Source organism: Mobula birostris, chromosome 1 (assembly GCF_030028105.1).
Source record: "Mobula birostris isolate sMobBir1 chromosome 1, sMobBir1.hap1, whole genome shotgun sequence".
Classification (NCBI taxonomy): domain Eukaryota; kingdom Metazoa; phylum Chordata; class Chondrichthyes; order Myliobatiformes; family Myliobatidae; genus Mobula; species Mobula birostris.
In genome coordinates, this window is record NC_092370.1 from 88,043,757 (window position 1) to 89,197,189 (window position 1,153,433).

General features: G+C 42.3%; 3 protein-coding genes across 6 annotated transcripts; 1 reads left to right on the forward strand and 2 right to left on the reverse strand.

The window, feature by feature from the left end:
- The first annotated feature begins 22,705 nt into the window (after window positions 1-22,705).
- LOC140198027 (piezo-type mechanosensitive ion channel component 2) lies at window positions 22,706-858,683 on the forward strand. Of its 2 annotated transcripts, XM_072258850.1 has the most exons (52): window positions 22,706-23,434; window positions 400,983-401,078; window positions 507,617-507,742; window positions 588,114-588,156; window positions 632,824-632,986; window positions 662,829-663,033; window positions 663,230-663,443; window positions 665,586-665,754; window positions 668,153-668,287; window positions 671,511-671,549; window positions 682,655-682,781; window positions 684,524-684,642; window positions 688,129-688,371; window positions 691,492-691,603; window positions 691,950-692,131; window positions 696,911-697,059; window positions 702,730-702,903; window positions 713,563-713,696; window positions 715,913-716,076; window positions 717,185-717,361; window positions 720,984-721,112; window positions 725,804-726,004; window positions 728,395-728,599; window positions 729,762-729,863; window positions 736,239-736,404; window positions 739,350-739,593; window positions 743,274-743,370; window positions 747,303-747,468; window positions 747,723-747,812; window positions 750,851-750,972; window positions 757,825-757,896; window positions 763,311-763,414; window positions 772,864-772,951; window positions 781,996-782,073; window positions 785,723-785,889; window positions 789,062-789,261; window positions 800,353-800,655; window positions 800,744-801,002; window positions 802,078-802,260; window positions 818,206-818,443; window positions 823,969-824,104; window positions 827,980-828,127; window positions 831,352-831,566; window positions 831,793-831,951; window positions 832,871-833,018; window positions 836,220-836,408; window positions 838,489-838,581; window positions 843,211-843,383; window positions 844,420-844,533; window positions 847,273-847,352; window positions 849,860-850,052; window positions 855,740-858,683. In XM_072258850.1, exons 1-52 carry the CDS (start codon window positions 23,371-23,373, stop codon window positions 855,990-855,992), a joined length of 7,950 nt encoding a protein of 2,649 aa, XP_072114951.1. In that variant the 5' UTR covers window positions 22,706-23,370; the 3' UTR covers window positions 855,993-858,683. The 2 variants fall into 2 exon arrangements, with proteins under 2 accessions (XP_072114951.1, XP_072114960.1); XM_072258859.1 differs by lacking the exon at window positions 671,511-671,549.
- Window positions 858,684-859,670: 987 nt separating this feature from the next.
- On the reverse strand, window positions 859,671-906,241 carry LOC140198038 (probable aminopeptidase NPEPL1). 3 transcript variants are annotated; one of them, XM_072258881.1, is made up of 12 exons: window positions 906,058-906,241; window positions 902,522-902,707; window positions 900,342-900,512; window positions 898,963-899,052; window positions 878,068-878,149; window positions 875,403-875,545; window positions 873,543-873,620; window positions 865,265-865,365; window positions 864,725-864,848; window positions 863,406-863,582; window positions 861,062-861,172; window positions 859,671-860,211 (listed from the first exon to the last, which is right to left on the reverse strand). In XM_072258881.1, the coding sequence occupies exons 1-12, from the start codon at window positions 906,235-906,237 to the stop codon at window positions 860,050-860,052; spliced, it is 1,605 nt and encodes a 534-aa protein (XP_072114982.1). In that variant the 5' UTR covers window positions 906,238-906,241; the 3' UTR covers window positions 859,671-860,049. The 3 variants fall into 3 exon arrangements, with proteins under 3 accessions (XP_072114982.1, XP_072114973.1, XP_072114991.1); XM_072258872.1 differs by having other exon boundaries at window positions 902,522-902,719; XM_072258890.1 differs by lacking the exon at window positions 906,058-906,241 and adding an exon at window positions 903,525-904,286.
- Window positions 906,242-913,318: 7,077 nt separating this feature from the next.
- Window positions 913,319-954,336, reverse strand: napgb (N-ethylmaleimide-sensitive factor attachment protein, gamma b). The gene is made up of 12 exons (XM_072258904.1): window positions 954,102-954,336; window positions 950,875-950,942; window positions 946,130-946,214; window positions 943,868-943,885; window positions 933,485-933,515; window positions 932,396-932,505; window positions 930,896-930,962; window positions 929,796-929,866; window positions 929,006-929,084; window positions 921,013-921,092; window positions 919,367-919,496; window positions 913,319-914,521 (listed from the first exon to the last, which is right to left on the reverse strand). Exons 1-12 carry the CDS (start codon window positions 954,152-954,154, stop codon window positions 914,375-914,377), a joined length of 939 nt encoding a protein of 312 aa, XP_072115005.1. The 5' UTR covers window positions 954,155-954,336; the 3' UTR covers window positions 913,319-914,374.
- Window positions 954,337-1,153,433: the final 199,097 nt, after the last annotated feature.

Here is a 1,153,433-nt window from a genome sequence, read left to right on the forward strand (position 1 = left end):
AAACAGAGAGTAGAGGAACAAAACCTCATATTCCACCCAGTAAGTCTGCAACATAGTAACATGTACGGTGAATCCTCCAACTTCTGATAATTGCTTCCTGGCTGTCCCTTTCCTCCTTTCTCCCTTCGCCTGACCTACCTAGCCACCATCTCCATATCTCTTTCCCCTCCCCTAGTCTCTCCATCTGTCCATTGTCTACACGTCCCTACTCCCTTGCTTTATTCTATGCACCACCTTCTTCTCCTATCAAATACCACCATCTTCAGCCCCTTGTCACTTCCACCTATCACCCCCCAGCTTCTGATGGCATTCTAATTATCCAGCCCCACACCTCACCCATCTGCCTATCTCCTGCTCATCTGGATCCACCTGTCACCTCTTCGCTCGTTCTTGCTCCACCCCTTCCTTCCTTCTATTTATACTGGCTATCTCCTCTCTGTCCTTCAGTCCAGATGAAGGGTCTTGGCCTGAAATGGTGATTGTCTATTTCCCTACAAAGATACAGTCCGACCCACTGAGTTCCTTCAGCGTTTTGTGCGATACTCAAGGTCTCAGCATCTGCAATCTCTAGCGTCTCTGAATTGATGTGAATCCCAACCCAAATGGAAGGCTGTGTCAGTTCCCCATCTGGCTGGTAACTGACTGATAAAAATCAGCTCTTTGAATAGTAGTTTCAAGCAGAAGTGTGGGTATGCATAAGGTTGGGGGCTGGTACTTGTTACAGCAGCATGGATTGTTCAGCTGAAACTCAGAAAACCATCCTAGTGTAGCTAAATAATTTACAGTTCTGTGAATGTTGACCAATCATTCCCCTCCACAGATGACTGTCTGACCTGTTTATTTCCTGAGTAACCCATACAAAATGCATATTTCCTCCTGCATTTTGTGTGTGTTGTTCAAGATAAAATACATCTTTATTGGAGACATCAAAATTTCTTCTGGCAAACAAGAGAACATCTGTAGATGCTATAAATCCAAGCAACACACTTGGAGGAGCTCAGCAGGCCAGACAGAAACTATGGAAAAGAGTAGAGTCAATGTTTCGGGCCGAGAACCTTTGGCAGGACTGGAGTGAAGTTTCTTTGGACTTCTTTTTCATCCAATTATTATTATTTATGGTGGCAACATAACCAATTTGCTTCAATAGATCGGTCCTATTTTATTGTGTTTCTTATCAGTAAGAAATTCTTATGGAAAGACGAATGCCTGTTGATGAAGTGCAAATAATAGAACTAACTTTGTCGTACCAGCTTTTGAAGAAACACCTTATCCCACATGTACTATATAATAATGAGTTAGGTCTAAATGCTGCCACAACTAAGCATCTTCCTTACTGAAGATTTTAACACTTATTCAAAATATTGAGATGACCAAAATTATAAAGTCTGATGTTTTCAGGCCCATGTCAACATGAGAGAATAATTGCGGATGTTTTTTAAAAATCTCTTAAATTTGAAGAGATAATCTATGCTTTGCTATTCAGGAAGTAGCCTGCAAAGCAACATTAGCCTGCTGGTTAGAAAGAGCTCACTCAAGTGACAGGCCTTATCTTCATTAAGGTGAATGTAGATTGACATCCTTCCAGATCCTCAATGTGCTCCCCAAGGCTATTATTCTGATCAATATAGAACATTACAATTAGGTTTATTTTGGCTTTAAGATAGACAATCCTTTTTTTGTCCTACATTAATTACTTCCTTTAGAATCCTTAAATAGCTGTGAGAATGAAATTTAAAAGGCATAATTTCTGAAAACAAAATCACAATGAACTCAAAGATTTCTTAGAACAGTATAGCACAGGAACAGACCCTTTCAACTACAATGTCTGTGTGGAACCTGATATGGAATTAATTAATTCTATTCTGCCTGTGCTGATTTATATACAGTGCATTCCAATTGATTAGGACATATCAGGACCAGTTCATTTTGGCCTGATTAAGCTGCTGCCCCAATCAGCTGAAGTTTCATGGAAATAATTAAAACTACAGTTTAACTGAGTAACAAATTATGTACTTAAATGAAATACAGAACAAATTAGAACACTACCAATGCTACTACAGTACTATAAAACTATGTATTAAAATCAGATTCAGAATCAGGTTTATTATCATTGGCATGTGATGTGAAATTTGTTAATTTAGCAGCCCCAGTTCAATGCAATACATAATCTAGCAAAGAGAGAAAAAAAAAATAATAATAAATAAACAAGTAAATCAATTATTTACTGTATATTGAATAGATTTTTTAAAATGTGCAAAAACAGAAATACTGTATATTAAAAAAAGTGAGGTAGTGTCCAAAGCTTCCTAATAGTTATCAACAGAGGAATTCATCTGGTGTACGCTGCTGCATATGGGGTGTTGTGGTGAGGGGCTTGTTGTGTCCATTCTGCGGCAGTTCACTCACCTTAGGTCCCCATCGGACACTCAGCTCTCACCCGTGGCTCTAAATAGCTGTTTGCAACCGACAACGGTCACGTCCCTGTACACCACTTTGACAGGCGGTCTCAACCAGGAGAGGGTAGCTGGTGAGCCTCATACCCTGGTGAAATATTTTCCTGTATAGATTTTGTTCTTTAAGAGTTGTCCCAAAGAAGCAGCTGCCCTGATTAACTGAAATCCACTGTACCTGAGTTCCCTGCATATGTCTGCCTAACAGCCTGTTAAACAGCACTATTCTCTATGCTTCCCCCACCACCCCTTACAGCCCATCCCAGGCACCTGTCACTCTCTCTATAATTAACTTGCCCCACACAACCCTTTTAAACATTTCCCCTCTCATCTTCAATGCATGTTCTCTAGTACTTGATACTTCTATTCTTGGAAAAAGATTCTGACTGTCCAACATATGTGTGCCTCTCATAATCTTCTCTCAGATCTCCCTTCAGCCTCCAATACTCCAGAGAAAACAACCCAGGTTTGTCCGATCTCTCCATATAGCTCAATCATCGTACCTCAAGCAGTGTTCTGGTAAACATCTTCAGCACCCATTCCAAAGTCTCCACACCTTTCCTGCAATAGGGCAATCAGAATTGCACTAAATACTCCAAGTGCAGCTTTACGATTTTTATACAGCTGCTACATGACTTCCTGACTTATACTCAATGCCCCAGCCAATGAAGACAAGCATAGCATATGCATCCCTGACCATCCTATCAACTTGGGTGGCCACTTTCAGGGAGGTATGGACTTGGCCCCCAAGATCCCTCCATACATTGAGTCCATAAAATTGGAAGTTCTGTTTTTTTGCTGTGACTCTAACTCTTTGTGACAAAATATTAATATTTCATTTGAATATTAGGCATTCAGAGTTGCAGTGTTTAGGGAGATTATAGATGCAGAATTAATTTAACTTAAGATACTGGCTGGAGAATCAGTGACAAAAAACAGAAAATGCTGTAAGAACTCAGCTGGTAAAGCAGAATTTGCTGAAAGAAAAAATGGTCAATATTTCAGGTCAGAGGCCCTTTTCCAGAACTGGGGAAAGAGTGGAGGGGTTACAGTTCTCAAAGCAGAGCTTGGGGAGGAATGAGCATGAAGCAAACTGCTGAGGGAACTCAGTGATTCAGTCAGCATCCGTGGAGGCAGAGGTAGGGTTTGGCAGGTGATAGATGGAACAAATGGGAAGGGCGCTAGGGGGCAAATAGAGCCAAGCAGGGGAAGAGGATAGTTGAGAAGAAACAAAGGGTGTAAGATGGTCTGGCTTAAGATGACACTACTGAAGTTGTACAACAGCTTTACTGGTGGTTCAAAAGGCAAGAGATATGACTAAAAACATCTTTGATAATAACTTTTATGAGGTAAATTGCGGTAAACTATCACCACAAACAATGAAGAGGTGAGCAGAGGCAAGGCTAACTTGAGGGATGAGCTGTGCTGGTAGGTTGCAAAGTCAGAGCTTAACATGTTCCAGATGGTTTTGGAGATGGAGATGGTGTTGCTGTCAGAGATGGAGTTGGAATGAGCAACTTGGAGAGGAGTTGAGGCAGAGGAGTTTCGATGCCCGTCTACCTCACCTGGGTGCAAGGTTAGATTGCTGTTAGCGCTGAGCCAATTTGGAGATGTCAGGAATGGCTTCAGGCTGGGTGGCGAGGTCTAGATCCGGATCATATCGCTGTGGTGGGGCCCAGGACCTAGTGTACGGCATTACCCAGTGGTTGGACAATTTAAATACCGGCCCAGATAGATTGGAAAAGCAGGGTGTCATGACTGGAGGTGAGGATCAGGCCAATTTTGCTCACTGTCCCACAGTGTTCACTCCTCTCTCCATGGCGCTGAGGCTGTGAAACTGCTCCCATTGTAACGTGCTTCATGTGTATGAGCTTCACGGAGATTTGCCCCGCTATCTGATGAACTGAGGCTTTCAGCCTACTCCAGCTGTTCTGTGGATTCAGGGTTTATGGGCTCAATTTGGTCCAGAATGCTGTTGCTTGCTTCTATTGTGTATATTATTCTGTACTTGATTACTAGTTATTATTATTGCTTGCTGTGTCTTTAAATGTTGCTGTTGTAATGAAATAATTTCACAGTCAGGATCAATAAATTTCTTATTGTTTGCATAATTTGTGTTTTTTCTGTTTTTCTGTGCATTGGATGTTGGTCTTTCTTATGCAATTTTTCTTTTTTTAATTGGGTCCTTTCAGGTTTCTTGCTTTGTGTCTGCGTAAAAGAAGACAAATCTCAAGGTTGTACATTTTATACATCCTCTGATAATAAATGCTCTTTTGAATCTTTAAGTGCAGATAACAAAGGGCGACATATTCTGATATCTGATAAGTAAAGAAGGCAATGTTGTACTGAATTATGGAGGGATGATGGGCAGATGGAAACAGTGGGGGAGAGGAAAGGAGCAGTGGTGCTACTGGTGGGGGGTGGGGGATGGGGGAGGGTTGGGAAGAACTGAAGGTAAGAAATCCTGCATCAATCAATGGAGAGAAAGAAACACAGAGTGCTGCAGTTTACCTGGAATTGAAAAATTCAATGTTCATGCCATCGGTGGTAGACTACCCACATGGAATATGAGGAGTCTCTCTGCTCGTCTACATTCGGCCTCACCCTGGCCGTGGAGGAGGTCGAGGACAAACAGGACGGTGTTTGAATGGGAAGGGGAAGCTGAAACCGCATGCCCCAGGAAGTCAAGAATGGTTTTGCGGACAAAGAGTAGTTATTTGGCAAAGCAGTCACCTAGTGTATGCTTGGTCAAGCTGATAGAGAGGGGATGCACTGCATGGAGATGGGTTAATACAGATTACGTGAGGACTGGCCATTAGGGAAGCATTTTATTGAAATGAGAGGGAGAAAAGGAAAGGAGCATGATAATGGGAAACAATGAGAGGAAGTTTACCTGAAACAGGAAAGATCAGTGTTGATTCCAGACAGCTGCTAAGTGCTCAGAAGGAAGTTATGATGTTCCGAGGTGAGATGTTCAGAATTATGGTGGGAGAATGTATACAGAGAGCTAGAAACTCATTCACTATTGTAGGCATTTAACACAAAGTACGTAGTAACTTAGCTGACTCCGGTTCTGTTTTTCTAATGTGGCTCCACTGAGTCAATTTCATGGAGTAAATTTCACTCTATGTAGCTCAATATGCACACAGTGCCATCTTCCACGTACAGTACGTATAGAGAACAAAGGTCACCTCAGTGGCTTCTGATTTTCCCATGCTTAACTAGGGAAGAGCAAATCTTGTCCAAGTTCTAGGACGCAGAGGATGTGAAGGAGATGAGGAATATAGGTGGTGGAGAAGTTCAGCTATGTGCCATCAGCATCCATAAGAATTAAAGATTTAGCAGAAACAGTCCATTTGGTCCTTTGCCATTGTATTGCCATGCAGTGAGAACATTAACACAAATTATTCTGCAGATGCTTGAAACCTAAAGCAACATACACAAAATGGTGGAGGAACTCTGTAGGTCAGGCAGCTTCTATGAAAATGAACAAACAACTGATGTTTCGGGCCGAGACCCTTCTTCAGGACTGGAAAGGAAGGGGGAAGATGCCAGAATAAAAAGGTGGGGGAAGGGAAGAAAAATAGCTAGAAGGTGTTAGGTGAAGCCAGGTGGGTAAGAAAGGTATAGGACTGGAGAGGAAGGAATCTGATAGGAGATGAGAGTAGACCATAGGAGAAAGGGGAAGATGAGAGGCATCAGGGAGGAGATGATAAGCCGGAGAGAACAGGTAAGAGGCCATAGTGGGGAATAGAAGAAGAGGGGAGGTGGAGAGAAATTTTTTTTTACCGGAAGAAGTCAACATTCATGCCATCAGATTGAAGGCTACCCAGACAGAATATAAGGTGTTGCTCCTCCATCCTGAGGGTGGCTTCATTGTGGCACAAGATGAGGCCATGGAATGACATATCAGAACAGGAATTGGAATTGGAGTTAAAATGTTGGGCTACTCTGAAGTTGGGCTTTTGTGGATGGAGCAGAGGTTTTCAACGAAGCCACCCACAGTTTTTGATGGGTCTCACCAATTCCTTTCCAGAATGCCCTCCTTCTTCAAAAAACAGGGTCTTCCTTCCTCCGCCATTGATTCTGCCCTCACCCTCATCTCTTCCATTTCCCAGGCATACACGCTTGCTCATTTTCCCACCACATTAACGGGGATAGAGTTCTCTTGTCCTTACCCACCACCCGATGAGCCTCCACCTCCAACACATTATCCTCCACAACTTCCACCATCTCCAAAAGGATCCTACCACTAAACACATCATTACCTCACCCCCACTTTCCATAGGGATTGCACCCCCTGAGATTCCCTTGTCCATTTGTCCCTTCCCACTAATCTCCCTCACGGCACTTATCCCTGCAAGAGACCTAAGTGCTACACCTGCCCATGCACCTCCTCCCTCACCTCCATTGAAGGCCCTAAACAGTCCTTCCAGGTGAGGCAACACTTCGCCTGTGAATCTGCTGGGGTTGTCTGTTGTATCTGGTGCTCCTGATGTGGCCTCCTCTACATTGGTGAGAGACTCATTGTAAATTTGGTGACTGATTTGTCGAACACGTCACTCCATTCTCCAAGAACAGGACTTCCCAGTGGCCAAGCATTTTAATTCCCAATCCCATTCCCATTCAGACATGTTGGTCCATGGCCTCCTCCTGTGCCATGATGAGGCCACCCTCAGGGTGGAGGAGCAACACCTTACATTCCGTCTAGGTAGCCTCCAACCTGATAGATCAAATATTGATTTTTCTATCCAGTAAAAGAAAATTCTCTCCCTCTCCGCCCTTTTTCTAATCCCCACTCCGGCCTCTTACCTCTTCTCACCTGCCTATCACTTCCCCATCAGTCCCTTCCTCCTTCCCTTTCTCCTATGGTCTACTCTCCTCTCCTAACAGATTCCTTCAACTCCAGCCCTATACCGTTCTTGACCACCTTGCTTCACCTGTGTTGTGGAAACAGTAACTAAGAACACCAGAGTGACTTTGAGTTTTGTTTTAAGAGTTTATTAACATGATACCATGGACAGTCTGCAGCAGTTTCCAACACCAACAGAACTCTGATTTTTAGGTTGTACCGAGCTCATATTTATACAGCAAGACAAACAGCTTCACATAACTTTGTTTGGCATCCCACGGGTCAGTACATGATCAATACATGATCAATCGTTTAAAAGAGATGTCAATTATCTCTCAGCGCGATGGTTCTTCCTGCCTCCTGTTATCAGGACTCATAATTTACCCCCAGAGGCATCCTCCCTCCTTGTTCCAGGGGCCGAGTATCTTATTTATTGGAGTTCCTGGTACTGCGCTTATCATCCAAAGTTATTCTCGACACGCATCAGCAGTCTTAAGCCCAGCTGATCCAGGATGGTCAAGATTCCCATCATACACTAGTTTTAACCACTTCTACCACAATCTATCACCTTCTAGCTATCATTCTTCTCCTCCCTCAAATTCTTATTCTGGTGTCTCCCCACTTCCTTTCCAATCCTGAAGAAGGGTCTCAGCTGGAAATGTCAACTGTTTATTCATTTCCATAGATGCTACCTGAGCTGCTAAGTTCCTCTAATATTTTGTGTAGTTTCAATAGGATCATTGCTGTGTCTTTAAGATTTCCATAGTATTTGAGTTATCTTGTAAATATATTGTTTGATTAGCATTCTTTGTTCTTTACATGATTTATCATGGGTTATATGTAAAAGTGTATGAATGGCATAAGTCACCGCACCACCATGTTATAAATGCGTGCCTCCCCAAAATAGAAATGAAACTTAACACGAGTTATCCCCAGCTCTCCTGAGTTTTTTCTTTCAATTAGTTTTGGGAGTTACAAAACACAACAATAATGGCTGATCTTTAACCTCAGCATTACAGCACTAACCCCATATCTCTCAGTTATTTAAATATATGCCAACCTCTCCCTAAAATGCACTGAATAACTGTATTCAACTTTGTTTGGATGAAGCTCACAGAGAGAACTGTAGGATTAGGCTGTGACAGCAACATTAGGCCTTATTTGCTTAACCTTTCCCCATTCAACAGATCCACCATCCCTCAATCAGTTTGGTGATTCTCCTCCTCTCACAGGGAGACCAGACATGTAAATTATTCCAGAGAGGGCTGCATCAGAGTATAATTGGGGAAATGCATTGGGAGCAGCTCGGAAGGTTTAACTGAATAATATCTGGAAGGATGCATTTTTAATGAGTAAAGTGTGATGGACGAGGTTGTATCTACTGGAATGACGGGACTTGACTGGAGAGGACTCTCCACACGGGACTTGACTTGACAGTGACTCTTGTCACTGTTTAAAGGTATGGGGTTGCCTACTTAAGGCAGAGACGTGGTGAACTACATTCTATCTGAGGATGGTGGGTGTATGGAATTTTCTGCGCTGAGTCTTTGATGATAGATGGGATTTTGATAATGAAAGGGTTAAAAAGGTCACCACAAATGGGTGGGAATGTAGAGTTAAGGTCATTGTCAGATATAATCGTACTAATGTAGAGCAAGCTTGAGGGGCTGAGTGACTTAGTCCTACCCTGAATTTATGTGTCTGTTTGCTTTCAACAGAATTACAATGTGAATTCCACAGTACGAACACAGTCCTCTCCACCAGCTTACCAACCATGAAGTGGAAATTTACCACAAGGAGATATCTAGCAATTTAATTACTAGCTGTCTCCTTGCGGTCAGAGATCTTCAACATGTTACATTTCATGTTTTTTAAAAATTTTTCTTATTAAATCATTGGAAGCATTACGCCCAAAATGCCAACCCCGCTGCGGTGCACACTCAGAGTTCCAGCATCCCAGGTTCAATCCTTACCTCTGGTGCAGACTCTGTGTGGAGTTTGCGCATTCTCCTCGTGACCACGTAGGTTTCCTCCACGTGCTCCAGTTCCCTCCCACATCCCAGGTAGGTGCTGCTTTATCAGTCAATGGCCACTATAGATTGCCCCTAGTGTAGACGAGTGGTAGAATCAGAAAGGAGGTTGAGAAGAATGGGGAGGGTGGAGGGAGAATAAAATGAATTGCGTAGGTTTAGAATTAATAGGGACATGGTGATTAGTGCAGACTCAGAGGCCTAAAGGGCCTCTTTTTGTGTTGTACATCTTGAGGAGAAATTGCAAACTTTTCGAAAGTAACAGATTTGAAAGTACTGGAGAAGATGGCGGTGTGACGGCAGCGCGCGGCCACTTCGGTGGTGATGTCTGTTATCTGTCAAGTGGGAGACCGTGCACAATTCTGATTTGATGGAGACAGATGTGAGAGTATGGAGGAACATCTGGAGAAACTTCTGAAACGCACGCTTCGCTGCCGCTGCTACTGTGTGGTAACCGGAATCTCTGGAGCAGAAGGCCCCGAATCCTCGGGTTTGCTTGTTTCAGCGGCTGGGGCGAGGTCGAAGGCACTCGGCAGAGGATGGCGCTCAGGAGGCTGGTCAGAAGCTTGAAGTTTTTGGACAGATGGCGGCTGTGGTTGGCTGCTTCCAAGGCATCGGCAAGTTGACGGTGCCTGAAGGTTTATGGCAGGGAGTTTCTCCCTTTTGCCGCCGCTACCGGGGACTCAGGAGTCGATCGACTTGGGGACATTTGAGACTTTATTTACCGTGCCCATGGTTTGTTCTTCATCAAATTATGGTATTGCTTTGCACTGCTGTAACTATATGTTATAATTATGTGGTTCTGTTAGTGTTAGTCTTTGGTTCGTTCTGTTCTCTGTGATATCACCCCGGAGAAACATTGTATCATTTCTTACTGCATGTATGCATTTCTAATTGATAATAAAAGAGGACTGAGTGTTCTCATAATCTAATCTAATTTGAGACATACAACTCTTATATATTGTAAAGGTGAAGACCTCAGTAGAAGTACAAATAGAATTGATTTTGATTTAAATCACTTCATGATCTTACACCTTGTGGTGGTTGTCCATCAGGATGACAGGAAACCTGTACAGAAGAGCTTTTAAAGTGGAAAAGTTGTTGCACTTGGGCAGTTTCACTCTTCTTGATCTTAGAAGTCCAGGTCCAGTAGTACGAGCAGTCATCACAAGCTGGGGTCTTCCTTGGTTGCAGTGGATGACCATGACGTCTTCTGTGCCTTATCATGCCCTTCGCTCTCCATGGAGTGTGCAGTACCACCATCCTGGCTGTTGGATTTCATGGTAGGTATCGCCTGCCAGTCCACCTGAGCCGACTTCACATGCTAGTGCAGGCACGTCCCTATCTCACCGGGGTATGCGGCTGCCTGCTACCCTCACTCCAGTTTAGCCCGCCTGTCGAAGTGGTGGACAGCTGCTGTTGCATGCAAACAGCTACTCGGAGCCATGGGTGAGAGCTTAGTGTCTGTTGGGGAAGTAAAGTGTGTGAGCTGCCCTGGAAAGGACATGACAAGCCCCTTCACCAGAGGTGCTACCCCTCCCTGGACACCCCATGTACCCCATACATACATTTTGTGAGTAAAGACCAAAAGCCAAAAATAACCAGATGGGTAATATAAAGGATTGCTTTACTGCAACCACTGGCTGATGTACTTTTTCAAAACATTAGGCTTTATGGGTAGGGTTCAAGAAGGCAGCTTAACACCAGGTTAAAGGGCACCGGGGGATTAATAATCAAATGCTGGTTCAGCCGGAGAAGTCCACATCCCTTGAATGAGTACAAAAGAAAATTAGGTTGGTGTACATCCACAGGGAGGGAAGAAATCCCAATGTGGAGTACTGTACTTAAAAGTGTTTTGGAATGAAAGGTACATTCATCTTTGAATAAAAAGCTATTCATGTCTTCATCAAAAATGGCATTGCCTGTAGTTAACTGTCTAATGTTCCAACAGTTAAAAGTAGTAAGTGGATTAACCAGTTTGATGGTTGTAACATTATTTTGGTAATAACTTACTCTGAAGTCTAAAAGTAAGGTCAATATCATTGTTTCAGCAAAGTTAAAAATATGAGCTAAGTGATGAAATTATTATGCTTTTTGATGTGATCCCTATACCTAATGCCAAATTCTCAGCTGAGAAAGTGGGTGGAGAAGAGAAAAGTCATCCACTCAGAGGCCCTGGGGAGATGAGCCACCAACTTGATATCACTTAATTAAAGATGTCTTGAGTCTCACCCAAATACTGGGCAAATTCACTGCAAGAGTAGGGATTTGCCACAAAAACACTTGCAGGTAGATTTGGGGAAGTGGGGAGGTTGGGTTTGAGAACGGATGAAGTCCCTTTTCAAACTTTAGTAGAAACATGGGAATGAAGTGGAGTTTTTAAGACTTCAACCCTTTTTACATAGTATTTCGACTGGGTGAAGGGGTTAATATCCAAGCCAGTGCACGAATTTTCCAATCAATTTTACACATACCTTAATTCCTATGTATCATCATTAGCTGCATGTTAGAATTTGGAGGAACTAAATAAAACTTAAGTTATCAGAAATGCATGGTGAAAGGATACGTTGCAACATTCTGGTTAATATTACATTATCAGCACTATTTTACCAGCTCTGTATTCCCAACATTTCTATTTAAACCTCAGTCGTCAGCATCTGGAGTTACTCCTTAACTACAACTGACAGAAACAGATTCTGTGATCCTTATCACATTGCTTTACGTAGGAGTTTCCTGAAAATTGACTGCGATGTTTCCTCCATTACAACAGTGACTAAATTTCATGATGCATTCATTAACCGTAAAGCTCTTTAGAAGTCCTGTGGTTGTGCAAGGCTCTATACAAAGTGCAATCCTTTTTTAACCTCTTTTAAATCTCTACAATGTACTTTAATAATTACTATATAAATAGCTTTATTATCAGGAATATCGAGGTATTGATTTAAAGGATCAAATTTCCATGAGCCAAATAGCATCCATCCTGAGGCCTATCTGGAGATCTGTGCTGAAGAACCATTGACCAATGGGGATCTATGGACTTAGGATTGGAATTGAAATTGGTTTATTATTGTCACATGTATCAAGACACAATGAAAAACTTCTATTGCATACTTTTCATACAGTTCATATCATTACACAGGCAGAACAAGATAGAATAATTGAAAATTGTAGAATAAAGTATAAAAGCCACAGAGAAAGTGCAAGATCATTATGAGGTAGATTGCGAGGTCAAGAGTTCAACTTATTATACCAGGTAATTATACTGGTATACTCACAATGTTTAAAAGGAAAGAGAATGTTCAAATCCGGTAACTGTAGGCTCCTTATACCAGAATCAGAATCAGTTTAATATCACCACCATATGTTGTGAAATTTGTTAACTTTACAGCAGCAGTACAATGAAATACATGATAAATAAATAGAGAAGAAACAGAATTACAGTGTATATATACCGAAAGTCTATTTAATAATTAAGTTAAAACAAGTAGTGAGGTAGTGTTCATGGGTTCAATGTCCATTTACAAATTGGATGGGAGAGGGGAAGAAGCTGTTCCTCAGTTGCTGAATATGTGCCTTCATGCTTCTGTACCTTCTTCCTGATGGTCAGAATGAGAAGAGGGCATTCTGGGTGGTGAGCATCCTTAATGTTGGACACCACCTTCCCAAGGCACTGCTCCTTGAAGATGTCTTGGATACTACGGAGGCTGGTACCCATGATGGAGCTGATTAATCTTAGCACTAAATGAAAAAAAATGCAATATTACAAGAGTAACCACCCAGTGTTGACTGGTGGAATAAATTGAAAGGGCTCTTGTTAGCAGAACTACTTGACAAGATTTGAGGATCCTACAAAAATTAGAAAATCTCTAGGCTGTAGTTTACTTTTAAAGATTAGCTCTATTTGTCACATGTACATTTACTGGGTGTAGTGTGCGGGTGTTGTCCTGCTTCCGCCACCTAAATAGCATGCCCACAGCTTGCTAACCCTTTCTAATCGGTATATCTTTGGAAAGCGGGAGGTACTTGGAGCACCATGAGGAAACTCACTTGGTCACAAGGAGAACCTACAAATTCCCTACAAACCGTGGCAGAATTGAATCCCGACCGCTGGCACAGTTAGGCGTTACATGAGCCACTATGCTACTGTGCCACTCCCTGCTTGGACCTTCACCAAAACCTTTCCAATGTCAATGAAATTCCAGAGAATATGGGAAATGTTAACAGTAGAAAAAAGACTGACAGATGTGGTGTTGAATATGTAACAGCAATTGCTACTTCATTTGGTAATTTCATAGAACATACAGCAGTACAGCACAGCAGCAGGGCCTTCATCAACATGTTGTATCGAACCAATTACATTTGTAATCAAACGGCTAACTAAACAATTCTCTTCCACCTACACAATATCCACATCCCTCCATATTCCATATATTCATGTGCCTATCTAAATGTCTCTGAAAAGTTCCTAATGTACCTGGCAGCACAAAACAGGCATCCACTACTGTCTGTGTAAAAAAAAAACTCCCTCAAATCTGCTTTAAAATTACCCCTCTTACCTTAAGTGCATGCTCTCTGGTATTAGATATTTCAACCCTGGGAAAAAAATATAGTCTTCTCTATCTGTGCCTCTCATGAACCTCCATCAGATCTTCCCTTAGCTTCCATTGCTCCAGGGGAAGCAACCCAAGTTTGTCCAACCTGTTGTTATAGTACAGACTATAGTGTAGTTATAGTCCTGGTAAACCTCTTCTGCACCATCCAAAGCCTCGACATCCTTCCTATACTGGGGTGACCAAAACTGCATGGTGATACTCCAGATGCGACCTAAGTAGAGTTTTATAAAACTTCAATATAACTTCCTGACTTTTGAACTCAATGCCTCTAGTAATAAAGACAAGCATGCCATTTACCTTCTTAACCACCCTCTCAACCTGTGTAGCCAATTTCAGGGAGCTATGAACTTTGACCTCAAGATCCCTCTGTTCATCAGTACTGTCTCCTCACATTTGACCTGCTAAGCTGCAACACTTCACATACAGCTGGGTTAAACTCTGTCTGCCATTTCTCTGCTCATATCTGCAACTGATCTATATTCTGTTGTATTCTTTGTCAGTCTTCTATGCTATCCATAACATGACCAATCTTCATATATTCTGCAAACTTACTAACCCACCCATCTACATTTTCATCTTGGTCATTTATATACATCACAAACAGCAGGGGTCCTAGTACAGATCCCTGCCTGAAAACCATTAATCACAGATCTCCAGTTAGAATAAGTCATTTTCACCACCACCCTTTGTCTCCTATGAGCAAGCCAATTCTGAATCTAAGTGGCCAATTCACCACTGATCCTATGCACCTTAATCTTCTGGGTGAGCCCGCCATGGGGGACCCTGTCAAGTGCCTTACTAAAATCTATGTTGGCACCATCTACAGCTCTACTTTCATCAACCACCCTCATCACCTCAACAAAAAACTCAATCAAGTTAGTAACACACAATTTGCCCTACACAAAGGCATAATGCCTCTCCCAAATTACTCCATGATTTTCCAAATGCTCATAAATCATATCCCTAAGAATTCTCTTCTTTACCATTGATGTGAGACCCACTCGTCCATAGGTTCTAGGATCATTCCTGGTTCCCTTCTACAAAATGGAAAAAAAAACATTAGCCACTCACCAGTCTTCCAGGACTGGTGGACACAAGGATATTGGTCAAGGTCTCAGCAATCTCTTCACTTGCCTCTCTCAATAACCTACCTGGGGTACATCCATCAGGTTCTGGGGACCTATCCACCTTACTGCTCTTTAAGAGATCCAACACTACCTACCCCTTTATTTCAAAATGCCCTAGCATATCCATACCCTCAGTACTGATCTCCCTATCCTCCGTGTCCTTCTCTGAGGTAAAGTACTCATTAAGGACCTCACCCACATTTTCACATCCAAGCAAATGTTCCTCTCTTCCTCATCCCATCCTCTCCCTCTTTATCCTCCTGCTTCTCATATATGTACTGTATAGAACGCCTTGGGATTTTCTTACGAAGTATTTTCTTACTCAGTAATATTACTTACTAAGGACTTTTAATAGCTCCTCTTGGCTTTCCCAAATCTTTTCTTGAGTTCTTTTTTAGCTTCTTATAATCATCAAGGGCTTTGTTTCATTCTAGCTTCTTATACTTTATATGCTTGCTCTTTTTCTTCTTGACCAAATCCATCATCTCCCTCAACGTCCAAGGTTCTCTTACCTTGCCATCTTTACCCTCCCTTCTGACTGGAACATATATGAACTGTACTCTGTGCATTTGCTCTTGAAACACCCTCCACATGTCACTTGTAGATATACCCAAAAATAACTATTCCCAATTAACTCTCTCTACTTGCCTAATGCTCTTGTAATTTGTTCAGCTCCAGTTTAATACTCTCCCAACGATATCTGTACTCATCCTTATCTACAGCTACCTTAAAACTTAAAGAATTGGGGTCACTGTACCCTAACTGCTCATTCACTGAAAGGTTGGCCACCTGGCCAGGCTCATTGCCCACACCAGATCCACCATCTCCTCTGTTGGACTACCTACATATTGATTTAAGAAACCCTCCTTGATGCACCCAACATATTCTGCCTGATCTAATTCACTTGCACTTAGAAGGTCCCAGTTTATATTAGGGAAGTTGTTAAACCCACTAGGGGATTGACTGTGCTGGATTGGGTGTTGTGCAATGATTTGGAGGTAATAAAAGAGCTTAAGGTTAAGGAACACTTAGGGAATAGTGATCACAATATAATTGAGTTCACTTTGAAATTTGGGGAGGAACTAAATTCCAATGTGTCAGTATTTCAGAGGAATAAAGGAAATTACAATGGCATGAGAGAGAACTGGCCAAGGTTGACTGGAAAGGGGATACTAGCAGGAAGGAAAGCAGAGCAGCAATGGGCAAAAAATGAGGAAAGTGCAAGACAGGTATATTCCAAATAAGAAGAAATTTTCAAATGGAAGAAGGACACTACCGTGGCTGACAAGTGAAGTCAGAGCCAAAGTAAAAGCAAAAGAGAGGACATACAAGGAAGCCAAAGCTAATGGGAAGATAGAGGATTGAGAAGCTTTTAAAAACTTGCAGAAGGAAACTAAGAAGGTCATGAGGAAGGAAAAGATGAATTATGAAAGGAAGCTGGCAACTAATTTCAAAGAAGATACTAAAAGCTTTTTTAAGTAATTAAAGGGCAAAAGAGAAACATAGAAGAAACATAGAAAACCTATAGCACAATACAGGCCCTTTGGCCCACAAAGCTATGCCAAACTTGTCCTGACCTTAGAAATTACCTAGGGTTACCCATATTATCTATTTTTCTGGGCTCCATGTACCTGTCCAGGAGTCTCTTAAAAGACCCTATCGTATCCACCTCCACCGCTGTTGCCAGCAGCCCATTCCACACACTCAGCACTCTCTGCATAAAAAACTTACCTCTGACATCTCCTCTGTACCTTCTTCCAAGCACCTTAAAAATGTGCCCTTTTGTGATAGCCATTTCAGCCCTGGAAAAAAGCCTCTGACGAAGCACACGATCAATGCCTCTCATCATCTTATACACATCTATCAGGTCACCTCTCATCCTCCATCACTGCAAGGAAAAAGACCAAGTTCACCCAACCTATTCTCATAAGGCATGCTCTTCAATCCAGGCAACATCCTTGTAAATCTCCTCTGCACCCTTTCTATAGTTTTTTTACATCCTTCCTGTAGTGAGACGGCCAGGAGTGAGCGCAGTACTCCAAATGGGGTCTGAACAGCGTCCTATATAGCTGTAACATTACCTCTCGGCTCTTAAACTCAATCCCATGATTGATGAAGGCCAATGCACTGTATGCCTTCTTCACTACAGAATCAACCTACGTAGCAGCTTTGAGTGTCCTATGGACTCAAACCACAAGATCCCTCTGATCCTCCACACTGCCAAGAGTCTTACCATTGATACTATATTCTGCCATCATATTTGACCCACCAAAATGAACCACTTCACACTTACCTGGGTTGAACTCCATCTGTCACTTCTCAGCCCAGTTTTGCATCCTATCAATGTCCCGCTGCAACCTCTGACAGCCCTCCACACTAGCCACAACACCCCAACCTTTGTGTCATCAGCAAATTTACTAACCCATCCCTCCACTTCCTCATCCAGGTCATTTATAAAAATCACGAAGAGTAAGGGTCCCAGAACAGATCCCCGAGGCACTTCACTGGTGACCGAACTCCCTGCAGAATATGACTTATCTACAACCACTTCTGTGGGCAAGCCAGTTCTGGATCCACAAAGCAATGTCCCCTTGGATTCCATGCCTCCTTACTTTCTCAATAAGCCTTGCATGGGGTATCTTGTCAAATGCCTTGCTGAAGTCCATATACACTACATCTACTGCTCTACCTTCATCAATGTGTTTAGTCACATCCTCAAAAAATTCAATCAGGCCCATAAGGCACAACCAGCCTTTCACAAAGCCACGCTGACTATTCCTAATCATATTATACCTCTCCAAATATTTATAAATCCTGCCTCTCGGGATCTTCTCCATCAACTTACCAACCACTGAAGTAAGACTCACTGGTCTATATTTTCCTGGGCTATCTCTACTCCCTTTCTTGAATAAGGAACAACATCCGCAACCCTCCAATCCTCCAGAACCTCTCCCATCCCCATTGATGATGCAAAGATCATTGCCAGAGGCTCAGCAATTTCCTCCCTCACCTCCCACATTAACCTGGGGTACATCTCATCCGGTCCCGGTGACTTATCCAACTTGATGCTTTCCAAAAGCTCCAGCACATCCTCTTTCTTAATATCTACATGCTAAAGCTTTTCAATCCACTGTAAGTCATCTCTACAGTCACCAAAATCCTTTTCCGTAGTGAATACTGAAGTGAAGTACTCATTAGGTACCTCTGCTATCTCCTCCAGTTCCATATGCACTTTTCCACTGTACACTTGATTGGTCCTATTCTCTCACATCTTATCCTTTTGCTCTTCAAGTCAAGGGTAGATATAGAACCAATAGGAAATGACACTGGAGATATTGTAATGAGAGACGCAGAGACGGCAGAGGAGCTGAATGCGTATTTTGCATCAGTCTTCACAGTGGAAGATGTCTGCAGTATACAGGACATTCAAGAGTGTCAGAGAAGTGAAGTTTGTGCAGTGAAAATTACAACTGAGAAGGTGCTCAGGAAGTTTAATGGTCTGAGGGTGGATAATTCTCCTGGACCTGATGGAATGCACCCTCAGGTTCTGAAGGAAGTAGCTGGAGAGATTGCGGAGGCATTAACAACGATCTTTCAAGAATTGATAGATTCTGGGATTGTACCGGATAACTGGAAAACTGCAAATGTTTCTACACTATTTAAGAAGGGTGGGAGGCAGCAGAAAAGAAATTATAGACCTGTTAGCCTGACATCAGTGGTTGGAAAGTTGTTGGAATCAATTGTAAGGGTTGAGGTTACAGAATACCTGGAGGCACATGACAAGATAGGCCAAAGCCAGCATGGTTTCCTGAAAGGAAAGTCCTGCCTGCCAAACCTACTGCAATTTTTTGAGGAAACTACAAGCAGGATAGTCAAAAAAGATAGTGTAGATATGGTGTACTTGGATTTTCAGAAGGTCTTTGACAAGGTGTCGCACATGAGGCTGCTTAGCAAGATAAGAGCCCATGGAATTACAGGGGAGTTACTAGTATGGGTGGAGCATTGGCTGATTGGCAGAAAACAGAGAGTGGGAATAAAGGGAGCCTATTCTGGCTGGCTGCCAGTTACCAGTGCAGTTCCACAGGGGTTGGTGTTGGGACCGTTGCTTTTTACGATGTATGTCCATGATTTGGTCTATGGGATGAATGGATTTGTGGCTAAATTTGCCGATGAGACAAAGATAGGTGGAGGAGCAGATAGTGTTGAGGAAACAGAGAGCCTGCAGAGAGACTTTGAAAATTAAAATAAGACTAAAGGTATTTAGAAAAGAATAAATGAAACTAAAAGATGTGAAGATAATTGATGAGAATTACAAAGTAGGAGTTTAAAATTATGATCTTACAGCTTCAGTTGTAAGTTCGAAGTTCCTACTGGTGTCTGTAAGGCCTTTGTACATTCTCCCCATGATCACATGTGTTTCCTCTGGGTGCTCCAGTTTCTTCCCTCATTCCAAAGATGTATGCTTAGAGTTAGTGAGTTGTGGGCATGCTATGTTGGCCCTGGAAACATGGCACTCCTCACTGATTTGATTTGCTGCAAATGATGCATTTCAGTGCATGTTTTGATGTACAGGTGACAAATAAAGCTCTTTGTGTTCATGCTGGCTTCCTGCAGAGTAATCTCCCATTCCTGAAATTTAGACTCTCCTGCCAACTCTCCTTTGATTCTTTTGCCACTGCCCTATACTAATTTATGGTAACCAGCTAACCCATCAGTATGCCACTGGTATATGGGAGAAAACCAGCAAAACACAATTTGTCACAGCGAGAATGTGCTATCTGTGCACAGAGAGCACATGGGGATTGAACCTGGGCGACTGGAGCTGTGAGTTGCAGCGCTAAGTGCAGCATCACTGCACCATTTTATTGGTGACCTTTTGGCCCTTTCAAATCTTCAGAAGCATGTACAGGCAATTAAGCACATTACAGAGTGAAGTCATTTTGTACACTTGTAAATTCAGTGGGCAGCCTGGCACAGCACTGAGGCAAAGGACCCAATCAACAGTTCAGTCATTTTGGTTAGGAAACATTAGTGGCCAAGGCAGCTGGTAGAACTCAGCAGTTCTGTAGAAAAGCTGTCATTGGAACTTTTACAATTGCCTGGGGGCGGGGGGGGGGGGGGGAGACTTGGTTTAAGAACTCAGACAAAAGATAGAACAGCTAACCATTGCAGCTCTTCTTCAGTGCTGCATAGAAATATCAATCTCATGTGTTCAAGGTATTGTAAATGTACAAGAACTCAATGGCCAAACAGAGACACGGTAGACTGCAGATGCTGGAGCCTGACACAGCAACAATGCTGGAGGAAATCAGCAGGTGAGATCACATCTGTGAAGAGAAATGGCCCATTAACATTTTAGGTCACGATCTGGAATGAATGATAGAGGAGAGAAAGCCTTTATAAGGGGGCAAGGAGATGGGGTATGTCAAGAGCTAGCAAACAATAGGTAAATCTTGTGGGAAAAGGATGATAAACAGATGGAGCAGAGGAGAATAGAAACAGCAACAGAGTCTGGGAGGTGACAAAAGGCTGTAGGTAACGGAATCTGCTAGGAGAAGAAATTGCAGCATAGAAGAGCAAAGAAATAAGGGGACAGTTGGAAAGGAGATTGCAGTCATACATGAACTGTGTTGACAGACAGTTGGAACTAGGAAGATCAGGGAAGAAAAAGTGGAGAGGGGAAACAGTCTGAAATTAGATAGTTCAATGCATTGGATTATAGATTACCCAGCTGATAAACAAGATGCTGTCCCTATAATTTGTCTCAGATTAGGTGAAGTCTAGCATCAACCTTGGAAGCCAGCTTTCTCCTGGTTATTAGCTAACTGAACCCACGGGTTTTCTGAAGGTCACCAAATATTCCATGAGACAGCAGATCTTTCTCACTAGGAAATTTGTCATGATACATCCTATCCTTCACAGTAGCTGTCTAAATGCTTAACTGAGACCAATCTTATTTAGATAACTATCAAATAAATCACTAATTGCTCATTAGCAAAGTGGTGTTCCTAAAAAACATTTATATCTTTCACCAGGTGAATCAATTCATGCATTGATAATTGTTTAAGTATTTAACTATCATTTATCTACCATTCAGGCTAATTAGGAATCCTATTTATAACCAGCTGGGAAATACACCCAATTAACTGCTTGCTAACTAACCTAGTTTTTTTTCCCATCACATTACAAAATTACAATAAATAGGTGGCATGTTGTTATTTGGCTGACAAGTTAATTAGTCACCGTGTTTGGCTCCGTGCACATTAGATCTACAACTATTTAAGGCTAATGTGCTTCAACGTAAATGTAATAAATAATTAAATCCTTAGTGTGTAAAGAAAACAACTGAACATCTTATTACAGTAACACTATACAGTTTTTTTTTAAAAAACAAAATCAACGCTGGAAGAACTCGTTAGGTCAAGCAAATTTTGAGGAAGGTTCCGGGTTCCGACGTTCCGGGTGGAGAACCTGCTTTAGTACTGAACCTCTTGAGATCTTCCCGCGCTCTAGTTTTATATTTCAGTTTTCGGCATCTGGAAACTTCTTTTTTGCCTCTATATAATAATGTCAATTACCAAAGCTGTTATGAACAAATTCTCAATAGCTTGATCATCTTAAAAAAATACCATCTTCAATAGCTAGGATACATTGCAGGTCAATGGGTCGGATTAATTTCTGATTTTCACTATAGCAGAAATGCTCACCCTCACACAATCATGTTTTCTTCAAAAGTTAAGAGGAAAGTTTAAAATATGTTGGTTCATTGCATATTGAATTGTTTCGTTCAATGGAGAATGTATGTGCAGAGCAAAATCCTTACGTGTTTTAAGTTAATCACTTTCCTGTTGACAATTTTGAAAGATCCTCTACCATTTTTTTCCCCAGGAAAACGCTCTCAATTATTCAAACATCCTGAGTATAAAAAGTTAAATTCCTGTGAAGAAAAGCAGCGACCCTTTCCGTTTCCCGTTTCGATGCTCTTAGACTCCTGAAACTGGAAGAACACCCCTTGGGGAATTGTCGAGCGTAAATCTGGGTGCGAAATAAAGACGGGGAAAATTAGCTCTATTTCACGGGCCATCTTTCGTTCATTGCGGAGCACACTTCGCGAAAAATATGATGAAACGTGTACATAAGTACTGTCATTACAACGTCATTTTAGCGCTTTTACTTTAAAAAATATTTTCTATTTTAAAATGTTTTTTTCTTTCATTTTACACCTGCTAGTTTGCGAATTGATTTATAAATAGATGGTAAAACACACGATCTTCAGCAACGAACTTCTAATTTATAGACTTGGGACTTTAAAATCATAGTTTTATAAATTGTTAGTACTATCTGCTATCGCTTTGAGTGTTTAATTTGGAAGATTACAGGGCCTCCTGATAATTCGAGAACGCACAACGCAGAGTGTTTCAAAACTGGCTCAAAGACACAAGTCCCCTCCAACTCGCCGGGCTGCAAATTGGGTGTGTTCTTTTTCCACATATGCATGTCGCTTCCTCGATTTGTGAATGGTCGGACTGAAAGTCAATCAGGGCAAGTGGGGCGGTGTTTCGCCTTTAGTTTCATTGAAGGTGGATAGGCTACTGTAGCTTGCAGAGCAGCAGCCAGCGGCTGGGGACTTAGACTCGCACGGGGCATCAGTGAGACCGGGCTGCAATTTCAACCCACGATCAGCGGGAATTAAAACTATCGCAGCACTAACTTCGGGAACAGATAGGCGTGCTCCTAAACGAAAAGGCAGTTTCTCTCTTATTTTTGTGAAATCAAGGTAACCAATAAATTGATCAGCGGGAGCCAGCCCGATAGTGAATACTCGCAGACAGTAATCGGCTGGGGTACCATCAGTGAAACGTGTTGCTGTCTTACCCTGATGAGTCATCCTGGATAAGGGATCTAACAGCGGAACACTGTGAAGTCCCGCTTTTCCAGAAAGGCACTCGTTACTGGTCCAGTTGTACCGACCCACCTCTCAGTAAAGGCCGGCAAGTTCTTTACAATGTCGAGGCACCCGGGACACTATCTGTAACGATCCTTAGGCTCCATCCGTTGACCAGGTACTTGGATGTGCGGGCGATGCGAGCCATCTGTTGAGATTTGCCGGGATTGGAAGGCTAACGCCGAGACAACTTTCCAAGGATACCATGAGAAGGTTGCTTTGAAATCCGGCCCGAATTTGATGGAATTTTTCTTATTTTCTTTCGCAAGTTGCGAATGATAAACTGCGGGCAACCGATGAGTATTTGACCTCCTCCCCGCGGTAGGGTTGAGAAGAGAACCGTCTTACTCACAATGGCATCGGAAGTGGTGTGTGGCCTGATCTTCAGACTGCTTCTGCCTATCTGTTTAGTAGCTGGTAAGAGAGCGTCTAGATAACAGCCTTTTAAGATCTGTTAATTTGACCAAACCGACGGAAGTATCTGAGTTTTTTTTGTATCACCCCTTCCACTCTTGCTGTATACTTTCTCTCCATAAATGCAAACTTCCCTAAAGGCTACATTATTTGGAAACAATTCTTTAAAAAAAACAATGTTTGTAAGTCCGGCTGTTTAAATGCAATGCTGTAACACTGCGTTTCCAGCAGTTATAGTGACTGTTTTTTATTGTTATGGGGCGATTTTGAAAGGAAAAACAACGTTATAATTGAGTAGGTGCATTTTATCCCTAACAACTACCCCTTGAGATGACAGAATTCGAAAACTAATCGAGATTTTCCCGCATAATTCAAGAAAAAAATGCCCCAAGCCAAATGCTTTTAACACCGCGGGCAATTTTGCTCCGTGTAAACATCAGGACAGATCACGATCTCCTCATCAAATCCTTTCGGTCAGGAAGGAACTTTCAGCCAGAGATTTTCCCAAGTGACCTGTCGAGGTAGAAATGGCTGCAGCTTAGACCAGAATTGGAAATGAATACAAAGTTCTTATTGTCTTTGCAAGTTACGGGAGTTTCCGAGATAGTCAAGTTTAATTGTGCTTGGATCTAACGCTGTATCGCTGTCCCGTCCGCAGTGTAGGGCGGACTGGATGGCTGGCTGGTTCATTAGTCTCGGTCCCATTATCAGGTTCGGACGAAAGCGGTCCCGGTTAGGGAGAGGCACGGCGGGGCTAGTAGTGGCAGGCTTTGGACGGAACTGACTTTTCGATCGTTTCCGACGCAGCTTCGAAGTCTGCAGCTAAAAGCCCACCGAATGAAGGGGAGGCAGATGTGCCGCTGTTTCCAGCATTAGTAACCTGATCGTCCCTCTAATTTCAAGTATATATTTTTTCTAAATGTCATTCCGATTGAAAGCCATGAACAAAATTTCCTGTATTTGCATAGCTCCTTCCACATCTTAAGCAGCCAATCAAGCACTCTTGAAAACAGTGTAATGTGGAACCTGAGAAAGCCAACCCGTGAAAAGTAAGATCCTTCTAATGAACAAATATAATTTTATGACAAGCATTCAACAATAAATAGAATATTTCTAAACTGTGCCAGAGAACCCTTTAGTCTAACTTGTAATAGCACATTGCAAGGTTGCATCTTTGACTGTGCAGCCTTCCCTCAGCCCTGTTCTTCAGATTCAGATGCACTTATTAATCTCATATACATCGACACATAGTCCTTTGCTTTAACAACCAGCACAACGGAAGGATTTGCTGCGCGAAGTCCGTATGTGTCGCCACGTATCCCGGCGCAAAAAAGCATACCCAGGATGTTCAGCAGAAAAACACGAAACAACAGGCATTAAAACAGCAACAGAAAACGAGCCTCTTTTCTCCCTCCCACACATCCACACAGATAGTCCTTCACCGCCAGGCTGGGCTCCGGACTTGCATCTCAGCTCTTGTCTCTGGGTTGGGGGCTTGAATCTGGTTTCTTCTGCCTCTAAGGTGAGTTAGTGACGGAGCCGGTTGACATGATACCGGGAACAATTCACTTTTGAAATAAATATGTCATTGAACTATTCCAGGTGCCTTTTCCTGACAGAATGTGCCCAAGTTCCAGCTCCCCACTGAAGTCTTAATGATGACCTGGGAGAGGGTTTTTTTTTGATAAATAGGGTGTTTAAATGTCTGTCAACACAGTTCATGTACGATTGCAATTTTCTTTCCTCTACCAACCTACGCTTGGCTGGAATGTAAGGGGTAGAAATCCAGACAGGGAGCTTGTTCAAATAAACTTCTTCCCCCTTGCACCCATTGTAGAGTTGACGGTGAGTAACTTTCAAGAGAAAGTTTGTTTTTGTGCAGGCTGGGCTGCAGAAGCTGTGTGCATTGTCATGCCGAGGCACGGTGAAATGTGTATCGTATGTTCGGCTTGCGCTGGGGACGTAGAGAGTAGGGGTTTGTATTCCCAGCCTTCCTTGTCCAATTACTACCACCGCACCCCATCCCATGGCTGGATCAAGCACGTTCGCTTCTCACCTGAGCCCATTGTTCTGGGGCAGGGGATTTCCTCTGCATCTTTAAACCAGAAGTGGGTCACTCTTGTGAGCTGGAGATGCGGCTGTCACCTGGGTCCAGGAGAAGGGGATACTGTAAGACCCTCACCTGAGTTCACAGGATGAGCATTGTGGATTTCACCTGAGCAGGTAAGTTGGGGTTAAAGGCAAATGTGAATTTGCTGGCCAGTTGCCTGAACCTGTTTAGTCGGAACCAGTTTTATTATCACTGATGTATGTTGTGAAATTTGATACAACAGCAGTAGAGCGCAAGACATAAAAATTACTATAAATTACAATAGGAATATATAAAAAATGCAAACATAAGCAAAAAGTGATGTAATGTTCTTGGGTTCATGGAGTGTTTAGAAATACAATGGCAGAAGGGAAGAAGCTGTTCCTCAAACATACTTCAGGATGCTGTACCTCATTGATGACAATAAGGAGAAGAGGACATTCCTGGATGGTGAGTGTCCTTAATAATGGATGCTACCTTCTTAAGGTATTGCCTTTTGAAGATGTCCTGTGGTGGGGAGGCGAGTACCGATTATGGAGCTGGCTGAGCTTATAGCCGTCTTCAGCTTTCTCCAATCCTGTACGTTTGGTGGCTCCATACCAGATAGTGATACAACCAGTCAGAATGCAGCACATCTGTAGAAGTTTGTTAGAGTCTTTGGTGATATACCAAATCTCCTCAAACTCTGAATGGAATATAGTCACTGGTATGGCTTCTTTGTAATTGCATCAGTGTGTTGGGCTCAGGACAGATCTTCAGAAATGTTAACCACCCAGGAACTTGAAGCGGCTCATAGTTTCCATTGCTGACCCCTTTCAGAACTGCTCTGTGTTCTTCTGATTTCTGCTTCCTGAAGTCTACAATCAATTTGTTGCCCATAATCAAATTGATGAACCACAATCAAAACCAAGCCCATCTACAGGAGAGATAGCAGACCCAGTGTTGAAATTTAGGGAGGGTACCAGAAGACTGAAAACAGCCAGTTCAAAAAGACAGGGAACCAGGGCCCAGTTAGCTCAAGTTTATTGTTGGCAACGTGCTAGAGTCAATAACCAAAGAAGAAGTAACCAATCACCTGGAAAGGTTGAATATAATCAAATGTAGTCAATGTCAATTTATGAAAGGTAAATTCTTTGAGGGTCACATTTAAAAGAAACTCCACCCTGTCTAAAACTTTCACACTGCAATGATTTCAGTAAAAGTTTATGAAGTTGACATCTCTTACAATTGCCACGTAGCTAAGATCCTTGCATGTTTGTGTGGTTTACCTTGTATCTCTTCTGCTGAGTGTACCCTGTATTATACCCCCAGCAAAGTGATTGTCCCTTGTTTTGTAAGCAGTACCATGTGGTCTTATTTTAAAATTCTTGGATATCCTCCCTCATCATTGCACTGATGGAGTCTTTTGTTAAGATTGGAATGCTGCCATTTTTTCCCCTTCTTATCCCACCTGAAGATTATAACCCTCCAATTGCCGAATCTACCTATTAGCACTGTAGGAATATTTGTACTGCACACCCGACAGGTGGGAAATCATGCTCAGAGTTGACGAGGTGGTGGGAGGGCTGTGGGTAGAATTGGAGGGGCATAGAATCATACGGCATGTACATACTGTAGTAGGGATATCAAAAAAATGAGAGGAAGGAGTTTAAAGAGGATTTGAGCGGAAGTTTATTTTTGCACAGTTTGTTTCATATCTGGAGCTCATTGCCAGAGGAGATGGTGGAGTCTGACACAAGCATTTAAGAGAAATTTAGGTAGGTACTTAAATAGCCAGGCTTAGAAAAATACAGATCTAATTAAGTTGAGTTAGTAGATGTGCAGAAAGGATGGCATGTGCGAGCTGCTTCTATGTTGTAAAACCTTTGAGTTAGTGACAGGGAAGATTGATACAGGGGAACCTGTAGCTGTAATGCATTTAGGTTTCTAAAAGGCATTTGCCAAGGTGTCACCCAAGAGGCTGGTGAGTAAACAAAGAGCCCCAAGTATTAGAGGAAGTGTATCAGCATGGATTGAAAATTCACATAGAAAACAAAGTTAGAATAAGTGGGACCTTTTGAGGCTGGAGAGCTATAACCCATGGAGTATCCCAGCAAGTTGCTTACTATTTATGTTAATGAGAAAAGGGAGAGAAATGCAAGGTTTCCAAGTTTGCCAATGGTAGGTGGAAGGGCATGTTGTGATGAGGACAATGTGATTCTCCAAAACGAGATATATAGTCAGTGGGTTATAACCAGCCAAATGAAGTTTAATGTAGGAAAGTGTGAGATCATGTACTTGGGTAAAAGGAACTTAAACCGAGAGAAATTGCAAGTAGGTGATGCCCGGCAGGATCTATCTAAGTGTTCTGGTGTATAAATCACAAAATAGTTGCACTTTAGACTTCATTGCAACGAAGTTGGAGTTTAAGGACCGGGCAGTTTTATTACATTTTTATAGGGCGTTGGTAAGACCACATCTGGAATACTGTGCACAATTTTGGATCCCTTACCTGAAAAAGAATGTAGTAGCATTAGAAAGATTTCACAGGTTAATTTCTGGGGTGACAGAGCTGTCCTATCATGAGAAGCTGGACTGTTTGTGTCTGTATTCCATGGAGTTTAGAAGAATGAGAGCTGACCTTATTCAAATATACAAGTGTCTAAGAAGGCTTGACAGAGTAGCTGTTGTGATGTTTTCATTAGACAGAGAGTCATGAACAATGGAATAGTCATTTAAAACTAAGCTACTTGCAACCATTTCTCAGAGAGGAGTGAACCTCTGGATTTCTCTGCCCCAAAGGTGGTGGAATCTGGATCATTAAATGCATTCATGGGGAACTGGCAAAGCAAAGAGGCCAGCATAGATCAGTCGTGAACATATTGAATACCACAGCAGGCTTGAGGAGCTGGCAGTCTACTCCTCCTCTTTTCTCATGTTCTTGAACTAGCTGTCAGCTCTACTGTGTATGAGAAGTGCAGTCAAGAAAACTGCAAGACCTTCTGTTTGACAAAGCATGAGTAGCAAAGGAAAGCATTAATCAATCAGAACACTGAATATGAAGACCAAAGACAAGTTACAGCTACACAAAACCTTTCGATTAAGCCACACTTGGAGTATTGTGTGCATTTCTGGTCACAGGAAGAATGTGGAGGCTTTGGAAAAGGTACAACAGAGATTTACCAGGAAGCTAACCTGATTTAAAGGGCATGTGTTAAAAGGAGAGGTTGAATAAACCTGAGTTGTTTGCTCTTGGAGTGTCAGATGCTGAGGGGAGACCTGTTTATAAAAAAATATGAAAAGCATATAGGGTAGACAGTCAGAATCTTTTTTCCCAGGGTAGAAATATCAAGTAGACCATAAATCATAGGAGTAGAATTGGGCCATTTGGCCCATCGAGTCTGCTCCACCATTTAATCATGGCTAATCCTTTTATTTTTCCCCTCCTTGGCCCCACTCCCAGGCCTGTACCCTGTAACCTTTGATGCCATCATGTACTGGTACTAATGTATATGCATTGAAAGTGAGAGGGGGGATGTTTAAAGGAGATGTGTGGGGCAAGGTTTTTTTTACTTGTACGTTGGGGGTAGTGGTGAAAGCAGATTGAGAGTGGTGTTTAAAATAATGAGCATGTAGGGAATGGAGGGACATGGATCATACACAGGCAGAACTATTTTGGTTTAACTTGGCTCAGTACAGTCATGGTGGGCCTAAGGGCCAATTCCTGTGCCATACTGTTCTTTCTGTGTTAGCGTAAAAATGGAAAGGGTGTATTGCACATTTGTTTCATGTTACTTTTCCCCACTTTTTGTATAGAATGCGATGAGATTTGCTTTTCAAGAAGCACTACAGTTAATATATAATCATGGCATCTTTAAATATGCTATTCGTTTTGTCAATAAGAAACAGAAATGAAAACAATGACTACATTTTTTTCAATAGTGTAATTTTTAGATCATGTCTGTAAGAGCTGATGTGAATTGCCAAAACAGGAACTGTCTTTCATTTCCAAGATTTATTTTGCTTTAAATAAGCCAATTTCTGCAGTTTCCTTTCTTTGACACATAACAATGTGAAATTTAAAACTCAATCGCTCTCCTACAAACAGTACCTTTTAAATATTAGCTTTCAAACCTACCTGTCTGAAAGAAGTTTGGTTAGTATTTCCTCCTTGTCAGGGTCCCTTTACAAGTGTTTCACCAGTCTGTGCAATTCCTTGTGCTGTTGTCCAAAGTAGTACTACCTCAAAGTTTAAAGTAAATTGATTATCAAAGTATGTACAGTACATGTCACCATAAACTACCTTGAGATTCATTTTCTTGCAGGCATTCCCAGTAGAACAAAGAAATACAATAGAGTGAATGAAAAAACCGCACACAAAGACTAACAAACAACCAATGTGCAAAAAGGAAAATAAATAATACCAAGAACGTGAGTTGGCTTTTCCGTTCTTGGGCATTAGTGTTCTGAGAAACTTCTTTAGAATTAATAGTAATTGGCTTATGGTTTGAAATATTCATTTGAAATTAATCCCAACAAATGTGGCCGTATGATACAAGCATTCTGAATGGCTACAGATTGTGTGGTGACTTGTGCTGCTCTACGTCGTGTATTTAATATTTCAGGAACACTTGAGTAGTCTTGTAAGTATGTTGATTAAAATTTCTTTGTTTAAGTAATTCATTCTGGGTTATATATAAAAAGAAGCACATTGCATATGTCATGAGACCACCACATGATACGCGCTCACCTCACTTAAAACTCGCATCTCAGAATCAGAATCAGGTTTATTATCACTGGCATATGTTGTGAAACTTGTTAACTTAGCAGCAGCAGCAGTACAATGCTACATAATATAGAAGAAGAAAAATGAATCAATTACAATATATGTATATTGGAGATTCTGCTGCCCACATAAGTTGCCACTTGAGGCGCCCTGGAAGTCATGAGCTCCCATCTTTTCTTCAATTTCTCTTTTGGACTTGCAAAACAATAGTGACGACAAGGTATTCTTAAAGTGATCTTGAGATGATTATCTACATGTGGAGTGAGACATTAGAGTTGTTTTTAAAAGTAGCACAGCATGTATTCAGAATGGAAGACATGGTCAAGTTATTAAAAAAAAAGGTAGAAAGTGGAAGAGTACAGGCATTCATAAATAGTGAGTACTGGGTTATGATCACTTTATTTTTAAAAAAAAGGCAGAAATAGCTGACTACGTCGGGTAGGCAGAAATCTATATAGTATAGAGAGCAAATTGACCAGTATTTTAAAGCAAACGGAATAGTCATTGAAAAACAAGTATCAATTTTGCTGAGTGCATTGAATTGAAAGGCATACAGTTCATTTAAGAGTTTGACAACTCCAATCAAACCAGCAGAAATGAGCATTTCTGATATCATGAATCTGACGCAGGAATATTTAGAACCAAAACCATTGTATTGCAGAACGTTACAGGTATCATAAGTGGAATTAGTTGGAATAGGAGTCCACTTCAGTGTACATGGCTGAAATGAAGAGATTTTCTGAGCATTCAATTCAGTAATAGGATTAATGATGCATTAAAAATTGGTTTGTTTGTGGAATCTTACAAAAAAACATTCAAAAACAGTTCCTAACAGAAGCACAACTAACATTTAAAAGTGCAGTTGAAATAGCTGTATCAATGGAAACAGTAGACAAAGACGCAATTCAGCTGCAGTCAGGAATGAAAGTGAGCCTGAACAAAATTGCGGCATCTAGAGGCCTGGCTGGATGAACAAATTGTGTTACCATTGTGGTAGGAGCTCACTTACAGTACACCAGAAAAATCCAGATTTAATGTGAAACTTGCAGAAATTTTCCTACTATTGTACAAAGTAGGACACGTACAAAGAACATGTTGGGAAATGGACTACACAGGGGAGAGGAAAAGATAGAAAGTCAAGTTGCAGTTTCAAAAAGAGCATTAAATTTACAATGTGAAAACTATCAAGCAATATGGCTTACACCAGAAGTGAACAGCAAATGAATTAAAATGGAAACTGGGTTGGCTGTTTCAGTCATTTCCCAAAATGAAATTAAGCGGCATTTCATGGATACTAAACTGAAGCCTGTGGATATCCAACTAAGAACTTGTACTGGAGAAAAGATAACTACAGTGGCAATGACATTTGTAACAACCAACAAGCCACACTGAACTGAAAGGTGGTAAAAGCAGGAGGGCCAACCATTTGGGGTCATGAGTGGCTAATCCAACTAGAACTTGATCAGAGATCCATCCACATTTGCACGTCCCATCCCCTGCAAGTCAACTGAAAGCTAATTAAAAAGGGTACTGGATGATGTCACAGCAGTGTTCAAGGATGGCATTAGAAATCTCAAACATATCAAGGGTAAAATGGTGTTAAATGAAAATGCCACACCTAAGTTCTCCAAAGCCCATCTGATTCCTTATACCATCTGTGACAAAGTAACCAGTGAGCTAGATCGCTTGGAAGCTAAGGAATTCTTTCCAAGGTTGAGTAGAGTCCATGGGCACGCTAGTGTTCCCAGCAGCCAGGAAGAATGGTTCTGTCAGGATCTGTGGTGATTTTGAGGTCACCATCAATCAGTACTGAAAATAGACCTCCGCCCCGGATCAAGGATATTTTTGCAAACCTTTCTGGAGGAAAGCACTTCAGCAAAGTGGATGACTGAGGTTTACCTACAGATGGAGATGGAAGAAGAGTCCAAAGTGTTTCTTACCAGAAGCACTCAGAAAGGGCTTTATCACTATAATGGGCTTATTTTTGAAGAAGCATCTGCACCTTCACTCTGACAGAAAGCTGTGGACCAGGTGCTGCAAGGCTGTCCAGGCACTCAGTGTTACCTGGATGACATCATTGTTACAGGTAAGGATGACAAGGATCATCTCTAAAATCTCAAGACAGTGTTAAAAAGATTAGAAGATTATGGGCTCAAAGCACAATGTGACAAGTGTGAATTCTTTAAATCAAGCACCACTGTGGTCATACCATTGACACATAAGGATTACACAAGTGTGCTGAGAAAATTAAAGCAACGATGGATGCTCCAAGGCCAAAGTATATGTTGCAGTTCCAGTCCTTTTTAGGATTTGTCAAGTGTTTTAACAGGTTCCTGTCAAACCTGGTTACGCATTACTGCAGATTGGGAAGAAATGGCAATGAACAAAGCAGTGTGAGGTGGCTTTCTAAAAGATAAAGGAAATGGTGGTGTCGGACACTGTCATCATGATTTGCCTTGTTGAGTGAAGCTTGCCTGTGATGCCTGGCTGTATGATATATGTGCTATCATGTCACATTGTTATTAGTGATGGAAGTGAACGCCCGGTAGTCTTTGCTTAACATTCCCTTACCACTGCAGGGAATAATTACACACAGATTGACAGAGCGGCTTTGCTTCTGGTTTGTGGTGTAAAACGTTTCAACCAGTACTTGTGTGGGAGACTGTTTACCTTCATTACTGTTCATCAACTGCTATTGTCCATTTTCAATCCACAGAGGCTGTTCCACTAACAGCAGCAGCATGAATGCAGAGATGGGCTTTGTTTCTTGGAGGACGCAGTTACAAGATTGAATTCAAGAGGATGACTAATCATGCTAATGTTGATGGATTGTCCCGTTGTTCCTTGGCAAAGGAAATACCTGAAAAAATTACAAAAAAAAAAGATACACCCCTTGATGTATTCTCCCTAATGGAAGTCAAAAGTCTTCCTATTTCAGCAGTGATGATCCAAGTGGAAACCAAAAAATAGCCTCCACTGCATCCTTTTCTACTGTTCCAGAACACTTAAGTTGGTGAAAATGGACCACAGTTTGTTGCAGAGCAGTTTCAGTCATTCCTGAGAATGAATGGAATAAGAAATATTGTATCTGCACCATACCACCAAGCTACAAATGCTTTGTGGAAAGGTTTGTTCAGAGTCTAAAGAACACATTATGAACAATGTCAGCAGAACACACTACACAGACACTGAATCAGGATCTCACCAATTTCCTCCTTGCACAGTGCAGCACTTTCTATAACCAATAACACACCAGCTGTGCTGATTCTGGTTTGTCCCTTGCGTTCAAGCTTGTGTCTCTTCAAACCCAGTCTCAGAAGCAGTATACAGGACAAACAGCTGAGACAAACTGAAGCCTCCTCATTCAAGAAGGTTCGGTGTTTCACTCCTGGACAAGCAGTCCTGGCAAAGAACTACAGAGGTGATCAAAAGTGGGTGCTCCGAGAGATTAAGGATAGAACTCAACTACTCTTCTGTCTAGTGGAGATTGTGTTGTCTCCAAGTGGTATCAGACACATCGATCAGTTGAGGAGAGCAGATTCAATTGTTAGAGAAGGAAGGCGGCCTGCACTATCAAAACCATTTACTGCCGTCTCAGTCAACTCCTACCCCAGAACAGCTATAGGTCTCACCTGCCGAGCAGAGTGACCTTCCTTGTCAGGCAAGACGTTATCCCACAAGAGTAAGAAAGCCTCCACAGTGATTAAATCTTTAGTTTTGACTGGGACAATTTTAAATTTACTGTACTGTGGATGTCTGTATATAGTTGTATTATATACTGTGCATATAGTTGAGATGCACTCTCTATTGAATTAGAGTTTATAATCAGAATCAGGTTTATTATCACCGGCATGTGATGTGAAATTTGTTAACTTAGCAGAAGCAGTTCAATGCAATACGTAATCTAGCAGAGATAATAATAATAAATAAAATAATAATAAATAAATCAATTACATATATTGAATAGATTTAAAAAACGTGTTGAAACAGAAATACTGTATATTTAAAAAAAGTGAGGTAGTGTCCTGTACCATATAGCCTACATTATAATAAGGTTCTACTTTATGTTTTAGTAACTCGTTGTTGCATGCGCTATTAGGCGCGTATTGATCTGTACGTGTGTGCCGAGTTCGGATTCTGCCAGTAAAGAACCATGAAACTTAGCTCCCATCTCCAGCGTTTTTATTAATAGCATCGTTGTGTAACCATGCCACATACACAACAAATTGGCGGCAAGGTTAATGAACGTACATCTTTTATCAGAATGCTGGGTTTTAGTTGATAACGGCACTTGGAGGAAGAGCGCAAGCCAAGGAGCGGGAGAAGGAGGCAGAGTGAGGCCGCGAGTCCGAAAGGAAGTGGGAGTACAGCCGGGGTCAGGAACGTTGGGAGACCAAGAGACACAGTCGAAGCCGCAGCACGTCCAGGCGAGACCACAGCCGGCGCTGACCCTCGGGCTGAGGGTCTGCCTGCCCCAGAAGGGAGATAAAAAGGAGCGACACACACATTTAGACGGAGTGCACTCATGGTGCTAGCAAAAAGGACACGTGAAGTCAAAAAGAAAACAAGGGGAAAATGGGGCTAAATTAACATAAAGATGGTGATGATTAGAACCATTACAGCATTTGACAGTGGCATTGAAGACTGGGCAACTTACATTGAGAGAGTGGAGTTATATTGTGAGGCTAATGGTGTTAATGATGAAAAGAAAGCCAGTATCTTACTCTGTATTATGGGAGCAAAAACATACGGGCTGCTACGGAGCTTGTTAACCCCTAAAAAGCCAGCTGACAAAATGTTCAAGCAAATAGTAGACACTCTCCAACAGCATTCAAACCCCAAACCACTGGCCATTGCTGAAAGATTTAAATTTCACAAACGCAATCAGAGCAAAAATGAAAGCATTTCTGAATATTGCGCTGAATTGTGCAAATTATCAGAACATTGTCAATTTGGAGCTGGTCTATCGGACGCCTTGAGGGGCAGGTTAGTGTGTGGCATGCACTGTAAAACTACACAGAAGAAGATCCTGGGTGAAAGAGACCTTACATTAGAGAAGGCACTGAACATTGCAATATCATTGGAAACAGCAGCACGGGGTGCTTCAGAGATACAACAGAAATCTTTGGAATATGCTATGAATAAAGTGTCACTGAACAGAACTGAAGGAAAGAAATGTCACTGTTATGGGAACAGGTCACATGACCCTGATGACTGTTGGTTTAAAGACAAAGAATGCAGAGACTGTGGCAAACAGGGCCACACTGGCAGAGTATGCAAAGCTAATAAACAGCAGAAAAGGGACAAAATACAAAGAAACAAGAAACCCCAGAAAAGAAAACACAACAATGCACACAACATGGAAGAAAGCAGTTCTGATGAAAATGACTCGGGCGAAAGTGAATTGTCTTGTCTGCAACTTCACAGCATGAAAGAGATAGATGATCGAAGAGTAATGTGGATCACTGTAATATGAGACTGAAAATGGAGTTGGACACAGGCTCAGTTTTAACAGTGTTCTCTGTACACTACTACAAACGACTGTTTTCTCACATACCTCTGAACCGAACTAAACTACTGCTAAAGAATTACACAGGACAGAAAGTGCATCCCAAAGGTAAAAATAAAATGACAGTGAGCTACGGAGACAAAGCACAGCAGCTGAACCTCTATGTACTGAAAAATGGAGGACCACTGCTGCTGGGACATGAATGGCTCAGGAAAATCCAGTTGGATTGGCACACCATCAAGGCACTAGATGTGTCAACAAAGGAGGGCAGCTCAGGGTAAAAGATGTCCGCAGCTCTCCTCTCACCCATTGTCAACTATTACAACGATGAGGAGGAGCTAGACAGCGTCGACGATGAGACCGAACGCGGTATCCGTGGCTGCGACTCGGATGAAGATACAGAGGATGCAAGTAAGACAGATATTTCCAATAAGCAGGATGATGAAGACTACCTGGAAGTAAAAGAACAGAGGTACCAGGAGAAATTGACATCTCTCAAAAAAACAGCTACAGCAGTTATAGGAAGGCACTTTGCAGGAGTATCAGAAAAGGATGAAGAAACTAGATCAGCAATACAAGGAAAGAATACGAAATGCAGAGCTTTTTCTGCAACTGGAGACAGAAAAAGTGGGAGTGAATTATATTAAAGAGAAGAAAGGAGCAGTGAAGGAATTTGAAGATTTAAAAAAATGAGTGTAGGAAAAGAAAAAGATGATTGAGAATGAGAGGCTAACAATGGAACTCAGGAGATACTATGGAGGTAAAGCCAATAATGACTAGGAAACTAAGGAGGAGACCTAATGACCCTGTTCCAATTACGGACAAAAGACAAAAACCTGCACCTGTGCAGTTAAATTACTTGTTAACAGATGAACAGATAATGGAAGATCTTCCAACTCAATAAGCTTAAATTTCCGAAAAGACCAGCATCTCCGTCTTCTCCTGAGCATCTCCTGAGATTGACAATAAACTGGACTGGTCTAAGAACACTGAGGCTGTCTTCAAGAAGGGTCAGAGCCGTTTCTATTTCCTGAGGAGACTGAAGTCCTTTAACATCTGCCGGATGATGCTGAGGATGTTCTATAAGTCTGTGGTGGCCAGTGCTATCATGTTTGCTTTTGTGTGCTGGGGCAGCAGGCTGAGGGTAGCAGACACCAACAGAATCAACAAACTCATTCGTAAGGCCAGTGATGTTGTCGGGATGGAACTGGACTCTCTGACGGTGGTGTCTGAAAAGAGGATGCTGTCTAAGTTGCATGCCATCTTGGTCAACGTCTCCCATCCACTACATAATGTACTGGGTGGGCACAGGAGTACATTCAGCCAGAGACTCATTCCTCCGAGATGCAGCACAGAGCGTCATAGGAAGACATTCCTGCCTGTGGCCATCAAACTTTGCAACTCCTCCCTTGGAAGGTCAGACACCCTGAGCCAATAGGCTGGTCCTGGACTTATTTCATAATTTACTGGCATAATTTACATATTACTATTTAACTATTTATGGTTCTATTACTATTTATTATTTATGGTGCAACTGTAACGAGAACCAATTTCCCCCAGGATCAATAAAGTATGACTATGACTATGGCATCTTCGCAGCACTCCTGCTGAATCACCAGCACAAAGATATGAAGCACGAATATAAAATGGAAAGTTATATTACGTTAAGAGGTGGTATCATAAAGGTCAGACAGTCTATTTGGAATCTAAGGAGAATACGAAGATTGGCTGTGTAATTAGCTCAATTGGAACAAATGAGATATGGGTAAGGAAGACAAGCGATAGCACAAAGATGCGTATATATCTAGGACAGCTGCACAGAGAAGTCTTCATTATATGGAGGCGATCTGCTGCCTAGAACTCTTAGCAAGTTGGAGGTGCATATCTTCTTAACTCCCTATGCTCAGAGGTCAACTGTTCATGACTTTTATATGGAAATCTGTATTAAAACAAACAAGCTTATTGACAGATTGAAGAACACACTATTTGAAGACACTTTCCAATGCCATCTCAGTTTTGATTATTGTACATATTTTTAAGAATAACATTCACCTCTTCACGGATTTCACTTTGCTTTCATCACCTTTGCAAGATGGAGGTGACTACTCTTTATGGCTGGAACCTGCCAATTTGTGGATTGTTCAATGTATTCCAAACAATAGAGTGAAGACCTATTTGCTTCAGTGCCGGACAATCTAGAGAAGAACCGCGCCCCCCCCCCCCCCACAACGAGACTTGTTATAAATGGGTCTTAGACCAGAAGTTTAAAAAAAAAGGCTTTTTATAATTTGATATTATTACATTGTGATAACCTTTGATATTATTAAGTTGCTAAGTAAACAAATGGTTGGTGTTTGTATGTTAAGGGTAAACATATTTCTTTAGCATAATGCCCCAGTTAAAAAGCAGTTGATACACTACTAAAATAAAAGGGAAGAAGTGTACTGTATAGCCTACATTATAACAAGGGACTGTTTTATGTTCCAGTAACACGTCATTGCATGCGATATTAGGCGCATATTGAGCACGCGCTATTAGGCACGTATTGATCTGTACGTTTCTGCCGAGTTTGGATTCTGCCAGTAAAGATCAATGAAACTTAGCTCCCATCTCCAGCGTTTTTATTAATAACATTGTTATGTAACCAGGCCACATACACAACATGTCCAAAGATTCAATGTGCATTTAGGAATCGGATGGCAGAGGGGAAGAAACTGTTCCTGAATTGCTGAGTATGTGCCTTCAGGCCTGATTGTGACAGTAAGAAAAGGACATGCCCTGGGTGCTGGAGGTCCTTAATAATGGACACTGCCTTTCTAAAGGACCGCTCCCTGAAGATGTCTTGGGTACTTTGTAGGCTAGTACCCAAGGTGGATCTGACTAGATTTAGAACCTTCTACAGCTTCTTTCGGTCCTGTGCAGTAGCCCCTCCATACCAGATAATGATGTAGCCTGTCAGAATGCTCTCCACAGTACAACTATAGAAGTTTTTGAGAGTATTTGTTGACATGCCAAATCTCTTCAAACTCCCAATAAAGCATAGTCACCGTCTTGCCGCCTTTATGACCACATTGATATATTGGGACCAGGTCAGTCATAGTCATAGTCATACTTTATTGATCCCGGAGGAAATTGGTTTTCGTTACAGTTGCACCTCAGGAGATACTCAGAGATCTTGACACCCAGGAACTCGAAACTGCTCACTCTGTCTACTTCTGATCCCTCTATGAGTATTTGTATGTGTTCCTTCATCTTACCCTTCCTGAAGTCCACAATCAGCTCTTTCGTCTTACTAACATTGATTGCCAGGTTGTTGCTGTGGCACTACTCCACTAGTTGAGATATCTCATTCCTGTACACCCTCTCGTCACCACCTTGTATCATCAGCAAATTTGTAGATGGTACTTGAGCTATGCCAAGCCGCACAGTCATGTGTAGAAAGAGAGTAGAGCAGTGGGCTAAGCATACATCCCTGAGGTGAACCAGTATTAATCGTCAGTCAGGAGGATACGTTATCACCAATCTGCACAGATTGTGATCTTCCCGTTAGGAAGTCAAGGATCCAATTGCAGAGGGAGGTACAGAGGCCCAGGTTCTGCAACTTCTCAATCAGGATTGTGGGAATGATGGTATTAAATGCTGAGCTATAGTCGATGAACAGCATCCTGACGTAGGTTTTTGTGTTGTCCAAGTGGTCTAAAGCCGTATGGCAGTCATTGAGATTGCAGAGAGGAGTGTTGTCTATTTAATATTCCAGTAATATCTGAGTAATCTTGTAAATATGTAGTTGATTAAACATTCTTTGTTTAAATAATACATATGGGTTATATGCAAAAAGAAGTGAATTGTATATATCTAACCCTACCATGAGAAACATGTGCACCTTGCTTAAAGTGGGAAACAAACAAGCTAAGATTTGCATCTCTTGGGCTCCTGTCTTTTCTACAATTAATTTTGTGTTTTGGAATTGCACAACATATCACTCTACACTAACCTTGCTAAAAACCAAAACATTTTTCACTTCTCATATTACCTGCACCCTTGTGTGCTATAAAACAATTAGCATGTTTTAGTTAATACATATTTCATGTTTAATTGTCTTTTATCTTTCTTAATCCTTTCTTTCTTTCCATCTCTGCTGCCTTTTGGAACCAATTTGACTAATTCATAAAATGTTGGAGATACTCTGCAGGTTAGACAGCATCTGTGGAGGGAGAATGAAAAGGAATTACGATTCAACTTGATGACTTTCATCAGGCTTTTGCTTTTTGTTGATTCTAATTCACGCTTTTTTCCATTGTTCTTTCTCGTTCATTCCCCATACTTACAAATATTTTAATAATGAGAGAATAGATTGGAGTCAATGTTGACAAAACCCTAGTGTGAACCTAACATTGCAGAGCCATTTTCATTTGCATTCCCTGCAATTTGTGATGCAGAATTAACTCTTTCTTCTTAAAGGGTATATTAGAACCTCAGAGCACTTGACATTTCTTGGCTACTGAGTCCAACCAATAGTTTTCATTCCATTGTCCAGGGTGACACAATCATAGTAACATCATACATGATGGTGTGATTTCAATGTTTACATACATGTCACATTTGGGCAATCAGTGAATGAGAACGTATGTTTATTGTGAACATGGTATTTCTCTAATGTTGGGTGAATATCTGTGTAGAATGATAATTAGTCTAGAAATACAGCAGTGTATTTATTGGAGTCTGAATTTACTTATTATGCGTTACTTCAGCAGTTTTCTTGAATTCATAGCTTAGAAACAGAATTCTAAGTGGAATCAATTGTTGTTCAGTCAAATAGGTGAAACCAGAACCTGATTTTTTTAAAAAAACTATCCATGGTCTTGTACAGCTTGAGAGAGATTTTCATTGTAAATATAAGACTTTAAAACTAGTGGCACCACTTTAAATTAAATCCTTATGTATTGACATGTAGCACATGCATGAGGAAAATGTGCATGTTATAGTGAATTTCTGAAAACACTTGTACATGTTGGCTGACCTTAAGTGGTTTCACTTTAGGCAGTAGGTCACAACTCAAAATCTTGGCTCCTTACTTTATCCTCTTCCAAGAATCCAGTGTCTGCTATCTCAAATGAAAATCTTTTAACATTAAAAAAATGTTTTTCAAATTATCTGGTCTTTATCTGATGTTGGAGGTTGCAGTGCAAAATAGCCTACTGGGTTTCCTGCTTTGCAACAGTGACTGCACTTCAAAGGACCTCGTTGACTGTGAAGTGTTTGGGGATATGAAGGGGATGATGCATACAAGCCTGGCCTTATAATACAAAGACATGGCGTCTTAAACTTTGATTCATTCACAATCTTGTGGCTCTGGATTGAAATATTAATTCTTAACATATTTCACAATTTTTGAAATTGCCTGAACCTATTCAGGCAAGAAACATTTGGTCAGATTGGCTAGCAAAAACGGATGTAGGAATATGGAGGAAACTCACAAGGAATACATTTGCATGGCTGTGTAAGTTTTGGCTTTCAATTCTTGTTCAAGCTTCATTAACAGTTCAGTTACTAAAGTTGTTTATCCTAGTTCTTGTTTGGTTTTTCATTATACTCAACAAAGATTTAGCATATTGGCAGCTATTAAATTTTCTTTCCCAATAAAATTTTGCAAGGCAATGTGAACATTATCTTCTCTTTTTAAAAAATAGGAATTGATATTATCATACGAGAGCAAATAGTTTTGTATTGTAGAAATTATTCATCTTTGCTTGGTGTGGCTTACTAACACAAATAAATTGCATTGTCCAAATGAACAATGTTTGCCTACTTATTGCAGATTAGGAATGCAATTCAGATTTTATGCAAAATTTAAGGCAGAATAAGAGAAATAGACTACTCAATTACCTTTTGGATAAATTTGCTACTATTGATGAATAAAATTACTAGCAAGAATCAGATTGATTGCTGGGATGGAGAGACAAGAGGGTGCAGACATTAGAATCTGGAACACCAGATGATCTGCTACAGGAACTCAAGGGCAAGTGGCATCTGCTCCAGGAAAGGAGTTGTCAATGTTTTTGGTGTAAGCCGTATATCAGGGCAAGGTTTCAACCCGAAACATCGGCAGTTCCGTTTCTCCCACAGATGCTGATTGGTGCTCCAGATTCCTGCATCTACAGCTTCCTGTGTCTCCAATCAGCCGTGGGAACTCATTGGGTAGAGTAGCATCTGTGTGGGGGAGCTCTAGCAGATTATTTGTTGAATTCCTGGGTTAGTTTGTTCTAATGAGGAGCAAATGAACACACTGGACTTATAATCCTTTAGACTTGAAGAATAAGAAGTAACCTAAGTGAAATGTGCAAAGCTCTGAGCTATTTCACAAATAATGTTTCTCCTAGCTGGGTGTCTCAAACTAAAAAGAATTATGGACTCAAGGTGTGAATCATTTAGGATAGAAAGGATTTTTTTTCAGCAAATGCATTGTGATTAGTTTTGAAATTCAGCATCTGTAAGGCTGCGAAGTGTTGATGACTATGTTTAAGACAGATAGGTTTTTTTTGATAATATTAAGAGAATAAAGGGATGTATGGTAAAGTGGTACCAAGGAAACATCCGCCATGGTATTAAGTGGTAGAAGGAACACGAAAGACTTAATGACCTACTCCTAGGTAGCCGGACCTGATAAGGTTGCACATGCCCAGGCCAATCTTCTTATTCTTTAAAATATTTGAAATTAACAGCACTGGATAATATTTTTAAAAACTGGATGCATTTAAATTAATTCAACTAAATAAATTCTGTGAACCTGTCCTGCTTTCTTGCAGCCCTTACTGTGTATTGAAATGAAAGTTGCTAAACCTATGTTGAGTTTAACTTGTAGGTTCAGTATAGAGACACTAATAGTAAAGCTCTTTAGCCCACAATATTGTTCTGACTATTTAACCTCCTCCAGAATCAATCTAACCCTTCTCTGCCACGTAGCCCTCCATTTTTCTTTCATCTGTGTGCATATCTAAGAGTCTCTTAAATGTCCCTAATGTATCTGCATCTATCTCTTGTCCTGCAACACATTTCTTGCAACCTTTACTCTCTGTATTTAAAATAAAACTACCTTTGAGATGCCCTCACCTATACCTTCCTCCAATAACCTCTAAATGATGCCCTCTTGTATTAGCTATTTCTGCCCTGGGAAAAAGCCACTGGTTGTCCACTCTATGCCTCTTATGCCCCTCTATAAAAGTCATCTTTTATCCTCTTTCACTCTAAAGAGAGATGCCCCAGCTCACTCAGCCTATTAGATTTGCTCTCTAATTCAGGCAGCATCCTGGTAAATTTCCACTGCAACCTCCCTGAAGCACTTGTTAAACCCTTTATTCTTCTGTGATCAGAATATAATATTTTGGTTGAACACTCGAGGCATAGATGTAAGGTTGGTGTCTGCTTCAATGTCTCCCAGTTCCACTTAAAAGGGAGATATCTGGATTTTGTTCAACCTACTATTCTTACTAAATCATTAAGGGTGAAACCTCAGATTTGAAGGAGATTGGAGCAGCTAAAACCGAGCAGTTATGTGGCTGCTTTTGTTGGCATCCTACACTGCTTTTATAATTTAAAATTTTTTTGCAAAGTAATACTTCATATTTTATTTCTTTAAACTGATTCTGAGCTTTCTCAACTATTACTGTGACTGGATGAGAAATACCCAATGCAGAATCCTTCCATTTAAGAAAGTGGCATTGCACTTTATTTGTCTCAGCACTCTTATTCAGTATATAGTAGTTAGTGAGTATATAGCTTTTCAGACTCTGCGTTCAGTGTAACTTGTGAGATGAAAATATGTATACTGTGGGTTTTACTCATTTTCCACCATTGCACTCAGCAGTAATTTTGACAGAAATAATAGTTGCTTTGGTTAACAAACCGTTAAATGTCATTTCCAGTACACAAGTGTAAAGGAGAACAAAATAATTGCTACTTCGGATCTGATGCAGCTTAAAAAAAATAAGAACATTAAAAAAAAACACACACAAATATAAATACATAAGACAGCTTGTATACATTGATTGTATGTCCATAGTGTGACACTGGGCACAGGAGTGTCTGTACACAAGGTGACTCTGACAGGAAATAATGAAGTATTGTGATGGAGTGGGTTAGTGGCTGGGGATATTGATCAGCCTTGCTGTTTGGGGAAAGTCATTGTTTTTGAGTATGGTGGTCTTGGCTGCTATGTGGTTTCCTCCCTGATAAGAGTGGGACAAACAGTCCACGAGCAGGGTGGGTGGGATCCCTTGTGAGGTTACTGGCCTCTTCCTGCGAGCTTTCTGTATTTTTGACCTTGACGGTTGGTAGGGTGGTGCTGGTGGTGCACTGGGCAATTTTGATTACCCTTTGTAGTCATGCTCTCTCATGCCTTTCTGTCTGCCGCAGTCCAGCTTCCACGCCAGTCAGTGATGCAGCATGTTAGGATGCTCTCTGCTGTACACCTGTGAAGTGACCTGAGTATTGCTATGCATACCCCAGCTCTCTTCAGCCTCCTCAGATTGTAGAGGTATTGGTGAGATTTCCTAATTGTGCAGTATGTGATCTGGGACCATGAGAGGTTGTGCAAGATGTGCACTCCTAGGAGTATGAGACTGCTCATGGTTTCTATTGTATTGCAGATGTAAACAGGAGTGTGAGTCGTGCAATTTCTCCTGAAGTCAATAGCCATCTCCTTTGTCTTGTTGACACTGAGGAAGAGGTTGTTGCCAGACACCAGACCTCCAGCTCTTCTGTCGTCTCATTGTTGGTGATGAGCCCTACCACTGAGATGTCATTGTCAAATTGAAAATGTGACTACTCAGGAGTCTGGCTATGTAGTCATGTGTGAACCGAGTATACAGCAGTGGGCACTGCCTGGCTGGTGCCTGTGAGGATTATGGGCAAGGCAGAGTGGTTATGCATCCTGGCAATCTGAAGTCTGTTGATTCCTCCAGTTGGAAATGGTGTAATTAGACCAAGAAGTAGGAGTTTGGTTCCCATGGTCATAGCCAATAGTGTTGAATGCTGGAATGAAATTCAGAGTTCAGAGAAAATTTATTATCCAAGTACATATGTCACCATATAGAACCCTGAGATTACTTCCTTAAATAGAAAGAAAGAAACAAAGAAAATCAATAAATAAGCAATAAATATCAAGAGCATGAGTTGAAGAGTCCTTGAAAATGAGTCCATAGGTTGTGGGAACAGTTCAATGTTGGGTTGAGTGACATTATCACCTTTGGTTCAAGAGCCTGATGGTTGAGGAGCAATAATCAGAATTGGGTTTAATATTACTGGCATATGGGCACATGCCATGAAATTTGCTGTTTTGCAGCAGCAGTACATTGCAATACATAATAATAATAAGCTACAAATTACAATAAGTAATATAAGAAGATTAAAAAAGTAGTGCAAAAAGAGAGAAAAATAATGAAGAAGTATACATGGGTTCATTGTCATTCAGAGTTCTGAAGAAACTGTCTCTGAAACGTTGCGTGTGTCTTCACACTTCTGTGCCACCTCCTTGATGGTAGCAATAAGAAGAGACAATGTCCTGGGTGATGAGGGCTCTTAAGGATGGATGCCACCTTTTTGAGGCATCACCTTTTGAAGGTATCCTCAATGCTGGGGAGGCTAGTGCCCATGAGGGAGCTGGCTGAGTTTACAACTTTCTGTAGCTTTTTCCAGTCCTGTGTAGTGGCCCCTCCATTGCAGACAGTGGTGCAACCATTTAGAATGCTCTCCACAGTACACCTGTAGAAATTTAGAAGTCTTTGATATACCCAGTCTCCTCAAACTCCTCATGAAATATAGCCACTGTCGTTATGTTGGGTCCAGGAATTTTAAGCTCTTCACCCTTTCCACTGCAGATCCCTCGATGGCGACTGGTGTGTGTTCCCTTGAAGTCCACAATCAATCCCTTGGTATTGCTGACATTGAGTGCAACGTTATCATTACAATACAATCCAACCAGCTGATCTATCTCGCTCCTGTACACCTCATCTTCGCCATCTGAAATTCTGCCAGCAAGAGTGGTGTCATCAGTAAATTATAGATGGTGATTGAACTGTGCCTGGCTAAGTTGTGGGTTTAAAGTGGAGCAGAGGGCTAAGTATGTATCCTTGAGGTGTGCCATTGTTAACTGTCAGTAAGGAGGAGATGTTATTTCTGATCGGCACTGACTATGTTCTTCTGGTGAGAAAGTCAAGGATCCATTTACAGAGAGAGGTACAGAGACCCAAGTTGTGAAGCTTGTTGCTCAAAAATGAGGTTATGATTTCGTTGAATGCTGAGTTGCAAGTAATCAATAAACAGCAGCCTGGCATAAGTGATCGAAGGCCAAGTGGAGAGCCAGTGAGATTGCATCAGCTGTAGACCTTCTGTGGTGAAGGGTAGATTGCAGCGGGTCCAGATACCTGCTTAGGCAGGAGTTGATTCTGGCCATGACCAACACCTCAAAACACTTCATTTACAGTAGATGTGAGTGCAACTAGGTGATGGTTGTTGAGGCAGTTCACCCTATTCGTGGGCATTGGTCTAATTATCACATTTTTGAAGCAAGTGGAAATTTCCAATTGCAGCAGTGAGAGATTGAAGATGTTTTTGAACACTCCTGCCAGTTGGCTGGCACAGGTTTTCAGTGCCCTGCTAGGTATGCCATAACGGTCTGACACCTTGGAAAGGTTGACCCTCTTGAAAGATGCTCTGATGTCGACCTCTGAGACAGAGATCACAGGGTCACCAGATGCTGCAGGGATAAGCACAAGTGTAGTTTATTCTCCCTTTAAAAGCGTACATAAAAGGTGTTGAGCTCATCTGAGGGTGAAGCATCACAGCCATTCATGATGTGAGGTATCACTTTGTAGGAAGTAATGGCCTGAGGATTAAACCTGGAAATTATAGAACAGTGATCCTGACATCTGTGCTGGGAAGGTTATTGAAAGGTATTCTAAGAGACGGGATATAGGAGTATTTGGATAGACAAGGATTGATTCAGGGTGGTCAGCTTGGCTTTGTGAGCAATAGGTCGTCTTCAAGCAGTCTTAACAGAATTTTTCAAGGATGTCACCAGGAAGATTGATAAAGGCAAGGCAGTGGATGTTGTCTACAGGGACTTCAGCAAAACATTTGACAAAGTCCCATATGGGAGGCTGGTCAAGAATTTTTAGTAGCTTGGCATTCCTGATGAGGTAGTAACTTAATACGACACTAGCTTTGCATTAGAAGCCAGAGTTGATGGTTGCCTCTCTGAATGGAGGCCAATAACTGGTGATGTGCTGCAGGGATCGGTGCCGGGTCTGTTGTTGTTTGTCATCTACGTCAATGATTTTGATGTGGTAAACTGGATCAGCAAATTTGCAGATGACACCAAGTTCTGGGGTGTAGTGGACAGTGGGGAAGACTATCAAAGCTTGTAGCGGGATCTGGACCAGCTGGAAAAATGGGTCGAAAAATGGCAAATGGAATTTAATGCAGACAAGTGTACTTTGGGAGGACCAGCCAGGGTGGATCTTACACAGTGAGTGTTAGGGCACTGAGGAGTGCAGTAGAACACAGTGATCTGGGAACACAGATCCACAATTCATTGAAAGTGGCATCACAGGTAAACAGGGTAATCAAGAAACTTTTTAGCACATTGGTCTTCATTAATCAAAGTATTGAGTACAAGAGTTGGATGTTATTTTGAAATTGTACAAGATGTTGGTGTATTGTGGAGTATTTGGAGTATTGTGTGCAGTTTTGGTTACCTACCTACATGAACGATGTAAATAAGGTTGAAAGAGTACAGAGAACATTTACAAGGATTTTGCTGGGATTGGAAGACCTGAGTTATAAGGAAAGATTGAATAGGTTAGAAATTTATTCCCTGTAAAGTTGAAAACTAAGGGGAGATTTGACAGAAGTAAACAAAATTGAGGGATATAGATAAGGTAAGTGTAAGCAGGCTTTTTGCATTGAGGTTTGGTGAGACTACAACTAGAAATCATGGGTTAAGGGTGAAAGATGAAATGTTTGAGGGGAACATGAGAGGAAACTTCTTTACTCAAAGGGTGGTGGGAGTGTGGAGCAAGCTACCAGTGCAAGTGGTGGATGCGATTTTAATTTCAACATTTTAGAGAAGTTTGGATGGTTTAATGGATGTGAGCGCTATGGTCTGGGTGTAGGTTGATGAGACTAAACAGTTTAAATGGTTCGACATGGACTAGATGGGCCAAAAAGCCAGTTTCTGTGCTGTAGTTTTCTATGACTACCCGGACTACTTGTATAAATCTGGGTCACCAGTCTTGAATATCACAGACTATGAATCTCCTGGTTCATCCATAGCTTTTGGTTTGGGTATGTCTGGGTTGTTCTCATAGGCACACACTCTTCCACACAGGTCTTGATGCAGTCAGTGACAACGGTGGCGTATTCAAAGATGAATCCCTGAATGTTGTCCAGTCCACCAACTCAAAGTCCTGTAAGTGTTCCACTGCCTCTCTTGACCATACCTTGGTCCTCAACACTGGTGCTGCAGTGTTTGCCTATGTGCTGGAAGTGGAAGTACAGCCAGGTGATCAAACTTTCCAAAGTGTGTGTGTGTGTGTGTGATAGCATGGTAAGCATGCTTGATGATGGTGTAACTGTGGTCAAATGTATTGGCTCCTCTGGTTCCACAAGGCGATATGTTGGTGATAGTTCAATGGCTCCATTTAATATCAGAGAATGTATACAATATATCACCTGAAATTCTCACTCTCCACAGACATCCTCAAAACAGAAGAAAAATCCCAAAGAATGAATGACAGGAAAAACAAGTAAGAACCTCAAAGCCCCCTACCCCCTACCAATGCACAAGCAGCATCAACCCTCTCCACTCCTCCTCCCCCCTTATCTCAAAGAAAGTATCAGCATTCCCACCACTCACCATGCAAGCAAAAGCAAAGCCCCCAAAGAGAGATCATGGTCTGTTAAAATCTAACTGTTCACTCCAACATCTTGACTTTCCTCAGGCTCTCTCTCTGCCTCTCACTAACAAGGGAGAGATAGATGTCACTCTTTCCATGATGAGAGGGGAGGCAAACAGTTGCTATTTTGTAACTCGTTCATGCTGCCCTGTCTGAAGTCCCCTGCAATGATCAGGAGGTATCCTGGAGCACTGTCTTGTGACTGCTGGTCATGGAGCTCAGCCTGCCTGATGTTGGCCTGAGGTGGGAAAACACCCTCGGCAGATAAAATGAATGACATTTGATTGCTAGATGTTCCAGTTCAGATGAGCAGGATTGAGACAGAACCACCACTTCTGTGCATCACACTGAGTTAAGCATGCTGCACCCCCTCTACCTTTAAAAGACTGAGCTGTCCTGTCTTTATGAAGATTGGCAAAGCCATCGGGCGGCAGTGCTGTGTCTGAAATGGAGGGTTTTATTTTCAAGGGTTTTGTGTTTCCAAACTAGGCAATCAGTCATATACTCTCCACTAAATCTTTTGTAACCTCTGAGAATGTAGAGGTGCTACAGTGTTTTCTTTGTAATGGCACTTGCATGCTGGACCCAGGACTGATCCTCTGAAATGATGACAGTGAGGAATTTTAAGTTGCTGACTCCCTCCAGATCCATTCCCCTGATGAAGACTGGCTCATGGCCCTCTGATTTCCTCCTATAGTCAATAATCAGCTTCTTCGTCTTGCTGACATTGAGTGAGAGATTGTTGTTGTGGTACCACTCAGCCAGATTTTCAGTCTCCCTCCTATATGCTGATTCATCACCAGCTTTGATTCGGCTAACGACAGTGGTGTCATCAGCAAACTTAAATGTGGCATTGGAACTGTGGGTTGCCTCGCAATCATAACTATAAAGCAATTAGAGCGTGGAGCTAAGTGTACAGCCTTGTAGTGTACCTGTGCTAGTGTTGAGTGTGGAAGAGGTTTGTTGCCAATCCAAACTGACTGGGGTCTGTAATGAGAAGTGCTTTCTGATAGTAGTGTCCTTATTTTGTCGGTGTGTGAGGGCCAGGTGCACAACAGGGGCTATGGCATCTGTCATAGAATGGTTTTGTCGGTATGCACATTTGTGAGTGTCCAGTGAGGCAGGAATGGAGTTTTTGATATGAGCCACTATCAGCTGTTCAGAGCACTTCATGATGATTGGCATCAGTGCAGCCAGGCAGCAGTTTGAGTTCTGACGTTGTTGGGTTCTTTGGTACAGGGATGATGGTGGCTGATTTGAAGCATGTGGGGACAGCAGCCTGCCTGAATGTGTGGAATATTGAAGATGTACACAAAGACGTCAGTGAGCTGGTGTGCACAGTCGCGGAGTTCTTCAGCGTGGGATGTTGTCTGGCCTGGGCAATTATGGCGGCAGTTTTAGATGGAATAATTTTGCAACCAATATTGCTTTGAAAAATCTTACACTAAAATATCCAAAAGCTGTATGGAGGAAGAAATCGATATTAGCTGTGCAACAGTTGAGGAGATCCATAATTAAGTAGTAATTCTGTCAGATAATCTTGCTGGACTTGGGTGTTTTTTTTTAGTAAAACGGACTGTTAATGATTTGGAGATTAAGATTGATCGTATTTTAAAAAATACATTTCCATACATTTGTCCATGTTGCCTTCTCTTGCACAGATTCTAAGATGTTATCTACAGATTGAAGAATACACTGAGATGTTTTATTGTGTGTAAAATGCTATAAATGTCCAGGTTGTAAAATACCCTGAGAGATTCTTGTATAGTCCTGGGGCACATCCAAGTTTTGAGCCATAGATCTTGAAGCTAAGAGTCAGTTTAATGGAAGATTTGTGCAGCTTCCACCTTACTGCTTGTGAGTATTTTTCAAGAATACCCAAGCCCACTAGAATAAAATTAAAGCCATTGTTCTTGGATTTAGAAAAAAAAAGCTGAATTAATAAGTATGAGTATTTGTACAGTACTTTCTGGAAAGTTTTTTTGTTTGCAGGCTTCAACAAGAAAATCTGTGGCTAACTTTTTTTTGTTGGAATCATATCTTGCAATTAAAATAATAATATATAATTATCTGATATATACCAGAAAATGGTGGATATACTCAGCAGGTTGAGCAGCACCTGGGAAACAAGAAACAGTTAATATTTCAGGTCAATGACTATTTGTATGTCCTGAGCATTTCCAGTATATTTGTTTTCATTTTGGATTTCTAGCATTTGTGTTTTTTCTTGACTTTGGAACATTACATGCTTAATATCACCGAATTGTTTTGTGATATTGTAAATACAAAATTATGCAGATCGGTATGCCTGAGATAGAATTGGAAAATATTGGGCAGCATCTAGTGGAGACAGGAACAGAGCTAACATCACAGCAGTACTTTTTTTTTTCAAAAAAGGTGCATTTAAACATTTATTTCTACTTTAAATTCACTCTTAGAATGTATATACAGTACATGTAATTATGGCTATTTTCAGTCACAAGAAACTTTTCTTTCAAACTGCTCTTTAGCATGTCTATCCCTTTGTTCATATGGTAAACTGTGATAATGAACAAAATACAGTGGATTCCAGTTAATTGGTCCATCAGCTAATCGGGGACTTACTTGGGACAACTCTTAAAACAGGGTTCCCTAACCTTTTTTGCACTGCGGACCGGTTTAATATTGACAATATTCTTGCGGACTGGCCAACCCAGGGTGGGAGGCAGGGGTAGAGTTGCCAACGGGCAAGCGTAGCAGTCAAATACGTTGTTTACCCCGAGAAAGACTACAATGACCATGAAGCTTTGCGCGGGCACCAGTGCGCATGCGTGACTTGTGCATGTACCTGCCGATTTCTCTCTACAAGTCGTTTTTGGCGATTCTGTTCGGGGTGGGGGGAGTGTTAATCATGACGGAATATAGGTGATTATGTGGCTAATACACTCAATTTCGTTTCTAAAAGGGCTTATCTAGCGAATTTAATATTAAACACACAGTGCATATTTTCCTCGCATGAATATAGTGATAAGTCAATTATCAGGGGAGCTTGAAGTAAGCGTTGAATGAACTTCCAGTAGAAGTGGCAGAAGCAGGTTCGATATTATAATTTAAAGACAAATTGGATAGGTATATGGACAGGAAAGGAATGGAGGTTTATGGGCTGAGTGCAGGTCGGTGGGACTAGGTGAGAGTAGTGTTCGGCACGGACTAGAAGGGGCGAGATCGCCTTTTCTCGTGCTGTAATTGTTATATGGTTATATAAGTAAGTCAATAGCATCATAGCACTTAAGTAATGTTTGGATATTAAACACACAGCACACATTTTCCCTGTATGAACATATAAGATCATTGCAACACACCAATATCGCTGAATCAGTGGAAGCCCTGGGCTTGTTTCCCTGCAACAAGACGGTCCCATCGAGGGGTGATGGGAGACAGCGATACTCAAAAGGGGGTTCCTTATGTCCAGTCTATTCCGCAATTTAATTTTCGTTGCATTCATTGCAGAGATATGTTGGAAATGGAAGAAACGTTTTCAGTGCTTTCGTGGCTATCTCAGGATATTCAGCCTTGACTTTGATCCAGAATGCCGGCAGAGATGTTATGTCAAACATACTTTTCAGCCCATCGTCATTTGCAAGCTGGAGGAGTTGATCTCCTTCCCGCGCTAACATGGATGATGCGCGGGTAATGACCTCACGTGCGTTCAAGTTCAACAGGGCGTGACAGGGAATGAGGAAAGGTGCAGCTGACTCATATCGCCAAATCACATCGTCTCCTCGCGGCCCGGTAGCGCATGCTCTGCGGCCCAGTACCGGCCCGCGGCCCGGTGGTTGGGGACCGCTGTCTTAAAGAACAAAAATGAATCAAGAAAATAGCTGGGATTCCCTTCATTTATTTGAGACACTGTGTCACTTAATTGGGACAGGAGTTTGTTGTCAAACAGTTTCTAACTAGCGTTGGTTGTGTGACTGTGTGGACTGTGTTAGACACTACACTGTGCTTAGAAGAAGAAAGAAGAAAGCCCTTAACTCCGAATGGAGTCATCAAGATGCCGTCATGAGGGCATTTTTTTTAGCAGGCTTTCTTATTTTTACGAGGTCGAGTTGCTAGCTCGACGCTCAACCCAGCATGGATGGAAAGCGCGCAAAGGAGCCGGCTGGATTCGAACTCAGGACCCTTCGCTCCGAAGTCTGGCGCTGATGCCACTATGGCTGACTGTGCTTAGAGCAAACATTTTTTAAAAGTAGCATCAGTAGTGTGTGTTTGTGTTCAAAAAGCAGGGATTTTTGTCACTGATAGTTGGTGAGAAGTAAGCGGTAAGATAATTTAGAATTGTTTTGCTCACTGAGGTTTCAAGCGTTTGGGCTTGGAGATGGCAGAAATGGCCAGGAGTAAAAATGAAATGATTTCACTACTTCAGCAAATTAAGACCTACGAAAAATTTAAAAGTATCAACAGTCATCTTGAATGTTACAATGAAAATGAAGATTTGGAGGTTACAGTTGTTGAAAGCATTGTATGGAAGCAGTCCATTATCTGCACTAGGTGTCTGTGCTAATTTTGCTCATTTACAGTCAATCAAAAGAACACGACAGCCTGCTGGCTGTCTGTCATATCTGATAGTGCAACCCATGCAGGAGAGTTGTCAAGGTGGCAAAGCCATTGCAAGGGGACAGTCCCACTGTCTCGACCTCAAAAGACAGGGTCCAGTGCTACCAGTAGTCGTCACAAACTGAGGTCTTCCTTGGTTGCAGTGGATATCCATACCCTTCGCTCTCCGTGACGTGTTGCACAAGTACCTTGACCATTGGATCTCACTGTTGATCTTATTCACTCAGTCTGCCAGAGCTGACTTCATATGCTAGGACAGGCATGTCCCTATTTCACCAGGGTATTGTGCCTGCCAGCTACCCTCACCTTATTGAGCCAGCCTTTTGAAGCAGAGTACTGGAGCATGGCTGCTGTCGCATGCAAACAGCTGCAGGTGAGAGCGGCGCGCTTGGAGGGGACCAAAGGTGAATGAGCTGCCCCAGAATGGACACGATAAGCTCCTTCAACAGAGGTGCTGCCTCTTCCTGGACATGCCATACGTGGCTGAATTTCTCCAATAACTATTAGGAACGAATACATAGTTTTATAACATTGTTGTAGCATTGGTAATATTCTAATTTGTTCTGTATTTTGTTTAATTACTTGTTCCTCAGTTAAACAGTAGTTTGTCTTTTTTTAATACAATTTTAACGATATCTTTGAAACTTAGACGTAATTGGGCCAAAGTGTACTGATCCCAATGTATCCCAATTAACTGGAATTTACCGTGTCTGAAATCCAGAAAAAAGATGATGCAAATCCATTTGGTAGCTTTCAAAAACAAATGAAATGACTGAGGGTAAAAATTCTCATAGAATTAGCGCAGGGAGGAATACACAGATAACCTTCTGTCATTTTGTATTCCTTCTTGCATCTAATGTTTTGTACTCTATATTTGAGTTGATTTCACAAAATTCGCCAACGGTCCATCTCCTTTTCTCTTTTTCCATTTCTTAAGGTCATTTAACTTCCTTAACAAAATTTTCATTTTTGAACACTTTCACTACCGTAGTGAAACTTTAATTGTTGTACTGTGTAACTTGCTTCCAGATAGTATCACATTTTTGTTTACCCTTTTGCCTGGTATTTGAGTGGAAAGGAAACCTTTGTGATAGGTGCAATTGTTTAACTGCTGATTATAAAAGTTTAGGATTTTCACTGAAAAACAAGAAAATGAATGACACAGTCCTAGAGGAAAAAATAGAAATAAAAATTTTAGTGATATGAAAAGCCAGTCAATTTCCCCAAGGTGTACTCCAGTATTGTACACTTTTACTACTGCATTATATTATGGCATATAATCACGGATTACTTAAATCATGAACATGTCCATTCGGGTTATGTAGAATACATAACCCTTGTTGAACAGCAAAAAGAAATAGAGGCACATTGAATTGGAGGACATATTTCATGGGTATACCAGAAATATCATTATTGTACACACACCAAGATCTTTCTGGTTACAATGCAAGCTGCTGATCAACACATTCCTCAAAGTCATGGCTCAATAATGAATAGTTCTTGAGACAATTCACATTCTTCAGTGATATTTAACCAGAGATTAATTGCTTTGTGACTACAAAAATGGGCAGAATATCCTCTGAATTTCATCATGTTGCATTTGTTAATGATTAGAAATGTGCAGAAGCAGAAAAAGAGCTGGAGGAACTCAGCAGCACCTATGGAGGGAAATGGACAGTTGGAGTTTCTGGTGAAGATCCTTCATTTTGTATAGAGGACAGAAGGGTGATAACCAGTATAAACATTCTTGGGTAAAGTGTTGGGTACGAGTTCAGATGGAGAGTCCCGATGTGAAATTTCTTTCTCTAGATGCTCCATGACCTGTTGAGTTTCCCCAGAACTTTTTCTGTTGCTCCAGATTCCACCATCAGCAGTCTCATGTCTCCAGAAATCTGCAGGTATTGTCTCAGACCACTTTTAAATAATCAGAAACACATATCATACAAAGTTCCAGCATCTTCCAACTCTTGTGTCTATATATGTGCAAATGTGTTGTTTGTACTGCACCTGCTCTGGCTTTTTTTTAAACCACGTTTCAAAATGATCTAAACATTACCTGCTTGATGAGACAGGTAGTGTTTATAAAATCATGAGAATCATAGGTACAATGGATGGTCAGTCACTTTTTCCAGGATAAGAGAGCGTGGGTTTAAGGTGTGAGGAGAGAAATGTTATTAATTACAATGGGACACGTGGGGTATCTTTTCACACATGGTGGTGAGTATAGAAAGCTGCACAAGGGCATAGTGGAGACAAGTACAATTACAACATTTAAAAGATGCTTGTACAGAAACATGGGCAAATGAGATTAATTTACAATAGCTAAGAATCTTGGTTGGCATGAATGACTTAAGCTGAAGGGCCTGGTTCTGTGCTGTATGTCTCAAAGACTCTAAGTAGGATCTGCGAAATTTCTCTGGAGGAGTATCCTTGGAATGTAATGGCATTACTTTGTAGCTTTTGACATTGTGCATTGAATTGTATTTAGTACAGTACTTGTGCGAAACCCGCATTTTATGCAATAACTCATTCCGTGTTGGGATCAGGTTTATGATCACTGACTTGCCATTTTTCGTGTTTATAAAATATCACATAAAGCACTTTGTACTCTGCATCAAAATACATAATTATCCATTGAATGGGAATATAGTATTTTGTTTTGAATACTGTTCTTGGCTTTCATATTATCTTGTACTGCTTTCTACAAACAATGTAAGCATGCTGCCTTACTTCTGAGATACACATTCCATGGTGATTGGCAATATTTTACTCTATTAATGCATTGTATAAATCCTGTGGGTAAAGCAAATTTGCTGAAGTTCTATTTTGAATCATGATTGGAATGAATGTGTGCTGTTATAAATAACTTCCTATTATAATAGTCCCTCTTTGCAGCCCTTGCCAGAAAGAAGAGCCAGTCAGTGCATTGGCAAAGACTTAACTGATCAGCTGATGTATTTAAATATCGGTTCAATTGGCTACCAGTAAAAATGAAAGCTGAATCTTTCTATTTAATGGGCTTCTTGCTCTGAACATTTGACAAAATTATTAAATGAATTCAATTGACCAATGTTTAATATTCAGGCAGGAAAAAGCCAAGGTTAGGCTGACTTATAAGAACAACACAGGAAGTAGGACTTGGTTTATTCTGTGAGGCCCCTTATGCTCACCAGGATCATGGTTACTGTTCTGTTTTTCTACTTGGCCATTCCATTAATGTGACTCAAAATCCAAAATAAAACCCAAGTTGTAGTCACTTAACATGATCATCCTTCCGAGGCTGGTGGGTAAACTGTTCGGGCTTGAGATACAACACCCCTCTCTGTAACTGAATCTTGGACTTTTGGATGGAAAGACACCAATCATTCCAAGTTGGCAGCAACGTCTCAAGCTCTCTCGTGCTGAGCACTGATGCCCCACTCCCGCGCCCCCCCCCCCCCCGGGGTTGTGTACTCAACTCGCAGCTGACTCACAACTGCACTGCTAGATCAAGCTCAAACTCTATCAAGTTTGCTGATCATAGAATTGTGCTTGGCCTCATCAGCAACAATGGTGAGTCGGCATAAAAAGGGGAGGTCGAAAGCTTGTCAAATGGTGTGAGACTTGACGTGGACAAGATAAAAGAGATGATTGTGGATTTAAGGAAGGCACAGGTCAACCACTCTCCATTGCACATCAATGGCTCAGCTGTGAAGAGCACAAAGTCCCTTGGTGTGTACATAACAGATGATCTAACCTGGACCCACAACACTACCTCATTAATCACAAAGGCACAGCAGTGTCTACACTTTCTGGAGAGATTGAGGTGTGCATGGCTCCACACCCCTATTCTAATAACTTTCTACAGGAGCACCACTCCTGATCATTGTGTTGTATGGAAGCTGCTAGGCATCAAATGGCAAGACCCCACAAAGCATAGTAAAAGCTGCTGAGAGGATGACTGGTGTTCCCCTTCCCCACCATTTGTGAGATTTATCGGGATCATTCAATACGAAGGGCCCGAAAAAATTGTTGAAGGTCCCTATCAGCCATCCCACAACTTCTTTGACTCACTACCAACAGGAAGGAGGTACAGGAGCGGCAGGAGTAGAACCGCCAGACTGGGTAACAGCGTCTTCTCTCGGGCTCTGAGACTAACAAATACCCTGCCACCACTGAGGTCACATCACTAAGACTGCGAACTGTTGACTGTTTACCTATGCCACGTATTGCATGCATTTTTGAATTAACCTACTTGGTTTGTCCTATGACAGATCTGCCATCCTGGGAATCAGTCTGGTTGATCTATGCGGCACTGTAGTATGTATGCCTGTCTTTGGTTAAGCAGAGGAAAATTGCAGGCACTACTTTACAGGTGGTTTTAGCAAGGCCTTATGTCTTGGTTGGAGGAATATCTTTACTCTCATACTTAAACCTTGCGGTAGTTTCTGTAATATTATCTGATGTTTTAATTGCTTGTCGTACCTCTGTGTTAACTTCATGTCCTAAAAAGTAAATTTAAGTGTGTGTTAACGTACTGATAAATCCAATAGTCGGGAACATTTTTTTTGGTCTGTCACCACAAATCTGGAGTGCCCATCCAGACTTGGCTATTTGTGTGCACTGCTAACTACCCCTCCCCCCCTCCCCCCAGCCTTTCACCTTACTCAGGTAAATGTGAGATCAGTTGCTTGTTCTAACTTGCATTAAGTCCCACCAACGAGCTCTGAGCTCACGAACTGTGTAGGTTCTGATTAAACTTCAGGTAGCTGTGAAGGCAGCCCAGTCTATCACGCAAACCAGTCCTCCTTCCATTGACACTTCCCATTGCCTTGGGAAGGGAGTCTCTTGCTTCAATCATTCTCTCTTCTTCATCCTCCTATCAGGTAGAGGATACCTAAACTTTATCCATGACTTTTAGGGTGTGAATTATTCAGTGTTTATCTCAGAATAAGAACCATGTTAACATCACAGGCATATATCATGAAATTTCTTGTATTTTGGCGACAGTACATAATACATAACAAAAGCTATAACATACAGTAAAATATATATCAAATTAAATTGGTGCAAAAAGAGCCAAAACAACATAATGAGGTAGTGTGCATGTGTGTATTGTCTGTTCAGAACTCTGATGATGGAGGGCAAGAAACTATTCCTAAAATATTGAGTGTCTTCAGGTTTCCATGCCTCCTTAATGGTAGCAATGAGAAGAGGGCATGTGGTGGGGGGCCCTTAATAATGGATGCTGCCTTTTTGATGTATCACCTTTTGATGATGATCTTGATGCTGGGAGGCTAATGTGCATGATGGAGCTGGCTGAGTTTGCAACCTTCTGCAGCTTTTTATGACTCCGTGCAGTGGCTCTTCCATAGCAGACACTGATACAAACAGTTAGAATGCACTCCATGGTACATCTTTGGTGACAGACCAAATCTCCTCAAACTCTGAATGAAACATAACTGCTGTCGTGCCTTCTTTGTAAATGCAACAATACGTTGGGTGCAGTGTAGACCTTCAGAGATATTGACCTCCAGGAACTTGAAACCGCTCACCCTTTCTACTGCTGATCCCTCGATGAGAACTGGCGTGTGTTCCCTCAAATTCCCCTTCCTGAACTCCATTATCAGTTACTGATGTTGAGTACGTTACTGATGTTGAATGTAAGTTCGTTGTTGTGACAACACTCAAACAGCTGATCTATCTCACTCCTGTACGACGACTTGTCACCATCTGAAATTCTGTCAACAATAATTGTGTTGTCAGCAAATTTATAAGTGCTGTCTGAGTTGTGCTTAGCCACCCATTTGTGGGTGTAGAGAGAGAGCAGCAGGGAATTAAGTATGCATCGTTGAGGTGCACCAGTGATTGCCAGCAAAGGAGAGATGTTATTTCAGATCTGTACTGACTGGTCTCCTGATGAGGAAGTCAGGGATCCAGTTGCAGAGGACTAGAAATTGGAGCTTGTTGATTGGTACAGACGGTGCAATGGTGTTGAACACTGAGCTGTATTCAATAAGCATCAGTCTGGCACAGGTTTTGTTTTTGTCCAGGTGGTCCAATGCAGAGTGGAAAGCCAGTGAGATTGCATCTGCTGATGATCCATTGTGGCCATGGGCAAATTGTGACGTGTCCAAGTCTTTGGGAAAGAGTTGTTTCTAGCCATGAGCAAGCTTTCAAAGCACTTCATCAGAGTAGATATGAATGCATCTAGGTGATAATCTTTGAGGCAGCTCATCCTGCTCTTCTTAGGCACTGCTGTGATTCATCATCATCATTATGTGCTGTGTCATGACATGGGTGATCATGGTTGTTTGACCATGATCGTCTTGGCAATTTTTTCTATAGAAGTTGTTTGCCATTTCCACCTTCTCTCTCTGCAGTTGGATACTGGACTCTGTGCAATTGTCAACACCTCCCTCTGCAATTGGATAGTGGACTTCTTAAGAGTGAGGCCACAGTCAGTGTGTGTGGGCAGCAACATCTCCCGTCCCATTACGCTGAGCACTGGTGCTCCCCAAGGCTGTGTGCTCAGCCCACTGCTGTTCACACCGCTGATACATGACTGTGTCGCAGGATCCAGCTCAAACCGTGTCATCAGGTTTGCGGATGACACAACAGTGCTGGCCTTATCAAGAATAATGATGAGATGGAGTATAGAGAGGAAGTGGAGTGGCTGGTGGATTTGTGTGAGAAGAACAACCTAAGCCTGAACATGGAGAAAACAAAGGAAATCATTGTCAACTTCAGGAAGTGCAGACAAACCGCCCCCCTCTGTGAATACATGGCTTCTCCGTAGAGAGAGGTAAGTGCACCAAGTTCCTGGGAGTTCACATCATGAATGACCTCACCTGGTCCTTAATTTCACCTCCCTGAACAAGAAGGCACAGTGGCGCCTCTGCTTCTTTAGAAGATTGAGGGAAGCAAGGCTTCCCCCCCCCCCCACCCCCCACAACCCATCTTAACTGCATTTTACAGGAGCAGCATTGAGAGCATCCTGACCAGATATATCTCCTTCTGGTATGGGAGCAGCCAAGCATCAGACCAAAAGTGCCGACAAAGGATTGTGAGGGTAGGGGTCTCCCCACCGTCCATCGGGGACATTTATCAGGAGCACTGCATTCACAGGGTCCTTAGTATTATTAAGGATCCCACCCATCTATCCAACATCCTCTTTGACTTTCACCCTTCAGGCAGGAGACCACATTGTACAAAAACAAGAATGGTCAGGAGGAAAAATAGTTTCTTTCCCCAGCCATTCGGCTTCTGAACTCCCTGCTGCATCATATTCGAAGTGTCACTGGTTAATCTGTTCTGTACCTTACAATATTTAATATTAATGCACTTCAGTTTGTTATTTATGTGTGATCCATCTGTAGATCTTATCCTTACCTTAACAAATTATTGTGTGTTTTATGTACCACTGTGCTTTTACACCCAGGTTTGGAGAAACGTCTCGTTTCTATATACATTATATGGTTATATACATGTATATAGTTAAATGAAAAATAACTTGACTTCTGTGCAGTGTCTTTACAAGACGGGTGACTCCAGCCATTATCAATACTCTTTGGAGATTGTTTGCTTGGCATCAGTAGTTGCACAACCAGGAGTTGTGATGTGTACCAGCTGCTCCCATGGCTTCATTTGACCCTGATCGGAGGGGAGGGGGGGCCTGCTAATCAGGTGCTACATCTTGCCCAAGGGTGACCCGCAGGCTAGTGGAAGGATTGAGCGCCTTGTACCTCCTTTGGTAGAGATGTATCTCCATGCCCCAATCCAAACTGGTACAATTTTTGCCCTTTTGAAGCAGGTGGGAACCTTCAGCTGCAGCAGTAAGAGATTCAGGATGTCCTTGAACACTCTTGCTCGTGGGTTGGCACATGTTTTTCAGTGCCCTACCAGGTGCACCATCAGGACCTGACACCTTGCAAAGTTTCACCCTCTTGAAATTTGATCTGATGCTGGCCTCAGAGACCAAGGTTACAGTGTCACCAGATGCCGCAGGGATTTGCACAGATGTAGTTTTATTCTCCCTTTTGAAGTGCACGTAAAAGGTGTTGAGCTCATCTGGGAGTGAAGCATCTCAGTCATTCATAATGTTACATTTTGCCTTGTAGGAAATAATGGGCTGCAAACTCTGCCAGAGCTGCCGTGCATACAATTCCATCTCTAACTTCAATTGGAGTTGCTTTGTTGTTCTATAGGTTGTACCTGGGCTACCTGTATAGTTCTAGATCACCGGTCTCGTATGCCACAGATCTGATCAGTAGAACAGAAGCTAAATGATATGTTTCCACATTGAGATGCAGTCCATTTTGCTTATTTCCCTTATAGTCAGCTGTGCTATTGCCTTTTCCAGACTTCTCTGTTCAATATTTCTCTGCCTCTCTTTTTGAACATTAGTTCATTTACTCCACAACCTGTAAATTATATCAATGACATTGTCTTCCTATTCAGTAACGTGTTACTTTGAACATACTCTTGGTCAGTTTCGACTGTGATGTCTCTTAACCTGCTTGCTTCTGTGAGGTAGCTTGAAATCATCCACCCGTAAACATACTGCTGATGGAAGAAAAAAAATAATAGTATTTTTAATTCTTCAAATTACCCCAAGACGAGAATTGCATTTTGACTAAATCTGTTAACACTTGTTAAGTACTTAGTTAGCACCTGAATCTCTGCATAGGATGCATTTGGATTTTTTTCAAATCCCTCTGGTTTTCTCTTTATTGGACATTAAGTGTACTGTAATTTCAGTGCATGTAAGTAGATGCTCTTCATACTTGATTATAGAAATAAATGTTGTCCTGGGGTACTTTATTGTTTTCTCCACCATTCCTACCACCTTCCAATAGAAAGCATCTGAATAGTGCCAAACAGACCAAAGGTCAAGTTTGGTTAAATTAGTTCCATTGTCAGAAAATGGAGATCACAATTGAAACAAAATTGATAAACTATCAGTCAACAACATTGAAATTCATAATATATCCTTGAATTCTTAAAAAAAATGGTTCTCTTGCAGCAATCTAAAAATTATTGTCACGTGTCTTTTAAATGTTGCAATTTTACCTGTATCTGTTACTTCCTATGGCAGCTTGTTCAATATACCCATCATGCTTATGTGGGGAAAAGGTTCACCTTCAGGTCCACTTTATGTCTTTCATCTTCATGACCAAACAGTTGGAACCCTTCATGTATCTTTGTCTTCCTACTTGGGTCTTCAGTTGTCATCTGATGGAATGAAGAACTCTTAGTCTGTCACCTTTATTGTGTGAAGTGGTGTTAGAGTGTAAGTAAGGTGAAAAACAAATGCAGGTAAAACTCAGCAGGCCAGGCAGCATCTCTGGGAAGAGAAGCAATTGACATTACAGTTTCTTGGTGCCTGAGCTTGCAGTCTAATTTTATTTGGTTTGATTTTGCTGCTTGCTTCCTGGCTGCTGAAATTTCAGTATGTGTGAAAATGTCCAAGTGCATTAAGTAGTTATCCCAGAATTACTAGTTTATGCCAAGGTTCTTCAACTCCGCCCTCCCACCATCCACCTTTCTCCCCAGCTGGTCCCACCCCTCACCAGCCAGCTTGTACTCCTTCTGCTCCCCTACTTTCTTATTTCAGCTTCTTCCCCCTTCCTCTTCAGTCCTGATAAAGGGTCTCAGCCCAAAATATTGACAGCTTATTCCTCTACATTGATGCTGCCTGACTTGCTGAGTTCCTCCAGCAGTTTGTGTATGTCCTCTGAATTTCCAGCATCCGCAGAATCTCTCGTGTATGAAATAAAACTGTCAAGTCTATACCAGCTTCAAGTAGAAAACTCACATCAGTCTCATTCCCTTCAATATATTCTCCCATGCTGGGAAGTCATCATTCCCTAGGCTGGGAACCTGCAGAGCAAGATGAAGGTGAGCACTGGATCCCCGCCAGGCTGTGTGCTTAGCTCATTGCTGTTTACACTGCTAACACGTGACTGTGCAGCCAGATTCAAGGAGAACCTGATCATTAAATTTGCTGATGATACCACAGTGGTGGGGCTCATCAGCAAAAATGACGAAACAATGTACAAGGAGGAGGTCAAACACCTGGAGAGCTGGTGCAGTGATAACAACTTGATGCTTAATGTTACCAAAACCAGAGATGATCGTCGATTTCAGACGGTCTCAGCCTGAGCACACACCCCTCAGCATCCGCGGCTCCACAGTGGAGAGAGTGGAAAACATCAAGTTCCTTGGGGTGCAGATCTCGGACAATCTCACCTGGTCCAGGAATACCACTGGGATTATGAAACGGGCCCAGCAGAGATTGCACTTTCTGAGGAAGCTTAAACAAGCATCACTCCCCACTAACATCTTAACTACATTCTACAGAGGCGTGGTTGAGAGTGTGCTGACTTTTGCATCACAACCTGGTACTCCAGCTGCAGTGCTGTTGACAAAAAAGCCTTGCAGAGGGTGGTTAGGGGAGTAGCGAAGGTTATTGGGGTCTCCCTACCTTCTGTCCAAGACCTCTTTCAGAGTCGATGCCTCCAGAAGACACGGTACATCATTAAAGACCTCTCACACCCTCTCCATGAACTGTTTGTTCTTCTGCCATCAGGCAAATGTTACAGGAGCATCAAAACTAAAACCACAAGGCTACTACACAGCTTCCTCCCACAGGCAGTCAGACTGCTAAATAGCTGCTCTACTGGACTCTGCTTTGGTCACTTTTAACTTGCACTGGACACTTATAACTGATTTTAACTGACATGTGGCTGTTGCGTTTTACTATTTATTGTTATGTTTATTATTTAGTGTTGTCTTTGTTATGTTATGATTGCACTGCTCCTGGGAAACACTGTCTCATTCTGCCCTGCAGAGCTGATGTACGGTTAGAATGACAATAAAGTTTTTTGAATCTTGAATCTTAAGTATACTGTTCTTTGAACATGTTGGAAGGCAAGCATGGATGGTAGGGCCTAAGTAATGCTACTGGGAAAAGCCCGATTTCTTCTATGAAAAATGTTTTTTTTTGTCCATTATTATGAATCCAGGTGTGCCCGCTGTCAATAATTTTGTGTGTCTCTGTTTAAATTGGTGCAAGGTTAATGAGCAGGCTACCCAGACTGTGCTGGGGAACTCAGTAAGTCCAGGTTTCCACTGCAAGGCGGCAAGGAAGTCATTGGCAGGATTTGGGTTTTCTCTTGAGAAAGAATAGAATTTTATAATAAGTCCTAGTTATTTAAAAATAGCAATTGAAATTATCTTGCCACCACAACAAGATTCACGCTCAAGTTCCAGGTCAGTAGTGCTGGCATCTGGACTCCTCATTTTCATCTTATCATGGTGATTATGAACAGGAATCCATTGGTTGTCTGACCTAGAGGCATCAGTGTAATCATTTGTCATGGCGATTGCTGAGGAATCAGAAAGGACAAGAGGGGGAAAAATATATTTTAATATGCAGTTAATTTCGAAAAATGCCTCCTCTCTGAGGTGGTGGGTGCAGTTTAAGTTGTAGAATGCCCTGTTTCATCACTGCACTGTTCTATAATAGAAAGGGATGCTAGTTCAGTTGAGACTGGATAACTCACATATGGAATTAACTGAAGTTCCTAAAACAATGCATTTCCACATAAGGTTATCTGAACAGCAATGGTATTTAAAAGAAAGCACCACCGGTGATGAGCGTTAACAATGCAGCAGTTGCGTATAGAAACATAGAAACATAGAAAATAGGTGCAGGAGTAGGCCATTCGGCCCTTCGAGCCTACACCGCCATTTATTATGATCATGGCTGATCACCCAACTCAGAACCCTGCCCCAGCCTTCCCTCCATACCCCCGATCCCCGTAGCCACAAGGGCCATATCTAACTCCCTCTTAAATATAGCGAATGAACTGGCCTCAACTGTTTCCTGTGGCAGAGAATTCCACAGATTCACCACTCTCTGTGTGAAGAAGTTTTTCCTAATATCGGTCCTAAAAGGCTTCCCCTTTATCCTCAAACTGTGGCCCCTCGTTCTGGACTTCCCCAACATCGGGAACAATCTTCCTGCAACTAGCCTGTCCAATCCCTTTAGGATTTTATGTCACAGTCTGTCGTGGACACGAGATTGCAGATGTTGGAATCTTGAGAAGGAAACAAGATTTTGGAAGAACACGTCAGGTATTATCTATAGAGGGAGATGGATAATCAATGTTTTGGGTCCAGATGGAGGTTTTCCATTCGGTTACTATCGTCAACCATTTTATTCATCCACATGATCATGATTAGCGCTGTGTCACATTGAAAGGAACAATTATAATGTTGTTCAATATATCTTTAATATTATGCAGAAGATTCCTTCTTTTCATATTGATTTCAAACTGCAATGATTTGCAATATTCTTGAATCAATAGGACTTTACACCTTCTTCCATAACAAGGTCCAAATTACCTATTAACAAAATGAAAATTAATAGTGTTAATGGCAGTAAGTCAATCCTATTAGTTTAGATAGCTGTGCAATCTTCACACTTATCAGATCATTCTTACCAAAAACTGAACCTGGTCTGTAATTGATGAATAGCTCATGGAACATGTCCAAATTCATCCAAGATGTTAGCTCAGCATATACGTGTTTTGAAGTAACATTGTCTCAGATGGCAATGATATGCCTATAGAACGTGTAATGGTCAAATCCTCAGTATTATCCTACGTTGGTGAGTGACCAATTACTGAACCACAGTGGAGCTACTCAGATGCTTGTGTAAGTGCAATGGAAATGCTCAGAATTGACCGTAAGTAACAAACACTAAGGCTTTGAGGAAATATCAGGGGGTGGGTGTAAAACTTCACAAAAGCCAAATGGGCAGACGTGGTATCCAAACTAGAAAAATTAATTTGCAGAATCTCAATCTAACTTGTGCTGCCATGGATATTTTGGTTTTAGGCATTGCTGCTTGTGATGTAAACTGGTGAGTGTAACATTGGTTTCCAATTTCAAGATTCAGTTGTTATCATTCATCTATTATTATAGTTTTGTCATTATACTGACATATTGATGCTGTCCAAATATTTCTTCAGGGACTGAGAGCACACAAATGTTATGGTGCAACTTATAGATGAAGGACAATTTACAAGCTTTCTGTACAACAGACTGAAACGTGCTTCCATTGAACCCCATTGGTTTAGTAGAGAAAGCAATTAACAATAAATACTTGAGTGTTTAATTTCCAGGCTTAGGTGAAAATAGCACAACTCTTCACTTGTCATAAGTGTTAGTAACCAAAGGAAATGGACTTCACGTAATTTCCGGCAAAAGCCCATCCAAGAAAAGGAGAGCAACACACATAAAAATTGCTGGTGAACGCAGCAGGCCAGGCAGCCAAGAAAAGGAGAATTATCTTGTGTTGAAAATAGTAATGGTGTAGAATGTCAAAGCGTGAAAAGGTAGTGGAAACAATTGAAAATTTATTGGCCCTGACTTAGCTGTATAATATCTGTAGCACAGCAACAATCATTACTGGTGAAGCGAGCAGCATCTCCTATTGTGTGGCTGAGGAAGTCCAGAAGCTATTGCCAATACTACCACACTTCACTCTGTTCTCCTTTGGAGAATGTGTTCATGATGTGAATTTGGGCTAATTTCTCACTATTTCCTTTCCAAAGAGATCTAATTTCAGGAGCATCTGAACTTCAGTGGCCCGGTGTAATGGTCATAAGTGAACAACCTCTCTGGCCCTGGAAATTTATCTTTTCAATTGTGGAAACAACAGGAATTCTGCAGATGCTGGAAATTCAAGCCACACACATCAAAGTTGCTGGTGAATGCAGCAGGCCAGGCAGCATCTGTAGGAAGAGGTGCAGTCGACGTTTCAGGCCGAGACCCTTCGTCAGGACTAACTGAAGGAAGAGTGAGTAAGGGATTTGAAAGTTGGAAGGGGAGGGGGAGATCCAAAATGATAGAAGACAGGAGGGGGAGGGATAGAGCCAAGAGCTGGACAGGTGATAGGCAAAAGGAGATACGAGAGGATCATGGGACAGGAGGTCTGGGAAGAAAGACAAGGGGGGGGGACCCAGAGGATGGGCAAGAGGTATATTCAGAGGGACAGAGGGAGAAAAAGGAGAGTGAGAGAAAGAATGTGTGCATAAAAATAAGTAGCTATGGGCACCCGTATGGGTCCTAGCTATGCCTGCCTTTTTGTTGGGTTTGTGGAACAATCTATGTTCCGTGCCTATTCTGGTATCTGTCCCCCACTTTTCCTTCGCTACATCGACGACTGCATTGGCGCTGCTTCCTGTACGCATGCAGAACTCGTTGACTTTATTAACTTTGCCTCCAACTTTCACCCTGCCCTCAAATTTACCTGCTCCATTTCCGACACCTCCCTCCCCTTTCTAGATCTTTCTGTCTCTGTCTCTGGAGACAGCTTATCCACTGATGTCTACTATAAGCCTACTGACTCTCACAGCTATCTGGACTATTCCTCTTCTCACCCTGTCTCTTGCAAAAACGCCATCCCCTTCTCGCAATTCCTCCGTCTCCGCCGCATCTGCTCTCATGATGTGGCTTTTCATTCTAGGACGAGGGAGATGTCTTCATTTTTTAAAGAAAGGGGCTTCCCTTCCTCCACTATCAACTCTGCTCTTAAACGCATCTCCCCCATTTAACGTACATCTGCTCTCACTCCATCCTCCCGCCACCCCACTAGGAATAGGGCTCCCCTGGTCCTCACCTACCACCCCACCAGCCTCCGGGTCCAACATATTATTCTCCGTAACTTCCGCCACCTCCAAGGGGATCCCACCACTAAGCACATCTTTCCCTCCCCCTCTTTCTCTGCATTCCGCAGGGATCGCTCCCTACACAACTCCCTTGTCCATTCGTCCCCCCCATCCCTCCCCACTGATCTCCCTCCTGGCACTTATCCGTATAAGCGGAACAAGTGATACACATGCCCTTACACTTCCTCCCTTACCACCATTCAGGGCCCCAAACAGTCCTTCCAGGTGAGGCAACACTTCACCTGTGAGTCGACTGGGGTGATATACTGCGTCCAGTGCTCCCGATGTGGCCTTTTATATATTGGCGAGACCCGACGCAGACTGGGAGACTGCTTTGCTGAACATCTACGCTCTGTCCGCCAGAGAAAGCAGGATCTCCCAGTGGCCACACATTTTAATTCCACATCCCATTCCCATTCTGACATGTCTATCCACAGCCTCCTCTACTGTAAAGATGAAGCCACACTCAGGTTGGAGGAACAACACCTTATATTCCGTCTGGGTAGCCTCCAACCTGATGGCATGAACATCGACTTCTCTAACTTCCACTAGGCCCCACCTCCCCGTCGTACCCCATCTGTTACTTATTTTTATGCACACATTCTTTCTCTCACTCTCCTTTTTCTCCCTCTGTCCCTCTGAATATACCTCTTGCCCATCCTCTGGGTCCTCCCCCCCCCTTGTCTTTCTTCCCGGACCTCCTGTCCCATGATCCTTTCGTATCCCCTTTTGCCAATCACCTGTCCAGTTCTTGGCTCCATCCCTCCCCCTCCTGTCTTCTCCTATCATTTTGGATCTCCCCTCCCCCTCCAACTTTCAAATCCCTTACTCACTCTTCCTTCAGTTAGTCCTTTTTGAATTGTGGAGTTTGATTCTTTGAAAAATTAATGTCGTAGGTTAAAGAACGTGGCAGACTTGGTAGCTTCACATACAAAATACTTGAGGAGCTCAGCAAGCCAGGCAGTATCTGTGGAAAAGAGCAAACATTCAACATTTTGGGCCAAGACCCTTCATCAGGACTGGAGAAAAAGATGAGAGGTCAGAGCAAGAATATAATGGGAGGGGGGGAAGAATTAATAGCTTTCCTATTTGTTCTATCATTTTTATTTCCCATTGTTTATGCTTTCCTTCCTGTAGAGTGATATAGTTCCCCACTTTTCCTTATTCACAGATCACATTGTCTCACAGAAGATTCTTCAATGTGATTGGTTGAAGATCCCCATTGCAGATGTTACAAATTCCCTGTAGAGGGTGGCAAATTCAGCCAGTCACTAGATGGTATATCTACTAAGTGCTGATAGGTAACTATACTCAGTGAAGAGCAAAATCTGCTTAATTTGGGCCAATAATATTAAGGATAAATGAGAGAAACACATGATGACCCTTTTAAAGAGTTAGAGGCAAGGTATCCTGAATGACCTTTTACTCTGCTGTATCATTATATGATAGAACATGCTGAAACAGAATCATTGATGATTCTGTCAGTTTTAATGTTCATTGAATTGTAAAGAAATGCATTTGGTTGTTATCACAGTGACTTTCCAAGTATAAACTTTAAGATCAACGAGGAAAACAAATGATCCTTCTACGATTGTAACTTTTAAAGGCTGTGAACTCTAACTTTACTGAAAACATGAAAATGCAAATAAGATTAACTTCAAATTTGAGCTGAATTGTAAACGACACTCAGATTGTATTGTTTCCCTGTCCTTTTTTGCTATAGGAAAATCATTTTTAACTTTGAATTGCTTTTAAAGGTTCAGATAACATGGTAAAGTGCTTTGTGAAGAATTAAAATTAGATCTGTTGTATGACATTGGGGGTTTCCATTGTAAAATGACAAGAAATGTTCAGCAATGGAAGAAAGTAAATATGAAATAGAAATTGTGGCAAAAAGCCAAAGCATGAAATAGGTTGAATTAAGTGTACCAGGTGTTACAATTGATTGATTTGCATGCAATTTACATCACAAAAGCAGGCCACTTTACATAATTGGCTCATGTCAGGTGAGTCTCTTTGCAAAATTTTTCATCCCACAGGTCTTCCTGTTCTGCTGCTTGCAGCAGCATGAATCGTAAAGCAGATTCATAGCAACATAATCAAACTGAACTCAGCATTGAATGGTACATGGAATGGTAGCCAAATGATCCATGCCTTGGCCAAAGAGTTGGATACTACAAGGGCTGTAAAGGAGAAATGGAGATCTGAAGGATTTCAGGAAGAAATTCCAGAGCACAGGACATTCGCATGGCAATTAATGCTATGATGATATGGAAAATTCCTCAATTATTCATGGGGTTATAGATGTGTTGGAGGTTGTATACTTTGAAAGTGGTGATGCTAGGGAAGAAGTTATAAATGATGATGTGAGTTTTAAAATCCTATTGTCAGACTCGGAATCATTGCGTGTTAACATAGAGGTGATGGGTCCAACTTGGAATGGGGTAGTAGAGTTCCTTATATGCTCAAGGTTATAGTGAGCATTGGAATGCCACCCATGCGTCAACAACTTCAACAATTCCATGCAGTAAGGAGACCCTTTACTCTTACTGTGAGCTAATATTTCTTCATCTTTGTTTCCAATAAAGTCCTGAGTGTTGGTATTATTTTAAACATTCAAAGTACACTTATTATCAAAGTTTGTATGCAGTATACAACCCTGAGATTCATCTTCCCACAGGCAGCCATGAAACAAGGTAAAACCATGGAATCGATTGGGGAAAATAAACAATCGAACACCCAACAAATTGCGCAAATGGCAAAAAAGGAGTTAGTAACACAGAATAATAAACATTAAACCCCAAAGTACTGGAAACAGTCTGGGAATGTTTAGTTTAGTTCAGTTCAGTTCAATTTAGTGCTTTGTCATTCAGTGACTGCAGACCGCAGCGCCAGCCTGCCCCGACCAAAATCGCACAAAATAGCAATAAAGAAGGCGTAGCCGGAAATGCATAACCTGAATTGAAGAGTCCTCCAAAAAACAAGTCCAATCCACAAACTGCACTGATCAAACCTTGCCCAAGGGTCAAGAGTCCTGCACCTTCCTCTGGCAGCAGCAAGGGAGAGAGAAGCCTTTTCAAACTCAGATAGTTGTTGTTGAATACCCGCTCGCCTTCTGCTCTCACCCCTGTTGATTTGAACCTTGCTCAACGCTTTAATTGGTGAGATCAACGAGTGCTGGTCATGATCATGGGTCTGTGCTTCGCCAATAGGCCACATACACTGTTCTCAAACTTGCTGTCAAGCATGTAGAATTCCTTTGGAGACAGCAAAGGTGCCAGGATGTACAATTGGCCCAAAACATATTATCAAAATGTAAGTTACAGGCTCCTGTCACACACAAGTTAGTAGAAGTTAAAAGATGGTGACAAAGTAGTAGTTTTGTGAACTGTCCTCAGGACATCACTGTTAGTTGTATCAGTTGCTGGCATCATCTTGTACTTTACTGCCATCTTACTATTTTAGACTAAACCTTTATCTGTGCCACATTATGGTCCGTTTTTTATATAAAGTGTGATTGCCTGTAATCTCAAATCAAGAGTTTTTAAATCAAGTTTAAAAACTGCCAATGCTAGTAATCTGAATTAAAATGAGAAAATGCTGAAATCACCCAGTAGTTGGGCAGCATCTGTGGAAAAAGGAGAAAATAGTTAATGTTTCAGGCCTGAGGCCCATTATCTTGATTTGAAACATTTAACCCTATTAAGCTTTCCAGAGCTTCAGACTGATCTGTGACCTGCTGAGTGTTTTAGCATTTTGTATATTAAGTTTGAATCAGTGGTTCTTCATTCTGGATCCCTGAACACGTGGAAGTGACCTTCCTCATCCACGCTCTATTTTTAATTGATAATACACAAAAAGTAAATGTATTTGAATAGTGTCATAAATGTTTGGAACAAGTTTTTGAAAAAATACGAAGTAACAAGCTGGCAGTATTTGTGCAGAAACATGCCTGAATAATTTGTTGCATGCCAAAGATAGAAGTGAATCTTGCAAATAATTACATTGTTCTCAGCATGACCGTCACACTGGGTAATTAAAAGAAAGTAAATACAAACGTACAATTTGATTGCATGCTTAATGTTATAGAGGAAATTAAACTGAAAGCTGTGACAGACTGGTATAAGAAAATGACAACACAGGTTGTTTTTAAAAAAGATTTTCTTATTGAAATTTGAGGTAACTATTAGTGGTACCAGTAACTCTTCACAAGGTACCAAAATGAAACTTTATAGGAGAACCATGATTTTGAGAATTTAATGGAATTCACGCTGCCCCAATTTGTTTTTCCTCAGTAAAGCTAAGTAGCAAAGTATGTATTTTATATATTGTATATAAGTTTATTGGAATACTTTTGAAGGTTTTATTTCTGGGTGCAGGCATGGTTGACAGTCACTTTGAGAAGAAATATAAGGTGAAATGCTCAGCAGGTCATTAAGACTCTGAACAGAGAGGAAAATTGCAAAGAGATCAGATCATGTTGGTTGTGGCTGTTGATTCTGAAAGGAGCTGAGAAATTCAGCCATTCAATCTAAAGTTAAAACAAGAACTTCTGCATACTTGCTGTGTAATGTAGAAATCCTTAATTCACTGATGAAATTATAGGGTGGTGTATGGGTGCATGACAATCTTTTAGATCAATGATTTTTCATCATTATTGTTGCTGTTACATTTTAAGTAGGACTTTTACAAAATTGTTTTAGAATGTATTTGTCAAAAAAATCTCAGATTTTAGAGGATTTTGCAAATTAATTGGAAATGAGGAAATAGACTTGTGGTGATGCACCTCCTCTACTTTATTTTCATTAGCGTAGTGAGAGCACTTCAGCTGATAAGCTTCAAGGTGAAAAATGAATAAATTGACATCCATTAGCTATATTTCTGGCAAAGCTTCTGCTTTCACTTCCCACCCACGCACCACCATCCATAATGCATCCACTGGTGGTGTATCCATGCTCTTCGGATTTTCTTTTTAAGACTTGTGAAGAACAATTTTGTTTCAGCAATACTTGGGTCAATCAGAACTTTTTTTAAAGTTTGTTCTTTCTTGAGATGTGAATCTTACTGGCAAACCCTCAATTCCCAAAATCTTAGTACCTCTGAGATCAGGAGGCTGTCCAGAGCAGCTGGTTGGGGAGGTTTATAAAGGCAAAGGCTAATAGAATTATATAATATTACGAGAGGCAGTCAAAGTGTAGATAGTCTTTTCCCCAGGCTGATAATGTCAAAAGCTAGAGAGTATATCTCTCCTCCTCACTGACTCATTTTAAAAATAATAATTACATTAAAGTAAAATAAAGTCTAATGTAAAGTAACATTTTCACCAATAGGACTACTGGCAGTAAATCTTAAATTTGCAGAACTAACACGTTTGTTAATCTTGCATCACTTTAAGATACCGAGTCTATAGAATAATCTTGTTTGTTTATTAAGTATGCTGGTTCGATGGTATTAGTAATATCTTGGGACATGGTAAATTTAAGTAATTCAATATAAATTTGAATGTAAAATAAAAACACAAAATTCTTATCAAGTCAGAAACACAGCTGATGTTTTTGTTGTTATCAATTTTAAGTTAGTATTATTGTTTGAAGACCAAAATTAAATGCATCTCTGAACTGAAGCATTGTTGCGACACAGTATTGTGAAATACAAATGAAAGCTTAAAGAACATTCTCAAACTAAGCAAAAAATGAAACTCTTCAAATCTGGGGTGTGAATTTCAGAGAAATTGTTAACTTGTATTCTGTTCCTCTGAGATGTAAGATAGCCCTGGAAGATGAGTGGAGCAAATCTTTCATTTTGAATGGAGTCTACAAACAATTTAAAATGTATAACACAGGGATAAGACAGTTAATAATGAGTTCAGATCAAGGTATTACCAAGGATTTGGAGAATGATGAATGGAGCATTTCAGACAATTGACAAACCTAGTGGTCCTTAAGATCTTATCTCCGTCTGGTCCTTGAAATAGGAGCCAATGGTTATTTCAGGGGCAAGAGTGTTGTAACTTCTCGCAATTGTTGTTTAGTAGGATTGATTAAAGTCATGCCTAGATCCTCTGGTCTATTCTGTCTACACTAACCACTTACTATCTATTTTAGTCCTATTTACCTGAATTTGGTCTGTAGTCTTAACCACTGAAGTAATTGTCAAGAAGACCAGAGCAAATATTGGTAGAGTAATCATTTTTAGTGATGTATTTGAAGTAACTACAGTTTATAATTACATTGCTAACATTTTCAAAGTTCAGAAGTTAAATTTAGTATCAAAGTATATATCTGTTACCATATACAGTGTTTTCTTGTGGGCATACTCAGTAAATCTGAGAAACATAACAGTATCATTGAAAGACCACACAGGATAGACAACCAATGTGCAAAAGACAACAACTCTGCAAATACAAAAGAAAAAAAAAGAAATAATAATAAAAAATAAACAATAAATATCAAGAACATGAGATGAAGAGTCCTTGAACATGAGTCCATAAATTGTGGGGCAGATCAGTGATTAGGTGAGTGAAGTTATCCACTGCTCAAGAGCTTCAATGGCTGGGAGGGCTTTACCCATGGCCATATCTTCTCATTTTTGTAGGATTTTCCATTCAAGGGCATTGGCCTTCCCCTACCAGGCTGTGCTGGCACCAGGTAATATACTTTCCACAACACATCTATAGAAGTTTGTCAAAGTTTTAGATGCCAAACTGAATCCTCGCAAACTTTTAATGAAGTAGAGGTGCTGTTGAATTTACTGTCATATGCATAAGTGTACAAATGCACAGATGCATTGAAAAACTTACTTGCAGTGGCATCAAAAGCATATAACATTGTATAAGCAGCATTCACAAGAAAAGTATCAATTAATAAATTTTACACAGTTTTTAATAAGAGATCACAATGAGAGCAGAAACATAGCAAAGCAAAAGTTGTCAAAGTGTTAGTGTTGCTAAACTGTAATGATTTTGGTTGTGTTGTTTGGTTGAGGAACCAAATATTTGAATGGTCTTGAACTTGATGGTGTGGGACTTCGGGGTTCTGAATCCAATGGTACTAATGGTAGCTGCAAGAAGATGGCATGGCCTTGATGGTGAGGATGTTTTCTTCTTGAAGCAGTGACTCCTGTGGATATTAGTGATGGTGAGGATGGATTTGCTTTTGATGTATTTTGCTGATTCCACTATACTCTGCAGCTGCTTGTGTTCCTGTGCATTGGAATTGTTATTCTGGATCATATAGAGATACTTGAGTAGGAATTTGCATAACACATTGATTGTACATGACATCAATAGTTATCTCCTGAACTAAATCCAAGATTCTTTTAAAAGCTTTATTGCAACAAGGCCTCTTGGATGATAGTCCTCACAAATTCCTTATTACTTTGCCAAGAAGAAATTGAGTTGGAGGCAGTTGTCAATATTATTCGAAATTTTCCATCTCCAGGCTATTCAGTTGGATGGATATTTTGCATCCATCAAAATTGATGGTTCACAGTCGAACCTCTCGGGACGAAGAATGTGTTGGCTGCATCCCAGTTTCAGTAGTGATGGTCTGAAGATTACAACCAGTGCACCACATGTACAGCATTGCAACACCAAGCTGTTTGAGCAAAGGGAGATTTACTGTAGAGGCGCAATATCAGGCAGGACTGAGGTATCTCCTAGTTACCATGCAAGTAATAGATAACAAAGAATCTCAAGCAGGTAGCGATGAGGACTATGGTACACCAAACACACTTCACAAGCAGGAAGTAGGCCCAGACTTCCCTTAGTTTAATTGTAGCATGTTGGTTAAATTGCGTTAATCCCCATGACACCTTCCCAATAACAATCTGCCATTTCACTTGTTAACTTGTCACCATTCCAAATTACAGCACTAAATGTCCGCTTTGGCCCCCATACCAACCAACCAACCACCCGTTTACACTAATACAACACAAATCCCATTTTTAAAATTCTTCTCACATTATCATTAGCTCCCACCTGACCCCGCCACCCCCCCCCCCCAAGATTCTGTCACTCAGCTTCTCACTTGATACACTTTGCTGTGGCTAATTGACTCACCAACCTGTAGGCTCTAGCGATATGCGGGGAATTGTAGACCTGGATGAAGCCAGTCACGGATAATGTGTAAACTCCACATTGAGAGTGCCAGAGACCAGGATTCAACTTGGAGCCGCGAGGCAGCAGTTCTGCTCACTGTGCTTCTAATTTCATAAGCATAGCTCGAGTTACAAGTTATTGTGTGCTCCAACATCAAGAGCCTTTGTTTCCAAGCAATTTGGAAAAAAAACGTAATTTCCATCTACAGTTCCCCTATCCCTGCAGCACTGCCCCCCCCCCCCCCCCCCGCCTTGCATTTTGGGTCATTACATCCTTAGAAAAACTGTATCAGCTTTGGAGTCAGAGTTATACAATATAGAAACAGGCCTTTCAGCTCACTGTGTCTATGCTGATCATCATGCCTATCTCTACTAAAACATGCATGCCTGCACTCATTCCATACCCCTCTATATTCTGCTTCTTAAATTATTTGGCTAGATACCTCTTGAATGTTAGTACAATTCTTGCCTCAACCACCTCTCTCAGATCATTGCAGATACGAACAACTCTGTTCAAATATTAACCCCTCAAAACCCTTTAAAACTCCCCCCCCTGACACTAAACCTCTGCCCTCTCGTTTTACACACTTGCCATAAGAAACAGAGTGGCTATCTACTGTATCTGTGCCTCATAATGTTATATCAGATATTAATATATTAATTTCTCAAACATAATTTCCTGTCACAAAACCATGTTGATTCTGCTTTGTAACTTTATGTGGCTGTAACCGTAAACATAGATTCTACATTTCCTCAACAGTTGCGTCAAGTGAGCTTGTTTGTAGTTTCCTGTCTTCCCTCTTCTTCCTGTCCTGAACCATTTGACACTTTCTAATCCAGGGACAACACGGGCATCGGTATTTAATAAAGGTCCAGTGAAAACTAAAGATTGGTGTCAAACAAAACAGCTTAGTTGATTACAAAAAGTGCCAAATATTTATAATGTGTCTTGGAAGATTAAACATTTTTTTTCAGAAACTATGTCCTGTTTAAACTTCATAAAGTTGGCACAAATTTACTGCCAAGTCCTTTCTTTAAAATTCTATGGAGTAGTTACATGGGCAGAGGGTCAGATGTGTACAATGTGCACTTATTTCTAAGAGGTCCCTTTTGGGTTCTGGGTATTTAAGAAGCTATGGATTGAGCAAAGTGCCCAAAACCTTTTCACTGGCACATTATACTGTATGTCCTTAGAAGTTCTGCACTCAAATATATGGGTACTTTGAAGGTAAACAAGCAAGAATTTTTTTTCTCCACTGTTGGAAATATACCCCTTTATTCTATTATACCACCTCCCTGTAGTAGTAACATTGACTAGGCCAGACAAAACCTCCCTGCTTTGGCAATGAGAAAGCTTCATACTTCACGGCTAATTTGATCACCTCAATCCATACTGTTACTAATTCTCTTTCCAAACAGCTGTGTGTTCTTTTTCAGAGCATGAATTCAACTCTGAAAGAACTTTCTTAAAGAATTCTTGCACAGTCTTTTAATTTTATGGTTGTATTTACTAATATTTTGACTATCCAGATGGGAGATGTTGGATAATTTTGCGTCTGTCAAATTTGGTGACCTTGTGTTACTTTTGATAACTGTGATCAATTTTATGCACACAATTTGTATGTAACTATTTTTCACCCACTGCATTTTCATGGAGAAATTATCCAGTTTGTGTCGGGAGACGGAGCTATAGCTTCTGTTTCATCCAGTCTTAAACAGAATAGAACATAGAACACTATAGCACAGTACAGGTAGTTTGGCCAGTGATATTGTACCAACCTTTGAGCAAACAAAGATCTGAATAATGACTTGCTTTGGGTAGACCATCTGTTATTTATTAGTTATATACAGCAGCTCATTGACTGATGCAGAGTTGTCAATAAATAGTCTGTATTTCCCCATGCAGCATGCACCCCCCACTGCCATTTATTCCTCAAATAACCAGGTTGCCTGCCAACAACAACTTTACTGTAACAGGTTTTAAATAAACTATGCAGAGCTAACCTGAACTGAGAAAAGATAAAATCCACAGGCACTCTGTAGCTTCACATAAAAATGCAAAGAATGATAATTGAACTCCAGTGTTTAAGACTTCTGCTGAACTTTATTTGCTGACACTGAGTTACCAGCAAAAGCATCAAAATTATTTGTTTCTGTCCCGATCACCCCTATAGAACAGGAAGAATTAAATCAAAAACTCAAGCTGTTGCTTCATTGAGGACACTATTCAGTTACAAGTAGGCTTGTCTTAAAATGAGTTCGCCGGTTAATGTGATGATTATGAATAACTGTCAGATAAAGACATTTTAATTTTGGCATTGCATAAGAAGTTTCTAATTATACAACTTTTTGATCTCAGAATTTCCAAATGTGCTTTACGGCCAATGGGATATTTTCTGAAGTAGTCATTTGTAAAGTAAGATGCATCAGCATAAGAAAAAGTACTAATAATACAAAGATTATGCAAAATTAATGAATTTTTAACTGATGTAGTAAGTCATGAACACCATATTACTGCCATCAGCATACTCCAAATCAAATTAGCTGAATTTTGTTTTCATAGTACATGTATTTTTAATATGTCATTGATAAATCTATATTTTAAAACAATTATTTATTTAAGACTTTCCTTTATTTGCTGCAAGCTACAAGCTATCCCTTGTTTCACTTTGATATCTACACCTGCAGATCTTATATTTAGGATATAGTAGACTGGGAATTTTTTTCTTTCATAGAAGAACATTATTTGAGTTAATTATGTATCCAAATAATAGAAGATGCATTAGGAGTAGTCATGCAGCTAAATGTATGGATTTAAATTTGAACTGAACTATAAATATTTCATCATACCAGCACCTAAAATAAGCTTTTCATAAACATTTTCTTTCATTTTACCTCCCAATTTTGTTGTGTTGCTATAAAATTATCTGCTTGTTAAATAACCACTTAGTACAATGCTAAAATATTTTCAAAAACTGTATGACTTTACTGCATTGCTTTTTCTATAACCAGCAATATGCTAAATGTAACAGAATAACATTGGACACTTTTGTCATTGGTAACTGCATTTAGTAAACAATCCTTTGTTATTGCGGCCTCTAATCTGATCATTTGATAAACCATTTGGTCAGTAATTAGGATACACCATTGGGCACAGAGATAATGAGCTGTACTTGGAACTTCACAAGCAGTTCAGTAAAGTAATTACATAATTACATGGCTCATCAGCCCATGATATTGTACTGGTCTTATAACCTACACCATGATCAATTTCACCCTTCCCTCCTACAGGGCCCCAAATTATCAATTTTTCTTTCATCCTTGTATGTGTGGACGCCAAGTCTTTACGTATATTTAAGGCAGAGGTTGATAGATTCTTGTTTAGTCATGGCATGAAGGGATACAGGTGAGTGGGGCTGAGAAGAAAAATAGATCAACCATGATGAAATGGTGGAGCAGGTCTGATGGGCCAAATATCCTAATTCTGCTGCAATATCATGCAGTCTTGTGTATCTAAGAATCTCTTAAAAATCCTAAATGTATCAAACTCTACCGCCACTCCCTAGCAGTGCATTCCAGGTACCTACCACTCTCTATGTAAAAACAAAAACCCACCTCTGACATCTCCCCTGAACTTTCCTCCGCTCATCTTAAAAGGATGTCATCTGGTATTAGCCATTGCCACCCTGGGGAAAAAAAATTGCTATCTATGCCACTATAATGTTATACACCACTATCATTGCCTTTCATCCTCCTCACTCCAAAGAGAAAAGCCCCAGCTCACTCAACGTTTCCTTAGAGGACATGTTCTCTAATCCATGCAGCACCCTGACAAGTCTCCTCTACATCATCTCCAAAGCTTGATAAAGCTGCTCAGTCAGCTGCTTCCTAATACTGTAATTGAAAGTAAGGAAAATATGAAAAGGAAAATATTGCTGAAAGCATTCAGTGGACCAATCAGCATCTGTATATAGAGAGAGCAAGGGGAGAATTAACTTTCAGGTCAGTGACATTTCATCAAAATAAACTATTCTGAGCAATTTTGATGAGATCATTGTCCTGAAACATAAATACAGGTCGAGTACCCCATTCTACAATTCCAAACTCCGAAAACCTCTGAAATCTGAATTTTTTTTTTTGAGCACTGCCATGAAACCTCAAATTGAAAAGTCCACAATTTGCTGAGAAAGTTCCGAGATGATGCGTAGGTTTCTGTGCACCATGGACAGTTCTGAGAAGTGACCTCACCTATGTAATGAGCAGAAGTTAATGAAAAATAGAAAAACACTGCACAAAACAAGAAAATTAAGATCTCGATAGTGATTCATCAGCGTCAGATGAAACATTTGACGATTAACAGTATGCTGATCAGGGAACAAACATTTATCACTACAAACTGTAGATTGAAAGTAATTTTTGTCGTGCATAAAATTATGAAAAATATATAAAACTGGCCCCTCTCCCACTGTAGATGCTCTGGAACGGGCAGCTGTTTGATGGTGGATATAAAGGCAATCACAACACTGGAATTTTGTAATTAACACAGTCAAGGTGGTCATTCCATCCTCCAAAGTATCTCATTATAAAGTACAAATATTCCAAACTCTGAAAAAGTCCAAAATCTGAAACACTTCTGATCACAAGCATTTCCAATGAAGGATGTTGAACCTGTTCCATCCTTTCCCAATAGTTCACACTTGGCATGCCAAGTATTTCCCAAATGTTTGGTTTTTATTTCAATATTCCAGCTTTAGTAATAATTTGCTTCTTGAACCCATTATATAACCGGTAATGAGAATTAGAAGTTCTGTGCTCTGTTTATTTGCACATACTTTCAAGGTTGTGCCATGATTGAAGCCAACCATTGGGTTGGCAGCAATTGTATTGTGACTCATTATCCAAATTATTGCTGAAGTTTAGACTGAAGAATCTGTATACTGTTAAACTAATGAAAATATTAGTGGCGTGTGGCTGATGTTTTCAGACAATGATGTTCTAAGCTCAAAAGTTCAAAGTAAATTTATTATCATACTGAGTAAATCCAAGAACCATAACAGAATCAATAAACAACAAACTGTGCAAGTACAAAAGAGCAAAAGGAAGGAAATAATAATAAACAGATAAATAATAAGTATCAAAACATGAGATGAAATGTCCTTGAAAGTGAGTCCGTGAGTTGTGGGAACAGTTTGGTGTTGGGGTGAGTGAAGTTGAATGAAATTATCCCCACTGGTTGAAGAGCCGGATGGTTGAGAGATAATAACTGTTATTAAACCTGTTGGTGTGAGCCCTGAGTCTCCTGTACCACCTTCCGGATGGTAGCAGCGAGAAGAGAGCATGACCTAGGTGCTGGGGGTCTCTGATGGATGCTGCTTTCCTGTGACAGTGCCTAGCATAGAATGTGCTTAATGGAGGGAAGGGCTTTATCTGTGATGGGCCGTATCCACTATGTTTTTGTAGGACTTTCCATTCAAGCTTATTGGTGTTCCTATACCAGATTGTGAAGCAACCAGCCATACTCTGCACCACCCATTTATAGAAATTTGTCAAAGAATTAATGTCATGCCAAATCTTCACAAACTTCTAATGAAGTAGTTGCACTGCCATGCTTTCTTCAGAATTGCGCTTGTGTGTTGGGCCTAGGACAGGTCCTCTGAAATGATAACACTGAGGATTTTAAAATCGCTGACCCTCTCCACCTTTGATTCCCCAATGAGAACCAGCTCATGGACCTCCAGTTTCCTCGTCTTGTAGTTAATGATCAGCTCCTTGTGTTGCTGACATTGAGTAAGATGTTGTTGTTGTTATGGTACCACTCAACCAGATTTTCAATCTCCCCATATGCTGGTTCATCACCACCTTTGATTCAGCCTACTGTCACTATTTTGCACTACAATGTTTACATTTTTCTGTTGTTTTGTACTCTTTATTATACGTACTATTAACATGCATACTGTACTCTTGGGAGCTTTATGCAAACAAGGAATTTTATTGTATATGACAATAATGTTATCTAGAACAAAGGCCTTTAGGGTAATCTGGGATCAGAGCTGCAGTAGAAACAGCACCTGAGGTCCCATCTCCACTGTGGCCTCGCAAGAAGACCAGAAGTGATGAAATACAACCTCTAGCGTCTACAGGCATGTAGTTGAGGCAGGATATGTGGAAGTTGCTGATCAAATTATTCCACCCTTTTGCTACTTTTCAACCATATACTGGTCACACAATTCAATAAGTTGGTAAGGAAAGCATATAACAATTTTGCCTTTGTTAGTCAAGGCATTGAGTTCAAGAATAGGCCCTTCTGCCCACAATGTCTGTGCTGAACATGATGCCAAATTAAATTAAATCTCTTCTACCTGTATAAATTAGCTTGTCTCATACATTAGATTGTGCTAATTTTTCACTTAACTATCACTAAACTTCTCAGGTTTGTCTAATCAAGTGTGTGGATATCTCGTGTTATATAGATCTTATTTACTGCCAATTAACCTTCTTGTCAAAAGAAAGTTAACTTCACAAGAATGGTGTTTCATTTATTCAGATTTCAAATATTTCTGGGGAATAAAGCATCTTATTATCTTTTTTCTTTATCCCTCCCACCTTTTTTGTTCTTAACTACCTTTTTGTGCCATTTCATTTCAATTTCTATGCATAATTTCGTGGTTTATGCTGCATATTATAGATTTCTCAGTCTGATTGTTTTAGGAGATGTATTGACTCCAATCCAAGAGATTTCAATGCTAAATGCCTGAGAAAATTCCAGGGCATGTGTGATAGTAATAATTAAATAATGTGTGATTGTAATAATAAATTTCACCTCAGACCACTAGGGCTAAAGTATTAAACAATCTTTTGAAGTATAATTATTTAGAGAATTTAGTGGAGATTTGACCCTTTAACATTTGCCTAAATATATAGGGTACCTCTGTAAACTCAAGAGTCGGACAGCTGGGCAGATGTGTGTATAGAGATGGGACAAAGATCAGATGAATCATCCAGTTGGTATCAGAACACTGAAAGAAGCCACTTACTTGCATTTATTTGAAAGGAGTCATTGAAACTTTGTGGGCCTCATAAGTACAGTTAATTTTTTTTGTTATTTTTGTAGCCCCCCGGCCAGCCTCAGGGTTGCTCGGCTCGCTGTCATCTAGGGAAACAGCCCTCGGCCCCGGCAAACTGGGTAATTAGTTTGTGTAGATGCTATGTGATGTACCCCACCCCGCCCAAATTACAGACAATACACCAGATACGATTAAATGATTTACAGTTTATAGATATTACTGGAACTATATAATTAATAGAGAATAAAATATAAAAGGAAAATAAAAGGCGCCACACTTATCAAAGTTCAGTCTCTTTGTGCACAGAAAAGTTGGAGCTCGGGATCCTTCTTCTTCACCCTGCGACCCCTCGGACCACCTCGACCGGCCGCCCGGAACCAACAACGGTGGTCGACCAGACGCTCCACACGAGTCCGTCTCCGTCTCCTCGCCGAACGCCCTCCTCGGGGTCCGACCCCGGTAGCGGACTCACAGCACCTGGTTCATCCTCTGTCCCTCTCTCCCGCCTTCTCCCCAAAACCCTGCACATACAGTATCTTCAAATACACCAAAACCATAACAACTATCCCAATTGGTTATTCGTCCTCATATCAATAGCTAGTACAAAACAAATTGCTAGCGGGAAGGACTTTCTCAGCGTTTAACATAACAAAGAAGCATTCCTAGGTATAACATGACAAAGAAGCCATTTTAATTAGCCTACACAGTAACATAAAAGATGAAACCCCCTCACATTTTACATTATTTTAATGATTTTTTTTCAGGTAATAGAAGGATGGGTACAAGGTGTGAAGAGGGGGGTTTTAAGATGTATCTGAGTGGGAAGTGTATTTACATGGCGTGCTTGATCTCTGGGACTCTATCTGAGGAGGTAGTAGAACCAGATACAATTACTATGTTTAAGAGGCATTTAGACAGGTAGTTCAGAGGCAAGACATAGAAGGATACTGACATAACTAGCGGGAGTATTCAAGGACATTTTCAATCTTTCACTGCTACAGGCAGAAGTTCCCACTTGCTTCAAAAAGGCAACAATTATACCAGTGCCTAAGAAGAATAATGTGGGCTGCCTTAATGACTATTGCCCGGTCGCACTCACATCGACAGTGATGAAATGCTTTGAGAGGTTGGTTATGACTAGACTGAACTCCTGCCTCAGCAAGGACCTGGACCCATTCCAATTTGCCTATTATCATAATAGGTCAATGGCAGACGCAATCTCAATGGCTCTCCATAAAGCTTTAGACCACCTAGACAACACTAACACCTACGTCAGGATGCTGTTCATCGACTATAGCTCAGCATTTAATACCATCATTCCCACAATCCTGATTGAGGAGTTGCAGAACCTGGGCACCTGGGCCTCTGTACCTCCCTCTGCAGTTGGATCCTCGACTTCCTAACCGCAAGACCAGTCTGTGCGGATTGGTGATGACATATCCTCCTTGCTGACGATCAACACTGGCGCACCTCAGGGGTGTGTGCTTAGCCCACTGCTCTACTCTCTATATGTACATGACTGTGTGGCTAGGCATAGCTCAAATACCATCTACAAATTTGCTGACGATACAACCATTGTTGGTAGAATCTCAGATGGTGACAGGAGTGAGATATGCCAACTAGTGGAATGGTGCCGCAGCAACAACCTGGCACTCAACGTCAGTGAGATGAAAAATCTTCCTAGGGATGCTGCCTGGCCTGCTGCATTCACCAGCAACTTTTATGTGTGTTGCTTGAAATTCCAGCATCTGCAGATTTCCTCGTGTGAAGGTTATAAATCTAGTCAACTGCATCTTTGGCACTAGCCTACAATATACCTAGGACATCTTTAGGGAGCAGTGTCTCAGAAAGGCAGCGACCATCATTAAGGACCTCCAGCACCCAGGGCATGCCCTTTTCTCACTGTTACCATCGGGTAGGAGATGCAGAAGCCTGAAGGCACACACTCAGTGATTCAGGAACAGCTTCTTCCCCTCTGACATCCAATTCCTAAGTGGATATTGAAGCTTTGGACACTACCTCACTTTTTTTAATATACAGTATTTCTGTTTTTGCACATTTAAAAAAATCTTATTCAATATATGTAACTGATTTACTTATTATTATGTTTTATTTTGTTTTTGTTTTCCTCTCTCTGCTAGATTATGTATTGCATTGAACTGCTGCTGCTAAGTTAACAAATTTCACATCACATGCCAGTGATAATAAACCTGATTCTGACGTGCTGCAAATGTGATTAGAATAGATGGGCAAAGAGTTCGACATGGCTGAAGGGCCTGTTTTGGTGCTGTATTCCTCTCAGACACCATGACCTAGTTGACTCAATTTTAAGTGTTCCTGACCAGGGCAGGACTTGTACACTGAAGGGGGTTATACTCTCAGGAGTGTTGCAGAAAAGAAGGATTGAGAAGTACCTATACCAATGCAGATCCCTGGAAGTGAAATAGCAGGTAGGCAGGGTGAAGAAGGTGCTTAGTTCACTGGCTTTCAGTCAGGGCGTTGAGAATAGGAGACACGGGAGATTGCAGATGATGAAATCTAATGCAACACACAATCTGCTGGAGGAACTCAGTACATCTGTGGATCTGAGTATAAAGTTGTGACTCGGCAATTGTACAAGATGATGGTGAGGCAGCACTTGGAGTATTGTGTAGTTTTGGTAGCTTCTGTTATAGGAAAGATGTCATTAAGCTGGGCAAAGAAGTTTCATGAGAACATTGCCAGAACTAGAGGGCCAAGGTGCTATGGAGAGGTTGGGCAGGCTAGAACTTTATACATTGGAGTATAGGAGACTGAGATGTGACTTTACAGAGGGAAAGAGAATTTTAAAATAAGCTAGAGGGCATGGGTTTAAGATGAGAGGGGAATGATTTAAAGAGGACCTGAAGTGCAATTTGTTCAAGCAGCGGGTAATGTATATGTGGAACAAACTGCGATACAAAGTTTTTGAGGTAGGCACAATAACAACATTTAATAGACACTCAGACAGGTATGTGGATAGGAAAGGTCTGGAGGCATGTGGGCCAAACACAGGCAACTTGGACTTGCTTAGATGGGCATCTTGGTCAGCATGGACCAGTTGCCCTGAAGGGCCTGTTTCCGTGTGGTTAAAGCTGTATACCTCCATGTCTGTCAGAAATGGTTAAAAATGTGTTCAAAGGTCTTCAGTTATGGCAAGCTGGCAAAAGCTAACAAGTATTTGGAGACTAAGTTTGGAGGAGGAAGAGCGTGCAGACCTGAAAGGTTGACTGTCCATTTCCCTCCACTACTTAACATGCTGAGTTCCTCCAGCAATTTGTTTATTTTGCTGACTTTTTAGCTCTTGCGTCTTGCACTGCTGTCAAAATCCACCTCTGCTCCCACTTTCTGGGGCTGCTTGACCAACGAACAAAAGTTACAAGTCACACACAGAGGAGGAGGAGGAGAGAGATTTTTACTGCTTCCTCCCACTGACATCCAAACATCTTGTCTCCACATGGCATTCCATGCAATAATTTGACTGTGAGCAGCCCAACCAAACAAATTAGCTTAACTGACAGGTAGTTGTGGGATGACAAATTTGAATTTGCTTTTGGTTGGATGCCAGGCAAGCGACTGCCCAAACTCTAAAGATAGTCCTTCACAGTACAACTACAAAATAACAGCAGATGCACAAAAGCTTACATTTTTGTTTCTGTAGGCATGGATTTGATTTGAACCTAATTCCAAAATTCTATTTAAACACACTCAAGACATACTCATGATTCAGTGAACCTCAAAACATCTTAAGACTCTACAAAAAAAAGTACTATTTTAACAGGGTGTTTCAATAAGAGCTGGGCATTAAATCTGACTGAAACTATTTTTTTTCCTTTTTGCTCACTGTCCAATGACTATGACAGGGGTAGGCAACCTTAAGCACAAATGATTTTCTAGCATGCATTATTCATTAATTTGAGGTAAAACCTAACTAGATGTATTTAAATGGCTAATTCCCATATTTAAAGTTTTTTATGGCATTTATCTAGTCCACTGTCCGCTCATTAATACACGATCCGGCCCACAGACGCAAAAAGGTTGCTGACCCCTCGATTATGAGATGGGTGAATTAAGATTGCCAGTGCCTGCTGATTGCAATGAAATTGTTAATCAGTTTGTGAAGACTGAATTTACAATTCAGTTATGAGTACCGCATCAGAGGAAAGTTTAGCTATGGTTACTTTATGGTTGAAAGAATAGCTTTCAGATCTAATCTAATAGTAATTATAAGGGGTTACCTTGATCCCAAAAACATGCACACTAGGATGTTAACCAATGTGCCTGCAATTGAATTGATGTTATTGAAGAGATTTTGAGGACATTTGGATAGGTATATAGAGAGGAAGTGCCTTGGGTGTTTGGATCACTTTGTCTGTAAATGATCTGTATGGATAGCATGCAAAACAATGTTTTTCACTGTACCCGGGCTTATGTAAAATCAATAAACCAGTTTCTCTATTAAGAAGGATATGGGACATGATTCCATGCTGTATTTCTCTATAACTTTAAGAGCAGTGCCAAACAAGACTGCATTATTGCCCCAACACTTTTCTCAGTTCTTACTTGCTATAATGTTTCTCCTCATCTCCAACAAGTTTCCTTTGGTTGTGGAGCTAATCTTTACAATGAATGTTTAATCCCGAGTGACCACACACAGAACGAAGATTAAAGGATCCCCGTTGGTCGAGTCACAGTGTGTGGATGAAGCTCCAAGCCATTGTTGACCACCTCACTGAAGCTAGAGTGCAGTGACACTAGAAACTAGAGGATTTGATATATACCAAAATTGTGCTCTTGCCCTCCCCTTGCACAACACTGCTCTATGTTTCATGATGAGAACTTGGAAACACATGGACCAATTTTTCTTTAATCTTGAGAGCCAGCTCTTGGCAAAGTAGATACTGGGTAGAATGTGCCAGCACAGCCTTCAGTTAATTGAGTGTACAGTTATTTGATGATCAAGGATTCACACTTGGAACTCTTGGTGTACTGGGTAGAAAAGCTCTCTGGCTTTCGATATCCCTCTCTGTGTTCGCAGGCCAACTGTTGGCACCTCAAAGCACTGGAAAGATGCAACCATTGCCATCCCTTCAAAATCCTCCCTTTTCACTACTTACTTTTCAGTTGGCTGTTAAAAGCAGTCCAGGTGTTCACATTTCCCAGCACCAGCATCCTGAAGCATGCATTTGGCACACTTTCTGTGCCAAATAATGTTATTTAATATACTCTTGTTTATTCCAAAGCAAAAGGAAACACACCCAGATGTTGGAAATGTAATTAAAAGCAAAAAATACTGGAAATTCTCACTGGGCCAAGATGGAAGCCGAGTATTGTTTCCGATTCATGAGCTTCACTGAAATGTGTTCCAGGGGACTGGAAGAATAGGTGCCTCTCTACAGACTGATGAGAAAATCAAAACTAACTAAATGATGTTTGTGGTGCTAAGGTCATGTCAACTTGTTGAGAGCAATATTAGAGTCAGAATTTTTGGCGATTGTACGTTTGAGATCATTTTCTCAGATATAAAGGTTGTGAGGTACAGAAATTAGTGAGTTGAGAAAGCAACAAGGGAATAAAGGTGTGTGCAAGCCAGCTATGGATGTTGGGATCAAAGGAAAAAGAGGGATATTAAATGAATGTAATCATTTGCAATTAACTTTTCTGGCAGGAGCTTTATCAAGGAGCCAACCCTGATATATTTACTGGCTGGTCATGTTGTAAGTGACTTGTTTTCAACCAGTTTTGCCAAATAGTTTTATTATTGTCACAATGCCATCTGTACAGATCATTTCATCATAGCAGTAGAGGGGAAAAGCAACAACAGAATGCAGAATCAAATGTCACAGTTGCAGAGAAGGTGCAGTGCAGGCAAATGGCAAAGTGTAAGACTATAATGAAGTAGATTGTGAGGCCAAGAGTCCATCTGTATCGTGCTGGTGGATTGTTCAGTAGTCTTTTCATAGCAGGATAGAAGCTGTCCTTGAGCAGGGTAGTACATGCTTTCAGGCTTATGTGTCTTAGATTCCGTATAACCATATAACAACTACAGCAGGGAAACAGGCCATCTCAGCCCTTCTATTCCACGCCGAACTCTTACCCTATCCTAGTCCCACTGACCTGCACTTAGCCCATAACCCTCCATTCCTTTCCTGTCCATATATCTATCCAACTTAACTTTAAACGACAACATCGAACCTGCCTCAACCACTGCTGCTGGAAGCTCATTCCACACAGCTACCACCCTCTGAGTAAAGAAGTTCCCCCTCATGTTACCCCTAAACTTTTGTCCTCTAATTCTCAACCCATGTCCTCTTGTTTGTATCTTCCCCACTCTCAATGGAAAAAGTCTAACCACGTCAACTCTTATCAATCCCCCTCATAATTTAAACACCTCTATCAAGTTCCCCCTCAACCTTCTATGTTCCAAAGAATAAAGACCTAACTTGTTCAACCTTTCTCTGTAACTTAGGAGATCAAACCCAGGCACATCTTAGTAAACCTCCTTTGTACTCTCTCAATTTTGTTGACATCTTTCCTAGAATTTGGTGACCAGAAATGAACACAATACTCCAGATTTGGCCTTACCAATGCCTTATACAAATTCAACATTACATCCCAACTCCTATACTCAATGCTCTGATTAATAAAGGCCAGCAAACCAAAAGCTTTCTTCACCACCCTATCCACATGAGATTCCACCTTCAGGGAACTATGCACCATTATTCCTAGATCCCTCTGTTCTAAAGCATTCTTTAATGCCCTACCATTTACCATGTATGTCCTATTTTGATTAGTTCTACCAAAATGTATCACCTCACATTTTTCAGCATTAAACTCCATCTGCCAATTTTCAGCCCACTCTTCTAACTGCCCTAAATCTCTCTGCAAGTTTTGAAAACCTACCTCATCATCCACAACACCCTCTGAATACTTACTAATCCAATTTACCACCCCATCATCCAGATCATTGATATATATATATATATATATATATATATTACAAACAACATTGGACCCAGTACAGATCCCTGAGGCACACCACTACACACCGTCCTCCAATCTGACACACAGTTATCCACCACTACTCTCTGGCATCTCTCATCTAGCCACTGCTGAATCCATTTTACTGCTTCGATATTAATGCCTAACGATTGAACCTTCCTAACTAACCTTCCGTGTGGAACCTTGTCTAAGGCCTCACTGAAGTCCACGTAGACAACATCCACCGTTTTACCCTCGTCAACTGTCTTAGTAACCTCTTCAAAAAATTCAATAAGATTTGTCAAACATGACCTTCCACGCACAAATCCATGTTGACTGTTCCTAATCAGACCCTGTCTATCCAGAAAATTATATATACCATCTCTACATGAGCAATACGCCAATCCTCCGGCACCATTTCCGTTTCTAATGACACTTGAAATATTTATGTCAGTGCCCCTGCTATTTCTACACTAACTTCCCTCAAAGTCCTAGGGAATATCTTGTCTGGACCCGGAGACTTACCCACTTTTATGTTCCTTAAAAGTGCCAGTACTTCCTCTTCTTTAATTGTCATACTTTCCATAACTACCCTACTTGTTTCCTTTACCTTACACAATTCAATATCCTTCTCCTTAGTGAATACCAAAGAAAAGAAATTGTTCAAAATCTCCCCCACCTCTTTTGGCTCCGCACATAGCCGTCCACTCTGATTCTCCCAAGGGACCAATTTTATCCCTCACTATCCTTTTGCCACTAACATAACCGTAGAAACCCTTTGGATTTATTTTCACCTTACTTGCCAAATAATCCCACTTGAATTAAGTTTGTAATTTTATTTTCAATTAGCAAGCCCATTTTTTGAAGACATGGAGATTTAACTTGGAAAATCAGGATCTTAACACAATTAATTCAGAATTTCCATTTTCTGCCAGACATTTTAATAATAAATTATAAGGTCATGTCTGACACTTATAATAGAAATTCAAAACCATACTTACAATCCTATTTAGTTTATGTTTCCTTATGACATAGAAGGAGGCTGCTTTGGCCCATCAGAAGTTTGCTAGCTCACTGATCAATCCCATTTTCTATTTAGTTATAACCTCTTCTCACCTTCCCATCAAAACCTAAAGACCCTACAACAAGGGCAGTTGGTAGGGCTGATTAATGTAACAATGTACACGTCTTTGAGATGTGGGAGGCAGCTGAATATGACAGACCAAAAGTGTTCAAAGAGATCAGTTGCTTCCAAATCCAGAGTTTAGAGCAGGGGTTCCCAAACTTTTTTATGACTTGGACTCCTACCATTAACCAAGAGGTCTGTGTACTCCAGGTTGGGAACCCTGATTTAGAGAATAAAGAAGTAAATTTTAATGGAGAAGGTTTGACCACATTTGTGGAAAAAGGGAAAAAATTGTAATTTCCCAATTTATTTATTTTGTTTTAAACTCTGTAATGTGTCCAGATAGATGAAATGGTGCTGTTTTCGAGCCTAAGTTAGGCAACAGAGTAATGAGGAGGCTGAAGAGGGAAGTCAGAATGGAGGTGAGGTAGAGCTTTGAAGTGGCTGATAACTAGAAGCTCAAGATCGCCCTAGGAGACATAATTTCTTACCCATAGATTGCATTGCCAAGTGCTTACAAATTTTCCTGTTTTGTGTCATTTTTAAAGGACAATTTTGCAGAGACCGGAGCATAATTTAACGCTGTACATCCCTCTCGATTCCCCAGTTACCTTGGACTCCTTTCTTATGTTCCCCTTCTACCCATACTGATTATCATGTCTCCACTCTCAGTCGTGATACAGGGTTTTGGTCCCAACATCAGCAGTTCCTCCCACAGATGCTGCTTGACCTGCTGATTTCTACCAGCGGATTATCTGTTACTCCATATTCCAGAATCTGCAGCATCTTCTGCATGCAAAATTTAATTTGACTGATTTTCCTCTGCGCTTGATGCAGGATGACTTTGTAAATGTTGGTAATGCTTGACAGGTCAGGTAATACCTGTAGAAAGTGAAACAGAATAACCTCTGGGGTCTATGCTTTCATGAAATGTTCTGCTGGGAAGTCATCAACTGGTCCTGTTAACCCCGTCCCTTTCTCCATGAATGCTGACTTACCTGATGAACATTTTTAGTAATTTTTCTCCGTTTGTGTCAGATCTGCAGCATCCACAGCTCTGTACATAACTTCCAAGGATGAATTCCCCAATCTTTTATGCGGAATGAGAATATGTAAGGGAGCTCTTGAAAGGGTCAGCACAACCCAACACAAATGGGAATCCATGCCTGGCTCTTCCATTCCCATGTGATGTAACTGAAGATCGTCAGTTTGTGGATCTGCAGTTAGATTAAGTGGCCTGATTTGCTTTTAACAAGTGGCCGGGCTGATCACCTGTTCACAGACTGACCTGAAGGTTGCACCAGGTGAGCTGTACGTGGTAATAGTTTGCGGAACAGCACTTCTGCCCACCCACACTGTCAGAAGGATGGCTAATGCTCAGCCTTAGACTTTCCATACAAACCAAAATCGAAATTATGAGGTGTGATGTTAACTGATGTCAAACTGTGTAGGTTGCTTAGCTACTGCATTGTATTACAACTTCTGTTGATTCATTTGATACCTTCATAAAGATGCAGTCAACAGCTGCCTTCTCAGTGTATGGAAAATATATTATGGTATAGAACTCATTGATTGACTGCAGTAGTCTTTTGTTGAAAAATTATATGCAGGCTGGCATTTATAAAGACAGAATCTAGGAAAGGACATTTTGTGTGTGCGTGTTTGAAGCCTGTCATTTACTATTTGCACAACTTACAAAGTGCTAGGATAAAGGTTTGGAACTGCAGCTGTACTAAAGTGATACTCATCTCCAAGTAATTAATAACCCACCACAGTGAAAGATTTACTCTGATTATGTTGAGACCATTTAAAGCTTTACAATAAAAGCATGATACACCTTGTGGTCCTGACTGTAGCAGCGAAGACTATGCCTTAGAAGGATTCTTGGATAAAAATTTAACATTTTTTCGCTTGGTCTGAGACAGTCTCTTGGATCAGAGGGTGACTTGCTTCCAGTGCAGGTTTGTAGATTCTGAGGTGGCACTTATGTTTCTGGTGTAGCTAGGTTAATGTCACACAGGCAATTAAGCTGTTGTCTCATGAACATTTGACCCCTTGTACCCCAGCCGTTATTTATTTATTCATTATATATATATATTCCTTTTCTCTCTCTCCTTTTTCTCCCTCTGTCCCTCTCACTATACTCCTTGCCCATCCTCTGGGCTTCCCCCCTCCCCCTTTCTTTCTCCCTGGGCCTCCTGTCCCATGATCCTCTCCTATCCATTTTGCCAATCACCTGTCCAGCTCTTGGCTCCATCCCTCCCCCTCCTGTCTTCTCCTATCATTTTGGATCTCCCCCTCCCCCTCCCACTTTCAAATCTCTTACTAGCTCTTCTTTCAGTTAGTCCTGACGAAGGGTCTCAGCCTGAAACATTGACTGTACCTTTTCCCATAGATGCTGCCTGGCCTGCTGCGTTCACCAGCAACTCTTATGTGTGTTGCTTGAAATTCCAGCATCTGCAGATTTTCTCGTGTTTGCGGAGGAAAAAAAGCTATCTTTTTGAGTAAGAGGAGGATTTATTGACAGGATTCATTTGAACATGTGAAATTGCCAGGAATTAAGTTAATTTTAATTATTTCATAAAATTATTTTGTTTTTTCTACTGTTAGAATTTTACTCGAGTCATTATTGTGATAGGCCATTGTCCTGTTTATAGTCAATACAAACCGATTAAGTTGAAGTTGCTTTTAGTGATTTACATGGAGGCCTTCTCATCATTATTGAAGAGTAACCTTGTTACTGCTCTCACACTGCAGATAGTGGCTAAAATCTACGCATGAATAGTGATGTTTGGTGTGGGCCTGAAACCTGTAAATGACAGGAGCATGGTGTGGTTTATAACCAAGAATGCCTGGTCCAGTTTGAGAATGCTGTGATCTCTAGAGTGATTCTTGCTTGATGAAATTGAAATTGAAGCATCCTGTGCTGCTTTAGGCATTAACTGAGCCACCTTCTAGGCTTGAGAGTGTGAAGTAGGGGCTGGACCATAAATTCATGAGGTAAATTGGGTGACAATGTGTCAGTAGGTCTTCAGCTTTAATTTCCATCAATTTTGCAAAAATGTGACACCAAAGACTTAAGCAAATTTCTTCAGGGAGCATTCTGACTGGCTGTGTCACCACCTGTAATGGAGGCTGCAATATGAGGGACTGAAAGAGGCTGCCAGCTCCATCACGAGCACAACTCTTCCCCCACCATCTTCAGGGGGGCGGTTCCTCAGGAAGGTGGCATTCATTATTAAGGTCCCTCAGCATCCAAGAGTTTTAGAAATAGCTTTTGCCCTCTGTCATCAGATTTCTGAAAGTCCATGAACGTTACCTCGGTATTCCTCTTTTCTTGCACTGTTTATTTCTTTGTATTTTTGTAATTTTTATCTCTTCCACTGTACTGCTGCCACAAACCAACAAATTTCATGATGTACTATACATTTGTGATAATAAACATGGTTCTGATTATCCTAGATTAACTTCCTGATCAGAGTTTGTGTGGAGGATAAACTCCAGGTTGGAGGATAGTTGGTCGCAATTCTCAAGGCAGATGAGCATTATCTGATTTATTAGCGTCTCTTTCACATTTTGTTTCCATGTTCCTCAAATATGCCTTGAGCTGCTCATTCGTTTAATTTTGTGTTGCATCAGAGAATCACTTTTCACTGAACACATTACCTGCCCTTAACATGAGGTTAGAGCAGAGAACAGTACACCAGAGGAATATGCCCATTGAACATGATACTGAATTAAACACTATCTCTACTGCCTGAACATGATCCTTGCCTGTGCAGTCCGTTAATCCAGCCAGGCTAGCACTGTATCCTGCATTCTGCCATCGCTTCTCCTTTGTGATGCCTCAATGCACCGATATGATGAAATAAAGAGCATGCAAAAATTTTCTCACTATACCTCGCTACAATAATAGACCAGTTTATCAAGCTGTAACTATTCAATGTTCCATGTTATGTTTCAGTCTGACAGATAAAGTCCTGGTTCTGGGACTTTTAAAAGCTCATTCAGCTGAAATATTAACTCTGCTTCTCCCTCCTCCACAAGCATTGCCCGTCTTGCATAGTGTTTCCAGGACTTTGCAGATGCTGTTAGTATGAAATAAAGACAATGTTTTGCCGTTTAATTAAGTTTATCCTGGCTCATGTTGACTTGTGAGTGGAAAACTAGTAGTTTATCATTTTGTGACAGTGTCTTTGAAATATCCAGTGAACCCATCTCAACAACCCATATCAGACAACGTTTTCCCTCTTTCCAAGTTATAGTAAAGTCTCTTGATGTGAATCATGAACTCTTTCTCCCTCCACAGATGCTCTTCTCTTTTATTTCAGATTTCCGGCATATGCAATTCAAAATCTGAAGTACATTTAGAAACATAGAAACATAAAAACATGGAAAACCTACAGCACAATACAAGCCCTTCGGCCCACAAAGCTGTGCTGAACATATCCTTACCTTAGAAATGCCCTTACCTTAGAAATTACCTAGGCTCACCAGAAGTAAGCACAGTACTCCAAGTGGGGTCTGACCAGGGTCCTTTATAGCTGTAGCATTACCTCTCAGCTCTGAAACTCAATCTCACGATTGATAAAGGCCAATGTATGCCTTCTTAACCACAGAGTCAACCTGCGCAGCAGCCTTGAGTGTCCTCAAGATTCCTCTGATCCTCCACACTGCCAAGAGTCTTACCATCATACTTGACCTACCAAAATGAACCATTTCACACTTATCCGGGTTGAACTCCATCTACCACTTCTCAGCCCAGTTTTGCATCCTATCAATGTCCCACTGTAACCTCTGACAGCCCTCCACACTATCCACAACACCCCCAACATTTGTGTCATCAGCAAATTTACTAACCCACCCCTCCACTTCCTCATCCAGGTCATTTATAAAAATCACGAAGAGTATGGGTCCCAGAACAGATCCCTGAGGCACACCACTGCTGACCAACCTCCATGCAGAATATGACCCATTTACAACCACTCTTTGCCTTCTGTGAGCAAGCCAGTTCTGGATCCACAAAGCAAGTTCCCCTTGGATCCCATGCCTCCTTACTTACTCGATAAGCCTTGCATGGGGTACTTTATCAAATGCCTTGCTGAAATCCATATACACAACATCTACTGCTCTACTTTCATCAATGTATTTAGTCACATTCTCAATAAATTCAATCAGGCGCGTAAGGCAAAACCTGCCCTTTCACAAAGCCATGCTGACTATTCCTAATCATATTATGCCTCTCCAAATGTTCATAAAACCTGCCTCTTAGGATCTTCTCCATCAATTTACCAACCACTGAAGTAAGACTCACTGGTCTATAATTTGCTGGGCTATCTCTACTCCCTTTCTTGAATAAAGGAACAACATCCGCAACTCTCTAATCCTCCAGAACCTCTCCTGTCCCCATTGATGATGCAAAGATCATCACCAGAGGCTCAGCAGTCTCCTCCCTTGCCTCCCACAGTAGCCTGTGGTACATCTCGTCCGGTCCCAGTGACTTATCCAACTTGATGCTTTCCAAAAGCTCCAGCACATCCTCTTCCTCAATATATACATGCTCAAGCTTTTCAGTCCGTCCCTACAATCGCCAATGTCCTTTTCCATAGTGAATAGTGAAACCAAGTATTCATTAAGTACTTCTGCTATCTCTTCCGATTCCATACACACTTTTCCACTGTCACGCTTGATTGGTCCTATTCTCTCATGTCCTATCCTCTTGCTCTTCACATACTTGTAGAGTGCGTTGGGGTTTTCCTTAATCTTGTCCGCCAAGGCCTTCTCATGGCCCCTTCTGGTTCTCCCAATTTCATTCTTAAACTCCTTCCTGCTAGCCTTATAATCTTCTAGATCTCTATCATTACCTAGTTTTTTGAACCTTTCGTAAGCTTTACTTTTCTTCTTGGCTAGATTTACAACAGCCTTTGTACCCCACAGTTCCTGTACCCTACCATCCTTTCCCTGTCTCATTGGAATGTATCTATGCAGAACATCATGCAAATATCCCCTGAACATTTGCCACATTTGTTCTGTACGTTTTCCTGAGAACATCTGTTCCCAATTTATGCTTCCAAGTTCCTGCCTGATAGCTTCATATTTCCCCTTACTCCAATTAAACGCTTTCCTAAGTTGTCTGTTTCTATCCCTCTCCAATACTATGTTAACGGAGATAGAATTGTGATCACTATCTCTAAGATGCTCTCCCACTGAGAGATCTGACACCTGACCACGTTTCATTGTCAAAGTCTGTATATGTCACCATATACTATCCTGAGATTTATGTTCTTGTGGGCATTCATAGTAGAACAAAGAAATGCAGTAGAATAAATTAAAAGCCACACAAAGATTGACAAAGAGCCAATGTGCAAAAGAAGACAAACTGCAAATACAAAAAAAGTATTGAGCATGAGTTGTAGAGGCTTTGAAAATGAGTCCATAGTTTGTGGAATCATTTCAATATATTGGAGTGAGTGAAGTTATCCAAACTGGTTCAGGAGCCTGATGGCTGAATGGAATAACTATTCCTGAATCTGGTGGTGTGGGACCTAAGGTGACAATTGGTTGTTTGGGAATTCTGATGGCTTACTCATTGGTCCGGAATATGAACTAACAGGAGTAGCGTTTAGTACTCCAGAAATGCTTTTAGAGCGACACCACCAAAATCTCAAGGGGTACTGGATTATCGGAGTTTTACTGAACTTTCCAGTGAGGAGGGAGAAATTCCCCTTGTGTTGTTGGCAGTTTTATTACCAGGACCATCTGTTCCAGACACAGCACTTAAATTATCTTTTATCTTAACAATGATTTATAACATTTGGTGAAGTTGCTGGAAAAATTGAAAATTTTAATCAATTTCAGGTTTAAACTATTCTGACTTGCAACAACAAATGATAAAGACAATATACAACTTTAAGATGGGCATAAATTTAGAAAGAATCTGAGGATACTATGATCTCATCTGTTCCCATCAGTTTATTTTTTTTTTTAAGTGTTATAGTTTGAGATGAATGTTTATTGGTCGAGATTAAAAGAAAACTGTACATACTTAAGGCAAAATTGCACAATTTCAGATGAATTGGGATAGTAGTTAATAGTACAAAAAGGTGCATATTTTGAGATTTTAGGATAGTTTTAATTCAAAGTTCAAACATTGCACAGATTTAGAAATACTTAATGCTAATGTAGAACTAATACATCACTAAAAATATGTTCTGCTGAGTGACAAGGCAAGGACACAAACCCAGTGACAACGAGTCGTGGCCATCTGTCAAACACTAATTTACACTATTCTTGCACTAAACCTGTTTTATTCTTCCCACATTTCCCCCCTTCCAACTCTGTTCTGAAATTCTACAAGATGTTTGCAGTCTAGGGGAAATTTCCAGTGTCCAATTAGCCTGCTACCCTGCACGTCCCTGGAATCTGTGTGGGAGCCAGAGCACCTGAAGGAAGCCCAGGGTGAGCATACAATTTTCACATAGACAGTACCAAAGGTCAGGATTGAACATGAGTCACTACAGCTGTGAGTAATATGTAGAAATCTAGTGATGTAATTTAGAAGAAGTTCCGTGAAAAATCTTTTACCTTGCCTTGGCTTCCTCTCCAATCTCATATCCCTGATTCCCACAGAATCCATACTTTTTAAGCAGAGACTAAAAGAGTTCATATTTTATGAGCTACTGCTGCTCCTGTCATTGGAGAGTCTCCGCCATTTTTTGAGTGAAGATATATCTCCTTATTTCAGCCTTATTTTGAGATTTTTGACCTACTGTTCCAGGCTCTCCTGCCAGGGAAGTACGTTTCCAGCATATTCCCTGTTAAAATGATTCAGGATTATGCAGGATGAATTTTTATGTTATAATGAAGATGAAATTATTATTTTTTTCCCCTTAGTGATGCAATGAAAATTTGCACAAGTTTTTCCCCCTTTACTGCCAGATTTCTGAACGGTCCAGGAACACCACTTCAATATTCCTTTTTTATGCACTATATATTTATTTTGTAACTTATAGTATCTTTGCACTGTACTGCTGCCACAAGACAACAAATTTAACATCATATAAGTCAGTGATAATAAACTTAATTCTGAGGTGCAGAGTCTGGTATTGAAGTCCTGTATTTGCAGTTAATCATTTAATAATTTTGTATAGCATTTCCTTTGTTTTACAGCTTTCTCAATGCTATAAAGGGAAATCAAAGTTTTGACAAAATAAAACTAGGGCTTTGCATACTATTCTCCATAAAATAAAACTAGCCCTAATATGAAATGTTTGTAAGTTGTAATTGATTTTAAAGGCCATGCTTAGTCATAGGTACTGCTGAGCAAACTCTTTGTCCCTGAGAAACTTAATATTATTTTCTGTGGATTGTAATGCACTGTCGATAGCTGCCAAAGAACCTTGAAAGTTTTGGAGATTTCCATGGATAAGAATACTACGGCACAGTATTGGCCCTTTGGCCTACGATGTTTCGCAAAAGATAAGAGACTTACTTTTAAAATAAAGGATAAATATTTTAACTGTTTATTTACGATATGAAATACCTGAAATGTGAACTCTGTTTCTGCTTACACTGATGCTGCCTGACCTGCTGAGTGTTTCCAACATGTTCTGTTTTTATTTCAGATATCTAGCATCTGCAGTTTTAATTTCCAGTTTAATTTTTTTTATCTTTTGCTTTTCTGATTGCAAGCTTTTTTTTTGCCTAATGTATGAAAATCAGATATACATTTCAATGCTAGCGTATATTCTTTTTCATCTTTTGAAACATATTTTGTTTTACTTTTTCTAACAAAAGAATATGGTCACATTTCCCAAGACATATTCCAATTATGTCATCCTAGCCATTCAAATAAATATGTACCGAACAGTTCACATCTCCTCGTCTTATTTCCCACTGCCACTTCTGCATTAGCAGCAAACTTGGAAATACTACACCAGTTTCCCTATGTAAGTAATTGCTATAGATCGTAAATCAGTGAAGCCCATGTACTTTTGAGAGACACTAGTAGTTATAGATACATACAATCAGTAACTTCATTAGGTACACCTGTGCACCTTGTTAATGCACACACTTATCTAAAAAGCCAATCATGTCTGTAACAGTTGACCTAATACATAAAAGCATGCCGACATGGTCAAGAGGTTCAGTTGTTGTTCAGAACAAACATCAGAATGGGGAAGAAATGTGATCTAAGTGACTATGACCATGGAATGATTGGTAGCGCCAGACAGTGTGGTTTGAGTATCTAAGAAACTGCTGTTCTCCTAGGATATTTAAGCGCAGCAAGGTTTAGAGAGTGGTGCAATAAACAAAAAAAAAAATCCGGTGAGCAGTAGTTCCGTTGGTGAAAGTGCCTTGCTAATGAGAGAGGTGAGAGGAGAATGATCAGACTGGTTCAAGCTGACAGGAAGGTGACAGTGATGTGCAGAAGAGCATTTCTGAATGCCAAACTCATCAAACCTTGGAGTGGATGTGTTGTAACAGCTGAAGATCAGAAAATACCTAATAAAGTAGCCACTGAGAGCAGCTCATCGGTTTGATAGATTTCTTCCCTCTAACAAATGCTTGTCTATGTTAATTTATTAAAACCCTGTGATAACCTCATGTATCATATCTTATTGAACACATAAAATATCCACTAGTTCCTTCCTATCTGCCCTGCCAGATTCATCCTCAAGAAACTAATGGATTTGTCAGAAACAATTTTCATAAATACATATTGACATTGTGCAATCATATTAAGACTTTACAAGTGCCCAGCTGCATAATAGTTTTAAGCATTTTCCCTCTTACAGATGTCAGGCTAATCCGTCTGTAGTTCCAGGTTTCTCTCTCCATCCTTTCTCAAGTAATCCACCAGGCAACACAAAGGAAAAAAAGGCTGTTACTATTAAGTAAAATGAACCCAGGTAGATTTATATAATTTAAATTGTGGTGTATAAAGCACTTGGTTGTCCAAAATGTAAGATTATTTGCTTCATATTTAAGCAAACAAAAATGAACCTTTAATCTTTCTTGGCATTTTTTTTTCAATTGTCAAGAATTCATTTGACCTTGAAACAGGCTTGTAGTATTTCTATGTGTGGTTTATGTTGCAGTTGTACATATAGAGGTTAGCTCCTATCTTACAGGGTTTATAAGGTCATGAGGGGGATAGTTGTAGTCAATGCACATAGTCTTTTTATCCGTGGTTGGGAATCAGCTATAGGGAACAGATTGAAAAGGAGTCAGAATCTGATTTATTATCATTGTATTATGTGACATGAAATATGTTGTTCTACATAGAGCATTGCAAAGATATAAAATTGCTATCAATTATAACATAAATAAATAGCGCAAATAAAAGGAACAACAACGTAGTATTCATGGACTGTTCAGAAAACTGATGGCATAGGGAAGAAGCTTTTTCTGAATTGTTGACTGTGTATCTTCAGGATTCTGTACCTCATTCCTGATTGTAGTAATGAGAAGAGGGCATGTTCCAGATGATGAGGGTCCTTCATAGTGGATACTGCCTTTTGCTGAAACAAATCTTCTACTCCCAGCTTAAAGAAAGCAAACATAAAAGAGGTGGTCAAAAGAAGAGATTCAAAGACGTCTTAAAAGCCAACATGAAGAAATGTAACATTGACATCAACAATTGGGAAACTAATGCCAAGGACAGGAAACTCTGGCAAGCCATCATCCAAGAAGGAACAGCAACTTTCGAAGCCAACAAATGTGTAGAATTAGAAGAAAAGAGAAGAAAATGGAAAGAGAGGCAGCAACAACCAAAGCCCAATCTGCCATCTGGAACTACCTGTCCTGAATGCGGAAGAACTTTCAAAGACAAGATTGGACTCATAAGCCACTTGAGAGCCCATAAGTAGATCAACAGAACGAAGACCATCATCCTCGACCTCGAGGGATAGCCACGACGTCCTTTTTCTTCTTTTTTAGGCATCGCCTCTTGACAATGTCCTTGATGGTGGTGAGGGTGCAGCTTTTTGCAATCCTGTTCTTTGGAGGCTCCATAGAGGTGGTGATGCAACCAGTCAGAATGCTTCCTGGAGAAATTTACCAGAGTCTTTGACTTGCCAAGCTCCTCAAACTCCCAAAGAAGTATCGCTGCTAACATGCAGCCTTTGTGCTTGCATTAATGTGTTTGGCCCAGGTTAGATCTAAAAAGCAGGGGAAACCTCAGTGAGAACTGACAGTGTTTGACCTGTGCTTAGGCATACAGTCACTTGCGCAGAGAGAGTAGAGCAACGAGTTAAGCATACATCTTTGAGGTGCCTCCTGTGTTGGTTATCAGTGAGGAGATGTTATCAGTGAGGAGATGTTATCAGTGATGTGTACTGTTTCTGGCCTCCTGATTAGGAAGTTGCACAGGTTTAGAAACTTGGCAATTAATACTGAGGGGACAATGGTATTAAACACTGAGCTGTGCCCAATGGGAATCGATAGGAACTTGAGGGGTGACTTTTTCATCCAGAGTGTGGTCAGTATTTTAATTGAGCTGTGAGAGGAGATGGCTGAGGCAGTTACCATAACATTTTGTAAAAGACAGTTGGGCAAGTACATGGCTAGGAAAGATTTCGAAGCTGACAAATGGGAATAGAAAATGGGAATCTTGCTCGGCATGGACCATTTGGGCTGAGGGCCACTTTTCCATACTGTTTGACTCTAGGAACCTAACACCATAAAACTTCATTAAATTGTTAACTTCATCCTTGTGTTGATTTTGTTTTGTAAAATGTTGAGGATCAATGGGTAGTTTCTGTGATTTAAGGACTGCGGGTGGTACCTCCAGTGGTTCTTTGTCTTCTTGCATATCAATTTCTTTAATGTCATCAGTCACTGATTATAATCAAATTGATAAAGGCAAAAAAAAAGTTAACTGTAATTAATTCTGTGACCTTTCTGAACCTATAGGGAAGAAACGAATGATATTATAGAAGTTACTTATAGTGTGCATAAATGCCATGACATTTAATAGCACCCCGAGAGGACATGTACCCAGCCACAAACTCAAAGTGAATATTTTTGCACTGTTTTAGAGTTGAGTAGCAGCATGCTGTCTAATGCTGCTTTACTAGTCGTTTTAAGGATGTTGGCATCACTGGTGAGGTCAGCACTATCTTGCCCCTCCCTAGCTGCCCTGGAGTGGTGAGCTGACAAATATGGCTGCATACCCATTGAAGAGACAACCACATAAGGTGCATCTAGAGTCGCATGTAGGCTAGAATGGGTGAGAATAGTAGATTTCCTCTTTGAAACTTTTTTTGTAATAATCTGGTCGTTTTGATGGTTATTACTAAAGGCTGTTTGTTTTAGAAATCCTGGATTATTACTAGAACACTGTCACCAACTTCACCTAGCACCTGAGGTCAGGATTGAGCCTAAAGATGTGAAGCAGCAGTGCTAACCATGTTGCCTCTCTTGTTTGCTTATATTACTGCCATTTCTCAAGAGCATTTTGGGGCCAGATATTCAGGGGAACAGCAGCTGAGGTCTCCTCACCTATTGGAAGGTCATATCTTGGGTGCTAAGGGGTTGGTTGCTCAGACGTTTTTTGATCTGGAAAAGATAAAGACATATGGATGGACACGAGGTCCAGTATTTGTCTGCCTGTGACAGAATTAACAGACATACAAACATATTACTAGATTTGATCTGCTTCCTACTTGGCCAGGCCAATGTTTGCATTTAATCTTACTACTTTCAAAAACTAGCTTATTGAGTTGCGGCTGCCAAACAAGTGTTGAGTGGATTACTGTGGATCCAATTTAATTGTAGAAAATCAGAACGATACACCTTTTATCAATTTGAACCATTGAAACACACTAGAGATTATGCTGACCACCTGAAATGGTTCAGCATTGTAGAAAGTGAGCCAAAATGTCACACTAGTTGCTAAGCATTCCCTTTATTTCAGACATCTGTGTCTTGTTCTGGATTTCAGACATTATTTGGATTTTGTTTTTCCAAAACTGCTTAACAACAGACAGCTTATTTTATTGCACTTGAAGTGTGCTTTGACACATTTCCAAGAAAGGTGATAAAGTGCAATATTAATGAAAGTTGTCCTCTTAACTGCAGTCAAATTAGGGAAATCATTATCCATATTTTTTCAATGTGTTTCTGAAAATGGATTTCATGGTGAATTATTTAAATGATTAGAGTAAAAATGTCTTATTTGCCTTTTCAAAGGAATCATTTACAAAATGCCTTATTTTATATTAGAGAGAATTTTATTTGCTTTTTTCCCTGTACATTCAAATTATTGTAATTTTTTTTCATAATGGGAATAGCAGAATTTAATAATACTAGTGAACAGTGGTTTGACAGCATTAGCAAGAACAACTATTAATGAGTTGAAACAGAAACCTCTCCAAATTGGAATATAAACAATGTTGGAGCTGCCCATCAGATAAATGGTCATCAGCCTGAAAGAGGAACTCAGCCTCTGCCTTCACAGATGCTGCTTGGCTTGACAACTAACCACTACTCTACTGTGGTGCTCTGTTGTTTTACTTATGAATAGATTTTCATTCTAATTTCTTCCAAGCCCTAGTGCAGTGCAGTGTTAGTGATGTGGGGAGCTATTCGCCCATGGGAGAACCTAGAAAATAATTTGCCTACTTATGACAGAGCAGGTGTAAAACGCAACTCTGTCATAAGTTTAAGAGCCTAGTTTTGTAATCACTTCAAAGGAGAGTGAGAATAGTCTTTTTTTTTCTTTAAAAATTAAGACAAACTTGAGAAACAAGGGTGAAAGGTTACTGTGGGTAGATGGGCACTTTGAGGTGAGGTTACCTCAGATTAGTCATGAATGTTTTAAGTAATGGTTTAGGCTTGGCCTAACTCATTTGTTCAGGTTGCATGTATTCCACAGTTCTTTACACTGTTGATCTCAATAGCCTTTGAAATAGTTTTATTTTTATGCAGGTATTGCCAACAAAGCCAACATTTAATTCCCATCCTTAAATTAGCCTTGAACTAAGTAACTTGTTGAGCCTTCTCATAGAAAATACAGAAGAGTGCAGCATAGGAGTGAGTCCATTGGCTGACCATGATGCCAATTTAAATGACACATTTGCTGTATGTAGTTCATATCCCTTACTTCCGTGTCTGGTCAGGTGTCTGTCTTAAATGCCCTTAAAATGTTGCAGTCATATCTGCTTCCATCACTTCCCCTGGTATCACATTCCAGATACCCAACACTTGCTGTGCAAAGAAAACTTGCCATGTTAATCTTTTTAAAACTTATCTCATCTGAAAGTTGCACTCTTTAGCATTTGACATTTCTATCCTGAGGAAAAAGACTCTGACTATCTATCCTATCTCTGTCCCAAACATTCAAAGTTTGTCCAACCTCTTCTATATGTCTTCTATCAGGTTACTTGTCAATCTCCAGTGCTCTAGTGAAAATGATCAAAACTTGTCAAACCTCCTAGGTAATATTCCGCAATCCGGGCCACATCTTGGTGAACCTCTTCGGCATCATTTTGAAAGCCTCCACATCCTCTCTGTAATGTAGCAATGAGAACTGTACACTTGACTCCAAGTGTGGATTAACTACATGACCTTGCAACTTTTAATCTCCACACCCTGACTGATGAAGGCACGCATGCTGTACACCACCTTCGCCATGCTATCAACTTGTGTTGCTACTCTCAGTGACGAATTGCGGATCTTGAGCTGGATTCACGTACGCGCCATTCGGGATAAGGATAGCAGATTTTATGAAGTAGTTGAACTTGTGTAATATTGCAGCAATTTTACTTTTAGCATTACGAAGAGGAGTTTCTTAATGAAATGAATTTCAATTCTTAATGTTGTGTGATAGGATTTGAGCTCGCTTCTCCAGATTGTTAAGGGTGTGGATCACCTGTTCAGTAACAACCATTTACCCATGCCATCAATAACCTCATCAGCCTGGTTAAAAATAGAATACTCAGTTCTAAAAGAAACAGCAGAATAGGACATTAAAGGCTAAATAAAATGATTGAGTCTCCCAAATGCATCAATAGAACTGGGCTGGTTGGTTCAGCGCACCTAAGTTTTGACTGAAATACACTTGCTACAAAGGGGTTTAACTAAGAAACAATTGAATCATGCTAAGAGGCACAAAAATTAGATTGGGACATTGGAAAGAAAGTCTGGCAGAGAGATATTTAGAGGGGCAAAGTCTCCAACTCATGATGAAACTATTGTTTTGTGTTGCTGTGTAAACAGAGACAACTGATCTTTGTCGTTGACTCTTAAGCTCATTCAGGAGTGGCCCGTACATTAATGGTTTCTTTCTAGGTGTTTTCAGGATCTTTTCCCCCTAGTGTAGTGTCCCATGCTCAGTACCAATACCAGTTTTCCACATATCTCTATCCAGCTGTTTTGTGTCTCATTCATTACACCAGCTGGCTCTGGGAATCCAAACTCAGTTTATTTGTTTTATTCACTGGTGCTAATTGGAGCAATTGCTGGGAATATGCTGGCTTACTGGAGTGGAAAATATTACTTGCAAAATATTGTACTGAATTTTTTGCAATATACATTTTATTTATTAATTTCTCATCATTTGTTAATAATCTGTGAAGCAAAGCATCATTAGTTGTCGTAGCAACTTTTTGCACTTATAAACATGAAAAGAAATTTAGGAAATTTGATAGCTGGCATGTATTGGCCTCAATTCTATCACTTAGTGCAGCATTTATGTGTGCTTTGCAAAAGAATTATGTCAGAAAAGCAATTCTGAAATGTGGTCAGATACTTAATGCATGGTGATCGTGCTTCCTGCTCATCCTTGTATGAGACGTATTAATGAAGGCTGTCAGACTCATGCAGTGGCCTGCAAGCACAGTTGTAATTCCGAAAACAGGGCCTGTGTGGGTACTGAGTCTGGCTGTGTGCGGGCTGGATGTGTCTTGTATATGATTCCAAGTTGCCAATAATGTGATTGCTAACATTTCAAAAGAGAATTTAAATACTAATGGAGTGAATGTCTGAGAGCAGACACAGCCTGGGTTCAATATTGATCTTAAGTGCTGTCTGCGTGGAGTTTGCACTTCTCTCTCTGACCGCAAAGATTTCCTTGGGGTGTTCCAGTTTCCACCCACATTCCAAATACACACAGGTTGGTAGATAAGTTGTCCACTGTAATTGGGGGAGGGGGCATAATAGATGAGAATGTGGGGAGAATGAAGAAATGAAATTAGAATTGGATTAGTGTAAATGTGTGGCTGAAGGTTGGGTTGAAGGGCAAGTCTCCGTGCAGTATGACTAACACATGCAGTCTCCGTGCAGTTTGACTAATGCATGCAGTTCAGGGATAGCTTAGCATGCTAATAAAGTCCATGAGCTATGAATCAGTAAAAGAAAACTTGCATGTAGGCATTACAAAGTAACTTTAACATCGTCGGCACACACTTGCTTGTGTTCATGAATAGGGTGAATAGAATCAGAATCAGGTTTATTATCACTGACATATGAAATTTGTTTTACTGCAGCTGTACAGTGAAAGACATAAAAATTATTCTACATTACAAAATAAATAGTGCAAGAGATGAAAAATGAGGTAGTGTTCGTGGCTTCATGGGCCATTCAGAACATTCATGACATGGGGTTAGAAGCGGTTTTAAAACACTGAGTGTGGGTTTTCAGGCTTCTGTACCTCCACGCTGATAGTAATGAAGAGAGGGCATTTCCCAGATGGTGAGGGAATTTGAGGATGGATGCTGCCTTCTTGACGCGCTGCCTCTTGAAGATGTCCTTGACGGTAGGGAGGCTTGTGCCCAAGATGGACCTGGCAACTCTCTGCAGCCTCTTTTATTTTTTTTTATTTTTTTTACAAAATTCTTTATTACAAATGTCGGTGCTATACAATATTTACAAACCCAGTGACTAACACATTTACTACACTACAAACAGACAATACATGTTAAACCAATATATTGCCATCCTCATCAATGATGGCATTTACACCCCGCGGAGCCCAACGGTCCCGGAACATCTCGACGGTCGCCGTGGACTGTGCGTATTCCTTTTCAATGTTCACCCGGGCTCGAACATACCCCCTAAACATAGCCAGGCAGTCCGCCCGGGGAGAACCTCCTGCCACCCTTTTCCAGGAGCCACGGATGGCAATTTTCGCCAGCCCCAAAAGCAAGTTGACAAGGACATCCTCATCCCTCTGTGCCCCCCTCCTTACTGGATGACCATATATGAATAGGGTGGGACTGAAATGCAACCAGAAGGCGAGAAGCAGCCCACGCAAATACGCGAAAAGGGGCTGCAGCCTCACACACTCCACGTACATATGGTACACGGTCTCCTCCAGCCCGCAGAAGTGACACGCGGCTGGGAGATCCGTGTACAAACTAAAGAACTTATTGCAGGGCACCGCTTTATGCAGCACCCTCCAGCCGAGATCCCCAAGGTGCATGGGAAAGACTCCCTTGTAGAGGGACTTCCATTGGGGACCCCCCTCACCTCCAGGTGGAAAGACCGACCGCCATGGCGTGTCGGGACGGTGGACAAATGCTAGGAAGTGGAGGGTGTGGAGCAGCAGCCCATAAAGGTACCTCCTGCCTGCATCCCTGAATGGGATTGTGGGTGTTGATGAAAGACGGCTCAAGTTGTATGGATTCGTCTCTCGGGTAAGGCTGCGGGGCCTGGGCCCGACGAGCAGCTCAGCCCGAGTCGTTCCACACACCTGAGCCGCACTGACATCCGTTGAGACAGGGCAAGGGTCAGCCAGGACCCCGCCCTCTGCCAGAGGAGGGGATTCCCGGCCTGAGGCAACCATGTTCCAGACTCTCAGTAGGTCCTGATAGAAGCCGGGCAGCCTCTGCAAAGCAGCACGGCTAACGCCCGCCGGCGGTAGCTGCATATCTTCGGCAAGACAGCAGCCCTTCCGGAGGAAGAAAGTCGCCAACACCTGCCACCTGGGAGGGTGCTCGGCGTACAGGAATCTCTGCAGAGTCCTGAGGCGGAGGGCCGCCAGTCGTGTGCGTACACACACCAGCGACTGTCCGCCCTCTCCTTCTGGGAGACTCAGAACCGCTGCAGAGACCCAGTGCTTCCTGTTTCCCCAGAAGAAGTCCACTAGCTTCCTCTGCATTCTTGCGACAAAAGGGGCAGGGGGGGCCAAGGTGACCATCCGGTACCACAACATGGAGGCCACCAGCTGGTTTATGACCACCACCCTGCCTCGATAGGAAAGCACCCTGAGAAGGCCTGACCAGCGCCCAAGCCGGGCCATGACCTTTGTCTCCAGGTCCTGCCAGTTCGCCAGCCAGGTCTCCCCAGAAGGACTCAGGTAGACTCCCAGATAGAGAAGACGTCTGGTGCTCCACTCAAAAGCTCTCATCTCCTCCGGCAGGGAGTCCACCTGCCACTGGCCTACTAAGAGTCCAGAACATTTCGCCCAGTTGATCCTGGCGGAGGATGCCGCCGAGAAAAACATCTTGGCACTCGCGCATCCTCCGCAGGTCACAGGGGTCTGTCATCATGAGGAGTACATCATCGGCGTAGGCCGAGAGGACGACTCCCATGTCCGGTTCGCGCAGAACCAGACCTGTCAGCCTTTGCCGAAGAAGGCTGAGGAATGGCTCGACACAGATCGCATACAGTTGACCGGACATGGGGCACCCGTGACGCACTCCTCTTCGGAAGTGGATAGGTCCTGCCATGATCCGTTAATCTTAACTAGGCACTCTGCGGCAGAGTACAGGAGCCGAACTCGGGCCACAAAGTGTGGTCCGAGCCCAAAAGCCTGCAGGGTGCCCACCAGGAAACTGTGGTCCACCCGGTCAAAAGCCTTCTCCTGGTCAAGAGAAAGAAATGCTGCCGGGGTCCCAGTCTCCTGGAGTAGGTGGATCAGGTCCCGTACTAGGTGGACATTGTCCTGGATGGAGCGGCCCGGGACTGTATAAGATTGGTCAGGATGGACCACCTGTCCAATTACCGAACCCAGACAGTTGGCCATTGCCCGGGCGAGGATCTTGTAGTCCGCGCACAAGAGGGAGACCGGCCGCCAGTTCTTTAGCAGGCGGAGGTCTCCCTTCTTGGGCAGTAGGACCACAACAGCTCTTCGCCATGAGAGGGGCATTTCTCCGGTGGCTAGGCTCTCCCCTAGGACAAGGCTGTAATCATCCCCCAGGACATCCCAAAAAGCCTGATAAAACTCAACACTCAGTCCATCCAAACCAGGGGACTTGCCCCTCCGGAGTTGCCGAAGGGCAGTGGACAGCTCCTCCCGAGTCAGGGGGGCATCCAGACGCACTGCGTCCTCTGGGCTGACCTTCGGCAAATCCTTCCAGACCTCATTACACGCCTCCGCATTTGACGGATCAGGCGAGAATAAGGACCGATAGAATGAACGGACCTCGTTGTTAATTCCATCAGGGTCCGTGATGGAGGAGCCATCGGCAGCCAGCAGCTTCACTAGCTGCTTTTGAACTCCCCGCCACCTTTCCAACGAGTAGAAGAAGGGTGAGCCGCGGTCCAAATCCTGCAGCATTTGGATCCGTGACCTCACGTACGCACCTCGGGACTGCTGGAGCTGCAGGTTCCTTAGTGCGTCCTTCTTCTCCTGGTATTCCTGCCACAGCTGTTGGTCTCTAGCGGTCGGACCAAGGCGGGACTCCAGGTCAAGCAACGCTCTCTCAAGCCGCTCAACCTCAGAGCTCCGCCTCTTTGTCGACCCCCTAGTGTACTCCCGACATAAAAACCGGATGTGGGCCTTAGGGAGCAGAAACCTCTCCGCCTCTCCTTCCAGGAGACCCAGAAAGCTCGGAACGAATCCCGGAATCGGCTGTCCTCCAGCAGCCGGTTGTTAAAATGCCAATACCCGGATCCCACCCGAGGGTGTAGTGGAATAAATTCCATCCACACAAGGTGATGATCCGAGCACGACACCTGCCGCATGGAGGACGCCAACACGCGGGAGACGTAGGCCCGAGAGATGTAAATGCGGTCTATCCTGGAGCCTCCTTCTCTAGACCTTCTTGAGAAGGCGCTAGAGTTGGGGTGAAGATTCCGCCAGCTGTCCACCAAGTCAAAGGAGCCGACTAGCTCCTTTAACTTTTTTGCCGATGCTGGGTCGCGTTGGAGGCCCGAACGGTCCTCCGCCTCGAGGGTACAATTGAAATCTCCCCCGAGGATGACGCAATCCCCAGGATCGATGGAGCTCAGCAGGGTGGACAGCTGGCAGAATAGGCGTGTCTGCATCACACCGCGCCTGGGAGCATACACATTGATAAAATGCAATGGTACGCCATCCAGGCGCACAACCAGGTGGAGCAGACGGCCGGGCACAACGTCCTGGACTCTTTCAATTACTGGCTGGAAGGTCGGGGCCAACAGGACCGCCACCCCGCTAGAAATGGAGCTGAGGTGGCTTATGTAGACCCCGCCCCGCCACCCCAGGAGCCAAGCAGACTCATCCCCAGGGATGGTATGGGTTTCCTGCAGGAAACTCACCGTATACCGCCCATCCCTGAGGGCTGAGAGATTGTTATGCCTGCGAAGAGGACCCCTGCTGCCGTTTACATTGAGACTAGCTATGGTAAGCTTCATGGCGGGAGCACACTAGGTCTCAGTAGCTGTGCCCATTTCGGTGAGAGCGGAGGCGCCCTCCACCACACTGTCCGGAAAGAAAGCAAGGTTACTTTTTGCCTTCCGGGCTCGAGCGGTACCAGCGACACCCTGTGACCCACCATCCCCCGTAGGAGCGAGGCTGCTTCTCCCTCTGATGTCCCTTACTAGGTCATCTAGGAAAGATTTTAGTTGCCGTCTGTCGTTCCCCGCCACCGCATTCCTCTTTCCCTTTCCCTTTCGTCCGAGGATGACTCGCAGGGACCTCACCAGCCTCGGCATGCTGGGCCAGCGTAGCGAGGCTAGTTGAGGCCGGTGCTTGGCACCCTCAGAGGTGAGAATAAAATGCTTAATTTCCTCTACAGGTATCAATGGGGACTTCTCAGGCGGGGTGAGGATGTCCATTATTTCACTATCAAAGAGTCCCCCTCCAACCCATCACTGCAGACAGAATCCCCATCGGTCTCCCCGCATGTTCCAATAGATGGCTGCGCTTGTGACCCATACCGCGCAGCGGGCACCTCGCTCTTACCTGCCCGCTCCACCGTCGCATCAGCCTCATCCACATTTGCGACAGTGGAGGGACAATCCCCAAGGACTCCCTGCAAGTCATTAATTGCTGGGGTCGACGTGCACAGAAAAACGCCCTCCCCAGGGGGCAGGCATAGAGGGGAACCCGGCACCTTTGGTCCAAGGGATTCACAAGCAGCCTGGTGCTGAGAATGAGAGAGCTTTGTCTCGTCTGCTCTTACATTATCCGGTACACTGGCCTCCAGAGAGGCGCTGACTTGTAGGTCCTGGGTGGAGGCCTCCAGGGCTGCCTCATTTGTGCAAACAGGGCTATCACAAGCTTTTTGCACAACACACCATCTTCCCCAGGACTGGTGGCTACATCTGGGGGCTCAGGTTTAGAACCAACCCCTACCCGGATTCCCACCCCTTCCTGGGACTCCCCCGCATCTACATCCCCTGCCCTCTTGCGGGAACGTTCCCTTCTCCTCTTCACACCGGAGGAGCACACAGGTGCAGGCTTCACCGATGGGGCGGCGCTCTCTGTTTCCATCTCCCCGTCTGCTTGCGCACCTCCCCGAGCCCCACGCTCCACTTCAGGCGAAATGGGCGTGAGCTCTGCAGCCTCAAAGGCCCGCTTCTTACTGTGTTTGGATTTCCCCTTTGCCTTCTTACTCCGCACAGACTCCACCCCGTCCCCCACCTGAACCACAGGGAGAGGAGCAGGGACTGACCCAACTGTAGGAGGAGGGACAGGGGTAGGGGTAGGGGCAGGGTGAGGGGCTGGGGCAGGGTCAGATGCAGGCGCAGATGCACGTGCAGGAGTAGGATCAGGGGCAGAGGTAGCTGGGGCACTGGTGCCCGAAATGGGCTCCCTCGGGTTCTGGGCGGCAGGACAGTCCCTCCGAAAGTGCCCCACCCCCCTGCACGCATGGCACCGCGGGCGCTCGGAGCTCCAGTACACCTGATAATCCACCCCCTCGTGCCGGACAGTAAACCGGCCCTCAACATCGTCCTCCCTTTCCAGCTGCATGAATACCTGACGCCGGAAAGAGATTACGGTGCGGAGGGTGCGTCTCTTAAATTTGTGTCGGATGGCAGTGATCTCCGACCTTACTTGCCCTAAACGGGCCAGTGGGGGTAGCAAGTCCTCATTTGGAATGAAAGGCTTAACATGCCCAAGCACGATACGTTGCGTGGGGGCCGTCACCAGCTCCATAGGTAAAAAGATGTTGTCTACCGTGACTCCCCTGCTTAGGGCCCGGTGCACTAGCTCTTCATTCGCCAGATAAAACACCGCCTTTCCGAACTCCTTCTCGGTGGTCAGAATACCACCTTTCCCAACAAGGTCCTCCATTGCCTCCGTACACTTTTCTAGTGTCATTCCAGGGCGCAAAATACATTGCACCCCACGTTCCACCTTCACCGACCGAAACAGGGCGTTGTCCGAGGCCTGGGAGGCAGCCGCCCTTGCGTAACTCCCCGAAGGCCCGCGACTCCCTGGAGACCGGTCCGGCATGCTGGCGCTCTTTCCAGTCCGAGAATCCTACAGCGGTGCCGGTTAGAAGTCCTGGAACGAGTCGAATAACTGGCCGGGAAAGTTTGCAGTCGACAGTTCCTTGCTGGCTCGACGCCAGGAAAGGCTCTGTCGGACTTGCAGAGACCCAGGCCGGGAGAGGCCGAAACGTCCTTCCAGATGCTCCGGCACCAACACCGGACGAAAATCAGGAAAACAATGGAGGAGGAACGTTGCTCCGATGTCAATGGGGGGGAACGACGGCGTTTGCCTCCGATTTTGGAGTGAACCGGCTTCCTGGCGAGTTGCCAGCGGCCGCAGCTGGGAGCTATGCAGTTAGCAGCCGCCAACAAACCCAGCCCAAACCAGCAGTAAAACTGCACACCGAGTTTCCACACCAGCGCCGTCACTCACTCGGTTGTCCAAGAGACTTTTAGAGCCACCTCCAAAGTATTCCACGAACTTTATCTAGTAGTTTTGCCTCGATTTCTCCCAGCTCAGTCAGCACAGCTCCTCTCTGTGTCTGACCCCGGGAGTCTTGTGATCCTGTGTATTGGGGCCGCCACACCAGATGGTGATGCAATCAGTCAGAATGCTCTCCACCGTGTATCTATAGACATTTGCAAAAGTCTTTGGTGGCATACCAAATTATAATCATAATTAGAAACCAACAATACAAAGATAACTTCAATACATAAGTTCTTTCATGAATTTGGTGTACATGTTGTTTGGGGTAATGAAGTGAGACGATTGGAAATGAGAAACATGAGAGGTGAGATGACAGGGAAAGTGGAAAATACTGAACAGGATTGGAGGGGGAGGGAGAGACTGACAAATGGGAAAAATGGTGGATTTATTTTGCACAGCCAAAAGTAGCAGTTGCTTGCGGGAATGGGATGGGGGTGGGGGGGCGGTGCGAGGTTGGAAATGGAACTACCGCACTCTATGCAATGTGGGGGAATTTACTGTGAGTAAAGTGTGAAGATTGTGTGCAGACACGATAGTGTAGATGCTGTAATGCGCAGATGCGATACTGTAGATACTGTAAAGTGTGGACACGATACTCTAGATGTCGCAGTGTAGAAGATACTGTAGATGCTGTAGAGTGTAGACACGATACTGTAGATGCTGTAGTGTAGACACGATACTGTAGATGCTGCAGAGTGTAGACACGATACTGTAGATGCTGCAGAGTGTGGACGCGATACTGTAGATGCTGCAGAGTGTAGACACGATACTGTAGATGCTGCAGAGTGTGGACGCGATACTCCAGATGCTGTAGAGTGTGGACGCGATACAGTAGATGCCGTAGAGTGTGGACGCGATACTGTAGATGCTGCAGAGTGTGGACGCGATACTCTAGATGCTGCAGAGTGTGGACACGATACTCTAGATGTTGCAGAGTGTAGACACGATACTGCAGATGCTGTAATTTGTAGACACAATACTATAGATGCAGCAGAGTGTGGACACGATACTGTAGATGCTGCAGAGTGTAGACACGATACTGTAGATGCTGCAGAGTGTGCAAACGATACTCTAGATGTTGCAGAGTGTAGACAAGATACTGCAGATGCTGTAATTTGTAGACACAATACTATAGATGCAGCAGAGTGTGGACACGATACTGTAGATGCTGCAGAGTGTAGACACGATACTGTAGATGCTGCAGAGTGTGCAAACGATACTATAGATGCTGCAGAGTGTGGACACGATACTGTAGATGCTGCAGAGTGTGGAAACGGTACTGTAGATGCTGTAGAGTGTAGACACGATACTGTAGATGCTGCAGAGTGTGGACGCGATACTGTAGATGCTGCAGAGTGTGGACACGGTACTGTAGATGCTGTAGTGTATAAACGATACTGTAGATGCTGCAGAGTGTGGACGCGATACTGCAGATGCTGCAGAGTGTGGACGCGATACTGTAGATGCTGCAGAGTGTGGACGCGATACTCTAGATGCTGCAGAGTGTGGACGCGATACTCTAGAAGCTGCAGAGTGTGGACGCGATACTGTACATCCTGCAGAGTGTGGACGCTATACTCTAGATGCTGCAGAGTGTGGACGCGATACTCTAGATGCTGCAGAGTGTGGACGCGATACTGTATATGCTGTAATTTGTAGACACGATACTATAGATGCTGCAGAGTGTGGACACGATACTGTAGATGCTGCAGAGTGTAGACACGATACTGTAGATGCTGCAGAGTGTGCAAACGATACTATAGATGCTGCAGAGTGTGGACACGATACTGTAGATGCTGCAGAGTGTGGAAACGATACTGTAGATGCTGTAGAGTGTAGAGCCGATACTGTAGATGCTGCAGAGTGTGGACGCGATACTGTAGATGCTGCAGAGTGTAGACGCGATACTGTAGATGCTGCAGAGTGTGGACACGATACTGTAGATGCTGCACAGTGTGGAAACGATACTGTAGATGCTGTAGAGTGTAGACACGATACTGTAGATGCTGCACAGTGTGGACACGATACTGTAGATGCTGCAGAGTGTGGACGCGATACTGTAGATGCTGCAGAGTGTGGACGCGATACTCTAGATGCTGCAGAGTGTGGACGCGATACTCTAGAAGCTGCAGAGTGTGGACGCGATACTGTACATCCTGCAGAGTGTGGACGCTATACTCTAGATGCTGCAGAGTGTGGACGCGATACTCTAGATGCTGCAGAGTGTGGACGCGATACTGTAGATGCTGTAATTTGTAGACACGATACTACAGATGCTGCAGAGTGCAGACACGATACTGTAGATGCTGCAGAGTGTGGAAACGATACTGTAGACGCTGCAGAGTGTGGACACGATACTATAGACACTGCAGAGTGTGGACACGATACTGTAGATGCTGCAGAGTGTGGACAGGATACTGTAGATGCTGCAGAGTGTGGACACAATACTGTAGAGGCTGTAGAGTGTGGATGCGATACTGTAGATGCTGTAGAGTGTAGAGGCAATACTGTAGGAGCTGTAATGTGTAGACACGATACTGTAGATGCTGCACAGTGTGGACACGATACTGCAGATGCTGTAGAGTGTGGACGCAATACTGTAGATGCTGTAGAGTGTGGACGCGATACTGTAGATGCTGTAGAGTGTAAATGCGATACTGTAGGAGCTGTAATGTGTAGACGCGATTCTGTAGATGCTGCAGAGTGTGGACACGATACTGTAGATGCTGCAGAGTGTAGACTCGATACTGTAGATGCTGCAGAGTGTGGACATGATACTGTAGATGCAGCAGAGTGTGGACGAGATAATCCAGATGCTGCAGAGTGTAGACGCGATAATCTAGATGCTGTAGAGTGTGGACATGATACTGTAGATGCTCTAGAGTGTGGACACGATACTGTAGATGTTGCAGACTGTGGACGCGATATTGTAGATGTTGCAGTGTGTGGACACGATACTGCAGATGCTGCAATTTGTAGACACAATACTATAGATGCAGCAGAGTGTGGACACGATACTGTAGATGCTGCAGAGTGTAGACACGATACTGTAGATGCTGCAGAGTGTGCAAACGATACTCTAGATGTTGCAGAGTGTAGACACGATACTGCAGATGCTGTAATTTGTAGACACAATACTATAGATGCAGCAGAGTGTGGACGCGATACTGTAGATGCTGTAGAGTGTAGATGCGATACTGTAGGAGCTGTAATGTGTAGACGCGATTCTGTAGATGCTGCAGAGTGTGGACACGATACTGTAGATGCTGCAGAGTGTGGACATGATACTGTAGATGCTGCAGAGTGTGGACTCGATACTGTAGATGCTGCAGAGTGTAGACTCGATACTGTAGATGCTGCAGAGTGTGGACATGATACTGTAGATGCAGCAGAGTGTGGACGAGATAATCCAGATGCTGCAGAGTGTAGACGCGATAATCTAGATGCTGTAGAGTGTGGACATGATACTGTAGATGCTCTAGAGTGTGGACACGATACTGTAGATGTTGCAGACTCTGGACGCGATATTGTAGATGTTGCAGCGTGTGGACACGATACTGTAGATGCTGTAGAGTGTAGACACGATACTCTAGATGCTACAGAGTGTGGACACGATACTGTAGAGGCTGCAGAGTGTGGACGCGATACTGTAGATGCTGCAGAGTGTGGACGCGGTACTGTAGATGCTGTAATGTGTAGACGCGATACTGTAGATGCTGCAGAGTGTGGATGCGATACTGTAGCTGCTGTAGAGTGTGGACACGATACTGTAGATGCTGTAGAGTGTAGACACGATAATCTGGATGTTGCAGAGTGTGGACACGATACTCTACCTGTTGCAGAGTGTGGACACGATACTCTACATGTTGCAGAGTGTAGACAGGATACTGTAGAAGTTGCAGAGTGCAGACACGATACAGTAGATGCTGCAGAGTGTGGACACGATGCTGTAGATGCTGCAGAGTGTGGACACGATACTGTAGATGCTGCGGAGTGTGGACACGATACTGTTGATACTGTAGAGTGTAGACACGATGCTGTAGAGTGTAGACAGGATACTGTAGAGTGTAGACGCGATACTGTAGATGCTGCAGAGTGTGGACACGATACTGTAGATGCTGCAGAGTGTGGACGCGATACTCTAGATGCTGCAGAGTGTGGACATATACTGTAGATGCTGTAGAGTGTGGACGCGATACTGTAGATGCTGTAGAGTATAGATGCGATACTGTAGATGCTGCAGAGTATTGACGCGATCTGCAGATGTTGCAGAGTGTGGAAGCAATACTCTAGATGATGTAGAGTGTGGACACGATACTGTAGATGCTGCAGAGAGTGGACGTGATACTCTAGATGCTGCAGAGTGTGGACGCGATACTCCAGATGCTGCAGAGTTTGGACGCGATAATCTAGATGCTGCAGAGTATGGACGCGATACTCTAGATGCTGCTGAGTGTGGATGCGATACTGTAGATGCTGCAGAGTGTAGACGCGATACTCTAGATGCTGCAGAGTGTGGACGCGATAATCTAGATGCTGTAGAGTGTGGATGCGATACTGTAGATGCTGTAATGTGTAGACGCGATACTGTAGATCCTGCAGAGTGTGGACGTGGTAGTGTAGATGCTGTAATGTGTAGACGCGATACTGTAGATGCTGTAATGTGTAGACGCGATACTGTAAATGCTGCAGAGTGTGGACGCGATACTGTAGATACTGCAGAGTGTGGACGCGATACTCTAGATGCTGCAGAGTGTGGAAGCGATACTCTAGATGCTGCAGAGTGTGGACGCGATACTGTAGAAGCTGCAGAGTGTGGACGTGATACTGTAGATGCTGTAGAGTGTGGACGCGATACTGTAGATGCTGTAATGTGTAGACGCGATACTGTAGATCCTGCAGAGTGTGGACACGATACTGTAAATGCTGTAATATGTAGACGCAATACTGTAGATGCTGTAGAGTGTAGAAGCGATACTGTAGATGCTGCAATGTGTAGACACGATACTGTAGATGCTGCAGAGTGTGGACGTGGTACTGTAGATGCTGTAATATGTAGACGCGATACTGTAGATGCTGCAATGTGTAGATGCGATACTGTAAATGCTGCAGAGTGTGGACGCGATACTCTGGATGCTGCAGAGTGTGGACGCGATACTCTGGATGCTGCAGAGTTTGGACACGATACTGTAGATGCTGTAAAGTGTAGACACGATAATCTAGATGCTGTAGAGTGTGGACACGATAATCTAGATGCTGTAGAGTGTAGACACGATTCTGTAGATGCTGTAGAGTGTGGACACGATACTGTAGATTCTGTATAGAGTGGACACGGTAATCTAGATGTTGCAGAGTGTGGACACAATACTGTAGATGTTGCAGAGTGTGGACACGATACTGTAGATGCTGCAGAGTGTAGACACGATAATCCAGATGTTGCAGAGTGTGAACACGATACTCTACATATTGCAGAGTGTGGGCACGATACTGTAGATACTGTAGAGTGTAGACACGATACTGTAGAGTGTAGACAGGATACTGTAGAGTGTAGACGCGATACTGTAGATGCTGCAGATTGTGGACACGATACTGTAGATGCTGCAGAGTGTGGACGCGATACTCTAGATGTTGCAGAGTGTAGACACGATACTGTAGATGCGGTAATTTGTAGACACGATACTGTAGATGCTGCAGAGTGTAGACATGATACTGTAGATGCTGCAGAGTGTAGACACGATACTGTAGATACTGTAGAGTGTAGACACGGTACTGTAGAGTGTAGACAGGATACTGTAGAGTGTAGACGCGATACTGTAGATGCTGCAGAGTGTGGACACGATACTGTAGATGCTGCAGAGTGTGGACGCGATACTCTAGATGCTGCAGAGTGTGGACATATACTGTAGATGCTGCAGAGTGTGGACGCGATACTCTAGATGCTGCAGAGTGTGGACGCGATACTCTAGATGCTGCAGAGTGTGGACGCGATACTGTAGATGCTGCAGAGTGTGGACACGATACTGTAAATGCTGTAATATGTAGACGCAATACTGTAGATGCTGTAGAGTGTAGAAGCGATACTGTAGATGCTGCAATGTGTAGACACGATACTGTAGATGCTGCAGAGTGTGGACGTGGTACTGTAGATGCTGTAATATGTAGACGCGATACTGTAGATGCTGCAATGTGTAGATGCGATACTGTAAATGCTGCAGAGTGTGGACGCGATACTCTGGATGCTGCAGAGTGTGGACGCGATACTCTGGATGCTGCAGAGTTTGGACACGATACTGTAGATGCTGTAAAGTGTAGACACGATAATCTAGATGCTGTAGAGTGTGGACACGATAATCTAGATGCTGTAGAGTGTAGACACGATACTGTAGATGCTGTAGAGTGTGGACACGATACTGTAGATTCTGTATAGAGTGGACACGGTAATCTAGATGTTGCAGAGTGTGGACACAATACTGTAGATGTTGCAGAGTGTGGACACGATACTGTAGATGCTGCAGAGTGTAGACACGATAATCCAGATGTTGCAGAGTGTGAACACGATACTCTACATATTGCAGAGTGTGGGCACGATACTGTAGATACTGTAGAGTATAGACACGATACTGTAGAGTGTAGACAGGATACTGTAGAGTGTAGACGCGATACTGTAGATGCTGCAGATTGTGGACACGATACTGTAGATGCTGCAGAGTGTGGACGCGATACTCTAGATGTTGCAGAGTGTAGACACGATACTGTAGATGCGGTAATTTGTAGACACGATACTGTAGATGCTGCAGAGTGTAGACATGATACTGTAGATGCTGCAGAGTGTAGACACGATACTGTAGATACTGTAGAGTGTAGACACGGTACTGTAGAGTGTAGACAGGATACTGTAGAGTGTAGACGCGATACTGTAGATGCTGCAGAGTGTGGACACGATACTGTAGATGCTGCAGAGTGTGGACGCGATACTCTAGATGCTGCAGAGTGTGGACATATACTGTAGATGCTGCAGAGTGTGGACGCGATACTCTAGATGCTGCAGAGTGTGGACGCGATACTGTAGATGCTGCAGAGTGTGGACGCGATACTGTAGATGCTGCAGAGTGTGGACACGATATTCTAGATGCTGCTGAATGTGGACGCGATACTCTAGATGCTGCAGAGTGTGGAAACGATACGCTAGATGTTGCAGAGTGTAGACACGATACTGTAGATGCTGTAATTTGTAGACACGATACTGTAGATGCTGCAGAGTGAGGACACGATACTGTAGATGCTGCAGAGTGTGGACGCGATACTGTAGATGTTGCAGAGTGTGGACGCGATTCTCTAGATGCTGCAGAGTGTGGACGCGATACTGTAGATGCTGCAGAGTGTGGACGCGATACTGTAGATGCTGCAGAGTGTGGACACGATACTGTAAATGCTGTAATATGTAGACGCAATACTGTAGATGCTGTAGAGTGCAGAAGCGATACTGTAGATGCTGCAATGTGTAGACACGATACTGTAGATGCTGCAGAGTGTGGACGTGGTACTGTAGATGCTGTAATATGTAGACGCAATACTGTAGATGCTGTAGAGTGCAGAGGCGATACTGTAGATGCTGCAATGTGTAGACACGATACTGTAGATGCTGCAGAGTGTGGACGTGGTACTGTAGATGCTGTAATATGTAGACGCGATACTGTAGATGCTGCAATGTGTAGATGCGATACTGTAAAGCTGCAGAGTGTGGACGCGATACTCTGGATGCTGCAGAGTGTGGACGCGATACTCTGGATGCTGCAGAGTTTGGACACGATACTGTAGATGCTGTAAAGTGTAGACACGATAATCTAGATGCTGTAGAGTGTGGACACGATAATCTAGATGCTGTAGAGTGCAGACACGATACTGTAGATGCTGTAGAGTGTGGACACGATACTGTAGATTCTGTATAGAGTGGACACGGTAATCTAGATGTTGCAGAGTGTGGACACAATACTGTAGATGTTGCAGAGTGTGGAAACGATACTGTAGATGCTGCAGAGTGTAGACACGATAATCCAGATGTTGCAGAGTGTGAACACGATACTCTACATATTGCAGAGTGTGGGCACGATACTGTAGATACTGTAGAGTGTAGACACGATACTGTAGAGTGTAGACAGGATACTGTAGAGTGTAGACGCGATACTGTAGATGCTGCAGATTGTGGACACGATACTGTAGATGCTGCAGAGTGTGGACGCGATACTCTAGATGTTGCAGAGTGTAGACACGATACTGTAGATGCGGTAATTTGTAGACACGATACTGTAGATGCTGCAGAGTGTAGACATGATACTGTAGATGCTGCAGAGTGTAGACACGATACTGTAGATACTGTAGAGTGTAGACACGGTACTGTAGAGTGTAGACAGGATACTGTAGAGTGTAGACGCGATACTGTAGATGCTGCAGAGTGTGGACACGATACTGTAGATGCTGCAGAGTGTGGACGCGATACTCTAGATGCTGCAGAGTGTGGACGCGATTCTCTAGGTGCGGCAGAGTGCGGACGCGATACTCGAGATGCTGCAGAGTGTGGACGCGATACTCTAGATGTTGCAGAGTGTAGACAAAATACTGTAGATGCTGTAATTTGTAGACATGATACTATAGATGCTGCAGAGTGTAGACACGATACTGTAAATGCTGCAGAGTTTGGAAACGATACTGTAGATGCTGTAGTGTATAAACGATACTGTAGATGCTGCAGAGTGTGGACACGATACTGTAGATGCTGCAGAGTGTAGACACGATACTGTAGATTCTGCAGAGTGTGTACGCGATACTGTAGATGCTGCAGTGTGTGGACGCGATACTGTAGAAGCTGCAGAGTGTGGACACGATACTGTAGATGCTGCGGAGTGTGGACACGATACTGTAGATACTGTAGAGTGTAGACACGATACTGTAGAGTGTAGACAGGATACTGTAGAGTGTAGACGCGATACTGTAGATGCTGCAGAGTGTGGACACGATACTGTAGATGCTGCAGAGTGTGGACGCGATACTCTAGATGCTGCAGAGTGTGGACATATACTGTAGATGCTGCAGAGTGTGGACGCGATATTCTAGATGCTGCTGAGTGTGGACGCGATACTCTAGATGCTGCAGAGTGTGGACACGATACGCTAGATGTTGCAGAGTGTTGACACGATACTGTAGATGCTGTAATTTGTAGACACGATACTGTAGATGCTGCAGAGTGAGGACACGATACTGTAGATGCTGCAGAGTGTGGACGCAATACTCTGGATCCTGCAGAGTGTGGACGCGATACTCTAGATGTTGCAGAGTGTAGACACGATACTGTAGATGCTGTGATTTGTAGACACAATACTATAGATGCTGCAGAGTGTGGACACGATACTGTAGATGCTGCAGAGTGTGGATGAGATAATCTAGATGCTGCAGAGAGTAGACACGATAATCTAGATGCTGTAGAGTGTAGACACGATAATCTAGATGCTGCAGAGTGTGGACGCGATACTGTAGATGCTGCAGAGTGTGGGTGCGATACTGTAGATGCTGTAGAGTATAGATGCGATACTGTAGATGCTGTAGAGTGTAGAAGCGATACTGTAGATGCTGCAGAGTGTGGACACGATACTGTAGATGCTGTAGAGTGTGGATGTGATACTGTAGATGTTGTAGAGTGTGGACACGATACTGTAGATGCTGTAGAGTGTAGATGCGATACTGCAGATGCTGTAATGTGTAGACACGATACTGTAGATCCTGCAGAGTGTGGACACGATACTGTACATGTTGCAGAGTGCGGACACGATATTGTAGATGTTGCAGTGTGTGGACATGATATTGTAGATACTGTAGAGTGTGGATGCGATACTGCAGGGGGTGTAGAGTGTGGACGCGATATTGTAGATGCTGTAATGTGTAGACGCGATACTGGAGATGTTGCAGATTGTGGACACGATACTGTAGATGCTGCAGAGAGTGGACAGGATACTGTAGATGCTGCAGAGTGTCGACGCGATACTCTAGATGCTGCAGAGTGTGGACGCGATACTCTTGATGCTGCAGAGTTTGGACACGATACTGTAGATGCTGTAGAGTCTGGACACGATAATCTAGATGTTGCAGAGTGTGGACGCAATAATCTAGATGCTGCAGAGTGTGGACACGATACTGTAGATGCTGCAGAGTGTGCACACGATACTGTAGATGCTGCAGAGTGTGGACGCGATATTCTAGATGCTGCTGAGTGTGGACGCGATACTCTAGATGCTGCAGAGTGTGGACACGATACTCTAGATGCTGCAGAGTGTGGACACGATACGCTAGATGTTGCAGAGTGTTGACACGATACTGTAGATGCTGTAATTTGTAGACACGATACTGTAGATGCTGCAGAGTGAGGACACGATACTGTAGATGCTGCAGAGTGTGGACGCAATACTCTGGATCCTGCAGAGTGTGGACGCGATACTCTAGATGTTGCAGAGTGTAGACACGATACTGTAGATGCTGCAGAGTGTGGATGAGATAATCTAGATGCTGCAGAGAGTAGACGCGATAATCTAGATGCTGTAGAGTGTAGACACGATAATCTAGATGCTGCAGAGTGTGGACGCGATACTGTAGATGCTGCAGAGTGTGGGTGCGATACTGTAGATGCTGTAGAGTATAGATGCGATACTGTAGATGCTGTAGAGTGTAGAAGCGATACTGTAGATGCTGCAGAGTGTGGACACGATACTGTAGATGCTGTAGAGTGTGGATGTGATACTGCAGATGCTGTAGAGTGTGGACACGATACTGTAGATGCTGTAGAGTGTAGATGCGATACTGCAGATGCTGTAATGTGTAGACACGATACTGTAGATCCTGCAGAGTGTGGACACGATACTGTACATGTTGCAGAGTGCGGACACGATATTGTAGATGTTGCAGTGTGTGGACACGATATTGTAGATACTGTAGAGTGTGGATGCGATACTGCAGGGGGTGTAGAGTGTGGACGCGATATTGTAGATGCTGTAATGTGTAGACGCGATACTGGAGATGTTGCAGATTGTGGACACGATACTGTAGATGCTGCAGAGTGTGGACAGGATACTGTAGATGCTGCAGAGTGTCGACGCGATACTCTAGATGCTGCAGAGTGTGGACGCGATACTCTTGATGCTGCAGAGTTTGGACACGATACTGTAGATGCTGTAGAGTCTGGACACGATAATCTAGATGTTGCAGAGTGTGGACGCAATAATCTAGATGCTGCAGAGTGTGGACACGATACTGTAGATGCTGCAGAGTGTGCACACGATACTGTAGATGCAGCAGAGTGTGGACGTGGTACTGTAGATGCTGTAATGTGTAGACGCGATACTGTAGATGCTGCAATGTGTAGACGCGATACTGTAAATGCTGCAGAGTGTGGACGCGATACTGTAGATACTGCAGAGTGTGGACGCGATACTCTGGATGCTGCAGAGTGTGGACGCGATACTCTGGATCCTGCAGAGTGTGGACGCGATACTCCAGATGCTGCAGAGTGTTGAAGCGATACTCTAGATGCTGCAGAGTGTGGACGTGATACTCTAGATGTTGCAGAGTTTAGACACGATACTGTAGATGCTGTAATTTGTAGACGCAATACTATAGATGCTGCAGAGTGTGGACACGATACTGTAGATGCTGCAGAGTGTGGACGAGATAATTTAGATGCTGCAGAGAGTAGACGCGATAATCTAGATGCTGTAGGGTGTAGACACGATAATCTAGATGCTGCAGAGTGTGGATGCGATACTGTAGATGCTACAGAGTGTGGACACGATACTGTAAATACTGCAGAGTGTGGATGCGATACTGTAGATGCTGCAGAGTGTGGACACGATACTGTAGATGCTGTAGAGTGTGGACGCGATACTGTAGTTGCTGTAGAGTATAGATGCGATACTGTAGATGCTTTAGAGTGTAGAAGCGATACTGTAGATGCTGTAGAGTGTGGACACGATACTGCAGATGCTGTAGAGTGTGGATGCGATACTGTAGATGCTGTAGAGTGTGGACGCGATACTGTAGATGCTGTAGAGTGTAGATGCGATACTGTAGATGTTGTAATGTGTAGACACGATACTGTAGATCCTGCAGAGTGTGGACACGATACTGTAGATGTTGCAGAGTGTGGACACGATATTGTAGATGTTGCAGTGTGTGGACACGATATTGTAGATACTGTAGAGTGTGGATGCGATACTGCAGGGGGTGTAGAGTGTGGACGCGATATTGTAGATGCTGTAATGTTTAGACGCGATACTGTAGATGTTGCAGATTGTGGACACGATACTGTAGATGCTGCAGAGTGTGGACAGGATACTGTAGATGCTGCAGAGTGTCGACGCGATATTCTAGATGCTGCAGAGTTTGGACACGATACTGTAGATGCTGTAGAGTCTGGACACGATAATCTAGATGTTGCAGAGTGTGGACGCAATAATCTAGATGCTGCAGAGTGTGGACACGATACTGTAGATGCTGCAGAGTGTGCACACGATACTGTAGATGCAGCAGAGTGTGGACGCGATCTGCAAATGTTGCAGAGTGTGGAAGCGATACTCTAGATGCTGTAGAGTGTGGACGCGATACCGTAGATGCTGCAGAGTGTGGACGCAATACTGTAGATGCTGCAGAGTGTGGACGCGATACTCTAGATGCTGCAGAGTGTGGACGCGATACTGTAGATCCTGCAGAGTGTGGACGCGATACTGTAGATGTTGGAGAGTGTAGAAACGATACTGTAGATGCTGTAATTTGTAGACACGATACTATAGATGCTGCAGAGTGTGGATACGATACTGTCGATGCTGCAGAGTGTAGACACGATACTTTAGATGCTACAGAGTGTGGACGCGATACTCAAGATGCTGCAGAGTATGGACGCGATACTGTAGATGCTGCAGAGTGTGCATGCGATAATCTAGATGTTGCAGAGTGTGGACGCGATAATCTAGATGCTGCAGAGTGTGGAAGCGATACTCTAGATGCTGCAGAGTGTGGACGCGATACTGTAGATCCTGCAGAGTGTGGACACGATACTGTAGATGCTGTAATGTGTAGACGCGATACTGTAGATGCTGCAGAGTGTGGACGTGGTACTGTAGATGCTGTAATGTGTAGACGCGATACTGTAGATACTGCAGAGTGTGGACGCGATACTCTAGATCCTGCAGAGTGTGGACGCGATACTCTAGATGCTGCAGAGTGTGGAAGCGATACTCTGGATGCTGCAGAGTGTGGACGCGATACTGTAGAAGCTGCAGAGTGTGGACGCGATACTGTAGATGCTGCAGAGTGTGGACGTGGTACTGTAGATGCTGTAATGTGTAGACGCGATACTGTAGATACTGCAGAGTGTGGACGCGATACTCTAGATCCTGCAGAGTGTGGACGCGATACTCTAGATGCTGTAGAGTGTGGACGCAATACTGTAGATGCTGTAGAGTGTAGACATGATACTGTAGATCCTGCAGAGTGTGGACACGATACTGTAGATGTTGCAGAGTGTGGACACGATATTGTAGATGTTGCAGTGTGTGGACACGATATTGTAGATACTGTAGAGTGTGGATGCGATTCTGCAGGGGGTGTAGAGTGTGGACGCGATACTGTAGATGCTGTAATGTGTAGACGCGATACTGTAGATGCTGCAGAGTGTGGACAGGATACTGTAGATGCTGCCGAGTGTCGACGCGATACTATAGATGCTGCAGAGTGTGGACGCGATACTCTAGATGCTGCAGAGTTTGGACACGATACTGTAGATGCTGTGGAGTCTGGACCGGATAATCCAGATGTTGCAGAGTGTGGACGCAATAATCTAGATGCTGCAGAGTGTGGACGCGATACTGTAGATGCTGCAGAGTATTGACGCGATCTGCAGATGTTGCAGAGTGTGGAAGCAATACTCTAGATGCTGTAGAGTGTTGACACGATACTGTAGATGCTGCGGAGAGTGGACGTGATACTCTAGATGCTGCAGAGTGTGGACGCGATACTCCAGATGCTGCAGAGTGTGGACGCGATAATCTAGATGCTGCAGAGTATGGACGCGATACTCTAGATGCTGCCGAGTGTGGATGCGATACTGTAGATGCTGCAGAGCGTAGACGTGATACTGTAGATGCTGTAGAGTGTGGACACGATACTGTAGATGCTGTAGAGTGTGGACGCGATACTGTAGATGCTGTAGATTGTGGACGCGATACTGTAGATGCTGTAATGTGTAGACACGATACTGTAGATCCTGCAGAGTGTGGACATGATACTGTAGATGTTGCAGAGTATAGACACTATACTTTAGATGCTGCAGAGTGTGGAAATGATACTGTAGATGCTGCAGAATGTGGACACTATAGTACAGATGCTGTAGAGTGTGGACGCGATACTGTAGATGCTGTAATGTGTAGACGCGCTACTGTAGATCCTGCAGAGTATGGACACGATACTGTAGATGCTGTGATGTGTAGACGCGATACTGTTGATGCTGTAGAGTGTAGAAGCGATACTGTAGATGCTGCAATGTGTAGACACGATACTGTAGATGCTGCAGAGTGTGGACGTGGTACTGTAGATGCTGTAACGTGTAGACGCGATACTGTAGATCCTGCAGAGTGTGGACGCGATACTCTGGATGCTGCAGAGTGTGGACGCGATACTCTAGATCCTGCAGAGTGTGGACGCGATACTCTAGATGCTGCAGAGTGTGGAAGCGATACTCTAGATGCTGCAGAGTGTGGACGCGATACTGTAGATCCTGCAGAGTGTGGACTCGATACTATAGATGCTGCAGAGTATTGACGCGATCTGCAGATGTTGCAGAGTGTGGAAGCAATACTCTAGATGCTGTAGAGTGTGGACACGATACTGTAGATGCTGCAGAGAGTGGACGTTATACTCTAGATGCTGCAGAGTGTGGACGCGATACTCCAGATGCTGCAGAGTGTGGACGCGATAATCTAGATGCTGCAGAGTAAGGACGCGATACTCTAGATGCTGCAGAGTGTGTACGCGATACTGTAGATGCTGTAGAGTGTGGACGCGATACTGTAGATGCTGTAATGTGTAGACGCGATACTGTAGATCCTGCAGAGTGTGGACACGATACTGTAGATGCTGTAATGTGTAGACGCGATACTGTAGATGCTGTAGAGTGTAGAAGCGATACTGTAGATGCTGCAATGTGTAGACACGATACTGTAGATGCTGCAGAGTGTGGACGTGGTACTGTAGATGCTGTAATGTGTAGACGCGATACTGTAGATCCTGCAGAGTGTGGACGCGATACTCTGGATGCTGCAGAGTGTGGACGCGATACTCTAGATCCTGCAGAGTGTGGACGCGATACTCTAGATGCTGTAGAGTGTGGACGCGATAATCTAGATGCTGCAGAATGTGGACGCGATACTGTAGAAGCTGCAGAGTGTGGACGCGATACTGTTGATGCTGTAGAGTGTGGACACGATACTGTAGATGCTGTAATGTGTAGACAAGATACTGTAGATGCTGTAGAGTGTAGAAGCGATACTGTAGATGCTGCAATCTGTAGACACGATACTGTAGATGCTGCAGAGTGTGGACGTGGTACTGTAGATGCTGTAATATGTAGACGCGATACTGTAGATCCTGCAGAGTGTGGACGCGATACTCTGGATGCTGCAGAGTGTGGACACGATACTGTAGATGCTGCAGAGAGTGGACGTGATACTCTAGATGCTGCAGAGTGTGGAAGCGATACTCTAGATGCTGCAGAGTGTGGACGCGATACTGTAGATCCTGCAGAGTGTGGACACGATACTGTAGATGCTGTAATGTGTAGACGCGATACTGTAGATGCTGTAGAGTGTAGAAGCGATACTGTAGATGCTGCAATGTGTAGACACGATACTGTAGATGCTGCAGAGTGTGGACGTGGTACTGTAGATGCTGTAATGTGTAGACGCGATACTGTAGATACTGCAGAGTGTGGACGCGATACTCTAGATCCTGCAGAGTGTGGACGCGATACTCTAGATGCTGCAGAGTGTGGAAGCGATACTCTGGATGCTGCAGAGTGTGGACGCGATACTGTAGAAGCTGCAGAGTGTGGACGCGATACTGTAGATGCTGCAGAGTGTGGACGTGGTACTGTAGATGCTGTAATGTGTAGACGCGATACTGTAGATACTGCAGAGTGTGGACGCGATACTCTAGATCCTGCAGAGTGTGGACGCGATACTCTAGATGCTGCAGAGTGTGGAAGCGATACTCTGGATGCTGCAGAGTGTGGACGCAATACTGTAGAAGCTGCAGAGTGTGGACGCGATACTGTAGATGCTGTAGAATGTGGACGCGATACTGTAGATGCTGTAATGTGTAGACGCGATACTGTAGATCCTGCAGAGTGTGGACACGATACTGTAGATGCTGTAGAGTGTGGATGCGATACTGTAGATGCTGTAGAGTGTGGACGCAATACTGTAGATGCTGCAGAGTGTAGACATGATACTGTAGATCCTGCAGAGTGTGGACACGATACTGTAGATGTTGCAGAGTGTGGACACGATATTGTAGATGTTGCAGTGTGTGGACACGATATTGTAGATACTGTAGAGTGTGGACGCGATTCTGCAGGGGGTGTAGAGTGTGGACGCGATATTGTAGATGCTGTAATGTGTAGACGCGATACTGTAGATGCTGCAGAGTGTGGACAGGATACTGTAGATGCTGCCGAGTGTCGACGCGATACTATAGATGCTGCAGAGTGTGGACGCGATACTCCAGATGCAGCAGAGTGTGGACGCGATAATCTAGATGCTGCAGAGTATGGACGCGATACTCTAGATGCTGCCGAGTGTGGATGCGATACTGTAGATGCTGCAGAGTGTAGACGCGAAACTCTAGATGCTGTAGAGTGTGGACGCGATACTGTAGATGTTGTAATGTGTAGATGCGATACTGTAGATCCTGCAGAGTGTGGACACGATACTGTAGATGCTGTAATGTGTAGACGCGATACTGTAGATGCTGTAGAGTGTAGAAGCGATACTGTAGATGCTGCAATGTGTAGACACGATACGGTAGATGCTGCAGAGTGTGGACGTGGTACTGTAGATGCTGTAATGTGTAGACGCGATACTGTAAATGCTGCAGAGTGTTGACGCGATACTGTAGATACTAAAGAGTGTGGACGCGATACTCTGGATGCTGCAGAGTGTGGACGCGATACTCTGGATGCTGCAGAGTGTGGACGCGATACTCTAGATCCTGCAGAGTGTGGACGCGATACTCTGGATGCTGCAGAGTGTGGAAGCGATACACTAGATGCTGCAGAGTGTGGACACGATACTGTAGATGTTGCAGAGTGTGGACGCGATACTGTAGATGCTGTAGAGTGTGGACGCGATACTGTAGATGCTGTAGAGTATAGATGCGATACTGTAGATGCTGTAGAGTGTAGAAGCGATACTGTAGATGCTGCAGAGTGTGGACACGATACTGTAGATGCTGTAGAGTGTGGACCGGATACTGTAGATGCTGTAATGTGTAGACACGATACTGTAGATCCTGCAGAGTGTGGACACGATACTGTAGATGTTGCAGAGTGTGGACACGATATTGTAGATGTTGCAGTGTGTGGACACGATATTGTAGATACTGTAGAGTGTGGATGCGATACTACAGGGGGTGTAGAGTGTGGACGCGATATTGTAGATGCTGTAATGTGTAGACGCGATACTGTAGATGTTGCAGATTGTGGACACGATACTGTAGATGCTGCAGAGTGTGGAGAGGATACTGTAGATGCTGCAGAGTGTCGACGCGATACTATAGATGCTGCAGAGTGTGGACGCGATACTCTAGATGCTGCAGAGTTTGGACACGATACCGTAGATGCTGTAGAGTCTGGACCCGATAATCTAGATGTTGCAGAGTGTGGACGCAATAATCTAGATGCTGCAGAGTGTGGACGCGATACTGTAGATGCTGCAGAGTGTGGAGACGATACTGTAGATGCTGCAGAGTATTGACGCGATCTGCAGATGTTGCAGAGTGTGGAAGCAATATTCTAGATGCTGTAGAGTGTGGACACGATACTGTAGATGCTGCAGAGAGTGGACGTGATACTCTAGATGCTGCAGAGTGTGGACGCGATACTCCAGAAGCTGCAGAGTGTGGACGCGATAATCAAGATGCTGCAGAGTATGGACGCGATACTCTAGATGCTGCCGAGTGTGGATGCGATACTGTAGATGCTGCAGAGTGTAGACGCGATACTCTAGATGCTGTAGAGTGTGGACGCGATAATCTAGATGCTGCAGAATGTGGACACGATACTGTAGAAGCTGCAGAGTGTGGACGCGATACTGTAGATGCTGTAGAGTGTGGACACGATACTGTAGATGCTGTAATGTGTAGACAAGATACTGTAGATGCTGTAGAGTGTAGAAGCGATAATGTAGATGCTGCAATCTGTAGACACGATACTGTAGATGCTGCAGAGTGTGGACGTGGTACTGTAGATGCTGTAATATGTAGACGCGATACTGTAGATCCTGCAGAGTGTGGACGCGATACTCTGGATGCTGCAGAGTGTGGACACGATACTGTAGATGCTGCAGAGAGTGGACGTGATACTCTAGATGCTGCAGAGTGTGGAAGCGATACTCTAGATGCTGCAGAGTGTGGACGCGATACTGTAGATCCTGCAGAGTGTGGACACGATACTGTAGATGCTGTAATGTGTAGACGCGATACTGTAGATGCTGCAGAGTGTGGACGTGGTACTGTAGATGCTGTAATGTGTAGACGCGATACTGTAGATACTGCAGAGTGTGGACGCGATACTCTAGATCCTGCAGAGTGTGGACGCGATACTCTAGATGCTGCAGAGTGTGGAAGCGATACTCTGGATGCTGCAGAGTGTGGACGCGATACTGTAGAAGCTGCAGAGTGTGGACGCGATACTGTAGATGCTGCAGAGTGTGGACGTGATACTCTAGATGCTGTAGAGTGTGGACGCGATATTCTAGATGCTGCAGAGTGTGGACGCGATACTGTAGAAGCTGCAGAGTGTGGACGCGATACTGTAGATGCTGCAGAGAGTGGAAGTGATACTCTAGATGCTGCAGAGTGTGGACGCGATACTCCAGATGCTGCAGAGTGTGGACGCGATAATCTAGATGCTGCAGAGTATGGACGCGATACTCTAGATGCTGCCGAGTGTGGATGCGATACTGTAGATGCTGCAGAGTGTAGACGCGATACTCTAGATGCTGTAGAGTGTGGACGCGATAATCTAGATGCTGCAGAGTGTGGACGCGATACTGTAGAAGCTGCAGAGTGTGGACGCGATAGTGTAGATGTTGTAGAGTGTGGACGCGATACTGTAGATGCTGTAATGTGTAGATGCGATACTGTAGATCCTGCAGAGTGTGGACACGATACTGTAGATGCTGTAATGTGTAGACGCGATACTGTAGATGCTGTAGAGTGTAGAAGCGATACTGTAGATGCTGCAATGTGTAGACACCATACTGTAGATGCTGCAGAGTGTGGACGTGGTACTGTAGATGCTGTAATGTGTAGACGCGATACTGTAGATCCTGCAGAGTGTGGACGCGATACTCTGGATGCTGCAGAGTGTGGACGCGATACTCTAGATCCTGCAGAGTGTGGACGCGATACTCTAGATGCTGCAGAGTGTGGAAGCGATACTCTAGATGCTGCAGAGTGTGGACGTGATACTGTAGAAGCTGCAGAGTGTGGACGCGATACTGTAGATGCTGTAGAGTGTGGACGCAATACTGTAGATGCTGTAATGTGTAGACGCGATACTGTTGATCCTGAAGAGTGTGGACACGATACCGTAGATGCTGTAATATGTAGACGTGATACTGTAGATGCTGTAGAGTGTAGAAGCGATACTGTAGATGCTGCAATGTGTAGACACGATACTGTAGATGCTGCAGAGTGTGGACGTGGTACTGTAGATGCTGTAATGTGTAGACGCGATACTGTATATGGTGCAATGTGTAGACACGATGCTGTAAATGCTGCAGAGTGTGGACGCGATACTGTAGATACTGCAGAGTGTGGACGCGATACTCTGGATGCTGCAGAGTGTGGACGCGATACTGTAGATGCTGCAGAGTGTGGACACGATACTGTAGATGCTGTAGAGTGTGGACGCGATACTGTAGATGCTGTAGAGTATAGATGCGATACTGTAGATGCTGTAGAGTGTAGAAGCGATACTGTAGATGCTGTAGAGTGTGGACACGATACTGTAGATGCTGTAGAGTGTGGACGCGATACTGTAGATGCTGTAGATTGTGGACGCGATACTGTAGATGCTGTAATGTGTAGACACGATACTGCAGATCCTGCAGAGTGTGGACATGATACTGTAGATGTTGCAGAGTATAGACACTATACTTTAGATGCTGCAGAGTGTGGAAATGATACTGTAGATGCTGCAGAATGTGGACACTATAGTACAGATGCTGTAGAGTGTGGACGCGATACTGTAGATGCTGTAATGTGTAGACGCGATACTGTAGATCCTGCAGAGTATGGACACGATACTGTAGATGCTGTGATGTGTAGACGCGATACTGTAGATGCTGTAGAGTGTAGAAGCGATACTGTAGATGCTGCAATGTGTAGACACGATACTGTAGATGCTGCAGAGTGTGGACGTGGTACTGTAGATGCTGTAACGTGTAGACGCGATACTCTAGATGCTGTAGAGTGTGGACGCGATAATCTAGATGCTGCAGAATGTGGACGCGATACTGTAGAAGCTGCAGAGTGTGGACGCGATACTCTGGATGCTGCAGAGTGTGGACGCGATACTCTAGATCCTGCAGAGTATGGACGCGATACTCTAGATGCTGTAGAGTGTGGACGCGATAATCTAGATGCTGCAGAATGTGGACGCGATACTGTAGAAGCTGCAGAGTGTGGACGCGATACTGTAGATGCTGTAGAGTGTGGACGCGATACTGTAGATGCTGTAATGTGTAGACGCGATACTGTAGATCCTGCAGAGTGTGGACACGATACTGTAGATGCTGTAATGTGTAGACGCGATACTGTAGATGCTGTAGAGTGTAGAAGCGATACTGTAGATGCTGCAATGTGTAGACACGATACTGTAGATGCTGCAGAGTGTGGACGCGATACTCTAGATCCTGCAGAGTGTGGACGCGATACTCTAGATGCTGTAGAGTGTGGACGCGATAATCTAGATGCTGCAGAATGTGGACGCGATACTGTAGAAGCTGCAGAGTGTGGACGCGATACTCTGGATGCTGCAGAGTGTGGACGCGATACTCTAGATCCTGCAGAGTATGGACGCGATACTCTAGATGCTGTAGAGTGTGGACGCGATAATCTAGATGCTGCAGAATGTGGACGCGATACTGTAGAAGCTGCAGAGTGTGGACGCGATACTGTTGATGCTGTAGAGTGTGGACACGATACTGTAGATGCTGTAATGTGTAGACAAGATACTGTAGATGCTGTAGAGTGTAGAAGCGATACTGTAGATGCTGCAATCTGTAGACACGATACTGTAGATGCTGCAGAGTGTGGACGTGGTACTGTAGATGCTGTAATATGTAGACGCGATACTGTAGATCCTGCAGAGTGTGGACGCGATACTCTGGATGCTGCAGAGTGTGGACACGATACTGTAGATGCTGCAGAGAGTGGACGTGATACTCTAGATGCTGCAGAGTGTGGAAGCGATACTCTAGATGCTGCAGAGTGTGGACGCGATACTGTAGATCCTGCAGAGTGTGGACACGATACTGTAGATGCTGTAATGTGTAGACGCGATACTGTAGATGCTGTAGAGTGTAGAAGCGATACTGTAGATGCTGCAATGTGTAGACACGATACTGTAGGTGCTGCAGAGTGTGGACGTGGTACTGTAGATGCTGTAATGTGTAGACGCGATACTGTAGATACTGCAGAGTGTGGACGCGATACTCTAGATCCTGCAGAGTGTGGACGCGATACTCTAGATGCTGCAGAGTGTGGAAGCGATACTCTGGATGCTGCAGAGTGTGGACGCGATACTGTAGAAGCTGCAGAGTGTGGACGCGATACTGTAGATGCTGCAGAGTGTGGACGTGGTACTGTAGATGCTGTAATGTGTAGACGCGATACTGTAGATACTGCAGAGTGTGGACGCGATACTCTAGATCCTGCAGAGTGTGGACGCGATACTCTAGATGCTGCAGAGTGTGGAAGCGATACTCTGGATGCTGCAGAGTGTGGACGCAATACTGTAGAAGCTGCAGAGTGTGGACGCGATACTGTAGATGCTGTAGAATGTGGACGCGATACTGTAGATGCTGTAATGTGTAGACGCGATACTGTAGATCCTGCAGAGTGTGGACACGATACTGTAGATGCTGTAGAGTGTGGATGCGATACTGTAGATGCTGTAGAGTGTGGACGCAATACTGTAGATGCTGCAGAGTGTAGACATGACACTGTAGATCCTGCAGAGTGTGGACACGATACTGTAGATGTTGCAGAGTGTGGACACGATATTGTAGATGTTGCAGTGTGTGGACACGATATTGTAGATACTGTAGAGTGTGGATGCGATTCTGCAGGGGGTGTAGAGTGTGGACGCGATATTGTAGATGCTGTAATGTGTAGACGCGATACTCTAGATGCTGCAGAGTGTGGAAGCGATACTCTGGATGCTGCAGAGTGTGGACGCGATACTGTAGAAGCTGCAGAGTGTGGACGCGATACTGTAGATGCTGCAGAGTGTGGACGTGGTACTGTAGATGCTGTAATGTGTAGACGCGATACTGTAGATACTGCAGAGTGTGGACGCGATACTCTAGATCCTGCAGAGTGTGGACGCGATACTCTAGATGCTGCAGAGTGTGGAAGCGATACTCTGGATGCTGCAGAGTGTGGACGCAATACTGTAGAAGCTGCAGAGTGTGGACGCGATACTGTAGATGCTGTAGAATGTGGACGCGATACTGTAGATGCTGTAATGTGTAGACGCGATACTGTAGATCCTGCAGAGTGTGGACACGATACTGTAGATGCTGTAGAGTGTGGATGCGATACTGTAGATGCTGTAGAGTGTGGACGCAATACTGTAGATGCTGCAGAGTGTAGACATGATACTGTAGATCCTGCAGAGTGTGGACACGATACTGTAGATGTTGCAGAGTGTGGACACGTTATTGTAGATGTTGCAGTGTGTGGACACGATATTGTAGATACTGTAGAGTGTGGATGCGATTCTGCAGGGGGTGTAGAGTGTGGACGCGATATTGTAGATGCTGTAATGTGTAGACGCGATACTGTAGATGCTGCAGAGTGTGGACAGGATACTGTAGATGCTGCCGAGTGTCGACGTGATACTATAGATGCTGCAGAGTGTGGACGCGATACTCCAGATGCAGCAGAGTGTGGACGCGATAATCTAGATGCTGCAGAGTATGGACGCGAAACTCTGGATGCTGTAGAGTGTGGATGCGATACTGTAGATGCTGTAGAGTGTGGAGACGATACTGTAGATGCTGTAATGTGTAGACGCGATACTGTAGATGCTGTAGAGTGTGGACGCGATACTGTAGATGCTGTAGAGTATAGATGCGATACTGTAGATGCTGTAGAGTGTAGAAGCGATACTGTAGATGCTGCAGAGTGTGGACACGATACTGTAGATGCTGTAGAGTGTGGACCGGATACTGTAGATGCTGTAATGTGTAGACACGATACTGTAGATCCTGCAGAGTGTGGACACGATACTGTAGATGTTGCAGAGTGTGGACACGATATTGTAGATGTTGCAGTGTGTGGACACGATATTGTAGATACTGTAGAGTGTGGATGCGATACTACAGGGGGTGTAGAGTGTGGACGCGATATTGTAGATGCTGTAATGTGTAGACGCGATACTGTAGATGTTGCAGAGTGTGGAGAGGATACTGTAGATGCTGCAGAGTGTCGACGCGATACTATAGATGCTGCAGAGTGTGGACGCGATACTCTAGATGCTGCAGAGTTTGGACACGATACCGTAGATGCTGTAGAGTCTGGACCCGATAATCTAGATGTTGCAGAGTGTGGACGCAATAATCTAGATGCTGCAGAGTGTGGACGCGATACTGTAGATGCTGCAGAGTGTGGAGACGATACTGTAGATGCTGCAGAGTATTGACGCGATCTGCAGATGTTGCAGAGTGTGGAAGCAATATTCTAGATGCTGTAGAGTGTGGACACGATACTGTAGATGCTCCAGAGAGTGGACGTGATACTCTAGATGCTGCAGAGTGTGGACGCGATACTCCAGAAGCTGCAGAGTGTGGACGCGATAATCTAGATGCTGCAGAGTATGGACGCGATACTCTAGATGCTGCCGAGTGTGGATGCGATACTGTAGATGCTGCAGAGTGTAGACGCGATACTCTAGATGCTGTAGAGCGTGGACGCGATAATCTAGATGCTGCAGAATGTGGACGCGATACTGTAGAAGCTGCAGAGTGTGGACGCGATACTGTAGTTGCTGTAGAGTGTGGACACGATACTGTAGATGCTGTAATGTGTAGACAAGATACTGTAGATGCTGTAGAGTGTAGAAGCGATACTGTAGATGCTGCAATCTGTAGACACGATACTGTAGATGCTGCAGAGTGTGGACGTGGTACTGTAGATGCTGTAATGTGTAGACGCGATACTGTAGATCCTGCAGAGTGTGGACGCGATACTCTGGATGCTGCAGAGTGTGGACGCGATACTCTAGATCCTGCAGAGTGTGGACGCGATACTCTAGATGCTGTAGAGTGTGGACGCGATAATCTGGATGCTGCAGAATGTGGACGCGATACTGTAGAAGCTGCAGAGTGTGGACGCGATACTGTTGATGCTGTAGAGTGTGGACACGATACTGTAGATGCTGTAATGTGTAGACAAGATACTGTAGATGCTGTAGAGTGTAGAAGCGATACTGTAGATGCTGCAATCTGTAGACACGATACTGTAGATGCTGCAGAGTGTGGACGTGGTACTGTAGGTGCTGTAATATGTAGACGCGATACTGTAGATCCTGCAGAGTGTGGACGCGATACTCTGGATGCTGCAGAGTGTGGACACGATACTGTAGATGCTGCAGAGAGTGGACGTGATACTCTAGATGCTGCAGAGTGTGGAAGCGATACTCTAGATGCTGCAGAGTGTGGACGCGATACTGTAGATCCTGCAGAGTGTGGACACGATACTGCAGATGCTGTAATGTGTAGACGCGATACTGTAGATGCTGTAGAGTGTAGAAGCGATACTGTAGATGCTGCAATGTGTAGACACGATACTGTAGATGCTGCAGAGTGTGGACGTGGTACTGTAGATGCTGTAATGTGTAGACGCGATACTGTAGATCCTGCAGAGTGTGGACACGATACTGTAGATGCTGTAATGTGTAGACGCGATACTGTAGATGCTGTAGAGTGTAGAAGCGATACTGTAGATGCTGCAATGTGTAGACACGATACTGTAGATGCTGCAGAGTGTGGACGTGGTACTGTAGATGCTGTAATGTGTAGACGCGATACTGTAGATACTGCAGAGTGTGGACGCGATACTCTAGATCCTGCAGAGTGTGGACGCGATACTCTAGATGCTGCAGAGTGTGGAAGCGATACTCTGGATGCTGCAGAGTGTGGACGCGATACTGTAGAAGCTGCAGAGTGTGGACGCGATACTGTAGATGCTGCAGAATGTGGACGTGGTACTGTAGATGCTGTAATGTGTAGACGCGATACTGTAGATACTGCAGAGTGTGGACGCGATACTCTAGATCCTGCAGAGTGTGGACGCGATACTCTAGATGCTGCAGAGTGTGGAAGCGATACTCTGGATGCTGCAGAGTGTGGACGCAATACTGTAGAAGCTGCAGAGTGTGGACGCGATACTGTAGATGCTGTAGAATGTGGACGCGATACTGTAGATGCTGTAATGTGTAGACGCGATACTGTAGATCCTGCAGAGTGTGGACACGATACTGTAGATGCTGTAGAGTGTGGATGCGATACTGTAGATGCTGTAGAGTGTGGACGCAATACTGTAGATGCTGCAGAGTGTAGACATGACACTGTAGATCCTGCAGAGTGTGGACACGATACTGTAGATGTTGCAGAGTGTGGACACGATATTGTAGATGTTGCAGTGTGTGGACACGATATTGTAGATACTGTAGAGTGTGGATGCGATTCTGCAGGGGGTGTAGAGTGTGGACGCGATATTGTAGATGCTGTAATGTGTAGACGCGATACTCTAGATGCTGCAGAGTGTGGAAGCGATACTCTGGATGCTGCAGAGTGTGGACGCGATACTGTAGAAGCTGCAGAGTGTGGACGCGATACTGTAGATGCTGCAGAGTGTGGACGTGGTACTGTAGATGCTGTAATGTGTAGACGCGATACTGTAGATACTGCAGAGTGTGGACGCGATACTCTAGATCCTGCAGAGTGTGGACGCGATACTCTAGATGCTGCAGAGTGTGGAAGCGATACTCTGGATGCTGCAGAGTGTGGACGCAATACTGTAGAAGCTGCAGAGTGTGGACGCGATACTGTAGATGCTGTAGAATGTGGACGCGATACTGTAGATGCTGTAATGTGTAGACGCGATACTGTAGATCCTGCAGAGTGTGGACACGATACTGTAGATGCTGTAGAGTGTGGATGCGATACTGTAGATGCTGTAGAGTGTGGACGCAATACTGTAGATGCTGCAGAGTGTAGACATGATACTGTAGATCCTGCAGAGTGTGGACACGATACTGTAGATGTTGCAGAGTGTGGACACGTTATTGTAGATGTTGCAGTGTGTGGACACGATATTGTAGATACTGTAGAGTGTGGATGCGATTCTGCAGGGGGTGTAGAGTGTGGACGCGATATTGTAGATGCTGTAATGTGTAGACGCGATACTGTAGATGCTGCAGAGTGTGGACAGGATACTGTAGATGCTGCCGAGTGTCGACGTGATACTATAGATGCTGCAGAGTGTGGACGCGATACTCCAGATGCAGCAGAGTGTGGACGCGATAATCTAGATGCTGCAGAGTATGGACGCGAAACTCTGGATGCTGTAGAGTGTGGATGCGATACTGTAGATGCTGTAGAGTGTGGAGACGATACTGTAGATGCTGTAATGTGTAGACGCGATACTGTAGATGCTGTAGAGTGTGGACGCGATACTGTAGATGCTGTAGAGTATAGATGCGATACTGTAGATGCTGTAGAGTGTAGAAGCGATACTGTAGATGCTGCAGAGTGTGGACACGATACTGTAGATGCTGTAGAGTGTGGACCGGATACTGTAGATGCTGTAATGTGTAGACACGATACTGTAGATCCTGCAGAGTGTGGACACGATACTGTAGATGTTGCAGAGTGTGGACACGATATTGTAGATGTTGCAGTGTGTGGACACGATATTGTAGATACTGTAGAGTGTGGATGCGATACTACAGGGGGTGTAGAGTGTGGACGCGATATTGTAGATGCTGTAATGTGTAGACGCGATACTGTAGATGTTGCAGAGTGTGGAGAGGATACTGTAGATGCTGCAGAGTGTCGACGCGATACTATAGATGCTGCAGAGTGTGGACGCGATACTCTAGATGCTGCAGAGTTTGGACACGATACCGTAGATGCTGTAGAGTCTGGACCCGATAATCTAGATGTTGCAGAGTGTGGACGCAATAATCTAGATGCTGCAGAGTGTGGACGCGATACTGTAGATGCTGCAGAGTGTGGAGACGATACTGTAGATGCTGCAGAGTATTGACGCGATCTGCAGATGTTGCAGAGTGTGGAAGCAATATTCTAGATGCTGTAGAGTGTGGACACGATACTGTAGATGCTGTAATGTGTAGACAAGATACTGTAGATGCTGTAGAGTGTAGAAGCGATACTGTAGATGCTGCAATCTGTAGACACGATACTGTAGATGCTGCAGAGTGTGGACGTGGTACTGTAGATGCTGTAATGTGTAGACGCGATACTGTAGATCCTGCAGAGTGTGGACGCGATACTCTGGATGCTGCAGAGTGTGGACGCGATACTCTAGATCCTGCAGAGTGTGGACGCGATACTCTAGATGCTGTAGAGTGTGGACGCGATAATCTGGATGCTGCAGAATGTGGACGCGATACTGTAGAAGCTGCAGAGTGTGGACGCGATACTGTTGATGCTGTAGAGTGTGGACACGATACTGTAGATGCTGTAATGTGTAGACAAGATACTGTAGATGCTGTAGAGTGTAGAAGCGATACTGTAGATGCTGCAATCTGTAGACACGATACTGTAGATGCTGCAGAGTGTGGACGTGGTACTGTAGATGCTGTAATATGTAGACGCGATACTGTAGATCCTGCAGAGTGTGGACGCGATACTCTGGATGCTGCAGAGTGTGGACACGATACTGTAGATGCTGCAGAGAGTGGACGTGATACTCTAGATGCTGCAGAGTGTGGAAGCGATACTCTAGATGCTGCAGAGTGTGGACGCGATACTGTAGATCCTGCAGAGTGTGGACACGATACTGCAGATGCTGTAATGTGTAGACGCGATACTGTAGATGCTGTAGAGTGTAGAAGCGATACTGTAGATGCTGCAATGTGTAGACACGATACTGTAGATGCTGCAGAGTGTGGACGTGGTACTGTAGATGCTGTAATGTGTAGACACGATACTGTAGAAGCTGCAGAGTGTGGACGCGATAGTGTAGATGTTGTAGAGTGTGGACGCGATACTGTAGATGCTGTAATGTGTAGACGCGATACTGTAGATCCTGCAGAGTGTGGACACGATACTGTAGATGCTGTAATGTGTAGACACGATACAGTAGATGCTGTAGAGTGTAGAAGCGATACTGTAGATGCTGCAATGTGTAGACACCATACTGTAGATGCTGCAGAGTGTGGACGTGGTACTGTAGATGCTGTAATGTGTAGACGCGATACTGTAGATCCTGCAGAGTGTGGACGCGATACTCTGGATGCTGCAGAGTGTGGACGCGATACTCTAGATCCTGCAGAGTGTGGACGCGATACTCTAGATGCTGCAGAGTGTGGAAGCGATACTCTAGATGCTGCAGAGTGTGGACGCGATACTGTAGATCCTGCAGAGTGTGGACGCGATACTGTAGAAGCTGCAGAGTGTGGACGCGATACTGTAGATGCTGTAGAGTGTGGACGCAATACTGTAGATGCTGTAATGTGTAGACGCCATACTGTAGATACTGAAGAGTGTGGACACGATACTGTAGATGCTGTAATATGTAGACGCGATATTGTAGATGCTGTAGAGTGTAGAAGCGATACTGTAGATGCTGCAATGTGTAGACACGATACTGTAGATACTGCAGAGTGTGGACGTGGTACTGTAGATGCTGTAATGTGTAGACGCGATACTGTATATGGTGCAATGTGTAGACACGATGCTGTAAATGCTGCAGAGTGTGGACGCGATACTGTAGATACTGCAGAGTGTGGACGCGATACTCTGGATGCTGCAGAGTGTGGACGCGATACTCTAGATGCTGCAGAGTGTGGACACGATACTGTAGATGCTGTAGAGTGTGGACGCGATACTGTAGATGCTGTAGATTGTGGACGCGATACTGTAGATGCTGTAATGTGTAGACACGATACTGTAGATCCTGCAGAGTGTGGACATGATACTGTAGATGTTGCAGAGTATAGACACTATACTTTAGATGCTGCAGAGTGTGGAAATGATACTGTAGATGCTGCAGAATGTGGACACTATAGTATAGATGCTGTAGAGTGTGGACGCGATACTGTAGATGCTGTAATGTGTAGACGCGATACTGTAGATCCTGCAGAGTATGGACACGATACTGTAGATGCTGTAATGTGTAGACGCGATACTGTAGATGCTGCAGAGTGTAGAAGCGATACTGTAGATGCTGCAATGTGTAGACACGATACTGTAGATGCTGCAGAGTGTGGACGTGGTACTGTAGATGCTGTAACGTGTAGACGCGATACTGTAGATCCTGCAGAGTGTGGACGCGATACTCTGGATGCTGCAGAGTGTGGACGCGATACTCTAGATGCTGCAGAGTGTGGAAGCGATACTCTAGATGCTGCAGAGTGTGGACGCGATACTGTAGATCCTGCAGAGTGTGGACTCGATACTATAGATGCTGCAGAGTATTGACGCGATCTGCAGATGTTGCAGAGTGTGGAAGCAATACTCTAGATGCTGTAGAGTGTGGACACGATACTGTAGATGCTGCAGAGAGTGGACGTTATACTCTAGATGCTGCAGAGTGTGGACGCGATACTCCAGATGCTGCAGAGTGTGGACGCGATAATCTAGATGCTGCAGAGTAAGGACGCGATACTCTAGATGCTGCAGAGTGTGTACGCGATACTGTAGATGCTGTAGAGTGTGGACGCGATACTGTAGATGCTGTAATGTGTAGACGCGATACTGTAGATCCTGCAGAGTGTGGACACGATACTGTAGATGCTGTAATGTGTAGACGCGATACTGTAGATGCTGTAGAGTGTAGAAGCGATACTGTAGATGCTGCAATGTGTAGACACGATACTGTAGATGCTGCAGAGTGTGGACGTGGTACTGTAGATGCTGTAATGTGTAGACGCGATACTGTAGATCCTGCAGAGTGTGGACGCGATACTCTGGATGCTGCAGAGTGTGGACGCGATACTCTAGATCCTGCAGAGTGTGGACGCGATACTCTAGATGCTGTAGAGTGTGGACGCGATAATCTAGATGCTGCAGAATGTGGACGCGATACTGTAGAAGCTGCAGAGTGTGGACGCGATACTGTTGATGCTGTAGAGTGTGGACACGATACTGTAGATGCTGTAATGTGTAGACAAGATACTGTAGATGCTGTAGAGTGTAGAAGCGATACTGTAGATGCTGCAATCTGTAGACACGATACTGTAGATGCTGCAGAGTGTGGACGTGGTACTGTAGATGCTGTAATATGTAGACGCGATACTGTAGATCCTGCAGAGTGTGGACGCGATACTCTGGATGCTGCAGAGTGTGGACACGATACTGTAGATGCTGCAGAGAGTGGACGTGATACTCTAGATGCTGCAGAGTGTGGAAGCGATACTCTAGATGCTGCAGAGTGTGGACGCGATACTGTAGATCCTGCAGAGTGTGGACACGATACTGTAGATGCTGTAATGTGTAGACGCGATACTGTAGATGCTGTAGAGTGTAGAAGCGATACTGTAGATGCTGCAATGTGTAGACACGATACTGTAGATGCTGCAGAGTGTGGACGTGGTACTGTAGATGCTGTAATGTGTAGACGCGATACTGTAGATACTGCAGAGTGTGGACGCGATACTCTAGATCCTGCAGAGTGTGGACGCGATACTCTAGATGCTGCAGAGTGTGGAAGCGATACTCTGGATGCTGCAGAGTGTGGACGCGATACTGTAGAAGCTGCAGAGTGTGGACGCGATACTGTAGATGCTGCAGAGTGTGGACGTGGTACTGTAGATGCTGTAATGTGTAGACGCGATACTGTAGATACTGCAGAGTGTGGACGCGATACTCTAGATCCTGCAGAGTGTGGACGCGATACTCTAGATGCTGCAGAGTGTGGACGCGATACTGCAGGGGGTGTAGAGTGTGGACGCGATATTGTAGATGCTGTAATGTGTAGACGCGATACTGTAGATGCTGCAGAGTGTGGACAGGATACTGTAGATGCTGCCGAGTGTCGACGCGATACTATAGATGCTGCAGAGTGTGGACGCGATACTCCAGATGCAGCAGAGTGTGGACGCGATAATCTAGATGCTGCAGAGTATGGACGCGATACTCTAGATGCTGCCGAGTGTGGATGCGATACTGTAGATGCTGCAGAGTGTAGACGCGAAACTCTAGATGCTGTAGAGTGTGGACGCGATACTGTAGATGTTGTAATGTGTAGATGCGATACTGTAGATCCTGCAGAGTGTGGACACGATACTGTAGATGCTGTAATGTGTAGACGCGATACTGTAGATGCTGTAGAGTGTAGAAGCGATACTGTAGATGCTGCAATGTGTAGACACGATACGGTAGATGCTGCAGAGTGTGGACGTGGTACTGTAGATGCTGTAATGTGTAGACGCGATACTGTAAATGCTGCAGAGTGTTGACGCGATACTGTAGATACTAAAGAGTGTGGACGCGATACTCTGGATGCTGCAGAGTGTGGACGCGATACTCTGGATGCTGCAGAGTGTGGACGCGATACTCTAGATCCTGCAGAGTGTGGACGCGATACTCTGGATGCTGCAGAGTGTGGAAGCGATACACTAGATGCTGCAGAGTGTGGACACGATACTGTAGATGTTGCAGAGTGTGGACGCGATACTGTAGATGCTGTAGAGTGTGGACGCGATACTGTAGATGCTGTAGAGTATAGATGCGATACTGTAGATGCTGTAGAGTGTAGAAGCGATACTGTAGATGCTGCAGAGTGTGGACACGATACTGTAGATGCTGTAGAGTGTGGACCGGATACTGTAGATGCTGTAATGTGTAGACACGATACTGTAGATCCTGCAGAGTGTGGACACGATACTGTAGATGTTGCAGAGTGTGGACACGATATTGTAGATGTTGCAGTGTGTGGACACGATATTGTAGATACTGTAGAGTGTGGATGCGATACTACAGGGGGTGTAGAGTGTGGACGCGATATTGTAGATGCTGTAATGTGTAGACGCGATACTGTAGATGTTGCAGATTGTGGACACGATACTGTAGATGCTGCAGAGTGTGGAGAGGATACTGTAGATGCTGCAGAGTGTCGACGCGATACTATAGATGCTGCAGAGTGTGGACGCGATACTCTAGATGCTGCAGAGTTTGGACACGATACCGTAGATGCTGTAGAGTCTGGACCCGATAATCTAGATGTTGCAGAGTGTGGACGCAATAATCTAGATGCTGCAGAGTGTGGACGCGATACTGTAGATGCTGCAGAGTGTGGAGACGATACTGTAGATGCTGCAGAGTATTGACGCGATCTGCAGATGTTGCAGAGTGTGGAAGCAATATTCTAGATGCTGTAGAGTGTGAACACGATACTGTAGATGCTGCAGAGAGTGGACGTGATACTCTAGATGCTGCAGAGTGTGGACGCGATACTCCAGAAGCTGCAGAGTGTGGACGCGATAATCAAGATGCTGCAGAGTATGGACGCGATACTCTAGATGCTGCCGAGTGTGGATGCGATACTGTAGATGCTGCAGAGTGTAGACGCGATACTCTAGATGCTGTAGAGTGTGGACGCGATAATCTAGATGCTGCAGAATGTGGACGCGATACTGTAGAAGCTGCAGAGTGTGGACGCGATACTGTAGATGCTGTAGAGTGTGGACACGATACTGTAGATGCTGTAATGTGTAGACAAGATACTGTAGATGCTGTAGAGTGTAGAAGCGATAATGTAGATGCTGCAATCTGTAGACACGATACTGTAGATGCTGCAGAGTGTGGACGTGGTACTGTAGATGCTGTAATATGTAGACGCGATACTGTAGATCCTGCAGAGTGTGGACGCGATACTCTGGATGCTGCAGAGTGTGGACACGATACTGTAGATGCTGCAGAGAGTGGACGTGATACTCTAGATGCTGCAGAGTGTGGAAGCGATACTCTAGATGCTGCAGAGTGTGGACGCGATACTGTAGATCCTGCAGAGTGTGGACACGATACTGTAGATGCTGTAATGTGTAGACGCGATACTGTAGATGCTGCAGAGTGTGGACGTGGTACTGTAGATGCTGTAATGTGTAGACGCGATACTGTAGATACTGCAGAGTGTGGACGCGATACTCTAGATCCTGCAGAGTGTGGACGCGATACTCTAGATGCTGCAGAGTGTGGAAGCGATACTCTGGATGCTGCAGAGTGTGGACGCGATACTGTAGAAGCTGCAGAGTGTGGACGCGATACTGTAGATGCTGCAGAGTGTGGACGTGATACTCTAGATGCTGTAGAGTGTGGACGCGATATTCTAGATGCTGCAGAGTGTGGACGCGATACTGTAGAAGCTGCAGAGTGTGGACGCGATACTGTAGATGCTGCAGAGAGTGGAAGTGATACTCTAGATGCTGCAGAGTGTGGACGCGATACTCCAGATGCTGCAGAGTGTGGACGCGATAATCTAGATGCTGCAGAGTATGGACGCGATACTCTAGATGCTGCCGAGTGTGGATGCGATACTGTAGATGCTGCAGAGTGTAGACGCGATACTCTAGATGCTGTAGAGTGTGGACGCGATAATCTAGATGCTGCAGAGTGTGGACGCGATACTGTAGAAGCTGCAGAGTGTGGACGCGATAGTGTAGATGTTGTAGAGTGTGGACGCGATACTGTAGATGCTGTAATGTGTAGACGCGATACTGTAGATCCTGCAGAGTGTGGACACGATACTGTAGATGCTGTAATGTGTAGACGCGATACTGTAGATGCTGTAGAGTGTAGAAGCGATACTGTAGATGCTGCAATGTGTAGACACCATACTGTAGATGCTGCAGAGTGTGGACGTGATACTGTAGAAGCTGCAGAGTGTGGACGCGATACTGTAGATGCTGTAGAGTGTGGACGCAATACTGTAGATGCTGTAATGTGTAGACGCGATACTGTTGATCCTGAAGAGTGTGGACACGATACCGTAGATGCTGTAATATGTAGACGTGATACTGTAGATGCTGTAGAGTGTAGAAGCGATACTGTAGATGCTGCAATGTGTAGACACGATACTGTAGATGCTGCAGAGTGTGGACGTGGTACTGTAGATGCTGTAATGTGTAGACGCGATACTGTATATGGTGCAATGTGTAGACACGATGCTGTAAATGCTGCAGAGTGTGGACGCGATACTGTAGATACTGCAGAGTGTGGACGCGATACTCTGGATGCTGCAGAGTGTGGACGCGATACTGTAGATGCTGCAGAGTGTGGACACGATACTGTAGATGCTGTAGAGTGTGGACGCGATACTGTAGATGCTGTAGAGTATAGATGCGATACTGTAGATGCTGTAGAGTGTAGAAGCGATACTGTAGATGCTGTAGAGTGTGGACACGATACTGTAGATGCTGTAGAGTGTGGACGCGATACTGTAGATGCTGTAGATTGTGGACGCGATACTGTAGATGCTGTAATGTGTAGACACGATACTGCAGATCCTGCAGAGTGTGGACATGATACTGTAGATGTTGCAGAGTATAGACACTATACTTTAGATGCTGCAGAGTGTGGAAATGATACTGTAGATGCTGCAGAATGTGGACACTATAGTACAGATGCTGTAGAGTGTGGACGCGATACTGTAGATGCTGTAATGTGTAGACGCGATACTGTAGATCCTGCAGAGTATGGACACGATACTGTAGATGCTGTGATGTGTAGACGCGATACTGTAGATGCTGTAGAGTGTAGAAGCGATACTGTAGATGCTGCAATGTGTAGACACGATACTGTAGATGCTGCAGAGTGTGGACGTGGTACTGTAGATGCTGTAACGTGTAGACGCGATACTGTAGATCCTGCAGAGTGTGGACGCGATACTCTGGATGCTGCAGAGTGTGGACGCGATACTGTAGATCCTGCAGAGTGTGGACTCGATACTATAGATGCTGCAGAGTATTGACGCGATCTGCAGATGTTGCAGAGTGTGGAAGCAATACTCTAGATGCTGTAGAGTGTGGACACGATACTGTAGATGCTGCAGAGAGTGGACGTTATACTCTAGATGCTGCAGAGTGTGGACGCGGTACTCCAGATGCTGCAGAGTGTGGACGCGATAATCTAGATGCTGCAGAGTAAGGACGCGATACTCTAGATGCTGCAGAGTGTGGACGCGATACTGTAGATGCTGTAGAGTGTGGACGCGATACTGTAGATGCTGTAATGTGTAGACGCGATACTGTAGATCCTGCAGAGTGTGGACACGATACTGTAGATGCTGTAATGTGTAGACGCGATACTGTAGATGCTGTAGAGTGTAGAAGCGATACTGTAGATGCTGCAATGTGTAGACACGATACTGTAGATGCTGCAGAGTGTGGACGTGGTACTGTAGATGCTGTAATGTGTAGACGCGATACTGTAGATCCTGCAGAGTGTGGACGCGATACTCTGGATGCTGCAGAGTGTGGACGCGATACTCTAGATCCTGCAGAGTGTGGACGCGATACTCTAGATGCTGTAGAGTGTGGACGCGATAATCTAGATGCTGCAGAATGTGGATGCGATACTGTAGAAGCTGCAGAGTGTGGACGCGATACTGTTGATGCTGTAGAGTGTGGACACGATACTGTAGATGCTGTAATGTGTAGACAAGATACTGTAGATGCTGTAGAGTGTAGAAGCGATACTGTAGATGCTGCAATCTGTTGACACGATACTGTAGATGCTGCAGAGTGTGGACATGGTACTGTAGATGCTGTAATATGTAGACGCGATACTGTAGATCCTGCAGAGTGTGGATGCGATACTCTGGATGCTGCAGAGTGTGGACACGATACTGTAGATGCTGCAGAGAGTGGACGTGATACTCTAGATGCTGCAGAGTGTGGAAGCGATACTCTAGATGCTGCAGAGTGTGGACGCGATACTGTAGATCCTGCAGAGTGTGGACACGATACTGTAGATGCTGTAATGTGTAGACGCGATACTGTAGATGCTGTAGAGTGTAGAAGCGATACTGTAGATGCTGCAATGTGTAGACACGATACTGTAGATGCTGCAGAGTGTGGACGTGGTACTGTAGATGCTGTAATGTGTAGACGCGATACTGTAGATACTGCAGAGTGTGGACGCGATACTCTAGATCCTGCAGAGTGTGGACGCGATACTCTAGATGCTGCAGAGTGTGGAAGCGATACTCTGGATGCTGCAGAGTGTGGACGCGATACTGTAGAAGCTGCAGAGTGTGGACGCGATACTGTAGATGCTGCAGAGTGTGGACGTGGTACTGTAGATGCTGTAATGTGTAGACGCGATACTGTAGATACTGCAGAGTGTGGACGCGATACTCTAGATCCTGCAGAGTGTGGACGCGATACTCTAGATGCTGCAGAGTGTGGAAGCGATACTCTGGATGCTGCAGAGTGTGGACGCAATACTGTAGAAGCTGCAGAGTGTGGACGCGATACTGTAGATGCTGTAGAATGTGGACGCGATACTGTAGATGCTGTAATGTGTAGACGCGATACTGTAGATCCTGCAGAGTGTGGACACGATACTGTAGATGCTGTAGAGTGTGGATGCGATACTGTAGATGCTGTAGAGTGTGGACGCAATACTGTAGATGCTGCAGAGTGTAGACATGATACTGTAGATCCTGCAGAGTGTGGACACGATACTGTAGATGTTGCAGAGTGTGGACACGATATTGTAGATGTTGCAGTGTGTGGACACGATATTGTAGATACTGTAGAGTGTGGATGCGATTCTGCAGGGGGTGTAGAGTGTGGACGCGATATTGTAGATGCTGTAATGTGTAGACGCGATACTCTAGATGCTGCAGAGTGTGGAAGCGATACTCTGGATGCTGCAGAGTGTGGACGCGATACTGTAGAAGCTGCAGAGTGTGGACGCGATACTGTAGATGCTGCAGAGTGTGGACGTGGTACTGTAGATGCTGTAATGTGTAGACGCGATACTGTAGATACTGCAGAGTGTGGACGCGATACTCTAGATCCTGCAGAGTGTGGACGCGATACTCTAGATGCTGCAGAGTGTGGAAGCGATACTCTGGATGCTGCAGAGTGTGGACGCAATACTGTAGAAGCTGCAGAGTGTGGACGCGATACTGTAGATGCTGTAGAATGTGGACGCGATACTGTAGATGCTGTAATGTGTAGACGCGATACTGTAGATCCTGCAGAGTGTGGACACGATACTGTAGATGCTGTAGAGTGTGGATGCGATACTGTAGATGCTGTAGAGTGTGGACGCAATACTGTAGATGCTGCAGAGTGTAGACATGATACTGTAGATCCTGCAGAGTGTGGACACGATACTGTAGATGTTGCAGAGTGTGGACACGTTATTGTAGATGTTGCAGTGTGTGGACACGATATTGTAGATACTGTAGAGTGTGGATGCGATTCTGCAGGGGGTGTAGAGTGTGGACGCGATATTGTAGATGCTGTAATGTGTAGACGCGATACTGTAGATGCTGCAGAGTGTGGACAGGATACTGTAGATGCTGCCGAGTGTCGACGCGATACTATAGATGCTGCAGAGTGTGGACGCGATACTCCAGATGCAGCAGAGTGTGGACGCGATAATCTAGATGCTGCAGAGTATGGACGCGAAACTCTAGATGCTGTAGAGTGTGGATGCGATACTGTAGATGCTGTAGAGTGTGGAGACGATACTGTAGATGCTGTAATGTGTAGACGCGATACTGTAGATGCTGTAGAGTGTGGACGCGATACTGTAGATGCTGTAGAGTATAGATGCGATACTGTAGATGCTGTAGAGTGTAGAAGCGATACTGTAGATGCTGCAGAGTGTGGACACGATACTGTAGATGCTGTAGAGTGTGGACCGGATACTGTAGATGCTGTAATGTGTAGACACGATACTGTAGATCCTGCAGAGTGTGGACACGATACTGTAGATGTTGCAGAGTGTGGACACGATATTGTAGATGTTGCAGTGTGTGGACACGATATTGTAGATACTGTAGAGTGTGGATGCGATACTACAGGGGGTGTAGAGTGTGGACGCGATATTGTAGATGCTGCAGAGTGTCGACGCGATACTATAGATGCTGCAGAGTGTGGACGCAATACTCTAGATGCTGCAGAGTTTGGACACGATACCGTAGATGCTGTAGAGTCTGGACCCGATAATCTAGATGTTGCAGAGTGTGGACGCAATAATCTAGATGCTGCAGAGTGTGGACGCGATACTGTAGATGCTGCAGAGTGTGGAGACGATACTGTAGATGCTGCAGAGTATTGACGCGATCTGCAGATGTTGCAGAGTGTGGAAGCAATATTCTAGATGCTGTAGAGTGTGGACACGATACTGTAGATGCTCCAGAGAGTGGACGTGATACTCTAGATGCTGCAGAGTGTGGACGCGATACTCCAGAAGCTGCAGAGTGTGGACGCGATAATCTAGATGCTGCAGAGTATGGACGCGATACTCTAGATGCTGCCGAGTGTGGATGCGATACTGTAGATGCTGCAGAATGTGGACGCGATACTGTAGAAGCTGCAGAGTGTGGACGCGATACTGTAGTTGCTGTAGAGTGTGGACACGATACTGTAGATGCTGTAATGTGTAGACAAGATACTGTAGATGCTGTAGAGTGTAGAAGCGATACTGTAGATGCTGCAATCTGTAGACACGATACTGTAGATGCTGCAGAGTGTGGACGTGGTACTGTAGATGCTGTAATGTGTAGACGCGATACTGTAGATCCTGCAGAGTGTGGACGCGATACTCTGGATGCTGCAGAGTGTGGACGCGATACTCTAGATCCTGCAGAGTGTGGACGCGATACTCTAGATGCTGTAGAGTGTGGACGCGATAATCTGGATGCTGCAGAATGTGGACGCGATACTGTAGAAGCTGCAGAGTGTGGACGCGATACTGTTGATGCTGTAGAGTGTGGACACGATACTGTAGATGCTGTAATGTGTAGACAAGATACTGTAGATGCTGTAGAGTGTAGAAGCGATACTGTAGATGCTGCAATCTGTAGACACGATACTGTAGATGCTGCAGAGTGTGGACGTGGTACTGTAGATGCTGTAATATGTAGACGCGATACTGTAGATCCTGCAGAGTGTGGACGTGATACTCTAGATGCTGCAGAGTGTGGAAGCGATACTCTAGATGCTGCAGAGTGTGGACGCGATACTGTAGATCCTGCAGAGTGTGGACACGATACTGCAGATGCTGTAATGTGTAGACGCGATACTGTAGATGCTGTAGAGTGTAGAAGCGATACTGTAGATGCTGCAATGTGTAGACACGATACTGTAGATGCTGCAGAGTGTGGACGTGGTACTGTAGATGCTGTAATGTGTAGACGCGATACTGTAGATACTGCAGAGTGTGGACGCGATACTCTAGATCCTGCAGAGTGTGGACGCGATACTCTAGATGCTGCAGAGTGTGGAAGCGATACTCTGGATGCTGCAGAGTGTGGACGCGATACTGTAGAAGCTGCAGAGTGTGGACGCGATACTGTAGATGCTGCAGAGTGTGGACGTGGTACTGTAGATGCTGTAATGTGTAGACGCGATACTGTAGATACTGCAGAGTGTGGACGCGATACTCTAGATCCTGCAGAGTGTGGACGCGATACTCTAGATGCTGCAGAGTGTGGAAGCGATACTCTGGATGCTGCAGAGTGTGGACGCAATACTGTAGAAGCTGCAGAGTGTGGACGCGATACTGTAGATGCTGTAGAATGTGGACGCGATACTGTAGATGCTGTAATGTGTAGACGCGATACTGTAGATCCTGCAGAGTGTGGACACGATACTGTAGATGCTGGAGAGTGTGGATGCGATACTGTAGATGCTGTAGAGTGTGGACGCAATACTGTAGATGCTGCAGAGTGTAGACATGATACTGTAGATCCTGCAGAGTGTGGACACGATACTGTAGATGTTGCAGAGTGTGGACACGATATTGTAGATGTTGCAGTGTGTGGACACGATATTGTAGATACTGTAGAGTGTGGATGCGATTCTGCAGGGGGTGTAGAGTGTGGACGCGATATTGTAGATGCTGTAATGTGTAGACGCGATACTGTAGATGCTGCAGAGTGTGGACAGGATACTGTAGATGCTGCCGAGTGTGGACGCGATACTCTAGATGCTGCAGAGTTTGGACACGATACTGTAGATGCTGTAGAGTCTGGACCCGATAATCTAGATGTTGCAGAGTGTGGACGCAATAATCTAGATGCTGCAGAGTGTGGACGCGATACTGTAGATGCTGCAGAGTATTGACGCGATCTGCAGATGTTGCAGAGTGTGGAAGCAATACTCTAGATGCTGTAGAGTGTGGACACGATACTGTAGATGCTGCAGAGAGTGGACGTGATACTCTAGATGCTGCAGAGTGTGGACGCGATACTCCAGATGCTGCAGAGTGTGGACGCGATAATCTAGATGCTGCAGAGTATGGACGCGATACTCTAGATGCTGCCGAGTGTGGATGCGATACTGTAGATGCTGCAGAGCGTAGACGTGATACTCTAGATGCTGTAGAGTGTGGACGCGATAATCTAGATGCTGCAGAGTGTGGACGCGATACTGTAGAAGCTGCAGAGTGTGGACGCGATACTGTAGATGCTGCAGAGAGTGGACGTGATACTCTAGATGCTGCAGAGTGTGGACGCGATACTGTAGAAGCTGCAGAGTGTGGACGCGATAGTGTAGATGTTGTAGAGTGTGGACGCGATACTGTAGAAGCTGCAGAGTGTGGACGCGATAGTGTAGATGTTGTAGAGTGTGGACGCGATACTGCAGATGCTGTAATGTGTAGACACGATACTGTAGATCCTGCAGAGTGTGGACACGATACTGTAGATGTTGCAGAGTGTGGACACGATATTGTAGATGTTGCAGTGTGTGGACACGATATTGTAGATACTGTAGAGTGTGGATGCGATACTACAGGGGGTGTAGAGTGTGGACGCGATCTTGTAGATGCTGTAATGTGTAGACGCGATACTGTAGATGTTGCAGATTGTGGACACGATACTGTAGATGCTGTAGAGTGTGGAGAGGATACTGTAGATGCTGCAGAGTGTCGACGCGATACTATAGATGCTGCAGAGTGTGGACGCGATACTCTAGATGCTGCAGAGTTTGGACACGATACCGTAGATGCTGTAGAGTCTGGACCCGATAATCTAGATGTTGCAGAGTGTGGACGCAATAATCTAGATGCTGCAGAGTGTGGACGCGATACTGTAGATGCTGCAGAGTGTGGAGACGATACTGTAGATGCTGCAGAGTATTGACGCGATCTGCAGATGTTGCAGAGTGTGGAAGCAATATTCTAGATGCTGTAGAGTGTGGACACGATACTGTAGATGCTGCAGAGAGTGGACGTGATACTCTAGATGTTGCAGAGTGTGGACGCGATACTCCAGAAGCTGCAGAGTGTGGACGCGATAATCTAGATGCTGTAGAGTGTGGACGCGATAATCTAGATGCTGCAGAATGTGGATGCGATACTGTAGAAGCTGCAGAGTGTGGACGCGATACTGTAGTTGCTGTAGAGTGTGGACACGATACTGTAGATGCTGTAATGTGTAGACAAGATACTGTAGATGCTGTAGAGTGTAGAAGCGATACTGTAGATGCTGCAATCTGTAGACACGATACTGTAGATGCTGCAGAGTGTGGACGTGGTACTGTAGATGCTGTAATGTGTAGACGCGATACTGTAGATCCTGCAGAGTGTGGACGCGATACTCTGGATGCTGCAGAGTGTGGACGCGATACTCTAGATCCTGCAGAGTGTGGACGCGATACTCTAGATGCTGTAGAGTGTGGACGCGATAATCTGGATGCTGCAGAATGTGGACGCGATACTGTAGAAGCTGCAGAGTGTGCACGCGATACTGTTGATGCTGTAGAGTGTGGACACGATACTGTAGATGCTGTAATGTGTAGACAAGATACTGTAGATGCTGTAGAGTGTAGAAGCGATACTGTAGATGCTGCAATCTGTAGACACGATACTGTAGATGCTGCAGAGTGTGGACGTGGTACTGTAGATGCTGTAATATGTAGACGCGATACTGTAGATCCTGCAGAGTGTGGACGCGATACTCTGGATGCTGCAGAGTGTGGACACGATACTGTAGATTCTGCAGAGAGTGGACGTGATACTCTAGATGCTGCAGAGTGTGGAAGCGATACTCTAGATGCTGCAGAGTGTGGACGCGATACTGTAGATCCTGCAGAGTGTGGACACGATACTGTAGATGCTGTAATGTGTAGACGCGATACTGTAGATGCTGTAGAGTGTAGAAGCGATACTGTAGATGCTGCAATATGTAGACACGATACTGTAGATGCTGCAGAGTGTGGACGTGGTACTGTAGATGCTGTAATGTGTAGACGCGATACTGTAGATACTGCAGAGTGTGGACGCGATACTCTAGATCCTGCAGAGTGTGGACGCGATACTCTAGATGCTGCAGAGTGTGGAAGCGATACTCTGGATGCTGCAGAGTGTGGACGCGATACTGTAGAAGCTGCAGAGTGTGGACGCGATACTGTAGATGCTGCAGAGTGTGGACGTGGTACTGTAGATGCTGTAATGTGTAGACGCGATACTGTAGATACTGCAGAGTGTGGACGCGATACTCTAGATCCTGCAGAGTGTGGACGCGATACTCTAGATGCTGCAGAGTGTGGAAGCGATACTCTGGATGCTGCAGAGTGTGGACGCAATACTGTAGAAGCTGCAGAGTGTGGACGCGATACTGTAGATGCTGTAGAATGTGGACGCGATACTGTAGATGCTGTAATGTGTAGACGCGATACTGTAGATCCTGCAGAGTGTGGACACGATACTGTAGATGCTGTAGAGTGTGGATGCGATACTGTAGATGCTGTAGAGTGTGGACGCAATACTGTAGATGCTGCAGAGTGTAGACATGATACTGTAGATCCTGCAGAGTGTGGACACGATACTGTAGATGTTGCAGAGTGTGGACACGATATTGTAGATGTTGCAGTGTGTGGACACGATATTGTAGATACTGTAGAGTGTGGATGCGATTCTGCAGGGGGTGTAGAGTGTGGACGCGATATTGTAGATGCTGTAATGTGTAGACGCGATACTGTAGATGCTGCAGAGTGTGGACAGGATACTGTAGATGCTGCCGAGTGTCGACGCGATACTATAGATGCTGCAGAGTGTGGACGCGATACTCTAGATGCTGCAGAGTTTGGACACGATACTGCAGATGCTGTAGAGTCTGGACCCGATAATCTAGATGTTGCAGAGTGTGGACGCAATAATCTAGATGCTGCAGAGTGTGGACGCGATACTGTAGATGCTGCAGAGTATTGACGCGATCTGCAGATGTTGCAGAGTGTGGAAGCAATACTCTAGATGCTGTAGAGTGTGGACACAATACTGTAGATGCTGCAGAGAGTGGACGTGATACTCTAGATGCTGCAGAGTGTGGACGCGATACTCCAGATGCTGCAGAGTGTGGACGCGATAATCTAGATGCTGCAGAGTATGGACGCGATACTCTAGATGCTGCCGAGTGTGGATGCGATACTGTAGATGCTGCAGAGCGTAGACGTGATACTCTAGATGCTGTAGAGTGTGGACGCGATAATCTAGATGCTGCAGAGTGTGGACGCGATACTGTAGAAGCTGCAGAGTGTGGACGCGATACTGTAGATGCTGCAGAGAGTGGACGTGATACTCTAGATGCTGCAGAGTGTGGACGCGATACTCTAGATCCTGCAGAGTGTGGACGTGATACTGTAGAAGCTGCAGAGTGTGGACGCGATAGTGTAGATGTTGTAGAGTGTGGACGCGATACTGTAGATGCTGTAATGTGTAGACACGATACTGTAGATGCTGTAGAGTGTAGAAGCGATACTGTAGATGCTGCAATGTGTAGACACCATACTGTAGATGCTGCAGAGTGTGGACGTGGTACTGTAGATGCTGTAATGTGTAGACGCGATACTGTAGATCCTGCAGAGTGTGGACGCGATACTCTGGATGCTGCAGAGTGTGGACGCGATACTCTAGATCCTGTAGAGTGTGGACGCGATACCCTAGATGCTGCAGAGTGTGGAAGCGATACTCTAGATGCTGCAGAGTGTGGACGCGATACTGTAGAAGCTGCAGAGTGTGGACGCGATACTGTAGATGCTGTAGAGTGTGGACGCAATACTGTAGATGCTGTAATGTGTAGACGCCATACTGTAGATACTGAAGAGTGTGGACACGATACTGTAGATGCTGTAATATGTAGACGCGATACTGTAGATGCTGTAGAGTGTAGAAGCGATACTGTAGATGCTGCAATGTGTAGACACGATACTGTAGATACTGCAGAGTGTGGACGTGGTACTGTAGATGCTGTAATGTGTAGACGCGATACTGTATATGGTGCAATGTGTAGACACGATGCTGTAAATGCTGCAGAGTGTGGACGCGATACTGTAGATACTGCAGAGTGTGGACGCGATACTCTGGATGCTGCAGAGTGTGGACGCGATACTCTAGATGCTGCAGAGTGTGGACACGATACTGTAGATGCTGTAGAGTGTGGACGCGATACTGTAGATGCTGTAGATTGTGGACGCGATACTGTAGATGCTGTAATGTGTAGACACGATACTGTAGATCCTGCAGAGTGTGGACATGATACTGTAGATGTTGCAGAGTATAGACACTATACTTTAGATGCTGCAGAGTGTGGAAATGATACTGTAGATGCTGCAGAATGTGGACACTATAGTATAGATGCTGTAGAGTGTGGACGCGATACTGTAGATGCTGTAATGTGTAGACGCGATACTGTAGATCCTGCAGAGTATGGACACGATACTGTAGATGCTGTAATGTGTAGACGCGATACTGTAGATGCTGCAGAGTGTAGAAGCGATACTGTAGATGCTGCAATGTGTAGACACGATACTGTAGATGCTGTAGAGTGTGGACGCGATACTGTAGATGCTGTAGATTGTGGACGCGATACTGTAGATGCTGTAATGTGTAGACACGATACTGTAGATCCTGCAGAGTGTGGACATGATACTGTAGATGTTGCAGAGTATAGACACTATACTTTAGATGCTGCAGAGTGTGGAAATGATACTGTAGATGCTGCAGAATGTGGACACTATAGTATAGATGCTGTAGAGTGTGGACGCGATACTGTAGATGCTGTAATGTGTAGACGCGATACTGTAGATCCTGCAGAGTATGGACACGATACTGTAGATGCTGTAATGTGTAGACGCGATACTGTAGATGCTGTAGAGTGTAGAAGCGATACTGTAGATGCTGCAATGTGTAGACACGATACTGTAGATGCTGCAGAGTGTGGACGTGGTACTGTAGATGCTGTAATGTGTAGACGCGATACTGTAGATCCTGCAGAGTGTGGACGCGATGCTCTGGATGCTGCAGAGTCTGGACGCGATACTCTAGAACCTGCAGAGTGTGGACGCGATACTCTAGATGCTGCAGAGTGTGGAAGCGATACTCTAGATGCTGCAGAGTGTGGACGCGATACTGTAGATCCTGCAGAGTGTGGACTCGATACTATAGATGCTGCAGAGTATTGACGCGATCTGCAGATGTTGCAGAGTGTGGAAGCAATACTCTAGATGCTGTAGAGTGTGGACACGATACTGTAGATGCTGCAGAGAGTGGACGTTATACTCTAGATGCTGCAGAGTGTGGACGCGATACTCCAGATGCTGCAGAGTGTGGACGCGATAATCTAGATGCTGCAGAGTAAGGACGCGATACTCTAGATGCTGCAGAGTGTGGACGCGATACTGTAGATGCTGTAGAGTGTGGACGCGATACTGTAGATGCAGTAATGTGTAGACGTGATACTGTAGATCCTGCAGAGTGTGGACACGATACTGTAGATGCTGTAATGTGTAGACGCGATACTGTAGATGCTGTAGAGTGTAGAAGCGATACTGTAGATGCTGCAATGTGTAGACACGATACTGTAGATGCTGCAGAGTGTGGACGTGGTACTGTAGATGCTGTAATGTGTAGACGCGATACTGTAGATCCTGCAGAGTGTGGACGCGATACTCTGGATGCTGCAGAGTGTGGACGCGATACTCTAGATCCTGCAGAGTGTGGACGCGATACTCTAGATGCTGTAGAGTGTGGACGCGATAATCTAGATGCTGCAGAGTGTGGACGCGATACTGTAGAAGCTGCAGAGTGTGGACGCAATACTGTAGATGCTGTAGAGTGCGGACGCGATACTGTAGATGCTGTAATGTGTAGACGCGATACTGTATATCCTGCAGAGTGTGGACACGATACTGTAGATGCTGTAATGTGTAGATGCGATACTGTAGATGCTGTAGAGTGTAGAAGCGATACTGTAGATGCTGCAATGTGTAGACACGATACTGTAGATGCTGCAGAGTGTGGACGCGATACTCTGGATCCTGCAGTGTGTGGACGCGATACTCTAGATGCTGCAGAGTGTGGAAGTGATACTCTAGATGCTACAGAGTGTGGACGCGATACTCTAGATGCTGCAGAGTGTGGAAGCGATACTCTGGATGCTGCAGAGTGTGGACGCAATACTGTAGAAGCTGCAGAGTGTGGACGCGATACTGTAGATGCTGTAGAATGTGGACGCGATACTGTAGATGCTGTAATGTGTAGACGCGATACTGTAGATCCTGCAGAGTGTGGACACGATACTGTAGATGCTGTAGAGTGTGGACGCAATACTGTAGATGCTGCAGAGTGTAGACATGATACTGTAGATCCTGCAGAGTGTGGACACGATACTGTAGATGTTGCAGAGTGTGGACACGATATTGTAGATGTTGCAGTGTGTGGACACGACATTGTAGATACTGTAGAGTGTGGATGCGATTCTGCAGGGGGTGTGGAGTGTGGACGCGATATTGTAGATGCTGTAATGTGTAGACGCGATACTGTAGATGCTGCAGAGTGTGGACAGGATACTGTAGATGCTGCCGAGTGTCGACGCGATACTATAGATGCTGCAGAGTGTGGACGCGATACTCCAGATGCAGCAGAGTGTGGACGCGATAATCTGGATGCTGCAGAGTATGGACGCGATACTCTAGATGCTGCCGAGTGTGGATGCGATACTGTAGATGCTGCAGAGTGTAGACGCGAAACTCTAGATGCTGTAGAGTGTGGACGCGATACTGTAGATGTTGTAATGTGTAGATGCGATACTGTAGATCCTGCAGAGTGTGGACACGATACTGTAGATGCTGTAATGTGTAGACGCGATACTGTAGATGCTGTAGAGTGCAGAAGCGATACTGTAGATGCTGCAATGTGTAGACACGATACTGTAGATGCTGCAGAGTGTGGACGTGGTACTGTAGATGCTGTAATGTGTAGACGCGATACTGTAAATGCTGCAGAGTGTTGACGCGATACTGTAGATACTAAAGAGTGTGGACGCGATACTCTGGATGCTGCAGAGTGTGGACGCGATACTCTGGATGCTGCAGAGTGTGGACGCGATACTCTAGATCCTGCAGAGTGTGGACGCGATACTCTGGATGCTGCAGAGTGTGGAAGCGATACGCTAGATGCTGCAGAGTGTGGACACGATACTGTAGATGCTGTAGAGTGTGGACGCGATACTGTAGATGCTGTAGAGTATAGATGCGATACTGTAGATGCTGTAGAGTGTAGAAGCGATACTGTAGATGCTGCAGAGTGTGGACACGATACTGTAGATGCTGTAGAGTGTGGACCCGATACTGTAGATGCTGTAATGTGTAGACACGATACTGTAGATCCTGCAGAGTGTGGACACGATACTGTAGATGTTGCAGAGTGTGGACACGATATTGTAGATGTTGCAGTGTGTGGACACGATATTGTAGATACTGTAGAGTGTGGATGCGATACTACAGGGGGTGTAGAGTGTGGACGCGATATTGTAGATGCTGTAATGTGTAGACGCGATACTGTAGATGTTGCAGATTGTGGACACGATACTGTAGATGCTGCAGAGTGTGGAGAGGATACTGTAGATGCTGCAGAGTGTCGACGCGATACTATAGATGCTGGAGAGTGTGGACGCGATACTCTAGATGCTGCAGAGTTTGGACACGATACCGTAGATGCTGTAGAGTCTGGACCCGATAATCTAGATGTTGCAGAGTGTGGACGCAATAATCTAGATGCTGCAGAGTGTGGACGCGATACTGTAGATGCTGCAGAGTGTGGAGACGATACTGTAGATGCTGCAGAGTATTGACGCGATCTGCAGATGTTGCAGAGTGTGGAAGCAATATTCTAGATGCTGTAGAGTGTGGACACGATACTGTAGATGCTGCAGAGAGTGGACGTGATACTCTAGATGCTGCAGAGTGTGGACGCGATACTCCAGAAGCTGCAGAGTGTGGACGCGATAATCTAGATGCTGCAGAGTATGGACGCGATACTCTAGATGCTGCCGAGTGTGGATGCGATACTGTAGATGCTGCAGAGTGTAGACGCGATACTCTAGATGCTGTAGAGTGTGGACGCGATAATCTAGATGCTGCAGAATGTGGACGCGATACTGTAGAAGCTGCAGAGTGTGGACGCGATACTGTAGTTGCTGTAGAGTGTGGACACGATACTGTAGATGCTGTAATGTGTAGACAAGATACTGTAGATGCTGTAGAGTGTAGAAGCGATACTGTAGATGCTGCAATCTGTAGACACGATACTGTAGATGCTGCAGAGTGTGGACGTGGTACTGTAGATGCTGTAATGTGTAGACGCGATACTGTAGATCCTGCAGAGTGTGGACGCGATACTCTGGATGCTGCAGAGTGTGGACGCGATACTCTAGATCCTGCAGAGTGTGGACGCGATACTCTAGATGCTGTAGAGTGTGGACGCGATAATCTGGATGCTGCAGAATGTGGACGAGATACTGTAGAAGCTGCAGAGTGTGGACGCGATACTGTTGATGCTGTAGAGTGTGGACACGATACTGTAGATGCTGTAATGTGTAGACAAGATACTGTAGATGCTGTAGAGTGTAGAAGCGATACTGTAGATGCTGCAATCTGTAGACACGATACTGTAGATGCTGCAGAGTGTGGACGTGGTACTGTAGATGCTGTAGTATGTAGACGCGATACTGTAGATCCTGCAGAGTGTGGACGCGATACTCTGGATGCTGCAGAGTGTGGACACGATACTGTAGATGCTGCAGAGAGTGGACGTGATACTCTAGATGCTGCAGAGTGTGGAAGCGATACTCTAGATGCTGCAGAGTGTGGACGCGATACTGTAGATCCTGCAGAGTGTGGACACGATACTGTAGATGCTGTAATGTGTAGACGCGATACTGTAGATGCTGTAGAGTGTAGAAGCGATACTGTAGATGCTGCAATGTGTAGACACGATACTGTAGATGCTGCAGAGTGTGGACGTGGTACTGTAGATGCTGTAATGTGTAGACGCGATACTGTAGATACTGCAGAGTGTGGACGCGATACTCTAGATCCTGCAGAGTGTGGACGCGATACTCTAGATGCTGCAGAGTGTGGAAGCGATACTCTGGATGCTGCAGAGTGTGGACGCGATACTGTAGAAGCTGCAGAGTGTGGACGCGATACTGTAGATGCTGCAGAGTGTGGACGTGGTACTGTAGATGCTGTAATGTGTAGACGCGATACTGTAGATACTGCAGAGTGTGGACGCGATACTCTAGATCCTGCAGAGTGTGGACGCGATACTCTAGATGCTGCAGAGTGTGGAAGCGATACTCTGGATGCTGCAGAGTGTGGACGCAATAATCTAGATGCTGCAGAGTGTGGACGCGATACTGTAGATGCTGCAGAGTATTGACGCGATCTGCAGATGTTGCAGAGTGTGGAAGCAATACTCTAGATGCTGTAGAGTGTGGACACGATACTGTAGATGTTGCAGAGTGTGGACACGATATTGTAGATGTTGCAGTGTGTGGACATGATATTGTAGATACTGTAGAGTGTGGATGCGATTCTGCAGGGGGTGTAGAGTGTGGACACGATATTGTAGATGCTGTAATGTGTAGACGCGATACTGTAGATGCTGCAGAGTGTGGACAGGATACTGTAGATGCTGCCGAGTGTCAACGCGATACTATAGATGCTGCAGAGTGTGGACGCGATACTCTAGATGCTGCAGAGTTTGGACACGATACTGTAGATGCTGTAGAGTCTGGACCCGATAATCTAGATGTTGCAGAGTGTGGACACAATAATCTAGATGCTGCAGAGTGTGGACGCGATACTGTAGATGCTGCAGAGTATTGACGCGATCTGCAGATGTTGCAGAGTGTGGAAGCAATACTCTAGATGCTGTAGAGTGTGGACACGATACTGTAGATGCTGCAGAGAGTGGACGTGATACTCTAGATGCTGCAGAGTGTGGACGCGATACTCCAGATGATGCAGAGTGTGGACGCGATAATCTAGATGCTGCAGAGTATGGACGCGATACTCTAGATGCTGCCGAGTGTGGATGCGATACTGTAGATGCTGCAGAGCGTAGACGTGATACTCTAGATGCTGTAGAGTGTGGACGCGATAATCTAGATGCTGCAGAGTGTGGACGCGATACTGTAGAAGCTGCAGAGTGTGGACGCGATACTGTAGATGCTGCAGAGAGTGGACGTGATACTCTAGATGCTGCAGAGTGTGGACGCGATACTCCAGATGCTGCAGAGTGTGGACGCGATAATCTAGATGCTGCAGAGTATGGACGCGATACTCTAGATGCTGCCGAGTGTGGATGCGATACTGTAGATGCTGCAGAGTGTAGATGCGATACTCTAGATGCTGTAGAGTGTGGACGCGATAATCTAGGTGCTGCAGAGTGTGGACGCGATACTGTAGAAGCTGCAGAGTGTGGACGCGATAGTGTAGATGTTGTAGAGTGTGGACGCGATACTGTAGATGCTGTAATGTGTAGACGCGATACTGTAGATCCTGCAGAGTGTGGACACGATACTGTAGATGCTGTAATGTGTAGACGCGATACTGTAGATGCTGTAGAGTGTAGAAGCGATACTGTAGATGCTGCAATGTGTAGACACCATACTGTAGATGCTGCAGAGTGTGGACGTGGTACTGTAGATGCTGTAATGTGTAGACGCGATACTGTAGATCCTGCAGAGTGTGGACGCGATACTCTGGATGCTGCAGAGTGTGGACGCGATACTCTAGATCCTGCAGAGTGTGGACGCGATACCCTAGATGCTGCAGAGTGTGGAAGCGATACTCTAGATGCTGCAGAGTGTGGACGCGATACTGTAGAAGCTGCAGAGTGTGGACGCGATACTGTAGATGCTGTAGAGTGTGGACGCAATACTGTAGATGCTGTAATGTGTAGACGCCATACTGTAGATACTGAAGAGTGTGGACACGATACTGTAGATGCTGTAATATGTAGACGCGATACTGTAGATGCTGTAGAGTGTAGAAGCGATACTGTAGATGCTGCAATGTGTAGACACGATACTGTAGATGCTGCAGAGTGTGGACGTGGTACTGTAGATGCTGTAATGTGTAGACGCGATACTGTATATGGTGCAATGTGTAGACACGATGCTGTAAATGCTGCAGAGTGTGGACGCGATACTGTAGATACTGCAGAGTGTGGACGCGATACTCTGGATGCTGCAGAGTGTGGACGCGATACTCTAGATGCTGCAGAGTGTGGACACGATACTGTAGATGCTGTAGAGTGTGGACGCGATACTGTAGATGCTGTAGATTGTGGACGCGATACTGTAGATGCTGTAATGTGTAGACACGATACTGTAGATCCTGCAGAGTGTGGACATGATACTGTAGATGTTGCAGAGTATAGACACTATACTTTAGATGCTGCAGAGTGTGGAAATGATACTGTAGATGCTGCAGAATGTGGACACTATAGTATAGATGCTGTAGAGTGTGGACGCGATACTGTAGATGCTGTAATGTGTAGACGCGATACTGTAGATCCTGCAGAGTATGGACACGATACTGTAGATGCTGTAATGTGTAGACGCGATACTGTAGATGCTGTAGAGTGTAGAAGCGATACTGTAGATGCTGCAATGTGTAGACACGATACTGTAGATGCTGCAGAGTGTGGACGTGGTACTGTAGATGCTGTAACGTGTAGACGCGATACTGTAGATCCTGCAGAGTGTGGACGCGATACTCTGGATGCTGCAGAGTCTGGACGCGATACTCTAGATCCTGCAGAGTGTGGACGCGATACTCTAGATGCTGCAGAGTGTGGAAGCGATACTCTAGATGCTGCAGAGTGTGGACGCGATACTGTAGATCCTGCAGAGTGTGGACTTGATACTATAGATGCTGCAGAGTATTGACGCGATCTGCAGATGTTGCAGAGTGTGGAAGCAATACTCTAGATGCTGTAGAGTGTGGACACGATACTGTAGATGCTGCAGAGAGTGGACGTTATACTCTAGATGCTGCAGAGTGTGGACGCGATACTCCAGATGCTGCAGAGTGTGGACGCGATAATCTAGATGCTACAGAGTAAGGACGCCATAGTCTAGATGCTGCAGAGTGTGGACGCGATACTGTAGATGCTGTAGAGTGTGGACGCGATACTGTAGATGCTGTAATGTGTAGACGCGATACTGTAGATCCTGCAGAGTGTGGACACGATACTGTAGATGCTGTAATGTGTAGACGCGATACTGTAGATGCTGTAGAGTGTAGAAGCGATACTGTAGATGCTGCAATGTGTAGACACGATACTGTAGATGCTGCAGAGTGTGGACGTGGTACTGTAGATGCTGCAATGTGTAGACGCGATACTGTAGATCCTGCAGAGTGTGGACGCGATACTCTGGATGCTGCAGAGTGTGGACGCGATACTCTAGATCCTGCAGAGTGTGGACGCGATACTCTAGATGCTGTAGAGTGTGGACGCGATAATCTAGATGCTGCAGAGTGTGGACGCGATACTGTAGAAGCTGCAGAGTGTGGACGCAATACTGTAGATGCTGTAGAGTGCGGACGCGATACTGTAGATGCTGTAATGTGTAGACGCGATACTGTAGATCCTGCAGAGTGTGGACACGATACTGTAGATGCTGTAATGTGTAGATGCGATACTGTAGATGCTGTAGAGTGTAGAAGCGATACTGTAGATGCTGCAATGTGTAGACACGATACTGTAGATGCTGCAGAGTGTGGACGCGATACTCTGGATCCTGCAGTGTGTGGACGCGATACTCTAGATGCTGCAGAGTGTGGAAGTGATACTCTAGATGCTACAGAGTGTGGACGCGATACTCTAGATGTTGCAGAGTGTAGACACGATACTGTAGATGCTGTAATTTGTAGACACAATACTATAGATGCTGCAGAGTGTGGACACGATACTGTAGATGCTGCAGAGTGTGGACGAGATAATCTAGATGCTGCAGAGAGTAGACGCGATAATCTAGATGCTGTAGAGTGTAGACACGATAATCTAGATGCTGCAGAGTGTGGATGCGATACTGTAGATGCTGCAGAGTGTGGACACGATACTGTAGATGCTGTAGAGCGTGGATGCGATACTGTAGATGCTGTAGAGTATAGATGCGATACTGTAGATGCTGTAGAGTGTAGATGCGATACTGTATATGCTGTAATGTGTAGACACGATACTGTAGATCCTGCAGAGTGTGGACACGATATTGTAGATGTTGCAGTGTTTGGACACGATATTGTAGATACTGTAGAGTGTGGATACGATACTGCAGGGGGTGTAGAGTGTGGACGCGATATTGTAGATGCTGTAATGTGTAGACGCGATACTGTAGATGTTGCAGATTGTGGAGACGATACTGTAGATGCTGCAGAGTGTGGAGAGGATACTGTAGATGCTGCAGAGTGTCGACGCGATACTATAGATGCTGCAGAGTGTGGACGCGATACTCTACATGTTGCAGAGTGTGGACACGATATACATGTTGCAGAGTGTAGACAGGATACTGTAGATGCTGTAGAGTGTAGACACGATTCTGTAGATGCTGTAGAGTGTGGAGACGATACTGTAGATGCTGTAGAGTGTGGACACGATACTCTAGATGTTGCAGAGTGTATGCACGATACTGTTGATGCTGTAATTTGTAGACACGATACTATAGATGCTGAAGAGTGTGGACACGATACTGTAGATGCTGCAGAGTGTAGAGACGATACTGTAAATACTGCAGAGTGTGGAAACGATACTGTAAATACTGCAGAGTGTGGACACGATAGTGTAGATGCTGCAGAGTGTGGAAATAATACTGTAGATGCTGCAGAGTGTCGACGCGATCTGCAAATGCTGCAGAGTGTGGAAGCGATACTCTAGATGCTGTAGAGTGTGGACGCGATACCGTAGATGCTGCAGACTGTGGTCGCGATACTCTAGATGCTGCAGAGTGTGGACGCGATACTGTAGATCCTGCAGAGTCTGGACGCGATACTGTAGATGCTGTAGAGTGTAGAAACGATACTGTAGATGCTGTACTTTGTAGACACGATACTATAGATGCTGCAGAGTGTGGACATGATACGGTCGATGCTGTAGAGTATAGATGCGATACTGTAGATGTTGCAGATTGTGGATACGATACTGTAGATGCTGCAGAGTGTGGACAGGATACTGTAGATGCTGCAGAGTGTGGACGCGATACTCCAGAAACTGCAGAGTGTGGACGCGATAATCTAGATGCTGCAGAGTGTGGACGCGATACTCTAGATGCTGCTGAGTGTGGATGCGATACTGTAGAAGCTGCAGAGTGTGGACGCGCTACTGTAGATGCTGTAGAGTGTGGACGCGATACTGTAGATGCTGTAATGTGTAGACGCGATACTGTAGATCCTGCAGAGTGTGCACACGATATTGTAGATTCTGTAATGTGTAGACGCTATACTGTACATGCTGTAGAGTGTAGAAGCGATAGTGTAGATGCTGCGATGTGTAGACACGATACTGTAGATGCTGCAGAGTGTGGACGCGGTACTGTAGATGCTTTAATGTGTAGACGCGATACTGTAGATGCTGTAATGTGTAGACGCGATACTGTAGATGCAGCAGAGTGTGGACGTGATACTGTAGCTGCTGCAGAGTGTGGACGCGATACTGTAGATACTGCAGAGTGTGGACGCGATACTCTAGATGCTGCAGAGTGTGGACGCGATACTCTAGATCCTGCAGAGTGTGGACGCGATACTCTAGATGCTGCAGAGTTGGGAAGCGCTACTCTAGATGCAGCAGAGTGTGGACGCGATACTGTAGCTTCTGCAGAGTGTGGTTGCGATACTGTAGGTGGTGTAGAGTGTGGACGCGATACTGCAGATGCTGTAGAGTATAGACGTGATACTGTAGATTCTGTAATGTGTAGACGCGATACTGTAAATGCTGTAGAGTGTGGACGCGATACTGTAGATGCTGTAGAGTCTAGATGCAATACTGTAGATGCTGTAGAGTGTTGAAGCGATACTGTAGATGCTGCAATGTGTAGACACGATACCGTAGATGCTGCAGAGTGTGGACGCGGTACCGTAGATGCTGTAATGTGTAGACACGATACTGTAGATGCTGTAATGTGTAGACGCGATACTGTAGATGCAGCAGAGTGTGGACGCGATACTGTAGCTGCTGCAGAGTGTGGTTGCGATACTGTAGGTGGTGTAGAGTGTGGACGCGATACTGCAGATGCTGTAGAGTATAGACGCGATACTGTAGATTCTGTAATGTGTAGACGCGATACTGTAAATGCTGTAGAGTGTGGACGCGATACTGTAGATGCTGTAGAGTCTAGATGCAATACTGTAGATGCTGTAGAGTGTTGAAGCGATACTGTAGATGCTGCAATGTGTAGACACGATACCGTAGATGCTGCAGAGTGTGGACGCGGTACCGTAGATGCTGTAATGTGTAGACACGATACTGTAGATGCTGTAATGTGTAGACGCGATACTGTAGATGCAGCAGAGTGTGGACGCGATACTGTAGCTGCTGCAGAGTGTGGTTGCGATACTGTAGGTGGTGTAGAGTGTGGACGCAATACTGTAGATGCTGTAGAGTGTGGACACGGTACTGTAGGTGCTGTAATATGTAGATGCGATACTGTAGATGCTGTAATATGTAGACGCGATACTGTAAATGCTGCAGAGTGTGGACCCGATACTGTAGATACTGCAGAGTTTGGACGCGATACTCTGGATGCTGCAGAGTGTGGACGCGATACTCTAGATCCTGCAGAGTGTGGACGCGATACTCTAGATGCTGCAGAGTGTGGAAGCGATACTCTAGATGCTGCAGAGTGTGGACGCGATACTCTAGATGTTGCAGAGTGTAGACACGATACTGTAGATGCTGTAATTTGTAGACACGATACTATAGATGCTGCAGAGTGTGGACACGATGCTGTTGATGCTGCAGAGTGTGGACGAGATCATCTAGATGCTGCAGAGGGTAGACGCGATAATCTAGATGCTGTAGAGTGTAGATACGATAATCTAGATGCTGCAGAGTGTGGACACGATACTGTAGATGCTGCAGAGTGTGGACACGATACTGTAGATGCTGTAGAGTGTGGACGCGATACTGTAGATGCTGTAGAGTGTGGACACGATACTGTAGATGCTGTAGAGTGTGGACGCGATACTGTAGATGCTGTAGAGTATAGATGCAATACTGTAGATGCTGTAGAGTGTAGAAGCGATACTGTAGATGCTGCAATGTGAAGACACGATACTGTAGATGCTGCAGAGTGTGGACACGATACTGTAGATGCTGTAGAGTGTGGAAGCGATACTGTAGATGCTGTAGAGTGTAGATGCGATACTGTAGGTGCTGTAATCTGTAGACACGATACTGTAGATCCTGCAGAGTGTGGACACGATACTGTAGGTGTTGCAGAGTGTGGACACGATATTGTAGATGTTGCAGTGTGTGGACACGATACTGTAGATACTGTAGAGTGTGGATGCGATACTGCAGGTGGTGTAGACTGTGGACGCGATAATTTAGATGCTGTAATGTGTAGACGCGATACTGTAGATGTTGCAGATTGTGGACGCGATACTCTACATGCTGCTAGTGTGGATGCGATACTGTAGATGCTGCAGAGTGTAGACGCGATACTCTAGATGCTGTTGAGTGTGGACGCGATAATCTGGATGCTGCAGAGTGTGGACGCGATACTGTAGAAGCTGCAGTGTGTGGACGCGATACTGTAGATGCTGTAGAGTGTGGACACGATACTGTAGATGCTGTAATGTGTAGACGCGATACTGTAGATGCTGTAGAGTGTAGAAGCGATACTGTAGATGCTGCAATGTGTAGACACGATACTGTAGATGCTGCAGAGTGTGGACGTGGTACTGTAGATGCTGTAATGTGTAGACGCGATACTGTAGATCCTGCAGAGTGTGGACGCGATACTCTGGATGCTGCAGAGTGTGGACGCGATACTCTAGATCCTGCAGAGTGTGGACGCGATACTCTAGATGCTGCAGAGTGTGGACGCGATAATCTAGATGCTGCAGAGTGTGGACGCGATACTGCAGAAGCTGCAGAGTGTGGACGCAATTCTGTAGATGCTGTAGAGTGCGGACGCGATACTGTAGATGCTGTAATGTGTAGACGCGATACTGTAGATCCTGCAGAGTGTGGACACGATACTGTAGATGCTGTAATGTGTAGATGCGATACTGTAGATGCTGTAGAGTGTAGAAGCGATACTGTAGATGCTGCAGAGAGTGGACATGATACTCTAGATGCTGCAGAGTGTGGACGCGATACTCCAGATGCTGCAGAGTGTGGACGCGATAATCTAGATGCTGCAGAGTGTGGACGCGATACTGTAGAAGCTGCAGAGTGTGGACGCGATCCTGTAGATGCTGCAGAGAGTGGACGTGATACTCTAGATGCTGCAGAGTGTGGACGCGATACTCCAGATGCTGCAGAGTGTGGATGCGATAATCTAGATGCTGCAGAGTATGGACGCGATACTCTAGATGCTGCCGAGTGTGGATGCGATACTGTAGATGCTGCAGAGTGTAGACGCGATACTCTAGATGCTGTAGAGTGTGGACGCGATAATCTAGATGCTGCAGAGTGTGGACGCGATACTGTAGAAGCTGCAGAGTGTGGACGCGATAGTGTAGATATTGTAGAGTGTGCACGCGATACTGTAGATGCTGTAATGTGTAGACGCGATATTGTAGATCCTGCAGAGTGTGGACACGATACTGTAGATGCTGTAATGTGTAGACGCGATACTGTAGATCCTGCAGAGTGTGGACGCGATACTCTGGATGCTGCAGAGTGTGGACGCGATACTCTAGATCCTGCAGAGTGTGGACGCGATACTCTAGATGCTGCAGAGTGTGGACGCGATAATCTAGATGCTGCAGAGTGTGGACGCGATACTGCAGAAGCTGCAGAGTGTGGACGCAATTCTGTAGATGCTGTAGAGTGCGGACGCGATACTGTAGATGCTGTAATGTGTAGACGCGATACTGTAGATCCTGCAGAGTGTGGACACGATACTGTAGATGCTGTAATGTGTAGATGCGATACTGTAGATGCTGTAGAGTGTAGAAGCGATACTGTAGATGCTGCAGAGAGTGGACATGATACTCTAGATGCTGTAGAGTGTGGACGCGATAATCTAGATGCTGCAGAGTGTGGACGCGATACTGTAGAAGCTGCAGAGTGTGGACGCGATAGTGTAGATATTGTAGAGTGTGCACGCGATACTGTAGATGCTGTAATGTGTAGACGCGATATTGTAGATCCTGCAGAGTGTGGACACGATACTGTAGATGCTGTAATGTGTAGACGCGATACTGTAGATCCTGCAGAGTGTGGACGCGATACTCTGGATGCTGCAGAGTGTGGACGCGATACTCTAGATCCTGCAGAGTGTGGACGCGATACTCTAGATGCTGCAGAGTGTGGACGCGATAATCTAGATGCTGCAGAGTGTGGACGCGATACTGCAGAAGCTGCAGAGTGTGGACGCAATTCTGTAGATGCTGTAGAGTGCGGACGCGATACTGTAGATGCTGTAATGTGTAGACGCGATACTGTAGATCCTGCAGAGTGTGGACACGATACTGTAGATGCTGTAATGTGTAGATGCGATACTGTAGATGCTGTAGAGTGTAGAAGCGATACTGTAGATGCTGCAGAGAGTGGACATGATACTCTAGATGCTGCAGAGTGTGGACGCGATACTCCAGATGCTGCAGAGTGTGGACGCGATAATCTAGATGCTGCAGAGTGTGGACGCGATACTGTAGAAGCTGCAGAGTGTGGACGCGATCCTGTAGATGCTGCAGAGAGTGGACGTGATACTCTAGATGCTGCAGAGTGTGGACGCGATACTCCAGATGCTGCAGAGTGTGGATGCGATAATCTAGATGCTGCAGAGTATGGACGCGATACTCTAGATGCTGACGAGTGTGGATGCGATACTGTAGATGCTGCAGAGTGTAGACGCGATACTCTAGATGCTGTAGAGTGTGGACGCGATAATCTAGATGCTGCAGAGTGTGGACGCGATACTGTAGAAGCTGCAGAGTGTGGACGCGATAGTGTAGATATTGTAGAGTGTGCACGCGATACTGTAGATGCTGTAATGTGTAGACGCGATATTGTAGATCCTGCAGAGTGTGGACACGATACTGTAGATGCTGTAATGTGTAGACGCGATACTGTAGATGCTGTAGAGTGTAGAAGCGATACTGTAGATGCTGCAATATGTAGACACCATACTGTAGATGCTGCAGAGTGTGGACGTGGTACTGTAGATGCTGTAATGTGTAGACGCGATACTGTAGATCCTGCAGAGTGTGGACGCGATACTCTAGATCCTGCAGAGTGTGGACGCGATACTGTAGAAGCTGCAGAGTGTGGACGCGATACTGTAGATGCTGTAGAGTGTGGACTCAATACTGTAGATGCTGTAATGTGTAGACGCGATACTGTAGATCCTGAAGAGTGTGGACACGATACTGTAGATGCTGTAATATGTAGACGCGATACTGTAGATGCTGTAGAGTGTAGAAGCGATACTGTAGATGCTGCAATGTGTAGACACGATACTGTAGATGCTGCAGAGTGTGGACGTGGTACTGTAGATGCTGTAATGTGTAGACGCGATACTGTATATGGTGCAATGTGTAGACACGATGCTGTAAATGCTGCAGAGTGTGGACGCGATACTGTAGATGCTGTAGAGTATAGATGCGATACTGTAGATGCTGTAGAGTGTAGAAGCGATACTGTAGATCCTGCAGAGTGTGGACACGATAATGTAGATGCTGTAGAATGTGGACGCGATACTGTAGATGCTGTAGAGTATAGATGCGATACTGTAGATGCTGTAGAGTGTAGAAGCGATACTGTAGATCCTGTAGAGTGTGGACACGATACTGTAGATGCTGTAGAGTGTGGACGCGATACTGTAGATGCTGTAGATTGTGGACGCGATACTGTAGATGTTGCAGAGTATAGACACTATACTTTAGATGCTGCAGAGTGTGGAAATGATACTGTAGATGCTGTAGAGTGTAGAAGCGATACTGTAGATGCTGCAATGTGTAGACACGATACTGTAGATGCTGCAGAGTGTGGACGTGGTACTGTAGATGCTGTAATGTGTAGATGCGATACTGTAGATCCTGCAGAGTGTGGACGCGATACTCTGGATGCTGCAGAGTGTGGACGCGATACTCTAGATCCTGCAGAGTGTGGACGCGATACTCTAGATGCTGCAGAGTGTGGAAGCGATACTCTAGATGCTGCAGAGTGTTGACGCGATACTGTAGATCCTGCAGAGTGTGGACTCGATACTATAGATGCTGCAGAGTATTGACGCGATCTGCAGATGTTGCAGAGTGTGGAAGCAATACTCTAGATGCTGTAGAGTGTGGACACGATACTGTAGATGCTGCAGAGAGTGGACGTTATACTCTAGATGCTGCAGAGTGTGGACGCGATACTCCAGATGCTGCAGAGTGTGGACGCGATAATCTAGATGCTGCAGAGTAAGGACGCGATACCTTAGATGCTGCAGAGTGTGGACGCGATACTGTAGATGCTGTAGAGTGTGGACGCGATACTGTCGATGCTGTAATGTGTAGTCGCGATACTGTAGATCCTGCAGAGTGTGGACACGATACTGTAGATGCTGTAATGTGTAGACGCGATACTGTAGATGCTGTAGAGTGTAGAAGCGATACTGTAGATGCTGCAATGTGTAGACACGATACTGTAGATGCTGCAGAGTGTGGACGTGGTACTGTAGATGCTGTAATGTGTAGACGCGATACTGTAGATCCTGCAGAGTGTGGACGCGATACTCTGGATGCTGCAGAGTGTGGACGCGATACTCTAGATCCTGCAGAGTGTGGACGCGATACTCTAGATGCTGTAGAGTGTGGACGCGATAATCTAGATGCTGCAGAGTGTGGACGCGATACTGTAGAAGCTGCAGAGTGTGGACGCAATACTGTAGATGCTGTAGAGTGCGGACGCGATACTGTAGATGCTGTAATGTGTAGACGCGATACTGTAGATCCTGCAGAGTGTGGACACGATACTGTAGATGCTGTAATGTGTAGATGCGATACTGTAGATGCTGTAGAGTGTAGAAGCGATACTCTGGATCCTGCAGTGTGTGGACGCGATACTCTAGATGCTGCAGAGTGTGGAAGTGATACTCTGGATGCTACAGAGTGTGGACGCGATACTCTAGATGTTGCAGAGTGTAGACACGATACTGTAGATGCTGTAATTTGTAGACACAATACTATAGATGCTGCAGAGTGTGGACATGATACTGTAGATGCTGCAGAGTGTGGACGAGATAATCTAGATGCTGCAGAGAGTAGACGCGATAATCTAGATGCTGTAGAGTGTAGACACGATAATCTAGATGCTGCAGAGTGTGGATGCGATACTGTAGATGCTGCAGAGTGTGGACACGATACTGTAGATGCTGTAGAGTGTGGACGCGATACTGTAGATGCTGTAGAGTATAGATGCGATACTGTAGATGCTGTAGAGTGTAGAAGCGATACTGTAGATGCTGTAGAGTGTGGACGCGATACTGTAGATGCTGTAGAGTGTAGATGCGATACTGTATATGCTGTAATGTGTAGACACGATACTGTAGATCCTGCAGAGTGTGGACACGATATTGTAGATGTTGCAGTGTTTGGACACGATATTGTAGATACTGTAGAGTGTGGATGCGATACTGCAGGGGGTGTAGAGTGTGGACGCGATATTGTAGATGCTGTAATGTGTAGACGCGATACTGTAGATGTTGCAGATTGTGGACACGATACTGTAGATGCTGCAGAGTGTGGGGAGGATACTGTAGATGCTGCAGAGTGTCGACGCGATACTATAGATGCTGCAGAGTGTGGACGCGATACTCTACATGTTGCAGAGTGTGGACACGATATACATGTTGCAGAGTGTAGACAGGATACTGTAGATGCTGTAGAGTGTAGACACGATTCTGTAGATGCTGTAGAGTGTGGAGACGATACTGTAGATGCTGCAGAGTGTGGACACGATACTCTAGATGTTGCAGAGTGTATACACGATACTGTAGATGTTGTAGAGTGTGGACGCGATACTGTAGATGCTGTAGATTGTGGACGCGATACTGTAGATGCTGTAATGTGTAGACACGATACTGTAGATCCTGCAGAGTGTGGACATGATACTGTAGATGTTGCAGAGTATAGACACTATACTTTAGATGCTGCAGAGTGTGGAAATGATACTGTAGATGCTGTAGAGTGTAGAAGCGATACTGTAGATGCTGCAATGTGTAGACACGATACTGTAGATGCTGCAGAGTGTGGACGTGGTACTGTAGATGCTGTAATGTGTAGACGCGATACTGTAGATCCTGCAGAGTGTGGACGCGATACTCTGGATGCTGCAGAGTGTGGACGCGATACTCTAGATCCTGCAGAGTGTGGACGCGATACTCTGGATGCTGCAGAGTGTGGAAGCGATACTCTAGATGCTGCAGAGTGTGGACGCGATACTGTAGATCCTGCAGTGTGTGGACTCGATACTATAGATGCTGCAGAGTATTGACGCGATCTGCAGATGTTGCAGAGTGTGGAAGCAATACTCTAGATGCTGTAGAGTGTGGACACGATACTGTAGATGCTGCAGAGAGTGGACGTTATACTCTAGATGCTGCAGAGTGTGGACGCGATACTCCAGATGCTGCAGAGTGTGGACGCGATAATCTAGATGCTGCAGAGTAAGGACGCAATACTCTGGATGCTGCAGAGTGTGGACACGATACTGTAGATTCTGCAGAGAGTGGACGTGATACTCTAGATGCTGCAGAGTGTGGAAGCGATACTCTAGATGCTGCAGAGTGTGGACGCGATACTGTAGATCCTGCAGAGTGTGGACACGATACTGTAGATGCTGTAATGTGTAGACGCGATACTGTAGATGCTGTAGAGTGTAGAAGCGATACTGTAGATGCTGCAATATGTAGACACGATACTGTAGATGCTGCAGAGTGTGGACGTGGTACTGTAGATGCTGTAATGTGTAGACGCGATACTGTAGATACTGCAGAGTGTGGACGCGATACTCTAGATCCTGCAGAGTGTGGACGCGATACTCTAGATGCTGCAGAGTGTGGAAGCGATACTCTGGATGCTGCAGAGTGTGGACGCGATGCTGTAGAAGCTGCAGAGTGTGGACGCGATACTGTAGATGCTGCAGAGTGTGGACGTGGTACTGTAGATGCTGTAATGTGTAGACGCGATACTGTAGATACTGCAGAGTGTGGACGCGATACTCTAGATCCTGCAGAGTGTGGACGCGATACTCTAGATGCTGCAGAGTGTGGAAGCGATACTCTGGATGCTGCAGAGTGTGGACGCAATACTGTAGAAGCTGCAGAGTGTGGACGCGATACTGTAGATGCTGTAGAATGTGGACGCGATACTGTAGATGCTGTAATGTGTAGACGCGATACTGTAGATCCTGCAGAGTGTGGACACGATACTGTAGATGCTGTAGAGTGTGGATGCGATACTGTAGATGCTGTAGAGTGTGGACGCAATACTGTAGATGCTGCAGAGTGTAGACATGATACTGTAGATCCTGCAGAGTGTGGACACGATACTGTAGATGTTGCAGAGTGTGGACACGATATTGTAGATGTTGCAGTGTGTGGACACGATATTGTAGATACTGTAGAGTGTGGATGCGATTCTGCAGGGGGTGTAGAGTGTGGACGCGATATTGTAGATGCTGTAATGTGTAGACGCGATACTGTAGATGCTGCAGAGTGTGGACAGGATACTGTAGATGCTGCCGAGTGTCGACGCGATACTATAGATGCTGCAGAGTGTGGACGCGATACTCTAGATGCTGCAGAGTTTGGACACGATACTGCAGATGCTGTAGAGTCTGGACCCGATAATCTAGATGTTGCAGAGTGTGGACGCAATAATCTAGATGCTGCAGAGTGTGGACGCGATACTGTAGATGCTGCAGAGTATTGACGCGATCTGCAGATGTTGCAGAGTGTGGAAGCAATACTCTAGATGCTGTAGAGTGTGGACACAATACTGTAGATGAGCAGAGAGTGGACGTGATACTCTAGATGCTGCAGAGTGTGGACGCGATACTCCAGATGCTGCAGAGTGTGGACGCGATAATCTAGATGCTGCAGAGTATGGACGCGATACTCTAGATGCTGCCGAGTGTGGATGCGATACTGTAGATGCTGCAGAGCGTAGACGTGATACTCTAGATGCTGTAGAGTGTGGACGCGATAATCTAGATGCTGCAGAGTGTGGACGCGATACTGTAGAAGCTGCAGAGTATGGACGCGATACTGTAGATGCTGCAGAGAGTGGACGTGATACTCTAGATGCTGCAGAGTGTGGACGCGATACTCTAGATCCTGCAGAGTGTGGACGCGATACTGTAGAAGCTGCAGAGTGTGGACGCGATAGTGTAGATGTTGTAGACTGTGGACGCGATACTGTAGATGCTGTAATGTGTAGACGCGATACTGTAGATCCTGCAGAGTGTGGACACGATACTGTAGATGCTGTAATGTGTAGACGCGATACTGTAGATGCTGTAGAGTGTAGAAGCGATACTGTAGATGCTGCAATGTGTAGACACCATACTGTAGATGCTGCAGAGTGTGGACGTGGTACTGTAGATGCTGTAATGTGTAGACGCGATACTGTAGATCCTGCAGAGTGTGGACGCGATACTCTGGATGCTGCAGAGTGTGGACGCGATACTCTAGATCCTGTAGAGTGTGGACGCGATACCCTAGATGCTGCAGAGTGTGGAAGCGATACTCTAGATGCTGCAGAGTGTGGACGCGATACTGTAGAAGCTGCAGAGTGTGGACGCGATACTGTAGATGCTGTAGAGTGTGGACGCAATACTGTAGATGCTGTAATGTGTAGACGCCATACTGTAGATACTGAAGAGTGTGGACACGATACTGTAGATGCTGTAATATGTAGACGCGATACTGTAGATGCTGTAGAGTGTAGAAGCGATACTGTAGATGCTGCAATGTGTAGACACGATACTGTAGATACTGCAGAGTGTGGACGTGGTACTGTAGATGCTGTAATGTGTAGACGCGATACTGTATATGGTGCAATGTGTAGACACGATGCTGTAAATGCTGCAGAGTGTGGACGCGATACTGTAGATACTGCAGAGTGTGGACGCGATACTCTGGATGCTGCAGAGTGTGGACGCGATACTCTAGATGCTGCAGAGTGTGGACACGATACTGTAGATGCTGTAGAGTGTGGACGCGATACTGTAGATGCTGTAGATTGTGGACGCGATACTGTAGATGCTGTAATGTGTAGACACGATACTGTAGATCCTGCAGAGTGTGGACATGATACTGTAGATGTTGCAGAGTATAGACACTATACTTTAGATGCTGCAGAGTGTGGAAATGATACTGTAGATGCTGCAGAATGTGGACACTATAGTATAGATGCTGTAGAGTGTGGACGCGATACTGTAGATGCTGTAATGTGTAGACGCGATACTGTAGATCCTGCAGAGTATGGACACGATACTGTAGATGCTGTAATGTGTAGACGCGATACTGTAGATGCTGCAGAGTGTAGAAGCGATACTGTAGATGCTGCAATGTGTAGACACGATACTGTAGATGCTGTAGAGTGTGGACGCGATACTGTAGATGCTGTAGATTGTGGACGCGATACTGTAGATGCTGTAATGTGTAGACACGATACTGTAGATCCTGCAGAGTGTGGACATGATACTGTAGATGTTGCAGAGTATAGACACTATACTTTAGATGCTGCAGAGTGTGGAAATGATACTGTAGATGCTGCAGAGTGTGGATGCGATACTGTAGAAGCTGCAGAGTGTGGACGCAATACTGTAGATGCTGTAGAGTGCGGACGCGATACTGTAGATGCTGTAATGTGTAGACGCGATACTGTAGATCCTGCAGAGTGTGGACACGATACTGTAGATGCTGTAATGTGTAGATGCGATACTGTAGATGCTGTAGAGTGTAGAAGCGATACTGTAGATGCTGCAATGTGTAGACACGATACTGTAGATGCTGTAGAGTGTGGACGCGATAATCTAGATGCTGCAGAGTGTGGACGCGATACTGTAGAAGCTGCAGAGTGTGGACGCGATAGTGTAGATATTGTAGAGTGTGCACGCGATACTGTAGATGCTGTAATGTGTAGACGCGATATTGTAGATCCTGCAGAGTGTGGACACGATACTGTAGATGCTGTAATGTGTAGACGCGATACTGTAGATGCTGTAGAGTGTAGAAGCGATACTGTAGATGCTGCAATATGTAGACACCATACTGTAGATGCTGCAGAGTGTGGACGTGGTACTGTAGATGCTGTAATGTGTAGACGCGATACTGTAGATCCTGCAGAGTGTGGACGCGATACTCTGGATGCTGCAGAGTGTGGACGCGATACTCTAGATCCTGCAGAGTGTGGACGCGATACTGTAGAAGCTGCAGAGTGTGGACGCGATACTGTAGATGCTGTAGAGTGTGGACTCAATACTGTAGATGCTGTAATGTGTAGACGCGATACTGAAGATCCTGAAGAGTGTGGACACGATACTGTAGATGCTGTAATATGTAGACGCGATACTGTAGATGCTGTAGAGTGTAGAAGCGATACTGTAGATGCTGCAATGTGTAGACACGATACTGTAGATGCTGGAGAGTGTGGACGCGATACTCTGGATCCTGCAGTGTGTGGACGCGATACTCTAGATGCTGCAGAGTGTGGAAGTGATACTCTAGATGCTACAGAGTGTGGACGCGATACTCTAGATGCTGCAGAGTGTGGAAGCGATACTCTGGATGCTGCAGAGTGTGGACGCAATACTGTAGAAGCTGCAGAGTGTGGACGCGATACTGTAGATGCTGTAGAATGTGGACGCGATACTGTAGATGCTGTAATGTGTAGACGCGATACTGTAGATCCTGCAGAGTGTGGACACGATACTGTAGATGCTGTAGAGTGTGGATGCGATACTGTAGATGCTGTAGAGTGTGGACGCAATACTGTAGATGCTGCAGAGTGTAGACATGATACTGTAGATCCTGCAGAGTGTGGACACGATACTGTAGATGTTGCAGAGTGTGGACACGATATTGTAGATGTTGCAGTGTGTGGACACGACATTGTAGATACTGTAGAGTGTGGATGCGATTCTGCAGGGGGTGTAGAGTGTGGACGCGATATTGTAGATGCTGTAATGTGTAGACGCGATACTGTAGATGCTGCAGAGTGTGGACAGGATACTGTAGATGCTGCCGAGTGTCGACGCGATACTATAGATGCTGCAGAGTGTGGACGCGATACTCCAGATGCAGCAGAGTGTGGACGCGATAATCTGGATGCTGCAGAGTATGGACGCGATACTCTAGATGCTGCCGAGTGTGGATGCGATACTGTAGATGCTGCAGAGTGTAGACGCGAAACTCTAGATGCTGTAGAGTGTGGACGCGATACTGTAGATGTTGTAATGTGTAGATGCGATACTGTAGATCCTGCAGAGTGTGGACACGATACTGTAGATGCTGTAATGTGTAGACGCGATACTGTAGATGCTGTAGAGTGTAGAAGCGATACTGTAGATGCTGCAATGTGTAGACACGATACTGTAGATGCTGCAGAGTGTGGACGTGGTACTGTAGATGCTGTAATGTGTAGACGCGATACTGTAAATGCTGCAGAGTGTTGACGCGATACTGTAGATACTAAAGAGTGTGGACGCGATACTCTGGATGCTGCAGAGTGTGGACGCGATACTCTAGATCCTGCAGAGTGTGGACGCGATACTCTGGATGCTGCAGAGTGTGGAAGCGATACGCTAGATGCTGCAGAGTGTGGACACGATACTGTAGATGCTGTAGAGTGTGGACGCGATACTGTAGATGCTGTAGAGAAAAGATGCGATACTGTAGATGCTGTAGAGTGTAGAAGCGATACTGTAGATGCTGCAGAGTGTGGACACGATACTGTAGATGCTGTAGAGTGTGGACCCGATACTGTAGATGCTGTAATGTGTAGACACGATACTGTAGATCCTGCAGAGTGTGGACACGATACTGTAGATGTTGCAGAGTGTGGACACGATATTGTAGATGTTGCAGTGTGTGGACACGATATTGTAGATACTGTAGAGTGTGGATGCGATACTACAGGGGGTGTAGAGTGTGGACGCGATATTGTAGATGCTGTAATGTGTAGACGCGATACTGTAGATGTTGCAGATTGTGGACACGATACTGTAGATGCTGCAGAGTGTGGAGAGGATACTGTAGATGCTGCAGAGTGTCGACGCGATACTATAGATGCTGCAGAGTGTGGACGCGATACTCTAGATGCTGCAGAGTTTGGACACGATACCGTAGATGCTGTAGAGTCTGGACCCGATAATCTAGATGTTGCAGAGTGTGGACGCAATAATCTAGATGCTGCAGAGTGTGGACGCGATACTGTAGATGCTGCAGAGTGTGGAGACGATACTGTAGATGCTGCAGAGTATTGACGCGATCTGCAGATGTTGCAGAGTGTGGAAGCAATATTCTAGATGCTGTAGAGTGTGGACACGATACTGTAGATGCTGCAGAGAGTGGACGTGATACTCTAGATGCTGCAGAGTGTGGACGCGATACTCCAGAAGCTGCAGAGTGTGGACGCGATAATCTAGATGCTGCAGAGTGTAGACGCGATACTCTAGATGCTGTAGAGTGTGGACGCGATAATCTAGATGCTGCAGAATGTGGACGCGATACTGTAGAAGCTGCAGAGTGTGGACGCGATACTGTAGTTGCTGTAGAGTGTGGACACGATACTGTAGATGCTGTAATGTGTAGACAAGATACTGTAGATGCTGTAGAGTGTAGAAGCGATACTGTAGATGCTGCAATCTGTAGACACGATACTGTAGATGCTGCAGAGTGTGGACGTGGTACTGTAGATGCTGTAATGTGTAGACGCGATACTGTAGATCCTGCAGAGTGTGGACGCGATACTCTGGATGCTGCAGAGTGTGGACGCGATACTCTAGATCCTGCAGAGTGTGGACGCGATACTCTAGATGCTGTAGAGTGTGGACGCGATAATCTGGATGCTGCAGAATGTGGACGCGATACTGTAGAAGCTGCAGAGTGTGGACGCGATACTGTTGATGCTGTAGAGTGTGGACACAATACTGTAGATGCTGTAATGTGTAGACAAGATACTGTAGATGCTGTAGAGTGTAGAAGCGATACTGTAGATGCTGCAATCTGTAGACACGATACTGCAGATGCTGCAGAGTGTGGACGTGGTACTGTAGATGCTGTAGTATGTAGACGCGATACTGTAGATCCTGCAGAGTGTGGACGCGATACTCTGGATGCTGCAGAGTGTGGACACGATACTGTAGATGCTGCAGAGAGTGGACGTGATACTCTAGATGCTGCAGAGTGTGGAAGCGATACTCTAGATGCTGCAGAGTGTGGACGCGATACTGTAGATCCTGCAGAGTGTGGACACGATACTGTAGATGCTGTAATGTGTAGACGCGATACTGTAGATGCTGTAGAGTGTAGAAGCGATACTGTAGATGCTGCAATGTGTAGACACGATACTGTAGATGCTGCAGAGTGTGGACGTGGTACTGTAGATGCTGTAATGTGTAGACGCGATACTGTAGATACTGCAGAGTGTGGACGCGATACTGTAGATCCTGCAGAGTGTGGACGCGATACTCTAGATGCTGCAGAGTGTGGAAGCGATACTCTGGATGCTGCAGAGTGTGGACGCGATACTGTAGAAGCTGCAGAGTGTGGACGCGATACTGTAGATGCTGCAGAGTGTGGACGTGGTACTGTAGATGCTGTAATGTGTAGACGCGATACTGTAGATACTGCAGAGTGTGGACACGATACTCTAGATCCTGCAGAGTGTGGACGCGATACTCTAGATGCTGCAGAGTGTGGAAGCGATACTCTGGATGCTGCAGAGTGTGGACGCAATAATCTAGATGCTGCAGAGTGTGGACGCGATACTGTAGATGCTGCAGAGTATTGACGCGATCTGCAGATGTTGCAGAGTGTGGAAGCAATACTCTAGATGCTGTAGAGTGTGGACACGATACTGTAGATGTTGCAGAGTGTGGACACGATATTGTAGATGTTGCAGTGTGTGGACATGATATTGTAGATACTGTAGAGTGTGGATGCGATTCTGCAGGGGGTGTAGAGTGTGGACACGATATTGTAGATGCTGTAATGTGTAGACGCGATACTGTAGATGCTGCAGAGTGTGGACAGGATACTGTAGATGCTGCCGAGTGTCGACGCGATACTATAGATGCTGCAGAGTGTGGACGCGATACTCTAGATGCTGCAGAGTTTGGACACGATACTGTAGATGCTGTAGAGTCTGGACCCGATAATCTAGATGTTGCAGAGTGTGGACGCAATAATCTAGATGCTGCAGAGTGTGGACGCGATACTGTAGATGCTGCAGAGTATTGACGCGATCTGCAGATGTTGCAGAGTGTGGAAGCAATACTCTAGATGCTGTAGAGTGTGGACACGATAGTGTAGATGCTGCAGAGAGTGGACGTGATACTCTAGATGCTGCAGAGTGTGGACGCGATACTCCAGATGATGCAGAGTGTGGACGCGATAATCTAGATGCTGCAGAGTATGGACGCGATACTCTAGATGCTGCCGAGTGTGGATGCGATACTGTAGATGCTGCAGAGCGTAGACGTGATACTCTAGATGCTGTAGAGTGTGGACGCGATAATCTAGATGCTGCAGAGTGTGGACGCGATACTGTAGAAGCTGCAGAGTGTGGACGCGATACTGTAGATGCTGCAGAGAGTGGACGTGATACTCTAGATGCTGCAGAGTGTGGACGCGATACTCCAGATGCTGCAGAGTGTGGACGCGATAATCTAGATGCTGCAGAGTATGGACGCGATACTCTAGATGCTGCCGAGTGTGGATGCGATACTGTAGATGCTGCAGAGTGTAGATGCGATACTCTAGATGCTGTAGAGTGTGGACGCGATAATCTAGGTGCTGCAGAGTGTGGACGCGATACTGTAGAAGCTGCAGAGTGTGGACGCGATAGTGTAGATGTTGTAGAGTGTGGACGCGATACTGTAGATGCTGTAATGTGTAGACGCGATACTGTAGATCCTGCAGAGTGTGGACACGATACTGTAGATGCTGTAATGTGTAGACGCGATACTGTAGATGCTGTAGAGTGTAGAAGCGATACTGTAGATGCTGCAATGTGTAGACACCATACTGTAGATGCTGCAGAGTGTGGACGTGGTACTGTAGATGCTGTAATGTGTAGACGCGATACTGTAGATCCTGCAGAGTGTGGACGCGATACTCTGGATGCTGCAGAGTGTGGACGCGATACTCTAGATCCTGCAGAGTGTGGACGCGATACCCTAGATGCTGCAGAGTGTGGAAGCGATACTCTGGATGCTGCAGAGTGTGGACGCGATACTGTAGAAGCTGCAGAGTGTGGACGCGATACTGTAGATGCTGTAGAGTGTGGACGCAATACTGTAGATGCTGTAATGTGTAGACGCCATACTGTAGATACTGAAGAGTGTGGACACGATACTGTAGATGCTGTAATATGTAGACGCGATACTGTAGATGCTGTAGAGTGTAGAAGCGATACTGTAGATGCTGCAATGTGTAGACACGATACTGTAGATGCTGCAGAGTGTGGACGTGGTACTGTAGATGCTGTAATGTGTAGACGCGATACTGTATATGGTGCAATGTGTAGACACGATGCTGTAAATGCTGCAGAGTGTGGACGCGATACTGTAGATACTGCAGAGTGTGGACGCGATACTCTGGATGCTGCAGAGTGTGGACGCGATACTCTAGATGCTGCAGAGTGTGGACACGATACTGTAGATGCTGTAGAGTGTGGACGCGATACTGTAGATGCTGTAGATTGTGGACGCGATACTGTAGATGCTGTAATGTGTAGACACGATACTGTAGATCCTGCAGAGTGTGGACATGATACTGTAGATGTTGCAGAGTATAGACACTATACTTTAGATGCTGCAGAGTGTGGAAATGATACTGTAGATGCTGCAGAATGTGGACACTATAGTATAGATGCTGTAGAGTGTGGACACGATACTGTAGATGCTGTAATATGTAGACGCGATACTGTAGATGCTGTAGAGTGTAGAAGCGATACTGTAGATGCTGCAATGTGTAGACACGATACTGTAGATGCTGCAGAGTGTGGACGTGGTACTGTAGATGCTGTAATGTGTAGACGCGATACTGTATATGGTGCAATGTGTAGACACGATGCTGTAAATGCTGCAGAGTGTGGACGCGATACTGTAGATGCTGTAGAGTATAGATGCGATACTGTAGATGCTGTAGAGTGTAGAAGCGATACTGTAGATCCTGCAGAGTGTGGACACGATACTGTAGATGCTGTAGAATGTGGACGCGATACTGTAGATGCTGTAGAGTATAGATGCGATACTGTAGATGCTGTAGAGTGTAGAAGCGATACTGTAGATCCTGTAGAGTGTGGACACGATACTGTGGATGCTGTAGAGTGTGGACGCGATACTGTAGATGCTGTAGATTGTGGAAGCGATACTGTAGATGTTGCAGAGTATAGACACTATACTTTAGATGCTGCAGAGTGTGGAAATGATACTGTAGATGCTGTAGAGTGTAGAAGCGATACTGTAGATGCTGCAATGTGTAGACACGATACTGTAGATGCTGCAGAGTGTGGACGTGGTACTGTAGATGCTGTAATGTGTAGACGCGATACTGTAGATCCTGCAGAGTGTGGACGCGATACTCTGGATGCTGCAGAGTGTGGACGCGATACTCTAGATCCTGCAGAGTGTGGACGCGATACTCTAGATGCTGCAGAGTGTGGAAGCGATACTCTAGATGCTGCAGAGTGTTGACGCGATACTGTAGATCCTGCAGAGTGTGGACTCGATACTATAGATGCTGCAGAGTATTGACGCGATCTGCAGATGTTGCAGAGTGTGGAAGCAATACTCTAGATGCTGTAGAGTGTGGACACGATACTGTAGATGCTGCAGAGAGTGGACGTTATACTCTAGATGCTGCAGAGTGTGGACGCGATACTCCAGATGCTGCAGAGTGTGGACGCGATAATCTAGATGCTGCAGAGTAAGGACGCGATACTCTAGATGCTGCAGAGTGTGGACGCGATACTGTAGATGCTGTAGAGTGTGGACGCGATACTGTCGATGCTGTAATGTGTAGTCGCGATACTGTAGATCCTGCAGAGTGTGGACACGATACTGTAGATGCTGTAATGTGTAGACGCGATACTGTAGATGCTGTAGAGTGTAGAAGCGATACTGTAGATGCTGCAATGTGTAGACACGATACTGTAGATGCTGCAGAGTGTGGACGTGGTACTGTAGATGCTGTAATGTGTAGACGCGATACTGTAGATCCTGCAGAGTGTGGACGCGATACTCTGGATGCTGCAGAGTGTGGACGCGATACTCTAGATCCTGCAGAGTGTGGACGCGATACTCTAGATGCTGTAGAGTGTGGACGCGATAATCTAGATGCTGCAGAGTGTGGACGCGATACTGTAGAAGCTGCAGAGTGTGGACGCAATACTGTAGATGCTGTAGAGTGCGGACGCGATACTGTAGATGCTGTAATGTGTAGACGCGATACTGTAGATGCTGTAGAGTGTAGAAGCGATACTCTGGATCCTGCAGTGTGTGGACGCGATACTCTAGATGCTGCAGAGTGTGGAAGTGATACTCTGGATGCTACAGAGTGTGGACGCGATACTCTAGATGTTGCAGAGTGTAGACACGATACTGTAGATGCTGTAATTTGTAGACACAATACTATAGATGCTGCAGAGTGTGGACATGATACTGTAGATGCTGCAGAGTGTGGACGAGATAATCTAGATGCTGCAGAGAGTAGACGCGATAATCTAGATGCTGTAGAGTGTAGACACGATAATCTAGATGCTGCAGAGTGTGGATGCGATACTGTAGATGCTGCAGAGTGTGGACACGATACTGTAGATGCTGTAGAGTGTGGACGCGATACTGTAGATGCTGTAGAGTATAGATGCGATACTGTAGATGCTGTAGAGTGTAGAAGCGATACTGTAGATGCTGTAGAGTGTGGACGCGATACTGTAGATGCTGTAGAGTGTAGATGCGATACTGTATATGCTGTAATGTGTAGACACGATACTGTAGATCCTGCAGAGTGTGGACACGATATTGTAGATGTTGCAGTGTTTGGACACGATATTGTAGATACTGTAGAGTGTGGATGCGATACTGCAGGGGGTGTAGAGTGTGGACGCGATATTGTAGATGCTGTAATGTGTAGACGCGATACTGTAGATGTTGCAGATTGTGGACACGATACTGTAGATGCTGCAGAGTGTGGGGAGGATACTGTAGATGCTGCAGAGTGTCGACGCGATACTATAGATGCTGCAGAGTGTGGACGCGATACTCTACATGTTGCAGAGTGTGGACACGATATACATGTTGCAGAGTGTAGACAGGATACTGTAGATGCTGTAGAGTGTAGACACGATTCTGTAGATGCTGTAGAGTGTGGAGACGATACTGTAGATGCTGCAGAGTGTGGACACGATACTCTAGATGTTGCAGAGTGTATACACGATACTGTAGATGCTGTAGAGTGTGGACGCGATACTGTAGATGCTGTAGATTGTGGACGCGATACTGTAGATGCTGTAATGTGTAGACACGATACTGTAGATCCTGCAGAGTGTGGACATGATACTGTAGATGTTGCAGAGTATAGACACTATACTTTAGATGCTGCAGAGTGTGGAAATGATACTGTAGATGCTGTAGAGTGTAGAAGCGATACTGTAGATGCTGCAATGTGTAGACACGATACTGTAGATGCTGCAGAGTGTGGACGTGGTACTGTAGATGCTGTAATGTGTAGACGCGATACTGTAGATCCTGCAGAGTGTGGACGCGATACTCTGGATGCTGCAGAGTGTGGACGCGATACTCTAGATCCTGCAGAGTGTGGACGCGATACTCTGGATGCTGCAGAGTGTGGAAGCGATACTCTAGATGCTGCAGAGTGTGGACGCGATACTCTGGATGCTGCAGAGTGTGGACTCGATACTATAGATGCTGCAGAGTATTGACGCGATCTGCAGATGTTGCAGAGTGTGGAAGCAATACTCTAGATGCTGTAGAGTGTGGACACGATACTGTAGATGCTGCAGAGAGTGGACGTTATACTCTAGATGCTGCAGAGTGTGGACGCGATACTCCAGATGCTGCAGAGTGTGGACGCGATAATCTAGATGCTGCAGAGTAAGGACGCGATACTCTGGATGCTGCAGAGTGTGGACACGATACTGTAGATTCTGCAGAGAGTGGACGTGATACTCTAGATGCTGCAGAGTGTGGAAGCGATACTCTAGATGCTGCAGAGTGTGGACGCGATACTGTAGATCCTGCAGAGTGTGGACACGATACTGTAGATGCTGTAATGTGTAGACGCGATACTGTAGATGCTGTAGAGTGTAGAAGCGATACTGTAGATGCTGCAATATGTAGACACGATACTGTAGATGCTGCAGAGTGTGGACGTGGTACTGTAGATGCTGTAATGTGTAGACGCGATACTGTAGATACTGCAGAGTGTGGACGCGATACTCTAGATCCTGCAGAGTGTGGACGCGATACTCTAGATGCTGCAGAGTGTGGAAGCGATACTCTGGATGCTGCAGAGTGTGGACGCGATACTGTAGAAGCTGCAGAGTGTGGACGCGATACTGTAGATGCTGCAGAGTGTGGACGTGGTACTGTAGATGCTGTAATGTGTAGACGCGATACTGTAGATACTGCAGAGTGTGGACGCGATACTCTAGATCCTGCAGAGTGTGGACGCGATACTCTAGATGCTGCAGAGTGTGGAAGCGATACTCTGGATGCTGCAGAGTGTGGACGCAATACTGTAGAAGCTGCAGAGTGTGGACGCGATACTGTAGATGCTGTAGAATGTGGACGCGATACTGTAGATGCTGTAATGTGTAGACGCGATACTGTAGATCCTGCAGAGTGTGGACACGATACTGTAGATGCTGTAGAGTGTGGATGCGATACTGTAGATGCTGTAGAGTGTGGACGCAATACTGTAGATGCTGCAGAGTGTAGACATGATACTGTAGATCCTGCAGAGTGTGGACACGATACTGTAGATGTTGCAGAGTGTGGACACGATATTGTAGATGTTGCAGTGTGTGGACACGATATTGTAGATACTGTAGAGTGTGGATGCGATTCTGCAGGGGGTGTAGAGTGTGGACGCGATATTGTAGATGCTGTAATGTGTAGACGCGATACTGTAGATGCTGCAGAGTGTGGACAGGATACTGTAGATGCTGCCGAGTGTCGACGCGATACTATAGATGCTGCAGAGTGTGGACGCGATACTCTAGATGCTGCAGAGTTTGGACACGATACTGCAGATGCTGTAGAGTCTGGACCCGATAATCTAGATGTTGCAGAGTGTGGACGCAATAATCTAGATGCTGCAGAGTGTGGACGCGATACTGTAGATGCTGCAGAGTATTGACGCGATCTGCAGATGTTGCAGAGTGTGGAAGCAATACTCTAGATGCTGTAGAGTGTGGACACAATACTGTAGATGCTGCAGAGAGTGGACGTGATACTCTAGATGCTGCAGAGTGTGGACGCGATACTCCAGATGCTGCAGAGTGTGGACGCGATAATCTAGATGCTGCAGAGTATGGACGCGATACTCTAGATGCTGCCGAGTGTGGATGCGATACTGTAGATGCTGCAGAGCGTAGACGTGATACTCTAGATGCTGTAGAGTGTGGACGCGATAATCTAGATGCTGCAGAGTGTGGACGCGATACTGTAGAAGCTGCAGAGTATGGACGCGATACTGTAGATGCTGCAGAGAGTGGACGTGATACTCTAGATGCTGCAGAGTGTGGACGCGATACTCTAGATCCTGCAGAGTGTGGACGCGATACTGTAGAAGCTGCAGAGTGTGGACGCGATAGTGTAGATGTTGTAGAGTGTGGACGCGATACTGTAGATGCTGTAATGTGTAGACGCGATACTGTAGATCCTGCAGAGTGTGGACACGATACTGTAGATGCTGTAATGTGTAGATGCGATACTGTAGATGCTGTAGAGTGTAGAAGCGATACTGTAGATGCTGCAATGTGTAGACACCATACTGTAGATGCTGCAGAGTGTGGACGTGGTACTGTAGATGCTGTAATGTGTAGACGCGATACTGTAGATCCTGCAGAGTGTGGACGCGATACTCTGGATGCTGCAGAGTGTGGACGCGATACTCTAGATCCTGTAGAGTGTGGACGCGATACCCTAGATGCTGCAGAGTGTGGAAGCGATACTCTAGATGCTGCAGAGTGTGGACGCGATACTGTAGAAGCTGCAGAGTGTGGACGCGATACTGTAGATGCTGTAGAGTGTGGACGCAATACTGTAGATGCTGTAATGTGTAGACGCCATACTGTAGATACTGAAGAATGTGGACACGATACTGTAGATGCTGTAATATGTAGACGCGATACTGTAGATGCTGTAGAGTGTAGAAGCGATACTGTAGATGCTGCAATGTGTAGACACGATACTGTAGATGCTGCAGAGTGTGGACGTGGTACTGTAGATGCTGTAATGTGTAGACGCGATACTGTAGATGCTGCAGAGTGTGGACAGGATACTGTAGATGCTGCCGAGTGTCGACGCGATACTATAGATGCTGCAGAGTGTGGACGCGATACTCTAGATGCTGCAGAGTTTGGACACGATACTGTAGATGCTGTAGAGTCTGGACCCGATAATCTAGATGTTGCAGAGTGTGGACGCAATAATCTAGATGCTGCAGAGTGTGGACGCGATACTGTAGATGCTGCAGAGTATTGACGCGATCTGCAGATGTTGCAGAGTGTGGAAGCAATACTCTAGATGCTGTAGATTGTGGACACGATACTGTAGATGCTGCAGAGAGTGGACGTGATACTCTAGATGCTGCAGAGTGTGGACGCGATACTCCAGATGATGCAGAGTGTGGACACGATAATCTAGATGCTGCAGAGTATGGACGCGATACTCTAGATGCTGCCGAGTGTGGATGCGATACTGTAGATGCTGCAGAGCGTAGACGTGATACTCTAGATGCTGTAGAGTGTGGACGCGATAATCTAGATGCTGCAGAGTGTGGACGCGATACTGTAGAAGCTGCAGAGTGTGGACGCGATACTGTAGATGCTGCAGAGAGTGGACGTGATACTCTAGATGCTGCAGAGTGTGGACGCGATACTCCAGATGCTGCAGAGTGTGGACGCGATAATCTAGATGCTGCAGAGTATGGACGCGATACTCTAGATGCTGCCGAGTGTGGATGCGATACTGTAGATGCTGCAGAGTGTAGATGCGATACTCTAGATGCTGTAGAGTGTGGACGCGATAATCTAGGTGCTGCAGAGTGTGGACGCGATACTGTAGAAGCTGCAGAGTGTGGACGCGATAGTGTAGATGTTGTAGAGTGTGGACGCGATACTGTAGATGCTGTAATGTGTAGACGCGATACTGTAGATCCTGCAGAGTGTGGACACGATACTGTAGATGCTGTAATGTGTAGACGCGATACTGTAGATGCTGTAGAGTGTGGACGTGGTACTGTAGATGCTGTAATGTGTAGACGCGATACTGTAGATCCTGCAGAGTGTGGACGCGATACTCTGGATGCTGCAGAGTGTGGACGCGATACTCTAGATCCTGCAGAGTGTGGACGCGATACCCTAGATGCTGCAGAGTGTGGAAGCGATACTCTGGATGCTGCAGAGTGTGGACGCGATACTGTAGAAGCTGCAGAGTGTGGACGCGATACTGTAGATGCTGTAGAGTGTGGACGCAATACTGTAGATGCTGTAATGTGTAGACGCCATACTGTAGATACTGAAGAGTGTGGACACGATACTGTAGATGCTGTAATATGTAGACGCGATACTGTAGATGCTGTAGAGTGTAGAAGCGATACTGTAGATGCTGCAATGTGTAGACACGATACTGTAGATGCTGCAGAGTGTGGACGTGGTACTGTAGATGCTGTAATGTGTAGACGCGATACTGTATATGGTGCAATGTGTAGACACGATGCTGTAAATGCTGCAGAGTGTGGACGCGATACTGTAGATACTGCAGAGTGTGGACGCGATACTCTGGATGCTGCAGAGTGTGGACGCGATACTCTAGATGCTGCAGAGTGTGGACACGATACTGTAGATGCTGTAGAGTGTGGACGCGATACTGTAGATGCTGTAGATTGTGGACGCGATACTGTAGATGCTGTAATGTGTAGACACGATACTGTAGATCCTGCAGAGTGTGGACATGATACTGTAGATGTTGCAGAGTATAGACACTATACTTTAGATGCTGCAGAGTGTGGAAATGATACTGTAGATGCTGCAGAATGTGGACACTATAGTATAGATGCTGTAGAGTGTGGACGCGATACTGTAGATGCTGTAATGTGTAGACGCGATACTGTAGATCCTGCAGAGTATGGACACGATACTGTAGATGCTGTAATGTGTAGACGCGATACTGTAGATGCTGTAGAGTGTAGAAGCGATACTGTAGATGCTGCAATGTGTAGACACGATACTGTAGATGCTGTAGAGTGTGGACGCGATACTGTAGATGCTGTAGATTGTGGACGCGATACTGTAGATGCTGTAATGTGTAGACACGATACTGTAGATCCTGCAGAGTGTGGACATGATACTGTAGATGTTGCAGAGTATAGACACTATACTTTAGATGCTGCAGAGTGTGGAAATGATACTGTAGATGCTTCAGAATGTTGACACTATAGTATAGATGCTGTAGAGTGTGGACGCGATACTGTAGATGCTGTAATGTGTAGACGCGATACTGTAGATCCTGCAGAGTATGGACACGATACTGTAGATGCTGTAATGTGTAGACGCGATACTGTAGATGCTGTAGAGTGTAGAAGCGATACTGTAGATGCTGCAATGTGTAGACACGATACTGTAGATGCTGCAGAGTGTGGACGTGGTACTGTAGATGCTGTAACGTGTAGACGCGATACTGTAGATCCTGCAGAGTGTGGACGCGATACTCTGGATGCTGCAGAGTCTGGACGCGATACTCTAGATCCTGCAGAGTGTGGACGCGATACTCTAGATGCTGCAGAGTGTGGAAGCGATACTCTAGATGCTGCAGAGTGTGGACGCGATACTGTAGATCCTGCAGAGTGTGGACTTGATACTATAGATGCTGCAGAGTATTGACGCGATCTGCAGATGTTGCAGAGTGTGGAAGCAATACTCTAGATGCTGTAGAGTGTGGACACGATACTGTAGATGCTGCAGAGAGTGGACGTTATACTCTAGATGCTGCAGAGTGTGGACGCGATACTCCAGATGCTGCAGAGTGTGGACGCGATAATCTAGATGCTACAGAGTAAGGACGCGATACTCTAGATGCTGCAGAGTGTGGACGCGATACTGTAGATGCTGTAGAGTGTGGACGCGATACTGTAGATGCTGTAATGTGTAGACGCGATACTGTAGATCCTGCAGAGTGTGGACACGATACTGTAGATGCTGTAATGTGTAGACGCGATACTGTAGATGCTGTAGAGTGTAGAAGCGATACTGTAGATGCTGCAATGTGTAGACACGATACTGTAGATGCTGCAGAGTGTGGACGCGATACTCTGGATGCTGCAGAGTGTGGACGCGATACTCTAGATCCTGCAGAGTGTGGACGCGATACTCTAGATGCTGTAGAGTGTGGACGCGATAATCTAGATGCTGCAGAGTGTGGACGCGATACTGTAGAAGCTGCAGAGTGTGGACGCAATACTGTAGATGCTGTAGAGTGCGGACGCGATACTGTAGATGCTGTAATGTGTAGACGCGATACTGTAGATCCTGCAAAGTGTGGACACGATACTGTAGATGCTGTAATGTGTAGATGCGATACTGTAGATGCTGTAGAGTGTAGAAGCGATACTGTAGATGCTGCAATGTGTAGACACGATACTGTAGATGCTGCAGAGTGTGGACGCGATACTCTGGATCCTGCAGTGTGTGGACGCGATACTCTAGATGCTGCAGAGTGTGGAAGTGATACTCTAGATGCTACAGAGTGTGGACGCGATACTCTAGATGTTGCAGAGTGTAGACACGATACTGTAGATGCTGTAATTTGTAGACACAATACTATAGATGCTGCAGAGTGTGGACACGATACTGTAGATGCTGCAGAGTGTGGACGAGATAATCTAGATGCTGCAGAGAGTAGACGCGATAATCTAGATGCTGTAGAGTGTAGACACGATAATCTAGATGCTGCAGAGTGTGGATGCGATACTGTAGATGCTGCAGAGTGTGGACACGATACTGTAGATGCTGTAGAGCGTGGATGCGATACTGTAGATGCTGTAGAGTATAGATGCGATACTGTAGATGCTGTAGAGTGTAGAAGCGATACTGTAGATGCTGTAGAGTGTGGACGCGATACTGTAGATGCTGTAGAGTGTAGATGCGATACTGTATATGCTGTAATGTGTAGACACGATACTGTAGATCCTGCAGAGTGTGGACACGATATTGTAGATGTTGCAGTGTTTGGACACGATATTGTAGATACTGTAGAGTGTGGATACGATACTGCAGGGGGTGTAGAGTGTGGACGCGATATTGTAGATGCTGTAATGTGTAGACGCGATACTGTAGATGTTGCAGATTGTGGAGACGATACTGTAGATGCTGCAGAGTGTGGAGAGGATACTGTAGATGCTGCAGAGTGTCGACGCGATACTATAGATGCTGCAGAGTGTGGACGCGATACTCTACATGTTGCAGAGTGTGGACACGATATACATGTTGCAGAGTGTAGACAGGATACTGTAGATGCTGTAGAGTGTAGACACGATTCTGTAGATGCTGTAGAGTGTGGAGACGATACTGTAGATGCTGCAGAGTGTGGACACGATACTCTAGATGTTGCAGAGTGTATGCACGATACTGTTGATGCTGTAATTTGTAGACACGATACTATAGATGCTGAAGAGTGTGGACACGATACTGTAGATGCTGCAGAGTGTAGACACGATACTGTAAATACTGCAGAGTGTGGAAACGATACTGTAAATACTGCAGAGTGTGGACACGATACTGTAGATGCTGCAGAGTGTGGAAATAATACTGTAGATGCTGCAGAGTGTCGACGCGATCTGCAAATGCTGCAGAGTGTGGAAGCGATACTCTAGATGCTGTAGAGTGTGGACGCGATACCGTAGATGCTGCAGACTGTGGTCGCGATACTCTAGATGCTGCAGAGTGTGGACGCGATACTGTAGATCCTGCAGAGTCTGGACGCGATACTGTAGATGCTGTAGAGTGTAGAAACGATACTGTAGATGCTGTACTTTGTAGACACGATACTATAGATGCTGCAGAGTGTGGACATGATACGGTCGATGCTGTAGAGTATAGATGCGATACTGTAGATGTTGCAGATTGTGCATACGATACTGTAGATGCTGCAGAGTGTGGACAGGATACTGTAGATGCTGCAGAGTGTGGACGCGATACTCCAGAAACTGCAGAGTGTGGACGCGATAATCTAGATGCTGCAGAGTGTGGACGCGATACTCTAGATGCTGCTGAGTGTGGATGCGATACTGTAGAAGCTGCAGAGTGTGGACGCGCTACTGTAGATGCTGTAGAGTGTGGACGCGATACTGTAGATGCTGTAATGTGTAGACGCGATACTGTAGATCCTGCAGAGTGTGGACACGATATTGTAGATTCTGTAATGTGTAGACGCTATACTGTACATGCTGTAGAGTGTAGAAGCGATAGTGTAGATGCTGCGATGTGTAGACACGATACTGTAGATGCTGCAGAGTGTGGACGCGGTACTGTAGATGCTTTAATGTGTAGACGCGATACTGTAGATGCTGTAATGTGTAGACGCGATACTGTAGATGCAGCAGAGTGTGGACGTGATACTGTAGCTGCTGCAGAGTGTGGACGCGATACTGTAGATACTGCAGAGTGTGGACGCGATACTCTAGATGCTGCAGAGTGTGGACGCGATACTCTAGATCCTGCAGAGTGTGGACGCGATACTCTAGATGCTGCAGAGTTGGGAAGCGCTACTCTAGATGCAGCAGAGTGTGGACGCGATACTGTAGCTTCTGCAGAGTGTGGTTGCGATACTGTAGGTGGTGTAGAGTGTGGACGCGATACTGCAGATGCTGTAGAGTATAGACGCGATACTGTAGATTCTGTAATGTGTAGACGCGATACTGTAAATGCTGTAGAGTGTGGACGCGATACTGTAGATGCTGTAGAGTCTAGATGCAATACTGTAGATGCTGTAGAGTGTTGAAGCGATACTGTAGATGCTGCAATGTGTAGACACGATACCGTAGATGCTGCAGAGTGTGGACGCGGTACCGTAGATGCTGTAATGTGTAGACACGATACTGTAGATGCTGTAATGTGTAGACGCGATACTGTAGATGCAGCAGAGTGTGGACGCGATACTGTAGCTGCTGCAGAGTGTGGTTGCGATACTGTAGGTGGTGTAGAGTGTGGACGCGATACTGCAGATGCTGTAGAGTATAGACGCGATACTGTAGATTCTGTAATGTGTAGACGCGATACTGTAAATGCTGTAGAGTGTGGACGCGATACTGTAGATGCTGTAGAGTCTAGATGCAATACTGTAGATGCTGTAGAGTGTTGAAGCGATACTGTAGATGCTGCAATGTGTAGACACGATACCGTAGATGCTGCAGAGTGTGGACGCGGTACCGTAGATGCTGTAATGTGTAGACACGATACTGTAGATGCTGTAATGTGTAGACGCGATACTGTAGATGCAGCAGAGTGTGGACGCGATACTGTAGCTGCTGCAGAGTGTGGTTGCGATACTGTAGGTGGTGTAGAGTGTGGACGCAATACTGTAGATGCTGTAGAGTGTGGACACGGTACTGTAGGTGCTGTAATATGTAGATGCGATACTGTAGATGCTGTAATATGTAGACGCGATACTGTAAATGCTGCAGAGTGTGGACCCGATACTGTAGATACTGCAGAGTTTGGACGCGATACTCTGGATGCTGCAGAGTGTGGACGCGATACTCTAGATCCTGCAGAGTGTGGACGCGATACTCTAGATGCTGCAGAGTGTGGAAGCGATACTCTAGATGCTGCAGAGTGTGGACGCGATACTCTAGATGTTGCAGAGTGTAGACACGATACTGTAGATGCTGTAATTTGTAGACACGATACTATAGATGCTGCAGAGTGTGGACACGATGCTGTTGATGCTGCAGAGTGTGGACGAGATAATCTAGATGCTGCAGAGGGTAGACGCGATAATCTAGATGCTGTAGAGTGTAGATACGATAATCTAGATGCTGCAGAGTGTGGACGCGATACTGTAGATGCTGCAGAGTGTGGACACGATACTGTAGATGCTGTAGAGTGTGGACACGATACTGTAGATGCTGTAGAGTGTGGACGCGATACTGTAGATGCTGTAGAGTATAGATGCAATACTGTAGATGCTGTAGAGTGTAGATGCGATACTGTAGGTGCTGTAAACTGTAGACACGATACTGTAGATCCTGCAGAGTGTGGACACGATACTGTAGGTGTTGCAGAGTGTGTACACGATATTGTAGATGTTGCAGTGTGTGGACACGATACTGTAGATACTGTAGAGTGTGGATGCGATACTGCAGGTGGTGTAGACTGTGGACGCGATAATTTAGATGCTGTAATGTGTAGACGCGATACTGTAGATGTTGCAGATTGTGGACGCGATACTCTACATGCTGCTAGTGTGGATGCGATACTGTAGATGCTGCAGAGTGTAGACGCGATACTCCAGATGCTGTTGAGTGTGGACGCGATAATCTGGATGCTGCAGAGTGTGGACGCGATACTGTAGAAGCTGCAGTGTGTGGACGCGATACTGTAGATGCTGTAGAGTGTGGACACGATACTGTAGATGCTGTAATGTGTAGACGCGATACTGTAGATGCTGTAGAGTGTAGAAGCGATACTGTAGATGCTGCAATGTGTAGACACGATACTGTAGATGCTGCAGAGTGTGGACGTGGTACTGTAGATGCTGTAATGTGTAGACGCGATACTCTAGATCCTGCAGAGTGTGGACGCGATACTCTGGATGCTGCAGAGTGTGGACGCGATAATCTAGATGCTGCAGAGTGTGGACGCGATACTGTAGAAGCTGCAGAGTGTGGACGCAATTCTGTAGATGCTGTAGAGTGCGGACGCGATACTGTAGATGCTGTAATGTGTAGACGCGATACTGTAGATCCTGCAGAGTGTGGACACGATACTGTAGATGCTGTAATGTGTAGATGCGATACTGTAGATGCTGTAGAGTGTAGAAGCGATACTGTAGATGCTGCAGAGAGTGGACATGATACTCTAGATGCTGCAGAGTGTGGACGCGATACTCCAGATGCTGCAGAGTGTGGACGCGATAATCTGGATGCTGCAGAGTGTGGACGCGATACTGTAGAAGCTGCAGAGTGTGGACGCGATACTGTAGATGCTGCAGAGAGTGGACGTGATACTCTAGATGCTGCAGAGTGTGGACGCGATACTCCAGATGCTGCAGAGTGTGGACGCGATAATCTAGATGCTGCAGAGTATGGACGCGATACTCTAGATGCTGCCGAGTGTGGATGCGATACTGTAGATGCTGCAGAGTGTAGACGCGATACTCTAGATGCTGTAGAGTGTGGACGCGATAATCTAGATGCTGCAGAGTGTGGACGCGATACTGTAGAAGCTGCAGAGTGTGGACGCGATAGTGTAGATATTGTAGAGTGTGCACGCGATACTGTAGATGCTGTAATGTGTAGACGCGATATTGTAGATCCTGCAGAGTGTGGACACGATACTGTAGATGCTGTAATGTGTAGACGCGATACTGTAGATGCTGTAGAGTGTAGAAGCGATACTGTAGATGCTGCAATATGTAGACACCATACTGTAGATGCTGCAGAGTGTGGACGTGGTACTGTAGATGCTGTAATGTGTAGACGCGATACTGTAGATCCTGCAGAGTGTGGACGCGATACTCTGGATGCTGCAGAGTGTGGACGCGATACCCTAGATCCTGCAGAGTGTGGACGCGATACTGTAGAAGCTGCAGAGTGTGGACGCGATACTGTAGATGCTGTAGAGTGTGGACTCAATACTGTAGATGCTGTAATGTGTAGACGCGATACTGTAGATCCTGAAGAGTGTGGACACGATACTGTAGATGCTGTAATATGTAGATGCGATACTGTAGATGCTGTAGAGTGTAGAAGCGATACTGTAGATGCTGCAATGTGTAGACACGATACTGTAGATGCTGCAGAGTGTGGACGTGGTACTGTAGATGCTGTAATGTGTAGACGCGATACTGTATATGGTGCAATGTGTAGACACGATGCTGTAAATGCTGCAGAGTGTGGACGCGATACTGTAGATGCTGTAGAGTATAGATGCGATACTGTAGATGCTGTAGAGTGCAGAAGCGATACTGTAGATCCTGCAGAGTGTGGACACGATACTGTAGATGCTGTAGAATGTGGACGCGATACTGTAGATGCTGTAGAGTATAGATGCGATACTGTAGATGCTGTAGAGTGTAGAAGCGATACTGTAGATCCTGTAGAGTGTGGACACGATACTGTAGATGCTGTAGAGTGTGGACGCGATACTGTAGATGCTGTAGATTGTGGACGCGATACTGTAGATGCTGTAATGTGTAGACACGATACTGTAGATCCTGCAGAGTGTGGACATGATACTGTAGATGTTGCAGAGTATAGACACTATACTTTAGATGCTGCAGAGTGTGGAAATGATATTGTAGATGCTGTAGAGTGTAGAAGCGATACTGTAGATGCTGCAATGTGTAGACACGATACTGTAGATGCTGCAGAGTGTGGACGTGGTACTGTAGATGCTGTAATGTGTAGACGCGATACTGTAGATCCTGCAGAGTGTGGACGCGATACTCTGGATGCTGCAGAGTGTGGACGCGATACTCTAGATCCTGCAGAGTGTGGACGCGATACTCTAGATGCTGCAGAGTGTGGAAGCGATACTCTAGATGCTGCAGAGTGTTGACGCGATACTGTAGATCCTGCAGAGTGTGGACTCGATACTATAGATGCTGCAGAGTATTGACGCGATCTGCAGATGTTGCAGAGTGTGGAAGCAATACTCTAGATGCTGTAGAGTGTGGACACGATACTGTAGATGCTGCAGAGAGTGGACGTTATACTCTAGATGCTGCAGAGTGTGGACGCGATACTCCAGATGCTGCAGAGTGTGGACGCGATAATCTAGATGCTGCAGAGTAAGGACGCGATACTCTAGATGCTGCAGAGTGTGGACGCGATACTGTAGATGCTGTAGAGTGTGGACGCGATACTGTCGATGCTGTAATGTGTAGTCGCGATACTGTAGATCCTGCAGAGTGTGGACACGATACTGTAGATGCTGTAATGTGTAGACGCGATACTGTAGATGCTGTAGAGTGTAGAAGCGATACTGTAGATGCTGCAATGTGTAGACACGATACTGTAGATGCTGCAGAGTGTGGACGTGGTACTGTAGATGCTGTAATGTGTAGACGCGATACTGTAGATCCTGCAGAGTGTGGACGCGATACTCTGGATGCTGCAGAGTGTGGACGCGATACTCTAGATCCTGCAGAGTGTGGACGCGATACTCTAGATGCTGTAGAGTGTGGACGCGATAATCTAGATGCTGCAGAGTGTGGACGCGATACTGTAGAAGCTGCAGAGTGTGGACGCAATACTGTAGATGCTGTAGAGTGCGGACGCGATACTGTAGATGCTGTAATGTGTAGACGCGATACTGTAGATCCTGCAGAGTGTGGACACGATACTGTAGATGCTGTAATGTGTAGATGCGATACTGTAGATGCTGTAGAGTGTAGAAGCGATACTCTGGATCCTGCAGTGTGTGGACGCGATACTCTAGATGCTGCAGAGTGTGGAAGTGATACTCTAGATGCTACAGAGTGTGGACGCGATACTCTAGATGTTGCAGAGTGTAGACACGATACTGTAGATGCTGTAATTTGTAGACACAATACTATAGATGCTGCAGAGTGTGGACATGATACTGTAGATGCTGCAGAGTGTGGACGAGATAATCTAGATGCTGCAGAGAGTAGACGCGATAATCTAGATGCTGTAGAGTGTAGACACGATAATCTAGATGCTGCAGAGTGTGGATGCGATACTGTAGATGCTGCAGAGTGTGGACACGATACTGTAGATGCTGTAGAGTGTGGACGCGATACTGTAGATGCTGTAGAGTATAGATGCGATACTGTAGATGCTGTAGAGTGTAGAAGCGATACTGTAGATGCTGTAGAGTGTGGACGCGATACTGTAGATGCTGTAGAGTGTAGATGCAATACTGTATATGCTGTAATGTGTAGACACGATACTGTAGATCCTGCAGAGTGTGGACACGATATTGTAGATGTTGCAGTGTTTGGACACGATATTGTAGATACTGTAGAGTGTGGATGCGATACTGCAGGGGGTGTAGAGTGTGGACGCGATATTGTATGTGCTGTAATGTGTAGACGCGATACTGTAGATGTTGCAGATTGTGGACACGATACTGTAGATGCTGCAGAGTGTGGGGAGGATACTGTAGATGCTGCAGAGTGTCGACGCGATACTATAGATGCTGCAGAGTGTGGACGCGATACTCTACATGTTGCAGAGTGTGGACACGATATACATGTTGCAGAGTGTAGACAGGATACTGTAGATGCTGTAGAGTGTAGACACGATTCTGTAGATGCTGTAGAGTGTGGAGACGATACTGTAGATGCTGCAGAGTGTGGACACGATACTCTAGATGTTGCAGAGTGTATACACGATACTGTAGATGCTGTAGAGTGTGGACGCGATACTGTAGATGCTGTAGATTGTGGACGCGATACTGTAGATGCTGTAATGTGTAGACACGATACTGTAGATCCTGCAGAGTGTGGACATGATACTGTAGATGTTGCAGAGTATAGACACTATACTTTAGATGCTGCAGAGTGTGGAAATGATACTGTAGATGCTGTAGAGTGTAGAAGCGATACTGTAGATGCTGCAATGTGTAGACACGATACTGTAGATGCTGCAGAGTGTGGACGTGGTACTGTAGATGCTGTAATGTGTAGACGCGATACTGTAGATCCTGCAGAGTGTGGACGCGATACTCTGGATGCTGCAGAGTGTGGACGCGATACTCTAGATCCTGCAGAGTGTGGACGCGATACTCTGGATGCTGCAGAGTGTGGAAGCGATACTCTAGATGCTGCAGAGTGTGGACGCGATACTGTAGATCCTGCAGAGTGTGGACTCGATACTATAGATGCTGCAGAGTATTGACGCGATCTGCAGATGTTGCAGAGTGTGGAAGCAATACTGTCGATGCTGTAATGTGTAGACGCGATACTGTAGATCCTGCAGAGTGTGGACACGATACTGTAGATGCTGTAATGTGTAGACGCGATACTGTAGATGCTGTAGAGTGTAGAAGCGATACTGTAGATGCTGCAATGTGTAGACACGATACTGTAGATGCTGCAGAGTGTGGACGTGGTACTGAAGATGCTGTAATGTGTAGACGCGATACTGTAGATCCTGCAGAGTGTGGACGCGATACTCTGGATGCTGCAGAGTGTGGACGCGATACTCTAGATCCTGCAGAGTGTGGACGCGATACTCTAGATGCTGTAGAGTGTGGACGCGATAATCTAGATGCTGCAGAGTGTGGACGCGATACTGTAGAAGCTGCAGAGTGTGGACGCAATACTGTAGATGCTGTAGAGTGCGGACGCGATACTGTAGATGCTGTAATGTGTAGACGCGATACTGTAGATCCTGCAGAGTGTGGACACGATACTGTAGATGCTGTAAAGTGTAGATGCGATACTGTAGATGCTGTAGAGTGTAGAAGCGATACTCTGGATCCTGCAGTGTGTGGACGCGATACTCTAGATGCTGCAGAGTGTGGAAGTGATACTCTAGATGCTACAGAGTGTGGACGCGATACTCTAGATGTTGCAGAGTGTAGACACGATACTGTAGATGCTGTAATTTGTAGACACAATACTATAGATGCTGCAGAGTGTGGACATGATACTGTAGATGCTGCAGAGTGTGGACGAGATAATCTAGATGCTGCAGAGAGTAGACGCGATAATCTAGATGCTGTAGAGTGTAGACACGATAATCTAGATGCTGCAGAGTGTGGATGCGATACTGTAGATGCTGCAGAGTGTGGACACGATACTGTAGATGCTGTAGAGTGTGGACGCGATACTGTAGATGCTGTAGAGTATAGATGCGATACTGTAGATGCTGTAGAGTGTAGAAGCGATACTGTAGATGCTGTAGAGTGTGGACGCGATACTGTAGATGCGGTAGAGTGTAGATGCGATACTGTATATGCTGTAATGTGTAGACACGATACTGTAGATCCTGCAGAGTGTGGACACGATATTGTAGATGTTGCAGTGTTTGGACTCGATATTGTAGATACTGTAGAGTGTGGATGCGATACTGCAGGGGGTGTAGAGTGTGGACGCGATATTGTATGTGCTGTAATGTGTAGACGCGATACTGTAGATGTTGCAGATTGTGGACACGATACTGTAGATGCTGCAGAGTGTGGGGAGGATACTGCAGATGCTGCAGAGTGTCGACGCGATACTATAGATGCTGCAGAGTGTGGACGCGATACTCTACATGTTGCAGAGTGTGGACACGATATACATGTTGCAGAGTGTAGACAGGATACTGTAGATGCTGTAGAGTGTAGACACGATTCTGTAGATGCTGTAGAGTGTGGAGACGATACTGTAGATGCTGCAGAGTGTGGACACGATACTCTAGATGTTGCAGAGTGTATACACGATACTGTAGATGCTGTAATTTGTAGACACGATACTATAGATGCTGAAGAGTGTGGACACGATACTGTAGATGCTGCAGAGTGTAGACACGATACTGTAAATACTGCAGAGTGTGGAAACGATACTGTAAATACTGCAGAGTGTGGACACGATACTGTAGATGCTGCAGAGTGTGGAAATAATACTGTAGATGCTGCAGAGTGTCGACGCGATCTGCAAATGCTGCAGAGTGTGGAAGCGATACTCTAGATGCTGTAGAGTGTGGACGCGATACCGTAGATGCTGCAGAATGTGGTCGCGATACTCTAGATGCTGCAGAGTGTGGACGCGATACTGTAGATCCTGCAGAGTCTGGACGCGATACTGTAGATGCTGTAGAGTGTAGAAACGATACTGTAGATGCTGTACTTTGTAGACACGATACTATAGATGCTGCAGAGTGTGGACATGATACGGTCGATGCTGTAGAGTATAGATGCGATACTGTAGATGTTGCAGATTGTGGATACGATACTGTAGATGCTGCAGAGTGTGGACAGGATACTGTAGATGCTGCAGAGTGTGGACGCGATACTCCAGAAACTGCAGAGTGTGGACGCGATAATCTAGATGCTGCAGAGTGTGGACGCGATACTCTAGATGCTGCTGAGTGTGGATGCGATACTGTAGAAGCTGCAGAGTGTGGACGCGCTACTGTAGATGCTGCAGAGTGTGGACGCGATACTCCAGAAACTGCAGAGTGTGGACGCGATAATCTAGATGCTGCAGAGTGTGGACGCGATACTCTAGATGCTGCTGAGTGTGGATGCGATACTGTAGAAGCTGCAGAGTGTGGACGCGCTACTGTAGATGCTGTAGAGTGTGGACGCGATACTGTAGATGCTGTAATGTGTAGACGCGATACTGTAGATCCTGCAGAGTGTGGACACGATATTGTAGATTCTGTAATGTGTAGACGCTATACTGTACATGCTGTAGAGTGTAGAAGCGATACTGTAGATGCTGCAATTTGTAGACACGATACTGTAGATGCTGCAGAGTGTGGACGCGGTACTGTAGATGCTTTAATGTGTAGACGCGATACTGTAGATGCTGTAATGTGTAGACGCGATACTGTAGATGCAGCAGAGTGTGGACGTGATACTGTAGCTGCTGCAGAGTGTGGACGCGATACTGTAGATCCTGCAGAGTGTGGACTCGATACTATAGATGCTGCAGAGTATTGACGCGATCTGCAGATGTTGCAGAGTGTGGAAGCAATACTCTAGATGCTGTAGAGTGTGGACACGATACTGTAGATGCTGCAGAGAGTGGACGTTATACTCTAGATGCTGCAGAGTGTGGACGCGATACTCCAGATGCTGCAGAGTGTGGACGCGATAATCTAGATGCTGCAGAGTAAGGACGCGATACTCTAGATGCTGCAGAGTGTGGACGCGATACTGTAGATGCTGTAGAGTGTGGACGCGATACTGTCGATGCTGTAATGTGTAGTCGCGATACTGTAGATCCTGCAGAGTGTGGACACGATACTGTAGATGCTGTAATGTGTAGACGCGATACTGTAGATGCTGTAGAGTGTAGAAGCGATACTGTAGATGCTGCAATGTGTAGACACGATACTGTAGATGCTGCAGAGTGTGGACGTGGTACTGTAGATGCTGTAATGTGTAGACGCGATACTGTAGATCCTGCAGAGTGTGGACGCGATACTCTGGATGCTGCAGAGTGTGGACGCGATACTCTAGATCCTGCAGAGTGTGGACGCGATACTCTAGATGCTGTAGAGTGTGGACGCGATAATCTAGATGCTGCAGAGTGTGGACGCGATACTGTAGAAGCTGCAGAGTGTGGACGCAATACTGTAGATGCTGTAGAGTGCGGACGCGATACTGTAGATGCTGTAATGTGTAGACGCGATACTGTAGATCCTGCAGAGTGTGGACACCATACTGTAGATGCTGTAATGTGTAGATGCGATACTGTAGATGCTGTAGAGTGTAGAAGCGATACTCTGGATCCTGCAGTGTGTGGACGCGATACTCTAGATGCTGCAGAGTGTGGAAGTGATACTCTAGATACTACAGAGTGTGGACGCGATACTCTAGATGTTGCAGAGTGTAGACACGATACTGTAGATGCTGTAATTTGTAGACACAATACTATAGATGCTGCAGAGTGTGGACATGATACTGTAGATGCTGCAGAGTGTGGACGAGATAATCTAGATGCTGCAGAGAGTAGACGCGATAATCTAGATGCTGTAGAGTGTAGACACGATAATCTAGATGCTGCAGAGTGTGGATGCGATACTGTAGATGCTGCAGATTGTGGACACGATACTGTAGATGCTGTAGAGTGTGGACGCGATACTGTAGATGCTGTAGAGTATAGATGCGATACTGTAGATGCTGTAGAGTGTAGAAGCGATACTGTAGATGCTGTAGAGTGTGGACGCGATACTGTAGATGCTGTAGAGTGTAGATGCAATACTGTATATGCTGTAATGTGTAGACACGATACTGTAGATCCTGCAGAGTGTGGACACGATATTGTAGATGTTGCAGTGTTTGGACACGATATTGTAGATACTGTAGAGTGTGGATGCGATACTGCAGGGGGTGTAGAGTGTGGACGCGATATTGTATGTGCTGTAATGTGTAGACGCGATACTGTAGATGTTGCAGATTGTGGACACGATACTGTAGATGCTGCAGAGTGTGGGGAGGATACTGTAGATGCTGCAGAGTGTCGACGCGATACTATAGATGCTGCAGAGTGTGGACGCGATACTCTACATGTTGCAGAGTGTGGACACGATATACATGTTGCAGAGTGTAGACAGGATACTGTAGATGCTGTAGAGTGTAGACACGATTCTGTAGATGCTGTAGAGTGTGGAGACGATACTGTAGATGCTGCAGAGTGTGGACACGATACTCTAGATGTTGCAGAGTGTATACACGATACTGTAGATGCTGTAGAGTGTGGACGCGATACTGTAGATGCTGTAGATTGTGGACGCGATACTGTAGATGCTGTAATGTGTAGACACGATACTGTAGATCCTGCAGAGTGTGGACATGATACTGTAGATGTTGCAGAGTATAGACACTATACTTTAGATGCTGCAGAGTGTGGAAATGATACTGTAGATGCTGTAGAGTGTAGAAGCGATACTGTAGATGCTGCAATGTGTAGACACGATACTGTAGATGCTGCAGAGTGTGGACGTGGTACTGTAGATGCTGTAATGTGTAGACGCGATACTGTAGATCCTGCAGAGTGTGGACGCGATACTCTGGATGCTGCAGAGTGTGGACGCGATACTCTAGATCCTGCAGAGTGTGGACGCGATACTCTGGATGCTGCAGAGTGTGGAAGCGATACTCTAGATGCTGCAGAGTGTGGACGCGATACGGTAGATCCTGCAGAGTGTGGACTCGATACTATAGATGCTGCAGAGTATTGACGCGATCTGCAGATGTTGCAGAGTGTGGAAGCAATACTCTAGATGCTGTAGAGTGTGGACACGATACTGTAGATGCTGCAGAGAGTGGACGTTATACTCTAGATGCTGCAGAGTGTGGACGCGATACTCCAGATGCTGCAGAGTGTGGACGCGATAATCTAGATGCTGCAGAGTAAGGACGCGATACTCTAGATGCTGCAGAGTGTGGACGCGATACTGTAGATGCTGTAGAGTGTGGACGCGATACTGTCGATGCTGTAATGTGTAGACGCGATACTGTAGATCCTGCAGAGTGTGGACACGATACTGTAGATGCTGTAATGTGTAGACGCGATACTGTAGATGCTGTAGAGTGTAGAAGCGATACTGTAGATGCTGCAATGTGTAGACACGATACTGTAGATGCTGCAGAGTGTGGACGTGGTACTGAAGATGCTGTAATGTGTAGACGCGATACTGTAGATCCTGCAGAGTGTGGACGCGATACTCTGGATGCTGCAGAGTGTGGACGCGATACTCTAGATCCTGCAGAGTGTGGACGCGATACTCTAGATGCTGTAGAGTGTGGACGCGATAATCTAGATGCTGCAGAGTGTGGACGCGATACTGTAGAAGCTGCAGAGTGTGGACGCAATACTGTAGATGCTGTAGAGTGCGGACGCGATACTGTAGATGCTGTAATGTGTAGACGCGATACTGTAGATCCTGCAGAGTGTGGACACGATACTGTAGATGCTGTAAAGTGTAGATGCGATACTGTAGATGCTGTAGAGTGTAGAAGCGATACTCTGGATCCTGCAGTGTGTGGACGCGATACTCTAGATGCTGCAGAGTGTGGAAGTGATACTCTAGATGCTACAGAGTGTGGACGCGATACTCTAGATGTTGCAGAGTGTAGACACGATACTGTAGATGCTGTAATTTGTAGACACAATACTATAGATGCTGCAGAGTGTGGACATGATACTGTAGATGCTGCAGAGTGTGGACGAGATAATCTAGATGCTGCAGAGAGTAGACGCGATAATCTAGATGCTGTAGAGTGTAGACACGATAATCTAGATGCTGCAGAGTGTGGATGCGATACTGTAGATGCTGCAGAGTGTGGACACGATACTGTAGATGCTGTAGAGTGTGGACGCGATACTGTAGATGCTGTAGAGTATAGATGCGATACTGTAGATGCTGTAGAGTGTAGAAGCGATACTGTAGATGCTGTAGAGTGTGGACGCGATACTGTAGATGCGGTAGAGTGTAGATGCGATACTGTATATGCTGTAATGTGTAGACACGATACTGTAGATCCTGCAGAGTGTGGACACGATATTGTAGATGTTGCAGTGTTTGGACTCGATATTGTAGATACTGTAGAGTGTGGATGCGATACTGCAGGGGGTGTAGAGTGTGGACGCGATATTGTATGTGCTGTAATGTGTAGACGCGATACTGTAGATGTTGCAGATTGTGGACACGATACTGTAGATGCTGCAGAGTGTGGGGAGGATACTGCAGATGCTGCAGAGTGTCGACGCGATACTATAGATGCTGCAGAGTGTGGACGCGATACTCTACATGTTGCAGAGTGTGGACACGATATACATGTTGCAGAGTGTAGACAGGATACTGTAGATGCTGTAGAGTGTAGACACGATTCTGTAGATGCTGTAGAGTGTGGAGACGATACTGTAGATGCTGCAGAGTGTGGACACGATACTCTAGATGTTGCAGAGTGTATACACGATACTGTAGATGCTGTAATTTGTAGACACGATACTATAGATGCTGAAGAGTGTGGACACGATACTGTAGATGCTGCAGAGTGTAGACACGATACTGTAAATACTGCAGAGTGTGGAAACGATACTGTAAATACTGCAGAGTGTGGACACGATACTGTAGATGCTGCAGAGTGTGGAAATAATACTGTAGATGCTGCAGAGTGTCGACGCGATCTGCAAATGCTGCAGAGTGTGGAAGCGATACTCTAGATGCTGTAGAGTGTGGACGCGATACCGTAGATGCTGCAGAATGTGGTCGCGATACTCTAGATGCTGCAGAGTGTGGACGCGATACTGTAGATCCTGCAGAGTCTGGACGCGATACTGTAGATGCTGTAGAGTGTAGAAACGATACTGTAGATGCTGTACTTTGTAGACACGATACTATAGATGCTGCAGAGTGTGGACATGATACGGTCGATGCTGTAGAGTATAGATGCGATACTGTAGATGTTGCAGATTGTGGATACGATACTGTAGATGCTGCAGAGTGTGGACAGGATACTGTAGATGCTGCAGAGTGTGGACGCGATACTCCAGAAACTGCAGAGTGTGGACGCGATAATCTAGATGCTGCAGAGTGTGGACGCGATACTCTAGATGCTGCTGAGTGTGGATGCGATACTGTAGAAGCTGCAGAGTGTGGACGCGCTACTGTAGATGCTGTAGAGTGTGGACGCGATACTGTAGATGCTGTAATGTGTAGACGCGATACTGTAGATCCTGCAGAGTGTGGACACGATATTGTAGATTCTGTAATGTGTAGACGCTATACTGTACATGCTGTAGAGTGTAGAAGCGATACTGTAGATGCTGCAATTTGTAGACACGATACTGTAGATGCTGCAGAGTGTGGACGCGGTACTGTAGATGCTTTAATGTGTAGACGCGATACTGTAGATGCTGTAATGTGTAGACGCGATACTGTAGATGCAGCAGAGTGTGGACGTGATACTGTAGCTGCTGCAGAGTGTGGACGCGATACTGTAGATACTGCAGAGTGTGGACGCGATACTCTAGATGCTGCAGAGTGTGGACGCGATACTCTAGATCCTGCAGAGTGTGGACGCGATACTCTAGATGCTGCAGAGTTGGGAAGCGCTACTCTAGATGCTGCAGAGTGTGGACACGATACTCTAGATGTTGCAGAGTGTAGACACGATACTGTAGATGCTGTAGAGTGTGGACGCGATACTGTAGATACAGCAGAGTGTGGACGCGATACTCTAGATGCTGCAGAGTGTGGACGCGATACTGTAGATACTGCAGAGTGTGGACGCGATACTCTAGATGCTGCAGAGTGTGGACGCGATACTGTAGATACAGCAGAGTGTGGACGCGATACTAGATGCTGCAGAGTGTGGACGCGATACTGTAGATACTGCAGAGTGTGGACGCGATACTCTAGATGCTGCAGAGTGTGGACGCGATACTGTAGATACTGCAGAGTGTGGACGCGATACTCTAGATGCTGCAGAGTGTGGACGCGATACTGTAGATACAGCAGTGTGTGGACGCGATACTAGATGCTGCAGAGTGTGGACGCGATACTGTAGATACTGCAGAGTGTGGACGCGATACTCTAGATGCTGCAGAGTGTGGACGCGATACTGTAGATACAGCAGAGTCTGGACGCGATACTCTAGATGCTGCAGATTGTGGACGCGATACTGTAGATACTGCAGAGTGTGGACGCGATACTCTAGAAGCTGCAGAGTGTGGACGCGATACTGTAGATACAGCAGAGTGTGGACGCGATACTCTAGATGCTGCAGAGTGTAGACACGATACTGTAGATGCTGTAGAGTGTGGACGCGATACTGTAGATGCTGTAGAGTATAGATGCGATACTGTAGATGCTGTAGAGTGTAGAAGCGATACTGTAGATCCTGCAGACTGTGGACACGATACTGTAGATGCTGTAGAGTGTGGACGCGATACTGTAGATGCTGTAGATTGTGGACGCGATACTGTAGATGCTGTAATGTGTAGACACGATACTGTAGATCCTGCAGAGTGTGGACATGATACTGTAGATGTTGCAGAGTATAGACACTATACTTTAGATGCTGCAGAGTGTGGAAATGATACTGTAGATGCTGTAGAGTGTAGAAGCGATACTGTAGATGCTGCAATGTGTAGACACGATACTGTAGATGCTGCAGAGTGTGGACGTGGTACTGTAGATGCTGTAATGTGTAGACGCGATACTGTAGATCCTGCAGAGTGTGGACGCGATACTCTGGATGCTGCAGAGTGTGGACGCGATACTCTAGATCCTGCAGAGTGTGGACGCGATACTCTAGATGCTGCAGAGTGTGGAAGCGATACTCTAGATGCTGCAGAGTGTGGACGCGATACTGTAGATCCTGCAGAGTGTGGACTCGATACTATAGATGCTGCAGAGTATTGACGCGATCTGCAGATGTTGCAGAGTGTGGAAGCAATACTCTAGATGCTGTAGAGTGTGGACACGATACTGTAGATGCTGCAGAGAGTGGACGTTATACTCTAGATGCTGCAGAGTGTGGACGCGATACTCCAGATGCTGCAGAGTGTGGACGCGATAATCTAGATGCTGCAGAGTAAGGACGTGATACTCTAGATGCTGCAGAGTGTGGACGCGATACTGTAGATGCTGTAGAGTGTGGACGCGATACTGTCGATGCTGTAATGTGTAGACGCGATACTGTAGATCCTGCAGAGTGTGGACACGATACTGTAGATGCTGTAATGTGTAGACGCGATACTGTAGATGCTGTAGAGTGTAGAAGCGATACTGTAGATGCTGCAATGTGTAGACACGATACTGTAGATGCTGCAGAGTGTGGACGTGGTACTGTAGATGCTGTAATGTGTAGACGCGATACTGTAGATCCTGCAGAGTGTGGACGCGATACTCTGGATGCTGCAGAGTGTGGACGCGATACTCTAGATCCTGCAGAGTGTGGACGCGATACTCTAGATGCTGTAGAGTGTGGACGCGATAATCTATATGCTGCAGAGTGTGGACGCGATACTGTAGAAGCTGCAGAGTGTGGACGCAATACTGTAGATGCTGTAGAGTGCGGACGCGATACTGTAGATGCTGTAATGTGTAGACGCGATACTGTAGATCCTGCAGAGTGTGGACACGATACTGTAGATGCTGTAATGTGTAGATGCGATACTGTAGATGCTGTAGAGTGTAGAAGCGATACTCTGGATCCTGCAGTGTGTGGACGCGATACTCTAGATGCTGCAGAGTGTGGAAGTGATACTCTAGATGCTACAGAGTGTGGACGCGATACTCTAGATGTTGCAGAGTGTAGACACGATACTGTAGATGCTGTAATTTGTAGACACAATACTATAGATGCTGCAGAGTGTGGACATGATACTGTAGATGCTGCAGAGTGTGGACGAGATAATCTAGATGCTGCAGAGAGTAGACGCGATAATCTAGATGCTGCAGAGTGTAGACACGATAATCTAGATGCTGCAGAGTGTGGATGCGATACTGTAGATGCTGCAGAGTGTGGACACGATACTGTAGATGCTGTAGAGTGTGGACGCGATACTGTAGATGCTGTAGAGTATAGATGCGATACTGTAGATGCTGTAGAGTGTAGAAGCGATACTCTGGATCCTGCAGTGTGTGGACGCGATACTCTAGATGCTGCAGAGTGTGGAAGTGATACTCTAGATGCTACAGAGTGTGGACGCGATACTCTAGATGTTGCAGAGTGTAGACACGATACTGTAGATGCTGTAATTTTTTAGACACAATACTATAGATGCTGCAGAGTGTGGACATGATACTGTAGATGCTGCAGAGTGTGGACGAGATAATCTAGATGCTGCAGAGAGTAGACGCGATAATCTAGATGCTGCAGAGTGTAGACACGATAATCTAGATGCTGCAGAGTGTGGATGCGATACTGTAGATGCTGCAGAGTGTGGACACGATACTGTAGATGCTGTAGAGTGTGGACGCGATACTGTAGATGCTGTAGAGTATAGATGCGATACTGTAGATGCTGTAGAGTGTAGAAGCGATACTGTAGATGCTGTAGAGTGTGGACGCGATACTGTAGATGCGGTAGAGTGTAGATGCGATACTGTATATGCTGTAATGTGTAGACACGATACTGTAGATCCTGCAGAGTGTGGACACGATATTGTAGATGTTGCAGTGTTTGGACACGATATTGTAGATACTGTAGAGTGTGGATGCGATACTGCAGGGGGTGTAGAGTGTGGACGCGATATTGTAGATGCTGTAATGTGTAGACGCGATACTGTAGATGTTGCAGATTGTGGACACGATACTGTAGATGCTGCAGAGTGTGGGGAGGATACTGTAGATGCTGCAGAGTGTCGACGCGATACTATGGATGCTGCAGAGTGTGGACGCGATACTCTACATGTTGCAGAGTGTGGACACGATATACATGTTGCAGAGTGTAGACAGGATACTGTAGATGCTGTAGAGTGTAGACACGATTCTGTAGATGCTGTAGAGTGTGGAGACGATACTGTAGATGCTGCAGAGTGTGGACACGATACTGTAGATGCTGCAGAGTGTAGACACGATACTGTAAATACTGCAGAGTGTGGAAACGATACTGTAAATACTGCAGAGTGTGGACACGATACTGTAGATGCTGCAGAGTGTCGACGCGATCTGCAAATGCTGCAGAGTGTGGAAGCGATACTCTAGATGCTGTAGAGTGTGGACGCGATACCGCAGATGCTGCAGAATGTGGTCGCGATACTCTAGATGCTGCAGAGTGTGGACGCGATACTGTAGATCCTGCAGAGTCTGGACGCGATACTGTAGATGCTGTAGAGTGTAGAAACGATACTGTAGATGCTGTACTTTGTAGACACGATACTATAGATGCTGCAGAGTGTGGACATGATACGGTCGATGCTGTAGAGTATAGATGCGATACTGTAGATGTTGCAGATTGTGGATACGATACTGTAGATGCTGCAGAGTGTGGACAGGATACTGTAGATGCTGCAGAGTGTGGACGCGATACTCCAGAAACTGCAGAGTGTGGACGCGATAATCTAGATGCTGCAGAGTGTGGACGCGATACTCTAGATGCTGCTGAGTGTGGATGCGATACTGTAGAAGCTGCAGAGTGTGGACGCGCTACTGTAGATGCTGTAGAGTGTGGACGCGATACTGTAGATGCTGTAATGTGTAGACGCGATACTGTAGATCCTGCAGAGTGTGGACACGATATTGTAGATTCTGTAATGTGTAGACGCTATACTGTACATGCTGTAGAGTGTAGAAGCGATACTGTAGATGCTGCAATTTGTAGACACGATACTGTAGATGCTGCAGAGTGTGGACGCGGTACTGTAAATGCTTTAATGTGTAGACGCGATACTGTAGATGCTGTAATGTGTAGACGCGATACTGTAGATGCAGCAGAGTGTGGACGTGATACTGTAGCTGCTGCAGAGTGTGGACGCGATACTGTAGATACTGCAGAGTGTGGACGCGATACTCTAGATGCTGCAGAGTGTGGACGCGATACTCTAGATCCTGCAGAGTGTGGACGCGATACTCTAGATGCTGCAGAGTTGGGAAGCGCTACTCTAGATGCTGCAGAGTGTGGACGCGATACTCTAGATGTTGCAGAGTGTAGACACGATACTGTAGATGCTGTAGAGTGTGGACGCGATACTGTAGATACAGCAGAGTGTGGACGCGATACTCTAGATGCTGCAGAGTGTGGACGCGATACTGTAGATACTGCAGAGTGTGGACGCGATACTCTAGATGCTGCATAGTGTGGACGCGATACTGTAGATACAGCAGAGTGTGGACGCGATACTAGATGCTGCAGAGTGTGGACGCGATACTGTAGATACTGCAGAGTGTGGACGCGATACTCTAGATGCTGCAGAGTGTGGACGCGATACTGTAGATACTGCAGAGTGTGGACGCGATACTCTAGATGCTGCAGAGTGTGGACGCGATACTGTAGATACAGCAGTGTGTGGACGCGATACTAGATGCTGCAGAGTGTGGACGCGATACTGTAGATACTGCAGAGTGTGGACGCGATACTCTAGATGCTGCAGAGTGTGGACGCGATACTGTAGATACAGCAGAGTATGGACGCGATACTCTAGATGCTGCAGATTGTGGACGCGATACTGTAGATACTGCAGAGTGTGGACGCGATACTCTAGAAGCTGCAGAGTGTGGACGCGATACTGTAGATACAGCAGAGTGTGGACGCGATACTCTAGATGCTGCAGAGTGTAGACACGATACTGTAGATGCTGTAGAGTGTGGACGCGATACTGTAGATGCTGTAGAGTATAGACGCGATACTGTAGATTCTGTAATGTGTAGACGCGATACTGTAGATCCTGAAGAGTGTGGACACGATACTGTAGATGCTGTAATATGTAGACGCGATACTGTAGATGCTGTAGAGTGTAGAAGCGATACTGTAGATGCTGCAATGTGTAGACACGATACTGTAGATGCTGCAGAGTGTGGACGTGGTACTGTAGATGCTGTAATGTGTAGACGCGATACTGTATATGGTGCAATGTGTAGACACGATGCTGTAAATGCTGCAGAGTGTGGACGCGATACTGTAGATACTGCAGAGTGTGGACGCGATACTGTAGATGCTGTAGAGTATAGATGCGATACTGTAGATGCTGTAGAGTGTAGAAGCGATACTGTAGATCCTGCAGAGTGTGGACACGATACTGTAGATGCTGTAGAGTGTGGACGCGATACTGTAGATGCTGTAGATTGTGGACGCGATACTGTAGATGCTGTAATGTGTAGACACGATACTGTAGATCCTGCAGAGTGTGGACATGATACTGTAGATGTTGCAGAGTATAGACACTATACTTTAGATGCTGCAGAGTGTGGAAATGATACTGTAGATGCTGTAGAGTGTAGAAGCGATACTGTAGATGCTGCAATTTGTAGACACGATACTGTAGATGCTGCAGAGTGTGGACGTGGTACTGTAGATGCTGTAATGTGTAGGCACGATACTGTAGATCCTGCAGAGTGTGGACATGATACTGTAGATGTTGCAGAGTATAGACACTATACTTTAGATGCTGCAGAGTGTGGAAATGATACTGTAGATGCTGTAGAGTGTAGAAGCGATACTGTAGATGCTGCAATGTGTAGACACGATACTGTAGATGCTGCAGAGTGTGGACGTGGTACTGTAGATGCTGTAATGTGTAGACGCGATACTGTATATGGTGCAATGTGTAGACACGATGCTGTAAATGCTGCAGAGTGTGGACGCGATACTGTAGCTACTGCAGAGTGTGGACGCGATACTGTAGATGCTGTAGAGTATAGATGCGATACTGTAGATGCTGTAGAGTGTAGAAGCGATACTGTAGATCCTGCAGAGTGTGGACACGATACTGTAGATGCTGTAGAGTGTGGACGCGATACTGTAGATGCTGCAGAGTGTGGACGCGATACTGTAGATACTGCAGAGTGCGGACGCGATACTCTAGATGCTGCAGAGTGTGGACGCGATACTGTAGATACTGCAGAGTGTGGACGCGATACTCTAGATGCTGCAGAGTGTGGACGCGATACTGTAGATACAGCAGTGTGTGGACGCGATACTAGATGCTGCAGAGTGTGGACGCGATACTGTAGATACTGCAGAGTGTGGACGCGATACTCCAGATGCTGCAGAGTGTGGACGCGATACTGTAGATACAGCAGAGTATGGACGCGATACTCTAGATGCTGCAGATTGTGGACGCGATACTGTAGATACTGCAGAGTGTGGACGCGATACTCTAGAAGCTGCAGAGTGTGGACGCGATACTGTAGATACAGCAGAGTGTGGACGCGATACTCTAGATGCTGCAGAGTGTAGACACGATACTGTAGATGCTGTAGAGTGTGGACGCGATACTGTAGATGCTGTAGAGTATAGACGCGATACTGTAGATTCTGTAATGTGTAGACGCGATACTGTAGATCCTGAAGAGTGTGGACACGATACTGTAGATGCTGTAATATGTAGACGCGATACTGTAGATGCTGTAGAGTGTAGAAGCGATACTGTAGATGCTGCAATGTGTAGACACGATACTGTAGATGCTGCAGAGTGTGGACGTGGTACTGTAGATGCTGTAATGTGTAGACGCGATACTGTATATGGTGCAATGTGTAGACACGATGCTGTAAATGCTGCAGAGTGTGGACGCGATACTGTAGATGCTGTAGAGTGTAGAAGCGATACTGTAGATCCTGCAGAGTGTGGACACGATACTGTAGATGCTGTAGAGTGTGGACGCGATACTGTAGATGCTGTAGATTGTGGACGCGATACTGTAGATGCTGTAATGTGTAGACACGATACTGTAGATCCTGCAGAGTGTGGACATGATACTGTAGATGTTGCAGAGTATAGACACTATACTTTAGATGCTGCAGAGTGTGGAAATAATACTGTAGATGCTGTAGAGTGTAGAAGCGATACTGTAGATGCTGCAATGTGTAGACACGATACTGTAGATGCTGCAGAGTGTGGACGTGGTACTGTAGATGCTGTAATGTGTAGACACGATACTGTAGATCCTGCAGAGTGTGGACATGATACTGTAGATGTTGCAGAGTATAGACACTATACTTTAGATGCTGCAGAGTGTGGAAATGATACTGTAGATGCTGTAGAGTGTAGAAGCGATACTGTAGATGCTGCAATGTGTAGACACGATACTGTAGATGCTGCAGAGTGTGGACGTGGTACTGTAGATGCTGTAATGTGTAGACGCGATACTGTATATGGTGCAATGTGTAGACACGATGCTGTAAATGCTGCAGAGTGTGGACGCGATACTGTAGATACTGCAGAGTGTGGACGCGATACTGTAGATGCTGTAGAGTATAGATGCGATACTGTAGATGCTGTAGAGTGTAGAAGCGATAATGTAGATCCTGCAGAGTGTGGACACGATACTGTAGATGCTGTAGAGTGTGGACGCGATACTGTAGATGCTGTAGATTGTGGACGCGATACTGTAGATGCTGTAATGTGTAGACACGATACTGTAGATCCTGCAGAGTGTGGACATGATACTGTAGATGTTGCAGAGTATAGACACTATACTTTAGATGCTGCAGAGTGTGGAAATGATACTGTAGATGCTGTAGAGTGTAGAAGCGATACTGTAGATGCTGCAATGTGTAGACACGATACTGTAGATGCTGCAGAGTGTGGACGTGGTACTGTAGATGCTGTAATGTGTAGACGCGATACTGTAGATCCTGCAGAGTGTGGACGCGATACTCTGGATGCTGCAGAGTGTGGACGCGATACTCTAGATCCTGCAGAGTGTGGACGCGATACTCTAGATGCTGCAGAGTGTGGAAGCGATACTCTAGATGCTGCAGAGTGTGGACGCGATACTGTAGATCCTGCAGAGTGTGGACTCGATACTATAGATGCTGCAGAGTATTGACGCGATCTGCAGATGTTGCAGAGTGTGGAAGCAATACTCTAGATGCTGTAGAGTGTGGACACGATACTGTAGATGCTGCAGAGAGTGGACGTTATACTCTAGATGCTGCAGAGTGTGGACGCGATACTCCAGATGCTGCAGAGTGTGGACGCGATAATCTAGATGCTGCAGAGTAAGGACGCGATACTCTAGATGCTGCAGAGTGTGGACGCGATACTGTAGATGCTGTAGAGTGTGGACGCGATACTGTCGATGCTGTAATGTGTAGACGCGATACTGTAGATCCTGCAGAGTGTGGACACGATACTGTAGATGCTGTAATGTGTAGACGCGATACTGTAGATGCTGTAGAGTGTAGAAGCGATACTGTAGATGCTGCAATGTGTAGACACGATACTGTAGATGCTGCAGAGTGTGGACGTGGTACTGTAGATGCTGTAATGTGTAGACGCGATACTGTAGATCCTGCAGAGTGTGGACGCGATACTCTGGATGCTGCAGAGTGTGGACGCGATACTCTAGATCCTGCAGAGTGTGGACGCGATACTCTAGATGCTGTAGAGTGTGGACGCGATAATCTAGATGCTGCAGAGTGTGGACACGATACTGTAGATGCTGTAATGTGTAGATGCGATACTGTAGATGCTGTAGAGTGTAGAAGCGATACTCTGGATCCTGCAGTGTGTGGACGCGATACTCTAGATGCTGCAGAGTGTGGAAGTGATACTCTAGATGCTACAGAGTGTGGACGCGATACTCTAGATGTTGCAGAGTGTAGACACGATACTGTAGATGCTGTAATTTGTAGACACAATACTATAGATGCTGCAGAGTGTGGACATGATACTGTAGATGCTGCAGAGTGTGGACGAGATAATCTAGATGCTGCAGAGAGTAGACGCGATAATCTAGATGCTGCAGAGTGTAGACACGATAATCTAGATGCTGCAGAGTGTGGATGCGATACTGTAGATGCTGCAGAGTGTGGACACGATACTGTAGATGCTGTAGAGTGTGGACGCGATACTGTAGATGCTGTAGAGTATAGATGCGATACTGTAGATGCTGTAGAGTGTAGAAGCGATACTGTAGATGCTGTAGAGTGTGGACGCGATACTGTAGATGCGGTAGAGTGTAGATGCGATACTGTATATGCTGTAATGTGTAGACACGATACTGTAGATCCTGCAGAGTGTGGACACGATATTGTAGATGTTGCAGTGTTTGGACACGGTATTGTAGATACTGTAGAGTGTGGATGCGATACTGCAGGGGGTGTAGAGTGTGGACGCGATATTGTAGATGCTGTAATGTGTAGACGCGATACTGTAGATGTTGCAGATTGTGGACACGATACTGTAGATGCTGCAGAGTGTGGGGAGGATACTGTAGATGCTGCAGAGTGTCGACGCGATACTATAGATGCTGCAGAGTGTGGACGCGATACTCTACATGTTGCAGAGTGTGGACACGATATACATGTTGCAGAGTGTAGACAGGATACTGTAGATGCTCTAGAGTGTAGACACGATTCTGTAGATGCTGTAGAGTGTGGAGACGATACTGTAGATGCTGCAGAGTGTGGACACGATACTCTAGATGTTGCAGAGTGTATACACGATACTGTAGATGCTGCAGAGTGTGGAAATAATACTGTAGATGCTGCAGAGTGTCGACGCGATCTGCAAATGCTGCAGAGTGTGGAAGCGATACTCTAGATGCTGTAGAGTGTGGACGCGATACTGTAGATGCTGCAGAATGTGGTCGCGATACTCTAGATGCTGCAGAGTGTGGACGCGATACTGTAGATCCTGCAGAGTCTGGACGCGATACTGTAGATGCTGTAGAGTGTAGAAACGATACTGTAGATGCTGTACTTTGTAGACACGATACTATAGATGCTGCAGAGTGTGGACATGATACGGTCGATGCTGTAGAGTATAGATGCGATACTGTAGATGTTGCAGATTGTGGATACGATACTGTAGATGCTGCAGAGTGTGGACAGGATACTGTAGATGCTGCAGAGTGTGGACGCGATACTCCAGAAACTGCAGAGTGTGGACGCGATAATCTAGATGCTGCAGAGTGTGGACGCGATACTCTAGATGCTGCTGAGTGTGGATGCGATACTGTAGAAGCTGCAGAGTGTGGACGCGCTACTGTAGATGCTGTAGAGTGTGGACGCGATACTGTAGATGCTGTAATGTGTAGACGCGATACTGTAGATCCTGCAGAGTGTGGACACGATATTGTAGATTCTGTAATGTGTAGACGCTATACTGTACATGCTGTAGAGTGTAGAAGCGATACTGTAGATGCTGCAATTTGTAGACACGATACTGTAGATGCTGCAGAGTGTGGACGCGGTACTGTAGATGCTTTAATGTGTAGACGCGATACTGTAGATGCTGTAATGTGTAGACGCGATACTGTAGATGCAGCAGAGTGTGGACGTGATACTGTAGCTGCTGCAGAGTGTGGACGCGATACTGTAGATACTGCAGAGTGTGGACGCGATACTCTAGATGCTGCAGAGTGTGGACGCGATACTCTAGATCCTGCAGAGTGTGGACGCGATACTCTAGATGCTGCAGAGTGTGGACGCGATACTCTAGATGTTGCAGAGTGTAGACACGATACTGTAGATGCTGTAGAGTGTGGACGCGATACTGTAGATACAGCAGAGTGTGGACGCGATACTCTGGATGCTGCAGAGTGTGGACGCGATACTGTAGATACTGCAGAGTGTGGACGCGATACTCTAGATGCTGCAGAGTGTGGACGCGATACTGTAGATACAGCAGAGTGTGGACGCGATACTAGATGCTGCAGAGTGTGGACGCGATACTGTAGATACAGCAGAGATGGACGCGATACTCTAGATGCTGCAGAGTGTGGACGCGATACTGTAGATACTGCAGAGTGTGGACGCGATACTCTGGATGCTGCAGAGTGTGGACGCGATACTGTAGATACAGCAGAGTGTGGACGCGATACTAGATGCTGCAGAGTGTGGACGCGATACTCTAGATGCTGTAGAGTGTGGACGCGATACTGTAGATACTGCAGAGTGTGGACGCGATACTCTAGATGCTGCAGAGTGTGGACGCGATACTGTAGATACAGCAGTGTGTGGACGCGATACTAGATGCTGCAGAGTGTGGACACGATACTGTAGGTGTTGCAGAGTGTGGACACGATATTGTAGATGTTGCAGTGTGTGGACACGATACTGTAGATACTGTAGAGTGTGGATGCGATACTGCAGGTGGTGTAGACTGTGGACGCGATAATTTAGATGCTGTAATGTGTAGACGCGATACTGTAGATGTTGCAGATTGTGGACGCGATACTCTACATGCTGCTGAGTGTGGATGCGATACTCTAGATGCTGTTGAGTGTGGACGCGATAATCTGGATGCTGCAGAGTGTGGACGCGATACTGTAGAAGCTGCAGTGTGTGGACGCGATACTGTAGATGCTGTAGAGTGTGGACACGATATTGTAGATGCTGTAAAGTGTAGACGCGATACTGTACATGCTGTAGAGTGTAGAAGCGATACTGTAGATGCTTTAATGTGCAGACGCGATACTGTAGATGTAGCAGAGTGTGGACGTGATACTGTAGCTGCTGCAGAGTGTGGTTGCGATACTGTAGGTGGTTAGAGTGTGGACGCAATACTGTAGATGCTGTAGAGTGTGGACGCGGTACTGTAGGTGCTGTAATATGTAGACGCGATACTGTAGATGCTGTAATGTGTAGACGCGATACTGTAGATGCTGCAGAGTGTGGACACGATACTGTAGATACAGCAGAGTGTGGACGCGATACTCTAGATGCTGCAGAGTGTGGACGCGATACTGTAGATACAGCAGAGTGTGGACGCGATACTAGATGCTGCAGAGTGTGGACGCGATAATCTAGATGCTGCAGAGTGTGGACGCGATACTGTAGATACTGCAGAGTGTGGACGCGATGCTCTGGATGCTGCAGAGTGTGGACGCGATACTGTAGATACTGCAGAGTGTAGACACGATACTGTAGATGCTGTAGAGTGTGGACGCGATACTGTAGATGCTGTAGAGTGTAGATGCGATACTGTAGATGCTGTAATGTGTAGACACGATACTGTAGACCCTGCAGAGTGTGGACATGATACTGTAGATCCTGCACAGTGTGGACAGGATACTGTAGATGTTGCAGAGTGTGGACACTATATTGTAGATGTTGCAGTGTGAGGACACGATTCTGTAGATGCTGTAGAGTGTAGACACGATAGTGTAAATACTGCAGAGTGTGGAAACGATACTGTAGATGCTGCAGAGGGTGGACACTATACCATAGGTGCTGCAGAGTGTGGACACAGTACTGTAGGTACTGCATAGTGTGGAAACAATACTGTAGATGCTGCAGAGTGTGGACACGATACTGTAGATGCTGCAGAGTGTGTACACAATACTGTAGATGCTGCAGAGTGTTGACGCGATCTGCAGATGTTACAGAGTGTGGAAGCAATACTCTAGATGCTGCAGAGTGTGGACGCGATAATCTAGATGCTGCAGAGTGTGGACGCGATACTGTAGAAGCTGCAGAGTGTGGACACTCTACTGTAGATGCTGTAGAGTGTGGAAGCGATACTGTAGATGCTGTAATGTGTAGATGCGATACTGTAGATCCTGCAGAGTGTGGACACTATATTGTAGATGCTGTAATGTGTAGATGTGATACTGTACATGCTGTAGAGTGTAGAAGCGATACTGTAGATGCTGCAATGTGTGGACACGATACTGTAGGTGCTGTAATGTGTAGACGCGATACTGTAGATGCAGCAGCGTGTGGACGTGATACAGTAGCTGCTGCAGAGTGTGGTTGCGATACTGTAGGTGGTGTAGAGTGTGGACGCAATACTGTAGATGCTGTAGAGTGTGGACGCGGTACTGTAGGTGCTGTAATATGTAGACGCGATACTGTAGATGCTGTAATGTGTAGACGCGATACTGTAGTTGCTGCAGAGTGTGGACGCGATACTGTAGATACAGCAGAGTGTGGACGCGATACTCTAGATGCTGCAGAGTGTGGACGCCGTACTGTAGGTGCTGTAATATGCAGACGCGATACTGTAGATGCTGTAATGTGTAGACGCGATACTGTACATGCTGCAGAGTGTGGACGCGATACTGTAGATACAGCAGAGTGTGGACGCGATACTCTAGATGCTGCAGAGTGTGGACGCGATACTGTAGATACTGCAGAGTGTGGATGCGATACTCTCGATGCTGCAGAGTGTGGACGCGATACTCTAGATCCTGCAGAGTGTGGACGCGATACTCTAGATGCTGCAGAGTTGGGAAGCGATACTCTAGATGCTGCAGAGTGTGGACGCGATACTCTAGATGTTGCAGAGTATAGACACGATACTGTAGATGCTGTAGAGTGTGGACGCGATACTGTAGATGCTGTAGAGTGTGGACGTGATACTGTAGATGCTGTAGAGTGTAGATGCGATACTGTAGATGCTGTAATGTGTAGACACGATACTGTAGACCCTGCAGAGTGTGGACACGATACTGTAGATCCTGCAGAGTGTGGACAGGATACTGTAGATGTTGCAGAGTGTGGACACTATATTGTAGATGTTGCAGTGTGAGGACACGATTCTGTAGATGCTGCAGAGTGTGGACGCGATACTGTAGATGCTGCAGAGTGTGGACACGATACTGTAGATGCTGTAGAGTGTGGACGCGATACTGTAGATGCTGTAGAGTATAGATGCAATACTGTAGATGCTGTAGAGTGTAGAAGCGATACTGTAGATGCTGCAATGTGAAGACACGATACTGTAGATGCTGCAGAGTGTGGACACGATACTGTAGATGCTGTAGAGTGTGGAAGCGATACTGTAGATGCTGTAGAGTGTAGATGCGATACTGTAGGTGCTGTAATGTGTAGACACGATACTGTAGATCCTGCAGAGTGTGGACACGATACTGTAGGTGTTGCAGAGTGTGGACACGATATTGTAGATGTTGCAGTGTGTGGACACGATACTGTAGATACTGTAGAGTGTGGATGCGATACTGCAGGTGGTGTAGACTGTGGACGCGATAATTTAGATGCTGTAATGTGTAGACGCGATACTGTAGTTGTTGCAGATTGTGGACGCGATACTCTACATGCTGCTGAGTGTGGATGCGATACTGTAGATGCTGCAGAGTGTAGACGCGATACTCTAGATGCTGTTGAGTGTGGACGCGATAATCTGGATGCTGCAGAGTGTGGACGCGATACTGTAGAAGCTGCAGTGTGTGGACGTGATACTGTAGATGCTGTAGAGTATGGACACGATATTGTAGATGCTGTAAAGTGTAGACGCGATACTGTACATGCTGTAGAGTGTAGAAGCGATACTGTAGATGCTTTAATGTGCAGACGCGATACTGTAGACGCTGTAATGTGTAGACGCGTTACTGCAGATGTAGCAGAGTGTGGACGTGATACTGTAGCTGCTGCAGAGTGTGGTTGCGATACTGTAGGTGGTTAGAGTGTGGACGCAATACTTTAGATGCTGCAGAGTGTGGACGTGGTACTGTAGGTGCTGTAATATGTAGACGCGATACTGTAGATGCTGTAATGTGTAGACGCGATACTGTAGATGCTGCAGAGTGTGGACGCGATACTGTAGATACAGCAGAGTGTGGACGCGATACTCTAGATGCTGCAGAGTGTGGACGCGATACTGTAGATACTGCAGAGTGTGGACGCGATACTCTAGATGCTGCAGAGTGTGGACGCGATACTGTAGATACAGCAGAGTGTGGACGCGATACTAGATGCTGCAGAGTGTAGACGCGATACTGTAGATACTGCAGAGTGTGGAAGCGATACTCTAGATGCTGCAGAGTGTGGACACGATACTGTAGATACAGCAGAGTGTGGACGCGATACTCTAGATGCTGCAGATTGTGGACGCGATACTGTAGATACTGCAGAGTGTGGACGCGATACTCTAGAAGCTGCAGAGTGTGGATGCGATACTGTAGATACAGCAGAGTGTGGACGCGATACTCTAGATGCTGCAGAGTGTAGACACGATACTGTAGATGCTGTAGAGTGTGGACGCGATACTGTAGATGCTGTAGAGTATAGACGCGATACTGTGGATTCTGTTATGTTTAGACGCGATACTGTAAATGCTGTAGAGTGTGGACGCAATACTGTAGATACTGTAGAGTCTAGATGCAATACTGTAGATGCTGTGGAGTGTAGAAGCGATACTGTAGATGCTGCAATGTGTAGACACGATACCGTAGATGCTGCAGAGTGTGGACGCGGTACCGTAGATGCTGTAATGTGTAGACACAATACTGTAGATGCTGTAATGTGTAGACGCGATACTGTAGATGCAGCAGAGTGTGGACGCGATACTGTAGCTGCTGCAGAGTGTGGTTGCGATACTGTAGGTGGTGTAGAGGGTGGACGCAATACTGTAGATGCTGTAGAGTGTGGACGCGGTACTGTAGGTGCTGTAATATGTAGATGCGATACTGTAGATGCTGTAATATGTAGACGCGATACTATAGATGCTGCAGAGTGCGGACACGATGCTGTAGATGCTGCAGAGTGTGGACGAGATAATCTAGATGCTGCAGAGGGTAGACGCGATAATCTAGATGCTGTAGAGTGTAGATACGATAATCTAGATGCTGCAGAGTGTGGACGCGATACTGTAGATGCTGCAGAGTGTGGACACGATACTGTAGATGCTGTAGAGTGTGGACGCGATACTGTAGATGCTGTAGAGTATAGATGCAATACTGTAGATGCTGTAGAGTGTAGAAGCGATACTGTAAATGCTGCAATGTGAAGACACGATACTGTAGATGCTGCAGAGTGTGGACACGATACTGTAGATGCTGTAGAGTGTGGAAGCGATACTGTAGATGCTGTAGAGTGTAGATGCGATACTGTAGGTGCTGTAATGTGTAGACACGATACTGTAGATCCTGCAGAGTGTGGACACGACACTGTAGGTGTTGCAGAGTGTGGACACGATATTGTAGATGTTGCAGTGTGTGGACACGATACTGTAGATACTGTAGAGTGTGGATGCGATACTGCAGGTGGTGTAGACTGTGGACGCGATAATTTAGATGCTTTAATGTGTAGACGTGATACTGTAGACGCTGTAATGTGTAGACGCGATACTGTAGATGTAGCAGAGTGTGGACGTGATACTGTAGCTGCTGCAGAGTGTGGTTGCGATACTGTAGGTGGTTAGAGTGTGGACGCAATACTGTAGATGCTGTAGAGTGTGGACGCGGTACTGTAGGTGCTGTAATATGTAGACGTGATACTGTAGATGCGGTAATGTGTAGAGGCGATACTGTAGATGCTGCAGAGTGTGGACGCGATACTGTAGATACAGCAGAGTGTGGACGTGATACTCTAGATGCTGCAGAGTGTGGACGCGATACTGTAGATACTGCAGAGTGTGGACGCGATACTCTAGATGCTGCAGAGTGTGGACGCGATACTGTAGATACAGCAGAGTGTGGACGCGATACTAGATGCTGCAGAGTGTGGACGCGATACTGTAGATTCTGCAGAGTGTGGACGCGATACTCTAGATGCTGCAGAGTGTGGACGCGATACTGTAGATACAGCAGAGTGTGGACGCGATACTCTAGATGCTGCAGATTGTGGACGCGATACTGTAGATACTGCAGAGTGTGGACGCGATACTCTAGAAGCTGCAGAGTGTGGACGCGATACTGTAGATACAGCAGAGTGTGGACGCGATACTCTAGATGCTGCAGAGTGTGGACGCGATACTGTAGATACTGCAGAGTGTGGACGCGATACTCTAGATCCTGCAGAGTGTGGACGCGATACTCTAGATGCTGCAGAGTTGGGAAGCGATACTCTAGATGCTGCAGAGTGTGGACGCGATACTCTAGATGTTGCAGAGTGTAGACACGATACTGTAGATGCTGTAGAGTGTGGACGCGATACTGTAGATGCTGTAGAGTGTGGACGTGATACTGTAGATGCTGTAGAGTGTAGATGCGATACTGTAGATGCTGTAATGTGTAGACACGATACTGTAGACCCTGCAGAGTGTGGACATGATACTGTAGATCCTGCAGAGTGTGGACAGGATACTGTAGATGTTGCAGAGTGTGGACACTATATTCTAGATGTTGCAGTGTGAGGACACGATTCTGTAGATGCTGTAGAGTGTAGACACGATAGTGTAAATACTGCAGAGTGTGGAAACGATACTGTAGATGCTGCAGAGTGTGGACACTATACCATAGGTGCTGCAGAGTGTGGACACGATACTGTAGATGCTGCATAGTGTGGAAACGATACTGTAGATGCTGCAGAGTGTGGACACGATACTGTAGATGCTGCAGAGTGTTGACGCGATCTGCAGATGTTACAGAGTGTGGAAGCAATACTCTAGATGCTGCAGAGTGTGGACGCGATAATCTAGATGCTGCAGAGTGTGGACGCGATACTGTAGAAGCTGCAGAGTGTGGACACTCTACTGTAGATGCTGTAGAGTGTGGACGCGATACTGTAGATGCTGTAATGTGTAGACGCGATACTGTAGATCCTGCAGAGTGTGGACACGATATTGTAGATGCTGTAATGTGTAGACGTGATACTGTACATGCTGTAGAGTGTAGAAGCGATACTGTAGATGCTGCAATGTGTAGACACGATACTGTAGATGCTGCAGAGTGTGGACGCGGTATTGTAGATGCTTTAATGTGTAGACGCGATACTGTAGATGCTGTAATGTGTAGACGCGATACTGTAGATGCAGCAGCGTGTGGACGTGATACAGTAGCTGCTGCAGAGTGTGGTTGCGATACTGTAGGTGGTGTAGAGTGTGGACGCAATACTGTAGATGCTGCAGAGTGTGGACGCGATACTGTAGATACAGCAGAGTGTGGACGCGATACTCTAGATGCTGCAGAGTGTGGACGCCGTACTGTAGGTGCTGTAATATGTAGACGCGATACTGTAGATGCTGTAATGTGTAGACGCGATACTGTACATGCTGCAGAGTGTGGACGCGATACTGTAGATACAGCAGAGTGTGGACGCGATACTCTAGATGCTGCAGAGTGTGGACGCGATACTCTAGATGCTGCAGAATGTGGACGCGATACTGTAGATGCTGCAGAGTGTGGACGCGATACTCTAGATGCTGCAGAGTGTGGACGCGATACTCTTGATCCTGCAGAGTGTGGACGCGATACTCTAGATGCTGCAGAGTTGGGAAGCGATTCTCTAGATGCTGCAGAGTGTGGACGCGATACTCTAGATGTTGCAGAGTGTAGACACGATACTGTAGATGCTGTAGAGTGTGGACGCGATACTGTAGATGCTGTAGAGTGTGGAAGTGATACTGTAGATGCTGTAGAGTGTAGATGCGATACTGTAGATGCTGTAATGTGTAGACACGATACTGTAGACCCTGCAGAGTGTGGACACGATATTGTAGATCCTGCAGAGTGTGGACAGGATACTGTAGATGTTGCAGAGTGTGGACACTATATTGTAGATGTTGCAGTGTGAGGACACGATTCTGTAGATGCGGTAGAGTGTAGACACGATAGTGTAAATACTGCAGAGTGTGGAAACGATACTGTAGATGCTGCAGAGTGTGGACACTATACCATAGATGCTGCAGAGTGTGGACACGATACTGTAGATGCTGCATAGTGTGGAAATGATACTGTAGATGCTGCAGAGTGTGGACACGATACTGTTGATGTTGCAGAGTGTGTACACGATACTGTAGATGCTGCAGAGTGTTGACGCGATCTGCAGATGTTGCAGAGTGTGGAAGCAATACTCTAGATGCTGCAGAGTGTGGACGCGATAATCTAGATGCTGCAGAGTGTGGACGCGATACTGTAGAAGCTGCAGAGTGTGGACGCGCTACTGTAGATGCTGTAGAGTGTGGACGCGATACTGTAGATGCTGTAATGTGTAGACACGATACTGTAGATCCTGCAGAGTGTGGACACGATATTGTAGATGCTGTAATGTGTAGACGTGATACTGCACATGCTGTAGAGTGTAGAAGCGATACTGTAGATGCTGCAATGTGTAGACACGATACTGTAGATGCTGCAGAGTGTGGACGCGGTACTGTAGATGCTTTAATGTGTAGACGCGATACTGTAGATGCTGTAATGTGTAGACGCGATACTGTAGATGCAGCAGAGTGTCGACGTGATACTGTAGCTGCTGCAGAGTGTGGTTGCGATACTGTAGGTGGTGTAGAGTGTGGACACAATACTGTAGATGCTGTAGAGTGTGGACGCGGTACTGTAGATACAGCAGAGTGTGGGCGCGATACTCTAGATGCTGCAGAGTGTGGACGCGATACTGTAGATACAGCAGAGTGTGGGCGCGATACTCCAGATGCTGCAGAGTGTGGACGCGATACTGTGGATACTGCAGAGTGTGGACGCGATACTCTAGATGCTGCAGAGTGTGGACGCGATACTGTAGATACAGCAGAGCGTGGACGCGATACTAGATGCTGCAGAGTGTGGACACGATACTGTAGATACAGCAGAGTGTGGACGCGATACTCTAGATGCTGCAGAGTGTGGACGCGATACTGTAGATGCTGCAGAGTGTGGACGCGATACTCTAGATGCTGCAGAGTGTGGACGCGATACTCTAGATCCTGCAGAGTGTGGACGCGATACTCTAGATGCTGCAGGGTTGGGAAGCGATACTCTAGATGCTGCAGAGTGTGGACGCGATACTCTAGATGTTGCAGAGTGTAGACACGATACTGTAGATGCTGTAGAGTGTAGACGCGATACTGTAGATGCTGTAGAGTGTAGAAGTGATACTGTAGATGCTGTAGAGTGTAGATGCGATACTGTAGATGCTGTAATGTGTAGACACGATACTGTAGACCCTGCAGAGTGTGGACACGATATTGTAGATCCTGCAGAGTGTGGACAGGATACTGTAGATGTTGCAGAGTGTGGACACTATATTGTAGATGTTGCAGTGTGAGGACACGATTCTGTAGATGCGGTTGAGTGTAGACACGATAGTGTAAATACTGCAGAGTGTGGAAACGATACTGTAGAAGCTGCAGAGTGTGGACGCGCTACTGTAGATGCTGTAGAGTGTGGACGCGATACTGTAGATGCTGTAATGTGTAGACACGATACTGTAGATCCTGCAGAGTGTGGACACGATATTGTAGATGCTGTAATGTGTAGACGTGATACTGCACATGCTGTAGAGTGTAGAAGCGATACTGTAGATGCTGCAATGTGTAGACACGATACTGTAGATGCTGCAGAGTGTGGACGCGGTACTGTAGATGCTTTAATGTGTAGACGCGATACTGTAGATGCTGTAATGTGTAGACGCGATACTGTAGATGCAGCAGAGTGTCGACGTGATACTGTAGCTGCTGCAGAGTGTGGTTGCGATACTGTAGGTGGTGTAGAGTGTGGACACAATACTGTAGATGCTGTAGAGTGTGGACGCGGTACTGTAGATACAGCAGAGTGTGGGCGCGATACTCTAGATGCTGCAGAGTGTGGACGCGATACTGTAGATACAGCAGAGTGTGGGCGCGATACTCCAGATGCTGCAGAGTGTGGACGCGATACTGTGGATACTGCAGAGTGTGGACGCGATACTCTAGATGCTGCAGAGTGTGGACGCGATACTGTAGATACAGCAGAGCGTGGACGCGATACTAGATGCTGCAGAGTGTGGACACGATACTGTAGATACAGCAGAGTGTGGACGCGATACTCTAGATGCTGCAGAGTGTGGACGCGATACTGTAGATGCTGCAGAGTGTGGACGCGATACTCTAGATGCTGCAGAGTGTGGACGCGATACTCTAGATCCTGCAGAGTGTGGACGCGATACTCTAGATGCTGCAGGGTTGGGAAGCGATACTCTAGATGCTGCAGAGTGTGGACGCGATACTCTAGATGTTGCAGAGTGTAGACACGATACTGTAGATGCTGTAGAGTGTAGACGCGATACTGTAGATGCTGTAGAGTGTAGAAGTGATACTGTAGATGCTGTAGAGTGTAGATGCGATACTGTAGATGCTGTAATGTGTAGACACGATACTGTAGACCCTGCAGAGTGTGGACACGATATTGTAGATCCTGCAGAGTGTGGACAGGATACTGTAGATGTTGCAGAGTGTGGACACTATATTGTAGATGTTGCAGTGTGAGGACACGATTCTGTAGATGCGGTTGAGTGTAGACACGATAGTGTAAATACTGCAGAGTGTGGAAACGATACTGTAGATGCTGCAGAGTGTGGACACTATACCATAGATGCTGCAGAGTGTGGACACGATACTGTAGATGCTGCATAGTGTGGAAATGATACTGTAGATGCTGCAGAGTGTGGACACGATACTGTAGATGCTGCAGAGTGTGTACACGATACTGTAGATGCTGCAGAGTGTTGACGCGATCTGCAGATGTTGCAGAGTGTGGAAGCAATACTCTAGATGCTGCAGAGTGTGGACGCGATAATCTAGATGCTGCAGAGTGTGGACGCGATACTGTAGAAGCTGCAGAGTGTGGACGCGCTACTGTAGATGCTGTAGAGTGTGGACGCGATACTGTAGATGCTGTAATGTGTAGACACGATACTGTAGATCCTGCAGAGTGTGGACACGATATTGTAGATGCTGTAATGTGTAGACGTGATACTGCACATGCTGTAGAGTGTAGAAGCGATACTGTAGATGCTGCAATGTGTAGACACGATACTGTAGATGCTGCAGAGTGTGGACGCGGTACTGTAGATGCTTTAATGTGTAGACGCGATACTGTAGATGCTGTAATGTGTAGACGCGATACTGTAGATGCAGCAGAGTGTGGTTGCGATACTGTAGGTGGTGTAGAGTGTGGACACAATACTGTAGATGCTGTAGAGTGTGGACGCGGTACTGTAAGTGCTGTAATATGTAGATGCGATAATGTAGATGCTATAATGTGTAGACGCGATACTGTAGATGCTGCAGAGTGTGGACTAGATACTGTAGATACAGCAGAGTGTGGATGCGATACTCTAGATGCTGCAGAGTGTGGACGCGATACTGTAGATACTGCAGAGTGTGGACGCGATACTCTAGATGCTGCAGAGTGTGGACGCGATACTCTAGATCCTGCAGAGTGTGGACGCGATACTCTAGATGCTGCAGAGTTGGGAAGCGATACTCTAGATGCTGCAGAGTGTGGACGCGATACTCTACATGTTGCAGAGTGTAGACACGATACTGTAGATGCTGTAGAGTGTGGACGCGATACTGTAGATGCTGTAGAGTATAGACGCGATACTGTAGATTCTGTAATGTGTAGATGCGATACTGTAAATGCTGTAGAGTGTGGACGCGATACTGTAGATGCTGTAGAGTCTAGATGCCATACTGTAGATGCTGTAGAGTGTAGAAGCGATACTGTAGATGCTGCAATGTGTAGACACGATACCGTAGATGCTGCAGAGTGTGGACGCGGTACCGTAGATGCTGTAATGTGTAGACACGATACTGTAGATGCTGTAATGTGTAGATGCGATACTGTAGATGCAGCAGAGTGTGGACGCGATACTGTAGCTGCTGCCGAGTGTGGTTGCGGTACTGTAGGTGGTGTAGAGTGTGGACGCAATACTGTAGATGCTGTAGAGTGTGGACGCGGTACTGTAGGTGCTGTAATATGTAGACGCAATACTGTAGATGCTGTAATATGTAGACGCGATACTGTAAATGCTGCAGAGTGTGGACGCGATACTGTAGATTGCAGAGTGTGGACGCGATACTCTGGATGCTGCAGAGTGTGGAAGCGATACTCTAGATGCTGCAGAGTGTGGACGCGATACTCCAGATGTTGCAGAGTGGAGACACGATACTGAAGATGCTGTAATTTGTAGACACGATACTATAGATGCTGCAGAGTGTGGACACTATGCTGTAGATGCTGCAGAGTGTGGACGAGATAATCTAGATGCTGCAGAGGGTAGACGCGATAATCTAGATGCTGTAGAGTGTAGATACGATAATCTAGATGCTGCAGAGTGTGGACGCGATACTGTAGATACAGCAGAGTGTGGGCGCGATACTCTAGATGCTGCAGAGTGTGGACGCGATACTGTGGATACTGCAGAGTGTGGACGCGATACTCTAGATGCTGCAGAGTGTGGACGCGATCCTGTAGATACAGCAGAGCGTGGACACGATACTAGATGCTGCAGAGTGTGGACACGATACTGTAGATACAGCAGAGTGTGGACGCGATACTCTAGATGCTGCAGAGTGTGCACGCGATACTGTAGATACTGCAGAGTGTGGACGCGATACTCTAGATGCTGCAGAGTGTGGACGCGATACTGTAGATACAGCAGAGTGTGGACGCGATACTAGATGCTGCAGAGTGTGGACGCGATACTGTAGATACTGCAGAGTGTGGACGCGATACTCTAGATGCTGCAGATTGTGGACGCGATACTGTAGATACTGCAGAGTGTGGACGCGATACTCTAGAAGCTGCAGAGTGTGGATGCGATACTGTAGATACAGCAGAGTGTGGACGCGATACTCTAGATGCTGCAGAGTGTGGACGCGATACTGTAGATACTGCAGAGTGTGGACGCAATACTCTAGATACAGCAGAGTGTGGACGCGATACTCTGGATGCTGCAGATTGTGGACGCGGTACTGTAGATACTGCAGAGTGTGGACGCGATACTCTAGAAGCTGCAGAGTGTGGACGCGATACTGTAGATACAGCAGAGTGTGGACGCGATACTCTAGATGCTGCAGAGTGTGGACGCGATACTGTAGATACTGCAGAGTGTGGACGCGATACTCTAGATACAGCAGAGTGTGGACGCGATACTCTAGATGCTGCAGAGTGTGGACGCGATACTGTAGATACTGCAGAGTGTGGACGCGATACTCTAGATCCTGCAGAGTGTGGACGCGATACTCTAGATGTTGCAGAGTGTAGACACGATACTGTAGATGCTGCAGAGTGTGGACGCGATACTGTAGATGCTGTAGAGTGTGGATGTGATACTGTAGATGCTGTAGAGTGTAGATGCGATACTGTAGATGCTGTAATGTGTAGACACGATACTGTAGACCCTGCAGAGTGTGGACATGATACTGTAGATCCTGCAGAGTGTGGACAGGATACTGTAGATGTTGCAGAGTGTGGACACTATATTGTAGATGTTGCAGTGTGAGGACACGATTCTGTAGATGCTGCAGAGTGTGGACGCGATACTGTAGATGCTGCAGAGTGTGGACACGATACTGTAGATGCTGTAGAGTGTGGACGCGATACTGTAGATGCTGTAGAGTATAGATGCAATACTGTAGATGCTGTAGAGTGTAGAAGCGATACTGTAGATGCTGCAATGTGAAGACACGATACTGTAGATGCTGCAGAGTGTGGACACGATACTGTAGATGCTGTAGAGTGTGGAAGCGATACTGTAGATGCTGTGGAGTGTAGATGCGATACTGTAGGTGCTGTAATGTGTAGACACGATACTGTAGATGCAGCAGAGTGTGGACGCGATACTCTAGATGCTGCAGAGTGTGGACGCGATACTCTAGATGCTGCAGAATGTGGACGCGATACTGTAGATGCTGCAGAATGTGGACGCGATACTGTAGATGCTGCAGAGTGTGGACGCGATACTCTAGATGCTGCAGAGTGTGGACGCGATACTCTTGATCCTGCAGAGTGTGGACGCGATACTCTAGATGCTGCAGAGTTGGGAAGCGATACTCTAGATGCTGCAGAGTGTGGACGCGATACTCTAGATGTTGCAGAGTGTAGACACGATACTGTAGATGCTGTAGAGTGTGGACGCGATACTGTAGATGCTGTAGAGTGTGGAAGTGATACTGTAGATGCTGTAGAGTGTAGATGCGATACTGTAGATGCTGTAATGTGTAGACACGATACTGTAGACCCTGCAGAGTGTGGACACGATATTGTAGATCCTGCAGAGTGTGGACAGGATACTGTAGATGTTGCAGAGTGTGGACACTATATTGTAGATGTTGCAGTGTGAGGACACGATTCTGTAGATGCGGTAGAGTGTAGAGACGATAGTGTAAATACTGCAGAGTGTGGAAACGATACTGTAGATGCTGCAGAGTGTGGACACTATACCATAGATGCTGCAGAGTGTGGACACGATACTGTAGATGCTGCATAGTGTGGAAATGATACTGTAGATGCTGCAGAGTGTGGACACGATACTGTAGATGTTGCAGAGTGTGTACACGATACTGTAGATGCTGCAGAGTGTTGACGCGATCTGCAGATGTTGCAGAGTGTGGAAGCAATACTCTAGATGCTGCAGAGTGTGGACGCGATAATCTAGATGCTGCAGAGTGTGGACGCGATACTGTAGAAGCTGCAGAGTGTGGACGCGCTACTGTAGATGCTGTAGAGTGTGGACGCGATACTGTAGATGCTGTAATGTGTAGACACGATACTGTAGATCCTGCAGAGTGTGGACACGATATTGTAGATGCTGTAATGTGTAGACGTGATACTGCACATGCTGTAGAGTGTAGAAGCGATACTGTAGATGCTGCAATGTGTAGACACGATACTGTAGATGCTGCAGAGTGTGGACGCGGTACTGTAGATGCTTTAATGTGTAGACGCGATACTGTAGATGCTGTAATGTGTAGACGCGATACTGTAGATGCAGCAGAGTGTCGACGTGATACTGTAGCTGCTGCAGAGTGTGGTTGCGATACTGTAGGTGGTGTAGAGTGTGGACACAATACTGTAGATGCTGTAGAGTGTGGACGCGGTACTGTAGATACAGCAGAGTGTGGGCGCGATACTCTAGATGCTGCAGAGTGTGGACGCGATACTGTAGATACAGCAGAGTGTGGGCGCGATACTCTAGATGCTGCAGAGTGTGGACGCGATACTGTGGATACTGCAGAGTGTGGACGCGATACTCTAGATGCTGCAGAGTGTGGACGCGATACTGTAGATACAGCAGAGCGTGGACGCGATACTAGATGCTGCAGAGTGTGGACACGATACTGTAGATACAGCAGAGTGTGGACGCGATACTCTAGATGCTGCAGAGTGTGGACGCGATACTGTAGATGCTGCAGAGTGTGGACGCGATACTCTAGATGCTGCAGAGTGTGGACGCGATACTCTAGATCCTGCAGAGTGTGGACGCGATACTCTAGATGCTGCAGAGTTGGGAAGCGATACTCTAGATGCTGCAGAGTGTGGACGCGATACTCTAGATGTTGCAGAGTGTAGACACGATACTGTAGATGCTGTAGAGTGTGGACGCGATATTGTAGATGCTGTAATGTGTAGACGTGATACTGCACATGCTGTAGAGTGTAGAAGCGATACTGTAGATGCTGCAATGTGTAGACACGATACTGTAGATGCTGCAGAGTGTGGACGCGGTACTGTAGATGCTTTAATGTGTAGACGCGATACTGTAGATGCTGTAATGTGTAGACGCGATACTGTAGATGCAGCAGAGTGTGGTTGCGATACTGTAGGTGGTGTAGAGTGTGGACACAATACTGTAGATGCTGTAGAGTGTGGACGCGGTACTGTAAGTGCTGTAATATGTAGATGCGATAATGTAGATGCTATAATGTGTAGACGCGATACTGTAGATGCTGCAGAGTGTGGACTAGATACTGTAGATACAGCAGAGTGTGGATGCGATACTCTAGATGCTGCAGAGTGTGGACGCGATACTGTAGATACTGCAGAGTGTGGACGCGATACTCTAGATGCTGCAGAGTGTGGACGCGATACTCTAGATGCTGCAGAGTTGGGAAGCGATACTCTAGATGCTGCAGAGTGTGGACGCGATACTCTAGATGTTGCAGAGTGTAGACACGATACTGTAGATGCTGTAGAGTGTGGACGCGATACTGTAGATGCTGTAGAGTATAGACGCGATACTGTAGATTCTGTAATGTGTAGATGCGATACTGTAAATGCTGTAGAGTGTGGACGCGATACTGTAGATGCTGTAGAGTCTAGATGCCATACTGTAGATGCTGTAGAGTGTAGAAGCGATACTGTAGATGCTGCAATGTGTAGACACGATACCGTAGATGCTGCAGAGTGTGGACGCGGTACCGTAGATGCTGTAATGTGTAGACACGATACTGTAGATGCTGTAATGTGTAGATGCGATACTGTAGATGCAGCAGAGTGTGGACGCGATACTGTAGCTGCTGCCGAGTGTGGTTGCGATACTGTAGGTGGTGTAGAGTGTGGACGCAATACTGTAGATGCTGTAGAGTGTGGACGCGGTACTGTAGGTGCTGTAATATGTAGACGCAATACTGTAGATGCTGTAATATGTAGACGCGATACTGTAAATGCTGCAGAGTGTGGACGCGATACTGTAGATTGCAGAGTGTGGACGCGATACTCTGGATGCTGCAGAGTGTGGAAGCGATACTCTAGATGCTGCAGAGTGTGGACGCGATACTCCAGATGTTGCAGAGTGGAGACACGATACTGAAGATGCTGTAATTTGTAGACACGATACTATAGATGCTGCAGAGTGTGGACACGATGCTGTAGATGCTGCAGAGTGTGGACGAGATAATCTAGATGCTGCAGAGGGTAGACGCGATAATCTAGATGCTGTAGAGTGTAGATACGATAATCTAGATGCTGCAGAGTGTGGACGCGATACTGTAGATACAGCAGAGTGTGGGCGCGATACTCTAGATGCTGCAGAGTGTGGACGCGATACTGTGGATACTGCAGAGTGTGGACGCGATACTCTAGATGCTGCAGAGTGTGGACGCGATCCTGTAGATACAGCAGAGCGTGGACGCGATACTAGATGCTGCAGAGTGTGGACACGATACTGTAGATACAGCAGAGTGTGGACGCGATACTCTAGATGCTGCAGAGTGTGCACGCGATACTGTAGATACTGCAGAGTGTGGACGCGATACTCTAGATGCTGCAGAGTGTGGACGCGATACTGTAGATACAGCAGAGTGTGGACGCGATACTAGATGCTGCAGAGTGTGGACGCGATACTGTAGATACTGCAGAGTGTGGACGCGATACTCTAGATGCTGCAGATTGTGGACGCGATACTGTAGATACTGCAGAGTGTGGACGCGATACTCTAGAAGCTGCAGAGTGTGGACGCGATACTGTAGATACAGCAGAGTGTGGACGCGATACTCTAGATGCTGCAGAGTGTGGACGCGATACTGTAGATACTGCAGAGTGTGGACGCAATACTCTAGATACAGCAGAGTGTGGACGCGATACTCTAGATGCTGCAGATTGTGGACGCGATACTGTAGATACTGCAGAGTGTGGACGCGATACTCTAGAAGCTGCAGAGTGTGGACGCGATACTGTAGATACAGCAGAGTGTGGACGCGATACTCTAGATGCTGCAGAGTGTGGACGCGATACTGTAGATACTGCAGAGTGTGGACGCGATACTCTAGATGCTGCAGAGTGTGGACGCGATACTGTAGATACTGCAGAGTGTGGACGCGATACTCTAGATCCTGCAGAGTGTGGACGCGATACTCTAGATGTTGCAGAGTGTAGACACGATACTGTAGATGCTGCAGAGTGTGGACGCGATACTGTAGATGCTGTAGAGTGTGGATGTGATACTGTAGATGCTGTAGAGTGTAGATGCGATACTGTAGATGCTGTAATGTGTAGACACGATACTGTAGACCCTGCAGAGTGTGGACATGATACTGTAGATCCTGCAGAGTGTGGACAGGATACTGTAGATGTTGCAGAGTGTGGACACTATATTGTAGATGTTGCAGTGTGAGGACACGATTCTGTAGATGCTGCAGAGTGTGGACGCGATACTGTAGATGCTGCAGAGTGTGGACACGATACTGTAGATGCTGTAGAGTGTGGACGCGATACTGTAGATGCTGTAGAGTATAGATGCAATACTGTAGATGCTGTAGAGTGTAGAAGCGATACTGTAGATGCTGCAATGTGAAGACACGATACTGTAGATGCTGCAGAGTGTGGACACGATACTGTAGATGCTGTAGAGTGTGGAAGCGATACTGTAGATGCTGTGGAGTGTAGATGCGATACTGTAGGTGCTGTAATGTGTAGACACGATACTGTAGATCCTGCAGAGTGTGGACACGATACTGTAGGTGTTGCAGAGTGTGGACACGATATTGTAGATGTTGCAGTGTGTGGACACGATACTGTAGATACTGTAGAGTGTGGATGCGATACTGCAGGTGGTGTAGACTGTGGACGCGATAATTTAGATGCTGTAATGTGTAGACGCGATACTGTAGATGTTGCAGATTGTGGACGCGATACTCTACATGCTGCTGAGTGTGGATGCGATACTGTAGATGCTGCAGAGTGTAGACGCGATACTCTAGATGCTGTTGAGTGTGGACGCGATAATCTGGATGCTGCAGAGTGTGGACGCGATACTGTAGAAGCTGCAGTGTGTGGACGTGATACTGTAGATGCTGTAGAGTGTGGACACGATATTGTAGATGCTGTAAAGTGTAGACGCGATACTGTACATGCTGTAGAGTGTAGAAGCGATACTGTAGATGCTTTAATGTGTAGACGCGATACTGTAGACGCTGTAATGTGTAGACGCGATACTGCAGATGTAGCAGAGTGTGGACGTGATACTGTAGCTGCTGCAGAGTGTGGTTGCGATACTGTAGGTGGTTAGAGTGTGGACGCAATACTTTAGATGCTGTAGAGTGTGGACGCGGTACTGTAGGTGCTGTAATATGTAGACGCGATACTGTAGATGCTGTAATGTGTAGACGCGATACTGTAGATGCTGCAGAGTGTGGACGCGATACTGTAGATACAGCAGAGTGTGGACGCGATACTCTAGATGCTGCAGAGTGTGGACGCGATACTGTAGATACTGCAGAGTGTGGACGCGATACTCTAGATGCTGCAGAGTGTGGACGCGATACTGTAGATACAGCAGAGTGTGGACGCGATACTCTAGATGCTGCAGAGTGTGGACGCGATACTGTAGATACTGCAGAGTGTGGACGCGATACTCTAGATGCTGCAGAGTGTGGACGCGATACTGTAGATACAGCAGAGTGTGGACGCGATACTAGATGCTGCAGAGTGTAGACGCGATACTGTAGATACTGCAGAGTGTGGAAGCGATACTCTAGATGCTGCAGAGTGTGGACGCGATACTGTAGATACAGCAGAGTGTGGACGCGATACTCTAGATGCTGCAGATTGTGGACGCGATACTGTAGATACTGCAGAGTGTGGACGCGATACTCTAGAAGCTGCAGAGTGTGGACGCGATACTGTAGATACAGCAGAGTGTGGACGCGATACTCTAGATGCTGCAGAGTGTAGACACGATACTGTAGATGCTGTAGAGTGTGGACGCGATACTGTGGATTCTGTTATGTGTAGACGCGATACTGTAAATGCTGTAGAGTGTGGACGAAATACTGTAGATGCTGTAGAGTCCAGATGCCATACTGTAGATGCTGTGGAGTGTAGAAGCGATACTGTAGATGCTGCAATGTGTAGACACGATACCGTAGATGCTGCAGAGTGTGGACGCGGTACCGTAGATGCTGTAATGTGTAGACACAATACTGTAGATGCTGTAATGTGTAGACGCGATACTGTAGATGCAGCAGAGTGTGGACGCGATACTGTAGCTGCTGCAGAGTGTGGTTGCGATACTGTAGGTGGTGTAGAGTGTGGACGCAATACTGTAGATGCTGTAGAGTGTGGACGCGGTACTGTAGGTGCTGTAATATGTAGATGCGATACTGTAGATGCTGTAATATGTAGACGCGATACTATAGATGCTGCAAAGTGTGGACACGATGCTGTAGATGCTGCGGAGTGTGGACGAGATAATCTAGATGCTGCAGAGGGTAGACGCGATAATCTGGATGCTGTAGAGTGTAGATACGATAATCTAGATGCTGCAGAGTGTGGACGCGATACTGTAGATGCTGCAGAGTGTGGACACGATACTGTAGATGCTGTAGAGTGTGGACGCGATACTGTAGATGCTGTAGAGTATAGATGCAATACTGTAGATGCTGTAGAGTGTAGAAGCGATACTGTAAATGCTGCAATGTGAAGACACGATACTGTAGATGCTGCAGAGTGTGGACACGATACTGTAGATGCTGTAGAGTATGGAAGCGATACTGTAGATGCTGTAGAGTGTAGATGCGATACTGTAGGTGCTGTAATGTGTAGACACGATACTACAGATCCAGCAGAGTGTGGACACGACACTGTAGGTGATGCAGAGTGTGGACACGATATTGTAGATGTTGCAGTGTGTGGACACGATACTGTAGATACTGTAGAGTGTGGATGCGATACTGCAGGTGGTGTAGACTGTGGACGCGATAATTTAGATGCTGTAATGTGTAGACGCGATACTGTAGATGTTGCAGATTGTGGACGCGATACTCTACATGCTGCTGAGTGTGGATGCGATACTGCAGATGCTGCAGAGTGTAGACACGATACTCTAGATGCTGTTGAGTGTGGACGCGATAATCTGGATGCTGCAGAGTGTGGACGCGATACTGTAGAAGCTGCAGTGTGTGGACGCGATACTGTAGATGCTGTAGAGTGTGGACACGATATTGTAGATGCTGAAAAGTGTAGACGCGATACTGTACATGCTGTAGAGTGTAGAAGCGATACTGTAGATGCTTTAATGTGTAGACGCGATACTGTAGACGCTGTAATGTGTAGACGCGATACTGTAGATGTAGCAGAGTGTGGACGTGATACTGTAGCTGCTGCAGAGTGTGGTTGCGATACTGTAGGTGGTTAGAGTGTGGACGCAATACTGTAGATGCTGTAGACTGTGGACGCGGTACTGTAGGTGCTGTAATATGTAGACGCGATACTGTAGATGCTGTAATGTGTAGACGCGATACTGTAGATGCTGCAGAGTGTGGACGCGATACTGTAGATGCTGCAGACTGTGGACGCGATACTCTAGATGCTGCAGAGTGTGGACGCGATACTCTAGATACTGCAGAGTGTGGACGCGATACTCTAGATGCTGCAGAGTTGGGAAGCGATACTCTAGATGCTGCAGAGTGTGGACGCGATACTCTAGATGTTGCAGAGTGTAGACACGATACTGTAGATGCTGTAGAGTGTGGACGCGATACTGTAGATGCTGTAGAGTGTGGAAGTGATACTGTAGATGCTGTGGAGTGTAGATGCGATACTGTAGATGCTGTAATGTGTAGACACGATACTGTAGACCCTGCAGAGTGTGGACACGATACTGTAGATCCTGCAGAGTGTGGACAGGATACTGTAGATGTTGCAGAGTGTGGACACTATATTGTAGATGTTGCAGTGTGAGGACACGATTCTGTAGATGCGGTAGAGTGTAGACACGATAGTGTAAATACTGCAGAGTGTGGAAACGATACTGTAGATGCTGCAGAGTGTGGACACTATACCATAGATGCTGCAGAGTGTGGACACGATACTGTAGATGCTGCATAGTGTGGAAATGATACTGTAGATGCTGCAGAGTGTGGACACGATACTGTAGATGCTGCAGAGTGTGTACACGATACTGTAGATGCTGCAGAGTGTTGACGCGATCTGCAGATGTTGCAGAGTGTGGAAGCAATACTCTAGATGCTGCAGAGTGTGGACGCGATAATCTAGATGCTGCAGAGTGTGGACGCGATACTGTAGAAGCTGCAGAGTGTGGACGCGCTACTGTAGATGCTGTAGAGTGTGGACGCGATACTGTAGATGCTGTAATGTGTAGACGTGATACTGCACATGCTGTAGAGTGTAGAAGCGATACTGTAGATGCTGCAATGTGTAGACACGATACTGTAGATGCTGCAGAGTGTGGACGTGGTACTGTAGATGCTTTAATGTGTAGACGCGATACTGTAGATGCAGCAGCGTGTGGACGTGATACAGTAGATGCTGCAGAGTGTGGTTGCGATACTGTAGGTGGTGTAGACTGTGGACGCAATACTGTAGATGCTGTAGAGTGTGGACGCGGTACTGTAGGTGCTGTAATATGTAGACGCGATACTGTAGATGCTGTAATGTGTAGACGCGATACTGTAGATGCTGCAGAGTGTGGACGCGATACTGTAGATACAGCAGAGTGTGGACGCGATACTCTAGAGGCTGCAGAGTGTGGACAAAAACTGTAGATAATGCAGAGTGTGGACGCGATACTCTAGATGCTGCAGAGTGTGGACACGATACTCTAGATGTTGCAGAGTGTAGACACGATACTGTAGATGCTGTAATTTGTAGACACAATACTATAGATGCTGCAGAGTGTGGACACGATACTGTAGATGCTGCAGAGTGTGGTGGAGATAATCTAGATGCTGCAGAGTGTAGATGCGATAATCTAGATGCTGTAGAGTGTAGACACGATAATCTAGATGCTGCAGAGTGTGGATGCGATACTGTAGATGCTGCAGAGTGTGGACACGATACTGTAGATGCTGTAGAGTGTGGACGCGATATTGTAGATGCTGTAGAGTATAGATGCGATACTGTAGATGCTGTAGAGTGTAGAAGCGATACTGTAGATACTGCAATGTGAAGACACGATACTGTAGATGCTGCAGAGTGTGGACACGATACTGTAGATGCTGTAGAGTGTGGACACGATACTGTAGATGTTGCAGAGTGTGGATACGATATTGTCGATGTTGCAGTGTGTGGACACGATACTGTAGATACTGTAGAGTGTGGATGCGATACTGTAGAAGCTGCAGAGTGTGGACGCGATACTGTAGATGCTGTAGAGTGTGGACGCGATACTGTAGATGCTGTAATGTGTAGACGCGATACTGTACATGCTGTAGAGTGTAGAAGCGATACTGTAGATGCTGCAATGTGTAGACACGATACTGTAGATGCAGCAGAGTGTGGACGTGATACTGTAGCTGCTGCAGAGTGTGGTTGCGATACTGTAGGTGGTGTAGAGTGTGGACGCGATACTGTAGATGCTGTAGAGTGTGGACGCGGTACTGTAGGTGCTGTAATATGTAGACGCGATACTGTAGATTCTGTAATGTGTAGACGCGATACTGTAGATGCTGCAGAGTGTGGACGCGATACTGTAGATACAGCAGAGTGTGGACGCGATACTCTAGATCCTGCAGAGTGTGGACGCGATACTGTAGATACTGCAGAGTGTGGACGCGATACTGTAGATGCTGCAGAGTGTGGACGCGATACTCTAGATCCTGCAGAGTGTGGACGCGATACTCTAGATGCTGCAGATTTGGGAAGCGATACTCTAGATGCTGCAGAATGTGGACGCGAGACTCTAGATGTTGCAGAGTGTGGACACGATACTGTAGATGCTGTAGAGTGTGGACGCGATACTGTAGATGCTGTAGAGTGTGGACGTGATACTGTAGATGCTGTAGAGTGTAGATGCGATACTGTAGATGCTGTAATGTGTAGATACGATACTGTAGACCCTGCAGAGTGTGGACACGATACTGTAGATCCTGCAGAGTGTGGACAGGATACTGTAGATGTTGCAGAGTGTGGACACTATATTGTAGATGTTGCAGTGTGAGGACACGATTCTGTAGATGCTGTAGAGTGTAGACACGATAGTGTAAATACTGCAGAGTGTGGAAACGATACTGTAGATGCTGCAGAGTGTGGACACCATACTGTAGATGCTGCATAGTGTGGAAACGATACTGTAGATGCTGCAGAGTGTGGACACGATACTGTAGATACTGCAGAGTGTGGATACGATACTGTAGATGCTGCAGAGTGTTGACGCGATCTGCAGATGTTGCAGAGTGTGGAAGCAATACTCTAGATGCAGTAGAATGTGGACGCGATACTGTCGATGCTGCAGAGTGTGGACGCGATACTGTAGATCCTGCAGAGTGTGGACGCGATACTCTGGATGCTGCAGAGTGTGGACGCGATAATCTAGATGCTGCAGAGCATGGACGCGATACTCTAGATGCTGCTGAGTGTGGATGCGATACTGTAGATGCTGCAGAGTGTAGACTCGATACTGTAGATGCTGTTGAGTGTGGACGCGATAATCTAGATGCTGCAGAGTGTAGACGCGATACTGTAGAAGCTGCAGAGTGTGGACGCGCTACTGTAGATGCTGTAGAGTGTGGACGCGATACTGTAGATGCTGTAATGTGTAGACGCGATACTGTACATGCTGTAGAGTGTAGAAGCGATACTGTAGATGCTGCAATGTGTAGACGCGATACTGTAGATGCAGCAGAGTGTGGACGTGATACTGTAGCTGCTGCAGAGTGTGGTTGCGATACTGTAGGTGGTGTAGAGTGTGGACGCAATACTGTAGATGCTGTAGAGTGTGGACGCGGTACTGTAGGTGCTGTAATATGTAGACGCGATACTGTAGATGCTGTAATGTGTAGACGTGATACTGTAGATGCTGCAGAGTGTGGACGCGATACTGTAGATACAGCAGAGTGTGGACGCGATACTCTAGATGCTGCAGAGTGTGGACGTGATACTGTAGATACTGCAGAGTGTGGACGCGATACTCTAGATGCTGCAGAGTGTGGACGCGATACTCTAGATGTTGCAGAGTGTAGACACGATACTGTAGATGCTGTAGAGTGTGGACGCGATACTGTAGATGCTGTAGAGTGTGGACGTGATACTGTAGATGCTGTAGAGTGTAGATGCTGTAATGTGTAGACACGATACTGTAGACCCTGCAGAGTGTGGACACGATACTGTAGATCCTGCAGAGTGTGGACAGGATGCTGTAGATGTTGCAGAGTGTGGACACTATATTGTAGATTTTGCAGTGTGAGGACACGATTCTGCAGATGCTGTAGAGTGTAGACAAGATTGTGTAAATGCTGCAGAGTGTGGAAACGATACTGTAGATGCTGCAGAGTGTGGACACTATACCACAGATGCTGCAGAGTGTGGACACGATACTGTAGATGCTGCATAGTGTGGAAACGATACTGTAGATGCTGCAGAGTGTGGACACGATACTGTAGATGCTGCAGAGTGTAGACACGATACTGTAGATGCTGCAGAGTGTGGACGCGATACTCCAGAAACTGCAGAGTGTGGACGCGATAATCTAGATGCTGCAGAGTGTGGACGCGATACTCTAGATGCTGCTGAGTGTGGATGCGATACTGTAGATGCTGCAGAGTGTAGACGCGATACTCTAGATGCTGTTGAGTGTGGACGCGATAATCTAGATGCTGCAGAGTGTGGACGCGATACTGTAGAAGCTGCAGAGTGTGGACGCGCTACTGTAGATGCTGTAGAGTGTGGACGCGATACTGTAGATGCTGTAATGTGTAGACGCGATACTGTAGATCCTGCAGAGTGTGGACACGATATTGTAGATGCTGTAATGTGTAGAGGCGATACTGTACATGCTGTAGAGTGTAGAAGCGATAGTGTAGATGCTGCAATGTGTAGACACGATACTGTAGATGCTGCAGAGTGTGGACGCGGTACTGTAGATGCTTTAATGTGTAGACGCGATACTGTAGATGCTGTAATGTGTAGACGCGATACTGTAGATGCAGCAGAGTGTGGACGTGATACTGTAGCTGCTGCAGAGTGTGGTTGCGATACTGTAGGTAGTGCAGAGTGTGGACACAATACTGTAGATGCTGTAGAGTGTGGACGCGGTACTGTAGGTGCTGTAATATGTAGATGCGATAATGTAGATGCTATAATGTGTAGACGCGATACTGTAGATGCTGCAGAGTGTGGACTAGATACTGTAGATACGGCAGAGTGTGGACGCGATACTAGATGCTGCAGAGTGTGGACGCGATACTGTAGATACTGCAGAGTGTGGACGCGATACTCTAGATGCTGCAGATTGTGGACGTGATACTGTAGATACTGCAGAGTGTGGACGCGATACTCTAGAAGCTGCAGAGTGTGGACGCGATACTGTAGATACAGCAGAGTGTGGACGCGATACTCTAGATGCTGCAGAGTGTGGACGCGATACTGTAGATACTGCAGAGTGTGGACGCGATACTCTAGATGCTGCAGAGTGTGGACGCGATACTCTAGATCCTGCAGAGTGTAGACACGATACTGTAGATGCTGTAGAGTGTGGACGCGATACTGTAGATGCTGTAGAGTATAGACGCGATACTGTAGATTCTGTAATGTGTAGACGCGATACTGTAAATGCTGTAGAGTGTGGACGCGATACTGTAGATGCTGCAATGTGTAGACACGATACTGTAGATGCAGCAGAGTGTGGACGTGATACTGTAGCTGCTGCAGAGTGTGGTTGCGATACTGTAGGTGGTGTAGAGTGTGGACGCGATACTGTAGATGCTGTAGAGTGTGGACGCGGTACTGTAGGTGCTGTAATATGTAGACGCGATACTGTAGATTCTGTAATGTGTAGACGCGATACTGTAGATGCTGCAGAGTGTGGACGCGATACTGTAGATACAGCAGAGTGTGGACGCGATACTCTAGATCCTGCAGAGTGTGGACGCGATACTGTAGATACTGCAGAGTGTGGACGCGATACTGTAGATGCTGCAGAGTGTGGACGCGATACTCTAGATCCTGCAGAGTGTGGACGCGATACTCTAGATGCTGCAGAGTTGGGAAGCGATACTCTAGATGCTGCAGAATGTGGACGCGATACTCTAGATGTTGCAGAGTGTGGACACGATACTGTAGATGCTGTAGAGTGTGGACGCGATACTGTAGATGCTGTAGAGTGTGGACGCGATACTGTAGATGCTGTAGAGTGTGGACGTGATACTGTAGATGCTGTAGAGTGTAGATGCGATACTGTAGATGCTGTAATGTGTAGACACGATACTGTAGACCCTGCAGAGTGTGGACACGATACTGTAGATCCTGCAGAGTGTGGACAGGATACTGTAGATGTTGCAGAGTGTGGACACTATATTGTAGATGTTGCAGTGTGAGGACACGATTCTGTAGATGCTGTAGAGTGTAGACACGATAGTGTAAATACTGCAGAGTGTGGAAACGATACTGTAGATGCTGCAGAGTGTGGACACCATACTGTAGATGCTGCATAGTGTGGAAACGATACTGTAGATGCTGCAGAATGTGGACACGATACTGTAGATACTGCAGAGTGTGGATACGATACTGTAGATGCTGCAGAGTGTTGACGCGATCTGCAGATGTTGCAGAGTGTGGAAGCAATACTCTAGATGCAGTAGAGTGTGGACGCGATACTGTCGATGCTGCAGAGTGTGGACGCGATACTGTAGATCCTGCAGAGTGTGGACGCGATACTCTGGATGCTGCAGAGTGTGGACGCGATAATCTAGATGCTGCAGAGCATGGACGCGATACTCTAGATGCTGCTGAGTGTGGATGCGATACTGTAGATGCTGCAGAGTGTAGACTCGATACTGTAGATGCTGTTGAGTGTGGACGCGATAATCTAGATGCTGCAGAGTGTGGACGCGATACTGTAGAAGCTGCAGAGTGTGGACGCGCTACTGTAGATGCTGTAGAGTGTGGACGCGATACTGTAGATGCTGTAATGTGTAGACGCGATACTGTACATGCTGTAGAGTGTAGAAGCGATACTGTAGATGCTGCAATGTGTAGACGCGATACTGTAGATGCAGCAGAGTGTGGACGTGATACTGTAGCTGCTGCAGAGTGTGGTTGCGATACTGTAGGTGGTGTAGAGTGTGGACGCAATACTGTAGATGCTGTAGAGTGTGGACGCGGTACTGTAGGTGCTGTAATATGTAGACGCGATACTGTAGATGCTGTAATGTGTAGACGTGATACTGCAGATGCTGCAGAGTGTGGACGCGATACTGTAGATACAGCAGAGTGTGGACGCGATACTCTCGATGCTGCAGAGTGTGGACGTGATACTGTAGATACTGCAGAGTGTGGACGCGATACTCTTGATGCTGCAGAGTGTGGACGCGATACTCTAGATGTTGCAGAGTGTAGACACGATACTGTAGATGCTGTAGAGTGTGGACGCGATACTGTAGATGCTGTAGAGTGTGGACGTGATACTGTAGATGCTGTAGAGTGTAGATGCTGTAATGTGTAGACACGATACTGTAGACCCTGCAGAGTGTGGACACGATACTGTAGATCCTGCAGAGTGTGGACAGGATGCTGTAGATGTTGCAGAGTGTGGACACTATATTGTAGATTTTGCAGTGTGAGGACACGATTCTGCAGATGCTGTAGAGTGTAGACAAGATTGTGTAAATGCTGCAGAGTGTGGAAACGATACTGTAGATGCTGCAGAGTGTGGACACTATACCACAGATGCTGCAGAGTGTGGACACGATACTGTAGATGCTGCATAGTGTGGAAACGATACTGTAGATGCTGCAGAGTGTGGACACGATACTGTAGATGCTGCAGAGTGTAGACACGATACTGTAGATGCTGCAGAGTGTGGACGCGATACTCCAGAAACTGCAGAGTGTGGACGCGATAATCTAGATGCTGCAGAGTGTGGACGCGATACTCTAGATGCTGCTGAGTGTGGATGCGATACTGTAGATGCTGCAGAGTGTAGACGCGATACTCTAGATGCTGTTGAGTGTGGACGCGATAATCTAGATGCTGCAGAGTGTGGACGCGATACTGTAGAAGCTGCAGAGTGTGGACGCGCTACTGTAGATGCTGTAGAGTGTGGACGCGATACTGTAGATGCTGTAATGTGTAGACGCGATACTGTAGATCCTGCAGAGTGTGGACACGATATTGTAGATGCTGTAATGTGTAGAGGCGATACTGTACATGCTGTAGAGTGTAGAAGCGATAGTGTAGATGCTGCAATGTGTAGACACGATACTGTAGATGCTGCAGAGTGTGGACGCGGTACTGTAGATGCTTTAATGTGTAGACGCGATACTGTAGATGCTGTAATGTGTAGACACGATACTGTAGATGCAGCAGAGTGTGGACGTGATACTGTAGCTGCTGCAGAGTGTGGTTGCGATACTGTAGGTAGTGCAGAGTGTGGACACAATACTGTAGATGCTGTAGAGTGTGGACGCGGTACTGTAGGTGCTGTAATATGTAGATGCGATAATGTAGATGCTATAATGTGTAGACGCGATACTGTAGATGCTGCAGAGTGTGGACTAGATACTGTAGATACGGCAGAGTGTGGACGCGATACTCTAGATGCTGCAGAGTGTGGACGCGATACTGTAGATACTGCAGAGTGTGGACGCGATACTCTAGATCCTGCAGAGTGTGGACGCGATACTCTAGATGCTGCAGAGTTGGGAAGCGATACTCTAGATGCTGCAGAGTGTGGACGCGATACTCTAGATGTTGCAGAGTGTGGACGCGATACTATAGATGCTGTAGAGTATAGACGCGATACTGTAGATTCTGTAATGTGTAGACGCGATACTGTAAATGCTGTAGAGTGTGGACGCGATACTGTAGATGCTGCAATGTGTAGACACGATACTGTAGATGCAGCAGAGTGTGGACGTGATACTGTAGCTGCTGCAGAGTGTGGTTGCGATACTGTAGGTGGTGTAGAGTGTGGACGCGATACTGTAGATGCTGTAGAGTGTGGACGCGGTACTGTAGGTGCTGTAATATGTAGACGCGATACTGTAGATTCTGTAATGTGTAGACGCGATACTGTAGATGCTGCAGAGTGTGGACGCGATACTGTAGATACAGCAGAGTGTGGACGCGATACTCTAGATCCTGCAGAGTGTGGACGCGATACTGTAGATACTGCAGAGTGTGGACGCGATACTGTAGATGCTGCAGAGTGTGGACGCGATACTCTAGATCCTGCAGAGTGTGGACGCGATACTCTAGATGCTGCAGAGTTGGGAAGCGATACTCTAGATGCTGCAGAATGTGGACGCGATACTCTAGATGTTGCAGAGTGTGGACACGATACTGTAGATGCTGTAGAGTGTGGACGCGATACTGTAGATGCTGTAGAGTGTGGACGTGATACTCTAGATGCTGCAGAGTTGGGAAGCGATACTCTAGATGCTGCAGAATGTGGACGCGATACTCTAGATGTTGCAGAGTGTGGACACGATACTGTAGATGCTGTAGAGTGTAGATGCGATACTGTAGATGCTGTAATGTGTAGACACGATACTGTAGACCCTGCAGAGTGTGGACACGATACTGTAGATCCTGCAGAGTGTGGACAGGATACTGTAGATGTTGCAGAGTGTGGACACTATATTGTAGATGTTGCAGTGTGGGGACACGATTCTGTAGATGCTGTAGAGTGTAGACACGATAGTGTAAATACTGCAGAGTGTGGAAACGATACTGTAGATGCTGCAGAGTGTGGACACCATACTGTAGTGCTGCATAGTGTGGAAACGATACTGTAGATGCTGCAGAGTGTGGACACGATACTGTAGATACTGCAGAGTGTGGATACGATACTGTAGATGCTGCAGAGTGTTGACGCGATCTGCAGATGTTGCAGAGTGTGGAAGCAATACTCTAGATGCAGTAGAGTGTGGACGCGATACTGTCGATGCTGCAGAGTGTGGACGCGATACTGTAGATCCTGCAGAGTGTGGACGCGATACTCTGGATGCTGCAGAGTGTGGACGCGATAATCTAGATGCTGCAGAGCATGGACGCGATACTCTAGATGCTGCTGAGTGTGGATGCGATACTGTAGATGCTGCAGAGTGTAGACTCGATACTGTAGATGCTGTTGAGTGTGGACGCGATAATCTAGATGCTGCAGAGTGTGGACGCGATACTGTAGAAGCTGCAGAGTGTGGACGCGCTACTGTAGATGCTGTAGAGTGTGGACGCGATACTGTAGATGCTGTAATGTGTAGACGCGATACTGTACATGCTGTAGAGTGTAGAAGCGATACTGTAGATGCTGCAATGTGTAGACGCGATACTGTAGATGCAGCAGAGTGTGGACGTGATACTGTAGCTGCTGCAGAGTGTGGTTGCGATACTGTAGGTGGTGTAGAGTGTGGACGCAATACTGTAGATGCTGTAGAGTGTGGACGCGGTACTGTAGGTGCTGTAATATGTAGACGCGATACTGTAGATGCTGTAATGTGTAGACGTGATACTGCAGATGCTGCAGAGTGTGGACGCGATACTGTAGATACAGCAGAGTGTGGACGCGATACTCTCGATGCTGCAGAGTGTGGACGTGATACTGTAGATACTGCAGAGTGTGGACGCGATACTCTAGATGCTGCAGAGTGTGGACGCGATACTCTAGATGTTGCAGAGTGTAGACACGATACTGTAGATGCTGTAGAGTGTGGACGCGATACTGTAGATGCTGTAGAGTGTGGACGTGATACTGTAGATGCTGTAGAGTGTAGATGCTGTAATGTGTAGACACGATACTGTAGACCCTGCAGAGTGTGGACACGATACTGTAGATCCTGCAGAGTGTGGACAGGATGCTGTAGATGTTGCAGAGTGTGGACACTATATTGTAGATTTTGCAGTGTGAGGACACGATTCTGCAGATGCTGTAGAGTGTAGACAAGATTGTGTAAATGCTGCAGAGTGTGGAAACGATACTGTAGATGCTGCAGAGTGTGGACACTATACCACAGATGCTGCAGAGTGTGGACACGATACTGTAGATGCTGCATAGTGTGGAAACGATACTGTAGATGCTGCAGAGTGTGGACACGATACTGTAGATGCTGCAGAGTGTAGACACGATACTGTAGATGCTGCAGAGTGTGGACGCGATACTCCAGAAACTGCAGAGTGTGGACGCGATAATCTAGATGCTGCAGAGTGTGGACGCGATACTCTAGATGCTGCTGAGTGTGGATGCGATACTGTAGATGCTGCAGAGTGTAGACGCGATACTCTAGATGCTGTTGAGTGTGGACGCGATAATCTAGATGCTGCAGAGTGTGGACGCGATACTGTAGAAGCTGCAGAGTGTGGACGCGCTACTGTAGATGCTGTAGAGTGTGGACGCGATACTGTAGATGCTGTAATGTGTAGACGCGATACTGTAGATCCTGCAGAGTGTGGACACGATATTGTAGATGCTGTAATGTGTAGAGGCGATACTGTACATGCTGTAGAGTGTAGAAGCGATAGTGTCGATGCTGCAATGTGTAGACACGATACTGTAGATGCTGCAGAGTGTGGACGCGGTACTGTAGATGCTTTAATGTGTAGACGCGATACTGTAGATGCTGTAATGTGTAGACGCGATACTGTAGATGCAGCAGAGTGTGGACGTGATACTGTAGCTGCTGCAGAGTGTGGTTGCGATACTGTAGGTAGTGCAGAGTGTGGACACAATACTGTAGATGCTGTAGAGTGTGGACGCGGTACTGTAGGTGCTGTAATATGTAGATGCGATAATGTAGATGCTATAATGTGTAGACGCGATACTGTAGATGCTGCAGAGTGTGGACTAGATACTGTAGATACGGCAGAGTGTGGACGCGATACTAGATGCTGCAGAGTGTGGACGCGATACTGTAGATACTGCAGAGTGTGGACGCGATACTCTAGATGCTGCAGATTGTGGACGTGATACTGTAGATACTGCAGAGTGTGGACGCGATACTCTAGATGCTGCAGAGTGTGGACGCGATACTGTAGATACTGCAGAGTGTGGACGCGATACTCTAGATACAGCAGAGTGTGGACGCGATACTCTAGATGCTGCAGAGTGTGGACGCGATACTCTAGATGCTGCAGAGTGTGGACGCGATACTCTAGATCCTGCAGAGTGTGGACGCGATACTCTAGATGTTGCAGAGTGTAGACACGATACTGTAGATGCTGCAGAGTGTGGACGCGATACTGTAGATGCTGTAGAGTGTGGATGTGATACTGTAGATGCTGTAGAGTGTAGATGCGATACTGTAGATGCTGTAATGTGTAGACACGATACTGTAGACCCTGCAGAGTGTGAACATGATACTGTAGATCCTGCAGAGTGTGGACAGGATACTGTAGATGTTGCAGAGTATGGACACTATATTGTAGATGTTGCAGTGTGAGGACACGATTCTGTAGATGCTGTAGAGTGTAGACACGATAGTGTAAATACTGCAGAGTGTGGAAACGATACTGCAGATGCTGCAGAGTGTAGAGACTATACCATAGATGCTGCAGAGTGTGGACACGATATTGTAGATGCTGTAATGTGTAGACACGATACTGTACATGCTGTAGAGTGTAGAAGCGATACTGTAGATGCTGCAATGTGTAGACATGATACTGTAGATGCTGCAGAGTGTGGACGCGATACTGTTGATGCTGTAATGTGTAGACGCGATACTGTAGATGCTGTAATGTGTAGACGCGATACTGTAGATGCAGCAGAGTGTGGACGTGATACTGTAGCTGCTGCAGAGTGTGGTTGCGATACTGTAGGTAGTGCAGAGTGTGGACACAATACTGTAGATGCTGTAGAGTGTGGACGCGGTACTGTAGGTGCTGTAATATGTAGATGCGATAATGTAGATGCTATAATGTGTAGACGCGATACTGTAGATGCTGCAGAGTGTGGACTAGATACTGTAGATACGGCAGAGTGTGGACGCGATACTAGATGCTGCAGAGTGTGGACGCGATACTGTAGATACTGCAGAGTGTGGACGCGATACTCTAGATGCTGCAGATTGTGGACGTGATACTGTAGATACTGCAGAGTGTGGACGCGATACTCTAGATGCTGCAGAGTGTGGACGCGATACTGTAGATACTGCAGAGTGTGGACGCGATACTCTAGATACAGCAGAGTGTGGACGCGATACTCTAGATGCTGCAGAGTGTGGACGCGATACTCTAGATGCTGCAGAGTGTGGACGCGATACTCTAGATCCTGCAGAGTGTGGACGCGATACTCTAGATGTTGCAGAGTGTAGACACGATACTGTAGATGCTGCAGAGTGTGGACGCGATACTGTAGATGCTGTAGAGTGTGGATGTGATACTGTAGATGCTGTAGAGTGTAGATGCGATACTGTAGATGCTGTAATGTGTAGACACGATACTGTAGACCCTGCAGAGTGTGAACATGATACTGTAGATCCTGCAGAGTGTGGACAGGATACTGTAGATGTTGCAGAGTATGGACACTATATTGTAGATGTTGCAGTGTGAGGACACGATTCTGTAGATGCTGTAGAGTGTAGACACGATAGTGTAAATACTGCAGAGTGTGGAAACGATACTGCAGATGCTGCAGAGTGTAGACACTATACCATAGATGCTGCAGAGTGTGGACACGATATTGTAGATGCTGTAATGTGTAGACACGATACTGTACATGCTGTAGAGTGTAGAAGCGATACTGTAGATGCTGCAATGTGTAGACATGATACTGTAGATGCTGCAGAGTGTGGACGCGATACTGTTGATGCTGTAATGTGTAGACGCGATAATGTAGATGCTGCAGAGTGTGGACGCGATACTGCAGATACAGCAGAGTGTGGACGCGATACTCTAGATGCTGCAGAGTGTGGACGCGATACTGTAGATACTGCAGAGTGTGGACGCGATACTCTAGATGCTGCAGAGTGTGGACGCGATACTCTAGATCCTGCAGAGTGTGGACGCGATACTCTAGATGTTGCAGAGTGTAGACACGATACTGTAGATGCTGTAGAGTGTAGACGCGATACTGTAGATGCTGTAGAGTGTGGAAGCGATACTGTAGTTGCTGTAGAGTCTAGATGCGATACTGTAGATGCTGTAGAGTGTAGAAGCGATACTGTAGATGCTGCAATGTGTAGACACGATACCGTAGATGCTGCAGAGTGTGGACGCGGTACCGTAGATGCTGTAATGTGTAGACACGATACTGTAGATGCTGTAATGTGTAGACGCGATACTGTAGATGCAGCAGAGTGTGGACGCGATACTGTAGCTGCTGCAGAGTGTGGTTGCGATACTGTAGGTGGTGTGGAGTGTGGACGCAATACTGTAGATGCTGTAGAGTGTGGATGCGGTACTGTAGGTGCTGTAATATGTAGACGCGATACTGTAGATGCTGTAATATGTAGACGCGATACTGTAAATGCTGCAGAGTGTGGACGCGATACTGTAGATACTGCAGAGTGTGGACGCGATATTCTGGATGCTGCAGAGTGTGGACGCGATACTCTAGATCCTGCAGAGTGTGGACGCGATGCTCTAGATGCTGCAGAGTGTGAAAGCGATACTCTAGATGCTGCAGAGTGTGGACGCGATACTCTAGATGTTGCAGAGTGTAGACACGATTCTGTAGATGCTGTAATTTGTAGACACGATACTATAGATGCTGCAGAGTGTGGACACGATGCTGTAGATGCTGCAGAGTGTGGACGAGATAATCTAGATGCTGTAGAGTGTAGACACGATAATCGAGATGCTGCAGAGTGTGGACGCGATACTGTAGATCCTGCAGAGTGTGGACACGATATTGTAGATGCTGTAATGTGTAGACGCGATACTGTACATGCTGTAGAGTGTAGAAGCGATACTGTAGATGCTGCAATGTGTAGACACGATACTGTAGATGCTGCAGAGTGTGGACGCGGTACTGTAGATGCTTTAATGTGCAGACGCGATACTGTAGATGCTGTAATGTGTAGACGCGATACTGTAGATGCAGCAGAGTGTGGACGTGATACTGTAGCTGCTGCAGAGTGTGGTTGCGATACTGTAGGTGGTGTAGAATGTGGACGTAATACTGTAGATGCTGTAGAGTGTGGACGCGGTACTGTAGGTGCTGTAATATGTAGACGCGATACTGTAGATGCTGTAATGTGTAGACGCGATACTGTAGATGCTGCAGAGTGTGGACGCGATACTCTAGATGCTGCAGAGTGTGGAAATGATACTGTAGATGCTGCAGAGTTGGGAAGCGATACTCTAGATGCTGCAGAGTGTGGACGCGATACTCTAGATGTTGCAGAGTGTAGACACGATACTGTAGATGCTGTAGAGTGTGGACGCGATACTGTAGATGCTGTAGAGTATAGACGCGATACTGTAGATTCTGTAATGTGTAGACGCGATACTGTAGATGCTGTAGAGTGTGGACGCGATATTGTAGATGCTGTAATGTGTAGACACGATACCGTAGATGCTGCAGAGTGTGGACGCGGTACCGTAGATGCTGTAATGTGTAGACACGATACTGTAGATGCTGTAATGTGTAGACGCGATACTGTAGATGCAGCAGAGTGTGGACGCGATACTGTAGCTGCTGCAGAGTGTGGTTGCGATACTGTAGGTGGTGTAGAGTGTGGACGCAATACTGTAGATGCTGCAGAGTGTGGACGCGGTACTGTAGGTTCTGTAATATGTAGATGCAATACTGTAGATGGTGTAATATGTAGACGCGATACAGTAAATGCTGCAGAGTGTGGACGCGATACTGTAGATACTGCAGAGTGTGGACGCGATACTCTGGATGCTGCAGAGTGTGGACGCGATACTCTGGATCCTGCGGAGTGTGGACGCGATACTCTAGATGCTGCAGAGTGTGGAAGCGATACTCTAGATGCTGCAGAGTGTGGACGCGATACTCTAGATGTTGCAGAGTGTAGACACGATACTGTAGATGCTGTAATTTGTAGACACGATACTATAGATGCTGCAGAGTGTGGACACGATGCTGTAGATGCTGCAGAGTGTGGACGAGATAATCTAGATGCTGCAGAGGGTAGACGCGATAATCTAGATGCTGTAGAGTGTAGATACGATAATCTATATGCTGCAGAGTGTGGATGCGATACTGTAGATGCTGCAGAGTGTGGACACGATACTGTAGATGCTGTAGAGTGTGGACGCGATACTGTAGATGCTGTAGAGTATAGATGCGATACTGTAGATGCTGTAGAGTGTAGAAGCGATACTGTAGATGCTGCAATGTGAAGACACGATACTGTAGATCCTGCAGAGTGTGGACACGATACTGTAGATATTGCAGAGTGTGGACACGATATTGTAGATGTTGCAGTGTGTGGACACGATACTGTAGATACTGTAGAGTGTGGATGCGATACTGCAGGTGGTGTAGGCTGTGGACGCGATAATTTAGATGCTGTAATGTGTAGACGCGATACTGTAGATGTTGCAGATTGTGGACGCGATACTCTACATGCTGCTGAGTGTGGATGCGATACTGTAGATGCTGCAGAGTGTAGACGCGATACTCTGGATGCTGTTGAGTGTGGACGCGATAATCTGGATGCTGCAGAGTGTGGACGCGATACTGTAGTAGCTGCAGAGTGTGGACGCGATACTTTAGATGCTGTAGAGTGTGGACGCGATACTGTTGATGCTGTAATGTGTAGACGCGATACTGTAGATCCTGCAGAGTGTGGACACGATATTGTAGATGCTGTAATGTGTAGACGCGATACTGTACATGCTGTAGAGTGTAGACGCGATACTGTAGATGCTGCAATGTGTAGACACGACACTGTAGATGCTGCAGAGTGTGGACGCGGTACTGTAGATGCTTTAATGTGTAGACGCGATACTGTAGATGCTGTAATGTATAGACGCGATACTGTAGATGCAGCAGAGTGTGGACGTGATACTGTAGCTGCTGCAGAGTGTAGACGCGATACTGTAGATGCTGTTGAGTGTGGACGCGATAATCTAGGTGCTGCAGAGTGTGGACGCGATACTGTAGAAGCTGCAGAGTGTGGACGCGCTACTGTAGATGCTGTAGAGTGTGGACGCGATACTGTAGATGCAGCAGAGTGTAGACGCGATACTGTAGATGCAGCAGAGTGTGGACGTGATACTGTAGCTGCTGCAGAGTGTGGTTGCGATACTGTAGGTGGTTAGAGTGTGGACGCAATACTGTAGATGCTGTAGAGTGTGGACGCGGTACTGTAGGTGCTGTAATATGTAGACGCGATACTGTAGATGCTGTAATGTGTAGACGCGATACTGTAGATGCTGCAGAATGTGGACGCGATACTGTAGATACAGCAGAGTGTGGACGCGATACTCTAGATGCTGCAGAGTGTGGACGCGATACTGTAGATACTGCAGAGTGTGGACGCGATACTCTAGATGCTGCAGAGTGTGGACGCGATACTGTAGATACAGCAGAGTGTGGACGGGATACTCTAGATGCTGCAGAGTGTGGACGCGATACTGTAGATACTGCAGAGTGTGGACGCGATACTCTAGATGCTGCAGAGTGTGGACGCGATACTGTAGATACTGCAGAGTGTGGACGCGGTACTGTAGATGCTTTAATGTGTAGACGCGATACTGTAGATGCTGTAATGTGTAGATGCGATACTGTAGATGCAGCAGAGTGTGGACGTGATAATGTAGCTGCTGCAGAGTGTGGTTGCGATACTGTAGGTGGTGTAGAGTGTGGACGCAATACTGTAGATGCTGTAATATGTAGACGCGATACTGTACATGCTGTAATGTGTAGACGCGATACTGTCGATGCTGCAGAGTGTGGACGCGATACTCTAGATGCTGCAGAGTGTGGATACGATACTGTAGATGCTGTAATTTGTGGACACGATACGATAGATGCTGCAGAGTGTGGGCACGATACTGTAGATGCTGCAGAGTATAGACACTATACTTTAGATGTTGCAGAGTGTGGAAATGATACGGTAGATGCTGCAGAGTGTGGACACGATACTGTAGATGCTGCAGGGTGTAGACACGATACTGAAGATGCTGCAGAGTGTGGACGCGATACTCCAGAAACTGCAGAGTGTGGACGCGATAATCTAGATGCTGCAGAGTGTGGACGCGATACTCTAGATGCTGCTGAGTGTGGATGAGATACTGTAGATGCTGCAGAGTGTAGACGCGATACTCTAGATGCTGTTGAGTGTGGACGCGATAATCTAGATGCTGCAGAGTGTGGACGCGATACTGTAGAAGCTGCAGAGTGTGGACGCGCTACTGTAGATGCTGTAGAGTGTGGACGCGATACTGTAGATGCTGTAATGTGTAGATGCGATACTGTAGATCCTGCAGAGTGTGGACACGCTATTGTAGATGCTGTAATGTGTAGAGGCGATACTGTACATGCTGTAGAGTGTAGAAGCGATATTGTAGATGCTGCAATGTGTAGACACGATACTGTAGATGCTGCAGAGTGTGGACGCGGTACTGTAGATGCTTTAATGTGTAGACGCGATACTGTAGATGCTGTAATGTGTAGACGCGATACTGTAGATGCAGCAGAGTGTGGACGTGATACTGTAGCTGCTGCAGAGTGTGGTTGCGATACTGTAGGTGGTGTAGAGTGTGGACGCAATACTGTAGATGCTGTAGAGTGTGGACGCGGTACTGTAGGTGCTGTAATATGTAGACGCGATAATGTAGATGCTGTAATGTGTAGACGCGATACTGTAGATGCTGCAGAGTGTGGACGCGATACTCTAGATGCTGCAGAGTGTGGACGCGATACTGTAGATACTGCAGAGTGTGGACGCGATACTCTAGATGCTGCAGAGTGTGGACGCGATACTCTAGATCCTGCAGAGTGTGGACGCGATACTCTAGATGCTGTAGAGTGTGGACGCGATACTGTAGATGCTGTAGAGTATAGACGCGATACTGTAGATTCTGTAATGTGTAGACGCGATACTGTAGTTGCTGTAGAGTGTGGACGCGATACTGTAGATGCTGTAGAGTCTAGATGCGATACTGTAGATGCTGTAGAGTGTAGAAGCGATACTGTAGATGCTGTAATGTGTAGACACGATACCGTAGATGCTGCAGAGTGTGGACGCGGTACCGTAGATTCTGTAATGTGTAGACACGATACTGTAGATGCTGTAATGTGTAGACGCGATACTGTAGATGCTGCAGAGTGTGGACGCGATACTGTAGATACAGCAGAGTGTGGACACGATATTGTAGATGCTGTAATGTGTAGATGCGATACTGTAGATCCTGCAGAGTGTGGACACGATATTGTAGATGCTGTAATGTGTAGACGCGATACTGTACATGCTGTAGAGTGTAGAAGCGATACTGTAGATGCTGCAATGTGTAGACATGATACTGTAGATGCTGCAGAGTGTGGACGCGGTAGTGTAGATGCTTTAATGTGTAGACGCGATACTGTAGACGCTGTAATGTGTAGACACGATACTGTAGATGCAGCAGAGTGTGGACATGATACTGTAGCTGCTGCAGAGTGTGGTTGCGATACTGTAGGTGGTTAGAGTGTGGACGCAATACTGTAGATGCTGTAGAGTGTGGACGCGGTACTGTAGGTGCTGTAATATGTAGACGCGATACTGTAGATGCTGTAATGTGTAGACGCGATACTGTAGTTGCTGCAGAGTGTGGACGCGATACTCTTGATGCTGCAGAGTGTGGACGCGATACTCTAGATCCTGCAGAGTGTGGACGCGATACTCTAGATGCTGCAGAGTTGGGAAGCGATACTCTAGATGCTACAGAGTGTGGACGCGATACTCTAGATGTTGCAGAGTGTAGACACGATACTGTAGATGCTGTAGAGTGTGGACGCGATACTGTAGATGCTGTAGAGTATAGACGCGATACTGTAGATTCTGTAATCTTTAGATGCGATACTGTAGATGCTGTAGAGTGTGGACGCGATACTGTAGATGCTGTAGAGTCTAGATGCGATACTGTAGATGCTGTAGAGTGTAGAAGCGATACTGTAGATGCTGTAATGTGTAGACACGATACCGTAGATGCTGCAGAGTGTGGACGCGGTACCGTAGATGCTGTAATGTGTAGACACGATACTGTAGATGCTGTAATGTGTAGACGCGATACTGTAGATGCTGCAGAGTGTGGACGCGATACTGTAGATACAGCAGAGTGTGGACACGATATTGTAGATGCTGTAATGTGTAGACGCGATACTGTACATGCTGTAGAGTGTAGAAGCGATACTGTAGATGCTGCAGAGTGTGGACGCGGTACTGTAGATGCTTTAATGTGTAGACGCGATACTGTAGACGCTGTAATGTGTAGACGCGATACTGTAGATGCAGCAGAGTGTGGACATGATACTGTAGCTGCTGCAGAGTGTGGTTGCGATATTGTAGGTGGTTAGAGTGTGGACGCAATACTGTAGATGCTGTAGAGTGTGGACGCGGTACTGTAGGTGCTGTAATATGTAGACGCGATACTGTAGATGCTGTAATGTGTAGACGCGATACTGTAGATGCTGCAGAGTGTGGACGCGATACTGTAGATACAGCAGAGTGTGGACGTGATACTCTAGATGCTGCAGAGTGTGGACGCGATACTGTAGATACTGCAGAGTGTGGACGCGATACTCTAGATGCTGCAGAGTGTGGACGCGATACTGTAGATACAACAGAGTGTGGACGCGATACTCTAGATGCTGCAGAGTGTGGACGCGATACTGTAGATACAGCAGAGTATGGACGCGATACTCTAGATGGTGCAGAGTGTGGACGCGATACTGTAGATACTGCAGAGTGTGGACGCGATACTCTAGATCCTGCAGAGTGTGGACGCGATACTCTAGATGCTGCAGAGTTGGGAAGCGATACTCTAGATGCTGCAGAGTGTGGACGCGATACTCTGGATGTTGCAGAGTGTGGACACGATACTGTAGATGCTGTAGAGTGTGGACGCGATACTGTAGATGCTGTAGAGTGTGGACGTGATAGTGTAGATGCTGTAGAGTGTAGATGCGATACTGTAGATGCTGTAATGTGTAGACACGATACTGTAGACCCTGTAGAGTGTGGACACGATAGTGTAGATCCTGCAGAGTGTGGACAGGATACTGTAGATGTTGCAGAGTGTGGACACTATACCATAGATGCTGCAGAGTGTGGACACGATATTGTAGATGCTGTAATGTGTAGACGCGATACTGTACATGCTGTAGAGTGTAGAAGCGATACTGTAGATGCAGCAGAGTGTGGACGTGATACTGTAGCTGCTGCAGAGTGTGGTTGCGATACTGTAGGTGGTGTAGAGCGTGGACACAATACTGTAGATGCTGCAGAGTGTGGACGCGATACTCTAGATGCTGCAGAGTGTGGACGCGATACTCTAGATGTTGCAGAGTGTAGACGCGATACTGTAGATGCTGTAGAGTGTGGACGCGATACTGTAGATGATGTAGAGTATAGACGCGATACTGTAGATTCTGTAATGTGTAGACACGATACCGTAGATGCTGCAGAGTGTGGACGCGGTACCGTAGATGCTGTAATGTGTAGACACGATACTGTAGATGCTGTAATGTGTAGACGCGATACTGTAGATGCAGCAGAGTGTGGGCGCGATACTGTAGGTGGTGTAGAGTGTGGACGCGATACTCTAGATGCTGCAGAGTGTGGACGCGATACTGTAGATACTGCAGAGTGTGGACGCGATACTCTAGATCCTGCAGAGTGTGGACACGATACTCTAGATGCTGCAGAGTTGGGAAGTGATACTCTAGATGCTGCAGAGTGTGGACGCGATACTCTAGATGTTGCAGAGTGTAGACACGATAATGTAGATGCTGTAGAGTGTGGACGCGATACTGTAGATGCTGTAGAGTATAGACGCGATACTGTAGATTCTGTAATGTGTAGACGTGATACTGTAGATGCTGTAGAGTGTGGACGCGATACTGTAGATGCTGTAGAGTCTAGATGCGATACTGTAGATGCTGTAGAGTGTAGACACGATACTGTAGATGCTGTAATGTGTAGACGCGATACTGTAGATGCAGCAGAGTGTGGACGCGATACTGTAGCTGCTGCAGAGTGTGGTTCCGATACTGTAGGTGGTGTAGAGTGTGGACGCAATACTGTAGATGCTGTAGAGTGTGGACGCGGTACTGTAGGTGCTGTAATATGTAGACGCGATACTGTAAATGCTGCAGAGTGTGGACGCGATACTGTAGATACTGCAGAGTGTGGACGCGATACTCTGGATGCTGCAGAGTGTGGACGCGATACTCTAGATCCTGCAGAGTGTGGACGCGATACTCTAGATGCTGCTGAGTGTGGATGAGATACTGTAGATGCTGAAGAGTGTAGACGTGATACTCTAGATGCTGTTGAGTGTGGACGCGATAATCTAGATGCTGCAGAGTGTGGACGCAATACTGTAGAAGCTGCAGAGTGTGGACGCGCTACTGTAGATGCTGCAGAGTGTGGACGCGATACTGTAGATGCTGCAGAGTGTGGACGCGATACTGTAGATGCTACAGAGTGTGGACGCGATACTGTAGATGTTGCAGAGTGTGGACACCATATTGTAGATGTTGCAGTGTGTGGACACGATACTGTAGATGTTGCAGAGTGTGGACACAATACTCTAGATGCTGCAGAGGTGTGGACACGATACTGTAGATGCTGCAGAGTGTGGACACAATACTGTAGATGCTGCAGAGGTGTGGACACGATACTGTAGATGCTGCAGAGTGTGGACGCGATAATGTAGAGGCGATACTGTAGATGCTGCAGAGTGTGGACACGATCCTTTGGATGCTGCAGAGTGTTGAGGCTGTACTCTAGATGTTGCAGAGTGTGGACTCGATACTGTAGATGCTGCAGAGAGTGGATGCGATACTCTAGATGCTGCAGTGTGTGGAAGCGATACTCCAGATGCTGCAGAGTGTGGACGCGATAATCTAGATGCTGCAGAGTGTGGACGCGATACTCCAGATGTTGTAATTTATAGATGCGATACTATAGATGCTGCAGAGTGTGGACACGATACTGTAGATGCTGCAGAGTGTGGACGCGGTACTGTAGATGCTACAGAGTGTGGACGCTATACTGTAGATGTTGCAGAGTGTGGACACCATATTGTAGATGTTGCAGTCTGTGGACACGATACTGTAGATGTTGCAGAGTGTGGACACAATACTCTAGATGCTGCAGAGGTGTGGACACGATACTGTAGATGCTGCAGAGTGTGGACGCGATACGGTAGATGCTGCAGAGTGTGGACGCAACACTGTAGAGGTGATAATGTAGATGCTGTAGAGTGTAGACGTGACACTGTAGATGCTGTAGAGTGTGGACGCGATACTGTAGCTGCAGCAGAGTGTGGACGCGATACTGTAGGTGCTGTAGAGTGTGGACTCGATACTGTAGATGCTGTAGAGTGTGGACGCGGTACTGTAGATGCTGTAATGTGTAGACGCGATACTCTAGATGCTGCAGAGTGTGGACGCGATACTCCAGATGTTGTAATTTATAGACGCGATACTATAGATGCTGCAGAGTGTGGACACGATACTGTAGATGCTGCAGAGTGCGGACGCGATACTGTAGATGCTGCAGAGTGTGGACGCAATAATGTAGAGGCGATACTGTAGACGCTGCGGAGTGTGGACGCGTTACTGTAGAAGCTGCAGAGTGTGGACGCGATACTGTAGATCCTGCAGAGTGTGGACATGATACTGTAGATGCTGTAATGTGTAGACACGATACTGTAGATGCTGTAGAGTGTAGAGGCGATACTGTAGATGCTGCAATGTGTAGACACGATACTGTAGATGCTGCAGAGTGTGGATGCGGTACTGTAGATGCTGTAATGTGTAGATGCGATACGGTAGATGCTGTAATGTGTAGACACGATACTGTAGATGCAGCAGAGTGTGGACACGATACTGTAGCTGCTGCAGAGTGTGGTTGCGATACTGTAGGTGGTGTAGAGTGTGGACGCGATACTCTAGATCCTGCAGAGTGTGGACGCGATACTGTAGATACTGTAGAGTGTGGATGCGATACTGCAGGTGGTGTAGAGTGTGGACACAATACTGTAGATGCTGCAGAGTGTGGACGCGATACTCTAGATGCTGCAGAGTGTGGACGCGATACTCTAGATGTTGCAGAGTGTAGACGCGATACTGTAGATGCTGTAGAGTGTGGACGCGATACTGTAGATGATGTAGAGTATAGACGCGATACTGTAGATTCTGTAATGTGTAGACACGATACCGTAGATGCTGCAGAGTGTGGACGCGGTACCGTAGATGCTGTAATGTGTAGACACGATACTGTAGATGCTGTAATGTGTAGACGCGATACTGTAGATGCAGCAGAGTGTGGGCGCGATACTGTAGCTGCTGCAGAGTGTGGTTGCGATACTGTAGGTGGTGTAGAGTGTGGACACGATACTCTAGATGCTGCAGAGTGTGGACGCGATACTGTAGATACTGCAGAGTGTGGACGCGATACTCTAGATCCTGCAGAGTGTGGACACGATACTCTAGATGCTGCAGAGTTGGGAAGTGATACTCTAGATGCTGCAGAGTGTGGACGCGATACTCTAGATGTTGCAGAGTGTAGACACGATAATGTAGATGCTGTAGAGTGTGGACGCGATACTGTAGATGCTGTAGAGTATAGACGCGATACTGTAGATTCTGTAATGTGTAGACGTGATACTGTAGATGCTGTAGAGTGTGGACGCGATACTGTAGATGCTGTAGAGTCTAGATGCGATACTGTAGATGCTGTAGAGTGTAGACACGATACTGTAGATGCTGTAATGTGTAGACGCAATACTGTAGATGCAGCAGAGTGTGGACGCGATACTGTAGCTGCTGCAGAGTGTGGTTCCGATACTGTAGGTGGTGTAGAGTGTGGACGCAATACTGTAGATGCTGTAGAGTGTGGACGCGGTACTGTAGGTGCTGTAATATGTAGACGCGATACTGTAAATGCTGCAGAGTGTGGACGCGATACTGTAGATACTGCAGAGTGTGGACGCGATACTCTGGATGCTGCAGAGTGTGGACGCGATACTCTAGATCCTGCAGAGTGTGGACGCGATACTCTAGATGCTGCTGAGTGTGGATGAGATACTGTAGATGCTGAAGAGTGTAGACGTGATACTCTAGATGCTGTTGAGTGTGGACGCGATAATCTAGATGCTGCAGAGTGTGGACGCAATACTGTAGAAGCTGCAGAGTGTGGACGCGCTACTGTAGATGCTGCAGAGTGTGGACGCGATACTGTAGATGCTGCAGAGTGTGGACGCGATACTGTAGATGCTACAGAGTGTGGACGCGATACTGTAGATGTTGCAGAGTGTGGACACCATATTGTAGATGTTGCAGTGTGTGGACACGATACTGTAGATGTTGCAGAGTGTGGACACAATACTCTAGATGCTGCAGAGGTGTGGACACAATACTGTAGATGCTGCAGAGTGTGGACACAATACTGTAGATGCTGCAGAGGTGTGGACACGATACTGTAGATGCTGCAGAGTGTGGACGCGATAATGTAGAGGCGATACTGTAGATGCTGCAGAGTGTGGACACGATCCTTTGGATGCTGCAGAGTGTTGAGGCTGTACTCTAGATGTTGCAGAGTGTGGACTCGATACTGTAGATGCTGCAGAGAGTGGATGCGATACTCTAGATGCTGCAGTGTGTGGAAGCGATACTCCAGATGCTGCAGAGTGTGGACGCGATAATCTAGATGCTGCAGAGTGTGGACGCGATACTCCAGATGTTGTAATTTATAGATGCGATACTATAGATGCTGCAGAGTGTGGACACGATACTGTAGATGCTGCAGAGTGTGGACGCGGTACTGTAGATGCTACAGAGTGTGGACGCTATACTGTAGATGTTGCAGAGTGTGGACACCATATTGTAGATGTTGCAGTCTGTGGACACGATACTGTAGATGTTGCAGAGTGTGGACACAATACTCTAGATGCTGCAGAGGTGTGGACACGATACTGTAGATGCTGCAGAGTGTGGACGCGATACGGTAGATGCTGCAGAGTGTGGACGCAACACTGTAGAGGTGATAATGTAGATGCTGTAGAGTGTAGACGTGACACTGTAGATGCTGTAGAGTGTGGACGCGATACTGTAGCTGCAGCAGAGTGTGGACGCGATACTGTAGGTGCTGTAGAGTGTGGACTCGATACTGTAGATGCTGTAGAGTGTGGACGCGGTACTGTAGATGCTGTAATGTGTAGACGCGATACTCTAGATGCTGCAGAGTGTGGACGCGATACTCCAGATGTTGTAATTTATAGACGCGATACTATAGATGCTGCAGAGTGTGGACACGATACTGTAGATGCTGCAGAGTGCGGACGCGATACTGTAGATGCTGCAGAGTGTGGACGCAATAATGTAGAGGCGATACTGTAGACGCTGCGGAGTGTGGACGCGTTACTGTAGAAGCTGCAGAGTGTGGACGCGATACTGTAGATCCTGCAGAGTGTGGACACGATACTGTAGATGCTGTAATGTGTAGACACGATACTGTAGATGCTGTAGAGTGTAGAGGCGATACTGTAGATGCTGCAATGTGTAGACACGATACTGTAGATGCTGCAGAGTGTGGATGCGGTACTGTAGATGCTGTAATGTGTAGATGCGATACGGTAGATGCTGTAATGTGTAGACACGATACTGTAGATGCAGCAGAGTGTGGACACGATACTGTAGCTGCTGCAGAGTGTGGTTGCGATACTGTAGGTGGTGTAGAGTGTGGACGCGATACTCTAGATCCTGCAGAGTGTGGACGCGATACTGTAGATACTGTAGAGTGTGGATGCGATACTGCAGGTGGTGTAGAGTGTGGACGCGATACTCTAGATGCTGCAGAGTGTGGAAGCGATACTCCAGATGCTGCAGAGTGTGGACACGATACTCTAGATGTTGCAGAGTGTGGACACGATACTGTATATGCTGCAGAGTCTCGACGCAATACTCTAGATGCTGCAGAGTTTGCACACGATACTGTAGATGCTGTAGAGTGTGGACACGATAATCTAGATGCTGTAGAGTGCAGACACGATTCTGTAGATGCTGTAGAGTGTGGAGACGATACTGTAGATGCTGTAGAGTATAGACGTGACACTGTAGATGCTGTAGTGTGTGGACGCGATACTGTAGCTGCTGCAGAGTGTGGACGCGATACTGTAGGTGCTGTAGAGGGTGGACGCGGTCCTGTACATGCTGTACTGTGTAGACGCGATACTCTAGATGCTGCAGAGTGTGGACGCGATACTCCAGATGTTGTAATTTATAGACGCGATACTATAGATGCTGCAGAGTGTGGACACGATACTGTAGATGCTGTAGTGTGTGGAAGCGATACTGTAGATGCTGTAGAGTGTAGATGCGATACTGTAGGTGCTGTAATGTGTAGACGCGATACTCTAGATGCTGCAGAGTGTGGACGCGATACTCCAGATGTTGTAATTTATAGACGCGATACTATAGATGCTGCAGAGTGTAGATGCGATACTGTAGATGCTGTAATGTGTAGACACGATACTGTAGATCCTGCAGAGTGTGGACACGATACTGTAGATGTTGCAGAGTGTGGACACGATATTGTAGATGTTGCAGTGTGTGGACACGATACTGTAGATGTTGCAGAGTGTGGACACGATACTCTAGATGCTGCAGAGTGTGGACACGATACTGTAGATGCTGCAGAGTGTGGACGCGATAATGTAGAGGCGATACTGTAGATGCTGCAGAGTGTGGACGCGATACTGTGGATGCTGCAGAGTGTTGACGCGATACTCTAGATGATGCAGAGTGTGGACGCGATACTGTAGATGTTGTAATTTATAGACGCGATACTATAGATGCTGCAGAGTGTGGACACGATACTGTCGATGCTGCAGAGTGTGGACGCGATACTGTAGATGTTGCAGAGTGTGGACGCGATACTCTAGATGCTGTACAGTGTGGACGCGATACTCTGGATGCTGCAGAGTGTGGACGCGATACTCTAGATGTTGCAGAGTGTGGATGCGATATTGTAGATGCTATAGAGTGCAGACACGATACTGTAGATCCTACAGAATGTGGACACGATACTATAGATGTTGCAGAGTGTGGATACCATATTGTAGATGTTGCAGTGTGTGGAAACGATACTGTGAATGCTGCAGAGTGTGGATGCGATACTGTAGATGCTGAAGAATGTGGACGCGATACTGTAGCTGCTGCAGAGTGTGGACGCGTTACTGTTGGTGCTGTAGAGTGTGGACGCGATACTGTAGATGCTGTAGAGTGTGGACGCGGTACTGTACATGCTGTAATGTGCAGATGCGATACTGTAGATGCTTTAATGTGTAGACGCGATACTGCAGAAATTGCAGATTGTGGACACGATACTGTAGATGCTGCAGAGTGTGGACGCGATACTCTAGATGCTGCAGAGTGTGGACACGATACTGTAGATGCTGTAGAGTGTAGACACGATAATCTAGATGCTGTAGAGTGTGGACACGATACTGAAGATGCTGTAGAGTGTGGACACGATACTCTAGATGCTGTATAGTGTGGACACGATAATCTAGATGTTGCAGAGTGTGGACACGATACTGTAGATGCTGAAGAGTGTAGATGTGACACTGTAGATGCTGTAGAGTGTGGACGCGATACTGTCGCTGCTGCAGAGTGTGGACGCGATACTGTTGGTGCTGTAGAGTGTGGACGCGATACCGTAGATGCTGTAGAGTGTGGATGCGGTACTGTAGATGCTGTAATGTGTAGATGCGATACTGTAGATGCTGCAATGTGTAGACGCGATACTGCTGAAGTTGCAGATTGTGGACACGATACTGTAGATGCTGCAGAGTGTGGACGCGATACTGTAGATGCTGCAGAGTGTGGACGCGATACTCTAGATGCTGTAGAGTGTAGACACGATAATCAAGATGCTGTAGAGTGTGGACACGATACTGTAGATGCTGTAGAGTGTGGACATGATACTCTAGATACTGTATAGTGTGGACACGATAATCTAGATGTTGCAGAGTGTGGACGCGATACTATAGATGTTGCAGAGTGTGGACGCGATAATGTAGAGGCGATACTGTGGATGCTGCAGAGTGTTGACGCAATACTCTAGATGTTGCAGAGTGTGGACGCGATACTCTAGATGCTGCAGATTGTGGACGCGATACTCTAGATGTTGTAATTTATAGACGCGATACTATAGATGCTGTAGAGTGTGGACACGATACTGTAGATGCTGCAGAGTGTGGACGCGATACTGTAGATACTGTAGAGTGTGGATGCGATACTGCAGGTGGTGTAGAGTGTGGACGCGATACTCTAGATGCTGCAGAGTGTGGAAGCGATACTCCAGATGCTGCAGAGTGTGGACGCGATACTCTAGATGTTGCAGAGTGTGGACACGATACTGTATATGCTGCAGAGTCTCGACGCGATACTCTAGATGCTGCAGAGTTTGCACACGATACTGTAGATGCTGTAGAGTGTGGACACGATAATCTAGATGCTGTAGAGTGCAGACACGATTCTGTAGATGCTGTAGAGTGTGGAGACGATACTGTAGATGCTGTAGAGTATAGACGTGACACTGTGGATGCTGTAGTGTGTGGACGCGATACTGTAGCTGCTGCAGAGTGTGGACGCGATACTGTAGGTGCTGTAGAGGGTGGACGCGGTCCTGTACATGCTGTAATGTGTAGACGCGATACTCTAGATGCTGCAGAGTGTGGACGCGATACTCCAGATGTTGTAATTTATAGACGCGATACTATAGATGCTGCAGAGTGTGGACACGATACTGTAGATGCTGTAGTGTGTGGAAGCGATACTGTAGATGCTGTAGAGTGTAGATGCGATACTGTAGGTGCTGTAATGTGTAGACGCGATACTCTAGATGCTGCAGAGTGTGGACGCGATACTCCAGATGTTGTAATTTATAGACGCGATACTATAGATGCTGCAGAGTGTAGATGCGATACTGTAGATGCTGTAATGTGTAGACACGATACTGTAGATCCTGCAGAGTGTGGACACGATACTGTAGATGTTGCAGAGTGTGGACACGATATTGTAGATGTTGCAGTGTGTGGACACGATACTGTAGATGTTGCAGAGTGTGGACACGATACTCTAGATGCTGCAGAGTGTGGACACGATACTGTAGATGCTGCAGAGTGTGGACGCGATACTGTGGATGCTGCAGAGTGTTGACGCGATACTCTAGATGATGCAGAGTGTGGACGCGATACTGTAGATGTTGTAATTTATAGACGCGATACTATAGATGCTGCAGAGTGTGGACACGATACTGTCGATGCTGCAGAGTGTGGACGCGATACTGTAGATGTTGCAGAGTGTGGACGCGATACTCTAGATGCTGTAGAGTGTGGACGCGATACTCTGGATGCTGCAGAGTGTGGACGCGATACTCTAGATGTTGCAATTTGTAGACGCGATACTATAGATGCTGCAAAATGTGGACGCGATACTGTAGATGCTGCAGAGTGTGGACGCGATACTGTAGATGCTGCAGAGTGTGGATGCGATATTGTAGATGCTATAGAGTGCAGACACGATACTGTAGATCCTACAGAATGTGGACACGATACTATAGATGTTGCAGAGTGTGGATACCATATTGTAGATGTTGCAGTGTGTGGAAACGATACTGTGAATGCTGCAGAGTGTGGATGCGATACTGTAGATGCTGAAGAATGTGGACGCGATACTGTAGCTGCTGCAGAGTGTGGACGCGTTACTGTTGGTGCTGTAGAGTGTGGACGCGATACTGTAGATGCTGTAGAGTGTGGACGCGGTACTGTACATGCTGTAATGTGCAGATGCGATACTGTAGATGCTTTAATGTGTAGACGCGATACTGCAGAAATTGCAGATTGTGGACACGATACTGTAGATGCTGCAGAGTGTGGACGCGATACTCTAGATGCTGCAGAGTGTGGACACGATACTGTAGATGCTGTAGAGTGTAGACACGATAATCTAGATGCTGTAGAGTGTGGACACGATACTGTAGATGCTGTAGAGTGTGGACACGATACTCTAGATGCTGTATAGTGTGGACACGATAATCTAGATGTTGCAGAGTGTGGACACGATACTGTAGATGCTGTAGAGTGTAGATGTGACACTGTAGATGCTGTAGAGTGTGGACGCGATACTGTCACTGCTGCAGAGTGTGGACGCGATACTGTTGGTGCTGTAGAGTGTGGACGCGATACCGTAGATGCTGTAGAGTGTGGATGCGGTACTGTAGATGCTGTAATGTGTAGATGCGATACTGTAGATGCTGCAATGTGTAGACGCGATACTGCTGAAGTTGCAGATTGTGGACACGATACTGTAGATGCTGCAGAGTGTGGACGCGATACTGTAGATGCTGCAGAGTGTGGACGCGATACTCTAGATGCTGTAGAGTGTAGACACGATAATCTAGATGCTGTAGAGTGTGGACACGATACTGTAGATGCTGTAGAGTGTGGACATGATACTCTAGATACTGTATAGTGTGGACACGATAATCTAGATGTTGCAGAGTGTGGACGCGATAATGTAGAGGCGATACTGTAGATGCTGCAGAGTGTTGACGCAATACTCTAGATGTTGCAGAGTGTGGACGCGATACTCTAGATACTGCAGATTGTGGACGCGATACTCTAGATGTTGTAATTTATAGACGCGATACTATAGATGCTGTAGAGTGTGGACACGATACTGTAGATGCTGCAGAGTGTGGACGCGATACTGTAGATGCTGCAGAGTGTGGACGCGATACTCTAGATGCTGTAGAGTGTAGACACGATAATCTAGATGCTGTAGAGTGTGGACACGATACTGTAGATGCTGTAGAGTGTGGACATGATACTCTAGATACTGTATAGTGTGGACACGATAATCTAGATGTTGCAGAGTGTGGACGCGATACTATAGATGTTGCAGAGTGTGGACGCGATAATGTAGAGGCGATACTGTAGATGCTGCAGAGTGTTGACGCAATACTCTAGATGTTGCAGAGTGTGGACGCGATACTCTAGATGCTGCAGATTGTGGACGCGATACTCTAGATGTTGTAATTTATAGACGCGATACTATAGATGCTGTAGAGTGTGGACACGATACTGTAGATGCTGCAGAGTGTGGACGCGATACTGTCGATGCTGCAGAGTGTGGACGCGATACTGTAGATGCTGCAGAGTGTGGACACAATACTGTAGATCCTGCAGAGTGTGGACACGATACTGTAGATGTTGCAGAGTGTGGACACCATATTGTAGATGTTGCAGTGTGTGGACACGATACTGTAGTTGCTGTAGAGTGTACACACGATAGTCTAGATGCTGCAGAGTGTGGACGCGGTACTGTAGATGCTGTAATGTGTAGACGCGATACTGTAGATGCAGCAGAGTGTGGACGCGATACTGTAGCTGCTGCAGAGTGTAGTTGCGATACTGTAGGTGCTGTAGAGTGTGGACGCAATACTGTATATGCTATAGAGTGTGGACGCGGTACTGTAGGTGCTGTAATATGTAGACGTGATACTGTAGATGTTGTAATGTGTAGACGCGATACTGTAAATGCTGCAGAGTGTGGACGCGATACTGTAGATACTGCAGAGTGTGGACGCGATACTCTGGATGCTGCAGAGTGTGGACGCGATACTCCAGATCCTGCAGAGTGTAGACGCGATAATCTAGATGCTGTAGAGTGTAGACACGATAATCTAGATGCTGCAGAGTGTGGACGCGATACTGTAGATGCTGCAGAGTGTGGACACGATACTGTAGATGCTGTAGAGTGTGGACGCGATACTGTAGATGCTGCAGAGTGTAGAAGCGATACTGTAGATGCTGCAATGTGTAGACACAATACTGTAGATGCTGCAGAGTGTGGACACGATACTGGAGTTCCTGTAGAGTGTGGAAGCGATACTGTAGATGCTGTAGAGTGTAGATGCGATACTGTAGGTGCTGTAATGTGTAGACACGATACTGTAGATCCTGCAGAGTGTGGACACGATACTGTAGATGTTGTAGAGTGTGGACACGATATTGTAGATGTTGCAGTGTGTGGACACGATACTGTAGATACTGTAGAGTGTGGATGCGTTACTGCAGGTGGTGTAGAGTGTGGACGCGATAATGTAGATGCTGTAATGTGTAGACGCGATACTGTAGATGCTGCAGAGTGTGGACGCGATACTCTAGATGCTGCAGAGTTTGGACACGATACTGTAGATGCTGTAGAGTGTGGAGACGATACTGTAGTTGCTGTAAAGTGTGGACACGATAATCTAGATATTGCAGAGTGTGGACACAATACTGTAGATGTTGCAGAGAGTGGACACGATATTGTAGATGCTGTAGAGTGTGGACATGATACTGTAGATGCTGCAGAGTGTAGACACGATAATCTAGATGTTGCAGAGTGTGCAGACAATACTCTACATGTTGCAGAGTGTGGACACGATATACATGTTGCAGAGTGGAGACAGGATACAGTAGATGCTGCAGAGTGTAGATACGATACTGTAGATGCTGCAGAGAGTGGACACGATGCTGTAGATGCTGCAGAGTGTGCACGCGATACTGTAGATGCTGCAGAGTGTGGACGCGATATTCTAGATGCTGCAGAGTGTGGACGCGATACTGTAGATGCTGCAGAGTGTGGACGCGATACTCTAGATGCTGCAGAGTGTGGACGCGATACTCTAGATGTTGTAATTTGTAGAGGCGATACTATAGATGCTGCAAAATGTGGACGCGATACTGTAGGTGCTGCAGAGTGTGGACGCGATACTGTAGATGCTATAGAGTGGAGACACGATACTGTAGATCCTGCAGAGTGTGGACACGATACTGTAGATGTTGCAGAGTGTGGACATGATACTGTAGATGTTGCAGAGTGTGGACACGATACTTTAGATGTTGCAGTGTGTGGACACGATACTCTAGATGCTGCAGAGTGTGGACGTGATACTGTAGATGCTGTAGAGTGTGGACGTGATACTGTAGATGCTGTAGAGTGTGGACGCGGTACTGTAGATGCTGTAATATGTAGACGCGATACTGTAGATGCTGTAATGTGTAGACGCGATACTGTAGATGTTGCAGATTGTGGACACGGTACTGTAGATGCTGCAGAGTGTGGACATGATACAGTAGATGCTGCAGAGTGTGGACGCGATACTGTAGAGGCTGTAGAGTGTAGATGCGATACTGTAGATGCTGTAATGTGTAGACACGATACTGTAGATCCTGCAGAGTGTGGACACGATACTGTAGATGTTGCAGAGTGTGGACATGATACTGTAGATGTTGCAGAGTGTGGACATGATAATCAAGATGCTGCAGAGTGAGGACGTGATAATCTAGATGCTGCAGAGTGTGGACGTAGATGCTGCAGAGTGTGGACATGATACAGTAGATGCTGCAGAGTGTGGAGACAATACTGTAGATGCTGTAGAGTGTGGACGCGATACTGTAGAGGCTATAGAGTGTAGATGCGATACTGTGGATGCTGTAAGGTGTAGATGCGATACTGTAGATGCTGTAATGTGCAGACACGATACTGTAGATCCTGCAGAGTGTGGACACAATACTGTAGATGTGGCAGAGTGTGGACATGATACTGCAGATGTTGCAGAGTGTGGACACGATACTTTAGATGTTGCAGTATGTGGACACGATACTCTAGATGCTGCAGAGTGTGGACGTGATACTGTAGATGCTGTAGAGTGTGGACGTGATACTGTAGATGCTGTAGAGTGTGGACGCGGTACTGTAGATGCTGTAATATGTAGACGCGATACTGTAGATGCTGTAATGTGTAGACGCGATACTGTAGATGTTGCAGATTGTGGATACGATACTGTAGATTCTGCAGAGTGTAGACGCGATAATCAAGATGCTGCAGAGTGAGGACGTGATAATCTAGATGCTGCAGAGTGTGGACGTAGATGCTGCAGAGTGTGGACATGATACAGTAGATGCTGCAGAGTGTGGAGACGATACTGTAGATGCTGTAGAGTGTGGAAGCGATACTGTAGAGGCTGTAGAGTGTAGATGCGATACTGTAGATGCTGTAATGTGTAGACACGATACTGTAGATCCTGCAGAGTGTGGACACGATACTGTAGATGTTGCAGAGTGTGGACACGATAATTTAGATGTTGCAGAGTGTGGACACGATACTCTTGATGTTGCAGAGTGTGGACGCGATACTGTAGATGCTACAGAGTGTGGATTCGATACTGTAGATGCTGCAGAGTGTAGACGCGATAATCAAGATGCTACAGAGTGAGGACGTGATAATCTAGATGCTGCAGAGTGTGGACGTAGATGCTGCAGAGTGTGGACATGATACAGTAGATGCTGCAGAGTGTGGAGACGATACTGTAGATGCTGTAGAGTGTGGACGCGATACTGTAGAGGCTGTAGAGTGTAGATGCGATACTGTAGATGCTGTAAGGTGTAGACACGATACTGTAGATCCTGCAGAGTGTGGACACAATACTGTAGATGTGGCAGAGTGTGGACATGATACTGTAGATGTTGCAGAGTGTGGACACGATACTCCAGATGCTGCAGAGTGTGGACGTGATACTGTAGATGCTGTAGAGTGTGGACGTGATACTGTAGATGCTGTAGAGTGTGGACGCGGTACTGTAGATGCTGTAATATGTAGACGCGATACTGTAGATGCTGTAATGTGTAGACGCGATACTGTAGATGTTGCAGATTGTGGACACGGTACTGTAGATGCTGCAGAGTGTGGACATGATACAGTAGATGCTGCAGAGTGTGGACGCGATACTGTAGAGGCTGTAGAGTGTAGATGCGATACTGTAGATGCTGTAATGTGTAGACACGATACTGTAGATCCTGCAGAGTGTGGACACGATACTGTAGATGTTGCAGAGTGTGGACATGATACTGTAGATGTTGCAGAGTGTGGACATGATAATCAAGATGCTGCAGAGTGAGGACGTGATAATCTAGATGCTGCAGAGTGTGGACGTAGATGCTGCAGAGTGTGGACATGATACAGTAGATGCTGCAGAGTGTGGAGACAATACTGTAGATGCTGTAGAGTGTGGACGCGATACTGTAGAGGCTGTAGAGTGTAGATGCGATACTGTAGATGCTGTAATGTGTAGACACGATACTGTAGATCCTGCAGAGTGTGGACACGATACTGTAGATGTTGCAGAGTGTGGACATGATACTGTAGATGTTGCAGAGTGTGGACACGATACTTAAGATGTTGCAGTGTGTGGACACGACACTGCAGCTTCTGCAGAGTGTGGACGTGATACTGTAGACGCTGTAGAGTGTGGACGTGGTACTGTAGATGCTGTAGAGTGTGGACACGATACTGTAGATGCTGTAGAGTGAAGATACGATAATCTAGATGTTACAGAGTGTGGTCACGATACTCTACATGTTGCAGAGGGTGGACACGATACTCTACATGTTGCAGAGTTGAGACAGGATACTGTAGATGTTGCAGAGTGTGGACACGATGCTGTAGATGCTGCAGAGTGTGGACACGATGCTGTAGATGCTGCAGAGTGTGGACGCGATACTGTAGATGCTGCAGAGTGTGGATGCAATACTGTAGATGCTGTAGAGTGTGGGCGCGATACTGTAGATGCTGTAATTTGTAGACACGATACTGTAGATCCTGCAGAGTGTGGACACAATACTGTAGATGTGGCAGAGTGTGGACATGATACTGTAGATGTTGCAGAGTGTGGACATGATACTTTAGATGTTGCAGTGTGTGGACACGATACTCTAGATGCTGCTGAGTGTGGACACGATACTGTAGATGCTGTAGAGTGTGGACGCGATACTGTTGGTGCTGTAGAGTGTGGACGCGATACTGTAGATGCTGTAGAGTGTGGACGTGGTACTGTAGATGCTGTAATGTGTAGATGCGATACTGTAGAAGCTGTAATGTGTAGACGCGATACTGCAGAAGTTGCAGATTATGGACACGATACTGTAGATGCTGCAGAGTGTGGACAGGATACTGTAGATGCTGCAGAGTGTGGACGCGATACTCCAGATGCTGCAGAGTGTGGACACGATACTGTAGATGCTGTAGAGTGTAGACACGATAATCTAGATGCTGTAGAGTGTGGACGCGATACTGTGGATGCTGCAGAGTGTTGACGCGATACTCTAGCTGTAGCAGAGTGTGGACGCGATACTCCAGATGCTGCAGAGTGTGGACGCGATACTCTACATGTTGCAGAGGGTGGACACGATACTCTACATGTTGCAGAGTTGAGACAGGATACTGTAGATGTTGCAGAGTGTGGACACGATGCTGTAGATGCTGCAGAGTGTGGACACGATGCTGTAGCTGCTGCAGAGTGTGGACGCGATACTGTAGATGCTGCAGAGTGTGGATGCAATACTGTAGATGCTGTAGAGTGTGGGCGTTATACTGTAGATGCTGTAATTTGTAGACACGATACTGTAGATCCTGCAGAGTGTGGACACAATACTGTAGATGTGGCAGAGTGTGGACATGATACTGTAGATGTTGCAGAGTGTGGACACGATACTTTAGATGTTGCAGTGTGTGGACACGATACTCTAGATGCTGCTGAGTGTGGACGCGATACTGTAGATGCTGTAGAGTGTGGACGCGATACTGTCGCTGCTGCAGAGTGTGGACGCGATACTGTTGGTGCTGTAGAGTGTGGACGCGATACTGTAGATGCTGTAGAGTGTGGACGTGGTACTGTAGATGCTGTAATGTGTAGATGCGATACTGTAGAAGCTGTAATGTGTAGACGCGATACTGCAGAAGTTGCAGATTATGGACACGATACTGTAGATGCTGCAGAGTGTGGACAGGATACTGTAGATGCTGCAGAGTGTGGATGCGATACTCTGGATGCTGCAGAGTGTGGACACGATACTGTAGATGCTGTAGAGTGTAGACACGATAATCTAGATGCTGTAGAGTGTGGACGCGATACTGTGGATGCTGCAGAGTGTTGACGCGATACTCTAGCTGTAGCAGAGTGTGGACGCGATACTCTAGATGCTGCAGAGTGTGGACGCGATACTGTAGATGCTGCAGAGTGTGGACACGATACTGTAGATCCTGCAGAGTGTAGACGCGATACTGTAGATCCTGCAGATTGTGGACACGAATCTGTAGATGTTGCAGAGTGTGGACACCATATTGTAGATGTTGCAGTGTGTGGACACGATACTGTAGTTGCTGTAGAGTGTAGACATGATACTCTAGATGCTGCAGAGTGTAGACGCGATAATTAAGATGCTGCAGAGTGAGGACGTGATAATCTAGATGCTGCAGAGTGTGGACGTAGATGCTGCAGAGTGTGGACATGATACAGTAGATGCTGCAGAGTGTGGAGACGATACTGTAGATGCTGTAGAGTGTGGACGCGATACTGTAGAGGCTGTAGAGTGTAGATGCGATACTGTAGTTGCTGTAATTTGTAGACACGATACTGTAGATCCTGCAGAGTGTGGACACAATACTGTAGATGTGGCAGAGTGTGGACATGATACTGTAGATGTTGCAGAGTGTGGACACGATACTTTAGATGTTGCAGTGTGTGGACACGATACTCTAGATGCTGCTGAGTGTGGACGCGATACTGTAGATGCTGTAGAGTGTGGACGCGATACTGTCGCTGCTGCAGAGTGTGGACGCGATACTGTTGGTGCTGTAGAGTGTGGACACGATACTGTAGATGCTGTAGAGTGAAGATACGATAATCTAGATGTTACAGAGTGTGGACACGACACTCTACATGTTGCAGAGGGTGGACACGATACTCTACATGTTGCAGAGTTGAGACAGGATACTGTAGATGTTGCAGAGTGTGGACACGATGCTGTAGATGCTGCAGAGTGTGGACACGATGCTGTAGATGCTGCAGAGTGTGGACGCGATACTGTAGATGCTGCAGAGTGTGGATGCAATACTGTAGATGCTGTAGAGTGTGGGCGCGATACTGTAGATGCTGTAATTTGTAGACACGATACTGTAGATCCTGCAGAGTGTGGACACAATACTGTAGATGTGGCAGAGTGTGGACATGATACTGTAGATGTTGCAGAGTGTGGACACGATACTTTAGATGTTGCAGTGTGTGGACACGATACTCTAGATGCTGCTGAGTGTGGACGCGATACTGTAGATGCTGTAGAGTGTGGACGCGATACTGTAGCTGCTGCAGAGTGTGGACGCGATACTGTTGGTGCTGTAGAGTGTGGACGCGATACTGTAGATGCTGTAGAGTGTGGACGTGGTACAGTAGATGCTGTAATGTGTAGATGCGATACTGTAGAAGCTGTAATGTGTGGACGCGATACTGCAGAAGTTGCAGATTATGGACACGATACTGTAGATGCTGCAGAGTGTGGACAGGATACTGTAGATGCTGCAGAGTGTGGACGCGATACTCTAGATGCTGCAGAGTGTGGACACGATACTGTAGATGCTGTAGAGTGTAGACACGATAATCTAGATGCTGTAGAGTGTGGACGCGATACTGTGGATGCTGCAGAGTGTTGACGCGATACTCTAGCTGTAGCAGAGTGTGGACGCGATACTCCAGATGCTGCAGAGTGTGGACGCGATACTCTACATGTTGCAGAGGGTGGACACGATACTCTACATGTTGCAGAGTTGAGACAGGATACTGTAGATGTTGCAGAGTGTGGACACGATGCTGTAGATGCTGCAGAGTGTGGACACGATGCTGTAGCTGCTGCAGAGTGTGGACGCGATACTGTAGATGCTGCAGAGTGTGAATGGAATACTGTAGATGCTGTAGAGTGTGGGCGTGATACTGTAGATGCTGTAATTTGTAGACACGATACTGTAGATCCTGCAGAGTGTGGACACAATACTGTAGATGTGGCAGAGTGTGGACATGATACTGTAGATGTTGCAGAGTGTGGACACGATACTTTAGATGTTGCAGTGTGTGGACACGATACTCTAGATGCTGCTGAGTGTGGACGCGATACTGTAGATGCTGTAGAGTGTGGACGCGATACTGTCGCTGCTGCAGAGTGTGGACGCGATACTGTTGGTGCTGTAGAGTGTGGACGCGATACTGTAGATGCTGTAGAGTGTGGACGTGGTACTGTAGATGCTGTAATGTGTAGATGCGATACTGTAGAAGCTGTAATGTGTAGACGCGATACTGCAGAAGTTGCAGATTATGGACACGATACTGTAGATGCTGCAGAGTGTGGACAGGATACTGTAGATGCTGCAGAGTGTGGACGCGATACTCTGGATGCTGCAGAGTGTGGACACGATACTGTAGATGCTGTAGAGTGTAGACACGATAATCTAGATGCTGTAGAGTGTGGACGCGATACTGTGGATGCTGCAGAGTGTTGACGCGATACTCTAGCTGTAGCAGAGTGTGGACGCGATACTCTAGATGCTGCAGAGTGTGGACGCGATACTGCAGATGCTGCAGAGTGTGGACACGATACTGTAGATCCTGCAGAGTGTAGACGCGATACTGTAGATCCTGCAGATTGTGGACACGAATCTGTAGATGTTGCAGAGTGTGGACACCATATTGTAGATGTTGCAGTGTGTGGACACGATACTGTAGTTGCTGTAGAGTGTAGACACGATACTCTAGATGCTGCAGAGTGTGGACGCGACAATGTAGAGGCGATACTGTAGATGCTGTAGAGTGTAGACATGACACTGTAGATGCTGTAGAGTGTGGACGCGATACTGTAGCTGCTGCAGAGTGTGGACGCGATACTGTAGGTGCTGTAGAGTGTGGACGCGATACTGTAGATGCTGTAGAGTTTGGACGCGGTACTGTAGATGCTGTAATGTGTAGACGCGATACTCTAGATGCTGCAGAGTGTGGACGCGATACTGTAGATGCTGCAGAGTGTAGACGCGATAATCAAGATGCTGCAGAGTGTGGACGTAGATGCTGCAGAGTGTGGACACGATACTGTAGATCCTGTAGAGTGTGGACGCGATACTGTAGAGGCTGTAGAGTGTAGATGCGATACTGTAGATGCTGTAATGTGTAGACACGATACTGTAGATTGTGCAGAGTGTGGACACGATACTGTATATGTTGCAGAGTGTGGACATGATACTGTAGATGTGCAGAGTGTGGACACGATACTTTAGATGTTGCAGAGTGTGGACACGATACTCTTGATGTTGCAGAGTGTGGACGCGATACTGTAGATGCTGCAGAGTGTGGATGCGATACTGTAGATGCTGCAGAGTGTAGACGCGATAATTAAGATGCTGCAGAGTGAGGACGTGATAATCTAGATGCTGCAGAGTGTGGACGTAGATGCTGCAGAGCGTGGACATGATACAGTAGATGCTGCAGAGTGTGGAGACGATACTGTAGATGCTGTAGAGTGTGGACGCGATACTGTAGAGGCTGTAGAGTGTAGATGCGATACTGTAGATGCTGTAATTTGTAGACACGATACTGTAGATCCTGCAGAGTGTGGACACAATACTGTAGATGTGGCAGAGTGTGGACATGATACTGTAGATGTTGCAGAGTGTGGACACGATACTTTAGATGTTGCAGTGTGTGGACACGATACTCTAGATGCTGCTGAGTGTGGACGCGATACTGTAGATGCTGTAGAGTGTGGACGCGATACTGTCGCTGCTGCAGAGTGTGGACGCGATACTGTTGGTGCTGTAGAGTGTGGACGCGATACTGTAGATGCTGTAGAGTGTGGACGTGGTACTGTAGATGCTGTAATGTGTAGATGCGATACTGTAGAAGCTGTAATGTGTAGACGCGATACTGCAGAAGTTGCAGATTATGGACACGATACTGTAGATGCTGCAGAGTGTGGACAGGATACTGTAGATGCTGCAGAGTGTGGACGCGATACTCTAGATGCTGCAGAGTGTGGACACGATACTGTAGATGCTGTAGAGTGTAGACACGATAATCTAGATGCTGTAGAGTGTGGACGCGATACTGTGGATGCTGCAGAGTGTTGACGCGATATTCTAGCTGTAGCAGAGTGTGGACGCGATACTCTAGATGCTGCAGAGTGTGGACGCGATACTCTACATGTTGCAGAGGGTGGACACGATACTCTACATGTTGCAGAGTTGAGACAGGATACTGTAGATGTTGCAGAGTGTGGACACGATGCTGTAGATGCTGCAGAGTGTGGACACGATGCTGTAGCTGCTGCAGAGTGTGGACGCGATACTGTAGATGCTGCAGAGTGTGGATGCAATACTGTAGATGCTGTAGAGTGTGGGCGTGATACTGTAGATGCTGTAATTTGTAGACACGATACTGTAGATCCTGCAGAGTGTGGACACAATACTGTAGATGTGGCAGAGTGTGGACATGATACTGTAGATGTTGCAGAGTGTGGACACGATACTTTAGATGTTGCAGTGTGTGGACACGATACTCTAGATGCTGCTGAGTGTGGACGCGATACTGTAGATGCTGTAGAGTGTGGACGCGATACTGTCGCTGCTGCAGAGTGTGGACGCGATACTGTTGGTGCTGTAGAGTGTGGACGCGATACTGTAGATGCTGTAGAGTGTGGACGTGGTACTGTAGATGCTGTAATGTGTAGATGCGATACTGTAGAAGCTGTAATGTGTAGACGCGATACTGCAGAAGTTGCAGATTATGGACACGATACTGTAGATGCTGCAGAGTGTGGACAGGATACTGTAGATGCTGTAGAGTGTAGACACGATAATCTAGATGCTGTAGAGTGTGGACGCGATACTGTGGATGCTGCAGAGTGTTGACGCGATACTCTAGCTGTAGCAGAGTGTGGACGCGATACTCTAGATGCTGCAGAGTGTGGACGCGATACTCTACATGTTGCAGAGGGTGGACACGATACTCTACATGTTGCAGAGTTGAGACAGGATACTGTAGATGTTGCAGAGTGTGGACACGATGCTGTAGATGCTGCAGAGTGTGGACACGATGCTGTAGCTGCTGCAGAGTGTGGACGCGATACTGTAGATGCTGCAGAGTGTGGATGCAATACTGTAGATGCTGTAGAGTGTGGGCGTGATACTGTAGATGCTGTAATTTGTAGACACGATACTGTAGATCCTGCAGAGTGTGGACACAATACTGTAGATGTGGCAGAGTGTGGACATGATACTGTAGATGTTGCAGAGTGTGGACACGATACTTTAGATGTTGCAGTGTGTGGACACGATACTCTAGATGCTGCTGAGTGTGGACGTGATACTGTAGATGCTGTAGAGTGTGGACGCGATACTGTCGCTGCTGCAGAGTGTGGACGCGATACTGTTGGTGCTGTAGAGTGTGGACGCGATACTGTAGATGCTGTAGAGTGTGGACGTGGTACTGTAGATGCTGTAATGTGTAGATGCGATACTGTAGAAGCTGTAATGTGTAGACGCGATACTGCAGAAGTTGCAGATTATGGACACGATACTGTAGATGCTGCAGAGTGTGGACAGGATACTGTAGATGCTGCAGAGTGTGGACGCGATACTCTAGATGCTGCAGAGTGTGGACACGATACTGTAGATGCTGTAGAGTGTAGACACGATAATCTAGATGCTGTAGAGTGTGGACGCGATACTGTGGATGCTGCAGAGTGTTGACGCGATACTCCAGCTGTAGCAGAGTGTGGACGCGATAATCAAGATGCTGCAGAGTGTGGACGTAGATGCTGCAGAGTGTGGACACGATACTGTAGATCCTGTAGAGTGTGGACGCGATACTGTAGAGGCTGTAGAGTGTAGATGCGATACTGTAGATGCTGTAATGTGTAGACACGATACTGTAGATTGTGCAGAGTGTGGACACGATACTGTATATGTTGCAGAGTGTGGACATGATACTGTAGATGTGCAGAGTGTGGACACGATACTTTAGATGTTGCAGAGTGTGGACGCGATACTCTTGATGTTGCAGAGTGTGGACGCGATACTGTAGATGCTGCAGAGTGTGGATGCGATACTGTAGATGCTGCAGAGTGTAGACGCGATAATTAAGATGCTGCAGAGTGAGGACGTGATAATCTAGATGCTGCAGAGTGTGGACGTAGATGCTGCAGAGTGTGGACATGATACAGTAGATGCTGCAGAGTGTGGAGACGATACTGTAGATGCTGTAGAGTGTGGACGCGATACTGTAGAGGCTGTAGAGTGTAGATGCGATACTGTAGATGCTGTATTGTGTAGGCACGATGCTGTAGATCCTGCAGAGTGTGGACACAATACTGTAGATGTGGCAGAGTGTGGACATGATACTGTAGATGTTGCAGAGTGTGGACACGATACTTTAGATGTTGCAGTGTGTGGACACGATACTCTCGATGCTGCAGAGTGTTGACGTGATACTGTAGATGCTGTAGAGTGTGGACGCGGTACTGTAGATGCTGTAATATGTAGACGCGATACTGTAGATGCTGTAATGTGTAGACGCGATACTGTAGATGTTGCAGATTGTGGACACGATACTGTAGATGCTGCAGAGTGTGGACACGATACTGTAGATCCTGCAGAGTGTGGAGACGATACTGTAGATCCTGTAGAGTGTGGACGTGATAGTTTAGATGCTGTAGAGTGTGGACGCTGTACTGTAGATGCTGTAATATGTAGACGCGATGCTGTAGATGCTGTAATGTGTTGACATGATACTGTAGATGTTGCAGATTGTGGACACGATACTGTAGATGCTGCAGAGTGTAGACACGATACTGTAGAGTATAGACACGATACCGTAGATGCTGTAGAGTGTGGACGCGGTACTGTATATGCAGTATAGTGTGGACACGATAATCTAGATGTTGTAGACTGTGGACACGATACTGTAGATGTTGTAGAGTGTGGACACGATACTGTAGATGCTGCAGAGTGTAGACACGATAATCTAGATGTTGCAGAGTGTGGACAAGATACTCGACATGCTGCAGAGTGTAGACACAATAATCTAGATGTTGCAGAGTGTGGACACGATACTTTACATGTTGCAGAGTGTGGACACGATACTCGACATGTTGCAGAGTGTAGACAGGATACTGTAGATGTTGCAGAGTGTAGACACGATACTGTCGATGCTGCAGAGTGTGGACACGATGCTGTAGATGCTGCAGAGTGTGGTCGCCATACTGTAGATGCTGCAGAGTGTCGACGCGATACTGTAGATGCTGTAATGTGTAGACGCGATACTGTAGTTGCTATAATGTGTAGACGCGATACTGTAGATGTTGCAGAGTGTGGACGCGATGCTGTAGATGCTGCAGAGTGTGGACGCGATACTGTAGATGCTGTAATGTATAGACGCGATAATGTAGTTGCTGTAATGTGTAGACGCGATACTGTAGATACTGTAGCATGTGGACGCGATAGTTTAGATGCTGTAGTGTAGACACGATACTGTAGATACTGCAGAGTGTAGACACGATACTGTAGATGCTGCAGAGTGTGGACGCGATACTCTAGATGCTGCAGAGTGTGGACGCTATACTGTAGATGCTGTAATTTGTAGACACGATACTGTAGATGCTGCAGAGTGTGGACGCGATACTGTAGCTGCTGCAGAGTGTGGACGCGATACTGTAGATGCTGTAAAGTTTGGACGCGGTACTGTAGATGCTGTAATGTGTAGACGCGATACTGTAGATCCTGCAGAGTGTGGACGCGATACTGTAGATGCTGTAGTGTAGACACGATACTGTAGATACTGCAGAGTGTAGACACGATACTGTAGATGCTGCAGAGTGTGGACGCGATACTGTAGATGCTGTATAGTGTGGACACGATAATCTAGATATTGCAGAGTGTAGACACGATACTGTAGATGCTGCAGAGTGTGGACGCGATACTCTAGATGCTGCAGAGTGTGGACGCGATACTGTAGATGCTGTAATTTGTAGACACGATTCTGTAGATGCTGCAGAGTGTGGACGCGATACTGTAGATGCTGCAGAGTGTGGACACGATAGTGTAGATCCTGCAGAGTGTGGACACGATATTGTAGATGTTGCAGAGTGTGGTCACCATATTGTAGATGTTGCAGTGTGTGGACACGATACTGTAGTTGCTGTAGAGTGTAGACACGATACTCTAGATGCTACAGAGTGTGGGCGCGACATTGTAGCTGCTGCAGAGTGTGGACGCGACACTGTAGATGCTGTAGAGTGTGGACGTGGTACTGTAGATGCTGTAATGTGTAGATGCGATACTGTAGAAGTTGCAGATTGTGGACACGATACTGTAGATGCTGCAGAGTGTGGACGCGATACTGTAGATGCTGTAGAGTGTAGACACGAGGATCTGGATGCTGTAGAGTGTGGAAACTATAATCCCGGTGTTGTACAGTGTGGACACGATACTGTAGATGCTGTAGAGTGTGGACACGATACTCTAGATGCAGTATAGTGTGGACACGATAATCTAGGTTTTGCAGAGTTTGGACACGATACTGTAGATGCTGTAAAGTTTGGACACGATACTGTAGATGCTATAGAGTGTAGATACGATAATCAAGATGTTGCAGAGTGTGGACAAGATACTCGACATGCTGCAGAGTGTAGACACGATAATCTAGATGTTGCAGAGTGTGGACACGATACTCTACATGTTGCAGAGTGTAGACAGGATACTGTAGATGTTGCAGAGTGTAGACACGATACTGTCGATGCTGCAGAGTGTGGACACGATGCTGTAGATGCTGCAGAGTGTGGACGCCATACTGTAGATGCTGCAGAGTGTGGACGCGATACTGTAGATGCTGTAATGTGTAGACACGATACTGTAGTTGCTGTAATGTGTAGACGCGATACTGTAGATGTTGCAGAGTGTGGACGCGATACTGTAGATGCTGTAATGTATAGACGTGATAATGTAGTTGCTGTAATGTGTAGACGCGATACTGTAGATACTGTAGCATGTGGACGCGATACTTTAGATGCTGTAGTGTAGACACGATACTGTAGATACTGCAGAGTGTAGACACGATACTGTAGATGCTGCAGAGTGTGGACGCGATACTCTAGATGCTGCAGAGTGTGGACGCTATACTGTAGATGCTGTAATTTGTAGACGCGATACTGTAGATGCTGCAGAGTGTGGACGCGATACTGTAGATGCTGCAGAGTGCAGACGCGATAATCTAGATGCTGTAGAGTGTGGACGCGATAATGTAGAGGCGATACTGTAGATGCTGTAGAGTGTAGACATGACACTGTAGATGCTGCAGAGTGTGGACGCCATACTGTAGATGCTGCAGAGTGTGGACGCGATACTGTAGATGCTGTAATGTGTAGACGCGATACTGTAGTTGCTGTAATGTGTAGACGTGATACTGTAGATGTTGCAGAGTGTGGACGCGATACTGTAGATGCTGTAATGTATAGACGCGATAATGTAGTTGCTGTAATGTGTAGACGCGATACTGTAGATACTGTAGCATGTGGACGCGATAGTTTAGATGCTGTAGTGTAGACACGATACTGTAGATACTGCAGAGTGTAGACACGATACTGTAGATGCTGCAGAGTGTGGACGCGATACTCTAGATGCTGCAGAGTGTGGACGCTATACTGTAGATGCTGTAATTTGTAGACACGATACTGTAGATGCTGCAGAGTGTGGACGCGATACTGTAGCTGCTGCAAAGTGTGGACGCGATACTGTAGATGCTGTAGAGTTTGGACGCGGTACTGTAGATGCTGTAATGTGTAGACGCGATACTCTAGATGCTGCAGAGTGTGGACGCGATACTCTAGATGCTGCAGAGTGTGGACGCGATACTGTAGATGCTGCAGAGTGTGGACGCGACACTGTAGCTGCTGCAGACTGTCGACGCGATACTGTAGGTGCTGTAGAGTGTGGACGTGATACTGTAGATGCTGTAATGTGTAGACGCGATACTGTAGATGCTGTAATGTGTAGACGCGATACTGTAGAAGTTGCAGATTGTGGACACAATACTGTAGATGCTGCAGAGTGTGGACGCGATACTGTAGATGCTGCAGAGTGTGGACGCGATACTCTGGATGCTGTAGAGTGTGGACACGATACTGTAGATGCTGTAGAGTGTAGACACGATAATCTAGATGCTGTAGAGTGTGGACACGATACTGTAGATGCTGTAGAGTGTGGACACGATACTCTAGATGCTGTATAGTGTGGACACGATAATCTAGATGTTGCAGAGTGTGGACACGATACTGTAGATGTTGCAGAGTGTGGACACGATAATCTAGATTATGCAGAGTGAGGACCCGATACTCTGCATGTTGCAGAGTGTGGACATGATAGTCTACATGTTGCAGATTGCAGACAGGATACTGTAGATGTTGCAGAGTGTAGAGACGATACTATAGATGCTGCAGAGTGTGGACATGATGCTGTAGAGGCTGCAGAGTGTGGACACAATACTGTAGATGCTGTAGAGTGTAGACACGATACTGTAGAGTGTAGACACGATACTATAGAGTGTAGACATGATACTGTAGAGTGTTGACGCGATACTGCAGATGCTGCAGAGTGTGGACACAATACTGTAGATGTTGCTGAGTGTAGACATGATACTGTAGATGTTGCATAGTGTAGACACGATACTGCATATACTGCAGAGTGTGGACACGATACTCTTGATGTTGCAGAGTGTGGACACGATAATCTAGATGCTGTAGAGTGTGGACACGATACTGTAGATGCTGTAGAGTGTGGACACGATACTCTAGATGCTGTATAGTGTGGACACGATAATCTAGATGTTGCAGAGTGTGGACACGATACTGTAGATGTTGCAGAGTGTGGACACGATAATCTAGATGTTGCAGAGTGAGGACCCGATACTCTACATGTTGCAGAGTGTGGACATGATACTCTACATGTTGCAGATTGTAGACAGGATACTGTAGATGTTGCAGAGTGTAGAGACGATACTATAGATGCTGCAGAGTGTGGACATGATGCTGTAGATGCTGTAGAGTGTAGACACGATACTGTAGAGTGTAGACGCGATACTGTAGATGCTGCAGAGTGTGGACACAATACTGTAGATGTTGCTGAGTGTAGACATGATACTGTAGATGTTGCAGAGTGTAGACACGATACTGCGGATACTGCAGAGTGTGGACACGATACTCTTGATGTTGCAAAGTGTGGACGCGATACTGTAGATGCTGCAGAGTGTGGGCATGATACAGTAGATGCTGCAGAGTGTGGACGCGATACTGTAGAGGCTGTAGAGTGTAGATGCGATAATTTAGATGTTGCAGAGTGTGGACACGATACTGTAGATGTTGCAGAGTGTGGACACGATAATTTAGATGTTGCAGAGTGTGGACACGATACTCTTGATGTTGCAGAGTGTGGACGCGATACTGTAGATGCTACAGAGTGTGGATTCGATACTGTAGATGCTGCAGAGTGTAGACGCGATAATCAAGATGCTACAGAGTGAGGACGTGATAATCTAGATGCTGCAGAGTGTGGACGTAGATGCTGCAGAGTGTGGACATGATACAGTAGATGCTGCAGAGTGTGGAGACGATACTGTAGATGCTGTAGAGTGTGGACGCGATACTGTAGAGGCTGTAGAGTGTAGATGCGATACTGTAGATGCTGTAAGGTGTAGACACGATACTGTAGATCCTGCAGAGTGTGGACACAATACTGTAGATGTTGCAGTGTGTGGACACGATACTCTAGATGCTGCAGAGTGTGGACGTGATACTGTAGATGCTGCAGAGTGTGGACGCGGTACTGTAGATGCTGTAATATATAGACGCGATACTGTAGATGCTGTAATGTGTAGACGCGATACTGTAGATGTTGCAGATTGTGGACACGATACTGTAGATGCTGCAGAGTGTGGAGACGATACTGTAGATGCTGTAGAGTGTGGACGCGATACTGTAGAGGCTGTAGAGTGTAGATGCGATACTGCAGATGCTGTAAGGTGTAGACACGATACTGTAGATCCTGCAGAGTGTGGACACAATACTGTAGATGTTGCAGTGTGTGGACACGATACTCTAGATGCTGCAGAGTGTGGACGTGATACTGTAGACGCTGCAGAGTGTGGACGCGGTACTGTAGATGCTGTAATATATAGACGCGATACTGTAGATGCTGTAATGTGCAGACGCGATACTGTAGATGTTGCAGATTGTGGACACGATACTGTAGATGCTGCAGAGTGTGGACATGATACTGTAGGTGCTGTAGAGTGTGGACGTGATAGTGTGGATGCTGTAGAGTGTGGACGCTGTACTGTAGATGCTGTAATATGTAGACGCGATACTGTAGATGCTGTAATGTGTAGACATGATACTGTAGATGTTGCAGATTGTGGACATGATACTGTAGATGCTGCAGAGTGTAGACACGATACTGTAGAGTATAGACACGGTACTGTAGATGCTGTAGAGTGTGGACGCGATACTGTAGATGCAGTATAGTGTGGACACGATAATCTAGATGTTGTAGACTGTGGACACGATACTGTAGATGTTGTAGAGTGTGGACATGATACTGTAGATGCTGCAGAGTGTAGACACGATAATCTAGATGTTGCAGAGTGTGGACAAGATACTCGACATGCTGCAGAGTGCAGACACGATAATCTAGATGCTGCAGAGTGTGGACGCGATACTGCAGATGCTGCAGAGTGTGGACGCGATACTGTAAATGCTGCAGAGTGTGGACACGATACTGTAGATCCTGCAGAGTGTGGACACGATATTGTAGATGTTGCAGAGTGTGGTCACCATATTGTAGATGTTGCAGTGTGTGGACACGATACTGTAGTTGCTGTAGAGTGCAGACACGATACTCTAGATGCTACAGAGTGTGGGCGCGACACTGTAGCTGCGGCAGAGTGTGGACGCGACACTGCAGCTTCTGCAGAGTGTGGACGTGATACTGTAGACGCTGTAGAGTGTGGACGTGGTACTGCAGATGCTGTAATGTGTAGATGCGATACTGTAGAAGTTGCAGATTGTGGACACGATACTGTAGATGCTGCAGAGTGTGGACGCGAAACTGTAGATGCTGTAGAGTGTAGACACGATAATCTAGATGCTGTAGAGTGTGGAAACTATAATCCAGGTGTTGTACAGTGTGGACACGATACTGTAGATGCTGTAGAGTGTGGACACGATACTGTAGATGCTGTAGAGTGTGGACACGATACTCTAGATGCAGTATAGTGTGGACACGATAATCTAGATTTTGCAGAGTGTGGACACGATACTGTAGATGCTGTAGAGTGTGGAGACGATACTGTAGATGCTGTAGAGTGTGGACGCGATACTGTAGAGGCTGTAGAGTGTAGACACGATACTGTAGAGTGTAGACGCGATACTGTAGATGCTGCAGAGTGTGGACACAATACTGTAGATGTTGCTGAGTGTAGACATGATACTGTAGATGTTGCAGAGTGTAGACACGATACTGCGGATACTGCAGAGTGTGGACACGATACTCTTGATGTTGCAAAGTGTGGACGCGATACTGCAGATGCTGCAGAGTGTGGACATGATACAGTAGATGCTGCAGAGTGTGGACGCGATACTGTAGAGGCTGTAGAGTGTAGATGCGATACTGTAGATGCTGTAATGTGTAGACACGATACTGTAGATCCTGCAGAGTGTGGACACGATACTGTAGATGTTGCAGAGTGTGGACACGATAATTTAGATGTTGCAGAGTGTGGACACGATACTCTTGATGTTGCAGAGTGTGGACGCGATACTGTAGATGCTACAGAGTGTGGATTCGATACTGTAGATGCTGCAGAGTGTAGACGCGATAATCAAGATGCTACAGAGTGAGGACGTGATAATCTAGATGCTGCAGAGTGTGGACGTAGATGCTGCAGAGTGTGGACATGATACAGTAGATGCTGCAGAGTGTGGAGACGATACTGTAGATGCTGTAGAGTGTGGACACGATACTGTAGATGTTGCAGAGTGTGGACACGATAATTTAGATGTTGCAGAGTGTGGACACGATACTCTTGATGTTGCAGAGTGTGGACGCGATACTGTAGATGCTACAGAGTGTGGATTCGATACTGTAGATGCTGCAGAGTGTAGACGCGATAATCAAGATGCTACAGAGTGAGGACGTGATAATCTAGATGCTGCAGAGTGTGGACGTAGATGCTGCAGAGTGTGGACATGATACAGTAGATGCTGCAGAGTGTGGAGACGATACTGTAGATGCTGTAGAGTGTGGACGCGATACTGTAGATGCTGTAATATGTAGACGCGATACTGTAGATGCTGTAAGGTGTAGATGCGATACTGTAGATGCTGTAATGTGCAGACACGATACTGTAGATCCTGCAGAGTGTGGACACAATACTGTAGATGTGGCAGAGTGTGGACACGATACTTTAGATGTTGCAGTGTGTGGACACGATACTCTAGATGCTGCAGAGTGTGGACGTGATACTGTAGATGCTGTAGAGTGTGGACGTGATACTGTAGATGCTGTAGATTGTGGACGCGGTACTGTAGATGCTGTAATATGTAGACGCGATACTGTAGATGCTGTAATGTGTAGACGCGATACTGTAGATGTTGCAGATTGTGGACACGGAACTGTAGATGCTGCAGAGTGTGGACATGATACAGCAGATGCTGCAGAGTGTGGACGCGATACTGTAGAGGCTGTAGAGTGTAGATGCGATACTGTAGATGCTGCAATGTGTAGACACGATACTGTAGATCCTGCAGAGTGTGGACACGATACTGTAGATGTTCCAGAGTGTGGACATGATACTGTAGATGTTGCAGAGTGTGGACATGATAATCAAGATGCTGCAGAGTGAGGACGTGATAATCTAGATGCTGCAGAGTGTGGACGTAGATGCTGCAGAGTGTGGTCATGATACAGTAGATGCTGCAGAGTGTGGAGACAATACTGTAGATGCTGTAGAGTGTGGACGCGATACTGTAGAGGCTGTAGAGTGTAGATGCGATACTGTAGATGCTGTAAGGTGTAGATGCGATACTGTAGATGCTGTAATGTGCAGACACGATACTGTAGATCCTGCAGAGTGTGGACACAATACTGTAGATGTGGCAGAGTGTGGACATGATACTGTAGATGTTGCAGAGTGTGGACACGATACTTTAGATGTTGCAGTATGTGGACACGATACTCTAGATGCTGCAGAGTGTGGACGTGATACTGTAGATGCTGTAGAGTGTGGACGTGATACTGTAGATGCTGTAGAGTGTGGACGCGGTACTGTAGATGCTGTAATATGTAGACGCGATACTGTAGATGCTGTAATGTGTAGACGCGATACTGTAGATGTTGCAGATTGTGGACACGATACTGTAGATTCTGCAGAGTGTAGACGCGATAATCAAGATGCTGCACAGTGAGGACGTGATAATCTAGATGCTGCAGAGTGTGGACGTAGATGCTGCAGAGTGTGGACATGATACAGTAGATGCTGCAGAGTGTGGAGACGATACTGTAGATGCTGTAGAGTGTGGACGCGATACTGTAGAGGCTGTAGAGGGTAGATGCGATACTGTAGATGCTGTAATGTGTAGACATGATACTGTAGATGTTGCAGATTGTGGACATGATACTGTAGATGCTGCAGAGTGTAGACACGATACTGTAGAGTATAGACACGGTACTGTAGATGCTGTAGAGTGTGGACGCGATACTGTAGATGCAGTATAGTGTGGACACGATAATCTAGATGTTGTAGACTGTGGACACGATACTGTAGATGTTGTAGAGTGTGGACACGATACTGTAGATGCTGCAGAGTGTAGACACGATAATCTAGATGTTGCAGAGTGTGGACACAATACTGTAGATCCTGCAGAGTGTGGACACGATATTGTAGATGCTGCAGAGTGTGGTCACCATATTGTAGATGTTGCAGTGTGTGGACACGATACTGTTGTTGCTGTAGAGTGTAGACACGATACTCTAGATGCTACAGAGTGTGGGCGCGACACTGTAGCTGCTGCAGAGTGTGGACGCGACACTGCAGCTTCTGCAGAGTGTGGACGTGATACTGTAGACGCTGTAGAGTGTGGACGTGGTACTGTAGATGCTGTAATGTGTAGATGCGATACTGTAGAAGTTGCAGATTGTGGACACGATACTGTAGATGCTGCAGAGTGTGGACGCGAAACTGTAGATGCTGTAGAGTGTAGACACGATAATCTAGATGCTGTAGAGTGTGGAAACTATAATCCAGGTGTTGTACAGTGTGGACACGATACTGTAGATGCTGTAGAGTGTGGACACGATACTCTAGATGCAGTATAGTGTGGACACGATAATCTAGATTTTGCAGAGTGTGGACACGATACTGTAGATGCTGTAGAGTGTGGACACGATACTGTAGATGCTGTAGAGTGTAGATACGATAATCTAGATGTTACAGAGTGTGGACACGATACTCTACATGTTGCAGAGGGTGGACTCGATACTCTACATGTTGCAGAGTTGAGACAGGATACTGTAGATGTTGCAGAGTGTGGACACGATGCTGTAGATGCTGCAGAGTGTGGACACGATGCTGTAGATGCTGCAGAGTGTGGACGCGATACTGTAGATGCTGCAGAGTGTGGATGCAATACTGTAGATGCTGTAGAGTGTGGGCGCGATACTGTAGATGCTGTAATGTGTAGACACGATACTGTAGATCCTGCAGAGTGTGGACACAATACTGTAGATGTGGCAGAGTGTGGACATGATACTGTAGATGTTGCAGAGTGTGGACACGATACTTTAGATGTTGCAGTGTGTGGACACGATACTCTAGATGCTGCAGAGTGTGGACGTGATACTGTAGATGCTGTAGAGTGTGGACGCGGTACTGTAGATGCTGTAATATGTAGACGCGATACTGTAGATGCTGTAATGTGTAGATGCGATACTGTAGATGTTGCAGATTGTGGACACGATACTGTAGATGCTGCAGAGTGTGGACGTGATACTGTAGGTGCTGTAGAGTGTGGACGTGATAGTGTAGATGCTGTAGAGTGTGGACGCGACACTGTAGCTGCTGCAGAGTGTGGACGCGACACTGCAGCTTCTGCAGAGTGTGGACGTGATACTGTAGACGCTGTAGAGTGTGGACGTGGTACTGTAGATGCTGTAATGTGTAGATGCGATACTGTAGAAGTTGCAGATTGTGGACACGATACTGTAGATGCTGCAGAGTGTGGACGCGAAACTGTAGATGCTGTAGAGTGTAGACACGATAATCTAGATGCTGTAGAGTGTGGAAACTATAATCCAGGTGTTGTACAGTGTGGACACGATACTGTAGATGCAGTATAGTGTGGACACGATAATCTAGATTTTGCAGAGTGTGGACACGATACTGTAGATGCTGTAGAGTGTGGACACGATACAGTAGATGCTGTAGAGTGCAGATACGATAATCTAGATGTTACAGAGTGTGGACACGATACTCTACATGTTGCAGAGGGTGGACACGATACTCTACATGTTGCAGAGTTGAGACAGGATACTGTAGATGTTGCAGAATGTGGACACGATGCTGTAGATGCTGCAGAGTGTGGACACGATGCTGTAGATGCTGCAGAGTGTGGACGCGATACTGTAGATGCTGCAGAGTGTGGATGCAGTACTGTAGATGCTGTAGAGTGTGGGCGCGATACTGTAGATGCTGTAATGTGTAGACACGATACTGTAGATGCTGTAATGTGTAGACACGATACTGTAGATCCTGCAGAGTGTGGACACAATACTGTAGATGTGGCAGAGTGTGGACATGATACTGTAGATGTTGCAGAGTGTGGACACGATACTTTAGATGTTGCAGTGTGTGGACACGATACTCTAGATGCTGCAGAGTGTGGACGTGATACTGTAGATGCTGTGGAGTGTGGACGTGGTACTGTAGATGCTGTAATATGTAGACGCGATACTGTAGATGCTGTAATGTGTAGACGCGATACTGTAGATGTTGCAGATTGTGGACGCGATACTGTAGATGCTGTAATGTGTAGACATGATACTGTAGATATTGCAGATTGTGGACATGATACTGTAGATGCTGCAGAGCGTAGACACGATACTGTAGAGTATAGACACGATACTGTAGATGCTGTAGAGTGTGGACGCGATACTGTAGATGCTGTAGAGTGTGGACGCGGCACTGTAGATGCTGTAATATGTAGACGCGATACTGTAGATGCTGTAATGTGTAGACGCGATACTGTAGATGTTGCAGATTGTGGACACGATACTGTAGATGCTGCAGAGTGTGGACGTGATACTGTAGGTGCTGTATAGTGTGGACGTGATAGTTTAGATGCTGTAGAGTGTGGACGCGGTACTGTAGATGCTGTAATATGTAGACGCGATACTGAAGATGCTGTAATGTGTAGACGCGATACTGTAGATGTTGCAGATTGTGGACACGATACTGTAGATTCTGCAGAGTGTAGACGCGATGATCAAGATGCTGCAGAGTGAGGACGTGATAATCTAGATGCTGCAGAGTGTGGACGTAGATGCTGCAGAGTGTGGACATGATACAGTAGATGCTGCAGAGTGTGGAGACGATACTGTAGATGCTGTAGAGTGTGGACGCGATACTGTAGAGGCTGTAGAGTGTAGATGCGATACTGTAGATGCTGTAAGGTGTAGACACGATACTGTAGATCCTGCAGAGTGTGGACACAATACTGTAGATGTGGCAGAGTGTGGACATGATACTGTAGATGTTGCAGAGTGTGGACACGATACTTTAGATGTTGCAGTGTGTGGACACGATACTCTAGATGCTGCAGAGTGTGGACGTGATACTGTAGATGCTGTGGAGTGTGGACGTGGTACTGTAGATGCTGTAATATGTAGACGCGATACTGTAGATGCTGTAATGTGTAGACGCGATACTGTAGATGTTGCAGATTGTGGACGCGATACTAGATGCTGTAATGTGTAGACATGATACTGTAGATATTGCAGATTGTGGACATGATACTGTAGATGCTGCAGAGCGTAGACACGATACTGTAGAGTATAGACACGATACTGTAGATGCTGTAGAGTGTGGACGCGATACTGTAGATGCTGTAGAGTGTGGACGCGGCACTGTAGATGCTGTAATATGTAGACGCGATACTGTAGATGCTGTAATGTGTAGACGCGATACTGTAGATGTTGCAGATTGTGGACACGATACTGTAGATGCTGCAGAGTGTGGATGTGATACTGTAGGTGCTGTATAGTGTGGACGTGATAGTTTAGATGCTGTAGAGAGTGGACGCGGTACTGTAGATGCTGTAATATGTAGACGCGATACTGAAGATGCTGTAATGTGTAGACGCGATACTGTAGATGTTGCAGATTGTGGACACGATACTGTAGATTCTGCAGAGTGTAGACGCGATGATCAAGATGCTGCAGAGTGAGGACGTGATAATCTAGATGCTGCAGAGTGTGGACGTAGATGCTGCAGAGTGTGGACATGATACAGTAGATGCTGCAGAGTGTGGAGACGATACTGTAGATGCTGTAGAGCGTGGACGCGATACTGTAGAGGCTGTAGAGTGTAGATGCGATACTGTAGATGCTGTAATGTGTAGACACGATACTGTAGATCCTGCAGAGTGTGGACACAATACTGTAGATGTGGCAGAGTGTGGACATGATACTGTAGATGTTGCAGAGTGTGGACACGATACTTAAGATGTTGCAGTGTGTGGACACGATACTCTAGATGCTGCAGAGTGTGGACGTGATACTGTAGATGCTGTAGAGTGTGGACGCGGTACTGTAGATGCTGTAATATGTAGACGCGATACTGTAGATGCTGTAATGTGTAGACGCGATACTGTAGATGTTGCAGATTGTGGACACGATAATGTAGATGCTGCAGAGTGTGGACGTGATACTGTAGGTGCTGTAGAGTGTGGACGTGATAGTGTAGATGCTGTAGAGTGTGGACGCTGTACTGTAGATGCTGTAATATGTAGACGCGATACTGTAGATGCTGTTATGTGTAGACATGATACTGTAGATGTTGCAGATTGTGGACATGATACTGTAGATGCTGCAGAGTGTAGACACGATACTGTAGAGTATAGACACGGTATGTAGATGCTGTAGAGTGTGGACGCGATACTGTAGATGCAGTATAGTGTGGACACGATAATCTAGATGTTGTAGACTGTGGACACGATACTGTAGATGCTGCAGAGTGTAGACACGATAATCTAGATGTTGCAGAGTGTGGACAAGGTACTCGACATGCTGCAGAGTGTAGACACGATAATCTAGATGTTGCAGAGTGTGGACACGATACTCTACATGTTGCAGAGTGTGGACACGATACTCGACATGTTGCAGAGTGTAGACAGGATACTGTAGATGTTGCAGAGTGTAGACACGATACTGTCGATGCTGCAGAGTGTGGACACGATGCTGTAGATGCTGCAGAGTGTGGACGCCATACTGTAGATGCTGCAGAGTGTGGACGCGATACTGTAGATGCTGTAATGTGTAGACGCGATACTGTAGTTGCTGTAATGTGTAGATGCGATACTGTAGATGTTGTAGAGTGTGGACGTGATACTGTAGATGCTGCAGAGTGTGGACGCGATACTGTAGATGCTGTAATGTATAGACGCGATAATGTAGTTGCTGTAATGTGTAGACACGATACTGTAGATACTGCAGAGTGTAGACACGATACTGTAGATGCTGCAGAGTGTGGACGCGATACTCTAGATGCTGCAGAGTGTGGACGCGATACTGTAGATGCTGCAGAGTGTGGACGTGATACTGCAGATGCTGCAGAGTGTGGACACCATATTGTAGATGTTGCAGTGTGTGGACACGATAATCTAGATGCTGTAGAGTGTGGACACTATAATCTAGATGCTGTAGAGTGTGGACATGATACTGTAGATGCTGTAGAGTGTGGGCACGATACTCTAGATGCAGTATAGCGTGGACACGATAATCTAGATTTTGCAGAGTGTGGACACGATACTGTAGATGCTGTGGAGTGTGGACACGATACTGTAGATGCTGCAGAGTGTAGACACGATACTCTAGATGTTGCAGAGTGTAGACACGATACTGTAGATGCTGTAATTTGTAGACCCGATACTGTAGATGCTGTAGAGTGTGGGCGCGATACTGTAGATGCTGCAGAGTCTGGATGCGATACTCTAGATGCTGCAGAGTGTGGACGCAATACAGTAGATGCTGCAGAGTGTGGACGCAATACTCTAGATGCTGCAGAGTGTGGACGCGATACTGTAGATGCTGCAGAGTGTGGACACCATATTGTAGATGTTGCAGTGTGTGGACACGATTCTGTAGTTGCTGTAGAGTGCAGACACGATACTCTAGATGCTGCAGAGTGTGGACACGATACTGTAGATGCTGCAGAGTGTGGACGCGACACTGTAGCTGCTGTAATGTATAGATGCGATAATGTAGATGCTGTAATGTGTAGACGTGATACTGTAGATACTGTAGCATGTGGACGCGATACTTTAGATGCTGTAGTGTAGACACGATACTGTAGATACTGCAGAGTGTAGACACGATATTGTAGATGCTGCAGAGTGTGGACGCGATACTCTAGATGTTGCAGAGTGTGGACGCGATACTGTAGATGCTGCAGAGTGTGGATGCGATACTGTAGATGTTGCAGAGTGTGGACGCGATACTGTAGATGCTGCAGAGTGTGGACGCGATACTGTAGATGCTGTAGAGTGTGGGCGCGATACTGTAGATGCTGTAATGTGTAGACGCGATACTGTAGTTGCTGTAATGTGTAGACGCGATACTGTAGATGCTGTAGCATGTGGACGCGATACTCTAGATTCTGTAGTGTAGACACGATACTGTAGATGCTGCAGAGTGTGGACGCGATACTCTAGATGCTGCAGAGTGTGGACGCGATACTGTAGATGCTGTAGAGTGTGGACAGGGTACTGTAGATGCTGTAATGTGTAGACGCGATACTGTAGATGCTGCAGAGCATGGATGCGACAATGTAACTGCTGCAGAGTGTGGACGCGATACTGTAGGTGCTGTAATGTGTAGACGCGTTACTGTAGATGTTCCAGATTGTGGACACGATACTGTAGAGTGTAGACACGATACTGAAAATGCTGTAGAGTGTGGACACGATACTGTAGATGCTGTATAGTGTAGACACGATAATCTAGATTTTGCAGAGTGTGGACACGATACTGTAGATGTTGCAGAGTGTGGACACGATACTCTACATTTTGCAGAGTTGAGACAGGATACTGTCGATGCTGCAGAGTGTGGACACGATGCTGTAGATGCTGCAGAGTGTGGATGCGATACTGTAGATGCTGTAAAGTGTGGGCGCGATACTGTAGATGCTGCAGAGTGTGGACGCAATACTCTAGATGCTGCAGAGTGTGGACGCGATACTGTAGATGCTGCAGAGTGTGGACACCATATTGTAGATGTTGCAGTGTGTGGACACGATTCTGTAGTTGCTGTAGAGTGCAGACACGATACTCTAGATGCTGCAGAGTGTGGATGCGATACTGTAGATGCTGCAGAGTGTGGACGCGACACTGTAGCTGCTGTAATGTATAGACGTGATAATGTAGTTGCTGTAATGTGTAGAAACGATACTGTAGATACTGTAGCATGTGGACGCGATACTTTAGATGCTGTAGTGTAGACACGATACTGTAGATACTGCAGAGTGTAGACACGATACTGTAGAGGCTGCAGAGTGTGGACGCGATACTGTAGATGCTGCAGAGCGTGGACGCGATACTGTAGATGCTGCAGAGTGTAGACGCGATAATCTAGATGCTGTAGAGCGTAGACACGATACTGAAGATGCTGTAATTTGTAGACACGATGCTACAGATGCTGCAGAGTGTGGACACGATACTGTAGATGCTGCAGAGTTTGGACGTGATACTGTAGATGCTGCAGAGTGTAGATGCGATACTGTAGATGCTGTAGAGTGTGTACGCGATAGTCTAGATGCTGTAGAGTGTGGACACCATACTGTAGATGCTCCAGAGTGTGGACGCAACCGAGATGCTGTAGAGTGTGGACGCCATACTGTAGATGCTGCAGAGCGTGGACGCGATACTCTTGATGCTGCAGAGTGTGGACGCGATACTCTAGATGTTGCAGAGTGTGGACGCGATACTCTAGATGATGCAGAGTGTGGACGCGATACTCTAGCTGTTGTAATTTGTAGACGCGATACTATAGATGCTGCAGAGTGTGGACACGATACTGTAGATGCTGCAGAGTGTGGACGCGATACTCTAGATGCTGCAGAGTGTGGACGCGATACTCCAGATGCTGCAGAGTGTAGACGCGATACTGTAGATGCTGCAGAGTGTGGACACGATACTGTAGATGCTGCAGAGTGTGGACACGATACTGTAGATGCTGTAGAGTGTGGACGCGATACTGTAGATGCTGCAGAGTCTGGACGCGATACTCTAGATGCTGCAGAGTGTGGACGCAATACAGTAGATGCTGCAGAGTGTGGACGCAATACTCTAGATGCTGCAGAGTGTGGAAGCGATACTGTAGATGCTGCAGAGTGTGGACACCATATTGTAGATGTTGCAGTGTGTGGACACGATTCTGTAGTTGCTGTAGAGTGCAGACACGATACTGTAGATACTGTAGCATGTGGACGCGATACTTTAGATGCTGTAGTGTAGACACGATACTGTAGATACTGCAGAGTGTAGACACGATATTGTAGATGCTGCAGAGTGTGGACGCGATACTCTAGATGCTGCAGAGTGTGGACGCGATACTCTAGATGTTGCAGAGTGTGGACGCGATACTGTAGATGCTGTAATTTGTAGACACGTTACTGTAGAGGCTGCAGAGTGTGGACGCGATACTGTAGATGCTGCAGAGTGTGGACGCGATACTGTAGATGCTGCAGAGTGTAGACGCGATAATCTAGATGCTGTAGAGTGTGGACGCGATAGTCTAGATGCTCCAGAGTGTGGACCCGATACTCTAGATGCTGCAGAGTGTGGACGCGATACTCTAGATGTTGCAGAGCGTAGACACGATACTGAAGATGCTGTAATTTGTAGACGCGATGCTATAGATGCTGCAGAGTGTGGACACGATACTGTAGATGCTGCAGAGTGTAGACACGATACTGTAGATGCTGCTGAGTGTGGAAACGATACTGTAGATGCTGCAGAGTGTGGACGTGATACTGTTAGTGCTGCAGAGTGTAGATGCGATACTGTAGATGCTGTAGAGTGTGTACGCGATAGTCTAGATGCTGTAGAGTGTGGACACCATACTGTAGATGCTGCAGAGTGTGGACGCCATACCGAGATGCTGTAGAGTGTGGACGCCATACTGTAGATGCTGCAGAGTGTGGACGCGATACTGTAGATGCTGCAGAGTGTGGACGCGATACTCTAGATGCTGCAGAGTGTGGACGCGATACTTTAGATGTTGCAGAGTATGGACGCGATACTCTAGATGATGCAGAGTGTGGACGCGATACCCTAGCTGTTGTAATTTGTAGACGCGATACTATAGATGCTGCAGAGTGTGTTCGTGATACTGTAGATGCTGCAGAGTGTGGACGCGATACTCTAGATGCTGCAGAGTGTAGACGCGATACTCCAGATGTTGCAGAGTGTGGACGCGATACTGTAGATGCTGTAATTTGTAGACACGATGCTATAGATGCTGCAGAGTGTGGAAACGATACTGTAGATGCTGCAGAGTGTAGATGCGATACTGTAGATGCTGCAGAGTGTGGACGCGATACTCTAGATGCTGCAGAGTGTGGAAGCGATACTTTAGATGTTGCAGAGTGTGGACGCGATACTCTAGATGATGCAGAGTGTGGACGCGATACCCTAGCTGTTGTAATTTGGAGACGCGATACTATAGATGCTGCAGAGTATGGACACGATACTGTAGATGTTGCTGCAGAGTGTGGACGTGATACTCTAGATGCTGCAGAGTGTGGACACGATACTCTAGATGCTGCAGAGTGTGGACGCGATAGTCTAGATGCTCCAGAGTGTGGACCCGATACTCTAGATGCTGCAGAGCGTAGACATGATACTGAAGATGCTGTAATTTGTAGACACGATGCTATAGATGCTGCAGAGAGTGGACACGATACTATAGATGCTGCAGAGTGTAGACACGATTCTGTAGATGCTGCTGAGTGTGGAAACGATACTGTAGATGCTGCAGAGTGTAGATGCGATACTGTAGATGCTGCAGAGTGTGGACGCGATACTCTAGATGCTGCAGAGTGTGGAAGCGATACTTTAGATGTTGCAGAGTGTGGACGCGATACTCTAGATGATGCAGAGTGTGGACGCGATACCCTAGCTGTTGTAATTTGGAGACGCGATACTATAGATGCTGCAGAGTATGGACACGATACTGTAGATGTTGCTGCAGAGTGTGGACGTGATACTCTAGATGCTGCAGAGTGTGGACACGATACTCTAGATGCTGCAGAGTGTAGACGCGATACTGTAGATGCTGCAGAGTGTGGACGCGATACTCTAGATGCTGCAGAGTGTGGACGCGATACTGTAGGTGCTGTAGAGTGTGGACGCGATACTGTAGATGCTGTAGAGTCTGGACGCGGTACTGTAGATGCTGTAATGTGTAGACGCGATACTGTAGAAGTTGCAGATTGTGGACACGATACTGTAGATGCTGTAGAGTGTGGACACGATACTCTAGATGTTGTAGAGTGTGGACACGATGCTGTAGATGCTGCAGAGTGTGGACGCGATACTGTAGATGCTGCATAGTGTGGACACGATGCTGTAGATGCTGTAATGTGTAGACGCGATACTGTAGTTGCTGTAATGTTTACACGCGATAATGTAGATGCTGTAGCATGTGGACGCGATACTTTAGATGCTGTAGTGTAGACAAAATACTGTAGATACTGCAGAGTGTAGATACGATACTGTAGATGCTGCAGAGTGTGGACGCGATACTCTAGATGCTGAATAGTGTGGACGCGACACTGCAGAGGCAATACTGTAGATGCTGTAGAGTGTAGATGTGACACTGTAGATGCTGTAGAGTGTGGACGCGATACTGTAGCTGCTGCAGAGTGTGGACGCGATACTGTAGGTGCTGTAGAGTGTGGATGCGATACTGTAGATGCTGTAGAGTATGGACGCGGTACTGTAGATGCTGCAGAGTGTGGACGCGATACTGTAGATGCTGCAGAGTGTGGACGCAATACTCTAGATGCTGCAGAGTGTGGACGCGATACCGTAGATGCTGCAGAGTGTGGACACCATTTTGTAGATGTTGCAGTGTGTGGACACGATACTGTAGATGCTGTAGAGTGTAGACACGATAATCTAGATGCTGTAGAGTGTGGACACGATACTGTAGATGCTGCAGAGTGTAGACACGATACTCTAGATGTTGCAGAGTGTAGACACGATACTGTAGATGCTGTAATTTATAGACCCAATACTGTAGATGCTGCAGAGTGTGGACACGATGATGTAGATGCTGCAGAGAGTGGACACGATACTGTAGATGCTGCAGAGTGTGGACATGATACTGTAGATGCTGCAGTGTGTGGACACGATACTGTAGATGCTGTAGAGTGTAGACACGTTACTGTAGAGTGTAGACAGGATACTGTAGAGTGTAGACGCGATACTGTAGATGCTGCAGAGTGTGGACACGATACTGTAGATGCTGCAGAGTGTGGACAGGATACTGTAGATGCTGTAGAGTGTGGACGCGATACTGTAGATGCTGCAGAGTCTGGACGCGATACTCTAGATGCTGCAGAGTGTGGACGTGATACTGTAGATGCTGCAGAGTGTGGACGCAATACTCTAGATGCTGCAGAGTGTGGACGCGATACTGTAGATGCTGCAGAGTGTGGACACGATTCTGTAGTTGCTGTTGAGTGCAGACACGATACTCTAGATGCTGCAGAGTTTGGATGCGATACTGTAGATGCTGCAGAGTGTGGACGCGACACTGTAGCTGCTGTAATGTATAGACGCGATAATGTAGTTGCTGTAATGTGTAGACACGATACTGTAGATACTGTAGCATGTGGACGCGATACTTTAGATGCTGTAGTGTAGACACGATACTGTAGATACTGCAGAGTGTGGACACGATACTGTACATGCTGTAGAGTGTGGACACGATACTGTAGATGCTGCAGAGTGTAGACACGATAATCTACATGTTACAGAGTGTGGACACGATACTCTACATGTTGCAGAGTGTGGACACGATACTCTACATGTTGCAGAGTTGAGACAGGATATTGTAGATGCTGTAGAGTGTGGGCGCGATACTGTAGATACTGTAATGAGTAGACGCGATACTGTAGTTGCTGTAATGTGTAGACGCGATACTGTAGATGCTGTAGCATGTGGACGCGATACTTTAGATGCTGTAGTGTAGACACGATACTGTAGATGCTGCGGAGTGTAGACACGATACTGTAGATGCCGCAGAGTGTGAACGCGATACTCTAGATTGTGCAGAGTGTGGACGCGATACTCTAGATGTTGCAGAGTGTGGACGTGATACTGCCGATGCTGTAATTTGTAGACACGATACTGTAGATGCTGCAGAGTGTGGACGCGATACTGTAGATGCTGCAGAGTGTGGACGCGATACTGTAGATGCTGCAGAGTGTAGACGCGATAATCTAGATGCTGTAGAGTGTGGACGCGATATCTAGATGCTGCAGAGTGTGGACGCGATACTCTAGATGTTGCAGAGTGTAGATACGATACTGTAGATGCTGTAATTTGTAGACACGATGCTATAGATGCTGCAGAGTGTGGACACGATACTGTAGATGCTGCAGAGTGTGGACACGATATTGTAGATGCTGCAGAGTGTGGACGCGACAATGTAGAGGCGATACTGTAGATGCTGTAGAGTGTCCACGTGATACTCTAGATGTTGCAGAGTGTGGACGCGATACTCTAGATGCTGCAGAGTGTGGACGCGATAGTCTAAATGTTGTAATTTATAGACGCGATACTATAGATGCTGCAGAGTGTAGACACGGTACTGTAGATGCTGCAGAGTGTGGACGCGATACTGTAGATGCTGCAGAGTGTAGACGCGATACTGTAGATGCTGCAGAGTGTGGACACGATACTGTAGATCCTGCAGAGTGTGGACACGATACCGTAGATGTTGCAGACTGTGGACACCATATTGTAGATGTTGCAGTGTGTGGACACGATACTGTAGTAGCTGTAGAGTGTAGACACGATACTCTAGATGCTGCAGCGTGTGGACGCGATACTGTAGATGCTGCAGAGTGTGGACGCGACAATGTAGAGGCGATACTGTAGATGCTGTAGAGTGTAGACATGACACTGTAGATGTGACACTGTAGATGCTGTAGAGTGTGGACGCGATACTGTAGCTGCTGCAGAGTGTGGACGCGATACTGTAGATGCTGTAGAGTGTGGACGCGGTACTGTAGATCCTGCAGAGTGTGGACACGATACTGTAGATCCTGCAGAGTGTGGACACGGTACTGTAGATGTTGCAGAGTGTGGATACCATATTGTAGATGCTGCAGTGTGTGGACACGATACTGTAGTTGCTGGAGAGTGTACACTTGATACTGTAGATGCTGCAGAGTGTGGACGCGATACTGTAGATGCTGCAGAGTGTGGACACGATACTCTAGATGCAGCAGAGTGTGGACACGATAATCTAGATGCTGTATAGTGTGGACACTATAATCTAGATGCTTTAGAGTGTGGACCCGATACTGAAGATGCTGTAGAGTGTGGACACAATACTCTAGATGCAGTATAGTGTGGACACGATAATCTAGATGTTGCAGAGTGTGGACACGATACTGTAGATGCTGTAGAGTGTGGACACGACACTGTAGATGCTGCAGAGTGTAGACACGATAATCTACATGTTACAGAGTATGGACACTATGCTCTACATGTTGCAGAGTGTGGACACGATACTCTACATGTTGCAGAGTTGAGACAGAATACTGTAGATGTTGCAGAGTGTAGACACGATACTGTCGATGCTGCAGAGTGTGGACACGATGCTATAGATGCTGCAGAGTGTAGATGCGATACTGTAGATGCTGTAGAGTGTGGGCGCGATACTGTAGATGCTGTAATGTGTAGACACGATAGTGTAGTTGCTGTAATGTGTAGACTCGATACTTTAGATGCTGTAGTGTAGACACGATACTGTAGATGCTTCAGAGTGTGGACGGGATACTCTAGATGCTGCAGAGTGTGGATGCGATACTCTGGATGTTGCAGAGTGTGGACATGATACTGTAGATGCTGTAATTTGTAGACAAGATACTGTAGATGCTGCAGAGTGTGGACGCGATACTGTAGATGCTGTAGAGTGTGGACGCGATACTGTAGATGCTGCAGAGTGTAGACGCGATAATCTAGATGCTGTAGAGTGTGGACGCTATAATCTAGATGCTGTAGAGTGTGAACGCGATACTGTAGATGCTGCAGAGTGTGAACGCGATACTGTAGATGCTGCAGAGTGTGGACGCGGTACTGTAGATGCTGTAATGTGTAGAGGCAATACTGTAGATGCTGTAATGTGTAGAGGCGATACTGTGGATGCTGCAGAGCGTGGATGCGACAATGTAGCTGCTGCAGAGTGTGGACGCGATACTGTAGGTGCTGTAGAGTGTGGACGCGATACTGTAGATGCTGTAGAGTGTGGATGCGGTACTGTAGATGCTGTAATATGTAGACGCGATACTGTAGATGCTGTAATGTGTAGACGCGATACTGTAGATGTTCCAGATTGTGGACACGATACTGTAGATGCTGCAGAGTGTGGACGCGATACTGTAGATGCTGCAGAGTGTGGACACGATACTGTAGAGTGTAGACACGGTACTGTATATGCTGTAGAGTGTGGACACGATACTGTAGATGCTGTATAGTGTGGACACGATAATCTAGATGTTGCAGAGTGTGGACACGATACTGTAGATGTTGCAGAGTTTGGACAGGATACTATAGATGCTGTAGAGTGTGGACACGATACTCTAGATGCTGCAGAGTGAAGACACGATAATCTAGATGCTGCAGAGTGTGGACACGATACTCTACATGTTGCAGAGTGTGGACACGATACTCTACATGTTGCAGAGTGTGGACAGGATACTGTAGATGCTGTAGAGTGTGGACACGATATTGTAGATGCTGTAGAGTGTAGACACCATGTTGCAGAGTGTAGACAGGATACTGTAGATGTTGCAGAGTGAGGACACGATAGTGTAGATGCTGCAGAGTGTGGACGCGATACTCTAGATGCTGCAGAGTGTGGACACGATACTGTAGATGCTGTAGAGTGTAGACACGATAATCTAGATGCTGTAGAGTGTGGACACTATAATCTAGATGCTGTAGAGTGTGGACACGATACTGTAGATGCTGTACAGTGTGGACACGATACTCTAGATGCAGTATAGTGTTGACACGATAATCTGGATGTTGCAGAGTGTGGACACGATACTGTAGATGCTGTAGAGTGTGGACACGATACTGTAGATGCTGTAGAGTGTAGACACGATACTGTAGAGTGTAGACAGGATACTGTAGGGTGTAGACGCGATACTGTAGATGCTGCAGAGTGTGGACACGATACTCTAGATGCAGTATAGTGTGGACACGATAACCTAGATGTTGCAGAGTGTGGACACGATACTGTCGATGCTGCAGAGTGTGGACACGATGATCTACATGTTACAGAGTGTGGACACGATACTCTACATGTTGCAGAGTGTGGACACGATACTCTACATGTTGCAGAGTTGAGACAGGATACTATAGATGTTGCAGAGTGTAGACACGATACTGTAGATGCTGTAGAGTGTGGACACGGTACTGTAGATGCTGCAATGTGTAGACGCGATACTGTAGATGCTGTAATGTGTAGACGCGATACTGTAGAAGTTGCAGATTGTGGACACGATACTGTAGATGCTGCAGAGTGTGGACGCGATACTGCAGATGCTGCAGAGTGTGTACGCGATACTCCAGATGCTGCAGAGTGTTGACACGATACTGTAGATGCTGTAGAGTGTAGACACGATAATCTGGATGCTGTAGAGTGTGGACACTATAATCTAGATGCTGTAGAGTGTGGACACAATACTGTAGATGCTGTAGAGTGTGGACACGATACTCTAGATGCAGTATAGTGTGGACACGATAATCTAGATTTTGCAGAGTGTGGACACGATGCTATAGATGCTGCAGAGTGTAGATGCGATACTGTAGATGCTGTAGAGTGTGGGCGCGATACTGTAGATACTGTAATGAGTAGACGCGATACTGTAGTTGCTGTAATGTGTAGACGCGATACTGTAGATGCTGTAGCATGTGGACGCGATACTTTAGATGCTGTAGTGTAGACACGATACTGTAGATGCTGCGGAGTGTAGACACGATACTGTAGATGCCGCAGAGTGTGAACGCGATACTCTAGATTGTGCAGAGTGTGGACGCGATACTCTAGATGTTGCAGAGTGTGGACGTGATACTGCCGATGCTGTAATTTGTAGACATGATACTGTAGATGCTGCAGAGTGTGGACGCGATACTGTAGATGCTGCAGAGTGTGGACGCGATACTGTAGATGCTGCAGAGTGTAGACGCGATAATCTAGATGCTGTAGAGTGTGGACGCGATATCTAGATGCTGCAGAGTGTGGACGCGATACTCTAGATGTTGCAGAGTGTAGATACGATACTGTAGATGCTGTAATTTGTAGACACGATGCTATAGATGCTGCAGAGTGTGGACACGATACTGTAGATGCTGCAGAGTGTGGACACGATATTGTAGATGCTGCAGAGTGTGGACGCGACAATGTAGAGGCGATACTGTAGATGCTGTAGAGTGTCCACGCGATACTCTAGATGTTGCAGAGTGTGGACGCGATACTCTAGATGCTGCAGAGTGTGGACACGATAGTCTAAATGTTGTAATTTATAGACGCGATACTATAGATGCTGCAGAGTGTAGACACGGTACTGTAGATGCTGCAGAGTGTGGACGCGATACTGTAGATGCTGCAGAGTGTAGACGCGATACTGTAGATGCTGCAGAGTGTGGACACGATACTGTAGATCCTGCAGAGTGTGGACACGATACTGTAGATGTTGCAGACTGTGGACACCATATTGTAGATGTTGCAGTGTGTGGACACGATACTGTAGTAGCTGTAGAGTGTAGACACGATACTCTAGATGCTGCAGCGTGTGGACGCGATACTGTAGATGCTGCAGAGTGTGGACGCGACAATGTAGAGGCGATACTGTAGATGCTGTAGAGTGTAGACATGACACTGTAGATGTGACACTGTAGATGCTGTAGAGTGTGGACGCGATACTGTAGCTGCTGCAGAGTGTGGACGCGATACTGTAGATGCTGTAGAGTGTGGACGCGGTACTGTAGATCCTGCAGAGTGTGGACACGATACTGTAGATCCTGCAGAGTGTGGACACGGTACTGTAGATGTTGCAGAGTGTGGATACCATATTGTAGATGCTGCAGTGTGTGGACACGATACTGTAGTTGCTGGAGAGTGTACACTTGATACTCTAGATGCTGCAGAGTGTGGACGCGATACTGTAGATTCTGCAGAGTGTGGACGCGACACGGTAGCTGCTGCAGAGTGTGGACGCGATGCTGTAGAGTGTGGACGCGATACTGTAGACGCTGCAGAGTGTGGACGTGGTACTGTAGATGGTGTAATGTGCAGACGCGATACTGTAGATGCTGTAATGTGTAGACGCGATACTGTAGAAGTTGCAGATTGTGGACACGATACTGTAGATGCTGCAGAGTGTGGACGCGATACTGTAGATGCTGCAGAGTGTGGACACGATACTCTAGATGCAGCAGAGTGTGGACACGATAATCTAGATGCTGTATAGTGTGGACACTATAATCTAGATGCTTTAGAGTGTGGACCCGATACTGAAGATGCTGTAGAGTGTGGACACAATACTCTAGATGCAGTATAGTGTGGACACGATAATCTAGATGTTGCAGAGTGTGGACACGATACTGTAGATGCTGTAGAGTGTGGACACGACACTGTAGATGCTGCAGAGTGTAGACACGATAATCTACGTGTTACAGAGTATGGACACTATGCTCTACATGTTGCAGAGTGTGGACACGATACTCTACATGTTGCAGAGTTGAGACAGAATACTGTAGATGTTGCAGAGTGTAGACACGATACTGTCGATGCTGCAGAGTGTGGACACGATGCTATAGATGCTGCAGAGTGTAGATGCGATACTGTAGATGCTGTAGAGTGTGGGCGCGATACTGTAGATGCTGTAATGTGTAGACACGATAGTGTAGTTGCTGTAATGTGTAGACACGATACTGTAGATGCTTCAGAGTGTGGACGGGATACTCTAGATGCTGCAGAGTGTGGATGCGATACTCTGGATGTTGCAGAGTGTGGACATGATACTGTAGATGCTGTAATTTGTAGACAAGATACTGTAGATGCTGCAGAGTGTGGACGCGATACTGTAGATGCTGTAGAGTGTGGACGCGATACTGTAGATGCTGCAGAGTGTAGACGCGATAATCTAGATGCTGTAGAGTGTGGACGCTATAATCTAGATGCTGTAGAGTGTGAACGCGATACTGTAGATGCTGCAGAGTGTGAACGCGATACTGTAGATGCTGCAGAGTGTGGACGCGGTACTGTAGATGCTGTAATGTGTAGAGGCAATACTGTAGATGCTGTAATGTGTAGAGGCGATACTGTGGATGCTGCAGAGCGTGGATGCGACAATGTAGCTGCTGCAGAGTGTGGACGCGATACTGTAGGTGCTGTAGAGTGTGGACGCGATACTGTAGATGCTGTAGAGTGTGGATGCGGTACTGTAGATGCTGTAATATGTAGACGCGATACTGTAGATGCTGTAATGTGTAGACGAGATACTGTAGATGTTCCAGATTGTGGACACGATACTGTAGATGCTGCAGAGTGTGGACGCGATACTGTAGATGCTGCAGAGTGTGGACACGATACTGTAGAGTGTAGACACGGTACTGTATATGCTGTAGAGTGTGGACACGATACTGTAGATGCTGTATAGTGTGGACACGATAATCTAGATGTTGCAGAGTGTGGACACGATACTGTAGATGTTGCAGAGTTTGGACAGGATACTATAGATGCTGTAGAGTGTGGACACGATACTCTAGATGCTGCAGAGTGAAGACACGATAATCTAGATGCTGCAGAGTGTGGACACGATACTCTACATGTTGCAGAGTGTGGACACGATACTCTACATGTTGCAGAGTGTAGACAGGATACTGTAGATGTTGCAGAGTGTAGACACGATACTGTAGATGTTGCAGAGTGTGGACAGGATACTGTAGATGCTGTAGAGTGTGGACACGATATTGTAGATGCTGTAGAGTGTAGACACCATGTTGCAGAGTGTAGACAGGATACTGTAGATGTTGCAGAGTGAGGACACGATAGTGTAGATGCTGCAGAGTGTGGACGCGATACTCTAGATGCTGCAGAGTGTGGACACGATACTGTAGATGCTGTAGAGTGTAGACACGATAATCTAGATGCTGTAGAGTGTGGACACTATAATCTAGATGCTGTAGAGTGTGGACACGATACTGTAGATGCTGTACAGTGTGGACACGATACTCTAGATGCAGTATAGTGTTGACACGATAATCTGGATGTTGCAGAGTGTGGACACGATATTGTAGATGCTGTAGAGTGTGGACACGATACTGTAGATGCTGTAGAGTGTAGACACGATACTGTAGAGTGTAGACAGGATGCTGTAGGGTGTAGACGCGATACTGTAGATGCTGCAGAGTGTGGACACGATACTCTAGATGCAGTATAGTGTGGACACGATAACCTAGATGTTGCAGAGTGTGGACACGATACTGTCGATGCTGCAGAGTGTGGACACGATGATCTACATGTTACAGAGTGTGGACACGATACTCTACATGTTGCAGAGTGTGGACACGATACTCTACATGTTGCAGAGTTGAGACAGGATACTGTAGATGTTGCAGAGCGTAGACACGATACAGTCGATGCTGCAGATGTGTGGACACAATGCTGTAGATGCTGCAGAGTGTGGACGCGATACTGTAGATGCTGCAGAGTGTAGACGCGATACTGTAGATGCTGTAGAGTGTGGACACGGTACTGTAGATGCTGCAATGTGTAGACGCGATACTGTAGATGCTGTAATGTGTAGACGCGATACTGTAGAAGTTGCAGATTGTGGACACGATACTGTAGATGCTGCAGAGTGTGGACGCGATACTGCAGATGCTGCAGAGTGTGTACGCGATACTCCAGATGCTGCAGAGTGTTGACACGATACTGTAGATGCTGTAGAGTGTAGACACGATAATCTAAATGCTGTAGAGTGTGGACACTATAATCTAGATGCTGTAGAGTGTGGACACAATACTGTAGATGCTGTAGAGTGTGGACACGATACTCTAGATGCAGTATAGTGTGGACACGATAATCTAGATTTTGCAGAGTGTGGACACGATACTGTAGATGCTGTAGAGTGTGGACGCGATACTCTAGATGCTGCAGAGTGTGGACACGATACTGTAGATGCTGTAGAGTGTGGACACGATACTCTAGATGCAGTATAGTGTGGACACGATAATCTAGATGTTGCAGAGTGTGGACACGATACTGTAGAGTGTAGACAGGATACTGTAGGGTGTAGACGCGATACTGTAGATGCTGCAGAGTGTGGACACGATACTCTAGATGCAGTATAGTGTGGACACGATAACCTAGATGTTGCAGAGTGTGGACACGATACTGTCGATGCTGCAGAGTGTGGACACGATGATCTACATGTTACAGAGTGTGGACACGATACTCTACATGTTGCAGAGTGTGGACACGATACTCTACATGTTGCAGAGTTGAGACAGGATACTGTAGATGTTGCAGAGTGTAGACACGATACAGTCGATGCTGCAGAGTGTGGACGCGATACTGCTGATGCTGCAGAGTGTAGACACGATAATCTAAATGTTACAGAGAGTGGACACGATACTCTACATGTTGCAGAGTGTGGACACGATACTCTACATGTTGCAGAGTTGAGACAGGATACTGTAGATGTTGCAGAGTGTAGACACGATACTGTCGATACTGCAGAGTGTGGACATGATGCTGTAGATACTGCAGAGTGTGGACATGATACTGTAGATGCTGCAGAGTGTAGATGCGGTACTGTAGATGCTGTAGAGTGTTGACGTGATACTGTAGATTCTGTAGAGTGTGGACTCGATACTGTAGATGCTGTAATGTGTAGACGCGATACTGTAGATGATGTAATGTGTAGACGCGATACTGTAGAAGTTGCAGATTGTGGACACGATACTGTAGATGCTGCAGAGTTTGGACAGGATACTATAGATGCTGTAGAGTGTGGACACGATACTCTAGATGCTGCAGAGTGAAGACACGATAATCTAGATGCTGCAGAGTGTGGACACGATACTCTACATGTTGCAGAGTGTGGACACGATACTCTACATGTTGCAGAGTTCAGACAGGATACTGTAGATGTTGCAGAGTGTAGACACGATACTGTCGATGCTGCAGAGTGTGGACACGATGCTGTAGATACTGCAGAGTGTGGACATGATACTGTAGATGCTGCAGAGTGTAGATGCGGTACTGTAGATGCTGTAGAGTGTTGACGTGATACTGTAGATTCTGTAGAGTGTGGACTCGATACTGTAGATGCTGTAATGTGTAGACGCGATACTGTAGATGATGTAATGTGTAGACGCGATACTGTAGAAGTTGCAGATTGTGGACACGATACTGTAGATGCTGCAGAGTTTGGACAGGATACTATAGATGCTGTAGAGTGTGGACACGATACTCTAGATGCTGCAGAGTGAAGACACGATAATCTAGATGCTGCAGAGTGTGGACACGATACTCTACATGTTGCAGAGTGTGGACACGATACTCTACATGTTGCAGAGTTGAGACAGGATACTGTAGATGTTGCAGAGTGTGGACAGGATACTGTAGATGCTGTAGAGTGTGGACACGATATTGTAGATGCTGTAGAGTGTAGACACCATGTTGCAGAGTGTAGACAGGATACTGTAGATGTTGCAGAGTGAGGACACGATAGTGTAGATGCTGCAGAGTGTGGACGCGATACTCTAGATGCTGCAGAGTGTGGACACGATACTGTAGATGCTGTAGAGTGTAGACACGATAATCTAGATGCTGTAGAGTGTGGACACGATGATCTACATGTTACAGAGTGTGGACACGATACTCTACATGTTGCAGAGTGTGGACACGATACTCTACATGTTGCAGAGTTGAGACAGGATACTGTAGATGTTGCAGAGTGTAGACACGATACAGTCGATGCTGCAGATGTGTGGACACAATGCTGTAGATGCTGCAGAGTGTGGACGCGATACTGTAGATGCTGCAGAGTGTAGACGCGATACTGTAGATGCTGTAGAGTGTGGACACGGTACTGTAGATGCTGCAATGTGTAGACGCGATACTGTAGATGCTGTAATGTGTAGACGCGATACTGTAGAAGTTGCAGATTGTGGACACGATACTGTAGATGCTGCAGAGTGTGGACGCGATACTGCAGATGCTGCAGAGTGTGTACGCGATACTCCAGATGCTGCAGAGTGTTGACACGATACTGTAGATGCTGTAGAGTGTAGACACGATAATCTAGATGCTGTAGAGTGTGGACACTATAATCTAGATGCTGTAGAGTGTGGACACAATACTGTAGATGCTGTAGAGTGTGGACACGATACTCTAGATGCAGTATAGTGTGGACACGATAATCTAGATTTTGCAGAGTGTGGACACGATACTGTAGATGCTGTAGAGTGTGGACGCGATACTCTAGATGCTGCAGAGTGTGGACACGATACTGTAGATGCTGTAGAGTGTGGACACGATACTCTAGATGCAGTATAGTGTGGACACGATAATCTAGATGTTGCAGAGTGTGGACACGATACTGTAGAGTGTAGACAGGATACTGTAGGGTGTAGACGCGATACTGTAGATGCTGCAGAGTGTGGACACGATACTCTAGATGCAGTATAGTGTGGACACGATAACCTAGATGTTGCAGAGTGTGGACACGATACTGTCGATGCTGCAGAGTGTGGACACGATGATCTACATGTTACAGAGTGTGGACACGATACTCTACATGTTGCAGAGTGTGGACACGATACTCTACATGTTGCAGAGTTGAGACAGGATACTGTAGATGTTGCAGAGTGTAGACACGATACAGTCGATGCTGCAGAGTGTGGACGCGATACTGCTGATGCTGCAGAGTGTAGACACGATAATCTAAATGTTACAGAGAGTGGACACGATACTCTACATGTTGCAGAGTGTGGACACGATACTCTACATGTTGCAGAGTTGAGACAGGATACTGTAGATGTTGCAGAGTGTAGACACGATACTGTCGATACTGCAGAGTGTGGACATGATGCTGTAGATACTGCAGAGTGTGGACATGATACTGTAGATGCTGCAGAGTGTAGATGCGGTACTGTAGATGCTGTAGAGTGTTGACGTGATACTGTAGATTCTGTAGAGTGTGGACTCGATACTGTAGATGCTGTAATGTGTAGACGCGATACTGTAGATGATGTAATGTGTAGACGCGATACTGTAGAAGTTGCAGATTGTGGACACGATACTGTAGATGCTGCAGAGTTTGGACAGGATACTATAGATGCTGTAGAGTGTGGACACGATACTCTAGATGCTGCAGAGTGAAGACACGATAATCTAGATGCTGCAGAGTGTGGACACGATACTCTACATGTTGCAGAGTGTGGACACGATACTCTACATGTTGCAGAGTTCAGACAGGATACTGTAGATGTTGCAGAGTGTAGACACGATACTGTCGATGCTGCAGAGTGTGGACACGATGCTGTAGATACTGCAGAGTGTGGACATGATACTGTAGATGCTGCAGAGTGTAGATGCGGTACTGTAGATGCTGTAGAGTGTTGACGTGATACTGTAGATTCTGTAGAGTGTGGACTCGATACTGTAGATGCTGTAATGTGTAGACGCGATACTGTAGATGATGTAATGTGTAGACGCGATACTGTAGAAGTTGCAGATTGTGGACACGATACTGTAGATGCTGCAGAGTTTGGACAGGATACTATAGATGCTGTAGAGTGTGGACACGATACTCTAGATGCTGCAGAGTGAAGACACGATAATCTAGATGCTGCAGAGTGTGGACACGATACTCTACATGTTGCAGAGTGTGGACACGATACTCTACATGTTGCAGAGTTGAGACAGGATACTGTAGATGTTGCAGAGTGTGGACAGGATACTGTAGATGCTGTAGAGTGTGGACACGATATTGTAGATGCTGTAGAGTGTAGACACCATGTTGCAGAGTGTAGACAGGATACTGTAGATGTTGCAGAGTGAGGACACGATAGTGTAGATGCTGCAGAGTGTGGACGCGATACTCTAGATGCTGCAGAGTGTGGACACGATACTGTAGATGCTGTAGAGTGTAGACACGATAATCTAGATGCTGTAGAGTGTGGACACGATGATCTACATGTTACAGAGTGTGGACACGATACTCTACATGTTGCAGAGTGTGGACACGATACTCTACATGTTGCAGAGTTGAGACAGGATACTGTAGATGTTGCAGAGTGTAGACACGATACAGTCGATGCTGCAGATGTGTGGACACAATGCTGTAGATGCTGCAGAGTGTGGACGCGATACTGTAGATGCTGCAGAGTGTAGACGCGATACTGTAGATGCTGTAGAGTGTGGACACGGTACTGTAGATGCTGCAATGTGTAGACGCGATACTGTAGATGCTGTAATGTGTAGACGCGATACTGTAGAAGTTGCAGATTGTGGACACGATACTGTAGATGCTGCAGAGTGTGGACGCGATACTGCAGATGCTGCAGAGTGTGTACGCGATACTCCAGATGCTGCAGAGTGTTGACACGATACTGTAGATGCTGTAGAGTGTAGACACGATAATCTAGATGCTGTAGAGTGTGGACACTATAATCTAGATGCTGTAGAGTGTGGACACAATACTGTAGATGCTGTAGAGTGTGGACACGATACTCTAGATGCAGTATAGTGTGGACACGATAATCTAGATTTTGCAGAGTGTGGACACGATACTGTAGATGCTGTAGAGTGTGGACGCGATACTCTAGATGCTGCAGAGTGTGGACACGATACTGTAGATGCTGTAGAGTGTGGACACGATACTCTAGATGCAGTATAGTGTGGACACGATAATCTAGATGTTGCAGAGTGTGGACATGATACTGTAGATGCTGTAGAGTGTGGACTCGATACTGTAGATGCTGCAGAGTGTAGACACGATAATCTAAATGTTACAGAGAGTGGACACGATACTCTACATGTTGCAGAGTGTGGACACGATACTCTACATGTTGCAGAGTTGAGACAGGATACTGTAGATGTTGCAGAGTGTAGACACGATACTGTCGATGCTGCAGAGTGTGGACACGATGCTGTAGATACTGCAGAGTGTGGACATGATACTGTAGATGCTGCAGAGTGTAGATGCGATACTGTAGATGCTGTAGAGTGTTGACGTGATACTGTAGATTCTGTAGAGTGTGGACTCGATACTGTAGATGCTGTAATGTGTAGACGCGATACTGTAGATGATGTAATGTGTAGACGCGATACTGTAGATGATGTAATGTGTAGACGCGATACTGTAGAAGTTGCAGATTGTGGACACGATACTGTAGATGCTGCAGAGTGTGGACGCGATACTCTAGATGCTGCAGAGTGTGGACACGATTCTGTAGATGCTGTAGAGTGTAGACACGATAATCTAGATGCTGTAGAGTGTGGACACTATAATCTAGATGCTGTAGAGTGTGGACCTGATACTGAAGATGCTGTAGAGTGTGGACACAATACTCTAGATGCAGTATAGTGTGGGCACGATAATCTAGATGTTGCAGAGTGTGGGCACGATACTGTAGATGCTGTAGAGTGTGGACACGATACTGTAGATGCTGCAGAGTGTAGACACGATAATCTACATGTTACAGAGTGTGGACACTATACTCTACATGTTGCAGAGTGTGGACACGATACTCTACATGTTGCAGAGTTGAGACAGGATACTGTAGATGTTGCAGAGTGTAGACACGATACTGTCGATGCTGCAGAGTGTGGACACGATCCTGTAGATGCTGCAGAGTGTAGATGCGATACTGTAGATGCTGTAGAGTGTGGGCGCGATACTGTAGATGCTGTAATGTGTAGACACGATACTGTAGTTGCTGTAATGTGTAGACTCGATACTGTAGATGCTGTAGCATGTGGACGCGATACTTTAGATGCTGTAGTGTAGACACGATACTGTAGATGCTGAAGAGTGTAGACACGATACTGTCGATGCTGCAGAGTGTGGACGGGATACTCTAGATGCTGCAGAGTGTGGATGCGATTCTCTGGATGTTGCAGAGTGTGGACATGATACTGTAGATGCTGTAATTTGTAGACACGATACTGAAGATGCTGCAGAGTGTGGACGCGATACTGTAGATGCTGTAGAGTGTGGACGCGATACTGTAGATGCTGCAAAGTGTAGACGCGATAATTTAGATGCTGTAGAGTGTGGACGCTATAATCTAGATGCTGTAGAGTGTGGACGCGATACTGTAGATGCTGCAGAGTGTGGACGCGATACTGTAGATGCTGCAGAGTGTGGACGCGGTACTGTAGATGCTGTAATGTGTAGAGGCAATACTGTAGATGCTGTAATGTGTAGACGCGATACTGTAGATGCTGCAGAGCATGGATGCGACAATGTAGCTGCTGCAGAGTGTGGACGCAATACTGTAGGTGCTGTAGAGTGTGGACGCGATACTGTAGATGCTGTAGAGTGTGGCTGCGGTACTGTAGATGCTGTAATATGTAGACGCGATACTGTAGATGCTGTAATGTGTAGACGCGATACTGTAGATGTTCCAGATTGTGGACACGATACTGTAGATGCTGCAGAGTGTGGACGCGATACTGTAGATGCTGCAGAGTGTGGACACGATACTGTAGAGTGTAGACGCGATACTGTAAATGCTGTAGAGTGTGGACACGATACTGTAGATGTTGCAGAGTTTGGACAGGATACTATAGATGCTGTAGAGTGTGCACACGATACTGTAGATGCTACAGAGTGAAGACACGATAATCTAGATGCTGCAGAGTGTGGACACGATACTCTACATGTTGCAGAGTGTGGACACGATACTGTAGATGCTGTAGAGTGTAGACACGATACTGTAGATGCTGTAGAGTGTGGACACGATACTCCAGATGCAGTATAGTGTGGACACGATAATCTGGATGTTGCAGAGTGTGGACACGATACTGTAGGTGCTGTAGAGTGTGGAAACGATACTGTAGATGCTGCAGAGTTGAGACAGGATACTGTAGATGTTGCAGAGTGTGGACACGATACTCTAGATGCTGCAGAGTGCGGACGCGATACTGTAGATGCTGCAGAGTGTGGACGCGACACTGTAGCTGCTGCAGAGTGTGGACGCGATACTGTAGGTGCTGTAGAGTGTGGACGCGATACTATAGATGCTGTAGAGTGTGGACGCGGTACTGTAGATGCTGTAATGTGTAGACGCGATACTATAGATGCTGCAGAGTGTGGATGCGTTACTGTAGCTGCTGCAGAGTGTGGACGCGATACTGTAGGTGCTGTAGAGTGTGGACGCGATACTGTAGATGCTGTAGAGTGTGGACGCGGTACCGTAGATGCTGTAATATGTAGACGCGATACTGTAGATGCTGTAATGTGTAGACGCGATACTGTAGATGTTGCAGATTGTGGACACGATACTGTAGATTCTGCAGAGTGTGGACGTGATACTGTTTATGCTGCAGAGTGTGGACGCGATACTCTGGATGCTGCAGAGTGTGGACACGATACTGTAGATGCTGTAGAGTGTAGAGACGATAATCTAGATGCTGTAGAGTGTGGACACGATAATCTAGATGCTGTAGAGTGTGGACACGATGATCTACATGTTACAGAGTGTGGACACGATACTCTACATGTTGCAGAGTGTGGACACGATACTCTACATGTTGCAGAGTGTGGACACGATACTCTAGATGCTGCAGAGTGTGGACGCGATACTGTAGATGCTGCAGAGTGTGGACGCGATACTCTAGATGCTGCAGATTGTGGACGCGATACTCCAGATGCTGCAGAGTGTGGACGCGATACTCTAGATGTTGCAGAGTGTAGACACGATACTGTAGATGCTGTTATTTGTAGACACGATACTGTAGATGCTGCAGAGTGTTGACACGATACTGTAGATGCTGCAGAGTGTAGGCACGATACTGTAGATGCTGCAGAGTGTGGACGCGATACTGTGGATGTTGCAGAGTGTGGACACGATATTCTACATGTTGCAGAGTATGGACACGATACCGTAGATGCTGTACAGTGTGGACGCAATACTGTAGATGTTGAAGAGTCCTGCGATACTGTGGATGCTGTAGAGTGTAGACGCGATACTGTAGATGCTGCAGAGTGTGGACGCGATATTGTAGAATTTGGATACGATACTGTAGATGCTGTAGAGCGTAGACACGATACTGTAGAGTGTGGACGTGATACTTTAGATGCTGTAGAGTGTGGACACGATACTGCAGATGCTGTAGAGTATGGACACGATACTGTAGATGTTGCAGAGTGTGGACACGATACTCTACATTTTGCAGAGTGTAGACAGTATACTGTAGATGTTGCAGGGTATAGACACGATACTGTAGATGCTGCAGAGTGTGGACACGATACTGTAGATGCTGTAGAGTGTAGACACGATACTGTAGAGTGTAGACCCGATACTGTAGAGTGTAGACGCAATACTGTAGATGCTGCAGAGTGTAGACACGGTACTGTAGATACTGCAGAGTGTGGACACGATACTCTAGATGTTGCAGGGTGTGGACGCGATGCTGTAGATGCTGCAGAGTGTGGACGTGGTACTGTAGATGCTGTAGAGTGTGGACGCGATACTGCAGATGCTGTAGCGTGTAGACGCGATACTGTAGATGTTGCAGAGTGTGGATACGATATTCTAGATGTTGCAGAGTGTGGACACGATACTGTAGATGCTGCAGAGTGTGGACGCAATACTGTAGATGCTGTAGAGTGTGGACGCGATACTGTAGATGTAGAGTGTAGACGCGATACTGTAGATGTTGAAGAGTCCCTTGATACTGTAGATGCTGCAGAGTGTAGACACGATACTGTAGAGTGTGGACGCGATACTGTAGATGCTGTAGAGTGTGGACACGATACTGCAGATGCTGTAGAGTGTGGACACGATACTGTAGATGTTGCAGAGTGTGGACACGATACTCTACATGTTGCAGAGTGTGGACACGATATTCTACATGTTGCAGAGTGTAGAAAGGATACTGTAGATATTGCAGAGTGTAGACATGATACTTTGTAGATGCTGTAGAGTGTAGACACGATGCTGTAGATGCTGCAGAGTGTAGACACGATACTGTAGATGTTGCAGAGTGTAGACACGATACTGTAGATACTGCAGAGTGTGGACACGATACTCTAGATGTTTCAGAGTGTGGACGCGATACTGTAGATGCTGCAGAGTGTGGATGCGATATTGTAGATGCTGTAGAGTGTGGACACGATATTGTAGATGCTGTAGCGTGTGGACTTGCTACTGTAGATGCTGTAGAGTGTAGATGCGATACTGTAGATGATGGAGAGTGTAGACACGATACTGTAGATGTTGCAGAGTGTAGACTCGATACTGTAGATGCTGCAGAGTGTGGACACGATACTGTAGATGCTGCAGAGTGTGGACACGATACTGTAGATGTTGCAGAGTGTGGACGCGATACTGTTGATGCTGTAGAGTGTGGACGCGATACTGCAGATGCTGTTGCGTGTGGACGCGATACTGTAGATGCTGTAGAGCATAGATGCGATACTGTAGATGCTGGAGAGTGTAGATGCGATACTGTAGATGTTGCAGAGTGTGGATACGATATTCTAGATGTTGCAGAGTGTGGACACGATACTGTAGATGCTGCAGAGTGTGGACGCAATACTGTAGATGCTGTAGAGTGTGGACACGATACTGTAGATGCTGCAGAGTGTAGACACGATACTGTAGATGTTGCAGAGTGTAGACACGATACTGTAGATACTGCAGAGTGTGGACACGATACTCTAGATGTTTCAGAGTGTGGACGCGATACTGTAGATGCTGCAGAGTGTGGATGCGATATTGTAGATGCTGTAGAGTGTGGACACGATATTGTAGATGCTGTAGCGTGTGGACTTGCTACTGTAGATGCTGTAGAGTGTAGATGCGATACTGTAGATGATGGAGAGTGTAGACACGATACTGTAGATGTTGCAGAGTGTAGACTCGATACTGTAGATGCTGCAGAGTGTGGACACGATACTGTAGATGCTGCAGAGTGTGGACACGATACTGTAGATGCTGTAGAGTGTAGACACGATACTGTAGAGTGTAGACCCGATACTGTAGAGTGTAGACGCAATACTGTAGATGCTGCAGAGTGTAGACACGGTACTGTAGATACTGCAGAGTGTGGACACGATACTCTAGATGTTGCAGGGTGTGGACGCGATGCTGTAGATGCTGCAGAGTGTGGACGTGGTACTGTAGATGCTGTAGAGTGTGGATGCGATACTGCAGATGCTGTAGCGTGTAGACGCGATACTGTAGATGTTGCAGAGTGTGGATACGATATTCTAGATGTTGCAGAGTGTGGACACGATACTGTAGATGCTGCAGAGTGTGGACGCAATACTGTAGATGCTGTAGAGTGTGGACGCGATACTGTAGATGTAGAGTGTAGACGCGATACTGTAGATGTTGAAGAGTCCCTTGATACTGTAGATGCTGCAGAGTGTAGACACGATACTGTAGAGTGTGGACGCGATACTGTAGATGCTGTAGAGTGTGGACACGATACTGCAGATGCTGTAGAGTGTGGACACGATACTGTAGATGTTGCAGAGTGTGGACACGATACTCTACATGTTGCAGAGTGTGGACACGATACTCTACATGTTGCAGAGTGTAGAAAGGATACTGTAGATATTGCAGAGTGTAGACATGATACTTTGTAGATGCTGTAGAGTGTAGACACGATGCTGTAGATGCTGCAGAGTGTAGACACGATACTGTAGATGTTGCAGAGTGTAGACACGATACTGTAGATACTGCAGAGTGTGGACACGATACTCTAGATGTTTCAGAGTGTGGACGCGATACTGTAGATGCTGCAGAGTGTGGATGCGATATTGTAGATGCTGTAGAGTGTGGACACGATATTGTAGATGCTGTAGCGTGTGGACTTGCTACTGTAGATGCTGTAGAGTGTAGATGCGATACTGTAGATGATGGAGAGTGTAGACACGATACTGTAGATGTTGCAGAGTGTAGACTCGATACTGTAGATGCTGCAGAGTGTGGACACGATACTGTAGATGCTGCAGAGTGTGGACACGATACTGTAGATGTTGCAGAGTGTGGACGCGATACTGTTGATGCTGTAGAGTGTGGACGCGATACTGCAGATGCTGTAGCGTGTGGACGCGATACTGTAGATGCTGTAGAGCATAGATGCGATACTGTAGATGCTGGAGAGTGTAGATGCGATACTGTAGATGTTGCAGAGTGTGGATACGATATTCTAGATGTTGCAGAGTGTGGACACGATACTGTAGATGCTGCAGAGTGTGGACGCAATACTGTAGATGCTGTAGAGTGTGGACACGATACTGTAGATGCTGCAGAGTGTAGACACGATACTGTAGATGTTGCAGAGTGTAGACACGATACTGTAGATACTGCAGAGTGTGGACACGATACTCTAGATGTTTCAGAGTGTGGACGCGATACTGTAGATGCTGCAGAGTGTGGATGCGATATTGTAGATGCTGTAGAGTGTGGACACGATATTGTAGATGCTGTAGCGTGTGGACTTGCTACTGTAGATGCTGTAGAGTGTAGATGCGATACTGTAGATGATGGAGAGTGTAGACACGATACTGTAGATGTTGCAGAGTGTAGACTCGATACTGTAGATGCTGCAGAGTGTGGACACGATACTGTAGATGCTGCAGAGTGTGGACACGATACTGTAGATGTTGCAGAGTGTGGACGCGATACTGTTGATGCTGTAGAGTGTGGACGCGATACTGCAGATGCTGTAGCGTGTGGACGCGATACTGTAGATGCTGTAGAGCATAGATGCGATACTGTAGATGCTGGAGAGTGTAGATGCGATACTGTAGATGTTGCAGAGTGTGGATACGATATTCTAGATGTTGCAGAGTGTGGACACGATACTGTAGATGTAGAGTGTAGACGCGATACTGTAGATGTTGAAGAGTCCCTTGATACTGTAGATGCTGCAGAGTGTGGACACGATACTGCAGAGTGTTGACGCGATACTGTAGATGCTGTAGAGTGTGGACACGATACTGCAGATGCTGTAGAGTGTGGACACGATACTGTAGATGTTGCAGAGTGTGGACACGATACTCTACATGTTGCAGAGTGTGGACACGATACTCTACATGTGGCAGAGTGTAGACACGATACTGTAGATGCTGTAGAGTGTAGACACGATACTGTAGATGCTGCAGAGTGTGGACACGATGCTGTAGATGCTGCAGAGTGTGGACACGATACTGTAGATGCTGCAGAGTGTAGACGCGATACTGTAGATGCTGCAGAGTGTGGACACGATACTGTAGATGTTGCAGAGTGTAGACACGATACTGTAGATGTTGCAGAGTGTGGACACGATACTGTAGATACTGCAGAGTGTGGACACGATACTCTAGATGTTTCAGAGTGTGGACGCGATACTGTAGATGCTGCAGAGTGTGGATGCGATATTGTAGATGCTGTAGAGTGTGGACACGATATTGTAGATGCTGTAGCGTGTGGACGTGCTACTGTAGATGCTGTAGAGTGTAGATGCGATACTGTAGATGCTGGAGAGTGTAGACGCGATACTGTAGATGTTGCAGAGTGTAGACTCGATACTGTAGATGCTGCAGAGTGTGGACACGATACTGTAGATGCTGCAGAGTGTGGATGCGATATTGTAGATGCTGTAGAGTGTGGACACGATATTGTAGATGCTGTAGCGTGTGGACGTGCTACTGTAGATGCTGTAGAGTGTAGATGCGATACTGTAGATGCTGAAGAGTGTGGACGCGATACTGTAGAGTGTGGACGCGATACTGTAAATGCTGTAGAGTGTGGACATGATACTGCAGATGCTGTAGAGTGTGGACACGATACTGTAGATGTTGCAGAGTGTGGACACGATACTCTACATGTTGCAGAATGTGGACACGATACTCTACATGTTGCAGAGTGTAGACACGATACTGTAGATGCTGTAGAGTGTAGACACGATACTGTAGATGCTGCAGAGTGTGGACACGATGCTGTAGATGCTGCAGAGTGTTGACGCGATACTGTAGATGCTGCAGAGTGTGGACACGATACTGTAGATGTTGCAGAGTGTAGACATGATACTGTAGATGTTGCAGAGTGTAGACACGATACTGTAGATACTGCAGAGTGTGGACACGATACTCTAGATGTTTCAGAGTGTGGACGCGATACTGTAGATGCTGCAGAGTGTAGATGCGATACTGTAGATGCTGGAGAGTGTAGACGCGATACTGTAGATGTTGCAGAGTGTAGACTCGATACTGTAGATGCTGCAGAGTGTGGACGCGATACTGTAGATGCTGTAGAGTGTGGACGCGATACTGTAGATGCTCTAGAGTGTAGACGCGATACTGTAGATGTTTCAGAGTGTGGACACGATATTCTAGATGTTGCAGAGTGTGGACGCGTTACTCTAGATGCTGCAGGGTGTAGACATGATACTGTAGATGCTGTAATGTGTAGAGATGATAGTGTAGATGGTGTAATGTGTAGACACGATACCGTAGATGCTGTTGAATGTAGACACAATACTGTAGATGCTGTAATCTGGAATGAAATAAAAACTGCTGGAACAACTTGATGATTAAATAGTATCTGTGGAGGCAAAGTTTTGGGTTAAGACTCTACATCAGGACTGAGAGTGTAGATGGCAGATGGCCTGCAAATGCAGGTTATAGAGAAGGGTTCTTGCCAGCTCCGGATTCACTCCTCCTCTCACCGCTTTATATTGACCTCCTTCCCTTTCCACTCGGTCCTGAGGCAGGATTTTGAGCTGAAATGTCAACAATGCCCCTGCGTCCACAGATATTCCCTGACATAGTGAGCTCCTCTGGCCACTTGCATTTTGCTGAAAGTTTGTGTTGGCTGAGCCTAAACTATCATTTCATAAAATCAAGGCTGATCTGATTGTAACCTCAGTACAATTTTCCCATCTGCTCAGAGTCGCCTTTTATCCTTTCTTATCGAGTTCATTTTGGCTTTTTTTTTTGGAGTCCCATCATCTTTTGGAGAAGAGGTTTAACAACAAAAAAAGGCCACAAATCTCAGAGAAAAAGCTTTATATCTATCCTGTCATGAATGACTGACCCTCTTTTATCTTTAAAAACACTGACCCCATTTTCCAAATTCTTCCACAAGAAGAAACATCCTTATCACATCACTGATGCTGCACTGTAGTAAGTGCTTCGACCAAATGATAATGACATTCAGTTTATAATAAAAACTAAAAGAATGCTCAGCAAGTCACGCAGCACCTGTGTGGAAAGATGTGGAGTCAACATTTCAAGCTAATGACCTTCTTTCCGATGGGCAATTCCAACATTCTTATTACAGCTTTGCATGAATTTGTATTTTAATTCTTGGCAGTTAAAGGGTTGAAGAATGAAGGCACTGACTGGAACCACATAACATTATTTGGACACAGAAGGGTATAGTATGTATCGGAAATGGAGGACAAAATTACAATCTACTAATGTGGATGTGGAATTACAAGAGAGTTTTTATGAAAGCTGGGGAGTTGGGGAGTAGAGGAATGTTATACTTTAGTTGAGTCTCAAATTTGTTCTGATTTATTACCTTATCACAGAAATCCTAATAGAGTCTGATGTGAAAGGTGGGGTGATTCCATGGTACTTAGTCATCATGGCACGCCTCATGAATGGTTCCAACCATGGTCAGAAGGCCTCTTCTTTTACTTTCTCACGGTCTCCAAGGGCCTTTAACTGAGGATCATTGTTCAGAGATGACATGGCCAGGTGATGCAGATAGGGTAGATATAGGAAAGCTATTTCCAGTGGTGGATTATTCAAAAATGAGAGAAGGATTGGTGGGGCACAGAATCAAAATAATGAGCTGAAGGGAGTGATTATAAGAAGAGTGGGAATCGAGTCAGTCAGTGCCTAGTCATGGGAAATGGATGACCAAGGGGGAAAAGCAGAAGTGATGGGATTTCACTGCTCAAACAGGCAGCAACCCTATGGGTTGAGTGGCTTATTTCTGGGCCACAATGATTACATTCCATAAAACTAATTTAAATGAGGCCCATGATCCAATATCAGGTGTGTCCTCAGCAATTTTCTTTGGACTTACAGACTGAATCACATCTGAACAGGATGGATAAAGTTCTTGTCACTTGTGTGTGTAAGCATTTTTCTGTTTGTGGTTGATATCAATATGTCTGTGAGCATTTTCAGACCATAGAAGGACCTTCCTTCATACCGTTTCAATTTACTGCCTTGGCTTTTTTGACATCTAAAGTTGCACTGTTTATGCAAGTTTGTTTAAGTAATATAGGGATTAAAACTAGCTGGGGGCCTTAGTAGCAAGTTTGCCCTTCTATATGAGGTCCCATTCATGTTTTAATGGTTTTTTAAAATTCTGCTGCTATATTAGTTTTGATTAATTATATTGATTTGATTTAGATTTATTTGTATTTTGACTTGCTGGTCAGCCAACCAAGTAGTTTTGACAGATGAGATTTTTGGGAAACAGAGTTGGTATTTTCTTTGGAAACGCTGAAGTTCCTTTCTGTGACGTGAGTGCAATATAACTTTATGGGACTATCTCAAAACTGAATACATGTTTTGACTTTGCCAAATGACACAGCATAAAAGCTAATTGCACATGTGGCAACTAATAATCATTTTACAAGATGAAAAACACCCATCAGACTGGTGTTTCAACACATGACAGGAATAATTTGGCTGATGTGCACATCTCTTATGTTAATTCTTTAAAGCAAGGGTTGAAGTTTCTTCTTTGGACAGCCATACAGAGATCGACTTAACTGTTGTTTTGCGAGGTTCTAGAATGTGATTCCCAGTGTTCTCAGGCAAAACTCTTCATTGAACGCACCCGTTCTCAGTGTAAATTGTTTTCTTTTGGCTTGAACATATCGTGAGAAACATCTGGATCACTAGTGTAGCAGAGTCCAAAACCAAGTGGCAAAGATTTAGGGTGAGAAAGGAAAGACTTAAAATGGAAGCAAAGGGTGGTGAGTGTATGGAATGAGCTGCCAGAGGAAGCAGTTGAAGTGGGTGCAGTAGTATAATTTAAGATGCACTTGGTGTGGCCTGAAAGGATGTGGATTGAACGCAAGAAAATGGGACTAACTGGATGGCCACTGCAGTCAGCATGGATTAGATGGACTAAGGGGCCTTTATCCGTGCTATATTGCTCCATACTCCATTTTAAATCAAGAAAGGACATGTGCTAGTAAAAAGCTCTTCTCTTTTCTTTCTTTTCAAATATTTTTATTATTATATTATTCAAAAAACGTAACATGAGTACATCGAAGTAACAACACTTGCAATGTCTCAAGGTAAAAAAAGCATTATCTTAATGATTAAACATTTTGTGATAATAAAAAAACCCAACTAAGCAGAAAAAGTGGGGAAAAAAACCCATTAGTGCTAGTAAAACGTTATTGGATGTTTTAATGATGTATCCAAAACACAGATCATTTCCAATCTGGACTCAAGTAAACATTACCACCTTTTGTTTGTTAGCTCATTTACCAGCAAGGTTACGCCCTGATTGCTCTTGATGTGAGTGGCATGTCAGAGGGAGGTAAAGAGTCAACTGCATTGCTGTGGGCTTGGAATAAAATATAGGTCCAGGTGGGGTTTCCTGAAGTGAATTAGATGAAATTTCAAATCAAATAATTTGTTTAAGTAATTAATTGAAATTCATTTCCTGCCATTGAGGGATTTGAACTCCTATTCAAGTGGTGCAACCACAATACTACTGACTCTCTAACACTGCATAAAGCCTAGGCTTGTCTGGCCAGTTACTGTGATGGTTATCTGGAGGTATCCTTCCTGTTTTTAGCTCCTCTTGAAACTTTTTTTTCTGGGCAATCCATCATGATTTAAGATGATTCTGTTTTTGGGGTGACTGATGTAGATCTGGGAATGGTAGATATTTCCATTAAGAAGAAGCTAATACCTGGAGGATGGGTAGTATATGAGTATTTACGCAGGACCGTGTCCAGCAGCCAATTTCCCATCACAGATGCTTCTCTACTTTGAAGAAAGATGGGCCAGAAAATCATTAGATTTAATGCAGATGTTGCACTTTTTTTTCCAAGAGAATTTAAGCCATCCTTAAGCGTTTGCCTCTGAACAATTCTCAGTTGTTAAATTATAATTCAACTAATAGCCTGGTAAACAACAGCCAAGGGTCATAGTGGTCTGAGGAAATAAAATGCAGTCTAGCAATTGATTATGAAAAATGTTCCACTATCAATGGAATTGAAACTTCTATTTTTCATTACTGGAGCTACTCAATGAACAACAGACTGACCATTTTCAACTTTCACAGACAGGCCTTCAGAGTAATTATTCACAGCTGCTGGCACAGGCATCACTGTGTGGAGGGAGTTAGCCTCGCGGATGAATCAGAGATTGTGGCCTGCATGTCAAAATGAAAGACATGTGCATTTTTAAATGTCAATGAGTGAAGTGGAAAAATTGTTACAATTTATTCCAAACTTTTGAGTATTTTTCTCTTTTTTCCTAATGCTGGGAAAGGGGTGGAGGAGAGAACTAAAATTAAGAGATTTGCAATATAAGCATGATTACTAATTGTTTTTTTGTGACCCTCAATGATATGGTGAGATGCTTGACTGACCTTTGGATGGTTGAGTGGACGTTAAGATGTCACACTACATAAAGACTGAGACTAAGACTGGTCTCTTATTGAGTCATGGACCATGTGGTTTCTCCCAGAGGGGTTCTGGGTGCAGTTTTCTGCTGGAAGGTTGGCTCATTGTTCAGCCCAAGGAATGGTTTTGATAACTGATGAAGCTGCTGCCCCAGGCTCAGTGGCAGTCATGGCTACAAGTATTTCTGCAACAACGGCTAATCTTCTGGGGAAACTTAGTGGGTCAAGCAGCATTTGTGGGCCAGGAGAAGGAATTTCAATATTTTTCTTGGGGGGTGGGGTGGGTAAAATACAGCATCAGGACTGAGAAAAATGCCTTTCCTCTTTTCCACGGATGCTGCTCAGCTCACTCAGTTCCTCTAGCAGTGCGTTTGTTGCTGCCAATTCCAGTATCTGCAGTCTCTTGTTTGTTAACATTCTGAATGTCTTTCAAACATCGAAAATTGCATTGGAACAGTGTAAAGAAATTGAAATACTGTCAAAGATAAATGAAATAATGATAAAAGTGTTTAAAAATTAGACATTTACATGATTAAAAACAATTACAACATTTAAAATAACTTGGTTAAACTAAATATGATCTTCCTTATTTTGATTTCAATGGGTGTATGTACACCAGATTAACCCTGTGAATATTCAGTGGGCAAACTTCAGTTTGAAAGGTAGGAAATCTGTATGAGTCTATAAGTGATCCATGGCAGGAACATTGTCAAGTTATAATCCCTGTTTTAGAATTGCCATCACATGCATTTATCATTGTATGATATGAGTGGATCTTATCAGGAGACTTGCTACAATATTTTAAATTGCTGTTTGTCCATCCGTTTTTTTTAATAAGATCTGCAATTGTTTAATCTTTTTTCTGTTTTTTTTATTTTGGGTTTTTATCAGGTGAAGCCTGGACTTGAAGTGTAAATACTTAAAATTATTTAGAATCAGGATTGTTATTACTGATTATAAACATGAGGAAGTCTGCAGATGCTGGAAATCCAAAACAATACACACAAAATGCTGAAGGAGTTCAGCAGGCCAGGCAGCGTCTGTGGTGTCCGGGCTGTTGTGTTCCTCCAGAATTTTGTGTGTGTTGCTGTGAAAGTTGTTTTGTGGCAGTAGTGCAGTGCAACAGACTAAAAATTCCTATAAATTATTTTTAAAAAAAGTGCAAAAACATGAATAGTAAGGTGGTGCTGATGGGTTTATAGAGCCATTCAGAAATCTGATGGTGGAGAAGAAGAAGCCATTCTCAAACTCTGCTTGTTGGCCTGTAGGCTGCTGTACCTCCGCCCGGGTAGTAAGGTGAAGAGGGTGTGTCCAGGCTGGTGAGGATCTTTAAAATTGAGGGCAGCCATTGTAAAAGATTTAAGATGTGGGCTGGTGCAAAAAAACATGGAATAACTGGGTTATATTCAGTTATGCTGAGCTTGTCTCCTCTGATTCAATATCCACATAGGGTGTCCGAGAATATTGGATATGTGGCCAACTAGAGTCATCGAGCACCACAGCACAGAATTAGGCCCTTTGGCCCATCTAGTCAGGGTTAGTGTGGTCTTCTGCCTCATTTCACCTATCTACATTTGAACCATAGCTTTCCATGTACCTATCCAAACTTCTCTGCAGCCTTTACAATTGAGCTTGTATCTACCACTTCTGCTGTTAGCTCATTCCACATTCGCACTACCCCCTGAGTGAAGAAGATACCCCTCAGATTCTCCTTAAGTATTTCACCTTTCGCGCTGAACGTATGATCTCTAGTTCTAGTCTCATCCAATTTGAAGGGCGAAAGCCAGCCTTCAGAACTACACCGGATGTCCAGGTACAACTCTGCAGAGGGCTATTTTGAGGGCAAAGAAACAGTTCCGTTGAGGTTAGAGACCGAATCAGATGCACGTCAGCTCTGGCAGGGTTTGCAGGCCACTACTTCTGACAAAGTGAAACCTAATAACATGAATGGCAGAGATGCTTCCCTCCCGGATGAGCTCAATGCCTTTTATGCATGCCTTGAAAGAGAGAATAAAACTACACCTGTGCAAATCGCTGCACCATCTGGTGACCCTTTGATCTCTGTCTGGGAGGCTGACATCAGAACATCTTGCAGGAGGGTGAAGCCAGTTCCTGATGGTGTACCTGGGAGGGCTCTGAAAACCTGTGCCACCCAACTGGCAGTAGTGTTCAAGAGCGTCTTCAATCTCTCACTGCTGCAGTCGGAGGTTTCCACCTGCTTCAAAAGGGCACTAATACTACCGGTGACCAAGAAGAGCCAGGTGAGTTGCTTCAATGACTTACACACAGTGCCACCCACGCTAATGTGTTCAGAGGTTGGTCACAGCTAGAATCAGCTCCTGCCTAAACAGGACCTGGATCTGTGGCAGTGTGCTTATTGCCACAATAGACCTACAGCGGATGCTCATTGGCTCTCCACTTGGCCTTGGAACACCTGGACAATAGCAATACCTATTGCTGTTTATTGACTACAGCTCAGCATTCAATGCCATCATATCTTCAGTTCTCATCAATAAGCTCCAAATCATGGGCCTGTGTACCTCCCTCTGCAACTGAATCCTTGATTTTCTCACTGGGAGACCACATTCTGTGTGGATCAGAAATAACATCTCCTCAGTGATGATCAACACTGTCACACTCTCTCTATACCCATAATTGTGTGGCTATGCACAGCTTAGACGGCATCTACAGATTTCTGAAGGCACAACTATTGTTGGCAGAATTTTAGATGGCGATGAGAAGGCACACAAGAGTGAGATAAATCAGCTGATTGAGTGTTGTTACAGCCACAACCTTGCACTTAATGTCAGTAAGACCAAGCAATTGATTGTGAACTTCAGGGAGGGGATGTCGAGGGAATACACCAGTCCTCATAGAAGGATCAGCAGTGGAGAGGGTGAGCAGTTTCAAGTTCCTGGATGTCAACATCTCTGAAGATCTATCAACATGTTGATGCAATTACAAAGAAGACTCAACCATAGCTATGTTTCATTAGGAGTTTGAGGAGAATTGGTATGTCACCAAAGACGCTCGCAAATTTCTACATACGTATGGTGGGTAACATTCTAACTAGTTGCATCACCTTCTGATAGGGAGGGGCCACAGCACAGTATTTGAAAAAAAGCTGTGGAAAGTTGAAAACTTTGCGAGCTCCATCATGGGTGCTAGACAAACCAGCACCCAGAACACCTTCAAAAGATGATGCCTCAAAAAGGTGATATTAAGAACATCAATGAGAACTCCCTCCCCCCCCCATCTCATTGCTACCATTGAGGAGGAGGTACAGGAACCGGAAGACAGACATTCAATGTTTTAGGATCAGTTTCTTCCCCTCCACCATCAGATTTCTGAATAGATAATTATCCCTTGAACGCTACCTCATTTTTTTCCTTCTCTTTTCACACTATTAATTTAATTTTTTTATTACTGTAATTTATAGTTTTTATTATGTACTGCTGCCACAGACCAACAAATTTCATGAGATATTGCCGGTGATATTAAACTTGATTCTGATTCCAAACATTCACCCGATTTTATATACCTCATAATTTTTTATACCTCAATTTAAAATCTCTCATTCTTCTGTTCTCCAGTGAATAAAATGCTAACCTATTCTACCTTTCCCTTTAACTTAAGTTCCAGCAACATCCTTGTCAATTTTCTCTGCATTCTTTAAGCTTATTGATATCTTTCCCGAAGTTAAGTGAGCAAAGCTACACACAATAACCCACATTCAGCTCACCAATGCCATATACACCTTCAGTTATTTGTGTGCTATAAGAATTTTGGGTATTGTGTATACATCTGCTCACCTACTTTTGGGAAAGAGAGCAATAAGCTTAAAAGAGTGCAGAGAAATTTACAAGATAGTGCTGGGACTTGACAAGGCTAAGGAGCAGAATTAAGTCATTCAGCCCATCGAGTATCCTGCACCACTCCATCATGGCTGATTTATTATCCCTCTGAATTCCATTCTCCAGTCTTCTCCTCATAATCTTTGACACCCTGACCATTCAAGACCATTCATCAACCTCCACTTTAAATTAACTCAGTGACTTGGCCTCCACAGCCATCTGAGGCAACTAATTCCACATATACACAACCCTCTGATGAAAGAAATTCCTCCTCGTCTCTGTTTTAAATGGACATCTCCTTATTCTGAGGTTGTGTCCTCTGGTCCTAGACTCACCCACTATAGGAAACATCTTCCCCACATCCACTCTACCCAGACCTTTCAATAAAACCTTAAGACATAGGAGCAGAATTAGGCTATCTCAAGTCAAGTCAAGGCAAGTGGCTTTTTATTGTCATTTCGACCATAAACTGCTGGCACAGTGCACAGTAAAAATGAAACAACGTTCCTCCAGGACCATGGTGCTACAGGAAACACACAAAACGACACTAGATTACAGACCTACACAGGACTACATAAAATGCACAAAACAGTGCAGGGCAGTACGAAAAATAATAAACAAGGCAATAGGCACAGTAGAGGACAAATTACAATATAATAATAAATGATGTAGATGTTAGTCTAGTCTCTGGGTATTAAGGAGTCTGATGGCTTGGGGGAAGAAACTGTTGCCCAGTCTGGTCGTGACAGCCCAAATGCTTTGGTACCTTTTGCTAGTTGGCAGGAGGGAGAAGAATTTGTATGAGGGGTGCATGGGGCTCTTCACAATGCTGTTGGCTTTACGGGTGCAGCGTGTGGTGTAAATGTCTGTACAGTAATGGCGGGAAGAGAGACTCTGATGATCTTCTCAGCTGACCTCACTATCGGCTGCAGGGTCTTGCAATCCAAGATGGTGCAATTCCCGAACCAGGCAGTGATACAGCTGCTCAGGATGCTCTCGATACATGCTCTGTAGAATGTGGTGAGGATGGGGGGTGGGAGATGGACTTTTCTCAGCCTTCGCAGAATGTAGAGATGCTGCTGGGCTTTCTTGGCTATGGAGCTGGTGTGGAGGGACCAGGTGAGATTCTCCGTCAGGTGGACACCAAGAAATTTGGTGCTCTTAATGATCTCTACGGAGCAGCCGTTAATGTTTAGCAGAGAGTGGTCGCTCCATGCTCTCCTGAAGTCAACAACCATCTCTTCTGTTTTATTCACATTCGGAGACAGGTTGTTGGCTCTGGCCCAGTCCGTTAGCCGCTGCACCTCCTCTCTGTATGCTTGCTCCGCCATTCAATCATGACTGATCTTTTTTTTCTATCTCCTCCTCAACCCCAGCTCCTGGCCTTCTCCCCGTAACCTTTGATGCCATGTCCAATCAAGAACCTATTAATCTCTGCCTTAAATACAACCAATGACATGGCCTCTACCGCTGCATGCGGCAACAAATTCCATAAATTCACCACCCTTTGCCTAAAGAAATTTCACCAAATCTCTGTTTTGAATGGACGCCCTCTACCCTGAGGCTGTGCCCTCTTGTCCTAGACTCTCCCACCATGGGAAACATCCTTTCCACATCTAACTAACATACACAAAATGCTGGTATAAATAAATAATAAATTAGGGATGGTTGCCCCATCCTTAATTTATTATTTATTTATTTGTCTGTCTTTCTTTCCCTCTCACAATAACTCCTTGCCTGTTCTCCATCTTCCTCTGGTGCTCCCCTCCCCCTTTCTTTCTTCCAAGGCCTTCCATCCCATGATACTCTCCCTTCTCCAGCCTTATATCCCTTTTGCCAATCAACCTCCCAGCTCTTGGCTTCATCCCTCCCCCTCCTGTCTTCTCCTATCATTTTGGGTCTCCGCCCTCCCCCTCCCACTTTCAAATCTCTTACTATCTCTTTTTTGCGTTAGTTCTGATGAAGGGTCTCAACCTGAAATGTCGACTTTACTTCTTCCTATAGATGCTGCCTGGCCTACTGTGTTCCATCAGCATCTTGTGTGTGTTGCTTGAATTTCCAGCATCTGCAGATTTTCTCGTGTTTGCTTTCCACATCTACTTTGTCTAGGCCTTTCAACATTTGAAAGGTTTTAATGAGATTTCCCCCCTCATCCTTCTGAATTCCGACCCAGAGCCATCAAACATTCCTCGTATGATAACCCTTTCATCCCTGGAATCATCCTTGTGAACCTCCTCTGGATCCTCTCCAATGCCAGCACATCTTTTCTAAAATGAAGAGCCCAAAACTGTACCCAATACTCAAGGTGAAACCTCAGCAGTGCCTTATAAAGCCTCAGCATCACATCCCTGCTTTTGTATTCTAGACCTCTTGAAATGAATGCTAACTTGGCATTTGCCTTCCTCACCACTGACTCAACCTGCAAATTAACCTTCAGGGTGTTCTGCACAAGGACCCCCAAGTCCCTCTGCATCTCAGATGCCTGGATTTTCTCCCCGTTGAGAAAATAGTCCGCACATTTATTTCTACTGCCAATGTGCATGACCATGCATTTTCCAACATTGTATTTCATTTGCCACTTTCTTGCCCGTTCTCCTAATCTGTCTAAGTACTTCTGCATCCTACCTGTTTCCTCAACACTACCTGCCCTTCCTCCAATCCCTGTATCATCTGCAAACTTGGCAACAAAGCCATCTGTTCCATCATCTAAATCATTTATATACAACATAAAAAGATGTGGTCCCAACACCGACCCCTGCAAACCACCATTAGTCACTGGCAGCCAACCAGAAAAGGATCCTTTTATTCCCACTTGCTGCCTCCTACCAATCAGCCAATGCTCTAATAATGTTAGTAACTTTCCTGTAATGCCATGGGCTCTTAACTTGGTAAGCAGCCTCATGTGTGGTACCTTGTAAAAGGCCTTCTGAAAGTCCAAATATGCAACATCTGCTGCATCCCCTTTATCTATCCTACTTGTAGTCTCCTCAAAGAATTCCAACAGGTTCATCAGGCAGGATTTTCCCTGAAAGAAACCATGCTGACTTTGTCCTGTGTCTTTGTCCTTTGTCCTTTGTCCTTTGTCTTGTCCTGTGTCACCAAGTACTCCATCACCTCATCCTTAACAATTGACTCTCACATCTCCTCAACCACTAACTGGTCAGGCTAACTGGTCTATAATTTCCTTTCTGCTGCCTTCCTCCTTTCTTAAAGAGTGGAGTAACATTTGCAATTTTCCAGTCCTCTGGCACCATGCCAGAGTCCAATGATGTTTGAAAGATCATCTCTAATGCCACCACATCTCTAACGCTACCTTTCAGAACCCTAGGGTGCAGTTCATCTGGTCTGCGTGATTTATGCACCTTTGGGGTTTTCAGCTTTTTGAGCACCTTCTCCCTTGTAATAGTAACTGCACCCATATCTCTTCCTTCACACACTACAACACCCCCCCCCCCCCACCATTCTTTCAAACTTCAGCGAGTACAGGCCCAGAGCCATCAAAGGCTCCTTGTATGTTAACCCTTTCATTCCCAGAATTATTTTTGTGAGCCTCCTCTGTACCCTCTCCAATGCCAGTACAACTTTTCTTAGATAAGGGGTGTAAAATTGCTCTTTACATTGCTGCATCCTTGCTCTTTACACCCCTCACCCTTGCTCTTGTATTCTAGTCCTCGCAAAGTCAATGCTAACATTGCATTTACCTTCCTTTCCATTGACCCAACCAACAAGTTAATCTTTAGGAAATTCTGTACAAGAAGCTTTGCACCTCTGATTTTTGAATTTTCTGCCATTTAGAAAATAGTCTACACCTTTATTCCTTCTACCAAAGTGCAAGACCATACAATTCCCTGCACTATATTTAATCTGAAACTTCTTTTCCCATTCTTCCAATCTGTCTAAGTCCTTCTACAGACTCCCTGCTTTGTCAATACCACCTGCCTCTCCACCCATCTTTGTACCATCTGTAAACTTGACCACAAAGCCATCAATTCCATCATTCAAGTCATTCATATATAACATGAAAAGGGATGGTCCCGACACTGACCCGTGTGAAACACTAGTCATCGGCAACCAACCTAGAAAAGGCAATCTTCTATCCATGCTAGTAATACCATGGGCTCTTATCTTGTTAAACAGCCTCAGGTGCGGCACCTTGTCAAAATCCTTCTGAAAATCCAAGTAAACAATATCCACTGACTGTCCTTTGTCCACCCTGCCTTTTATTTCCTCAAAGAGTTTCAACAGATTTGTCAGGCAAGATTTCCTTTTAAGGAAGCCATGGCCTATTTTGGCCGATTTCATCATGTGCCTCTAAGTACCCCAAAGCCTCATTCTTAATAGTGGACTAACATCTTCTCAACCACTGAAGTCAGGCTAACTGGGATATAATTTCCTCTCTTCAGCCTTTCTCCCTTCTTGGAGTGGAGTGACATTTGCAATTTTCCAGTCCTCTGGAACCATTCCAGAATCTAATGATTGTTGAAAGATCATTACTAATGCCTCCACAAACTCTTCAGCTACCTTTTTCAGAACATTGTGTTGTAGTCCATCTGGTTCAGTTGGCTTATCTACCTATAGACCTTTCAGCTTCCCAAGAACCTTCTCTTTAGTAATAGCAACTGCACTCACTTCTGTTCCTTGATACTCTTGAATTTAAAAAAAAAGTAGTGTACTGCATGGTACAATGTGACTGCCACACAATATTGCTTTGTAGGAGTGTCAAAGGAGATCCTATGATGGATATGGAATGATAGATACAATTACATTTACATTATTTTACAATATGACTGATTCATTTCCACAGGTGACACAGTGTCACAACCAGTAGGGACTCAACTACAGAGCTTCCTTTAAAACTTGCTACAAGGAAACTTACCCTTTGTCTATTGCATCACTGTGGCTCAGCTGATAGGGCCACTGCCTCATGACTCCAGTGATCTGGGCTTGGTTCTGACCCCAAGTGCTGTCTCTGTGGAATTCCTACATTCTTCCTGTAACTGTGTGGGGTTCCTTTGAGTGCAAATGCAGTAGATGTGGCTTCAATTGTAATATTTAAGAGAATTTTAATAGTTTGTGAATGAAAGGGATTTGCAGGGTGTATGTGCAGGTAGGTGTGACTAGGCAGGCGTTAAGTCGGCATAGACTGGATGGATCAAAGGGCCTAGTTTCTTTGCCGTGGCAATCTATGTCTCTGGGTTCTTCTTCAATTCCAAAGACATGAAGATTGATAGGTTAATTTGCTGCTGTAAATGGTCCCTTACTTTGCACATGAGTGGTGGAACCTGATGAGAAAATGTAAAGGATTAAAACTGGGATTAGTGTAAATGGATAGTTGATGATTGGAATGGACTCTGGATGGAAGGGCTTATTTCAAAGACAGTTATTTGCTAAAAAGAAACAATTCCATAAGTTACAGAGATAACTCAATATAAAGTGTGCATTGTGGAACAAGTGTGGCACCCATGCTGCATTTGAAACTAACTGTGGGACATGATACTGTACTGAGGTTCATTGTATCTGTTTGCATTGTGATAATTGCTATTAAATCTTTAACTATCTACTGCACCCTGTAATTGTGGTGAAGTTCGCCTACCAGCCCCGACTAGGAGTTGAGGATGCCATCGTCTTCCTGCTGAACCGTGTCCACGCCCACCTGGACAAGCCAGCGAGCACTGTGAGGGTCATGTTTTTTTGACTTCTCCAGTGCGTTCAACACCATCCGCCGTGCTCTGCTGGGGGAGAAGCTGACAGCGATGCAGGTGGATGCTTCCCTGGTATCATGGATTCTTGATTACCTGACTGGCAGACCACAGTACGTGTGCTTGCAACACTGTGTGTCCGACAGAGTGATCAGCAGCACTGGGGCTCCACAGGGGACTGTCTCCTCTCCTTTTCTCTTCACCATTTACACCTCGGACTTCAACTACTGCACAGAGTCTTGTCATCTTCAGAAGTTTTTTGATGACTCTGCCACAGTTGGATGCATCAGCAAGGGAGATGAGGCTGAGTACAGGGCTACAGTAGGAAACATTGTCACATGATGTGAACAGAATTATCTGCAACTTAATGTGAAAAAGACTAAGGAGCTGGTGGTAGACCTGAGGAGAGCTAAGGTACCGGTGACCCCTATTTTCATCCAGGGGGTCAGTGTGGATATGGTGGAGGATTACAAATACCTGGGGATACGAATTGACAATAAACTGGACTGGTCAAAGAACACTGAGGCTGTCTACAAGAAGGGTCAGAGCCGTCTCTATTTCCTGAGGAGACTGAGGTCCTTTAACATCTGTCGGACGATGCTGAGGATGTTCTGCGAGTCTGTGGTGGCCAGTGCTATCATGTTTGCTGTTGTGTGCTGGGGCAGCAGGCTGAGGGTAGCAGACACCAACAGAATCAACAAACTCATTCGTAAGGCCAGTGATGTTGTGGGGATGGAACTGGACTCTCTCACGGTGGTGTCTGAAAAGAGGATGCTGTCCAAGTTGCATGCCATCTTGGTCAATGTCTCCCATCCACTACATAATGTACTGGGTGGGCACAGGAGTACATTCAGCCAGAGACTCATTCCTCCGAGATGCAGCACAGAGTGTCATAGGAAGTCATTCCTGCCTGTGGCCATCAAACTTTACAACTCCTCCCTTGGAGGGTCAGACACCCTGAGCCAATAGGCTGGTCCTGGACTTATTTCATAATTTACTGGCATAATTTACATATTACTATTTAACTATTTATGGTTCTATTACTATTTATTATTTATGGTGTAACTGTAACGAAAACCAATTTCCTCCGGGATCAATGAAGTATGACTATGACTATGAAGTTCTCTTCCTGCACTTTTAGCAACACAAGCATCATATACATAGATTCTCAGTCCTCGTGTTAGAATCTGTTAATTTCACAGGCAGGAAATCATGGACCAGGAAACTAGTATGTTTTACTATGCAAAAAAGTATTTTATCCATGGGTATATATTCAGAAGATTTACAGCCAAGAACATTTTTCTAACTCTGCGTTCTTCTTATTGTCTTAATACTGTTTGTTTTGCTTGTTTATTCTGTATGGTTTACAGGGAAGCTAATATTTCAAGCCTGCTGATTATGTTAAAAGATACATAGTTGCCCTCATAAAACTCAACAAGGGATAACCACATTATGAGAATAGTTTCTCAATAACTATGATGTGCATCAGGTGGTAATGTATCAGCATCATTCTCAAGTATTCTCTGGGATGTGAATAATGGTGCAATGTATCTTTCCTTCTGCATTCTGACTACAGATTAAATGGGTAGAGGACTCACTGTTTGTGTTTAGTTGCTTATAAATTTAATCTGTTGCACATTAGTCTGTACGTGTGGAGGGTTTGAAATCTCTGCTATTTCCTGTCTAGCCCATGTCTAAGCATCTTATTCCTTAAGAATCCCACAAAGAGTTCAAGGGGAAAATGATTTGGCTTTAGCTCCTGAAAATTGCTGCACGTAAGGATGAAATGACATAAACAATAAGACAGATATTCTCATCTGGTGAAAATGGGCCTGCTGGCAAGAAATCACAGGAATCAAGGAAGTGTTTACAAGAGAAATAGCTTGAGTTCAAGGCCAATATGTTCCTGTAAGGTTCGTAAACCAAGGGTAATAAGTTTAGGGAACTCTGGATGTCAACTGAGATTGAGGGTTAGATAAAGATTAAAAATGAATGGGGCATTCGTGGCTTTAGAGGCCTGTTATGAGTTTAAAAAGTGGTGCCTACGAAGGAAATTAAAAGGTGAAGAAGGATCACCAGAAATCTAAAGGCATTCTATAAAAATAGCAAGTGTAAAGGAATAACCTGTGGAGGCTTTGGATGGGCTGCGTTGAATGGCTTGTTTCCACGCTGTGTAATACTACAATGTGACAAAATGGTTGAGTAGATGTACAGGGAAAAGGAATTTCACAAATTGACAGTTTTAGCCACTGACCACATCCTGCAGGTAAACATTCTAAGGCTCTCTGTATAAGAAATAAGTGGAGATCAGAGCAGAGGAGGAAACTGGATGACAACAACAGAAGATAGCCATGGTTAAGGGTCATGGGTTGGAGAGGGCAGGCTCGAAAGAAACGGGGCAATAGTTTAGGGAAAGAATTTAATACTGTTGCCACAGGCAGTTGTTAGGTTGAAGTATAATGCAAGGTTAGGTCAGAGTGCATGAGATAGTGGCACTTTCTGCATTTATTTTGGATTTCAAGCATCTGCAGTTCCTTTACTGCACAAGCCTACATGGCTCATCTGGTCAATACTAATTCCCAGTGGATGTTTTGTTCTTTTTATTTTCTGCAGTGTGCTCTTTCTCACACATGCTCATCAACTCCATTTTTTAAGCTATTAATCCACAACAAGGTTTGCCTACTAACCTACCAGCACATCTTTGGGATGTGGAAAGAGGCTAGAGCATCATGGACCCAGAGAGAATGTGGTAGCAGACAGCACTGGAGGTCAGGATCAAACCAAGTTTGTTGAAACTGAGAGGCAGTAGCACTAACCGAGAGTTTCCTTGACTATTCTTCCTTGGTGCACTGGATAATAAAATTCAATGTAGAGATTGGGGATAAATTGGTAAATTGCTTTATTATTGTGACAGAGTCGTACAGTGTGGAAATGGGACCTACAGCCCAACTCATCCATATTGACTGTGTTGCCCAGCAAACTAGTTCCATCTTCCTGCATTTGGCCCACTGTCCTCTGAAACTGTCCCATCTTCCTGCAAACAACAGGAATTCTGCAGATGCTGGAAGTTCAAGCAACACACATAAAAGTTGCTGGTGAACGCAGCAGGCCAGGCAGCATCTCTAGGAAGGGGTGCGGTCGACGTTTCAGGCCGAGACCCTTCGTCAGTCCTGACGAAGGGTCTCGGCCTGAAACGTCGACTGCGCCTCTTCCTAGAGATGCTGCCTGGCCTGCTGCGTTCACCAGCAACTTTTATGTGTGTTGCCATCTTCCTGCGATAGCCCATTGCCCTCTAAAGCTGTCCTATCCAAACAAGAGAAAATCTACAGATGCTGGAAATCCAAGCAACATACACAAAATGCTGAAGGAACTCAGCAGTCCAGGCAGCATCTAGGAAAAGACGTTTCAGGCCAAAATCCTTTAGCAGAACTTCGGCAGTGTGTTGCTATTTATTTCGGCAGTGTGTTTATTTGGATGGCTTTTAAATGCTACTCATTTGCCCACCTTAACCACTATTTCCATCAGCTCAGTCCAAATGCCCATATACTTTGTGTGAACAAGCTTTTCCCATGTCTCATTTTGAATCTCTCTCCTCTGATCTTACACCTATACCCTTTTGTTTAGCACCCTCTCTTTGGGAAAAACTGTGTTTTCACCTTTTCTATGCCCCTCATGATGTCGTCTGCTTCTATAAGTTGCACCTCATCCAGTTCAGAAAACATTCTGGTAAATCTTTTTTGCATTCTTTCTTGTTCAATAACATGTTCTGAGGTACAGTGAAAATTTTTGTTTTGTATGCCTTGCAAACAGATAATTTCTTTACAACATGCATTGTAGTACAAGGGAAAACAACAATAGAGTGCAGAAAAAAGTGTTAGTTACAGAGAACTTCTTTAAAAGTTTAGTTACAGAAAAAAATACTTAGTTACTCAGACTTACAGAAAAGAATAAATGGTGCTCCACAGGAATTATTGTTGATCATTATCCACATAAATGACTTAAGCATCAGTGGACAGCTTCAAATTAAGGGATTAAAACAGAAATGAGCTTCAACAAATTATAGGACATTATTACTAAGCCAGAAGAATTGTGGTTAGATGATTGTACTGTGAACATTTAAACATTTAAATTTCTCTTTAAGCACGGTTATGTCATTTGCCTCAACCACTTTTTATGGTAGTGCATACCACATGTTTTCCTGAATTCTTTATTAAATGAATTATTGATTACTTTATATTAATCTTTTCTGCCTCTGGCTTTACAAGTAGTATTGGTGCCAGAGAACTGACTGGTGTTAATTAGTTGCCAAGTGTCTTACTGCCAATCCTTTGGGTGTTGGCTGCTTGAAGATTAAATCGTGCTTGAAGTCCAAGGTGCCGCACATTGATGAATAAGCCTAACAAAAATGTGAGGATTTCACTAACCACAGTGTTCTAGCACAGCACATACAAAGGAAGATAGATGAGTCAAGGCCATTGCTGGATCCAAGAGTTCATAGGGGAGAGAGGCCAAGGGTTATTAAAACCCATTACAAGCAGCCTTATAAAACAGATTGAGTGATTGGGCAAAAGACTTGGTAAATGGAGCTCAACGTGGGAAAGGGTGAGGCCAGGCACTTCAATGGATGGAATCAAAAGGTAGTTTATTGTTTAAATGGAGAGAGAGAGAGTAAAAGTGAGTAAAGCACTGAGTGATTTAAGTCTTCTGGAGCATCAGTTGTGCAAGATTTGCGGGAAGGTCTAGACGATCATTAAGAAGGAAATCTGCACTTGACCTTTATTGTAAAGGGGTTGGTTTGTAAAAATGGGAGGCTTTGTTGCAGTTCTGCAGGGTTTTGGGGAGGCTCTACACCTTGAATTCTACGCATAGTTTTGATTTCCTCACCTACAATATAATCAAGGATAACAGTGGCACTGGAGGCAAGTCAAAGAAGATTCACCAGGTCAATTCCTGGAAGAAAGGGGTTGTCCAATCAAGGGAGGTAGGACAGTTTGAGTGTCCATAATGATTAACATCCCTCCCATTAGAAGACTGATGGGTGACCTTATTGATGCACAAGAGGTCCTGAAGGGGCTTGACAGTAGATATTGTGATGTATTGACTCATACAAGAGTATCACACAAGGGGATGTGGTTACAAGATAAGCAGTGGGATGTTTAAAATTGAAGTATGTAGCAATGTTTATGCATAGAGGGTGATCAATCTCTGAATTTCTCTACCTCAGAGGGTTGTGAATGCTAGTCCATTAGAAGTATTTAAGATGAAGGGAGATAAATTTTTGAAAGATTGGTGAATTGAGGCTTGTGGAGAGCTGACAAAGAGGAGCAGAGACATGTTTTAATCTGATATCAATAGTGGGGCAGGCTTGAGAGGCCAGGTGACCTAATCCTGTACCTATTTTCTTGTGATCTTGTCAATAAGGGATGTGGAGGCAAGGCTGAGGGTCAGAAAATCAGTGGGTGTGGGCAGATTGAGTAATTTTTTTACCAGAATCATGTTGGGCTTTCTCTAGTTCATTCCACCAGGTTCCCTTTATCTCTGTCATTTCCTGCACCTCCAGTGTGATGCTTCCACTAAGCATCTCTGATATCCTCTTTGTATTCCCATAGGTCCGGACCTTCTTAACGCTGATATTCCAATGCAAGCAACAGTACCATCTCTTCTTTTGACACATCTTCCTGCATCAGGATCAGTACACTAAAAATGCTGGAGGAAATCGGATAGTGAGCATCTATGGAAGAAAACAAAAGCCGATGTTTTAAACTTGCACCTTAATGAAGGATCTCGGCCCAGGATGCTGTCTGTTCATTTTCCTGCCTGACTCGCTGAGTACTTTCAGCATTCTGTGTGTGTGTTGGGCCAGATTTCATGCATCTGCTGAATCTCTTGTGTGTCTTTCTACATCATTATAAATACACAACATCCAACATCAGTTCTTTACTCTTCCACTGTGTGGAATCTCCACACACTCTTTCCAAATGAAATAGCGAATTGTACGTAACATAATTTACAAATGAAGCTTCGCTGACTTCATTACCCATGCAATTGCAAATTGCATTTTCCAAATAACCCCATCCTCTTTAAAAATCCCAGCAAATGAAACTAGATAAAAATGTATTACTTTATTTTATCAATAATGCCTAAATTTATCCCGTACATTTTTTAGTAACTGGAGTGAACCATTTGATTTATATTTCTAGAAACTGAACTGAGCCAAGCCGTTCTTAGAATTCATCAAATAATTTTCTTTCTTTAAAAAAATAAATTAGCATCATAAGGTATTGGATCCATTTCTTAATGTGGAGGGGCCAGTTTCTTGGACACCTGCCCTATTGGATATAAAGTTGAGAATGCCCACACTGATGACCTAATTAGTAACAGCCATTACTGGAGAGAAGATGAGGATGGAAGGTTCTAGCTGATAATTGGTTCTGCTTCCAGTCCTTTGCCCTTAAGTTCTTTAAAAGGAGTTTGCATATTCTACCTGGACTGGATGCATTTGCCCTGGATGCACTGATTTCCTCCCATTTCAAAGATGTACCAGGTCGTAGGTTAATTGGTCATTGTAAATTGTTTTGTCTTAGTCTAGTGTTAAATAGATGTGTTGCTGGATGAAAGGCCTTGTTCCATTCTATATCTCTAAACAAAATAAAATAATCTGTACTCATTTCATAATGAGAATTTACAGCTGTGGGTCCATTTCAACCACTGGTCACAAAGCACATTAGGATAGTCTCTGCTCATGCAAGGTGCTGTACAAAAATGTAAGGCTTTCTCTTTTTGCCATAGTCAAGTCTCTGTTATTCCATGTCATTAACTCAGTTCCCAGCTCCTGAGAATTATGCAAAATTTCTTAAATTTGATCTCTGAAAAAAATCAAGACCAAGCACCATTTAGTAAATTTTCTCCAAACAAGAAGATTTCTTAAATTTAGAGGTTCTTTGAGACCATGTATCGTTGGGCTCTGTGACATGTTGCCAGGTAATCACAACACTCAGGATTATCTGCCATGCATTTTCTGAAAAATGTGTGCTGGATACAAATACCTTTGCATTTTGCAGTGTATTTTGTATTTAATAACACAAATGGCTTGAAAATTAATACACAGTCTGAATTTTCAAAGGGGTTGTAAGTCATAGCCAAAACATCCCATGAGATTTGTCCATAAAGGCATTAGTTTTTCTGAAGTAAAACTGTTGGCAGTGTGCTGTTACTACTGGAGTAGTTTATTTCAACAAGGACAAAAGAGTGTTCAGCAGCTATTGAACGGAAAGACAATTTTAGTTTCTTTCACAAGGAATAACAAGAATTTATATTAAAGTGATAGAGTATATTTTCAACAGATTGTGGTGGAACATGAATGAACTGAGGGAGTTTGGGAGCCCAGAAACAGACCTTCTAGCTCATCTTGTCCATGCTAACTAAGTTGTCTCCCTGAGCTGATCCCACTTGCCACCAGTTCGTCCATATACTTTTAAACCTTTCCTAACTGTGTACCTGGAGTGATGGATCTGCATTCTTTCCATTCACTATTTCTAGCGAACTGTCTGTGCTTTTTATCTTTAAGGTAAGAGTATCTAATGAACAAAGGCAATGAATAGATTTTTAGTACATTTCAATGTCCGAAAGATGTGAAATCATCCATTTAAGATGGAGCTGAGGGATATTTTCAATAGTGGAACTCTGCCCCAGAGAAGTGTGAGCATTAAGAATGCTAGTGAGTGAGACTGATAGGATTTTGGAAACCAGGGTAAGCTAAGGGTATGCAGATCAGGCAGGCAAGTGGATGAAGTACAGGGTAATATTTGATTTGACTGAATGACAGATGCACATGCAGTAATTCTTTCCTCCTCATTTAGTCCCTGTTATTCTCAATTGCGATTTAATTTGGCTCACTTATCCGTTAAAACTCAGGGCATAATTAGTAATATAGCCAATTCATTAAAGAAGATATGAGCAAAAGATTTAGCACTAACTAAGAGCAGGATTTACCCAGGCACTAACGCATGCCTGAGCTACATCAGATGAGCCTTTCCTCATTTTCCTTGAATCATTTAGAATTTTTTTGAGTGTTTTCTAAATCATATTTTTGCTCCAGATTCCAGCTTCTGCAGTCTCCTGAGTCTCTGGTATAGAAATCTATTGGCCTTTATCCTGAATATGCTATGTACTGTACATTCCTCCTGGATTAGATAATTCCATAGGATCACAATGTACTGAATGTTTCTCTTCACTTTCAAGGACTCTTCATCTCATGTTCTTGATATTAATTGCTTTATTATTATCCTTTTTGTATTTGCAGTTTGTTGTCTTTTGCACGTTGGTTGCTTGTCTGTCCTGTTGGCATGATCTTTCATTGATTCTGTTATGATTATCCGATTTACTGAGTATGCTGCAAGAAAATGAATCTCAGGGTTGTGTACAGTGACATATATGTACTTTGATAATAAATTTACTTTTGAACTTTTAACTTTCAATCTTAGCCCAAAACAGCTGCCACTTTACCCTGACACTGTGTGCTAGTTCTGGATACTTCAACCTTGCAATCTTCATTATGTCAAGATGTGTAAGAATTATTTCAAGATCATTTATCATTCCTTTAAACTTTAGAGTTCTCCTCAATGTCTGCACTTAGTTCAGGCTCCAGTTTCAGCTTCGTCTGCAAGTACCACTCCATGCCTACTTCCTGTCTTAATTATCAGGGAGCAGTTGAATGTCAATGGTAAAAACTAGAAAACCTTTTATGCATTGTTTTGTAGTAATATTGTGAGATTTTACTTAATTTTTGTCCTGGAGTTGTACAGCACTGAAACACATCCTTTGAACCACCATGTACATATCACCTCTTCACCCACCTACACCAATCTGACTTGCCTGCATTAGGACTGTATCCTCTTTTGCCTTGCCTATTTAAGGGTCTGCCTCAATTCTACTTAAACATAGCAATTGCATCTGATTCCACAATCTCCACCATCTGTAAAAGTTGACAGAGGCATAGATAGAGTGAACAGCCAGAGAGCCAGAGCCTTTATTTTTCCAGGTGGCGATGGCTAATACGAGAGGGCATGCTTTTAAGCTGATTGGAGTGAAGTATAGACGGGATGTCAGTGGTAGGTTTTTTAACACAGAATGGTGGCGGGTGCATTGAACTCCTGCCAGGAGTGGTGGTAGAGACAGATACATTAGATACGTTTGAAAAGCTGTTAGATATGCACATGGATGAAAGAAAAATGGAAGGATATATGGTAGAGAAAGGTTAGATTGGAGTAAGTTAAAAGGTTGGCACAACATTGCAGGCTGAAGGGCTTGTACTCTGATTTTCAGTCCCTGCTGCTGAAAAGCATCCCTGTGGTATAATACTGCCTCCACCATACTTTATAAGAATGGCGTTATCTGGCTGATGCACAGTATTCAATTTAGGCCGCAGATACTGCTTAATTTTCACTTTAGTCTCATCCGACCACAAAACCTTCTTCCACATTTTTTACAATTTCTTCTAAGTGATGTTTTGCAAAGACTATACAGGCATGGATATGCTTTTTCTCTAACAGTACGTGTGGTAGAAATCTAATACTGCACATCAGCCCGGTAACACCATCCTTACTGTAAAGTATGGTAGAGGTAGCATCATGCTTTTCTGTAGCACAGCCTAGAGATCTGGTCAGGATTGATGAGAAGGTGAACGCTGCTAAGTACAGAGGGGTCCTGGATAAAGACCTGCTAGCTTCTACCAGAAAGCTTAAACTGGGGAGGAAGTTTGTCTTTCAGAAGGACATCAACCCAAAGCATACTGCCAGAGCAACCATGGAATGGCTTCAAATGAAGAAAATTGATGTCCTTGAGAGGCCCAGTCAGGATCCTGACCTTAATCCAATTGAACATCTCTGGCAAGACTTAAGATTGCTGTCCACTACTGCTCCCTAACTAACTTGGCACAGCTTGAGCAATTTTGCAGGTAGGAATGTGCAAATCTTGCTCCACCACATTGCGCTAAGCTAATAGAGACTTGTCCAAAAAGAATACTGACTATAATAGCTACAATAGGCGGTTCAACTTCTGTTCACGATGGCGCCTGTGTACAGTGCTCCTTTGGTTGACATCTTCTGGATAAATCATGAAACCGTATATTTCAATTCTTTTATACCTTATTTGTTTTTCATCTTGAATGTGATTCTGGAACTGTTGAAGCCTGTGATTTGCAGTTTGGAGATCGTTTGGGTGCAGTCACCAAGCAGATTCTGGAAGGTAAAGGCAACGTGTGGGAACCTTGTGGCAAGAAGCTGTGAGCTGATGTTTGACTCTATTTCACCTACTAAAGCTTCCATTGTTCACCAATTCAAGCAACGAGGGAGATTGAAACACCGGCTGCCTGCCGTTTTATTGCTGGATCACTCTGCTACGGAGAGGGAGAATGTTGTCCAGGTTTTCTGCATTTTGGATGTGGACTTGGACTTCCTTTCCCAGTCGTGCATTTTTTTTTGTTTTCTGTGTTTTTCGTCTGATCTTTCTAATTTTCTTGTGTGTGGAGGAGGAGAGATTTCAGGGTTGATGATTGTGCTGCCATTCTTTTCTTGGTTTTGTGGATATCTGGAGAATAAGAATTTCAGAGATGTATACTTAGATAATAAATGAATCCTTGAACCTGTGAGCTACATACTGAGCAAGCGGGGTGGATACTGCTGAACTGCTAACATTTCAGTTTTTGAATTTTTAGTTTTTCATGTTTTATAATTTTCTGTTTTTTTGGGCTCAACTGAGAAAGAAGAAGCATGTGATTCACAAATAAAAATTCTCAGTTAAATTGATCAAAATCCCTGGTTGTAATACTCATATGTGAACAAAGGGTTGAGAGCTGAATACTTTTTCAAGGCTCTGTAAATGGCATAGTTACCCCTTATCTATGCTGCATAAGTTTATATTGCAAATTACTTGTATAACAGCAGATCTGTATTTTAAAGAAAAATTGTAATTGATCCCTTACAGTGAATTCTGATTAATTGATCCATTGGTTAATCGGGGCAGCAGCTTATTTGGGACAACTCTGAAAGAACAACATCTAATTCAGAATTTCTTTCATGCTGCTTATTTGAATGGGAGACTGTTGCTGAACAGTTACTAACTTGTGTCAGTTGTGTGAACTCGTGTGGCTTTAGACACTTCACCATGTTTAGAGTGATTTTTGTCACTGCTAATTAGCTAGAAATAAACAGTAAGTCAGAACTGTTTTGCTTCTGCGGTTTCAAGCGTTCTGGCTTGGAGATGTCAGAAATAACGGAGGGAAAATGAAATTATTTAACTACTTCAACAAGTTAGGCACTATGAAGAATTTGAAGGTATTGACAATCATCTTGAATGTTACAATAAAAATGAAGACTTGGAGGATGCAATCATCAGAAGCATTGTATGAAGGTAGTCTATTATCAGCACTAGATGCTCCAGAATGGACACAAACCTTTTCACCAGGTGTACTAACCCTGCTTGGACACCCCATACATGACCGTGTACAGTGGATGAATTCGTCCATCAATAACTATTAGGAACTAATACCCATTTTTATCATACTGCGGTAGCATTAGAGGTGTTCTAATTTGTTTTGTATTTCATTTAAATCTATAACTTTTTACTCAGTTAAACATTAGATTGTCTTTTAATTTTTTTTTTAACTATTTCAATGAAACGTTGGCTAATTCAGGCAGCTGCTTCATTGGCCAAAATGTACTGCTCCCAGTGTGTTCCAATTAAATGTAATCCACTGTATTTTATGAATTCTGCCCCTTTTAACTGCTTCCCTCATACCATGTTGTGAATGTTTATATAATGAGAAAACCAGTAACACATGCTACCAACGTTGAAATGCTAACTGTTAAAAAGTCTTTGCAACAGTTTTTCTGGAGAAGTATACACTCAGAGGGGAATAGAAAGTGCTTCCAACAGTACTACTGTGCTTGCCATCTAGGCAGGCGTTGTACGTCTCATGGGAAGCTAAACCATGCATTCTTTATGAAGTTAACTGGCCTAGATCTTAACATCTGATGTGTTTATGGTGAGAAACCTAATTCCTTGACAGTTTGCATTTAACCCCTGTGTCTCATTTCAATCCTGCTAGCTGATTCTCTGTTTAGAACTTTCTGATCAGGAGACCAAGCTGTCATCTGGAGAATGCATACAGTCCTGTTCCCATGGTTGGGGAACCAAGAGCTAGCAGACATAGTTTTAAGGTGAGAGATGAAGAAATTTAGCCCAAACTTGAGGGTTAACTTTTTCATCCAGAGTCTCATCCATAAATGGAATGAGTGGCAAGAGGAAGTTGTTGAGGCAGGTACATAAACAACATTAAAAGACACTTGGGCAGGTAGGAAAGATTTAGAGGGATATGGTCCAAATGCAGGGACTAATGGGATTAGTTCAGATGGGCATCTTGGTTGGCATGGACCAGATGGGCTGGAGGGCCTTTTTCTGTGTATGCTATCTGAGTCTTTGACTCTGACTGAGGATGGTAGATATAGTCAGATAAGAAACTTGGGCATTTTCATCAACTGTTTGATAGGTTTCTGCTGGTTGGGAGGGATTGAGTGTTGGCTGACAGCTATGGCTTGGGATGTATCTCTCTTGTCTCTCAGTTCAAGACTTGAGTGCTTGAGTCCCACTCCACAAACTCCAGGGTCTCTTTGAGGATGGTGAATCTCTGAAATTCTCTACACTGAAGAGTTGTAGGCTCTGGATATTGTAGACTCTGGATTGTCCAAACTCCACTCAGTTTCTTCAGTAGGTTGTTGTTACCTGAAAAGACAGTTCTTCAACTATTTAGATTATATTCTGAATGGTCTGTAGACCAATAAATGTACTTTGCTATTCTTTTGCATTATTTGCTTATTGTTTATAACGTCATAATTTTTATGTCTTGCATTATACTACTGCAGCAAAACAACAAATTTTACGACTTGTGTGTGATAATCTGATTTGAATTCTGATCAGTTGAAAAACCTCAATTTTGGAGTTATTTCTAATTCCCATTTCCACACCCCAGTCACAAACTTACGGGGACTTCAAACTTACCTACACTTCTAGATAAACAACTTGCCTGTTTCCATAGATTATCCAATTCCCTTCAATGCACAAGCTACTCATTTGTATAATCAAAGGTAGAGAAAGGGGTGGGGGGGGAGAGTGAGAGATGATCTGAAGGGGCATTTTCATCCTGAGAGTGGTGAGTTTCTGGAATACACTGCCAGAGAGAGTGCTGGAAGCAGAGTTTTTGACTACATTTAAGAAGTCTCTTGGTAACTACTTGAGGCATTTTTAGGTATGGGCCAAGTACTGGAAGATGGGAAACAGTTCAATTATAAATCAACAGCATCCATGGTAATGACATTAGTTTAATATTTATGTAGATACATTTTTACACAAACAAATAACACATGAGCTGATGGTTTTACATCCAACTGAAATAAAAACACAATGTCAGAAATATTGGCAGGTCAAGCAGTATCTGTGGAAAGAAAGCCCACTGCAACCTTCTGGATTTAATCTTGAATTCTCTTTATGTAGCCCTGTCAGTCTTTCTGTGTACCAGAACTAATCACTATTGTCTGTCATCATTTTAGCTCAGACTTTTTAAATTTAGTTTCCATAGCCAAGCCAGCTCTGCACACCAAATTACACTGACAGGGAGGTTCAATGTACTGGTATCTGCTCTCAGTGGCCCACTTGGCCTCACCCTAATGGAGATCTTTTCTTTGTCCCACCGATCCCTCCATACCTTCCCTCCTGCTGAAAACCTGTGTTTCTCTCAGATCTGAAGCATAAGCAGTCTTTCTTTCCACAGATGCTGACTGACTTGAGTGTTTCCAGCATTTTCTGTTTTTAACTTCAAATTTACAGCATCTGCATTTTATTGATTTTCTTTATTATGTATTGGAATAATATTACATATACAGGTTTGGAAATCTGACGAGTGTCTCACATACATGCTACAAGGATTATTTTATTTAACATTTCATGCATATTACAAAGCTTTCATTTTGTATAAATCTCAAACTTTTGAATAATCTACACTAGTTTAGTTTCATAGTTTTAGTGGAAGCTGATCAAATTGTTAATACTTGAAGAATATTATATTTCCTCTGTCAGATTTTTGCTGATCAAGGATAGTATTTTGGGAAGTTGTAAAAGAGAGCGCGGTCCAGAAGTTAGGCATCCTGCCATAGAACTTAACAAGCTCCAGATGTTTTCAGGGCTGAAATGGTAGGATTACACTTGAGCAAAAAAAAACTGGAATAGATTATCTTGCATTTACAAAGGCATCATAGTTCTTAGTACAACAGCCATCTGCAAGAACGTGCAGCCATTGAGCAAAGATCTAAAATATAGCGTGCGCATGATAAAACAGGGCATAGGTTTTGTCAGTGATTCATGGGTTCCCTTTCAATACGAGATTGCAGCAATCGTGCTAATAAAGAATCACCTTAATTCAAAATGATATACGTTAAGTTTCATTTTTGCCAAACTACAGAACAGTAACATTGATTGCTTTCTCTATCCAAGACACATCTACGTTACACTTGCAGCACAAAAGAAATCTCTCTAAATTATTATAGTCTCAATTAGGGACTGCATTCGCATAATTATGCATGTTCTATTTCACTTAAAATATCTAAGATCATTTGGAAACAAGATGAGATAGTGTTGATTACAACTTCTCTGACCAATATTAACATCTGTTGTTGAGCAAATTGGCTTTGAAGAGTTCAGGAGAGAGGCTGTGTTGTCCGCACAGCTGAGGCAGTAAACACTGCTGCTTTGGTGTGGTTCCAACACTGATTGCTGAATCTGTCACAATAACTGTTGTCATGGGATCATTGCAGTCAAGCTGATAGATATTCAGAACACCAAAAATATACTGGAAACTGACCAAACAACAGGAATTCTACAGATGCTGGAAATTCAAGCAACACACATCAAAGTTGCTGGTGAACGCAGCAGGCCAGGCAGCATCTCTAGGAGGAGGTACAGTCGACGTTTCAGGCCGAGACCCTTCGTCAGTTCTAACTGAAGGAAGAGTTAGTAAGAGATCTGAAAGTGGGAGGGGGAGGGGGAGATCCAAAATGATAGGAGAAGACAGGAGGGGGAGGAATGGAGCCAAGAGCTGGACAGGTGATTGGCGAAGGGGATATGAGAGGATCATGGGACAGGAGGTCCGGGGAGAAAGACAAGGGGGGGGGACCCAGAGGATGGGCAAGAGGTATATTCAGAGGGACAGAGGGAGAAAAAGGAGAGTGAGAGAAAGAATGTGTGTATAAAAATAAATAACGGATGGGGTACAAGGGGGAGGTGGGGCATTAGTGGAAGTTCAAGAATTCGATGTTCATGCCATCAGGTTGGAGACTACCCAGACGGAATATAAGGTGTTGTTCCTCCAACCTGAGTATGGCTTCATCTTTACAGTAGAGGAGGCCGTGGATAGACATGTCAGAATGGGAATGGGATGTGGGACATGTCAAAATGGGAATGGGATGTGGGACATGTCAGAATGGGACATCCCATTCCCATTCTGACATGTCTATCCACGGCCTCCTCTACTGTAAAGATGAAGCCACACTCAGGTTGGAGGAACAGCACCTTATATTCCGTCTGGGTAGTCTCCAACCTGATGCCATGGACATCGACTTCTCTAACTTCCGCTAATGCCCCACCTCCCCCTCGTACCCCATCCGTTATTTATTTTTATATACACATTCTTTCTCTCACTCTCCTTTTTCTCCCTCTGTCCCTCTGACTATACCCCTTGCCCATCCTCTGGTTCCCCCATGTCTTTCTCCCCGGAACTCCTGTCCCATGATCCTCTCATATCCCCTTTGCCTATCACCTGTCCAGCTCTTGGCTCCATCCCTCCCCCTCCTGTCTTCTCCTATCATTTTGGATCTCCCCCTCCCCCTCCCACTTTCAAATCTCTTAGTAACTCTTCCTTCAGTTAGTCCTGACGAAGGGTCTTGGCCTGAAACGTCTACTGGAAACTGACCAAGTAGTTTACACTCATTTCACTGAGGGATTAAAGCATTACACAAAGAAAAAATGGGGAATAAAAATTAAACCTAATTTTGAGGCTATCCAATTTCCATCAATTATATTGGACAACGAAGATCTTATTTCCTGAATACTTTTGGGTATATCTTATGGATTTTGGGCTGCTAACTATGAAAATCACCATGAAGTGCCTATATCTGTTATTTCAATTCATAGTTCAAGTCAATTAAAATGTTGCCCACAATGCAAACTGGAAGGTTTTCTATCTTGTCTAGGCATGCCTGGGCATACGTAGGCAGAGCAAGTGCTATGTGGCAGGACAGGTTTTAAGAAGGCTATAAATTTCCTGCAAGGATTTTGAAATTAGAGACATGTTTCCTAGAGTAACTGATGCCAAGATTAAGGAAGAAATTTTTGTTGGTCCACAACTCAAACAGGTAATCAATGACAGGCAATTCAAAGAATTTTTAGTGGGACTGGAGAAAATCACATGAAAGGTGTTCCAAGATGTTGTTGAAAATGTTCTTCACAACTACAGAGCACCAAACTATGTGTAGCTGGTTGACAACATCCTTCAAGCATATAAAACCGTGAAGTGCAATATGTCACTAAAGATTCATTTACTGCATTCCCATTTAGACTTCACCTCTGCAAATCTTAGCACTGTCAATGATGCGGATGGTGAAAGGTTTTAACAGGGCATTGCGGTCATGGAGAAACGGTATTGAGTTGAGTTGTGGCATCCGTTAGTCTCGCGAGACCATGGATCTGCACCTGGAAAGTCTTGCTTCAGTCTATGTTGGTAGAGCAGTGTCTGTTGTGGCTGTAGAGGCCCACACGGGAGTGACAGTCTCGGCAGCAGCCACTGCACTTGAAGGCGCTGTCCTCCAGTGTTGTCTTGGTGTTGTTTTTCCGATGAGTGCACTTTTCTTCAGCAGCAAGCCTCAGCTTCTCTTCTCTTTTCAGACCTCTGCGTAGTTCCAGCCTCCAGTGAGAGTGATCGCTTGCGATGTCCTCCCACCTCTTGACGTTCATGTTCAATGACTTCATGTCTCTCTTGTAGACATCTTTGAAACGAAAATGGGGCTGCCCTTGTGCTCTCTTGCCGGAGGCCAGTTCACCGTACAGCAGGTCTTTCGGGATCCTCCCAGCTGACACGCGGTGTATGTGGCCCAGCCAGCGGAGACAGCGTTTTTGGAGCAGGGTGAAGAGGCTGGGTATCTGGGCGTGGTCCAGGACCTCATTGTTGGTGACTCAGTCAACCCACTTGATGTCCAGGATGCATCTCAGGTTGCGAAGGTGGAAGGTGTTGAGACGCCGCTCTTGTCTAGAGTAGAGGCTCCAGGTCTCGCTGCCGTAAAGCAGTGTGCTGAGGACTCAGGCCCTGTAGATTGCCACCTTGGTGTGTGTCGTCAGCTTTCTGTTCTCCCAGACTCTCTTTGTCAGCCTGGCGAATATTGAGGCTGCTCATCCGATCCGTCTGTTGATCTCGGGGTCTAGGGAGAGACTGTCCGTGATGGTGGAGCCAAGGTATGTAAACTCGTGAACTACCTTCAGCTCGTAGTTGTTGATGGTAATGGCAGGGGGTTGCTCAACGCCTTGGCCCAACACGTTGGTCTTCTTCAGGCTGATGGTCAAACTGAAGTTCTGGCAGGCCCTTGAGAAGCTGTCCATGAAGCGTTGCAGTTGTTCTTCAGAGTGTGTTGCCAGTGTCATGTCGTCTGCAAACAACCTGATGAGTACTTCACGAACCTTAGTTTTTGCTCTCAGCCAGGACAGTCTGAACAACCTCCCGTGCGATCTGGTGTGGAGGTAGACACCATCAGTTGATGTTCCAAAGGCATGCTTCAGCATGACTGCGAAGACGATGACAAACAGGGTGGGGGCAAGCACACAGCCCTGCTTCACACTGCTGCAAATGTTGAAGGCCTCTGAAAAAGAGCCGTCGAACTGAATGACGCCCTTCATGTCTGTGTGGAATGACTGAACTATCCTGAGGAGCCTCGGGAGACAACCAATCCTGGTAAGGATTTTGAACAGTCCGTCTCTGCTCACGAGATTGAAGGCCTTCGTAAAGTTAATGAAAGCGACGTAGAGTGGTTGTCTTTGCTCTCTGCATTTCTCTTGTAGCTGTTGAAGGGAGAAGAACATGTCAATCTGACCTGAAACCGCACTGAGACTCGGGATATACCCTTTCGGCTATTTTCTGCAATCTGTTCAGGACCATGCAGGTGAAGACCTTCCCAACAATTCCCCTGTCCCCTTTGTTCTTGTATATGGTGACAATGTTGCAGTCTCTCATGACTTGCGGTACTGCTCCCTCTATCCAGCACTGGCACAGTCAGTAGTTCGTGCAGGTGGTTTAACAGGTGGAATGCCATCCAATCCTGGTGCCTTCCCAGTGGGCAGGCTGTCGATGGCTTTACTCAGCTCTTTGGCAGTCGGAAACGCATCAATCTCCTCCATGACAGGCAGGCATTCCACGATGTCCAGCATGCTGTCTGAGATGCTGTTTTCTCTGGAGAAGAGTTCAGAGTAATGCTCCACCCATCTCTCCATCTGCTTGCCTTTACCGTTCCTGGTCTTGCCTGTTAATCACTGCAACTGGAATCCATCAATGCTGGCTGATTATTGCTGAACACTTAAGCAAGAAGCCTCAGACACTGGGTACAAATGAAAATCATCAACGAAATATTTTTGGCATAGTTGCAAAGCGCCAGCAATGTTATGCAATTAAATGCAATATAGTCAATAAAAGTTAATTTATTGTATTACGTGGGAATTTGGAGGAACAAGTAGTCTGAAACTATGTTTGTGTTCAGCTTCAAGCAGTCTATTATAAACAAAAGAAATTCGGAGGAAGCAGCATTTTGGGAGAAAAAACGTCCAGTGTTATCAGAAATAAAATTCAATGAGTTGTCTCGTTGGCATACGATTAACTTGACACTGTAGTAGTGCTTATACATCAGAAATATTTCATTTGCTCATTGGTGTCTGGACCTCTCATTCTGTAGTCATTGCCATCTTTGCTGAGGAAAATAAAATCTGATTGATAATTAAGACTGGAACATTTTCATTTGAAACTTTAAAAATGTTAATGTTTTATGTTGTCCCCGCTACATTTCAGTCACATGATTACTGTTACACAATCTTGTGACTTTAAACATCAAAGCTAATATGTACTAAGGTCTAATGATAGATTGAAGCTCATTCTTTAGAACTGACGTACGGTACTTCATAGTAGGTGGCCTTTGAAAGCATTCAGATGGCATATTGGGTTAATAGAATAAAGCTTTGTTATGACCAATGAAATTAATACAGCTGTTATTTTTCCCCAAATAATTAGAGGGAAATGTGCTGATTTGACAAAATGTCACTGACAGAAATTAACATTATTCAAAGTGTGATTGTAATCAGGAAAATTTATTCCAAGCCCACACAGAGCAAGTAGTAAGAAGTGCTTGAGGCACAAGAGACAGGAGATACTAGAATCTAAGGAAACTCTGTACACCACATAACATTTATGGAAGGGGAATAGACAGATGAGGGAGTGGAGGGTTTTCTCTCTGCTGTCTCCCATCTTCTGGCATTATCTCCTCTTTCCTCTCCCCTGACTGCTTATCACCCCTGCCTGCCCGCCCGCCAGCCAGTGTTTGCTCCAATCCTTTTCTCCATCTTTTCATCCCACCTCCCCTCTGTTTCTCAATGCAGATGGAGGGTCTTGACACAAAATGTTGACTGTCTGTTTCACTCTGTATAGTAGATGCTGCCCCACCCACTGAGTTCTGTGTTGCAGCAAAGAGTGGTTGCTGTTTGTAATGATGTTCTGAATAGCCATCTGTAAACTAACGCAAGTCACTTTGTTGATGATATTAGAGGACATAAAGTGGAAATCACTATGAAGTCTGCGGATGCTGGACATCCAAAGGAAAACTGCAAATGATGGAAACTCTTAGCAAGTTAAGACAGCATCTGTGGAATAAGAAATAGATTTAATGTTTCAGAAGGGTCTTGAGCTAGGACATTAACGTTGTTCCTTTTTTCGCAGTGGCTATTTGACTTTCTGAGTTCAATAATTACCGAGTCTTCTCAAATAAGGCTTTAAGAATTGTCCTTATGATTATGGCCTACTTCATTTTCAGACATCCCATCCTGCAAAAACTCATTTCAGGGAGGTAGCACCCCCGCCTCTCTGCAACCCCATATTCCACCCCCGCCGTCCACCTCCAAGGGTGTATGTAATACTTTGTTTAGTGATTTTGTCTAATCTGTAAACCAAGTTGGGTATATGCAGCAAATGTGACATTAAAATATGTACTTATATTAATCATGTTTATTCTATTACAACTTTAAGCAAGTCTACAGGGAGTTTGGCCTCATCACGTAGGACATCAATAGCGTAGCTCCTTGGCAGCTAGCCAGCTAGTTTAAATCAGGGGCCCCCAGCCTGGTTTGCACCGCGGACCGGTTTAATATTGACAATATTCTCGCAGACCGGCCGACCAGGGGTGGGGGAGGAGTGGTTTGGGTGGGTGTTAAACATGACCGGAATATAGGTGATATGTCAACTATAAATCACTTTTAAACAGCTAACACACTCAATTTCATTTCTAAAGGGGGTTGTCTAATGAATTTAATATTAAACACACAGCGCATATTTTCCTCCCATGTATGTAGTGATAAGTCAATTATAACAGTGGTCCCAAACCTCTGGGCCACAAAGAATGCTGTGGTAGCCAGAACACACCCAGCACATCTTTAAGAAAAAAGCCGAAATTAACAAGCCAGGTAGCACCGTTGAGCCTCTGGAGACGACGTGGGCTTATCAACAGAACATCAAAGAAGGAGGGTGCCCACCTGATGACCCCGATGACGTACCTACCCTCCGTCCTTGTCACTACTCCAAACCCACTGCCAACATTGAGAGTGCCAACTTACCATAGGGATTGAAACATCAAGTCCTAGTAGCTCTACTGGTGCCGCCCAGTACATAAATGTCAGCCCAGATCAGAGATGACGCAATCGACAATCGCCTCTGATCTGGGCCGACATTTACGTGCCAGGTGGCACCTAATTAATTAGCTTGTTTATTTCGGCTTTTTTCTTAAAGATGTGCTGGGTGTGTTCCGGCCACCGCTGTATTCTTCGCAGCTCAGAGTTTGGGGACCACTGAATTATAAGTCACTTATAAGTCAATAGCATCATAACATTTTAAGTAACGTTTGGATATTAAATACACAGCACATATTTTCCTCGTGTGAACATATAAAATCATTGCAACGCACCAATATCGCTGAATCAGTGGGAGCTCCGGACTTGTTTTCCTGCAACAAGACGGTCCTATCGAGGGGTGATGGGAGACAGCGATACTCGAAGGGGGTTCCTTATGTCCAGTCTATTCCGCAATTTAGTTTTTGTTGCATTCATTGCAGAAAACTCCGCTTCACAGAAATATGTTGGAAATGGAAGCAACGTTTTCAGTGCTTTCGTGGCTATCTCAGGATATTTAGCCTTGACTTTGATCCAGAATGCCGGCAGAGATGTTATGTCAAACATGCTTTTCAGCCCACCGTCATCTGCAAGCTCGAGGAGTTGATCTCCTTCCCGCGCTGACATGGAAGATTCACCGGGGACATTCACAAATGGGTCACGGACCCATTCCTTTGCACGTCTTGGGTCACTGATGACCTCACGTGCGTTAAAATTCAACAGTGGGCATGACAGTGAATAAGGAAAGGTGCAGCTGATTCATATTGTTTCATATCGCCAAATCATATTGTTTCCTCGCAGCCCGGTGGTTGGGGACCACCCTTGGCACGAAGAGACACCAATCAGATGCTCGCTCTCCCTCTTCCTCTCCTGCTCAAAAAAGTCTATTTCCGGGATATTGTATATAATTTCCGGGCATCAGGGAGCCACTATCCATATGCAGGAGACTCCCGGAACTTCCAGAAGAGGTGGGATGTCTGCATTTTATAACATGTTGAAGGAGGCCAGTTCACCAATTAGTATAACATCTGGATCAAGTTGCTGTATTCCCTTCCAGAGATGTAGACCAAGTGTGAAAGCTGTTTATGACCATAACTGATTAGTAGAAATAAACTAAATCGGTATAAGCTTCATTGGATTCTCCAATTCTCCTGAAAGACGAGCAAAATCACAAAGTAATTTTGTTAATCACACTAGATTTTCACTTGCAATTTAAGCTAAAAATGTTTATAAAGACCGAAGTGTTTAAACATCTTAACAAGGTCTACTCTACAAAGTGATTCAATAGAATGTAGTACTCCCATAATTCACTTGGATTGATCTACATTAAAGCTTTCTTTGTGTTAAGTATCTGGCAAGGCAAGGCAAGTTATATTATTCTAGGACAGCCTTTCTTGCTCAGCTCAGTTGGGTGAGTCTTGATTGATTTATATCAGGTGATAATCTTAAAAAAATTACTTAGTTTTAGTAAATTATCATGTTTAATTATGTGTAATTTTCAAACGTACTTGATTGCACTGGTTTAAACTGGCAGGTTAATGGAGCAACACACACCAAATGCTGGAGGAACTCAGCAGGTCAGGCACCATGAATGAAAATGAACAAACAGCTGATGTTTTGGGTTGAGACTCCTCCGGACTGGAAAGGAAACGGGGAGAAGCCAGAATCAAAAAGTTGGGGGGTGGGGTGGATACAAGCTGGAAGGTGATAAGTGAAGCCAGGTGGGTAGGAAAGGTAAACAGCTGGAGATGAAGGAAAGGAAAGTGGACCACAGGAGAAAGGGAAGGAGGAAGGGACTGGGGGGAGCGATAGGCAGGTAGGAAGGAGAAGGGGACTGAGGGAAGTGATAGGTAGGTGAGAAGGAGGAGGAGGAGGAGGAGGGGATGGGGGAGTGATAGGCAGGTGAGGAGGAGGAGGAGGGGATGGGGGGAGTGATAGACAGGTGAGGAGGAGGAGGAGGGGACCTGGGGGAGTGATAGGCAGGTGAGGAGGAGGAGGAGGGGACTGCGGGGAGTGATAGGCAGGTGAGGAGGAGGAGGGAACCAGGGGAGTGATAGGCAGGTGAGGAGGAGGAGGAGGGGGGGACTGGGGGGAGTGATAGGCAGGTGAGGAGGAGGAGGAGACTGGGGAGAGTGATAGGCAGATGAGGAGGAGGAGGAGGGGACTGGGGGGAGTGATAGGCAGGTGAGGAGGAGGAGGAGGAGGGGACCAGGGGAGTGATAGGCAGGTGAGAAGGAGGAGGAGGAGACTGGGGGGAGTGATAGGCATGTGAGGAGGAGGAGGGAACCAGGGGAGTGATAGGCAGGTGAGGAGGAGGAGGAGGGGACAAGGGAAGTGATAAACAGGTGAGGAGGAGGAGGAGGAGGGGACTGGGGGGAGTGATAGGCAGGTGAGGAGGAGGAGGAGACTGGGGAGAGTGATAGGCAGATGAGGAGGAGGAGGAGGGGACTGGGGGGAGTGATAGGCATGTGAGGAGGAGGAGGGGACCAGGGGAGTGATAGACAGGTGAGGAGGAGGAGGAGGAGGAGGAGGGGACAAGGGAAGTGATAGGCAGGTGAGGAGGAGGAGGAGGGGACTGGGGGGAGCGGTAGGCAGGTGAGGAGGAGGAGGAGGAGGAGGAGGAGGGGACAAGGGAAGTGATAGGCAGGTGAGGAGGAGGAGGAGGGGACTGGGGGAATGATAGGCAGGTGAGGAGGAGGAGGAGACTGGGGAGAGTGATAGGCAGATGAGGAGGAGGAGGAGGGGACGGGGGAGTGATAGGCATGTGAGGAGGAGGAGGAGGAGGAGGAGGAGGAGAGATCAGGGGAGTGATAGGCAGGTGAGGAGGAGGAAGAGGAGGGGACTAGGGGAGTGATAGGCAGGTGAGAAGGAGGAGGGGACCAGGGAAGTGATAGGCAGGTGAGGTGGTGGAGGAGGAGGAGGGGACCGGGATGAGTGATAGGCAGGTGAGGAGTAGGAGGGGACTGGGGGGAGTGGTAGGCAGGTGAGGAGGAGGAGGAGGAGGAGGAGGAGACTGGGGGGAGTGATAGGCAGGTGAGGAGGAGGAGCAGGGGACTGGGGGGAGTGATAGGCAGGTGAGGAGGAGGAAGAGGAGGGGACCAGGGGAGTGATAGGCAGGTGAGAAGGAGGAGGGGACCAGGGAAGTGATAGGCAGGTGAGGAGGAGGAGGAGGAGGAGGGGACCGGGATGAGTGATAGGCAGGTGAGGAGTAGGAGGGGACTGGGGGGAGCGGTAGGCAGGTGAGGAGGAGGAGGAGGAGGAGGAGGAGGGAACCGGGGGAAGTGATAGGCATGTGAGAAGGTGGAGGGGACTAGGGGGAGTGAGGCAGGTGAGGAGGAGGAGGAGACTGGGGGAGTGATAGGCAGGTGAAAAGAGGGAAGAGGGCAATGTGGGGAACTGAAGAAAAGGGGATGGGGGAGAAAGTTTACTTTTATCAGAGGAGAAGGTTCGATGGGCCGGATGGCCTACTCTTACTCCTATTTCTTATGTTCTTATGAGAAGTCAATATTCATGTCATCAGATTGGAGGCTACCCAGACAGAATATGAGGTGTCGCTTCTCCACCTTGGGACGAGGAAGGCAAGGGGACGGACATGTCAGAACGGGAATGGGAATTGGAATTAAAATATTTGGCCACTAGGAAGTTCTGCTTTTGGCATTTGGAGCAGAGGAGCGCGATGAAGCTGACCCCAATTTACCGTAGGTCTCACCGATGTAGAGGTGGCTGCATTGGGAGCATTGGACACAATATTCGACCCCAGCAGGTTCACAAGTTAAGTGTTGCATCAACTGGAAGGACAGTTTGGAGGTGAATGGAGGTGAGGGAGGAGGTGAGTGGTCAGGTGTAGCAGTTCAGCCGTTTGCAGGGAAGATGGGATGAGCGCCAATATTCAGGAAATTGATAAGATGTGGCTGAGGGCAACATCAATGGTTCCTTTGTCTTCACTGCAGCTGTTCCTAGGATGCGACTTTCCTTTTTAGCACATCAGAGATGTCCTTCCTCTTCAAAGAATGGGATTTCTCTTCCTTTACTATTGATGTTGCTCTCACCAGCATCTCCTTCATTTTCAAATATCCATGCTCACCTCATCTTCCTGCCACTTTAACAGTGATAGAGTTCCTCTTGTTCTTACCTACCACCCCCTGAGCCTTCACATCCAACACATCCTCCTCCACAAATTCTACCATCTCCAAAGGGATCCTACCACCAAAAACATCTTTAACTCACACATCCTCCCCTGCTTTCTACAAGGATCATTCCCTCCATGATCCCCTTGTCCATTCAACCCTCGCCACTAATCTCCCACTTGGCATTTATTCCTGCAGGTGGCCAAAGTGCTAGACCTGCTCATTCACCTCCTCCCAGACCTCCATCCTGGGCTCCAAGCAGTCCTTCCAGGTGAGTCAACGCTTCACCTGCAAATCTGCTGAGGTCATCTACTGTTTCCGCTGATCCCAGTGTGGCCATCTCTACGTTGCTGAGGTCCATAGTAAATTGGGGGATTGCTTCGTCGAGCAGCTCCACTCCACCTGCTAAAGGCAGAACTTCCCGTTGGTCAAACATTTTAATACCTATTCCCATTCCAGTTTTGGAATGTCAGTCCATGGCCTCCTCTTGTGCCACGGTGAGGCTACCCTCAGGTAGAGGAGCAACACCTTACATTCCGTTTGGGTCACCTCTAAACTGGCCCCTTTCTACTTCTTACCTGTCTATCACCTCTATCTGGGTCCCCTCCTCCTTACCTTTCTCCTATGGTCCACTCTCCTCTCCTATCAGATTCCTTCCTCTCTAGCCCTTTACTAGTCCTACCCACTTGGCTTCACCTATCACTTTCTGGCCATCCTCCTTCCTCTCACTCCACCTTTTTATCCTGCTGTCTTTCCACCTCCTTTCCAGTCCTGAAGAAGAATCTTGGCTTGAAATGTCAACTGTTTATTCAATTCCATAGCTGCTGCCTGACCTGCTGAGTTCGTCCAGAACTGTGTGTGTATTTGTGTGTTGCTTTGAATTTCCAGCATTTTGCATGTTTAAGATTAATGGAGCAGCAATAAATTATGTTGTGTAAATTAACATGCATCTTGGGGCAGGATACATTGAACAAGTGGACTCTTAATGACAGTTAGTGAAATAAAGATCAAATCATTAATTTAAAAACACTCTTCCATAGATGCTGGTAGACCTGTTACATTCCTTCATTACTTTGTGTGTGTGTGTGTGTTGCTGTCCTTTCATTCCCATGGATTTGAAAGAGTTTTTGTGGAATCATATCTGAAATAAAAACACGTCTAGTACCTGAAGCTTTTTCTAGCACTGAGTCCATTTGGAACTTTTCTACATGGCTTCACATAAGTATGTGTTGTCTTAGCAAGAAATGTCTCGGTGCTGAAGCTAGCTGGTTTTCTGGGTTGTCGAGGAATGTAGGTGAAAGACCAGGACGGTCGTGCAAGGCAGCAGCACAGAGGAGGAAAGCTGGGATTGAGGACACAATGAAAGAAAATTAACTGTGAGGTACCAAACTCTGTGTTCCTCTGTGCATGGGATCCCATAATGTTACTTTATAGCCAGAGAGTATAAACAGAAAGCTTCCTCCATTGATCCAACTTTAGTTTAAGTAAATCTTTGGGGTGAAAATCCATCACAAGCTGTCCATAATAAATGTTTTTAAAACATCAAATTGAACTCAAAATCCTACAAGTGCTTGATGTCTGAAATGAAAAAGGAAATGTTTGAAACATTCAATTGTCAGATAGCAGAGGTGGGGAGAGAGCTGTTCATATTTCAGGTCTGTGAAATGGTCAACTTCATTACCCTGTCATCTGACCTGAAGTGTTTCCCCAGCATTTTCTGCCCTCACTTCGGCCTTGCTTTTCATGTTCTGCTTGTTGCCCAATTCTGTTGAAATTAATGGAACCTCCTAATTGAGTTGGCAGTTTAAAGCAAAGCCAATTTGTCCTGACCGAAGGGTCTCGGCCCGAAACGTCGACTGTACCTCTTCCTAAAGATGCTGCCTGGCCTGCTGCATTCACCAGCAACTTTTATGTATGTTGCTTGAAATTCCAGCATCTGCAGATTTCCTCGTGTTTGCCGATTTGTTACTGTTCACTTTGTTCTACAGCCTAGGCTGAATTGGATTACGAGCTGGTGATCTCTTTGGAAACTCACCTGGCAGAAGGCAATGGCAAACTACTGCTGTAACTTGCCTTGTACGCGGTTCCCCACTACGTCAGAGAGGCGTGGAGGGAAATTATCTGCTAACTGGAGAAACTCTGAATGCGACGTACCTTTCCTTTCCTATGTCCTTTACATTTGCTTTTCATTTTGAATGTGATTTTGGAACTGTGGTTTGCAGTTTGGAGATCATTTGGGTGATCCAGTGCTCTGCAGTCTCCGAGAGGATTCCAGGCATGCTGGGGGACAGGGCATGAGCCAATGTTTGACTCCATTTCACCGATTAAAGTGACGAGGGAGATTGAGACATTGAGGCAAATATGGAAGTTTGGAGATCGTTTGGATGTTACAATGCTCTCTATAGTCTCCGAGAGGATTCTGGGAGACAGAGGCAGTGTGTGCAAACTTCATGGCGAGAAGGCTGAGGGACAGGGCAAGCCACAGTTTGACTCCATTTCACTGATTAAAGCTTCCATTGTTCACCAGTGAAAGGAACAAGAGACACTGAAACATCAAGGTGAGCACTGGCTGCCGGCCTTTTGGTCATTCGGGATTGCTCTGCGACCTGAAAGGGACTAGCCTGCTGCTGTGCCTGGAGAACGTTACCCAGGTTTTCTGCATTTTGGATATGGACTTGAATTATAGACTTTTATAGTTTTTTATATTTTGTGTTTTTCACCCGATCTTTCAGTTTTTTTGTGTGTGCAGGCTTGGGGGATTTGGGGGCCCTTGTGCATGTTCCATTTTCGTTTGTGTTTTTATGCGGGGAGGGGGGATTTAGAGGTTGGTGATCGTGCTGATGTTCTTTTTCTTTCTTGGTTTCGTGGCTATCTGGAGAAGAAGAATTTCAGGGTTGTACACTTTGATTATAAATGAACTTTTGAACCTTTGAACCTTTATTTATTACTATTTAAGACCAGCACCTGAAAATCTTTAAAATCAGCCTTTTGGATGCAAATTATGACTTCAGTTGGTGTATTGAGTACAGGAATTGGGAGATTATAATCGTACAAGTCACCGGTCAGACCACGCTTGGAGTATCATGTTCATTTCCGGTTGTCCAGCTTTCGGAAGAATATCACTAAGCTGGAAAGGGCGCAGAAAAGATGCACAAGGATATTACTGAGACTGGATGGGTTGAATTATAAGGAGAGACTGGATAGGTGTCCCCCCCAACCCCCAGGAGTATAGAAGGTTGAGAGTGCCCTTACAGAGGTACATAAAATTAATTGAGGTGCAGGTAAGGTAGATGGTCAGTTTTTTCCCCATGGTAGGAGAGTCTTAAAACTATCAGGCATAGATTTAAAGTGAAGTGAGAAAGATGTAAAAGGGACCTGGTGAGCAATTTTTTTCACACAGAGGATGGTGCATGCATGGAACAATTTGCCAGAGGAAGCTATGGGCAATTACAATTACAATGTTTAAAGAACATTTGGACAGATGCTTGATAATAGGAAAGGCCTAGAGGAATATAGGCAAATGGGGCTAGCTCAGACAGATATCTTTGGCTTGCATGTGTTGAGCCAAAGAGCCTGATTGCCTCTGTGTTCTCTGTGTCTCTATTGATATAGTGATTTCATTGGACTTGGAAATAAGATGCCAGGGCAAATCCTATCCTCTGTGGTTTCTGAGGAAAACATTCAGAGACTAAGGTCGTCCTTGTCAGACCCTCATCAGCCCAATGCTGGATTTTTTTTTTAAGTGGGCTCCCATCGGTGTGAGCCTCTATGGTAGATGTGAAGCTTCCAAAGTTGTTTTATGTCTTATAGACGTACCCAGTTATTTGCCAGTGTTGATCCTTTTAACCTCTCAAGTTTATTGAGCAATATTAGAAAGAATTACTGTTCAAGGGTGTGCTTCAGGAATTTTTTTGTACAGTAACATTTATGAGATAGTTTACTTGCTCCACATGACTCATTGTTTAGTTAATTTATTTAGAGATACATCCTGATAACAGGCCATTCTGGCCTAATGAGCCCATGCAGCTCAATTACACCCATGTGACCAGTTTAACTTACTAACCCATATGTCATTTGAATGTGGGAGGAAACAGGCACACCCAGAGGAAAACTGCATGGTCATGGAGAAAACATACAAACTCCTTACCGTCGGGGGGTTGAATTAAATCCAGGTTACTGGTGCTCCTACACTAAGTGGTACACCACTGTGCTGCCCAACGTATTTCATGGTCACTAGCTGAGCAGCCTGATACAATGTTATTCAACGTAACAGGGTTTGACAAATGGCAGCATAAGGGACCCACCACTTCCTTTCTGGCCAAAAAGTTCAGACATTCAGAAAACTACACCTGCTGGATGTATTGAGATTGATGTTTCTGATACTGTTTGACTGGAATGCAGGTACTTGTGTTAAGTTGATACATTCACAACTTGGGGATGGGGATAAGGATGATTGGAAAAATCAATAATTATCACCTGCTCTAAAACTATCTGAATAGATTTTAACCATAATTGTTAGTAAGGGTATATATTGCTTTTAGTATAACATAAAAATAGAGTACTATCAAATTTTCGAGGTAAAGACTGAAATCTGAGAAACAATGAACAAAACTGAAAGGCTTTGGTGCACCAGAATTTAAGATGCTCAATTAACAATTGTATCGTTTAATGTTTTATCGGATAACAAGTGTGAGGTGATGCTTTTTGTGAAGTAAAATCAGGTTCGGACATCTATATGTAAATGGCAGGACTCTGAGGAACTGAAGGTCTACATCCATAGCTCCCTGTCAGTGGAAGAATAGATGGTTACCATGGTGAAGAAGGAAAATGGCATGCTTGCCTTCACAAGAAGGGGATATTTTATTTAAGTTGGGCAGTGATGTTGTAATTTTACAAAACCATGGTTCTACTACACTTGGAGTATTGTGTTCAATTCTGCTTGCCACACTACAGGAAGAATGAGGTTGAGCTGGCAAGAGTGCAGCGGAGATTGAGCAGAATGTTGCCTGGATTGGAGGCCTTTATTTTATTTTTAGCGATACAGCACAGAGTAGGCCCCTCAAGCCTTGCTGTCCCAGCGATTCCTGACAAACGTGATTAACCCTAGTCTAGCTATGGAACAATTTACAAAGGCTAAATAAGCTACCCGGTAAGTCTTTGGACTGTGAGAGGAAACAGGAGAACCTGGAGAAAACCCATGGGGAGCATGTACAGAGACTCTTTACAGAATGGCAGCAGAATTGAACTCTGGAGCTCCCCGAGCTCTAATAGCATTGCACTAACCACTACACCACCGTAGTGCCTAACTTTAGTTGTGGGGAGAGATTGGGTGGGCTGGATTTGTTTTCCCTAGAATGAAGGAGGCTGAGGGATGACCTGATAGAACTGCGTGAGACTGAGAGGCAAAAATAAGATGGATGGTCAAAATCTTTTCTCCCCCACATGAAGGGTATGAAAAGTAAGGATATGATTGGAAAGTGAGAGGACTTCTGATCTTTGTGTGCTGCTAGAGAAGGTTGCAGAATCAGATAAATTACTGTATTTAAGAATCATTTAGACAGACGCATGGATGGGCAAGGCACAGAAGGGTACAGTCCTAATACAGGCAAGTGGGATCAGTATAACTTGGATGAATACAAGCGGCCTATTTGTATGCTGTACGACTATATCAAATGAACAAGCATGGCCTTCACACATTTCTCCACTGTAAAATGTAGAACTTTAATTTTCACCATATGCTGTTGACATGTTTATTGCTTGATTCAAATGGCATGCAATATTATATATTATGATTCCATCAGCCTTGAATATCCAACAACCTTGCATAATTTATATGTGTTGAAAATGATAATGGAATATTGCACAAGTGGAAAAACACGGTGAACTCATTGTTCCCTCACTGAGGTAATTTTATGGAGAGGTTATGCGGAATATGAACACGAATTCAAATATTTGATGTTGATTTTTTATTTAAAAAAAGGTCATTTAATAATGAACTAAATTTGTGCATCATTATGATCATTGAGGTATAATTGATTTATTAAGTTACAGCCTTAATATAACTTGAATGTAAAATTAGGTAATTTGGAGTAAGTATTTAAAAAAAAGCTAGCCTTAGTAATGGATTGTCAGAGAAACTCATATGGTTTGCTGATGTCCATTCTTGCCCAGTCCAATGTGGCACCTACATGTGCAATCTAGATGTGACATCTGATTGCTTCTCAACTGCGGTCTCAGTCTAAGGGGAAGCAAGAGTGGACAGAAGATTCTTGGATTTCCAGTGATGTTCATATCTTTTGAATGAATGAACTTGGGAAAAAAAATCTCTAAGTACATTCAGCAAAGTACATAGCACAAGCCACTTGAAGATGTAGAATATGATGTAAAAAATCTGCATATGTTTGAAATCCAAAAGAAAAGCAGAAAATACTGGGAATGTTTAGCAAATCAGGCCTGATCTGTGGGAAGAGAAAGCTCTGATGAAAGGTCTTTGACCTGAACATTTTGTTTTTCCACAGATTTGGCCTGACCTGATGACTATTGCAATATTTTTTGTATTTATTACACTTGGAAAAAATAAATCAGTCTACTATATCCAGTTGCATGGCACCATCACGTGTGATAGCTTTTCGTGAGATTATCCTGGGATATTTGGAAATCGGAATTTATGATGTTCATAATATTTATAACATCCAAGTGGCTGTTGACTCTCAACTTACTTTCAGCAATGTCAAATATAAATGCTAATATGGCTGTTTTAAGAGAGTGTAGAAAAATGCAGTCAGCTGAGTCACTGCCTCACAGCCCCAGAGACTTGGGTTCAATCCTGATCTCAGCTGCTGTGGAGTTTGCATGTTCTGCTTGCAATGGCAATGTGTTGCTTCCCACATCCCAAGAGATTCCAGGTTGATAGGTTTATTTGCTACTGTAAAATGCCCCGGTGTGTAGTTGAGTGGTGGAACCCTGGGGAAGTTGAAGAGAATTTGGTGAGAATAAAAATAAATTGAGATTAGTGTAAATGAGTGGATAATGGTCGGCACGGACTCGGTGGTCTGAAGGCCCTGTTTATGTGCCGTGTCTCTCAATGACCTACCGAAGATTGAAAGGCCCAGTTAGCGGACGTGCAGAGGAAGTTTTTAATAATATGTGAGTCTACAACCAGACAGCACAGCCTCAGATTTGAAGGCCATCCTTTTAGAACAGAGACGAGGAGCACAAAAAGCAGGATAATGGAATGATTGTTGGTGCCAGAAGGGGTGGTTTGAATATCTCAGAAACTGCTGATGTCTTGGGATTTTCCAGCTCAACAGTCTCAAGTGTTTGTGGAGAATAGTGTGAAAAACAAAAAAATACCCAGTGAGGGGCAGCTCTGTGGGCTGAATAGCCTAATTCTGTTCCTAAGTCTTGTGGTCTTATAAAGCGTAGAACATAGTGCAGAAACAGGCCCTTCGGCCCAATTAAACTCATATTAGAATTGGGATGATTATCATTGACATATCTTGTGAAATTTGTTGTTTTGCAGCAGCAGTACATAAAATATACAATAAATTATAATAAGAAATGTGTAACAAATTAAATAAGTAGTGCAAAAATTGAGCAAAAACATAACTGTTAGTGTTCATTGATCATTCAGAAATCTATGGTGGAGGGAAGAAGCTGTTCCTAAAACATTGAGTGTGTGTCTTCAGGCTCCAGCATCCTCTCCCTGATGGTAGTAATTCAACACTTAACACCACTCATCCCTTCTGCCTACACAATATCCTTATCCCTCCATTCTCTGCAACTTCATGCGCCGGTCTAGGTGCCTCTTCAACACCTTTGATATATTTGCCTCTACCACCACCCCGGCAATGCATTGTAGACACTCACAACGTTCTGTGTAATAAATCTTCCCTGTACATCTCTTTTAGATTTACCCTCTCTTACTTTCATGCATACCCTCTAGTAATAGACAATTCATCCATGGGAAAAAGATACCAGAATATAAAATCTCTCTCATAATTTTATAATATGATGATGAGCCAGAGTACAGGGAGGAACTGGAGCAGCTGGTGGAGTGGTGTGAGACAACGGCCTAAGTCTGAACGTGTAGAAGACCAAGGAAATTATTGTGGAATTTAGGAAAGTATAGATGGATCATTCCCCTCTGTGCATATCTGCCTCCTCCGTAGAGAGAGTTACAAACGTTTGTAAGTGCACCAGGTCACCTAACCTGGTCCCTCGATATCATCTCCCTGAATAAGAAGGCACAGTAGCACCTCCACGTCCTGAGGAGATTGTGGCAAGTGAGGCTCCCCCCCACCCCTATCATCTTAACTGAATTTTGCAGGAGCACCACTGAGGGTCTCCTGACAAGCTGCATCTTCATCTGGTATGGAAGCAGCAGAATATCGGACCAGAGTCCCTGTGAGAATAGCTGAGAGGATCATAGAGGACTCCCTTATCCATCAGGGACTTTAATCAGGAGCACTGTGTACATAGGTTCCTTAGTATTATCAAGGATCCCACCCATCCATCCAGCACCCTCTTCATCTGGAGACCCCAAAGCATAAAGACAAGAAAGGTCAGCTTCTTCCCTGAGGCCATTAGGCTTCTGAACTTCCTGCTGCATCACATTTGAACTGTCACCATTTACTTTGTACCGTGCCCTACAATATTTAATTTATACACTTTACTTTGTCAATTTATATGTAATTCATTTGTAGATTTAATTCTTACTTTCCTTTGTTATTGTGTGTTGCACGTTTGTTATGCGTACTACTGTGCTTTACATCCTGGTCCGGAGAAATGTTGTCTCATTTCGCGGTGTACATCTATATAGTTAAATGACAATAAACTTGACTTGAGATTAAAAATTATCTTTATTTGTCATACGTACATCAAAACATGCAGCAAAATATGCCATTTGTGCCAATGACCAACACAGTCAGAGGATGAGGTGGGGCAGCCCACAAGTGTCACCAAGCTTCCAACACTAACACAGCATGCTCACAACTTACTAACCCTCACCCATTGGTCTTCTGCAGTGCACACCCAGAGGAATCCCACATCCCACACCCCACACAATCACAGGGAGAATGTACAAACTCCTTCCAGAGTGGTTCTGATTGCTGGTGCTGCAAAACATTGCACCAAGCACTCCGTTACCGTGCAACCTCTATGTTTCCATGCCAACCTCTATGCACCATGCTACCTTTCTAAATTCTGTTAGGATTACCCACAGCTTCGCTACAGAAAACAACTTAAGTGCTTCTGAACACTCATCATAACAAATCCAGGCAGCAGCCTGAGAGTTTCTTGTACTTCCTGGTTTTATTTTACTTGCCAAAACATGTCCACCAATCTATCACATTTATCAACTCAGAAGTTTAAACTACCTTGTTAAAATATTGTATATTTGAATTTGTATTTGTTCATATAGATAGCTGACCAGAAATGCACTCCAAAATTTGGCCTCACCAAGCAACTTGGAAGTGTGCCTCAGAGTTTGATCAATGCTGAGGTAATAGGGACATGGTTGTTTTCACTTTTCCCTTGACAACTAAGGGTCATCAAATCAGTTAAATCCAGAGGTCTGGGCACCCACCTACAAAATAGATTGAAAGAGTACAGAGAAAAATTATGAGGATGTTGCTGGGAGTTTTAGAGAAATGTTGAAAAGTTTAGGATTTTATTTCCTGGAGTAGAGGAGAATGAAGGGCAACTTGATAGAAGTATACAAAATTATGAGGGGTATAAATGGGCAAATGCCGGCAGTTTTTTTTCCACTGAGACTAAAACTAGAGGTCATAGGTTAAAAATGAAAGGTGAAATATTTCAGGAACCTGATGGAGAACTACTTTAATCAGAAGTGTGGAATGAATACAGACCAGATGAGCCAATTTGCCTGTTTCTGTGCTGTAGTGCTCTATAAATCTACAGGGAAATTGAATCAGCCATGATCGAATGTCAGAGCAGACTCAAATGGCTGAATTTTGCGCCTATGTATTATGGTCTTATGCTGGTTGGTGGAGTGTATTCTGCCTGGACCAGTGATGTTCTGCAGAGATCTGTCTGGGAACCCCAGCTCTTTGTGAGTTTTATAAGTGACTTTGATGAGAAAGTGGAAGGCTGGGTTAGTTAGTTTGCAGGTGACATGAAGGTAGATGGCATTATAGACAGTGTTGCCGTAGGGTACAACGGGGCATTGACAGGATGTAGAACTGGACTGAGAAGCAGTAGATGGAGTTCATACACTTTGGAAAGTTGAACTTGAAGGTAGAGTACAAAGTTAATGGCATGATTCTTAGCAGTGTGGAGGAACAGAGGGATCCCTTAAGTTGCCATGCAAGTTGATAGGAGGCATATGTGGTTAATTTGTTAGTTGGGGGATTGGGTTCAAGAGCCCCAAGATAATGTTGCAGTTCTATAAAGCTCTAGTTAGACCATACTTGGAATATTGTGTTCAGTTCAGGTCGCCTCATTATGGGATGGGTGTGGAAGCTTTAGAGGTGATGCAGAGGAGATTTACTGGGATACTGTCTGGATTAGAGAGCATGTCTTGTGAGGAAAGGTTGAGCAAGCTAGAGTTTTTCTCTTTAGAGCAAAAGAGGTTGAGAGGAGACTTGAGGTATAGAAAATTATGTAAGATATAGACAGAGTAGACAGCCACCTTTTTTCCCCAGGGTGGCAATGGCAAGTATGAAAGGATATACTTTTAAGGTGATCGGAGGAAAGTGTAGGGAGTATGTTAATGCTAGGTGCTTTTTTTTTATACAGAGAGTGGGAAGTGCGTGCAATGTATTGTCGTGGTGGTGGTAAAAGCGGGTACAATAGGGACACGTCAGTTACTCTTAGGCACATGGATAAAAGAAAAATGGAGTGGTACATGGGAGTGATGGGTTAGATTGATCTTAGGGTAGGTTAAAATCTAGAAACAACATTGTGGACTGATGGGCCTGTACTGTACCATTCTATAAACCTCCTCCATCACAGGAAGAACCTGCAAACTCCACACAAACATCAGTGGAGGTCCAAATTTGTCCATGTTTTTGTGGCTGTGAGCCACCATCACTGATCCCTTCAATGTCACCTTTGACATCAAGTCATCTTTGAAGACTTGTCAAAGGAAAAAATATATGTAGGATTGGTTATAAAAAGTTGGCTGTTGATTGAAGCTCTTCCCTTTTTAAGTGCACTGTAGGGTTGTTTTCTGCTGTCTGGGTTGCTTCACTTTTTGTAGAAGCTTCTGGAGTCAATCAAGGGGCACCATTGGAATAAACTGACATATTTGTTGTAGCTCTTGGGTTTTGGGTCTTGGTAAGCTCATTCAACGCCTCCCACTGTGGGTAAAGAGAGAACCCAGACATCTCACCTCACACACTTGCCAAACAGCTGTGCAGACTTAAGGTAAATAAATCATAGGGATAAAATGTATCCAGGGATCCTTGAGGAAGTCAGGGAAAACAATTGAAGGATGTGTTGTACAAATCATCCAGGGAGCAGCTTGGGGACTGTGTAAAGCAGATGTTAGACCATTTTTATAACATGGTAGCAAAAGTAACCCAGGAAACTGTGGACTGGATTTTGTCGGATCTGGTTTACTGCCTTCTGTGGTCCGTGTCCAACCAGGTTCATCTGATCTGGAATGGTTCTCCACGCACATAAATCTGGCTGCAAAGGTGTAGCTGGTAGGCTTTTGATAGCCCCGCCTTTGACAGGTGGTAAAACGGGCTGGAGTTCTGCTTCCTGTCCGAACTGAGAGACATTATAACAGTTTCTATACCACTTTAAATCATTTAAAAAAAACAAAATTGTTGAAATATCCTCGCCATTTTTATTAATGCACCATAGGATGCATCCTGTCTGGGTGCGCCTCAGCTTGGTAAGCAGCCGGCAAAATCAAGAACCCCTTTCACCACAGATGACTCACTCTTCTCCCCCTTCCACCGGGCAGAAGATACCAAAGCTTAAGAACGCATGCCACTAGGCTTATGATTGGCTTCTATCCTGATATTATAAGACTCTTAAATCAGCCACTTGTACAATAAAGATGATCTGTTGGTCTCTCAATCTACCTTAACATGGCCTTTGCACCGTATTTGTCTACTTGCACTGCACTTCCTTTGTGATGGTAACTGTAACATTACATTCTGCATCCTGTTATTGCTTTCTCCATTGTAGTACCTCAATGTAGTTAAGTTTTTGAATGATCTATATGGATGACATGCAAGACGTTTTCTTGTTATATCTCGGCACACGTGGCAATAATAAACTAATTATCAAAAACTAGAAAAATTGAAAGCAGATCATTAACAATGTGATGTTCAAAAAAAGTTCAAAGTACACTGATTATCAAAAGTTGTGATCTTGTAAACTTTTCTTTGATCAAATATCCTTCTTAGATTGAATCATTGGCACTTTTTTAAGTAGCTAGAAAGCTGCCTTGGGTACAGTGGTGTAGATTAAAGCTGTTACTTCACAGTTCCAGTCACCTGGGATCAATCCTACCTCTTGTTGTCTGTGAGGTATGCACACATTCTCACTGTGATTGTGTAAATTTCTTGCATGGCCCAGGGACGTATTGGTTGGTAGGCCTAATTGCTGCTCCTAGACTGTAGATGAAGGGTAGAATCTTGGGGGGGGTGGGAGGGGTGGAATTGTTGGAATGTGAGAATAGGTTACAGTGAAAATTGATAGGGGGAATGGGATTGCTGTATAAACCAGAATTCCACCTTCTGTGTCATAAAGAAATATGGACATACTCCTGAATAGAAATAATAGCATAAAAAGGGCAAATAAAGCTTCAACAAGGAGGATTTTGATGATGCAACTCACTTTTTTTACAGTGATGTGACTTGTGAGCTTTGGAAGGTAAAGTAGTAGGTTTCAATAAAGTCTTCGTTGCTGTGGGAATTTGATACTGAACTAAGGCAGTGGAAGAAGTTGAAATATTTGGTTCAGATCAGGTTATTTTCACATGCAACAGGGTGTAATAAAATCACTTGTTCACATGGAACTCACTTCTAAAACTCTTATTTTGCTGCATCTGCAGTGTTGGATTCGATTCTGGTTGCCCCTTTACAGGAAGGACTTTTAGGCATTGGAAAGGATGCAGAAGAGATTTACCAGGTTGCTGCCTGCATTAGAGCACATGTACTATAGGGAGAAGTTGGATAAAATTTGGGTTGTTTTCCCTGGAGTGGTAAAGGCTGAGGGGAGATTTAATACAAGTTTATAAGTATTATTTGGGTTTCTCACTACAATACTCAGTGGCAGTGAATAAAGGAATTCAGATGTTGGGACAAATGTAAAAGGGATGTATGGGGTCAAAATACTGAGGTACTTAATAAATCATTTGGATAACCAAACTTCAGAGATCATGCACTATTTTAATTTCCACAGTATGAAAAAGATATATTCACTATGAAAATGACATAAGAAGTTTAAATAATATAAGTTATGAAGAGAACTAAATGATTTGTGAGAAAGAATCTTACAGTCAAGCTGTAAATCCAAAAGAGAAAACTGAGTAAATATTATTGGGTTTTTTGTCATGATTTTTTAGGGACTTGAACCTGCTGTTCCATTTTTTTCAGAATATTATCTGACAGAGCTAAAGATCCCATTTTCTGAAAATAGGGTGTGGTGTGTGTGTGAGTGAGTGAGAGAGAGAGAGAGATGTGGTGAAATATTATGTCAGGGTTGATTTATGAAACCAACTTCATAGACCAACCTACATAGATTATATTGATTATCCACATGAGAATTTAAGGAAGTTACATTTTGCAGTATAGTAGACATTGAAATAATTTGAGGCATGATAGTGTAAATATTATTATGCCTGGGAGGAACTGGCGATCTACAGAAATTGGCTAGTTCAGTTTACTATTTTATTCTAAACTGTTCAAATTGTTCCATCCAAAGCCATTAATATTTTAGCTTCCAACCACTAGATAATAGTTGGCAAATAAATGAACCTTGTTTTCTTTAAACCATCAGAAAATTCATGTTCTATTTTACGCGACTTATACCCAGGCAGATTTCTAGTTAATATCATTAAGCTGCTTCTGGATATAAAGATTTAGAATGCAAATGATCACCTTTGAAACAATTGCTGAATTGTCCTCTGGAGAAAGCAATGTATTAAATTCTCAATTTTTTTTCTAAAAAAAATGTAAAATGTTGAAACAATATATTTTGCAATATTGTTTTATATTGTAGACACAAGGAACTTGGATCCTAGCATCTATTATAGCACCTCTTTGTGCTGGCTGTTTCCCCTCTGTTTCTTAGTCTGGTGAAGAGTCAGGATCTGAAACATCAATTACCTATTTAGCCTATATAAATATGCCTGACACAGAGAGTTCTTCCATTTCTTTGTGTTTTGCTTTATCTTGTTATATTTTTACTAGAAATGAATTCAGAATGATTTCTTTTAATAGATTAGTTTTCAAAAACAGTGGATTTCTGTTCATTGGGACACATTGGGACCAGTACATTTTGGCTCAATTAAGTGGCTGCTGCAATTAGCTGAAGTTTCATGGAAATAGTTAAAATGGTATAAAAAAGACGAACTACTATTTAACCGAGTAATAAATTATGTGTTCAAATTAAATACAGGACTAATTAGAACACTCTCAGTACCACTACAGTACTATAAAACTTGTGTATTAGTCCCTAATGGTTATCGATGGAGGAATTCATCTAATGTGTGCTGGCATGGTTTTTTTGATTGACTGTAAATGAACAAAATCAACATAGTCTCCTATTGTAGATCATTGACTGCCTTCATCAATGCTATTGAAGATTGCATCCTCCAAATCTTTATTTTTATTGTAACATTCAAGGTGATTGTTGATACCTTCAAATTCTTCTGAGTTCCTAACTGAACTTGTGAAATCATTTCATTTTCACTCCTGGCTTGAAACCACACTGAGCAAAACAGCCCTGAGTTGTCTTACCACTTATTTCTAGCCAACTATCAGTGACAAAAAAATCACTGTGTCTTGAACACAAGTAAATGCCACTGACACTATTTAAAAATTGTTTTCTCTAAGCACACTGTAGTGCCTATCAGCTAAGCAAGTACACGTGTCTGATGCTAGTGAGAAAATGTTCAGCAACAGTCTCCCCAATTAAGAAGCGTAGTGTCCTAAATAAACAAAGGAAAACCAAGCAATTTTCTGGATTAATTTTTGTTCTTTAAGAGTTCTCCCAAATAAGTAGCTGCCCTGATTAACCTATGGCCCAATTAACTCAAAACCACTGTATTCACCAAAACAACAGAGTTTAGGTTTATCTTTTAGTGGGATCTCTGTAGAGTGTTAACATTAGTAATATCAACAGCTTATCATGACCACTGGAATAGCTTAGATTTTTTCATGCACATATTTGACCTTGACTTTGCAATTAAGAACAGCAGGATATCTAAACCATGGGTCAAAAGTATCTGAATAAATCCATTGAAGCTGATTGGAAGATAAGCCTCTTTCACCCAGTGCATATCATTTTCTAAACTTTTGACTTTTGTAGAAAGTATCAGAACATTCTTTCTCAGGGAAGTTTTTTTTTTACAGTAATTGTACATATTGGCCCGGTCCAACAGTGAAAACTGCATACAGATGCTAGTTAGTTAACTTTTTCAGTGTAAACTGATTGATAAGTATACTGCAGGCATAAGTACAATTTCTTAGCATAAATTGGACCAGGGTACACTTGCATCTGCAGACAACAATCATCAATTATAAACTTGATGTTGATGGGATTATGATAATGGCTGGTTAAAAGGGATATGAAGACATTCAAGTACTTGCAGCAACACACAAAATGCTGGAGCACCTCAGCAGGCCAGACACATCTATGGAGGGAAATTAACAGTCAAAATTTTGGACTGAAACCCTTCTTCTGTACTGGTGTTGGAATGACCAATATTTTCTGTGCTGCTCCACATTTCTAGCATCCACAGTCTATTGTTCCCTCAAGTGCCTAGATATAAGTCACAGACTACCCATGATCTCATTGCAACAGGCTTAAGAGTCTTGGTGGTCTTCCTATTTCTATATTATGAAATGTCAACAATGCCAATTTGTAATACTTCAATTAGTTCCCTTCTTTTAAGACAAACACATTAAGTATGATTTTTGAGGGCTGTAAATTGTTTGAGCAGGACTTCTTTTGTCTGTACAGCCAGGGGGTGTAGAGGGTGGTGTTTGTGTGGCAGAATTTAACCTCCAATTATCTTGGTACCTCCTTGCTCCTGGACTAACTCTGTGGTTGAGTACAACCATTCAGTTAGCTTTTAACCCTAGATTGATTGGTTAATACTGAAGGCAAAGAATTGGATTAACAAAAGAAGAAGATTAGGGCTTCTTGAGGTTTGAGTAGATCAATATATTCTGTGCTACATTTCCACAGACATCATTGTTCTGGTAGAAACCACAGCTGGAAGCAGAGCAAAGATTTCCTGTAGGCAGACTTCTGCATCCTCCTGAGTACGTCATGGATAACTTTTCCTGTGAAAAGCCTTCTTTGCAAATAAGCTATTCTGAAATCTGAACGGTTCCCTTTGTATTTCTCTTGATAGTCTTATCTGAATGTGAATATTCAATCCATTTTCTTGGATCCTGAAAATAGCTTAAAGATAAATTGGCTAGGGGTAATACGAAAAAATGAATAATATCTGGCTGCAGTGATACTAGGATTGTGTCTTGTGTGGAAGTCAACTGAATCCTTTTTGTATTTAGCCAAATTGTATTTATTCTGGAGTTAGCCATGGAGACATCCAGCTGTTTTATTATTGCCTGGCCTGTGGGCTTTATTCGTTGTTTAATTCTGTTGAAGGAATGTTTTTCAGAAGCTTTCAGTGTCATGTTTACCAAACTGAAGACTGTGAGATAAGTAACCATTGGACATTCGAGTGAGATAGTTATTGTCTAGTAACAATGAATTAGTAATAACTTGAATAAAGGAGCATATTGTTTTCAGATTTGAGGGCTGCTTTGTCTCAGATGTTTATTTCTCTTCAGCATGACTTCCATGCAGTCTGTGCTAATGTTTGTGAAGATTTATTTCTAGGCACAATTAATAATGCCAAGTGCAGTTTCTGTTATTTAATATCCTGAAGTGCAGATTTTATCTGCAGTATTAATTGATTGCAAATGTCTGCTGTGATTTTCAATTCAGTGGCAACTGTTTCTACATCAAGCATTTCTTTGTGTTTTCAATACACTGATCTCCAGGTTTTTAATAAACACACTCGACAATTTGCTGCGTAAGTGACATTCCTTTGAAGTAATAAAAAGACCTAGATATTTAGCCTGAAAATGATAGATGAATATCTCCTGTCATTTGGAAACAAACAAGGGGTTTCCTTTATGAATGCCTGAAGCAAACTGGAAGCCTTGTACACATACAAAAGAAGCCTCTGACACAAATTTCAATCCTCCTGACCAACAAGTGGTTTTCCCTGAAGTTTGAATTACCCTGTGCTGTTTATATTATTGGGCAGCCAATATTCGTTGTCTTATTTTTTGGTCTTTCTTCCATGATCAGTCTGACTGCCCAAAATGTGTAGCAATGGAGTTGAACTCTACTAAGGATCTTTCCATTTCTGCACTTCTCAGTTCCTCACTTCCTTGTCATTTGCCTAGACTTATTGTTAATCCTCTTATTAGACATACTCTGAGAATATGGGCTCAGTTCAGAAAATGTAATGGTCTTCATGGTTTTTCTCTCTCTAGCCCTATTTTACACAATCACCTTTTCCTACCTTCTATGCAGGATTCAACGTTTTACAATTGATATAGCAAGAGTATTAGGCGCTCTGAAGGCCTTTTCATAGATAATCGTTTTGCAACTTTTCAACAACTGTCTGTAAAATTTAACCTACCTAATACTCATCTCTTTAGATATCTTTAAATTAGACATTTCATTAACCCTTTAATATCAAACTTTCCTGAGATGCCTGAGAAAAATGTTCTGGATCTGTTTCTTTGTATCAATCCATTGGGTAAAGTTTTAATATCTGCTATTCAGGATAAGTTAGTGATTTTGAGGCGTGCCCCCTTCGATAAAATTAGAACTGCCTGGGAACATAATCTAAATATTTCCTTATCTGATGCGGTTTGGGATTCAATTCTTAAGTCAGTCAACTCAACCTCTCTATGTGCTCGCCACTGCCTTTTGCAGTTTAAGGTTGTGCACAGGGCTCATATATCCAAAACTAAATTATCGCGGTTTTACACTGACATTAGTCCCATTTGTGATAAGCATAAAGGAGCTGAGGCTTCTCTTATCCATATGTACTGGGCCTGTCCTAGTCTAGAGAAATTCTGGAGAGAAGTTTTTTCAACCGAGGGATGAGGGCATAAGAGGGGTGACGCTGCCAGGCAGTGGAGGGACCCAAGTGAAAACCTCCCTGTACATGGACGACGTCACCGTCTTCTGCTCTGATCCAAGGTCAGTTCACAGGTTGATTGGCAACTGTGAACAGTTCGAGCTAGCGTCGGGGGCCAAGGTCAACCGCACGAAGAGCAAAGCCATGCTCTTCGGCAACTGGCCCGACCGATCCAGTGTCCCCTTCACCATCAGGTCTGACCACGTGAAGGTGTTGGGGATCTGGTTCAGAGGGGCCGAGGCGTGCAACAAGAACTGGCAGGAGCGGACTGCCAAAGTGAAACAGAAACTGGGACTGTGGGGAGGGCGCTCCCTATCGATAACGGGCAAGAACCTGGTCATTAGGTGTGAGGTGCTCTCAGGGCTGCTGTACTTGGCGCAGGTCTGGCCCGTCCCTCAGTCCTACAGTTCAGAAATCACCCGCGCTGTCTTCAGATTTGTCTGGGCATCCAAGATGGAGCGGGTCAGACGGGCTGCCATGCACAAGTCCCTGGACAACGGGGGCAAGAACATCCCCAATGTTGCCCTCACCCTGATGGTCAGCTTCATGTGTGGCTGTATCAGGTTGTGTGTAGAACCCAGGTATGTGGGCACCAAGTACCACTATGTGCCCAGGTTCTACCTGTCGCCCTGGCTATGAAGGATGGGTCTGGCCCCACTCCCGCGCAACGCCCCAGTCAGCTGGTCGTTGCCGCCATACCTGTCCTTCATAGAAAAGTTCTTCCAGGACAACGCCTTTGACCACAGGGCCATCAGGCAGTAGTTGTCACGTAATATCCTGCAGGCACTGCAGGAGAAGGACGTGATGGACACAGTGGGCTGGTTCCCCAAGCGGACTGTCCAGTTCATCTGATCAGCTTCATCGCCAGATCTCACCAACAGGCACCAGGACCTCGCCTGGCTGGCAGTGAGAGGGGCCCTCCCACCCAGTCAGATCCTTCCTGTACGCCTGGGATGGCGTCTCCGCACCCCACTGCCCATGGGAGGACTGCAGTGAGGAGGAGTCTGTGACCCACCTCTTTGCACACTGTCAGTTTGCAGGGAGGGTGTGGAGGAGGATGGACGGGCTAGTGTCACGTTTCATCCCTAGCAGCTGCGTAACAGAGGACTCTCTGATCTACGGGCTGTTCCCGGGGACGCACACGGAGACCAACATCCGGTGTTGCTGGCAGATCATCAACTTGGTGAAAGACGCTCTTTGGTCGGCCCGAAACTTGATGATCTACCAGCACATGGAGATGTCCGTGGGAGAATGCTGCCGACTGGCTCACTCTCGGCTGCAGGAGTACGTGCTGAGGGCCGCACTGAAATTTGGTGCAGCTACTGCAAGGGCCTGGTGGGGAAGGACCTTCTTCACCAGTGGGAGAGTGGGAGGGGTTGGGGGGCAGGGAGTATACCCCTCAACAATGATGTGGTAAGGTGAACAACTGGAGGGCCACATGGGTGGCCATAAGTATGGATATGTATAGACCATAATGGAAACGTATGTAAAAGATGGAAAATTACTGAACAGTTTATTGTATATAATTTTATTTTTGAATAAAGTATATTTTGAAATTTAAAAAAATCTCATATCCTTAATTGCCATTTAGAACCTAACCCTCTGGTTGCTGTTTTTGGCACCTTGGGTGAAGTAACTATGCACTTGAGTCAGGGTAAAGGTCGAACATTATCTTTTGCCTCTCTCTTGGCTGGATGGTTAGTTCTTCTTAGGTGGAGAGATGCTGCCCCACCCACTCACGCTCAATGGCTTAGTGATATTATGGCCTGTTCAGACCTTGAAAAGATTAATTATTCACTTCTTAATTCGGACATAAAGTTTCACAAGGTGTGGGGACCTTCTGAATATTTTCATAACTCCTCTTTAGGTTAAGTTTATCATTTTTTTGTATGCTACAATCCCTTACTTTCAGCTTTTATTTCCCTGTAAGTTTTATTGTTTTTTGTTGTGAATTACATTATAGTTTTTGTAGTCGGCATTATACTTTCTTTTCTCATATATATTTACAGCGCTGTGGGGTTGAATGCTCGGATTAATTTTTTTTCTTTTATACACAGAAATGATTGGCCTGGGTTTTGTTTTCAGTGGGAGGTTGGGGTGGACACTAATCTTACATGATTTTATTTTGGGTGCTTTTTTTAATGTTATGAATTATATATTGGACTTGTTTGTTTTGCACTGTATAAATCTCAATTTTGTTGATTTTTTTTCTGTAGCTCTATTGTAGAAACGCATAAAAAATTAATTTAAAAAAATTTAAAAAAGAATTACCCTGTGCTTCATTCAATGACACCACTTACACAGAACACTGAGAACAAAGGTGAGACAAAACTATGGCCTCATGATTGCAAACTGCCAGTCGCCACCCGATGTACAACACCCCCACCCCCCTTCTCACCAACCCCAAGCTCTTCAGCACCTGCTCTCTTTGACTCCAGCTTCCAATAAGCCATGTGGCCATTTGCTGGCTCTCCGGTCCTTTTACAAGATGACCGTTGTGATGTTAGGAAAGGCCACTCTATATAAAAGTGGTAATTGATTTTTTTTTTATTGCCCCATACACTGAAACATAGTGAAGATCTTGTTTTGTATACCATCCATATCCACTGCATCAGTAGAGTGAGGATGTGCAAGGGATAACAGGATGCAGAATATGGTATAATAGTTGCAAAGGAAGTGCTGTGCAGGCAGACAATAATCTTCCTGGCCATGAGGAGGTAGATTGTGTGGTCAATAGTCCATCATATCATGCAAGAGCTCTGTTCCATAGCATAACAACAGTGAAGTTGTCTTTGAGCCTGCTGGTATGTGCTTTCAGGTTTTGTACCTTCTGCCCAATGAGAGGAGGGAGAAGAAAATGTATTTGGGCCAGGAGGGTTTTTTGATTATATTGGCTGCTTTTCTGAGGCATCAAAAGTGTAGTTGGAGACCATGGAGAGGAGGCTGGTTTACACAATGTGCTGAGCTGTATCTACAGCTCTCTGCAGTTTTTTCTCATCTCAGGCAGGGCGGTTTCTCTACGTGTAGAAAAATTGTCGTCTGTGGTGAGAGTCAATAGATGCATGCCAGGAAGTTGAAGCACTGATGCTCTTTCTCGGCCATGGTATCTACATGGTGGGACCAGGACAAACTATCAGTGGTATTTACACCTTGGAACTTGAAGGTCTCAGCCATCTCCACCTCAGAATTGTTGATGTAAATAGGAACCTGTGCAGGACCCCCCCTTTCTGAAGTCAATGACCAGTTCTCTTCCTTTGCTGACTTGGAGGAAAAGGTTGTTGTCATGGCACAAGTTTGGGCTACGCTGGATTTATGGCCCTCAATGAATACTGGACCGACCCAGATTTGAATGTTTTGCTGGAGGGAGTTTATATAATGACCGTTGAGCACCAGCAACAAGCATATCCAAATATCTAATGTTTAATTTTGTAAAAATTTCAGAGCACTTGTGCAATTAACATCGGGAAATGGAGTTCATCCTGTTTTGATCCTGGTGCATGAAAATACAAGAAGCTGGAGTGGGTGGTGGTCACAGCCTGGTCCATCATGGGCACAGCCCCTCCTCGCCACTGACAGCACCTACAGGAGGAACTGCCTTAATAAGATGGCATCTACCTTCAAGGATATCCATCATTGGAGTTAAATCTCCTCTCACTGCTACCATCAGGCGGGAGGTACAGAAGCCTGAAGTCCCACACCACCAGGCTCAGAAACAGCTACCAGGTTCTTAAACTGATTTGCACATCCATACCTTACCATGGCAACAGAACACGAAGGACCATCTCTTGCACTTCCATGGATATGTCTGTGGTTGTGTTTTTCTTGTTTTGCACAATTTATTTTCTCTTCACTGCTTTGTACAATTTATATACGATTTCTGTTCTGTGTGTTGTCTGTAGCTATGTGCCATTTTACCTGTGCCTCCTGGCGCTTGTATATTTGCTAGTAAACTTGGCTTGAATAAATATGTGTTAACATCAACTCCAATTTCTGAGGACAACAAATGCTAAAAATTGATCAATTCTATGCAAGAAGTAGCATTTTGGCATTTTGTACATTCATTAATATGCTAAATAAGACCTGTACAGTTCCCACATATTTCATAGTTGCAGCATGACTCAGCATGTCAAAAACAGTAGTGACAGAACAGCAGCATTAAAGGTTATACTGGAGGTGATGGACAACGTGGATGGAGATGATGAAATTGTCTTCATCTAGGACTAGGGCTCTCTCAAGTGATGAATTAACCAGAGGTTGAATCACCCTAGTGATTATTGGTAAAGTGGCATGAGTTCAGATGCGATTTTTTCACGCACAAGTTCCATATTAACATACTTTTACAAGAATTGAATGGGGATACAAGAGTTGTATGGCGCATCCGAACTCGTGAGTGAAAAAATGACGCATGGAATGTAAAAGGTTGGCCAACCCTACTGTCGAGGGTTGTAGACTCAATACCACCATTCAGGATGTCTTCCAAAGGCAGTGCCTTGAGAAGGCAGCACCCATCATTAAGTGCCTCTTCACATTGAAACCATCAGGGAGGAGGTATAGGAACATGAAGACCCCCACTCGGCATTTTAGGAACAGCTTCTTCCTCAGATTTCTGAATGGTCCATGAATATTGTGTTGCTATTCCTCTTTTGCACTATTTGTTTAGTTTTTTTTTGTAATGTATAGTAATATTTTATGCTTTTGTAGTGTCCTGCTTCCATAAAACAATACATTTCATGACATACTGTATGTCGGTGATAATAAACTTGATTCAGATTTTATACAAAATTGGTTCAAAATGGTGCCTTTTGCTTCCCAGTATGATGGTCCATGAGAATTCTTCAATATGATTGGCTGCTCAGCCATTTCCAAGATATCACAGTTGCCATGTATCAGTAACCTTTTGAACTGAAACCTTGTTCTAAGTGACTTCAGTAAAAGAGAAGAGTCTAATTTTTGGATAACCTAGTGAAATTAATGGAGACTCCTATCATTGGTTAATGATGAAAAACCAAAGCTGTGGTGAACACAACGTCCAATGGAAAATCAGAATCCCTTTGCAAACAGCTATCAGGTGAATTGTATAAAATAAACTTAAATAGATTTAAAAACAAACAGATTAATAGTTATGTTGAAAAACTGCAAATATTTATGTGGACATACTAATCATAAAGCACAGAAGCAATTATAAAGAGATTAATTGCAAATCCTGGTTCTTATTCTTTAGGAAGTTCAATTGTTATTGTGTAAGAGCATGCCCACATAAATTAATGTTACCTCCTTTAGAAGTTAAGATGTAGAAAGTAGCTTGAAAAAGACACGAGTTAAATGCACTTTATCTTCTTAGAAAAGTGTTAAAATACAGTATATCCAATAAGATACTAATTTCACTTTTCAATTGAGGTATTATTCAAGCAAGTAGCAATTTTCAATAATGCAGTCCAATTCCAACAATGAATACCTGGAAGTCAGTAACAAGTTTGTAATTATTCATTTTGAGAGCAAATGGGTTGCTGATCACTTCATTCCTGAAGTGTGGCCTTGAAGTCCTTCTTTTCATTTGTAATTGTTTAATAATATTCTCTGATTTTGGCCACAGTCTATAATCACACAGCAGCTGTGAGATGAAAGGCTCTTCTCTTTCTCCTTATGTCAAACATAATTGGCAGCTTCTGACTCTATAAATTTGCAAACTTATTTTGTGTTTTGACAGCTCACTTCTTTAACACAGCAATTGAAGAAAACAAATAACTTTGCTTTGCTTTCTAAAGAAATCAGGGTATTTGCAAAGCCAGCATTTATTGTTCATTCCTGATTATCCTCACCTGGACTGAGTGCCTTGCTAGGCCAGTTCAGGAGGCATTTTAAGCTGAGCTCGTTAGTGGGTCTGGAGTCAGAAATTGACCACACAGAATGAAGATGGCAGCTTTTCTTTCCTTAAGGATATTTGGAAATCAGATCTCTTTTGCTCATTTATCCAACAGTTCTATGGTCACCACTACTGTTAGCAACTAGTTTTATATTTGTGAGTATTTTTGTTGGGGGTTGGGTGGCTGGAATTACTGTAAGTTTGTAATTAACCTAGCTGTACAAGGAATTTGTGCAATAATCATTGATTTCAATTAATTCATGTCTTCTGCTTGCATATATTAGAAACCAGAATTAGAAGGTGGGGCCTCTTCCCATTCCTTTCCAATCCTGATTAAGGGTCTCAGCTAGGGTTGCCAACTGTCCCGTATTTGCCAGGACATCCAGTATATTGGGCTAAATTGGTTTGTCCCATATGGGACCACCTTTGTCCCGTATTTCCCCCGCTAAGGTAGAGCGTTCCTATGAAAGTGTTCGTAAGCCGAAATGGTGTAAAGCGCAGAAGCAATTACCATTAGTTTATATGGAAAAAATTTTTGAGCGTTCCCAGACCCAAAAAATAACCTAACAAATCATACCAAATAACATATAAACCTAAAATAACACTAACATATAGTAAAAGCAGGAATGATATGATAAATACACAGCCTATATAAAGTAGAAATAATATATGTACAGTGTATCAGAATCGGGAAGATGAAGCCAAAACTGATTTGTAGAAAAAAATCAGCACGTACACATGTGCGCACGTCACGCATGCGCACACAGGTGCCTGTGCAAGGCTTCATGGTCATGGTAGTCTTTCTCGGGGTAAACACAAGTGTCCCGTATTTGACTGCTACTTTTGTCCCTTATCTGGGAGTAAGAAAATTGGCAACCCTGTTCTCAGCCCGAAGTGTCTATTGTTTATTTCCCTCCATAGATGAGCCTGACTGGCTGAGTTTTTTGTAAGTGTTGCTGAAGACTTCCAGCATCTGCAGAATCTGTTGTGACTTCTGACTCTGCACAACTGAAAGAAGACAGCATGGAGATATCAGCCTTAATTTCATACACAAATCTCTAGATGCAATTTTGAACTCAGTCTTCTTAAATCAGCACTAAGAATGTTACTAATTGAGTTGAGTCACAGGAGTAGGCTTCAGTATATAGTGGATACAAAAGTATTTATTATATTTAATAAGCAACATTCTATTAAAGGACATTCTCATCTCTTCAGATAGTTAACGCAGATCATTCTTCTCTCTATTGCTTCGAACTGCTTTCTCTTCCATCCTCACTTTATTTCCTCAGCCCAGGAGGTCACGATCATTGTTTCTACTGCTGAGAAAATCTCTTATTTACAAGATGAATAAACAGCCATTAAGGCAGAGGAGTGTAAGAATTCATGAAGATCATGGTGCGTCTCTGGAGTTCTCTACTCTGGAGAGTTGTGAAGGTAGATGATATTTGGGCATTGAGGGCAATGGAGAATTGCAGAAGAGGATGAGGCTAAGAGGAAATCAGCCATGATTGTATTGAATGGTGTGACAGGCTCAAGGTTGGCTGACTCCTGTTCTCTTTTCGTGCATTCTTGTGTAACTTCGCCTGCACTCCCTACCAATTTCTGAGTCACAGGTCCACAGCACAGCTACATGTAGGATGTCATTCTGACTTGATCATTGCAGGCAGTATTTGGACTAGATGGGGCCTGTGCAGCATGAACAAATGGGCAGAAGTTAGATGAACTACTTCAAGCGTTACACAGGTTGTATCGGAGCTGTCACTTGCTTCAATTACTGCAGCAGCCTCTGAATTACCAATAGAGTGAATTAAAGCTACAGTTCATCCAAAGACTAGAGAAAGATGGTAGTGTTGATGTGGTTGTGGATTTTTGCCCAAATGAGCTACCACAGAGGTCCATTCTAACTTTAGTTAAGTGAGCAGCTTAATTGTGGAACTATCTAGGATGTTTCTTGTCCCAAACCCAAATCATCATATTTGTATTTCACATGTCTTCCATCTCTTCCTATTTGTCTGATTAACTACATTCTCAATAATTTGATCATTCAAAGCTAAAGAGCAGGCTAACTGGTCAATTATCACCTTGTTACTTGTGAGCTCTTGTGCGTAAATGGCAACCATGCTGCCTACTTTACAATGGCAATTAAGCTTTTACAAAACACCAGTTGGATTGCAAATGATCTTGGAAATCCTTTTTTGAAATGAAAAATAAAATGTATGTTTTCAGTCATAGCATTTTCCAAATCTCCTCCTCTTGTCTTCCTTAAACCATAGGACAGTGTAGTTCATTTATTATTTTCCCATGTACTGAAGTACAGTGAAGAACTTTATGATTTCTCCAATACCTGCATACACACTTAATATCCAATGTAGTATGAAGCCTGAACATAGCATCTTTTTTAAGGTTGAGTGAAGGAATATTTAAGGAGAGGTCAGTGGTAGGTTGTTTTTGCAGAGAGAGTTGTCAGTGTCTGGAATTCACTGCTGTGGTGGTTCTGGAAGCTCATATATTAGGAATGTTTAAGAAACTCTTAGACTGGCAAATGGATGAAAGAAAAATACATGGTTATGGGCTTTGCAGGAGGGAAGAGTTAGACTGATTGATAGGTTCAACATTGTGGGTTGAAGGACACAGTTCTATAGTCTAAAACGATGTTAGGCAAAATTGGGGAAGAAAATGCCCTAGGAGCATGTGAATTCTCCCCGAGACACAGTTAAAAGTGTTGAAGGCTGGGAAATCTTTATGTAGAGATTGAGTTGTGCCATTGTCAATACCAAAGCATTGTATGTAATACCAGTGTCCAATTGGGTCCCTTTTTAAAAAAAATAAGCAGAGTGCAAGTGTAACATCCATTTCAAACAGTGCAGCAAATCACAACCTATGCTGGACGAAGTGGGAGTAGTGTCACTGTAACATGACTGCTTTGCTGTACTGCACTTGGAAACAAGTTGCCTTCTGTCAAAAGCACATTCCCCTGAGAGCCAGGCATGAGCAGCACATGGTCTGTAACAGGGGAGAGGATGTTTGCAGTGCTGCATTCCTGTGCTGCCTTTCCTCAGGGTCAGCAGCCCAGCCAAAGTCAACTGCCTCTTTATGAGATACCTATAGGATGGCCATTGAAGAGATCTGTGAAAAGCCATCTGAGGAAGAAATGTGAATTGTGAAATGTAAGTGCTACTTTTGAGAGCCATTTTGGGTTTGATACTAACGAAGTTGGGGATGCATGCTGCATATCTTTGAAGCAATATTTTAGTTGGAGAGAGAAAATGATAAATATGAAAAATCGGAATCAGGTTTATTATCACCAGCATGTGATGTGAAATTTGTTAACTTAGCAGCAGCAGTTCAATACAATACATAGTTTAGATGAGAGAAAAAAAATTAAAATAGTAAACAAGTAAATCAATTACAGTATAAGTATACTGAATAGATTTTTAAAAATGTGCAAAAAACAGAAATGCTGTATATTTTTTAAAAAAGTGAGATAGTGTCCAAGGGTTCAATGTCCATTTAGGAATCGGGTGGTAGAGGGGAAGAAGCTGTTCCTGAATCGCTGAGTGTGTGCCTTCAGGCTTCTGCACCTCCTACCTGATGGTAACAGTGAGAAAAGGGCATGCCCTGGGTGCTGGAGGTCCTTAATAATGGACACTGACTTTCTGAGACACCGCTCCCTGAAGATGTCCTGGGTACTTTGTAGGCTTGTACCCAAGATGGAGCTGACTAGATTTACGACCCTCTGCAGCTTCTTTCGGTCCTGTGCCGTAGCCCCCCTTACCAGACAGTGATGCAGCCTGTCAGAATGCTCTCCATGGTACAACTATAGAGGTTTCTAAGTGTATTTGTTGACATGCCAAATCTCTACTAACTCCTAATGAAGTATAGCCACTGTCTTGTCTTCTTTATAACTACATCGATGGGACCAGGTTAGATCCTCAGAGATCTTGACACCCAGGAACTTGAAACTGCTCACTCTCTCCACTTCTGATCCCTCTATGAGGATTGGTATGTGCTCCTTCGGCTTACCCTTCCTGAAGTCCACAATTAGCTCTTTCGTCTTACTAACATTGAGTGCCAGGTTGTTGCTGTAGCACCACTTCACCAGTTGGCATATCTCAGTCTTGTACCCCCTCTCGTCACCACCTGCAATTCTATCAACAATGGTTGTATCATCAGCAAATTTACAGATGGTATTTGAGCTATGCCTAGCCACACAGTCATGGGTATATAGAGAGTGGAGCAGTGGGCTAAGCACACACCCCTGAGGTGCGCCAGTGTTGATCATCAGCAAGGAGGAGATGTTATCACCAATCCGCACAGATTGTGGTCTTCCGGTTAGGAAGTTGAGCATCCAATTGCAGAGGGAGGTACAGAAGCCCAGGTTCTGCAACTTCTCAATCAGGATTGTGGGAATGATGGTATTAAATGCTGAGCTATAGTTGATGAACAGCGTCCTGACATAGATGCTAAAATTGTCCAGGTGGTCTAAAGCTGTGTGGAGAGCCATTGAGATTGCATCTGCCATTGACCTATTGGTGATAGGCAAATTGCAATGGGTCCAAAGAAAGATATAATTTCTGTTTAGCTCTACTGCAAAAGCATAGGTGAAGCAATTTTTTCAGGCCTGCTGTGTGGTCTTGTGCAAGGAGGAATGTCAAATTATTGTTTTTTGTGTAAATCCAAATGGTGATAACTTCAGCTTCATCTTGAATAAGTTAGAAGTTGACCCAAGAAACCTGTCATCACGGATGATTCTGTAGTAACTGTGTGTCTTGCATTGAAGAAATATGATATTTCTGATCTCATTACAGAGTTTAATGGGTTTTGTTTGACGTTGCTTTGCTTTATATATGACTAAGCTTAAATTGAATACGTTTCTTGAACAAATCAGATATTTATGCATCAGTGCCTCAAGGCCTCTTCTCCAGCTTTCCAATTAAAATCCAAATATTAGATTACATTAGTCAGCTGGTGCTATCATTCATATGATATACAAGGCTGTTACCACTATCTCACTGGTAGTAAGTTTCTCTTGAATGTTGAGCACATAAATAAACAGTAAATTGATTTTTTTGGTGATAAATGTTAATCTGAAGCTAATGCAGAGTTCAGAAGTAAGTAACCATTCTCACTTGCCTTTCAGCATGTTTGTTTCGATACAATGGACTATCATTTGTCTACCTCATCTTCCTCCTCCTTATTCCACTCTTCTCCGAACCTACAAGAAAGACAATGCAAGGTAAGAACATTTATATCAAGCTGCATGGGTGAAAGCAAAGTGTAATGTGTGTGATGTTACCCAATCAAGTGTTGTTTCTTTTATCCTTTGGTTATGTTTAGTTGGAACATCTAGTACCAAATTTGTGTTGTCTGAAAATATTCAATAAAAATTTAAATGTGTATTGCTATATAAGATGCATTAATTGCAAGTAATAGTGCGGTATTAGTTGAAGAAATTGCCAAGACCAAATTGGTTATGAATGTTTTGTGTTTATATTTCTTCATTTTATGTCAGTAAATTGTAAATTACTGCCATGAATAACACCCAACTATCCTGTCCTGTGTAGATCATAGCCATTTGTAGTGGAGACAATAAGAATAGTCATTTGTCAGTGTATTCATTAATCAAGGGCATTAAGCAGAGGCCAGAAATACTATGTTTGGATCAAAGGGCTGAGTTTCCGTAGCTTTGTTTAGCTGTGTTATTGCGTGGATTTCCAAGACACACTGCTTGGCTTCTGTGAATTAGTGGCAGTAGATAATAGGATTGCAAGATTTGGTTCCTGAGATGTAAGTGGGGGATAGGAATGAAGGGTTTGCTATGAGAGTTGGCATAGTTCCGATGGGCTGAATGCCTTCCTTTTGTGTTGTAAAAAATTTTGAGGAAAAATTATAAATACGAAGTTGGCTCCAGGGTGTTGCTAGAGGGAAGGAAGGTAACTTGCATGCATCCTTCTATTCAGCTTCATTGGAAACCATGAATTTAAATCATTGCCTTGGATACTGTTGAGTGGCAGCAGAAAGACCAAAGAACACATATTTTAAGGATGGATTTATTGCATTTTCAACAGCCAGTAGTGTTATCCCAGTTCTTACTGTGCTCTGACCTAGTGTTTCAATTTTGCATATGCGTCACACATTAATTCCTGCTGGAGGAAGGACCAGTTTCAAACCTTTAAAATAGTTCATCAGCAAAATAGGAATCGGTAAAACATTTTTTAATATAGCTTTTTTTGCCTAATGTTAGAGGCATTATTCATTGAAACGTCCATTGTCAAATGAGCGTCAGTTAATTCTAGAATAGATAATTTGTCTCTTTTACCTTTTGAGAGCAACAGGAACAGAACAATTAAAGACCTTGCCTCTAAAACGTACAGAAGAGAAATTAATCTGGATGGCAGAAAGCTTTTGTCTCCACGGATCGTCATATTCTGGACCAATGTTGAGAGATATGTAATGAGAGCAGAAAATGCTGGAAACACTCAGCAGGCTTGGCAGTATCTGTGGAGAGAGGAAAATGGATAATGGGAGGCACAGTGGTGCAGTTGGTAGAATCATTCCCTCAATGCCAAAGGAATCAAGTTTCAATAATGAGCTCTGTGGCACTTGAGTGATCTCTCTGTGACCCCCTCAGCTTTCTCTGGGTGCTCCATTCTCCCCCTCCTCCCACATCACCAAGATGTGCAAGTAAGTAGGTTAGTCAGTTACTGTAAATTGCCCTTGGTGTGTAGGTGAGTGGTAAAACCTGGGAATAGAGATTTTAAAAAATGGGATTGGGATTAATGCAAGATTAGTATAAACTGGTAGTTGATTGTCAGTGTAGATGGCGGGCTGAAGGGCTTGTTTCTATGCCGTATCTCTCTATGTCAAAGGTCAAACCACAAGGGTAAGCGATGAGTATTCTTTGTGTGTCACAGCTGTGGATGCAGCTTGAATAACACAAAAGCACCTGGAATATTCATCACATCACCCTCTTAAATCAAAGAAACTACATGTAATCAGTGATCCTTCCTTCTGCATTTTCCTTATCCATGTGATCATTGAGTGGCAGCTCCTCTCTTGCAGTCTTTCCATTGTTTTCATTCCCTTACCCTTCCCTGAGGGGCTTTAGTTTAGGGAAGTGAATGTGGATGGCATTTCTGTGTCTCACCTTTGTTCTGTTGCCTTACAGGTCAGTAGATTATCTTCCTATAAACAATCAGAAAATCTGTTACTTGCACTTTTTTAATGAAGAAATCTTGGTTATTTTAGTAACATGAATGTTATTTGTATGAAGCTCAGTGTCTGTGATGCTGCTGCAAGTAGGTTTTTCATTGCACCTGTGCACATACAAGTTTACTTGTGCATATGTAAATAAACTGCACTTTGTCTTTTTACTTGTCCTGTTTTGTATTGTCTCCCAAGCATTCTTAATTTATTCTAATGAATTTTCAGAATCTTCAGCTTTTTGACACAAACCTTTTTCACTGAATAGGAGAGTCTCAAATTCAAGAGCACAGGTTTAAGGAGACAGAGAGTAAAGGGTATATGGAACAATTTTCCAGAGAAAATAGTAGAGGTGGGTCCAATTATAATATTTAAGATGTGTTTGGCCTGCTATATGGATAGAAGGAATAGGCAAATGAGACCAGCTCAGACAGGCATCTTGGACAGCATGGGTGAGGTGGGATGATGGGCCTGTTTCAATGCTGTAAAACTCTGTCTCTAGTTATTAACACATTTAGTTCTTCTACTATGTGTAGAGCTATACTTCACCGGTGAAGTTCAGCTATGGTCTATGTGAAATGAAATAGTTTGAAGTAAAGAAAGGATGATTTACTGAGGAATACAAGTCGTGAATTGAAAGATTGAGCATGGTGGGACTAATGTTCTGAGCTGTATATATTTCAATGCAAGGAAGATCGGAGGGAAGGTGGATGAGCTTAGGGCTTGGATCAGCACATGAAATTGTGACACTGTAGCCATTAGTGAGACTTGGTTGCAGGGGGGCAGGATTGACAGCTCAGTGTCCAGGGTTCTGTCGTTCTAGACATGACAGAGTGGGAGGGTTGCATTAATGGTCACGGAAAATGTCATGGCAGTGCTCAGACAGAGCAGGCTGGAGAGTTTGTATATAGAACATAGAATAGCACAGCACAGTACAGGCTCTTTGGCCCACAGTGTTGTGCCGACCTTCAAACCTTGCCTCCCATATAAGCCCCCAACTTAAATTCCTCCATATACCTGTCTAGTAGTCTCTTAAACTTCACTAGTGTATCTGCTTCCACCACTGACTCGGGCAGTGCATTCCACGCATCAACCACTCTCTGAGTAAAAAAATCTTCCTCTAATATCCCCCTTGAACTTCCCACCCCTTACCTTAGAGCCATGTCCTCTTGTATTGAGCAGTGGTGCCCTGGGGAAGAGGCGCTAGCTATCCACTCTATCTATTCCTCTTATTATCTTGTACACCTCTATTATGTCTCCTCTTATCCTCCTTCTCTCCAAAGAGTAAAGCCCCAACTCCCTTAATCTCTGATCATAATGCATACTCTCTAAACCAGGCAGCATCCTGGTAAATCTCCTCTGTACCCTTTCCAGCGCTTCCACATCCTTCCTATAGTGAGGCGACCAGAACTGGACACAGTACTCCAAGTGTGGCCTAACCAGAGTTTTATAGAGTAGCATCATTACATCGCGACTCTTAAACTCTACCCCTCGACTTATGAAAGCTAACACCCCATAAGCTTTCTTAACTACCCTATCTACCTGTGAGGCAACTTTCTGGGATCTGTGGACATGTACCCTGAGATCCCTCTGCTCCTCCACACTACCAAGTATCCTGCCATTTACTTTGTACTCTGCCTTGGAGTTTGTCCTTCCAAAGTGTACCACCTCACACTTCTCCGGGTTGAACTCCATCTGCCACTTCTCAGCCCACTTCTGCATCCTATCAATGTCTCTCTGCAATCTTTGACAATCCTCTACACTACCCACAACACCACCAACCTTTGTGTCATCTGCAAACTTGCCAACCCACCCTTCTACCCCCGCATCCAAGTTGTTAATAAAAATCACGAAAAGTAGAGGTCCCAGAACAGATCCTTGTGGGACACCACTAGTCACAATCCTCCAATCTGAATGTACTCCCTCCACCACCACCCTGTGCCTTCTGCAGGCAAGCCAATTCTGAATCCACCTGGCCAAACTTCCCTGGATCCCATGCCTTCTGACTTTCTGAATAAGCCTACTGTGTGGAACCTTGTCAAATGCCTTACTAAAATCCATGTTGATCACATCCACTGCACTACCCTCATCTATATGCCTGGTCACCTCCTCAAAGAACTCTATCAGGCTTGTTAGACATGATCTGCCCTTCACAAAGCCACGCTGACTGTCCCTGATCAGACCATGATTCTCTAAATGCCTATAGATCCTATCCCTAAGAATCTTTTCCAACAGCTTTCCCACCACAGACGTAAGGCTCACTGGTCTATAATTACCCAGACTATCCCTACGACCTGTTTTTGAACAAGGGGACAATATTTGCCTCCCTCCAATCCTCCGGTACCATTCCTGTGGACAACGAGGACATAAAGATACTAGCGAGAGGCTCAGCAATCTCTTCCCTCACCTCGTGGAGCAACCTGGGGAATATTCTGTCAGGCCCCGGGGACTTATCTGTCCTAATGTATTTTAACAACTCCAACACCTCCTCTCCCTTAATATTAACATGCTCCAGAACATGAACCTCACTCATGTTGTCCTCATGGGTATTGTATATTGGTGTAACTGAGGCATATGAAAAGATGACCACATTAATGAGATTAAATTATCGGCCACCCACAGTCAGCGGGGCTTAGAGGAACAAATTTATAGAAAGATTGCAGATTGTTGCTCGAAACGCAAGGTTTTGATAGTAGGTGATTTTAACTTTCCACATACTGATTTGGACTCCCATACCGTAAAAGGGCTGGATGGGATAGAGTCATAAAGTCATAGAAAATTATAGCACAGAAACGAGCCTTTCAGACCATCTAGTCCATGCCAAACCATTTAAACTACTTAGACCCACAGACCCACCAACCTGCACCTGGACCATATCCCACTTTGCCCCTCCCATCCATTAGATTGAAATCACATCTACTACTTGCACTGGCAACTCTTAGCACCCTCTGAGTGAAGACATTTTACCTCATATTCCCCTTAAACATTTCAGGGTGATTTTAACTTTCCACATTGAGCAGCAGTCAATTGGAGATCCAAAGCATGAGAAGATGTAGCTCAATCAGGTTCGCTGACTGATTACATCAGCCAGTAAGTGATGAGAATTGATTGAGAAAACAAATTAAAATAAGGCAGGGATGAGCAAAGCGGCCATTGGTGGACTGGACAGCAATAGAGTGGGAATTTTGAGACTTCAGCTCTTGAAGACCAGTGAGAGAAAGTGAAAATCTGAAGGTAGATCTTTTTCCTCCCCACAGTTTACTTATATTTTTTCTTCTATATACTTGCTCAGTTAGAACAGGAGGGATGCCAGGCAGGATAGTTGAATGCTCTACTTGCATAAGGGAAGGCAGGGAGGCCTCCAGTGCATCCAGCTGCAGCTTCTAACAATCCTTGTTAAGGAATTGGAACTGGATGAACTCCAGATTATTTGGGAGGCTGAAGGGGTGATAGATAAGGCATAGAGAGCGGTAGCTACACCCAGGATGCAGGACATGGGAAATTGGATGACAATCGGGAAGGGGAAAGGGGTGAAGTGAAGAAGACCCCCGTGGCCACCCCCTCAACAACAGGTGTACCATTTCGGATACTGTTTGGGTGGTGGGGTAATGGCTTAATAGCGGTAAGTCACAGCAGGCAGGTCACTGGCACTGAGTCTAGCTCTGTGGCTCAGAAAGGAAGTGGGGGAGAGGAGGTGAGCTGTGTTGATAGGGGATTCATTAGTTTGGGGAACGGACAGGAGGTTCTGTGGATGAGAACAAGATTCTCAGATGGTATGTTGCCTCTAGGGTGCCAGGGTCCAGAACATCTCAGTTTGAGTTCTCAGGTCTGTTAAGTGGGTGGATGAACAGCCAGAGATCGTGGTCCATATAGGTAGCAGTGACATAGGTAGGAAGAGTGACAAGGTCCTGCAAAGTGGGTTTATGTAGTTAGGTGCTAAGTTAAAGGGCAGGACCTCCAGGGTTGTGATCTCAGGATTGCTACCCGTTCCACATGCTAGTGAGGCCAGAACTAGGAAGGTTATCCATTTCAACATGTGGCTAAGGATTTGGTATAGGAGGAAGGGCATAAGATTTTTGGTTCATTGTGCTCTCTTTCAGGGAAGCTGAGGCATGTACAGAAGAGACAGTTTGCACCTGAACTGGAGGGGGACTAATATCCTAGAAGAAAGTTTTGCTAGTGCTGAAAAGGGGGAGGAGGGCTGTTTAAGCTAGAGTTGAAGGAGGATGGGGGTGGGGGGGGGGGAGGCAGAGTGCCAAATCAGATAGTAGAGAGATTGTGAAGGCAGATATTGTTAAGACTTAGGACAAAGTCAGGAATCAAAATGTTGTCAACAGGAATTCTGCAGATGCTGGAAATTCAAGCAACACACATAAAGGTTGCTGGTGAACGCAGCAGGCCAGGCAGCATCTCTAGGAAGAGGTGCAGTCGACGTTTCAGGCCGAGACTCTTCGTCAGGACTAACTGAAGGAAGAGTGAGTAAGGGATTTGAAAGTTGGAGGGGGAGGGGGAGATCCAAAATGATAGGAGAAGACAGGAGGGGGAGGGATGGAGCCAAGAGCTGGACAGGTGATAGGCAAAAGGGATACGAGAGGATCATGGGACGGGAGGTCCGGGAAGAAAGACGGGGGGGGGGGACCCAGAGGATTGGCAAGGGGTATATTCAGAGGGACAGAGGGAGAAAAAGGAGAGTGAGAGAAAGAATGTGTGTATAAAAATAAGTAACAGATGGGGTACGAGGGGGAGGTGGGGCATTAGCGGAAGTTACCTCCCCCTCGTACCCCATCTGTTTCTAACTTCCGCTAATGCCCCACCTCCCCCTCATACCCCATCTGTTCTAACTTCTGCTAATGCCCCACCTCCCCCTTGTACCCCATCTGTTACTTATTTTTATACACACATTCTTTCTCTCACTCTCCTTTTTCTCCCTCTGTCCCTCTGAATATACCCCTTGCCCATTTTCTGGGTCCCCCCCCCTTGTCTTTCTTCCCAGACCTCCTGTCCCATGATCCTCTCGTATCCCTTTTGCCTATCACCTGTCCAGCTCTTGGCTCCATCCCTCCCCCTCCTGTCTTCTCCTATCATTTTGGATCTCCCCCTCCCCCTCCAACTTTCAAATCCCTTACTCACTCTTCCTTCAGTTAGTCCTGACGAAGGGTCTCGGCCTGAAACGTCGACTGCATCTCTTCCTAGAGATGCTGCCTGGCCTGCTGCGTTCACCACACATAAAAGTTGCTGTTGCGTTAATCAAAATGTTGTGCATGGTGCAACTAATGTCCTGAACTGTATTACTTCCCACATATTGATGAAGTATCATAGGATATTGCAAGAAGTGTCATAGAAAAGGCAGATGACCTCAGGGCACGGATCAACACATGGAATAATAATATTGTAGCTATTAGTGAGACTTGGTTGCAGGAGAGGCAGGACTGGTAGCTTAATATTCCAAGGTTCTGTTGTTTTAGACGCAACAGAGCGGCAGAGATTAAAGGAGGAGGGGTGGTGTTACTAGTCAGGGAAAATGCCGTGGCAGTGCTCAGTCAGGACAGACTGGAGAAATCATCTGGTGAGGTGTTATGGGTAGAACTGATGAATAAGAAAGCGATGACCATGTTAATGGGATTACATTACAGACCATGCAACTGTCCGCGCAATTTAGAGAAACACATTTGTAGAGAGATCGCAGACTGTTGCAAGAAACAAAAGGCTGATTTAGAAGGTGATTTTTAACTTTCCATATATTGACTGGAACTCCCATACTGTAAAAGAACTAGTTATGATAGAGTTTGTCAAATGTGTCCATGAAAGTTTCCTTAATCAGTATGTAGAAGTCCCAATGAGAGAGTGTGTGACACTTGATCTGCAGTTAGAGAATGAAACAGGGCAGGTGACGGAAGTTTGTGTAAGGGAACACTTTGCATCTAGTGATCAAAATGCCATTAGTTTCAAAGTAAATATTGAAAAGGATAGGTCTGGTCTGCGGGTTGAGACTCCAAGTGGGAGAAAAACCAATTTTGATAGTATCAGAAGGATCTGGCAAGTGTGGGATGCCTTCAAAAGCACAATTTTGAGAGTACAGAGTTTGTATGTGCCCGTTAGAATAAAAATCTGAAGATAACAGGTTTATAGATGTTCCATTGCTTAAGAAAGGCTCTAAGAATAAGCTGTGAAATTGTAGACCCTTGAGCCTAATATCAGTCATGGGTAAGTTATTGAAAAGCATTTTAAGGGACTGGATATATACATATTTGGAAAGTCATAAACTGATTGAGGATGGTCAACATGGCTTTGTGTGTGGTAGGTTAGGTCAAACCAATCTTGAGATGTTTTTGAGGAAGTTACTAGGAAAATTATTAAGGCAAGGCAGTGGATGGACTTGTAGCAAGGCCTTTGACAAGGTCACGCAAGAGAGGTTGGTCGAGAAGGTTTAGTGACTTGGCATTCAGGATAAGGTTGAAAATTGAATTAAACACTAGCTTCACGGTAGAAGCCAGAGCGTGGTAGTAGGTGGTTGCCTCACTGACTAGAGGCCTGTGACAAGCGGTATGTCACATGGTTTGCTGCTGGGTCTGCTGTTCTTTGTCATCTATAGTAATCTCTGATGATAATGCAAAGAACTGGATCAGCAAATTTGGGGTTGACACCAAGATTGTGGGCATAGTGGACAGTAAGGAAGGTTAACAAAGCTTGCAGCAGGATCTGGACTAGCTGGAAATATGGGCTGAAAATGGCAGATGGAATTTAATGCAGAGAAGTGTGAGATGTTGCACTTTTGGGAGGAGAAAACAGGGTCGGACTTGCACAGCAAGCTGTGGGACACTAAGAAGGGTGGTCAAACAGAAGGATCTGGAAATACAGATCTATAATTCAGTGGAAGTAGTGTCACAAGTAGATAGAGTTATAAACAAGTCATTTGTCCTTCATAAATCAAAGAATTGAGTACAGGAGTTGGGACATCAAGCTGAACTTGTATAAGACATTGGTGAGGCCTAACTTGGACTATTTTGTGCAGTTTTGGTCACCTACCTACAGAAAAGATGTCAATAAAATTGGAAGAGTGCAGAGAAAATTCATAAGGATGTTGCTGGGACTTGAGGACCTGAGTTGTAGGGAAAAGTTGAACAGGTTAGAACTTTATTCCCTAGAGTGTAACAGAGTGGGAGTAGATTTGATAGGTATTAAAAATTGAGGGGTATAGATAGGATAATTGCAAGCAGGCTTTTTGCAGTGAAGTTAGGTGAAACTAGAACTAAATGTCATGGGTTAAAGGTGAAAATTGAAATATTTAAGGGGAACATGAAGATGAACTACTTCACTCAGAAGGTGGTGAGAGTGTGGAACGAGCTGCCAGCAGAAGTGGTGGATGTGGGTTTGATATCAAGATTTAAGAGAAATTTGGATAGGTGCTTGGATGGGAAGGGTGTGGAGGACTATGGTCTGAGTGCAGGTTGATGGGACTAGACAGAACACGTTTGCCATGGACTAGCTAAGCCAAGCAGCCTGTTTTTGTGCTGTAGTGTTCTATGACTCTGTGAATTCAGTGTTGTCAATAACAGAGGTGCTGCCTCATGGGGCTAGTGACACACCCTGACCTCCTTTGTGAATTTTGTACATTTTCCTGATGACTAAATACATTTCCTGCAGATGTTCTGTTTTCCTCCCACATTCCAACAATGTGATGGATTAGTAAGATAACTGGCCACTGAAAATTGCCTTGCATGGTGGGTGTTTGTAGAATCTGGGGACAATGTGAGTTGATGGGAACAAAACACAATTAGTGTAAAATTAGCGTAATAGGTATTGGGTCCATCGCAGGCAAAGCCCTCCCCATTACTGAGCACATTTACAGGGAGTGCTGCCACAAGAAAGCAGTTTCCAATTATGAAAGACCCCCAATATACAGGCCATGCTTATCACCAGTACCATCAGGCAAGAGGTACAGGAACCTTGGATCCTACACAACCAGGTTCAGGAATAGTTATTATCCTGCAGCCATCAGGCTCCTGAACCAGCATGAATAACTTTGTAGTATCTCAGCTCAACACTGAACTGATTCCGTAACCTACAGACGGACTTTCAAGTATTCTACAGCTCATGCTCTTAGTTTTTTTTATTTGAACTTTTTGTCTTTTGTACATTGTCTGTTTGTTCAGTCTTTGTTTATGTATAGTTTTTCATAAACTGCATTTCCTGTTTTCCTGTAAGTACTTGCAAGAAAATGAAACTTTTTTTTAAATTTTATTTTTATTTGGGTAAGGAATTCACAAGTATCATGTACTTTTTCCATACTTATAACCTTTACCATTTTTTTATATGTATAAAACTATAATTATTTATACATTCTTAAGTACATATTGAGATGATATAAAAGGAAATTAGACACTTAAATAATTATGTACAGTGGTAATTCTAATCTATTAGGCTAAGTAATGGTATTAGTTGTTAAGAAACATAGTAACAATAGTTTCCATAAATCTCTTCTGGACCATTTCTTCTGGTCCAAAATGTTGTATGTAAGCTGATGTAACAACCGTTATAGGTGTTTATATCCTAACTTGTTCATGCTTGCTCCTGCCCCCAGACATAATTATCCAATCCCTATGTACTTATTTACTTAGTTTTATCATTTTTTATCCCTTTCCCAAATCTTTTCCTTTACTTGTATTAATTCTCCATTTTCCAAAAGAAAACAAAAACAGTAAACATTGAGACTAGGGGTGCTTACGTTAGCAATATTATTGTGTTGATGAGAAGAGCAGTATAAATCATTAGGAGAGTCATCTAAAGTCTGCTCGCATTGGGGTTATATATTCAATCCATTTATTCCAGATTTGATAAAATTTTTCTTTTTGAATTCTCAGGGAGTAAGTCAACTTACTCCCAGCAGAACTCCAGGAATCTGCAAATGAGTGAAACAGCAGGCTCAGCAATTCTCAAACCTAAAGTAATCCTTGGTTGAATCCCTCAGTTGGGCAACAACAGTTTCTGTATCTTTACAGTTTATTGCACTAATAAACTAAACTCCAGTTTGTGCACGTGCAATTATTAATGTTCTCCAAAGATCTTGTTAAGGTAGTAGCCTATAAACCCCAGGAGAACGTAGGTTCAAACTGCACCTTAGGATAACTTGAAATATAACCTTAAGATATTATAGGCATCTTGTAAGAAGTGGTCAATTGGTGAAGTGCTGCTATTATGAGTTTTTTTTCTTGTACATGCATTTATACATATGTTGTAGAATGTACCCACAGTCCGTTCAGGAAGCCTGTATAGTTTAAATACTTCATCAATTAAGACGTAACTGATGATATGGTCACAAGGGATTGGAGCCGACTATCCCCATCTGAATACTTCTTGCATTAGTGGCATTGTCAATTCTGGCAGTGTTAAAATTAACTAGAAATGGTGAAACTGGTGAGTCCATTTTGGCTGAGACAATAGCCTCAGTCATAGGCTTTTGCCTCTGGTTCACGTCCAACATTGGGAAAGGAAGTGAAAACATTCATTGACAGCTGTTTAGGATCTTAAGTGAACTTAATATTGGCAGTCGCATTCCAGTTCTCACTTGACTTAAATCCACATTGCAACACTGCTTAAATTCATCACTTAATGCTGTGCTTCATAACGGCTGGCTCTATCAGGATACAGAGAGCACATAATTGTTGGTAAACACACAGTTAATTTGCCAAGAAGTGTTGCGCTTAACGAGGAACTCTGAATTTAAAAAAAAATGAGTGGGAATGGCACGTTGAAACTTGAGATCTGGATTAGAATTCTGCATTTATCAGGTGTCTCGACTCTGTAGGAGATTGAGTCAGTGTTTTTATGAGATGGGTGAAGTGAAAGCTATGGTAAGGGGATGGTCAAAGGAATCAGCAGCTGTGCTAGAAATTAACCACAAAATGTCGCTTACTAACAGAGAGAAAATATTTTTTGGTCATTTAAGGTCAGTGGCCACAAACAGATCAGATTCAGGAAAACCAGTTGAGTGTCATAGCCTGACTTGTAGTACTTTTCTGTGAACTTATTTTATAGCAAAACTTGTGGCCCAAAGTGAGAGAAGTAATACTATAAACACAAATATCGTAAAATGTGTGAAAAAAGTTTGAAGCAATTCCTAGCTGTTTAGAATGGGTTTGATTTGGTAAACTCTTCATCCATCTGGAGTTGGTGAGAATCTAATCAGCTGAACTCTTAAAGCTTCAGAGACATTTAGTCATTATATGTCACTGCATAGTTCTAACACAGGCAGCTGTTATTAATTTTAGTTGGTGGTTTTATGAAAACATTTTTTATATATTTGGAGGTTATTTTTCTTCATATAGAACTTTAAAATGCCTCTTTCACCTCAAATCCAACTGCACTTTATTCTGAAATATTAGTTGCATGACTTGTGTTTCTGCTGACCTGTTCTGTATTCCTGTATTTTTGTTCCCAAATTTTCAAAATAAATCTGGAAGCTGGATTCAATAGAAATTGAAAGCACTTTGCAGAAATGGGCAATTGTTTCTATTGAACCAGGTGTTAAATAAATATAGTTCATGGAACTTTTCAGGATGGCAAAGGCAGGGGAAAGCTAATAAAGGGTGCATGGTAATTAAGGAAATCACTTCTGAAACGATTGAATCTAATTAAGCAGTACTAATCCCTGACATAAAACAACAGATTAACTCTTCTGAGTGCCAATTGCTTTTGAAACTTAGACATTTGATATCTATGAAAATTCATTTTCTTCAGTGCCCTTCTCATCAGCAATGGGACACGGGTACTATAGAGAAGGTGACAAATTTCGATAAAAGCCCTTTTGGACATGTGAGTGAAGTACATAGCTCAGTGTATATAGGTCCAGTGTTGGTGCCTAAGAATTAATTTCTGGGTTTTCTGGGATCATCTCCACACCTATGCACCATGTGGTGTCTGTGTACAGTATTTAAAGAGGCTGGAGTGTATTTCCAGGTCATTGGTGAACCCACTGCTGCTACTACAGTACTCTGATTGGTTTCTTCATCCTCTTTAAAGATGCATCAAGGTCAAAGTCAAGTGTATTATCATATGCCTTACTTGTAGCAGCATCAGGGGCTCATACCATCAGTGATACAGCACTCACAATAAAAACTTGTTTGTGTGTGTCTGTGTGTGCGCGCGTACGTATGTATACACACACACACATACACACATATGCCGAACATCTTGACAACATGCTCAAATGTCTGGAGGGTCTCAGCTAGTCACGCTTCTATAGAGGAGAATAAGGAGTTGACGTTTCGGGCTGAGACCCTTCATTACGACTGGGAAGGAAGGAAGAAGAACCAGAATAAGAAATTGGGAGGAGAAGGAGTACAGACTGGCACATGATGGGTGAGACCAGGTGAGAAGGAAGGTGGCAAGCAATGATGATGTGAAAAGCTGGGAGGGGATCGGTGTGAGAGATAAGGAGCTAACGAGGAAGGAATCTGATAGGGGAAGACAGTTGACCATGAAAGAACAAAGAGGAGGGGATCCAGAAGGAGATAATGAAGATGAGGAGAAGAGAAGGTTTGGAGGATAGCCAGAATAGGGAATGGAAAAAGGTAGAAGGGGGAGGCGGGAGAGATTACTGGAAGTTGAAGAAAGCAACAATTACGCCATCATGCTAGAGGCATAGATGTCTATTGTAGTGCAGGAAGTGATTTAGCACAAAGGGGATGGGTTGACAGATTATTCCAAATTACCTTTGGCAGCCAGATGCTAAGGTACATTAACTTTAATAGCTAGGAGTTTATAGCACTAATATATTCAGATTACTATCAAAGAAGAACTCACCAGTGATGGATTTTTTATTTGAAATGTAGTGAACTGTGACGGTTGTTTTTAGATATTTGGCAGCAGTTTGCTTAAAATCGCATGATAAATCCCCTTAGTCTAAACAGCACCTTATCATGTGTACTGAATATCAACTGTTAAACATTTCTGCACAGCTATGTTTAAGTTTGTGTTTTTTTTTTGCTTTCACCTTTCTAAACTTCCTCTACATTTTTATCCTTATCTCCTCTCCAAGTTATATTTAGCCACATAACTAAACTTACTCTCAACAAAGTAATCCCACAACTCTGCACTTGGGGCAGAATTAAATCTTTCTTATGTGGGAATCTGTTCCATACAATATAATTTGTGGCAAATTGTTTTCTCCTGTGCTTGGAGAACTTTAAAATTTGTAATGAAAAGCTTGCTGCTCTTGTTATTACTTCCCAAATCTGTGCATAGTTGAATATATTGGAGTGTGGTTATGGATACATTCTTTGGAACCAATGAAACAATCTAACTTATTAGGAATTGTGCTTCAGATTTCAAGATAAATACCCATCAATGTTCTGAAAGAAAGCAGTCAGTCTAACTTCAATCCCACTTCAGTACCTTTGGTTGTCTTTTGCCCTGAACCTGTGTGCTCTAGTTTTATGCACCTGTGCATAGGGGGGAGTTTCCAGCCCTTTGCCCTGCCTATGCGAGTGACCTCTGTGTTATCTCTATTCCTGAGATCTGTCCATCACCTGAATTTAACATGGGTCAAAAATGAACAATTACACCCAAAATCATAATGTGAAATCAATAGCCTTGATGGCCCTTGGGGATCAATTTGTAAAGTGTAGACTTTGGGGATGGTCAGTGTAGGCGATGGGAGTTATTACTGTCAACTGAACTGTGATAGGTGTTTGTCTGGGTGCAGACCAAGTGGAATGATGAGAGGCAAACACAAGGAAATCTGCAGATGCTGGAAATTCAAGCAACACACATCAAAGTTGCTGGTGAACACAGTAGGCCAGGCAGCATCTCTAGGAAGAGGCACAGTCGACGTTTCGGGCTGAGACCCTTCGTCAGGATTAACTGAAAGAAGAGATAGTAAGAGATCTCAGTGCTACCGGAGAATGACATTGGGATCAAGGGCAAGGTTTAGTCAACACAGTTTGTGGATTGAACTCTGCAGTTCATGTTATATATGCTTATGGCTTCTAGTTACTCCTTTTTGTTATTACTATTTTGTGTAATTTTGATCATGGCAGCCTGGCAGTCAAAAAACAATACAGCGCTAAATTGAACTGAACTGAGTTAAACAGAACATTCTAGACTGTTTAAATGATTCTGTGGTTTGATGTTTTAAATTCTGTTTTTTCACTTATTTTTTGCTGTTTGCATGATTTTTTTTTGCGCTTTGGATGTTTGGTGTTTTCTTTGAACGAGTTCCATGGTGTTTCATTGTTTTGACGCTGCCCGTGGAAAGATGAATCTCAGGGCTGCAAAGAGCAAACATACTTTGATAATAAATATACTTTAACTGCTGACCTCCTTAATACTCCTTCCTGTTGAGGTGAACAGCAATATTCAATTTTGGCTTTGCAGGAAGTGCTAGAGCACAGCGTGCAAAGAAGGACAGATGTGGGGAGTTGCTGAAGGCCCTACTCCTGTGTAAACAAAACAGATTGAAGATACTGGAATCCAGAGCGACAATAGACAATAGGTGCAGGAGTAGGCCATTTAGCCCTTCGAGCCAGCACTGCCATTCACTGTGATCATGGCTGATCATCCACTATCAGTATCCTGTTCCTGCCTTATCCCCATAACCTTTGATTCCACTATCTTTAAGAGCTCTATCCATCTCTTTCTTGAAAGCATCCAGAGACTTGGCTTCCACAGCCTTCTGGGGCAGAGCATTCCATATATCCACCACTCTCTGGGTGAAAAAGTTTTTCCTCAACTCCGTTCTAAATGGCCTACCCCTAATTCTTAAACTGTGGCCTCTGGTTCTGGACTCACCCATCAGCGGGAACGTGCTTCCTGCCTGCAGCGTGTCCAATCCCTTAATAATCTGATATGTTTCAGTAAGATCCCCTCTCAGCCTTCTAAATTCCAGAGTATACAAGCCCAGACGCTCCAATCTTTCGACATATGACAGTCCCGCCATCCTGGGAATTAACCTTGTGAACCTAAGCTGCACTCCCTCAATAGCAAGAATGTCCTTCCTCAAATTTGGAGACCAAAACTGCACACAGTACTCCAGGTGTGGTCTCACCAGGGCCCTGTACAGCTGCAGAAGGACCTCATTGCTCTTATACTCAATTTCCCTTGTTATGAAGGCCAGCATGCTGAAGGGACTCAGATGATTATGTAGGATCTGTTGGGGGAATGGAGGGGAAAGGAAATATCAATGTTTTAGGACGAACTATCCATCTCCACTTTATATTGGTCACCTCACCTCTCCACTCAGTTCTGTGCACTGTTTCAACCTGAAATGTCAATGACTCCTTTCTTCCTATAGATGCTACTCAACCAACTGAGTTCTCCAGCAGATTGATTGTTGGCCTCCTCCCATTCATTCCTTGTAATGCCATAGAAGAAACAAAACTTTGAGTTGACCTGGGAACATCCCATTTCCCAGACAGATAAAAACTTACTGGAAAAGCTTGAGTGTAGATTATTACTAGAAATGAAAAATACCATGTTTCAATAAGATATTTAGGAAATTCTCATTATTTCCACCAGAGTTTAAATGATTCAGTTCATGACGTTACTGGACATTTGAATGGGCCAGATTGAGCTATCTGCCCAGGATCCCCATGTTTTTCCCGTGCTTTCATTGTGTGCAGATGCAGGGGCCTTGCTGTATCTCAGACCTCAGTCATAACGTCCAGATATCTAAGAATTAGTTGGTGCTGTGAGAAGTTCCAGCCTCAAAATTCCCCTGACGTTCTTTACAGTCAGCAGAATGGAGGGGAAATATGCTGTTTGTGAGAATTATCTTTGATGGCAGAGAAATTTAGAAACTAATGAATAATTTAAAAAATAAGAATATTTAAAAAATATAAGTAGACAAATAAGTAATAAAATATTAAACAAAATACATCTCCCAGCATCTCTGTAGTTTATTCTCCATTACACAGGCCCATCAACTTACCTTTGTTTCTTTTCGTGATTGAGCTGCACTGAAGGGCTTCATCACAGCCATTTGACCTGCCAGTGTGTCTTTGGGTTGTGGGAAGTAACTCCAGCACTGAAGTCCGGGCAGCAACAGGGAGAACGTGCAAACTCCACATAGACAGCACAAGCAGTAAGGATCGAACCTGGGTTGCTGGGGCAATGGGCTAATGTTGTTTGTGGCTGCACCACTGCGCCACCCATTGTGTTGGCATAAATTCAAGAACTAATGGGCCTTCTGTGGATGCTGAAAAAAAAAAGTGAACCAAATAATTTTATACGATCCTTTGTTCAGATTGTAGAATATAATTTCTCTGCTATAATAAGTCACAGCATTTGTTATTTCCAAACAGCTAATGTGTAAAGGTATTGGGTAATTATAGGTTTGGAATTTTGGGGTGCAAGATACTCCTCTTGGGACCTGTAAAATGCATTCCTGAACACCCAGGTGACAGGATTAATATAACACAGGAAAGCCTTGTAGCTTAAATCGAGGAACAGAGCCAAGAGTATGCTTTTTTCATACTGGAAAGTCGGAATGTTTGACTGTGCCTGTGTTGAATGAAACTGAGACACAAGAGACTACAGATTTTTTTTCCTCCTTTCTCTCTGTTTCTCTCTTTCTCTCATCTGCCAGGGGAGGAAGGGCCTCATGTATATCCTTTTATCCATCACTTTCTCTAGACCTTCATATTCATATTTCTTTCTCCTCCCCAGCTATTCTCTCTGCCAATTGCCCACCCACTCCACCCACTGGATACCCTATTCCCTCTTCCCAAAATTACCTCCCTTATTTGTTCCCTTTCATATTGCTTTCTCACCACATTCCACAACATGCAGCTCTTCGTGACAAGACATTCTGCTTTCCCCTGTGTTTGTATGCGGAGAGCTGGTGGTTAGATATCTACCCATAGTTGCAAAGGGTTAAACAAATTACTTTGGCAAAAGTCAGAGTGTTCAACCCAACTGACATAGCTATATGTGAGCCTCCATCCCTTCCACCATCCAATCCAACAATCCTCCCCATTATTGGCCAAAGAGATTAATGGGCAATACAGTAGTGTAGATGTAGCACAACACAGTGCCATCTGTAAGACTGGACTTTGATTTCCAGCGCTGTCTGTAAGAAGTATGTCTGTTCTCTTTGTGACTGCCTGGGTTTCCAATGGGTGCTCTAGTTTCCTCCCACGTTGGTGTACAGATTAGGGTTAGTAAATTGTGGGCATGCTCTGTTTCCCATCTTACAATGTCATCTATCTTTTCCTGATGGTTCAACCTTGCCTCAAAAATATATCCTCTTAGTTCTGCTTTCATTCCAGTAAATTCCTTGCATCTGCTCCTGATGTAATTCAGAGACTGGAACTGTGCACTGAAATGGAAGTATGGTCTAAGCAAGCAAGGTTCAATGCAGGTTCAGCATGATTCTTCTGTATTTCAGTCCTGTCCCTTTGGAAGTGAATCACTGTGGTCAATGGCCTAATTTATCAGTGATCTTTGAATGTTTTGCTCCAAATCCCTTTGCTTCTAGACCCTATTCAGATGCTTATCCGAAAATTGCAAGGTTACCTAGATCAAGCTTTGTAATGTGCCACTTGCACTTCTGCATCCATGGGTGGGAAATTCAGTGAAAAGTTTAAAATAACACAGTAAGGACTGAATGGAGGGAATGGCATTTGATTGAACGTCCTCTTAATTAACCAGAGCTAAATTGAGCAGAGGAAGAGAGATTCCATATGATAAGAAAGTGAATAGTCAAGGACTGTATTCTGTAGAGTTTAGAAGAGTTAGAGGAATCCTCGTCAAAATTCTTAAGAGTTTCAGAGGTGGGATGCGGGGAGTTTGTTTGCCTTGACTGAACAGCTAAAGGGCACAGTGTCAGAATTAGGGGTAGGCAAGAAATTTTTCACTCAGTGATGAATCTTTTGAATTCTCTATTCTGATTGTTGTCAAGACTTAGTTGTGATGTATATTCAAAATAGGAATCATGGCTACAGAAATAGTACCAATCTACCGGTATCTGCAAGAGCAGGACAGAGGGTAGCAATCTTACAGTAAATAACTCATCCCCCAACTCCTGAAGCCTGTCCATCATCTACAGGCCTTAAGTCAGGAATGGGATGAAGTACTCTCCATGTGCTTGGATGATCACAGCTTGGACAACATCCAAAAGGTTTACACTAGAAGGGAGTTAGTTTGATTTGGCACCACGTTCAGCACAGACATTGTGGACCCAAAGGCCTTTCCTGCACTGTACCTTTCCATGTACCTACATAACATTACTAGCTTGGTAGGCACCTCATCCACAACCATTCCCTTGCTCCACCAGTAGCAGTTTGTACATTGCAGCAACTCACCCAGACAGCACCTTCCAAACCCACAATCTTTTCCAGCCAGAAGGACAAGGATAGCAAAAGGTTGGAAACAACAATCCCTGCAAGTTGCTCTCCAAGTCACATACAATTCTGACTTGGAGATGTATCAATATCCCTTCACCATCGCCAAGTCAACATACTAGAGCACTTCCCAATTGCATTGTTAAGCCACACCTCAAGGATGGCAGTGGTTCAAGAAGGCAGCTCACCACCATCTTCCTGATGGCAACTAGGGATGGGCCCTTGAACAAGTAAAAGTGCTGGAAAGTGTTACTGAGGCCATCATCTCAATGAAATGCGGAGCTGGTGAATGACAGGATGGCCTACTCCTACTATTTAAAATGTCACGAGATGGATATGATTTGAGGCACTTTAAAGTACAGCAATCATTTTGAACACCCATTTCACCATCTTCCCCTTCTCTTCTCCTTCCTGGTGCCTCAGTTCAAGTTCCAAAATACAGATGACAAGGCTGCTAAAGTAAGCTGAATATTGAAAGCGTCCAAGGATCAGTGATGACTTGAAATGCTGGAAGGTGTCAGTGGTAGTCCCTCTCCATCCCATTAGCCTGCTTGCCAAAGCTCCAATCACAAGGCCACCAGATTGAGGTTCTGGAGAGATGAGAGGCTTGGGGAGGAATGAGGGTGATGATAATGGTAGCTTAAGGATCCTCGCCATCTAGGACATGCTCTCTTCTTATCACTGCAAATAGGGCGGAGGTATAGGGGCCTGAAGATGTGCACTCATTGTTTTGGAAACAGCTTCGTCCCCTCTGCCATTAGGTTTCCTAATAGTCTGTGAGCACTACCAATTTTTTTTTTTCTTCTTTTGTGCTGTTAGGTTTATTTCTCATTGTAGCTTGGTAATTTTTTGTATCTTGCACTGTAGAGCAACAAATTTCATGACACATGTCAGTGATGATAAACCTGATTCTGAGAACTGGAAACTATGGTACAAAGAGTGGGAGTTGGCACTTTGTACAGGAGTCTGTGAATGAAAGACACCTGGCGATTTAGCTGCGAACTATATTTTATTTGCATAGCTTGAGCATTAGTAATGCTAGAACTGGAGAAATCATTGACTTGTAAGTGTTTGATGAAACAAATACAAGTTCACAATTGAAAAGCTTTTTTAAATTCCATCCCTCAAAACATGCACAGAATCCATCGTGTGTATTTAATAAGTACCTTATTATCATTAACAGAAGACATTTTGCAGATACTGGAAATCCAAATCATCACACAAGATGCTGGAGGAACTCAGCAGTCCAGACAGCAACCATGGAAAAAAAACAAACAGTTGATATTCTGAGACAATACCCTTCTTCGGGACTGGAAAGGAAGGGAAAGGTAAAGGGCTGGAGAGAAAAAAATCTGATAGCAGAGTGGACCATAGAAAGGGGGGGGGTGGGCAACAGCGGAGGTAATAGACAGTTGGAAAGAAGTAAGGGGCCAGAGTGGGTAATAGTAGAAGAAGGGAGGGGGAGAATTTTATTTTATTGGAAGGAGAATCCAATATTCATCTCATCAGGTTGGAGGCATGAGGGTGGCCTCATCATGACGCAAGAGAAGTCCATGGGCCAACATGTCTGGACAGAAACTGGAGTGGGAATTGGAATCAAAATGTTTGGCCACCGGGAAGTTGGAGTGGAACTGCTCGACGAAAGGTCCCCCAATTTATGATGGGTCTCACCAATGTAGAGTAGGCCATATCTGGAGCACTGGATGCCATAAATGACCCCGTCAGGTTGGCAGATGAAGTTTTGCCTCACCTGGAAGGATTGTTTGGGTGAGGCCCTGAATGAAGGTGAATGGACAGGTGTAGCACTTTGGCTGCTTGCAGAGATAAGTGGCAGGAGGGAAATTAGTGGGGAGGGGCGAATAGACAAGGGGATCATGGATGGGGCAACCACTATGGAAAACAGAGAATGGGAGGGTGGTGAAGGTAAAGATGTGTTTGGTGGTAGGATCCCATTGGTGAAGAATGATGTGTTGAGTGTGGAGACTCATGGGGTGTTAGGTGAGGAACTCTGTCATGATAAAGATGGAGGGAAGATAAGGTGAGTGGATGTCCAGGAAATGGAGGAGATGCAGGTGAGGGCAGCATTAATGGTGGAGGGAGGGAAATCCTGTTCTTTGAAGGAGGAGGACGTCACTAATGTCTTGAGAAAAGAAAGCCTCATCTTGAGAACAGATGCGGCAGAAATGAAGGAACTGAGAAAATGAAGTAGCATTTTTACAGGAGGCACAGTGGGAAGAGGTATAGTCAAGATGGCCGTGGGAATCGATATGTTTATAAAATGCCGACAGTTGGTCCCCACAGTTGGAGACAGAGATTGAGAAAGGGGTGGGAGATGTCAGAACTGGACGAAGTGAATTTAAGGCCAGAGTGGAAGTTGGAGGCAACGTTGATGAAATTGTCAAGCGCAGCACTAATGTAGTCGTCAATGCAGCAGAGGAAGAGTTGGGGAGCATTACTGGGGAAAGCTTGGGACATGGACTGCTCCAATGAAAAGGCAAACATAGCTGGGGCCCATGCTGGTGCACATGGCTACCCCTCGAGTCTGGACAAAATGGGCAGAACCGAAGGAGAAATTGTTGAGCGTGAGGACCAGTTCTGCTTGATAGAGGAGAGTGGTAGTGGAGAGGATTTGGTTGATACTTTTATTGAGAAAGAAGCAGAGAGTTTTAAGACCTTCTTTGTTGGGGGATAGAAGTGTACAGGGACTGGACATCCATGGTGAATTTGAAGCAGTCAGGGCCAGAGGATTGAAAATTAGTACTATTGGCTGAGAACAATACTTGAACAATCTATGATTATCTATGTTTTAGCATCTATTTCTGTCACTTAGCCATATATCTTCCATCAATGGTGGCACAGTAGGATAGCCATTAGCACAGCACTGTTACAAAGTCACCAAAATGACAATTCTGCCTACGGTTGCCAACTGTCCCGTATTAGCTGGGACATCCCATATATTGGGCTAAATCAGTTTGTCCCATACAGGACCACCCTTGTCCTGTATTTCCCCCGCTAAGGTAGAGCGTTCCTATGAAACCATTCATAAGCCGAAATGGCGTAAAGCGCAGAAGCAATTACCATTAACTTAGATGGGAAAAATTTTTGAGCATTCTCAGACCCAAAAAATAACCTACCAAATCATACCAATAACACATAAAACCTAAAATAACACTAACATACAGTAAAAGCAGGAATGATATGATAAATACACAGCCTATATAAAGTAGAAATAATGTATGTACAATGTATCAGAATCAGGAAGATTAAGCCTAAACCGATTTGTAGAAAAAAATCGGCACGTACAAGAATGCGCATGTCACGCATACGCACACAGGTGCCCGTGCAAGGCTTCATGGTCATGGTAGTCTATCCTCGGGGTAAACACAAGTGTCCCGTATTTGACCGCTACTTTTGTCCCTTATTTGGGAGTGAGAAAGTTGGCAACCCTAATTCTGCCCGACTGTAGGAAGTGTGTACATTCCCCGTGACTGCACAAGTTTCCTCACACATTCTAAAGACATATACGGGTCAGTTGGTTCAAAGTTCAAAGTACATTCATTATCAAAGAATGTATAAATTATACAACCTTGAGATTTGTTCACTTACAGGTAGCCACAAAGTAAGAAACTCAAAAGAACCCAATTTTAAAAAAAGTACAGACCAACACACAATGCACAAGGAAAGGGGAAACAACTACAAAGCATGCAAACAATAGAAATGAGCAACAACATACTGAACCAAAGTGCATCCTTATATCCGAACCCTGGAGTAGGCCCAAAGCCTCAGTATCAGTCCTTCATATTAACGTGCGTGGAACACAGCAGCCAGGAGCGGTCTTCATAGCCTCAGCGCCATGGAGAGAGGAGCGAACACTGCAGGAGAGCGAGCAGGATCGGCTCTTGCCTCTGATCACAATGCCCTGTCTTTTCAATATATGATTTAAATTGTCCAAATAGCACTATGATCCAGGCACCGCTGCAGCAAAAGGTTCCAGGCCTAGAACAAGCCACTCAGTGACTTGCTCCTGGCCTAGATTTCGCTGCCTAGCCCGAAACTCTTGATTTCTGCAAATCGGCTCAGTGTCCTGAGAAATCCAGACTCTCATCAGAGCCAGCTGTATGGGCATTAGAACACCTCTGCCTGAACATCTCTCTGAATGACTCACTCCATCTGCACTGCCTCTGCAATGTACCAGCATAGTCACGTGTGTGTAATTGGGTGACATAGGCTTATTAGGCCAGAAGAGCCTAAATAAATAAAAAATAAAAGTAAATATGTTGAATATCCTCTTTTCAGAAGCTTTTAAAGGCAAGTCAATTATATTATTTGAAAAAGAAAGTATGGTTTGAAGCTTTCTGTTGACCCAACATGAAAGCCTTTGACTGTCTATAAATATTTTTGGTCTTCCATCAAAATGACAGAAGAATCCTCTAACTTACTGCAAACAGAAGAGAGCATATCGGTGAGAGTAGGAATAATATTATTAATAATGATATTAAAACATTTGGGATAACCCAAAGGTTTTAGCAGCATTATAGGTAGGCCATAATGGTTCGTCACAGCAGTAAGTACATAACCAGATAAAAGAAATATTCAAATAACAGTAATGATATCAAAATGGCTAACTTTTTTTGTGCTCTGGTATGAACAAGAGGAAGAACACTGGAAGAAACTTACAGGGGAAAATGAGCACGGCTTGCTTGTAGAGGCATTTGAGGAACTCCAATAGCTTCTCATCACTCATCCCCATCACCAGTCTCTGGTTGTCAAAAGTAAAGTGGAGAGTTTAAATGAGTGACTTTGGACATGTGCTACATAGCTTGCATTGTTATGGGGTTACATTGGTACTGTGGGTAGTTTAATATTTTTGTATTGTAATCAACTCCACTTTCACACCCTGTCATTGACTCTTATCTCTGAAATGACCAGCCCAATTTCACAAATGATGCCTGCAGCAAGTGGTAAATGATCAATGTATAATATCATGATAGATTGCTTTAACTGAAACCTGCTACTACTGACAAGAACTATCTTGTTACACAAACTTGCTTAATTATCAATTATTGAGATGAAAGATGTTTATAAGTTTAATTTCTTTTATGAAATAAAAGTATTGTGCAGTTAAAAATCAGTGAGCCTTTGATCATGTCACTTTGGCTTTAACAAACCAAGACTTTTGTTTTCTTTTTCACATCTTGCTATCTGTGGGAGAATGGAATAATCTATCTGCAATGTTATTTAACCTTTTTCTGATGTGAAGAACAAAATGGACCAAGGGATCGATGTTACTGGCCTCATGAGTGGTGAGTTAGGAAAAGATTGAAGAGGGTTGAAGACCAAAGCAAGTGCATGTGATCTTAACACAATGAAAACAGCCAAACATCAATTACCTGTCATTGAAAAAATTGAGTGTGGAATAGTATTGAGGAGGCTATGTTGTGAGGGTTGGTGTGGAAAATCAGGAGAAACCCTTGGAGAGCGAATAAAAAATACCCTACTGGTAAGTGAACAGGGAACACGGATTTAAATCAATTGGTAGAAGCTTGAGAGCGGATTTATAATTTATAATTCCATCACAATATGGCAACTGCCCTGTCCAAGACTGCAAGAAATTGCAGAGAATTGTGCATACAGCCCAGTCCATCATGGAAACCAGGCTCTTTCCATTAACTGTTTCCATTTCCCACTGACTTAGCAAAGCAGCCAACATAATCAGGGAACCCTCCCATCCCAATTGTTCTCTCTTCTCTGCACTTCCGTCATGCAAATGATACAAAAATTTGAGAATGCGTGCCATTGGGTTTAAAGACAGCTTCATTCCATTGCTATTAGACTATTGAACAGATCTCCCACACAATGAAGATCAACTCTTAATCACTCAATCTATCTTGACACTGTTTTTGCATTTTATTTGTCTAAGTGCTCGGCATTTTATCTGTAACTGTAACTCAATATTCTGTATTTTGTTTTTATATTCCCTTTCATAGGTACTTGTGTATGGAATGATTGAGGTAGGGAATAAAACACTACAGGATATACAGAGACAGTGCATGGCATGCAAGCAAAGCTTTTCATTGAATTCAATACATGTGACAAAAATTAACTATTTAGCAAATAGCCCATTTCCCAGGGATTTAGAAATTCAGCCTCTGTTGGAGGAGCGAATGACTTTGTCTGTGCTATTATGGTTAGAAGGGCCTTTCCCATTCCTCACAAGGTGACCTTTGCCTTCTTGCAGTCATACAGGGGGTTGGGAACCAAAATTTCATTTCTGGTTTGGGAGTGTTAGATTGGTTACTGTTACACCCCAGCACCAATGATGGAGCAGCAGAATTAACCATTTGAGCTGATGATTAGATTCACCAGTTCAGCTGAAAGTCATTGAAACTCTCTCTTTCCACAGATATTCCCTAACCTGCTGAGCCATATATTTTAATTCTATTTCAGATTTCCTGCATGTTACTTTTGAACGTGCTTTCAGAGTCACCAGGCGCTCTGCATTCTCATGACCTCCATTATTCTCCACACTCCAAGCTCACTTCTTTCTCTCCTCCACAGCCCATTTGTAAATTAAAAGTCAGAGAAACATTGATTTCCCCTCCTTCCAATTAAACCATTTTTATAAACTAAAGACGAGTATTCCTCAACTTTTAATTAGCTGCCTTTGCGGTATAGGTATTTTTTTCTCAAGTGATGGCATTATTTAAACAGCTGAACAGGCAATTCTTACCACTAGGCAAATGGAACTAGCTTGGGGGATCTTGGTTGGCATGAACTAGAGGGGCCAAAGGGCCTGTTTCCATGCTGTATGATTCTATTACTCTTAAACTTATAAGAGGGAGGCATAAATTTTAAAGCCATTTTGATTGTTTTGCAACCCCATTGGAGTTTGAGGTTTATGATTTGTCAAGTTTGCATTGAAGGCATTGTAGGCTAGAAGGACATTTCATAGGATATACACCCCAGAGGCATTAACTGTTTACCCAGTCCCCGCCACCCTTTATGCACCTGGTCTCATTCTATCAGCATTGCCTTCTGTTCATTCCCCAGACACAAGTAATTCTACAGATGCTGAAAATCTTGAGCAGCGCACAAATGCTGGAGGACCTTAGCAGGTCTTCGCATTGACCTCTCGGCCAGGTGTCTGCTAATACTTTTGCTTGTGAGAGTGGAAATGGACAGCCTCTGATTCCGGCATCTCTCCAGTTGGAATAGAGATGGGCATTGCCACTGCTGGTATTGTGCAGCCAGATCTTTAAATCTAACCTTTGTTCATTCATGAAATATAGTGGTGAAATTCCTAAGGTTACGAAGCAACAAAATTTTACACAGAGCCATAACAAATTCCAAGCCTGTTCTTTAATTGATTTTTACTGAGTGCACCATGATTAGATTCTGGCAAATCACTCAGCTATGAGTCACATAATAAAAATTAATTGGAGCTAGCTCGCCAGCTTTATCTTCCTGCTTGGAGTTGCAGTTAGCAAGGATCTTAGGTGCTTGCCAGCTTACTACAGGCTCTTTTTTTGCAAAGAATGTTCACTTGAAATAAAGCAGAGTTTATTTTGGATTTACTTGAATTATAACCCTGAAAACTTATTTGTGAATTTGGATGGATTTTTTACACAGTTATTGCTAAATTTCAAAATGGAGCAGTGAAAAGTTTCAACTACTGTGTAAAGACAAATCATGTAAAATTAGACCTTCTCGAGAATGTTCAAGTAAAAAAGTTAAAAGCCTTGCATTTTGAACTGCTGCCTCAATCCCTGTTTTGTAACTACTGATCTTGGGTTGTACTATCAATCAGCATATTAAATACATATAATGCAGGAGCACTGAGGCACTGAACTTTTACTGGAAATGAATTGGCAGTAAATTCAGCGGAAATAAACAGGTTTAGGCTATGTGGCCTCTCAAGTCTACCACAATCTCACCCCCTCTTCCAGTGAGTCTCTTAGTGGAACAAAACGGTTAAGTTTAATGAGTTGTCATTATTTAATTAGTTTGGCCCAACATCATAGCTGAACAGCCCATTCCTGTGATGTGCATTTTAAACCTGTCAGTCAAAGTCAGGTCTATTCTCATTTGCACAAGTACATGTATGCCCAGCTGCAAGCTGAAAAAGAATCTTGAAGAAGTATATGGTAACATATAAATATCCAGTACTTAGATAATAAAATTGCTTTGAACTATAATGAAATCTTTCAACAGGATCACAGGCACATAACACTATCTATGCAGCATTCGCAGGAAAAACATAAATTATTCACAATTTTTACAAGAAAGAACACAATTAGAACAGAAAAAGGCAAAGTGCATTTTAGTGCAAAGTGACGAAAATGGCCTTAATGTTGCTGAACTGTGGTGATTAGGGTTGTGCTAGTTGGTTCTAGAACTGAATGGTTAAAGGGAAGCAGCTACTCTTGAACCTGGTGGTGTGAGACTTTAAGCTTCTGTAGTTCCTGCCTGATGGTAACTGCATAAAGAGGGCATGGCCTGGATGCTGGGGGTCTTTGATCTCAGTCTTGACTGTATTCACTATGTGTCCACAGCTCCCCAGGTAGGAGAATTCCAAAGGTTTACAGCCTTAGAAGAAACAAAGTTCCTTCTCATCACAGTCGTAAAAGGCTGACTCTTTATCCTATCGCCATATTTCCCAGTTCTAGAATCCTCAGGCTGAGTGAGGAAACAATCTCTCAGCAACTGTCTGCTCAAGCCTTGTTAAGAGAAGGTAAAATGACTGACTGTAATTCAATGGTCCAGGATTTCAGATGAATGTGCACAGACTAACTACTGAAATCTGCTGGAGGCTGTCCATTCAGATTTACATTCAGTGTTATTTCTGGTTATGAACCAATACCACTTCTGTTTGACTTGGTTCTTGTGACATTGAAGCTCAATTAATCAGTGTGGTCTCTTGAGCAGATTATGTTTTTCATTATTTTGGTGATAGGGATCATCTCCAGAGAACAAAAACAAGTTTATCCTCACTGCCTATGCATGCTTGAAGAGAAAATGGGGTTAACCTTGTACTTCAGAAGTTTGAATTCTACTTACTGAACACAATGTTACTTTTGATACTTTGTATTAAATATGCACATGACTACGTGTCCTGTTTTACGTCTGTCAGGTTAAATACAATTTTGTATTCCTTCATCACGTTCCCTGAGCACATCCTGACCGTCCAAGAGCACTGACCTACCTGAGGTGGTAACGCAGTGGTATACAGAGGGAAGGAGCTAGCCCTAGGAGCCTCACCATTTAGTTCTGACCCCATGAGGGTTTCATTGGATCAGGTTGATCATGTCAAAGAGTTCTCATCATTGTTACCACCCACTAATCGGCCTCAGCTGGGGATTCAGTGCTCCTCCATGTTGAAGCACACGTAGAAGACGCTCTGAAAGTAGTAAGAGTACAAAATTCAACATCCATGATCAAATGTGGTTTAGTAGCAATTTGTCATGGGCAGCTACTTATTATTTTATATATTCATATGCATATAAAAATATATGTATGGTTCAGAATTGAGGTGAGAATAACTTGCCCTTGACATCAAGGCAACATTAGACTAGAAGTGGCATCCATGAGTTTTGGGAAAACTGGTTAATGGGCATCTAGGATGACAAAGGATATAGCTATCCTCACACAAATGAAAAGAACTTTTGCTGCTGTAGTTCAATCATCCTAGCCTCAGGACAAATGTGAAGGAGCTTCCAATTCAGGGCACTGTCTTGTTTGCTGCTTTATTGATGATCTTCATTCCATCAAGTTCACTGGTGACAGGACGATATTAAGTTCCATTCCATCCACATCTCCTAAGGAAATGAAGCAGTCAAAACTTAATGTATCTCTACTTAGGCAACACTGATAAGCGGAAAGTAACATGCATTCTACATAAGTGTGAAATAACAACCATCTCCAATGAGAAACATAATACACTACTGATCATGTGGAATGGCATTAACATTACTGATTCTATTACCATCAACATCTTGGAGTCATCACCGACCACACACTGAACTGGACCGGTCACATCAGCTCTGTGGCTTCGAGTCTCGTTCAGATTCCGGATAACCTCTGGCAAGTGAATAGCCATTCTGAGGTACCAAAAATTTTCTACCATCTACAATGCATTAGGCAGACTTGTAATGGGGTATATCTCTACACTTGCAACCTCACGTACATTTTTGGGAACAGTGAAAGGCCTCTCAGAATTTCAAGCTGACTTCAATATTTCATGAGGTCATCAGTGACTTTATCCCACATATGTCATTTAGTTTCATATTCTTTAATAACTTTGATCAACAAAAACTTCTCAGAAATAAAATTGACAATTGACCTCAGTCACTTGCTACTGGGAAAAGGTAGCTTCAAAATGTCATGGCTTCCATGCTTCGCCCCTTAGGGACCTAGATCTTTGAATTAGATGTTGACTGTTCGTTTCTACGGATGCTGCCCGACCTGCTGAGTTCCTCCAGCGTTTTGTGTGTGTTGCTTTGCCCCAGCATCTGCAGAATATTTTTTGTTTTCTTCCCCTCTGCCACCCGATTCCTAAATGGACATTGAAGCCATGAACACTACCTCACTTTTTTAAATATACAGTATTTCTGTTTTTGCAAATTTCTTAAATCTATTCAATATGTGTAATTGATTTACTTGTTTATTTATTGTGTTTTATTTTATTTTTTTTTCTCTCTCTCTCTCCCTCTGCCAGATTATGTGTTGTATTGAACTGCTACTGCGAAGTTAACAAATTTCACATCACGTGCCGGTGATAATAAATCTGATTCTGATTCTTGGAAGTCAGAAAATATTATAAACAATGAATATTTGCATTCCTTGTTCTTCAAAGCTTCCCCCGGGGTATGTAGGACATTTGACAGCTTGCACAGGAAGCCAAGCTTGACTCTGTCTTCCCTGCATGATTGATTATTGCAAAGACAGCAATAGGCATTTCCAAATGCCTTTCCTGACTACTGCTTGAAACTTTGTACACAACATAAAGGAACCATTGTCCATTGCTTAATTTTATTTATTTATTGAGATTCGGCCCAGAATCGGCCTTTCGAGCTATGCCACCCAGCCAACCCTGATTTAATCCTAGCCTAATCACAGGACAACTTACAATGACTATTTAACCTACTAACCAGCATGTCTGGACTGTGGGAGGAAACCAGAGCACCTGGAAAAAAAACCTATGCATTCCTCGGGGAAGTCATACAGACTCCTTACAGGTGATGTTGGAATTGAACTCCAACACACTTGAGTTGTAATAGCATCACACTAACAACTATGCTACCGAGGTGCCCAAGTTGTAAAATGTATACACGGGGAAAGTCAACAGTTCAGATTTTTTTAAACTGTTCACCTCTAATCTTCGAAATGTTAGCAAAAATAACCATATAGCAGCTTCATATTAACTTACCTGCCTGACAGCTTCAGTAAGTAAGGATATTACTCAGATTTGTCTCATATTTATTGCTGCTTTTGTAACAGATATTTACTTTTTGGAAATTTTCACAGATTATCATTTTATTAATAGATAATGACTTTCAATTCAGATTGTTCTTTGTTGATTGCTAGAACTGCCAAGTTCAGTCAGTGGCTGCTGAAGTTTTAAAATCAAAGCAACTCAGAGGTGTATAAAATATTTTTAATTACACAGTACAAACTGCATTTGTGCCTTATGTACCAATATTTGGGGAAAAAAAGAGAAAGCCTAAAGTCTGATCTTGCCAAAAACTAAATGAGATAAGAATGACCCCTAACAACAATTAGTTAGGTTGCTTTTGTTACTTTAGTGCTAGATTGCTCATCTTTCCATCCACTTATGGAAAGAAAACACCAGCAAGTAAAAGCATGAATGGATATTGAAGTAAATAATGGACAGGTTTGTTAATGCACTCTTGTGGGATCTGGAGTCACTTCAACCTGTTACTTTGTCTTTGTCCAATCTAAGTTGACCTTACATTTCTATTATTCTCTCAGTCCCTTCTCTCTCACCCCTTATTCATATGACACATGTCTGGTGAATTAGTCTAGGCCATTCAAAACTTGAGACACTGATTTAGGAGAATCAGCATTGGTGTTGTGTGGAATCAGAGCTCAGTGATATTGACTTGTGCCATGGCATTCCGTGAGGTAAGGACACTGATTGGCAGGTAGGCAAGAACTTGCTCACGTTTGGAAACACATCACAGGCTGTTGCCAGTGTAGCTTCGTCACCACTACTCCTGATTCTGTGTCAAAAGCTTGCGAGTTTGAGTCCTAATTAAGGATGTATGAATGGATGCAACAGGATCCCTACACCATTTATGACTGTAAAAGATCCATGACACTGTTTCCAAGAGATAGGGGTATTCTCTTTGGACTCCTGGCCAATATTTATCCCTCACTTAAAATTACCATGATAAGGTTAGTTGGTCACTCACCTGATTTGTGAAAACCTGCAGCCTGCAAATATTCTCCCTTGATTTCTACAGTACAATAGTAACAACCCTTCAAATCCTTAGTTGGTATACTTTTGAGATGGTGACTTATAAAAGCAAATTTTCCTCTCTAAATCCTACAATAACAAATTATCGCATTCCTTTCAACAAAGTCTTGGAAGGAAATGGTGATTGTAGTAATTGCAGGGCTTTTGTAATGTGCTGTTCTGTTCAATATGATATTGGGTGATGTTTCATTGTATTTTCACTTTCCTGTTTAGTTCATATATCCCCTAATTTCCATGTTATACAGAAAAAAAGTTCAGCATGAAACATACCCAACGACTGTACTGTCTATATAGCTGTTACACTTGCATTCTGCTGTTGCTTTATCTTGTACTACTCTAATGCACTGTGTAGTGAATTGATCTCTATGAACAATATGCAAGACAAGCATTTCACTGTATCTCGGTATATATGGCAATAAAAAATCAGTTCCAATCCCAATTGCCCCTGGGACACAGAATTCCAAAGACTTACAACTCCCTGTCAGTAAAAAAAAATTGTGGAAGGCGTAAAATACAGATTACATTGAGGTAAACCTAACAAGTTAACAAAAGTAAGAACTCAAAAGGGAAGCTAATTCTGAGGCGTGCCCGATTGTATATTACTGTGAACAGCATGAGGTTGATATTATTAATTTCCCGTATAGCTACAGCTTATGTTTGAACAAACATTTTAAATCACCTTATTACGTACTGCATTTCTGTTAATGGTATGTTCAAATTCAGCTTCAGCGTTAGCATTGTATATTTAGTACTGATGTTCCTAATTATACCCTGTCAGGCGCCAGCTGGCATTATGATTACTTTCCACAACTGAAAAATAATCAATAATTTTAAACAGGCTGGAGTCAACAAGTTATGGAAAGGATTGCAAACTGATCCATTCGGCTTAGTTTAAACAAGTAGACTATTTGTAAATCTAATGCCTACAAATTACAGTGCTAGTTGGCGAACTTTTAATATGTTATCATTGTGATCCTTTGTCTCCTTAGTGCTTTAATCTGAAGTAATTGTTGGATTATTTCACGTTGCTTACACAACCTGCAACACACTTTTAATTTTACACTAACAGTGATTACAAGGTCATGCCAATGCGATACATGTGCTACATTAAGTGGAGAATGTAGAATACTTAGCAGAGTCCAGAAGTTTTTAATATACTTGTTCACAGAACGCGGATATTTCCAGTAGATCTCTGTACCCACCGTCCATTGCTAATTGTCCTGCAAATTACTGACCAGCTTTATTACAGAGGGCAGTTAAAACACAGAGATATGCAGCAAAAATATGGGCTATTTGCAACCTCATCCATGTTGACTGTGATACCTATCTATGCCAATCCCGTCTGTCTGCATTAGGCTTGCATACCCATATGCCTGTTTTTAAAAATCCAAACATATATTAAATATTGGATGTACCCGTTGTTTTTCTTGTAGTGACATACTTTACTCCATACTTCCCATCAGCTCTTATTTTTAACAATGTTCGCTCCACACCAAATAAATACTTTACAATAACATCTGTAGTACATAAACAAAACTTTAATGCATTGCAGATGTAATGGAGCTAATAAATTAATGCATATTTTTATGGCCATGGGTCTCTAGTTTCTGTCAGCAGACTTCATGACGACTTAAAGTGGGGTGTTATGCATTGTTTAGTTGTACAGTGAATGTGCATTGACTTTTAAATTAAGACAACACACATCATGATTTTAGAGGTGAGAGTACCTGGAGCTGTTAAAGAAGCCGTGAAGCCTTCGCTTCCTGGTTCCGTCTGCAAAGTAATTTCAATCTTGACAGAAATTGAGAGATGAGTAATTCAAGGCAATGAAAGGCTTAATGTATGAGGAACGTTTGAAGCCCTAGTCCTGTAAACATAGAAAACCTACAGCACAATACAGGCCCTTTGGCCCACAAAGCTGTGCAGAACATGTCCTTACCTGAGAAGTTACCTAGGGTTACCCATAGCCCTCTGTTTTTCTGAGCTCCATGTACCTGCCCAGGAGTCTCTTAAAAGACCTTATCATGTACACCACCACCACCGTTGCAGGCAGCCCATTTCACGCACTCACCACTCTCTGCGTTTTTAAAAAAAAAACTTACCCCTGACATCTCCTCTGTACCTACTTCCAAGCACCTTAAAACTGTGCCCTCTCATGCTAGCCATTCCATCCCTGGGAAAAAGCCTCTGACTATCCACACAATCATTGCCTCTTATCATCTTATAAACCTCTATCAGGTCACTCCTCATCCTCGTCGCTCCAAGGAGAAAAGGCCGAATTCACTCAATCCATTCTCATAAGGCATGCTCCCCAATCCAGGCAACATCCCTGTAAATCTCCTCTGCACCCTTTCTATGGTTTCCACATCCCTTCCTATAGTGAGGCGACCAGAACCAGACATCCCACCCTGCAAAAACATATTTCAGGGAGGTAGCACCATCAATTTGCGGGAGACTTCCAGGAGAAGTGGGATGTCTACAATAGAGTAGCTCCTTAGCAGCTGGCCAGCTAGTTTAAATAATGTTAGCTATGCTAATGAACAAATGACACCTGTTAAACTCACCTCAACACGTCTTTTACAGTCTTAACCCACCATGGGCAATAGAAAAGTCACTGTTGCAAACAGTGCAGCAAGCAACACTGTCATTATTTTGACCCCTATTAGGCAGGGGTACACTTTAGTGTAGTCTGGGCTGACGTATGTTTTATATTTTTTTTTGGAACACTCTGCAATGGCGCATTCTTGCTCGCTCTCTCTTGTGGTCACTCGCGCGCTCTCGCTTGCTTTCTCTCTCGCTCTTCCTCTCGCTTGCTTTCTTGCTCACTAGCTCGCTCCCTCTCGCTCGCGCACTTGCTTGCCTTCGCTCTCGCTTGCTTTCTCTCTCGCTCTCTCTTGCGCGCGTGCTTTCTCTCGTGATCACGCTCGTGCTCTCTCTTGCTTTTCTCTCGCTCACTCTCAAAAAAATTGATTTCTGTGATATTGTATATAATTTGCAGGCATCAGGGAGCCACTATTAATATGCGGGAGACTCCCGGAACTTCCAGGAGAGGTGGGATGTCTGCAGAACTGAGAACAGTACTCCAAGTGTGGTCTGACCAGTGTCCTATATAGCTACAACTTTACCTCTTGGCTCCTAAACTCAATCCCATGATTGATGAAAGCTAATGCACTGTATGCTTTCTTAACCACAGAGTCAACCTGCGCAGCAGCTTTGAGTGTCCAATAGACTCGGACCTCAAGGTCTCTCTGATCCTCCACCCTGCCAAGATTCTTACTATTACTCGAAAGAGTTCAGAGTTTGAGATGCGATCTCAATGAAACACACTGAAAGGCCTTGGTGAAGTGGATGTGAAGGGAATGTTTCCATTGGTAAGCAAGTCTAGGGACAGAGGGAATAGCTTAAGAATAAAGGAAGGTCCATCTCGAACTGAGCTAAGGAAGAATTTCATCAGACAGAGGATTGTGAATCAGAAATTCTGTTCCACGGAGGGCTGTGGATGCCAAGTCATTGGATGTAATAAAGGCAGAGGTTGATAGGTTCTTCATTGGGAAGGAGATTCGTGGTTACACAAAAATGTGAGAGAATGAGATTGAAGGAAAATCAGCCATTGAAAACAACCAGTTGCTGTGTGGCTTTGTTAGTCAGGAGTGATGGTAAGTTTGAATTGTACTGACTCCCATGGGATGGAGTCAATGGCACTCATGTCAAGGGTAGGTTGCGGTAGACAATGTCTTCTGCTTCTCTGTGCCAGTAACATTTGCTCTTGCTCTTCACTCTCTCTGGAGTGAGCCCAGGGGATCAGGCTGTAAATTGTCTGAACAGTGCTGAAGAAACTGGCAGTCAATGATCTGCTGGTCATCGAATACTACAAGCACAGGAAAAAAAACCCACTATCTGTATAGGTGAAGCCAATATGATATTCTGCCTAGTCCCATCTACCTGCACCTAGACCATATCCCTCCAAACCCTTCCCATCCATTTACCTATCCAAACCTCTCTTAAATGTTACAATTGAAAACACTTCTGCTGGAAGCTCATTCCACAGTTGCATTGTCTTCTCAGTGAAGAGGCTTCCCCTCAGATTCCCCTTAAATATTTCACCTTTCACCTTTTAGTCCTTCTCCACTTCTTTCACTCATCTTCTATCCTTTCGTTGGCCAGCTTTCTACTGGACCTCTTCCTTCAGGTGCTTTTATAGTCCGTTCTTTTCCATTGAATGACAGAGCTTCCAATTCAGGAACACCTTATTCCTGTAGTTTATAAGAAGGATGTCATTAAACTGGAATGGTGCAAAGTGGATTTACGGGGTGGTTAATGGAACTGCGGGGGTTTGAGTTATAAGGGGAAACTGATAAGCTGGGACTTTTTTTGCTGGAGTGTAAGAGACTGAGAGTTGACCTTATAGAGTCATGAGGTGAATAGCCACAGTCTTTCCCCCAAGGCAGAAAGGTCTAAAGTAGAGTTTTAAATTCAGTGGATAAATATTTAAGAGGAGCCTGTGGGGCAAGATTTTCACATATGAACAGTATATGGAACAAGCTGCCAGATGAAATAGTAGAGGCCGGTAAAATTGTAATGTTTAAAAGACATCTGAGCTGGGAGATGGATAGGAAAAGATTAGAAGGATATTGGCCAAATGGGGAAAAATGGGACTAGCACAGACTGGGAACTTGGTCAGCACGGGTATGATGGACCTTTGAGCCTACTGTGTAGCTCCATAACTTTAATCGTCTCCTTAATCTTGCAGTCATTTTCATCAAATCAGTCCTGGTTCTACTTGGCAGACCCTTTGCCAGTCTTTTTCCAAGTGCTAATTATGGGGTATTGAGTGCAAACCGAGTCATTTATATAAAATTCGGAAGGTTGAGTCCCAATACAGATCCTTGTGGCGTGCCATTCTTGCCACACGGACAAAGAAAACTTATTTATACTTACGCTGTTTTCTGTTGGTCGGGCCACCTTCTGTCCACAGTTACATGCAGGCCAGGAACTCAAGGGGAATAGATAACTGGATACAGGAAGGGAGCCATAATTGTTTGGCAAGATCTAACAAGTGGTGTACCACAGGGACAGGGTCTGGGGCCTCATTTTGTTTCTTTTCACAATTATGCAAATAATTTGGATAAAAGCAAAAACATAGTTGCTAAATTTGTTATAATGCAATTATAGATAAGAGATTAAGTTATGAGAGGGATGTGAAGGGACTATAGAGGGATATAGACACATTAAACAAACAAGAAAATATCTGGCACATGGAGTATAACGTGAGATAATGTAAGTAAGTAACAAGCAAGGTAGACAAAGTAGAGTCAGTGGATGTTGCTTACTCGGATTTTCAGAAGGCCTTTGACAAGGTGTGTGCATGAGGCTGCTTAACAAGATCTTACAGGAAAGATACTTGTGTGGATAGAAGATTATCTAACTAGCAGGAGACAGAGTGGGAATGAAGGGGCCTACATGGATTGGCTGCTGGTGATTAGTGGTGTTCTGCAGGGGCTGGTGTTGGGACCACTTCTTTTCATGTTATATGGGAATGATTTGGATGATGTAATTGGTGTTGTGGCCAAATTTGCAGACTATACGAAGATAGGTGGAGGGCAAGCAATGTTGAGGAAGCAGAGAGTCTGCAGAAAGACTTGGATTGGGAGAATTGTTAAAGAAGTGGCAAATGGAATATAGTGTGAGGAACTGTAAGGCCATGAACTTTGGTAGAAGGAATAAAGGCAGAGACTATTTTCCAAACACGGAGAAAATTCAAAAATCAGAGGTGCAAGGAGACTGGGCGTTCCTTGTGCAGGATTCCCTAAAGGTTAACTTGCAGGTTGAGTCGGTGGTAAAGAAGGCAAATGCAATATTAGCATGCATTTCGAGAGAACCAGATTATAACCATATAATCATTACAGCATGGAAAAAGGCCATCTCGGCCCTTCTAGTCCGTGCCTACTCTTACTCTCACCTAGTCCCACCGACCTACACTCAGCCCATAACCCTCCATTCTTTTCCTATCCATGGAGCTATCCAATTTAACTTTAAATGATAACATCGAACCTGCCTCAACCACTTCTGCTGGAAGCTCGTTCCACACAGCTACCACTCTTTGAGTAAAGAAGTTCCCCCTCATTGTTACCCCTAATCTTTTGCCCTTTAACTCTCAACTCATGTGCTCTTGTTTGAATCTCCCCCACATTCAATGGAAAAAGCCTATCCATATCAACTCTATCTATCCCCCTCATAATTTTAAATACTTCTATCAAGTCCCCCCTCAACCTCCTACGCTCCAAAGAATAAAGACGCAACTTGTTCAACCTCTCTGTAACTTAGGTGATGAAACCCAGGTAACATTCTAGTAAATCTTCTCTGTACTCTCTGAGAGCAATGATCTAATGCTGATGCTTTATAAGGCATTGGTCAGGCTGCATTTGGAGTATTGTGAATAGTTTTGGGCCCCTTATCTAAGAAATGATGTGCTGGCCTTGGAGAGAGTTCAGAGGAGGTTCACTGGAATTATTCTGACAATGAAAGAGCATGAGGAGTGTTTGATGACTTTGGGCTTGTACTCACTGGAGTTTCAAAGAATGAGGGGGGAATCTCAATGAAACCTATTTAAGATTGGAAGGTCTGGATTGAATGGATGTGAGGAGGATGTTTCCTATAGTGGATGAGTCTATCACCAGAAGGCACAGCCTCAGACTAGAGCAGGGGATGCCAACTTTCTTTCTGCCATTTACCAATACCTTTAAGCAAGAGGTCCATGGAACCCAGGCTGGGAACCCCTGGACCAGAGGGATGTCCATTTATAATAGAGATGAGGAGGAATTTCTTTAGCCAGAGGGTAGTGAATCTGTGGAATTCTTTGCCATGGCAGGTGTGGAGGCCAAGTCCTCAAGAGTATTTAAAGCATAGGTTGGTAGGTGCTTGATTAGTCAGGGCATTAGAAGTTACGGGGATAGGACAAGACAATGGGTGTGAGAGGGATAATAAATCAGCCATAATGGAATGGTGGAGCAGATATGATGGGTTGAATTACCTAATTCTGCTCCTATGTCGTATAGTCTTGTTTTGCTCATTTTGACAGCAAAATAAATAAATTGTGCCTCTTATGTAGTGGTGAGAGATTGCATATGTTGGTGTCTTAGTACAAAATCACAGAAAGCTAATGTATATGTACTTTAACTAGAAAAGCTAACAATGAGCTATAGTTCACTGCTAAGGAAAAGTAAATTCAGCAAGATGAAGATTATGCTTCACATGTATTGACTACTGGTGAGACCATATCTGGAGGATTGTGTACAGTGTTGATAGCCTTATTTACAAATCCATTGGAGCTAGTTGAGAGAAGGCTTATCAGACCAATGTATGGAATAGGTATGTTGTCTTAGGAGAAATGGTTGACCAGGTTAGGTTTATAATCTACTACAGTTTAAAGAATGAAAGGTGACAATTGAAACATATAATTATGATGGTCTTAGCAAGCTGGATCTGGAAAGGGAGTTTCCTCTTGTGGGTGAATCTTGAAATAGGGACCACCATTTTTCTTTTCTCTTTCTCAGCATGTTCCAAGTCTTTGGAACTCTTCTTCAAAACTTAGATCATATCTTGATGAACTAGGGAGTGAATAGTTTTTATGTTTGATGGGAATTTAGAATAGAGGCTACAGATAGATTGGCTACAATAATATTAAATGGTGGAGCAGAACTGAGAGAGCAAAAGGCTGACTCCTGTTCTTATTCAACGTCACTACACTGAAAAATAATCCAGAGTTAAAATTGCACCTCAGTTTGATAGTCAGTGACAAAGCATTGTTTTCAATGGGGGGGGGGGGGGAGGCTATAAATTGGTGCTGCACAGAATGAATTACTTGGTTGTCCTGTATATAAATGAAACAGCAAAAAGTGATTGAGTGACAAATGAGATGCTGGCTTTTGGTGCATGAAGGATGGAACATCAAGATGACAGAATTCTTGTTACAATGGTACAATATATTTCCATCTAAGCCGTAGATTAACACATCTAGTTTTATTCATTTTTAAGGAGAAATATATTGGCATTGGAAACCATTCAGCAAAGGTTTACTTAGTTGAGATGAGAAAGTTTGTCTTAAGAAGAGTAATGATCAGGCTGGAACTCAGACAAATGAGCTGTGTTCTTGTTAAGGTCAGCAGCTTCAAATGTTCTCTCTCTATAGATGCTGCCTAGCCTACTGAGTACTTACAGCATTTTTGAATTTTTTTTAGATTCTGAGGGGGCTTTACAGTGAGAATGCTAAGAAGATGTTTCCTCATAAAGGGAATCTCAAACCAATGAACAAAGTTTTAGGCTGTGGCTTTGCATGTTTAAGATGAAGATGGGATGAACATGAGGAGAAATATTTTCTCACAAAATATTATGGGTTTCTTGGTGGGCCAGAGTCATTCAATATATCTGACAGAGAGATATGTGGAGTACAGGAGAATTGAGGGTTGTGGAGAATAGGTAGGTAAGTGGAGTCAAGGCCAATATCAGATCAGCCTTAATATTGAATAGTGGAGTAGGATCAAAGGCCCTCCTCTCTGATATCTTGTTATTATTTTTTTATGCAGCGATGGGGTTTATTTCAAATGACTAAGTAAAACAAATCTGAAATAATTATTGCAGGGAAATCTATTGTGCACTTTTAGATATTTCTCAATGCTATTTTTTTGTGGTCTGCTTGATGGCTAGTTTAGAACATGGGAATGAGACCTCAGGAAAACTCATTTTTGCAGATATAAAATATTTAGATAAGGAACTCGAAGTGTAATAAACATACACTTCACAGTGGAAGGCTGGGGCTCACAAATCTGTCAGAACTTTTGGGATGGGGACTAATTTCCTTGCTAAATTGAAACTTTTCCTCCAAGTGTACAGCCAGAAACCCCAAGGGTAAAACAACCCTAGTCTAATTTGCTTTCAATGGCTCTAGTGAGACCACTTAAGTAGATTTTCGAGTGTAGTTCCTTGATAACTTTAGCATTCGAGCTGATTAATTGGCTGTAATCAAGATATCTTGGGAACAGATGCACACACAGAACGAACAGTAATTCAGATTCATTCCTTCAAATCAGTCTGTGTTGCAGTTTAATCTTCTCCCTAATTTACAGCAAATGGAACCACCCCTCACATTTTTTCTCATGTTCTTTAATCATCACTGTTATCATCTGTGGAGGGGAATAAACAGTTGACATTTTGGACCAAGGCCTAACATTAAGAATGGCTGTTCACCTATCCCAGTAGCTTGATGGAACTAATCCAGTTTAAAGCATTCATTCAGAAGTTCAGAGAGGGCTAGATCATGGAAGTGTTTATGGAAGAAGAGCAGATAAAGAACCTCACCCATTAAGAGATCATTTAGTGAAAGCTGTTACATTGCAGAAGGTAGAAGGTAAAACCTTCTCTCTTTCTCATAGTGTCAGTGTGCAGAAATTTAATTACGGATCTGTGCAAGCTGTGTGATTAAAATCTTGATTTAACTGTGAAGAATGTGGGGGAAAAAAATCACAGCAACCACCTAATGGCTCAGACTGGAATGAGTTTCAGTCATTTAACATCAGGTTAGCCCACTCATCCTGAGAGTTCAAGCTCCTTGCCTGGCATTCCAAAAGAACAGTAATTAAAAATATAATTATGAAGAAGACATGTGGGCTTTCAGGAAGCCTAAGTGCGATATAAAGTTTAACAGTCAAGTATCACTTTTATAATAGAAGATGAGGTGAAAGAATTACATGAGAGATTTCAGATCCGAGTGTTAACAAAATGGACATTGTGGTCAATGAACAATTGTTTCACAGTTCTATGCTACATATCTGTGTGACACTACCTACTGGTTAACACCTTCATGGAAAATAGCAAATGCTGAGATGTAATGTAAAATTAAGTATTTATAAGAAAATGATGAACTAATATTTACGTAAGGTAGTGTATTTGATTTTTATCTTGCAGAGGATATTGTCACGTTTGCTGAAAATCCATTCAATTAGAATAATGTGGGGTTGCCGCCGATGCTCTTTACTTTACTATTTAATACTGCGTGGCATGAACAAATGCTTTGAATCTCCTTCAATCGGGGCAATAAAGATTAGGAGAAATGGTAGCAGAGTTGATGAATAGTTAAGGCAATAACACACGAAAAGATCTGTGAATTTTGCAGCTTTTTTTATTGAGGTACTATAATAACTTGATATCAGGAATTTGCATTAATGTACATGCAATATAACATTGGCACTGGTGTAAAGGAAAGGGATTCCCTCCATTTATTTGTGACACTATGCTACTTAGTTGGTCAGGAGACGGTTGCCGAACAGTTTCTAACTAGCGTCAATCACATTCACTTGTGTGGCTGTTACCCACTACATCGTGCTTCGAACAAACAGTTTTTAAATAGCATCAGCTGCTTGTGCTTGTGTTCAAAAAGCTGTGATTTTTGTCACTGATAATTGGAGATAAACACAGTAAGCAATAAGACAATTCAAAAACTGCTCTGCTCACTGCGATATCAACCACTCAGGCTTAGTGATGTGAGAAAAAGTCGGGAGTGAAAATGAAACGGTTTTACGACTTCAGTAAGTTAAGTACTATGAAGAATTTGAAGGTATTGACAATCACCTTGAAGATTACATGGAAAATGAAGATTTGTGAAGGTAGTTCATTATTGGCAGTAGGTGTCTGCACTGATTTTACTTATTTACAGTCAATTAAAAGAATGCAGCAGTGTACACTGGGTAAATTACTCAGTCGATAACTATTAGGAGCTAACGCACAGTAGTATTAGTATGGTTCTAATTTGTTCTGTATTTCATTGAAATCTATAATTTGTTACTCGGTTAAATGGTAGTCTTGTCTTTTTTATATATTTTTAACTATTTCCATGAAACTTTGGATGATTGGGGTGGCCACTTAATTGGGGCTAAATATATTAGTCTTGATATGTCCCAATTAACTGGAATCTGCTGTATTATACAGGTTTGGGTTAAATTACCACAAGTGTTTATGGCAACCTTACATTGTATTCCTGGCTGTAAATGGTTACATAGATCTGTAGCATGGAATGATGAAACAGTTCTTCATTGAATGTTGTGTCCATTGTATCAATCATTGAGTTTTTAGCTTTCTAACATTATTGAAAAAGGTCTAGTAGGTGATGCATAAACTCCTCTTGGGCTTGCAGCCAGGTACAGGTATCGATTTTAACTGACATTTCGATGAAAAATTTGCCATCCACATCTGGGATGATGCCTGAGCATGCCTAGTCTGGTGGTATTTATAACCCAGTCCTCTGTCCCTCCTGATCAGGTTTCCATTGTTCCATCTTGTTTACAATTGAATTCTAGTTCTTACGTAGAGTGAGACCTTCATCTTCGTTAACATTCTTTTCCTCTAATTTTACGTGTTGGCGCATGGCGAAGAGGTTAAGGCGTACGTCTAGTGATGTGAAGGTCGCTAGTTTGAGCCTTGGCTGAGACAGCATGTTGTGTCCTTGAGCAAGGCACTTAACCACACATTGCTCTGCAACGACACCGGTGCCACGCTGTATGGGTCCTAATGCCCTTTCCTTAGACAACATTGGTGGCATGGAGAGGGGAGACTTGCAGCATGGGCATTTGCCAGTCTTCCATACAACTTTGCCCAGGAAGCCATGGTCTCATGAGACTAACGGATGCCCATATAATTTTACTTGAATAGCTTCCTTCATCAAGTGGTCCCAAAAGCCATTTGCGAGGCACAGTAGTTTGGTGCAGTCAAAGTCAATCCTATGGCTATTGAGAGTGCAATGTTCTGCTACCGCCAATTTCTCCAGGTAACCGAAATGGATACACCTCCTGTGCCCCTTGATATGGGTTTCCATCGTGTGTCCTGCCTAGCGGATATACATGGCTCCTTGGGAATTGTGTAAATGCCAGCTGACCTGAGTCCCAGGTCGTCGGTGACCCGTGTAAGCTGTGATTTGAGCTTCCTTACAGTTTTGTGGATGCTATTAATCTGGTATTTCTTCAGGATCCTGGTGATCCTTCCAGAAACCGTGGAAATATAGGGAAGACATACTGTAGAGACGGGTTCCTCCTCATTGTTAGATTTCCTGCTTTTTTTTCTGTTGGCCCTTTTTAGGGCCCAGTTGATTTCCTTCGCCTTGTAGCCATTCTGTAGGAACGTCGTGCATAATTGTCTTGTTTCCTCATGGAGACTCTTCGGGTCCAAAATCAATTTTGCATGGCTAATCAAAGTAGAAAGAATTGTTCTACATTGGGAGGTTTGATGGTGGCTATTATTGTTGAGGTATAAGTCCATGTGAATGGGTTTCTAATTAACAGAATGTCCAAGGCCATCATCCAGTTTCCATCATTTTAGAATGTCCGGGAACGGAAGGCAACCATTCTTCTCCATCTCCATCATCAGTTGAATGTTTGAATTTGCAAATTGAATGGAAAAATCAGCAGTAGCAGAACATCGTATTCACAATGGCCATCAGATTGACTTCAACGGCACAAAACGCCTGTGCCACAGCAATGGCTTTTGGGACCACCTGGTGAAGAAAGCCATTGAAATAAAACTAGAGGATAGAACATTAACAAAGACGAATGTCTCGTTCTAAATAAGAACTGGAATTCGATTGTAAACAAGGTGGGAGAGCAGAAACTTGATTGGATGAGGACTAACCAATCGGGAGGGGTGGATGACAGAAATGTAAATACGACCAGACTAGACATACCCTGGAATCATCCCTGATGAAGAAGGCAGAGTCATCGAAACATCCCGGCTGGCAATCCAAGAAGAGTTTATTCATTCTAACATTATTATTTGGCAAAGGACTCCTGTTAGAAAACCATAGCTGGATTGAGTTCTATACCACACATTAGGCTTATAATATGCAATGTACTTTCACTGAGGTACTTTACTAATCATCAGTTTGGTATAATTTAATTAGTTCAGTTGATTCATCAGATTAGTTCTTTGTGTCTGGGCTGACATTGCCACATTCTATTTATGGGATATCAGTGAAACCTGTTGCCATGACTCCATGCTTATTGGTGGCTACTCAAGGAATCAATATGGTGCAATGAGGAGCAACAACTGGCCGGTCAACCAATTATATCGTGAAAATGATGGGATATGCCTGCTCAATGCTGGGTTCTGTTTGCAAATAAAAAAAAATGAGAAGTTCTTTGACCGGCTGTAAGCCACAGTACAGGAAGTCCCTGTCACTTCCAATTCCTTTCTTCCTATCTATCTTCTCTTTCTCCCAAGTTCTCCACTTACACTTGTTACCCCATCAACTCCCAGTGCATTTCATCCTTCCCTTTCGTCCCTCACTGACCCCTTCTTTCATTCCATCTCAAATTTATCCATTCTCCTCTCATTCTTTCCAGTCTGATTTCAAATATTCCTCCCACACTCTAACACATCCTGTCCTAAATACTGATCTTGACCCCTGTGCTACATCACCAGAGACTGACTGCCATTCACTTAGAACTGCTTGCTTATTTGTCCCACATTACCACAGTGGTTACACTTCTAAAGTAGCTCAGTGACAATGAAACACTTGTGACATTCACGGCTATGAAAGGTGCTATATGAAAGCAGTCTTTCTTTCTTCAAAATTATGCCTGGAGGTCTTCTTTGGTATCAGAGTCTTAATCTGGTGATTAATCCAGTCAGTAAATATTTGTCTGTGGAAAGAGTGTGGGCCTTAATAATGACGCGTGGAAAATGTCAAGGAGACTGTGTATTTATCACTATCCATTATTGTTTCAACATGGACACAAAAAGAATGTAATGTTTTTTCTTTCTTGCTGCTAGAGTGGATAAGAACATTCTTCCTTAAATATTGACTATATCAGTTGAGTAATTTAAATAAATCCAACTCAACATGAACAATGTTTATGTTTTTAAAAACAGAAAATGACAGGTAGCCATCCATAAACCTTCTTCGATAAATTTAGAATGGGCCTGTCCTGAAATTGGTTGGGCAACTTAATCATTATATTTTTGTCCATAACTTCTATGGAACTGCAGTGAGAATCTTCCACTTTTATTCCAATGTGGGCTGAAACATTATTGTGAACCACAGATCTCAATTTGCCCAGTGATTTGGTACGTCCAAGTCTGGTGTTTTAAATGATATGGAGACAAATGGAAATCTTTCAGCTCATGGTACAGATCAGGTGAAGAGATCTTTTTGAGAGTCTTGTGTTTCAAATCTCCGCAGAACAGTTATCTGTGTTAATGAGAAAATACAGCTGGTACAATTCCACCTACAGATCAAAGTACATTTATTATCAAAATACTTATGCAGTTCCCACAGACAGCCATGAAACAAAGAAAGTCATGGAACACTTTCGAAGAATAGCACCTCCCCACCACGTACAAAGCAAAACAAATCGCGCAAAAGGTAAAAAGCATGAGTGAAAAGCACAGGATATGAAATGCCAAACAACAAAGTCATCGATAGAGTCCAGGCATGTTCAGTTCAGTATAGCACTGTGTCACTCATTATCTGCAGGCCACCCCAATCAAAACCACACAAAATAGCAAAAACAAAGCAGCACCCAAAAACACATCACAACGTGAACTATTGAGACCAATCCAGAAACTCATAGAACATTGAACATAGAATAGTACAGCACAGTACAGGTCTATCAGCCCAAAATGTTGTGCCGACCCTCAAACCCTGCCTTTCATATAACCCCCCAACCTTAAATTCCTTCATATACCTGTCTAGTAGTCTCTTAAATTTCACTACTGTATCTGCCTCCACCACTGACTCAGGCAGTGCATTCCACGTACCAACCACTCACTGAGTGAAAAACCTTCCTCTAATATCCCCCTTGAACTTCCCACCCCTTACCTTAAAGCCATGTCCTCTTGTATTGAGCAGTGGTGCCCTGGGGAAGAGGTGCTGGCTATCCACTCTATCTATTCCTCTTAATATCTTGTACACCTCTATCATGTCTCCTCTCATCCTCCTTCTCTCCAAAGAGTAAAGCCCTAGCTCCCTTAATCTCCGATCATAATCCATACTCTCTAAGCCAGGCAGCATCCTGGTAAACCTCCTCTGTACCCTTTCCAATGCTTCCACATCCTTCCTATAGTGAGGCGACCAGAACTGGACATAGTACTCCAAGTGAGGCCCAACCAGAGTTTTATAGAGCTGCATCATTACCTTGCGACTCTTAAACTCTATCCCTCGACTTATGAAAGCTAACACCCCATAAGCTTTCTTAACTACCCTATCTACCTGTGAGGCAACTTTCAGGGATCTGTGGACATGTACCCCCAGATCCCTCTGCTCCTCCACACTACCAAGTATCCTGCCACTTACTTTGTACTCTGCCTTGGAGTTTGTCCTTCCAAAGTGTACCACCTCACACTTCTCTGGGTTGAACTCCATCTGCCACTTGTCAGCCCACTTCTGCATCCTATCAATGTCTCTCTGTAACCTTCGACAATCCTCTACACTATCCACAACACCACCAACCTTTGTGTCATCTGCAAACTTGCCAACCTACCCTTCTACCCCCACATCCAGGTCATTAATAAAAATCACGAAAAGTAGAGGTCCCAGAACAGATCCTTGTGGGACACCACTAGTCACAACCCTCCAATCCGAATGTACTCCCTCCACCATGACCCTCTGCCTTCTGCAGGCAAGCCAATTCTGAATCCAGCTGGCCAAACTTCCCTGGATCCCATGTCTTCTGACTTTCTGAATAACCCTACCATGTGGAACCTTGTCAAATGCCTTACTAAAGTCCGTGTAGATCACATCCACTGCACTACCCTCATCTATATGCCTGGTCAGCTCCTCAAAGAACTCTATCAGGCTTGCCCTTCACAGAGCCATGCTGACTGTCCCTGATCAGACCATGATTCTCTAAATGCCTATAGATCCTATCTCTAAGAATCTTTTTCAACAGCTTTCCCACCACGGACGTAAGGCTCACTGGTCTATAATTACCTGGACTATCCCTACTACCTTTTTTGAACAAGGGGACAACATTCCCCTCCCTGCAATCCTCTGGTACCATTCCCGTGGACAACGAGGACATAAAGATCCTAGCCAGAGGCTCAGCAATCTCTTCCCTTGCCTCGTGGAGAAGCCTGGGGAATATTCCGTCAGGCCCCGGGGACTTATCCGTCCTAATGTATTTTAACAAGTCCAACACCTCCTCTCCCTTAATATCAACATGCTCCAGAACATCAACCTTACTCATATTGTCCTCACCGAAATGCCTTCAATTAAATCTTGCCCATGACCCAGGATTCTGGCACCGTCCTTCGACAGCATCAGGGGATGGAGGGAGACCATTTGAATGCAGGGACCTTCCTTTGGAGCAGTGAGCATGAAGGAGGGAGAGACCATCACCTGCAGACTCCTTCCTCTGGGAGCAGCAAGTGAAAGGCTGGTAGATGGCACTGAACCCCTGCTTGTGTTGCGTGCATCTTGATGACAGTGCATCTTGGAGGTACTGCCAAAGAAGCCTTGCCCAGTTTCCGTTGTGAATTTTGTAGAAGGTGCACGTGGCAATCTGGGTCTGACAGTGCTGGAGAGAGAGAATGTTTAGGGTGGTGATAGGAGTGGGCTGCTTTGTACTGGATGGTGTCAAACCTCGAGTGATATTAGAGTAGCATTCATTGAGCAAAGGCGGTTAGTTAATAACATTAGTACACTGCCTAAATCTTGTTAAAAATTATTATTTTAGGCATTGGAGCCAGTTACTATTGAGTCTCAAATGCACAACAAATGCAGGTTTTCAAACTGAGCATACAAATTATATACTTTCCAACAGGAATTCTCATAAAAGTAATGAACTCCAGCAAAATACACTAAAAGAATATCCATTTGATTTTCATCATTTTGTAAAGTAACAGCTCAATTGCACCTAATTTTATGTATTGGAGTTACATAATTATACCAGATCAAATATTTTAGACCTTGGAAAGCTGACAAGGTAATACTAATGATGGTGAGGAGGAGGTAGTTCAGTCAGTTAAAACAGTTGACTTGCAGGCTTGAGAAGTTAGACGACCCTTATTTGGAATGTTAGCTCTAGGTTTTAGGGTTTTCAGACACAGCTGGAGGAACTCAGCAAGTTGGGCAACAGCCATGGCTGGGAATAAACAGTTGACATTTCAGGCTGAGACCCATCTTCTGGCGTCTGCAGAATCTCGTCTGTTGCAGTTTTTCATACATCTAATATCACAGTGGGCATGTGGCCAAGTAGTTAAGGCATTCGTCTAGTGATCTGAAGGTTGCTCGTTCGAACCTCAGCTGTGGCAGCGTGTTTGTGTCCTTGAGCAAGGCACTTAACCACACGTTGCTCTAGTGTCTGTGCGAAGAGTGGCGCCCCACACAGACTTCCAATCTGCGCCTTGTAAGGCGTGAGAACGCCTGACACAGGCCTCTCATTGTCTGAGTCGACGTTCCCTTCCCTGATATCACATCGGATGGTGTTGGTAATCAATCTCTACTTGAACGTGACACAGAGTTGACATTGGCTTGGGTAATGAATCCTAAATTAAAAACTCAAAGTCAAGTTTACTATCACATGTTCAAGTACATGGGTGCACAGGGGCAATGAAAAACTTCCTTGCTGCAGCTTTGCAGTCACGTAGCATCGGATAAGCAACATTCACTGGAAAGACATAAATTAAACATAAACCATCTAAAATCATACTAGAACAAATGCAATTAGAATAAAACACAGTTCAGTAATGTGCAGACTGGTGATGGTAAGGTTTGTGCAGGTTGATTCAAGAACTGAATGATCAAAGGGAATCAGCTGTTCTTAAATCTGATTTTGTGGGATTTCGGGATTCCGAGACTATTGCCCGTCAGTTGCTGTGAGATGGAGGTGGTCTTTGACAATGGATGTTACCTTCTTCAGGTAGCGCCTTAATAAATTGTGTTGATGCTTGGGAGAGATGTGCCTGCTCCCTGTAATTTCTTATGGTCCTGTGCCAGCTCCAAATCTGAAGTAGGAGCATTCGTCCTAGGTTGAGAAACTGACAGGTTGCACTACATGTATTTATTTCTTGTCATTGATCAAGAATAGTAGACAAACTGGTACATCTGAGCAGTTCAGACTCGCCCAGCCTGAATGTGACGGTATCTGTGATGTATCCCAACCCCAAGACATCTCAAGTTATGTATAGTGGATTCTGGTTATGTGGGGCAACTCTTAATGAACAAAAACTACTCAAGAACACTTCTGGGATTCCCTTCCTTTATTTGGGGCATTATGTATGTTGCTTAATTGGGACAGGAGTCTGTTGCTGAACAGTTTCTAACTAGCATCAGTCGCATGCACTTGTGTGGCTCTTAGAAACTATACTGTGTTTAGAGCAAACAGTTTTAAAATATCATCAGTTGCATGTGTTTGTGTTCAAAAGCAGTGATTTTTGTCACTAATAGTTGACGAGAAATAAGCAGTGAGACAATACAATACTGTTTTTTGCTCTCTGTAGTTTCAAGCATTCAGGCTTGGAAATGGCAGAAGTGGCTGGGAGTGGATAGGTTAAATAAGAGATGGATAGAAGCACTTAAATCAGAATCAGTCATGGAAGTAGCAGAGGCCACAGAGGAGTGAAAGATTTAGGTCAGAAGAGAGAGGATACGGAGAGAAGAGTAAAGGGGCCAACATTTCCATGCAACTCCAGGATCCATATTAGACTGAAATGTATTTTTCCCTTAGTCTCCCATTGTGGCATTCTCTGTAGTGCCAGCTTGGTCTCCTGTCATGGTATTCTCTGTAGTGCCAGCTTGGTCTCCCGTCGTGGCATTCTCTGTAGTGCCAGCTTGGTTTCCCATCATGGGATTCTCTGTAGTGCCAGCTTGATCTCCCGTTGTGGCATTCCCTGTAGTGCCAGCTTGATCTCCCGTTGTGGCATTCCCTGTAGTGCCAACTTGGTCTGCCATCGTGGCATTCCCTGTAGTGCCAGCTTGGTCTCCTGTCGTGGCATTTTCTGTAGTGCCAGCGTGGTCTCCTGTTGTGGCATTCTCTGTAGTGCCAGCTTGGTCTCCTGTCATGGCATTTCCTGTAGTGCCAGCTTGGTCTCCTGTCGTGGCATTCTCTGTAGTGCCAGCTTGGTCTCCTGTTGTGGCATTCTCTAGTGCCAGCTTGGTCTCCTGTTGTGGCATTCTCTAGTGCCAGCTTGGTCACCTGTCGTGGCATTCTCTAGTGCCAGCTTGGTTTCCTGTTGAGGGATTCTCTGTAGTGCCAGCTTGGTCTCCTGTCATGGCATTTTCTAGTGCCAGCTTGGTCTCCTGTTGTGGCATTCTCTGTAGTGCCAGCTTGGTCTCCTGTCGTGGCATTCTTTGTAGTGCTAGCTTCCAGATCTGAGGTGGGAAAACTGTCAACTGTATCTGCACCAATTTAAACCTGGTACAAGCATATTCAAGTAAATAGTTCAAAGTAAAATTTATTATTAGGTTACATATATGTTACCACATACAACTCTGAGATTCTTTTTCTGCAGGCGTACTTAGTAAATCTATAGAACAGCAACTGTAAACAGGATCAGTATAGACAGTAAAACTGTCCAAGTGTAGATATAAATGAATAGCAATACATAAGGAGCACCATATAACAAGATAAGAGAAGTCCTTAAATGAGTGTAGTTATCACCTTTTATTCAAGAGCCCGATGGTTGAGGGGTAGGAACTATTCTTGAACCTGGTGGTGCAAGTGCTGAGGCAGCTGTAGCTTCTACCTGGTGGCAGCAGTGAGAAAAGATCATGGCCTGGGTGGTGAGGATCTTTGGATGCTGCTTTTCTACGGTAACGTTTCATGTAGGTGTGCTCAATGGTTGGGAGGGTTTTACCCGAGAGGTACTGGGCCAAATCCATTACCTTTTGTAGGATTTTCCACTCAAAGGCATTTATGTCCCCATGCCAGTCTGTAATGCAGCCAGTCAGCACACTTCCCACCACACATCTTTAGAAATTTGCCAAGGTTTTTGATGACATGCTGAATCTCTGCAGACTCTTGAGGAAGTAGAGGCACTGTTGTGCTTTCTTCACAATAATATTATATGATGGGTCTAAAACAGAGATATTGATACCTAGGAATTTAAATTTATTGGCCTTCTCCATCTCTGATCCTATGATGATTACTGGCTCATGGATCTCTGGTTTCCCTCTCCTGAAGTCTACAATCAGTTCCTTAGTCTTATTGACATTGTTGGTATTGTTATTACACCACTCAGTTAAATTTTCAATCTCCCTCCTGTATGCTAATTCATCACCACCAATTTTAAAGGAATACTGTAGGAGAAAAGTATGAAATTTTAGGCATTGTTCAAATACTTCTAGGTGTGTGTGTGTGTGTGTGTGTGTCTGTCTGTCTGTCTCTGTGTGCATGCACACACTGTGTGTCTGCGATTTTTAGCCTGACTTGATAAAAAGAATTAACTCTTATCTAAGAAGAATTGTTAACTGATTAACTATCACAAGCATACAGTATATGCATCAGGTATAAATGCCATTAAACATCAGCTTTTTTGCAGGAACAGCAGTGTACATTACACACTTGACAAACTTAGGTTAACAGAAATTATGTATTATAGGAGTGTTAAGTTTCTTCAGTCCAATTTAAGAACCTGATGGCAGTGGGAAAACAACTGAGGTTTGGTTCTTCAGGTTCCTGTACCACCTTCCTGATGGCGGCACCAAGAAGAGGAGATAGCCCAGACAGTAGGCCCCTGAGGATGGACAATGTCTTCCTGAGACAGCCCCTCTTGTAGACTTCCTCGATGGTGGGGAGCACTCTGTCCCTGATGAATTGAAACTGTCTGTGTCCACCAACCACTCTGAATATATAAACTCCACTTCTCTGATAATATGTAGTTATTGGAGTCATACAGTATGGAAACGAGCAATGACCATGAAGCACCCATTTACATTAATTACCCTATTGACTCTCAAGCCTTTGGACTGTGAGAAGACATAAAAGCAAAGTGTTGGAGATGCTCAACAGGTCAGTCAGCAGCTGGTAAGAGGTAAATGGAGTTAACATTAATAGTTAATAACTTCCCAGCAGACCTGTTGAGTATTATCAGTATTCTCTGTTTTCATTTCAGCTTTGCAGTATCAGCCATTTTTCACTTTGCAATTACTTAGCCCTGGGGTTTCTTTCAATCCTAACACTTTTGTAAATAACAACACCATTAGAGATTGTTTTTCTGCTTCTTTACTGAGACTGGGAATTTAAAGGTAAATTTGCAAGAAATATTTATTATAGCTACAATCAGGAGTAACATATGTACCGACAAGGAGCAATTTTAGTCTCACTAGGTGCTGTAAACATTGGTAAATAGGGATAAAAGACTGCTTTTGTATAATCCGGAAACCAAATATGCCAATGTGTAGCTGAGCACAACCAAAAATACAGCTATATCCCATTTGTGTTTTATTAATTCCAAAAATATTTATACAGGTTTTAGCAGCTTTTTATATATAATATCCTTCTATTTATGTAGTGACTTAAAATCCAAACGTGTTTGTGGTTCTCTGGAAGTGGAGATTTGGAATTACTTGGCCTGTCATAATCTACAAACAACCTTGCCTGTTACAGAAAATACATTTTTGTACTGACAGTAAATGAACAGATAGCAGAATTCCTCCAGAAAATCTTTGCAGTGGCAGGTATAATAAGGGAATATTCATTATTTTCTCACAACATAGCAGGAGGCCACTGGGTCAATTAAGTCTATACTGACTCTCTGACTGACCCCATTCTCCCACCAACTTTTCCTGTATTCCCGCAAGTTCCTTCAGATTCTGCCACTCGCCTACAGCACAGGCAGTTTAGAGTGGCCACTGAATCTTCGAACCAGCATGTCTTTCGGAGCAGAGCTCTCAGGGAGGGTCTGGGCGGGGAGGCAGAGGAACCTCTGAGGTGACAGGATAAGCAGGCAAATCTCACAGAGAGCACCAAAGGTTAGTGGAACAGTTGAAGTAGCAACGTTTCTACTTATGCCATTGTGGCGCCTCAGATAAACTTAGTATTACATCAAACTTTCACAGAATAGAAAGTGTGGGGTAAGTGGGCCAGTCAGAGCATTGCAACTTCACCTTTTAATGTTGCGTCAGGTCTAGTTGAGTTTTAACACCTATATGGTACAATCCCTGTGTGTTCTTTGCTGCAGTAATGTGCCAAGTGTGAAGAGAAATATAGAAAGATTTAGAAGATCTAATTTATTCAATAATTTTCTCAGGCTATGTACAACGACCCATACACAATCAAATATGTAATTTAGTGATGACACATTCATTTACGTACACTACACTGCTTTCCTCTGTAAAGTAAAAGAAAAAAAGCAGTTTAACAATAGTTATAAATTTAAAAATGTAATTAATTCACTGTGTTTTGAATTCCAATAAGTTGACCTGCAGAGAGCAGCTTGCAATGAGTTAGCACACTCTGGCACCAGCCTGCAACTTCAATTCTCTTTGGTCTTTGGAAGGGTCTTAATTTCATTTGCCTTGGTCCTGGAGACACAATAGATGTTGCTAATGTAACACCCATTGCAGGATGCTTTTAAGTTTCACTTCTTATCTTCCTTAAGTCATGTACTTTAGCATCTCTCCTTCACTTCACAAGTATGTCCAAACAAGCAGAGTTCACTGCCAAGAAGGCCCACCAGCGCCTTTACTTCCTGAGAAAACTAAAGAAATTTGGCCTGTCCCCTAAAACCCTCACTAATTCTTATAGATGCACCGTACAAAGCATTCTTCTAGGGTGCATCACAACCTGGTATGGAAGTTGTCCTGTCCAAAACTGAAAGAAGCTGCAGAAGATCTTGAACATGGTGCAGCACATCACACAAACCAATCTTCGGTCGGTGGACTCATTTTACACTGCACGCTGTCAGAGCAGTGCTGCCAGGATAATCAAAGACACGACCCACCCAGCCAACACACTTTTCATCCCTCTTCCCTCCGGGAGAAGGTTCAGGAGCTTGAAGACTTGTATGGCCAGATTTGGGAACAGCTTCTTTCCAACTGTGATAAGACTGCTGAACGGACCCTGACACGGATCTGGGCCGTACCTTCCAAATATCTGGACCTGCCTCTCGGTTTTTTTGCACTACCTTACTTACCATTTTTCTATTTTCTATTTATGATTTATAATTTAAATTTTTAATATCTACTAATTTAACTATTTAATATATTTTTAATATTTAATATTTGTAATCCAGGGAGTGTGAAGCGCAGAATCAAATATCGCTGTGACGATTGTACGTTCCAGTACCAATTGTTTGGCGACAATAAAGTATACTCTCGATCTTCCTTACTGATCCTAACTTGTGACCAAGACTCTCACAAAGGTTGTGTGTTGTTCCTTCCCCAACTTCATCATTCACCACTGATCAGCCCTTTACACAGTACAGCCTGTACTGTTGCAACACACAGCACAACCAGACCTAATGGTGCACTATTTCTCAGCAAGATGAATATTACGAGCATTCTCAAATTTTTCATTTGAACAATTACCTCAACATTTTCCTTGGCCGTTTGTTGACTGTTTACTTCCACACTCAGACCTAACTAAACCACTTTCTTCTACACAAACATTCATTTGTTTACCTTGATCCTAATGTCAAGCCCAGGAAGTCTCTTAAATAACTCTCCCAGTATCCGGAGATTTTTCTCCTCTGTGCCAATAATGATCAATGGGTCATCCAGGTTGCATTGGGTAGTGTTTGGCTCCATTGAACAGTTCATGTGTGGCGGCCTGAAATATCTTGGACTATGACTTCATATCACAAAGTAGACTGATATTTGTATCACAAAGTAGACTGATATTTGAATAAAGCGCTCTATAGATTTTAATTGTTAGATGTCGTTAGCTATTTCTTATGTTCTGTTGCACTCCAGAATGTTGCTCTTGGTCACAGAGTTGCAGAGGCACATAGTAGAAACAGGCACATTGACTCAATAGACTGATAAGAAAAAACAATTACTAAAAGTGGAGAGATGAAGTTAATTTTTTTCATGCATAGAAATTACCAAATGGCCTACTTTTCAATGTAATAATATTATACAGCATTATATTCATGGGTATTCATGGGTATCCATGGGTTAAGAATTCATAAATTGGGGACAGCTTTTAACCCAATGTAATGTTCTACATAAATTTAATATTTTTAGTGTGAGGTCAGGAGGTCAAATACACTAGGCACAAGGACAAGGAAATCCAAAGAAAGGTAGGTCAAATATGATGGCAGAATGTCGTATTAATGGTAAGACTCTTGGCAGTGTGGAGGTTTAGGGGGTCTTGCTGTCCGAGTCCATAGGACACTCAAAGCTGCTGCGCAGGTTGACTGTCTTTCAGAACTCTGGGTGTACACCATCTGGTCCAGGTGACTCATCTACCTTTGGACCTTTCAGTTTTCCAAGAACCTTCTCTCTAGTTATGGTAACTTCACACACTTCATGACCCCTGACACTTGGAATTTCCACCATTGTGCTGGTGGCTTCCACAGTGAAAACTGGTGCAAAATACTTATTCATTTCTTCTGCCATTTCTATGTGCCCTATTGCTACTCTCCAGCATAGTCTACCAGCTGTCAGATATCCAATCTTGCCTAAGTTTTATACTTTATATATCTGAAAAAACTTCTGGTATCCTCTATTGTTGTTATTATTATTATTAGATAACTTTTGTATTCCATCTTTACCTTAATGACATTTTTAGTTGCCTTCTGTTGGTTTTTAAATGCTTTCTAATCCTCTAACTTCCCACTAAGTTTTGCTCTATTATATGTCCTCACTTTTGCTTTTATATTGATTTTGACTTCTCTTGTTAGCCACGGTTGTGTCATCTTTCCTTTAGAATATTTCCTCCTCTTCAGGATGTATATATCCTGTACCTTCCGAATTATTTCCAGAAACACCAGCAATTGCTACTCTGCTGTCATCCCTGACAGTGTTCTTTTCCAATTAATTCTGGCCAACTCCTCTCTCATGCCTCTTTAATTCCCTTTACTCCACTGCCACTGTAATACTGATACAACTGATTTTAGTTTTCAGGGTTAATTCTATCATATTATGATCACTTTCCCCTAAGGGTTCATTTACCTTAAGATCTCTAAGCAATTCTTCACTGTACAACACCTGATCCAGAATAGCTGATTCCCTAGTGGGCTTAACCACAAGCTGCTCTAAAAAGCTATCTCGTAGGCACTATAGAACGGCTGCACCGCCCGCCCCCCCCCCCCCCCGGGAATCCAGAACCAATTTGATTTTCCCAATCTACCTGCATATTGAAGTCCACCATGACTGTTGTAACATTGCCCTTTTGGCATGAATTTTCTATCTCCTATTGTAATTTGTTGGCCACATCCTTACTAATATTTGGGTGTCTGTATACAACACCTCTCAGGGTCACTTTACCTTTACAGTTCTTATTGCTATCCACAATGATTCGGCACATTCTGATTTTATTTCTCCTCTTTCTAAAGTTTTAATAACTTTTGGAGCTTATTGACTAGTACTGAAGGGGTGATGTTATTGAACGCTCAGCTATAATTAAAAAGCAGCACCTTGTGTGGATAGTGCTGTTATTCGAGTGGTCCTTGGCCAAATGGAGAGCCAGTGTGATTATATGTTGTGGTGGTAGGCAGACTGCAGTGGGTCCATGTCCTTGTTTAGGCAGGATTTAATTCCAGCCATGAAACCACACTCAGGTTGGAGGAATAACACCTTATATTCCGTCTGGGTAGTCTCCAACCTGATGGCATGAACACTGACTTCTCTAACTTCCATTAATGCCCCACCTCCCCCTCGTACCCCATCCGTTATTTATTTATATATACATACATGCACACACTTTTTCTCTCTCTCCTTTTTCTCCCACTGTCCCTCTCACTATAATCCTTGCCCATCCTCTGGGCTTCCCCTCTCCCCCTTTCTTGCTCCCCCAGCCTCCCGTCTCATGATCCTCTCATATCCCTTTTGCCAATCAACTGTCCAGCTCTTAGCTCCATCCCTCCTCTTCCTGTCTTCTCCTATCATTTTGGATCCCCCCTTCCTCCTTCCACTTTAAAATTTCTTACTAGCTCTTCTTTCAGTTAGTCCTGACGAAGGGTCTCGGCCCAAAACGTCGACTGTACCTCTTCCTAGAGATGCTGCCTGGCCTGCTGCATTCACCAGCAACTTTTATGTGTGTAACCTCTCCTAGTGCTCCCTCACAGTAGATTTGAGTATCACTGGGCAATAGTTGAGGCAACTCACTCTGCCTTTCTTGGACACCGATATGATTGATGCCCTTTTGAAGCAGATGGGAAACTCTGACTGCAGTACTCCTTATAATAAACTGTGAACAGTCTGTTTCTAACAAAATGATGAAAACAGTCTTGCCAAATATTTGCAATTATTAAGCTAAGTCAGACAAGGGATGTCTTCAGGAAGAAGAGGATATTTGTTTGCAAATTATCTCAAGTGCATAAGCCATTTCAACTTGGTTGTAATTGTGTTCTACAAAACACTCTGAATTTTTAATTGTGTGGTCTAAATTGGGTAATTGTGAATTACTTGAAATGTTGTGAGCAATTTTGGGTTTCCATATCTGCCCTGGTGAGGGTCTAAAGAAGTTTTACAAGAATGATCTGTGGAATGAAAGGCTTAACATATGGTGGCTCGGGCCCATACTTGGAGTTCTGAAAGAAAGGAGGGAGCATTCTCATTGAGGCCTATCAAATATTGAAAGGCCTGAGTAGAGTAGACACAGAGTTTCCATTAGTTGGAGAGCCTCCGCTCCAAGGGCACAGCCTCAGAATTAAGGACATCCCTTTAAAACTGATATAAGAAATTTCTTCAGTTAGAGGGAGGTGAATTTGTTGCCGCTGAGGAAGCCAAGTGATTGGTGTATTGAAGACACATATTTAGGTTCTTGATTGTTAAATAGGCTACAAGGTACAGGGAAAGGGCAGGAAATTGGGAAAAATCAGCCATGATTGAATGACAGAGCGGAGTTCAAAGTAAATTTATTATCCAAGTACATATGTATTAACTTGAGATTCATTTTCTTGCCTGCATGTATAGGAAAAATAAAGACATACAGCAGAATTATATAAAATGAATAAATAATGTCTGACAATCAGGGTGCTAAGGAAGACAAATTGCAAATAATAAAAATATTGAGAACGCGAGTTGTAAAAGTGTCTTTGAAAGTGAGTCTGTAGGTCACAGAATCAGTTTGGAGACGTAGGTGAAGTTATCCACGCCAGTTCAGGAGCCTGATGGTTGTAATGAACCTGGTGGTATGGGACCTCTTACCAAATGTTAGTCATGAGAAGAGGGCATGGCCTGGATGGTGGGGATCTTTGGTGGGCACCACTTTCTTGTAGCAGTGCTCCATGTAAATGTACTCATTGACTTGATGGTCTAAATGGTCTAATTCTGCTTCTGTATTTTATGGTCTTATGGATTCATTTTCCATTTGCTACGCGAGGAAATGCAGCAACCAGCCTATGACTTAATTGATACAAATGGAAGATTCGCATTGATTGCTACTCAGTGAAGTCATACAGTAAATGCTAGTGTAATAATTCTAATCACATTGGTGCAAACAATACACAGGAAATCTTCCCTGGATTGTACAGATGTTAACAATGAGATAAACCTGGTGTAGTATGATCAGCAATTCCATTGTGTACACACAATTGCTGGAGGTTGAATTTGTCTTATTAGCTTCAGATGAAATATTTATTGGCTTCTTTCCTCTTTGGCAGGAACTTTTTGTCTTGGTGCCTGGAATTATTTGGCAATCTGATCAAGTAAAGACACAGTTTACTTGTGATAACCTAACATTTTAACTTCCTGCTTATCCTGTCTCCCAAATCTTTTGCACAAAATTAGCTGGAAGTTATATGGTAAGCATTACTTTAAGTATCCATCATAGCCTCAGGACTTCACATCATTTGGTAGCAAATGATTGATGTAATGTCAGAAACCCAGGATATAGCTTGGGCATAGTAAGTTCCTACAAATTGCAATGACTAGGGAATTGTTTTAGTGATTTTTAGAGGAATTCTCCCACCATAGATGCTACCTGACCTGTTGAGTTCCTCCAGCATTTTGTGTGCTGCTGCTGTAGATTTCCAGCAACGACAGTCACTTATGTCACCAGGAGTAACTCCCTTGTTATTATTTCAGGATGGTACAATGTTTTATATTGGCTAGAGTGAGTATGCTAGACCTTCCAACATCACCATGGCTTTAGAAGGTGTTGGTCAGATTGCATTTGGAATATTGTAGGCAACTTTAGTCTCCATAAGGGGACCACACTTCTTATTGCAGAGAGTTTGAATGAGTCAACTGCACACTGGATCAAATCTCAAATTCTAGGCAGAATGCTGTGAAAGCACTATCCTCCACATGATGGTAGAGAAAAGCCAGCATTTGTGCTATAGCATTGTCCTTGTTCAAGAGAGGGTGGCTGTCTCTCTCATTAGAGCTACTCCATTCATTTCAGCAACACACATCAAAGTTGCTGGTGAACGCAGCAGGCCAGGCAGCATCTCTAGGAAGAGGTACAGTTGACGTTTCGGGCCGAGACCCTTTGTCAGGACTAACTGAAGGAAGAGCTAGTAAGAGATTTGAAAGTGGGAGGGGGAGGGGGAGATCCAAAATGATAGGAGAAGACAGGAGGGGGAGGGATGGAGCCAAGAGCTGGACAGTTGATTGGCAAAAGGGATCTGAGAGGATCATGGGACAGGAGGCCTAGGGAGAAAGAAAATGGGGAGGGGGGGAAAAACCCAGAGGATGGGCAAGGGGTATATTCAGAGGGACAGAGGGAGAAAAAGGAAAGAGAGAGAAAGAATGTGTGTATATAAGTAAATAACAGATGGGGTACGAGGGGGAGGTGGGGCATTAGTGGAAGTTAGAGAAGTTGATGTTCATGCCATCAGGTTGGAGGCTACCCAGACGGAATATAAGGTGTTGTTCCTCCAACCTGAGTGTGGCTTCATCTTTACAGTAGAGGAGGCCGTGGATAGACATATCAGAATGGGAATGGGATGTGGAATTAAAATGTGTATTCATTTCAGTGCAGCTTTCCTCTTAAACCCCACTTGAGAGTTAAGTTCCAAACATCTATATTCATTTGTTGGGTGTGAGTTCTGCCTGTACTTAGTTGCTCTCGGAAAGGTAGAGATGAGCTGTCTTCTTGAGTTGCTTCAGTCCTTCTGGTGGAAATCCTTGCACTTTTAAGTGCCTTTGAGAAGAAGTTTTCAGGGTTTAGACCAAGCACTGATGAGGGGCTGGTGATACATTTCCAAGTCAGGATGGTGTTTGACTTGGAGGGAACCTGCAGGTGGTAGTGTGACCCACAAGTTCATTGGGTAAACATAATTCTGGAGACTGTTGGTGCCTGTTCATGTTGGCACAGCTCACGAGTTTTGGGAGGCGCTGTTGGAGAAACCTAAGCGAACAATGGCAGTGACATTTGCAGATGAGACAAACTATGATAGTCATGGTGTGCTGAACGATGGTGGATGGACTGCCGCTCCAGTAAGTTGCTTTGGTTTGGATTGGTGCCATGAGTCCTTATCACTGTTGGAGTGGCACTCTCACCCCAGCTGGTGGTGAATTTTCCATCGAACTGCTAACTTGTAAGGCTTTGGGAGGTTGGAGGTGCTAGTGGAATGTGGAGTGGCATACAGCTTTATCACCCATCCACAGGTTTCATCTCCTTGGATGTACTTACATTTCCTGCTGGACACAACAGAAGAGTACCTTTGAGCTCTAGGAACAAAAGAACTAAACAGTTTGGGACTTATTTGGAGAGCAGACATTTTCAAATGTGCCTTATATTTGTGGATAATTATTTCCTAGAGGGTTTGGAGAAATGCCATAGACTTGCAGAGCCATACAATGCACAATCAGGCACTTTGGCCCACATTGTTCATGCTGGTCATTGATTACCTATCTATCCTAATCCCATTCACCAGTACCACCTCTGTAGCCTTCTATGCCTTGGCAACTGAAATGCTCACTGAGGTATTTTTCAACTGCCTTGAGTGGAAATTCCTCTCTGAAGCCTTGCTTCCTTTTAAAGACTGATTTAGCAGTCAATTAGTTAAGTGTGAATTGATTGGGGAAAGCTAGCATGGATTTGTTAAAGGTAAATTGTACCTAACTAAACAGATAAAGTTTTATGAAGAAGTATAGTGGGAGTTGTTCAGGCTGAAGGAAATAAGTTTGACATAGTGTACACTGACTTCTAAAAGGTGTTGACAAAATGCCAAATCGTAGGCTTGTCATCAAGATTAAAGAGTATATATTAGAAGGGGCTCTACCCAAGATGGATAAGTAGCCTGAATCAGAGAAGAGTAGTGAGTGGATATGAAGTGTACGGTGGAGGAAGTGAAAATTTTGCTGAGGAGTACGTGTGCATTGTGAGGAGCATTGTTTATTGAAGACGACAGAACAGGTTGAGAAAGTTGTTAAAAATATTTGGACCTAAAGTGGCATAGAAGGCAACAGAAAGGTGGATTCATTATAATCCAATGGTTTAGCTGCATTTTGGAAGAAAAACCATAGAACATAAACACAACGTTCTGTAGATAGCGGTTATCCAGAGCAAGTCCCTGATGAAGGGTCTTGGGCCTAAAATGTTGACTGTTGATTCCTCTCCATAGATGCCACCTGACCTGCTGAGTTTCCCTTGCATTTTGTGTTTGTTGAAATAGATTAAAAAAGATGGATTATTTCCCTTTGGCAGAGGAGGCTTTGAAGGGATCTGTTTGGGGTATTCAAAGTAAGTTTATTGTCAAAGTACACTTATGTCATCATATACAAACCTGAAATTCATTTTCTTGCAGGCATTCACAGTAAAACCAAAAAACATAATAGAATCAGTAAAAGACCTCCCAAAAGGACAAATAGCTGATGTGTGAACGACAATAAACTGTGTAAATGCAAACATTTAAATAAATAAACAAACAATTAATATTGAGAACATGAGTCTATCGTTTGTGGGAACAGTTTAGTGATGGGGCGAGTGAAGTTGAGTGAATTTATCCCCTCTGGTTCAGGAGCCTGATGGTTAAAGGGTAGTAGTTTGTTCCTGACCTGGTGGTGCAGATCCTGAGGCTTCTGTATCATCTACCTGATGGCAGCAGTGAGAAGAGAGCATGTCCTTGGTGATGGGGTTCCCTGATGATAGATGCTGCTGTCCTGTGACAGCACTCTGTGTAGATGTGCTCAATGGTGGGGAGGGTTTTACCCCTGATGGACTGGGCTGTATCCACTACTCTTTGTGGGATTTTCTGTTAAAGGGCATTGATGTTTCTATGATGGGCTGTGATGCAGCCAATCAATACACTCCATCACACATCTATAGAAGTTTGTCAAAGTTTTAGATGTTACGCCGAATCTTCAAAAGCTCTGAAGAAAGTAGAGGTGCTGTGGTGCTTTTTTGTAATTACACTTGTGTGCTGGGCCCAGGACAGATCCTCTGAAATGATAACAGGAATTTATAGTTGCTGGCCTGCTCGACATCTGATCCCCCATGAGGACTGGCTCATGGACCTCTGGTCTCCTGCTCTTAAAGTCAATAACCAGCTTTCTGGTCTTGTTTACATTAAGTGAGCATGACATAAGCATATTCATAATCATGAAGAGCTTATGCAGTAGATAGATTGAAGCTGTTCCTATTGGTGAAAGGATCAAAAATTCACAAGAAAATAATGAAGGTGGAGAGTTTTTCGATTGAGGTCTGACTGGGAAGAGCTAAAAATGGGGGGGGGGGGCGGGGTGAATTAATCTCATTAACCCTAGACAGGGCTTGTTCTTGACATTCATTCAGTACTTCTGTCAAGAGTGACACTAAATTTAATGGAGTATTTCTTTAATATATACAGCAGATGGTTCAGGACTAGAATACACTGCCAGTGGAAACGGGAGGCTGATGCAATTGTACCATTTAAATGAAAGTGGATAAGTATCTGAAAAGAACAAAAAAGAATTTCTGGGCTGTAGGGAAAGCTTGGGATGTGGGATCAGCTGAATTTTGCAGTGATCGTACAGATTTGACTGGCTGAATTTCTGTACTGTATGGACTCTGTGATGAAACCTACTCTCTGCTGGTTCTATCAAGCTGATGACTTAAATCCTGCAAAATATTGTCACGAACTTACAGCATGAAATATCTGTTACGGTCACTGAGGAAAATTGGAAGCAAGTTGGTTCAATGACTTGTGATAGACAGTCAGGTTTGATATCTAGTACTACATCCGTCCTCAGAAGCAGGAAAGTGGGATTAAGCCTGTCAGTGAATTGGCACAGAGGTCACATGGTCTGATTGGTCTGCATTGGCTGTAAGAAGCAATTGATTTTACCTTCCAAGAACAGGCCATGTGGTGACAAGGCAGGAGGCAGAGGCAGAATCAGATTTAATATCACTGGCATGCTTTGTGAGATTTGTTAGTAAGATGGGTGAAACACCCTGCTTTATGCCTGTGCACTGGGGTTCTGTGGGCCTACTGGTGGAAAGGTTTAAGGACTTTAATGTGAAGAGGTTTAGACATTATAATTCAAAGCTGAGTCCTGTCATTTCAGACAGTTTGCAACTGGATTTTCAACATTAATGTTGGTCTTGCTGGACTCGAGATTCTGCAGACACTGAAAATCTGGAGCACGCATACAAAATACTGGAGGAACTCAGCAAGTCGAGCAACAGCTATGGAGGGGAATGGACAGTCTATGTTTCAGGCCAAAACCCATAATCAGATCTCAGATAGTCCTGATGAAGTGTCTCAGCCGGCAATGCCGACTGTTCATTTCCCTCCTCTGATCCTGCCTAACCTGCTGAGTTCCTCCAGTGCTCTGTGGCTACTGCCGTCAATTTGACCAGAAGTGTCTCATGCCTGTCAAGAGCAAGTCTTGTCAGAGGTTAATGAGATGCGTTACTTTATTGATTTGGTTTTTGTTTGGTTTTCCTGTTTTTTGCTAATCCCGATTAGGACCCCAGTCTGCTGAATGGGGCTAATGTCCACAAATTCCGGCTAGCCAGTTTCTTGCCTCCTGCTGCTGGGCTTCTGCAGGTTTTAATTCCAGAAGGTAATTCAGGCCTGGAGACTGAAAGTGCCTGGAACTCAGCTGGGAATGTTGGCCCAGGTTAAAATTGAAGCTTGTGATTCCAAAAGTTCAGAATGAAGTATTACATGGAACAAAAATGTATTCTGGCCAAACCTGACTTAAGCTTCAGAATGCATCCAGTAGAATGTCCAACATTAGGTCTGTGCCAGGTGGGTCCATTTGTCAGTGAATATCCTTGACAGCTTATGAAACAGAAGCAAAAGCCGGTCATACTGCTCCATTCAGTAGTCATGACTAATCTGTTTGTGGTCAACTCCACTTTCCTGACTGCTCCCCATAAACCCCTGATTCCCAGGAATTCAGTAACCAGTCTGTCTTGTCTTTAAATAACTTCAGTGACTTAGCCTTTACTGCTCACTTGAGCATAGAATTCCAAAGATTCACAGCACTCAGAGAAGATCTTTTACCAATCTCCATGCAAAATGGACACATCTCTTATTTTGAACACAAGAGATTCTGCAGATGCTGGAAATCTTTTATTCTGAAACTTTGAGCCTTTGGTTCTAGATTACCACAAAGGAAATCTCTTCCCTACATTAAACTTGTCAGACTCCCTCAGAGCCATAATATATTGCAGTAAGATCCTCTCTCATTGTTCTTGTGGCAAGTTAACTTATCCTGATGTATGAATGGATTTCCATAAATCAGTGTATATTACAAAAATGTATAAGCAGCTTCCCACATTTGGGGAATATTAATTTTAGAAAATGCACTCTAAACTTTTCTAAAATACACTCCATATGTTTTACCATTTCATTGTTGGTAAAATATGAAAACAGATTAAAAGCAGCGTTTTGAAAAATATGCAACAAATTGACTGAGCTTCACTTCATTAAATGAGTGTGCAGTGTTTAAATTGCACTGGTATGAACATCATTTCACTTCCCTTATTAACCTAGGGAGGCAATTTAAACAACAGTTTTTACTGTAACCTGGCAATATATCATTTGGGCAGCCGAAAGTCAATTGGTTCTGAAGATATCTGACAATGTTTGCTGCAGTTAGTCAGGTCATTGCAGCTGGAGACAAGTCTGAACTTAGATAAACTAACACTTGGGGGTTGGTGTGGAGGATACAAAGGAAATGTACCAAAAATAAATCAGCCTACAATATGAGTAATGTGAACAAAACACCTAAATGTCTATATAATACAATGATATAATTAGTAAGGGATTTGTATGATCTCATCTGCTTCCTTGAGTCTCATACTGCACCTGGTTATTATCCTTTGCTTGGAGTTTATATGGGTACCATTGAATGAAATGTGTGATAGATATGGTCCCAGCTGTATTTTGTATGAATATCTATAGAGATCAATAAACTTACTTGAGAAAACAGCTGGTGTAGTCAAGAGGGACTAGAGTATGTTTTGCTGCCTAAATCACTCTTCCCTATCCAAAGCTAGGATGAGTAAGGATAAAATATCAAAGAGTAATTTAATGACTGGTGGAAACAAACAGTGACATAAAAAGAGCCAATCTTGTATAGAATGTGGAATGAGTATGTTGGAACTGTTTACAAAGGGAGAGGGCAAAACTAAACTTGCAAGAGAGGAGATGGATGGCAGTATTATACATGGGAGGGGGGGAGAAGATAAATTGAAAGGTGCTGTAAAATAGATTGGCAACATCAAAGTTTGCTTCATGAGGTCCAGATTAGGGTTGCTGGAAGAAGTCTGTGTCCTATTAGGAGAAGTTGCTGCTACAATACTTCAATTCACATTGGATAAGGGACTGGTGTCAGGGACTGGAGGGCTGCAGATATTTACAAGTGAAAGGGAAATAAGTAAATATAGTAACTAAAGGATGATATCTGGGTGCAGTGGTGGAAAAAACACTGGAGGAAAAACAATAGCAAACTACAGCAGATATGAAAAATCTCAGACAAAGGTTAAGATGCTTGGTACAAACAATGTGTCAGTCAGCATCCGTAGGGAGAAAAATGCTCAAAAGTTTCACTTTAATGATTTTTCATCACAACTGGGTGGGGAAGGAGCTGAGGAGGAAGACTGCCTGTGTTGTTTCTGCAGTGAGCAATTGACACTCAATCATTCAAATATCTCCTGCATTATTAAACAATTGTTGTTTTCCATGGGAGGCCCACTTCAGAGCATTAATACCATAATAAATTACTGAAGGTGCCAAAAGTCTGAAATAAAAACAGAAAATGCTAGAAATAAAAGTTGCTGGTGAACGCAGCAGGCCAGGCAGCATCTCTAGGAAGAGGTACAGTCGACGTTTCGGCTTACTATTGCCTTTCCATCTATACCTAGTGACCTTTCAATTGGACTGCCCTTCACCTCATTAAATGTCTGAAACATAATATCTTCTTTGTCTTAAAACATTAAGCAACCTCTTATTTTTAGAAAGTCATTACATAATTCTAGATTTTCCCACAAGTGGAAACGCCCTTTCCAAATCCAACCCGTCATGAGTCCTCAGTGTCTTGCATCCAGTATTTTCATTAAGTAACCGCTCACTCTGGCAGACACAAGCCTAGCTTGCTCAACCATTTCTTATAAGCCTGCCTGTCCATGCCAGATTCATTGAACACTGAATGTGAAATGATGTGATTGTGATATAATCGCACCATTTGTTTGATCTTGTTTTTAGGTCGGGATTTTCAACACAGTCTTTATTTTACTGTGGTCATTTGGAGTCTGGGAGAAAGTACAGCTTAATGAGAAGTGTATTTGTTCTGTGCAATGTAAATGAACTCATAAATTTCAAGGCTTGTATTTACAGTGAATTTTATAGTGAAATGGAGTAAAGGCTGGCAAATGCATTCACTGAAAGAAGTCAATGATTTACTGTCTGAATAGGATTGGAAGTTTCACTAATGTGTGTGCATTCTCAGTTAGCTGCGAGTATATGTAGGTACTTGCAGAAGAAGTTAATCAATTGAGCAATATTAATGAAAAAGTTCCTCATCATATAAAATCTATAAAGTGACATAGTTTGTATTGGAATGTACTGAAAGCAGCAACACAGGTAGACAATATGGTTAGAAAGGTATACAGGATACCATCCTTCATTGAACCGTGACATTGTATGCAGAATTGGGGAGGTTTTGCTCCAACTTTAGAAGAACCTTAATCAAGCCTGAGCTGATGTACTGTTTGCAGTTCTGCTCACCAAAGTGGGAAGTGATAACACTGGAGATGGGTAAAGAGGAGAGTCACCGGGATGTTCCCTGGGATGGAGCAGTTCAGTTTTGAGGAGAGATTGAAGATGCTAGGTTTGTTTGCCCTGGACCAAAGGAGATTAGAAGGAACATGACTGAGATTTTTCAGAATTGAGGGCTACATACTGCAGGAACCTTTTCCCCAGATCAGAGGTAGATAAGGGATATAGGGTTTGGATAATTGGAAAGAGAAATTGAGCAGATTTGAAAAGGTTCTTCTTCACCCAGGAAGTGTACCTGGAATACACTGCTTGAGAGAGTGGTTGAAACTGGATCGCTGACATTTAAGAAGTGATTTGATGAGAACTTGAATCACTTGTACATAGAGGGCTGTGGACCAAGCACTGAGTGATGGGTTTAATACATAAGGCTGCCCAAATGACAGCATGGATGAGATAGGCCAAATAGCCTGTTTCCAATGAGTTTATGATTCTATGAATGCGATGTTCAGCTATTTTGAAAAATATTCTGTTTGGAGTTTGCTCTTTGGAAGAGTAAATACCCAGCTGAGACTGGGTAAATGTCATTTCTTCACATTTTCTTAATCCTCTTATTTGAACCTCTTGGACATATTCCCACACACCATGGAAGGTTTCCATATCATTCCAGCATTCTAGACACTGAGACTTCCTGTTAATTCTGACACAAGTGACTGCACATGCTTGGAACCTGGAGTAACACAGAATCTACTGGAGAAATTCAGTGGCTTGAAGAGAAAATAAATTTCTTTCCTCCCACTGATGCTGCTCAGCCAGCTGAGTTCTTCCAGCAGTTTGTTGTAAATTCTGGCAATTGATATAAAACTACTGTATGCCCAAGTATCAATGTCCAAAGTCTCAGATGCAGATGCCTACTCTCTTGACACCAGGATGAATTTATAGTAGGTAGCAGATTGTGACCCACTTCTTCCCAATCATGACTAGACATATGAATTGTTCACAGAACACCCACTGAAAGTGGAGCATTGGCTCAATGCTCTCCAATCATTCTGTATACCAAATCTTTCTGGTCATCTTGCTTTGTGATGGTCTTAACAGAGGCAACCCTTGAATAATAGATGTTATAATTTGCCATAAAAGGAAACGTGACTACAAATTGGTGGTCATTTAGGTACATGTCTAACCCAAAGAGTGATTAGGATGTTGAATTGCTATCCAATCACAAGTCATGCTTTATATCCCTGGTTCTAGATCCTCCAGCCATGAGAAATATGATCTTGTATCTAACTGGCTCTCTGAGAAAGGACTATTCATGCCTGCAAGCTCCAATAAACCCTCATTGTATGAATCAAACAAGTGAAGCTTGCCTCTTAAATTTCCTTTAAGTTTTCTTCCTCTCACCTAAAAGTTATACCCTCTAGTACTTGACATCTTTACCCCTGTAATAAGTCACTGACTAATTACCCTATGTCTCTGATAATTATATATACTTCTATAAGGATGTCCCTGAGCATCAGATGATCCAGAACTACAAACAAAGTTTGTCTGACTTCTCCTTACAGCTAGCAGCCAATAATCCAAGCAGCATCCCAGTAAACCTCTTCTGCAGCCTCACAAAGCCTTTACATCCTTCCTATAATGGTACAGCTGCAATATGACTTTCCTACTTTATACTCACCCTGACTAATGAAGGCAATGCCACCTTTACCATCTTAACTACTTGTGTTGCCACTTTCATGGAACCATGGGCTTCAAGTTCAAGTTTATTGTCACCTGACCGCACATAATGTACTGTGCAAAGATTTTAGGTGTGTGTGTGTGTGTATATATAGTGCCTAAGACTTTTTGCGCAGTATTGCATTTGTCAACGTGGAGTAGAGAGCAAGAATGTAAATCTGGTGGGAGCGAAGGATTTTGGGAATGGCAAGGGTGGAGTTGCCGTGGGAGGGGTGTGGTACAGGTGCCAGAGGAGGGGTGCCAGGACTGGGGGCTGGCACAGGTGCAGACACACCCAGTTCTGAGACACCAGGCAAGGTGTTTTAATTCCAAACAATTGGTTTATTGATCACTGCAAAATGTCTCTCCTGTGCATCGTGCTCCCTCCCCTCTCCCTTCCACTCCACTGTTCCCAACCATGATCCCCTTTCCTACCCCCTTCCCACTCTCAGTCCACAATAGAGTCCCATATCAGATTCAGGTTTACCATCACTCAAATATGCCATGACTTTTTTCAGCAATGGTACAGTGCAATACATGAACTTACTACAGTATGGTGCATAAATGTTAAGCACTCTAGCTATATATATGTTCCTAGACTTTGCAAAGTACTGTAGATAAAACCAACTGAAACAATATTCCTCTGGACTACAGTGCACCCATAAAACATAAAACAATATATTATAAATAAGTTAATAAAATACAATTCAAAATGCATGTAGTGTGTAGCACAGGTAAGCAGTAAACAGCTCACTATCCTCGTGCTGAGATCTCGGTGGTGGTAGGGTATTCATTAGTTTCACAGCTTAAGAGGAGAAGCTCTTAACCATTCTGGCAGTCCAAGTCCTGATGCTTCTGTACCTCCTCCCTGATGGTAGTGGGTCTAAGAGATTGTGGGATGAGTAGTAGGCATCCTCAGCGATGCTTTGGGTCCTTCATCTACAATGGTCCCAGTAAATGTCATATTTGGGGGTTGGGGGGAGGCGAGGAAGATACTGGTGATCCTCTCGGCAGTTTTTACTATCCTCTCTAGGATCTGGGGGTCCGACGCCTTGCAATGATTTAGCCAGACAGGACACCCTCAATGATGCTCCTTTTGAAAGTTGTTAGAATAGGGGAGGGGAGGCTTGCACACCTCAATCTCCTCAGATGATTCCGTGCCTTCTTGACTAATGAGGAGGTGTTGTGGGTCCTGGCTAGATCGCCCATTATGTGCACACCAAGGAGCTTTATGCTGTTCACTCTCTCCATGGCAGAGCCATTGATGTGAAATAGAGAGTGGTTAACCTGCAGTGCGCTGATGCCTGTAATCATCTCTTTTATTTCGTCCGTGTCAAGACTCAGATTGTTGTTTTCAAACCATTTGGCAAGCCTGTCTACCTCCTCTCTGTATGCGGACTCATCAGTGTCACTGATGAGGCTGACCACTGCTGTGTTATCAGCGAACTTGATGATGCACCCCGAGATACCTCTGTATATAAGTGCTCTGAAGATTGTGCCATTTATTGCATACTTCCCTCTTACATTTGACCTTGCAAAGTCCAACACTTCATAATTGTCCAAATTGAATTCTATCTGCCTTTTCTCTGCTGAGTGTCAGTACCTGTTTCTATGCTCTCAACTCCGGAGTCTATGACTCAGTTATCAGCTTTAAAGTGGGGAGTGTACAAATCCCCAGCACATTGTCTATTTCTTAGAAGGCTTCTGGAGGATTGGACACAGCATGACATTGATTGATCCTCACCTCTGACATCACCTCATCTATTAATTCACACCATGCACTATTATTCCCCAACTTATTTCTTTTTCTCCCTACCTCTCCACTATTTTACATTATTTTCTTTCATAAATTGGACATTTATCGTAAGTCACCCCTTTATGAAACATTTCAGTCTTGCCTCCATCCTTCATTATATGAATTCTAAATATGGAAATCCCACTCATCTAACTTGTAGTTTGTATCAAAGTCACATTCAACTCAGTTGCTTATTGGCTGTTTCTAGTACTAATCCATAATTTTCAGCTCCCTTTCCAGTTCATTAAGTTGTTTCCGAACTGAAGAAGTGCCTCACATTGTTACGTCATTGTTCATCTCAGACTGTAACACAATGTGGGAATAGATTAGTGTTTAGGCAAGAGCTGGGGAGAATAGATTGGGAACAACTGTCACTGGGCAAGAGCACATCCCACATGTGGGAGCTGTTTGAAGGCCAGCTGGTTAGCATTCAGGACCAACATGTTCCTGTGAGAGAGGGAGAGGCAATGATGGCAAGGTTCATGAACTTTGGTTGATGAGATACGTTGCAAATTTGGTTAAGAAACAAAAGGATGCATATTGTAGGATTTATCTTCTGCCTGATGGGAACAGGGAGAGTGAGCATGTCTAGGGTGGGCAGTGTGTTTTATTATGCTGGCTGCTTTACGGAGGAAGCGAGAAGCGCAGCAGAGTCCATAGAGGGGAGAATTGTTCCTGTGATGTGTTGAGCTGTGTCCAAAGCTCTCTGCAGTTTCTTGCAGTCACATGCAGAGCAGTGGTCATACCAGTCCTTGATGCATGGTACATCAATAACAAGTGAAGGGCAAAGGGGATGTGTCAAAAATTCCTTCAGCATCCTGAAGAAATAGAGATATTGGTTCATTTTCTTAGCTGTGGCATCTTTCATTCAGCAAGACATGTTCATTGTTTCTTGAATAAAAATGCAACAAGGGGACAGCTAGTTAGCTTAGTGGTTTGTGTAATGTTACTACAGCGCTAGCACCCTGGGTTCAAATTCATTGCTGTCTGTAAGGAATTGTACATTCTCCCCGTAGCTGTGTGGATTTTCTCAGGTGCTCTGGTTTCCTCTGATGTCCGGGTTAGTAAGTTAATTGGTCACATAGTTATAACTGGGCAGCACATGCACATTGAGCCAGAAGGGCCTGTAACTGTGTTGTCTCTCTTTTTGAAAGAAGTAAAGGATTTAGGGGAGAACTTAAACAGGAAATCAGAAGAGCTGAAAATGGCCATGAAATGAAGTGGTGAGCAGGATTAAAGAGAAACACAAGCCATTCTCCACACACATTATAAACAAAACATAACTATGGAGAGGGTCAGTCCACTAGAGGACAAGGAAGAGAAAATATTCGTGTATCCAGAGGAAGTGAGTGAGGTACTAAGCAAGTACTTTCCATCAGCAGTCACTAAGGAGAAGGACATGGAGGATAGAGAGATCAGCGAGGAATATGTTCATGTTTAAGGAAATGTTGCTAATAATAAGAAGAATGAGATTTTTTTCTGAAGAACAACTAGGTGGATTAGCCCCCAGGCATTATGAGATCTATCTAAGGTTATTGAGAGAAGAAAGAAAGGCTATTGTTAGGATTTTTACAGAGATCTTTGTATGCTGTTTAGCTACAGTCGAGATCCCAAAGGACTGGAGAATAGCTGGTGTTCTCCATCTGTTTAAAAGGACAATGGAGACAAACCAGGAAACCTGCTCACATCTGGAAAAGTATAGAATTAGTATGGATAGTCAGCATGGCTTTAAGGAAGAGCTGCCATATCTTAAAAACTTGATTGAGTTTTTTGAGGATTTAATGAGATTGAGGACTTTGAGAGAGGTCAAGTGAGGACATGGCAGATGGAATACAACATAGAAAAATATGAAGTCACCAAGTTTGACAAAAAATTTTAAAAAATAGATCATTTTTTAGATGAGAGAGATTTAAAGTCTTAGTATTAGCCTTGTACGTGAATCACTGCTAAATGACATATATTTTCAGCAAACAGTTCAGCAGGCAAGTAGTTTGGTGCTCTTTTCAGTTTAAGGGGATTTGAATGCAAAAGTAATTTATAAATGAATCAATTTAGACTGTACCCAGAATACTGTGTATAGATCTGGTCTCCCAACATACTGTAAGTCAAATACACAGTCCACAGGTAATAAAGCCATCAGCTCTGAGCGCCAAGGACCCGGGTTCAACCCTGGTGTCTGGTGCTGTCTGTGTGGAGCTGGCATGTTCTTTTTGTGACCCAGGGGTGTCCTCAAGGTGCTGCAGTTTACACTCATGTGCCAAAGACATGCAAATTGTTGGAGGTTGATTAACCATTGCTTTGAGAACAAAATGGCAATGATGTAAGATTAATGTAAATGGGCTGTTGATGTTTGGCTTGCATAGTGAGCTGAAGTGCCTGTTTCCGTGCTGTATCTCCTTATGACAATTAGCATATGTTACAGGAATTTATAATGTATTTATTTGGAGGCAGGCAACAATAATTTGCCAGATTGATTTCAGGGAAGGGGAGGATTTTCCTGTGTGGAGAGATGAAGCAGGTTGAAGATACACATGGAGAATGAGCGGTGATCTCATTGAAAAAGCACAAGCTGTTAGAGGGTTTGGTGAACAAGATGCAGAGGCGATGCTTCCAACAATGCCTTAGGTCAAATATGTAGACACTTAATGTAGGAATCAGTGCAACTATGCCTTTCCCCCAGAAGAAACACATTTTCAAATGCCAAAAATAGAAATTTTGCATTCTAGGAAAACAACAGGAATTTTGCAGATGCTGGAAATTCAAGCAACACACATAAAAGTTGCTGGTGAACGCAGCAGGCCAGGCAGCATCTCTAGGAAGAGGTGCAGTCGACGTTTCAGGCCGAGACCCTTCAGTCTGAAACGTCAACTGCACCTCTTCCTAGAGATGCTGCCTGGCCTGCTGCGTTCACCAGCAACTTTTATGTGTGTTGCTTGATTTTGCATCCTAGGTCAGCTTGCTTTTGGCAACAGAAGGAGAAATGCTGGAGACAAGATTTAACTTTGCCTTGTTATGTACTTCAATGAAACAATACACAATTATTTACACCATTGTATTCACTGCCTTTTCATAGTAATTATAATAATTGAGTAAGATAATATGGCCACTCAGCAACTGTCCATCAAGCACCATTTTTTATCCATATGTTTCAAATAGTTCCATTTATTATCAGAGAATCTATACAGTATACTACCAAAAATACTTGGTCTCTACAGACATTCATGAAAAACAGAAGAACTCCCCCCAAAAAAAATGAAAAACAGAAAAACATTACAGCCACAAGGCTCACTCTCCCCCCCCCACCACGCCAACAGCAGCAGCAAAGGATCAGCTGATTGACCTCTCGCTCTTCCCCCACCCATTTCAGCAAAAATAGCATCAGTGCCCACCACCCAGCAAGCTATTGCAAAGCACTTAGAGAGACCATGATCTACAGTCAACAAAAACTATTGGCTACCCGACAGTTCGACATTTCACAGGCTCTTTCTTTCTTACAAGAGACAGAGAGATGTCATCCATTTCATGGCGGAAGGGGAAACTAACAGTCACTGTTAGTGTTACAGTCTGCCGCTTCACATTTCATTTTGAGATTCTCTGACTCGAGAGTCGGCAGCAAACTCTCCCCACCATTGAGAGAAGGAGAGTGAGAGCGCAATCGCTTGACATACAGAGACCTCCGTCTACCCATCCGCTGCAGCGATATCCTGCTGTTTCTTCTCCCTTGACACCTCAGTTGGCAACACCTGTCTGGAATTGGTTGTCCACAGGGCCGTGCAGGGCCGCATCCCAGAGGCACCATCTTCCAACCATGCCTGGAGAATGTCAGAAAACGGCCGGCTGGCAAGCTTTAAAAGCTGGAAATTGACACTTTGAAAATCCGCAGTTTTGAGTGCCGTTGCAGGTCAGGGCCCTCGATAGAATTCCAGCCACTTTGAGAAGTATCCTGACCCATTTTTAACCTCCCCACATTCCAATAAACTCCCCCACATTCAACCACTCTCCAATACAGTAGAAACAACATACAGTGGCCAATTAATTTACCAACTCATGCTTTTGGGATATTGAAGGAAACAGAAGCATCTGGAGGAAATCCTTGCGATTACAGGAACAACGTGCAAACTCTACACAGGCAGCGCCCAAGGTCATGATTGGACCTGTGAGGCAATGGCTGTTCCACTCTGCTGCCTGAAACTGAAACCCTCTTGAGGTTCATACTTTTGCTTCTATGAAGACTGTGCCTCGAAAAATTTTCTTTGCATGTCTGATTTTCTCTGTTTTATTAAACTGGGTTCTCATTTTATTCACTACTTCCCCAGTTACTGAGGCACTAATGACAAAATTCCCACATTACTGGAACTTGCCATACCTCTACCCTATCGCAAACCTCATAACATGATGAACACCTGCTTCACCTGTCCAAGGGTGGTCAAATTAAAGTCATTGGACATGTCCTCAATAATTTGCTCTTTTGCAGATTTAAAGCTTCCAAAGCTAGCCTGAACCAATATTGCTGAATGTCGGAATGTGTGGAGAATAGGGGTGAGGCAAAGTAAGACCAGGAAAGGGATTGCCTTGACAGTCAGCCTGGCTTTGGTTGGCTAAATGATCTCCTATGTTCTATGAAATTGTGGAAGCACATTACTATGGATGTGATGGGATGTTCCATTGACTAAATCTCAGAAGGCACAGTGATGCAGCTCGGGAGTCTTTCAGTCCAGGTGAAGGGTCTTGACTTGAAAATGTTGATTATCCATTTCTTTCCACAGATGCTTCCTGACCCACTGAGTTCCTCCAGGCAGGTTGTTTGTTGCTTATATCTCAAGCAACCTGTATTCTGGTGCTGACTATATGGAATTTGCACATTCATCATGTGACCGCATTGATTTCCTCTGGGTGCTCTGGTTTCCTCCAGCATACCAAAGAGGCATTGGTTGTCGGAGTTAATTGGATGCCATTAGTCTGCAACTCCATGAAAATCATATCTCTGCTCTGATTCTGGGAAGGTTTACCATGGCTTTGCTAAATGTTGGAGCGGTTTAAGATTTAGACAGAGACATAATTAGACAGGGAACAGATACAGGAATGGAATGGCATGTGCAGGCAGATGTGCAATTTACGTGAAATGCCAGAGAAATGCCTCTGTCAGGATTCTGGCTTCTGCACCCTTACGTTCCAGTCCCAATGAAGGGTCTTGGCCTAAAATGTTGCCTGTTTACTAATGCTGTCTGACCTGTTGTGTTCCTCCAGCACATTGTATGTGTTGCTCAAGATTTCCAGCACCCACAGTCTCTTGCATCTCAGATGTGCTGTTTAAGTTGACAGTATGGTCAGCCTGGACAACGTGGATCAAAGGAATTCTTTCTCTGCTGTTCTTTTAAGTCCTGATGAAGGATTTTGCCTCAAAATTTCAGTTATTTATTCTTCCTCTGCTGATACTGCCCAGACTGCTGAGTTCTTCCAGCAGATTGTTGCAGGGTCAATGGATTTTGAGGAGGACTGTGAGGTATCCAAGGAAAGCAAGAACGTTCAAGAATGTAGTTAACCACCTGGGTTTCAGTGCTGGGCTGCTATTTTTCAGTGGTGCCAATGAAAGTATCATTGTTTTCACTTGTGCTTTTGAATGACCTAACTTCACAAAGACTCTCAGACAGGGTGTGATGTCATTCGATGCATGGCTAATAGAGAAACTGAGCCAGAATTACTTAACAATCAGACGTACTCTATTCAGTTTGGGCAGATCAAAAGTGCAAGAAATAATTTTCACCTCACAGCTCTTTTTAAAAAAAAACTCAGATTCAATCTTGACCTCTGTGGGAGTTTGTAATTTCTCCCTGTGACCTGGTCCTCCAGTTTCCTTCCATGTCTCAAAGACATTTTGGTTGGCCACTGGAAATTATCCCTAGTATGTGGGTAGGTAGAGTCAGGCAGGATTTAATGGGGAGAGTGAAGTCGAGAGAAAAATGAGTGGAAAATGGGATTGCTGTGAGAGGCAGCATGGACTTGTGTCGAAATAACCTCTTTCTGTGCTGCAAAGACATAAGGAAATTTGTAATTTCTGAAGTTGGGAAATTGTAACAGTGCTCTACACCAGAAATAATTTATTCAGATGTGTAGCACTGTTTTGAATTTGTAGACCAATTTCAGTCTCTCACTTAATGGACGTCTTGGCTGTCCTGCTGTTTTGTATTCCTTGCAAATTCATAAAAGCTCCACCAGAGCTAAGCACTTGCTATAAAAGCTTTGCCCATCACTGCATAAATGGTTCTGCAACCCATGCACTGATGTGAAGTCCAGTATGATATTGATTGCACACTGCTCAGAACCACTCCATCAAGTGACTATAGTCTCAATAACCCACAGTCTGAAAACTCATAGTGCTTCTAGTACATGCACAAGTGAGCACTGACACAAGTGCACACACATGTACAAACCTGTGTAGAAACCTAAATGCACATACATATGATGTACGTAATATAACAAAAATAAATATTTATCTCTTTGGAAAGTATTGTAATTCAATAGCAATGTCTGTCAATATCTATCATAAAAGTACTTGAATAGAAAAATACTGCAAAATCCAATGATGAAAAAAAGTTGGCAAAAATCACAGTGGTCCAATTCTGCCAAATCTTATATTTAATCCATTTTAGTCATTATTATTGGCAAGATTGGTGCATTTTTGAGAAATAAAAATAATGTATGAATTGCACTTTTAGATTGACATTGATAGCAATATGCTTGAGTTTTTTGGGCAAACATTTCTGGAAAGGAATAACTTTTGAAGTTTGAAGCAAAGGCGATGGGGAACTGGCAAGTAAATGAGACAATAATAGGGTCATCTAGTATTTCTTGGAGCTTCTCTTTAGATATGTGCCTGCATAGCGTGACTTGTTCAAATTGCACCCACCAATTATCATGCCTGGAATACTGCTAATTTCCCTTAGAATCTTCTTGCTATAAAGAATGAATTGGTCAGGCAAGAGGACACAGCCCTGTCTGACTCCCCTCTTAATCTGGACAAAGTCACTTGTCTCATTTTCAACTCTCATTCCTGCTCTTTTTTCCTAATGCAATATTTCTGATGATTTTGATTCTCTTTCCTATGATGTTCAAGTGTAATAAATTCATTATCAAAAGCTTTGATATAATCTATGAAACATAGATATAGGTCTTTCTGGACCTCTGTGGTGCGTTCACAAATCATTTTAAGGGATTTGCGTTACTTTATCTTCAATGAAACCACACTGCTCTTGTGCAGTCTTGGGTTTCTTGCTTTTTCTTGCTGTCATCGTGATGATTTGTAGCAGGACCTTCACAATACCAAAGTCGTCGAAGAAAGTGCAAGGAGAGGAATGACCATCCACTGCACGAAGACTGAATGTATTGTTTCAATAGGTTTCAATAGGTACATTTAATGTCAGAGAAATGTATACAACATACATCCTGAAATTCCTTTTCATCACAAACATCCATGAAAGCAGAGGAGTGCCCCAAAGAATGAATGACACAAAGAAGAAAGAAATACAAAAATGCACACTGAACGTGGGCAATGAAACAAACATGGAAGTTCAATTACTTAGGGAGCACCGTAATGTCTTACGGTAGGGCTGATGTTGAAGTTAGAAGGATTGGGATTGCTAAGTACACATTTGAGTGCTTGGGCAAGACACCAAAGGATAACGTAATTTCTATGGGTACGAAACTCAGAATGTTGCGGTGCTATGTTCATTCCACACTAACATATTGAAGCAAATGTCAGACAATATCAAAGCAAAATGAGGGCAGGCTCAAAGATGCAGAAATGTGGCTTTTGAGGAGGGTGATGAAACTATCATGGAAGGCCTGAGTAGCAAATGAAGAAGTGTTGCAAAAAGTGGGAACAAGAAGAGAGCTGATATCATCAGTCAGGAAGCAGCAGCTGGAATTTCTGGGGCATTTACTGAAGAAAGAAAAGCTCAAACATCTTGCAATGATGGGAAAATTGATAGAAGAAAAAGTTGCAGTCAACAGAGTATGACATTCATGAGATGCATCAAAGGATGGACAAGCAGAAGTTTTGAAGAGCTTCTCAAATTAAAGACAGGGAAGGCCATGACTGCCCACATCATAAATGATGATGATGGTGATGATAGTTATAAAGTCATGGAGTCATACAACCTTTGGCCCATGGTGTCCATGATAACCATCTATACTGATCCCATTTACCCGCACTGGCCGCCTTTGCCTTGGTGATTCAAGTGCTCATCCAGATGTTGTGAGAGTACCTGGCTTCAGCACATCCTCAGGCAGAGTGTTTCAGACTGCAGTCAAGCTATAGGTGACATGCTTACTTCTCTCAGATCCTAACTTTTTAACTCACTTTAAATCTGATTCCCTCTAGTTTTAGATATCTTCCTTATGAGGAAAGGTGTCTCACTATCCACCCTATTTAGGTCAGTCACTTTCTTATTAAATTGGGGAACAGGTCACAGAGGCCAAACCCTCCCCACAATTGAGTGGTCAAGAGGGCAACATCCATCATTAAAGATGCTCACTGTATGGACATGCCCTCTTTGCATCACCACCATTGAGGAATTGGTACAGGAGCCTGAAGAACCAAGCTCAAAATTTTAGGAACAATTTCTTCTCCAGTGCCATCAGATATCTGAAAATTCCATGAGCAGTATCTCATTATTTACATTTTGCATTGTTTATGTTTCACTTGACTTGTATATTACTATAAGTACATAATAGTTTTACTATAAATTGTATAGTAGTTTTTCTTCCACTGTACTGCTGCCACTGTACAGTACATTGGACAACATATTGTACGTCAGTGTTTTTAAAAAAAACCTGATTCTGATTTCCACTGTTGTACCTGATTCTTCTGTCCCATTCACATCAGCAGTTGGTGCGTAGCACAATAAAAAAGTCAGTATGAACAGCAAACATATTTTTACATTTTCTAATAAATATTTAATGAGAAGTTCCAGAAATCAATATACATTAACAATATTGACAAAGGATTTTCTAAGAAAATAAATTTGGCCATTATCATTATTGGACTTTGAATCTCTGCAGTTATGTTTTAGCTTGTAACATGCAGAAGTTGCAACTACCGGTATATCATGAAACTTTGGTGCACAAAACTTCTTTGGGGTCTCCTTTAATGAAAGCTTAAATAAATAGATAGTACTTTTTATAGTGGATTATGGAATGTTTTCAGAATCTGTAGAGCAATAAAGTGTACGTTCACATCCAAAATGTAATGCTGATTAAAGTGGATTGTCAGTGAAATTGTAAAAACTTCTTTCCTACAGCATGACTTTGTCACCTAAGGGAGCTCCTTGAGATCAGGAATGACATGCTTCCTTCTCATTTTTGTGTTCAAGGCGGTAAATTGGGCCAATGTGGGAATTAGCAATCTGCTCTTCCACAAGTAGAGCAGAGATGACCAAAAGGACAAATAGTTTGTGTGAGGTGGTCCACTTGCAATGCTGATGCAGTGCTTCTTTGAGCTTCTGGCAGCAGGAGTTTCAGAGGGGAATTGATGTGCGTGAGAGCAAAATAAGATTATGTTCTAACTTTGCATCATACTGAGTGCCCAAAATTGGCTGGAAAGGGATACAGAACTGACTTAATGTATTTCAAAATTAACCTCCTGGACTAAATGTAATGAAGATTTCTTCAATACGAATTCTTGTGTATAATACATTATAGCATTATAGTGTATCAATGACTGAGGGAATTTCTTTGTTCATAGATTACAAGTAATGGTGAAACCTTCAGATCCAGGTGATAACAATACAGTCAGGTAGACTGAGCATAGTGGTGACAGTGATTAATTTACTGGACTCGTAGTGGAGTGACTTGGATGAACAATCCAGAGACCCAAATTCAGTTCCCACTGTTGACAGCTGTGGAATTTAAATGCGGGTAATACTTTGCAAACTATGACCATTTTAAGAATGATGGTTATAAAAATACATCTAATTCACCAGTGATTTTCATCTGCCATCCTTACACATGACTCTATTCAATTGAAGTTGTATACGACATTGGTGAGGCCTAATTTGGAGTATTGTGTGCAGTTTTGGTCACCTACCTACTGGAAAGATGTAAATAGGGTTGAAAGAGTACAGAGAAAATTTACAAGGATGTTGCTGGGTCTGGAGGACCTGAGTTATAAAGAAAGGTTGAATAGGTTAGGACTTTATTCCTTGAAATATAGAAGATTGAGAGGAGATTTGATAGAGGTATACAACATTATAAGGGTATAGATAGGGTAAATGCAAGCAGGCTTTTTCCATTGAAATTTTGTTGGTCTATAACCAGAGGTCACGGGTTAAGGGTGAAAAGGTGAAAAGTTTAAGGGAAACATGAGGGGAAACTTCTTCACTCAGAGAGCTGTGAAAGTGTAGAGTGAACTGCAAGCACAAATGTTGCATGCAAGCTTGATTTAAATGTCTAAGAGAAGTTTGGACACATAAGCAGGTGGTAATATAGAGGGCTATGGTCCCGGTGCAGGTTGATGGGAGTAGGCTATTTAAATGGTTTGGCACAGAGTAGATAGGCTGAAGGGCTAGTTTCTGTGTGTACTTTTCTACAACTGTAATTCTTATAAACACACACCCTCACTCAAAACACACACACACACACACACACACACACACACACACACTCTCCCCCTCCCCCTCCCCCTCCCCCTCTCCCCCCTCTCCCCCCCCCCTCAAAACACACACACACACCTTGACCTGCTAAGTTTCTGAAGCAATCATTTGTTCCTCCAGATTTCTCAATGTGCAGTCTCTTTTATCCCCATGCCACATCATTGTCTCTCAAGTACCCTCTGAAATGACCAAATAGACAACTCAGTTTGAGTAATGTGTAATTCAGTCCATTCCAGTGATGTCCAAATTCCCTGAAAATAATAGAATAGGGAAAGATGTAGAACAGGCTATTATTTCATACTGTTGTACTTTACATCATCAGTTGTATCCTCAAGACAATATTCATCATAGTTACTGTTTAGAATCTTCCTTTCTTCAAGCTCAGCTTAACAGTGATTCTGACCAAGAGGAAGATTTTGTGAACTAGCAATAGATTCTGTTGCAGCTATAGATTTTCCTGTAGCCACATGCAGGAAATGGAACATGTCTCCATGTGAGTACATAGTATCAGAGGTTTACCTATCTTTGCTGAGGCATTGCTTTAGGTTATCTGATGTAAGTTGCTTTTTATTATAACAATAAAATGTCTTTGAATTAATAAAGACATTGGTCATCAAAATCGGATAATAATCTTCTCGAGTGCATTCTTCCAAAGGGTTAAGCAGACTTCTTTCCTACTTTGAATCCTTCCTTACTGAACTTAAGCTCTTTGGGCCTTTAATCCACCCTGAAGTTTTAAATTTGTGGTGTGTAATGTTTGCATAGAAAACCACTCTAAGAAAGAATACGTTATGAACTACTTTACACAAAATTTGGAGGCCACTTCAGTTTTCTTCTTCTTAATGTGCAGCATTTAGCACCCACAAACCCTATTAAAGCATTCACTGTACCAAATCACTGGGTAGGTCAAATGTAAAGAGACATTTGAACACAAGACCTTTAACAGTGTTGATGACCAGAGGGATCTTGGGGTCCAAGGTCATAGCCACTGAAAGTGACTGCACAGTTTAATAGGTGATTAAGAAGGCATATGGCGTGTTCACCTTTATTAGACAAGGCACTGAGTTCAAAGGTCAGGAAGTTATGTTGCAGTTTTATAAAACTCATTAGGCTGCATTTGGCATATTGCAAACAGTTCTGCCCCATTATAGGGAGGATGTTGAAGCTTTGGAGAGGGTGCAGAAGAGGGTTACCAGGATGTTGCTTAAGTTAGAGGGCATGTGCTATAACAAGAGGTTGGACCAGATTGGTTTGTTTTCTCTGGAGTGGTGGAGGCTGAGGGGAGATCGCATAGAGGTTTGTAAGGCATATGAGGTGGGAGGAGAAGATGACAGCATGACATAGCGCGCACAACTCTCCGGTGAAATGATATCGTATCTGTTAAATAGGGGCCGTGGACAATTCTGATTTGATGAAGACAGATGTGAGAAGCAGAGGAACATCTGGAGAAATTTCTGAAATGCCTGGTTTCTCTGCCATTGCCACTGTTCGATTGAGATTCTCTGGAGGGAAGGCCCCAAAATCCGCGGCTTCGCCTGCTGCGAGTGAACGAGGCTGAGGTTGAAACGTTCGGATAGAGATGGTGCTCGGTATTCGGTGTCGGAGGGCTGATCAGAGCTCGAAGTTTTCGGACGACTCAGAGTCGGACTGTGGTTGGGCATGGCAGGGAGTGTTTTCTTCCTTCTCCCATCTGCATGAGATGTTGGACTTTCGAGAAACCTTGAACTTCTTTTTACTGTGCCATGGACTGTTCTTCATCAAGTTATGGTATTGTTGCACTGTTGTAACTATATGTTATAATTATGTGGTTTTGTTAGTTTTTCAGTCTTGGTCTGCCGTGTTTTTTTTGTGATATCACACTGGAGGAATATTGTGTCATTTCTTAATGCATGCATTACTAAATGACAATAAAAGAGGACTGCATGTCCTCATAATCTAATCTTAAAAAAAAAGATTAAGAGATAGATAGAGCAGACAGACAATATCTTTTTCCCAGGGTTGAAATGTCTAATCCCAGAGGGCATGCATTTAATATGAGAGGAGGTAATTTCGAAGGAGATGTAGGGCAAGTTCTTTACACAGAGCGGTGGTTACCTGGACTATCTTGCATGGGGTGGTGGTAGAAGCAGAAATATTAGAGATTTCTAAGAAATGTTTAGATAGGCTCAATGAAAATATGGGCATTGTGTAGGTAGAAGAGATTAGTTTAGTTGGCCATTTGATTACTAATTTAATTTGTTACTCTCAACACCGTTGGCTGACTAGACTGTTCCTGTGCTGTACTGTTATATGTTCCATCACCAAAAGCTCTAAGTGGATACCAAGTTGCAAAGTAAATGCAAAAATGGCTGACTTCTGAGCAACTTCAATTAATACCCATGACAAATTTCTGTGCTGTTTATAAATTGTTAAAATCCTTTGCGGCTATGACTGCCCTCAACATCTGTCTTAGGCAGCGATGAGAAGGTCAGACAACAGTTATGACATGAAAACAAACAACAAAAATCATTGAAGAGTTTTTCACATGACTCTGTTTCTTTTTCCATAGAAGCTGCCTGACCCACTGAATGTTTCAAGGATTTTTCTGTGTTTTTTAAATTTTAGCACTAATGCATGTCTTTTCCCCTGACTGGAGTTGGTTTTATGAACAAGGAAACTACATTAGTATCTTCCCCCTTCCTTTCCAGTCCTGATGAAGGGTCTCAGCCCGAAACATCAACCTGTTTATTCATTTCCATAGATGCTCTCTGACCAACTGAGTTCCTCCACCATTTTGTGTGTGTTGCTCTGGGTTTCCAACATCTGCAGAAACTCTTGTGTTTATTACTTCAGTGAAAACTAGGATGGAGAATATTTTTGAGGTTTAATTCAGCTTCCAATCACCTTCCCTCCATTGTGAGTTATTCTTTGGTGGTTTCAATGCTTCACCTGTAAACTGGTAAATTGTTTATTATTGTCACCTGTGCTGAGGTACAGTGAAAACTTTGTTTTGCATGCCATCCACCCAGATCATTTCATTAGAACAGTGCATTAAGGTAGTACAAGGGAAAGCCACACAGAAAGCAGAATGAAATGCAACAGTTACAGAGAAAGTGTAATGCAGGTAAACAAAAAGATGCATAACCAGGTATTTTGTGTGGTCAAAAATCCATGTTATCATGCTAGGAAACCAGTCAGTAATCTTATAACAGTGGGAGAGAAGCTGTCCTTGACCCTGCTGATTTATGCTTTCAGCCTTTTAAATCTTCTAACTGATGGGAGAGGGGAGCTGGGGTCTTTGACTACTGAGGCCAGGAGAAGTATGGACAGAGTTCATGGCTTTCTTTGATATGCTGGGCTGTGTCCACAGTTCTCTGCAGTTTCTTACTGAGTGTAATGTCTTGGATAATCCAGAATCTGGGCAAGAACTCGTAAACTCAAAGGCTAGTAGATGCCAGCCAACATTTGGGCCATAAAGTGTTTGGTAACGATACAACTTAAAAAAAAAAAAAATTAAATACCTGGCAACATAACCAGCTAATCATGATTGTAAATTCAAATGCCTTCATCAAGTAAGTGCTACCAGGAATAAGTCTAAGGGAGTTTGGAAATAGAGAGAGAAAATCCATTGTCACATTAAGGGCAACTAATGAGTGACATGTCTAATAATCCAATAGTCTTGAGACACTGGTGGTGCTGGGCAGGTAGATTTTTAAAACTATTGGAATTTACTCCTATTAATACAGCAACAAAAGTTTAATTTACTCCTTTGCGGGTAATATATCACAGTGTAATGAGTTTTCCAGTAAGTCAGGTGAGTGTAAAGAGTGTGTGGACAATTGAAACAGGTGCACCAAAGCTGTACCATCAAGATTTCCAAATAATGGAGTAGTGAATTATATATTGCCATAGGGATCCATATTCTGAGAAGGAATATATTTTAAAAAATGATTCCCAGGAACAATGCCCAAAGATGATAAAAATATACAAGTTTACAGTGCACCAAGAAGCCAGCTGGATCATCGCATTCATACCAGTTGAACACTCGTGGGATCGATCCCAGCTCTTGGTCCATGCCCTTGGTGCAGTAATCTTTTAAATATGATGAGAATTTTTGCCTCCAGTGTGCTCTTGACCTCTGCCATGCTTCTGTGAAAAAAATAAGTTTCTTCATCTTCCCTCTAATCCTTGTATCATAAATCCATAACCATAAATCACCATAATAGTGCAGTTGCTGTAAATCTGAATAAAACAGACAACTTTGGAAATACTTAGCAGTTTAGACAGCATCCACAAAGAGAGAAATAGAGATAACATCAACAAGTTTATTGACTTGGTATATTAACTCTCCACTCTGTCAATGTTTCCTAACTTAAACCTACGCCTTGATGTTTATCTCATTACTTTCAATTCACTGTATGTCTCTCATGGGTACCTAAGGAGCAGGCGTAGGCATTGTAACCCCTCAAGCCTCTGCTGCCATTCAGTGAGATGATGGTTGATCTAGTCTTGGCTTCAGTTCCACCTTCAGTTTTGGCCAGTTTTCCATAACCCTTGAATCCTTTATAGTCCAAAATTCTGTCCAGCATAAACTTGAATGTATTCAGTGATTCAGACAGCACAGCTGTTGAGATCAAGGATTCCAAAGATTCAAGACCCTGGGAGAGAGGAAATTCCTCCTTATTTCACTATTAAATGGGCAACACTGTATTCTCAACCTCTGCTCCCTCTTCTCTCTCCCCACTTGCTCTCAACGTCAAAAATTGTGAAATACAGATCTGTATTACAGGTTGTGCATGACAACATGGAAAATTAAACTTCTGAAAACTAAAATTAACTATAATGACAATAAATGCAAAATATTAGATGTCATTGTGTTGCTGGGCCTTTATATTGAACGTGTAGGAATGCAGTATGAGAATTGAAGAGAGCTACTGTGCTATATATTTTCTAACTGTTTATTCTGCTACAGACTTTCTGTCATCAATAGCCACACAATCCAAAACATCTGCTTTTTATTTCACAGTTCTTACACAAGTGTTTTTTTTTGTGATCACAGCATATTTTGTGATTATTGCCCAAGAAAGGATCGACAACATATTGTTCTTTATGTTACTCTGCTGTACTTGTCAGCGTTCATATTGAGTATGTCACTGAAACCTCTTTGTCAGTGTTAGGGAAGATCACAAAGGATAAGTTGGTGGGGTAGGGTGAGGTTACAAGGGGGATGGAATTTCTGGGGAAGTAAGGTGTGAGGAGGCCAGCTGAGTTCTGGAGAACAATGCGAGATGGCCTCCAGGTCAAAATTACCTCCATTTTTCACTGACTGTCCTTGCAAGCATCACAAAACAAACCTTGGCAAGGTTGGGCTTGCCTGGGATTTAGAGAAAGGTCATTCTGCAACCGTTAAGTTTTGGCAGAGCTGCAAGTTTTGTTGGCTCTGCGGCTAATGTGAAAAAATGTAACTGATACTTTTATGCTGGCGCGGAGAGTACTGTGCATGTGTGTGAGCCTCAAACACTCTGCTGTGCTTTGTTTGAATGGAGTGAAATAAAGGAGCCAGCTGTAAAATGCAGTGCAGTCAGATTCATATCACTCTGAGCAGGTAGAGGCCCCAGAATGATGCACACACTGAAACTGGAGCAAAGAAAATGTGCATGCTAAGCTTACTTTATTGAAGTGCCTGTCAGGGTAGGATCATAACGTAACCCGCAGGCTCGCCCAGCTCGTGTTCACCTAGAGGAAAAAGCCTTCAGCCCAGCCAAACTGGGAAATCATGTTTGTGTGGATGCTGTGTAATGTACCCCCAGTTACAAACCCACAACACAAAATATCAGACAGTACACCATATGCAATTAAATGATTGAAATTTACTAACCCTATATTCAGATTAAGATTCATAATGAAAATTAAAAAAGGGCCCAAGTCAAGTCAAAAGTTCATGTTGGGGCTCACTCCATAGCCTTTCTTCCACCATCGATCTCCTCCGAGCATCGCCGACCTTCTGATCCTCAGATCCCAGTCCACTGCATCCGGTGGCCTACCAGCTCTCTCCACACGCGTCCTCCCTCTTCACCTCTCCTTGACAAAAGACCGCAAAAAAGCATCTTTCCAGCTTCACAAGACACAGCAACAATCTCTTATTGGCTAACATGCATCCTGTTATCTCCAGCCGTAATCCAAACATTGCTGCTACAGAGAAACTGTTACCTCAGCAGTGAACATTACAGAGAAGCCATCACATTAGCAGTGAAACCTTACAGCACGTTGCAGTAAAATTACTAACACATGTGAGATGTTGACATAGAATAATACATCCTACAATTGCTATGTCCATCAGACAGTATTTCCCCCTCTCAGAAGCCAATTGTGTTTTGAAAATGTATTATTCAATATTAACTTTTGAATTTTAGCCTGCCACCAAGATTTAGGAAATTCCAGATGGCCGTAGCCTGCAGCTTCCGTCTGAGTGTGCTTGTCATGCACGGTGATTTTTGAATGAAGCTTCACATTGGCAAAGCAGGTTGTACTGCTACCACTTGGCTCCCGGTTCAATCTTAACTTTAGGTTCTGGAAGGTACATGGTTTTCCTGTTCTCCCCATGACCTGCTGGGGTAACTCCCAGCACTTATATATTCTAATTCCTCTTGAAATAAATTCTAGCATTGCATTTGCTTTCCTTCCAACTCAACCTGTAACTCCCAGCCCTGATGAAGTGTCTTGGCCCAAAACATCAACTCTTTATTCATTTCCATAGATGCTGCCTGACTTGCTGAGTTTCTCCTGCATTTTGTGTGTTTTCAACTCTCAGTGATTCGATTTCCTCCCACATCATAGAGACATGCTCTTAGGTAGATCATTTGGTAGGTAAGTGATCACCAGTGTAGGTGGTTGGCAATTGAGTATGTGTGGAGTGATGGACATGTGAAGGGAAATTCAGGCTGTCAGCCAGCATAGATTCAATGGGCTGAATTGCCCTTAATGTCTTAAGAAATACAGAGTAGTTGATTTTTAGAGTTGTACAGTATTGAACAGGCTTTTCAGTCAACTTGTCCATGTCTACCGTGATTCGAGCCATTTGCCTTTGTTTGGCCCATATTCTTCTAGACCTTTTCTATCAATAACCTATCCAAATGTCATTTAAACATTGTAATTGTCCCTGCAAAGGGACTTGAGGGTCACTCTGCCCTGACCCACCTGGACAGCCCCAACTCTTACTTCAGAATGCTGTTCATTGACTTTAGTTCAGCATTCAATACTGTGATCCCCTCCAAGCTGATCGCCAAACTTCACCAGCTTGGTAGCAGCTCATCCCTCTGCAATTGGACCTTGGACTTTCTGACTAACAGACCCCCATCAGTTAAGTTAGACAACCTCTCCTCCTCCACTCTCACCCTGAACACCAGCGTGCCTCAAGGCTGTGTGCTGAGCCCTCTTCTGTACTCCCTTTTCACCTATGACTGCGTTCCTGTACATGGTTCTAACTCCACAATCAAGTTCGCAGATGACACCATGGTGGTTGGCCTGATCAGAGGGGATGACAAGACGGCTTACAGGATGAGGTCCAGCACCTGGCCACGTGGTGTGCCAACAACAATCTGGCCCTTAACACCCAGAAGACCAAGGAGATCATTGTGGACTTCAGGCATGCTAGGAGCCACACTCACGTCCCAATCTACATCAATGGAGCTGTAGTGGAGCGTGTATCAAACTTCAAATTCCTTGGTGTCCACATTTCCGAGGATCTCACCTGGTCCCTGAACTCCTCCATCCTGGTCAAAAAGGCGCAACAGAGCCTTTATTTCCTGCGGAGCATCAAGAAAGCTCACCTCTGTTCCCAAGATACTGATGGACTTTTACCGCAGTACCATTGAGAGCTTACCCACCAACTGCATCTCAGTGTGGTATGGCAATTGTCCCGTATCGGACCACAAAGCACTCCAGTGTGTGGTGAAAACTGCCCAGCGGATTATTGGCACCCAATTGTCCACCATTAAGAACATCTACCATAAGTGCTGCCTGGGCAGGGCGAAAAGCATTATCAAGGATGCATCTCACCCCAACCATGGACTTTTTACTCTCCTTCCATCCAGTAGACGCTACAGGAGCCTCCACTCCCACACCAGCAGGCACAAGAAGAGCTTCTTCCCTGAGGCTGTGACCCTGCTGAACCTCACATCACAGCGCTAAGCAGTATTGCCCCCAATTTGTACTGTCTCAGTACTTTTATATTTGTATGCTGTAGCACTTTTTATTTGCAGTTATTTTGTAAATAACACTATTCTTTGCATTTCTGGTCAGATGCTAACTGCATTTCATTGGCTTTGTATCTGTAGTCGGTGCAATGACAAAGTTGAATCTAATCAGGTACACCTGTACATGTAGTTGTTAATGTGAATATCTAATCAGACAATCATGTGGCAGCAACTTATGCATAAACGCATGCAGACATGGTGAAGAGGATCATTTGTTGTTCAGACCAAATATCAGAATGGTGAAGAAATGTGATGTAAGTTCCGAACTGGGTGTTTTAATATCTCAGAAACTGCTGATTTGCTGGGATTTCAATGCACAAGCAGTCTCTAGAGTTTACAGAGAAAGGTTCAAAAAGCATCAAGTGAAGGGCAGTTTTATGGGCAAAAGTGTCTTGTTAATGAAAGAAGTTGGAGGAGAATGGCCACACTGGTTAAAGCTGACAAGGTGACAGTACCTCAAACAGCCATTTGTTACAACAGTGGTGTGCAGAAGAGCATCTCTTAACGCCCAACAAGTCAAATCCTGAAGTTTATGAGCTAGAACGGCAGAAGACCGTTCTATTTCTGTACCCAATAAAGTGGTCACTGAGTGTAAAAGGCATCCCTTTGGAACAGATAAGAATTTATTTAGAACAGAAAAGAACTTCTTTAGTCAACGGATGGTGAATTTCTGGAATTCATTGCCACCGAAAATTGTGGAGCTCAAGTCATTGGGTATATTTCAAATGGAGATTGATAAATTCTTGATGAGTGAAGGTGTCAAAAGTTACAGGAAGAAGGCAGGAGAAAGGGGTTGAAAGAGAATATAAATCAGCTATGAACAGGTAGCAGACTTAATGGGCCAAATGGCTTAATTCTGCTCCATTGTTTTATGGTCTTATACCCCTCGTGATTTTATAAGTATCTACTGTTACCCCTCAGCCTCCTATGCTCTGGGGATAAAAAGTCCCCAGCCCATCTATTCTCTCCTTATAACTCAAACCCTCTAGTCCTGGTGATGTCCTCGTGAACCTTCCTTGCCACCTTTTCAGCTTAATGACATTCTTCCAAAAGCTGGGCAATCTGAAATGAACACAATACCCCAAGAGTGTTCTTACCAATGACATGTGCAGATGTAACATCCAACTCTCTACAGGAGTCTTGAAATGTCATTGTCTCCCTTTCTTGCTAACATCCATTATAATTACAAATAATGTCTGGAAAAAAAAAAGTAGTCCATCGAAATAAGCCATTTACCAAATGTGTTTGAATATAGCAACAGGTCATTTTCCAGGTCTTGTGAGCATGCTACATGACTAGTTGTGCCTTTTTTTTCAGATGAGTCATTAAACTAAAGTTTTCTCTGCTTTATCAGTGATAGCAAAAGGATACTAGTTTGGATCCATCCCTCGTGTCCTGGCCAGTAATTTCCCTTAATCAGTGTGAATCTTGTCATTATCAGATTGTGTCTAGCAAGAGCTCGTTTTGCACAGATCAGTTTGATATGAATTCTGCTTCTCTTCCTGTAGGTGCTGCCTGACCTGCAGAGTGTTTCCAAAAGCAGTTTCTATTTTTGTTTCACAATTGTCCTGCTTTGCCATACACCATTGGGTATAGAGATCTCTGAGTTGTTATGAAGGAGATTTAAAGCAAGAGGGTTGGTGTTAATCTTAGTGTGAATGATGGACATGCTATCAGCTGTTTGTGGAAGAGAGTCCCATCTTTCTATCAAAGTTTTTTCATGCTTCCTAACTTCACTCTGCTTCTCAATCTTAGACTTTCCACCAGTTAGGGTTAGTGAGTTGTGGGCATGCTATGTTTGAACCAGAAGCAGGGCTCAATTTGCCGGCTACCCAGCACAATCCTCGCTAATTCGATTGGATTCAAACAACACATTTCCCTACATCTTTCGATGTTCATTTGACATATAAAGCTAATAAATAAAAAAAAAATACTATACAGCAGTTTGTCTGCTCAGAAGTAGGAAGAATGCTGGAACCTATTATTAAAGAAGTGGTAACAAGTCAGTAAGAAGATAGGATCAGGCAGAGTCAAAGCAGACTAATAAAGAAATTACTGACTGATGTTATTCAAGATTGTAACAAGTAGATTAGGTAAAGATGAACCAGTACGGACTTTAAGAAGACATTCAATAAGGAATCCCAGAAGAGAATATTTAACTAAATAGAGCACGTGAAATGAGGATAATATTCTCGTTAACAATTGGGAAACAGGAGGTATCAGGTTAGAAATGAAACCAGAGTTTCCATGGAGATTCATGCTTGAACACCAGCTGTTTGCAAACTATAGCAATAACTTACGTAACGCTCAGCTATATAGGTTTGTATTTATCTAGGGGAAACCCTGTCTGCTGCCCAACCTTGTCTCCCGGTTGTGTCGGTTGCTGTGCAATGCCACCTGATTCAGCTTCAAACATCAATCATCAGACCCCCCATACACAATGTACATTTTACACATTACACTTTATAAATCTTACTAGGACTATGAGATTAATAGAGATACAATATAAAAGGAAAAGAAAAAGGTGCCAGACTTATCAAAGTTCAATTTCTTCGTGCACATGGTTGGAGCTCAAATACCCGGGACCGTCTCTCTTCACCCTGCGATCCACGCCGACCCCCTCGACTCGCAGCTCGGGACCACCCAAAGTGATCGACCAGAGCACTCCCAGCACGTCCATCTTACTCCCGGTCTCTCCTCCAAAAGCCCGCCAAAAACACCGGTTATAGCCCAGCTATATGAGACAGAATATCACTCAAAAAAAGAATAACATGGACACCCATTGGTTCATTCATACTCTTATCAATAAGATAACCCAAACAAGCTGCAGTGAGAGAACCTCCTCAGCGTTTAATATAACAAAGAAGCCATTTTGATTAACATACGCAGTAACATAAAAGAAGAAACTGCTTACACTCTTCCCCCGACCAAATAAAAGTCATGCTCTCATGACATTAACAGAGTTCACCATTTCTCCTTGCAAAACACAAAACCCAACCCTGGTGCATAAAGCAGTGACGTAACTTCCCAGGGCAGTAGAGATCACATCCTGTTCTCCCGGCGCTGTATAGGTCAACCTCTCTGGGGGTGCCTACTTCTCTGAGACCTCTGTACCTCCTCTGCTGACCCTACTGGCTCAGACACCACAGGTGACACCCCAGGCCTACCTGTCGGACCCTCACCCTCTCCCTCACTGGGACCCCTCGGCACCTGTCTCGGGTTCTGGTTCCATCCTTTCTCCCCCTAATGCCAGCTGTATCTCAGGCTGCTCCTCAACACCCTCCCTCCTCTCACCTAACTCGGTGGGGGAAGGGCCAGGAGCCTCTTGTTCCAGTTAAGGGGAATTAGCGAAAGGAAACAGGTGCCACACATCCGAATCATCGTCTTCCGAAGCAGTATACCTTTCCGGGGTGGGGACGGTCCCGTCTCTTTCACAGCAGGTTCTTCCCTCGCCCCGTGCCCTCGCAGAATCCTTGTACTAGGCATAAACTCCCATTCGGGCTCTTGATCTACCTGCACCTCTTGACCCAGAGGCAACAGGTGGTTCCAATGGAGTACCTTGACAGGCCCCTTCCCATCCTCGGGTCTCACCCAGTAAACGAGTAGATTCGGTGTCTGACTCTCCACCACATAGGGGGTGGCGGCCTAGCGATCCGCCAACTTGTGCTTACCAGGTAGTCCTAAATTCCGGATAAGGACCTGGTCTCCCAGCAATAGTTGGGCGAACTTCACTTTCTGATCATACCTCCTCTTATTCCTTTGATTCCACTTGGTGGTCGCCGCCTCAGCCAACTCGTACACCCTTTTCAACTCTCTCCTCATATTGGACACGTACTTCAGACAGGGCTTCGAAGGTAATTCAGCCGCTTCAGTCCCAAAACAAAGGTCAATGGGCAACCTCGCTTCCCGCCCGAATGTCAGATAATAAGGCGAGTACCCTGTAGCGTCATTGCGAGTACAATTGTAACAGTGAACCAAATGCCCGATGTGCTGACTCCACTTACTCTTCTGACCGATTTCCAGAGACCCGAGCATGTCCAACAGGGTCCGGTTAAACCTATCGGGCTGAGGATTACCCTGCAGGTGATAGGGTGTGGTCCTGGATTTCTTGACCCCAAGCATACCCAGTAATTCGTGGATAAGCCTGCTCTCAAAGTCCCGTCCCTGATCACTATGGATCTGCCTGGGGAAGGCCATAATGAACAAAGTACTTCTCCCATAACACCTTCGCCACTGTAGTCGCTTTCTGGTCCTTAGTGGGAACGGCCTGAGCATATGATCCGTGATGGCTAAGACATTCGCGGTGTTGCTGGTGTCTGGCTCAATAGACAGGAAATCCATACACACTAGGTCCATGGGTCCTGCACTCTGCAAGTGGGACAAAGGAGCTGCCTACGCAGGCAGGGTCTTCCTCCGGATGCAGCGACTGCATTTCTTACAGTATTCTTCAACCTCCCTCCTTCATCCGGGGCCAGTAAAACTGGTCCTTGAGTAATCCATAGGTCTTTACTACTCCCAAGTGCCCAGAATCATCATGTAGTGCCTGGAGCACAGTCTTCCAATACTTCTCAGGCATAACCAGCTGCCAACACCGGGGGGTGGTCCGGGGGCGACGTGACCCGATACCAAGATTTCGTTCTTCAGCTTCAACCGAGGCCACTCTTTCAGTAGTAGGGGCACTGAGGCGTGCTTCGCCTTCGGGGCCATCTACTGGTCGGAGACAGTGTGCCGGTTCAGGGTCCTATAGTCCACGCACATGCATACCTTCCCATTTTTCTTCCTAGCCACTACTATGGGGGACGCATAGGGGCTCCGGGACTTCTCAATAATCCCTGCATCCTTCAACTGCACACATGTTCCACATCTGCTGGGGCCAACTGCCGCGACCTTTCTCTGAACGGGGTGTCACTTGTCACCCGGATAGTGTGACGAGTGCTCTTGGAACATCCCACATCAAACCCGCCCTGAGAAAAGACATCCCTACCTTCAGCATCTTCTTCACCAGCCTGCTCTTATACTCTGGCGGTACAGGGGAGTCCTCAAAATTAAAGGCCTCTTTGGTCAGCTGCCCCCTGTTCTCCAATAGTTTTCCTCCAGTGGGCCTCACGGGGGCGCTAGACATCATCATCACCAGGAACAAGTGCGTGAGGGGTATCCCGTGCTTAAAGGTAATCTCCCTCTCCATTGTGTTCCTTACAATTACCCCCATCTGGTGTGCCTGTACAGCTGAGGACCTCTGCAATTCAAGTCTCACCAGTACCCCAGCCGGGAACCGGGACTCCCCCTCAAGGTCTTCCGGGGCGTCCACTACAGGGCCTCGCCCGCTGGTACTCCAGGAAATCTGGGGGTCCCCATCACCAGTGCCACCTCCCCTGGCCATATCACTTTAGGCCTCGCCTGAGTACACCACACCGTCCCTCGTTTGAACTCAGGATCCAGCCCCCTGTGGCCACCTGCTTCTTTGAACACCGCCCGAAACACTGGGTGTACTGAGAGAGTCTCCAGAAAGTTCTCCCCTGCCTTCTCCTTACAGGCTCCCAGGAGCCGTCGCACAAGAGGGCAGCGCCACCTGTTTCCACCGGGTCCGGACAAACCAACACCAACGTCTCAAGGGCTTCAGACACTCCCACATCACCCTCCGAGAATTACAATCTCACTGACAGGTACCCATCACTTATACCCCAAATCTCCAGGGCATTAAACCGGGTTACTGGCAAATGCTTTAGATACTTGTTGTAGAATGACCAGTACCATAAGGTAGCGGGCAATCCTGTGTCAAGGATGGTTCTTGCAAAGATTCCCTCTATCCATAGGGACACGTTGGAACGGGGTCCCACTAATCCATCCAGAATAAGGGCTTGGGCTTTCAGGGGACCCTTGGCTGATTTCTGGGAACGTGTTCCTCCAGAGGCTCCAGTGCGTTCCCTCACTGAGTCTCTCCTAAGTTTCCCGACACCTCTCCCTTCTTAGTCACCCAGGGGCTTGCCCTCCACGAGGTGCCTTGTCTCTCTCAATCCCTCCGAAAGTGACCCTCTTCCCCACAGCTGTAGCACACCCCCGGCCGCTCACATTCCCGCCGGAAATGCCCCTCTTTCCCACAATTATAACACATGCTACCCGCCGCCCCTCTCCTCCCGAGACGCCCGCCACTCCCAGCCCACTGCGGGGGCAGTCCCCCAAAGGAGGTACTCTCCCTGTCCACCCGCTCAAGCGAGGGGCCCCTACCCCCCGAGACCCCTTGGGTTTCTCGGTTCTTAAACCGGCCACCACCTCCTGTACCACTGAGGATCGTCCCCGGTGACCAGAGCCCCCTTTCTGGCCCAACGCACTCTCATCCTCCGGCACCTCTCTAATCAGCTGCCCGAATGATGGAGGGGGGTCTCCTTTTATAGGACTGCCGGAGACTCCAAGCCACCTTGTCCTCCTCCAGGGAACCACTAAATATCTGACTCATCCTCAACCTCGCCACTTCGTCCACCTTCACTACCCCTCGGTGCCGCAACCCAGTAAGCATTCTCTCCAGCCGAAAAATGTATTCTGAGAGCTTTTCCCCTCCACCCTGCCACATGTGGTGAAACTCCGCTAAAAAGCTCCCAGGAATCTCCCGACATTCCAAACGCTTCCTCCAAAGCTTCCAGATACTCCGCCAGGAAAGCCAAGGGCTGTTCAGCTTTCAGCTCCTGGACGACACCGGCCACCCCTCCCCTCAAATTTTCCACCAATCGCTGTCTCTTTTCCTCATCCGAGCCTGGCCACTCCTCTAACAACTGTGACGTATTTTCAATTCATGTATCATAGTCATCCTCCCCCTCCGGGGTGGGGATGGCTCCTGAGAAAATTGTCAGCTTTGGGTGTGGCCCCTTGACCCTTCTCACCAGGGAGGTAATGACAGCTGCTAACTCAAAAGTCTCAACTCTAGCTGGAGGATGGGGCCTGGCCAAGCCTTCCCACTCTGACCCCCACTACTGGCTACTGGTACCTCCCCTGGGGTCTCATCTAGCTCCTCCTCCGGTATCTCCTCACTTTCTTCCTCTGGGAGGGTGTGGAGGCCCCACGGTCCCGCCTGCCCCTGGACGCTGACCGTCGCTGGCAGTTCCAATGTCATGACGTCAGCACTCGTACAAACCAACACCCAGCTGGATTCCACTTCTTTACCGCACCTTCTAGCTATCAATTCTACCTGCCCGATACCTTTGATCAAACTCAACCCCCACACTAGTACATCTCTGGAAGTGCGGAAATCCACCCCACTTAACACGCACGCATGATTCACCGGTACCTCCTCTAACTCACACCAGCTTACAACCTTATCTCGATCCATCTCCGCACTACTTAATGTGGCGATTTATACAGCTTACCGAACATTCAATCCCGGACGTCGGCCCCCACAAATGTAACGCTCAGCTATATCGGCTCATATTTATCTAGGGGAAATCCCGTCCGCCGCCCAACTGTGTCTCCCGGTTGCATCGGTTGCTGTGCAATGCCACCTGATTCGGCCTCAGACATCAATCATCAGCCAGCACACAATGTACATTTTACACATTACACTTCATAAATCTTACTAGGACTATGAGATTAATAGAGATACAATATAAAAGAAAAAGAAAAAGGCGCCAGACTTATCATGCACACAGTTGGAGCTCAAATACCCGGGACCACCTTTCTTCACCCTGCGATCCACGCCGACCCCCTTGACTCGCAGCTCGGGACCACCCAAAGTGATCGAGCAGAGCGCTTCCAGCACGTCCGTCTTACTCCCGGTCTCTCCTCCAAAAGCCCGCCAAAAACGTCGTTTCCCAGCCATATGAGACAGAATATCACCCCAAAAGAGAATAACATGGACACCCATTAGTTCATTCACACTCTCATCAATAAGATAACCTAAACAAGCTGCAGTGAGAGAACCTTCTCAGCATTTAACATAACAAAGAAGCCATTTTGATTAACATATGCAGTAACATAAAAGAAGAAACCCCTTACACTTAATCTAAGTCATCAAATGTAACACATTCAGGTTTATTTATGGTGCAAAACTGGGAGACAGTGTGGGCTATGTGGAAGATGCTGAGAAGTTCCAAAAGGAATGTGAACAGACTGAGTGAATGATGAGGAATATAAGATGTAAAAATGTGAAGTCATCCATTTTGACAGAAGGAGAATAAGCAAACCATTTCTAAATATTGAAAGATTAAACAGTTTCTGAACAGTTTCTCAATGTTCAGAGGGACCTTGTAGCTGAATCACTGAAAGTTAACAATAAGGTTCAGCAAGCAGTCAGGATGGCAAATGGCACTTTGGTCTTCATGGCAGAAAAACATTAACAGAAGAATAAAGGTGTCTTGTTCCAATTGTATGTGGCCCTGATAAGATGACATCGAGATTATTGTGTACAAGTCCAGTTTTCCTTGCTCAAAAAGGACTTAACTGCAATGGAGCAAAAGCAGTAAAGTTTCACTAGATTCGTTCATGAGATGGTGGGTTTGTTCTGTGTGGAGAGAGGCTGTTTGCAGCTAAAGAAATGTCTGTTTGTGGGAGGCACCAGAAGACCAGAGAGTAACTAATGTTGTGCTATGATTTAAGAAGAGCAGCAGGATAAACAATCAACTACACACTTACCACAGTAGCGGAAAAGCTACTGGAAAGGCTTCTGCGTGATAGGAATTATTTACATTTAGAAAGGCAAGGACTGATTAGGGATAAGTTCAAGACCACCATAGAATCATAGAGAAATACAACACAGAAACAGGCTCTTCAGCCCATCTAGTCCATGCCAAAACCATTTAAGCTTCCTACTCTCATTGACCTGCATCAGGACCATTGCTGTCCATACCCTCTACCATCCATTTACCTATTCAAACTTCTCTTAAACTTTGAGATCAAGCTTGCATGCACCACCAGTGCTGGCAGCTCATTCCACACTCTCACGATCCTCTGAGTGAAGAAGTTTCCCCTCATGTTCCCCTTAAACTTCTTTCACCCTTAATTCATAACCTCTGGTTGTAGTTCCACCCAACCTCAGTGGGGAAAAAAGCCTGCTTGCATTTGCACTATCTATACCCATCATAATTTTGTATATATCTGTCCAATCTCCTCTTAATCTTCCACATTCTAAGGAATACAGTCCCAACCTATTCAATCTTTCCTTATCACTCAGGTCCTCCAGACCCAGCAACATGCTGTAAATTTTTCTCTTGTACTCTTTCAATCTTGTTACATCTTTCCTGTAGGTAGATGACCAAAACTGCACACGATGATCCAAATTAGGCCTCACCAAACGAAACAATGTTCCTCCAGACTGAACTGCACAAAACATTCATCAAACTCACTCACAAAATAAAGTAATACTATCACAAATAAATTAACAAATAGTAAAATATATTCCAGAAGTTTGACTTTTAACATAAGGTGCATTTAAAAAGTAAACAAAAAAATCCTCCCAGGAGGGGGGAGAAGATGGCGGCGCGGCGACAGCGTGCGCGGCCACTTCGGTGATGATGTCTGTTATCTGTCAAGTAGGGGACTGTGCACAATCCTGATTTGATGGAGACAGACGTGAGAGCACAGCGGAACATCTGGAAAACTTCTGAAATGCCTGCTTTGTTGCCGCTGCTACTGTGTGATAACCGGAATCTCCGGAGCTGAAGGCCCCGAAATCCTCATCTTTGTGTGTTTCAGCGGCTGGGGAGAGGTCGAAGGCTCTCAGCAGAAGATGGCGCTCGGAAGGCTGGTCGGAAGCTCGGAATTTTCGGACGGATGGACTCTGGGTCGACTGCTTCCAAGGTATCGGCAAGTTGACGGTGCCTGGAGGTTTATGGCAGGGAGTTTCTCCCTTTTGCTGCCTGCTATCGGGGACTCAGGAGTCGATCTACTCGGGACCTTGAGACTTTTTTACTGTGCCCATGGTTTGTTCTTTATCAAATTATGGTATTGCTTTGCACTGCTGTAACTATATGTTATAATTATGTGGTTTTGTCAGTGTTAGTCTTTGTTCTGTCTTGTTTTCTGTGATATCACTCCAGAGAAACATTGTATCATTTCTTAATGCATGTATGCATTTCTAAATGACAATATAAGAGGACTCTCATGTTCTCATAATCTTAAAAAAAACTGCTGCTGGAACTTCATACATGATGAAACCTGAGTGGGGTGATAGCAGGGAGTTTAATAGTCTCATGGCCTGGGGGAAGAAGTTGTTTCCTATCTTAACAGTCCTTGAACTTGTGCTATGATACCTTCTGCCTGATGGTAGGGGATCAAAGAGGTTGTGGGACAGATGGGAGTGATTCTTGACAATGCTAAGCAGCACTCCTGATAAATATCTCGGATGAGTAGAAGAGAGACCCTGATGATCCTCTCAGCAGCCCTCACAGTCAGATATCTAGCAATTCCCGTACCAGGCAGTGGTGCAGCTGGTCAGGACACTCTTGATGGTGTTCCTGTAAAAATAAATAAATAAATTGAATTAAATAAATAAAATTGGTTAGGATAGCAAAGGTGGTGGGAATGGGGAGCATTATGGCTGAGGTGTCCAAAGTAAAGGTTATATGGTCAAAATAAGGGGAAACTGCCATTCAGCGAAGAGATGAGACAAAATCTTGTCATCTTGTAGGTGGAGGGAGTTTGTTGCTAAGGACAGTGATCTTTAGACATTAAGGTTAGTGTATGTATTGGTATTGGTTTATTATTGTCATGTATCAAGAAAAGTAAAAAGCTTGTCCTGTGTACTATTCATACAGAACAAATTATTACACAGTGCATTGAGGTAGAATAAGGTTAAATAATAGCATTGCAGAATAAAATGTAAAAGTAGAGCAGGTAAGTGATGATTAGATTAGATTAGATTATGAGGACACTCAGTCCTCGTTTATTGTCATTTAGAAATGCATGCATTAAGAAATGATACAAAGTTCCTCCAGTATGATATCACAGAAACACAGGACAGACCAAGACTAAAACTGACAAAAACCGCATAATTATAACATATAATTACAACAGTGCAAAGCAATACCGTAATTTGATAAAGAGCAGACCATGGGCATGGTAAAAAAAAAGTCTCAAGGTCCCGATAGCCCATCATCTCATGCAGATGGTAGAAGGGAGAAACTCTCCCTGCCATGAACCTCCAGTGCCGCAAACTTGCCGATGCAGCCCCGGAAACACCCGACCACAGCTGACTCTGAGTCCGTCCAAAAACTTAGAGCCTCCGACACCGAGCACAGAGCACCATCTCTGCTGAGCGCTTCGACCCCGCCCCAGCCGCCGAGCAACAAGCAAAGCCAAGGACTCGGGGCCTTCCCCTCTGGAGATTCTGGATCACACAGTAGCAGCAGCAGCGAACAGGCATTTCAGAAGTTTCTCCAGATGTTCCTCTGTGCTCTCACGTCTGTCTCCATCAAATCAGGATTGTGCACGGCACCCTACTTGACAGTTAACAGACATCACCACCGGAGTGGCTGCTGCCCATTGCATCACGCCACCATCTTCTCCTCTCCTCAGTGCAAGATCGTAACAAAGTAGCTTATGAAGTCAAGAGTTCATCTTATTGTACAAGATACCAGTAACAGTGGGATAGAAGCTGTCCTTGAGCCTGGTGGTATGTGCTTTTGTATCTTCTGCCTGATGAGAAGAGTGGATGTTTGGGGTGGCTAGGAGTTTTAAGCTATTTGATTTACTGAGGCAGCAAGAAATATGGGCAGAGTCCATAGCGGCGAACTGGTTCCCATGATGTGCTGAGCTGTGTCACAACTCTTTGCAGTTTCTTGCGGTCATATGTGAAGCAGTTACCGTGTAAGTGGTGCTGAGATAAAAAAAAAAACAGCCTTGATCTTATTGAATAGCAGAGCATGGGACTGATTGGCCTACTCTAGTGTCTACTTCGAGTTCTTATGTACCCTGTGAGCTCCTCTTAATATCTTCAAAGTAATTACAATTTGATTTTCAACATTTCAATTTATATTTCACAAGCTATTCTTGGCTTGGAATTCAATCACACTATACTGTTTCTTTCTAACTTCTATTAAAAGATCTCTGCATTGCTGGAATGCCCAGCACTTTTTGCCCTGAACCTCATTATCCTTCAGAAGGTAGTAGTATGGAAGCTGGAAATTCCACACCAGCATGTTCAGTGACACACACAAGATGCTGGAGGAACTCAGCAGGTCAGGCAGCATCTGGGAAAAGAGTACAGTCGGTGTTTCAGGCCGAAACTTCAGAAGGGTCTCGGCCTGAAACGTCGACTGTACCCTTTTCCTAGATGCTGCCTGGCCTGTCGTGCTCCTCCAGCATTTTGAGTGTATTGCACAGATTTCCAGCATCTGCAGGTTTTCTCTTGTTTATGTTCAGTGACAGCTTCTTTCCTCCAGCCATCGGGTTCTTGAACTGACTTGCACATTCCTAATCCTGCCTACCTCAGCAACAGAACACTAAGGACCCGCTCTTGCACTATCGTGGGCTTGGTTTCTATATTTTTCTCATGAATATATTGTTTTGTATGGTCTTTTTCTTCACTCTGTTGTATAATATATGTTTTGTTTTATGATTTATGTTCTGTTGTGTTGTCTGAATCTATGAAAGTGATTTCTTTGGTTTTTCTTGAAACTAATCATACCTGTGCATACGAGAATAAACTTGACTTGACCTTTTACCTGCTCTTGGGGCCACGGTTGAGCTTTTGGCCAGTGATAGCCCAAAAGATACCAATGGTAGAGTACTCAGAATCATAGAGCACAGAACCAATCCCTTCTATTCATCTAGCCCATGCTGGCCTGGTCTTCTGCCTAGTGCCATCCATCTGCACATGGATTATATCCCTGTAAACCCCTCTCATCTATGCACCTACCTCTCCAAACTCCTCTTAAATGTTACAGTTGGACCCACAACTACCACTTCCACTAGCAGCTCGTTCCACACACACACACCAACATCTGAGTGTAGGAATTTTCCCTCAGATTCCCCTTAAATATTTCACATTTCACCCCAAATCTATTATCTTTAGTTCTTGTCTCACCCAACCCAAGGAGAAAAAGACTGCATGCATCTATGCCCTTTGTAATTTTATATACCACTATAAAATCTTCCTTCATTCTGTTGAACACCAGAGAATGGAAACAATGGAAGCAAAATGGCATAGTTCCAGAGACCTGACTTTGGATGCTGTCTGTATAGAGCTACTGTAGTTCATTTCCATGTGTCTGTACTGGTTTTCTTCAGGTGCACTGAGTACCAGGCCAATGTTAACTACCCTTAGTGTAGGTGGGTGCCTGAAGTATTGAGTTGGAGCGGACCTGCATGTGAGAATGGTATAGGTTTCAGGAAAATAAGTAGGGCAATGGAACCAACAGAATTGTGCTGACAGCCAACATAGCAGGAATGGACCAAATGGCCTTGTGTCCTAAGAAGATATGTGAAACATACAAACAAAACCTGTTAAGTAATAAAAGGAAATGATCCCTAAAGAGGTGAAAATCTGAAATCTCAAGCTTGAGAAATCTAGCAATTTCCAGTTGACATAACCCTACCTCGTTTTGTTAACTTGTATGGTCCAATTAATCCTTCATAGTAGTACCTGTGTGAGACATACTTCTGCCAAATTTGTATTTACTATATGCTTTTGAGTTGATGTAAAATAATAATTAAAAAATATGAATACCTTGCCTTCCTATTTAGAGAAAAAAAATATAGATAACTTTAAGGCAGCTGTGAAAACATCTCTTGGCTCCATTGGTAACACACAGCCCTGGAACTGAATGCCAAAGCTAGGTTGACATTTCAGTGCAAGACTGTATCATCAAAGAGGAAAGTGTGCAATAAATGTCATATTTGATCCAGTTGGCAGTCTTCTAAGAATAACTTCGGCTTGATTTACTGGCCAACATTCCTCTCTTAAATACCAAGCCAAAAGATTGGCCATTTTCAGAAAGAAAGATTTATGTTTATTTTGCACCTTTGATGACCTGACGTAGGTGAGCAGTGCTCCAGGGATTTAGCCAATTAGATAACCTTGATATGTCAGCCCAAGAAAGTGGAGAAGCAACTATTGAACTACGGAAGTCATCATACTGAGATCCATTCCTCTCCTGAGTTCATTTATTTACAGACTGATTTTCAAATAGGGTCATAATTCAAAAAGTCAGCTTGCGGTCTTCTTATCCATGCATACCAAGGGACAAAGACCAATTCTGACCTTTTAATTTCTGAAGAAACTGGCAAGTATTTCTCTTCCGACAAAATTGTTTCTTTAGTTTCTTACGTTGATAGAAAAAAAAATGAAAAGAAAATACACATTCCGTCATTCTGGTTTCCTGTGATATACCTTGAGCTGCCATGACAAACAACTTTTAATTTTGACTGGGAATTTATATTCAAAATTTACCTCATTAAATTTGTGTAAAAATCAAATGATATGTTCCATGTTTTGGAATCATAGAGATAATAAATATCAGATAGCACTGAAGATTGTTATTCTGTACCAGCTCTCTGGTAAAGCTTTCCAAATGGGATCACTCCCTTACCCTTTTCTCATTTATTTTCTTTTTCAATTATTAATCTGATTCCCTTTTCAATGTTACTATTGAATCTGCTTCAGCTGCCTTTGCAGACTCTACGATCGAAGGCATAAAAACTTGCAACCAAAAATAATTTCTCTGTTTCTTTTATTTTTTAAAATCTCTGTCCTTTGCTTCCTGTTGCTTGTGACATGGGAAGATTTCGTCTTCATTAGCTTCACTCAGGGTCTTGCTATGCCTTTCTGATCTCTGCTCCAACAACAGTCCTGCTTCTCTATAGTCCCACTATTCCATATAAACATCTTTAAGATCAGGGATTGCTGATTTAGGAGCAGATTTATTACAGAAAGGAAGTAATTTCTACTGTTACGTAACAGCCATTTTAGATCAATCCAGTTAGATCCATTTTCACCTCTTTATAGCCCTATACAGTTCTCTTTCCTTTAAATATTTATCAAATTCTATTTTAAAAGGCACAATTAGAGCTACATTTATCATACTTTCTGGTAAGGAAAACAAAATGTTGGAAGAGTTCAAGAGGTCAGTCAAATTCTGTGGATAAAGAAACAGTTAACATTTCATGTTGACAATTCAAAAACTGGCGGGTGTTGAAAGTCTGAGATATAAGTGGTAAGTACTGGAAACACTCAGCAGATCAAGCAGCATCTGGAGAGAAAGAAATAAAGTTAGCATCTCAAGTGAATGACGATTCGTTAATCTTAACTGGAGAATCCAAACATCATCCTAAACCATTAGCTCTGTAAACTTTGTTTCTCTCTCCACAGATGTCCTCTTACTGACTGGAGGGCATCTTTCATTAAAACTGAGAGAAGTTGGAAATCAAACATGTTTAAAATTGCAGAGGAGCTGAGGCACACGAGAAAGGTGCAGTTGGGGGGATGGGGGGGAGTCTTGGAAAGACTTTATGATCTGAATGATGCAAGTGTTGGTGGTTCTGGCTGAAAGAGGCTGCTGAGGGATTGTTAATTGCAGATAATTTATATGGAGGAAATTGGAAGGGAGAGAGAAAATAAACAATATTGGAATTGTGGCTGGAGAAACCAAATATTGCAAATACTGTTAGAGGAAGGATTGGAATAATGGAGCCAACATAATAAATATGTCTCCTCATTGGGTCCTCAACCTCTTGCAGACACCACACAGACTATGAAAGGTTTGGGTTATTCTGTCAGCTATCTGGTTCACTAATATGCTTTAGGATCGAAGTGTGTCAGCCTTACGAAACCCAGCCGATTGTAACTAAATAAGTCACTGCTTAATGAAGGATGCCTGAAATGTCTAGCAAGACCCAATAAACACATGCCTTGCCAATGTCATACTTACTAAAAAAAAATAAAATCTCTATCATGTACATACAAAATGAGATGGGGGAAAATGTCAATCAGGAAAATGTTAATGACAGACCGAGTAAAAGTCTGTTACCTTTACTAGAAGAAAGCAAAGCTAAGTAGTACAAAATTCAGTGTTTCTGTCTGCAATGTCAATATCACACTTGTCTGGCTATTTTAATTTAATTTAATTAAATTATAATTTCTTGCATAGGAACTAATTATCGATCTTTTTTATTCCAGGACATACAGGCCGCTTACTGAAAACCCTGTGTTTCACAAGCCTCACCTTTCTGCTGCTTCATGCCTTGTTTCAAATTACCATATATAGCCTACAGGTTAATAGGAAAATCAAGCCAGGATTCAATTGTAAGTATACAGTTTTTGTTACTTTTAGAAACATAGAAAACCTACACCTTCTTTAGCTTAACTATTTCTAGTTACAGGTGAGTTAGAGTTCATGTTATGGCTCTTGATTTGGATAGTAGATTTGGAATCGGCAGCTAAGGTACAGTATTTGTGAGGGGTGATTGATAACTTCGCGGCTTAAGGTAGAAGGAGTCAATTTTAGAAAACCTAGCACATTTATTTTCAACATAGTCCCCTCCTACATGTACACCTTAGTCCAGTGGTCGTGGAGCATACGGATCCCTTCTTTGTAGAAGATTGATAAGTTTGTGGCCTAAGGTAGAAGGAAATGAGTTATTAACTTCAACCTTTGCATTTTCACTCAAAGAGTTGAGCTGCACGTGCATTTAATGCTTACACATCCAGGTGGTCCACAGCAGGGGTGAATGATAAGTTTGTGGCCTAAGGTAGATAGAGATAAGTTATCCAGCTCTTGTTACATGCGCATGCACGTGCAGTTCAACCCTTTGAGTGATAATGCAGAAAGTTTGAAGTTAATAACACATTTCCTTGCACCTTAGACCACAAACTTATCAATCACCCCTGCTGTGGACCACTTTCTTGAGGTTCAAGGCGCCGACTTCAACAGAGAAGGGATCTATATGCTCCACGACCGCTGGACTAAGTGTGTAAATGTAGGAAAAATAAATGTGCTAGGTTTTCTAAAATTGTCTCCTTCTACCTTAGGCCATGAACTTATCAATCACCCCTTGTAGTGTTATATATCCCTTCCTATGACACACAGTTGGAATCAGAATCAGGTTTAATTTCACTGGCATATGTTGTAAGATTTGTTGTTTTCCAGTAGCAGTACATGTAGTGCAATGCATAATAAAGACTGTAAATTACAGTAATGTATGTGTATGTATACTATATATATATATATATATATATATATATATAAGCTATTACAGTAATGAATATATATATGAAATTAAGTATTGCAAAAAAAGGAGGGAAGAAATAGTGTAGTGTATATGGTTCATTGTCCATTCAGAAATCTGATAGCAGAAGAGAAGAAGCTGCTCGTAAAACACTGAGTGTGTGTCTTCATGCTCCTGTACCACCTCCTTGAGCAGTGAGAAGAGTGTGTGTCCTGGGTGATGCGGTCCTTAATGACGGACAGCTCCATTTTGAGATATTGTGATTTGAAGATGTCCTCAATGCTTGGGAAGCTATCACCCATGATGGAGCTGACTGAGTTTTCAACTTTATGCAGCTTTTTCCGATCCTATGCCGTGACCTCTCCGCATTGGACACTGTTGCAACTAGTTAGAACGGTGCACTTGTAGAAACTTTCTCAAATCTTTGGTGACGTGCTAAATCTCCTCAAACTCCTCATGAAATAAAGTCACTGTCGTTCTTTCTTTGTAATTCCATCAATATGTTGACTGCGGGATAGATTTTCAGAGATGTTGACACCCAGAAACTTGAAACTGCTCACCCTTTCCATTGCTATCCCTCACTGAGGATTGTTGTGTGTTCCTTTGACTTCCTCTTCCTGAAGTCCACAATCAATTCCTTGGTCTTACTGACATTGAGTGCAAGGTTGTTGTTGCAATACCACTCAACCAGCTGATTGATCACTGTCCTGTACGTTTCCACATCATCATCTGAAATTCTACCAAAAATAGTGATGTTATTAGCAAGTTCATAGGTGGCATTTGATCTGTGCCTGGCAACACAGTATGGGTGTAGAGAGAACAGAGCAGTGGGCTAAGCACACATCCTTGTGTTTTGCTAGTGTGACTGTCAGGGAAGAGGAGATACTATTTCTGATCCGCACTGACTGTGATCTCCCAATGAGGAAGTTAAGAAATGAACATGAATAAACATCTATTACATCTGTAAAGCAGATATCCTTGGAAGCTGGTGGGAGAGAAAGGAATAAGATAATAAGCGAATAATGGTAGATACAGTGAAGCAGCAATCACTTGGATCCAGTTATTTTTGTTCAGGTAATTCATTGTAATCAGGGAAGATATAATTCTAAAGAACAAACTTGTCACCAGCCTACACACGCCTTGTTTGTTTTAATGCTGAAAGTGGTAAAGTCCTTGCAATACCACACAAAAAAAATCGATACGCTCAGCAAGATTGCTGCCTCTGTCGTGATGATAAACATTTGACCCAATGACACTCTTTAAAACTTCAAAGTAGCCATTCAGCATCTGAACTGATCTGTCATTAAATGTGATGGTGGTTATTTCCAGCCACCTGCCTTTTTATTCATGTACTTGTTAAGATAAAGATCTGCATCATTGAGATGAGGCAACCATGGCTTTTCTCTTTGATGAAGGATGAGAGGTTACTTGATAGAGGTGTACAAGATGAAAAGAGGTGTAGATCGAATTGATAGCTGGAGACTTTTCTCCAGGTCAGAAATGGCAAATATGAAGAGGGATAAATTTAAGGAGATTGGACGAAAGTAAAGCAGGGGATATTATAGATATGTTTTTTTTAACAGAGATGATGATGAGTGGGTGGAAAAGGTGGTATAGACAGATATACCGGGGACATTTAAGAGATGCTTAGATGGACATGTGGATGATAGAAGGCCATGTAGGAGGGAAGAGCTAGATTGATCTCAGAGCATTTAAAAGGCTGGTACAACACCATGGGCCAGACGGCATGTACTTTGCTGTTATGTTCTATGTTCTAACTGACATTATAAAGTTAATAGAAGATAACAATTTTCACCTTTTACCCTGGAATGGTAGAGTGGGAGAGCAGATCTCTCTCTCCTATCAGATGATGTCCACTTCTCATTTATTTTAACTCTAAAGGAATCAGGGAAATCTATTCTTTATTATCTCATGAGGGAGATAGGAATGGAAGGGTGAGACAAAGTGAGCTGGGAGAAGAGACATACATCAAGACTACTCAAGCTCTGAGGCCTGCCTTTTGTGCTGTTCATTGTCTTTACAAGTAACCTTATAACAGAAATTGAAGATCTGATATTTAGAGTACAATATAAAATGTGACTCTGTTTTCAGTGTCACTCACCAATTGCCAGATGGAACACCTGTGCTGACATTAACACCCCACAAAGTGCTGCAAAATGAGGAAACTGTTCTGCAAAACTGGTATGAAGAGTTGACAAGCTGTCAAATCAACACCAAGATCTAAAAGATGCAAAGTGAGAGGCACAGAAGAGGTAGTAAGCACTTAGCCCATTGTCAGCGGAAAAGGAGATGGAAATTTCTGTCAGCCTTTAACAAATTAAAAGCCCATAGCGAAATAACTTTAAGTACCAGTTCTGAGTTCTTTAAAAAAGAAGCTGAGAATTTAGTGGTTGCACTTTATTGGAGATGCAGATCATAGATCTGCCTCCCTTTAAAAACTGTCCTACAGTTTTCCACCTTGTCTCTGGGAGCCTAATGAGGTCCATTACATAGTTGGAGCACAGGTTGCTTGGGGAAAAAAGATAAACATGTTGGATTTTATAATAATTTTTTTTTGATTTAGTATGGACAGCACTTGGTGTTCATCTTCAATGGTTTTTGAACTGAGTGGCTTGATGAGTCATTTCAGAGGGCATTGCAGAATCAACCACATATTTGTGGCCCTGGAGTCATGTGTAGGCCAGACATAGTACACTTCCTGCCTTGAAGAGCAATAGTGTCTTAATGTTTCTATTTTAAATTGAGACCACCTGACTGGCAGTATAGGCAAACATGTCTCACCTCATCCAGAGTCAAAATCTTTGCTGAATTAAGTCACTCAAATAGCTGGGGATAAAAATTAGGACAGTGGCTGAACACTATGAGATTCAAAAGCTAGTTAACTGATGCAGGGATTTGATCCAAAACATAAACAATTATTTTCCCCTCTCAACTTATAGGGCTCTGCCTGCAGATTATTTGTTGCTCCAGATTCCAGCCTCTGCTGTCTCTGGTGTCTTCAGTTCAACTGATGGAACTGACCAAGGAGTGTAATCCAAGTATCGAAAAAGAGGCATCAATCATAGGGCATGGTTCCTGAAAGTATAAATGCTGCATTTCAGATTACCAGCCGTACTAAGATACAATTAAAAGGGTAACTCTGTAGTTAGTGTCAAAGAATGTACAAGAATCTCAGTTGTATTGGGAGTCTCTGTAGTGAAATATAGTATATACGTATCAATTAGATTCCATGTCTTGTATAATAAAATTGTGGGGTAAAGTCCAAATTTAAACTTATAGAGTAAACAATAAATGATGTCATGTATTAATCATTGTCTTGGCACCTTTGTACTGGTAATGACATGAATGGAAAGTCCTACAAAAAATCGTGGATATGGCCAAGTACATCACTACCACCAGGTTCAGGATCAGTTGTTACCTCTCTTGAACCAGAGGGGATAACTTCACATGCCCCAGCACTGAACTCTTCCCACAACCTATAGACTCACTTTCAAGGGCTCTTCCTCTCATGTTCTTGATATTTATTGCTTGTTTATTATTATTATTATTATTTTATTTTTATCTTTCTTTTTGTATTTACACAGTTTGTTGACTTTTGCACGTTGGTTGTCTGCTCTGTTAGTGCAGTCTTTCATTGATTCTATTATGGTCATTGGATTTATTGAACATGCCTACAAGAAAATGAATTTCAGGGTTGTATATGATATATGTGTACTTTGATAATAAAATTACTTTGAACTTTAAATAAGGAATTAAAAGACACATATTTAACAAAATGCCTGTTGCCACATTGCCAAGAGCGCAGTGTCTCTCACAGCTGTGGCCAGTGTCTCCTTACTGCTGTCCTCTTTGAGTACATCAAATTTCCAGAGATATGAGCATGAATTATCAAAACTGAAAGTGTACTACACTGTCAGAGTTGCTCCCTTTTAGCCGGGTTGTTGAAAGCTGTGCCATGTGTACGTCCCAGTTTCTAATTGAAATGCTATTGTCCAATTGTAAAGCAGTGTCCTTGTTAATATTTATCTCATAATCTACATCATGAAAACAGATGATCAAGTCAGTATTACACTGTTATTTGCAGGAGCTGTTGTGCAAGTTTACTGCCATATTTCCTGCATTATCATCATGATCGTAAATTAATTTGACAGAGCTTTGGTCTTTCAAACCTCAGTTCATCCCAAAACTCTGTCCAATCAATGTCCAATTGTTTTTTTTTTTGTTCCTACTTGACCAACTATAAAGATTACTAAAAAAGCACTGAAGAGCATTAATTATCCAGTTTACCCTTGTTTGGAACTTTGCAAACTCAATACTGCGCCATGTAACTGCCTGTTGGATAACTACAGGCCAGTGTTCTGTTTTCCAGTTGGAAAAGGACTATAGCAAGTATTAGTTACTTTATTTGGAAGAAGTCCTGCTTGAGGAATATTCTGAATCTGTCCTTTGCAATATATTGCCATGATTTGTTTGAAAGGCTTACATGGAGAAATAGATAATACTGGATTTTGTGGTTGTTATCAAATACATGTTGAAAATGTAGTAGTCAACACAGATAACACAGTTGATCATGTTAACAATTTTACATTTTAACAATTTAACCTACCATTGAGTCTGCTGTGGTGTTGCTTAGAGTGACTTAGGGAAATTGCTCTTTGTACTTTGCTCATAAGTGATACTTTTATTTTCTGTTTTTCTTTCTGTCCTCTCCTTACAAAAAGGAGGCCATTCAGCTCATCAAGTTCATGCTGGCTTCCAGCAGTACAATCCTGTTGATTCCATTCCTCCTCTACTTACCACTCAACGTATTCTCCCTTGCACATGCAATCAACTCTCCTTTAAATCATTTTGCCATTATCTGATAGATTATCTAAGGGACAATTTACACTGGTCTATTCACCTATCAGCATAAGCTTGGAATCTGCAAGAAAACTGGAGCCTCTGGGCCAAACCCATGTGCTCATAGGGAGAGCATCCAAACTCTGCACCTTCATCTCTGAGGGGTCCCTGGAGCAAGAGGACAGCATCACCAACTGTTGTACACTGTGCTGCCCTTGACATGAAGGGCAAATTTCCCTGCAGCCTTTGTGGCATGTGCCTGCACACTAGCACTAGTAGAACTTCAGGGCCTGGCTCATTTGCATTCAGTCTGCATATATGTTGCATGCATTAAGGCAAATGGAACTGCATATTCAAAATGGAGTTCATCACGAATGTTTTGTGCTGCATTGAAAACTTGGGACTGCAGTCAGGCAATACTTTTGGAATTTAAAATAAGCATAGACTTGTAAATTTCTGAGAAGTATTGACTTTCTGACTACTGAAACCAGAGAACTGAGTGTAAGAGACATAGATCCAGGCAGGGATATAAGCCTGAAATGAGGAAGATTGTGAAACTTTCAAATTCTCTCCTCTCCAAGACATTGGATGCCCTGTTGAGAATATTTTAAGCACTGAAATGAATAGATTTTTTCAGCAAGAATTTATGGAGATTATAAACTCAAGAGATTATGTTGAGAAGTGTATTTGAGGCACAAGAACAATCAAGTTCTTATTAAACAGCAGTACAGACTAATGGGGCTGTATGGCTTTCTCCTGCCCTCGTTTCCTATGTTCATATCATTGACAAGCCCCTGGCGGTATTTCCTATGTTTCTGGGTTTACAGCCTCAAGGGAAGTTGAGGAAATGACTGTGGTGGTGACCAGAGTGTTTGAGCTACTAGTGAAAAAATAGTGAATAATTTATGGCACAGCTTTCCAAAGTTGCAAAATTACTGCTTTAGTGACAGTAAGTCATTTTGAGACATCCAAGGGTGTAAAAAGTGCTATGGAAATGCAGGTACCTCTTTTCCTCTCTTCTTCTTTACTCCTTGTTATCTGATAAATCATCTGAAGGGATAATGATTACTTAGAGCAGTTACAGGTACCTTTCAGACGATATACACTCAGTGGCCAATTTATTAAGTAGTGGAGTGGAGCCCAGCGTGGTCTTCTGAACCCTTAGCCATCCACCTCAAGGTTCAATGTGATCAGAGATGCTCTTCTGCACACCTCTGTTGTAATGTGTGGTTATTTGGGTTACTGTCACCTTCCTGTCAGTTTGAGCCAGTCTGGCCATTCTCCTCTGACCTCACTCACTAACAAGGTGTTTTGCCCACCGAACTGCCACTCACTGGATGCTTTTTGTACCTTCCCCATTCTCTGTAAACTCTACAGATGGTTGTGCTTGAAAATCCCAGGAGATCAGCAGTTTCTGAGGTACTTAATCCACCCTATCAAGCACCAACAATTGTTCCATGCTCAAAGTCACCTAGTTCATATTTCTTCCCCATTCTGATATTTGATCTAAACAACAACTGAACCTCTTGACCATACCTGCATGCTTTTATGCATTAAGTTGCTACCACATGATTGGCTGATTAGATATTTGCCTTAACGAGCCAGTGTGGAGGTGTGTCTAATAAAGTGGCTAAGCATGTATTTGAGGCACTGTTTATGTTGTGTCCTTAATAGGATGAGCCCATCTGGTCTCATGCAGACAAAGATCAAATTTTCAAATGTTGTGTGGAAATTACAGAAAGATCTTATTCAACAAAATAAAACAAACTTCTTTGGCTGAAGCCAACTTCTCTATAATCTTCAGTGTTTTCCAGACATCCATTGATGTGGTGAAGAGACCTGGAGTCTCTTACCAAACTCCATTTTATAATATTTTAGAAACACCCAGTTCACTTTCAAAACTACTGAACTTGACTTGGTAACCTTTTCTGTATGCTATATTAAAAATCTAAAGAAAATATTTCCTATATTATCAACTTTAGTAACAATAGCCCCTTTTAGAGGCATATGAATACTTGTTCACCATTCTTTCTCTTGGGAACTGTTTAAATCTGTTTTAAGCCAGTAAAAGTTTTGTTAAGACATGTTTTACCTTCCAATTTGAGTATGGCATATAAGAAGATGTATTGTGTGGGGTTCTTGATGGGGATAAATTCCTTTTTGTGCTGGAACGGTGAACACAAGCAGTCCCAGATTATGTAAGGGTTCTGCTCCAGAGAAATGTACATAAACTGATTTCTCCTTAAGTCAGAATTGCCCTGTTTCTGTAACTACCTTATCTCTGCATGCATTAGGTGTGATTCCATGTCACTTTAACACTACCCATAATTAAATAGTAAAATGTATGCTGTATTCACTTATCAATAGTACTGAGAAATATTTTATCATTGATATTACCTTTTTGAAAAAAAAGCTTAAAAAATGTATGAAGGAATTTGTGTAAAGATGGATTTTCAAAAGTCACATCATTCATAACCTGGGGAGCCCCGGTACTGCTTTCACATCTTGAAGAAAATGAACTGCTCCTGGTGAAGATTGTGCTAATTATCTTGTGATATTTTAAACCCAAGTACAGATAGATTAACACATATCAATAAGAATTCAAAGTATGCAGAAGTTAACGCACGTTTGTGCGCACTTGCACCCTCACGGTTTCTTGTCACATAGAGGGAGGCCATTCTGCCCATTGAATCTCTACTAGCTTTTAGAACAGTTTCATCAATCCTGTTATTTTATCAATTTCCCTGTAATCTGTTCTGTCACACATGCCTGTCAGCACCTTCCTGATTCTCCCACCAACTACTCAGACTATGGAAAATTAACAATATCTGGTTAACTAAGCAATAGCATATCTATTCGAATAATTCAGGTAGACAACTGGAGCATGTCCAAGGACACTTGTGAAAATCGCAGAGATAAGGTGCAGGCTCCATTCGGACTGCATTTGTGCTTAGTATGGAAACTAGATACCGAGATCTTTGTACAGTATTGATATAATCGTGCATGCACATTTACACAAACCACAGACACATACATGTGGTAAAAACATGTAGCTTTTATGGTGACTTTTATTCGGTTGGCAGCAGACCAGGATATCCTAAATTCCCACTGTTTTACATTTTGTCATATTAATATGGATACCCAAATATTTGTAAATCCATTACAGTGTTTTATTCTCTTGGTTTCCTGATTAGGCAACACAGATCATTGGGCATTGTCACAGGCAGTAAGTTACTTTCTGGTCTTATGTAAATCTCATGTGGCCCTTATCTAGGAAGCAAACTTTCCTCAATCAACTGCAGATCCAAGTGCAAAAAAATAAAGGCTGTGCTGAGATCCAGCTGAATAGTTATTACAGACTCTGCTTTTACAGGAACCTGCATCATCCTGATAACAGTCTCTCTGCTCGGCTCAATTTTATTGATCCTTTTTATAATTTGATCAAACAGAAAATGTTCTTCGCGGACAGTCCCCTGGATTAGACGGTGCAAATACAGATAACATCACTGTAGCTCTACAATTGATAACTATACCAATGTGTTTCAAGCCATCTATGTGTCAGGTGATAAGCAAAGTGAAATAGGGAATGAGGCATCCTTATTATTGGGTACTGGTATGACACTGTTGCTGGGTCTTTTTGGGTGTTCTGTCCTCATAGTTGAGTCCGTTGACTATGCTTAACCTAGCTGTAATAGAAGCAACAGTATTGGCAAAATAATCTGGTTATTTAGCACGACAACTTTTGCACCATTCTGCTATTTTGTGCATATCATAGAGTCATACAGCATGGAAACAGGCCTTCAGCCTGAGTGGTCCATGCTGACCAAAAATCTTGCCTAAGCTAGTCCCATTTGCCTGTGTTTGGCCCATATCGTTCTAAACCTTTCCTATGCACACAACTTTTCAATGTCTTTAATTTACCTGCCTCAACTACTTCCTCTGGCAGCTTTTCTCATGGTATTTATTGTTGTAATTTTATTATCTTGCGTATAATTTCATGCAAGCAATGGGTTTCATTGCATCCTGGTGTATATGACAATAAGTTAATCTGAATCTGCTTGGAGTAAAATCAGAATCAGGTTTATTAACACTAACATACTGCATGTTGTGATTTTTTTTAATTGCGGCAGCAGTACAGTGCCGAACAAAAAATACTATAAGTTACAATAAAAAATAAAACACATAGTGAAAAAGAGGGATAATGATATAATGTGTGTAGTAGACAGAGATAAAAGGCTTTCTGTGTTGAATTGATGAGTACTACTGTGATGTCCTGGGGCAAATGAACTGCCCCGGTGAAGTTCCAATCAGTTATCCTCTTGTAGTATTTAAACATGCTGAGAGACAGACACACACACACACACACACACACACAAACACGCACATGCATATTTTGGAATGCAGTCCCTGCAGTGATGCCCGGAGCACACTCTTCAGTGAACTCCCAATAAGGCTTACGTGAGCTGGAAGAACCCTTCATGTGTGAAAGCAGCTGATAGCAAGGGACAGATAGCTTTGGCTTGAAGGAGGCCAAGGAATGGGCACTGTTTACTGGAGGATAGAGTGGTATTTCAATTAAGTGACTGGATTGTAATCTAGGTGCCTGTACTAATGAATGGGAGATGTGTTTGAATCACATGTATAAAATACAGTTGTAAAATTTTTCAATTTAAATAAATCTGGAATTGAAAGCACTAACAAGGGTAAGCAAATTGAAGTAAAATCACATCTGAATTATTCAACGTCCTAAAGCGAAGGAAAAAATTTCCACCTTCATGCAGTCTGCCCTACCTGTGAGCCAAGTAACACTTAGCTTGCACCTAAAATGTTTCAGCAACCTGATTGGTTAGAAGATGGTCTACCATTCCATTAGAAGATTGGGCAACATGCTAGTGTAACAGTTAGTGCATCACTTTACAGCACCTGTGATCATCGATGAGGGTTTACTTCCCACTGCTGCCTGTAAGGAGTTTACACCTTCTCCCCGTCACTGCATGGGTTTCTTCAGAGTACTCTGGTTTATTCCATGTTCCAAAGATGGGTTGGGGTTCGTGAGTTGTGGGCGTGCTAAGTTGGTGCCCAAAGAACGGCAACAATTATGGGCTGCTGAGTAGATCCTGCAGGTTTGATTGGATGCAAACAACTCATTTCACTGTATGTTTCAATGTTTAAAGCTAGTCTTAGTCTTTAATCGTAACCAATACACTTTACGGCATTTAGAGCAAGGCAATAAATAACAGCTTTTACCCTGCATAACGAATAAGTATAGAATCTCTTACTAACTCTTCCTTCAGTTAGTCCTGAAGAAGGGTCTCGGCCTGAAACGTCGACTGTACCTCTTCTTAGAGATGCTGCCTGGCCTGCTGTGTTCCCCAGCAACTTTGATGTGTGTTACTTGAATTTCCAGCATCTGCAGAATTCCTGTTGTTTGAATAAGTATAGAAATTGCATTAGCTTTAAAGTCTCTTGAGTTATCAAGACGAACACAGGAACTTGAAGATTTTATTGGAGACAATAATGAAAGCCTAGTTTTGGTCTGATTAGATAAGTTACTTAAGTCTGAGAGACACTATATTAGAAGACTTCAGTGCACTTTCTGACTATATATATTTACATTAGAAGCCAGGAAATACTTGGAGAAATGTTGTCCTCAGGAATAGTTACCACTGGGTATGGAAAATGTGGCATACGATCATAGCTGAATGAGTTCCTTCCAAGATGAGATATCCCATCCCAAGCTGTGGAAGATGACCATTGATATTGTTCAAGGCAATCTCCTTAAATTGGCTTATTTTGGAAGATCTTTTGAGAAATTGCATCAGTTGGAGCTCATAGTCGTGGGTCAGTTGCAAAATAGTTCAGAATGCAGGTGGATTGTGTCATATTGAGGCATGCTTAGTGTGTTAGTTGACTTTTGTCTATACTTTTTCAGATTCTAATCAATCAGGTTCTACGCAGCAACCGCTGTAAGGAATACTTATAATTTTAATATGTGATTAACTGAAAAATTAAGTATCAGATCATGAAGTTCCAACTCCTAGCTATGCACTCCTGTCGGCCACATTTCCTCTACACATTTTCCCTATGGGTGCTGCAAATTATTCTCTCCCTAGTATCCATCCAGTTCCCTCTTTAAAGTCCTAATTAATTATCTCTTAGCACTCTTATGAGTATGATGTCTGGGTCAAAACACCCACTGTATAAAATAATTTTTTTATCTTACTGCCCATGTATTCACTCCAAAATGTTAAACCTGTAACCTATGGGCCTTGAACCAGCTTCCATCCATTCAACTCCAACTAAAACAGTTGCCATTGTCCCTACCTCTGTCCAGTCTCCTTTTGGCATTCTTTCCAGATTCTTCACTCCCACCTTCTAGCTGAAAGTCTCCAAGGTTTAAAATGAGCTCGGAGCCTTCTAGAACTTTTCAGCTGGCTGCAATCATAACAATCTCGTAGACACTCGGCATAGGCCAATAAAAAGCAGTGAGGTGTAAGCGGAGCGGCAAGGACAGACAGAGGATCTAAGAAAGTTTCTAGCATGTATTTTTTTGTCTCTAATTCTTTGTCTATTAGTCCATAGCTAGTGCAATGAAAATAGATCCAGGGTAAGTGGTATGTTTCTTATGTGAGGGTTAGTGGTATGTTCCTTGTGTGAGATATGAGATCTCTGAGAGACCTCCAGTTTTCCTGATCACTACATCTGCGCAAAGTGTATTGAGCTACAACTCTTTAGAGACCGTACTAAAGAGCTGGAGCTGCAGCCTGATGTCCTTCAGCTCATATGGGAGAATGAGGAGGTGATAGATAGGAGCTACAGGGAGGTAGGAGACAGGTACCTGAGAGATGGAAAGGGAATAGGCAGCCAGTGCACAGTGCCCTATTGCCATTCCCCTCAACAATAATACACCGCTTTGGATATTGTTGGGGTATCCAACAGTAGGATGACCTAGCAGTAGGAAGTTGCAGCAACCGGGTCTCTGGCAGTCAGTCTGGCTCTGTGGCTCAGAAGGGAAGGGAGAAGAATGTGCCGAAATAATAGGGGATTCCATAGTTAGAGAAGTGGACAAAAGATTCTGGGGACATGAAAGAGACACCAGGATAGTATGGTACCGCCCATGTGTCAGAGACTAGGATGTCTCAGATCAGACTGACAACATTCTAAAGGGGGAGGGTGGAGAGCCTGAAGCTGTGGTACATATTTGTACCAACAGCATAGGTAGGAAAAGGGAGGAAGTCCTGAAGAGAGGATACAGGGAGTTAGGTAGAAAGCTGAAAAGCAGGACCTCCAGGGTAATAATCTCTGTATCGCTGCCTGTACCACATAACAGTGAGAGTAAGACTTAGAATGGTATAGCAGATGAATGGATGGCTGAGAAATTGGTGCTGGAGGCAGGGTTTGAGATTTCTGGATAATTTCTGGATCATCCAGTCAAACCTATATAAAAGGACAGGGTTACACCTGAACCCAATATCCTTGTGGGCAGGTGTGTTTGAGCTGTTGGGAAGGATTTAAACTAATTTTGGCAGGGGCATAGGAATGTGAGTGGTAGGGCTGAGGATGGAGCAGTTGGTATACAACCAGAGGTGGTATGTTGTGAGATTGTCAGGAAGGATTGGCAGATGGCAGGTCAAAATTGCAGTCAGTGGGATGAGTTGCAGTGTAACAGGAGACAAAATCGAAAAGGGTGGCGAATACAGGACTTGAAGGTATTAGGTTTGAATGCACATGCAATATATGGAATAAGGTAGATGATCTTGTAGCAAAATTAGAGATTGGCAGGTATGATGTTGTGGGCATCACAGAATGGTGGCTAAAAGAAGATGATAATAGGGAGCTTAACATCCGAGGATACACATTGCATCAAAGAGTAGGCAGAGAGGTTGGGGTGGCTCTGATGGGTAAGAAGTGAAATAAAATCCTTAGAAGGATGTGACATTGGATAGGAAGATGTAGAATCCTTCTGGGTAGAGTTAAGAAACTGCAGGGGGAAAAGGACCCTGATGAGAATGATATACAGGCTTCCAAACATTAGCCAGGATGTGGGATACAAATTACAATGCAAGACAAAACTGGCAATGTTATGATAGTCATAGGGGATATCAATATGCAGGTAGATTGGAAAAATCAGGTTGGTGCTGTACCCCAAGAAAGGGAGTTTGTAGAATATCTATGAAGTGTTTTTTTAGAGTAGCTTGTGGTTGAACCTACTAGGGGAAAGGCAATTCTGGACTGGGTGTTGTATGATGAACCAAATTTGATTAGTGAGCTTAAGGTAAAAGAACCCTCAGGAGACTGATCATAATATGATAGAATTTACTTATCATCCACCTGCCTCTGTTTCCTACTCCACTCCCTCCTCGATCCTCCTCACACCTCCTCACATCCACTGGCCTCACCTCAGCTCTCACCCTTTCTTAATATCAGCCATCTTCTCTCTCTGCTCTCAGTTCCAATGCTGCCTGACTTACTGACTTCCTCCAGAAGTTTTTTTTTTCATTTTTGGTCTAGATTCCAGTAACTATTATTTTGTGTCTCCAGTTATTTGTATGTTGATCAAAAATCTTTCATTCTGATACTTGACCTTGTGGAGTACTCCTAGTTACCACATGTCCACTGTACTATTCTGAATTATAAGGGTTGAAGCTGTGCGGATATTTATAAACATGCATGAGCTATGTATGCTACAGATTTCAGTTCATTCAATATCTGCTTCTGGCTGAGCACAACACTACAGCTGCAGTATGAATTTACTCTTGACATGTCATATTAGTCCTTGATTATAAATGTGATTTTTCCACTCACAAGTACTGCAGTGCCTGCTGTCCTCTGTAATTTGTCCAGTTAACTTCCTGCATGAGTCATCCAACACTGGTTGCAATTGACAAGTCATTCTTATCTTCCAGGCCATGCTGCTAATGAATGCAAAGCAATGATGTCATTAAGCATTGATATTGGGAAGATTTGGGAATTGGAATTGGTTTATTATTGTGACATGTACCAAGATATAATATGCATGTCTTGCACACTGTACATACAGATCAAATGATTATATGGTGTGTTGAAGTAAAACAATAACAGAATGCAGAACAAAATGTATCAGCTGTGGAGAAAATGCAGAGCAGGAAAACAATAAGGTGCAAGATCATATTGAGATAGATTGTGAGATCAAGAGCCCGTCTTATCGCGCTACCAACCTATCAATTGTCTTACAGTAATGGATAGAAATTGCCCATAAGCCTGGTGGTATGTGCTTTCAGTCTTTTGTATCTTCTGCCCAATGGACAAGGGGAGAAGAGACGATATCTGGGGTGGGTGAGGTTTTTGATAATGCTGGCTGCTTTACTGAGATAGCGAGACATATGGAAGAGGTGAATGTCCTGCTCTTGCAAGGATGTTCATCTCAGCATTTATTCTCCCATCAAGGATGTGCTTCAGAGTATTACTGTGTGTGGCTTTTCAGCAAAGCATAAATGTGGCAAAATTGAGTTGCTCAAAGGAATTTAGAAAAGAGTTTGATGCAGAAGCAACTCACATGCAGAAGCTGTTGTGCATTTCCACACCTTGAGTCCTGGTGTGTACTCCTCTTGTAGGATGCAACAAATCTTCTGGTGTAATGCAAATGTTACTGGGACTGGAGGAGTTGGGAAATATAAGGACAGGATGGATAGCCTGGGACATTTTCCCTGGAATATAGGAGGTTGATATGTGACTTATAGATTTACATATGTACCGCCCTGGGTGAGATTTCTACTGCTATGCCATGACATGTTTTTATTTTGGCAGTGTCCTGATAGTTAAGGGTATTTTGGCTTTGGCTAAAGCTGAGGAGCCATGTTGCTCAACTTAGGAATGTTGTGTCAGCCAATCAAGACTGTCTGGGTACGTGTTGTAACTTTCTGCCCAGTGAGATGTGAGAGAAGATTCTAGAGAGCTGGGCGGAATCAGATTTTCGAAGGACAGTAGTCTAGTTTAGCGTCCTTTGGTGAGATCACTGGAGCAGGGCACAAGGGACGATGTGGCAGAATGCTGCCCAAAGGAGAGACCCAGTTGTAAGAAGGGCTTTGTGCAGAAAGATTAATGGTTCCAAGGAGGAAGTGCCAATATTCCTGAGTTAACCAGTTCATTCGAGATGATCTTCGAGAGCAGTTCGGACTGTGGCTTGTGCCTATCATGCAGAATGTGGGTTCAGTGCGAAAGTACAATGATATACTCGACTACTTCAGTAACGAGCTCAAACATTTATGTGCACATTGAACTGGTTTAACTATAATGGACCCTTTTCCCTTTCTTTTCTTTTCCTGTTAACTGTTTGATAAATTTGAAAATTGATGAATATACTTATAATTTTATGCTGGTGTACCATCTGTCATTTCTTGGCGACCAATAATTGTGTGTGAGCAGTGTTTACACAGCATTTTCTACAATCAGTGTTCTTTAATTGGAACATCACGACCGTCCTGTTTGGTTGAACCCCAAATCACGTCGACCCATAGATGCACATTGCTTATGAAAGGTGGCCTTCCCACTGCTGAGTCAGGTGGCTATTAGAGAATTAGCTAATGAGCCAAGTTTGTATACGAGCCCTGGTGAGTGGGTTACATATAAAATCATCAGGGGGTAGTAGATGAGGTGGATGGTCACCGTCTTCCTCCCAGGTTAGGAAAGTGGCATACATTTACAGTGAAAAGGAAAATATTTAAGAACGACCGGAGGGAGACACAGGGTGGTGGCTATGTGGAAGCAGGGGCCAGAAGAAGCTGCAGAGCAGGTAAAATTACAGAGTTTAAAAGACATCTGGACAGGTACATGGATAGAAAAGTCCTCAAGGGATATGGGTCTTGTAGGAAATGTAGGAATATGCTCAGATGGACAATAACTATCTCAGGTAGATATCTTGATTACATTAACCATTTGGGGCCAAGAACCTATTTCCATGCTGTATAACACTCTGACTTCAAATCTAAACATTCACTAAATTAATTCTTAGGATGAGAAAGTTGTCCAATGAGGAGAAAATGAGTAGAATAATACAGCAGTATTACATTTTCTAAATTTCAGGTTTTGACAAAGTAATGTCTAGAATTAGGTGGATAATTGGATTTTTTTTTTGGTGGTTGTCCATCGTGTCCAACGATGACAAGAAACCTGTGGAGGAGAGTTTTGAAAAGGGAAAAGCTATTACACTGGGGCATTTCCACTCTCTTGACCTTAGGATTCCGGATCCAATAGTACAAACATGTGTCACAAACTGGGGTCTTCCTTGGTTGCAGAAGATGACCATGATGTTTTTTTATGTCTTGTCATGCCCTTTTCTCTCCATGGAACGTTACAGAACCACCTTCCTAGTCGTTGGATCTCACTGTAGATCTCATCCACCTAGTCCGCAGGAGCTGACTTCATATGCTTGGACAAGCATGTCCCTATCTCACCGGGGTATGAGGCCACCAGCCGCCCTCATCTGGTTTAGCCCGCCTGTCGAAGCAGTGTACTAGAATGTGGTTGCTGTCAGATGCAGACAGCTACTTGGAGCCACACTTTCATCCCAGAATTAGACTGAGACCTTCTCCAGTGCTCCTTTTTCCCAGTTAGCGCACCAAAACTATGAACAGCCTTCCAGCTGTGGCCTCACCTATAAAACTATAACAAAACCTCCTTGCTGCTGAAGGTGGACACCTTTGGAATAAAGGCTAATGTGCAACATTGTGGTTCGATCTACTAGGTAACACTTCATGATTCCTGCCTTAGAACACTTAAATTGCTCTGTACTTCACTCATTTGCAGTCTCTCTCTCTGTTCCCCTTTCGCCTAAAGCCTTGGAACTTATTCTAACTCATATGTCTATCAACTTCTTTTGGTTCTATTAATCATTTACTTCAAGGGATGAATTATGCTTGTCAATTAACTTCCTGGCATATCTTCAAGAGGTGGGAGGAATGTGGAGCACCTGGAAGAAACCCACACAGACACAGATTAAACATGCAAACAGCACCCAGGTTCCGGATTGAACTCAGATCCCCGGAGCGCTAATGTGTTTTTACGCCCATTCCTTCATATTTAAAGTGCACAATTATTTGTAGTAGTCTGCAATAGTGAACAATTACAACTAAGGGCCTATCTCTCAGCATTCGTTCCTTCTCTTTTAGCCAAACCCAGACTAGCAGCCTGGAGTTCTACTGTCAAACGACTCCCGTGAAGCAGAAAGAATGCATTCATATTAGAAGAGTATTTTAAAACTGAAGAGCAAAGCAAGTCAAACCTTAATGGTATCAGTGATCAGTTGAAAATGGCGTTGAGGACTGGCAAATGATATTGAATTGCTGTACAGGATCAGACTGTTCCTGATTCTATTTCTTTAACGGTTTTATTCCAGATGTTGTGGCACTTTGGCACTGAACGCTGATTTTATAATCTATTCTCAGATCTTTTACCTCTGTCTGCAAGTAGACGAAAGTGATGCTGGATATAAAAATGTTGTTTATAAGTTATAGAACTTAAACTGCTTTTACATTGCTTTAGCAGAAATAGTTATGTAAATTCTCATGCACTATGTTTCCAGTGGTTCCAACTATTAACCAAAGCACACAATAAACTGTCTGAAGTTTACGTTAAGCACTCCATTGTAATTAAATAAAGAAAATGCTGAGATTGCTCTACAGGTTAGACTGGGGAAATAATTAAAATTAAGTTCCTAGAAATCAAAATCTAATAGATCGTCAAACTGAAACGCCAGTTCTCCTTGCTTCACAGATGCTGCCGACCATTTTCTGCCACTTAAATAAGTAAATCTGGTCATTATTGTTACCCACGGGTATTTGCTGTTGACAAATTGGATACTGTGCTTCACCTTCTGTGCTGCATTGTCCTATAATAATTCAAGATTCAGGTGCATTTGGTCTCAAAAACTGTATAAATTTTACAACCTTGAGATTTGCCTGCACACAGGTAGCCACAAAGCAAGAAACCTGAAAAAACCCAATTAAAGAAAAAAAGAATAAAAATAGACCAACACTCGATGCGCAAGAGAAAGAAAAAAAAGTCAGGCAAACAATTGAAGTGAGCAACAGCGTTCCGAACCAAAGCTGAGTTCTCAGATCTGAACCCTGCTACTGCCTGGAATAGGCCCAAAGCCTCCCTTATCAGTTCATCATATTAGCAGGCACGAAGCACAGTAGCCAGGCAGTTTTCATAGCCTCAGTGCCATGAAGATGATCATCACAGAGAATGAGTGAAATCAGATCTCATTCTTGACCAACACATTGTCTTTTCAGTCAATCTGGGACAGGATTTGAATTGACCAAACAACAGAACAGCAAACAGCTCAGTGCCCTGGAGAGAGGAGTGAAGGTCACAGAGAGTGACGGAAATTGGCTTTCGCCTCCGATCTGGGTTGGCCTTTAAATTGTCTGAACAATGTATTGTACCTCATACTAGGACCTGGCTACTGCGAAAGGCTCCGAACCTGGACCATGCCACCCAGCAACTCAATCCGAGCCCAGATTCCGTCACCTAGACCGAAGCCCCTCTCAACAACTTCAAATCAGCTCAGTGTCCAGAGCGGTCCAACTTCACATCCGGGCCAGCAGTATGGGGCACTGAATCTCTTCTATCTGGGCCCCAAGTTCTCCTTTCAGCACCCAGAGTGACCCAGCCACACTCCCGGTTCAGCTGTACTGGCATTGGAACACCATCTTTGCTCAGATGCATCTAGGGAAAAGCAATGCTATCACAGGGAGAACGTACAAACTCCACACCAGCAACACCGGGATTGAACCCAGACTGTTGCAGCTCCAGGGCAGTTCCTCTATAAGTTCTGCTAGGAATTGAAGTCAATATACGCTCAGTGGCCACTTTATTCGGTACCTAATTAAGTGGCTACTGAGTGTATATATGTGGTCTTCTGCTTCTGTGTCCCAACCTCTTCAAGGCTGGATGAGTTGTGCGTTCACTGATGCTCTTCTGCACACCACAGTTGTACTGGGTAGCCTCCAACCTGATGGCATGAACAGTGACTTCTCTAACTTCCGCTAATGCCCCACCTCCCCCTCGTACCCCATCCGTTATTTATTTATATACACATTCTTTTTCTCTCCCTCCCTCCTTTTTCTCCCTCTGTCCCTCTCACTATACCCCTTGCCCATCCTCTGGTTCCCCCCCTCCCCCTTTTCTTTCTTCCCGGACCTCCTGTCCCATGATCCTCTCATATCCCTTTTGCCAATCAACTGTCCAGCTCTTGGCTCCATCCCTCCCCCTCCTGTCTTCTCCTATCATTTTGGATCTTCCCCCTCCCCCTCTCACTTTCAAATCTCTTACTAGCTCTTCTTTCAGTTAGTCCTGACGAAGGGTCTCGGCCCGAAACATCGACTGTACCTCTTCCTAGAGATGCTGCCTGGCCTGCTGTGTTCACCAGCAACTTTTATTTGTGTTGCTTGAAATTCCAGCATCTGCAGATTTCCTCATGGTTAGAGTTGTACTTACGGTTATTTGGTTACTGCCACCTCTCTGTCACCTTGAACCAATCTGGCCATTCTCTTCTGACCTCTCTCATTAACAAGACATTTACATCCACAGAACTGCTGTTGACTGGATATGTTTTGTTTTTCACACCATACTCTGAATTCTAGAGACTGTTGTGCGTGAAAATCTCAAGAGATCAGCAGTTTCTGAGATAGTCAAACCACAGCATCTGGCAATGACAATCATTCTATGGTCAAAGTCACTTGGATCACAATTTTTGTTTTTGCCCTTTCGGATGTTTGGTCTGAAGAGCAATTGAACCTCTTCACCATTTCTGCATGCTCTTATGCATCGAGTTTCTGCCACTTGATTGGCTAGTTAGGTATTTACATTAATGAGTAGGTGTACCTAATGGAGTAGTCAGTAAATGTAGTTTAAGAGATGGAGCACAGCAAAGACTCTATTGTACAGCATATATATTTAATTTACAGAGAATTATATAAAGAGCAGAGGAAACAAATGATACCAATAGCAACCAATCAAAGTTGGGCAATTTCTGTAGCGAGACACTGTGAGTGGACAATATCTGCATACAAATTAATCTCAGCCACTGGCATTGGCTTTGTCACATAGCTTGAATGACAAGACTTAAAAGTGAAACTCTGGTAATTTCAATAACTTAAGTATTATACAGTGAACATAAGCTTCACTTTATGCTCATGTTTAGGATTCTAACCAAACAGAGATGTATTTGATTGACTATATGTTGCTGAAAAAGTTGTGGTAATATTTGTGAAAGACTTTTGTGATCGATCCTTGGAACGATTAAACAGCAATATAATGAAGAACTCTGTCATAATCCTGGCAGTAGGGTGGTCTGTCAAACATGTTTCTCCAGCCTGTTCTATATTAATAAGTAAAATGCTGACACTGCTGAGTGATGTAAGCAAAGCTGTTCAAAGTAATTAAACTTGCTTGTTCACAGCTGGTGAAACAAAGGGACATTTAAAAAAGGGTGTGTTTCTGTTTCATGTATGGAACGGCATAACATTTATAAATTATATTATCTCAGATTGAAAAGTGAGGAAAGTCACAATATGCTATTTATCCAATAGTCAACAGTTTCTTTATGGTAGCCTAATAAGACCATAAGACATAGGTACAGAATTTGGCCATTCGGTCCATCAAGTCTGCTCCACCATTCATTCATCGCTGATTTATTATGGCTCCGAACCTTATTCTCGTGCCTTCTACATGTAACTTTTGATGCCTTTACTAATCAAGAAACTATCAACCTCTGATTTAAAGATACCCAATAACTTGGCCTCCACAGCCACCTGTGGCAAAGTATTCCACAGATTCGCCGCCCTCTGGGTAGAGAAATTCCTCCTCATCACTGTTCGAAAGGGACATCTATTCTGAGGTTGTGCCTTCTGGAGCGAGACTTTCATAATTTTCCAAAGTAACTCTCTGAGTTGGCTGTTAACAGAGTGAAAACCAAGTGTCATTGATGCCACCCAAAAACATCTCCAACAAAAGAGGGGTGTTAGCTCTCCTCTTAATTTTCAATAGAATTAGCATTGCCAGACGACTGTCATCATCAGGAGGGTGACTGTTGACCAGTACTAGATATTTGAACGATTAGCTCAAGATTAACTAAGGAAACTTTAGACTGTTTACAAGGATGTTGGAGTACAGGTTTCCCCCGCCATACGAAGGTAGAGTGTTCCTATGAAACGGTTTGTAAGCCGAAATGTCGTAAAGCGAAGAAGCAATTACCATTTATTTATATGGGAAAATTTTGTGAGTGTTCGCAGACCCAAAAATAACCTACCAAATCATGCCAAATAACACATAAAAACCTAAAATAACAGTAATGTATAGTAAAAGCAGGAATGATATGATAAATACACAGCCTGTATAAAGTAGAAATACTTCTCTACAACGATTGCCTGCACAGATATCCGTAGCGAAAATCTCACGCAAGCGCTCTCAGCAGAAAATCTCACACAAGCGCTGTTGGCATAAACGCGCTCTCCAGTAACCTTTAAACTATGAAGTTGCCAAATCTACCAAGTAACACGTAAAAATACACAGCCTATATAAAGTAGAAATAATATATGTAACAGTGTAGTATCACTTACCGGAATTGGGAAAACAGCGCAGAGCACACTGATGATGGTGTGTTAGACTGAGTCGTCGCAGGCTGGGTGGTGCAGTGGCCCCCACCCTCCGGGCAGCTGACCTGATACATTGCCCCAAAGAACGCAGCGGTAGCCGGGAGGCACACAGCACATCTGCGCAGATCAGAGGCGATTGCCGATTGCATCGCCTCTGATCTGGGCCGACAATTACGTGCTAGGCGGCACCTAATTAATTAGCATGTTTATTTTGGCTTTTTCCTAAAGATGTGCTGTGTGCCTCCTGGCTACCGCTGCGTTCTTCGCGAATCGGTACAGTATCTGTCCGGGGCCCGGGTGTTGGGGTGGTGAGACATGGGGGTGTCATCTCATCGTCGATCAGGGCAAGCAGCTCATCTTCTCCTATGACTGCCTGCCTCGATGTCGAAGGTCGAGGTTCGTCGTCTGCTGTGGCTGATGTGGAAGGCTTGCTTGACTGCTGAGCCTCGCGCATTTTTCTATCATACAGTTGTTTGTAAGCACTCAAACCATCCTGCAAATATCTCCTAAACCTTCGTACCTTTTCAAAATTAAAGTCGTACTTTATCATTGCAGCGAAAACCTCACGCAGTTGCTTCACTTTCTGCATTCGGTTTCGATTGTTATCCTTTCCTCTTCCAATTGCATCAGCTCTTCATCTATCAGTTCTTGGTCATGGGATGCCAAAACCTCTTCAACATCACCTTTGTCAACTTCCACAAGCTAAACTCACTTTGTCCTTGCTTCGTTCACCACGATCAAAACGCTTAATTATGTCTAGTTGTACCCTAGGTGTAACACCCTTACTCTTTCAGGCTTTTCTGACACCTTAGAACTCATCTTGCTAACGGCTGCTCAATGCAACGTGTTTCAGCAATGCCGTTCCGAATCCGGGGCAGAGCGGCTGCTTGGGGCACATGCTGCCATTTATCACGCACTGATTTTTTATCACGCACTGCCTTTCTTCGTAACAGTGAAAACACCTTCTGAAAGCGAAAACAGGGTACTAATGTAGGTCTTTCGTAACAGTGAGGTTTCGTAAAGCGAACGTTCGAAAAGCGGGGGACACCTGTAATTCCTCACTAGATTTTCTTGTTCATGTCTCTGTTTATGGAGCCATCCAAATCTTCATGGCAATGTCATGACCAAATTCCAGCCACAACAAGGTCACCTGTCCTGAGGGCTCCTGGTTAAAATATAGTCATGATTTTTTAAAATTCGGATCCTTAAGGGGCTTCTCCTCTGCAATTTCCTCTGTCTGTGACTCTCTGCTTCTCCACTTCTGATTATATACTTATCACTCCTTTATTTTGATGAAAGGTTTGGACATGTTTCTCCACAGATGCTGCCCAGCCTGCTGTGTATCTCCAGCATTTTCTGTTTTTATTTCAGATTTCCAGCAGTCATTCTGCTTTCCTCTCACTACCTCTTTACTTTCTTTCCCCCTTAGAACTGCTGCTTAAGCTCTTCTCTGTGACCCAGCTTTTGGTTCACTGCTTAGAGTCCGATTTTTTTTTTTTACATTTTTCTACATTTAAAGTGCTATTTAAATGTAAGTAGTTGTTGCACTATTTCATGCAGCTGTAACAATTCAAGAATCTGGATGTTATCCAGCAGAAAGCTATTTGTTTGACTAGCATTCAGATAATTCAGCCTTTCACTTCTGTCAATGACAGACCGTGGCTAGAGTGTATAACATTTATAAACATTTCAGAGAGCTATCTTGACCTACATAAGTTGTCAATAAAAACATGTTTTTTTAAAATTCCTCTTCCCAATGATTAGTTATTTATAATGAACTACATTATTATTTATAATAATGAACATAATTATAATCATTTTCATAATATTGAACCCCAACCCCTTGATGACCAAACCCACACCACTGGTCCATCTCCAGTGGTGTTGAGTCATTCCAGTATTTCGTATCTATTTAATATATCATTAACAATAATCCCAGCCAACTGGACTGTCAGATCAATTATCCTATCTCCAGATTTCATAAAACCCTTGTCTTTCTTAATGTGACACATCTACACCATTAATATATTAATATTTACATATTTCAACCATAGTGTGCAACATTCATAAACACTTCAGAGAGACATCTTAACCTGCAAAAGTCATGGATGGTAACATGGCTACTTTAAATTTCTCTTCCCAATCACAGGCCATGATGATTTGGAAAAGCATCTTGGTTTCTTCAACATTGCTGTGTCAAAAATTTGGAGCTCGTGATTTTTAATCTCGGGAAATATTTTCTACAGTAGGGTTCAATCATTCAAGAAGGCAGGTCACCACAATTTTGTGAGGGTAATTAGGAATGAGCAAATTCAATTCACAAATAAAACAACAGTAAAGATGCTGAAGTTAGAGACCGTGTTAGGGAACTGGAGCTGCAGCTCGATGACCTTCAGCCTGTTAGGGAAAGTGGAGCAGTGATAGACAGGAGCTACAGGCAGGTAGTCACCCCAAGGCTACAGGAAAAAGATAAATAGGTGACCGTTGGGAGAGGGAAGGGAGAACCTCAGACAGTGGAGAGCATCCCTGTGACTGTCCCCCTCAAAAAGACGTACTGTAGAATACATTTTGAGTACTGTTGGGGGGTGGGGGGGTGGGGGGGTGGTGAAGACCTACCTGGGAGAAGCAACAGCAGCTGGGCCTCTGGCACTGAGTCTGGCCTTGTAATTCAGAAGGGTAGGGAACTGAAGAGGATGGCAGCAGTAGTAGGGGACTCTATTGTCAGGGGGACAGACAGGCGATTCTGTGGACGTGAAAAAGAAACGTGGAATGTAGTTTGCCTCCCAAGTGCCAGGGTCCGCAATGTTTCTGAAGGCGTCCACAATATGCTGAAAAGGGAGAGTGAGCAGCCACAAGCTGTGGTACATATTGATACCAACAACATGGGTAGAAAAAGTGAGGAAGTTCTGAAAAAAGAATACAAGGAGTTGGGAAGTATTGTCTCAGCTTGCTCCCGCCCCACCGAACTCATTTCTGCATACCTCGACACGGTTTTATCCCCCCTTGTTCAATCCCTTCCTACCTATGTTCATGACACTTCTCACGCTCTGAAACTTTTCGATGATTTTAAGTTCCCTGGCCCCCACCGCTTTATTTTCACCATGGACGTCCAGTCCCTATATACTTCCATCCCCCATCAGGAAGGTCTCAAAGCTCTCCACTTCTTTTTGGATTCCAGACCTAATCAGTTCCCCTCTACCACCACTCTGCTCCGTCTAGCGGAATTAGTCCTTGGTCTTAATCATTTCTCCTTTGGTTCCTCCCACTTCCTCCAAACTAAAGGTGCAGCTTTGGGCACCCGTATGGGTCCTAGCTATGCCTGCCTTTTTGTTGGCTTTATGGAACAATCTATGTTCCGTGCCTATTCTGGTATCTGTCCCCCACTTTTCCTTTGCTACATCGACGACTGCATTGGCGCTGCTTCCTGCACGCATGCTGAGCTCGTTGACTTCATTAACTTTGCCTCCAACTTTCACCCTGCCCTCAAGTTTACCTGGTCCATTTCTGACACCTCCCTCCCCTTTCTAGATCTTTCTGTCTCTGTCTCTGGAGACAGCTTATCTACTGATGTTTTCTATAAGCCTATGAACTCTACAGCTATCTGGACTATTCCTCTTCTCACCCTGTCCCTTGCAAAAATGCCATCCCTTTCTCGCAATTCCTCCGTCTCCGCCGCATCTGCTCTCAGGATGAGGCTTTTCATGCCAGGACGAGGGAGATATCCTCCTATTTTAAAGAAAGGGGCTTCCCTTCCTCCACCATCAACTCTGCTGTCAAAGGCATCTCCCCCATTTCACGCACATCTGCTCTCACTCCATTCTCCTGCCACCCCACTAGGAATAACGTTCCCCTGGTCCTCACCTACCACCACACCGGCCTCCGGGTCCAACATATTATTCTCCGTAACTTCCGCCACCTCCAACGGGATCCCACCACTAAGTATATCTTTCCCTGCCCCCCCACCGCTTTCCACAGGGATTGCTCCCTACGTGACTCCCTTGTCCATTTGTCCCCCCCCCATCTCTCCCCACTGATCTCCCTCCTGGCACTTATCCTTGTAAGCGGAACAAGTGCTACACATGCCCTTACACTTCCTCCCTTACCACCAGTCAGGGCCTCAGACAGTCCTTCCAGGTGAGGCGACACTTCACTGGTGAGTCGGCTGGGGTGATATACTGCGTCTGATGCTCCCAATGTGGCCTTCTATATATTGGCGAGACCCGACGCAGACTGGGAGATCGTTTCGCTGAACACCTACACTCTGTCTGCCAGAGAAAGCAGGATCTCCCAGTGGCCACACATTTTAATTCCACGTCCCATTCCCATTCTGACATGACTATCCATGGCCTCCTCTACTGTAAAGATGAAGCCATACTCAGGTTGGAGGAACAACACCTTATATTCCATCTGGGTAGTCTCCAACCTGATGGCGTGAACATTGACTTCTCAAACTTCCGCTAATGCCCCACCTCCCCCTCATACCCCATCCGTTATTTATTTATAAACTCTCATTCTTTTTCTCTCTCTCTTTCTCCCTCTGTCCCTCTCACTATACCCCTTGCCCATCCTCTGGGCTTTTCCCCCCCTCCCCCTTTTCTTTCTCCCTGGGCCTCCTGTCCCATGATCCTCTCATATCCTTTTTGCCAATCACCTGTCCAGCTCTTGGCTCCATCCCTGCCCCTCCTGTCTTCTCCTATCATTTTTGGATCTCCTCCTCCCCCTCCCACTTTCAAATCTCTTACTAGCTCTTCTTTCAGTTAGTCCTGACGAAGGGTCTTGGCCTGAAACGTCGACTGTACCTCTTCCTAGAGATGCTGCCTGGCCTGCTGCATTCACCAGCAACTTTTATGTGTGTTGCTTGAAATTGCAGCATCTGCAGATTTCCTCGTGTTTGAGTTGGGAAGGACCTTGGATATCAGGATTGCTGCTTCTGCAGTGAGGACAGGATTAGAATAAGGTGGCAGATAAAAATTTGGCTGAAGAATTGGAGCAGGGGGCAGGGGTTTAGATTTCTGGATATTGGGACTTCTTCTGGGCAGGTGGGACCTGTACAAAAGGGACAGGTTGCACTTGAATCTGAGGGGGATCAATATTCTTGCAGGCAAGTTTACTGGAGCTGTCAGGAGTGGTTTAAATTGATATGGCAGGGGAATGGGAACCAGTATGATAGAGCTGAGGATGAGCCAGTAGGTTTACAAGCAGATGATGGGTGTAACATGAATGTAGGGAAGAACAAGCCAATGACTGGGTACAAATGTAGACAGAGCAAAGAGTTAAATTGTACTACAGAAGCAAAATTCAAAAGGGCGAAGAATGCATACTGAAGGTGCTGTATTTAAATGTGCAGCATTCGGAATAAGGTGGACGAACTCATGACATAATTAGAGATTGATCGGTATGTAGTTGAGGGCTGAAAGTCATGACTAAAAGAAATAGTTGGGAGCTTAACATCAAAGGATACTTTGTATTGAAAGGATGGGCAGAAAAGAATCGGCAGTGGTGTGGCTCTGTTGGTAAGGGATGGAATTACATATTTAGAAAGAGGTTACATAGGATCAAAGAACGTTGAATCTTTGTGCAGAGTTAAGAAACTTCAAGAGTTAAAAAAAAAAACATTATGGGAATCATATATAGGTCTCCAAATAGTAGCCAAGATGTAGGATTGAGATTACAAATGGAGCTGGAAAAGGCATGTAATAAGGGTAATGACACAATTGTAATGGGGGGACTTCAATATGCAAGTGGATTGGGAAAATCAGGTTGGTGTCAATCGCAAGGGAGGGAGTTTGTTGAGGTGGCCTTTTAGAGCAGCTTGTACTTGAGCCTACTTGGGAAAAGGTTATCTTAGATTCGGTGTTGTGTAATAACTCAGATTTTATTAGGGAGCTTAATGTAAAGGAACCCTTAGGAGGCAGAGATCATAAAATGATTGAATTCATTCTCTATTTGGAGAGGGAGAAGCATAAGTTGCATGTATCAGTATCGCAATGAATAAAGGGAATTAGAGAGGCATGAAAGAGGAGCTTGCTCAGGTGGATCACTGGCTGGGATAACGGCAGAGCAGAAATGGCTGAAGTTTCTGGGAATAGTTCACAAGGTGCAGGATAGTTATGTCCCACAGAAGAAGTTGTTCTCAAATGGCAGGGCTAGGCAACCACCTGTTAAGTACTGTATAAAAGCCGAAGAAAGGGCATATAAGGTAGCAAAAGTGAGTGGGAAGTTAGATGATTGGGAAGCTTTTAAAATCCAACAAAAGACAACTAAGAAAGCTATAAGAAGGGAAAAGATGAAATATGAGGCCAGTCAATAATATCAAGCAGGATACCAAAAGTTTTTTTCAGTTATATGAAGAGTAAAATGGAGCTGAGATTTGATATTGGACCACTGGAAAATGATGCTGGTGAGGTAGTAACGGGGGACAAAGAAAAGGCAGATGAACTTAACGGGTACATTGCATCTGTCTTCACTGTGGAGGACACCAGCAGTGTGCCAGGGTTAAGGTTGGAGTGAGTGTCAGGGAGCAGGACTGAGTGCCATTGCTATTACAAAGGAAAAAATGTTAAGCAAGCTCAAAGGTCTTAAGATAGATAAGTCACCAGGACCAGATGGACTGCAACCCAGAGTCCTGAGCAACGTTGCTGAAGAGATAACAGATGCATTGGCCATGATCTTTCAAAATCTATTGATTCTGGCATGGTCCTAGAGGACTGGAAGACTGCAAATGTCACTCCATGCTTTAAGAAGGGAAGAAGGCAAAAGAAGGTAAATTATAGGCCAGTTAACCTAACCTCAGTGGTTGGAAAAGTGTTGGAGTCTATTATTAAGGATGAGGTTGTGGAGTACTTGGAGTCTAACGATAAAATAATTCAAAGTCAACATGGTTTCTGTAAAGGGAAATCCTGCCTGACAGATTTGATAGAGTTCTTCGAGGAAGTAACAAGCAGAGTGGATGAAGGAGAGGCAGTGGATGTCATTTAGTTGGATTTTCAGAAGGGATTTATTAAGGTGCCACACATGAGGCTGCTTAAAAAGGTAAGATCCTATGGTATTGCAAGAAAGATGCGTACTGCCATGGATAGAGGAATGACTGACAGGCAGGAGGCAGCAGCCAGTGGGAATAAACGAGGCCTTTTCTGTTTGGCTGCCTGTGGCTAGTGGTATTCCTCAGAGTCAGTATTGGGACTGCTACTTTTCACATTGCTTGTCGATAATTGGGATCATGGAATTGACAGCTTTGTGGCAAAGATTGTGGATGATACTGAAACACTCTGGTTTCCTCGACTGCGTACGTCAAGGGAAGACAATTTCTGGCCCTGCCAAGTGCGTGACATTGAGGCACAAGCCCACCCCAAACCCCCTGTTTTGTGTGGATGTTATGTAATTCACTACCCTGTTACAAATAACAGACAGTACACTGCTTACAATTAAAGGAATTATATTTATGAATCTTAACTGAAGGGTCAGTCAGTCAGTCAGTCAGTGGGTGCCGTCCCGAATCCAGGGTTGGCGGCGATGCACCTCTATCTTCTTCCATCTTACAACAGGACCCAGTGTAGTCTCTCCTCCTGTTTGTTCTCGCTGGCCGCCTTGGCACCGCCTGCCGCTGCCCCCACCGAGCTCGAGCCCGAGGCTGTGTCGGCTTCCAGCCGCGGCCACTTCTTTGAGCTCGGCCCTTCTTTAGGCCGAGGCCTTGGGCAGGTCCAGGCACACGGTACAGCGCCCAAGTTCATCATGTCTCTTCTAACTGGGTGCATAGCATATGATTCGTAGATACATGGTGAGGCTTTAATCTCTTCCACGGAAGATGGCCGTTGGCTCACAAGGAGCTCATCCGCCCTTTGTCAGGTCTTGTTTTTTTTAGTCCTGCTGGGTGTCCTCACACCCTCCTCCCAGACTAAGTCCGGTGAGGGAGCTGGCTCAAGTCGCCAACCACTCGACCACGGCCCCCAGCCGAGCAGCGGGCGCCCGCCCCCCACCGAAACTCTCCGAATGTCCGGCGCCCGACCAGTGTGTAAGTAATCAGACAAAGGGTTAATAAAGAATAACAAAAAGAAAAGGGCCCATTCCAATTAAACAGTTAAATGTGCACAAGTTGGAACTCAGCTTGACATCTCTGTCACTCGCACGCTGGGCCCTTGGTCAACGTGAAAGCACACACCACCTTCTGAACGTCGCTGGCAATCCATCTCAAACAACTGGATCGTACGCTACAATCAGTTCTCCCCAGCGTCTTCTCTCTTCATGTGCCATTGAACAAAAGCCAAAAACCAACCTTATTGTCCCTCACCAAGAAAAACCTCCCACTAGTTTGATGGCACACATTCCACATCATCCCTTTTCTTCAACAGTAACCTGAACAGGCTGAAAGCAGAACAGACTGTTCTTACAGAACTGCTAAATGAAATACCTACAGCATAACTGTAAAGATGTGAACCAGAGCATTACAATACAAAGATAGATGGTGGGTTAGGTAGTGCTGAGGAAGCAATGCAATTGCAGCAGGACTTAGACAAATTGGAAGAATGGGCAAAAAAGTGGCAGATGGAATACAGTGTTGGGAAATGTATGATCATGCATTTTGGTAAAGGGAACTATTGTGTGGACTATTACCCTAATGGGGAGAGGGTTCAAACATTAGAGGTGCAGAGGAACTTAGGAGTACTTGTGCAGGACGCTCAGTAGGTTAATTTACAGGTTGAGTCTGTGGTAAAGAAGGCAAATGCAATGCTGGCATTTATTTCAAGGGGAATATAATATAAAAGCAAGGAGATAATGCTGAAGTTTTATAAGACACTAGTCAGGCCACACTTGGAGTATTGTCAACAGTTTTGGACCCCTTATCTCAGAAAGCATGTATTGTCAATGGAGAGAGTCCAGAGGAGGTTCATGAGGATGATTCCGGGAACGAAGGGGTTAACATATGAGGAACATTTAGCAGTTTTGGGCCGGTACTCACTGGAATTTCAAAGAATGTGTGGGAATCTCATTGAAACAAACCAAATGTTGAAAGCACTAGATAGGACAGATGTGGAGAGGATATTTCCTGTGGTGAGGGTATCCAGAACTAGAGGGCACAGCCTCAAAACTGAGGGGCGACCTCTTAGAGCAGAGGTAAGGAGGAATATCTTTTAGCCAGAAAATAGTGAACCTGTGGAATGCTCTGCCACAGACTGCGTTGGAAGTCAAGTCCATTGGTATATTTAAGGCAGAATTTGATGGTTTCCTGATCAGTCAGGGCATCAAAGGGTATGACGAGAATGCAGGTGTATGGGTTTGAGTGGTATCTGGGATCAGCCATGATGGAATGGTGGAGCAGACTTAATGGATGAATGGCCTAATTCTGCTCCTATGTCTTGTGGTCTAAGTTTAGGGTTGGCATAGTGGCACAACGGAGATTAGCAAGAGAAATATTGGAAATCTTAGTCTGGAGGTAAGAAAAATATTGATATGTATTTTGTAAGAAAATTATTGCATAGAAGAAGGATAGCTTCTATTCCATTGCTAACAGACCCTTGAAGTCTCATATGCTAAAAGATGAACTCAAGATCTTCCAGTAGGGTGGTGGTTAGTGTAATCGCTTTACACCACCAGCTGTAAGATTGGGATTTAATTCCTGCTGTTGTCCTTAAGAGTTTATATGAACTCCCTATGACTGTGTGTGTGTCCTCCCAGTGCTCCAGTTTTTGCCCACATTCCAAAGACACACGGAACACAAACGATGCATTTCACTCTGTGTCTCTTGGTTCATGTGACAAATAAAGCTGATATTTAGAAAGCATCCCTACCTGTATGCATCACAGCCTGGTATGACAACTGCTGTTGCCCAAGACCACAAGAAATTGCAGAGAATTGTGAACACAACCTGGTCTGTCACGAAAACCAGCCTTCCGTCTGTTGACTCTGTCTGCACTTCCTGCTGCCTTGGGAAAGCAGCCAACATAATCAGACGCCTCCCAGTCTGGTCCTTCCCTCTACTCCCCCACTGCCATTGGGAACATGTACCACCCGTTTCTCAGTATAATTCCATTCCACTGTTAAAGCAGTCTCAAATATACCTCTTGCACAATAAAGGTGAACTTTTGATCTTCAGTTTACCTTGTCATGTCCCTCAGACCTCACTTGATTGTCTGCACCGCACTTCCTCTGTAACACTATTCTGCCCCCTGTTTTCCTCCTTATTATTTTGATGCACCTACAATATGTATGGATGGTTCTCACTGTATCTTGGCACATGAGACGATAATAAACCGGTACCAATAGCAATTCTTCTATTGGGAATAGTCCTCTGACTTGTTCATTTAAAACGAAAAGCAGAAAATGTTGGAGCTATGTAGCATGTAGGCAGAGGTTTGAAAGAGGGAGAGGGGCTGACACTATATGGAAGTCACCTGAGTTGCCTCCTTGTTCCGTTGTTTGACAAATTTGTCATTCCCTACATTCTTCTATTTCAATATTCTGTTCCCAGTATTGATCTCCACCTAGATTTCCGGGTGAAAACTAACAGCATTGTGTCCAATAAGCATTTGCTGCAGAATTATACTTTTTAAAAAAAACTACATATTTAAATGATTTCAGGGAAATCAATGATTTTGTTAACAGGGTGAAAGATTAAATTCTTTGTTTGTGCAGTTCTATGTAATGATGATAAACAAGTATAGAACTGCCCAGCAGTTTGTAAGGTGGGTTTGGATGAGTGACAAACTATAGACTAATACAGTTTTGTTTCAGGCTAGATTTGTAATTTATTCATTTCGACATTTGTTTGTGCTTATAATCGTTCTTTCAGCGATTTAGAGGGTAAGAAGGTTGCTGCAGTGTCCTGATGGCATGATGTACATTGTTCTTCTGTTAATGTGTGTGTAGTGTTTTAATAACTGGGGTAACATGCACAGACGTCAGCACCCTTTCTAGCAACAGACCATGTTGAAAGCTTGGATTTGGCAAGGACAAGCTGTAAAAGAGTAGCACTTTCCCTAAAGGATAAATTGAATAGCAGACAGGAAAACAGCCAACTAATGGTGCAAGTCCATACAAAAAGCTTTATTATTTTGGCCATCCTTTGGGTATGAGTAACCATTTTACCTTACTTCCCCTCCATCATTTTCTCTATTGTTTCTGAAGACACTGACTCATTCTGCTATTTGCTTCTTTGGATGCGGGCTGGTTTACAGGCTGCTTTGGAGCAGTTACTCTCAAAGTTCAAAGTAAATGTATTATCAAAGTACCTATACATTACTATATATTACCTTTAGATTCATTTCCTTGCAGGCATTTACAAGGAAAAAGAAATACAATAGAACTTTACAAAAAATTATATGTAGACTGACAAAGCTTAATAGGCAATCAATATGCAAAAGAAGACAAGTATTCAACCTTGTTTAATGTCATTTCCGGTACACAAGTGTAAAGGAGAATGAAATAATTGTTACCCTGGATCTGATGCAGCGCACAATAAAAATACAGTAAAGAACACAATAATTTAAAAATACAATAAATATAAATACGTAAGGTAGTGTGTCCATAAGGTGACGCTAAGCATAGAAGTGTCTGTATATAAGGTGACTAACAAGAAATGATCAAGTCGTGGTGGTGATGGGGGGTGTGGTGGGGTGAGTTATTGGGTGGAAGTGTTGATCAGCCTTACTGCCTGGGAAAGTAACTGATTTTGAGTCTGGTCGTCCAGGCAAGAATGCTATATATCATCCTCCCTGATGGAACTGGGACAAACAGTCCATGAGCAGGGTGAGTGGAAACCTACATGATATTATTGGCCCTTTTACGGCACCTTTCTGGGTTCATGTCCTTGATGGCAAAGTGGGCTGGTGGCTGTAACATGTTGGGCAGTTTTGACTACTTGTCGTAGAGCCTCTGGTCTGCCTCAGTGCAGTTCCGTACCATGTAGTGATACGGCATGCTAAGATGCTTTCTATTGTGCACCTGTAGAATGTGCATAGTCCACCTCTCTTGGGCCATTTCAGAAAGTAGAGATGTTGGTGAGCTTTCCTGAAAAACTGTGCATATAAAAATAATACTGGGACATGAGTTGTAAAGTCCTTGAATGTGAATCTGTAGGACTTAGAATCAGTTCAGAGTTGAAATGAATGAAGTTATCCACTTTGGTTCAAGAGTCTGATTGTTGTCTGGTAATAACTGTTGCTGAATCTGGTAGAGTGGGGTCTAAAGCTTCTGTAGCTCCTTCCCAATGATAGTAGCAAGAAGAGGCCATGGTCTGGATTGTGAGGATCCTTGATAATGGATGCTGCTTTCTTGCGCCAGTGCTCCTTGCAGATGTGCTCAGTAGTGGCGAAGGCTTTGCCTGTGATGGACTGGGCTGTATCTACTACTTCCTGTAGACTTTTCCATTTCTGGGGGCATTAGTGTTTCCATACCAGGGCATAATGCAACAGTTAGGACACTCTTCACTGTGAATTTGTGGAAGTTTGTAGAGTGTCTGGTGACATGCCAGTTACTCTGTCACTCTGGAAGTGATGTTGAGCCAAACATAGGTGGAGGACTTAGAGCTGTGCATTTGTGTGGTCTAAGGCCCCTCAATATGCACAGTGCAGAAAAATTAAAGGAAATAAAATTGAAAATCTAATTTAAAGTAAAATTCTAAGTCTAAGCAGAAGATAAAATAATTGAATATGCTCTTCAATTTACAAAATATAAGTATGCATGATAAATACTTTGATCTGACAGTAAGTGTCAAGAGAAAGTCCATACAGTTGACTTGTAGCTATGGACCAGGGCATTGGCGCAGTGGCACAGCTGATAAAGCTGCTGCCTCACAGGTCCAATAGCCCAGCTTCAATCCCAGCCTCAGGTGCTGTCTGTGTCAGACATCCCACCTCTCCCGGAAGTTCCGGGAGTCTCCCGCATATTAATAGTGGCTCCCTGATGCCAGGAAATTATATACAATATCACGGAATTCAAACTTTTTGAGAGCAAGCGAGAGAAAGCAAGAGAGAGAGCGCGAGCGAGAGAGAAAGCAAGCGAGAGTGATCACGAGAGCGAGCGAGAGAGAGAGAGAGAGCGAGAGAGCAAGCAAGCGAGAGCATGCGGGCGACCACGAGAGAGGGAGAGCATGCCATGGCAGAGTGTTCCAATAAAAAGAAAATATAAAACGTACGTCACCCCAGACTACACTAAACTGAACCCCTGCCTAATAGGGGTCAAAAATAATGACGGTGTTGCTCGCTGCAGTTTGCAACAGTGACTTTTCTATTGCCCATGGTGGGTTAAGACTGTAAAAAACATGTTGAGGCAAGTTTAACAGGTGTCATTCATTCATTAGCATAGCTACGTTATTTAAACTAGCTGGCTAGCTGCTAAGGAGCTACTCTATTGCAGACATCCCACCTCTCCCGGAAGTTCCGGGAGTCTCCTGCAAATTGATGATGCTACCTCCCTGAAATGAGTTTTTGCAGGGTGGGATGTCTGCTGTGTGGAGTTTGCATGTTCTTTCTTGTGACTGTGTGGATTTCCCCCTGTGCTCTCGATTCCTTCTACATCCCCATGACATGGGTTGGTAGGTTAAATGGCTGTTGTAAATTAACCCTAGTTTGGAGATGCGTGGTCAAACTTAGAGAAAGTGTATAGGAAAATCAGGAGGACAAGCAATGTGGAATAGTGCATTGATGGGCAGTGAGAAATGGTGATCTGTAATGCTGTATGACTTGTGACTCTAACATGACCTAGAAAGTAACAATTCAATCCCTGTCATCCATATTAGTAGTAAAAAGAAGATTGAGATAAGGCCTTCGAGTGTTTATGAAGCACCTTTTCCAAACTCAGGTCATCCTTTGGTGCTTTAATGTCAATTATGTTTTTTTTAATGTTGTCACGGCCATAACATGGCTCGCAATTTATACACAGCAGAAGTCAGTGTAATAATAAGCAACTCATTTGATTTTAATAGAAGGAAAGACATACTGGTGTCATGCCTATACTTAAGGTTTCAATTCTGAACATCTGAGTTTCATATTTTAAAAGAACAAGCTAGCTGCAGCAACCGTGAGTAAAGCCACATGCATTCAAAGTATTTGACTATCTATTGAGTGGAGTTGAATTTCTTGCTTGAAGTAATTATATTTGTTAAGAGTATTTAAAATATATTTCCTTCCAAACAATAGTTTGGTACGGAAATACAATTCTACAAGATCTCATTATTCAAAGTGAAGAATTAGATTTACTGTATAACAGATGTTTGGTAGTTTGCAAATAAAAAAAAAAATCCATACACATCATTTTCTATCATATTCTCTTCCTTAGCCAAGTGGTAAGCAGGTAACAGACTCCCACACCTCACAGGGATCTTTTATCTCTCGCTGAAAAAGAGCTTATTTAAGGGGTTTGAAGAAAGATGGAAAGTGTGTGGAAAAGATTTACAGGAGTGTTGCCAGGGAACCAAGTAAAGGGAGAGGCTGAGCAGGCTATGAGTTGATTCTTTGGAGCATAGGAGAAGGAGGGTGACCATTTAGAGATGTATAATATCACGAGGTGGCGTTCATTGGTTCATGACCATTCAGAAATCTGATGGAGCGGAAGAAGCTGTTCCTGAATAGATCAGCATAAACACAAGAGTTCCCGGAGCCCCTCCAGCATTTTTACCTCTCAATCCCTCCAGAATTTTGTGTGCGTTGTTCTGGATTTCCAGCACCTGCAGAATTTTGTGTGTATCACCTTTAATCACCTGGATCCAATGATCACCTGCCAGCTCTTACTCCACCCCAACCCTCCACCCCACCATTTTTTGGCTCTCGCCCCTCTTTCTTTGCAGTCCAGATAAAGGGTCTTGACCCAAACTATCGTCTGTACATTCCCTTCCAGTCTAATGAGCTGAGTTCCACCACCATTTTGTGTGTTGCAGCAAATCCCAGCATCTGCAGTTTCATGTGTCACTAAGGCTGACTTTCCTTGGTCTGTTGATGCTTCTTGGACTGCGTGTTAAAATTTCTGACGTTGCAGTGATGATGGTTGTGGGTGAGTGGGACAGAATGGTGGGCAGTGCCAGTACACAGCTGACAAGGAGCTAATCACAGATGAACAACAGTTCCCAGGAACTCCACTGCTCTGGTCTCCAGTCTGAAACTATCTTATCCTTATCGATCTTTTGGTGTTGGACAAGCAATCCAGGGCTTTCTGGTCAGTGAGGAGTCCACTGCTTTTTTATTTCAAGCTCTTATGTTCTCTGAAAACACTGGGCCACAAAATTGGACTCTTAAAAGTGAACGTAACCACATTCAAATTTCCAATAATTCTGGGTGTAAAATAATAAAGGCTAACAAGGCCTTCCTTACATTTCTCAATGTCGCAGTTTAGGTTATGCTTAGTCAGGTGAATGAAGCACATGGATCTCGAGACTTGCATGTTATCTTTTTCCATCCGTGTTCATTCTGATGTAATTAGCTCTGGTAATCCTATACATTATTAAGCCAATGCAAGCTCTGCCAAAAGCTTTAAGTTGAACAATTCGACTCAGTATGTCTGCTGATTACTCTTAACCAGCTGTTTTCCTGAATTTCAGGGAAATGATTCTGACGACCTGCTTTGAATATATTTTTGTTTGTTGGTTCTAGCTCCCTTGTGCTCATTTTCAGACCGTGCTTTATTTTGTTTTCTCTCTGAGCATGCTTCTGATTGAGAAGGGAGACCCACAGAGTGAATATGTAAACATATAATAGATCATGAATGTACTGCCATGCTGTACAGCTGCACTGACTGCCCAGGGTAGTTTCACAGTGGCACAACTAAGAATTAATTCCAAGCAAAAAGCAAGACCTTTACTTGCCAAGGAAAATCTTTCACCAAGTACTTGTCAGACTGTCTTTTGACAACAGTTGCGGTTAGGGACCAGATTTAACTAAAAGTTATTTAGACCACAACATATATCTGTAGAAGATCAAAAGAGGGAAATATCAAAGAAGGGGAAAACTGAAAGAATTCATTACGTCATAACAAACTCTCTCTGTGCTGTTCCATTTCATGATTCTGAAAACAAATAAATAATGTGCAACCTTGTATCAGTCATACCTTTGTGTTTAAGCACTGCGAGAATACTTTCTTTACAAAGTAGTGAAAGCATTTTCCACAATTAATAAAGCTGTGAATTTTATCAAATTTTATGAGAAATCTTTTAAAATAAAATTTTAATTCATGGTCTGAGGAGAAATTAAGTTTTAATTTGAAAGATTTCATTTCTTTTGCAAGCCTTACTCATTTAAAAATAATTAAATATATGAGCTTTCTCAATAAGTTAATTATTTTCCCCGCTGATGCATTTTTCCCTAATTTTAATGCCCCTTCACAAGGTTGTTGGGGTAGTTCTGGGAACAAATGGGATTGCCAAACTTGATCATTCAGCTCTGAGACTCTGCCCAAAGTTTGCCTACTGCTCTTCTATTGCCTGTTTGCCTAATATTCAAGGACCTAACCATTGCCCAAATCCATTTACAGAACTCTACCCATCCAGTTAGGTCTTCTTTCCCCCCTCCCTTTTACTATACTCCTCCAAGCTCATGTTCCTTGAGTTCCTCCCCCATCTCTTGGTCTCTGGACTCCCCTGGCCACTCTTTTTCAGGCTCTAGTCTTTGGATTTCCTTCATCTGTATCACAGTCATAGAATTGTACAGCACGGAAAAAGAACCATTCAGCCCACTTGCTAATCTTTTTACTTATCTACACTCATCCCATTTAACTTTATTAAAATCACATTCTTCCATGCCTTCACTACCTAGGTGTCCAAAGAAATACCTTTTAAACAATTTGATAGTATCTGATTTCACCAGCCCCTCTTACAGGGGGTTCCAGATATCAAATGTTCTCTGTGTAAGAACAAACATGCCCCTCAGACCCTGTTTAAGCTTCCTTCCTCTTACCTTACACCGATGTACTCTTGCTTTGATATTCCTAATCGCAGAAAAAGATCCTGACTATCCACCTTATCTATGACTAATAATTTTATATCCTTCTCTCAGGTCACCTGTTAGCTTTCTGCACTCAAGAGAATACATGCTCAGCCTATCCAGTTTCTCTCTATAACTAACTTTATTCAATCCAGGTAACATTTTGGTGAATCTTTCCTGTCCATGTTCCCTCCAGCTCAACTACATCCTTTCCGTAGTGAGGTGACCAGAACTGCACACAACATTCCAAGTGTGGTCCACACATTGTTTTGTAAAGTTGCAACATAATCTCTGAACTGCTGTACTCTATGCCGTACCCCATACCATATGCCTTCTTCACCCTCTATCTATCTGTGTGACCACTTTCAGAAACTCTGGACATGAACTCCAAAGTCCATCTGTTCATCGACGTTCATTAATGGCCTACCATTTACTGTCAAAGTTGTACTCCTAAAAAACATCACCTTGTACTTGTCAGGATTAAATTCCATCTGCCAATGTTACACGCAACTTTCCATTTGATCTGTATCATGCTTATTTCCCATCTGATTTACATCCTGTGGTCATTCCATTCCCCAGAATTTGGACTCACATGGCCCCTAGTCTTCAGGATCCACCCATCTCCATTTTCTGAACTCCCTTTGCCCCCTCCCCTCTCAGTCTATGGACTTTCTTGCTAGTTGTGATCCACTACCTTGGCCTCAGTCCCAAATAACTTACCATCATCATCTTTGAATTTGCTCATTCCCTATTCAACAGACACCTTGTCTAACTTCAAACTACCAACCAACACAACCCTTACTGTAAGTGTTGATCCCTGGACTTCCCAGTCAATTTGCAACTTGTTAGTATGTTGATAAAGGACAATAGAACTAAAAATAATGAGGAGTCAAAGTTGGCTTTAAATGAGTCTTACTTTATTAAATGTAATACTAAATGCTTAAATCCTAGTTGGCACATTGAATTAATTCTTCAAGATGATTTTTATTAAACTGGTCATGATCTAAATAAGAAATAGACAGGAGACATAAAACAATGAGCTGTTTAACTAATAAGTTAGCCAGCATGAACTACAAACCCCATTTCCAGAAAAGTTGGGATATTTTCCAAAATGCAATAAAAACAAAAATCTGTGATACGTTAATTCACGTGAACCTTTATTTAACTGACAAAAGTACAAAGAAAAGATTTTCAATAGTTTTACTGACCAACTTAATTGTATTTTGTAAACATACACAAATTTAGAATTTGATGGCTGCAACACACTCAACAAAAGTTGGGACAGAGGCATGTTTACCATTGTGTTACATCACCTTTCCTTTTAATAACACTTTTTAATCATTTTGGAACTGAGGATACTAATTGTAGTAGATTTGCAATTGGAAATTTTGTCCGTTCTTGCTTGATATAAGACTTCAGCTGCTCAACAGTCCGTGGTCTCCATTGTCTGATTCTCCTCTTCATGATGCGCCATACATTTTCAATAGGAGATAGATCTGGACTGGCAGCAGGCCAGTCAAGCATACGCACTCTGTGTCTACAAAGCCATGCTGTTGTAGCCCGTGCAGAATGTGGTCTGGCATTGTCCTGCTGAAATAAGCATGGAAGTTCCGGGAAGAGACGTGGCCTCGATGGCAGCATATGTCACTCTAAAATCGTAATATACACCTCAGAGTCAATGGTACCTTCACATACATGCAACTCACCCATGCCGTGGGCACTGATGCACCCCCATACCATCACAGATGCTGGCTTTTGCACCTTTCGCTGATAACAATCTGGATGGTTGTTTTCACCTTTCGCATGGAGAACTCGATGCCCGTTTTTTCCGAAAACTAGCTGAAATATGGACTCATCTGACCACAGCACATGGTTCCACAGTCTTGCGGTCCATCTGAGATGAGCTCGGGCCCAGAGAACTCACCAGCGTTTCTGCATAGAGTTGATGTATGGCTTCCTCCTTGTGTAATACAGTTTCAAGTTGCATTTCTGGATGCAGCGACGGACTGTGTTGAGTGACAATGGTTTTCCAAAGTACTCCCGGTCTTGCATTGAGAAATGTTCCTTTAGAACTGACTAACAATTCTCTCACGAATTTTGGCACAAAGGGGTGAGCCACGACCCATCCTTGCTTGCAAAGACTGAGCCTTTGATGGACACTACTTTTATACCCAGTCATGATACCTCACCTGCTACCAATTAGCCTGCTTAATGTGGAGTCTTCCAAACCGGTGTTACTTGCATATTCTGTGCACTTTTCAATCTTATTTTAACTCTGTCCCAACTTTTGTTGAGTGTGTTGCAGCCATCAAATTCTAAATTTGTGTATATTCACAAAATATAATTAAGTTGGTCGGTAAAACTATAGAAAAACTTTTCTTTGTACTTTTGTCAGTTAAATAAAGGTTCACATGAATTAACATATCACAGATTTTTGTTTTTATTGCATTTTGGAAAATATCCCAACTTTTCTGGAAATGGGGTTTGTACTTAAGTCATGACTGAAATAAAATGAAAATGGCATTTCATTTTACCAAGCAACACTCTATCATACTTAAACAAGAGGGAGCTTCCAAACAGTAAGTTCTGTTTTGAGCTGTGGAGGCTCGGTCATTGTGTTCATTCAGAAAACTCAGAGTGGATGATGGGAGAGACAGTTCTTTTGGCTGGGGTGGCAAGAATGATGGGACCATGGCAAGAAGTTTAGTATTGAGATGGGGAGACATTTTCCAGTCAGAGGATGGTGAACCTGTAGACCAGAGGGTTGTAGAGTCCATCTCTGAATATGTTTAAGAAGGAGGTAGATAGATTTCCAGATACATGGTCATCAACAGGAAGATTGGGGTTGTGCTACAGTGAAGGCTGATCAGCGGTGATTGTGATAAATCATGGAACAGTACAAAAGGCCAGTTGATTTAGTTTTATGTATTTAGTTTCAACTTAACAGAAATTGATAGACTTCTGAATCTGAACTAGAAGCAGAGTTATTATCACTGCCTTAGATGATGTGAAATTTATTATTTTGCAGCAGTGGTACAGTACACAAAATTACTGTAAATTGCCAAAATAGATCATGCAAAAATAAGAAGAATAGTGAGTTGGTAATAGGTTCATGGACTGTTCAGAAATATGATGGCAGAGGGGAAGAAGCAGTTTCTGAATTACTGACTCTGGGTCTTCAAGTTCCTGTAACTCTTTTCCAATCATAGTAATGAGTTGAGGATGTGTCCTGGATAGTGAGGGTCCTTAATGAAGGATGCCTCCTTCTTGAGGCACTGCCTCTTGAAGATGTCCTTGACAGGGGGAGGTTTGTGCCTGTGATGGAGCCAGCTAAGTCTACAACCCATGCAATCACCTGCATGCCTGTGCACTGGAGTTGCCACACCAGGCTGTAATGCAACCGATCAGAATATTAATAACATCAGTGATGATGCATGTATTGAGGTTAAAGACCAGCCGTGATCCTGATGAATGGCGAGTAGGCTGAAAGAGTGGAATGGCTGTTCCTACTTGTGTTTTTATGCCCCTGTATTAAATTTAGCACAGCCTTCAATTTCAGCAATTTAAACCCACTAAAATCAAATGGATGCATTTAACCCAACCCTAAAAGATATGTCTTTATGTTCTTTTGATTTAGGAGGCATTAGAACAAGGAAATAGAACAAAATGAAATCTTTAATACTCCACAATAGGATTAATCAATTCTTTAACCTGTTTGCATGATAAGATCCTGAGTCTAATACTCAGAGAGTGTTAAATAGCTCCAAAAAGAATGGAGATTCAAAAGACTGAAGATGATGGAATCTAGAGCAACACACAAAAAGCTAGAGGTACTCAGTAGGCCATGCAGCTTCTATGGAGGGAAATAGGCAGTTGACATTTTGGATGAAGATTGGAAAAGAAATGCCAAAATGCCAGTTCTAGAACTTATTCATCCAAAACATGAGGTTCTGCAGATGCTGGAAATCCAGAGGAACCTACATAAAATGCTGGAGAAACTCAGCAGGTCAAGCACCATCTATGGAAATGTATAAAGAGTCAATGTTTTAGGCCAAGACCCTTCATCAGGGCTGGAATAAATGCCCGTCCAATTTGTGCACCAGGATGATTTGGAAATATTTCACACGTTTTTCAACATTGCTGAGTCCATATCCTGGAACTCCCTGCTCACCAATGCTCTGGGAGTACTTTTACCAGAGGGATTGCAGTGGATGAACAGGGCAGCCCACCATCATTTTCTTGAGCAGTTGGGGATGGCCAATAAATGCTAACACTGCTGGATACACCCAGATCCCAAATATGATTAAAAAAAATACAGATTATTAATTAATGAAAGTACAGAAGTGCTTAATGCTGACTCTTTGAAGTTTATCTGGTAGTTCACCTCCAAGCAGATCCAGTCCATTGACAATCATGGGTATCCAACCAATTCTTAATCCGGGACACTAGATTAGGCCTGGATAGAATGGACATTAAAAGGATATTTCCAGTAGTGGTGGGGAGAAAGGTGTGCTGGGAACAGAGGGCACAGCCTCAGGATACAAGGGTGTCCCTTTAGAACAGAGATGAGAAGGAATTTCTTTAGCCAGAGGTTGGTGAATCTTTGGAATTCAATGCCACAGATGCCTATGGAAGCTAAGTCATTGGGTATATTTAAAGAGAGGATGAGTAAGGGCATTAAAGGTTACGGGGAGAAAACAGGAGAATGGGTTGAGAGGGATAATAAATTAGCCATGATTGAAAGGCAGAGCAGACGTGAAAGGCTGAATGGCTTAATTCTGCTCCTAGGTTTTATTACCTTATGTTTTTTTTAAATACTGGCTATACCCCCTCTATTTTTCAGCTGAAATGAAAGATCTTGATGTGAAACATAAAATATTCATTTCACTCCAAAAATACTGCATGACTGCTGAATTCCTTCAGCTTTTGTGTGTTGCTCCTTAAAAACTACTTAATTGACCATGATTTTAATGTACTCTGAAATGTAATGGTGTCATATTTTGGTTTATCATGGAAGTTTTGCCCTGTCTTTTAAATGGGACTTTAAGTGAAGTTCTATCTAGTCTTCAAGGTGGATGAGACAAAACTGTGACACTATTTTGTAAAGGATAAAGTGTACAATTCAGGATCTCCTGGCCAAATATTGAACCCTCACCCAACGTTTCTGAAACACAGATTATTTGAACATTGTCACAGCGCTATATACGAGAGCTTGCTCAGTGCAAGTTGGCTTGTGTGTCTCTTGAATCATAAAACTGCATTCATTTCAAATCTGTTTTGCTGGTAGAAAGGTAAAGGTGCTACGTTAATGCAAGTCTACTTTCTTGTAGAGCACCTTGGGATATTTTACTGCACACATGCTGTTGGATAATTGCAGATTCCTGTCATAATTGCTATCATTAAAGTTTGATAACAGATTAAGTGTATTAAAAAAGAATCATTACTTATTTAGAGCTTGTTAATAATCCCTTTTTACTGGAGATTTATCTGGAGGCAGGTTCATTTTACCATTGAGAAAAGATGCAAGTAATAATATCACCAGCTAAAAGATTTTTGCCAAACAATGGGTCAGTCATTGCAGGAAATTAAGTTTGCTTTTTGAAATGATGTTATAGTACATCTTAGAAGTCCTGTATTTAGTTCCATGGGACTTTGGGAGTTAAGGGCATTCTGAGTGGGAATTTGAGACCCTGTAAATTTTCAGATTTCATTTCACTGCAGGGAATTGTAGACACAGCTCAGTGCATCATGAAAACCAGCCTCCCTTCCTTAGACTCTTTACTTCTCATTGCTTCAGTAAGGCAGCCAACATAATCAAAAACCCCTCCAACACGGAACATTTTCTCATCCGCCCCCTCCCCCCCAAGTCAGGCAGAATATACAAAAGCCTGAAAACGCTTATCACCAGGTTCGAGGAGAGCCTCTGCTGTTATAAAACTATTGAATGGACTGCCTGTACAATAAGATGGACTCTTGACCTCACAATATATATTGTCATGACCTTTCACCTTATTATCTATCTGTAGTGTACATTCTCTGTAACTGTAACACAATATTGTGCATTCTGTCACTGGCTTCCCTTGTACCACCACAGTGCACTGATGTGATGAAATGAACTGTAGGGAGACATGAAAGATGAGGTTTTTCACTCTACCTCAGTACATGTGACAATAATAAACTAACTTACCAATGCAGCCCATTTCTAAAGGAAACCTTCAAATGCTGAATGGAATTAGCTTGTAAAGATCAAGTGATAGAGAGAATAGAGTTATAGAACACTATAGCACAGAAGCAGACCCTTTGGCCCATCTAGTTAATGCCAAACCATTAATCTGCCTAGTTCCATCAACCTGCACCTGGACCACAGAAACATCTATAATGTCTCTTTCAGGTTCTGCTGCAGAGAAAGCAACCTAAGTTTGTCCATCAGGGGTTTGGTTGGGCCAGTTGGGCTGATGGGCCTATGAACAGAAATGAGGGGAAAGAACATGGCTAGAAATCGTACAGAAGGTGGGGTGCTTGGGTGTTACCCTGTTGTAGGAAGCAACGTTCCACTTCCTTCACACCTGGTGTCGTCTTCTCCAGCAAAACATAACCAGCTTCCACTGAGGCAGTCTCCCACTGGTCAAAATCTCACATGTAGCTCAGTGGCTGGCCGTTCTTCTTGAAGTTTTCCACACCCCCTCATTAGCTATGCCCATTCCTTCATTTTCCTTTAGTTCAATTCTTCCAGTTTTGATTTCATTTGCTGTTTGTGTGTGCCCCTTTCCTCACCAACTTGTTCTGTTCCATTGCAAAAGAGTGATAGAACACTGCAACACAGAAACAGGCCCTTTGTCCCATCGAGTCTGTGATGAACCATTAAACTGCCTAGTACTATCAATGTCCACGGGGACCACAGCCCTCCATACCCCTCCCATCCATGTACCTATCCAAGTTTCTCTTCAATGCTGAAATTGACTCTGCAACCACCTCTTGCACTAGCAGTTTGTTCCACACACCCACCACCCTCTGAGTGAGGAAGTTCCTCTTCATGTTCCTTTTAAATATTTCACCTTTCACCCTTATCCCATGACCTCTAGTTATAGTCTCACCCAACCACAGTGGAAAAAAGGCTACTTGCATTTACCCTATCTATAACCTTCATAACTCAGGTCCTTGAGGCCCGGCAACATCCTTATAAATTTTCTTGGCATTCCTTCAATTTTATTTACATCGTTCTTCTGGGTAGGTGACCAAACTGGACACAATACTCCAAATTAGGCCTTATCAACATAACATCCCAACTCCTGTACTCAATGCATTGGTTTATGAAGAACAAATTGCCAAAAGCTTTCTTTACGGCCCTATCAAGACCACTTTCAAAGGATTATAGATCTGTATTCCCAGATCCGTCTGTCCTACTGCACTCCTCAATACCCTGCTGCTCACTGTGTACAACCTACCCTAGTTGGTCCTCCCAAAGTCAAATACCTCACACTTGTCTGCATTAAATTCTGCCTGCCATTTTTCAGACCATTTCACCAGCAGGTCCAGATTCTGCATTGAGAATATGAAGTACTAACTGGAAAGGTGATTAGAACGGAGGTAAATCCTGGACAAGTGAAGTAATGCATGAGGGAGAAGATGGGATATTTTGAGGGTTATGCTTCTGGAGATCAGCCCGCAGATTGCATCACAGAAAGGGTTTCCTTTTATTATTCTCCAAATAAAACACAGTCATTGTGAAAGAATTAAGAAAATTCCAGTTTCACAGTCATCATCACTGTGAAATTTATCCTATCTGTTCTCCTCTTCCAAGAACATTAAAGAGCAATGAACAACTAAGCTGATCCATCATCACTGCTGCTCCCACTCTAGCATTTTTAAGTAAATTTCTCTCCTGTTTTATCAATAGCCACTCTTCTAATAGACCCTTCATTCCCAATAACCCAGAGGTTATCTTCTATTCCGTTAACTGGTAGTATGAAAGAGAGTGCCTAAGATAGCTCTGCTGGTTAAAATGTTGCCTACTCAGCCATGGGAATTATCCATACTTTAGGGAGTTCAGATTTTTTTTTTCAAAACAAGGCACAGTTCATGCCATGAACTGGGGCATTTACCAGATATTCTTTGGCCCTGAATATTGGAAGTCAAGTCCAGGAATAGTGTTCCTGTTGGCAGAATTGGAGGATGAGAGGGAGAAGGAGGTGCAGAGGAAGAGGAAATGGAAGAGGAGTGTTATTAGGAGGGTGAGGAGTTGATAATTGGTTTGTATTTGTCACATGTACCCAGATGCAGAGAAAAGCTTTGGTTTACATTCCATCCATTCAAATTATTTCACAACATTATGAACACAAGGGAAAAGAAATAACAAAATTTAGAATGTAGCATTACAGTTGCAGAGAAAGTGCAGTGCAGGTAAGCAATAAGGTGCAAGGGAGATGACGAGGTAGATTATGAGGTCAAGGTTGCATCTTTATCGTACAAAAGGACCATTCGATGGTCTTATAACAACTAGGTAGAAGCTGTCCTTCAACCTGGTGGTGTATGAAGATAGAAAGGCTTGCCCCTATTCTAAAAGGGAGGCCAAAGAAACAGGTTATAGGTAATGGCCATGTTTGAAAAAAGAAGACGGGAATAAGATTGTTCTACAGCCAGCATAGACTCAATACTGATTGTATTGAATTATATAACAACATTCAAGGGTGTATGTTGTGGGACAGTGAGTGAGAGAGTCCTCTGTTGGCCAGGGTCGACTATGGATGCTGCATCCTAGCAGTCCAGATACGCAGGCTGGGGCAGTGTGATACGGAGAGCAAGCTCTTGCTCCCTCTTTCCACGCATCTGATGAACCCAAAGGGACCAACACAGCTTGGTACCACCAGCATTGTAGGAGTTGCCAGTCAGCATTGAACTCAACATAGGACTGCTTTAGGGACTCCAGCTCTGGATTGTCCCTCCAGGTTTACGCCTGAGGACTTCCCCATGAGTGGGTATAGCCACAAGGCAATGGAGGTTTGAGATCAGAGTTTTCCTTCTCCTACACAAGTTGCCATCTGCCCAAGTGACTGGTTTTAAGTTGCTAATAAACAGCTTTTGCCCCATTTCCTGTCAGTAGAAATGGTTCCACTAGGCTTAATAGCTAAGTCACGTGTGAAGGCCAGGAGATGGATTTGGTTGTCAGAGGCTATTTGAGGTGCAGGCCGTTGGGCGCGTTTGATAGGCAGTGGGAGCTCATCCCCATTATCAACCCCAGCTATAAAAACCTTAAGGAACAGGAACTGGATATTGATAGGTTGGGCACCTGGGAAGAAGCTGTCAAAGAGATGGAATTTTAATCAGCAGAGCCATTGAAGTAGGAGATAACTTGGTGGTGGAAGAATAGCGGAAATCAGATCTGTGAGTGAGAATGGTGAAGGATCTTCAAAGTGACAGTTCTCTCTTAGTGCTCATCGAAAGTCCATCTGTTTTTATGAGTCTAACACACAAATTACCAGCACATGTATATTTGATCAAAGTATGATTCTCTCTTATATTCAGCCAGTCTTCTATAAAATTGTGCAGTCAGTAGCTGGATTAACAGACATTCAACATACTATCTGGCCACATGTTGAGAAGGTGCATCATGATTGATGACTTCCTTAGTACTGCTAATGAAATTGCATTCTGAGGAATTACATTATTCTGAAACGAGCATCCATTCACCCTTGACATTTGGTAATTCCAACAAAGGGATCTGTTTTCCACATTTTTTTGGAGAGAAGTACTCATCAGTAATAACATCTGGCATTTAGATAGTCCCCATAATGCAGACATATCTCTCTGGTCTTTCCCTTCCTCACTGTAATATTATACTGAGACCATATTATTGTTTCTGCCTGAGGCAAAAGAGACGTTTTGACATTCTGTGAACTGGGCCTTTTTCTTTATCCATTGATGTGATCAGCCCCTTCATGTTTTAATCTGAGAAGCCTGATATTCTCCTTCACCTTAGCTCATTTAAATAAGAGTAAAAGATTATTAACATGTGGTTGAAGATGTTTTTACTTCCCTTAGTTAATTACTTTATGGATTCTTCAAAGTCTCAGTGAACATGTTAAGTGACTGCAAATAACTAGAAAGACAAGCTAAAATCATAAAGAATTATGATCAATTGAATTTTGAATATCAACTTGAATTGAGGTTTAAAATTTCATACTTTCTGTAGATAAATAGAACTGTAAACTAAATATATATATTGGCTAAAACTTATGCACTATTATAAGTGTACAAGTGATGACTAAAATATTTCTAATAATTTTCTTGCTGTCTGATTTCCTTGTAGTTATGTTGAAAAATTAATATAGTCAGAAGTGCGTAACCTCCTTCATTTACCTCCTAGTAATAGCCGCACAAATTTAGATAAAATAGCCAGCAAAATCAGGGATAGTTAATTTTTGGTTGGGCTATTCTAAGTAATGACCCTGTTAGTATTCAAACAGTTGGTGTTAGAGGAGTAAGATTTTGTGCGTGCTTAACTTCAATTTCAAGAGATGTTTTTTATGAAGAGGATTTAAATACTTCTGTGAATTTAAAGCAGTATGTGACAAATTATAGTGTTTTGTTATCTGTAAAAGCTCACTTTTTAAATTTATTAGAGATTATAATTAAATAAATGGAACATGCCCTTGGCACTATTGAATCAACATTGACCAACAGGAAGTCATGTCTGCTGATCCAATTATAATTTCTGCACATTTCCATCGATTCCATTCAGATTTCGGAAGTAATTAAGTATTTAATGATGTATGCCATGAAATTTGTTGTTTTTGTGGTAACAGAATAGTGCAAGACATTGAAAAATCGCTATAAGATATAATAGTAAAAAAATAGTGCAAAAGGAATACTGAGGTCGTGTCCATGGACTATTCAGAAATCTGTCTGCAGAGGGAAAGAAGTTCCTAAAACACTGAGTCTGGATCTTCAGGCTGCTGTACCTCCTCCCTAATAAGAATTACTTGCACACTGTTTTCTTCCACGCTGGTTTATTTTCACTTCCAATTTGTACTCACTGAAATTAAGGGACAATTGAGGAAATCTCTCACTGTTTTGTTCTTTCTTTTAACAATCTATTGGATTCTAAATTTAACCACGTACCTTCTAATCTTAGCTTCATGCCAAAGAATTATTCCTGGGCTCAGAATATGACTTGCAAGTAGATAGAAACTCAGTACAGCCAAGAGATTGTGTGATCTGGTCAATTGAAATCACAAGTTTCATAGTACTAGTCATATACATAGTTGAAATGGCACTTATTTTGAAGTATGATTTATGATTAATGGTAGTAGCTAATGCTGTCCTTGACATTGACTTCCTCCTCCTCATATCCATAGGAGATTTACAGTACTAAATGGCTGAATGAACAACACAGCTACTTTGTACAACGCTACTCCCTCTGACTTGGTTCTGTGTAGAATAAGATCCAATTTCTCAAGTCTCCCTGCAGCTGTTAAAAGAATAATTTTCTTAGCAGAGGAGTTTTTCTGAATTCATAATTTTATGGATCAATAATTGGTTACTAACCTTTGCATCCTTTCAACAATACTCAAACATTGAGGAACTGTTAGATAACCTTTATTACAGGGACACCTCTTTTTCCCTTATTAGAGAGAGAGCCTGTGGTATGTCGAATTACCGGGTGAACGAATAGTCTTTGGGGTACTGCAAGTCTGTGTCTTTATTGATGCTTTATTGACGCTTGAGCACTCAGTGGGAGGTGCCAATGCTTTTTTGCTGGTGGGGGGGTCATTGCTTTGCTTCTATATATACATGGGTGCGGGGAGCTGGGAAGTCTTTGGGGTGCTAACATTTAACTGTCATTCATTCTTTGGGGCACTCCTTTGTTTTCCTTGATGTTTGCGAAGAAAAAGAATTTCAGGATGTATATTGTATACATTTCTCTGACATTAAATGTACCTATTGAAACCTATTAACAAATTACATTCCCAAAAAAATCTTCACTGATATATTCTAACCATTTGTTAAGTTTAGTTAGGATCAGCATCTGAGAATACGGAATAGAGTTTGAAATAAGAAATTATTTAAATAGATTGAAGCTATTGTCAGTATTGCTTCCAGAATTTGTACATATTGTCCTTAACTAACTGATGTGGAGAAACTCCTGCTTTGCTTTCCTAAGGAAAGTGATTATAACCTGAGGAGACACCAAAGTGATGAATCTCCACCTGCCGAGATTTTATCCATTCCTCATGTTTCTCTCCTGTAGGATAACATACTAGCTGGTTTAAATCTCACCACTTGGTCCCTTGGGGAAATTGCCTTATCAATGTATCAAATGGCTGTGGTAGGCCCATAGTGTGTCACAGTCTTAAGTTTGACAACCTCCTTTGCTGTTGGAGAAAGACCCCAGAAATGTTTCTGTTTTTGATAAGAATCCAACCTTCACTATCCCTTCGCAGAATCTGGCTATCACTGTTAGGACTATTGCTTATCACACATCCACGACTATCCTCGAACTGGGGATCTTTCTGGTCATTTCAGAGGATGGCTACGTTCCTGAAAATATGGAGTCTTATATAGTCTGAACTGGATAAGTGGTAAATATCCTTCTCCAAAGAACACAGGATTGGATGGATTTTCCCAACAGTATCATCACTAATACTCATTTTTTTATTAGCTTCTTAATAAACTGAGTTTAAATTTTCCATCTGAGTAGTGGCTCTTGAACTCATACCTCCATACATACACTTCCATTGGACCCCTTAAAATCTTTTAGATTACATACGTTTTTAGCTAATGGACATTCTGAATTATATTAGCAGATCTGTATGAGACATATGATTGAGTACATGGCTTTCAGTGAAAAAGATCACAGAGCCATCATCATAGATTCATCGTGCAAACAAATCCCATGACCCCATTCCATGCTGACAATCAACCATTCACTAATCCCATTTTATTCTTCCCCATTCACATCAATTGCCCCCAGCCCCCATATTCTGACACTCACCTGCACATTAGGGAAATGTACAATGTACAATTAGCCTAGCAATTTGCATGCCTTTGGGATGTGGACGGATGCTGCTGCACTAGAGGCAGATGCCTGCGGTTACAGAGAGAATCTGAAAACTCCTCAGAGACAGCACCAGTGGACGGGATTGACATGAGTTGCTGGAGCTGAGAGATGGCTGTACTACCAGCAATATCACTGTGCCATGCACCAAGGACCTACCCCACACCACAATGACCAGAGCAACTTGACACTTGGTGTCAACCATCTTACCTAGTTGATACCTTAGATAACTTCCAAACTGGTGAGATATTGACAGCTAGAAATGCTGGATACTTTGCTCCCTATGGCTGTGTTTCTACTACCAAAATGATCTCACATAAGATCAGAAAAATACTGGTTATATTTATGATTGTCTTAATAATGACAGCTCATCCAATTTCCCTGATAAGGAATGTATGGTTTATATCATTAATTCAAAAATACCTTTTCCTATCCTATCTGTCAGTTTGACTACCGATCACATTGAATTAAGGTTTTAGTGCATCCTGCCTTCAGTTCAGAAAAATACAACACAGATTGAAAATTGCACCCATTCTCTTGTTTTCTTCCCCTTTCCTATCATGGTCTATTTTGCTCTTGCTTTTAGGCTAATTGTTTCTGTATACTTCACTTGCAACATATAGCACTTGAAATGCTTTTATCACTCACCTTTCTGACAGACATCCAAAGCATTCCCAGAAATCCATTTCTATTTTTGTCCAGAGCAGCTGTCCTGGCAAAAGCACAGATACAAATAGAGAGTGATATTATCACCAGAGGACTGAGAGTTACTGACCCATACACCTCAGAGCTCACACTAAATACCCTCCTACCCTTGCTTCTACCTACTGACTATGAACAGACAAAATACTTGCACAGCAGCAATGTAAGCTGTGCAACCATGTTGAAAGATCCAGCAACTAGAAGCTGATCTTCTTTCTTCCTGCTACATAAATTCTCAAAGCACAAGAAATAGAACATACAGTAAATCAGTACAGCAAGGGAACAAGTCCTTTGGCCCATCATGTTCTGACTGGCCATGATGCCAATTTAACCTTGTCCCTTCTGCCTACATATGATGTGTATCCTTCCGTCCATATATTTATGCACCCATCTGAAACCTTCTTGAACGTCACATTTGTATCTGCCTCCACTACTACTGCTGGAAGGCAGTTCCAGGCACCTATCACATACTGTGTGAAAGGAAAATTGTCCCGCACTCAATTTTCTCTCTTATGCCTTAAAGCTATGGCTCCAGTTTTCAGACATTTCTGCTCTGGAAAAAAGATTCTGACTGTCTATCCTATCTATGCCTCTCATAATTTTATAAACTTGTATCAGGCCTCCCCTCATAAGAGGAGAAATAGGCCATTCAGCCCTTTGCACCCGCTCTGTTATTCAACTCTTTCATGCTGATCTATTCTATCCCCCTATACCCATACCCCTATCCTCATTCCTCAGATATCCACAAATCTACCAATCTTAATTGATGGTAGATTATGAAAAATTAGGTCATGTGAATTTGCTCCCATTCACAGATATGTCACTAAATTTGCTGTTTTGTAATTATTACAAGTTACAATAATTAGAGAGCGATCAAAAGAGGAATGTTGAGCTGGTGTTCTTGGACCATCCAGAAGTCTGACGGTGGGGCTTAAGAAACTGTTCCTGAAAAGTTCAGTGCAAGTGTTCAGCTTCCTGTACCACCTCCTAATGGTAGGGATGAGAAGAGGGCAAACCCCGGGTGATGAAGGTCCTTAACGATGGATATGCCCTTCTTGAAACTCCGCCTTTTGAATGCCACACAGACTGAAAAGCACAGCAAAATGTCCAGTATAGAAGTTGGTGTTTTCATAGACCTGTGAGACAGAATGTCTATATTTTAAGGAAAAAGACAATCTGTTCAAGGAGCACACACAAAATGCTGGAAGAACTCAGCAGGTCAGGCAGCATCTATGGAAAAGAGTAAGCAGTCGTCATTTCAAGCGAAGGTCCTTCTGAAACATCTTTTTCATTGATGCTGCCTGGCCTGCTGAGTTCCTCCAGTAGTTTGTGTGTGTTGCTTGGATTTCCAGCATCTGCAGATTTTCTCTTGTTTGCGAATCTGTTCAAGGAGCGCAATTTGTCAGGCAGCATCTGTGGAGGTAAATGGACAGATGCCGATTTGGATCTAGATCCACTATCAAAGGATAGAGGGTAGATAGGTGGTGAGGAGAAGGGCTGCACAAGAGCTAGTATGCAATAGGTGAGTCCAGACGAGGAGTGATAATTGGCTGATGGAGGAGAGAGGGCTGGAATTAGCAGAAGGGTCTGAGAGGTGATGGATGGAGGTAGCAAAGGACAGCAGATGATAGAATCTGATAGGAAAGACAGACGGAGCATACATTTTAACATTTCTACATATGTTAGTTAGAAATGCAAAAGAAAGCACATGGAGTCATTACTTTAGAGGCCCTCCATGGGTCGGGCGCAACCATGGATGTTGTGTCCCAGTTGTCTACATGATACGCATGCCAGTGCATAAGTCAGGGCAGTATGATATGGAAAACAAGCTGTTGCCTATAAGCAAGTTCACACAGCTGATGAATCCAAAGGAATGGCCAAGATGGATACAGTTTGGCACCAGCAGCATCGCAGGAGTTGTCAGTCAGCGTTGAACTCGGTGACAGTAGTCTGACTTTGGCCTGTCTCCTGTCAGTAAAAGCGGTGTCACTGGGCTTAGTAGCTAAGCCACACATGACGGCCCAAAGCTGGACTTGGTTGTCAGAGGCTACTTGTGACACACACTATTGGGAGCTTTTAATAGGTAGTGGAAGTTTATCCCCACTACCACCCCTGGTGATAAACAGCCTTGAGGAACCAACTGGAGAAATTACTGATAGAGGCAAAACACACAAAATGCTGGAGGAACTCAGCAAGTCAGGCAGCATCTATGGAGAGGAATAAGCAATCACTGTTTCAGGCAGAGACCCTTCATCAGGGCTGGACAGGAAGGGGGCAGAAGCCAGAATAAGAAGGTGTGGGAAGGAAAGGAGTACAGGTTGGAAGACGGCCAGGTGGGGGAGGTGGATGAAGTAAGAAGCTGGGAAGTGATAGGTGGAAGAGATAAAGGGCTGAAGCAGAAGGAACCTAATATGAGAAGATATTGGAACATAGAATCAAGGGAGGAAGGAAGGGAACCAAAGGGGAATGATAGGCAGGTTAGGAGAAGAGAAAGGGTGGGAGGTAATTAGAAAAGGGAATAGAAGAAGGGAGAAGGGGTAGTAATTACAGGAAGTTTGAGAAATTTTTGTTGGAAGCTCCCCAGACGGAATATGAGGTGTCACTTCTTCAACCTCAATTTGATCTTATCTTGGCAGTCAAGGAGGCCATGGACAGACATAGAAACATAGAAGATAGGTGCAGGAGTAGGCCATACAGCCCTTCGAGCCTGCACCGCCATTCAGTATGATCATGGCTGATCATCCAACTCAGAGCCCTGTACCAGCCTTCCCCCCATACCCCCGATCCCTTTAGCCACAAGGGCCATATCTAACTCCCTCTTAAATATAGCCAATGAGCTGGCCTCAACTGTTTCCTGTGGCAGAGACATTTTGAAATGGGAGTGGGAAGTCAAATTGAAATGAGCAGCCACCAGGTGATTCTGCCTTTTGCAGCAGATGGAACCAAAGTGCTCGGCAAACCTGCCTCCAATGTAGAGTAGGCCACACCAGTAGCACTGAGTACAATAGATGACCCCAGCAGACTCTCTGGTGAAGCGTCGCTTCACCTGGAAGGACTGTTTGGGGTTCTGTAAGACATTGAGGGAGGAGGTGTAGGTGCAAGTGTAATACTTGTCACACTTGTAGGGATAACTGTCACATATTCCACTCCTCCACCCACCCTTACCTGGTCTAATCTATCACCTTCCATCTTGTCCTCCTTCCCCTCCCCCTACTTACTTATTCTGGCTTCTGTCCCCCTTCCTTTCCAGTCCTGATGAAGGGCCTCGGTCTGAAACGTCGACTGTTTATGCCCCTCCGTTGATGCTACCCAACTTGCTGAGTTCCTTCAGCATTTTATGTGTGTTGCTCAAGATATCCAACATCTGCAGAATCTCATGCATTTGTGCAGTATTGATATGATTTACTTTATTTACTCACATGCGGAGAATATTTTTAATACCATATTAGCAAACTCATTAGTGCATGATCCTCGCACACTTTTCACTTGGAGCTGTGGAGTGTCTACACACTATTGATGTAGGGTCGGGTTATTTTCTGGGTAGGTTTACTAAGACTGTGTGCTCTAATTGGAATATCCTGTGGATTTTTCTCAGTTGCTTTCCCATCTGTACTTAGTCCCCACTCCCATCTCAATTTCAATCCTCCTCTCGATTTAGGTGACGGAGTCCTGAAGCTCTAGCACACCTGGTGATATGCTCACGCAGTGTGAATTTTTTTTGAGAACTTTCTTAAAATTTAAAGCTGCATTTTATATTTAAAATGAATGCAACATCCTGAAGGAAGCAGCTGTTGGCAATGCCATTGTATCATACATTGTATTTACAAATGTATACCATTGGGAACATTATGGCTCCAAGTAAAATTCAAGGAATTAGTTTATCATAATATGATTACAATTAAATAATTCTGTCAAACAGTACTTTGGGAAATGCAACAAGCCAGATCAGCACAACTGCAATCCATTCTGCAGAGATCCCCTTGTATACGATTTCTGGGCTACTTTCCAGAGGAGGGACTTAGAGGAAATGAAATGTATGCCAGAATATGTCAGATTTTAAGCACCTCATTTTAACTTGAAATCCTGATCTGGAAAGAGCATCAAAGCCCCAGACCTCAGGTAGATCAAAGCAGAATTTAATCCATGGGTCAACTTTCGTGAAGATTGTTTGTCCAGAGCTAAGTATATTGTTAGGGGACAGCCCCAACTGTAAGATTCCCCCCAAAACATAGACTATTCTGGCTTAGAAATTTATCACCAATCCTGGAATAATGGAACTGTGTAACACTGAAATGTCCATGCCCATCTTTTGTCCATCTGTACTGATCCCAATTTCCAGCATTAGGATCCTCGCCCATGTGACTCCTTCTGCCAATTAAACCCTCCTGTCATTATGTGCTCTTGTCCCTCTCCTCCCACTAACCCCTATACTGGTTTTTCAAGTGCGATAGTAAACTGGCTTTAAATGAACCTGAAGCAAATTATTCCATACATTTTCAAGAAAAAAAATCATTTACTTGCCTCTTTATGCTGGCTATCTCTCCTCTGCTCTCTGTAGTTCAGATGCCTTCCTTGATCTGAAATGTGAACTGCACACTTCCAAACACAGATGCTGCTTGATTTGCAGAGTTCTTCCAGCAATTTGTTTTCCAATCCAGATTCTAGCATTTGCCTTCTCATGTGCCTTCATATACTTTTATGCCTAGCCTATTTTGAATATCTGTCTAAGTGCCTCTTAAACATTACGGTTGCATCTGATTCCCCCAACTTGACTGGCAGCATGTTCCTGATGTCGACCTTTCTCTCCATTAAAAAGAATATCCTTCATATCCTCCTTAAAGCAACTTACTCTCACAGAGGAGTACGCTTGCTGAGCATTTCTAGCATTTTCTGATTGTATTTCTGAGCATAATGATGTTGACTGAGTTAAATATCAGCTTGGTAAATGCAGACATCTACCTTGCTGTTCGAAGTTGCATCATGGAATCTTCCTGACAGGCCCTGATCTAATGTTTCATCCAAATTATCTCAAATACTGCAGCACTCCTGTTGTTTTGAACTGGAGTGTCAGCCAAATTTTGAACTTAAAAATAGACTGGAGTCGAACTTAAGTTTCATTGAGGCAGAAGGTAAGGTGTTACCAACTCAGCCAAGATTGGGTTTCATTGTATGTGGTTCCAAGCACATGGTTTTTGGTTTAACATCTAGAAAACCACAAGCTAACGACTGTCAGAAGAGGAAATCAGAGAGCGGACAGTTTGAAAACTCGCTTATAAACAAGGGAAGACCGCTCAGTGGAAACTGTGCTTTTCAGATACTAGTTACATTGTAAGTCCTTTAGCAGTCAGTATGGTATCTGTAAAAGTGACTTTTAAGATCAACTTCCCATTCACAAAGGCTGCCTGCAAATTCATTGAGCGTGCATGGTGCCCATGTTTATGGGGAGAAAAGTCCAACTAAACACAAATTCCCAACGGCATAAAAATTCAGAGGATCTTGACTGCACAGGAGTAATTTTCCTTCTCTTGATGAACCTCTCCACTGCCACACACATCTTGGCTTTTCTCTTGTGTTCCTGTAAGCTGAACATTTATTGGAAGTGCTTGTTCAGCAGCGATCAACTTCAATGTTGTGATTATGATTTAAATCACTTCCCATCACCTGCCTGAGATTGATTGAACTGCCAAGCAAGTTACTTCCCCAAGGAAAAGATTTGTGTTGTAGTTAAGGTGATTTTTCTTCAAAATGATGGCATAATAAAGACTTGCACTGTGTACAACCTAGAAATGTCCCAAAGCACTTTACAACAAATAAAAAAATTTTAAAGTATATTCCCTGTTGTATTGCAGTTGGTATGGCTCCCATCAGTAATGCAATAATGACTAGATTGTTTTTATTGGAATGACTGGAGGTTAATGTGGCCACTGCTGTAATGTAGGACTTGGTGCGATGGGGGATACTTGATATAACCAAGGGATAATGGCTAGCACCCTGCTCCATATTTCAGTCATCTCCAAATGGGGAATTATAATGATCTCTGTCACTGAGTTTGTACTAACATGCAAATAGCTCATCTGACCCATGCTTTAGAACAATGTTTTAGAAATGATTTCTCCTCAGGTTGGGTGAGAAAGTCATAGGCTCAGGGTGAATGTGAAATATTCAAGAGGCATCTCAGGAGAAACTTCCTCATTCAGAAAGTGTTACAAGTGTGGAACGAGCTGCCAGCAGAAGTGTTAGATGTGGGTTCAATAATAAATTTTAAGAGAAGTTTAGATAGGTACATGTATGAAAGGGGTTTGGAGGAATCTGCTCTGGTGCAGGTAGGTGGGACTCGACAGAAGATCAGGTCAGCATAGAACAGATGAGCCAAAGAGCCTTTTTGTCCTGTAGTACTCTATGACTCTGTAAACCGTGCTAAGAGGGTGGTGTTGCCCTCTGAGTTACACCTGTTAGTGGAGGACACATTACAAACCCTCCTCCTGCCACACTAGGATAGAATCCCAGATAAAAATGGAGATACAGAGAGGGTTAAGGAGCCCAAGCTGTGCACAGAAGTCAAAGGTAGTGCCAATTGAAAGCTGTTTACTGTACGGTAATGGGAACACTATTATTTGTCGTGCTTGGCATGTGTTCTTACAAAGGAGGGTATCAATCCAAGGTCGTGGGTATGAAATGGCCTGTGCTTTACTTGCTAGAAACTCTTCATTAAATTATCAATATAATAACAATGTGATGTCACCAGTAAAAGTATTGACATTCTCTTGCATTGTTCCACTGTAAATTTTTTTTGCCTTGCGATCAAACCAGTCCAGTGGATTCATCCACCATTAGTAGGCTTTTATACATGTGAAGGTGTGTATTGTGCTGGGGAACTGGTGTCAAAGTGAAGTCACCAAGACATTGCAATGCATATGAAAAGTGTACAGGCTGTCCCCAGGCTTTGAATGTCTGACATTGGACACCCTTGCATGTCATTAGCTCCCATAATACTATTAAACTCAAAAGTCTGACATATTCTTTTTTTATCAGAGGTATTTGTTTATGATTCTATTCATTAAAAGTACAGTTACCATACCAAATCATTTTTGTGTGTTTTCTGACGTAGACAAAATTGATTTAAAGATGTTTGTCAAAACAGAAGCTATTCTTACCTGGGGACAGTCTGTATCGAGGCTGTTTCCCATCCTAACAGTCCTTGTTCTCATGCTACAGTACCTCCTGACTGATGGTAGGGGGTCAAAGAGATTGTTGGGTAGATGGGAGGGATTATAGACCATGCTAAGTGCCTTGCATATGCAACACTCCTGATAGATACCTCAGATTTCTGAGAGAGACCCGGATGATCCCCTCAGCAGTTCTCACAATCCTTTTTAATGTCCTGCGTCGGATGCCTTGCAATTCCCTTACCAGACGGTGATGTCGCTGGTCAGAACACTCTTGCTGTGTACATACATCTACTGATTCTTCTGGACACATCTTCAGTGATGTTCCTGGAATCATCGGGTGTTTCGGGTCTTTCAACATCATACAACCTCCTCCAGGTGACCCAGCCGGGGCTGATCGGACCCCAGCTTGTGTCCAGATGGCTAGCTACTTATGACTCTATGGCTCCCCTCTTCTGAGCCACAGCCATCTTGAGGCCCTCTCTGCCGCATCGATGGTACTGTGGATAGTGATCCTGTAAAAATAGGTTAGAATGGTGGGGGGAGGGGGAAGCCTCACTTGCCTCAAACTGCTCAGGAAATGGAGATGCTGCTGTGCTTTCTTGGCTAAAGAGGTGGTGTTGAGGGAGCTGCTGAGATCGTCCTTTGTGTGCACTCTCAGGAACTTGGTGCTGCTAACTCTCTCCACAGAGATGCTGGTTATGTGCTGTGAGAAGTGGTCAGCCTGTACCTTCATAAAGTCCACAATCATCTCTTTAGTCTGGTTCATGTTGAGAGTCACAATATTCTACCAGCCACTCTAACTCCTGTTTGTGTACTATCTCGTTATTGTTGTTGATGAGGCCAACCAATGTTCTCTCAAGAGTGAAGTTGATAATTTGGTTTGAAGTGGGATCTAGTAGAACAGTTGTGGATCTGCAGCATGACCAGCAGCTGACTGAGTACACAGCCCAATGAGTTGTACAGAATTCCTTGAAACTCAGTCTGTAGACAATAGAACCAGTTCAGGATAGAGTGATTGAAGTTAGCCATGCTGGTTCAGGAGGAGTCTGATGGTTGTAGGGTAACAACTGTTTCTGAACCTGGTTATGAGAGAGCTAAAGCTTCTGTAGCTCCTGCCTGATGGTAGTAGCAAAAAGATGGCATGACCTGGATGGTGGGGGTCTTCATTGATGGATGCTGCTTTCTTGTGGCAGTGCTCCATGTAAATGTGTTTAGTGGTGGGTAAGGCTTTGCTTGTGATTCACTGGGTTGTCTTCACCACTTTCTGTAGCTTTTTCCATTCTCGATCATTGGTGTTTGCATGCCAGGCAGTGATGTAATCAGTTAGGATATTCTCCACTATGAATCAAAGGTTTTGGTTACCTGCTGAATCTATGCAAACTTTGAAGAAAGTTGAGGTGCCTTTTTTGTGATGACACATGTGCTGGGCCCAGGACAGATCGCCTGATATATTAGCACCAAAGAATTTGATCAGCACTGACATGTTGTGTTGATAGGCTAAGTATTTGTTTCACAGTTATGTTCTGCACAAAGTGTATTGCAGGGCACAGAAACACATTTTGCTGCACAACAGAACTTCAAGGTTGGTTCCATTTAGCTCTGGTCTGAAGCACGGTGAACACAAGCCGATTGCTTCAGTGATGGAAATTAATTGTTTATACTGTGTTAGACACTGGCTTCTTACTTCGGTGACCTGGGTTCAGTTTCAGACCCAGAGTGCTGGATATGAATTATCTGGCAATGTATTAGGTAGGTTCATATTCTGAAGTGGCGCGGCATAAAAGTTTCTCTCTTTTCGCTGTAGTTGCTGAAGTCACAGGCTACTGGGCAGTTGGTATGTCATTTGGAAAATGTAAAGCTCAAGATGATTGTGCAGAATGTTATTCTATGATTGGAGTTGGAAAAGATAGTTACGAATTGCACGAACGTGGAGAGGAGGTTTCTGTTAGTGGGAGGGTCAAGGATCTGAGGGCACATGCTCAGAATAAAAAGATTTCCCTTTAAAACTGTGATGAGGAATTTTCTTCAGCCACAGGATGGTGAATCTGTGGAATTTGTTGCCACAGACAGCTGTGCAGACCCAGTTATTGGGTTGTATTTAAAGTGGAGATTCATAGGTTGTTGAATGGTAAAGGGTTAACGATTTACAGGGAAAGGGCAGGAAAGTAGGATTGAAGAAAAATAATCATACATGATTGAATGGCAGAGCAGACTGAACGGGCCAAATAGCCTAATTTTGCTCCTAAGTCTTATGGTCCCATGGCTACTGTACCTCTGGGTGTAGTATTCCTCACTAGATATTGCTCAATTGAAAAACTGGGTGCCGGAATTGTAGAATTCCTTACTCTAGCACCAGTATTTCTCAACATAAACAGCAAACAAAAAGAAAAAAATGATTCTGGGTTATATAATGGAACAGCATTTTACTCTTTATTTCAGCAACAATTAATTATTAAATTGTAGTTACGATGATAACTTTAATGATTACTTACGTCATGTACCAATGAATACTTTTTTTCCACATAAAATGTTCAGGATTCAACAACTTTCAGCCTGAAACAGAAAGTGATGGAGCTCTCAGGAAGTCCATCAGTTCCTGAAGGGAGATGTTAACCTCACAACAAAGAGGCGCCATCTGAAACTTAAGCTGCCATTTCACTTTCAAGCGATGATGGATTTGCCGCATGGTTCCAGCAGCTCATGTCTTGCTTTGTTCTGTGTGATTAGTTTGGCTGAGTTAGAACTGGCTGTGGAAACCTTCACCACTTGGGGCTTGGATCAATTGCAACATGATTGAACCAAAACTGAACTGGAATAAATGGTTAGAATGTTTTTAATTCAAAATGATGGCAACTCAATGGGAATGACAGAAATGCCAGAAGCAAAGGTTTTGTTCTGTGCTAACTTCACGAAGAATTAAGCATCACTGTATAAGTTGGTCACTCTATGGACTATTTCAGGTTACTTTACAGGATTAGACATCAAATGCATTTTGTGAGACAGGAGAAAGGATTGAAAAAAAACACCAAGGAGCTGGACAGTTGGAGTTTTATAATGAGAAGTAACTTTTGTGGGTTGTCACAACATGCTGGCTATTATTGTTTGTGGGATTAATAATTATAAAATGAAACTCAGAGCTAAAATTCTATTAAATATATTAATAAGCTATGAATTTATGATAAACTCTGGTACTTTGCCAAAAATCTGTTGCCATTGGATCAAACTTCCAGTAAGACAGCTTGAATGAGCTTCCTTTTCAGGATATCAGTGCTGTCCTCCTTCAAAGAATAGAGTTTCGCTTTGTCCACAATTGATGCTACCCTCAACTTCATCTCCATTTCCTGGATATCAATGCTTACCCCATCTTCCTGCTATCTTAACAAGGATAGAATTCCTCTTGTCCTCACCTCCCACCCCATGAGCCTCAACATCCTACATATCATTCTCCGCGATGGCCTTCATCTTCAATGGGATCCTACCACCAAAAACATCATTACCTCCCTTCTCCCACTCTCCACTTCCCACAGGGTTACTCCTGCAGTGATATCCTTCCATACATCCCACCCACCTAATCTCTCTCCTGGCACTTGCCCTGCAAGAGGCAGGAGTGCTACACTTGTCTATTCATCTCCTCCCTCACCTCCATTCATAGCCCCATACAATCCTTCCAGGTGAGTTAAAACTTCACATGCAAACCTGTTGGGGTTATCTACTGTATCCAGTGCTCCCAATGCAGCATCCTTTACATTAGTGAGATCCGACATAAATTGGGGACTACTTTGTCGAGCACCTCCAATCCATCCACAAAATGTGGAATTTCCCAGAGGCCAACCATTTTAATTCCTTTCCCATTTTCATTCTGACATGTAGGTCCATGGACTCCTCTTCTATCATAATGAGGCCACCCTCGGGCTTGAGGAGCAACACCTCATATTCTGTCTAGGTAGCACTTTATCCTTCTGGAAATTTTCTCCTCCCTCTTCCCCTAATCCCCATTTTGGCCTCTTTTCCCCCCTCCTCATCCACCTATCACCTCCCCCGGTGCCCCTCCTCCTTCCCTTTCTCCCACCATCCTCACTCCTCTCCTTTGAGATTTCTTCTTCTCCAGTCCTATACCTTTTCCACCTACCACCTCCAAGCTTCTTAATTCATCCCCCTTTCCCAACCCACCTAGCTTCACCTATCACCTACTAGCATGTCCTCTCCCCCTCCACCTTCTTATTCTGGCATCTTCCCCCTTCCTTTCCAGTCCTGATGAAGGATCTCTTCCTGAAACGTCGACTGTTTATTCATTTCTGCCCAACCTGCTGAGATCCTCCAGATTTTTGTATGTGTTGCTTTGGATTTTCAGTATCTGCAGAATCTCTTGTGTCGAATGAGTTTGGTTTGGTCGCTTCCTATTTTTTCGTGATGATTTCTCTGCCAGTTTCTTGTCTAAAAAGCATGAAGAGTTAATATTAATAGCATTTTGTTTTGTTCTGTTTTTGGGGTGAACTGATTTGAAAGGAAAACCTAAATGCTAGAAATTGTAATAAGAGCATGCATGTTCACCTAAATACAAAGTGCAGTTACTAAATATGGTGTAAAATTTTTCAACAGAACAGTCTTTGTTGTCTTTTATGAAGTGCCAGTTCCAATGTGCTGCTGAGATTGGTAGTGTAGTTGCACAGTTAAATCGGTAGAAATTATGAATATTCCAAATAAAAAGACTGCATTTCAGAAATTCAGGATGTCCCAATGTTCCTTGCAGGTAATAAAGCATATTTAAGCTGCAATCACTTTTCCAATTCTGGAAAGCTGAGTTTGCACACATTGAGTGATTATGGCCAGATAATCTGTTTTAAGGTTAATAAGATCAAAAAAAAGGGAAAGCAATCTCAGAACTTTGCCTTTGATTGTGGGTGTTCAGTACATGTGAAAGTTTTGGTTGCAGGCTGTTCTCACTTCCACGCATTCATTCCCAACAATGTTCCACTGACTTCATTGGAAGTCATGCAGGTGAGTAAAGCTGCAAGAGATGTTGTTAGTTTAGTGCTTGCCACTCCGGACAAGTTTCAGAAATAAAAACAAAATACTTTAAACATTCAAATACGAGGAAATCTGCAGATGCTGGAAATTCAAGCAACGCACACAAAATGCTGGTGGAATGCAGCAGGCCAGGCAGCATCTATAGGAAGAGGTACAGTCAACGTTTTGGGTTGAAACCCTTCGTCAGGATTAACTGAAAGAAGAGACAGTAAGAGATTTGAGAGGGGGAGGGGGAGATCCAAAATGATAGGAGAAGACAGGAGGGGGAAGGATGGAGCCAAAAGCTGGAAAGTTGGTTGGCAAAAGGGATACAAGGCTGGAGAAGGGAGAGGATCATGGAACGGGAGGCCTACAGCTACCTGGACTATTCCTCTTCCCACCCTGTCTCTTGCAAAAATGCCATCCCCTTCTCACAATTCCTCTGTCTCCGCCACATCTGCTCTCAGGATGAGGTTTTTCATTCCAGGACGAAGGAGATGTCTTCCTTTTTTAAAGAAAGTGGCTTCCCTTACTCCACCATCAACTCTTCTCTCAAACCCATCTCTCCCATTTCACGCACATCTGCTGTCACCTCATCCTCCCGCCACCCCACTAGGGATAGGGTTCCCCTTGACCTCACTTACCACCCCACCAGCCTCCAGGTCCAACATATAATTCTCCATAACTTCCAGCACCTCCAACGGGATCCCACCACCAAGCACATCTTTCCCTCCCCCCCACCTTTCTGCTTTCCCCAGGTATCGCTCCCTACGTGACTCCCTCGTCCATTTGTCCCCCCCCCCCCATCCCTCCCCACTGATCTGCCTCCTGGCACTTATCCTTGTAAGCGGAACAAGTGCTACACCATGTCCTTACACTTCCTCCCTCACCACCATTCAGGGCTCCAGACAGTCCTTCCAGGTGAGGCGACACTTCACCTGTGAGTCAGCTGGTGTGATATTCTGCGTCCGATGCTCCCGATGCGGCCTTCTATATATTGTCGAGACCCGACACAGACTGGGAGATCGTTTCGCTAAACACCTATGCTCTGTCCGCCAGAGAAATCAGGATCTCCCAGTGGCCACACATTTTAATTCCACGTCCCATTCCCATTCTGATAGTCCATCCATGGGCTCCTCTACTGTCAAGATGAAGCCACACTCAGGTTGGAGTTACAACATCTTATATTCCATCTGGGTAGCTTCCAACCTGGTGGCATGAACATTGACTTCTCTAACTTCTGTTACTTCACCTCTTCCCCTTCTTACCCCATCCCTTATTTATTTATTTATTTATTTATTTTATTTTCCCCCCCTTTCTTTCTCCTTTTTCTCCCTCTGCCCCTCTCACTATATCTTCCTCTAGTGCTCCCCTCCCCCTTCTTTTCCCCAAGGCCTCCCATCCCATGATCCTCTCCCTTCTTCAGCCTTGTATCCCTTTTGCCAATCAACTTTCTAGCTCTTAGCCCCATCCCTCCCCCTCCTTTCTTCTCCTATCATTTCGGATCTCCCCTCCCCCTCCCACTTTCAAATCTCTTACTATCTCTTCTTTCAGTTAGTCCTGACGAAGGGTCTCGGCCTGAAACATCGACTGTACCTCTTCCTATAGGCACTTTAAACATTCAGCACGTCAGGGACCATCTGTTGTAGAAGTAACAAAATTAGCAAGTCTGGTTGAGGGGCCTTCATCAGAAATTCTGGTGCAAAATCTTCAACTGAAATATTAACCCTGTTCCTCTTTCAATGTTTAAGGTACATTTGTTATCAAAATATGATTACTGTATACAACCTTGAGATTCATCTCCTTACAGGCAGCCACAGAGCAAAGAAACCCAATCGAACAAAATCAAACAACCAATGTGCAGAGAAGGAAAAAAAACAAGTCATGCAAACAGATCACTCGCAGATGCCATCTGCCTTGTTGACTGACTTTCGGCATTTTCTATTTCTGTTTCAGATTTTCAGCATCTGCAGTTATTTTTTTGACTTGCAGGAGCAGATTTTTGTCCAATTCCAACTTGGATGTGTCCAAATATGTGTACCAAGTCATGCCAGGCCATTTTGCAATTGAATAGTCAGCTTCCCAAATCTGTTTATGTGCTTAGTCACTGTGGAAACATCTGATAACATTCAGAATATAGATGGTGAAATACAAGCAAAAATACAGGAAGACATCAAGGTCAGGTAGCAACTGTGGATTTTTTTTCTGACCCTTAAGAGAATCTGCAAAAAATAAATTCCTTTTACAACAAAATTTCTCATTAACTTTTGAGGAGTAAGCATGGATTGTCAAAGAAACCGTCATCAATAATCAGAATCAGATTTAATATCACTGGCATATGTCATGAAATTTGTTAACTTTATGGGAGCAGTACAATAAAATACATGATAAATAAATATAGAGAAAAACCTGAGTTACATTTTTCATTTATCAAATGGTTAAGTTAAAATAAGCAGTGCAAAGAAAAACAGAAATGTGGTGATGTGTTGTTCGTGGCTTCAACGTCCATTTAGAAATCATATGTCAGAGGTTAAGAAGCTGTTCCTGAATCGCTCAGTGTGTGTCTTCCGGCTTCTGTATCTCCGTTCTGACGATGATAGTGTGTACACGGCAGGTCCTTGGCGGTGGGAATCTCTAATGATGGACACTGCCTTCCTACAGCACCACTCCTTGAAGATGTCTTGGATATAATGGAGGCTGGTACCCATGAAGGAGCTGACTAAACGAAAATAATTGGGCTCAGAACGAACTCAGACTTAGGACTCGAGCATTCTTTTTTATTTTACTTGTGCACAAGGAGAGCAACGTAAGACCCTGCCACCCATACTGTTCTGAAACCAAACAGAAAACTTCTATTTTTATACAGAATTGGCTTAACAGTTATGGATGGTGATTATTGTATATGTATGACTTCCTTACTGATATTCACAACAGAGAATGTTAAAGTCAATCAAAACTTCAAGCAGACAGCCAATGATATTTTGAAGTTCGTAAAGACAATAGAGCCTTAGCTGTTGGGTATGCTTCCATCCTTCTGCTATCTCATCTCCCTCCAGCACCTGCTGTTGTGTAAAAGGACGTTGTTTTAGGGAGACCTTTCTGGAAAAGTCTCTCTAAAGAGGCTCACTCATTTGGCTTGAGTACATACGGGCATAATCTTACCCAACTGTAGTCAACCGAGATGTCTCCGGTGGTCTCACTTCAAAAGTCTCACTTGATAGAGTGGACATGGAGAGGATGTTTCCTGTATGGTAGTGTCTAAGAGCAGAGAACACAGCCTCAAAATGGAAGGGCATCTTTTTAGAATGGAGATAAAGAGGAATTTCTTTAACCATAAGAGTGTTGAATCTGTGGAATTTGTTGCCACAGGTGGCTGTGGAGGTCAAGTCCTTACGTATATCTAAGGCAGAGGTTGATAGTCTTAATTGGTCAGGGCACAAAGGGACATGGGAGAAGGCAGAGACTGAGGCTGAGAGGGAAATGGATCTGTTATGATGGAGGGCTAAGTGGCCTAATTCTGCTCCCAAATCTTATGGTCTTATGGTCTTGTCTACAACTGCCTCAGCCTACCTTTGCCTTACTGCAACTTCCACACTCCCTCCTCTTTGTCCTGTAGAGGACAACATAAATCTTACTGAATTTCAATAACACAGAGCCTCTGAAACTCTGACAGTTTCATCAGGGGTGACTGGCTGTTATGTCGTGTTGGAGATGGCTGCTCCGCAGGCCAACATTCCACAGAGCAACCTCAGGCAAGAGACTAAAAGGAGTATGACAACTCTCAATCACCCTCAGTTATCAGCTTCTACTCAGATGCATACAGCTAAGTTGGTGATATTCTTGTACATATCAAGGATGTACGTGCAACTCTTCTGGCCAATGATAGCACATGTGCCATCCCCCTAGGCCAACAAAAGATTCAAAGGTGCATAGCACATTTATTACAAAGAGTGTTTAAATTACACACCTTGAGATTTGTCTAATTAGAGATAGCCACAAAGCAAGACACCTGAAAACCACAATTTAAAAAAAAGGAAGATCAAAAATCACTGGGCAGAGAAATAGAGGGAAAAAACTCAAATCATCCAAACAACAGAAGCAAACCAACAACAGTCTGCAACAGACGGAGTCCGCAGAGCAGCCAGAGTGGTCTCAAGCCTCGGCCACAGTTCACCATGCCACTGGAGCAAAAACACACAACACACCGATCAGTTCGGAGCCTCAGCACCATGGAGAAAGAAGTGAATATTTGCGGAAAGCGAGTGAAATCAGCTCAATCCTTGCCCCCATTCCTGACACTCAGGCTTCCCGTCTATCTGTGCCAGCATTTAAACTGTCCAAGCATTGGGTAGTGACTTGCTCTAGGACCCAGACCTTGGCGCCAAGATACACTTGGGCCACAAAGCCTGAAGCCATTCTCGATCCCACCAAATTGGCTCAGTGTTTGGAGCAATCCAACCTCACACCCAGGTTAGGTGGACGGGCATCGAAACTCTTCTGCATCTACTCCTCTCTAAATCACTCACTCCATCTCCGGCAGCGATACCAACTCCGTCTGCGACCTTGGCTCAAACACGTTGCGCCTTGCAATGCCTCAGCACAGCTCACCCCCCAGACCAGCCTTGCCTCTACCTCCTTCCACACTGTCTGTGGTGATAATTCACCACAATTTGCTTCAGTAAAGATGTTATAAGTAATGTTTTTAGTCGAATCTCTTGCCTTGCAGTTCCACACTCCCTTTACAGTTTTAGTGTCATTATCAACGTAAAGCGCAGAATCAAACTCACTATGATTCATGGTATGGGCTGCAATTGCAATCCACCTTTTGAATGTATAATCCTCTAGAGCACACCCAGCAGCCTGACCGAGGAGTGGCTGGCAAGCACATGGGACTAGTCGTGCGGAGATAGTCCCGTTACACAGTTTGGAGTGCAGCACACTGTCATGATCACCAGTGGAAGTGCCTCTTAGTCCTTAGTCCAGTTTCCTCACACAATTTAGCCGGATTGCCTTTCAGGGCCCTGTTTTCTCATTCAACTGCTTCAACAGATTGAGGGTGGTTAGGAGAGGTGAAATCGTGCGTACACTATACGGCTTTCATTAGTTCCTGTATTACCTTGCCTGTGAGGTGTGAGCTGTTGTCCCTCGAGATCTTTTCAGGGATTCCAAACCTCGGAATAATCCCTGAGGAGATCTCAGTGGGTAACATCTCATACTTTGCAGGCAAGGTGCAGGTGTCGATTATAACCGACGTTTCGATGACAGACTCTGCCATCTATATCAGGGATGATGCCTGGATATGTCTAGTCTGGTGGTATTTATACCCCTGTCGTCCATTCCTCCTGATTGGTTAGTCCTCATCCAATCAGATTTCCACTTTCCCATCTTGTTTACAATCGAATTCTAGTTCTTACTTAAGAGTGAGATCTTCATCTTGGTTAAAATTCTTTTCCTCCAATTTTATTTCAATAGCTTCCTTTACCAGGCAGTCCCAAAAGCCATTGGCATGGCACAGTAGTTTTGTGCCGTTGAAGTCAATCCTATGGCCATTGTGAATGCAAAGTTCTGCTTCTGCCGATTTCTCTGGGTAACCCAAATGATGCACCTGTGCTCCTTGATTTCCATCGTGTGGCTCGTCTAGCAGATATACGTTGCTCCTTGGGAATCCTGTAAATGCCAGCTGATCTAAGTCCCAGGCCGTCTTTGACTCTGTGTAAGCTGTGATTTGAGCTTCCTTACAGGTTTGTGGAAGACGGGATAACGCCAGGTTCCTCCTTGTTGTTAGGTTTCTTGCTTTTCCTGTCAGCCCTTTTAAGGGCCTGACTGATTTCCTTCTCCTTGTAGCCATTCTGTAGGAACATCATGCGTAGTCATCTTATTTCCTCGGGGAGAACCTCTGGGTCTGAAATAGTTTTTGCACAGTTAGTCAAAGTAGTAAGAACCGCTCTACATTGGGAGGTGTGATGATGGCTGTTATTGTTGAGGTATAAGTCCATGTGAGTGAATTACCAATAGATGCCATGTCCGAGGCTACTGTCTGGTTTGCGTCATATTAGAATATCCAAGAACAGAAGGCAATCACTTCTCCATCTCCATCGTAATTTGAATGTATGGATGTATACTGTCATGGAACTGTTGGAGTGCTGCAGTCTGAGGCCACACCATGAAGGTGTCATCGATGTGTCTGAAGAAGCATTTGGCTCATAAGGACTATGAACTCAGAGCCCACTCCTCAAAGTCCTCCATGTAGAAATTAGCAATTACTGATGACATGGCCACTCTGTCCGTTTGCTCACAGTAGTAGAGGAAGTACGTCAATGTGAGGCAGATAGGAATACCAGAAGCCTAACAATGAGGAGGAACCCATCACTACCACAATCTTCCTTATATTTCTACAGCTTCTGGAAGGATTGCCAGGATCCTGAAGAAATACTGGATTAATACCATCCACAAACCCATAAGGAAGCCCATTAGAAGAGTTAATTCATCATATACGCTGGGAAAGTACTAGATCATTTTTCTAGGAATAAATTCTCGTAAGAAGCATTTAGTGACAGTTATCACATCATTTCTATGAACTGGATATGCTTTTACTCACTGAGGAAACAAATACACAATGACAAGCACATAATTATAGCCCATGCATTTAGGTAATTGCATGAAGTCCATTTGGAGATGCATGAAAGGTCCCCAGGGGAGGGTCCAACAGCGGCTGGTACCAGCAGTGATTTTCCAGGATTATGCCTCTGACAAACCATACAATTTGCCGCTACTTTTCTCACTAAGCCTGGAAGTGCTGGCACACGTCACTCATTTTTGATCCTACCCATCATTCTGTTTTTCCTGCATGTGTCAGATCATGTACCATACAGGTAAGCTGGTAGGGTGGGGGGGGAGGGGTGGAGGGAAGATAGCGGAGAGGGCCACAAAATCTCCATTAGGGTGATACCAGAGGCCCTGAGAGTCTTCTACACAGTGTGCTTTAGTCATGAAATCTTTTTGGCCTCTGGTGCATCACACTGAAATTGTATAATTTTGAAGTGGAGTCAACACAAGGCACGTGTAGCCCAGAGTCAGATTTTGAGAGTAGAGTAAGAGTAGAGCTACTAGGACTTGATGTTCAAATTTATTGCATGGTAGGCTGCAGCCACAGCTCTCAACAACCAGGATAACCTTGAGCTAGAGGGTCCAGTTGAGTCTTGTAATAGACAACTGGACAAGAGGCGTTGTCATGCTGTTGAGTAAGTACTGCTTCAGAAAAAGCTCTGGTTTTGTGCTTACCATAATCTGGGAGTCCGAGGGCTGGTGCAGTTATGAGAGTTGTAAAGGACCTGTTGGCTTCAGTCGACCACTTCAAATGGTCAGATTTTACTTTGAACTTTGACTTTGGAGCTGATGGTGAAGCAAGGTCCTGAAGTTGATTAAGTTCTACCATCGGCAATACCTGGTCATACCCAGGAAGTGGACAAGGTCCTTCTTGAGGAATGATTTGGGCAAACTGACAATGGCCCCCATCCTTTTGTCAGAAAGTAGGTGGCAGATCCCACTCAAGATGTGGCCGAAATAATGCACTTTGGGTTGACAAAGCTGCAATTTTTGTCTTGACAACTTGTGGCCCTTGTCAGCCAGGGCCCAACGAAGCACTACAGAGCCCTGTTAAGAAACTTGGTGATCCAGAGAGCATAAAAGTAGATCATCTACATATTGCAGGGGCGTGGATTGAGATGGCAAAACTACATCTGCCAAGTCCTTCTGGAAAGTTTGTGAAAAGACTGTTAGGCTCTTGGTATATCGGATTTTGTCAAATTTATTGAGAAACAGATTAACTTTTTCTTCAAAACGAATTCTACAGAGGATATTTCCAGTGGAGCACTATGGGATACTTCTCAAGCATTCTTCGTGGACAAATTATTTCATACACTGCTGGATTAAAAAAGCGAACTAATAATGAAATACTTAAACTGGTTGACAAGATTAAAGAAATTGACAAGAAATATTCTATAGCCCCTAATCAGGAGCTTTACAAACAGAGAGTTGAACTTCAAATGGAACATAATCTATTACTATCATCTTCAATTGAAAGTCAATTAACCAAAACTAAGAGTCAATTCTATATACATGGTGATAAAACTGGGAAACTATTGGCTAATCAATTGAAATCGGCCTCAGTTAAGCAACAGGTTGTTAAGATTTGTAAACAAGATGACACTTTGACGGTTGATCATGACGAGATAAATATATCCTTTCAAGAATTTTGTACCTCTTTATATCAATCAGAATTTCCTGATGACTCCACTATAATGCATGAATTTTTAAAGAAATTGAATATTCCAAAATTATCATCTAATGAACATTTAAAACTAGACGTACCTATTACGGTAGAGGAAATAAAAAATGCTATTCTTTCGATGAACTCAGGTAAAGCACCTGGTCCAGACGGATATACAGTAGAATTTTTTAAATTTTTCTCTAATACACTGACTCCTTGGCTAAGTAGAATTTTTAGGGATGCAGTATCTATAGGTAAATTACCACAATATTTTTATTGAGCTTCTATTTCCCTAATTCTTAAAAAAGATAAGGATCCTACTGAATGTGCATCTTATAGGCCTATATCTTTGTTGAATGTGGATTCTAAGGTTTTTTCTAAAATATTGGCAATGAGATTGGAGAATGTATTACCCCAAATTATTTCTGCTGATCAAACTGAATTTATTAAAAACCGTTATTCTTTTTTTAATATTAGGAGATTAATGAATATTGTTTATACTCCTTCACCCAGAATTCCAGAATGTGTTATTTCATTGGACGCTGAGAAAGCCTATGACAGAGTTGAATGGACATATTTATTTAATACCCTTGAGAAATTTAATTTTAGTCCGATATTTATATCTTGGATTAAACTGATATATCGTACTCCTTTGGCTTTGGTATTTACTAACAATCAAAGATCCCCTTTTTTTCATTTATTCCATGGTACTATGCAGGGTTGCCCTCTTAGTCCATTACTTTGGAACCGCTAGCTATTGCCATTCATGACTCCCCTAATATCTCTGGCATCACCCATGGAAACGACACTCATAAATTATCACTATATGCAGATGATCTACTATTATATATTTCTAACCTGGGAAAATCTATTCTCGCAGTGTTAATTTTGCTTGCTTAGTTTAGTAATTTTTCTGGTTATAAACAATCTAGGTAAGAGTGAACTTTTCCCATTAAATATGCAGGTTCCCATTTATAGATGTTCTCCATTCAGAGTGACTACTGACTATTTTACTTATTTGGGAGTTAAAATTACTAAGAGACATAAGGATCTATTCAAGTTCAACCTTTTACCATTAATTAATCAGGGTAAACAACTGATAACTAAGTGGTCCCCATTGTCTCTATCACTGATTGGCAGAATTAATGCTATTAAAATGATTATTTTACCTGAATTTTTATATTTATTTCAAACGATACCAATTTTTATTCCTAAATCCTTTTTTGATACTACTGTATTGATTCTAAAATTTCCTCTTATATATGGCAGATCAAAAATCCCAGATTAAGTAAAAAATATTTACAGAAGTCCAAGAAAGATGGTGGTTTAGCACTGCCTAACCAAGATTTTATTATTGGGCAATTAATATTTGATATTTAATATTTTGGACACAAGATTGGAATATAACTCCAAGCCCATATTGGGTAAACCTTGAAGGCTACTCTGTACAAGGGTTCTCTTTAGTTTCCATTTTAGGAACTTCACTTCCTTTTGTACTATCTAAATTGAATAAACAAATGGTTAATCCAATAGTTAAACATTTGTTTGTACATTGCGAATATGGTTTCAATTTCTGAATTTTTTGGTTTGAACAAATTTATATTATCAAGCCCTATTATATCTATTTTTTTTTAACCCTTGGTTATGGACCAAGCCTTTTTTGATATGGAAAACGAAAGGTATAACATGTTTTCATGACTTATCTCTGGATAATTGTTTCATGTCTTTTGAACAGTTATCTAAGAAATTGATTTGCCTAGGTCCCATTTTTTTAGATATTGACAAATAAGAAATTTTTTAAATACTATGTTGCCTACCTTTCCGACCTCATACCCTACTGATATCATCGATAAAATTTTAGGTTTAAATCCTCTTCAGAAGCGATTAATAGCATCTGTCTATAATATAATTATGAAATTACAGCCAGGTATATCTGATAAACTTAAAAATGAATGGGAAAGGGAACTTCAACTTTGCCTACCTATAGAGGAATGGGATAATTTTTTTCAATTAGTCAGTACTTCCTCTATATGTGCTAAACATGCATTAATACAATTTAAAGTAGTGCATACAGCCCATATGTCTAAGGATAAATTAGCCTGTTTTTATTCCCATTTAAACCCTTTTTGTGACAGATGTCACTCTGAGTTGGCTTCTTTAATTCGTATGTTTTGGTCCTGTCCTCTTTTGGAAAAATATTGGAAAGATATTTTGATATATCTCAACAGTTCTGTGTTTTGATTTACAATCCCATCCTATTATGGCAATTTTTGGATTGCCAATGGTAGAACATAGATCTTTATCTTCTTCAGCCTGTCGGATGATTGCATTTGTTACTTTAATGGCCAGAAGATCTATTTTATTGAACTGGAAGGAGACCAGTCCTCCAACTACAATCCAATGGTTTTCCCAAACTATATTATGTTTAAATTTAGAAAAAATTAGAAGTGATATTTTTGATCCTTCGGTTAAATTTGAAGAAACTTGGAAACCATTTATTCAACATTTTCATATGATGTAATTTGACCTTTCTGAATCCTTCTTATTAACTTAAAATATATGAATAGAGAAGCGAAGTTGATGGCATTACTGAACGTGTTCGATTTTAGATATTGGACTAGCCTTGTTTTGTTCCGTTTGCTTTTTTGGGTTTAGTATTTAGTTTTTTTTTTCTTTTTGGTGGAGGGGAGGTTCTTTGTTTTTTTCTTTTTATTTCTTTTTTCTTTATGATTAATTGCATCATGAGTTTGGAAGTCTACTATACCTGTGTTATCTGAAATCTTTTTTGTATATGTTTATTAACAATATTCCAATCTCTTTGTATCAACATTGTTATTTTGTTTATAACTTTTGAAAAATAAATAAAAAGATTTAAAAAGGAGAAAGGACCATTGCCCAACAGAGGGTAAACAGGTGTTGGTGCCAGCCTCTCTGCCTCTGGTTAGAAAGCATTTGGGACCGAGGAAGAACCATGCTGCTCAGAGGAATCATGACAGAGATGAAAGCAGTGGTCAGACTAGAACAAATTTTGTAGGCAAAGTATCTGAGAAAGCTTCTGATATGTTAATAAGGCAGTTACCTGTGAAATGTGGGTTGGTTTTAAGCTGGAAGAGAGTTCAAGGAGCTTCAGAGAAGCTGCATGCATTTGGCTTTTGTGAGAATAATGGACCAGAATCTATTCAGGTTATTGCATGAATAAGAGACAAAAAGCTGCTTGTAAAAGTAGATGCAAAGGCTGGATGAATGCAAGGTTAAAAAGAGAGTTATCATTGGAGATGTGAAAACAGAGGATTTGTCAGGTGATGTTGTGGATCGGGAAACTAAGAGGAGAGATCAGATTGTAAAGGGAGCAATAGAACGATTAAATAGAGAATACTCCAGTGATTTAAATTTGCCTTCCCTAGATCAAGATGCACATCCTAGAAAGAAGAAAAAGGAGAGCAGAGAGACTGTTCGTATTAAAGTCTGGGAACTATTAACCTGTTAAAGGGAAAATAAAACAATAAACGCTAGGCCAAAACAGGGTCATTAACTAAAACTCTCAAAGGAAAATGAAGCCTGCACTGGGGCTGAAGAGAACATCTAAACATTAAACGAATGCCGTTGGTCTTCAGAGTCAGTTGATTTGAAAGTCCAACATCTCAGGGAAGGCCAAATACAAAACAGCAGTGAAGCGTTGCTATGCTCTGTCCAAATCTCGACAAGCACTACGACGACAAGAATGGAGTTAAATACTATCACTATTAAATAATAATTACCTGACACGTGCAAATTTACAAGCTCAATTGCCTTATCTACTGCGCTGCCAAATCTGTGGTTGTGACAGTGAGAACGTGATAGCAACAGTTACATTTAAGAAGCACCCAGATCAGCACTTGAATACTCAAGGCATTGTAGGTTTTGGGCCAAGTGTTAATTGGAATTAATCTAAGAAGGTTTATTGATGGTCGATGCGAACAAAGTGAGCAAAGGTGTTATTTTTACACTCAGTGGCTCTAGTTTTGTACTCAACCTATCATTGTTCTGATTATGTAGAAATGGACTACAGTTAGAGTAGTGTAGAAAAATGCTGCAGAGAGCATGTTTCAAAGAAAGATTTGCAAATATGTAGCATCCCTTTAATGCCTTTCAAAAAGTTCCAGAGCATTTTAGTGCCAAGAAGTGAAGCCACTGCTACAATGCAGGAAATTCAAAATTATAATTAAACAAGAATTTCTATTCAAATTTCCAAATGTCAGCGTGCTTTCTTCAAAAGTGAAGATGTAAATGCCAACATTGTTTTTGAAATCTTGTACAAGAAAAAATGGTGCTTTGCAAAAACTGGATATAGCTGTCCTTGACATCCAAGTATTCAAGAAAATGTTTAAGCTTGAGGGCAAAATAAAACTGGCAAATTTGAAATTAAGCATTTTAATATATGTGAATACTACCACATTTTCAGTTATCTTACTTAAGGATAAAGGAAGTGAAGATCCTAAAAGAGAGATAATAGAAAATTTATTAGCCGAGTTAGCTTCTAAGGAAACCCACCCGGGATAGTCCTCATGATTAATATAGTATAACCAAGACGTGAGATTCTGTATATTAGCTGCCCAGTAATAAAACCTAAAATTTGGTAAAGCTAAACCTCCATTCTTTTTAACTTTCTGGAGATGGACTTTATTCAATCGAGGACATTTATTTTTCCATATATAGGAGGATAAAATAGAGTCCAGAGAGTCAAAAAAGGATTTAGGGATAAAAAAGGGGTAAAGCCTGAAAGAGGTATGTAAATTTAGGTAAACCATTCATTTTAATAGAATTAATTCGACCAATCAATGATAACGAAAGGGACGACCAATTTGATAATGTTCTTTTTATATAATTTAAAAAAGTAAGTTCCTTTATCCTTAAGTAAGATAACTGAAAATGTGGTAGTCAAACATACTTTGAGGATTTGGATATAATTTAGAAAACACTTTGGTTTATTGAGATTCTCCCCTTCTAGTCCCACTTTTTTAAAATGATCTTTTTAAGCCTTTTATGACTGACGTAGTTTTTTTAAACAATGGGAAGGATGGGCATTACATGTTTCCGGGACCTGTTTGTTGGAGGAAGTCTTTCTTCGTTTGAACAATTGTCAACTAAATATAGTTTACCAAAAACCCATTTTTTCAGTACTTACAAATTAGAGATTTTCTGCGATCTCAATTATATACATTTCCTAATAGACCTGATAAGAACGTATTAGATGAAATTCTTAATATGAAATCATTTTATAATGGTTCAATATCCAGTATTTCTGAAATGTTGTTGGGAATGAGAAGTGATTCTTTAGACAAAATCAAAAATCTTTAGGAACAGAACTTACAGATTTCAATTTCTGAAGAAACTTGAAATGAAATTTTTAAATTGGTTAATATTTCATCGTTATGTGCTCATTATTCCCTCTTACAATTTAAAGTGGTTCATAGGGCTTATATGACCAAGGATGTTATCTCATTTTTATATGGATATATCTCCCTACTGTGATAGGTGTAACAATGGAGAAGCTTCATTTATTCATATGTTTTTGACATGTCCAAGTCTTGGAAAATATTGGAAGGAAGTATTCCAAATTTTTCTGCACTCTTTAAAGTAAATTTTAAGCCTAATCCTTTGACTGCCCTATTTGGTATTGTTGGAAGGAAAGATATCACTTTGGAGGCATCTGATCTGCACATTCTGGCTTTTATCTCTCATGGCTAGAAGAGTGCTCTTGTTTAAATGAAAGGATGCTGTTCCACCTAATCATGTTCAATGGTTACGGGATGTTATGGCATACCTAAATTTAGAAAAGATTTGTTGTTCAGTTTCTGAACCTAACCAAGATTTTCAAAATTTGTGGGGGCCATTTTGAAATTATTTTCATAATCTTTGATTTCTCGTTAAAGTATAGAGGTTGGTTAATAGCATATTTTATTATCTGATAAGGATTTTTTTCTTTTTTTTCCCAAACAGCTTCGACTTTAATAGTGGGTGTAGATCTTTTTTTTAATAAAATTGTTTATATTCTAATATGCGAATTAATCTAATCTATATGAATATAGAGTAAGGAGTTTGTTAATGTGATTCAATATACTGTATCTGGTATTATTATATTTTTTCTTTTGTTTTATAGTATGTATTCTCTTAGACTCTGTATTCTTCTATATAGAAATCAATAAAAATATTGAAAAAGAATATATGTGAATACTCAGGCCGATGAAACAAATCCAAGTGAAAATTAGTTGATGACACCTTGCTGATTAGATGATACCAACTGGGGTGCATTTGCCTGATGCATGAGATTATAAATGTAACTGAGTTTTGAAGAAGCATTAACTGGTTTCTCTTTCTACAGATGCTTCTTGATGGGCTGAGTTCTTCCCGCATTACTGTTTTTGGTTCAGATTCGAACATTTGCAGTGTTATTGCTTTTCAGAAAATGTAATTGGCTAGGCAGAAGATTTAGCTGTCAACCATTCTGCGCTGCTGCTGAAGTCGAAAGTGGACATGCAGCAAACACAGAGAATAAGCACAGCTACTATAATACTTCGCAAACAAACAGCCTGTTAGGTATCTTGAAGCAATTTAAATATACCCACTAATCTTCTTGGTAGTTGCAGCAACAAAAGGGAGTACTTAGAACAATTGTATTGGTAGTATATTAGGGAATTAACAAAGGTGTACTATGGAATGTATTTTTATGAGAAGAATAGAAGGGCAATTTGCCACATAATCACAAGGCTTTGAAATTGGTATTTTTATTTTGGTTTGTATTGCATTTTATTGAATCCTCCGCATAATGACTATCAGAATTAATTAGGTTGTGTTTTATTTTATTAGGTACGGATTGGGAAAAGACCTTCAGACAGTTAGGATTTGAAAGGTGAGTATTTGTTATTGCTATTGTTATCGCGTTAATAGAAAACTAAAAAATTGCACCTGTGTCTTTACAGTGTATTGCTTGAGGTTATTGAACAGTCCATTTTAGGGGAATATACACAGGATGATGAATTTTCTGATTATCAACTGCCTAACTCAGCATCTGTTGCAAATTAATTTTGTTTTATTTGTATACTACATTTATACAATAAATAGATCATTATAATTTGCAGATTTGTTACAATTTATAGTAATTAATCTATCAGTATTGAAAAAGAGAACACATCTAGATTGACTAGATAGATTCAGATTCACTGACAGAATGCAGACTTACTTTGAAGAGAGGACAGTGTCTCTAACACATTTTAGCACAGAATCTCTCTTCACATCTCCTCAATTAAATTCAAACATAAGGTGGGAAACCTCAGTGTTTTTTGTGATGTAGATTTCTAATCCCATGCTCTGGACTACCAACAAGTCAATAATAGCACGTAATCATTTTCATGCAGAGAAAGCTCAAAGGCCCAACAGTATATATTATTGTAGCCTTTAATTTACAGCAATTTGTTATAGAATAGGAAGGGACTGAAGGACCAATGATTTGGTTAGATTTCTTTGTTGGAACCATTTACCCTAACCTCATTTTCCCCAACCCCATTTTAATTGACATTTCATGTGCCCATTTACTCTGCTTTCACTACAGGTCTTCACCTAATACTTTTCAGTGCTGTGAATGTATGAGACTTTATGCGAATATCAGTTTATCTTAAAACTATGTGAGAGGATTTCTTCTCTACTATACTAATGAACTAGGTATTGTGTAAATTCAGAACCTTCAACTGTTTACTGAGAGAAGAAAATAATCTTAAACTCTGGATTACTTTAAGCAATAAGTACAAAAAGTGCTGGAAATACACAATAGGTCTGGCAACACGGGTGGAGAGAGGAAGAGAGTTAAAGTTTCAGGTCAGTAGCCCTTCATCAGTTCTGTATAGTATAGATAAGAATGAATGAGGGAGTTACAGACCTGAAACATTAGCTCTAGTTCTCTTCCTGCAAAATTCTGCTTGATATGTTGAGTATTTCTAGCACTTTCAATTTTTATCTCAAATTTCCGGCATTTGCAGTTTTTGCTTTTCTGTTCCTAAGCAACATTTAGTATTAAACAATGAAAGGGTTTTTAATCCATGGTTTGTTTTGGAAGAGAAAATAAAATTGAATAATGCATATTTCATATTTTGTAGCATGTAAATTAAATTTTACTGAATTAAAGAGTTGTTTCATTGACTTGTATATTTTCAGATATGACTGTCAATGTATCTATCATGTCACTATCTTCTTTTTCCTCTGAAATGGTCTTAGCTCAGTGCTCTCCCCATAAAATGAAACACCGTGGTTAACTTTTATGAAGCGTTTTTATTGTTTGCCAAAGGCAAGTGAAGTTAAGCTTCCAAATTTTACTCAGATTTTAATTCCTCCTCAAACCAAACCTGCTGTCATTTGAATAGTTAGACAAATCCTAATCCTCCTTTCGTCAATCCTTGGAACTCTCTGTCTAAAACATTGTAGATACTAGCTCAAGAGAAGTATTTACAGTAGAGGTTGAGAAGTTTTGAAAGATTGAGGAAGTAAAGGTTGTGGTATCTTGGTCAGAGAATGAGTTAAGGGCTGATGTAGATCAGCAGTGATCATTTTGAATGCTGGGACAGGTTTGAAGGGCTGAGTGACCTGTTTTCTTAGGCTCTTTTGTTTTATGCTTTTACCCATTTTATCAAGAACCAGGGTGACCATTGGGGTAAAGGAAAAAACAAGGAAATAGCTAATATAGTTAGTGCAGACATAAATGATAGATGTGAAAGCAAAGGCCAAAGAATGAAAATGCTGGTACTTTGAGACATAAAATGCAAGAGTTACTAAAAATCTAAAATGAAAGATAATATTGGTAATTCTAGAATTATACCATCTGTTCTTGAAGCTTAACAGGGTAGGTGTGGTGTTGATATTTCCAGCAATTGAAGTGCTCAGATCTAAGGCTCATAAGATTAGTTGCTGGCCATTCATGAGGAGAAATTTCTTCACTCATGGGATTATGAATCTTTAGAAGTTTTAACCCAAGAGGGCTGTGAATGCTGACTTGCTGCACATATTCCATTCAGGGAGATTGAGAAGTTTTCGATATTAAGATAATCAAGACACATGGGTTCAGTACAGGATAATAGAGCTAAGATAAATAATGAGTTATTGAATAGTATGTAAAATATATATTGAATAAGTATATAAAATGATATTGGGTAGAGAGTCTGAATCTTTATTCCAGAGTAGAAATGTCAAATACAAGAGGGCACGGCTTTAAGTTTGGAGGGGAAAATTTAAGGAAGATTTACAACACAATATTTTTACACATTGGTAGTTACCTGAAACCTGCTGCAGGGGAGGTGGTGGAAGCAGATGCAAAGCAGCGTTTGAGATACATTTAGATAGGCACGTGAACTGGCAGGGTGGTGGGGTTAGTTTTAATTTACATCTTGGTAGGTTAAAGAGTCTATTCCTATGCTGTACTAGTCTATGAATAGGAGAGCAAGTGTGATAGTTGTCTGTTCCTGCCTCTCTTTCTTACAGAAGAGAGGAAAAGAGTTAGAGGTTCCGAAAGGCAATATCAGAGTTGGGACCTTAGCATCTGAATGTATGGCCACCAGTGGTGGAGCAGTGCGATTGCAGAAGGATAAGAACTGGTTTTATAAAAATTGGAAAGATATCAGAGCATCTGACATTGGTGATGGATAGCTTGTCAATGAAGCTTCTGAGGGACAGAATTTACCAATATTTGGAAAGGCAGGGTGGGAAGTCATGTCTAGCAAATCTCATAGAGTTAAACATAGAACATAGAATAGTACAGCACAGTACAGGCCCTTCGGCCCACAATGTTGTGCCGACCCTCAAACCCTGCCTCCCATATAAGCCCCCACCTTAGATTCAAGAAGGCACATAATATCATAAGGGGCATAGGCAGGGTGCACTATTTTCCCAGGGAGCACTAAGTGCAAGAGATCATAAATTTAAGAGAGACATCAGATGCAGCTTTTTCATTCAAATGGGGATGTGCATTTGGAATGAGCTGCCAGAAATAGAGGTTGAGGCAGCAATGTTTAAAAGCCATCTAGATTCTGCAAATTCGTCACCAGCTTTGATTCAGCTAACAACAGTGCTGTAATCAGCACACATAAATATGGCATTGGAGTTGTGCTTTGCCTCACAGTCATAAGTATAAAGTGTGAAGAGGGCTAAACGCACAGCCTTGTGGTACATTTATGCTGATGGAGATTGTGAAGGAGATGTTGCCAATTCAAACTGACTGGTGTCTGCAAGTGAGGAAATCAAGAATCCAATTACACAACTAGCTATTGAGGCCAATGTCTTGAAGCTTATTGATTAGTTTTGAGGAAATGGTTGTATTGTATGACAAGTTGTAGTTGATTAAAAGTATCCTGATGTAGACATAGTTGTAGTCCAGATGTCCAGGATTGAATGAAGAGCCAATGAAATGGCATATACTGTGGACCTGTTGTGCCAGTAGGCAAATTGGAGCAACTCCAAGTTGTTTCTCAGGCAGGAGTTGACGTGTTTCATCACCAACCTTTCAAAACACTTCATCACAGTGTTTGTAAGATGTACTATGACGTGTAGTCATTGTGGCAGGTTACCACATCCTTCCTTGTCACTGGTATAATCGAAATTGGAAACCCAGCAAGCTTGAGTTTCAAAACTCTACAAGTTGTGAGGGAAATGAACAGAAGAGTAAATGAGGGAAGACAACAGGGTGCATTTATTGTGTTCAGTATGCACAAAGAACAAGTAATTTGAGAAACAGGAAGGAGAATTGAGATAGGAAAGATTACCAATACCAATAATGGTGGAAAACAAATAGTGAAAGATTAAAAGGTGTAGGTGAGTGGAAGCTTTAGCATAATCATCTCTAGGTTACAAGAAAGTAACCAAATAATGTGCAATACTAGCCATAAGGTTGTGAAGTGTTGTATTATAGCTGTATTATGGTGAACTGCCACATTGTTTCCCCTGAATCTATTGAATTGTACTTCTATATACAGTGAATTCCGGTTCATTGGGCAATCAGTTAATCAGGGCAGCCATTTATGTTAGACAACACTTAAAGAACAAAAAAAGAAAATAACCCGATTCTCTTCATTTATTTGAGACACTGTGCTTCTTAATTGAGCTGGGTGACTGTTGTTGAACATTTTATAACTAGCAGTAGTCACGTGCACATCACATGGCTATTAGACACTACACAGTGCTTAGAGCGAATAATTTTTAAATGGTGTCACTTGCATGTTTGTGTTCAAAAAGCAGTGATACTTGTCATCGATAGTAGGCAAGAAATAAACAGTAAGTCAATTCAGAATTGTTTTGCTCACTGCAGTTTCAAGCATTCATGCTTAGAGATGCCAGAAATGATCAGAAGTAAAAACAAAATGTTTTTACTACTCCAACAAGTTAGGAACTGCAAAGCATTTGAAAATATCAACAATCATCTTGAATGTTAAAATTGAAATGAAGATTTGGTGAATGTAATCATCAAAAGAACTATTTGAAGGCAGCCCACTGTCTGCACAGATTTTGTTCATTTACAGTCAATTTAAAGAACACATCAGTGTACACTGAATAAATGGCACCCTTGATAACTATTAGGAACTATTATACAGTTTTATAGTACTGTAGTAGTTTTGCTAGTGTTCTAATTTAGTCTGTATTTAATTTAATACATGATTTGTTACTCAGTTAATTGGTAATTTGTCTTTTTTATACTTTTTAAAAACTGTTTCGATGAAACTTCAACTAACTGGGACAACCACTGAATTGGGCCAAAATACGTTAGTCCCAGTGTGTTCCAATTTACCAGAATCCACTGTATATCTTTCTAGGTGTTTTTTTTCCTGGTTTGGTGATGGTTTAGTAATGCAATAGGCACAGATTATTTGAGAAAAAAGGGAAATATTTTACCACAAATATACATATGATATATAATATATACAGTTAACTCAAAAATGTAGTTATGAGGCAAAAGTGACAAGAAGAGACTCTTCTAATTGAATCCTGCCATTTGATTGAAATGTGACTATTCCGCATGCTGCAATTAATGTTCTCTGAGTGCATAATTTTGTGATTTGTGGTCCTGCTGAATGTCATTGTTTTAAACATTTTTTTTCCACTTAGTTTGAATTTCAGAAGCAGAAGTATTTACAGCTGCTGGTATGATCAGATGTCAGTCACATTGTTCCGTCAGCTGGGAGTTCAAATACCCTATCCCAATAGTGAACACATCAATAACGCTGTCTTGCCAAATGTAGCAGAAAGAGTGCTGCAATTTCTTCTCACTTCTGTCCTAAATGAGTCACCCCAGTGATCACACCCAATTGCGTTGGCACATGCTGAACAATTCTTGCTATGCTGTTGGTTAACTTTCAACCAACATAACTAAATCAAATTATCCAGTTACTGTGGAAACAAATACCCAATGTAAGAGTGTTGGAAGAACTTAGCAAGTCAGGTTGCATCTGTAGAGGGAAATGGACAGAGGAAATGCTGGTGGGAATGGTTGGAGCAAGAGATGGAAAGTGATAGTTGTGTCCAGGTGAAAGGGGAGGGGTGTGGTGATAGGCAGATAAGAGCAGAATCTGGGAGGTGACAGGTAGAAGTGAGAAAGAGCTGAAGATGATGGAATCTGGTAGGGACAAGGAGCAAAGGAAAGGAGGTTGGTGAAATATGTAGGTAATGTGCAGGTGGAGAGGGTAGGTGGGGTGGAGATTAGGGTGATAGGGGCAGTTGGATCCAGAGGAGATAAAAAAAAATAGGGGAAAGAAAACAGGGGAAATGGTTGCAGGAAGTTTGAGAATTTTCTCTTCATGGCACCAGGTTGGAGACTGCCCTGGTGTGATAGAAGGTGTTGTTCCTTTTTGTGGTATCTTGCTATACTCAAACTAGCAGCTGGAACCACACATTATTATGGTGACCATATATCAACATTTTTTTAGAGTAATTGATTTATTCGGCACTGAAGCAAGGTCTTCATCCTAGTTCTTCTACTACTCACATGCATTGGGGAAAGCTGCAGTGGCCAATTAACCTACTGGCCTGCATGCCTGTGGATTTTGGAGGAAAAGGGACACTCCCGAAAACCGATGTGGTCACGAGAACGATATGCAGACTCCACACAGGGAGAACACCTGAGGTCAGGATCAAGCCTAGGTCACTGGAGCTTTTCAGTAATGGCATTCTCCAGGTGCCATAATGCTGCTCCTGAAGCTACAGTGTTTTGCTTATTAGATGTTTTTCATGACTTGGTATTGGAATGGGCACAGATTATTCAAAACAAAGGCATTCCATTCTGAACACTGAGTACAAACTCAATGCACTTCTTTGCTTTAGTGATATTTAGAGGTATCTCCAGCATTTTTCTAGCCTTTTTTTCATCTCATCAATTTGTATATTGATTACCTTTAAAATGATGGATAGCCCCGTGTTATAAAACCTAGTGGTAATGGAACGAGAGAGTACAACCTAAATGGTGAGAGCTAGTAAATAATAGTATGCAGGGAAATCTGTATGCTGGTTCACCAGATGCAGAAGATATATCTACAAAAACAGCAATCAGTTCAGGAAGCAAATGGTGAGTTGCCCTTTATTGCAAGTTGGCTGGGATTCAAATGTAAGGGAACCTTTCTATGCTTGTGCAAGGATTTGATAGATAATTTGACATTTATTTTATTCCTAAAGAAGGATATACTTACTTTTGAACCAATGCAGTGCAACTTCACTAAATCAATCCTTGGCTGAAGCATTGAACAAGGAAGAGAGATGTTTCTTCAACACCCCAGAATAAATCTCTCACCAGATTAAATCTCTTCCCAGAATTAATCTCTCTCCCCTCAGGCTCAAGAGCTGGAGACTAAGATGCATGGTTTTAGGATTAATATTGTCCATTGAGGAATGATGTGGGGAGATGTTTCTCTATGTAAAGTATTGTAGTCTTTAGAATTCTAAGCCTCAGGCTGTGGATACTCAGTCATTGAATGTATCCAAGGTAGAGACTGATAGATGTTTTTGGACGCTAAGGCATATTGTAATTGGCGAGCAAAATAGATGTTGGGCACAAGGTCAACATAAACATTGAAAGATGGAACTAGCTCAGGGATATCTTTTCTTTCTTAGGTTCTTCGGTAAGTTAAGAAATAGAATCTCTGCAAATGTTTTCTTATGGAAATATAAAATAATGAGCATATTAACAGAAATATATTACTGATTTTTCTACGCAAACATGGGGAAATCTGCAGATGCTGGAATTTCAAGCAACACACATAAAAGTTGCTGGTGAACACAGCAGGCCAAGGCAGCGTCTCTGGGAAGAGGTGCAGTCGACGTTTCGGGCCGAGACCCTTCGTCAGGACTAACTGAAAGAAGAGCTAGTAAGAGATTTGAAACTGGAAGGTGAAGAGGGAGATCCAAAATGATAGAAGACAGGACGCCCTCCCCTCCTGTTTTCTCCTATCATTTTGGATCTCCCCCTTCACCTTCCACTTTCAAATCTCTTACTAGCTCTTCTTTCAGTTAGTCCTGAAGAAGGGTCTCGGCCCGAAACGTCGACTGTACCTCTTCCCAGAGATGCTACCTGGCCTGCTGCGTTCACTAGCAACTTTTATGTGTGTTACTGATTTTCTTTCTTGTTAAGCAGTATCTCTAAATACCATGCGATATTACAATACCCTTAGAGGAGCTTTATGTTCAATAAGACGATCTTGAGTGTGGTGCCACAACTTGTCTTAGCAGGATAGCCCAAAGGTAGTTGTATTGCATTCTTCAAAGCTTTTGTCCACAAAGCTGCTCAAAGTGTTTCTGGATCCTGAGTGAGTAGAGAAAGCAACCAGACTTATTTTTAAAGATTGGGAAATAAACAACAGGAAGGCTAATTAACAGAGGCCAAATTAAGTTAATACCATAAGACATAGGAGTAGAATTAGGCAAATCGGCCTACAGTGTCTGCTTTACCATTTCATCATAGCTGATTTATTTCCCTGTCAACCCCATTCTCTGCTTTCTTCCCATAACCTTTGAGGATCTTACTAATCAAGAACTTATCATCCTTTGCTTTAAATATACCCAGTAACAAGTTTAGAAAGGGAAACAAAGAGAAAGGTAAAGTATTAAAAGTTGGAGTCAGAAGAAAAATGAAACCATTCTTCAAATGATTCAAAGATTCCAATGTCTCCCACTTGCTTATTTCTGTATCCGAGAAGTTGTTGGGCAGACAGCCATTGCTTCAAGTGGTTAGTTTTTATGATTATGAATAACAAGATAGAAAGGAAGTAGGTTAAATAATAACTTACACAAGAGTACACAAGTGGCCATTTTATTAGGTACACCTGTACACCTCATTGATGCAAATCTATAATCAGCCAATCATATGGCATCAACTCAGTGCATATAAGCATGCAAACATGGTCAAGAAATTCTGTTGTTCAGATCAAACATCAGAATGGGTAAGAAATGTGGTCTGAGTGACTGTCGATGATTATTGGTGCCAGATGGGGTGGATTGAGTATCTCAGAAGCTGCAGGCCTCCTGGAGTTTTCATACGCAACACTCTCTAAAGTTTACAGAGAATGGTGTGAAAAACAACAAACATCCAGTGAGTGGCAGTTCTGTGGGAGAAAACACAGTATAAGTGAGAGAGGTCAGAGGAGAATGGCCACAAAAGCTGACAGAAAGATGACAGCAACGCAAATAACCATGCATTACAGCAGAAGAGCATTTCTGAATTCATTACGCATCAAACCTCGAAGTGGATGGGCTACAGCAGCTGAAGACCATGAATATACACTAAGTGGCATATTTATTAGGTATAGGGGGTGCTTAATAAAGTGCCATTCAGTATTGATAAATACCTGGGGACAAAAATAAATTGCAGAGTTTTGGGAAGAGGCAAATTGGAACTAATTGGTTTCTGTGCTCTGTCTTGATAGGCTAAATATTGCATCATCTGTGCATTTTGATTGTCGTCATTGTGAAGAAATCAGTTCCAGAAATTCTAAAAATTAATGGAGCAAGATCTGTTACTTCTAAATTTATGCTAATTGTTCCTTGTGGTTTCTTTGAATAAGCACTGATACAATCTGTTATAAATATTGGACAGCAGATGTTGTATAGGTTTCAGGTTCACATTTGCTTTCCCTTTGAATTCTCATGGTAAAATATGCTATCCTCAGGTCATTCAATATTTACAATCCTCCCAGATTTATCACCTGTAAAGACATCTAGATGGAAGGCAGACCATTAAGATCTCATGTATTGGAGTTGTGAGCGAAGGAGAGGTTTGAGGTTTAAATTTACTTGGAATGAATGATGATGCTCTCAGTGAAATGCTTGTATACTTTCTTTCAAAGAAGTGATTTATACAAGGGTGCGGTCTCATACACTGGCACCGTGTATCTAGCTCGTTTTTGCTGTACTTTTGACAGTGCAGCTCAGGGATAGTTCCTGGTTGAGAGCCTCGCTCAACAGGAACATGGATTAACGAACTGACCATTGATATTAGAGCACACTGTTCCATAGATTATTAATTTTCTGCTCATTAAAGTCAGTGGGTAGAGAATTCAGCAAAATGCAGAATGATCTTCCACATAATTCTCTGCCTTAAATAAACAGGAAACGATTTCACAATTTCAGTGGGAACCAACAGTAAGTCCAATTATTCCCATCCAATATTATGTTTATATTAACCAATTATTCCCATCCAATATTATGTTTATCACTCTTGCCCTTTTCTGTTCCTCCACAGCGGATGGATTTTTGTAGGTATGCACACACACACTTGCACTCAAATGCAGGTATATATGCATATATACGAGGGGTGATTGATAAGTTCGTGGCCTAAGATAGAAGGAGTAAATTTTAGAAAACCTAGCATATTTATTTTTCAACATAGTCCCCTCCTACATGTACACACTTAGTCCAGCGGTCATGGAACATACGGATCCCTTCTTTGTAGAAGTCGGCGTCTTGGATCTCCAGAAGTGGTCCACAGCAGGGGTGATTGATAAGTTGGAGGCCTAAGGTAGAAGGCAATGAGTTATTAACTTCAAACTTTCTGCATTATCACTCAGAGAGTTGAACTGCATGTAACGAGAGCATCTTGGACCTCCAGGTGATCCACAGCAGGGGTGATTGATAAGTTCATGGCCTTAGGTAGAAGGAGATGAGTCATACAGCTCTTGTTACATGCACATGCAGTTCAATTCTTTGCGTGAAAATGCAGGAAGTTTGAAGTTAATAACTCATCTCCTTCTACCTTGGGCCAAAAACTTATCAATCACCCCTGCTGTGGACCACTTCTGGAGGTCCAAGACGCTGACTTCTACAAAGAAGGGATCCATATGCTCCAGGACCGCTGGACTAAGTGTGTAAATGTAGGAAAAATAAATGTGCTAGGCTTTCTAAAATTGACTCCTACCCTAGGCCACCAACTTATCAATCACCCCTCGTACATACCGATGACAATAATAAACTTGAGCACTGTTTCTCATTCTCTGTCTCTCACACTCACACACACAATGTCACTGCCCGCTCTGCTCCTGTCCCCGGTTGCTTTGCAATGTGGGAGGAAATCAGAATACCTGGGGAAAGCACGTGTGGTCACAGAAAGAATGTGTAAGTTCCACATGTACAGCACTGGAAATCAGGATTGAACCCGGGTTGGGGCAGCGGTGCTCACCTCGGTGCCATGGGGCTCTCTGGACAGTTAGAAACCTACTTCAACTGTGGGTGCCGCTGAGATTTTGGCCTTGAATATGAATGCCAAGGGAGGGGTTGCAATGAGGACACTGCCACTGAAGACACCTCACAGAAAGACTTTCTCTTTGCAGAGAGAGCACACAGGAAGGAAATCCAGTAGATTTCAACTGATCAGGGTGGTTGTCCCTGTGGAGAGTGTCTTGGGCTAGTTAGGAAACTTTGGAAATGAGTGACTGGAGATTAGTCGAGGAATCTGTGTAGTTGGAGCATGTTGACCTAGAATATTGAGGGTGACTAGGCTGAGGGGTGTTTGTAATAAGTTAATTTACTTCCAAAGTGTACTTTGCTCATCATAGTAATAATATGAGCTAGGATAAACACCATGAATCATAGGGTCTTGGGCAGTATGGAGGAACAGAGGTAACTCAGAGTGTAAGTCCAAAGATTCTTGAAGGTGGTGATGCAGTTAGACAATATGGTTAGGAAGGTGTATGAAATACTGGCCTTCATTAGTCAGGGTACTAAATACAAAAGTAGCGAATATGTAACCTTAGTGCCAATGATGGAAGAATTAACATCAAGAGTGAACAGAAATGGAAGGAGATTCCATTTGTCCCTGAATTTTACTTTTCCCCATTCTAGTTCCCCTTTCACTCTTCCTCAAGTGCCCAATTATGTCCCTTTGGTTCCCCTGCTTCTTTCCTATCTTCTGTAGTCCATGTTCTCTTCGATTAGAGTCCCTCTTCAGCTCTTTACCTTTGCCATCTATCACCTCCCAGCTGCATACTCCACACCCCTACCCCTCACCTGGTCTCACCTATCACCTGCCAGCTTATCCTCCCACCTTCTTATGCTGGCTTCTTACCCCTTCCTTTCCAGTCCCGATGAAGGGTTTCAGCCTAAAACATGGACTTTTCATCCCCATCCATGGATGCTGCCTGACTTGCTGAGGTCCTCCAGTATTGTGTGTGTGTGTGTGTGTGTGTGTGTTGCTCAAGGTTTCCAGCATCTGCAGAATCCTTGTAGGTGGTGGTTGGAGAGCTTTGGTTAAGGTGGAAAGGATTGGAGGAGTTGGTTAGGGAAATAGCCTGGGGTTCAGTTTGGGTAATAACGCAGGAGTCAGTGTAGTAGGACAAACAATTGGCTGAAGGGGAGATGATCAATGGCAGCAGGTGTGGAGTGAAGCAGTCAGAAGGAAACAATGGAGTGCAGGGAAGGGATCATGAAAACAGTTGGCAGGAAAGTAAGATGGGCCAAAGAACCTGGTCACAAGGATTGGTGAGATGGGATATAACGATCATACAGACAGGACATTTGGAGCAAAACTTTGATGTCCACTTCTGACACAGCAATTATCGTAATGACATGATTTCTGGGCCCATCAAACACAGTGTGGGCAAAGAAATTTTGCTGATGATTTGACATCTTAAGGACACTGGCACTTATTCAGCATATATTTCTACGTGGGTCCAGCAATGCCACCAGATTTTGTTGACTTTCCCACCGGAAGAATGCAGGGTAAAATAATTTAGGGTCAAGAAAAACACATCTTGGAAAACGGTGTATCCACGTAAAGGTGTGCCAGGAATCCAGACACACACAGGTTGTGCTAATAGTTGAATGAGAATTCCTGTGAAGTGAATGTGTCTCAGAAAATAAATAAGTTATTTTTTGGCAAATATCAGTTGCTTAACAGAAGCCAACTATGTTATAAACTGCTGCAAGTACTTGGCACAAGGACGTGTTCGCTGAAACTGCGCGAAGAATTTCAGCCAGCTTCCATAATAATACATTGAAGAATTGTACGGGCTTTATAGCGTAGGTCAAAAAATAGAAATAATGCATTAAACATCTTGTGGAATTGATGAAGTTAGTCTGGTAATAAAGCATGTTTCAAACAGGGATCAACTCACACAGATCAAACTATGCAAATTATACACTTTAAAACAAAAGGCATTTCATATAAATGTTATACTGCAAAAATATTAAAACTATACTTAAGCATGTGCATATTTTAATAATGCAGTTATGAAAAGATGTATTATTTGATCTCGAGCTCGTAACATTATGAATTTATGCACAGTTGTTGTGAAAGTAAGGTGTATTAAGTACTTGTATTAGCAAAACAAGAAAATAAATTTGTGTTGTGCCTTTTACATGATCACATTCTGAGGAACTTTCCAAGAATGCTAACAAGCAAGACGGATGCTAAGATAACTGACTTTGTTTTCCCTGAATGCTCTGGTTTGCTCCCACATCCCAAAGATACAGTATATGGGTTAACAAGTTAATTTCCCTGCCAGTTTTTCATAGCGTGTTGGTGAGTGGTAGATTCTGGAGACGGTTGATTGGAATACAGGGAGAATATAGTGGGGTTAGTGTGGGAGCAGTGTAAGTGGGTGTTTAATGAATGGAGTGGACTCCATGCTCTGTGGCCCTATGACATAATCTTAGTCTTATAAGAAGGGGAAGATTCCATTAAAAAGAAACATAGCAAATATGAGAGGGTGCGGAAGAGATTGACAAAGATGTTGCCTAGACTGGAGTGTAATAGCTGTGAGGACAAACTTGAAATGTTTTCGTTAGAGTGCTGGAGGCTAAGAGGAGAAGAATATAGAATTATTACGGACACAGGATGGTCAAAGTAGTTTTTCACAGGGTACAAATGTCAAATACTAGAGTGTGTGGGATTACGATGGGAAGGGGAATACTTAAAGGAGATTTGCAAGATGGTTTTTATTTACCCATGTTGGTAGATGACTAGAATGTGCCACTAAGAGAAATAGTAGAAGCAAATATGAAAACAATATTTAAGAGGCATTTGGACAGACACATGAACCTGCAGGGAATAGAGGGATAACTGCCATATGAAAGAATTTGTTGAATTTGGCATGATGGTCAGCACAGACACAGTGGGCCAAAGGGCCTTATCTTGTACTGCGTGCTTCTGTTTCTATAACTCAGTAGAATATCATTAATCATTTATTATAGATCTTAATATTCATTTCTTTCAGACCTATTGCATGAAATATATCCCTTACAATTTAACATTTTCGAAGGTTGGTTAGTTCCCCCTCTCTCCCCCCCCTCTCTCCCCCCCCTCTCTCCCCCCCCTCTCTCCCCCCCCTCTCTCCCCCCCCTCTCTCCCCCCCCTCTCTCCCCCCCCTCTCTCCCCCCCCTCTCTCCCCCCCCTCTCTCCCCCCCTCTCTCCCCCCCTCTCCCCCCCCTCTCTCCCCCCTCTCTCCCCCCTCTCTCCCCCCCTCCCCCCTCTCCCCCCTCTCCCCCCCTCTCCCCCTCTCCCCCCCCTCTCCCCCCTCTCCCCCCCTCTCCCACCCTCTCCCCCCTCTCCCCCCTCTCTCCCCCTCACACACACAATAATTTGTCAAGAAGACAAAGTGAATTTTACTCATTCACTCCTGTCTTATTTATAACACTGAATTAATACTTGCAGTTACAAAATTTATATCTGCGAACATTACAGTTAGTGTGGTTGTCTCACTCAAACCTGTATATCAATGTTGTTAAATAATTTGGATTTATGAGCGAGTTATAATGCTCTTACTGCTGCAGTTTATGATGAGGTAGCATTAATAGACGAGGACAATCTATGATTTTGAATGACTTATTAGACAGAGACAATGTAAGTTGCAGAATCAGTTCAGACACTTCATTACCACTTGGAGGCAAGAAGGATTTTTTTTGTGAAATGCTTAAGAATCTTTGGTTGAAATATTACAAGATGTTATTCTCTGCTTTCAAATCAATTATATTTGCTGACAGGTAAGATATTTGTGACATAACTACTTGCAAGAATTTCTCCCCCTGTAAGTAGGGCTAGAAGTGGCATTTCAGCTGTTTGTGCAGCTGTGACCTTATCAAGAATATCTTGTCTTCTTGTACTTAGAAATTAATAGAATCTGCTTAGAGTTTAATTAAACATCTTCCTTAAAGTAAAATGTGTTCATTCTGTGGTGAGCTGACCTTATGAGTTAAATAAAGAAAATGTTACGGCTTTGTGGTTAGAGGGTTTTTATGAACTGGAAAACCTGACCTTGGGGAAAGGATTGAAAGATGTGGATAGTGTGAATGAAAGTGATAAAAACAGAAAGAGAGGAAAAATACATGAAAGTAATAATGAATCAGAATCAGGTTTAGTATCACCAGCATGTGTCGTGAAATTTGTTAGCTTAGTGGCAGCAGTGCAATGCAATACCTGATAATATAGAAAACTATACAAAAAATAAATCAATTACAATAAGTACATATACATATATTAAATAGTTAAATTAAAAATAGTGCCAAAACAGTAATAACAAAAAAGTAGTGAGGTAGTGTTTATGGGTTCAAAGTCCATTTAGAAGTCGGATGGCAGAGTGGAAGAAGTTCTCCCTAAATCGCTGAGTGTGTGCCTTCAGGCTTCTATACCTCCTTCCTGATGGTAACAATGAGAAGAAGGCATGTCCTGGGTGATGGGTATAATCACCTTAATAATGGACACCAACTTTCTGAGGCACCGCTCCTTGAAGATGTCTTGGATGCTACGGAGGCTAGTACCCAAGATGGAGCTGACTAATTTTACAGCTTTCTGTATTTTCCTTTGATCCTGTGCAGTAACCACCCTCCCCCCAATACCAGACAGTGATGCAGTCTGTCAGAATGTTCCAATGTTCTCCATGGTACATCTGTAGAAGTTTTCAAGTGTTTTGGGTGACAAACCAACTGTCTTCAAACTCCTAATGAAATACAACCACTGTCTTGCCTTCTTTATAGCTGCATCCATATACTGCAACCAGATTAGATCCTCAGAGATCTTGACACCCAGGAACTTGAAATTGCTCACTCTCTCCACTTCTGATCCTTCTATGCAGATTCATATGTGTTCCTCTGTCTTACCCTTCCTGAGGTCCACAATCAGCTCTTTCGTCTTACTGGAGTTGAGTGCAAGGTTGTTGTTGAGAGACCACTCAGCTAGCTGGCTGTCTCACTCCTGTACACACTCTCGTCTCTGTCTAAGATCTGCCAACAATGGTTGTATCATCAGCAAATTTATAAATGGCATTTGAGCTATTCCAAGTCACACAGTCATGAGTATAGAGAGCGTAGAGCAATTTGCTAAGCACTCATCCCCGACATGCATCAGTGTTGATCGTCAGCGAAGAGGCTATGTTATTACCAATCTACACATATTCTGCTCTTCCAGTTGGGAAGTTGAGGATGCAATTGCAGAAGGAGGTACAGAAACCCATGCTCTGTAGCTTTTTGATCAGGACTATAGGAATGATGGTGTGAAACGCTACGCTACTGTCAGTGAACAGCATCCTGACATACAGAGGTGTAAGAAAGTTTGTGAATCCTGTAGAATTTTATTTTTCTGCATAAATATGACCTAAAATGTGATGACCTTCATGTGAGTCCTAAAACAAGATAAAGAGAACCCAATTAAATAAATAACATACAAAAAATATATCTTTTTGTTCATTTATTGAGAAAAATGATCCAATATTACATGTATTTGTTGGGAAAAGTATGTGAATCTTTGGGGTAATGCCTTCGACAAAAGCTATTTGAAGTGAGGTGTTCCAATCAATGAGATGAGATTGGAGGAACAACATCTTATATTCGGTCTCGGTAGCCTCCAACCTGATGGCATGAACATTGACTTCTTCCGTTAATGCCCCACCTCCGCTTCGTACCCCCATCTGTTATTTATTTATTTATTTATTTATTTATTTATTCTCTCATTCTCTCTCTCTCCTTTTTCTCCCTCTGTCCCTCTCACTATACATCCTCTGGGCTTCCCCGCCCCCCCTTTCTTTCTCCCTAGGCCTCCCGTCCCATGATCCTCTCATATCCCTTTTGCCAATCAACTTTCCAGCTCTTAGGCTCCATCCCTCCCCCTCCTGTCTCCTCCTATCACTTTGGATCTCCCCTTTCCCCTGCCACTTTCAAATATCTTACTATCTGTTCTTTCAGTTAGTCCTGACAAAGGGTCTCAGCCCGAAATGTCGACTATACCTCTTCCTATAGATGCTGCCTGGCCTGCTGCATTCACCAGCATTTTTTATGTGTGTTGCTTGAAATTCCAGCATCTGCAGATTTCCTCGTGTTGATGAGATTGGAGGTATGGGTTGTAGAGATGCCCTGCCCTTTTAAAAAGTCAGACAAGTCAGGTTACTGGCAGAGCTTGCTCTTCTCAGGAAAGATCTGTTCATGTAACCATGCTTCTATCAAAACAACTTTCAGAGGACCATAGAAGAAGAATCACAGAGATGCATCAAGCGAGAAAAGGCTACAAAAGCATTTCTAAAGACCTGAGTGTTCATCAGTCAACAGTAAAAGAAATTGTCTACAAGTGGAGAAAACTCAGTACTGTTGCTACTCTCCCCAGGAGTGGGCATCCTGTAAAGATTACACCAAGAGCACAATGTGCAATGCTGAAGGAGGTGGATAAAGAACCCAATGGTAACAGAAAAGACCTGCAGAAATCTCCAGAACTTGCTAAAGTCTCTGTTCATGTGTCCACTACAAGAAAAACACTGAACTTAGTGTTCATGGAAGGACACCATGGATGTAACCATAGCTCTCCACAAAAAAAAACATTACAGCATGTCTCAAGTTTGCAAAAGATTACCTTGAAGTTCCACAGCACTTCTGGGACAATGTACTATGGACAGATGAGACAAAAGTTGAACTTTTTGACAGAAATGCACACCGCTATGTTTGGAGGAAAAAGGGCACTGCACATCAACACCAAAACCTCATCCCAACTGTGAAGCATGGTGGAAGGAGCATCATGGTTTGGGGCTGCTTTGCTTCCTCAAGGCCTGGACAGCTTGTAATCGTTGAGGGAGCAATGAATTCAAAATTGTATCAAGATGTTTTACAGGAGAATGTCAGGGTAGCAGTTAGTCATCTGAAGTTTAATAGAAGTTGGATAATGCAACAAGACAATGATCTAAAAGACAAGAGAAAATCAACAACAGAATGGTGTAAACAGAAGAAAATTTGTTTTTTGGAATGGCTGAGTCAAAGTCCTGACCTTAATCCTATAGAAATATTGTGGAAGGACCTGAAGCAAGCAGTTCATGCAAGGAAGCCCACCAACATCCCAGAGGTAAAACAGAGGAGTAATGGCCAAAAATTCCTCCAAGCTGATGTGCAGGTCTGATCAACAGCTACCAAAAATGTTTGGTTGAAGTTATTGCTGTACAAGGGGGTCATATAAGTCACTGAAAGCAAAGGTTCACATCCTTTTTCCAACAAATACACCTAATATTGGATCATTTTTCTCAATAAATAAATGAATAAGTGTAATGTTTTTTGTGTTGTTTATTTAATTTGGTTCACTTTATCTAGCTTTAGGACTTACATGAAGATCTGATCACATTTTAGGTTATATTTATGCAGAAAGAAAAATTTCTACAGAGCTTACAACCTTTCTAGCACCACTTTAGGTGTTTGACAAAAAGATGGACAAGCAAAAAGACAGAGCAAAAAAGAAAAGAAGAAAGATAAAGACTGAGAAGGAAGGAGAGAGAGGAGGAGGGAAGAAAAGAGTAGTGTGTTTGAAGAGATGACACTTCTGTAATGAGGGAAGTGTAGATATATATTCATGCACAGCCAAGTTAATAAAGAGCATTATCATATCGACAAGATGTTTTAGCTGTTGATTGAAGGATAGAGTTCCTTAAACTGATACACTATCTGTCTCTCCTGGGGACACCAAACGATCCCAAAAACTTATCAGAGGAAGAATATGGGTATTTCCCTAATTTTAAGTCTATGTTAATGACTCTATACATAGATATGGTGACTATCTTTTTCTGTTTGTTAGACCTTATGAAATGAATTTTCCAGCTGCATTTCCTATATAAAGGTTATTAGATATCATGAGGTCATTCTAGAAAAGCTCTGTATAACTACCACTTACTTACTTCATTGTTTTCTGAATTACCTTTGGTAATTTTGTGTCTATATGGCAGAATGCAATTATCTTGTGAATAAATTTGCTTTAATTATTTGCTGAATGAATGACGTGAGTAATGATGGGAGCATGTAGTGGTTTTTGGTCTGATGTAATGTAGTTAAAGGGCAATTGTTGGGCCAATGACACACTTTTCAGCTTGAAGGAAAGTTAGTCTGCTTCTGGAAGCTGCTTTTCTGCACAGGTTGAGTGTTTTGATTACATGTAATTTCAATTTGTGCTTTTGGAGTAAACGTGGTCTTTTCCAAAAATGAAGCAAGTTCTATGTTGCATTGAAACACATTGGCATCAATTAAAGAAATTTGTGTCTGCCCATTGTCAGCTACACATTTTAATCAGATCAGCTTGTTTAAGTATTCTTTTCAATTCCAATATAATAGGTATTCTATAACCTGATTCATCTGGCTGCAGTGAGGAAAACTGCAAACAGTGTGTGCTATCTTTCAAGTGGTGTACCCACTTGTTAAAATCTATTCAATTTTAAGGGTGTGGGCATTACTGGCATTTAATGTCCATCCTCAGTTGTTTTTGAAAAGGAGATTGTGATTTGGCTTCAAAAATATCGTCAGTCTTTCTGCTGAGCGTATTCCCACAGTGCTGTTGGGTAGTGAATTCTAGATTTTAGACTTAGTGTTCATAAAGAAAAGGAATAAATATTCTATGTCAGGACATTGTGCATGTTGCCTTTCTTGGTACTGTCATTGGGAGGTGCATACAGAGGACCTGAGAGAAGTAACTGCAGTGTATGTTGAAGATGGTATATATTACTTCCATAGAGTGTTAGTGCTCTAGGGAATGAATGTTTAGGTAGGTGAATGAGGGCTGTTGTGCTCTAGATAGTGCACGGTTTCAGATGAGTTGTTGATGCTTCAATTATGCAAATAGAGAGTGTTCTATCATGCTTCTGACATACCTTTTAGCTTGTAGATGGCAGAAAGAATCTGGGATGTCACGAGATTCAAATGAGACACCCATTACAGGAGAGCAAGCTTTCCGACTTTCTTCTAGACATGGTAGTTACGTGGATGGTACGTTTGAAGTTCTGGTCAGTGGTGACCCCAAGGCTGTTGATGGTGGGGTATCCACCATTGCTAATGCTATTGTATAGCAAGGATAAGTGGTTAGAATTGTTCAAAATATACAGCATTTTTTGGCACTTACTTGACACTGATAATACAACAGTTCAATGTTATCTTGGTCTTGCTGCATAGATTGCTTCATTTTCTGATGAGCTGCAAATTAATTTTAATTAATTATATTAAAAACTACGTGGCCCAACTATTTTCTTGTAGTTATCCATGCCTCCAACAGCTATTCACTCAAATATATTAATTCTAAAGTTGAGATAAAATGTCACATTAGCATTTATCAGTCTTAGTAGTGAATTGTTTTACTGTTTTTTTATGCTAATTTGGGTCAGGCTATCCCGAGGTATATTTTTTGCTGCAACTGTGCATTGTGCTCTATAATTGTGATGTGGTTCTTGTGTTGTTAAGTCAATGGTTTATACCTTGGAAATCACAGAGCAATGAATAGAATATCTGTTCGAAGTCCCTGGCATGTTAACAAGTGTGTGCAACTATCTTTAAAGGAAATTTGCTTCAATGTTGGCAGTATGATCAGACAGTTTTATAAATAGTATCTGTTATAACTGTGTCTTAAGTGTCAGACTGAGATAGATGCCAGAGTATATTGCAACTCCTTCCATGAACAATTACCCTATTGTGCATTGAGCACTCATTGAAGTATGCTAATTATTCTCAACATTTGTTGTTAACTCTGTTCTCTAGAGCATTACATAATGTGGCCCCTCTTATTACCCTCCCCATCTGCTCAGAGCAAATTTGTGATTAGGTGTCAACTTTGGCTCTCGCCTTCAAGTCTGGACTGAAGTCTCACTCCGAGGAGCAGAGTACCTAGTCGTTACTTCAGCACAATAGTGCAAAACTGAGTGAGAGCTCTGCTGTTGTACTTGCCTTCAAATAATATGTTAAATATCTGCCTCCTCGTGGACCTGAATGATGCTGTGCCTTCATTGAAAGAAGAGTGGGCGAGTTCTCTATGACTTGGTGACTATTTGTTCTCCAGACAACAGTTTCAGATGCTGGTCATTGTCACATCACTGTTTTTAAGAGGTTGCTGGGTGTAAAAGTGCAGTGTGCTTTTAGTAAACATAGAAGAAATACTTTTTGTTAAATGCATTTGCCTATATGTCCCTTTCCTTTCAATTCTGAATTCTTCAAGTACCTTTTACAAGTTGTTAGTGTACCTACCTCAACTAGTTTGGCAGCACATTCCATATACTGACCACTCTCTGGTGTTGGAAAAAAATGCCCCTCAGGTTCCTATTATACCTTTCCCCTCTAACCTAAACCAGTGCCTGGTTACTCTTGATTCCCCAATCATGAGAGAAAGACTGCACATTACCACTGTCTGTGCTCCTCATAATTTTGCACACTTGTACAAGATCATCCATTTGATTGGTCAGATTTAAATGTTACAGCTGCTACAAGGGGAATCAATAGCCACTAGACCTTTTCAGCCTAAGTTTGTACTTAATAACAATCATACATTCACTCTATACTGCTCATAATTTTATACACTTCTGTAAGATCACCTCTCATTCTCCTGCACCTTAATGAAAAAAACTAAACCTGCCCAACCTCTCTCCGTAACTCAGAGACTCAAGTGTCGGCAACATCCTCATACATCTTCTCTGCAGTCTTTCCAGCTTAATAGCATCTCTCCTATGGCAGGGCAATCAAAACAAAGCACAATACTTCAATTCTCCTATGCAGGGTGGTCAAAAGTGAACACAATATTCTAAATGTGACCTCACTAACATTGTTGACTCTTGGATCTTGCTGTGTCATTATTCCTAAATCTCAATAGTAACTGCACTTCAGTAAACACTTCACTGGCTTTAAGGCATTTGGTCTGCCCCAGGTTGTTCAATTGTGTTATAAGGGCTTTTTTTCACTGCTATCATCAACAAATTATCCTTTAATATCAATAATACTTTGTAATATATGAAAACTGCATTTGCTGGAAATCTGAATACAGAAAATGTTAGAAGTATTCAGCAGATTTTTGACCTGAAATATTAAGTCTGCTTTTCTTCCCATAGACTCTACCACTCCTACTGAGGGTTTCTGGCATTTTCTAGCTTTGTAGAGTATATTCAATTCAAGTTTAGGTGAAATAAATTAGAGGTGCCAATATACAGGCTTTGAATGGTTCGTGGAAGCAGATGGAGGAGAATTGCGTAAAAATATAAAAAGTGAGAGATACATCACTAAAGGGAAAACCAGAATTATATTAATTGTTCATAGAGCCGAGAAATGCAAAGAAGACTGACAAAGAATCAAAGATTGTGATTTTATGGAAAATAGTTTTCAAAGATGTTTTCATGTGTACATTGTCATGTTTTTGTATCATGTGAAGGTTTAGATTTTGCAGTAGCAAAATTCAAATCTCTGTTTAGCTTTGGCTCTGACTTTTCAACAAACTCGGGACTTTCATCCATCCCGGTTCATCAGAGCCCAGGAAAATAATGCCAACTTGCAATGTCTTCAACATTCTATAGATGAAGATCAGGATTAGCTTTCCATGGAGTTTGGAGCTCTTCAGCATTGTCACTGCACATGTGGAAAATGAATGTGACACATTCTGAGGAATATCACTTACTTTGAAAAGTTTTGAGACATTGTGTAAATTACAAGAGATCTTGCTTTCTCTAGTTCCTCAGTTTAGGATCTGTCTTCACTCGGTAATTCAGATAGCTCATAATAGAGGTAGTTTATTAAGCCACTATGCATGGCACACAATCTTATCATACAATGTCTAAGCTAAAAAAAATTTAAGTGTTTCTGTTATTTCACCTCATGTACTTTCTAAGAGCATATTATAATCCCGAATGAATTTTGTATGTGCTTTTGGAATACTTCTCTACACAGTCATCTTGTTAATCAGAAACAAATAGCTTTTGTTAGTGTTGGTGAATAATGAAGTGTTTTTACAAGAATGTACAGCTAACCCTTGATTTATTGCTTGAGCTGGATTTTCTCATTTGCAAATTCTAACAGCTTATAGCATTCCATTTCAAACACACACTCTATGACATTCAACATTTTGAACTTGTTTTCAGTTGTGTTTTGGCTTTCCACACCTTCAATTGGTTTCTAAGATTGAATAATTAGTGCCATTTTAAATTGTAGCTATGTTACCGATAAGCTGCATTCCAAGCAACTGCAGATCAATGGATTCTCCTTGAAAGTTCACTTTTACTGGTTAGAAGTTGCAATTTGTGAAATGCAATTGCATAGTGAAATGTTGTACATGAAATCATAAAAAGAGAGTACAATTAAGTCAAATGCAAAGGAGAATTTTATTGTTGCTCTATTCTATGTAGGATTGAAGTGAAATAATATCTTAATTTTCATTGAGCTTTGTGGGTAGAGATTGAATTAAACAAGGAGATTATGTAATTAAATAAGAACAATCAATATTCAGTAACGATTAAAGACCTCAGATACTGTTTGTGTGGAGTTGGCATGTTCTCCGTATGACTGTGGTTTTCGGCTGGGAGTTCGGGTTCAGAATTAGATTTATTATCGCTGACTTATATGAAGGGAAATTTGTTGTTTTGTGGCAGCAGTTCATTACAAAGGCATAAAATTGCTAGAAATTGCAAAAATAAACAAACAGTGCAATAGAAAGGAATACTGAGGTAGAATTCAGGGACTGTTCAGAAATCCAAGGGTGGGGGAGAAGAAGCTGTTTCTGAATCATTGAATGTGGATCTTCCAGCTCCTGTACCACATCCTCAGTGGTAGCACCAAGAAGAGGGAGTGTCCCAGGTGATACACACCATGTTGTATGTGAAGCATCATCAACACTCAGGTGCACTTAAGTGAGGAAAGCAACCTCAGGTGACTGAATGAGAAGAAGGAGAGGAAGAGCCAGTTGCAGGCCAATGGGGAATGGAGAGTGGGGTCCTTGAACATTGCTGTGGAATCATCCATTGTCTTTCTTAGTTCACGTCCAGTTGACTCTATTACCAAGGATGTGGCATGCAACTGGTGGGTGAATCTCCAATCGAGTTGTAGCTGTCTTAGCCACTCATGTACTCACAATGTTTTTATCACATACAAGCCTAATGTGGCTTGGTGGCTGTGGTATTTCACTGCTACATATGTCATTCCCATAGGAGTTATCTTTTTTCCAGTATAAGTTCTTAGCTGGATATCTTAAGGCTTCAGTTTATTACATTCAAACTCTTGTGGAGTGACTGAAACACCCAAACCAGTGTCCAATTCCATTTTAATTAATTTGTCATTCACTCTAGTGTAAACCATATTGCTTGTCTATGATTAGTTTTCACACTGTAACTCTCAAGGCTACCAGTCCGGTGTCACTTTCATCATTATCAGATTTTTCATCAACAGTAGGCAGATTAGTACTATGTTGAAACTGCAACTTGATTTTTTATCTTTATCTCTTCCCTGCGCAGTTCATTTATTTTTGTCACCTCGACATGCTTTTTGTATGTGTCCTACCTTGTTGCAAGTCTCACCTTTAAGTCTGCATTGGTTTATTCAATTTGAACTCCTCACACAATGGTAACACAATTTGTTTAGCCAGGCAAGTTCCAGTTCAGACACTTCAATTTTGTTCATGCTCATTTTCATTCCTGACTGCAACTCAACTGCAACTCAACTGCATTTCTGTCTGCAGTTTCCATTGATACAACAATTTCAACTGCTCTTTTAAATGTGAGTTGTACTTCATTTAGGAGCCACTTTTGAATGCATTCTTGCAAGATTCCACAAACTAAATGATCTCTTGGTACATCATTAAGCCCATTATTGAACTGACAATTCTCAGACAACTAATTTAATGCAACAATGTACGCTGAAATGGACTCCTCTTCCTTTTGATTCCACTTATGAAACCTAAAGTGTTCTGCATTCAATAGGGGTTTTGGTTCAAAGCTCAATTCAGCTGGTTTGGTTGGCGCAGTTAAACTTCTAAGCAAACTGTATGCCTTTAAGTCCAATGTACTAAGGAAAACTGGTACCCTCTTCTCATCATCTATTCCATTTGCTATAACATACTGCTCAATCTGTTAAGTATACAAAATCCAGTTACCTCTTATGCAATCAAATGTGTCTATCTTTCCAATGTAGCCAGCCATTTCAATTTTTTTAATTTATGATTATTATCACACGGTACTCACTGTTTATGAACTCGCAAGTACTTCCAATTTTTGCCTTTTTAAAAACTTGGCTGTCTTTCCTCTTGTGAAAAATACATGCTGCACTCAACCATTTCTCATTTTATTTCTCATTTTGCTCAACCATTTCTCATTGCACTTTTTTTTAAATCAAACATCTCACTGTCCTTGAACAGGTAGGAAGTCATCTTGGGTTTAGTTAAAACTTACTTGTTGCCACTGTTAATGTTTTGTAACTCCAAAACATAAAGACTGATTGAAAGGAAAACAAGTGAGCCGGGAAATAACTCCTGTACATTCACTTTTACTTTAAGTAAGACATACACATGTGACGCAGTGGTGTGATGATGTTTGCCATTTACATACTTTTATATATAACCCCTAATGAATTATTTAAACAAGCAAAGAATGCTTAAGCAACAACATATTTACAAACGCAAACACGAGGAATTCTGCAGATGCTGGAAATTCAAGTAACACACATCAAAGTTGCTGGTGAACGCAGCAGGCCAGGCAGCGTCTATAGGAAGAGGTACAGTTGACTTTCAAATTTCTTACTAGCTCTTCTTTCAGTTAGTTCTGACGAAGTGTCTCGGCCCGAAATGTCGACTGTACTTCTTCCTATAGATGCTGCCTGGCCTGCTGCGTTCACCAGCAAATTTAATGTGTGTTACATATTTACAATATTACTCAAATATTACTGAAATACTAAATACATAACAGAATGCCTCTCCCTTATTACTGTGTTATGATGTTTCTTTGACATGAATCCTTATTGATTGGTTCCAGTATCTGTTTGGATTTCTACAGCAATTTTACCATTTGGCTTTTTTGCCACAATGTAAACTATATTTATTATGTTAAAGTGACACTTCGTTTGTGAACTCAGTCACCAGCTAGCTCGGGAGACTCTCTTCGTCCAGTCTGGTTATTTGCATCCTGCACCAGGCAATCTTACCTGGACCTATCAGAAGATGCCTGACACTTTAACTTCTTAATTTTCTCAACATGCATCATCAAAGCATGAGTGGTCCCTGAGGCATAACAATTCCAGGACAGGGCAGATGCCCCAGCAAACAGGAACCGTTTCTAAAAACAAGAAAAAATCTGCGGATGCTGGAAATCCAAGCAATACACACAAAATGCTGGAGGAACTCAGCAACACCTATGGAAAAGAGTACAGTTGACATTTCGGGCTGAGATCCTTCAGCAGGAACAGTTTTACAAAGCTTTTCTATCATCTGTTGCTTCCAGGCAGTAATCTAAAGTCTTAAGTCCCAAAATCTTCCAACCTGCAGTGTTATGTGTACACAAATATTTTTTCCCTTTAACATTGCATCTTATCTATCCTCTAACATAAAATTTGGAGCATTTGAAGGGAAACTGAACTCCAAGTACAGCACATTAATAATAAAAAAAATCTCATTGCAGCAACTCAATCAGCTTCATTTATTAACACCTAAAATTTGTTGCACAATTTTGTGCATATCCAATGTTAGTTCCCCAGTGGGAAGGTGTTCCATTTTCCTGCACTGCCGGCACTGTGTCACCAACAAGTAGAGCTGCAGTCTCACAGCCTCAGAGAGCTGTGTTTAATTCTTTCCTCTGGTGCTGTCTAGGTGGAGTTTGCACTTTCTCCCTGTGACTATGTGGGTTTCCCTCTAATACTTTCTTTCTTCCCCCCTCCTCCCAAAGATGTGCAAATTGTTAGGTTGATTAGTCACTGTAAATTCCCCCTGTGCTACAGCTGGTTTGTAGAATTTGGGGTTAGCTGATGAGAATATGAGGAGAACATAAAAGTGATTAATGTAAGATTAGTGTAAGTAGGTGGTTAATGATTGTCATGGACTCACTGGGCTAAAGGGCCTGTTTGCCTGGTTTATGTCTCCTTCTTAGTTTGATGAATATAGATGGAAATCACAGAAAATAATGCCAATATTTAGCAAAAAGTTATTAAAAATTTGTTTCAATTAAATTTCCAAAGAAAATCTGTGGTGAGTTTCACACCATTTCCAGTTCCTGATGGTTTGCTGCCATGAAACACCATCAATTTAGCTTAGTAGTTAAAAAGTTGGCTGCTCAAGTGAAAGACATCTCACCTCTGATGCATTGCCAAAGTGTGATTTATTTGCTTTCAACCATATATCTGCAAATACTTTAAAACTATATTTCAGTGTAATTGATCTGAGCAAGCAGGTATGAGATATTTTAAGAAACCAACAATGAAATAAAGACCTTTGAATATGATTTACATTGCGGGGTGAAAGATGAGGTGAGTAATAGATTTAACAAACGTACAGGGTTTGGCAAACAGAGAGGGGGATGTTGAAAGATTTCACTGACATATAAATATTATAGCAGATGGACATTCAAATGCGGAGAGCCAAGTAAATCTAGCAGTGAGTTAGTGGGTTTGGCGAAGGTAAACAAGAAATGGAAGCTTGCTATCAATGCAAAGGTGTTGAAGGAATCAAAGAGTTGAAATGTTGAATTCCTGTAAATGTGAGTTCAGACATTAAAACATGCTAAATTCCTGTAGGTGTGAGATCAGAGAAGATCCAAGAACATTTTGATGTCATAGACAAACTGGGGTAGAAGATTAGATGTAAGTGATGGGAAAATTGAAAGAACTAAAACCTGATAAACTTAAACACAAAATAATCTGCAGATGCTGGGATCAAAGCAACACTTACAGTACACTGGAGGAACTCAGCAGGCCGAGCAGCATCATTGGAAATGATAAGTCGACGTTTCGGGCCGGAACCCTTCGTCAGGACTGAAGAATGAAGGAAGGGAAAGGATTTGAAGAATGCTTGTAGGTTCGGTTGAAAGACCGGTAATTTGAAAGACAAAGGGGTGGGGGGAGGGGAAGCATTGACATCATGGGCAGGAAAACAATGGGTAGTAGAAGAAGGAGGCGGAACCATGAGGTAGGCTATAGGCAGCTGGGGGAGGGGGCAGAGTGAAATAGGGATAGAGGAAGGGAGGGGGAGGGAATTACCGGAAGTTGGAGAATTCTATATTCATACCAAGGGGCTGGAGACTACCTAGACAGTATATGAGGTTTTGCTCCTCCAACCTGAGTGGAGAAGGTTAACTAAGAGAGCGGGATGTTGAAAGATTTCACTGACATATAAATATTATAGCAGATGGACATTCAAATGCGGAGAGCCAAGTAAATCTAGCAGTGAGTTAGTGGGTTTGGTGAAGGTAAACAAGAAATGGAAGCTTGTTGTCAATGCAAAGGTGTTGAAGGAATCAAAGAGTTAACTAAGCTAAACTCAGGTTGGAGGAGCAACACCTCATATACCGTCTAGGGAGTCTCCAGCCCTTTGGTATGAACATAGAATTCTTCAACTTCTGGTAATTCCCTCCCCCTCCATTCCTCTATCCCTTTTTCACTCTGCCCCCTCCCCCAGCTGCCTATAACCTACCTCATGGTTCCACCTCCTTCTACTACCCATTGTTTTCCTGCCCATGATGTCGATGCTTCCCCTTCCCCATCCCTTTGCCTTTCAAATTACTGGTCTTTCAACCGAACCTACAAGCATTCTTCAAATCCTTGAAGAATGCTTGTAGATTCGGTTGAAAGACCAGTCTCCTCATTCTTCAGTCCTGACGAAGGGATCCGACCTGAAACGTAGACTCATCATTTCCACTGATGCTGCCCGACCTGCTGAGTTCCTCCAGCGTACTAAAACCTGATAAACTTAACAGCTTCTTTCCCCTGCTGCATAATTTGTTGAGACTTTGATTGCCACGTGTACCAGATGTGAAGGAAATCTCAGGAAGGGGCTTTTCAGTGATGTTCATTTCCAATGAGCATCCAGAGGAGGTTGAAGATGGAGATGTAACTAGAGCACTGAAATAGACAGGTACTCAGATAGGAAAGGAATACTGGAATATGGCCCTAATGCAGGCAAATAGGGTAAGCAGTGAAATGGATAGTCAGATCAACTTGGGCTGAAAGTCCTATTTCTGTGCTGACCTGGCACTTAATGTGTAAATTTGGGCACAGCCCATAGCAAGGATATTAAATTTATAATGATATTAGAATTTAGATTGATCAAGAAAATACTATGGATAGGCAAAGTAAAGTATTATATTTAAAGATAGAAACAGAAGTATCAGGACAACTTAATATTATTCCAGCATCTTCTGAGTTTTACTTGGCTTATTTGTGCCTTCTAAACTCTACATCAATTTAAGATAATCATCAGTACATCTTTTTCACTCTGGATATGCAGCATTCCTGTCAACTTCCTTTGGTAAATTCAGGTAATAATTCTGCATTTTCATCTTGTACTGCCCATCACTCCATCATTTTGCCCTTCCTGCCTTTCATCACCTCAGACCACTCTTTAGTTCCCTGCCTCGGTCATTTCACCATTTCCAAACTTTCCTCTCCATCTTAAATGCTATTTATCTTTAATTATTCTGACTTCTGATGAACTAAATTATTGTATCCCCACAGATGCCACCTGACCAGTTGAGTATTTACAGCACTTTCTGTGTTTATTTCAAACTTCCCGCATTTGCAATATTTCTTTTGTAGTTATTATTAGTTTATTATTGTTAACATACCAAGATAAAATAAAAAGCTTTTGTTTGCTTGCCATCCACACAGATAATAAGACCATAAGACGTAGGAGTAGAATTAGACTATTCAGCCCATCGAGTTGGTCCGCAATTCCATCATGACTGATTTACTGTCCCTTTCAATCCCATTCTCCTGCCTTTTCCCCATAACATTTGACGCCCTGACATAAAAAACCTAAATGCCTCTGTTTAGATACACTCAGTAATTTGGACTTCACTGCCGTCTGTGTCACAAGTTCCACAGATACACCATCTTCTGACTAAAACTTGCGCATTATAGGAAACATCTCCACACATCCACTTTATTTAGGTCATTCAAGAACTGATAGGTGTCAATGAGATTCCCCGCTCATTCTCCTAAACCCCAGAGAGTACAAGCCCAGAGCCATCAGATGCTCCTCTTTGTTAACCATTTCATTCCTGGAATCACTCTCCTGAACATCCTCTGGACCCTCGCTAATGCCAGCAATCCCTTTCATAGATAAGGGGCCCAAAACTGCACGCAATACTCCGTGTGCTGGCTGACCTAAGCCTTATAACGCCTCAGCATAATATATTCTTGTCCTCTCAAAAAGAATGCCAACATCACAATTGTCTTCATTACCACCAGCTCAATACGCAAGTTAAGGAATCCTGCACAAGGATTCCCAAGTCCCTTTGCACTTCTGATTTTTTAATTTTTCTTCCATTTAGAAAATGATCTATGCTTTAATTCTACAGAACTGTATGGCCGTATGCTTCCCTACACTGTATTCCATCTGCCCATTCTCCCAATCTAAGTCCTTCAGCAGAATCCCTTCTTCGACACTGCCCCCACCCATCTCTTATTGTCTGCAGACTTGGTTTAGCCACAAAGCTGTAAATTCTGGCATCCAAGTCATTGAGAAATAAATGAAAAGAAGCGGCTGCCGACTCGGACACCACTAGTCACGGGCAGCTAATGAGAAAAGGCCCCCTATATTCCCACAATTTGCCTCCTGCCAGTCAGCCAATGTTCTATCAATTCTAGTATATTTTCTGTAACACCATGGGCTCTTATCTTGTTAAGCAGCCTCATGTGTAGTACCTTGTCAAAGGTCTTCTGAGAATCCAAGTAAAGAACATCCACTGAGTCTCTTTTGCCTTTTCTGCCTTTTATTTCTGCAGAAAACTTCAATGGATTTGTCAGACAAGATTCTCTCTAAAGGAAACTATACTGACTTCGGTCTATTTTATCAAATGCTTGCAAGCACCCTGAAACTTCATCCCTTATTAATAGAATTGAACCCTAGGGAATAGTCTATCTGGTCCAAATGACTTATCCACCTTCAGAGATTCCAGCTTCCCAAGCACCTTCTCCTTACTAAATAGCAAATACCCTCGCTTCTGATCACTGACACTCTTGAATTTTTTGCATACTACTAGTGTCCTCCACTGTGAAGAAAGACACAAAACACTTATTAAGTTCATCTGCCATTTCTTTGTTCCCCTTTACTACCTCTCCAGCACATTTTCCAGTGGTCCAATATCAACTCTAGCCTCTATTTTACTCTTTATATAGCTGAAAAATATTTTGGAATCCTCCTTTATACTATTGGCTAGCTTACCTTCATATTTTGTCTTTTCTTTTCTTATGGCTTTTTGGTTGCCTTCTGCTGGTTTTTAAAAGCTTTCCAATCCTCCAACTTGTCATAAAGTTTAGCTCTACTAGCTGCCGTCCCTTTTCCTTTTATGGTGTCTTTGACTTTCCCTGTCAGCCACTGTTGCCTCATCCACCCTTTAGAATACTTCTTCAACTTTGAGATGTATCTATCCTGGGCTTTTTGAATTCCCCATAAACACCAGCCATTGCTGTTCTACTGTCATTCCTGCTAGTGTCCAGTTCCAATCAACTTTGGCCAGCTTCTCTCATGCTTTTGTAATTCCTTTTACTCTGCTGTAATACTTACACATCTGACTTGATGTTCTCCCTCTCAAACTGCAGGGTGAATTCTATCATACTATGATCACGGCCGTCTAGGGTTCTTTTCTCCTAAACTCCCCAATCAAATCTGGTCCATTACACAGCACTCAATCCTGAATTGCCTCTCCCCTAGTGGACTCAACCATATGTTTCTTTAAGCGCCCATCTTGTAAGCATTCTACAAATTCCCTCTCTTAAGATCCCGCATCATCCTGATTCTCCCAATCTACCCACATACTGAAAACCTGCATCACTATTATAATCTTGCCCTTTTTACGGGCCTGTTCTATCTCCCATGATAATTTGTATCCCAGGTCCTGGCTACTATTTGGAGGCTTGTATATAACTTCCATCAGGGTCTTTTTACCTTTGCAGTTTTTTAACTCCACCCACAAAGATTCTACATTTTCCTATCCTATGTCACCTCTTTGTGAGGATTTGATTTCATTCTATGCCACCAGAGCCATCCCCTCGCCTCTGCCTACCTGCCTGTTCTTTCTATACAATGTGTATCTTTGTATGTTAAGTTCCAAACTATGATTTTCTTTCAGCCACGACTCAGTGATGCCCACAACGTTGTACCTGCCATTCTCTAACAGTGTTGCAAGATCATCTACCTTATTCCATACTCTGCATGCATTCAAATGTAACCATTTCAGTCCTGTATACATCACCTTTTTTAATTTTGCTCCCATGTTACACTTCAATTCATCCCACTGACTGTAATTTTTCCTTATCATCTGCCTATCCTTCCTCACAATCTCACTGCAAATTCCATCTACTCGTACACTGACTGCCCTATCCTTCACCCTATCCCTCCAGTTCCCATCCTCCTGCCAAATTTTTTTAACCCTCCCCAACAGCTCCAGCAATCCTGCCTGCAAAGATATTGTTCCCCTTTGGGTTCAGGTGTAACCCGTCTTTTTTGTACAGGCTGTACCTTCCCCAGAAGCGATCTCAATGATCCAGAAATCTGAATTCTGCCCCCTGCGTGAATTCATCAGCCACACATTCATCTGCCAAATTATCAGTTCTTTCTCTCACTGACAAGTGGCACAGGCAGGTAGTGATCTGGAGATGACTACCCTGGAGGTCCTGCTTTTCAGCTTTCTCCCTATCTCTCTATATTTTCTCTGCAGGCCCTCATCCCTCTTCCTACCTGTGTCGTTGTTACCAAGATGTACTATGATTTCCAACTGCCCACCCCTCTCCCTTTAGAATGCAATGGACCTGACCTGAGACATCCCTGACCCTGGCACTAGGTTTCTTTTTCATGTCAGCTGAATCTCCTATCTGCTCCTCTAACTATGGAATCCCCTACTACTCCACTTCTCCACACTTCCCTTCTGAGCCATAGAGCCAGTGTCAGTGCCAGACTCATGGTTGCTGTGGCTCCACTCCCCCACCCCCCATACTCCCAACAGTATCCAATGCGATATACTTATTATTGAGGAGAATGGCCTCTCTCTCCCCCCCTCTCCCCTCTCTTCCCCCCCCTCTCCCCCCCTCTCTCCCCTCCTCTCTCTCCCCTCTTCCCACTACCCTCTCCCCACTCCCATCCCCCATCCCCCATCCCCCATCCCCCTCCCCCTCCCCCTCCCCCTCCCCCTCCCCCTCCCCCTCCCCCTCCCCCTCCCCCTCCCCCTCCCCCTCTCCCTCCCCCTCTCCCTCCCCCCTCTCCCCCTCCCCCTCCCTCTCCCCCCTCTCCCCCCTCTCCCCCCTCTCCCCCCTCCCTCCCCCCCTCTCCCCCCTCCCTCCCCCCCTCTCCCCCCTCCCTCCCCCCCTCTCCCCCCTCCCTCCCCCCTCCCTCCCCCCTCCCTCCCCCCTCCCTCCCCCCTCCCTCCCCCCTCTCCCCCCTCTCCCCCCTCTCCCTCCCCCCTCTCCCCCTCTCCCTCCCCCCTCTCCCCCCTCTCCCCTCTCCCCCTCTCCCCCCTCTCCCCTCTCCCCATCCAGGCAATACTCTCACTCAGCAGAAATCTATCTCCTCATCTTACTTCTAGTTCTTTTGTGACTTAACCTTAAAATAGCGCAAATTAAGTCATATTGAAATACTGTACCATAAAACATTACTTCATTTTTTGCTGAACTTTTAAAGTTTTACATCTGTTTTGAACCAACTTTATTGCAGGAAATTCATGTATAAGGCCCTTTATTGTGAGCACAGAGCCAAGATGTGTTTGGATTCAAAGACTGACGAGGTGGGTGAAAGCTTGAGGAGATTCAGGCATGCTGTAGTTACCTGTAGGCTAGGAGTTTTCTCTGTCCATTGCAAGATTTTATATTACTGATTTCTCTTTCCCAATGAGTTCAGTCCGCAGAAAACTCCATCTTCAAATCATTATCTGCATATCTGGAGAACAAAAATACAGAGTCTCTTTCTGGAGGAGCTAAAGTGCCAGATTTCTTTCCTATCTTTTCAAGTATTGACAGCATTCATTTTAAACTGAATAAAATAGTGAAAATTGCTGCTGTGTTAGCTCATAAACCAGCAGAGAGTGGAAGTGGTTGAGTCAGGTATATTAGCAGACATCCCACCTCTCCCGGAAGTTCCAGGAGTCTCCCGCATATTAATAGTGGCTCCCTGATGCCCGCAAATTATATACAATATCACGGAAATCAATTTTTTTGAGAGCGAGCGAGAGAAAGCAAGAGCACAAGCAAGCAAGAGCGCGCGAGCGAGAGAGAGCAACCACGAGAGAGAGAGAACACGCCATGGCAGAGTGTTCCAAAAAAATATATAAAACGTACGTCACCCCAGACTACAGTAAGGTGTACCCCCGCCTAATGGGTCAAAATAATGACAGTGTTGCTCGCTGCACTGTTTGCAACAATGACTTTTCCATTGCCCATGGTGGGTTAAGACTGTAAAAGACATGTTGAGATGAGTTTAACAGCTGTCATTTGTTCATTAGCATAGCTAACGTTTTTTAAACTAGCTGGCTAGCTGCTAAGGAGCTACTCTATTGCAGACATCCCACCTCTCCAGGAAGTCTCCCGCAAAATTGATGGTGCTACCTCCCTGAAATGAGTTTTTGCAGAGTGGGTTGTCTGTATTAGATACAGTTACGAACTATATGGACAGATATATAAATGACAAGAGTTTAGAGGCCTATGGATCAAGTGCTGGGGAATAGAATTAACTTGAATATACAGAATATCTTGGTCTGAACGGGCCAAAAGGCCTATTGCTATGTTGTACAGGGCTATGATGTTATGGTTCCAAACTGAATTTGGCTTTTATAACTGTAGAAACAAAAGGAGCAGAAAGTTAGAGTTAAAAACTGGGCAAAGCACAGTAGCAGCTGATAATTATTAACCTGTTAGGGGAAAAGATAATTGTAAAGTTAATTGTTATTAAGAAGACCCTCAGCATGCTTTGATCAGTTTCTCATGTTTTCTGCTGAATTGTTTTTTCCAGTATAGAGTCTTTTGCAGAGACAGGTAGAAAACAAAGAGGTCACTGGGCAGAACACAGTCCAGTTATTTGCCTCCCATTCAAGCTCAGCACAATGGGTCGGCAGGTGACTGTGTCACTGAGTTGTCTACAGACTTGTGGGATTTTTAAAAAATCTTTTCCCACGAGTGTAGCCCTAACAAGGATGCAATGGCAAAATATTGGACTTGTATCTCGTAGCCATTGAATCCCCTTGTAGCAGCTGTGGAATTTAACTTGGACTAATCAATGTCAAAGGGTGATTTAGAAAGGTGTGTAAAATTGAGGGGCATAGACAAGGTGAATGTACACAGTTTTTGCCATAAGAATTAGTTTTTTGCAGCAGCAGCTGAGCACGTTACAAACATGACAAATGTAAATTACAATCTCAAGCAAATATATATTAAACACAATTTACAAAACAAAATAAACAAAAGTAAGCATAACACGAGTGCAAGTTGAGGAAACTATACACTCAGTAGCCACTTCATTAGGCACAGGAGGTACCTAATAATGTGGCCACTGACTGTATCGTATGTTCATGGTCTTCTTCTGTAGCCCATCCACTTCAGGATTCAACATGTTGTGTGTTCAGAGATGCTCTTTCGCATGGATGTTTCAGTTACTGTCACCTTCCTGTCACATTGAATGGCCATTCTGAACATTCAACCTGACAGGAAGTCTGGCTATTCTCCTTTGACCTCTCTCATTAACAAGGCATTTTCAATAACAGAACTGCTGCTCACTTGATGTGTGGTGTTTGTCATGCGATTCTCTGTAAACGCTAGAGATGGCTGTACATGAAAAACTCAGGAGATCAACAGTTTCTGAGGTAATTAAACCAACCCGTCAATGCTACATAACTCTCTGACTTCAATTGAGGAATAAAAGAGTGGCAATCCCTTTACTGGGATTGTGCTACAGGCCCCCAACAGTCAGTGTGAATTAGAGGAACAGATATGTAGGCAAATCGTAGAAACATCAATATGGTTACAATAGTAGGTGGGGGAGGTTAACTTTCTCAACATTAATTTGTATTACCATAGTGCAAGGGACTCAGATGAGTTGGAATTTGCTAATTGCTTCCAAGGAAGTTTTCTGAGACAGTCTCACTGAAGATGGGCTGTACTCAACCTGTGTGTTGCTAGACAACACTCTTGCATGTTGACTCCCCAGTGAAACTGGGAAATGAAGTGTCTGCAAGGGAACGCTTTGGGAACAGTGACTTTCATTCTGTAAGCTTCAGGGTGGTTATGGAAAGGGATAAGTTGGTCCTCAAGTTAAGGTCTTGAATTGGGGAAAGACTGAACTCTATAGCATGAGAGGGCCTGTTGAAAGTAGAGTCATAACAGATACTTGCAGGTAAAATGACAACAGACATTTGGAAGTCCTTTAAAGGAGAATCGGTGAGAGCTCTTCTGCCAAAATGATAGACAAAGGTGGCAACGTTAGCAAACCTTGGATGACAAAGGATATTGAAGGCTTGATGAAAAGGAAGGACATGGCCAGGATAGGCAACTGGGATTGAGGGCATCTATTGAGGAATTAACAACAAAAACAAGAGAAAATTTCCAGGTGCTGGAAATCCAAGCAACACACACAGAATGTTGGAGAGTACAGCTGACGTATTGGGCCGAATCCCTTTGACAGGATTAGTTCAGCACTAGCAACAGTTCGGCAAAGCATTTTGGGCTGGAGGGCCTGAACTATGCTGTACTGTTCTATGTTCTATGACTATAGAGAGAATTGAAGAAAGAAATTAGGCGGGCAAAAAGAAATCACTGGCAAGAAAGGGTAAGGTGAATCCCAATACGTTCTGTATCTCAAGGAAAGTGTGTAGTCACGGAAAGAGTTAGTCTTTTTGGGGATCCATGGGGTAATCTGTGCATGAGGTCAAGAAAAGTATGTGAGGTTTCTTTTCTTTTTAAATCTTTTTACTAATTTTCCAAAATTATAAACAGAATAACAATATTGATACAGAGATTGGAATTATTTTATTGTTGATAAACATGTACAAAAAAGACTTCAAATAATACAGGTGTAATAGACTTCCAAACTCTTAATATAGTTAATCATAGAGAAAAAAGAAATAAAAAAAAAATAATGCAAAGAACCCCCCCCCCAAAAGAAAACAAAAAAATAAAACTAAATACAAACCCAAAAAGAAAGCAAATGGAACAAAACAAGGCTGGACCAATATCTTGAATGGAATACATTCAATAATATCGTCAACTCCACTCCTCTATTCATATATTTTAAGTTAATAAGAAGGATTCGGAAAAAGTCAATTTGACATCATATGAAAATGTTGAATAAATGGCTTCCAGGTCTCTTCAAATTTAACCGAAGGATCAAAAATGTCACTTCTAATTGTACACGCAAACACAAGGAAATCTGCAGATGCCGGAAATTCAAGCAACACACATCAAAGTTGCTGGTGAACACAGCAGGCCAGGCAGCATCTCTAGGAAGAGGTACAGTCGACGTTTCAGGCCGAGACCCTTTATCAGGACTAACTGAAGGAAGAGTTAGTAAGAGATTTGAAAGTTGGAGGGGGAGGGGGAGATCCAAAATGATAGGACAAGACAGGAGGGGGAGGGATGGAGCCAAGAGCTGGACAGGTGATTGGCAAAAGGGATACGAGAGGATCATGGGACAGGAGGCCTAGGGAGAAGGAAAAGGGGGAGGGGGGGAAACCCAGAGGATGGGCAGGGGGTACAGTGAGAGGGACAGAGGGGAAAAAAAAGGACAGACAGAAAAAGAATGTGTGTATATAAATAAATGACGGATGGGGTACGAGGGGAAGGTGGGGTATTAGCGGAAGTTTGAGAAGTCAATGTTCATGCCATCAGGTTGGAGGCTACCCAGACGGAATATAAGGTGTTGTTCTTCCAACCTGAGTGTGGCTTCATCTTTACAGTAGTGGAGGCCGTGGATAGACATATCAGAATGGGAATGGGACGTTGAATTAAAAACTATGGCCACTGGGGGATCCTGCTTTCTCTGGCGGACAGAGCGTAGGTGTTCAGAGAAACGATCTCCCAGTCTGCGTCGGGTCTCACCAATATATAAGAGGCCACATCGGGAACACCGAACACATTATATCACCCCAGCTGACTCACAGGTGAAGTGTCGCCTCACCTGGAAGGACTATCTGCGGCCCTGAATGGTGGTAAGGGAGGAAGTGTTAAGGGCATGTGTAGCAATTGTTCCACTTACAAGGATAAGTGCCAGGAGGGAGATCGGTGTGGAGGGATGGGGGAGACGAATGGATAAGGGAGTCACGTAGGGAGTGATCCCTGCAGAAAGCAGAGAGGGGGAGTGAAAGATGTGCTTAGTGGTAGGATCCTGTTGGAGGTGGCGGAAGTTACGGAGAATAATATGTTGGACCCGGAAGCTGGTGGGGTGGTAGGTGAGGACAAGGGGAACCCTATTCCTAGTGGGGTGGCGGGAGGATGGAGTGAGAGAAGATGTGCTTGAAATGGGGGAGATGTCATTTGAGACTTGACAAGGTACTACATACTGGATAATCCAGAGGATTAAGGCACATGGAATCCAAAGTTAGCTGCTGGATTGAGAATTTGGAGACATGGGATAGTGATGGAAGATTGTTTTACTGATAGGAAGCTTGTGACCATTGGGATACCACAGGGATCAAGCTGGATCTTGTTATTTGTGGTATATATTGATGATTTGGATATGAACCTAGGAGGTACAATTAATAAATTATTGGATTACATGAAAATTGGGAGTGTTGTGGATAGTGTGGAAGGTTGTCTAAAGCTGAAATGAGTTGGGCTGAGTGTTGGCAGATGGAAATTAATCCTGATAAATATGAGACAATACATTGGTAGGACTTATGCAGTGAATGGTAAGACATGAAGAAATGTTGTTGAATAGAGTGACCTTAGGGTTCAAGTTCATCAATACTTGAAAATGTCAACTCAAGTTGAGAAGTTATGCTAAAGCACATGGAGTATTGCATTTATTCTGGTCATCACCCAAGAGGAAGGATAAGTTTGTGCTTGAGAGAACGCAGAGGAGATTCACTAGGATGTAGCTTAGAATGAATAACTCTTTTTAGAGAGAGAGAGAGAGAGAGTGTGTACCTGGAGCAAAAAATCTTTGAGGCGACTTGACTAAGGTGCATAAAATTATAACAGGCAAAGGTGAAGGTAGATCATCATAATTTTTTTACCCTTAGAAGAGGTATCAGGAATATGAGGACATAGTTTTAAGGTGAGAGAAAGGAATTTGAAAGAGGAACTGAGGAAAAATTGTTTTACACTGAGCAGTTGATTTGTGGAGGTGATGGAGTCAGATGTAATCACTGCTTTAAGGGACGTATAAATTGACAAATAGTCAAGGCAGCACTGCAAATGGGATTACTGTGTTTGGGTTTAAAAAAAATAGCAATATATGTAATGTGGTGGGCTGAATAATCTATTATCCACACAACTGTACCTTTGAGATTTGTTTACAAAAAAATTAGTTACTCTGTGTCAACCCAAGGAATTATTTAAATCGTTTAAACAGCTTGTCCTCTCACCTTTTTATTTCCTATAATGGAAAAGTAAAACTGAAATAAATAGCTATCAGGGAGGAAATTTTACCATGATTAAAGTTGTACTCTGCACGAAGGAAGATGGCTATGGTTGTCATAGGTAAATCATCCTGGTCCCAGGAGATCTCTGCAGGAGTTTCTCAAGTTATGGATGAAGATAAACTACCTTCAGTAGTTTCATCAATAACGTTTTGTCCATCATAAGGTTTGAGGTGCAGATGTTCTGACGAAGGGTCTTGGCGCGAAACGTCGACTGTACCTCTTCCTCGAGATGCTGTCTGGCCTGCTGCGTTCACCAGCAACTCTTATGTGTGTTGCTTGATGTTCAACAATTGTTCAGTTGTTCAGTTCCATTTGCAACTTCTTAGCAAGTTACAGTCACTTTCTTGCTAAAATTCACTATAATTGGTAAGTAATGTTTGTGCTGCAAAAGTGCTAAACAATTACTATCTAGGATTTTGGAGTACCTGGGTTTCATCACCTAAGTTACAGGGAAAGGTTGAACAAGTTGGGTCTTTATTCTTTGGAGTGTAGAAGGTTGAGGGGGGACTTGCTAGAGGTGTTTAAAATTATGAGGGGAATTGATAAGAGTTGATGTGGATAGGCTTTTTCCATTGAGAGTGAGGGAGACTCAAGACCTGAGTTGAGAGTTAAAGGGCAAAAGTTTAGGGGTAACATGAGGGGGAACTTCTTTACTCAGAAAGTGGTAGCTGCGTGGAACGAGCTTCCAGCAGAAGTGGTTGAGGCAGGTTCGATGTTGTCATTTAAAGTTAAATTGGATAGATATATGGACAGGAAAGGAATGGAGGGTTATGGGCTGAGTGCAGGTCGGTGGGACTAGGTGAGGGTAAGAGTACGGCATGGACTAGAAGGGCCGAGATGGCCCGTTTCCGTGCTGTAATTGTTATATGATTATATATGGTTATCTCAAACGGTGGAGTCAACCCTTGATATTAAAAGGTATTGACATTGTGATTCTCCCTCCATCACAATCCAGAATCACTGGAACTCTGCAACCTCAATGTTCTTGTTACATATCCTGACATGAAGTTATACCATTGATCCTTGATCATTGCTGGGTCTGAATCCTGGAACTCCTCACTCAATGGCACTATGGAAGGTTTTCACCAGAAAGATTGCAGTGGTTCAAGGCCACAAAATGGTCTTACCAAGTAAGATTGCCACTTGGTGTCCTAAATTAAGATTACCCCCATCAGAGAACTTTTACTGAATGCATTCTGGAAATTTGCCATTTCTACATGCTGTGTACTACAACAACAAATATGATCAAAGTCTTACAAAGGTTTTTCTGTTTCTTAGTAAGTTCTGAGTAGTCAGACAATCACGCAAGTAAAGTGGCAATGTTGTGATGTGAACTGACCACGCTCACTGGAGTATGCAGACTCAGTCCATGAGGGGTATCTATTTCAATCTCCACCTTAGAAGTAGTCAACAGTTGAGATGTGAAACAAATGCCAGGAATCAAACTTAGGCACCAGTTGGCTTTGCACACAATTGTGCTTTGATGAATTTCTTTAGTTTTTTTTACTCTTCTCTCTTGACCCTTGCCATGAAATGCAGTTCAACGTCTTATAATGGCTGCATCTCCAATTCAACACATGAATTTCCTCCATTTACACTAATTCAAAACAGGTGATATGCAAAGCCAAAATTTAACATATCATGAAACAATAGTTTGATTTATTGTGGATTTTTTTAGATGTGTTAATTTTCTATATGTTCTGTGTGTGCTGTATATGTTGTGTCTGATTGTTGGTACTATGTTTTACACCTTGGCCCTGGAGGAGACCTGTTTTGTTTGACTGCATTCATTGTATGGTTAAATGACAATTAAACTTGAACTTTTCAGTTTACCCTCCCTGAAAACTATATTTTCTATTTCTTGGAATGCATTTCAATGGTTTGGATATTAGTCATGACTGAAATTTAAAATTCAAGGGCTTCCATGACACATACTCCCTATTCCTTATCTAGCCAGAAATGCTGCTCTATGACTCGGAAATGCATGTGGGAATAAGCAGCCAATAATTTCCTTATCCATTACCATCATGAATAACTTCAATTTAGCAACGGTGGAGAGGAGAGCACTCCATGGGGAAGCACTTGGAGAATGGGCGATAGGAGCAGAATATGTTAAGCACAACAGAGCCTGAGCTCGTGCACAATAACTGTTATGTGCAGCTCTTTTGCAGACTCAGTAGTTAAGCATAACACTGCTATTCTGTGGGCTCAAGGAAATCTTATCCAGACGGGACTGTGAAATCTTGTGTGAATGTTTGTGGATGACTCATACTATTTTTATTGCTGTGTTTGCAGCAGACAGGGTGAAAGATATCCTGCCAATATTTGTCCACATTGCAAAACAGATGGAGAAATGAATACGTCTTTTTAGTGTGAAGGGCAGTTTGTTCTCTTTTGGTTTCCTTTTAAAAAAAATATGCTTCATCTCCCAGCTCTGTTGATTTTTACTTCTGTATTAAAACCAAGCACTTTATTAACATTTGCAATGTATATGTGAAGGTCTTGATTTCACATAATGATTGAATATTCAAGAAAATGCTATTCACTCTTGGCGACTGAATGAAATATTAACTTAGAACATCACTCATTCTGCTGTGAGGGCTGGGTCAGTTGAATCGTGCAATGTACTCTCACTGGGTTATTGTTCAAAACTATTGCTCTTGTGCCACGATGCGGCCACCCTCAGGGTGGAGGAGCAATACATATTCTTTCTGGGTAGCCTCCAACGACGGCATGAATGTCCATTTCTCCTTCAGGTAAAAAAAAATTTCTCCCTCCTCCCCCACTTCTTCCATTCTCCATTCTGGCCTCGTACCTCTTCTCACCTGCCTATCATCTCTCCTTCAGTCTCCTCCTCCATCCCTTTCTCCTATGGTTCGCTCTCCTCTCCTATCAGATTACTTCCTCTCCAAAGCAACGCACACAGAATGGTAGAGGAACTCAGCAGGTCAGGCAGCAGTTATGGAGAAGAGCAAACAGTCAACATTTCAGGATGAAACGCTTCTTGAGTGCTGAGGAAGGGTCTCAGCCGAAATATCAATTGTTCACTCTTTTCCATGGATGTTGTCTGACCTGCTGAGTTCCTTCAGCATTTTGTGCGTGTTACTTTGGATTTCCAGCACCTGCAGAATTTCTTGTGTTTGTGATTTATCCTTACTCTCCAGCCCTTTATCTTTCCTACTCACCTGACTTCACCCACCACCTTCTAGCTTGTCCTCCTTCCCCTCCCTCCCCCAACCTTTTTATTCTGGCATCTTCCCCCTTCCTTTCCAGTGCTGAGGAAGGGTCTCGGCCCAAAATGTCAACTGTTTGTTTGTTTCCATGGATGCTGTCTGACCAGCTGAGTTCCTCCAGCATTTTGTGTGTGTTACTTTGGATTTCCAGCACCTGCAGAATTTCTCATGTTTATGATTAGTTTCTTATCTGTTGCAAGTTGAGGCCATATATTAGTTTCTTTCCAATTTACCTTTCCTTTTCTAGCAATCACTAAAGCACATGGGTTAGCTGGCCATTATCAGAGCGGCTGTTAAGGTCATCTGCTGCATACAAATTAGATGTTAGATTTCCCTCAAAAGAGTACACCATTGGTTGTGTAGTACTTTGGGGCATCTTAAGATTGGAAATATCTTGTATAATTGCATTCTTTACATATTTAAGGAGATGTTTGACAAAAGTATGAGGGGAAAGGAGCAGAGCTTTATACTGATAGAGTAGATGCAGAATGACTAGAGACCTGGAGCGAGCAGTATAACTACGGGCATCAGCTGGGTGGGCAGTACTTTCTTTATGCTGTATGTCTTATGTTAGCCAATGTACTGTTTTTGAATAAATAAATACAAAATTAAAAAAAATGTGTTCTACTTCCACCCCTTGTTCAGATATTTCTTTGCATCAGTTAAGTAATAAAATATGATGAAGAAGAATTTGTGTCTGTCCCTGGAATATCATTGTTATTTCTACATGTGATGCCAACTCCCATTTCTACCACACCCTAATGTCCTCTGGACCCTTCAGAACTAATTCATAGCTGGTGAAGGACCATATGGATTAAGTACAGTTGCTGCTGTAATCTAAGGTATAAAAGAAATATGTAATGTGAACATACAAAATGGCCCCTTGGCCTCTTGAGCCAGCTTCTCTATTCAATAAGGTCATGGCTGATCTAACTGTAACCTCAAATCTTGATTCCTGTCTATCGAGTAATCTTTCACCCTCTTGATTATCAAAGATATATATTCAAAGGCATTGATTCTATTGCAGAGTGAAACAATGCTGCTTCTCTTACTTAGGAGACCAAATATTTGTATGCTTTGACCCCTTGTTCCGGTTCTTTCTCGAGAGAAAATATTCTTTTCAAGTCCACCTTGTCAACCTTTCCCCATAAGACTACATGCCGTGCCACTAATGCCAGCCATCTATACTCCAAGATCCCACAAACAACTAAGTAATAAGCAGGATTTTTTTTTGGTCGAGCTAGTCAAAGAACTATTAGAATAGTCTGGTGCAAGCATGTTTGCAATTAACTACTTGTATCTTTCCAACAGGTTTGTGCTGAAGGGAATATGTTGGAATTTCAATGGCCTTTTGTAGGACATTCTCAGAAATCCCCACATGGTTCCATACTCATCTGTAACCTGCTGCTGCAAGGCATTGGGAAAACAAGAGGAACATTGGAATGTTGTTACTGCTTGGTTGTAATCTGCCAGTGCACTTTGCCCTTCGGTTAGCAACAGTGCCCTATATTGGTTGGGAATACTGTCTGGTTTGGGGTTCTAAGAAAAATAACAGATGGAAGCACCTCAAAGAAAAGGATTCCAGCTGATTCATGAAGCTCTTGAGTGTTAGATGAAAGCTTGTAATCAAGATTATGGTCATTTTACTTGGATCAGGAACTATTGTTTCAGTTTTATATCTAGTGCCAGATTAGCAGCATTGCCAGTTTTATACTGCTAGAAACTTTCAACCAAGTTTTAATGCTCTATGTAAAATGCAAGTATGTCTAACCAGAATGCTATGTTAAAGTAAAAATATTCATATTTACTTAAGATGCCTATCTTCTTTCTTTACAGTGTGAGTGGGGCAGATGCTGGGAACATTATTAGACTCTTTGCTCCAGATGTTGGAATGTTTGTTGCTGGCTTGGCTACATGGCTCGTCTGTAAAAGTTTAGTTCAGCAACCACCAACAGAGGACATGGCACAGTACAACCCAGAGTTCCAGAGTGAAGAACTGGTAATTTTCTTTCTCTTTGCTTTCCCTACATCCTGTTTCCTGAGACTTTAAAGAACCTTCTTTTCAAAACCCATGAGCTGCAAAGCAACACAGTAGCGGAGCAGTTAAAGCAACACTATTACATCTTGAGGTGTCGGAGTTCAGAGCTCTTTCCTGAGTCTGTGCATCCTCCCAGTGGAATGCATGGATTTTCTCCAGGTGCTCTGGTTTCCTTCCACACTCCAAAGACGTATCAGTTGGTAGGCTAATTGGTCATTGTAAATTGTCCTGTGATTGGCCTAGGGGGTTTCTGGGGCTGGGCGGCTCAAAGAGCCAGAAGGGCCCACTGTGCACTGTATCTCTAAATAAATAATAAAATGAAGCTATTGTATTGCTGGCCCCCTGTTTATATGTTGCATTAAAAGCGGATGGTTAATAGGCATGCATTTGAAGTAGCTGTGACATTTGCAGTTTAGTTGTGATGCTGCTTGAAGCTGTCTTCCTTGTCGCTGCAGAATTTGGTTGGTGTCAGCTGACTCATTGAGTTAAAGAATTCAGTTTGTCTAAAGAAAATCTATACATGAGAATCAGAACAAAAACAAAAAAAACTGGCTGAAGAAAATCTGAAATAAAAACAGGAAATGCTGGAAACATGCAGCAAGTCAGACTGTCTGTAGGAAGAGAAATAGTTCATGGTCAAGTATATGACCATTTATTAACTTTTTCTCTTTCTACTGATGCTGCTCATCCTGCTGAGTGTAACATTTTTTTGTTTTTACTTTAAGTGTAAATTAATAAATTCTATGCTGCTGGGAGAGTCTAATGCAGCATTGCAATGACAAATCTCCATCTGCCATCTAAAGAAAAATGCACGAGGTAATTATTGAGTCTAGAAATGGGTGAGTGTAACAGACGTCCTATTTCTAAAGGAAGTTTAAATGTGTGAACTTCATCTCATTTAGCATCAATGAATGCCACATTGACTGACTTGCAGTATAAGGATGATGCTTATTTTTCCTGCACTAAAGAGAAATTCTTGCATTTGCATAGAACTTATTAAACACTCTTAAGAAGCCTCAGAGTGCTTTAAGGCCTATGGACTACTTTCTGAAGTGTGTTCATTGTTGTAACATGGAAAGTGAAGAGGAGCATCTTTAATCAAAGTTGTGTTTCCCATGCCATTGACACGAAGCTGCTGCCTCCCAGCTTCAGTGACCTAGGTTTGATCTGACTTCCAAAGCTGTCTGTGTGGAGTCTGCAGGTCCTTCCTGTGGCTGTGTGGGTTTCCTCTGGGTGCTCTCGTTTCCTTCCATGTTCCAAAGATGTAGGGGGTGATAGATTGGCCACTGCAAAATACTCCTCCTGTGCAGGTGAGTGTGGAATCTTTTAGGAGTACATAGAACATAGAACATAGAATAGTACAGCACAGTACAGGCCCTTCGGCCCACAATGTTGTGCCGACCCTCAAACCCTGTCTCCCATATAAACCCCCACCTTAAATTCCTCCACATACTTGCCTAGTAGATAGGAATGCGTGGAGAATAAAATAGTGTTAATTTAACGTTGGTACAGATTTCATGGACTAGAGGGCACACTTTCTATGTTGTATAAGTCTCGAGCATCAAATGTTTTTGCATTTTGAATTGTTTTTGCCATTCCCTGTTAGGTTTTAGTAAAGGCAACTCGTTTAACAGTGTAAACTTAAGTTTCTAGTATTAAAATTGAAATATAAAATTGATTTAACGCATTTCCTTTCTAGGTTACAATTTAGTTTTCAGATTTAGCCTATAAAATGGTGCCTCAGAAAATAAGATGATGTGCAACACAATTTTATTGCTTCTGTCTAGTACAATAATTATAGTCCACAGGCACTAGTCTTTGAAATGGAGACTTTGGTCACTTCTGGAGTACTTACTAATACTCTTGCCTCATGTGCACAACTATTTTTACGGGGAGAATGTTTACTATAACATAAGCTCTCTGCTTTATGGGAATGTCAGCGTTGCAGGAACTCACACAGTGGCTGAAAATTTGTTGAAACTTGAACAAAGGAAGAGAAAGGATCAAAGTATGAAAGAAAAAACAGAAGAGAAGACAAAAAGAAATTGAGCACAAGGGAATACAACTAAGAAAACAAAGAAAAACAGACGATTGCTCATTAAATACTTCAGTTTATGTGAGAAAAAAATCCCTAGGATGGCATCCAGCTGCTTATTACTGTTTTTGGCTCCACTAAACCTATCCGAGTCCATTGTTTTGGATGATCTTTCTTACTGTGAATATTTTTCTGACATTATTTCTAATTTGTTTGGTGTTTTGGTGTGTTGCTTATCCACTGCAGCTGAAACAGTATTCCATGCATGTCTGTTGAGGGGGTTACTGTGGAGTCCAGTTTTCTGAACCACAATGTCTTGGTCCCTGCTTACCTCTGCTGCAGAAACCTCTATCATGCCGATCTGGAATTGACTCTTCCAACAGTGCCATGATCAACGTTCCATCCATCCTCTATTTTCCATAAACTGTAGTTCATCCAAAATCTTGCTGCCTTTTCCTGATCTGCATTGACCCACAACCCCCCATTTGTTATATTGGCTTCTAATTAAGCAGAATTTTGAAAAGTCTTCCATCACTTCTGCTCATACAGTCACAGGGTAATACAACATGGAAATGGGCCCTTCAGTCCAGTCCTTGAGCAGGCCAATCCAGGTGCCAACTTTCCCTTTTAAACCTTTACTGTATCTCGAACCACCTTCCAACCCTATGGCCACAGAACTATAGAAACATGGAGACTGGATGAGTAGTTGGCCCATTGGGACCCTGCCAGTCAGTGGTGGAATTTGGTTTAATCACATTGCCTAGGTCTTATCCCACAGCCCTGAAGGTTATGGGTTTTCAACTATTCATCCAGGCACTGTTTATATTAAATATGGTGAGAACTGCTGTGAATGAATTATTTTCCTCAGTTCCCTCTTTAAAATTTTCAAACAATTTAACTTAAATCAATGCAACTTGTTACTGACCTCAGTCTCTATTTTACTCAAAATTTCTGGTAACACCTGCATAAATCTCCTCTACACTGTCTCTGGAGTCACTGGAACTTTCCAGTGATATGGTGACCAGAAGTATATGCAATGTGCCAGCTGTGGCCTAACTAATGCTGTATTCAGTTCTAGTATATCCTCCCTGCTCTTGAATTCCATGTCACTTACATTAAAAGCACATATCTTGTCTGTTCTCCAAACCACTGTAAAACAGAACTAATGTTTTGGAGCAAAGGCCTTTGTTCAGAACTGGAAAGAAAGAAAGCAAGTTGCAGAGTGGGTCTGTTAACACTGCTTCTCCTTCCATAGATCCAGTCTGACATTCTAGTGTTTCCATCATTTTTGGTTTTTGTTTCAGGTTTTGTCGTTTTGATTTTAATCACCTGATCTACCTGTCCTACCACATTCTGGGATTCATTTACATCGCTATTCATCACCTGATTTGTTTGTCCTCTGAGAAATCTTTGCTCTTCCAACCCCAATCACTTCACCATCAGCAGTCTTGTTTGCAGCCCCATCACTCTAAGCTAAGTAGAAACGTAGAAAACCTACAGCACAATACAGGCCCTTCGGCCCACAAAGCTGTGCCGAACATGTCCTTACCTTAGAAATTACCTAGGGTTACCCATAGCCCTCTATTTTTCTGAGCTCCATATATCTGTCCAGGAGTCCCTTAAAAGACCCTATCATATCCGCCTCCACCACCGCTGCCGACAGCCCATCCCACGCACTCACCACTCTCTGCATAATAAACTTACCCTTGATTTCTCCTCTGTACCTACTTCCAAGTACCTTAAAACTGTGCCCTCGCGTGCTAGCCATTTCAGCCCTGGGAAGAAGCCCCTGACTATCCACACGATCAATGCCCCTCATCATCTTATACACTTCTGTCAGGTCACCTCTCATCCTCCATCACTCCAAGGAGAAAAGGCTGAGATCACTCAACCTGTTCTCATAAGGCATGCTCCCCAATCCAGGCAACATCTCCTCTGCACCCTTTCAATGGTTTCCACATCCTTCCTATAGTGAGGAACCCAGAACTGAGCACAGTACTCCAAGTGGGGTCTGACCAGGGTCCTAAATAGCCGCAACATTACCTCTCGGTTTCTAGACTCAATCCCATGATTGATCATGGCTAATGGATCGTATGCCGCTTAACCACAGAGTCAACCTGCGCAGAAGCTTTGAGTGCCCTATGGACTCGGACCCCAAGATCCCTCTGATCCTCCACATTGTCAAGAGTCTTACCATTAATACTATATTCTGCCATCATATTTGACCTACCAGAATGAACCTCCTCACACTTATCTGGGTTGAGCTCCATCTGCCACTTCTCAGCCCAGTTTTGCATCTTATTAATGTCCCGCTGTAACCTCTGACAGCCCTTCACACTATCAACAAGACCCCCAACCTTTGTGTCATCAGCAAATTTACTAACCCATCCCTCCACTTCCTCATCCAGGTCATTTATAAAAATCATGAAGAGTAGGGGTCCCAGAACAGATCTCTGAGACACACCACTTGTCACAGACCTCCATGCAGAATATGACCCACCTACAACCACTCTTTGCCTTCTGTGGGCAAACCAGTTCTGGATCCACAAAGCAATGTTCCCTTGGATCCCATGCCTCCTTACTTTCTCAATAAGCCTTGCATGGGGAACCTTATCAAATGCCTTGCTGAAATCCATATACACTACATCTACTGCTCTACCTTCATCAATGTGTTCAGTGACATCCTCAAAAAATTCAGTTAGACTCATAAGACAAAGCCATGCTGACTATTCCTAATCATATTATGCTTCTCCAAGTGTTCATAAATCCTACCTCTCAGGATCTTCTCCATCAACTTAACAACCACTGAAGTGAGACTCACTGGTCTATAATTTCTTGGGTTAGCTCTACTCCCTTTCTTGAATAAGGGAACAACATCCGCAACCCTCCAATCCTCCGGAACCTCTTCCGTCCCCATTGATGATGCAAAGATCATCAGCAGAGGCTCAGCAGTCTCCTCTCTTGCCTCCCACAATAGCCTGGGGTACATCTCGTCCGGTCCCAGTGACTCATCCAACTTGGTGCTTTGCAAAAGCTGCAGCACATCCTTTTCCTTAATATCTACATACTCAAGATTTTCTGTCCACTATAAGTCATATCTACAATTGCCAAGATCCTTTTCCGTAGTGAATACTGAAGCAAAGTATTCATTAAGTACCTCTGCTATCTCCTCCAGTTCCACACACTTATCCACTGTCACACTTGATTGGTCCTATTCTCTCATGTCTTATCCTCTTGCTCTTCACATACTTGTAGAGTGCGTTGGGGTTTTCCGTAATCCTGTCCACCAAGGCCTTCTCATGGCCCCTTCCGGCTCTCCTAATTTCATTCTTAAGCTCCTTCCTGCTAGCCTTATAATCTTCTAGATCTCTATCATTACCTAGTTTTTTGAACGTTTCGTAAGCTCTTTTTTCCTTCTTGACTAGATTTACAACAGCCTTTGTACCCCATGGTTCCTGTACCCTACCATCCTTTCCCTGTCTCATTGGAATGTACCTATGCAGAACTCCACGCAAATATTCCCTGAACATTTGCCACATTTCTTCCATATGTTTCCCTGAGAACATCTGTTTCCAATTTATGCTTCCAAGTTCCTGCCTGATAGACTCATATTTCTCCTTACTCCAATTAAACGCTTTCCTAACTTGTCTGTTCCTATCTCTCTCTAATGCTATGATAAAGGAGATAGAATTATGATCACTATCTCTAAAATGCTCTCCCACTGAAAGATCTGACACCTGACCAGGTTCATTTCCCAACACCAGATCGAGTACAGCCTCTCCTCTTGTAGGCTTATATAAATATTGTGTCAAGAAACCGTCCTGAACACAACTAACAAGTTCCACCCCATCTAAACCCCTCACTCTAGGGGGATGCCAATGGATATGTGGGAAATTAAAATCCCCCACCACAACAACCCTATTATTATTACACCTTTCCAGAATCTGTCTCCTTATCTGCTCCTCAATGTCCCTGTCTATAAAAAACACCCAGTAGAGTTATTAAGCCCTTCCTGTTCCTAACTACTGCCCACAGAGACTCTGTAGGCAATCCCTCCATGACTTCATCCTTTTCTGCAGCTGTGACACTATCTCTGCAGCAGTGCCACGCCCCACCTCTTTTGTCTCCCTCCCTGTCCTTTCTGAAATATCTAAAGCCTGGCACTCGAAGTTACCATTCCTGCCCCTGAGCCATCCAAGACTCTGTAATGGCCACAGCACCATAGCTCCAAGTACTGATCCACGCTCTAAGCTCACCCACTTCGTTTATGATACTGCTTGATTTAAAATAGGCATATCTCAAACCATTGGCCTGAGTGCGTCCCTTCTCTATCACCTGCCTATCCTTCCTCTCGCACTGTCTCCAAGCTTTCTCTATTTGTGAGCCAACTGCCTCTTCCTCCTTCCCCCCCAACAGTACTCAAGCAGGGGTACTTATTGTTAAGGGGTACAGTCACAGGGGTACTCTCTAGCCTCTGACTCCTGCCCTTCCCTCTCCTGACTGTTACTGAGGCCCCATCTTTTGATTCCATCTTTGATTCTTTCCACCTGTCCGTCTTACTTACTCCTTTAAGATGCTCCATAAAAACCTACCTCTTTGATCTTGATTTAGGGAAGTACCTTCAGATTATTTATTCAATTGAAGGTGCTATATAAATGCTAATTGTTTTTGTTGATGCTCAGTGACCGTAGTCACAGCTCTCAAAGTGACCTCACCGGAGAACCAGTGAGACTCCTTAGAATTTATTCTGAAACTTACTTCCAAGTTAAGCATGTTACTGCACTGAAGCTGCAAGACGTATTAAGTTCAAAGTTACTTGGTGCAAATATGCTGATACGTGCCTATTTACTTGAGTAAAAAGGGTTTCTTTCATGGTGGGCTGTCTGTAGTGGAAATGTGCTGCCTGTCATGTTGGCATCCAAGGAAACGTGCACAGTGTGCTGGGTCTCTGCTGTAAGCTCTCACCAACTCCCAATTGACATTCTCTGGATCACTTTCTTTCTGCCCTTAATTTATACAGCACCCTGTGCAATACGGTGTGTCACGAGACCGGCAACAATGAATATCAATTGAGTCAGGTTTTATAAAAAAACAAACAAACATTTATTAAACTCTGCTCAAGAATATAGCAAAATATATTGAAACAACTGACTTAACCGGAAATTAGCTGCTATATGGCAACTCTGTTCTTAAAAGGGTAAATGCGAAAACAGTTCTTAAAGTGGTAAATTTGAACACAGTTCTTAGAATGGTAAATTCGAAAGTCCAAGAGATTTATGCAGTCAATTAGGAGAGACTTTCCTGAAGTAAAGAATTCCTCGAAGATGTGTTGTTACTGCTGATCCCAGCCGGAACCTGCCTTGTCCTCAGGATTCACGACAACGGAAATAAAACGGTTTAAAGGAACTGACCTTTTCCTTTGGCGAATAGACACTGCACTATCCTTCCTACTTTAACAGGGGAATATCTCAGTTGCAGGTCACTTTTACTTAAACGAAGATTCAATAAAAGTCGATCCTCTCCAAAATCGCCAAATGATATCAGCTTTACTTGACTTGGCAAATTCCTGTATTTTGGTAAGGTCTTCACTCTCCAATACTACTTACAACAGAAAGTAGAACTCCACTTTAAAACAAAACTGTGTCATAAGCCTAATACGCGGCAAAACGGAGTATCTAACACAAAGCTAACTGAAAACTAACTGCGTCACCAGGGGTCTCCTGGACAGGTCATCAAGTGACCTCACTGGCGGAAAAATTACATCAGGTGACCTCCGCAAGACCATTACATCATCCTCATAAGACAATCACAAGATATCCATGAAGTATGTAACAGGTGCAATACTACCATCAGTTCTTATCTGGACAATGTGAATGTGTACCCATTACTGTATAATATATTACAGTAATTTTTGCATTACAGTCTTATCAGTGTGAACTTGTAAATCTTTATTTTGAGGTAACTTGTTTTTTTATTCTTCTCTTTAAATATTTGTATATCCATGTACTTGTAATCCTACAGTGACACTGTAATTTCCTTTGGGATCAATAAACTATCTATACATCCATCCATCCATCAATCCGATCCAGTTTTAACCCTTCCAAAATCTTTCTGTAACGGATCACCTGTCACCCTCCCAACTTTATCCCAGCGTCAAAATGTATCCATTTCCTCCTGCCAATGACACACAAACATCCAACGTATTTCCTTGAATCTGCTATAGTCCACGGAAACCAGTACCACTTCACACCAGTCAGTACATCGTCCCGTAAACCAATGCAGGAGCTCCAGTGAATTAACTGTGAACAATTCCGTGTGTTGGCTCTGTGTATCTCTGTCCTGTGTATCTAAAGACTGCTACTATTAACACAGTGACTCAAATTCTTAAGCCAATTCCCAGGTGAGCTGTTTAGAGCTGAGATATTTAAAGTGTAGGTGGGAAAAAACCCACGACTGTGCTACAACACACAGCTCGAACCACATCATCAGGTTCGCCGATGACAGGACGATGGTGGGTCTCATCAATAAGAATGATGAATCAGCATACAGAGAGGAGGAAGGACCCCACGCACCCCTCATATAAACTCTTCTCCCTCCTGCCATCTGGAAAGGCAACGAAGCATTCGGGCTCTCACGACCAGACTATGTAACAGTTTCTTCTCCCAAGCCATCAGACTCCTCAATACCCAGAGCCTGGCTTGACACCAACCTACTGCCCTCTACTGTGCCTATTGTCTTGTTTATTATTTATTGTAATGCCTGCACTGGTTTGTGCAGTTCATGCAGTCTTGGATAGGTCTGTAGCCTAGTGTAGTTTTTGTGTTTTTTCTTACGATGTTCAGTGTAGTTTTTGTATTGTTTCATGTAGCACCATGGTGCTGAAAAACATTGTCTCATTTTGACTATGTTCTGTACCAGCAGTTATGGTTGAAATGACTAAAAAGTGACTTGACTCGACTTGAAATTTTCGGCAGATTAAGGAATTAAGGGCCATGTGAATTTGAGAGAGGAGTTTAGGCTTGCACCTGATTGGATAGGTTTCTTATTATCACGTGTACTGAAATACAGTGGAAAACTTTTTGTTTTGTATGTCATCCAGATGGACCATGCCATACATAATTTCATCGAGGTAGTAAAAAGAAGAACAGAATACAGAGCAGAGAAAGTGCAAGGGCTGAGGATGTAGATTGGGAGATCAACGTCCTGCCCATTGTTCACTTTGGGACCTTGTGCTTTGCCTATTGAAGTGCCTGTCCATGGCCCAACAGGTATAGTTTCAAAATCCTGTTCAAGATTAGAGAATTCAAGAATCATTTTCACCCAAAGGGTGTCAGGCCTGGCAAGGATTCTGGGAGCTGAACCCCAAACACCTTGAAGAGGTACCAAAATGAGCACTTCACACGAAGTACTGGAGGAACTCAGCAGGTCAGGCAACCTCTATGGAAATGTATAAAGAGTCAATGTTTTGAGCAGAGACCCTTCATCAGGACTGGAAAGGAAGAGGGAAGAAGCCAGAATAAGGTGGGCAGAGGGGAAAGAGTATGAGATAGAACGTGATAGATGAAGCCATATGGGTGGGGGAGAAGGATGAAGTAAGAAGTGAGAAGGTGCTGGGTAGAAAAGTTAAACAGCTGGAGAAGAAGAAATCTGATAGGAGAGGAGAGTGGACCATGGGAGAAAGGGTAGAAGCAGGGACACCAGGGGGAGATGTTAGGCAAATAGAAGAGAAGAGATAAGAGGGGGACCAGAGCAGTGAATTGAATTAAAGAGAAGGGGAGGGAGAAAATTACAGGAAGGTGGAGAAATCGATGTTATGCCATCTGGTTGGAGGCTACCCAGATGGAACATAAGGTGTTGCTTCTCCAGCCTGAAAGTGGAAATAAAGGGGGCCATGACCGAAATGTCAGATGGAGAATGGGGTTGGAATTAAAATGCTTAGCCACCAGAAAATCCATCTTTTTGCAGATGGAGGAAAGCTACTGCACAATTTGGTTCCCAAGTCTACGTCGGGTGTCATCAATGTAGAGGGAATTCACATTGAGAGCACTGGATACACTTAATGACCCCTACAGATTCACAGCTGAAGGGTTTCCTCACCTGGAAGGACTGCTTGGGACCCTGAATGGAGACGAGGGAGGTGGTGAATGGACAGATGTAGCACTTTTTCCACTTGTAGGGTTAAGTACCGGAAGGGAGATTAGTAGGGAGGGACGAATAGGAAAGAGAATCACAGGGGGAGCGATCCCTGCAGAGAGCGGGGTAAGTAACGTTGTGTTTGATGGTAGGATCCTGTTGAAGATGGTGGAAGTTGTGGAGAATGACATACCTGATGCAGAGGCTTGTGGGGAAAGTAGGTGAAGACAAGCGGTTGTTAAGGTGGTGGGAAGATGGGGTGAGTACAGATGTCCGAGAGATGAAGGAGCTGTGGGTGAGGGCACCTCCACCATTGATACTATTTTCTACTGGTTAAACTTATATATACCAGTGGCAATTAAGAAAAATTGGGAGATCAGTTTCAAAAGGGCAATGCAACAGAATGATCCTAACTTACTGGAATCTAACCAAAGAAATAAGAATCACCCAAAAAGGTTTGAGTGGGATTTATGCATTATATGTGCATGACACTCATTGCTGTGCTTTAAGAATAAAGACCATAAGATATCGGAGCAAAATTAGGCCATTTGGCCCATTGAGCCTGCTCTGCCATTTCATCCTGGCCGATCCAATTTTCCTCAGCCCTAATCTCCTGCCTTCTCCCTGTATCCCTTCATGCCCTGACCAATCAAGAATCTATCAACCTCGGCCTTAAGTATATAGTACATACAAACTTCGCCTCCGCAGCTGCCTGTGGCAAAGAATTCCACTGATTCGCCAACCCCTGGCTAAAGAAATTCCTCCTCATCTCCATTCTAAAAGGATGTTCTTCTACTCTGAGCCTGTGTCCCCTGGCCTTAGACTCTCCCACCACAGGAAACATCCTCTCCACATCCACTCTATCAAGGCCTTTCACCATTCGATAGGTTTCAATGAAGTCACCTCCCATTCTTCTGAATTTTAGTGAATACAGGCCCAGGACCATCAGATGCTCTTCATATGACAAGCTATTCAATCCTAGAATCATTTGTGTACCTTTTGAATCTTTATCCACTTTCTCTGTTTTAACTCTGAAAGAAAGGAATTAGAAATATTATTACATCTTGGGAATTTAATAATATTCTTTTATTGTTTACTGTTCTACATTTTATAATGGAAAAATATTTGAACAGCTGTAGTTGTGGAACAACCAGTGAAGTGGTTGATTGCACTGGAAATGGAAGCTGGCTTGCAGATGCTGTGTTGAAGAAATAGATGTCGGAAAGAAGACCTTTCATTCGATACCTCTATCACAGTGCTTTGATTTCTTCTTTGTGGGTGTATGGTGAAGTTGTATTCAATTAATTTTGGTAGTGGAAGTAAAGTGTGCTTTTCAACAAATAGCATCATTGGGAATATGAGAAATGGCGAAATGCTGATGACAAGATGAATTGCACATGGTAATACCTTGTTATTTCCCCAAATAGACAATTGCACCCGATACAATCAGTATCCCAATCTAAACTGGATACGATCACTACCCATATCTAACCTGAGTGCAATCTCTTCCTTGATCTAACCTGGGTACAATCATCGCCCTGATCTAACCTGGGTAAGATCTCTACACTGATCTAACCTGGGTACGATCTCTACCCTGATCTCACCTGGGTACGATCACCCCCCTGATCTCACCTGGGTACGATCACCGCCCGGATCTCACCTGGGTACGATCACCGCCCTGATCTCACCTGGGTACGATCACCGCCCGGATCTCACCTGGGTACGATCACCGCCCTGATCTCAACTGGGTACGATCACCGCCCGGATCTCACCTGGGTACGATCACCCCCCTGATCTCACCTGGGTACGATCACCGCCTTGATCTCACCTGGGTACGATCACCCCCCTGATCTAACCTGGGTACGATCACCGCCCTGATCTAACCTGGGTACGATCTCTATCCTGATTTAACGTGGGTATGATGACTAACCTGATCTGACCTGGATTAGATTATGTTTATGTCTGATATACACATGAATAAGTGGTGCACTTTCTTGACTTGAAATGAATAGATCTTTTCTAGACAAAAACGTAAGAGGAACTGGAGACAAAGACTCAGTGGATCTTGTAGAATCTATGGAGGGAATTGGACAGTTGATTTTTCAGGTCAAGCACCTACCTCTGGGTCTGACTGAATGGTAGAACTGGTTCAAGTGACCACAAGTCCTATGTTGCCCTTAACAGACCCATGCTAAAGCAGGGTCATGGATGTTCCTGGTTTATAAACCATATCACAGATCAGGGTATTTTGGCACGCTGTACTTCCTCTATGTTTATTACTGTTTCAACTTTGTTAACAGCTGAACTAAAGTGGCTGTTCTGTTTTCAAACAAAAAATTCTGGAAAATCTGAAGGAAAATAGAAAATCTTGGAAATTCTCAAAAGCTCAGGCAGCCTCCCTCATGTCTAAAGACTGAGATCACTGCAGCCTATTTCAGTTGTTCTGGTTACAGTCTACTGTTTCAAAGAAAAAAATCTTGGAGGCATCTTTTCAGTGGGGATGCTAATTTGTTTCAGACTGGCAAAGAGTCGAGTGTGAGCTCTCCAGCTGGCAGTCGGTTACTCTTAATGGTAATTTAAAACAAAGATGGTGTCATAAAGATATTTACAAATTATGAATATGCTACAAAGATGCTATTCACCTGGATAGAATGCTTCAGTGTGTTTGCAATTACTACAGCAATACTTTCAACTGAAAGCCTGCGGATTAAATTCATATGTAGTAAGTTTAGAACTTCAACTCCAGATAAGTGAATGCTCATTCCAGGATGTGGAACACTCTTTTCTGAAAAGCTGATGGATGGGGAACACATGTTTAAAAATCTAATGGTAGAATCATTAGGATTTCAAATCTCTTTAACATCTATTCAAGAGATTTGGTCCATCAGAGCAATTTTAAAACCGTTGCTAGAAAAAAATACTAATGTTTCTTTGAGGAAGAAAGTGAAGTGCCATTCTATAATCTCACCTTGTGAAAGTCCCTCATGACTTGTTTCCAACACAGTTATTTGCACAGGTCATCCAGAAAGCAATTGTATCTGGAAACAAGTATCTAACTTACAGAAAGATTGAACTTCAGAGTAAGTTTCATTGCTACTTCCCCAAGATAGCTCATCATTATCACACTATTCCATCTGCACATCCCTCCAACTTTAAAACAGTTCCAGGGAACATAAAGCATGTTATGCATGGATGAGCATTGAAAGAGTTGTATCTAAAAGGATTGGAAGTAAGGCTGGTAAAAATAGAGTTTTTTTTGTTGTGTGCCAGCCTGCAGCTTCCTATGTCATAAATTTCAGTGATTCTATGAAGAAAGAAATTAGTTACCAGTGCCACTGGTAGATCTGCTCCCTCACAGGTTCAACAACATGGGTTCAGTCCTAATCCTGGATGCCGTCTTTGTGTAGTTTGCACACTCCTCCTGTGAGTTTCCCCACAGGTGCTGCAGTTTTCTCCCCCATTCCAAAGATGTACAGATTGGTAGTTAATTGGCTATCGTCATTCCCTCCCTAGTGAGTTGATGAGTGGTAGAATTTGATAGGGTCTCAGAGATCTCTGGAGGAGAGTTGATGCATTGTAGATGGGCCAAACTGATCTCCTTCGATCTTGTAAATAAATAGAGGGCCTACATTACTGTAGGTATTTCCAAATAAAGACAAAGACACAGGAGACAGAAGATGATGACATCTAGTACAAAGCTTTGAGATCCGACATTTTGTGTGCTGCCTCAATAAAGTTGGTTATCAGTAATTTCCAACATAATTGTAAATCAATAAAACTGCCAGCTTTGTGTAGCCCACTTCAGTTCTCATATTTCTTCTAAATGTGCATTCATTAGCTCAAATACTGTATCTATGAAGCAACAATAAACCTCGACTGGGAAAGTACAGACCATTCCAATGAGAAGTAATATTGAACCTTTCTAATTAAATGTTTGCCTTTTTATCTAAGAAATTTAATACAGTAATAAGATTGGAATCATAAAGATATTAACAAATTACAAAAATGCAGTTCACCTAGATATAAGGCTTCAGTGTTTTTGCAGTTACGACAGTGATACTTTCAATTGAAAGCCAATGGTCTGTTGGTTTGGAAGTTGTGTAGAGGTCTATTCAGACCAAGGAGCAGGAGTTTGCTCATCAAGGTCTGTGGAACAAACTGAAATCCAGAAACAGCATTCTGATACAGGTGAAAAACAGGAGAAAGTCTGCAGATGCTGGAAATGCAATGCACACATTATGCTGGAAGAACTCAGCAGGTTAGGAGACATCTATGGAAAAGAGGAAACAGTCGATATTTCAGGCTGAGACCCTTCTTCAGGACTGAGAGGGAAATTCGGAGATGCCTGAATTAAACAGTGTGGGAATGGGAAAGAGTCTGGCTGGAAGGGGATAGGCAAAGCCAGGTGAGTGGGAAAGGTCAAGGGCTGGAGAAGAAAGAATCTGATAAGAGGGGAGAGTGGACAATAGGAGAAAAGGAAGATGAAGGAGACCTGGGTTGAGAAGATATAAAAGGTTAAAGTGAAGAATAGAGGAAGGGAATGGGGGAATTTTGTTCAGCGGAAGGAGACCATCAGGTTGGAGGGTATCCAGACGGAATATAAGGTGTTGCACTTCCACCCTCAGGGTGGTATTATCTTGGCACAAGAGGAGGCCATGGACTGACATGTCAGAATGGGAAGGGGCTGATGGGGTGGAAGATGAGGACAAGAAAATCTCTATCACTATTATATTGGCAGGAAGGTGGACTGAGCGCAGATGTACTGGTAAATGGAGGAGTGTCATAAGTGGCCAGGTGTGTCAGGGCCAAGTGTATGACAGGTGATATGACATCTGTCATAGAGAGGTTCTGTTGGTAAGCATATTGGTGAGTGTCCATTGTAGCAGGAATGGAGTTTTTCTTTGGTTCCATTACCAACTGTTCAAAGCAAATTATGATGATCGGCATCAGTACCACTGGATGGTAGATAATTAGTTCTGAATGTGTAAGAGTTCTTTACTACAGAGTTGATGTTGGCAGATTTGAAGCATATGGGGATAGCAGCTTGGATGAGAGATGTGTTAAAGGTGTCCGTGAAGATGTCAGTGAGTTGGTGTGCATACTCCATCAATACTCTGATTGCGATGTTGTCTGGCCCTGCAGACTTATGGGGTTTGACTGTATGCAGAGTCCTTCCCTGTCTGCTGCTGTTACAGACAGTGGCTGCTCACCTGGGAGGGGGGTGGCTTTGGGGCGCGGGAGGAGATGTTATACAGTGGTGATGAATGCAACAGTAAACTCCCCGAGCAGGTAATGTGCCCGGCATTTAATTGTAAGATGTTCATTTGCCCCCAAACAGTGATTGCAAACTACACTTGAGTTTGTGCACCAATCTTTGTTAATGTACACATAGATTCTCCCTCTCTTTTCCATTGAGATGAAGTGCCAAGTTGGACATATTGTTGTTTAGTTACGTTCCATTGAAAACCAGAATGCAGCAAAATCAGCTGCACTTTTACAATTGATATCACTCTTCATAACAAAAAACATAAATACACAGAACATGAAGTCTTTATGATAGCACAGGCATGTGATTAAGGTATTGGACAAATGTCTATAGGCATGGACCATTGATCAGGAGACATGAATTCAGTCCCTCTCATACTTCTTTACTTTTGCAGCTGGGGGTTGTAAATTCATAATTAAATACACCTGACATAAAAATCAGGTTTAGGTTATGTGACTTCAGAGCCTTCGGAGATGATCGAATCTTCTGCTTCCTCAGTTCCTGTGCAATTAGTAATAAATTATCTATACCTCACTCATAGCACAATACCCAGTCTAGGATACCTGTTTCCTAGTTTGCTCCTCAACATACTCATCTAAAAAAATCTGATATATGTTTCAGAAATTTATCCATGATTTTATAGTTACTTTATTTTAGCATATCTGTATAAAATTAATATCACTTATGGTACCATTTAAATCCTTAGCCTACTTTCTAAAACAAAATGCATGTAACTATATAGAGTATTCTGTTGAACCCCTTGTCAGTACCTCTAGTTGAACTTTGTCTTTCTGTGTGTTTCCCCCTTGCAGACAGTCTGTGGTTTTGTATTACCATGTGCTCCTGTCCCCACTCCTGCTCTACTCCGGCCCCTGTATTACTGAGTACTCCGTCTTTAATCTGTTTCTCATTATTACCTGTGTTGCTGCCACCTGTGTCTCATTGTGCTCCACCTATCATCTGCCTCTCTGTGTATTTCAGTCCTGTGTCTGCAGCTGTTTGTTGCCAGATTGTGCCAGTTGAGTTTTCCTGAGCCTTTCCAGCATTTGTATCTGAACTCTGTCCGTCGGAATATCGACTCTGCCTGTTTCCCAATTCTGGTTTTTGGATTTCTCTGGATGTTTTGATCTCTGCCTGAACTTTGACGCTGAGTTTGTTTGCACCTTGAGAGTTGTTGCTCAATTAATATCACTGTGTGCACAGTACCAGGTCTGTGATTGGATCCCTGCTCCAGAATCCTGACACTCCTGTGGTTTGAACAGAGGGCCACAGTGGGTGTATAAAACCTAGGACAATCTCTATCACCCGCATTCTCTAAAACTAAACGGCAAGCATTTTTTTCTTTTCTCAGTTTTACTATTTCATATAATTCCCTGTCAGTTTATTCCTTCTCAGATTTATGTGACATTTACTTAATCTATGAATTTGTTCTCTGAACTTGCTCAAAGCCCAGATTTAGCTATTTTCCCTCATTCCTGGTCTATCAGGCTATGAAATAATTGAGCTATCCTCTATGATACTTTCTCAGCTCGTACTGAGCATGGTAATGACTTGATGCTGAGGTATTGCTAAGTCAAAATGGAACTGCCCATTCCATTGTCCAATTTGGCTGAATACTGTAGTGGGTGAAGTAAATTGGCATTTCTTTTGTTCAATACAGCACATTAATATGATTATGTTGTAGCAGTCCATCTCTGACCATCTCTTCCAATATAATAGTAACATTTTTCTTGGATCTAATATTTGTGCAAATGGAAACATGCAATAGCTAACATATCCAGTGGCCAGCAAACAGTGCCAAAGAAAACTATTGTGTTTAAACTGTATAGATTACATTTGCTACTGAACTAATCTGCTTTCACCCACTTTCTGTCAATTTCACAGATGAGGATTATGGAACGAGAGCATTCCATTCCTTCAGATAGAATTGGTTGCTTGCAAGCTTACCATTTAAAACAAGTCACTTATATCTTGGCTTCTATTCAGCACTATAAGCTAATGTTATAATTGTTAATATGATGAAGAAATTTCTTTGATACACAGACAGCAAGTCATCAACAGCTCACTCTTCATTAAAGAATCTACTGTGCTTATTTATTCAATGATTATTAATTATGCAGGTTTACTCCTGCAGCAAGGTGTGGTATAAGGGACTTGATCATCTTGAGTTACAACACAATAAGGATTTTTTTGTACAGTACTAATGTGGAAATAGCTTCATGGTCTGTGAAAAAAATTCTGTTAAATTAATGAAAATATTATCTGGAGTACACTTGATTTTTAGAGAATCTTGCCACTGTGGGATGGTTATCTCCATCTCTTGATTGAATCAAAGATAGGGAAAAGAGGCAAAAGTTTCACCCACCTAAAACAATTCAAAGCACACTGGATTCCATGATTTGAGACACATCTGGATTTGTCATCTTTTATCTATGGAAAATGTTTCAATTCCATTCCAATATTACTGCCTTCTCTTTGAGATCTTCGGTCATTGTCCAACCTAGATTCATGTCTGCTTACAAAGGCATTTCAATTGACAGAGAATGGGGTTACTAGCTGCCTTGTGTGTCACATTTTGAAGCTGCTGCCATTGACTACTCCACTGTCACTCACACCATTGGCCGGAGCAGTTTCCAGTTGAGAAGCTAACTCTCATTTGGAAAATATGAACCTATACCGAACAGGGTGCTGACCAAATTCCAGCAAGTCCTGATCAGTCAGCTGTTTTATGTGTTCTTAATATGTATTCTCTCTGTAGCATGAGCTCAGAACTGCACACACCTGATGATCTGTATTGGCAAAGCTACATGCTGAAATGTGCTGAAACTAAATGTAATATTAGGATCTTCAACTGAGTGCATTTATATATAAGCATCCATCATACTGATAAGTAACGAATCACTGATAGTAACTGTCTTAGCTCTCCCAAAAAGAAAGTGATGTCTAGTAAACACAAGGGACTCTCCATTGAATTGGTTTGACTCTTCTGCCATCCAGTGGATTTGATTAGCACACATACTATGGAGGAACAAGCCTATAAAGTCAGCAATTAATACTTTCTCCCAAAGAAATAAAACAGTAAATGATATTTTATTTTTATTCATTTTTCATTTTTTTTTTCTAGATGGAGGTTAAAATTTGTAAGTTTTGGTGTAGAAGCTTGGTCAAAAGCAGTGTGGATTGGAAAACAAGGATGAATACTTATGTATTGTTCCAACCATCCCTGTTTTCCTGTCTTTGTCTCTTTTTTATGGTGATAGTTCAGCTTAATTTAATATACTGTGTGCAGTTAAGCATTCTCACGCCTTACTCCACTTGGTGGGTGATTTGGACACCCCTGCAGTGGCTCAGCTAGCAGCCACCGGCATTGATTAAAGGATCTCACTTATACTAAGAGACTTGAAGCCCTATGTCTTTTATCTCAGAAAAGTGTAGACTCAATAGAAACTCGACTTGGCTCTTTATGGTCTTGAAGGGAGTAAATGTATCCAAGTGGACAATCAGTGTGGTGATGGCTGCTTCTATATTGTAAGGAAAAATGGAAAGGGAATTGAATGATTTTCTGACTTTGGCTATGTTGCAGTCTTTAAGTAAGCCACAATGCAGAGTTCCTCTATGGTCAGTATAGCTTTTAGATACTTGGTTTGATTATCTGAAAGTACTTGGAGAAATTTTTCATGGATTTAATTTATTCCAGAATCAATGCATTATTACAATAGAGTAATAAAAAGAGCTTTGGCACGTTTGCCTCCATAAATCAGGACAATGAATACAGGAGTTATATTGTTTTCTCAAAGTTATATAAGATGTTGATTAGGACAAATTTGGAGTATTGTGTGCATTTCTGGTCACCTACCTACAGGAGACATACCAGTAAACTCGAAAAAGTGCAGAGAAAATTTACAAAGGTGTTGCCGGACATGAGGATCTGAGTTATAAGGAAAGGCTGAATAGGTTAAGGCTTTATGCACTGGAATGCAGAAGAATGACCAGTCCAGTTAGTTCCATTTTCCTCAGCTCGTTCAGATACCTTTTTCATTTAGGGTCATGGGGAGAGAGCAGGGGAAAAAATGAAGTCCAGGTTGGCTCAGCTAAGAGCAAATTGAATAGTGAAGCAGGTTTGAGAGGCTGATAGGCTTATTTCTACTCCCTACATTCTTCTATTCAGAGTGCAGCCAGAAACTTCCTTTCACTGCCCACAGATCTTCGGGCATCTGTGAGGGGATCCCTGCTCTTTGTGAATTTGATACTGTAAATGACTTTGATGGGGAAGTGGAAAGGCGGGTTAGTAAGTTTGCAGATGATACAAGCTTGGTGGTGTTGTGGATAGCATTAAAGTTTGCCATGGATTAATGTGGGTTATTGATAGAATCCAGAGCTGGACTGAGAAGTGGTAGACGGAGTTCAATCTGGAAAAGTATGAAGTTATACACTTTGGAAGATTGAACTTGAAGGCAGAGTACATGGTTAATAACAAGATTCTTAGCATTGCGGATGAACAGTGAGATGTTGGGGTCCATGTCCATACATCTATCAAATTTGTTGCTCAAATTAATGGGGAGGTGTTAAGAAATTGTATGATCTGATGGCCTTCATTAGTTGGGGACTGAGTTCAAGTGCCATAGGGTAATAATTGCAGCTCTATAAAACACTAGTTAGAACACACTTGGAGAACTACTTTCAGCTCTGGTTGTCTTATTATACTGTAAGAAAGATGCGGAAGCTTTAGAGAGGGTGCAGAGGAGATCTGGCAAGATGTGGCGTGGATTAGAGAGCATGTCTTATGAGAAGAGGTTGCATGAACTGGGACTTTTCTCTTTGGAGCAAGGAATAAGAGGTGCCATGCTGAAGGCATGTATAGAGTGGAGAGCCAGCTCCCTTTTGCCTCAGCAGAAATGCCTCATAGGAGAAGGCATAATTTTAAGGAGATTGGAAGAAAGACTTGGGGGTGGGGGGGGGTGAAGGTCAGATGTATGCTTTTTAACTCAGAGAGTGTTGTGCATGGAACCCACTACCAGAGGTGGTGACAGAGGGAGGGGATACATTAGGGAGATTTAAGCGACTCTTACGTCTAAAGATGAAAGTAAAACAGAGGGTTATGCAGGGGAGAAAAGATATATTTTATAGAGTAGGTTAAAAGTTTGGCACAGCATTGTGATCCAAAGGGCCTGTATTTGTTGTACCATTCCATGTTCCATTAACTTCTCATATTAATCTAAATCCAGACCTGAGGTCTGTTCCACAGATAAATAAATTAAAATAAAGTAACTGTATAATATTTAGTCACTGTCAACGAATTATATAGCAGGCTTTTTTCCAGCAATGGGCCTGAGGTCTTCAATGGTAAGGCTCATCCAAGTCTTGCTGAAATGCCGTGATAGTAGCTGCCTCTGTGAATCCCCTTTGGGCTGTTACAAGCCATTTCCAAACTCATTCACTGTTTTAGTCAATAAATTCCTCAAGCAATGCAACTACTAAAACCTAATCCTGTGGCATCACTGTCCACTACACCCCAAATCCACAACTTTGCTGATCCAGCTAACCACATAATCATCCAGATCATTGTTAGAGATAACAAACAACAAAAGACCCAGCCAGCACAGATCACTGTGGCACATCGGTAGTTTCAGACCTCCTGTCAGAGAGGCAACCATCTACTACCACTCTCTGGCTTTTTTCACAAAGCCAACGTCTAATCCAATTTACCACCTCACCTTGAGTGCCAAACGGCTGAACTTTCTTTCCCAACCTCCCATGTTGGACCTTGTCAAAGTCCATGTAGACAACATCCACCGCTTTGCCTTCATCGACTTTCCTGTTAACTTCCTCAAAAAACACTATAAGATTGGTTTGACATGACTTATCATGCACAACGCCATGCCGATCATCCCTAATCAGTCCCTATCTATCCAAATGCTTAAATATCTAGTCCTTGAGAATACTTTTCAATAACTTTCCCTTACTGATGTCAGGCTCCCTGGCCTATAACTTCCTGATTTATTCTTAGAGCCTTTCTTAACCAACAAAACAGCATTAGCTATCCTCCAATCCTCCGGCACCTCATCCATGGCTAAGGATGTTTTAAATATCTCTGTGGGGGTCCCAGCAATTTCTGCACTAGCCTCTTACAGGGTCCGAGGTGCAGATCATTATCACCTTTCAATAGCATGTATGAGTCCAACCGCATTGATGTCACAGCCAAGGTAACCCACTAATGCCTCTACGTCCACAGGAGATGAAAGGAATTTAGCATAGGCAGTTGACTCTTGTCAGTTTTTATCAATGCATTTTGTCTGGATGCTTAACAGGTTGGTGTGGCAACTGTTCTACAAGTGACAACAAGAAAAGGCAGAGAAGTGTGTATACAGCCCAGCTCCTCAAAGGAATTAGCCTCCCCTCTCTGAACTCTATCTATACTTCTCACTGCCTCAGAAGAAGAACCAGAACAATAAAATCCCAACCCTCCCCAGGCATTTTCTCTTCTGACCTTTCCCATTGGATCGACGTTACAAAAGCCTGAAAGCACACAGCACCAGGCTCAAGGACAGCTTTAATCCCACTGTTATCAGAGTCTTGAATGGACCTCATGTATGATAAGATGGATTCTGGGCTTTACCATTGACCTTGTAAAGATCTTTAATTTTATCTTTTACCTGCACTTCACTCTTTTGGTACTTTGACACTTTATTCTGCACATTATTACTTGCAAAAAGTTGCTATTGTTTTGCCTTATTCTAGCTCAATGCAGGATGTAATGATTGATAGGTATAAACAGTATGCGAGGTAAGCTGTTCTCTGTGTCTTGGTATATGTAAAAATAATAAACCAATGACAATACTAAGACCAATTCTTGTTTGTCCCCCCCCCCCACAGCAACATCAATAGATCCCCCTATTTCCCCTCCCTTTGCATCACTCCTTCTGTAACTTAGTGTCGTCACAACACACTGGAGATGAAAATTCTTGATTGACGTTTTGTGCTAGAGAATTCCACCCAAGATATGCATTGGAATCAAGCATTTTTGGCATTGCATTTGGATATAGTTACAATATAGCAAACATTAGTGATAAGTTAGAGGATTGGGAAGCTTTGTAAAAACCAATAGAAGGCAACCAAAAAAGCCATAAGGAGAAAAAAGACTAAATATGAAGGGAAGCTAGCCAATAATAGGAAAGAGGACACCAAAGCTTTTTTCAAATATATAGAGAGAAAACAAAAGGTGAGAGTGGATATAGAACCACTGGAAAATGATGCAGGAGAAGTAGTAATGGGGGCAAAGAAATGGCAAAGGAACTTAATAAGTATTTTGCATCAGTCTTCACTATGGAAGGCACTAGCAGTACGCCAGAAATTCAGATGGGAGTGTTGTTACCTTTACTAGGGAGAAGGTGCTTGGGAAGCTGAAAGGTCTGAAAGTAGATAAATCACCTGGACCAGATGGACTATACCCAGGTGTTTGAAGAGGTAGCTAAACAGATTGTGAAGGCCTCAGTCATGATCTTTCAAGAATCACTAGATTCCAGAATGGTTCCGGTGAACTGGAAGTTTGCAAATATCACTCCACTCTTTAAGAAGGGAGGTAGGCAGAAGAAAGGAAATAGTAGACCAGTTAGTCTGACTAGTGTTTGGGAAGATAGTCTGCATGGTTTCCTTGAGGAGGAATCTTGTCTGATAAATATGTTGGAATTCTTTGAGGAAATATCAGGCAGGATAAACAAAGGATATTCTTTACTTGGATTTTCAGAAGGCCTTTGACAAGGTACTGCACATAAGGTTGCTTAACAGCATAAGATCCCATGGTATTTATAGGGAATATATTAGCATGGATAGAAGATTGGCTGACTGGCAGGAAGTAAAGAGTGGGAATAAAGGAGACCTTTGCTGGTTGGCCGCTGGTAGCTAGTGGTGTTCTGTAGGGGTCTGTGATGGAACTTATTCTTTTCATGTTTTAAATGAGTGATTTGAATAAGTGGATTTATGGCCAAGTTTACAGATGATATGAAGATAGATGGAGGGACAAGTAGAATTGAGGAAGCAGGTGCCTGCAGGAGGACTTAGATTGGGGGAAATAATGGTCGAGGAAGTGGCAGATGGAATATTAAATAGGAAAGGGTATGTTCATGCACTTTGTTAGAAGGAATAAGGGCATAGACTATTTTCTAAATGGGGGAGAAATTCGAAAATTAGAGATGCGGTAGAGATGAAGGGACTAAGAAAAGAGCATAGCAGCTTTACAGGAGATATGGTGGGAAAAGGTATAGTCAAGATATCTGTGGGAAGTGGGAAGTTTATAAAAGATGTTGGTTGACAGTTTGTCTCTAGAGATAGAGACAGAGAGATCGAGAAAGAGTAGGGCGGTGTCAGAAATGGACTAAGTGGATTTTAGACAGGGTGGGAATTGGAATTGGAGTTGAAGTTGATGAAATTGAAGAGCTCAGCATGTGTGCATGAAGCAGCACCAATTTTAGAGGAGGTTAAGTTGGGGAGCATTACCAGGGAAGGCTTTGAACATGGACTTTTCTACATAGCCAACAAGAGGCAGGCTTAGCTGGGGCCCATGTGCATGCCCATGGCTATACCTCGAGTTGGGAGAAATTGGGAGGAAACAAAGGAAAAATTTTTGAGGGTGAGGACCAGTTCTGCCAGACGGAGAATGGTGGTGGTGGTGGAGAAGAATTGGTTTGTTCTTTTGTTAAGAAAGAAGTGGAGAGCTTTGAGGCCTTCTTGATGGGGGTCAAATTGAGGTGGTCAGGGTTAGTGAATTGAAAGTAACAAAGGTGTTTGAGAGCATGGGAAGTGTTGCGGGTGTAGGTGGGAAGGGATTGAACCGAGGTATGAGGACATGAGTTCAGTGATGCAGGAGCAGACGGGGACAATAGGCCTACCCAGACAGTCAGCATTCATTTCAAGAGGGCTGGAATATAAGAGCAATGCTGAGGCTTTATAAAGCATTGAATAGACTGTACTTGGAGTATTGTGAGCAGTTCTGGGCCCCTTATTGGAGAAAAGATGTTCTGGCATTGCAGAACGTCCAGAGGAGGCTCACGAATACAATTCTGGGAATGAAATGGTTAACGTATGAGGAGCGTTTAATGGCTCTGGGCCTGTGCTCCCTGGAGCTTGGAAGAATGAAGGGGAATCTCATTGAAAACTATTGAATATTGAAAGGTCTGAATAGAGTGGATGTAGGGAGAATGTTTCCTCTTGTAAGTGAGCCTAGGACCAGGGGGCACACCACAGACTAGAAGGACATTCCTTTAGAACAGAGATGAGGAATTTCTTGAGCCAGAGGGTAGTGAATCTATGGAATTCATCACCACAGGCAGCTGCGGAGGCCAAATCATGAGTCTATTTAAGGTGGAGGTTGATAGGTTCTTGATTGGTCAGGGCATCAAAGGTTACAGGGAGAAGACAGGAGAGTGGGATTGAGAGGGATAATAAATCAACAGTGATGGAATGGTGGAACAGACTCAATGGGCTGAATGATCTGAATGATCCTATGTCTTGTGGACTTATGGAAATGAGTTTTCATATGTCACGGTGATAAAAAAAAGAAAGAAATGTTATTTGTACTTTCACTGACGCCAGGTAAACCTTGGATGCTATTCCCTAAAACAAATATCAAAAACAAGACCAGCTTTTAATGAGGAAAATATTGACGTCTTGGTAATATTTTAAGAACGCAGGGATAGAGAAAGTATTCCTTGAACCAAGTTTGTCAGAATGCTGAGTTTGATACTTTGTTGAATGGGTCTTTGTTAAGGTGTCAGATAAGTCGTCTACCATTTTACTGTAATTCGTGATGAAACCATTTTTGGGCTTGCATTCTAGTCGATGTCTATGAATAACTACTGTTGAAATATGTCTCTCTGAGCTGTTTATATCAACACTATTTGTCTTACCACCCACTGACAGGATCCACACGAATTGCTGAGTGAAGGAATTAAATTTTAGACCAGTTGACAAATATGGCAAAGGTGTGATGGACGTGATAGGTGTGCAATAGTTTTAGAATCAGGTCTGTTTAGAATCAGATTGTCTGTTGCCTTTCTTTAGTAGAGGAGAACAAAATGATTGTTACTCTAGTTCCAAAGCAGCATTTAAAAAACACAATAAGCATAAAGAACACAAAAAAAATATGTAAATATAAATCACAATGTACAATTAAATGTTATATACAAAGACTGGTTGTATGCACATAAAGTGGTGCTAGATGATGTGTAGATAGTGCTGGTGGGGTGGGTTAACAGACATCCCACTCTGCAAAAACTCATTTCAGGGAGGTAGCACCATCAATTTGCGGGAGACTTCTGGGAGAGGTGGGATGTCTGCAATAGAGTAGCTCCTTAGCAGCTAGCCAGCTAGTTTAAATAATGTTAGCTATGCTAATGAATGAATGACACCTGTTAAACTCACCTCAACACATCTTTTACAGTCTTAACTCAGCATGGGCAATAGAAAAGTCACTGTCGCAAACAGTGCAGCGAGCAACACTGTCATTATTTTGACCCCTATTAGGCAGGGGTACACTTTAGTGTAGTCTGGGGTGATGTACGCTTTATTTTTTTTTGGAACACTCTGCCATGGTGCGCTCTCATTCGCGCTCTCTCTCTCTGTCATGGTTGCTCACGCGCTCTTGCTTGCTTTCTCACTCACGTACTCTCGCTCGCGCGCTCTCTCTCGTGGTCGCTCTCGCGCTCTCTCTTGCTTTCTCTCTCTCGCTCTCAGAAAATTGATATCAGTGATATTGTATATAATCTGCGGGCATCAGAGAGCCACTATTAAAATGCGGGAGACTCCCGGAACTTCTGGGAGAGGTGGGATGTCTGGGTTAATGAGTGGAGGTGCTTATCAGCCTGATGGCTTGAGGGAAAATAATTGAGTAGATAAATAATGAATTAACCAAGATAGTTCAATTATGTCATACCTTAACTGCATGATTATTATAAGGAGCGACACATAATGCAGTTGTCATTTTGAGCTGAGACCCCCATCAGGACTGCACTCATTTCCAATTGCAATACCAGTCCTGATGAAGGGTCTCAGCCTGAAACAGCAGCTGTTTATTTCTTTCCACAGCTGCTGCCTGACCTGCTAAGTTCCTCCAGCATTGTGTATGTTTTCCTCTGGCTTTCCAGCATTTGCAGAATTTCTTGTATTTATCATTATTATACACATAGTTAATATCGGCGATTTTTATAGATAGATACGATTAATTTTACAAATAATTCTCCAGAACTGAAAGGCCAACAGCAGAAGGGAATCAGTCTTTTCATTAAACTACTATAGAGAATCATCATTTATATGATCTCATTATTGTAAAAAAAAGGTACGGTACATCTTATGCAATATTTCCAATGTTAAACCAAGTTCCTCTATTCTAGCATCAGGGTCATTCCTCCTAGAATTGCTTCAGTTATACAGCTGCTTCCAATAATAATCGAGTATTTAAAATGTATTTAAAAATATGTAATTGCATGCTTAACAAAATACACTCACTCAGTTACTGTTGTTCATGGTAAATCAGAAGGCAGATTGTTCTAAGTTATGATGTAGTACACAATTTCAATGGGAATGACTTCTATAAGATCTACATGTAGAACTATTCTTAATAAGTGCTGACAAAAACCAATTAGATGAAATATATTGCAGACATCTATTGCCCATCCCAGTCTCCCTTGAGAATTACAGTAAGCAATCTTCCAACGACTGGAGAGGATAAGGTATCCCCATGGTTCTGTAGGGCTTGGAAGGAAGAATTGGGCAAAGGTTTTACCTCATGCCTGTCACCCTTTTCCATCCCGTCAGCTGGTGGAAGATCTAAATGGCAAGCATGCTGTGCCATGTTGTCTTTTATTCCTTGCAGAATGGAGGCAAATCTAAGAGAAATATTAGGTGCCCATTGCTGGTTGGCTTGAACTAATCTATTTTAGTGTGTACTTAGAAAGTTAATCATAATGCTGGGGTCTGGAGTTATACCAAGGCTCCACGCCGTGTAAGTAAGACAGATTCCTTTCCTTCTCTTTGCAGTCAAAGTTATTGATACCATCAATTTATTCTGGATATTGAAGTAAAATTTAAATGTGGTTTTGAGTGTCTCCAGAACATTAATCTGCTTTCTGACCTATTGGTCCAGTACATAACAGTTCACCTAGGAGGAGATAGGAGTAGGTGTCAGTGGCAACAAGAGCTCACTAATGTAGGATAATCTCTCCTTGAAGCATTTGAAATGAAGATGACAATATTGAATATAGAGAGCGCAAGACCCATGACTACAGTGGAACTTCGCAGAAGCAACAAGGACAAGATGAAGCATTCTGAATGAATAGGAGCTTTTAGTGAATAGAGGGAGCATTTTAGCAATCAAATAAAACCTAATCCCCTTATACACACAAAATGCTGGTGGAACTCAGCTGACCAGGCAGCATCTATGGAAAAAAATAAACAGTCAGCATTTCAGGTCAAGACCTTCACTTATGCACACTCTGAAAACAATTAATACAGGCGCAGAAAAAATGTGCAGGAAATGTTTCTTTTTTAAATTTGCAAATTTAAACTCAAACTTCAATATTCTACTGTATAAAATAAACACTTTTAAAGCCTTTTATAGATAAAATTCTTCTGTCTTAAATAGAACTTAATTTGGTGAATCAAGTGCAATGTGTTACTACTACAGGCAAGGATGAAGTTCATTCCTGTAAAGTATCCTACTGCCAAGTCATGTCTTTCCTTTTTAAGTGATAAGAGAGAATTCTCAGCAGCACCCATTGCCACTCACCACTCACTATCCAGAATCAGTTTGTTAAAACTTCCCGAACAGGTTGTTAAATTCCTCTGATATATTATAATCATTGGAGCAGGACTTACAGAAGATCAGTACGGAGTTCAGCTGATCTCAATTACATGTTTGTACATTTCTGTTTTCTCACAAAATATTAGATGTAGGGAAATGTTAGTCAAGGTGCCATTATTTCTATAGAGAGGCATTGAATGTGTGTGACCTGCCCTTCAGCTAAATTACTCTGGAGAATTGAAGTAATTCTGGAGAAATTTACTTTAAATATATGAAGCTTATGCCTGGAACCTTCAGAGAACTTTTAGTGGCAGCTTATCAAGCCCTGTTTATGAAACATTTTGTTTGATTATTTTTATGAAACAAAGCAACATGGGTATAATATAGATTTATATTTAGATTTATATTTATCAAACTACTTCAATAGTTTCTAGAAAGCTGCTACTTAAAAATTTGGGAGAGAGTTCCCTCTCCCTCTTGATCACCACTTCTCTATTGCTAAATATCTAAGAAGTGACTCTGTATTCTGCCCCTGAAATTCAGTTCCAATGGATTTCATTGAGCCACATTTTGGAACAAAGTCAGTTTGTAGTCATCACTGAAACAAAGTGTTCTCTATCTTCATTATAAAGATGACTTTTGAACTTCTGAAGTCAATTCATGCTTTTGAAGTTAATGGAGTTGAATTTTGGAAGCTACAGTTATGTTACTAACATTCAAGAATAAATTTAAATTTCACTTGCTGAGCGAATGGTTACATTGACCATCACTAACTTCTGATGCCTGATCTCTATGTATAAATGTTGACAGTGAGGCTCAACAAGCAGTGGAGCCATATAAATATTGGGGTTGATCGGAATCTGCTTACACACTATTACAGCATTCACACATTTTCAGCAAAAGGGACAATGGAGGCCAACCATGAACTGGAGCAATGGGTGACTTCAATTTACATAATATGGTGGTTAATTATTGCAGTCATTGTCGCTCAGATGTGAGTTCAGTCAAGAGATACATCTATAAATCTTCATGCTTGGTATCAGTCAGTTCTATATTGTACAAACTGAGATGAGAGCCCTATAAATTAGAAAAAGTAATCCTAAGTTAAGCGTAGTTATGTACTTTAGTACCTTGAGGTACAGTTCATCGAAAATCTTTCATCAGAATCACAGGTAACACACAGGAAAGTGTATCATACAGTGGAAAACAAATTGTGCAGAAAACAAACCCTCAGTGCAAAAAAAAACAGAGACCCAATGAAAGACAAATCCATTGCTATGCAAGAGGTGGTCTGTAGTGTTTCATTACTGAATTTAGGTTAGGATTGTGCAGTTCACTTCAAGAGCCTGATGGATGTAGGAAGATAGCTGTTCCAGAACCTTGTGGTGTACAACTTCAGGCTTCTGTACCTCCTGCCTGATGGTAGCAGAAAGAGGAGCATATGACCCATCCTTGATGACAGATGCTGCCTTTCTGAAGGCAGCGCCTCCTGTAGGTGTTACCAGTGATGGGGAGGGTGGTGCCCAAGATAGGTCTCCCTGCATGCAGTTGATTAAAATGACTTTTTTTCTTCCAGGAAGAGGAAAAGCTTGAACTGGATGAAGCTCTAATTTATGAGGAAGACTTTGAAGACACAAACATGGTTGAAGAAATGGAAGAGGGAACTAGGCAAAATATTCTTCGCAGAATAGCAACATACGCATCACTATTAAAAGAATTTATTGGCAATATCATAACAACCACTGGAAAAGTAGTTGTTACCATTTTACTTGGTTTAACAGGTTGGTATGGGTATAGTCAAAATCCACTCAATCCTTGTGCTGTTTGTAAATGATTAATTTCCTGTACTCATTTGCTCCACTTTAAACATGCTGAATGTTGAATCATAGAAGACAGATGATATTGATTAAAAATATGTTATCACTCATTCTGTTATGTTTCTCTCATTCAGAACTTGGCTTATTTGTTTTTCTGCAGGTATAACACTACCATCTCTGACCTCAGGTGTATACTTCTTTGTATTTTTGGGGTTATGCACGTGGTGGTCCTGTGGGAGACAGTTTGATCCGCTGATATTCAGCTGTTTGTGTGTATTGATGGCTATATTCAGTGCAGGACACCTAATTGGACTCTACCTTTACCAACTGCAATTGTTTCAAGAACTTGTCCCACCGGGTGACTTCTATGCAAGGTAAACAACAACATGTCTTTGTTAGAGCAAACAAGGATTTGTGGGTTCATCAGGTACAGGAGACTACAGATGCTGGAAACCTGGAGCAACGTACAAAAAGGCTGGAAGAACTCTTGGTTTGTAACCATCTATGGAGGGAAATATACACACAATTTTTTAGATCGAGACCCTCTGTATCGACTGTTTATTTCCCTTCTTAAATGCAGCTTGACGTGTTGAGTTCCTCCAGTTTTTTTGTGTGCTGCTAAAGATTATTGTTGCTTAATTGCAGCCTGTGTGTAGGTGAGTGGTAGGGTCTGGTGAGGGTTTGATAGAATAGGTTTAGTGTCAATGACTGGTTGATGGTCAGCTTAGTGGCTAAAGGACTTTTATCTCTGCTCTGTCTTCTTATAACTAATGCTTTATGAAATCAGGGTGGAAATGTTACAGTTCCTGTTAGCATTGTTGGTTTATCCACATGACACAAATATTAAGAAAAAATTGCAAATGGAGCCCAATTTGTAATATTGTTTTAAAGAACAAAAAATTGAGCTCATCACCCACCTCCCTTCCACTGGGTCCTCTCCCTTTACTCTTCCCATCTGCCCACCCCACCCCCTTATTTTGTTCTATGCTCCACCTTCCTTTCCTATCAGATTCCATCATCTGTAGCCCGTTGTTACCTCTACTTATCACTCTAAGCTTCTGTGACAATTTCCACACTTCCCTCCTCCATCTGCTTATCATTCCTCCTCACTTGCATCTGCCTATCAATTTCCAGTTCTTGCCTCAACTACCTGTCACTTCTTTATACTGTTTTGGATGAAGGGTCCTGACTGAAAATGTTAACTGTCCATTTCTCTCCACATATGCCTGTCTGACATGCTGAGTTCCTCCTGCATTTTGATTTCTGCTTCAGCTTCCAGCCTCTGCGGTTTCTTGTGACATGAGAAAATGGAGCTGGCTCACTTAGATGTCCAGACTTCACTGTTTGATTATTCAAAGAGCCCAGGTTGAACCAGTGTATCTTAGCTCAAATCAGCCAAACGAATGTAAACAGTCTACTTGTTAAATATGAATACAATTAAATTCTTGGCATTATATTGAACTTCATCTGAAGGAGGTTTTCATTTTAAAGCTCCTCGGGGCAGGATTTCTCATTTGATAACTTTATCACCTTATCTACTGTGACTGAGAGAGTAAGTGGTTAACTTATTCTACTGTTCATATATTTAATGTTCATGGGAGGAAAATCACATTCGTTTGGGTTTGAACCAAAGATCAAGAGATGAAAGACTGACCTTGTAATTTATTGCACCCTCTGTCCCCGCATTAAGCTCTGTAACAAATTTGAGTTGTAAACTAGGCCTGTGTGTTAGTGACTGAGTGTTTCATCGCCAGAGAGCTGCCTTCATTTAGATGAGAAAAGAGAGGCCTTTATGGTTGCCCCAGCCCACAGATAAAGATTCGAGAATAATCAGACAATGAAGCATTTTGTGCGTTGCCAACATATCGTGGAGGATAACTCCGTGCCTTGAAGTTCTTCATCCAGCACTCGTCAGAAAATATACCTTTGTTCTGGCTTTGATCTCTGATTAATTAAAAAAATACATAAGGAATTATAAGTAGATTGTTACTTAAAAAGGATTGTATTCAATCAGGTTATGTAACTGACCGAAGTATCAATCCAGCCTAAACTTCCATATGCATGCAACATACCTGCAAAGAAACTCATTTTACAACTCAATTATCTTAAATACGTCAACAAATCATAAAATTGTTACATCCTCTGAACTTTTGGGTAGCTGCAAGCAATCCACCCAGTTCCCATTTTCTGGTGACTTATTTTCACCTCTTCCTTCCTGGAGAATCCCTTTGAAGGTATGAATTAGAGCTGTTTTCCTCATCCTTTCCGGCTATGAATTATACAGTGTGAGGGTCACTGCATGAAAAGGGCCTTCTTCAAGTCATTGTTGCTTTATTTTACATCTTAACTGTGTTTCCTCTAGTCTTCAACCCTCCTGTCCATTGCAACTACTTCACTTTGTCATGCCCCTTGCTAATTTTTGATACTCTCTTGTTTTCGATGAAAATCTAATTGTAACATCATTAATATTGCAGTTTTACCATCATAATGGGGTAATTGTCTTCTTCTTATCACAGGTTGTTTGGTGTAACACCAGTGATTCAGACAAACTGCACAACAACGTGGAAGATTATAGCCAATCCCAACATGTCTTGGCCCCAACACGTCAATCCTATAATGCTGTTATTATTGTATTATACGTTGGCAACACTCATCCGCCTCTGGCTTCAGGAACCGATTGTAACGGTGAGCAATGTTCAAAATTTATGGAACTAGTTCTTGTGTATTGAAGAGCCATGATCTTAATATCAGAAATTTTATATATCCATCAAAAGTCTGGTGTATATTGGCTGCATATATTGGGCACATGGTAGCGTAGCTGTCAGCTTTACGCTATTACAGCTCAGGGCATCGGAGTTCAGTTCTGGCGCTGCCTGTAAGGAGTCTCTGGATGTGTGGAATTTTCCTGGTGCTCCAGTTTCCTCCCACAGTCCAAAGACGTACCGAGTAGGTTAATTTGTCATTGTAAATTGTCACATGATTAGATTAGGCTTAACTGGGGTTTTCAGGGGTTGCTGGAGCAACATGGCTCGGTCCAGAAGAGCCTGATCCACAACTGTATTGATAAAAATAAAAATAATTTTAGAAAATTGAATTCTATTCTGATCACCCCATTATAAGAAGGATGTGGAGGCTTTGGAGAGGGTGCAGAAGAGGTTTGCCAGGTTGCTGGCTGAATTAGAGACTATGGGCTAAAAGGGGAGGTTGGGAAGTCTTGGTCATTCACTGTAACTAAGAAAGATTCCCAGGTGTGATGACTACTCTTAACACTGGACCCGGACTTCTGCGGCCAACACAGTGCAATTGCCCTAATGTAACAGGTTTCCACTTTAAAAACTCTGCCACACAGGTTTCCTGCTATTGTCAGATACGACGGGCAACCATAACCAATTAATATTGGTAATTACTTATTAGTTTGGCACAACTTCATAAGCAGAAGGGCCAGCTCCTGTGCTATAAAACCTCAGGATTATTTAGCCATAGTTTCTCCTACAAATTATCTAGTTCAAACACAATATCTATATCTTTACTAAGGATATAAAGCTTTCCACATGTAACCTGGTATATTGAAAATGCACATTGTCTGATGATATAAGAACCTCTAAAGGGACTTTTCCTCCCAATGTGCTTCTTTGATTTGTATAACTATGACTTCAGCTTTCCACTGCACTATTTATTCCACATGAACCATGGCTGAACAATTATTTGTGAAGAAATGTCAAGCAACACATAGTTTTAGAAAATATTGGCATTCTTAGCATCTTTGGTTTCAAAGATAAGAATGGAAGGAATATTCCGTTGGCTCCCATTCCACATTCCTGCCTGACCCCGTAGGCTTTGATTGTCCTATATTCCAAAAAACCTATCTCTCCACCCTTGCATTTACATGACTCACTGGGCTAAAAATTCAAATAATTCAGAACCTGGTGAACTGTTCCAGATCAACACACTTAGAACTCAGAAGGCCAAGGAGCATCTATGGAAAAGAGTAAACAGCCAACATTTTGGGCCGAGACCTTTCATGGACACTGGAAAGGAAGGGGAGAAGTAAGGAGGAGGAGTAATAGGGGGGAGGGGAGGAAGAAGTACAGGGTGGTAGGTGATGGGCAAAATGGAGAGGGGGAGGGGTGAGGTAAAGAGCTGGAGATAAAGGGCTGGAGTAGGGCAAATCTGTTAGGAGAGAGTAGAAGACCATGGAAGAAAGGGAAGGGGAGCAGCACCAGAGGGAGGTAATGGGCAAGTGGGCAAATAAGGAGATAAGGTGAGGGAGTTAAACAGGAATGATGTTTCGTGAAGCGGGGAGGGGGCAATTACCAGAGGCTTGAGAACATCGATGTTCATGTCGTCAAGTTGGAGGCTATCAAACTGAATATAAGGTGTTGCTCCTTATCGTGGCAGTAGAGGAGGCCATGGACTGACAGGTCATATGCCTTCAGGTTGGAGGCTACCCAGAACTGTTCCAGGTGAAGAGGTTCAATCCAAAACAGAGGTGGAGAGGAAATGTGATGAAGCTGGAGAGGTTTCAAAGAAGGTTCATGAAAATGATTCCAGGATTTAATGGCTTGTCATATGAAGAGCGTCTGAGGCCTGTATTCACTAGAATTCAGAAGATTAAGTGATCACCTCATTGAAACCTATCGAATGATGAAAGGCCTTGATAGAGTGCTTAAGGAGAGGTTGTTTCCTATGGTGGGAGAGTCTAAGACCGGAGGGGACAGCCTCATAATAGAGGGGCATTCTTTTATAACAGAGTTGAGGAGGAATTTCTTTAGCCAGTTCTTTCATAAATGAATATCTGCTATGATGAATAAACTCTCCTTGGGCGTCCAGCTAGGTACTGGTATCGATTTTAACCAATGTTTTAATGACAAGCTCTGCTGTGTTCATCCTTGATGCGTCCTCCCTGATGAAGATGGCAGAGTTTGTCATCAAAACTTGGAAGCCTGAGAAGAGTTTATTCATCATATAGGTCAGGAAAGCACTAGATCCTTTTTAAATTCTGCTATATTTACAGAACCCCAGAATACTTGCCAACATAGATGACAACTTTGTAAAATCCTACTTTGTTAAATCACGTTTACAGAATAACCAAGAGGAAGACAACAATGAAAATGAGGAAGAAGGAGAAAAGGACCTGCTTAGAAATGATTCACCAGTCACTGCTGAAGTGAGGCGTAGTCTGTGGTATTCAGCGCATTACGCAACAGATGAAAGAAGGGTAGGTACCTTTAAAATACCATACTCCATACGGAGAACGTTCATATTCAATCTCAGTAATGTCAGGATGTTCTTCAGAATTTTTAAGGGGATACTTTTAAATTTGATTCTTTGTATTAGACCACACGGTTTATGTGTCTGTAGCCACTTCCTGTCTGTTTTGCATACAGTAATGTGAACATACTCTGATATATCTTCCATACAATATTGTTTAGGTCAGTCATACTCAGAAAATGAATTAGGCATTTGATAGGTTAAAATTTGGTTCAATGTGTTCAGCGGCAGTTTTGCATGTAGGTCAGATTTATGAGAGTTGTTCTAAAAGCTGGATTGCTTATTTTTTGAGACAACGTGCTTTTAGTTGCTTTTACATGGATTAAGGAAATACTTAAATGTATTTGCAAGCGCTTTCCAGGTTTACAGTACATCAATGAGCCCTTCAGAATATACGTTCCAGAGTGGTCATATATAAAGAGAGAAGAGATGAGACATTGAGGGTGTGTTATTTCATATAATTGAATAGAAAATTCTCCTGTATCTGAAATCTCTTTGCATCCAGCTTGGCTAAGATTAAGGCAGAAAATCACTTCAGAAGTAACGGTGAATTTTTATTTTTAAACAATTTTTTTTAGAACTTTTAAGAATAGGTGCATAGGTGACATAAAATGAAATATACAGAGATAACGCCCTTTCAGCAGGTCTCTGTTGCTATTTAACTTTCAAGGGAGTTTCCTTTCACTCAGCTGTGACTCCCCCTATCAAATGTCCGTCAATTCTCAATCTTCTTTTTGAACCTATCTAGATTTTCTTTTGATCTACTCTTAGTGGATCAGTTCTTTCCATCTTTTCCTTGTGGTAGCAAGTTCCACATTCCTGTTTTTCTACAAATTAAAAAATAAAATGCTGCAGTTACTGGGCATCTGAATTAAAGCAGGAAATGCTGGAAACACTCAGCAGATCTAACAGCATCAAAGGAGAGTGCACTAACATTTCAGATTGATACTTTTCATCAGAACTGTTCAGAGTGCTGGGAAGACATCAGCCTGAGCAGGATGCGTAGGCTTTGGAAATGGGGACAAAAGTGGCTTGCTAGGTCACTGCCTGCATTAGAGGGTTTGAGCTATAAGGTGGTTGGACAAACTCTGCCAGTGAATATGCAGGGAATGGATGGATATAGATCATGAGCAAACAGAAGAGATTTAGTTTAAAATGGCATCGTGCTCAGTGCAGACAGTATTGGCTGAAGGATCTGTTCTGTGCTGTACTGTTGAACATTCTATCTGTTATGATGGAAAGTTATCTGTTTGAAGCATTAACTCTCTCCCTCTTCAGATGTGGCCTGACTTACTGAATATTTCCAGCATCTTTAGTTTCATTTGACTCTGAATGAGTTTCCCCTGAACTTTCCTGTTGGGCTTACTCGTGACTATCTTTTATTTATGGCCCCTTGTTTTGCTGCAACAAGCAAAACAAACATCTCCTCTTGGCATTATTACATCACCTCACCCTCCTCTCTCTGTCCTTCCAGACCCTATACCTCTCCCTTATGATCCTCCCCCTCATCTTTAGTACCAAGCACCTAATTAGAAGAAGGTATTGTGTCAGAAATACTAAAATATGTTTTTGAAACATCTTTCAATTTTTGAGGCTCAATCTGTGTCATAACTGAGCCCTGGGATTAGGACATTATAATCTGTCAATGCGTTGGGATTCAGACACACAGTTATGGTAAATGGTGCCATTAAAGTCAGATTCATTATCAAGAAGCAGCCCCTTTAAACTCATTTAGCATTGTCTGCAGTCATATGAGCTGAATAGAAAAAATATCTTGTTTACTGTGTTATGTAGTTGATACTTGGACTGACTATAATTCATCATTTTACCAGTGTCACTCGGAGATCATGGAAGTGAATAGATTGAAGAAAGAATATGATACAGAAAAGTGGAGTTATACAAGGCAGCTTGCCACATGGTCACAGTCCATGTGAACATTGCTTTAGTTACACACTCTAAATTTAATAGTAAACACAGTAGCCACGATACTGATGGGTGTATATTTACAATCATTGTCCAGAATTCAGTAGCAGAGAAAGTAAAACTCACATTGAATAAAAGGTTATTGATTTTCCTCTTGTAATGTTACTAACAAAGGCACATTAGTGTCTGAACTATACAATACATGCATACGTTTGCTGATGTGAATAAGAACTTTCTGAATAGTAATATTTGTTAACTCTATTTTTGTTTATTAATCAGAAAATTACTTGTTCATCTCTGTGTCTAGTTTCTGATGACCAACATTAATAACTATTCTGCAGAGGGTCGAGTGACCTAGGTTGCAGTCATTGGCTGAATACTTTCCTGTTAGTTCTGAAAATCAGCTCACTTTTGTGGCTATAAGACGTAAGAGTAGAAATAGGCCATTGTCTACTCCACAACAATATGGCAGGAAGGACTGAGAGGAGGGTTAGAGTAATGATGCTGCCTTGTTTGACTCAGATATTCACTGAGATTGGCTCTGTTTGGACCCATTGGTTGTGATTGAGAAGGACAGCCAGCCCTTCAGTTCTGAATGATTCAGAACCACCATTGGATTTAGTAGTAGAGCAGGAGGTCAGATGTGCTGGTATCTGACCTTCAGCACACCATCTGCATTCCTGTTGGACTGTACAGAGGTAGAAGTAGGGATTTATAGAACATTAGAGTTTAGAGTCACACAGAACAGCATGGAAACAGGCCTTTTGGCCTAAGTGGTCTGACCAAGATCGCCATATAGGCTCATCCCATTTGCCTGCATTTGACCCAGATCCCTCAAACGTTTAAGGACATCTGCACCTGAGTTTGACCTGTCCAATTTGTACTATCTATAAAATGTTTACTCCATTAAGTTTTCTTCTCCATTTAAACCTTCCTAATGCAGAGTTCCACTCACCACTGATACACATCAAACATTTGGACTGGAAAAATGAAAATGAGTAACACAAACTGATCTCAAAATCAATCGCAGCATTTTCTATTATCTGATTGTATGCCCATATACTGTGGCCAATCTATGGTCAGTAAACAGATTTTCGTATATGGAGGAAGTATTAAAGATTTGTAACCACACTCATCCTTTATATGTATTTGAGATTTATTGAAATAAGCTCTAATTGCTCAAAATTCTATGTATGCATGGACCATTGCTTGCTTGATTGTAACATTTTCATCTCTGTCTCTTCCAGCTCCTTACGATTACCCATGATGACTCCACCTTCTCTGATGTTAGTAAACCTGATTTAGAAATCTATGGTTGCCAGGGTTGTAAGACTAGATTTTTAAATCACCTGCAACTGCTAGGCTATTTACTCCTCAAGTTTTTTTTGTATCTGGTCACATTATTTCCATACAATAATGTTCTGTAGAAAAAAGTGCTATGTTCTCACAAGGGTACATTGGCATTCTTTACCCCAAGAATAATTTCCGAATTATCATTTATAAATTCCTTCCATAAATCTTGCACATTTAACATTGAGAATGATTTCCTATGTACAGCAGGGCTATCTGAGCAAAATAAAAGATATCTGGAACGTTTGTAATGCAAACCAATTGCTCAGTAGGGGAATGTGATTTAAGTTGTGCCAGAAGTTACTAATACATTACTTTTCTTTTACCAATGACTAGCACACAGTAGCTGTTAATTGCATGTTGACATCAAACTTGTTATAATTGCAAATTTACTTAAGCAGAGGGAGAAAAAAAGGCTGCTGGCAATATGAAATAAGTATCGATACTTTAGATCAGGTTGCACCAATGGAAAGACAAACATTAAATCTTTTCTTTATCAATCTTTTTATTGATTTTTTAAAAAACATAGATACAATCAAATACAATCAAGAGGAGAGTTAGTTCAAATATATATCAGTAACCAAAATTAAAATAGACACTGTCAAAATCGTAGATATTGTTAAACTAGTATAAAATATATAATAAAAAAAAGAAAAGAACAATTCTCCTCTTACCGGGGAAAAGGAGAAAGGAAAAAAAAATGGTTTTAAATAGAGGGAAAAACTCACTACACTATATAAAAAAACAGAACAAATAAAACAAACAATAAAAGGGACTGGGCAGTCCATTTTGAGGATACAACCAAAAAAAAGGGGAGAGAAAAACTTTCTGATCAAATCTAAAACCTCGAAAAAAAAATTGAAAGAGTAATAAATCAAATTAAATGAAAGTATTGGATAAAAGGTCACCATATTTGTTCAAATTTAAAGGAGACAAACATTAAGTCTGTTTTTTTGTCTCTCTCCCCCCACTGATGCTGCCTGGCCAGCTGAGTTTCTCTGGCATTTTTCATTTTTTAGATTTTACTGTATTTTGAATTAAAATGCAAAGTTCAGTGACAGCATTCTCACCTCTCCATAACAAGATACATTCGGAGATCTGAACTGACCTTCTTTGGACTGAACATTCAATGAGGTCGTTACACTTACCAAAATATTAAGATACCATTATGAATAAGACCAGTAGTTTTTGCCCAGAACCTTAGCAATCTCTAGATGACATCTTTTAAAAGATTCTAACTTCCAGTAATTTCTCTCTCCTCTCCTCTTTTCATCCATCCCTTTTCTGGCTTCCCACTTACTCCTTCTCTTCACTTGCCCATTTGCGCCCTCCTCCTTCCCTTTCTCCCATGGTTCACTATCCTCTCCTGTCAGATTCCTCCTTCTTCCACCTACTGCTTTACCACTTCCACCCATCACCTCCCAGATTCTCACTTCTTCAACCCTCGCCCACCCACCTACCTTCCCACTCACTAGCTTTACCTATCATCTTCTAGCTTGTACTTCTTCCTCCCCCACCCCACCTTCATATTTTGGCTTCTTCCCCCTTCCTAACCAGTCCTGGTGAATGGTCTTGGCCTGAAACATTGACTGTTTATTCCCTTCTGTAGATGCTGCCTGACCTGCTGAGTTCCTCCAGATCAAGAAAAAGGGTCAATATTTTAAATCAGAACTGAGAAGGAGATGAAAGAAGCTGCAGGGAAGGTGGGAGAGGGAGGATATATTTGATAGGATGAAACTGGAGTAAGCATGGGGATAATCTGTAAACAAGGTAAATGGAAGCAACACAGAAAATGCGGGAAGAATTCAGCAGCTTAAGCGACATCTATGAAAATGAACAAACAGCCGTTGTTTCAGGCTGAGATCCTTCAATCCAGACTGGAAAGCAAGGGGGAAAACACTAGAATAAAAAGATGGGAGAAAGAAAATACAAGCTAGAAGGTGATGGGTGAAGCGAGATGTGTGCGAAAGGTAGAGGGCTGGAGGAAAAGGAATGTGATAGGAGGGGAGAGTGGGTCATAGGAGAAAGGGAAGAAGGAGAGGTACCAGGGTGAGTACACGAAGAGTCAGAGGGCAGCAGAGATCACAGAGGGCAGCAGTGAGAGAGGGTCTCACTGAACTTCTGCAGAAGAGAAGATTTAAACTTCTTAAGGGTAAGCATACCTCAAAGGGACTTTGCAGTTGGGCAGCAGATTATAAACTCAAGAGATTCCGCAAAGTCTGGAAATCCAGAGCAACACACACAAAACGCTGGAGGAACTCAGCAGGTCAGGCAACATCCATTGAAATGAATAAACAGTTAGCGTTTCGGGCTGAGACATTTCATCAGGACTGGAAAGGAAGGGGGAAGATGCCAGAATAAAAAGGTGGGGAGAAGGCGAATGAGGAACGGAAGCAGTTAAGAATGAGAACATTGACGTGGGCATTTCCATTAAGATGGTAGCATGCTTAGTTGCAGAAGCCTCTCTGGGTCCAACAAATGGTGCAAATATATGTCTTAAGTGTTTTTCTTGTGATTGCAAGACCCTTTTGGACATGAGTAATATAAAATACTGCCAGCCCATTTCATTGATACATTGGTGAGACACATGGCAGGGAAGCTGCATGACCTTGGTTGTTGTACAGACCAAGCCCTAACATCGCCTGTTACAGCTACACAGAGGAAAAGGTGCCGGAGGTGGTGTGAGAGAGTAAGAGGCATGGCGGGCATGATGGAATTCATGTTGGGTTGGGGCTGGCCCATCCCATCAGTACTGCCTCCAGTATTCGCTCCTTAGAAGACAAGCTGGTTTGCTTGCTGCTGACCCAGTGCAAGATATACTGATTTGCCATCATCTTGTGAACCAGCTTGAGATGAGAAACTGCTGTGTACCTGCTCTGGCAGAAACATGGCTCCAGGACAACCTCCCATGCACCATCAATCTTCAGGCTAGTCCCCTCAGGGACTTGTGCTGATACTATTTTTTTGTAACTAAATGTGCTATCATAACTATGTATGCTTTTTGTAACTGTACAGTGGTGCTAAAGAGTTTGTGAATCCTGTAGAATTTTTTCTGTTTCTGCATAAGTATGAGCTAAAATATGATCAGATCTTTACGTAAATCCTAAAACTTAATAAAGAGAACCCAAATAAGTAAATAACACAATAATAGACAATAGGTGCAGGAGTAGGCCATTCGGCCCTTCGAGCCAGCACTGCCATTCACTGTGATCATGGCTGATCATCCACGATCAGTATCCAGTTCCTGCCTTATCCCCATACCTTTGATTCCGCTATCTTTAAGAGCTCTATCCATCTCTTTCTTGAAAGCATCCAGAGACTTGGCCTCCAAAGCCTTCTAGGGCAGTGCATTCCATATATCCACCACTCTCTGGGTGAAAAAGTCTTTCCTCAACTCCGTTCTAAATGGCCTACCCCTTATTCTTAAACGGTGGCCTCTGGTCCTGGACTCACCCATCAGCGGGAACATGCTTCCCGCCTGCAGCGTGTCCAATCCCTTAATAAGCTTATATGTTTCAATAAGATCCCCTCTCAGCCTTCTAAATTCCAGAGTATACAAGCCCAGTCACTCCAATCTTTCAATATATGACAGTCCCACCATCCCGGGAATTAACCTGGTGAACCTACGCTGCACTCCCTCAATAGCAAGAATGTCCTTCCTCAAATTTGGAGACCAAAACTGCACACAGTACTCCAGGTGTGGTCTCACCAGGGCCCTGTACAGCTGCAGAAGGACCTCTTTGCTCTTATACACAATTCCCATTGTTATGAAGGCCAGCATGCCATTAGCTTTCTTCACTGCCTGCTGTACTTGCATGCTTGCTTTCAGTGACTGATGTACAAGAACACCTAGATCTTGTTGTGCTTCCCCTTTTCCTAAGTTGACTCCATTTAGATAATAATCTGCCTTCCCGTTCTTACCACCAAAGTGGATAACCTCACATTTATCCACATTAAGCTGCATCTGCCATGCATCTGCCCACTCACCCAGCCTGTCCAAGTCACCCTGCATTCTCATCACATCCTCCTCACATTTCACACTGCCACCCAGCTGTGTGTCATCGGCACATTTGCTAATGTTACTTTTAATTCCCTCATCTAAATCATTAATATATATTGTAAACAGCTGCAGTCCCAGCACTGAACCCTGCAGTACCCCACTGGTCACCACCTGCCATTCCGAAAGGGAGCCATTAATCGCTACTCTTTGTTTCCTGTTAGCCAGCCAATTTTCAATCCATGTCAGTACTCTGCCCCATAAATAAACATTATTCTTGTTTATTTATTTATTGAGAAAAATGATCCAATATTACATGCGTTTGTTGGAAAAGAATGTGAACCTTTTTGAGTAACTGGTGTGACCACCCCCTCATATAGTAATTACTTCAACCAAACATTTCCAATAACAGTTGCATATTGGCTTGGAAGAATTTTAGGCCATTCCTCCTTACAAAACTGTTTCAACTCTGGGATGTTGGTGGACTTCTTTGCATGAACTGCTTGCTTCAGGTCCTTCCACAACTTTTCTGTAGGATTAAAGTCAGGGCTTTGACTCGGCCGTTCCAGATCACAAATTTTCTTCTTTTTAAATCATTCTGTTGTTGATTTACACTTGTCTTTCGAATCATTGCCTTGTTGCATTATCCAACTTCTATTGAGCTTCAGGTGATGGACTGCTACTCTGACATTCTCCTGTAAAATGTCTTGATACAATTTTGAATTCATTGTTTCCTCAATATTGCAAGTTATCCAGGCCCTGAGGCAGCAAATCAGATCCAAACCATGATGCTCGTTCCACCATGCTTCACAGTTGGGATGAGGTTTTGGTGTTAGTGTACAGTCCCCTTTTCCTCCAAACACAGCAATGTGCATTTCTGCCAGAAAGTTCAACTTTTCTCTCATCAGTCCACAGAACATTGTCCTAGAAGCATTATAGAGTACCTAGCTGGTCTCTTGCAAACTTGAGATGTGCAGCAGTGCTTTTTGTTTGGAGAGCAGTGGTTCCCTCCATGGTGTCCTTCCACGAACACCATTCTTGTTCAGTGTTTTTCAGTGGATACATGAACAAAGACTTTAGCAAGTTCTGTAGATGAATGTAAGTCTTTTGCTTTTACCCTGGGGATTTTTTCACCTCTTTCAGCATTGGACATTGTGCTCTTAGTATGATCTTTGCAGGATGCCCAGTCCCAGGGAGAGTAACAACAGCACTGAGTTTCCTCCATTCATGGACAATTTCTTTTACTATGAACTGATAAACACTCAGGTCTTTAGAAATGCTTTTGTAGCCTTTTCCAGCTTCAAACACCTCTACAATTCTTCTTCTAAGGTCCTCTGAAAGTTGTTTTGATTAAGGCAAGATCTTTCTTGAGAAGAGCAGGCTCTATCAGTTATCTGACCTTTGTGTGTCTTTTTTATAGAGCAGGGCACCTGTACAACCCACATCTCTAATCTCATCTCATTGATTTGAGCATCTGACTCCAAATAGCTTTTGTAGAAGGCATTACCCTAGAGGTTCACATACTTTTTCCAATGAATACATGTAATATTGGAACATTTTTTTCCAATAAATAAACAAGTATCAAAAACAAGAGAAAATCTGCAGATGCTGGAAATCTGAGCAACACTCACAAAATGCTAGAGGAACTCAGCCGGCCAGGTATCATCTATGGAAAAAATAGTCAATGTTTCGAGTTGAAAGGGTTTCTGCCTGAAACGTCAACTGTACTTTTTTCCATAGATGCTTCCTGCCCTGCTGAGTTCCAAATGAACAAGTATAATGCTTATTGTGTTAATTATTTAACTGGGTTCTCTTTATCTAGTTTTAGGATGTGTATGACGATCTGATCAAATTTAAGGTCATAATTATGCGGAATAGAGAAAATTCTACAGGGTTCACAAAGTTTCTAGTGCCACTGTATGCACTGTATTTTGCACCCTGGCCCCAGACGAATGATATAAGACCATACGATATAGGAGCAGAAGTAGGCCATTTGACCCATTGAGTCTACGCTGCCATTCAATCATGGGCTGATCCAATTCTTCCAGTCATCCCCACTCCCCTACCTTCACCCCATACCCTTTGATACCCTGGCTAAACAAGAACCTATCTATCTCTGCCTTAAATACACCCAATGACTTGGCCTTCACAGCTGCTCGTGGCAACAAATTCCACAGATTTACCATCCGCTGACTAAAGTAATTTCTCCATGTCTCAGTTCTAAAAGGACATCCTTCAATCCTGAAGTTGTGCCCTCTTGTCCTAGAATCCCCTACCATGGGAAATAACTTTGCCATTTCTAATCTGTTCAGGCCTTTTAACATTCGGAAATTTTCTATGAGATCCCCCCTCATTCTCCTGAACTCCAGGGAATACAGCCCAAGAGCTGCCAGATGTTCCTCATACGGTAACCCTTTCATTCCTGGAATCATTCTTGTGAATCATCTCTGAACCATCTCCAATGTCAGTATATCCTTTTCTAAAATAAGGAGCCCAAAACTGCACACAATACTCCAAATGTGGTCTCATGAGTGCCTTATAGAGCCTCAATATCACATCCCTGCTCTTATATTCTATACCTCTAGAAACGAATGCCAACATTGCATTCGCCTTCTTCACCACTGACTCAACCTGGAGGTTAACTTTTAGGGTATCGTGCACAAGGACTCCTAAGTCCCTTTGCATCTCTGCATTTTGAATTCTATCCCCATCTAAATAATAGTCTGCCCATTTATTTCTTCCACCAAAGTGCGTGACCATACACTTCCCAACATTGTATTTCATTTGCCACTTCTTTGCCCATTCCCCTAAACAATCTAAGTCTCTCTGCAGGCTCTCTGTTTCCTAAACACTACCCGCTCCTCCACCCATCTTTGTATCATCATCAAATTTAGCCACAAATCCATTCATCCCATAGTCCAAATCATTGACATACATCGTAAAAAGCAGCGATCACAACACTGACCCCCTTGGAACTCCACTGGTAACCGGCAGCCAGCCAGAATAGGATCCCTTTATTCTCACTCTCTGTTTTCTGCCAACCAGCCAATGCACCACCCATGCTAGTAACTCCCCTGTAATTCCATGGGCTCTTATCTTGCTAAGCAGCCTCATGTGTGGCAACTTGTCAAAGGTCTTCTGAAAATCCAAGTACACCATGTCTACTGCATCTCCTTCGTCTACCCTGCTTGTAATTTAGGTTATGAAGACACGCAGTCCTCTTTTATTGTCACTTAGTAATGCATGCATTAAGAAATGATGTAATATTTCCTCCGGTGTGATACCACAAAACACAGGACAGACCAAGACTGAAAAAAACTGACAAAACCACATAATTATAACATATAGTTACAACAGTGCAACAATACCATAACTTGATGAAGAAGTCCATGAGCACAGTAAAAGTTCAAAGTCTCTCAAATGTCCCATATCTCACGCAGACGGGAGAAGGAAGAACTCTCCCTGCCATGCCGATTACAGTCTGACTCTGAGTCATCCGAAAACTTCGAGCTCTGATCAGCTCTCCGGCACCGAGTACTGAGCGCCATCTCTGTCCGAACGATTCGACCTCAATCTCGGTCGCCAACAGCAGGCAAAGCCAGGGATTTTGAGGCCTACCCTCCAAAAGATTCCCAACCACGCAGTAACGACAGCAGCGAACGAGCGTTTCAGATATTTCTCCAGATGTTCCTCTGTGCTTTCATGTCCCTCTCCATCAAATCAGAATTGTCCACGGCCCCTATTTAACGGATACGATATCATTTTTCACCGGAGGGCTGCGCATACGCGGTGTGCTGCTCTCTCTCCTCCTGCCGAACTTCTTCAAAGAATTGCAGTAGGTTTGTCAGGCAGGATATTCTTTTCAGGAAACCATGCTGGCTTTGGCCTGTCATGTCATGTGCCTCCAGGTATTCTGTAATCTCATCCCTAACAATCAATTCCAACAACTTCCCAACCACTGATGTCAGGCTAACAGGTCTATAGTTTCCTTTCTGATGCCTCCCACCCATCTTAAATAGTGTAGTAACATTTGCAATTTTCTAGTCATCCGGTACAATGCCAGAATCTATCGATTCTTGAAAGATCATCATTAATGCCTCCGCAATCTCTCCAGCTACTTCCTTCAAAACCCGAAGGTGCATTCCATCAGGTCCAGGAGATTTATCCACCCTCAGACCATTAAACTTCCTGAGCACCTTCTCAGTTGTAATTTTCACTGCTCAAACTTCACTTCCCTGACACTCTTGAATGTCCGGTATACTGCAGACATCTTCCACTGTGAAGACTAACGCAAAATATGCTTTCAGTTCCTCTGCCATCTCTGCATCTCTCATTACAATATCTCCAGCGTCATTTTCTATTGGTCCTATATCTACCCTCGACTCTCTTTTACCCTTTATATACTTAAAAAAGCTTTTAGAATCTTCTTTGATATTAGTCGCCAGCTTCCTCTCTTCCCTTTGAAAATTTCTTCTTATTTGGAATGTATCTGTCTTGCACTTCCCTCATTTTTCGCAGAAACTCCAGCCATTGCTGCTCTGTTGTGCTTCCTGCAAATGTCCCTTTCCAGTCAACTTCGGCCAGCTCCCCTCTCATGCCATTGTAATTTCCTTTATTCCACTGAAATACGGACACATTGAATACTGTTTCATTTAGCTGTATAAATGTGTATGGTTGAATGACAATTAAACTTGTACTTGCAGAGCGGGAAGATGTAAACAGTAGGTCAGCGTGGCATATCCTTCATTCCCAAAAAAGAGAGAAAAGAGAAAGGGAAAGGGTAGACTAACAAGTTCAGCTAATATCAGTCTATGACTTCCTGTGCTGCTACAATAGTGTCCAATGGAAGCTTGAGAAACAGCACGTCATCTTCCATCTGGGTATGTTGCAGCCCTGTGAACTGAATATTGAATTGTACAATGTCAAGTAGATTTCTGGTCAGTATCAGTCATCTATCTGTGATATTGGTTCAGCTTGTTTTTTTTTATTCTTCCTTGTTCTCTGGGCATGCAAGATGTGTTCAGCCTGACCTGCCAGAAATCTCCATCTGCTCTGTCTTTTGAGACTCCTATACCTTTCTGTCAATGTCTTCACTCCCTGACTGCTTCCTCCCATTGACTTGTTGATCAGGTAGTCCTATTTACAGCTTGTTCCCATCACTTTGGTACCCCCCCCCACCCCCACCCTATCCTTCTTTCAGCTTAATGAGCTTCTTTTGTCTCCTACTCAATTCTGACAAATGGACTTTGACACAAAGCATTAACTGTGGCCTGACCTACTGATCAACTTGACTAACTAATTAACTCCCTCCTTATTTTTGTTTCTAGAGAGCAATTTCAACAGCTGCGATAACTAGTGTAATAAAGTGATAGATTCATGGTTACAGCATAGAAACAGCCCCTCCAGCCCTACTGGTCCATATTAACCAAGCTCATCCCATTTGCCAGTCTTTAGCCCATATCATTTAAAACCATTCCAATCTAACTGTCTTAAAAGTAGTTATTATATCTGTCTTAGCCACATACTTGCAACGCTTTTTGTAAGTAGGTTGTCCATCAAGTTCCTATTAATTTTTGCTCCTCTCATCTTAAACCTATGCTGTCCAGGTCTTGGTTCCCCAACCATGGGAAAAGTGCACTCAGCCTGTCTATACCCCTCAGGAGATTACCTCTCAGTCTCCCACACTCCAACGAATAAACATCCAGCCTGTCCAACCTCTCACTGTAACTCAGTGCCTCAAATCCTGATGATATTCTTGTTCATCTTTCCTGCACTCTGTCTAGTTTAATAACATTGTTCCTGCAGCAGTGCAACCAAAACTGAGCACTGTATTCTAAGTAAGGCCTCATCAGAGTCTTGTACAATTGCAACATGACCTCTCAATGTTTATACTCAATATATACAGTATGTCATCTGTTATAATGTATCAACTGAAACAAATTACCCCATTAGAAAATCATCAATAAAAATTATAACAGTAGCTTTTTCCATATAACAATTACAGCACGAAAACAGGCCATGTCGGCCCTTCTAGTCCGTGCCAAACTCTTACTCTCACCTAGTCCCACTGACCTGCACTAAGCCCATAACGCTCCACTCCTTTCCTGTCCATATATCTATCCATTTTAACTTTAAACGACAACATCGAACCTGCCTCAACCACTTCTGCTGGAAGCTCGTTCCACACAGCTACCACTCTCTGAGTAAAGAAGATCCCCCTCATGTTACCCCTAAACTTTTGCCCTTTAACTCTCAACTCATGTCCTCTTGTTTGAATCTCCCCCACTCTCAATGGAAAAAGCCTATCCACATCAACTCTATCTATCCCCCTCATAATTTTAAACACCTCTATCAAGTCCCCCCTCAACCTTCTACACTCCAAAGAATAAAGTCCCAAATTGTTCAACCTTTCTCTGTAACTGAGGTGATGAAACCCAGGTAAAATTCTCGTAAATCTTCTCTGTACTCTCTCTATTTTGTTGACATCTTTCCTATAATTCGGTGACCAGAACTGTACACAATACTCCAAATTTGGCCTTACCAATGCCTTGTACAGTATCAACAGCTCTTTCCTCTCTTAGTAATGTCATTGCATTATGAAAGCTCTTTTAAATAGGGAATTTGGAAAACTGTGTGAAAATATCTGATACTGTTTTTTTGAGAATAAACACTACGAAAGATGGAAATCTGAAAAATGAAATGCTGGTGAGGCAGTGTGTATGGAAAGTGAAACAGAGTTGAAATTTCTAGTCAAAGACTCTTTACCGGAACTAGAAAAAAGAGAATACAAATTGGTTTTAAGTTATAGAGAAAGGAGGGATAGGACAAAGGGCAAAAGAAAAGCAAAAAGCACTAAGGATGAGCAATGGAAAAGAAGCAATAGGAGAGAAGAAGCAGAGGTTACTTGAGTTTGATGTTTCTGTAAGAGAAGTGACAGTGAATTCAATAGAATTTGAAAATCAAATCAAAATTTCAGAGGAAATGTTGACTGCATGTTTGGCTTCCTTCACTGGTCTCCTAAGAAATGTTTCCCTCTTCTTCCAGTCCTTGATAATGACAGTGAATGGGAATCCTTCAGACTACAATGGAGTGCAAGGTGAAAATGGTCCAGTCTCACTAGAGATGTACTCCACTCCACAATACAAATGGGAGGTGGGAAATGTATCTCCTGGTAAGTTCAATGATGAGTGCTACTGAATTTCTATTATATTTTCCAAGCAGTCAGCCCAAGAGTGGTAATTAGTTCTGGGTGAAAATTGGTCTGAAGTGAACTCAATTGAATGGAACCAAACAAATGTTTTCAGTAGTCTTGGGAGATTTGTATCCCATAGTGAATCCAACTCAGGCAGTGTATAGCTTTGTCTGATTAATATAAATTTAGAATGGTTGGCCTGGTTAAATATGTCCTATATGATAACCTACTAAGGTAATGGGGCGGAGGATATCTTGGATATGATTTCTTGAGCTTCATTATTGAGTTTTTCACTGTCGCTGTTGTAATACTGGGTGATAGTTCTACAAGAATAACTTCCACTTGAACCTGAGGGGGTTTAAGCAACAAATTCTAATATCTATTGAGCAGTAAAGATAGTGCACCTATGCACTGCTAATTTAATGCATTGAACTAAATGGGAAGTAATGAAAACAGCTATTTTCTCCTCCTGCAGAAAATCCAAGATAATTATTTTTGTGTCTCTATGGTCCAAATAAATATTTGACCGGATCTCCCTGAGTCTGGTCCACCTTTATCCTGTATAGTGGCACCCACCTGCTTCCACCAGGGCTCCGTCTCATTAAACCTCCAAAGTAGCAAGTTAGGAAGCAAAGTCTAAAGGAGCACTAGGTATCAGGCAACGTATTGTGGAATGCCGCAGTCAAATTTGATAGAAGACAATGCTAAGGGCAGGGTTTGGTATCACAGCAGAGCAGTGAGTTCTTTTCATAGTTTTGAATGTTCCTGACATTCAACGATGCTTATAAGGACTAAAACTAATGTAAGTTATTTAAAATAATATCATTCAAAAGTTTCAAAAATACACAATATTTTGGTAACACATTAGCAATCAATAAAGATATTAAACTAAGGTCTTTAAAAAACATGACATGAAATTTTAAAAAGTAAATTACCTTCAAATGTTACTTTTCCCATTCTTCTACCAGAGAATCTTTCATGCGTGAAAGAAGTTTCTGGATCCACACAAATCCAGGTTTACCTCCATCCAGATGGCTGGACACTATTAGCCTGTTGCCACATCAAAGAGGTTCCTCAACCCACACTGGCATTTTGGGTGGCAGGGTGGTGTAGTGAGTAGGGCTGTACCTCACTGTTCCAGGGAGCCAGGTTCAATCCTGACCTCAGTGTTCTTCGCATGGAGTTTGTACGTCACCCTTGTGACCACCACACTGTCTTTCCCCTGTGTGTTCCGGTTTCCTCTCACATCCAAAAGATGGGTTGGTGGGTTAGCGGCCTACTGTAAATCACCTCTGTGTGAATGTGTGAATTAATGGCAAAGGGAATCAAAAGGGTGTTGATGGGCCTGTGCCAGGGAGAGTAATTTTCAGGAGTACGAGGAAATAAGGAGTTGGACCAAATGGATTAATCTCAAGGGAGCCAGTATGAATTTGATGGGCTGAATAGCTTCCTTCTTTTCATTGTTAGCTTAAGATTTTAAAGCATTGGGAAAAGAATTACCATTATTTCAGGTATATATTTGTGTTGTCATTCTATACCCATAGATTATATGCTACTTTGTTGAAGGCTGGTATCTGTAATTTAAAACTAGCATGGTTTATCTTCAGGTACATTATGGTCTCCAGAGTCATCCAGTGCCAGGGGAGGCCCTTCTGTTGATTAAATCTGTGGCAGGTTATGACAGACTTAACTGATTAAATATTTTTGTTTGTTGTTGCTAGACAAAGAGAAAGAAGAAAGTATTGTGGAAGAACCAGTTAACAGTAGACTCAACAGCCTTATCACTATTTTCCGTTTCATTATGAAGCAGAGTTATATCTGTGCACTCATTGCCATGATGGTGAGTTGATCAAACTGGGAGCCTGATTCTTCATTCATCAAAGCTGTGTTAGTCTTTTACCCAGGGAAGGGGAAGCTAAAATCTGGAAGGCATAGGTTTAAGTTGAGAGGTGAAAATTCTGAAGGGACCTGAGGAGCAATTTCTTTGCACAGTGTGGTCAGTATATGAAATGACCTACCAGAGGAAGTGGTTATGGCAGGTAAAATAACATCATTTAAGAGACATTTGGATAAGCACATGGATAATAAGGGTTTTAAAGAGATATGGGCCAAACATGAACAACTTAGAGTATGGTGGGTACTTAGGTGCGTATGGATGAACTGGGCCATATAGCCAGTTCCTATGCTCAATTAATCTCTAAGTTAATACTAGCTAAGCACAACTATGCCTTAGCATTGTTGTAATGTGGAAATGTTTCCAGAGCCAAACAATACTCTCAAAAGAAGAGCTTTCTGCAGTTTGTCCTGCACAGTATGTAGAGGGGGTCATGATGCACCAACTCTTCGCTGGAGTGATTCTGCAATCTTAACTCCCACGTTTGAATCCAAGATATGAAAAGCAAACTCAGAACTGTCTCAGAGATTGTTAATGATCCCGAGGGCAGCCTTTTGGAAATTGGTATTGTTAATGTTATTACCAGATCCGAGGTGAAATAGACTCGAAGCATTAGTATTAATCCATCTCAAAGTTCACAGTACATGTATTATCAAAGTATGTATACATTATACAACCTTGAGATCCGTCTCCTTACAGGCAGCCACAAAACAAAGAAACCCAAAAGAACCCATTAAAAAAGAAGACCGCAAACATCCAATGTGCAAAAAAATTAACAAATTGTGCAAGCAATAACATTCAGAACTGAGGGTCACAAAAGTGAGTTCACAGCCACGAAGCCAGTCATAGCTGATCCAAGAGCCTGTTGGCTGTTCAGTGCAGAGACAAGCAGCAAGCTGAACACGGGCCCCTGCTCCTGACACCCTAACCTTTTCAATCTGGCCTGGTGCTTAAATCAGCTGAACCTCAGTTCGTTCCTCACCCTCAGATCTCGGCTCCGGTGCTTCAGTCTGCTCTTGGATCTGGGCCCCACTACTTTGATGCAACTCGTACCTGACCTTTCCAATCTGGCCCAGCGTTGAAATTCATCAAACATTGACTCATTCCTCGCTCTTGGGCATGGGTCCCACCACCTTGACTGTGCCTCGCCTCGGCTTGCCTCTCCTCAGATCCTCGCTTCGAATCAGTTCCACTCCAATCCCTCAATGGCCATACATTAGCTCATTCCTCACTCTCAGGCCTGCACCCCAAGGCCTCAGTTTGGCCCATACATGTTGCGCCACTACCATCCAGACTGTAAAAAATGCCAGGTTGTACAGGGGGTTCAAAAGCTCCACTCCGAAAGGGAAGTTACAGACTATTGATTGCAGTGATCATTTAGCAGAAAAAGTGTGATCCAAGGATAGCCATCATGGATTGCTATGTCATGACCTCTGAAGCACGCAACTCATTTTAAACATTACTGGTGGGAACTAGATATTCCTTTATCATTCTGCCTCTTCAGTACTTGCAGTGGCTCTTCCAAAATGCAATGCTGGGAACATCACAATCAGAATTGCCTGGGATAATACAATGGATGAATTTTCTTTCAGTAGTCTTTTTACAGTCTCCTGTCATGACAGATGATGAAATAGTTTCCAGGTAATTTGACATTATTCTGAAATTTTAATGTCCATCATCAGATATCTGAACAGTCCAGTAGCCCATGAAGACTACCTCATTGTGCACTTTTTTGTCCTTTATAGTAATTTTATGTCTTTGCACTGTACTGCTGCCACAAAACAACAAATTTCACATAATACAAGACAGGATGTCAGTTCCTGCACAGATCCCTATGTTTTGGAGGGCTCCAGGGGAACTTGGTTCAAGTTCCGTCAGAGCTGCATATCCTAAGAACATAAGAATATACATGGAAGGAACTAGCCTCCTTAATTTTCTGGGAAAAAGAATTCTCTGTAATGAAAGAAAATTCTATGTAGCTTTATCTTAAATAACTGTCCCCTTAAATTGAAACTTTATACAAGATTCTCAACTTGTAAAAGCATCTCAACCTCTACCCTGCCAAACCCTTAAGATCTTACAGTATATGTTTAAATAAGATTATTCCTCATTTTTCTAAGCTCCAAAGAATACAGACCCAAACTATTTGTGCTGTGTTGATAGGACAACCCTCACATTCCTGGAATTACCCTAGTGGATCTCATTAGAGCTACATCCTTTCTTAGGCCAGTGGACCAGAACTGTGCATGGTACTCCCGATGTGGCCTCACCAACACCCTGCCCATTTATAACACAATTGTACTTCTGGTGTTAATCCAGTGTTCCTGAAAGCAGCACATTTTGGGGCCACCATTTTGAACCTCTGGAGCAGCAATACTGAAATGTTTTGAACACAGAGGTAGGAAAGTTCAAGATGTCCGTTGCCATGTTCCAAAGGAAAAAGAATGCAAAAAATGCAATTCATTGCTTGCAGAAATATATGAGAATATAGCAGTGACATAGGTATGGAGTTCTTTGTCACAGTTCCCATGAGACAGGTTCCATCTCAAGCTCAGGTACTGTCTCTGTGAAGTTTGTATCTTCTCCCTGAGACCACCTGGGTTTCCTCCCACATCCTAAAAATATTGGAGAGGGCAAGTTCATTTGCCGTGAGCAAATTAATGAGTCTGTAGGTTAGTTGGGGAGTTGATGGGAATGAAAGAAGAGTTAAATAAGACAGGTGTAGAATTAGTGCATATAGATGCTCAAGGATTGGCATGGAGCTGACGGAACAAATGGGTTATTTCCTTGCTATCTACTTCTACAACTCTATGGAACCGGAAACTACTACACAGATCATTTCTTTCCCTCTTTATAATATTTTTGGTCGTCCTGTTTTGCCTTCTATGAAGTATTCCGTCCTGTAACTTTGCAAACATTTCATTCGGGTTGCTCATCATTATCCTCCTTAGCTGCAGCCAATGTATCCTTCTTATGCACCCTTTCTTCCTCTCCACTATGTCTTTTCCGGAGACTGATAAATCATCTTCTTAATCATCTGTCACTGTCGATTTACGATGTTAAACTCGAATGCGTTTTACCAGCCCGCTCCGTACAACTCTGCCCTCAAACCAATCAAACCAACGTTTTCATTGATTCCATTGTGTTTCTTTGTATCTATTGTGAATGCCTGCAAAAAACTAAATCTCACAGTAGTATATGGAGATGTATATATACTTTTACAAATTTGTTTTACTTTGACTAATTACTGTACCTTTAAGTTCAGGACTCTAGTTTCATACTAAAGTTTCTCACTCAAACTACTGTAGATTTGACATTCTGTGTATTTTAGCCTTAATCATTATCAATTATATTCAGTTATACAGTATGTTCACTGAGGGAAATTTATTTTAAATGTGAACAATTTTTAATGATCTTATTGCTTTCATCTAGGCCTGGAGTATTACCTACCATAGCTGGCTCACTTTTGTGTTGTTGATTTGGTCATGTGTGCTGTGGATGTTGCGAGATCGTCGACGATATGCAATGCTCACATCTCCATTCATGGTCTTCTATGGAAACATCCTGCTAACCCTACAATATATCTGGAGTCTCGACCTTACTAAAGATGAGCTTCCTGAGCCATCTGGAGTACTGAAAAAGATGGAGACACCATGTGTTGAATTGGGTTCAAAGGTTTGTTTAACTAAAATAATATTACAAGATACCTTTATGATTGTTTTGGAATTGATACCTGAATTTCTCTCTCTGCCCCTTTGTCACATGTCTAATTGTACAGTGTACTTAAAATGGAAAATGCTAGCTATGCTCTAAGAATCAACTAGTATCTGGGGAAAGAGAAACAGAATTATCATTTAATATTTTATTGTGCGTTTTAATAGCTACGTAATTTATTGAATGTGAATTATTGACTCTCTATAATTTCCCTTGAGAAGGTTGTGGTCAGCTGCCCTCTTAGTCTGCTCTTCTCCTGCTGATGAATGTGATGTGATTTTGCGGGAAGGGAGTTCCAATGATGATGAAGGAATGGTGCTATAATTCCTCATTAGAGAAATCTAGCCAAGAATATAAAGGAGGATAGTAAAAGCTTCTTTAGGTATGTAAAAAGGAAAAAAATAGTTAAGACCAAAATTGGGCCCTTGAAGACAGAAGCGGGTGAATTTATTATGGGGAACAAGGAAATGGCAGATGAGTTGAACAGGTACTTTGGATCTGTCTTCACTAGGGAAGACACAAGCAATCTCCCAGATGTAATAGTGGCCAAAAGACCTAGGGTAATGGATGAATTGAAGGAAATTTATATTAGGCAGGAAATGGTGTTGGATAGGCTGTTGGGTCTGAAGGCTGATAAGTCCCCGGGACCTGATGGTCTGCATCCCAGGGTACTTAAGGAGGTGGCTTTCGAAATTGTGAATGCATAGGTAATCATTTTCCAATGTTCTATAGATTCAGGATTAGTTCCTGTGGATTGGAGGATGGCTAATGTTGTCCATCTCTTCAAGAAGGGAGGAAGAGAGAAAACAGGGAATTATAACCGGTTACCCTGACGTCGGTGGTGGGAAAGATGCTGGAATCAATTATAAAAGATGAAATTACGACACATCTGGATAGTAGTAGCAGGATTGGTCCGAGTCAGTATGGATTTATGAAGGGGAGATCGTGCTTGACTAATCTTCTGGAATTTTTTGAGGATGTAACTATGAAAATGGACAAGGGAGAGCCAGTGGATGTAGTGTACCTGGACTTTCAGAAGGCCTTTGATAAAGTCCCACATAGGAGATTAGTGGGCAAAATTAGAGCACATGGTATTGGGGGCAGAGTACTGACATGGATTGAAAATTGGCGGGCTGACAGAAAACAAAGAGTAGCGATTAACGGGTCCCTTTCGGAATGGCAGGCGGTGACCAGTGGGGTACCGTAGGGTTCAGTGCTGGGACCGCAGCTGTTTACAATATATATTAATGATTCAGATGAGGGAATTAATAGTAACATTAGCAAATTTGCTGATGACACAAAGCTGGGAGGCAGTGTGAAATGTGAGGAGGATGTTATGAGAATGCAGGGTGAATTGGACAGGCTGGGTGAGTGGGCAGATGCAGTTTAATGTGGATAAATGTGAGGTTATCCACTTTGGTGGTAAGAACGGGAAGGCAGATTATTATCTAAATGGAGTCAAGTTAGGAAAAGGGGAAGCACAACGAGATCTAGGTGTTCTTGTGCATCAGTCACTGAAAGCAAGCATGCAAGTACAGTAGGCAGTGAAAAAAGCTAATGGCATGCTGGCCTTCATAACAAGGGGATTGAGTATAAGAGCAAAGAGGTCCTTCTGCAGCTGTGCAGGGCCCTGGTGAGACCACACCTGGAGTACTGTGTGCAGTTTTGGTCTCCAAATTTGAGGAAGGACATTCTTGCGATTGAGGGAGTGCAGCGTAGGTTCACAAGGTTAATTCCCGGGATGGCGGGACTGTCATATGTCGAAAGATTGGAGCGACTGGGCTTGTATACTCTGGAATTTAGAAGGCTGAGAGGGGATCTTACTGAAACATATAAGATTATTAAGGGACACACATCAAAGTTGCTGGTGAACGCAGCAGGCCAGGCAGCATCTCTAGGAAGAGGTACAGTCGACGTTTCAGTCCGAGACCCTTCGTCAGGACTAGGGGATGGTAAAGACCCGGCACGGATGAGAGTCGGGATCAGAGGGGGGAGGCTGGGGGTGTCAATGGAAAGGGGAGGGTTGGGGTGAGAGGAAGATGGAGCCTCTGAGGACCCAGGAGCTGACGATGGGATCTGAAGGAGACGGGATTGCAGAGTATTGGTGGGGGAAGGGGAGACGGGAATCACAATAGCAGCACATAAAGACCCGGCCTGGAGTTCAAGGCTGGAGTCGCAGTTGGTGGTTGCGCAATCGCTGTGAAGGTGTCCATGGTCGTTTCCCTGTCCTAGTCCTGACGAAGGGTCTTGGCCTGGAACGTCGACTGTACCTCTTCCTAGAGATGCTGCCTGGCCTGCTGCGTTCACCAGCAACTTTGATGTGTGTTGCTTGAATTTCCAGCATCTGCAGAATTCCTGTTGTTTGAAGATTATTAAGGGATTGGACACGCTGGAGGCAGGAAGCATGTTCCCGCTGATGGGTGAGTCCAGAACCAGAGGCCACCGTTTAAGAATAAGGGGTAGGCCATTTAGAACGGAGTTGAGGAAAAACTTTTTCACCCAGAGAGTGGTGGATATATGGAATGCTCTGTCCCAGAAGGCTGTGGAGGCCAAGTCTCTGGATGCTTTCAAGAAAGAGATGGATAGAGCTCTTAAAGATAGCGGAATCAAAGGTTATGGGGATAAGGCAGGAACTGGATACTGATAGTGGATGATCAGCCATGATCACAGTGAATGGCGGTGCTGGCTCGAAGGGCCGAATGGCCTACTCCTGCACCTATTGTCTATTGTCTATAAATCATTTTTAATTAAGGGTCCCAATGAGGAGTCTCAGCCCAAAACATCAACTGTTTATTTCCCATCTAAATACTGCCTAACTTGCTCAGTTTCCTCCAGCATTTTGTGTGCATTGCTAGGGATAAAGAGTGCCTTGAAGGGGGGTGGTGTTTAGATGCACTTACAATGGTGACTTGATATTTGGGAGTTGCTGTCAGAATAGCCTGAAGTTAAATTGTATAAAGCAAGTTCAAGGCTTAAACGTAAATCAAAGTTCCATCTTTGCAGAAATGTATCTGCTTCTCTCAGCACATGATTAATTATTTCTTTGTTCAGATTAATCAGTATCCTGTTTTCTTCTAATAGATACTGTGCGCATTGACCTTTTGGCTTTTGCTCCGTCAAAATATTACTGAACGTCGTGAAGCTGAAAAGAACAAAGGATCTCTCTTATCAGAAGTCAGAGTGGAAGAAAGTGGTAAAACAGATTGTTATATTGCTTGGGTTAGAATATTTGAGGAGCAATGTCTCAATTGGATTGACCCAGAGAACATTAAGAATCTTGACTTCTTTACCAAGAGGGAAAATTAAAATAAGCAAATTTTGTGTTTATCTGGGAGACAATTGAACAAATAGTCTAATCTCTCCCTGATCTCCCCCCTGCCGCATATCTCTATTCCTCATCTACAACCATACAAAATAAAAATCTGGCAAGTCCTTCATTGTGTCATCACCGAGATCTTGGGGTGACAAATCTTCCTTTGGGAATGCAAAAAAGTTCAGTTAAAAGTTGTCAGATAACCTTGTCTTTTTTGTTTGTGCAGAAGATAGCCAGCAAGGCAAAGAGATAATGAAAGTATTAGGAAACCTGGTGATGGGAATGTTTGTCAAATATTGGATTTACATCTGCGGTGGAATGTTTTTCTTCGTGAGTTTTGAGGGCAAGATTGTCATGTACAAGATTATCTACATGATGCTGTTCCTGTTCTGTGTGGCTTTATATCAGGTATGTATTCAGGTAGTATCTTGGTCTTACATAAAAAATGAAATTTCATCTTAAGTTAGTGAAATTCCTTAATTAAAAGACACTTAAACTTTTAATCAGAATCAGGTTTATTATCCGGCATGTGACATGAAATTTGTTAACTTAGCAACAGCAGTTCAATGCAATACATAATATAGAAGGAAAAAAATAATAAAATAAAAATAATAATAAATAAGTAGATCAACTACAGTATACATATATTGAATAGATTAAAAGTAGTGCAAAAAACAGAAATACTGTATATTAAATAAGTGAGGTAATGTCCAAGGGTTCATTGTACATTTAGGAATCAGGTGGCAGAGGGGAAGAAGCTGTTCCTGAATTGCTGAGGGTGTGCCTTCAGGCTTCTGTACCTCCTACCTGATGGTAACAGTGAGAAAAGGGCACACCCTGGGTGCTGGAGATCCTTAATAATGGACGCTGCCTTTCTGAGACACTGCTCCCTGGAGATGTCCTGGGTACTTTGTAGGCTAGTGCCCAGAATGGAGCTGACTAGATATACAACCCTCTGCAGCTTCTTTCGGTTCTGTGCAGTAGCCCCTCCATACCAGACAGTGATGCAGCCTGTCAGAATGCTCTCCACGGTACCTCTATAGAAATTTTTGAGTGTATTTTGTTGACATGCCAAATCACTTCAAACTCCTAATGAAGTATAGATGCTGTCTTGCCTTCTTTATAACTGCATCAATATGTTGGGACCAGGTTAGATCCTGAGAAATCTTGACACCCAGGAACTTGAAACTGCTCACTCTCTCCATTTCTGATCCCTCTATGAGGATTGCTATGTGTTCCTTTGTCTTACCCTTCCTGAAGTCCACAATCAGCTCTTTCGTCTTACTGATTTTGAGTGCCGGGTTGTTGCTGTGGCACCACTCCACTAGTCGGCATATCTCACTCCTGTACACCCTCTCGTCACCATCTGAGATTCTACCAACAGTGGTTGTAACATCAGCAAATTTATAGATGGTATTTGAGCTATGCCTATGCCACAGTCATATGTATATAGAGATTAGAGCAGTGGGCCAAGTACACACCCATGAGGTGCACCAGTGCTGATCGTCAGCGAGGAGGAGACATTATCACCAATCTGCACAGATTGTGGTCTTCCGGTTAGGAAGTCGAGGATCCAATTACAGAGGAATTATATCTAGAAGAGATATAATTGAAATCATATATACAGTACATGGTCTGACTTTTGACCTGTGGAATAAGTATTGGTCGGCTTGGGAAACAGATCTTTGAGGACCATTTCCCTCACCTGGCGAAATGCTATCCAGGTGCACCAGATGCTGTTGTGATCATTTGCTCCTGATTCAATGAGGGACACTCCCTGGAAATGGAATGTGATCCCTGTTTTCCATAGTCCAGTGGTGGAGCAGTGGGAGCAGGCTGGGTGGGGGTGGGGTGGATTTTGTCTTGTTGCTGTTCATTCTTTCATTGTCTTTAGTGAATGAAGCAACACTGCAGAGCCTGTACTAGTTAGGACTTGAGTACCTCTTGCACAGTAAGAATCAGTGTCAGTCAGTGAATATCCCACAGATCATGATCTTGACAGATTCTAGAGAAGTCTGTAAAACAACACATGCTACAGAAGAACAGGATTTCCACATTTATTCACCAGAAATATTATGCAATGTACAGAATTGAACTGAATTGTAAACTAAATATACATAATCACAAGATTTTCTGAAGAAATTGAATCTTTAGAGCCAGAAATTACACAAATTAATTGCCGACACTATCTCACATTTTAAGGAAAATTATACAAGTAGATTTAACAAGGGGAAGTATAGAGGCCTAGATTATTCATTCAATTGGGTCTAGTCACCAGATTAAGCTAATTGGCAGGAATTCTCAGAAGCCACATTTGTTACGTTCTCCCAGCTACATTTGGCATTAATTGTAAAAAAAAAGTGACAAGTGATCTGAAAGGATGTGGCTCAATGATTATAATAACATGCAAGTACTGCGGCTCCAAGGGGGCAAATCATTTTCATATTTTTTGGGATTGCCCTAAATTAAGTCTATTTTGGGAAGGTATTCATAGAACATTAGTTAAGGTACTTAGGTCCCAGATACCTCTGAACTTTGAGACGCTCTATTTGGGGCATGTATTGTTTCTTGAACAGAAGGAAGATATAAAGTTGCTGCAGGCCCTCTTAGCGGCAAGTAAGAAATCAATCACTAGAAAATGGCTAAATCCAATACCACCTACATTAGAAGATTGGTACGAAATTATCTTGGAAATATTTAAAATGGAAAAGTTGACTTACTCCCTGAGAACTCAAAAAGAAAAATTTTATCAAATCTGGAATAAATGGATTGAATATATAACCCCAATACGAGCAGACCTTAGATGACTCTCCTAATGATTTATACTGCTCTTCTCATCAACACAGTAATATTGCTAACGTAAGCACCCCTAGTCCAAATGTTTGTTTTTTTTGTTTTCTTTTGGAAAATAGAGAATTAACACAAGTAAAGGGAAAGATTTGAGAAAGGGATAAAAAATGAAAAAATTAGGTAAATAAGTACATAGGGATTGGATAATTATGTCTGCGGGCAGGAGCAAGCATGAACAAATTAGGATATAAACACCTACAATGGTTGATACATAGGCTTATATACAACATTTTGGACCAGTGGAAATGGTCCAGAAGGGTTGTATGGAAACTATTATTACCATTTTTCTTAAAAACTAATTCCATTACTTAGCCTAATAGGTTAGATTTACCACAGTACATAATTATCTACTTAAATGTTTATTTTCCTTTTATATCATCTCAATGTGTACTTAAGAATGTATAAATAATTGTAGTTTTATACATATAAAAAAATGGAAAAGGTTATATGTGTGAAAAAAGTACATGATATTTGTGAATTCCTTATCCAAATAAAAATAAAATTTAAAAAAAAGGGAATTAGAGTTAGAGAATTATGTTATCTGAAGTATTTTTCCAGGCATAACACTTTTTCACCCCGTTGACTGTTTTTTTGTTGTAATTGGTGGAAAGGTGATTTAACAGAGAGCTAATGCATTCATGAGGCAACCTTTTTATACTTACTTCTACACTTCCTGTAAATTGTTTTTTTTCTTCAAGTCACCAGGTGACCAAAAAATGCACAAAAATGCAAAGTGATCAAATTGCAAATTGTGTAAATAACGTGTGCTAGGCAACACAGATAAAATACTGGAGGAACTCAGCAGGTCAGGTAGCATCTATGGAAATGAGCAAGTAGTTGGAGTTTGGGGCTGAGACCCTTCTTCAGGTCTTTATGCTCATTTCTGTGCCAGGTATCAGCAATAGAAATGGGTATAAATTCAGTACCTCTTGCCCCGTGGGAGCTGTGAAAAGATGGCATGGCCTGGTGGGGATCTTTGATAATGGGTGTTGCCTTCTTGAGGCAGTGCCTGCTGCAGAAATGGCCAATGGTGTGGAGGGACGTGCCCATGATATATTGGGCAGAGGCCACTACTTGCTGCAACTTCTTTCATTCCTATGCATGCAAATTGCCATAACAGACCATAATGTGACCAGTAAGGATGCCTTCAGTAGTACATCTATAAAAATAGTTAGGGTCTTCGGTGACAAGCAAAGCCTTCTTAACCTCCTAAGAAAATAAATCTGCTGGTGAGCTTTTCTTCTGATTGAATCTAATGTTTTAGGAATACCTTTTAAAGATATTAAAGACCCTCACTGTCCCTTTTCTCATTACCACTATCAAGGAGGAGACACAGGAGCCTGAAGACACCCTTTTAGGGACAGCTTCTTCCCCTCTGTCATCAGGTTTCTGAAAAGTTTGTAACCACCTTTTGAAGGTGTCCTCAAAGGTGGGAGATTGTACCTTGATGAAGGTGGCTGACGACTCTCGGACACCTCCTGCAATCCTGTGAACTGGAGCCTCTGTACCAGGCAGTGATGTAACCCGTCACAAACACGTCGGCACTGCATTGACAAGGGAAACATAAACAACAGTTATACAACAGATAACACAATTAGAACAAAAATATTTCATCATTGTTTTGGAAAACAGTAATTGAGATTAAGTGTGTAATCGAGTGAAAGAGGATGGTGAAGCAGCAAGTCTTGGTCAACAAGTTCTCCAGAAGACTCCTACATCCCTGCTGTTCATTGCCCGTGCCACACTTAGCTCATTTCACTTGCGAGAAGTTCGTGGGCTGCAAGATTTCCAGCAAAAACGTATTAAATGATGGATCTAGCACTGCCTATATAATTTTTAAATACAGCTGTAGTGGGAATATGGAGTTAACATTTCTCCAAAAACATGGAATGTGTTGAAAGGCTGTTACAGAAGGAAAAATTCAGACGATCCAATCAAGGGCTGAGAGCGTTGCCACTTTGTGACATAGTACACAATCCACTGTATCTAGCAACTCACAGACCAAGCCCCCTTTTCCACTTAAATCATGCATCCAAGCATACCTCAATGAAATAGGTATTCAGTTTTCTTTTGCCTGTGATTTCCCAGCAGTAAACTATAAATTCTGGGAGTGTACTTAAGGGAATTACTATGCCATGGACTTGATCTTACAACCATTCCTTGAGAGTGTGGCTGGCAGTGGGAATTTGGTATTACTGTTCAGACCATGGTAGTTAAGAGGTTTATTTTGGAAACCAATGCAGGCAAATCCAGCGTTTCCAAATATAATAATTATTTATGTTACTTAATTCTGCTTTCCTTGGCTGCTTATACTCCTGAAGGCATTTTTCTCCCCAGGTGCATTATGATTGGTGGCGGCGGATCCTGAAGTATTTTTGGATTATTGTTGTCTCCTACACAATGCTGGTTTTGATCCTCGTGTATACCTATCAGTTTGATTCATTCCCGTCTCTGTGGCAAAACATGACTGGAATGGATATTGAAAAGTGAGTAACTGAGAAATGACTGTACGCAGCACAAAATAACACTGTAGTAAAACTCTGATAAACTCACAGTGTCCTAACGATTGGGAATATTGCATTCAGTTCTGGTCACTCCATTCCAGGAAGAACATGGAGGCTTTGCAGAGAGTACAGAGAAGGTTTACCAGGACGCTGCCTGGATTAAGAGGCATGTACTATAAGGAGAGGATGGACAAACATGGGTTGTTTTCTCTGGAGCAGTGAGGCTGCGGGGAGAACTGACAGATTTTAAGATTAGGAGAGGTGTAGATAGACAGCCAGTGCCTTTTTCCCAGGGTCAAAACATCTAATGCTAGTGAGCACGAATTTAAGGTGAGAGGGGGTAAATTCAAAGGAGATGTGCAGGGCAACTTTTTTTACGCAAGAGTGGTGAGTGCCTGGAATATGTGCCAAGGGTTGCGGTGGAGTCAAATACGATAGAGGCGTTCAAGAAACACTTAGGTTAGTACATGAATATGAAGAGAATAGAGGGATATGGTCCTTGTTTTGGCAGAAGGGATTGGGAATTAGCTTAATTACATTTAGTTACTGGTTCAGTTAGTTCAGCCCAACACAATGGGCCAAAGGGCCTGTTCCTGTACAGCACTATTCTATATTCTAGGTTACGCTTATTAATTCCAAATATGCTTTCAATATAGTTTTTAACATGTTATTCAGTTGTATAATTAGTATTTCAGAGGACCCTGAAGTTTAAATGGAACCAGAAATGTACAAAATGTTTCATTCCCTGCATCCTGCTGCATACCTGCATTCCTGACCCCTGGTGTTCTGGACTCCAAGCCCATCTCCAGCCATGCACCCTGTCCACAGTCTAGACCTAGCAGCAGACCATTACCTTGGGGTGCAACTTGAAGTCAAGTTCATTGCCATAGGCACAAGTAAGGTGCAAGGAAAATCTTACTTGCAGCAGCATCGCAGGCAGGTGCACAATATTCAGAGCAACAACATCAGTTATACAAAAACTATACTCAATTTCTACAAGAAATAACACAATTAGAGCAAAGAAAAAGAGTCTGCTGTAGTGTTGCTATACTGAGGTAGTGTTTAAGGTTGTGCTGGCTGGTTCAAGAACTTAATAGTTGAAGGGAAGTAGCTGTTCTTGAATCTGGTACTGAGGCACTTCAGTCTTCTGTACCACCTGCCAGATGGTAGCTGCAGGAAGATGGCATGGGCCTTGATGTTGCACTGTTGAAGCAGCTCTTCAACAATGGGCTGAACCTGTAGCTGATACATATCTATGGATGTTTGTCCATAGAAAGCATAGAAACTACAGCACAGAAACAGGTCTTTTGGCCCTTCTTGGCTGTGCCGAACCATTTTCTGCCTAGTCCCACTGACCTGCACATGGACCATATCCGTCCATACACCTCCCATCCATGTATCTGTCCAATTTATTCTTAAATGTTAAAAAAGAACCCGCATTTACCACCTCATCTGGCAGCTCATTCCATACTCCCACCACTCTCTGTGTGAAGAAGCCCCCCACAATGTTCCCTTTAAATTTTTCCCCCCTCACCCTTAACCCATGTCCTCTGTTTTTTTTCTCCCCTTGCCTCAGTGGAAAAAGCCTGCTTGCATTCACTCTATCTATACCCATCATAATTTTATATACCTCTATCAAATCTCCACTCATTCTTCTACGCTCCAGGGAATAAAGTCCTAACCTATTCAACCTTTCTCTGTAACTGAGTTTCTCAAGTCCCAGCAACATCTTTGTAAACCTTCTCCACACTCTTTCAACCTTATTTATATCCTTCCTGTAATTTGGTGACCAAAACTGAACACAATACTCCAGATTCGGCCTCACCAATGCCTTATACAACCTCATCGTAACATTCCAGCTCTTATACTCAATACTTTGATTAATAAAGGCCAATGTACCAAAAACTCTCTTTACGATCCTATCTATCTGTGACGCCACTTTTAGGGAATTTTGTATCTGTATTCCCAGATCCCTCTGTTCCACTGCACTCCTCAGTGCCTTACCATTAACCCTGTATGTTCTACCTTGGTTTGTCCTTCCAACGTGCAATACCTCACACTTGTCTGTATTAAGCTCCATCTGCCATTTTTTAGCCCATTTTTCCAGCTGGTCCAAGTCCCTCTGCAGGCTCTGAAAACCTTCCTCACTGACTACTACACCTCCAATCTTTGTATCATCAGCAAATTTGCTGATCCAATTTACTGCATTATCATCCAAATCATTGATATAGATGACAATTAACAATGGACCCAGCACTGATCCCTGTGGCACACCACTAGTCACAGGCCTCCACTCGGAGAAGCAATTCTCTACTACCACTCTTTGGCTTCTTCCATTGAGCCAATGTCTAATCCAATTTACCACCTCTCCATGTATACCTAGCGACCGAAATTTCCTAACTAACCTCCCATGCGGGACCTTGTCAAAGGCCTTACTGAAGTCCATGTAGACAATATCCACTGCCTTCCCTTCATCCACTTTCCTGGTAACCTCCTCGAAAAACTCCAATAGATTGGTCAAACATGACCTACCACGCACAAAGCCATGTTGACTCTCCCTAATAAATCCGTCTATCTAAATGCTTGTAGATTCTGTCTCTTAGTATTCCCTCCAATAACTTACCTACTACCGACGTTAAACTTACTGGCCTATAATTTCCCGGATTACTTTTTGATCCTTTTTTAAACAACGGAACAACATGAGCCACTCTCCAATCCTCCGGCACCTCACCCGTAGACAGCGACATTTTAAATATTTCTGCCGGGGCCCCTGCAATTTCAACACTAGTCTCCTTCAAGGTCTGAGGGAACACCCTGTCAGGTCCCGGGGATTTATCCACTTTAATTTTCCTCAAGACAGCAAGGACCTCCTCCTTTTCGATCTGTACAGTTTCCATGATCTCACTACTTGTTTCCCTTAATTCCATAGACTTCATGTCAGTTTCCTTAGTAAATACAGACGCAAAAAACCTATTTAAGATCTCCCCCATTTCCTTTGGTTCCGCACATAGCCGACCCCTCTGATCTTCAAGAGGACCAATTTTATCCCTTAAAATCCTTTTGCTCATAATATACCTGTAAAAGCTCTTTGGATTATCCTTCACTTTGACGGCCAAGGCAACCTCATGTCTTCTTTTAGCCCTCCTGATTTGTTTCTTAAGTATTTTCTTGCACTTCTTATACTCCTCAAGCACCTTATTTACTCCCTGCTTCCTATACATGTCATACAACTCCCTCTTCTTCTTTATCAGAGTTGCAATATCCCTTGAGAACCAAGGTTCCTTATTCCTATTCACTTTGCCTTTAATCCTGACAGGAACATACAAATTCTGCACTCTCAAAATTTCTCCTTTGAAGGCTTCCCACCTACCGATCACATCCTTGCCAGAGAACAACCTGTCCCAATCCATGCTTTTTAGATCCTTTCTCATTTCTTGAAATTTGGCTTTCTTCCAGTTAAGAACCTCAACCCTAGGACCGGATCTATCCTTGTCCATGATCAAGTTGAAACTAACGGTGTTATGATCACTGGAACCAAAGTGCTCCTCTGCACAGACTTCTGTCACTTGTCCTAACTCGTTTCCTAACAGGAGATCCAATATTGCATCCCCCCTAGTTGGTCCCTCTATATATTGATTTAGAAAACTTTCTTGAACACATTTTACAAACTCTAAACCATCTAGACCCCTAACAGTATGGGAGTCCCAATCAATATATGGAAAATTAAAATCCCCTACCACCACAACTTTATGTTTCCTGCAGTTGCCTGCTATCTCTCTGCAGATTTGCACTTCCAATTCTCTTTGACTATTGGGTGGTCTGTAATACAATCCCATTAATGTGGCCATACCTTTCCTGTTTCTCAGCTCCACCCATAAGGACTCAGTAGACAAGCCCTCTAATCTGTCCTGCCTCAGCACTGCTGTAATATTTTCCCTAACAAGCAATGCTACTCCCCCAACCTTTCATTCCTCTGCCTCGATCACATCTGAAACATCGGAACCCTGGAATATTAAGCTGCCAGTCCTGCCCCGCCTGTAGCCAAGTTTCATTAATTGTTATAGCTCCTTCAGTATAAGTAATAGAATACAAGTAACAGAGCATGGAATAGATAGCACAGGAACAGACCCCTCAGCTCATGTCTGTGCCAACCATGATGCCAAATTAAACTAAACCTCTATGTTTGCACGTGATCCAATTCCCATTCCTTGCATTTTCATGCACCTGTCCAAGTGACTCATAAATGCCATTCACAAACAAGAGACAATCTGCAGATGCTGGAAATCCAAGCAACATACATAAAATGCTGAAGGAACTCAGCAGACCAGGCAGCATCTATGGAAAAGAGTAAACAGTTGGCATTTTGGGCCGAGACCCTTCATCTTGCCACTATTGTGTCTGTTTCACAGCCACCCCTAGAACACATTCCATGCATCCCACCTGTCTATTAAAAAAAAACTAATCCACATTCTGTATCTCCTTTAAATATCCAACGCCGCACCTTAAAGCTATATCCTATGAATGGATGGTTACACTCTATGCACAGGGTGGTCAAGAAAGTGTATGGCATATTTGCCTTCATTGGACAGGTTGCTGAATGCCAAAGTGAGGAAGTTGTGCTGTACAGTTTAAGAATTTGGCTTGACCACGTTTGGAAGTACTGTTTCATTTCTGGTCATTCCATTTCAGGAAGGCTGTGAAGGCTTTGAAGATGAACCAAGATGTTTCCCTGATTAGAAGATTAAACATAAGGAGATGTTTGACAAATTTTGGATTCTTTTCTTTGGTGTGTTGGAGGCTGAATGGCAACCTGATAGAAGTGTCTAAAATGATGAGTGTGTAGACAGTCAGAGTCTTTTTTTTCCAGGGTGGAAGTGTCAAATACCAGAGAACATAATTTTAAGATGAGAGGGAGGAATTTTAAAGGTTATTAGACATAGGAACAGCAATAGGCCATTAGTTTATAAGGTAAATGATTCATGAGGCAGTAAGTGACTAGAGTGTGCTGCCACAAGAAGTGAAGAAAGTAGATACAAAAGCAATGTTTAAGATGCATTTAGAAATACACATGAGCAGACAGGGAAGGGAGGGGTTTGGATGACTTGCGGGCAGATGGGATTAGATTGGCACGGACACCATGGTCTGACAGACCTGTTTCTGTGCTGTACTGTTCTATGTGCTAAAATGAGATGGAGCTCGACCATCAGGATTTCCAGGCAAAAGGACAGAGGATTATCAGAGTTTTACTGTATTACACATCACTGTTAATTTCAGCAAAACATTATACTGGTTACCTGTGGAAGGTAGATAAAGCTGACATTATCTTAAATACGGTAGCTAATAATGAATCGTGACCCAGAATCTGTAATAAATACTGGTGTTACCAGCAACACTCGCCTCCCAATTGTAAATAATTCAAATCTGTGAAGTACGAACAACTGGACAAAATGGCAGATTGGGTGCACTTTACTTGCAGCTGGTACAGGTTGCAAGTGCAGGAATAGGACTTAAGAAACAAGACTAGATCAGCTAAGTGTATTACCGTGCATGCACAAAATGAAAATTTACACAATTTGGTAAATTCCAATTAGAACAGGAACTTGAACTAGTCTCTTTCAGAACTAAACATATAATTGTTGTTTTCTGTTAAAGATTGAAGGATCTTGGATTGGAGAAATTCACAGTTGCGGATCTGTTTACTAGCATTTTCATCCCCACATCTTTCCTGCTCGTGTGTATATTGCACCTTCATTATTTTCATGATCGATTTCTGGAGCTCACTGACCTTAAAGCAGTGACCAGCAAACAGGAGAGCACTATCTACAGGTAAGAAACATTCTTTAATATGTTGGCAAATTATGCATTACAAATATACTGTATATGTCATGACATTGATTGCCCACAGCCCTGACTGATTGTATCAGAAATGGGTTACGTAATAGTTCATGTGATAATTATGAAAACTCTAATATATATGTATTTTGTAATTGACTAACTGAGGGATAAATTTTAAATGTAGTAACATTCAGAGCAGTGAAACATATGTTCTTGATATCTTCTGTGTTAAATTTAGTTAACGAAAATACAAGGTTCATTCAACAGGGTTAGATTTTATCCTTAGCTGCCATATATTGAGACCGATCACCAGCCTTTTGAAGAACCTTTCTTGTTCATAAGTTCTGCAAAGGGGTAATCAATCCAATCCACCAGAATATGAATAATAATAAAGATGAAAATTGTTCTCTGTCAGAATTTTATTTTAAAAAGGTACATAAATGACATTAAAATTTCAATATAGAATGAAGAAGACAGTTGAAGTCTGCTTTTCCTCAAACCATAGATATTTACTGTATGTACTACAATACCATGATTATTCATTTGTTTTACACTAATTATGATATTAACAGTAATAAAATAGTACACTGATTCTTTTAATTGCCATTGTTTAGTTCTGAATTATTGCTGATTAATCTAGATTGTACATAATTCTGGTTTGTGTGAATTTAACACTTTGCCTCAGTAAACTTGTCTGTAGATATGTTGTGGTAGGTGCAGACTAAGGAACCAGCCCTGTTTTCATCCCAGTTTATTTTCAATACAGTGAGGATCAGGCTGGTTCTGCAATGCGACCCATCCCAACAGATTCTGAACTTGATGGTGAAAGTGAAAATTCAGGCAGGCAGAGAGTTGAGGCGAAGGGAAACAATATCCAGGATTAAACTTTATACCAAGCCTCGCGTTCCATTGCGCTCTCTGGAAAGGCCAGAAAGCTGCAGCTGGCATGCAGGCAACAGTGAAGAGGGTAGCCAGCACTAACAGCTTACCAGCAAACTGGTTCACAATGATGCAGTGTGTAACATCTATAAAATGCACTGCAGTTATTTAACCAGGCTACTCTGACAGTACCTCTACCATATATCAGAATCAGCTTTATAGTTTTACTATCACTGACATATGTCATGAAATGTGTTGCTCTTCTGACAGCAGTACAGTGCAAAGACATAAGATTGCTAGGCATTGCAAAGTAAACAAATAGTGTAAAAAAGGGATAATGAAGTAGTGTTCATGAGTTCATGGGCCGTCCAGAATTCTGATGGGGAAGGGGAAGAAACTTTTCCTAAATTGTGTGCGTAGGTCTTCGGGCTCCTGTATCTCCTCCCCCAATGGTGGTAATGAGAAGAGGGCATCTCCTGGATTGCAAGGGTCCTTAGAATGGATGCCAGCTTTTTGCAGCTCCACATTTTGAAGATATCCTCAAGGATGCAGAGGGTTGTAACTGTAATGGTCGAGTCTGCAAGCCTCTGTTCCTCTTTCGATCCTGCACATTTGAGCCTCCATATCAGGCAGTGATGCAACCAGTCAAAATGCTCTCCGTGGTACATCGGTAGAAATTTGCCAGCGTCTTTGGTGACGTAGCAAATCTCTGCATCCATCTCAAAGTAGGGCAAGCACAGCAGACTCGAGGGAATGCCACCACCTGTCCTCCAATTAGCTCATCACTAGACAACGGGATGACCCGTTGGGGCACCCTTTGAGGAATCACATTTACCAGAAGCACTGCAGCATTTCACGGCAGTAGTTAACCTTCTCAAGAGCTGTCCCAGATGACGAATAATCATGGGACTGCCCAGATTCCAAAAAAAAGAAATAATAAAGAGCAAATGTCAGTGGAGCTATGCAGAGGAAGGAAGGAGTTGTGGAGGTGAGGAGAATCCAGGTTGAAGGACATCATTGTTTTCCTTGTATGGTCCAAAGCAGCAGAGTCCTGTCATAATGCAGTCAAGATCCTTTGGACAAAAGATAGCTCACGCCATTATTTCTGAGAAGAATCCATCGTTTTTAAGCTATAGTGTCATCCAGGTACAGAATACTACAAGTCAAAATCAGAAATAGTGCAGAAAAATTGGGGTTTGGGTAAATAATTAACCTCTCGTTACGGCAAGAGTGTCATTAGTTGTCCCAGTTTGTGTATTCCATGTTTAGATAGATATTATCTTCCTGTCATCGCATTTTTCCACATTGCTGAGTAAAGCACCAAATCACCCCTTTAAATAGTACGCATTTGTTTTTCTTGTCAATTAACTTCATCAGTAAATCATGGTTTGTTGTGGCATTCTTCAATGTTGGTTGCCTTTCATCACCCATCCCACAAGGAATCTCAAGCAGATGTGTGGGCAGGTGACTTTCTCTGGGGTCCACTTGTGCATGTGTAATAGAAGATAACCAAGAAAAATCAGACCATTTAAAAAAAAATCAAAGATGACAGTATTGTTATATTTGTTGTAACGGTGGGAGAAATTAATATTGTATTTTTGGAAAAAGGTACCAGAACTAAGTGCAATAGTTCATTTCCATTATATCCTGCTTTACTTTGTTTAACAATTGTCATTTTCTGTTGCTTTTGTGGTAACTTGGTCTGCATGTCATTGTGTGTGCTGTGTTGGCTAATTGTTGAGCTGTGGATTCTTATCACTTCTATGTCTCTCTCCTTTCTCTTTGATCATTCATCTGCTTCCCATCACTCCATTTTCCAGCCATGCCAAAGTTAATGGTCGTGTTTATCTGTTAGTAAATAGGTGGGTACTGTTAGTAATCACAGAAGTCCATTGCATTTATTTTATTTGCCATAAATTATAGCATGCAAATCATATCCTTTTTTTGGAACTGCTTCTGCAACAGAATTTCAATGAATCGCATCATTGCATCCCTGAATATAATGACTGTATGGTATAACAATGTGAGGTAATAGTGTTAGCGTTACTTAAAAGATTATTTCAATAAAAGTTTTATCATATTGGCTTCTGAATTTCAAGGTATGTATTTACTACCATCTGTGATGAATTGTCTCATCCTATACAAAGTCAATGTTAACTCTTACTAAGTTTAATCACAAATAGGGTCTCTGGGTTACCAATAAAAACAAAAAGGATTTGGCAGTTTCTCTGGTGTTCCTTCAGTTTCTCCTAGTGTTTGGTTGGAATTAGGTAGGCCCCTGGGCGTATTCTGGGGCTTTATTAATTGGCATCAGATGAGCAGGATGTAACAGGGTATGTTGAGCATCATCAGTGAGTGGTGGGGTAATTATTGACATCTGTGAACAAGTGGGAAATGTTGTCTTTAATTCTTTGTATTAAATTCTTGAAGAGAGAGCAGTTTGCTGTGAAAGAAGAGTTCTGTTTGAGAGATCTGCTCAGTTGTAAAGTTAAAACCTTACCCAAGTCTGACATGACCAGAGCAACCAACATAAAATGTTGGAGGAACTCTGCAGATCAAGTAGTATCTATGGAGGGGAATAAACAGTCTACGTTTCAGGCCAAGACCCTTGATCAGTACTGGAAAGGAAGGGGGGATAGGCAGAAGCCAGAATAAAAAGTTTATTTCCCTCCTTAGATGCTACTTGACCTGTGAAGTTCCTCCAGCATTTTGTGTGTACTGCTCAAGATTTCCAACATCTGCAGAATCTTGTGTGTCTCCTTACACGGCCACAACTAGGATGGTAGTGATGTGGCCTTGCAGCTCCACGGACCTGGGACCAAACCTGATCTTGGTGCTAAAAGTGCAGAGTTTGCGTATTCTCCCTATCACCATCTGGTGTTTTTTTTTGATTCTCTGTCCTGATTTCCTCCCTAACTCAAAGGAGTGTTGCATGGTTCATTAATTACAGTAAATTATCCTAAGAGAAGGTAAATTTGGAATCAAACATGAAGCTGACTGGAGGGCAGGAGTGATAGGCCCAGGCAGTATGGAATGGGGAGAATGAAACCGAAAAGATTTCTCTCTTTGGAGCTGGCATGGAACTGATGGGCCAAGGGGCCTCTTTCTGTGTTGAATTAAGTAATTAATATTATGCTTTTAAGGTGAGAGGGGAAATTTTAAAGAAGTATGGGCCGAATTATTTTTACACAGAAATTGGTAGGTTCCTGGAGTGAGCTGCCAGGGGTATTGGTGTAAGCATCTACAATGGTGGAGTTTACGAGGCTGTTAGATAGATGCATGAACATGCAGAGAATGGATAGATATGAATTGTGTACGGGTAGGAGAAATGAGTGTTGTGATCCGTGCAGATATTGTGGGCCAGGGGGCCTGCTCCTCTGATATATCATCTATGTTCTATGTTTAAATCCAAGCCAAAGGTCTATGCATATTTCAGTCAGTGACCCGACCCAAACCCAATGCATTTAATCTGTTGCTTTTGGACTGGGGTAGAGTAGCTGGGCTCTATCCCAATTCCAAAAAATAATGATTATTACTCATTTATACTGAGCACCTCGCCTAGAAAAAGCCACTTTCTTTCTTTCATTCATATATTTAATGCTGACAAAAATCATCAATATCTTTCACAGCAATTCTTTCCTCCAATGTTTATCAAATACGCTCCTATTATTACTGTATTTCAAAATGAGACAAATATTCCTACATACCAAAACAAATCAAATAACAGAGTATGTCCCTCATTTTTTCACTAAAGTATAATTAAATAAGAGTGTGTGCCAGAAAGATTTCTAAAAGCAAAAAAATGCAAATATTGGAATCTGGATTAAAGTAGAAAAATACTAGAAATGTTCAGCATGTCTGAAGAAAGGTCTTTGAGCTGAGATGTTAAACCTGTCCCATCTTCTGTTGGCACAGCTTTTTCCCTTTGTACAAACTTTGTACATCAAGCAAGTGTTTTTATGCAGAAGGAATTTTTTTTACACAAAGACCAGTAGGAGTCTGTAAAGTGATGCTGGGGGAGTGCTAGAAAGTGTTATGTTAGCAATATTTAAGAGCAATTTTATCCACAGCACATGATCAAGCAGCAAACCAAGGAATATAGACCATGTGCAGGCAGATGGGATTAATTTGGATTAGCATCATGGTTAGCACAGACACTGTGGGCTGAAGGGCCTGCTCCTGTTGTGTGTTCTATGTCCGTGCAGGTAATTTCATGAACATGCTTTAATTCTTGCTGATTTCATCAGTCGCTCCTTCGCCTCTCTTAAGTTTCACCACTTACTTATCATGTTAGAGTGCACAATATCAGTGCATAATGGCTCTATGAAGCCACCAGACATGTTAATATATTGACGTATAGCAGATATGGACCCCCTAATTACCTAATATTGTCAGTGTATCTGTGTGTTTATCTGAGGAGAGAAAATGAGCTGCTGTCTTCAGATCATGCTAATGGGTTTTTTTACGAATCAGTTTAATCTGTTAATACTTGCTGTTTTGATGAGATTGGAGTTATAGTGTTTGTCAATTAAATTTCGCTTCATTTCACATGGTGATGTTCCTCAATCACCTGGTGCTGCCTTTGAAGTCAACCTCACATTAGCAGTCTGAAGCACAGTGGTACTTTTATAAGGTAATATGGTAATGGCTTAATTCAGTGTAAGATTTTGTAACAGGCTGCATAGTTTACTGAGCAGCATAGGATCAGATTCATTTGCTTTCCAATTCCACAAAGTCCCTTCAACTTGTACAGAAACCATTAAAACCTCCTCCAATGTTATTTCAAAGATGGGGCATGTGACCTTAAGTTAGCTTGCTTTCCGAGGCTTACATACTTATTCATATGAGCTCAGTGTGCATGAGTAGGTCCATAATCCCATCCTAAACATTCATCTTACATGGTTATTAGGAGTTCTGCATAGTGCTTGACATAATTCCCACACCTCCACAGTTTGCCCATGCCTTTGTTCTGAGGGTACATTTTATAGGAGAGAATTGTAAGAAAAGCACACCTTGGCTGACAATATATCCAGTGAAATGGAAGAGAACTGTTGTACTAATAAGATGAAACTTTGCCCTTCAAAGTACATTCAAATTGTTTTCTTTAGAACTTGATCACGATGGATCATTAATAAAGGCTTAGTGAATATAAATGTGGATTTCTGAGGAGGAAATTACTCTCAACCAATGTGCTGGAGTTATTTGTGGATATGATATGACTATTAGAATAGATATGGGAGTTGATGTGGTGTACTCAGTTTCAGATGTTAAATGAGGGCCAGTATAGGAGGATGATCAAACAGGTGCAAGTGAGGGTAATATACTGGCCAGGACAGAGAATTGGTTATCAGATAGAGACTAAAGTTAAGATCATGAATAACCCAGGGCACGTGCTTGGACAAGCCCTGGTGACTTGTGCCCTGTGCTTGTGACTTTTGACAATCAAAGTCACACATTGTCCTGAGGGGACCAAGTTTGCCGACAGTACTAAACTAGGTTTGTCGTTGTGTTGTAGACATCGCACCAACATTTTGTACGGCTACAACATGATATCCCAACTCCTGTTCTGACATGTAAGGACTGCAAGTTGAAGATTGTATATATTCTCTGACACTGAGTTGAACCATTGACATGATGATGGTGGTACCACGCCTGGAATATTCTGTGTAGTTCTGGTCATTATATTAAAGGAAGGATGCAATTAACTTAGAGAGGCTGCAGAGAAGTTTCACCAGAATGTTGGCAGGATTGTGGAGGCTTGAGTTATGAGGAGAGACTGGATAGGCTACAATTGTTTTCCTGGGTGACTAACCTTATAGAGCTTAATGATATAACATGGACACGGTTTAAGTGATGATCACGGTCTTTTTCCCAGGGTAGGGGTGTCTAAAACTAGAAAGCACAGGTTTAAGGTGAGAGGGGAAAGATTTAACGGGGACCTGAGGGGCAAGCTTTTCACACATAGGGCGTTGGCTATGTGGAATGACTTGCCAGAGGAAGTGATGGAAATGAATGCAGTTGCAGCATTCAAAAGGCCTTTGGAAGGGCACATGGATAGAAAAGAGGATATGGGCCAAAGGCAGGCAAACCATGCTACTCAGGAAGGCACTTCGGCTGACATGGTTGTGTTGGACCCAAGAGCTTGCTTCCATGCTGTATAACTTTGACTCTAGGTGGAATTGTGAGTACAAAGCAAGAGCTAAAGATGTTTCAGGTGGATATGAATAAGTTCAGAGAGTGGTGAGAATATGGTGGATGGAATGTAATGTGGAAAAATGAAAAAAAAAATCTACCTTGGAGCATTTAATAGAAAAGTAGCAGAATTTCAGATGTAGTGAGATTGGGTAGTGCTGACGTTTAACAGGATTTTAACGTACTTGTACCTGCTAATATTCAGGTGCAGATGATACGTTTGCCTTTTTTTTAAAGAGGATCTGAACACAGGAATAAGGAATTGTTATTGGAATTATATGGGGGCATTGGTGCACGGTTCGTTTCCCCTTGCCTGGTGAAAGAATGTACTTCCAAGAAGATTCACTCAATGGTTGCAGAGAAGGCAAGATTGGTGTGTAAAGGAAGATAAAATGGTCTATGACTATATTGTCTGAAGTTTAGAAAACTGAAAGGAGATCACAATAAAGTATACAAAATTCAAAGACCAGTACAGCACAGTACAGGCCCTTCAGCCCACGATCTTGTGCCAACCTTTTAACCTACTCCACGATCATTTCTAAAGATTCCCTCCCGCATAACCTTCTATTTTTCTTTCATTTATGTGCCTATCTAAGAGAATTTTAAAAGGGTTTGACAGTTGAGGCAGGAAGGATGTTCCCCCTGGTTGTGGTACTGTGGTAAACCATTTAAGACGTATCTGAAGAGAAATTCCTTCATTTATAGAAGGACAAAACTTTGAGATTCATTTCCATAGGAGGCTGTGGATACTCAGTAATTATGTTAATACAGAACAGATTAATTGATCTCTGGATATTCGATGAATGGTGGCCTGGTAGTGTAGCAGTTAACATAAAGTTTTACAGTTCTAGGTATAATATCAGGGTTCAATTCCCACGACTGTTGTAAAGAGATTTTATGTTCTTCCTGTGACCACTTGGGGTTTCCTCTAGGTGCTCTGGTTTCCTCCCACATTCTAAAGACAGGCAAGCTATGCTTAGTAAGTTGTGGGCATGCTACACTGGTGCTGGAAAAATAGCAAAGCTTGCAGTCTGGCCTCAGCACATCTTCAACAAGACAAACAATCCATTTCACTGTGTGTTTCAATGTACATGTGACAGATAGATCTCATATATAATCTTTGAGTGGAAGAGTGGGCTCCCTATTCCTGCTCCTATTTCTTTTATTCTTATTAACCAGAATTTCATTGATAATTTTTACTCCCTCATTTTAAAAGCTGATAAATTGGTTTATTATTATTACACAAACTGAAGTACAGTGAAAAGCTTTTGTTTTCGATGCTCTCCATACAGATCACTTCATCACATGGTGCAATGGGGTAGTACAAGGGAAAGAAATAACAGAATGCAGAATAAAGGGTTACAATTATTGGGAAAGTACCGTGCAGGCAGACAATAAGGTACAAGGCCATAATGAGGTAGATTGTGCAGCACCAAGTCCATTCTATTGTACTAGGGATCCATTCTTATAACAACAGGATAGAAGCTGTATTTGAGCCTGGTGGAATGAGATTCAGGGCTTTCATATCTTCTGCCTGATTGGAGGTGGGAGAAGATAGGTGGGTGATGTCTTTGACAGCGTTGGCTACTTTACCGAGACAGTGAGAATTGAAGACCGAGTCCATAGAAGGGAGACTGGTTTCCATGATGTGCTGAGCTGTGTAACAATTCTCTGCAATTTCTTGCAGCCATGGGCAGAGTAGTTGCCATGATGCATCCAGACAGGATGCTTTTTGTGGTGCATCGATTCAAAGGGGACATGCCCTATTTCTTTCGACTCTTGAGGAAGAAGTGGCATTGGTGAGCTTTCTTGCCAATGGCATCTGTATTTGAACCAGGATGAGCTATTGGTCATATTCACTCCTGTGAACATGATGCTTTCAATCCTCTTGACCTCAGCACCATCGATGTAAACAGGAGTATTTTTTCTGGATGCATAAAAACTTAGGACAGCATAAATAACACAGCAGAAAGATCTATAGTATAACTAAATTCAACTTGACTGACACTTATCTGCAAGGGTATACTTCATTAGAATTAAGAAGTATCAATCTATTGCACAGAACCCTTTTGGTCTCTTTATGAAAGAAGTCCTTTTTGGTTAGTATAAGGTGTGAAGGCACTGACACTTTTGCCTTCAATGAAACAAATGTGTGAGAGTTGATTACAATCACCAGCTGATTCTCTCACTCCCTCTTGATGCCAGTTTCCATGGAAGAATTCCTCCTAATGTTATTCTTCAAAGTTCAAAGTAAATTTATCATCAAGGTACATATATGTTACCTTAGGGTTCATTTCCTTGCAGGCATTTACAGGACTAAAAGAAATACAATAGAATTTTATGAAAAACCATGCATAAACAAGGACTGACAAACAACCAATGTGCAAAAGAAGACAAGCTATGCAAATAAAAACAAATCTGAGAACATGAGTTGTAAAAAGTGCATGAAAGTGAGTCTTTAGGTCATATAATCAGTTCAGAGTAGCATAGTCATCCATGGAAGTTCTGGAGCCTGATTGTTATAGGGTAATAACTGTTGCTGAATTTAGTGGTGTGGGACCTAAGGTTCCTGCCCAATGGTAGTAGCAAAAAGAGGACATGGCCTGTTTGGTGGGGGTCTTCAATGATGGATGCTGCTTTCTTGTGGCAGCACTCCATGTAAATGTACTCAATGGTAGGGAGGGCTTTGCCTGTGATAGACTTCTTAGAGTTTAAGGTAAATGTGTACCGTCGATCTATAGTGCTATCATGTATAGCTTGTGGAGAAAGTGCATGATCTAAATTTCCTGCCTAAGCATGCAAGTTGCCTTCCCTCCTTCACTTTGTAAAATATTCACACGCAGCTGCAGACTGCTGGCAAGTAAGTATTTTGTCATTTTCACTTCCAGCAAACTAAAGCTGAATTGATTTTTGACCATGCACCTAAAACAAAATGATAGCAGCACAGTTTGAAGCAAATCTCAAGTATGGAATGGCCATTACTGTTTGAATGCAATAAGGTTTTGCAAAAGTCAGCATTGAATGATGAGGGTTGCATGTATTATCCTGAATAGAAACGCACGCAGCTTTAGCACAGAATCTAAAATACACAGCAAGGTAAAGCAGTTTCCAGGTTATGGGGAAGATAATAAACTTTGTCTGGCTTGATGCAAATCTTTTCTTTTGTAATATTCTTTCCATAATGTGCTGTACTCATCCTCTTTTTCTTCCTGTGTGAATTACCCTGTACAGAATCAAGCTATACATGTCAAATCGTCAGAATGCGTAAGTCTTCCAAAGACATGAAATGCTTGCTCTCACATCTTGCCATTTCATGCTCTCAACTTAAACTATGACAATTTTCTCCATCAGGAAAATGTCAAGTTTAGTTTGGAATCATAATCTCGAAGCAGCAATTTTAATATGTAGCTGTTTTAGACAGTTGCTTCATGTGCCAATTATTCTCCTAATTCTAATATGCTCATATGGAAAAACATCTGTCAGAAAGCTAAATTCTATGGCAAGACACCTCTGAACCTAATCCAGATAGGGCCACACCTTGTGCTTGATGTCTTCGTAACAGTCCTAATATCTCCACAGGTTAGTGAATCAGGATGGAAGCCTGCCTGACATCGGCATGATGAACATCAACACCAGTTCTCAGAAAGAGGAAAGAACAGATGACAAAAAGACAGAGGAGGGTGAAGAGGAGGAGGAAGAGGAAGATTCGAGAGGTGATTTATTTTTCCAAGTTCTGTCCTTGAATGAAATATTCTCCGCTTTCTAGATGGTCTGGGGATACAATCCTGCCAGTTATTCCAGTTGTGCCTATTCAAAAAAAAAAATCCAGATGAACAGAAAATGAAAAAAACTGCAAATGCAGGAAATCTGAAATCCAAACAGAGAATTCTGGAAATTCAGACAGCATCTGCAGAGGAAGAAGGAGTCAACATTTCAGGTCCAGTAACAGCTAAAAATGCTGGAAGCATGCAGCAGATGAGGCATCTGTGATCAGCAAAACAGTTAAGATATCATGTCCACGAAATGATCTGCTTGAGAAACACAATGGGTTGAGCAGTACATGTGGGAGAAAAGAAATGGTCAAGATTTCAGGTTGAAACCATGCAACATTTCAGAGCAGGGAAGCAGAGAATTACAGGTTAGCTTCAGTGTAACAGAAGGTGGGACTGGACTGTGAAGAACAAAGGGAATATCACAGATAGGTTGAGTTGAAGTGGATTTCTAAGGGGAAATTAACAGCACATTTAACTGTTTTGTCTGTATAAAGGGTTATAAATATGTAGCACGCCAGACCTTGTGACATTATTAGTTGGGTGGTTTTGAATGTGCAAAGCTATTTATGTAATTTACAAGCATTGAGTGGCTTGCTAGAAACCCCTGTGGAAGTTCAACTTCCTATAAAACCTTAAATTGCAGTATTTTTAAAATCTTTGTGGTCTTCCCTACATTTAAATTTTGAGAGATGGAATGTATATTGCATGCCTGAAATATTACACAGAATTTACCACTCAGACTGAGACAATTTGATCCTGTTGAAAGGCGCTTGTCTCGAAATTGTTTTGCTCTGTTTTGGAGGATCAAGATGTCATCCTGATGAATATGCCCCAAGTTCCAGTCCCTCTCAAAAGACCATAAGTGTGTGGCATCACCCTGAGGACCTGAGCACCAAATGGCATGTTTAAGTCACCACCACATAGGTATATGTGGGCACCCTGTAATGAGTAGTAACTAAGGTCACTTATGGTAGGGATCCAGTTTGTGGACGGGTAATCTCTCTGCATTGTACTGTTGTGATGAATGAACTGAAGAATGTGTGGTTTAACTGTTTACACAGAATGCATACAGGAATAGTGTCCATGATTGGAGGCACAGGAGAGGAGAATGCAGGTGCAGGAGCAAGAGCTAAAAACTAGGTGCTGGAGGAACACAGCGGGTCAGGCAGCATCTGCGCAGGGAAAATGGACAAAATCAACATTTTGAGTTGGGACTGTAAGAGGGGAGAGGAGATCACTGGTTTCAAGAGGAGAAGGGGTGGGGTGAAGCAAAAACTGGCAAGTGATAAGGGTTGGAGTCTCCAAGTGAGTGGAGATGGGTAGCCCAGGGAAGAGTAGAGAACTCATTTTTGGCTGTCAATGCGAAAGCATTTCATACTTGTATTTCTCTACAACATTAAAGGAAGTCTATCATCGTTCCTTGTCCCCAAAACAATCTTATTCCCTCATTTATTTCCATATTCTCTCTCGAATGACTATTAAGCCCTCTCTGATTCTCCTATCAACACGGGATTTCTTTTTCCACATATACTGCCTGATCTGCTGAGTGTCCTGTTTTTATCAATGGGCACTGTTTGTTTGTCTAATACTGTACAGGGGAAATTAAGGTGTTTATTCTTTACCTTGTACATCACCTGAAGTAACTATGGACCATTCCCTGGGTAAGTATCGAGAGAGCCTCCACAGATTTGCACGAGAATTCTATTTTTAAAGGACTCGTATTCCTGAACTTTGTGACTTCTGTTGTAGTAAATTGACAGGACAGGCCGCTGAGAGGAACGGCACCTCATATTTCACGTGGGCAGTCTCCAACCTGGCAGCATGAACATTAAATTTTACATATAGCTTCCAGTAACTGCTCCCCGCCATCCCTTTTTCTCTTCTCCTGATCCACCTGATCCAGCATCCAATCTCTTTCCACACCCCTAATCTCTCCATCTGACCATCACAGTTTAAAGTAAGTCCAGAGGAAGGGTTTGCGGTGTAAATGCCAACTGTCCACTTCGCTCCATAGATGCTGTCTGACCTGTTCAGTTCCTCATCACTTTGTTTATTGTTCCAGATTCCAAGATTTGCTGCCGCCTGTGTCTCTGCCTGAGTTGTTTCAGAAATAGCTGACTTAGATAATGAAATAATTTCCTTTCTCCCCATCTTAGAAGAAAAGACAAATAAATGGCACCTGGTAATTGACCGTCTGACTGTGCTGTTCCTAAAATTTATGGAGACGTTCCATAAACTACAAATAATGGCTTGGTGGATTTTGGAACTTCACATAATCAAAATTGTGTCATTTTACATCATTTGGATTACATTGAAAGAGGTGAGTGTAAGAACAAAATGACCATTTTTATTAATCCCAAATATATTTAGCATTAAAATCTCACGAATTTTAAAATTTAGATGTCTGTGATTGTGCAGCTGGAATATTTAATGTCCATTGCATGGGGAGTTGGATATCATCATTACAATATGAATCATGCTACTGTTTATTAGTCTGAAATATTTGCCATGTCTTTCGTTTTTCTCTACCATGCCAAAAGAGCAGTTCCTATCCATACCTTTCACTGCTCACACAGCGTGATGCCTTTTCTCAGAAACTGCAGGCAATTCAAATGCAAATTTGCTTTCTCAAAACGGAACTTTCTGGCTATCTGTTCTGATATCTCCTTTTGAGGCCTGAAGGTCTAGGCTTGATGGAGTCTTGAGAACTGCCTTGATAAAATGTTGCTATGCTAAAGGTGTCATATAATTGTTGTACTTGTTGATACTCATGGTTACACCACAACCACACACCAAAAATCACCATTCAGCCCATCCAGATCATGCCAGCCTTATCTTCTAACCTATTTTTATCTAGTGACCCCCAGACCAAAGCCTTCCAAACCCATCCCATCCATGTATCTATCAAAACTTCTCTTAAATGTTGCAATTGAAACCATATCTACCACTTTCACTGGTGGTTCGTTCCACACTCGTACCAATCTGAGTGAAAAGTTTCCCTTCGGATTCCTCCTAAATATGTCACCTTTCGTCCTAAATATATGATCTCTAGTTCTAGTTCACCCAGTCTGAGGGGAAATAGCATGCATACATTCACCCTATCTATACATCTCATAATTTTGAAAGCCTCTATGAAATCTCCCCTCATTCTCCTGTGCTCCAAAGAATGAAGTTCTAACCTATTCAACCTTTCCCTAAGTTCGTGTACCAGTCACAAACACATAACAGTGAGTGCCTGCAGTCTTAACAACAACAAATACTCTCAACTGAATTCACTCCAATTTAGATTCGCTACATGTCAGTGAGTCTCGGGTTAATCAAACTGTGTCATCTCCTTTAAGAAAGATATCATATTGTTTCTTTATGTATCCTCATGTATGATCTGCATGTTAAAGTGTGGAAGACTGATCAGAGTGTTACTCCTACAGGTTTCCCTGCTGAATTATGTCTTCTTAATCTCGTGGGCCTTTGCTTTGCCTTATGTAAAATTACGTCCTCTGGCATCGAGTATCTGCACAGTCATGACCTGCATAATCATTGTTTGTAAAATGTTATATCAATTATCATCTGTTCAACCTTTAACCTACTCTTCAAACTGTACAATTGTAAGTATGTTATTTAAAGTTCATTCCATACATCATTTTAATTTAAAGTAAATAATCTATTATACCTGCAGTGGCTGAATGCACTACTACTGACCTTTCCTTCCTGAAATAAACTGTCTTTAAAGTTACACTTTTAAGAAAGGAAACAGTGGCCACATTTGCAAACAATAAGGGCAAGGTACTAGGGTTGCAAGAGGTAGTACTCTCACAATAATGATCAACTCTGGCTGGTTTTCACAGGCTTTGCTTCAGTAGAACACAGGTGACAGGAAATGCCCATCTGATCCAGCAGACTTCCTGACGCCATGATTACTGGATCATGGCTTACACACTCATTGGCCAATTTGCCACTTTCTCAGGCACCTCCTGTACCTAATAAAGTGACCACTGAGTGTGTGTTTGTGCTCTACTGTTGCTGTAGCCCATCCTCTTCAAGATTCAACGTGTTGTGCAATCAGAAATGCTCTCCTGCACACCACTGTTGTAATGCATGGTTGTTGGAGTTACTGACACCTTACTGTCAGCTGGAACCAGTCTGGCCATTCCTCTCCGGCCCTCACACTGACAAGGCGTTTTCACCCATAGAACTGCTGCTCACTGGATGTTTTTTCTTTGATCCATTTTCTGTAAATTTCAGGAGATCCCAGTATCAGCAGGAGATCATGGTCAAAGTCACGTAGTTCGTATTTCTTCCCCATTATGATATTTGGTCTGAATAACAACTGAAGGTCTTGATAAGCTGGCATGCTTTTATGTATTGAAATATTGCCACATGAATGGCTGATTCAATATTTGCATTAACAAGCTGGTGTACAGGTGTATCTAATAAAGTGGCTGAGTGTATCTCCAATCTGACTCCCAGGAAAATAGTTTCCCTGATGCGATTAGAATAATGATGTTGACCACACAGAAAGAAATCATTTGTATTATGCTGCACACCCACACTTAATGAAGAAATACCCAAACCCGACTCCTAATCCTTCCATGTCCTGATATAATGGGATCTTCCTTTGTATTAGATGCTTAACAACTCTTTCCTTAGAAATTGCAATCGACTTCATACTGATAATGAAGCAATGCATGCCTGAATAAACTTTATAAATCCCCCATCACCTCTCTCCTGGGTTCAGTTAATTCAATCGTAAATTGATTATACTCTTATCAAAAACTATAAAAAAAACACTTCTGTATTCCTTATTTTTTCCTAATGCAGCAAAAAAATGGTAATTTCAAATCTTCCTAGTCTCACATTGCAAGAAATCCAATGATCCCAGGGTTATTTTAACTTAGTTGGGACGTTTAAATGATTATTTTTAAGATACACTACAGATCATAATAACAAAATATTCAGATGCCAAGTATCCTCATCCATTTCAACACCACACTGGATATTTGCACATCAGTCGGTGCTCAAGTGCCTGGCATAATTGATATACCCAGTGAGAAGAGGCATCTCTGGTGTAATATTAATGTGTGGCACGTCAGGAACATAGAACAATAGAGAACAGGAAAAGGACTTTGGCCCTCCATGTCTTCACTGATCATATGAATCTAGTTAATCCCATCCATCTGCACATAGTCTATTTTCTTCTATTCCTTCTCAGGCTTCTCAGTAAATTCCTCTTAAGCATTGATATTGTATCTTTTTCTACCACCTACCTTGGGAGGCTATTTAATCAACCACCAAGCTGTGGGGAAAAAAAGCTTGCCTTGTACATCTTTAAACTTGCTGCCTCTCACCTTAAATCTATGTCTTCCAGTATTTGACATTTCACTCCAGGGAAAAAGACTCTGACTATCTACACTGTCTATGTCTCTCATGATTTTTATATGATTCTATCAGCCTCTGTTGCTCCAAGTTTGTCCAATATCTCCTTATAGCCTGTATTCTCCAATCCAGTCAGCTTCTGCTGAACCTCTTCCTCACCATCTCCAAATCTTTCACACCCTTCCTGTGATGTGGTTTACACCCAATACACCAATTGATAAAGGCAAGTATGCATATGCCTTCTTTACCACTCCATCCTCTAGTGTGGCCACTTTCAGTGAGTTCTGGACCTGCACACTAGGATCCTTCTGTACATCAGTGCTCCTAAGGGTCCTGCCACAGTCTGTATGCTTTTGTATTGATCTCCCAAAATAAAACACTCCATACTTGTCCAGGTTAGACTCCATCTGCTATATATATCCTCAGTATCCTTTGACAATTGTCCTCACCATCAACAACTCTACCAATTTATGTGTCATCTGTAAATCTATTGATGAGACCACCTGCATTTTCATATCATTGCGGAACACCACTAGTTACAGACCTCAAGTCAGGGGAACACCCCTCCACCACTACCTTATAAGTTCTATGTCCAAGCCAATTTTGTATTTAACTTATCAGCTCACCATAGATCCTAAGTGGCATTCTTCTGGGCCAGCGTATCTCAAGGGACCTTGTCAAATGTGTTACTAATGTCCATGTATGGAGGCAACATCCCCTCCCTTGTACAAAGCCATGCTGACTTTTCCTAATAAGTCCATGGTTTACTAATTGTACGTAAGAATCTTCTCCAGGAATTTCTCTATCAGCCTCTAATTTCTTCCTTTCTCCCTGTTGTCATTCTTAAACAAAGGAAGAATATTGACTATTCTAGTGTTCTGGAATCTTGTCTGTGGCAAAAGAGGATACAAAAATCTCAGTCAAGGCCCCAGCAATCTTTTCCCTTATCTCCTTCAGTATCATGAGGAAATCCAGATTAGAGGCATAATGGTTTGTTGGTTCAGAATTTAGGAATTGAGAATGGATTCCTGATCAGCAAAGCTAGAAAATCATAAGCAAATAAAGAAAAATGCACTCAGTCTGATCATTACAAATTTAATTGCATGTGTTTTATCCTGACCTGTCTAGATTTAATTTGGTAACGTGTGGATTTTTCAAGGAATTTTGTTCAATCTCCCTTAGTTTGTTTTCCCCAAATAGCTTTTGCTCTGTTACATGGAACATTGTAAGTTCATTTCATTCTGGTTAAGATATTTTAACTGCTATTTGTAATATAGTATAATACCAGCACAGAGCATGATAGATTAGTCATTATATTTTTCTAATACCATGAACTTTAAATTTTTGAAATATATAATTCAATATTTTCTACATTTTTTCAATATTTTGTCTAATGTTTTTCTCTTATTTTTTTTTCATCTGATGAGAATTAATAGTCTTGAAATAAATATGAACCGATGGCTTTACTGCGCTTGAAGGGAAAATTTTTGACATTGGTGTATCATTGTTACATGCACTGAAGAGCTTTACTTCATGTGTCACCCAGACAGATCATACCATACATAATTACATTCTGGTGGTGAAAAAGAAAACAATATAGTGTTGAAATTACAGTGACAGTGCAGCACAGGAGCGACAAATAGAGTGCAAGGGCTACGACATAGTGCATTGGAATATTAAGAGTCATCTTTTAGTGTATGAGAGGTCCATCAAGAGTCAGAACCTGGGATAGAAGCTGTTCTTGAATCTGGTGGTTTGTGCTTTCAGGCATTAGCTTAATGAATGTAAAATGCATTTAGCACTATGAGTTATTTAAATCTTTATATAAATATATTTCAATGTTTAATTTCCCAGCCTCAACTCAATGAGACCAATGTAGAGAGTGCTGAGAGATTGAACAGCTCCACTCTCTACTCTAGCCCGGTGGATCCCGCAAATTGGATTGGGCTCAAGAAGTCTTCTCCTCTTCTAGTGTACCTTAAGGTATGAATATATTACAGATTATATTCTGAGTATTCCAGATATGTTCAGGTAGGCCCGTTGTTTCTGCCTGCTCCTATCCTACTGAACTTTGTTCTTATACCTTGACTCCATTCTATCCCCATTGGTTCAGTCCCTTCCCACCTTCATCCGCGACACTTCTCACTAACTTTCAATTCTGTGGCCCTGACTCCCTCACTTTCACCATGGATATCCAGCCCCTATACATTTCTATCCCCCATCAAGAAGGCCTTAATTATCTCCACTTCTTTCTCGGTAAAAGATCCAACCAGATCCCCTCCATCACCACACATCTCTGTCTGACTGAACTGGCCCTCACCCTCAACAATTTTTCCTTTGGCTCCTCTCACTTTCTCCAGCTTCGTGGGGTAGCCACCCTAGCTATGCCTGCCTTTTTGATAGCTATGTAGACCAGTCTATGTTCCATGTCATCCCAACTCCCCAACTCTTTCTTTGCTACATTGACGACTGCATTGGTGCTGCTTCATGCACCCATGCTGAGCTCTTCAACTTCATCAGCTTTGCTTATAACTTCCTTGTTGTCCTTAAATTCACGTGATCCATTTCTGACACCTCCCTCCCCTTTCTTGATCTCTCTGTCTCCATCCCTGGAGACAAACCGTCAGCCAACATCTTTTATAAGCTTACCAATTTCCAAGGCTTTCTTGACTATACCTTTTCCCACCTTATCTCCTATAAAAATGCTAGTCCTTTTTCTCACTTCCTTCCCAGGATAAGGCTTTCCTTTCCAGAACATCAGAGATGTTCTCCTTCTTCAAAGAAAGGTATTTCCCTTCATCCACCATCTATCCCGCATCTCCTCGACTACCCAGTCATTCTCGCTCATCCCATCTTCCTACTACCTTACAGTATTAGAGTTATTCTTGTCATTACCCACCACCCCAGAAGCCTCTGCATCCTTCAGCCATCTCCACAACTTCAACCATTCATTCTCTGCAAGTTCAACCACCTCCAAAGCGATCCTGCCACTAAACACTTCTTTATCTCCCCTCCTACTCTCTGCTAACCATGGGGATCATAATTCTCTTGTCCATTCATCCCTCCTATCTAAACTCCTTCCTGACACTTATCCCTTCAAGTATCGAAAGTGCTACACCTGCCCATTCACCATTTCCATTCAGGCCCCAAGACAGTCCTTCCAGGTGAGGCAACACTTCAGCTGTGAATTTGCTGAGGTCTTCTATTATATCCATGTTCCCGATGTGACCTCCTCTACACTGGAGAGACCGGTCACAAATTGGGGGACTGCTTCGTCATGCACTTCCGCTCCATTCACCAAAAGCAGAATGTCCCGCATCCCAGTGTTTTAATTCCAATTCCCATTCACTTTTTGACATCTTAGTCCATGGTCTCCTCTTGTGCCTCAATGAGACCACCCTCAAGGTGTAGGAGCAACACTTTATATTCCATCTGGGTAGCCTCCAACCTGATGTCAAGAAAATTGATTTCTCCTTCTGGTAAAAAAAAAATTCACTCTACTATGGCCTGTTACTTCTTCTGACATGCCTATCACCTCCCCCCAGGTCCTCTCCTTCCCTTTCTCCTATAGTCCTTTCTCTCCTCCTATCAGATTCCTTCACCTCCAGCCCTTTCCTTTCCCACCCACCTGGCTTTACCTATCACCTTCTCACTGTCCTTCCTCTGCACCCACCTTTTTAACTGTCCTCTATTTTTCTAAGCTCCATGTACCTATCTAAGAGGCTCTTAAAAGACCCTATTGTATCTGCCTCTACCACCTTTGCTGGCAGTGCATTCCACTCACCCACCATTCTCTGTGTGAAAAACTTACCTCTGACATCCCCCTTGTATCTACTTCCCAGTAACTTAAAACTATGCTCCCTGGTGTTAGCCATTTGAGCCCTGGGAAAAAGCCTCTGGCTATCCACACCATCAACGTCCCTCATCACTACTTGGAAGAGAAGCGGAAGGATGTGTATTTCACATCTTCAAAACACGCAGGTTATTTTATTGACCAACAAATTCAGTTTGGTGTATACATTCATATAACCATATAACAATTACAGCACGGAAACAGGCCATCTCGGTCCTTCTAGTCCGTGCCGAACTCTTACTCTCACCTAGTCCCACTGACCTGCACTCAGCCCATAACCCTCCATTCCTTTCCTGTCCATATAGCTGTCCAATTTAACTTGAAATGACAATATTGAACCTGTCTCAACCACTTCTGCTGGAAGCTCGTTCCACACAGCTACCACTCTCTGAGTAAAGAAGTTCCCCCTCATGTTACCCCTAAACTTTTGCCCTTTAACTCTCAACTCATGTTCTCTTGTTTGAATCTGCCCCACTCTCAATGGAAAAAGCCTATCCACGTTAACTCTATCCATACCCCTCATAACTTTAAATACCTCTATCAAGTCCCCCCTCAACCTTCTATGCTCCAAAGAATAAAGACCCAACTTGTTCAACCTTTCTCTGTAACTTAGGGGATGAAACCCAGGTAACATTCTAGTAAATCTTCTCTGTACTTTCAATTTTGTTGACATCTTTCCTGTAATTTGGTGACCGAAACTGTACACAATACTCCAAATTTGGCCTTACCAATGCTTTGTACAATTTCAACATTACATCCCAACTCCTAAACTCAATGCTCTGATTTTTAAAGGCCAGCATACCAAAAGCTTTCTTCACCACCCTATCCACATGAAATTCCACCTTCAGGGAACTATGCACCATTATTCCTAGATCCCTCTGTTCTACTGTATTCTTCAATGCCCTACCACTTACCATGTATGTCCTATTTTTAGTCCTACCAAAATGTAGCACCTCACATTTATCAGCATTAAACTCTATCTGCCATCTTTCAGCCCACTCTTCTAACTGGCCTAAATCTCTCTGCAAACTTTGAAAACCTACTTCATTATCCACAACCCCACCTATCTTGGTATCATCTGTATACTTACTAATCCAATTTACCACCCCATCATCCAGATCATTAATATATATGACAAACAACATTGGACCCTAAGGCACACCACTAGATACCAGCCTCCAATCTGACAAACAGTCATCCACAGTATTTCTTGCATACTTAATAGCCATTTGCTCATTTTATATTAAAACTGCCTCTTAGGCCGTGTTATCTGTTTGCACAGCTGATATAAAGTAAATGTAAGGAAACCTCACTGCAGTGTTCAAGTATGGCACCATTAACAAGACTTTTCCGTGATGTTAATTGGGGAAGAGGTGAACCATAATTTCTTCCAATTAATTAGCACTTTAATCCATGCAATGCTATTCTTTTCTGGTGCAGTTTTGAATACACTCAAACGTTTTCTTAACCTTCTACGGGCACTGGATTCAGCATCCATTCTCCCTCAAAGGTCACCACCATAACATTACCCATCACTGTGTTGGGATTGTCCCATCTTCAAGAGTCAGGCTTGTTTAGTGTAATTTCCAGTACAAAAGTGTGAATGAGAACTAAATAATTGTTACTCCAGATACAGTGCAGCACACAAAAACACGATAAGATAAAGAACACAGTAATAAAAAAAGCACAATAAATATAAATCTATAAGATTTATATTATATTATAACAGATCCTCCGCTGCTCCTCCCTTATAGTTGCACCACCTGCTCACCAGTCAACTTTGTCCTGCTATGTTTTTATTTAACTCAATGTCACCTCTTAGTCTGAGCATCCATCTGCAAGCACATCGGAAATAAAACTTCTTATTGGACTTAAGATGGAATCTTAAAAACCGTTATTAACTTGGAATTAAAATATGTAATTCAAATGTTCACAGCTGTCCACCAAAGAAGAGTGTTCGGTTGTCTGTACTATTATATGGAATCTCTTTTACAGTATTATTAAATTTCTTGTTTATTTTGGTTTTCCATGCATTTACATAGGACAACATTCAGGAATATAAGTTTAACTTTGGCGAGATATGTTGAAATTTTTCATCTATCTCCTTAACATGCTTAACACGCTTAGTAATTATAGAGGAGAGAGCCTTGTCCCTGTTTCCCCAACTTTTTCTGTCTTGACTTTGTGTCTATGCCTGCATCCATGTCATAGTTGTCTTGGTGTACCTATTTGAGAAAAAGCTACCAAAAAGAACTTACATCCAAGAGAATGTAGCTTAAAATGCACCTCCGGATGTTGAAAGCAAAACACAGGCAGGTACCCAAGTAATGAAATCAGGGAATGCTGAAAATACTGTGGAAATGTGTAGAGAATCTCATTTGACATTTCAGATCCTTGTCGCTTCACTAAAACTTGTGTTGAAATAAGGAATGTAAGTAATCCCACATTCAATAAGATTATGGCTCTTTTACTCAAGTCCACTTCCCTGCACTGAACTATTTCCCTGGATATTCCTATTATCAGAAGTTTTACTCTTAGCTTTGAGTTGATTCTACCTTACAGTTGAAATAGATTTTGAAGGTCAACTGGCTCATTTCTGGTCTCCATTCCTTGCTCAATGAAACAAGCATTGTTTTTGCAGGAAATACGTCAGCTGTTGTACAGCAACTGTTTGCATTTCTAAGTTAGTTACCATCCTAAGAACAATAACTTTCTGCCTGTTGGAATACCTGTTAATTTAAAGGTTGGCAAATAAAACGAGAATATATCTTCAGAGTTTCAGATTAGCCAACCAGAATGTTTGTTTTTCTTTCTATTCCAGAACAACCTATTGATTCTTGCTGTTTTAGCATTTGAAGTGACTGTCTATCGCCATCAGGAATATTTTAGACTTCGCAATAATCTTCCACCTCCAGTAACAAAAACGATCTTTCATGACATCACAAGACAACATCTGGACAATGGGCTGGTTGACTGTGCCAAGTATTTCATCAACTACTTCTACTACAAGTTTGGGTTGGAGGTATATCGTTTACAAAACCAATCTTGTCATAGTGTTATAGAGCACAGAAGCAAGCCCTTTGACACACGACATCCATGTCAACCACCAAGTACTTTGTTGGTAGCTTTTCATGCACTGGCAAGTTAAGTGCTTCTGTAGATGCTTTTATGCATTCTTGACAAGAAAAAATCTGCAGAAAATCAAAGCAATAGACAGAAAATGCTGGAGGAACTAAGAAAGCCAGGCAGCATGCTTCTTGGCCTTGTTTGTTTGTCCTTCTCTCTGATTTAGTTATCATGACTCTCCAAGAAAACACAATAGCAAAGAGGAAAAAGGTGAAACATGAGGAAGAATGGGAGTAGAGAGAAGCAACAGATCAATGTAAGGTGATCTTGAAGAGAGATATAAAAATATGACGGCCACAGATAGAGACAGTGTGCAATCTTTTTCCCAGGGTTGGAGAATCAATAATTAGAGGGAGTAGGGATAAAGTGAGAGGAGAGAGATTTAATAGGAATCTGAGGGGAAACCTTTTCAGCCAGAGTGTGGTCAGTATATAGAATGAGCTGCCAGGAGAAGTTTTTGGGGCAGTCACATTAACAATTAACAGCTATTTGGACAAGTACAAATATAGGAAAGGTTTAAAGGGATATGTCGGAAATGCAGGCTAAATGGGATGAGTTTAGATGGGAATCTTTGCCAGCATGGAACAGTTGGGCTGAAGATTCTATTTCTATGCTGTATGATTCAAAGACTCTCACAGCTTATAAAAAGAGAGAGTCTGTGTCTGGGTGAGCAGTAGAAGAGAAAAGTAAGTAACAGTAATGAATGAGGTTAGTTACGGATGGTAGTACAGATAGTGTAAGTGGGAATGTGTGAAGTGAATTTTCTTCACAAACACATTTACAATGGGTGTATGTATCTCAATAAGTGTCCAAGGTATATTTTGTAAAGCCTGTGACACCCTTGCTTCCGAAGTTTGTGGATTGAGCACAGCAGTCAAGGGTAATACTTCAATGGAATGCTGCACTGTTGGGACTTGTCTCTTTCAGATCAGCATTGAACTGAAGTCCTGTTTGCTTTCTTAATTGGATGCAAGACATTCCTTCATTGACTTGAAGAAGAGGAGTATAAATTAACCCAGGAATCCTATCTAACAGCCATCCCCAACTAACACTTAAAAAGAGAGTTGATTATTATTACTTTGCTGTTTATGCTGGCATCCTGAGCAGAGACTCAATTACAACAATGAGCTCTCATCAAAAATGCTTTGTTAACTGTAGCATGTTTGGCAAGTACTGAGATCATGCAAGGCAATATCTAAATAAATTTTTCTTTATTGAAGATGGAGATAAATGGGTTTGATTTAATAGGCATTGTGTAAACATGGTTAAAATGTGACCAAAGTTGTGAATTAAATGTTGCAGGATACCAAATTTAAGAAAATATATGTTAAATGTGAAAAGAAGAATTTAGTTTTGCTGATAAAAAATAAGGCAGCACAAGTGAGAAACAAACAAACCATTGGGTTGAGCAGCATCTGCAGAAGGAAAAGAACTGTTGATGTTTCAGGTCAAAACCCTCCATTCTCTCACCTGTGGAGAGGAAGCTTCCATAAATTGAAATTAAGGTGCAGAAATAACGTGTGGAGAAGAGTCAGTTAAACATTAAGTATTGTCAGATTTCCTAATCTCACCAATTTTGCAGCACTGTTTTAGCTCACTTCTTTATTTCCATAGGCTGACCCTCAGTGGCATTATGCAAAACAGATGACAGCAGCCACTATCTGATAGCATTCATCTCGACTAAGTCTTGCCCTCTCTTAATTGAAGCACAGAATCAAATATTGCTGTGATGATTGTACGTTCTACTATCAATTGTTTGGCTACTATAAAGTATAACTTCTCCCTTGCCCCTTAACTGCCATCTATTTTGGATGAGCCCTTTACAAATAACAATTGAGAAGATCTTGTCTTTCAGCTCCCAATCATAAATTTTGTTCGTCTCCGATCACTGCCCCTGCTCTCATCACTGATGCACCTTTGGTGAGATCATTCACAGCACCATTTTGAACTCAGCTTCCAACTCCAATGCCCCATGAAGGATCTTGACCCAAAACATGTACTGTCCATTTCTGTTCATAGTTACTGCCTGATCTGTTGTTCCTCCAGAATCTTGTGCGTTGCTCTGGATTCCAGCATCTGCCATCTCTTGTGTCCCCATATCCTTTTTGTTGCTAAAATACCCAGCTTTCTCCTCCATGTAACCTATCTCACTCTTTATATCAACCCAGCTATTGCTAGGACAATTATTCCTTCCAGATCTAGCTACTTCTAACCAGCTTTTTCCCAGCCTAAAGAAACGCCTTCACAACTGACAACATTTCTGTTTCTCTTTCACTTTACCCACAGATATGTTTCCTCATGACAGTCAATGTGATTGGCCAACGGATGGATCTGTATGCCATGCTTCATGCCTTTTGGCTATTTGCATTACTCTACCGACGTCGCAGGAAAGCCATTGCTGAGATCTGGCCAAAATACTGCTGCTTCCTGGCGTGCATTCTGACCTTCCAATACCTGCTCTGCATTGGCATCCCACCCGCTGCTTGCAAAGGTACAAGTCGTGATCTTCTGAACTGATTGTAATCATTACCTGAAAAAATTAATATTCCACTTGATAAAGGGCTTCATAGTACAGCTTTAAGAAAGAGATGTGCAAGTTAACCGTGAAATCCAAACCAAGACTTCAAACAGTTAACTTGGCCATTATTAATTTGCTCTATGTTTAGCAAAACACTGAATGGCTCATTTCACCCATTATTCTGGTGACTATATTTCCAAAGCACTTGTTGGCTGTAGAGCAGATTGGAATGTCCTGAGGTCTAGAAAGCACAATATAAATCGCAGTCAGTTTTTCTTAATGAATTATTGTTAAATTTGAGACATTAGATAGTAGGGGTCTGATATTTCTTTAATTTAAATAAATTATTAACAAATAGCAATTTAAGACAATAATCAAGAGTTATTATTCAATGAAAGTTACTCTCCCTGTTTCCATGGAAGTTGGGCATAAATCATAATGTTCATATTTTTTCTACTGAGACAAATGTACAAACGTGTTGGTATACTTGGATTTTCAACCAAGAAATGGTGTACTCAAACAAATACTGAAGCAAAGTCCCAACAAGGTTCAAACATACAACCTTATTTTATGAGACCAATTTTCTCACTATTCAGCAACCCAGCAAGTTTGTTGTAGAGGGCCACCAGGGAGTGCAGGCTTAATCCTGTAGAGGAGGGGAATAGAAGCCATCAAAAGGTTTTAACTGCCAGGGAATGTTTACCACACACACATTGATCTCACCTCTCTTAGCACAGCTAAGCATGGTTGACAGGCTAACGTTGTTATGTCTCTTTATATCTCTGAAGATGATAGAGTTACATACTTCTGACAAATATACGTACAACTAATTCTCTTCCAACAATTGCTGATGGCATCAAGGGAAGAAACAAATATTACAGCCATCTAGTCAGTTAAGAGAGAAACATTTTTTTCATGGAATAGACTTGGTTGAAATAACATAACCAGGGCAGGAAAACAATGTACAGCTTGCAAGCCATTCACAGCTGAAATAGCAAGATATGTTTTTAGTCAGTCTACATTCTTGTTTTTGATCTTAGTGACAGCAAAGCATTCCAAAATGAAATATAGACTAATCCATTTCAATCCCTAAATACCAAATGATGCATTTAACTGTATTGCTTTTGTGTTTCAGAGTATCCATGGAGATTTGCTAGTGCCAACATTAATTCAAACTTTATTAAGTGGTTGTACTTTCCAGATTTCATCATAAATCCTAATCCAATGTTTCTTATCTGTGAGTACATAGAATGTTTTGAATATCATTCGTGTTAGAGATTGAATTTAGAAGTAAGTCAGAATTCTTTCAGCTCTCAACAAGTCTATGTCTTGTTGGTGTTTAACAGCATCTATTTTATTTATTGTTGTGATTTCAAAGCTCTGTCTATTTTATAATCTAGAATCATCTGCTTCCACCAGAGACTATAAAAATCCATATTCTCTGCTTTGGACCATTACACTGCAATGCTTGCAAGTAACTGCTGGAGGACCTCAGTGGGTCAAGCAGCATCTGTGCTGGGTGGGGTGCAAGTGGGGGAGTGTGGGTTGGAAGAATTGTTCACATTTCAAGTCAAGATCCTGCATTAGGACAGATACTAAATTTACAGTCCTAATGTAGAGCCTTGACCTAAAACATGGACAATGCTTTTCCAGCCACAGATGCTGCTCAGTTGCTGAGGTTTGCCATCAGTTTGTTTTTCACTCCAGAATCCGGCATCTGCAGTCATTTATGTTTGCACTTGCTTGCTTATTAGCTGAATGCTGGGTTCAAGTTATATTCATGGATAACTTCCCACAGCTATGAAATACAAAATTAGTGAAACGAACAATTAAACAATTGCAACTATAATATTCATTTAATAAGGATTAAATATTATGCTGAAATTAGAATATGACAAAACTCTGGGTAAAAATAATGCTCTGTCTTTGAATCATGGAGTCACAACTAGAGAAGGTTCCAATTAAATAATCAAGCAAGCAGAAGTTCTCAGTAGACAACTAATGGAAAGTTAAAAAAAAAAGCAAATTGTAGATGTTGGAAATCTGAAGCAGAAAATTCTGGAAAACTTTTGGAAGGGCCACAAGCTTATAATATTGGCTGTTCTTTTTTCTCAACAGATGTCTGGTTTACTCAGATTTTCCAGCATTTTCTGTTTGTGTTTCCTTCCATTGGTTGGTAATCACGTTGCCTGAAGCCGTACAGGGATGCTAGATATCTGTCACTGGGCTGCGGGGTGCTTGTGTTATGGAAAATTGTTGCCCAGGTGATAGGAACAGGAGTGGGTTGGGGAGGAGGCTGAATTCTGTATTTTGAGGAGGAAAGGAGTGAGGTGATGGTAGTGTCTGTGCTGATGGCAATTGGAGCCTGGGTTGGGGTAGTATGATGGACTGAGATTGAGGCCTCATGGGGTATCAGTAGGGTAGTGAGGGTGCTGAGAGGTCAGTAGTGGAGTGTGCAGCAACCAGACCCTGGGAATGATGGGTTCCCATTAGATCAAAGTCAATGTCAAGTTTATTGTTATGTGTGCAAGTACATGAGTGTTGTCATCGTCGTGGCTATCCCTCGAGGTCGAGGATGATGGTTTTCGTTCTGTTGATCTATTTATGGGCTCTCAAGTGGCTTATGAATCCAATCTTGGCTTTGAAAGTTCTTCCACATTCAGGACAAGTAGTTTCAGATGGCAGATTGGGCTTTGGTTGTTGCTGCCTCTCTTTCCATTTCCTTCTCTTTTCTTCTAATTCTGCGCATCTATTGGCTTCGGAAGTTGCTGTTCCTTCTCGAATGATGGCTTGCCAGAGTTTCCTGTCTTTGGCATTGGTTTCCCAATTGTTGATGTTGATGTTACATTTTTTCATGTTGGCTTTTAAGACGTCTTTGAATCTCTTCTGTTGTCTGCCTCTTTTGTGTTTGCCTTCTTTAAGCTGGGAGTAGAAGATTTGTTTCGGCAGACGTTCGTCTTTCATCCAAACAATATGACCACTCCATCTTAGTTGGTTCTTGATGACGTAGGCTTCAATGCTTGTTCTTTTTGCTTCATTTAGCACGCTGACGTTGGTTCTTCTATCTTCCCAGCTGATATTTAAGATGTTTCGAAGACAACATTGATGGAACTTTTCAAGTGCCTTCAGATGTCGTCGGTATGTTGTCCAGGTTTCTGATGGATACAGGAGTGTTGGGATCACCACTGCTTTGTACACTAACATTTTGGTGTCTGTTCAGATGTCACGATCATGAAAGACTCTTGTTCGGAGATGTCCAAAAGCTGTTCCAGCGCATTTAAGACAATGTTGGATCTCGTCATTAAGGTCGACATTGGAGAAGAGGTGACTTCCAAGATATGGAAAGTGGTCCACGTTTTCCATGGTTGTTTCGCCAAGTTGAATTGATGGTTCTATCCAATTTGTCTCAGTTGGAGTCGGTTGGTAGATGATCTGAGTCTTCTTGGAAATGATGGTAAGTCCAAGTTTCGTGTATGCACAGTTGAAGGTAGTCAAAATCTGTTGTAGGTGGTTTTCTGAAAGAGCTGCAACACTGTTGTCATCTGCGTATTGGAACTCGATGAGGGAACTCGTGGATGTCTTGTTTTTGCACTTGAGACGGGAAAGATTGAAAAGTCTGTCATCTGTTCTGTAGACAATTTCAATTCCTGGGGGTAGGTCGTCCTTGATAATGTGGATGATTGTCGCAATGAAGATGGTGAACAAAGTTGGGGCAATCATGCATCCCTGTTTTACTCCTGATCTAACTTGAAAAGGCTCACAGTTACTGTTGCTGACCATGACTGTGGCAAGCAAGCCATCGTGGAGGAGTCTCAGGATTTGAATGTACTTTTTGGGGCATCCAGAGGTGGATAGGACATCCCATAGGAGTTCCCTTGATACTGAGTCAAAGGCTTTGGTGAGGTCGATGAATGCCATGTACAAAGACTGAAGTTGTTTACGATATTTTTCTTGTAGTTGTCACATTGTGAAGATCATGTCGATTGCTCCATGTGATGGTCTAAAACCGGCTTGTGTCTCTGGAAGGATCTTCTGGGCTAAAGGCTTGAGCCAGTTGTTCATGATGCGGTGAGGATCTTTCCTGCTGTTGCTAACAGGGAAATTCCACGATAGTTTCCACATTCAGATCGATCGCCTTTCCTTTTGTAGATGGTAACGATTGCTGAGTCTCTAAAGTCTGCTGGTACGTTTTCATTTATCCAGATCTTGATGAGAAGTTGATGCAGTTGATAATGAAGTGGGGTACCTGCAATTTTGTAGACCTCGGCTGGTATTCCATCGAGTCCAGCGGCCTTGTTGTTTTTCAAGGTTTTGATAGCTTCCTTGACTTCCTCAAGTGTTGGTATTTTGCTTAGGGAGTCGTCAATGGGCTGTTTTGGAATGTTATTAATCACATTCCTGTCAAATGAGACGGTTTGATTTAGAAGATCTTCAAAGTGCTCTCTCCATCTAGAATTGATATCAGCCTTGCTCTTCATGATGGTTGAACCATCTTTGCTTTTGAGAGGGGCTTGACCATGAGTGGCTGGGCCAAAAATAGCTTTAGTTGCGTTGAAAAAGCCTCGAATGTCATTGGCATCTGCTAGTTGTTGGATTTCCCGAGCTTTCTTCCTCCACCATTGGTTTTTCAGGTTTCGGGTGCTCTTCTGGACTACAGCCTTGCATTCTTGATAGCGTTTCCTTTTGGTAGCCGATTGTTGGTCATCTTGTAAGGTAATGAAAGCTTTTCTCTTTTCGTCGATGAGTTGTTAGAGTAGTTTGTCGTTATCATCGAACCAATCCTGATGTTTTTTCATCTTGAACCCAATTGTTTCTTTGCAGGAGGTAATGATAGTGTTCTTCTACAGTGGTCTTCTACAGATGGTGGCATTTGTTGATGCAGTTGTTCTTGAAGATTTTGTTGGAACTTCTGTACATAGTTGATGTCTTGAAGGATGTCAACATTAAATTTCTTAATGGTGTTCTAATTTTGGTGTTTCCTTTTGGGCCAAATCTCCATTCTCATGGTGGACGAGTTGAGGTCAATGGTCTGCCCAGCACTCGTCGGCACCACTAACAGCTCTTGTTATCAGTACATCTTGTTGGTCCTGAGATCGTACGATGATGTAGTCGTTGAGGTGCTAATGGTTGGAGTGTGGATGCTGCCAGAAGACTTTGTGCCTGTTTTTCTGGTGAAATAGGGTGTTTGTAATCACCAGGTTGTGTTCAGCACATTTGGAGAGGAGGAGTGTTCCATTGGCATTGACCTTGCCAACTCCTTCCTTGCTTATTATTCCAGTCCAGAGCCTATGATCTTTCCCGACTCTGGCATTGAAGTCTCTCAAGAGAATGACCTTGTCGTTGTTGGGAACAGAGGAAAGGATGTGGTCAAGTTGGGCGTAGAAGTTCATCTTTACTGCATCTTCAGCGTCCAGAGTTGGAGCATAGGCGCTGATGATGGTGGCGTGTTGGTTCTTGACAAGCTGGATTCGCAGAGTCATGAGACGTTTGTTGATTCCCAATGGTTGCTCTGTCAGCTTCTGAAGTAGGCTGTTTTGGATGGCAAAACCTACTCCATGGATCCTCGGTTGTTCAGGATCAAGTCCTTTCCAGAAAAAGATGTATTGACCTTGCTCTTCCTTAAGTTACCCTCCTCCAGCTCTGCGGAACTCACTCAGAGCAACAATGTTAAAGTTGAATTTTTGGAGTTCCCTGGCAACAAAGGCCTCTCTGGTCGGTCTGAGTTTGGGTTATCCATCAGCGTTCATATATTCCAGGTTCCAAATTTCATAGTTTCACTTCTCGATGTTTTTTGACCGCATGATGGTGATCCCTCTGGACGCGGCTTTCCAGACAGGATGGGGTGAAACAGATTATTTTTAGGGCACCTTTTCTAGCCCCTTCCCAGTTCAGGGTGAGCAGAGTGGATCCTAAATAGGGCTGCGGAACAACTTTCCTGCTTCTGTCCAAAAGTTGAGCAACTGAATCAAGTATTCAACGCTTTCTTGCCGGTTCTTGACTAGGAGCTTCCAGCCATACCATTGCCTGTTCCCATCGCCCTCCCCCGATCGACGAAAGACTTGAAGAAGACGCCTGTGCATGTATTTGTTTAATGTGTACTTGATGTTGCACTCCAAGAAGTACACGATACTTCACAAATCAACCAACTGATTCCAATGGCATGGAAACCACAATGCTTGGAGCTGATGGATGTACAAGTACAATGAAAAGCTTACTAACAGCAGCATCACAGGCATTTAGTATGAAAATACTCAGCATTCATGATGGAAACATAAATTAAACGTAAATTGTACTCAATGTTTACAAGAAAGACCACAATTCATGTGACGTGATCAGAGTAGTCAGAGTGTTGTGAAACTGCAGTGAGTAGGGTTGTGCAGGCTGGCTGCTTCAGGAACTGAATGGTTGAAGGGAAGTAGCTGTTCTTGAATTTCCTGCCCGGTGGTAGCTGTGAAGAGATGACCCAGATGGTGGAGATCTTTGATGATGGATGTTATCTTCTTGGTGGATTGTTCACTGAATCTGTGCAGGGGGAAAAATGGTCGATTCCCAGGGGATCTGTCATCTGGTTAGTGAAGGGATATGCAGAAAGCAGGAATTCATGCCTGGGGAGATTGCCACGTAGTTTTTTGGGAAGGATTCCATGCCGGAAGATGGTAAACAAGTTGTTAGTTTATAAAAATTATCTGACTCCCTCTAGAGGGCTGTGACAGTCCCATTGTAGAACATTTCCTGCGAAGGGATCATCATTATTAAAGCATGGACATTCCAGGAGGAAGCAGTACCAGTTTTCCTCAGAATAATATATCATAATTGCTAAAGGTGCATGGATGGGAACGTCATCATCATCATATATACCAAAGGTGTGGAATTTACACTATTGACATAAGGATAAAGAGGCTGATTGTATTTCTGCAACAGTATCATAGACCAACACAGCCTGATAAGTCCATGCTGGACACTGGCCACAGAATGGGATAAACTGACCCTGACATCGTTTCAGGCCCAAGAAAAAAAATCAAGCTGTCTGAACTTGTACATCAGAACATTTCCGACAGCCGAAACAATTGTAATCTTAAAGACCACATTGTTTGCTAACGTATCCATAAAGATTAGAGTTTCCATGTTTTGAACTGTAGAGAAGAAAAGGAGTCTTTTGAAAGAGAAAGATGATCAATCTGGGCAGTCTGTGGAGAAAGGAAAGGAGATTGTGATACCAGACCTTTTAATTAATGCAGGGTATTTTAAAATGTGGCAAATGGTGTAACCACCTGTGGAGTATCTAGAACGAGGGATTTCTGTATAAAAATAAGACAGAGATAAAGAAAGCTTTTTTTCTCTCTGAGTGATGAGAGTTTATGGAAATCTGTCCCTCAAAGGGTAATGACGAAACAGTGTCAGATTATTTTCAAACAGCAGTGGATGTGTTGTTGATAAGTTGTGGATTGAAAGGTAGACTCAAACGTGGAGCGAAAGTTACAATCAATCAGCCACATTCTTGTTGATTGGTAGAGCCAGGACCATATACCCTAATTCATATGTTCTGTTGCAACAATTCCCCTTGTGTCTGACAGGAATATCTATCGGAGTCACATAAAACATTGTTTTTCAGATGACTTTATGATGTTGCTGTGTGCGTCACTACAGTGGCAGGTGTTTGAAGATGAAAACAAAGCTGCAGTGAGGATCGTTGCTGGGGACAATGTGGAGATCTGCAGAGATCTGGATGCAGCGACATTCAGTCAACACAACCCAGTACCAGACTTTATTCATTGCAGGTGAAGCATAAACCCTGGTCGACAGCTTTCATATTTACTGGGAGACCAGTAGCAACTCTAACATGTGCCAATGCTCACTATTCTCTATCTACTGAATTTATTGAAAATAGTAAGCATCATCATCAGAAAGGGAATTTATTTATAGCCAAACTTGTCATAGTCCGTAAGTGAATACACACACACTCGCTCCCCCTCTCCCCCTCCCCTCTCCCCTCTCCCCTCTCCCCTCTCCCCTCTCCCCTCTCCCCTCTCCCCTCTCCCCTCTCCCCTCTCCCCTCTCCCCTCTCCCCTCTCCCCTCTCCCCTCTCCCCCCCCTCCCTCTCCCCCCCTCCCCCTCCCCTCTTCGCCCTCCCCTCTCCCGCGGTTCATTGGGACCAGTACCTTTTGGCTGGTCCAATTAGCCAAAGTTTCATTGAAATAGTTGAAAAGGTATAAAAAATGCAAACTACCATTTAACTGAGTAACAAATTATGCATTTAAGTAAAATACAAATCAAATTAGGACACTACCAAAACTACAATAGTACTATAAAATAATGTATTCATTCTTAATAGTTACCGATGGAGGATTCATTCAGTGTTCTTTTGACTGACTGTGAATGAACAAAATCAGTGTCGATAGTGGACTGCCTTCATGCAATGCATTCAGTGATTGGATCCTCCAAGTTTTCATTTTCATTGTAACATTCAAGATGATGCTAGAGTCAGTTATCAAAGATGTGATAACAGCACATTTGGAAAGCGGTGATATCATTGGACAAAGTCAGCATGGATTTGTGAAAGGAAAATCATGTCTGACGAATCTCATAGAATTTTTTGAGGATGTAACTAGTAGAGTGGATAGGAGAGAACCAGTGGATGTGGTATACTTGGATTTTCAAAAGGCTTTTGACAAGGTCCCACACAGGAGATTAGTGTGCAAACTTAAAGCACGCGGTATTGGGGGTAAGGTATTGATGTGGATAGAGAGTTGGTTGGCAGACAGGAAGCAAAGAGTGGGAATAAACGAGACCTTTTCAGAATGGTAGGCAGTGACTAGTGGGGTACCACAAGGTTCAGTGCTGGGACCCCAGTTGTTTACAATATATATTAATGACTGGGATGAAGGAATTAAGTGCAGCATCTCCAAGTTTGCGGATGACACGAAGCTGGGCGGCAGTGTTAGCTATGAGGAGGATGCTAAGAGGATGCAGGGTGACTTGGACAGGTTAGGTGAGTGGGCAAATTCATGGCGGATGCAATTTAATGTGGATAAATGTGAAGTTATCCACTTTGGTGGCAAAAATAGGAAAACAGATTATTATCTGAATGGTGGCTGATTAGGAAAAGTGGAGGTGCAACGAGACCTGGGTGTCATTATACACCAGTCATTGAAAGTGGGCATGTAGGTACAGCAGGCGGTGAAAAAGTCGAATGGTATGCTGGCATTTATAGCAAGAGGATTTGAGTACAGGAGCAGGGAGGTACTACTGCAGTTGTACAAGGCCTTGGTGAGACCACACCTGGAGTATTGTGTGCAGTTTTGGTCCCCTAATCTGAGGAAAGACATCCTTGCCATAGAGGGAGTACAAAGAAGGTTCACCAGATTGATTCCTGGGATGGCAGGACTTTCATATGATGAAAGACTGGATGAATATACTCATTGGAATTTAGAAGATTGAGGGGGGATCTGATTGAAACATATAAAATCCTAAAGGGATTGGACAGGCTAGATGCAGGAAGATTGTTCCCGATGTTGAGGAAGTCCAGAACGAGGGGTCACAGTTTGAGGATAAAGGGGAAGCCTTTTAGGACCGAGATGAGGAAAAACTTCTTCACACAGAGAGTGGTGAATCTGTGGAATTCTCTGCCACAGGAAACAGTTGAGGCCAGTTCATTGGATATATTTAAGAGGGAGTTAGATATGGCCCTTGTGGCTAAAGGGATCAGGGGGCATGGAGGGAAGGCTGGTGCAGGGTTCTGAGTTGGATGATCAGCCATGATCATACTGAATGGTGGTGCAGGCTTGAAGGGCCGAATGGCCTACTCCTGCACCTATTTTCTATGTTTCTATGATTTCAATACCTTCAAACTACTTGCAGTTCCTAACTTGCTGAGTAGTGAAATCACTTCATTTTCACTCCTGGCCGTTTCTGGCGTCTCCAAGCCAAAATGCTTGAAACTGCAGTGAGCAAAACAGTTCTGAATTGTCTTGCTGCTTATTTCTCATCAATGATCAGTGACACTATTAAAGACTGTCTGCTTTAAGCACAGTGTAGAGCCACATCACATACACATGACTGATGCCAGTTAGAAATTGGCAACAGGCTCCTGCCCCGATTAAACAGCGTAGTGTCTCAAATAAGTGAAGGGAGTCCCGATCCTAGCTATTTTCTCAATTTGCTTTTGTTCTTTAACAGTTGTCCCAAATAAGTAGCTGCCCCAATTAACTGAAATCCACTCTGTGTGTGTGTGTGTGTGTGTGTGTGTTTATCTACACTGTATATTTAACTATATAACATATCAACTATATATATGTATGTGTGTGTGTGTGTACATACATATACACACATGCACACACTGTATATGTTGTTGTATATAAATATATCTCTTAATAGGTCATAAATTTGTACTGCATAGAGACAGACTCTGCATATCTTTGCCAATCATCATCCCTATCTATGCTAATCCTGTTTGCCTGCATTAATTATATATTCTTCAAAGCTTTTCACTCAGAGAAGGTGAAAAAAAACACAGGTGCTGAAAATGTGAAATAAAAGTAAGAAGTGCTGGAAACAGCAGGTCAGGTAGTATCTGTGGAAAGAGAAATAAGAGAGAGAGAGGAGCAGTTAGGAATTAAGGTCTGGGACTCCTTATTGGAACTCAGTTCACTAACTAAAATCATTGTGATGTTTATAGTCTTGCAACCAACACTTGATTTTTTTTTTTTATCTTTTTCAAACACAGGTCTTACCTGGACATGATCAAAGTTATTGGATTCAGTTACTTATTTTGGTTCGTGCTCACAATCATCTTTATCACAGGAACTACCCGTATCAGCATCTTCTGCATGGGTTACCTGGTTGCCTGTTTTTATTTCCTACTTTTTGGTGGCGAGCTTTTATTAAAACCCATTAAAATAATTCTGCAGTACTGGGATTGTCTTATTGCCTACAACGTATTTGTGATCACAATGAAGAATATTCTGTCTGTAAGTAACTGTTGCAAGCTTTAAGCTCTGGTGAAGACTTTTGTTCTTGTATCTTTTATCAGGATGTAATTTTGTAGCATTTTTTCAGCTGGCACAAGCTTGTTGTGCCATATTGTTTCCTCCTTTCCAGTAAATATCCATAATTTCATGTTTCTATCCCATCAAATGGGCAAATAAAAACTAGATGGGATTGATGAAATTTTAATGCTTCTCATTTGTAGGGCAGGATTGGTAGGGGAATATTTAATTGTGTGATAATGTTATAGAAAATCATCTTAGGTATACAGGCAGCATCTCTAGGAAGAGGTACAGTCGACGTTTCAGGCCGAGACCCTTCGTCAGGACTAACTGAAGGAAGAGTTAGTAAGGGTTTTGAAAGTTGGAGGGGGAGGGGGAGATCTGAAATGATAGGAGAAGGCAGGAGGGGGAGGGATGGAGCCAAGAGCTGGACAGGTGATTGGCAAAAGGGGATATGAGAGGATCATGGGACAGGAGGCCCAGGGAGAAAGACGGGGGGGGGGGGGGGAACCAGAGGATGGGCAAGGGGTATAGTCAGAGGGACAGAGGGAGGAAAAGGAGAGAGAAAAAGAATGTGTGAATAAAAATAAATAACGGATGGGGTACGAGCAGGAGGTGGGGCATTAGCGGAAGTTAGAGAAGTCAATGTTCATGCCATCAGGTTGGAGACTACCCAGATGGAATATAAGGTGTCGTTCCTCCAACCTGAGTGTGGGTTCATCTTTACAGTAGAGGAGGCCGTGGATAGACATGTCAGAATGGGAATGGGATGTGGAATTAAACTAGGATGCTATCCGTGGCCTCCTCTACTGTAAAGATGAACCCGCACTCAAGTTGGAGGAACAACACCTTATATTCCGTCTGGGTAGCCTCCAACCTGATGGCATGAACATTAACTTCTCTAACTTCTGCTAATGCCCCACCTCCTCCTCGTACCCCATCCGTTATTTATTTTTATACACACATTCTTTCTCTCACTCTCCTTTTTCTCCCTCTGTCCCTCTGACTATACCTCTTGCCCATCCTCTGGGTTCCCCCCCTTGTCTTTCTCCACGGACCTCCCGTCCCATGATCCTCTCATATCCCCTTTGCCAATCACCTGTCCAGCTCTTGGCTCCATCCCTCCCCCTCCTGTCTTCTCCTATCATTTTGGATCTCCCCCTCCCCCTCCCACTTTGAAATCTCTTACTAACTTTTTCTTCAGTTAGTCCTGACGAAGGGTCTCGGCCTGAAACGTCGACTGTACCTCTTCCTAGAGATGCTGCCTGGCCTGCTGCGTTCACCAGCAACTTTGATGTGTGTTGCTTGAATTTCCAGCATCTGCAGAATTCCTGTTGTTTAGGTATACACTCAGTTAATTCTGGCAGGTAATTATTCCTGGTGTTATTTCCCTGTAAATGTGGCTAAATCAGTCTTCACCCACTTTTTCACTTGTTTAAAATCCCTAACTTTCTTTCTGATGTCCTTCTGCCAAATGTTTTCACCTTTGATCAGTTGTCATGCATTGCCCCGTGAGATGAAAGCAGGCTCAGTGGGACAGATAGGAGAGCTGCTGCCTCAAAGCTCCAATGACCAGCTTCAGTCAGAGAGGCCTGTTCAGAGTTTGTGCATTCTCCCTGTGATTAATGGATTTCCCCTAAATGTACGCAGACCACAAAACATTTCAGCACAGGAGTAGGCCCTTTGACCTACAACATTGTGCAAAAATAATTCACCTCATTAGACAAATCCCTTTTGTCTGCATGTGGTCCATATCCCTCCATTTTCTGCAATTCTATATGATTGTCTGTTCCACCATTACCCTTGGCACTCCTGGGTAAAAGATATAAACTGTCTATCTATTTCTTTTTTTAAAATTTCTATCAGGTCTCCTGCTCAATCACCACTGATCCAGAAGAAACAACCCTACTTTGTCTGTCCTCTTCTTGTGTCCCTCTACTCTAGGCAACATATCGGCAAATTATTTCTGCACCATTTCCAAAGCCTCCACATCCTTCTTATAATGGAATGACCAGAACTGAACTATTATTCCAGATGCTGTCTAACCAAAGTTTTGTAAAACTGCAACATTATTTTGTTACTCTTGAACTCACTGCCTTGACAGTTAAAGGCAAGCATGCCATATATCTCAAGAATGTCAAGAATCACATCTCAACCAAACTGAGCAGGGACAACAGTTTTCCTTCACCAAGATGGAGTTGTGAACGAGGTGGAGTCTTACTGCCATCTGTGGTTTCATGTTTGCCTTGTCTCAGACCAGCTATTTTTCTTCAATTTCAAATTGGTTTTAAACATAGAAGATAGATTGTACTATACAGCACAGGAAAAGGTGCTTTGCTTCCCAATGTCTGCACCAAATGTGATGACAAATTAAACTAATTATTTTCTGCCAATGTATGATTCATAACCATTGATACCTCCGTGTTCATCTAAAAGCCACTATCACATCAGCTTCCAACACAACTCCCTAGAAAATCATTTCAGACACCTACCACTCTCTGTGTAAAAATAAATAAATAAATAACTTGCCATGGTTCCTTTAAACCTTACCCCCTCTCACCTTGAATGCATGTACTCTACTACTTGGCATTTCTACCCTGTGAAAAAATTATGACAATGCCTCTTTTAAACTGATAAACTCTTATCAAGTCCCTCCTCAGTCTCTGCTGCTCCAGAGGAAACAATCTATGGTTGTCCAGCCTCTCCTCATAGATCATATACTCTAATCCACGCAGTATCCTAGTAAATCTCTTCTGCACCCTCTCTAAAGCTTCCATATCCTTCCTGTAATGAGGGAACCAGAACTACACACTAAATACCAGGTGCAATCTAACTGAAGTTTTATATCACTGTAGCATAATTTCCTGACTTATACTCAGTGCCCTGACCAATGAAAGCAAGCATGCCATTTGCCTTCTTTACCACCTTATCTACTTGTGTGGCCAATTTCAATGAACTATGGACTCGCACCCAAAGATCACTCTATACATCAGTGCTGTTAAAGGTCCTGCCATTGACTGTAAACTTTCCCCTGACATTAACCTCCCAAAGTTGTAACACTTCACACTTGTACAGATGAAACTCCCATCTGCCATTTTTTCACTGTTAGCTGAGTGGAATTATATTCCACCCTGTCCTTTGACAAGCTTCCACATTGTCCATGACTCCAACAATCTTAGTGTTGTCTACAAACTTACTGACCTACCAATCTACATTTCATCCAGGTCACTGAGGAACCCAGGCAATTTAGCATTCTGTATCAACTTATCTTGTCATATGCCTTACTAAAATCTATGTAGACAATGCCACCTGCCCTCCCCTCATCAAACAAAAAACTCAATTAAGTCTCTGAAACATGACCTGCCCCGTACAGATTTTTGCATTGTAGGGGAATTAAGAGTTATGGGGAAAAGGCAGGTAGGTGGAGATGAGTCCATGGCCAGATCAGCCATGATCTTATAGAATTCCAAATTTTAACTACCAAAACTTAAGTTCCTGAACTGGCATGGTGGAATTTGTCGTGGTGTCCCAAACACTGCCAATTAATTAATTTGCCATAAACTCTTTTCAAGTCTCCCCTCAGCCTCAGCTGCTCCAGACGAAAGCACCTACAAGCATTTAATTTACACTAATCTATTCATGAATATGTATTTCTGTTACAGATAGGAGCATGTGCCTATATCAATTCTTTGGTTTTGAGAGGTTGTTGGTTCATCCAAACATTTGGCCTCGTCTGTACTGTTAAGGGCTACGATGAGCGTAAGTAATCAATCCATTTAGCTTTTCTATTTCACATAGGAGCAAAATTTCAACTTGGGCTATATATTTGAAAAGTTCAATATCTTCTTTGTGCTCTGCTTCCAACATTAATTCCATTGACCTGAGACACTAAATCTCCTATTAGGGAATGAGACAGGGTGGGTCAGATAACAGAAGTTTGTGTAGGGAAACACTTTGGATCTAGTGACCTTTATGCCGTGTCAATGTAATTGTGAAAAAGGATAGGTGTGGTGTTTGGGTTGAGATTCTAAATTAAAGAAAGGCCAATTCTGATGATATCAAAAAGGACCAGGCAAGTGTGAATTGGGACAAGTTGTTTTGTGGCAAAGGTGTCCTTGTTAATTGGGTTACCTCCAAAAGTGAAATTTCGAGAGCACAGAGTTTGTATATTCCAATCAGAATAAAAGGAAAAGATAACAAGTTTAGGGAACCTTGGTTTTCGAGAGATATTGAGGCCCTGGTTAGGAAAAAGAATGTGATGCATAGCAGGTATAGGCAGGCAGGAACAAATGACGTATGTGAAGAATAGAAGAAATGCAAGAGAACACTTGAGGAAATCAGGAGGGCTAAGAGAAGAGATGAGGTTACTCTAGCAGACAAGGAGAATCTTAAAGGTTTCTACAGATATATTAAGAACAAAAGGATGGCAAAGGACAAAATTGGTCCACTGGAAGATCAGAATAGTAATCTATGCATGGAGCTGAAAGAGACGAGGGAGATCTTAGAGCTTTTGCATCTGTATTTACTCGGGAAATGGACACAGAGTCTATAGATGTGAAGCAAAGCAGCAGCGAGGTTATGGAACCTATACAGCTTACAGAGGAGATGTTTGTTGTCTTGAGGCAAATTAGGATGGATAAATCCTCAGGGCTTTCACTCGGACCCTTGGGAAGCTAGTGCAAAAATTGCAGGGGCCTTAACAGAGATATTTAAAACATCCTTAGCTATGAGTGAGGTTCCAGAGAACTGCAGGATAGCTAAAGTTATTCCGTTGTTTAAGAAAGGCTTTAAGAATAATCCAGCAAAATTTAGGCTTGTGAGCCTGGCATCTGTAGTGGGGATGTTATTGGACGTATTCTAAGGGACCGAATATAAAATTATTTAGATCGACAGGGATTGATTTGGAGTTGTCAGCATGGCAGGTGTGTTACATCATGTCTGAACAATCTTACAAAGTATTTTGAAGAAGTTACCAGGAAAATTGATGAAAGTAAGGCAGTGGATTTTGTCTGCATGGAATTTAGCAAGGCGTTTAACACGGGTATGCATGGGAGGTTGGTCAAGAAGGTTCAATTGCTTGGCATTCAAGATGAGGCCGTAAATTTGATTAATCATTGGCAGAAGACATCAGAGAGTGGCTGTAGATAGTTGCCTCTGACAGGAGGACTTGGACTAGTGGTGAGCTGCAGGGATTGGTGTTGGGTCCGTTGTTTGTCATCTATGTCAGTGATTTGAATGATAATGTGATGAACTGGATCAGCAAATTTCCAGATGACACCAAGATTGGGGGTGTAGCGGACAGTGAGGAAGGCTATCAAAGCTTGCAATGAGATCTGGACCAGCTTGTGAAATGGGCTGAAAAATGGCAGACGGAATTTAATGCAGACGAGCATGAGGAGTTGCTCTTTGGGAGGACCGACCGGGGTAGCGCTTACACGATGAGCAGTCGGGCACTGAGGAATGCAATAGAAGAGAGGGGTCTGGGAATACAGATCCATAATTCCTAGAAAGTAGCATCACAGATGGATAGGGTCATAAAGAAAGCTTTTGGCACATTGGCAAAACAATATATTCAGTGCAGGAGTTGGGATATTTTGTTGAAATCATATAAGATAATGGTGAGTTGCCAGGATTTAAGGACCTGAGTTATAGGGAAAGGTTGAATAGGTTAGGACTTTATTCCTTGGAACATCGAAGATTGAGAGCAGATTTGATGGAGGTATACAAAATTATGAGGGGTATAGATAAGGTAAAAGCATGCAAGCTTTTTCGCTGAGGTTGGCTGAGACTACAACTAGAGTTAAATGTGAAAGGTGAATTGTTTAGGGGAGAGGTTGGTGAGAGTGTGGGATGAGCTGCTAGTGCAAGTGCTGGATGCTGAGTCGATTCAACACTTGAGAGAAATTTGGATAGGTACATGAATGGGAGGGGTTTGGAGGGCTATGGTGCAGGTGCAGCTTGATGGGACTAGGCAGATTCATGTTTTGGCATGGACAAGATGGGCAAAAGGGCCTGTTTCTGTGCTGTACTGTTCTATGACTCCATGATTCTATGACTTCAATAATCCAGATTAAATGGGCCTGACAGCATTGGATGAAACCTGCCACTCCAATTGTTGTCTGTCAGATCCATGCTTAGTCCAGATGTGGACGTTCGATCATGCTAACGCTTACAATAAGTAAAGAGGTTTGGAGTGTGACCAACCTGACCCCTCATAAACTTTGATTCTATTAATGTTGCGATGGACTTTACTGGGTTTCAGCTGTCTGTGAAATATGGAAATGATTTAATGCTTAACATTGAAGTGAACAATGTAGAACCATCAACAAATAACTTACTAGTTTTTAAAAAGTAGCATAATTGTTAAAAAATGTTAAATTAAATATATAAAAGGACAAAAATAATTACAATCATTAAATGTAAATAATAAATAAATAAATATTTCCTAATAATCTAATTGAACTAAAGGGGTCTCAGATCCTGCTCCCAACTCTCCAATATAATCTATCAGTAAGTCCAAGACTTGTGCATGCAAACAAGTTTAGCACCAGCTTCAGGTGGAATGGCTGAACACAAGCAATTTAGTTTGGAGCAGCCAGCCAGAGCTGTTGAGATTCAGTCTGACACACCATATTACAACATCTCCTTTTATTGCATACAAACAAGAATGAATGTGTGTGCTCTATTCACCAAAATAGTTTCAATGTTAATCCTGCAGCACAGACCATATAAAGTTAAAACACGTATTTTCAGTTGTACGAACATTGTCACATGGCATCATTTAGTTTACAAATAATGGAATCGCTATCTCTGTAACCTAATTTCCAAAAGTACATCAATGTGGTCAATGAGGTTATCAAAGGAATCGTACAATTTTTAGAAGTTAGTCAGAGACCCACATGCAAAATCAACTTCCAATACATTGCCAGATTTGATTATAATGGATACTATGAACTGACAAGCAGTTAAGTAGATACTCTTTCATTTCTTTAAGATGTCCTTATCCCACCACATTTTCTGTAGTGTATCCTGTATATTTATCACTTTCAGTGAAAAACTGTTGCTCCAGTTGCCCATTTCCTTTTGATCATGATTTGAAATTATCGTTGAAATTGGTTTGTGGTGTGCTGTTTGTAATTAGGTGAGGCCTCACCAACACCAGTTCAGTGCCTTACCCAATTTGATCGTCACTTACGAGCAGAAGTTTGGGAAGGACTTTATTACTGGTGTTGGTTATCCTTTAGTTTGAAATAAAGGGAATGTTTGAATATTTCATCAGTGTTCATGGAACTTACATATTTCAAATGTATTCATTTATCTTTAAGAGTAAAGATGTTCTGGTGAAATTTAATAACACATTTCACTCTATGTTTTGATGTACATGCGAGAAATAAATGAATCTGAATCTAAAAGTGGGCAAGATTTAGTGCAGTGCATAAATCGATGATCATTACAATCTACCTCATTATGGCCTTGTATCTTACTGTTTGCACTTTCTCTGTAACATATTACTTCGCATTCTGTTCTTGCTTTATACTTGTACTACCTCAGTGCACTTAGCTGATGAAATCATCTCTATGGTTAGCTTGCAAAACAAAGTTTTTCACTGTCCCCTAGTACACATGAAATTAACAAATCACTTTACCAACTTTGATTTGTTGCTGGGCTGAAAGAATATTTTTCTTCCACAGCCCCTCCAGAGAACCTTAAGAAATGCCCATTGCCGAGTGGTGAAGCAGGCATTATATGGGATAGTATATGTTTCTCCTTTCTACTGCTACAGAGGAGAGTCTTTATGAGTTACTATTTCCTGCACGTAGTGGCAGACATAAAATCCGCTCAAATACTTGCATCAAGGTAAGTTCTAACATTAATATGGGACTGAAGATAACTCATTATAAATCTATCATTTTACTATAAACATTCATTAATCTAACCGCTTTTAATTAGTTTGTGCCATTCTTCCATTGACTGTATTGAAAGTTCTTCATTTTTGGAAGAAACAATTTAGTGTCAAATGATCAATATTTTATTTAAAGAAGCATTTAAAGTGTAGCTTTTATTTGGTAATAATTTTCTGTTTTCTATAAATGCCTCATGTATTGTTACAGAGGTGCAGAACTATTTCAAGCAACAATTGTAAAAGCTGTGAAGGCTAGACTCGAAGAGGAAAAGAAGTCAATGGACCAACTCAAGAGACAGTAGGCCATTCTATGTGATACCTTGTATGAGTATACCTTTCCAGAGAATTATATGACTTCTTGTTGAATGCTTGTTAAAGTTAAGGTTTGTACATGATAGAAATGTTCTCAGGTGCATCTATTTCAATGCATGGAGTATTGTAGGTAAGGCAGATGAGTTTACGGTGTGGATTGGCATGTGGGATTACGACATTATTGCTATTAGTGAGACTTGGTTGCAGCAGGGGCAGGACTAGCACCTTAATGTTCTGGGGTTCCGTTGTTTCAGGCGTGATAGAGGGAGAGGAGTGGCATTACTAGTCAGGGAGAATGTCACAGCTGTGCGTAGACAGGACAGCCCAGAGGGCTTGTCTACAGAGGTCATATGGGTGGAGCTGAGGAACGGGAAAGGTGTGACCACACTGATAGGGTTGTATTATAGACTGCCCAATAGTCAGAGAGAATTGGAGAAGCAAATCTGTAGAGAGATAGCAGACCGATGTAAGAAACAGAAGGTTGTAATAGTAGAGGATTTTAACTTTCCACATATTGACTGGGATTCCCACACTGTGAAAGGGCTAGATGGCTTGGAGTTTGTCAAATATGTTCAGGAAAGTTTTCTAAATCAATATGTAGAGGTACCTATGAGAGAGGATGCAATACTTGATCTCCTATAAGGGAACCAGACAGGTCAGGTGACAGAGGTATGTGTAGGCGAACATTTTGGGTCCAGTGAACATAATGTCATTAGTTTCAAGTTAATTATGGATAAGGATAGGTCTGGTCCTCGAGTTGAGGTTCTAAATTGGAGAAGGGCCAATTTTGTGGAAACGAGAAAGGATCTCAGAAGAGTGGATTGGGATAATTTGTTTTCTGGCCAAGGATGTGTTCAATAAGTGGAAGGCCTTCAAAGGCGAAATTTTGAGAATGCAGAGTTTGCATGTTCCTGCCAGGATTAAAGGCAAAGTTAACAGGCATAGGGAACCTTGGTTTTCGAGGGATATTAGCGATCTGGTTAAGAAAAAGAGAGAAGTGTAAAGCAGGTTTAGGCAACAAAGAACAAATGAGGTACTTGAAGAGTATAGAAAATGTAAGAAAATACTAAAGAGGGAAATCAGGAAGGCAAAAAGAAGACAGGAGGTTGCTTTGGCAGATAATGTGAAAGTAATCCCGAAGGGTTTCTACAAGTATATTAAGAGTAAAAGGATAGTAAGGGACAAAATTGGTCCCCTAGAAGATCAGAGTGGTCGTCTATGTGTGGAGCCTCACGAGATGGGGGAGACCTTAAACAATTTTTTTGCATCAGTATTTACTCAGAAAACTGGCATAGCATATATGGAAGGAAGGGAAAACAAGAAGTAGTGTCATGGAACATATAGAGATTAAAGAGGAGGAGGAGGTGCTTGCTGCCTTACAGTGAATAAAGGTAGATAAATCCCCCGGGCCTGACATGATATTTCCTCGGACCTTGAGAGAGGCTAGTGTAGAAGTTGCAGGGGCCCTGGCAGAAATATTTAAAATATCCTTAGCCACGGGTGTGGTGCCAGAGGATTGGAGGGTAGCTAATATTGTTCTGTTGTTTAAAACAGGCTCCAAAAGTAAACCAGGTAATTACAGGCCGGTGAGCCTGATATCGGTAGTAGGTCAATTATTGGCAGGTGTTCTGAGAGATCGGATATACAAGTATTTCGACAGCCAAGGGCTGATTAAGGATGGTCAGCATGGCTTTGTGCATGGTAGGTCGTGTTTAACGAACCTTGTAGAGTTTTTCGAGGAGGTTACCAAGAAAGTAGATGAAGGAAAGGCTGTGGATGTTGTCTACATGGAGTTTAGTAAGGCCTTAGACAAGGTCCCACATGGGAGGTTAGTTCAGAAAGTTCAGACATTAGGTATCCATGGAGAGGTTGTAAACTGGATTCAAAATTGGCTGTGTGGGAGAAGACAGAGAGTGGTAGTGGATAATTGCTTCTCAGACTGGAGGCCTGTGACTAGTTGTGTGCCTCAGGAATCTGTGCTGGGACCATTGTTGTTTGTTGTCTATATCAATGATCTAGATGATAATGTGGTAAACTGGATCAGCAAGTTTGCTGATGACACTAAGATTGGAGGCATTGTGGACAGCGAGGAAGGCTTTCAAAGCTTGCAGAGGGATCTGGACCAAGAGGACAAATGGGCCAGAAAATGGCAGATGGAATTTAATGTAGACAAGTGTGAGGTGTTGCATTTTAGAAGGACAAATCAAGCTAGGACATACACAGTAAATGGTAGGGCACTGAGGAGTGCAGAGGAACAAAGGGATCTGGGAGTTCAGACACATAATTCCCTGAAAGTGGCATCACAGGTAGACAGGGTTGTAAAGAAGGCTTTTGGCATCCTGGCATTCATAAATCAAAGTATTGAGTATAGGAGTTAGGATGTTATGGTGAGGTTGTATAAGACATTGGTGAGGCCAAATTTGGAGTATTGTGTGCAGTTCTGGTCACCTAACTATAGGAAGGATATCAGTAAGATTGAAAGAGTGCAGAGAAGATTTACTAGGATGTTGCCGGGTCTTCAGAAGTTGAGTTACAGGGAAACATTGAACAGGTTAGGACTTTATTCCTCGGAGCGTAGAGGAATGAGGCGGGATTTGATAGAGGTTTACAAAATTATGAGGGGTATAGACAGAGTAAATGCAAGTAGGCTCTTTCCACTTAGATTAGGAGAGATAAATACGAGAGGACGTGGCTTTAAGGTGAAAGGGGAAAGATTTAGGGGGAACTTCTTTACTCAGAGAGTGGTGGGAGTATGGAACAAGCTGCCATCTGATGTGGTAAATGCAGGCTCACTCTTAAGTTTTAAGAATAAATTGGATAGATTCATGGATGGGAGAGGTCTGGAAGGTTATGGACTGGGTGCAGGTCAATGGGACTAGTGAAATAAAGTTTCAGCACAGACTAGAAGGGCCGAATGGCCTGTTTTCTGTGCTGTAGTGTTCTATGGTTCTATGGTTAAAGAATCATTACCTAATGTATAATTATTCAGGCTCCATTCACACACAAATCATTTACTCTAAACAGGATGGATCGCATCAAAACAAGACAGCAGAAGTATAAAAAAGGCAAAGAGAGAATGCTGAGTTTGACACAGTCAGTTGATGCGCAGGGTAATAAGGTGAAGCAGGAAGATGATGATGATGAAGGTATTTCAGCATATTCTATGGAATGCATGCCTGCTGCATGCATTTTAATTCTACAATTGACCAATATCATTTATACATCTTGACAGCTCATTACAGCTGCGGGTGAACAACAATGTTTTGTATTTGATATGTGTTATTTGAAGCACAGTTGAATTTATATGAGCACATACCTCAAGTCAAATCAAAGTAAATTTATTATCAAAGTACCTATACTGTATGTCATCGTATACCACATTGAAATTCATTTTTGCAGGCATTTACAGGAGTAAATACAGTACTGTATCTTCATTGCAGGAACGATGTGTTAAAGGCCATCTCTGTCTCATTGACAATTAAGAGGCCTTTTATCTCTATGTTGGAGTCATGGCTAAACCAATTATAATCCAACATCCATGAGAGTTGCTCCCAGAATATGCCCTTGGCTATTGACTGGAATGCTGTCAACATATATACTTTATACACATAACCAATGATCTAGCAGAGTAAAAAAAAAGTTCCTACATATTTTATTGGAAGCGTACTATCTAACAAATTTATTGTTTGTTTATCTTGGTCCCTGGTTGTTTTTGAAACTAATATTTACAAATGTTAGAAACCATATCACCTTTACTGGAGGACTGTGAAAACCTGAGGAGTGGATTAAGGATGTTTTATGTATTTTTATTGTTATTGATGTCAGTGGGCAATGTACCTGTGAGTGACATGAAGTAATGTTATTGAGTACATTTTGCAACAGGAGAGATTTTGTGTGTGTGGCATATTCAAAGTACTGTTAAGGCCCGATTGGTATTCGGGAAAGAATAGGTAAAGCAGGCTTCCTATTTGTTGTTCTCAGTTTGCTTTCATCTACTTTCCCATTCTCCACCCACAAAGCCCTGTGCAGGATGAAAACCATGAAGAGATACGAAGCTGATGATTTTTTTAAAAATCAAGGTATTGCTTAAAAAAGCACCAATGCAAACCAGTATACTGAGTGAGCGAGACTTGTGTGAGTTAGGACGCTGTCAGCAAAGTATCAGATAACCTCTGTATGGGGAGGAGGGTGATGATGCCGTGATGAGAGGCAATGTGGACTGAATTGGAAAAGGCTGACCCAGAGCTAACAAAGGAAGAGGTGCAGGTTTCAGCAGAGGCTAAGCTGAGACAAGGCGGTGTCAGATGATAATACAGAGGTATAAGTAGTTACTGGTAGAGGTGACCTGAGTAAGTGGTGGACACCCGTACTTTCCTAACATTTCGGAACTGTTTAGATCAGTGCTTAAGGGCATAGAAAGCTACAGAGCAATTGCTGGGTAATGTGATTAGTGTGGAATGATTAGTGATGCCAGTATTGACATGACTGGCCAAAGAGCAGTCTCCATGCTGTATAATTCTATGGTTCCATGACTCTAGATGAATAAGGTTACTAGTTAAGGATTTATAGCATCATAAAGCACAGGGCCCGGCCCTCTGGCTCAGCAGGTCTGTACCAACCATTAGGCATCCATCTGCACTAATCCCACTTTTTTTCATTTTCCTCACAATTCCAGCCACTCCTCCCAGATTCTACCTCACGCCTGCACCCCAGGGGAATTTACAGTGCAAAATTGACCGACTAACTGCATGTCTTTGGAATGTTGGAGGAAAGAGGAAGAGGGTGCACACTCCATACAGACAGCACATGTTGTTGGAACTGTGCGTCAGCAGCTCTGTCAGAATTGGAATCACTGACATACCGTGTATTGTGAGATTTGTCGTTTTGTGGCTTGAATGCAAGACATAAGAAAATTACTACAAGTTACAAAAATAGATAAATAGTGCAAAAGAGGAGTGGCAAGGTCGTGTTCATGGATTCATGGACCATTCAGAAATCTGATGGTGGAGGGGTAGAAGGTGTGCCTAAAATGTTGAATGTGGGTTTTCCTGCTCCATGATGGCAGTAATGAAAACAGGGTATGTCCTAGATGGTGAAGTTCCTTAATGGTTGATGCTGCCTTCTTGAGGCACATCCTTTTTTGAAGATATCCTTGATGATGGGGAGCTGACTGAGTCTACAACCCGATCTTTCGATCCTGTGCATTGGAGTTTCCATACCAGGTGGTGAAGCAACCAGTCAGAATGCTCTCCACCATGTATGTGTATACGTTTGCAAATGTCTTTGGTGTGATGTACCAAATCTGCTCAAACTCCTAATGAAGTACAGCCAGTGGCTTGCCTTCTTTGTGATTGTATGCCAGCTGATGAGGCCGAATCCTTGGTCTTCCCAGTGCTTCATTGGAGGAAATCTTTAGTCGCCCAGGCAGACTTGCAGTTGGAAGGCACAAGAGGGCTGGTGGTGATTTAAGGATGGGAAGTCTCAGAATCCATGTGAAAACAGACATTATGTCTGAAAATGATGTTGCCAAGGTGCATGCACAGATGAAAAATGGGAAAGGAGCCAAGACTGGATCCATAGTGGATGCACGTAGGGACACTGATAGAAAACAGTAGGGCAAAAAACAATTTGCTGGAAGAACTCAGTGAGTCATCCTGCATGTGCAGTCTTGTGTCTTTCTAGATAAGAATGGAACCAGGCAAGTGTGGTCCTTCCCAATTGGGTCATGCAGAGGGATCACTTAGGAACTTGGGACAATCTCAAACAAAGGGACATAGTTTCATGATTAGAGATCAGACATTTTATTTCTTCTTCTTTGAGCAGAATTAAGATATTTGGTCCATCAAATCTGCTGCAACATTTCATCATGGCTGATCCATTTCCCTCTCAATCTCTTCTCTCATTTTCTCCCGGTAATTGGGAGGTGGGAGGAGAAGATGGCGATGCGCCTGCGTGTGCGCAGCCCTCTGGTGAAAAATGATATCGTATCTGTTAAATAGGGGCCTTGGACAATTCTGATTCGATGGAGAATGGACGTGAAAGCACAGAGGAACATCTGGAGAAATTTCTGAAATGCCCGTTCACTGTTGTCGTTACTGTGTGGTCAGGAATCTTTCGGCAGATAGGCCTCAAAATCCCCGGCCTTGCCTGCTTTTGGCGATCGAGAAGGAGGTCGAATCGTTCGGACAGAGATGGCGCTCAATACTCTGTGTCAGAAGCTGATCAGAACTCGAAGTTTTCGGATGACTCAGAGTTGGATTGTGGTCGGCATGGCAGGGAGGGTTTTTCTTCCTTCTCCCATCTGCTTGAGATGTGGGACATTTGAGAGACTTTGAACTTTTACTGTGTTCATGGACTTCTTCATCAAGTTATGGTATTGTGCACTGTTGTAACTATATGCTACAATTATGTGGTTTTGTCAGTTTTTTCAGTCTTGGTCTGTCCTGTGCTTTGTGATATCACACCGGAGGAAATAATGTATCATTTCTTAATGCATGCATTACTAAATGACAATAAAAGAGGTCTACTTGTCTTCGCAATCTAACCTTTCACACCCTGACTAATCAAGAACCTATCAACCTCCGCCTTAAATACAACCAATGACCTGGCCTCCACACAGCCGCCCATCGCAATTCCACAGATTCACTATTCTCTGGCTAAAGAAATTCCTCTTCATCTAGATTATAATTGGACATCCCTCTATTCTGAGGCTGTACACTCTGGTCCAAGTCTCTCTGACCATAGGAAACATCCTCTCCATATCCACCATATCTAGGCCTTTCAAAGTTCAATATGTTTCAATGAGATCTCCCCCCCCCCAATCATCCTTCTAAATTCCAGCAAGAAACAGCCCAGATCCATCAATTGCCCCTCATATGATAAGCCTTTCATTCTCAGGTACCTCCTCTGAACCATCTCAAATGTCAGCGCATTCTTTCTTACATAAGAGGCCCAAAACTGCTTTCAATACTCCAAGTAAGGCCTCACAAATGCTTTATAAAGCCTCAGCAATTCATCCTTGCTTTTATATTCTAGTCCTCTCAAAATGAGTGCTAACATTGCTCCACTGACTTAATCTGCAAATTTAAAACTGATAGAATAAGACTTCCTTTTTGCAGACGATGGGGTCCCTCTGGATTTCTCTACCACAGAGTAATGTAGAGCTGGCTCATTAGAAATATTTAAAATGGAGTCAGGTCGAGGAATTGAGGTTATGGGTAACTGAGCAGAAGAGGAGATGATGATTGAGGTGGATCAGCCATGATTGCAGGTTAAAAGAATAAGTGTCTCTAATGCGGTCAAGTCCCAAAAATAAGTAAGCCAGAAAGGTAATAAAGTTGATAGTAATTCTATACTTGATAGATTATCATTTCATTGGTGAAATTCCAATTGAGATTTTTTGATAAATGAATAATTCTGCAGTCAGACCATAATTATGTTATGACTATTTCAGAGACACTTTTGCAGTAAGAATGATTTACTCATCTTTATGACTGATCCAGTATTTCTTGAACATAACAGTTGGTTGTCAAAATCAACATACTTTGCATTTTTAAACTTTGATTAAGAAGATCAGTTTTTTGGTTTCCATCTTTGGCTGTGTACATATATAGTTCACCTCCAGAAGCCACTCTTTCAATGCTTAATTTTGTAACAATAGATGCAAAACCTTTTTGTTATATTTTCATTACAGTTTTCAGATCAATGCAGTATGGAAATAAGTTCTATGACCCAACTTACCTGTGTCAACCAAGCCGATTCCATTGGCTTGCTTTTCATCTATAGCCTTCTAACCCTTTCCTATCCAAATATCTTTTAAATGTTATTATTCTACTTGCTTCAACCTGTTTCTCTGGCAGTTCAATTCATAATATGCACCATCCTCTTAAATCTTTCAGCTCTTACCTTAAAACTATACCCTCTAGTTCTTCCCTGGGGGAAAAATACACTACGTGCATTCACCCTATCCATACCCCTCAAGAATCTGGGTTAGCTGTTGGCTGGGGTTCCTGAAAGTTCTTTCATTGCTGTAGCATCTTTCACAACATCAGAATGTCCCAAAGTACCTATAAAAGAATGTTCCCGACTAGGGGGGCATTTTAACCTTCAGTAGAGAGTGCAATTAAGAAGGATCTAATGCAAGCATTGCACCCAAATCTGTTGTTGATTCATAGAGTTTTACAGCATGGAAACTGCCATCTTCTTTCCAGATTTGGTGGAAGGAAAAATTAAAGTTTTCAACTATTGCTGGAATAGTACCAGATACAGGGCTGGACTTGTATGATGGAAGCCCCCTATATTTAGTGGTCTGCTGTTGATACTATGCATGGTGCATCTCTGACGGTTTGGTGGTTAGGTGAGGCAGAGAGTAATTGTATCCCATTCTTAGAAATAGGGAAGGAGAAATGAGTTCTCATTTTTGCATCATTCAGACAAATATCAGGTTGTAATTCAACATTATCAATCTATTCTCGGAACGTCATTAACTGATATACATGCAGTTAAAGTGGGCACGTGGCCAAGTGGTTAAGGCATTGGACTAGCTACCTGAAGGTCGTGAGTTCGAGCCCCAGCCGAGGCAACATGTTGTGTCCTTGAGCAAGGCATTTAATCACACATTGCTCTGCGGCGACACTGGTGCCAAGCTGTATGGGTCCTAATGCCCTTCCCTTGGACAACATTGGTGTCGTGGAGAGGGGAGACTTGCAGCATGGGCAACTGCTGGTCTCCCATACAACCTTGCCCAGGCCTGCACCCTGGCGCAGATCCATTGTCTCGCAAGACTAACGGATGCCTTTACTTTATTCAGTTAAAATATTTTTCTTACATTTTATGGAAAGTCCTTATGATTATTTGTTTCCTGTTATTATTAAGTTGTCATTGCCAGTGCATGATATATTAGTAGTAAAGGCCTAGCAATTACTGCCACTATAAATAGACTAATATTGAAAGGATTTGTAATAACATTCCCTTGCTACCCATTTAATGCAGGCAATTTTTCAGTTGGCTTTCAATGGGCAATGTCTCTTTTAAAACAAAAAGTAAGGAACTGTCATGCAAATTTCTAGCAGTAATCAATAGGCTAATATCAGTAATTAATGAATACTCAGATTCACATTTGTCCAGAGGCAAAACAAGTTGCACTGGTGCCAAGTTATGAAATAAGTACCGATGAATTGAGTAGTGTATCTTTTTCATATGTGTTTCCTTTTATTGTCAAAAAGAAAAGTGTTTGGGCATCTTTAACTGAGGATTGATACATTGATAATTTAGGGGATGTGAGATCTCTATTACAAAGCAGTAATAAATATGCATGGGGTAGGTGAGATCCCTTTATCATTAGATAATGCACCAGATTAGAATGAAACGAATCTTTTGCCACAACCAGTTCATATCTGAAACCCTACCACAATGTTGATAAACATAATGTGAAGGTTCTTTGTTTGGACTGGGATAGAGAGGTTGATCAGTGAAAGTGAGTTCCTCTTTTGGGGAAAGACATACTGGAATAAAGGGCAACTGGGCAGGCTCTAGGGAGTATGCCAGTACATTTGTCAACTCCACACATTCTGACACACATTCAGCTACTTTATCCTATGTCCTTTCAGTTTAAATTAAACTGCATGCATATTTTCTAATTATATAGAATTATCAGTAGTTTGGCTGATTTTAAAAGTTCTAAACATGAAATGGTTTGAACTATCTGGCAGAAAACCAAATATCATGAACCAATTTCATAATTTAAAAAACAAATAATGCTGGGGGAAACCACTCTGGAAATGGGGAAATAATTCATATTATGAATGTCCTGACAAAAAGTGCAATAGTTACTGTCTTTGTATTACTAAAGTACTTTTTTTCTTGCATGAAATTCCTTGTAAACATGTTTCGGCATGTGTAAACCTCATGAGTTGTAAACTCTGCTGATATCAGACATACCCACCTGATCATTTTGCTTTTGTTTGACAAAATTAATGTTTGGACCTATTTTGTTTTAGGAGAACCAGAGAAAGAGAAAGCCAAGGGCAAAAAAAAGCAGTGGTGGCGACCCTGGGTTGACCATGCTTCCAGTAGGTTTGCCTCAATCATCTGTTATATGTGCTACTCATGAACCAAGTTTCCTTGAATAGACAACTGCACATCTTAAAATTTCAGTTTTAAAAAAAATAATGAATCAATGTTTCTTCTAGCTCAAAGCATGGATTTGTTTTTATCCCACTGTTGTTATTTTGATGGGCTTTATGGGTCAGTTTTAACTAAGGATGGACAGATGCCAATTTGCTGCATCTAAGTCATTCTATACTCATTCACCATAGTTGTTTGAATCCATGTTGAATGCATAACCAATTGTGAAACTACAGCTGTATTAAGTATCATCTGACCATTTTGCATTGCACTGTAACTGATCACAGTATTTGAAGCTGTTAGTTCTGTCATTCTTTGCCTGCCAAATTTTGAACGTTTTGTTGGATGCAATTAAGGAATTTGAGTAATACAGCATTGCTTTTCAATTGCAATTAACTGACCTACTACATAAAGTAATTCAGTTTTTCAGGAGCAGCTGCAGTCACTAATAGTCAGATGGAAGTCAATTGCTTTTTTTTATTTATTGGTTATGGACACAACATGGAAACAAAAAATAAATGGTTGATTATTAAAGGACACAGTATTTTAGCTCTATCAAGGTTTTTTCCTGATCTGTAAAGCCACCTGTGTTAATGCAGCTTGTTAATGCACACAGGAAGCATAACAATGCTGTTCAGCCAGACAGTAAGACTTCATTGCTTGCACCTGTTTGACACAATCAAGCGACCTCCTTTATTGATGTGTTTCGGGTTGAATTTTATTTATGTGAGTAAACGAGGCATGAAAGTAATGAAAGTCTTGATCTATTCAAGGGAATGAAGTATTTGTTAAATGTTAAACCAAATTGGTTATTTTGGAGGCTAAGGTCAGTTCTGGGATGCTGTGAGCTATCGGGGAGAGGGTGTAAATTCATTCGAGGTTTGCTGGGACTGCTTGATTTTCACACAGAATTGTCATTAATTTTCACAACTGCTTCCTTTCTGTCTATTTATAATTTTGAAAAGCCAAATCCATTTGACACCTTTAAAGTAGTTAGCTTGAGCTTACTATTAAGATATTTGGCTTCAGTTGTTTTGGACAATTGGTGTGGGTAAACAAGTTTAATTGTCATTCAACCATACATGAATACAGCCAAATGAAATGGCATTACTCCGAGGCCAAGCTGCAAAACACAGTACCAATAGCCATGCACAGCACAGGGCATATATTGCACATAAAAGATAGCAAGTACATACTATACCTTGAAAAGGTATTCAGCTCCCACAATTATCTTCACATTTTACTGTCTCATTTTCTATATTTAAAATATACTGAAGTAGTATTTTTGAACTAATTTACAAAGTATTATGCATCATGTCAAATCAAAAGGAAAATTCTAAAACCCTGTCCAAAAATTACTAAAAATTAAAGACCAAAATTGTGAGGCTGAAACAGTATTGATGCCCTTTGTGATTACTATGCTAACTCTCCTCAGGTGTAATACTGTATATTACCTTACCAACTCATCCAATTTGCTAATGTAGGAAATTGGAGGATCACCTGTTTTCAATGAATTCATAAGAATAAATATCACCTGTCTCTGTAATGTCCAACCGTATGGTAGATTTTCAACAGACGAAACCAAAATGAAAACAAAAGAGCATTCAAGACAATTCAGGGAACTGATAATAGAGAAGCACAAATCTGGGAAAAAGTAGACGACCATCTCAAAGGCACGGAACATACCTCGGAGCTCAGTGCAGTCCATCTGCCCAGCCACACTGCCTAGGTCAGGCCACCCTGCTAAAATTAGTTGCTGGAGAAGAAAGGCACTTATAAGAGTGGTTACTGTGATGTGAACAGTCATTCTGCATGAACTACAGAAGTCAGTGGCTGCAACTGGAGATGATGTTCGTGGCTCCACAATCTCTAAGGCCTTGCACAAAAAGGGTATTTGTGGACGAGTGGCAAGGAAGAAATCCTGGCTAAAACCGAAGCATATCCTTGTCCATAAACACTTTGCAAAGCATCACTTCAAAGATACGATAATGATCTGGAAGAAGGTCTTGTGGTTGGATGAGACGAAAGTGGAAATCCTTGGCCCCAACACTAACTGATACGTGTGGCATAAATCTAATACTGCACATCTGCCATTCCTGGTATAAAATAAGGTGGAGGTAGCATCATGCTATGGAGATGCTCTTCAGCAACACAAAGCACACTGCCAGAGCAACATCAAATGAAGAAAATTGATGTTCTTAAATGACCCAGTCAGAGTCCTGTCCTTAACTGATCAAACAACTCTGGCAAGACCTCCAACTGACCTGGCACACTGACTTGAGCAATTTTACAAGGAGGAATGAACAAATCTTGTTCCATTGCATTGTGCAATGCTAATAGAGATATATCCAAAAAGACTACTGACTGTAATAGCGGAGAGAGGTGGTTCAACTAAGTACTGAACAAAGGGGGATGAATACTTTTGAACTGCTGACATTTCAGTTTTTGAATTTGTATTTTTTCATGCTTTACAATTTTCCCTGTATTTTGGGCTCTGCTGGGAAAAAAAGAAAGTATGTAATTCACAAATAAAAATTCTTTGTTAAATTGATCAGATTCCCTAGTTGTAATACTCACTTATGTGAACAAAGGGTTGGGGGGCTCAATACTTTTTCAAGGCACAGTATAAGATATCAATAAAATACAGTCACACCAAAAAAAAATTGTCCAAGTCCATGAATGTTGCAGCATTCTAACACAATCCAGCTTGTCTTCTGCCAAGCAGGCACTGGGGGTGGGGGGAGGGGGCACTGACTCCAGCTTGGATGCCATGCCACTGGCGCCCACAGTACTCTGCTGGAGCATGCCAGCTCCAACGCCTCTCTCCTGGGCAGCAGTAAACAGGCAACACCATGGCTTGAGGCCTAGCCCTCATTATGCCCCTGCCATCCACCAATAAATTAGTGAATTAGACTGACATTAGCAATGTCTAACAAGGTCTTGCCATCACAAGAAAAGCAACTAAGACAAACACCGTTAGAATGAACACTGCCTTCATGCACCGATTCCTCCAACGCCTCTCTGCCACAGGCAGCAGCGCAATCCTCATCAAGTTCAGCTCCTTCAGTTTCTCCACCAATGAGCAATTCACTGATTTAAGTTCTTAATGCCCAGCAGGGTTTGGGATTGAAAAAATATGTTTAAAGAAGACAATGACACTTTTCCTTGTCCCTGTAGAAGCCACTGCATCTGAGCGTGCCACCATTTTATAAACCATTCTTTATAAGTGTGTTAGCAATGCGCTAAATCATGCTAATGGCTGGCAGGTTCTCCTGAAAAGAATTACTGCACACGCATCATTGCATTTTGGGCTGTTTTACCTGTCCATTTTCCACTTGAGGAGGAGTTGATAACCTCTTGAACTATGTGAGTGGATACACTTCTTACCTGGTCCTTCAACCTTTATCTGATTCTGTTCATACCTTATAGTTATTTCATATTTTCTTATGATATAGGCATCCATTTGACCCACTGAGTCTATACTACCTCCCATCAATCCTATTCCTCATGACTTTCCTTAACCTGCAAAATGAGTTACTATTAGCCCAAACTGAGACTCGACACAGATTAGAGGAACAGCACTTCAGATTCCATCTTGGTAACCTCCAACCTGATGGCAGGAATATTGAATTCTCCATCTCACAATAATCTCACACCTCTGTTCCCCCTTTTTGTTCCTCTCATTCCACCAGCCCCCATCTCTTTACCCTCCACTGCCATGCACACATTCCTCCCACTGGTTCCTCTCCTCACCTCAAACCCTTTATTCTATAATCCACTATCCTCTCCTATCAGATTCCATCTTGCTCAGCCTTTGCATTTACACCTATCACCTCTGAGCTTCTTACTTCATTCCCACTCCCTCTCCCTACCTCTCTATCACACTCCCTCTCACTTGAATCCACCTATCACTGGCATCCCTTTTCTTTTTCTTCTTGATAATGCGCCTCAATCCAAGAAGTTAATTGTTCATTGGACTGTTTTCTCCACAGGTCTTGCCTGACTCATCGAGTTGCACTCGTTTTTCCTGTATTGCTGTACAATTAAGTTTTTTACTTTCCTGTAACTCACTAAATTTTTAAAGTACTTTTTTATTAATTAATTCAATTGCAAATGTTTTAAAACATCTCTGGTTGCCAGAGCCATTGAATACTGTGATGAGGGCATAGCACAGCACAAAAGCCGTCAGAACAATGGTGGGTCAAGTTTCATTCAGGGGCTTCCTCTCCATTCTCTATCTGCCTCACTACAGCAGAGCCCCAGAACCAAAGCTTCAATGTTACTAGGAAGCCTAAAAGTTGATTGAAATGCCATGATCTGGTCAATACTTTTCACTTAGTATCTAAATGCACAAGTTAAAACCATCTGCTGATTCAACTATATCTACATTTCATTGCCCTCATCCCACCTGCCTTCCTTACTCCTATGATTAAGCAATTACCCTTTAGAAATGTAAATGCAGTGAAAATGTAACTGGACAGAAAGATGTGTGAAGTCAATGACAATTTACTTTCATTATGTGATTTGTTTTACAAGTGAATACTGAATTGATTGTAAGGTATAATATATTATTATTTAAATAGTTTGTTTGCAATTCAGTACACACGTAATCAATAAATAACCTTTAACAAGAAGTTAACTATTTTTACAGCAATTCTGTAAAGTTAACATGCATTGAAAGAACAACCATGTCTATTATTTGGTATATGTCTAGATGTGCTTCATTAATGTGCTGACATTCAGTCAAATGTAAATCTGAAAACAAACCTTATGAAACAAGCTTGTTATGAATTGTGTTATGCTGAAATTCTGTGTTATTTTATGTTATTTATTGTCCAGATTTTGTCTTATTTAATTTCCATTGAAAATGCATGCTTCTGCATGGAGTATTTAGAACTGAAATTGAAAAATATAAAGCTAAAAATTATGTTTCCACGGAATCTACATTTGACCGAACTTCAATTGAGCCTCTGCTTTAACACCTCACTTCCTTATCCACTAAACTGACACAGAAATATTGCCAGTCTTTGCAATATTAGTTCTCTGTTTCTCCATCTTTTCTCACATTTTCCATCTGCTACTAGTTCGTTGTTAAGATCTGTCAACCTGGCTACCTCCTCTTGATTTCCTTGTGCATTCCTTGAGTTGGATACAGGTAACAGATTAGTGCTGTACATTCTTTACACTTTCTCTCTTTGACATTATTGTCGTGGCAAATTAAGAACTTTCCATCTGTTTTATTCATACCAGCTGGTTAAAATCAAATGAAGAAATTCATTATTCCTTTTTGAAAGGTTACATTCAATAGCCCAAACATTTCATTGTTTTTGCACTATTAATGTTATTTTCTCCTGCATAGTGGTACGGAGTGGAGACTACTATCTCTTTGAGACAGACAGTGAGGAGGAGAATGATGAAGAAGTCAGAGAAGATGAAGAACTACCAAAAAGATCAGGGTTTCAGGTAATATTCTGGAATTATATGGCAGTTCATTAAATAATAATTTTAAAAGGAAGACTGAAGGTCACTCAACATCCTACATCAGGCTATTTGAAGACTATTAATATCTGCAAGGTGTTCCTTAACCATTCAAATAAATAACAGTAATGCATTGATCAGCCTGCATCTGAAAGCTAGATTAATATTCTAGATCAGGAGCTTCTGCACTTCTGATTGAGGTCTGAAGTTGTATTTGAAACATTGACTTTTTTTGTCTTCCAGATGCTAACCATCTATTTAGCATCTTCTACAAGGCCAACAATTTTTGCCCATCCCTCAAAACACTACTTGTCCACAGTTGGGACTTCCTGGCTTTAGACATATCTACTACAAAGGAATAGTGACATACTTCCAAGTCAGGATACTATACAACTTGGAGAGGAACTTATAGGTGGCTGAATTGCTCTATGTATGTTGCTCGTGTCCTTCACTGTAGAGTCATAGATTTGGAAGGACTTGTTGAAGTAGGTTGAAATTTCAGGCTTTGCTGAGGATTGTTCTATTCCCACTACTGTTGGGTTACTTTGCCTTTACCTTGTATAGCAACAACGTGAAACTGAATATCCATTCAGTTGTTAAAAATTCAGGCAAAATCTCACCTGATTATATCTGAACACATGTTTAGTTGGCATCTGATACTAGGTCAGTTTGGATAAGGAACTTCATTACTTCCAATAAGAGTATGAGGTCCTGCACTTCAAACATTAACCTTTGTCTTGCTGGTGCTAACTATCTTTTTTTTTATTCACTTGTGGGATCTAAGCATCTCTACGAAGACAACATTTGTTGACCACGCCTAACTGGAGGCACTGTGATTCCAACTTATCAGACCATGCAAAATATTGCTGTGCCATTGCTGATAACTGAAACCAGGCTGCGTAGGTATACAGATTTATGAGGTGCATAGATAGAGTGAATAGTAAGAAATGTTTTCACATAGCAGAGATGTATAAAATTTCAGAGCACATGCGTAGAGTAAGGGTGAGAGGTTTAGAGGGGATTGGAGGAAAACGTTTTCACTCAGAGAGTGGTTGCAATCTGTAAAGTATTGCTGAATGTGTTGTGGAGGCAGGTATTCTCACAATATTTAACTACCTAGTAATTAATTTAAGAAATTGAATGCCACTTGACTGGCACTGGTTAAGTGCAGGTGAATGGGATTAGCATGGAAACCCACCTGATGGTCAGCATGGACATGGTGAGCTGAAAGTCCTATTTCTGCTCAATGCTAGCAGCCAAGGAATTGTTTGCAGTAAACATTGGGGTTTCCAAGAGCAAAGATAAGGGTACTGGAAATACACCTCTGTATTTTAAAGAACCCATGAGTCTTCTCGTGCTCTATCACTGTAACTTAAAATGTGGTTCAGTGAAATTCTCTTTCATAGGAGGAGATGGGATTTGTACTATAATTCAATCAAAGTTCATGTGCCAGAACATGGAAAGGCTTAAGGAATTTCCCGGTGAAAAGTTTGAAATTGGCAAAGTAAATCTTTGAAAATTCACCATACAGTTGTTTAAAAGAAGCAAAGGAAACATAGTCATCTAAGGTCTCTTGATGACTTGTACAACAATGAGGACTTCTAGCAGTCATCATCATCATCATATGACATGGGTGATCATGGTCTATGATCATAACTGTTCTTGGCTAGTTCTACAGAAGTGGCTTGCCATTGCCTTTTTTCTGTGCAGTGCAGTTTGTTCGGGTGACTCCATCCTTTAACAATACTCCTAAGAGATTGTCTGCCTGGCTTCAGCAGTCACATAACCAGGGTGTGATATGCACCAGCTACTCATTGTACACTAACAGTACAATATCTAATTGAATAAGTGGGCTCTTTCATAATGTTCCTGCTGATATCCTTCCTTGGAATAACTGATAAGAGAAGTGCATTAAATGAATAACATTTTAAAAATATTTTAAACATTCTATTGCAGCGATAACTTTTTAAATCACCATGAATTTAACTAGAATTTGGAAGTGTTTATATCGAGCTGGATGTCTTTAGGGGTCTTAATGTATGCTGTTCTTTTCCATCTTCAAGTTAGACATGTTGTTTGCTTATAATAACTGTTTGTCATTTATTGCACCTACTTAAGCAGATAGACTGGGATGTAAGAATTTCTTCTTCCTGCAACAAAACATGACAAATAAAGTTTCGAGTCAAACTCTATTTTCATGATCGTAAAGTATGTGAAGAAGAACCTTAAATATTGCTTACATCAAGATTGTGGCAGTGCTTTTAGATTGGCTTGTATACCTGATCAACTGTGACATAAATCCATGCAGATATGCTACAGATGTAAAGCAGGATTTTGTCAAGTATCTGTAAACACGCATTTTTATATTGCTGTGTGTATTTTTCTTATTAATTTTTCTTTCTTCGTGATGCTTCTTAATGCAGTATTGTGCCAATTTCTGGTAATATTTTTGTTTCTATTTTGCCAATGTCCAAGGTTAACTACATAGAACTTGTATGCAATTCATTAACCTCTCAGTGACACTGATGAATTCTGTTTTGCAATGAATTTATTTATAGGCAAAAACTGATTTTACTGGATTAAATCGAAGGCAAAAGCTTTTGCTTGAGATCATTCACTGAAGTGTTGCACTTAAGGTTATTTTTGTAGGTTTATTCTCTGATTTTTTCTCTTTTTTCGAGTTCTGCATTCACAAATGTAGTCAAAGTCACAATGTACTTGATACAGAAAGAAAAGCAGCAAATTTCTTAATAAAAGAGGAACAAAGATTTTTCTGATATAATCTGGAATTTAAACCACAAGCTGTTCAAATCTTTATTGTAGATTACATGCCATGGTTCTATGCCAATGATTCAGCATTTTAGTTAATCTGATAAGCAACATGACAACACCATTAATACATCTGAAAATAGCAGCATTTTTCAGCACCATTCAGCTAATCTATTCATTTTAGTGCATACAACAATCGACTTCAGAGATGATAACTCCACATCACCCCAAATTTCATCCAAATATAAGAAATCCAAACTGAGGCTCCCAACATGTGTTTTTTTTAATCCCAACCCTCTTCCCTCTCCGGCACCAATAATATTCACCCATAACTCCTACAACCCCAGGCTCTTTCCCATCACCCATTGTAACTATACACTCCTCACCCTCATTGCTTGGATTTTGTCTTCCACCTGTCTCATTCTTTAGATCCTTTAACTATTCCACAAGCTTCTGACCACTCAGATTCATTGATTCAGTCTGTCCCAACCCTGCCAATAGCATCAAAATGATTGCACTATCTGGCTCTGATCACATGTCGTGCTATTTTAAATTGTTACTTATGGAATCTTTTTATTTTCTGAATTTCATCTCTCACTCCAAAGCTCTGAAGTGAGCTATTACCATTGAACATAGAACATAGTGAGATTGTTTAACCTACTTCAATATTAATCTAACCCTTCCTTCCTGGTTAATCTTCATTTTTCTTCAACCATAAGATTCTCTTAATCTATCTCTTAGTGTTCTGTTAGTTTTTTGTGTGGAGGAGGAGTTGTTTTTTGGGGGGTCGATATTCCTGTCCCATTTTGTGCAGAGTTTTGGGGGTTGATTATGGGGATGCTATTCCTTTTTGCCTTGGGGGGAGGGTTTGATCTTTGTCTCTGAATGACTTTCATGTTTTTTCTTTGTTTCATGGCTACCTGGAGATTACAAATTTCAGAGCTGTATAGGGATACATGCTTTGATAATAAATGAACCTTTAAACCTTTGAACTTATCTGCTTTTAACAGCACCCCTGGCAGTGCATACCATGCACCCACCACTCTGTGTTAAATAAATAAATAAATAACTTCTGACTCCACCCCCCCCATCACGTAAAATATGCCCTCTTGTATTAGCCATTGCTGCCCATGGAAAAAGGCCCTGGCTGTCCTCTCTTTCCACGGCTCTTATCGTCTTATATATCTCCATCAAGTCACCTCTCATCCTCCTTCACTCCAAAAAGAAAAGCCCTAACTTGTTCAACCTTTCCTCCTAAGGCGTGCTCTCTAATCCAAGCAGCATCCTGGTAAATCTCCTGTGCACCCTCTCTAAAGCTTCCTCATCCTTCCTAAAATGAGGTGACCGGAACTGAACACAATACTCCCAAGTGTGGCCTAACACGGCTCTTTAACTCAATCCCTTGAATAATGACACCATATGCCTTCTTAACCACCCTATCATCTTGCACGGCAGCCTGGAGGATCTGTACACCTGATCCCTCTGTTCCCTAAGAATCCTGCCATTAAGCTTGTACTTAGCATTCAGATACAACCTCCCACTTGTTTCCAGGTAGTTCTTCATCTGCCAGCTCTCAGGCCTGCTCAGAATCTTGCCAATGCCCTGTTGTAACCTACGATAACCTTCTACACTATCCACAACACCACGAGTCTTGGTATCATCTGCAAACTTACTAACCCCCACTTCCACTTCTTATCTAAGTCATTTATAAAATCTTAAAGAGTTGGGGTCATGGAACAGTAAGGGTTCTTCGCTTACTTCCCATCGTAACCTAGGGTATATCCCGTCTCGGCTCGGGGATGATGCACCATCAATAACTCCAAAAGACTGGAGGTAGAGTAAATACTGAAAGGCTTTTATTAGCAGTCAAATGTGACCTCCAGCATGCTGAGTGTCTGCCCATGGACTGAGAGGAGTTCTGTGGGAGGAGCCACAGAGGCAGTCAGCAGAGGGGCATGTCCAGGCAGGTAACCCAGTTACAATATACATATATATGTATAGTTTACTACAGGGGACTTATCTATACTAATATTTTTCAAAAATTTCAACACATCCTCTTTCTTAGCCTTGACATGTTCCAACACATTAGCCTGTTCTACACTAATCTCACCTTCATCAAGGTCCCTCTCACTAGTGAATATTGAAGCAAAGTATTCATTTAGGAACTCCCCTGCCTCCTCTGACTCTAGGTTTCCTCTGTAATCCCTATTGGTCCTACACTTACTACAATCATCCTCCTGTTCTTAACATACATGTAGAATGCCTTGGGGTTTTCCTCAGTCCTACTCGCCAAGGTCCTTTCATGCCCCCTTTCTTGATTTTCTTCCTGGTTACCTTATAACTTTCAAGAGCCCAGACTGATTTTTGCTTCCTACATGTTAAGTCATCTTCCTTCTTGCTCTTGACTATATGTTCGACCTCTCTTGTCAACAATGGTTCCCTCACCCTACCATTCTTTTGCTGCCTCAATTGGACAAACCTATCTCAAATCAAATGTAAATGCTCCCTGAACAACCTCCACATTTCTGTTGTACATTTCCCTGAGGACATCTTTTCCCAATTTACGCTGCAAAGTTCCAGCTTAATAGCATCATAACCAACCCTCTCCCAATTAAATACTTCCCCATACAGTCTGCTGCTATCCCTGTCCAAGGCTATGCTAAAGGTCAAGGATTTGTGGTAACTGTCTCCGAAATCCTTGTCCACCAAGAGATCTGTCACCTGACCAAGTTCAATGCCTAGTACTAGATCCAATATGGCCTCTCCTCTAATGAATCTGTCTACATTTTCTATCAGGAATCCTAACAAATTCTGCCCCATATAAACCTCTTGCACCTACCAAACATAGCAAATAACTAGTGGTTAAATTACTATACTGGCATCCAGAGGCTTTGAGCATTGATACAGTAACATTTCAAATTCTACCCTGAGATTTTCATTCAAGTAATTAAAAGCTCCTAAAATTCAGAAGCAAAACACTATGAAATTGGTGTATCAAAAAGAAAACCATGGGAAAAGAAATCTGTCATCATGATCTGTTCTAAATATGATTCTGGGCCCAACAACAGGCTGATCTGATACTGAACTGCCCCAGCGTTCAGGGGCAATTAGAGATGTTTATGGCCACATTCTAAAAGGGAACTAAAATTCCTAGACACTTTCAAAGTACTTTTGAACCAATGGCAAAAGGCAACTATAACATTGGCTTCCTAAATTCTGGTGCTACCAATATCCGCTGATGTAAAATACCTCATACACAATGCTTCAACCTCAGACCTTTTTGTCCAATCCTGTCAGGGACGGGAGCCTCTGCACTGCATGCAAATGTCACAAAAGTTAGTGGTGCTGTGGCTGTCAAGGAAGTTGTTTTAGACTACAGCAATATATTAGATCAGATGAGAAGTTGAGGATAGTCAGCAGATGGAATTTAATTCTAACAAGTACAAGGTGCTGCATTGTAGGGAGTCGAGTAGTGGCAGGATATAAATGGTAGGTTGCTGAGGAAAGTTGATGAACAGAAGGACCTGGTGTTTATGTACTTGGTTCCCGGGAATGCCTAAGAAAGGGTCAATGAAGTGGTCAAGGAAGAACCAGTTGACATTCATATTTTCACAGGTTGGGGTATAGAATATAGAAGTTGAAATGTTATGTTAGACTGCACAGGAAGTATTGTGTGCAGTTTTGGTTGCCACTTAATAGGAAGGATCTGGTTGCACTGGAAAGAGTGAAGAGGAGGTTTATCATGATGTTACTTGGTTTGGAGAATGTTTGTTATGGAGAGAATTTGGATAGGCTGTGTTGGCTTTCTCTGGAGCTGAGGAGGGTAGATAAATCATTTGATAGAGGGATATAAAATGGTAAAAGGCAGAGATAGTGTCGATAGTCAGAATCTTTCTCCTCTCTGTAGGTTATCAAAAATGAGTACAAATGTTTAAGATGGGAGAAAGGAGTTTTAAAGGGATTTGAGTGGAGAGTATTTTACAAAGTTTTTTTTATATTTAACTTTGTTACGTTTTGGGGTGAAACCATTCATCAGGTCAAAACGGGATTAGTTCATAAGAGAAAAAAAAGGTCCACTATATTCCACCTTATGACTTACTTATTACCTCAAATGTAAGGAGGAAAATCTAATTACTTGAAGCAACGCACATCAAAGTTGCTGGTGAACGCAGCAGGCCAGGCAGCATCTCTAGGCAGAGGTACAGTCGACTGTACCTCTTCCTAGAGATACTGCCTGGCCTGCTGCGCTCACCAGCAGCTTTGATGTGTGTTGCTTGAATTTCCAGCATCTGCAGAATTCCTAGTGTTTAAATCTAATTACTTTTCTGTATTAAGTACAGATAATTTAGAAATTCAAAATATTTATTTTCAGGAGAAATCTCAGCACTAATCCAAATCAACTGTTGCTATTTCTGTTTCTTCATGTAAACTAAAGATAAATAACATCCCAGATGAATGTAAAACCTTAAAACACTAACATGAGTTTTTCCTCAAAGATCTTGAACTAATTATTAGGGCCTCTCTACTAACAATTGCCTCACTTTGTCCTTCTCCTTAGAGAGCAGTTCGAAAATTTGCATCAGCCATGATAGCATTGCCAAGGTCTATCCTAAAACTACCAAAAACCATACTTCAGTTGGTAGCCAGAGGTGTAAAGGTATTTCTTAGATATTCCATGGGTGTGTTCAGTCATTGTATCTCATTCTAAGATCTGTCATCTCACTTAATACAGTAAACTCCCACTAGCTGGCAGTTCTTTGGATGTACAGCATTTTGAATGAAGATTTTTTGTTTCTGAATTGACTGAAATGGTTTAAAAAATAAAACATGGATTTTAAAGCACAATGGTACAATTATCATGTAATGTCTATTTATATCAGTGGAAGTGATCAGACAATTTGTTATTGCTGTCATCTCCTGGGAGTGCCAGTAAGTGGAATTGCAGTTTCCTTCATTAATCAGTATCATCTTAGTTGATTGTAACTGGCTTTCTACCTGCATGGTTTACTTATTCTAAGATATTGCATAGAAAGATGGGTAGTCGAAAAGTTGACAAGGAAAAAATTAGTATCAAATATAAATCAAAATTGAACTGAATAATACAATTATCTGGAAATATTACAATTTCAATCAATATGCAAGACTTGTGGATAAGCAAAATGCAAAGCTAATCCAGAATGCAACAATTACTGTAATTTAACATTACTATTAAAGGCAAATTAAATACATTGAATGTGTAAACTCAAAGGACATTTTTGTGGAAATACCTATTTGTGAGATTTCAATGATATATTAAAACAGGTGTGACTAACTTTTAAGAAAGTTGAAGAAAAAAATGGAAGTATGAAATTTGATAGTTTTTGTAGAGCTGCAGCGATAGTATCTTCTGACTACTGATTGATTTTGTATATTCTTTTGTTTGTGCTCTGTGCGTCTAATAGATTAAACAAACATTTTTGTTTCAGTTTTGCAAAAGGTGCATGCCTTGCATTAACGCTTGCTTTACACCGGAGTTGCAGTTTCAGGCTTTTATCATGCTTGCTTTGCATGTGTGTGCGGACACTACTGGTAACACAAACTGTGGGGCACAAAATGTCAAGATAATATTGTAGAAACCAGAAATTATTTTTGTGTGTCAAAAAAAAATCGTTCTTGAGGCAGAGGCTTACAGCTAACTGCGACTAAATCAGTGGTACCAATATTAACTTTACTAATTACTAACCACTTTTCTTAATAATCTAACAACTTCTCCAAATATGTGACCAAATTTTAGCCTATCTTCCAAAATATAACATTACTATTTTTATATTTATGTGATGTTCTCATTAGGTATTTCGTAAATAGAACGAGTTAGCCTAAAATCATTACATGATTATATTCCACTGTTTTTGAAGAAGCGTTGTGATTGACATACTGCAAATCTTCCATGTGGGTAATGAGCCTCTCTTTTTTTGTGGTACTTAAACATTAAAAAAATAGAAATACCAACAGCAGCCAAAATAGCTGGAAATGCTTGGCAGGTTAGACAATGTGTGTGAAAAGAAAAGCGGGTTTAATGTATCAGGCCGATGACCTTTCATCAGACAATCTCAGAGTCAGTTCAATACAACGAAGTGCAGATTGATGTTTTTGCACGCTTGCTCTAGAACAACCACAATAGAACATAGAATAAGTGTTTAATTTCCCATACCGCATATCCTGTGACTTATGAGGGCAAAAGTGCCAGAATAATGCTGGTCTTTATACTGTGGATCCTACTCACTATGTTCAAATTGCACCTCCCTGATTTCAAGTCATTTGAAGACTTTGTAATCAGCACTTTCAAATTTTACATGCCAATTTGTCTTGGGATACTGTGTGTTATATTATCCTATGCAAAGTAATACATGCATTAGAACTCTTGAGTTTATTTTTTACATAAATGTCTTTAGGAAGATTTTTTTCTGGACCTGTCATGATAAGCTCCATAGTTCAGTTAGGAGTTTGACGATTCTAATAAACAGCTGAATCTGCCATCCACGTTTTGAACCCACTGTGATACCAGTACTTCTATTCCATTTGTGTTCTGAGCTTCATTTTCCTAACCTGTTTGTACAGTTCTGCACTGAACTGCATTTGCCCTTTTAACTGTGATTAAGAAGCTCTGCAAACTTCTCTCTCTGCAGTTCGTTTACCAGACTTGGATGAAAAATTCCAAATCGGCAATGAAGGAAAAGAAGAAGAAACGAGGATTCGGTAAAAGAGAAATGGAAGGTGATTTTTGATGCAATTAATTATACAGCTCTCCCTTTGCTGCACAGCAAAAATATGGCTATTTTTAATGCTGTTTAATACCCATTATTTACTTATCCCTGATAAATTGTCGGTAACCAGCCACCTTGAAACACTGCACTGCTTGTGATGGAAGTCTTCCCATGGCATTATTGAATCAAGAACTCCAGGTTGTTTCCCCAGCAATATATTCCCAAGTCCCAATTCATGGTGCTCACTACTGTGTGCTAAATGGAACAAATACTTGGATGTTCATTAGTGCGTCCAGGAAGTTGGTAGATTGGTTAACTATTGTCTCATGCCAAGGTCGTACCAAGGTAAAGCGAAAAATCTTGTTTTGAATGCCATCTATATCGATCATTTCATCACATCAGTGCTTTGAGGTAGTTTTCCCTTGGGGAGAAGCAATAATCATGTCACTCCACTCTTTAGGAATGAATGGAGGCGGAAGAAAGGAAATTATAGGCCATTTATCCTTATTTCATTAATCAGAAAGATGGTTAAGTCACTTATCAATGATGAGGTTTCTGAGTACTTGTAGGCACATGATAAAATAGGCCAAAGTCAGCATGGCCTCCTTAAGGGGAAATCTTGCCTGATTAATCTGTTGGAATTCTTTGAGGAAATAGCATTCAGTGGATGTTGTTTACTTGAATTTTCAGAAGCCTTTGACAAGGTGCCTCACATGAGACTCTGTGATACCATAGACTCTTAACAAGATAAGAGACTATGATATTGCAGGAAAGATACTAGCATGGATAGAAAATAAACTGACTGCTACTGGAAGCGGGCAAAGAGCGGGAGCAAAGGGACCTTTCTGGTGACCCCCGGTGTTCTGCAGGGGTTGGTGTTGGGACCGATTCTTTTCAAGTTATATGACAGTGATTTGGATGAAGAAATTGATAAAAGATAAGTGGAGGGGCAGCTAGTTTTGAGGAAGCAGGGAGTCTGTAGAAGGACATAACCAGATTAGGAAAACGGACAACTAAGTGGCAGATGGGAAGTAATGCAGGGAAGTGTATGGTCATGCAGTTTGGTAGAAAGAATAAAAGCACAGAGTAACGTAAAGGAAATTCAAAAATCAGAGGTGCAACAGGACTTGGGAGTCCTTGTGCAGGATTTTCTAAAGGTTAACTTGCAGGTTGAGTTGGTGGTAAGGAAGGCATTTCATTGTTAGTATTTATTTTGTGAGGGCTAGAATATAAGAGCAAGGATGTAGTGCTGAGGCTTTATAAGGTATTGGTCGAACTGCACTGGGGAGTATTGTGAGCAGTTTTGGGCCACTTAACTAAAAAAGATGTGCTTCAATTGGAGAGGGTCCAGAGGAGGTTCACCTGAATGATTCTGGGAATGAAAGGATTAATATATGAGCAATATTTGATGGCTCTGGGCCTACACTGGCTCGAATTCAGAAGAATAAAGAAGGGTCCTAATTAAAACCTATCAAATATTGAGTGGATGTGGCGAGGATGTTTCCTATAGTTGTGGAGTTAAAGAGCAGAAGGCACAGAGTCAGAATAGGGTGATGTCCATTTAAAACAGTAAGAAGGCAGAATTTTGTTGATGGATTTGTGGAATTCATTGCCATAGGCGGCTATATTCATTGGGTGTATTTACCCAATGAGTTTGTTAGGTTCTTGATTAGTTAGAGTGTCAAAATTCATTCTTCTCCATCTAAAGAATCTGAATCTGTTGTTTTTCTTGATGCAGAGAAAGCCTTTGATAGGGTGGAGTGGTCTTACTTTTTTGAGGTTTTGAAAAGATTTAATCTTTTTTTTAAATATACTTTTTATTGAATTTTCAAAATGAATACATGAAAAGATAGTGTCTACCCTCCCCCCTCCCCTTAACCCTCCCCCCCCCCATATATAGTCCTACCTAAAAAAGAAGAAAGAAGAACCGCCTGGGTGTTGGAAGGTTTCCACATGCTCCATGGAGTTCAAAATAAATTTGGTATACTTATTCGTTACTTTCCCTGAGGGACCAAGATCTTTATCAGAGCACTTAAATATGCCATCCTATCTTTTGTAAATAAGGGTGCCAAATATTCAGAAATGTTACATATTTATCTCTTAAATTATTAGTAATTTTTTCGAGTGGAACAGAACTAGCCATTTCATTATTCCAACAATTCATACTTAAACACGAATCAGATTTCCAAGTAACTGCTATAGTCTTCTTAGCTACTGCCAATGCAATTTTCATAAATTCTTTCTGATATTTATTCAATTTAAGTTTCGGCTTTATCCCTTCAATATCACCTAATAGAAATAATACAGGGTTATGTGGAAGTTGAATTCCAGTAATTTGTTCCAATAAGACTCTTAAATTTATCCAAAAGGGTTGAATTTTAAAACAAGACCAAGTAGAATGTAAAAAAGTACCAATTTTTTGATTACACCGAAAGCATTTATCAGATAGATTTGAATTTAATCTATTTATTTTTTGTGGTGTAATACATAATTGGTGTAAAAAATTATATTGTACTAATCTAAGTCGAACATTTGTTGTATTTGTCATACTGTCAAGACAGAGTCTTGACCAATTTGTTTCATCAATATTAATATTCAGATCTGTTTCCCATTTTTGTTTTGACTTATGGATTCCTTGTTTAATTGTCTGTTCTTGGATCAAAGGAAAGATTTAATCTTGGCCCGGGATTTATTTCCTGGCTTAAATTGATCTATCACGCTCCTATGGCTGCAGTTATAACTAATAATCAAAAATCTCCCTATTTTAGATTACATAGGGGTACGCGACAGGAATGTCCTCTTAGCCCTTTATTATTTAGCTTGGCCTTAGAACCCCTTGTTGTTGCTCTTAGAGAATCTAATACTGTTCAGGGTATTAAGAGAGGGGACAAAATACACAAGGTTTCATTATATGCAGATGACCTGTTAGTTTATATTTCAGATCCTAGGAAATCTATTCCTTCTATGATATCTATATTTTCTGAATTCAGTAGTTTCTCTGGGTATAATTTAAATTTACATAAAAGTGAGTTATTTCTTATTAATAATTACTCGGATCCAAATCATCAAGTACTTTTTAGTATTGCTAAAAATTACTTTACCTATCTTGGTATTAAAATTATTAAAAATTTTAAGGATCTTTATAAATATGATTTTCCATTAATTGATCATACCAAACAAGGGTAATGGCAAGGGTAAAAAGACACTAATAGCAGTTATATACAGGCCTCCAAACAGCAGCCGGGATGTGGACTACAAGTTACAGCTGGAAGTAGAAAAAGCATGTCAGAAGGAAAATGTCAAGATAATTATGGGGGATTTTAATATGAAAGTGGATTGGGAAAGTCAGGAAGGTAATGGATCTCAGGAGGGGGAGTTTGTAGAATGCCTACAGGATGGCTTTTTGGATCAGCTTGCCCAGAAGCCGACCAGGGGACCGGCTGTTTTGGATTGGGTGCTGTGTAACGAACCTGAGGCGATTAGGGAGCTGGAGGTAAAGGAACCCCTTGGAAGTAGTGATCATAATATGATTGAGTTCAGTTTCAAATTTGAAAAGGGGAAGCTGGTATCAGGTGTATCGATATTTCAGTGGAACAGGGGAAATTACAGTGGTATGAGAGAGGAACTGGCCCAAGTCGATTGGAAAAGTAAGCTAAATGGAGAGATGGCAGAGCAGAATTGGATGAAATTCCTACAAGAAATAAGGAAAATGCAGGAAAATTATATTCCAAGAAAAAAAAAAATCATGAATGGAAAAATGGCACAAATGTGGCTAACAAGAGAGGTTAAGGCAAAAAAAAAAGCAAAAGAAACGGCGTACAAGGAAGCAAAAATTAATGGGGAAAATGAGGACTGGAAGACTTTTAAAAACTTACAGAAGGAAACTAGGAAAGCCATTAGGAAAGAAAAGATGAATTATGAAAGGAAGTTGGCGATTAACATAAAAAAGGATACTAAGAGTTTTTTTAAATATATGAAGAGTAAAAGAGTGACAAGGGTAGATACGGGACCAATTGAAAATGATGCTGGAGAAATTATGGATAACAAAGAGATGGCAGAGGAACTGAATGAATATTTTGCATCAGTCTTCACAGTGGAAGACATGAGCAATATACCTGATAGCCAGAGGTATCAGGGAATAGAATTAGGTACAGTCAAGATTACTAGAGGAAAATGCTTGGGAAGCTAAGTGGACTAAGAATAGATAAGTCTCCCTGTCCAGATGAGGTGCACCCAAGGGTTCTGAAGGAGGTGGCTTTGGAGATTGTGGAAGCATTGGAAATGATCTTCCAGGAATTAATAGACCCTGGCATGGTTCCGGAGGACTGGAAGGTCGCAAATGTAGTTCCGCTATTTAAGAAAGGACGGAGGCAGCAAAAAGAAAATTACAGACCTATTAGTCTGACATCGGTAGTTGGAAAGATATTGGAGTCAATCCTCAAGGACGAGGTTATGAAATACCTTGAGGTGCATGACAAGATAGGCCGAAACCAGCATGGTTTCATGAAGGGAAGATCCTGCCTCACCAACCTATTGGAATTTTTTGAGGTAATCTCAAATAAGATTGACAAGGGAGAGGCTGTGGATGTTGCGTATTTGGATTTTCAAAAGGCCTTCGATAAGGTGCCGCATATGAGGCTGCTTAATAAGATGAGAGCCCATGGAATTACAGGAAAGATATTGGAATCGGTGGAGCATTGGCTGATAGGCAGAAAGCAAAGGGTGGGAATAAAGGGATCCTATTCTGATTGGTTGTCAGTTACTAGCGGTGTTCCGCAGGGGTCAGTGTTGGGGCCGTTTCTTTTTATGATGTATATGGATGATTTGGATTATGGATTAAATAGTTTTGTGGCTAAGTTTGCAGATGACACCAAGATAGGTGGAGGAGCAGGAAATGTTGAAGAAACGGAAAGGTTGCAGAGAGACTTAGTCAGTTTAGGAGAGTAGGCAAAGAAATGGCAGATGAGATACAATGTTGACAAATGTACGGTTGTACATTTTGGAAGAAGAAATAATCGGGCAGATTATTATTTGGGGAGAAAATTCAAAAATCGGAAGTGTAAAGGGCCTTGGGGGTCCTCATGCAGGATACCCTAAAGGTTAACTACCAGGTTGGATCGGCAGTAAGGAAAGCGAATGCTATGTTGGCATTCATTTCAAGAGGAATAGTGTATAAGAGTAAGGAGGTGTTGATGAGGCTCTATGGGGCATTAGTGAGACCTCATTTGGAATGCTGTGTGCAGTTTTGGGCCCCCTATCTTAGAAAGGATGTACTGATGTTGGAGAAAGTTCAGAGAAGATTTACGAGGATGATTCCTGGAATGCAGGGGCTAACATATGAGGAGCTTTTGTCGGCTCTTGGACTGTATTCATTAGAGTATAGAAGAATGAGAGGGGATCTTATAGAAACATTTCGAATGTTAAAAGGGTTGGACAGTGTAAATGTGGAAAGGTTGTTTCCCTTGGTGGGTGAGTCCAGGGCAAGAGGCCATAGTCTTAGAATTAGAGGGACCCAGTTAAAACAGAGATGAGGAGAAATTTTTTTAGCCAGAGGGTCGTGGATTGGGGAATTCGTTACCACATACAGCTGTGGAGGTCCGATCATTGGGAATGTTTAAGGAGGAGATTGACAGGTATCTAATTAGTCAGGGTATCAAGGGATATGGGGAAAAAGCCAGAAATTGGAACTAGATGGGTGAATAGTTTAGCTCATGGGGGAGCTGCGGAGCAGACTCGATGGGCTGAATGGCCTACTTCTGCTCCTTTTTGTTGTGATCTTGTGAACAAATGCTTTCTAAATGGTTGCCTATGACATTATCTTTAATAGGTTGAATTAATGCTATTAAAGTGATAGATTTACTGAAACTCTTACATGTATTTCAGGCAGTTCCTTCCTTTGTTCCTAAAAAGTTCTTTGACAGAATAGATTCTATAATCTTATCATGTACTTGGAACAATAAAAATCCTAGATTGAGTAAACCCTTATAGCAGAAATTAAAAAAGGATGGTGGTATGGCTTTGTCAAATTTTAGAATGTACTACTGGGCAATTAATATTCGATATATTACTTTTTAGATTCACTATTCAGATACACACGAATGTACTTCATGGTTGGATTTGGAGGAAAACTCGGTGAAAGGATTTTCTTTGGCCTCTTTGCTGGGAGCTCCTCTTCCCTTTTTGTTTTCCTCAGATTAGTAGACAAGATTTTAACCCCATTATTAAACATATGTTAAGAATTTGGTTTCAGTTTCGTAGATTTTTTGAGCTAAATAGTTTTATTCTTTCTAGTAATACCATCTCAATTTTTTTTAAAACATCAATTTTGGATAAGGCATTTTTAATTTGGAAAACCAAGGGAATAATAACTTTTTCAGATTTGTTTTTAGGGGACTGTTTAATGTATTTTTCTCAGTCAGTGGATAAATATGATTATCTAATGTACACTTTTATAGATATTTACAAATTAGGAATTTTTTACATGGTTTGTTGCCAGATTACCCGTCTGCTTATCCACCTAATATGACAGACGTTCTCTTTCAGTTTAAACCATTTCAAAAAGGGTTGATAGTTACAATCTATAAACGGTTATTGAACTTACGAATGATATCTAATGATAAAATTAAACGTGCTTGGGAATTGGAATTTCAAGAGTCATTTTCAGATAATCAATGGAGTAAAATTTTTCATTTGGTTAACAACTCATCTATTTATGCCCGTCATTCCTTGATACAGTTCAAGGTAGTGCATCAGGCGCATATGTCAAAGGATAAACTAGCGCGTATTTTTTCCAATAACAATCCTATTTGTGACAGATGTAATATTGAGGTGGCCACTTTAACTCACATGTATTGATCATGTATAAAGCTAGATAACATTTGGAGAGATGTTTTTAAAACACTATCAAAAGTCTTGGATCTGGATCTACATCCTAATTTGCTTACGGCAATTTTTGGGATTATCCCATCGGAAGCAGGAAACATTCCTGTTTCCGCTCAACATATGATAGCCTTTTCGACTTTATTGGCTAGGAGAGCCATTTTATTGAAGTGGAAGGATTCTAATCGACCTACGGTCTTTTATTGGCTTTCCACCATTATGTCCTGTTTAAATTTAGAGAAAATAAGAAGTCGGACATTTGATACATCCTTTAAATTTGAACAAATCTGGCAATCTTTTATTCAATATTACCATTTAATTTGATTTATTACACTTACAATTTTTTTTCTCGAAGTTTTTGATTTGATCAGAAAGTTTTTCTTTTTTTTTTTGGTTGTATCCTCAGAATGGACTGCCCAGTCCTCCTTTTTTTTGTATAGTGTAGTGGGTTTTTTTTTTCTTCATTTAAAATCCAAAGTTTTTTCTTTTCTCTTTATGAACTGATATGAGGAGAATTGCTGTTTTCTTTTTTATATATTATATACTAGCTTAACACTATATATGATGCTGATAATGTCTATGCCAATCTCGGTTGGTATTGTTATTGATATATATACATTTGAGATAATTCTCCTCTTGTTTGTATTTATGTTCCTTTTAAATTAATGAAGAAAGAAAATAGTGTCAAAGGAGAAGGGGATTGAGAGGAATATTAAATCAGCCATAATGGAATGGCAGATGAGACTCAATGGGTCAAATGGCCTAATTCTGCTCCTACGTCTTATGGTCTTAATAGATTGCAGTATAGGTGTTACTTGTTCAGAGAAATTGTAATGCAGGCAGACAACATGTTGCAAGGCAATGATGAGGTAGATTAAAAGGTAGAGAATACATCTTATCATACAAGGGGACTATTCAATTGTTTTATACCAGTGGGATAGAAGCTGCCCCTGAGTCTAGTAGTATGTGCTTTCAGGCTCTTGTACCTCCCGCCCAGTGGGAGGGGGGAGAAGAGAGGATGTCCAGGACGGGTGAGACCAGCAGACATTGATGTTAATTTTGTTGTAGAAAATTACATTGGTAATAAGTAAAAGAAAGTAGTATGAGCAAATGATAAATGCTGGGGAAATTAAAGAGTCTGAAAGCTACTAAATTCCAAAGACCTGAAGTCCGATATCCTAGAATTTTGAATGGAGGTGGTGAAAGCTCTGATTATCATCTTCCAAATTGTCTACATTCTTGATTCAATGCATTCATAGGAATTTATATGCTACATAGATTCCAGCAACAGGAAAAGTGACCCCACTGATTAAAGGAGGACAAAAGAAAACCGGAAACAGCAGACCTACATTGGTGATAGGGAAAGAGCTGGAGAATATAATAAGGAATGTGATATGAAGACATAGGAATAGTAATAGACCAAAGGCAAGATGGATTTAATATCTGATTTATAGGCTAGAATTATGGTCTCAAAACATGGAGTAAGTCATTTAAGACTGAAATGAAGAAATGTTTCTGCACTAGGAGGGTGCTGAAACTTTGGAATTTTCTATCCTGAAGGACTGTAAAATCTCAGTCATTGAACAGTGAAAATATTTTTATGTATATTGGAAGGATCAAGGGACACATAGAAAATGGTATTAAAGTAAATCGTTGGCGTCGATCTTCTTGAATAGTGGACCAAGTTGTAAAGTATCCCGAAGAGATGGGCTATTTTTAAATAACATGGAGTAACTTTGAAAAACCCCAATCGCAAGGGACAACATAGTTGAGCAAATACAGAGTCCAAATGCTTACGTTTGCTTCTACTTTAGAGTTTTTAGGCAATGTAGAAAAATATTGCATTCCTGAAAAGGAAGTCCTGACTTTGTTAGCAATATTATTCCCTATTCCCTGCAGTTATTCACTCATTTCTTATTTAAGTTACTGTATATCCATAAGCTTCTTGGACAAAAGTGGGATGGTGAATGTAAGAGTATTATTCTTGTATTTCATTGTTCATTTTAATTTCCTTGGAGACCAAGTAGTCATTTTAGGAATTGTCTAAGGTCAAAGCATGATAAGGTGATTGAGGTAGTTTGAAAACAAATCCAGAGAAACTGAGTAAATTCTGGATTGACACTGCTGGAATGATTTTGAGTGTGCTGAGGTGTCATTCCACTTTCTTTTGTTTAGGTCACATTGCAATTGAATGTGAGGAGTCAGAAGAATTACCCACGCCAGAAGAAGTGCATAAACAATCTAATGGACCAGGTATGACGGCTTTGCAAGAGGAAAGTAGACAAAATACAGGAATTATGTGCATGCACAGTCACAGGGAAAAGTTTCCTAAGTTACATCCAGGTTCACACATGCAAAAAATGTCAAGAACCCAGATATGACAATAGAGCATGCAATACCATCCTTGTTTCACTTTAATATATGAGACTCAACATTTGACCTATTTCCCCAGTGGCCAAGGTAGAATTATTGTGATCTAGAAAGAACTGTTTTGTCTTATTGAGCAATCTGTTCTTGCCCGTTCCCATACTCTTTCTCTATACCCCTTTCCCTCATTGTCTGTATGAGTTTCTTTAAAAGTCTGAGCTTTTATGGAAAATGCTTTGTTATAACAGACCCCAAACTACATAATTTTCTACAATAGAATGCACGTAATTTCCTTCAGCTCAAATGTTGTTCTGCTCACTCTAAATGTATACTGTATGTCAGCTTAGGGTGAAAGAGCCAGAGTCCAAATTCCAAACGTTGCAACACGGTTATGGTATTCCCAGAGGCCATCACACCCTTTAGATTAGTTATCTCTAAGATACTTAAAATACTTCCCCTCAAATCCCAGTTAGAAAGTGGGATTCCATAAGAAAGAGGCATAACGTGTGTGTGTGTGTGTATGAGAGAGAGAGAGAAAGATGCATATACATGAGTGTGTTTATACGTATGTGTGTATGTCTGTATATGTATATATAAACTTTCTGAGTCTGGTGGTCCTGGCATGGATGCTACATAGCTTCGTCCCTGATGGGAGTGGGATGAACAGTTCATGAGCAGGGTGGATGGGATTCTTCATGATGATGCTGGCCACCTTTCTGTATGTCTATCTTTGAGGGCATATGTTGGTACTGGTGATGCACTGGACAGTTTTGACTTCCTGTTGTAGTCATGAAAGCTCATGAGAAGGGAGAAAATAGATTTTGAGATGTGATCTTGCATGAAGGGAGAAAATACAGTAGATTTTGAGAGTGAACATTTTGCATAATGCAGTCCCAAGCAGACACCAGATTGCTTGGAGGGACGAAGAGATTAAAAGAAGAGAGCAGGAAGCAGTTGGCACATTTTGCGTGCCACAGTCCTGAGGAGACATTGGATTTCTCATAATTAGGCATTTTGCAAGGTCCAGTTAAAAAAAAGTTAGGTTTAAGTGAGGTGGTCATTGTGAGAGTGGCCAATGTGTGAGTGGGCCTGTGTTGGAGTGGGGGTTCAGGCTTTGGCTCATTGAGGTTTTAGCGAGGAGAGGCATAGGCCATAGGTAGATACTTTTTCCGTTAGTTATTCCTTCTTTATTTCTTATTTCATATTTAGAGAAGTGTGGATGCCAGACAGGATAGTGGAAGGTTCCTCTTGCAGGATCTGGGAAGATAGAGGGACCTCCAGTATCCATGACGACTACACCTGCAAGAAGTGCATTCAACTGCAGCTTCTACAGACTGTGTTAAGGAATTAGAGCTGGAACTGGATGAACTCCAGATCATTCAGGAGGCTGAGGGGTTGATAGACAGCACATACAGAGAGGTAGTTGCACCAAAGGTGTAGGACGCAGGTAATTGTGTGATCATCAGGAGGAGGAAAGGGAATAGGCAGCAAGTGTAGAGTGCCCCCGTGGCCATTCACCTCAACGACAGGTATACCACCTTGGAAAACCACAGCAGTCATATGTCTGGCAGTCAGTCTGGCTCTGTGGCTCAGAAGGGAAGAGGAGGTGAAGAGATGAGCTATAGTGATGGGAATTTGTTGTTTAGGGGAAGAGAAAGGAGGCTTTGTGGATGTGGATGAGAATGAGGTTCCCGGATTGTTTATTGCCTCACAGGTGCCGAGGTCAGGGAAATCTCATATTGAGTCCAGAGAATTCTTAAGTGAGAGGGTCAGCAGCCACAGGACGTGATCCATGTCATTACCAATAGCTCGGGTAGGAGGGGTAATGATGTTCTGCAAAGTGAGTTCAGGGGACTAGATGAGTAACATATACAAAATGCTGGAGGAACTCAGAAGGTCAGGCAGCATCCAGGAAAAGGGCACAGTCAACATTTCGGGCCGAAACCCTTCAGCAGGACCTTTTCCATGGATGCTGCCTGGCCTGCTGAGCTCCCCCAGCATTTTGTGTGTGTTGCCTGGATTAACAGCATCTGCAGATTTTCTCTTGTTTTTTCATGGAGTTAGGTGCTAAGTTAAAGGGCAGAACCTCCAAGGTTGTGATCTCAGGATTGCTACCCATGCCACGTGATAGTAAGGCCAGAAGTAGGAGATCATACATGTTAACGTGTAGCTAAGGAGTTGGTGCAGGAGGGAGAGCTTTAGATTTTTGGATTTTCAGCATTGTTCCAGGGAAATGGGACCTGTACAGAAGGGATGGTTTGCACCTAAGCTGGACGTTGGCTAACATCCTTTGCTATTGCTCTACATGGTGGTGGCGGGGGCGGGGGGGGGCGGAATTTAAAGCTATTAGGGATCCTATTAGGGAATGAGATGGCAGGTGACAGACATTTGTGTAGAGAAACACTTTGCATCCAATGATCATTATGCCAGTACTTTCAAGGTAAACATGGAAAAAGATAGGTCTGGTCCTCAGGTTGAGATTCTAAATTGGATATTAAAAAGGCATTTGAGGAGGTGTCCTAATAAAGGCTCGCTCATAAACTACAAATTCAGAATATTGGATAATGCACGTGACTATGTATTGAAAACAGAAAACAAGGCATCTTGTGCATGCATTGTAAGAAGTTAGCAGGCAGGTCCAATGTGTAGTTAAGAAGGCAAATGGCATGTTGGCTTTATTGCAAAGAGGTTGGAGTTTAAGGGAGATTTTCTTACAGTTATTAGTGAGGTCATCCAGAAGTAAACAGTTTAGGTTTCCTAACCTAAATAAAAGATATTGTAACATTGCAGAAGGTCCAAAAGAGATTCACCAGGCTAATTTCCGGGATTACGTGGTTGTCCTATTAAGAGAGACTAGATAGTTGTGTTTGTATTTTTGGAATTTCAATTTATTCAAATGCTTAATATCTTAAGGGAGCCCGATGGGGTAAATGTAATCAGAAAAAACACTGCAGATGCTGGAAATTTGGAGCAACATATACAAATGCTTGTGATTAGAATATGATTAAAATTTGATTTAATTACAATATGCTTGCCTTCATATCTTACAAGGATACCAGTATTATAAAGGATAGCCAATCAAGTTATACCAAAGAATGAATTCATTAAGAGAAGACAGTGATGTGGTGTAAATTGTATATTGAGAAAACTTATCCGCGGTTTCTAAATTAGAGAATCTCATTTGGAGTTCCACAGTTTCCATCTACAAGGAGTAGGAATGGACCTTTAATCGCATCAGGCCTATTCCTTCATCATGCAGATCACAAAAACTGGGTTTTAATGCCATCTACCTGCCTTAATCCACTCTTATCAATCACAGTTTTGAAATTTTCAACAGTTTCATTGGATTAAAAATCTATGTGCTAAAGATCTGTTTTATAACTGGATATAAAAACAATCCACTGGAGGAATACTGCGGTTTGAGCAGCGTCTGTGAGGAGAAAGCAGTTGTCAATGTTTGTTGCTCCAGATTCCAGCATCTGCAGTTTCTCATGTCTCTATGAATTTAAAATAATCCCATTCTCTCTGTTTCCAGATAATGTTTTCAAGAGGGTGTTCAACCTCCTGAAGTTCACTTGGGTCCTCTTCTTGGCTTTGGTGGATAGTTTTACTAAATGGCTAAATTCAATCTCAAAGGAATGCATTGATATATCCACTGTCCTGAGGATAGAGAGATGCATGCTTACAAGAGAAGTGAAGAAGGTATGGAATACTAACATCATTTTGCTTCAAATCTTGTTCAGCGCTTATATTTAATATTACTAGGACTGTTGCGGGGAGTCGTTTATTCCGCACACTAATTCTAATCAGTTCAGATTCAAGTTATTTTGCTCACCATTTGATTGGAACATGTGAAAGAAAGTCACTCGAGCACAGCTCATCCTGAGCTCATCATCACCTTAGAATTGCCGAACTCAGGTTGTAAGTATTACACCTAGGATATAATCATCACGGTAAGACTTGTAATTTTAAGTCATTCTGGATACAGAGCTCCATGGTAATTTTAAAACACAAAAGCCATATTCAATTATTATTATTCTCAGAGCCTAATTCTAATGCTACCTGTCATAAATAAGCAATTTCATGATATATCGATAAACATTTAAGCAATTATCTTTTGACCAACAGGATACTACCCATGTTTAGTATCCAGTTATAACAAAATATCCTTTTGCTCCAACCATTCAATCAGTATCCAATCCTCCCAAAGACTGCTTATGCTTAGTGAGTTCGATACCTTTACATCAATCTCCAATCCTATTGTCCTTCCCTGTATTTCTACTGAAGTTTATAACCTTGGGAACAAGCCTGTGGTCCCTCCGTGCCTTGAAGAGCATTCCGTTTCGAGCTAGGAGTTATTTTCCAGTCTGCTGGATCAATGACAGAAACCTGTTTAGCTATACAGGGACATCTGTCTCATACTTTATATGAGCTTCACCAACATCCTAAGTACCAAAACAAGGAGAAACAGCACAGTTCCAAAAATCATGTGGCAATGTTGCCCCTTCTATGTTCACTCACTTCAGGATAATACAGGGGTGTTCAGTAGTCCATCCAAATGAGCACTAAGTCAACAGAGCAACTGCACTGTCTGCTTTCCATGCTTGCTTGAGGCTCAAGTCTGGGCTTCAGTAAGTAGCATGGTGCTAAGCAGTTGTAAGTGTTACAAATGGGTGGAGAATTTGCAGAATGCCAGCATATCAGGCAGCTGGCTGAGAATCACTTCTGGAGGCCAGAAGAATGAGGTTTCAAACAGAACATACTGTTCCTAGAAGTGAACATCACAAATAGCATGCCCTGTTCCAACCATGTAGATGCCATAGAATGCTCACCAAGAATACTTCCTCAGGAGGCAAAAGGAATTTGGCACATCCCAGTCAACCCTTACCAGTTTTTACCAATGCATTATAAAGATTAGCTTTATTCATCACATTTATCAAAGCATCGAAACATACCATGAAATGTGTCATTTGCATCAACAATCAACGTAATCTTCATATGTACTTGCAGGCAGCCTGCAAGTGTCACCGTACCATTCTCACAGGTTAGTAACCCTAATCCAAATGTCTTTCGAACGTGGGAGGAAACCAGTGCACCTGAAGGAAAACCACTTGGTCATGGAGAGATTGTAGAAACTCTGTACCGACGGCAGCAGGAATCGAACCCCGATCACTGAGTGCTGGCGATGTCACCATAGAAAGCACTTTGTATGGATGCATTACAGCTTGGTGTGGCAACTGCAAGAAGTTATAGAGAACCGTGGATGCAGCTCAGCACATACAGAAACCAGCCTCCCCTCCGTGGACACTGCCTGCATTTCTCACTGCCTCAGTGAAGCAGCCAACACAGTCAAGACCCCACCCACCTGGACATTGCCTCTTCTCCCTTCTTCCATCAGGCAGAAAATACAAAAGCCTGAAAGCATGTACCACCAGGCTTAAGGGCAGTTTCTATCCTGCCATTATAAGATGGGGAATGGTTCCCTAGTACAATAAGATGGACTCCTGACCTCACAACCAACTTCCTTAATATTTGCACCTAATTATTTACCTGAATTGCACTTTTTGCAACTGTTTCACTTTATTCTGTATCTGGTATTGTTTTCCCTTGTACAGGTTGACCTTCACTAATCTGACTACCTGCAATTCGGTTCCTTCGATAATCCGGCACTGATTATGCTTAATATGGTCCTTCTGTAATTCGGCATTTTCACTAATCCGGCACTCCTCCAGTCCCAATGGTGCCAGGTCCGGGTTAGTGAAGGTCGACCTGTACTATGTGATGATCTGATCTGAATGAGCAATGTACAGCAAGTTTTTCACTGTACATAACAATAATAAACCGATCTAGTGCAATCCAGAGTCAAAAGCACAAGACTGCAGGTTTATGGTGTCAGTATTTGTTTATTATTCACACAGGTACTGTGATCAAGTGAAAAGCTTTAGTTTGTGTGCCGCCCAGACAGAAATTCAATTTATAAGTACATTGAGGCCATAAAAAGGAAAGCAGAATGGAGAATATAGTGTTACAGAACAAACTAAAAGCCGTGGATGAGTCAGAAGATTTGTAGTCTGGTGAGGGCTAGATCCATGGCATTCAGGACCGGTGATCCAGAGCTATACAAGAGGTCCAGGTACAACCTACAAAAGGCTCTTTTAAGGGCAAGAAAAACAATTCCAATTGAAGTTCGAGTCAGCTCAGGCAGGGGTTGCAGACCATTACTTCCTACAAAGTGAAACTTGGCATCATGAATGGCTGTGATACTTCACTCCCAGATGCCTTTTATACACACTTTAAAAGGGAGAATAAAGCTATACCTGTGCGAATTCCGGAAGAGTCTGATGACCCTGTGATCTTTGTCTTTGAGGCCAACATCAGAGCATCTTTCAAGAGTGTGAACCCTCTCAAGGGCCTGATGGTGTACCTGGTAGGGCATTGGAAACCTGCACCAACCAACTGCCAGGAGCATTCAGGGACATCTTCAATCTCTCACTGCTGCAGTCAGAGATTTTCAAATGGACAATGAACCCATGAACACGACTCACTATTTTGTTATGCTCTTTTTGCACTACTTGCTTAATTTATTGTTATTTATGTTTCTTATTGTAATTTATAGCTTTTATTATTATGTATTACAGTGTACTGCTGCCACAAAACAACACATTTCATGACATATACCAGTGATATTACATCTAATTCTGATTGTGATTCAACTATTTTTAGAAGGAATAGGGGAATCAAGAACTTTTGTAGAGATTCTTAAGAAGTAATGCAGAAAGTTAAACCAACTTTAAGCAAAATTTGCTCTCATCAACACATTGAATACAAGTTAATATTACATAGTTTCTAATTATCCTATGTCACTTTATTGCAGGGAAACATTCCATGCCGGGACAGTATCCATAATTACTACAAGCATCAAATGAAGCTGAACAGTTCCCGGGAGTCAGGTCTGGACAGAAGTGATAACAGTGCCCGATGTGCTGCCTTAGTCATCCATGAAGGAGCCCGAGAACTGGGTGCTCACAGAATGGACAGCACAGACTCTGGAGCCTCTCGCGACAGCTTGTCCAGGTAGTGGCTCGGGAAGAGTATGTTCCGAGCATTCTTTTATGTGTATCCAGCGAGAAAATACTGAAACATTCAATTCTGTCTAAGCTGATATGAATTATTAACGAAAATCTTAGCTGAAATACTCTTGAAGCAGATGTGCAATTGTGTGGTAATCTTGAACTGTATGCTGTAATCATAGACGTCTGTGCAAGTACCACTAAGTTAGCTTGCCTGCTTAATAGACTTAATATTTTTACATCATACAAGATCCTGGAGGAACTGGCAGCATCTAAGGCTGGAAATCAACAGTTGATGTTTCAGTAACGATCTTGCCCTCCACAGCCTTCTGTGGCAATGAATCCACTGATTCACCACCCTCTGCCTGAAGAAATTCTTCCTCATTTTAAGTTTTAAATGGATGTCCCTTTACTCTGAGGCTCTGCCCTTGGATCTTAGCCTCTTTTCCTAATGGAAACATTCTCTCCACATTCACTCTATCCAGGCCTTTTGGATCCAGTAAATTTCAATGAGATCCCCCCGCGCCCATCCTTCTGAACCCTATCGACTACAGGCCCAGAAGCATCAAATCCTCCTCATATGTTAAGTGTTTCACTCCTGGATCATTCTTGTGAACCTCCTCTGGACCCTGGCATTAATGAACGCTCCCAGTTCAGGCATTGACTGCTTGTGGTCGATCTTGAATTTCCATTGAGAATTGAGCACTCTATAGTTCACCAATATGGCAGATAGTGCAAGCCGAGGTGCTCGTCAGCAGTTTCCTTTGAGAAGTTGGTGTTCTAAAATTGCAGATGCTGAAAATCTGAAATAAAACCAGCAAATGCTAAAAAAAACTGGGGGGCAGAAAACAGACTTAAAATTTCAGGTCAAAAGACCATTAATCAGGACTATGAACTGAACTGTCTTTCTCATTCCAGTTATAACAGGCTAAGATAGTAGGCAGGGAGAGAATAGGTTCCCTTAATGATCAGCAAAGGGCATCTGTTTCTTGAGCCGCAGGGGGTGGGTGTGATTATTAACAAATATCTCCCACTGTGTTTACTGAGAAAATCGTGGTTGCTCAAGAGATAAGGAAAACACGTGAGAATGTTTTGGTAGACATTCAGACTAGCAGGGAGGAAGTATTTGCACCCTTATAGCGCATTAATGTGGATAAATCCCCAGAACATGACAGAGTGCATCCTCAGACATTATGGGAAGTTGGAGGTGAAATGCTAGAGACACTTGTGGAGATAGCTGCTTTATTATTAGCCACTGGAGGGAATTCTGAGAGACAGAATCTACCAGCATTTGCATAGGTACAATCTGATTAGCTGTAGTCGTCATGGCTTTGTTAGTAGAAAGTCATGGAATCCAGGGAGAGACATGGTAGTTGGAAGGATTCATTGGCTTGGAGATAAGAAGCAGAGGGTTGTTTCTCGTAATGGAGGCCATTGACTCGTGATGTGCCTCAGGGATCAGGGATGGATGCTTGCTATTCATTATTTACTTAACTGAGTTTAATATGAATGCACAAGACTTGGTCAGTAAATTTTCAGATGACACATGTAACCCTCTCACTGGGGTTCATACACTCACTTGGCTCGTTAGCTACGTCTGCTAACAGCCATGTGACTCAGCGGTGAGAAGACCACCTTTCATAAGCAACATGCATCCAGGATCGGTATGATTTGGGGTTCAGGAACATTGTGATGTTCTGATAAAAGGCACCTCAATTTGAGCGAATGCTGTGTAAATACTGCCTATACACAGTTATCGATAGCCCAGAAATGACAGATTGTACGCCAGCATGAAGTTACAAAGAAAGTATATTTACCAAATTTACTGTTACAGCAAAAAGAGAAGAAAAATAAAAGGGCCCATTACAGTTAAACCAGTCCAATGTGCACATAAACATTGGAGCTCATTTCTGGAGGAGTTGGGGGTGTATCGCTTTACTCATGCGCTAGAGCCATGGTTTGCATAAGAGCACCCAGTACAGTCCAAATTTCACTCAAAGGCCATCTTGAATGAACTGGATCTCACAGGAGTATTGGCCCTTCATCCTTGGAGCCATTTATCTGCAGAAAGCACTCCTGAAACAGGGACCCTCCTTCCAAAGGCATTCTGTGGCATCTTCCCTTGGGCCCCGCTCTGCAGCTCCCACCAAAGGACCCCAAAGCAGACTACAGTCCTTCACAAACCTCTTCCCACCCAACTCTGCAGAACCTTCTCTACATCCCACAATCCTGATTGGCTGACACAATAGTCCTAAGTTCAGCAACATAGTTCCTTATTTTTAGCCAAAGACAAAATACTCTTATCAGCTTTTGCAGAAAACTGTTAAAATAAAATACTTCACAGCATAGCAGTAGAAATCTTAACCAGCGCATTAAACACAGAAATAGGAGGTGCTGTTGAAAGTGAAGAAAATGATCATAGATTACAAGGGGATCTTAATCAATTAAAGGAGTAGGTCCAGGAGCAGCAAGTGGATTTCAGTGCAGACAAATGTGAGAAGATGCATTTGAGATGTCAAGTTAGCATAAGACTTGTACAATGTACAGCAGGGCACAGGAGAGTGGAATGGAACAGAGGGACTTGCGAATACAAGTACTGTATGCAGTTCTTTGAAAGCAATGTCACAGGTAGTGTGGAGAACAAGGCATTTAATAGTGATTTAAGTTGTTGGTGAGGCTGCATCTAGTGTACTGTGCATCCAGTTATATTAGCAGTATGGTTACACTGGAAAGAGTGCTGAAAAGGTTTACAAGAATATTATCAGGACTAGAGGGCCTAAGTGAAAGGGAGAGGTTGGCCAAGCTAGATCATTATTCATTGTTATATAGGAAAATGGGGAGGGGGTGATCTTAAAGAAATGTTTAAAATTATAAGGGACATCAATAAAGTGGACGATAACAGCCTTTTCCCCAGGGTAGGGAAGTCTAAAACTAGAGAATATACTGTAGGTTTAGGGTGAGAGGGGAAAGATTTAAAAGTGACTGAGGGGCAACTATTTCACGCAGACAAAGTAGGTACAATAAGAAGCACCTGGATAGGTACTTGGAAGGGCAGGTCTTCGAGGGATATGGGCTGAAAATGGGAAATTGGGACTAGCTGGCAGGGCATCATGGTCAGTATGGACTTGTTGGACCAAAGGGCTGGTATTTGTGCTGTATTGCTCTATGAATCTACGACCTGACCTACTTAATGTTTCCAGCACTTTTTGTTTTATCTGAAGAATTTTGTTAGCTTTATTCTTATGAATACACTTAATTATTTGGTCTGAAGTTTTATACTAAATTCCATAATACTGGAATGGTCCAGTTCTTTGATTCAATTCCAAAAGCTGACTATGAATTGCTTCATTTGTAAATAGCTCAAGGTGTGTGATGGTTGTGTAGTGACCTTGAACCTTTGCAAGTCTTCACCAAGTGATCAAGTAATTTGTTCTACTTCAGCATAATTAATGTAATTAAATCTATGTTCCTTTAACCATAGCCTGAGTTTGAAGTTGTTCAAAAAAAGCCTTACTGGTGCTTATGGCCACCTTGAGCAAATTTCCTTCCAGGAAACCACTGCGTCTCCCACATCTGCAGGTTGATTCAGAATTTCAGTGTCTCAAAGCCTACCCAGAATGCTATTCCACACATGTTGGATGAGAAGAAATACTCTCCATTTGAGAATCACACCATTTACTGTTGCAAATAGTTGTGCAAAGGAGATTTGCAAAACCATTTTCAAACTTTATCCAGGTGAGCTTGATGCATTTGACATTACAAAGCTTTTGATCCCAGCCTCTTGCTACACCTCAGAACGAGTGGGGGTATTCACAGTGTTTGCTGCATTCGTTGCATCGGTTGTGTTAAAGAAGTGTGATGCCTTCAATGAGGATGGTGCTTTCAGTGAGTTTTACATTCAGTGGGAATGGTGTAATGACACCCTTTGACTGTACCATCTGTACTGTGCTATGTAGTGTTAAATGAGTTTGGTGCATTTATTGATAATCATTTATTGATCATGCATTCAGTCAGGATGCAACATTCTATGAATATGGTACACCAAATTTTTTTTAATGGTTTCAAGGAGGCTGCTGCGTTAAATGCGTAGAAGGTATGTGTGGCCTTTCACTGACCATTGACGTTTTACTTGCTGGCACTAGACTTAGTCCTCTCTCACTGCATAAGCAATACGAGGGGGAGGTATTAACACATTTCACTGATCTGAATTTCTATAGTCTTTGGAGGCTAGCACACTTAATAATAGCAATAATAATGATAATAACTTTATTTATAAACAAGAGAAAACCTGCAGATTCTGGAAATCTGAGCAACACACACAAAATGCCGGAGGAACTCAGCAAGCAGGCAGCATCTATGGAAAACAGTATAGTTGATGTTTCAGGCTGAGACTTTTCATCAGGATGCTGCCTGGCCTGCTGAGTTCCTCCAGCATTTTGTGTGTGTAACTTTATTTAAAATGTGTTTTTCATACAGATAATTTAGTTCAAAATGTGTTACAATGGGATAAAAGTAGAAACATGAAAATAAAATAAAAAAATAAAAATAAACATGAAAATTAAAGATAAGGTGATGTTTGTTAAAAGCAAGGTTAAAAAATATGTATTGAGCTGGCATTTAAAAGTGTCAGCTGAGTCTGCAGCCCTTATAGATTTAGGTATTGAAATTCACAGTTTACAAGCATAGTTTGAAAAAGCTGACCTGCCAGTTATCTTTTGAGGGAGATTGTTTAAATTTATGAGACCCCAGGAGACCTGAGAGCTCAACTAGGATTATAAAACAAAAATGATTCTATGAGGTACTCCAGTCCCAGACTATCAAGAGCTTGAAAAACAAGTAAGATAACCTTAAAATCGATTTTAAAGGCTACAGGAAACCAATGCAGAATAGCTAGTATGGGAATGGTATGTTCCCTCATCCTGGTTTTGGTTAAAAGTCTAGCAGTGGTGTTTTGAAAGAGTTGAAGTTTATCTATAGATTACTTTGAAAGGCCACTCAAATGTGCGTTGCAGTTATCTAGTCTATTTGATATAAAGCATAAATTAATTTTTCAGCATTATTATCTGTCAGAAACGGATGTACCTTTGCAATATTTCTTAAGTGTAGAAATGCTGCTCTGGTCAATTTCTTTACAAGGGATTTAAAATTCAAATCTGAATCAAGAATAACATCTAGGCTTGTTACTTCTGATTTTACAATGGGAGACAAATTCCCAAGTTAATCAATAAGTTTATCGCTTTTGGCTTTGGGAACAGCCAAAAGTATAACAGTCTTATCGCAGCCATCATTTGTTTGGTGTAGCCATACCAGAAGTCGGAGACAATAGGATGCTATCATCAGGCTACTGTGGAAATCAAGTTTCTGCTCTTTAATGAGGTCTCCAAAGGGAAGCATGCATAAGGAGAAGAGTGGGGGACCAAGACAGCTTCCATGAACAACACCAAAAGGTACATTGTATGTCAGAAAGCTGCTCTCCAAGATGGACAAAAAATTTTCCCCAAGATATATAAACAAAACCAATTAAGGGCATTACCAAAGAGGCTAACCCAGTTGTGAAAGTGATCTAAGAGAATATTGAGGTCAATTGTGTCAAAGTCAGCACTAAGATCGAGAAGAATTAGAGCTGAGACTCTGTTAGCATCAGTGCTGAGCTGCAGGTCACTGACAACTTTGGCAAGGGCCATCTCCATGTTGTGGTTTGTGGTAAAGCCCTACTATAATGTCTCTAGAATATTGCTCTCATTCTGAAAGATTGTCCAGAGACAACTAGCCTCATAGCCTCTGTATTACTTTGTCAGAACAAGATTATTCATCATACTGTGATTATTATTTCCACTGAAACTCGGACTTATCAACATAATAACATTTTAAATACAATGCAGTGATGCTGCATTCTTAGATGAAATTTTGTCCCCTACAAACAGCCCGAATGTGAATGTTATCACAGAATCTTATTTTCCAAAAGTTCAATATTTACATCAGAAGAGGTCCATATATTCAACAAAATACATAATTCCAAAGCAGCCTTTCAGTGTTCCTTTGCTGTATCTAATTATTTCCTAAATGCTTCCAGGTTTTCTACTCTGTGTTGATCACTCCAGCTGAAGAACAATGTCCTGATATTAGTGTTAAAACTTTCTTTAACTATCTACAACAACATGCACTCCCCGGCCTTTTCCCACTGTTAAATTTAAAACAGTAGTTTAGATTAATCTTTCAATATTGTTTATCTGCCTGAATAAGGTGGTTGCTTGTTGAAAATCCCAACCTTCAGTGACATTTTGAATCTCATCACCTTTCTAATGTGCACCCCTGTGCTTGGCTCCCACTGCTATTTTCCACTTGTTTCTCGTAGTCTAGTCACAGAATAACATAACTGAAGAGCTGTCTATTGTGTCTGGATTCTACTTTTTCAACTGTACTTTGTTGACATGTTGACTGCTCTTTTTACTGGGACCTCCACATCTTTTTTAATTTAATCCTCAGTTACTTTTGCACTCTTCATGGAAAATCATGTTGCCCAACTTTCTCCTTATGAATGATACTTTACACTGATCTCCACCAACTTGCCTCTGATATTGTTATTTTCATGGAATTAGAATTAAAGTTGGGGTGATGAGTTTTAATTATCTAAGGCCCTTAAATGTCTTTTTTTAAAAGATATTAGCAAATGCCCCTGTGTTATAATAATTACCCATTAAAGACTGGTGTTACATTATGCTAGTCTCCCTCATCAGCTCAGTGGTTTGATTTAAGCCTATTCAGCTTCTATGTATGTTTATTAGGGGAAGGACATACTGATTGTAGGATCTCTAATGAACTCATTAATCACTCAGAATATTAAGGAATACAAGCAGGTGATGGTATTGCAGCCCTTAGAGTCTCCATCTTAACTCAGAATTATTGTTATTATCACTGACATGTTGTGAAATTTGTTGTTTTGTGGCAGCAGACAGTGCAAGATATAAAAATTACTATAGCTTATAAAAATAAAGAAATGGTGCAAGAAGAGGAATACTGAGGGAGTGATCATAGGTGCATGGGCTGTTCAGAAATCTGATGGTAGGGGGAAGAAGCTGTTCCTGAAATGATGAGTGTGGCTATAACATCTTGCTTAAACCTTTCCAATTCTATCTCCTTAAGATTTCTTGAAGAGTTTATGACTTTACTTGTGAATACACACATAACTGAGCATCATTTCTGGGTGCAGATTTCCAAAGAGTCAAAATGCAATAAGAGAAGACATTTCCAGTTATCTTGACCTATAAGCTGGAGCTCAGACTCCAAATTCTAGCTAAAGTAAATAGTCTCTATCCTAGCAAGCCCAAAGAATTGTATGCATTTCAGTGGTGGTAATTTGCCTTCTATACTGCTGGGAACATAAGGACTATTCAGCATAATCGCTCCTGAAGTAACAACATCCTCTACCCAGGTATCGGTCTAGTGATAGGTAAATATCATCCTTTCATATAGATAACCAGTTTAGTCACCAATTTTGTCTTCACCATCCTACCTCACACCCCCCACCTACCCACCACTTAATCTTACATTCCACTCCTTTGTAATAAATGTTCACAGTTCTGTCCTGACTGCTTGGTCTACCTGCATATTAACATCTGTGACTGATTTGCAAGCATACTTATCTGTTTTATTCTTGATCTTGCAGTTTAAATTTTATTTGTGTGTGATCTAGGTACAATCATATTGAAAAATATTATTAGATTTTGTGTTTTTATTTATGTTCAGAGACTGTCAGTTTGCTTTCTTTAATTTAACCATCCCTTATTGCTTATTTTCTTTTACACTTAAATTTGTTACATAACATTATCTCAGGACCAAATATATCTAAATTCTAATGTGCGCGAGGAAAATTTAGCCGGTGCAGCTGGACAAACTTCTATTAGTTTTCTAAGTGTTTCTTGAGCTAAACACCAGCTTAAATTGTACCTTATTTGTTTCAAACATTAAAATAAAGAAGAAAAACAATATGATGATTCCAAGCAGTCTTAAAGCTCTCTTACGTTCTTTCTAACTTACTGCGTGATATACATTCAGATTATGTATATTCTGTACCTGTCTGTATATCCTCCTGTTCGAGTGCATTGCACCTGACCTCAACCCTACTCTTTGCCTCTAAATTTCCATTAGATATTGGGCAAAATGGCTTAGAGCATTAAAGGATTAAAACTGATATACACTCATTGTACAGAAAAGACCATTAACAAATCTGAGTCCAACTTACACAGTGCCTGATCTTCCATTTCTTTGAAAGTTCAGGTAAAGACTGAACAAACTTTTGACTCATCATCAGCCTGTTTTGCAATGCCAGCATTGAAGATTTCACTTCCAATGCATCAACTCTGTAGATAACATTGGAATCACATCTTGGACAGGGAAGAGGGAGATGGATCATTCTTTTCCTCATTGGTGAATCAGTTGGATTTTTACACAAGTCCAACAATTTCTCCAGCTGTAGTGTTAAGGAGACCGAGAGATGTGGGGAGGGGACAGGAAAATGGAGCTGAATAGAAGTAGAGGCATGACCTTGCTAAACAGACTGAACAAGACAAATGGCAGATTCCTGTTCCTAATTCTTATATTTAAAAAGCATATATTTTAAAACAGGTGTTTATTATCTGCTGTAGTTTTTGTATTTTGGAGGTTCTTTTTGATTTTTTTCCCAGTAAATCTTTTCATTCTTATCTTTCCACTGATCAGTGAAATTCAATCAGTCGTGTTTGCTCTATTGCTATCAATGAGGTGGTTCTTTGATGTAGGAGGACTACTAAATGACAATTAGTCAATTTTTTGATTTTTTAACTGGACGATAGTCCTTTTATTCATGTGTATTTTTTTTCAAATTGTCACAGAGTGAAATAAAGTCCTCAGAGTAGTGCACACTCACAGAATTTTGGCAATTCTGCCCCTTTTTCTTTAAAGCAATCTTTTGTGCATGTGGCTGTTTTGTGCACTTCTGTCTAATTGCTATGTTCTGTGTCATTTTAATGTTTTGTACTGATAGCTGCTACACTGAAGCTACCATGCTGTACTCACGGCAGTCAACTCTAGATGATATAGATGATATTCCTAAAACAAGTGAGCGTGCTCGACCTAGGCTTCGTAAAATGTACAGCCTTGATATGTCCTCCTCATCGGTTGAAACTGGCAGTATAGTGTCAAGGTGCCTTATTCATGCATGCTTAATTTTAATAACTAATATATGTACTAAATGCATATATATGTTTGCATAGTATGTGTTGGCATGATTACCACCTTTAAATGTGTTTCTACTTTATACAGCGTAACAGCACACTTAATCACGGGAGCCATAAATTTGATAATAGAATATGGTTATTAAATGATTCTGTATGAAGAAGCCTCAAAACCATATCATTACTCCAACCTACACAATTACTTTCCATTGTGCAATTTAATGTGGAGGCTACACTTCGAATTCCTTTAGAGTTATATAGAAGCTCTCAGCATGGAAACAGGTCATTTAGCCCAACTGTTGGTGACTCCAACTGCTTTTTCCCATCCTGTGCCCACATTCCAATACTCCTTTCTGCCTTGGGTATGCATCATCTCCACCTACCATATAAATGTGATTCCATATGGCACTAAACTTTGCATTCTTACAATGTCAAGCATTATGAACTTTTGCCCAAATTGTTTAGGTGATTTATTATTAATTATGTTATGTTTATACTAACTAATTTTGAACTCCCCAGCAAATGGAGAGACTTTGACAACATCTAAGCTGTTGATACCCTTTGTTGTTTTGACAAACTCTTTTAGGTCACCATCATTCTTCCCTTCATCAAAGCACAGAGTACCAGTGTTTATCTTCCATAACTGCACATTCTCCAATGGCTCAATATCCTCAATACAGAAGCTGGAGCTTCACATTATAACCAAGCTCTCACATAAATGAAACAGTTTCTTGTTTTGGGCTTTGTACCAACAGAAATCTGAGATTCAAGAAAGAAGATGGAAAGTGTTAAATAAAGAATGTATTTTCAGCAGACTTGAAACAAGGATCTCTTGATTATCTTACTGTTGTTTCTTAAACTATTTATTTGTTGAGACTTGTGCAGCGTCTTAGTTGCTGTGATATTCCAATATCCAGTTTCCAAAGATGCTCAGTCATAAATACTTTGAAGGATCAGAATTAAGACAAATATTTAATATATTCCATAATATTCTTCTCCATTGGTATTATAGATACTCAAATACACACTTAACACGTTCTAACAGAACCTATAAATTTCACTGCAAATTTTCCTAGAGTTCTACTTTTGCCTTAAAAGTTTCTTTGATAATCTTATGCTATGATTAAGGAAAGGACTAAAAATAAAGGGCAAGTTCTTTTCCTTTCATTAATTATGACATTGTGATACTGAGGGGTCCAGGAAAAGAAGGTCCACAATTCAGGCTCTGACCTCTGTTGACTCAGCTGGGGTTGGTCAGGCATTGATGAAGATACTGTATTTGAATACAGTGTCTTGAAAAGGGGGGAAATAGTCAATGAATCTTTCTTCTGCTTGCTGCCTGCTGGAACATGTATGCATGTTGTGTAAGGACACTGTGATGCCTGTTACTATCAGATGACCTGTAAATCCTTACTGTGAAGAGTTTAACTGTCATGAATGGTCACTTTGACATAAAAATGAGAGCCAGCAAACTTAGAGCACACAACGAGAATTGGGAAGAAATTAGCAGATTTTTTTCTTGAGTGTTTAAGTCAGATGAATACAGTACAAGTAGATTAGGAGTATTTACATTCATTATCTCCTTTATGTGTATTTTTTACTCCACATAGGTTTCATCATATCCACACATTTTAATTGCATCAGTACCATTTGTAATGATCTACAAGCATGGGCTCTTGTATAATTGTGTTAGCATTCATGGCATGTGGGAGGAATATGTGCATGAAATGAAGCTAAAAGTACAGTCAACCTCTTCCTACTTAAAGCTTTCAGACTTGTGCTTTAACAGTGGTGGAAAATTTCAAGGCCTTTGAATGGGGAAATATTAAAAATCTAAAACATCTTTGAAAGGAAGGTCTGAACCTTATTATTTCTCCTCTTAGTGAGCCAACACAGTGCACCATGTTGTATTCACGTCAAGGGACCACTGATACGATTGAGGAGGTGGAAGATGAGCAGGATGAAGAAGCGACAGTGCCTGTGTATACAACAGACACCATGACTGAAGAGGTTCCTCCTTCATACAGCAAAGCTGTGAGCCTCGAGCATTTGACCATTAGCTCAGATTCTGCTGGAGGAAAGCAGATTATGGCACTCACCCCAGATAGCAAAGCGGATCTACTTGAAGACCCTTTCTTTCCAAATCTAAGCCACGAACTAACAGCCAGTGAACTGCTTCTCAACAAGTAAGTTGTATATCTCAGTTCTATACAGAATCTCTTATTACTGGGCCTTTACCCATCTCTAATGTTATTCCAACATCTTACATTTCAGGATGTTTTATGATGAGGAGTTGGAAGACTCGGAGAAGTTCTACAAAGCTCAACCTCGGCCACTGCTGCTCTTCTTTGCCCTCTATAATACCCTGGTAGCCCGGTCGGAAATGCTGTGTTTCTTTGTCATTATCCTCAATCACATAGTCTCAGCGTCAATGATTACCTTGGTACTTCCCATCCTCATTTTTCTCTGGGCTATGCTGTCCGTTCCTAGGCCAAGCAAGCGTTTCTGGATGACAGCGATTGTGTATACAGAGGTCTGTAGATTTTGTTTTGTCATGTTCTGTAACTTTATAGGCTAAAACTGGAGATTAACACTTTTCAGAACTGAACAGCTTTTGCAAATTATCTATTCCATGACATTGGAATGAGAAAGCTAAATATACTGTACTACAATTCCTTAAAATCCAGGTTAAATGACAAATTAAAGCCAAGAACTTGCAAGTTATGTGGGTGATGGTGGTAGATGGGGAGAGGGAATATAAATAAAGTGAAATAACTTTGGGGTACAGAAAGCAGTTTCCAGTGTTTAGGTTGCTGAAAAATATTGTATATTTGTCTGTCTCCATTGGTGGTGTTCTTGCATCTTATTATTCCTAGCCATGCCTCTGAAATGAACAAGAGGGTCATGTAACTGGCCTAATGGAATCAATTGCTTGTTGCCAATTTAAATGGAAGATGTTTTTAACACATGTCACACCAATCAGAAACTGAATCAGATTTATTATCTAGACGTATGTCATGAAATTTATTGTTTTGTGGCAGCAGTATATTACAACACATACAAACTATTATAAGTTACAAAATAACTAAATAGTGCAAAAGATGAATAACGGGGTTGTGTTCATGGGTTCATGGACCATTCTGAAATCCGATTGCAGAGGGGATTCACCGTGTTGGTAACAATGAAAGCTTGTGTGATGCGCTCACACACCAGAAGTACAGAGGGAAGGCAATCTGTGAAGTCAGTCAACCTGCAGTGCCCATCTGAAATTATAGCACAACCCTCAGTAAAGGAGGTTACATCATCTGTTCAGCTCAAATGTAATCCTGTTACATTTAGGCAAAGTATAATTATGCATAACTGTACTTTGTTCTTAAGGTAGGCATTTAAAAATTTAGCTTGCTTAACTTCTTAGAATACAAAGGAATGTGCTGTGTAAAAATGGTATTTCTTTCTTTTTTTCCTTTTTTTTTCCTTTTTTTGGGTAGGGTTATGTTTCGGGGGGAAGGGTTAAGCGGAGGGGGGAGGGTAGATATTATTCTATGTAGTCAAGTTTGAAAATTGAATTAAAAATTTTTTTTAAAAAATGGTATTTCATCTCCCCACAGGTAACAATTGTGATCAAGTACTTTTTCCAGTTTGGGTTTTTTCCGTGGAATAAGAATTTAAGTATAAACCGAGACAAACCTGACTTTGTGCCGAACATAATCGGCATTGAGAAGAAGGATGGCTATGTGCATTATGACCTCATACAACTGCTTGCACTGTTCTTTCACCGATCCATCTTAAAGGTAATAACATGTTACATTTCTCCCTACAGAAGATGTTCTTTTTTGGGTAATCCTTTACAAACTTTTATGGTATATGGGTGATGGAAAGCCAAGGTACTGCATTTGTTATCATGTTGTTAATTATAAAATGAAGGAGCTGCACTGAGCTTACAAAGGGTTACTAACCAGATTCAAATCAGCCTGTTGATCACTGGAAATCTTTTTGTAGGAATGTACATTTTGGAATGGGTACCCATAACCACTTCACTCTCCCATCACCATCGAAATCTCCTCACCCTACCCTTTCAAACCCAGACAGTTAATAAGGTTTTTATATATACATCTCTGCAGCGAGATAAAGACTCTGCTGTGGATGGATTTAATGTTCTGTCCCCAAGTTCAATTAGTGAAATACTGCTGATGGTGATGAATTTGATCTAACGACACAGATAGTTTTATCAGCAATATGAGTTTAAGAACAAACCTGCAGAAGAACTAGAAGCAGGAGTTGGCCATTCGATCCCTGACACATGCTCTGCCATCGAGTGTGATCATGGCTGATCTGTTACCTCAAAACCATTTGCCTATAGTAATCTTATATCCCATTGACTCCTTTAAAATCTAAAAATCACTTTCTTGAGTGATTAGCTGTCTTAGCTGCTGCAACTCTTTTGGGAAGAGAATTCCAGAGATTTGCTTTCTTCTGAATGAATAAATTTCTTCTGGTCTCAATTCTGAATAGCTAACAGATTATTTTATATCTGTAACACTCCAATTATAGACACCACGGCGAAGGGAAATATCATTCCTCCTTATGGTTGGTTAAGCCCCATAACAATTTTGTAGGTTTAAATTAGATCATCTATCATTCTTTCAGGTTCTAGCAAGTGTTTTCCTGATTTGTTCAATCACCAGAAGGCCATTCTAAGAATCTGCCTGGTGAAGCTTCATTGCGCTCCCCAAAATTCTAAATATGTCATTCCTTAGGTAGAGAGACCAAACTGGTACACAATATTTCAAGTACAATCTCACCAGGGCTCGATGTCATTGGAGCAGATACCTCAAGTACTGAAATTATGGCCACTGATGATTTGCTTTTCCAATTGCTTCCTCTACTTGGATGATTCATCTACAAGGACTCCTGAATCCCTGTGAACAGCAACAGCTTTAAGTCTTTCTCTGCTTAAAAATAAGAATGGTTTTCAATCTTTCCTATCAAAGTTGGCAATCTCGCTTAATTCACATAATATTCCATCTACCATGTTTTTGCTGATCAGCATAACATGTCTACCTCTCCAGGAAGTCCATCTAAGTCCTTCTCTGCTCTTGCCTGCACTGCCACAGAGCTTTATCTATCAACACACTTGGATATATTGCATTTGATCATCTTATCTAAATTATTGATACAGGCCTCAGCACAGTTCCCTGGATCCCATGAATCATACCTCCTAACCCAAAAATAACACAATTATTCCTAATCTGTTTTCTGTCCATTAACAAATCTTCAATCCATCCCAGCATTTTACTCCTAATACTGTACACTCTTATTTAATAATCCCCCATAAAGCACTTTTCAAGGTGCTTCTGAAACATATACACATCACATCAACAATTTCGCCTTTCTCTATTTTGGTAGTTACCATCTACCATTGCATTTGGCATTTATTTATTCTACTAGCTTCTATTGCATGTTTTTGAATGCAAAAGACTGTGAAAGCTCAACTTCCACAGAATGTTAATTTGCACTTAAAATTCAACAACCTTATTTTACAATTTTCATTGGTTTAAGGTGAATTATACCAGATAAAATACAGTATAACTAAGGAAAATTCCAGATAGATTAGATTAGATTCAACTTTATTGTCATTGTGTCGAGTACAGATACAAAGCCAATGAAATGCAGTTAGCATCCAACCAGAAATGCAAAGAATAGTGTTAATTACAAAATAACTGCAAATAAAAAGTAAGTGCTACAGCACACAAATATAAAAGTACTGAGACAGTACAATATGGATGCAATACTGCTTAGCGCTGTGATGTGAGGTTCAGCAGGGTCACAGCCTCAGGGAAGAAGCTCTTCCTGTGCCTGCTGGTGCGGGAGCGGAGGCTCCCGTAGCGCCTACCGGATGGGAGGAGAGTAAAGAGTCCATGGTTAGGGTGAGATGCATCCTTGATAATGCTTTTCACCCTGCCCAGGCAGCGTTTATGGTAGATGTTCTCAATAGTGGGCAATTGGGTGCCAATAATCCGCTGGGCAGTTTTCACCACACGCTGGAGTGCTTTGCTGTCTGATACAGGACAATTGCCATCCCACACTGAGATGTAGTTGGTGAGTATGCTCTCAATGGTACAGCGGTAAAAGTCCGTTAGTATCCTGGGACAGAGGTGAGCTTTCTTTACATTCTGCAGGAAATAAAGGCGCTGTTGCGCCTTTTTGATCAGGATGGAGGAGTTCAGGGACCAGGTGAAATCCTCAGAAACATGGACACGAAGGAATTTGAAGCTTGGTACACGCTCCACTACAGCTCCGTTGATGTAGATTGGGACGTGAGTGTGGCTCCTAGCATGCCTGAAGTCCACAATGATCTCCTTGGTCTTCTGGGTGTTAAGGGCCAGGTTGTTGTCGGCACAACATGCGGCCAGGTGCTGGACCTTGTCCCTGTAGTCCGCCTCGTCATCTCCTCTGATCAGGCCAACCATCGTGGTGTCTTCTGCAAACTTGATTATGGAGTTAGAACCATGTACAGGAACACAGTGATAGGTGAAAAGGGAGTACAGAAGAGGGCTCAGCACACAGCCTTGAGGCATAGAACATAGAATAGTACAGCACAGTACAGGCCCTTCAGCCCACAGTGTTGTGCCGACCCTCAAACCCTGCCTCCCATATAAGCCCCCACCTTAGATTCCTCCATATACCTGTCTAGTAGTCTCTTATGCCGGTGTTCAGGGTGAGAGTGGAGGAGGAGAGGTTGTCTAAGTTAACTGATTGGGGTTTGTTAGTCAGAAAGTCCAAGGTCCAATTGCAGAGGGATGAGCTGATACCAAGCCGGCGAAGTTTGGTGATCAGCTTGGAGGGGACCACAGTATTGAATATCGAACTAAAGTCAATGAACAGCATTCTGACGTAAGAGTTGGGGCTGTCCAGGTGGGTCAGGGCAGAGTGAAGTGCTGTGGAGATGGCATCCTCTGTTGACCTGTTGGTGCAATAGGCAGGTCCAGGGTAGTGGGCAGGCAGGATTTTAGATGTGATGGAACCAGTCTCTCAAAGCACTTTGCAATGATGGGGGTGAGTGCAACTGGGCGGAAGTTATTCAAGCCTGTGGCAGTGGAATGCTTCGGCACTGACACAATGGTGACGATCTTGAAGCTTGTGGCGACAACCGCCTGGGCCAGGGACAGATTAAAAATGTCCGTGAAGACCCCGGCCAACTGCCCTGCACAGACTCTGAGCACACGGCCAGGTATTCCATCCAGACCAGCTGCCTTCCATACATTCACCCTGCTCAGGGTGGCGCAAACATCGGAGGTGGAAAGTGAGAGAGGCAGTTCACCAGGTGGGAGATCCGCTTTGAGGGTGACCTCCTTGTTCTCTTGGTCAAAGTGAGTGTAGAAGTGATTGAGCTCATCAGGGAGGGAAGCAGAGCTGGCAGGAGGCACAGTACTAGGTGGTTTGAAGTCTGTAATGACCTGTATGCCATGCCACATGTGCCGGGGGTCCGAGGAGTTGAAATGCTCCTCGATTCTCTGTTTGTATATGTGTTTAGCCTGAGAGATTCCCCTCCTCAGGTTGGCCCTGGCTGAGCTGTAAGCCTCCCGGTCTCCAGACCTGAAAGCTGAGTCTCTGGCTTTGAGCAGGACGCGAACTTCTCTGTTCATCCATGGTTTCTGATTGGGGAAAACTTTTATTTGTTTTTGTGATGTCACTCTATCTACACACTTGTTGATGTGCTCAGGGACAGAGTATATTAATACAAAATTTGCAAAAATATAAGGACAGATTGATTTAAGTATAATTTTGTGTCCTGATCCACATGGGGATCAATTGATCAGATTCAACAGTAATTTAAAACGATATACCATACTGTCACGTACCCCTGACGGGGATAAGGAAACAGCAGAAATAGAAAACACTTTGGAGTCTCGTATTGCTATGAACTACTAATATTTATTGGTAACTACGCAATACAGTCATATCAATGTAAATAAATCAAACAGGTTAGCAATGATTATATATAAAAATAAGTGTGGAATATATATGCATGAAAAACCAAACTTCTTTAAGTCTAGGGGTAAAAAGATACAGTCTTACGATGTTGAGTAAAGTTTAGTTCAGTTCAGTTTGTGCTATTTAGTTGAGTAGTGATGGAGAGAGAGAGAGAGAGAGTGAGTTGAGTCTTCAGGTCAGCTGATGCCGTCGATCTTCTCGTCGTCCTCCGAAATCCTTCACAAGTCACCGACTGTGACTTTAACTGGGGGACCGGTTTTCCTGTGGTGGAGCTATCACCCCGGCAAGGGTGGACACATAGACAACTCCTTATCAGTCAACCCCTTCTTCACCGCTGGAATAGCAATTTGGATCGATCCGCCTGATCGATCCTCCAAAACCCACTTTCTCTGCGGGCACAACAATGCTCATTCAGTGTCCAGATCATGTGTCCTGAGGTCTGTATCATCTGACCTCCCATTTATTTCACCAGGCTGACCATCACCTGTCATTCAAAGAGTCCCTCCTTCCTTTGTCTGTGAAGAAATGCACAAGCAGGCAACAAGTCCTTGAAAGTAACATCAACAATGTCCTGTCGGTCACTATAGCAACTTTCGAGCTGCTCGGTGCTGTCTCCAAACCCAACTCAGTAGAAATCCAAAGTTACTTCCAATGCCTTAAAGTGACAGTCCAACCGTTAATCTTCGTCTCTCTCTCTTTTCGAACAACCCATCAATGATGAATGTCTCTCTCTGTCTCTTTTCAAACAGCTAATAGGGGCACTCCTGGATTCCCTCACAATACACCCATCAGCTTGAAAAATTTAACCAATTGATTTTGTTACTTCCCCTCATTTAAAACACTGAATTGAGGACAATACTTTCAATATTAAAGATTCTATTACACAAATTGTAAAACTTTGGACATTCATGGGTGCTTTTGTTAATATTTTACTAAGGGCTATAAATATTCTTGAAATCTGATATCTTTCCTTCTTTCCAATATGACAACTTCCTGAGTTAGATGTAATTTAAATAAAGCTCATCTAATACATCTTACCTGGGTCCATATTTCACCTGTATCTTTCAGTACATGTAGTTAAGTCCTCGCAATCATCCCAACGTTTTTAAGGAATGTGTCATTTTGATCAGTAATATGCAATGGAACAAGTCTCAGGGCAAAGCTGAAACCAGTCAATATCCATGTTACAAAAGCAAGATTGTGCACATGTGGGTCAGGCAACATCTGTGGTGAGAAGATCAGAGATAATGTTTCAGGGCCACTTATGTCTTCCTTGTGGGAATTTTAGAAGCAAATTGAAGTCAGAAACAAGGCCGAGACACAGGGATGCAGATGCTAGAATTTGGAGGAATGAACAGGGTGTACTGAAGGAACACAACAGGTCAGGCCTGACCCACAGAGTTTCTCCAGCATCTTGCTTGTTGTAGCTCAAGGTTACGGTTACTTTTAATGGACTATGATGTGACCATGTAGACAAAGGCTAGAATGCCCCAGGGGAAGTTCATGATATAAGCCAAAGTCGCAGTCTAGAATCAACCACGTTTTCTCACTAGGTTTTAAAGCAAGCAGTTGGCTTCACTTGACAGTAGACCACCACTGTTTGAGCTCCCCCGCCCCCCATGTCTTATTGTTTTTCAACATTGAATCACAGTGGATTTAATTTGGCTTTTTTTACACCGATCAACAGAAAAGACTCTTTCATGTCAAAGTGAGAACAGTTCTCTGAATTAATTACAAATATAACACACAAGATAATTGATTGCATAAGTATTCACTCGCTTCAAGTCAGTATTTAGTAGATGTGCCTCTGGCAGCAATTACAGCCTTGAGTCTGTGTGGATAGGGTTCTATCAGCTTTGCTCATCTAGATGATGCAATTTTTCCCCATTCTTCTTTACAAAGCTGCTTAAACTCTGTCAGATTGCATGGGAATTGTGAGTGAACAGCCCTTTTCAAGTCCAGCCACAAATTCTCAATTGGGTTGAGGTCTGGACCCTGACTTGGCCACTCTAGGACATTAATTTTGTTGTTTTTAAGCCATTCTTGTGTAGCTTTGGCTTTATGCTTGGGGTCATTGTCTTGCTGGAAAACAAATCTTCTCCCAAGTCACATTTCTCTTGCAGACTGCGTTAGGTTTTCCTCCTGGATTTCCCTGTATTTTGCTGTATTCATTTTACCCTCTACCTTCACAAGCCTTCCAGGGCCTGCTGCAGTGAAACATCCCCACAGCCTGATGCAGCTACTACCATGATTCACGGTAGGGATGGTATGTTTCTGATGATGTGCGGTGTTTGGCTTACATCAAACATAGTGTTTAGTCTGATGGCCAAAATGCTCAATTTTGGTTTCATCAGACCATAGAACCTTCTTCCACCTGACTTAAGAGTCCGTACATGCCTTCTGGCAAACTTTTTTTTTCAACAGTGGCTTTCTCTTTGCCACTCTTGCATAAAGCTGTGACTGGTAAAGCACCCAGGCAACAGTTGTTGTATCGACAGTCTCTCTCATCTGAGCCACTGAAGCTTGTAACTCTTCCAGAGTTGTCAAAGGTCTCTTGGTGGCCTCCCTCACTAGTCACCTTCTTGCACGGCCACTCGGTTTTTAAGGAACGAGCTGCCATCTGACGTGGTAAATGCAGGCTCACTCTTAAGTTTTAAGAATAAATTGGATAGGTACATGGATGGGAGAGGTCTGGAGGGTTAAGGACTGGATGCAGGTCAATGGGGCTAGCGGAATAATGTTTTGGCACAGACTAGAAGGGCCGAATGGCCTGTTTTCTGTGCTGTAGTGTTCTATGGTTCTATGGCTTGCCCTAGGCAGATTTACAGCTGTGTAATATTATTTCCATTTCTTGATGATTGACTTAACTGTACTCCAAGGGATATTCAGTCACTTGAAAATTTTCTTGTCTCCATCTCCTGACATACTTTTCAATAACCTTCTCACAGAGTTACTTGGAATGTTCTTTTGTCTTCATGGTGTAGTTTTTGCCAGGATACTGACTCACCAGCAGCTAGACCTTTCTGATACAGGAGTATTTTTACTACAATTAATTGAAACACCTTGACTACACATAGATCTCCAAAAACAGAGCTCGATTTAACTAATTATGTGACTTGTGAAACCAGTTGGTTGCACCAGTGATGATTTGGTGTGCTATATTAAAGGGGAGGGGGGTGAATACTTATGCAATCAATTTTTTTGTGTTATATATTTGTAATTAATTTGGATCACTTTGTGGAGATCTGTTTTAACTTTGGCACAGAAGAGTCTTTTTCTGTTCATCAGTGTCAAAATGTCAGAACATAAGAAGTAGGAGCAGGAGTAGGCCATCTGGCCTGTTGAGCCTGCTCTGCCATTCAATTAGATTATGGCTGATCTGGCCGTGGACTCATCTAATATGGCAAAAAAGCCACATTAAATCCACCGTGATTCAATGTTGTAAAACAATAAAACGCAAAAACTTCCAAGGGGAGGGCGAGTGAATACTTCTTATCGGCACTGTACCTGATCAAGGGTAGCCAATTGAACGGTTGGCAGGGAAGAAAAGAGATCCTGACCATCTCTTATGCTCCAGGGTGTTTGACCCTTTCTCCAAAAGAATAGTCCTCTGTATTTACTCTTTCTGGATCTCACAAAATTTTATGCACTTCAATTAAGTGTCCATCAACTCCTTGCTAAAGAAAACAGCCACTCTATTCTCAATCATCCTTCAGAGCTAAAATTTTGTAGGCTGATTGGAACACAGTCAATACTATTGATGCAAAATTGCTAATGGAATGAATGATGATTACGCTGTTAACTGTTGGTTTACCTGCCCACCTCACAGACCTGGGGCTGAATCCTAGTTTTTAATCTTCCCTATAAATGAAGTCCATCTGAACAGTTGAGGAAAATTGTAGCTACTTGCTGTGGAAATGGGCAAATTGAGAAGAAAAGCTTCAAGTGAATTAACTGGGAAGTAGAAAATTCTTTCACCCGCTCACAATTCTCCCACTCGCTCACAATTCTACCACTCGCTCACCCGTTCTACCACTCACTCACCCATTCTACCACCCGCTCACTCATTCTACCACCCGCTCACCCATTCTACCACCCGCTCACCCATTTCAGCACCCGCTCACCCATTCCAGCACCCGCTCACCCATTCCACCACCAGCTCACCCATTCCAGCACCCGCTCACCCATTCTACCACCTGCTCACCCATTCTACCACTAACTCACATGAAGGGAGTAATTTACCATGACCTTCCAACCAACACAACTTTGGATGTGGGAAGAAACTGGAGCTACTCAGAGGAAACCCATGCTGTTACAGGAAGAACGTGCAAACTCACACACAGGTAGCAACTACTGTCGGGGACTTTAACCAGGTTTGTTTGAAGATATCAATGCCTAATTACAATTAGAATATAACCTGCAGCACCGGCGGTCCCAGTACACTAGACTACTGCTATACTATGATAAGGAATGCTGACTGTTCCATGCCGGGACCACATTTCAGGAAATCTGATCCTTCTCCTACCTGTGTATAGGCAGAGGCGAAAGAGCAAAGCTCCAGAGGTAAGGATGACAAAGTGGTGGTTGAGGGAACCAAAGGAACAGCTATGGGATTGCTTTGAGGCTGTGTACTGGGCCGTGTTCATGGACTCATCAGTATATATACCACACTTGGCACGGACTTTATAAAAACACGAGTGTTTTAGACGAGTATGTCCCCAAAAACTCACTCAGCCTTCCCCAACCAGAAGCCCTGGATGAACCAGGAGATCTGCAATCTGGTGAGGGCCAGATTCAACACATTCAGGTCTGGTGACCAAGTAAGATACAAGAGGTCCAGGTACGTTCTCGAGAAAGTCACCTTGTGGACAAAGTGCCATTTCTGGACTAAACTTGATTCACTGAAGGATGCAAGACAGCTGTGACAGGGCTTGAATGCTGTCTTACAAAGTGAAATCAAGAGATATTGGTGACAACAGGGCTTCGCTCCCAGATACTGAATATCTTCTGTGTTGGCTTTCACCATCAAAACATGGAAGAACCTTCACAAAATCCCACAGCCCTCAGTGACCCTGTTATTTCAGGTTCTGAGGTTGACATGAGAGAATCCATCTGGAAGGTCAACCCATGGAAAGCATCCAGCCCAGATGGGGTATTTGGCGGAGTACTGAAGACCTCTACTGATCATCTGGCTGGAATGTTCATAACCTCTCACTTTGGCACTCTGAGGTACCTACCTGCTTCAAGCAGGCCTCAACTATACCGGTGCTTAAGAAGAATGTGATAACCTGTCTCAGTGACTATTGACCAATAGCATTTAATCTACATCCACTGTGATGAAGGGCTTTGAGAGGTTGATGGTGGAACACATCAACTCCTGTCAGAAAAAAAACAACTTAGATCTGCTCCAGTTTGCCTACTGGCACAACAGGTCCACAGTAGATGCCATTTCATTGGCTCTTCACTCAACCCTGGAACATCTAGACAGCAAAGGTACATTCATCAGAATGCTCTTTACTGACTACAGCTTGGAATTCAAAATTATCATTCCCTGAAAACTAATCAATAAGCTTCAAGACCTTGGCCTCTGTACCTCCTTGTTCAATTGGACCTTTGAATTCCTCACTTGCAGACCTCAGTCAGTTTAGATTGACAACAACATCTCCTCCATAATCCCCATCAACATAGGTGCACCACAAGGCTCTGTGCTTATCCCCTGCTCTACTCGTTTACACTTATGACTGTGTGGCTAAGCGCAGCTCCAATGCTACATTTAAGTTTGTTGATGATACCACTGTCAAAGGTGAATCAGCCTACAGAAGGGATATTGAAAATGTGGCTGAGTGGTGCCACAACAACAACCTCTCACTCAATGTCAGCAAGACCAAGGAGCTGATTATTGACTTCAAGAGGAGGAAACTGGAGGTCCATGAGGCAGTCCTCTTCAGGGATTCAAAAGTGGAGAGGGTCAACAAATTTAACTTCTTCAATGTTATCATTTCAGAGGACCTGTCCTTGGCCCAGCACGTAAGTGCGATTATAAGGAAAGCACAGCAACACCCCGACTTCCTTAGAAGTTTGTGAAGATTCGGCATGACCTCTAATACTTTGACAAACTTCTATAGATGTGCAGTGGATAATACATTGACTGGTTGCATCCCACCTTGGTATGGAAACACCAATGCCCTTGAACGGAAAATTCTACAAAAAGTGGTGGATGTGGCCCAGTCCATCGAGGATAAAGCCCTCCCCTTCCATTGAGCACATCTAAACAGAGTGCTGTTGCAGGAAAGCAGCATCCACCAGCAGGGATCCCACATCACAAGACATGTTCTCCTCACTGCTGCCATCAGGAAGGAGGTACAGGAGCCTCATGCCTCACACCACCAGGTTCAGGAACAGTTACTACTTCTCAACCACCAAAGGTGATGATAGAATAGATGATGTCTGAAGCTTTGACCAGCAGCCAATCTAGACATCGAAGGTTTGGACTTCGAACAGGTCCACTGTCCGAAGATAAAAGGCAGGAGTGGTTTGTGGCAGTGTAATAGAGTTTTGACTAGCAGCCAATCAGTGTTTGGGATTGATTAGTAAAAGCAAGTTAAAGGAACGCAGGGGCAAGTGCGACAGCCATCATCACAGTGGCCATCGTCTGAGTGGACAGTGGCCATCGTCTGAGTGGTGATCTTAAGGCTTTAGCTCTTTGAGGCTTCAGCGAAGAGGGGCTTCACTCAGAGAAAGCGAAGAAACGAAAAGCTAGAGTTTTTTTCCTTTTCTTCTGCTCAGCTCTGCAGATATCAGGCAGAATAGTGAAATGTTCCTCTTACAGGATGTAGGAAGGCAGGAAGACCTCCAATATCCCTGACCACTGAAACTGTGAGAAGTGCATCCAGTTGCAGCTTCTAAGAAACCGTGTTAACACGGTAAGGAGCTGGAGCTGAAACTGGATGAACTCTGAACTATTCTGGAGGCTGAGGGTGTGATAGACAGGACATATAGAGAGGTAGTTACACCCAAGGTACAGGAGACAGGAAATTGGGTAACAGTCAGGAAGGGGAAAGAAGTTAAGGAGCCAGTACAGAGTACCCCTGTGGCCATCCCCCCTCCCAACAATAGGTGCATCACTTTAGATACTGTCGGGGGGAATGACCAAACAGAGGAAAGTCACGGTGGTTGGGTCTCTGGCACTGAGTCTGCCTCTGTAACTCAGAAGGGAAGGGGGAAGAAGAAGCACACTGTGGTGACAGGGGACTCATTAGAACAGACAGGAAGTTCTGTGGGCAAGAACGAGATTCCCAGTATGTTGGCTCCCAGTGCCAGGGTCCGGAATACCTTGTATCAAGACCTCAGCATTCTTAAGTGGGAGGGTGAACAGATAGAAGTCATGGTCCATTCAGGTACCAATAACATGGGAAGGACAAGTGATGAGGCTTTGCATAGGGAGTTCAAGGAGTTGGGTGCTAAGTTACAGGGAAGGATCTCCAGGGTTGTGATCTCAGGTTTGCTATCGTGCCACGTGCTAGTGAGGCAAGAACTAGGAAGACTATATAGTTTAATACGTGGCTAAGGTGTTTGTGTGGGAGGGAGGGCATAAGATTTTTGGATCATTGGGCTCTCTTCCAGGGAGGGTGGAACCTATAAAGAAGGGACAGTTTGCACCTGAACTGCAGAAGTATAATAACCCAGCGGGAAGGTTTGTTAATGATAGGGTTTAAACTAAAGTCGTAGGGGGATGGGAACCAGACTGCCAGAACTGTCAGTGGAGGGATTGTGGAGGTAGATGTATGTAAGATGTCAGACAAAGTTAGGAATTAAAAGGTTGAGCATGGTACAACAAAATCAAAAAGGGTGAATACAGGACTGAAGGTGTTGTATCTCAATGCGCACAACATACAGAATAAGGTAGATGTACTTGTAGCACAGTTGCAGATTAGCAGGTTTGATGTTGTAGGCATCACTGAATCATGGCTGAAAGATTATAGCTGGGAGCTTAGTGACTGAGGATACACATTGTATCGAAAGGACAGGCAGGAAGGCAGAGGGGGTGGCATTGCTCTGTTGGTTAAAAAAAAATGAAAAATCATTAGAAGGAGGTGACATGGGTTTGGAAGGTGTTGGATCATTGTGGATAGAGCTAAGGAACTGTAAGAGTAAAAAGACGTGGGTGGGAGTTGTACACAGACCACCAAGCAGTAGTAAGGATGTGGCCTACAAATTATAATGGGAGATTAAAAAATGCATACCAAAAGGCATGGGGGACTTCAATATGCAGGTAGATTGGGAAAATCTTGTTGGTGTTGGATTACAGGAGGGTATATTTCTAGAGTGCCTATGAGATGGCTTTTTAGAGCAGCTGGTGGTTGAGGACCAGCTATTCCGAATTGGGTGTTATACAATGAAACAGAGTTAATTAGGGAGCTTCGGGTAAAAGAACCCTTAGGGGAAAGCCACCATAATATGATCGAATTCACACTGAAAATTGAGAAGGAAAAGCTAAAGACAGCTGTATCAGTATTACAGTGGAGTAAAGAGAATTACAGAGGCAATAGAGAAGAGTTGGCCAGAATTGATTGGAAAAGAACACTGGCAGGGATAACCGCAGAGCAGCAATGGTTGGAATTTCTGGATGTAATTCGGAAGGCACAGGATAAATACATCTCAAAGAGAAGAAAGAAGATCTAAAGGAAAGATGACACAACTGTGGCTAACAAGAGAAGTCAAAACTGTCATAAAAGCCAAATAGAAGGCATATAATAGAGCAAAAAATAGTGGGAAGTTGGAGGATTGGAAATCTTTTAAAAACCAACAGATGGCAACTGAAAAGTCATTAACAAAGTAAAGATGGAATACAAAAGTAAGCTAGCCAATAATATTTAAGAGGGTACCAAAAGTTCTTCAGATACATAAAAGTGTAAAAGAGAGATGACAATGGATATTAGACTGCTTGTAAACGATGCTGGAGAGGTAGTAATGGGGAACAAGGAAATTGCAGATGAACTGAATAAGTATTTTGCATCAGTTTTCACTGTGGAAGACGCTAGCAGTAGGGTGGAAGTTCCAGGTGTCAGGGGACATGAAGTGTGTGAAGTTACCATAACTAGCGGAAGGTTCTTGGGGAAACTGGAAGGTCTAAAGGTAGATAAGTCACCTGGACCAGATGGTGTACATCCCAGACTTCTGAAAGGGGTGACTGAAGAGATTGTGGAGGCATTAGTAATGATCTCTCAAGAAACACTAGATTCTGCAATAGTTCTTGAGACTGGGAAATTGCAAATGTCTCTCCAATCTTCAAGAAGGAAGAGAGGCAGAAGAAAGAAGACTATAGGCTACTTAGTCTGACAGTGGTTGGGAAGATGTTGGAGTTGATTATCAAGGATGTGCTCTCAGGGTACTTGGAGGCACATGATAAAATAGGCCATAGTCAGCATGGTTTCCTTAAGGGAAAATCTTGCCTGACAAATCTGTTGGAATTTTTTGAAGATATAACAAGCAGGACAGACAAAGGAGAATTGCTTGATGTTATGTACTTGGGATATTCAGAGGTTGCTTAACAAGCTATGAGCCCATGGTACTGTATTACAGGAAAGTTTCTGGCATGGATGAAGCAGTAGCTGATTGGCAGGAGGCAAAGTGTGGGAATGAGGGGAGCCTTTTCTGGTTGGCTGCCAGTGACTAGTGGTGTTTCATAGGAGTTTTGTGTTGAGACCGATTCTTATTAAATTATATGTCAATGATTTGGATGTTAAAATCGATGACTTTGTTACAAAGTTTGCAGATAATATGAAGGTAGGTGCAGAGGCAGGTAGTTTTGAGAAGTAGAGAGGCTACTGAAGGACGTAGACAGATTAGGAGAATGGGCAAAGAAATAAAAGATGGAATACAGTGTTGGGAAATTTACAGCCATGCACTTTGGTAAAAGAAATGAAAGTGTTGACTATTTCCTAAATGGAGAAAAAATACAAAAAACTGAGGTGCAAAGGGACTTGGGAGTCCTTGTCCAGGATTCCCTAAAGTTTAATTTGCAGGTTGAGTCTGTGGCAAGAAAGGCAAATGTAATGTTAGCATTAATTTCAAGAGGACTAGAATATAAAAGGAAGGATGTAATTATGAGCATTTTTGGGCCCCCTATCTTAGAAAGGATGTGCTGAAACTGGAGAGAGTTCAAAGGAGATTCACGAAAATGATTCTAGGATTGAATGGCTTGTTATATGAAGAGTGTTTGATGGTTCTGGGCCTGTATTCACTAAAATTCAGTAGAATGAGGGGTGACCTCATTGAAACCTATCGAATGGTGAAAGGCCTTGATAGAGTGGATGTGGTGCAAGAGTTTAAGACAAGAGTACACAGCCTCAGAATAGAGGGGTATCCTTTTAGAATGGGGATGAGGAGGATTTTCTTTTGCCAGAGAGTGGTGACTCTGTGGAATTTGTTGTCACAGGCAGCTGTGGAGGCCAAGTCTTTATGTATATTCAAGGCGGAGACTGATAGATTGTTGCTTGGTTGGGGCACAAAAGGATACAGAGAAAGGCAGGAGATTGGGGTTGAGAGGAAAATTGGATCAGCCGTAATGAAGTGGTGGAGTAGACTTGTTGGGCCAAATTGACTAATTCTGCTCCTACTGTATATCTTATGGGTCTTTTGGTCAAAAAGCCCTTTACCAGTGGGGATAACTTCATCCATCTTCACTTGCCCCATCATTGAACTGTTTCTACAACCAATGGACTTACTTCAATGACTCATCATGTTCTCGATATTTATTACTTTTTTTTCCCTTTGTACTTGCAGTTTATTGTCTTTTACAAGTTGATTGTTTGTCCATCCTGTTGGGTGCAGTTACTATTATGGTCCCTAGATTTACGGAATATGCCTGCAAGAAAATAAATCTCAGGGTTATATATGGTGATATATACATAGGATGATAATGATCTTAGGTTACGATTGAAACCGGGTTGCAGGAGCAGAGAGGCAGTAGTTTTACTAGCAGCACCCCTGTAGTAATGGGACCAGCAAAGAACGAATAAATGTGTCCAGATGAGATGCTGGTGCGGTAGCCTAATCATTCTCCATTTTGGCCTTTATTACAATGTCCTTATTAACTGAGCTAAAAAAGACATATTACATATTATTGATCACTGAAAGTATAGGACAACTTTCTACCACTTAAACGTTAGTCAGCGTAATTTTCTATGTTGAAATTTGTGGAAAATGTGACCAGGTAGGATATATAACAGAGTTTGAAACAAATTTGGCCTCTTTATAATGTCACATCCAAAGTTTCAAAGTATCTATTTGGTACATGACTATTATGTAATAAAGTCACTGGTGATTGGAATATTGATAATGTTTACCTCATGGAATACCATAGCAATAGTTTTACTATTCATAAAATGTCCTTTTTCTATTTTGAATGGTCATCAGACAATGTGCTCTATAGTTAGTGATCATAGGTTTGAGATCATCCAAACAATACACCCATGTGACCAATTAACCTATTGACTTTGGAATGTGGGAGGAAACTGGAGCACCTGGAAGAAACCCACACGGTGATGGGGAGAACATACATTCCCCTTTTTGATTTGAGATTTGTGTCTTGGTTATTAATACTGGATGTGTCACTCAAGAAGTGTAAAGCTACATTTGTAAGGCATTCACTTGAAAATCAGACATCATATTATTGTATTGCCATACACTACTACAGCTACGTGCTACAGTTTTATAAAACAAAGAAAATTTTATTCTAGTGCCATGGTTTGTGGGATGAAGATGAAAAGAGTGAAAATGCTTCTGGTAAAGATGAGAGTGAGGAAGATCACAGAAATGACTGTCAAAGGAAAAGCTCACTTGGTTCTCTAAAGTCCATTAATTTGCAAGCATCCATGGATTCCATTCACGTCCACTTTCCAGAACAGGCAACAGCCCGAAGATCAAGTTCAACAGGTTCACAGATCTCAAATCGATCATCCCATAGGTCACAAAGAGGTATGGCACATTTTTATATTTGATACTTGTGTGTGAAGATTTGAAAATACTTAAACTCGATGCACCAAAAAAATTCCCATTTATATGGCTTCTATGGCAGAACTTTAAAAAATCTCAGAACCGATCAGAAGAGCATTGTTGAACAAAACTAAATTGATGTCAGGTCATATGGGAAAGAGAGCTTGGGGGCTTGACAGCTGAAGATACAACCCCCACAGGTAGGGAAACTAGATTTGGGCAATATTGAGAGAGAAAGATAGGTAAGCTTTTAAAAATTGATTTAGCATAGTAACAGACCCTTCCAGCCTAACAAACCCATGCTACCAATTAACCTACTGACCCAACTGGCTCTGGAATGAGGGAGGAATCTGAAGCATCCAGAGGAAACTCATGCTCTCATGCTGAGAACATACATACTCCTTACAGACAGTTGTGGAAATTGAAACCTGATTAGTGATTAGTGGCCCTGTACAGCAATGCCCGAATTGCTACACAACCACGCCACACTACAGAGAGCAATTAGAAGATCAATTTGCACTTTCAGCTGATTAGAAGAGTGATGATGTCTTGCTGTATAACTAAAAGGCAAGACTCATTAACAGTGCACAGTCTCTTTACACATGCAGCACAGTGCTGAAGTACAGAGGGACCCCGGGATCCAATTCTATAGCTCCCTAAAAGTAGCTACGCACGTTGAGAGTGAGGTAAAGAAGGTGAATGGTGTATTTTCCTCTGGTAAAATTAGTCGAGTGAGTTCAAGAGTTGGGACGTTATGTTTCAGCTTTATTAAACTCTAGTTAGACCTCATCTGGAGTATTGCATTCGGTTCTGGTGATCACATTATAGGTAGGATGTCGAGGCTTTGGATGGGGTGCCAAAAGAGATTTACCAGGATGCTGCCTGAACTAAGAGGGCATGTACTGTAAGGAGAGATTGGACAAACTTGGGTAGTTTTCTGTGGAGTGGCAGAGGCTAACAGAGGTTTATAAGAATACCACAGGTCATATGTTTAAAGTGATGGGGTTAGGCTTACAGGAAATATGTGGGGTAAGTATTTTTACACAGAGACTGGTGTCTAAAATGTGCTGCCTGGAGTGGTGGTGGAGGTAAATACAATAGGGGCGTTCAAAAGGCTCCTAAATGTGCAGGAAATGAAAGGATATGAACATTGTGTAGACAGAAGGCTTTAGTTGGACATTTGGTTTCTAGTTTGCCATGGCATTGTGGGCTGAGGGCCTGTTCTTGTATTGTACTCTTCTATGTTCTATCCATGTTGTAGATGTTTGCGCTCTGGTGAGCTACATCCACTCTATTCAGCTATGGTTTCTATGACCAAGAAAGAAAATATTTGCCTTTGAGCCGGTGCATTTATTAAACTCATATCCTGTGTGAAAAGACTGAGTGAGAAGATCCTAAACAGGAATTGGGTTTACTATTGTCACATATACCAAGATATAGCGAAAAGCTTGTCTTACATTGTTTTGTCATGCAGATCAAATAGAAGTAGGTTCAAAGGTCGGCACAACATTGTGGGTCAAAGGGCCTTCACTGTGCTATACTGTTCTATGTTCTATCAAATCAGTACCTAGTGTATTGCACTAGAACAAGCTAGAACAAGTAGCAGAATGCAAAACAATGTGTAACAACTATGCCGAAAATCCAGTACAGCTAAATAATAATGAGCAAGTTCACTACATAGTAGATTGTGAGGTCAAGAGTCCATCTTATCATATCAAGGAACCACCTGATAGTCTTATAACAGCAGGGTAGAAGTTGTCCTTGAGACTGGTGATACATCTTTTCAGGATTTTGGATTTGGAATTCAGAAAAACAAGACATAACCACCTTGAGGCAGATTTTCAAGCTCCTATAGGACAGGGACCCAGGGCTGCTTCCCTTGGCTGGAAAGTCTAGAATTAGAGACATCAGTTTCAATATAAAATGGGAAAAAGGTAGATTATTCAGGATAACAATGTGAAGATGTGTCCTTGTTGATATTATTCTACATGTTTGAATATCTCAGAAGATTGGAAATACTCTGTTACTGGCTGGATAGGCCATTCAGTGTCTAGGAAATCAAGAGAAATAATGTTTATGGCAAATAATGCAAAAAGCACAAAGGACTGTAAATTTTAATCTTTCTGTTACTTATGTTCTAAGCAAATTCTTCTCACAAGGTAGATAGTTGAGAAATCTATCACCAGCCTCAAGGATAACTTCTACCCCCACTGATATAGGATTATTAAATAGTTCTGTAGAATGATGAGATGGATTTTTGACCTCACAATCTACGTAATCATGGTCTTGCACTTTATTGTTTACCTGCACTGTAGCTGTTACACTTTATTCTGTATTCTGTTACTTGCTTACCTTGTTCTAGCTCAACACACCGTGTAATGAATTGATCTGTACGATCTATCTGAAAGACAATCTTTTCACTGTACCTTGGTACACATGGCAATAATAAATCAACTCCAGTTCTAAATCTGCTTTGGTATTTGTTCAAGATTTAGGAACAGGAGTGGGCAACTCAGTGCATCAAGCCTAGTCTGCCACTTAATAAGATCATGGCTACAAGCATTGTTACTTCAATTCTTCATTCACATCTACTTCCAGTAATTTTTAACCCCTTCTTAATGCCTTAAATGTACTCAAACTCTAGTTCCACTGTTTTGTGAGAAAATGAGTTTCAAAGATTTCTGACCCTCTGTGTGAAAATTTTTGCTTTCTTAAATGGAGGATCTCTTATTTTGTAAAAGTAATCCCTTTCTGAAATTTTCCACGGGAGGAGATAGCCAGGATCTTCTCCACATCCATTTTCCTCATGATTTTGTATGTTTCAATGAAGTTCCCTCTTATTTTGGAAACTCTAATGAAAGTTGAACATATGAAGATATGAAAATCTTTGTCAGGTTGTGCTCAAATACCAAACTGAGCAGAGAAGAGATTAATTGAGGCTGTTGATGTTTGATGTGGCTCATCCACAACACAGTATACAGATGTCTGAACTAAGAATACCACAGCAAAGGAAAGATCCAATTTCTCAGATTCTGAGATTGAATGAATTATAGGTCTTGTACTACAGATGCTGAAACTGGACCAACAAAGAAACTGCTGGAGGAGCACAGTGAATAAGGTAGCATCTGTAGAGGAAAATGGACAGTCAATAATCCTCGTCTACAGGATTTTTCAAGATCTTAAGACATTCTAAAGGCCACTAACTGTGCATTTTTCATATTCGCACATGAAGAGAGCAGTTATTTCACCCATTGGGACTATGCTGTTTCTCAGACCAATTCCACACCTCCTCATTTCTCTGCCAAATGTTCCTACACACCCAGCCATTTACCTCAAACATTCAATTCTCCTACCACCCCTAAAAAGGAGGTAGTTTACAATAGCTATTTCACCTAATAGCCAGCACATCTTTGGGATGGGAGGGAAATCTGGAGCACCAGGTGAATACCATTATAACTGCAAAAGAGCACCCATGGTCAGGATGAAATGCAAATTCCTGGAGCTGTGAGACAGCCACACTACTTGCCACAGACATTTGCACTACCAGCATCTCCTCCATTTTCTCTACACATAAAATGTGTTTGATTTTTAATACTTTTCCTAGTTCTGATAAAAGGCCTTCAACTGGATGTGGCAACTCAAATAAAAACAGAAATTGCTGGAAACACTCAGCAGATCAGACAGCATCTTGGAACAACTGTTAACATTTCAGGTTAGAAAGATCTGTTTTTCTGTTCTTATTTCAGATTATTAGATTTTGCATGTTTTTCATTCTTTGAATCATTAACTCTATTTCACTCTCTCCACAGAAGCTGCCTGATTTTTTGAATATTTACAACATTGTTTCAGAGGTTGGTGAAGATATCAACTCCTGCCTGTGAAGTGACTTGATTTGACTCCAATTTGCCACAACAGGTCAACAGCAGATTCCATTTCATTGGCTCTTCACTCAATACTGGAACATCTGGACAGCACAGATCCACACACCAGGTTGCTCTTCATTGACTACAGATCGGCATTCAATACCATCATCCCCTCCAGACTAATCAATAAGTTCCAAGTCTTAGGCCTCAATACCTCGTTGTGCAATGGGATCCTCGATTTCCTAACTTGCAAACCTCAGTCAGTTCAGATTAGTAGCAACATCTTCTCCAGAATTTGCCCCAGCATAGGTACACCACTAGGCCGAGTGTTTAGCCCCCAATCTGCATGCTTTACACTTATGACCGTGAGCTCCAATTGACACAGCTCCAATGCAATATTTAAGTTTACTGATGACACCATTGGCGTTGGCCGATTCAAGGATGGTGACAAATCAGCATATTGGAGGGAGATAAAAATCTGGCTGAGTGGTGCTTCAACAACTACCCCTCACTCAATGTCAGCAAAACCAAGAAGATGATTATTGACTTCAAGAGGAGGAAACTGGAGGTTCACGAGCAAGTTGTAATCGGGAGGTCAGAAGTGGAGACGGTCAGCAACTTTAGATTCCTTGGAGTTATCATTTTAGAAGATCTGTCCTGGCTTCATGATGTAAGTGCCATTACGAAGAAAGTACAGCAGCACCTCTAGTTTTTTAGAAGTTTGCAAAGATTTGGCATGTCGTGTGAAACTTTGACAAACTTCTGTAGATGTGTGGTGGAGAGTATATTGACTGGTTGCATCACAGCCTGGTATGGAAAATCCCACAAAAAGTCCATCACAGGTAAAGTCCTCCCCACCATTGAGCACATCTACATGGAGCGCTGTTGCAGGAAAGTAGTATCCATCATCAAAGACCCCCACCTCTCCTCACCGCTGCCATCAGGAAGAAGGTACAGGAGCCTCAAAACTTGCACCACCAGGCTCAGGAATGGTTATTACTCAACGAACACCAAGCTCTTTAACTAGAGGGGATAATTTCACTCAACATCACTCATCTCATCACTGAACTGTTCCTCACATCAAAGTTGCTGGTGAACGCAGCAGGCCAAGCAACATCTGTAGGAAGAAGTCTCGGCCTGAAACGTCGACTGCACCTCTTCCTACAGATGCTGCCTGGCCTGCTGCGTTCACCAGCAACTTTGATGTGTGTTTCTTGAATTTCCAGCATCTGCAGAATTCCTGTTGTTTGCGACTGAACTGTTCCTACTGAGGTAGACTCACTTTCAAGGACTCTTCATCTTGTTCTCGATATTTATTGCTTATTTGTTCCTTTCTTTTGTACTTACAGTTTGTTTTTTTGCACATTGATTGTTGTCCATCTTATTAAGTGTGGTATTTTATTGATTCTATTGTGTTTCTTGTATTTACTGTGATTACCCTCAAGAAAATGAATCAAAGGGCTGTATATGGTGACATATACAGTACATTTTTTGATAATAAATTTACTTTGAACTTTGAATATTTTCTGTTTTTATTTCAGATTTACAGCATCTGCAGTTTTCTTTTGCTTTTAATTGATTGACTTTAAGGTCATTTGATTGATTTTGAAATTCAAGGCGAATTCTTTCACTATTTTCATACAGGAAGCATAAGTACTCGAAACAGCAGCAGTCGGAAAGGAAGTGGGTCCCTCAGTGTTCAACCAAAGAATAAAAGAGAGCTTTTATTGGAAAAGTTAAGAGAACAAATGATAAAGGCAAAGGCCATTATTATCGCCAAGTAAGTGATATAATTCTAATTCTGGAAAATGGTCATCTTTGTGGCAGGTGATGAAATATCTAATTATTAAAAAAATCTATTTTGCTAAAGATTTAGCACACGTAGAAAGATGATGTAAAATATTTGAATCGTGGCCCTATATTCTTTGTATCTTCAGTTTGAATTCATGCCATTGAAATGGATGTAATGTTGCATTTGCCAATAATTATGAGGTTAAAATAAGTTGGATGATATTTGCTCTTTCCTAATGGATGTGAGTCCATGACAGAAAATGGCTCTCAATTTTTAGGTTGATACGAATTGCCTCTGGTCTGAGAGAAGGATTTTTACCTCTTTTTCTGGGAAAGGAACATGTGATGTTTATGCAATAAGTCACGTTATTCTAAGGACAGACTTTCGGAAAACTTTCTGTTAGGCTGGTGTCTGCCATCAGATCACTTAATGCTGATGTTCAATAAAAGAGAAAAATCAGTTTCCATCTGTCAACACCATAACTCTTGAATTAATAAGGAAAACTCATCACCGACTATAAAAGAATAAATTTTGAGGTATCTTTCATGCACCTAAATGTACATAAAATGTAGAACTGTACAGCAGAGGGAAAGATCCTTCAGCCCACCATGTCTGTGCTAACCCTGATGCCGAATTAAACTAACCCTTTTGCCCAGACGTGATCCTTCTCTCTCCCCGTTTGCTGCAAGTTCATGTGCTTATCTAAAAGCCTCTTGAATACCACTGTTATATCCGCTTCCACTACTACCCCTGGCTGCAAGTCCCTGTCACCTAGCACCCTCTGTGTAAGAAAAAACTTGCCCACGATTTCTTTGATCTGTGCCCTCTAGCATTCAACATTTCGACCTTGGGACAAAGATTCTGAATGTCTACCCTATCTATGCATCACACAATTTTATACTTCAATCATATCTCCCCACAGCTTCTGATGCTCCAGACAAAACAATCCAAGTTTGTCCAACCTCTCCTTATTTCTAATTATCTTCTATTCGAGGCAGCATTCTGGTAAGCCTCTTTTGCACCCTTCCCCGAGCCTCCACATCCTTCCTATAATGGAGTGACCGGAACTGCCCACAATACCCCAAGTGAGGCTGAACCAAAATTTTATGCATCTGCGTTTTGACTTTCTGATGTATTTTTCTTTTCCTTAAGTCAATCATGAAAGCATCTTAATTGATAGATTCTTGAAGAGAAGGATCAGCCTCAGTACTGGTACAATTAGGCTAACATCATCTGTCTCTCTGGAATGGATTACCAGTGTCAAGCATCAATAACCCAATAACAGAACTAAATGACTTCTCATCACAGATACATATCAAGTCATAGTCAAAAAGTAATAGAGGATGGAAACAGGATCACTGGGCCAAATCATCCATGCCAACCAAGTTTTTCTACCTAAGCAAGTCCTGTTCCCCTGCTTATTGCCAGATCCCTCTAAATTTTTCCTATCTGTGTACATATCCAAATGCCTTTTATACATTGGTAAGTGTAGCCACCTCTACAGCTCCCTCTGGTGGCTCACTACTACCACCCTCTGTGCAAGAGCAAACACCCCTCAAGTCACTTTTAAATCTTTCCCGTCTCACCTTAATCCTATTTCCTCTAGTTTTAGACTCCACTACACTTAGAAAAAGACTGTGACCTTTCACTTTATATGTGCCTCCCATGATTTTGTATACAGTATCTCTGTAAGGTCACCCATCAGCGTCCTACTCAGCAGGGCAAAATGAACCAGCTTATCCAGTCTCTCCTTATAACTCAAGCTCTCCGGTTCCAGCAGCATCCTCATAAATGTTTTCTGTACCCTTTCCAGTTTAATGACACTCTTCCTAAAACTGGGTGGCCGAAACTACCTGCAATGCTCCAAATGCAGTCTGAGCAACAACATGTAATGTAATGTTTCAGCTCCTGTACTTAATGCTCTGACCAATGAAGGCAACCATGCCACATTCTTCACCACACTATCTACATATGCTTCCATTTCCAGGGATCATTGTACCTGTATCCCTAGGATTCTCTGTTCCAGAACACTCTCCAGGACCCTACTATTCACTTTCTATTTGTGCCCTGGTTTAACTTACCAAAATGCAACACCTTATGGCTGAGTTAAATTTCATCTGCCATTCTTTAGCCCACTTTCCTAGTCAATCTAGATTCTGTTGTAATCTTAGACATCCCTCTTCACTGTCCACTACAGCACCAATTTTGGAATCAGCTGCATGGAAGAATTGTCAAAATAGATCAACAAAATCCCTTGCATGCTTTGTCAAGTATCGCCAGAATTTTTGATGAAGTATTATCTGCTTCCCTCCATATCACTAGCCAAACCATATTGGAATTTGTCATAACTTTGTGAAGGGGATACTCAAGTTCCACTGTTTGTATTGGTGTTCTCCCTCCCATTCCTTATATTTTTGCTATGCAGTTTATGAAATATGTGGATTAAGTACATTTAATTTACCTGATTCAATATATAAATATCAGCTTAACAACAACTTAGAGAGCCAGTTTAGAGAGAAAAGATCTGACAAGGAGGTTGTTTTATATCTGAGCAAATGTATCTGAGGAAGCTCATGATTAACTTGCAGCCAATGCTTTCCCAGTGATTTTCATATGCTCAAGAACTGTTTCTTTTAGCAAGTTATTGACAAATTTAATAATGTTAAAGGTGAAATTAATACTAGAATTCATTAGTTATCCTTTTAATGAATAGAAAGTTTCTTATTTTCTTTATTTTGATCTTAAATCACAGTATTGTCAGTGTAGCAAGCAAATTTTACATGATACAGATTCAAATAGTTCAATAATTACAAGTACAACATGCACATTACTAAAGCTTAAATCATAGAGAAATCAAATCTTTTACATCCAATTTAACTATAGCGCTCAAATCCCAAAAAATATACATTAACTGAAATGTCCTGAAATTGCTAAAAGTGTCTAATTTATTTGTTCCTTCATTCATTAAGTGGTTAATATCTGGTATGTACCGCCTGAGGATGTGATGGAGCTAGATACGATTTCAATGTTTAAAAGGCATTTACAGCTACTATGTTCAGGAAACCTTTAGAAAGGCACTCAGGCAAGATTTAGAAGAATATGGTCCTATTGTGGACAAATAGAATTAGTATAGATTGGGCAAAGAGGTCACTAGTGATGTGTTGGGACGAGGGAGCTGTTTCCCTGCAGTACAAATCTGACTGTGAATCTCTACAGGATTAGAATCCTAGAACACTACAGCACTGAAGCAAACCCTTTGGCCCATCTAGCCTGTGCTGAACTATTAATCTGCTTAGTCCCATTGATCTGCAGCTGGACCATTATCCTCCATGCCTTTCCCATCCATGTACCTATCCAAATGTTGAAATCAAACCTACATCCACCAGTTGTGCTGGCAGCTCGTTCCATGCTGTCACCACCCTCTGAGTGAAGTTTCTCCTCATGATCCTCTTAAACATTTCACTTTTCATCCTTAACCCATGACCTCCAGTTGTACTCTCACCCAACCTCAGTGGAAAAGAGCCTGCTTGTATTTGTCCAGTTGAAGGATGAAAATGCTTTTCCTTTGTGTTGGCTTGGACTTTATTAGGCTAGGTAGAAGGTCAAAGTCAGAGAGTTGTAACCCGAGAGTAGAGTACAGCTACAGACTAAGCACAGATGCTCCGCAAAGCAGTCACCCAAACTCATCTCTCCAGTGTTGAGGAGTCTACATTGATAAGAGTGATTACAAATTATTAAATTAGAAGGAGAGCTCTCAAATCACTGCTTCACTAGCTTTTGTATGCTATATAAGGTTTAACATATGTCAGCTTCGCCTGTGAGCACTTGCTGGAGAATTTCAATCAAATTGTGTTGTTTTTCAGAATACTTCAAATCTATTTCCCAATCAGACATTTCTTCTACAACATCATCCACCCAGAGTACAGTGCGGTGACAGATGTCTATGTGTTGATGTTCATGGCTGATGTGGTGGACTTCATTGTTATTGTCTTTGGTTTTGGAGCGTTTGGGGTATGTAAACATTTTAAAGCATTTCTGACAAGATCTAGAGTACTTGCTGTAAGGTTTCTGAAATTTTCTTCATTTTTACCCAGAACCCTGCCTGTTTCCCAGTCTTTCTTAAAGTCACTCATTGATTTTCTGTTGAAACTTTAGCAGATGATGATGGATATTATCATACTATTGCTTTCAAATTGATTCAGAGCAAACATTTTTTCCTCAATGTATTATCTATAAATGATAATATTCATTCCACTTTGTGACAGTACTTGATGTTAGTTCAATAATATATTTTCCATGATGACTTTTTTCCTGCAATATTTCTTTTACTTTTGTTGCAGCTATTTAGTTTTTTTTTAAATCCGGTTTTTATGTACTGGTGTCACATTCTTAGAGCCTTGCACAGTAAATCATCAAGCCTACAGAATTGTTAAATGATTATCCTGTACAATATTCATTCTTTAATACAATATTCCTGCAATTTATACTACATTCCCGTGCACACTATTAATATGCCATGCCCACATGTTCTACTTTCTTGGTGTTCCTTAGGTTTGGGTATCAATGAGTTCTGCAGACAGAAAAGAATGAAACCTGTTATGAAATGGTAGAGAAATTGAAAAGTTTATTCTATATTACTGCAGTAGCCTTGCAAAGAAAGCTCCAACAATAAAGGAGACCTTTTCAATTAACGTAAAGAAGATCTCTAGCAATTCACACCTCTTCACGATTGTCTTAGTGCACTTCATACACCAATTCTTCAGAACCTGTTGATCCAAAATAGATTGAGCTACTTCTTTACACAACTGTAAATTGAAATGAGTTACTTAGAAGTTTAGGAAATATGCATTGAATATTCACCATTTAATACATGCTTCTCTTCTCCAAATCATCGTCACCCACTGTGTTTGGACTACAGAGGCAAGCCTTTATTATTACTAATGAACCATGCTGCCATAATAATCCTAATAATAAGCATATTCAATGCAATCACACACCTGTGGTAAATTACGCTGGTTGTTATGACTTTCTAACTTATGATGCTTGTTTCTCATATGGCAAGAACAAAACCCTCAGCTGTTTAAATTCCGGATGTCCATCTTCTGAATGTTGACAATTGCCAAAAGGGGATTCGATTACTCCAAATTGACATAAATATGTGAATATAACCAATGATTTCTTACATTTCATTTTCCAGTAGCTGAGTTTGGGAGATTCTTGGATGTTGCAGATAATTAACCATCCAGGTTCTTTAATACATCTGGGTTTGTTTGCCTGTCACAGGGAGTAGGATTTGTCCACTTCAGCAAAATGCAGGATAAACTGGCAGGTTCAGAGTTAAACATCCTAGATGTAAAAACATGAATAAGTTTATAAATGCTGGTAATCTCTGCCCTTCTGTTTATCAAACTGCAGCAACATTGTTATGCTCATTTTGAAGCCCTTAGTACATGGCTTGTGCCAAAGATGTAGCTTAGTTCAGTGTGAATTTAAAAACGCAAACAATAGGAATTCTGCAGATGCTGGAAATTCAAGCAACACACATGATGAAGGGTCTCGGCCTGAAACGTCGACTGTACCTCTTCCTAGAGATGCTGCCTGGCCTGCTGCGTTCACCAGCAACTTTGATGTGTGTTGCTTAGTTCAGTGTGATCTGCTCAAGCCATGTAATCGGGCAGAGATTAAAAGTTTATGGGGACAAGGTGGGAGAACGGGTTACATAGAAACAGAGAAATATAGAAAACCTACAGCACAATACAGGCCCTTCGGCCCACAAAGTTGTGCCAAACATGTCCCTACCTTAGAAAGCACTGGACTTCCCCATAGACCTCTATTTTTCTAATCTCCATGTACTTATCCAAAAGTCTCTTAAAAGACTCTATCATATCTGCCTCCACCACCTTTGCCGGCAGCCCATTCCACGCACTCACCACTCTCTGCGTAAAAAACTTACCCCCGACATCTCTGTACCTACTCCCCAGCACCTTAAACCTGTGTCCTCTTCTGGCAACCATTTCAGTCCTAGAAAAAAGCCTCTGACTATCACACAACCAATGCTTCTCATCATCTTATACACCTCTATCAGGTCATCTCTCATCCTCCGTCGCTCCAAGGAGAAAAGGCCAAGTTCACTCAACCTATTCTCATAAGGCATGCTCCCCAATCCAGGCAACATCCTTGTAAATCTCCTCTGCACCCTTTCTATGGCTTCCACATCCTTCCTGTAGTGAGCCAACCAGAACTGAGCACAGTACTCCAAGTGGGGTCTGACCAGGGCCCTATACAGCTGCAATATTACCTCTCGGCTCCGAAATTCAATTCCACGATTGATGAAGGCCAATACACTGTACGCCTTCTTAACCACAGAGTCAACCTGCGCAGCGGCTTTGAGCGTGCTATAGACTCGGACCCCAAGATCCCTCTGATCCTCCACACTGCCAAGAGTCTTACCATTAATACTATATTCTGCCATCATATTTGACCTACGAAAATGAACCAGTTCACACTTATCTGGGTTGAACTCCATCCACCACTTCTCAGCCCAGTTTTGCATCCTACCAATGTCCCGCTGTAACCTCTGGCAGCCCTCCACCCTATCCACACCTCCAACCTTTGTGTCATCAGCAAACTTACTAACCCATCCTTCATCCAGGTCATTTATAAAAATCACAAAGAGTAAGAGTCCCAGAACAGATCCCTGAGGCACACCACTGGTCACCGACCTCTATGCAGAAAATGACCTGTCTACAACCACTCTTTGCCTTCTGTGGGCAAGCCAGTTCTGGATCCACAAAGCAATGTCCCCTTGGATCCCATGCCTTCTTACTTTCTCAATAAGCCTTGCATGGGGTACCTTATCAAATGCCTTGCTGAAATCCATATACACTACATCTACTGCTCTTCCTTCATCAATGTGTTTTGTCACATCCTCAAAAAATTCAATCAGGCTCGTAAGGCACGACCTGCCCTTGACAAAGCCATGCTGAGTATTCCTAATCATATAATACCTCTCCAAATGTTCATAAATCCTGCCTCTCAGGATCTTCTTCATCAACTTACCAACCACTGAAATAAGACTCATTGGTCTATAATTTCCTGGGCTACCTCTACTCCCTTTCTTTTAAAGAAAAATCAGCTTTGATTGAATGACAAAGCAGATTCAGTGGCCAAAATGGCCGAATTCTGCTCCTATATCTTTTGGCATATGTGAATCATGTTTCCTTTGACTTCCACAGAAACATTCAGCAGCTGCTGACATAACATCATCTTTGTCAGAGGATCAAGTGCCAGAGGCATTTTTGGTGATGCTGATAATTCAGTTTGGAACAATGGTGGTAGACCGAGCACTCTACCTCAGAAAGACAGTCTTAGGAAAAGTTATCTTCCAAGTCATCCTTGTTTTTGGAATCCACTTCTGGATGTTCTTTATCTTGCCAAGGGTGACAGAGCGGTAGGTTTTATTTTATTTTAACTAAACGTAAAATTTATGGGAAGAAATTGTTAGTTTTGTAGAAAAATTACTTTGTTATTTAAATGTAGGCCAAAAATTGCTGCTAACAATGGCAGCTAATTTATACTTGAGGGAAATTTCTAGAAGTACAGTTTAATTCTGTTGGTGTATTTATCTTTGTTGGCATGGAACTCCAAAAAAAGCTTTCTTTGTCATTTTCTTGCAGAAAATTTAGCCAGAACTCAGTTGCACAGGTTTGGTACTTTGTTAAATGTGTTTACTTTGGATTGTCAGCATATCAGATACGTTGTGGTTACCCAACACGTGTCCTTGGTAACTTTCTGACTAAGAGCTACAACTATATCAACTTGTTCCTGTTTCAAGGGTAAGAGTATTCCTCTTTATATACAAGAACTCAATGTAGACATCACCTCATTTTTTATTACATGTTTACATAGTAAGTCTGTAGTTTGGAAACAGTTGCCAATGACATACCACACAATTTCAATAAACCAGCTGTTAATCAGTGAAAACGCATAAAGTTATAAACACAAAAACTGAGATCCTATGTAACATATATGAGTATTGATAGTTGTGTAATATATCAGTATTTTTATAAATTAACAATTTATCCTTCTAATGTTTCTTCTGAATTTGTAGACAGTATTGTAGCAGTCATAGAATTAAATAATGCTATTTGTAATCTTATACATTGTGTAACTTTATAGCCACCTATTCTGGCATCTCACCCAAATGACCATTTTTCAAATGGATCAAAGAGTAAGAAGGCAGGCTATCCAACGATGTGGCATTTTGAAGTGCAGACTTAATCTAAATGCTAGACACAAATAATGGTGAAATTGATCTTCACCAGTAGGAATGAATCAGCAGATCATTACACCCTTCGTTTTCTTTTAACTGCAAAATGAAAGAAAATTGGAAGCCATGTAAAAAGTATTGCTAGATTGTTCTGAATGGAAATCACCAGTTTCATCTCTGTGATCCTTTCAACAGAAGTCACAGATTAGCAATGTGAGTTTTAGCTCACTCCATCACTCATTGGCAGCTCACCATTAATGAGGCCCTTGTCGTACCTGAATACTCCTGGCTCGGCACTCATGTCAGATTTGTGTGTTATGTAATATGCATCCAGTATCCTGCTTATAAAATAGTGCACTACATGCACTATACTGCTACCCCAAAATAACAAATCATCATTCAGTGATAATAATCTGATTCTGACATCAGTGAATTTTGCAATGTTGTTCGTCTGTGGTGTTCTGATTGTCACCTGGTCTCCCCAGATTCCGACTGGTGCCTTTCCTGACTGAGTTAAGAGCAGTGATGGACTGGGTCTGGACAGACACAACCCTTAGTCTTTCAAGCTGGATCTGTATAGAGGACATTTATGCCCATATTTTTGTTTTGAAGTGCTGGCGTGAATCTGAAAAGGTAACAAAATTGCATGTTATTCTCAGTTAAATCAACCCCTTGTAATATATGTTGTTAAACTTTTGATCAAGTCATACGTTTTTAGCACTAATGGCTCTCTGGTTCCTGGTTTTCCTCATAAAGTCAGAGTTATATGACACAGAAATGGGCCCTTCTACCCTCCTTACCCACGCCAACTAAGATTTATGCTAGTCCTACTTGGCTCATACCCCTCCGAACCTTTGCTATCCATGGTACCTCACCAAGTATCTTTTAAATGTTCTTATTGTACTTACAACAACCACTGCTTCAGACAGCTTGTTTCATATACTAACTATCCCTGGGAGGAGAAGTTGCCTCTCAAGTCCCTTTTAAACTTAAATGCATTGGTCAGTGTGGTCAGTGGCTATCACGATGACTTCATCAGAACCTGGCCAAGATACTTATCCAATCCCAGCTATTCTCAGGTATCAGTTCAAATGTGACACTGGTGCCCAGCAACTCGCTGGTTGAGCATCCAATCATAATGAAGAATCCTCTTTGACAGCAAACCAGGAAGGAAAATACAGATTTTCAACCAGTATTTTTAATATTTACGTAAGATGTTGAAACTGAAATATCAGTAACACTTTCAAAATTTAAAAATATGACAATGTGCTACAGTATATTTTGAAATATGTATCTGAGGGTAATAAAATTCAAAAATCTATTTTTTGAGGTCCACAGAATTTTGTCATACATTACTTATGACTTAGTGCACCATTAAAAACTCTTTGCACCTACACAGCAAAGCATACGATTTGCAGGAAAGAATGCTTTTTAAATGCTTGCATCTATTGTCAAATCTCAGAATACATTGGAAGAGGCTGCAAACAAGGGACTGCTGGAGTATGAACAGCAGGTTTGGTAAATTATGCAATGTGGGAATACTGACCTTATTGTCAGATTCATAATGTTATAAGTATAAAACATATACTCATTTCAGGGCTGTTACGATGGTAAAATCCTGATCATTATTTTTCTCAGCATTTTGCATGAGTTCATATATTGGAGCTTTTTCTTGGGGAAGGGGAAGTCCAGGGAACACACACCAGAGCCTTTTGAGATTTCAGCAGTGGAAAAGGTGAACAGCTGGGTATCAATATCTCAGAGGATCTATCTTGTGCCCAACATACCAATGCAATCACGAAAAAGTATGATAAACAATCGCTGCAAACAATGGAGAGACGAGCAAAGGTGAAGCTGAGTCTAGGGTCAGAGTGGGTGGGTGCGTGGCCAAAGGTGGAGCTGAGTCTAGGGTCAGAGTGGGTGGGTGCATGGCCAAAGGTGAAGCTGAGTCTAGGGTCAGAGTGGGCGGGTGCGTGGCCAAAGGTGAAGCTGAGTCTAGGGTCAGAGTGGGCAGGTGCGTGGCCAAAGGTGAAGCTGAGTCTAGGGTCAGAGTGGGCGGGTGCGTGGCCAAAGGTGAAGCTGAGTCTAGGGTCAGAGTGGGCGGGTGCGTGGCCAAAGGTGAAGCTGAGTCTAGGGTCAGAGTGGGCAGGTGCGTGGCCAAAGGTGAAGCTGAGTCTAGGGTCAGAGTGGGCGGGTGCGTGGCCAAAGGTGAAGCTAGGGTCAGAGTGGGCGGGTGCGTGGCCAAAGGTGAAGCTGAGTCTAGGGTCAGAGTGGGTGGGTGTGTGGCCAAAGGTGAAGCTGAGTCTAGGGTCAGAGTGCGTGGGTGTGTGGCCAAAGGTGAAGCTGAGTCTAGGGTCAGAGTGGGCGGGTGCATTGCCAAAGGTGAAGCTGAGTCTAGGGTCAGAGTGGGCGGGTGCGTTGCCAAAGGTGAAGCTGAGTCTAGGGTCAGAGTGGGCAGGTGCGTGGCCAAAGGTGAAGCTGAGTGGAGGGTCAGAGTGGGCGGGTGCCTGGCCAAAGGTGAAGCTGAGTCTAGGGTCAGAGTGGGTGGGTGCGTGGCCAAAGGTGAAGCTGAGTGTAGGGTCAGAGTGGGCGGGTGCCTGGCCAAAGGTGAAGCTGAGTCTAGGGTCAGAGTGGGTGGGTGCGTGGCCAAAGGTGAAGCTGAGTCTAGGGTCAGAGTGGGCGGGTGCATGGCAGTCGAGGCAACATTGAGACACGTTCGAGGGAAAATCAGGGTGAGGTCGAGGCATATTCAGGGTAAAGTCGGAGCAAATGGAGTGGAGGAGAGGCAGATTCAAGGGCCGTCCACCTAAACTAAGAGCAGGGTTTGATTGATCTAAGCAGCTGGCTGATTTGGAAAGGTCGGGTATGGACTAAAACATGACTGCGAAGTCCAGGCCCAGAGCAGCAGGGCCTGGGTGACAATGCGAGGAATGACCCGATGTTTGGATGGTGGATAGAAAAGACAGGGTGTCGGGACAAGAGTCAAGGGACGGGCCAGTTCTGATCACTGCTCTGTAATGCTTACTTGGCTCTGCACTGAACTGAGGCTGAGGCTCCGGCCTGCTCCAACTACTCTGGGTTTTGTGTCTATGGATGCATTTTTGTCTGGAATGCTGTTTGCTTACTTTTATTGATTGCACAATCTGTTTTATCTTTTCTCTCTGCATATTGGGTGTTTGACTTATTTTTAATGAGTTATTTTGGGTTTCATTGTTTTGTAGTTGCCTGCAAGGAGACAAATCTCAAGGTTGTATAATGTATACATACTTCGATAATAAATGTACTTTGAACTTTGAAAAAGGCAAGCCAGTGGCTACATTAGGAGTTTGAGGAGGTCTGGTGTCACAAATGCATGTTTGAGAGCATTCCTGCTGGTTGTATCATAGCCTAGCGAGGAGGCTCAGGATTGAAAGAGACAGTAAAGGGTTGCAAACACAGCCAGCTCCATCACGGGCATAAACCTCCCCTTCATCAAGGACATCCAGAGGGCAGCGTCCAGCACGAAGGCTTTGACCATCCAAGACGCTCCCTCTTTTCATTCCACTATCAAAGAGGTAGAGGAGCCTGTAGGTGCATACTCAACGTTCTAGGAACAGCCTCTTCCTCTCCACCATCAGACTTCTGAATGGTTCATGATCCCATGAATACGACCTTGCTATTCCTTTTTACCTATTTATTTAGTGTCTTTCACTGTACTGCTGCCATGAAACAACAAATTTCACAACATACATCAGTGACAATAAACCTGATTCTGATTACTTTGCATTTGCAAAACAGCCTCCTGCCTGAGTGGTCGTAGGAACTTGTTAACCTAATGCTTGCATTTAATTGCAGAGATATCCTCAGCCACGAGGGCAGAAGAAAAAGAAGGTTGTAAAATATGGCATGGGTGGTCTCATCGTCTTTTTGTTAATCTGCATTGTGTGGTTCCCGCTCCTCTTCATGTCATTGATAAAGTCTGTTGCTGGTGTGACAAACAGACCTTTGGACGTTTCTGTTACAATCACCATTGGAGGCTATCAGGTAAAGAAATAGGTTGCGAAAGCTGGGATTGCTCTTCTTAGCAGAAGTGAAGGTCTGGAAATGGTTGCAGAAATGTTCAGTATCATGAATAGTGTGAAATTCTTCTTCTGTGAATCAGAGCACACAAATTTAAGGTGATTTGGGGTGACATAAGAAAAAAGCATATCAAGTGGTCATAATGTGGCATTCATTCCCTGAAAGGGCCATGAAAGCAGGTTAAGTCATGTTTGCAAAGAGCAAGGCCATGAGGAGAATCTGCCCTATCACTGGTGCAATAGGAGCAGTGCACATTCAGTAGGCTGAGCACGCTCCTTCCTATAACTATCATTATAGTTCTACGAAATGGTGCAGTGGATGTTTACCAGGATGCTGCCTGAATTACAGAGCATGTCTTATGAGGAAATGTTGAGTGAGCTAGGGCTTTTCTCTTTGGAGCGAAGGACAATGAGGTGAGGGTAGAGGCATATAAAATTATGAGAGGCATAGAGAGAGTGGATAGCCAGCATTCTTCTCCCACAGTGGCAATGACTAATACCAGAGGATATCCTTTTAAAATTATTGGAGGAAATTTTAGGCGAAGTGTTTTTTTTCCACACAGGTGAGTGGAGAAGTCAGAAGTAGTTTCTTTCAGGCAAAGTGGTAAATATCTGGAATGCATTGCCGGGAATGGTGGTAGAGGCTGATACATTAGGGTCATTTAAGAGACTTAGACAGACACTAGGAAGAAAGAAAAAAATGGAGGGCTAAATGGGATGGAAGAGCTAGATAGATTGAGGAGTAGGTTTAAAGGATAGCATAACATCATGGCCAAAGTGCCCATACTGTGCTGTACTATTCTATGTTATATGGATTAACTTCTTAGGACAAATTCTGTATCAATATGTAGGCACACCCCAGGTTATGACAGGTTTCCCATTCCTAAAAACTGTTCCTAATCTGATTTTTTTTCTATGTCGGAAATGAGCAAAAACAGAGGAGCACAGAGAAACTACAGTGGGAGAGAGAGCGGGCATAGGACAGATGGCTGCCAGCTGGCCTCACTAACTCAGTGAGCGAGTGAGTCTGCTCAGTGCTCCTAGCTCTGCCTGATGGCGGCTCCTGCTTGTTGTGGCTTGAGGAGAGAACTAGAGGGAAAGCACCGGAAATGCCGCTTTCTCTCCCTGAGAAGGACGCCCGCAGCCTCAGAGTAGCCATCAAATCCAGCGCCGTACAGATCTCTGGACAGTTGACACCGCAACTGTGTGATCAGGCTCCAACCCCTTTGGCACACTCCAAATCACCTGATTCTTTCTTGCACTCACTGGTGAAGCCACACTATCAAGTTAGGGAACTTGTTGAAAAATACATCTGAAAATGTTTATAAAGTCATAAATTCATCAGTCAGCTTGTTCATGTGTACTGGTGACCATAAGTCTGCTGTTAGTATCCGAGAGAGAGCCTTAAATGCACTCGTAACTTATTTCAAAAAGGAAGAAGAACATTTTCTAATTAATAAATTTAAGTATGAATCGTGCCTGTTTATTAGTTCTCTTGGAATATAAAGAAGGACAATTCAACCCCTTAATCCAAGTACCAACAGAGTACAAATGGTGCAACCATTCCAACTGTTAAATGGGCAAAGTAAAGCATATTTCAAATCTCTTTTCTCATAAAACTATGATCAACTTTCAGTTTTATCTAAGGAGGAGAGAGTTAAAAGGCCTATATATTGTTTGTTACTGAGGAGTAGCATACTAAGTTTATTTCCTTATCACAGGGAGGGAATTCTGATCTTGGCCTGACTGGGAAGGCATATTACTTCAAGACAAGATATTAGACTTCATTTGGGAAACATTAAAATCTGCCTTTATTTAAGGAGGATCAAAGAGGTTAAGTTAAGAGGCATAACAAGGGAGTGCGGTTAAGTATCTGACATAAATGACAGCAGATGTCCATTAATGCTAATAGTCTGTTCATATCCATGTAATTCCTTGTAAGAACTGCTTGCAAACTTTTACCACCCAAATACAAGAAAAATCATTATCTTTTGTCCTTGATTATTTGTCACTTATTTGTAATATTTATTTGTATTTTTTTCAAGCCCATCTTTACAATGAGTGCCCAGCAGAACCAGCTGCAAGATTTGGATCATACTGAGTACAACAGACTTTTAAAGGAATTTCATGATAATTCTGTAAGTAATCATTAAATCATCCTTATGTCCCATTTATGGAAGTTAAAGGGTAGATGTTTCTTCAGGACATCAGTTCTGATAAAAGATCATCAACCTGAAACATTAATTCTGTTCCTCTCTTGAACTTTGCCTGATCTGGTGAATATCATGATCTTTTTCTGTTTTCATTTCAGTTTTCCAGTATTCGCACTATTTTGCTTTTTGGTAGATTTTCTTGCCTGCTAACTTAGCAGAAGGGATTGCCACCTGTCTGTCAACCCAGTCAGCTTTCACTGCATTGGTGCTGTACGTATGAAAACAATGCACATTGAACACAGGTCAGATGGTCCGATACACCACCTAATTATCCCCTGGATTGTCAGCTCACCCTCAGTTTACTCCCTGTGACTTTTCTTTCTTACCAAATGGCTTGTGCAATAATGGAGCGTATCCAGTGAATTGTAGCTAAGTCCAAGTGTATACTCAAAGGCAGCCATTATCATGAGATCCTCCATGTTCTCTTTGCTAACACCACATTTATACATCTCGAGAAGCTGGTAACCCTGTTGGCAGAGGTGTTGATGATACAAGTTTTCTCAGAGAGGGTGTAGCTTCAGTTTCCTGAGCATGTATTTTCCTGAAAGTTCAGCAAAAGCATTTCAGCAACACCTCATCCTTAATGAAAGATGGTGTGTTAGGATGATCAGGAACCATCATCACCTGTGAAATTGACACCAATACTGCAAAGTAATGGTGTGATACAGTAGAGGGCTAACTACTGAACAATGCGTTCTGCTGTAAGGGCATTATTACATAGATAGAAAATAGGTGCAGGAGTAGGCCATTCGGCCCTTCGAGCCTGCACCGCCATTTATTATGATCATGGCTGATCATCCAACTCAGAACCCCGCCCCAGTCTTCCCTCCATACCCCCTGACCCCTGTAGCCACAAGGGCCATATCTAACCCCCTCTTAAATATAGCCAATGAACTGGCCTCAACTGTTTCCTGTGACAGAGAATTCCACAGATTCACCACTCTCTGTGTGAAGAAGTTTTTCCTAATCTTGGTCCTAAAAGGCTTCCCCTCTATCCTCAAACTGTGGCCCCTCGTTCTCTACTTCCCCAACATCGGGAACAATCTTCCTGCATCTAGCCTGTCCAATCCCTTTAGGATCTTATACGTTTCAATCAGATCCCCCCTCAATCTTCTAAATTCCAACGAGTACAAGCCCAGTTCATCCAGTCTTTCTTCATATGAAAGTCCTGCCATCCCAGGAATCAATCTGGTGAACCTTCTTTGTACTCCCTCTATGGCAAGGATGTCTTTCCTCAGATTAGGGGACCAAAACTGCACACAATACTCCAGGTGTGGTCTCACCAAGGCCTTGTACAACTGCAGTAGTACCTCCCTGCTCCTGTACTCAAATCCTCTCGCTATAAATGCCAGCATACCATTCGCCTTTTTCACCGCCTGCTGTACCTGCATGCCCACTTTCAATGACTGGTGTATAATGACACCCAGGTCTCGTTGCACCTCCCCTTTTCCTAATCGGCCACCATTCAGATAATAATCTGTTTTCCTATTTTTGCCACCAAAGTGGATAACTTCACATTTATCCACATTAAATTGCATCTGCCATGAATTTGCCCACTCACCCAACCTATCCAAGTCACCCTGCATCCTCTTAGCGTCCTCCTCACAGCTAACACTGCCACCCAGCTTCGTGTCATCCGCAAACTTGGAGATGCTGCATTTAATTCCCTCATCCAAGTCATTAATATATATTGTAAACAACTGGGGTCCCAGCACTGAGCCTTGCGGTACCCCACTAGTCACCGCCTGCCATTCTGAAAAGGTCCCATTTATTCCCACTCTTTGCTTCCTGTCTGCTAACCAACTCTCCACCCACACCAATACCTTACCCCCAATACCGTGTGCTTTAAGTTTGCACACTAATCTCCTGTGTGAGACCTTGTCAAAAGCCTTCTGAAAATCCAAATATACCACATCCACTGGTTCTCCCCTATCCACTCTACTAGTTACATCCTCAAAAAATTCTATGAGATTCGTCAGACATGATTTTCCTTCCACAAATCCATGCTGACTTTGTCCGATGATTTCACCGCTTTCCAAATGTGCTGTTATCACATCCTTGATAACTGACTCCAGCAGTTTCCCCACCACCGACGTTAGGCTAACCGGTCTATAATTCCCCAGTTTCTCTCTCCCTCCTTTTTTAAAAAGTGGAGTTACATTAGCCACCCTCCAATCCTCAGGAACTAGTCCAGAATCTAACGAGTTTTGAAAAATTATCACTAATGCATCCACTATTTCTTGGGCTACTTCCTTAAGCACTCTGGGATGCAGACCATCTGGCCCTGGGGATTTATCTGCCTTCAATCCCTTCAATTTACCTAACACCACTTCCCTACTAACATGTATTTCGCTCAGTTCCTCCATCTCACTGGACCCTCTGTCCCCTACTATTTCTGGAAGATTATTTATGTCCTCCTTAGTGAAGACAGAACCAAAGTAATTATTCAATTGGTCTGCCATGTCCTTGCTCCCCATAATCAATTCACCTGTTTCTGTCTGCAGGGGACCTACATTTGTCTTTACCAGTCTTTTCCTTTTTACATATCTATAAAAGCTTTTACAGTCCATTTTTATGTTCCCTGCCAGTTTTCTCTCATAATCTTTTTTTCCCCTTCCTAATTAAGCCTTTTGTCCTCCTCTGCTGAACTCTGAATTTCTCCCAGTCCTCAGGTGAGCCACTTTCTCTGGCTAATTTGTATGCTTCTTCTTTGGAATTGATACTATCCCTAATTTCTCTTGTCAGCCACAGGTGCACTACCTTCCTTGATTTATTCTTTTGCCAAACTGGGATGAACAATTGTTGTAGTTCATCCATGCAACCTTTAAATACTTGCCATTGCATATCCACCGTCAATTCTTTAAGTGTCATTTGCCAGTCTATCTTAGCTAATTCACGTCTCATACCTTCAAAGTTACCCCTCTTTAAGTTCAGAACCTTTGTTTCTGAATTAACTATGTCACTCTCCATCTTAATGAAGAATTCCACCATATTATGGTCACTCTTACCCAAGGGGCCTCTCACGACAAGATTGCTAATTAACCCTTCCTCATTGCTCAAAACCCAGTCCAGAATAGCCTGCTCTCTAGTTGGTTCCTCGACATGTTGGTTCAAAAAACAATCCCGCATACATTCCAAGAAATCCTCTTCCTCAGCACCTTTACCAATTTGGTTCACCCAATCTACATGTAGATTGAAGTCACCCATTATAACTGCTGTTCCTTTATTGCACACATTTCTAATTTCCTGTTTAATACCATCTCCGACCTCACTACTACTGTTAGGTGGCCTGTACACAACTCCCACCAGCGTCTTCTGCCCCTTAGTGTTACACAGCTCTACCCATATCGATTCCACATCTTCCCGGCTTATGTCCTTCCTTTCTATTGCGTTAATCTCTTCTTTAACCAGCAATGCCACCCCACCTCCCCTTCCTTCATGTCTATCCCTCCTGAATATTGAATATCCCTGAACGTTGAGCTCCCAACCCTGGTCACCCTGGAGCCATGTCTCTGTGATCCCAACTATATCATAATCACTAATAACAATCTGCACTTTCAATTCATCCACCTTATTACGAATGCTCCTTGCATTGACACACAAAGCCTTCAGGCGCTCTTTTACAACTCTCAGCCCTTATACAATTATGCTGAAAAGTGGCCCTTTTTAATGCTTGCCCTGGATTTGTCGGCCTGCCACTTTTACTTTTCTCCACAGTACTTTTTGCTTCTACCCTCACTTTACACCCCTCTGTCTCTCTGCACTGGTTCCCATCCCCCTGTTGTGAACTAACCTCCTCACGCCTAGCCTCTTTAATTTGATTCCCACCCCCCAACCATTCTAGTTTAAAGTCACCTCAGTAGCCCCCGCTAATCTCCCTGCCAGGATATTGGTCCCCCTAGGATTCAAGTGCAACCCGTCCTTTTTGTACAGGTCACGCCTGCGCCAAAAGAGGTCCCAATGATCCAAAAACTTGAATCCCTGCCCCCTGCTCCAATCCCTCAGCCACGCATTTATCCACACATTATGGTCTTGTATTTGCACAGGGATTATAAAGATTAGCTGTAATAAATAGTGGTCCTTGAATTTTGACTCTACTTATAGTGGTCAGTTTGCATTCTAACCTGTGAGATGGTGTCATGGATTGTCTCAGACTACAAACTTCTTCACATGCATTTAAGAATCCATCAGTAATCACTTGGCTGTTCACAAAGTAGATAGTCTACAGTTTGCTTGTCCTTCATCTTCCTTTATTTTAACCTGTTCCTTCATCTTATCAAGGCTGCTCTGTGTAAACTGGCCTTGTACATCTTACAATGTTACGTGGCTGAGGACACAATGTGATCACTCCAGAGTTTGCACTGGGAGTTGTGAATATAGACAAGAGAACTGCTTAGAAGTTCAAGGAGATCTTAAGACAATGCAAACTAAGTTAAACCTGTCTCACAGATAGAGTATTGGTTGATGAAAAATAACCTGACTTAATGTCTCTGGAAATGAGTCTCTTGAGGTGGAATTCTCAATGACTGATGGGTTAATTACGTGTTTCTAAAGGGTGCTCTGCAGTTTCTGGATGCCTACATGAAAGAAGACATTTTGATTGCAAAACTTGAAGGAAATTCAAATTCTCTTTGGACCATCAGTCCACCAAGTCGATCCAAAATGATAGAAGGATTGAGTGATAACACATCATCTGTCTCCATTGTTGTTGCATGGTCTATTCAAAGGTAAATTAGTTAGCTACCTGATTATGGATACACTACCATCTTTCATGTTTAGAGTTACCCTCTATTTACAAATCTGTGTAAATTATCTTTTAATTTGTATGAATAAAATAGTTACCTTATTCAAATATTATGACCAGGAATGTTGGTGCTTATGTGCTATCATAATGGTTTACTATCATAAATTGAAAAAGTGAAATTTGCTAGATTAGAGAAACCCTTAGAAAATTACAGACCATAACTCAGGCAATTTCAGAATTCCAAGTTTAAAGCATATTACATCTTCTTTATGAACGTAAGTAAATAATAAGTTTTTTGTAAAAATGGTTTAGTCTTATAATTTTATTTATCTAACTATAATGCTAGTGTCTCAGAAATTTACATTTGTTCCCATCCTTCAGAATTATAGGAAGCAGGAATATTCTATGATAGAAAATCAGAAACACAGAAGAGGAGAATAATTTAATGCACCCACTAGGTCTGTTTTACATCCAGATTGACTTTGCTACCCAATGAAGTCATCATTGAAGGACTTGTACAAAATTATGCAAAACCTGCTGGAAAAACTGAGCATGTGTTGGAACGACCAACTCCTGTTTCTGTTTCATATGTAATGTCACATCTGCTGAAGTTTGTGATCACTGGTACTTCACTTCGCGCTGCTGACACCTTGTTTATACCTTAGACACAACCGATTCTGCATATTCCGGAAATCCAGAGTAGCACGTAAAAAGTGCTTGGAGGAACTCAGCAGGTCAGTCAGGAAAGGAATGAACAGTTGACCTATCAGGCCAAGAACTTCCACCAGGACCCAAGGAGTGGTCTCAGCCTGAAATGTTGACTGTTCGTTCCTTTTCACAGATGCTGCCTGACCTGCTGAGCTCCTCCTGTATTTTGTATGTTTATACCTTAGCTTTGTTAAATGTTTAAAACCTCCATAAGAATACTTCATCATTTTCACTGCTAAATTTACTTTAGTAAAATATAGTCCAGTAACACTATTCTGACTGTACTTTACAAACACTCTTTCAATTTGCAGGAATGTCACTCTTGGTGGAAAATCTGAAATTGCTTCTAATAAATTATCATTCCCTGTTCCACCAAAAACCAAAACTGAGCTTGCGGAGTTGATGGAAGGGGGCAACAAATCTGTGTAAGTTAGTCATTTGAATTAATTACCTCTTGATTACATATCAGGATTAGCATGACCCACCCTTAACAAAACAATGCTGACTATCCCTAATCAGATTATGTCTCTCCAAGTGCTCATAAATCCTACCAGCGCTATGGTGAAGGAGATAGATTTGTGGTTACTACCTCAAATGCTCTCCCACTGAGAGATCTGACACCTGACAAGGTTCATTTCCCAATACCAGATCAAGTAAGCCTCTCCTCTAGTTGGCTTATCTACATATTGTGTCAGGAAACCTTCCTGAACACACCTAACAAACTCCACCCCATCTAAACGCCTTGCACTAAGGAGATGCCAATCAATATTAGGATGGTTACCAATATAATGGTTTACCAATATCTTCCCTGTCCATTCAACAAGAACAATGCATGTTTAAATGCAATTTCTTTATTTTTTCATTTTCCTACAAGCTATGGATCATAGGTCTCTTCATCTTTGGAATCAATCTTCTGAACCACCTTCCCATTTGCAAGTCCTGTCAAGATTATTGTCATGGGCATAAATGTGATGAGATACAGATACAACACAAGCCTTCATTACTGCAGTATCACAGGCACACAGGATATAAATTTTACAGGACTATGAAGAGGGAGGGAGGAAGATTGTGCAAAAATAAGAATTAATGCAACAAAAGAAGACTCAGAGATAAGACCATGGCAGTGCAAGAGGTGGTCTGTAGTATTCCTTGTTGAGGTACACTGGTACATGCACTAGCAAATGCACCTTTCTTTAAGGAGGGATACCAGACTGCACGTAGTCTTCCCTGTGTGTAATGCTCTATGCAGTTGCAGGAAGACTTATTTTCTCTTATACTCCCCCACATATACAATAAAGCCTAATGTTCTGTTTATTTCCATGTTGTACCTGCATGTTAACCTTTATCGATTCATACACAAACACCTCATCATCCCTTCAAAGATGATCAATTTACAGCCTTGCTCTAAAAAGCAGAAATTTTCATATTTCCTACCAAAGTAATTAACTCCAAATTTAAAAACGCAAACACGAGAAAATCTGCAGATGCTGGAAACTCAAGCAACACACACAAAATGCTGGTGGGATGCAGCAGCATTTTGTGTGTGTAACTCCAAATCTCCCAGCTTAATAAATTCTACTTTCTTTCTCACTCACTTAACCTGTGGAAATCCCAGTAACAGATACTTCATATTTACCTTATAAACTAAAGCACGTCTGAACTTCATGGAGTTCACTTCTGCACATGCCTGTTGGCATTCCATGAACACTACCTCATTTATTTGTCTTTTGCACTACTTAAGGATTTACGTAATTTATAACCATTTTTATGTTTTGCACTGCTGCTGCATTTTTTGACAAATGCTTGTGATGATAAACCTGATCCTATAGGTTCAGCTCTCCCATAAAAATAAATGGAAGTTCTTTCCAGGGGCACTCACATCGCATGAATAAATGGCCGTCACCACATATGGAAAGGCTGCAGCTCTGGCACTGCAGCACTCTCAGTGACCACAAAATATCGGAGCAGAATGAGACTATTCGATCCTTTGAGTGTGCTCTGCCATTTCATCATGGTTGATTCATTTTCCTTCTCAAATCCATTCTCCTGCCTTCTCCCCGTTACTTTTCACACCTAATCAAGAACCTGCTCAACTCTGCCTTAAATACACCCAATGACCTAGCCTGCAGTGGGGCAGCAGTAACTCTTGTTTTCACTTTGGGTTAACATTTGCTGGAGGAACTCAGCTAGTCAAGTCTCAAGGGTAGGAGGGGAAAAAATAGGATTGAAACACTGTATTAGGATGCAGGATCCTGATGTTAACATTCCTGCATCCACATGTTGCTCAACCTAGTGAATTTATTAATCCAAATTAGAGTATCTGCAGCCTCTTGTACCTCCATGGCAATTTGCAAGTGTCTAGAACCCACAGTTTGATGTCTCTGACTCCCGAATTAAAGCCTCCAACAATGATATTTTCTAAGGTGCAAGCTATCACTTACGCTTTTTAGACATTTCACCTTAATTTCAGTGGAAAATTAAATGCCATAAGAAAGTTGTAAATTGTGCCCTCTGCTGGGGAACCTATGTCTGAATCAGTATATTTGTTAACATTAACTTCTATGACATGAAATTTGTTGAACTAAGGCAGCAGTACAGTGTGTAAGGACACAAAATTACTATAAGTTACAAAAATAAATTAAAGAGGAATAACAAAGTAGTATTCATGCACTGATTAGAAATCAAATGGCAGAGGGGAACAAGTTTTTCTGCTATGGGCGATTGTCGTAGGACTGTACAGCACAGTGCAAGCTCTGAGGCTCATATTGTAGCAGCCTTTTAACCTACTCCATAACCAATCTAACTCTTCTCTCCTATGTTGTCCATAACTCCCCACTTTTCTTTCATCCAAGTGTCTAAGTTTCTTAAATGTCCCTAACGTGTCAGCCTCTCCCACCACCCAGCAAGACATTCCAGTCATTTACCATTTTCTCTGAAAAAATCTATTTCTGCCTTCTCCCCTCAGCTTTTGTCTACTCACCTTAAAAGGATGTCCTCTGGTAAAAGGCACTGGCTGTCCACTCTGTCTATGCCCTATATAATCTTATACGTGTCTATCAAGACACCTTTCAACCTCCTTCGTGTTGATGATTTATTATGAACAAATAACTCATTCATGTGTTTTGATACAAATTATATTTTAATGAAATGGTTTTATTTTTCAGAAAAATTTCAAAGATATTTCCAAACTATATCCGAGCTCCCAGCGATTCTGACACAAAGCCTGTGAAACAACTTTATGTTCGTAAGTGTACCTCTTTAAGATGTTTTCAACTTTACAGTGCATAAATATATAACAATAAAGGAATAACTGTGGAAGGAACGTAAAAGCAATTAGTTCTGATCTGTTATTTCCATGGAGGTGATAGTCCGCTTTTCTGAGTTCTTCAGAAGCAAGCTCACACTTTGTCTCTGTATATCGACCAATTCTGGGAAATTCAGTGATACAGCACACAAAAAGGCACTTCAGCCCATATGTGCAACACACACAAAATGCTGGAGGAACTCAGCAGGCCAGGCAGTATCTAGGAGAAGAGTACAGTTGACGTTTCGGCCTGAAACTTCAACTGTACTCTTTTCCGTATATGCTGCTTGGCCTGCTGTGTTCCTCTAGCATTTTGTGTTGCTCAGATTTCCAGCATCTGCAGATTTTCTCTTGTTTGTGATCAGCCCATATGTGCCTATGCTGACTAAAATCTGTATTATAGCAAATCCCATTTTCCAACATTTAGACAATAATCTCTCTCAATTCTTGTTATCCATATACCTGTCCACATATTTCTTAAATGTATCTAATATACTGTACCCGCCTCAACCACTTCCTCTAGCAGCTGGTCCCATATATCTACCACCCACTGTGTTAAAATGTTGCCCTTCAGGTTATTAAACTTTTCATATCTAAACTTTAAACTATGTCTTCTGGATTCACTAACCCTTGAAATAAGAGTACTCACCTCTTTGTGACCTTATATACCCCTATGAATTCACCCCTCAATTTCCTATGCTCTAAGGAGTAAATTCCCTACCTGTTTAACTTCTCCCTATAATTTGGTCCTGGAGTCCCAGCAACATCCTTGCAAATCTTTTTCTGCACTCTTTCCAGTTTAGTCACATCCATCCTGTAACAGGATGACCTAAATTGAAAATAATACTCCAGGTGTGGGCTCAACAATGTCTTGTACAGTCCAACATAATTTCCCAACTTCTATGCCCTGATTGATAAAGTTACATAGAAACAATAGACATGGAAGGCGAAGGGGGCTATTTGACAATTCAAGCCTATTCGACTATATGGATCATAACCAAACTTTATTACCAGCCTCAAATACACTCCCTTGACTTCATAGTCCAAGTGTTTTAACACTCTGTCTTGAACATAAGAACTAGCAGCAGGAATAGGGCCAACCCAACCTTCAAACCTGCTCCATGTTCAACAAGATCATGACTTATCTTTTCCTTTATTTCCCTGGATTAGATCCTTGATGTCCAGAAATTTATCGGGTTCTTTTTGGAACAAATTTAACAAACCTCAGTCAGGGAAAGCTCCTCCCCGTAACCAGCCTGCAAAGCATTGGGGGAATTGTGCACATTTCATTGAGATGTACTAAATATTTCTGCATGCACAACTCTTGTAGCAAGAGGTGATGTGGAAAGTGGTGGAGAATATTACAAGTGACTAATTCCTTATGCAGAGACTAATACAGACACCACAGTTCTACGTTTTTAGAATGGTGAGAAAGCTTCTCAACATTTAGCTTTCCAGACCCTTTAAGAATTCTATAAATTTTGGTGGAATAATCTCATTTTTCAAAATGCTGTAAAATATGAACTCAATTTTACTCCAGTGAGAAGAACAGCTTTGAGTGAATTACTGAAAGCCATGATCAAATGTTAGAGTAGACTAGATGGGCAATTGGCCTAATTCTGCTCCTATATCTTATGTCTCTGAGGCTAGGCCTGGGCAACATTTGTGCTCTATTGAAATTTGACATCAAAATGACTTTTGTTAACTTTTTTTTAAAAAAAAAAGCATCAAGTTCCTTAGAGCCTTTCCACATTTTCAAATTGATCAGTAACCAAAAAAGTTTCTTTTATGTGGTATTTGATTTAGATTTCATAAATGATTTTTTAACATGTGCCATCTTTCATATTCTTCTTCTATGGTTCTTCTACTTTTGTTTGTAATATCCATGTTGTAATCAAGATTCACATCTTCTCCTATATTTAATTCTTTTAATTCTCAGGATGTGGATATCACCAGCAAGACTAGTATTGAATGTCCATCCCTAGTCATGGCTGAGAACATGAAGCTGAACCACCTTATTGAATAGCTGTAGTCTGCATAGTAATTCTTTGTAATGCTTAATATAACTGAGTGGGTTACCAGTCACCTCAGAGGGCAGTTCAGAGCCAAGCACATTGCATGATTTAACTTTCTTGATTCTTCTTTCATTTTTCACTGTGACTTTTTAAAGGCAGTTTCAAAATAAATTTTATGATCAAAGTGCATATAATCACCACATACAACCATGAGCATTTGCTGGGCATACTCAGCAAATCTATAGAATACTAACTATAACAGGATCAATGAAAGATCAACCAAATGATACGATTAATTGCATATCATCTAATCATTGATTTGTCCCTTTTTCTACTATTTTCACACAGACATCCTAAAATACATTATACACTAAAATGTATTAAAATATGTAACCTTTTCAATATGATCTGTGCTTTACTTTCCTCCAACAGATGGTGATGACTACTGTGAACTTGATTTAATGCTGGTTCAGGAAAAAAGCAATGTTACAGGACTCATACAGGAATGGTGGATTGTTAATCAGACCAACAAGTTTCTCAAAAATGATAAAAAGGAAAGTTTAGAAATTATTGTATTCAGTGATAAAGTTAGTCCTCCAAGTCTTGGCTTCCTGGCTGGCTATGGGTAAGACAACAAATTCAATTCTTTGATTTACTTTACATTAGAGTTATACAGTACAGAAACGGGCCCTATGGCCCAATTAGTCCACGCCAACCAAAGTGCCTTCCTGTATTTGGCATATATTCCTCTAAACCTTTCCTATCTCCATATATCTGTCCAAATGTCTTTTAAAAATTGTAATTGTTTTTTTCATAAATTCTTACACACATCGTTATTACTCTACTGGTGTATAAAATGATAGAGGAAGTTTGCACTTTCCTCCACTTTGATACTTGGATTATTGCAGGTTTCCAAGATCATCTTACCAGTACAGATTTTGAACCAATTAAAATATTGGATGTCTTAATTGCACATGAATGTTTCTATGATTACCCCGCACTCAGAATAAACTCTAAGACAGGTCTTAAAGTTCTTTGCCATTTCAGTGTAAGGTGGATTTAATGTGAAAACAAAGATCCACGTTGCAGAGGCAATAAATTCTGATGAAAGATAAGCAATCTGAAAGGAGAGGACAGAAGACCATGGAAGGGAAGGGAAGGGGGAGAAGCACCAGAGGGAGGGATTGATTTCTCAAACTTCTTATTATTGCCCCACCCCCTATTTCTGCTTCCCTCTCATACCTTCTCTCCTTACCTGCCCATCACCTCCCTCTGAAACCATAGAAAACAAAAGAAAAACTACAGCACAGAAATAGGCCTTTTGGCCCTTCTTGGCTGTGCTGAACTATTTTCTGCCTAGTTCCACTGACATGCACACGGACCATATCCCTCCATACACCTCCCATCCATGTATCTGTCTAATTTATTCTTAAATGTTAAAAAAGAACCCACATTTACCACCTCGTCTGGCAGCTCATTCCATACTCCCACCACTCTCTGTGTGAAGAAGCCCCCCCAATGTTCCCTTTAAACTTTTCCCCCCTCACCCTTAACCTACGTCCACTGTTTTTTTTTCTCCCCTTGCCTCAGTGGAAAAAGCCTGCTTGCATTCACTCTATCTATACCCATCATAATTTTACATACCTCTATCAAATCTCCCCTCATTCTTCTACGCTCCAAGGAATAATGTCCTAACCTATTCAACCCTTCTCTGTAACTGAGTTTCTCTAGTCCCAGCAACATCCTCGTAAACCTTCTCTGCACTCTTCCAACCTTATTAATATCCTTCCTGTAATTTGGTGACCAAAACTGAACACAATACTCCAGATTCGGCCTCACCAATGCCTTATACAACCTCATCATAACATTCCAGCTCTTATACTCAATACTTTGATTAATAAAGGACAATGTACCGAAAGCTCTCCTTACGACCCTATCTACCTGTGACGCCACTCTTAGGGAATTTTGTATCTGTATTCCCAGATCCCTCTGTTCTACTGCACTCCTCAGTGCCTTACCATTCACCCTGTGTGTTCTACCTTGGTTTGTCCTTCCGAAGTGCAATACCTTACACTTGTCTGTATTAAACTCCATATGCCATTTTTTAGCCAATTTTTCCAGCTGGTCCAAGTTCCTCTGCAGGCTCTGAAAACCTTCCTCACTGTCCACTACACCTCCAATCTTAGTATCATCAGCAAATTTGCTGATCCAATTTACCACATTATCATCTAGATCATTGATATAGATGACAAATAACAATGGATCCAGCACTGATCCTTGTGGCACACCACTAGTAACAGGCCTCCACTCTAAGAAGCAATTCTCTACTACCACTCTTTGGCTTCTTCCATTGAGCCAATGTCTAATCCAATTTACCACCTCTCCATGTACACCTAGCAACTGAATTTTCCTAACTAACCTCCCATGCGGGACCTTGTCAAAGGCCTTACTGAAGTCCATGTAGACAACATCCACTTTCCTGGTAACCTCCTTGAAAAACTCCAATAGATTGGTCAAGCATGACCTACCACACACAAAGTCATGTTGACTCTCCCTAGTAAGTCTCTGTCTATCCAAATGCTTGTAGATTCTGTCTCTTAGTACTCCCTCCAATAACTTACTCACTACCGACGTCAAATTTACCGGCCTATAATTTTCCGGATTACTTTTCGATCCTTTTTTAAACAACGGAACAACATGAGCCACTCTCCAATCCTCCGGCACCTCACCCGTAGACACCGACATTTTAAATATATCTGCCAGTGCCCCTGCAATTTCAACACTTGTCTCCTTCAAGGTCCGAGGGAACACCCTGTCAGGTCCTGGGGATTTATCCACTTTAATTTGCCTCAAGATAGCAAGCACCTCCTCCTTTTCGATCTGTACAGTTTCCATGATCTCACTACTTGTTTCCCTTAATTCCATAGACTTCATAAGTTTCCTTAGTAAATACAGACGCAAAAAACCCATTTAAGATCTCCCCCATTTCTTTTAGTTCTGCACATAGCTGACCACTCTGATCTTCAAGAGGACCAATTTTATCCTTTACAATTCTTTTACTCTTAATATACCTGTAAAAGCTCTTTGGATTATCCTTCACTTTGACTGCCAAGGCAACCTCATGTCTTTTAGCCCTCCTGATTTATTTCTTAAGTACTTTCTTGCACTTTTTATACTCAAGCACCTTATTTACTCCGTTTCCTATACATGTCATACAACTTTCTCTTCTTCTTTATCAGAGTTGCAATATCCCTTGAGAACCAAGGTTCCTTATTCCTATTCACTTTGCCTTTAATCCTGACAAGAACATACAAGCTCTGCACTCTCAAAATTTCTTCTTTGAAGGCTTCCCACTTACCGATCACATCCTTGCCAGACAGCAACCTGTCCCAATCCATGCTTTTTAGATCCTTTCTCATTTCTTCAAATTTGGCCTTCTTCCAGTTCAGAACCTCAACCCTAAGACCAGATCTATCCTTCTCCATGATCAAGTTGAAACTAATGGTGTTACGATCACTGGAACCAAAGTGTTTCCCTACACACACTTCTGTCACTTGTCCTAACTCGCTTCCTAACAGGAGATTCAATATTGCATCCCCCCTAATTAGTACCTCTATATATTGATTTAGAAAACTTTCCTGAACATATTTTACAAACTCTAAACCATCTAGACCCCTAACAGTATGAGAGTCCCAATCAATATATGGAAAATTAAAATCCCCTACCAACACAACTTTATATTTCCTGCAGTTGCCTGCTATCTCTCTGCTGATTTGCTCCTCCAATTCTCGCTGACTATTGGGTGGTCTATAATACAACCCCACTAACGTGGCCATACCTTTCCTTTTCCTCAGCGCCACCCATAAGGACTCAGTAGACAAGCCCTCTAATCTGTCCTGCCTGAGCACTGCTGTAACATTTTTCCTGACAAGCAATGCTACCCCCCCCACCTTTCATTCCTCTGCCTCTATCACATCTGAAACATCGGAACCCTGGAATATTAAGCTGCCAGTCCTGCCCCTCCTGTAGCCTAGTTTCACTAATTGCTATAATGTCATAATTCCACGTGTCAATCCACGCACTCAACTCGTCCACCTTCCCCGCAATACTCCTAGCATTGAAATATATACACCTCAGAAGATTTTTACCACCACTCACAACCTTTCTATCAGCGGATTTGCTTAAACTTTCAACATTATTTATTTCCACCCCAGCCACACTGTCAGCTCTGGCACTCTGGTTCCCATCCCCCTGCAAATCTAGTTTAAAGCCTCCCCAACAGCACTAACAAACCTCCCTGAAAGGATATTGGTCCCCTTGTGGTTCAAGTGTAACCCGTCTCTCTTGTACAGGTCCCACCTGCTCCAGAAGAGGTCCCAATGATCCTGAAATCTGAAACCCTGCCCTCTACACCAGTTCCTCAGCCACTTGTTCATCCTCCACAGCATCCTATTCTTACCCTCACTGGCATGTGGCACAGGTAGCAATCCTGAGATTACCACTCTCAAGGTCCTGCTTTTCAACTTCCTACCAGGCTCTCTATACTCACTCTCCAGGACCTCCTCACTCTTCCTTGCTATGTCATTGGTACCGATGTGCACCACGACATCTGGCTGATCGCCCTCCCACTTCAGAATGTCATGCAAGCGAATGTCTGGTGCTCCTTTCTCTCCTCTTTCTTCTATGGTCTTCAGTCCTCTCCTATCATATTCCCCCTTCTCCAGCCCTTTATCTCTTTCACCCATCAACTTCCCAGCTCCACTTCAGCGCCCCCCATCCAGTATTTCTTCCTCCTCTTCCCCCACTTTCTTAGTCTGCCTTCTTCCCCCTTCCTTTCCAGTCCTGATGAAGGGTCTCAGCCCAAAACATCGACTGTTCACTGCATTCCATAGATGCTGCCTGACCTGCTGAGTTCCTCCAACATTTTGCACAAATCTCTCTTTAGGACCTCCTCCCTTTTCCTACCTATGTCACTGGTGCCAATATGTACCAACATTTCTGGCCACTCACCCACCCCCATCAGAATGCCATGGACCCGATGGTCCCCGACCCTGGCACCTACGAGGCAACACACCATTTGGGTGTCTCTCTCATGTCCACAGAATCTTGTGTCTGGTCTTTTAACTACAGAAAACTCCTTCGCTTCTGAGCAACAGTGCCAGAGACCTGGTCGTTGTGGCTCCCTCCGAAAGGTTATCCCCCTCAACAGTTGGCCACAGGGCTACTCTGCACTGGCTGCCCATTTCCCTTCCCTCTCCTGACAGTCATGCAGTCACTTCGAAATTATCAAGTTCGAAATTATATTAGTACGTAAGATGGACAGAGAAGAAAGAAGAGTACATTTTGCTATTGCCAGATATTGTCAGGCAATCTACTTAGAATATTATAAATTTTCAAAAAGTTCACTTCTCATTCTTCTAAACATCCATAAACATTGGTCCAATATTTTTTGCTTAATATGTTTTCATTAGACAGTTCCTTGATGTGAAACATCCCGGTTAACCTTCTTTGAACTACCCAAGGATATTCCTCTTTAAATAAGGAGAGTTATTGTTCACTGCACTCCAGATGTGATCTCATTGACACCCTGTATTTATTAAACTCAAACCATCTTGGACTAAATGACAATATTCCATTTGCTTTCGTAATCTTTTGCTGCACCTACATGCTTCTGTGTTTTATGTACAATAACACCCAGATTGTTTGGTACAGTAAAGTACTATGTTCCATCTGTATTTAAATAACTTGCTGGTTTTCTAGTGTTATCATCAAATGGAAATCTCACATTACGCAGCATCAGCTAAATTTTATACAGTTAATGCAACTATATCCCTTAGCAAACTCTTTGTTAACAATTCCCAGCTCATTTTTCTACCTCTGTGTACTGCCAATAAATTTAACAGTAACACATTGGATCCCTTCATCTACACCAGTAATACAGTTTGATTGGATGCAAGTGACAGCACGTCAGTTGAAGAACTTGGCATGTTATATGCCAGGTCTTCACTGAGTGTAAGCTGTGGTGGCTACCACTGCAGGTAGGTGAAAGGGAACAATATTATGTTTAAAGCATTGATGAAACATTTGCATACCTGTTTGCATATACAATGGAACTAGACTAGAGAACCTCGTTTCAGACATAGATTATTATTATGGGATATAGCTCATAATGAGCATGCATTCTCCATCACTATGTTGAAGATTTAGGAAGCCATGTATAACTTAAACTTGGAAACTCCACTTTTCATCCCCAATTTTAAAGAATAAATCTGAATTTCCTGATGTATTCTAATGGTTTTCATTGCTTTTCAGCATTATGGGTCTCTATGCATCAGTTGTGCTAGTCATTGGAAAGTTTGTGCGTGAGTTCTTCAGTGGGATCTCTCACTCCATCATGTTTGAAGAGCTACCAAATGTGGACCGAATCTTGAAGCTATGCACAGATATCTTCCTGGTTCGAGAGACTGGAGAGTTAGAACTGGAGGAGGATCTGTATGCTAAGCTCATCTTCTTATATAGATCACCAGAAACTATGATCAAATGGACACGCGAAAAGACGAAGTGACCAATCTTTACTGATCTGGATGTAAAATTCTAATTTGGAGATTTTAAGAAAAAAGCACAATATCACAGAAAAGCTGAGTTATTCACAGTTAGGTGACAGGAGCTTTTCCTTCTGGAGCCCAGGCAGTTGTACGTTCCTCAAGTTCTCTCTGCCTACAGTCTCCCTCTGCTGACAGTGTAAGACTGGTGTTTGTGCCATCATTCAGCCCTGGTTATGGAGTTGATTCCAGATAGTAGCTGAATCCAGTTTCTTTTCACTTTCAGACAGCCAAAATCAGGGCTTCCGAAATGCTAACCTTCCTTGCAGATATCATCTGTATCAATCCTTTGTATTTTCTTTATGATTTTTGAGCAACACAACTTCATGTCAATACCACCCAGTTTTCGGGGAAGAAGACCTGGAGTGATTCTATAACGGCCAATGAAAGAAGACATCATCAAAGATTAAGGACATCACAGGTCTCCACTGACGAATGAATTTACTGACGAGCTTAAGTGAGGGAAATAATTTAACAATTTATTTTACATGACTTATTTGTACAGGCAATAGAAAAGTATCACCTTATCAGTGAGCTTTCTCAGGAAGAGTTATTTTATCAAAGGCTTATCTGTCTTCTGTATCTTCAATATCTTATAAAAAAAACAAAGTGGGTTTACATTAATGCTTCAAAACATACTTCTCCTAGATAAAGGCTCCTGTGGTACTCACAAAAGTACTTGAAACCAGAAGTCACCAAAATGTTCAGAATTTACTTGAACCTCTGAAAGGCAAATCTTTCAATAGCTTTTCTCTTTGATTAAACTGAAGCTAACATAACTTTTTTCTTAATGAGCCCACAGTGTCATCAATTATTTTGATAGGAAGACTCCAACCATAACTGTTTCATTTCCATCTCCTTTTCACCTATTCCATTTGTCTGGTTAGAACCTGAGTGATGTGTTTCCAACTGTTATGATGATCCATCTTCAACCAATTATTGGAATATATGGTGATATATTCCAAGGTGATAATTTGCTGATTTTCTTACTGGGAACCATGTGGCCTCTTCTAATGGATATTACCCATGACAGCCTAACCAGTATCAGGAACTTGCTTACAGGGGTTTGATGGGCACATTCACGTGCTTTCACTCTGGCACAGTAAAGTGGATTTATCTTGTGTCACAGCATTAGAATGAATAATAACTGGAGTCAATATAAAAGGATATTATGTAACCTTTCATATTGCATAATATTCTGAAAAATAGACTGCCTGACTTTTGGATAGAAGATTTACTTGGCTTAAAGTTTGACTTTTCTCTGCATATTTCCACATGCAAGTTGTTATTGCTACAATTTTCAAGGTAACTAAAACCCTGAAAAGGGCAAAATATACATGTATCTTAAGATTTAATTTTAATCTACTTATCTGAATGCAAACATGTTCAAGATTAATACGACTGTTTTGGTTTAGAAATAATGGTGTATTTGTAAGGATTATATTATTGACGAGTAGAATTATAGCACAAGCACAGACCCAAAGTGAGAAAACTCTTTTAAAAACAGGCAATTACAGCAAAGGTTACTGCAACCAAGAAGGAATTGTGTGTGTAATTTGCCATGCTTCTTAAAGGTAGCACTGGCTCATTACCAATGTGGCCAACTATTTTCATGTCAGTTATTGGTTTCTGACAACTATTACACAGTTGTATTGTTAATGTAAAGCAAGGATTGAAACTCAACTTCCTCTTTGGCAGTTTTCCTACCGAAGGTAACTCACCAAATATTCCTGTAACTTGGTTGCACAAACAAATCCAGTTGGTGAAGATTTAATCGTCGGGTTAATAATGTAATTTGTCTTTGCTTATGTCTGTCTCATAGAGATCCAGATAGAAGTTTGGCAATCACAGCACTGATTTCCATGTAAGAAAATGTGCTAAATAATTGACCTATAACTTAGAAAACTAACACAGGGCTACCATAAGCTTCAAACAACACAGGGCTACCATAAGTTTCAAACAACATTAAGGGTTATTGTGTTAAAACCAAACAAAAATCCAAGTTAGCCTTCAAAACCCTTTAATCTTGCAATAATAGTTTTAGAAACTGTTTTTAAGATCACTTTATGAATTTGTTTGAAGATGAAAATAGCATTCAAGAGTCAATTTTTTTTTTCCAGATACAGCTGTTTTACTGATTTCTCATCTTTTGAAGTTCTGGTTGCTTAGAAAATCAAATGAAAAGCAATGTTTTTCCCATTCTACAAGTAGCTTGACTATATTTATTGGAAGGAATTGGCTATTTTCAACTTAATATAGATAGGCTAAGTCCATGATCCAACTCACCATACTATGTGTATTACAGTGGATGATTTTAAGTCAAAACTGAAAATGAACAATAATAGTTGGTGCAACTAAGTTTTGTATGACAAAGGATACATTACCTTATGGATTTCAATATTAGAGTGTTAAGGTGTATTTATATTTCAAGTTTATTCATGAACTTCTGGAATACTGAAATTAGTTTTAGAAAATATGCAATAAGCTTTGCTTCTAGTTGGATTGCTCTTTTTTTTTCCTTAACCTGATGCTGTCTACCAGACCCAGACAATTGTGGCTCTACTGTCAACAGTTACCAGTGAAAATATGTCCCTGTTTTATATTTGTTTCTAAAACATCTCACAGTGATTGACATTTTCAATAAAATTTCATGAAAACTGGGTATTCGCTCACCAGAAGATTTTGTATACGCACCAGGTTAGAAATGGGGTAGGTCAAGTATATAAAAATCATTTAATTTTGATAAATGTGAATTCATCCAAATTATCTCCAATATTGCAATTCGTTGATACAGACCTGTTTGTTTTTAGTGCACTTATGCTTATAGTCCCTCACCATTCATGCTACTTTTTTATAGTAATTCAAGCAACAGAACAATATGACATCAATAACACAGAATTTGGAACTTGTATGAAGAGAACCAGCAATGGCATACCTCCTCAGTTACACTGTAAAATTCTCACTGATATGAAGGGTAAATCATAACAATTTAATTCAATGTAAGAATCATATGTAGATAATAATACTGAAAACGATTGAGGGAATGAAGAAAATAACAGTGTAGCTGTATTACAAATGAAACTAAAGCAAGAATCTCCACATTTATAAAAGTAAATGTTCAATGCTGAAGGAGTTTGGAAATAATTTACCATGGTGCTAATTATTTCCCTTGACTTAATTGGGTCAACTATGGCAATAAAATCCTTCCTCCAGTTCCACCCAAAGGCAAGTCGGGCCAATCTTCCTAGCACAGGGTTAGGGGTGACAAACCAGGGTACCTACCTTCTCCTGCACAAATGTGAAACACCTGAGGCTATGAGTCTTATGTGTATTAGAATTTTAACCACTTATTTGTAAAGTGTTTGAAGTTAGCCCTGTTGTCATCAGAATATTAAACTGGAGTAACAAGAGGAAATCAATGAAGGAGTAACTTTAGCACATTAGCATTGGAGGGCTGCTAATTTTGCACTCTAGTGATAGTCACCACATTAGCACAAATACATAATCTAAAAAAAAATCAAAGGATAAGAAATGCAACGATGGGTTAAATAGAAGCAACAGGACAACTTTGAAAATTATACAATGTTTTATGCATATCTTATTCAAATACATGAAAATATACAAAAATGTTTTAAACCTGGCTTTAAAAAATCTTAACAGTTTTATTTTAAGCTGCTAAGAGATAGTACTAAGGCTAATCACTATACATAAGAGAATTTGATTCATTGTATAAGTATGTGACCTCCAAACATTATAGCTCAACTTACATTCATAGAAATAAAAACTCTTAATCTGCAATAAATACAACTCCAATCTCTGCAAGTCTCCATGCAAAAAGTAATGGGATTAAATCATTAGCAAAGCTGTGTGTTCTATTTGACAAGTCACCAGCATTAAGGAATAGCAGTGAAAAATAATTACTGTATGCTCCCAAATACTAATGCAAAATTTCGTACAGAATCAGGAAATGAATACTTTCAATTCCATAAAGCAGAAAATGAACACAATTGCAATCAGGATTCATATCAGTCTTCTCTTTTTGAAGCAATTTTCCATCGAATTACCAACTTCTGTGGTAAAGCTAACACCATTTGGTGAAATGACGTTCAACAATACATTATCTGTTGCATGACCAAACAATGCTAAAAGTAGTGCTACCCCATAGCCTGTAGCCCGAGCTCCCTGATGGAGAAAGTATAACCATTAGTTTCTCAGCTTACACATCTTCTTGTATACTCAAATTGTAATAATCATGTACATACAATGGAACTTATCACATGCACTATGGGACATTCCCAAAAGCATCATGCTAGAAATAACCCTTTGCATAAAGAGGCACAGTTTCTTACAATTATCTGTTTGTAAAACAAAGTTTTTAAACATTCTACTTATCAAATATTCTCTAAAGCTTTAAGTTATAACTAGTTCAATATTGTGATACATTATAACCCAAGTTAATCAGAATCTTAAAAGAACAAGTCATTCACAATGCTGAAATATCACTATATGGTATGTCAATAGAAAACTCATTTCCAAAGCTTTGTTGCAATTCTGCGTGTCCCAAATGTGTAAGGTAACTCACTTTCACGCAGTACAATGGTACTCGACTACTCTCAGAACACTTCTGCCCTAGGTTTTCCCAAGGCTCATGCTCAAATCCAACTCCTACTGAACGTTCCCAGAGCCATTGTTTTTTCTGACATCATTAGTCATCCTCTCTTCTGCCCAAATGCAAAATATATTGCTTGTAAGCAGAACAGAGAAATAAATTAAAAAGAATTGGAGAGTAGATGATAAATATAATTGCAGTTATAGGATGAAAAGAATCAACTAGGAACATATATGCACCATATTAAACTTCTAAACAAATAACTGACCAGATCCTGTTGCTTTTGAAAACTGTATGTGGAGTAAACAAATTGGTTTGCCATGCTAACATATATCCTGCGGTAAGGACATCCAAACTTAAATAATGCATGCAATAAATTAACCTTTCTACTGAGAATCAAATGTTACAGAAAACTTTACTTACAGAATGAACTCGAGAAGCCATGTCAATGTGCACCCATACTCCTGGCCAATCAAAGCCAATATGCGCTTCAATAAACAAGCCTGTACACGAGCTCAGAGCACTGGCATGATCCTACAATGACACAACTACATTAAAATTGTTCCCTGCCAGACACTGCACAGTCAACATGCAAATGGATATCTGTTTGTAAACCATTAATGTATTTATTTCTGAATTAGATACATTTTAAATTCAAAAACCACAGCTAATACAATTTAGTATCGTCATAACGTTGAGCTCAAATTAATCATTTTATAACAAAGTTTTAGTTGATCCCCAGTGAATGCAAGTTAATATGCATTTTAGTCAGGAACAGAGAGGTGCCATGTAACTGGCTGGCTGAGAGATGGCCAGCTGACCTGAGAAAGCCCAGCAGAATTTTAAAGAAAGGTTCAACAATTCACTTTATAGTCAAAGTATGCATGTACAATACAACTCTGATATTTGTCTTCTCCAGATAGCCATGAAATACAGAAAAACTATGGGAGCTGTTGAAAGAAAGCACTTTCATCTTTATGACAACCCAAAGTTTGTCATCAAAACATCGGTTATAATCAATACCTATACCTGGTTGGAAGCTGGGAAAGCACTGGGTCCTTTTTGGGACATTTATTTGTTCTCAGGATGAAAGTACACCCCAAACAAGGACAAATTTATTGCCATGTCTATGCCACAAGGAAGTGCTGTACACATGCAAAATTCTTGTAATGTTGTCTCCAGTAGTGTCCTCCAGCATTTTGTGTGAGATGCTTTGGAATTCCAGCATCCACAGAATCTCGTGTCCAAAAACACTCAACTTCATTTTTAAATCTCCCCATAATCTCACATCACAACCTTCAGAAAATCATTTTTTGTCTCTGTAACAAGACTTCTGTTCCTGAATTTAATTACAGCTTATCCTCCATTCCTAATACAAACTTCCACCCTTTAGAAATTACTGTGTAACCTTATTCTCCACAACTCACTTCCATCACTATTATAAACATCTTCGGAACTTTCTCAAAACCTATTTAAACAACTTGAACTTTTATAGTGGCATTAGCATAAGTAATATTCCATTCTTAAGTCCCTTCACTTTTTATACAGCCATTGACAACACCAATCCATAATATAGACTGTATAAAGGCAATGTATTAAAATGCTTTACATCAAACTCAGTATAGAACAAGACAGAGAAAAAGATTCATAATGGTAAAACTTAACTTTAGGTCAATTATCAGGATATTCTCCACACAAAAAGATGATCAAGATTTGAAATTCCACTTAGAGTAATAAAGGTAGAAACTCAAGAATCAATTAAGAAAGTCATTGAATGGTACAAAGATGGGATGGTGGGCAAGGCAGAATCATACCGGGAGCATGAATTAAGATGCCATTAATTTTTTTTTTTTGTTATCAATATTACACCAACTATACCAGTGATGTTAAAGTGTGGGGCTTGTGCATTCAGGTAAAAGATCAAAGATAATTGGATGGCAAAGCAAACAATGGGCTGAATAACCTATTCCTATTCCATTATCCCTGGAATCTTTAATATTTTGCACATTAAGTGATGCAGAGGGACATGAAGATCAGCTGCAGGTTTACTCCAGACTGAGAGGAAGAATTTTTTTCATTAATAGGTAACAAATATTGTAATTAAAATGAGTTTTGTCTGTTGTTTGGAAATGCAATCGGAGATATGAAAAAGATGGACACAGGAAGTTGCAGTGTCAAAGAAATTATTGTGGACATATCACCGTACAAATCATTGTGAGATTAAAGGAAAAACACAGAAAATATTTACAGAATGAAAAAATTCTATTTCCTAGTTAACTTATTGTTACCTCCGCACAGTAAGTTGCTTCAAAATCTTCACTGACTATACCGATTTGTAAATTAAGTTTTACAGCACGGTGACAATGTCTCCTCACATTGTGGCAAGATGTTTGCAAGTAAATTGCAAAGATCTGAGAACAATTTAACCCAACTAAGTTACAGGCTGTTTAAATTTAGGATTGAAATGTTATTTAAATCGAGATGACTGGACAGTCAATTTGATCTTAACACCCGAGGAAGGGTCTCAGCCCAAAATGTCAACTGTTTATTCATGTCCAAGGATGATGCCTGCTCTGCTGAGTTTCTCCAGCATTCTGTGTGTGTTGCTCTGGATTTCCAGCATCTGCAAAATCTCTTGTATTTTTGATTTTAACATCTCGCCAGTAGATTACATTTTGAGAGAAAAAAAAACTTCTTACACAGCATCAGCCTAATTTAGAGAGTTAAATAACTCTAACAGAATAGCCAAGATAGACAACTAACTTACAGACGCAAAATTTTTCATATCTGCCACAGTTGAAGTAAATTCACTGAAGTGGAGTTCTGGGCAGTAAACCAATGGGTGCACAAGATCTCCACTGTTTTGTCCGGCTTTAACACAGGCCTGTTCCCACTCCTCATTATTGGTAAGCAATCCACCATGGTACTTCCCAGTCACAATACCCTAGTTAAAGTTCATATGAAAAGTTTATACAAAGACCTGCTACTTAAATATACCAAAATCTATTTTTCAATTACACATATTACAAGAGAGCTAATTCTAAAATTATAATAAATAAAAATGAGGTCATCATCTATGATCACACAAGTCAGGGTCTGAAAATAGCACACTGAACTAGTGAAAAGTGATCATTGTGCATCGGGCACAGATGTATTTGCTTGCATAAAATAGGACGACAAGTGCACTGAGACACATTCTATCATGGTGCAAAGCACTGGTAAAATATTCACTTGGAATTCTCAAAATTTTCAGGGAATATTCCTTGTTAGTGCTGCAGCATCCGGTGGCCAACAGGAAGGCATCATCAGGAAGAAGATTCTACTTCTACTTTTCTTGGCAAGTACAATACAAGGTCAGAGCAGGATAGCCAATGGGGGTACATCTACTTTGCAGAAGAATTGCAAAGGCCAACTTTTACAAGTGATAAAATCTTAGCATTTTAGGTCCACTTAGGTTCATTTGATAGTTAGATCTGCAGAATAACCATTCTTCTCTCTGGTATGCAACATTAAAATTTAACAATTTTATTAATAGCGTTAGACTATTAACCAGAGTTCCATTATCCACAAAGTGTCATTATAAATTAGAACTCAATAAAAGTCATGAGGGACATAGTGAAAACACAGTTTTTTTTCTCCCAGGGTTGAGAAATCAAAATTAAACGGCATAATTTAAGGTGAGAAGGGAGAGATTTAATATTATCCTGAGAGCCAACTTTTTCACCCAGAAAATGGTCTGTATATGGAATGAGTTGCTGGACGAAATGGTTGAAGCAAGTATGTTAACAACATTTAAGACACTTAGATTGGAGCATGGATAGGAAGGTGGATACAAGCCAAATGCAGTCAAATGGGATTAGCTTTAATGAGCATCTTGTTTTCCCATTTGAGCCAAAGGGCTAACTTCCATGAGTTACAGCTCTATGACTCTAATAAGTTAATAACTGCACATGCTGTTTTCATGTGGATGGTCAATGGATTCTAACTGCCGCCAATAAAAAAAGTGCATTCTTTGACACTAATATTCATTGACCACTGGAGGCAATGTAAATTAAGAGTAAAATCAAAACAGAAACATTCACTTACCTGAGCTCCAGCTGAAGTTGCAATATCTACTATGATGTCTGCTTTGAGATCTTTACACGCATAGGATACTCCATCAGCCAAAACCAGAGAACCTTCTGCATCTGTGTTATTGATCTCAACAGTTCTATTGAGTAAATGTGTTTTTTTTAAAGTAAAACACAATCAGATCTGATTTGCAAAAAACTGAAGCAACATTTTTTTGTAATATAACCCATTCAGTGTATGAATCTGCAATCATCAGTAAAATTAGGATTTATAAAGTATTCCTGGCCTCTAAAAAATGTACCATGATAAATTGCTAAGAGAAAATCAGAGAAAATTATCCAGGCTGAACATACAACCCAAGTACTACAAATGACATTACAGTCAAATCCTAATTTCTGCTCAAAGGTACTTGGAGAACAAAATGCATCTATTGACCTTCTAAAGTTGCAACAAATTGTCTCGGTCCTATTTGTTTATATTCTGCATTTTGCTCATACATAGTGCACCAAGATACTGGAAGACCAAAAATGTAGCAGCAGACATCCACTAACTCACTTTCCAGAATACAGTTGGTGAATGTCATCAGGTCTTGTGGCTTCAGCTCCTACTGCATTCTCAGCCAAGCAGAACAATGCATGCAAGTTTTCTTTAAAACCCTAGTTAAACAAAATAGAGATATTGTAGCAATATCTTTGAGCACAGCATTTTAAAGTGGATTCTTCTGTAAAGCAAGAATTCAGTTCCAACTACTTTGCACTAGGTAAAGACACTGATAACTATTTTTTCATTAAACGTGTCACCTAATTAGGTGTTCCATAAACAGCACAGCAAATTAACTAAAACAAATATGTCATATGATTTAAAAAATGCTTAGTCCAGAGATAAACAGAGTATTATTTGGACAACAAAATGTGGAGTAATTTAATTATAAACACGTACAAAGACTGACCATAAGGCATACAGTACTGTGCACAAATCTTAAGCACCCCAGGTTTTTCATATACATTTTGTTTCAGATGTTTATTTTTTGGTCTTCTGCATTAGTGTGTAAGGAGAAAAGAAGTTTAGATTTACAAATATTTATTTTCTAAAAAATTAAATTTAGAGTAAGTTTTGTATTTCGTTAAAATAATATCAATTAGCCACTTTTCAAATAAAAACTTGACTACTTTGTAAGTGTACAGCCCAGTGCAAGATTAAACAAAGATAACAAACAGGTGCTTATCAATGACATAATAAGTTGAATGAACTAAACTAATGAACTGAAACAGAAACGGATGTAGAAGGAATGAAACTGGGTGAAGGACAAACAAACTGAAAGGTGAGGGTGTGGTAGATGTGGCATTTTAACGTCCAAATCCTCAATTCTTAACACTACGGCAATAGTGAGCACAGCAACAAGACACAAGGTGGTCATCATCCATCAGCAAGGTCTCTTCCAAGCAGAAATTTCACAACAGACAGAAGTTAAGATGTGCTATCCTAGCTCTTCTGCAGAAGCACAAAGAAATAGTCAAAGTTGAGTGCCGTGGTTGGCCTCAGAAACTGAGTGCAACAGATGAGAAATGCATCAAATTGACGTCCCCTCTAAATTGGAAAAACTACTATCAGCTCTGAACTTACAGAAACCACTGGAACCCAAGTACACTCCTCTACAGTCTTGTTAAAAGTGGTCTTCATGGAAGAGTTGCTGCCAAAAAGCCATTCCTCCAAGGTGGAAACGAAGCCAAGACACACCTACGCACAAAAACACAGGGACTGGGGTGCTGAACAATGGCAGCAAGTGCTCTGGATTGACAAGCCGAAATTTGAAATTTTTGGCTCAAGCAAGGGACAGTTTATCTATAGAAGAGCTGGTGAGCACTACATGGAATAGTGCCTGCACTCAACAGTAAAGCATGGAAAAGTGACCTTGCAGATTTGGGGCTGCATTTCTAGTGATCTGTCAGCCCTAATGGAATCCTCAATGCTGAGAAATACAAGCAGATTCTCATCCATCGCACAATACCAACTTCATTCTGCAGCAGGACAATGACCCCAAACACACGGCCAAGGTCATAAAGAAGAATCCAGCAAAAAGAAGAACAAGGAATTCTGCAACAGATGGAATGCCTCCATACAGCCCTGATCTCAACATTATTGAGGCTACTGGGGAATACCTGGAGAGACAGATGCAAGTGAGACAACTATAGTCTGCAGAAGAACTGAGGCAAGCTCTCCAAAATGCTTGGAAAAAAACTACCATTCGATTTTCTTATAAAACTGCACGACAGTGTACATAAGAGAATTTAAGGCAAAGGTTGCTCACCAAATATTGATTTGATTTATTTTTACTGCTTACTATTCTTTATAGTATTTTTTGATATTTAATAACTTTTCACCACATTATTTTTCAAAGTATCTTCACTTTACAGAATTTTTTTTACATGTACCTAAGATTTTGCACAGTGCTGTAGAAGCAGAATTAGGCCATTTGGCCCATCATGACTGATTTATTAACCCTTTCCATTCCATTCTCCTGCCTTTTCCCTGTAACCTTTGACGCCCTGACTAACTAAGAACCTATAAACCTCCAACTTAAATATACTCAATGACTTGGCCTCCACAGCCATCTGTGGCAATGAATTCCACAGACTCACTACCTTCTGCCTAAAGAAATACTTCCTCATCACTGTTCTGAATGGATGTCTCTCTATTCTGAGGCCGTACCTTCTGGTCCTAGACTCACCCACTAATGAACACTAACATTAGCTTTCCCTACTACCAACTCAATCTGACAGTTAACTTTTAGGGAATGCTGCACAAGGACTCCCAAGTCCCTTTACAGCTCTGATTTTTGAATTTTTTTCCCCATTTAGAAAATAGTCTATTCCTTTATTCCTTCTATCAAAATGACCTTACACTTCCCTACCACTTCTATACCATCTGCCACTTCTGTTTTCACTTCTTTCATTCTCCCAAGCTGTTGAAGTCCTTTTGCAGCCTCCCTGCTTCCTCAACACTACTTGTCCCTCCTCCTTTCTTCATCTAGTCCACAAGCTTAGCCACAAATCCATCAATTCTGTCATCCAAATCATCTACTTGACTGGAAAGTTAGTCAAGTAAACACAGGTTTGGCAGATCTCCTCAAGTTTATGGAAGAATATAAATAGATTGCTTAGCTGGTATTGAAATAGTAACATATTTAAGATAGCCTTTAAAAGAATGGTGTTAGCACAGAAATCGTTCACACAAAGGTCAGTTACAACAAAGTGATGTTGCAGCAGAACAGTCTGAATGCAATTAGGTGATTGCTTGAACTACACTATTTTCAAAAGATTCTCAACAAGATTCAAAACACATTTTCTAAAACCAAATTTATTTAATGGCATCAAGATATTACATTATGGTAAAAAGAAATAAGCTATTACTCAACTATTTATCCTAGGATTCATTTATTCAGAGATTTAAAACTGGATTCAAAACAAGTTACAACATAATCCATTCACATTAAGATCAAAACCCCCAGACGTCCACTATTTAATTATTTATCCTTTTAAGACTCGAGGCTTATTTTCCATGCAAAACTGGTGCTGCTTAGAAGTGTTACAAAAGAAAAAAAAATCAGCAGCAATTGCCCAATATCCAGCAATTTTTAATTAGTTGTAGATGAGCGCTGTCGATACATTAAAACTTCAATAGTCTGCTCTGACCATCTTGTAATCCCATTGTTCCAGCTGCTTTCTTCACCAGATAATATTTGCCATGTTCTCTTTAAACTCCCCAGGGCTCTGGTTCTTGTGACCCCTTCCAAATCACCTAGGTTCCAGATCCCACACACCCTTCAACTTACTGGGCATTACCATCCAGCTGCCATGTTTTGACCACTTAGCTTGTTCACATTCTCTAGAAGCTTCTTTACATCTTCTTCCAGACTACAATTCTATCTTTAGTATTGTCCACAAACTTAAAATATGACATTTGGTCCCCTAAGGGATCTGGTTGACATTGATTGTGAATAACTGCAGCCTGTGGTACATCATAAGTTATAGCTTGCCAGTTTTCCATGTTCTCTAACATTGTCGATAAATCTAGCCTAACAGTCTACTAGAGAGCCAGAGCACAGAGATTGGTCTTTTGACCCAACTGCTCAATGCCAACCAACTCCTCAGAGAACATGTTAAGGAACTGGAGCAGCAGCTTGGTGACTTCAGCTCATACGGGAAACTGAGGAGCTGACAGACAGGGAGATAGTCACTCCTAAGTCACAAGAGGTAAGTAATTGGGTGACTGTCAGGAGGGGTAAGGGAAATGGGCAGGGTACAGAGTACCTTTCAATAACAAGTACACCATTTTGGATACTGTTGAGTGGAATGACCTGCCGGGCGTGGGGAGGAGCTGCAGCATTGACTCTGGCACTGTGGCACAGAAAAGGGCGGGGGGCCGGGGGGAGAGAAGAGAACTGCAGGAGGGATTCCATAGAGGAGTAGACACAAGATTCTGTAGATGCGATATAGACTCCTGGATGGCATGTTACCTCCCAGGTGCCAGGGTCAGAGACATCTTGAACTGGGACCACAACATTTTAAAGGGAGAGAGCAAGAAGCCTTGGTACATTTTGGCACAAATGAGATAGGTAGGAAAAGCAAGGAGGACCTGAAGAGAGAATTTAGGTAGCTGGGTAGAAAGCTGAAATGCAGGACCTCCAGAGTAGATTGCTGGATTGCTGTGTGCCACACGCAAGTCAGGGTAAGAATAGGATGATTTGGCAGATGAATATGTGGCTGAGAAACTGGTGCAGGAGGCAGGGTTTCAATTTCAGCATCATTGTGATCTCTACTGAGGAAGGTATGACCTGTACAAAAGGAACAGTTTATACCTGAACCCAAGTGGAACCAATATCCCTGAAGGCAGGTTTACTAGAGCTATTGGGGAGAGTTTAAACTAGTTTGGCAGGGGGATGGTAAATGGAGTGACAGGGCTGTTGGTTAACAAGCAGAGGCAGGGTAGAGTGAGACTGTCAGCAAGGACAGGTGGATGACTGGGGAAAATTGCAATAAGTGGGATAAGCTGCAGCGTAAAAGGGGGGCAAATCAAAAAAGGTGACGGATAAAAGGAGTGAAGCTGTTATATTTAAATGATGCAGTATACAGGATAAGGTAGGTGATCTTGTAGTGCAGTTAGAGATTGACAGGTATGACATTGCGGACAACACCGAGTTGTGCCTGAAGAAGATTATAGTTGGAGACTTAATATCCAAGGGTACACACAGTATTGAAAGGACAGGCAAGTAGGCAGGCAGAGGGAATCGTGTGGTTCTGCTGGTAAAAAAATCAAAATCAAACCCTTAGAAGTGACATAAGATCAGAAAATGTAGAATTACTGTAGATAGAGTTAAGAAACTGCAAGGGTAAAAAGACCGTGATGGGAGCTATATACAGGCCTTTGAACCGTAGCCAGGATGTGGGCTATAAATTACAATGGGAGATAGAAAAGGCATTTTAAAAAATAATGTTACGATAGTCATGGGGGATTTCAATATGCAGGTATATTGGGAAAATCAAGTTGGTAGTGGATCCCAAGAGAGAGAATTTGTAGAATCCCTACAAGATGGCTTTTCAGAGCAGCTTGTGGTTGAGCCCACTAGGGGATCAGCTATTCTGGATTGGGTGTTGTGTAATGAACTGGATTTGATTAATGAGCTTAAGGTAAAGGAACCCTTAGGAAATAGTGATCATGCTATGATAGAATTCACCCTGCAGTTTGAGAGGGAGAAGTAAAGTCAGATGTATCAGCATTACAGTGGAGTAAAGGGAATTACCAAGGCATGAGAGAAGAGCTGGCCAAAGTTGGTTGGAAGGGGACACTAACAGGGATGACAGCAGAGCACCAAGGCCAGCACTCCTGGGAGCAATTCTGAAAATGCAGGATACATTCCAAAGAAGTAGTATTCTAAAAGTAGGATGATGCAATGGTGGCTAACGAGGGAAGTCAGTGCCAACATAAAAGCAAACGGGATGGCATAAAATAGAGCAAATAGTGGGAAGTTAGAGGATTCAGAAGCTTTCAAAAACTAACAAAAGGCAACTAAAAAGGCCATAATAGGGGAAAAGATGAAATATGATGGTAAGCTAGCCAATAATATCAAGAGGATACCAAACAGTTTTTCAGATAAATCAAGAATAAAAGAGACGTGAGAATAGATATCAGGCTGTTGCAAAATAACATTGGAGATGCAGTAATTGGGGACAAGGAAATGGCGGACAAACTGAATAAGTATTTTACCTCATTTTGCCTCAGTCTTCACAGTGGATGACACCGGCAGTGTGCCAGAAGTTCGAGGGGGGCAGAGGAGAGTGCAGTTGCTGTTATTAAGGAAAAGGTTTTTGGGGAGCTGCAAGGGCTGAAGGTAAATAAGTCACCTGGATCAGATCGATCACACGCCAGGGTTCTGAAAGAGGTAGCTGAAGAGATTGTGGAGGCATTAGTAATGATCTTTCAAGAATCACTAGATTCTGGCAGGTTCCAGATGACTGGAAAATTGCAAATGTCATGCCACTTTTCAAGAAGGAGGGGAGCAGAAGAAAGGAAATTGTAGGCCAGTTAGCCTGACCTCAGTGGTTGAGAAGATGTTGGAGTCGACTGTTGAGTACGTAGTTTCAAGGTACTTTGACTACATGACAAAATAGGCAAAAGTTAACATGGTTAACTTAAAGGAAAATCTTGTCTGACAAATATTAGATTAGATTATGAGGACACGTAGTCCTCTTTTATTGTCATTTAATAATGCGTGCATTAAGAAATGATACGTTTCTCCAGAATGACATCACAGAAACACATGACAAACCGACTGAAAAACTGACAAAAACCATATAATTATAACGTATAGTTACAACAGTGCAAAGGAATACCGTAATTTGATAAAGAACAGACCATGAGCATGGTAAAAAATATGCTGGAATTCTTTGAGGAAATAGCAAGCAGGATAGACAAAGGAGAATCGAAGGGCCTTGTGCACATGGATTTTCAGAAGGTCTTTAACAAAGTGCCACAGGTGAAGCTGCTCAGCAAGATAAAAGCCTTGTCACCAAGTATAACAGGAAAGATACTAGCGTGGATAGAGGATTGACTGATCAGCAGCAGGCAAAGAGGGGGAATAAAGGGAGCCCTTTCTGATTGGCTTTCAGTGACTAGTGGTGCTCCATAGGGGTTGGTGTTGGGACTGTTTCTTTTTACATTGTATGTCAATGCTTTGGATGATGGAATTGACGGCTTTGTGGCCAAGTTTGCATATAATATGAAGGTAGGTGATGAGGCAAGCAGTGTCGAGGAAGCAGGGAGTCTGCAGAAGGACTTTGACAGATTGAGAAAATAGGCCAAGAAGTGACAGATGGAATACAGTGTTGGGAGGTGTATGGTTATGCGCTTTAGTAGAAGGAATAAAAGCGCAAGTTATTTTCTAAATGGGGAAAAAATTCAAAAATCAAAGGTGCAAAGGGACTTGGGAGTCCTTGTGCAGGATTCCCCAAATGGTAATTTGCATGTTGAGTCGGTGGTGAGGAAGGCAAATGCAATGTTAGCATTTAAAGGTAGTGGAGCTCTTAAAGATAGTGGAATCAAAGGTTATGGGGATAAGGCAGGAACTGGATACTGATAGTGGATGATCAGCCATGATCACAGTGAATGGTGGTGCTGGCTCGAAGGGCCGAATGGCCTACTCCTGCGCCTATTGTCTATTGTCATTTCAAGAGTAGATGTGGAGAGGATGATTTCTATGGTGGGAGACACAAGGTCCAGAAGGAACAGCCTCAGAATAGAGGGAAGAGCATTTAGAATGTTTATTCATTGCCACAGGCAACTGTGGAGGGTATTTGGTGTATTTAAGACAGAGGTCAATAGGTTCTTGATTAGTTAGGCGTGAAAGGTTATGGGGAAAAAGCAGGAGAGTGGGGTTGAGAAGAAAATGGATTAGCCATGTTAAAATAGCGGAGTAATTGAGAGGAAAATTGATCAGCCACGTTGAAATAGCGGAGCAAACTCAACAGGCCAGATAGCCTAATTCTGCTCCTATGTCTTATGGCCTTATGGAGAATATGTTGAGGATGGTGGGGGGAGGGGGAGTTAGGAGAAGGAAGGTCAATGTTTCAAGTTGAAACCCTGAATCATAGCTACGAGTAGAGAGGGGATGTAGTCAGTCTAAAGGGGAGTGACAAGACTGGCGACATGTGGGTTAAGAATAATGGGCCAATGGAGTTAGGCAAGGAAACAGGATGGATGGAATAGGGAATCAAAGGCAAGTGGATAATAGATGATGACAAAGAGAAAAAAATAAGAGGCAAATGGAATCAATGGGTAATGGGAAGAATGAAGGTGGAGACAGCTGGAAGAGGATCACAAAGGTTACCAGTGTTGGAAACTGATAAATCAGGAGATAATGGGAACCATTAGGGTAGAGATGAAAGTCTGATGGAAGCAGAACCAGATAAGAGCAGGTATGGAGGAAACAAAATCAGGGGTCTGGAGGAGAATCAGAAAGAGGGGATAAGGAGGAGTAGAAAACACACTGGAGGTGAGGATTACCTGAATTTAGAAAATTCAATGTCCATACCCTTAACAATCCAAGAACCTATACAACTTTGGAAGCTAATTACCCAGTATCCAGCATCCTAAAAGCACTTCTCTTAAAAGTATGGGCCCAGTTTCGCTATGTCCAGCAATAAGCAGCATCAGGAAAGAAATACAAAGAAAGAAAATGGAACAACTTTTATAGAACAAAATTTATAAAAATCTTCTTTTTAGAAAAATTTACTCTGGTGACCTACTACCAGAAATGGAAAATGTTACACCTGCCTACCTGTTTCACTGCTGCTCGGAAGGCTCCAAGGACAGCAGCAGCTCCTCCACAATCTCTCTTCATCCCTGTCATCTGTGACTACAAAATAAGGCAAATGGAATTCTCATTCATTTTAAAAACATCAGCAATCAATAGTTAGTTACAAAGTATAAAAAAAGCCAAAATGTTAATGGTGCTACAAGAGACTGCAGATACTGGAATCTGGCTAGAGTCATAATTGTAATAGTGCAGCATATTATCATCTGGCCACGACAGAAGACAAGCTTCTTCAAAGGTAAACAACCTGATGGGTTTTAAATTGTTTCCACTACTACTCCATTAAGAGATTTTAACACAACAATATTGATATTGTTTTGGAGTACAGTCTTAATAAAGGGAGATCAAGTGCATCAAAACTAATAAAGATTCATTCTGGATCAAGAAACCATTACACAGTGTCAAGGCAATATTAGAACCTGGAATGTCAATATGTCAAATGGGTAATTTATGGCAATTGATTACCTCAAGTATTCACTCCTACATATCAGTTTACTTATCAGTTGTTAATAATTAAAGGTTTCTTATATTTGAAGAGTTATTAGTAAATGTAAGACCAAATAAATTATAATTGAGTTAGCCAGCATCTGTGAAGGTAGAAATAGTGAACATTTCAGTCCAAAGTCCTTCAGATTTTGAACGTTTGTTTTTACAGATGCTGCCCAAGTAATTGAGTATTTTTAGCATTTTCTGTTTATTGACCAAATACAAAATTTGTACTGAAAGGTACTTGCAGAAGCAGTGTCTGAAAATTCACAGTCCACTAAAGTAGTTCATCCAAATGCAATGGTTATGGGCTAGCCGTAATATTCTGGAATATATTTTAAGATACGCAGAAAAAGCAGTCACAGAAAATCCATGTAAATATATAGGGTATGCAAGAAACATATTCGTGGATATTTGCCTCCTCCAAATCATGGAAAATCAATGACACAAGAAGCTTTTTGTGGAGGCCAAGTCTTTATGTATATTTAAGGCAGAGGTTGATAGGTTCTTGATTGGTCAGGGTATGAAGGGATATGGGGGGGGGGGGGGGGGAGGAAAATGGTTCAGCCATGATGTATTGGCAGAGCAGACTCAATGGGCCAAGGGGCCCAATTCTGCTCCTATTTCTTATGGCCTAACGGTCTTCTCAACCAATGGTTTTTGTACCAGTTCAAAAGCACCTACTTAACCCGCTGCTGTCTGTAAGGAGTTTGTACTTTGCCCCCATGACTTCATGTGTTTGCTCTGGGTGCTCCAGTTTACCCCCACGTTCCAAAGACATACAGGTTACTAGGTTAATTGGTTAATAGGTAATTGGGTGGAGCAAGCTCAATGGGCTTAAAGGGCCCATTTTTTTGAACCTGGACTCATCTTTTGGCACTTGATCCCATGCCCTGCAGTTCCTAATACCTACAGAACTGATATGAGCACTTAGTAAATGTGATAAATGATACTGCCTCTACAAACTGTCAGGCAGTGAATTCCATATCACTTCAATTCCACTTGAAGTTCATTTCTCCCAATCATTCAGATACTTCTGATTTTGACTCCTCAGCAAAGGGGGAAAAGAAAGCGTATTTATTTAGTCTCTGGAGAGTCCTCATATTTTTATGCACCTTGTTTAAATCTTTCTTCAGTCTCTGTGATCCAATCACAGAATATCCATTCTCATAGCTATTATGATGTTTAAAGAGAATCAAGATACATCAGACTTTAATCTTACTCGTACTTCGTTTTATAAATTTAAAATGAGATAGGCATTTAACAACTACAACATATTTGTTCACTCTAAATTAGGTACAATACAAACATAAGAAGTGAAAAGTAACACCACATCACCTTTGATTTAATGCTGAGACCACCGGTATCATAAACGATACCCTTGCCGACCCAGGCTATAGTTTGCGTAGCATCCTCTGGTGTATGACTAAGTATTGCAAGAGCAGGAGGGTTCACTGCAGCTTTTCCAACTCCATAAATGCCTGAACAGCCAATTAAATACAAATGGAGTAAATGCCTAATGAAAGAAAATGAATCTCTAATACATATCAAAAAGGCAGAAATATGGTCCAATAAACTTTGCAGTCCAGATTTGCATTTTAACTATTGCATTAACATTCAATGAAATCAAAATCAAGGCTGAAAGTTGAAATCTAGACATTTGCGAAATAGCATAATCCCAAACGTAGAAAGGTCAGTGAAAGTCCTGCAAAGAATATTTCTTCGACAGTAACACTAATATGTAAGCAAAGTTCACTGGTACAAACTACTGAGCATTTATTTCATGTGGGAAGCTGAATGTAGCAAGTGTGCAGAATGGGAAACTCCCGACTTGAATTATTTTTAAAACATTTGCTAGGACCAAATTGTTAAAACAAAATTATACAAATTTACATTTATAATCATCTTTATAGTTTGCCAAGATAAATTGCAGCAATGCTTGGATTTGCCAATAGAAGCCATCTCCTTTGCCAGTATATTTCACTAATTATGAACCAGTTAAATCTGAAGTAATTGTTCATGTCTCCTTTTCCCAACTCAGAAAATTTCCTTTAGAGTTTATGGCTACATCAAAATAAGTTACCTAACCTAGTAAACTTCACACTTCCAAATCCTGAAAATATCAAACTGCATTTCTTTTTCTCCTTGCCACATACAAACTACTCCTTATTCACTCGTTACTCAGCTATCTAATCCATAGACCATAAGACAAAGGAGCAGAAGTCGGCCATTCGGCCCATCGACTCTGCTCTGCCATTTTATCATGAGCTGATCCATTCTCCCATTTATTCCCACTCCCCCACCTTCTCACCATAACCTTTGATGCCCTGGCTACTCAGATACCTATCAATCTCTGCCTTAAATACACCCAATGACTTGGCCTCCACTGCCGCCCGTGGCAACAAATTCCATAGATTCACCACCCTCTGGCTAAAAAATTTCTTCGCATCTCTGGTCTGAATGGGCGCTCTTCAATCCTTAAGTCATGCCCTCTCGTACTAGACTCCCCCATTATGGGAAACAACTTTGCCACATCCACCCTGTCTATGCCTTTGAAGATTCGAAATGTTTCTATGAGGTCTCCCCTCATTCTTCTAAACTCCAAGGAATACAGTCCAAGAGCGGACAAACGTTGCTCATATGTTAACCCCCTCATTCCCAGAATCATTCTAGTGACTCTTCTCTGTACCCTCTCCAACGTCAGCACATCCTTTCTTAAATAAGACCAAAACTACCCACAGTACTCCAAGTGAGGCCTCACCAGCACCTTATAGAGCCTCAACATCACATCCCTGCTCCTATACTCTATTCCTCTAGAAATGAATGCCAACATTGCATTCGCCTTCTTCACTACTGACTCAACCTGGAGGTTAACTTTAAGGGAATCCTGTACGAGGACTCCCAAGTCCCATTGCATCTCAGAACTTTGAATTCTCTCCCCATTTAAATAATAGTCTGCCCATTTATTTCTTTTGCCAAAGTACAGAACCATACACTTTCCAACATTGTACTTCATTTGCTACTTCTTTGCCCATTCTTCCAATCTATCCAAGTCTCTTTGCAGACTCTCCGTTTCCTCAGCACTACCGGCCCCTCCACCTATTTCGTATCATCAGCAAACTTAGCCACAAAGCCATCTATTCCATAATCCAAATCGTTGATGTACAACGTAAAAAGAAGCGGCCCCAACACTGATCCCTGTGGAACACCACTGGTAACCGGCAGCCAACCAGAATAGGATCCCTTTATTCCCACTCTCTGTTTCCTACCAATCAGCCAACACTCTATCCACGTATGTAACTTTAGCATCAATTTAAATGTAATGAGTTATCCCCTTCAAGTAAAAATATCCATAAATGCATTTTCTGGTTTTTTAATTTCAATTCCCAACATCTGTATTTTTTGACTTTTCGATTGCACATCAGGTAAAGATGCAATTAACCCTTTGCAACTTCTCACTACACATTGAATAGCAGATATAATTCCACAACTGATGTCCTTCCATAAAAAGCTTAAGTGTGGAATAAACTGCAATATATTAACCATGTTGCTAACCTACTTGGTGCCAGTGGCTTTACAGAAATGTCCACCTTCAAATCCCTTTCCATTTAAATTCTTCTCAAAATCTCAGTGCTTTATTTCTGCAAATTCAGTGCATTGTTCATGTCAAATAACAATTGCCAGTTGTCTGCCCAGTTCTTCAATCTACTCAAAGATTGTTTCACTCATTCCTTCAAGGGATGGTTTCACACTCCTTTGCTTTTAGTTCAGAACAATTTCTCCACAGAGCAGCTGACAGGAAATCATGATGGCTTTCTGCTCAGTATGATTATGTTTTCTGTAAATTGCAGCTTCTGGTGTTTTATTAGTAGAAGTAGCTAGGGTACTAGAAGCTCAATCCTGCCTTTAACCATATCTATCTGTACAATGTTTACATTCTAGTATTAATATTATCATAATTTTAATCTTTTAGAAATACTTATCGCTCTACTCTGGATATTACCTCCAAATCCCTTGTGATTTAGTTCCTCCCCACGGATAATTGTGGGAATAATACCCAGTTCAGATCCAACAAGGTTGATTTCCTATTAGCAAGGAAAAATAAACTCTTAAGTGAACCTCTCGGAAAGAAAAAGTATTAAACAGAGAAGCTATACAGGTTAATGAGGAAATTCCTCCAAGAAGTAAAATCAAAAAAGTGTGTTAAATGGCTATCGCTCATTTTGCGGGACCAATATCATATAATTTTTGGTTCCTCAATTCATTCATTATAATGGGGAAGTAAAACAAGTCAACTTCCTTGCTGCAATAAAATTAAAATAGCATAAATCAGGTGAACATGGAGAGCATCATTTCAGTATCATGTTAAATTATTTCAGAGCAGCAGAATAGCAGGACTCACTCAACTATGTGGATGAATGCAGATTAAGCAGGCAGAAAAGTCTCCAACCCAGAAACAGCTGAAAACATTAATTACAAATTAATAATAAACAAATCCTTCACCATACCTCTACCTTTTTGTCACATCACTGGCCACAAATATGCATAAGAATAAGGTACATAACCCAGAGTCTACATTGCTATTCAGCAGGAACCTGCGATATTCTTAGATTCCATTTGTGTCCAAAATGATCTACCAGCTCATAGTCAGCACTGAATTTACACGATCCTCTCTATGTGGAAAATTTCTAAGACACTGTCCTTCAAATGAAACTAATTCTCATTAACTTCATCCAACATGTACTCAGTCCTCTTATCAAAAACAGGATTCACATATACAGCTTACAAACTTGACTTCTATCCAAGTCTCAGACCATTCAAGGTTAACTAATTAAATCAACTCATCTTTCTCTATTTCTATGACATTCAGGTCAAATAGTTTTCGGGTCTCCAAATAACATGGTTAGGTTCCAATGGTTCCATTCTTGTTTTATAACAAAATTAGAGCCAACACATCAGTGCAATACTGGGGAAATGGTACATTGTCATGAGTACTGTCAGCCACATGGTAGCATAGTGGTTAGCGCAATACTTTACAGTGCCAGTGATTAGAATTCAGTTCCTACCACTATCAGCACATTCTCTCCATGACCGCATAGGTTTCCTCCACGTGCTCCGGTTTCATCTCACATTCCAAAGGCATACATACGGGTTAGGGTTAACAAGTTAAATGGAAATCCTACAAAAAATGGTGGATACAGCCATCAATAGTAAAGCCCTCCCCACCACTGAGCACATCTGCAAGGGAGCACTATCTCAGGAAAGCAGCATCCACTATCGAGGACCTTCAACATCCAGGTCATGCACCATTCTCGCTCGCTGCTGCCATCAGACAGGAGATAAAGGAACCTCAGGACCAACACCATCAGATTCAGGAACAGTTATTAACCCTCAACCATCAGGCTCCTGAACCCGAATGGACAACTTCACTTACCCTAACGCTGAACTGATTCCACAACCAATGGGCACTTTCAAGTACTCTACAACTCATGTTCTCAATATTATTTACTTATTTATTTTGTATTTGCACAATTTGTTGTCTTTTGCACATTGGTTGTTTGTCCGTCTTTACTGTGTGCCGCTCTTCATCGATTCTATTGTGTTTCTTTGTATTTACTAAGAATGCCTGCAAGAAAATGAATCTCAAAATAATAAATAGTGACATACATTTACTTTCAGATTTAAACTTTGTGGAATGGTGCTAGAAGCATGGTGTTGGAGTTTGGTGTTTAAATCCAAGTTTCTTTTAGAAGTCAGGAACGAGGCACAAAACTTGTTGCTTCATGATTGTTTATTAAGAGTTGATAGAACAGAGGAAACTGAACAGACAGTGACAGGGAAAGCTACAATTCAAGAACACAAATAAAAATATTACGCCTAGCACAATACAATTATTTTATACCCATAGAGATAATGAAAATTCCATTCAAATCTATAGATAATAATAATCCAATTAGAAAGTAAGTCAATACTGCAGTAAAAAGTTAACCAATGAGAAAAATACTTATTCACTCAATTCAGAGCTTCCAGAATTATACTTTGTATAACCACTAGAGGCATATTAAACTGTTTTGCATAGATAGAAGCAGATAATTGTTAAACTGCAAAAAAAATGACAATTAAACAATAGATCCATCAATCCAGTCCTTTGATTCTGAATCACATGTTTAGAATCATTACATCTAAAAACTCAGAAACAGAAAAACTTGTATGTATGTTACTATAAAACAATCAAAAGACTACTTAGGTTCTGAAGTATCAAAGGGTATAAATTCTTCAAAATATTCAGAAGATTATTTCATGGTTAGGCAGATTACTAGGCGCATTTATGCGAGTTTGAACTGTTCTGTTAATAATCACCTTTAAACAAGTTAAAGAAGATGTAAATTATGATAAGGCATACCAGTATGAATATTGTGACTCATAATAGAACATAGAATATAGATATCTACAGCACATTACAGGCCCTTTGGCCCACAATGTTGTGCCGACCATGTAACCTACTCTAGAAACTGCTTAGAATTACCCTACCGCATAGCCCTCTATTTTTCTAAGCTCCATGTACCTATCTAAGAGTCTCTTAAAAGGCCTTATTTGCATCCACCTCCACCACTATTGCTGGCACTGCATTCCACACACCCACCACTCTGTGTGGAAAAACTTACTCCTGACATCCTCTTTGTACCTACCCCCAAGCACCTTTAAACTATGTACCCTCATGTTAGCCATTGTAGCCTCTGGCTATCCACATGATCAATGCCTCTCATCATCTTATACACCTCTATCAGGTCACCTCTCATCCTCCATTGTTCTAAGGAGAAAAGGCCAAGTTCACTCAACCTATTCTCATAAAGCATGCTCTCCAATCAAAGCAACATCCTTGTAAACCTTTTCTGCACTCTTTCTATAGTATCCACATCCTTCCTGTAGTGAAGTGACCAGAACTGACCACAGTACTCCAAGTGGGGTCTGACCAAGGTCTTATATTACCTCACGGCTCTTGAACCCAATCCCACAGGTGATGAATGCCAACACACCATACTCCTTAACAACACTGTTAACCTGCGCAGCAGCTTTGAGTATCGTATGGATATGGACCCCAAGATCTCTCTGATCCTCCACACTGACATTAATACTATATTCTGTCTTCAAATTTGCCCTATCAAAATGAACCAGTTCACACTTATCTAGGTTGAACTCCATCTGCCACATCTCAACCCAGTTCTGCATCCTATCGATGTCCCACTGTAACCTCTGACAGCCCTCCACTCTATCCACAACACCCCCAATCTTTAAGTCATCAGTAAACTTACTAACCTACCCTTCTACTTCTTCATCCAGGTCATTTATAAAAATCACAAAGAGGAGGGATCCCAGAACAGATCCTGTGGAACACCACTGGTCACCGACCTCCATGCAGAATACCAACCACCTACAACCATCCTTTGCCTTCTGTGGGCAAGTCAATTCTGAATCCACAAAGCAAGTCTCCTTGGAACCCATGCCTCCTTACTTTCTGAATGAGCCTTGCATGGGGAACTTTATCAAATGTCTTACTGAAATCCATATACACTACATCCACTGCTCTATCTTCAAAGTGTTTCGTTACATCCTCAAAGAATTCAATCAGGCTCGTAAGGCATGACTTGTCCTTGACAATGCCATGCTGACTATCCTAATCAGGTTATGTCTTTCCAAGTGCCCATAAATCCTGCCTCTCAGGATCTTCTCCAACAACTGGCCCACCACTGAAGTAAGACTCACTAGTCTATAATTTCCTGGGTTATCTTTACTCCCTTTCTTGAACAAGGAAACAACATTTGCAACCCTCCAACCCTCCGGTACTTCTCCCGCTCCGATTGATGATGCAAATATCATCGCCAGATGCTCAGCAATCTCCTCCCTCGCTTCCCACAGTAGCCTGGCGTATATCTCATTCAGTCCCGGCGACTTATCTAACTTAATGCTTTTCAAAAGCTCCTGCACATCCTCTTTCTTAATGTCTATATGGTCAAGCATTTCAGTCCACTGTAAGTCATCCCCACAATTGCCAAGGTCTTTGTCCCTGGTGAATACTGAAGCAAAGTATTCATTAAGTAACTCCGCTACCTCCTCCAACACCATGCATATATTTCCACTATTGCATGGGATTGGTCCTATTCTCACACAGCTCATCCTCTTGCTCTTCACATTTGTAGAATGCCTTGGGGTTTTCCTTAAGCCTGATCACCAAGATCTTCTCATGGCTGCTTCAAGCTCTCCTAATTTCAGTCTTAAGCTCCTTCCTAGCAACCTTCCAAATTTTCTGGAATTCTATCAGTACCTCATTTCTTGAACCTTTCGTAAGCTTTTCTTCTGTTCTTAACGAGATTTTCCACATTCTTTGTACACCATAGCTGTTTAACCCTACCAACTTTTCCCTGCCTCAATGGAACATGCCTACGCAGAATGCCATATTTCTGCTGTGCATTTCCCTGAGAACATCTGCTCCCAATTTATGCTCCCAAGTTCCTGCCTAACAGCATCATATTTCCCTCTATCCCAATTAAATGTTTTCCCAAATTATCTGCTCCTATCCCTCTCCAGCACTATGGTAAAGGAGCTAGAGTTGTGATCACTACATCCAGAATGCTCTCCCACTGAGAGATCAACTGACCAGTTCATATCCCAATACCAGATCAAGTACATCCTCTCCTCTAGATGGCTTATCTTTATATTGCATCAGGAAACCTTCCTGAACACACCTTACAAAGTTCACCCCATCTAAACCCCTTGCTCTAAGAGATGCCAGTCAACATTAGGAAAGTTAAAATCTCCCGTCACAACAACCCTATTTTTATTGCACCGTTCCAGAATCTGCCCTTCGATGTCCCTGTTACTACGGAGGGAGACTAAAAAAAATCACTAAGTGGAGTTATTACCCCCTTCCTGTTTCTGACTTCTTTGCATCCTGACTTAATAGATAACCCGTCCATGACTTCCTCAGCTATGACACTATCCCTGATTAGCACTGCTACACCCCCACCTCTTTTGCTCCCTCCCTGTTCTTTTTGAAACATCTAAATCCTCAGCACTCAGCAGCCAATCCTGCCCAGATATCAAAGTCTCTGTAATGGACACAATGTCATAGTCCCACATATTGATCCACACTGTAAGTTCATCCGGATTGTTTATGATACTCCTTGCATTAAAACACACATCTCAAACCAATAGGCTGAGTGCATCTTTGTTCTATCATCTGCCTATCCTTTCCTCACAAACTCCCTACAAGCTATAGTCACAGTCATACTTTATTGATTCCGAGGGAAATTGATTTTCGTTACAGTTGCCCCAACCAAGATATCTCTACTTGTACGCCAGCTGCCCCATCCTCTGCCTCTTCACTTTCACTTTGGTTCCCATCCCCCTGCAAATCTAATTTAAACCCTCCCCAATAGCATTAGCAAACCTCCCTGCCAGGATGTTGGTCCCCCTCGGATTCAAATGCATCCTGTCCTTTTTCTAATCCTGAGATTACTATCCTTAAAGTCCTCCTCCTCAGCTTCCCTCCTAACTTACCTCACCTGTCCTCGCCAAAGCCCTACCACTCTGACTCACGCTTCTTTGACGACCGCTCCGCTAGGCAGTGTCTCCCTTTTATCCCGGAGCCTTCTCAGCCTTGTATGATGATAAACTACTGTGTCTGTGCACTTAGCCCAATCGAATCTCCCGCTGAAAGAAGCTCGTCGCTTTTTAAATCTTCTCAGCAACCTTGCGCGATTACGAGCTACTACGTCTGCGCACTTCTCCCAATAGAATTATATTGAGTAACCCCCCCATTCCAAGTCATAATGAATTTAATCAAAGAAATCCCATACATCCGATTGATGCATTTAGCAGATTCTTATGAATACGATCAGCCAAATTAGTTATGTCTTCAGACTCATCAGATTTGTACACACTCCTTGCCTATAACTGTTACGTTTTTCCCCACCCCCTTAACTTCTAAGAGAAGATCTTAATACCATACAATTTTGATGAACCACTTTATACATGACAATCATTTCCATTGTTACCTTTCCCAAAGCTTCAGCAGCATCATTGCTTCCTTTCTTAGGCTGCAGCAACATTTTTAATCTCTTATACTCCTCACAACATAAAACAGGAATAAAATTGATGCAAAAAAATCTCCTTCTGAAATGCTTCATTTACTTCTAGACTCAGGAGGTAAAGGCAAGGTGTGTGTATGTCTCATGGCAGGAAAACCATACCCTAAATTAACAAGATCCTAACCAATTACATGGAAGAGAGGTGTACTCTCTCTGCACATAAAGTACGTATTGTTCAACGAACTTAGACCATTTCTTATTACTTGACAGGAGCTTTGTTGAAGTGTAGTATTTGTGATCATCAATTATACAAGCATACATTTGAGTCATGTCAACTAGCACATTATGAGTGCGGAAATTGGCAAAAATATAACAAATAATATTAGAATCAACTTCATAAAGTTCAGTAACTATAGGCTTGCTTGAAATCTTCTGGCTCATTAGTGATTTGTTCACTGTAGCCCAGCAGGGTACGCAATGTGACAGAGGTTACTAGCACATTAACCACAGCACTTATTGTCCTTTGTAAATTCCATTTTAGCTCACTTGCAGTGGCTGATGTGTATCTAGTTACTTTTATCTTCTACTTTCACCACTGAGTTGGTAATTAACAGCATGATAACGTTTTTCCCATCCAGCTCCCAGTGGTTCCTTATGCAGCTTCTTAATCAGGACTCACTTGCCAGGAATCAAGGTGTGTCCTCATTCTGTTGGGTCTTCCCAAGTGGCAGAAAACTGTTGAGAAGCAGCCTGGCCAGCTTGGGTTAATTTCACACAATAGTTAACTGAACTGTCCGCCATAATGTATATATCAGCCTCTCTGAGATTTAGGACGTCCTGTTACCAAATCAAATGGACTTGGTTCTTAAATGGAAGGACTCTAATCCACCTACTGTTTTTTTTTTGGCTTCCCTCCATTATGTCGTGTCTAAGTTTAGAAAAAATAAGAAGTCAGACATTTGATACATCCTTTAAATTTGAACAAACCTGGCAACCTTTTATTCAGTATTTTCATATGGTTTGATTTACTGCTCTTCCAGTTACTTTCTCGAAACTTTGGATTTGATCAGAAAGTTTTTCTTTTTTCTTGCTTTTACTCTCAATTTGGGCTGCCCAGTCCCCCATTTTTTTCAAATTATTTTTTGTTTATAGAGAAGAGTGGGATTTTTATATATATAAAAATTATAAAAGTTTCTTTATTTTTTCTTATGAAATGATAAGAGAATTGATTATCTTTTTTATTATATACTATTAGATTAATACTATGTATGATTTTGATAATGCTTATTTTACCTTTTATATGTATTATTATCAATATAGCTATCTGAGATAATCCTCTTGTTTTTATATACGTAATTTTTTTAAATTAATAAAAAGATTGATAAAGAAAGAAAGAATGGACTTGGTCTAGTTTTCTTGTTTGGGGTTGCTCTGTTACATAAGAACAAAGGAAGACCTGTAGACCACAGTATGCTCCCTCATGATACTTAGTCAATCATTATCTGATGGTTCCATTCATTCATTCGATTTGTGCTGATCAGTGTAGATATTAGCTTATCTTCCCTCTACCAACTTACAGACTTCATTCGAAGTTTTCAGTCCTGCCTGTTCTGGCGGTACGAGGAGGTGTATTTCCTAATGCCAGAATTTCAGTTCCAGAAACAGCCGTTTGAATTCCTTTCTCAATCATTGAGGAGCCATCATTTTTGGGAGAATAATAAGAGCATGTTCTTGAATTAAAACTGCTCTCATGTGTTTCTCGTTGACATGCAGGGTAAATGATTTACCTGCATCAGGATTCTTAATGCAGCTGATACACAATTGTCACCTTTGAAGTTTGAAAGACTTTCAGCTGTTCCTCATTGAGTCACAAGGTTGTCAGAGTACTTACTGTCCTTTAGCAGATTATTGAGTGATTGAGCATTAGTCGATGGATTTACCACTAGCTTGTCAATATATTCATTAATGATTGTTTCATCTTCAGTCCTGTGTCTCCTCACTCCCTTGGTCTTTATTGGAGCAAGCTGTGACAGAGCCGTCAATCTTACTGTTCCATCACTGTCATTCTAACTTGAATCACTAAGGCCCATTGTAGAGTCCATGTCATGTCCATCCTGTAATCCTGCAGAGTTCAAATGGTGTCGGTGACTTGGAGGACTGTCCGATGTAGGCTGTAATTCTCCAGGGTTCGGATGGTGGCACCATATAGGAAGACAGTTCAATGTGAGCCGTAATTCCTCCAGTGTAGGTACAGAAGCAGGTGTTTCCCAGGACGGAGCACCAGCAGTAGTGTCACCAGCAGAACCGCCCACTTGAAATCACGGCTGCACTTTTCCATTTTGTTTTAGTTTGCTTTAAAACTCAATACGTTGCACATACTGTACGTAGATTTAATTACTGTGTTATTCTTTTGCTTGTTCAATTAATGCAAAGATTTGCTCTTTAGTTTTTACTGTCTCTGTCATGCTGTTTTTGTAGCTTATCACAAGTTTCATGTTCTTTCAATTAGTAAAAGACTTTACTCACTTCTAGCTCTTTCAATCACTTGCATGTTCAATCAAATTGACAACACTGTTTTATCTCTAAATCAATAGCAGCCATTTTTTTCCCAAACTTTATACATGTCTTTTTTTTCTTAATAAAGTTTATTCAGTTATATAAAGAATAAATGAAGATGAGAGTTGATAATGGACCACTGGAAAATCATGCTGGTGAGGTAGTAATGGGGGACAAAGAAATGGCAGATGAACTTCAGTCTTCACTGTGGAAGATATTAGCTGTATGCCAGAAGTCCGTGAACATCAGGGCTATTATAAAGGAAAAAAGTACTAGGCAAACCGTAAGGTCTGGACCAGACAGGCTGCATCTCAGAGTCCTAAAAGAGGATGCTGAAGAGATAAAGGATACATTGGTCATGATCTTTCAAGAATCACTTGATCCTGGATCCTGGAGGACTGGAAAATTGCAAATGTCACCCACTCTTTCAGAAGAGAGGAAGACAGTTGTTGGGAGAGTGTTGGAGTCCACTATTAAGGATGGGGTTTCAGGGTACTTGGAGATTAATGATAAACTGACTCAAAGTCAGCATGGCTTCTGTAAAGGGAAACCTTGCCTGACAAATCTGTTAGAATTCTTTGAAGATGTAACAAGCAGGGTGGACAAAGGAGAGGCAGTCAATGTCATTTACTTAAGATTTTCATAAAGCATTTGATAAGGTGCCTCACAAAAAAAATCCTATGGTGTTACAGGATATATACTAGTACAGATCGAGGAATGGCTGATAGGCAGGAGGTAGCGAGTGGGAATAAAAGGGGCCTTTTTTGGTTGGCTGCCAGAACTTTGGCCATTGTCTTGATGTACTTTAATCACTTTGACCGAGTTCTCAAAATGTTAATAGATTATAATCAAATACCAAATAGATCACAACCACATAGGTTGATTCAACAACCATAAATTCATCCGACAACTAAATAGATCACAAGAAAACAGATTGCACAACCACTATTTTCACCAGGTACCAAAAACAGATCACTATGCAACCAAAATAGATTGTAACCAAAATTTCCACAGCTGTTTCTCTTTTAAATAGCAATGCCACAGCCCTAAATCCTGATTTCCATCTGATATTCTAAACCAGAACTCCCCCCCCCCAGACAACTGAAGAACAGAGGAAGTTTTTGCTCCTTTTGTTGTGTGCTAAAAATTCCCCCTTTTTTGTCTTTGAGCATAACAAATTTTTAACTTCAGAATATGCTGCCAACTCCACCAAAATTGTTGGATTCTGGTGTTTAAATCCAAGTCTCTTTTAGAAGTTGGGAACAAGGCACAAAGCTTGTTGCTTCACGGTCATTTTGTTAAGAGCTGATAGAACAGAGGAAACTGAGTGGACAGTGACGGGGAAAGTTACAATTCAAGAATAAAGATGAGGAAAATTCCATTCTACTTCATGACAATAAGCCAATTATAAAGTACTTAGTCAATACTGCAGTAAAAAATTAACCAATGAGAAAAACACGTATTCACTCAATGCAGAGCTTCCAGAAATTTCCAGAATTCTAAACAAGAAATTCTGCAGATGCTGGAAAGCCAAAGCCTGACCTGCTGTGTTCCTCCAAGCCGTTTGTGTATGTGGCTTTCCAGAATTATACTTTGTGTAGCTACAAGAGACATATTAAACTTATGCATGTAGTGATTACTTAAAATACAAGCAAAGAAAATGACCAACAGATGGATCCAACAATGGCAACATTTGTGGGCTGGCCTCAGCACATCCTTGGACTGTGTTGGTCGTTAATGCAAACAACTTATTTCACTGAATGCTTCAATGTACATGTGACAAATAAGGATAACATGTTACTGTTTAAATCAAGGCCTGGCCTATCAGATTCACATGGTAGGCACACTTTTGAAAAACAGGGAAATCTTCCTAATATGCTACTCAATATTTTCAAACCCACTGGCATAAATTTTCTAGAAACTTAACAACAAAAAAGTGGAGGAATGAGGCCTATTAAAGCCAATAAAGTATAAAGTATCAAGTACAAAAAATGGTAAATTGTACCTGGATGCTGAGGCTACCAATAAGGTACTAAAAGATTCTTTGTATCTGTCTTTATCAGTACAAAGGGTGCTGAAAGGGACCACATTAAGCAGGTGAGATCTCAGCAGATTGGCAAAGAGCTAATGGTGTTCCATAATGCAAGAAATGAAATAGGAATAATCCTGCAACTGGTGATTCTCATGTTAGAGGTAGGGCAGTTACTGGAGAGGATTCCCAGGGGTTGGATTCATGAGCAATTGGAAAACAAGGGCTTAATTAGGAACAGTCATTATGACTTTGAACAGGACAAGTCATTGCTTCCTAACTTGACTTTTTTAGAGAGGTGATCAAAGTTGATTTGTGGATGTCCTCTACATGGATTTTAGTAAGGCGCCTGTAAGGGTTCATCATGGAAGGCTCATCCAAAAGATTAAAATGCATGAGATCCACAGTGAATTGACCATTCAGATTCAGAAAGCAGGATCTCCCAGTGGCCACACATTTTAATTCCATATCCCATTCCCATTCTGACATGTCTATCCACGGCCTCCTCTACTGTAAAGATGAAGCCACACTCAGGTTGGAGGAACAACACCTTATATTCCGTCTGGGTAGCCTCCAACCTGATGGCATGAACATCGACTTCTCTAACTTCTACTAAGGCCCCACCTCCCCCTCGTACCCCATCTGTTACTTATTTTTATGCACACATTCATTCTCTCACTCTCCTTTTTCTCCCTCTGTCCCTCTGAATATACCTCTTGCCCATCCTCTGGGTCCCCCCCCCTTGTCTTTCTTCCCGGACCTCCTGTCCCATGATCCTCTCGTATCCCCTTTTGCCAATCACCTGTCCAGCTCTTGGCTCCATCCCTCCCCCTCCTGCCTTCTTCTATCATTTTGGATCTCCCCCTCCCCCTCCAACTTTCAAATCCCTTACTCACTCGTCCTTCAGTTAGTCCTGACGAAGGGTCTCGGCCTGAAACGTCGACTGCACCTCTTCCTACAGATGCTGCTTGGCCTGCTGCATTCACCAGCAGCTTTGATGTGTGTTGCTTGTATTCAGATTCAGAATTGGCTTTCCCATAGTAGAGAGATGATAGTGATGTATGGGGCTTATTGTGGTTGGAGATTCATGACTGGTGATGTACTGGGACCTCTGCTGTTTGTAATTTATATAAATGATTTGGATGAAAACATGGATGAGTAGGTTAGTAAGCTTGCAGATGGTACAAAGACGGGTGATGTAGTGGATAATGTAGAAGACTGGCAAAGGATACAGCAAGATATAGATCAGTTGCAGTTATGGGCTGAGAAATGACAGATGGAGTTTAACCCAGCCAAATTTAAAGTACTGCACTTTGGGAGATCAAGCATACACTGTTTGCCAAGACCCTTAACAGTGTTGACGTGCAGAGGAAACTTAGGATTCAATTCCATAGCTCCCTGAAAGTGACTCCACAGACTGAAGGAATGGTAAAGCAGCCATGGTAATGGTACAAATGGTAAAGCAGCCATATGGTATATTTGCCATTACTAGTCAAAGAATTGAGTTCAAGAAACATATAAACATAGAACACCTACAGTACAATGCAGACCCTTTGGCCCACAAAGCTGTGCCAAACATGTCCTTACCTGAGAAATTACCTAGGGTTACCCACAGCCCTCTATTTTTCTGAGCTCCATATACCTGTCCAGGAGTCTCTTAAAAGACCCTATCGTATCCACCTCCACCACCGTCACCAGCAGCCCATTCCACAGACTCACCACTCTCTGCTTAAAAAACTTACGCGATATCTCCTCTGTACCTACTTCCAAGCACCTTAAAACTGTGCCCTCTCGTGCTAGCCATTTCAGCCCAAGGAAAAAGCCTCTGACTATCCACACGATCAATGCCTCTCATCATCTTATACACCTCCATCAGGTCACCTCTCATCCTCCATTGCTCCAAGAAAAAAAGGCAGAGTTCACTCAACCTATTCTCATAAGGCATGCTCCCCAATCCAGGCAACATCCTTGTAAATCTCCTCTGCAACCTTTCTATGGCTTCCACATCCTTCCAAAAGTGAGGAGACCAGAACTCCAAGTGGGGTCTGACCAGGGCCCTATATAGCTGCAACATTACCTCTCGGCTCCTAAACTCAATCCCACGATTGATGAAGGCCAATGCACCATATGCTTTCTTAACCACAGAATCAACCTGCGCAGCAGACTTGAGTGTCCCATGGACTCGGACCCCAAGATCCCTCTGATCCTCCACACTGCCAAGAGGCTTACCATTAAATCTATATTCTGTCATCATATTTGACCTACCAAAATGAACCACCTCACACTTATCTGGGTTGAACTCCATCTGCCACTTCTCAGCCCAGTTTTGCATCCTATCACTGTCCCACCGCACTGATAGCCCTCCACACTATACACAACACCTCCAAGAGATTGGAAGCTATGCTGCAGTTTTATAAAACTCTAGTTATGCCGTATCTGGCGTACTGCATTCAGTTCTGATCACCCATTATAGGAAGAATATAATAAGACGAGCCTCTCCAAGGCTTTGGAGATGGTGCAGAAGAGATCTGGATTAGAGTGTATGTACTATAAAAAGGTTGGACAAACTCGGGTTGTTTCTTTCTCAGGTGGTGGAGGCTGAGGGAGATTTGAAGAAAGGTTTATAAGATTATGAGAGGCACAGAAAGAGTAGACAGCCAATATCTTTGTCTCAGGGTTGAAATGTCTAATACTAGAGGGCATGCAGTAAAGTGAGAGAGGGCAAGTTCAAAGGAGGTGTGGGGGACAAGAATTATTTAAACTTTTTTTTTATTACAGAGAGTGGTTGGCGTCTAAAATGTGCTGCCTGGGGTGGCAGCAGAAGCAAATATGATAGAGGTGTTACAAGAGGCTCTTAGACAAACACGTGAATGTGCAGGAGATGGAAAGATATGGAAGTAATACAAGCAGGAGAGATTAGTTCTTTAGGTAAGATGGCGGCACACTTGGTCGCTATCTTACCTAAAGAACTGGTATATTTGTTCATCCTTTATGTCTTTCTTATGATCACAAGACACGGCTGGATATTAAGAACACCAAGTACTGCAGGTCCGGCTCACGATCTATTGCTGAACAGGCTTATCTGTTGAGTACTGTGTCATTGCCTGCTACAGCGACTTAGGAAAAAGGCATCGGAGGCGGTGTATGGTCCAACAAGCAGTAAAAATGATTGTCTTGGATATTTTTCTTGTGATCACAAGACTATGTTAGACATTGGTAATGTTGAATACTTCATGTCTGGTTCATTAGTGAGACCAACAACGTGGGAACTGAATATCCTCTGTTGTTATGTGGAACAAGCCCTTATACCACAGCATTGCTTATTGCAGCCACCCAGAAGAGGAAGGTCTGAAACCAGCGTGGAAGAAAGCAGAGGTGCAGCGGATGTGCTAAATTCCTTGCTGGGATGGGGGATGGCATTTCCCATCGGTGCTGCTCTCTGGAGTCCACTCAGTGGAAGACAAGCCAGATTGTGTTTGTCTGTAGCTGCACTAGCACGTGATGAGAAACTGCTGGCTGCTTGTTCATCCCATGCACTATCCATCTACATACAGGCCATGCTACTGAGGGTAGCATGGTATTTTGTTTGTAACTGTTCGTGCTATGTGCACCTGTATGTTCTGTGTGTTGCATCTCGGTTCTGGAGAAACGTTGTTTCATTTAACTGTATACATGTGATTGGTTGAATGACAATTAAACTTGAACTTGAATAGTTTAGTTGCGCACTTGATTAATAACTTAATTAGTTTGGTACACCACTGCAGACTAAAGGATCTGTTCCTGTGTTGTATCATTTTATGTTGCCACTGTGACTGTTAAAAACTGGCATCGTGGAGGTACGGTGGATTCCAGTTAATTGGGACACATGAAGACCAGTACATTTTGGCCCAATTAAGCCAAAATTTCTTGGAAATAGTTAAAAAGGTATATAAAAAAAATTTAACTGGGTAACAAATTATGTATTTAAATGAAATACAAACAAATTGGAACACTACCCATACTACTAGTAGTTGTCCATCATATCAGACAATGACAGGAAACCTGTGCAAGAGAGTTTTTAACATGGAAAGGCCGTTGCACTGGGGGATTTCCACTCTCTCAACCTTGGAAGTCCAAGTCCAGTGGGAGAAGTAGACAGCACAACTTGGGCCTTCACTGGTTGCAGTGGATATGACTTCTGTGCCCAATCATACCCTTCTGCTCTCCACGTGGCTTTGCAGAACTGCCTTCCTGGCCGTTGGATCTCAATGTAGATCTCATTTTCCCAGTCTGCTGGAGCTGATTTTGCATACTAGATCAGCATGTCCCTATCTCATTGGGGTGTGAGACCCACCAGCTACTTGGTTTAGCTCACCTGTTGAAGTGGTATACCAGGATATGGCCGCTGCTGCATGCAAACAGCTACTTCGAGCCACAGGTAAGGACCAAAGGTAACATTCAAGATGATTGTCAATACCTTCATATTCTTCATAGTTCCTCACTTGTTGAATAGTGAAATAATTTGTTTCACTTTTGGCCATAACTGGCATTTCTAAGTCTGAATGCTTGAAACCACAGTGAGCAAAGCAGTTTCTGAGTTGTCTTGTTGCTTATTTCTTGTCAATTATCAGTGGCAAAAATCACTGCTTTTTGAACACAGACACATGCAGCTGAGGCTATTTAAAAACTATTCGCTTTAAGCACGGTGTAGTGTCCTGCTGCCACATGACATGCACGTGAATGATGCTAGTTAGAAAATGTTCAAGCAACATTCTCCTGCCCAATTAAGTGGCACATTGTCCCCAGTAAACGAAGGGAATCCTGGCTATTTCTCAAATTGTTTTTGTTCTGAAAGAGTCATCCCAATAAGTGGCTGCCCTGATTAACCAATGGCCAAATTAGCCAGAATCCACTGTATTAGAAAGTAACCAGGACTTGATGGAATGCATCCTAGAATTCTGAGCAGAGTCTGAGAACAACTTGCAGAGATATTGCCCTTAATCTTCAATGCTCTGTGGATGCAGACATGATGCCAGAGGATTCAGGAATGATGAATATTAGTCCGTTGTCATATTCCAAAATTTCCAGAAAGCTTTTGGCTAAACTTATCAGCAAAATTGAAGCATATAGCAAGAAAGGGACTGGGGTAGCATGAATATGAAGTTGGCTAAGGAAAATGGCTGCCTTTTCAGCTTAAGGACGGTGAACAGTAGTGTTCCCCAGGGATCAGTGTTAAGCTCTTTGCTATTAAAAACCTTGCTATTATTATAGATCCAGACATCAGAGTTCAATTCCAGCTACGTCTGCAAGGAGATTGTATATTCTCCGCATGACCATGTGGGTTTCCTCCTCAGCCCAAAGACATAATGGTTAGTAAGTTAATTGTCCTGTGATCAGGCTGGTGTTAAATAGGTGGGTTGCTGGGCACTGCTGCTCATTAGGTTAGAAGGGCCAGTTTCGTAAATAAATAAAACAGCAAATAAAAATGGCAGGGCAAATTGAGAAACCATTTAATAAGGGAAACTTCATCAATTGCAGCATAAAGTAGAAAACAGGAAAGTCATACTGAACATTCATAAAAACTAAATTATTGTGTTCAGTTTTGCACACTTTATCACAGGAAAAGTGTAAAGGCATTAGAAAGGGTCCAGAAAAGAAATATGAAAATTGTTCCTGGAAAAAGAGTCTATAATTACAATGATAGATCAAAGGGCCTGGGACTGATTTCTTTAGAAGAGATTAAGAAATTATTTGAAAGAAGTACACAACAGATGACAGTGTTCCTGTTAATAGCACGACTGAAGACCATATGTTGATGCTGCAAAAATAATTCATGACATATGAGTGAAGATAAACCCAATTCTGATATGAGTCTGTATTGTGCACTGAGAGTGGGAAGGGGCCAAGGAATCATGGTTGGGAAAGGGGAGGAAGCAGAAAGCACAAGAGAGACATTCTGTAATGATCAATAAACAAATTGTTGGGAATCAAATGACTTTGTCTGGTGTCTCATGGCTGGGTGTGACTGCACCAGTGCCATTCCCCTCCCCCGGCACTCCTTCTCTGCCACCCATCCCAATTCCCTCCTGCAGCACTTCATTCACAAAATTCTATGCTCCCGCAAGAGTTACAAACTTACTCTGCTCCATCTTGACAAATACAGTACTGTGCAAAAGCTTAGGCACCCTAACTATATATATGCCTAAAACTTTTGCACAGTACTGTAGACATGCACATTATGCACATGTAACGTCCTGGTTAAGATTTTTACTGCTATACTGTAGGTATTTCATTTTAGCAGTTCTGTAAGAGCAGTCTGTTCTGCTTTCAGCATATTTGGGTTTGAGCTAAAAATAAGCGGGTGTGATGTTCATGCTTAGAAATATAGTGTCATCCAATCAGGATGATGGAATCGGGAGAAGGTTCTAGAGAATGCTGGACAGAGAGGTTTTTATGACAGACACTGGTGTAGGTTAAGGTCTTTTTGGCGGGAGCTGGGAGAAGACAGGAGGGAAGATAGCTAAGATTGCCATCCCTGTTGCATAAGGTGCTTTGTGCTGATGAACGGCTTCTAGGAGGAAGGACCAATACTCCCGTGGGGGAGCTCATTTTATCGAGATTAATTTTAAGCGATATTCGGAAGGTGGTGTGTGCTTTCAGGCAGACTGTGGGTCCAGCGTGTGAGTTAAAGACAACTTCAAGATGAGCTCCAACTTATGTGCACATTTGGGCTGAGTTAACTGTAATAGACACTTGTTTTTTTTTTCTTTTCCTACTAACTGTTCAATAAAGCTGAAATTTGTAAATATACTTTCTTCAGAATTCTATGTGGTGTATGACCTGTTATCTCTTGCTGACAGGCAGCATTTACACAGTGTTCAGACTGGGGTTCGGGTGGACAAAGCAACCAACCTCCCCGGTTTGGTGGAATCCAAGTCCTATCGACCCTAGACGCATGGGGTCTGAGAAAGGTGGTTTTCTCATCACCGAGTCCGGCAGCCGTTAGCGAGGGGGTAACGAGCTGTATCTCTAGAAACACCCGTGGTAAAAAAGGGCTGCACACACAATGGGCCAAATGGCCTCCTACTGTGCTGTAGGCATTCTATAATTCTATGATACAATATGCTTTTTATCTTAATGTTGTGTGTGATGAGTTTGACTATACCGCTAACTTGCTTCCTACATTACAAAAGTTCCTAATTAACCATAGTGCTTTGGAATAGCCTAAGAACACAAGAAAATAGGAAGATTAGGTCACCTGGCCACTCACCATTCAATATGATCTGCTCCAGGCCTCATCCATTCAGTTACAGTTCTCTATACCCTTCAGACCATCCATCTTTCATTGTTTCTGCTTCCCAAGTATAGCCCGGTCATTAAACTTTTGAAAGCCACAATGAAGACTATTAAGATCCAGCTGGAGGGTGCTGACTCTGCTCCTCAGCACCAATTCCAGCACACAGACTGGAGCAAGTTTGCTGCCCATGCCACCACAGACTCTCAGATTAACATTGATTTATATACCAACTCTGTCCCTGAGCACATCAACAAGTGTGTAGATAGAGTGACATCACAAAAACAAATAAAAGTTTTCCCCAATCAGAAACCATGGGTGAACAGAGAAGTTCACCTCCTGCTCAAAGCCAGAGATTCAGCTTTCAGGTCTGGAGACCAGGAGGCTTACAGCTCAGCCAGGGCCAACCTGAGGTGGGGAATCTCTCAGGCTAAACACATATACAAACAGAGAATCAAGGAGCATTTCAACTCCTCGGACCCCCGGCACATGTGGCATGGCATACAGGTCATTACAGACTTCAAACCACCTAGTACTGTGCCCCTTTCCAGCTCTGCTTCCCTCCCTGATGAGCTCAATTACTTCTACGCTCGCTTTGACCGAGAGATCAAGGAGGTCACCCTCAAAGCGGATCTCCCACCTGGTGAACTGCCTCTCTCACTTTCCACCTCCGATGTTTGCGCCACCCTGAGCAGGGTGAATGTATGGAAGGCAGCTGGTCCGGATGGAATACCTGGCCGTGTGCTCAGAGTCTGTGCAGGGTAGTTGGCCGGGGTCTTCACGGACATTTTTAATCTGTCCCTGGCCCAGGCAGTTGTCCCCACAAGCTTCAAGATCGTCACCATCGTGCCAGTGCCGAAGCATTCCACTGCCACAGGCTTGAATAACTTCCGCCCAGTTGCACTCACCCCCATCATTGCAAAGTGCTTTAAGAGACTGTTCTATCACATCTGAAATCCTGTCTGTCCACTACCCTGGACCCCCACCAATTTGCCTATTGCACCAACAGGTCAACAGAGGATGCCATCTCCACAGCACTTCACTCTGCCCTGACCCACCTGGACAGCCCCAACTCTTACGTCAGAATGCTGTTCATTGAATGTTCGGCATTCAATACTGTGATCCCCTCCAAGCTGATCGCCAAACTTCGCCAGCTTGGTATCAGATCATCCCTCTGCAATTGGACCTTGGACTTTCTGACTAATAGACCCCAATCAGTTAAGTTAGACAACCTCTCCTCCTCCACTCTCACCCTGAACACCGGCGTGCCTCAAGGCTGTGTGCTGAGCCCTCTTCTGTACTCCCTTTTCACCTATGACTGCATTCCTGTACATGGTTCTAACTCCACAATCAAGTTTGCAGACAACACCACGGTGGTTGGCCTGATCAGAGGGGGTGACGAGACGGCCTACAGGGACAAGGTCCAGTGCCTGGCCGCGTGGTGTGGCAACAACAACCTGGCTCTTAACACCCAGAAGACCAAGGAGATCATTGTGGACTTCAGGCATGCTAGGAGCCACACTCACGTCCCAATCTACATCAACGGAGCTGCAGTGGAGCGTTTATCAAGCTTCAAATTCCTTGGTATCCATATTTCCGAGGATCTCACCTGGTCCCTGAACTCCTCCATCCTGATCAAAAAGGCGCAACAGCGCCTTTATTTCCTGCGGAGCATCAAGAAGGCTCACCTCTGTCCCAGGATACTAATGGACTTTTACCGCTGTACCACCAACTGCATCTCAGTGTGGTATGGCAATTGTCCCGTATCAGACCGCAAAGCACTCCAGCGTGTGGTGAAAACTGCCCAGCGGATTATCGGCACCCAATCGCCCACCATTGAGAACTTCTACCATAAATGCTGCCTGGGCAGGGTGAAAAGCATTATCAAGTATGCATCTCACCCTAACCATGGACTTTTTACTCTCCTCCCATCCGGTAGGTGCTACAGGAGCCTCCGCTCCTGCACCAGCAGGCACAGGAAGAGCTTCTTCCCTGAGGCTGTCACCCTGCTAAACCTCTCATCACAGCACTAAGCAGTATTGCATCCATATTGTACTGTCTCAGTACCTTTATATTTGTGTGCTGTAGCACTTACTTTTCATTCGCAGTTATTTTGTAAATAACACTATTCTTTGCATCTCTGGTCAGATGCTAACTGCATTTCATTGGCTTTTTATCTGTACTCGGCACAATGACAATAAAGTTGAATCTAATCTGAATCTAATCTAAATCTAATCTAATCAGATATATGAAAAAACTACCTTTTTAAAAATACCTTCAATAATCTATATTTCGCACCCAAATGGTCAAAGAATTTCAGAGATTCACAACCCTCTCGAATCAAACCAAGTTCAAAGGAACTATATCAATGCAATATCTTGCTCTACTTCTCAGTATTACTATTTGCTCCCAATATTTTTAATCAAATAAAATTAATACACATTTGAAAGCAGCTAAAAGAAAGCTCAATAGGGAGTGTTTGACCAATTCAACTCCATGCTATATCTAGTTAAGATATCAGGTTATCTGAATCAACCAACAATGAAATTCTAACATGTACCCAAAGATTCTTGCACTGCTCTTCTGAAACCGAATAAATATGAACCCTACAGCAAAAGGTCTCATTAACAACACATTTACATAAATTAGTCTACAAAAAAGGGAAATGGATCTAAGTCAGGTTGGCAACTTGTTTAGCATGGCTGAGTTCATCCGCTTCTGTGCCGTATATTCCCTAACAGTCTATTAGAAAGCTAAATAGTTAACAAATCAATACTACGTTTTAAGTTGCTGCATGTGCATAAAACATTATTTTACCACTGGAGTTCTGAACAAATACACTTTTGAAAAAAAATAAAGTGGCAGATGTAATTGTTGATATCAAGTGTGAAATACAGGAGAGAGTGAGCTGAATCAGTTTATGCCACTGTCTAAAGAACTGAAAGTGCTCACCTCAAGGAAGTCATCGGTATTCATCTCACAGCATGGCATATCCACAATACGAGCTGCTAATCGGATGCCTTCAGCAGCATTTAACAAACACTATGAAATAAATAATGGTTAAGTGCTGGAAAATTAACAGGGCCATCTAACAGTACCTCCACCCTAATGAGATTATTTTGTCAATATTGCAAGCTATGCAGTAAGCTACTCTTTTCTGAATAAAATGAAATAAACAACTTAACATCCTTTAAAGTCACTGGCTGCTCAAGTCACTGCAATTTATATTATGGCACTGGACAGCAACTAATCTGAACAATATTTTTGATGCTATATTAAGCAAAGGCCTATTGTGCATAAGTTACTACTATCCCATATCCCACCTACTAAGTGTTAAAAAGGAAAACAAAAACAATTGAACTTATGGAAAGCAGGCTTTGATGTTCAACAAAAGAGAAACCCTTTTAAATTTTGTGCAGGTAATATGAAAATTGCTGCAGTCACCATCGAAAGGCAATGAAAATTGTGATGATGATCTTGAAAGTATAAAAGCCTGGTAATCAAGACAAACTAAAATAGCAAGAAACACAGGGGAACTTGAAAGAAGCTTCTTGATACCTTATGTCACAGAAGCTAGAACTAAACACAAGAAGATGTGAAAGGGCCATTAAAAATACCTTTAACAAAATTAAGAAAACCTCTGGGTTTCCACTATGCTACCAAAGGCTAAAGGGTATTAAGAGAGCACTAACCGTAACTTTCCAAATGTCTCTGCAACTACAATTTGCTCCATGGGAGCAAACATTAATCCTCCATAGTTTAGTAAAATATGTCCCTATGATTTTGTTCAGCTGACAAAAGTGTACACCATAACATAAAACTCACTTAAAATATTTGGTTTTGCAGTCAACTGTTATTTTAAGAAGTAATCCATTACAATGATGGTAAAAGACAATTGGCAACTTTTGCAACCAAGGGCAGCTCAATTCAGATCCCTGGGTATGTATCACTGTCAAACCACACAGAATTAGAAGCTATGAAAACAAACATCATGGGTGGCACGGCAGAGCAGCAGTTAATACAACATTTTACAATGCCAGTGATAGGAGTTCAATTCCTGCTACTGGCTGTGTGGAGTTTGTATGTTCTCCCCATAACCACATGGGTTTTCTCTTGCTTCTCCAATTTCCTCCTACATTCCAAAGACATACGGGTTAGGGTTATTAAGTTGTGGACGCGGGCTGTCCCTGACGCATCTTCAAACTGTGCCTGCCATTGAAGCAAACAATGCATTTCACTGCATATTTTAAGGTTTTGATGTAACAAAGAAAGCTAATCTTAAATCAGCAACTACATCATTTTGTATCTCCTACCATTGTGCTATTACTTACTTCAAGTGCAGATTCACAGAGTGGCTTGGTATTTTCTCCCACTAGAATAAACTCTACAGTAACAGTGATCTTGTCTTCATGTTCATGCATTCCAGTGCGTCGAGTGAACAAAGGAAACGCTCTCGTTAGTGCACATGCTAAGGCAAAAACCTCTGCATATTCACAGACCAACTGAAATAAAAGTTATAACCATAATAATAAGTTAAAAGTCTTTTGAAAAACAATGTGATACATAATCATATCCAAATCAGACAGAAATTGATACATTTTTAGGGTTCAATGCGGGAAAATGTAGCCAAAGCAGAAGGTCAGCTTTGAAATGACAGAATGCTGTAGTAGTCAGGTGGAGCTGAAGAGCTGACTACTGTTTCTATTTCTGTTTTTAACCATAAATTAAAAGTTGCATACATCAGAGAAGTTGTTCAATGGTCAAAAAAAAAAGAGTTCACACAAGTCATTTAATTGGATTGTTTTTGTTTTCTTCCCTTTGCACAAATCTTAAAACTTAAAAGAGTTTTAACAGACTCACTTTTCTTTAATGTTTGTGCCAGGTATTAATAGTCAACTTACTAGACTCCTTCATGTTTGTCCTCTTTGTAACATCAGCTAATTCTCTGATATATGATTTAGCAAATAGTCTTTGCCCCGGGTATATAACATTGAGAAAAAAAGATATTTCAACTGAAAGCAGATAACTTGCAAAACAATGACTCAAGTCTCTAGTAACATTAATTTTAAGTGTTGGTAATGAAATGCAAGCAAATATCAGATAGTATTATGTCATGTATGCAAACCCCTAATAAATACTTAATAAGCTTACGAGGAAAATAATTAATGTTGTGGTTGTATTTTAAGTATCCTGGAGCAGACTAAAACTACAGATACTATCATCTGCTTCAACAGTATTATTATTCTGTATGAAAAAGCACATTAGTTCCTTCGGCATGATGTTCAGATACAGTTGATTTTCCTGGCAATTTCAGCTTTTTAATCTTGTCACAGGCAGCACTGAATTTTATTTGTTGAATTGTCATTGGTACAAAAAACAAAACTATTTGCTTATCAGTATTAAAAATCAGCATATATTCCTCAAGAACATACTAAGTAGTAGATCATTCCACCCTATGCCTCTTCACCATTCAGTAAAATCATAGGTGATCTATCACCTCAGAATTATTTTCCTTCCACCTATTCCATAGCCTCGACTCCATTAAATATTGTTTTATGGTATTCTTTCAAGATACCACAAATAGATTTCAGGCAAATACTTAAAGCAATTTTTATGAAGTCAGAAGTGAAATACCATCTCCACACTTTTTGCTAATCAGGAAGGCAGTAAGTTCCAGTCTCTGTCATCTAATCTGTTAGCTCAACTGTATCAATTCTAATTTTTGCACTAAAATGCCATTTTGGGAATCTTGTTATACAAAAATTGGCCACATTTCAACAATAATCATGCCACAGACATATTTCACTGGCTAGTAAACCCGTTGAGATGTCGTGAAAGGGATGCAAATATATAACACTAATGAAGGTCTTTTCTTTAATACCACAATCCCACTCAAATAGACAACAGAACGTTAGATGAAAATCATCCCATGTAACGTTTTTGAGGTAAAACCTCAAGGCCTCTTTCTAATTTTTTTTATTTAATTAGTCAACTCAATTGACTTTTCGAAAGCCATCAAGGAAAACTATTTTGTACAGCTTTTTCTGAAAATTCCCATTGCTTTTGAAAATCATGTCAAGTCAGTAAAATAACTGTACAGGTGGATGCCCTCCCCAACGCAGAAGTTTGGGTAATGGAAATTCACCCTTGCTGAATTCTCAAATGACCACTAGAAAATCTGAGATATAGAATACAAACGCACTCTTACAAAATTTACATGTGAAAAATAAACAAACAACCTTTTCAATTCAAATTTCTTGACACATGCACAGAAAACACATCTTAGAATTTCAGAAATTTACAATAAGAACCAATTTCTAGGAAGGCAATATGCCTCCCTCCAAAAAAAAAATGGGATTGCCCATACAGAAAAAAATCACCAGTAATTTATCATAAATAATCAGCATTAACTTTAATTAGCCTTTTGAAAATAAAAATGAACATTGAAAAAAGAAAATTCACAAATAACAGGATGGAGCTTATATAAACAAGAGACAAAAAGATCACTCACCACAATGCACTGGTTGGTTCTTCGAGTCAAGGAACTACTAATCAATCGTGTGAGAAAGTGAGCTGAAGATGGACTGTTGTGACGACTGACTTTGGACCGGAGTGCTGCCACTAGAGCATAATTGAGCCAAAGAGAGCAAGTAGCTGTAGGATTTGGGTTCAAAGTTCTCAGTGCTGTCTGCCAGACCTGAACAACAAACTGAACATTATTCCAGGGCTTATTTGGCTCTACACAGAGGAGAATTACAATTATATCTAAACTTAGCAAACTCAGCGTGTGTGTGCGCGCGTGTGTATATATATATATATATATATATATATATACACACACACATGCGCATCACCATATACAACCCTGAATATGCGGGCATACTCAATAAATCTTTAATAGAATAATTACCATAATAGAATCAAAGAAAGATCATACCAATTTGGGTGTTCAACCAGTATGTGAACATAAAAATAAATAATAATAATAAATAACTATTGGTAACATGAGACGAAGAGTCCTTGAAAATGAGTCCAGAGGTTGTGGGGACATTTCAATGATGGGGCAAGTAAAGTTGAATGAAATTATGAAATTATCCCCTTTGGTGGTTGAAGAGAAATAACTGTTCCTGAACCCGGTGGTGTGACCTGACGCTCCCATACTTTCTCGATGGCAGCAGCAAAATCAGAGCATATCCTGCATGGTGGGGATCCCTGCTTTCCTGCAGCAATGTTTCATGTAGATGTGCTCAATGATGAAGAGGGCTTTACTCATGATGGACTAGGCTGTATCCCCTAGTTTTGAAGGGCTTTCCATTCAAGGGCATTGGTATATCCATACCAGGCTGTAATGCAGCCAGTCAATATACTCTCCACCACACATCTATTTAAGTTTGTCAAAGTTTTGGCTGTCATGCCAAATCTTTGCAAACTCCTAAGGAAGTAGAGACACTTATGTGCTGGGCCCAAGACAGGTCCTCCGAAATAATAACGCAGAGAAACTTAAAGGTGCTGACCATCTCTATCTCTGATCCTCCGAGGATAGGATCATGGACTTCTGCTTTCCTCCTCCTGAAGTCAATAAAAGCTCCTTGGTCTTGCTAATATTGAGTAAGAGGTCGTTGCTATGGCACCATTCATACAGATTTTCAATCTCTTTCCTATATGCTGATTTGTCCACTATTAATTCAACCTACGACAGTGGTGACATCAGCAAAGTTGAATGTGGCCTTAGATCTGTGCTTAGCCACACAATCATAAGCATAAATTGAGTAGAGTAGGGGGCAAAGCACACAGCCTTGTGATGCACCTATGCTGATGGAGATCATGGAAGAGATACAGTCCGAGCAAGAGATTTCATAATGAATCAATTACAATCATTGATCTTATTAAGCACATAAATATGGGTTTTATTTGAAATTTTATGTTAAACTTAAATCAGAATGTTTTGGGGCTAAGAATAAACAGACCAAAGGTACTCTAAATAAATGTTGTTTCTCTCTTGTTATCCAAGTAAACGAACTACATGATGTATTGCACAGAAGAGGATTCATTTCTGAAAATATGTTGCTTCACTCATTGGCACCACACCAGTGGAGGATGATGGTAGCAGTAATGCCAATGGCGAAAGCAGAGCAATAATCTCAACTTCCACAGGTTAGTTTCCCTTCAATCCCAAGTAGGAATGTAGAATTAAGTTACAGAGAAAGTGCACTGCAGGCAGACAATAAGGTACAAGGACATAATCAGATACAAAACATTTACATTCTCTGGAGAAGAGAATTCAAAGTATTTACATAAACTATTCTCCCTGGCCTCTTCCATCCATCTTCCTACTGTGGCCCATATTCTGCTCTGAAATAAAAATAGAAATTGCTGGAGATACTTGTTCGGTCAGGCAGCATAAGATGGTAAAATACAGTAGCAGAATTAGGTCACTTGGCCCATCGAGTCTGCTCCACCATTTCATTATGGCTGATCTATTTTCCCTCAGCCTCAATCTCCTCATTCTCCCTTCATGCCCTGACCAATCAAGAATCTATCAACTGCTGCCTTAAATATACCCAATGACTTTGGCCTTCGCAGCTGCCTGTGGCAACAAAACAGATTCACCACACTCTGGCTAAAGACCGGAGAGAACATGGCATTTGGCAGAAAATGTTCAACATTTTAATTTCTCTGCTCTCCACAATTCTTCTGCTATTTTCTGTTTGTTATTACTGATTTCCAACATCCACAGTATTTGCTTTTGTTCTATATTTATCTTTTGAAGATATAACTTCTAAGCATTCATGGAAGACAGCAAAAACTTTGTGCTGTTTGGAATTAACACTGATCTATAAAATACAACAGCCAATGTCCTAAATGCTAAAAAAAAACTACATGAGCAAAATGGCAAGGTTTTTAAATAGATGTAGGTAGGGACAAGAAATCTGCAAAAATGGATTTTACATATAATCTAAACAGCATTAATACTGAATTGTTCTGATAGCAATTATCTAACATTGTACATCAAAAGGGTAATTTAAAAGTAGTATTCCATTTGTCTTAACACTGTAAATCAACGTTCTGGTGTGCACAAATAGTAGAAGTGATGTACAGTCAAAAAATACCTGCAGATTCTGGAAATCTAAAATTAATGCCAGAGCACTCATCAGGTCAGAGGTCACTAACTGCAAAACAAATGACCCTAATTGAAAATGATCAGATCTATGACCTTTCATCAGAAAGTTCTGTTCATCTGAAACATCATTACCTTGAAATGCTAACTGCATCCTGCTCCATGGTTGTGTCTGAACTGACAACTTTTTCAGATTATGAATGGACTGCCTTTGATAGGGTCTGACCATTGACAGCTAACATGATGGTTGGGTCAGGGGAAGAAAGGAAAGATTACAGTGGAGAAAAAACAAGTGATGGTCAAACCAGGTTCTTCTGTTCAAAGAAATAATTAATTAGCAATGAATCTACCTGTGTCTATAAAGTCAGTTCTAGAACGAATGGATGCCAGTAGTACAAGTGCAATTAAATATTTCATTGTAACTGGTATCAGCAGCAATAAGGCCCTTCAGGGAAGGACATATGCAATCCTTTACCTGGACTAACTCTAAACACACTAATGTGCCTCCACAGATGAGGGACAATAAACACTGTCATTACTAGTGATAGTGAGAACAAAAACATTGGCACCAAAACACAAAATAGGTAGACACAAGATCAGGCACAATGCTTTTAACGTAAGAGTTTTAGAGTTTACGTTTTCCCATCAAAGGTGCAGTCACCTATGGTGCAGCAGTAAAATTCAGAGATGAGTAGGACGTTAAGAGCAAGGGACTACAGATATATAAGTGGGAGGCAGGGGGAAGCATGAAGAGTAATAATTTAAAAATCAAGGTGCAAACTGAGCATCAGAACATGCTTCAAGCAACTCCACTCTCTTTAGCGCTGGGCCACTGCCACCTAAGTATAGGTGCCGGGTCAACAGAGAGCCAGAAGGGCTGAATAGCCTGAACATCTGGCCCCATCTTGGACCTCTTGCTTTCTCGCTACCTCCTGGGTCACCCGGGGCTCCAGCTTCCCCTTCACTTGGTTCCAGGCAAGTTTGTGCAGATTTGGCAGCTGTCCTGCGAACAACACCGCCCTGGAGCATGGGTCGGAGTCCCCGGCGTCGGCGGCAAACACCAAGCGCTCCACCACGACCAATCCACCACTCCTTCCGCAGACCCTCATCGCCGCTGAGTCGCTCGGGAATACGCATGCGCACCCTCCTAGCGGCGCCGCCGGGTCCGTCGATGCGGTTGCGCACTTTCTTTTTGTCGGCGGTTTCCTTTCCGTGCATGCGCATTCTCTTAGAGCCGGAATTGTATTGTACTGTACACGGACCCCGAGACGCTCCCGGGCATTGAGTCCTGAAGAAGGGTCTCGGACCGAATCGCCGACTGTTTTTTTATTTTAATAGATGCTGCCTGACTTGCTGTCTTCCTCCAGCATTTTGCGTGTGTCGGGGCTCTTTAACGCGAATGTGCGCTCTGTTATTTTGATTTAAGATTTCCAACATTTGTTTTTTTTTGTGTTAACTTGCTTGTCGATAATTGGTAGAAGTTAATTTGTGATTTATTCTCTAATGATGATGCAAAGATGAAAATGACATTCCTACTGCAAATTCTCGGTTGATATGGAAAACAGGACAATGTTACGGATGTGAAATTAGCTTGGTGAATAAATTTTGAACTGGTGATGAGACTTGGAGATGCCAGTAGCCTGGTCCCGAACACACGATTCACCAGCGCAAGGAACACACATCAAAGTTGCTGGTGAACGCAGCAGGCCAGGCAGCATCTCTCGGAAGAGGTACAGTCGATGTTTCGGGCTGAGACCGGTTTGAAGTGCCACCGCAGCGTTGTGGTTAGTGACACTATCACAGCTGTGAGTACAATTCCACACGGTTTGTAAGGAATGTGGACATTCTCCCCGTGATCACATGGGTTACCTCCGAATAAACCGGATTCCTCCCACAGTCAAAAGGCATGCTGGTTACTAGGTTAATTAGTCATTGTTAATTTGCCCTGTTCAACACTCACAACACGCTGGAGAAACTCAGCAGATCGGGCAGCATCCGTGGAAAAGATCGGTCGACGTTTCGGGCCGGAACCCTTCGTCAGGACTATAGAGGGAAGGGGCAGAGGCCCTATAAAAAAGGTGGGGGAGGGTGGGAAGGAGATGGCTAGTGGGTAGCCTTTGACCCCAGCATCTGCAGATTATTTTGTGTTTATAATTTGTCCTGTGATCAGGCTAGGTTTAAATAGGTGGGTTGCTGGACGGTGCGGCTCGTTGAGCTGGAAGGAAGGGCTCGTTCCACACTGTATCTCTAAATTTTTTTTTTAAACAGGCCAAGGAAAAATTGTGTTTGATTACTGTAGGGTCTACATGGAAACTATTTTTACTCTCTCTGCCTCAAACAAGACATGTTTTTTTTCTCTATCTGTCAACTTCCAAAGTAACTTTTAGCTCCTTACCGAAATTACATTATAAATAATAACAGCAATTGCGTTATCTGGAGCATGGTAACTCGTTGCAAGCTGTTCTCTGCAACCTCAATGAATTAATCTGTATGAACGATATGCAAGACAAGCCTTTCACTGTACTTGTATGACAATAATAAACCAATTTCAATTCCATGAAAACGTGTTATAGTTATACAGCATGGAAACAGGCCCTTTAGGCCAACTGGTCTATGACAACCACAGTTAGTCCCAGTTGCTCAGGTTTGGCCTATAAATCTCCAACCTCCTCCCTTCCATGTACCTATCCAAATGTTGCAATTGTATCTCTGGCAATTTATTCCAGGTACTCATCATCTTCTGTAAAGTTAACCCTCAGGTCTCTTATATCTCTCCCTTCTTGGATCTGTGCCCAAGTGATGGTAGATCATCCCCCAGAATTCTCTCCAGTAACTTCCCTACAACTCACTGATCTGTCCTTGCTATCCTTCTTGAAAAATGGAACAACATTAACCACTTTCTGGGACTTATTCAGTGGCTTAAAGTTAAGAAAGTTATCAACACAAGGGCTCCTGCAATTTCTTCAGAGGCCTCCCATAAAGTCAGAAGGTGCACTTGATCAGGCTTTGGGTATTTTCCCACTTTAGTACACTTCTAGGCTACAAATACAACCCATGCCCAACCCCTTACTACTTATTCCCCTAAATTATTCAGTATCAATGATATTCTCCTTAGTGAACACTGAGGAGAAATAGATATTAAAATTATCAGCTTATTTCTGTGGCTCCACACAGTGGCTGCTTAAGAGAATGTGGTATTTCCCTAGTTGACCTTTAACAGTTACTAGAACTGAAGAATCACTTGAGATTATTTTTAATTTGGGCTGCCAAATCCATCTTGTAACTTCTTGCCTTACTGATTTCGTTCTTATGCCTGGTCTTAAAATTAGATATTTGTCAAGGAATTCATTAGTATACAGCTGCCTAAATATGTATGCTTCCTTGTTTTTCCTTACTAGAACATCAATCTCTCATTAGCCAAGCTTCCCTGAACTTGGTATGTCTACCCTTCAAACTAACAAGAACACAATGTGCTGGAATCTTGATATCACCTTTTTAAAAGCCTCCCACTTGCCGGTTTCCCTTTGCCTTTAAATAGTGACCTGGTCAACCCCAGCTAGATTCTGCCTAATTCCCTCAAAGTTGGCCCTGCTTCAGTACATCAATTTAATCTGTGGACCAGATATAACTTTTCCCATAACTACTTTCTTACCTGATCCTCTGTCATGCCTAAAACATTGGTATCCCAGAGAACTGAGCTGGCAGTCCTGCCCTTCTCTCAGCCACAATATTCCAGTCCCTAGAGGCATTCCACACCCTCAGTTTATCCACTTTTCCTGTTAAACTACGTGCATTGAAACCAACTTCCAGTAACCGCTCCCCTACCTTTTTTTCCCTTATCCCTCTGGCCCATCTCCACCTTTCTCTTTCCCTTCTCCTGACCTTACAAACTGCCCATCACCCAGACCTTCCCTTCCTTTATTCCATGGTCTACTGACCTCTCCTACAATCCATCTTCTTCAGACACTTCAAAGTTGCTGGTGTTGCTTGAATTTCCAGCATCTGCAGAATTCCTGTTGTTTGCGTTCTTCAGACATTAACCTCTTTCACATATCACCTCCTAGCTTCTCTTATTATTCCCACATATCACCCACTCCTACCTACCTATCTTCCCACTCTCACCTGGATTTACCTATTACCCACAAGCTCATGCTCCTCCCTGACCCATCATCATTTTATGCTGCTTTCAATCCTCTTTCTTTCCAGTTCTGACAAGCAATCACTTGGATTAACAGTTGTGTAAAGATATTTACTAAACAACGTTTCATGGAACCTTTAGAACTTTTAGCTTGCAGTAGCAGAATAAACTTACTGTTATTAAAAACATTTATTTTTGAAAATCTTTCAGGAAATATAGCTTTCCTATTGTGAGTCTGTAACTCTCTCGCACTTAATCCCCTTTCCCCATTAATACAATTAGTTTAAAATGCCATTATCTATATTGTGAGGTTTTAGATGTCATGGCCTAGAAAGCACACCATTGCTTCTACTTCTGCAAGAGTTTTGAGAAACTTGGCATGGCCCCTTTGACCATCAACAATTCTTATTGATGCTCTGCCTGAGATCAAAAGAAACTACTGAGAGTTGTGGACAGAGCTCAGCATATCATGGAAACTAGCCTCCCCTCCAAGGACTCTCTCTACACTTCTCTCAACCCCAGTAAAGCAGCCAACATTAAAGATCCCACCCACCACAGATATTCTCTGGTACCCCCTCCCACTGGGCAGAAGATACAAAAGCCTAATAGCGTGCTGAAGGACAGCTTCTATCCTACTGTCATAAGACTATTGAATGGTCCCCTTGTACAATAAGATGCACTTTTGATCTCAAGGCTTTGCACCTTAATGTCTACTTGCACTGCACATTTTCTAAAACTGTAACACTATCTGCATTCTATTAATGTTTTCCTTAGTACTGCCTCACTGTAGTGTAGTAATGAATGATCCATTTGGATGGCATGCAATTTTCCCTCTAAGGTTTGCGTGTGCACACATTTGCTACCAGCGTACAAAGAAATTTGAACTGCACACAAAAAGTTGTCACCCTCGACCTCGTTGGCATATTACGTATACTTTACGATTGTACATAATCACATTTTCTTTTCTGATTTCTGATGCGGCTGCTGTTCACAATGTGGAGATTGCAATGATGTTTCTGCAAATTTTAGAACTGGCTCATTACTGAAGAAATTATTGATTCACTATGTCGAATTCCAAAGAAGCAAACGGTATAAAGTGCAAAAGAACTGCTAGTTCATTTAAAGTGGAATGGCTTACTTATCGGCTGTTGTGTGCTGGGGTAGCAGGCTGAGGGTAGCAGACACCAACAGAATCAAAAAAATCATTCGTAAGGCCAGTGATGTTGTGGGGATGGAACTGGACTCTCTGACGGTGGTGTCTAAAAAGGGGATGCTGTCCAAATTGCATGCCATCTTGGACAATGTCTCCCATCCACTACATAATGTACTGGTTGGGCACAAGAGTACATTCAACCAGAGACTCATTCCACCGAGGTGCAACACAGAGCGTCATAGGAAGTCATTCCTGCCTGTGGCCATCAAACTTTACAACTCCTCCCTTGGAGGGTCAGACACCCTGAGCCAATAGGCTGGTCCTGGACTTATTTCCTGGCATAATTTACATATTACTATTTAACTATTTATGGTTTTATTACTATTTAATTATTTATGGTGCAACTGTAATGAAAACCAATTTCCCCCGGGATCAATAAAGTATGACTATGACTATGACTATGAATAGCTTCAGGTTTACTTCCACTTAAAAATTCAGTGCACAAATGTTGTTGTCACTGGACAAAAGAATTGTACAGCACAAGATTTTTGCACACACAGGTCATTACAAATTAGAGGGAACATTGTACATCAGCACATGTGGCAATAATGAACCAATTTACCTGGTGACAGAACAATCAAAGTATGTTCTAAACCCTTGCTAATTTTTTTTTAAATTGGTGTTGTTCAACATGAAAGAGACCAGATTCATCAGCTGATCAAGGATACTAAATAATATGAACTTTCCTTGTCAACATTTGACATCATGACACAATACTTTATAGGGCCAGAAGTCAAGGTCTGAAACATTAACAGTCGACTTATCTCCAGAGATGCAGTCTGACCCACTGAGTTCCTCCAGCATTTTGTATGCTGCACTGGATAAGCTAAGCTTGTTTCCCCAGAGACAGAGTGAGTGGAATGGAGCTGAATGGAACAGAATGGACAGCTCGAGGCCGTTCTCAATCCCACCAAATCGGCTCAGCGCTTGGAGCAATCTACAACATATGTGAAAGACTATGTAGATTACAACACTCTACAACATATATATTGTATATGTTGTAGAGAAATAACAATAAGCCAATTTTCTCCCTATTTTGAAAAGAGTAATGTTTAAATTACTTTTTGAACACATGGTGGTGGGTCATTTGTAGGTTATTTTCATTAGCAGGTCACATCCAAGGACAGTGACAACCTTGCATATAACTAGCCTTCAAAAAACAAAACCACGGGAGATCTTACAGAAGCATATAAAATTCTGAAAGGGATAGATAGAGGCAGGAAAGCCATTTCCACTGACAGATGAGACTAACTAGGGGACATGGCCTTAAGATTTGGGGGAGTAGATTTCAACCATAAGATATAGCAGCAGAATTAGGCCATCTGGCCCATCAAGTCTGCTCTGCCATTCAATCATGGCTGATTTTTTTCCTCATCCTCAACTCCAGTTCCTGGCCTCCTCCCTGTAATCTTTGATGTCCAATCTAGAATATATCAATCTCTACCTTAAATACACCCAATGACCTGACCTCCACAGCTGCATGTAGCAACAAATTCCACAAATTCACCACTCTTTGGCTGAAGAAATTTCTCTCCATGTGTTTTGAAAGGGCGCCCCTCTATCCTGAAGCTGTGCCCTCTTGTCCTAGACTCTCCCACCATGGGAAACATCCTTTCCACATCTACTCTGTCTAAGCCTTTCAACATTTGAAAGGAATCAATGAAATCCCCCCCACCCCCCATCCTTCTGAATTCCAGTGAGTCCCGACCCAAACGTTACTCATATGCTAACTCTTTCATTCCTGGAATTATCCTTGTGAATCTCCTCTGGACCCTCTCCAATGTCAGCACATCTTTTCTAAGATGAGGGGGCCCAAAACTGTTCATAGTACTCAAGGTGAGGCTTCACCAGTGCCTTATAAAACCTTAGCATCACATCGTTGCTCTTGTATTCTAGACCTCTTAAAATGAATGCTGATATGGCACTTACCTTCCTCACCACCGACTCAACCCCCAAGTTAAACTTTAGAGTGTACTGCACACGGGCTCCCAATTCCCTTTGCATCTCAGATTTTTGGATTTTCTCCCCATTTAGAAAATAGTCTGCACATTTATTTCTACCACCAAAGTGCATGACCATGCATTTTCCAACATTGTATTTCATTTGCCACTTTTCTGCCCATTCTCATAATCTGTTTAAGTCCTTCTGCATCCTACCTGGTTCCTCAACACTACCTGCCCTTAGGTGGAAACGAGTGTTGGCCATATCAGCAATGATCTTATTTATTGGCGATGCAGGCTTGACAGGCCAGATGGGCTACTCCTGCTCCTATTTCTTATGTTCTTATGTCTGTTAATATGAAAAACCATAGAAAATGCACAGCAGATCAGACAGTTACTAACATTTCCGGTTTCATCAAGTCCTTGAACCAAACTATTAACTGTTTAACTACTTCACTTGCCACAGTTGCTGCTTGGTCCACTGAGTATTTCTGTTTTTAGTATAATCACTGTCCTAACAAGCGTAGAACAGGTGCTTAATTTATAAATTAAACAAGTGAATGGTCTGTGGAGTCATATTATACCTCATCAAGGTACTCAATTGAATGTAAAAGGGCTTGGATGACGTAAAAACATTAAATCAATCTGTTTCTTCAAGACTTGCTCAAAGTTTCAAGTAAATTTATTATCAAAGTACATATATATTACCATACTGCCCTGAAATTCATTTTCCTGCAGGCATTTACAGGAAAAAATATAATAAAGAACCAATATGCAAAAGACAAACTGAGGACCATGAGTGAGTTGTAATACTGAGGTCAAGCTTAATTTGAGGTCCTTGCATCAAAAATAAATTATAGCAAACTGAAAAAGATTCAGTAAAAACAATAATGAAACACTTTCCATTTAAATACAATACTTTACTTTGAATGAAATTTCAAACCTGTGTACATAACAAAGCAACTTTATGTTTACACCGCAGCATCACTGCCAAGTACAGATAGATAACGAATACCAACAAGCTCTTGGAAATCAAAGTTCTTTTTTCCAAAGTGGCAACAAGGCAAGGATATTATTGTTATGATCCTGTGTTAATATTTATATGATCATGAAGTAACTGAAGGCCACTGCAGATATTGATAGCAGTGTACTTTTAAGATAAAAAGGACTAACATTAAAATGTACTTACAAAATAAACTTTTCAAGTTGCTAATCACCACAAAGGATATATTAACTGACAATTGCTAGAACATGCCCATTGCTTATCAATTGAATTGGAATTTATATACAAACGTTTGTATATATACACACAGAATTACAATGATAACCATAAACACTGAATTCTACTGGAAAACATACAAATCATTTTCAGGCAGATGTTCTCACACTATGGGCATTGACACTGATGCAGAAAACAACATGATATGCAACCTTAAAGATTAGTATCCTTTTGGTAACTGTACAATATTTCAGATCAATGGTGTCGATTGGAAAATTAAATCAAACATTGTAAAAAATGCTGAAATATTCCAAAGTTTTGTGTCATCAATTAATGTCTTACTAAATTGAAGATGAATCTATACAATAAATAATAAATTACCTTTAGGACATTGAGAAAATATTCTTATAAAATAACAAGTTTAATTACACTGATTTAAAACATTTATTTAGAACCAAAAAGAAACTGCATTTTAAGATTACCTTTCAAAATAAAAAGGACACTTAATATCAAATTATATATAATGCAGAGTTAGTCAAATCTAAATACTTCACAACGTATAAATTAATCTAGCAGTTGTGCCATTTTTATGCAAATCAGAATCTCACAGGTTACAGGCTGACAACTAAACAAGCATGGAGTTATGATGTAAAATAAATGCTTCCGAGCTTTGGCCTCCATCACTTCATAGCAATTCAAGTTGATTCAAGTGATATCAAACAAGATTTGTCCACAGTTAGCACAATCCAGAGGAGTAGTCATCATCCTCTTCTTCAAAACCATCAGGTTGCTTTTGTGCAGACTCTCCATTTTTTTGTTGCGCAGGTAACTTCTTTTTTGTTCCTCCTCCAGGAACTCTCAAACTCAGAGAGAGTTTGGCATACTAGGGAAATAGATTAGATTAAATAGTCTCAAGAATAAGATGTTCAAATAACTAACAGAATGATATTTTCCCATGAATTTGCACATTGTTTTCTAATAATTATTCATTCACTGGGAATAGGAACAATGCTGATGTAATTTTAACCATTCTTTCACTAATGATTTCACTGTGCTACCCGCTACACAATGATCTGTAGAATCCATCTGGACCAGGGACAGCAACCCATGAAGCATTCTGGCAGTTTGTGGTAAATGAACACCAGTGCTCTCCTTTGGAATTTTTATGAACCTACATTGTCCCAAAAGTCAATATACTTTTTCTTGTAGATGGACTATGAAACCATGTCCCATTTTTATAATCCCTCCCACTGGATAAAACAAAACTTCAATAAATCTTTTAAATTAATTTTGTGCCTGTGCACTAGCATTTAGAGATGTGTAATCCAGATGAAATTCCACCGCTCCTAAGTATGAAACATCATCATGCAACAGAAAGCAACTTGGACTAAATAATTCCAGTTTCTACATTTCCCCATTGTGAAGGAGAGTGGGGGTAGAATATATCGGTGTGCGATGGTCAGTGCAGGTTCTCAGGCTGCATAACTGACTACAGTACCATGATGATAAACAACAACTACTGAAAATTGTGCTAAATTTACAAAATAGCTCTGATTTTAGATAATTTACCTCCAATTCTGTAGAAAAACCTCATTCCAAATTTTGTAGTGAGAAGGCTGACAAATTTGGCTCAATAGAAAAAGGTTCATTTTATTGCCAAAGTATGCATGTATAATACAACTTTGATATTTGTCTCTAGAATTCTCTGGCTTAAGCAGGATGTGGATATGATACAATGCTTTTAAAGAGATTGGAAGCCATATATAACAGTGGCTTGATGACTTTTTGTTCATGTGGCACAGCTCTCCTGAACTCGCAACAGCGCTATGAACCAAGGTTCCTGCAGAAAATTGTACCTTGACCTATGCTGGAACAAAAAACAATGCTATGTAGTGATATAAAGCCATGCAACTCAGGACCAGAAAGTTTCTGGCCCAAGGTAGGAGACAGCGAATGGACAGTGATAAGCAGGAATACAAAGCACTACCACTGCTCAGTTCTGATAAGGAAGTGAGAATAGCAATCAATAGGAGACAGGTGAACAGCAGATGTAGAGTGGGGGATATCCTGTGTGTGAAGTGGTGAATAGAAACAAAGAGGTGAGAGACAAGGATAGGAAAGGAGGGGGGCTGGGAGAGTGACGTGGGAACGGGGAGAATCAGAAAGTTGGATGCATGGGGAGAGGGACGAAAAGAACAGAAAGGGAATCAGATTTGTGGTTGATCATATTGAGATAAAGAAATTTCTTCATTCATAAACTTTTTGAACTTTCTACTTGAGTACAGCAGATACTGGGCTATTGAGTATATTCATTGAGTATATTCAGGATTGAAATTATTGTAATTAAAGAAAAGCTGAAACTTGCAAAGTTCTGGCCAATACCTTGTCAAATGATGGAGCAGCCTTAAATGGTCTCCTATCAGATCACAATCTGGTTCACCTCATGCCCTTGTAACAAGCCCAAAGTACATCAAAACAGTAAAGAAAGGGTCTCCAGAGGCTATCGAGGCCTTTAAAGGGCTGCTTTGAGGTTACTGACCAGTATGTCCTTTGTGAACCATATAGGGAGGACATTAAACAGACTTATTGATTGCATCACTGGCTATATCAACTTCTGTGTGGACATGGTAATATCATCAAGGACTGGTCGCTGCTTCCCTAACAAAAAGCGATGGGTCACTAGTGATCTGAAGGCTGTTCTCAACCACAAAATGATCAGGAGACAGGAAGGAATTGAAACATGTGCAGAGGTGGCTAAACAGTAATACAACAGAGAGTTGGAGAACAAGCTTAGGCAGAGTAGCACAACGGAGTTGTGCAGAGGCATGAAGAACATCACTGGCTTTAATCAGCCAAGCTGCAGAGCCTCAGAATGCAGCTGTGAATAGGCTAATGAGTTAAACCAATTCTTTAATAGGTCTGACAATTGCCCTCCTGTTCATACCGCCCCCAGCACACCAGTCCAGGTGCCGAGGCACCCATTGCTCCCTCAGGATCAACGCCTCCCCTCCTCCATTTCAACACGTGGATGAACACAGGCTACCATTGTCTCCATCCCTTCCTTCCCCTGCACCTACCATCCATACCTCCACATACCAACTGCTATCATCCTGATCTTCACCTCCCCCAGCCCCCACCTTCCACCAACTGCTCAGTCATCACAGACCCACCTTGTGAACCTCAAAATTCTGAAGGAGTGTGCTAAGCAGCAGTGTTGAGTTTTCCAGCGGATTTTCAATCCGAGTTTCAGCCAGGGAAGGGTCCTGACTGTGCAGAAAACATCATGTGTGGTCCTAGTACCCAAGAAGGGCAGACCAAAAGTCTTGAATGACTGCCACTGGCCCTGACCTCACATATCATGAAGACCCTAGAATGGCTGGTCCTGGCTCACCTCCAACCCCTGGTCAGATCAGCCCTCGATCCCCTGCAGTTTGTCTACCAGGAACAGATTAGAGTCAACGGTGCTGGTATCTACCTGCTGAACAGAGCCTATTCACATTTGGATAAGCAGGGCAGCATTGTGAGGATCATATTTTTTGATTTCACAAGTGCCTTCAATACCATACAGCCCTCATTGCTGGGGGAATAGCTCCATTCAATGCAGGTTGGCTCTTCCATTGTATCCTGGATATTGGACTGGCAGTCTGACTGGCAGACTGTTTGTGCAGCTTCACAGCTGTGTGTCAGACATGGCTATAAGCAGCACTGGGGCCCCACAGGAGACTGTATTGGTCCGTTTCCTGTTTACCCTGTATACCTCGGACACTGAGTCATGTCATCTGCAGAAATTCTCTGATGAGTCAGCAATAGTTGGTGTACTAGACAACGGGGTGACCCATTGGGACACCATTTCAGACAAGGGTACTGCAGTCTGATGTGACCAGAGTGAACATTAAATTTTCCTGAATACTATTGGTATTGCTTTGTTTTGGAAATTGAAGAAGAAAACCTCAGTTTATTAAAGAAGAACGACGTCTAACGAAGGACACTTTTAATAGCATCATTTCTGGTTGAACTGCCACCCCTGTGCTTCACGTTGTCATTCTGGAGACGTGCAGTCCTTTCATCCACCGTCTCTCTATCTCTTCTGCTGTTTGCCTCTGATCCTGGAGACGTGCATTTCTCAGCTCCTTTGTCCCTTCATCTCTCCTCATTTTGGAGACTTGCATGCCTCTTCTTCTCTCATCTTTGTTGTCCTAACTCTTTGATCCTGGAGTCGTACGGCCCTGACTTCATCTGATTCTTGTTCTCTCCCTCTCCTTGCCGCTTCCCGACGACGTTTGGCGTCATCTCTTGACCATAATGTCCCCCTTCTCTTTCCACACGCAATAATTAGGCTGACCATTTTTTTTACCCTAATGCTGGATAGAAGATACGAAGCAGTAACACCAAAACCTCCAGGATGCTGATTATTCTTGTTGTTGTGGTTGGCGCTCTCCTAAATGGACATGATATAGTTACCAATGTCCCTTGACTGCAGTAAAGGGTTTGATGGGTGTTTCGAAGTACGTCATTACAATAAGATTTAATTATCTCTTATTGATGGGTCCCAGTTTGATCTGTCCCAATCCTGCACATGCTGATAGTGAATAGCAGAATGAGACCGCTCGAAATAGAGCTGCCCTGCCCTTTTGCTCCGGTTGGTGTTGCTGCTGTAAGCATCGTGAGTCACTTCTGAGGCTGGCTGTGTGCATGCATCGTGGTGTTGCATCGCGGTTTCTATCATGGCTGACATCGGCTCTCAGGTGAAAGCGGGGCTGTTGATTTTAACGAGTGAGCAATTTTTTATGAATATATAACCCTGAACTTTGCCTGCATTCTGTAAGTTAGCGCATTTTAAGTCGATTTAGCCAAAAATAGTGCCGCTAGTTGGAGGTCACAAACAGGGCATGAGAGTTTTAGTAGTATATAGATAAAGGGAGAATAGTAGGATGAATATGGGGACCCGGTAGAGGACTTTGTCAAATGGTGCATGCTGAATCATCTGCAGCTCAACATCAGTAAGACAAAGGAGATAGTTATGGACTTCAGGAAAACAAAGCCTGCACTGCTCCCTGTTACCACTAATGGTGAGGACATGGATGTGGTGAGATCCTACAAGTACCTGGGGGTGCACCTGGATGACAGACTTGAGTGGAGCACCAACATAGAGGCAGTGTACAAGAAGGGCCAGAGTCATCTCTACTTCCCAAGGAGACTGAGATCCTTTAGAAAATGCAGCCCTCTCCTTCACATGTTCTACCAGTCTGTGGTTGCCAGTACAATCTTCTATGCAGTGGTATGCTTGGGCAATGTCATCAACATGGCTGATGCCAATAGGCACAATTAACTGATTAGAAAGGTTGGCTCTGTTGTAAGAGTCAAACTGAACACGCTGGAGGCTGTGGTACAACAAAGGACCTTACGGAAAATCCTGGCAATTCTACAAGGTTTCTCGTCCTCTGCATGCCACTTTGGCTGAACAGAGGAGCACTATACGAGTTCATTCTTACCCTCAGCCATAAGGGTCTATAATGAGTCAACCTGTGGCCAGGGAAGTGATGACCCCCTCGTGTTGGACTGTTTAAGATAACTTACTTTTACTTATTCTCCTTACTTCTGTTCTAATATTGTATATATGCGAACTTGTAATGCTACTGTGATACTATAATTTCCTTTGGGATCAATGAAGTATTTATCTACTCCTTGGTTTCTCATATTAGTACTCAATAAATGGAATCAAACTTACATCATTATCCATGTACTTGAAGAGTGCTGAATTACAGATAGCAAAAACCTGATCCTGGTCTTGCTGATCAAATCCTTCCAGTAGTTGCTCCAAGGCAATGCAGTCCTCACTACCATTAAATCCAGGTATACTGTTAACAAGAAAGATTAGATCAGAAATCATTTGTTATTTATGCATCAAACTAAACTTGGGGAGGAAGAAATTGTACATCAAGTTTCATCATCTTCTTGGATAGTTTACTGGCTTCAAAATTGAGATAAGGACATAACTTTGTCCATCTGATCCACATTTCCTGCCTGCTAACCACATAGATTGCCAGAGTATTTTAAGTTTGTTTTTTAAACTCCCAATTATGCTTCTAAAAATATACGTCCTTCCTATCCACAAAACAGCATTGGACATTCAGGCTTTCATAATTTTAGAATATACCATTACTATTTTGATTGGGGTGTATGGGGTGTCAGGGAGGTGTAGCACCTCTGATGAGGCAGGCATCTCATGCCCCCTTGGCAATCACTTGCCTACCATTGTCCCCAGCTTGTACCATTGCATTCAGCTCTCACCTGTGGCTCAAAACTGCTGTTTTCTAGCAACTGTGGCCTCACCTTGGTAAGCCCCTTTGACAAAAGGACTAAAACAGGTGAGGGTAACCAATGGGCATTAAACGCTCGGCGAACTTGGGCTTGCCTACCCAGTTTAGCGAAGGCTGCACCCAGCAGACTGCACGGAGGTAACCACTAGTTTAGCTCAACAGTCAGGAAGGCTGACCCAGTGAGGTGCTGTGCTGACTTCATCTTCAGCTGTTGTGACTCTGTCTTGCCACTGTATACAGATGGTCTCAAATGAGTGAGTGAGGCCGACGATGCGCAACTCTTTCTCCTGAACTAAGTCTTTGCGCAGGTCACTCTCGTCACTCATCCTTGCAATCCCAAACTAACCCAAGTCCTGTGGCAAAAGGCTAGCAGGTGTGCGTACACTGGTAGCCATAGCCACATACCTGCACACTGGCAGCTCAGTAGGTTTTTGGACTGCGGGAGGAACCTGGAGCACCCAAAGGAAACTCACGAGGTCACAATGAGAACATATTGATCTAATTGTGTATCTGACTGTACATACAGTGTACAAAACAGTAATGCTTACAATTTTAGTGTTTGGGCTCATTTCCCCCGTTGATCGCTTGTACATTGTGACAGAGACGCAACAGCAAGATTTTTACTCTTCCTTTAGTTAGTCCTGATGAAGGGTCTCGGCCTGAAACGTCGACTGCACCTCTTCCTACAGATGCTGCCTGGCCTGCTGCGTTCACCAGCAACTTTTATGTGTGTTGCTTGAATTTCCAGCATCTGCAGAATTCCTGTTGTTTAAGATTTTTACTCCGTTGGATGCACTAAGAAAATGTGTGTGCGAGCACACACACACCCCTATGCTACTGTGCTGCCCCAAATGAAATTGGTTCTATATTGTTTCACCATTTCACACACAAATCTTATAACCAATTAACAAAGCTATTAATCTGTCAGGTATGACCAAAAGGGGGAGTATACAAACCCAATGAGTTAACACACCTGCATTCTAGCTGTCAGTTTTATTCAGGTAAAAGCATTATAGTCTTATCACCAAATAATAAGGACATTTTTAGTGCTTACCTATAACTTTCTCGAACACATTTGTCTGCAGCTACGTAGTCATTCCTATGTAGATGAACCAACACTTGTGCTATTGTTTTCTAAAGCAAACAAGTAATATGGTGAATATTTCAGAAACATACTCTTGAAAACTGTTGATACAGTCAAATACCAACACATCAAGAGAAAAATCTTTCTACAGATCCATGATTAAGATAATAGTTACGTTACTGACTAGCATTCAGAAGGCTGGATAAATTCACATCATGACACAGCATACTGTATGAGGAATTTAAATGTAGTTAGTTAAATAAGTTCTGGAATAAAAAACTAGCATCTGTATTGGTAACCATGAAAATACAACAGCGTTGCAAAAACACAAATGATTTGTCCATGTCCTTCAGGAAGTATGTTGTACCTATCCAATCCGGTCTGCCACGCTTGTGAATACAAGTTACGAGTATTTAATTCATAGCTGCCTCCAAAATGGCTTAGCAGACTACTCAGATCAAAAAGCTAATTAGGATAATTAGACATCTGTTGAATGAATTATAAAATTTTTAAATAAAATTGTCACATCATCTCTCCAAAATTGTCACATCATGTAACCTTCAACTACGGTGACCCCTGTTTCCATCCAGGGGGTCAGTGTGAACATGGTGGAGGACTACAAATACCTGGGGATAGGAATTGGCAATGAACTGGACTGGTCAAAGAACACTGAGGCTGTCTACAAGAAGGGTCAGAGCCGTCTCTATTTCCTGAGGAGACTCAGGTCCTTTAACATCTGTCAGACGATGCTGAGGATGTTCTACGAGTCTGTGGTGGCCAGTGCTATTATGATTGCTGTTGTGTGCTGGGGCAGCAGGCTGAGGGTAGCAGACACCAACAGAATCAACAAACTCATTTGTAAGGCCAGTGATGTTGTGGGGATGGAACTGGACTTTCTCACGGTGGTGTCTGAAAAGAGGATGCTGTCCAAGTTGCATGCCATTTTGGACAATGTCTCCCATCCACTACATAATGGACTGGTTGGGCACAGGAGTACATTCAGCCAGAGACTCATTCCACCGAGATGCAACACAGAGCGTCATAGGAAGTCATTCCTGCCTGTGGCCATCAAACTTTACAACTCCTCCCTTGGAGGGTCAGACACCCTGAGTCAATAGGCTGGTCCTGGACTTATTTCCTGGTATAATTTACATATTACTATTTAATTATTTATGGTGCAACTGTAATGAAAACCAATTTCCTTTGGGATCAATAAAGTATGACTATGACTATGAATGTAACTTGGTGGTGCAACAAATCAAGAGTAATACTTTGAGGCCAATGTTTAAATGAGAAATTGGTAAGGTGGCTCATTCATTTAGCCATTGCTGAACTCCACCATGCATTGGGCCAAGTTCAATGTTTACAATTTACGAGTACCTAAACTGAAGTCAAAGAGGGGGAAAAAAAACATTACATAGGGCTACTCTGGATGTCTGACTGGCCGCCAACCTTTCTTAAATTACCACCACAAATAAATTCTCATACAGGTGTCCCCCGCCTTTCAAACGTTCGCTTTACGAAACCTCACTGTTACGAAAGACCTACGTTAGTACCCTATTTTCGCTTTCAGGAGGTGTTTTCACTGTTATGAATAAAAATACAGTGCGAAATAAAAAATCAGCGCGAGATAAAAGGCAGCGCACCCCGAGCAGCCGCTCTCCCCCGGATTCAGAACTGCTTTGCTTTAACACGTGCCTGTGAGCAGCCATTTGCAAGATGAGTTCTATGATATCGAAAAAGCCTAAAAGAGGTCGTAAGGGTGTTACACGTACAGTACAACTAGACATAATTAAGTGTTTTGATCGTGGTGAACAAAGTAAGGACAACATAAGTTTGGCTTGTGGAAGCTGACAAACATGGCATCCCATCACCAAGAACTGACAGATGAAGAGCTGATGCAATTGGAAGAAAAAAGGATAACAATCGAAACCGAATGAGTAATGATAAATTACAACTTTAATTTTGAAAGGGTACGTCGGTTTAGGAGATATTTGCAGGATGCTTTCAGTCCTTACAAAGAACTGTGTGATAGAAAAATGAGCGAGGCTCAGCAGTCAAGCAAGCCCTTCCACGTCAGCCACAGCAGACGACGAACCTTGACCTTCGACATCGAGGCGGGCAGTCATAGGAGAAGATGAGCTGTCTGCTCTAATGGAAACAGACAACGAGATGACACCCCAGTGTCCCACCACCCCAACCCCCAGGCCACGGACAGATATCGATTCACGGAGAATGCAACGGTAGCCGGGAGGCACACAGCACATCTTTAAGAAAAAAGCCGAAATAAACATGCTAATTAATTAGGCACCGCTGACACACAATTGTCGGCCCAGATCAGAGACGACGCAATTGGATATCGGCACTGATCTGCGCCGACAATTACGTGTTGGGCGGCACCTAATTAATTAGCTTGTTTGTTTCAGCTTTTTTCTTAAAGATGTGCTGTGTACCTCCAGGCTACCGCTGCATTCCTGCATGCTTCGTGGCAATGTATCACTCGACGGCCTGGAGGGTGGGGGCCACTGCACCACCCAACCTGTGACGGCTCAGTCTAACACACCATCATCAGTGTGCTCGGCAAGCTATCTTCCCGATTCCCATACGTGATACTACACTGTACATACATTATTTCTACTTTATATAGGCTATGTATTTTTATATGTTATTTGGTATGATTTGGCAGCTTCATAGCTTAAAGGTTACTGGGGAGAGTGTTCTTGCCAACAGCGCTTGTGTGAGATTTTCTGCCGATGGCGCTTGTGTGAGATTTTCGCTGCGGAGAACAGTTCAGTAATGATTGTGGAAAAGTATTTCTACTTTATATAGGCTGTGTATTTATCATATCATTCCTGCTTTTACTATATGTTACTGTTATTTTAGGTTCTACGTGTTATTTGGCATGATTTGGTAGGTTATTTTTGGGTCTGCAAACGCTCACAAAATTTTCCCATATAAATAAATGGTAATTGCTTCTTCGCTTTACGACATTTCCGCTTACGAACTATTTCATAGGAACGCTCTACCTTCGGATGGCGGGGGAAACCCGTATTTAGTTGATTTACAGTAGACAAATACAAACCCCATTTCCAGAAAAGTTGGGATATTTTCCAAAATGCAATAAAAACAAAAATCTGTGTTATGTTAATTCATGTGAACCTTTATTTAACTGAGGAAAGTACAAAGAAAGATTTTCAGTAGTTTTACTGACCAACTTAATGGTATTTTGTAAACATACACAAATTTAGAATTTGATGGCTGCAAGACACTCAACAAAAGTTGGGACAGAGTTAAAATAAGATTGAAAAGTGCACAGAATATTCAAGTAACACCAGTTTGGAAGACTCCACATTAAGCAGGCTAATTGGTAGCAGGTGAGGTATCATGACTGAGTATAAAAGTAGCGTCCATCAAAGGCTCAGTCTTTGCAAGCAAGGATGGGTCGTGGCTCACCCCTTTGTGCCAAAGTTCGAGAGAGAATTGTTAGTCAGTTCAAAAGGAACATTTCTCAACGCAAGATTGCAAAGAATTTAGGTCTTTCAACATCTACAGTACATAATATTGTGAAAAGATTCAGAGAATTCAGAGACATCTCAGTGCGTAAAGGGCAAGGTCAGAAACCACTGTTGAATGCGCGTGATCTTCGAGCCCTCAGGCAGCACTGCCTAAGAAACCGTCATGCTTCTGTGACAATTATAGGCACCTGGGCTCGGGAGTACTTCAGAAAACCATTGTCACTCAACACAGTCCATCGCTGCATCCAGAAATGCAACTTGAAACTGTATTACGCAAGGAGGAAGTCATACATCAACTCTATGCAGAAACGCCGGCGAGTTCTCTGGGCCCGAGCTCATCTCAGATGGACCGAAAGACTGTGGAACCATGTACTGTGGTCAGATGAACCCACATTTCAGCTAGTTTTCGGAAGAAACAGGCATCGAGTTCTCCGTACCAAAGATGAAAACGACCATCCAGATTGTTATCAGCGAAAGGTGCAAAAGCCAGTATCTGTGATGGTACAGGGGTGCATCAGTGCCCATGGCATGGGTGAGTTGCATGTATGTGAAGGTACCATTGACTCTGAGGCATATATTACGATTTTAAAGAGACATATGTCGCCATCAAGGCAACGTCTCTTCCCGGGACGTCCATGCTTATTTCAGCAGGACAATGCCAGACCACATTCTGCACGGGATACAACAGCATGGCTTTGTAGACACAGAGTGAGTGTGCTTGACTGGCCAGCTGCCAGTCCAGATCTATCTCCTATTGAAAATGTATGGCACATCATGAAGAGGAGAATCAGACAATGGAGACCACGGACTGTTGAGCAGCTGAAGTCTTATATCAAGCAAGAATGGACAAAATTTCCAATTGCAAATCTACTACAATTAGTATCCTCAGTTCCAAAACCATTAAAAAATGTTATTAAAAGGAAGGGTGATGTAACACAATGGTAAACATGCCTCTGTCCCAACTTTTGTTGAGTGTGTTGCAGCCATCAAATTCTAAATTTGTTTATGTTTACAAAATACTATTAGGTTGGTCAGTAAAACTATTGAAAATCTTTTCTTTGTACTTTTGTCAGTTAAGTAAAGGTTCGCATGAATTAACATATCACAGATTTTTGTTTTTATTGCATTTTGGAAAATATCCCAACTTTTCTGAAAATGGGGTTTGTATATTCATGTTTGACTCATTTGTAAACTACCATCATGAAGACTCACTGCTATATGGAGAATCAGGAAACCATTTGGGCCACCGTGCTCCAACTAACATCCAAAGGTTATCCAAGCAGTTTGTTATCAACAGATCTCAAGGTACAAACCCCAACTTATGTACAGTCTATAACCAAATTTGATGGACCATACTTCCAACCTGCAAACTGTTCAGGTTATGAACAGTTCAGAGGAATGGAATCCTGCCATCATCTGGGGAGGATCTGTTCTGCCCTTCATTACTTTTCTTTCCTTTTTTCTTATTATAAATATTGATTCTCAAACCTATAATAAATTTTGTATCTCTCACTATTTTTGTACAATACGTTATGCCTCTATTCTTTAACAGAAATTCAGTCAAAGAATGCTGTCTCCTCTTTCTTATGTTTGTATGCATCTTTAAAAATGAAGTTAGTAATAATCCTAAATAGGGGTAACCCCAATATATTCGAGGCCTATGTTTGAAGATGCTTGCCTTGCATGCATTGAAGTTTAGAGGACTGAGAACTAATCAGGATTCTGAAGAGGCTTAACAAAAGTAGAAGCCATGAGGTCTGGAAGTAAATAACAGTGCTCCAGGATTAAAGGGTCAGTCAGGTAGGATTGACAGAAGTTTCTTTCATGCAGAAGATAGTAAATTTTAGGAACTCTCTACGATAAGATAACTCTGAATAGTCAGCTGATCATTGTATTCAAGGTAAAAATATATTTTTGGAGGTGGGGGGTGGAAATCAGAGGAATTCAGGTGGAAATTAATCCACAATTGTAGAAGGTTATGCAGTTTGAGAAATCAAATTCTGATAGAACATATTCTACCACAAATTCTGGCATGGAAGTTAGGAACATTTATATACAGAGACCTTGATGGTGGTCCAAGTCTTCAGATCACTGAAAGTGGCAGCATGGGGTAACGAAGACAACATTTGGTATGTTTGCCTTCGTATAGAAGGGCAATGAATATAGCAGTTGGGACTCCAGGATGCAGTTGTGCAAAACATTGGTCAAGGCTGTATTTAAAATATTGTGCACAGTTCTGGGCATCACACTACAGGAAGGATGAGGTGGCAATAGAGATTCACCTGGATGTTGACTGGAAAGGAGAGACGGGATAGGATGGGCTTACAGTTACTGGAATGTAGGCAGTTGAGGTGTAAGCTTATTGAGGTTTTACAATTTTAAAAGCAGAGACATAGATAAGATAGGCAGAGCCTTTGTCCCTCAAGTATCAGGAGACTAGAACTAGTGGGTGTAAGGTGAGAGGGGAGAAATGTAAAAGAGATCTGAGGGATGAGCTTTTCCACACATTGTTCATCTGGAATGAGCTGTTGAAAGAAGTAGTAGAGGCAGTACAATTACAATGTTCAAAAATTGGTACTTGAATAGGAAAGGCATAGCAGGATAGATGCTAATTCAAGTAGAATTATAGATCAAATTTCTAGAACGGGGTAGGCAACCTACGGCCTGCGGGCCAAATCCGGCCCGCGAGCAAATATTGGGATACTATGCTTATACGGCGTGCGAGCGATTTCCCCTTATTCTGAGTGTTTCACGCGACCACACTGATGGATATCCATGGCATCTTGTTGCACTGGCCCCAGGTTCCGTTTTGTTCCAAACCAAACACTGTTATATTTACGAAAGATGGGAAGGCAGACTACCTTATTAATATTTATTAGATACTCTCCGTGCACGAGCAAGTTTTCAGATGGGGTCATTCAAATTTGTAAACAGAAACAGCATCACTGTGTTTTAACAAGAAATCCACGCTAAATATCCAGATATTTACATATGCTACGATAACTCACGTTTAGAAATAAAATTGACGAAAAAAACTCCAATGGCAATGAATGCAAAACGCAGGAAAGTAGACACTGAGTGCCGAAATTTCCAAGACACTTGGACACTCGATTACTTCTTCATTGAGCAAGCTGGGAGACCTGGCCTATTTCTCCAATGTACGCTGGCTTAGCTGAGGGTCAACGCTGGAAAGAGTATTTGCATCGCATGACGAGGTGGCAATAAAAATTGAAAGCAAAAATGAGGATGCTTACATTTTCATAATCTTGATTGGCTTGCAACCTTGGCATTTCTTGTGGACATTACATCTCATTTAAATAACTTGAATTTACAACTTCAAGGAAAAAAATCAACTGATACACGAGATGTCTGGTCATATTGTGGCCTTTAAAAGAAAGCTGCAACGGTGGGAGTACCAGCTTCAAAAAGGAAATTGTGTACATTTTCCCACTATACAAAAAAGTAAAGCACAAGATCCAGGCATTTTTGTGAATATGGTACAAGAATTGCAAAAAGAGTTTTCATCTCGCTTTCCTGATTTTTGCTTGCATGCAAATGAGTTCAAGTTGTTTGCTACTCCATTTGATGTGAAAGTGGACACTGCATCAGAAATTTTTCAAATGGAATTGATTGAGATGCAATGTGACAACATATTGAGATTGAAATTTCATTCTGAAGATGTGTCAGTGCTTGATATCTATAGAAAATATGTTCATGCAAGTGCGAAGTATTCTAACTTAGTGGACCATGCAAAAAAGATGGCATCATTGTTTGGCAGCACTTAGCTGTGTGAGCAATTATTTTCAAAAATGAAGCACACCAAGAACCATTTGAGAACGAGATTGACTGATGTCCAGCGGGATAATGTCTTGCTCTTAGCATCAACAACTCTGAAACCCAATATTGAGAAGCTTTCAAGCAACAAACAGCATCAAGTTTCACATTGATTTATTAACTGTTTGCAATAAAATTTCCTTTTGTATTATACTTAATTTACCACCATTCAATGCATTATGTTCATACATTTTATGTTTAAAGATTCTTTGTGTCCTTTTAATAGATTCAAAAGATGCCTTGATTGAAATAAATTGCAACTAAACTGAGTTCTTTGATTACTAATTGGCATCCTTGGTTAAGTACAAATGATTTTCTAGCATGCGTAACTCATTAATTTGAGGCAAAATATAACTAGATGTATTAAAATGGATAATTCCCATATTTCAAGTTTTTATGGCAATTATCTGGCCCACTGTCCGCTCATTAACACACGATCCAACCCACCGAGGCAAAAAGGTTGCCGACCCGTTCTAGAATATAGAATAATGTCGCTCCAAGCCCTGCCTGTTCATGTGCTTGTCATGATGCCTTTTAAAACATGATTACATAACTTAATAAAAATTTTCAAGAATAGAAGAAAATAACTGAAATATTACAAATTATTTGATTACCTTAAAACATGTTGGGTAATTCTCAATTTCCTTATAGATGTTTTTTTCCTTCTGAAGAGATCCTGCTGCTTCATCAAGCCTTAAACATAAAGACAAACAATTTTAACAATAGCTTTAAAATGTTCAAAAGTGCATAACTACATTAAAATATTTACATGAAAATGACTGTTGTGACATAGAACCCTGAAGATGCCTCGCATGATCATTTGCTGTGCATCGGAAATTACTAGTGAGCACAGGGGCTCCATTTTCCCACATGGATTTTTCTTTTACAGTTAAAGAATATGAATTACTACACCTCACCACTGTTTTTAACACTGCATTAATTTCTCACTTTTGCCCACTCCAAACTTTGAAAAACTTTGCCCTGCATGCTTTGGAGTTCAGTAGAGAACAGAGAAATTATCTTATGTTTCTGAAAGGGTTCGACAAAGTAGATGCCATGAGGCTGATTTAGAACTAGGCAATGGTGTTCCAGGATTAAGGCTCAATTACTTAGGATTGAGGGGATGTTTCTTTTGTGCAGAAGACTGTAAATGTCAGTGTCTGGGCTCTTGCTCATCTCTAACTTTTGTGTTTGAAGGGCAGGAGATGAGCTGACCAGCAAGGAGATAGCAGACATTCCTTTATAGAATTACTCTCCTCAAGTTTACATGATCCAAACCAAAATACATTTTTTTAACAAAACATAACAACAATTGCAGACATTTCATGAATAGAAAATATCCTTCTCTTTACTTGCATTCATTTTGAGTCTTTAGCTAAACTTTGTATTGGAAAAGGCACTTACCTTCGAGCCCTGACAAGTAGCCTTGAAACTTTTCCTAGCAATTCAGCAGACTGACGCAAACGGTCTTCATTCTATAAAATAAAAAGTTATATAGATTACAAAGCCAACATATTTTATTCAACTGCTTGAAAATTCTTTCACTAATTACACTGAGGTATAAAAAAAACTGTCACTGATAAATTCAGGGATTTTTTTCAGGTTAGTGCTGTCCTCAACCTTGCTTTACCAGAGATTCAGTATGGCTTTCTGTGACTGTGACCAGAATACACTAATGCCAGAACTGCTCTGCAGTCTATAACGCAACTGGCTACATCATCTTTCACCATGCCTCTTCTCTGATCTCCAATTTGAGATTACATTTTCTTTGAATTCACCTTCACTTACTTGATCGGAGCCAAACATCCCCAATGGTTTTTCTTCCAAGTACTTTACCTTACAGAATCAGTTTTGGTGTGGCAGAGAGGATCAGTCAATCCATCAAGTCTATATTGGCAATTAATAGGGGCATCTTGTTAGCCCTATACCCCCTGACCTCTACGATTACCTTGGAAATCATTCTCAAAACCAATTCCCTTTTGAAGACTGAATCTGTTCCCATCCTCTTCATAGAGGATGAACATACATATTAGAATAAAAGTGCTTTTCTCCACAGCATTTTACTCACAATTTTAATCAGTTTAAAGAGTAAGATAACTATCTGCAAGTGCAATCAGTTTTTATACACGCCTTCCAAATCTCAACGTTCTCTGCAGACAATACTCAAGTCCTTCTCTACAATTATTTTCACTATTCTATTGAAACTTAACACAACAAAATGTTCTATTAAATCATGGTATAACACTAGTTACTGATTTATGTTAAGGGAAAGACAGCCCTCAATAATCACATTTAGGCCTCTTGATTGTTACTGGATTTCCAGTGACATGCCAGCCTTCTGGAAACCAAAGTGATAAGTACTCTGCACAAACTCCATAATTTGCTATTATCTACCTTTGATTATTCTCCTTGGATTTTAATGATGAAAACAAATATACATCCAAAGTTCTCTTTAAATCAACAATTCAAATAAAAAACAACAACCTTGGTTATCCACAACCTACCTCAAATACGGAGGCAGCCTGCTGGTACAGGTCAACAGCTTTTTCCAAGTTTACATTTTCTATCAGCCTGAAACATAATAGAATTCTTTTTCACTTCATAGAAGACTTTTCACTGTAAAATATACAATACAGCTGCAGGCACTGCTCTTTCATCAACCCAGTTCAGAGAGGAGGAACAATAGGCACAAGGAAAAGATTTAACTAAAAACTGGACACAAACACAGGTTGGGAGCTGACATTAAGATAAGGAAACAAAATAGGAGAAAACATGAAGTGCAGTGTTCATAATCAGGTGGATAAATACATTTGTTTTCCAGTCATGAATGGGTTTCAAATAGAATCAGGATTGGCAGAAGTTATTGTTTTGCAATGTGGGCATCACTGGAAAAACCCTAAATGCCCTTGAAATGCAGTTATTCTGGCCTACAATGCTACTGGGTAGAGAGTTGCAGTTCTTAGAACTAGCAACCTTAAACATGAATGATCCCCATAAACCTATTGACATTGTCCCTCCTGGTGATGGAACCTGTGGGTTTGGGAAGTACTATTACAGTACCTTACGCAAGCAACTGTAGTGCACTCTGCAGGATGTGCCAGTGGCTTAGGGAATGAATGTTTAGAGCTGTGGATGGGGTGTCCCATGATCTAGTTGCTTTGTTCTGGATGGTGCCAAGATTCTTGACAGTCGCTGGATATGCAAGGGAGAATAGGGCCCTGGCATAACATATGTGTAAGGAGTAATGCAACACTGAGTACTGTAGTTCTATACTGAAATCAAGCTATATTGTATCCTGATATTGGTGGAATGAGTCACGATCCCAGTATTCATTACCATCAACTCAAGTGAAGCAGAAGAGCAATCCATTTGCAGAGAATAAAGGTATAGCAATAATATTAAATAGGTATTTAAAATTAAGCTTTTATGAACAATATTTCTAGATGGTCTTTTACATTCTCTATATTTTGAAACTACCCAGAATTTACATTAAGACATTTGTAGAGATACACTTGCAGCAATGCAAATAATTTGTACAATGGAAAGAGTACTGCTTTGTAAAAATAAAAAACATTGCAGACCATAGAGGATAAAATCAATGTAAAATGCAAACTACAGTGAAGCACATTCCTCCTAGTTGGGTTCAATACAAAAGCTGGTTAATTGCCAGTACAAAATTCTGAGCTGTTGAATATACACAAAATGCTGGAGGAGCTCAGTAAGTCAGGCAGCATCAATCACCTTCTGGCTGCATACTTCATTTCCCCTCCCCCACCAACCTATCACCTACTTCCCCCTCCCACATAATCTTATTCTGACTTCTGCCCTCTGCATTTCCAGTCCTGATGAAGCGTTTTAGCCCAAAACATCAACAGTTTATTACCCTCCATAGATGCTGCCTGACTAGCTGAGTTGCTCCTTTGCATAAGTTGTACAAGATTTCCAGCATCTGCAGAATCTCATGTTTATGAATTGTTCAATTGTTATGGCTTTGAATTTCTTACTTTCCAGCACGGTCTAGTGCCATGGCAGCAGTGTCAGGTGTTCCATTCTCTACAAACATCATGCTGGCTTTCTCAATGAGCTGAACTGCTTCAGGCAACTTCTGCATTTCCTATATTAAAACATTCTATTATACACATTTCATTAGGCACATTGCAATTAACAAATAGATGTCAATATCAATCTACACAATACAGTACAATGTGAAATTAATGATGAGACCAAAGTGCAATATCAGGGGCAAACTACTCCCTTTGTACACTTAATAAAACTCCTTTGTAAATAATTACATATTTTGCAGCAGATTCACAAATTCCATCCTCCTAAAAAATGTCACTAAATATCTTTAATGAATATACTCATGTTCCAGTTAATTGATGTCAAAATGACACCATGAGCACCATGTGTTTAGATTTTCAATCTTTCAGGCGAAGGGAGACAAGAGAAATCCAAAAACTAAATACTGCAAATACCCAAAACTCAAAATAAAAATAGAAAATACTGGGAACATTTGGCAAGTAAACATGTCTCCAGTTCTGATGAAGTATCAGCAAACTGAAACAATAATTGTTTCTTTCTCCACAGATGATGGCTTACTTGTTGAATATTGCCAGCACTTTATGTTTTCATTTCAGAGAAATGACAGGCTCTTAGAGTGAAGAGTTCACTTATTACAGTTCCACGTCAAAAAATTAAGAATCATTTGATGAAAGCAATAAGTTTTTTTAAAAAAGAAATACCTGGTAATTAACTTGTTATTTTGTGAACATAATTTAAAATTATTTGGATAGCTTGATACAATAAATCAGCTATTCATATCGACAAATTCTACCTGAATAAAAGTGCAAGGATCCACTCAACTAAATAAAATGAAAGCATCCAACTTTACTTCCATAAACAATGAAGTACTAATAATACTGTACGCTAAGAAAACATGTATTAAAGCTACCACACTATTTATGGGTTGAAATAAATATTTGTACCACTTGTCAGAAATAAATTCATTTTGTATTTCGTATATCTGTAAAGAAAGATTTACTGACTTTTAAAGAAATAAATTTTTAAGAGTTTAAAATAGCCAAGTAACCAACCTTCAGCATCATTCCAGCCTGTTCAAAGGCTCTGTGGAGAAAATGGAAATCAATCACAGGATAGGGATCTACTCAGTGCAAACTAACTTCATACCAATAAAATGTATAAATAAACAAGCTGGATCACTCACTCAAACATAGCCAATTCAGTAATAGGCAGAATACTGGATGTACAAACATGTTATAACTGACTATGGACAATCACATTAGTAGGAACCAACAGAAGGTAAAAATTTGGCCCACTCTGAACAAAAAATATACTTGAAACAAAACAAATAGCTTTTGTAGACCACAACTGGATTGAAAGGAATACAAACTGCAGAAGATATGGCTAGCAATATTAATATTGTACAGATAAGATTACTAAATTTAATGAATTACTTATATAGTATCAATTTTCTCAGAAGTTAATTAAAATATTCTTAATATAACTTTTTCACATTCCCCACTTAAGCGAAAGATTTGTAAGCAACAGGAATCAACAACTCCAGAGTAATTTCTTTGTAAGAATTTTGTAAGAATGGGCTTTGATTAAAAAAAAGTCTTCATCTTTGCTCAAGTGGCAAAGTCAACTTAAAGACAGTTTCAATCAAGTCATCTGAACCATGGAAAAAATATTGTACAAAAAAATTTAAAATCTGAATGTTTAGAAGAGAATATCATTTCTAGGTTTGACTGTACTCGAACAACTGAATGGTCAATATTAAAGTGATTGACCGAATGCAAATATGGATTTAATTTCCTACAAAAGACCCATTGTCTCAGCTTGCTCCTGCCCCACCGAACTTATTTCAACATACCTCAACACTGTTTTATTCCCCCCTTGTTCAATCCCTTCCCACCTATGTTCGTGACACTTCTCACACTCTGAATCTTTTCAATAATTTTAAGTTCCCTGGCCCCCACCGCTTTATTTTCCCCATGGATGTTCAGTCCCTAGATACCTCCATCCCCCACCAGGAAGATCTCAAAGCTCTCCCCTTCTTTTTGGATTCCAGACCTAACCAGTTCCCCTCTACCACCACTCTCCTCTGTCTAGCGGAATTAGTCCTTACTCTTAACAATTTCTCTTTTGGCTCCTCCCACTTCCTCCAAACTAAAGGTATAGCCATGGGCACCCATATGGGTCCTAGCTGTGCCTGCCTTTTCGTTGGCTTTGTGGAACAATCCATGTTCCAAGCCTATACTGGTATCTGCCCCCCTCTTTTCCTTCGCTACATCAACCACTGCATTGGCGCTGCTTCCTGCACGCATGCTGAGCTCGTTGACTTCATTCACTTTGCCTCCAACTCTCCATAAGACAAAAGAGCAGAAGTCAGCCATTCAGCCCATCGAGTCTGCTCCGCCATTTTATCATGAGCTGATCCATTCACCCATTTAGTCCCACTCCCTCGCTTTCTAACCATAACCTTTCATGTCCTGGCTACTCAGATACCTATCAATCTCTACCTTAAATACACCCAGTGACTTGGCCTCCACTGCCGCCCATGGCAACAAATTCCATAGATTCACCACCCTCTGGCTAAAAAAATTTCTTCGCATCCTTGTTCTGAATGGGCACCCTTCAATCCTTAAGTCATGCCCTCTCGCACTAGACTCTCCCATCATGGGAAACAACTTTGCCACATCCACTCTGTCCATGCTTTTCAACATTCGAAATGTTTCTATGAGGTCTCCCCTCATTCTTCTAAACTCCAAGGAATACAGGCCAAGAGCGGACAAACTTTCCTCATATTAACCCTCTCATTCCCCGATTCATTCTAGTGAATCTTCTCTGTACCCTCTCCAATGTCAGCACATCCCTTCTTAAATAAGGAGATCAAAACTGCCCACAGTACTCCAAGTGAGGTCTTACCAGTGCCTTATAGAGCCTCAACATCACATCCCTGCTCCTATACTCTATTCCTCTAGAAATGAATGCCAACATTGCATTCGCCTTCTTCACTACCGACTCAACCTGGAGCTTAACCTTAAGGGTATCCTGCACAAGGACTTCCAAGTCCCGTTGTATCTCAGAACTTTGAATTCTCTCCCCATTTAAATAATAGTCTGCCTGTTTATTTCTTCTGCCAAAGTGCATAACCATACACTTTCCAACACTGTATTTCATTTGCCACTTCTTTGCCCAATCTTCCAACCTATCCAAGTCTTTCTGCAAACTCTATTTCCTCAGCACTACCAGCCCCTCCACCTATCTTCGTATCGTCAGAAAACTTAGCCATAAAGCCATCTATTCCATAATCCAAATCGCTGATGTACAACGTTAAAAAGAAGCGGCCCCAACACAGACCCCGTGGAACACCACTGGTAACCGGCAGCCAACCAGAATAGGATCCCTTTATTCCCACTCTCTGCTTCCTGCCAATCAGCCAATGCTCTATCCATGTATGTATGTAACTTTCCCGTAATTCCATGGGCTCGCATCTTGTTAAGCAGCCTCGTGTGGCACCTTGTCAAAGGCCTTCTAAAAATCTAAATATACAAATCCACTGCATCTCCCTTGTCTAGCCTACTTATAATTTCCTCAAAAAATTGTAATAGGTTTGTCAGGCAGGATTTTCCTTTAAGGAAACCATGCTGAGTTCTGCCTATCTTGTCATATGCCTCCAGGTACTCTGTAACCTCATCCTTGACAATTGACTCCAACAACTTCCCAACCACCGATGTCAAGCTAACAGGTCTATAATTTCCTTTTTGCTTCCTTGCCCCCTTCTTAAATAGCGGAGTGACATTTGCAATCTTCCAGTCCTCCGGAACCATGCCAGAATCTATCGACTTTTGAAAGATCATCGCTAATGCCTCCGCAATCTCCACAGCTACTTCCTTCAGAACACGAGGGTGCATTCCATCTGGTCCAGGAGTTTTATCTGCCATAAGACTATTCAGCTTCCTGAGTACTTTCTCTGTTGTAATTGTGACTGTGCACACTTCTCTTCCCTGCCATCCTTGAGCGTCCGGTATACTGCTGATGTCTTCCTCAGTGAAGAGAGATGCAAGATACTCATTCAGTTCCTCCACCATCTCATCTCCCATTACAGTTTCTCCAGCATCATTTTCTATCAGTCCTATATCTACTCCCACTTGTCTTTTACTCTTTATGTACTTGAAAAAGCTTTTAGTATCCTCTTTGATATTATTTGCTAGCTTCCTTTCATAGTTCATCTTTTCTCTCTTAATGACCTTCTTAGTTTCCTTTTGTAAGCTTTTAAAAGCTTCCCAATCCTCTTGTCTTCCCACTAATTTTTGCTTCCTTGTATGCTCTTTCCTTTGCTTTAACTTTGGCTTTGATTTCTCTTGTCAGCTACGTTTGCATCCGTTTTCCATTTGAAAATTTCTTCTTTTTGGAATATACCTGTCTTGCACCTTCCTCACTTTTCACATAAACTCCAGCGACTGCTGCTCTGCCGTCCTTCCCGTGAGTGTCCCTTTCCAGTCAACTTTAGCCTTTCACCCTGCTCTCAAGTTTACCTGGTCCATTTCCGACACCTCTCTCCCCTTTCTTGATCTTTCTGTCTCTATCTCTGGAGACAGCTCATCTACTGATGTCTACTATAAGCCTATGGACTCTCACAGCTAGCTGGACTATTCCTCTTCCCACCCTGTCTCTTGCAAAAATGCCATCCCCTTCTCGGAATTACTCCGTCTCCGCTGCATCTACTCTCAGGACGAGGCTTTTCATTCCAGGATGAAGGAGATGTCCTCCTTTTTTAAAGAAAGGGGCTTCCCTTCCTTCACCATCAACTCTTCTCTAAAATGCATCTCTCCCATTTCACGTGTATCTGCTCTCACCCCATCCTCCTGCCACCCCACTAGGAATAGGGTTCCCCTTGTCCTTACCCACCACCCCACCAGCCTCCGGGTCCAACATATAATTCTCCACCTCCAACAGGATCCCACCACCAAGCACATCTTTCCCTCTCCCCCTTTCTGCTTTCTGCAGGGATCGCTTCCTACGCGACTCCCTTGTCCATTCGTCCCCCCCCATCCCTTCCCACCAATCTCCCTCCCGGCACTTCTCCTTGTAAGCGGAACAAGTGCTACACATAACCCTTACACTTCCTCCCTCACCACCATTCAGGGCCCCAGACAGTCCTTCCAGGTGAGGTGACACTTCACCTGTGAGTCGGCTGGGGTGATATACTGCGTCAGGTGCTCCCGCTGCAGCCTTCTATATATTGGCAAGACCCGACGCAGACTGGGAGACCGCTTTCCTGAACACCTACGCTCTGTCCGCCAGAGAAAGCAGGATCTCCCAGTGGCCACATATTCCATGTCCCATTCCCATTCTGATATGTCAATCCACGGCCTCCTCTACTGTCAAGATGAAGTCACACTCAGGTTGGAGGTACAACACCTTATATTACGTCTGGGTAGCCTCCAACCTGATGGCATGAATATTGACTTCTCTAACTTCCGTTAATGCCCCTCCTTCCCTTCACACTCCATCCCTTATTTATTTAATATATTTTTTTATTCCCCCCCCTTTTCTTCTCTCTCTTCTCTCTCTTTTCTCCCTCTCACTATAATCCCTTGCCTGCTCTCCGCTCTCCACTCTCCGGGCTCCCCTCCCCCTTTCTCTCTCTCCCCAGGCTTCCACATCCCATGATCCTCTCCCTTCTACAGTCTGGTATCCCTTTTGCCAATCAACCTTCCAGCTCTTAGATCCACCCCTCCCCTCCTGTCTTCTATCATTTCAGATCCCCCCTCCTACTTTCAAATCTGTTACTATCTCTTCTTTCAGTTAGTCCTGACAAAGGGTCCCAGCCTGAAACGTCGACTGTACCTCTTCCTAGAGATGCTGCCTAGCCTGCTGCGTTCACCAGCATTTTTTGTGTGTGTTGAATGTTAATTCCCTATTCAGTTCTTGTGCTAATTATTGATTTGTCAACTTACCACCACCTCCTGCCCCCTGCTCGTACTCTGAGAGAACTATATTATCTTCTTTAACTAGAAAACTGTGGGATGGAGTGAAAACAAGCCTAAATAGCCATTGGATTGCAAAATAAAAATTAGCAGTTACTTTGACTTGATTATGTGGCATAAATTTCAAAGTTTTCAGATGACATTAAAACCTAACTTAAAAGACAAGAAAGTCTTGAAGATTGGCTGGTTGAATACCAAAATGAAATTTAATTGAGAAGCATGAAGTGCTGTATTTTGGTACAAAGAATGAAGGCAAACAAAATAACTGAGCCCTGAAGATTATGCAGGGACCTGGTGAGATAGTGGTTAGTAGGGCTAACAAGATTATGAGATCAGAGGCAGAGTACAAAAAGCAGCAAGATTATATCTTTATAATACATTGACTGCAGCATAATATTTATTTCTGATCACACATATTGGAATATTCATGTATTTCCTGATAAGTTGAGAGATTCACTTGAGTGGTTCCATAAATGAGCTATGAGGTTAGGCTGGAGAAGTTAGGGTTCTTCTCTTTGGAAGAAAGATTAGGGGAACAATTCACAGATGTGAATTAAACAGGTTTAAGCAAGATATAGAGAGAAGATGCAAATATCAATTTGATTCAAAAGGGGCCAACGTGGATCAAATGGCCTCCTCTGGGCTGAAAAGATTCTCTGATTTTGTTTTGAATTGTCAGAACTTACTGTTTCATTACGGCCAGTATTCAAACAAGAGATTAGGTGTTAATAACTGCCCTCAACATAAAGAGCATTTGACTTCAACTCATTGGGAATTGGAGAAAAACCATCATACTTAACAAAAGAAACATGCCCACAGTTGTTGGAAGCAAAAGTTCCTTAGAAAATGCACAAAAAAAAGAAAGCACAACAGCATCTCCACTGAGATTAAGACAAGAGGGACTCTTCATCCCCCTCACCCCATTCTAACCATTTATTTTAAAAAAACAGGAACACCACCGAGGGTATCCTGAGTGGCTGCATCACCACCTGGTATGGGAATTGCAAAGCATACAACAAGAACCTACAAAGGATTGCAACGACTGCTGAGAGGCTCATTGGGATGTTGTCCACCCATCAAATATTTATCAGGAGCACTGCTTACACAGGCCCTCAGCATTGTCAATGATCCTTCCCAGTCATCCAACCATCTTCGTTTACCATCAAGCAGAATTAGATTAGATTCAATTTTATTGTCTCAGTACAGATACAAAGCCAATGAAATGCATCTGACTAGAAGTGCAAAATTTACAAAATAACTGAATAAAAAGTTACAGTATACAAATATAAAAGTACAGAGACAGTACAATATGGGTGCAATACTGCTTAGCGCTGTGATGTGAGGTTTAGCAGGGTCACAGCCTCAGGGAAGAAGCTCTTCCTGTGCCTGCTGGTGCGGGAGCAGAGGCTCCTGTAGTGCTTACCGGATGGGAGGAGAGTAAAAAGTCCATGGTTAGGGTGAGATGCATCCTTGATAATGCTTTTCGCCTTGCCCAGGCAGAGTTTATGGTAGATGTTCTCAACCGTGGGCAATTGGGTGCCGATAATCCACTGGACAGTTTTCACCACCCACTGGAGTACTTTGCGGTCTGATACGGGACAATTGCCATACCACACTGAGATGTAGTTGGTGAGTATGCTCTCAATGGTACAGCAGTAAAAGTCCATCAGTATCCTGGGACAGAGGTGAGCTTTCTTGATGCTCCACAGGAAATATAGGTGCTGTCGTGCCTTTTTGATCAGGATGGAGGAGTTTGACCATAAGACCGTAAGACAAAGGAGCAGAAGTCAGCCATTCGGCCCATCGACTCTGCTCAGCCATTTTATCATGAGCTGATCCATTCTCCCATTTAGTCCCACTCCCCCACCTTCTCACCATAACCTTTGATGCCCTGGCTACTCAGATACCTATCAATCTCTGCCTTAAATACACCCAATGACACAATGAGTTCAGGGACCAGGTGAGATCATCGGAAATGTGGATACCAAGGAACTTAAAGCTTGATACATGCTCCACTACAGCTCCGTTGATGTAGATGGGGACATGAGTGTGGCTCCTAGCATGCCTGAAGTCCACAATAATCTCCTTAGTCTTCTGGACAGCAATAGGATAAGAAGTGTTAGGATAGGAAACACCTGCTTCCCAGAGGCTGTGAGTCTACTGAACTCCCTGCCACTATCCAGGTTTCATCATTTATGAAGCACTAGTAGCATTATATTATTTTCTCTTTAACTTATGTCATAAATGCACCTTATTATTTGTGTGTTTGTGAGAGTTATATGAACTGTAGTGTGTACCTTGGTCTGGAGAAATGTTGCTTCATTTGGTGACATACATGTATGTGGTTGAAAGTAAATAAACATGAATTTGCTTTGGACCAATCAATCTAGGAACTTTTCTGCCAACAAAAACATCAAAAATTATAAAGCATTTGTTGATGATTACCCCACCTTTACCTCAATTCACAACACTTCAGATGACAAAGCACTCATGCCATTATTTGAGAGGACTAGAATATAAAAGCAAGGATATATTGCTGAATCTTTATAAGGCATTGATCAAACTGCATGGAGTACTGCGAGCAGTTCTGGGTCCCTTATCTAACAACAGATGTGCTGGCATTGGAGAGGATGTGGAAATGGCTCAGGAGAATTATCCCAGGAATGAAAGGTAAGTGGGGTGGGGGGGAGGGGAGGAAAGTCTCACTGAGACCTAATTGAATATTGAAAGCCCTAAGCAGAGTTTACATGGGGAGGATGTTTCCTGTATAGGGGGAATCTAGGACTGGAGGGCACAGCCTCAGAAGGACACCCATTTAGAACAGAGATAAGGAGGAACTTCTTCAACCAGAGGGTGGTGAATCTGTGTAATTCATTGGCATAGATTGCTGTAGAGGCCAAGTCACTGGGTATATTTAATGCAGAGGTCGACAGGTTCTTTATTAGTAAGGGCATCAAAAGTTCCGGGGAGGAAGCAGGAGAATGAAATGGAGAAGGATAATAAAAATCAACCCTGATGGAATGGCGGAGCAGATTCGATGGGCTGAATGGCCTAATTCTGCTCTGTGTCTTATTGCCAACTATGACAGGATTCCTAATTAGGCTACTCAACTGTAAAGCAAAGACAACAGAACAATCCACCACCTCACTTTGGCAATCAATGGTCACTAAAATCTAATCCCACAGCATTAACAGAGAGTCTAGGAGGCATTCAGCATCAATCTGAAACCTAACTAGGCCTTTCACCCAAATATACAGTGGTGTTAGAAAGTCTGTGAACCTTCTCTATTTCTGCATAAATATCACCTAAAATGTGATCAGATCTTCAGACAAGACCTAAAACTAGATAAAGAGAACCCACTTAAATAAATACCCACAAATAATTATACTTTTTCACTTATTTGAGAAAAATTATCCAATGTTACATGTATTTGTTGGGAAAAAGTATGTGAACCTCTGGAGTAATACCTTCTATAAAAGCAATGTGGAGTCAGGTGTGCCAATCAATGAGATGAGATTGGAGGTGTGGGCTGTAGAGATGCCCCGCCCTATTAAAAAGACAGGCAAAGTCAGGTTACTGACAGAGCCTGCTCTTCTCAAGAAATATCTGTTTATGTTCACCATGCCTCAATCAAAACAACTTTCAGAGGACCTTAGAAGAATTGTAGAGATGCATCAAGCTAGAAAAGGCTACATAAGCACTTCTAAAGACCTGAGTGTTCATCAGAAATTGTCTCAAATGGAGGAAACTCAGTACTGTTGCTACTCTCCCTAGGAGTGGGCATCCCGCAAATATCACACCAACAGACCTGCAGAGATTTCTAGAATTTGCTAATGTCTCTGTTCATGTGTCCACTACAAGAAAGACACTGAACAAGAATGGTGTTCATGGAAGGACACCACAGAGGAAAACCACTGCTCTCCAAAAAAAAAACGTTACTGCACATCAAGTTTACCAAAGACCACCTGGATGTTCTGCAATGTTTCTGGGACAATGTGCTGTGGACAGATGAGAAAAATGTTGAACTTTTTAGCACTGCACATCAACACCAAAACCTCATCTTGACTGTGAAGCATGGTGGAAAGAGCATCATGGTTTGGGGCTGCTTTGCTGCCTCAGGGCCTGGATAGTTTACAATCGTTGAGGGAACAATGAATTCGATATTGTATCAAGACAATTTACAGGAGAATGTCAGGGTAGCAGTCTGTCACCAGAAGTTGGATAATGCAACAAGACAAATTTTCCAAAAGACAAGAGAAAATCAACAACAGAATGGCTTAAAAAGAAGAAAATTCATGTTTGAGAAAAGGTCAAAGTCCTGACCTTAATCCTATAAAAATGTTGTGGAAGGACCTGAAGCAAGCAGTTCATGCAAGGAAGCCCACCAACATCCCAGAGCTGAAACAGTTTTGTAAGGAGGAATGGCCTAAAATTTCTCCAAGCCAATGTGCAGGACTGATCAACAGTTACTGGAAACGTTTGGTGGAAGTTATTGCCGTACGGGGGGCGGGGGTCACACCAGTTACTCAAAGGTTCACAAACATTTTCCAACAAATACATGTAATATTGAGTCATTTTTCTCAGTAAATAAATTTACAAGTATAATGTTTTATATTAGCTATTTAATTGGATTCTAGTTTTAGGACTTGGGTAAAGATCTGATTACATTTTAGGTCATATTTATGCAGAAATGTAGAATATTCTACAGGGTTCACAAAATTTCTAGCACCACTGAAGAGGTTACAATAGCAGTCAGAAACTAGGTATTCTGTGGTGATATGATATCACCTGCAAGACAGTAATTAGAAATTTAACAAAATATTCTCCATGTCCCACAATGAATGCTGCTCCAAACAAAGCAGTTGTTTTCACCACCTTAAACATTCAGTCCTTGCATCAGTGGTACACACAGTGGCTTCAAGTCTACTATCTACTAGATGTGGCACGTGGCCAAGTGGTTAAGGCGTTGGGACTAGTGATCTGAAGGTTGCGAGCTCGAGCCTCAGCCGAGGTAGCGTGTTGTGTCCTTGAGCAAGGCACTTAACCACACATTGCTCCTGCACGATTATAGCCCAGCGGCAGTGGTTGGTGCAGTATGGACAAGACAGGACAGGATTACAGCAAACCTTAACATTATCTCCCAAACAAGAAAATTCTAACACCTGTAAAGTAAATGGATGCATTAGAACACCGTAAGAGCATAAAACATAGGAGCATAATTGGGCCATTCGGCCTATTGAGTCTGCTCCACCATTTCATCATGGCTGATCCTTTTTCCCTCTCAACCCCATTTTTCTGCCCTCTTTCCATAATCTTCCAACGCCTCTAAGTTTAACTTGAAATCATTTGGAATGTGCTAGAAAGTACAAGTACTCCAACTTTGCCATGTAATTTAAAATTTAAATATAGGAAAGTAGTCACAATTCCAAGATACAATGAAAATAAGCGAAATTTACTTACTTTGCAGCGTGAAAGAAACTACAGTGAGCAGACAGTTAAGGAAGACAAATAAAATACTGATAACAAAAGACATTACAGGTGTTCATTTGAGTTCATCAGTTCAATTTTTTCATTATCTTATAAACCCTTTTAATTTATAGCACTTCACAAGTATTCTAACAGTATATTACAAATCTAAATTTTAACTGGCGCCCTGAAATGTATATTGTGAGTTTTAATAATGATCACAAGTCTGAAAATGATTCTGAGGCAAATCAAGATCTATGAGAAGGTGGTCCGAGAGACATGGGCCAAATGCAGGTAATGGGATCTGCTTCATGACTTTATTATTGTATCTTTAAGTTATCAGTCACCAATTCCTCTGCAAGATGAGAGATATGTGAGACAGTAGATGTTTTGCTGAACACCTACGCTCTGTCCGCCAGAGAAAGCAGAATCTCTCAGTGGCCACACATTTTAATTCCACATCCCATTCCCATTCTGATATGTCTATCCACGGCCTCCTCAACTGTAAAGATGAACCCACACTCAGGTTGGAGGAACACCACCTTATATTCCGTCTGGGTAGCCTCCAACCTGATGGCATGAACATTGACTTCTCTAACTTCCGCTAATGCCCCACCTCCCCCTCGTACCCCATCCGTTATTTATACACACACATTCTTTCTCTCTCTCTCTCCTTTTTCTCCCTCTGTCCCTCTGACTATAGCCCTTGCCCATCCTCTGGGTTTTTTCCCCACCTCCCCCTTTTCCTTCTCCCTAGGCCTCCTGTCCCATGATTCTCTCATATCCCTTTTGCCAATCACCTGTCCAGCTCTTGGCTCCATCCCTCCCCCTCCAGTCTTCTCCTATCATTTTGGATCTCCCCCTCCCCGTCCCACTTTCAAATCTCTTACTAGCTCTTCCTTCAGTGACGAAGGGTCTCGGCCCGAAACGTCAACTGTACCTCTTCCTAGAGATGCTGCTTGGCCTGCTGCGTTCACCAGCAACTTTGATGTGTGGTGCTTGAATTTCTAGCATCTGCAGAATCCCTTGTGTTTAGGGTACAAGAGAGGAAGGATGTAAAAGGAACCCAAGGAGCAACTTCATCACAGAGGGTACTCTGAGTGTGGGGTTTTTCCTTTAGACAGGTTCTACAGTATTTCTGTTTCGTGGCTGCCTATAGGAAGACTAATCTCAGGGTTGTATTCAGTATACATATACTTTGAAACTGATAAAATTTGCTACCAGAGGAAGTGGTTGAGGTAGGCATGATACAACACTTAAAAGACATGGATAGGAAAAGGCTATGGATGAGTTGGCTTGAATGACCTGCTTCTGTGTTGCATTACTCTGACTCAGACTTGTGTTTTACTAAAGGTCTTTACAATAAAACACTAATTGCTTCTCTCTTCTGATTTCCAACAGGTTTTGCTTGTAATTCAGGTTTTCAGCATTTTGCTTCTGGTTATATGCTTAATTTACTGGAATGGGCTGTCTTCCAATTCAAGGGCAAAGTACAATAACTGAGCAAAGTCTGACAAATCCAACTGAAAATCAGAGAAACGCCAAACGGTTCCAAATGGTATTGGCAATGTAAGTAAAATGTCTCACCACCAAAAACCCCAAGGATGACCAACTAAAAACTAAATTTGAAACTTTATAAATACAAAATCTAACCAACTACACTCAAAAACATATAATGAAGTAGTCTATTTCAGTGGAAAAGCGATCAAATATTTACATAATTCTTCTCTGCAGTTTTATATAAACATATGGAAAAATAGCAAGTCTAATGGCCTCTGAGGCTGATTCAGAATTTAGTAAGATCACAACTGATCTTCTAAGTCAACTCCAATTTTTCCTTCCTATCCCTCGATTCCTTAGAGCACAAAATTCTATTTACCCCAATTTTGACTACATTCAATAACAATCTACACTGTTCAGGACTACATAATTCTAAAAATGAAAATATTAATCTTCTCCCAAGAACAATCCCCTAGTTCTCCACCCAGAGGAAACTATCTCAGAAAAACATCTCACAAATCAACCCTCCCAATTACTTAACAGTGGAAAGGCAGAAGTCCCCTCACAAGATTTCAACTACTTATGTACCAGACAAAAGAATCCATAACATCTTCTGACAACTTAACTTCTCATTGACTAAAACAGCCTCATAGCATATTTGCAAGAATTAGTTTAAAATATGCTGGATAAAGAATCAAGAAGTGGTTTCCTTCAGAGAAGAACTGTCATTTATCTGATAACGTGACAAAAGGATACGCTCTGTTGTTCTGATGTGATTCGGCTTCTTTTAGGAAGGCATCCTTAGCTTGATCATACTGCTTTGCATTTTTAAATGCAATAGCTGTAGCAAAATAAATACAAGAGGGAGTTACATGCGAAAAAAAGAAAAGGATCCTACTTTATTCAGGTACCTTGTGGAGAGGAATAGGAGTTTAAAAAAAATATAGAAGCAAGTAATTTAATCCAGCCTCCCTCCCCCACCCAACACACACCACAGCAATACAAAACCCTGGAAAACAACCTCTCATGCATCTCAAATAGGACAAGAGTTTTAACTGACACAAAACAGGAATAATCTGAAGCAAAAGAATGAGCTTCTGGAGATACTCAATGTGCCAGACAGCATCTGTAATAGGAAATGGACCGTTGACATTTCAGGTCAAGAACGTTTATCTGGGCCAATGAAGTCTACATGAAGGGTCTTGATGCAAAATGCCAACTGTCAATTTTCCTCTACACAGATTTTGGCTAACTAAAATTACTTCAGCAGCTAATCATAAACACAAGAGAGTCTATAGATGCTGGAAATCCAGAATAACACACACAAAATGCAGGAGGAACTCTGCAGGTCAGACAGCGTCCATGGAAAGGAATAAACAGTTGACGTTTTGGGCCAAAACCTTTCATCAAGAGGGTCTCTACCCAAAATATTAACTGATTAATCCTTTCCATAGATGCAGCCCACTTGCTGAGTTCCTTCAGCATTTTGTGTGTTACTCCTGCAGTTCATTTTTTGCTCCAAGTTCCAGCATCTGCAGTCTCTTGTATTTCTGAACTGGGAGAAATTGATGCCAGCCAGTTCTCTGGGGTCAGGAAACATTGCCAATCTTAAGCAATCTCCCAGCCTCTTCTGAAGAATCTTCAGGATGGGAGGCAGCCAGCTTCTGAACTCTCTCATGTTTAATGATTTCACATTTATTTTTCAAGAGGCATCATGGTCTTCTTCACATTTTAATGTTTTTCAGCCTGTCTAGGAATAATTAGGAAAGCTACAGAATGTTACAGCTTATTGCAAGGGGAGAAATGAACAGAGATTATGCTTTAATTATATGGGTCGGGTACTCACTATTGGCCTCCATATTTAAGCAAGGATGTTATGTTGTATACCTACAATCTCAAATTATTAAGTGGCTTAATTCAAAAATATGCTGGGTTGTGCTTTTCATCACAATATTTCCTTTCACATATTAACAATGTCATCTTAAAATATCATGTGTGAAGCCAAGCAGAGCTGCAGAATGGATGATGCTAATGAGAGATAACGAAGAACCACTCAAAATGATGAGAGGAGAGATTAACGAGAGAGAGAGAGAGAGAGAGAGATTAACGAGAGAGAGAGAGAGAGAGAGAGAGAGAGATTAACGAGAGAGAGAGAGAGAGAGATTAACGAGAGAGAGAGAGAGAGACAGAGACAGACAGACAGACACACACACAAACAATTCAGTATGTGGCGCCTGCCACAGACAGTTTGCTTTGAACCTGAACTGTTCACTAACAAATCCTGCTGAGACAATAGGAAGTGTGAAGTTTGATGGACAGGTGATACCCCATCAGGGAGAATAAAAATAGCGGGTTTGCAAAGGCACAGGACACACGCCACAAGACCCTGGAAAGAGCATTGTGCCCCACAGGTTGGTGGGAGTTTGGAGGACCGATTCGCGGGAATCGGTCAGAGGCTCACAGGGTGTAAAGGTAGAATCGGTGGGAACCTGGTGTGTGTCCGCCCTTGCCTGGGTGCCGGGTTCACTGATCGCATCTGGAACAGAGGGGTCACAGTCGGTGACCACAGCGGGATCAGAAGGCATCGAAAGGTTTGTCTGAAACCAACTGTATCTCTCTCTCTCTCTCTCTGTCTCTCTCCCCCCAACGGTACAACAACAGCGATTACTTCGAACTACACTAAACCGAACTGAACTCTGGTTCACCTTAAGACTGATCATTTTACCCCTAGACTGCGATGGAGCTTGGTTGATTCCTATTACCCTATTTCTGTGTATATGTGTATACTATCATTGTTAACCTGTTACATTTATATCCTTGCAGTTAGTGTACTGTATTACTCATTTCTTTAATAAAACTTTATTAGTTCCTAGTAATCACAGACTCCAACCAGTGCTCCATTTCTGCTGGTTTGACAACCCAGTTATGGGGTACGTAACACAATGTCATCTTAAATTTACAAGAAAAATTTGCAGACTCAAACACCAACTTTAAGCTGAAGTATTAGTGGTCTAGGTCATTTAAATTTATGGAGAACCAGCATGGCATTATTGTCATTCAGAAATAAAATATATACATCAATTAACTCTTCTGAAATACAAAAATAATGATGCAATCACAAAATCCTTAAATTGCAGTACAATTCTGTTTTCAGGCTTTATTACGGCATGTATAATCCAGCTAATAGATTTATCCTGAACAAAAAAAAACAGAAATCTAAAATAAGACAATTTTCACCATTTAATTAAATTAGTGTGGTTCTCAAGGAAATAAAGCAGCTGAAGTAGAAATGGCCACCTAAGTTTAGGGTTCAACAATGCACTTTTGTTCATAGACAGAACTTCATTTTTAAAAAGTTCCAGCAACTAACTGTCAAAGAATAGTAGAACATTTTGTGCAAATTATACAAATTAGAGGAGGCATAGCTTTTAGGTGAGGGGAAGTCGGGGTAAGTTTTTCACACAGAAAATGGTGAAATGGCCAACACAAGAGGGCACAGTTTTAAGGTGCTTAGATCTAAGTAGGTACAGAGGCGATGTCGGGGGTAATTTTTTTTTCTTACACAGAGCGTGGTGAGTGCATGGAATGGGCTGCCAGCAACGGTGGTGGTGGATACAGTGGGGTCTTTTAAGAGACTCTTAGATAGGTACATGGAGCTTAGAAGAATAGAGGGCTATATGATAGGGAAATTCTAGGCAGTTTCTAGAGTAGGTTACATGATCAGCACAACATTGTGGGCCGAAGGGCCTGTACTGTGTTGTAGATTTCTATGTTCTATGTAGATTAGTAACTACAAAGTAATACTTGTTTTATTACAACAAAATGATTTTCAATTCATAAGAACATAAGAAATAGGAGCAGGAGTAGGCCACCTGGGCCGACGAGCCTGCTCCGCCATTCAATAAAATATGGCTGTGGACTCATCTCCACCTACCTGCCTTTTCCCCATAACCCTTAATTCTAAACAATCCTTAATAGAAATGTTTTAACAGAATTGTCGATTTTAAATTGTTGACATCAGACCACTCTTTACATCAGCAGCACAGCAGTGGAAACTGCAGGCGTTTCAGACTCCTGGGAACACACATCTCACACAGACTTTCATGGTTCCACACAATCAGGAAAACACACCAGTGCCTCTACATTCTGAGGAGACTGAAGAGATCTATACTCGCTCATGTCATTCTATATATGGGCAATAGAGACCATCCTAACGTGCTACATCACTGCACAGTACGCAAACTGCTCTGTGATGGACAGGAAGGCTCTACAACGGACAGTCAAAACTATCCAACGCATCCCTAGCACCGGCCTACCCACCAGCAATGGCACATATACAGAAAGGTGCCGGAAAAGGGCCAGTAACCTTATGAAGGTCCCCACCAACCCAACATAGTCTGTTTGTCCCGCTCTCATCGGGAAGTATCCACGCCAGCACCACCACACTCTAAAACAGTTACTTTCCCCAAGCAGTGAGGCTGATCAACACCTCCAGTCAATAACCCACCCTCCACATGCCCAACCACCACTACTGTATCATTTCCTGTTAGCCACTTTATGTTCTGATACTATCGTGCCTAGTGTCACTTTATGGACATACAATCAATTTGCTGGTGACCTTTTACCACTGCACCATAGAGAGCATCTTAACATACTGCATCCCTGTGTGGTATCTCAGTTGTACAGCAGCTGATAGGAAAGCACTTCAGCGGGTCGTCTCTAGCACACAGAAGATCATCAGGACACAGCTCCCAGCCCTGGAGGACACCTATTGCTCACGCTGCCTAAGGAAAGCTACAAGCATCTGTAAGGACAATACACACCCATGCAATCATCTGTTTGAACTTCTTCCATCTGGCAGACGTTATAAGATTTTCTATACCCGCACTTCCAGACTGAAAAATAGCTTTTTCCCCAGAGCTATAATTGCTCTGAACCAATCGATCAAGCATCATCCATAAATTGTTATATTGCCACTTTTAATACTGGTTTTATGGCTGTCATGCATCTGAGTTGTGCTTTTGTACTGCTGGACATGGTTTGTACTGGCTAGTTACTGGATTTTATTTATTGTTTATTTATTTTATTTGTTGTTTTATAGCATTGAGTACGAGAGTTGCAAACTCATTTTTGCTGTATTGGTACATGACAAATTGTACTATGCAATGACAATAAAGATCCTTCATTTCATTCATGCATACAAGCTATCTTGTATATTTATAGATTGTATTTTTTTTATTATTGCGTTCTTTATCTTATTGGGATTTTTTGTGCTACATTGTAACCAGGGTAACAATTATTTCTTTCTCCTTTACACTTGTGTACTGGAAATTATATTAAACTATCATGATCTCAACAATCAAGCATTTTACAGTTAAGTACACGTATTATTAGGAATAACAACACACAACTTTCATTGTAAAATAATTAAAAACACAAGTTTCTGACAAACTCAATCTGAAAACCCATGAATTACTGCCACAGTGGACACTTTTCCTTACCTGCCTTTCCATATTCAGATGCTGCACCATCATAATCAGGCTTCCATTTTAAAAAGCTGGTTTTCAGACTGGAATTAAAACAATCAATATTAAAAATTGCACTAATATATTTTCACAGGCTCAAAAACAAATTTGGATTAGACTAAATACATTACATTGAATAGACACGCTAGATACAATTCCATAAGACTACAAGACATAGAAGCAGAATTAGGCCATTCAGCCCATCGTGTCTGCTCTGCTATTCAATCATAGCTGATCCTTTTCTCGCCCCTCCTCAACCCCATTCCCCAGCCTCCTCGTGATCTTTGATGCCGTGTCCAACCAAGAGCCTATCAATCTCTGCCTTAAATACACCCCATGACCTGGCTCCCACAGCTGCCTGTGGTAACAAATTCCACAAATTCACCACCTTCTGGCTAAAGAATTTTCTCCACATCTTTGTTTTAAATGGATGCCCCTCTATCCTGAGGCAGTGCCCTCTTGTCCTAGACTCCTCCACCATTGAAAACATCACTTCGACATCTAGTCTGTCTAGGCTTTTTAACATTCAAAAGGTTTCATTATTTCCCCCCCATCCATCTAAATTCCAGCAAGTACAGAACCAGAGCCATCAAACATTCTTCATATTATAACCCTTATCATTCCCAAAACTCTTTGAAATTTATTAAAGATCTGAACTGGTGTAACAAATAATTTCAAGATTTGCAGATGATACGAAATTTGTTGATGGTGATGATGGCTGGTTCTTTGCTTGCAAACACCAGGAGGAAGAAGAGTCCTCAGGAGTGACTGTAGAGGACCGGTCATTACACCCCTTCTAACTGGTCCCATCTACTTGGGTTTGGAATTGGAGTTGTCCTTCTCCTAGGCTGGCTGCCAGCCAAACCTGCCTGCCCAGTTATACCTCTGGACACTTGGTCGCGCCATGACACAGCAAACTCAGTAAGAACAGTAACAGTGAAGGTGCTACTATGGGTACAGTACTGTAGGAGATGCCATATGCAAGTGACCTCCTGCATGGCAAGCCAAACAGTGGTCACTACACCTGGAAAGGAGAGGCTATGTAAGACACTTCACCTTCTTTAAGTGAGCAAGAGATCCAGCCCAGGACTCACCCTCATCTGTTCAAATTTAAAAATATGGCAAACAAACTCTAGAAAGATGTAAATTGGTAAATGTTTGACTGAAAAAAGGTAAAATGAAGGAAGAATGAGGAAAACCATTAAGAACTAATGGGAACAACAGGAATTCTGCAGATGCTGGAAATTCAAGCAACACACCTAAAAGTTGCTGGTGAACGCAGCAGGCCAGGCAGCATCTGTAGGAAGAGGTGCAGTCGACATTTCAGGCCGAGACCCTTCGTCAGGACTAACTGAAGGAAGAGTGAGCAAGGGATTTGAAAGTTGGAGGGGGAGGGAGAGATCCAAAATGAACTAATGGGTGTGGGATTTGGGAACTGGGATATCTGAAATACTAGACTTAACCAAGTGTCAGGAGATGGAGATGTGCTAAGTTCAAAGAAAATTTATTATCAAAGTACATTTGTCACTAAAAACAACCCTGAGATTTGTTTTCTTGTGGGTGTACTCAAGTAAGTGCAATGACCCTAAGAGTCAATGGAAGACTGCATCCGACAAGGCAGACAACCAATGTGTAAAAGACAACTGTTCAAATACAAAAGAAAACATAATAGTAAATAAATAAATAATAAATTTCGAGAACATGAGATGAAGTCTTTGAAAGTGAGTTTGTTAGTAGTGGGAATAGTTCAGTGATGGAGTGAATGACGTTGAGTGAAGTCATCCTCTCTGGTTCTAGAGCCTGATGGTTGAGGGATAATAACTGCTCCTGAACTTGGTGGTGTGAGCCATGAAGATCCTGTACCACCTCCGTAATAGCAGCATCAATAACAGCATGGCCTGGATAGTGGGATGTCCCTGATAATGGATGCCGCTTTCCAGCAGCAACATTTCATGTAGATGTTGGGGAGGTGAAAGGGCAGATGAAGATAACTTGAAAAATGAGGACATCATCCTTGTTAGAGAAAATGAATAGACATTATTCTTAAATGGTGAAAAATTGAAAGCCTTGGTGGTCAGTTATCCTTCAACATGATTGGTTACTCTACCAGCATATTAACATTTAATGACTCAAGAAACATTGATATTTATGTCATGAGAATTTGTGTAGAGATATCTTGTTTTGTTATGCTGCAGGACCCTGCTAGGCTCATATCTAAAATATTGCTATCTTTAACCACCATAGCATACTGCCCACATTAGGCTCACCAGGTTAATTCCTGGGTTGGCAGTTATGTCTTATGATAGAAACCAAATAACCCCAACTCTATATTACTTACTTTAGTGGAAGAAAAGTCAGTCTCACTGAGCTATACAAATATCTTATGGGGTTGAAAGGATAGATGCAAAATTCTCTGGCATGTCCAGAACCGGAGAGTTCAACAGCTCAAAATAAGAAGGCATTCAAGACAAGTATACGTTGTTTTACCCAGAAGCAATTGAATCACTAGTTTTGTCTACCAAAATGGCTGTGGAGTATACTTGCAGAAGTTAATCACCGAATATTTTCATGGAAAAAATCAATAGGAACTTAGAATGTAAGAGAATTAAGATGCAAGAGAATATGCATAGAACAGTGATGCCGAAGTACAAGATCATTAACAAGCACTTAGCGATGGAGGAGTGCGAGGGGTCGAATTTTTTTCATTTCGTTTGTTTAAGGTAAAAGTAGGAACTCAACAAAAAAGATCTTACAGGGCCCTTGTCACTATTAATCGAGAAAGCGTACAAGAGCAATTATGGCAAACTTTTATGAAACCGGTTGGAGAGCTTTGCTTATATTTGCCAATACACAGAGGGTCATTGCAACAATCCTGCTCATCCCAAAAGTGGTAGATGCAACACTAGCGGCGCTCACCAGATGAACGTACGATCTACTTCATCCAATTAGTAGAGACGGCGCAGGCAAGGGCTTGCAAGCCTCCTCGCAGAACATCATGGGAGTTGTAGTGCAAACTCGCTCCCCTGAGAGTGACACCTGATCAAAGAGACTACAAATCCCAGGAATACCCCGCGCCCACACAGAGGTGGCCAGGCCGGCGTCTGCGGGTCTATCAGGTTGAGGTGAGGCACTTAAAACCGCCTCTAATTCTAAGGGACAGTAATAGTCCAACATTCACCGACAAAAAAAATGGATTTGCTTACCATTTCTCGGCGGCCGCTATGTGTTCCAGCGCCTCGTTTATCTTTTGAGCCATCTTGTCTTTCTCCTAGATGGACCGCTTAAAAAATAAAACGGTATGTAGACAAAACAACCAGATAACTCGTCCTACCAACCAGAATAAACCTGACTGGCTGTCCTTCACTCAACCACCCAGTGTTTGTTGTTTGACGCAACGACGTGTAGATTATTAACGACAGACCGACGCAGGAGTACGCAAGCGCAAAGCAACTGCACTGCAAATCCCAGCAAATTGCGCAAGCGTACATCTGCCAGTAATCCATCTACCGCGCAAGCGTACATCTGCCGGTAGTCCATCTACCGCGCAAGCGCGCAGTAAATTTCGGCGGATTCTTCGATGACACATTGCCTCCTTCATCCGGTATCCGCGCAGACGCAGACAAGTGCGCTGGGTTTGCAGTCAGTGCAGTGTGCTGTTGGAGGTTTACTCCATAACTAAAGAATCAATCCTCGGAACATTGAGAGATAATAAAATGAAAGCTGATCCCTGGTAGATGGACGAATGTAAAAGCGATCTGAAGGAGTGGAATAAAGCTTTTAGAGAAGTTAAGCAGTGTTACTCCTATTCATCTTTCATATAATATGAAAGAGCTCAAACTATAATCAAAGTAGAAGGGCAAAGAAAATGTATTGTGATAGCATTGGGAAAGAGATGCAGATGGGGATGTTTAGGGTATGATATAGAAAATGGGGGCGGGGGTTAGAAAGCTTGCTGCTTTTATATGCTGGGGAGAAGTTTGCAGTTACTGACTGAAAAAGCAGCATTATTAGCAAAACATGTCAGTGTACATAATTTGGCCAATTTAAGTAAAGAAGAGAAATCTTTACTCCAAGGCAGAGTACAAAGTAAATGGCAGGATACTTGGAGGTGTGGAAGAGCAGAGGGATCTGGGGCTACATGTCCACAGATCCCTGAAAGTTGTCTTACAGGTAGATAGGGTAGTTAAGAAACCTTATGGGGTGTTAGCTTTCATAAGTCGAGGGATAGAGTTTAAGAGTCGCGGGGTAATGATGCAGCTCTATAAAACTGGTTAGGCCACACTTGGAGTACTGTGTCCCGTTTTGGTCACCTCACTATAGGAAGGATGTGGAAGCACTGGAAAGGGTACAGAGGAGATTTACCAGGATGCTGCCTAGTTTAGACAGTATGGATTATGAGCAGAGATTAAAGCAGCTCGGGCTTTACTCTCTTGAGAGAAGGAGGATGAGAGGAGATATGATAGAGGTGTATAAGATAATTAGAGGAATAGATAGAGTGGATAGCCAGCACCTCTTCCCTAGGGCACCGCTGCTCAATACAAGAGGACATGGCTTTAAGGTAAAGGGTGGGAAGTTCAAGGGGGCTATTAGAGGAAGATTTTTCACTCAGAGAGTGGTTGGTGCGTGGAATGCACTGCTTGAGTCAGTGGTGGAGGCAGATACACTAGTGAAATTTAAGAGTCTACTAGACAGGTTTATGGAGGAATTTAAGGTGGGGGAGTTATACGGGAGGCAGGGTTTAAGGGTCGGCACAACATTGTGGGCCGAAGGGCCTGTACTGTTCTGTTCTATGTTCTAACTTATAGAGAAACAGCTTTTTTGACAAGCAATCCTCAGATTGCTGAGAAAAAAAAATATTCCAGTTCCTGCAAGGCTGTTGAATTTACATTATCTGAACTTTAAAGGGCTATTAATAGCACTGCTCAGACATCATCGGGAAAGATAGTATTTGTTATAATGTGTTTACACAGTTATTAGATTCAATACTTATGTTGGTTTTAAGACCATAACACCATAGGATATAGGAGCAGAATTAGGCCATTTGGCCCATCGAGTCTGCTCCACCATTTCATCATGTCTGATCCATTTTCCCTCTCGGCCCCATTCTCCTGCCTTCTCCCCATATCCCTTCATGCCTTGAGCAATCAAGAAGCTACCAACCTCTGCCTTAAGTATACATAAAGACTTGGCCTCCACAGCTGCTTGTGGCAAAGAATTTCACAGATTCACCATTCTCTGGCTGAAGAAATTCCTCCTCACCCCCATTCTGAAATGACATCATTCTATTCTGAGGCTGTGTCCTCTGGACTTAGACTCTCCCACCATAGGAAACATCTTCTCCTCATCCACGCTATTGAGGACTTTCAACATTCAATAGGTTTCAATGAGGTCATCCCCATTCTTCTGAACTCCAGTGAGTAGAAGCCCAGAGCCATCAAACACTCCTCATGTGATGTACAATATTCTTTAATACAATATGGATTGAAAGGCAACTTGCTATTTCCTATAAATTAGTGGTTGTTACCCCTATATTGGAACCTGGTGAAGATCAATCCTAGTTAGAGACCTATTTCACTAACTTCACATGTATTGTATGTAAGTTAATGGAATAAATGGTTATAGCAAGGCTTGCTTTCTTATTTTGTAGGAAGTGTGGAAGATTGACCGTATACCAATCTGGATTTCATAAAAGAAGAATGATCATGGATTCGGTGTTAAGTTTGGAGTTTGACTCTCATAAGGCCCAAGTTAATAAAGAATCATTGGTAGCAGTACTCTTTAATGTAGAGACAGTTTATGATATTTTATGGACACAAATGTTGCTGTTCAAACTGGAAAAGATAGGAATAGGTGGTCGGTGTTTTTTTATGTAATAAGAAGATGCAAGTTAGGGTTGGAACAACACTCCCTAAGGAGTATGTGATAGAGAACGGGACTCCACAGCATGTAGCCCACTCCTTTTTAATATTATCATTTTAATATTATGATTATTTTCTTAAATGTTGTCTCAGACATACCCATATTATTACCTGCAATGTGTAAGAGAGACAGGAGTATAAATTATACTGTTCAGAAAATACAGGTAGGTATTAATGAAGTAGAGGAATGGGGACGTCGGCAGGGGTTTACATTTTTTCTAAAAGGAACATTACACCAACAATTGACCTCAAATTCTATGGTAAATCTCTTAAAGTCAAGTCAAGTCTATTGCCAATTAGCTATATACGTACGTGTGTACCATCAATAGAGACCAAGTTTCTCTGGACCAGGGTGTGAAGCACAGCCATACACATAACACACAATAACTTAGTAAAGTAAGAATTAAATGAATTATGCATAAATAAAACGAAGTGCATAAATTAAATATTGTAGGGCACAGTACAAATTAACTGGTGACATTTTGAATGCAATGCCCCAGGGAGTTCAAACGCTTAATGGCCTGACGGAAGAAACTTTCCCATCTTGGCTGTTCTTGTCTTTATGCATTGGAGTCCGTTGCCTGTTGGTAGAAAGTCAAAGAGGATGTTGGATGGATGAGTGGGATCCTTGAAGTACTAAGGGCCCTACGTACGTAGCACTCCTGACAAATGTTTCTGATGGATGGTAGGGAGACCTCTATGATCCTATTGGCCATTCTCACAGTCCTTTGCAAGGACTTTCTGTTGTTCGTCCATGGTTTTTCCCTTTGCCTGTGGTTGATTTGGGCTTTCAGGAAAAGATCAAGATGAGGAGCGATTGTATGATTGTATATCAGTGGCACGGGGAGTTCAGCAATTTATTCAAGGCAGATGTTATGACTTCTTACATAACTACACAGGTGGTTCAAAAGATCCAGTGACAGGTTTTTCCAGGTGTTTTCTGTTTATGTTCCAAAGTTTCAGATGACTTTTCAGAAAAGATTACCAGACAAAGTATCAGAATTCACACCTGAGATGCTTACTATCATTTTAGCCTTGGAATGGGTTGAAGAAATATGCCCTGATTATGTGCTTGTGTGGCCTGATTTGTTCTCAGTTTTGACATATATTAAAACAGATATTTCAAATTGTGGCCAGACGTTCTTCCTGAGATTGGACAGCATCTGTTGAGGCTGCAGCGTCTAGACTTATGTACGTATACATTTCTTGCAGTTGAAGGAAACAAGGCGGCAGACACTCTTGCCAAGCATCACTTAAAATTAAGGATGTAAATGCAGTGGTTCCTTTACATAAAGGGGAGGTGAAAGCCATATTTAGAAAGTCAATTCGATCACTGTGGCAGCAGAGTTGGGATATGGAAAAGAAAGGACAGCACTTATATAAAATTCAGAAGATAGTGAGAAGTCAACCGGCAGATGGGTATAAAAGGAAGGAAGAAGTTAGATTTTCATGTTTATATATTGGATATACTAGACTGAATAATTCCTTGTTCAGAATTAATATGCATGATATGGGCTGTGTAGAGAATGCACTTGTAAAGAAACGATGCAGCATGTATTGTTTGAATGCAATTCCTATGAGGTGCAAAGGAAATATCTAATTGCTAACGCAAACACGAGGAAGTCTGCAGATGCTGGAAATTCAAGCAACACACGCAAAGTGCTGGTGGAACGCAGCAGGCCGGGCAGCATCTATAGGAAGAGGTACAGTTGACGTTTCGGGCCGAGACCCTTCGTCAGGACTAACTGAAAGAAGAGCTGGTAAGAGATTTGAAAGTGGGAGGGGGAGGGGGAAATGATAGGAGAAGACAGGAAGGAGAGGGATGGAGCTAAGAGCTGGAAAGTTGAGTGGCAAAGGAATACAAGGCTGGAGAAGGGAGGGGATCATGGGATGGGAGGCCTAGGGAGAAAGAAAAGGGGGGGGGAGCATCAGAGGAAGATATTGACTTCATTAACTTTGCCTCCAACTTTCACCCTGCCTTCAAATTTACCTGGTCCATTTCCGACACCACCCTCCCCTTTCTTGATCTTTCTGTCTATCTCTGAAGCCAGCTTATCTACTGGTGTCTACTATAAGCCTATGGACTAGGGTTGCCAACTGTCCCGTATTAGCCGGGTCATCCCATATATTGGGGTAAATTGGTTTGTCCCATACGGGACCGCCCTTGTCCCGTATTTCCCCCGCTAAGTTAGAGCGTTCCTATGAAACCTCTCGTAAGCCAAATTGGTGTAAAGCGAAGAAGCAATTACCGTTAATTTATATGGGAAAAATTTTGAGCGTTCCCAGTCCCAAAACATAACCTACCAAGTCATACCAAATAACACAAAACCTGAAATAACGCTAATATATAGTAAAATCCAAATCGGGAAGATTAAGCCAAAACTGATTTGTAGGGAAAAAAATTGGCACGTACACGCATGCACACACACAGGTGCCTGCACAAGGCTTCACAGTCATGGTAGTCTTTCTCGGGGTAAACACAAGTGTCCCGTATTTGACTGCTACTTTTGTCCCGTATTTAGGAGTGAGAAAGTTGGCAACCCTACTATGAACTCTCACAGTTACCTGGACTATTCCTCTTCCCATCCTATCTCTGGCAAAAATGCCATCCCCTTCTCGCACTTACTCCATCTTCACTGCATCTGCTCTCAGGATGAGGCTTTTCACTCCAGGGCGAAGGAGATGTCTTTTTTTTAAAGAAAGGGGCTTTCCTTCCTCCACCATCAACTCTGCTCTCAAACATATCTCTCCCATTTCATGCACATCTGCTCTCACCCCATCCTCCCTCCACCCCACTAGGGATAGGGTTCCCCTTTAACTCACCTACGACCCCACCACCCTCTGGGTCCAACATATAATTCTCCGTAACTTTTGCCACCTACAAAAGGAACCCACCACATCTTTCTCTCCCCACCCTTTCTGCTTTCCGCAGGGATCGCTCCCTATGCGACTCCCTTGTCCATTCGTCCCCCTAATCCCTCCCCACTGATCTCCCCCCCGGCACTTATCCTTGTAAGCGGAACAAGTGCTACACCTGCCCTTACACTTCCTCCCTCACCACCATTCAGGGCCCCAGACAGACCTTCCAGGTGAGGCGACACTTCACCTGTGAGTCAGCTGGTGTGATATACTGCATCCGGTGCTCCCGGTGCGGCCTTCTATATATTGGCGAGACCCGACGCACAATGGGAGACCGTTTCGCTGAACACCTACGTTCTGTACGCCAGAGAAAGCAGGATCTCCCAGTGGCCACACATTTTAATTCCACGTCCCTTTCCCATTCTGATATGTCCATCCATGGCCTCCTCTACTGTCAAGATAAAGCCACACTCAGGTTGGAGGAACAACACCTTATATTCCGTCTGGGTAACCTCCAACCTGATGGCATGAACATAGATTTCTGTCAATGCCCCTCCTCCCCTTCCTACCCATCCCTTATTTATTTATTATTTTTTATTTTCCCCCTTTCTTTATCTCTTTTTTCTCCCTCTGTCCCTCTCACTATATCTTCCTCTAATGCTCCCCTCCCCCTTTCTTTCTCCCTAGGCCTCCCATCCCATGATCCTCTCCCTTCTCCAGCCTTGTATCCCTTTTGCCAATCAACCTTCTAGCTCTTAGCTCCATCCCTCCCCCTCCTGTCTTCTCCTATCATTTCGGATCTCCCCCTCCCACTTTCAAATCTCTTACTATCTCTTCTTTCAGTTAGTCCTGGCGAAGGGTCTGGGCCCGAAATGTCGACTGTACCTCTTCCTATAGATGCTGCCTGGCCTGCTGCGTTCACCAGCATTTTGTGTGTGTTGCTTGATCTAATTGCTAAATTGAGATTGTTAGGACAGACACAGTTTTACGTGGAAAGTTTGTTAGGATATCAAAGTGCCATCGTAATGTATAAAAGTACATTTTGACTTTCTGAAAAGTAGTAGACTTTTTGATATTATTTGAGTTTATTTGGGGGGGAGGAGTTTATTGGATATACTTCCTGTCTCTTTACTCCCCACCCTAAGTCAATAGGTAGCATAAATGCACCTTATGTTGGTCTGCCAACCGTCATTAAACTTTATGAGAAGTGCAGTGTCCTCTCCTCCGCTTCGTTTCCAGCAGGGCAGTCATTGCATCAATGATGCGGTGTTTTTCTTTTACCTGGGATGCACTTATTGTATAAATACACCAGCTTTAGAGGCTCTATAACTGATTGCAATCAAAATTCAAAGTTGAATTTATTATCATATGCACAAGTACATGTTATGCATGGGTGCACAGAAGTACTTACAGTACTTGCGGTAGCATCGATGGAACATAACATAATATAAGCAGTATTCACAAGAAAAACATAAATTATACACAGAATAAAGGACGACCTATCTTGGTTTCAGCACATTGATCCCATTTATGAAGAAGGCAAGTTAGTACTCCATTTGAGGACACGGTATGTCACAAATTTCTATGTATGTACTATGGAGAGCATTTGACTAGTTGCATTGTTCAAGGTTCAAAGTAAATTTATTATCCAAGTACAGGTTTCCCCCGCTATCCGAAGGTAGAGCATTCCTATGAAACGGTTCGTAAGTCGGAATGTCGTAAAGTGAATAAGCAATTAATATGGGAAAAATTTGAGTGTTCCCAGACCCAAAAAATAACCTACAAAATCATGCCAAATGACACGTAAAACCTAAAATAACAGTAACATATAGTAAAAGCAGGAATGATATGATAAATACACAGCCTATATAAAGTAGAAGTACTTTTCTGCAGCACTGTCTAGCGCAGCGAAAATCTCACAGCAGCACTCTCGGCAGAAACACTCTCTCCAGTAACCTTAAAGCTATGAAGCTGCCAAATCATACCAAATAACACATAAAAATACACAGCCTATATAAAGTAGAAACAATGTATGTACAGTGTAGTTTCACTTACCAGAATCGGGAAGACTAATAAATTGCAGTTAAACACTTGTTTATACGAATAACACCTTCTGTAATTATTTTCTTCAGTTCTGCCTGGAACTTTTTGGCAGCTTCAGTATCAGCCGAAGCACTCTCTTCTGTAACCGTTAAACTATGAAGCTGCCCTCACCTCAGAAACCCATCAAACCACCTATGACTACCTTTAAATTCCACTTTCACAACACTTTCATCACTATCGTCCAGTGCTTTCTGTTTCAGCTTATTAAAAAGACTGACTGATTTCTCCTTAAGTATAAAAAAACTTAACGGAACACCACGCTTTGTACACCCATCACTCCACTCAAGCAATAGACTTTCCATTTTATCCATTATTGGATGCTGATGAAGAGAGAACACTTTGCTATGAGCAGAACCAACAGTAACATCGGCAGCTTTCAAAATTCTTTCTCTCTGTGTATAAATAGTGCGAATGGTGGACGCAGGCAAGTTTAACGCATGGACAATGTCCTTACTTCATTCTCCACGATTGAAACGCTTAATTATGTTCAGCTTTACGCTAAGTGTAACACCCTTACGAGCTCTTTTAGGCTTTTCTGATACCTTAGAACTCATCTTGCTAACGGATGCACAAAATAAATCGAGATAAAGCACGTGCTTAAGCAATGGCGGCTAGAATGCAGTTCCGGGGGAGGAGCTCGGCTGTTCGGGCACACGCTGTCTTTTCCCGCGCACTGCCTCTATTCACACGCTGCCTTTTTTCGTAACAGTGAAAACACCTTCTGTTAGCGAAAGCCAGTAACTAATGTAGGTCTTTCGTAACAGCGAGGTGTCATAAAGCGAACATTCGGAAAACAGGGGCCACCTGTATGTATGTGTTACCAAGTACTATCCTGCAATTCATTTTCTTGCAGGCATTCACAGTATAACAAATAATCAATGAAAAACTATACACAAAGACTGACAGCAACCAATATGCAAAAGACAAACTGTAACTGAAAAAAATAAACAAATAATGCTGAGAACAGGAGTTGTCGAGACCTTAAAAGTGAGACCATAGGTTATTTTCAATAATCAGTACAGAGGTGTGGGGAGTGAAACTGTCCACACTGGTTCAGGAGCTTGATGGTTGAAGGGTAATAACTGTTTCTGAACCTGATGGTATGAGGATGTAAGGCTCCTGATGGTAGCAGCAAGAAGAGAGCATGGCCTGGACGATGGAAGTCGTTGATGATGGATGCTGCCTTCTTGTGGTGACACTCCTTATGGACGTAGTCAGTGGTGGGAAGGGAGTTTCCTGTGATGAATTGGGTGGTATCCACCAATTTTTGTAGGCTTTTCTGTTCCTGGGCACTGGTGTTTCCATACCAGGTCATGCTACAACCAGTCAATATACTCTCCACTGTGCAGCCACAGAAGTTTATCAAAGTTTTAGATGACATGCCATTCTAAAAGGAATTTAGAAGGATGAGAGGGGATCTGATTGAAACATATAAGATTATTAAGGGATTGTACACACTCGAGGCAGGAAACATGTTCCCAATGTTGGGGGAGTCCAGAACCAGAGGCCACAGTTTAAGAATAAGGGGTAGACAATTTGGAACAGAGTTGAAGAAAAACCTTTTTACACAGAGGGTTGTGGTTCTTTGGAATACTCTGCCTCAGAAGGCAGTAGAGGCCAATTTTCTGGATTCTTCCAAAAAAAAGTTAGATAGAGCTCTTAAAGATAGTGGAGTGAAGGGATATGGGGAGGAGGCAGGAAAAGGGTACTGACTGTGGATGATCAGCCATGACCACAGTGAATGGTGGTGCTGGCTCGAAGGGCTGAATGGCCTACTCCTGCACCTATTGTCTATCTACACAAACCTCTAAGAAAGTAGAGGCTCTGCCATGCTATCTTCAATAGGTACATTTAATGTCAGAGCAATGTATACAATATACATCCTGAAATTCTTTTTCCTCACAAACATCCACAAAAACAGAGGAGTGCCCCAAAGAATGAATGACAGTTAAATGTTAGAATGCCAACCCCACCCCCCCCAGACTCAAAGATGTCATCATTATTACTTCTCCATCTTAGAGTCAAAATCTTGGAACTCCATACCTCATGCGTAGGACACTGTGGTGATACTTTCAAATCACAACTACAGCAGTTTAAGGAAGCAGAATACAATCTAATTCCCAAAGACAATGAGCGATTAGTCAATAATGGAAAAAAGTACTAATTTTTTACAATATCTTGATTTTATTAAAGTGATATTACATTATAGTGCTAACAGAAATATTCCACCATGAATAATTTTATCAGTGTGATATTTTCATTTTATCATTACTTAGTGAGTTCAAAATTTTTAACGAATTGAAACCCCATTTCAACCCTCCTCACACAGCAGGTTTAACCCAAGGTATGGCTAGAACGTTAATAGGCAATCACATTTTGACAACTTTATTTCCAGTGATAAAAAATATTGCAGATGGTGTAAATATGAAATAAAAAACTGAAAATACCAGAAACACTCAGTAGATCAAGCAGCATCTGTGAAAAGATATTTCAAGTCTTAGATGAGTTCTGACAAAGTGATTAACTCAGGCTCACAGATTTTTTTTGTTGACACCTTCCGGAAAGGGTTCTTCTGCACCAGTTGCTCTGTAATCACTAACTATCCAAGGCTGAACTGTTAATTTATTTTTAATTCTAACTTGTTATTTATTTATTTGTAACATTTCCATTTTTAAAATATTATGAAATTTAACCTCCCAGCTTCTGACCCTCCATCTTTCATTCCAGATGAAGAGACTTGACCCTAATATTGATCGTCTTTCCAACGGGGTCTACTCCCCTACATCTCTCCTCTCCACCTCCCTCCCGTTATTCCATGCTCCTTCAGCTCATATGATATTCCATAATCTTCAGCCTTTTGTCACTTCACCCATCACCTCCTAGCTTCTGACACCATTCTCATTTCCCCTCCTCACCTGGGTCGATCCACCACCTGCTGTTTCTCGGTACGCCTCTCCCCTCTATCATTCAGTCCAGATGAAGGATCCCTTCCATTTTCTTCCATAGCTGTAGCCTGACTTGCTGAGTTCCTCCAATGTTGTGTTGTTTTGCTTGAAATTTAAATTATTGAAGTTTTTTTTTCCAAAATAAGAAGATTGTTCTAACAGTAACAGCACATCAAATCAACCATTAAATGTCATTGCATCTTAAGATATAGAAGCAGAAACAGGCCACATGACACATTGAGCCTGCTCGCTGACCTTTGACCTTAATCCACTTTCTCCATGTTCTCCAATTCCCTTGGTGTTCAAAAACCTGTCAAGAATACTGAACATAGAACAGTACACCACGGTACAGGCCCTTCAACTCACAATATTGTGCTGACTTTTAACCTACTCCCTGATCAACCTAATGCTTCCCTCCCATATAACACTCTATTTTTCATTCATCCACGTGCCTGTCTATGAGCCTCTTAAATCTCAGTACTATATCTGCCTCTACCACCACTTCTGGCAGCACATTCCCGGCACCCACCACTATGTAGAAAACCTACCTCTGACCTTCGCCCCATATTTGCTTCCAGTCACCTTAAAATTATACCCTCTCATATTAGCCATTTCTGCCCTGGGAAAAAGACACTGGTCTTTTCTACCAATACCTCTTATACACCTCTACCAGGTCCCTCTCATTCCTTATTTGCTCCAAAGAGAAAAGCAGTAGCTCACTCAGTCTTTTCTTTTAAGATAGGCTCTCTATTTCAGGATGCTGTTCGTTGGCTATAGCTCAGCATTTAACACTATCGTTCCCACAGTCCTGACTGATAAGCTACAGAACCTGAACCTCTATACTTCTCTCAGCAAATGGACCTTTGACTTCTCAACTGGAAGACCACAATCTGTGTGGATTGGTAATATGTCCTCCTCGCAGACAATCTGTCGACTGCCGCACCTCAGGGATGTGTCCTTAGCAAACTGCCCTACTCTCCCTATACCCACGACTGTGGGGCTAGGTATAACACAATCCCATCTGTAAATCTGCTGATGTTACAACCATTGTTGGTAGAATTTCCAGATGGATACAAGAGGGCGTACAAAAGAGAGAGTGCTGTCGCAGCAACAATTTTGCACTCAATGCCAGTAAGACACAGAGTGATTGTGGACTTCAGGAAGGGTAAGATGAGGAAACATGAGCCAATCCTCAAAGAGGGATCAGAAGTGGAGAGAGTGAGCAATTTCCATTTCCTGGGTGTCAAGATCTCTGAAGGTTTAACCTGGTCCCAACATATAGATGCAGCTATAAAGAAGGCAAGGCAGCAGTTATATTTCATTAGAGGTCTGAGGAGATTTGGTTTGTCACCTAAAACACTTGAAAACTACAAATGGACCGTGGTGAGCATTCTGATAGGCTGCATCACTGTGTGGTTTGGAGGGGGCGGGGGAATGTAGCTACTGCACAGGATCGAAATAAGCTTCAGAAAGTTGTTAAATTTGTCAGCTCCATCTTGGGTACTAGCCTTCACTGTATCCAAGACATCTTCATGGAGTGGTCCCTCAGAAAGGCAGCGTCCATTATTAAGGATCCCCATCACCCAGGGCATGCCCTTTTCTCATTGTTAACATCAGGAAGGAGATAACAGAAGCCTACAGGCGCATACTGAGAAACTCAGGAATAGCTTCTTCCCCTCCGCCATCCGAATTCTATTCGGACATTGAACCCATGAACACTACCTCACTTTTTTTTATATTATTTCTATTTCTGAACTATTTTTAATTTAACTATTTAATATATATACATACTTACTGTAATTGACTTATTTTTTTCTCTGTATCATCATGTACAGCATTATACTGCTGCCTCGAAGTAAACAAATTTCACTACATATGCCAGTGATAATAAACCTGATTGTGATTGTAATTCTCATTCTAATCCAGGAAGCATATTAATTAATCTCCTCTGTACCCTCTCTAAAGCTTTCTCATCCTTCCTATAATAAATTGACCAACACTGAAACACAATACTCCAAGTGTGCTGTAACCAGAGGTTTATAGAGCTGCAACATTACCTCACGGTTCTTGAACTCAATCCCTCAACTAATAAAGGAGTTTGAAACAGTGTGCCGTTTCAAACTCCTGGGAGTGCATATCTCACACAACTGCCCATGGTCCCTGAAGACATTCTGCACAACCAGGGATGCTCACCAATGCCTCTACTTTCTGAGGAGGCTGAAGTGAGCTGGACTATGCACATCGGTAATCATGGCATTTTACAGATGCACAGTAGGCAGCATCCTAACAATCTGCGTCATTGTATGGCACAGAAACTGCACCGCCTTTTTAATCACCCTATGAAAGTGTGCAACAGCTTCATGGGATCTGTGCACGGGGTCCACAAGGTCCCTCTGTTCCTCCGCACTATTAAGGATCCTGCCTTTAATCCCGTACTCCATCTTCAATTTCAACCTTCAGACTTTTCCAGCTTCAACTCCATACTCAGAGGCATGGGACTATTAGGTCATCATAGAGTCATCAAGTCACAGAGTAATACAGCATGGAAAAGAGCCCTTTAGTCCATCTCCTCCATGCTGACATTTCCATCTAAACTACTGCTATTTCTCTGCACTTGGTCCACATCCCTCTAAACATTTCCTATCCGTGTAACTGTCTTCCCAATGCTATCATTGTTCCTGCCTCAATCATTTCCTCTGGCAGCTCATTCTGTAAATGCACCATGCTGTGTGTGAAGAAATTGTCCGCTCTCACCTAAACCTATATTTATATTTGCAGTTCATACATCTTTCACCTAACTAAAAACTAAGGGAGTTTGAGTAAATGTTCTATTCAAAGGCCCTACTTGCAGTCTTAATCTCATTTAATTTAGATATTGGCTGCCCTGCACAGTATTCCAGCACTGTATTAATTTCCATGTGATATATTGCATTAGTTTTGATCTACTCATAAAAAATGACAATAGCAATTGGCAGCTTTTCCACTATCTTTTGACAAGAAACACAAACCTCTTTTCAAGTTATTTGGAAAAATGGGAAGATTATTTTACAAAGCAGTTCTTCATTATTTGAGTCATTTAATTGAAAACACTGTGGAACTTAAACCAATTAGTTGAAGAAAATAATTCTTGAAGGAAGGAAAGAGGAATGGATTGATTCAATTAAAAGATCTTCAGACATAGATATAGAGCTATGATTTTGAAAGTACTTAAAATTGCCAAGATTCTTGGAGTAATTAGGTACCCTGGATCAAAGATGACTTTAATCAGTTCTGACAGAGAGTCCCAAACCTGAAATATTAACTCTTTCTCTTTCCACAGGTACTCTCCTATTTGCCAAGTTTTTCTAGCCTTTTCTGGTTTTATTTCAGATTTCTAGCATTTGCAAATTTTCTTTTGTGATTCTCATGACTTTTCCATTTTGGTTTTATAGATTCTGAGGTAATTTAAGAACTGCAGACTTCTCCCCAGATAGAACAGGGAGTGACACAAATGGTGTGTGGGTGGTTAATTTTGTGAGATGATGTACTCCTTCTGCCACCTTCAAATTGCTTCTGTCATGCTCCTGATGCATGGACTCAAGACCCTCAATACCACCCCAAATGCTCTTTCTCCATTTTGTACAATAACAGACCAGGGACTTCAGAGAGTCTTTGTACCCTTGAATCTTTTCTTCAGTCCACCTGATAATCTCCTCCCCTAGTAGTGCTCGGTTTCAAGTCTATTTTGGGAATCCAGTGTTGGTCAGTAAATTACATTTCAGAATCAACTGTTACTATTTGCTGGTCTCTGTCGGAATTGCAATAATCAGGCATTTTCTCATGCAGACAGCTACAGTTCTTTGGATTTTCCAACCTCAGAAGGATGTGAATGGTCATTGGATAACTTGATTCTTAGCATTGTGGAGGAATAGAGGGATCCTGGGGTCCATGCCCATAGATCCCTCAAAGTTGCCGCACAAGTTGATAGAGTGGTTAAGAAGGAATATGGTGTGTTAACTTTCATTAGTTAAGGAATTCATTTCAAGAGCCATGAGATAATGTTGCAGCTCTGTAAATCTCTGGTTAGACCACACTTGAGAATATTGTGTTTGTTCTATTTGCCTCTTTAAAGGAAGGATGTGGAAGCTTTAGAGGTGGTGCAGAGGAAATTCACCAGGATACTGCTTGGATTGAGAGCATGTTGTATGAGGCTAGGCTGAGCGAGCTAGGGCTATTCTCTTTGGAGTGAAGAAGAATGAGATGTGACATGATAGAGGTATATACAGTGAAAAATGGCATGGATAGAGTGGGCAGCCAGCACCTTTTTCCAGGGGTGGAAATGCTAATACAAGAGGACATAATTTTACGCTGATTAGAGGAAAGTATAGGGGGATATCTGAGGTAGGTTTTTTTTTCTAAAAACAGAGAGAGAGGTGGGTGTGTGGAATGTGCTGCCTGGTGTGGTAGAGGAAGATATATTAGGCAGATTTAAGAAACTCTTACGTGGGCACTTGAATGAACAAAAAATGGAGGGTTATGTTGGAGGGAAGCATTAGATTGATCTTGGAGTAGGTTTACAGGTTGGCACACCATTGTGGGCCGAAGAGCCTGTACTGTGCTGAAGTGTTCTATTTCTATGATGTGTGGCTTGGTAGGTTAAATAACTGCTGTAACTTAGCCTGAGATGAGTTGTTGAACCTGGGAGGAGTTTGATGAGAATGCAGGGAGAATGAAACATTGTATTAATGTAGGATTAGTGTAAATCTGCTGTTGATGATCAAACCAGACAGTGGGTTGAAGGGCCTGTTTTCATGCCATATCTCTATGTCTGACTCTATGAATATATCTTACATGTTAATCCTCTCAAGTTTAGAATCCATGGCATCCCTTCTGCTCTTGAAATAGGCTCAGTTAAGTGTGTCTTCCATATCGACATCTTTTCTTGGTCCATACCAAATCTTTACAGTGTATGCCTTTGCCATTGTAAGCATTTCCTGCAACCTCCTTTGTGCTGGATTGATTACAAAAGGCTTACGTCTGAGTGGCTCTGGATGATACAGATCTCCCTCATGTGAATTAGCAAAGCTTTTCCAGTCCAAAGATCACAGCAAGTAGTTCCTTCTCAGCCTGCACATTATTTCCATCCCTCACCCTGTTTTCCACCACTGATTATAACTCCTGAAAAATGGACCTGCAACTTCAACCTCAGACTTGATAATCACCTAAAGATGAAGGAAATAAAACCTGTGGATGGGAACATCTTTGACCGGGGGGGGGGGGGGGGGAGTGGTTTGCTTATGATCCTTTTCAGTGCAGCAACCACAAAACTGCTTCTAGCTCCCACCCGATTTCTCCATATGCCAGATCTGTTTAATGAAATGCTGCCGTTTTGGATGGCACGCTTCCCATTTTGAAAGGCCTCTGGTGATCTGCAGAACTTCTCCGAAAATGCTTTCAGACACTTATCTGTTTCTGATGTGATCCATGGAGATAAGGCAAACTAAAATGAACCCATAATTCTCTTAGAGATAATAGTAATTCCTAAACTGGAGAATATTAAAACATTGTTTATCATGAAAAGACTGGGGATGAGATGGAAAAAATAAAAGGTTACTACTGAGTTGGTATGCAATATTATAGCATTTTATTTTTACATGGAAAAGGGAACGAAGGAAATAAACATTCCATGCAGGGTCTTTTATATATAAAAGTGTGACATCTTTTACACATGGGTAAGTTCACAAAGTAAAGCTCTTCACCAGCTTCACCACACAGTGTCAGCACTGAACACAATGCCAAGTTAACTTAAGTCTCTCTGCCGGCACTTAGTCCATATCCTTCCATTTTCAGCATATTCACATGTATGTCTGAACAAACTCTCAGATGATACTATCGTGTCCGTTTCCACCACTTCCCAGTAGCATGTTCCAGGCAACTATCACTCTGTGTAAAAAAAAACCTTTCCTGCACATTGTTGCCCCTCTCACCTAAAATTCTAACTTTGGAGAAGGATTATATGTTAATACTGATATATTAATGATATGTTAAACGCTGTTTCTAGGATCTGAAATATAATTAATGATAACAAGCCCATTATCTGACTTCATTCAATGGAATGTTTCTATTATTGTGTTGCTTTTATTTGCAAATTTCTGCTTCTCTGCTCCTTTATTACTTGTGTCATACTGCATTGGCTGTTTACTATATTTTCAAATGCATAATGGATATTTCAACAACCTGCGGAGAAGAGTTGTTTTCTATTCCCCGTGCACTTTGAGAAAGGAGATAAACATCTTTGAATTAGTACATTGTCTCAAATGCTGAAGGGAGTTATGTGCCCATGGAGAATAATTCATCTTCTGTTTCTATGTTTCTTCCTGTCATAGCCTGGGTATTCATTTTTTTTGCCCCCAAAGCCCCTCTCAAGTTCTAAAATAAAACAGAAAACACTCAGATCAGACTACATCTGTGGGTAGGGTAACAGATAATGTTTCAGGTCAAAAAACCCTTTCTCAGAACAGGAAGGTAGCAAAAGAGAGACACAGGGACTGCAAATGCTGAAATCGGAAGCAATACAGAAACTGCTGGAGGAGCTTGGTGGGTCAGAGTGTCTATAGGAGGAAATGGACAGAGATGATTTGGCCCAAGGCCCCTCATCTGGACTAGGCTGAAAATAAAGAAGTTTGTTGAGCAGCAGGGAGAATAGGGGAGGGGGATATTTCTGATCGGGTAAGTCTAATGTGACTATAGAGATAAGTTATAAATTAGGTTAATTGTTAGTGAGTGAATGAGAGCTGGGATAGTCCTACTTAGAAGAGGATAAATAGAAAATTATTAAATGCATTTGAAATATTAGGGTGGTTGATAGAACAACAAAGTTGAAATTGTTTCCTCTAACAAGTTGATTAGTAACTGGAAAATGTAAATTTGCATTTAAATTAAAACAGAATGTTATCTAAATGGAGACAAAATACAAAAAACTGAGGTGCAAAGGGACTTGGGAGTTCTTGTGCAGGATTCCCTAAAGTTTATTTGCAGGTTGTGTCTGTGGTGAAGAAGGCAAATGCAATATTAGCATTCATTTCAAGAGGACTAGAATATAAAAGCAAGGATGTAATGCTGAAACTTTATAAGGCACTGGGGAGGCCTCACTTGGTGTATTGTGAGCAGGTCTAGGCCCCTTATCTTAGAAAGGATGTGCTAAAACTGGAGAGGGTTCAAAGGAGGTTCACGGAAATGTTTCCAGGATTGAAAGGCTTGTCATCTGAAGAGCATCTGATGGCTCTGGGCCTGTATTCACTAGAATTCAGAAGAATGAGGGGTGACCTCATTGAAACCTATCGAGTGGTGAAAGACGTTGATAGAGTGGATGCAGGGAGGATGTTCCCTACGGTGGGAGAGCCTAAGACCAGAGGACACAGCCTCAGATAGAGGGGCATCCTTTTAGAACGGAGATGAGGAGGAATTTCTTTAGCCGGAGGATGATGAATTGGTGAAATTCTTTGCCACAGGCAGCTGTGGAGACCAAGTCTTTATGTATATTTAAGGCAGAGAATGATAGATTCATGATTGGTCAGGGCATGAAGGGTTATGGGGAGAAGGCAGGAGATTGGGGCTGAGAGGAAAATTGGATCAGTCATGATGAAGTGGCTTAATTCTGCTCCTATATCTTACGGTCTTATGGTCTAAAGCACCATTGTCACCATTAAAGGCCGATTTATACTTGTGCATACTAGCTTACGCCACAGCCTACGCAAGTGGGCTACGCTGTTGTGAGCATTTATACTTGTGCGTTGGTGTGTCTGCATTGCTCTGCAATTCACCACCAAAACCCTAGTTGGCAGTGGGGTTTCTATGCCATTGTGTTAGTTTCTTTGTGTTAACACTCAACACGAAGAAACTCAAATTTCAAACAATGGCGACTGAAACTGAAGGAGGGTGAATTTTCTGTGCTTGTCCGGCCACTGAGAGACATGGACGAGGAAATGCACTTCAAATATTTTCGGATGTCGGCAGGTAGATTTGATTCATCGTCTCCAACCATTTATTTCGCATCAGTGTACGCACAGTATACTCAGAGACTGGCAATCACCATTCGAGTTTTAGCTTCAGGTGGAAGTCCACAGGCTGTAGCAGTTAGCTACAAGCTGGCGTCAAGCGCAGGGTCCTCCATAATTTTGGAGGTCTAAAGCGTGATGGACAGCATTGCCAGTCGCTGAATGACAAGCTATTGCAGCGTAGGAGGAAATGCGATGCTACCAAGCGGACCAATCACAGTTGTTGTGGTCCGTGATGCTGCTATGTGTAGTTACATTTTGGGAGAGGTGCGCGTTAGGCTACAGCGTAGGGTTCGGGGCTACGCCGTACCTACGGCATACATTTGATGCACAAGTATAAATCAGCCTTAAGGCCACACGAGAAATACTGAACATGAAGTTTCAGAAAGTGTGGCGCGTGGCCAAGTGGTTAGGGCGTTGGACTCACGATCTGAAGGTTGTGGGTTCGAGTCTCGACCAAGGCAGCGTGTCGTGTCTTTGAGCAAGGCACTTAACCACACAATTCTCCAGTCCACCCAGCTGAAAATGGGCACCGGCAAATGCTGGGGGTCAACCTTGCGATAGACTGGCGTCCTATCTGGTGGGGGGGGGGGGGGTTAGTCTCGTACTCTCAGCCGCTTCACGCCACAGAAACCGGCATAAACACAGCCTGATGGGCCACAAGGCTCGGGACAGACTTTAACTTTAAAAAGTTTCAGAAAGCCACCACCTCCTGTTATTCCAAATGCTGTGCCATAATTTTACTGCTTATTAAGGTCTCCGAAATTTATGTAGTCGTTTGTGATTCTAGTTTTTTTTTAAAACACCCTGTTACAGAGAAGGGCTTTAAGCACTTAGCATAAATATGAGAGTGGTTGAATAGGAGCTTGAAGTGGGGTTAATTGTAGGGAATTTGTTTTGTAAATGGAAGCCCAACTGTGGGACAGTTGTGAATCATGAGTGACAAGAATATGTTTAATAGTGACCAACACAAAGGTTCTGAAAGAGAACAACTATCAATTATTAAAATAAAGTCTAAGTGCAAATGAAAACAAAAGTATTCCTTTTGTCTTTGGCTGCTTTCAGCCATCCTGCTCTCAGTAAACTAAATGGGTCAAGTTAACAAGGGGTTAAACAAAACTTGTTGCACAGACTCATCACTTGGTGTTCCTGCCCTCTTTCACATAGGTTGGCTAAAATCAGCTGGATCTCCACTGTAGTAGTTCCAGAAAAGCTACTAGTTAGGTAGACCTCAGGACACGAACGCACTGACAAGACGACAAGGTTGACCTTTCCTCTTAACAGAAGCAAGGATGCGTTTCCGACCAGAGATACTTTAAAAGTATTAAAATTGTTGTAAATACTTATAAAATGAAAGTGAAGCTCACTAAAACAAAGTGTGTAAAAATGTTGTTCACCAATCTCCAAATTTGTCTCCTAACCTGGATTACAGAGTGAATTCCTGAATTAAGACTGGAAAATCCTGAATTGTCCAGCTTTGGATAAATGTTGGAACTGAATATAGATCTGTTGAAATTTATTACTTGGATCTTCCTAAATTTCAGGTGAGTCTGCACAAGTCTAGGATATGCTTACTTAACACTAACCGATTGGCATCAGTTCCAGGGTTCCAAGTGGTCAATGCATTCGGCTTTGCTTCATCGCCAGGTCTTACCAACAGACACCAAGACCAAGCCTGACTGACGATGAGAGAGGCCCTCTCAGTCAGGTCCTTACTGTGTGCTCAGAGCATCAGCCATACAACATGCTGTCCACGGGATGACTACAATGGAGATGAAACAGTAACTCATCTCTTTGCACACTGGGTTTGCAAAGAAAGTGTGGAGGAAGATGAAAGGGCCAGTGTCACATTTCATCCCAAGCAGAGGATTCTCTGATCTACGGGCTGCTCCTTGGGATGCACATGGAAACAAACGTCAGGTGCTGCTGGCAGATCATCAACTCAGTGAAAGGTGCTCTTTGGTCAGCCTGGGACTTGTTGGTCTACCAGCGTATCGAGATGTCCGTGGCAGAATGCTGCCGACTGGCATGTTCCAAGCTGAGGGACACACTGAATCTTGGCACAGCCACCACAAAGGCTTGGTGGGGAACGACCACAGTTTAAGGTTCTTCTTCTGCTGGAGATGGAGGGGCCGGGTGGGTGAGAAAGCTCCTCAGTTATGGTAGTAACACACATCAAAGTTGCTGGTGAACGCAGCAGGCCAGGCAACATCTCTAGGAAGAGGTACAGGCGACGTTTCAGGCCGAGACCCTTCATGAGTGGCAGCACTATGGAAAGTATTGACCATGTCTGTGAAGAATGTAAAGGCATTGAATGTTTTATTCTTGTAAATTGTTGTGAATAAAATTTATTTTGTTAATAAAATAAATACTTATAATGGCTTGATGACACTATGAATGTGATAAAAGATATACTGATTTTATTGCATTTTCTGAATAAAGTTTATTTTGAAATTTAAAAAATGAACTCGATGAAAGGGATATTTAAATACAAATGGAAATAATAATGTAGATTAAAGATCTGCATGAGAATACACTAGAAAAGTTTGGACATTGTCAAGTAATGATTAGCCATTCATGAAATCTGCTTCTCATCTGTGTGTTGACTTACTTCGATCAATTCATCTGGGTTCTGTTTCTGCTAGTGTGACACAAACCTACCTATGTCGAAATCAAGGTCATCAGCCTGAATCCTTAGCTCTATTTCTTCCTTTGTAGATGCTGCACTAAGCTGCTTAGTTTTTAAGCAGTTCCTGTTTTTATTTCAGAATTCTGGTATCTGCAGCATTTTGCTTTTCAGTTGAATCTCTTACCTCAGCATCTTGTAAGGAAATAAATTCTAGATTTTTACCATTCTTTGTGTTAAGTGGTCTTTCCTGATATCATACTGATCATCTACTTTCAGTTCTTTTGTTTGGGAGTATGCGGGAGCCTAGAATGTCTTTTTCCTTTCAACTACCCCTCTTGGCTGATCTCTTCTTCTATTCTCAAAGCAATGAAGACATCTTTCTTCATAATTTAACCTGTTATTCCTACTTTGAGTACTTCTCAGAAACAGACAATGTCCAAATTGTTGCCATAAAAGTAATGATTAGAATGATAGAAAGAAGATAAGAGATAAGGAAGACTTAAGTAGTATAACTGACTTACTTATTACAAGACTGAAACTGTCCATTCAGCCCTTAAGATTCATGTCAACTCCCAATAGTACAATTCCAGTAAAAAAATCAAATGTTATCCTGATGACAGAAGCTTACAAACAGTCTGCTGGAAGAACGTAGTGGATCGAGAGTATCTGTAGGGAGAAAGGAACTGTCATCGTTGCAGATCATGAATCTGCCTAACAGTCCTTTATCCTAGTTCCCCTCTCTACCCCACCAAACAAAGGCTGGTCAACCTGCTGAGTTCCTCCAACAAATTGTTGCTCCAGATTCCAGCATCTGCAGTTCTTGTGACTACAAAAAGAACTTTCCTTCTTAAGTCATATTCTGACATAAATAGTTATCATAAAGAAATATAGATGGAAACAATTGTTGCTTGGGTTTGTACAATGGTGTGTAAAACTTGTTCCAATGCTCATATTGCAGAAAATGTTTTGATCTCAACAAACACTAGGTGGCTCCATTTCACTGTTAATTTCTTCCGTAGCTGCTTTACAACTTTACAAATGGTCTTGTTGTATAGCTGGCAAACAAAATATAGACCTTTTGATTACAAACAATCCTAAAGTTTTAACAGTTTAAATGGTTGTTTGTTGTATACATCAACAGCATGAATGTCAATGTAGGAGACACAAAAACAACCTCTAATTCAACATCAGTAAAACTAAAGAATTGTTTGTTGATTTCAGGAAAGGGAAGTTTGGCAAACATGTGCCAGCCTGCATAGATGATCAGTGGTGGAGAGGGTCAGCAGCATAAAATTCCTTGGCTTTAAAATATCTGATAAAATGTCCTGGGTCCAGCACATAAATGCAATCGCAAGAAAGGCACACCACTTTTATTGGAAGGTTAAGGAAACTCAGCAAGTCAGCAAACACTAACAAACTTCTGCAGATGTACTGTGGAAAGTGTCCTGTGGTTGCATCATGGTCTGGTATGGCAGTCTGATTGCAGAAGAACATAAGATGCAGAGAGTAATGGAATCAGCCAAATACATCCCGGGCACGTTCTGCCCTACAACCTGAAGCATTCTCATGAGGTACTGCCTCAAAAAGGCAACAGCTATAATCTGAGATCCCCAATATCCAGGCCATGTCATCTTCTCACAACTACTAATGAGTAGGAGGTACAGAAGCCTGAAGTTCCACACCATTGGATTCAAGAACAACTTCTTCCCTTCAGTGATTTGATTCTCGAAACAATCAACACAACTCTAACCACTAACTCAGTTTCACAACACTATGACCACTTTGCACAACAAAAAGCTTTTCGATGCACCTGCGCACATGACAATAAACTTGACTTTGAGGAAATACAATTGTAAGTTAACAGATGACACAAAATAGGTGATGATGGGGACAGTAGACAGACTGCAGAATGATCCGCTGGTAAACTGCGCAAAGTAATGGAATTTAATTCTCATGAATATGTCTTGCAATTTGCAGAGTGCTGAGATCAACTAAATGTAGGGGATAAACCATGAAATATAGGATCCAAGGGAGTACGTAGAAACAGTAGGATCTTGCTATAAGAAAGGTGTCAGCACAGGTGGATAGGGCAGTAGAGAAGCCATGGATGTTGGCATTAGCCTAGGTGTAGAATACAAGTACAAGGTTAGTCTTCATACAACTTTATAAAACATTGCTTAAGCCACAATGAATATTGTATGTAGTTCTGGCCACCATATTGTAGGAAAGCTATGACTGCAAAAGGAGGGTGCAGAGGAGATTCACCAGGATGTTGCCTTTGGTGGAACTTTTCAGTTAATAGGAGAGGCTGGATAAGCTATGCTTGCTTCCCTTAGAGCAGAGAAGTCTGAGGAGGATTTTGATAAAGGTGTACCAAATTGTAAGTATAGACAGGGTAGATAAGAAAAAATGTTCCCAGTGTGGAGGTGGCTAATACCAGGGGACATAGATTTAAGGAGGAGAGCAAGTAGTTTAGAGGGAACTGGGGAAGAATTATTTATAAGCACCTAAACAACTACATAAATTGATGAAGGACAATAGATGAAGTGCTGGTAGACACTAAAGGCCACTAACTAACTCAGTATAAACATTGATCATTTGTATTTACTTATAGCAGTGTAATGCTCAGCTACACTACAATACATTTATAAAATGATCAATATTCACAATAGTGTAATGTGATTTGTTGTATGAAGTGTGGAATTTCTAAATTTGGTGGCTGAAATACTAAAATATAACAATTTACCTGACAAAAAGTGTACTAAGTTTTGCAGCTTGTGAAACATTCTATCATAGGCTTCTATACTTGCAAAGTCCGTATTGCATTTTCCAATTAACATGGAAGATTTGGTCTCCAGGAGAAATACTATTTGTCCATTACAAGTGTCAACAAGACATGCCAAATATGACAACTGGAGTCAGATATATATGTGCGTGGAATTAGTAAATACGTTGCTAAAGACCAGTTAAAAGGAACAGAAATTTGAGCAAACTTCCAGCAAAGTCATTTCATAGGATTTATTTCAGTGCTCAGGTTATTTGATCCCATCTCCACAGAGTACAAAACTTACTCTCTCTTCAGTCTAATGCCTGGTATCTTTCAAATGATCTGGACTCAATGATTATTTCTAGCAATACATTCCAGTTAATAGTTGCTCAGTGTGTAAAGAAATATTTAATGATATCTCTTCTAAATTGTACTTCTTGACCTTAAGCCTATTCCTCTTGTTTTTCTGCACTTGCATCCCTTGAAATTTAATCTCATTAATCCTGTAAAGTACCTTACTTATTTTCAATTTAACAGAAGGAAAATGTTCAGTTTTATGCTACTATTCTTTATAGATCAACCATTGGATGGTTCTGTAATTTCATGTCAATTATCAAGTCTACATCGAGAGTCACAGAATCCTGAGTGATGCAGCCTACAAACAGGCCCCTCAGCCCAACACATCTCATCTAAGCTAGTTCCAATTGCAAGCCTTTGGCCACTATGCCGCTAAATCTTCCTTATCCTTGTACTTGTCCAAATGCCTTTTAAATATTGTTATTGCGCCTACTTCCTCTGCAGAAAATTCCATATTTCCTTGTAAGAAGTAGTCGCCCAAAATTCACAGTAAATGTATTATCAAGGTTGCATATTACATGTGTACTACCCTGAGATTCATTTTCTTGCCAGAATTAACAGTACAATAAAGAAATACAATATGATCAATGAAAAACCACACACAAATACAGACTGACAAGCAACAAATCACTGATTCTTGAGAATTTGGGTAACCCCCGTTTTAATTTTGAAAAGAAAAAAATTTAAATGTTAAGAAATCTAAACCTATATTTTTATAGAACAAGGTCTCAGCAATCAAGCAATATTTCAGTGCAACCTGATTTTGTAATTTTTTCATAAAATGTGTTTTTCCTGTCATTAGATTTTGCCAACAGTGTCAGACACAATAAAAAGCTAATTATTCCTATTTATTTAGTCTTGTATAGATTTAGAGCTTTTAAATCATTGTCTACACAATAGGTAAGCACATATGCTGTTAAATGTTGAATATCCACTTTTGTTCATTTTTTATACTATTTCACGTGTACTCCTTTAAAAATTCTTACATCATGCAACTTTTATCATTAGCATTAAATATACAAAATAACAATTTTGAACATAAAAACACTTTTATTTTTAAAGAGACGATCGCTTTAATAAATCAGCTGTTTTAGAGGAACAGATTGTAAGCATACTAATTTAAAACAAAGAAAATTCCATCTGACGGTGGTGACTGAGACCTGACGGTGGTGGCAGTGGCCTAATTACAACAAACAATTCCAACCTTTTAACCACTCAAGTCAATGCTTCCTTGCTTAACAACTTTATTTAACAATTTGGTACAACAAATAACAATTTGTCATGTACATTTTATCCTTCTGTAAATATTACCAACAACTGTAAACAGCAAAATAAAAACTACAGTACAACTGCAATGTTTAAGCATAAACATCAGAAAACAAACCAGGAACTAAAAAAACTTCCATCCATTTCTGGGCTTGAAAATCTTTGAAAACGTTCAGTCAGCTTTATCAGGAAGTAGACGATTAATATGCTCCTCCTCTATGAAGTCCATGACTTCAGCAGAGAGGTGGTAGTTCTCCTTCATCCTGCTTGCATGACCTGGTGATGATGGCTCCATCAGTTTGACCAGAATATCTTCAAATAGTATGAAGCACATATCCTTTCCACCTGGTTTCGGATGGAAGCGCGTGTTGGGTTCATGAGGGTGGAAAAACTCCACTTGAACATCTTGATGAGCAACCACAGTTACAGCCTTCGCTAACCACCAATTTTGGTCATAAATGAGTGCAAGCCAATCTCCACAATTAATGACACCAGCAGATATACCTGTCGTAGTCCCATCAGGACCACTCTGGGGTTCCTGCTCCATTTCCTACATCCGCTTTCTCTTACGCTCTCTCAACTCTTGCTGTCTATATTTCTATGCCTTTCTCTTACTCCTCTTTTCCCTTTCATTCAAATCACTGATCGTTTTTATCTTCCCATCCTCTACCCTCTTCTTCCATCTTTGCTTTTCCTTTCTCAGGTATTCCTCCTTTAACTCTGGTTCACTATATATTTTCTCTCTCCACTTTTTTTGGTATTCCCCGTTTCTTCTCCTTTCCTCCACTGATAGCTGCTGCCTAGCCATAACTTCCTAAAATACATAAAAAGGAAGGTCAGAATTTAATGGAATTACTATGAAATTGTGCAAGATTACTATGAATTTAATTATATTTAATTTGGTGAAATTTTATAAAATGATTATGAAATGGTGCAACTAAATTCATTTATGGTTTTAGTCATTGGGGATACATATAGTAAGGAAATATTGTATGCCTGTGTGTGGAAGAAATAAAGGGAAAATTAAGTATATTATAAATAAAGAGGTTAATGAAACATTACGAGCCATATTACTATTTATTGCAATCATAAATTATATTCAAGCATCCACTGAGAATGATTTGGATGTTTTTGTCAACACCGTCAAACTATCTGTCACCATCGTCAGACAGAAAACCTGAGGGTGTTGATGTCTGACGGTGGTGACAAAAACACACCTTTTTACATGACACGCATGAGTTGTTTTCAGGAGCCATCTTGTTCCCTCTGTTGCTAGCTGCCTCTGGCCTCTACTTAAAATGCATAAATTTATGTCATAATTTAAAATAATTCTTTCTATACAAAAGAGACAGTGTTGACACATCATGATTGTGACAGCAGCAACATCAATAAATATGTAAAAAATATTGAAAAAATAGCAAACTTACAGGAGCTTGTTTGACTTGTTGCATTTAGCAGATGTGCAGAGTGGAAAGGGGTCCTCAGGAATATAGTTGACCACTGATTTTCTTGTTTTTTTTATATATAAATATTTGATGGTGTTGACAAAAACTTGGGACACATTTTGAGCAACCGCAAGAGTAAATATTGTTGAAAATTCACTGCTTTTAGGTTTAAAGAGGTTTTTCATTCTACCCTTTCATCTGTTATATATTACATTTTAAATGATTTTTTCTCACTTTTATCAAATTGAAATGATAATCTCTTGTCAGAGGACAACTGATTTTGTGGGTACTGGGCTATCATATAATCATATAATTTATAAAATTAAAAACAAGCACAAGAAAAAGTGTTGCATTTGTGCAAAAGACCCTCAGATGATCAACCCCGATTATTTTAAATAAAGAAAATGTTATTCATTTTCAATGCAATTAGCACTTTTCTTAGTGGGACATGTTTTCGCCGAAGTCTCAAGAATCAGTGAAATGTACAAAAGACAAACTGTACAAATACAAAAAACAAATAATAAATAATCAGTGTGGATATTTTTTTCCCCACCTGGAATGTGCCCATTGATTCCACTGACACAAATGAATTCTTCTGGAATCAGTGACACTATTGGGATGACAATATGAATCAAGTTTTTAAAAATCTGAGACCTTCCACAACTCTCCAACTGCAGCCACACCCCATGTCTACCACCCTTCCTTGAACAAAGAGTTAAATGGTGAACTTGAACTAATCTGATATGGCTGTTACTGGATAATGTCCTGTTTTCTTTGAAAAATCCTATCTCACATTTTAGCATAAAATGAGGGATTGGCAGTTTTCCAGTTTCACATCCAAGTTCCTCCCTGCTACATTGATTATATAAATATGAATTTATAGTTCTAATGACACAGAAGACAGGAATTTGGCTCATTGGCTTCTGGGAAGCAATCCTATTTCTCCCATACCCACTCTTGCGGAGGGTTGTCTCTTGCGCTTGTCCATCAGCTCCCCTTTGATTCTTTCTGCCATTAACTTAAAGAGCAATGTACAAAATCTAATTATTCTGCAAAGGGGCAGCAAAAATATTTTTGTTGGTATGCGGCATGCTGTGCTCTGTTCGATTCTTTTAACCTCACCCATAATAAAATGATACATAATGATTACCTTTACTGCCAAATGAAGCAGTGAATGACTATTCACAACCCAGAAGCAGAGAGATGTTTTCACAGGAAATTACTCACGCCGACTTGTCACCAGCCATCGGTTACAAGAACATGTGACATTGGATGATACGTTTTAAAATTCTTGCAGATCACAACGGTATTTAGATAGCAAACAGTTACATTAACAGTACAATTTAGGAGTGATGTCATTATTCAATTGTTTTTTTAAAAGATTAATACCGATGATTTTTTAACAAGTTTTTAAAATTGTTTTGTTCATTTCAATCTGTCTCTGTTATACCTTTATTAATAGGAAAACAATGAATACACCCAAGCAACAGGACTCATCCTTTTTCCTTTAAAAGTCCATTATTGTTGTTACTAATTCATTAATGATCATCTCCACTAAAAATTATCATGACGTGAGAGAACTTTTTAGATTATCGCTAAATTGGGCACATTCTCCAAAAGGTTTGCCCACCACACCCACACCTGACCTATAAGCTCATCTTTGGCATCACCATGAGGAAGTGCGAAGAACCTTGTGGAGGATGTGCAAAGCACCCGCAGACTGCACCTAAAGTCAGGATCAAACCTGTGTACCTGGAGCTGTAACTGGACTATTTCCCATTTACCTCCTGTTAATGTTACAATGTGGTCAGATCCATTGACTCATTTGAGTTAGTGTTAGCAGCTAAGGCTTTTCACAAGCAAATCCCAACAGCTAGGCATTCTATCCACTAGAGTTCATGTAAGTGTTTGTTATCCTCTGGTATATGCATGCCCATTCATGATATTAACACACTGGGTTGTCTGTAATTCCTATACTGTTTATGGGACTTTCTTTTCCGTAAGCTGACATATTTGACTATAAAACATGAGTAATTATGCAGCAGATTTAACCAGAGTTTGAAATGGAGCATTGTTGTGAGGGGATGATATCAAAGTTTTAAATATTTTCTTTCACAGAACTGCTAATATTCTAATTTCTCACAACACAGGAGGTCACTTGTTATATTAAGTCCACTCAGGCCTTCAGCACAAATTCATCTATCTTATTCCCCCACATATTTTCCTATAACTTAACGTCTCTCACCAGCCCATTAACTCCACCCGGATTCATCTTTCACCAACCTATACAAGGGTAATTGATGATTGTTATTAAATCTACCAGACTGCATGTCTTTGGAATAGGAGCACCCAGGTAAAAACCATGTGTACAAACTCTACACAAACAGCATCAGAGACTGGGAATGGATCCAGGCTGCTGGAGCATTTTGACAGTAGTATTCTCTCCTACACCACTCGGCCACCCCAGTAAGTGGCATCAAATTAAATTTGGTTGAGCCTACACTACCCCGTGGCTATGAATGGAATAACTGCTATCACTTTCTGATATTAATAATTTTTCCATCTCTTAATAAAGCATTTTGCCGTTTCTTTTCCATTAAAAATTATTGAATCACTGACAGAGACTACCTTATAGTGGCACAAATAATAAGCTTCAAACCATGACAAAATTAATATAACAGCTTTTTAGATATTATCCAATGTTGTCTGGCCTCTCCTATAGTAAAACAGAGGGTAGTGGAGTGCTGAGAAAGTGAATCTTCAGATGAACATTACTCTATGAACTCTTCATTCCTATTTTTGCTCTATTTAATTTTAATTTTTTTTGTAATTTTATGAACCTGCACTCCACTGTTGTGACAAAACAACAACTTTCACGTCATATAAGACAGTGACAATAAACCAGCTCATGAATAACCTGATTCTGAAAGGTGCTGAGCACATCCCTAAGCATTTTTTTGCTATCATTCAACTCAAATAGAGCACAATTCATAAAGCAAGGATAATATAAACACAAGGGATTCTGCAGATACTGAAAATCCAAAGCAACACAAAATGCTGGAGGAACTCAGCAAGTTAGGCAGCATGTATGGAAAATAATAAACAGTTGATATCTTGGGCTGAGACACTTTTCAGGACTGAAAATGAAGGCCATTCTACTATATAGCGCTCATTTAGCACAGAGTGTGGAGTGTGTGTGTGCTGGTGTGTTTAGGTAAGAGTCTAAAGTTAGTGTGTTAATTTGTTGAGACGGGACCGCTAGTTGCGAAGGTTGGCCATTTAGGCTCGGGATGCGAGTGGGCCGTGCATACTCATTCCGGGAACTGTATTTTAGTATATGCTTCTGCAAGTGTGTGCATGTTTTAACAATACATCTGTAACTTTGATGTAACAGTTAGATACAAGGAATACAACAGGCATTATGAGTTCAGACTCACACAAGTGGCAGCTTGCAAAGTACATACTCTACAGTTTAAACTGTGTATTGTTTAATTTTTATCCATTATTTATATTTTACAAAATGTGGGAATTAGTGTGGAGATTTTAAGGGAGAGGTTATCCCCAGATATCAGAATCAGAATCAGGTTTATTATCACTGGCATGTGTCGTGAAATTTGTTAACTTAGCAACAGCAGTTCAATGCAATACATAATATAGAAGAAGAAAAAAATAAAATAATAAGAAATAAGTAAATCAATTACAGTATATGTAATTGAATAGATAAAAATCATGCAAAAAGCAGAAGTAATATACTGTATATTTAAAAAGCGCAGTAGTGTTCACAGGTTCAATGTCCATTTAGGGATCGAATGGCAGAGGGGAAGAAGCTGTTCCTGAATTGCTAAGTGTGTGCCTTCAGGCTTCTGTACCTCCTTCCTGATGGTAACAGTGAGAAAAGGGCATGCCCTAGGTGCTGGAGGTCCTTAATAATGGACGCTGCCTTTCTGAGACACCGCTCCTTGAAGATGTCCTGTGTACTTTGTAGGCTAGTACCCAGAATGGAGCTGACTAAATTTACAACTCTCTGCAGCTTCTTCCGGTCCTGTGCTGTAGTCCCCCCATACCAGACAGTGATGCAGCCTGTCAGAATGCTCTCCACAGTACAACTATAGAAGTTTGAGTGTATTTGTTGACATTCCAAATCTCTTCAAACTCCTAATGAACTATAGACGCTATCTTGCCTTCTTTATAACTGCATCGATATGTTGGGACTAGGTTAGATCCTCAGAGATCTTGACACCCAGGAACTTGAAACTGCTCACTCTCTCCACTTCTGATCCCTCTATGAGGATTGGTATGTGCTCCTTTGTCTTACCCTTCCTGAAGTCCACAATGAGCTCTTTCATCTCACTGACGTTGAGTGCAAGGTTGTTGCTGTGACAGCACTCCACCAGTTGGCATATCTCATTCCTGTACACCCTCTCGTCTCCATCTGAGATTCTACCAACAATGGTTGTATCATCAGCAAACTCATAGGTAGTATTTGAGCTAATCCTAGCCACACAGTCATGGGTATAGAGAGTAGAGCAATGGGCTAAGCACACACCCGAGGTGCAGCAGTGTTGATTGTCAATGAGGATGATACGTTATCACCAATCTGCACAGGTTGTGGTCTTCCAGTTAGGAAGTCAAGGATCTATTTGCAAAAGTGTTCTGCACTTCTCAATGAGAATTGTGAGAATGATGGTGTTAAATGCTGTGCTATAGTCAATGAACCGCATTCTGACATAGGTGTTTGTGTTGTCCAGGTGGTCTAAGGCCGTGTGGAGAGCCATTGAGATTGCGTCTGCCATTGACCTATTGTGGCAATAGATCAGCAGCATGGCACCATCTGTCGGGATGGCACCGTCTGAGGTCAAGCAACATCAGGACAAGAACCCTGATGACCCGAGCAGGCCCTTCACTTTGTTTACACCAATCCATAAGCCCTTCACCGTCGGGAAAAGCAGAGCATTTTGTCAGAGTTGCCCTCTCTTAAGGTTGCCTGCAGGAATGCGGAAATTCTGATGCAAGCTCTAGGAAATGGTTGAAATTCACCAGATGCACCCCAAAGATATACATGTGCTGGTATAAGTGAATGTGGGACATTATGGTCCAGGGAGTGCTGGTTATACATGGGCAGCTACTGGGAATGTAAGCAATGAAGAGAGATATGACTTCTTTAAAAGGGAAGTGAGGCAGCGACTGTGATGAGGCGAGAGTAACTTGGGAACAATAATGTCAGTGGTTTAGAGAGCTGATGAGCCTGCAGACCATAAATACGGAGTGCATGAGGGGTATTCATGGATGGATAATCCAGGGAGGAATGACTCAGTCTTCCTGAAAATGCTGAAGGAAGACCTGAACTCACTCACCAGGAAGTTTTAGATTTGGGAAAAGTATCATGGGCCAGTGAAATGGACCAGAGGAGAAGGAAGCTAAGTTGTAACATGGCTGTAGCGAATGTAGCTGCCATGACATCAGAGAACTTGCTTTGTGGGTCAGTAACTGGGGCACATAGCAAGGAACAGCTGGAATAGACATGGGGGAATAAAGGAGATGATTTGTTACAGCTGTGGCCTCTCAGGCCATGATTAGAGGCAATGTCCTAGAAACAGGAAAGTTTTAAAATCACTCACTAAAGCAGGCAGAATCCACAGCAGTGCCCTTTCTTTCTGATTTGACTGCCGACCAGATTATAGAGCTGGTGAGGTCAGACAAATGGCTGACGACAGCCTCTGTTGCCAGTGGTGGTCATCCATGGATATACACAAGAGGTTTATTAGGGGGGGCAGCAATGTGAAACATTAATGGACACGGAGTCATCAGTATCGATAACTGATCTGTAGAGGCAATTTAGGTTACCAGTGCAGGAGGTGAAAAAAAAAAGGGCAAGAGAAGTCAATACAAGATACTCGAGATTGAGGGAGTTCAACTTCCTGTAGATTTTTGGGTATGTCCAAACAATGAAAGTACTAACCTGAGGATAGACACACTGAGTAAGGCAGGTGCTATCACAGACTCAGGGAAAGGAGAAATAACATGGACAAGACAGGGACAGTGAACATGTGTGACCCACAAAACATCTAACATGGCCCACAGAGAGACAGCAGGCTCTAACAGGGAGGAGAGACAGGGCGATGTGTGGGAATCATGTCAGGGGGTCCCAAGGAGAGAGGCCAAGCACAGTCAGGAGCTGCTTGAATTAGTGCAGTTACCTGAGGAGGGAGCAATGATTAAAGTAAAGGCTCAGCAGAAAGGAAACAAGTGGGCAGTCTTTAGTGCGAGGAGGGCAGTGGAAGAACAGAAATTGCAAGTGTACAGAAAGAAACTACAAATGCTAATTTAGTAAGATTACATGGAGATGTGAAGGACCACAGTAACCAGGGTAACACAGAGGAATTGAATGACAGATTGCTGGTCAGAGAGAGAGCCCGAGAGAAAGGAGGTAGACCTCCCACAGCCAGGTGACCAAGTCATGGCGAGGGTGCTGCCTGAAAAGGCAGGGTTTGCTCCCAGATGGATATGATCATAGGTGGTACTTTAACAAATGACGCTTGTGTCTGTGTGCAGACTTGGTGTGGTAGTGATCGACTACAGTTCAGAAGTGGATGCCAGCAGGGTGAGATCCTTGCAGCCACACTAATAGAGACCACCCCAACCCCGCTTGTACATCGATGTGAGGGCCAGTGAACCTGATATGTTTACCTTGCTGGTGGCCCTGGAAAGAGAGAGTTACTACTAGTAGCCACTATAGATCTTTAACTGTCAGAGAATGAAGGGGTGAAGAATGTGATTAAACTGCATTTGGCCGGCAGGGAAAGAGACAACAGGTATATGAATGACAGCAATGCATTTTAAAGACAGTTGGTCAAACTTCTGGAACAATCTCTCTGTGTAATGCCTTGTAGGTAGCTATTAGTGATGATCATGTAGATGTAGATGCACAGAGTAATGAGGGGGGATTCCGAGGCAGGGCATTTTTGTTGACCTGTTTGAGTAGATTCTCCTTAAGGTTGGCTTTTCAATAGGTTTCAATAGGTATATTTAATGTCAGAGAACTGTATATAATATAAATCCTGAAATTCTTTTTCTTTGCGAACATCCATGAAAACAGAGAACCCCAAAGAATGAATGACAGTTAAATATTAGAACCCCAAAGCCCCCCAGCCCCCTCCCACGCATAAGCAGCAGCAAGGCAATGACCTCCCCCCGCCAAAAAGAGTATCAGTGCCCCCCACCAAGCACTCAAGTATGAAGCAAAGTGTCAATAAAACATAGACTTGCAGTCCCCCAAAGATTACTCATTCACCCTGTATTTGACATACCACAGGCTCTCTCTTTAATAGGGAAAAAGAGATGTCTCCATTTCACAGTGAGAGGGGAGACATAACAAGGAAATCCTGGTACAAATTTATTTTTGTTCAGGAGGGCCAAGCGGAGGGACTGTTAGAGAGTATTCTGGAGTTAAGTTTCATAGCAAAATATTAACTTCAGCAACCAATCTTTAGACCTGAACATGGACCGTAGATTAAATTTAAGATGCAGCCCTGGACAATAGGTTCTACAACGCATCCACCACTTCTGATGACAGCTGGCAACCGATGGCAGCTTGTTCCACTCTCTCACCACCCTCTGAGTGAAGTATCCCCTCATGTTCCCCTCAAACATTTCACCTTTCCCTCTTAACCCATGACCTCTGGTTCTAGTCTCACGCAACCTCAGTTGAAAACGCTTGCTTGCACGTACCCTATCTATACCCATCATTATTTTGTATACCTCTATCAAATAGTTTCCTATTGCTGAGCTGTGAACTGCTTTTAATTGAAAACCAGACAATGCTGATTAACATTCATTTTGAATGTTGTAGTATGAGCAAAGTCATCTGAGAGATGCAGCTGGTAAATATGAAGTAGTCTTTTATTCAACAAAATGAGACACAGCAGGCATCATATCAAGACCCTTTCAGAGGAAGAGGCTTGTTTGACTCGCATGATATTTTATACGCTAAAGATCAAAGGGCAATTCGATACTTACAAGGTAGTTGCAATGCTTCCTTTGAATGATGTACAACTTTCACACCTCCTTCGCATCTACAGGGCCATAAGCATGAAGCAAGACATTTTACCTGAAGCCCTACTTAGAAAGAAAATTCACATTTGTTGCAGGTTTACAGCTGAACATCACCAAATTATCAAGATCATATTTCAAACTACAAACTTTGGTAATTTCTCCCCCTCTGATGAACCAGAATACTGGAGGATATTGCACAGATTCATACCCTCTGGATGAAGAAATTCCTCTTCTCCCTTTTAAAGTGGTGTCCCTTTAATTTACAGGAGATATAAGAGAGAACTGAAGCAAAAACTTTAGGAACGCAAAAAGGGAACATAAAGTGCCATTGGCAAATGCAATTAAAGAAAAACACAAAACTTTAATAATTATATTGGAAATGAAAGGGCCGCAAGGTTCCCTCCAGGCCAGTTGGTATCTATATGAGGAACCAGGGAATCTGAGTGGGGCCCTAAATGAATTTTTTCCTTAGTATTCATTAAGAAGGATGTGGAAGATGAAGAGTTAAGGGAGGGATGCACTGATCAAAGAGAGCATGCAACAGAGATCATAGGAAGGACAGGCAGGAGATGAGGCATAATCACAGCCAGTGGGATGATTTACAACAGAAAGCAACAAATACTGGACTGAAAGTGTTATATTTGAATGCACTCAACATGAGAAATAAAATGGACGATCTTGAAATTCAGCCACAGATTGGCAAGTATGACATTGTGGCCATCTCTGAAGCTTGGCTGAAGAATGGCTGCCATTGGGAGCTGAACATCCAAGGATTTACAGTGAGTTGGAAAGACAGGTTAGTAGGCAGAGGGGGTGTTGTGGCTCTGTTTATAAGAACTAATATTAAATCATTAGAAAGGGATGACATAGGATCGGAACATGTAGAGTCTCTATGGGTTGGGTTAAGAAATGGCAGGTGTAAAAGGACACTAATGGCAGTTGTATACAGGCCTCCAAACAGCAGCCGGGATGTGGATTACAAATTACAGCAGGAGATAGAAAAGGTGTGTCAGAAAGGCAATGTCATGATAATCATTGGGGATTTTAACATGAAAGTGGATTGGGAAAATCAGGCCAGTACTGGACCTCAAGAGAGACTTTGTGGAATGTCTAAGGGATGGCTTTTTAGAACAGCTTGTTGTTGAGCCCACTAGGGGATCGGCTGTGCCTGATCAGGTGTTGTGCAATGATCCAGAGGTGATAAAAGAGCTTAAGGTTAAGGAACCCTTAGGGAACCATGATCACAATATGATCGAGTTCACTTTGAAATTTGAGAAGGAGAAACTAAATTCCAATGTGTCGGTATTTCAGTGGAATAAAGGAAACTACAATGGCATGAGTGGGAACTGGCCAAAGTTGACTGTAAAGGGACACTAGCAGGAAGGACAGCAGAGCAGCAGTGGCTGGAGTTTCTATGAAAAATGAGGGAAGTGTAAGACATATATTCCTAATAAGAAGAGATTTCTGAATGGAAGGAGGACACTATTGTGGCTGACAAGTGAAGTCAGAGTCAAAGTAAAAGCAAAAGAGAGGACATACAAGGAAGCCAAAGCGAGTGGGAAGATAAAGGATTGGGAAGCTCTTAAGAACTTGCAGAAGGAAACTAAGAAGGTCATTAGGAAGGAAAAGATGAATTATGAAAGGAAGCTGGTGACTAATATCAAAGAAGATACTAAAAGCTTTTTTAAGTATATAAAGGGTAAAAGAGTTGAGAGTAGATACAAGACCAATAGAAAATGACACTAGAGATATTGTAATGAGAGATGCAGAGATGGCAGAGGAACTGAATGTGTAATTTGCATCAGTCTTCACAGTGGAAGACACCTGCAGTATACCCAACATTCAAGAGTGTCAAGGAAGTGAAGTATGTACAGTGAAAATTATGATGAGAAGTTGCTCAGGATACGTAATGGTCTGAGGGTGGATAAGTCTCCTGGACAAGATGGAATGCATCCTCGGGTTCTGAAGGAAATAGTCTGAGAGATTGCAGAGGCAGTAACAATGATCTTTCAATAATTGATAGATTCTGGCATTGTACCGGCTGACTGGAACATTACAAATGTTACTCAACTACTTAAGAAGGGTGGGAGGCAGCAGAAAAGAAACTATAGACCTGTTAGCCTGACATCAGTGGTTGGGAAGTTGTTGGAATCGATTGTTAGGGGTAAGATTACGGAATACCTGGAGGCACATGACAAGATAGGCCAAAGCCAGCATAGATTCCTGAAAGGAAAATCCTGCCTGACTAACCTACTGCAATGTTTTGAGGAAATTACAAGCAAGGTAGACAAAGGAAGTGTAGCAGATGTGGTGTACTTGGATTTTCAGAAGGCCTTTGACAAAGTGCTGCATATGAGGCTGCTTACCAAGATAAGAGCCCAAGGAATTACAAGGAAGTTACTAACATGGGTGGAGCATTGGCTGATCGGCAGAAAACAAAGTGGGAATAAAGGGATCCTATTCTGGCTGGCTGCCAGTTACCAGTGGAGTCCCACAGGAGTCGGTGTTGGGACCGCTGCTTCTGACAATGTATGTCCATGATTTGGACTATGGGATTAATAGATTTGTGGCTAAACTTGCCGATGATACAAAGATAGTTGCAGGAGCAGGTAGTGTTGAGGAAACAGAGAGCCTGCAGAGAGACTTAGATAGTTTAGGGGAATGGGCAAAGAAGTGGTAAATGAAATACAAAGTTGGCAAGTGTATGGCCATGCACTTCAGTGGAAGAAATAAACGGGCAGACTAATATTTAAATGGGGAAAGAATTCAAAATGCAGAGATGCAAAGGGACTTGGGAGTCCTTGTGCACGATACCCTAAAGGTTAACCTCCAGGTGGAGTCGGTGGTGAAGAAGGCAAATGCAATGTTGGCATTCATTTCTAGAGGTATAGAATATCAGAGCAGGGATGTGATGTTGAGGCTCTAAAATGCACTCATGAGACCACAATTGGAGAATTGTGTGGAACATGATTTTATGAAGAGACATGGAGTGTTAAAGAGGTTGGCATATATTTAAGTGGATAAATCCATTGAGTGTGACAGAATATGTGCAAGGATACTGTAGGAAGCAAAAGGGGTCTGATCAAAATTGGTAAATCTTTGGATGATGAACCAAAATGCTGCAGGACATTGGATGGGCAAATATTGTTCCTTATTCAAAATGTGCAGTAAGAATAAGCCAGAGACCCTTACATCAATAGTAAAGAAGTTGCTAAGGGACAGAATATGTTTTCATTTGGAAAGTCAGAGGCTGATTAGGGTGAGTCACAAGGGATGTGTTTCAGGAGTTATAGGGTAGAGGTAAAAGCCAGTTAATGTAAATGCTAATACCCAACAGACGGTTGATGCTGTAATCTGGAGTGACATAACGTGCTGGAGGAACTCAATGGGTCAGGAGCATGTATGGAAGTGAGTGCTTAGATGAAGGTATTGGCCTGAAATGAGCAATGAAAACCAGTCTTCAGGAATTAAGAATGGTTCACAATTTAACTTCAACTGATTAGGATTAGGATTTGGGACATTCTACAAGTGAAACTACGCAGGGAAGTGCAGGTGATGAGTGTGCATGCTAATTGGTGGCCCTTAAAGGCTTCAGGATGAGTTCAGGGAAAGCATTAAGTATCTATCTCCCATATTAATGCGTTGTATTAGGCATTCCTCTGCCAGGTAATGCACAGTTCAAGAAAGGTCTGTTTTGTCACTTAATATTCTGGCATGCTGTATATTCAGGGAGCCATCTCTTAACACTGCAGTAAGGAGATGTATTTTAGGTGTCTGGAGTTTGGTATTGGGCCAGCTACCAGCAATGAATGGCCCAAAGAGCTCTGTTGGGTGGAATGTGTTACCATTGTAAATATGTAATTCTGCAAAATTAACTTTCTACATTCAAAACGTTAAAGTTAAGTGGATAATTATTTTCATTGAAGCTAGTTAATTGTTTATTGCTATCTTTGGTTATAAAGTATAACGTATGTGAGAAGGGAACTAGATTCTCTCCAGCAGATCTACTAAGTTAAATAAAGACTTTTACGTCTCCAGACATCATATCCATCAGCACAGGTATATCACAGGCTGTGTACTTAGCCCCCTGCTCTCCTTGCTTTACACTTATCCCTGTGTGGCTGAGCACAGCTCCAATGCTATATTTATATTTGCTGACAACACCACCGTCGTAGGCCAAATCAAAAGTGGTGATGAATCAGCATATACGAGGAAGATTGAAAATCTGGCTGAGAACAACAACCTCTTAATCAATGTCAGCAAAACCAAGGAGCTGATTATTGGCTTCAAGAGGAGGAAATCAGAGGTCCATGAGCTAGTCCTCATCCAGGTACAGAAGTAGAGGGGGGTCAGCAACTTTCAGCACTGCAGTGCTATTACTTCAGAGAACCTGTCCTGGGGCCTATATGCAAGTGTAATTATGAAGAAAGCACAGCAGTGCCTCTACTTCCTTAAGAGTTTGCAAAGACTCAGCATTTAAAATTTTGACAAACTTCTATAGATGTGTGGTTGAGTGTATATGCCATTGAACGGGAAATCCAATGATAAGTAGTGAATACGGCCCAGTCCATTGTGGGTAAAGCCCTCCCCATCATTGAGCACATCCACACGGAGCACTGTCACAGGATAGCAGCATCCATTATCAGGGAACCCACCATCCAGCTCATTCTCTCTTCTCACTGCTGCCATTAGGAAGAAGGTACGGGGCTTCAGGACTTACACCACCAGGCCCAGGAACAGTTACTACTCCTCAGTCGTCAGGCTCTTGAACCAATGGGGATAACTTCACTCGCTCTGTCACTGATATGTTCCCACAACATACGGACTTACTTTCAAGGGTTCGTCATTTCATGTTCTCAATGTTTATTGGTTATTTATTATTATTATTATTTATTTTTCTTTCTTTTTGCATTTGCACAATTTGGTGCCTTTTGCATATTGGTTGTCCACCTTGTTGCTGTGGTCTTTTATTAATTCTAATATGGTTATTGGATTTATTGAGTATGGTCACAAGAAAATGAATCACAGGGGCTTATATGTACTTTGATAAGAAATTTACTTTAAACAATTTTGCATCTGTGTGGTTCAGTCATGATGGGCCAAGGGGCCTCATGGTTTTGCCTAACTTGGCTTTCTAAACACAGCAGTTGCCACCTGTAAGATCAAACAATGTAAGTTCAGCTTCTTCTGTTTAGATTCTTATCATAAAAGGAAGCCAGTCTTCAGTTCTTCATATGTAAATGGGAAGCAGTAATCAGTTTGAAGTTAAAACACAGTGTGGCAAACAAGCTCTGTCTATGGAGCAGATTGCCAGCCCACAACATCTGTTTTATAGCTGAAGAGAAGCAGTATAAGATGATGGATTATATAATTTGGCCTGTTTCAAACAGACAAACTGGCTAAATTGCTTACTGTAGATCGAGGCAGCTTGCTAACCAGACGTAGCATATCAAATAACTGTTCTACTAATAAGTTGGGAGTCTTATGTACTCATGGAAGTTGGCTTCACAGCATTAGATGTGGCTAGGAGAGATCTATGTATTTAAGAAGGTTTTAGACTGTTCGCATAAAAGGGGTATCTGAGGAAATACCACTAGTGTGTAAAGTCACCGAAGTGGCAAAGAAACCGTAAAGATAGAGACAGTTCAGGCTTATTAGGAATGGGGTAAGGAACGTCACGAATGAAACATGGGGTGAACAAGAATCCATTTCTCTGGCTTTGATATCTGCAACAGCTGATTCATTTGTCTGCATTGTTGGTGTGTTATTTTAGAATATAGGCATTGTACCTGTGTTTTAGAAATGCTTTATGTTTTAGAAATGGTATGTGTTTATGCAGACGATACCACTCTAATAGCAAGTGCTGCAGAACACCTACAAATCCTCCAAGACCAGGGGTCCCCAACCTTTTTTGCACCGCGGACCGGTTTAATATTGACAATATTCTTGCGGACCGGCCAACCGGGGGTTGGTGGGGGGTGGGTGGGTGTTCAAGTAGGGCTAAACTCACCTCAACATGTCTTTTACAGTTAGGTTTGCCAACTTTCTCACTCCCAAATAAGGGACAAAAGCAGCAGTCAAATCCCGGGACACTTGTTTACCCCGAGAAAGACCACCATGACCATGAAGCCTTGTGCGGGCACCTGTGTGCGCATGTGCGAGTGACGTGCGCATGTGCGTACATGCCAATTTTTTTTTCCACAAATCGGTTTTGGCTTAACCTTCCCGACTACACTGTACATACATTTCTACTTTATATAGGCTGTATATTTATCATATCATTCCTGCTTTTACTATATGTTAGTGTTATTTTAGGTTTTATGTGCTATTTGGTATGATTTGGTAGGTTATTTTTTGCGTCTGGGAATGCTCAAAAATTTTACCCATATAAATTAATGGTAATTGCTTCTTCGCTTTACGCCATTTTGGCACGAAAGGTTTCATAGGAACGCTCTACCTTAGCAGGGGAAATACGGGACAAACCAATTTAGCTCAATATACGGGATGTCCCGGCAAATACGGGACAGTTGGCAACCCTATGTTCAAGTTCAACAGTGCGTGACAGGGAATGAGGAGAGGTGCAGCTGACTCATATCGTTTCTTCGCGGCCTGGTAACACATGCTTTGCGGCCTGGTACCGGTCCGCAGCCCGGTGGTTGGGGACCACTGTCCTAGACAAAGTAATACAAACAAGTGCAGATTTTGGTCTAACCATCAAATGTTTAAAAAAAACCCAAATGTATGGTAATATCAAAACAACAGGATACTCCCAACTGCCAATTGTACATCAGTAACCAAGAGATTGAACAAATGACCAGCTTTAATTACCTTGGTGGCTTTATATCACAAGATGCTAGATGTAAAGTAGAAATAAAAAGAATTGCCATTGCCAAAACCAACTTCCAAAAAATGAAACCCATTTTTACCAACAGACATCTCTATGACAACAAAGCTGAGGCTACTGAAATGTTACGGTCAATCTTGCTGTATACTTCTGAAACATGGATTATAACACCAGAACTCCAAAGAAACTTAGAAGCAACAGAAACGTGGTTTCTTAGAATGCAGAAAATATCATATAGAGATAGGGTAATTAATGAGACAGTACTCCAACATACCCATACAAAAAGATCTTTAATGAGAACATTAAATGAGAGGAAACTTAAATTCCTGGGCCATGTCATCAGAAAGGGAGAAATAGAATGCCTTACATTACAAGGCCATATGCCTGGGAAACGCGGAAGAGGAAGGCAAAGAAGAAAATATATGGACACTGTGAAAGAACTAGCAGATCAAAGTGTGCGAGATATCATTGACGCTGCGAGTGATCTTTTGATGTGGAGAGCTACGATCGCACAAGCATGTAACACGCAAGGCACATGAAGAAGATGATGTGTTTAGGAAATGGTTTGTGTTTTGGAAATAGTTCATAAGATAGAGATCCTTTGTGAGTTTTAAATGTGTTATAAGAATATGGTTTGGATTTAAACATACTGTATATCACTGAACATAAATGAACTGTGTCTTAAACTACTTTTTAGCTGAAGTATCTTCCCCTTGATAGGGAGAGGGGACCCACCACTCAAATAGCAGGTATTAGCAGCTAAACTCACCCTGGAGAATAAACAGGGAAGTGAACTAGACTTTGAAGATAGGGTAGTTACAGAATAATCTCCCTTTAGTGAGAGTACTCTTGGCTATTTATATCTGATAGGACTTAAAGTCCTCATTTGAGTTTAGAACTTCGCGGTCAGCAAACCTTATATATTGTACAGTCAACATAGATTTGTGCATGGAAGGTTATGTTTGACAAATCTTATTGAATTTTTTGATGAGGTTACTAAGAAAGTTGACAAGGGCAAAACGATGGATGTTGTCTATATGGACTTCAGTAAGGCCTTTGACAAGGTTCCACACGGAAGGTTAGTTAGGAAGGTTCAATCATTAGGCATTAATATGGAAATAGTAAAATGGATTCAGCAGTGGCTAGATGGGAGATGCCAGAGAGTAGTGGTGGATAACTGTGTCAGATTGGAGACGGTGTGTAGCGGTGTGCCTCAGGGATCTGTACTGGGTCCAATGTTGTTTGTAATATATATTAATGATCTGGATGATGGGGTGGTAAATTGGATTAGTAAGTATGCAGATGATACTAAGATAGGTGGAGTTGTGGATGAAGAGGTAGGTTTTCAAAACTTGCAGAGAGATTTAGAACAGTTAGAAGAGTGGGCTGCAAGATGGCAGATGGAGTTTAATGCTGAAAAATGTGAGGTGCTACATTTTGGTAGAACTAATCAAAATAGGACATACATGGTAAATGGTAGGGCATTGAAGAATGCTGTAGAACAGAGGGATCTAGGAATAATGGTGCATAGTTCTCTGAAGATGGAATCTCATGTGGATAGGGTAGTGAAGAAAGCTTTTGGTTTACTGGCCTTTATTAATCAGAGCATTGAGTATTAATAAGGCCAAACCTGGAGTATTGTGTACAGTTCTGGTCACCCAATTATAGGAAAGATGTCAATAAAATTGAGAGAGTACAGAAGAGGTTTACTAAAATGTTGCCTGGGTTTCATCTCCTAAGTTACAGAGAAAGGTTGAACAAGTTAGGTCTTTATTCTTTGGAGCGTAGAAGGTTGAGTGGGGACTTGATAGAGGTGTTTAAAATTATGAGGGGGATTGATAGAGTTGACGTGGTTAGACTTCTTCCATTGAGAGTGGGGAAGATTCAAAGAGGACATGGGTAGAGAGTTAGAGGACAAAAGTTTAGGAGTAACATCAGGGGGAACTTCTTTACTCAGAGAGTGGTAGCTGTGGGGAATGAGCTTCCAGCAGAAGTGGTTGAGGCAGGTCCTATGTTGTCGTTTAAAGTTAAATTGGATAGATATATGGACAGGAAAGGAATGGAGCGTTATGGGCTGAGTGCAGGTCGGTGGGACTAGGATAGGGCAAGAGTTCAGCACGGACTAGAAAGGCCGAGATGGCCTGTTTCCGTGCTGTAATTGTTATATGGTTATACAGTTATACAGTTCAGTAAGTCACAACAGATGCTGCCTGACCAGCTGAGTTCCTCCAGAACCTTGTGTGTTCATGCATATAGGAACCTAACCATTGTGCAACACTCATTGATACTTTAGGAACATTGAAACTAGACACAGGATGTGGGACATTCTGTGTTTGCATCATTGTAACTGCACAGGGTGAATCAGTAAATGCCTGGATCTGCAGGGAGCAAACTGCAACAAGTAAAACATGCACTGGAATCATCTAACTCCTTACAACCTCGTACCTTATTGTTTACCTGCACTGCACCTGCTCTGTAGTTGTTACATTTAATTCTGCATTGTTGTTTTACCTTGTTCTACCACCATGCACTGTGCAAGTATGCAAGATAACCTTATCACTGCACCACAGTACGAGCAACAAATATCAACCAATTCCAATTCCAATGCCAGCAAATGTTAATACTAATTGATCCTTGTTGAAACCCTCAAGTGAGATCAGGGAAGAGGCTTTCTGCATAAATATGTAATTAAAGACACATCCCTGCTAGTTAATACATAATTCAAGACATTTGTATATTCAATGTTGTTGTAAGAGAGGAAACAGATTCAGTAGCTTTCAAAGGCAAGGACTTTGGACACAGAGTCTTGGTAGTAAAGGATTTTATTTACAGAAGGCAAACATGGGAAAATGGCAACAGAAGCAACACGAACACAATTTACAGTAGTCAGATCAGCAATAAAACACACGCGGACAATTAATAATGAACGTGGGAAAATCGCGTGGGAACAAAGTACACACACACGCACAACCAAGGGAAAAGTCTATACGATACCCGCTACCCCTTGACTCTGTGCAGACACCACTCTGCTTTTAGGGACAATAACCAATGCTCTCAACCCTATTCAATGCACAACTCACCAATAATTTCTCCAGCGCTGTTCCATGGTTCTCAGCCTGGAGTGAAGCAGCGTGATCCCTCGGATGACAAAGAGAGAGAGGGTCCAGCACACGTGGCACCCTTTTATAGTGCAGCAGGGCTGGAGGGTCCCACCCAGGTAATTCACAGGGGGGGCCAATGGCTCGGTGCCAGTAGGGTTAAGCTGTTTACAAAGGCCAAGTACAAGGCTAATTAAAGGGGCCAATGGCTAGGTGTGCATTGATAGGTAAGGAGGGGTCAAATCTTGATTGGTAGGTGGCATGTCTTTCGACCAAGCAATGAGCAGTGCAGTCACGTGAAAGTCACGACCCCTCCAATACAAATGTGTCATCTCTCAATTTTAAAAAATTATGATATCTGCTGATATCACTTTCCACTGCGATTGTGTGGATGGTGTTCACTAGGCTACCCTGCTTCATGAAGGGGAGCATTTTCTATAAGGTTTGACAATGCACATCAGGTTTTATCATAACTGTACCTTAACTGATCTACAGTGACTGATGATAACATCAGATGTAACATTGAAGGTCCAATGTTGCTTTAACTTAAGCAACTGAATTCAAGTCCGGCCTGTGGGTTTTGCTAACATTCTCTCCATCTTAATGTTCACCATGTAGTAAGGTTTATTAAATCTATGTAATAAATATATACAGTTCACAATATTTCTAATTAGGTCAAGGTCTCATATTAATGAAAGGCCTAGTAAGTACTTCAATGACCTAATTAACCTTTCAGTGAATTCATTAAGAAAGTACTGTAAGGGAACTTACCTTTTACTTCTGATTGGTTGTCTTTTTGAAGTATTTCCAGCTTTCATTCCCATAATTTAGTTTTGAATGTCAAGAATGAGAATGCTCTGCCCATGCCTTTGAGTTTCAAGATCCACTAGTGATCTACAGTTTGTAGTACTTCTCTAGAAATTCATCTCCAACCTCAAGGCCTGAGAGTTCAGCATAACAAAGAATTAAAATTAGAAATGCAGCTGAGGCAAAGACAAGCAGTTCTATTTCTCTGCTTTTTCTAGTTCTCTGAGAGCTCTTTCTGACTGGCTGTTGGTGACTAGTGGTGTTCCATAGAGGTCTGGGTTAGGATGATTCTTTTTCAGTTATATGTCAATGATTTAGGTGATGGCTTTGTTGCAATGTTTCCAGACAAAATGAAGATAGCTGGAGGGGCAGGTAGTTTTGAGGAAATAGGGAGGGTACAGAAGGACTTAAACAAATTAGGAGAATGGACAAAGAAGTAGCAGATGGAATACAGTGTCAGGTAGTTTATGATTATGCACTCTGATAGGAGAAATGAAAGAGTTGACTATTTTCTAAATAGAGAAAAAATACAAAATGCTGAGGTCCAATGGGATTTGGGAGTCCTTGTGCAGGATTCCCTAAAGGCAGGTTGAAACTGTAGTGAGGAAGGCAAATATGATGTTAGCATTAATTTCAAGAGGACTAGAATATAAAAGCAAGGATGTAATGTTGAGACTTTATAAAGCACTGGTGAGGCCCCTTACCTAAAGGATGTGCTGAAACTGGAGAGGGCTCAAAGGAGGTTCACGAAAATGATCCAAGGATTAAATGGCTTGTCACATGAAAAACACTTGATGGCTTTGGGCTTGTATTTATCGGAATTTATTAGAATGAAGGATGATCTAATTAAAACGTAGTAAATGGTGAAAGGCCTTGACATGGAGAGAATGTTTCCTATGGTGGGAGGGTGACTGAGACCAGAGGACACAGCCTCAGAATAGAGGGGTGTCCTTTTAGAATGGAGATGAGGAGGAATTTCTTTTGCCAGAGAGCAGGGAATCTGTGGAATTCTTTGCCACAGGCAGCTGTGGAGGCCAAGTCTTTATGTATATTGAAGGTAGAAGTTGATAGATTCTTGATGAAGGGATATAGGGGGAAAGCAAGAAATTGGGGCTGAGAAGAAAAATGGACCAGCCATGATGAAATGGTGGAGCAGACTTGATGGGCTAAATAGCTTAATTCTGCTCCTATATCTTACGGTCAATTTTAAATGGTTTTATTTACTGACCCACTTCCTGGGAGTAGATAACTCACCTGCCTCTCTTCCCAGCTGTTAAAAGAAAAAGTGGATGGGTATGAGATAGTCTGTGTTCACCTGACCCACCTTCACTAAATTTCAGGGTTCGAGTTACCTCCTACTGCTATGTTGGTTAACACATTGTAAGAGAAAAAGCAAACAACTGTTGCTGACAGGGCCTTAAGGAAGCAGGTACAGTTGTTACTTTACACTGCTCTGACTTCGTGCAAGCAACTTGCTCACTAGGTTTGAATAGCTGCACAAAGTCAGTCTACACTATGCAAGGGTACAATGAACAAAATTATAGTGCATTTTGGAAATACATGGAAAAGTACTTGCTGCTGAAAGGTTATATTATAATACTTTGTAAATAAGCTTTTATGGTACAAATTAAAGAGATTACATTTGTATAATTACTTCTTATGAACTTCGCCATGGAGCCAAAACAAAAATCAGCGAGTGTTTGACATAACTGTAATTATATGTTCTCCTATACTGCTTGCATTCTTGATCACAAAGCTAGAACATGCATTTAACTGGGAACCCTTATGATTTCTGGACACTTCATAGGAACTTACAGCCAATGGATTACTTCAAAGTCTCCTCTTTTCTACTCCACCAGTTCCAAAAGCATTGAACTGCAACATTAACACAAGGAAATCTGCAGATGCTGGAATTTCAAGCAACACACATCAAAGTTGCTGGTGAACACAGCAGGCCAGGCAGCATCTCTAGGAAGAGGTACAGTCGACGTTTCGGGCTGAGACCCTTCGTCAGGACTAACTGAAGGAAGAGCTAGTAAGAGATTTGAAAGTGTTGTTCTCTTCCTTGAGATGTAAAGTTCAAAATTGTTTAATGTAATTTCCAGAACACAACTGTAAAGGAGAATGAAATAATTGTTACTCCAGGATCTGATGCACAATAATATAAAGAACACAATAATAAAAAACACAAATAAGTATAAATACGTAAATTGATTGTATGTCCATAAAATGACACTAGGCACTGGAGTGTCCGTATATAAAGTGACTCTGACAATAAATTATAAAGTAGTGTGGTTGGGGATGTGTGGGGTTGGGTTAATGGGTGAAGGTGTTGATCAGTCTTGCTGTTTAGGGAAAGTAACTGTTTTTGAGTCTGACGGTCCTGGTGTGAATGTTACATAGACTCCTCCCTGGGGGGAGTGGGACAAACAGTACATGAGCAGGGTGGGTGGGATCTTTCATGATGCTATCAGCCTTTTTCCAGCAGGTAGTCTGGTGCCGGTGATGCATTGGGAGTTTTGACTATCTATTGTAGAGCATTCCTGTCCACCACAGTGCAGTTTCTGTACCACGTAACGATGAAGCATGTTAGGATGCATTTTACTGTGCATCTGTAGAAGGTCGTCAGTATTGATGTGCATAATCCAGTTCTTTTCAGCCTCCTCAGAAACTAGAGGCATTGGTAAGCTTGCTGGATTGTGTGGGATGTGTTCTGGGACCAGTTTCCTGCACTTTGAAACTGCTTGCAGTTTCCACTGCTGTGTTGCCAATATAAAGAGGAGTGTGAGTAGTGCGAGTCATTTTGAAGTCAATAAGTACCTCCTTTGTCTTGTTGACATTGAGGAAGAGGTTACTTGCCTGGTAAAAAACCTTGAGCACTTCCACCTCCTCTCTATAGGCTACCTCCTCATTGGAAATGAGCCACACCAATGTCGTATCATTGACGAATTTGGCAATGTGATTCCTCGGGTGTTTGGCTATACAGTCATGCGTGAGCAGAGTGCACAGCAGTGGGCTCAGTGTACAGCCCTGGGGGCCACCGGTATTGAGAATAATGGAGATGAAGGAGCAGTTATGCATCTCGACTATCTGAGATCTGTTCACTGAGAAACGTAACACAAGTTGCACAGTGGCGTTTTTCAGCTGAGGAGAAGGAGTTGGTTCACTAAGGTCTGTGGGAGCTGAATGCTGAGCTGAAGTCCAGAAACAGCATTCTGACATATAACCATATAACTATATAACAAATACAGCACAGAAACAGGCCATCTCGGCCCTTCTAGTCCGCCCCGAACTCTTACTCTCACCTAGTCCCACCTACCTGCACTCAGCCCATAACCCTCCATTCCTTTCCTGTCCATATATCTACCCAATTTAACACTAAACGACAACATAGGACCTGCCTCAACCAACTCTGCTGGAAGCTCATTCCACACAGCTACCACTCTCTGAGTAAAGAAGCTCCCTCTCATGTTACCCCTAAACTTTTGCCTTTTAACTCTCAACTTATGTCCTCTTGTTTGAATCTCCCCCACTCTCAATGGAAAAAAGCCTATCCACGTTAACTCTATCTATCCCCCTCATAATTTTAAAGACCTCTATCAAGTCCCCCCTCACTCTTCTACATTCCAAAGAATAAAGACCCAACTTGTTCAACCTTTCTCTGTATCTGAGGTGATGAAACCCAGGTAACATTCCAGTAAATCTTTTCTGTACTCTCTCTATTTTGTTGACATCTTTCCTAGAATTTGGTGACCAAAACTGTACACAGTACTCCAAATTTGGCCTCACCAATGCCTTGTATAATTTCAGTATTACATCCTAACTCCTATGATCAATGCTCTGATTTATAAAGGCCAGCATACCAAAAGCTTTCTTCACCATCCTATCCACATGAGATTCCACCTTCAGGGAACTATGCACCATTATTCCTAGATCTCTCTGTTCTACTGCATTCTTCAATGCCCTACCATTTACCATGTATGTCCTATTTTGATTAGTCCTACCAAAATGTAACACCTCACGTGTATCAGCATTAAACTCCATCTGCCAGCTTTCAGCCCACTCTTCTAACTGTCCTAAATCTCTCTGCAAGCTTTGAAAACCTACTTCATTATCCACAACTCCACCTATCTTAGTATCATCTGCATACTTACTCATCCAATTTACCATCCCATCGTCCAGATCATTAATGTATATGACAAATAACATTGGACCCAGTACAGATCCCTGAGGCAGACCACTAGTCACCGGCCTCCAATCTGACAAACAGTTATCCTCCACCACTCTCTGGCGTCTCCCATCCAGCCACTGCTGAATGCATTTTACTACTTCAATATTAATACCTAACAATTGAACCTTCCTAACCAACCTTCCATGTGGGACCTTGTCAAAGGCCTTACTGAAGTCCATATAGAAAACATCCACCGCTTTACTCTCGTCAACTTTTCTCGTAACCTCTTCAAAAAATTCAATAAGATTTGTCAAACATGAACTTCCACGCACAAATCCATGTTGACTGTTCCTTATCAGACCCTGTCTATCCAGATAATTATATATACCATCTCTAAGAATACTTTCCATCAATTTACCCACCACTGACGTCAAACTCACTGGCCGATAATTGCTAGGTTTAGTCTTAGAACCCTTTTTAAACAAATAATTGCTAAGTTTAGTCTTGGAACCCTTTTTAAACAATATATATAGCCAGGATGCCTGAAACTTTGCACAGTACTGTATTTGTCAACATGGAGCAGAGAGCAAGTTTGTAAATCTGGCAGGAGCAAAGAATATGGGAATGGTAAAGGTGGAATGCCACAGGAGGTGTGTGGGATAGGTGGAAGAGGACTGCCAGGGGCCGGAGATTCTGAGGTAGGGTATTTTTTTCTGCCCTATTGAGGCTGGCCATTCCTGATACAAATTAATTTATGTCCAGGAGGGCAAAGTGGTGGGACTGTTCAGGCATTTTTGGGGTTAGCACATATAACAAATAACTTCAACTGCCAATTTTCAAATCTGAATACGGACTGTAGATTAAATTTAAAATGCAGCTCTCAAAAATGGGTTCCTAAGGTGCAAAGGTTCAATTTAATAGACAATAGATGCAGGAGTAGGCCACTCAGCCTTTCGAGCCTGCACCGCCATTTACTGTGATCATGGCTGATCATCCACAATCAGTATCCAGTTCCTGCAAATTCCAGAGTATACAAGCCCAGTCGCTCCAATCTTTCAACATATGACAGTCCTGCCATCCCGGGAATTAACCTTGTGAACCTACGCTGCACTCCCTCAATAGCAAGAATGTCCTTCCTCAAATTTGGAGACCAAGACTGCACACAGTACTCCAGGTGTGGTCTCACCAGGGTCCTGTACAACTGCAGAAGGACCTCTTTGCTCTTATACTCAATTCCCCTTGTTATGAAGGCCAGCATGCCATTAGCTTTCTTCACTGCCTGCTGAACTTGCATGTCAGAGAAATGTATACAATATACATCCTGAAATGCTTTTTCTTCACAAAGCATCCACGAAAACAGCGAAGTACCCCGAAGGATGAACGACAGTTAAACGTGAGAACCCCAAAGTTCCTCCCCACTCCCCTGTCCCATGCGTAAGTGGCAAGGAGCAACAATCCCCCCCTCCCCCCACCCGCAAAACAAAAAGTGCATCCACTACCCAGCACAAGTGTGAGCTAAGTGATAGCAAAGACACAGACCTTGCAGTTACCCCAAAGACTATCACAATTCATCTGGCATTCTGCAACCCACAGGTTCTCTCTCTTCCTAATAAGAGAGAAGGAGGTGTAAGCGGAAAAAGTGCTACACATGCCCTTACACTTCCTCCCTTACCACCATTCAGGGCCCCAAACAGTCCTTCCAGGTGAGGCGACACTTCACCTGTGAGTCGACTGGGGTGATATACTGCGTCCGGTGCTCCCGATATGGCCTTTTATATATTGGCGAGACCCGACGTAGACTGGGAGACCGCTTTGCTGAACACCTACGCTCTGTCCGCCAGAGAAAGCAGGATCTCCCAGTGGCCACACATTTTAATTCCACATCCCATTCCCATTCTGACATGTCTATCCACGGCCTCCTCTACTGTAAAGATGAAGCCACACACAGGTTGGAGGAACAACAGCTTATATTCCGTCTGGGTAGCCTCCAACCTGATGGTATGAACATCGACTTCTCTAACTTCCACTAAGGCCCCACCTCCCCCTCGTACCCCATCTGTTACTTATTTTTGTACACTCATTCTTTCTCTCACTCTCCTTTTTCTCCCTCTGTCCCTCTGAATATACCCCTTGCCCATCCTCTGGGTCCTCCCCCCCCCTTGTCTTTCTCCCCGGACCTCCTGTCCCATGACCCTCTCGTATCCCTTTTGCCTATCACCTGTCCAGCTCTTGGCTCTATCCCTCCCCCTCCTGTCTCCTCCTATCATTTTGGATCTCCCCCTCCCCCTCCAACTTTCAAATCCCTTACTCACTCTTCCTTCAGTTAGTCCTGACGAAGGGTCTCGGCCTGAAACGTCGACTGCACCTCTTCCTAGAGCTGCTGCCTGGCCTGCTGCGTTCACCAGCAACTTTTATGTGAGAGGGAGGTGTCCCCCATTTTCACAGTGAGCGGGAGATATAACAACAACCTGCTGGTTTACGATGTTAAACAGTCTGTTTCGTCGCTTTTTACAAGCTCTGTGCCCAAAGATCGCAAGGGGTCTTCAGGTCCACAGTGAAAGATCTTCCGGCCTCCCCGACAACACACGAGTCTCCTGCCATGACAACGACCCTCGATCCACCCATCTCCAGAGCCACAAGATCTTAGGCTTCCGAACACTAGGCCGTCTCTCAGGCCTCACCCTTGACATGCCGAACATCGGCGGGTCCTGAAACCCCAAGAACAGGTCCCATTTCCGCAAAGAACTGAAGAACCAAAAGAACCCTGAAAGGGAAAAATAAAGATGTTAAAGATGGAAATAGAGCTGTTTCTGAAGATGCAAGCAAAGGAGTCGCCATTTAGCGCCACCTTAACTCCGCTATAAATCACAGATAATGGGAAGATCAGACCATGCTGATTAAATTCACTTGGGTATCTGGTGTCGGTGCAAAGCAGGAGGTATGAAGGGTATATGTAATTCAAAGAAAGTATTGTGGATGCATTGCTACTAAGGAATTGTTTTTTGATCTTTAACACATGAACTGTTGTGTAGCATTGGGTCTCCTGCAATTATGAAGAGACTGTCCAGATGCTTGTTTTGTGGAGAGCTGTTGATACTGTAAAGCTTTTCCAGTGCACCCTTGGTGTTAGCACCCTTGATGTAGATAGCAGTGATGAAGACCACAGTAAACTCCCTGAGCAGGAAATGTGGCCAGCATTTAATTCACAGCACAGATTTTCAAAATAAAATAATTTCCAGAATTCTGGAGGAAGTGAAGTAAGACTACATGCTACTGACTACATGCTAGATATTCATGAACTGCTTCCAACATGTTCATTATAGCTGTGTCCTCATTCAAAACACAGTGGCCTGAGAACACGTGGACAACACACAGCTACTGGCTGAATCTGTAAGTGGACTCAACAGCTCAAACAATGGAAAAAACATTTATCCAGTCATATTGAAAATTTGCTGGAATGAAGCAGGAAGAAGTATGTTAACCTGAGTTAATTCAAAGTAAAATTAGTACAGAAAGAGGAATAAAAAAGAGGGGAAAAGGACAAATAAAAAGTTATAAAACTTCTTATAAAACCAGTTCTGCTAAAGGATCTCGACCCAAAACGTCGAATGTACTTTTTTCCATAGATGTTCCCTGGCCTGTTGAGTTCCTCCAGCATGTTATGTGTGTTTCTTGGATTTCCAGCATCTGCAGATTTTCTCTTGTTTGTTATTGGATTACTATGCTGTGAGGTCTTTTCAGAGGATGCCTACTCTGAAGAGATTTAAATCTTGCCCTTTCGATAGGAGTTCAGTGAAACCCTCTCTCACTGCTCCCACTTTGTGATCTCTGCTGTCCTGCTGAAGGGTCTCAGCCCAAAACATCGACTGTACTTTCTCCATAGATGCCGCTTGGCCTGCTGAGTTCCTCCTGCAGTTTGTGAGTGTTGCTTGGATTTCCAGCATCTACAGATTTTCTCTTGTTTGTAAAACCTCTTGTTTCATTTTCCATCAACAATTAACCCTGAATGAATGACCCTTTATTCTTTGTTCATTTTTATTCAGAGTAACCTGTAAAAAGGTACTTATACAAACAAAATGATATTTTGCTGCTTTAGTTCACATCTTACCATGCAAGAATAGGAGTCCTGTGATGTTTCATAAGCCAACTAGTGCAGACTCAGTTTTGTAAAATTGCTCTGCTTGTAACTCTTGGATTTCATACAAACATACAAATTAAGAGCAGGAGCAAGCTACCCACACTGTTCTGCCTTTAATAAAGTCAGGGCAGATCTGATTGTAATCACAATTCTGCAATTCTTTCTCTATGGTAACTAGTCATCTGCTTACTTATCAAGTATCTATCTGCTTCTACTTTCATAATATTAAAATACTCTGCTTGCTTTTCTCCTTGAACAAGAGATTTTGAAGGACCTCTGACCCTCTAAGAGAAAAAAATAACAAGACTCATTCCCATCTTAAATGGATAATATTTCATTTTTAAACTATGACCCAATTTTTGGATTCTCCCACAAGAGAGTTATCTACCCTTGACTGAAATTGCAGTGGTATTTACATGTAAACAGTAGCGAGGAACATAAGCCTCAATTATCTTAAATATAATGTTAAGGGACAGATTTTTCTGCTGCTCTAGTCAGCAGAATCTTGCCAGAAGCAAATTGTGGGTGTTACACTGCAGTTGATGCTAATTGAGGGGAGCTGAACACTGTAATAACAGCATTAGGTTAAACAAAGTGTCCTTATGATGTAAGTGCCGGAGCTAACTGTCCCCGAAACATTCAAAATTGGTTAATGCTATCTCAAAACAATTTTCATCCATACAACAAACAATCTGCTGGAGGAACTCTGTGGGTTGAGCAGCATCTCCAGGAGGAAAGGATTTGTTGACGTTTCAGGTTGAAACCCAGCATCAAGAGAAACAAGAACAATTCCTTTCCTCCTGGAGATGCTGCTCAACCCACAGAGTTCTTCCAGCAAATTGCTTGTTGCTCCAGACTCAAACATCTGCTGTCTGCTTAGAGGGCTATGGATAACCCTAGGTAATTTCTAAAGTAAGTACATGTTTGGCACAGCATTGTGGGCCAAAGGGCCTGTTTTGTGTGGCAGGTTTGCTATGTTCTATGTTCTATGTTCACTCATGCTTTCATCTGTACAATGCTATTTATTTTCTCTGGCATTTCACATGTGAAATTTTAGATCTGTTTTTAGTTATGTAAAGTTGATTCTGAAGTGATTCTTGCAATGATTATTTAAAAATGTTGTTGTACTGTATGGCCTACTGTATAATAAGGGACTACTTTATGTTGTAGGGACACGTCGTTGCTTGCGCTATTAGGCACGTATTGAGCATGTGCTATTAGGCGTGTATTGACCTGTTCGTGTGTGCCGAGTTTGGTTTCTGCCAGTAAGGAACCATGAACCTCAGCTCCTGTCTCCAGCGTTTTTATTAATAGTGTTGTTGTGTAACCAGGTCACATACACAACAATTTTCAAACATGGAGGTCAGTTTGAGTGTGAATCATTGCCTTGGGTTGGCTCCATTGATGCTGTAGTTCATATACAGGTGACAATGGAAAAGAATGAGTGTACCATTGAAATAGGGAATGCAAGCAGTTTGATCCATCACACCACCCAAACAGCTTACAGATATGTTTTAAAATGACTTACTAGAAATATATGAGGTAGGAAGCTCTTTTTGCTATTCAGAGATGTAGATTTTTAATGAAAAGGCTTCAGAATGCAGAAGAATCATTAATCAAACAATGGGTGTTTGGTCCAGAACTCCACCACTCCATCGTGCATAGTTTATTCGGTTATGATTAGTCATTTGTGGTGTGGTCAAGGTTGCCTGTGAGTGGATATCAATTTATGTAGTCCTCTTTTGAACTTGGATCTGAAAATAGTCTAGGCTTCCAGCATTTTCTATGGAGCCAACTTAGCTTGTAATGGGCCAGCCAATTTGTTATTCTTGGCGTGTTATTTGCAACATGATTCACACCATATGCCATGTTAGGAAGTGTGCTGGAATGTCTGAGGATCTCATACACCAAAAGTCCTTTGAGTTGATGGATTATCATGTCAGTCATCATGTGAGCCTGATTTAATGTCACAATTGACAAATTGGACTGCAACACCACATGTTCAACTTGCACAGAAGCTCAATTGAAGCTCAATTGACTGGGTCATCCTTAAAGGAATGCGAAAGTCTACTGAAATACCAGTCTTTCTTTTTTGCATTGCTTCCTGAAGATTAACAGTATTGTCAATGATGCCTGCCACCCTGGCCATTCTCTTTTCTCTGTCACACCCTGTGGAAGAAGGTACAGGATTTTGAAAGCCCAGGCAACCAGACTCAAGAACAAATTCTTTCTCGCTGCTATCAGATTTACAAACTGATCGGCCGTTCAGGCAGTATCTATGGGGGGAAATAAACAGTCAATGTCTTCAGTCAAGGTTTTTCACCTGGACTGATTTTTGTTGAGTCCTTATGAAAGGTCTTGACCTGAAATATCAGCTGTTCATTTCAGTCTATAGATTTTGCCTGTCTTGCCGAGACTTTCCAGCATTTTGTGTGTTGCTCCATTTTCCAGCATCCAAAACCTCTTGTGTCTCTTTCTGAACCTATCACCTCTTTCACATCCCCTTCTTCAAATTTTCAACTACATTCTCAAACTCTTAATACTCCCTCTCAATTATTCCATTATTGTCACTTATATTTCTTCTTGCACTTCTTCAGATTACTGTACGCTGATTGAACCAATGTGTTATTTTGCACTCATTGCTGTATTTATTGCATTTATTATTATCATGATGCTTTGTAATCTGCAAGCTTCACATAAGCAAGGAATTTTATTGCATCCCTGGTGTATATCCAATAAACAAATTAGAATCTTCTGTTCTTTTCTGCACTGCTTCCCTTTTTTAGTTTGTAATCCCTCACATTATTTCCTCCTACTGCTGCAGTCAGACTGATCACTCTTCTCCTCATCAGCCCAGCCAAGATTTCCTATTCCATATAAGGCCATAAGATATAGGAGCAGAATTAGGCCATTTCACCCATTGAGTCTGCTCTGCTAACTCATCATGGCTAATCCAAATTTCCTCTCAGCCCCAGTCTCCTGCCTTCTTCCTTTATCCCATCATACCCCGGACAATCAAGAATCTATTAACTTCTGCCTTAAATATACATAAAGACTTGACCTCCACAGCTGCCTGTGGCAAAGAAATCCACAGACACCACTCTCTGGCTAAAGAAATTCCTCTTCATCTCCTTCTAAAAGGAAGCCCTTCTATTCTGAGGTTGTGTCTTCTAGTCTTGGACTCTCCCACCATAAGAAACATCCCCTCCACATCCTCTCCATCAAGGCCTTTCACAGTTCCACAGGTTTCTATTAGAACACCTCTCATTCTTATAAATTCCAGTGAATATAGGCCCAGAGCCATCAAACGCTCTTCATATAACAAGCCATTAAATTTTTAAATCATTTTTGTGAATCTCCTTTGAACCCTTTCCAGTTTCAGCACATCCAAGATAAGGGACTCAAGATTGCTCAAAATACTCCAAATGAGGCCTTACCGGTGTTTCATAAAATCTTAACATTACGTCCTTGCTTTTATATGCTAGTCTTCCTGAAATGAATGCTAACATCACATTGCCTTCCTCATCGCAGACTCAACCTGCAAATTAAACTTTAGGCAATCCTGCACAAGTACTCCCAACTCATTTGGAACCTCAGCTTTTTTGTATTTTCACTCCATTTAGAAAATAGTCAACCCTTTCATTTCTTCTACTAAAGTGCATGACAACACACTTCCTGACTCTGTATTCCATCAGCCATTTCTTTGCCCATTCTCCTAATCTGTATAAATCTTTCCATAGACTCTCTAGTTCCTCAAAACTATCCAGGCAAGTCATCCCATAATTAAATCAAAAAGAAAAAGGAAGTCAGAATGCAGAATATAGTGTTGCATGATGTCACATGGAAAGGGCAGTGTGGGAGGACAAATACAGTGCAAAGCTAGGGAAAGTACAGTTAATCTCAATAATGGGTATTGAGGAGGCAGCAAAAATTCATGTATGTACTGTGGGCAGATCAAATGGACATGCACATTGCCTGTTTAGTCTCGGCCTGAAACGTCGACTGTACCTCTTCCTAGAGATGCTGCCTGGCCTGCTGCGTTCACCAGCAACTTTGATGTGTGTTGCTTGAATTTCCAGCATCTGCAGAATTCCCGTTGTTAACATCACTGGAAATACTCAAGAGAAAAAGTGACATCCATGAAGAACAGCAGAGCGAAAACTTTAGATTATAATATGTAATAGAATCATAAAAGGAAAATCAAAAGACTGTTTCTGTCTCTGCTGGTGAAAACAGCAAACTTCATACTACAGGTGTCCCCCGCTTTTCGAACATTCGCTTTACGAAACCTCACTGTTACGAAAGACCTACATTAGTACCCTGTTTTCACTTTCAGAAGGTGTTTTCACTGTTACAAAGAAAGGCAACGCGCGATAAAAAATCAGCACGCGATAAAAGGCAGCGCGCGTCCTGAGCAGCCGCTCTCCCCCCGGATTCGGAATGGCATTGCTTAAACACATGCCTGTGAGCAGCCGTTAGCAAGATGAGTTCTAAGGTATTGGAAAAGCCTAAAAGAGCTCGTAAGGGTGTTACATTTAGCGTAAAACTAGACATAATTAAGCATTTCGATCATGGTGAACGAAGCAAGGACAAAGTGAGTTTGGCTTGTGGAAGCTGACGAAGATGATGTTGAAGAGATTTTGGCATCCCATGACCAAGAACTGATAGATGAAGAGCTGATGCAATTGGAAGAGGAAAGGATAACAATCGAAACTGAATGCAGTAGCGAACAGACGGAAAGTGACTGCGTGAGATTTTCGCTGCAATGATAAAGTACGACTTTAATTTTGAAAGGGTACGTAGGTTTAGGGGATATTTGCAGGATGGTTTGAGTCCTTACAAACAACTGTATGATAGAAAAATGCGCAAGGCTCAGCAGTCAAGCAAGTCCTCCACATCAGCCACAGCAGATGACGAACCTCGATCTTCAACATCGAGGCGGGCAGTCATAGGAGAAGATGAGCTGTCTGCCGGGATCGACGATGAGATGACACCCCCGTGTCCCACCACCCCAACACCCGGGCCCCGGACAGGTACTGTATTGATTCGCGGAGAATGCAGCAGTAGCCGGGAGGCACACAGCACATCTTTAAGAAAAAAGCCGAAATAAACAGGCTAATTAATTAGGTGCCACCGACACGTAATTGTCAGCCCAGATCAGTGCTGATTTCCGATTGCATTGTCTCTGATCTGGGCCGACAATTACATGTCGGCGGCACCTAATTAATTAGCATGTTTATTTTGGCTTTTTTCTTAAAGATGTGCTGTGTGCCTCCTGGCTACTTCTGCGTTCTTTGCGGCAATGTATTGGGTCGGCGGCCCAGAGGGTGGGCTCCACTGCACTACCCAGCCTGCAACGACTTAGTCTAACACACCATCATCAGTTTACTCGGCAAGCTGTCTTCCCGATTCCGGTAAGTGATACTACACTGTACATACATTATTTCTACTTTATATAGGCTGTGTATTTTTACGTGTTATTTGGTAGATTTGGCAGCTTCATAGCTTAAAGGTTACTGGAGAGCACGTTTATGCCAACTGCGCTTGTGTGAGATTTTCTGCCGAGGGCGCTTGCGTGAGATTTTCGCTACAGAGATCTGTGCAGGCAATCGTTGTAGAGAAGTATTTCTACTTTATATGGGCTGTGTATTTACCATATCATTCCTGCTTTTACTATATGTTACTGTTATTTTAGGTTTTACGTGTTATTTGGCATGATTTGTTAGGTTATTTTTGGGCCTGCGAACGCTCACAAAACTTTCCCATATAAATAAATGGTAATTGCTTCTTCGCTTTACGACATTTCGGCTTACGAACCGTTTCATAGGAATTCTCTACCTTCGGATGGTGGGGGAAACCTGTATATAAATGAGTGATAATAAACCTGATTCTAATTCTGCGGATGCTAGAATCTGGAGCAACAAACAAGACTGATGTTTTGAACTGAAAATTCGAGAATTCAATTCCTCCCATAGTTTCTCCAGAAAGTGGCTTGTTGTTAAAATAGAAAATGTTGGAAAAACTCAGCACATCAGGTATCATCAGCTGGAAGATAGTCAGAATCCATTCAAGTTATTGACCATGCAGCAGAATTTCATCACTACTTAATGTTTAAAGTTAGATTATGAAGACACGCAGTCCTCTTTTATTGTCATTTAGTAATGCATGCATTAAGAAATGATACAGTATTTCCTCCGGTGTGATATCACAAAACGCAGGACAGACCAAGACTGAAAAAACTAACAAAACCACATAATTATAACATACAGTTACAACAGTGCAACAATACCATAACTTGATGAAGAAGTCCATGAGCACAGTAAAAAGTTCAAAGTCACTCAAATGTCCCACATCTCATGCAGACGGGAGAAGGAAGAAAAACTCTCCCTGCCATACCCGACCACGGTCCGACTCTGAGTCATCCGAAAACTTCGAGCCTCCGATCAGCTCTCTCGACACCGAGTACTGAGCATCATCTCTATCCAAACAATTCGACCTGAATCTCAGTCACCAACAGCAGGCAAAGCCGGGGATTTTGAGGCCTTCCCTCCGAAAGATTCCCAATCACACAGTAACAACAGCAGTGAACTGGCATTTCAGAAATTTTTCCAGATATTCCTCTGTGCTTTCACGTCCATCTCCATCAAATCAGAAATTGTCCACGGCCCCTATTTAACGGATACGATATCACTTTTCACCGGAGGGCTGCGCATGTGCGACGCGCTGCTCTCTCTCCTCCCGAGGGAAAAGTTTATCCACATTCAAATTTCTTATTATATCTTCTTTCAGTTAGTCCTGATGTAGGGTCCCAGCCCGAAACGTTGACTGTACCTCTTTCTATAGATGCTGCCCGACCTGCTGCGTTCACCAGCATTTATTTTTTGTGTGTGTTGCTTGAATTTCTAGCATCTGCAGATTTCCTCGTGTAATGTTTAAAGTTAATAGTTTTTCACTAGCAAAAAATGCCTGACCTTACTGAGTATTATTACCACTCTGTTTTTAATCCTCTTTTTTAATTCACGTGCCAGTCCCACCATGTTGTTGGCTGGCTGGCAGTGCAGTGGCATCAGCGCCGGACTTCGGAGCGAAGGCTCCCGAGTTTGAATCCAAGTCCAGCCACCCGCCCCCCCCCCCCCACCCCGACCACGCTTTCCATCCGTGCTGGGTTGAGAATCAAGCTAGCCACTCGGCCTCGTAAAAAAACAAAGGTTGAGTCAGGAACGTTCATGTCATGACCCGGTTAATCCGAAAGGAGACCAATCCTGACACTACGCGCCAGACAAGTATAGCTGACTGTCTGGTGCCACACGCTAGGAAGGACCATGTTGTTTTTTTCCATAGAAAATCAGCTGTCAATTTGATTAAATGTTGGTTTCGGGGGGGAAAAATCTTTGCTACTGACTTCAATGAGATGACTTGCCTGATTCCAACTTCAAGCAAGTCTCCTGCCAGCTCACTATATTTCCTCTGCCATTTTTCTGTTTCTGCTGAACATGTGTCAATGTGAAATATGTTGCGTATTTCAAGAAGCAGATTTGGAATTTGACTAAAACTCCAGTAAGTAATCTGACTTCATTTGAACCACATTCTGAGTGTGGTCAGCCATAAATTTTTAAAATGCCAAGATATGCCTAGTGTGACTCTCAAATGCTCTTATATGGTGCTGGAAGATATCTGCTAAGTAGTCAGGCTTTGTGTCTTCACTGAAACATTTATAATCCTGAGCAAAATGCAGATAGTGCTGTCACTGGATGTGCTAAGTAAGACATTAGTCGTGTCTTACATCATGGTAAAAGGCATGGCACAACCCTAGGCAACTGAGCAACCTTTCTTTCTATCAAGTTCATCAGATTTCAGAAGCAGGTCTATCATCACTGACATCTGCCATGAAGTTTGTTGTTTTGCTGTGGCAGTACAGTGCAAGACATAAAAATAGGTATAACTTTGTGATTTGAAGTTTGTGGGCACTATGGGGTGAGGATGACCAGGTGAGGTGACCAGCTTTGCCAAACGTAATGTCAGCCATCCGCAGGCCTGTGACTGCGCTTCCTCTGGGTCAGTAGCTTGGTCAGCTGCCACACCGGCATAGTCCATGTCTATATGTATGGCCTCAGTGGCTGGCGGTTACAGGCAATCAACCACATTATTTTTCCTCTTGATATCCTGTATATCAGTTACGAACTTGGATATGTAGGCCAGGTGGACCAGGGGTCTGATATTTTGGCCATCACATGCACAAGGGGTATGTGGTCAATGAGCACTGTGAAATGGCCACCCTCAAGAAGAAAATAAAGACGGCAAACAGCCAAGAAGCTCACAGAAAACTTCCTTTCGCTGGGGGTGGTGGAGCTACTGTCTGAAGAAGGAGAGCGGCTGCCACATGCCTCTGATGAGCACAGCACCCACAGTATAGTCTGAAGCGTCAGTAGTAATTGGGCTCCAGTAGGGTTGCGTTGGAAGGAGCTTGTTTGGTATTATCAAATGCCCTGATCATGTCCACTGACCAGTCAAGCACTTGATGAGGTGTTTGACTTTAGGTAACAGAAGCTCAGCAGCTCATGGAATGAAGTGGTGATAGAAACTCACCATGCCCAAATACCCTTATAGGTTTTTAATAGTGCGAGGCAGTGGAAAAACCATCAAAGTGGCTACTTCTGATCAAAGGGGTTTCGCACCTTCTGTGGAGATGTGCTGGCTTAGAAAGTCAATAGTTGACAACCCAAATGGGCATTTAGCAGAGTTATAAATCAACCCTTGTTGGTTTAAGTGATTGAAAAATGTGCAGAGATGAGATACGTGTTTGAATGGGAATGCACTAGTGACAAATATGTCATCTCCGTAAACAAAAAGAAAACCTTCAGCTTTTTCATACAGAGTCTATCAGCTGTTGGAGGGTCTGTGCTGCATTTTTCAGCCCAAACGGTATGCGCAGAAACTCAGAAAAGCCAGTGGGGTTGTCACAGCTGTTTTGGGCATGTCCTCCAAGCCCCTAACTGGTAGCCCCTAACCAGATCAACTTTGGAAAAAATTAACTTTCCAGCTAAACATGCTGAAAAGTCTTGGATGTGTGAAACTGGGTAATAATAGCGGTGGTAATCTCGTGAAAGATTCGATAACCACCACTGGACTATATAGAGGGGCAAAGCCCTGGGGCTGCTCGACTGGTATACAATGCCAAGTCCTTCCATGTTGGCAAACCCAGCCTTTGCGGTCGCCAGCTTTTCTGGGTCCAGTCTACTTGCACAGGCATGGACTGGTGGTCCGATTGTAGAACTGTGGCGTTTGATCCCACGTTTTGTGACTGTAGTGGAGAATGTGGTCTTGGTGAGGTTTGCAAATGCACCCAGCAGTCAAGTAAACTTACATACAGTGGTGCACGCGCTTGACAGAGTCATTACTGGGGGAGCAAGGCAACAACCCAAAGTCGTTAACATCCATAAGCTGTCAGTTGTTAAGACTGACTAATAGTCCTTGGCAGGGAATCTGCACTGAGCAGAGGTCTAGCCACTTTAGCCAAAAACAAAGTCTCATGTGATCCATCACCCACTGAAGCAGAGTGTCATTTGTCGTGTCCCATAAGTCTGGATCTTGCTGCTATTGGTGGCTTCCAGCGAGGTTTCATCTGGCAGCACATTCACTCGAGTACCCATGTCACATAGAAAGCATTGCCCTGAAAGGGGTCTGTAACGAACAGTAGACAGCCCTGGCAGCTGGAACCCACGGCGTTCACAGACTCCCGATGTCCCGATGCGCCGGCACTGTCGAAGCTGTAAGGTGGTTGGCACTTCCTAGCATTCATACCAACCTTGATCAGTCATTTGTTGCATGGAGAGTTCTTTAAAAATAAATCACTGATGGTGACTTTCCAGGAGATAGGGTATGTGGTCCATTTGCTCTGACAACTTAGCATAGCCAGGGCCAGGCAAGGAAAGCAACTGTTTGGTGTCCAAAAGTCTGTAAAAGGTGAGTTTTCAGCATCACATCAGTGAACCCCAACTCAATGTCGGTGGTTGTGAATTATGTCTGTTTCCACCAATTACAATACCCTACAACACCATCTCAATCCCCTGGATGAACACCCTGACCATGATGGTCAGCGTTGTAAGAGGATTATCACAGAGGCAGAAAGGTTTTGGATAGTGGAATGCAGCAGGCCAGACAGCATCCATAGGAAGAAGCACAGTCAACGTTTCGGGTTGAGACCCTTCATGACGAAGGGTCTCGGCCCGGAACGTCGACTGTGCTTCTTCCCATGGATGCTGTCTGGCCTGCTGTGTTGCACCAGCATTTTGTGTGTGTTGCTTGAATTTCCAGCACCTGCAGATTTCCTCGTGTTTAAGGTTTTGGATAATAGCCTTTCTCCAGTATGGTATGGCTAGTATAGTTGCCTTGCAGAATTGGGTGGCCTGCCCACAGAGAATGGTGTTACTTGTGCTGTTAACCGTCAAGAATGCTTCACAACATTCCTGATGCGTAGGGGAACATCACTCACCTGATTGATCACCTCCAACAGTCGGTGAATAAGATTAATAAAGTGGCGGACCAGTTCCATTGCTGTTACATTCCAGGGGGAAGCTGCTGGTGTTTTGGGGCACCAGGAGGTTGGTGGACAACTGTAGCACACTGGGTAGTGACTATTGGGCTTTTTGTACTGGGTATCACAGTTTTGCACTTTACATGTAGTATAGTGTGGCGTTTGTGAGGGTAATACAAGCCTGACGGTCATGTCTTTTGAGGGATGGTAAGTAACGCAAAGGGTTAAGTTAACTGCAGCCAAAATCTGCTTCCGCTGTGCCTGCCGCTGATTGGCCCATTTGAAGGATGTAGCAGCTCTCTCCATTGGCTGGCTTTCGCACCATGGCACCGGCTTCCAGCTTTCTGCTCCCAAGGGTTATAAGAATAGTGTGTGCCTGATGCTCTGTTGCTAGGGGTTCCCATCTGGCAGGATCGTGACCAGGGCTAAGGAACCATTGGGAAAGTGTACTGCAGATTAGAACTTGTTTGACTTAGACGCTTGGATGACTGTTTCACTATTGTTTGTAAGTAAATAGTTATTGTGCTTACTCGCACTAGGTGACCTCTGTCACATTCACTGAAGCTGAGGATCTGCTTCCACGATGCAAACTTATAAACAATAAATAAGTAAATAGCACAAAATAATAGCGAGGTAGTGTTCATGGACCATTCAGAAATTTGTTGGTGGAGGGGTAGAAGCTGCTCCTAAAATGTTGAATGCGAGTCTTCAGGCACCTTTATCTCCTACCTGATGGTAGTATTGAGAAGTGGCAAGACTGTGATGATAAAGGTCCTTAATGATGGATGCCACCTTCTTGAGGCACCAGCTCTTGAAGATGCCCTCGATGGTGGGGAGGCTTGTAGCCATGATGGAACTGATTGAGTCTATAACCCTCTGCAGCCTCTTTTGATCCTGCATTTTGGAGTCTCCATAGCAGGCAGTCATGCACCAGACAAAATATTCTCCACCGTGCATCTACATGTATAGAAAGTTGATAGAGACTTTGGTGACATACCAGATCTCCTCAAACTCCTAATGAAGTAAAGCCACTGGCATGCCTTTTTCTTCATAACATGAATATGTGGAGGCCAGGAGATTCATGTGCAAGTATTTAGAAACATAGAAAGTAAAGGACTTGGCCATTTGGCCCCTTGTACTGATCATGGCCAATCTTTCCACATTCAGCATCCTTTTGCTGGTCTTTCTCTATAACCTTACATTTTTCCTCAGAACATAAGAGGTTGAGGGTGATCTTATGGAGGTTTATGAGGGGTGTAGAAAGGGTGAATGCATATATGTCATGGTCCGGATCGGGGTCCCTTTAAATTTACCTTGTTTATGTTACGATCCGGACCGTTGATTCCCTGTTTTCCTGTGTCCCTCGACTTTGGTGATTAGAGGCAATTAACGCTCAGCTGAACCGGTAGTTTATAGTCTCCGGCCTTCAGCCATTCGGCGCGGGAGTGTCTGCAAAGTCATGGTGTGCCGATGTCATCTGGCCAGAGCGAGCCTAGTCTCTGCCGAAGCGAGTGCCGGTAATTCACCTCTCCTCACCAGAGCAACCCTGTCCAGTTACCTCGCCAAAGCGAGCCTGCAAAGTTTCCTCACCGAGGTAGGTCCGTCAGTTAACCCGCCAGAGGGAATCAAGAACCGCTGTCTACTGTTCCCGGGCTGAGTCGGGAGCTCGCCACTACCCGGAGGTTCCAAGTACCACGTCCTGGCCCAGGTGGCATTCAAGCATCAAGTCAAGTCCTGGTTCTGGCAGCATTCTAGCACCAACTCAAGTCCTGACCCTGGCGGGTTCCCAGTTCTGAGCAAGTCCTGGCCCTGGCGGTCTGTGATTCCTGTCCTACACCCTTGTCTGAATCCCTTCTCTGCCCCTCTCGCCTCTAGCCCTCGTCTGCAGCCCCCGCCTGCACTTCGGTCTAGTTCCATCACCGGAGCTAGATACGTACTGTCTGGTGTTCATTTGTGTTGGTCTTGTCTTGTCTTGTCCCCGCCTCCATGGGGTAAGTCAGGTCACCTTGCTGTTGCTCTGCAGGGGGACATGTCTTGTCTTGTCTGGTCCTCGCCTCCGTGGGGTGAGTCAGGTTGTCTTGCCGTTGCCCCGCGGGGGATCATGTTCTGTCTTGTCTTGTCCTCGCCTCTGTGGGGTAAGTCAGGCCTTCTTGTTGTTGCCCCGTGGAGGGTCATGAGTCCCAGCCCTATGTCCTGTACCCAAGGTGGGATCCCGGCTCTCTGTTCTGTGTGTGAGTTCCGGCCCTATGTCCTGTACCCAAGGAGGGGTCCCGACTCTGTGTTCTGTGTGCGAGTCCTCTTGAAAGGAATGCTAACATTGCATTTGCTTTCTTTACCACCAACTCAACCTGCAAGTTAACTTTTAGGACTCCCAAGTCCTTCTGCACCTCAGGTTTTTGAATTTTCTCCCCATTTAGAAAATAGTCTATACCTTTATTTCATCTACCAAAATGCATGACCAAACACTTTCCCACACTATATTCCATCTGCCACTTCTTTGCTCATTCTCCCAATTTGTGTAAGTCCTTCTGCAGACTCTCTGCTTCCTCAACACTACCTTCCTCTCCACCTATCTTTGTATTGTCTGCAAACTTTATATTGATATCAATGGATCTGGGGTTGAGAGGGTAAACAGCTTCAAGTTCCTCGACATCCACATCACCGAGGACCTCATGTGATTTGTACATACCAGCTGTGTGGTGAAAAAGGCAGGACAGCGCCTTCTTCACATCAGACGGTGGAGAAAGATTGGTATGGGCCCCAAAATCCTAAGAACTTTCTACAAGGGCACAGCTGAGAGCATCCTGACTGGCTGCATCACTGCCTGGTATGGGAACTGTACCTCCCTTAATTGCAAGACTCTGCAGAGAGTGGTGCGGACAGCCCAGCGCATCTGTAGTTGTCAACTTCCCATGATTCAGGACATTTACAAGGACCGGTGTGTAAAAAGGGCCCGAAGAATCATTGGGGACTCAAGTCATCCCAACCACAATCTATTCCAGCTGCTACCATCGGGAAGTGGTACCGCAGCATAAAAGCCAGAACCAACAGGCTCCAGGACAGCTTCTTCCACCAGGCCATCAGAATGATGAACTCACGTTGATTTCAGTGTATTCTATATTACATTGACTATTCTATTTATTATAAATTACTATGATTGCACATGGTACATTTAGATGGAGAAATAAAATAAAGATTTTTACTCCTCATCTATGTGAAGGATGTAAGAAATAAAGTCAATTCAAACTTGGCCACAGAGTCATCAACTAAAGGCATCCGTTAGTCTTGCGAGACCATGGATCTGCGCCTGGAAAGTCTTCACTCTCCAGGGCGCAGGCCTGGGCAAGGTTGTATGGAAGACCAGCAGTTGCCCATGCTGCAAGTCTCCCCCTCTCCATGTCACCAATGTTGCTCAAGGGAAGGGCATTAGGACCCATACAGAGCAACGTGCGATTAAGTGCCTTGCTCAAGGACACAACACGTTCCCCTGGCTGGGGCCCAAACTCATGACCTTCAGGTAGCTAGTCCAATGCCTTAACCACTTCGCCACGTGCCCACGTAACATAATCAATTATGTCATCCAATTCATTGAAATTTAGTGTAAAAAGAAGTGGTCCCAATATTAACCCCAGCAGAAGAGCACTAGCCAACCTTTATTTGCAATTTTTGCTTCCTGCCAAACAAGCAATTGTCCATCATACTAGTATCTTTTCTGTAATACAGTAGACTCTTATCTTGTTGAGCAGCCTCATGTACGACACCTTGACAAAGGCCCCCAAATACCCCAAAACCCATCTTTAATAATGGACTACAACATCTACCCAAGCACTGAAGTCAGGCTAACCACCCTAATAATTTCCTTTCTTTTGTCTTGTTCTCTTTTTAAAGAGTGGAGTGACATTTGTGATTTTATGGTCCTTTGGAACAATTCCGGAATCTAGTGATCCTAGAAAGAGGGTCAGCAACTTTAAACTCATCAGTGTAATCATTTTGCAGTATTTGTCTTGGGTCCAGCACGCAAGTGTCATTATGAAGAAAACACAGCAACTCTTCTACTTCTGCAGAAATTTGTGAAGATTCGGCATGGCACCTAAAACTTTGACAAGCCTATAGGTGTGTTGTGTAGTGTATATTGACTGGTTGCATCATGCCCTTAAATGGAAAAGTCTACAAAAAGTAGTGGATCTAGCTCAATCCATCATGGAGAGAGCCCTCTCTACCATTGGGCATACCTACATGGAGTGGTAATGCAAGAAAGCATCATCCTTCTTCAAGGACCCACACTTTCCAGGCCATGCTCTCTTCTTGCTGCCGTCATCAGGAAGGAAGTACAGGAGTCTCAGGACCTACACCCTCCCGGTTCAGGAACAGTTATTAATCCTCAACTATAACAATAATTTCAAGGCAACAATTATGCCAGTGCCTAAGAAAAATAATGTGAGCTGCCTTAATGACTATCGCCCAGTAGCACTCACATCTACAGGGATGAACTGCTTTGAGAGTTTGGTCATGACTAGACTGAATTCCTGCTTTCGCAAGGACCTGGACCCATTGCAATTTGCCTATCGCCACAATAGGTCAACGGAAGATGCAATCTTAAATGCTCTTCACACGGCTTTCGAGCACCTGGACAACACAAACACCTACGTCAGGATGCTGTTCATCAAATATAGCTCAGCATTTAATACCATCGTTACCACAATTCCCAAAAAGTTGCAGAACCTGGGTCTCTGTACCTCCCTCTACAATTGTATCCTCAACTTCCTAACCGGAAGACCACAATCTGTGCGGATTGGTGATAACATCTCCTCCTCGCTGACGATCAACACTGGTGCACCTCAGGGGTGTGTGCTTAGCCCACTGCTCTACTCTCTATATACACATGACTGTGCGGCTAGGCATAGCTCAAGTACCATCTATAAATTTGCTGATCATACAACCGCTGTTAGTAAAATCTCAGATGGAGATTAAAGGACATACAGGAACGAGATATACCGATTAGTGGAGTGGTGTCGCAGAAACAACCTGGCACTCAACATCAGTAAGACGAAAGATCTGATGGTGGACTTCAGGAAGGGTAAGACGAAGGAACACATACCAATCCTCATAGAGGGGTCAGAAGTGGAGAGAGTGAGCAGTTTCAAGTTCCAGGGTGTCAACATCTCTGAGGACCTAACCTGGTCCCAACATATCGATGCAGTTATAAAGAAGGCAAGGCAGCAACTATACTTTATTAGGAGTTTGAAAAGGTTTGGCATGTCAACAACTACACTCAAGAACTTCTATAGATGTACTGTGGAGAGCATTCTGACAAGCTGCATCATGTTGGTATGGGGATAGGGGCTTCTGCACAGGACTGAAAGAAGCTGCAGAAGGTTGTAAATTTAATCAGTTCCATCTTGGGTACTAGCCTACAAAGTACCTAGGACACCTTCAAGGAGCAGTGTCTCAGAAAGGCAGTGTCCATTATTAAGGATCTCCAGCACCCAGGGCGTGCCCTTTTCTCACTGTTACCATCAGGTAGGAGATACAGAAGCCTGAAGGCACACACTCAGCGATTCAGGAACAGCTTCTTCCCCTCTGCCATCGAATTCCTAAATGGACATTGAACCCTTGAACACTACCTCACTTTTTTAATATATATTTGTCTGTTTTTTGCATTTTTTTAATCTATTCAATATATGTATACTGTAATTGATTTACTTATTTATTTATTATTTCTGTCTTTCTTCTATTTTACGTATTGTATTGAACTGCTGTTGCTAAGCTAACAAATTTTACAACACATGCTGGTGTTAATAAACCTGATTCTGATTCTGAATTTATTATTATTATTTTGTTTGTTTTTTGTTTCTTTGTACTTACAGTGAATGCCCACAAGAAAATGAATATCAGGGATGTATACGATGACATACTTTAATAATGAATTTACTTTGAACTTTGATATGCACTCTCAATAATCTAAACTCTAGTGAACATGTGGTGAAACATCTGGATTTTTCTTTATTCATCAGTTCTGCCACCTCAGAAATTAGACATTTGAACTACTGCTGATATCCTTAAAAGGTTCAAAGAAATTTGTCAAGCATAACCTTTCTTCCTTAAATCCATGTTCACATTGACTGACCTTGTGACTGTTCTCCAAGTATTGCGTGCATGTTTTATAATGGCCCACTACTGATATCAGGCCAACCCGCCTTAAGTATTTGTTTTCCTTCTTCCCCTTTTGTAAATAGTGATACTACCCTCCATTGAAGCAGAGACCAAAGAAAGATGGTAAATAACAACTAGCGTGTCTACTATTTTTGGAGTTGCTTCTTTAAGTATTTTGAGGCACAGATTATCGGGCCTTGAAGATTTATCAGCCTTCATTTCTATTGATTTCCCTAACATCTTTTTCCAACTAACACATACTCTTCAGTTTCTTTGTTTCCCTAGACCTGATGGACCCTGCCAATTCTGGAATATTATTTGTATTCTCCATCACGAGCACTAGCCTCTGTTGTATCCAGGACACCTTCAAGGAGCGATGGTTCAAAAAGGCCGTGTCCATCATTAAGGCCCTCCATCGCCCAGGTCATGCCTTGTTCTCATGCTACAGAAGCATGAAGGCACACACTCAGCGATTCTGGAACAGCTTCTTCCCATCTGCCATATGATTTCTGTATGGACATTGAACTCATGAACACTACCTCACTACTTTTTTTTTCTACTTTTGCACTACTTATTTAATTTAACTACTTAATATATATACTTACTGTAATTCACAGTTTTTCACTATTATTATGCATTGTGGAGTTTATGGGGGCACTGTCTGGGCACCCAGCATGTCGAGTTGCTTCTGAGGACGTGCGTAGCAGCCTTAAATCCGGTACCGAATTTAAGCGAATCCCAGCGGTGGTACGGCCTGGGGAAAGTAGCTGAGGGTGAGACCCTCTTAGTAGATGCTCCGGACTACCACGAGGGAGGGGAATTGACCGCTGAAGACACCTCAGTGAGAGAGAGGTCGCGGCAACTGGACCCTGGCGCAGTGGAAGATGGAGGCAGCGTGTGTGTGGATTATGCGACGTGGTTTAATGTGCTGGATCTGAGGAGTGGATGTTGCCAGATCCTGAGGAGTGCGGCTGTTGAGCCGAAGACGGCCGTTATTAGTTCCCTAGGATTCTTCCGATCTGAAAAGATGCCCAAGGGCATATCCAGAGCCCTTGCATCCTTCCCACAGGGCATGAGGAAGACCATGGGGGAAGTGAAGGTGTGTGGAGTTTTGGCGCATGTGGATGACCTGGATTCGCCTTGGGGACTATGAAGTGAGGTGAGTGGCTGAGCCCGGGTGACAGAAGCGAAGTGTCAAACGTGGAGGTTTTTCGCCAGAGGAGTTTGGTGCAATGTGAGAAAAATGACCCGACATACCAGTTGAACTTCCTGGTGTTGGAACAGATGGTGGTGGACCTGGGGATGGAAACCCAGGTGGTCAATCTGAATGAGACACAGGGGAGAGAGGGGATTTGCACCGCTGAACTGAGTGCTCAGAAATGCCAGCCGGAGACTGAGTGCCACACTTGTGGGATGACCATTGCAAACTTGGAATTCACGCTCGTCAATGTGGAGAAGGAACAACGGAATTCTGAGCCGACACTGCGGTCATGTACTGATGAATTAATCCAGCGAGCAGAAACAATAACCACCTTTGAAGGGATCAGTGGAAACTCAAGACGTCGATTCAGAAAAGATTGGAAGACTTACAAGTTGGGGAAGATCAAGGAAGTGTTCTGACTAAGGCCAACAGAAAACCGAGAGCCCAGGGAGGGGAGTTTCACTACACACCCGAGGAGGTGAAGAAGTGGAGGACAGATCTCGGAAAGGGGAGACGGACGCTTGAAAGGAGCCTGAAGATGACTACCGACAGTTTAAATGAAGTGGAAAAACTGTAAGTTGACCTGGAAGATGTCATCAGGAAGTAAAAACTGGAGGCTGAACATCCTTTAACTGCTGCTTTTCAGGTCAAGGTGGAAGAAGCTGGTGGGGTAACTGCGTCCCAGATTGAGATGGCCAAGAACCCTGAGTCAGAACTGCTGAGGCTGTGGTGAGAGTTGAAGGAGTCCCTGAAGAAGCTGACGTCTCCACTGCAGGAGGCTGAAGGGGTAGCCCCGGCTAAATGTTTCAGTTTGGAGAAACTTAAACAGCAGCTACCGATCGAGGGAATGAGGAAGAATACGGATTCGAAGGATGATGTGCTGCACATATGGTACGTGCTGCCTTTTGCTAACTTCCCCATGATTGATGACGAGACCTTTGGCCCTTCTCCCACTGAGTCTGGTGTAGTGGGGAGGGCCAGCTGTGAGCAGTCTGAGTTACGGCAGGATCAGGAAGGAGGAGAGGCGGGGTCCCGAACACGGGACAGGGGGCTCTGAGCTGTAGTGGTGGCCTGAGTGAGAGAGGAGTTGGCAAGCAGGCCCGAGGTATTCCCAGTAGTGTCCGAGCCTTTTGAGTTTAGGTGAGGGGGTATGGAGGTCTTGGAGGGTTAAGAAGCTCCCAGATAGGTTGGCCTATGTAGCGCCCGTGGGACAGGCGTAAGGTCCACTGTTTGGGGAGCACTGTCACTGTGTGTATCTGTGTATGTGTGTGTTGTGTGTCTGCAAGACTGGTTGGCGAGTTATTTAGAAGTCATGAAGACATGACTTTATTTGGTGGCGGGAGAGTGTAAGAGGGCTTCGTCTTTTACTGCATAGGCTAATTAAAATGGCTTCTTTGTTATGTTATAATCGGGAATGCTTCTTTGTTATGTTAAATGCTGAGAAAGCCTCTAGCTAGACATTTGCTTGGGTTAATACAAACAGCAGGGTGTTATTAACCAACTGGGATAGTTGTTATGCTTTTGGTGTATCTGGGAGATTTGTATGCACGGGGTTTTGGGGCAGAAGGCGGGAGAGCGAGACAGAGGATGGACCAGGTGCTGTGATGTCCGCTAACGGGGTCGGACCCCGAGGAGGGCGTTCGGCGAGGAGACAGAGATGGACTCGTGTGGAGCGTCTGGTCGACCACCGTTGTTGGTCCCAGGCGGCTGGTCGAGGTGGTCCGAGGGGTCGCAGGGTGAAGAAGAAGGTTCTTGAGCTCCAACTGTTTTGTGCACGAAGAGATTGAACTTTGAAAAGTGTGGCATCTTTTATTTTCCTTTTATATTTTATTCTCTATTAATTATGTAGTTCCAGTAATATCTATAAACTGTAAATCATTTAATTGTATCTGGTGTATTGTCTGTTACTTGGGTGGGGTGGGGTACATCACACAGCATCCACACAAACTAATTACCCAGTTTGCCGGGGCCGAGGGCTGTTTCCCTAGACGACAGCGAGCCGAGCGACCCTGAGGGTGGCTAGTGGGGCTACAATTGCATTCCTTATTCTTGTTCCACTCTCGCTCTTTCTCTTCCCTTCACCTGCCCATCATCTCCCTCTGGTTCCCCTCCTTCTTCCCTTTCTCCCATGGTCTACTGTCTTCTTCTATTAGATTCCTCCTTTTTCAGTTCTTTACCTCTTCCACCTATCGTCTCCCAGCTACATTATTCATACACCCCATCCAACCACCTTCCCTCTCACCTGGTCTCACCTATCACCTATCAGCTTGTACTCCTTCCCCACACCCCACCATCTTGTTCTGGCTTCTTCGCATGTCTGATGAAAGGTCTTGGCCTGAAACATCAATCTTATGAAGACCATTTGATTGCCCTGTACTCACTGGAGCTTAGACAAATGAGAGGGATTTCATTGAACTGTATCAAATATTGAAAACTCTAGAAGAAGTGGACAAGGAGAAGTAGCCAGAGGGTGATGAATCTGTGGAATTTATTGCCACGGTCAGCTGTGGAAGCTAAGTTATTGGATATATTCAAAGTGGAGTTTGATAGTTTCTTTATTAGTAAGGGCAACAAAGTTAAGGGGAGAAGGCAGGAGAACTGGGTTTGAGAGGGATAATAAATCAGCCATGATTGAATGATGGAGCAGAATTGATGGGCCAAATAGCCTCATTCTACTCCTATATCTTATGGTTTGATGTCTTATGCTGCCTGACTTTTTGAGTTCCTCCAGTATTTTCTGTGTGCTGCTCAAGATTTCCAGCTTCTGCTGAAACTTTTGCATTTATAAAGTATTTCTTCAATTGGTCTGCGATGTTTTTGTTCACCTTTCTGACAGTAAAGGGATGACTTTTGTTTTCAGAATCTTTTTCCCCTCACATGCCTGCAAAAAGATTTTAAAGTCAGCTGTCTCAGAACGAAACCTTGACTGTACTCTTTTCTGTAGCAGACATCCCAGCCTGCAAAAACTCATTTCAGGGAGGTAGCACCACCATTTCAGGGAGGTAGTGCCTCCGCCCCCCCCCCCCCAAAACCCCATATCCCCCCCCCCAGTCGACCTCCAAGGGTGTATGTAATACTTTGTTCAGTGATTTTGTCTAATCTGTAAACAAAGTTGGGTATATGCAGAAAATATGACATTAAAATATGTACTTATATTATATTATCATGTTTATTCTATTACAACTTTAAGCAAATCTACAGGAAGTTTGGCCTCATCACGTAGGACATCAATAGCGTAGCTCCTTGGCAGCCAGCCAGCTAGTTTAAATAACGTTAGCTACGCTAATGAACGAATGGCACCTGTTAAACTCACCTCAACATGTCTTTTACATTTTAACCCACCATGGGCAATAGAAAAGTCACTGTTGCAAACAGTGCAGCGAGCAACACTGTCATTATTTTTGAGGTCGACAGTAAAGCCCGCCCACAGAGAAAACTGATAGGTCTACTTAGCAGGGGTCCCCAACCTTTTTTGGCACCGCAGACCGGTTTAATATTCTTGTGGACCAGCCAACTGGGGAGGGGGGTGGGATGGGGGGGGGGTGTTAATCACGAGCGGAATATAGGTGATAAGATAACTATAAGTCACTTATAAGTGGCTAATACACTCAATTTTGTTTCTAAAAGGGTTTATCTAACTAATTTAATATTAAACACACAGCGCATATTTTCCTCCCGTGAATATAGTGATAAGTCAATTATAAGTCAATAGCATCATAACATTTTAAGTAACGTTTGGATATTAAACACACGGCACATATTTTCCTCGTATGAACATATAAAATCATTGTAACACACCAATATCGCTGAATCAGTGGGAGCCCTGGGCTTGTTTCCCTGCAACAAGACGGTCCTATCGAGGGGTGATGGGAGTCCAGTCTATTCTGCAATTTTGTTTTCATTGCATTCATTGCAGAAAACCCCGCTTCGCAGCGATATGATGTCGGAAATGGAAGCAACGTTTTCAGTGCTTCCGTGGGTATCTCAGGATATTCAGCCTTGACTTTGATCCAGAATGCCGGCAGAGATGTTATGTCAAACATACTTTTCAGCCCGCCGTCATTTGCAAGCTCGAGGAGTTGATCTTCCTGCGTTGACATGGATGACGTGTGCGTAATGACCTCGCGTGCGTTCAAGTTCAACAGTGCATGACAGGGAATGAGGAAAGGTGCAGCTGACTCATATCATTTCACATCACCAAATCATATTGTTTCCTCGGTGGTTGGGGACCACTCTTAGCACGAAGAGAGACCAATCAGGATGCTCGCTCTCCCTCTCTCTCTTTCTCAAAAAAATTAACTTCTGGGATATTGTATATAATTTCCGGACGTCAGGGAGCCACTATCAACATGCGGGAGACTCCCGGAACTTCTGGGAGAGGTGGGATGTCTGCTATAGATGCTGCCTGACATGCTGAGTTCTTCCAGCATTCTGTGTGTGTTGCTATATTCCATGCAAGTTTACTCTCATATTCTATTTTCCTTTTTTTAATTATTCCTTTTTTCCTTTTTGTTTCGTTTTGATTCCAGACGTCATTTTTTTATTTTTTGGACCAATATTTATGTCTTCCTTTTGGATCTAATGCTTGGCAAAGCAACTGAGGATAAGGTATCACTCAACATGCATTGTATGAAGATTATGTCTCTGTGGAGCACTTTAAGAAATTTTCTCCTTTAAAATTCTCTCCATAAATCCAAGGAGATTTTATTAGTGGTGAACCCAGAACAAGAACATGGTATATTTCTGTAAACGCATTTCTCAGATTTGGATGCAGAAAAAAATCAAAATTCACCCCAGTGTCAATTAGGTGTTACTTTACTTTTTCAAACATGCTTGAAATATGAAGATGCTTGTTGAAATACAATTAAGATTTACAAGGTGCTATGCAAATACTATTAAGTTTCATTTTCCCCAAAGATTAAACTACCCTATTCACAATTTGAGTGAACATATCTGTTGATTAGTATCTTCATGTCATTTTCTGCTCATTTCTACATCCTACTCCACATTTCTACACAGCTTCCACCATTTTCACAATTTCCTGGCTTCAGTTGACTTTCTGTCATTCCCTGAAACATTCATTTTTGCTGTGTTCGGCTTCAAGGACAACTGACCAGGACCATCAACAGTAAACTTATTCTTTGGTGTTTAATCCCTTCTATTGAAATGTAATTTATGAGTCCTGTAGCAAAAACAGAATAGATACTTTATTTCCTTCACTAGCTTTTGTTTTGTAAATGAAATGATAGCTCTTATCCTCCAAGGGAATTGAGAATATTTAGGATATTCATGAAAATAGGAAGCTCAATCTATCAGAGTTGGAGATTCAGGTTTCAGTACCACACCATCCCTTCAGGCAGTGAGTGTATGAAGTTACTAATGGCATATGTGGTGGTGTTTGCCTTCACAGAGACTGCAATGATGGCTGGTGATTGATGACTTACAGGTAGTTCAGCAATGCATTACATATCTATTACAGTTACAGAACTTGAGACTTATGCCAACATCAATAATAGAAAAAGGGAACACTGAATACAGACTTCTATAAACAGAACAGAGCACAATATGATTTGGTTTGATGTATGTTAATTGTTCGGGGATAATCAGGGTAACATTTTCAAAATAACAAAAAGCCTTCTCTTCTATCTTCGGCTGATGTGGTTACAATTATTTTTGTACACCATCAATCCTTTACTGATGTTCTTGTATTCTTATTTCGCATGACTTCAATTCACTCCCCTATTTCAATATAATTAAAAACAGGATTTCTATGTCCTGTTAGAAATTATTTTTTGTTACTCTCCCACACACACAAAAAAAATAGAGTTTAATCAATTGAGGAAAAATGTGTTAAACTTGGCACAAACCAAAGCTTTGGTAGAGATATTTAAATGAAAATTGTCACTTAGGTGTAACACATGTTGTGAGATATTAAAAATCAAATAACTGCAAATGTTAAAACATCAAATTTTGCAAATCTGATATAAAGATAGGGGATGCTGGATATTGTCATTGGATCAGACCTTATATCACAAATTTTCGTGACTTATAAAGCACCACCCAAAACTTTAAACATAGAACATAGAGCATAGAATAGTACAGCACAGTACAGGCCCTTTAGCCCACAATGTTGTACTGACCCTTAAACCCTGCCTCCCACCTTAAATTCCTCCATATACCTGTCTAGTAGTCTCTTAAATTTCACTAGTGTTTCTGCCTCCACCACTGACTCAGGCAGTGCATTCCATGCACCAATCACTCTCTGAGTAAAAAACCTTCCTCTAATATCCCCCTTGAACTTCCCACCTCTTACCTTAAAGCCATGTCCTCTTGTATTGAGCAGTGGTGCCCTGGGGAAGAGCTGCTGGCTGTCCACTCTATCTATTCCTCTTAATATCTTGTATACCTCTATCATGTCTCCTCTCATCCTCCTTCTCTCCAAAGAGTAAAACCCTAGCTCCCTTAATCTCTGATCATAATGCATACTCTCTAAACCAGGCAGCATCCTGGTAAATCTCCTCTGTACCCTTTCCAATGCTTCCACATCCTTCCTATAGTGAGGTGACCAGAACTGGACACAGTACTCCAAGTGTGGCCTAACCAGTTTTATAGAGCTGCATCGTTACCCCGCGACTCTTAAACTCTATCCCTCAACTTATGAAAGCTAACACCCCATAAGCTTTCTTAACTACCCTATCTACCTGTGAGGCAACTTTCAGGGATCTGTGGACATGTACCCTGAGATCCCTCTGCTCCTCCACACTACCAAGTACCCTGCCATTTACTTTGTGCTCTGCCTTGGAGTTTGTCCTTCCAAAGTGTACCACCTTACACTACAAGACATCCTATACACAAATTACAGGAGTCTGTACTGATCAAATTGAGAATTTTGTGAGACAGAAGTTTGAAGGACAGACCTTAGTTTAAGCAAGGGTGGATATACTGAAGGGTTAGGTAGCTGAGATAAAAAAAGAAAGCACCTGGATTGTATGGTGTTGTTTATCTACACCAAAAACATTTAAGATGTATCAAAATAAAATGATGATGATCAGAAAAAAAGTAACTGGCATCCGATAGTCTGGTTGCATCACCGTCTGGTGGAGCAATTTGAATATGCAGGAATGTTAGAAGCCACAAAGAGGAATGGAGTCTGCCCAATACATCAGGTTATATCCTTCCGTACCAATAGTAGAATCTACAGAAAGTGCTGCCTTAAGTAGGTAACCAGTATCAAAGCTCCCAACCATCAGGGTGATGTTATATTCTCGCAACTACCATCAGGCAGGAGGTACAGAGCCCGAAGTCCCACATCACTAGGTTCAACTACAACTATTTCCCTTGAGCCATTTGCTTCTTGAACGAGCCAGCAGAATCCTAAACAGTTTAGTGATACTTTGGCCACTTTGAACTAAAATGGACATCTGCTCTCACTCCATCCTCCCGCCACCCCACTAGGAATAGGGTTCCCCTGATCCTTACCTACCACCCCCCCAGCCTCCGGGTCCAACATATTATTCTCCGTAACTTCTGCCACCTCCAACGGGATCCCACCACTAAGCACATCTTTCCCTCCCCCCCTCTCTCTGCATTCCGCAGGGATCGCTCCCTACACAGCTCCCTTGTCCATTCGTCCCCCCCATCCCTCCCCACTGATCTCCCTCCTGGCACTTATCCGTGTAAGCAGAACAAGTGCTCCACATGCCCTTACACTTCCTCCCTTACCACCATTCAGGGCCCCAAACAGTCCTTCCAGGTGAGGCAACACTTCACCTGTGAGTTGGCTGGGGTGATATACTGCGTCCGGTGCTCCCGATGTGGCCTTCTATATATTGGCGAGACCCAACGCAGACTGGGAGATCGTTTTGCTGAATACCTACACTCTGTCCGCCAGAGAAAGCAGGATCTCCCAGTGGCCACGCATTTTAATTCCACATCCCATTCCCATTCTCATATGTCTATCCACGGCCTCCTCTACTGTAAAGATGAAGCCACACTCAGGTTGGAAGAACAACACCTTATATTCCGTCTGGGTAGCCTCCAACCTGATGGCATGAACATTGACTTCTCTAACTTCCGCTAATGCCCCACCTCCCCCTCGTACCCCATTCGTTATTTATTTATATACACACATTCTTTCTCTCTCTCTCCTTTTTCTCCCTCTGTCCCTCTGTCCCTCTGACTATACCCCTTGCACATCCTCTAGGTTTTTTCCCCCCTCCCCCTTTTCTTTCTCCCTGGGCCTCCTGTCCCATGATCCTCTCATATCCCATTTGCCAATCACCTGACCAGCTCTTGGCTCCATCCCTCCCCCTTCTGTCTTCTCCTATCATTTTGGATCTCCCCCTCCCACTTTGAGACCTCTTACTCACTCTTCCTTCAGTTAGTCCTGACGAAGGGTCTCGGCCCGAAACGTCGACTGTACCTCCTCCTAGAGATGCTGCCTGGCCTGCTGTGTTCACCAGCAACTTTGATGTGTGTTGCTTTGTGTTTTCTGTCCTAATTGTGTTTTTTCTTGTAAAAACTGTGTGTAAATTATGTTTAAGGCATGTTTTTCTTATGAATACTACTGATCTGATGCTATGTGCCTGTGATGATGCCACCAATATGTTTTCATTGCACCTGTTAGAAGTAATTCAATAGTTATGGAATTATGTGAGTATAGCAGATATTAATTCAAGTGAAAACCAGTCGTCAGGAAATAAAACCCGTTCACAATTTAACTTCAACTGAAACCTTAAGTTTAGTGAAATCAGTCATTGGATATGAGACACACACAAATGCTGGAGGAACTCAGCAAGTCAGGCAGCATCTATAGAGGAGAATAAACAGTCGATGTTTTCAGCTGAGACCCCTCCATAGATGCTGCCTGACTTTCTGAGTTCCCCTCTATACATGCTGCCTGATCTTCTGAGTTCCTCTAGCATTTTACGTGTGTTGCTCAAGATTTCCAGCATCTGCAGTCTCTCTTGCGTTTATGACTGGGTGTGGGAGATTCTGATTCTGTTCCATTGAAGCTATGAAATGGCAGATGAGAGAGGAATATTCGTGTTATCAGTGCCGTTCAAAACTTCAAAATGAGATCAGGGAAGGCATTAAGTAGCCCCCTCCGGCATTAGCACACTGTTAAAGGTGTATTCCTGCCACTTAATGTGCAGTTCAGGACAGGTCTGTTTTGTTATTCTGGCTAGTTGTATATTAATAGAGCCATCCCTCAACACTATAACAAAAGGGGCATAGATTAGATTAGATTATGAGAACACTCAGTCCTCTTTTATTGTGATTTAGAAATGCATACATGCATTAAGAAATGATACAATGTTCCTCCAGAGTGATATCACAGAAAACAGGACAAACCAGAGACTAACGCTGACAGAACCACATAATTATAACATATAGTTACAGCAGTTCAAAACAATACCATAATTTGATAAAGAACAGACCATGGGCACTGTAAAAAAAAGTCTCAAGTCCCAATTGACTCCTGAGTCCCCGACAGTAGGCGGCAAGAGGGAGAATACTCCCTGCCATAAACCTCCAGGCACTGACAACTGCCGATGCCTTGGAAACAGCTGACCACAGCCGACACTGAGTCCATCCGTCCGTCCGAAAACTTCGAGCCTCTGACCAGCCTCTCTGATACAGCCTCCCGAGCGCCATCCTCTGCTGAGCGCCTTCGACCTCGCCCCGGCCGCCGAAACAAGCAAAGCCGAGGATTCGGGGCCTTCTGCTCCGGAGATTCCAGTTACCACACAGTAGCAGCGGCAGCGAAGAAGGCATTTCAGAAGTTTCTCCAGATGTTCCTCCATACTCTCACATCTGTCTCCATCAAATCAGAATTGTGCACGGTCCCCTACTTGACAGATTACAGATATCAATCACTGGAGAGGCCGCACGTGCTGGGTCGCGCTGCCATCTTCTCCTCCTCCTCCTCCATTTTCTTCCATCTAAATTGGGAGAGTTAGATTCTCTTAACCTCACTCTCCTGAAAGCTTGCTGTGTGTATATTTGCCAGTTACAGCTTCCATGTGGCACAATATGCATATGACAATGAACTTGACTTTGACTTTTACTTAGGTTATTCCATGTTAGAAACAAAAATGAGAAACCTAAACAAAACTCGAGCATCTCTTATCACTGTTGCTATTTCATTTCTTATTAACTGTGCTACCTCACTTCCTAAAAGTGAAATATCTCTAAATATTCTCTGCTTGTTGATGATCTGCTCCTTCCCTGTCTTGTAGTGTTTAGTTGTGGTGTGACCACCTTACTAAGTGATGTTGGCAGCTCTTCCAGATGGCTGGCACAGGTAAGGTAAGTTAGATGGGCTGGTTTTTTAGCTAAATTATATCAGTCCATGTGCTACTTGTCAAAATACAGCAAAGCAAACAATAAGCAAAGTGCTGATAATCTAACTCCTATCCCCAGAAACAGCTTATGTTGGGAGACAAAACTCAATATTTATGCCTTTAATCCTGAAGAAAAAATAGAAACAGAAATATTGAATTCTGCTTTTCTTCAGATAATTAGATAATTAGTGACAGTGAGGATTTTTTTTATCTTGCAGCTTTTGATACTATCTTCAAAGAACTTCCAAAGAACAGCTTAGAATTTTTCATCCACCTTGATGTCTGAGCCAATTCTTATTCTCCACATCAATTGCTTAATCCAGCTCACCAGATTAAAGGATCTGTCAAAAAGATGTGAGACAGCCTCCTCTTCATAAGTTCTATCAGTATCAGTATATAGCTGACACTTCATTTTCTGAATCTAACCACCTTCTTGTTATTAAACCCACTTAAAATCAGGTTCTGGATTTCATACATAATCTTTATATTGCATGTTTGCAACCTATAACTTCAGTTGTTAGAACAAATATATTTTAGATCAGATACAGAAAAGACTGCAGATGCTAGAATGTGAAGCAAAAATTAAACTACTGAATCAAATGCTTAACATGAGATCAAAATTTAAAATAGAGAAACAGAAAATAACTAAAGAGAATAAAACATCAGTAAATATTATTGACAGATTCTTAGTAACATGATAACATGATGGTATAAGATCATATGACCTTAAGACCATTAGACATAGAAGCAAAATTAGGCTACTCAGCCCATCGAGTCTGCTCCACCACACGATTATGGCTAATTTATTAAGCCTCTCAATCCATTTCTCCAGCCTTCTCCCTGTAACATTAAATTCTCTTACTAATCAAGAACCTATCAACCTCCACATTAAATATACCCAAATGACTTGATCTCTACAGCCATCTGTGGCAATGAATTCCCCAGATTCACTATTCTCTGGCTAAAGAAATTTCTTCACATCTCTATTCTAAAGGATGTCCTTGTATTCTGAGGCTGTGCCCTCTAGTCCTAAACTCTCCCACTATTGGAAACATCCTCCATATATCCTCTCTTTCACTATTAATAGAGCATAGAACATAGAATAGTACAGCACAGTACAGACCCTCCGGCCCACAATATTGTGCCGACCCTCAAACCCTGCCTCCCATATAACCCCACACCTTAAATTCCTTCATATACCTGTCCAGTAGTCTCTTAAATTTCACTAGTGTATCTGCCTCCACCACTGACTCAGGCAGTGTATTCCATGCATCAACCACTCTCTGAGGATAAAACCTTCCTCTAATATCCCACTTGAACTTCCCACCCCTTACCTTAAAGCCATGTCCCCTTGTACTGAGCAGTGGTGCCCTGGGGAAGAGGTGCTGGCTATCCACTCTATCTATTCCTCTTAATATCTTGTATACCTCTATCATGTCTCCTCTCATCCTCCTTCTCTCCAAAGAGTAAAGCCCTAGCTCCCTTAATCTCTGATCATAATCCATACTCTCTAAAACAAGGCAGCATCCCGGTAAATCTCCTCTGTACCCTTTCCAATGCTTCCACATCCTTCCTATAGTGAGGTGACCAGAACTGGACACAGTACTCCAAGTGTGGCCCAGCCAGAGTTTTATAGAGCTGCATCATTACCTCACGACTCTTAAACTCTATCCCTTGACTTATGAAAGCTAACACCCCATAAGCTTTCTTAACTACCCTATCTACCTGTGAGGCAACTTTCAGGGATCTGTGGACATGTACCCCCAGATCCCTCTGCTCCTCCACACTACCATGTATCCTGCCATTTACTTTGTACTCTGCCTTGGAGTTTGTCCTTCCAAAGTGTATCACCTCACACTTCTCCGGGTTGAAATCCATCTGCCACTTCTCAGCCCACTTCTGCATCCTATCAAGGTCTCTCTGCAATCTTTGACAATCCTCTACACTATCTACAACACCACCAACCTTTGTGTCAACTTTGTGCAAACTTGCCAACCCACCCCTCTACCCCCACATCCAGGTCGTTAATAAAAATCACGAAAAGTAGAGGTCCCAGAACAGATCCTTGTGGGACACCACTAGTCACAATCCTCCAATCTGAATGTACTCCCTCCAATCTGAATATACTCCCTCCACCACCACCCTCTGCCTTCTGCAGGCAAGCCATTTCTGAATCCACCTGGCCAAACCTCCCTGGATCCCAGGCCTTCTGACTTTCTGAATAAGCCTACCGTGTGGAACCTTGTCAAATGCCTTACTAAAATCCATATAGATCACATCCACTGCACTACCCTCATCTATATGCCTGGTCACCTCCTCAAAGAACTCTATCAGGCTTGTTAGACATGATATGCCCTTCACAAAGCTGTACAAACTGTCCCTGATCAGACCATGATTCCCTAAATGCCCAGAGATCCTATCTCTAAGAATCTTTTCCAACAGCTTTCCCACCACAGACGTAAGGCTCACTTGTCTATAATTACCCGGACTATCCCTACTACCTTTTTTGAACAAGGGGACAACATTCGCCTCCCTCCAATCCTCCGGTACCATTCCCATAGACAACGAGGACATAAAAATCCTAGCCAGAGGCTCAGCTATCTCTTCCCTCGCCTCGTGGAGCAGCTTGGGGAATATTCGGTCAGGCCCCGGGGACTTATCCGTCCTAATGTATTTTAATAACTCCAACACCTCTTCTCCCTTAATATCAACATACTCCAGAACATCAGCCTCACTCATATTGTCCTCACCATCATCACATTCCCTCTCATTGGTGAATACCGAAGAGAAGTATTCATTGAGGTCCTCGCTCACTTCCATAGCCTCCAGGCACATCTTCCCACCTTCATCTCTAATCAGTCCTACCTTCATTCCTGTCATCCTTTTGTTCTTCACATAATTGAAGAACGCCTTGGGGTTTTCCTTTACCCTACTCACCAAGGCCTTCTCATACCCCCTTCTTGCTCTTCTCAGCCCCTTCTTAAGCTCCTTTCTTGTTACCCTATATTCCTCAATAAACCCATCTGATCCTTGCTTCCTAAGCCTCATGTATGCTGCCTTCTTCCACCTGACTAGATTTTCCACCTCACATGTCACCTATGGTTCATTCAACCTACCATTCTTTATCTTCCTCACCGGGACAAATTTATCCCTAACATCCTGCAAGAGATCTCTAAACATCGACCATATGTCCATAGTACATTTCCCTGCAAAAACGTCATCCCAATTCACATCCGCAAGTTCTAGACTTATAGCCTCATAATTTGCCCTTCCCCAATTAAAAATGTTCCTGTCCTCTCTGATTCTATCCTTTTCCAAGATAATGCTAAAGGCCAGGGAGCGGTGGTCACTGTCCCCCAGATGCTCACCCAGTGAGAGATCTGTGACCTGACCTGGTTTGTTACCCAATACTAGATCTGGTATGGCATTCCCCCTAGTCAGCCTGTCAACATACTGTGACAGGAATCCGTCCTGGACATACTTAACAAACTCTGCCCCGTCTAAACCCTTGGAACTAATCAGGTGCCAATCAATATTAGGGAAGTTAAAGTCACCCATGATAACAACCCTGTTATTTTTGCACCTTTCCAACATCTGCCTCCCAATCTGCTCCTCGGTATCTCTGCTGCTACCAGGGGGCCTATAGAATACCCCCAATAGCGTAACTGCTCCATTCCTGTTCCTGACTTCCACCCATACTGACTCAAAAGAGGATCCTGCTACATTACCCATCCTTTCTGTAGCTGTAATAGTATCCCTGACCAGTAATGCCACCCCTCCTCCCCTTTTCCCCCCTCTCTATCCCTCTTAAAGCACTGAAATCCAGGAATATTGAGAATCCATTCCTGCCCTGGTGTCAGCTAAGTCTGTATTGGATTTCTATTGGAAACATCCTCAACATATCTTCTCTAACTAGGCCTTTCAATATTTGATAGAATTCAGTGAGCTTCTCCACCCCCCCCCGCCCCCCCCCGCATTGTTCTAAATCCCAAAGAGTACAGGCCCAGAGCCATCAAATGCTCCTCATGCATTAACCTTTTCATTCCTGGGGTCATTCTTGTGAACGTCTTTCTGCATTTTCTCTAATGCCAGCAGATTCTTTCTTAGTTATGAAACCCAAACTTGCTCACAATCGTCCAATTGCAGCATGATCAATGCCTTATAAAGCCTCAATGAGTAGCTGCACATCCCTAGCAATTTCTGATTCATATATTAAACTTTGGAGAAATATTAATACATTGAATGTGTAATTTCTATAACAGATTTATAATTTGTTAGCATGTTCCTGTCAAATTTCCCTCAATCCTTTCTGAACTGAATGACAATTAGATTCAATCACTTTGTGGGTGATGTACAGTCGATAGGTGGTAAGAGTGGCAGCTTTTCTTCCTGAATTAGAGATGATTTTACAACAGTTCAGTGGTTTCAAGTTCATCACTAGAAACACAAACTGTGCCTCCCCCCAACTACCATTTACATAGAACATCAAACAATATAGCACAGTAACAGGCCCTTTGTCAACATTATTTGTACTGAACCTAATTCCAAATTAGATCAGCCCTATCTGCCTGTACATAATCCATGAAATGGATGAATACAGAAAGTAGAGACAAAAGAGACTGCAGAGCTTCATCATCTAACCTCTAGAGTATAAGAGTAGAGTGGCATTGTTGGTGTGGATAGTCAGAGGTTTCGTCCCAGGGATGAAATGGCTAACACCAGAGGGCACAATTTTAAGGTGCTTGGAAGTAGGTACAGAGGGAATGTCAGGTTTAAGTTTTTTATGCAGAGTGTGGTGAATGTGTGGAAAGGGCTGCCGGCGACTGTGGTGGAGGCAGATACAATAAGGTCTTTTAAGAGACTTCTGGATAGGTACATGGATCTTAGAAAAATAGAGGGCTATGGGTAACCCTAGCTAATTTCTAAAGTAAGCAGGTTTTCCATGTTTCTACTATTTTTTAGCCCAACATCCTTAAAGCACCTTCATACTTGCCAATGCCCCTCTGAGGCACAATATACTTTCCAACAGCCCATAGTGTAAAAACATGTCTACCATATGCTAACATGAGAGAGAATGATCCTGTTTTAATTTTTTATTTGTCTTTAAACCTAGATTACACAGTAACCGTGCACTGTATAGCAGCTTCGATACCAATGCAATCCTTGAGTTTGAAAGTTTTTAGCAGGGGTCAAAATATCAGGTTCAAGTTGTGACAGCAAAAGCATTAAGTCTCCATTCTTATTATCTTACAAATCTTGTGTTATCCACAGACCTCCACATGATGTTCATTATAGCATTATCAAAATTATTAATAAATATAGTGAATAATTGATACTGGGCACAGATTCTTGTGGAATTCCTTTATTTAGGTCCTTTCTGACCACAACATTATTCAACATTTCTGTCATACACACCATAATTAATTTCCTAACAAGATTAATAATATTCTTTCAATTTCCTGAATGTTAAGTTTGACTATCACTTATGGAGCCCTATTAATTAACTTCTTGAAATCTGTATAAATGGCATCCTTAGATGTCCCTTAATCTAATGCTTTAGTTGCTTCTTCAAAACTATCAGTTGCGTTTATTAGAAAAGACACTAATCACTTCAAGTTATTCTTAGAAACATACGAGGGGTGATTGATAAGTTCATGGCCTAAGGTATAAGGAGTCAATTTGAGAAAACCTAGCACATTTATTTTTCCTACATTTACACACTTAGTCCAGTGGTTGTGGAGCATACGGATCCCTTCTTTATAGAAGTCAGCATCTTTGACCTCCAGAAGTGGTCCACAGCAGGGATGATTGATATGTTCATGGCCTAAGATAGAAGGAGAGGAGTTATTAACTTCAAACTTTCTGCATAATCACTCAAAGAGTTGAACTGCACGTGCATGTAACGAGAGCTGTATAACTCATCTCCTTCTACCTTAGGCCACAAACTTATCAATCATCCCTGCTGTGGACCACCTGGAGGTCCAAGACGCTCTCGTTACATGCACGTGCAGTTCAACTCTTTGAGAGATAATGCAGAAAGTTTGAAGTTAATAAATCATCTCCTTCTACCTTAGGTCACGAACTTATCAATCACCCCTGCTGTGGACCACTTCTACAAAGAAGGGATCTGTATGCTCCACGACCGCTGGACTAAGTGTGTACATGTAGGAGGGGACTATGTTGAAAAATAAATGTGCTAGGTTTTCTAAAATTGACTCCTTCTACCTTAGGCCATGAACTTGTCAATCACCTCTCGTAGAAACATAGAAAACCTACAGTACAATACAGGCCCTTCGGCCCACAATGCCATGCCGAACATGTCCCTACCTTAGAAATTTCCTAGTGTTACCCAGAGCCCTCTATTTTTCTAAGCTCCACGTACCTGTCCAGTCTCTCGTATCCGCCTCCACCACCATCGCCGACAGCCCATTCCAAGCACTCACTGTGTAAAAAACTTACCCCTGACATCTCCTCTGTACCTACTTCCAAGCATCTTAAAACTGTGCCCTCTTCTGCTAGCCATTTCAGCCCTGGGAAAAAGCCTCTGACTACCCACATGCTCAATGTCTCTCATCATCTTGTACACCTCTGTCAAGTCACTTCTCATCCTCCGTCACTTCAAGGAGAAAAGGCCAAGTTCACTCAACCTATTCTCACAAGGCATGCTCCCGAATCCAGGCAACATCCTTGTAAATCTCCTTTGCACCCTTTCTTTGGTTTCCACATCCTTCCTGTAGTGAGGTGACCAGAACTGAGCACAGTACTCCAATTGGGGTCTGACCAGGGTCCTGACCAGGGTATATAGCTGCAACATTACCTCTCGGCTTTTAAACTTAATCCCACAATTGATGAAGGCCAATGCACCATATGCTTTCTTAACCACAGAGTCAACCTTTGCAACAGCTTTGAGTGTCCTATGGACTCAGACCCCAAGATCCCTCTGATCCTCCACACTGCCAAGAGTCTTACCATTAGTACTATATTCTGCCATCATATTTGACCTATCAAAATGAACCACCTCACACTTAAGGCTGATTTATACTTGTGTGTCAAATGTATGCTGCAGGTACGGTGTAGCCGCGTACCCTACGCTGTACTCTATGTCAACCCTACGCCGTAGCCTAATGCGCACTTCTCCCAAAATGTAACTACGTGTCGTGGCGACGCAGACTGAACAACTGTAATTGGTCTGCTTGGTAGCATCACATTTCCTCCTACGCTGCAATTGCTTCCCATTGGGCGACTGAAAGGCAGGGAAGGAACTCTGGCTGCAATGCTTTCCATAAAGATTTACAGAGCTTCGAAATTATGGAGGACCCTGTGTTTGACGCCAGTTTGTAGCTAGCTGCTACAGCCTGTTGACTTCCACCTGGAGCTAAAACTCGAATGGTGATTGCCACTGATGCAAAATAAACGGTTGGAGACGATGAACCAAATCGTCAAATCTACCTGCCGACATCCGAAAATATTTGAAGTGCATTTCCTCGTCCATGCCTCTCAGTGGCCGGACAAGCACAGAAAATTCACCCTCCTTCAGTTTCAGTCGCCATTGTTTGAAGCTTGAGTTTCTTCATGCTGAGTTTCAACACGAAGAAACTCAACACAGCGGCATAGAGACCCCACTGCCAGCTAGCGTTTTGGTGGTGAATTGCAGAGAGACGCAGACACACCAACGCACAAGTATAAATGCTCACAACGGCGTAGCCCACTTGCGTAGGCTACAGTGCAAGCTAGTATGCACAAGTATAAATCAGCCTTTTTCTGCGTTGAACTCCATCTGCCACTTCTCAGCCCAGTTTTGCATCCTATCAATGTCCCACTGTAACCTCTGACAGTCCTCCACACTATCCACAACACCCCTAACCTTGTGTCATCAGCAAATTTACTAACTCATCCTTCGACTTCCTCATCCAGGTCATTTATAAAAACCACCAAAGAGTAGGGGTCCCAGAACAGATCCCTGAGGCACACCACTGGTCACCAGCCTCCATGCAGAATATGACCCGTCTTCAACCACTCTTTGCCTTCTGTGGGCAAGCCAGTTCTAGATCCACAAAGCAATGTCCCCTTGGATCCCATGCCTCCTTACTTTCTCAATAAGCCTTGCATGGGGTACCTTTTCAAATGCCTTGCTGAAATTCGTATACACTACATCTACTGCTCTATCTTCATCAATGAGTTTAGTCACATCCTCAGAAAACTCAATCAGGCTCATAAGGCATGACCTGCTCTTGACAAAGCCATGCTGACTACTCCTAATCATATTATGCCTCTCCAAATGTTCATAAATCCTGCCTCACAGGATCTTCTCCATCAACTTACCAACCACTGAAGCAAGACTCACTGGTCTATAATTTCCTGGGCTATCTCTACGCCCTTTCTTGAATAAGGGAAGAGCATCTGCAACCCTCCAATCCTTCGGAACCTCTCCCATCCCCAATGATGATGCAAGGATCATCGCCAGTGGCTCAGCAATCTCCTCCCTCACCTCCCACGGGAGCCCAGGGTACATCTCGTCCGGTCCCAGTGACTTATCCAACTTGACGCTTTCCAAAAGCTCCAGCACATCCTCTTTCTCTACATGCTCAAGCTTTTCAGTCCGCTGTAAGTCATCCCTACAATCGCCAAGATCCTTTCCCATACTGAATACTGAAGCAAAGCATTCATTAAGTACCTCTGCTATCTCCTCTTGTTCTGTACACACTTTTCCACTGTCACACTTGATTGGTCCTATTCTTTCATGTCTTATCCTCATGCTTTCCTTATACTCGTTGGAGTTTTTCTTAATCCTGTCCACCAAGGCCTTCTCATGGCCCCTCCTGGCTCTCCGAATTTCATTCTTAAGCTCCTTCCTGCTGGCCTTATAATCTGCTAGATCTCTATCATTACCTAGTTTTTTGAACCTTTCATAAGCTCTTCTTTTCTTCTTGACTAGATTTACAATAGCCTTTGTACACCATGGTTCCTGTACACTACCATCCTTTCCCTGTCTCATTGGAACGTACCTATTCAGAACTCCACGCAAATATCCCCTGAACATTTGCCACATTTCTTCCATATGTTTCCCTGAGAACATCTGTTTCCAATTTATCCTTCCAAGTTCCTGCCTGATAGCCTCATAATTCCCCTTACTCCAATTAAATGCTTTCCTAACTTGTCTGTTCCTATCCTTCTCAAAGCTACAGTGAAGGAGATAGAATTGTGATCACCCTCTCCAAAATGCTCTCGCACTGAGAGATCTGACACCTGTCCAGGCTCATTTCCCAATACCAGATCAAATACAACCTCTCCTCTTGTAGGCTTAAATACATATTGTGTCAAGAAACCTTCCTGAACACACCAAACAAACTCCACCTCATCTAAACCCCTCACTCTAGGGAGATGCTAATCGATATTTGGGAAATTAATGATCTCCGCAGTTTGATTAATTATTAACCTCTTAGAATTCTAGGATAAAATATTTATTCAAATAGCTTGCAATCTTTTTACATTCACGTGTAATTTTGCCTTCATCTAGTCTCAGAGGGCTACTCTTTTTTTCTTATCATTTTGTATTTATCTTAATATTCCTGCACAAATCAAAGTTCAAAAGTTCAAAGTAAATTTATTATCAAAGTACATATATATCATCATGTACAAAACTGAGATTAATTTTCTTGTGGGAATTCCTATTAAATACAAAAAAAACCACAAGAAAATAAACAAGCAAAATAATTATAATAAATAAATTAACAATAAGTATCGAGACCATGGGATGAAGTGTCCTTAACAGTGAGTCCATTGGTTGTGGAAACACTCCATCATTGGGGAGAGTGAAATTATCCCCTCTGGTTCAAGAGCCTGATGGTTGAGGGGGAATAGCTGTTCTTGAACCAGGTGGATGTGGGTCCTGAGGCTCCTGTACCTTTTTCCTGATGGCAGCAGTGAGAAGAGAGTATGGCCTAGATCGTGAGAGCCCTTGACGATGGGAACTGCTTTCCCGTGACAGCACTCCCTGTAGATGTGCTCAGTGGTGGGAGGACTTTACCTGTGATGGACTGGGTTGTATCCATTGCTTTTTTTCCAGGGTTTTCCTTTTAAGGGCATTGTTGTTTCCATACCAGGCCATGATCCAACCAGTCAATATACTCTTCACTACACATCTATAGAAGTTTGTCAAAGTTTTAGAAGTCATGCTAAATCTTCGCAAACTCCTAAGGAAGCAGAGGTGCTGCTGTGCTTTCTTCATAATGGCATTTATGTGCTAGACCCAGGACAGATCCTCTGAAATGATAACACCGAGGAATTTGAAGCTGCTGACCTTCTCTACCTCTGATCCCATGATGAGGACTGGCTCATGGACCTCCAGTTTCCTCCTCCTGTAGTCAATAATCAACTTTTTGCTCTTGCTGACATTGAGTGAGAGGTTGTTGCTGTGGCACCACTCAGTCAGATTTTCAATTTCGCTCCTATATGCTGATTTGTCACTATTTTTGCTTCGGCCAACGGCAGTGGTGTCATCAGCAAGCTTAAATATGACATTAGAGCTGTACTTAGCCAGATTATTGAAGTAAACTATGTAATTGTAACCATTGAAACTCTATTTAATTATCTGCTATAACCTTTGTGCTTAAGGAAAATGAATTGGCAATGTAACTTGAGTTCAGAAAGATTCTTCAGAGATTCTCCCAGAATATCTGTCTGTTCAGACCATTTACATCCACAGCTCTGATCTCTGGTGACTCATTTGAAGTCACTACACCCAGAACGTGAACCTGTGGAGCTGAAAATTGGCAACATCTGTGAGTCTTGTCCCACATGCATCTTGTCCAACACCAGAGCTGACCTTCGGCCCAGTGTTCCTTGTCCCTTTTACACTGACCACCATCACCATGACAATAAAATAAAGATATGCCAGATATTCCAGGCTTTCCTTCCCTTTACATCATGCCTTACTTACTGTAGGTACCATCATCACACTCTTTTTGCCTGATTCTATCACCCCAATAATATTTTGTTACCCCAGCTCCTATCCCCACTCTCTCAGAGACTGTCGTATTTCTTCCTCTCACTTCCCTTTCCTTGCCTCCATAGTCACTTAAAAGCTGTCTCTTTCTCTTGTTTATTGATGACAAATTTCCATGAAGTTAACTAATCTGGCCACATGATGTTGCTGTTCTACAATGAGTGGACTTCATCTTCACTATGTTTGTGTTCTTAGTATAAATTGATTGGAGTAGGGGGCTAAGTACACAGCTTAGTGGTGTGCCTGTGCTGACTGTGGTTCTGGAGAAGATGGTGTTGTCAATCCAAATTGACTGTAAGTGAGGAAATCGAAGACGGAGGCCCAGGCCTTGTAGCTTATTGATCAGTTTTAAGGTGATAATTGTAGTGAATGCTGAGCTGTAGTCAATAGTTATTGGATTTATTGAGAATGCCCACAAGAAAATAAATCTTGTGATGTATATGTACTTTGATAATATATTTTCTTCTAATTTTGAACTTTATGTTGTGATTTTGAATCTCTTGGAAGAAACTTGTAGAATCACTCTGAATTCAAAGTGCATAATTTTTTCTTCCCTTGTGGATATAGATAACCACAGATGATCAATACAACTTCAATAGTAACAAATGGATTGTTGCAATATTTTGGGTGTGGGCAAATTGTACTGTATATTTACAATGACAGTACATCTTAATCAACAAAGCCCAACACTGAATGTTCAAACAACCTTTGTTACAGCATTGCCGTTGACGTGAATGGTCTAAAAGCTTTTGAAGGCAGAAACCCAGACATCCAAGCACGCTTCTTTTACCACAGGTTTGTGAAGGCCATCAGTCTGAGCATAGAAGTACCGCAAGAGTTAATTGGACTGCTGACAGAACAAATTTGACCATGACCACATTTGATATGCTGAGTAGCAAAACAGCCAACCCTTGACGCATTGTGAGGGAGATGGGTGGGTGTGGGTGGTTGATGGAGTCTAATTAATGAAGACATTAAAGTTTGGATCCCCTGTGGGTAACAGTGGTGAAGATTTCAGGATTTCCTATGCCTAATGGCTGGTTTCAGTGTCTCAACCATCTATTGTACCGGTGGCTTTTACATAAGTGTTTTCTCAAGAGATTGCCTGATGCTGTTGTGAATTACCTGTAAACCTTTTAAATCACTTTGAAAAGTTATTACTTAACAGAAGATAAAATCCTGAAAACAGGGACAATTTCCTTCCTCTAAATTTCCCAAGAAAAATGAATGATGTGAAAATATAGCCTTCACAGTCTTCAGAAGTAATTTTTCAATTGTTGATAAATGTTGTGATATGTAAGAAACTCGTACTTTGATAGTGATTATTTATTGCTCAAGATAGCCACAATAACTTTGCATCCAATGAAGTTCCTTTGAACTGTTGTCACTATTATAAGCTTGTAGGGTCAGATCTTGGAGCATGAAGCTGAATGCCTCCAAATCTGTGGAGTTTTTCTCCACCCACTCATCATCAACAATTCTACAGTTAGCACCATTTCAACATTCAGGTTCCTGGGCATTACTACCTCCAGGACCTCATGTGGGAGAAACATATTTCCTTCATTAACACAAAGACTCAATCAGAGGATGCGTACTTCTTGTGGCAATTGATAAAATTGCATCTTCCCCGGAACTGATCGATACAATTCTACACTGCCATCTTGGAGAGCATCCTCACATAAACTACTACTGAATGTTTGTTGCAACATCTTCTCACAGTATACAAAAACTACAGCAAGAAAGGTCATTGTCTGCACTCTAGCATCACTGCAGGACTTGTATGTGTCCAGGACAAAGCAGCCGGCATAAAAATCATTGCAGACATTCCTCACCCGGCAGACTGCCTTTTGCAAAAGCTCCTTTCTAGAAAGGCTATAGGGCTATTAAAACATAAACCATGTTGTTTCAAAAGTTGCTTCTCCCAGGCAATTAATCTGATTAACATTTTAGTTAGCTGCTAAAACCCATACCCCCCCCCAACTATTACCTCTGTTACTGCACTGCACTATAGATACTTTTCATAAGGTAGTTTACATTGTAAATACATGCTGGTATTTATTTATTTATGCATTTTTATTCCATATCTTTAACCTCCAATATTATTAGCATATATTTATGTATTCATTATGTAAAGCTTTATTTTTTAATCATTTTTGAATGTTGTTGCATGTCATGCCATGAGCAACTCACCACAGCAAATTCCTACATTTAAATGTAGCTGGCAGAAAAAGTTGATCTTGGTGCCCAGATCATGCTCTCCTCTCACTGCTGCCATCAGGAAGAAGGTACAGAAGCCTAAGGACTCACACAACAGGTTCAGGATAGTCATTACCCCTCTTGAACCAAAGGGGATAATTTCAAGGACTCACTTTCAAGGAAACTTCATCTTATGTTCTCCACATTTATTGTTAATTATTTATTTATTACTATTATTTTTTCTCTTTCTTTTTGTATTTGAACAGCTTGTTGTCTTTTGCACATTGGTTGTACGCCCTGTTGATGCGGTCTTGCATTGATTTTATCATGGTTATTGGATTTAATCAGCATGCCTGCAAGAAAATAAATCCCAGGGTTGTATATGGTGACATATATGTACTTTGATAATAAATTTACTGTGAATTTTGAAAATGAAGCTAAAATTGAAATGCTGGGAGAACTCAGCTTGTCAGTTTGGCAGAGCCATTGATTCAAAGCAGTGACTGATTTCTTTTTTTTTAACAGATGCTGCTTGATTAGCTGAGTTCTTCCAACTTTTTCAGTTTTTGCGTTAGATTAATGGTCTTAAATATGTCAATAAATGTTATTTAATGAAAAACATTTCAATAAAAGAGTACATTCTGAAGCATTACTCAACTCTGCTGGGTACTGGAAGAGTTCGTTTTTGCCAGTGTTGAAGAGGGTTTGGACTTGGTATATAGAAAATAATTTTGCAGAACCACCACAATTTGTTCCTAATTCACTTTTTGGATCCAAGGAGGAAACTCCTGCTTTGCATGTCATGAACTTTCTTCTTCTTCTTCAAATGATCTTTGGATTATTGCTTATAGGTTACGTCTTGTCCTTTACAGAAGAACTATCCACTAATTAGTGTGTCAGCAGTAAGGGAATTGCTAAATAAACCTTATGCACAAGCTGTCCTTCACAATAGCTGTCAAAATTTTCTCTTGAAATTGGAAAATTGTTATCAGCTGTGTTTAGTTTCAGACCATTGAATAAATGAGGCTTCATTCACGATTTTTATATCTTTTCCAGATGGCCAGGCACTGTAATCTAAAATGTTAAAGACAGAACTGAGCTAGTTGTAGGACTGTTCAGAATAACAATAATCTGGAAAAGAAAGCAGCCAGGCATACTTTTTAAGCGTAAGTCTGACAAATCAATACTGATCCAAAGGCTATAATATCTTTGTAGGTATAATTATTACCTTTTTTATTACAACAATATACAGCTGTTTCGATGTTCTTCAGGCTCCTTGCATACCTAAGAATACTATGCAAAGTATGACAAGATTATCATGAATATGTAGACAGCACATTAGTTATATACTGTATTCAATGGCCTGATTTATGTAGTCATTGGAATGGATTTTACTGTTACGTATTTAATGATTGAAAAGCACTAATTTAATTACTTTTCTTTAAATGTGATTATTAAACATATTTTATGACATTTTTAACTGATGCTTTAATTGTACAAAAATACAAGGGGACAATCGTGAGAATCCTGAGAATTGAATTACTCACATTACAAAAACAATAAAACGTTAGTACCTTGAAAGATTGAACTGTTTCTGTCAATATCTGGCTCAACAGCAAAGTAGAAGCCACATAAAAAATCTTGGAGTTATATATTGCCTTTCATGTTTTGAAGTCAACCACTTTACAGAAAATAAAATACTTCTCAATGCTAATCTCTATTGTAGTTTGGTAAATGCAACAGCCAAATAGTGCTAAGCAACTTCCCAGGTGATAATATACCAAATAACAACACAAAGTGATGGATTTCGCACCATTTTTATTTTAAGCTTCTAGCATCTGCAGCATTTGCTTTAATAACAAGCAGATAATGTTTTATGCAACACACATCACCAGCAACTTTTATTTGTGTTGCTTGAAATTCCAGCGTCTGTAGATTTCCTCGTGTTTGCGAGATAATGTTTTATATATTTATTAAATGTTTAATATTGGTTAGAACAATAGTGAATTTATGAACATATTATGTAAGAATAAAGAACAAAAATATGCAATTCAACCTCTCAGACTTGCTCCACCTATCTCAATTCTTCAATCGCATCTACAGTTCTGAAGTATGTGCAGGAGATGGCCTATAGTAGTGATATAGGTGACTTTGTCTTCTTCAAGGTCAAATCATCTAACGAACTTAACCAGAATCAGTAGATTGATTGATCATGGGCTACGTAGCTGCAAAAGTTGTGGTGTACAGAAGTCACCTCGACTCAGTAAACCTTTAGGAGATGGCTACTGTAGACACAGGGATGCGCAGAATCCACCAGTATGTAACTTAATAAAGAAGGTACATTGGCAACATACCCATTACCTCAGATACAAATATTTTGGATTGGAGTTACAATCTGCTGGAGGAACTCAGTGGGTCCAAATTGCTTACATGTAGAGTCAACACGTGATGTAGGACTTGGACTGAAATGTCAATAATTCCTGACCTCCCCCACCCCCACAGATGCTGCTTGACCTTCTGAGTTCCTCCTGCAGATTGCTTGTTGCTCCCGATTCCAGCATGTGCAATCTTTTGTGCCTCTGTTTGTACTGGAATTGGATTTGGTATATCGTTGTCACCTGTGTTGAAATACAATGAAAAGGTATTGTCCACATGCCATGCAGAATGATCAATTCATATGTATAGTAAGGCAGTGTAGAGATGGTAGGTGCAGGGAACCCTGATTAACAAAGGATAGTGTAGGTTTGATCAGGGTTGCAAATGTCAAGCATAGGAATTTAATATCAGGCAAGTAATTTGAGGTTTATAGGGGATATAAGAGAAAACTTAAAAGAATAAAATTAGGAAAGTAAAAAGTGGTATGAAATGACCAAGACAGACTAACCTGTTAGCTAGACTCATCACCTGTTATATGCATTCACCTATCACCCATGTAAGACTGTAAGACCATAGGACATAGGAACAGGATTAGGTCATTTGGCACATCGAATCTGCTCCGCCATTCAATTATGGCTGATCCTTTTTTTATCTCCTCCTCAACCCCATTTCCTGGCCTTCTCCCCATAACCTTTGATGCCATGCCCAATCAAGAACCTATCAATCTCTGCCTTAAATACACCCAATGACCTGGCCTCCACAGCTGCACGTGGAAACAAATTCCACAAATTCACCACTCTCTGGCTAAAGAAATTTCTCCGCATCTCTGTTTTGAAAGGACGCCCCTCTGTCCTGAGGCTGTGCACTCTTGTCCTACACTCTCCCGCTCTGGGAAACATCATTTCCATGTCTACTCTGTCTAGGCATTTCAACAGTCGAATGGTTTCAATGAGATCCCCCCTCATCCTTCTAAATTCCAGCGAGTACAGATCTAGAGGCATAAAACGTTCCTCGTATGATAACCCTTTCATTCCTGGAATCATCCTTGTGAACCTCCTCTGGACCCTCTCCAATGCTAGCACATCTCTTCTAAGATCTGGAGCCCAAAACTGTACACAATATCAAGGTGAGGCTTATAAAGTGCCTTATAAAGCCTCAGCATCACATCCTTGCTCTTGTATTCTAGACCTCTTTAAATGAATGCTAACATTGCATTTCCCTTCCTCACCGCTAACTCAACCTGCAAGTTAACCTTTACGGTGTTCTGCACAAGGACTCCCAATTCCCTTTGCATCTCAGATTCTTGGATTTTCTCCCTATTTAGAAAATAGTCCGCACATTTATTTCTACTACCAAAGTGCACGACCATGTATTTCATTTGTCACTTTTTTGCCCATTCTCCTAATCTAAGTCCACTACATCCTACCTGTTTCCTCAACACTACCCTGCTCCTCCACCAATCTTTGTATCATCTGCAAACATGGCAACAAGGCCATCTATTTCATCATCTGAATCATTTATATACAGCATAAAAAGAATACATGTACCTGTCTACCTGGGTTTCTTCTCCCTTGGCTCACCTTTCCTACCCAGAGTCTGGTTCCAACTATCCATCATGCTACCCTTATCTGATTCCTCCTATCACCTACCAGCCCCTATCTGACTCTTTCCTCTCCTCTTCCACACCTGGCTCCACCTGCCTATTTTTTTCTTATGTTTCCATCTTTACCTACAGCCCTCTCTTCCCCTGTGCCACCCCCCCCCCAACCCCGTGGCTCCTTCTGCCCGTCACCTCCCCCTTAGTACACAAAGTTAGGCAGCGATATCTCATTTGGGCCATGGGCTAGAGAAATGCAGTCAAGACCATTTGAAAGGGAATTTGTGAGCTTTATCCCATTGAATGATAGATCTTTATTCACAGGAATTGCATCCCTGCATGAGTAGAGTATAGGAATTGTACTAGCTAACTCTAGTAGTGAACAGCAACAATTTCTTCAGAGCAGATTTCTCATGATATACCAAATACAGAAGTGTCACTTTGCTTTTCAACTACTCTAACGTGCTTCGAGCAAAGTCTAAGAGAATGGTGAGTTAGCAAGTGATAAGGTGATTACATGATCTTTGTAATCAATTATGAGACAATGTAAGTAACTCATTTCATAAATTAATCCTGTAATCCCTCAGCTGCCTCCTCTTGCTACAGAGTAACCCAACCACACAGTTATTTTTATTGCTCCCTTAGAAACTCCACCACCACCCCCCGGGGGGGGGGGGGGGAATATCACCCACTTTGGGAACTGCTGCCCTAAACCTTTGCTGCCCATGCACCAGTCAAAATGTCTTTTAAATTTTGTAATTGTTCCCACCTCTATTACTTCCTCTAGCTCGTTCCTCATACCCTTTGGGAAAATATTGTCCCCAGGTCCTCTTATAGCTGTCACGGGGAGAGGCATCAACGTCAGTATGCTCCTCTGCAGGTGGTGTGGCACACTGTCCAAACTGGAGTTGGTGCTGCCCCCCAGTGTTCGCTTGGCAGAAGACAAACTGTACAGTATTATGGCCAACTGCAGATTTCTGCAACATTCATGGACTCAGAATCTTTGACTGTATTTTTTTGTGTGACTGCATTTTACTGATATCTTACATGTACCTTGTGCTGCGTGTGACCGTATTGCACCTTGGCCCTGGAGTAACACTGTTTCGTTCGTCTGCGTTGATGGGTATTCATGTATGGTTGAATGACAATTAAGCTTGAACTTGAAGACCTACTCCTCTCACCTTAAACCAAACCGCTCTAGGTTTTAGGCAGACATTTTCTCCTTTTCCCCAGCCCATCGAGGAGAAGATACAGAAGGATGAAAGACCTACTACCAGGCTCAAGGACAGCTTCTATCTGACAGTTATAAAATTATTGAATCGAAACTTATACGATAAGATAGACTCTTAACATCATAAAAAAACTCATCATGGCCTTGTAACTTATTGTCTGCCTGCACTGCAATTCTCTGTAACTATAACATCTTTTTCTGCATTCAGTTGTTGCTTTTCCCTTGCATAGCTTTGAGGTAGTAATGTGATGAAAATGATCTCTACAGATGACATGCAAAATGAAGTTTTTCACTGTACCTCAGTGCATCTGACAATAATAAACCGATTCACCAATTTACAAGTTCATCCATACCTTGGGCAGAAGATTGTTTTGATCCCACTTATGTACATCCCTTATGATATTTCAAACCTTCATAACATCACAGATCAGCTTCCTTCATTTCAGTAAAACACTCACATCCTGTCCAGTCAAATTGCATGCAGCCCCAAAGCTCCTGATAATTCAGGTCCCCAAGTCCCAGCACCATACCCTTCTGCAGCCTCTCTCACCTAATTGTAACACACAGAATCCTGGAGGAACTCAGCAGGCCAGGCAGCATCATTGGAAAAGAGTAAACAGTCAATGTTTTGGGCCAAGGCCCTTCATCAGGACTGGGAAAAAAGAGAAGTTAGAGTGAGAAGGTGGGGAGGGGAGAAATACAGGGTTGTGGACAATAGGTGAAACCGGGAGAGTGGGAGGAGTGAAGTAAAGAGCTGGGATGTGATTGGTGAAAGACATAAAGGGCTGGAGGAGGGGGAATCTGATTGGAGAGGGTAGAAGGCCATGGAAGAAAGGGAAGGAGAATGAGACCAACCAGAGGTGACGGGCAGGTAAGAAGATGAAGTGAAAGAGGGAAACAGGAATGGGGAATGGTGAAGGAGACAGCAATTACCAGAAGTTCGGGAAATTGATGTTCATGCCATCTATACCTGCCTTTCTTTTGGCTACATGGAACAATCTATGTTCCAAGCCTGCACTGGTATCGCTCCCCAACTCTTCCTATGCTACATTGATGGCTGCATTAGTTCTGCTTCCTGCACCATGCTGAGCTCATCAACTTCATCAACATTGCCTCCAACTTCCACCCTGCCCTCAAAATTTCCAAAACCTCCCTCCCCTTTCTTGATCTCTCAGTCTATCTACAGATATCTTTTATAAACCCACTGATTCTCAAAGCTACCTGGATTATACCTCTTCCCATTCTGTTACTTGTAAAAATAGCACCTCTTTCTCTCAATTTCTCTATCACATGATGATGAAAGGATGTGGCCTTTCATTTCAGAACTAATGAGAATTCCTCCTTCTTCAAAGAAAGGGTCTTCCTTTCCTCCACCATCAATGCTGCCCTTGCCTGTATCTCTTCCATTTCACACACATCTGCCCTCACTCCATCCTCCCACCTCCACACAGGAATACGGTTCCTCCTGTCCTCACCTACCACCCCATCAGCCTCTGTGTCAAACACATGATTCTCCGTAACTTTTGCCATCTCCAGTGGGATCCTACCACCAAGCACGTCTTTCCATACCCCGACATTCTGCTTTTTGGAGGGATCTCTCCCTACGTGACTTCCTTGCCCACTCATCCCTCCCCACTAATCTCCCTCCTGGTGCTTATCCTTGCAAGTGGAAGAAGTGCCACACCCGCCCCTACACCTCCTCCCTCACTACCATTCAGGGCCCTGAACAGTCCTTCCAGTTGAGGTGACTCTTCACCTGTGAGTCTGCTGGAGTGATCTACTGTATCCAGTGCTCCTGGTGTGGCTTCCTGTAAATCTGTGAGACTCAAGGTTGATTAGGAGACTGCTTCGCTGAACATCTACACTCCATCTACATGCCAGAAAAATTGGGCTTTCGTAAAGTTCATTTCAATTCTCCTTCCAATTCCTGTCAGTCCATGGTCTCCACTACTGCCGTGATGGGGCCACACTCAGTTTGGAGGAGCAACACCTTATATTCTGTCTGGGTAGCCTCCAACCAGATGGCATGAACAGCAATTTCTCGGACTTCTGGCAATTGCCCCCCCGCTTCCTCCACCATTCCTCATTCCTGTTTCCTCTCTCACCTTATCTCCTTCCCTGCATATCACCTTGCTCTTATGCTCCTCCTCCTTCCCCTTCTTTCATGATATTCTACCCTCTCCTATCAGATTCCCCTTCCTCCAGCCCTGTATCTCTTTCACCAATCACCTTCCCAGCTCCTAACTTCACCCCAACCCCTCTCCCGGTTTCACCTATCACCTGCCACCTTATACTTCTTCCTCCACCGCCCCCCCCCCACCTTCTTACTCTCACCTCATTTTTTTTTCCAGCCCCGACGAAGGGACGTGGCCCAAAACGTCTACTGTTTACTCTTTTCCATAGATGCTGCCTGTCCTGCTGAGTTCCTCTGGCATTTTATGTGTGTTGTTTTGGATTTCCAGCATCTGCAAGTTTTCTTATGTTTTTGTCTTTCACCTAATTACATCTTTCCTAAAGTATGGTGTCAGAACTACATACACTATTCCAGGTGCTTTCTCACCGCCATCTAGTACAGCTGTAACATAACATCCTAACTCAACGCCCTGTCTGATGATAGCAAGTATGCCATACTCCATCTTGACTGCCAGTATTGTCAAGAAGGACTACTAACCTAGAAAACAGATTGTTATGGGTTGAGAATTATAAACCACGGAATTATAAAAACAACATTTGCAAAATTGTGTAATGAGATAAACTACCAGATTCCCAATAAACAAAGCATCTGCAAATCTGACAGACGAACAGAGGCAATTCTTTCTATGATCCCTTTTCTTATATTTGTTTTTTTTTAAACAATCAAATATTTCTGCTAATTTAAAACAGCTTGGTTTGTTATCCGTAGATCTCAAAATGCTCCTTTGAACGACTAAGTGGTGTTATTATCATCAATGGAACTGAATGCAAAATCGTTCCACTGGAAACTTGGGCTGGTTAATAGGGAATGTGATGTGAGGGATGGTTGTTCTACTTTTCCTTTTATTTTGAAAGTATGTTCACATTCCATCATATGCTGGCCAACATCTTCACTGGGGCTAACTAACCTTTCCTGACCCAAAATTGGGGCTTGATGTCATTTACCCTCATAACTGCTGTGATCTTAGAGGTTTTTTTTTAGTGACGCAATGTTTTATTGTCAACAAAACACTTTGAACTCATCTCTGCTGGTTGCCCAAGGTCAAATATCACTATATGACCTTTCATTTACCATTTAGAAACATTGAGGAGGTCATCACCACTGATGAACTATTGCATTTTCACTCAATAGGATGCAGCTCCATGAGTTCTGACAAGTAAATTATGCTGGAAGTAATGTGTTAGCCTTTAAAAGATTTTACAGAACATTAACTTCTCAAAAAAGCTCAAACTATTCAGAATTCAATTTTATTGGTGCAGCAGAATACACAATAAATATCTCTCCATCTATCCACTTCGTATCCTCCTTTAATTTGCAGAATATTTCTCTTTTTTACTTGCTGTGGAACTGGGAAGTCTGTTGGTACAGTTGCACACATGTGAACCTCTGGTGGCAACTTTAAGAGAGAAGATGTAAGAGACCGCAGATGTGGAATCTGGAGCAACAAACAATCTGCTGGTGAAAGCTGGTGGGTCGAACAGCACCTGTGGGAAAAAAGGAATAGCTTATGTTTCTGGTTGAATCCCTGCTGGGTTTTGACCCCAAATGTCAAAAATTCCTTTCCTCCCACAGATTTTGTTTGATTTTATTCTTCCTGAATATTGCTTGACAGCTTCAAGACAGCAGGTACAAAGTTCAAAGTTCAAATGAAAATTGAAAAAAAACGATTTATGCTGTTTTCATGTGAGACTCTCCTCCCAGTCCATTCAGCCTTTCTTCTCTACTTAACTGAAAAGTAGTTCTCCTTTTCTCTCCCCCTCATCTCTCCTGGGGCATAGGAGACAGAGGGGTGATCTTATAAATGTGTCTATAATCATGAGGATGAATGCACATGACCCTTTTCTCAGGGTTGTGGAAGCAAGGACTAGAGGGCATGGACTTAACTTGAAAGGGGAAAAATTTATCACTATTATTATTACTGTATTATTATTATTCTCTTTTGCATTTGCACATTGGTTGTTTGTCCTTTCTGTGGGGTGCAGTCTTTCATTGGATCTTTTGTGTTTCTTGGATTTACTCTCTGGCATCGGAAAGGGTCCAGAGGAGGTTCATGGGAATGATCCCAGGAATTAAAGTTTTAATGGATGAGGAGCATTTGGTGACTCTGGGCCTCTATTCCCTGGTTTAGATCTCATTGAAACTTATTGTATATAGAAAGGCCTTGACAGAGTGAATGTGGCGAGGATGTCCTCCTATCGTGGGGAGTCTAGGACCTGAGGGAAGAACTACAGAATAGAGGGAAGTCTTTTTGGAACAGAGATGAAGAGGTATTTCTTTAGCCAGAGGGCAGAAAATCTGCAGAATTCATTGCCACAGATGGCTGTGGAATCCAGGTCACTGGGTATATTTAAAGCAGATATTGAAACTTTCTGGATTAGTGATGGCATCAAAGGTTACAGGGAGAAAGCAGGAGAAAAGGTTTGAGAGGGATAATAAATCAGCCGCGATCGAATGATGGATAACCTCGATGGGCCGAATGCCCTAATTCCGCTCCTGCCTCCTATGATTTTATGATCTTATGGTTGGATCAGAATTAGCAAGGGTTTAGAACAGTTCAATACAAGAATAGGTCCTTCAGCCCACAATGTTGGATGTGAAACTAAATTAAACTAAATATTTTCTGCTTACACATGAACCAAATCCCCTAATTTTCCGCATATTCATTTACTTAGCTAGAATCCTCTTAAATCTCACTATCACATTTGCTTCTACACTATCCCCAGCACTTACAACACAGTGTTAAAACTTAGCCCCACACATCTCCTTTAAATTTTCCTCCTCTCACCTTAAATGCTTGCCTTCCCTCAGTATTTAACACTTATACCCTGGGATTATCTACCCTATCTATGGCCCTCATAATTTTATAAACTCCTGTCAGATCTCCTCTCAGTTCCAGAAAAAGTAGCCCATATTTCTCCAAACTCTCCCTATAGCTCATACTCTCTAATCCAGGCAGCATTCAGGTAAACCACTCCTACCCTGTCTCTACAGCCTCCACATCCTTCCTGTAATGGGGCAACCAGAATTCTAAGCACGCACGACCTAGCGAAAGTTTTATATTGGTTCATTGATGAAAATGAAGGAGTAATATCCTTAACCTTCTTTACAGAAAGAGGAGATTAAATTGTTCGAACACCACTGGCAAAGAATAGGCAAAACACATTTGACGTGGAAGTAGTCTGACTAGCAAACTCTTGGGCTTGCATGTGTCATGAGAAGTGAGGACCTCACTGTTAATTGACGGTAATTACCCTCAGAGGGAGGAAACATCTGACTCTGTTTTGCCCCTGTATTAACTCATTTCATTGTTAACTCTTCAGTTATATTAGTGACAAATGTTTTCCTTTACAGCAGGTGTTTTTCCTTTACTTGGAGACATTTTAAAGTAAAACAAGATGGTTCTGAGTATTCTTAAGACGTGAGTAACAAGAAATAACCGAGATCCAAAGAGCTCATGGGGTCTATATACAAAGATTCTGTGACTGACAGACTCACTTCCAAGGTCTCCTTGCAACTCATGTTCTCAGTATTATTTTTTATTTTATCTCTTTATTTGCAGATTATCTTCTTTTGCACATTGATTGTTCATCAGACTTATTAATCAGTCTTTCATAAATTCTATTGTATTTATTTTCCTGTAAATGCCTGCCAGTAAATGAATCTCAAGGTAGTACATGGTAATGTATACATCGTTTAATAATAAAATCATTTTGATGTACATAGAACATAAAATTAGAATTAGGTTCATTATTACTGACTTACATCACGAACTGTGCTGTTTTGTGTCAGAAGCACAGTGCAAGACATAAAAACCACTAAAGTCACAAATAAACAAATAGATAGATGGATAGATAGATAGTGCTGAAGAGGAATAGTGTGGTATTGTTCGTGGGTTCATGGACCCTGTTCAGAATTCTCACAATGGAGGGGAAGAAGCCATTCCTAAAACATTAAATGTGGATCTTCAGGCTCCCGAACCTCCTCCCTGATAAGATTAACACATTAACACATTAATAACACATTAATCCTGATAAGATTAATGTGAAGAAGACATGTCTCACGTGATGAGGTTCCTTAATGCTGGATGCCATAATCTTGAGGCAGCACCCTTTGAAGTAACAGTACACACAGGAAAAGGCCTTTTGGCCCACCATGTCTGTGCTAACCATTATGTCAAATGTGAAGTAATTTTATCTGCCAGCACCTGATCCATTCCCTGCACCTGTCTAACTGCCTCTTCAACACCACTATTGTGGATGCTTCCATCACACCTCGATTTGGCAGTTCATTGCAGGTGCCTATAACTCTCCATGATAAAACTTGCCCCACACTCATCTCCTTTAAACTTTCTCCCTCTCACTTTAAAGCTATGTAATAACACAAACAAAACCAAATCAACAATGTAAGAGGTACCTTCTGCCTGAGTGTGACGCTATGAAGAGGAGAACCTGTGCTACATTGTACAAATGCCTGGTTATACTTGACCTGGAGTAGTGTGTACGACACTGGATCTAAGGATATTGTAACCTAAGAAAGTGTATAATGTTGATCCCCCAGGATATTACCAGGCTCCAATAATTGCATTATGAGTAGAGATTACATAATGTAGATGATATTTCCTGGAACATAAAATGATAAACTTTGATTTGATTGAGATTTTTTCTGGATTTGTTAAGGTATTGTCTAGATCGTCGAACTTCTTTCACTGATGAGGGAGTCCAGAGGAAAGACATAGGACCTCGGAGACAAGCCATTGAGGAACCTTTTTCTCTTGGATAGACTGGTAGAAGTGTGAGGAACTCTCCAACCTGCCTCAACTGATAGTTATTCAATCTGAGTCTGATAAATCTTTGTTAGCTTAGGGTAATAAGAGAAGTGGACTCAAGGAATTGAATGAAGTTGACACACAGATCAGCTTTTATTGCATTTGACAGGGAATCAAGCCAGCAGAGCTGAGAATATGATTTCTGTTCTTTCGTTCAGATCTAAAGCAAAGCAAAGAAATTAAAGTAAGAATTATTTTTGTGAGGAACTGTGCTGAAGTGTGTTAATTTTGTGAAGCACAGAATGGCATCTAAGTGCCATCTTGCATTCTGATACTAATGACAGAAACATAAAACATTTGGTTTCATTTGGTGCAGACATTGTGCCTTACTGTTCTAAGTTCGACGGTCTAACCTGCTACCTTGGAATTGCTCATTGCGAGCATCTGCACAGCAAGGAAATTTGGGCAAGTATTCAAGGATTCTGAAAATGTATTTTATCAGATTGACCTGATAAAACATTTAAAACAAAGGAGAAGGGACAAGTGAAGGAACAGTATTCTGATCCTTGTTTCTGATCTACTTTGTACTTAAACTTGGAGATTTGACTCTCAATAGTTGAATATTCTCACTTTGAATTTCATTGAACAATCACGTCTCTTAATAGTGCTTCACTGTAAGGATCAGTCTGCTGGCAAATGATCAGGGTCTTTGAAGATGAAAAATCATGTCTTACTTTTGAAAGACCAATATGCTCTGGTCTGTCACAAGACAAAACATTTATGCGCAGCTCACTGAATGTGGTAAACAACAAACAATCCCTACTGCCAGCACACTGTGTCTTCTGAAGATAATTATTTCCCTGGGTACTTGGCTGGAATTATGCCCTCTCATATCTTCATTCCAACATAAGCTCATCTATGTTTTGCCTGGACACAGAGTCCCACTATCTGCAGAGAGAAATCTCTGATCTCTCTGTCTTTGAAGAGAGGACTTTGGAAACTACAAATATAGAGAATTGCAATATGAGAAGTCAGCATTAACCCTCCATATAAAGTCATAGAACTTATTATAGTCACTTACAGTCGGCCCTCTTTACCCGCGGGTTCCACCTGCGCGGAATCAATCAACCGCGGATTGGGAAAACGCGGAAGTTTCCTCTCCAGCACTCGTTGTTTGAGCATGGACAAACTTTTTTTCTTGTCATTATTCCTTAAACAATACAGTATAACAACTATTTTACATAGCATTTACATTGTATTAGGTATTATAAGTAATCTAGAGATGATTTAAAAGTACAGGCAGTCCCTGGGTTATGAATGAGTTCCGTTCCTGAGTCCATCTATAAGTCAGATTTGAGGTCGGAACAGGTACATCTGATATTATTTAGCTTCAGTTAGTCAAACGTTTGTCTTAGTATATAGTACATATTTTACCTTTCTATGCATATAAAACACATAAGAAATGTATGTATTTCAATAATTAGACCACTGCATTGCTTAGTAATAATTGTAGCTTTCATCGGGGCAGGGCCTTTCACATGCTCCATTAAATGGGATTTAATTTTTATAAAGTTAGGCTCAGCAGGTCAGGAGCCTCAGGATGCATACCGTCAGGTTCAGGGACACTTATTGCCCTTGAACCATCAGACTCTTGAACCAAAGAGGATAATTTAACATAAGAACTTAAGAAATAGGAGCAGGAGTAGGCCATCTGGCCCGTCGAACCTGCTTCGCCATTCAATAAGATCAAGGCTGATCTGGCCATGGACTCATCTCCACCTCCCTGCCTTTTCCCCATAACCCTTAATTCACCTACTATGCAAAAGTCTATCCAACTTCATTGAATGCCCAATTTGGTGTAGTCTTTCATTGATTCTGTTATGGTTATTATGCTATTATGGACTTATTGAGTATGTCTGCAAGAAAATTAATCTCAGTTTTGTATATGATGACGTACAGTATATGTCCTTTTGTTAGTAAATTTACTTTGAACATTACTCTGTCTAGCCAGCTGGTGGCATAGTGGCATCAGTGCCGGACTTTGGAGCGAAGGCTCCCGAGTTCGAATCCAGCCGGCTTCCTTGCATGCTTTCCATCCATGCTGGGTTGAGCGTCGAGCTAGCAACTTGGCCTCGTAAAAATAAGAAAGCCTGCTAAAAAAACAGTCATGACAGTGTCCTGATGATTCTACCTAGAGTTTCTTCTTCTTCTTCTTTTACTTTGTCAGCCTCCGAGACAGAGATCACCAGATGTTGCAGGGATCAACACAGATGTTGTTTTATTCTCCCTTTCAAAGCATGCATAAAGGGCATTGAGCTTATCTGGGAGTGGAGCATCATAACCATTCATGATGTTAGTTTTCACTTTGTAGGAAGTAATGGCCTGAAAACCCTGCCCTAAGAACTTTGAACTAATGTACACTTGCTTTTTAACAGGCCATTATATAGGTTATATATGAAGCTTTTCTTTCAAATTTTTTTTTAATTATTATTATTATATTATTCAAAAATAACACGAGTAATCGAAGTAAACAACACTTACAATGTCTCAAGGAAAAAAAACATTATTTTAAGGATTGAAAAATTTTTGTGATAATAAAAAAACCCTACTGAGCAGAAAAAGTGGGAACAAAAACCCCATTAGGTGTAGAACCCAGAGCCATGCGTCATACAAAAAGCTTCTAATGATAAACATTAAACTACCAGCAAGAAAAAAAAATACCAAAAATTTACAATTAGATCGTGGAGGAAATCTATCAATTAACTCAAATGATGATAATGAGCAAATGAACACTGTCTTTTCTCAAAATCAAATAAAGGTTCAAAGGTTCGACTTCTAATTTTCTCCAAACTAAGACATAGCATCACTTGAGAGAACCATTGTGACAAAGTGGGAGCTGATGTATCCTTCCACTTCAACAAAATTGCCCTCCTAGCTAACAATGTAACAAATGCAATAACATGTTGGTCAGACACAGAGATACCCCAGATATTTTGAGGAATTATTCCAAAAAGCACAGTTAATTTGTTAGGTTGTAAATTAATTTTAAGTGCTTTAGAAATTGTCAAAAAAACTGACTTCCAGAACTGTTCCAGTATAGAACAAGACCAAAACATATGTGTCAGTGTAGCTGTCTCAGTTTTACATCTATCGCAATAACTATCAACATTAGGAAAGATTTTAGACAATCTCTCCTTCATCAGATGGTAACGATGTACAATTTTAAATTGAATCAGTGAATGACTAGCACAGATTGAAGAAGAGTTAACCAGCTTCAGAATCCGCGTCCAGTCCTTCGTCATAAAAGTCAAATTGAGTTCCTTTTCCCAATCTTGTTTAATCTTAAATAAAGGACGCCTATCCCATTGTAATAATAAATTATAAATTCTTCCAATAGAACCCTTCGTCGAAGATCAGCCTCCAATATATAGGGAATATTACTTAAATATTTTTGTAAGAAATGTCTAATGAAGGTATTGTAAAAAGTGTGAGTATGAAAGAGAATATTTATCAACTAATTGTTCAAAAGATGTCAATCTATCTTCTATATGAAGCTTTTAACAGTATTCTGTCGATGGTAACTCATCTTCCTCTCTATCAATGATTATGTGCATATGTTAAAATTCTGATAACATGATATACATATTTAAAAGTGAATATTGATTTTATTTGACAAGATTAAGAAAAATAAAATAAATGTTTCCAATGCATACCAGCTATGGGCTGATATGTCCTTTGTGCAGACAACTAGCTCATGCACTAACCCCTGGTTGATTTAGAGGAACATGCAGACAAAACTTCCTGTTAAACCTAGGCTAGGCACAGCCTCACTGGCAAACATGGGATTAATTGCAGCACCAGCCATCTGCTGTCCAACCAGCCTTGCATCTTTCCTTTGCTCCCTCACCTTCTCCAAATATAGCAGTTCTCCAGTTTGTTGGCATTCTGAAAAGACACTGGCAGTCAAAAATTAAGTGTGAACAAGTAATAACGAAACAAAAACAATCCTCACAATAATTTGTAAGTATTTACAACCTCTGTCAATAGATTTTGCATTCAATATAATTCAAAGCAATGCTGGACACTTCTGTGTTGTGGTTTAAAAAGTGAGTGTGAGGAAAGTAAGTGGTGCGTTCTTCTCATTACTGACTGCACCCTGTGCTTTTTTCAGCTTGATAACTGATCTCCCCTTAGGGAAAATTAATATTGCATTGTTGCTTTTGATTTAAAAATTCCTTCTGACTAGCTTGGAACTGCTTGTTTAGGATACAGGAATGCTTTATGGCGCCAATTTCGCCACATGCATTTCATGATACTTTTATTTTTTCTTTGTCATGTGCTTCATGTCTGCAATGCTAAAGCTCACAATTTTGTTGAAGCAAAGCAGATGTAAAGCGCTAATCTTTATGACTCACAGATAACATGAGATCTTAATGCAATGGGTATTGGTCTGAAATGGAAAGAGTGAGCAATTTCAATTTCCTGGCTGTCAATATCTCTGAGGATCTTTCCTAGGCCCAACGTATCGATGTAGCTACAAAGAAGGAAAGATGGTGGCTATATTTCATTCCGAGTCTGAGGTGATTTGGTATATCCCAAAGACACTGGCAACTTTCTACAGATGTACCATGGAGAGCAGTCTAACTGGCTGCATCACTCTCTGATATGGGGAGGGAGGGAGGGCTACTGCACAGAAGTGAAATAAGCTGCAGAGAGTTGTAAACTTCATCAGCTCCATCATGGCACTAGCCTCCATTGTATCCAGAACATCTTCAAAGAGTGATGCCTCTAAAAAGTGGCATCTGTCATTCTGGACCTCTGTCACCCAGGACAAAACTTGTTCTCATTGCTACCATCAGGAAGGAGATACGGATACCTGAAGGCACACACTCAGCGATTCAGGACAGCCTCTCCCCTATCGCTATCCAATTTCTGGATGGACATTGAACCCACGAATGCTACCTTACTAATTTTTATTTTTATTTAGTTTAACTTTTAAAATATATATGTACTTACTGTAATTCACATTTTTTCTCTATTATTATGTATTGCATTGAACTGCTGCCGCAAAGACAACAAATTTCACAAAATATGTTGCTGATATTAAACCTGATTCTGATTCTGATTCTAAATACACAAGATACTGGAGAAAACAGCAGGTCAGATAATGTCTACGATGAAGTAGACAGTCAATACTTTAGATCGAGATGCTCCTCTGACCCTTCTGACCCTCTGTGAAGATTGATGCAAAGTACTTATGTTCATCCGCTATTTCTTTGCTCCCCATTACAACCTCATCAGCATCATTTTCCAGTGGTCAAGTATCAACTCTCACCTCCCTTTTACTCTTTATGTAACTGAAAAATCTTTTAGTATCCTGCTTTATATCATTGGCTAATTTGCCCTCATATTTCATCTTTTCCCTTCCCATAGTTTTTATGCAGTCCTTCCCTTGTCAGCCATAGTTACCAACCCCTGCCATTTGAGAACAACTTCTTCTGTGGGACATATCTATCCTGCACCTTGTGAACTATTCCCAGAAACTTCAGCCACCTCTGTTCCGCCATCATCCCCACCAGTATCCCCCTCCAATCCACCTGGACAAGTTCCTCTCTCATGCCTCTGTCATTCCCTTTATTCCATTGCAATCCTGATACATGTGATTTATGTTTCTCCCCCTCAACTTTTAATCATATTATGATCACTGCCTTCTAAGGGATATTTTAACTTAAGCTCCCTAATAAAATCTGTGTTATTACACAACACACAATGTAAGGTAGCCTTTCCCTGAGTAGGCTCAAGCACAAGCTGCTCTAAAAACCTATTTCATAAGCATTCAACAAATTCCCGCTCTTGCAATCCGACACCAACTTGATTTTCCCAATCCCCTTGCATATGGAAGTCCTCCATTACAATTGTGACATTATCCTTATAACATGTCCTTTCCAGCTCCCTTTGCAATCTCCCCCCCCACATCTTGGCTACTACTTGGAGGCTTATATATGATTGCCACAATTTTTTTTAAACCCTTGTATTTCTTTACTCCACCCACAAAGATTGGACATTCTCTGACTCTATGTCACCTCTTTCTAAAGATGTAATTCCATCTCTTACCAACAGAGCCACACCACTGCCTATGCCTTCCTGCCTGTCCTTTCACTACAAAGTATATCCTTTGATGTTAAGCTCCCAACTATGGCCATCTTTCAGCCATGACTCAGTGATGCCCACAGTGTCATACCGACCAATCTCTAATTGCGCCACAAGTCAATCTACCATATTCTGAATGCTACACACATTTAAATATAACACATTCATTCCTGTTTTCTACACCCTTTTGAATGTTGCCTCTGTGGTACAACTTAACTCTTTGCACTGTCTGCATTTGTACCCAATCATTGACTTGACTTTCCTTACATTCACGTTACACCCATCATCTACTTGTAAACCTGCTGGCTCATCCTCAGTTCTATCACACTGGTTCCCATCCCCATGCCATGATAGTTTAGACCACTCCCGAATTCTCTAGTAAACCTGTCCGCAAGGATATTAGCCGCACCCCTTTTGTATTGGTCACACCTGTTCCAGAAGAGGGGTCTCCAAAAGATCCAAAAATCTGAATCCCTGCCCCTGCTTCAGTTCTTCATCCACGCATTTATCTGCCACCTCATTCTATTCCTATCCTCATTGTTGCATGGCACAGGCAGCACTCCTGAGTTTACCTCCCTTCAGGTCCTGCTTCTCAACTTCCATCCTAACTCCCTGTATTCTCTTTTCAGGATCTCCTCCCCTTTTCTACCTTCTCATTGGTACCAATGCGTACCATGACTTCTGGCCGCTCAACCTCCCTCTTCAGGAAATTGTGGACACGTTCAGAGACAACACAGACCCTGGCACCTGCGAGGCAAACTACCATCCATGTTTCTTTTACCACCCACAGAATCGCCTATCTGTCCCCCTAACTATAGAGTCCCCGATTACTGCTGCCATCTTCCTCAGTTCCCTACTCTTCTGAGCCATGGGGCCAGACTCAGTGCCAGAGGCACAGCCTCCGTTGCTTCCCCCAGTTAGCACCCCTCCAACAGTACTCAAAATAGAGTACTTATTGTTGAGAGGGATGGCCACAGAAGTGCTCTCCACTATCTGATGTTTTCTCTGCCCTCTCCTGACAGTCACCCATTTATCTGTCTCCTGTAGCCCTGGTGTAACTCCATCGCTGTAGCTCCTGTCTGTCACCTCCTCACTCTCCCTAACAAGCCGAAGGTCATCGAGCTGCAGCTCCAGATCCCTAACAAGGTCTCTCATGAGCTGTATCACAATCCACCTGGTGCGGATGTGGCCATCGGGGAGGCTGGAAGTCTCCCGGAAATCCCACATTTGACATCCAGAGCAGAACACTAGCCCTGCAGACATACCCCCTATTCTTTCAAGAGTTAAATAGGAAATAAACGTATCTACTAACCTTGCCTCAGCCTGTTTTTGCCAAAGCCTGTTGAACCAAAGCCTCACAACTCTGACTCAGACCACTCCGACGATGACCACGCCGTTAGACAGTACCTCTCTTTTATGAAGACTGGGTTTTTCAAGCTGTGCTCTAGACTTCTGCTGGAATGCTTGTACTGTATCTGTGCCACTATCCAATCTTCCCTTCTCTGAGATGGAGCACTTTTGTTCAAAAAATGGTCCCGATGTAGGACCTCGACCTGATTCATCAACTGTCTAGCTTTCTGCTTTCAGCTTTCATCTTCAATCTCACTCATTGATCCTGCTGTTACAATGGATGGAGCCATTTATTCCTGTTTTGGATGATATTTTGCACAGTGGATGTTGTAATATTGAAAAGGAGAAATTTGCAATGCAATGGGAAGAGGACAGGGTAGTGGGACTAACTGAGAAATAATTTCAAAGAGTTGGTACATGTGTCAGACAAGCCCAGAGTCTGTACTATACCTTCCTATAAGAAATCCTTGCCCATGCCTGAGAGAATACAATCATTTCATAAGACCATAAGACATAGGAGCTGAATTGGGCCATTCAGCCCATCGAGTCTTCTCTGCCATTCCATCATCCCTCTCAGTCCCAATCTCCTGCCTTCTCCCCATAGCATTTATCAACTTCTGCTTTAAATATACTCAATGACTTACTCTCCACAGCTGTCTGTGCCAATGAATTTCACAGATCCTCAAAACTTTGACTAAAGAAATTCCTCCTCAGCTCTGTTATAAATAAACGTCCCTCTATTCTGAAGTCGTGCCATCTGGTCCTAGATGCTCCCAACTACAGGATATAACTTCCATAAGTACACTCTATCCAGACCTTTCAATTTTTGATAGGTTTCAATGAGATCCTCCCCTTATTCTTTTAAATTCCAGTGCAGACAGACCCAGAGCCATAAGACACTTCTCATTTGCTAAACTTTTCATTCCTGGAATCATTCTTGTGAACCTCCTCTGGACCTTCTCCAATGCCAGGACATCTTTTCTCAGATAGGGGGTCCAAAACTGTTCACAGTACTCCAAGTGAGCCCTCACTAGTCCCTTAAAAAGCCTCAGCATCACATCCTTGCTTTTATATTCTAGACCTCTTGAAATGAATGTTAACATTGCATTTGCCTTCCTTGTCACTGACTCAACCTGCAAGGTAACCTTTATGGAATTCTGTACAAGGACTCTCAAGTCCTTTTGCACCTCTGATTTTAGAATTTTTCTGCCCATTTAGGAAATAGTCTACACCTTCTACTTAACTGCATGATCATAAACTTCCCTACACTGTATTCCATCTGCCACTTCTTTTCCCATTTTCCCAACCTGTCTAAGTTTTTCTGCAGACTCCCTGCTTCCTCAACACCACTTGCCTCTCCACCTGTCTTCGTATCATCTGCAAACTTGGCCACAAAGCGGTTAATTACATCTTCAAAAATCATTGACATATAACGTGAAAAGAAGCGGTCCCAATACTGACCCCTGCAGAACACCACCAGTCTCTGGCAGTCAACCAGGAAAGGGCCCCTTTGTTCCCACTTTTTGCCTCCTATAAGTCAGCCAATCTTTAATTCATGCTTGCATCTTTCCTGTAATACCATGCATTCTTATCTTATTTAGTAGCCTCATGTGCAGCACATTGTCAAAGGCCTTCTGAAAATCCAAGTAAACAACATCCACTGATGACCATTGTCCATCTTGTCTGTTATTTCCTCTAAGAATTCTAACAGATTTGTCAGACTAATGTTCCCCTTAAGAAAAGCATGCTCACTTTAGCCTATTTTATCATGTGCCTCAAGGTATCCAAAGCCTCATTCTTAATAATTGACTCCAACATCTTCCCAGCCTCTGAGGTCGGGCTAACTGTCCTATATCAGGTTGTCAGAAGTGCCCAGTGTGTCATCAGCACCATCTTACCTGCCATCAAGGGCATATAAATGGAAAGGTGCAGGAAAAGGGCCAGTATCATCATGAAAGATATCACCCCCCCTCTTCATAGACTGCTTATCCCATTTCCTTTAGGGAGGGAGACTACATACCATCCATGGCAGGACCACCAGACTCAAAAACAGTTATTTTCAACATCTCCAGCCACTAACACATCCTTCCACACCCTCCACCACTACTTAATCATTTCTTGTCAGTCACCTCATGTGCAAATGTGGAAATTGTAGTAAAACAAGGGATTAAGACAATGCCCCACCAAGAATAGTCTTGGACAGTTGTAGTCAAGTGAGACTGCTGGAGACACCTCTGCTTACTACAGATGAGCTAGGCCTGTGTGACTAGAACAGTGTGTTCTCAAGCTAGATCATAGAGTCCTCTGTAGTGAGGTTTTTATGGAAAGGTCTTCCTAGAACTTAATAGGTGGTGCTGGAGACAGCAAGATAGGAATAATGGAAGGATATGAAATGCACCCAACAACTATAGGACAATTATTTTAGTAACTTCAAAATCTCCTTGGCTGTCAGATTGAAGTTTTGATTGACTTTGAACACCTCCACAGTGAATGACAATTGATCTTGCAAGTAAGGAAATCAAGCATATACAATTTACCAAATGGCCAATATCCGTAAATGATAAACCAATTCTGTATAAAAAATACAGTTTTCCATTCAGATTTCAGAGCAGTGTGTGTGACAGGGGCTCATGCTGTTCTCTTTGTGCAGGAATAAAATAAAAAAGAATATTTGAGTCATATGAGCATGTGTGTTCTGGTTTTAGTTATCTTATTTCATTATCGGAGACAACAGAGACACTCCTGTGCCTAGCGTCATTTTATGCAAATAAGTTATACTACGTATTTATATCTTATTGTACTTTTTGTCCTGCATTGGAATTGGAATAACAATTATTTTGCTCTCCTTTTCATTTGTGTACTGGAAATAGCATTAAGCAATCTTGAATCTTGAATCTATAATTTCCTGTCTTTTGTCTCCCTCCCTTCTTAAAGTGTGGAGTGATATTTGCAATTTTCCAATATGCTGGAACCATTCCAGAACCTAGTGATTCTTGAAAGATCACTTCCGCTCAACGTATGATAGCCTTTTCCACCTTACTGGCTAGGAGCGGCATTTTATTGAAGTGGAAGGATTCTAATCCACCTATGGTCTTTTATTGGCTTTCCATCATTATGTCCTGTTTAAGTTTAGTGAAAATAAGAAGTCAGACATTTGATATATCCTTTAAATTTGAGCAAATCTGGCGACTTTTTATCCAATATTTTCATTTAATTTGATTTATTACTCTTTCAATTCTTTTCTGAAGTTTTAGGTTTGTTCAGAAAGTCTTTCTTTCTTTTTTTTGGTCGTATCCTCAATATGGATTGCCCAGTCCCTTTTTTTTCTGTTTTTCTTTGTTATTTTTTCTATAGTGTAGTGAGTTTTTTTCTTTTCATTTAAAACCCAATGTTTTTTCTTTTCTCTTCATAAACTGATAAGAGGAGAATTGCTATTATCATTTTTTTCTTTTATATATTTTATACTAGTTTAACAATATCTATGATTTTGACAATGTCTGTCTTAATCGGTTTATATTGTTACTGATATATATTTGAGATAATTCTCCTCTTGCTTGTATTTATGCTCCTTTTAAATCAATAAAAAGAGAAGGAAAGAAAGAAAGAAAGATCACTACTAACGCCTCCAACATTTCTTTAGCTAACTCATTCAAAACACTGGGGTATAGTCCAACTGGTCAAGGTAACTTATCTACCTTCAGACTTTTCAGCTTCCAAAGCACCGTCTCCTTAGTAATAGCAACTACGCTCACTTCTACCCGCGCCCCCCCCCTCCACCGATACTCTTGAATTTCACTGTGAACGTTAATACAAAATACTTAATTAGGTCATCCATCATTTCTTTGTCCCCCATTACTACTTCTCCAATGTCATCTTCCAGCGGTCCAATATTCACTTTCACTTCTCTCTTACTCTATATGTATCCAAAAAAAGTTCTGGTATCCTCTTTATATTATTGGCTAGTTTACCTTCATATTTAATCTTTTCTCTCCTTTTGGCTTTTTTAGTTGCCTTCTGCTGTTTTTGAAAACTTCCTAATTCACAACTTCCCACTATTTTTGTTATATTTTTGTTATAAGCCCTCACTTTTGCTTTTATGTTGCCTTTGACTTCCCTTGTCAGCCACAGTTGCCTCATCCTCCCCTTAGAATACTACTTCTTCATTGGGATGAAGCCAGCCATTGCTGTTCTGCCATCATCTCTGCTAGTGTTCCTTTCCAATTAACTTTGGCCAGCTCCTCTCTCATTCCATTGCAGTTCCCTTTACTCCACTGTAATACTGATACATCCGATTTTAGCTTCTCCCTCTTAAACTGCAGGATGAATTCATCATAATATGATCACTTACTCATAAGGGTTCATTGACCTTAAGCTCCCTAATCAAATCTGGTTCATTACACAACACTCAGTCCAGAATTACCTTCTGTGAGTGGGCTCAACCAGCAAGCTGCTCTAAAAAGCCATCTTGTAGGCATTCTACAAATTCCTTCTCCTGGGATTCAGCATCAACCTGATTTCCCTAATCGATCTGCATATTGAAATCCCACATGACTAAGCTTTTGAGATGTTTAAAATACAATTAATTTCTTTCTTTTGTGACTTTTATGGACATATCTAGGCTCAGTGCTGGAGAATGGATCTTCTTGTACTAAACCCACCCAAAGATCATTGACCACTGCCAATATAGATATGATTCTCATCTTATGAAGGTACTTCCCACTGTCACTTTATCAGTGATGCCAGACCACATAGATATTTACCTCTATGTAACCTGCTGCAACATTTAATCTTTCATCCATATAGTGTGCTTCATCAGACTATGTGAATAGCATTTGCAGAGCAAATACAGGCCATTTGTCCCACCTATCCTAACGCTACTTAACTCTGTCAGTAGTCACTTTTATACCTTTTGTGTTAACGTACTTCACAGCTTCCCTTTAAATACTTTATTTGTTCTTTGTGTTTCATGTGTAGGTGCCACACATCCACAAGAAGTTTCCCTGAAATACTTTATTAGATTTATTAGTGTCCACCTCATATTTATGATTACTAGATTTCGATTCAATACAAATGGAAACGTATGTGAATAAAAATTGTTCTTCCAACTTTCTCGGCAAGTCGTACTTTTGTTTTGACAGGTGTCAGCTGTGGCTCACTGGTAGCACTTTCACTTCTGCTTTAGAAGGTTGTGGGTTCAAGTATCACTCTGGGAATGTATGCTTCATGTACCACCGAGGGTGTGCTGAATTGTGAAACCTACCATCTTTCATATGTTATAAATGGATTCATGTTTCAATTGTATTAGGTGCTAGGAATCTAATGAGGCACTAAATGAAACGGTGAGCTGTTATGATTTGAACTATTGTTTATTTCCCTCTCCCTGGGTACATTGCGTAAGTGTGGAGATATAACTCATCACCTTGCTTTCCCCTCCTGGAAAGACTGATTCAAGTATTCACATTATTTACAGATTTAACCTCTGTACAGGTTTTCTGAGCCCCTAGTTTTCCCAAAGTGACTTGTGTCCTTGCTTCTCAGTTTGTTTCAGGTACCACACCTTGACTTAATTCAGTAGAATCCTGTATTATTTCTTTCACAGACTCCACCGGATCAGCATCTGGAATATATTTGTCATCACATCTCTTCAATATTACTTGCTGGTGTTAAGATATTTATTTGCACACTTACAATTCTTTTTATTTTCTTAGGCTCTCCCTTCACATGCATAATCCCTTTGTAACCCTCAGGTTCTGTCATCTGTGTAAGTCGAGGGAAGACAATCTCTGGCTCGGCCAAACAGGTGAGTTTGAGATGTGAGCCCACCCTGAAACCCCCTGTTTGTGTGGATGCTGAGTGATTTGTTAACCTGTTATAAATCAATACCACAAAATATCAGACAGTACACCACATACAACTGTATGATTTACCTTTATAATTCTTAATTTGACCGCAGGGTTAGTGAAGAAAAAGCAAAAACACAGAAAAGGGCCCATTTTAATGAAACAGTCTAATTTGCACAAGTTGGAGCTCATGGTTCCCCTTTGCCAATCTTCCTTTGATCTCCCCAGTCTTCATTGGATCATGGCTCCACTCCAGCATCTTCTGTCTTCATCACCCACCAAACAAAAGATCCAGATCACCCCGGTGTCAGGCACACAGCACAAAAACACCCTCCTGTCATTGGATGGCTCACATTCCAAAACACCCGTTATCTCTGACCATAACCCAAACACTGCCTCTATAGAAAGACCATTACATTAGCAATGAAACCTTTCCCAGGGTTACACCTTCAAAATTCAAGTTCTGGATTTCAAATTTACTAAGGTAGTGTCAATGCAAAAACTCTCTTATGTTGTTTGAAGTGTTCCCCTTTATAATTCTACTTTTTCTCTCAGCTGCTTCTCTTCAACGCTGCCCTCAAGATTTGGCTGTACTGAGTTTGATCATGTTCTGAGGTTTCTCTGCATTAGTAACTCAGCAGAAGTGAACCCATTGTGGAATGTTACATTCTCTGTATTTTAACAAGTAGCTTGTTAATCAGTGTCTCATAGTTAAACCTCAACACTCCCATATACTTGCTTCTTTCATGTTTCTTTCCACTGCATTTGAGGCCAGCTGATACTGCTTAATATCATTCTGTTAAATGAAGCATTCATCAAGTAATGAATGATACTACGGATAATTACGTGAGACTATTTATTCTCGTAAGCCACAATATTAGAAACTGGATCACATTTCTTCAATAATACATTCTAATGTAGTTCAAACCCCAACATATTTCACCCTGATCTCTTTTGATAGTGTGTCCATGAGTGCCAACAGGCTATCAATCATCTTCTCACAATAATGTGAACTCTTTTCCATTTGTAACTCTGTGCAGGTGTATTCAGAAGTTTGACTCTGCAGTATTGTCAGAGTCCACATGGCTGCCAGCTCTTCCAGATCTTAATTGCACATGGATGAAAGAAAAATGGAGAACTATGTAGGAGGGAAGGGTTAGATTGATCTTGGAGTAGGTTAAAAGTTCAGCACTTCCTACAAATAAGAGATTTTTTACGGTTTCAAATAAGTACATTTCCTAAAAGTCCTGATAAGAATCTACTAGATGTAATTTTTAATTTGAAACCTTTTTATAATGGATCTATATCTAATATTTATAATATGCTGTTGGGAATGAGAAGTGTTCCTTTAGATAAAATTAAAAATTTTTGGGAACAAGATTTACAGACTTCAATTTCTGAGGAAACTTGGAATCAAATATTTAAATTGGTTCACATTTCATTGTTATGTGCCCGCCACTCTCTTCTACAATTTAAAGTGGTCCATTGGGCCCATATGACCAAGGATAAGTTGTCTCATTTTTATTTAGATATATCTCCATATTGTGATAAATGTAATAATGGAGAAGCTTCACTCATTCATATGTTTTGGACATGTCTGACGCTTGGAAAATATTGGAAAGAAGTATTTCAAACTTCCTCGATACTTTTCAAAGTAAACTTTAAGCCTAATCCTTTGACCGCTTTATTTGGTATTGTTGGAGGAAAGGATATTATTGTGAAGTCATCTGACTTGCACATTTTGGCTTTTATTTCTCTTATGGCCAGAAGGACGCTCTTGTTTAAATGGAAAGATGCGGGCCTTCCTATTCACGCTCAATGTGATGTCATTTTTAAATTTAGGGAAGATTTGATGTTCAATCTCTGAATCTAGCCAAGACTTTCAAACATTGTAGGGACCTTTTTTGAATTATTTTCAAAACCTTTGATTTGCTGTTAAAGCATAGATGATGACTAATAATTTTTTTTCCTTTAGTTCTTTACTAATCAGCTTCAGTCTTGGTAGTGGGCTAGATTTTTTCTTAATATAATAATATTACTATATTTCAATGATACAAATTAATTAATCTGTATGAATATAGGGTAAGCAGTCTTTATATGCGATTTATTATAATGTATTGATATATATATTTTTCTTGTACTCTGTATTTTTATATGTAAAATTAATAATAAAAATATTGAAAGAGAGAAAAGTTCGGTACAACATCAGGAGCCTGTACAGTGTTGTACTGTTCTATGTTCTATAATTGAGGCCAATAAACAAGACCTGGCAATTGACTTGATGGTGACAATATCAGAGTGCTGAACATGAAGCCCTGACAAACTCACACCTCTTAACACATTGCTTAACAACCACATGTCCCCATCCAACAAAGATTTGGTCCAACAGTAATGCATATTGTCAGTTATATTGTAGTCTTATGTCTTCATTTGGATATTTGTCTAGTTCAATTCATGTTTCTAAATATGTTAGAACAGTATATTTTCTCATTGCTATAATTGGAAAATCAGCTTTTACTCTTATCAATGTAAAGATCCTTATATTGGATTTTTCTAATGGTAATATTGACAAAACATCCGGGATCACATATTCTTTCAAATTTCTGTGTGGAGTCACTTAATCATGTTGAATTATAATGGCTCACTTTTGTTTTCAAATTTGGATCAAAAATTGCCAAAAAATCTTTTCAATCCAAAGATGATTCCTAGGCCTCCTTTTCAATTTAAGCAGAGTTTTCGCAGTCTTTGTTAATTATGTGAACCAAACACAAATGGTTTTCCTTGATCATCATCAATTAATTCACAATGACAGCTCCAAATTCACAATTTAATGAAGTTTGTGCAAAGTGTCAACTAGCCTGAATACAGGTCCTTTGCCCCAAAAAGCCCACACATGCCACCAACCATCCATTTACACTAGTCCTACGTAAGTCTCATTATACCTTTAAAACCACAAGACATAGGAGCAGAATTAGGTCATTTCGCCCATCGAGTCTGCTCCACCATTCATTCATGGCTGATCCTTTTTTCCCCCTGCTCAGTGTCACTCCCTGGCCTTCTCCCTGTAACCTTTGATGCCGTGGCGAATCAAGAACCCATCAATCTCCACCTTAAATACACCCAATGTCACACCGCCTTCACAGCTGCCTGTGGTAATAAATTCCACAAATTCATCATCCTCTGGCTAAAAAAATTTCTCCGCATCTCTGTTTTAAATGGTTGCCCCTCTATCCAGAGGCTGCGCCCTCTTGTCCTAGACTCCCCCACCATAGGAAACATCCTTTCCACGTCTACTCTGTCTAGGCCTTTCAACATTGAAAAGATTTTAATGAGATCCCCTACCCCTCATACTTCTAAATTCGAGCGAGTGCAGGCCCAGAGCCATCAAACGTTCCTCAAATGATGACCTTTTCATTCCTGAAATCATCCTTGTGAACCTCCTCTGAACCCTCTCCAATGTCAGCACATCTTTTCTTAGATAAGGAGCCCAAAACTGTTCACAATGCTCAAGGTGAGGCCTCACCAGTGCCTTATAAAGCCTTAGCATCACATCCCAGCTCTTATGTTCTAGACCTCTTGATATGAATGCCAGCATTGCATTTGCCTTCCGCACTACCGATCTCAGGTATTTGGATTTTTTTTCTCCCCACTTAGAAAATAATCTGCGCATTTATTTCTTCTACATGAACATGAACTTTCCAACATTGTATTTCATTTGCCACTTCCTTGCCCATTCTCCTAATCTAAGTCTTTCTGCAGCCTTCCTGCTTCCTCAACACTATCTAACCCTCCACCAACCTTCATATCATCTGCAAACTTGGCAACAGACCATCAAAAATTATTGAAGTTTATCTGATCCTGGTGACTTACATATCTTTAGGTCTTTCAACTTTTTGAGTTCCTTCTCCCTTGTAATAGTAACAGCAGTCACTTCTCTTCCCTCACACCCTTTGACAACTGGCACACTGCTAGTGTCTTCCATAGTGAAGCCTGATGCAAAATATTCATTTAGTTTATCTGCCATGTCCTTGTCCCCTGTTATCATTTCTCTGGCCTCTTTTCCTAGTGGTCCTCTCTCCACTTTCACCTCTCTTTTATTTTTTATATACTTGAAAAAGCTTTTTCTATCCACCTTGATATTGTTAGCTAGCTTGTTTTCATATTTCATCTTTTCCCTTCTCAGGATTCTTTTATTTGCTTCCTGCAGGTTTTCAAAAGCTTCCCTGTCTTCTATCTTCCTGCTAATTTTTGCTTTGTTGAATTCCTCTCTTTTGCTTTTACATTAGGTCTAATTTCCCTTGTCAGCCACGGTTGCACTATTTTGCCATTTGAGTATTTCTTTGTTTTTGGAATACATCTACCCTGCACCTTCCTCATTTTCCCCAAAAACTCAAGCCATTGCTGCTCTGCTGTCATCCCTGCCAGCATCTCCTTCCAGTTTACGTTGGTCAACTTCTTTCCATACCACTGTAATTTCCTTTACTCCACTGAAATACTGCTACATCAGACTTTACGTTCTCCCTATCAAATTTCAAGTTGAACTCAATCATATTGTGATCACTGGCTCCGAATGGTTCATTTACCTTAAGCTCCCTAATTACCTCCAGTTCATCACATAACACCCAATCCAGTATAGCAGATCCCCTAGTAAGCTCAACAACAAACTGCTCTAAAAAGCCATCTTGTAGGCATTCAACAACTTCACTCTCTGGAGAGCCATGACCAACCCAATTTTCCCAATCTATCTGCAAGTTGAAGTCTCCTCTGACTATCATTACATATCCTTTATAAGGCACTGGTGAGGCCTTACCGTTACATATCTTTTCTATTTCCTACTGTTATCTGTGGTCCACATCCCAGCTGCTGTTGGGACGCCTGTATATAACTGCCATCAGAGTTCTTTTACCTTTGGAGTTTCTTAGTTCAACCCACAAGGATTCAACATCTTTCAATCCTATGTCACATCTTTCTAATGATTTGATTACATTCTCTACCAGCCTACCTTTCTATCCCTCTGGTACAATATATAACCTTGGACATTTAGATCCCAACCACAACCATCCTTCAATCATGATTCAGTGATGGCTACAACATCATACTCGACAATCTATAAAAGTGCAACACCTTATTCGTTATTCTCCATGCATTTGAGTACTGCATTTGTTACCTTTCTTGACTCTGCGTCCCTAATGCAAAAATACTCACCCTGCTGGCTGCAATTTTGTCCTATTATTTGCCTTCCCTTCCTGACAGTCTGACTGCATGTTATCTTTGCTTTTTTACCACCCATTCCAACCTGAGTCCCTTCACTCTGGTTCCCATCCCCTCCACCCCACCAAATTAGTTTAAACCCTCCTCAACAGCTCTAACAAACCTCCCCACAAGAAAATTGGTCTCCCTTGGGTTCGCATGCAGCCCTTCCCTTTTGTACATGTCATACCTTCCCCAGAAAAGATCCCAATGATCCAAGAACCTGAAGCCCTGCCCCCTGCACCAGCTTCTCAGTCACGCATTTATCTGTCAAATCATCCTGTTTCTACCCTCACTGGCACGTGGCACAGATAGCAATTGGAAATTACTACCCGGGCAGTCCTGCTTCTCAGCTGTCTGCCTAAGTCTCTAAATTCTCTCTTCAGGACCCCTTCGCTTTTCCTTCCTATGTCATTGATACCAATATGTACCAAGACATCTGGCTGCTCTTCCTTCCCCTCCAAGATGCTGTGTACATGATCTGAGACGTCCCTAACACTGGCTCCTGGGTTACATACCATCTTGGTGTCCTGTACACATCTACAGAATCACCCGTCGGTTCCTCTGTCTATTGAGCCCCCTATCACTACCATTCCCCTCTTCTCCCTCTTTCCCTTCTGCACCACAGACCCATGCTCAGTGCCAATAACCTGCACTCGGTGCCATTCCCCTGGGAGGTCATCCCCCACAACAGTATTCAGAACAATATATTTATTATTGTGGGAAGTGGCCACGGGGTGCTCTGCACTAGCTGCCTATTCACCTTCACATTCCTTCTCCTGAGAGTCACCCAGCTACCCGTCTCCTGCAACTGTGGGGTGACTACTTCCTTGTCACTCTGATCGATGATCTCCTCACTCTCCTGTATAAGCCAAAGATCATCCAGCTGCTGCTCCAGATCCCTAACACAGTCTTCAAGTAACTGCAGCTGGATGCACTCCACACAGATGTAGTTCCCTGGGAGTCTTCGGGTCTCCCAGGACTCCAATATCCGGCATGAAGAACACACAACGGCCATTTAAACTACAGTAAATACCCCTGACACAGTAAGAAGAAAGGGCAACTTAACAGAAACTTACCCAGAGCTGATGCCTCTTCCGCACCAAAGCCTCCTTTGAGCCAAAGCCTGACACTCCCACTCTCACCACTGGCCCATTCCCAACAATGGCCCCTCCGCTTGTCATTTCTGTACTTTTATTACTCCTCTCTGTGCTGCTCCTGCCACTGATTGGGCTGCCGGAACGACACCAAATGCCGCCGCCCTGCAAGTAACCTCCTCACTGTGCGCTACTCCTGCCGCTGGTGGGGCCGCTGGAGTGAGACTGAACGCCCACAAAGCGCTCCTTTTTAAACAAGCAGCACCGATCTGCGAGTAATCTCCCCACTGTGCTGTGCTCCCACTGCTGACTGGGCCATCGGAATGACAGAAATGTCTGTGAAGCTCTGCTTTTTAAACGAGAGCCAGCAACCTCCCCACTTTGCCTTTAACTCGTTTTCCCCCCCACCGATACTATCACTTGCTACGCACTTAGGGACAATTGGCCAAATAACCTGTTAATCTGATACACTCTTAAAAATGTGAGAGGAAACTGGAAAATCGAGAGGAAATTCACAAGGTCACAAGGAGCACATACAAACTCTACACAGGCCGCTCCAGCGATCAGGACTGAGCATGGGTTGTTAGACTTGTGAGGCAGCAATTCGGTTCGCTGCAGCATCGTGCCACCTCTTTTAGTGAACTAAATAAGGTTTATTTCCCAGATACTTCCTAAAGTCTTTATTTAACCTACATCAAGAAATACATTTTCTAGTTTCTTTCTACTCGAACACAGGAATGTAATAGGTGCATGACTGAGCACCAGACCCCTCAAGCCTACCTGGCCATTCATACTGACCCATGCAACACTCACAACACGCTGGAGGAACTCAGCAGATCGGTCAGCATCCGTGGAAAAGATCGGTCGACATTTCGGGCCGGAACCCTTTGCCAGGACTGTAGAGGGAAGGGGCAGAGGCCCTATAAAGAAGGTGGGGGGAGGGTGGGAAGGAGAAGGCTGGTAGGTTCCAGGTGAAAAACCAGTAAGGGGAAAGATAAAGGGGTGGGGGAGGGGAAGCAGGGAGGTGATAGGCAGGAAAGGTGAAGAAGGAATAGGGAAAACACAATGGGTAGTAGAAGGAGGCGGAACCATGAGGGAGGTGATAGGCAGCTGGGGGAGGGGGCAGAGTGACATAGGGATAGGGGAAGGGAGGGGGAGGGAATTACTGGAAGTTGGAGAATTCTATGTTCATACCAAGGGACTGGAGACTACCTAGACGGTATATGAGGTGCTCCTCCAACCTGAGTTTAGCCTCATCATGGCAGTAGAGGAGGCCATGTATGGACATATGTGAATGGGATTGGGAAGCAGAGTTGAAGTGGGTGGCTGCTGGGAGATCCTGTCTGTCTTGGTGGACGGAGCGGAGGTGCTCGACAAAGCGGTCCCCCAATCTGCGTCGGGTTTCTACACCTGCTACACCTGTCCCTACACCTCCTCCCTTGCCACCAATCAGGGCCCCAAATAATCCTTCCAAGTGAGGCAACACTTCACTTCTGAGTCTGTTGGGGTCGTCTATTGCATCCGGTGCTCCTGGTGCGGCCTCCTCTAGATTGGTGAGACCTCACGCAGATTGGGGGACCGCTTCGTCGAGCACCTCCGCTCCGTCCGCCACAACAGACAGGATCTCCCAGTAGCCACCCACTTCAGCTCTGCTTCCCACTCCCATTCAGATATGTCCATACATGGCCTCCTCTACTGCCATGATGAGGCTAAACTCAGGTTGGAGGAGCACCTCATATACCATCTGGGTAGTCTCCAGCCCCTTGGTATGAATATAGAATTCTCCAACTTCCAGTAATTCCCTCCCCCTCCCTTCCCCTATCTCTATGTCACTCTGCCCCCTCCCCCAGCTGCCTATCACCTCCCTCATGGTTCCACCTCCTTCTACTACCCATTGTGTTTTCCCCTATTCCTTCTTCACCTTTCCTGCCTATCACCTCCCTGCTTCCCTTCCCTCACCCCTTTATCTTTCCCCTTACTGGTTTTTCACCTGGAACCTACCAACCTTCTCCTTCCCACCCTCCCTGACCTTCTTTATAGGGCCTCTGCCCCTCCCCTCTACAGTCCTGACGAAGGGTTCCGGCCCGAAACGTCGACTGATCTTTTCCACGGATGCTGCCCGACCTGCTGAGTTCCTCCAGCGTGTTATTAGTGTTGCTTTGATCCCAGCATCCGCTGAGTATTTTATGTATGCTGACCCATTCCCTGCCTCTTTATGTTCACGTGCTCATTAAATGCCACTATTATGTCTGTTTGTTCTACCACAACAGGAGGCATTTTCCAGCCACCTTCCACGCTCTGGAAAAATTTACCCTGCACATCCCTTTTACACTTCCCCTTTCTCAACTTAAAGCTGTACCCCATGTTTACTGGTTTCCTTCACAATTGTTTCTATGTTTGTAATCCATTTGTACCTTCCATTAGAATGCAGAAGGCTTAGGCACATATACTGAATATAGCTGGAGTGCCTAAGACTAATGAACAGGACTGCAGTAATTTTATCTATTGCACTGTACTAATGCCACAAAGAAATTAATTTCATAATGTATGCAAGTGATGATAAACCTGATTCTGATATGGGTCTCTGTTGTATACCAAGAGTGTGATGGAGGCAGGGAAAGGGGAATCATTGGGAAAAGAGGAAGGGAGAGGGGAAGTAGCAGGAATCACTAGAGAGACATTCTGTAATGATCAATAAACCAATTGTTTTCAATCAAATGACCATGTCTGGTGTCTCAGGACTGTGTGCGTCTCCACTCGTGCTAACCCCACCCCTCGCACTCTTCTCTGCTACTTGTCCAGTCCCCCTCCCATAGCACTGCACCCTCACCGTTCCCAACATACTTTGCTCCCACCAGATTAACAAACCCATTCTTTGCTCCACATTGATAAGAACAGTACTATGCTGTACAGTACAGACCCCTTCAGCCCATGATGTTGTGGTGACCTTTTAACCTACTCCAAGATCAATCTAACCCTTCCCTCCCACATAGAACATAGAACATATAGAACATAGAATAGTACAGCACATTGCAGGCCCTTCAGCCCACAATGTTGTGCCGACCCTCAAACCCTGCCTCCCATATAAGCCCCCACCTTAAATTCCTCTATATACCTGTCTAGTAGTCTCTTAAATTTCACTAGTGTATCTGCCTCCACCACTGACTCAGGCAGTGCATTCCACGCACCAACCACTCTCTTAGTAAAAAACCTTCGTCTACTATCCACCTTGAACTTCCCACCCCTTACCTTAAAGCCCTGTCCTCTTGTATTGAGCAGTGGTGCCCTGGGGAAGAGGTGCTTGCTATCCACTCTATCTATTCCTCTTATTATCTTGTACACCTCTCTCATGTCTCCTCTCATCCTCCTTCTCTCCAAAGAGTAAAGCCCTAGCTCCCTTAATCTCTGATCATAATGCATACTCTCTAAACCAGGCAGCATCCTGGTAAATCTCCTCTGTACCCTTTCCAATGCTTCCACATCCTTCCTATAGTGAGGTGACCAGAACTGGACACAGTACTCCAAGTGTGGCCTAAACAGAGTTTTATAAAGCTGCATCATTACATCACGACTCTTAAACTCTATCCCTCGACTTATGAAAGCTAACACCCCATAAGCTTTCTTAACTACCCTATCTACCTGTGAGGCAACTTTCAGGGATCTGTGGGCATGTACCCCCAGATTCCTCTGCTCCTCAACACTACCAAGTATCCTGCCATTTACTTTGTACTCTGCCTTGGAGTTTGTCCTTCCAAAGTGTACCACCTCACACTTCTCCAGGTTGAACTGCATCTGCCACTTCTCAGCCCACTTCTGTATCCTATCAATGTCTCTCTGCAATCTTTGACAATCCTCTACACTATCTACAACACCACCAACCTTTGTGTCATCTGCAAACTTGCCAAGCCACCCCTCTACCCCCACAGCCAGGTCGTTAATAAAAATCACGAAAAGCAGAGGTCCCAGAACAGATCCTTGTGGGACACCACTAGTCACAATCCTCCAATCTGAATGTACTCTCTCCACCACGACCCTCTGCCTTCTGCAGGCAAGCCAATTCTGAATCCACTGCCCAAAATTCCCTGGATCCCATGCCTTCTGACTTTCCGAATAAGCCTACCGTGTGGAACTTTGTCAAATGCCTTACTAAAATCCATATAGATCACATCCACTGCACTACCCTCATCTATATGCCTGGTCACCTCCTCAAAGAACTCTATCAGGCTTGTTAGACATGATCTGCCCTTCACAAAGCCATGCTGACTGTACCTGATCAGACCATGATTCTCTAAATGCCCAGAGATCCTATCTCTAAGAATCTTTTCCAACAGCTTTCCCACCACAGACGTAAGGCTCACTGATCTATAATTACCCAGACTATCCCTACTACATTTTGAACAAGGGGACAACATTCGCCTCCCTCCAATCCTCCGGTACCATGCCCGTGGAGAACGAGGATATAAATATCCTAGCCAGAGGCTCAGCAATCTCTTCCCTTGCCTCATGGAGCAGGCTGGGGAATATTCCATCAGGCCCCAGGGACTTATCTGTCCTAATGTATTTTAACAATTCCAACACCTCCTCTCCCTTAATATCAATGTGCTCCAGAGCATCAACCTCACTCATATTGTCATCACCATCATCAAGTTCCCTCTCATTGGTGAATACCGAAGAGAAGTATTCATTGAGGACCTCGCTCACTTCCACAGCCTCCTGGCACATCTTCCCACCTTTATCTCTAATCGGTCCTACCTTCACTCCTGTCATCCTTTTTATCTTCACATAATTGAAGAATGCCTTGGGGTTTTCCTTTACCCTACTCACCAAGGCCTTCTCATGTCCCCTTCTTGCTCTTCTCAGCCCTTTCTTAAGCTCCTATCTTGCTTCCCTATATTCCTCAATAGACTCATCTGATCCTTGCTTCCTAAGCCTCATGTATGCTGCCTTCTTCCACCTGACTAGATTTTCCACCTCACTTGTCACCCATGGTTCCTTCATCTTACCATGCTTTATCTTCCTCACCAGGACAAATTTATCCCTAACATCCTGCAAGAGATCTCTAAACATCGACCACATGTCCATAGTACATTTCCCTGCAAAAACATCATCCCAATTCACATCCGCAAGTTCTAGCCTTATAGCCTCATCATTTGCCCTTCCCCAATTAAAAATTTTCCTGTCCTCTCTGATTCTATCCTTTTCCATGATAATGCTAAAGGCCAGGGAGCAGTGATCACTGTCCCCCAGATGCTCACTCACTGAGAGATCTGTGACCTGACCCCGTTCATTACCTAGTACTAGATCTAGTATGGCATTCCCCCTAGTCGGCCTGTCTACATACTGTGACAGGAATCCGTCCTGGACACACTTAACAAACTTTGCCCCATCTAAACCCTTGGAACTAATCAGGTGCCAATCAATATTAGGGAAGTTAAAGTCACCCATGATAACAACCATGTTATTTTTGCACCTTTCCAAAATCTGCCTCCCAATCTGCTCCTCGGTATCTCTGCTGCTACCAGGGGGCCTATAGAATACCCCCAATAGAGTAACTGCTCCCTTCCTGTTCCTGACTTCCACTCATATTGACTCAAAAGAGGATCCTGCTACATTACCCACCCTTTCTGTATCTGTAATAGTATCCCTGACCAGTAATGCCACCCCTCCTCCCCTCCCCCACCCCCATCCCTTTTAAAGCACTGAAATCCAGGAATATTGAGAATCCATTCCTGCCCTGGTGCCAGTCAAGTCTCTGTAATGGCCACTACATCATAATTCCATTTATGTTTCCAAGCTCTCAGTTTATCACCTTTGTTCCTGATGCTTCTTGCATTGAGGTACACACACTTCAGCCCTTCTGCCTTACTACCTTTACACCGTTTATTCTGCTTCTCTTCCCTCAAAGCCTCTCTATATGTTAGATCTGACTTTACTCCATGCACTTCTTTCACTGCTCTATCTCTCTGGGTCCCATCCCCCTTGCAAATTAGTTTAAACCCTCCCGAATCATGCTAGCAAACCTACCTGCAAGGATATTGCTCCCCCTTGAGTTCAGGTGCAACCCATCCGATCTGTACAGGTCCCACCTTTGCCAGAAGAGATCCCAATGATCCAAAAATCTAAAACCCTGCCTCCTGCACCAACTCCTCAGCCACGCATTCAACTGCCATCTCCTCCAATTCTTACCATCACTGTCACTTAGCACTGGCAGCAATCCTGAGAACGTCACCCTTGAGGTCCTGTTCTTCAGCCTTCTGCCTAGTTCCCGAAACTCACACTTCAGGACCTCATCCCTCTTCCTGCCTATGTCATTGGTCCCAACATGTATCACAACTTCTGGTTGTAAGCCTTCCATTAGCACCTTTTTCCTCACAGAAATGTTTCTTTTGAAATTCATTTTGGATTGGATCATCAAATCTGCACCTGGCAGCTCCTCATCCAGTAGTTGCAGCGGCAACGTGTGCTGCTCAACAATCCTATCCATCTCCTGATTGATCCAGACTACAGTGAGCATTGCATTGTGCTGGCCTGAACATTGGGTGGGGGTTGGGAGGACAGGACCATGATGTATCGAAGCCCTCTTCCCCTGACCAAATAATTCATTTACAACGCTACTGTACCTAAGCTATGGTCTAGAAACCACAACCTTCAGGTTCATCCAAGCTGACACAAACTGAAAAGTAGAAGAGTCAAAATAGCTAGAAGGCCTCTGAGGAAAATGAACTCATATTCTTAAACAGCTCTCATGAAAATAACCACAAGTATTTCAAACATCAAAAAGCATCACTATTCTCAATATAAAATTTTACTTTATGATACACTAAATGCCAGATAATTTTCACTGTAATTAATCCCACCAACAGAATCATGTAGCACTGTAATGAATGATCAAAATTATACATTACTGCATTGTTCAGGAAAACTCCAGGTTTGTTCACCAATCAATGGTACAGTGTACACGGATCAGGACAGTGTGGCGAGGCAAAGCTCAAATGCCATCTATAAATTCACTGATGACTCGACTATTGTTGGCAGAAACTGCAGTGGCAAAGAGCAGGCCTACATAAATGAGATAGAATGGCTGGCTGAGTGTTGTTAAGACAACAACAGTGCACTGAACACTAGCAAGACCAAGGAATTGATTGTGGACTTCAGGAAGAGGAAGTCGGGAAGACACCCATCAGTCCTCATCGAGGGACAGCAAAGGAAAGGGTGAGAAGCTGCAAGTTCCTGGTGTCAACACCTCAGAAGATCTACCTTGGGCCCAACATAGTGATCCAGTTACCAGCAGCTATACTTCAGGCTACACACACAAAATGCTGGAGGAACTCAGCAGGCCAGGCAGCATCTGTGGAAAAGAGTAAATCGTTGATGTTTTGGGCTGATATTCTTCACCAGGATTGGAAAAGAAAGATAAGGAGTCAGAGTAAGAAGGTGGGGGAATTTCTCCAGCATGTTGTGCATGTTGCTTTGGATTTCCAGCATCTGCAGATTTTCTCCTGTTTGTTGTTGGCAGCTGTACTTCATTTTTTGATGAGACTTGATATGTCACCAAAGACTCTAGCAAATTTCGACTGTGGATAGAACTCTGACCGCTTGTATCATTACCTGGTAAGGAAGCTCCAATGCTCAGGATCGGAGGAGTCTGCAAAAGGTTGTAGACACTGCCAACTCCATCAGAGGCACAAGACTCCCCACCATCGAGGACATCTTCAAAAGGCCATCCCTCAAGAAGGTGGCATCCATCATTAAGACTATAAGACCGTAGGATCACAAGATATAGGTGCAGAATTAGGCCATTTGGCCCATTGAGTCTGCTGTGCCATTTCATCATGGCTGATCCATTTCCCTCTTATCCCCAATCCGTTGCCTTATCCTCAATTTTCTCTTGCTCTTACTAATCAAGAATCTATCGACCTCTGCCTTAAATATACCCAATGACCTATACAGCCACCTTTGGCAGAGAATTCCACAGATTCACCACTCCCTGACTGAAGAAATCCCTCCTCATCTCTGTGCTAAAAGGATGCCCCTCTATTCTGAGGCTGTGTCCTTTGGTTTTAGACTTCCCCACCATAGGAGACACCCTCTCCACATGTACTCTATCAAGAGAAGCTTTACAACATTGGATAAGCTTAAGGACCCTCACCATCTGGGACATGTCGTCTTCTTACTACCATCAGCGAGGGGCTACAGGAGTCTTAAGATGCACACTGAATGTCTTAGGAACACCATCTTCCCCTGGACTATCAAGGTCATGAACCCATGAACACTGCTTCACTCTTCCTGTTTTGCACTGCGCCATTTTAGTTTTTATTCAAACGTAATAATTTGTTATGTCTTGCACTGTACTATTCCCACAAAAGAACAAGTTCAAACATAATAATTTGTTATGTCTCGCACTGTACTATTCCCAGAAAACAACAAATTTCATGCCATTTATCAGTGATAATAAATCTGATTCTGATTCTGCTTTAACTGTTCTTAGTTTGGATGTCTGCTTGTGATCTATTGAACTGAAAAATAGTTGTTCATGTATTTAGCACCCTTTTGGGAGAAAGGCACATATTATATTAACCTAGACCAGTTCGCAGAACTGAAATTATTTTACAGATCAAATGATATGCAGAAGCAAAGAGCCATTGGAAAAATTCTAGACAATTCAGTTCTGTTCAGCACCAGGATGGTTGAACCTGCCTTTTCCAGGGCCCATATAAGAACTTGCAAACTTTAATTTACCGCTAGATAAAGACATTTTCCCATCACAGAACTGATTGTTGCTTTTAAGGCCAAGACTGGGTCAAGTTGGCTCGGCTCAGACATGAAGAATAGACATATAAATAAAACACTAAAGAATGTTGGTTCTAGCTGGTAACAGTTGTAAAGAAAAAGCAAAGCAAACAATTGATTATCTTTAAAAGTAATTCCAGGTGAATATAAATATGGGCGAAAAATCCAGGCCTAAACTCCAACTATAGTGTATGTTCTGCATAGATTTTAAAGTAAATGGAAAATGATATGATTTTACTACAGATTGTTTCCTTTATTTCATTAGAAGTTAAAGATTCAGTCCCAACCTGAAGACATGCACATTACAGGCAAAACACAAAGTACACTCAGTACTTCACTGCAAAATACACACCAGAAATATCACCATTTGCCCGATTGTGGTGAGAAAATAAAATGTTGTTTAATGTCAGTCTGCAGAATTTGGACCCTGTCTTGATTCAGCCCCACAATGGAAGATTCAGATGTAGATTTGGGCACATGTTGAATTTTTCCTGTTGGTGAGGGTAGGAGACATGGTCATACATCCTTTGACTCCAAAGTTCAGGTGCACCTTGCGGCTGTTCTTGCAAGCCACTACAACTGTAGGAATGCAATTGTTATCAGGTTTCTTGCTTGGAGCATGATTACTCTGAAATTATTCTCATCTTTTCTATCCTTACATTGTTCCGCTCTCCCTCTTTGGCCAGGTACTGGTACTTCAGACATGCCAAGGAACAGATTACAAAGGTTTCTCTACATAGGACTAATAACCTCCTACTGCCTATGAAGGATTCAGAATAAGGTCAAGCTGCATATCCAGACTAAAGCAGCCTCTATTCATCCATCTCACATCATCCATCTAGAAATATTCACAGTCCAATGCGCCCCATAAATCTATTTATACTTTCCTTATCTATACAGCTTGATTACTTTGCCATAGCAGTCCCAGTCTGTGTATTCTGCTATATTTGAGTTGACATATTCCAGACCTAACGGTTAGCCCTGCTCACAGTAAATTGTTTATTGGTAGATGCCACCTACACCTTCTAACACCAAGGACATCAGTAATATTAGACATTTCGAGACAATCCTAGGCAACTAAATATTTTTTATAATCCAAATATTATGCAGGAGCTAGGAAACATTGGCTTAATATGAAACACATAAGATCATAAGATATAGGAACAGAATTAGACTATTTCATCATGGCTGATCTAGTTTCCTTCTCAGCCCCAATCTCCTGCCTTCTCCCTGTATCTGTTCATACCCTGACCAATTAAGAATCTATCAGCGTTGGTCTTAAATACAGTCAATGACTTGGCCTCCAACCTGTGGCAATGAATTTGACAGGTTTACTATCCTTTGGCTAAAGAGTTCTAAAAGGACACCCTTCTTCTCCGAGACTGTTTCCTCTGGTCTTAGACTCTCCTACCATAAAAAAACATCCTCTTCACATCCACTCTATTGAGGCTTTTCAACATTTGAAAGGTTTCAATGAGGTCATCCCTCATTCTTCGGAATTCCAATGAATACAGGCCCAGAACCATCAAGCGCTCTTCATATGACAAGCCTTTCAATCCTGGAATCATTTTTGTGAACCTCCTTTGAACACACTCTAATGTCAGCCCATCCTTTCTTATATAAGGGGCCCAAAAGTGCTCACAATACTCCAAGTACTTATAAAGCCTCAACATTATACCTTTGCTTTTATATTCTAGCCTTCTTGAAATGAATGCTAAAATTGTATTTGCCTTCCTCATCACCAACTCAAGCTGCAAATTAGCCCTTAGGGAATCCTGTACAAAGATTCCCAAGACTCTTTGCCCCTGGATTTTTGAATTTTCTCTCCATTTACAAAATAGTCTACCCTTTTATTTCTTTTACCAGACTCATGGCCATACACTTTCCGACGCAGAATTCCATCTGCCACTTCTTTGTCCGTTCTCCTAATGTGTCTAAGTCCTTCTGTAGCCTCTCAACTTCCTCAGAACCACCTGCCCTCCATCTACCTTTACATTGTCTGCAAGCTTGAGCAGAAAGCCATCAATTCCATCATCCATTGACATATAACGTAAAAAGAAGCAGTCCCAACTCAGAATCTTGCAAAACACCACCAGTCACCAGCAGCCAACTAAAAAAGGCTCCTTTTATTCCCAGTCTTTGCCTCCTGCCAATCAGCACTGCTTTACCCATGCTAGTATCTTTCCTGGTCTCTTAAATTGTTAAGCAGCCTCATGTGTGGTACCTTGTCAAAGTCCTTCTGAAAAATCAAGTACTTAACATCCACCAATTCTCTTTTGTCGATCCTGCTTGTTATTCTTTCAAAGAATTCCAACAGATTAGTCAGGCAAGATTTTCTCTTGAGGAAACCATGCTAACTATGGCCTATTTTATCATGTGCTTCCAAGTACACCAAAACCACATCCTTAAAATTGATAAACATCGTCCCAACCACTGAGGTCAGATTAGCTGCTCTATAATTTCCTTCCTTCTGCCTCTCTCCCTGCTTGAAGAGTGGAGTGACATTTGCAATTTTCCAGTCCTCCGAACCTTGCCAGAATCAATTGATTCTTTAAAGATCATTACTAATGCCTCCAGAATCTCTTCAGTACCTCTTTCAGAACCATGGTACATTTGACCTTTGGGATCGTTCAGCTTCCTAAGAATCTTCTCCCTAATAACAGCAATTACACACAATTCTACCCACTGGCACTCTCGAACTTCAAGCATTCTGCAAGTGACTTCTACAGTGAAGACTGATGCAAGATTCTTATTCAGTTCATCTGACATTTCCTTGTCCCCTATTACTACCTCTCCAGCATAACTTTCCAGCAGTCCGATATTCACTCTTGCCTCACTTTTACTCCTTATGTATCTGAAGAAACTTTTGGTATCCTCTTTAATATTATTGGCTAGATTACCTTCATATTTTATCTTTTCCTTCTTAGTTACTTTTTTAGTTGCCTTCTATTGCTTTTTAAAAGCTTCCCAATCCTCTCACTTCCCTCTAATTTTTTCTTTCCTTTCTTTGGCTTTTATGCTGGCTTGATTTCTCTTGTTAGCCACGGTTGTGTCATCTTGCCTTTAGAATATTTGCATCAGAAGTATACGAGAAAATTAAGAGCCTAGTGGGGAAGGTTATACCTAACATCTTTTGGGTTTATTGCAATTCACCCACAAGCCAATTTAGACCATAAGACCATAAGACAAAGGAGCAGAAGTCGGCCAATCGGCCCATCGAGTCTGCTCCACCATTTTATCATGAGCTGATCCATTCTCCTATTTAGTCCCACTCCCCCGCCTTCTCACCATAACCTTTGATGCCCTGGCTACTCAGATACCTATCAATCTCTGCCTTAAATACACCCAATGACTTGGCTTCCACTGCTGCCCTTGGCAACAAATTCCATAGATTCACCACCCTCTGACTAAAAAAATGTCTTCGCATTTCTGTTCTGAAAATGCGCCCTTCAATCCTGAAGTCATGCCCTCTCGTACTAGACTCCCCCATCATGGGAAACAACTTTGCCACATCCACTCTGTCCATGCCTTTTAACATTCAAAATGTTTCTATGAGGACTCCCCTCATTCTTCTAAACTCCAAGGAATATAGTCCAAGAGCGGACAAACATTCCTCATATGTTAACCCTCTCATTCCCGGAATCATTCTAGTGAATCTTCTCTGTACCCTCTCCAATGTCAGCACATCCTTTCTTAAATAAGGAGACCAAAACTGCCCACAGTACCCCAAGTGAGGTCTCACCAGTGCCTTATAGAGCCTCAACATCACATCCCTGCTCCTATACTCTATTCCTCTAGAAATGAATGCCAACAGTGCATTCGCCTTCTTCACTACTGACTCAACCTGGAGGTTAACTTTAAGGGTATCCTGTACGAGGACTCCCAAGTCCCGTTGCATCTCAGAACTTTGAATTCTTTCCCCATTTAAATAATAGTCTGCCCGTTTATTTTTTCTGCCAAAGTGGATAACCATACACTTTCCAACATTGTACTTCATTTGCCACTTCTCTGCCCATTCTTCCAATCTATCCAAGTCTCACTGCAGACTCTCCATTTCCTCAGCACTACCAGCCGCTCCACCTATCTTCGTATTGTCAGCAAACTTAGCCACAAAGCCCTCTATTCCATAATCCAAATCGTTGATGTACAATGTAAAAAGAAGTGGCCACAACACTGATCCCTGTGGAACACCACTGGTAACCGGCAGCCAACCAGAATAGTATCCCTTTATTCCCACACTCTGTTTCCTGCCAATCAGCCAACACTCTATCCACGTATGTAACTTTCCCGTAATTCCATGGGCTCTTATCTTGTTAAGTAGCCTCATGTGTGGCACCTTGTCAAAGGCCTTCTGAAAATCCAAATATACAATATCCACTGCATCTCCCTTTAGGGCTGAATAAATGCACTTTCAAACAGCCTCGTTGATTGCTGTCATTAGTGATATACTTAGATTTGCCACCCCTAGCCATAGCTACCCACGCCAATGAATCTAGGCAGCAGGGTGACCTGGATACTTTGTTCCATTCTGGGGTGTCCCTCAGCCATTCAGCAGTCTTGATGCAGTCTGGATCTCTGAAGGAAATTTCTAGTGAAGTGGCAAGGAATGTGTTTTATTGCCGTGCAGAGCGGCAGAGGGTTGGCCCTTTGGTAACTGAGGAGGAACTCCAGCATTGCATTCACTTTGTAACCTCAAAAGAGAGTAAACTGTATGTACAGTAACTGCCTGTGGGCAAACTAGACGATTCAACCCATTATCTTTCTGTAGCCACTTAAACACTTACATACAAAGATGCTCTTCTCCAGTACTTATGGCTATTAATACAGCATCATCCAAGGATCCATGCCATGTCACATTTTACTTATAGTGGTTTGAAAATTTGTTGAAATTATTTCACAAATTTAGAGCATTTGTTTCAAGCATTGTTGACTCTTTTTAGATCTACAGGAAACAAGATCAGCATAGACCATTCCCTCTCTTGAACCTGCTCTGTCTTCCATTGTGATGATCTAAATTCAGTAGCCTGTTCCAGCTTTCTTCCCATATTCCTTGATTGTTCCAGCCCCTAACAACAAGATTCTTTTAATTGCTTTTTTGAACCGCCTCATGGGGGAGAAATGGTTCATTATCCCAGTCCTATGTGGCCTTATTGCTTTCCCTTAAATTGTGCATAGGGCTCCTCAGCCATCGAGGAATATCATTCCCAATAAATGGTCCTGCGTCCCAGACCAGATGAAGGGTCATGACCCAAAATGTTGACTGTTCATTTCCCTCCATAGATCTGTCTGATCAATTAAGCTACTACAACATCCTCAGCGTTGCTCCAGATTTCAGCATCTACTTCTCATGTGGCTCCATCAGCATCATCTTTCCTGCACCTAATCTGTCCAGTCCTGATAGACATTTTTAGATTGTAAGGCATCCCCTTTCATTTTTCAGGACTTCACTGAGGATAAAGTTGATAATGCAATGTCTCTTCATGCATCAGTCTTGTCATCTTAGTCTGGTGAACCCCTGCTGTACTACAGCAAGAGCGACCTTTCTCAGATAAGGAGACCAAAACTGCACATAACAAACAAGTTGTTGTCTCGCTAAGAGAAGTGTGCAATCAACTGAAATACATCCATGCTCCTGTATTTGAATTTTCTTGCTGCAAACTGTCCCTGGCTGTGTGGTAGAATCGGGAAGGAGCTGATGAGAATTGGGGGAAAAATGGGATTAATGTCAGACCAATTAGATGGGTATTTGATTGTTGGCATGTACCTGGAGGACTGAGGAGCCTGTTTCCATGCTGTATCTCTCTATAAACCATTTTCCTTCTTAATCACCTGCTACACCTGCATGCTTGTTATCCATAACTTGTGTTTTACTTTTCCCTTTTGATTCTAAGACCACTTAGACGAGAATTTGATCTCCTCTTACTGCCAAAGTGGATAACCTCACAATTATCCACATTAGGCCGATCTGCCGTGCTTCCCCTTTCATGTACCCTGCAGGCTAACTGTCACCCACTATTTTCCCTTTCCCAATCTCTCCCTTTGTCCACTTATGCAGCCAGCCCTCAGCCCTGCTTTTGTTCTGATCTTCTTATATTTCTCCGCTTATACCTTATTTCTTTTGTAAGCAGGAGCCACGTTTCCTATTTTGCTTTTACTTTAGGCAGGAGTGAACAATTGAAAAGGAGTCAGTGGCCTACTGTTCATTAGTGGGGTCATGTTTCAAAGGAGGGTGTGAGGAAGTGTCAGAAAGCTCTGTGCGGTACAGGTCAGCATGCCAGAAACCTATGGCACTCCCTTGATGACAAGTGTGGGGTTGGTCTGAATTGAGCAGTGCTGCACATTTGCAGGGAGCGAGGCTGGATAGACTCAAAAAAAATCTGTGGATCTGTAGATGCTGGAAATCTTGAACAACACACACAAAATGCTGGAGGAACTCAGCAGGTCAGGCAGCATCTATGGGGGGATGCGGAGGGGTGGTGTTAGGGAGTATTCTGGAGTTGTGTGAATATGTTGTTGTGGTGTTGAGTGCTGTTGAGGCACCTGTTGACTCGTGGCAACCCTGTGGGGTGTGGTTTTCACAGCAAGATACGGAAATAGGTTGCCAGGCCTTTCTTCCGCACAGGTACTGCTACTTCCCAGGTGAGGACCAGCCAGGTTTTAACTCAGAACCATCTGCCTAGGAGTCCAGTGCTGACCACTACATCACCAGCCAGTCCAAATGTGAATAAAGCTAATATTAATTCAAACAAGAACCAGGGTTCAGTTCTATAAATGTAAATAAGTTCAGGAAACTTGCAATTAGCCTTCAGTTTTTTTTGTAAATGATAAGCAGTAAATTGACGTTAAAAGCACAGACTGCTTCACAAACTAAGAAATGGCAGATGCAAGAGCCAAATGTTAAGACAATGGGAATTGTATTAATTGGATTGCATCAAACCAGGCAACACGGTTTAGTTATTTACAACTGGCAGACCAGATGGATGTTGTCACTTAGCGTATCAGACATGGTAACAGCAATCAATAGTTTTTGTGTACTTGTCACATCTGTGAACTCAGAGATAGCCCTGAAAACAACAATTTTGGTAGCTGACTCTCTCTCATCAAAAGGTTTTAGAATATTTGTATTAATACAGTTTTTCCCAAAGACATTTGGACCTTAAGAGGTGTCTTTTCAATTACAATTTGCCTCCATTATGTGCCTTAAATGAGCCATTTGTCAACCCGAAGTATTGAAGTAAACAATGCCATTGCAGTTATTGAACTTCTGGTTGAAGACGGTGCCGCTGAGGGCAATTGACAACACACTGGCAGTTCACAGAACAGAGATACAACTAAGTAATCATGGAGAAGCACAGTACAGAAACAGGCCCTTTGAACCATCTAGTCCTTGCCAAAACTATTTAAACTGCCTACTTCCATCAACCTGCACTGGGACCATAGCCCTGTACAGTAGAATCCATGTACCTATCCAAACTTCTCTCAAATGTTGAAATCAAGCTCACATGCACCACTTGTGCTGGCTGCTCATTCCGCCCTCTCTTGACCTTCTGAGTGAGGAAGTTTCCCCTCACTTTATTAATCACAATTTTTCTGTAAAGAATTATGGTAAACGATCACTGCAAACAATGAAGACGCAAGCGAAGGCAACGCTGAGTGGAGGGTCAAAGCATACGGGTGCGAGGCAGAGTTGGGGCAAGATTGAAGCATGCTCGAGGAGAAGTTGGAGCGAAGTCGAGGCATAGTTGAGACGGAGTCAGGGCAAGCAGAGCGGAAAAGATTCAAAGCCGAGGAGGGGCAGTTTCGGGGCCCGTCTACCTAAATGCCAGGCAGATTTGGAAAGGCCAGGTACAGACCAAAACACGGCAGTGGGATCCAGGCCCAGAGTGTATCAATGTGACAGGGCCGGGTTCTAGAACTAGGAGTGACCCAATATTTGGATGATTTAAGGGCATAAAATATGCCGTACCTTTGAGTTTGTGAGCTTCTACTGAGAGTGTTTGCAATGATACCTGCTTTTGTGCTAAATAAAGACTTCTACATCACTAGCTTCAGTGTCTCTCTGGAGAATTTGTTTATAGTCACAGCTGATGTTTCAGAGGTGAATCATCATCACATTGAAAGCTCCAGCTTCTAAATATCTTCTGCCCCTCTGGCCTTTTATTCTCTCGTCCTGAAGCACCCAGCCCCCATCTGCCCATCACTAAGACACTCTGCCCATTGGTTTCACTCTCCCATTGCTCCTATCTGCTCACCTCCATCTCTTCCTCTCGTATCAGATTCCATCATCTTCAGCCCATTGTTACTTCCACGTTTCACTTCCCAGCTCCTGATGTCATCCCACTCTCCCCCTCCCTCAGCTGCCCCCAGCTGCCGATTCCGCCCCCCAATCCACTTATTGCCTGCCAGCTCCTGTCCTCCCCTTCCCCTATCTTCCCACCATCTTTCAGTCAAGGTGAAGGGTCATCACTCGAAAAGTTAACTGTTCATTTCCCTTCATAGACGTTGCCTGAATTCCTCGAGCATTTTGTTGTTATTCCAGATTTCAGCATCTGCAGATTCTTGTGTCTTCATTAACATATTGTTTGAGTTCACCGGGGTGAAAATTGGCAACTGTGCTTCTTAGATTGCAAAAGAAAAATTGCTGTATTGCTGGTAAAAATGATTTTGTACCATGGAAGACGCTATTTAAATGTAGTCTTTCTCTCTTGAAAAACATAGCCTTTCCATCAACACATCCTGTTCTGCACCTGCCATCCTGCGAACGGAAGCATAGGATTGTGAAACTACAAAGGCGCTGCAATGAGGCTTGTTAAGCTTCTAAAGCATGTGATTATTTAACAGCACAAGCATTTTTAAATCTATCAATGATCATTAAAACACATTGTTTTTTTTCTTTATTAAATACTGCTGTTAAGTTCCAGCTTATACCCAGCCTATTGATTTGGTTGAAATCTCCTTTTCAGTGTTGAACACTGAACAGATGTGTGTCTTCCAGAGCAGACTGAACAGTAGCCAGTCAAAGGATCTCTCCACGCCAGCCAACTGTGCCAATAGTTTTTCAGATGTGTGCAAATCATGAACTTCATGCATTTCCAAAAAAAGTCGGAGGAATATTCACAACCCATAATGATTACTTAACAGACAGAAAAGATTGTAGCTGCTGGATTCTGGAGCAACAAACCATCTGCTCAAGGAATTCAACAGGTTGAGTGATATCTCCAGAGATATCTATCTATGCATCTATTTATCATAAATTGTAGTAATTTATTGTGCCTGCACTGTACTGCTGCCACAAAACAACAAATTTCATGACTTACAGTATCTCAGCAACAATAAACCTGATTCTGATGTTGCGAAATGTATTGTCATCATTTTGGATCGAAACCCTGTATCAGGACCCATCAGTCAAGGTCTCTGATAAATTAGCACCCTAATTCTATTTCAAAGATTTATTTTGCAAACTGTAATGAGAATTTGAAAGAGTACAGGGTTTATTACTGTAACAGGGTAAATATGTTTCTAACAGCTAGTTCTGATGTATTTCAATAGCAATATTGATATTTTAAATACAGTATATTTGTTGATAAGAATGAATTGATTAATATTTGTAGTATATATTTTATGATCCTCTGATTAAAATAATCATCAGGACTGAATATAACATGCTGAAGACTGTAATATGAAGAATATCTATTGTTCAGTAAACTGATGTTGATGAGTTATCCATGACCTTAATGTGCACAATATTGGAGGAGTCTTCAGCAAGGCTTATTGACATCCATCCATCAATACCTCTAGGCAATGCACACCAACAAGTCAAAATCTGCAGATGCTGGAAATCTAAGCAAAACACACAAACTGCTGGAGGAACTCAACAGGCCAGGCAGCATCTAGGGAAAAGAGTAAACAGTTGATATTTTGGGCCAAGACCCTTCAGCAGGACTTCTAGCTTCCTTTTCACTCAAAACTTCATCACTCTCGAACACTGAACTCTCTTATACCTCTACAAACTTCTATAAACTTGGATGCATTCAACATTCCACCTGTCTTCAGTTAATACCAGTGTCTTCATCCACCAAGCTCTAGAATTCACTGTCCAACTATGTTTAGTACTTCTAAGAAATCCATGTTTGGACCAACTAACTGAGCACATCTCCTATTGATTCCTTCCTTGACAGTCATATTTTTGTTCAAACATATTCTTCAGATGCTTTGAGTGATGTTTTACATTGGGGACTAAGGGGAACAAACAAACAAACAAATACATAAAGAGACTGCAACAAACAGTCTGCTGGAGGAACTCAGCGGGTCGAGCAGCATCTGTGGGAGTAAAGGAATTGCTAATGTTTCTGGTTGAACCCTGCATTACCTCCTGATTCAGGGTTTTGACCCAAAACATCACCAATCCTTATCCACCGTCAGATGCTGCTCAATCCATTGGGTCCTCCAGCAGGATGTTGCTTACTCCAGATTCCAGCAGCTGCAGTTGTGTATTTAATATTTTAGCAATATTTGAATAATATTGTAAATATATTGTTTGACTAAGCATTCTTTGTTGTTTACATAATGCATTGTGGTTATCTGTAAAAGTACGTAAATGGCATACATCATCATGCCACCACATGATAAGTACTCATGATACCTAAAGTAAAAAGGAACATACACAACTTATCTCCTGAGAATATTGCAATTAGATTTATGTTTCGGAGTTACAAAATACAAGAGTGGCGATGAGGCATTTTTAAAACAAACCCAAGACCTCTTGAAGCATAGTGATACATTTGAGTTGTTTAAAAAAGCACAGCATGTACTTTCTTCTTCTTCAGAGTAGCACATTTTCTTTGTAAAAGGTAATACCATCAGTATCTTAAAGCAAATGAATTTACTGATGAGCAGCGAGTGCCAATTTTGCTGAGTGCATTGGATTTAAAAGCATTCAGTTTACTTAGGAGTTTGACTTCTCTAACCAAACCAGCCGAAATAAGCTTTGCTGATATTATGAAGGAAATGCAGGAACATCTGGAACCAAAACCATTGTTGATTGCAGAACACTTTATGTTTCATATGTGAAATCAAAAGGAAAGTGAGTCCTTTAAAGTATATGTGGTTGAATTGAAGAGGTTGCCTGAGCATTATCAGTTCAATGAAGGGCTTAAAGATACACTGAGAGATTGCTTAGATTGTGGAATCTTACAAGAATGTATTAAATAACAGCTCTTTACTGAAGCACAACTTACATTTAAAAGAGTAGTTGAAATCACTGTTTCAATGGAAACCACAGGCAGAGTCACAATTAAGTTGCAGTCAGGAATGAAAGTGAGCGTGAATTAAATTACAGCAGCTAAACAGAAACTGGCCTGCCAAATAAATTGTGTTACCGTTGTGGCAGAATCTCACATATATCAGGCCAATGCAGGTTTAAGGGTGAAACTTGCAGAAAATGCAACAAAGTAGAACACATACAAAGAGCATGTTGGACAGACAAAAATAAGTGGACTGCATATAGAATCAAAAAAGCTAGAAAGTCAAGTTGCAGATTCAAAAAGAGAATTAATCTGCATTGTGTTGATGAAAAATCTGATAATGATGAGAGTGACACAGGCCTGACTAGCCTTGAGATTTACAATGTGAGAACAACCTACAGACAAGCAATATGGCCTACACTGGAAGTGAAAAGCAAGTTAATTAAAAAGGAATAGGGCACTGGTTCAGCTGTTTCAGTTGTTCCACAAAATGAGTTTGAAAGGCATTTCCAAGATATTAAACTGAAGCCTGCAGATATCCGTCTAAGAATTATACTGGAGAAAAGGTAACTCGAGTGGGAATGACATCTGTAGCAGTGAAATTCAACAACCAACAAGCCACATTGGGCTTGTATATGCTAAAAACAGCATTGTAGTTTCATGAGTAGCTGAGACAACTACAACATGATTAGAAATCCATCTACCATTTTCCTGCCACATCCCCTGAAATAGAGCCAACCAAAAGTGAAATAACAAAGGTACTAGATGATGCCACAACTGTCTTCATGGTGTACACCATGAACCATTACCTCGATTTGGAAAGCACATTGCACAAAGGAAGAACCATGCTGTTTAGAGGAAGCAGTAAGTGATGAAAGCAGTGGTCTGACTACAACAGCTTTTGTTGGTAACAAAACCTCTGGTATGTTAATCTGACAGTGATTTGTAAAATGAGGCTTGGTTTTAAGCTGGAAGAGTCCTTCAAGAAATTTGCAAGCTTCAAGGACCTTCTGGAAATTTGCAAGCATTCAGCTTTTGTGAGTATTAAGAACCAGAATCTACTGAATGAATTGAATTGACTTTATTTCTTTCATCCTTCACAGACGTGAGGAGTAAAAATCTCTAAGTTACATTTCTGTCTAAATGTGCAATGTACAATCATAGTAATTTATAATACATAGAACAGTCAAACATAGAATGTGCTCAAATCACCATGAATTAATCAGTCTGATGGTTTGGTGGAAGAAGCCTGTTGGTCCTAGCTTTTATGCTGTGCTACCATTTCCCAGATGGTAGCAGCTGGAATAGATTGTGGTTGGGGTGACTCAGGTCCTCAATGATCCTTTGGACCCTTTTATCACACCTGTCTTTGTAAATGTTCTGAATCATGGGAAGTTCACAACTACAGATGCACTGGGCTGTCTGCACCACTCCGCAGAATCCTGTGATTAAGGGAGGTACAGTTCCCATACCAGGCAGTGATGCAGCCAGTCAGGATGCTCTCAAGTGTGCCCCTGTAGAAAGTTCTTAGGATTTGGGGGCCCATACCAAACTTCCTCAACCGTCTGAGGTGAAAGAGGCGCTGTTATGCTTTTTCACCACACAGCTGGTTTGTACAGACCACGTGAGGTCCTTGGTGATGTGGATGCTGAAGAACTTAAAGCTGCTTACCCTCTCAACCAGATCCATTCATGTCAATAGGAGTTAGCCTGTCTCCATTCCTCCTGTAATCCACAGCCAGCTCCTTTGTGTTTTGCGACAGTGAAGGAGAGGTTGTTTTCTTGACACCACTGTGTCAGAGAGATGACTTCTTCCCTGTAGGCCACCTCATTATTGTTTGAGATAAGGCCAATCAATGTAGTGTCGTCATCAAATTTAATTAGCAGATTAGAGCTGTGGGTGTTGACACAGTCATGGGTATACAGGGAGTAAAGGAGAGGACTTAGTACACAGCCTTGAGGGGCTCCTGTGTTGAGAGTCAGAGGGGCAGAGGTGAGGGAGCCCGCTCTTACCACCTGCCAGCGATCTGACAGCAAGTCCAGGGTCCAGCTACACAATGCAGGGTCAAGGCCGAGGTCTCTGAGCTTCTTGTCAAGCCTGGATGGAACTATGGTGTTGAATGCTGAACTGTAGTCCAAGAACAGCATTCTCACTTAAGCATCTTTATTCTCCAGATGTGTAAAGATGGTACGTAGAGCAGTGGCTATTGCGTCATCTATCGACCGGTAGGCGAATTGTAGGGGGTCCAGTTTGGGTGGTAGCAAGCAGCAGGTGTAATCCTTGACCAGCCTCTCAAATCATTTGCTTATTATTGAGGTAAGTGCGACTGGACACCAGTCGTTCAGGCATGTTACCTTGGTCTTCTTTGGTACAGCGAGAATAGTGGATAATTTGAAGCTGGGGGGCACTCTACACTGGCAGAGGGAGCGATTAAAAATATCTGTAAACACACCTGACAGTTGTGCTGCGCACGTCCTGAGTACCCCGCCTGCGATGCCATCTGGTCCCGCAGCCTTGCGACAGTCCACTCGTGAAAACATCTGCATACCTCAGCCTCAGAGATGACCAGGTTTCAGGTTGTAGTGGTGGCTTTCCTCAGAGGCTCAGAGTTAGCGACATCGAACCGAGCATAGGTGTGATTGATCTCATCTGGGAGAGAGGCTCCACAACGTTTGGCTTTGCAGTCTGTGATGGTATGCAGCCCTCAGTACAAGGGCTTAATGCACATCTACTTGATGGCAGTAATCTGGCAGTGACTTGTAAAATGTGGCTTGGTTTTAAGCTGGAAGAGAGTTCAAGGACCTTCAGGAAATTTGCAAGCATTCAGCTTTTGTGAGTGTAAAGAACCAGAATCTACTGAATGAATTGAATTGACCCCAACCACAACTACCCCAACCACAATCTATTCCAGCTGCTACCATCTGGGAAATGGTACCACAGCATAAAAGCTAGGACTAACAGGCTCCGGGACAGCTTCTTCCACCAGGCCATCAGACTGATTAATTCATACTGATTTGAGTGTATTCTATGTTTGACTGTTCTATTTATTATAAATTATTATAAATTACTATGATTGTACACTGCACATTTAGACAGAAATGTAACTTAAAGATTTTTACTCCTCATATCTGCGAAGGACGGGAAGAGAAGATGGCAGCGCGACACAGATCGCAGCGGCCAGTCCGGTGGTGATGTCTGTTATTTGTCAAGTAGGGTGCCGTGCACAATCCTGATTTGATGGAGACAGACGTGAGAGCACAGAGGAACATCTGGAGAAACTTCTGAAATGCCTGCTTCGCTGCTGCTGCTATTGTGTGGTCCAGAATCTCCGGAGGAAAAGGCCCCGAGTCCTCGGCTTTGCTTGTTGCTCGGTGGCCGGGGCAGGGTCAAAGCGCTCGGCAGAGGATGGTGCTCAGAGAGGCTGTGTCAGAGGGGCTGGTTGGAGGCTCGAAGTTTTCGGACTGACTCAGAGTCCGCTGCGGTCGGGTGCTTTCAATATTGCTGCATCGGCAAGATGGCGGCACTTGGAAGTTCAATGGTGGGGAGAGTTCCTCCCTTCTGCCACCTGCGTGAGATGATGAGTCTATCGGGACTTTGAGACTTTTTTTTTTACAGTGTCCATGGTCTGTTCTTTATCAAATTATGATTTTGCTTTGCACTGTTGTAACTATATGTTATAATTATGTGGTTTTGTCAGTTTTAGTCTTGGTTTGTCCTGTGTTTTTCTTGTGATATCATTGTAGAGGAACGTTGTATCATTTTTTAATGCATGCAGTTTTAAATGACAATAAACGAGGACTGAGTGTCCTCATAATCTAATCTACTCTGCGTGCATTAAGGTTATTGTATGAACTTCAAGTGGGAGAGAAAAACCTGCTTGTAAAAGTAGATGCAAAGACCAAAGGCCAGCTGGATGAATAAAAGGCCAAGAAGAAGAGTCAATGGAGATATGAAAACAGAGGATTTGTCAGGTAATGTTGTGGATGAGGGAACCAAGAAGAGTGATCAATCGAAAAGGGAACAGTAGAAGGATTAATAAGAGAAAACTCCAGTGAACTAATTGGACCTTCCCAAGATCAAGGTACTCAAACTAGAAGAAGCAAAAGGAGGCCAGAGCTGTCAGAACCACTTCCTGCAGTCTCGAGTCAGCTCTTCCAACCAAAACAGGGGATACCAGAGAACCTGAGATGTTTCACAGCTCACCTGCCAAGCAGAGTGATCTCCTTTTTGGAAATGATGTTATTCTACAAGAGTAAGAAAGCCTTCACAGTGAATAAATCTTCAGGCCTGAAAGGGGCAACTTAAAATTTACTGTGCTGTGGATGTCTGTATAGTTTTTTTATTGTATAGTACATTGCGTATATAGTTGAGAGGCATTCTACAGTACTGTGCAAAAGATTTAGGCAGATACATATAATTAGGGTGCCTGAGACTTTCGGACGGTATTGCAGTAATTTTATGAACTGCACTGTACTGTTGTTGCAAAACAAAAGCAATTTTCATGACATACGTGAATGATGATAAACCTGATCCTGATATGGGTCTCTATTCCGAACTGAGAGTGGGAAGGGAGCCAGAAGAGGGAATCATGGTTGGGAAAAGGGGAAAAGAGAGGGGACAGAGCAGAAAGCACCAGACAGACATTCTGTAAGGATCAATAAACCAACTGTTTGGAATCAAATCACCTCCACACCATTCACCTCTCCCTGGCACTCTTTCTCTGCCATCTGTCCCACACCCCTTGTCTACCCGCACAATTCCCAACTACCTTTGTCCCCACCAGATTTAGAAATTCACTCTCTGCTCCACATTGACAAATACAGTACTGTGCAAATGTCTTAGGCACTCTAGCTATATATATATATATGCCTAAGACTTTTGCATTGTACTGTATATTAAGTTGGAGTTTATAGTTAAGCAGGAAGGAATGTTGCATATTTAATATTTCAGTAATATTTGAGAAATATTGTAACTATATTGTTTGATTAAGCATTCTTTGTTGCTTACATAATGGATTGCGGGTCATCTGTAAAAGTACATAAATGGCATTCATCATCTTGTCACCACCTGATAAATACACGCATCATTTAAAGTAAAAATAAACGTACACAAGTTATCTCCTGGCCTCCCGTCCTTTCATTGTAATTAGTGTAATGTTTTAGGGTTACAAAACATAACAGCTGTCTCTTGTGTCTCTACTAAATGCTGATTCTTTAGTTTACCTTGAGCAAATATCTAATCTCTGAGTGTGCACGAACATATTCTTATATCCAGTATGCCACAAATACGTGCTGATTGCTACTGCTCTTTAAATAGATATTTAAAATCAGAAAACAATTGCTTTGACCATTATCAGAAAATTATGCACATCCATCAAAGAGAAGGGATGAATAAATTTCTCAAGTAAAAAGCCATCCAATGTGCTGTGATCCTATTTCCGTCTGACAAGGCAATTATTACTGAGTTCAGTCTTTTAGAAACCCTATACAGTCCCAGGGATGCCAGGGAGCCAGCACTTTCTGATGTGCGTGCCTGGCTTTTATGAGTTAACACTGCTGGAGGCACTTCAGCTGGAGCCTTTCATCTGGATTAGTTATGTCTGATAAGTGTGTGTCAGTCATTCCTTTCTGCAGCTCCTTCCTATCATCGGGTCCCACAAATCACTGAGTCGGGGCACTGTTGCTCAGTCAACTTCTCTGTAAAGCCTCAGACCAGACTTTTAGTCTTTTCTTTCAGCCACAGACATTGCTCAAACTATGCCCCTAATTTTAACTCCGGGAGATGCACAGGTGAGCGGGGATCGGATAATTTAATGAGCCCCAGTGGTGAGGCACCCGGCACACAGCAGCAAAGGGCAATGGCTGTGCAGCATTAAGGGGAATGAAAGTGGGGCAACCTGAAAGAGTTTGGACGAGTTCTTTGACTAGATAAGAAGAAAATATAAGGCAAGGAAACATTAAGTGCCCAAGACCAGAAGAAATTGCAGAGAGTTGTGAACACGGCATAGTTCATCATTTAAAGCCACCTTCCCTCCTTTGATTCTGCCTGCACACCCACAGCCTTGGGAAAGCTGCGAAGTTATTCAAGGATCACTCCAACTCTGACCATTCCCTCTTCTCCCCTCTTCCGTTGGGCAGAAGGTACAGAACCCAGAGAGCACTAACCATTGGACTCAAGGACAGCTTCTATCTCACTGTTATCAGATTCTTGGATAGATCTCTCATACACTAAAAGATAAACTCTTGATCTACCAATCACTCTCATGGTGATCCATGCACTTTTCAGTAGATGCAACACCGTGCGTCTACGCTGTTTTTTGTTTCTTTTTACCAGCTTGATGTAAGTAAGTAAAGCAATGATCTGCCCAGATGGCATACAAAATTAAAGCCTTTCACTATATCTCAATACATGTGACAACAATAAGTCAGCATGAATACTTGAGATTTAGAAGACCCATTCCAATTTGTTAGAGCCTTAGGTAGTTAGATATTCACAGATGGCTCAACCCTGTCAATCCTGACCTTAGCTGCTCTGTGTGGGAGTGATTCCATGAGTTTGCTCTGTGTGCTCCAATTCCTAACCACGTCACAAAGATGTACATTTGGTGGGTTACTTGCATCTGTAGGTTGCAACCGGTAGAATCTGGGTGTCATTGATGAAAAATTAGGGAGAACAAAAAATAGGATTGACTGCTTTCCTACAGCTTTCAGATTCTTATATCAACTTGTACAGCTCACCTCAGCAATGGAACATTACAGCCCTCCTCTTGAACTGCCATGGATTTGATTCTAATGCTTTGTTTTGTTTCTTATTATCTTGTACGATTTATGTATCATTTACATTTATGTTCTGTGTGTTGTCTAAATCTATGTTCCCGTAATGAAGCTGTGAGCAAGTTTTTCATTGTTCATCACAATAAACTCAGCTTGAGACTTAATATGGGATTGGTATGAAAGGTTGCTACAGATTCCACGGGGCAAAGGACTTGTTTCCATGCTGTATTCTTCTATGATTCTTAGAATTCACCTTTTGGAGCCTGAACTTTTATTGAAAGACGCACAGCATCCCTGATTAGGAGTGTGATTAAAAGAGCAATCAGACACCAGCACCACCTCCTACAAGCACCCTTCCTGGCTGACAGGAAGGGCAGGTTAAATCAGGAAGAGAGCAGGACCTTGCCAACTAAGTCTATCGTCAATGTTAACTGCCCACCCAACTTGTTTCCTTTGGACATGTGGGATTAAAATTGTGCCTTTTTATATCAGCCCTCAGCGTAACAATTTTTACTTGATCTACCTTCAGTTCACATTAAACAGAACTGAGTGTGTTTCTGGTTTTGGGTGGAAGGTATTATTTCATGTCCCTTATTGATCAAATTAATATTTTTCAGAAGTTCCTGATTAAAAAGCAAAGCAGCAGTTGGACTGGTTGTTCACAACCTGCTGATTCATGCAGGATGTGGTGCTGCTTGTCGATTAGAATTACTTCCCTTGGGCAGTGCAAGCTTGATGGTTAAATGCACAAGCCTTTCATAATCAGCTTCAGTATCTCTTTCATGTCAGTAATGTGAAGGTAGGTTAGCATCAAAGAGAGCTTACTTCAGTGAAGAAAGTGTTAAAGGATCTGTGTAGGCAAGGGTGATGAGGGAGGGTTGGGAAACTGGAGACTGAAGATTAGAAACAGTTAGCACTTCAGGGTAAGGAAGGGAATAAACATTAAAAGGGCACCAATCTGAAGCTGCAGTGGTTGTCAGAAGTGCTCCTCCTCTAGCCATGTGTTGTTTGATGATTAGAACTAAGGATTGTTGCCAAGAACTGATTGCCTCATGGCCATGGGTGGGATGTAAGCTTTGAACTGCAAGGATCGAATTTCTTTCCATATCTCTGTGTTTCCTTCCAACTTGAGGCTTTTGATATTGTCATCTTCTAGTAGCAATTTTCATATTAATTGTCAAGCATAAAGTAACCTCAAAGTCAGTGCTTGCTAATAACTCCTTGACTAAGCCCCAGCAGCAAAATGTAGTCATTCAATAGGATGAGAATTAGCTACACCTGCAAACACTTGCAGTCTTAAAAATTATTTGCGACTCTTAGCATCAGTCTTGAAGCAAGGTTTAATACTTACCATTAAGAAGACTGAAATTGCTGCATCTTTATCAGTAAATATCTTTTACTTTGGAGAGATAGAAACTTTATAAGTACATGTCATCCTCTGACTGACTAATACATTGAGGTTGTAAAAAACCCTGTCAGGATTGTGCAGTATGATTGGGGAGGAGGGTGCTTATTCAGTTTACTTACAGAATCAGAATCAGGTTTATTATCATTAACATTTGTCATGAAAGTTGTTGTATTGTGGCAGTAGTACAGTGCAAGACAAAAAAAACTTTAAGTTACAATAAAAATAAATAAATAAATAGTTCAAAAGAGGAATAGAAAAGTAGAGTTTGTGGGTTCATGAAGCATTCAGAAATCTGATGGTGGATTCTCTCAATGAAGATGTGTGATTCCTCTGGTTTCTTCCCATATCCCAAAGATGAGTTGGTTGGGAGGTTAATTGGCTACTGTAAATTACTCCTAGTGCGTAGGTAAATGTAGATCCTGGGGAGTTGCTGGAATATGGGGAGATTTTTTTTGAAAAGTGATAGTTGTAAATAAATGCTTGATGGTTGGTGTGGATTTAGTGGGCCTTTTTGTGTTTAGAACTGTATAACTCTGGTACTATATAAAATAGCAAACTATCTAATCAAAATAGTTTATGCAATATTGAGTAGTTGGCAGACTCTTGCAGTTCACACCAATAGAAAGTATAAATGAAAAAACAGTTACACACTGCACTATTGATTTATGAATTTGGAAACAAATTACAGAACTCAATGAGAGATGTTCAACATGACTTCCCTGAACCACCATACTACAGATCTGGGAATCTGAAAAAAATTGGAAATGCTGGTATTACTCAGCAGATCATACAGCATCTCCGCAGAGTGCAGCACAGTTAATGTTTCAGAATGATGATCTTTCAAAGGACTTGAGCTATGGAAATGGTCCTGGAACCCTTCATCGGAACCAAAGAAGATCATTAACGTGAAATGCTAACCCACTTTCGTCTCCGGAGTGTTTCCATCATTTTGCTTTTTATTTTAGCTCAAGTTAGCTTGTTGACTTTGTCTGCCCAGAAGTTGTTATGGCTCAGAGGGGTTCTCATAAAGCAGTGTGACTGACTGGAAACTTTCAACTTTCAGATTACCTCCCTATGAATAAATGTAATATGAACATACTGTTATATATCTAATGTACATTAAAATATTATTTACAATAAATAAAGCTGTACATCCAATTTTATTGGTGAATTACTTTTGCTTTCTTTCTTTAAGGTCATGTTTTCTTAAAGAAGTTATCCCACACCAGCTGAAAAGAGAACAAGATAACTATACAGTAGTGTAAACCATTACAAAATAATATCAGTATGTAAGTAATGGCAGGCTGGAACTCTACACAAGTTTATTGCTCTATAGAGAGATGATTCACTAAGATCTTTTCCAACAGAATGATCATAAATGTTCCTATGTGTTCTCTTCACATCTTTTCAATCATCCTTCTATCTCCTTTCCTCTATCTTCCTCAAGCCCACACGTGCTTTCCCCCACCTGGTTCCATCCACCTACCATCCACACATTTCACCCATTTGCTCCATGCCCTCCTCCCCCCATCTGGTTCTGGTTCTACCTGCCCTTTTCCTCTCTCCTAATGGTTCCTTTATCACCTTCCCCACTTATCAGATTTCAGTTCTGGTAGCCTGCTTATCACCATCCTAGCTGTTTGCATCTTCACCCTCCCCCACCTGGCTCCAACTGCCTCTGTTTTTGTCATCACCTCCATTTATCATTTGTCTGCCTCTGTCTCTCAACTCCATTGCACCCTGAACCTGCCAATCATCCTTCACTACTCCCCAGTCCACCAATCACCTTGAGTCCACTCCTGACCATGCATATCACTTTATGCTGGCAATCTACTCTCAACCCTGATGCAGGGTGTCAACCTGAAATGTCAATAGTCCTTTCTCTCTGCAACAGATTCTGTTTGAGCTGCTGAGTTCCTCCAGCAGATTGCTTGTTGTTCCTGATTTCAGCATTTGCACTCTCTTGTGTGTTCATCAGCTTGCTACCCTGAATAGAGAGTTCATCCCTTAGCAGAGGTTCTAAAACCAGAGGATGTAGGTTTTGGTTAACAGGTAGAAAACTAAGAGGAGATTAGAGGAAGAAGCTTTTTAGCCAGAGGATAGCTGAAGCCTGGGGTGTACTGAGTGAGGGGATGGTAAAGGTAAGCACACTCATAGCATTTAATAAGTATTAGATAAGCACTTGAAATGCCATGGCAATGAAGGCTACAACTGAGTGATAAACAATGGGATTGGTATGCTGTAAGATTCTATGACTTTAATGGGTCAGAAATACATGATGCAAGCATTAAAGTAACCTCAGCATAGAGGATTGTCTAAACCGGGCTGTATTTGAAAAACCTTTATAAGAAGTCCAGTTATCTAAGGTAACGAAAGATCTTGTTTGAATGGACTGTTTATGCTATAAGCCTTCTCTTGAAGAATTGAACTGCTTGCAGTTGAAATTTTCCACTTCACTCTAAGGAATTCATGTGAAGTGAAGCTCAGCATTTAATACCATCATTCCCACAATCCTGATTGAGAAGTTGCAGAATCTGGGCTTCTGTACCTGCCTCTGCAATTGGATCCTCGACTTCCTACACAGAAGACCACAATCTGTGCGGATTGGTGATAACATATCCTCCTTGCTGACGATCAACACTGGTGCAGCTCAGGGGTGTGTGCTTAGCCCGCTGCTCTACTCTCTATATACGCATGACTAAGTGCCTAGACATAGCTCAAATACCATCTATAAATTTGCTGATGATACAACCACTGTTGGTAGAATCCCAGATGGTGACGAGAGGGCGTACAGGAGTGAGATATGCCAACTAGTGGAATGGTGCCGCAGCAACAACCTGGCACTCAACGTCAGTAAGACGAAAGAGCTGATTGTGGACTTCAGGAAGGGTAAGACGATGGAGCACATACCAATCCTCATAGAGGGATCAGAAGTGGAGAGAGTGAGCAGCTTCACGTTCCTGGGTGTCAAGATCTCTGAGGATCTAACCTAGTCCCAACATACCGATGTACAAGTTTGTAGTTATAAAGACGGCAAGACAGCGGCTATACTTCATTAGGAGTTTGAAGAGATTTGGCATGTCAACAAATAGACTCGAAAACTTCTATAGTTGTACCGTGGAGAGCATTCCGACAGGCTGCATCACTGTCTGGTACGGAGGAGCTACTGCACAGGACTGAAAGCAGCTGCAGGGGGTTGTAAATCTAGTCAGCTCCATCTTGGGTACAAGCCTACAAAGTACCCAGGACATCTGCAGGGAGCGGTGTCTCAAAAAGGCAGTGTCCATTATTAAGGACCTCCAGTACCCAGGGCATGCCCTTTTCTCACTGTTACCATCAGGTAGGAGGTACAGAAGCCTGAAGGCACACACTCAGCGATTCAGGAACAGCTTCTTCCCCTCTACCATCCGATTCCTAAATGGACATTGAATCTTTAGACACTACCTCTCTTTTTTAATATACAGTATTTCTATTTTTGCATGTTTTTACATCTATTCAATATATGTAATTGATTTACTTGTTTATTTATTATTATTATTATTTCTCTGCTAGATTATGTATTGCATTGAACTGCTGCTGCTAAGTTAACAACTTGCATGTCACATGCTGGTGATAATAAACTTGATCCTCATTCTGATTCTGATCTCTGAACCCTGAACTCCAACAATCTGAGCTGTAATAACATCACACTAACCACTGTGCTACCGTGGCACCCATGGTAGGAGGTAAGTCTGTGCAGACCACAGAAACTCAGCACGGCGCCATTAACTCCGACCAATTTTATTGATGTACCGTAGAAAGTATTCTGGCTGGCTGCATAATGACTTGGTATGGCAACTGCTCTGCATTTGACCTCAAGAAACTACAGAGAGTTGAGGACACAGCTCAGCATTTCGCAGGAATCAGTCTCCCTTCTATGAACTCTGACTATACTTCACACTGCCTCAGTAAAGCATCCAACAGAGTCAGAGAACTCACCCACCCTGGGCATTCTCTCCTCCCCCTTCTCCCAGTGGGCAGAAGAAACAAAAGCCTGAACACATGTACTACCAGGCTCAAGCACAGCTTCTATCCCACTGTTATTAGATTGTTGAATGGACCTCTTGTACAATAGGATGCACTCTTGGCTTCACAATCTACCTTGTTATGATTTTGCACCTTATCATTACCCTGCACTCCACTTTTTCAGTAGCTTTTACACTTTATCCTGCATTGCTATTGTTTTATTTTATTCTTGTTCAATGCATTGTGTAATGGTTTGATCTGCATAATCAGCATGCAAGACAAGCTTTTCACCGCAGCTTGGTACATGTGACAATTATAAACCAGCGCCAATACCAAAATCAGTCAATCCTTAATTCTCCCTACATCAGCCCAGTAGTGTGGGCTGGCGCCTGTAATTGTTGCGAGGTTTGTTTTCAGTCTACTTGCAGCAACTTGTGGCAGCACCCATATTTTGTGATGCTCTGCCCCTGGGTCATTTACAGCAACTAAAGGGACAACCAGCGCACAAAATAAGTGGTGCAGTGTTGCTTGGATTTCTGCACTCACCCCAGCCGTGGATGCTGAATGCTGACAGTTAAATTTTGTTCTGTGATTACACAAGTTTGTGAGTGGTACAGGTGGTCTCTATTGGCAGCTTGGCATAGGCTTCTTCCATGTACTACAAGAGAAGAGGGAACATAACTCTTTACATCACAGCCCTTTGATGTGTACCAGGATTTCTTACATTATAAAATCCGAAACTACTTTGGCAAACAGTTTGTACACTATATGCAGGCCTAGCAACTCATTACCCACCAACATAGCTGAGACTTATCCTATTACAGGAGTCATTTCAAGTCTGTTTGCCTTTCACATTGATTTTAGCTGAGTGGTCATGACAGTCAATCGCTATTTCCACTTAGTTGATGTTTCTTTTCCTCTGCATTTCTGCTTTCTGGCTGGATGCTAACAATGACCTCTCAGATCCCTTTTGCCAATCACCTGTCCAGCTCTTGGCTCCATCCCTCCCCCTCCTGTCTTCTCCTATCATTTTGGATCTCCCCCTCCCTCTCCCACTTTCAAATCTCTTACTAGCTCTTCCTTCAGTTCGTCCTGACGAAGGGTCTCGGCCCGAAATGTCGACTGTACCTCTTCCTAGAGATGCTACCTGGCCTGCTGCATTCACCAGCAACTTTGATGTGTGTTGCTAACAATGACTGTGTGCTTAATCCCATGCTAATATGATGCAGAAATAAAGTTAGTAAAATATGATTGACTTTGCTAGACCTTTGTGGCTAGATTCCATTGCTTTTGGTATTTATCACTTGTTAATTTTTTACAAGTGTTTATTTATCTGGCATATCTTTGATTAATATTGAAGTGACATACTTCTTCAGAAAAGGCCCCCAGGGGTTACAGCAGGGTTCTATTCTTGTTAATAGCTCATAAAGTCATAAGACCTTACAAAATAGGAGCAGGAGCAGATGAGTTTGCCCATTGAGCCTGCTCTACCATTCAATAGATCATGGCTGATCTGGTCGTGGACTCAAGCTGCCCCGCCTGCCTTTTCCCCATGGCCCTTAATTCCCCTGCTATGCATAGATCTATCTGATTGCGTCAAGTATATTTAATGAGATAACTTCTACTGCTTCCCTAGACAAAGAATTCCACAGATTCGCCACTTTCTGGGTGAAACAGTTTCTCATCATCTCCATCCTAAATCTATTCCCTTGAATTTTGAGGCTATATCCCATAGTTCTAGTCTCACTTACCAGTGGAAACAACTAGATAAGCCTCTATCTTATCTTGCCTACTTCTAACTTATCTATCCCTTTCATAATTTTTTATGTTTCAGTAAGATCTCTTCTCATCTTTCTGAAATCCAGCCAGTATCATCCCAGGCGACTCAATCTCTCCTCAAAGAATACTCTCTCATCTTCAGAACCAACCTCGCGAATCTGCTTTGCACTGCCTCCAAAGCCAGTTTGTCTTTCCTCAGATAAAGAGAGCAGGACTCACACAATGCTCCAGGTACAGTCTCTGTAAAATTGCAGTCTGGCCTCCCTGCTCATAAATTCAATCCATAGCAATGAAGGCCAATATTCCATTTGCCTTCTTGATTTTCTTTTGCACCTGCAAACCAACCCGTTGCAATTCATGCAAAAGCACTGCCAGGTCATGCTGTACGAAAGCATGATGTAATCTGATTGGTGTGCAAATTGGAAATGTGCGCACAAACTATTCCATACCTGCCAAAAAGATGACCTTCTCCGTGCAGCAGCCAACAAAACCACCTAAAGGATCTCCCAAACACTCATTCACTCATATAGGCTGTACACATTCAATCAGTGGCCACTTTACTAGGTCCCTCCTATACATAATAAAGTGGTCAGTGAGTGCATGTTCAGGGTCTTCTGCTGTTGTAACCCATCCACTTCAAGGTTTGACATGTTGTGCATTCAGAAATGCACTTCTCTACATCATTGAGTGTGAGGTACTGTCACCTTCCTGTAAGTATGAACCAGTCTGCCCATTTTCCTCTGACCTCTCTCATTAACAGGAAATTTTCATGCATGGAACTGCCACGCACTGGATTTTTTTTTGTTTTTCATGCCATTCTCTGTAAACTCTGGAGATTGAGACTATGGTGCATGAAAATCCCAGGAGATCAATAGTTTCTGAAATACTCAAACTACCCTATCTGGCAGCAACAATCATTCCATGATCAAAGTCACTTAAATCACGTTTCTTCTCCATTCTGGTGTTTGGTCTGAACAACAAATCAATCTCGTGACCGTGTCTGCATACTTCTATGTTTTGAGTTACTGCATGTGATTACCTGATTAGATATTTGCATTAGTGAGCAGGCGTACCTAATAAAGTGGCCACTGAGTGTAAGTCAGACATTGATAAGCTGGGAAGGAATTGTATTCTGAGAGAGGAAAGCTTAGCAATGGCCATCCAGGTGATCTTCGCTATGAGAAAGACAATGACTCAGAGTATTTTCCATGACATTCCCATCTGGCTACACAATTTTGTGATAAGGGGAAGGAAGATATCATATCTGTGTGAACCATGAAGTGTTTTTCCAGAAGTATCTTCCCCCATGCCCAATTTCCAGTGGTGAATTGTTTTCCAAGAGTCAAGTGAGATGGAAAGTGGAACCCATCTGTTTTAAATTCATTGAAAGTAAGCAACAGAGAGTCTGGCAAATGAAAAAGCACAGACTTTCCTATGAGACATTCCAATTATACTTTTTATGGCATACATTGTGAAAGATATAATCCTGATGCAATAATATAGAAGTCTAGGACAACAACTAGAACTGGAGAAACCAGCTCTGAGGGAGAGAACATTGCCAACTATATGAACTCAAGCTGACCTCTGCCCTCACTTACTACACTCTAGAAGCCTTGGTAATTTTCTGAGAAATGCCCATCCTCTGAGTGGAAGTCCATTATAGAACATAGAACATAGAATAGTACAGCACAGTACAGGCCCTTCGGCCCACAATGTTGTGCCGACCCTCAAACCCTGCCTCCCATATAAGCCCCCACCTTAAATTCCTCCATATACCTGTCTAGTAGTCTTTTAAACTTCACTAGTGTATCTGTCTCCACCACTGACTCAGGCAGTGCATTTCACGCACTAATCACTCTCTGAGTAAAAAACCTTCCTCTAATATCCCCCCTGAACTTCCCACCCCTTACCTTAAAGCCACGTCCTCTTGTATTGAGCAGTGGTGCCCTGGGGAAGAGGTGCTGGCTATCCACTCTATCTATTCCTCTTATTATCTTGTACATCTCTATCATGTCTCCTCTCATCCTCCTTCTCTCCAAAGAGTTAAGCCCTAGCTCCCTTAATCTCTGATCATAATGCATACTTTCTAAACCAGTCAGCATCCTGGTAAATCTCCTCTGTACCCGTTCCAATGCTTCCACGTCCTTCCTATAGTGCGGTGACCAGAACTGGACACAGTACTCCAAGTGTGGCCTAACCAGAGTTTTATAGAGCTGCGTCATTACATTGCGACTCTTAAACTCTATCCCTTGACTTATGAAAGCTAACACCACATAAGCTTTCTTAACTACCCTATCCACCTGTGAGGCAACTTTCAGGGATCTGTGGACATGCACCCCGAGATCCCTCTGTTCCTCCACACTACCAAGTATCCTGCCATTTACTTTGTACTCTGCCTTGGAGTTTGTCCTTCCAAAGTGTACCACCTCACACTTCTCCGGGTTGAACTCCATCTGCCACTTCTCAGCCCACTTCTGCATCCTATCAATGTCTCTCTGCAATTTTTAACAATCCTCTACACTATCTACAACACCACCAACCTTTGTGTCATCTGCAAACTTGCCAACCCACCCTTCTACCCCCACATCCAGGTCGTTAATAAAAATCACGAAAAGTAGAGGTCCCAGAACAGATCCTTGTGGGACACCACTAGTCACAGTCCTCCAATCTGAATGTACTCCCTCCACCACCACCCTCTGCCTTCTGCAGGCAAGCCAATTCTGAATCCACCTGGCCAAACTTCCCTGGATCCCATGCCTTCTAACTTTCTGAATAAGCCTACCATGTGGAACCTTGTCAAATGCCTTACTAAAATCCATATAGATCACATCCACTGCACTACCCTCATCTACATGCCTGGTCACCTTCTCAAAGAACTCTATCAGGCTTGTTAGACACGATCTGCCTTTCACAAAGCCATGCTGACTGTACCTGATCAGACCATGATTCTCTAAATGCCTATAGATCCTATCTCTAAGAATCTTTTCCAACAGCTTTCCCACCACAGACGTAAGGCTCACTGGTCTATAATTACCCGGACTATCCCTACTACCTTTTTCGAACAAGAGAACAACATTCGCCTCCATCCAGTCCTCCGGTACCATTCCCGTGGACAACGAGGACATAAAGATCCTAGCCAGAGGCTCAGCAATCGCTTCTCTCGCCTCGTGGAGGAGCCTGGGGAATATTCCGTCAGGCCCTGGGGACTTATCTGTCCTAAAGTATTTGCTAACTGCTAATGTATTTGCTTATTTACTAACTGTTCCACTAGCACCATCTTTCTCAGTGCTTGAGCATGGAAACAGCAGTTCAACATAACATTACTTTCTTCAGATCATTCTCTGAAAAACTTATTTTGGTGGATTATAATCAGCTCGTAAAATTGAAAAAGTGAACAGATGGATTCAATGGGAAAGAACTGTAAATAGTATAATTATTCAAGAGTTATGAAATGCCAAACACCTGGAACCTAGTGCATTCAGTCCTTGTCAAAATAATTAAGCAGTGCACAAAATAAACAGATAGGAGGAAGGGTGCAATGAAGAAACCAATTTGTATAAGAAAGATACAGGAAAAGGAACTGAATCAAGCAAAAAGGGCACTTTAAAATAAGTATTTATAAATGCAAGAACAGCTGACTGATGTAGGCCAAAGTGATCAAGCCTAATAACTCTAGTGTCTGCCAAGGCTGAGATCTCTTGGCTCAGGACCACGATATAAGTCTGTGTAATAAATGTCACAACATCTGTCTTCTACAAGAGTAAATATGGGCATTGTGTAGACAATAAGGGGTGTTTTAGCCTTTGTAAGTGCTGAGATTGTCAGTCTGTTCTCAATCTTTACAGAATTAGCGTAGTGGAAGGAGATGGTGTGTGACAATAATCTTTCTTCCAATGTCAACAAAGCAAAAGAGTTCAGAAAGGGGCAAAGTGCACATGCTTCTGTCTACATCAACAGGGTTGAGACTGGGAAGGTTAGGAGCTTCAAGTTCATAGTAGTGAATATCACGAATTGCATATCCTGGTCCAACCACATTGATGACACTGCCAAGAAAACTTACGAGCACCTCTACTTCCTAAAAAAATTTGGCCTGACCACTTTCACCCTGACCAATTTTTATCAATGCACTATCGAAAGCATCCTATCCGGATGCTTCACAGGTTGGTATGACAACTGCTCTACCACTACTATAAGAAACTGCAGAGAGTAGTAGACACAGCTCAGGCAATCACAGAAACCAGGCTCCACTTCATGGCCTCTGTCTACATTTCTCACTGCCTCTGTAGTCAACATAGTCAAAAGCCTCACTCATCCCAGACATTCTCTTTTCCCCCCTCCCATAAGGCAGAAGATAAAAAAGACCAAAATTTATTCCACCAAGCTCAAGAACAGCTTCTATTCTACTGTTATACACCACTCCACTGCATGGCATATCTCACTCCTGTATGCCCTCGCGTCACCACCTGAGATTCTACCAACAATGGCTGTATCATCAGAAAATTTATGGATGGTATTTGAGCTATGCCTAGCCACAAAGTCATGTGTATATAGAGAGTAGAGCAGTGGGCTAAGCACACACCCCTGAGCTGCACCAGTGTTGATCGTCAGTGAGGAGGATATGTTATCACCAATCCGCACAGACAGTAGTCTTCCAGTTAGGAAGCTGAGGATCCAATTGCAGAGGGAGGTACAGAGGCCCAGGTTCTGCAACTTCTCAATCAGGATTGTGGGAATGATGGTATTAAGTGCTGAGCTATAGTCAATGAACAGCTTCCTGACATGGGTTTTTGTGTTGTCCAATTGGTCTAAAGCCGTGTGAAGAGCCATTGAGATTGCATCTGCCGTTGACCTATTGTGGCAATAGGCAAATCGCAATGGGTCCAGGTCCTTGCTGTGACAGGAGTTTAGTCTAGTCATGACCAATCTCTCAAAGCATTTCATCACCGTCGATGTGAGGCTGCCAGGCAATAGACATTAAGGCAGTTCACATTATTCTTCTTAGGCACTGGTATAATTGTTGCCTTTTTAGGATTATGAAGACATGTAGTCCTCTTTTATTGTAATTTAGTAATGCATGCATTAAGAAATGATACATTATTTCTTCTGGTGTGATATCACAAAACACAGGACAGACCAAGACTGAAAAAAAACTGACAAAACCACATAATTATAACATATAATTACAATAGTGCACAATACCATAACTTGATGAAGAAGTCCATGAGCACAGTAAAGTCCAAAGTTTCTCAAATGTCCCACATCTCACGCAGACGGGAGAAGGAAGAAAAACTCTCCCTGCCATGCCGACCACAATCCGACTCTGAGTCATCTGAAAAACTTCGAGCTCTGATCAGCTCTCCTACACCGAGTACTGAGTGCCATCTCTGTCTGAACGATTCGACCTCCTTCTTGGTCGCCAAAAGCAGGCAAGGCCGGGGATTTTAAGGCCTACCCTCCGAAAGACTCCCGACCACACTGTAACGACAGCAGCAAACGGGCGTTTCAGAAATTTCTCCAGCTGTTCCTCTGTGCTTTCACGTCCATTCTCCATCAAAACAGAATTGTCCACGGCCCCTATTTAACAGATACGATATCATTTTTCACCGGTGGTCTGCGCACGCGCGGAGCGCCGCCATCTTCTTCTCCCGCCTTTTGAAGCAAATGGGAACCAAATTGGGACAGCACTGATATACTTGTGTACCAAGAAGAGTTGATCATGAGGCATACTCCTCCACCTCTGCTTTTGAGAGACTCTATAGATCCATCCTGACGGTGTATAGTAAACCCATCGATCGGAATCGCAGTATCCGGTATGGAAGGGGCTAACCAGGATTCCATGAAACAAAAGACACACGTGGTTCTAATGTCTCTCTGATTCAGCACCCTAGCTCTCAGATCATTGACTTTATTCACCAGAGACTGCATATTTGCCAGCAAGATAGTCGATACTTGAAGTTTAAAACTCCATTACCTTAAACGCACTTGTATCCCGGACCTGCAGCCACGTTTCCTGCGTGGGATCCTACACAGACGAATCTGTCCCCAAACAACATTGTTTCATATATAGTTATCAAGAAGGCAAGACAGCAACTATACTTCATTAGGAGTTTGAGGAGATTTGGTATGTCAACAAATACACTCTAAAACCTCTATAGATGTATCACGGAGAGCATTCTGACAGGCTGCATCACTGTCTGGTATGGAGGGGCTTTAGCACAAGACCAAAAGAAGCTGTAGAGGGTTGTAAATTTAGTTGGCTCCATCCTGGGTTCTAGCCTACAAAGTACCCAGAACACCTTCAAGGAGCAGTGTCTCAGAACGGCAGTGTCCATTATGAAGGTCCTCCAGCACCCAGGGCATGCCCTTTTCTCACTGTTACCATCAGGCAGGAGATACAGAAGCCTGAAGGCACACACTCAGCGATTCAGGAACAGCTTCTTCCCCTCTGCCATCCAATTCCTAAATGGACATTGAACCCTTGAACACTACCTCACTTTTTTTAATATACAGTATTTCTGTTTTTTGCACAATTTTTAATCTATTCAATATATGTATACTGTAATTGATTTACTTATTTAGTTATTATTATTTTATTTTTGCTCTTCTATATTATGTATTGCATTGAACTGCTGCTGCTAAGTTTACAAATTTCACGACCCATGCCAGTGATAATAAACCTGATTCTGATTCTGCTGTTATAAGACTGTTGAACAGCTCCATAGTATAAGTAGTAGTATCCACACCTGGACTGTGGAACAAGAGAAGCCAAGTCCTTGCGTACTTTCCATCTGTGCTGAACTGAGCATTGAGCTACCAACACGGCCTCATAAAACAGACAAACATTAAAGAAGTGGCAAGGTTATCACCCAATGTGCCAAACAAGGCACAGAGAGGAACAATAGTATAATAAGATGGACTCTTGACTTCAGAATCTAACTTGTTATGGCCTTGCATCTTATTGTGTACCTGCACTACACTTTCTCTGTAACTGTAACATGTTTTTCTGCAGTCTATTATCATTTTATTTACCCCAATGAATGTGCCTCCATCCAGAAATGATCCCTTTTCAACATGCTGTGCAATGCTCTACCTCTAGTCACCCACTCATTTCCTTGGCATTTAATTCGATTTGAAATTAGAGCTTTTAATCAAGCATATGTTGATCTGTAGCATTAAGTTTCCATTTCTTTCGATGAGGTCACTATGCACCTCTGCACCAAGTTAACAATTTCCATATTTTCAATTTCCAATAAATATCTTTTCCTCTTTTTTGCCCTTGGATAAAGTGAACTTTCCTAATGTCCTGCAGAACTATTCCCCCACCAAACTATCAGTGATGGTGGGAAAAAGCAATTGCAGGCCATTTCTATCACATCTTTAGGAAGCTGATATCATTGAATTGATCAGGGATCAAGAAAGGATAGATAGTTTGGGCCATAAAGTCCTAGACATCCCTCTTGCATCTGAAGGTACTTCACAGTATCCAAAAAAAGTTTTGCATTTACCCAACAGATATTTTGAGTGGTCTTGGCCAAGCCTTGCACAGACCTTAGATGACTTGCAGACTTCCTTGTTACAGTGTTTTAGAGACCACTTTGATATTTGTTTAGTTCTGATTCAGCATTATAAACTTCAACAGATTAGAGGGAGAAAGGTCTCAGTAGAAAAAATAATTTACCTGCTTCAGTGTGATTGTCTGCCAACACTGATTTTGTTCAGCAGAGATTTGAAAGTTAAAGTTCAACACCCCAAGCTCGTGACGTGATCAAATACTACCACATCAGATCTGGTAAAGTCCCTTTCATTCCACCTCACGACTTCCCTGAAACTTTTAGATTACTTTCAGACCACCATTTCTGTTGGACAAATCATATGCGGTGATGAGTTGGTTGAGTGGTGCTGCAGCAATAACCTCTTCCTCAATATCAATAAAACTAAGGAATTGATTGTTGACTTCAGGAAGGCATAGGAATGAGAACCTGAACCTGTCTACGTAGGTGGACTGGTGGTGGAAAGAATCATCAGCTTTAAATTCCTGGGTATTAACATATAAATGCCCTGACTTGTGCCCAGCACATAAATATAATTACAAGGAAGAAACACCTTTCTTAGAAGGTTAAAGAGGTTCAATTTATCACCGAACACTAACAAACATCGACAGATATACTCGTGAAAGTATGCTGACTGATCGCATCAATTGGCCTAGTACAACAATTTGAATGAGCAAGAAGGAACTTTTATCATCTTTGTAAAGAGTCCAGAAGAGATTCACTCAGCTAATTCTGGGATGAGAGGGCTGTCCTCCAATAAACAGCTAAAGAAGTTGAATCTGTGATTGTTGGAATTTTAAAGTAGAGCCCATTCCTCTTCTGTACTGTTCTATGTTCTGTGTTCTAGATATTGCTTTGACCTGCTGAGTTCCTTCAGCATCTTGTGTGTTGCTCCAGATTCCAGCATCTGCATTCTCTTGTGTCCCGACATTGAGACGTTTCCGCTATGGGAAAGTCACAAACAAGGGGACATGGTTACTAGATAAGTGGAGTGGTCAGTTAAAACTGTGAGTTTCTTCCACTACTCCAGACAGCACATCCCAGGTACCCACCACCGCCTGTATAATCTGCCTCGCAATATCATAATTACGTGCTCTCTAGTATTATACATACCAGCTGTTTATCTATGCCTCTCATATTCTTATAAACCTCTGTTGAATCTTTTCTCAGTCTCTGCTGCCCCAGAGAAAACAGCCGATGTTCACCCGACCTCTCCTTATAGCATTTACCCTCTAATCCAGGCAGCATCCCGATGAACCCCTTCTGCACCTTTGCAGAGCTTCCAAATTCATCCCTTGATGGAACGACCCATTGCAAAGAAGGGTGTAGAGATTTGATCACTAGAGTTTTTTAAAAAGTAAGTAGCTACAATTTTGAAAGGTTCGGGAATTGAGGAACTAGAACAGGAGAGGATTTAAGGCTTGGGAGAAATCAGTCATTGTCAAATTGAACAGCAAGCAGGTTGAGGGGACACCTGAACAATTCTTACTCCTCTTTTCTTGTGTGAATTGAATGTGAAAGGATGACTCGATAGCTGCTGAATATAGCCGAACAGTCCAAAGAAGTTTGACAACACTGTCACTTTATTGCAGATCAAAGGGGTGAGTTTGCTGAACTTTGAAAACATGCCATATCATTAGACACTTGGATTTTCTTAGTTCCAGCAGTTTACATGAAGTAAATTGAACTGTGATCAATCCCTGGTGTAGGTCCTTATCACTGTGGCAAAGAGGGCTGCTGTGACTGAATTCTCTATGGTATTGTCATCTGTGATTTTTAAACTCTGTGCAGATTATTTCCAATTTTTCTTCATACATCCTTGACAAGATTGCCATGTTTTGATGTTTTGAAAATATTTCATCCTTCAATATACTTTTTTGGACAACAAATGAGAGAGAAATAGTGTATTTTATCAGAAATTCCAAATCAATCTTTCCAACAAGCATGCCCAGTAATTGGAAGCCTTTTTTTCGTGAAATGAATTCATAGAGAATACAATCCACACCAGAGGAAAGTTACGGAGGAGAGGAATGTGTGCACTTTATGCTGACTCTTGGTAATAACAACAATGCAATCAGCCCTGGTGGTTATGTGAGAACTGGTTCTAATGGTTCAAGATAGGGAACTCTATCTTGTATACACTACAACAAAATGTAGTCTATGTGCATTCAGGCAGCAAGAATCTGTTGCCATAATACTCACATTAGGTCTTATTCTGTCACTCTCATTTGTCATGAAGCATTCAAATTGTCAAGGGCTGCAAAATTGTGAGGGTACTAATGTGATTCTAAAGATAGATAGACTGTTGTTACATGCTGAGTGCTGCTTGTGTTACATCTATTGTGGATTAACATATAAGACCACAAACTACAATGTAGTGAAGTTATTAGTGATCTTCGATGGTTTTTGCCATTGCTGCTCTATTATAGGACTGAGAATGTTTGAGGGAATTTGCATTTTACCGTTTTACTGATACAGCTATTATTTTGGAGAATATGATGTTCCAAGTCCTGACTTCAAATTCAAGGTAGAGGAACAGTCGCTGACATTCAGCCTGGGTAATCCATGATCTGATGGTATGAACATTATATTCACCAGTTTCAGATGAACTTCTATCCCTCTGTCCCTTTTCTCTTTCCTTGTGATCTATGCATTTCCTCCACCATCCTCTTCATCTGCCCACCTCCCACACACTCCTCCCACTGGGTTTCCTCCTTCCACTGTTCCCATCTCCCCAAAACACTCCTTCATTTTATTCCATGCTCAACTTTCCTCTCCGATCAGATGACATCACCTATCACCGCCCAGCCCCTGTCACTGTTTCCATTCTTCCCTCCTCCATTTGCCTCTTTACCCCCTCCTCAGTTGGATCAGCATACCACTTGCTAGCTCTTGTTCTACCCCCTTCTGCTACCTTTTTATACTGGTTATCTCCCCTCGCTCTTTTGGTTTAGATGAAGGGCCATGATCTGAAATATCAACTGTCCATTTCCCTCCACAGATGCTGCCTGACCCATTGAGTCTTAATCGTTGCTTCAGCTTGAGAGCTTCCATATGTTGTGTGGCACCACCATTATGCCAAAGTTGCCACACCAGACCATGATACAACCAGTTAGGATAGTTTCAACAGGACATCCGTAGAAGTTTGTAAGAGTATTTGGTGATAAGCTGAACCTCCTTAACTTCTAAGAAAGTAAAAACTAAAGGACAAACACGAGGAAAACTAAAGGAGGTAGGTTTAACGTGAGAGTGGATAGAGGCGCATCTTCTTCACACAGAGGGTGGTGCATCTCTGGAATGAAGTGCCAGAAGTGGTCGAGGTAGGTACATTAACAAAATTTAACAGGTATTTGGACAGGTACATGAACAGGATAAGACTTGGAGGGATATGGGCCAAATGCAAGCAAATGGGACTGAAGCAAATAGGCATCCTGGTCAGCAGGGACAAGTTGGGCAAAGGGCCAGTTTCTGGACTACATGACTCTATGACTTTATGTCACAACTTTTAAAAAACACTATTTAGACACGATAGGAAGGACACAGTTACAAAATACAAAGGAGACTCACCAGATGGTTTGGATTTGAGGACCTTAGAATGACAAATGATTGGATAGCTGGGTTTGATTCCCTTAGAGTGAAGGAGGAGGAGAGAGATAATTTAAATATAAGAGGCTATATAAATTTCTAAGAGGCACACATAAGGTAGATAGTATCTTTTCCTTCAGGTAGGCGTATCAAAAATAAAAATAAAAAGATCCTGACCTGGAGTTACACGCTGACTACGGTTCTTTGCGGGAATGGGATCCGCTCTCGGGGTTTCACAACCGGACGTTGTTCGGCACGCCAAAGGCTCGGCCTAAGAGTCCGGCTCGGATTCGGAAGCCTAGGATCTCAGGCTCTGGAGACAGGCGGATCGAGGGTCGGTGTCACAACAGGAGACCCGTGTGTCGTTGGAGAAGTCGGGTTACCTGCAGCTGTGTGCCCAGTTTTTTGGGCACAGAGCTCGAAAAAAGTGATGAGGCAGACGTTTAACATCATAAACCAGCGAGTTGTTTGTTATGTCTCCCCAGTCACTGGGAAAATGGAGACACCTCCTTCTCCCTTATTAGGGAGAGAGAGAGAGAGAACCTGTGGTATGTCGAATACTGTGTGAAATGCGAAGTCTTTGGGGTAACTGCAAGTCTGTGTTGTTGCTGTTGCTTTGCTCACGCTTGAGTGCTCGGTGGCGGGTGCCAATGCTTATTTTTGCCAGTGGCGGGAGAGGGGATTGTTGCTCGCTGCCACTTACACGCAGGATGGGGGAGCTGGGGGGGACTTTGGGGTTCTAACATTTGACTGTTGTTCATTCTTCGGGGCACTCCTCTGTTTTCATGGATAGTTGAAAAGAAAAAGCATTTCAGGATGTATATTGTACACACTTCTCTGACATTAAATTATACCTTTGAACCTTTGAACCTTTGAAAAGAAGGAACATTGGGGGTTTGTTCAATTTTTATGGGTTCTTTTGGGTTTCTTGTTTGGCAGCTGCCTGTAAGGAGATGAATCACAAGGTTGTATAATGTATTATTACTTTCATAGATCTCAACTAAAACATTACTAATAACGCCTCTTCTGAAGTAACTTGTTGTAAACCATCACCACAACAATGAAAAGGTGAGCGAAGGCGAAGTGAATTCAGGGGATAAGTCATGCTGGTGCATTGCAAATTTGATATAGATGGAATTGTAGTGACCGATTTGGAGAGAAAGGGCAGAGGCAGAGAAGTTTCGATAACCATCCAATTAACCCGGGTGTGAGGCCGGATTGCTCTAACACTGAGTCAATTATGAGAGATCAAGAATGGCTTCAGGCTGGGTTGTGAGGTCTAGGCCCAGAGCATCTCACTGTGGTGGAGCCCAGGTCCTAGAGTGAGGCACGATTTGACTTTTGGACAATTTAAACGCTGGCCCAGATAGAGTGGAACGGCAGCATGTCAGGGCCAGAGACAAGAGTGGGGCTGATTTTGTTCAGTCTCCCGCAATGTTCACTCCCCTCTCTCCACGGTGCTGAGGTTGTAAGACTGCTCAATCTGCTGTGCTTCATGTCTGTGATTTGTGGCGATTTGCCCCACTAATATGATGAACTGAGACTGAGGCTTTGGGCTACTCCAGCCTGCTTTGGGGATCCAGATCTAAGGACTTATTTGGTTCGGAATGTTGTTACTCGCTTCCATTGTTTGCATGATTTGTGTTTTTTTTTCCTCTTTCTTTGCGCATTGGTGTTGGTGTTTCTTTTTTTTTAAATTGGGTTCTTTCTGATTTCCTGCTTTGTGGCTGCCTGTAAGCAGACAAATCTCAAGGTTGTATAAATTTATACATTCTTTGATAATAAATGTACTGGGAACCTTGAATTTGAGGAGGGCTTTTCATTACACAGAAAATATTTGATATCTGGAGCAAGCTGCCAGAAAACCTACTGCAGACAAATGGGATCAGTGTGGATGGACAAAAAGGTAGCATAGACATGGTGCCTGAAGGAACAGTTCTGTGAACTGAGCGTAAAAGCGATTGAGCTCCTCTGGGAGAGAGGCCACGATGTTGGCAACACCACTACGTATAGCTTCGAAGTCTGTGATGGTATGGAATGCATGCCACAAGTCACATGTGCTATTCGTTGTGAATCTTAACTCAATCTTGTCCCTGTATTGTTTCACAGTCTTGATAACTCTGTGCAGATTGTAGCTGCTTTTCTTGAGCTCCTGCTGATTGCTGGCAACGTAAGCCCTATGTAGCACGGTAAGTGCTGTTCGCATGCAAAACAAAGTAGTTGTACCTCTGTACATGTGACATAATAAACCAAGTCACCAATTTCAAATTTCTCATGGCCCTGTCTCTTCGAGAACTTTTACCCTATTTCTCCTATTCCTGTCCTTTTAAAATATTAACAGATCTTACAATCTTTTTTCGTATTTTTTGCTAGCTTACTCTCATTTTCTTTTTTTCTTTTCTTTAACAAGTTACACTCATACTTTCCTAAATAGAAGACTGCCATTCCTCAGGTTCTCTGTTTTTACTAGTAATTTTTACTTCAATTTTTTTTCATCCTTAATTTCTTCTGTAAGCCACTACTTTTCCAGACTACTTTTCCTGTCTTCTGAGATAAATATCTTGTTGTGGACAATTACTGAGAGTGATATTCATGAAAAACATATTGTAGATATTAATGAGCTCGATAGATGATAAATCTCTAATCTGCATTTCAAGGTTCAAAAGCTTTGAAGGGAGTGGTGATCGAGATTGTGGATGCACTTGTCCTCGTCCAAATTTCCATAGATGCTTAATAGTTCAGCACATATTGCAAGGTAGAAAATTACTTAAGTAAAGAGGGAGAAAGAAAACACTGAACTCCTCAAGCAAATGGGGACTAGCTGATTTAGGCAACTGAGTCAGCATGGATAAATCGAGCTAAAGGGCCTGTTTACTGTGTTGTATGACTTACTGTTGTTCTATCGGAACAGAGACAATTTTGGAATCTAGAACTGGGCACCTAAAGTCAGAGATCCAACAGAAAACCAATGACATAAGGCCTAATGGTGTGTGGAAAGAACAGAAAAGGTCCAGCAATTTGCTTATAGCCATGGCACACACAAGTTGTCAAGGTTATCTATTAACTAAATACCCAGACTTCACTGAAGTGTACAAAATTCTTGGAGGCAGATAATTTTGCAAATGTTAGAAAAAGCGTATACAAAACTTCAAACACAATTAGAACTCTGGAAAATGTAGATACATTATATGGTATTCCTCTCCACAATAACATGTTTATTTGTGTCAATATAATTATTAATAGTTAAAATAAGTTACAAAAAACTATTCACTGTAGGTACATTTACCTATGAAGTACAGTATATTTACACAATGTGTATTGAGTCACTAACATCAAAGTTCAAAGTAAATTTGTTATCAATGTACATACTGTCTATGTCACCATATACCACCCTGAGATTTGTTTATCAACAAATGTACATCAAGTACATTCTTTGTCAAATTCCTTTTTATTTTATCTTAAAAGTCTGTTTTAGTAAGCTCTTTAAGTTTGTATGCTGTAAATAAACGAAGTGCCATGAAGACATAAAGTTGAAGTTTCTGATTCTGCAGCATTGTACCTGCGACTGGTTTCCCACCAACCAGTCACAGGTACAATGATCTACATCCTCAGAGTCCCACACATAGAATTAAAATTCAGGCCCAAAGCTCATATCACAAACATAAGCCATGATAATTTACTGGAACAATTTACAAGTATTGCTTATTTTACACCACTGCTAGTAACAATATTGTTGCAGACCTAAAACTGCTATGTCCTTCTGAAGTAGAAGAGCTTTTAAAGGATTCGTGGCTCCTGGTTGACTGCAGTCATTTCCTGCCAACATCTCTCCTCCTCTCTAGGACAACAGTGCAGGACTTGTCTAATTGATGAGCTCATTTTCATTACAGAATCATGGACAGTAGAGCTATTAGCTATACTGGACAATAATTTCATTTTTCTGGCGACATTAGTATATTTCTTCTTACAAATGTGATGAGTATTGTGATTATTTATTTTATCTTTTCTGGAAACGAGGTGTGTTTAGATTATGGATGAACAAAAATTCATAACAAAAAATGGAGATTATGCCTGTCTTAACCATATGGTCAAAGCCAATTTCTTGACTGTAAAAAGTAACAGAGAAAAGACCTGATGAATAACTTCTAAGCTGTTGCTTTGTTCTTTAAATCTATTTATTTTTACTTGGTTAAACATCTGTCAACCAGACAGAAGATTAATTTATATGAGGAAAGAGATGAAAATATTTGCTCTGCAAAGAGTAGCATTAGCACACACAAAATGAGGTCATGCTTTGGATATGTCGGAGAATGCACATGAAGTTACGTACGTTGCTTCAGAGATATCAAGTGGATACAAAGTACTCAACTTCCCTTGAATAAAAACAGCTTGATGGTGACATACTGTAAGTTCCAGATTATCTGGTTGCTGGATCGAAGCTTTCAAGTGTACAAAAGTTAAAACTATCTCAGATTAACTGAGGTTCTTTTCATGTGGAATGAAGTTTTGTTGCTCATACAGAATGTTGTAGGAACTTGCTCTGCCACTCTCAGCTACAACACATGACTGACTTTTGCCATTTTTAAAAAGCACTTTAAGTATCACATGCAAAACAGTGTGGGGGTGTATGTGCCCAAAACACATTGGTTGAACTGCTTCTGAATTTGGATACCATTAAGTCAATGAAAATGAACTTTAGAGGTGTTAGCATAGAGCAGTATGGCAGGAAAAAGCACTCCAGCCCCCATTGTGGGTGGTGAATTAAAAATCTCTTCTGCCTTTTCATGATCCATATCTCTCCATTCCCTGCATATTCATGTGTCTATGTATAAACCTCATAAATGTCACTATTGTATCTCATTTCACCAACACTCCTGGCAGCCCATTCCAAGCACCCAGCTCCCCCTGTGTAAATCAAATCTGCCCTGAACATCTCCTCTACACTTTCCCCCCTTACCTTAAATGCATTTTTCTTGTTCAACTGATACACACGTACACCATGCATTTAACTGATCTGCCAGATATTGCATTCTAAACTGGGATTTTTCTATGACCCCTGCATCAGGTACCCCAAACAAAAGCTGTGGCTAGAATCAAAGAGCATCAGTATGGACTCAACCCTTACATACTGTTTAGGTCAAATTTGACCCGTTTTGACATTTGACAGCAGTAAAAACACCCTAAATGCCATTTTTTAAAGCCAAAATTTGATGACTTTTCCTAAAGTGACCCCAAATGCACAAAAATGAAAATATTTAAAAATGTTATATTTTTGTACAGGTGCTACAAATTTTTGTACATTAAGGCTGCTCCGGGTCAAATTTGACTCGTATCTATCAAAATGGATATTAAATCTCAGAAACATTAATTAAGGATTAATGTACATTGGGGCTGTTCTGGGTCAAATTTAACCTACATCTATTGAAATGGATTTTACATCTCTGAAACATTAATTAAGGATTAATCACCCATTTATTAATGTCAGACAGGCCATTTATACATTCTAAATAGATCTGTGGTTCAAAATTTGGTATAGACACTTGTTATGAGGGGATTCTTGGGCCGGGTCAAAATTGACCCGAACCATACTGTGAAGGTATGAAATATGAACTGTATGTAAGGGTTAAATGGATAGCAAAGTTTTGGGAGATTGACAGCAAGGATTACATGCAATGCCATTGTGGTTTTGCCGATGGATGGATGGATGACATTGTCCATCTATCAATCTTAGTATTAGCAGTTCAATTGATCAAAGCATATGTATACGCGAGGATTCCTGCCAGTCTTTCTGTCAAAAAATTGTTTCCTGATTTGACTTCTAAGTGACCCAGCACTAATGTTAAGATTCCACTTCTTTGTGTTCCAATTTACCAGCAGAATAAATATTTTTTCAGTATCTGCAAAACCCTATATCACAGAAACACCTGGAATAGATCAGCCTTCAATTTCTAATCTCAAGAGAATGTTAGTAAAGTTAATTCAACCAGCCCACATAATTTAACTCCTTAAGCCCTGGTGAAGTTCAATGTTCAAAGTTCAAAGTAAACTTATTATCAAAGTACACATGTGTCACCATATAAATACTGAAATTCATTTTCTTGCGGAAAATCACAGTAAGTACAAGAAAGACAATAGGATTAATAACAGACCACACCCAAAAGGACAGACAAACAACCAAACTGCAATAGAAAGCAAACTGTGCAAGTACAAAGGTAAAAAAAAGAAATAATATTAAGAAATAAATTAGCAATAAAAGTAGAGGATATGAGATGAAGAGTCCTTGAAAGTGAATCCTTAATTTGTGGGACAGTTCGGCAATGGGGCCAGTGAAGTTGAGTGAAGTTATTCTCACTGGTTCAGGAGCCTGAAGGTTGAGGGGTAATAACTGTTTCTGAACCTGGTGTCCTGAGGCCCCTGTACCTTTTTCCTGATGCCTTCAGCAAGAAGAGAGCATGGCTAGGGTGGTGGGGTCTTGATGATGGATGCTGCTTTCCAGCAACAGCATTTAGTGTAGCTGTACTCAAAAGAAGAGAGAGCTTTAATAGTGGATATGACTGGGTCATATCCACTATTTTTGCAGGATTTTCTATTCAAGGGCATTGGTGCTTCTAAACCAGGCCGTGATGCAACCAGTCAATATACTCTCCATCATACATTGATAGAAGTTTGACAAAGTATTAGGTATCATGTCAAATCTTTGGAAACTTCCAAGGACGTAGTTGCATTTCTGTGCTGGGCCCAGGACAGATCGTCTGAAATGATAACACCAAGGAATTTAAAGTTGCTGACCCTCTCCTCCTCTGATCCCCTGATGAGGACTGGTGCAGGGACCTCCGGTTTCCACTTCCTGAAGTCAATAACACTGGATAACAAAGATTTTCCTTCCTGAATACTTTGGAGTGTATCTTATGGATTTTGGTTGTTGATCCTGAAAATCACCATGAAATTTCCCTATCATGCATCATTTGTTTGAACTCACCTATACTTGTTATTTCAAATCACAATTAGTCCAAATAACTAATGTCAAAATTAAGGAAGGCATTTTGTTGGTCTGCAAATTAAACAGGGCATCATTGACAGGCATTTCAAAGAACTTCCAGTGGTACCAGAGAAAATCACATGGAAGGCATTCAAGGATGTCATTGAAAATTTTCTTGGCAACTGCAGAGCACCAAACTATGTGCAGCTGGTTAACAATATAAAGTCACGAAGTGCAATATGTCACTAAAGATTCGTTTTCTGCATTCCCATTTACACTTCTTCACTGCAAATCTTGGCGCTGTCAGTGACAAGAATGCTGAAAGATTTCACCTGGACATTGCTGTCATGGAGAAAAGGTATCAGGGCAACTGGATTCCATCAATGCTGGCTGATTATTGTTGGGCACTTAAGCAAGAAGCCTCAGAAACTGAATACAAAATAAAATCATCAACAAAACATGTTTAGCTTAGTTGAACTATTGCAAAGCGTTCGCACCATTATGCAATGAAACACATTATATTGAATAAAAGATAATTTCTTGTTTCTCCAAATTCCTACCTGATACAAATAGCCTGAAATTATAAACAAGAGAAAATCTGAAGATGCTGGAAATCCAAGTAACACACATAAAATGATGAAGGAACTCAGCAGGCCAGGCAGCATCTATGGCAAAAAGTACAGTTGACGTTTTGGCTGTTCACCTTTAAGCAGTCTATCATGAACAAAAAATAACTCTGAGGAAGCAACACCCTCGAAAAAAAATGTCCAGTGTAATCAGCTCTTTGGTCTTGCTGACACTGAGTGAGAAGTTGGTGTTGTGGCACCACTCAGCCGGATTTTCAATCACTCTCCTGATTCATCACTGATATGCTGATGTGGTGATTCATCACCACCTTCAATCAACAACAGTGTTGTCATCAGCAAACTTAAATATGGCATTGAAGTTGTGCTTAGCCTCACAGCACAAGTATAAAGCGAGTAGAGCAACGGGCTAATCACACAGCCTTATGGTGCACCTGTGCTGATGGAAATTGTGAAGGAAGTGTTGTTGCCAATCCGAACTGGCTGGGATCTGCAAGTGAGGAAATCGAAGATCCAATTGCACATGGAGGTATTGAGGCCAAGTCCTTGAAGCTTATTGATTAGTTTTGAGGGGATGATTGTACTGAATGCCAAGCTGTAGTCCAGGGGTCCCCAACCTTTTTTGCACTGCAGACCGGTTCCATATTGACAATATTCTTGCGGACCAGCCGACTGGGGCGAGGGCGGCGTTAGGGTTGCCAATGTACAAGAGTAGCAGTCAAATACGTTGTGTTTACCCCAAGAAAGACTACAATGACCATGAAGCCTTGCGCGGGCACCAGTGCGCATGCGTAACTTGCGCATGCGTGTACGTGCCAATTTTTAAAAATCGTTTTTGGCGATTCTGTTCGGGGGGTGTTAATCACGCCCGGAATATAGGTGGTAAGTGGCTAATACACTCAATCTCATTTCTAAAAGGGTTTATCTAATGAATTTAATAGTAAACACACAGCACATATTTTCCTCACATGAATATAGTGATAAGTCAATTATCAGGGGAGGACAGGGGAGCTTGAAGTAAGTGTTGAATGAACTTCCAGTAGAAGTGGTAGAGGCAGGTTCGATATTATCACTTAAAGTTAAAGTGGACAGGAAAGGAATGGAGGGTTGTGGGCTGAGTGCAGGTCAGTGGGACGAGGTGAGAGTAGCGTTCAGCACGGACTAGAAGGGCAGAGATGGCCTCTTTCCATGCCGTAATTGTTATATGGTTATATAAGTCACTTAAAGCATCATAACATTTTAAGTAACGTTTGGATATTAAACACACAGCGCATATTTTCCTTGTATGCACATATAAAATCATTGCAACACACCAATATCGCTGCATGAGTGGGAGCCCTGGGCTTGTTTCCCTGTAACAAGACGGTGAAGGGAGACAGCGATACTTGAAGGGGTTCCTTATGTCCAGTCTATTCAGCAATTTAGTTTTCATTGCATTCATTGCACAGATATGTTGGAAATGGAAGCAACGTTTTCAGTACTTTCCTGACTATCTCAGGATATTTAGCCTTGACTTTGATCCAGAATGCCGGCAGAGATGTTATGTCAAACATACCTTTCAGCTCGCTGTCATTTGCAAGCTCAGGGAGCTGATATTCTTCCTGCGCTGACATGGATGACGCGCGGGTCATGACCTCGCATGTGTAATGGCTCAACAGTGGGCATGACAGGGATGAGGAAAGGTACAGCTGACTCCTATCGCCAAATCATATCGTTTCCTCACAGCCTGGAAGCACAAGCCTTGGGGCCGGTACCAGTCCGCGGCCCGGTGGTTGGGGATCGCTGATCTACTGTATGTCACTTGGCTTCACTTTGTTAGGAGTAGTAGCATTCAAACCTGCCTAAGATGTCAATCATCTTTCAGTGATTCAAATTTGGTCCAAAATTTCCACATCTCCAGTGAACCTCCAAAGCCAATAAATATTTCTGCACCTAAAATTGAAAATACTTGAACTACTCAGATTTGAAGATGCAGAGAAGAAGATTAGAGTTTTAGGAACAGCTTCTTCCCCTCCTCAATTGTAGATTTTTGAACCCTGAACACTACCTCGCTAATTTGCTCTCTATTCACATTGATGGTATATACTTGTTTGTTTATTGACTGATTGAACTTCTTTGCGTATCACACTGTATTGCTGTTGTAAAGCACCAAATTTCACAACATATGCTAGTGACAATAACCCAGATTCTGATTCTGAGAAAGGGGAGAAAAGGTGAAAACAATAGGGTGGGAGGAAGAAGGAGTCATATAGACAAAAGTGATGAGAGTGAAAGAAGACAGCAAAGGGAATGAGATGTAGATATGGAGGAGATGGAACCTCAGGAAGCTGATATCCATCAGTAAGAACCCCCATTACTCAGACCATGCTCTCTTCTCTGCACTGCCATCAGGCAGAAGGTACAGGAGCCTGAAGATTCACAGCTCAAGCTCCTTCCCCACAGCAATCATTTTCATGAACTGATCTGGTAAACCTGCAAGAAGCTAGTAACCCTTGACAGCAAACTTGAACTTGAATCTCCAGAGGAATGTACTGCAGACAAGAGAAACCTGAGATGAAAAGCTGGAGACAACAATTACCTTAACAGATGGACTCAGTGCTGAGTCTGGAAGTCTGTAATATCTGGTGTCTTTGCTGATGTTGCGTCCCCAAAATTAATTGTCTGTCCAGTTTTTGAATAATTTTGCATTCCATTTCCATTGAGATAAAGTCTAACATTTCATTAGCCAGTTTGTTCCACCTTAGAGTCAGAGGTAGACAGCATGAAAGTAGGCCCCTTTAGCCAAGCTCGCCAATCTATTGGTTGTGTATTAGTGTTAGTGTACACAGCTTCCCAAATACCACTACTTCTGCACATTTTCTAGGTTTGGATCCAATGTAGAAAACCTCTTGTTCCCTCATGTACTTAAATCTGTTGATTTCATTAGACCATAAGATATAGGAGCAGTTTTAGGGAATCTAGCCCAATGAGTCTGCTCCACCACTCCATCACGGCTAATTTATTATCTCTCTCAACCCAATTCTCCTACTTCACCCCATAACTATTAACACCCTTACTAATTGAGAACATATCAACTTCCACTTTAAATACACCCAATGACTTGGCCTCCATTTATAACTTCTTGTTACCACTTAAACTAACCGCAGGTGTTGATATTCACCATAATTACTTAAGCTAGCCATTTGATCTATTTCAATGGTTCCATGCTGTAGCCTATTTCCAGGATATGATTTCATTGCAGTCTGCGGAACTGATATTGAGAATCAGAGTTCAGCTCAAGCACCCTGCTACATTACTTACTTACTTTCTGCCCAATACACCACTGGCATTTAGGGCGGCAATGAAGTTCCTCCATCTCTGGTGACGTTCAGGGCTTCCTTCATCATGTCGGTAACTTCCTCTCAGTTTTCCCTACCGTAAGTCATGCTAGTCCTGCCTGGGGACTCAGGAATACCATGGCACTCATATGCAGAAGAACTCTTCATTGCTGTGAACGTAACAATTTTGTTTTACCAGTCAGGATTGTTTGCCATGAGCAGAACCTCCTAACCTGGAGGACCAATGGACTGCTCTTAGTCTGGCCTCTATCATTTGACCTGTTTGGCATGGGTGACTCCACCAATACCGATGCATAAAGCCCTGACTCCAGCCGACATAGTTCTCTGGGACATTGTGTCACGCAGGCCTCCAAATCACAACAAGGTTGTGGACCACTTGGATGACTCTGATACATAGTGGATTTGAAGCTTATAGTTAAAGATGAGTTTCTCTGAACCCTCTACCTTACTCTCACCTGTGAACTTCGATACATAACTCATTATTTCGTGGTCCAGAAAATAGTGGCTAGTGATCGCTTATCAGATGCCAAGAGAATTTTTTCCCTAACTTGCTTCTCTTTGCTTCCTGCTTTCGAACAACAGTGTTGTCCTCACTTACTATTGTTGACAATAAGCTCTAACACCAGAACTTCAGACAGTGAGACACTGTGAGATGCAGAAGGGCTCACTTCTCAGAGGTTTATGCCAAACCAGCCTGCCATTCTGGTCAGAAATATCTGGTTGTTCAAATGGTGGAAATAGATTCAATCTTAACTCTGAAATTGGAAAAATAACTTATAGGGCTGTTAAAATGATGAAGGAGGGGGTAGTGAGACTAATCAAATAGATTTTGCAATAAGCATTCAAAGTCCTGAGAGAGTTCATTCAGTGAAATATGAAAATGCATTTGGATTAAAATCATTAATGAGAAAAAGTGCCTCCCTAGTGGTGTGAGATCCCTTTGACAAGGACATTTTTGGTGCACAAGCGATACAAAATGAAGCTGGGATTCAATTCTAATGTCTACCCTGCAATTAAAGGTTAAACATGAGCTTGCCATTACATCTCAAGAACCAATATTCAGTGCAAAGAGCAGAGGATGTCCAGCTGATAGCCATAGATTCTTTAACACTATTCATACTGTCTATGGCTCAAACTTGCAAGGAACCACATTGCTGAAGGTCTTGAACAGAGACAGGCTTATTAAAGACAGGCAGACACCCCTGGCAGAAGAAGCATTTTGAAAAGCTTCTTAACCAACATTCTGTCTTTGACATGTATCTCTTTGACAGCCTTATAATGGAGCCTTATAGTCCTGGCACTACCTTATTCCAACAAATGATTGAAAATATTATCCAGTGGTCAGGAAACAGTAAGACCTCGGAGCATACAGAGGCCCAGCCACTGTTTCCTCTAAGCTGCACGGGTGCGTGGCAGCACAGTAACTGAAATGCTCCCATGCACGTGACCTTTCTTGCCACACAGCTGGAATTTTACACAATGTATTGACATTGTTAGTGTTTCAAGTTACAACACTGCTGAAAATTGCAACAATAAACATAGAATGGAAGTCAGTAGCTAATAAACAACTGACCCACTGATCACTGATGCCATCAAGTAAAAACATTTTACATTTTCCAATTTGAGTGACGAAGTGAAAGGCCTACTTGTATCTATAAGTCCTGACGTACCTATTAATCGATTCATTAATTCATCGACCCAGTCGGTAAAAATAGGGGCTCTCCTCTACAATCACTCTGAGCACCGGTGCCCCAGAAGGCTGTGTACTCAGTCCCTTGCTGTACTCACTGTACATCCATGATTGTGTAGCCAAGTTTCTATCGAACTCAATATATAAGTTTGCTGATGACACAACAATTGTAGGCCGTATCTCGGGTAATGATGAGTTTGAGTACAGAGAGGAAATTAAGAACCTGGTGGCATGATGCGAAGACAATAACCTATCCCTCAACGTCAGCAAGACGAAGGAATTGGTTGTTGACTTCAGAAAGAGTAGCGGACCACACAACCCAATTTACATCGGTGGTGCGCAAGTGGAACAGGTCAAATGCTTTAAGTTCCTCGGGGGTCAGTATCACAAATGACCTGACTTGGTCCAACCAAGCAGAGTCCACTGCCAAGAAGGCCCACCAGCATCTTCACTTCCTGAGAAAACTAAAGAACTTTGGCCTGTCCCCTAAAACCATCACTAATTTTTACAGATGCACCGTAGAAAGCATTCTTCTAGGTGCATCACAACCTGGTATGGAAGTTGTCCTGTCCAAGACCGGAAGAAGCTGCAGAAGTTCGTGAACACGGCGCAGCACATCACACAAACCAATCTTCTGTCCTTGGACTCACTTTACACCACACGCTGTCAGAGCAGTGCTGCCAGGATTATCAAGGACACGACCTACCCAGCCAACAGACTTTTCGTCCCTCTTCCCTCCGGGAGAAGGCTCAGGAGCTTGAAGACTCATACAGCCAGATCTGGGGACAGCTTCTTTCCAACTGTGATAAGGATGCTGAGCGGATCCTGACCAGGATCTGGGCTGTACCCTCCAAATATCTGGACCTGCACCTCAGTTTTTTTGCACTACCTTACTTTCCATTTTTCTATTTTCTATTTATGACTTATAATTTAAATTTTTAATATTTACTATTGATTTATAATCCAGGGAGTGGGAAGTGCAGAATCAAGTATCGCTATGATGATTGTACGTTCTAGTATCAATTGTTTGGTGACAATAAAGTATAAAGTATAAAGTATTTAATGTGTATGTAATTACTTGGATAATAGATTTCCTGACAATGTGTTAAGAGAATGGCAAGCTTTTGATCCTGCTGCTATTGCATATGCAATCAATTTTGAATTTGGAAAAGAGAATGCTGTATAACTGCCAAAAAAATACTTAGTTACTATTCTGAACTACAACAAAAGTGCTGCCTCAAAAACATCACAACAATACTGTGATATTAATGGTGTGCCATAGGGATCAGTCCAGGATCTGCTTGTTGTTTGTCATATATATCAATGATCTGGATGATAATATAATTAACTGGATCAGCAAATTTGCAGACGACACCAAGACTGGGGCTGAGTGGACAGTAAAGAAGGCTATCATGGCTTGCAGGGGGATCTGCATCAGCTGGAAAAATGGGCTGAAAAATAGTGGATGGAATTTAATGCTGACAAGTGCAAAGTGTGGCACTTCAGTTGGACCATTCAGGGTAGGTCTTACACAGTGAGTGGTAGGGCATTGAGGAGTGTAGTAGAACAAAGGTGTCTTGAAATACAGGTCCATAATTCGTTGAAAGTGGTGTCACAAATAGGTAGGGTTGTAAACAAAGCTTTTGGCACATCGGCCTTCATAAATCAATGTATTGAGTACAGGAAATGTGATGTTATGTTGAAGTTGTATAAGACGTCGGTGAGGCCTAATTTGGAGTATTGTTTGCAGTTTTAGTCACCTGCCTACAGGAAAGATGTAAATATGATTGAAAGAGCATAGAAAAAATTTAAAAGGATCTTGCTAGGTGTAGAGAACATGAGTTATAAGGAAAGATGGAATAAGTTAGGACTTTATTCCTTTAGAATGTAGAAAATTGAGAGGACATTTGATAGACATATACAAAATTATGAGGGGTATAGATCAGGTAAATGCAACAGACTTTTTTCCAGTGCTTCGATTTCTAGCATCTGCACATTTTTTTCTTGTTTGTGATCAAACTTTTTCCACTGAGGTTGGGTGGGTCTACATCCAGAGGTCATGGGTTAAGGGTGAAATGTGAAATGTTTTAAGGGGAATATGAGAGGAAACTACTTCACTCAGAGGGTCATACGAGTGTGGAATGAGCTGCCCGCAAAAGTGATGCATACGAGCTTGACTTCAATGTTTAAGCAAAGTTTGGGTAGGGTTATGGATATTAGGGGTATGGAGGGCTAGGGTCCCAGTGCAAGTCAATGGGAGTAGGTAGTTTAAATGCTTTATGCATGGACTAGATGGGCTGAAGAGCCTGCTTCAGTACTGTACTTCTCTATGACTCTACGACTCTATTAATTTTGTTATTTCTGAGAAAGGTAAGACTGGACCAATTAAGAAGCTCACTGATACATTGAACTACGTGCTTAGAAACAAAGAATATGAAGAACTGTCAATACTTGTTGATATTGTTGCACTATTTCAAGCTTCTAGTGCGAACTTTGAGTGTGGATTCAGTGTTATGAATTCAATCAAATGTAAATCCAGAAACAGACTACAAGTGGAACATTTGAATGATCTAATGAGGATTAAGACACACCTTTCATCTGGATGCAAAATTAATCTGGACAGTGTTTACCGACAATAGGTTTGTAGTAAATTCAGATAAGAAACTATTTTAATTAGAAAGATTTTCTTTGTTGTACTGCATTTCATTATACCCTTCAATTAATAAATAAAGTCAAAAGTACGTGATTTTTCAGTTTGCATTCTAAATATTCAAGTATACATATTACAAAAAAAACATTCTTTCACTGCTTTAACAATTTTCAGGCCATGTAAAAATTTCCTGCTCAGAGCAATGGTTGGTCTCCAAACAAGAGAAAATCTGCAGATGCTGGAAATCCAAAAAATGCTGGAGGAACTCAGCAGGCCAGACAGCATCTATGGAAAAGATGTTTTGGGCCGAGACCCTTTATCAGAACTGATGAGGTCCTCCAGCATTTTGTGTTGCTTTGCAATGGTTGGTCAACGCTACTGTAAAAAAAAATTAGAGGAAACATTTCTGCACGGAACAAGCCCTTCCAGCCCAATGAGCCACACCACCTAACAACCCACCTATTTAACTGTGGCCTAATCACAGGACGACTAACAATGACTAATTAACCTATTAACCGGTATGTCTTTTGACTAAGGGAGGAAACCGGAGCACCTCGAGTAAACTAACGAGCTGATGGGAGGGAAAGTACAAACCTCTTACAGGCAATGTTGGACTTGAACTCCAAACTCCAACACCCCAAGCGATAACCACTATGCTACCATGGCGGTCCAGTTGTTAACTTTTCCAGCTTCTGATGAAAGGTCAAAGAACTTTGGACAAGTGAGGCTGACAGGCCTGTCTGTGTGATGTATCACCCTAAGGCTCCATAAGCTGATAGGTTAATAATGCTTTTTTTTTCATTGTAGATACTGTAGTTCCAAAATCTTTATTCTTTATCTTATTCTCTATTTTCTTGGTGAATGCTGAAGTGTTAGCTTTTAGTTTGAAACAGATCACAAGCATAATGTCCACTTTCCTGTTTGAGTAAAACTGGCTGGAGAAGTCTTTGGTTTTATGCTTTTATTTGAAAAGACCACAGCTCCACACTGCATTACCCCAACAACACTGCGATACAATCTGGAGGTATCATTTTCCATGAACTAGCAGTCAGATCATCCTGGGAGGCACCTCTTGACATGGGAGCTGAGTGGATGTCAAAAGATTTATCTCAACTCTGTTTATGTTTGTTGAAGGAATTAAAGCAGTGAAATCAGAAACCTTACACCCACTCTCCAAAAGAGATGAGTATCCAGATACAAAGATATAATTGCTACAGAAGAGATGAATGCCAGAGAATCAAAAGCAGAAATTGCACTGGATATTCCATCTTTAATTAATTCCATATGAGTTAGCTATAATTCAATTTTTTTTCAAAAGCTGTGTAATAACTTATGCAGCAAAGGTTGATAATAAAAGTAATTCATTGTGATGTTCCAAGCCAGATTAAAAAATGACAATTTCATATTACGAGAAAATAGTGCCTCAATTTTAAAATCTGGTTTCCTGGCTAATGGTTCAGAGATGTGAATTCAAATACCACCATTTACCGTCGATGTGGAGTATAATATCAGGCATTTAAATAATCTGGATTTCTGTTTTTTAAAAATTATCAGTAATTTTAATTGTATAACAACTGGATTGTTATAAAAATGATCAGGTTCAGTTACTGGGCCATGAACATTATGTTATCATTCCTTATTTTTGCTTATTGTTCGATTATTTTTACTGAAAGTGTATAGTAATTTTATGTCTTGGTACTAACTCCTACCACAAAAAAAAAACAAATTTTACATTATTTAAGTCAGTGATAATAAAGAATAAAGCTAATTCTGATTCTGATTCTGACAATACCAGTCAGGGAAAACAATCTGCCAACCTTATCCACGCTGGCCGATACAGTATATGATTTCAGCCCCATATCAATGAGGTTGGATCCTATCTGCTCTCGATTTGCCAAGCAAATCGTTGAGCTGTAGCATAACTGAACTTTCTCGTAGGTGATTAGGGTTGAACAATAGATCAACCTTGCTGGTGACACACACATCCTGAAACACAAATAAAAATATGAAAGTATGGTTAAAGCTGTTCAAATATAAATGAAAGACAGCAACATTTAAGCAGTTAAAGTTTGCCAATTCATAATGTACAGATATTAATAGTATGTTTTTTATGGAAACAAAATTGGGCAGAAGCAGATCCTGCCATTGAATCACTTCCATAAAGTTCATTATACACTTTGGCAGGTCTTGCAATCCACCTGCCAAGTCCCAAGTGCCCTCTGTCAACATGTGTTGCTCAAACAGCTGATTAAACTACAGCTCCCAGCTTCCTGCTTTCATACACAAACTGAACTGTGAAATTGTGAAAGAACTGTAATAGAACAGGGGTTTCTGAGTATCAGCTTACTGTTCTCAGCACTGTATAACACACTGTAGACGTTGTGAATCTGAAATTAAAAACAGAAAATACTGGAAATACTCAGTAGGACAGGCTGCATCCATGAGAGCGAGATGAGAGAGAAAAAACAGAATTAATAAATCAGGTTGATTTTGAAAATGAGTTTTCAGTGAAGGCTTCTCCGGTGTGGTTAAAACATTCACTGCCAGCATTCACAAAGAAGACAGAGGTCCTACTCAGCGTGGATTCAGGCAGTACTTTGAAGCTACTTCGTACCCTTCCTTCATAAGATGGTAATTTGCTCCAAGAATAATGATCAAGCAACACAGCATCAAGGCATGCTCAGAAATGATAGAAGAATGCCCAGAAAATTGATCAGAGATATGTTTTCGAGGGTGCCTAAAGAAAGAAGAGAGAGTTTCAAAAGCAAGAATGATGGGAACAGTCTGCAGGTCATTCAGCATCAGTGGAGAGTTAATGTACTTATGATCATGTGCTGCTGTACATTCTTGAACCAAGAAATGTAAGCTACAGTTTTGCCATACTGTTTCAAAGAAAATCAGAGGTATTAATATCAGTATCCCAGCCAAGATATATCCCTGAACCATTATCTCTTAAAAAAACCAGAGTATCAGGACATTATTACCAACTGTCAATCTCACTGGCTATTACTGATGGTTCTGATTAGAACTGCGGCACTTCACAGTATGCTGTCAAACATGGAAGTACAAGACTTGCAAAGGCCATACCTGTCAACTCACTTGGCACGCTACACTCTACACAGGTTCCGTTATGTATCCAGTTGCAGGACTTAGTCTGTCTGAAACTACTGTCACTTGTGCAAGGTTAAATTCAGGTAGAATATAAGGCCTCATCAATCTCAGTGGGTTGTAGGGCAGAGGATTAGGGAATTAAAGAAAAATTACTGTTTTTGAAAGTATTTTCCCTTTAGTGCATTTAATTATATATGTGTGCTAGGTATTTTAAGTTAAAGTCTTAGAGTCATAGAGAGGGTACGGCATAGAAACAGGACCTACAGCCTATCGAGCCTCACCATTTATCAACCATCCATTTACATTAAACCTACCTGAACCAAACATTCTCTTGAACCCCAATCAGATTCTGTCACTCACCACACTAGTTACAGTGGTCAATCAACCAACCAGTCTGCACGTCTTTGAGATGTGGGAGGAAACCCAAACATTCATAGGGTGAGAGAAGCTGTGAGGCAGCAGTTAACCAGCCATTCTGTTGTGCCACCATGTTACCACATTTCTTTTAAAATTTTAAGTGATTTTAGTTTCTTTAGTTTAATTTATTTTTTAGTTTAAGTATTTATTTCAAGTTGAATGAACCAAAAACTCCTCGAAAATATTCCATATTTTCACACTCATAAAGATCTGTGTTCAATTATTCCAGCTTTCAAAGCCTGTCAATAGACAATAGACAATAGGTGCAGGAGTAGGCCATTCTGCCCTTCGAGCCATTCACTGTGATCATGGCTGTTCATCTACAATCAGTACCCTGTTCCTGCCTTCTCCCCATATCCCTTCACTCCATTATCATTAAGAGCTCTATCTAAGTCTTTCTTGAAAGCATCCAGAGAATTGGCCTCTGAGGCAGAGCATTACGCAGATCCACAACTCTCTGGGTGAAAAAGTTTTTCCTCAACTCCGTTCTAAATGGCCTACCCCTTATTCTCAAATTGTGGCCTTTGGTTCTGGACTCCCCCAACATCGGGAACATGTTTCCTGCCTCTAGCGCGTCCAATCCCTTAATAATCTTATATGTTGTATGTCAAAAGTGATTCGGGGCAGGTCTTCCTCATCTGATGCCCAATCACTTCTCAGTTCACCACTGAACTCAAGGATACAGAAGGTCCACAGAACTGGCCTTCTACAACTTAGCAAGTTAAGATGGAGGGAACCACAGATGGAGGTTCAGCCAGTGGGTCTGGACACCAAGCTCAACATTATCAACTCTATCTACTTTATTCCCCAAATGCATCTAAATATGTTAGGAATTTGCTGCGGTGAGTTGGTCATGCTGTGGCATGCAACAAGAAACAACGACATTCAAAAATTATAAAAAGTAAAGAATTAAGTTAAAAGTTATAAATATAAATATAATTTAAATATTAAATCTAATAAAGTTAGAGGTTAAAGATGTGGAATGAAAAGTGCTTAAATAAATAAATAAATATCACATATTTACAATGCAAACAGTTCTATAAAAAGTGGTTTTAAGTGTCTACAGTGCAGTGCGTTACAGAGGTAATGGATAGATGGGGTTGGGCAGCTAATTAAATTGGCTGATCAGATTAACTGCTTGGGGGGGGAAGCAACTTTTAAGATGGTGTGGTTTTTTTTTTGTTTTAATGGGGCTATAGCACTTTTCAGAAGGACCTTTTGCAAAAGACAGTTCCCTGGGTGGGTAATGTCTGCAACGATTTTTTTTTTTCCGTCCGCTTCTTTGTTTTGGACACATACAAGTCCTGCAGTGAAGGCTGGCTGCAGCCAATGACTTCTGTGTCAAGGTGTTGCACCAACCATACAGTAATGGTTTATGTGAGGATGCTGTCTGGGATGGCAGTGTAGAATTATGTCAGTATCTTCTGGGGAAGGTGGAATTTTATTAATTGCCACAAGAAGTACGCATCCTCTGATGAGCCTTTGTGTTAACGGAGGAACTATGTTTCTCCCACGTGAGGTCCTGGAAATTGTAATGCCCAGGAACCTGAATGTTGAAATAGTGCTAATTGTAGAATTGTGGAAAAAAAAGAGAGGAGACACATTTCTCCTGAAGTCGGTATGCAGCTCCACAGGTTTGAAGGCATTCAGCTCCATGCTCATCTGGTCTAATGAGCTTGTATTGATGACAACAGTCCAAAAGAACTTCGCTGGTTGCAAAGTTATTGTGGCCTTCTTGAGTAATAAATAATGACTATCAATGTTCTTCCCACATCACAACATTTATCAACAATTGAAAAATCATTTCTGAAGTTTCTGAAGTACATTTTCACTTCATTCATTTGTCTTTAGAAATTCGGAGGACGGAAATTATCCCAATGATCCCAAAAGTTAAGCAATAACTTTTTAAAGTGTTTAAAAATGTGTCCAGGGAAATCACAACAGCATCAGGCAATCTCTTGAGAAAACACTTATGTAAAAGCCACCAGTACAATAGATGGTTCAGGCACAGAAACCAGCCATTAGGCATAGGAAGTCCTGAAATCTTCACCACTGTTACCCACAGGGATCCAAACCATAATGTCTTCATTAATTAGACTCCATCAACCACCCACACCCACCCATCTCCCTCACAATGCGTCAAGGGTTGGCTGTTTTGCTACTTGGCATGTCAAACGTGGTCATGGTCAAATTTATTCTGCCAGCAGTCCAATTAACTCTTGCGGTACTTCTATGCTCAGACTGATGGCCTTCACAAACCTGTGGTAAAAGAAGCGTGCTTGGATGTCTGGGTCTCTGTCTTCAAAAGCTTTTAGACCATTCACGTCAACGGCAATGCTGTAATAAAGGTTGTTTGAACATTCAGCGTTGGGCTTTGTCAATTAAGATGTACTGTCATTGTAAATATACAGTACAATTTGCCCACACCCAAAATATTGCAACAATCCATTTGTTACTATTGAAGTTGTATTGATCATCTATGGTTATCTTTGTATATAGGGTATAAAAAATTTTGCACTTTGAATTCAGAGTGATTCTACAAGATTCTTCCAAGAGATTCAAAGTCACAATACAAATTTCAAAGTAAATTTATTATCAAAGTACATAATGTCACCATATACAGCACTGCGATTAATTTTCTTGCAGGCGTACTCAATAAATCCAGTAACCATAATAGAATCAGTGAATGTCTGCACCAGCAGGGTGACAACCACTGTGCAACCACAAAAAGAAAAAGAAGAAATATTAATAACAATAATAATAACATTTCAGGATCCTGCAGCAGTTTAACTCAATCTGATTGTTTACACAGGCACAATAAAGTAACAAACATCATTCACCAAAATCTGTTTTGAACTACAAACCCATGAAGGACACGATACCTCACAATAAATACAAGTCTGATCCAGTTTTAGAGTAAGAGTCCCACAAATTATATTACAACAGATCCATTATTACAGATAGAACAATCCATAATAACCATCTGGATATAATATTACGGGATAAATGAGCAAGAACAGGTTACTTAATACATATAGCCATTCCAAACACACATAACATACAGAGATCAACAAATCAAAAACACCAGAAATATGCTGAATTAAAAGAGGAAATTGAAAGACTTTGGAACAAAACAGCTTTGACCAGCGGCCAAACCAGACAACGGAAGGAAGGGATTTCACTCAGGACCACTGCCCAAATAGAAAAGGCAGCAGGGGGTTCCTACTGTGAAGAAGTGCTTTGACCAGTGACCAACTGGCATTTGGGATTGATTAGAAATCGAAGAACGGCAGAGGCAAGCACAGCCTGAGTGGACAGAGTCAGAATAAACTCTTCAAGGCTTCAGTCAGAGAGAGGAAAGAAAATGAAAACTCTAGGTTAAGTTTTTTTTCCCCCTTCTTTATATCTGCTCAGCTAGGACTGTAGATGCCAGGCAGGATAGCGAAATGCTCCTCCTGTGGAATTGATTGTTAGGGATGAGATTACAGAACACCTGGATGCACATGACAAGATAGGCCAAAGCCAGCATGGTTTCCTGAAAGGAAATTCCTGCCTGACTAACCTACTGCAATTTTTTGAGCAAATTACAAGCAGGGTAAGCAAAGGAGATGTAGTAAATGTGGTGAACTTGGATTTTCAGGAGGCCTTTGACAAGGTGCCACACATGAGGCTGCTTAGCAAGATAAGGGCCCGTAGAATTACAGGGGAGTTACTAGCATGGGTGGAGCATTGGCTGATTGGCAGAAAACAGAGAGTGGGAATAAAGGGATCCTATTCTGGCTGGCTGCCGATTACCAGTGGAGTTCCACAGGGGTTGGTGTTGGGACCACTGCTTTTTTCCGATGTAAGTCAATGATTTGGACTATTGGATTAATGGATTTGTGGCTAAATTTGCCATTGATACAAAGATAGCTGGAGGTGCGGGCAGTGTTGAGGAAACAGAGAGCCTGCAGAGGGACTTAGATAGGGGAATGGACAAAGAAGTGGCAAATGAAATACAATGTTGGAAAGTGTATGGTCATGCATGTTGGTGGAAGAAATAAACGTGAAGACTATTATTTAGATGGGAAAAGAATTCAAAATGCAGAGATGCAAAGGGACTTGGGAGTCCTTGTGCAGGATACCCTAAATGTTAACCTCCAGGTTGAGTCGGTGGTAAAGAAAGCAAATGCAATGTTGGCATTCATTTCTAGAGGCATAGAGTATAAGAGAAGGAATGTGATGTTGAGGTTCTATAAGGCACTCATGAGACCACACGGAGTATTGTGCGCAGTTTTGGGCTCCTTATTTTAGAAAGGATATACTGACATTGGAGACAGTTCAGAGAAGATTCATGAGAATGATTCCAGGAATGAAAGGGTTACCATATGAGGAACATCTGGCAGCTGTTGGGCTGTATTCCTCCGAGTTCAGGAGAATGAGGGGAGATCTCATAGAAACATTCCAAATGGTAAAAGGCCTGAACAGATTAGATATGACAAAGTTATTTCCCATGGTAGGGAAGTCTAGGACAAGGGGGCATGACTTCAGGATTGAAGGACGTCCATTTAGAACAGAGATGCGGAGAAATTACATTAGTCAGAGAGTGGTAAGTTTGTGGAATTTGTTCCCACGAGTGGCTATGGAGGCCAAGTCATTGGGTGCATTTAAGGCAGAGATAGATAGGTTCTTGATTAGCCAGAGCATCAAAGGGTATGGGGAGAAGGCAGGGGAATGGGGATGACTGATGGAATTGGATCAGCCCATGATTGAATGGCGGAGCAGACTCAATGGGCTGAATGGCCTACTTCTGCTCCTATATCTTATGGTCTTATGTAGGAAGGCAAGGAGAGCTCAGTGTCCCTGATGACTACAACTGCAAGAAGTGCATCCAGCTGCAGTTTCTAATAATCCATGTTAAGAAGCAGGAGCTAGAACTGGATGAACTCCAGATCATTATGGAGGGTGAGGAGGTGAGAGATTGGACGTATAAGGACATTGGTACACCCAAGGTGCAGGATACAGGGGTTAAGAACTCAGTGCAGAGTACCCCTGTGGCCATCGCCCTCAACAAAAGTTATATCACCGAAACTTCCACCACGTCCAACAGGATCCCACAACCAAGCGCATCTTGCCCTCCCCCCACTTTCTGCTTTCCGCAGGGATTGCTCCCTACGCGACTCCCTTTGTCCATTCGTTCCTCCCCACAGATCTTCCTCTTGGCACTTACTCTTGCAAGGGGAACAAGTGCTACACCTGTCCCTACACCTCCTCCCTCACTACCATCCAGGGCCCCAAACAGTCCTTCCAGGTGAGGTGACACTTCACCTGTAAGTCTGTTGGGATCATATACTGTGTCCGGTGATCCTGGTCTTGCCTCCTGTACATCGGTGAGACCCAACATAGCTTGGGAAACCATTTTGCCGAGCACCTACGCTCCATCCACCAGAAGAAGCAGGATCTCCCAGTGGCCACCCATTTGAATTCCACTTCCCACTCCCATATCAATATGTCGATTCCTGGCCTCCTCTACTGTTGCGATGAGGACACACTCAGGTTGGAGGAACAACATCTTATGTTCCGTCTAATTAGTCTCCAACCTGATGGCATGGACATCGATTTCTCAAACTTCCAGTAATGGGCACCACCCCCACCATTCACTATTCCCCATCCCCTTTCCCCTCTTTCACCTTATCTCCTTGCCTGCCCATCACCTCCCTCTGGAGCTCCTCCCCCCTTTTCTTTCTTCCATGGTCTTTTGTTCTCACCTATCAGACACCCCCTTCTCCAGCCCTGTATCTCTTTCACCGATCAACTTCCCAGCTCTTTACTTCATCCCTCGCCCTCCCAGTTTCACCTGTCACCGTGTGTTTCTCTCTCCCCTTCCCCACCTATTAAATATATTCCTCATCTTTTTTACTCTAGTCCTGCCAAAGGGTCTCGGCCTGAAACATCAACTGCAAGAACAAGATTCCCAGATGGTGTGTTGCCTCCAGTGTGCCAGGGTCCAGGACATCTTGGATCGAGTCCTCAGCATTCTTAAGTGGGATGGTGAACAGCCAGAAATCATTGTCCAAGTAGGTACCAATGATGTGGGTAGGACAAGTGATGAGGTTCTGCATAGGGGGTTCATGGAGTTAGATGCTAAATTAAAAAGCAGGACCTCCAGGGTTGTGGTCTCAGGATTGCTAACCATGCCATGTGCTAGTGAGGGCAGAACTAGAAGATACAGTTTAATACGTGGCTAAGGAGTTGGTGTAGGAGGGAGGGCATAAGATTTTTTAGATCTTTGGGCTCTCTTCCAGGTGGGATGTGTACAGACAGGACAGTTTGCACTGAACAGGAGGAGGACTAGTATTATAGCAGGAAGGTTTGTTAATGCTACCTGGTGGAGTTTAAACTAGAGTTGCAGAGGGATGGGAACCAGAGTGCCAGAACAGTTAGTGGAGAAGGTGTGGAGGCAGATGTTGGTAAGACCTCAGACAAAGTTAGAAATCAAAAGGTTGAACATGGTGTGACTAGTGACCTGAGCTGTGTATATTTCAATGCAAAAAGCATCGTAGGAAATGCGGATGATAGTGCTGAAGATGAGATAGCTGGTTTACAAACAGAGGCAATGAGTAGTGAAGAGAGGCTGTTTGTTGATAGGGCAAAATAACAGTCAACAAGATGAGCACCAAACATAAAAGGCAGACAAGATTGGAAGGGTGAATACAGGACGGAAGGTGTTGTATTTGAATGCATGCCTTATGGAATAAGGTAGACGAACTTGTAGCACGTTGCAGGTTGGCGCTGATTCATGGCTGAAGGAAGTTTATAGCTGGGAGTTTAATGTCCAAGGATTTGTCTCGAAAGGACAGACAGGAAGGCAGGTGGGTGGGGGAGCATTGCTCTTTTGATAAAAAGTGAAATCAGAAGTGTTGAATCATTGTGGATAGAGCAAAGGAACTGCAAGGGTAAAAAGACCCTGATGGGAGATGTATACAGGCCCCCAAACAGTAATGAGAATTTCTACAAATTACAACAGGAGATAGAAAATGCATGCCAAAAGGGCAATGCTACAATAGTCATGGGGGATTTCAATATGCAGATAGATTGGGAAAATCAAGTTGGTGCTGGATTCCAGCAGGGGGAATTTCTAGAGTTCATTAGAGATGGCTTTTTAGAGCAACTTTTGGTTGGGCCCACTAGGGATAATAGAAGAACAGCATGGCCTGAAATTCTGGAAACAATTCAGAAGGCACAGGATATATACATCCCAAAGAGAAAGACATATTCCAAAGGTAAGATGACTCAACCGTGGCTAACAGGAGAAGTCAAAGCCAACATTAAAAAGCCAAAAAGGCCATAAAATAGAGAAAAAAATTAGTGGGAAGTTAGAAGATTGGGAAGCTTTTAAAAACCAACAGCAGGCAACCATAAAGAGTCATTAAGAAGGTAAAAATGGGCTGCTAAAGTAAGCTAGCCAGTGATTTTAAAGAGGATGCCAAATGTTTCTTCGAATACAGAAAGTGTAAAAGAGAGGTGAGTGTGGATGTTGGACCACTGGAAAATGATGCTGGAGAGGTAGTAATGGGGGACAAGGAAATGGTGGATGAACTGATTAAGTATTTTCCATCCGTCTTCACTGTGGAATACACTAGCAGTATGGTAGAGCTTCCAAGTGCCGGGGTCATGAAGTGTATGAAATTACCATTACTAGAGAAGTTTCTTGGGAAATTCAAGTGTCTGAAGGTAGGTAAATCATCTGGACCAGATAGTGCACACTCCAGGGTTCTGAAAGAGGTGGCTGAAGGCATTAATAATGATCTTCCAAGTATCACTAGATCAGGAGTGGTTCCGGAAGACTGGAAAATTGCAATTGTCACTCCACTCTTCAAGAAGGGAGAGAGGCAGAAGAAAGGAAATTATAGGCTAGTTAGTCTGACCTCAGT

Coding starts and splice junctions, on each gene's coding strand:
- LOC140198038 (XM_072258872.1), bottom strand. CDS start 906,237: ATGAGGGTCTGCGGAAGGAGTGGTGGATTGGTCGTGGTGGAGCGCTTG. Junction 899,053..900,341: donor TCTGTGAATCTGCACTTGAA/GTAAGTAATAGC, acceptor TTTATTTCATAG/TGTTTGTTAAATGCTGCTGA. Junction 875,546..878,067: donor AAATCACAAGGGATTTGGAG/GTAATATCCAGA, acceptor TTGGCTGTTCAG/GCATTTATGGAGTTGGAAAA.
- napgb (XM_072258904.1), bottom strand. CDS start 954,154: ATGGCTCAAAAGATAAACGAGGCGCTGGAACACATAGCGGCCGCCGAG. Junction 950,943..954,101: donor ATAGCGGCCGCCGAGAAATG/GTAAGCAAATCC, acceptor TTTTAATTCCAG/TCTGAAAACCAGCTTTTTAA. Junction 929,085..929,795: donor CTACTTGTCAGGGCTCGAAG/GTAAGTGCCTTT, acceptor TTTATGTTTAAG/GCTTGATGAAGCAGCAGGAT.
- LOC140198027 (XM_072258850.1), top strand. CDS start 23,371: ATGGCATCGGAAGTGGTGTGTGGCCTGATCTTCAGACTGCTTCTGCCT. Junction 721,113..725,803: donor CTCTTCTAGTGTACCTTAAG/GTATGAATATAT, acceptor TTTCTATTCCAG/AACAACCTATTGATTCTTGC. Junction 739,594..743,273: donor CAATGAAGAATATTCTGTCT/GTAAGTAACTGT, acceptor TTTCTGTTACAG/ATAGGAGCATGTGCCTATAT.